This window comes from Symphalangus syndactylus, chromosome 3, assembly GCF_028878055.3.
Source record: "Symphalangus syndactylus isolate Jambi chromosome 3, NHGRI_mSymSyn1-v2.1_pri, whole genome shotgun sequence".
NCBI lineage: Eukaryota > Metazoa > Chordata > Mammalia > Primates > Hylobatidae > Symphalangus > Symphalangus syndactylus.
Genome location: NC_072425.2, coordinates 66,262,553 through 67,397,500, shown reverse-complemented (window position 1 = coordinate 67,397,500; position 1,134,948 = coordinate 66,262,553). Strand labels below are relative to the sequence as shown.

Here is a 1,134,948-nt window from a genome sequence, read left to right as displayed (position 1 = left end):
TGAGATAATTACACTAAGCCAGGGGCAATTATTTGCCTGCCAGCGTCCTGAGCGCCAGCCAATATTTGGATAGTGCAGTAGTTGTTTAAAAACAAAAAAAAATTACTCGCGGAAACTTGAAACCGACTGGTTGGTGCCAGGGTGGTTACACGATCTGTTTTTCTTGAGCGGGGGTCTGCAGGCAGCTGGAGCGCGCGCGTTCCGGCCCCCGCCGGTGCCACTGAGCGCCTGCAAAACTTGTCGGAATTAACCTCCGGGGAAGTAGGGGAAGAGGAGAGCGCGCCCCCCCACCGCGGCCCCAGCTCTGCAGCCCGGCCCCGTGCCGCGCTTGGAATCCCCCAGGATCCTCCGCGGCGGCCGCAGCCCGCCACTCTCCAAAACAGACACGCGACCCGAGCTCCCTGTCTGCGCTCTAGGCCGCAATTGCGGCCTGGGCCGCCGCGTCCGGCTGTGGCCTAGGTGGTGGGAAGCACTTTCTACCCTCGCCAAGCACAACCTGAATGCGGAAGCGTGAGGCTCTGGGTGCTTCGCTCAGCCTCCGCGGCTGTTTTGTCCCAGGTTGCGTGGAACCTGGCTCGCCGAGGCCGAAGACACTGGCCAAGCCCCTGGCGTCCCCTGGTGCTGAACCCGAGGTTGTGGCGGCGGGTCTGCGGGATGTAGCGAGCTCACCTAGTGAGCGCCTGGCTCATTTTTTGTGCTCAGGGTTCGTGTTATGCGCCCAAGATTTGTCCCGGGAGTCCCTGAAGGGCCGGCCCCTCCCCTCGATCTGTTCCCAGGAGCTGCAAGTGCCCAACGGGCACTGTCCCAGACCTGCTCCCCAAAAGGAGACTGCTGTTCCAGCAACCCGCGGAAGAGATGCTATCCGAGGTACCAACAAAAGATCCCTTTGCTCGAGCTGCGTGTGGGGTCGAAGTCCGAAGAGCCCTTACGCGCGCGGCACGCAGAGCTCCTCAGCAGCGGCCTGACAGCGGTGCAGGAGACCCCAGCTTCCTGGGCTGGGACAGGGCTGTTGTCTCACGGTCTTGTTCCAAGGAAAAGGAGCCACCTCGCTCCAGCAGGCTCTTGTCAAACTGTGAGCGTCCTTGGAATTCTGTGGCTTCCTGAGGCCAAGAGGCTGTCCGCTGCTCGGCTCTCTAAAGTGTCTCAGCGGACAAAAATCCCGCAGAAACTCCTATGGCAGGAGGAACGCTTCCGGCACACAGTGAAAGAGGAAACATCTTCCTTTGAAAAGGCTTAGGACCAAGAAGCTGCTCTTTTCCCCGGGCCTTCTTGCAAGCTTCAGTCGTTAACATCTATTCTCAGACGTCTCTTGGCCTAACAAACTGGCCACATAGAGCTAGCCAGAAATCTAGCTCCTGACTAAAGATGGAAATTACGGGCCTGACTCGCTCACGGCACTCCTGCGACCTGGCTAAGCCACCCCACGGACAGACGTGCTCCCACCGTGCAGCTCACCAAAAGCCAGAAGCTGAAAACACCCGATCTGGTGTCACCAAGGTTGCTAGTTAGGGGGCAGCCCCCCAAGCAGCTGGGCCGATGGCTTTCTTCGAGTTTAGGCGTGGGAAAACCGAGTGAGCCATAGTGTCCAAATGCTCCTTTCTCCTCAAATCGCCTAACGGGAAAGGACCCGTGAATTTCCAACTTCAGCTACCCTATTTTACAAATAATGAAACAGCCCCAGAGACGGAGAGTATACTTGTTTCTAAACTCTGCTTTTCCTCCCAGCCGAAGGGCAAAGGTAGCCAAAACGAGTATACAACTTCAGGTTCTCCCTGCAGTAAACTGGGGTTTCCTGCTGGGTGTTTGGATGAGTGCAGAGCAGGAACCTCCAAGCAGAAGGACCTCACGCGTGGGTTCATCCACCTCTCCCTCGCAGATCACACCAGGATCCTGTGGACTGATAATTTTTGCTTCCTATTTAATTATTTCCATTCCACCTCCTCTTCGCCCTGGCCCCACACCTCCGTGCTAAGAATAGCAAAGACTTCCTTCTAGCACACACAAGTGATGGGACCCTTGAACCCCCAACTCTTACTTCTGGCGCCAGCTCAGACATCGCCATCCCAGAGAAACCTCATCTTATCCAACTCACTCGCTCCAGGAAAGTGTGGTGGAGCCTCCATTCGCCAAGCCGTTTAGTGCCTATTAATTTCTTGGTTACTGTTCGTCTCACCATCTATACCGCGACGGTGGAGCTCAGATACTGTCTCCTGTCTCCCTGCACCTGGTGCCTCACATGCAGTTGGCGCGCAATAAAACTGAGATGAATTTGGCATTTGGTGAAAACACCCCATGCTTTCCTCCCCATGAGTTTTCCCCTCCAGCCCTCTGATCATTGGGGTTTCTTGCAGAGAAGAGGCCTTGAGGACATGATACTCTGAACTTGACCTGGAGTGGCTAGCCCAGGAAAAAGGGTTTGTAAGGAGAGAGAGGCTCAGAGGGAGTAGATGAAAACAGGGAAGGGTAAAAGGAAGGGGCGGAAGAGGGAGATGCCAGAGAGAAGAGAAGCAAGAAGGCAGTGTCCTGTCCCCCTCCACAGTGAGTGGTGGCCCGAGTGGGGCGCAGCTGCGGGAACTGCACCCGGAGCTGTGCCCCCTCCCGGCGAACAGCCTGCGCCACCCGCCGCACCGGGAGGTGGCTGGGGGCTGCCGAGCGAGTGGTGAACGCGATGGGTGGAGAGCGCCCGAAACGAGGTGGAAAAGGGGGCGGGGGCGAGGCACGGCGCCTTCTTGCCCCTTCTTCAGCTACAGACGCGGCGGCGGCGGCGGCTGAGTCCCTCAGCCTCGGTCATGTGATAGTCTCGAAGCGCTAGCTGCGGGGGTCTCGGCGTCTCGGGGACCATTACAAAACGCAGCCAGGAGAGCGCGTCGCTGCCACTGCCGCTGCCTCTCCTCCTCAAGACAAGCCCGGGAGAAAGGCGGCAGCTGCGGCGCGGACGGCTGAGCCTCCCCGGCCAGCACTCACCCAGCATTCGCAGACGCTCTCTCCAGCCCGCCGCTCGCTCCCAGAGTCCTGCGCTCCACACTCCTCAGCAGAACCTGCGGGCGCTGCCGCTTCAGAAACCACCAAACTTTTTTCTCCTCAGCGACCGCCTAGGGCTCCGCGTCTCTTCTAACCCCGGCGACGCTGAGAGCCTTGGAGAAAAGAGACGCGCGCTAGAAGCCAATCTTCTCTCTCCTTACTCTGATTTTCACTCCAGGAAAAGGAGAACTCCAGCGCGGTCTGGCTAAGTGCCTGGCCAGGGGGCTGCGTCCAGGGCACTGGAAGTCCTGCCGTCACTGGCCTCCAGGACAGCAGGCGCAAACTCAGATTTAAAGGGCCAGAGTCTCTACTGCCCAGACCTTCCTCCCAGCCAGCTTGGTCTGGGTTTCCCTCGGACCTGGAAAAAGCAAAGAGGCCGGGAGTAAACACGGCCCCTTGCCACTCTCCTCTGCAGCCAGCTCCAGCACTCAGTCTTTGGCCACCCGGAGGAAGACGCAGAGAAGGCGGCGGTAAACCTGGCGCACCCCGCCCGCTACTGTGCGCGCCAGTCGGCAACCGTCGCGGCCAGAAGTTGCCAGCTTCCGAGAGCTGAGTAGGCCCAAAAGGCCGAGGTCGGAGACACCAAGCAATTCGGAGAAGGCCGGAGGGAGAAGCAGAGAGGGCCTGGAGGGCCAGAGGGCAAAGTGGCGGGACTGGAGGGGCCGAGTGGGAATTAGTGGGGGCAGCCAGGCCCCAGGAACAGAGTGCGGAGAGATTCTGTGGTCCAGTGCGGGCGGGAGGGCGGTGGAGGAGCCGGGGGCGATGCCGCGGCCGGGGAAGAGCTCGTACAGCGACCAAAAACCGCCCTACTCTTACATCTCGCTGACCGCCATGGCAATCCAGCACTCGGCCGAGAAAATGCTGCCGCTGAGCGACATCTACAAGTTCATCATGGAGCGCTTCCCCTACTACCGCGAGCACACACAGCGCTGGCAGAACAGCCTACGCCACAACCTCTCCTTCAACGACTGCTTCATCAAGATTCCGCGGAGGCCCGACCAGCCTGGCAAGGGTAGCTTCTGGGCGCTGCACCCCGACTGCGGGGACATGTTCGAGAACGGCAGCTTCCTGCGGCGTCGCAAGCGCTTCAAGGTGCTGCGCGCCGACCATACTCACCTGCACGCCGGAAGCACCAAGGGCGCGCCGGGCGCCGGTCTGGTTGGGCACCTTCACCCCCATCACCACCACCACTCCCACCACCACCATCATCACCACGCTGCCGCACACCACCACCATCACCACCACCCACCCCAGCCGCCGCCTCCGCCGCCCCCGCCGCCGCCGCACATGGTACACTATTTCCACCAGCAACCGCCTACTGCTCCGCAGCCGCCTCCGCACCTCCCGTCACAGCCCCTGCAGCAACCGCCCCAGCAGTCGCAGCCTCAGCAGCCGTCTCACCCCGGCAAGATGCAGGAGGCGGCGGCCGTGGCGGCGGCGGCGGCGGCGGCCGCGGCAGCCGCAGTGGGCAGCGTGGGACGCCTGTCTCAGTTCCCACCCTACGGGCTGGGCTCGGCCGCCGCCGCTGCCGCCGCGGCCGCGGCGTCCACATCAGGCTTCAAGCACCCCTTTGCCATTGAGAACATTATTGGCCGGGACTACAAGGGCGTGCTGCAGGCTGGAGGGCTGCCCTTGGCGTCCGTCATGCACCACTTGGGCTACCCCGTGCCCAGCCAGCTTGGCAACGTCGTCAGCTCCGTGTGGCCGCACGTTGGCGTCATGGATTCGGTGGCCGCCGCCGCGGCCGCCGCAGCCGCAGCCGGAGTCCCTGTAGGCCCGGAGTATGGGGCCTTTGGGGTCCCGGTCAAGGCCCTGTGCCACTCGGCAAGCCAGAGCCTGCCTGCCGTGCCGGTGCCCATCAAGCCCACGCCTGCGCTGCCGCCCGTGTCCGCGCTGCAGCCGGGGCTCACTGTCCCTGCGGCTTCGCAGCAGCCTCCGGCGCCATCCACCGTGTGCTCCGCGGCCGCGGCCTCGCCCGTTGCCTCTCTGCTGGAGCCCACAGCCCCTACCGCGGCCGAGAGCAAGGGCAGCTCCTTGCACTCGGTGCTAGTGCACTCCTAGGGGACCCGGCGGGCGGGGGGAGACCAGCGCGGTGAGAGACGCCCGGCCCGGAACCGCGCAAACCACCCGACGGGGAGAGGGCGCCCTGGCCAGGCCGGGCAGAGCTGGCAAGTCTCAGCCTTTGCTGGAACGGAAGGTATTTAAATAGACGAACAACCCCGAAAAGTGGATTCTCCAGTGGTCTGAATAAATATAACCCTCCTGGTGTCTGTGTTTATACTATGTTGTACAATCAGACTAATGAAAGCCAATTTTCAGGTAAGAGTTTCTATTGTAATTAATATAAATCGGTAAGTTATGGGGGGGAGGGAACGAAGGAGGTTAGGAAAGCCTCATTCGCTGGTAAATTGGAAGTCGATTCCGACCCTTATTCCTGGGAGCAGAAGCTGGCAGAGCTAAACCTCCCGCGAAGAATCTAACAGAGAGTGACGCTGAAACGGATTTCAGCCACCACGTTTCTCTCTGCTGGTCGCATCCTCGGCGGTCGCCTCTCGTGAACATTCAAGACAAAACTGCCGCCAGCTAAGGAAATCTCGTTTTATTTGAGAAGGAAAAGAGGAAGCGTTTGATACCGTTATTTTCCTGGTTAGCTAAATGGGCAAGGAAACGGTGTCATGAATAAAGTCGCTTTGGAGGGGGAAGGGGAGGAGAGGAGGCAGCGGGAACCCCACGAAATACCTTTGGGAAACAGCTAAGGTTCTTGGCTCCGACCCGGGGGTCAAGAAGGATAGGAGGAACCGCTGGAGCAATTAGTTTGCACAAAAGAGAATGCAGCTTAAAGTGTAAAGCCCCAAATTCCAAAAGTTGGGAAACACAACCAAAGGGAGACAATACAGGCGACTTTCCACCTGCAATTCGTTTGTGTATCAGTCGGATGAGAGCCCAAGAATAATGTGAATTCCCACGATCCTTTCTATTTGGAATTTTAAGGAAACGAATCACTTGTATAGCGGGATTTTGTTCCCCTCACTTATGAATGCAGGGAAAACTCGGCACATCACTCGACAAAATTGCTCTTAAGGCTTGCAGAAACGTTCCATGGCTGTTCCCTTCCAGTCTCCTCGGACGGAAGCAAGGGGACCACCTCGTCACCTTTGCACGCTGCGGCTGTTTTGGTATTCCGTATGCTGTTTGGGCGCTTATGTCTTTCAGGCGAATTAATTCTTCAGTTTCAATTCGTGAATGGGAAAGAAACTTGCCTTGTCGCTGTTGCCTTTTCCCCCCTCTTGAGCCCCAGGGAATAGCACTTTACTCGCGACACGATTTTGGGAATGGAGGGAGGCAGAGTGGGGAGAAATCCGCTTTGCCCTTTGGCTCTAAGTCACCTCCGCCTCGTGTCCGCGCTGCGTTCGGGTTGTGACTTTGTTTATGTCTGCTGGTGTTGTACGCGGTGTTCTCTATTAAAGCTTCTCTCTGGATATCTATGCTGGCCCCGTGTGAAGGTGTTTCAATTCTCCAAGGATGAGGCCGTGGTTTGAGTGCCCACAGTTAGGTTAGGGCACTTTGCAAATCCTTCCCCTCCCTCTTATTTCTTAACTTCAGAACTTCAAAGGGGTGAGTACAAGGGCGAGCCACCAGTAAGCACCGATTTCCTCCATTGCTCCTTTCAGCCTTTGGCACAATCATCTCTTTTACTATCTATTATTAGTAGTAGTAGTATTTCAGAGACGAGATCCCGCTATGTTTACCAGGCTGGTCCCGAACTTCCGAGCTCAAACAATCCTCCCATCTGGGTCTCCCAAAGTGCTACGATTACAGGTGTGAGCCATCACGCCCGGCCACCACCTATTTTTAATATACCCGTTTCCTAATTGAACTTAAGTCCACCACCATGGTAGAGACTGAATTAGCAAAAACCCGCAACAGTGCGTTTTTCCTGTCACCACTATCCGTCACCTCTCTCCCATTTTGAGGTCCTCGACTACCGTCTAAGGCCAGGAACTCGGTGTCAGCGGGATGGGTGCCCGACGGCGCCCCCTTAAGTCTGGGGTGCTGGACGGAGGCAGCACGGTTGGCGCCGGGACACTGCCGCTGCCGCATGAACTAGGCAAGCGCGCCCAGCCACCGCCGCCTAGAAGACCTGTTGCGCGCTGGCACCGCGCCTCGCGGGAGGCCGCAGCCTGGGGCCTGGGCCCGCAGAGTTCTTGGTGGGTGAAAGTCGGCGGCCACGCTGCTCGAGCTGCGGGAAGGGAACCCGTGGGCAGCCGCGGCTGCAGAGCTGCTCTGGGAGTGGGCCAGGCGGCCCCGGCCGGGTGCGGCGCCTCCGCTGGGGCCTGGGAAGCCGCGGCCCGGCCTCCGCCCTCCAGTCTTTAGCACAGGTCTACTTTGAACCAGCTTCCGTATGCCCAGCCGGGCCAACGAAAGTCACCTCTGACCTTTCATCAGAATAAAATAAAAAGCCAAAAGACGATCCATACACAGAATGACAATGGCAGGGGCAGGAATGGGGAGGAAGTTAGGTTACATCTTAAAACTAGGTGTTTCCACGAATCCTTTATTTACAAATCCCATTGCGGCGTGCCTCAAAGTTTTGACTTCGCCTGGGAGACACTTCTCAGGCCAGAAGTTTTGTTTTGGGGCTCGAACAATTCGGGAGTATATCCCATTCTTCCAGCTTGAGACTGCCAGGTTTCCTGTGAGGTTTTCCTGTTATTCTGGGACTATTGAAAGAGAAAAGAAAGAAGGCGGAGGGGACCCTGACACGGGAGTTATAAATCTGGGGGAACTTTGGGGTCTAGCTTCTCTGTCCATCTCCAGGTGAGTCTGAAGACCCGGCCCCTAACCTAGTTTAGCAGCAGCAAGTTACCCGGCCAGAAGAAGGGCCTGGGATCCCAGGGCTTTCTTCAAAGCACCACCTCTTTCTTTCTCACCTCCCTGAAAGGCCCAGTGTGCTTTTTAGGGGTGCCCTCGGTCCTGCTTTCAGGAGAGAGGTGAGGCCCAAAGCGACCTGCGGCGCCAGGTGGGCTGGCTCAAGGGTCAACCTCTCCAGAAAGAGAGGAAGCTGTGGGCCATGAAGCCTCCCGGCACCCAGCCCCTGCCGTGGAACCCCCTCCTGCATCAGTGAGGTAAACACAATGGTTTGGTTCGGTTTTCACAGTAAGGAGAGAAAGAGCAGAGATGAGGAGGCACAGTTTTCATCCAGAAGAGAACCTTGGTTCACAAGGGAAGCTGTGCACGAAGTGGAGACTGGAGAACGGGGGGGGGGGGGGGGGGGGGGGGATTCGGGGGGGAGGGGGATTCGTGTAAATAAACAAGGGGGCGGGGCTTTTCTGCCAAGGCCCTGATCCCAAGGGAGACCCCTATTAAAGCCCTGGACACCGCCGTGAAGACCCTTCTTCACTAAGATGGCGCCTGTCGTTGAACCCTAACTGTATTGTGAGGGCTTCATCCCCAGTAGCACCTACTACCGGCTTTGCCAAGCCGGGAACCTAGCAAGGAAGAGTCTTGACAGGCTTTTGGGATACCAGGACTGGGACACCCCCCAGGCTCAGGCTCACTGCTGTCGACAGAATCGTGTCTATATACCCAAGTGCCAAAACACATCCACTCAAAGACATCAGAGCCAGGTTTGATGCTTATTTTAAACATGCTAATAGGGGTCCAACCATTGACAAAGTACTGGTTTGGCAATAATGGAAGTTTATAGACAACCACTAAAACTTGTATAAGAGGAATAATAAATTAATGGTCGTATTTTGGTAACCCTCTCAACATGAAATCATGCTCCTAGTTTCCACGATGATAAAAAAGGCTGTAGTTGTTTAGCCTGTATCCCGCTTAAGTGAACCCTGAGAAAGACGAAGAGAAGCAATGAGGAAGGAGGGTGGTGTTGATATTCTTAAAATAAAAGTAGAAAGAAAACAACTTGGAATGAACCACTTGATTATATTTTGGAGGGAAGTTGAGAACAGAGTTAAGGGCCAAGATTAGGATGAAGCTACCTTAGCTATCATCCCAAGGAGAACAGGCCCTCCCACAGGGGCGGGGACTGGCACAGTTGGCATCTGGCACTTAGGAAGCCTGTCAGAAAGGCTGGCTTGTGGTCAATTATCTCCTTAAGTAGACTGGCATTAGTCCAGCCAGGGAGGAGGACTAGTTGCATCCATAGGAATCAGAGCCAGTTAGCTGGAAGTGGCACTGCTGAATTCCAAGCATCTTTGCATTGAGCAGTTTAGAAGGCTGATCAACACACCTCCTCCTGGGATTCAAAGGTGACATTTGCCTGCTTGGCATTAGTACAGGAAGACTCCAGCTGAGTGTGGAAATAGAGTGCCTTAGGAGAAGCAACATTGATCATTAAAGCCACTGATTCTCCTTAAATTCTATTCATCTGACAAAATTGCCATTTTCATTCCATTTCATTCCAATGCCATTTCATTTTTCATTGTACCTAACTACGAAATGGGAAGAAAGGACAGCCTGGGGACATGTTCAGGCTTGGATGATGTGGCAAGGGCTTGAAGAGGTATTTGTATTAACCAGATTGTGTGTCTGTGATTCTCTGTGGGGGTGCAAGAGCAGGGTGGAGTTAGCGTTGAAAATGGAAAACTAAAGAAATAGTTGCAAAAGCCAGGGATAATCTAACCTCTTTTGGGGTTTAAAAGCAGAGTGGGGATCCAAGTGTAGCTGGGAAGACCTTGAATTCCAGAGGACAAAAACAATTTCTTCAAGTCCAGCGTTCCCCATTTTGCTCATTCGAAGTATTTACATTAACTTTATCTTTCAAAGTTGAAAAGCTACCTTATATCCTTTGGGGGAGATTAAAGAGATCTGCTTGGGATTTTAATTCAGTCTTAAACCATTGTTTAAATGGTATGAGTCTGGCAAAACTCCAGCTACACTCTGTCCCAAGCACTTTTCCCCTTTAACTATCCCCTATGTGTTTTAAGGAAAATTCAAGCCACATGTTTCTCTTTCCCACTTGCATCCAAATGTAGTTTTACTGAATTTTAGCACAGTCCATGAAATTCAAATTCACAGTTTTAAGCCATAATATATTCATATGATCTATACTCAGTCACATGATATGCACATATATTATTAAGCAGAAAATAAAGCATCTGAGAACTACAGTTATATGATTATAGTAACATTTCTTTAGACTGAAGAGCCATGCTGGATGCCACATTAAAAAGATATTATAAAATTATCAAAAACTTTTTAAAAGCTAACATAGTGATTCATGAAAACATTTCAAAAGAATATTGGAAGGAAGTTCTTTTTGTATTTCATTTAATCCAAACAGTTCTTTCCTGCCACAAGGAACAGTGTCTTTTGTATACCTGAGATATCCAAGCTTTGCTCATAAGTCATGGACCTCATAACTCCAGCATCATTTTTAAAAGGAGTTAAAATTTGCTATCCGATCTGAGACACTGCCAGTCCTGCCAATACCTTCCTGGACAACATGTTTCTACTGTTACTGCAGAAGGATACCTGGGAAGAAAGGAGCTAGGGAGCTGAGGTCCAGGACCAGCTAAACTAGATTTATTCCAGAAAGGTTTCACAAAGCTGAAACACCCAAATAAAAAAAGGAAGGAAAGAGGGAAGGAGGGAGAGGCAGAAGTGTGCATCCAATACTAACGAAGCAAAAATAAAATTAAATTACAATTTTCTTTCTTTCTTTCTTTTTTTTTTTTTTTTGAGACGTAGTCTTGCTCTGTCGCCCAGGCTGGAGTGCAGTGTCGTGATCTTGGCTCACTGCAAGCTCTGCCTCCTGGGTTCACGCCATTCTCCTGCCTCAGCCTCCCAAGTAGCTAGGACTACAGGTGTCCGCCACCATGCCCAGGTAATTTTTTTGTATTTTTAGTAGAGATGGGGTTTCACCGTGTTAGCCAGGATGGTCTCGATCTCCTGACCTTGTGGTCCTCCTTCCTCGGCCTCCCAAAGTGCTGGGATTACAGGCGTGAGCCACCGCGCCCGGCCTTAATTACAATTTTCTAACCTAATGCCATTGTTTTGGTTTTCTCTTAGGAAGCTATAGATCAATTATTTTAATGTATATGACTATATCTATGACACTAAAGAGAGTAAACTATGTAACTCTCAGCCTCATTTATTGCCTAAAAAGATGAGGCTTTAGTCTGCCTAAGAATTCATCAGGATGAGGATTTTGTGACATTAACTTTGTTGTAATTTATTTTATAGGAATTAACCTAAATCCCCATAGGGAAATGTTAAAATAAATTATGCTATTTGCATACTGTGGAATATCATGCAGTCATTATAAGTAATGTTTATGAAAATTTACTCCTAGTAGAAAATGATTATGAAAAAAAAAAAGGCCAGGCACAGTGGCTCACACCTGTAATCCCAGCACTTTGGGAGGCCGAAGGGGGCGGATCACCAGGTCAGGAGATCGAGACCATCCTGACCAACATGGTGAAACCCCATCTCTACTAAAATACAAAAAAAATTAGCCAGGCATGGTGGCACACACACGTAGTCTCAGCTACTTGGGAGGCTGAGGCAGGGGAATCACTTGAACCCAGGAGGCGGAGGTTGCAGTGAGCCAAGATCATGCCACTGCACTCTAGCCTGGTGACAGAGCAAGACTCTATTAAAAAAAAAAAAAAAAGATTATGAAATCCTATTGAGGAAAAACTATTTAATAGATGCAGTATGGTCTCAACCCCGTAACATACATTGAAAAGATACTAAAGAGCACTACACCAAATATTAACAGTAATGTCTTTAGGTTGGTGAAATGTCATTTTTTTGTGTGTTTTGCATATGTTCTAGATTGTTTTAGATTATCTGCACCAATTAGGTTTTATTTTAATAATTAGGAAAATAATTAGTCAAAAATCTATTCAGTCAATATAGCTGGTATTTTAACAAAATGTGGATCTTTTGTTAAGTTTTTAATTTTAATTTTTTTTTTTTTTTTTTTTGAGACAGAGTTTCACTCTGTTGCCCAGGCTGGAGTGCAGTGGCACGATCTCAGCTCACTGCAACCTCTGCCTCCTGGGTTCAAGCAATTCTCCTGCTTCAGCCTCCCAAGTAGCTGGGATTACAGGTGCCCACCACCACGCCTGGCTAATTTTTGTATTTTAGTAGAGACGGGGTTTCACCATGTTGGCCAGGCTGGTCTTGAACTCCTGACCTCAGATGATCCACCCACCTCGGCCTCCCAAAATGCTGGGATTACAGGCATGAGCCACTTCACCCAGCAGATCATTTTAAAATAGTAGTTTAAGTCTAGGGGGATGAGTGAAGAGCTGACTGATTGAAATATAAAACCAAACAGCAGCAAAGACACATGGAACCCTGCACAGTTTGCTATCTTCCCGCTGTGCCTCGGACCAGAGCCCCCACTGCAGCAGGCCCTTCAGGAAGAAAATTAGGCTACCACTTTACTTCAGGAATTTTCTGAGAATCACTGTGCCATGGAGCTGGAATGAAGAAATGTTAAGGGGTTAAAATCAAGCTCCAGGAGAGAAAGACCAATTTTGTCTGTCCTTTGTTTTTGTTCTATCCGGGTCCCCAGCCAATTGGATGGTGCCCACCCACACTGAGGATGGGTCTTCCCTACTTCATCTACTCAGATTCACATGCCAATCTCCTCTGGAGACACCCTCACAGACACACCCTAAAATAATGCTTTAGCAGTCTCTCGGTATTTATCACCTAATCCACTCAAGTAGACACCTAAAATTAACTACCACAGCACAGAACTTCTCAATGTGTGGTCTGGGTTCCAGCAACATCAGCCTCACCTGAGTGCTTGCTAGAAGGGCACACAGTCTCAGGCACCACTTGACATCTGCTGAGTCAGAGTCTTTGCTGGTGAGGCCCCAAAATGGCTTGGGGCTTGCTGAAGAGTAAAATTCACATTTTTTTTATTACTTCTTTTACTGGCTTCCTCTCTTTTCACCTTTTGTGTTTCATGAATTTTTAGTAGCCTTAAACCCTTTTTGAAATTAAGAAGATAATTGACACAAAATTCTACATTCTACCAGGTTAGGCATTTCCTTCCAAATGAAAAATAATATGCAGTTATCCAAAATAGCACTGTAATTTTTATTAATTCTAGCTGGCAACTCTTTTTGTGGAATGGCAAGATTTTCAAGGGGAAAAGTTTTAGATACTAGTTCTATTACTTTGATTAAACCTGTATTGTGTCTTCCCTATCTATGCCAAAATTGTTTGTTTTTAAAAAAAAAAAATTCAAAAAACCTACAGCTACTCACAATTATTGCATGTTTCAGAAGGGTGAACATCTCCCAACTTTTATGCCAGAAGCCTGATAACTTATTGAAAATAGTCACAGATAATTGAGATATAGATTTTCAAATAAGTTTCAATGGAGAACTAAAACTGTTGAAATTATAAGACAGAATTTCTAACCCAAAGGAAAAAGAGAATCAAAGTAAAACTAAATATACCCTGCTTTGGACAGGCGCAGTGGCTCACACCTGTAATCCCAGCACTTTGGGAGGCCAAGGTAGGCAGGTCACCTGAGGTCAGGAGTTCGAGACCAGCCTGGCCAACATGGTAAAACCCCATCTCTACTAAAAATACAAAAATTAGCCGGGTGTGGTGGTGGGTGCCTGTAATCTCAGCTACTTGGGAGCCTGAGGCAGGAGAATCACTTGAATCCGTGAGGCAGAGGTTGCAGTGAGCTGAAACTGCGCCATTTTACTCCAGCCTGGGCAACAAGAACAAAACTCCGTCTCAAAAAAAAATAAAATAAAATAAATATAAAAAATCCTGCTTTACTAGTTTGAAATACAAAATAGATCTTCTTTCTTTCTTTCTTTCTTTCCTTCCTTCCTTCCTTCTTTCTTTCTTTCTCCTTTTTTTTTTTTTTTTGTCGGAGTTTCACTCTTGTTGCCCAGGCTGGAGTGCAATGGCATGATCTCGGCTCACTGCAACCTCCGCCTCCCGGGTTCAAGCAATTCTCCTGCCTCAGCCTCCCGAGTAGCTGGGATTATAGGCCTGTGCCACCACACCCTTCCAATTTTGTATTTCTAGTAGAGATGGGGTTTCTCCATGTTGGTCAGGCTGGTCTCGAACCCCCAACCTCAGGTGATCTGCCCGCCTCAGCCTTCCTAAGTGCTGGGATTACCGGTGTGAGCCTTGGAGCCAGGCATGATCATATTTCTTTAATATACAAAAAAGTTGCTTTCTCATTCCAGTTACTCCTAGAAATTTCTTCCTTGTCAGAGAACTCCTTTTAAAGAAAAATTGAGGTCTATTAGATCTACTAACATTGCCTTTCAAATTTTAAGTGCATATGAATCACCTGGAGAGGTTTTAAAACAGTGTTGCCGGGCGCGGTGGCTCACGCTTGTAATCCCAGCACTTTGGGAGGCCGAGGCGGGTGGATCACGAGGTCAGGAGATCGAGACCACGGTGAAACCCCGTCTCTACTAAAAATACAAAAAATTAGCCGGGCGTGGTGGCGGGCGCCTGTAGTCCCAGCTACTTGGAGAGGCTGAGGCAGGAGAATGGCGTGAACCCGGGAGGCGGAGCTTGCAGTGAGCCGAGATTGCGCCACTGCACTCCAGCCTGGGCGACAGAGCGAGACTCTGTCTCAAAAAAAAAAAAAAAAAAAAAAAACAGTGTTTTGGGCCCCACCTTCAAAGACTCTGACTCAGCAGATGTGGAGTGGTGCCTGAGACTGTGCCCTTCTAGCAAGCACTCAGGTGAGGCTGATGTTCTTGGAACCCAGACCACGCTTTGAGAAGTTCTGTGCTGTGATGGCTAATTTCAGGGGTCCACTTGACTGGATTAGGAAATAAATACTGACAGGCCTGGTAAAGCATGAATTTGAGGTGTGTCTATAAAGGTGTCTCCAGAGGAGACTGGCGTGTGAGTCTGAGTGGACTAAGTGGGGAAGACCCACCCTCGATGTGGGCGGGCACCATCCAATTGGCTGGGAACCCAGACAGAACAAAAACATATCTATCTATGGTAGGTCAATGACAACTGCAGCCTCAGATTTTCACTTTTCCCTGCATTCTTGCCCCCTACAATGTCACTTTGTAGATCTTCAGATCTCCCCATCCTTGACCTGTGCCAGTCTTGTTACTTGCAGCTCAGCCAATAGAATGAGGAAGAGGTTACAGTGTGCTAGTTCTGAGACTATGTTTCAAGAATCTTGCATGCTTCTGTTTCCTCCCTTAGGTGCCTGCCACTGCCACAAGGACATAAGGATGAGTGACCACGTGGAGCAGAGTTTGGGTCATCCCGAACTCTTCTTTGCCAGGGGCAAAGAAGGTGTAGAGGTCTTGTTTCTGCTACTTACCTATGTCTTATAGCTCTAGCTCTCACAGAGTTGGTCCAACATACGGATCATCTCAGTGTCTAAAGCATACTGTCATTTACCCATAAATAAACCAGTGCAAGTAGCAAATGTCAGTGCCTTGAAGATTTGAGTTTACCTTTAAAGCCATAGTCATAAAATCAAGGCTTCTTCCTTCCTTGCCATAGTCATAAAGTCAAGCCTCCTTCCTTCCTTCCTTCCTTCCTTCCTTCCTTCCTTCCTTCCTTCCCTCCTTCCTTCCTTCCCTCTTCCCCTCCCTCCCTCACTTCCCTCCTTCCTTCCTTTCTTCTTTTGAGACAGAGTCTTGCTCTGTCTCCCAGGCTGGAGTACAGTGGCGCAATCTCGGCTCAGAGCAACCTCTGCCTCCCAGGTTCAAATTATTCTCCTGCCTCAGCCTCCCAAGTAGCTGGGATTACAGGTGTACGCCACCGTGCCTGGCTAATTTTTGTATTTTTAGTAGAGATGGGGTTTCACCATGTTGGCCAAGCTGGTCTTGAACTCCTGGCCTCAAGTGATCTGCCCACCTCCGCCTCCCAAAGTGCTGGGATTACAGGCGTGACCCACCATGCCCAGCCAAAGTCAAATATTTATCATTTCTATTTAAAAAATCCTTGTGTCATCCTTCTACCAAGAATTTCTGACTGGTTCTTTTTCATTATCCACCCTAATCTCACAGGTTTTGTGGCCCTGGTGCTCTCGTTTGACTGTTTGATCTTCCCTTTCCTTTTCTGCCGCTAACTTTGCCCATCACCCTATTTCCCTTCAACTTCTGCTAACTCCTGATTAAGGGCAGTTTAATTCTCTCTCTTTTCCTGTAATTCCTTAAGACCTTAACATTGGGACTTCACCTCTACAATGAAAGCACTCCATTTTCCTAAAAAAGATAGCTCTTTTTATAAGAGAAACTGAAGTTTTCGCCACTGAAATTACATTTGAAATTATAACTGTAAACACATATCTATTCCAATGCATTTATTTATTTATTTATTTTGAGGCGGAGTCTCACTTTGTCGCCCAGGCCGGAGAGCAGTGGTGCAATCTCAGCTCACTGCAACCTCCACCTCCTGGGTTTAAGTGTTTCTCATGCCTCAGCCTCCCAAGTAGCTGGGACTACAGGCAACACACCCGGCTAATTTTTGTATTTTTAGTAGAGATGGGGTTTCACCATGTTGGCCAGGCAGGTCTCGAACTCCCGACCTCAGGTAATCTGCCCACCTCAGCCTCCGAAAATGCTGAAGTTACAGGCTTGAGCCACCATGCCTGGCCCAAACCATTTATTCAAGACTGTAGTTCTGGAACCATGCCAGAAGCTGACAATAAAACATGTTCTCTATTGTGCCAATTATTAAGCTATTGCCTCTCACTTGCAAACCCCCTCTTTCCTACTCTGCTGTAAGATGCTGTGACTAGGACTCTGCAAACTACATTTCTGCTTTGCCAGGTTGCTGTGTATTAGATTCTGATAATATGGGGCTCAAATGGCAGTCAACGAGTGCAAAGAAGGAAGAAACTTGCTCCTTTCTATTTGTTTCCTCTGGAGCTTCCTTCTGCTTGCAATTCCTGGAAGCATCACACTGGCAATGTTTCTTCACCCTGGCAATAGCAGCTTCTTCCCATAGCAGCAGCTGAACTCAGGTGGAAGTCTGCCAATACTTGGAGAACTAGCTTTATCATGCCCCCATCTCAGAGAAAACAGCACCAGTCAGCAGGTGCCCCTGGGTTCTGAGGCTTAGCTCCACTGGGGCCTCCTCTAACTTTCTAAATGTTAATAACTCCAGCTTCTTCCTTTTGTACTCTCTGCCCTAGGGATGGATGGTTGCTGCTTTTTACAGTTGCTACATCTGTGATACATTAGACTTCTCTTTTTACCCTTTCAGTTTCTTCCACCTTTACACCTAGTTAATCCATTATATTAAATTCTGTCCGTAAAAATAACTGGAGAGGTTTGTGTCTCCTGGCCAGAATTTGATACATTTATCGTCAAGGACCTGCTAGTCTGAAGCAGAAGACTGTCTCTTCCAAGAAAGGTGTATGTCAAAGGAAATAGAGGAGAACATGGATGAGAAGGTTAAAGTTCAAATTTATCCTGGGAAACAATAGGTGTAGACATAGATATGTTCATACATACCAACCAAGGAAAATATTTTAGAATTTCTTCACTTTTGCGAATATTAAAGTGTACTCTTTAAAAATAACTGTTAAAGCATGGCATGACCTTGTGTCTTTTCTGCATGACTTGCAACTTGGCTTTGAAAAATTGAATCTTGGGCCGGGCACGGTGGCTCATGCCTGGCCAATATGGTGAAGCCCTGTCTCTACTAAAAATATAAAAATTAGCTGGGCGTGGTGGCGGGCACCTATAGTCCCAGCTACTCGGGAGGCTGAAGCAGAAGAATCGCTTGAATTCGGGAAGCAGAGGTTGCCGTGGGCAGAGATCACACCACTGCACTCCAGCCTGGGTGACAGAGCGAACCTCCATCTCAAAAAAAAAAAAAAAAAAAAAAAAAAGAGAGAGAGAGAGAGAGAGAAAGAAATAAAGAAAGAAAAATGGAATCTTTGTACAGATAGATTCTGCAATCTCAATGTGACACACCCAATCCAGGACCAATTTGCGAGAGTGAGGCTACTCCAGACCACACTATTTAGCTTCTGTCCTTCAATAATAAAGGAACAAAAGACTCAATTCTCCCTGAGAAGGTAGGAGACTAGATAGCAAGGTGGTGAAAACTTCAACATTCAGAACAAAGCAAAACAAATCAAATAGGTTAAAGGTAAATAGAATGTTTCTGACTTTGACAAAACATAAGTACAGTCAGCCCTCCATATCTGTGGATTCTGCATTCATGGATTCAACCAACTGCAGATCAAAAATATTCAAAAAAATTATGTCTTCACTGAATATGTACAGACTTTTCTTGTCACTATTCCCTAAACACTGCAGTATAACAACTATTTACATAGCATTTACAGTGTATTAGGTATTATAAGTAACCTAGAGATAAATTAAAGCATACATAAGGATGTACGTAGGTTATATGCAAACACTGTGCCATTTTGTATCAGAGACTTGAGCATCCTCTGATTTTTTTGTACAAATTTAAGGGGTACAACAAGTACAATTTTGTTACATGAATATATTCTGTAGTGGTAAAATCTGAGCTTTTAGTATAACCATTGTCCAAATAACAACTTTGGATTTTGATATCCAAGGGAGTTCCTAGAACCAATCCCCCATAAATACCGAGGGATGATTATATATTGAAGATTTTATATACGATTTCATCATTATATATTGATGATTATATTTTGAAGATTATATATTGAAGACTACTTACAATAGTCAATAATTTATTGAGCTTTTATGAGTTAAATGCTTTACATCTCAAATCCCGTGTAAACTCATAACAACTCTTTAGTTTAGGTGCTTTCATTATCCTTAATTTACAGATGAGAGAACTGAGGCATAAACAGTTTAAGGAGCTTTTCCAAGACCATGCAACCAGTAAGTGGGTGAGAATAAGAACCCAGGTTTTTCTGGTATAAAGCTAGAGCTCTTCACCTGGAGAGATACTGATTCACCTTAAGCTCTTTAAGAGTGTTACATAAAATAATAGCAAGTTGGAATAAACATACTTCAAGGAAGTTTACATAATTTCCTATTAGATCAGCAAAGCCAGGTTTAGAATAGTAGTTTTCAAATAGTATTCAAGTACTTTCCAAACCAAACACCAAATGAAGGAACTCAAGAGAAATTTGAGAATTATGAGGTCCATGCAAGATTTAATTTAAATGACAGCAAGCTGATCCACTACATATTATTTTACTAGTTTGATATTAATATTTACAGAAACTTTTTCAATGTTTCTTGAGATGTCTTTTTCATCTTTGTCTTTTCATTAATTAGCATAATACCTGACCCATGATGCATTTTTAATAAAGATTTGTTGAAGAGAAAGAAGAATTTGATCAATTCATGTCTCCGTCAGGATTTAATGAATATTCAAATGCCTAAACTCTCTGCCTAGATGGTTAATTTTTAAAACTTAGGTAACTAAATCTTAGTTAGCCTGAATGGCCTTAAGAGAGATTCACAGAGAGTCAACTACTTTTCCAAGGTCATTTAGCGAGTGTGTGGTGGAACCAGGATTGGAACTCTGGGCTGTCAAACTCAAATCCAGCTCTTATCCAGTGTTCAACTGCTTTGAATAGTCTCTTCTCTGTTTCTTAGTTTTCACATCTGTAAAACTGAAAAAATAATATCTACTTAATTAGATTTGATTTACTCAATAAAGTCAAGTATGTTGACAATTAAAATTGAAATTCATATTTTCAACAACCAGTTGAGAAACGTTTCTTAGTAATTGGAGACAGATTGCAAAAACTGTCTTTTTTTTTTTTTTTTTTTTTTTTTTTTGAGACAGAGTCTCGATCTATCACCCAGGCTGGAGTGCAGTGGCGCGAACTCGGCTCACTGCAAACTCCGCCTCCCAGGTTCACGCCATTCTCCTGCCTCAGCCTCCCTAGTAGCTGGGACTACAGGCGCCTGCCACCGTGCCCTGCTAAGTTTTTTTGTGTTTTTAGTAGAGACAGGCTTTTACCTTGTTAGCCAGGATGGTCTCGGTCTCCTGACCTCTTGATCCGCCTGCCTCGGCCTCCCAAAGTGCTGGGATTACAGGCGTGAGCCACCTCGCCCAGTGAAAAAACTGTCCTAACAATATGATTTAGTAAAGGACGCCAGATGAAACAAGGAAATTGTTTTGGACAATATTTTAAAAACTAGATCCAGATAGTGTTTCTTACAACTTTTCAGAGCTGTATGATGACTTTAAAATCATATTTATAGAAACAATTTCCTGGCTTTAAAATTAATTTTGGCATTATATGGTATTTACTTTAAAGTAAATTTTCTTTGTTTCAAAAACATTAAAAGCATATTAAAAGAAACACCGGGCCGGGCGCGGTGGCTCACGTCTGTAATCCCAGCATTTTGGGAGGCCAAGGCGGGCGGATCACCTAAGGTTGGGAGTTCGAGACCACCCTGACCAACATGGAGAAACCCTGTCTCTACTAAAAATACAAAATTAGCTAGGCATGGTGGCGCACGCCTGTAATCCCTGGTACTTAGGAGGGTGAGGCAGGAGAATCGCTTGAATCCCAGAGGCAGGTTGCGGTGAGCCGAGATTGCGCCACTGCACTCCAGCCTGGGCAACAAGTGCGAAACTCAGTCTCAAAAAAATAAAAAAGAAAGAAAAAAGAAACATTGTAAAATGATTTGAACATTATTTAAAATGAAATTTTAGAATATACCCTAGTAAGAAGGCAAAACTCAAAATTGACTGTAATCGAAAGTCCACATGAAAATGGATTCGGCCCGGCGCGGTGGCTCAGGCCTGTAATCCCAGCACTTTGGGAGGCTGAGGTGGGTGGATCACCTGAGGTCAGGAGTTCGAGACCAGCCTGGCCAATATGGCGAAACCCCATCTCTACTAAAAATACAAAAAATTAGCCGGGGGTGGTGGCACATGCCTGTAATCCCAGCTACTTGGGAGGCTGAGGCAGGAGAACTGCTTGAACCTGGCAGGCAGAGCTTGCAGTGAGCCCAGATCATGCCAGTTTCCAAAAGTGAAACTTCGTCTCAAGAAAAAAAAAAAGAAAATGTGTATTCAACCAAGATGATGAGTACTTACTTGCCATATAAATCACAACTGCTTTCAACACCCCAGGTACACCTCTCTCTTTCTCTTTCTGTCTCTCTCTCCCCACAACGCACACCCCAAGGAAGTTGATTCTTTCTGTATCCAACTAATGAATTTAGCCTTCCTTCAAAGCCCAACTTAAAAGCAAGCTCCTACCTGATATATTGTAGGATGTAGAAGAACAAATGTTTTCTTTCTTTCTTTCTTCCAAAAAGTAATCTCAATTTTCCTTCATTGTCCTCTACCCTTTGTTCTTAATCTCCCCTTTCCTAATTTTTTTTTTTTTTTTTTTTTTTTCTGACGAAGTCTCACTCTGTCCCCAGGCTGGAGTGCAGTGGCGTGATCTTGGCTCACTGCAACCTCTGCCTCCCGGGTTCAAGCGATTCTCCTGCCTCAGCCTTCCGAGTAGCTGAGGCTGCAGGCATGCGCCACCATGCCCAGCTAATTTTTGTATTTTTAGTAGAGATGGGGGTTCACTGTGTTGGCCAGGATGGTCTTGATCTTTTGAACTCGTGATCCACCTGCCTCAGCCTCCCAAAGTTCTGGGATTACGGGCGTGAGCCATCGCGCCCGCCTCCTCATTCTTAAAGCATGTGGTGAAAACTGTGGTACAGCATGCTTTGATTTGGACTGGATGTGTACTGGCTCTCCTGACAAAATGGAACTGGAGAATAGTATGACCTTCACTTTTATGGAAATCTTCATATTCCTTACTGCATGGTGTTTTCCACTGTGTGTGTGTGTGTAACAGATTTACCCTTTGTAGGTCTCCTCAAAGCTGATTCCTCCAGAGTTAGGTAAAGTCTTTCTTGTCCGACTCTTCTTGTACCCATTCCATGTCCTGCAATAGGAGATTATATGGGACTCAGGGCCTCCCTCCCAAATTCTTGCAGCCATTGTCATCATTCATTTTAAGACATAACGGGGGCTTTACTTGTAGGTGGGCAACTTGCTCCACAACAGATTAAAATTGACCAGAAGGATCATTTTAAAGTTCAAATTCTAGACATCTCACCATGAAAAATGCTGGCCTTTGTGAACATCATCTAAAGGGCAATATGGTGAAATGAGATGAGCTTGAGGTTTGAATTCCATCTCTGAAATTTATACCTTAATCACTTTTATGATAATAATTAAGTATTTCTAGTCTGACATGAATCCTCAAAACAACTGTTTGCAGTAGCTCCTATTCCCCATTCCCACTCCCATTTCATGGGTAAAGAAACTGAGGCTTAGAGAGTCCATTTTCCTCCCACAATCACACAGCTAGTTAATGATTGTGTCAGGACTGGAACTCAAGGCAATGAAACTCAAGCCCCAGCTCTTAACCTCAATTTTATATAGCTTCATAGGTTCCATAACTTATTTCTCAGTTTTCTTACCTTAAAAATTGAACAAATAATTGTACCTCATTGGGTGACTGAAGTAGCAACACAATAAATATTAGCTTCCTTTCACTGGAACTGTGGAATTGCTAAATAAATTTGAATCAAGACCTTTGGTAGAAACAAGTGAACATTATAGATAATGCCCTGAATTTCATCCTCTGTTTTTCCAAGTAATCATAGGCTTCCCAATGACCCAGGTGCTTCTTGGTTGCAGATTTGAGTCTCCTACAGAGAGCAGGCTTCAGAAATGCCTTCGTTGGTCCTTAGCAATTTAAACACCTTTGCTGTGAGGGATTGAGGACTTTTAAAAGAGCACTTCTCACATTTTGTTGACAATAGCTTTTCCCTTTACAAATAGAAACAATTGTGTAAATTTACATATGTATCAATCTGAGCAGGGTTAGCTGTGTATTAACTTGGGGCAAGGAAAACTTCAGTCTAGAAAGGGAAATTGTCTTTAGTTTAACAAAGGAGAGGAAATTTACTCCTACTCCCCACCAAGAAGAAGAATGGACAAAGAAAGTACAAATGACCTATAGCCACATTGCTAAACCCCTTTCTCCTTTCCACAACAAAGGATCAACATCCAGTGACAATATTATGATGTTGATTTTGTTTTAAACTGGTGTATCATCAATTTTCGTTTCTTTTTTTCTCTTTTCACATCAGGTGAGATAAAGTCAATGAATGTGTACTTTTGATGAATCACAATGGCCTTTTTGATCTTTTGCTGTTCTCCTTATTATTCGACTAAGACAACATAGAGCCATTTCCAAGGGTTTACACAAGCCTTTTTTTTTTTTTTTTTTTTGGTTTCCCGTGCTGTAAGTTGAAAGACCTGAGTACTAGCGTCTGCAATTCCCTTTCTTCCTGATACTGAGAAAACAACAGAACTTCTCTTGAGCTTTAGTTTCCTTATTTACATTCATCAATTCCACATTTATCAAGCACTCCTTATGTAAGCAAACACTGTGTTGTTGGGAGTTGTGCAAAGGAGTATAATAATGCTGCCCTATTTACCCCCACAAAATCACTGCAAGATGAAGTGTCCAAACACTCGGTCCAGCACCAAAAGTTGATAATTATCTTGTTCTAAGAAGGTCAGGTGAATGAAAGCTCTTTGTAGACTAAGTGTGCTACAGATGCTAGTGGTGGGGATGGTGGTAATGAGGAAAGTGATGCCGGTGACGATGAGGAGGGGGGATGCTGTGAATAGTAACTATCCAGTGTTAGGAAAGTATTGATGCTACTGCTCTAGATTCATTGTAGATTTCAAAGTGGCAAACAAAACTTTTACGGGCATGGAAATGGAGTAGGAAATGGTAGACCTCTTTTTTGCCTTGATCTAACAGAAGGTTGCTGCATGGAGCCTATAAGCCTATAGCACGTACATTAACATTATGTTCAAGTTCTCAAGATCAGATTCCTGGGATATCTCTTCCACATGCAACATTAACATTCTTCTTGACACATTTTATAAAGTGCCAGTCAGAGTGAGACAGAAACTCAGATATCTAAGAGCCTACTGAATTATTTGTAATCCTTGAAGCTGCCAAATGAAATTTATAGGTTGTAATATTTTCAGAGCATCTCACTAAAAATAACAATCCCAAGGCCAGGCGTGGTGGCTCACGCCTGTAACCTCAGCACTTTGGGAGGCTGAGGCAGGTGGATCATGAGGTTGAGAGATCGAGACCATCCTGGCCAACACGGTGAAATCTTGTCTCTACTAAAAATATAAAAATTAGCCAGGCGTGGTGGTGTGCGCCTGTAGTCCCAGCTACTCTGGAGGCTGAGACAAGAGAATCCCTTGAACCCGGGAGGCGGAGCTTGCAGTGAGCCGAGATCGCACCACTACACTCCGGCCTGGGGGCAGAGCAAGACTCCATCTCAAAAAATAAAATAAAATAAAATAAAAAGAATCCCAGAACTGATTACCTGCCCCTCCACACAGTAAGCATTATTTTTAGTACACTGAGCACTCTTTGGCACAACAGATAAAAATGAGTCACTTGACACTCATTACTAGTTTGTTCCTTGAGTCAAATAAGACTAAAATCTAGGATTTAGAAAATATTATTATTCTCAAAAAAAAAAGAAAGAAAATGTTATTATTCTCTCTTTTTTACACATGATGTTAATACAGCTTCTAAAACAATCCCAAAGTCGTTAAACTATCATCCTAAAATAAACATACTTGAGATTTCTGAATTTCTAAATTGTATATATACCTCATATTCATACTAAAGTCAAGACTTAAGACTCTATAGCCCAATATCTATTTCACTTTTTAAATGATTGGTCATTGTGGATACAGTCTGGTAAGAATCTAAAATAGGCACAGTGGACACCAGGTCTCCAAGATGGTGTCAGTCACACCAGCGAAGGACAAGAAACGTCTGGAGGTCAAACTAGGGAAGCTGCCAAGCTGGATCTTGATGCAGGATCTAGTCATTGCCGCAGGGATTCAAAGAGGTTACTACTGGTGCTACAACAAATACATCAACATGAAGAAGGGGAGCATCTCGGGGCTGATCATGGTGCTGGCAGGCTACATGCTCTTCCACTACTGCCTTTCCTACAAGGAGCTCAAGCACGAGCAGCTACGCAGGTACCACTGAAGAAGGGGACACGCTCTGCACTCCTCACCATGACCTTCTTGGCCCAAGCCCCTCCGTGAGGAACACAATCTTGATCGTTGCTGAATCCTTTCATATCCTAATGGGAATTAACCTCCAAATAAAAGGTGACTGGATATATATATATATATATATATATATATATATAATATATATGTATGTATATATGTATATATACATATATACATACATATATATATATATATACACATACATACATATATATATATATGAGTTAAGGCCAGGCACGGTGACTCACGCCTGTAATCCCAGCACTTTGGGAAGCCAAGATGGGTGGATCACTTGAGGACAGGAGTTTGAGACCAGTCTGGCCAACATGACGAAATCCCGTCTCTACTAAAAAATAGCCAGGTGTGGTGGTGTGCGCCTGTAGTCCCCGCTACTCCAGAGGCTGAGAGGCAGGAGAATCGTTTGAACCCAGGAGGCGGAGGCTGCAGTGAGCCAAGGTGGTGCAACTGCATTCCAGCCTGGGCGACAGAGCAAAACTCTGTCTCAAAATAAATAAATACATAAAGTAAAATAAAATAAAAGTTAAAAATTATTTGGATAGATGCAAATTCAAGTGCTTTGTGTTAGATGTGTGCATTTTCTGTTGCTGCTGTAATAAATTACCATAAACCTAGTGGCTTAAAATAACGCGATTTATTCTTACAGTTTTGGAGGTCAGAAGTCCAAAAATCAGTTGTCCAGGTTAAAGTCAAAATGTTGGCACGACTGGCTTCTTCTGGAGGCTCTGAAGGGATAATTCACTTCCTTGCCTTTTCTAGTTTCTAGTGGTCCTCTGTATTCCTTGGTTTGTGACCTCCTCCTTCATCTTCAAGGTATGCTTCCATCATCACATCACCTTCTCTTTTTTTTTAGACAGAGTCTCACTCTGTCGCCCAGGCTGGAGTGCAGTGGCGCGATCTCAGCTCACTGCAACCTCCGCCTCCCGGGTTCAAGCAATTCTCCTGCCTCAGCCTCCCAACTAGCTGGGACTACAGGCGTACACTACCGCACCCAGCTAATTTTTGTATTTTTTTTTTTTTAGTAGAAACAGGGTTTTGCCATATCGGCCAGGCTTGTCTCAAACTCCTCACCTTGTGATTCACCTGCCTTGGCCTCCCAAAGTGCTAGGATTACAGGCGTGAGCCACTGCGCCTGGCCCACCTTCTCATCTTCTGTAGTCAAATCTTTGATGGGGTTAAGGGCACACCACCCCAAAATATAGCATCTTGGCATTTGAGAAAATAACAGAACCACGAAGGTCACTTCACCTTTCACCACTCTTCCTCCATGATGCAAATCATAAAACCTAGGAAGAATTTTCTGATCTTCCCCTGAAGCATGTCATAAGATTCTTACTAAAGAGATGCCCTCCCTATACCTGGAGGAAAGGAGCTAAGACAGAGATGCCAAGAAGAAATTGAACAACAGGCCTCACTAATTTCCCCTCAGTTTATTACCATTAGATCAGATCAGACCCCTTTTATCCAGTGATACTTCTGCATGACTGTCTACTCTTTATTAAACCTAAGCACAGAAATACATGGGTTTCTCACTTCCTTTGGGCCTTCATCATTTCCTTTTTGCTTATTTTTTATTTTTTTTTTTTTAGACGGAGTTTCGCTCTTGTTGCCCAGGCTGGAGTGCAATGGCACGATCTCGGCTCACCACAACCTCCGTCTCCTGGGTCCATGTGACTCTCCTGCCTCTGAGTAGCTGAGATTACAGGCATGCGCCACCATGCCTGGCTAATTTTGAATTTTTAGTAGTGATGGGGTTTCTCCATGTTGGCCAGGCTGGTCTTGAACTCCTGGCCTCAGGTGATCCGCCTGCCTTGGCCTCCTAAAGAGCTGGGATTACAGGTGTGAGCCACTGTGCCTGGCCAGGGTCTTCATTTCCTTTTGAGGGCTCCCATCTCACACAAACCTTATTAAGTAAATGTATATGCTTTTCTCCTGTCAATCTATCTTTTGATGGGGCCTCCAGCCATGATCCTAGTGATGGGTAAGGAAGAGACTTCCTTTCCCCCACGTTTGCCTCTGCCTTCCTCTTGTAAAGACACTTACGATAACGCTTAGGGCCTGCAGGATAACCTCCCCATTATAAGATAGTTACTTTAATCACATTTACAAAGCCCTTTTTGTTATACAAATTAACGTTTTCAAGTTCTGAGAATTAGGAAGTGGGTATCTTGGGTGGGAGGGGACATTATTATGTCTACCACACCAGGTGAGTCACTCATTAATATGGGGCTTTTGTAGACCTTACCTAGATTTTCTACTCCATGATAAAGGTAAAATAACATTTGATTTCACATCTAATCAAGATGTTCATCACAGTAAATTCTATGGAGAACTCCAACTAGAGCACCTGACATTCAAGATTATGGGGCAGGAAATAATTGAATAAAAGAAATGTAATAACTAAAGGGGTCCCACAATAAATCTCACAGATTAATTGAAGGCAAGGTGATTTTGTATCCAGAGAAATCTGTTGCTTGCCTTCTATCTCCATCTCTTTAATTAAAGACACAGGCAAAGCTAACAAGAGTCAGCCTGTGTTGAAAAACTGAAGTAGGCTGGGTGCAGCGGTTCACGCCCGTAATCCCAGCACTTTGGGAGGCTGAAGCGGGTGGATCACCTGTGGTCAGGAGTTTCAGATCAGCCTGGCCAACATGGTGAAACCCTGTATCTACTAAAAATACAAAAAAAGTTAGCTGGGCATGGGGCCGGCAGGTGCTGTAATCCCAGCTACTTGGGAGGTTGAGGCAGGAGAATTGCTTGAACCCAGGAGGCAGAGGTTGCAGTGAACCGAGATCACACCACTGCACTCCAGCCTGGGCAACAGAGCAAGACTCCATCTTAAAAAAAAAAATTTTTTTTTTTTTGTAAAATTTCCCTAGTAACTGATGATGTTTAGCATGTTTTCATGTGCTTACTGGTCATATTTATGTCTTTTTAATTAAGGTGTTTGGTCAAATCTTTTGCAGTTAAAAATAATGAGTTTTTACTGAAAAAATAAATTTTAGAGATAGGGTCTGTCACCCAGGCTGGAGCACAGTGGTGCGATCATAGCTCACTGCAGCCTCAAACTCCTGAGCCCAAGCAATCTTCCCTATTCAGCCTCCTGAGTAACTGGGGCTACAGGTCCATCACACCACTCCCAGCTAAGTTTTTAATTTTTTCCGAGATGGAGCTTGGGGGTAGTAAGCATGGGGAGAGGGAGATGTTGTGGAGGTCTTGCTATGTTGCTCAGGCTGGTCTTGAACTCTTGGCCTCAAGCAATCTATCCACCTCTGCCTCTGGAGTAGCTGGGATTACAGGCTTGAGCCACTGCACCCGGCTAGAGATACTTAATCTGGTTAAGAAAATGCAAATTGTACCACCAGAGAAAACTTCATTTTTCCCTTTGAAGTGAGGATTACAAGATAAGGATCCTTTATATATTGTTATGCTATGCTATGCTATGCCATGCCATGCCATGCCATGCCATGCCATGCCATGCTATTTTATTTTGACAGAGTTTCGCTCTTGTTGCCCAGGCTGGAGTGCAATGCGCGATCTCAGCTCACCACAACCTCGGCCTCCCGGATTCATGGGATTCTCCTACCTCGGCCTCCTGAGTAGCTGGGATTACAGGCACCTGCCACTACACCCAGCTAATTTTGTATTTTTAGTAGAGACAGGGTTTCTCCATGTTCGTCAGGCTGGTCTCAAACTCCTGACCTCAGGTGATCAGCCCGCCTCAGCCTCCCAAAGTGTTGGGATTACAGGCATGAGCCACCGTGCCCGGTGGATCCTTCCAGTATTTAGGATCTCATTCCTTAAGAAACAAGGTTGGGGTTGGGAAAGAGGGGATGTAGGGATGGGGAGGAATCTGACTTCAACAATTGATGTGGGTTTGAGAACCTTGGATCCACCCCCTAAGTATTGACATGCAAAGAAACAGCATGAAAAGGAAAAAACATTTAAGGGTTGCTGGACCTGAGTGAAAAGGCAGAGGTTTATATGGTTTGTAATACATGAGGAGCTTCACATTTCCTCTTTCAAAGAAGAGGAAAACAGTAGCATTTTGTGTGTGTGTGTGTGTGTGTGTGTTTATTTGGAAGAGTTGATTCTCAGTCATTGATACTAAATGTAAATTCCAGAAGTTCAAATGACAATATCTGGTGACTCCTTTACAAACCATAGGACAGGAGTAGGCACCTGTCAGAAATAAGGCAAGCTTTAACTTTTTAAAAATTGTGCAGGATGTCACTGTATTTTCAAAGGATTTATGACGTGCTCGAGTAATATAGATCTGCTCATATAAAAGTTAACATTTCCGTTTTCCATTGTTTTCATATGGAGAAAGTGTTTTGAATTCCAAAAAGTGTTTTTCCCCCAAACAATTTGAAATATCTCTGCCAACAATGGGATGGTATACTTCATTTGCCTCCATAGTTGTGTTTCTGAAATACAAATTATGTTTTTTATAACTCAAATTGAATATTAACATTCCCAGACTCCCCATTATGTAAAGAAATTGGTACGTGTATGCTAAAAGCAGAGCATACATAGATTATACATTGTTTCAATAATAGAGAATAACAGAGAAACTGAGGCACAAGAGAATAAGTGACCCCAAAACACCAACAGACAATGGTAGCGCTGGGAACAGGATTTTTGACTTCCAGCCAGAACCATGAAAAATATACCAACTTCCCTTCCTAAAGCAGAGCACATTTTTATGATTGACTATAGATTTAAAACCTTTAAAAAATGGTCTTTTTATCCTCTAAGGCATTGTTTCAAACATGAAGTACCTGGAAAATTATTTCAACTGTGCACTTTGTTGTGTCCTATGTTGACCTAGGCTTGATTATCAACAGGTTTTGTTTTGTTTTATTATTTGATTAAGTCTCCGTCCTAGATGGAGTATTTAGATTTGCTACTTTTTAACTCGTGGATTAGCTCTGCACTAGGGGAATCTTTGGACAGCATCAAACCCACCTACAGAATTCTGTGATTTAATTTCACTTATGAATTTAAAGGGCTTACAGCTGCCTTCACAGTTAAATGAGGATATACTGAGATGTTGCCCTCCCTGGCAGAGACAATTCCCCAAACAGCAGGACTTCTGCACTCTCAGGCATAGATAGTTTGACCAAGGAGAATGAAACTAGCACACACAAACACAAACATATCATTTGAGACTTTCAGAAAATGGGGATCCTGAGGGAAATCTTAGAGCATAAATTACTTTGCAGGCTTGTTTTTTTGTTTTTTGTTTTGTTTTGTTTGCTAGATCTTGGTTGAAAGAGATTTGTGTTCTTTCCCGATGCACAGCTGTGGAGTCTCTGGGGGAATTTCTTGCTCTTTTTCATTTTTGCATATCAACCAAAAACTGAGATCTAAGCACCAAATGTAATATCACAAACCCCACAGATGATGTGGGTGGGTTTTCCAAAGGAGACTAGACAAGGAGCTGATTAAAATCCAAGCTGGGGATTCTGAGGGCTATGCTGCACCATGGGTAGCAGGATGAGAGGCAAGACAGCTGAACAGGTGGGATGAAGGCCTTTGTTTTGTGGTTGTTTTTGTTGTCATTGCTGTTTGCTCAGTTCTCACTGTGGCTCTAACCATTAGTATAAACTTGGCCAAATTAATGGGTCTTTTGTTATCTCAGTTACGCTGGTGAAATAAGTATTTGTTACATGAAAAAAATTAATAAACAAACCATAGATTAATTTTTGCTTTACTTGTAATTAGGTATGTGACCTTAGACAAGTGATTTGATCTCTACTCCTTTATTTCTCTATCTCGTAAGTTAGTCTCAAATTTATGCTGGTTCCTTTTTTTGTTTGTTTGTTTTTTGAGACAAGGTCTTGCCCTGTCACCAGGCTGAAGTGCAGTGGCGTGATTATACCTCACTGAAGCCAGCCTCAACCTCCTGGGCTCAAGTGATTCTCCCACCTCAGGCTCCTGGATAGCTAGGACTGCAGGTGCATGCCACCACACATGGCTAGTTTTTTATAGTTCTTGTGAAGACAGTGTTTCGTCATGTTGTGCAGGCTGGTCTTGAACTCCTGGTGTCAAGTGATCCTCCTGCCTCCACCTCGCAAAGTGCTGGGATTCCAGGTGTGAGCCACCGTGCCCAGCCTCCATACTTTTCCTTTCCCTGAAGGAAAAGGATGAGTGAACTAAATATTCTCATCTTGCTTTTCTCCTTCCCTCTTGTCTCCTGGTAAGGCTCCTACGGGCCAAACCCAATAGGACACCATAAGGCAAGAGAATTGGTTTGTGAAATCCACACAGGTGCGCCTCCTGGGCAAGGAAGCAGGGTGGAAAAGGATGGAGAATGTACAGTGAGGAGAAAAGAACCCGGCCGACCTACTCTAGTGTTCACCAGAAAGAGCTGCAGTAGGGGCAGGGAAAGTGAGACTTACCCAGACATAAATGTTGATGTCACCGGGCATGGTGGCTTACACCTGTAATCTCAGCACTTTGGGAGGCAGGGGCAGGTGGGTCACTTGAGGTCAGGAGCTCGAGATGAGCCTGACCAACATGGTAAAACCCCGTCTCTGCCAAATACAAAAAATTAGCCAGGAGTGGTGGCTCATGCCTGTAATCCCAGCTACTTGGGAGGCTGAGGCAGGATAATCACTTGAAACCAGGAGGTGGAGTTTGCAGTGAGCCGAGATTGCGCCATTGCACTCCAGCCTGGGCAACAAGAGTGAAACTCTGTCTCAAACAAAACAAAAGAAAACAAAACAAACATAAATAAAGTAAATTTTGAAGTCCAACAGGTAGCCCCAAAATACCTGTCCAAACCCCAAGAGCCCTTAATACTTACCATATGTTTTGGTATCCTTTTTATCAACTCTTATCTATAAAATATCTATTTTTAAAGTAACTTTAAGAAAATGTCTTCCTTCATGCTCTAGGCTAGGATCTAGAAGTTAACATGTTACCATTTTTGTCTAAAAACATTGTTTAAAATTCTCAGTGAAATGACCAATGGAACTTTCATCTCAAACCCATCATTTCAAAATAGGCTATGCTGCTACATTTACCAAGGCAGGATGCAGTCAATTACTAGTTTTCTCATTAAAGTACTGAGAACTTACAAAAAGAAAAAAACAATACTCTACAACCTTGTAGCACCCATTAACAAAGCACTTAGCAGCCTCATATCATTTTTTTTTTTCCTTTTCTTTGAGATAGAGTTTCGCTCTTGTTGTCCAGGCTGGAGTGCAACAGCGCGATCTCATCTCACCACAACCTCCACCTCCCAGGTTCACGCAATTCTCCTGCCTCAACCTCCAGAGTAGGTAGGATTACACGCATGTGCCACCACACCTGGCTAATTCTGTGTTTTTAGTGGAGACGGAGTTTCTCCATGTTGGTCAGGCTGGTCTCAAACTCCTGACCTCAGGTGATCCACCTGCCTTGGCCTCCCAAAGGGCTGGGATTACAGGCGTCAGCCACCGCACAGGCCTCATATCCTTTCTATTAAAAGCACTTTACCATTCTTTTATTAGAGATTCCATTCATTATCTATTCAAAGTAGAGCAAAGTTTATTTTGTTTTGTTTCCTTTTCTCCCTTAAGTTACTAAGGGAGAAAGTTAATTTTGTCCTTAAGTTACTAAGTTTTAAGGGCAAACCCATTAGGTGACTGCCTAGGGTCATGCAACAGAACAAACGTGAGAGATAGAAGAAATCTGGGAATATAATTAATGTTAAACAACAATAATACCTCAAATGGCAGCTTCTGACACCAAGCTCAGGACTATGGCTAATGGAATATAGTTTCTACTGATTCCGAAAACAAACCGAATATGGATTTTGAATGGCTAGAGAGCTCTCTAGTTACGGAGCTTGTATTAGTGAAAATAGGCTAAGCTATGCTGCTCTAACAAGCAGATTCTGATCTCAGAGTGGGTAACACACACAGAGCCATTTTTTTCTCCTCAACAAAATCTGCTGGAGTGTGGCCTCTTTCCAGGGCAGCTCCTAGCCAAGTGGTGAGTCAGGTTTCTAAGCATTTCGTTTTTTAATTATGTCATCTGGAACATGTGACTTCCAAGTTGCCACAGCAGAGGAAGGGAGAGCTGGAAGGCTACACTTAAATGCTTGAGCCCAGAAGTGACACACATCACTTCCGTTTAACAACCATTGGTCAGAACTAGTTACATGGCCCTACTTATAGGTGGGAGCTGGAAAGTGTGTCAGACCACATGATTTGTTGGTGAGAGATAAATATCTCTGCTACAGTCCTATCTATAATTACTTATGTAGGCAGAATAGGGGTTGCAGGAGTGGATGAAGGAGATTCCTTAGGTACATAAGAAAAGGTTACTTTTTAGGTAGGGCGCAATGGTTCACATCTATAATCCCAGCACTTTGGGAGGCCGAGGCAGGCTGATCACGAGTTCAGGAGATCGAGACCATCCCGGCTAACATGGTGAAACCCCAGCTCTTCTAAAAATACAAAAAATTAGCCAGGTGTGGTGGCGGGTGCCTGTAGTCCCAGCTACTGTGGAGGCTTGAACCCGGGAGGCGGAGGTTGCAGTGAGCCGAGATCGTGCCACTGCACTCCAGTCTGGGCGACGGATTGAGACTCTATCTCAAAAAAAAAAAGAAAAGAAAAGATTACTTTTTAGTAAAAGAGTCTTGCTCTCTCTACCTTCCCAGGGATCTGAACTTTCTTACAAAAGAAGGTTAAAATGGATGCGCTCATTAATGTAACATTATTATTGAATATCGTTCAGGGATTTAGCTAAAGGAAATATGAGGTAATGGCAAGAGCACAGGATTCAGAATCAGATACTATAGCCTCAACTCTATCATGTAACCATGAGGATATTGCTGATCTTCTTTGAGCATGTTTTCTTTTTCCTTTTTTAGGGACAGGATCACACTCTGTCACCCAGGCTGGAGTACAGGTGGCACAATCATAGCTCATTGCATCCTCGAATGCCTGGGCTCAAGCAAACATCAGTTTTCTTATCTGTGAAATGAGGATAAAAATGTCTCCACTTAAGGGTTGTTGCAAGGAAGGTGTTGCCTTAGTCATAAGGGCTAGGGAAGATGTTCCTAACGAAAAACAATTCGTCAGAGACATGAAGGTAGAGGAAGAATTCACACATGAAGGGGGCTGGGGGAAATGATTTAAGAAAAGAAACAGGCCTGGCACAGTGGCTCACTCCTATAATCCCAGCACTTTGGGAGGCTGAGGTGGGTAGATCACCTGAGGTCAGGAGTTCTAGACCAGCCTGGCCAGCATGGTGAAACCTCGTCTCTACTAAAAATACAAAAAATTAGCTGGGTGTGGTGGCAGGTGCCTGTAATCCCAGCTACTTGGGAGGCTGAGACAGGATAATTGCTCGAACCCAGGAGGTGGAGGTTGCAGTGAGCCAAGATTGCACCACTGCGCTACAGCCTGGGCCACAGAGCGAGACTCTGTCAAAAAAAAAAAAAAAAAGAAAAAGAAAGAAACAGTCTCTGTGCTGAGAAGGACAACTTCAAGTAGAAAGACTGAAGGAAAGTTACAGTAGTGGTGTATAAGAGGGAGATTAAACATCAACCTTGCAAGCTGTGTTCAAAATTTTGGTCTTCATCCTAACAATGAAAGGAAGATTTTAATGGAGATCTCTTAGGTTCTAAATAAAGGGAATGATAAGATTTGACTTGTGTTTTAAAAAGATTTCCCAGTTTGCAGTGAAGAGAATCCATTAGTAGGGAAGAGTAGTGTCAAAGATATCAATCAAGAGACCATTGGAGTAGATCAACTGATGAGTCTGGATGAAGTAGGTGTAGAGAAAGATAAGATGAAGAAAGGTATTTAAAAGGTAAAATTAATAGGACTTGATGGGAAGTGGGATATAGGGTGTTAGGAAAAGGGAGGTGTCAAGAATTGCTGCTAGGTTTTTGGCTTGCCTAAGTGGATGAACAGTACATTATTCCCCAAAATTAACCCTGTAAGAAGATCAGGCTTGGGATATGGGAGGAAGATCAAGAATTTACTTTTGGACACATGCACATGTATGTTTATTGCTGCACTGTTCACAATAGCAAAGACTTGGAGCCAACCCAAAAGCCCATCAATGATAGACTGGATAAAGAAAATGTGGCACATATACACCATGGAATACTATGCAGCCATAAAAAGGGATGAGTTCACGTCCTTTGCAGGGACATGGATGAAGCTGGAAACCATCGTTCTGAGCAAACTATCACAAGGACAGAAAACCAAACACTGCATGTTCTCACTCATAAGTAGGAGTTGAACAATGAGACCACATGGACACAAGGAGGGGAACATCACACACTGGCTTGTCAGGGGGTAGGGGGTAGGGGAGGGATAGCATTAGGAGAAATACCTAATGTAGATGACGGGTTGATGGGGACAGCAAACTACCGTGGCATGTGTATACCTATGTAACAAACCTGCACATTCTGCACATGTATCCCAGAACTTAAAGTATAATAAAAAAATTTTTTAGTGATATATTTTTGCATTCCTTTACTTGCCATTTTTTTTTGTATATTTTTAGGTGTATCCCCTATAAGCAGAATGTTATTGGATTTTGTTGTCTTTTTTAAACCAAGTCTGACAATTAAAAAAAAAAGTTCACTTTTGGCTATGTTGAAATTTCGTTCCTTTGAGTAATTCAAGTGGAGATGACAGGAAGAAATATCTCTAATGTGTAAAATGCCTGATATTCCTGGTGCACAGTGACCAGGATGGTTGCCATTATTATTGCCATTATCAGTGACCATAATTATTGCCATTATTTTTATTTCTATTATGACTTTCAGGGACTTTCACAACTGGTGTCCAGTTTACCTGCTCAGACTAAAATAGTATTATTTGCTTTCAGCCATAATTCACCGTTCTATTTTCATCTATTCTATTTCAATTTACCAATTATTTATGGTCCAGGTTAGATGTCACTTTCTCCATGCATAAAGCCTTCACTTATTCTCAAAAAATCTTCAGCCTCGGAAATTATGTAAAATTTTGTGATTCTCAAATACTAGTTCTTGTCATTATCCCAAATTGAGCTCTCCTGACTGGAACCTCTTGTCCTTCTAGTTATCACACTCTCTTATCCCCTCCTAGACAAATTTTTGGTCTCCAGTTTCTACGTTCCCTCTGTTTTCCCTATCAGCATCCCTTCCATCTTCCCTTTCTTCCTTACCCATTATTTCAACAACATTCTTGTCAATACTTTCAACCTCTTTGTTTTTCAGTCCTTCTATTACAATTGTCTAGCAAGGTCAGGCACATTGGCTTATGCCTGTAATCCCAGCACTTTGGGAGGTTGAGGTGGGCAGATCAATTGAGCTCAGGAGTTCAAGACCAGATTGGACAGCATGGAAAAACCCCCGTCTCTACTAAAAATACAAAAATTAGCTGGGCATGGTAGTGCATGCCTGTAATTCCAGCAACTCGGGAGCCTGAGGCAGAAGAATGGCTTGGACCAGGGAGGCGGAGGCTGTGGTGAGCCAATGTACTAATTCCTTCTTTTTCCCAACCAGAATCCTTCTTCTGCAATCCAACTAAAATGATCTTATTACCCTGCAAATATGACCAGTCATTCCCTTGGTCTTATTCGTTTTTGTAGTTTTCAGAGGGCTTAGTATATTATCTTGTTTATAGCAAGTATTCAAGAATATTGATTATTGGTAAATTACAAAGTTTATTTTCTAGTGGTACCTAAATTGTTAAAAATAATTGACTTTTAATTGTATGTGACACTGCATAGTCAGTGGATGAGGTAGCAGCTTAAGGCTTCCACAGCTTCTGAAATCACCCCAGCGTAGGCATCATCCCCCAACTCCATTATCCAATGACCAACAGATCAGCAAACTCTCTGATGCTGAGTCTTATTCACAAGGATGAAGTTCCTGTGTGTGTCACTTACCACCCTAAATGAAAGGAAGAGAAAGAAATAGAGAGAGAGATGAAAGGAGAGAACAACGGGGGAACGGGGAAGGAGGAGAGAAAACAGTATTGAACTTTGTTTAGTGAGAAGTAGCAGAAGGTCATTAGGAATTTATCCACAGTTACTTGGCAAGGTAGGCTGTATTTATGACCACTAAAAATTAAGCTGTAATAATGAGTCTAGGTGCTATATTTCTGCTAGGAAGGTGATCATTACAAGTTTAGATTCTGATTCAGCTAATGTTTGTTGAACTCCTACTGTGTGCTAAGAATTGTGCATGGGAAACCCTTCTGAAATAATTCAGTGTTGAAATTCTACTTGCCCTCTAGGGAGGGTTTCTTGACTACCCGAGGCTTGGCAAAATCTTCAAGAACAAGACTGTGTTATAAATCTCTCCATTATCTCTTTAATAGTCTTTTAATTGATCTCTTTGCCTCGTCTTGCAAATCTTCTCCAGTTCTAATCAGCTCAACTTGCAGAGCTGGGCTAAAATAAAAACTGTGTCAGAAATAGTGTCAGAAATTCCATCAAGTTTAGAGCTGCCTCCTTTCCCAAATGTATGTTTTTCAAAGCTTTGCTAATTTTTCTCCCAGTGTACAGCATCATAAATTTGATAAACATGAATCATCAGTGAGACTGTATCAGAGAGTGCCATCAATAATGTAGTTGTTTTTCACAAAGCACTGCATTACACTTGACATTTGGAAATGAAATCCACATTTTTGTGTGACATACAGAACAAATTGCACTAGACGACTGGAGGCACCTGGGCAACTGATGTTTTCATTTGAGTCCCTGCAGTTCCTCGTTATTTTGTATTCACTTTCCTTGTTCTTTGTTTTCATTCAAATTTTGCATCTCAAAAAACAAAGTAATCTAGATGTCAAAAAGGCAATGAGGATCATTTGGAATCCAAAGTGTCCTGGTTCACTGTAAAACCTTTTTTTTTTTTTTTTTTTTTTTGAGATGGGGTTTCGTTCTTGTTGCCCAGGCTGGAGTGCAATGGCACGATCTCAGCTCACCACAACCTCCGCCTCCCGGATTGAAGTGATTCTCTTGCCTCAGCCTCCCGAGTAGCTGGGACTACAGGCATGCACCACCACGCCCTGCTAATTTTGTATTTTTAGTAGAGACGAGGTTTCTCCACGTTGGTCAGGCTGGTCTCGAACTCCCGACCTCAGGTGATCCACCTGCTTCGGCCTCCCAAAGTGCTCACAGGCGTGAGCCACCACACCTGGCCTCACTGTGAAGCTTTTAGGTGGTACAAGCGCTTGTTGTCTTTCCCATGGATTGTAGTACTCACAGCAGAGAACAAAGCAACAAGTATTAAGGCAATGTAAATAATGAACTTCACCCACTCACTGAATAAAATGCACTATACTTTCAAAAAATTGATCTCACTTTAAACCCCACTGAAGTTTGAATACTCAATACCTGTTGATCTAAACAGAAGAAACACCTGAAGCCTTGAGGCATAGTAGCTTTCTGAAGAACAAAAAAACACATTAATATTTCATATGGAAAGAATTTTTCAAGTTCTCTAAACAAGTGAGATAGCTCACATTTACCTCCAGCATGGGTCTTTTGAGTTCCATTGGACAGAAGGGTATCAGGTAAATTGTAAACATCACACACCTGCTTCCCTGGTTAGCAAAAGCAGCATACTATAAAAAACAATGAGATCTCCAAATCTGGAAGATAAAATAAAATATAATAACAGCTGTTAACATTTCTTAAGCATTTATGACACAATAACATTGTACTAAATATTTCACTGGGATAATGAAATGTTTTTATCACATCAACCCTTTGAGACGGGTGCTCTTACCCTATTTTACAGATGAAGAAAAGGAGGTCTAGAGAGGTTATCAATGTTGCACAACTAGGAAGAGGTGAAATAAGGATTTAAAGACAATATACCTTTTTTTTTTTTTTTTGAGGGAGAGTTTCCCTCTCGTTGTCCTGGCTGAAGTGCAGTGGCACGATCTCGGCTCACTGCAACCTCCACCTCCTGAGTTCAAGCAATTCTCCTGCCTCAGCCTCCCTAGTAGCTGAGATTACAGGCATGCGCCACTACGCCCGGCTAATTTCGTATTTTTAGTAGAGACGGGGTTTCTCCATGTTGGTCAGGCTGGTCTCAAACTCCCGACCTCACGTGATCCACCTGCCTCGGCCTCCCAAAGTGCTGAGATTACAAGCGTGAGCCACCGTGCCAGGCCCTAAATACAATGTACTTTGTTTGTTTGTTTGTTTTTTGAGACAGAGTTTCGTTCTGTCACCCAGGCTGGAGTGCAGTGGTGCGATCTCGGCTCACTGCAACCTCTGCCTCCTGGGTTTTAGTGATTATCCTGTCTCAGCCTCTCGAGTAACTGGGATAACAGGCTTCCACCACCACTAAGTTTTTGTATTTTTAGTAGAGACGGGGTTTCACCACGTTAACCAGGCTGATCTCGAACTCTTGCACCAGTAAATACCAGAAATTTTGTGCTTTCCAACATATAAAAGTTTAGTTGGGGCCGGGCACGGTGGCTCATGCCTGTAATCCCAGCACTTTGGGAGGCCAAGGTGGGTGGATCACTTGAGGCCAGGAGTTCAAGACCAGCATGGCCAACATGGTGAAACCCCAATTCTGCCAAAAATATAAAAATTAGCCAGTTGTGATGGCCAGCACGTGTAATCCCAGCCACTCGGGAAGCTGAGGCATGAGAATTGCTTGAACCTGGGAGGTGGAGGTTGTAGCGAGCTGAGATTGTACCACTGCACTCCAGCCTGGGCAATAGAGCAAGACTCTGTGTCAGAAAAAAAAAAGAAGAAAGAAAAGAAGGAAGGAAGGAAGGAAGGAGAGAAAGGAAGAGAGAAAGAAGAAAGAAAAAAAGAAAGAAAGAAAAAGAAAAAGAAGGAAAGAAAGAGAAAAAGAAGGAAAGAAATAGAAAAAGAAGGAAAGAAAGAAAGGTAGGTTTTATTTTTAAGCACTTTTAGGTTCATAGCCAAATTGAGCAGAAAGTATAGAGAATTCCCATATACCCAAATTCCCCCAACCACATACGCACCACCTACACTATGCATTCTATGACTTTAAAAATGCACGATGACACGTATCCAGCACTGTAGCATCATACAGAGTAGTTTCAGTGCCTAAAAATCTTCTGTGCTCCACCTATTCATCCTTTCCTTCTCCCTAACCCCTGACAAACATTGATTTTTTTGCTGTCTCCATAGTTTTGCCTTTGCCAAAATGTCATATAGTTGGAATATGTAGCCTCTTCAGAATGGCTTATTTTACCTACTAATATGCATTTAAATGTCCTCCATACATTTTTATATCTTTATAGCTCATTTCTTTTGAGTACTAAATATTTCATTGGACATACCACAGTTTCTTTATCCATTCACCTGCTGAAGAAAATCTTGGTTGCTTGCAAGTTTGGGCAATTATGAATAAAGCTACTATAAACATGCATGTGCAGGTTTTTATGTGGGCAATAAGTTTTCAACTTATTTGGGCAAATACCAGAGAGTGTGACTGCTGGATCATAAACTAAAAGTATGTTTAGTTTTGTAAGAAACTGCCAAACTGTCTTTCAAAATGGCTATATCATTTTGTATTTTTATCAGCAATGAATAAGAGTTCCTGTTGTTTCATATTTTCCCCAGAATTTGGTATTGTCAGATTTTTGGATTTTGGCCATTCTAATATGTATATGGTGATATTTCTTTGCTGTTTTTATTTGCAATTCCCTAACGATATGATGTTAAGCATCTTTTTCTATGCTTATTTGACATTGCCATCTGTATATCTTCTTTGATGAGTTATCTGTTAAGATTTTTGGCCCCTTTTAAAATTGGGTTGTTCATTTTCTTATCGTTGAATTTTAAAAGTCCTTTGTATATTTTGGAAAACTATCCTTTATCAGTTATGTATTTTGTAAATATTTTCTCCCATTCTGTGTCATATCTTACATTTTTTGACAGAGTCTTTTGCAGAGCAAAAGTTTTTAATTTTAATGAAGTTCAGCCTATAAGTTACTTCTGTTATGGATGGTGCCTTTGATATTGTATCGAAAAACTCACTTAGATTTTCTCTTATGTTATATTCTAAAACTTTTATGGTTTTTCATTTTGCATTTATGTGTATGATTCATTTTGAGTTCATTTTTGAGAAAGGTATAAAGTCTGTCTGGATTAACTTTTTTAAAATTAAAAAAGGCCCAAGATATTGTTCCAATATCATTTTGTTGAGAAGACTGTCTTTTCTCCATTGCTTTGCCTTTGCTCCTTTGTGAAAGATCATTTGACTATATTTGTGTGAGTCTATATCTGGTCTCTCTATTCTTTTCCATTGCTCTATTTGTCTGTTCTTTTACTAGTGCCACACTGTTTGATGACTGAAGCTTTATAGTAAACTTTATTTTTTTGAGACGGAATCTCACTCTGTCACCCAGGCTGGAGTGCAGTAGCGCTATCTCGGCTCACTGCAACCTCCACCTCCCTGGTTCAAGCGATTCTCCTGCCTCAGCCTCTTGAATAGCTGGAGTAGCTGAGATTACAGGCACGCGTCACCATGCCCAGCTAATTTTTGTATTTTTAGAAGAGATGGGGTTTCATCATGTTGGTCAGGCTGATCTCGAAATCCTGACCTCGTGATCCACCTGCCTCGGCCTCCCAAAATGCTGGGATTACAATCATGAGCCACCGTACCCGGCCTCTCTTTATAGTAAATTTTTTTTTTTTCTTGAGACCGAGTCTCACTTTGTCGCCAGGCTGGAGTGCAGTGGCGTGATCTCAGTTCACTGCAACCTCCACCTCCTGGGTTCAAGCAATTCTCCTGCCTCAGCCTCCTGAGTAGCTGGGACTACAGGCATGTGCCACCACGCCCAGCTAATTTTTGTATTTTTAGTAAAGACAGGGTTTCACCATGTTGGCCAGGATGGTCTCGATCTCTTGATCTCGTGATCTGCATGCCTCAGCCTCCCAAAGTGCTGGGATTACAGGCATGCGCCACCGCGCCCAGCCTATAGTAAACTTTGAAGTTGGAAAGTATTTGTCCTCTGGCTTTTTTAGTCTTCTGACTTTGTTCTTCTCATTCAATATTTTGTTGCCTATTCTGGATCTTCTGCATCTTCGTATAACCTTTAGAATCAATTAGTTTATTAACATTCACAAAATAACTTGATGGAATTTTGATTAAAATTGTGTTGAATCTATTGATCACATGGGGAAGAATTGACATTTTAACAATATTGAGTCTTCCTCTCCATGAATGTGAAATATGCCTTCGTTAATTTAGTTCTTTGTTTTTTTTTACTATCAGAGTTTTGTATATAGAACTTGTACATAGTTTGTTAAAGTTATATCTATGTCAACTCTTGAACAATGAGGGGATTGGGGTGCTGACCCCGCAATGCAGTTGGAGATCCAAGTGTAACTTTTGACTCCCCAAAAACTTAACCACTAATAGCCTACAGTTGACCAGAAGTTGTACTGATAACATAAGCAGTAAATTAACATATATTTTGTATATATATCAAACTATGTACATGTGATATATAGTTGACACTTGAGCAACATGGCTTTGAAGAGTGTGAGTCCACTTATACAAAGATTTTTTTCTTTTCTTTTCTTTTTTTTGTTTTTTGAGATGGACTCTCACTCTTGTTGCCCAGGCTGGAGTGCAATGGCATGATCTCAGCTCACTGCAACCTCCACTTCCCAGGCTCAAGTGATTCTCCTGCCTCAGCCTCCTGAGTAGCTGGGATTACAGGTGCCCACCACCATGCCTGGTTAATTTTTTTTTTTTTTTTTGTATTTTTAGTAGAGATGAGGTTTCACCACATTGGCCAGGCTGGTCTCGAACTCCTGACCTCAGGTGATCTTCCTGCCTTGGCCTCCCAAAGTGCTGGGATTACAGGATTACAGGCATAAGCCACTGCGCCCAGCCTACAAAGATTTTTTTTTCATAAATGTATTGGAAAATTTTTTTGAGATTTGAAACAATTTGAAAAAATTCATGGATGAACCATGTAGCCTAGAAATAATGAAAAAAATAGGAAATAGGTTTGTCATGGATGCATAAAATATATGTAGATACCAGTCTATGTTATCATTTACTACCATAAAATAAACAAAAGCCTATAATAAAAAGGTAAAATTTATCAAAGTTTATGCACACAAGCACTTACAGACCACACATGGCACCATTCACAATCAACAGAATGTAAACAAATATAAAGATGAGGTATTAAATCATAACCTCATAAAACACACTGTAGTACATACTGTACTGTAATAATTTTGTAACCACCTCCTCAAGCTATTGTGATGAGGTCAAGTATTTCGAGTATCTGTTTAAAACACCGTGTGATGCTAACTAATCATCTCTACGTGAGCAGTTCATGTCTCTAGTACATTTTGCATCACAGTAAAAGTGATTTCTTGCAGATCTCACATATTTGTTCATCATGTTTAGTGCAATACTGTAAACCTTGAATAACACTATGGGAGTCATACATAGTGTCACTAGTGATGTTGGAAGTACACCCAAGAAGGAAAGAAAAGTCATGACACTGCAAGAAAATGTTCATTGCTTGATATGTACTGCAGATTGAGGTCTGCAGCTGTGGTTACCCGCCATTTCAGACAGATGATTCGTCTTGTAAATAGACCACATAGGCTGGGCGCCGTGGCTCATCCCGGTAATCTCAGCACTTCAGGAGGCTGAGGCAGGTGGATCACTTGAGGCCAAGAATTCGAGACCAGCCTGGCCAATGTGGCAAACCCCTGTCTCTACTAAAAATACAAAAATTAGCCAGGAGTAATGGGCTACACTTGTAGTCCCAGCTACTCAGCAGACTGAGGCAGGACAATCACTTGAACCTGGGTGGTGGAGGTTGCAGTGAGCCAAGATCGTGCCACTGCCTTCCAGCCTGGGTGACAGAGCAAGACTCTGTCTCAGAACAAACAAACAAACAAAAAACGTCATAAACTTACAGTAGCTGTACAGGACTGTAAACGTATTTTCTCTTCATTAAGATTTTTCTGGGCCAGGCATGGTGGCTCATGCCTGTAATGCCAGCAGTTTGGGAGGCCAAGGCAGGCAGATCACATGAGCCCAGGAGTTTTGCCACCAGCCTGGGCAACATAGTAAGACTCCATCTCTACAGAAAATACAAAAGTTAGCCAGGCAAGGTGGTGTGCGCCTGTAGTCCCAGCTATTCAGGAGGTCGATGTGGGAGGGTCCCTTGAGCCCAAGAGGTTGAGGCTGCAGTGAATCGACATCATGCCACTGCACTCCAGCCTAAGTGAGAGTGAGTAGGGACAACTATGTAGAAATACGTTTTTTTCTTAACAACATTTTCTTTTCTCTAGCTTACTTTATTGTAAGCATAGTATATAACATATATAACATACAAAATATGTGTTGGGGCTCAGAAAACAATACCCCAAAATGAAGGTCTCAGCAGCAGCCTCAGAAGCAAAAGTTTTTCTCTGACCATCACCTGCTCCCCTGTCTCTCAGGTCCATTCTCTCCTGAGGCTAGCCATAGAAACTAGAATCCCTCTTCCCCGGGCAGGTCATAGGAACCAGAACTCCTTTTCCTGAAAGCCAGCCATAAAACCTAAAAATATTCTATGTAAAAACTAGCCATAAAGAAATCACCTGAGGGACCTTGTTTGACTGGCGGTCATGAAACCCCCATTCCGGAGAGGGCCCTGCCCCATACTCAGAAGGTGGGAACGCATGCTCAGAGAGGGCAAGAAGAATCCAGGCAGACAGGACTTGCTGTCTATTAACATTAGATCAGACCCTTTTTGTCCACTCATATTTCTACATAGCTGTCCATACTTTGTTGAACCTAAACATAAAAATAGACAATTTCCCCTGTATCTTTGGGTCTTCATTCCGAAGGCGCCTATGTACACACGTTAAATAAATGTGTATGCTGGCCGGGCACGGTGGCTCACACCTGTAATCCCAGCACTTTGGGAAGCTGAGGCGGGCGGATCATGAGGTCAGGAGATCGAGACCAGCCTGGCTAACATGGTGGAACCCGTCTCTACTAAAAATACAAAAAATTAGCCAGGCAAGGTGGCACACGCCTGTAGTCCCAGCTACTTGAGAGGCTGAGGCAGGAAAATCGCTTGAACTCAGGAGGCGGAGGTTGCAGTGAACTGAGTTCGCGCCACTGCACTCCAGCCTGGGTGACAGAGTGAGACTCTGTCTCAAAAAAAAAAAAAAGTGGGCCGGGCGTGGTGGCTCACGCTTGTAATCCCAGCACTTTGGGAGGCCGAGGTGGGCGGATCACGAGGTCAGGAGATCGAGACCACAGTGAAATCCCGTCTCTACTAAAAATACAAAAAAAAATTAGCCGGGAGTGGTGGCGGGAGCCTGTAGTCCCAGCTACTCAGAGAGGCTGAGGCAGGAGAATGGCGTGAACCCAGGAGGCAGAGCCTGCAGTGAGCTGAGACTGCGCCACTGCACTCCAGCCTGGGCAACAGAGCGAGACTCCGTCTCAAAAAAAAAAAAAAAAAAAAAAGTGTATGTCTTTTCTCCTATCAATCAATCTGCCTCATGTCAGTGATTTTTAGCACACCTTTAGGTGTTAATTGCCTGTTTATATTATCAGTATGGCTTCCAATCAACAGTAGGCTATTTGTAGGTAAGTTTTTGGGGAGCCAAAAGTTATACTTGGATTTTCTAGTGTGTGGAGGGTCAATGTCCCTGAATTATTCAAGGGTCAGCTGTACTGTACTCCTCCCATAAAATAAGCTAGAGAAAAGAAAATGTTATTAAAACAATCGTAAGGAAGAGAAAATACATTTACTATTTATCAAGTGGAAGTGGATCATCATGAACATCATCATCATGTTCTTTATGTCAAGTAGGCTGAAGAGACAGATGAAGAGGAGGGTTTGGTGTTTCTATCTCGGGGGTATCAGAAGCAGAAGAAAATTCTCGAACAAGTAGACCTGACAAGTTCAAACCTATGCTGTTTAAGGGTCAACTTTATTTCCTTTTGGGGGATGTTGATGTAAATGGTATTGTGTTTTGAATTTCAAATTCTACTTGTTCATTGCTGGTATATAGGAAAGTAATTGACTTTTGTATATTATACTTGTATCCTGCACCCTTGCTGTAACATGTATTAGCTCTAGGAGTATTTTTGCTAATTCTTTTGGATGATCTGCCTAGACAATCATGTCATCCAAGAACAAAGATAGTTTCATTTCTTCCTTCTAATTTATATATATATTTTATTTCCTCTTCTTGCCTTTTGCATTAGCTGTATTTTTTGTAGATGTTTATTATCAGATTTTTAAAAAGTCTTCTATTCCTAGTTTGCTGAGAGTTCTTATTACAAATGTGAGTTGAATTTTGTCAAATGCTTTTTCAGCATCTATTGATATAATCATGTGATTTTTCTTTTTTAGCCTGTTGATGTGATGGATTATATTAATTGATTTTCTAATGTTGAATCAGCCTTGCATACCTGAAATAAAACTCATTTCATTGTGAAGTATAATTTTTTTTACTCGTTGTTGAATTTGATTTGCTCAATTTTTTTAGGATTTTTTTCATCTATGTTCATGAGAGATATTGGTCTGTAGCTTTCTTTTCTTGTAATTTTTTTTGTTTGGTATTAGGGTAATGATTGCCTCGTAGAATAAGTTTGCAAGTATTCCTTCTGATTCTATCTTCTGAAGGAGCTTGTAGAGAATTGGCACAATTTCTTCCTTAAATATTTGAGAGAATTTACTGATGATCGATTTGGGACTGTTGATTTCTGTCTTGGAAGGTTATTAATATGATAGACATAGGTCTGATACAGTTTGGCTGTGTCCCCACCCAAATCTCATCTTGAATTGTAGCTCCCATAATTCCCACGAGTTGCTGAAGGGACCTGGTGAGAGATAATTGAATCATGGGGACAGTTTCTCCCATACTGTTCTCATGGTAGTGAATAAGTCTCATGAGATCTGATGGTTTTATAAGGGCTAATCCCTTTTGCTGGTTCTCATCCTGTCCTGTCTGCCACCATGTAAGACGTGCCTTTCACCTTCTGCCATGATTGTGAGGCCTCCCAAGCCACGTGGAACTGTGAGCCCATTCAACCTCTTTTTCTTTATAAATTACCCAGTCTTGGATATGTCTTTATCAGCAGCATGAAAACAGATTAATACAAGGTCTTTAATAGATATTTCTTTAATAGATGTGGGTTTATTCAGATTGTTTATTCCTTCTTGTGTGAGTTTTGGCAGATTATGTCTTTCAAAAAAATTGGTCATTTTACCCCGCTCATCAAATTTGTGGGCATAGAGTTGTTCATAGTATTTTTTAAATCATCCTTTAAATATCTATAGGATCTGTAGTAATGTTCCTTCTTTCATTTCTGATACTAGTAATTTGTGTCTCGTCTCTATCTCTCTATTTTGTTTTTTGTTATCCTGGCTAGAGGCTTGTCGATTTTATTGATTTCCTAATAGAAACTGGTTTTTAATTTTATTGATTTTTCTCTATCAATTTCCTGGTTTAAATCTTATTGATTTCTACCCTAATTTGTATTATTTATTTTCTTCTGCCTACTTTGAATTTAATTTGTTCTTTTTCTGGTTTCCTAAGGTGGAATCTTAGATTATTTATTTTACATCTTTCTTCTTTTATTTAAAAAAATTTTTTAATAAATAGAGGTGGGGTCTCACTGTGTTGCTCAGGCTAGTCTCAAACTCATCCCACCTTGGACTCCCACCTTGGCCTCTCAAAGTGCCAGGATTACAGGTATGAACCACCATGGCTGGCCTTCTTTTTAAATATATATATTCAACTGGGCATAGTGGCTCATGCCTATAATCCCAGCACTTTGGGAGGCTGAGGCAGGTGGATCACCTGAGATAAGGAGTTTGAGACCAGCCTGGCCAACACAGTGAAACCCCATCTCTACTAAAAGTACAAAAATTAACCAGACATGGTAATGTGCACCTGTAATCCCAGCTACTTGGGAGGCTGAGGCAGAAGAATTGCTTGAACTGGGGAGGCAGAGGTTGCAGTGAGCCAAAATCATGCCACTGCACTCCAGCCTGAGTGACAGAGGAAGGCTCCATCTCAAAAAATAAAATAAAATAAATATATACACTCAATGCTGTAAGTTTTCCTTTAAGCAGCATTTCACTGCATCCCACAAATTTTGTTGTTTTATTTTTATTTTCACTTAGTTAAATTTTTTAAAATTTCTCTTGAGAGTTTTTTTTCTTTTTTTTTGGAGATGGAGTTTCACTGTTGTTGCCCAGGCTGGAGTGCAATGGTGCAATCTTTGCTCACTGCAACCTCCGCCTCGCAGGTTCAAGCGATTCTCCTGCCTCAGCCTCCCGAGTAGCTGGGATTACAGGCGTGTGCCACCACACCCGGCTAATTTTTTGTATTTTTAGTAGAAACGGGGTTTCACCATGTCAGCCAGGCTGGTCTTGAACTCCTGACCTCATGTGATCCACCCGCCTCAGCCTCCCAAAGTGCAGAGACTACAGGAGTGAGCCACCGTGCCCGGCCGAGAGTTCTTCTGTGATCTTGGTTGTTTAGCAGTGTGCTGTTAATCTCCAAGTTGGGGGAATCTCCAGCTATCTTTCTGTTATTAATTTCTAGTTTAATTTCACTGTAGTCTAAAAGCAGAGATGTATCATTTCTATCTATTTAAACTTGTTAAGATGTATTTTATGGCCCAGAATGTGGTCCATTTTGGTAAATGTTTTATATGAGCTTGAAAAGAATATGTATTCTGCTGGTATTGGATGAAATATTCTATGGGTGTCAATTATATCCATTTGATGATAGTGTTGTTGAGTTCAACTATATCCTGAATGATTTCTACATGCTGGGCCTACTCCTGATAGAACCAGCATAGTGTTGAAGTCTCCAACTATAATAGTGGATTCATTTATTTTTCCTTGCATTTCTATCCGTTTTTGCCTCATGTATTTTGAAACTCTGTTTTTACACGCACACACATTAAGGGTTGTTGTGTCTCTTAGAGAATTGACCCTGTATCATTATGTAACACTCCTCTTTATCCATAATAACTTCTCTTGTTGTGAAGCCTACTGTCTAAATTAATACAGCAACTTCAGCTTTCTTTTGATTAGTGTTAGCATGGTAAAAAGGCTTTAAAAATTCTCTTCTAATCTAATAAAAATTACTTTAGCATTTGATATATTTAGTTTTGTTCTTATTTTCACTGTGTATTTATCTCATAAAATGTTATCATAATATAAAAATAAAAAATATAATATTTTTCCTCTGAACATTACACAATAAGCATTTTGCTGGCTGCTGCTACATAATCTTCATAGCCATTGTAATCAGCAGATTAATAGTATTTTTTTTTTTTTTGAGACAGTGTCTCACTGTGTTGCCCAGGCTGGAGTGCAGTGGCTCAATCTCAGCTCACTGCAACCTCCACCTCCCAGGTTCAAGCAATTTTGCTGCCTCCCAAATAGCTAGGATTACAGGTACATGCCATCACGCCCGGCTAATTTTTGCATTTTTAGTATAGATGTGGTTTCACCATGTTGGCCAGGCTGGTCTCAAACTCCTGACCTCAGGGGATCTGCCCACCTTGGCCTTCCACAGTGCTAGGATTACAGGCATGAGCCACCAGAATAACACCCACCGAGAATCATAGTATTCAAAGGCAAGGAAATAGTTTCTCTCCTAATGCTTCCGAAAAGGAACACAATCCTGCAAACACCTTTATTGTAGCCCAGTGAAACCCATGTCAAACTTCTAACATACAGAACTGTAACAAAATAGATTTGGGTTGTTTTAAGCCAAAAAGTTTGTGGTAATTTGTTATTACAGAATAGAAACTTAACACAACTGCTGGAGTTCAGAAAATGGCACCTCAAAGTATGGTGTTTTGGCATGCTGGTTACTTTGCATTGAAAGAAACAGAAGACTTTAAAAGGTGTCTCGGAACCAAGTACTTCCTAAACTTTTCTTGTTTCTTCTCCTTCCCCAACCCCTAGCGCACCCCCTTTCCCGCCCTGCCAAGTGTCAGAGAGGGATCTCTCTGGAATTTCTTTATCTGACTAAGGAAACTTCTCTCCAAAAGAAACGCAATGGTCTTAAACCATCTTCCCAGGAATCTCATCAAGTAACCAGGAAAGATTAACACCTGAAGAAGAAAAAAGACTAAAAGTTATCACCATGTCTAGACAGATTTTTCTTTTTCTTTTGAGACAGGGTCTCACTCTCTCACCCAGGCAGAAGTGCAGTGGCATGATCACAGCTCACTGCAGCCTCGACCTCTCAGGCTCAAGCGATTCTCCCACCTCCGCTACTGAGTAGCTAGAACTGCAGGTGCGCACCACCATGCCCACCTAATTTTTGTATTTTGGGTAGAGATGGGGTTTCACCATGTTGCCCAGGTTGGCCTCTAACTCCTGGGCTCAAGTGATCTGCCCACCTCGGCCTCCCAAAGTGCTAGGATTACATGCATGAGCCACTGCGCCCGTCCCAGATACGGTTTTCATCTATTCTTCTAAGGTCAGCTCTGAGAGATTTCCTGGGAGACTTTATCTGCATAATTAGACAACCTTTATTCAGAGTGAACTTCCACCCCTCACCTTCCTGCCACCTCCCCTAGAGCTCAGAGGAACTTTGTCCCCAGCCATTGTTCTTTGGGTTCATTCAATTTCCCTGAAGAACATTTTACATGGCAGCAGGCAAGAGAGCATGTGCAGGGGAACTGCCCTTTTTTTTTTTTTTTTTTTTTGAGACGGAGTCTCGCTCTGTCACCCAGGCTGGAGTACAGTGGCGCGATCTCGGCTCACTGCAAGCTCCGCCTCCTGGGTTCACGCCATTCTCCTGCCTCAGCCTGAGTAGCTGGGACTACAGGCGCCCGCCACGACGCCCGGCTAATTTTTTGTATTTTTAGTAGAGACGGGGTTTCACCGTGGTCTCGATCTCCTGACCTCGTGATCCGCCCGCCTCGGCCTCCCAAAGTGCTGGGATTACAAGCGTGAGCCACCGCGCCCGGCCCCTTTTTTAAAACCATCAGATCTCGTGAGACATATTCACTAACACAAGAACAGCATGGGAAAAAAACGCCCCCGTGATTCAGTTACCTCCCACCAGGTCCCTCCCACGACACATGGGGATTATGGGAGCTACAATTTAAGATGAGATTTGGCTGAGGACACAGTCAAACCATATCAGCAGGGCATAACTCAAGATGGAAAAATAGAATAAATGACTAATCCTAGGATAGTTTAATAGGATACCTTAATTTCTGTCCTACTTTTCAAAAAGTTTCTGGAGCCAATGTCTGAAGTGTCCTTTCAATGGAACCTGCTGGATAGGCAGGAGTGGTGATAAATATTGGGAAGGTGACCATGGAACAGTAGGAGCAGGACATCTCTAAAGGTACAGTAAACTCCTTCTTCAAAGTAAACATCCACATATTGGTTGATCAGACACTTGATCATTAGCTCCAATAAGTTTTAGCTACTGGTAATTAATTGTGATTCAATGGAATGTTATATATATGTATATATAATCTTTTAACAGATGTTTGTGATATGTTGGTAGACAAAGAAGGTAAAGATTCAGAAAAAATTTGGAAGGATATATACCAAAATGTTTACAAGGACAATGTCTCTCTCTTTTTTTTTTTTTTTTTTGAGACAGAGTTTTGCTCTGTTGCCCAGGGTGGAGTGCGGTGGCACGATCTCGGCACACTGCAACCTCTGCTCCTCACTCCCCGGGTTCAAGCGATTCTCCTGCCTCAGCCTCCCCAGTAGCTGGGGTTATAGGTGCCCACCACCATGCCTGGCTAATTTTTGTATTTTTAGGAGAGACGGGGTTTTGCCATGTTACCCAGGCTGGTTTTGAACTCCTGACCTCAGGTGATCCACCCGCCTCAGCCTCCCCAAGTGCTGAGATTACAGGCGTGAGCCACCACACTGGGCCCACAGTGACAATCTCTTGACAATCTCTGGATGGTAGGATTTCAGAGGAGGTGTTTTTTGTTTGCTTACACTCATATGAAGATGTCAGGGTTCTATTATTAGCTGTGAAGACACATTGCAAACATAACATATTCAGAGATCTATTATTAACTGTGAGGACGTGTTAGGAACATAACAGATTCCTTGGGTCCACTCAGAGCTGATCACCCTCATGGCAGACAGTAGTGCAAACCTTGTCCGGGTTGAAAAATACCAGCCACATTTCTCATCAGAACATCCTGAGCACCATTCAAACATTTATCAGTGAACATTGACTGTCACATCTACTTCTCTATGGCCCTCTAGAGGTAAAATAGGCTAACAACTATATAGCTGTACTGAACAACTACACAAAGATAAGAAGAATTCAGCACCCTGCTCTTGGAGGAATAGGTATCGTTCAGGAACCAATCTTGAGCTTTGCCAGTACAAGATAATGTTTAAGAAAGGCTTAAGGCCGGGCGCGATGGCTCATGCCTGTAATCCCAGCACTTCGGGAGGCTGAGGCAGGTGGATCACTTGGGGTCACGAGTTCAAGAGTAGCCTGGCCAACATGGCAAAACTCCATCTTTACTAAAAATACAAAAATTAGCTGGGCATGGTGGCACGCACCTGTAGTCCCAGCTACTCAGGAGGCTGGGACAGGAGAATCTTTCAAACGCGGGAGGTGGAGGTTGTAGTGAGCTGAGATTGTGCCACTGCACTCCAGCCTGGGCGACAGAGTGAGACTCTGTTTCAAAAAACACAACAACAACAACAACAAAAACCAGGAAAACTTTATAATGAAAAGCTAATGTCATGACTCAAGATGGTCAGAATGCCTGGAAGAACATGACTGAGAAATTTATGGAGAAAACCATATTTTGCTTCATCCATAATTATCCATCAAAGATTATCACCGTGTTGCAGTCCTGCCTGATATATGAAGTTCCAAGCTAGTCCTTTGACTCTTGAACTGATGGTTCCCCATGTGAGAACCCCATAAAAGAAGAGAAAGTTGGCATAAGATGGATTGCAACCATGTGTAACTTTCTAGAGGAGATATGTAAAGGCCTTAAATGTCTTACAGGGGATCAATGTGTGGTTTTTGGGAGGGGAATGAAAGGGAATGGTTACTTACATGTGTATGGGACACTCTTTCAAGTCTGATTTTGCCAGCATTCTGGACTAGATGTTGAATCCAGACCTCACCATGGACTATAGAAATATTATGGTGTTGAAAACCACAACAAAGTTGGCATTATATGATATGCTTTTTTGTATATAAAATTGACTTTCCATCATCAGTTCAAATACATTTATTTCCCAAAATGGGAGACATTGAGTAAGGACTTTCTATTGACACCAACCACTGAAATGATTCAGCAAAGTTTCCTCCTTGCCGCTTTTAAATCAATAGAGACTCGATCGTTGCAAAGGCATGGGCTTGTAGCTATAATTTGCAGGACCCAGCCACAGTTTGGGAGTAAAGAACACAGTTATGTGATGAAACTATAATCATCCAAAACTATTGGGAAACAGGGTTCCAGGCTTCAGTTGGCAAAATTTTAGGCTGGGCATGGTGGCTTACACCTGTAATACTAGCACTTTGGGAGGTCAAGGCAGGTGGATCACTTGAGGTCAGGAGTTCAAGACCAGCCTGGCCAATATGGTGAAACCCCATCTCTACTAAAAATACAAAAATTTGCCCGGTGTAGTGGCGCATGCCTGTAGTTCTAGCTACTGAGGCAGGATTGCTTGAACCCGGGAAGCCGAGGTTGCAGTGAGCTGAGATCGCGCCATTGCTCTCCAGCCTGGGCTTTGCACCAAGATTCCGTTTAAAAAAAAAAATTGTTTTAAATAGTACTGCATTTGTGATAGGTACAGTAGCAATATAAAAAGGAAGATCTGATATTCACATATCTCATTGCATTGCTTATTTGTGGGGGAGTCTCGTATTTCAAGATAACTGTAGATAGATGATAGATAGATAGATAGATAGATAGATAGATAGATAGATAGATAGATATTAATAGATAAACTAGAAGCTTTCAGAAGCTAAATTGGTGTCTTTGAGTGCTTGGTGCATAATCAGTGAAATCATAATGCCATATCACCTGCCAGGAATACTAAAGTATTTGAAATAAGCTCTCAGGCAAGAAATAATAAATGCCATTAAAAATAGTTTTTATTTCCAACAACCATTCAGATAATTTAGCAACCGTTGTACATTTTGGCACCTGCTGGGAAAAAGTATGAAAACAGTTCGCACTGAGAGGGTGAACAGCTCATTCTGTAGACACTAAGCTAGTGAAACAGAGCATCACTGTTCCACGTTGTCAAAGGACATTGTAATTCTTTAGCTCTCCCTACAGTGTTGCAACTCCAGCTTCCCTCAGGATGCTGGAGATGGACAAGTGGTGCCAGGTCTGTGCTGAAAGAATCCTCAGGAAGTTTATGGAAATAAATTCACAGTAAACTTAATCTAAGTTTCTGAGTGGTTAAAATGTACCTCCTGCCTATTGATGTTTTGAAGCCCCATAGGGGTCTATTTTTTCATTTATTCGTAAGTGGTCACTTCCCTTCAGTGAGTAAGAATTACAATTAGAATAATAATTAACACTTCTGGACTTACTTTTCACTAGGAACTGTGCTAATAATGTTGCATGCATTGTTTATCATCCTCCATTCTCATACAATATGAGGTTGGTACTACCACTATCTTCATTTATATGCACAGAAGATGATTTGGTCAGTTCCTATCTTGCACAGTAAATGAGAGACTCTAGTGTTGAACCTGGGCAGTCTAACGCCAGATCCTATCCTCTTAACTACTATTTCACACAACCATTCTATGCAATAACTAAAAAGTATTAATCATCCTTCAAAATATTACAGACCATAATTATGCCAGTGTTCTTTTCATCACTATCAACTATGTAACCATGTTTTATTCTTTAAGAGCTTTTCTGGGTTTTATAAAATGTCTCATTCTTAGGCCAAGCACGGTGGCTCACGCCTGTAATCCCAGCACTTTGGGAGGCTGAGGCAGGCCGATCACCTGAGGTCGGGAGCTCAAGACCAGCCTGACCAACATGGAGAAACCACGTCTCTACTGAAAATACAAAATTAGTCGGGGGTATCAGTACATGCTTCTAATCCCAGCTACTCGGGAGGCTGAGGCAGGAGAATCACTTGAGCCCGGGAAGTGGAGGTTGCGGTGAGCCGAGATCGTGACATTGCACTCCAGCCTGGGCAACAAGAGCGAAACTCCATCTCAAAAAAAAAAAAAAGTTTCATTCTTGCCCAAAGCATAAACCCTGGGGAGGGGCTGGTGGGTGCAGAAAGAAGGAGACCTTCTCACCACAGGAGAGCTGATTAATTTACAATTAGTAAAGGCTAAAAAGTCCCTTTCTGAAACATTTGTTTGGAGCCCTAAAATTAAAATGCAGTCACTGAATTCTATCTCTTTTTGGGAAAAGAAGATCTAGACAAGCATTAACTTTCTAGGTCTCAAATCTCCTCTCCATGGCTAAACTGAGAATTCCATGGTGTGGAATTTCAGTGTGGAACCTCTGCCAGCGCACATGGATATGCCTTTTGGACTGATTCTCAAAGCTTGGTCTTTTACTTTTTCAAGTGTATGTTATTAAAAAAAACTTCAAACATATAGAGAATATGAAAATTTTAAAGGAATAGTACAATGAACAGCCTTAGACACATCACTCAGATTCAACACCCATGTACCTACTACAGAGATGTTAACATATTTTGTCATATTTGAATATATCTGTACAATAAGAAGAATAAGAACATTCTCTTACATGATCACGTACTGTTAACACATCTGAGAAAATAAACAGTATTACAGTATTTTTCTTTATTTTCTTTTTCTTTTTTTTTGGAGACAGAGTCTAGCTCTGTTGCCAGGCTGGCGTGCAGTGGCACGATCTCGGCTCACACCGCAACCTCTGCCTCCCAGGTTCAGGTGATTCTCCTGCCTCAGCCTCCTGAGTAGCTGGGATTACAGGCACGTGTCGCCATGCCCAGCTAATTTTTTTTTTTTTTGTATTTTTAATAGAGACGGGGTTTTACCATGTTGGTCAGGCTGGTCTCGATCTCCTGACCTCGTGATCCACTCGCCTCAACCTCCCAAAGTGCTGGGATTACAGGCGTGAGCCCCAGGCCTGGCAATAAACAGTATTTTTCTAATACCCTACAACACTCAGTCTAAATTTGAATTTTTCTACTTGTTCCAAAATTGTCTTTTATGGCTGATTTTTTTGCATCAGTGTTAAAACAATATATATGCATTGCCTTTGGTTGTTGTATTGCTTTAGTCTCTTTTATTCTAACAGTTCCCTCTCTCTCCCTTTTTTTTAATTTTAAAATTAATTTTTTTAAAAATTTTTAGAGATGGAGTCTCACTCTGTCACCCAGGCTGGAGTGCACTGGCGTGATCTCTGCTCACCGCAGCCTCTGCCTCCCGGGTTCAAGCAACTCCCTAGCTTCACCCTCCCAAGTAGCTGAGATTACAGGAGTGCACTACCACACCCAGCTAATTTTTATATCTTTAGTAGAGACGGGCTTTTGCCATGCTGCTCAGGCTGGTCTCGAACTCCTGACCTCAGGTGATCTGCCCACCTCAGCTTCCCAAAGTGCTGGGATTATAGGCGTCAGCCACTGCCCCCGACCTCCCCACCCCCCCAACCATTTTTTTTTAAAATAACATTGACATTTTGAAGGTATCAAGAAGTTCTTCTACATAGAATGTTCCACATTCTGTGTGTATTAGGTTGTTTACTCTTGGCATCATTTGACTTCATTCTTGAGCTCTTATATTTCCTGTGAACTAGAAGTTTAAGGGCCTAGATATATTTTGGTTTAACATTTTTTTGCCAAGAATACTTCATAGGTGATGACTTCATGCTTGAAGGACACAATGTCAGGTATGTCATTCTGCTCTGAGTGTGGGCGTTGGTTATGGTGATGGACAATGAGTTCTCTCCCTTATAAATACATTTCTTTTTCTTTGAAATTATCAAGAAATCTTAGCCGGGCACAGTGGCTCATGCCTGTAATCCCAATACTTTGGGAGGCCAAAGCAGGTGGATCACCTGAGGTCAGGAGTTCAAAACTAGCCTGGTGAACATGGTGAAACCCCATAACTATTAAAAATACAAAAAAATTGCCGGGTGTGGTTGTGGGCACCTGAAATCCCAGCTACTCAGAAGGCTGAGGCAGGAGAATTGCTTGAACCCAGGAGGCAGAGGTTGCAGTGAGCCAAGATCACACCATTGCACTCCAGCCTGGGCGACAGAGTGAGACTCTGTCTCAAAAAAAAAAAAAATATTGGGGGGTTATAATTTGGCATCATTAATATGTATTGTTCCACAACATGTTTTCACTTAATGACTTTATAATCCATTGATGATCCTTCCATTCACCATTCTTTCTTGTATTGATTGCCTTTTGTTCCTCTGCAAAGGGCTTTTGTGGTTATAATACCAGTTTGATAGGTTCCTATGTTTTCAACTCAAGGGCTTGATTTTTGTTGTAGGGTTTGCTTTTTTCTTTTTAATTAACTTAATTTTTTACAGATAATACACACAAAGTTCAGAGTTAAAAGTATGTGAAAAAGTATACACCTAAAAAAATTGAAATCAAGGACTTGAACAGATATATATTTTTACACCCATGTTCTAACTTCATTATTCACAATAGCCAAAAGGTCTATTGATGCAACCCAAGTGTCTTTTGGATGAATGGAGAAACAAAATGTGTTATATACATACAATGGAATATCTATTCAGCTTCAAAAAGGAAGGAAATTCTGATACACGCTACAGCATGGATTAACTTGAGGACATTATGCTAAGTGAAATAAGCCAGACACAAAAAGACAAATACTGTATGCTTTCACCTATATAAGGTACCTAAAGGAGTCAAATTAAAGGGAGAGAAAGAAGAATGGTGGTTGCCAGGGGCTGGGGAGAGGGAAGAATGAGAAGCTGTTTTTAACAGGTTTGTTTTGTAAGATGAAAAAAGTTTTAGAGATTGAATACACAACAATGTGAATGTACTTCACATTCCTGTACTGTACACTTAAAAATGACTAAAATGGTAAATTTTATGTTATGTGTATTTTATCACAATTAAACATAAACGTACGTCCAGGTGTGGATAATGCCTATAATCCCAGCACTTTGGGAGGCCGAGGTGGGCAGACCGCCTGAGCTCAGGAATTAGAGACCAGCCTGGCCAACATGGTGAAACCCTGTGTCTACTAAAAATACAAAAATCAGCTGGGTGTGGTGGCATGCACCTGTAATCCCAGCTACTCGGGAGGCTGAGGCAGGAGAATCACTTGGACCTGGGAGGCAGAGGTTGTAGTGAGCCAAGATTGCGCCACTTTACTCCAGCCTCAGCAATATAGCAAAACTCCATCTCAAAAAAAAAAAAAAGATATGCTTAAAGAAATCTCACTTCCATCCCTTTCCCCTCAAGCTCCATAGGTTACTATTTTTATTATTTTCTGACATCTTTCTGGAGTTTCATTTTACAAGTTAAACAAGTATATATATGCATTCTTATACCTTTCTTACACATAATATACACTAAAAGGTATAGATCCAAATTTATCTTTTCCCAAAAAGATTATAATAAGTGGATTCATAGCTTTATATGTTTATTTCTTATATAATTTTTTGTTTAGATCTCATACAATTTTTGGTTTCCTCTTATTGATGGAAATGGTGGAAGTTACACAAACCTTCTGCAGTGGAACTCCTGTGACTGTTGTTTACATTGTCACACAAATGGAGAAGATTGCTTCTGGTGAACCATGACATACATACACACACACACTCATACACACAAACTTTAGTTCTCGGTCTGATGAAGAAACTTGGTTTTAGATTTTGATAATAAATATCATCAGTTTCTAATTGACATTATTCTGTTTTTTAAAGTTTCTAAACCTGTTCTGCTTTTTATACCTCCTAATACCATTGATAATATAACCTCAAGAAAATGGCAGGGTTTGCTCATTCAAAACTAATGCAGAGAACTCCTAAATACATGAAGCAAAAATGGAACTGAAAGGAGAAGTAGATAAATCCACAATTGTAGTTGGAGATTTTTCAACACCCATCCCTCACTTGTTGATAAAGTAGACAGAAAAATTATACAGAATCAGTTGAGATGGCACTAGAGAGGCAACCCTTATTAATGGTGACTGCTGTTTCTCTATCTAAATTCCAGTTGCTTTAACTACCAGTTCTACTCCTTTCCTGATATCTGGCATAGTGTGTGCTTCAAGTGGCATTTCAGCTCCTGATAGGTTGAGAACTTGAGAAAATGATGTAATCGTCTCACAGGTTCTTCCTGCCGACTGCACAGACAAAAAACAATTTACTGAGATTGTGAAATAGATAGGCAACATCCTGATGGCAATAGATTGGCATCAGATAGGCAACACTCAAGGCAGGGTAGTTCATATGATATACCAGCCGCGGAGGATTTTTGAGGAAAAGGAATAAAAATTATATAGGTCTGGTTGCACCTTGACTGACCAGTCCAAAACTGTAAAGACTTTTGAAGATGAAAGTTGGAAAACTGTGAATATAAGCAGCAAAAGGGCAAGTTTCTTGACTATTTCTGCAGTAGAGTTCAGTTGACACTAGCCTAGCCATGTGGTAGACAGAGTTAGTACTCAAATCATTCTTCCCAAAGGCCTAGAGGTTTGGGTTTCTCAAGGATAGTTTGGTGTGCAGGGGAATAGGGAATAAGTGCAGCTGATTGGTTGGGGACACAATCATAGGGGTGTGGAAAATGGTCCTTGTGCACTGTTTCCCTCTGGGTTGGGGGCCACAGGACTGGTTGAATCATGAGTCTAGGTGGGGTCAATCTGAAAAACACCTCAAAAGACCAGTCTTAGGTTCTACAATAGTGATGTTATCTACTGGAGCAATTGGGGAAGTCGCAAATCTTGTGACCTCTGGCCACATGATTCCTGAGCAGTAAGGGATTGTAGAATCTTCACTTACATTTTAGCAGAATTCAGCCTCCTCCCATGGTCCTAATCTTGTGGCTTTTCATTAGTTTTACAAAGGCAGGTTCAGCCCCTGAAAAAGGAGGGGAGCAGTTTTAGGGAGGGGCTGTTATTATCCCTGTTTCAAAGTTAAATTATAAACTAAATTCCTCCCATGGTTAGCTTGGCCTACACCTAGGAATGAGTGAAGACAGCCAGCCTGTGAGGCTAGAAGCAAGATGGACTCAGCCATGCTAAACTTTTCTCCCTGTCTTAATCTTCGCAAAGGCAGTTTCAATGAGCCTGTGAAAGCTGCATTTCGGTAATCCAGGGTATGGAGAACATGTTAAACAGTTAGTCTTGCTGAGACATAGAATTTCTAAAAACTACCCTGATTGAAGAATGTTTCAAGTGACCCCTCCCCTACCATCTCTACCACAATAAATTCAAGGACACTCAGGCACAGTGACCTTTCAGGGCCTCTTGAGGAATTACAGTTGTTCTCTCTCTGTTTGTCCTGAAAATCACAGCACAGTGGCCTCCAGAACCCCATCAGGAAATGAAAACCTTTGCCTTTAATTTTGCAGGAATTTCTACAGCAGCAGCCAGACAGGAAGAATGTGCCCTCATGAGGAAGCTCTAACTCTGGGAATTGGGAAGACCATATTTGCTCTCTAAATCACTCTGGTTCAAGTTCTTAAGTCTCAGAGTGGTTGCAATTAATTAGGAAATATAAAGAAGTCATGACCCATCTTCTTTTTGTCTTCCCACTGATTAGCAACGATCAAGCGCCAGGCCTGGAAGAAATATTGTCAGAGTGTGTATGTTGGTTTGTTTTGGTTTGGTTTGGTTTTGGTTTTTTGTTTTGAGTCGGAGTTTCGCTCTGTTGCCCAGGCTGGAGTGCAGTGGTGCGATCTCCGCTCACCACAACCTCTGCCTCTGGCGTTGAAGCGATTCTCCCGCCTCAGCCTCCCGAGTAGCTGGGATTACAGGCATGCGCCACCACGCCCGGCTAATTTTGTATTTTTAGTAGAGACAGGGTTTCACCATGTTTGTCAGCGTGGTCTCGAACTCCCTACCTCAGGTGATCCACCCACCTCGCCTCCCAAAGTGCTGGGATTACAGGCATGAGCCACTGCTCCCGGCCACGTGTATGTTGGTTTATGAGTCCCCCGGGAAAGAATGCCTGACTCATGGTTGTCATTTGGCAATGGGGCATGCAGGCAAACACCACAGCTCCATGGGACCCCACAAGAATTTATTACAAAGGCCATCAGATAGGCAACACTGAAAGCATGGTAATTCATACGGTATACCAGCCACGGAGGATTTTTTTTTCTTTTTTTTTGAGACGGAGGCTCGCTCTGTCGTCCAGGCTGGAGTACAGTGGCACAATCTCGGCTCACTGCAAGCTCCGCCTCCCGGGTTCGCGCCATTCTCCTGCCTCAGTCTCCGGAGTAGCTGGGAATACAGGCGCCCACCACCACGCCTGGCTAATTTTTTTTTGTATTTTTTAGGAGAAACGGGGTTTCACCGTGTTAGCCAGGATGATCTCGATCTCCTGGCCTCGTGATCCGCCCGCCTCGGCCTCCCAAAGTGTTGGGATTACAGGCGTGAGCCACTGCGCCCAGCCCCAGCCAAGGAGGATTTTTGAGGAAAAGGAATAAAAATTACGTAGGTCTGGTTGCACTTTGACCAGTCTAAAACTGTAAAGATTTTGAAGATGAAAGTTGGAAAATTGTGAAGATAAGCAGCAAAAGTCAAGTTTCTTGACAATTTCTTAGACACAAGAGTATTTTACTGGTTTCTAGCATGTGATTTATACTCTGAAAACTCATTGCAGACCATTTTTATAACTTGTTTGCATGAGTTTTCAGGCACTGAATGTCCTTTCTTAAATGTCTTTGAAAGTAGAAATCAGAAGGCTGACACATTTTTTTTCAATAGGATAAATAATTGAGCTTTATCATATTTAACCAAATAACCTGTAAGGTAAATACATAAACATAAAATAGAGGGAATGTGTGGAGAGATAAAACTGGTGTTGGTAGGCTGGACGCAGTGGCTCACGCCTGTAATCCCAGCACTTTGGGAGGCCGAGGTGGGTGGATCACCTGAGGTCAGGAGTTCGAGACCGCCCTGGCTAAAATGGTGAAACCCCGTCTCTACTAAAAATACACAAATTAGCCGGGCATGGTGGCAGAGGCCTGTAGTCCCTGCTACTTGGGAGGCTGAGGCAGGAGAATCACTTGAACCTGGGAGGTAGAGGTCGGAGTGAGCCAAGATCGTACCACTGCACTCCAGCCTGGGTGATAGAGTAAGACTCGGTCTCAGAAAAAAACAAAACAAAACAATACAACAACAACAAAACTCATATCTCAGGAAAAGAGACTAAAGGTCTATACCCAGGACACCACATCCAGACAGACTTTTCACCTGTTCTTCTGAGAGCTGCTACCCGAGAGAATTTATCTGCACATTAAGACAACTTTGTTGGCAGTGCGGTTCCTCTCCTCACCCTCCTATAGCTTGTTGTCATCACCCTCCAGGAGCCCCCAGCTCCTATTTCTTTCTGTAGCTCAAAATGCTATTTAAGCTTCAACCCATCTGGCCTTCTTTGAGTCTTGAACTTTGTGGGACCCCTGTGTGTATGCACATAATAAATTTGTATGCCTTTTGTCCTGTTAATTGTCTACTGTTGAGTTTCTTTCTTCCTTTTTTTTTTTTGGAAACAGAGTCTTGCTCTGTTGCCCAGGCTGGAGTACAGTGGCATGATCTCAGCTCACTGCAACCTCTGCCTCCCGGGTTCAAGCGATTCTCCTGCCTCAGCCTCCTGAGTAGCTGGGATTACAGGTGTCCACCACACGCCTGGCTAATTTTTTTGTATTTTTAGTAGAGATGGGGTTTCATCATGTTGGTCAGGCTGGTCTCAAACTCCTGACCTCAGGTAATCTGCCTGCCTCGGCCTCCCAAAGTGCTGGGATTACAGGTGTGAGCCACTGTGCCGGGCTGTCGAGTTTATTTCTGAAACTCAAGTATTGAACCTCCAGAGAGAAAAGAGAAGATTCTGTCACATCTACACTTCTTAGAATCTGACTTTTCTAGAAAAAGATAAGATCCACACATAGCCAAGACCCACCCTTTGAGTAAACTAGGAGGTTTAATTTTTTGGTAAACTTAGATAAATACGAGGAGATTAAAGACCTCTTCAACTGTTAGGCAGAGCCATTGTTCACAATGGAGCGTATCCCTTGGTGTGATGGATTGCATTGATGTGTGGCCTTCTCCCTTTGAATTTGTGCTGAAAATATAGATGAGCAAAAGTACAGAGAGCAGTAACACAGAGTCCGTGAGATCTCCAAGCAGAAAAGGCTGAGAATTCAGACAGGAGCTAAGGGCTTTTCCTGGTTGTTGAACCTAAAAAACTAAGTTTGTCAGACAAAATTGTAATACTTGGTACCAACTCCCCATAATAAAAGATTTTATTTTATTTTATTTTTTTGATTCAAGTCCACAGGAGTCTTCAAAGGAGACAAGGAGAAGGTGACGAAGGACTCCAACACAGCAATTTTTATCTGCAGGCTCTGTTTATACTTCATGCTTCCTAGGTTTGGTGTTACAGAAAGAGTTTTCTAACAGTCAGTCTGTTATAATCTAGGTCAGAGCACTTCATTTTGGCCCTTGGGAGATTAACCAGCCACTTGAATGCTGATTTACTGCTTAAATGACTAAAGACTTTAAAAATCATGTGCCTGTAGCTTACGGAGTTTTGAAAATAAATCTTCCTGGCTGTGCAGCCAGGCAATGCAGCTGCACATACTTTTTGAGGACCGAGGTTTGTATTCATTTCAAACAACTTCTATGAATTACAAAGTAAGGCGATACCTTCAAATTATGTATACTTTCCTCCCGCAAACTTTTGCCTCCCCCTCAAAAAACTATTCATTATAAAATTTTCAAGCCTATCGCTTTAATGTAAATACATATGCTTCATATCCCATCGGTGCAGAGTGGACACAAATACTATAGTTTGTTACAGGACAAAAAATCTGATTGACAAATAGCATTAAAGGAAATACTGGTTAATGGCATTGAAGTTAGAGATCACTCTTCTTCAACATTAAAAAAATCTGTTCTAGTCTTTGCAGATAGTAAAGGAAATCTAGTTAAAATCTCATTAAAGAACCATGCCAACATCACACAAGCTTAAAAGAAAGACTTAACGTATTAATTCGCAGAACAAAGCCAGCTCAAGCCTACAAACAATCTATTAGCACATTTGGCAATACGGGGCTCTAACACTTAGTTATTCCTACAGCCTCAGGAAGCCAGGGCCTTCTTGTGGCCTTCCCCCATCCTCATCCTACCCCCAACCCCTTTGCACCTGGACCCCGGTTTTTGTGTGTGTGTGTTATGAAGAGAGTTATTTTGCCATGAAGAGAGAAGGACTTTCATGACTTCAAACATGGACATTAGATCAAGTTTTTATCTTCTCCCATAATCCTGCCTTTGATGTCACCAGACTGAAACCTTTCAGAATAGAAAGGGGGAGCTGTGAAAAGAGGCCTTGTTAATTTATCTGTTTAAGTGCTGCTGCCCTAATTCGCTCGGGTAGCATTTTCATTGTCTTCTGCTTTGCATCCTAAAGGCAGGCTTACACCAGGCAATTATGAATGGCTCCTCTGAACAAATAATTGAAATTCACAAGTTGTGGGGTATGGTTAAACAATGTCTAGGTTGGAGGTGTGAGGTCATACATACTCCCTCAGGCATTATTAAAGTTACAGGCACCCTCCTTACCGGATGACTATTTGTCTTACATTAGCTTTAATGGCAACTAATCAGGTAAGCTGCATGTGCTAAAGACCGAGCCGTCGCTCTTTACAAAGCCATCAGAGGTCAGAGCTCTGTTGAAACAGCAAATTCTCCAAGAAACATGAGGTCCCAACATGGCTATCCAGTTTTGAAAATAGGAGTGGATACAAAGTAGATTTAATTTCTGGAGAAAAAAACATTCTTTTGAGGTTAAGAAAAGACAGCGACATAGAAATTCTGAGTTCCAGATTTCGAAGAGTTCATCTTTTCTACACAACCGGGGTAGTGTCATCTACGCAGGAGGCTCGGGGTGAATGTTTGAAGGCCAGTATATTTGCACATATGCATTCATACTCACACACCCTTAGCTGACTAATTACAAATTAATTACTCCAAGCCAAGTTCTGCCCTCTGCTGTGTATATCCAAATTGGTTAATATAGTGGTGTGTTCTCTAAGGAAAAGATTTATGCTTGCTTATAGAACATAACAGGCTCTTGTATTAACACGAATATTTGTTCTAAAGTAGAATCAATGTAAGGCGGCACAAGCAGCAGTCTTGAATGGGTCCTGCTCTATGAGCTTTTAAAGGCATCTCATAATAATGTAAGGGGACTCTCACCTTTAAGGCTGTCCTACGACTCAGGGCTCGAAATTAACGGTCCCTTCCACATCCTAGTGAAAAGCCAATGTATCTCACCAGGTCTATTATAATAAAAACACCTGATGGGGAATCTTGCCCTTCTCCCTTATTTGCTAGCATCTGTGGACTACATGTTTGGGGAGAAAAGAAAAAACAGGCAGAATGGAAAGTGTGTAATGATAGTATCTACAGATGACTCAGATGCCCTGGAGGACTCCAAACTTCTCCAACTATACCTGTGTGAAAGACTCCCAAACTTGTTTTCTAAGTACAAGGAGATGTGTTCTCCCAATAAGATTTCCTGGAGTTAAATTGTAGGGCAATGAAAGAAGGAACTATCTCCTCTCTCTAGAACCTTAATTAATATTGTGATCTCAGAAATTCTGTTTTCTCATCTTTCTACCAGAAAGTGCTTGAATTGACAAGGAAATGTCAGAATTAAAAACTGGAGACTGGATTAGTATGAATTGATGCCCATAAATACAGATACATGCCTACAGGTAAACAAAGATAAAGAGAAACAGAGCAGATGTTTCTTATGACATTATTTGTAATTATAAGTGGGAAATAATGTAAATGCCCCTTATTAGGGACTGGTTAAATAAATACAGGACTTCTGTGAAATGGACGTGGCCATTGAAAAGAATGAGTTAGATTCAGAGATGATTTAAGGACTTCAATGCCCCGAACAGTGAAAACATAATGGTACTCCCCTAATATGCAACGCCAATTTAAAATAAATTTAAACCACAAAACTCAAAATCAAATCAAAATTTGATTTTGAAATTAAAATAACTTCTCTCTAGATTTTCTTAGAGTCCGAACATATCTTGCAGCATACTTAAAGGATGGGGTTTCCATTCTTAATGCCATCTGGATTTGGTTCTAAGAGGCAAAAACTTATGATCCTCAATTTTTCTGGTTCAACAGAAATAACTAGTATTGAAAAACCAAAAAGCAGAGCAGAACAGAATAGCGGTTGAAAGCTGGGGTATGTCAGAGAGCCTAGGTTTGAATTTTGCCCTCAAAACTTACTAAGTTTACGGCCTTGGACAAATTACTTAGTCTCTCTGTTTCTTCTGTCATCCTCTGTATAATGGAAATAAGAAAGTTACCATTTCAAAGCATTAAACAATACTACATAAAATGATTAGTCCTGTGCTTGCACCAGTAAGCATTCAATAATTACTATTATTAAAGACTTTTGATGCTAGGAGTGATGCTTTCACAGAATCTGATTCAATCCTCAGAGCAATTAGACAAGACATTCAGGGACTTGAGTTATAGTCTGTGTTTTTGTACTAAGTAGCCATGGAACCATGGTAACACCTCTATTTTATATTTTGGTTTTCTATAGATTCTGAATGTGTTCATTAAACAAGTTGACTTAGCATCCAAGGCCCTTCATGATTGACATCCTGTTCACCTGTAGAAATTCAAGACGTGGCTGGGTGTGGTGGCTCATGCCTGTAATCCCAGCACTTTGGGAAGCCAAGGGGGGCCGATCTTCTGAGGTCAGGAGTTTGAGACCAGCCTAGCCAACATGGTGAAAGCCCTCCATCTCTACTAAAAATACAAAATTAGCCAGGCATGGTGACGTGCCCCTGTAATCCCAGCTACTCGGGAGGCTGAGGCAGGAGAATTGCTTGAACCCAGGAGGTAGAGATTGCAGCGAGCCAAGATTGCACCACTGCACTCCAGCCTGGGCGAGCCAAGATCGCGCCACTGCACTCCAGCCTGGGCAACAGACTGTCTTAAAAAAGAAAGAAAAAGAAAGAAAGAAATGTTAGATGAATGTGCTCAGTACATAGGACTACCCTGAGAGGAGGACGGCCAGTGACCTGACATGAAACTGTATAGTTGGCATTCTCTGGCAAATTTACCAAGACAATATTTCGTTGGGGGACTTCAACTCCACTTCTACTTAACCAAGCTCTGAAGCCTGATGTATAAAACCAAAGCATGGGAAATATCAGTGTGATGTAGACAAGGAAACTCCCTGAGTGACTAGCCTGGGTTCCATGTGGGTGATCTATACAGGAAGCCCAGTTAGAGCCCAAAGATTGTTTAGTGAACGTGGACCCAGAGTTGGGGGAGTCAGATATTGTGCATTTTTAAGGAACTCTTCCAGATATTCCTCCTTGCCATAATGACTGAGCTGAGATTCCTTCTAGGATGGAGCTTAGACACATTCTTTCCTTAGTTATGTTAATACTGTGCTATCAGTAAAGCCTGGGTAAGCATCAGTCTCTCTAGGGGGACTTTGTCTTACTCTGAATACTCATCGTATAAACCATTTCATAGTTTAATTCTCAGAGAATAATCTATTTTTTGGCATTCAAATCTGTAGAGCTGCGTTTCTCAAATAATCTGTAGTGAAGGACCATGCTTTTCTGTTGTGTTTTTTTACTTGTAAATTGATCGTTTTTATTTATTTATTTATTTATTTATTTATTTATTTATTTATTTGAGACGGAGTCTCGCTCTATCTCCCAGGCTGGAGTGCAGTGGCCGATCTCGGCTCACTGCAAGCTCCGCCTCCCGGGTTCATGCCATTCTCTTGCCTCAGCCTCCTGATTAGCTGGGACTACAGGCACCCGCCACCATGCCCGGCTAATTTTTTGTATTTTTAGTAGAGACGGGGTTTCACCGTGTTAGCCAGGATGGTCTCAATCTCCTGACCCTGTGATCCGCCCGCCTCGGCCTCCCAAAGTGCTGGGATTACACGCGTGAGACACTGCGCCCGGCCGATCATTTTTAATTGTATATATTTATGGGGTACAAAGTGATGTTATGATTTATGAATACAATGTGAAATAAATCAACCAAGCTAATTAACATATCTATCACCTCAAATATGTAACTTTTTTGTGGTGAGAATAGTTGAGATTTACTCTCAGCATTTTTGAAATTTACAACACTCTATTATTAGCTATATTCACCAAGCCATGCAATGGAAAAAAGAGAAACCCATACTCCTCTTGTCTAACTGAGATTTTGTGTGCCCCTTGATTATCATCTCCCCATTCCCACCTATTTCCCCAGCCTCTGGTGGCCACCATTCTGCTCTACTTGCATGAGCTCAATTAATTTAGATTTCACAAATAAGTAAGAACATTTGGTACTGTATTTGCCTTTCTGTGCCTGGCTTATTTCACTTAGCATAATGTTCTCCAATTCCATTCATGTTGTCACAAATGACAGAATTTATTTCCTTTTTAAGGCTGGGCACAATTCCATTGTAGATACATACTACCTTTTCTTTATCCATTCATCTGTTGATGGGCATATAGGATGATTTCATAACTTGGCTATTGTGAATAGTGTTGTAATGAACTTTGACAAACTGATTTCAAATCTTTTGTTCAAACATCCAGAAGTAGGATTGCTGGATCAGATGGTAATTCTATTTTTAGGTTTTTGTTTTGTTTTGTTTTGTTTTGTTTGAGACAGAGTCTCGCTCTGTCGCCCAGGCTGGAGTGCAGTGGTGTGATCTCGGCTCACTGCAACCTCTCCCTTCCAGGTTCAAGCAATTCTCCTGCCTCAGCCTCTCGAGTAGCTGGGACTACAGGCATGTACCACCACACTCAGCTAATTTTTTTGTATTTTTAGTAGAGAGGGGGTTTCACCATATTTGCCAGGCTGGTCTTGAACTCCTGACCTCAGGTGATCTGCCCGCCTTGGCATCCCAAAGTGCTGGGATTACAGGTGTGAGCCACCACACTCATTTATTTTTAGTTTCTTTGACAAATCTCCAAACAATTTTCTGTAATGGCTATACTGACTTACATTCCCGCCAACAGTGTACAGGCGTTACTTTTTCTCCAACTCCTTGCCAACACTTGTTATCTTTGGTCTTTTTGTTAATAGCCATTCTGACAGGCATGAGGTGATATCTCATTGTGGTTTTAATTTGCATTTCCTTAATGGTTAGTAATGTTGAGCATTTTTTTTTCATACATCTGATGGCCATTTGTATGTCTCCTTTTGAGAAATATGTCTATTAAAGTTCTTTGCCCATTTTTCATTGGATTTTTTGTTTTCTTGCTATTGAATTGTATGAGCTCCTTACATATTTTGGATATTAACCCCTTATTGGGTACATGGCTTGCAAATATTTTCTCCCAATCTGTAGGTTGTCTCTGCGCACTGTTAATTGTTTCCTTTGCTGTGCTGCCACTTCTCTTTTGTTTGCTTGTGTTCCTTTTTTCCTTTCTTTCATTTCAATAGGAAACAAAACAGAGCGAGTCACCTTGTCCACATCTCACTGGTATTTCCCATGGTTTGGTTTTATACATCAGGCTTTAGAGCTCTGTTAAGTGGAAGGAGTGTTGAAGTCCCCCAATGAAATATTGACTAAGTTTCTGAGTCTGGGTCTTGGTAAATTTGCCAAAGAAGGCTAGCTATACAGTCTCATGTCAGATGACTGGCCGTCCTCCCCTGAGGGTAGTCCTCTATACTGAGCACATTCATGACATTTCTACAGGTGAATAGGATCTCAATCATGAAGAGTCTTGGATCCTAAGTCTTGGGAAAAGATGGTGTTTGGTCACACAAAGAAGTTCTTTAGTGTCGATTTCTGAAATTTTGGTGCACTCATCACCCAAACAGTGTACACTGTACCCAATGTGTAGTCTTTTATCCCTCACCCCTCTTTCACCCTTTTCCCTCAGTCCCTAAAGTCCAATGTATCATTCTTTTTTTTTTTTTTTTTTTTTTGAGGAGTCTCACTGTGTCACCAGGTTGGAGTGCAGTGGTGCAATCTCGGCTCACTACAACCTCCAACTCCCTGGTTCAAGCGATTCTCCTGCCTCAGCCTCCTGAATAGCTGGGATTACAGGCACGCACCACCATGCCCAGGTAATTTTTATATTTTTAGTAGAGACAGGGTTTCACCATGTTGGCCAGGATGGTCTCCATCTCCTGACCTCATGATCCACCTGCCTCAGCCTCCCAAAGTGCTGTGATTACGGCGTGAGCCACCGCACCCAGCCCATTTTATCATTCTTATGCCTCTGTGTTCTCATAGCTTAGCTCCCACTTATGAGTGAGAACATATGATGTTTGGTTTTCCATTCCTGAGTTACTTCACTTAGAATAATAGTCTCCAATGCTGCCATGTCTTAGTTTGATGTAATTCATTCATCTATTTTTGCTTTTATTGCCTGAGCTTTGGGATCCAATCCAAAAAAATCATAGCCCAGACCACTGTCATAGAGTTTTCCCGTATGTTTTCTTCTAGTCGTTTTACATTTTCTGGCCTTGTGTTTAAGTCTTTAATCCATTTTGGTTTTTTGTACATGGTGTGAGGTAAGGGTCCAATTTCATTCTTCTACCTGGGGATATCCAGTTTTTCACCACCATGTATTGAAGAGACTATCCTGTTCTTATTGTATATTCTTGACATGCTTGTTGAAAATCCACTGTGGACTGATATTTTTGTTAAATACAATAAAAATGTCAAAAATATATTAATCTGCATGAAAGTTTCTTTTTTTTGTTATAATTTTTTTTTTTAATTATACTTTAGGTTATAGGGTACATGTGCACAATGTGCAGGTTTGTTACATATGTATCCATGTGCCATGTTGATTTCCTGCACCCATTAACTCGTCATTTAGCATTAGGTATATCTCCTAATGCTGTCCCTCCCCCCTCCCCCCACCCCACAACAGTCCCCGGAGTGTGATGTTCCCCTTCCTGTGTCCATGAGTTCTCATTGTTCAATTCCCACCTATGAGTGAGAACATGCGGTGTTTGGTTTTTTGTCCTTGTGATAGTTTACTGAGAATGATGTTTTCCAATTTCATCCATGTCCCTACAAAGGACACGAACTCATCATTTTTTATGGCTGCATAGTATTCCATGGTGTATATGTGCCACATTTTCTTAATCCAGTCTATTGTTCTTTTTTTTTTTTTGAGACAGAGTCTCACTCTGTCGCCCAGGCTGGAGAGCAGTGGTACAATCTCGGCTTGCTGCAAGCTCTGCCTCCTGGGTTCAAGCAATTCTCCTGCCTCAGCCTCCCAAGTGCTGGAACTACAGGCACATGCCACCAAGCCTGGCTAATTTTTTGTATTTTTAGTAGAGATGGTGTTTCACTGTGTTAGCTAGGATGGTCTCAATCTCCTGACCTCGTGATTTGCCCACCTTGGCCTCCCAAAGTGCTGGGATTACAGGCATGAGCCACTGCCCCTGGCGAAAGTTTCTTAATTTAATTTCTATACATATCTTTCTCAGATTTCTACCAGACAGTTGGAGGACCACCAAAAGTCTTTGAGGAGCTTGCCCCAAAATCCATACTTGGTTGAATTTAAAAATTCTTCTTGAAAAAATTAACGCTCAGGTTTCTCCTTATTTTCTAAACATATATTGGGCCATTCCTCCTTCTCCTTCAAACGTGAGGCTCCTTCTCCTTAATCTTCACTTCTGGAAATGCTGGCAGGCTTTTGAGAGCCAACTCGATTGATAACTCAGCTGATAGTAATTTCTCTTCCTGAGGCTAAAGTAGCACTTTGTGTCTTCCATACTGTACAACACATGGTCTTAGTTTAGGCTTCCTGAAAAGCAGACTCTGAGTCAGGGATGCAAAGGCAAAGAGTCTACGTGAGAGATGATCTCAGGAAATACTGGTAGAAGAGTGGGGAAGGAGTGGTGAAAAAAAAGGAAGAGAAAGCAGCCAATAAAGTGTTCCTTGTTTACTAAGTTACCACTGTGGACATTGGGAGATTGATCAGGTTGAGTAACTTAAGAAACCAGTATAAATCCTCAGTGTTATGCTACCAGAGAAGCAAGGGATCTAGAGGATTTATTAGAGGTGAGGGCAATGTAATTCCCCAATATGTTGGCTTGCCAAAGTGTTCAGTGTACTCTCTGGCAAAGAAATGCAAGTGTGGCAGTTGGAGATATCTGTGAGGAGATATACGCAGGACGTGCACAGCAAATGCAACACCTATGTCTTAAATTACGGTTATTGGAGTGTAGACTGTTTGAGGTTAGGGGCTATAAACTGTCCTAATTTTACATAAGGCATTTGATAAATATGTGTTTCTAGAATGAATAAAAATTTGAGAAGTGTTCATACATGTAATTTTCTTACTAGAAAGTAAGTAGGACACCAGCCTTCACATTTCAGAATGTTAGTAAACAGATTAATTCTTACTATTTTCTTTCATTGAAGTAAGGGTTTATCTTTCTTGCAATAAAACACAAGTAGGTCACTAAACTCTGTATTCCTGGATTGATAAGCTCTCTGAAGCACTGAGTCCTTTCAGGTGCAGGTGGAATGCCACTGTTCTAGCTCGAGCAGTGCTTCTCAAACTTTAATGTGCACACAAATCAAGGAAGCATCTTATACAAATACAGATTCTGGTTCAGTAGATCTGGGGTAAGGCCCATGATTCTTCTTTTCTATCTGGCTTACTGATCCTCAGACCACACTTTGAATTACAAAAGCATTGGTCATAAAATTACCAGTGTGATTCCTTGGGTTACTGGTCCATTGAATGTCTTTGCTTTACAACATTCCAAAAGGCTTCAACTCCACTTCCACTGCTGTACTACAACCAGCTTATTATACTGGCTCCCAAGAGCCAGTTAAATTTTCAGGAATTTGACAAGTCAGTTGTTAGCTTGAAATCAGCCATGGTGGGAGTACTTACACTACATGAGTCAGCAAATTCTGTAAGTCAGAGTTTGTTTTCCAGAGAGCTGGTTGACCAGTATACTCATCCTTGTTGCCTCCAACCCTGAATACTACTCTGCCCCATCAGGCACGCACCCAGAAGATTATGAAGATCCTTCGATCCTTTGGGGTATTGGTAGGAGTGGGGGGTGCTACAGACGGTAAGAAGACAAGAATCTCTGAGTAGGAATCGAGGAAGAAATGCAGACATAAGTAATTGTTGTTATTATTATTAATTATTATAAGTTATTTCATTCTTGAGAATTTATTCTTTTTTTTTAAATTTTTTTTATTTTTTGAGATGGAGTCTCACTCTGTCACCCAGGCTGGAATACAATGGCAGGATCTCGGCTTACTGAAACCTCCACCTCCTGGATTCAAGCAAGCCTTCTGCCTCAGCCTGCCGAGTAGCTGGAACTACAAGTGTGCACCACCACGCCTGGCTGATTTTTGTATTTTTAGCAGAGACAGGGTTTCACTATCTTGGTCAGGCTGGTCTCAAACTCCTGACCTCAGGAGATCCACCCACCTAGGCCTCCCAAAGTGCTAGCATTACAGACGTGAGCCACTGCACCCGGCCTGAGAATTTATTCTATGAAAATATTTTAACAGAGCAAAACTGTCTATTACAATATTATCTGTGAAAGTAGAAAAATGAAGGCTGGGTGCAGTGGCTTATGCCTATAATCCCAGCACTTTGGGAGGCTGATGCAGGCGGATTACGAGGTCAAGAGATTGAGACCATCCTGGCTAACATGGTGAAACCCCGTCTCTACTAAAAATATAAAAATTAGCTGGGTGTGGTGGTGTGTGCCTGTAGTCCCAGCTACTGGGGAGGCTGAGGCAGGAGAATCGCTTGAACCCAGGAGGCAGCGGTTGCAGTGAGCCAAAATCCTGCCATCACACTCCAGCCTGGGTGACAGAGTGAGACTCTGTCTCAAAAAAAAAAAAAAAGTAGAAAAAATGAAAAATTATGTATCCATTAAGCAAGATTATTACTAACCCTATAGAAATACATAAAATATGTATAGATAATGATGTAGGGACAAAAGTAGAATACAAATATGATAGTTGTTATTATGTGGATTTGTTGTTTCAACTGTGTAGAAACATGGATGCATATAACAAAAACAGGAATGAAATAAATACAAACAAAATCTGGCATTGTAGTGCTAGTTTTAGAGGAAAATTTTTAAAAATATTCTGAATATTATAGCCTATGAAAAATAAAACGTAACAAAACATTTTAACTTGTCTAATTATATTTATTTTCAAATATTTTTAAAAAGTACATCAAAAGTAAGAACAGGAGTCGGACACAGTGGCTCAGACTTGTAATCCCAGTACTTTGGAAGGCCAAGGCAGGAGGATTGCTTAAGCTCAGGAGTTTGAAACCAGATTGGGCAACATAGCAAGACTCCATCTCCATAACAAAATTTAAAAATTAGCCTGCTTGGTGGCTCACACCTGTAGTCCTAGTTATTTGGAAAGCTAAGTTGGGAGGATCACTGGAGCCCAGGAGATCAACGCTGTAGTGAGCCATAATTGCACCATTGCACTCCAGCCTAGGCAACAGAGCAAGACCCTATCTCAAAAAAAAAAAAAAAAAAAAAAAGAGTAAGGATAACCAAGCAAAGTCAGGAGAAATATGAGTAATAGTTAATATTTGTTATGTGTTACATGTGAAAAGCACTATTCTGTGTTCTTTATAAGAATTAGCCCGGTTAATTCCCACAACCTATGGTTGAGGAGCTTTTCTTATTGCCATTTTGCAGATGAGAAAACTGAAGCACATAGAGGTTTGTAATTTTCCTAAGGGTATATGGCTGGTAAACCACATAGTTAGGTTTCCAACCTAACTCTTGAGCTCTGTAAATTCTTGAATCTTCATAAAATAGTTTTTGCAAAGTTCTTTCTGTCTTTATTTATTTATTTATTTATTTATTTATTTATTGAGACGGAGTCTCACTCTGTAGCCAGGCTGGAGTGCAGTGGCGTGATCTCGGCTCACTGCAACCTCCACCTCCCAGGTTCAAGCAATTCTGCCTCAGCGTCCGGAGTAGCTGGGACTACAGGCACGTGCCACCACACCCAGCTAATTTTTGTATTTTTAGTAAAGATGGGGTTTCACCATGTTGGCCAGGATGGTCTCAATCTCTTGACCTCGTGATCTGCCCACCTAGGCCTCCCAAAGTGCTGGGGTTATAGGTGTGAGCCACTGCGCCTGCCCATTTATTTTTCTGAGACAGGGTCTCACTCTGTAGCCCAGACTGGAATGCAGTGGCGTGATCACGGCTCACTGCAGCCTCAACCTCCTGGGCTCAAGTGATCCTCCCACCTCAGCCTCCCAAGTAGCTGGGACCACAAGTGTGTGCCACTATGCCTGGATAATTTTTTATTTGTATTTTTTAGAGATGGCGTATCGTTATGTTGCCCAGGCTGATCTCCAACATTTAGGTTCAAGTAATCCTCCCACTTCAGCCTCCCAAAGTGCTGGGATTATAGGTATGAGCCACCATATCTGGTCAAAGTTCTTTCAGAAACAACAATCCTATCTGCAGCAAGAAATATTCAGCCATAATTGTTTGTTTTAAAAAAATAACTTTGACCTGTGAGAGAAAAGTGTAAAACTAAAGGCAATTTCTAATAGACTCAACAGTCACTCTGCAGAAATAATCATTTCCTTGCTGACTGAGGTAAGAAGAGGCTTCCCCATTCTTCTAGGCAAAGATGAGCCACAATCAGGTTCTAGGTAATCTTCTAGACCTCTCCACTTCATGTTTCTTCCAGGAGCCAGAAGATAGGTCGCATGTTTTAAACGTAGGATGTCGGTAAACATCCAGCCTGTCTTTCCTCACGCTCTTCATCTGCTAATTGGGATGACTAGTATATTAACCCTATTGCCTTCAGTTGCCTAGGAGATCAATATATGATGGCTATTCATTCAACAAATGTCCTAAAATCCCAAAGTATAGGAATTCTTAAAAAATGTATGTTATCAATATAGGTATGTATAGGCCAGGCATGGTGGTTCACGCCTATAATCCCAGCACTTTGGGAGGCCGAGGTGGGTGGATCACTTGAGGTCAGGAGTTCGAGACCAGCCTGGCCAACATGGCGAAACCCTCTACAAAAAATAGAAAAATTAGTCGGGCGTGATGACATGTGCCTGTAATCCCAGCTACTTGGAAGACTGAGGCATGAAAATTGCTTGAAGTCGGGACGGGGAGGTTGCAGTGAGCCGAGATTGCGCCACTGCACCCCAGCCTGGGCAACAGAGTGAGACTCTGTCTCAAAAAAATAAAAATAAAAATAAATAAATAAAATATAATTATGTATAAATATAAAGTATAATCCTTTCATACACAGCTTAACAAGAAATTTTATTTAGTGAAATACCATTAATTGTACTGTGACTAGCATAGAATATCAATTGTCCTGTTGAATATAGTGGACATAATTCCTAGCCTTTTTTCTTTAAAAGTGTAACATGCTGGCCAGGCGCGGTGGCTCAAACCTGTAATCCCAGCACTTTGGAAGGCCAAGGCGGGTGGACCACAACATCAGGAGTTCAAGACCAGCCTGGCCAATATGGTGAAACCCCTGTCCCTACTATAAAATACAAAAATTAGCCGAGCCTGGTGGTGTGTGCTTGTAATCCCAGCTACTCGGGAGGCTGAGGCAGGAGAATCGCTTGAACCTGGGAGGTGGAGTTTCTAGTGAGCCGAGATCACACCACTGCACTGCAGCCTGGGCAACAGACAGAGACTATTCCGTCTCAAAAAAAAAGAACATGCTGACAGTACCTCTGGATGAGTAAATAAATTACTTTGTGCTGACATATTATGAAATAAATTAGAAAATACTATGATTGCATTACTTTCATCTTAACATCCAAGTGGTTCTTTGCCCTCAGAGTCAATATTTGATTTCACAAATAACCACAAAATTGGAACAAAAAGTAATATTATTACAATAAAGTTGTATGCAAGCATCACAAACTAAAGAGATTTTGCAACTGCTGGTTGCATTTTTCTGTCAGCTGCTCTACAAATTCAGGCTAAAAACACTTAAACTGCATTCAATTTGGTTTTTGCAAACAAGCCTTTTAGGTTTAAAAGCTGTTCAACAGAATTGACCATCTTTGTAACTCTCCAGTTTCAAAATGCAAATAAATGGTACTCTAGGTACTCCCTACGTATTGTTACAAAACTTACATCCTTTTCACCCCTTTTATATCCCTTTTACGGCTATTAATTTTTAATTCTGGAGACACAGTCACTGTGTTTCTGGTTCTCTGGTGGGAGATAAATGTGATTTAGATCCTGTTTTATGTATGCTTGGGGTTGATGGTTCTGATTGTGTCTATTTCCCAAGAGAAAAATTGCTGGTCCCCACAAGTCCTTCCTTGCTGGTCATAAAACAAATATTAAATAATGGCAATAAGCTATGAACCTTCTACAGTGCTCCAATGTTTAATTAAACAATTGCTGGTGAAAATAGCTGGTTGTATAGAGAACTCACATGATTTACCTTATGTGCAAACCATACACATTTCTCGGGCCCTCGAGACCTCCTAGTGCATGTACAGAATATCAACTATTATTTCTTGAGCCATATTTTTGTAACTTACAGCCCTCTGGTATGTTGATGGGAGATCAGGGGCTACTCAAGTTGTGTTCTCCCAAAACTGGATTTCTGAATCCCAAACAGAACTGTTTTTTGACACTTAAACAAACTCTGTAAGTCTGCTACATTTAATATTTTATTCCCCCCCGCCCCCCCCACCCCCCCGCCCCCAGCTATTTAATGTGAGGTTTGTAGAGAAGTAAAAAGCTTCTAAAACTTCAGTTCCTCCTTTCATTACTTTTACCAAAGAATCTACAGAAAAGAGCTGGAAGAGTTTTAAAATGTAAGCCTTGATGACATTCTGGAGCTCATCTAAGTATACTCTGTCTTTTCTTTTTTGAGACGGAGTCTCACTCTGTTGCCAGACTGGAGTGCAGTGCCACAATCTCGGCTCACTGCAACCTCCGCCTCCCACGTTCAATCGATTCTCCTGCCTCAGCCTCCTGAGTAGCTGGGACTATAGGTGCACACCACCACGCCCAGCTAATTTTTGTATTTTTGGTAGAGATGGGGTTTCAGCATGTTGGCCAGGATGGTCTTGATCTCTTGACTTCATTATCTGTTCGCCTCAGCCTCCCAAAGAATTAGGATTACAGGTGTGAGCCACTGCGCTCGGCCATAAGTGCACTCTATCTTAATCACTTATAATTTTGTTTACAGGAATATAATCCACTCAGTGCTGTTGTCAGTCTTCCACAGATTCTGCAAAGGTTATTAGCTAAAGTGCATAGGATCTGTCCTAAAAGGCTCTAAGGAAAGATTTTAAAGTAGGTATTAGGATCAAATTACGTGTGTGCATGTGCATAACCGCAGAGTTGGCTCCTCCCACCCACACACACACATATTAAGTCAAAATAGAGATACTTTCTATTTTTTGTGTATCTTTTTAAAACGGGTTTTGGGAACCCCTGCATGTGTCCCCCACTTATCTCAAATCCTCACAATTTATTTCTTCTCCCAAAATTATAAAAAAAAATGTTTCTTTCTAGGGGCAAAAATGTTCCTAAACATTAATACATATTTAAGAAATAAGCCAGAGCTGAGTGGTTTCACTTCACTGGGTATCGCTTTACTGATTGCTACAATGCTGCGGACTCATTTGGCTCATTCAAATATGCACTTAATTTCTGTCTATATAAATTATATGCCAATATGATTTATATCTGATTATATATAATTTATATAGATATAGTTTATCTATATATAATATCTATCTATCTACATCTCTCTATATGTAATTTATATATAATTTATAGCTACACAACATAAACCAGATTGGGGTGATGAACATTCTCCAGAAGCAGAGGCATTTCAGGTAGATTCAAATAAATGATTTGCGAAGAATCATCAAAAATTGATCTTCTGTTCAGAGCTGCACTTCATTAAATAAATGTGGGATTCAGTCATAAAAAGAAAAAAATATGCCTTAACTAGCTATGTTTCACCTTTTAAAAGAGAAAGAGAGAAAAGGAAGGAGTGAAAGAAGGAAAGAAGAGATTTTTTAAAAACTGTAAAATGTTGTGATAGGGTAGAAGAGAGTGGGATTAGGGAGTTGTGGGGTTGGGGGAGGATTGGCCCTGGCCATCTTATTTCCATTTACTGACTGCGTCACCTTGGGAGAATCAGTTCATTTTTCTGAACATCAGTTTACTCCACAGAAAACAGGAATGATAATGCTCATCTTATAGGGAACAGAAAGATATTTACACGTAAGAGCTTTGGAAACCATGAATTCACATAGGTTAATTCAATGTGTTAATTCAACTTCTGTTTCTTTTTTTTTTTTTTTTTGAGACGGAGTCCCGCTCCGTCGCCCAGGCTGGAGTGCAGTGGCGCGATCTCGGCTCACTGCAAGCTCTGCCTCCTGGGTTCACGCCATTGTCCTGCCTCAGCCTCTCCGAGTAGCTGGGACTACAGGCGCCTGCCACCACGCCCGGCTAATTTTTGTATTTTTAGTAGAGACGGGGTTTCACCGTGGTCTCTATCTCCTGACCTCGTGATCTGCCCGCCTCGGCCTCCCAAAGTGCTGGGATCACAAGCGTGAGCCACCGCGCCCGGCCTCAACTTCTGTTTCTATGTCATCCCCTGCGTGAGACCGGAAAAGCTTTATTTTCTCACTTTAGTTGGATTCTATTTGTGACATGATGGTTTAAAATCATGTCTTAAAGAGATGATGGCTTTGGGTATTAGTCAAGTCTACAGACTAGTGCTTTTCAAACTTCAGTGTCCACACAAATCACCAGGAGTCTTGTTAAAATGCAGGTCTGAGGTGGAGCTTGAGATTCTGCATGCCTAACCAGCACCCAGGTAAGACCAAGGCTTGAGAACCCTGCCTAGTTTTTGATAATATTAAGGGCTGCTTCACCACTTCCACATGCTGAGCACACATTATTTATTGGATCACAGCACAGAGTTGTAAGTGCTGCTGCTGATGTCATTCGAGTTTTTTTCATGGTGATAAATACGTCCTCTGGGAATGATTGTGGCCAACAGAGAGGACTGTAAACTGAATGACAGGATGAGGCAAGTAGGGGAGAGAGTGATCTGTGGAAGAATCTGCTGCTTCTCCTCCTCTCTTGCCTGTCACTCATGATGAATGGCTCTATGCAGAAAGTTTGGACTCAACTGCAGTGGTGACTTGCAATTAAACTCCCCACGCATTCTTTACCATGTCCTTCATTAGCATACTGTCCATAATATATAACATAATTATGGTCCATAATACATTTCATACCAAGGTGGAGACAAACCTTCATTTTGGTAGATTGTTACACACATAAGCATCTAGATCTGTTATTAGGGAATTTAATTTTATACCTTAAAGCAGAAGATTTGGCTTCAAAACATCAAGATGAAGCAATAATAAGAAATACAAATGACAAATTACAATGAATAGTACAGAGGCAAGCCATCTTCACTAAAAGCCACATAGGCACCTTAGTCTCCACTTTTTAAAATCAAGCCATTCATCCAAGAAATATTTATTGAATCCCTACAGCATGCCAGGTATCATTCTGGGATCTAGGATAAAGGATTGAAAGAAATAACCTCTGCTCTGACAGAGCTTACAGTTTATGTAAATAAGCAAATATAGAACATACCAGGTAGGGATAAGTAAAGAAAAAAAAAAAGATAAAGCAAAGTAAGGAAGAAAGGAAAAGCAGATGTGGGCGTTTTATTTTACATGAGGGGAAGATGATAGTGATAAGGGGGCAGAGAAGACTTAAAGAAAGTGAGATCAAGTTACATGGATGAGCCCGCCTTGGCCTCTCAAAGTGCTGGGATTACAAGCATGAGCCGCTGCACCCAGCCTACCCTTTTTTTAATCTTTAATTTTTGTTTTGTCAAGATGGAGTCTTGCTATGTTGCCCAAGCTTGTCTTGAATTCCTGAGCTCAAGCAATCCTCCCATTGCAGCCTCCCAAAGTGCTAGGATTAAATGCCAAGTACAATTACACTTTTAAATATATGTTTTCTTTTTTAAAAAAAGTTTACCTAATTTGCATACAAATATTCCGATAATCTAATACATACATCTTTTAAAAAACTGTAATACTACGTATTTAGTTTAGAACATCTGTTAATGAGTGATATGATTTGATTCTATGTCCCCACCCAAATCTCATGTCGAATTGTAATCCCCACACGTTGGAGGAGAGTCCTGGTAAGAGGTGACTGCATCATGGGGGCAGACTTCCCCCTTGCTGTTCTCATGATAGTGAGTGAGTTCTCATGAGACCTGGTTGTTTTAAAAGTGTGTAATGCCTCCCCTTTCGCTCTCTCTTTTCCTCCTGCTCTAACCATGTAAGATGTGCTGGCTTCCCCTTCACCTTCTGTCATGATTGTAAGCTTCCTGAGGCCTCCTGGCCATGCCTCCTGTATAGCCTGCAGAACTGTGAGTCTGCATAATAACCAGCTAACCTTATGATGACAGAATCAAATCCACACATATCAATACTAACCGTAAATGTAAATGGAGCCAGGCACAGTGGCTCATGCCGGTAATCCCAACATTTTAGGAACCCGAAGTGGGTGGATCACCTGAGGTCAGGAGTTTGAGAGCAGCCTGGCCAACATGGCAAAACCCCATTTCTACTAAAAATACAAAACTTAGCTGGGCATTGTGGTGGGTGCCTGTAATCCCAGCTACTCAGGAGGCTGAGGCAGGAGAATCACTTGAACCTGAAAGGCAGAGGTTGCAGTGAGCCAAGACGGTGCCACTACACTCCATCATGGGCTATGCAGCGAGACTCTGTCTCAAAAATAAATAAATAGATGTAAATGGGCTACATACCTCAATTAAAAGACATGGAGAGGCAAGATGGATAAAGAACCAAGACCCATTGGTACACTGTCTTCAAGAGACCCATCTCACATGCAGCAACACACATAGGCTCAAAATAAAGGGATGGAGAAAAATCTACCAAGCAAATGGAAAACAGAAAAAAGCAGTGGTTGCAATCCTAGTTTCTGACAAAACAAACTTTAAACCACCAAAGATAAAAAAAAGACAGAGAAAGGCATTATATAATGGTAAAGGGTTCAATTCAACAAGAAGATCTAACTATCTTAAATGTATACATACCCAACACTGGAGCATTCAGATTCATCCAGCAAGTTCTTAGAGACCTACAAAGAGACTTAGATTCCCACACAATAATAGTGGGAGACTTTAACACCCCACTGACAACATTAGCAGGTCACTGAGGTAGAAAATTAACAAAGATATTTAGGACCTGAACTCAGCTCTAGATCAAATGGACTTGATAGACAACTACAGAACTCTTCACCCCAAAACAACAGAATACACATTCTTTCCATGGCCACATGGCATATACTCTAAAATCAATCACATAATTGTAAGTAAAACACCCCTCAGCAATTGCAAAAGAACTGAAACTATAACAGTCTGTAGGGTCACAGTGCAATCAAATTATAAATTAAGACTAAGAAATGCACTGAAAACCATACAATTACATGGAGATTGCATAACTACTCTTGAATGACTTTTGTGTAGATAGTAAAATTAAGACAGAAATCAAGAAGTTCTTTGAAACTAATGAGAACAAAGATACAATATACCAGAATCTCTGGGACAAGTTAAGGCAGTGTGAAGAGTGAATTTCATAGTACTAAATGCCCACATCAAAAAGTTAGAAAGATCTCAAGTTAACAACCTAACATGACAACTGAAAGAACTAGAAAACGAAGGGAAAACCAATCCCAAAGCTAGCAGCACAAGAAATAACCAAAAGCAATACCGAACTGAAGGAGATCAAGACATGAAAAATCATTCAAAAGATCAATAAATCCAGGAGCTGGTTTTCTGAAAAAATTAGTAAAATAGACTGCTAGCTAGACTAACAAAGAAGAAAAAAGAGAAGATTCAAATAAACACAATCAGAAACAACAAGGGAAATATTACCACTGACCCCACAGAAACACAAACAACCATCAGACAATACTATGAACAACTCTACTCTATGCACATAAACTAGAAAATCTAGAAGAAATAGATAAATTCTTGGACATATACAATCTCCCTAAAGTGAACCAGGAAGGAATTGAATCCCTGAACAGAACAATAATGAGCTCTGAAATTGAGGCAGTAATAAATAGCCTATCAACCAAAAAAAGGCCAGGACCAGATGGATTTACAGTTGAATTCTACCAGATGTATGAAGAGCTGGTACCATTTCTACTGAAACTATTCCAGAAAGTTAAGGAGGAGAGAGTCCTCCCTAACCCATTCTATGAGGCCAGCATCATCCTGATACCAAAACTTGGCAGAGATACAACAATAAAAGAAAACTTTAGGCCAATATCCTTGATGAACATTAGTGCAAAAATCCCCAACAAATACTGGCAAACTGAATCCAGCAGCACATCAAAAAGCTTATCCACCACGATCAAGTAGGCTTAATCCCTAGGATGCAAGCTGGTTCAACATATGCAAATGAATAAATGTGACTCATCACATAAACAGAACTAAAGACAAAACCCACATGATTATCTCAATAGATGCAGAAAAGGCTTTTGATAAAATTTAACTCCATTCATGTTAAAAACTCTCAATAAACTAGGTATTGAAGGAACACACCTCAAAATAATAAGAGCCATATATGAGAAACCCACACCCAACATCATACTGAATGGGCAAAAGCTGGAAGCATTCCTCTTGAAAACCAGCACAAGATAAGGATGCCTTCTTTCACCACTCCTATTCAACATAGTATTGGAAGTCCTGGCCAGGGCAATCAGGCAAAAGAAAGAAATAAAGGGCATCCAAATAGGAATTTCTATCCCTATTTGCAGATGACATGATCCTGTATCTAGAAAACCCCGTAGTCTCTGCCCAAAAGCTTAAGCTGATAAGGAACTTCAGCACAGTCTCTGAATACAAAATCAATGCACAAAAATTGTTAGCAATCCTATATCCCAAAAACAGTCAAGCTAAGAGCCAAATCAGAAACAAACTCCCATTCTCAGTTGGCACAAAAAGAATAAAATGCCTAGGAATACAACTAACTAGGGATGTGAAAGATCTCAACAAGGAGAACTACAGATCACTGCTCAAAAAAACCAGAGATGACACAAACAAATGGAAAAACATTCCATGCTCATGGATAGGAAAAATCAATATTGTTAAAATGGTCATACTGCCCAAAGCAATTTAGAGGTTCAGTGCTATGCTTATCAAGCTACCATTGACATTCTTCACAGAATTAGAAAAAACTATTTTGAAATTCATATGGAGCCAAAAAAGAGCTTGAATAGCCAAGGCAATCCTAAGCAAAAAGAACAAAGCTGAAGGCATCACACTACCCCATTTCAACTATACTACAGGGCTACAGTAACCAAAACAGCATGGTACTGGTACAAAAATAGACATATAGACCAATGGAACAGAATAGAGAACCCAGAAATAAGACCACACACCTACAACCATCTGATCTTTGACAAACCTGACAAAAACGAGCAACAGGGAAAGGATTCTCTATTGAACATATGGTGCTGGGATATCTGGTGGCCATATGCAGAAGATTGAAACTGGACCTCTTCCTTATACCGTATACAAACATGAACTCAAGATGGGTTAAAGACTTAAATGTAAAACCCAAAACTATGAAAATCCTGGAAGACAATCTAGGCAATAGCATTCAGGACAAAGGCATGGGCAAAGATTTCATGATGAAGATGCCAAAAGCAACTGCAACATAAACAAACATTGACAAATGGGATCTAATTAAACTAAAAAGCTTCTGCACTGCAAAAGAAACTATCAACAGAGTAAACAGACAACCTACCGAATGGGAGAAAATATTTGTGAACTATGCATCTGACAAAGGTCTAATATTCAGCATCTATAAAAATGTAAACAAATTTACGAGAAAAAAATTAAAAAGTGGGAAAAGTACATGAACAGACATTTTCCAAAAGAAGATATACATGTGGCCAACAAGCATATGAAAATAAAAATCTCAATATCACTGGTCATTAGAGAAATGCAAATCAAAACCACAATGAGATAGCATCTCACACCAGTCATAATGGCTATTATTTTTTATTTATTTATTTATTTATTTTTGAGACAGAGTCTCGCTCTGTCCCTCAAGCTGGAGTGCAGTGGCATGATCTTGGCTCACTGCAAGCTCCACATCCCGGGTTCATGTAATTTTCCTGCCTCAGCCTCCTGAGTAGCTAGGACTACACATGCCCGCCACAACGCCCGACTATTTTTTTTTTTTTTTGTATTTTTAGTAGAGACAGGGTTTCACCGTGTTAGCCAGGATGGTCTCGATCTCCTGACCATGTGATCTGTCCACCTCAGCCTCCAAAAGTGCTGGGATTACAGGCGTGAGCCACCACGCCTGGCCCAGAATGACTATTATTAAAAAGCTGAAAAATAACAGATGCTGGTGAGATTGTGGAGAAAAAGAATGAGAAAAAGAAATCCCACATTTGGTGGGAGTGTAAATTAGTTCAACTATTGTGGAAGACAGTGTAGCAATTCCTCAAAGACCTAAAGACAGAAATACCATTCAACCCAGCAATTCCATTACTGGTTAGATACCCAAAGGAATATAAATCATGCTATTATAAAGACACATGCATGCATATGTTCATTGCAGCACTATCGACAATAGCAAAGACATGAAATAAACCTAAATGCCCATCAGTTATAGACTGGATAAAGAAAATGTGGTACATATACACCATGGAATACTATGCAGCCATAAAAAAGAATGGGATAATGTTGTTTGCAGGGACATGAATGGAGCTGGAGGCCATTATCCTTAACAAACTAACACAGGAACAGAAAACCAAATATCACATGCTCTGACTTATAAGTGGGAGCTAAATAAAGCAAACACATGGACACATAGAGGGGAACAACACACACTGGGGCTTATCAGACGAGGGAAGGTGAGAGGAGGAAGTGGAACAGAAAAAATAACTGATGGGTATTAGGGTTAATACCTGGGTATTAAGATGAAATAATCTGTACAACAAACCCTCCTGACCCTATGTTTACCTATGTAACAAACCTGTATATGCAAGCCTGAACTTAATATAAAACTTAAAGAAAAAAGACAATCAACAGATGCCAACAGAGATGGAATTATACATGCTTGAAACAAATTAAATAATAGGCAGCTTCAGCAGAGAAATAGAAGATTAATAGAAGAACCAAATGGAAATTTTAGAAATAAAAAATACCATAGCTGAATTTAAAAGCTCAGTGAATAGGATCAATACCAGAATGGTGGGAACAGAGGGAAAAAGTCAGTGAATGGAAAAATAGAATAATAGAAATTGCTCTGAAGAACTGAGAGAAAAAATAGACTGAAAAAAAAAATGAACAGAGGTTCAGAAACAAAACTAAAAACCTAACATCCTTTCATCAGAGTTCTGGAAGAAGTGAAGGAAGAGGGGAGGGCTGGAAAAATACCTGAAAAGATAATGACTGAAAACTTCACAAATTTGACAAGAGATATAAACTTATAGATTCAACAACTTAAGTGAAGGTTAAACAGGATAAACCCAAAGAAATTCAAGTCAACGCACTTCGTAATTAAACTTCCGGAAACTAAAAGCTAACAAACAAAAATCTTGAAAGCAGCTGGAGAAAAACAACAGCATATCTACGGAGGAAAAGTGACTAGAATTACAGCATATTTCTCATCAGAAACCATGGAGGCCAGAAGAAAGTGGTACAGGTTGAATATCCCTTACCTAAATGCTTGGGGTCAAATGTGTCTCAGATTTTAGATTTTTTCTGATTTTGGAATATTTTCATATATAATGAGATATCTTGGAGATGGGACCCAAATAAAAGCACAAAATTTATTTTTTTGTTTCCTGTGTACCTTATACACATAGCCTGAAGGTAATTTTGTACAATATTCTAGAAGATTTTGTGCATGAAAGTTTTTTTGTTTGTTTATTTTTGTTTTGAGATGAAGTCTCACTGGGTCTCCCAAGCTGCAGGGCAGTGGCGCAATCTCGGCTCACTGCAACCTCTGCCTCCCAGGTTCAAGTGATTCTCCTGCCTTGGCCTCCCAAGTAGCTGGGATTATAGGTGTGTGCCACCAACCCCAGCTAATTTTTGTATTTTTAGTAGAGATGGGGTTTCACCATGTTGGCCAGGCTGGTCTTGAACTCCTAACCTCAAATGATCCACCTGCCTTGGCCTCTCAAAGTACTGGGATTATAGGCATGAGCCAGTGTACCCAGCCTGTCCATGAAAGTTTTGATGGCATTTTGACTGTGACCCATCACATGAAATCAGGTGTGAAATTTTCCACTTGTGAGGTCATGTCAAAAAATGTCTGATTTTAATGTATTTCAGATTTTGGATTTTCAGATTAGGGATGCTCAAACTGTATATTTTTTAGGTATGAAATAAAAGAAATGTCAATCCAGAAACCTATACCAATGAAAATATCCTTCATGAATAATGGAGAAATCAAGACATTGACAATACTTACAGTAAATGCAAATGGTGACTTACATCAATTAAAAGACAAAGAATCCAGCAACATAAAAAGAATAATGCAACATGACCAAGTGAGATTTCTTTTGCAGATGCAAGGCTGGTTGAATATTCAAAAAGCAACTAATGTGATCACATACTATGTATATAATATATACATATAAAACATACATATAATTTTATGTATGTGTATATAAACTATATATAATACACATATTATAATCACATTACATGTATTATATATAACATATATATATTGTTGTTTGTCCACAGTTCCTGGCTCATAAATCCCATAGTCCTTGTTATTTCCTGAGTCACTAAAGCAATAACCATATATTTTGTTAAAGTATTTAGCTTTTTGTCCTTGGTTCCTGAAGCAGTTTTGGAATAGCTTCAGAGCAATAAAGGTGAAAGATAGTCTTTAGTTATAATGTGGGGGTGTTTTAGACTCAGAAGCAGGCCTCAGGAAACAGAAACTCTCTCTCATCATCTCCAGCCCTTCTTTCACTTGCTTCTTTTCTCCCCAAGGCAGGCCATATAGACTAAAAATTTAATCTTCCCTTGCCTTTTTGTCTTGGAGCTGGTCATACAGAAATTCTCTGATATACTCTTGTCCGATAATAGGTCATACGATCTTCATTCCATAGGGGTTCTGGAAAGAAGAAATGCTGCAAAAGAGAAGCCAAGAAGAATCTGAACAAACAGGTCTTGCTGGGTTTCCTCATTCAATCTAATAGTATTAAATCATGCCTTTTTTTTTTTTTTTTTTTTTTTTTGAGACGGAGTCTCGCTCTGTCGCCCAGGCTGGAGTGCAGTGGCGCAATCTCGGCTCACTGCAAGCTCCGCCTCCCGGGTTCACGCCATTCTCCTGCCTCAGCCTCTCCGAGTAGCTGGGACTACAGGCGCCCGCCACCACGCCCGGCTAATTTTTTGTATTTTTAGTAGAGACGGGGTTTCACTGTGGTCTCGATCTCCTGACCTCGTGATCTGCCCACCTCGGCCTCCCAAAGTGCTGGGATTACAAGCGTGAGCCACCGCGCCCAGCCTAAATCATGCCCTTTTTGTCCAATCACATTTCTACACAGTTTCCCATCCTTCAATCACGCTTATCCAATGAAGTCTCCATAAAAGGCCCAAGAGGACAGGGTACAGAGAGCTTCCAGACAGCTGAACACATGGAGGTTCTTGGAGGGTGGTACATCAGGGGAGGGAATAGAAGTTTTGTGCTCCTTTCTCCATAACTCGCCCTATGCATCTCTTCATCTGTATCCTTTGTAATGTCCTCTATAATAAACCAGGAAATGTAAGTAATTGTTTCTCTAAGTTATATGAGCTGCTAAAGCAAATTAATCAAATCCAAAGAGAGGGGTCATGGGAACCCCAACCTATAGGTGGTTGATCAGAAGCACAGGCACAACAACCTGGGGCTTGCGACTGGCATCAGAATTAGGGGGCACTCTTGTGGGATGAGATGGAGCCCTCACCCCATGGGATCTCACACTCTTTCCAGGTAGATAGTGTCAAAACTGAAATGAGCTGGAAGGCAGCCAGCTGGTGTCCATGGCAGGATTGATTGCTTGCTTGATGGTGGGGAGAAATCCCCATGTCTGGTGTCAAAAGCCTGTTGTGAGAGTATAGCGGGAGTTTGTTTCTTCTACAAGGTAACCCATGTTATGCAACAACAACAAAAAATCACATACTTCTATCAATCAATGCAGAAAAAGAATTTGATAAAATTCAACACCGATTCTTGATTTCATAAAAACTCTCAGAGGAAAAATTGGAATAGAAGAGAAATTCCTCAACTTGATAAAGGCTGTCTGTACGAAACCTGCAGCTAATATTTGACTTAGTGGTGAAAGATTGAATACACTTCCCCCCAAATCAGAATAAGGCAATGATGTCTGCCCTCACCACTCTTACTCAACATAGAACTGGAAATTCTAGCCAGTGTAATAAGACAATAAAAAGAAATAAATGACATTCATATTGGAAAGGAAGAGGTAAAACTGTCCCTAGGTACGGATGACATGATTGCCTATATAGAAAATCCCAAGGGATCTACATAAGATAATATTCGAAAATCCTATTACTAATAGGTGAGTTCAGCAAGATCCCAGGATATACTATTGATGTGGTTTGGATGTTTATCCCTGAAAACCTCATGTTAATATTTGATCCCAGTGTTGGAGATGAGACTTAATGGGAGGTGTTTGGGTCATGAGGGTGGACCTTTCATTAATAAATGAATGCCCACCCTATTGGGGGAAGGGAGTGAGTGATTTCTCACTCTAGTAGTTCCTGTGAAGCAGGTTGTTTAAAAAAGACAGGCACCTCCCCTCTCCCTTTCTTGCTTCCCCTCTTGCTATGTGATCTCTGTACATGCTGGCCCTCTTCACCTTCTGCCACGAATGAAAGCAGCCTGTGGCTGTCACTAGATGTAGATGCCCAATCTTGAACTTTTCCAGATATGAGAATCATGAACCAAATTTCCTTTGTAAATTACCCAGCCTCAGGTACTCCTATATAGCAACACTAAGTGGACTAAGACACAAATATATATGCAAAAATCAGTTGCATTTCTATGTAATAGCAATGAGCAGCTGGAAACAGAAATTTAAAAAGCAATATAATTTATAATTGCTCAAAAATTCTGAAATACTTAGATATAAATCTAACACAATAATTATAGGATTTATCAACTGAAAACTACACAACACTGATGAAAGAAATCAAAGATCTAAATAAATAGAGAGATATACCGTGCTTATGGATTGGAAGAATAAGCATAGAAAGATGTCAGTTATCCCAAAATTGATAAATCAGCTTGTTGGGGGCTCAGAAAATGATCCCCCTAAGTAAGGTGTTAGGCATGCTGAGTACTTTGAACTAAAGGACATAGGAAGCCTCCTAAAGCAGCTTCAGAATCAAGTGGTCTGTATCTTGGTTGCTTCAATGTCAATATCTTAATTAATTGTGGTATTGTACTATATATACATTTGCAAGATGTTATCATTGGGTAAAATTGGGTGAAGAGTATATTCTGTTTCAGCTTCAACTACTGTATGGCAGTATAGTCCTGACACTAACTTCCTGAAGTTAGTGCAAATTCCACAAGTTAAGGGCTCAGTTTTCCATAGGCTTCCCTCACTCCAGACTCCAGCCATTCTTTGGGGGTCCTCCACCCACATTTCTGACTCAGTGGCTACAAATTCAGGAGTTCCCACAACCACCTCAGGTTTAATTCACTAGAATGACTCACAGAACTCAAGAAAGTATTATATTTATGATTACAGCTTTACTAAACTACAGATCAGGACTAGCCAAATGAAGAGACACATAGGATGAGGTCTGGAAGGTCCTCAACACAGAGTTTCGATGCTGTCTCACATGGAATCAGGGTGCACTTTCCTGGTATACTTATGTGTTCACCAACCAGAAAGTTCCACCATGTTTTCTCCACCTCCCAAAGGTCAGGATGTTGAGCTGATATCACATGGCTCAAAGCCCCAACCCTCTAATCACATGGTTATTCTTTCAGGGCTGACCTGCCCTTAGGCTGAGGCTATCTAGGGGTTTAAAATGAGTTACCTAATTAGCAGAAAATATCAGGTATGATCTAAGGTACTGATGAATAACAAGGACACTACTATTAGTCAAGTAATTCCAAGGATTTTATCTCTCACCCATGAACCAGGACAAAGGCCAGTCAAATTATTATACAACAGGACACATGGATCTCTCTGTAATATCTCTTACAACTGCATGTGAATTTGCAATTGTCCCAATATTGAGAGCTTTTTTTAAAAAGCTATCTAGAATATCAGAAACAAAGTGAATACCAAACACAGAAAGAAACAAAGAAAGTCAATACCAAAATTTGCTTTGAAACATGATAAGAAATGTGGTTCTCAATCAAGAGTTTTAAACTGCAGTCCATGAACTCTTACGGACTATAGACAGGATTCTGCAGTTCCATGGATTTATTTCCCAAATAATTTCTAGAAAAATTTTTCAGAACAATTTATTGCATATTTTCCCCTTCCCCTGTGATGATTCTTTTTCATATGTTAATTTCTTATCTATTTTTGGGGTTCAGAAAATAATATCCCCAAAATATGATGCTTTGGCATGTTGAGCATTTTGAATGAAAAGAAATTGGAAGACCTTAGAAGCTACCTCAGGACCAAGGACTTTCTTTTTTATTTTATGTCTTTTTTGAGATGGAGTTTCACTCTTGTTGCCCAGGCTGGAGTGCAATGGCACAATCTTGGCTCACTGCAACCTCCGCCTCCCGGATTCAAGTGATTCTCCTGCCTCAGCCTCCCAAGTAGCTGGGATTACAGGCATGTGCCACCATGCCCAGCCAATTTTGTATTTTTAGTAGAGATGGGATTTCTCCATGTTGGTCAGGTTGGTCTTGAACTCCCCACCTCAGGTGATCTGCCCACCTCAACCTCCCAAAGTGCTGGGATTACAGGCATGAGCCATCATGCCCAGCCAGAACCAAGGACTTTCTAACCTTCTTTTGTTTCTCCCTCCCAAGTGCAGGGCTTTCTCTGGAATTTCCTTATGTGACAGGAAACATCTTTCCAAAAGGAATGTAGTTGTCTTAAATTCCATCCCTAGAAATCTTGTTAAATAACCAGAAAAGATTAACCATAGCAGAAGTCTATCCATGCCCGGATAGACTTTTTATCTATTCTTCTGAGGGCAGCTCTGAGAGATTACCTAACAGACTTTATTTGCATAATAAGACAACCTTTGTTTACAATGTAGTTCTGTCCCTTACCTTCCTATAACTTGCTGGGATCATTTAGTTTCCCAAGAGAATCATTTACAAACTGTTGTCTGCTCTTTAGGCCCATTTCTTTCCCTTGAAAATTATTTACTACCGCTCCTGATTGCCCACATCCTCCATTTTCCTCTTTCCCCTGAGGAGGGTGTTATTTAGGCTTCAGCTATCTAGCCCTTCTTGGATTCTCATATTTTGTATGGCTCCTATGCTTACACATAATAATACATTTGTATGTCTTTTCTCTAATTAATCTGTCAATTGTCAGTTCATTTCAACAGACTCAGACCTTCAGACAGGGAGGGATAAATTCTCTTCACGCCTACGATATATCAGGATATATTTATCAACTAGTTTTTCTTTACCAATGATCTGTCTTTTCTTGGATATCAGTTCATAAAGATTAAATAATTTTAATTTTATGATATATTTTATATTTTATTCCCTCCTTTCATTCTTGCTTTTAAAAATCCTTAGCTCAGCTGGGTGCAGTGGCTCACACTAGCATTTTGGGAGGACAAGGCGGTGGATTGCTTGAGCTCAGGAATTCGATACCAGCCTGGGCATCACAGTGAGACCTCATCTCTATATAAAAAAAAATTAGCTGGGTGTGGTGGTGCATGCGTGTGTTCCCAGCTACTTGGGAGGCTGAGCAGGGAGGACCATTTGAGCCCAGGAGGTCAAGGCTGCCACAGCGCTACAGCCTGGGCAACAGAGGAAGACCCTGTCTCAAAAAAACATTTTGTTTTTACCAGTTTTGGTTTTAGTTACTATAAAATATTTAGCAACTAGCCATAAAAAAATAATGAACAAGATATTTGTGAATTAAGGTGGAGTGATTTCCCAGATATATTAAGTAAAAGAAAAAAAAGCAATGAGTAAAAAAAAAATTATATTACTATATTTTGTGTAAAAATAAAAGGGCAATATATTTTCTTGGCTTTATAAAAAGAAATAAAGAAAAGATAAGACAAAAACTAATGAAAATGTTTATAGGTGCTAATTGGAAATAAATGGAATGAATAGGGATAGGAGAGAGTTTTTCAATATTACCTTTTAATATAATTTTGACATTTGATCCATGTAAGTGGTTTACATATTATTTTAAAATCAAATGAAATTTTTAAAATGGGAAAAAAATTACTAACACTGAAAACAAATAGAACTTGACTGTACATAAAGTTGATAACATAGCCAAACAGAAGAAAGAATTAGTTCAAGTAACTTTTATACATGGAAATCTGGTTGAAAATCCTTAGAATATTTTAAGGGCAGAAAAAAAAAAAAACAAGCTTGACTCGGTTGTTAGTTGTCATAGTGGAATAATTCTGGAACTTTCTGTGTGTATGTAAGATAGAGCAAATGAGTAAATGAATTGGTTCTTTGGTGAACCAAGTCTCTTGCTGTGGCGAAGGGGAGATACACTTGTGGAATAGAGGAATGTGAGGGACCCTGTGATGTTAGATTTGAATTGCAGTATCAGTATAAATTGAGTCCCAGGAGCAATTAGCATACCTAGAGCCCAGGATGTGGCTTCTACATACCTTTCTCACAAAAAGGAACCAGGGTTCTTTGTGGAAATGGTTAGTTCCAGGTGTGAGGTGGGAAAATTACAGAGGGAACCTGGAATATCTTAAGCCTGAAAGGAAGGAAGTGCACTAAAACTCAAGGGAATATAGGAACCAATTGGCCAAATATGGGACAATTTGAGCATCAAAGCCAATAATTTAAAAATGAGTCTTTTAGTTTATTATAATAAGCAAAAAGAAGAGATAGACAGTGAAGAAATTCTTTAGAGAAAATGCCAGCTAACAAATGTAGAAAGAAATACAGAATTAGCAAACCACCGCCATACCACCACTACATAATGATTGAGTCAGGCAAGGATCATCTACGAATTCTAAAAGCAATTTGGTGAAAGGTAATCTTGAAACGGGATATCCACACAGTCTGAAAGACTACAGGGTCCTCACTAATTTTAGAGAAAAATGTATATCTTCACAACAGAGAAATCTTGTGCACACTACCTTAACCGAATGATCAAACTTGACATTATCAATAATGAGACAACCTGATGTTATGTGCCTCTCTTAGGAAGCAATGGAAAGTACCTATGTTGTCAGCCACGTGATATTCTTTTACCAAAAATGCTTAACCCTATACAAATTAGGTAGAAGGAATAAGATCTAGTGTTCAGTAGCACAATAGGGTGATTATAGTTACAATAATTTATCGTATACTTCAAAATAACTAGAAGAGAAGATTTGGAATGTTCCCAACACAAAGAAATGATAAATGTTTGAGGTGATGGATATCTCAATTACCTGTATTTGATCATTACACATTGTATTGAGAGGTGACAGCATGCTGGCAGTCCTCACAGCCCTTGCTCTCGGCGCCTCCTCTGCCTGGGCTCCCACTTTGGCGGCACTTGAAGAGCCCTTCAGCCCACCTCTGCACTGTGGGAGCCCCTTTCTGGACTGGCCAAGGCGGGAGCCGGCTCCCTCAGCTTGCAGGGAGGTGTGGAGGGAGAGGCGCGAGCGGGAACCCGGGCTGCGCACTGCGCTTGCGGGCCGGCTGGAGTTCCGGGTGGGCGTGGGCTTGGCGGGCCCCCGCCCCACTCGGAGCAGCCGGCGGGCCCTGCCGGCCCTGCGCAATGAGGGGCTTAGCACCCAGGCCGGCGGCTGCGGAGGGTGTACTGGGTCCCCCAGCAGTGCCGACCCACCGGCACTGCGCTCGATTTCTCACCGGACCTTGGCTGCCTTCCCGCGGGGCAGGGCTCGGGACCTGCAGCCCGCCGTGCCTGAGCCTCCCAACCCCTCCATGGGCTCCTGTGCGGCCGGAGCCTCCCCGACGAGCGCCACCCCCTGCTCCACGGCGCCCAGTCCCATCGACCGCCCAGGGGCTGAGGAGTGCAAGCACACGGCGCGGGACTGGCGGGCAGCTCCACCTGCAGCCCCGGTGCGGGATCCACTGAGTGAAGCCAGCTGGGCTCCTCAGTCTGGTGGAGATGTGGAGAACCTTTACGTCTAGCTCAGGGATTGTAAACACACCAATCAGCACCCTGTGTCTAGCTCAGGGTATATGAATGCACCAATGGGCACTCTGTGTCTGGCTGCTCTGGTGGGGCCTTGGAGAACCTTTAACTCTAGCTCAAGGATTGTAAATACGCCAATCGGCACTCTATCTAGCTCAAGGTTTGTGAACACACCACACTCTGTATCTAGCTCACGGTTTGTGAGTGCACCAATCGACACTGTATCTAGCTGCTCTTGGTGGGGCCTTGGAGAACCTTTGTGTCCACATTCTGTATCTAACTGATCTGATGGGGACGTGGAGAACCTTTATGTCTAGCTCAGGGATTGTAAACGCACCAATCAGTACCGTGTCAAAACAGACCACTAGGCTCTACCCATCAGCAGGAGGTGGGTGGGGCCACATAAGAGAATAAAAGCAGGCTGCCTAAGCCAGCAGCGGCAACCCGCTCGGGTCCCCTTCCACACTATGGTAGCTTTGTTCTTTCGCTCTTTGCAATAAATCTTGCTACTGCTCACTCTTTGGGTCCATGCTGCTTTTATGAGCTGTAACACTCAGCGCGAAGGTATGCAGCTTCACTCCTGGGCCAGCGAGACCACGAACCCCCCAGAAGAAAGAAACTCCGAACACATCCGAACATCAGAAGGAACAAACTCCGGACACGCCACCTTTAGAACTGTAACACTTATCGCGAGGGTCCGTGGCTTCATTCTTGAAGTCAGTGAGATCAAGAACCCACCAATTCCAGACACAGTATGATTGTATCAAAATATCATATGCACCCCATAAATAGATACTATTATGTGTCCATACAAATTAAAAGTTAAAAATACATTAAAAATACTTAACCCTAATATAATTTTGTGAGGATATAATTTAACAAATCCAAATGATGTAACATTCTATAAGACAACTGCTCTGAACTCCTCAAAAATATCAGTAACATGAAAGTCAAAAGAAGCAGGGGCTTATTGTACTAGATTTCAACAAGCTTGAAGAAACATGACAACTAAATAATCCTCTGCATAATCCTTGATTGGACTCTGGATTTTAAAACAAAAACTATACAAATGCGTGATTGGAGTAATTGCTGGAATTTGAATGTGAATTACATTTTGGATAATATTATTGTGTCTGCTGAGCACAGGGGCTCACACCTGTAATCTCAGCACTTTGAGAAGATGAGGCGGATTACTCGAACCCAGGAGTTTGAGACCAGCCTGGGCAACACAGTGAGACCTCACCTCTACAAATAATAAAAAAAAATTATCTGGGAACAGCGGCATGCACCTGTGGTCCCAGCTACTCCGGAGGCTGGGGTGGGAGATGGGAGGATCGCTTGAACCCGGGCAGTTGAGGTTGTAGTGAGCCATAATTGCAGCACTGCATTCCAGCCTCGGTGACACAGCAAGACCCTGTCTCATTAAAAAAAAAAGAAAAAAAAAGAATATTATTGTGTCAATCTTAAGTATCTTGGGAGTGATAATGGCATTGCAACTGTGAAGAATACATACTGAAGAATTTAAAGGTAAAGCGTCATGATATCTGCAAGTTACTTTCAAATGATTCAGCACAACAGAGAGAGAGGGCAGAGGCACAAATGTGGCACAATGTTAACAGCTGATGAATATGGGTGAAGGGTATGGAGGCATTGTGGTTGTATGTTGCTGCATACAAAACTACCCCAAAGCTTAGTGGCTTAAAAAAAAAAAAAAAACTCTTTCATTATATTTTGCCATTTTATGGATCAGGAATTTGGGAGGACTTTCACTGGATGATGGTTCTGCTCTAGGTGGCATTACCTAGAGTCACTTGGTGACTGGCTATTCACACAGCTGATGGACAACTGGTTCAGAGAATCCAAAACGTGCCTGGTGCTTTGGTGGAGATGGCTGGATTTAGCTTGCCCTCTCTGTGTAGTCTTGGGGCCTCTCATCAGTCTCTTCACCAGGGTAGTGGAACTTACATGGAGGCTCAGGGCTTCAGGAAACCCCCTAAAAGTGCCAGTCTTCTTGAGAGCTAGGTCCAGAACTGTCACAGAGTTCTGAGTTAGATTTTAGAGGAATCTAAAATCTTCTGCCATTTTAGATTGCTCAAGAAGTCACAGTAGTTCAGATCCAAGAAAATAAAGGACCCCACATCTCAATAAGAGTGTAAAATAACTTATGACCACCTCTACTCCACCACAATAGGTTTCTATAGTTTTGAAAGTTTTCAGAATGAGGGGTGGGAAAGCTTTAACTAGTGCGTTTGGCATTTTTTTGCAAGTATGTCCATACCCTAAACTCCTAATTGTTTTTTATTTTGATAGTTCCAAGTTACTCTCCAAAAAGTGTATACCAGTTTGCCTAGCAAAAGTACATGGGAGTCACTGTGTTCTTCATCATTCGAAGTAGTTTTAAAGTATACCTATACTGTGACATTTCCCTCATCAAAAAGTGGAGTCTAATTCTTCTTCCATTCAGTGTGGGCCACACTTAGTGAGTAGCTTCTAATGAATAGGATATGGTGGGAGCGATGATGTGTGATTTCCAAGGTGAGATCTTAAAAGGAGATCCAGCTTCCCCTGAATCCTTGTCTGCTGGGACATGCACTTTGGGAGCCCTGAACTGACAGCTAAGAACCCTGGTTACTAGAGAGGCCAGCTTTTTTGAAAGCCAACATGGACACAACTATATTGAATTTAAAAAAAAACCAAACATAATAATCTAATATGTAATGCGAGTACTCAAATGTGTTATTACTTTAACATAAAATATGAAAAATGGTATTTATTTGAAATTATATGTTCTGTACTACTTACTTTTATGTTAAATAAATGCTATTATTTAAACAAAACAACAATAAGCCTAGATAGCAGTGGCAGTTAGAAGTGATTAATAGCAGGATTAAATAAGCAATATGTGTGAAAAAATATAGCAATATTTTATGATGTTTCTGTCTTCTGATACAGCAATTTATTTGAACTCTTTAAATGCTTTATTGGACTTTTCAATATTTCAGGTTATATTTTTATAAATTCTTTTTTTTTTTTTTTTGAGATGGAATCTTGCTCTGTCTCCCAGCCTGGAGTGCAGTGGCATGGTCTCTGCTCACTGCAACCTCCAACTCCTAGGTTCAAGCGAGTTTCCTGCCTCAGCTTCCCCGGTAGCTGGGATTACAGGCTTGAGTCACCACGCCCAGCTAATTTTTGTATTTTTAGTAGAAATGGGGTTTCCCCATGTAGGCTGGTCTTGAACTCCTGACCTCAGGTGATCCGCCTGCCTCGGCCTCCCAAAGTGCTGGGATTATAGGAGTGAACCACAGCGCCTGTTCCTTTTTTTTCTTTTATGTAGTAGTAAAACTGAATACAGGCAAAAGTAAGATTCAGTTCGACTTGCAGTTCTGCTTTTATCAAACCCATATTACACTGATTCCTGGTGTCAGTCCAATGTGATGTCAATTAAGCTAGCTATCCTCTCAACAAAAATGCCTATGTTCATTTGCACATGAAATACTCAGGATATTACTTACTAGCAACAGCAGAATTTAGACCTGTGGTGCTCTAAAAATGCCCGTCTATTCTGGATCCACAGGCTTGTTCTGGCACACCAGCTCATCATTAAGCAGGTGCTTTGCATCTATAACTTCATCATTATAGGCTATCCATGTCTAAAATGTCCGTGATTTTCAAACACTCACATTAAGTGTCATGATTAATTAAGTCTCTCTCAGGGAAAATTTTTGAACTTGTAAAATTGAAAGTAGATTTTACATCAACCTAAAAAGCTTTTACATGGCAAAGGAACAATCAACAAAATGAAAAGGCAACCTGCCAAATGGGAGAAAATATTTGAAAACCATGTATCTGACAAGGGGTTAATGTCAAAAATATATCAAGAAGCCAGGCGCGGTGGCTAATGCCTGTAATCCCAGCACTTTGGGAGGCCAAGGCGGGCAGATCACCTGAGGTCAGGACTTCAGACCAGCCTGACCAACATGGTGAAACCCCGTCTCTACTGAAAATACAAAAATTAACCAGGCGTGGTGGCAGGCGCCTGTAATCCCAGCTACTTGGGAGGCTGAGGCAGGAGAATAGCTTGAACCCAGGAGGTGGAGGATGCAGTGAGGCAAAATCATGCCAGTGCATTCCAGCCTGGGCAATAAGAGCAAAACTCCATCTAAATAAAATAAAATAAATAAAATAAAATAAAAATCAGGATAGCACACAATTCAATAGCAAAAAAAAAAAACCCAAATAACACAATTAAAAAATGGTCGAAGGACTTGAATAGACATTTTTCCACAGAAGATATACAAACAGCCAACAGGTATATGAAAACGTACTCGACATCACTAATCATCAGGGAAATGCAAATCAAAACCATAATAGGTTATCACCTCACACCTGTTAGGATGGCTAGTATCAAAAAGACAAGTGGTAAGTGTTGGAGAGGGTCTGGAGAGAAAAAGAGTCCTTATATGCTATTGGCAGGAATGTAAATTGGTACAGCCATTACAGAAAACGGTATGGCAGTTTCTCAAAAAATCAAAAATAGAACTACCTTATTATCCAGCAGCCCCACTTCTGGGTATATATCCAAAGGTAAGGAAGTCAGTACTTCAAGGAGACGTCTGCATCCCCATGTTCCTTGCAACATTACTCATAGCAGCCAACATACGGAGACAACATAAGCATTCATCAGTGGATGAATGGATGGAGAAAACGTGGCATAGACACACAATGGAATATTATTTAGTCAAAAAAAGAAGAAAGCCTTGCCACTTGTGACAACAGGGATAAACCTAGAGGACATTATGCTAAGTGAAATAAGCCAGAAACAGAAAGATAAATATTGTGTGATCTCACTTATATGTTGAATCTAAAAAAGTCAAACACAGAAACAGAGGGTACAACAGTGGTTGCCAGGCAGTAGGTGGTGGGGGAAATGGGAAGATGTTGATCGAAGGGTACAAACTTTCAGTTATAAAATGAACAGGTTCTGGGAATCTAATGTACAGCATTGGTGGTGAGGGTGTGTTAATTAATTTGATTGTAGTAATAATTACAAAAATGTATACATATATCAAGTTATCATATTATAAACCTTAAATATAGATATAATATTTTTCAATTAAATATTTTAAAATAAAAAAAGAAAGTAGATGCCAAGCAACTTGCAGTTTTAGTAAAGAAATTTAAAATATTCTGTTTTTTTCTGGTGGCAATTTTTTGAGTTCTAAAACGGTCTCGTCCCAAAAAATGAGGTTTTTTTCTTACTATATGAGTTTTTGTCACAACCTACACATAATATCAAACAATCAGGTGATCAAATGATCAGTTCATTCTTTTCTAGGTTCCCTATGACCTCTTCAAAGATAATTCAACCAGTTTTGGAGAAACAGCACATAAGTTTTTGTTATACTGTAATCCTATACTCAACGTTCATCTTCAACATATTTTCAAACTAGAGAAGGACATTTTTTTTGTTCCACGCTTTGAAAATCTGATTTTTCGGCAGGCCAACAGTTTAGCATCTTTTAAATAGTTGGCAACAATGGTAACCATCTTGTATGTTCCAGTCTCAGGAGGCTGGCGCCTCCCATTCTACAAAGTCAAAATCTTACTAAGGGCTTCCATGGGTTTTGAGAAAAATGGCAAAGAACCAAAAGTTTTCACAATGAAGGCCTCAGTATCAGAAGTAAGCAAATCACACTCCCTTTTAGCAGAGTCATGTCAAGATATGCAGGTCATTTAATAGGTAAGAGCTTTTTGTTTCCTCTGCTAAGAAGTTAATAGGCTGAATAGAATTTGCCAAAATATACATCTGCACTGTCTATTGTATATGTAGATGAATGAGCAAATTCCAGTTTGTATTTGGATAAGCTATAAGCCATCTTTTATTTAATGTTTTCTGCATTTTTATTAAAATCTTTATATAATTTTTTTAAAAGATTATTTGAAACTCCATTTCCAAACAAAAGTACTTAAGAGTTAGGGGGAACATATTTTTGTTGTCATGAGTCAACATACTCATCTAGAATTTACAGTAATATTAGAAAGTAGGTAAGGATTTAGATATTTTTTAACATTTGCTGGGGCAATGGTCTTAATATTATTTACTGGCCAATACATATTTTACCAATGCTGATGGAGTTGTACTGTGTCGGCTTAGCAAAGCTGGAGCTGTGAATTGTGTTTCCTATTACCTTTTCCTCAAAAAAAGAGTGTCTCTTTTAAGTTTTTAAATTATTAAGCATTCAAAGATCTACGCTACACAGCATTAAATCCGGTTTTATCCTGAAAGAAGAATGAAAATTAATGAAATTCTAATTTTTATTCTAATAGGAAAAAAGAAAAAATCAACTAAGAAAGAAAGTTTTGCTGTATAATGAGCAATATTTTAAAAAATTAATGCTTATGTTAACCTGAGTCATTCTTGTAACTCAAGTTGGAATTAATTTATTCCAATGTAGGCTTTTTACTTGTTATATATTCACATTTATTAATATTGTACATAATCTATTCCCAGTTATCCATGTTAATTTATTTAGGACTTTGCCATGTCTTCTTGCCTTTGGAACATTAGCCATTTCAGTACTTATTAGCTGTTACTACAAAGGATTTATAGAAGTATCAAGAAGATTTTAAAAACGGAGATCATGCATGGGACTGCAGGTGGATAAAAAGGAAGTAAGTTGTAAGACAGTCTGCCATGTACCACAAGCTCGATATTTACTACGTCCGTTCACTTCCTTGAATTTAGAGGAAAGATTTGGTGTTTAGAGGAGTTGAAAATGATGATTACTGAAAAATTCTAGTTTATCTCTGGCTTTTGATTTTCTGTTTCCTCTTTGTTATGCATGATTTGCATGACTTGCAGAACTAACCTAAGTTAGTTCTGGCTTCTTCACAAATGACAACCGAAAGCCTGAGATTAAACATTATATTTATTTCCAAAGCTACTAGTTTATTGTCAATAGGAGAGATATCTGTGCATGTGTTGGTTCAAGTGATGTAATTGTCACTCTCATCAAAGGAATTGCCTCTTATTAGATTTAGTTTCATTCTCGAATAAGACATCATCATAAATATGATATAGGATTCATTTCAAAAGATCAGACCTATTAAATCAGTACTGGAGACTGCTAGAAGATATAATTTTTAAGTACATTAAACACTCTTAAACACATGACCCGTCTTCCCCCAGATACTTCCGAGAAAATGTAATTAAAATGTAGCCTGTTTTGTGGTGTTTTTTTAAGGAAAAACTCATCAAATCTTTACAACATTAGAATATTGCATACCACAAGTGTTTGACTTTATTCCACTGGATTTGAAAATAAGTGCATAGTACTTATCTCTGCGTATAATGGAGAACCTGAAATGTGTGAAGACATGCTTCAAATGATGAAGAAAATGTAAATGCATCTAGTTTAAGGGGAAATAGACTACCTGCTAATTGCTTCAAGAATTGAGTGATTTGGAAGACCTCAGGAGAGGCTTCATTTCTCTGATTTGCATACACTTCGCTCTTGCTACCTGGCTTACCACAAACGCCTCGACGATGTTGCCTGTGGAGTGTTCCTCATCAACACCAGAGATTGAGAAAGATCCAGTGACTCTGGGGACCAGAGAGCTTCTTCCCTTAAAGAAGCTGCCCTTCACTGATATCCAGCCCTTCAGAGAGCAGACTTCATGTATGATAAATGATCTGGTTTTCTTGTTACTATTACTATTATTAGTATTGCCCAAAATTAATTGGCTTAATTTTCTTGGTGAGCTTATTAGTTAATATAGTTCTTTCAGCTCTCATAGACAGTCTCTCTTAGACAGTCTAATAAAAAGGGCAGAAAAAAGGAAGTAATCTTATTTTTATTTCCTTTCAGAGCTTTTAACGCTTGGTAATATAAACAATCAGGGACTCTTAAAACCACAAAATCAAATGCTTACAACCTGCTTTTTATGCAGGTGAAGAATAAAAATTCCCTTGGGGGAGATGAATGAGGTAGAGGAGAAAGTGTGAGAGAGAAACAGGACAGAGGGGCATGGAAATGGTCAGAATATAAAGTATATCCATAGCGAATGGGGACAAAGGAGAATTGCAGAGGAGAAGGCAATAAAATAAAGATGGAGCAAAGATTAGCAGAGGCGGGAATAAAGTGAGAACAGAAAGATAAAGCAGAAGAAAAGAGAGAAAAAGTAAGTCTAAGAGGTAAATGGATTCTTCCTTAGAAAAGGTAGAACTACAAAGGAAGGGATACATAACATAAGATACTGTGATATGGAGTGTGCATTATACCACTTAAAAAAACAAGAAAAACCTCCACATTTACCACAATTTATGTACAGACTGCACTGAAAATCTGACCCTGCACTCTTGCATAATATTTTGAACTTTATAAACCTGTGTCTTTCATATTGAGAGTATTAGCAGTGCTTGAGAAAATCAAACTAGCTCTTTCCATAGTAGACAAAAAATATTTTTAAAGAATGTCTCAAAGTAGCAGCTTCTAGTTATATATGAGGGTAATCAAAATGTTAGGATTTTCATTTATCTTGAATACACAACCATGATTTGAAACAGTATAAAGGGTTGCAAGGCATGTCAAGGATAAAATGCACTTTAAAAATTAAAAGATTCATAAGGTTAACTTTCATTTCAGAGAAATCTGTTAAATATGAATGTAAAAATGAATAAAATATAAGGCCATAGGCAAATCATCCTGTTTTCATGAACCTTGATCATGTAATAGAAGTTACATTTGTTACTGAAATGTGAATGAAGATGGAATTCAAGATAAGGTATTAATCATAATTAGAATGACTATGACAGGTCTGTGGTGACAAATACTTAACAAGTAGTAAGAATGCTTATTCATAACAAACCTCTTAATTCATTAAATTCTTCATTAAAAGGGCAACCTCTTAATAAGTTCAACATAAAGTTGGTATAACATGCTATTTGCATTTTCTCTCTTTTTATTTCCATTTTAGGAGTGTATTGTTAACAAATTGAGATAAATCATTTAAAACATATAATTACTTGGATATAGTCGCATAGTAATTCCCTAAGCAATTGCATGGTTATAAGTTGTCAGTGTGCATATTAATTTATCATAGCCACCAGCCTCATCTTCATTGATTTGCTACTAGCTGTTAGAAAAACAGATTAAGAAGCACATGCTGCCCTTCTCTGAAAGTTTCATTGAGGCACAAGTAGGGCAAACACTGCTTTCCAATTAGAATCCTGCTGTTTGCCAGGACTTGACAATGACTAATTACAGTCCTAAATGACTTATTATGTTTGAATGCATGATTATTTACAAATACATTTTAATAGCTGCATAAAGAATCATTCCTGGTTTAAATATGAACGGCTACTTTTGTGCAAAGAGCAAAGACCTGTTGAACACCTTGAGGTCAAAGAAAAAAGATATTTTAATGTTAACATTAGAATTTGCTTAGGCAACCATTGTCTTTCAAAGAAAAAAAAGTGATTAAGTAGTCTACAGTAATGAAGTTGTAAGAGGATAAACGTTAGGTTTAAATCTCATCGCTACTGCCTATGAAATTTGTCACTGGCCAGGCACAGTGGCTCACACCTGTAATCCCAGCATCTTAAGAGTCTGAGGAGGGAGGATCGCTTTAGCCCAGGAGTTTGAGGCTGCAAAGAGCTATGATGGTGCCACTGTACTCCAGTCTAGGTGACAGAGTGAGACCCCATCTTTAAAAAAAAGAAAACAAAAGAAAAGAAACAAAAACAAAGCAAAAAAACTTTATCACCATAGGATTTTTAGAGGGGTTCACTGTTCTTAAAATATAGAATTACCTTCTCAGGGGTGCTAGGAGAATTAAATAGTTAAAACGTGTACAGCACTTTGACCAATGCCTGGGACAGGGTAAGCGCTCAATAAATTTTAGTTTTCATTGTTATTCTGTAGCTGAGTGACACTAACAATCATGAACTATATGGCAGGTCCTAATTCCAGTAAAGCTGGAGTACAATTTTTGGATGTATAACTGATTTTTGAATTTTTGAATCATTTTAGGCAATTCATTTGATCATCCATCATTCATGAATCAGCTTCTATGAGTCAGGCACTGTGCTAGGCATGGGAAATAAGATGAATACCATACACAACCATTGAATTGAGTTTCTTTGCACTGTAACTCAAATAGATGATGAAGACAGCAAAGTGGAGTTACAAGTTGTTTTATCAAAAAGCTGCTTTTAAACTTTAAAAATTTAAAAATATTTGAAAAATGTATGAGTAGAGAAACTATTATGTTAAACACCATGTTTGTACACCAACTTTAGCGAATCTTAGCTATTTCTATATTTTTCATACACTCATGTGGCCGATAGAGCTCGGGTGTCCCCCAGTGATTTCCAACATTTTTTTCCATGCCTTTGTGTAATCTCCTCCCCTTGAGTGCAGGCAAGATCTCTGACTTCTAACAAGTGGGTTATGCCAAAGGTGATAGACTATCACCTGTGTGATTATTTGGTGTTATATACTTGACTCTGTCGCAGCAGACTAAAGTGAGTGAGTTTCCTTGCTAGCTTGATGAAATTAAGCAGGCATTTTGAGGAAGTTCCCATGGCAAGAAACTTCAGTCAGCTCCTAGGGTTTGAGAGCAAACTTCAAGTAAAAAGCAAAAAAAATCCTGGGGCCCTCAGTCAGATAGCCACAAGGAAATAAATTCCGGCAACACCTGAATGAGCTTGGAAGCACATTCTTCCCCAGCTGAGCTTCTAGATGAGAACACAGCCCATCTGACACCTTGACTGCAGGCTTACAAGGCCCTTCATCGAAAACCCACTATGCCATCCCCAGACTCCTGACAAATGGAAACTGTCTCTCAATAAATATGTGTTGTTTGAAGCCGCTAAGTTTGCAGTTATTTATTACACAACAATAGAACACTAATACAACTTGTAATAATATTACAAATGACTCAAAGGCAAGAGGTTCATCCCTCTTGCCTTTAAAAAGGGATAGATTTCTATAATGCAGAGAAATCTATCAATATCATAAGAAAAAGGCCCAAAACCTTTCCTAGGAATTATTCAAGTGTTTAATGTGTCCTGCTGGCATATAGGCTGTCATGCTATCCAATCTACAGTTAGAGTCCGTTTCATTATATTCCAGGATACTTTTTAAAACTTACATCAAATAGCTATTTTCTAGGCTATAAGCTTTGTGTTCTGGAATTATTTTGTTCAATTGTTTCAATCATTTTGTCATCTAGGATTAAGAATTATGATTATAAAAAATAAACAAAAAAGAATTATAATTATTTTAACTTTTTTTTTCTTTATGATCCACTTCATTATGAGCTTTCTCACTTTCTCTGGAACTTCCTAAACTGAATGTCTTCTTCTCTTTGCCCTTCCAGACTCACTCCCTGCCCTTCTCTGCTCTACTAACTAGGCCCCAGGAATAGACTTGTATGGATCACAGCAATGGGTGGCCTTTTCCAGTGATAACCCAGTTATACATTTCTTTAGCTTTTTCTTCTAATATTTCGGCCTTTAGATATTATCCATTGGCATCCTATAATGAAAGATAAAATTTTGACTCTCTTTTATTCCACTGTCATATTCACACGCACATATTTTTATCCCCTATCAAACAAATTATCTATAAGCCTGGTTTTTTGTTTGTTTGTTTGTTTGTTTTGGTGGGGGATTGTTTGTTTGTTTGTTTTTTGAGACAGCATCTCACTCTGTCACCCAGGCTGGAGTGCAGCAGTGCAGTCTCGGCTCACTGCAACCTCCATCTCCTGGGTTCAAGCGATTCTCTTGGCACAGCCTCCCAAGTAGCTGGTATTACAGGTGTGTGCCATCATGCCCAGCTAATTTTTATATTTTCAGTAGAGACAGGGTTTCACCACGTTGGGCATGTGGAATTAAAAAAAAAAATAGACCAGGTATCTTGGAAGTGCGTGAGATATTTCAAAGTTTTCCAAAACTGTTTCACTCATGGCTTTGGAAGCTTCTCTTCCTTTATGGAGTAATTTCTTCAACCCCAAATTGAAGTTCTCACTGAATTTGACTGTGAGTTTGTGTAAGATAATGTCTGATTAATTACATTCAAACAATAAGTCTTGCATCAAAAGCTTATAAGCTGTCTTATAAGAATGCTCATTTTAAAACAAAGGCAATTTATAATTCCACAATACTATGTATCCTGCCATTTTGCATTTGTTACAAAATGGCCCAGTTTTATCAGGGAATAGATTGTGCCTCTAAAGCGCTGCATGATTAAATCTAGTCACTTAAGGTTTAAACTTTACTGGCTATTTCTAGTAAACAAGAAAGCTTTGTATCTAGAATGCTTTCCTGTAGCCTAGGGAACAACATTTGTACTTCAACCAATAAATCAACCACAAGGTTGCTTTCTTGGTTCTTTTCTCTTTACATGGTTAGTTAATTCTCGGTATCTTCTTTTGAAGAGGAAATTTTGGGTTTTGCAACTTTGCCATGTGGCTTCAAGAAGCTGAGGTAGAGATGATAAGCAAGTTAGGCTTTGGTTGAAGGAGAAGAACTCAGAGTTTATAAGTGTCTCAGGTATTTCCAATAAATTGGAGGTCACCACAAAAGATGTTAGGATAATAAATCTACCCTCTAAGTATATACTCCCTTTACCCAGCAGGGAGCCTCCTGGGATCATTTGTCTGCTGTTCATTATCTTGTCTGCATTATTCAACAGCTCTGTTCTTGCTCAATGGGCTTCAGAGAGCTTTTAACAGCTGCAGCATCCTCCAATTTTTACTTAAGTTCTCTTTCTCTTTGTTACACACACACACACACACACACACACGACAGAAAAGAAAAAAGGAAGAAAAAGAAGACTTGTCTTTAACACCCAAGAGCTACCTGAGTAATTGAGCCCATATTATAACTGAGCTTGTGTATTTATTCTGCATTAACTGTAGTATTTGGAGGCCCAAAAGAGAAAGCTTACATTTAAATACTAAGAATATGAGGATTTACAAAATTTCCAAACCATGTAAAAGATAATGAAAAGGGAAAACACATTTAATTTTCTTGGACATACTAAGTTTAAGCTCTTTTTAAGGAAAAATTTCCTTTTGTATCTGGCAAACCAAGGAAGTTTTTTAAAAATCACCAGAAAATCTACTACATGATTGAAAAAGAAAATAAGCTTTGAAGAAAGGGAGGAGCCAGTTTATTAGCTCCACCCAGGCCAAAACCTTTGCATTTCATTTGTTGAAATTAGGACATAGCTGTTCCCTCAGGTATGTTGTTTTTCAGAAAGGTTGACAATGTTTACGACTATGATGAGACTTAATAGTACTCCCCTTAATCTAACTAACCTAATGCTATTGAGGTAAAAGTAAAGTATGGTATTGTATTTATCAACCAGATGATGAATAGTGTAAAATAGTTTTTCCAATAACCAGAAGCAGGAACCTATTTGAAAATAAAAGTACCTGATGACAAGAACTGCTAACAGTGGCTGGAAGGAATGGGCAAAGAAGCATTAAACCCACAAAGAAGCTCATGGAAGCACTTCAGGGACTTATCAAATGCCGACGGTTTCATCTAAATTCCGTGACATTCAGAGGACTAATGAAATTTTTCTAATCTAGACTGTGGAGACCCACTATGATCAGTTCTGATCTCAACATCTTAAGGTAAAGAATATTTTAAAAGCTGAGGTAAATGGAAAACAGCATTTAACGCTAGATCTAGCTCATGTTGTTCATAAGGAATGGCTTGGTTATCCAGTGATAATGTGATTTGTAACTATATACTACATGAGCCATTCATTTTTCCTAGGAAGGCTATGCTTTGGACTAAAATGTGTAGAGGGTGGGAATTGGGAAGAAGGAATATTTGTGGACAAAATTAAGTCATTTAAATTTGCTCCAGTGGCCCCAAGATCCTCTGATCTTTAGTAAGAAAATAAGGTCTACAGAGGTTACAGTCCATGGCCAGAATGGAATGTCTTGATCTATGTATAATAACAAGGGACTGCAATTTCCTTGCATTAGATCATCATATTAAAAACCAAGGGAGCTTTTCAGCACCACCATTTGATCAGATTAAGATCCTTAGTCTTGTACAAAACACAGCTTGTTAGCCACCCAAAGTCTGAAAGCATCTCTAAAGTGTCATAGAAATGCTAAGTAGTCTCAGGCACCTGGACAATGCTTGACATCCAAGTAAAAACCAAAGACCTCCTCAATTATCAGGATATTGGTTACTGGGGAAAAAAATCTAGATAATTAACTGAATCTGTGATTGGAAATATGTAAATAAGTGCCTGAAACTTTTATCTAAATCCTTAATATAGTTTTAGCTGGACCTCCTAAAGCACATTAAATGCTGTGAAGACAAATATGGCCTTTGTCACTTGCTTTCCAAGATATAGGACAAATGTCTAAGAAAATTGTAACAGCTATATACTGCCTTTCACAATTATATTGTGAATTATTACCCATATCAAATCTGAAGCTGCTTCCTTAAACTATTAAAATTCTGTTTGCAAGTGTAGCATTTGCCCTTGAATATCAGATCCAGTTTTGCACATGCTTTATACATTAATAGACAGTCTATCTTACAATGCAGTAAATTTGATTTTCATCATTACCACTTATTTTGCATGCAATCAGCACAAAACAAAATGTTTAAGATGGTGCATGTTTAAAGCAGCTTCAGTCTCACAAAGTAGGTACTCAAATTGACTTTGGGAACATGACTTCAATTTTTTATTTTTATTTTTATTTTTTATTTTTTGAGATGGGGTCCCACTGTGTTGTCTAGGCTAGCCTTGAACTCCTGGGCTCAAATAGTCCTGAGTAGCTGGGACCACAGGTGTGCCACTAAACCCAGCCTGTTTTGTATTTTTAATTTTACCACTACTAGTATAAAGTCTCAGGGAGGAAAAGATAATTATTTGATATATTTTACTATATTTTGGGAGCTGATTTCCACATTGTCTGCTAATCAAAACAATTTGTATAACAATAAGAAAAAATTAGAGCGTTATGGGGGACTGGGGTCTGGAGAATGGCGGCCCCCTTTCCACAGCTCCACTAGGCAGTGCCTTCTGTGTGCTCCAACCTCACATTTCCCTTTGACATGGCCCAGGTAAAGTTTCTCTGTGAGGGCTCTGTCCCTACAGCAGGCTTCTGCCTGGGCACCCAGGCTTTCTCATACATCCTCTGAAATCTATTCAGAGGCTCCCAAGCCTTCTTCATTCTTAGACTCTGTGTGCCTGCAGGCTTAATACCACATGGAAGCTGCCAAGGCTTATGGCTTGCACATTTTGGAGCTGGAGCAGAAGCCTGAGCTGTACCTGGGCCACTTTGAGAGCTACAGCAGGAGCTGGAGCTAGAGCAGCTGGGATGTGGGGAGCAGTGTCCCAAGGCTGCACAAGGCAGCAGGGCCCTGAGCTTGGCCCACAAAACCGTTCTTCCCTCCTTGGCATCTGGGCCCATCTTGGGAGGCCTGCTGTGAAGGTCTCTGAAATGCTTTCAAGGCCTTTTTCCCATTGTCTTGGCTATTAGTACTTGGCTCCTTTTTAGTTATACAAATCTTTCTAGCAAGTGGTTGCACCACAGCCTGCTTGAATTATTCTGAAAATGGGCTTTTCTTTTTTACCATATGGCCAGGCTGCAAACTTTCCAAACATTTATGCTTCGCTTCCCTTTTCTTCTTCTTCTTCTTTATTTATTTTTTCGATACAGACTTTTGCTCTCCTTGCCCAGGCTAGAGTGCAATGGCACAATCTTAGCTCACTGCAACCTCCGCCTCCTGGGTTCAAGCAATTCTCCTGCCTCATCCTCCCAAGTAGCTGGGACTACAGGCATGCACTACTATGCCTGGCTAATTTTTTGTATTTTTAGTAGAGATGGGGTTTCACCATTTTGGTCAGGCTAGTCTCAAACTCCTGACCTTAGGTGATCTGCCTGCCTCTGCCTCCCAAAGTCCTGGGATTACAGGCGTGAGCCACTGCATCTGGCCTCCTCTGCTTCCCTTTTTTTTTTTTTTTTTTTTTGAGACAGATTTTTGCTCTTGTTGCCCAGGCTGGAGTGCAATGGCGTGATCTTGGCTCACTGCAACCTCTGCCTCCCAGGTTCAAGCAATTCTCCTGCCTCAGCCTCTTGAGTAGCTGGGATTACAGGCATGCACCACCATGCCTGGCTACTTTTGTATTTTTAGTAGAAACAGGGTTTCTCCATGTTGGTAAGGCTGGTCTCAAACTCCCGACCTCAGGTGATTGGCCTGCCTCAGCCCCCCAAAGTGCTGGGATTACAGGCTGAGCCACTGCACCTGGCCTGCTTTCCTTTAAGTATAAGTTCTATCTTTAAGTCATTTCTTTGCTCCTGCAACTGAGTATATGCTGTTAGAAGCAGCTAGGTCGCTTCTTGAACACTTTGCTGCTTAGAAATTTCTTTGGCCAGATACCCTAGGCCATCACTCTCAAATTGAAATTTCCACAGATCCCTAGAGCAAGGGCACAATGCAGCCAATTTCTTTGCTAAGGTATAATACATGCGACCTTTGTTTGAGTTCCCAGAAGTTTCTCATTTTCTTTTTTTTGAGATGGAGTCTCACTCTGTCTCGCCCTGGCTGGAGTGCAGTGGCACAATCTCAGCTCACTGCAGTGAATCTCCTGTCTCAGCCTCCCGAGTAGCTGGGATTACAGGCACAAGCCATGACACTCGGTTAATTTTGTATTTTTAGTATAGATGCGGTTTCCCTATGTTGGCTAGGCTGGTCGCAAACTCCTGACCTCAGGTGATCCATTCACCTTGGCCTCCCAAAGTGCTGGGATTACAGGTATGAGCCACCACACCCAGCAAGTTTCTCATTTTCATCTGAGATCTCCTCAGCCTGGACTTCACTATCTATATTACTATCAGCATTTTGGTCACAATCAGTTAACCAGTCTCTAGGAAGTTCCAAACTTTCCCTCATCTTCCTGTCTTCTTCTGAGCCCTCAAACACTTCCAACCTCTACCCATTACCCAGTTCCAAAGCTGCTTCCAAATTTTCAGGTGTCTTTATGGCAATACCCCACTCTCAGTATCAACTTTCTGTGTTAGGCTGTTCCTGCATTGCTATAAAGAAATACTTGAGACCAGGTAGTTTATTTTTAAAAAGAGGTTTAAGTGGCTCACGGTTCTGCAAGCTTTACAGGAAGCATGAGGCTGACATCTGTTCAGCTTCTCGGGAGACCTCAAGAAGCTTATAAAAATGGCAGAAGGCAAAGGGGAGCAGGCATGTCACATGGCAGAAGAAGGAGCAAGAGAGAGACAGTAGAGGAAGAGATACCACACACTTTTAAACAACCAAATCTTTCAAGAATTCACTCACTATCATGAGAACAGCACCAGGGAAATGGTGCTACACCATTCATGAAGGTTCTGCCCCCGTGATCCAATCACCTTCCACCAGGCTCCACCTCCAACATTGGGGACTACATCTCAACATGAGATTTGGGTGGGGACAAATATCCAAATTGTATCAGATTTTTCAAGTTTTAAATAGTTAAATGAATCAAAAGAAAAGTAATACTCATGACACATAAAATATTTAAAAATTCAAATTTCAGTATCCATATGTAAAGTTTTGCTGGGACACAGCCACACTCATTCAATTATACATAGTCTATGGCTGCTTTTGCACAATGCCAGAGTAGAGTAAGTAGAGTACTTTTAACAGACACCATCTGGGCTGCAAAGCCTTAAATAATTTACTATCTCGCTCTTTACAGAAAAAGTTACTGATCCCTGGGCTAGACTCTATGCTAAGGACAATGTACATATTATTAAATTTAAGCAGCTATAGTTGCAAAACATTTTAGTAATTTAATTTATTCCTCACCATTGTTTAGTCCTTTGCATATTTTCATGTCATTTAAAAAAGTTTCTTCCTCCCAAAGAAACATATCACCAATGCGAACAACTTAAAATTTGTCATTACTAGAATAATAGTGCAAAGATAAGTGCTGTCTTCCTCTTATTTCTTGTCTTTTAAAATATATCCCTTCCTTTCTTTCTACCTCTTTATAAATTTTATAAAATTTTCCTCTATAATACTTGGAAAATTCCACAACTCTTAGAAATGAATCAAAAATGCTAGCTTCTTCTCAGGCAGTGTCAAGAGTCCTGTAATATATATAATTTCCCAAACAAGACTGGCAAACTTGGCCACTGAAGCAGCTGTAAAAATGGAAATGCAATCACAGAAGGAGTTATCAGCCTGATGAATTGAGGCTTCTTGACACTACTTGACATTCATTCTCAATTACCAAGTTCAGGCTTCTTGCCTTCATTGAGCAGCACTACAGAGCACCTCACATAAATGAGTGGATTCTGGGCAGCCATGATGGTGTAAGTAGCATGCTTCACTTCTTCAAAGGACTTGGGTCAGCTGACGAAGCACTAAGCATTAAATTATTTCTGACAGCAGCCACAGGCTATTAGAATGTAACCCCCCTCTCTCTTTCAGATGTTTATCTTTGAAGAATCTACTCACATTTTTATTGCAGTCATAAAGTCTGTTGTAATAATAAAAATAAAAAAGACATCTAACCTGTACCTACACACTGGAGCAGAGCTCTGGATATATTAATTGGTTTCTCTTACTCTCTCTTCTATCTAAGTAATAAAGTAAGACTTACGGAAAGTTCAAAATGAAGAAAAGTTGTTATGGAGTCAGTAGGATAAGAGTCCAGGATGTAGAAGATACTCTGTCTTCCCAAGAACATAGGTGGAAACGAATAAGGAAAGGCGAGTTTTGTCCAGACAGGTATGTTTTTGTTGCAGTGTTTACAGAAACATCATGAATTATAAGATACGAAAATATCCATGGCTTCCTTGAAATTTCACATTTCATAAAATTGTACAATGTCAGAACCCAAAAAAATTTATGTTTTATACATTCACGTCTTTGTTGTGTGTCTAACGTGTTTCAGACATTGTGCTAAACAGATACATGTATGATTACCAGTTACGTTCAATGCTATTAAGGAAAGAGCAAAGTACTTTGACAGAGTCTAGCAGGAACAATGTATGTTAGGCTTGGGAATAGGTAAAGGTCAGGCAAGGTTTCTCTGAGGGAAGGACATTTAAGCTGAGTTGTGAAAGGAAGAAAATATGCCAGGCAGGAAAAATGTTCTATGACCAATGGCCAGTGGTGTGTGGTCCTTTCAAGTGAGTGAATAGGCCACTGAGGTTTGGAGATATATTCCATAAGTATTGATCCCATCAACATGAATAACAAGATTATTCCACCTGCCTGGCAGATTTACAGATTGAAATTGAGACTTTTGTTTGGTGGAAAGAAATGTGTTACGAGCTCAATTATTTAATTCGTAACACGCATTGTTTACTAAATCATATGGTTAGTAGGAAAATTAAAGTTCTGGAAAATGTCTGTGATATGGTTCGGCTCTGTGTCCCCACCCAAATCCCATCTTGAATTGTAATCCCCACATGTTAAAGAGGGACCTGGTGGGAAGTGATTGGATCATGGGGCAGTTTCCATATGCTGTTCTCGTGATAGTGAGTGGGTTCTCATGAGATCTGATGGTTTAAAAGTGTAGCCCTTCCTCCCTCGCTCTCTCTCTCCCGCCACCTTGTGAAGAAGGTGTCTGCTTCCCTTTCACCTTCAACCATAATTGTAAGTTTCCTGAGGCTTCCCCAGCCACGTGGAACTGTGAGTCAATTAACCTTCTTTCCTTTATAAATTATCCAGTCTCAGGTATTTCTTTTTAGCAGTGTGAAAACAGACTGATATAATCTGACATGGAATCAACTAAATGTGCTCAACATCTGAATTTTCTCAGCTTTTTGGTATTATCATGCTCATTAGAAGAGATTATAAAGTATGGGAATGGAAACCTGCTTCCTATCTGTGGCTGCATTACCATGACTAAGATGACTTGGTCCTAGAAACCATTTGCTTAGTAAAAGCCTCAAGAAGACCCAAGAGTTCCAGGCCAATGTTACAACCTTTTATCCTATAAAACCACACATGACAAGAGACTCATTCCTTCTTCTACGTAAATCTCTGACAAATATATCACTAAGGGAATAACAATGATCCAATGGGGAAAATACGGACAAATAAACAGGCAAATCAGAAGAAATACCAACATACCCCTTGACTGAGCAGTCTCCATTGTAAAAATGTATCTTACAGCTACCTCTCCACCTATGTAAGAAAGTATAATTATGAAGATATTTATTGTAGCACTATTTATAAAATAAATAAAAAGTGGAAATAGCCAAATTGTTCAACAATTGGATTATTGACAAATAAAAGTCGGAATATCCAGATAACAAAATACTACACAGCCATTAAAAGAATGAGGTAGATCCATGAAAAGCCATTTGTTGATGTGAAAAGCCATTGTCTTAGTCTATTTTCTGTTGCTTATAGACGAATACCTGAAAATGCGTAATTTATTTTAAAAAATAATTTATGTCTTATAGTTATAGAAGCTGAGAAGCCCAAAGGTGAGGGGCTACATCTGGTGAGAGCCCTTGTGCTTGTTGGGACCCTCTGAAGAGTCCCATAATGGCATAGGGTATCTCATGGTGAGGGGTTGGGCATGCTAGTGTGATATCTTAGTCTCTTTCCTGCTTCTGCTTCTTATAGTCACCAGTTCCCCTCCCATGATAACCCATTAATCCATGAATGGACTAGTCCATTCATAAGCACCAGACTCTCATGATCAAATAACCTCCAAGACATCTCTCTCTCATGTTTTTTTGTTTGTTTGTTTTACAGGATCTCACTCTCTCACCCAGGCTGGAGTGCAGCAGCATGATCACGGCTCACTGCAGCCTTGACCTGGGCTCAGGTGATCCTCCCACATCAGCCTGCCTAGTAGATGAGGACTACAGTTGCATGCCACCATTCCCGGCTAATTTTTGTACTTTTTGTAAAGACAGTGTTTCATCATGTTTCCCAGGCTAGTCTCGAACTCCTGAGCTCAAGTGATCCTCCTGCCTCAGTCTCCCATAGTGCTGGGATTGTAGGCGTGAGCCACCATTCCAGCCCCCAACCCCAACCTGTCAATATTGCCACATTGAGGATTAAGTTTCAACTTGAGCTTTGGAGGGAACAAGCATTCAAACCACAGCAACCATCAAGATATAGTGAATGAAAAAAGCAAAGGACAGTGTGCCTAGTAAGATTCATTAGTCATTTTCCAAAGGAAACATATAGCACATGTATTATTGGCTGAACTGTGTCGCTCAAAGCTGTTTGTTGAATTCCTAACCCCCAGTAACTCAGAATAGATTGTATTTGGAAACAGGATCTTTAAAGAGGTGACTAAGTTACAATGAGGCCATTAGGGTAAGATCTATCTAATCTAACTGGTGTCCTTATAAGAAGAGACTAGGACACATGGAGAGACATCAGGGACAATACATTCGGGAGGAAAGGCCATGTGAAAGCACAGCGAGGAAGCAGCCATCTGCAAGCCAAGGAGAGACGATGCAGGAGAAGCCAAACCTGCCAAACCTTGATCTTGGACTTGTACCTTCCAGAACTGTGAAAAAATATATATATTGTTTTGTTTAAACCTCCCAGACTATGGTATGTTGTTATGGCAGCAACAGCAACCTAATACAATATGTATATATGCATATATGTATGTAGAATATTTTTGGATGTATACTCAAGAAACAGCTGATGATACTTATCTCGAGACAGTGTGACTAGGGGTCTGAGGTGAAACCTCAGTCACACACTCTATTTCGTACTTATTTATTTATTTATTTAAAAGACAAGGGCTGGCTGTGTCACGCAGGCAGCGCAGTGCTGTGATATCGGTTTACTGCAACCTCTGCCTCACGGGCTCAAGCCATACTCCATGTCAGCCTCCTGAGTATCTGGGACTACCGTATCTGGCTAATTTTTTTGTACTTTTCATAGAGACAGGGTTTTGCCATGTTGCCCAGGCTGGTCTTGAACTCCCGGGCTCAAGTGATCCACCCACTCTCAACTTCCTAAAGTACTGGGATTACAGGCGTGAACCACCACACCCCATGTTTAACTTTTACCATATACATCTATGGTGAGTTTGAGGATGTCTGGGTTGATCAAGGAAAACTCGGGACCATGAGACTGTAGCAGCTTTATTGTGCCCTGCTGGAACAGGGTTGCATGACAGAGGAAGTCCCCCATGGAGTAGATCTTCCAGAGACAATGGCATGAGGCCACCAACCAGAAGGAGAAGAGGGTAAGGGAACTCTCAAGGGAGAGAGGAATTATAGAGGGGTTTTGAATGTCTAAGCAATGTCACTCAGCAGCAAGGTGGGAAATTGGGTCAGAGAGCTCTGAAGGGCAACAGCAGTTCAGGGTCATTTATAACTATGGGATTTATCTTCTGTATGGCTAGGTGGTGGGGTGCAGTTGTGTGGGGGTATGCAAAGCAAGTAGACTGAATGGTTAAAAATATGCTTATTTGGCCTATATCTAAAGCAAATAGATGTGTAAAATTTTGAGTTTGGCATCAGTGGCCTTTGAGCTAACAGTCCTACTCTGCTGTGAAGAAATAAACAACATAAGGGCCAATATAAGGAGCCATTTTTAACCCATTTATATAACAGCATCATTATCATTACCAAGATCATTATTGTCATTGCTGTCATCATCAACTATTTAATAGGAAAACAGATCTGTCCAGGTAGAAGTTTCACTCTCCGAAAAATAAGGTATCAGGCATTTTCACTTCTACTCTCCTCCACAGGGAGACCACAGACCACCCCCACCCCTTCCTCTGAATCCTCTACACCATGGCCTTTACCTAAGGCTGACAAGCTTGTGTGTACTGAATATCAGGATTTTTTTTTATCTCTCCTGGGAACTCATTTTACATTTTCTCAAAATGTGTTAATATACATTCATTGGTAATATCCCAGAGTCAATATGTCCTGAGAAGAAAATAATATCTGAGATATATTGGTTGATCCACAAACAGAATGTCTATTTTTCTTTTTTCTTTTTTTTTTTTTGAGACAGAATCTCTCTCTGTCACCTGGTCTGGAGTGCCGTGGCACGATCTCAGCTCACTGCAACCTCTGCTTCCCCGGTTCAAGTGATTCTCCAGCCTCAGCCTCCAGAGTAGCTGGGATTACAGGCATACGCCACCACATCTGGCTAAGTTTTGTATTTTTGGTAGAGATGGGGTTTCACCATGTTGGCCAGGCTGATCTCGAACTCTTAACCTAAGGTGATCCACCCACCTCGGCCTCCCAGAGTGCTGGGATTACAGACATGAGCCACTATGCTTGGTCCAGAATGTCTGTTTTTCTAAGTAGCAGAATTATCTACACTAAAGCTTTGTGAGGGATAGGAGAGAGTGGAATCTTGCATGGTATAATTTTATTAAATGACCTCTAAGATTACTCATAGTTTTTTTTCTTTTTTCTTTTTCTTTTTTTTTTTTTTGAGATGGAGTCTTGCTCTGCCACCCAGGCTGGAGTGCAGTGACGTGATCTCGGCTCACTACAACCTCCACCTCCCAAGTTCAAGCGATTCTTCTGCCTCAGCCTCCAGAGTAGCTAGAATTACAGGCATGTGCCACCGTGCCTGGCTAATTTTTGTATTTTTAGTAGAGACAGGGTTTTACTGTATTGGCCAGGCTGGTCTCGAACTCCCTGACCTCGTGATCTGCCTGTCTCAGCCTCCCAAAGTGCTGGGATTACAGGTGTGAGCCACTGTGCCTGGCCAGATTACTCAAAATATTTTATCTCGTAATCTAGTGCCAGATGTAATGCAGGTGGGCACTGTAAGAGTCCAAAATGAGAAAGCTCAATAAGAGCTGATTAAGAATGGAATTTTCTTTTCTCTTTTTTTTTTGAGATGGAGTCTCACTCAGGCCGGAGAGCAGTGCATGATCTTGACTTACTGTAACCTCTGCCTCCCAGGTTCATGAGATTCTTGTGCCTCAGCCTCTTGAGTAGATGGGGTTTCAGGTGTATGCCACTACACCCAGCTAATTTTTGTATTTTTAGTAGAGACAGGGTTTCACCATATTGGCCAGACTGGTATTAACTCCTGGCCTCAAGCGATCTGCCCACCATGACCTCACAAAGTGCTGCGATTACAGGCGTGAGCCACCACGCCCAGTCTAGGACAGAATTTTCACAGAATCATTAGGACTTGAGCTGAGCCTTGAGCAATGGACAGCACTTGTATAAGAAGCAAAAAAATTGTAGGCAAGATGTTAGTCCATTTTCTGTTGTTATAACAGAATACTTGAGAAGGGGTAATTTATAAAGAAAAGAGGTTTATTTAGCTCACAGTTCTGCAGGCTGGGAAATTCAAGATTGGGCAACCTTACCTGAAAGCTTCTGGTAAGGGTCTTGTGCTGCATCAAAACATGGTAGAGAGGCCAGGCACTATGGCTCATGGCTGTAATACTAGCACTTTGGGAGGCTGAGGTGGGCTGATCACCTGAGGTCAGGAGTTCAAGATGAGCCTGGCCAACACAGTAAAACCCTGTCTCTACTAAAAATACAAAAATTAGTTGGGCATGGTGGTGTGCACCTCTAGTCCCAGCTACTCAAGAAGCTGAGGTTGAAGTAAGCCGAGATTGTGCCACTGCACTCCAGCCTGGGTGACACAGTGAGATGACGTCTCAAAAAAAAAAAAAAAAAAAAACTACACACACACACACACACACACACACACGGTGGAGAAATGAAATGGGAACTGGGCATGTACACAAAAGGAAAATAGGAGCGGCAACCTTGCTTTATAACAACCTGCTCCTGCAGGAACTATCCATTTCCACAAGAACTACCCAGTCTTTTGAGGAAGACATTAACCCATCTTAATCATCTTAATGACCTAATCACTTCTTTTTTTTTTGAAACAGAGTCTTGCTTTGTCACCTAGGCTGGAGTGCAGTGGCACGATCTCAGCTCACTGCAACTTCCACCTCCTGGGTTCAATCTCCTGCCTCAGCCTCCTGAGTAACTGCGATTACAGGCGTGTACCACCATGCTCTGCTAATTTTTGTATATTTAGTAGAGATGGGGTTTCACCATGTTGGCTAGGCTTGTCTCCAACTCCTGACCTCGTGATCTGCCCACCTGGGCCTCCCAAAGTGCTGGAATTACAGGCGTAAGCCACCACATCTGGCCCCAATCACTTCTTAAAGGCACCACTTGCCAACACACTTACGCTGAGGACAACTCTCAACATGAGTTTTGTGCTGTGGTTTCTCAAACCATAACACATGAGAAACAGAACTGTAGTGCCAAGGTCCCACTCATGGCAGGAGGAACCAGGGAAGAACATCGGCCTCAAATGCCTCTGCCAAAGATACAAGATCCAAATACCAACTGGTGGCCAGGAAAAAGCTCTTCCTCATAGAGGCCACAACAAAATAACACACGGGTGATGATCACTTCAAGGGAAATTAAAGTTAGAGCTAGAGGAGCAGAACAAACCCATCAATGAAACAAACCTAATGGTCAGACAGCAAAGGCATTAGCAGTAAGAGGTTGAGAACTGAAATGGAAGTCAGTTTAAGATAAAAAGTTCAAATAGAAACCATGAAAATCTGAGGGTGTAGTAACACTATTTTATGTGGTGCCCCAGGACAGGCTCCCAAGGTTTAGGGGATATATGGGGGAAAACATAACATTTCCCAATTAGATGAGGGTCAGCAATGTTCAATTGTTTGGTTTTTTTTGTTTTTTTTTTTTAGCAATGTTCAATTGTTTTACAGACAAGAAGCTGATGTCCAGAGAGACTGGCTTGCCCAATATCATGTAACTCATAGCTGATAAGTATGCAAAGTAAAAATAGAGATAAAATGATTGGGTTTTTGTTCTTTGGGATTTGTTTGTTTAACATTAAGAAAATTAGTTTAACTACAACTAAGGGTATGTATAGGAAAATAGAAGTAGAATGGTTCCTGATACTGGAATCTTGAAAGATGGTAGAGAGCATAGATACGGTGTTTTAAGAAAATATGAATTACTTCAAGCCCAGAAGATTAAAATGTGCATAAGAACAAACAGGAAGATGCTGACATCATGCTGCATTGTAGATGTATGCTTATGCGTGTTTTCAATTTATATATAATAGGGATGGGTGCGATGGCTTACGCCTGTAATCCCAGCACTTTGGTAGGCCGAGGTGGGTGGATCACAAGGTCAAGAGTTTGAGGCCATTCTGGCCAACATGCTGAAACCCCGTCTCTACTAAAAATACAAAACTTAGCTGGGCATGGTGACGCATGCCTGTAGTCCCAACTACTCGGGAGGCTGAAGCCAGAGAATTGCTTGAACCTGGGAGGCGTAGGTTGCAGTGAGCCAAGATCGCACCATTGCACTCCAGCCTGGCGACAGAGCGAAAAGACTCCATCTCAAAAAAAAAAAAAAAAAAAGTGTATATAATTGGTTGGGCACAGTGGCTCATGCCTATAATCCCAGCACGTTGGGCGGCCAAGGCAGGTGGATCACTTGAGCTCAGGAGTTTGAGACCAGTTTGAGCAACATGGTGAAACCCCATCTTTACAAAAAATACAAATATTATCTGGGCATGGTAGCACACACCTGTAGTTCCAGCTACTCAGGAGGCAGAGGTGGGAGGATCACTTGAGCCTGAGAGGCAGAGGTTGTAGCGAACTGAGGTCATGCCACTGCACTCCAGCCTGGGTGACAGAGCGAGACCCTGTCTAAAAAAAAAAACCATATATATATCCACATATACGTATATGTATATCCACATATACGTATATGTATATATATACACACACACGTATGTATGTATGTATATACACACACACACAATTATTTGTGATATAGGCAGTGCTGATAATAGTCTCTGACAGAGATGAACCCCTGAGGAGAGAAGATAGAGAGGGTAGAGAATCACCTCATGTTGTTCATGTAGGGATTTCAGTCATTTCCTTGAAAAGAAATCACTTAATATTATGTTATTTGATTATGGTGTGTCTGTGTTGGTGTATGTGTGTGTAAAACTAGTACTTTTTAAATAAAACATAAAAATATGAGCTGTACGTCCACTGGTATTAAGATGGGTGGCCTGTCAATGTAATGTAGTTTAAATGCTAAAAAATAAAATAAATGTTTATGAGAAGAGTCCCTTGAGGATACAAAACATGTATTTGCCCTAAGTAATAAATGAGACTTGTAATTGAGATAAATAATTCTTCAGTTGTAGATTTTTTAGGAGATTATTGTTTTTTGGTGATAAAATGGCTAGGGTGAGATTTGATGTAACCTTTTGGGACAAATAAAACATGTCTTGGTCCTCAGTTTCTACAGGGTATTCAAAATTGTCCTTACTACTACAACTACTATTTCTGCCCCCATTATCAATCACTAGAAATATATATCTATATAGGCCGGGCGTGTTGGCTCACACCTGTAATCCTAGCACTTTGGGAGGCCAAGACAGGTGGATCACCGGAGGTCAGGAGTTAGAGACCAGCCTGGCCAACATAGGGAAACCTGTCTCTACTAAAAATACAAAAATTAGCCAGGCATGGTGGCACACGCCTATAATCCCAGCTACTCGGGAAGCTGAGGCAGGAGAATTGCTTGAATCCAGGAGGCAGAGATTGCAGTGAGCTGACACCACACCACTGCACTACAGCCTGGGCAAAAGAGCAAGACTCTGTCTCAAATAAAAGAAGAAAAAGGAAAAAATACATATATGTAGCACTTTATCACTCCAGCCCCAGATGACTATCAAGTCATATTTTTTAAATGTTGACACTGATAGGTGGCATATATAGTGAGGTAAGAATTGTATGAGTTTCTGAGCATTTGTTTGCGTAAGCATTCTAAAATTAAGCTCAAAATTTTTGTAACATATAAAGCTGAATAGAGTGCAAAAAGCCTTTATGAAGACTGCTTGAACTTCCGACCACTTACTTAGTGAACAACATAACCTTCAAAGCATCTGCAAATCAATCAAACATTTTAAAGTTTTAGCAGTTTTATTATAAAACTGCTTTATCTGTGGATCAAAAAAAATCTGTAGTTGATGCCAATGAAATGTCACAAATAAGGTCAAATAAACTAGGAACCCACCCGAAACTCCATTATGTAAGGCAAGAGAACATTGAAGGAAGAAAATGAATTGGAACTGGGAAAAATAATAGCAAAACTCTATAGGATTAATAAATTATCAGCATTGTTTGTATTATAAATGTTCAGCAAATCACAATCAAGCCTGGAGGAGTTTGTTGCAGAAAATGTGTCTTAACTCTGAACCCTATGTTCAGATGTGGCATGTACTTCTCTTTTCACTGGACACAGACATGGCTTTTATAATCAGAAGAAGATAACTTCCTACACTGTTGGCATTTCCAAGCATCATTTGTAATTCACAGGGACAGATTTTAGATTGAATCAGTATGTATTATCTCAAATCTGCATTACCTAGTCAAAGCTCTGTCATGGGACTCATTACGGAATATAACTGAGGACAAGATTTTTAATTGTGTCTACAAGTAAATAAATAAAATGTTAATATTTCATTAATGACTAATAAGTTCTCGTGGGTTCTTTTGTACTCACTATAAAATGTATAGTGTTTTCCAAAATGTATTATCTTATTCTTTGAATAGTTTATTTTACAGATATAGAATCTGAGGCTTAAAGGAAAATTGGCAAAATTGGAACTAGTACCTATGCCTTCTCTTCGTAAACCAAGTAGTGTGTTATTCATCAAACTATGCCAATATCCAGAAAATCAGGGCTCCATCATGCCTGTTTCTAGAAGCATTTCTAGAAGCACCCTTCCACTTCTATCCGGAATGGATCTTCAGTGCCTACATTCATGATGGCTGTGTCTGGTGCTTGCTAAAGTGTCTGTTCTGATTGATTTTTTTTTTTTTTTTTGAGACGGAGTCTCGCACTGTCGTCCACGCTGTAGTGCAGTGGCGCTATCTTGGCTCACTGCAACCTCTGCCTCAGGGGTTCAAGCAATTCTCCTGCCTCAGCCTCCCGACTAGCTGGGATTACAGGCACCCACCACCACACTCGGCTAATTTTTTGAATTTTTAGTAGAGACAGGGTTTCACCATGTTGGCCAGACTGGTCTCAAACTCCTGACCTCAGGTGATCCACCTGCTTTGGCCTCCCAGAGTGCTGGGATTACAGGCGTGAGCCACTGTGCCCACCCCTGACTGATTCTTAATAATTTGAATACCACCCTTGATCAATACAAACCTATTCAGTACCAAATTTTCAAGACTGCAAAAGGTAGTCATGGGGATTAAATCCATTCTGAAGATTGATTGCATAATATGGACATTAGTCAAGTGACTTACTGACATGTGCTTAATGAAAGATATAACTTGAATAACTGAATAAACATTGTACATTAGCCATTGTTTGGACTTAGTATACAGTAATTTTTTATCAAAAAGACAACATAATAGCAGGATGTCGACAACTTAACCCCCAGAATAAAAAATAGCTATCTTAATCTGATGGTATAGGTAGGCCTGCAATTATATTTTAATAGTATGCTTTATTCAATTTAGATAGCTATAAATATCTTTCCTTGTCTCTACACAGTCTAATCAGATTTCAGTGGCTGCATACTATGCTAATGGATATAGATTTGATTTTAACTATGACATTACCACTTTAAGATTAAATGTAATGGTAATAATGCTTTTGGTAAACCTCACATACTTGACTTTATACGATACAAGCCATTAAAATATTACTTTTTTTCAATGAGTTATTATTTTGATGATTTAGGCTCTTGAAAGTCTTGTAATTCTAAGGTGTGAACTAACTTAATTTATCTTGGAAAATGTGAAAATGTACCTTGAAGGTAAAAATTACTTTCACAATAAATACCAAATGATTTGCTTGACATAAAATTTAAATCAATATGTTACATGCTTGTTTAGGGAATATGTCTATACATTATTTCTGTGGACAATAAGGAAAAGACACCAAGTTTGGAAAACTAGAATATAATGAGTTTGGAATAAAAAAATAAAGCCCTATTCATGGCCATTGTGTTATTATATATGATATAACTTTCACAAGTCAAAAAATACCATTTGGATATTCATGCTATCACGGTTGTTTGATACTTTGACTGCTGCTGCTGTTTCAGCTCAAACAAGAGTGTGATTTCATCCTGAGGTCAAATCCCGTGCAAGCACGATTTCTTGAAGCAAAATTTCATCTCACGAAAGCATAATGCATTCTGCCAAACCTGTTCATGCCAATGCAGGTCATTTAGTATATAATTGGCTGCAACTGGCACTCACACAAGCTGTGACATTTTCTATCAGCAACAGGGTAGTATTTGGAATGCCAAAGAAACAATTACATGCTGCAGAAGATAGCCTGAAGTGGAAAAAGAGGAAATGCAATATTAAAGAAACCAGCTCTTTTCCATTTCAAAGAGGTAGTGAGGAAGCTACAGTGCCTGTCATTCTACTTTCTTCTATAAAATGTGAGAAGTGAAGAAAAGAGAAAATATTGACTTGGGAAATAAAGGATGAAATCATTTGGGGTCTTCTGTTTAGGGAAGGCAAATAAAATAAAGAGAGTATTAATTAAAAGTACCCAGAGACCACTTAATATTAAGGAAAAATGGCACTGACTTATAAAATGTCATTCCGTTGGTAAATAAAGGAGAGAGAAAAAAACTGAAAGATGAATGGAGGAAAGAGGAATGAAAGAAATAAAGTAAGAGAGGAAGTAATCCTTATAAAAAGAAAAGAGACCAGGAGAATTTGGGAAAATAGAAACCTAAATAAAAAACTGTGGCATCAATAGATTACTTTAAATGCTTGTTTTCTCTAGTGATTAAATGTAAAATAGTATAACAAGGATACAAAATTTTGGACTCTCCCATTAGCAAAGATTAAAAAGAAATTTAATATCCAGTCTGGGCAAGTATGTGGAAAAACAGTCTCGTACACTGCAGTGGAAATATAAATAAATAAATTGTGTGTGGAACTATTGGGTAAAACTTTATTAAAATATTCATACCCATTGACTCAACAATTCTCCTTGGCTGCACATGGCAGCTCATGCCTGTAATCCCTGTACTTTGGGAGGCTGAGGGAGGAGGCTTGTTTGAGGCCAGGAGTTTGCGACCAGCCTGGGCAACATAGGGAGATCTGTCTCGACAAAAAAATAAAACAAATAGATGGTTGCAGTGGCACACGCCTGTGGTCCTAGCTACTTGGGAGGCTGAGGTGGGAGGATTGCAACAGAGTGAGACCCTGTCTAAAAAACAAAGAAACAAACAAAACAAAATAAAAAAAAATTATCCTTATAGGAGAGACACATATAAGTATGAAAATATATGTATACAAGGATATTCTCTGCAGAATGGTTTATGATCAAGAAAAATTGAAAAACAACCAAAATATGCATGGGATATTTAAGTTCATCCATACAGTGAAATGCTATACATAAGCTAGAAATAATTAATAAAATCATATATTAATAGAATGTCCAATATATATTAAGTGAAGGTGCCTATGGTAGTAGTAGTAATACTAATAATGTGCATAATAAAAAGTTAATATTGTATGATTCCAACTATATGACTTTCTGGAAATGGCAAAACTATGAAGACAGTAAAAAAATAAATCAGTGGTTGCCAGAGGTTAGGGGAAAGGGAGAGGTGAATAGACGGAGAACAGAGGATTTTTAGGGCAGTGAAATTATCCACTATGGATACTTGGATACAAGTACATTCTACATTGTATCTTGATATATCTATAAGATATAAGTAAGATACAATGTATCTTGATATATCTATAAGATATAAGTAAGATGCAATGTATCTTGTATCTGCCTTGTATCTTGTATCTCAGTGTACAGAGCTGGATCTGCAATGGTGGATACTTGTCATTATACACTTGTTAAAACCCATAGAACCTATGACATCAAGAATGAACCCTAATGTATATATGGATTTGGGGTGAGAAGGATGTATCAATGTAGAATCATGGACTGTAACAATGTACCACTCTGGTGCGGGATGTTGATAGTGGGGAAGGTTGTAGGGGAAGGAACATGGGAACTCTCTGTACTTTCCACTCAATTTTGCTGTGAGCCTAAAACTGATCTAAAAAAATAAGGTTTACTGAAAATTTTTAAAAATTAATATTTATCCAGTAGTATGATCACGGCTCACTGCAGCCTCAACTTATCTGGCTCAAGCAATCCTCCCACCTCAGCCTCCAGAGTAGCTGGGACTACAGGTGTGTACCATCATGCCCAGCTAATTTTTTTTTTTTTTTGGAGACAGGATCTCTCTGTGTTGCCCAGGCTGCTCTCAAAATCCTGTACTCAAGAGATCCACTCACCTCAGCCTCCCAAAGTGCTGGGATTACAGGTAGAAGCCACCACCTCCTGCCCAGAACTTATTTTTCATGTCGTGCTAATCCCTTTATAACCTTATCTCATTTAATTCTCACAAGAATTTTATTACATAGGTAGTATTTTTATCTGCAGATGAGGAAATCTGAGACTTAGGGAGGTTAAATAAACTGCCCAAAGATGCTCATAAGAGACAGAGCTGTGTCTCAAAAGCAGATGCTCCTGGCTCCCACATCCCGGCTTTCCATATGGGGCATGGGACTTACTGGGCTCCCAAGGCCAGGTCTTGTGTAGATACTCAAAGTCCAGATTCTGAAAGTATAAACAATCCAATTTTAGAAGAATTATCTTACTAAATGCACAGGAAAAAATACAGAGTGTTGACCAAACTGTTAACATCCTTTATTAAAGAAGAAACTGTTGGATTGTATTACATTCTGTTCATTTCTGCAAGGTTTGTAATTTTTTATAACAGCACTTACTTCTCTATAAAAAGAATAAAAACCAGTAAGTTTAATAAAATGCATAATTTTTTTTTCTTTTTTTGAGACAGAGTCTCGCTCTGTCCCCAGGCTGGAGTGCAGTGGTGCCATCTCGGCACACTGCAACCTCTGCCTCCCAGGTTCAGGCAATTCTCCTGCCTCAACCTTCTGAGTAACTGGGACTAAAGGTGCACACCACCATGCCCAACTAATTTTTGTATTTTTAGTAGAGATGAGATTTCACCATGTTGGCCTGGATGGTCTTGATCTTTTGACCTTGTGATCCGCCTGCCTTGGCCTCCCAATAAAGTGCTTAATTTCTGAAAGTTGATGGCAAAGTAGCATTCTAATGTGACTGATATAGGCCCAGCGAAGTGGCTCATGCCTGTAATCCCAGTACTTTGGGAGGCCGAGGTAGGTGGATCACCTGAAGTCAAGAGTTTGAGATCAGCCTGGCCACCATGGTGGAACCCCATCTCTACAAAAATACAAAAAATTAGCCAGGTGTGGTGGCAGGCACCTGTAATCCCAACTACTTGGGAGGCTGAGGCAAGAGAATTGCTTGAACCTGGGAGGCGGAGGTTGCAGTGAGCCAAGATCATGCCACTGCACTCCAGCCTGGGCAACAGAGCGAGACTCTGTCTCAAATAAAAATAAATAAATAAATAAATAAATAAATAAATAAAAACAAAGTGACTGATATGTCTTTAATCAATGTTCTAAGAACTTCTGAATGCAAAGATGCCCAAATGCCAGTCCATGAACGTGTGGAATATTTTATTGCACATACCTATTCCTTGGCCCCAAATGCCCCATCCTACTCCCTTCAGTACATTTAGAATGGAGCTCAAGAATTTACATTTTTAAAAATCTCCCCAGGTGATTCTGATACTCAATCAGGTTTGGGAATCACTGTCTAAGGGAATGTGATTTATGTGGATCAAAAGAAGAAAGAGAGAGATTGCACCATATGGTATGTTAACTCTTTAATTTCATTTTAAAGGTAGTGTCAGAGAAAGAGTTTCTATATCATCAGTATATGTAATATTACTGAAAACATGCCTACAACTTTGTTCATGTGAAATATGGCAATAATTTATATTTACCTTGGAATGGAGGGAGGAAGGGTGTTTGTCAGGTTGTATAACTGAGTAATTGAAACATTTTGGCATTGGTGCAGAGATAGATATCTAGACTGACAGAGCATAGTAAAGAGCACAGAAACAGATCCAAGCATAGGTGAAACTTTGGTTTATCCTAGGGTTGGCCATAGATCAATGGGCAGGATGGCATTGTGCAATGGGCTACCTATATGAGGGGGAATTAAGATGAACAGTTAGCAGAGTGCCTGATACTTATTGGGCATTCAGATTTTTGGTTTAAGACAGCAACTGCTTAAAAAAACAGTCCCTTGAGTTCTGCTTTTCTAACTTTCTACCGTCAGCTGCCTTCATTAACTGGGCCTTCTCTTCCTCTTCCTCCTCCTTCACCTTTCGTTAAATGTTTGTGTTTGCCTTGATTCTTTCTTTCTTTTCTTTTTCTTTTTTTTTTTTTTTTTCTTTTTGAGACGGAGTCTCACTCTGTCACCAGGCTAGAGTGCAGTGGTGCGATCTCGGCTCACTGCAAGCTCTGCCTCCTGGGTTCAAGCAATTCTCCTGCTTCAGCCTCCCAAGTAGCTGGGACTACAGACACTTGTCACCATGCCCAGCTAATTTTGTATTTTTAGTAGACACGGGTTTCCACCATGTTGGCCAGGATGGTCTCAATCTCCTGACCTCGTGATCCGCCCACCTCGACCTCCCAAAGTGCTGGGATTACAGTCGTGAGCCACTGCGTCCGGCCTGCCTTGATTCTTTTCTTGGTTGTCTTCCATTTTCTTCACACTCTACCTGCTCTCCTGGGTGATCTTATCCATTCTCATGACCGACCACCAAAGACAAAAAGAAACCCTAAGTCTGTTCTTTCTAGTGGAGGATTTTGTCCCAAATTCTGAATTCAAATTTCCAAAGCTGAAGGTATCTGAAAGGCATCTTACGTTTATTATCTCCTGTCAATGCTTTTTCTGCTGTAACTACAATGCAAGTTAATGAAATCACTATCCAACCAGTTTTCCAAGGTAGAAACATGTAAGACCAACTGAACTTGGTCTTCTCCATGTCAACTGACCACCAAGTCCTATAATTTATACCTCAAACATATCTCTTAACAACTCTCCATCCCTATTACCCCTGCCTTAGCTCACGTTCTCACCATTCTTCCCTCTACAATTGCAGGTCTCCAATCTGGTCTCCCTCCTTTCCATCTCTCCTTGGTCCAGTTTATTCACAATCTTCCAATGTAGACTGATGTGCCTTAAAATCAAATTAGTAAAAAAAGAAAAAAATCAAATCATGTCTGCCACTCCCCTTCTTAAAGGGCTGGTGGATTATGAAGCCTACACAATAAAGTCTAGATTTCTTATTTGGCAAATGATGATAATAATAGCAATAGCGTACAAATGCCTATTTCACATATAAGCAAACTGAGGACCCAAGAGGTTAAGTATCTTTCCAAAGGTGAAGCTGGGATTTGAACCTAGACTAAATCCAAATGAAGACCATACTCAATTCAAATATCACTTCCCTGACCTAATGTAGGTGTTTACAGATTTTTCCCTCCCGATAAGCTGTGAACTCCCCAAGGACAGGAATGGCGTCTTATTCATCTTTGTGTCTCAAGTGTCTAGAGTGTGTGACACAGAAAGGGTGCTTAGTATATGCTTGTTTTCAAAAAGTGGATGAAGGAACAGAGAAAGGAAAGAAGTCAACGAAATGAGTGAGGTTGTTTTAAGAACATGATGCTTTTAAAAAATACTTGAAGAATTGTTGTGTAGAAAGGCTTTATTTTCCTTAGAGTAGGGAAGCTTCACCTGAACTCCATAAATGAGTTTAGGGAATGCATTCTTCTAGGATGAGAGTACATACTTTCACAAATCTCACAAAGCTGTCCGTGATTCAAAATAAAAATATGTAGAAACCTTGGCTGGTTGTGGTGACTCATGCCTGGAATCCCAGCACTTTGGGAAGTCAAGGTGAGAGGACTGCTTAGGCCCAGGAGTTTGAGACCAGCCTGGGTGACACAGGGAGACACTGTTCTTCCAAAAACAAACAAACAAACAACAAAAAACCCACACACACAAAAACACAAATAACAAAAAACTTAAAAATTAGCTGGGCATGGTGGTGTACACCTGTACCCCCAGCTACTCTAGAGGCTGAGGTGAGAAGATCACTTGAGCCCATGAGATTGAGGCAGCAGTGAGCCATGATTACATCATTTCTCTCCAGCCTGGGCAACAGAGCAAGACCCTGTCTCAAAAAAATACAATAATAAAATAAAATAAAATCTTTACAACAAAATATTGAAAGCTCTGAATTGGTGGATGCAATCAAGCAGAGGCCAGAAAAACATATTCAGAGATACAAAGGAAGGAATTTCCATAGAATTTAGAAGGGCTGAAGACTAGACTAAAATAATATCCACATTCCTTCAATCTCTGTCAGTCTGTAATTCTAAGATGCAATCCATAACAAATTTGTCTTTTCTTCTTCTTCTTCTTCTTCTTTTTTTTTTTTTTTTTTTAGATGGAGTTTTGCTATGTCACCAGGCTAGAGTGCAGTGGCGCGATCTTGGCTCACTCCAACCTCTGCCTCCCCGGTTCAAACAATTCTGCTGTCTCAGCCTCCCGAGTAGCTGGGATTACAGGTGCCCACCACCACCCCCAGCTAATTTTTGTATTTTTAGGAGAGACGGGGTTTCCCCATGTTGGCCAGGGTGGTCTCAATCTCTTGACCTCGTGATCCACCCACCTCAGCCTCCCAAAGTGCTGGGATTAGTGGCGTGAGCCACTGCGCCCGGCCTTTTTTTTTTTTTTTAAATCTTTACAAAGAGTTAGATCCTTTCAGAAGTATCAGGGCATTGCATCTTTCTCAGTCTGTTTCCTTTACCGTTCCAGGTACTAACCACTAACAATCATCTGCAGGTTTCTTTGCATTTCTTAGCACACAACTCACATGTAAATTCTGTTGACATCTACAGGCACTGGTAATTCCTGCTTCTCACATCAGCTCTCCTTCTTACCTGTTGCGTAGCCTGACTGTTCATTTATCACTTTTCTTGCTTCCTAGGTTATCTAGATTTTAGTTAACACTGAATAAAACTTTGAAGCATGAAGTACAGAAATAATTGTTCTGTAGACTTAATTGCCTCTAATAAATTGACCCTTTATTGAGTCCATTTTCCTTTTCCCCTCAAAGACATTTGGTTATTCCATAATTGCTGTTGACATAACAAAAACTTTCAAAAATATTTATATTGCTACTCTCCAAAAAATAGTAATAAAACAAGAGTTCACTTTCATGATATGTAGAAGTTTTTCCTAGTAACTTTTCCCCATATATATTTCATTATTTGCGTCTCCAAGTGATTAAAAGGATGCAGTACATTTTAAAGGATAGATTTGGACAAATGTGGAAGTTATTCAGAAAATAATAATATAACTGTTTATCATTTTTTGCATGTCCTGAAGTTATTGTACCTTTACTTAGAAATATAACAAATATTTGTAGTTTTTTATTAAGAACAGCCATTGAAGTCAAGATTAAATAAGTAATTTTTGTTTGGTAATATATACTAAATTTTATGTTTCGTTACTAAGGAACAATTTAAGACTTTTGCCCCATTTCACATATTCAGACTTTCATGATCACCCTTTCAAAACGATAAGTCAGGTCTAAAATGGATTAACCTTCCTATTTCTCAGTGTGAGAAGTAATGAGTGAGGCAAACGTAAATTAGTTTTATTGTTTTTATTGGCACAAGTCAAAGAAAATGCATCAAAAAGAACATCAACTCTGAAGGAGTTAAGTTGGTTTCCTAGTTCAGCCAATACTTGCTGCCATCTGCTGGCCTAAACAGAAAGCTGCAAGGAACGGACAGCTGTGTAGAGGGAGTTGGATCAGGTTTGTGCCAGAGCATTAAGATAGGGCAGGGAGGAGTTAATTATCCAGAATTGTCCTTTTAGAAATACTGTCCACCCCAGCTTCAGAGCCAGCACCTTCTGACTGGCAAAGAAAAGAAGAGGGTAGATGGTTGATGGCTATCTGTCCCCAGAGTAATAAGTATTTGCCGTGGTCTAAGAGTCTGGTGACGGGCACCTTTATTTCAAGCTCCCCTTTCCTTACCCTGGATAGCAAAGCAATAGAGTGCATTTCTTATTGTGTGGCATAACATTTCCTAAAATGTCTCAAGGAAAGCTGTCTCTCCTTGGTCAGTGTTTGAAGGTTAGGTATGAATTGCAACATTCAGACACAGAATTTTGAAATATGTGGGTGTTGATTTTAAAATAAGGAAAGGCCTGGAGCAGTGGCTCACACCTGTAATCCCAGCACTTTCGGAGGGCAAGGCAGGTGGATCACTTGAGACCAGGAGTTCAAGACCAGCCTGGCCAACATGGAGAAACCCTGTCTCTACTAAAAATACAAAAATTAGCTGGGCATGGTGATGCATGCCTGTTATCCCAGCTACTTGGGAGGCTGAGGCAGGAGAATTGCTTGAACCCAGGAGGTGGAGGTTGCAATGAGCCGAGATTGCGCCACTGTGCTCCAGCCTGGGCGACAGAGAGAGATTCTGTCTCAAAATAAAAATAAAAATAAAGGAAATAAAATAATACAAGAGTTGGCACAAAAATCTGAATTATGCCTCAGATTATGCTTCTTATAGTTTGACCAAAGACTTGAAGGGTTCATGCTGATTATGGAAGAGGAGCATTCTCAGCAGATGGAACAGACAGTACAACAGCCCTGTAGTGGAAGGACAGGCGCATGTTCAAAGGACAGCGGTAGGATAGTGTGGCTGAAGCAGAGTGAGCCAATGTAGAGTAAGTCATTTTCCAAGTCATCTTGGAAAATGGGAACATCAGAACACAGCGGGCTCCACTCCCACATTGCTGGGGCAGAATATGGCTGAGCCTATTAGGTGAGACAAGAGCTTCCCTGCTCAGCACAGTTCCCATCACTTCCTGTTATCTCCCCACACAAAGCCAGAGGGTCAGTTGTCATTAACCATCTTTGCCATATATATATGTGTGTGTGTGTGTGCACATGCACACATGTATATGTATATATATGCATATATGCATACATGTATATGTATATATATGCATATATGCATATATGTATATATGTATATATGTAGAGAAAAGTCTACACATACACACACACACACACACACACACACACATATATGTAGAGACTTTTCTTTTAACCTACGTGAGACAGAACCTGCTAGTTGCCTGCTCTTGCACTCCCCTCTTTTCTTGTTAGTGACTGACTTATCTTTTATCAGGGGATGGCATGGACCCAGTTAAAACTTACATTTTCCTTTATCTCTTGTAGATAGTAATGACCAACGACATATATGTGGAAGTTTATGGGCAGGACATCAGGGAAGATTCTTTTAAAATGGCTGACTCAGCTGCAAGCATTCTTTTTTTTCCCCCTCCCTTCCGTTACTTCCTAAATAAAGAGCAGACATGATAGCAGGGGCTTTAGTAGCTATTTTGGATCCTACACTGACCTAAGGATGGAGGTCAAGGGCTCAACATGGTGAAGAAGATAGAACAAACCCAAATCTCTGATAACCACGGAGCTAATATACCAGCTCTGGACTATCTCCAATAGAACTCCTTCTTCTTTTCCTCCTCCTCCTCCTCCTCCTCCTTCTCCTCCTCCTTCTTTCTTCTTCTTTGAGAGAGAAAAAAATCAATCCTTATCTTATTTAAGCCATATATTTGGGTTTTCTGTTAAAAACAGCTAAATTCAATCTTGCCCAATAAATCACAACTTTAACAAGACTGGGGCCGGGCACGGTGGCTCACGCTTGTAATCCCAGCACTTTGGGAGGCCGAGGCAGGCGGATCACGAGGTCAGGAGATCGAGACCACGGTGAAACCCCGTCTCTACTAAAAATATAAAAAATTAGCCGGGCATGGTGGCGGGCGCCTGTAGCCCCAGCTGCTCGGAGAGGCTGAGGCAGGAGAATGGCGTGAACCCGGGAGGCGGAGCTTGCAGTGAGCCGAGATCGCGTCACTGCACTCCAGCCTGGGCGACAGAGCGAGACTCCATCTCAAAAAAAAAACAAGACTGGGACAAAGAGAGGCAGACTGGGAAGCCTGTGTCTTCTTATAAAAATGTGTGTAACTTTGTATAAGCATGAAGTCTATTTCTCTTTTTTTTTTTTTTTTTTTGATGAAGTCTCACTTATCGCCCAGGCTGGAGTGCAATGGTTTGATATCAGCTCACTGCAACATCTGCTTCCTGGGTTCAAGCAATTCTCCTGCCTCAGCCTCCTGAGTAGCTGGGATTACAGGCACGTGCCACCACACCTGGCTAATTTTTGTGTTTTCAGTAGAGACGAGGTTTCACCATGTTGGCCAGGATGGTCTCGATCTATTGACCTCGTGATCTGCCACCCTCAGCCTCCCAAAGTGCTGAGATTACAGGCGTGAGCCACTGCGCCCAGCCTTAAAACATAGTTTCTGGATCCCTGTCTCCAGGGAGACAGATTAGTCTCCCTGTCTCCAGCCTCGTCCCCACACAACCTGTTATCGTTCCTTTCTTCTGGGTGATTTTTCTAAAATTTAAGTCTAATTACTTAGGGACCCCAGGCCTGATAAGACACCATACCTAGAATTTTCTTCCTCACTCTCTTTGTCTGGGTAACAGCTAGTGTATTGTCTGGGCTTGGTTTATGTCACCTCCTCCAGGAAGTCCTTCCTGACACCACAAGTGTGAGTTGGTTCATCTTCCCTTTTACTCGCTTTGCTCTCTCTATCCTTCCACATGTCATGCAACATTAGGGATGATCATTGCTTGATTAGATGACATTTCTCAGTAAATTGTAGGCTTCACGAGAGCTATGCTGTTCACCATTTATTCTCAGAGCCCGGCACATCGTAGGTGCTCTTTAAGTATTTTTTGAATGAACGGATGACAGATGGGTGGATGAATTCAAGAGCCTAATTAGCTCTTCATATGGAAGCAGCTGGGCTTACGTGGAGATAATCAGGTTACGAAAGAATCTAGATAACCAAAGAAACAGAGGAGGAGGAAGATCAAGGATAGGGTACCTCTAATTAGGAAACCTTTTCACTTCTGAAGATTCTTTTAGGAAAACTGGTAAGTAGAAAGAGAGACTGAAGATTGAGGAGGCGAGAAGCAGTGGCTCACACCAGTAATCCCAACACTTTGGGAGGCCAAGGCAAGTGGATCACCTGAGGTCAGGAGTTCGAGACTAGCCTGGCCAACATGGCAAAATCCTATCTCTACGAAAAATACAAAAATTAGCTGGGCGTGATGGCGGACACCTGTAATCCCAGCTACTCAGGAGGCTGAGGCAGGAAAATCATTTGAACCCTGGAGGTGGAGGTTGCAGTGAGCCAAGATAGCACCACTGCACGCCAGCCTGGATGACAGAGCGAGGATCCGTCTCAAAAAAAAAAAAGAAAAGAAAAAAGAAAAAGAAGATGGAGGAAACAGAGTATTCCTATTCCAATTATTAAATACCATTCTTCACTTCACTGACTGTTCTAAACACTCAAACATTAAATAAGAACCAACTAACAGTAGAAATAAGATAGGAAAATCCAACAATGCAAGCAACACACCAGATTCAGCAGCGTGGATGAGTTCAGATGAAGAACAAAGAACAGGAGACACACAATGTAGTTCTATTTGCATTAGCCTAATGTTCTTCTTTGCAGGTTAAAGTTTCATTCATCCATTTATACCATAATTAAGTGTCTACAATGTACCAAGGACTTGCCTTGAGGAAAAGTGAAAAGGTTTTTTTAAATTACAGTTTCAAATACAAGGGAGGCAATATGTTACATTTCCCTAAGATTCATCGTAGAGCCCATTAATTCAGTTTTTGAATGAATCTACTGAATTTTTGTAGGTTGAAAATCACAAAATTTCTGGTATTTACTAGTGCAAATAAAAAATAAGCCATTAAGCTCAAGCAGGTGGATCAGTTGAGGCCAGGAGTTCAAGACCAGCCTGGCTAACATGGTGAAACCCCATGTCTTCTAAAAATACAAAAAGTAGCTGGGCATGGTGCACATGCCTGTAATTCCAGCTACTTGGGAGGCTGAGACATGAGAATTGCTTGAACCTGGGAGGCAGAGGTTGCAGTGAGCTGAGATCGCACCACTGCACTCCAGCCTGGGCCACAGTGTGAGACTCCATTTCAAAAATAAATAAATAAATATATATATAAAGGCCATTACCTGGGCACAGTGGGTGTCTCATGCCTGTAATCCTAGCTTTTGGGAGGCCAAGGCAGGTGGATCACTTGAGGTCAGGAGTTTGAGACCAGCCTGGCCAACATGGTGAAACCCCATCTCTACTAAAACTACAAAAACTAGCTGGGCATGGTGGCGCATGCCTGTAAACCCAGCTACTTGGGAGGCTGAGGCACGATAAGCCCTTGAACCTGGGAGATGGAGGTTGCGGTGATCCAAGATCACTACACTGCACTCCAGCCTGGGCAATAGAGTGAGACTCTGTCATAAAAAAAAAAAAAAGAGAGAGAGAAAAGAAAGAAAGAAAGGCCATTAAAACCCAAACAGTCTAAATTACCCTTTTACATACAAAGAAACCCAAGATAGTTGGTAATTTTACAAAATGGCTCAGAAATGTAATTTCTCCACTCTAGTTACTTATATATTTCAGATGCTATTTCCACAGGATGATGTTAAGTTCCTGATTAGAGTATTCACCTACACTGCAAGAACTTTCTAGTTCACCACAACTCTGTGATACTAATTCTTTTAAAATTAGGTACGTCCATTTTCTGATTAGCAGGGTTTACTACACAATTAACAGAAGGGGCATGAAAATCAGCTTAATAAAATTCTCCTTCATGACTGATTTTTGCACCTTTGGGGCAGGTGCTGTCTTAGGTCCGTTGCCTTGGAAAACAGTTTGGGATGGAGATTTGCATACAGGAAATTTACCGGGAGTGCTCTTGGGAATAACCCCTGTAGGGGAATGAGGGAAGCAGGGCTGGGCAGAGGGAGAATTCAAGTGGCAGAGAAGTTGCAACAGAGGCCTCAGCTGAGCCTATGAAAATTTCTGACTTTTAAAAAGTCAGGAAACAACAGGTGCTGGAGAGGATGTGGAGAAATAGGAACGCTTTTACACTGTAGTGGGAGTGTAAACTAGTTCAACCATTGTGGAAGTCAGTGTGGCGATTCCTCAAGGATCTAGAACTAAAAATACCATTTGACCCAGTGATCCCATTACTGGGTATATATCCAAAGGATTATAAATCATGCTGCTATAAAGACACATGCACACGTATGTTTATTGTGGCACTATTCACAATAGCAAAGAGTTGGAACCAACCCAAATGTCCATCAATGATAGACTGGATTAAGAAAATGTAGCACATATACACCATGGAATACTATGCAGTCATAAAAAAGGATGCGTTCGTGTCCTTTGTAGGGACACAGATGAAGCTGGAAACCATCATTCTGAGCAAACTATCGCAAGGAAAAAAACCAAACACTGGACTGGACGCAGTGGCTCATACTTGTAATCCCAGCACTTTCGGAGGCCGAGGCAGGCAGATCACGAGGTCAGAAGATCGAGACCACGGTGAAACCCCATCTCTACTAAAAATATAAAAAATTAGCCGGGCGTGGTGGCGGGCGCCTGTAATCCCAGCTACTAGGAAAGGCTGAGGCAGGAGAATGGTGTGAACCCTGGAGGCGGAGCTTGCAGTGAGCCGAGATCGCGCCACTGCACTCCAGCACTCCAGCCTGGGTGACACAGCGAGACTCCGTCTCAAAAAAAAAAAAAACACTGCATGTTCTCACCCATAGGTGGGAATTGAACAATGAGAACACTTGGACACAGGGCAGGGAACATCACACACCGGGGCCTGTCGGGGGGTAGGGGACTGGGGAAGGGATAACATTAGGAGAGATACCTAATGTAAATGATGAGTTGATGGGTGCAGCAAACCAACATTGCACATGTATACATATGTAACAAACATGCACGTCGTGCACATGTACCCTAGAACTTTAGTATAATAAAAAGAAAAAAAAAAGAAAATTTCTGGAGTTGGGACAGCCTTTCAAAAGTTGTCCTATATCTAGACAAAGGAGCTGAGTCCTTCTAGCCCTTCATTAACCAGTCATTAGATGTGGGCTGCTCCTGGGGAGGGGGAATTCGGCTTGGGGGAGTCAACGCTCTTCTGCCCAGAGGAACGGAGAGGAACTCAGTTGAAAACCACCAGCAGCTTTCAGAAGCTGGGGAAGGCGAGGGGAGGGCGGTGAGTTTGGTCCTGAAAGGAAGCTGGATAGGGCCCTACAGCCTCCTCCTCTTCCTCCTGCTTATACCCTAGCTATATACATATAAAGGTATAATTAATGTATTTAAACTTTTACATATTGCTCTTATTATAGCTACTTTCATATCTCAATGAGTCAGAACTAAAAATATTCCTGGCTCTTTGTTGTGTGTTCTTGGATCAAAGACAGAACAGATTTACACCATTACCAGGATTAGTGTCTGTGAACAATCAAACTAAGTAATAAGTTCAGTGTGTTCTGTCCCTTTAGGTGAAAGGAGTAATGACTACAGGAGTGAGTAAACAAAGATCATTCCAAGTATTATATTTGGATGGGCAGGTGTTACAGGCAGACAGAGCCAGTATTATTCAGTAACTAGGGAAAAGGAAGCAGGTCTTTTCTTTCAAGGCAGGTGCCTCCCTATTGCCTCCTGTGGTTCCCATAAGACCTTCCTGATCCTTAACATGTCTCTCACCTCCTATCAGCGATGACTGGCACAGAGCTGCCGTGGCATTCATTGCAGTGGCTCTCAGCTGCTCTGCCATCCTGCTGCCCTCATGATTCTGGTATCCAGATAAAAATTGCGATGGACTTTCATTGGTTTTGAGGCCAGAGTTAACAGAAGTAGCTTGTATTTTTTAACCAAGGTAAGCTTGTCCACCATATGGGTGTTAACTACAGATCCATGTTAGTTCATTGACTTAAAACCATGGCATTTGAAAACATCCATATTTTCCGCTGGTCCCACCCAATGCTCTTTCTGTGCCTGAGTAGACTTGTTTAATGTCTCCTGTAATGCTGAAAATAAACCTTTAAAGTAGCTCATTTGGGAAAATAGAAATGTAGAGGTTGATAGGAAATTATGATTGCACTCATGATTACCCAGTTTCTTAAATAATATTGAAAAGGGAAATTTCAAAATTATCCATGTATTAAACCATATCTATCCAAACTAAACACATACTACTTAATTCTTTAAAAGGATTGGGCTCTGGTGGCCGGGCACGGTGGCTCAAGCCTGTAATCCCAGCACTTTGGGAGGCCGAGGCGGGCGGACCACGAGGTCAGGAGATCGAGACCATCCTGGCTAACACAGTGAAACCCCATCTCTACTAAAAATACAAAAAATTAGCCGGACGTGTTGGCGGGCGCCTGTAGTCCCAGCTACTTGGGAGGCTGAGGCAGGAGAATGGCATGAACCCGGGAGGCGGAGCTTGCAGTGAGCCGAGATCGCGCCATTGCACTCCCGCCTGGGAGACAGAGCAAGACTCCGTCTCAAAAAAAAAAAAAAAAAAAAAAAAAAAAAAAAAAAAAAAAAGGATTGGGCTCTGGTAAGACAAAAATAAACCTAGCTAAATCATTTCTTTATATCAACTGGGTATAAACACTTTCTCAGATTTGCATGGTGTTGACTGAAATTCTTGTGGAAAAAAATGTCCAGATTGGTGGAGATGTATTAAAATCATCATAATTCTGACAGCAGGTTTTATCCTTATTGGTTCCTTTATGTATTAATAAACATATAGAAATGGATGAAAGAGACGTGTGCAAGGATTATTGATTTTATAATAAGTCAATTGCGTATCTCACCTGAATAAGCAAAGTCAGGATAGTGCACCTCACAGAGTTGAATGAAAATGCTCCCTGAGAGCAGGACTTTGATTTGTGTCCTCAGAAACCTAGAACAGTTTCTGGCACATAGTAGTAAATAGAAATAATTATTTATGGCCGGACGCAATGGCTCACACCTGTAATCCCAGCACTTTGGGAAGCCGAGGTGGGCAGATCACCTGAGGTCAGGAATTCAAGACCAGCCTGACCAACATGGTGAAACCCTCTCTCTACTAAAATACAAAAATTAGCCAGGCATGATGGCAGGTGCCTGTAATCCCAGCTACTCGGGAGGCCGAGATGGGAGAATCACTTGAACCCGGGAGATGGTGGTTGCGGTGAGCCGAGATCACGCCACTGCACTCCAACCTGGGTGGCTGAGCGAGACTCCACCTCAAAAAAAAAAAGAAAAGAAATAATTATTTATTCAACTAATAAACGGATGGATAGTGAAATCAGCTATGCTTTGAAATGTCTCATAGGAGATCATAGGAGAGGCTGTGGAAGCCTGAAGCAAGGAAGGCTAATGAGATAGCTGAGGAACATACCAAGTACAAGGAACTGAAATGAGCATCACGAAGACTTTTTTTTAAGACTAAAAGCCCTACCTCCACAGGAATGTTCCTTAAATATTTCTGAAAGAAAGATATATTCAAACAAGGGCAAAAGAAGTCCTTTAATCAAGAGATGCTTGAGTCACCTCAGTTAATTTAATCCTGTAGATAGAGCTTGCTTTATTATTACTTTTTTAAGGTCCTGTCTTTTACATCCAATGTGATTTCTTAAGGTTGAGGGCAGGTTTCTCCCATGTCTAGGCAGGATATCTCACTGCTGCAATCTCATGATTGGAATCCCAGCAATGTCCTTTAGTGTTTCCTTTGGCAGGGATCAAGTTCCTTCTTGCCGTTCTACCCACTCATGATACAACTTCCAGCAATATCAGCTATTTATGATTCCTGTCATCTTGAAAAATACCCAATTCTGGCCAAGTATCTTGTGAGAAAATGCTATAGAAATGATCCTTATTTATTTGTGTTTCCATAATCTGAATCAACTTTGATCCACTTTCATGAAGGCTTCCTGTTTCTCCCAAGCAGTTGTGGGTTCTTCTTCCAGGTTTCTGTTGTATATTGAACATGCATCCTTCATGACAATTAGTATATTATAGAATAATTGGTGTACTAGTCAGGGTTCTCTAGAAGAACAGAATTAATAGGATAGACTTGTATATGAAAGGGAGTTTATTAAGGAGTATTGACTCACAAAATCACAAGGTGAAATCCCACGATAGGCTGTATGTAAACTGAGGAGCCAGGAAGCCAGTACGAGTCTCAGAACCTCAAAAGTAGGAAAGCTGGTTAGGCGCAGTGGCTCACGCCTGTAATCCCAGCATTTTGGGAGGCTCAGGCGGGCTGATCACCTGAGGTCAGGAGTTCGAGACCAGCCTGGCCAACATGGTGAAACCCCGTCTCTACAGAAATTAGCTGGGGGTGGTGGTATGCACCTGTAATCCCAGCTACTCAGGAGGCTGAGGCAGGAGAATCGCTTGAACTCAGGAGGCGGAGGTTGTAGTGAGCTGAGATGGCTCCTCTGCACCCCAGACTGGGCATCAAGAGAGAGACTCCATTTCAAAAAAAAAAAAGTAGGGAAGCTGAAAGTGCAGTCTTCAGTTTGTGGCCAAAGGCCTGAAAGCCTTTGGCAAACCCACTGGTAAGTCCAAGAGTCAAAAAGTTGAAGAACTTGGAGTCTGATGTTCAAGGACAGGAAGCATCAGCACAGGAGAAAGATGGAGGCTGGAAGACACGGCAAGTCACCACCCTCCAGCTTCTACCTGATTTTTCTAGCTGTGCTGGCATCTGATTGGATGATGCCCACCCACATTGTGGGTGGGTCTTTCTGGGGGTGGGTCTTCCTCTCCCAGTCCACTGACTCAAATGTTAATCTATTCTGGCAACACCCATATACACCCAGAAACAACACTTTGCATCCTTCAATCCAATCAAGTCAACACTGAATATTAACCATCACAACTGGTCATGTGCTTTCCTTCCCATAGATGCAATGTTCCTTGAAGAAAGACTGTGTCTCCATATCTATTATAACCTCACACAATTGGTGCTTAGTAAATATTGATTAAGGTAGAGATCGGTCTGACTTACTAGCTACAAGGAGGATTTATGAACCTCAATATGCCTGTGAGTATTTTGAGAGAAGTCTGGATATGTCCAACCCATCCTTAACCCATTCCCCATTTAGAAAACAAATGTGCAGCTCACTGCCAGTGCAGTATTCTCAGGGCAAATGGGAAATGGGTTAAGGGGATATACGTTAACCAAGACTAAAAGAAGTCAATAAAACTTTTTTTCTTAATTGCAACACTTGAGCTATTCTGTTCCAAGTCATCTTTCCTCATTTTGCCATAACAATCCACAGTTCATTACTTTAGGTTGAACCATGTGAAACTGATGATAATCAACTATTTTAGAGTAGGACACTCAGCAATATCATATGGCTCAACCTAAAAATGTCGAGGAAGATGGGAGATGTGAACTTGCCAATGCGTCTAACACCTCCAGGGGTATCATCTAATCTTCTCGTAAGCTTTTGACACCTTCTCATTAGAACTATAAAGTTTCCACATAACTCAGTTTTCCTTGGCATCTTTGCAACAAAAATATCCCTAGGGTTTCCTCCTACATGCAAAATAGCAGTAAATTACCATGATTACAAAGGTAAAGGTAAAATATCCTAAAACAAAGAGAAATGCAGATTATCATTTGGTGGATGTGTTTTGCTAGGGAACTAGATGATGCCAGAGGGCTGCCTTCTGTTTCTATTCTAAAGAACAAAGGTGAGAAAAAATAAGAATTAATGTTGTGATGTTAAGGACATTGTAAAAAAATGCAAAACATGTCTGCATATGTGTGTATATATATTTCAATTTTCTATTTTATTAGTTGTGGCGATTATAATTTGGTTTACAACAAGCTTTACTAACAAAGAAAAGGAAGGAAGGAAAAAGGAAGAAAACTAGGGAAAGGAAGAAAAAGCGGGGGAATGAGAAGGAGAAAAAGAAGAAAAAGAAACAAGATCTCCTTATTTAAAAATAGTTAATCCTCCACTTCTGTTTAATGGAGCAAAGCAGCTGCTGTGACCCCTTGAAAGAAAACTGTCAACAATTCCACTGATCTCCTTGAAGTGACCAAGTCATGGTGGCAAAGTCAGGCATGGCTCACTCATGAATCTCAGACATTTCTGTCACCAGAGTCTACATCCTGCAGACAGTGGCAGGCAAGGCAAGGGGCAGGAGATAGGCTCAGTGCCAGAGACATAAGCATTGTTGAGGAGCAAGCTTGACCATCCAGGATCATGTTGGGTTACAGAGGTACAGAAGTATTGGGATATAGAGATTTAACAAGAGCAGGTTCAAAAGAGACGACTGTCAGCCAGGCATGGTGGTTCACACCTGTAATTCCAGCACTTTTGGAGGCCAAGGCAGACAGATCACTTGAGGCCAGGAGTTTGAGACCAGCCTGGCCAACATCGTGAAACCCCATCTCTACTAAAAATAGAAAAATTGGCTGGATGTGGTGGCGCACGCTTGTAATTCCAGCTACTTGGGAGGCTGCCGCAGGAGTATTACTTGAGCTGGTGGGGCAGAGTTTGCAGTGAGCCGAGATCATGCCACTGCACTCCAGCCTGGGCAACAGGGAGAGACTCTGTCTCAAAAAAAAAAAAAAAAAAAAAAGAGAGAGAGAGAGACTACTGTCATTGTCATTATCCTTTGAGTTATATTCATACTCCAGGAAGGAGAAAAATGAAGATTCATGGATTAAATGTAGAAATCTACTAGGAAAATCAGAAACCTCCTGTTTGACTGCTTTTATTTCATTTTATGGTTTTCTGAAATATTTTTAACATTTTGAAAACTAAATCTTGACCATAAATATTTTATTTTATATACAAATAATCTACAATAAAGATATGATTATCAGGTTTGAAATTGTAGTACACTACTTTAAAAGGAGAAGATTTAGGAAGATGGAAGCATAGCACACTCTCCTGGCTCATGTGTGTATCAAAACAATATGAATAAGCTCCACTCACTTGTTTCTTCATGTACAACTTGCAAGATTTCTCCACTTTTTTCTCTCTCCTTCCATCTCCCTCTCTCCCTCCCTCTTAGTTTTAAAGAGTGTTTTTTTCTGAATACAAAAGGAATACATTCCCAGTGAAATAAATTCAGTGATCATCAAAACATAAAAGAGACTCAGAACTTATCCTTGATTTCACCACCTAAAGACAATACTATTACATCCTAGTGTAAGTTCTTCCAGACTATTTTCTATGCAAATGCCCACCAAGTTGAACAAATATCTGGAACTCTCAGCACATAGCAAGGGCTCAAACAAAGTTGGCTGTTGGCCGGATATATATTGGCTTACGCCTGTAATCCCAGCACTTTGGGAGGCCAAGGCAGACAGATTACTTGAGGTCAGGCGTTTGAGATCAGCCTGGCCGACATGGTGAAACCCTGTCTCTACTAAAAATACAAAAGATAGCTGTGCATGGTGGCACATGCCTGTAGCCCAGCTACTTAGGAGGCTGAGGCACGAGAATCACTTGAATCCAGGAGGCAGAGGTTGCAGTGAGCCGAGATCACACCGCTGCACTCCAACCTGGGCAACAGAGCTAAATTCCATCTCAAAAAAAAAAAAAAAAAAAAAACTGGCTGTTAACACTCTTTTATTTTTAACCAACCTTTTGAACTTAAGATATTCTAAATACATTTTCTTTCAAAATGTATATGATCATTTGAATGAATGCAATTTACATAATAATTCCTCTATTAATGGATAATGAGCTTTATTTTCTACTTTTCTTTATTATACACTATGCAATAAACATCCTCATTCCTACAGATTTGCATATATGTCCATTTTTCCTAAAAATAAGGCAGACTTGTGTATGAACTATTCCAGCAGTTTGATCTCTGGCTTATTGTTAAAACTTTCTGTGCATTAGTTTCCTCAATTGTAAGAGTTGGTAATAATATCTGCTTGCAAAGTTGTTGTAAGGATTAAATGCTTATGTCTATAAAGTGGCACTACAGAGCCTGGCTCAGAGGTAGAATTCAATAAATGATTATTTTTCTTTAAAATAATTTACTAAAAATAGATTACTTGGCTCAAGGTTAAGCACAATCCAAAAGCTATTTACAAATACTGTCAAATGGACATCCAGAAAAATTATACCAATTTCTTCTGCTATCAGTAGGGTTGGAGGTTGCCCATTTACCATTTCCTTCAGAACTCTGGGTACTATCAATTTTTTAAATCTTTGTCAATTTTATAGGTGAGAAGCACTTTCTTGTTTTTTATTTGGATATATTTTATTAGCTGGAAATGACATATTCTTATACATCTATTAGGTATTTATTTCTCTCATGAATTGTCTATTCAAATCAATTGCACATCTTTCTGCTGAGTTCTTTTAAAAATTTGAAAGAGTAAACTTTAAGAGTATCCTGTATTTTAATAACATCATAACTTTGAAGATCTTGTTTTCAGGCCAGGAGCTGTGGCTCACGCCTGTAATCCCAGCACTTTGGGAAGCTGAGGTAGGCAGATCATTTGAGGCCAGGAGTTTGAGACCAGCCTGACCACATGGCGAAACGCCGTCTCTACTAAAAATACAAAGATTAGCCAGGCATGGTGGCATGTGCCTGTAATCCCAGCTATGAGAGAGACTAAATATCCAGTTTTAAGAATTGTCGTCCCCTAATTCAAGTTAAGTAAATTGTATTCCCTTGCATTACATAATTATTAGATTTTAAGCCAGGGCTTGTCAATCTCAATCTATTAACATTTGGGGCTGGTTAATTATTTGTTGTAGGAGGATTTCCTGTGCATTGTGGAATGTTTAACAGCATGTCTGGCCTCTGTCGAATGTCTGAAGACATTGGCAAATGTCCCATGAAGAGCAAAATCACTCCTAGTTGAGAAACACTTCTTTAAGCTAATCATCGTTGGGTGGTGCCTTAGTTCATTTTGTGCTGCAAGAACAGAATACCACAGACTGGGTAATTTATAATGAACACAAATTTATTGGCTGACAGTTTTGAAGGCTGGAAAGTCCAATATCAAGGTACTAGCATCTGGTGATGGTCTGCTTCTTGTGTCAACTTATGGTGGAAGGTGAGAGGGCATATGAGAGAGAGAGCCCAACTGAAAGACTTTTTATTAAAGCATTAAACCTACTCATGAATGTGGAGCCTTCATGGCCTAATAAGCTCTTAAAGGCAGCCCCACCTCCTAATGCTGTTACAATGACAATTAAATCTCTTTTCTTTTCTTTTCTTTCTTTCTTTTTTTTTTTTTTTTTTTTGAGGCAGATTCTCAGTCAATTGCCCAGGATGGAGTGCAGTGGCGTGACCTCGACTCACTGCAAGCTTCACCTCCCAGACTCAAGTGATTCTTGTGCCTCATCCTCCCAAGTATCTGGGATTACAGGTATGCGCCACCACACCTGGCTAATTTTTGTATTTTTAGTAGTAAATACAGGGTCTTGCCAGGTTGGCCAGGCTGGCCTCGAACTCCTGGCCTCAAGCCATCCATCTGCCTCGGCCTACTAAAGTGCTGGGATTACATCTGTGAGCTACTGTGCCTAGTCAGTACTTTTTACTACATTTTAAAAAAACAACTTGTGTGACAATTTGGTAATACCTCTGCTATGGTTTGAATATCCTGTTTGAAACTCATGTTGAAATTTAATTGCCATTTATGACAGATTGAGAGATGAGACCTTTGAGTGGTGACTGGGTCATGAGGGCAGAGCTCTCATGAATGGATTAATGCTATTATTGAGAGAGTGGGTAGGTTATCTTGAGAGATGGCTCCAGACAAAAGGATTAAGTGCGGATCCTATTTTAGTTTATTTTATTTTTTATTTTACTTATCTTTATTTTATCTTTCTGTCTGGTGGACTCACTTACTACATGATGCTTTCTGCCATGGGTTGACCTTCATCAGACATTGGTGCCTTACTCGTGGACTTCTCAGCCTCTAGAACTGTGAGCCAAATAATCTTCTGTTCTTTATAAATTACCCAATCTGTGGTATTCTGTTATAGCTGCAGAAAATTGACTAAGACAACATTTTTTTCTTTTAATTTCAATCTAAAAAATATTGTAGCCATGCTCTTTGACACAGAACTTTGATGTCTAACTTACTCATCATCTTGAATTCAGAACTACCTCAAACTGACCTCTTGGTCACAAGGCATACCTGAGCCCACCTCTATATGGAGGTGAACTGGCTTTCATATACTTCATTGTTGAGCTACTCAGTGATCATAAAAAGGAAGTCAGTTGTAATGCCATCTCATTAGAGTTGACCATTACAGCAATTTGCTGTGCACTTTAAATAGTTACACTTGAAACACTTGGCAAAATATGTAACCTTGAACTCACTACCCCTTAATACTTATCAAAAGCTTGATTGAGATAAAAAAATACTTTTGGAGAATTGCCTATTGGATAAGTAGCCTACCCATTTCTCTCCATGTTAAAGAATCTATCCCTATAAAAAGACAGATGGTCAGAAAAGTTATTACTTAAGCTCTAATATATGGCTTACCTGCCTCACCCGATTAGTTTATTCAACATATATCTACTTCAGGCACGGTGCTTGGTGCTAGGGATGTAGCAATAAAGAAAATGCAAATTCCCGGCACTCAGGGAGTTTGTATTCTATGAGAGGGTGTATTAATTAGTTATTGCTATATAAAAAACCACCTCCAAATGTAGTGTCCTTAAAAAAAAAAAAACCTCATTATTAGAATTCTTAAAACATAAGGGCACTTTGAGAGGGCAAGGCGGGCGGATCACGAGGTCAGGAGATCAAGACCACAGTGAAACCCCGTCTCTACTAAAATATAAAAAATTAGCCGGGCGTGGTGGCGGGCGCCTGTAGTCCCAGCTACTCAGGAGGCTGAGGCAGGAGAATGGCGTGAACCCGGGAGGCGGAGCTTGCAGTGAGCCGAGATCGCGCCACTGCACTCCAGCCTGGGCGACAGGGCGAGACTCTGTCTCAAAAAAAAAAGAAAAAGAAAAACATAAGGGGCTGGTTAGGCCAATCAAAGAGACTGGGGCAATCTTGGTGACTTGGCACTGCTCCATGTATCGTTCATTGCCTAGCAGCCTAGGCCAGGCATGTTTCCATTGCAATGGCCCAGAGAGAGACAGTAAGCCTAACTGTGCAGGTGCTTTCCAAGCTCTGCTTGAATCACAGCAGCTAACGTGTTATTGGCCTAAGCAAGTCACATGAATAAACGCAGAGTCAAAGAGTGAGGCGGAATGCCTCCCTCACAATAGCGGGAATGCTGCAAAGTTAAATGACCAGATATAGAGAGAGGTAAAATAATGGAATCAGTGGTGAAATTATTACAGAGGGAGACAGAAAACAAGCAAATAAGCAGTGATAAGTACTGTAAGAAATAAGCAGAGTAGAAAAAGAATAATAAGGAGTAGAGGAAGGATACAGGGATAGTGTTATTTTTGAGAATATGGTTAAGGAAAGCTGCTTCTATTAGGAGGTATTTGCAGAGCGATCTCAATGTGAAGAGGGATCATTTGGGGGAATTTGAGGAAAACAAGCTAAAAGGAACAAAATAGAAAAATAATGAAGAGAATAAACAAGAGTGAAAAGACAACCTAGCTGGAAGTTATGAACTTGTATTCCCATCAACCCATTTGGTTGCCTGACCACTGCTATCCATTTGTTAAATGCATTTGCAGGATTGCAGAGAGACATCCACTTAATTTTGCTGCTCACATTGTCTACAGGCCCGCTAGTCTGATGATGAGATACCAGTAGTTAAGGCTGAGGCAGTCCTCATGTTGTTCTTTTCATTCCAAATGCATTGATAAATTTTATGCAATCAGAGAAAAAGTCAAACAGTTTGTATTGACCACGGCCACTAAAGGACAAATTCAAATTCTATACTTCCTCAGAGACCAGCTCAAATGTCTGACATAGCCAGTGAGTAGAATTAAACCTTCTTTGTTTAGGAATTGGTCCATTAACAGTATAATGTTGAGAAAAAAACAAAGCCAAACTTGTATTCAATACCACAAAGCTGCAATCAACTGAGTCTTTCTTAAACGGATATGAAAAGGAAGAAAATCTTTAGCATGCCATAATCAACATTCAGATAGAAGAGCAACCAATTCAGTAGTAAAAATATGTGGTTAAAAATGTCATAAGCTAACATTACTAAGTTTGATTTTCAGATCTGAAGTTTAGTTGAAAGGATGTTTAGGATTCATTTTATAAAATATACAATTGATTTATCATCACTGTCATTTAAAATGAAAGTTTTCTTTTAAAACCGATGATTACAGTAGTTCAATTTGAATACCAATTTGGAAGGATTTTATATCAAAAATCCCACTAGATGGCGCTCTTTTAACTTTCAGGAAGGGAAAGTTGAAGACATTCGAATCTGACTGATGCTGGAATCAGCTAATTTAACATTAATGAAACCGAACTGGTGCATCTGACTCAGAATTTCCTTGGATATAAAAAGTAGAGTGTATAATATACGAACAGTATAAATGTGATAATTGACGGAGACTACTCTTCTTTTTTTTTAAGACGGAGTCTCTCTCTGTTGCCCAGGCTGGAGTGCAGTGACGGAATCTCCGCTCACTGCAAGCTCCACCTCCCAGGTTGACGCCATTCTCCTGCCTCAGCCTCCCGAGTAGCTGGGATTACAGGCGCCTGCCACCACGCATGGCTAATTTTTGCGTTTTTAGTAGAGATAGGGATTTCACCATGTTGGCCAGGTTGGTCTCGAACTCCTGACCTCCAGCTGATCCGCCTGCCTCAGCCTCCCAAAGTGCTGGGATACAGGCGTAAGCCACCACGCCTGGCCTAGTCTTCTTAGTGGTGGAAAAACACCACGATTTCTTTCAAAGAAGAGATTCTGGGAACATTATGTCCGTGCTCTTTGGGAAGTAAGGTTTTATAAAATATGAACATTGGAAAACTTTAGACATTATCAGGTTTAACTTAGTAAGTAATTGTTGAATTGAACTAAATAATTTAACTAGAAATATACTACTGTTAGGGCTGGGTGCGGTGGCTCACGCCTGTAATCCCAGCACTTTGGGGGGCCGAGGCAGGTGGATCATGAGGTCAGGAGATTGAGACCATCCTGGCTAACATGGTGAAACCCCGTCTCTACTAAAAAATACAAAAAATTAGCTGGACGTGGTGGTGGGCATCTGTAGTCCCAGCCACTCGGGAGGCTGAGGCAGGAGAATGGTGTGAACCCAGGAGGCGGAGCTTGCTGAGATCATGCCATTGCACTCACTCCAGCCTGGGCGACAGAGCTAGACTCCGTCCCAAAAAAAAAAAAAAAGAAAAGAAAAAGAAACATACTACTGTTATACATGAGGCTTAAATGTACCAATAGCCTTTTCTGTAACTACAAATCTGTCGTCTATCTGTGATACTGTATGTAAATTCTCTCTATATAAAGTACTCAAGCTAGCTCTCCATGATGTAGAAAATATTACTTATTAATAAGTGCTTGATCATATTACAACTTCTATGGTATGTCTTACCAGGATTTATAGAAGTGCATAAACTTAGAAAACAGTTTTATATATAGTTCATGAAACAGCTCTTTATAGACTAGCATATTTCCAAGCAAATAGTTATTAAATAAAGAATGCTGGCCAGGCACAGTGGCTCATGCCTGTAATCCCAGCACTTTGGGAGGCCAAGGCAGGTGGATCATGATGAGAGGTGACAGCCTGCTGGCAGCCCTCACAGCCCTTGCTCGCTCTTGGCGCCGCCTCGGCCTCCGCGTCTGCTCTGGCCATGCTTGGGGAGCCCTTCAGCCCGCCACTGAGCTGTGGGGGCCCCTCTCTGGGCTGGTTGAGGCCGGAGCCGGCTCCCTCAGCTTGCCGGGAGGTGTGGAGGGAGAGGCACGGGCGGGAACCAGGGCTGCGTGCTGTGCTTGCGGGCCAGCTAGAGTTCCGGGTAGGCGTGGGCTTGGCGGCCCCGCACTCGGAGCAGCCGGCCGGGCCAGCCCCGGGCAGTGAGGGGCTTAGCACCCAGGCCAGCAGCTGCGGAGGGTGCACCAGGTCCCCCAGCAGTGCTGGTCCACCGTTGCTGCGCTCAATTTCTCGCCGGGCCTTAGCTGCCTCCCCGCTGAGCAGGGCTGGGGACCTCCAGCCGGCCATGCCTGAGTTTCCCCCCTCCCCGCGTCGTGGGCTCCTGTGCGGCCTGAGCCTCCCCAACGAGCGCCACCCCCTGCTCCGCAGCACTTGGTCCCATCAACCGCCCAACGGCTGAGGAGTGCAGGCGCATGGCGCAGGACTGGCGGGCAGCTCCACCTGCAGTCCCTGTGTGAGATCCACTGGGTGAAGCCAGCTGGCCTCCTGAGTTTAGTGGGGACTTGGAGAACCTTTGTGTCTAGCTAAGGGATTGTGAGTGCACCAATCAGCACCCTGTGTCTAGCTCAGGGTTCGTGGATTCACCAATGGGCACTCTGTATCTAGCTAATCTGGTGGGGACTTGGAGAATCTTCATGTTTAGCTAAGGGATTGTCAATGCACCAATCCGCACTCTGTATCTAGCTCAAGGTTTGTAAATGCACCAATCAGCACTCTGTGCCTAGCTCAGGGTTTGTAAATACACCAATCGACACTCTGTATCTAGCTAATCTAGTGGGGCCATGGAGAACTTCTGTGTCTAGCTCAGGGATTATAAACGCACCAATCAGCACCCTGTCAAAACGGACCAATCAGCTCTCTGTAAAACAGACCAATCGGCTCTCTGTAAAATGGACCAATCAGCAGGATGTGGGTGGGGCCAGACAAGAGAATAAAAGCAGGCTGCCTGAGCCAGCAGTGGCAACCCACTCAGGTCCTCTTCTGCACGGTGGAGTCTTTGTTCTTTTGCTCTTCGTGATAAATCTTGTTGCTGTTCATTGTTTGGTTCCACACTGCCTTTATGAGCTGTAACACTCACCACGAAGGTCTGCAGCTTCATTCCTGAAGCCAGCGAGACCATGAACTCACTGGGAGGAATGAACAATTCCAGACGCACTGTCTTAGGAGCTGTGACACTCTCCCCCAAGGTCTGCAGCTTCACTCATGAGCTAGCAAGAAAACGAACCCACCAGAAGGAACAAACTCAAACACATCCAAACACCAGAAAGAATAAACTCCAGACACGCCGCCCTTAAGAACTGTAACACTCACTGCGAGGGTCCGCAGCTTCATTCTTGAAGTCAGTGAGACCAAGAACCCACCAATTCCGGACACAATGACATCAGGAGTTCAAGACCATCCTGACCAACGTGGTGAAACCCCGTCTCTACTAAAAATACAAAAAGTAGCCAGGTGTGGTGGTGCACACCTGTAATAGCTACTCCAGAGGCTGAGGCAGGAGAATTGCTTGAACCCAGGAGGTGGAGGTTGCAGTGAGCCGAGATCACACCACTGCACTCCAGCCTGGGCAACAGAGCAAGACTCTGTCTCCAAAAAAGAAAAAAAAAAAATGCTGGCTGGACACAGTGGCTCACACCTGTAATCCTAGCAATTTGGGAGGTTGAGGTGGGCAGATCAACTGAGGTCAGGAGTTCAAGACCAGCATGGCTAACATGGTGAAACCCCATTTCTATTAAAAATATAAAAATTAGGGCTGGGCGCGGTGGCTCACGCCTGTAATCCCAGCACTTTGGGAAGCTGAGGCAGGCGGATCACGAGGTCAGGAGATGGAGACCATCCTGGCTAAAACGGTGAAACCCCGTCTCTACTAAAAATACAAAAAATTAGCCGGGCGTGGTGGCGGGCGGCTGTAGTCCCAGCTACTCGGGAGGCTGAGGTGGGAGAATGGCATGAACCCAGCAGGCGGAGCTTGCAGTGAGCTGAGATTGCGCCACTGCACTCCAGCCTGGGCCACGGAGTGAGACTCCGTCTCAAAAAAAAAAAAAAAGAAAAAGAAAAACCAATGTCTTGTTTTCATGTTTCAGTTGCTACAAATGACACAATCTTTGAATTATTATATCTACCTCATTTACCACAGTTAATCAATTTCGAAGTCTTAAATTCCACGTTTATGACCTCCATCACATCAATGTATTTCTATTCATTTGAATTGCATTGGCCTAGTCGAGATCTATAATTACATCCTGCCGAAATCTCCATAATGGACTTTTCACTGCTCTTTAACTCTGGGACTTTCCCACCCCACTCCATCCTGGTCAGTGCTTCCTACCTGTATGTTTTATTTTACTTGCATTAACAGATAAGTAGGGGAGGGTAGGCGAGGCAGAGTGACAGTGGCTGGCCTTAGAACTGCACATTGACGTGTGGTCCAGGCTCTGGGGAAGGGCTTAACAGAAATAGTAACACACACATGGTCACACAGCTTCTAGTTCAGTCAATGGTTCACAAAGGAGGGAAAGAAATCAGAGGCAGGAAATCAAGATCATGGTCAATATTCGGAAGTCCAGAGAGGAAGAGAGTTCATGTCTGGGAGGTCTTTCACATCCTGTCTAAATCAATATTGGCTCACAAATGGAGAGGTTGGGCTGAACAAACAAGGAGGGGCAGTAGTATCAGTGGATTCAGTTCAGAGTGAGCTATCTAAGCCCACTGCCCCTGTGCCACAGGACAACTAAGAACAGACTCTCAGCACGTCACAGGCACAGCCCGACTTCTCTATCCTTCACCTGCACCTACTTCACACTTCACTGCTTGACCTGTTCTTGATTATCCGAAACTTTGACCCTTGGACTCATTACCTATTTATAGACTGGTAGTTGCTGCCGGTCCTGACACTTAAGCAGTTCTCTGGCCCTGAGCCTGGCTTCCCTCCTCAGTCATAATTTGAATTTACTCCCTTTGATGACATGGCTTCCCTCTCTCAGCCAAACGTCTCCCTTGCTACAGACTCAGCTGCAGGCCCCAACTCCCCTTTCTATAGATATGGGTATGTAAAGAATTGTTAGCTAGATAAGTAATTAAGTAGTGAAAAGCTAAAGAGAGAATTCTAAGGTACTGAGGAGGCAGTTACTGCAAAAACCAGATACAACCCCAAGGGTTGAGTGAGCAAAGGCACAGACTTGGAAATTTAGAAGAGGGGCCCTCAAACTGAAACTCAGACTTCTGAGGCCAGGGGATGCTTGACTGGCCCTTGTGCCTCTGAGTTCTGAGAAGCAAACTTCTAAGGATGGGGAACAATGAGGTTGGTTCTGACTGTTTTAAGATAGTGAGGTAATGCTGATTCTGCAAGTGTTGGAAAAAATGCAAGCTAGATTAAGGTGCTGCTAAAGTGATATGGCAGAGCATAACTGCTGGCTACTTGAGACTGAGAGGTCAGGGAAGACCTCACCTCTATGATTAGGTGATATCTGGGCACAAACCTGAATAATAAGGAATCAGCTTTTAATATCAGCCATGTTAAAATCTGAGATCAAAAGCGCTGATGGTCATCAGTATTCAGTACCCTCTTTTTCTGGGAAGAGCTCAGCTGTTTTCAGTATTTAGAGTCAGAGGAAGTTGCTTGAGAGTCCCTTTATTGTACATCCCTCATCCTAGTATTTTACTGGGATCACAGCATAATTGATATTTTAATGCATGCTGGTAAGTCACCACATTCAGATACTTTTCTTTCTTGCATATTTTTACCAAGCACCCCCTGCAGGGATATTAAATTATTATGTAGGAGCTGTTAACTCTCAGGCTTATCTCATTCTCTGGGACATCTCCTAGTTGACTTTGACTCAGCAAACCCTTGAAAAACTATTTTAAAAATAATTAGAGTTTAATAGAGAGTTGCAAAAAAATCTATAGGAGGGTCCCATATACCCTTCACCCCAGTTTTCCCCAATGGTAACATCTTATATAACTATAATGCAATACCACAATAAGAAAATAAAGATATTGGTACTATCCATGGAGCTTATTCAGATTTCTCCACTTTTATATGCACTTACGTGTGTGTGTGTGTGTAGTTTAATGCAATTTTATATAACCACTGCCACAATCGAGATACAGAAGTGTATCATAAACATAAGGCTCCTTCCTGCTATCCATATGTAGCCGCACCTATCTATCCTACTTATACCTAACCTTTGGCAACAACTAATTTGTTCTCCATCTCTATAAATTTGCTACTTCAAGAATGTTTCACAAAATATAATCATACAGGTTTTCACTCAGCATAATTCCCCTGAGATCCCTCCAAGTTGTTGCATGTATCCATAGTTCACCTTTTCTATTGCTGAGTATTCCACAGTGTGGATGTACCAGTTTGTTTAACCATTCACCAGTTGAAAAAAATGTGGGCTCTTTCCAAGTTTTGGCTATTCATGTACAGGTTTTTGTGTGATCTATAAGGTTTCATTTCTCTGGGATAAATGTCCAGGAGTGCAATTGCTGGGTCATATAGTAAGTGCATGTTTAGTTCTTGTGGCAACTGCCAAATTGTTCTCCAGAGCGCTTAACTATTTCACAACCCCACCTCCAGTGAATAAATGATCCAGTTTCTCAGTACCCTAACCAGCCTTGGTATTGTCACTATTTTTTTCAACCCTTCTGATAGGTATAATAAGATAAGATATTCTGATACCTCATTGTGGTTTTACTTTTCATTTCCCCAATGGCTAATGATGTTGCACATGTTTTCATGTGCTTATTTCCATCTGTATATACTCTTCAGGAAATATCTGCTCATGTCTTTTGGCAGGCTTTTGAGAGTTCACATCCATGTCTATCAATTATCCAATAAGGTTCAGAACCCGCTCACAGCAATTCATCAATGTGCATACATAGTTTTCCCAGAGAGTTATAACATAACCTACAACATAATAGCATTTCTGATACATCCTTCTTCACCAGTTTAGAAGGGCAAAATAATACATGCTCACTATAAAAAATTAAACTTGAAAGAACAGAAAAAATACACATTGCCAAAAGTCTCACCATATAGAGATAACCACTGTTAATATTTGGTGAGCATACTTCTAGAATCTTTCTGTATGTAAATGCTCTGTACACTTAAAAACTCACCAATTTATATAATTAGTGGGATACTATTCTGCACCTTGTTTCTCATGAGCATATATTATCGACATACTTCCACACTAGTATAGACTTTCATTATCATCTTAATGCCTGTATAGTAACCCACTACATAAGTGTGTATGTTTACTTAACCAGCTTCCCTATTAATGGATATTTAGGTCATTTCCATTTTGTTTTGCTATTATAAACAATGCTTTAAATAGTGTTCTTGGCTGGGCGTGGTGGCTCATGCCTGTAATCCCAGCACCTTGGGAGGCCGAGGCGGGTGGATCACTTGAGGTCAGGTGCTGGAGACCAGCCTGGCCAACATGGCGAAACCCTGTCTCTACTAAAAATACAAAAATTAACCGGGTGTGATGGCAACCGACTGTAATTCCAGCTACTTGGAGGCTGAGGCAGGAGAATCGCTTAAACTCTTCTGGGAGCGAAGGGTGCAGTGAGGCAAGATTGCACCATTGCACTCCAGCCTGGGTGACAAGAGCGAGACTCTTTCTCAAAAGAAAAAAAGTTCTTGTGGGAATAACTTTTTGGATTTTTATAATTATTTTCTTAGAGTAAATCTGTAGAAGTGGGATTGCTGAGTTTGTCATATATACATGCACGTATATATGTATGTACACTGATATATATACACATATGTACTATGTCAGTTTGTAAATTTTTAGGAACTGCCTTTTAGAAATATTGTGTCAATTTACATTTTCCCCTGCCCTGCTTAAGTAAGATTCTTTTTTTTTTTCTTTCTGAGATGGAGTTTCGCTCTTGTTGCCCAGGCTGGAGTGCAATGGTGTGATCTTGGCTTACTGCAACCTCTGCCTCCTGAGTTCAAGCGATTCTCCTGCCTCAGCCTCCTGACTAGCTGGGATTACAGGAGTGTGCCACCATGCCTGGCTAATTTTTTTTTTTTTGTATTTTTAGTAGAGATGGGGGTTTCGCCATGTTGACCAGGTTGGTCTCAAACTCCTGACCTCAGGTGATCCACCTGCCTCGGTCTCCCAAAGTGCTGGGATTACAGGTGTGAGCCACTGTGCCTGGCCTTAAGTAAGATTCTTATACGGTTTTTACCTTTTTGCTTGTATTCCCCTTCCAGTGAATTTTTCTCTTTTTATTAAGGATTGTAACACACAGTCTAAAGAAAATTTTTTTTTTTCTCTATGTCACCCAGGCTGGAGTGCAGTGGTACCATCATAGTTTACTGCAGCCCCGAACTCCTGGGCTCAAGGGATCCTCTCTTTCACCCTTCGAGTAGCTGGGACTACAGGCATGTGCCACCATGTCAGGCTCCAAATAACTTTTGTTTAAAATTTTTAAAGCATAAACAGATGGAGCACAGGGCTCTGTGAAGTTAGATCAATAAAAGGCCCATACCTATAAAATGGCCATCTTCTACACCTGTTCCTCCTTCTGCTTCAACAGCTTTGTGGTCTGCTTCAACAGCTTTGTTATCTGGCCATCTAGCCTGCTACCACAATGCCCATGGGGAATGATAAGGACAAGCAGCACACCAATGACATTTACTTGTGGACAAAAGAGTTAAGATTGGGAGAAAAAAAATTCCAAGATTACTACCAGTACGCCAAAACTTTAAAGACGAAGAGCTGTGGCATGGAAACTATACATAAAACTGCAAGTCCTACTTGCAAAGTTAGAGATTTATTATAAAGTTAGATGATATTGCAATTTGGGGTCATTCAGATACTCTCCCCCTCTTTTTTTTCCATTTGATCAAAGAATGAAGTATAGCATTTTAATTGTGATCTAGAGAAAGAATAACATACACTGACATACTTCCTAATTTGAAACTCGAGTTTTATGGTAGTCATTGGGCTTATTTTTCAAGGTACAACAGAAATTTGGTTTAATGGTTGAATGAGCATACCTTTTACATGATGATGTTAATATATTTTTGCTTACAAACATCCTTAGATGGATTAAGCAATACAAAGACTGAATGCAAAATGTTGTCTTTTAGTATTTACAAAGCATGTTCATGTACATCTAACACTAGATAAGAATTCGGTTACAGTATGCATCCACTTATTTCTAACACTTCCTCAGCAGAATTTTTTTCATTGCTTTATGCTTACACCTCCAACTTTTCAGCAACATCCCTTCCCCTTCCTCACTTCCACAAAATTTTCCTAGATTGTAGAAAACTAATATGAAAGCGTTTGCAAGATACTCAAGATGCATTTTTGGAGTTATGTAAATTCTTGTAACTTTGAATTTGCAGTGCTAGATATAACAGCGGAATTTTGCAGCTACTGTGTATCCGGCTTCTTATTAGTAGTGCAATGGCAAAATGCCTCATTATGTAGAGATCTTGCCCTTCCTTGGCATTTTAGCCTGTATTAGTTTCTCCGTGCAGGTACTCTGAAGCAGACTGTTAGCTGAATGCGGGAGAAGCAGGTGGGGTGGTGGCCAACAGAAGGGCCAGGTTCCAGTTCTTCCACAGAACATTGGTTGTATGACCTTGCACATATCCCTAACATTTCAGCTTCATTATATTAAGACTAGGAGGTTGGAGACCTCATAAAGGTCCTTCAAATATAAAATTATATGAAAATCATTCATAAACTCATGTAAAAATTTACAGTTTTTGTCAGGCATTCTACTTGCAAAGGCACACCCCAAACATTTAATTTTGAAAAATCTGGTGACTATGCACAAAAAGTAGTAAAATGACACAGGAATTAGTAGAAATCCATCATTATTCATTTAACGTGCAAAGAGAAAACGCTCAATGTACACTTTTTCGGTCCTGAAGATGATTAATTATAGTTCTCTAAACCTCACATTTAGCATCTCTGTGACCTCAGGCCTTTGGGATTACTTCTAAATAAGACCAAACAGGTCGAAAGAGCTGTAATTGTAATTTATTTTAGGTCAGTGGTTCGGCGGAGGCTTAGGGGTCACGGGTCCAGCACTCCCAGTATTTCTTGGAGGGTGTTCAGCAGTTTCCAGACCGGCTGACTCTTAACTCTTATCTGCAGGCAAGCGTGTCACTCTTTGGAATGAAAGACAGCTCCGCGTAAATGACTTGACCAAAAATGGGTGCTCATCTCAGATGCAGGGCAGGGACTATGTAATTCCATCCTCAACTCGCAGCAGGAAGTTAAGTCCTCCTAAGGGCCAGGCGCTCGGAGGACCAAGCGGGGAGGTTACAGGCACCGAGACACCCAGGCTGGCTGGACCCTCCCAGCCTGTAATGGTGAAGGGAGATGCTTCCTGGGACAGCCCCCTTGAAGCTTCCGGCGACGGGGCTGGGATCCGCCCACCCTTACTCAGGGGCGAGCCCTCTCGTACGCGTGGAGGCGGCCACCACCTTCTAGGGGGAGGGACGTTCCCGTCGGGCGTAACCGCCCCGCCCCCGCCCCGCCCCGGGGGGCCGTTGGGGACTCTGATCTGCAAGAGGGGGCGGGGTCGGAAAAAATCCGGTAGCTCCAGACCGGTGTCCCGTTGCCAGGCGATGGGGAGGAGGCGGGGCCGACAGGAAAGAGGAGCCGCGCTCGGCACGAAAAGGGCACCCTCTAGAGCCGCTGCCGCGCGGCCGCGCAGCCGCCTTACCTCCCTCTCCGGGCTGCGCGCCGAGGTCTGCGCCGCGCTCCGCCTCCAGCCGTGCGCAGACTTGCGCACGCGTCGTGAGAGCAGCCGCCTCCGTCCCTCGCTGGGCTCGCTGGGGCTGCGCGTCGGGCCAGTGGGGGCGCCGCAGCCGGAGCCGTCCCGGAGCCGGTGAACCGAACGGCCTCGAGGGAGGGGCGTGGGGAAGGCGGCGGGAGGAGGAGCGCACGGGCCGGCTGCCGTGCCCACCACGGCTGAGGAACATGGTTTTCGAGTCGGTGGTCGTGGACGTGTTGAACCGTTTCTTGGGGGACTATGTGGTGGACTTGGACACGTCCCAGCTCTCTCTGGGCATCTGGAAAGGTAAGGAGGCCGCCGCCGCTCCCCGGCCTCTCGTGCTTCCCGGCCGTCTCGCTGCCCGAGCGGCGTCCTGCGTTCTCGGGGCTTCGAGCACCTTGCTCGCCGGGTGCAGCCACCTGCCGCTGCCCGCCTCTGGGTCAAGTTACGTAAAGCCGGGCGGCAGTTCCCGGGCCTCCGCCCTCGAGTTGTTTATATTTTGGGGGAAAGGAGAGGGTCAGGAGTGCGGGATGAAAAGGTCTGTATTTTCCGAGCGGAGCGGACTGGCCGTGGGCTCCGTGGGTCTGGCGTTCAAGTCCCGGCGAGGGGCCCTTCTCTACCCCTGGCCCCGCGCGGTGCGGCTTTAGCCGCGCGGGGCGAGGAGGCGAGACGACGCCGTCCTGGGCTGGGTCCCATCCCTGTCCTTTGCCCCCCCGGGGTTATGACGAAGGCCCCAGAAATCCCCCGCGTGTTGCATGCTGCCTCGCACGTGAAAGCAGGCTGCTGTGACCTGGGACGCCCGCTTCCTTGCTTCGCCAGCCTCAGTTCTCGGCTAGACCCGTGGTGCTTTCTTCTCTCCCCCTTCCGGCCCTAGGACCCGGACGCTGGCTCTCTCGCCTGGGTTCGGCCGGTAACAAGGAAACTCACGTGCAGAGTAACTCAAAACAGTTGCTTGTGTGGTTGCAGTTAACAGCCTGACCCAGGAATGTGTCACATTTTCGAGGCTTTAGGATATGTGGGTCAGAGTGAATTGCCGAATTTTAAAGAAAAACCAAGGCGTGCGGTGCAACGTCTCAGACCTGCAAAAGACCGGGCTGAACAGGGCCCTACGCTGCCTAGGTGGTGAAGGACCGAGCTTTCCTTGTGTCCGTTTAGTTTGGTATTCTGCCTTACTGACGGCCTCATTTTTAGTGTTTCCATCTGTTTTTGCATTATGCGCTTGTTTATTTTAAACACCCGCTAGAAATTAGACTCCTTTATGAAATAAATTTCCCAGGCCAAAGTAAGGGTTAATTTTGTGTGTGAATAGTGTGTGTGTTTAAATATATATTTAAAGTAATTTATTCTTGCCTGTGTACACACTTCCAGTCTTCTTCTAAAATACTTATTTTGACTCTTGTCGTTTATGAGATAATGTAAACAGGTAATTTAGCTTGATTTTAAAAAATGTTACTACGGTGGGGACCTAGTATCATGATGGAGAGTGAGTGGACTACAAAAACTAGGGACATAGTGATAGCTGCTCAGCTTGTTTGATTAGTATGAGAAACTTGCAGGCTGTTTATGCTGCTTCTTAGTTGCAAAGTGAAAATAAAATTTGTCTCCCATGTACCTCAGAAGGAAGCCTTAAGAATACTTGAGGTGAACTTTGATCTGTAGTGGAATCTTGCTTCCACATTCAGGGTGGAGGTTTGTCTAGAGTGTGATTAATCAACTTATTTATTTATTTAAAATTTCCATGCAATAAAATTCACTCTTGTGATACAGTTCTGTCTTGACAAAGGCATGTGTCCACCACCACAATAATGACACATAAAAGGTTCGTCAAGCCTCCCGAATTCTCTCAGCTGCCTCCTTTGTAGTTGACCTCACGCCGCCACCACGCCCGGCTAATTTTTGTATTTTTAAAAAGTAGAGAGGGGGTTTTGCAATGTTGGCCAGGCTGGTCTCAAACTCCTGACCTCAAGTAATCCGCCTGCCTCTGCCTCCCAAAGTGCTGGGATTACAGGCGTGAGCCACTGCGTCCGCCTGACTGTAAGTATTTATCTGTTTGTTGGTTGAAGAATATTTCAGTTTTTGGAGGTTATAAGTAAAGCTGTCATAAACATTCATATACAAGTGTTTGTGTGAACATAATTGTTATTTCTCTTGGATAAATACCTAAGAGTCGTTTTAAATTGGGTTGTACTTTTTCTTTTTTGAGATTTATTTCGTATACCATAAATTTCACCCTTTTAAAATGTACAATTCAGTGTTTTTTAGTATAGTCACAAAATTGTACAACCATCACCACTCTCTTATTCCAGAATATTTCAGCACCCCAAAATTACATCTTATGCCCATTAGGAGTAACTCCCAGTTTCCTCCCACTTCTCACTACTCCACCTCTGGCAACCACTAATCTACTTTCTGTCTTTATGGATTTGGTAATTCTGGACATTTCATTTAAATGGAATTATATAATATGTGGCCTTTTGTTTCTGGCTTCTTTAACCTAATGTATTTTCAAGGTTCCTCCATGTTGAAGGATGTATGTATGACTATTTCATTTGCTCTTATGGTTGAATAATATTCCATTGTATTCATAGACCACAATTTATTTATCTATACTCACTAGTTGCTGGATGTTTAGATTATTCTTAAACATCCACCTTTTGGATATTATGAATAATGCCACTGAACATTCATGTACAAGCTTTTTTGTGGATGTATGTTTTAAATTCTCTTGGATATATACCTAGAAGTGGAATTGCTGGGTCATATGCTGACTTTGTGTAACCTTTTGAGGAACAGCCAAACTCTTTTTCCAAAGTGTTTGTTTTCTTATTGTTGAGTTTTGAGAGTTCTTTAGATATTAAGGATACAAGTTCTTCATCAGATATGTAATTTGAAAATATTTTCACAGTCTTTTCCCATTTTGTCTTTTGCAGAACATACATTTTTGATTTTAGGAAAAGCCCAGTTTATAAAACATTTCTTTTATAAATCATGGCTTTTGGTATTCATATCTAAGAAATCTTTTCCCAACCCAAAGTCAAAGATGTTCTCCTATGTTTTCTTAAGGAAGTTTTGTAGTTTTAGGTTTTGGATTTCTTTTTGTGTAAGGTATGTGATATGTGTTGAAGGTTGAGGTTCATTTGTTTGTATGTGGATGCAAACATCCAATTGTTCAGCACCACTTGCCAAAAAAGAAGATCCTTTCTCTATTGAATTATCTTTGCATTTCGTAAAACAAAACAAAACAAAACAAAAAAATCAATAGACATAATATTGTGTGGCTTTAGTCTGTCTCAACAATCTGCGTGTCCATCATTTCACCAATACTACACTGTCTCGATAACTGTGTCTTTGTAGTTAGTCTGGAAATCAGGTAGTGTGATCCCTCTAACTTTAGTCTTTATCAAATAATTTAAAAAATAACAAGTCATTGTCTAGGTGTGGTGCTCATTCCTGTAGTCCCAGCACTTTGGAAGGCTGAGGTGGGAAGATGGCTTGAGCATAGGAGTTTGAGATTACAGTGAGCTCTGTTCATGCCACTGCATTCCAACCTAGGTGACAGACAGCGAGACTCTGTCTCAAAATAAAATAAAATAACATGTCAGTGTTTTATTTATAGAAATTGGTTATGTTTTTATAAATGAAACTTTAAATAATAGCTGGAGTTTTTTTAATCTTTGAGAATTTCAAAAGTAGTACTTTGATAAATTTGTAGGATTTTTAAAAAACATTGTTTGAAAATTTCTGTAATAGAAACTAGATGGCCAGGCATAGTGGCTCATGCCTGTAATCGCAGCACTTTGGGAGACCGGGGAGTGTGGATCACTTCAGACCAGCCTGGACAGCGTGGTGAAACCTCATCTCTACTAAAAAAATAAGATACAAAAATTAGCTGGGTACCGTGGCGCTTGCCTGTAATCCCAGCTAATCAAGAGACTGAGGCAGGAGAATCACTTAAAGCTGGGAGGCATAGGTTGCAGTGAGCTGAGATCACACCACTGCCCTCTAGCCTGGCCAACAGAGCGAGACCCTGCCTCAAAAAAAAAAAAAAAAAAAAAAAAAAAAAAAAAAAAAAAAAGACAGAAACTAGATGCTGCGTAGGAAAATTTTAAGATAATATTTTATGGTCTAACTGAAGGACCTATTGGTAGTTGTAAATGTGTGCTTTTGCTAGGCTTCTGAAATAATCCAGCAAATTTCAATATTAGCATATTACTATAATAGTATCAATTAGTATTCAGTCATTACTAATAATGGATGGTGCTCTGAAAATTTGTTGCTGAGACGGATTCTTTGGAAATCAGAATGCATTTTCCCGTGGAAGCATTCTTATATATGAATGAGGAGTTTTCCAAAAACCTGTTTAATTATAATGCAGCAGAAGAGTGCTACTGTACTGGGTTCAATACAGTAAGTAGATTCACTGCTAGAAGACTCTGTCTTACAGGGGATGAAAAAGGAATTGAGCTTCATTCCAGGACTGACTCTTGGCAAATTTTGATGTTGGTAAAGTATACTTTTTATACACTTATATTTATAATTCTCCCTTCCCATATATCATCTAGTTAGAGAGGTGGTAATATTTTATAGACTCATCTGAAATTTATCTTCCCAACTTTCTCCAGCAATTTTCTTTTTCTTTTTCTTTTCTTTTTAATTGAGACGGAGTCTCGTTCTGTCACCCAGGTGGGAGTGCAGTGACGCGATCTCGGCTCACTGCAACCTCTGTCTCACGGCCTCAAGTGATTCTCCTGCCTCAGCCTCCCAAGTAGCTGGGATTAAAGGTGCCCACCACCATGCCTGGCTAATTTTTGTATTTTTAGTAGGGACGGCGTTTCACCACGTCAACCAGGCTGGTCTCGAGTGCCTGACCTCAAGTGATCTGCCCGCCTTGGCCTCCCAAAGTGCTGGGATTACAGGTGTGAGCCACTGCATCCGGCCATTTCACATATTTTCTGTAAGAGCTAGGCTGCATCAGAATCAGCCATAGGTGCTTGTTATGAATACAAATTTTTGAACCTGCCTCCAGAGATTATCAATTATTTATCTGGAATAGGACATGAACATCTTTTTTTAAACAAATGACACTGGGGACTGTGATGCACAGTTGGGTACATTTTAAAAGAACATTAAGGGGGAAAGTATTAGAATTTTAAATAGACAAAAGCAGTGGTAAAGGTGGCTTGTGTGATAGAATTATCATTTGTGACACAGGAAGTACCTGTACTTCATAGCCCCTTCTTAAGTTAGCCTCCTTTGTCTCTATTTTGTTTTCTCCGAAATCATGATACTTGGACAAATTTGTAATTTTTTTGATAATGCCTGACATCTTTATGTAACATTAGAAGTTCAGATTTCTTGTCTATTAACTAACATACATATTCTGTTTTTGAAATGGTAATCTCCCAGTTTTCCCTTTATAATAGAACCATGTGTTTAATGGCCACTTAACTGGATACCCCCATGATACCAGAAGCAGTACAGGAAGATGAAGATTCAGTTAGGATACAGTTTTTGATTTTTTTTTTTTTTTTTGGAGATGGAGTCTCGCTCTGTCACCCAGGCTGGAGTGCAGTGGCACGATCTCGGCTCACTGCAAGCTCCGCCTCCCGGGTTCACGCCATTCTCCTGCCTCAGCCTCTCTGAGTAGCTGGGACTACAGGCACCCACCACCACTCCCGGCCAATTTTTTATATTTTTAGTAGAGACAGGGTTTCACCGTGGTCTCGATCTCCTGACCTCGTGATCCACCCGCCTCAGCCTCCCAAAGTGCTGAGATTACAAGCGTGAGCCACTGCGCCCGGCCTCAGTTTTTGATTTTTAAGGAGTCATTCTTCTGTGCCCAGAATACACTAGGGAGCCAAACAAATGATTCTTACAGTCTGCTGTTAATGACCAATTCTAATTCCTTATATATTATTTTTATATTTTTGTTCTAAAATACTTTAATAGAACTTTAAAGACTATGAAACATTTTATTATAAAAAGTGTTATGAGATTTTATAGTACCTCTCCATATACCCATTATCTAGATTCTGTCATTAATATTATGTATTAACAGCTTTATTGAGGTATAATTGACATGCAGTAAAATACACGTTAAAGTCTACAGTTTGGTAAGTTTTAGCATATATGTGCATGCAGGTAACAATCATCACATGATAATGAGCCTATCTATCATACCTAAAAGTTTCCTTGTGCTTTTTTGTAAACCGTATCTTCTAACCCTCCTTGTCTCTTATACCCTTCTTGTCCTCAGGTTTTTGCTGATTTGCTTTCTGTTACTGCATATTAGCTTGAGTTTTCTAGACTTGTATAAATGGGATTGTACAGTTTGTATTCATTCAGTCTGGCTTATTTCAGCATAATTATTTTGAGATTCATCCATGTGGTGGTACAATCAATAATTTATTCCTTTTTATTGCTGACCATAGCAAGTGGTGGTGAGGTTGTGGAAAAACTGGAACTCTCTATTATATGTCTCCTGGGGATGTAAAATGTTAAACAACGTTGGAAAACAATTTGGCAATTTCTTAAAAAGTTAAACATACATCAACCATATTATCAAGCCATTGCACTTCTACATGTTTACCCAAGAGAAATGAAAGCATATGTTCATGAAAAGATTTGCACACAAATGTTCATAGCAGCTTTATTTTTAATAGCCCCAAATGGGAAACAATCCAAGTATCCACCAACAGGTGAATGGATAAACAAACTAGCATATCCTTATAATGAAATACCATTAATACTTAACCACACGTTTTGTCACATACCTGTCCATCTGTCCATCTCTCTATCCATGCAGCAATTCATATTATTAGATGTATTTCAGAGTAAGCTGTAGAGATGAGTTCATTTCCTCCTGAATACTTCAGCATGTGTATCATTAATTAGAGTGCAATATTTGCTAATTTTTTTCCTTTTGAGGTAAAATCTATATAGAAGAAAATATACAAATCTTAAATGTACATTGACTGAGTTTTGACAAATACATACACATGTGTCACTCAAACCCAGTCAGGATATAGAACTTGACCATCACCCCAGAAAGTCTTTTTCCTGACCTTTCCTAATCTATTCCTACCCTCATCTTCAGAGGCAACAAATACTGTGAATTTTTTTTTTTTCTATCATACATACACATCTATTCTGCTTTGCTGAGAGTGTTTTCTTTTCCTTCAAGAATGTTGGGGCCAGGCATGGTGGCTCATGCCTGTAATTTCAGCACTTTGGGAAGCTGAGGTGGCCAGATCAGTTGAGGTCAAGAGTTCGAGACCAGCCTGGCCAACATGGTGAGACCCTGTCTCTACTAAAAATACAAAAATTAGCTGAGTATGGTGGCGGGCACCTGTAGTCCCAGCTACTTGGCAGGCTGGGACACGAGAATCGCTTGAACATGGGAGGCAGAGGTTGCAGTGAGCCGAGATCGTGCTGCTGCACTCCAGCCTGGGTGACAGAGCAAGACTCTATCTCAAAAAAACAAAAACAAAAGAATGCTGGATTTTGTCAAATGTTTTTTTCTGCATTTATTACCATTATCATAGGATTTTTTTCTTCTTTAATCTGTTGGTGTGATAGATTCCGTTAATTGATCTTTGAATGTTGAACTAGCCTTGCATACCTAGAATAAATCCCATTTGGTCATGATGTTTACGTTTAGCCCTCAGTATCTCCAGGGGATTGGTTCCAAGACCTATGCAGATACCAAAATCCACAACAGAGAGGGCATGGAAGCTCTCCATCACCTTACCTTGCCCTTTCCATCTCTTTATCTGTATCCTTTGTAATATCCTTTATGATAAACTGTTAAATATAAGTATTTCCCTGAGTTTTGTGAGTTATCCCAGCAAATTATCAAACCAAATTAAAAAGTTGTGTGAACTCTGATTTATAGCTGGTCAGTCAGAAGCACAGATCACAGCCTGGGACTTGTGACTAACATCTGAAGTGAGGCGCAGTCTTATGGAACTGAGCCCTTACTGTGTGGGATATGACACTATTTTTCTTTCTTTCTTTTCTTTTCTTTTCTTTTTTTTTTTTTTTTTTTTTGAGATAGAGTCTTGCTCTGTCACCAGGCTGGAGTGCAGTGGCACAATTTTGGCTTACTGCAACCTCTGCCTCCCAGGTTCAAGTGATTCTCCTGCCTCAGCCTCCCGAGTAGCTGGGACTACAGGCGCCTGCCACCACACCAGGCTAATTTTTGTATTTTTGGTAGAGACGGAGTTTCACCATGTTGACCAGGATGGTCTTGATCTCTTGACCTTGTGATCCACCTGCCTCGGCCTTCCAAAGTGCTGGGATTACAGGCACGAGCTGCCGCGCCCGGCCCAATATGACACTATCTCTAGGTAGATAGTGTCATTATTTAATTGAATTATAGTTGGTGTCTGTTGGAGAATTGTTTAGGGATTGGGGGGAAAAACTTCACACATCTGGTTATCCAAGGGTTCTGTGTTGAATATGAGAGTAGAGAGGAAAACCTTTATTTTCCTTTGACAGTATCTGTCATATTTATAGCTGTTTTCTGTTCGTTGTACTTGTTTCCTTTTTAAACAGTCTTCCCCTCCTCTTTTGCCTTCTCTGGTTTTAATTGATCATTTGATATGATTTAATTTTTTTCTCCTGTCTTAGCATACCAATTATACTTCTTAAACAATTTATTTAAGTGGTTGTCTTACAGTTTGTGCCGTTCACTTAAAACTAGTCCAAGTCCACGTCCAAATAACATTATAGGTCAGGTACAGTGGCTCAAGCCTGTAATTCCAGCATTTTGGGGGACTGAGGCTGGCGGATCACTTAAGGTTAAGAGTTCGAGACCTGCCTGGTCAACATGGTGAAACCCTGTCTCTACTAGAAACACAAAAAATTTGCTGGGCATGGTAATGTGCGCCTGTAGTCTCAGCTACTCAGGAGGCTGAGGTATGAGAATCACTTGAACTGGGAGGCAGTGAGCCGAGATTGTGCCACTTCACTCCAGCCTGGGCAACAGTGTGAAACTCCGTCTCAAAACAAAAACAAAAACAAAAAAATCCCACTGTACTACTTCATGGAAAATGGAGGTAGTATACATAATACTCTATCTTACAATAGAGTATACAGATTCCTCCCTTCTGCCCATTATAACGTTGTTGCCATTAATTTCACTTATCCATAAGTTGTAATAATCCAGTGCATTGCTGCTATTAGTATTTTAGACAATTTTTCTATTAATTTAAGAATAAGGAGGAAAAGACTTAATTTACCTTCATCTCTTAATTCTGTAATGCTCCTGTAAATCTGAGTTTTTGGTTTAAATCATTTTCCTTCTTTCTGAAGAACTCCTTTATTTATTTATTTTGTTATTTTTGAGATGGAGTCGTGCTCTGTTGCCCAGCCAGGAGTGCAGTGGCGCGATCTCCGCTTACGGCAACCTATGCCTCCCGGGTTCAAGCAATTCTCCTGCCTCAGCCTTCTAAGTAGCTGGGACTACAGATGCACGCCACCATGCCCAGCTAATTTTTGTATTTTTAGTAGAGACGGGGTTTCACTATGTTGGCCAGGATGGTCTTGATCTCTTGACCTAGTAATCTGCCTGCCTCAGCCTCCCAAAGTGCTGGGATTACAGGTGTGAGCCACCACGCCCGGCCTGTCTTAACCACTTTAAGTGTACACTTCATGTCATTAAGTACACTTAGATTGTGCAACCATCACCACAATTCATCTCCTGACTTCACCACCATTCATCTCCTGAATTCTTCATCTTGCAAAACTGAACCACTTACCCGTTAAGCAATGACTACCCATTCCACCATCTTCCCAGACCCCAGTAACCATAATTCTACTTTTGATCTCTGTGAATTCGAATACTTGAAGTATAAGTGGAATTATACAGTATTTGCCATTTGTTACTGGTTTCTTTTACTCAGCATAATGTCCTCAAGGTGCATCCATGTTGTAGGAAATGTCAGAATTTCAATAATTTTTCAAGCTAAATAGTATCCCGTTGTATGTATATACTACATTTTGTTTCTCCATTCATCTGTTGATTAATAGTTGGGCAGCTTCCATCTTTTGGCTGTTGTGAATAATGGTGTTATGAACGTGGATATTTTTCTTTGAAGTTAAGTCTGTGCCGCCAGATTTTTGGGTTACATACCCAGAAGCAGAATTGCTGGATCATATAGTAATTCCATTATCAATTTTTTTGAGGAACCATCGTACTACTTTCCATAGTGGCTGCACCATTTTACATTCCTACCAACAGTGTACAAGGGTCACGATTTCTCCACATCCTCACCAACATTTATTTTCTCTTTTTTTGATAGTAGTTATCCTAATGGATAAGACGTGGTATCTTGTAGTTTTCATTTACATTTCTCTAATTAGTAATGTTGAACATTTTTTCATGGGCTTATTGACCATTTATATATCTTAATTGGAGAAATATCTATTTAAGTCGTTTGTCCATCTTTTAATCAGGTTGTTCATTTTTTGAGTTGTAAGAGTTTATACACACCCACACACACACACACACACAGGATATTAGCTGCTTATCAGATATATGATTTGCAAATATTTCCCATTTTGTGTGTTACCTTTTCTTCTTTTTTTTTTCCCTGGTAACTTTTATTTTAGGTTCATGGGGTACATGTGTGGGTTTGTTGTGTGGATGAATTGTATGTCACTAGGGTTTGATGTATAAATTATTTTGTCACCCAGGTAGAGAGTGTAGTACCCGATAGATAGTTTTTTGATCCTCACCCTCCCCACATCCTCCACCCTCAAGTAGGCCTTGGTGTTTGTTGTTTCCTTCTTTGTGTCCATGTGTACCGGATAGAGTTTGAATACATGTCCCCACCAAGTCTCATATTTAATTGTAATCCCCATTGTTGGAGGTGGGGACTGGTGGGAGGCAGTTGGGTCATAGCGGTGGATCTTTCATGGCTTGGTGCTGTCCTTGCAATAGTTCTTGCAAGATCTGGTTAAGTGTGTGGCACCTCCCTATGCACTCCCCCTCTTGCTCCTGCTGTGGCCATGTGATGTTCTGGCTCCGCTTTTGCCTTCTGCCATGATTGAAAGCTTCCTGCGTCCTCCCCAGCAGCTGGGCAGATAGATGCTGGTGCCATGCTTCCTGTATAGCTTGCAGAACCATGAGCCAATTAAACCTCTTTTCTTTGTAAATCACCCAGGCTCAGGTATTTCTTTTTAGCAACACAACAATGGACTAACACAGTACTCAAGTTTTAACTCCGTCTTGTAAGTGAGAATATGCGGTATTTGGTTTTCTTTTCTTGTGATAACTCACTTAGGGTAATGGTCTCCAGTGGCATCCATGTTGCTGCAAAGGGCATAATTTTGTTCCTTTTCATGGCTGTGTGGTAGTCCATGGTGAATATATACTGCATTTTCTTTATCCAGTCCGTTGTTGACAGACATCTATGTTGATTCCATGTCTTTGCTATTGTGAAGTAGTGCTGTGATGCACATAGGCATGTATGTGTCCTTATGGTAGGACAGTTTATGGTCCTTTGGGTATATACCCAGTAATGGGTTTGCTGGTTCTAATGGTAGTTCTTAATTCTTTGGTAGTTCTTAGTTCTTAAATCTCCAGACTGCATTCCAAAGTGGCTGAGCTAATTTACATTCCCACCAGCAGTGTGTAAGTACATTCCCACCAGCAGTGTGTAATAGCCATTCTGACTGGTGTAGGATGGTATCTCACTGCTTTTTATTGCATTCCTGTAATGATTAGTGATGTTGAGTTTTTTTTTTTTCCATGTTTCTTGGCCACGTGTATGTCTTTTGAGAGGTGTCTGTTCATGTCCATTGCCCATTTTTTAAATGGGGTTGTTTTTTTGCTTGTTTGTTTAAGTTCCTTATCGATTCTGGATAATTAGACCTTTGTTTGATGTATAGCTTGCAAATATTTTCTCCCATTTTGTAGATTGTCTGTTTACTCTGTGGACAGTTTCATTTGCTGTGCAAGAGCTCTTTAGTTTAATTAGGTCCCACTTGCCAATATATATATATATGTTTTTGGTTTTTTTTTTTGCAGTTCTGGAATTTTCATCACGAAATCTTTGCCAGGGCTTATGTTCAGCATGGTATTCCCTAAGTTTTCTTCTAGGGTTTTTATAGTTTTAGGTTTTACATTTAAGTCTTTAATCTATCTTGAGTTGATTTTTGTATATGGTGAAAGGTAGGATCCAGTTTCAGTCTTCTGCATATGGCTGGCCGTTATCTCCACACCATTTATTGAATAGGGAGTCCTTTTCCCATTGCTTGTCAGTTTTGTTAAAATCAGATGGTTGTAGGTGTCTGGCTTTATTTCTGGGTTCTCTGACCTGTTCCATTGGTCTACGTGTCTGTTTTTGTATCAGTGCCATGTTGTTTTGGTTATTGTGGCCTTGTAGTATAGGTTGAAGTCAGGTAGTGTGATGCCTCAGGCTTCATTCCCTTTGCTTAGGGTTGCTTTGGCTATTCAGGCTCCTTTTTTGGGCCCATATGACTTTTAAAATAGTTTTTTCTAATTCTTTGAGAAATAACATTGGCAGTTTGATAGGAATAGCATTGAATCTGTAAATTGTTTTGGGCAGTATGGACATTGTAACAATTTTGATTCTTCCTGTCTATGAGCATGGAATGTTTTTCCATTTGTTTATGTTGTCTCTGATTTCTTTGAGCAATGTTTTGTAATTCTCATTGTAGAGATCTTTTACCTCTCTGATTAGCTCTATTCCTAGGCATTTTCTTTTTGTGGCTATTGTGAATGGGATTGAATTCTTGATTTGGCTCTCAGCTTGGATGTTAGTGGTATATAGAAATACTACTGATTTTTGTACATTGATTTTGTATCCTGAAAGTTGGTTGAAGTTATTAGTTCTAGGAACCTTCAGGCAGAGACTATGGAGTTTCCTACATATAGAATCATACTGTCTGCAAACAGGGATGATTTGACTTCCTCTCTTCCTATTTGGATGCCTTTTATTTCTTTCTCTTTCCTGATTGCTCTGGCTAGGACTTCCAGAACTATGTTGAATAGGAGTAAGTGGGTATCCTTGTGTTGTCCTGGTTCTCAAGGGGAATACTTCCAGCTTTTGCCCATTCAGTGTGATGTTAGCTGTGGGTTTTTCATAGATGGCTCTTATTATCTCCAGGTATATTCGTTTGATGCTTAGTCTTTTGAGGGTTTTTAACATGAAGGGATGTTGAATTTTATCAAAAGTCCTGAATCTATCAAGATGATCATGTGGTTTTTGTTTTTAGTTCTGTTTAGTAATGAATCACACTTACTGATTTGTGTATATTGAACCAACTTTGCATACCAGGAATAAAGTCTACTTGATCATGGTAGATGTGCTGCTGGATTTGGTTTACTATTTTGTTGAAGATTTTTGCATTTGTGTTAATCAGGGATACAGGCCTGAAGTTTCCTGTTTTATGTCTCTGCCAGGTTTTGTTATCAGAATGATGCTGGCTTCATAAAATAAAATGAGTTAGGGAGGAGTCCCTCCTTCTCGATTTTTTGGAATAGTTTCAATAGGATTGGTACCAGCTCTTCTTTATATGTCCGGTAGAATTTGGTTATGAATCCATCTGGTCCAGGGCTTTTTCCTGGTTGGTAGACTTCTTATACAATTTCAGAACTCATTATTGGTCTGTTGAGGTATTCAGTTTCTTCCAGGTTCAATCTTGGGAGGTTGTATGTTTCCAGGAATTCATCCATTTCTTGTAGATTTTCTAGTTTGTGTGCGTAGAGATGTTCATAATAGCCTCTAAGGATTTTTTGTATTTCTCTGGGTCAGTGGTAATGTCCCCTTTGCCATTTCTAATTGTGTTTATTTGGATCTCCTCTCTCTCTTTTTTTTTCTTTGTTAGTCTGGCTGGCAATCTATCTTATTTATTCTTTCAAGGAACAATCTTTTGTATGTTTTTTTTTGTTCAGTTCAACTCTAATTTTGGTTATTTCTTTTCTGTGGCTAGCTTTGGGGTTGATTTGCTCATTTTTCTAGTTCCTCTAGGCATGATATTAGTTAACTTTGTATCTTTCTAACATTTTGATGTGGGCATTTAGCACTATAAACTTTCCTCTTAAGACTACATTAGCTATGTCCCAGAGATTCTGGTATATTGTATCTTTGTTTTCATTAGTTTCAAGTAATTCCTTTCTTTTCTTTTCTTTTTTCTTTTTTTTTTTTTTTTTTGAGACAGGTTCTTGCCCTGTCGCCAAGGCTGGAGTGGAGTGGCATGAACACGGCTCACTGCAGCCTCAACCTTCCGGCCTCAAGCAGGCCTCCCACCTCTCAGCCTCCTGAGTAGCTGGGAATACAGGTGTGCACTCCTACACCTGGCTAATTTTTTTTTGTATTTTTTGTAGTGACAATGTTTCCCCATGTTGGCCAGACTAGTCTTGAACTCCTGGGCTCAAGTGATCCCCCCCACCTAAGCCTTGCAAAGTGCTGGGATTACAGGCATGAGCCACTGTGTCTGGCCCAAAGAATTTCTTGATTTCAGTGAAATTAAGATTTCGTTGTTTACCCAAAAGTCATTCAGGAGCGGTTTAATTTCCATAGAATTGTATGGTTTTGAGAGATCTTCTTGGTATTGATACTTGTTTTTATTGCACTGTCATCTTGAGAACATGGTTGGTATGATTGTGGGATTTTTAATTTGTTGAGAATTGCTTTATGGTTGAGCATGTGGTTGGTTTTAGATATGTGCCATGTGCATATGAGAATAATGTATATTCTGTTTTTGTTGGGTGAGGTGTTCTGTAGAACTCTGTTAGGTCCATTTAGTGAAGTGTTGATTTTAGGTCTGTCTAATACTGTCAGTGGGTTATTGAAGTCTCCCACTATTATTGTGTGGTTTTGCAAGTCTCCGTAGGTCTCTGAGAGCTTGTTTTACGAATCTAGGTGCTCTAGTGTTGGGTATATACGTATTTAGGATAGCTAAATCTTCTTGTTGAATTCAACCTTTTATCGTTTTGTAATGCCCTTCTTTGTCCTTTTTGATTGTTGTTTGTTTCAAGTCTGTTTTGTCTGAAATGAGTTACCCATGCCTGCTCTTTTTTGTTTTACATTAGCTTGATAGACCTTTCTCCATTCCTTTACTTTGAGCCTGTGGGTGGCACTGCATATGAAATGGGTCTCATAAAGACAACATACAGTTGGTTCTTGGTTCTTTATATGAATTGCCATTCTGTGCCTTTGAAGTGGGATGTTTAGCCTGTTTACATTCAGGATGAATATTGGTATGTGCAGATTTCATCTTGTTACCATGTTGTTAGCTGGTTGTTATGTAGACTTGATTGTATAGTTGCTTTATAGAGTTAGTGGTCTCTGTACTTAAGTGTGTTTCTGTGGTGGCTGGTAATGGTCTTTCATTTCCATGGTTAGCACTCCCTTAAGGACCTCTTAAAAGGCAAGTCTGGTAGTAATGAGTTCCCTTAGCATTTACTTGTCTGAAAAGGATTTTATTTCTCCTTCACTTATGAAGCTTAGTTTGGTTAGATATGAAATTCTTGGTTGGAATTTCTTTTCTTTAAAGATGCTGAATTAGGCCCCCAATCTCTTCTGGCTTGTAGGATTTCTGCTGAAAGGTCTGATGTTAGCCTGATGGGGTTCCCTTTGTAGTAGACCTGCCCCTTCTCTCTAGCTCCCTTTAATGTTTTTTTCTTTCACATTGACCTTGGAGAATCTGATGATTATGTGTCTTGGGGATGGTCATCTTGTATAGTATCTTGCAGGGGTTCTATGAATTTCCTGAATTTGCATGTCAACCTCTCTAGCTAGGATGGGGAAATTTTTGTGGACAGAATCCTCAAATATGTTTCCAAGTTACTTGTTTTCTCTCCCTCTCTTTCAGGGACAACAATGAGTTGTGGATTTGATCTCTTCACATAATCTCATGTTTTTGGGAGATTTTTTCCATTAAAAAGTTATTTTTCCTCTATTTTTATCTGAGTTGATTTGAAGAACCAGTCTTTAAGTTCTTGAAATTCCCTCCTCAGCTTAATCTGTTCTGCTGTTAATACTTCCAGTGATATTGTGAAGTTCTTGTAGTGAGTTTTTTTTAGCTCTGTCTGATCAGTTTGGTTGTTTCTTAAAATGACTATTTCGTTTTTTAGCTCTTGACTCATTTTACTGGATTCCTTAAATTCCCTGGATTAGGTTTCAACTTTCTCTCGAATTTCAGTATCTTCTGAATTTTATGCCCATCATTTCAGTCTGATTAAGAACCATCACTAGGCTGGGTACAGTGGCTCACACCTGTAATCCTAGCACTTTGGGAGGCTGAGGCAGGCGGATCACTTGAGGTCAGGTGTTCAAGACCAGCCTGGCCAACATGGTGAAACCCTGTCTGTAATTAAAATACAGAAATTAGCTGGGTGTGGTGGTGAGCACCTGTAATCCCAGTTACCCAGGAAGCTGAGGCAGGAGAATCACTTGAACCCAGAAGGTGGAGATTGCAGTGAGCCGAGATCGTGCCACTGCACTCCAGCCTGGGCGACAGAGCAAAACTCTGTCTTTAAAAAAATAAATAAATAAAATAAGAACCGTTGCTGGGGAGCTACTGCAGTCATTTTAAGGTAAGAAGACACTCCGGCTTATAGAGTTGCTAGAATTCTTGCCCTAATTCTTTCTCATCTTTGTGGGCTGATGTTCCTTTAATCTCTCTGGTTGCTATCCTTTGGATGAGGCTTTTTGCTTTTATGTTCTTGGATGCCCCAAGGGTTTGACTGTGATGTAAGTTGAATTTAGTCTACTGGCATAGTTTCTTGATGATTTCTGGGTACCAAGGCTCAGCTCAGCACTCCTGGCATGCATGCTATAACCCTGGGGTGTTAGGACTAGGCACATGACTTTGTTCTGTGTCTCCTCGAGATTAAGCACCCGTTGCACTGGTGGGGCCAAGGTGTTCCCGGTCTGCTGGGCAACAACACTCTGATGGTGGGGCCAGCAAAAGTGCTTGGTTGGGGCGGTGGCAGCAGGGTGGTGAGGCCTGCATATACACTGGAAAAGCCGTGGGGGGAGGCTGTGGGTGACTGTGTCCTGGCAAAACAGTGTGGGGAAGCTGTGGGTGGGTGGATGCTGGTGGAGGCCCATGTGCAGGTGCTCTCTGGTGGTTACCTGGGGCTTGCCAGCAAAGGAGCTATAGTGGTGGCTGCCAGGAAGTGCTGTGGTTGGGCATCAGCGTACATTGCAATTGGATGTGGCCAGGCAGGGACTGTGGAACAGGCAACCAGGGATGGGGGTTGAGGGGGGCGCTCAAATCAGACAAGCCCTGTGCCATGGGCAAGATAGTCGTGTTCTGTCTAGGTCCAATAGTCAACAAAGACCAAAGCTACCTAGAGGTGTGTGGTGAGCTTTGGGAGATGGACATCCCTGGCCATGCTCCACTGCAGCCATTCCCACACCAGGCCTTCTGGGCTCCTTGCAGACTGGAGTCCTGTTTCTGCCAACTTCCCAAGCAGCTGTCTTTGCAACCTCAAATGTCTGTGGGGGTCATGGAGCCTCCTTCAGCTAGGATTCTAGAGGTCAATGGCAAGAATAGGCTACTCCATGCCTATTTAACTCATCCTTTCCGCAGGAGCATTTGGGGTCAGAATGAGTCATGGTGCTCGGGGAACTCCCTGTAAGATTCCCAGCTTTCTCCTCCTTCAGCCCAGGATGTGCATCCTCCGTCTGTCCACTCTCAGTGCCTTCCTTCCAAAGATCTGCTCAGAGTGTGCTGGTCTTCTTGATGGCTTGGTCTCTTGTTGGTGGAAGCTATTCCTGACTCTGTGTCTACTTGGCCACCCTGACTCCTCTGTGTTGTCTGTTCACTGTATATAGTGTCATGTGAAAAATAAAAGTTTTAACATTTGACGAAGTCCAATTCATCTATTTTTTTTTCTTTTGTTACCTATGCTTTTGGTGTTACATCCAAGAAATCATTGCAAAATGCAGTGTCATAGAACTTTCCCCCTATGCGTTATTCTAAGTTTTACAGTTTTAGGTTTTACATTTAGCTCTTGGATCCATTTTGAGTTAATTTTTGAATATGGTATAAGGTTCTAGTTTCATTCTTTTGCTTGTGGATATTGTGGATTTTAACTTTTATTGAAAAGTTGTTAAAAATACTGTCCTTTCCAAATTGAATATCCTTGGCATCCTTGAAGACAATTGACTGTGTATGTGAGGTCTTGTTTTTGAGCTTTCTGTTCTGTACCACAGCTCTATGTGTCTGTACCACACTGTTTTGATTAATGTGGCTTTTAGTAAGTTTTAAAATCAGGAAATGTGAGACTTGTAACCTTCTTCCCTTTTTTCAAGATTGTTTTGGCTATTTAGGATTCCTTGAGATTCGATGTGGATGTAAGTGTTGGGTTTTTCTAGGATTCTGATATGGATTGCAAAGAATTTATAGATTGTTTAGGGTAGTATTGACATTTTAACAGTATTAAGTGTCCCAATCCATGAACATGGGATGTCTTAACATTTCTTTCTTTCTTTAATATCTTTCAGCAACATTTTATAGTCTTTACTGTATGTGTCATTAGTTTCTTTGGTTTACGCCTTGACACTTTTATTATTTGTGTTGCTGTTGTAAATATAATTGTTTTCTTATTTTTTGTATTGTTCTTTGTTATAGATACTGATTTTTTTGGTGTTGATTTTTATATCAAGCAACATTCCTTAATTTTAACAGTTTGGTGGAATATTTAGGTTTTTCTGCATATAAATTCATGCCATCTGCGAACAGAGATAATTTTACTTTTTCCTTTCCACTTTGGATGCCAAATTGCTATGGAGTGAGTGACAAATGCGGACATCTTTATCTTGTTCCTGATCTTAGAGGAAAAGATTTCAGTCTTTCAGTATTCAGAATGTTAGCTGTGGGCTGTTTATACATGACCTTTATTGTGTTGAAGTAGTTTCCTTTTATTTGTTTTTTTTTTTTTTTGAGTGTTTTTTTAATCATGAAAATGTTCTGAATTTTTTCAAATCCTTTTCTGCATTAAGTTGAGATGATTGTGTTTTTTTCCTTCATTTTGTTAAAGTGGTGTATTATGTTGTTTTTTTGTATGTTGATTCATTCTTGTATTCTGGAAATAAATACTATTGGGTTATATTTTATATTCCTTTTAAGATGCTATTGAATTCTGTTTGCTAGTATTTTGTTGAGGATTTTTGCATGAATGTTCATCAAGGGCATTGGTCTGTAGTTTTCTTGTAGTGTTTTTGTCTGGCTTTGGTATCAGAGTAATGCCTGCCTGATAGGATGAGTTTGGAAGTGTTCCCTTCTCTTCAGTTTTTTGGAAGAGTTTGAGGTGGATTGGTGTTAATTCTTGTTTTAAATGTTTGGTAGAATTCACTAGTAAAACCATTTGGTCCTAGGCTTTTTTTGTTTTTATTTTTAGGATTTTTTGATTACTGATTCAGTTTCCTTAATGGTTATAGGTATGTTCAGATAATCTGTTTTATCAAGATTCAGTCTTAGTGTATTGTGTATTTCTAGGAATTCATTCATTTCTATAGGTTATCCAATTTTTTGTTCATAGTACTTTCATAATCCTTTTTATTTCTGTAAAATTGATAGTAATACCTCTTCCATTTCTGGTTTTAGTTATTTGACTTTTTTTCTTAGCTTAGTTAAAGCATTATCAGTTTTATTGATTTTTTTATTTTTATTTTTTTTTTTTGAGGTGGAGTCTCACTCTTTCACACAGGCTGGAGTGCAGTGGCACAATCTCGGCTCACTGGAAACTCCGCCTTCCGGGTTCACGCCATTCTGCTGCCTCAGCCTCCTGAGTAGCTGGTACTACAGGCGCCCGCCACAACACCCGGCTAATTTTTTTGTATTTTTAGTAGAGACCAGGTTTCACCATGTTAGCCAGGATGGTCTCCATCTCCTGACCTCATGATCCGCCCGCCTCGGCCTCCCAAAGTGCTGGGATTACAGGCGTGAGCCACCGTGCCCAACCTATTGATCTTTTTAGAAAACTAACTGTTGGTGCCCCAGTGCAGTGGCTCACGTCTGTAATCCCAGTGTTTTGGGAGGCTGAGGCAGGTGGATCACCTGAGGTTAGCAGTTCGAGACCAGTTTGGCCAAAATGACAAAACCCCGTCTCTACTAAAAATACAAAAATTAGCTGGGCATGGTGGTGGGCCCCTGTAATCCCAGCTACTCAGGAGGCTGAGGCAGGAGAATCACTTGATCCCAGGAGGCGGAGGTTGCAGTGAGCTGAGATCATGCCACTGCACTCCAGCCTGGGCGACACAGCGAGACTCCATCTCAAAAAAAGAAAAAAAAAAGAAAACGAATGCTTGTTTTGTTTTATTTTTATTTTTTTCCATTCTCTTTCACTTATCTTTGCTCTGATCTTTATTATTTTCTCCCTTCTGCTAGGTTTGGATTTTGTTTTTTTTTCCCCCTATTTCCTTTAGGAATAAATTTAGGTTGTTGATTTGGGATGTTTCTTCTTTTGAAACATAAGCATTTACAGCTTTATGTTCCTTCTGGTGCTGCTTTTGCTGTATCATACTAATTATGATGGTACAGTCTGTTTTTATTTTCATCTCAAGATATTTTCTAATTTTTCTTGGGATTACCTTTTTGACCCATTTCTTATTTAAGAGTGCTTAATTTTCATACATTTGTTCATTGTTCTGTTTTCCATCTGTTATTTCCTTATTTATTTTATTTATTGTTACTAGAAAAGATGCCTTGCATGACATCAATCTTTTATAATTTTACAATTTTGTTTTTAATTGACATGTATTGTGAATATTTATTAGGTACAGGGTGATGTTTCAATACATGTATACATTGTATAAAATTCAAATTGGTATTTAGAATATCCATCACGTTATACATTTATCATTCCTTGTGGTGAGGACATTCAAAATCTTCCAGCTATGTTAAAGCATGCGATACAGTATTGTTAACCATAGTCACTCTACTGTGCAGTAGAACACCAGAACTTATTTTTCCCATCTTACTGTAACTTTGTTCTCATTGACCAGTGTTTACCTATTTCCCGTCTCGCCAATATTCCCCAGCCTCTGGCAACCACTATTCTATACACTACTTCTATGAGATGTCAACTTTTTTAGATTTCACACGTGAGTGAGATCATGCAGTATTTGTCTTTCTGTGCCTGGCTTATTTCCCTTAGCATTATGCCTTCCAGGTGCGTCTGTGTTGCTGCAAAGGACAAGATTTTATTCTTTTTTTTTTTAATGGGGAATAGTATTTCATTGTGTATATATATATATATATATATACCACATTTTCTTTAGCAGTGCGATCTGTTTGTAGATACTTGATTGATTTCATATCTTGGCTTTTGTGAAAAGTGCTGCAATAAACAAAGTGCAGGTTTCTCTTCAACAAACTGATTTCATTTCTTTGGGATATTTATACATTAGTGGGATTGATGGATCATATGGTAATTTTTAAATTTTTTGTAGAACTTCCATAATGTGTTTTATAATGGCTGTACTAATTTATGCTCCCAAAAACAGTGTGTAAGAGTTTCCCTTTCTCCACAGTCACACCAGCATTTGTTATTTTTTGTCTTTTTGATGATAGCCGTTCTAATAGGTTGAGGTAGTATCTTCTTGTGGTTTTGATTTTTATTTATCTGATGATTGGTGATGTTGAGCCTTTTCTCATATATATACCTGTTGACCATTTGTATGTTTTCTTTTCTCTTTACAAAAATTTTGACACTTGTTTTATGACGTCACATATATCCTGGAGAATATCCCATGTGCACCTGAGAAAAATGTGTATTCTGCTGTTGTTGGGTGGTGTGTTCTGTATGTCTTTTGGTCCAGTTGGTCAATAGTGTTAAGTCCTGTATTTCCTTATTAATTTTCTGTGTGGTTGTTCTGTCCATTACTGAAAGTGGAGTATTGAAGCCTTCTACTATTAATGTAGTGCTATCTGTTTCTCTCCTCAATTCTGTCAGTGTTTGCTTCATATGTTTTGCTGGTCTCATGTTTGGTGCATACATGTTTATAATTGTTACATCTTCTTAGTGAAGTGTCGGTTTTATCATTATATAATGCCCTTCTTTGTTTTTTGTAACAGATTTTGACTTAAGTTTATATGTCTAATATTAGTATAGGTTGAATATACCTTATCTGAAATGCTTGGAATCAGAAGTGATATGGATTTTGGATTTTTTTTTTCTTCAGATTTTAGAATACGTACATATACATAATGAGATATCTTGGAGATGAGACCCAAGTCTAACACAGAATTCATTTATGTTTCAAATATACCTTGTACACATAGCCCAAAGATAATTTTATACAATATTTTAAATAATTTTCTGCATGAAACAAAGCTTGTGTACCTCCAACCATCAGAAAAGAAAGGTGTCACTATCTCAGCCACCCATGTGGACAATCTGTGGTTGTTTGGCATCATCATTATTCTTGACTCTGAATTTATATGCTGATAAGCAATCATTTTCTCACATTTATTCACACATAAGTTCTTAATGGTAAGACATATAAGGTACCATCAATTCAGTGAAAATATAATGTGTTCAGGGTGAGTAAGCAGCACAGTAGCATCACTGGGAATATATGTATCCACTGTTAAACAGTGGCAGCAACAAACAGTGGCAGGCAGGCTTTCAGTCTCCACCTACAATGCTGTGTTTTGATTAAAAGGTAACTGTAGAGTGTACTTTATTTTTTTTTTTAAGTGAGAAGAAACATTAGAAGCAGTTGAGGGGCCCGGAATTGGATCCTCAAGGGATGAGGAGGCATTTTGCTAGATGGCTTTTAAAAATGTTTCCTCCAGAACCATCTGCCTCACTAACTGTTTTTTGTCTGAGAAGTCTCTGATTTTATAAACTGTCATAATTTATTGTTCTGTTATGAATGCATGCTGCTCCAGTCCTTTAATAAGCCCATCACACATTTTCGCCATGTGGTCTATAGGTACCTTTTTGCATTGGTAACATCATCATCTTCATCTTGATCATCCACTTGTGGTATTATGTCTGCACTCAGAAAGTTTCCGATTTTGGAGTTTTGGATTAGTGATGCCCAGGTATCTTTGCTCTTTTGGTTATTTTTGCATGGGCTTACTTTTTTTAAATCTTTTTGCTTTTGACCTGTGAGTGTCCTTAGAGCCAAAGTGAGTTTCTTGTAGACCACGTACTTTTATTTTCTCTCTCTCTCTCTTTCTATTTATTTATTTTGAGATGGAGTCTCACTCTGTTGCCCAGGCTGGAGTGCAGTGGCGTGATGTCGGCTCACTGCAACCTCCGCCTCCTGGGTTCAAGCAATTCTCCTGCCTCAGTCTCCCAAGTAGCTGGGATTACAGGCATGCACCACCACGAATGGCTAATTTTGTACTTTTAGTAGAGATGGGATTTCACCATTTTGGTCAGGCTGGTCTCGAACTGCTGACTTCAGGTGATCCACCTGCCTCAGCCTCCCAAAGTGCCGGGATTACAGGCGTGAACCACCGCTCCCGGCTAGGATCCTGTTTATTTTAATCCATTCTGCCAATCTGTCTTTTTATAGGGGAGTTAAGCCATTTATATTTGAAGTAGTTACAGATAGGGGAGGACTTAATATTGCCATTTTGCTAATTACTTTCTATGTGTCTTACAGCATTTCTTCTTTCTGTTTTACCCCTTACTGCCTTTCCTTTGGTTTAGTTAATTTTTTGTAGCAACTTTGATTCATTTTGTGTTTAATTAACTAATAACATAATTAATATTCACATCAACATAGCAATGAGGTCTCGCTGTGTTGCCCAAGCTGGACTTCTAGGCTTATATGATCCTCCCACCTCAGCCTCCTCAAGTAGCTGGGACTACAGGTGCCTGCCACCATACCTGGATGACTTTTGTGTATGTTCTAAAGATATTTTCTTTGTGGTTACGATGGGGTTACATGTAACATCCTAATGTTATAGCAGTGTATTTTAGACTTTCGTTAATCCCATTACCTGTATGTTACAGCTTTTGCAATTGTCCTATATTTCTTGGACATTCTGTTCTATTATTTTTCTCATTTTCTTTTTTTATTGGCTTTGAATTGGGAAGTTTTTATTTACATATCTTGGGGCTCACTGATTTTGCATTAAATTTTTTTTTCCCAATGGTTTATTGCAAGTATATTTAAATGTAGTTTACTTTTTGCATGTTGATCTTGTATCATGCTACTTTGTTAGACTCATATTATTTGTATAATTCTGATTGAAATGTTTGTATATATTAACATTGAGCTACAATTGCAGAGGTCAAAAGTTACAATAAGTGAAGATTTGGTCAAGCATACTCTGTTAGACTATGTAGAAGAATGAAGGTGAGATAATAAGATTATAGTTAGATTATATTATCTGTTATGCACATTATTTATATATTTTTCCTGATTATGACAGGAATGAAGCATACTTATTAACTTTTTAAAATGAAAAATATTTGATTGTTTGAATCTTTTTTTTAATCTTTTTTAGGAGCTGTGGCCCTCAAGAATCTTCAAATTAAAGAAAATGCCCTGGTAGGTTTTGACTATGAAAAACTTGTAAATTTATTACATTTAATTATGTATACTTCTTCCTGATTCAGTTTGTCACCTTAAATTATTTAAATTTGAGAAAGTTTTTTGTAAATAATTTTTGCAAAATGTAAATTTTGCAAAATGGAGTTTTAATCTCCCTGCAAGCACAAATGGACAGTGTGATTTTTTTTTTCTATTTAAAAATACATATTGTTTTAGGCTGGGCATGGTGGCTCACGCCTGTAATCCCAGCACTTTGGGAAGCCAAGGCAGGTGGATTATTTGAGATCAGTAGTTCGAGACTAGCCTGGCCAACATGGTGAAACCCCATCTCTACTAAAAATGCAAAAAGCTTCGCCAGGCATGGTGGCGGATGCCAGTAATCCCAGCTGCTAGGGAGGATGAGGCAGGAGAATCGCTTGAACCCGGGAGGTGGAGGCTGTAGTAAGTGGAGATCGCGCTACTGCACTCCAGCCTGGGCAACAGAGTGAGACTCTGTCTCAAAACAAAACAAAAACAAACATACAAAAAATACAGATGTTTTTATTTCAAATTTTTAACTTGTTTTCTGATTTTTTTTTTTTTAAAACAGGCTCATGCTCTGTCACCCCAGGCTGCAGTGCAGTGGCGTGATCATAGCTTACTGTAGGCTTCAGCTCCTAGGTTCAAGCTGTCTTCCCCTTTCAGCCTCCTGAGTAGCTGAAAAGTTTTTAATCTGATAAAGACTAGTTCATTTTTTTAATTGTGCTTTTATTGTCATATCCAAGAAGTCATTACCGAATCTAATGTCACGAAGATTTTCCCTTATGTTTTCTTCTAAGAGTTTTATAGTTTTCGCTCTCAGGTTTAGATCTTTGATCCATTTTGAGGTAATTTTTGTATATGGTATAGGATAAGGGTTCAGTTTCATGTTTTTGCGAGTGGATATCTAGTTTTCCTAGCACCATTTATTTAAAAGGCTATCCTTTGAATTGGGAGAATGTTTTGAAAGTATTTTTTACAAAACGTGTATTTTGCAAAATAGAGTTTTAATCTCCCTAAAAGCATAAAATGACATTGTAATTGCCACTTCTTTTTCTTAAAATAATATAAAATTGGTAATGATTTGATATGAGTAGACTTTGTGATCATTTTTACTGTAGACCTTTATCCCCAATTATTATAAAAAGAGCAGCTTCCCTGGATTTTATGGATTTGATAATAATATTGCAATTATATGTTTATATATTTAAATAAATGTTGATGGTAAGGAAATGTGTAAGTTTATTAAAAAATCCCTTGAAATAATTTTTGGAAGTAAAGAGTATTCATTTATGTTGTTAAACTCTATATCTACTAATGTTTTGTGTATATATAAATTTTTTCTGTAGAGTCAACTGGATGTACCATTTAAAGTTAAAGTTGGTCACATAGGTAAGCCATATTTATTATTGGGATATCCTCCTTCCTGGACATGCAGCCAGAATAATTTGCCTAATATCTCTATTATGTGATATTTTTCATGTTTCTGAACATCAATTAAAAATAATCATATGTTTTTGTCTCAGTATAGCTTCATTGTGCAACTTAAAAATACTGTTCGATTCATATATCCCTTGCCTAGTATTTGATATCCTAATACATTACATATCTCTTTAGGTGGTAAATTGAGTTAATTCAAAGGATTACCTCTAAGAGAGAGCTTAACTGTTTCAGTTTCCTAGGTTTCTGACTAGTTACCACTGCTATATTTTGATTAATATTGGATATATTGCGTAAAGAATAGGTTCTGCATCACCCAGGCCCTGTGACTAGGGGCTGATATGAAAACTAATTTCTGCTCTGCAAGTTTTTGTATGTTTTCAGAAAATACTGTGCTTTTTCTTGTTTGCTATTATTTTTACCAGTGTTTACTGTTTATATCTTAAATATATTGGTTGAGCAGTAAATGATTGGAATTAGAGGTTTTAACATCTTTAATAAAAACTTATCTGTCATGTTTCTTGTGTAACAGTTTTACTGGTTTAAATGTAGTGCAAGATAATAGTGTCTTTGGTTGGGACTTGGAGATATTTTTGTTATATAGATAGTTTTGTGGTAGGATGCATACATTGTTATTGAAGCTATACTGTTGTCCCTTGGGGAGCAAAGTATTCCGAAAGGTTACCTAAATTACATCATAAAGGTCTTCATAATTATGTGTACTTATGGTTGGTATTAGACCGCATACCATAGAAAGTTTTCATCATCATATGTTAGTGATGGTAGAATTCTATCCTCCCCACTCCTACCTTTTAAAGACTATTTAGTGTGAGTAAGAGGGGGAGAATGTCACCCATTTTTATCTACCTAACATTTTAATTTTTTCATATTTCTGATTATTTATATGTACATTTTACATACAAGTTTATATGTATTGAAATACTTGTAATTATGCTATTTTTACAATTTTATATTTTTTCATTAGTGTGTAAAAAGGATTTCTCATAATCTGAGTTGATTTGATCTCATTTATTCTGTACCATAATAATCCAGTGAATGCATATTTGGATATTGTAGAATAATTTTATTTTTCTATTGGTACAAAAATATTACAGTACATATTTTTATATAACTTTCAAACTTTTACCAAAGGTCATTGAATTTTACAGTGATGATTGTCGTATTTCAGTGTATGTAAATTTAACCTCAATTCAAGAACAGTCAAAAAATGTATCAGGAAAGTAGAGAGACCTATTTTCTTTAGAATCTGCCTGCCTTCTCTTTTCTTGCCTAATCTTGTTTAAAAATGATAATAAGGTAATTTTCAATGATAATATAAGATAGTAGAAAGTACACTGAACTAAACCCAAGATAATTTTGAGAGTCATTTAAGGTGTTGTGTACCTCTATCATAGCACCTGTCTTTTAAAAATATCACTGTTTTTTCCCCCCTTCTAGTAGACATCAAGTTTCTTGAGAAGAAGTGGGTTTAATTTTTAATGTGTCCTCACCACTTAGCACATTACCTGGCATATATAGTAGGGGCACAATTTGTTCTATGAAAGTAGTACATGTTTCCAGATGAATGATACAGTAGTACAATCAGTTTTATAGGAATGTATTGTCCCCTTGCTATTATTGGGTATTGATCTTTCAAAATTTCCCTCATTTAGAAGGCAGAATTATAGGTATATCAAATATAGATACACATGTACATATTATAAAAGAGATTGTCTTCTGTGGAAGGTTTTTGGAATTACATCTGTGTGTTTTTCGAAATTTGCCAAATTTTCTACAAGGAGTCTACATTTTATAAGGGAAGGAAGAAAAGGTTTGTTTATTTGGTTGGTTTTTGAGACAGCATCTTGCTCTGTTGCTCAGGCTGGAGTGCAGTGATGTGATCTTGGCTCACTGCAACCTATGCCTTCCTGGCTCAAGTAACCCTCCCACCTCAGCCCCCGAGTAGCTGGGACTACAGGTGTACGCCACCATGCCTGGCTAATTTTTGTATTTTTTGTAGAGACAGGGTTTTGCCATGTTGCTCAGGCTCGTGTTGAACTCCTGGACTCAAGTGATCCTCCTACCACAGCCACCCAAAATGCTGGGGTTACAGATGTGAGCCACTGCGCCTGGTCAAGTTTGGATTTTTTTTAAAAAACATTTGTAGTGAAAATGGCACACTGTTAATATGTGTTTATTATTTTTACAGTTTTGTCGTTGCTCTTTGTCCTTTTGTTCATTTACTTTTTTTGAAGTATTACTGTATGTATTTTAAGCAGTCTGTTGGTACATTTATAAATAAATTAACCGTGTCAAATTTGTTACAGTTTTTTCACAATCTGCTTATTTCATTTTGGTTATATTTTTGGTCTGTACAGAAATTTGAAATGATCACCATGTTCTCTGGTTTAAAAACTTAGAAAGTTATTCCTCTTTTAGAAATCAGATAGTTTACAGGCCAGGCAGGGTAGCTGATACCTGTAATCCCAGAACTTTGGGAGGCAGAGGCAAGAGGATTGCTTGAGGTCCGGAGTTTGAGACCAGCCTGGGCAAAATAGTGAGACTGTGACTCTACAAAAAATATAAAAAAGAAATCAGATAGTTCATTTTTCTCTGAAGTGATATTGTATGATGAAATCTTTTTCTCAGTTTGAAGTTTTCTACACACGGAGTTTATAAAATATCATGAGATGGATCTAAGTGGATTTTAAAAAATTTCCCAATCACTAAGCAGTTTTAGCAACATAGTATATTTAATAATCTATTCCTTACACAATTATGGCAGCTGTATAAATCTAGACACTCATACCATTTAAACAATTTTAAAATATTTTAAAACTCTCTATTACGAAAATATTCTCAAGATACAAAACTAGAGTGAGTAGTGTAAGAAACCCCATACATAGTGTTTTTGTGGTTTAAGAACCCTTATGCTTAAAAAAAAAATTCTTCGCTGTTTGATTTTCTTAGGGTGTTTTCATTAGTTTGCATAATTTTCAAATATTACCCAGAATGTTTTATTATTACCTTATGTGTAGTTTTTCATATATATAGTTTATATGTATGATTATTACCATATATGTATATATGAATTACTATACATATATATGTATGTAACACACATACACATAATGAAAAATATACGTATCCACACTTATTTAAAGTATATAATCTATCTTTTACTGGGGGGAGGTAAAGGTCTCACTCTATCACCCAGGCTGGAGTGCAGTGGCATGATCGTGGCTCACTGTAGTCCTGATCTCCTGGGCTCAAGATCCTCCCACCTCAGCCTCCCAGGTAGCTGGGACTGCAGGCACATACCGTCATGCCTGGCTAATTTTTTTAGTTTTTATTCATAGAGACAGGGTTTTGCCATGTTGCCTAGTCTGGTCTTGAACTCCTGGGTTCAAGCTATCCACCTGCCTTAGCCTCCCAAAGTGCTAGGATTCCAGGTGTTAGCCACTGCGCCTGGCCTAATCTACCATCTTAAAGCATTAAAAAATATATATATGGAGGTTTAGAGTAAGAACTGGGGAAATTCAGTTATGATATTAAGGATTGTTGATTAAGGGAAGAACATTGGTTTGTTTATGGTACAGAGAACTGTAAATGGAAACTTGTATATTTTGAATATAATCTAGGTTTTCCAACAATACTGATATAAATACAATAATTTCAAATCATTACAACAAACACTTGTTTGTAGTTGTAAAATAGCTTTCAATAAAGTGATTAAGCACTTAAGGACAAAGGCCAGTTTATTATCTCTTCTAATGCCTGACAGAAAATAGACTAACCATAAATGCAGGTTGAAGGAGTAATATTTTTTGTCCTTTTTTTTTTTTTTTTTTCAAAAAAATGTAGGTAATCTTAAACTTATAATTCCATGGAAAAACCTTTATACTCAACCTGTTGAAGCCGTATTGGAAGAAATTTATTTACTCATAGTGCCTTCTTCTAGTAAGTTAAATTTAAAAAAAATATAATTTAAGTTATTCTTTTTTATGGATGGAAAAATCTTTATATTCAAAATACTTTTGGAAGTTTTTTGAGATCTTAATATTTAAATTTGATATTAATTCAAATTAAATTGGTTTTTACTCTACATTTTTGGAGACTTTGAATTAATGATTATTTATTTATTTTTTATGTTTTTATTTTTTTAAGATGGAGTCTCACACTGTCACCTGGGCTGGAGTGCAGTGGCACCATCTCAGCTCACTGCAACCTCTGCCTCCTGGGTTCAAGCGATTCTCCTGCCTCAGCCTCCTGAGTAGCTGGGATTATAGGCGCCTGCCACAATGCCCAGCTAATTTTTTGTATCTTTAGTAGAGACTGGGTTTCACCATGTTGGCCAGGCTGGTTTCGAACTCCTGACCTCATGATTCGCCCATCTTGGCCTTCCAAAGTGCTGGGATTACAGGCATGAGCCACCACACCCGGCCAATTAATGATTATTTGTAAGGATTTTTTTGGAATGACTGTATTTAAATTTAAGGTAGTTATGATTCTTCCTTTTTAATCTTCCTGTAGGAATAAAATATGATCCTTTAAAAGAAGAGAAACAACTCATGGAAGCAAAGCAACAGGAACTGAAAAGAATAGAAGAAGCAAAACAAAAAGTAGTTGATCAAGGTAAAGAAAACAGTAAATAACAATGCTAATAAGAGAAGTAGAAAAGACCTAAATATTTATCATAATTGAATATTATTTTTCTCTGGACATACTGAGATTATTTAACAAATATGATAGAATCTCATTGCATGGGGAATTTTAATGTGGTTTGTATGCTTTGTTATGTGTACAGAAATTTTACCTTATGGAAATTTATCTGAAGGCAAATAATATGTCTAGCTTATTATTATTATTAGGTTTACATATTTTAAATATATATATATATATATACACATACACACATACATACTAGGTAAGGTCAGTTTTTAATGATAGCAATTAATTTTATCAAGCATATTTTCTTAATTTTCTAGCCTTTGCTTTTGTATTCTGTTTATATCAATTCTTCACCCTTTTGGAGATACTTAGTTTCTTGACATATTTCTATTTGCCTCTATCTGTTTATTTACCCTCTGGCTTTACATATTTTCCAATTAAACTTAGACCATATGTTCCATTCCTGCAACCTCTTTTTCATTATTGGAAGCGGTGTCCTGCAGAAATCTAATTCCTTTTCACCTGTTCTCTGATCCTTACTGCCAGCTACTTTTTATACTCTCGCCTAGTGGGTTTTTTGCCTTGGCGTGTAAATATGCTGTTCTTTATCTTGAAACATGAAGTCATTTTCTTAACCTAGTGATCTGTTTATCTTCTTCTCCTCTGTCATTCATTTAATAGTTAAACATCTTAAAATTAAAAAAAAGTTTACTGACTTCACTGTCTCTGAAATACATTGATTTTCTTTTAATGAAAAATAATGAGCTTCAATAATAAATGTTTTACTTGTTGGCAAACATTAACAGAGATTTAACATGTAATTCTTGGCAATATCTCTTGTAATTCTGTTTTTTCTCTGTAACAGTTACTTTATATTATATGTAATCATTTATCCTTACCTCTAGTCCTCTTTCCTAAGTCTCTTAGGCCTTTTCTTTTTAAAAATTATTTTTATTTTATCAAGATAATATATATACATAGCTTTAAAAGTTAAGCAGTATTATAGTGTCCAGATTAAAAAAAAACCAACTGTTTCTGGCCGAGGCCCGCACCTATAATTGCTAAATATGGTGCTCACACCTCTGTTTCTTGATTTATTTATTATATATATATATAAAACATATATAACATAACATGCATATTATCTATAACATATTTTATAACATTATATATAATTAATGACATTACATATTTTAAACTCATCTTGTGTTTCATTGGCATATATATGACATATATAATATATAACGTGTTATATATATATTAGACACACATCCTTTTATGATGTACTATGAAGATTGACCCTATTTTTTCCTCTTCTCTATATAGTTATATCACATTTTTGGTTAAATCAGAATTCACTATTTATAGTATGGCTATATATAAATGTTTTATTTATATATAAATAGATAAAAGTGGCTTTGAGTATGACTGTTTATTTTGTAGGCTTTTACTTAACCTCCCTGTTTTGGTATTGGGCTCTCCTTGTTCTCCCATGTACAAAATTTGGATCCTATTAGAGCCATTTTCTCTAGAATAAACCCGTGTGTTCTCACTAGGGTGGGAAAGGGATATTGCTTGGATATTGGGCTGGGAGTGGAGGGGACCTAGCTTAACTGCTCCTTATACAGATTTAAATCAGTTCTTGTGTGATCTTCCTCTCTCTCCACTATGTTCCATGTTTGCTATTTTTTGTTTGGTGGGGTTTCCAGTTCCTGTGTCTTTCCAGGGTTCTATGACTTGTTTTTTTGTTGTTGTTGTTGTTGTTTGTTTTAAACTCATCTTGTGTTTTGTTTCGTTACCTTGCAAGATATAGGCATTGGTATGCTTTTCATGTAAAATGGATGGTTGGTTTTATTCAGGATTGGTGCTTTATTGACAGTAATATGAGAAAAAAGAGCAAAGGAATTTAAGGTGTTGGTAAAATAACGTATCATGGAATCTGAGCTGCATAAGGAAGTCAGGAGGAAGTAGTGGCTAGAGAAAGAAAGACTTAACATTTAATTGAATGACTAAATGAATTTATAAAAGAAAAGATTTTATTAGGTAGTGGTGAGAGTCAAAGATTAAAATATGATCCTCTGTCTTTAAAGAGCTTGTATTCTATTGTCTACTTAATTCTATAATCTATTTATATGTATATATATTCATTTAACTGTGGTGTATTTGAGGTACATATGATTAGTATCTTCAACTTTCCTTTAGGGCCTCCTGGGCCAGCTGAATTAGAGAGTAGTAGGCAACTAGAGGAAAAGATAGATTTATATATATTATTTGTATATAGGACTAGAATATGAAAAGAGGAACAGAATTAGAAATACAAAAGAATATAGCTTTCATTGGCATTTTTAAGGGGAGAAAAAGGATAATAACTATGATTATCAAAGGCATATTTCAAAAAAATTAGGAACCTGAATTCTTTATTCTTCTTTATTCTTTCTTTTTCTTTTTTTTTTTGAGACAAAGTCTCACTTTGTCTCCCAGGATGGAATGCAGTGGTGTGATCTAGGCTCACTGCAGCCTCCACCTCCCTGGTTCAAATGATTCTCCTGCCTCAGCCTCCCAAGTAGCTGGGACTACAGGCATGGACCACCATGCCTGGCTAATTTCTATATTTTTAATAGAGACGGGGTTTCGCCATATTGGCCAGGTTTGTCTAAAACTCCTGACCTCAGGTGATCCCCACCCGCTTCGGCCTCCCAGAGTGCTGGGATTACAGGTGTGAGCCACCTTGCCCCTCCAATTCTTGATTCTTTCTATTTCTTTGGAAAGTAATGGAACTTGAGATAGTTAATACTGTTTTCTGAACATGAAATAGATGATGAACTTCTTTCATCCTTGTTCAAAAGAAGAGAGGAAGAAGATCTTATTTCCTATTTTGTATTTACTGGGGGAGGAGGATGTCCAACTGTTTTACACATCTATACACAGGCAACTTAATGGTGGTATCACTAATTTTGAGAGAGATTTCTGCTTTGCTGCTGTTAGTAGATTTTCTTATTTAAGTCTATTATAATTCTTACCCAATAATCTTCATTTTTTAAATATATTTTTGTGCTCAGGCATAGGATAACAGAAATTATAAAATTTAATGCCAGTAAATTCTACATGGTCTGCTTTAGTCTCATGGCACAATAAACTAGCTTTAGAAAAATGTTTACTTGCTTTTGAAAGACTTTTGGAAACCAAGCTATTAGTGTTCTATTTACATATATATGTATATTTCAGCAAGGCAACATAAGTATGTTACTTCAGTATGTGGATATTTAGAGAGTATATTTTTCATTCAATTTTAAAAAAGGAATATTTGCAATTGTAGAACAACATCTGCCGGAAAAACAGGACACTTTTGCAGAAAAATTAGTTACACAGATCATAAAAAATCTTCAAGTGAAAATTTCCAGTATCCATATTCGTTATGAAGATGATGTAAGTATTTTAATATGTGATATTTGTTTTTATATTTATATGTAAGTTATTTTACTATTTATTGACACCTACTTTTTATTGGCCAACCTATTAAATCCCAAAAGGATACAGAGCTAAAGATGATGTGATCCTTCTTTTCTATAATCATAGCTGTAATTTGCAGTCCTTAGTGTTGAGTGCTTGATTTTACACTTTCCCAAGATGTTCGGACATTAGATCATGAAGGAAATGCCTTGGAAATTATGAATTTAGCAGTTATGTATTTTTAAAATACTTTAAAGTATGCTGTATTTACCTCCTGGATGGAGTACTGGTCTAGCAATTAGTGGAGCTAGCCTTAAATAATTCCTTGATCCTGAATAGGTCATTCGTTTTCTCTTAACCAGATAATTATTTGCCTTATAATCCTACTTTGTTAGTCTTTTTTAATAATTTTTTTTGTAAACTGGAAAACATGCAGTATAATATTCCTGTGTAACACAAATACATTAATAATTAGTATTCTAATTTGTTTTAGGAAAAATATAGGAATGAAAGTTTTTCTGGAAAGTAATAAAATGTTTCTGAATGTTTGAAATAAGTTACTTCCCAAAAAGTTATCCCTCCCTCCCTTCTTCCCTCTCTCTCTCTCTTTCCCTCCTCCCCGCCTCCCCTCCCCTCCCCTCCCCTCCCCTCCCCTCCCCTCCCCTCCCCTCCCCTCCCCTCCCCAAGACAAGGCCTCACTGTCGCCAGGCTGGATGGAGTGCAGTTGCCCAATCATGACTCACTGCAACCTTGTCCTTCCTTGCTCAAGTGATCCTCCCACCTCACCCCCACCCACCCACCCTGCAGTAGCTGGGACTACAGTTGCATCCCACCAGGACTGGCTAATTTTCTTACATTTTTTTTTGTAGAGGCAGGATCTCACTGTGTTACCCAGGCTGGTCTCCAGGGCTCAAGCAGTCCTCCTGCCTTGGCCTTCCAGAGTGCTGGGATTACAGATGGGAGCCACTGCACATTGACAGTTTTTTCTATAAAGTGAATTTTATCCAACTACTGAAAATCTGAGTAAATTTTACTTTTCTCTTTAGATCACAAATCGGGACAAACCACTGTCATTTGGTATTTCCCTTCAAAATCTGAGCATGCAGGTATTTTGTTTATAAAAGAATCTTAACCATATTTAATGTGCAATATAGTCTATTAAACTACTACTAGTTGTATATGCCAGCATCAGAAATAGGTGTCTATGTAGAACGGGTGCACAGAGGGTCTCGACTGGATTGGAATCGAGGGTATATAGATTCACATTTCAAAAAATGGTTGAAAATCAAATTCAGAAATATGAGGTCCTATTATTATTGGTAATTATGATGTTAGATGCTTTTGCTTACTTTAAAAAATCCATTTCCAAGTTTGTATTGAGTAAGTACCAAATACAAGTAATAAATGTTCGTATCTGAAACTTCGATAAGCCTTGAAAAACATCAATAATTAGTTTTTCTCAATATCATTATTAATATTGTAGCATAGTGTTTTCCTGTTTAATTTTTGAAATTGAGGAATTTTAAAAATATAAGACCATGTAGAGAATTTTGAAACATATGCTTGCCTCCAGAATGGATGGCTGTTAAATTAAGAGCCTATTAAAATAGCCTATTTGCTTAAAGTCTTAAGTATTTTTATAGGAATAAGCTGTTTTGGATAAAGTTTGAATCCCTTTTGTTTTGTACTTCCACCTACCCATCCTTCCCCAGAGATAAATATCCTAAGTTTTAAAACTTTTATATAATGTATCTATGAAAAATGTAGGATTTTAAATTTATGCACGTTTTATATGACTCTTTTATGAGTTCCTTTTTGCACTTTCCAGTGTTTTTGACATTTATCTGTGTTGCCACATGTAACAAAATTCATTCAGTTTAACTGCTGTATATTTCATTGCATGATTTTATTTGTTATATCTATTGGGTTTTGTGTATGATTTCTTTTTAATTTTATTATTATTTTTAAATTGGGCAGCCTCCCAAGCCAGAGCAGGCTCAGAGATACTCCACAGTTTCTTTTTAAAATGTGGCCCCACTGCAACGAAAAAAGAAAAAATGCCCTCCAAAAAGTTATTCAAATACTGTCATTAAGTTGAAAAATAAGAATGGCGAATTAGCCATTGGATTGGGCATTGTGAAGATCATTGGTAACCATGATAACAGTAGTTACTAATCATCACCTTTGGAAACTTGTCTGCCAGCCTAGACCTATTCAGTTAGAAACTCTAGGATTTGGATGCAGCAATCCGTGTTTTACAAAGCCCTCTAGGTGAGGGTTCCTGGGCCACAGAACAGGAGGTAAGGGCTAGGAGTGAGCATTACCGCCTGAGCTCTGTCAGATCAGAGGTGGCATTCGATTCTCGTAGGATCCTAGCAAACCTTATTGTGAACTGCGCATGCCAGGGATCTAGGTTGTGCCCCTGCTGGAAAAGTTGTCTCTTATGAAACTGGTCCTTCGTGCCAAAAAGGTTGGGGACCACTGCTCTAGGTGATCCTAATGCATGCTAAACTTTGAGAGCTACTATTCTAATTATCCATTCAGTTCTCCACATAGAAACGAAAACCATCTTTCTAAAACAAAGATCTGATCACTTTATTCCTCTCAATGGCTTTTCATTGCTCTTAGTTTTGTCCTTAAACAACTTACAAACCCTTTTTAAACCGACCCGAGGCAATATACCTGGTTTTACCTTTTTTCTTTGTCTGTTTTGCATTATATTCTCTTGCATACTGAGCTACTTCAGTTGCCTGAATGTGTCATATATTTGCGTACCTTTGGGCTCTGCCTGTTGTGAATCATATTCCCTGTTGACCTTAGAATCAATAATTTTTAGTTACATGTTATATATTAGGTTATATGTAACATCTCTTTATCTGTCACACCCCTGAATTGGGTGCTCCTGCCATGTCCTCTCAATGAACTGTGTATTTAACTTCTACTGTGGCACTTACCTGTTGGAAGTTGCCTGTTTCTTTGTTTGCTTTTCTGACCCGCAAGGAGCTCCTTCCTTGAAAGCAGACACTTTAATGTGATCAGTTAGTATTTTTTGATGGAGTGATATGCCTTTAAAGGCATTTTCATGGGACATTGGTCTAGGGTATCGTAGATAATGATTTATCACTCTGCCATTTCAAATGGAATGACCTTTTTACTGCCATTGTTTTTTTTCCTTCTCAGACAACTGATCAATACTGGGTTCCATGTTTACATGATGAAACTGAGAAACTAGTTCGTAAGGTAAATAAATACTGTGTTTGTCAACTCATGGACTTAAGGAGAATTTTGGAAAGCCAAATGCTAATATATAGATAAGGATGTATGTGAATTGTGCTTATTTGTTTAACTCTGTGGTATGGCTCACTTAATTATTTGAGACTTCTGAAGATAGTGTATGTTAAAAATTCTTCAAAGAAAATGAGACATCTAATAAATTTTATTTTCAGTTAATCCGACTGGATAACCTGTTTGCCTATTGGAATGTGAAGTCTCAGATGTTTTATCTTAGTGATTATGATAACTCCTTGGTAAGTAAATTTTTTTGATATGTATTTGTTGGTATCATATTTTGCATGAGGTTTAATTCATTGTCATTTACCTAACATACTGTAGTCAGTATTTTTTTCTAGGCACAATCTGTTAGCAGAATTTATAGATATAGGTGAAGGTGTATGTAACTATACACAAACATGAATACATACCCCCATATCTTTTTTTTTTCTTTTTGAGACAGGGTCTTGCTCTGTTGCCCAGGCTGAAATGCAGTGGCACGATTATAGCTCACTGCAGCTTCTAACTCTTGGGCTCGAGCGATCATCCTTCCTGCCTCAGCCTCTTGAGTAGCGAGGACTATAGGTAGATGTCACCATGCCCAGCGAATTTTTAAATTTTTTTGTAGAGATAAGGTCTCACTTTTTGTGGCCCAAATTTGTCTCAAACTCCTGGCCTCAAGCAATCCTCCCAACTCAGCCTTCCAAAGTGTTGGGATTACAGGTGTGAGCCACTGCGCCCAATGATACCTGCAAATCTAAATAGCTCCTAGAACATTCTTTTATAAGATTAGTTTGGTGAGATATTGTTTAACTACTTTAATATTTTGCCATAGCTAAGTTCTCCTAAGTTTGAATTGGTTTTTTAAAATTGCTTTTAAACATTTTTCTTTTGCAGATAATAGGATTTTTTAGGATAAAGACATATTGGCATGAATAGGGGGGCGAGGTGGCTCACGCCTGTAATCCCAGCACTTTGGGAGGCCGAGGCGGGTGGATCACTTGAGGTCAGGAGTTCAAGACCAGCATAGCCAACATGTTAAAACCTGTCTCTACTAAAAATACAAAAATTAGCGAGGCACGGTGGTGCACGCCTGTAATCCCAGCTACTCGGGAGGCTGAGGCAGGAGAGTCACATGAGCCCATGAGACAGGGGTTGTAGTGAGCTGAGATTGCACCACTGCACTCCAGCCTGGGTGACGGGGAGACTCCGTCTCAAAAAAAGACATACTGGCATGAATGTAAATAAAATCAATTTGTCTTTTAATAGGATGACTTGAGGAATGGCATTGTCAATGAAAATATTGTTCCAGAAGGTTATGATTTTGGTAAGTACATTTTATAAGATAAAGTAGTTAAAGTAATTGGTATAAATTTTAAATTAGCATTGTTGCTATCACTGTGCTAGTTCATGTTAAATTTCCTTCTATATAGTTAAATGTATTTATAATGCATATACAAAAGCAAATAATATTATATTTTTTAGTAACATATTTTATTGTTATGAAGCTTTTGACTATATTTCAGACCTATAGGGGAAAATGTTCAACGAAAGATGCTAATAAATTATGATAAACTTCTAAGGATCATTCAGTAACAATTAGGGTAATATTCATGAAGACATTTCAAAATGGCAAGTAAAATTTAATAAGGCTAGCTAGTACAGCCTTTTTTAAAATAGTAAGATCACGCTACATTTAAAATTTTTTAAATTTATACTTTTCTATGTTTTCCAGATTTTCCAAAATGAGCATGCATTGCTTTTACAATCAGAAATGAATTACTAAAACAGAAAGAAAAAAATCAGTGCTGTTTCTCAGCTTCCCAAGTAGCTGGGACTCTGGGCACACACGACCATGCCTGGCTAATTTCTTTTGTATTTTAGTAGAGACAGGGTTTCACCATGTTGCCCAGGCTGGTCTCGAACTCCTGAGTTCAGGCAATCTGTCCGCCTCGGCCTCCCAAAATGCTAGGATTACAGGCATGAGCCACCTGGGAACCTGGGAGGTAGAGGTTGCAGTGAGCCGAGATCACGCTACTGCACTCCAGCCTGAGTGACAAAGTGAGACTGTCTCTACAAAAACAAAAACAAAAAAGCGCAGTTTCTTCTATGATGAGGGCACTTAATAAAAGTTGGTGATGGATAACTTAATTATTGAATTTGCATGCCTGATGTCATTAGCCATAGAATATCCTCCCTGAAAGTATTTCCTTTCTTTGCTCTGTGATACTTTTCTGTCTATATTATATGCCTTCATGACTACTCAAGTGACTCTTCTTTTTGTGCCCACTCTTAAAATAATTATTTTTATTGGTTTGAATTTGGTTTCATTTTCTTGATTCTCTTCTCATAGGAAATATTCAGAACAGATGAGTTATCTGTCATATGTGTTTATGATTTTCAAATCCATTATCGTAAATTCGACTTATTTCTCCTTTGCCCTGAAGTCATTTCTTGCTGTATCAGAGTTCAGTGAGGAGACAGAAAGTACTGAGTAATTTGAAGAGGACAAATTTAATATAAAGAATTACCAACTATAAGAGGAGACTGGAGTAACAAGGGACTGTCTCATAAAAATGCTAAAGATACAGACAGAAGAAACATCCCCTACCCTAGGGCTAAGACAGGGTGCCCAAAAGAGAGGGTCCCCTCCCTCAGGACTGAGTTGTAGACCTTGTTGGAGGACATAGCGTGGCTTATTGAATGGCAGGAAATTATCTGTGGTGCTGTGCCAGCAAAACCTGTTGGTACTTCACTCTCTGGAGCTTTCTGGAAATCTGCTTCTAGGGAGCCTCATGGAGGGGTGTCTCTCTGAATGCACTCCAGTACAAAACTGCCTTAGCAAGGTGCTGGGGGAAGTTGCCGGCATCTGGCTGCTTCTAGCTGCCATGTACTGCAAAAGGCCAGTGCTGAAGAACTCCATGCTGGAGGAACCAGACACTGCAGAAACTACTGGTTCTGTAGGAGCTGGGTGTGGGAGAAGCCATGTTCTTGCAGGAGCCTATTGAATGAACATACTGGAACCAGGCAGCATGACTCTTTCCTCCTGCAGTGTCTCTCCAGTGTCCTCTACTGATAAAGCTTAACATTATGCCAGCTGGAAAAAGAAAAAAAAATTTTTTTCTCTACATTCTCTGCCTTCAAAAGAAACATATTTAAAGATCCCCAAATCATTTTTCAGAGCAGGCTATGAAGGAGAAGTTTGGAGTTCAGAAGTAAAAAATTGATAACTGGCATACTTGTTGGAGAGCGAAGGGGGAATGAAGGGTTTCTTTTTGTTTGTGTTTATATTTAATCAGGGAGATGACAGCTTGTTTATAGGCTGAGATGGGAATGATCCAGTAGAACATGACAAATTGATGATGCAGGAGAAACGGAGGGGACAGTTTCTGGATTGATGTAGGTGAAAGAGAATGGTGTCTAGTACGCAAGTGAAGAGCTTTGCTGCAGATAGGAGCATAGTTAGTTTATTTATATGATAGAGTTTAGTTGTGAAAGAAGTCCTTATACTGAGTAGATGAGTGGATAGGGTGATAAGAGTTGATGGAAATTATCTTCTGAGCTCTTCAGTTAAAAAATATGTATCTGAGGTATGTTAGGGTTCTCTAGAGGGACAGAACTAATAGGACAGATGTATGTATAAAGATGAGTTTATTAAGGAGTATTGACTCACAAGATCACAAGGTGAGATCCCTTAATAGGCCATCTGCAAGCTGAGGAGCAAGGAAGCCAGTCTGAGTCCCAAAGCTGAAGAATTTGGAGTTTGAGAAGAAGAATTTGAATGTTTGAGGGCAGGAAGCATCCAGCACAGGAGAAAGATGTAGGCTCGGAGGCTAAGCCACTCTAGTCTTTCCATGTTCTTCTGCCTGCTTTTATTCTGGCCGCGCTGGCAGCTGATTAGATTGTGCCCACCCAGATTGAGGGTGGGTCTGCCCTTCCCAGTCCACTGACTCAAATGTTAATCTCCTTTGGCAACACCATCAGAGACACCCAGGAACAGAAGTTGCATCTTTCAATACAATTGAGTTGACAGTCAATATTAACCATTATATGAGGTGTTGGAGGTTTTTGGAGGGAAAAGAGGGTATGAAATAGGAATGCTAGGGGGGTGAGAGAGTGAGTTGACTAGGGCAGTATTCTCAAAGTATGGTTCAAACTAGCAACATCATTTAGAAATGCAGATTTCTAGAGCCTTTCCCAGACCTCCTGGATCAGAACCTCTGGAGGCGAAGCTCAGCATTTGATGTTTTTGTACTTACTTTTTTATTTGTATAAAATTGTGGAGTACAATCTTTACATGGATATATTGCATAGTAGTGAAGTCTAGGCTTTCAGCGTATCCATCACCTGAATAATGTACATTGTACCCATTAAGTAATTTCTTACCATCCACCCCTCTCCCATTTCTCTACCTTTCTGAGTCTCCAGTGACTGTCATTCCATGCTCTGTGTCCATATATACACATTATTTAGCTCCCACTTAACAAGTGAGAACATGCAGTATTTGTTGTTCTGTTTCTGCATTGTTTCACTTAAGATAATGGCCTCCAGTTCCATCCATGTTGCTGCAAAAAAATGTGATTTTCTTCTTTTTTTGGCTGAAAAGTATTCCATGATGTTTGTGTACCACATTTTCTTTGTCCGGTTACCTGTTGATGGACGCTTTGGTTGATACCATATCTTCGCTGTTGTGAATAGTGCTGTGGTAAACATACATGCGCTTTTTTTTTTTTTTAATATAACGATTTCTTTTCTTTCTGGTAGATACCCAGTAGTGGAATTGCTGGATTGAATAGTAGTTCTGTTTTTAGTTCTTTGTGAAATATCCATACTGTTTTCCACAGAGGTTGTACTGATTTACGTTCCCACCAACAGTAATCCCTTTTCTCCACATCCTCACCAACATCTGTCATTTTTTGTCTTTTTAATAAAAAAGACATTGTGGTTTTAATTTTCATTTCTCAGATGATGAGTGATGTTGAGCAGTTTTTCATCTGCATGTTGGCCATTTGCATATCTTCTTTTGAAAAATATTTATGTTCTTTGACCACTTTTTTTGTTTGTTTTTGAGACAGGGTCTTGCTCTGTTGCCCGGGCTGGAGTGCAGTGGCGCAATCTTGGCTCACTGCAAGCTCCGCCTCCCGGGTTCATGACAGTCTCCTGCCTCAGCCTCCTGAGTAGCTGGGACTACAGGCACCCGCCACCACGCCCGGCTAATTTTTTGTACTTTTAATAGAGACGGGGTTTCACTGTGTTAGCCAGGATAGTCTCAATCTTCTGACCTCATGATCCACCCGCCTTGGCCTCCCAAAGTGTTGGGATTACAGCCATGACCCACTGTGCCCAGCCCTTTGCCCACTTTTTAATGGAGTTGAGTTTTTTGTTGTTGCTGTTTGAGTTTCTTGTAAACTCTGAATATTAGTCCCCTGTATGATTGATGGATAGTTTGCAGATATTTTCTCCCATTCTACAGTTTGATGTTTTAATAATCTCTCCAGGTGATTCTAATGAATACTAAAGTTTGAGAACCACTCAGATAGAATAGGGTTCAATAAGGTTCTCATACTTTGAGAACATTGCCTTTTGTTTTTTTTTTTGGAAAGGGACATGTAGTAAGTTAAATATTTTACATTTTGCAGGCCATATACAGTTCTTGACACATTCCTCTTTGTTTCTTTTAAACAACTCTAAAAGTGTATGAATCATTTTTGGCTCACTGGTTGTACAAAAATAGGCTGTAGCATGGATTTTGATGATTCCTCGACTGAAGGACTGTTGTGTGATTGCTCAGCAGCATTAAGGATGCACTTGAGATTTATGACATTAAAGTGAGACCCAGCAGTATGTTTTTACGCCCGACTGTGTTCAGCTCCTTAGGAGCACTGTGGAGTTAAGTGGGTTACTCCACACTGACGAAGTGGGAAGTTAAGGAGTCTAGGCAAAGGAATGATTAAAATAACTGATGATGGAACTTCAGTAAGGTGGGGATGGACTGAGGATGTGAAGCAGAGGTGAAGGGCAGAGAAAGTTTGGAGGATCATTGAATTGTAGGTCCAGGGTAGCTTCTATCACCAGCCACTAAATTTATTTATTTATTCCTTTTTTTTTTTTTCAATGTAAGAAGGAATACAGAAGAAAGAACGAGATCTTTAAGCATTTATTTATATTCAAATAAACATATTCTTGAATGTTTAATGTTTAAGAAATTAAATGTTAGTCCATATCGATGATTAAAATAAAAGGAATATATCATCTTTATATACAGATTAGCTTATAATTTAATGATGGATCTTTGTCTAGATTCTGCTATTACTGGTCTTCCTCTGAATGGTTCTTATTCTTTTTGGCACCAAACACAAAGAGTTGAGAGGAATTTATCTTAGATTATGGGTTGAGCCAAGCAGGTAATCCTGAACAAACTTTCACTCTTCATCTCTCTCCTTTTACCAATTAAAAGGAACAACACAGATGGATCTAGAGAAATTGATCAGAAATTCAGAAATTTTAATTATATAATGGTGGAAACCAGTGTTAATCCTCTTAGCATTTCTAATGTTCATTCATTCTATAAAACTGTGTACTTGTATTAAAACTATTTTTTTGAAATTTTTTTCTTAAAATGTTTCTGCTTTTAAGTATCATATTGGTGTTTTGAGGGGGAGTTCAATTTCCCTTTATTGTATTTAAGGAAGACAGTGAATTATAAGTAGGAAACAGATAAAGAATCTTCTCCACTAATTAAGGAATAGTTCATCTGACTGAACCATGGCAGTGTGAACATCTGGGAACTGTAGAAAGGGTATAAAATAAATGGAAATCAATGTTTTCAACTTCATCACTTCATTGCCTTGAGACTTTGGAAATATAACTCAGTTTTATTTTTTTCCATTTGTATTATTTTTCAGTATTTCGTCCCATATCTGCTAATGCCAAACTTGTGATGAATCGCCGATCTGATTTTGACTTTTCTGCCCCCAAAATAAACTTGGATGTTGAGTTACATAACATAGCAATTGAATTTAATAAACCACAGGTGATTTTCTTTAATATAATTTTCAATTGTGAATTATTGTTTGATAAAAGCAAAACTAAGATTTTAAATGTTTCACTAAAATTCATGATGCTATATGGTAACATTTCCCTAAAAAGTCAGTAGTGTAACTTCTATCTTCAGCAATTGAACAAAAAAATGTGATACATTTAAGAGCTTTAATTTTCCATTCTTTAGTATTTCAGTATTATGGAGCTTCTTGAATCAGTTGATATGATGACACAAAATCTGCCTTACAGGAAGTTCAAACCTGACGTGCCTCTTCACCACCATGCCAGAGAATGGTAAATGCCTTGAATTTTTTTTTTTTTTAAGATTTTAAAAATACAACATAAAAATAAACTTCTCAACTTCAAGAATAATCTTTAAGATATACCATTTTTAAGGTCTGATACAAACCATAATTGATTTATAGCTAGAAATATATGTAGCTGCTTTAGCTTATTGAGTTAATGAAACTGATTTAAGGGATTCTTCCTAACACAGTTTACAACTTGAGATGCTCGAATGCCATAGTTTTCATTTACTATATATAGACGGGTCAGTATATTTAGAATTATTACAAAAACAAATCCTGGTTTGTTTTCTTGCATTGTCTCTCCCCAGCCCCCACCTCAACTTCCCTATCCGATATGCTGAACCAGTATTATTAAACCTGTATTTTAAAACCTAAAAATGTTACGGAGTCTATGCAGGATAATCCCATTTTAAAACTCAAAAGTCTTGTTATTCCAGGTTTTAAGCTATTCCCTAGTTTCTAGATGTTACAATTACTCTTTCAGTTGACTATTTCAGTTATTATTCAGATGACTAAATGTTATTTGCCAATTAATGCCTTAACAGTTCTTGCGTAGAACTATATTTAACAAAATGGAATGATTTTGCTTATTTTCACTTAAGAAAGATGAAAGATTAACATTGGATGGATTATTAATGCAAATGGAGTTGGGTAAAAAGGAAGTACTCAGATAATATATCATTTTCCTAATCTTTGTATTATAGTTATGTATGTTGTTAGAGTAGCAGCAATGTCAGTAATGCTTCTTACTGTTGATTTGAGGGTGTTAAATGTTTTTCTTTTTTTTAACTAGGTGGGCTTATGCTATACATGGTGTTCTTGAAGTAGATGTTTGCCCCAGGTTACAGATGTGGTCATGGAAGCATATTAGAAAACATAGGCAAAAAGTGAAGCAATGTAAAGAACTGTATAAAAAAAAGTTAACAAGTAAGAAGCCACCTGGTGAACTTCTCGTGTCTTTGGAGGTTAGCATTTAAAAAGAAATTGTTGAATGTTTTATACTACATAGCTCCTTACTGGTCTTCAGTGACTAATACTCCCTACCTTTTATTCCAATTTTTATTGACCTTTTCATCTCTTTTACTTAGACTTTTTTGTACTTCTGTTCTTGACTTCAGCTGGATAATACAAGTTTTGTTGAAATTCTCCTGTGAGCTTTTGAAATTCGAGATTATTCTCAATCTGAAGGAATTTGGGTTCATTGAAATAGTAACTTGAAACCTCTGTTGATTATGTCATTTTTAACCTCGAAAGTCTAAATAGTGTTTGCTACATTGATTCCAACTTCTCTGTGTTGGTTTCAAAGCCTTTTCTGTGTCACCACTACATTTTCCCTATGTTACAATCTGACCGTGCGCTAATTTAATGTTTCCTATCCTCTGTATATTTAATGCTCATTCTTATAGCCACGCCTATGCTCATAAATGCTACCTGCCTTTATCTCCGTACCCACTCAATTCTACTCATCCGTGAAGTTCCACTCAAGTCTTAGTGCCTGCATGAAAGTCTCTGAATTTTCTGCTTATACAGAGCCCTTTTTCTCTTAATTTTTGTGGTATCTCTAGTCTCTACCAGTAATTTTACATTTAATTATCTATCTTGAGATATTATTTTTGTATTAATCTTTTAGCATGACATATTTCAAGAGGGACTCTTATACAAATCGATGAACTATAGCTTAGAGATATTAAGGGGAATTAGTCTCTTGAAGTTAATGTAAACATTCTGAATCCAGAATGAATTTCTAATTCATAGATTAGATTGACTTTTACTTTTATTTTCAATGTGGGAGACTTTATGAAGACCTAGGGCTATTAGGAATGCCTGGGCTTAGAGTCTTTGGGGGATGAGTTCAGGTTTTCTTAGTCTTGAATCGTAACCTGAGTCCTCCAAGTCTGGATAGAAGAACTCTGAATAAGTTAGTATGAAATAATAATAGGTTGTAGTTACTTCTCTTGGGGGAAAAATAGTTTGAGCATGAAATTCTCAAAAGTAATTATGGGTAAGTCAAGATAGCTGTGATGAAAGATTTAGCTAATCTCAGCTTATTTCAATAGCTATGACAACTATGAAAGGTGTTAAGTATTAAAAACAAGTTTTAAGTGTATCTGGGTCTACTTGAAATACAGGCATACTTCACTTTATTTTACTTTGCAGACATTGTGTTTTTTACAAATTGAAGTTTTGTGGCAACCCTGTCTGGCAAATCTGTCGGCACCATTTTTCCAATAGCATTTATTCATGTCTATGTGTCACATTTTGGTAATTCCCACAATATTTCAAACTGTTTCGTTATTATTATATCTGTTATGATGATCTATGATCAGTGATCTTTGCTGTTACTGTTGTAACTGTTTTGGGGTGCCACAAACTGCATCCATATAAGACAGCTGTTAAATTAAGTTTAGACTAAAGCTGCCTCCTTACATATTTTAAGTTTGGCCTAAAGGTTTCTCTGTATGCCATGAACTATAGCTTAAATGGAAGTGTAAACAGACTCTAGTCAACTCTTGTGCCAATCACCAAGTTTTGGTCAATCACATGTGGCCAGTTGTTCAAACCGTGTTCAAATAAGGTGAACACTAAGCTATAAGCAAACCAGCTGTTTCTGTACCTCACTTCCATTTTCTCTATGTCACTTTCCTTTTTCTGTCCATAAATCTTCCACCGTGTGGCTACACCAGAGTCTCTGAGCTTCTTCTGGCTCTGGAGGCTGCCGGGTTTGGAAATTGTTCATTGCTTAATTAAATCTTTTAAATGTACTTCGGCTGAAGTTTTTATTCTAACACAGCAGACTTAATAAATGTTACGCGTGTTCTGACTGTTCTGCTGACTGGCTGTTTTCCTGACTCCCTCTCCTTGGGCCTCCTTATTCCATGAGATAAAATATTGAAATTAGGCCGATTAATAACCCTGCAAAGGCCTCTAAGTGTTCAAATATAAGGAAGAATCATACGTCTCTCACTTTAAATTGAAAGTTGGAAATGATTAAGCTTAGTGAGGAAGGCATGTTGAAAGCAGAGATAGGCCAAAAGCTAGGCTGCCTGTGCCCAGTGGTTAGCTGAGTCCTGAAGGAAATTGAAAGTGCTGTTCCAGGGAACACATGAATGATAAGAAAGTAAAACAGCCCGATTGCTGATGTGGAGAATGTTTTAGTGGTCTAGATAGATGAAATCAGCTACAGCATTCCCCTAAGCCTTATCCAGTGCAAGGCCCTAAACATATTCTCTTCAATACTGTAAAGACTGAGAGAGGTGAGGAAGCTGCAGAAGAAAAGTTTGAAGATAGCAGAGATTGGTTCTTGAAATTTAAGGGAAGAAGCTGTCTTTATAACATAAAAGCATAAGGCGAAGAAGAAAGTGCTGATGGAGAAGCTGCAGCAAGTGATCCTGAAGATCTAGCTAAGATCACTGATGAAGGTGGCTATACTAAACAGATTTTCAGTGTAGATGAAACAGCCTTTTACTGGGAGAGGATGCCATCTGAACTCTCCTAGCTAGAGTGAAAAAGTTAATGTCTGGCCTCAAAGCTTCAAAGGACAGGCTGACTCTCTTGCTGTGTGCTGTTGTAGCTAGTGATTTCAGGTTGAAGCCAGTGATTCTTTGCCATTCTGAAAATCTTAGGGCCCTTAAGAATATGCTAACTCTACTCTGCCTATGCTCTATACACAGAACAGCAAAGCCTGGATGACAACATATCTGTTTACAACATTTTAAACCCAAGCTCAGACCTACTGCTCAGTAAAAAAGATACTTTTCAAAATATTATTGCTAATAGACAATGCACCTAGTCACCAAAAGCTCTGATAGAGATATACAAGGAGATGAATGTTGTTTCCATGCCTGCTAACACCATATCTGTTCTGCCACCCATGGCTTGAAGAGTAATTTTAACTTCCGAGTCTTATTATTTAAGAAGTACATTTTGTAAGATGATAGCTGCCTTATGAAATAGGTAGTTATTCCTCTGATGGATCTGGGCAAAGTAAATTGAAAACCCTCTGGAAAGGATTTGCCATTCTATATGCCATTAAGAATATTTGTGAATCATGGGTGGACGTCAAAATATGAACATTGACAGGTGTTTGGAAGTTGATTCCAACCCTCATGGAAGGCCTTGAGAGGTTCAAGATTTCAGTGGAGAAAGTCACTGCAGAAGTGGTGGAAGTACCAAGAGAACTAGAAATGGAGCCTGAACATGTGACTGAATTGCTACAATCTCGTGATAAAACTTTAACCAATGAGGAGCTGCTTCTTATAGAAGAGCAAAGAAAGTGGTTTCGTGAGATGAAATATACTCCTGGTGAAGATGAGAACATTGTTGAAATGACAATTAGAAATTTACATGAAATTAGTTGATAAAGCAGCAGTGCTGTTTGAGAGGATTGACTTCAATTTTGAAGGAAATTCTGTAAGTAAAATGCTATCAAACAGCATTGTAAGCTACAGATAAATCATTTGTGAAAAGAAGGGTCAACTGTTGTGGCAAACTTCAGTTAAGAAATTGCAATAGCCACCCCAGCCTTCAGCAATCACCACCCTGATGAGTCAGCAGCTATCAACATCGAGGCAAGATCCTCCACCAGCAAAATACTACAACTTACTGATGGCTCAGATGATTGTTAGCATTTTTTATCAATGAAGTATTTTAAAATTAAGGTATTTATGTTGTTTTTTTAAGACAATGCCATTGCACCCTTAATAGACTATAATGTAGTATGAACATAACTTTTATATGCACTGGAAAACCAAAACATTTGTCTGACTCTTGCCTTACTGTGGTGATCTGGAACTGAATCTGCAGTATCTGTGAGGTATGCCTGTGTCTTAATGATAACATAGAGGCTGTATACATAATATGAAGGATTTATGATTATATATCTATGTGTCGATTTTTTTTGAGACAGGGTCTCACTTTGTCACCCAGGTTGGAGTGCAGTGGCACCGTGACCCCTCAGACTTAAGCTGTCCTCTCATCTCAGCCTCCTAAGTAGCTGAGACTACAGGCGTGTGCCACCATGCCTAGCTAATTTGTATATGTTTTGTAGAGGTTTTGCCATGTTGCCCAGGCTGGTCTGGAACTCCTGAGTTCAAGTGATTCGCCTGCCTCAGCCTCCCAGAGTGTTGGGATTACAGGCATGAGCCACTGTGCTTGGCCTTGTAATTATATTTTTAGTTGAAAATGTAACCAATATGTTTACCCTTATCTGTAGTTTAAACCCAAATAAAATCGTTTTAAACAATGCATGTACATATTTTAATATGTTTATAACTTGAAGAGTTTGGAACTCTTTTATGCATAATATGTATGATTTCATTTTTCAAAAAATTACTCTCTAATTTACTAATTTCCATGCTGATACACGTTCAAGCATTGCTTCCCAGAATTTAACATGTATTATAATGGCATATATATTTATATGTATTATATTGCTGAATGTTCTGTTGTTTGCTTCCTATTATATCTTTTCTTTAGTGCAGCCATTTGATAATGTGCTTAAGTTATTTATGTAAAGTTATTTTTGTAAAGTTAACACATTTTTGTTTATATTTTTCAGGAGTTGGAAAAAACCTTGGATGTCTTTAATATAACTATAGCTAGACAGCAGGCAGAAGTTGAGGTAATTCTTGGCTTTTCAATTAGTAAAAATAATTCTGAATTCCATATAGATACGACAGATGTGATATTATTAATCTCATACTGTAACATATTGTTTCCAAAAAATGGTTCAATTTGCTTTTTAGTATAAGAAAATTATTTAATTTTTTTGGCACATCCATTTAAATCAGACAGATTTCTATGGGAAACAACCTTTCTAAATATTTGGGCTTTTCAAATATTCAGTTATGAAGGTAAAAGCCAGTTTATTTTTTTTCTGTCGTCATTTCTTATAAGATGGTGGAAAAACTATGTGGTACTCCTAAATTGTTGTGTTTGACTAACGTTACAGTTACTGTGTTCTGTTATTAATGTGTATATTGTTGACATTCATTTTGCTCAAGAGGATAAGTTTTCAGAATGTCTTGCTTATATTTGTTTCAGTTGCTAAATAAAGGATAATGTGTCATTTATTTGAAAATTTATTCATTTTAGGTAAAGAAAGCTGGATACAAAATTTACAAAGAAGGAGTAAAAGATCCAGAGGATAATAAAGGGTGGTTTAGCTGGCTATGGTCTTGGTCAGAACAAAATACTAATGAACAGCAACCAGATGTTAAACCTGGAAGTATGTCCATTTCATTTTACAGCATAGTTAATCACTGAGCATCAAAATAAAGTTTTGCCATTTTTTGCCTAAAGTAAATAGACATTGAAGTATATTTGTGTAATTATATATAAAGTTATTACAAATAAAACTATTAAAACATTGAAAGTGTGTATTAGTTTAAAAATAAAAAATAATTTAAAAAATCATACTAGTGCTTACAAAAGAGCTTTATGCCCAGAGATTTAGTGAATGCATATAGCACAGTAATAAATAAATAAAAATTCCGAAGTGTTCTCCTTTGTAAATTTTTATTAAAGTTGTTTCTTGGAAAGATTTTTGATTTTTAACCAACAGCTTAAGAGTATAGCTTTGGAGTTTTAGAGACTTAGGTATATGTTTTAGATCTATCACTTATTAGCAGTGTGTCTCTGGCAAGTTATTTAAGTGCACTAAACCTCAGTTTTATCATCTATAACATGGGAGGAAATTACAATATTAATACTACCTACTTTTTATACTAAATGTGTTGATTAGCACAGTGCTATTGTCTAATATAGTTAGCCGTTTTTGAGCTCTTGCTTAATACAAATGTTATAAATTAATGTTGCTAAACTTATATATTTAGCAATTTATATTTTGGATAATTATTTGTAAAATTGCCAGCCCCATTCAAACATTCAGTGTTTATGATTTCTTAAGAGCATTCAAGAAAGTAAATTTCACATTCTGTTTATTAAAGGCAGATACATTGTGTTAATTTTATTGTTTTTATTTAAGAACATAAAGCACTTCTTTCTGATTTGTAGTTCTTGAAGAAATGTTGACACCTGAAGAAAAAGCTTTACTCTATGAAGCAATTGGCTATAGTGAAACAGCAGTTGATCCAACTTTACCAAAAACAGTAAGATGTTTTCTTGCCTTATACCTTAGAATTTATTTATTTATTTAGAGACAGGGTCTCACTCTGTTGCCCAGGCTGGACTGCTGGGTGTGGTGTGGTCTCTGCTGCCAGCCTTAACCTGGCCTCAAGCAATCCTCCCACCTCAGCCTCTTGAATAGCTGGAGCCACAGGCATGGGCCATCATGCTGGCTAATTTTTGTGTATATATATATATATATATATGTATTTTTTTTTTTTTGATAGAGATGGGGTTTCGCCATGTTGCTCAGGCTGGTTTTGAACTTCTGAGCTCAAGCAATCTGCCTGCCTCGACTTCCCAAAGTGCTGGGATTATAGGCGTGAACCACTGCTCCTGACCTTATGCTTTGGAATTTAATGTTACATATGTCTATTTTTTAATCCTTTCAAAAATATATGTTACTGACTTGCTCTGTGATCTTTTTTCTGGGTCTGTAAAATTGCATTTATTTTAATTTCTAAGGTAGGGATAAATATTGTCTCTTTTTTTGTTGTTAATGTGATGATTCTTGAAGAAATAAAATGTCCTTAAAATATTTGGTGGTTTTTGAAATGAATGTACTATAAGAATAAGATTATTTGTTATGCTTATATATATATGTTTTCATTTTATTCTTCTGAATATACCTTAGTTTGAAGCCTTGAAGTTTTTTGTCCACTTGAAAAGTATGTCAATTGTTCTAAGAGAAAATCATCAAAAACCTGAGCTGATAGATATTGTAATAGAAGAATTTAGCACCTTAATTGTGCAAAGACCAGGAGCACAAGCAATAAAGTAAGTATTAATTTATCTTCTTTTATCAAATATGAAAAAAACTTCACTGTGTTCTTAGACATTAGGTCACAATCCTAGTCTTTTGTAAAGAGCACTATAGTTTAATATATCCTTTTGTGGTTTCAGGAAACTTAGGTTTTTTTTTTAATTGCTAAAATAATACATGTTCAGTAGAAAAACCACATTTCAGTGAAACATAGGGCATTAAAGAATAATACAAAAATGATCAACAACTACACTACACAAAAAGAAACAGCATTAACAATATGGTTTTTATCTGAGAGTGTTTAGTTTTATTTTTTTAAAAATAGCTTTGAGATGTAATTCACATACCCTACAATTCATTTAAAGTGTATGATTCATTGATTTTTCACAACTGTATTATATAGTAATTTCACACTGGTATATTTACGAAGTTGTACAACCACCACCACTGTATTAGTCCATTTTCATGCTGTTAATGAAGACTTACCCAAGACTGGTAAGAAAAAGAGGTTTAATTGGACCAACAGCTCCACATGGCTGGGGAGGCCTCAGAAACGTCGAGGGAGGCGAAAGGCACCTCTTCCATGGTGGTGACAAGAGAAAATGAGGAAGATGCAAAAGCGGAAACCCCTGCTAAAACCATCAGCTCTCATGAGACTTACTCACTACCATGAGAACAGTATGGGGAAGCCACCCCCATGATTCAAATTATCTCCCACCAGGTCCCTCCCACAACACATGGGAATTATGGGAGTACAATTCAAGATGAGATTTGGTTTGGGATACAGAGCCAAACCATATCAACTACTACCTAATTCTAGAGCTTTTCTTTTTTTATTTTATTTATTTTTTTTGAGACAGGATTTCACTCTGTTGCCCAGGCTGGAGTATGGTGGCAGGATCTTGGCTCACTGCAGTCTCTGCTTCCTGGGCTCAGGCTAACCTCCAGCTTCAGCCTCCTGAGTAGCCATGACTACAGGCGCGAGCCACCAACACCTTGCTAATTTTTGGAATTTTTGTAGAGATGGGGTTTCACCGTGTTGCCCAGGCTGGTCTTGAGCTTGTTGGCTCAAAGCAGTTCGCCAGCCTCAGCCTCCCGAAGTGCTGAAATTACAGGTGCGAGGCTGGCTCATTCGAGAATATGTTAACAACTCCCAAAGAAACCCTGTAACCATTAGCAGTCACTCCCAAGTGCCCCCTTACCCAGCCCCTGGCAACAACTAATATACTTTCTATTTGAAAGGATTTGTCCATTTTGGACAGTTCATATGAATGTAGTCATACAATATCTGGTCTTTTCTGTTTGGCATTTTTCACTTAGCATGATGTTTTCAAGGTTCATCCTGTTGTAGCGTGAATTAGTACATTCCTTTTTATTGCCTAGTAATCTCTATTATGGACACATCACATTTTGTTTATCCATTTAACTGTTGAGGATATTTAGGTTGTTCCTTCTTTTTGGCTATTCTGAGTATTGCAGCTATGAATATTAATGAGTAATATTTTGTTTGGAGGTGGGTTTTAATTTTCTTGAGTATACACTTGGGGTGGAATTGCTGTCTCATATGCTAATACTATTTAACCTTTTGAGGAACTACCAGACTGTTTCCCAAAGCAGCCTCACCATTTTACATTTCCATGAACAGTGTATGATGTTTCCAGTTTCCTCATATCTTCATCAGCACTTGTTATTATCTGTTCTTTTGATTACAGCCATTCTAGTGAATATGAAATGGTATCTCACTGTGGTTTTGATTTGCATTTTCCTCATGGCCAAGGATTTTGAGCTATTTTTTTTTTTTGTGCTTATTGGCCATTTCACGTGCATATCTTCTTTGGAGAAATGTCTATTAGATTTCTTTTCCTATTTTATATTGGGTTGTCTTTTTATTATCGAGTTGCAAGAGTTCTTTATATATTCCTGATACAAATCTCTTATTAGATAAACAATTTTCAGTTATTTTCTCCCACTGTGTTTTCTATTTTTCTTTTTTTTTTTTTTTTAATTATACTTTAGGTTTTAGGGTACATGTGCACAACGTGCAGGTTTGTTACATATGTATCCATGTGCCATGTTGATTTCCTGCACCCATTAACTTGTCATTTAGCATTAGGTATAACTCCTAATGCTGTCTCTCCCCGCTCCCCCAACCCCACAACAGTCCCCGGAGTGTGATGTTCCCCTTCCTGTGTCCATGAGTTCTCATTGTTCAATTCCCACCTATGAGTGAGAACATGCGGTGTTTGGTTTTTTGTCCTTGCGATAGTTTACTGAGAATGATGTTTTCCAGTTTCATCCATGTCCCTACAAAGGACACGAACTCATCATTTTTTATGGCTGCATAGTATTCCATGGTGTATATGTGCCACATTTTCTTAATCCAGTCTATCGTTGTTGGACATTTGGGTTGGTTCCAACTCTTTGCTATTGTGAATAGTGCCGCAATAAACATACGTGTGCATGTGTCTTTATAGCAGCATGATTTATAGTCCTTTGGGTATATACCCAGTAATGGGATGGCTGGGTCAAATGGTATTTCTAGTTCGAGATCCCTGAGGAATCGCCACACTGACTTCCACAATGGTTGAACTAGTTTACAGTCCCACCAACAGTGTAAAAGTGTTCCTATTTCTCCACATCCTCTCCAGCACCTGTTGTTTCCTGATTTTTTAATGATGGCCATTCTAACTGGTGTAAGATGGTATCTCATTGTGGCTTTGATTTGCATTTCTCTGATGGCCAGTGATGATGAGCATTTCTTCATGTGTTTTTTGGCTGCATAAATGTCTTCTTTTGAGAAGTGTCTGTTCATGTCCTTTGCCCACTATTTGATGGGGTTGTTTGTTTTTTTCTTGTAAATTTGTTTGAGTTCATTGTAGATTCTGGATATTAGCCCTTTGTCAGATAAGTAGGTTGCAAAAATTTTCTCCCATTCTGTAGGTTGCCTGTTCACTCTGATGATAGTTTCTTTTGCTGTGCAGAAGCTCTTTAGTTTAATGAGATCCCATTTGTCAATTTTGGCTTTTGTTGCCATTGCTTTTGGTGTTTTAGACATGAAGTCCTTGCCCACGTCTATGTCCTGAATGGTATTGCCTAGGTTTTCTTGTAGGATTTTAATGGTTTTAGGTCTAACATTTAAGTCTTTAATCCATCTTGAATTAATTTTTGTATAAGGTGTAAGGAAGGGATCCAGTTTCAGCTTTCTACATATGGCTAGCCAGTTTTCCCAGCACCATTTATTAAATAGGGAATCCTTTCCCCATTTCTTGTTTTTGTCAGGTTTGTCAAAGATCAGATAGTTGTAGCTATGCGGCATCATTTCTGAGAGCTCTGTTCTGTTCCATTGATCTATGTCTCTGTTGTGGTACCAGTACCATGCTGTTTTGGTTACTGTAGCCTTGTAGTGTAGTTTGAAGTCAGGTAGCGTGATGCCTCCAGCTTTGTTCTTTTGGCTTAGGATTGACTTGGCGATGCAGGCTCTTTTTTGGTTCCATATGAACTTTAAAGTAGTTTTTTCCAATTGGTAGCTTGATGGGGATGGCATTGAATCTATAAATTACCTTGGGCAGTATGGCCATTTTCACGATATTGATTCTTCCAACCCATGAGCATGGAATGTTCTTCCATTTGTTTGTATCCTCTTTTATTTCATTGAGCAGTGGTTTGTAGTTCTCCTTGAAGAGGTCCTTCACATCCCTTGTAAGTTGGATTCCTAGGTATTTTATTCTCTTTGAAGCAATTGTGAATGGGAGTTCACTCATGATTTGGCTCTCTGTTTGTCTGTGATTGGTGTGCAAGAATGCTTGTGATTTTTTACATTGATTTTGTATCCTGAGACTTTGCTGAAGTTGCTAATCAGCTTAAGGAGATTTTGGGCTGAGACAGTGGGGTTTTCTAGATATACAATCATGTCATCTGCAAACAGGGACAATTTGACTTCCTCTTTTCCTAATTGAATACCCTTTATTTCCTTCTCCTGCCTGATTGCTCTGGCCAGAACTTCCAGCACTATGTTGAATAGGAGCGGTGAGAGAGGGCATCCCTGTCTTGTGCCAGTTTTCAGAGGGAATGCTTCCAGTTTTTGCCCATTCAGTATGATATTGGCTGTGGGTTTGTCGTAGATAGCTCTTGTTATTTTGAGATACATCCCATCAATACCTAATTTATTGAGAGTTTTTAGCATGAAGGGTTGTTGAATTTCGTCAAAGGCCTTTTCTGCGTCAATTGAGATAATCATGTGGTTTTTGTCTTTGGTTCTGTTTATGTGCTGGATTACATCTGTACATCACCATCATCAAAGACCAAAAGTAGATAAAACCACAAAGATGGGGAAAAAACACAGCAGAAAAACTGGAAACTCTAAAAAGCAGAGCACCTCTCCTCCTCCAAAGGAACGCAGTTCCTCACCAGCAACGGAACAAAGCTGGATGGAGGATGACTTTGACGAGTTGAGAGAAGAAGGCTTCAGACGATCAAACTACTCTGAGCTATGGGAGGAAATTCAAAACAACAGCAAAGAAGTTAAAAACTTTGAAAAAAAAATTAGAAGAATGGATAACTAGAATAACCAATGGAGAGAAGGGCTTAAAGGAGATGATGGAGCTGAAAGGCAAGTTTCGAGAACTACGTGAAGATTGCAGAAGCCTCAGTAGCAGATGCGATCAACTGGAAGAAAGGGTATCACTGATGGAAGATGAAATGAATGAAATGAAGCGAGAAGGGAAGTTTAGAGAAAAAAGAATAAAAAGAAATGAACAAAGCCTCCAAGAAATTTGGGACTATGTGAAAAGACCAAACCTACGTCTGATTGGTGTACCTGAAAATGACAGGGAGAATGGAACCAAGTTGGAAAACACTCTGCAAGATATTATCCGGGAGAACTTCCCCAATCTAGCAAGGCAGGCCAACATTCAGATTCAGGAAACACAGAGAACGCCACAAAGATACTCCTCGAGAAGAGCAACTCCAAGACACATAATTGTCAGATTCACCAAAGTTGAAATGAAGGAAAAAATGTTAAGGGCAGCCAGAGAGAAAGGTTGGGTTACCCACAAAGGGAAGCCCATCAGACTAACAGCTGATCTCTCGGCAGAAACTCTACAAGCCAGAAGAGAGTGGGGGCCGATATTCAACATTCTTAAAGAAAAGAATTTTCAACCCAGAATTTCATATCCAGCCAAACTAAGCTTCATAAGTGAAGGAGAAATAAAATACTTTACAGACAAGCAAACGCTGAGTGATTTTGTCACCACCAGGCCTGCCCTAAAAGAGCTCCTGAAGGAAGCACTAAACATGGAAAGGAACAACCGGTACCAGCCACTGCAAAAACATGCCAAATTGTAAAGACCATCGCGGCTAGGAAGAAACTGCATCAACTAATGAGCAAAATAGCCAACCAACATCATAATGACAGGATCAGATTCACACATAACAATATTAACGTTAAATGTAAATGGGCTAAATGCTCCAATTAAAAGACACAGACTGGCAAACTGGATAAGGAGTCAGGACCCATCAGTGTGCAGTATTCAGGAAACCCATCTCACGTGCAGAGACACACATAGACTCAAAATAAAGGGATGGAGGAAGATCTATCAAGCAAATGGAAAACAAAAAAAGGCAGGAGTTGCAATCCTCGTCTCTGATAAAATAGACTTTAAACCAACAAAGATCAAAAGAGACAAAGGCCATTACATAATGGTAAAGGGATCAATTCAACAAGAAGAGCTAACTATCCTAAATATATATGCACCCAACACAGGAGCACCCAGATTCATAAAGCAAGTCCTGAGTGACCTACAAAGGGACTTAAACTCCCACACAATAATAATGGGAGATTTTAACACCCCACTGTCAACATTAGACAGATCAACGAGACAGAAAGTTAACAAGGATATCCAGGAATTGAACTCAGCTCTACACAAAGTGGACCTAATAGACATCTACAGAACTCTCCACCCCAAATCAACAGAATATACATTTTTTTCAGCACCACATCACACCTATTCCAAAATTGACCACATTGTTGGAAGTAAAGCTCTCCTCAGCAAATGTAAAAGAACAGAAATTATAACAAACTGTCTCTCAGACCACAGTGCAATCAAACTAGAACTCAGGATTAAGAAACTCACTCAAAACCGCTCAACTACATGGAAACTGAACAACCTGCTCCTGAATGACTATTGGGTACATAATGAAATGAAGGCAGAGATAAAGATGTTCTTTGAAACCAACGAGAAGAAAGACACAACATACCAGAATCTCTGGGACACGTTCAAAGCAGTGTGTAGAGGGAAATTTATAGCACTAAATGCCCACAAGAGAAAGCAGGAAAGATCCAAAATTGACACCCTAACATCACAATTAAAAGAACTAGAAAAGCAGGAGCAAACACATTCAAAAGCTAGCAGAAGGCTAGAAATAACTAAAATCAGAGCAGAACTGAAGGAAATAGAGACACAAAAAACCCTTCAAAAAATTAATGAATCCAGGAGCTGGTTTTTTGAAAAGATCAACAAAATTGATAGACCGCTAGCAAGACTAATAAGAAAAGAGAGAAGAATCAAATAGATGCAATAAAAAATGAAAAAGGGGATATCACCACCGATCCCACAGAAATACAATCTACTATCAGAGAATACTACAAACACCTCTATGCAAATAAACTAGAAAATCTAGAAGAAATGGAAAAATTCCTCGACAAATACACCCTCCCAAGACTAAATCAGGAAGAAGTTGAATCTCTGAATAGACCAATAACAGGTTCTGAAATTGTGGCAATAATCAATAGCTTACCAACCAAAAAGAGTCCAGGACCTGATGGATTCACAGCCGAATTCTACCAGAGGTACAAGGAGGAACTGGTACCATTCCTTCTGAAACTATTCCAATCAATAGAAAAAGAGGGAATCCTCCCTAACACATTTTATGAAGCCAGCATCGTCCTGATACCAAAGCCTGGCAGAGACATAACCGAAAAAGAGAGTTTCAGACCAATATCCTTGATGAACATTGATGCAAAAATCCTCAATAAAATACTGGCAAACCGAATCCAGCAGCACATCAAAAAGCTTGTCCACCATAATCAAGTGGGCTTCATCCCTGGGATGCAAGGCTGGTTCAACATACGCAAATCAATACATGTGTTTTCTATTTTTCTTAATGGTGAAGTCATATTTATATATTTTTTTGTTACACATGCTTTCATTATAACTCAGAACTCTTTGCCTACTCCAATGGTACAAATATATACTCCTATATATTCTTGTAAGAATTTTATACTGTTTCCTCTTATATGTAGGGTTATAATCCATTTCAAGTTAATATTAGTGTGTGGTGTGAGGTGGGGGGTTCAGCTTCATTCTTTTTCATGAGATTATTCAGTTGTCGTAGCACCATTTGTTGAAAAAACTATTCTTTCCCCATTGAATGATCTTGGCAGCCTTGTCAAAATTTATGAGTTGATCATAAATCTAAGGATTTATTTCTAGACTCTTAATTCTAATCCCATTGTTCTATATGTCTAGCCTTATGCCAGTACCCTACTGTCTTAATTATGGTGGCTTTATAGTAGAACTTGTAATCAGGAAGTATGACTCTTCCAGTTTTGTTTTTTTGTTTTAGCTGTCCTGATTTCCTTAAACTTCTGTATAAATTTTAAGATTATGTTGTCCATTTATGCCAAAAAATAAGCTCAGATTTGATAAAGATTGTGTTGAATTTTGTGGATCAATTTTGGGTGTACTGAACAAATTATTCAGCTACTCATCTAAACAATATTAAGTCTTCCAATCCATGCACATTGGATGTCTTTTCATTTATTTAGATATTTTTAAAATTTGAACAATGTTTTACAGTTTTCAGATACAGTACACCTCTTATGTTAAATTTATTTGCAAGTATTTTATTGTTTTTGATGATATAGGTGGAATTGTTTTCTTAATTTCATTTTGGATTATTATATGTGTATAGAAATACAATTGAGTTTTGTATACTGCACTTGTACCCTGCAACCTTGATGAACTTGTTTAATTAGTTCAACGAGTTTTTTTAGTTGATTCATTAGGATTTTTTATATACGTGATCATATAATCTGCAAATATAGTTTTACTTCTTCCATTCCAATGTGGATGCCTTTTCTTTTGTTTTCTTGCCGAATTGCCCTGGCTAGAACCTCCAGTAGTATTTTAAATAGAAATCATGAGAGCGGGCTTCTCTTCTTGTTTCTGTTCTTCGAAGGAAGTGTTCATCCTTTCACCATTATGATGTTAGATGTGAGTTAGGTGTGGTCTGCATCATTTTACAATCCCACCAGCAATGTACATGGATTCATATTTTTTCCATATCATTCCCAGCACTTGTTATTTTCTGTTTTTTTTTATTTTAAATTATAGCCATCCTTATGGGTGTTTAGTATCATATTGTGGTTTTGATTTGAATTTCCTTAATGACTAATGATGTTCAGCATCTTTTCATGTGGATATTGGCCCTTTGTATAAGTTCATTGGGTCTATTTTTTAATTGAGTTATTTTTCATTTGTTGTTGAGGTGTAAGAATTCTTTTGTATTCTGGATACTAAACCGCCACCAGCACATGATTTGCAAATATTTCCTTCTATTCTTTATTTTGTCATTTCACTTCATTGACACCGTCCTTTGGTGTACAAAAGTTTTTAGTTTTGAAGCTCACTTCATCTGGTCTTATATTTTGTTTTTCGTGCTTTTGATGTCTTATCTCAGAAGGTTCACCTAAGCCAAGGTTGTGAAAGTCTACTCCAGTATTTTCTTCTAAGAGTTTTATACGTCTGTCTCTTACATATACGTTTATGACCTGTGTTGAGTTAATTTTTGTAAATGGCATAAGGAATCAGTACAACTCATTTCATTTGCATGTGGATATCCCAGTGTCCCCTCACACTTGTTGAAGACACTATTCTTTCCTCAATGAACACTCCTGGTATCATTGTTGAAAATCAGCCGTAGATGTATGTATGACTTTATTTTTGGACTCTCATTTCTATCTCATTTTTATTCTAGACTTTCACTATGATTATCATTATACCAATATCGTACTGTTTTGATCACTGCAGATTTTTAGTAAGTTTTGAAATTGGGAAGTGTCTTCCCTATTTTGTTCTGCTCTTTCAAGAATGTTTTAGCTGTTCAAGGGTTGCTTGCAAGACCTTATGAATTTGAGGATTCACTTTTCCATTTCTGGAAAGTGTCTCTTTGAAATTTGATAGGGATTGCATTCAGTATGTAGAGTGCTTTTGGTAGTATTGCCATAATAACAATATTAAGCCTTCTGTGAACATGGGCTATCTTTCCATTTAAATACGTGCTAAATAGATGCTTTTTCTGTTTTTATGAAGAGTTTCAGAAGGATTGTTATTAATCCTTCTTTAAATATTTTGTAGAATTCACTAGTGAAGCTGTTTGGTCCCTGTATTAGTCTGTTCTTATGCTCCTAATAAAGAGATACCTGAGACTGGGTAATTTATAAAGGAGAGAGGTTTAATTGACTCATAGTTTGGTATGGCTGGGGTGGCCTCACAATCATGGCGGAAGGCAAATGAGGAGCAAAGTCATATCTTACATGGAGGCAGGCAAGCGAGAGCTTGTGCAGGGGAGCTCCCTTTATAAAACCATGAGACCTTGTGAGACTTATTCACTATCATGAGAACAGCACCAGAAAAACCTACCCTCTTGATCCAGTTACCTCCCATCAGGTCTCTCCCACGACATGGGGGAATTATGGGAGCTATAATTCATGATGAGATTTGGGTGGGGACACAGCCAAACCATATCAGCTGAATTCTTCTTTGTTGAGAGTTTTTGGTTACTGATTTACTCCTTACTAGTTACAGGTTTTACTATAAGTAAGTTTAAAAGGTTATACTAAGTTTTACTATACTAAAGTTTATAGTAAAGTTTTACTGATAGTTTATAGGTTTATAAGTAGGATCTATAAGTTACAGTAAATTTTACTATAGGTTTTTAAGGTTATAGAAAGGTTTTACTTCCTATTAGTTATCTGATTTTCTATTTCTTCTTGAGGCAGTTTTTGTAATTTGTATGTTTCTAGGAATTTGTTCATTTATCTATTTTGTTGGTACTATTTTTTGCAGTATTCTTTCATAGTACTTTTTATTCCTCTGTAGTGTGTCATAATGCCTCCACTTTGATTTCTAGTTATAGATATTTGCATCTTTAGTGTTTTTTTTTTCTTATTTTAGGTAAAGGTTTGTTAAATATGTTAACCTTTTCAAAGTGGCAACTTTGATTTTTTTCATTCTCTCTGGTGTTTTTGTTTTTTGTATTTCATTTGTCTCCACTCTGATATGTATTATTTTATTCATACTGTGAGCTTTGGGTTTAATTTGCTCTTCTCTTTTTAGTTTTTTAAAGTGTAAAGTGAAGTTATTGGTTTGATAATCTTTCTTTTTTAATGTAGGTATTTGCAGACAAAAATTTCCCTATGAGAACTGCTTTGGATACATCTTGTATGTTTTGTAATATTGTGTTTGAGTTGCATTCATTTCAACGTATTTTCTGATTTCTCCTGTGATTTTTTTTTTTAACATGTTGCTTGTTTAAGAGTGTTTAATTTCCACATAATTGTGAATTTTTCAGTTTTTCTTTTATTGAGTTCTAATTTGATTCCATTGTGGTTGGAGAAGATGCTTGGTGTATTTTCTTATTAAACTTGTTGAGATTTGCTTTGTGACCTAACATGTGGTCTAATCTGGAGAATGTTCCATGTGCTTGCACTTGAGAAGAATGTATTTTGCTGTTGTTGGGTAGAGTAGTCCATATTTGTCTGTTACATGTAGTTGGTTTATAATGTTGTTTAGGTTCTCTGTTACTTTATTGTTCCTCTGCCTAAATGTTCCTCATTTAATGGAAGTGGGAGATTGAAATTTCTAAGTGTTATTGTGAGCTATTTCTCCCTTTAATTCTGTCAAGGTGTGATTCATATATTTTGAAGACTTCGTTTGGCGTATAAATGTTTATAATTGTTGTATCTTTGATGAATTGAGCCTTTTAATAAAAATATAGTGACTTTTTTTCTTGTCACAGTTTTCTGTTGAAAGATATTTAAGTTAATTAATTAATTATTAATTTAGATACAGGGTCTTGCTTTGCCATCCAGGCTTGAGTGCAGTGGTGTAGTCATAGCCTCACTGCAGCCTTGAACTCCTGGTCTCAAGTGATCTTCCCACCACAGCCTCCCGAGTAGCTGGGATTAAAGGTGTGAGCAACCATACCTGGCTAAAGATTATTTTATATGTTAGTATAACCACCCAGCTCTCTTTTGGTTACGAGTTACATGGAATATCTTTTTTCATCCTTTCACTTTCAACCCATATGTGTCTTTGGATTTAAAATGAGTCTCTTTTAGGCAGTATGCCTATGGTCCCTGACTTAGGCTAGGTATATTAAATACATTTTTGACTTAGAATATTTTCGATGGATTTACTGGGAAATAATTAGTCATAAGTTGAGGAGCATCTGTATTGTTGTATCATGTTTTTTTCATCCATTCTGCCAGTCTGTATCTTTCCTTTGATGCGTTTAATTTCATTTACATTTAACATGTTTACTGGTAGGCAAGAAGTTCTGCCATTTTGCTATTTGTTTATTGTATGTCTTATACCTTCTGTCCCCTCAGTTCCTCAATACTGTCTTCTTAGTGTTTGTTAATTTTTTTGAGTTTATATTTTTATTTCTTCCTCATTTCTTTTTCCAAACATATTTTAGTCATTTTGTTGAGGGCTACCATAGGGATTACAATTAACAGTCCGAATTTAAGACAGTCAAATTTGAATTGACACTAACTTAACTTTAATAGTGTATAAAAACTACTCTTATGCAGCTCCATTCTTCATCTTTATGTTATCATTTTCACAAATTACTGCTTTACATACATGTGTTCATTAGTCTAGGTTTATATTTGTTTTTATGTGTTTGTCTTTAAATTATAGAGGAATTAAAAAGAGGAGTTAAAAACCAAAAATGCCATATTACTGGCTTTTTTATTTGCTTATGTAGTTACAATTACAAGAGTTTTTTATTTGTATGGCTTCAAATTACTACCTAATATCCTGTCATTGCAGTCTTTAGGACTTCCTTTAGCCTTTCTTGTAGGGCAGATCTACTAATGACAGACAGACTCAGTTTTTGTTCATCTGGAAATGTGTTCATTTTTCCTTCATTTTAGAGGGATAGTTTTGTCATATGTAGATTTCTTGGTTGACTTTTTTTTTCATTTAGCGCTTTAAGTACGTGATCTTGCTGCCTTTCGGACTGCATGGTTTCTGAGGAGAAATTAGCTGTTAATTCTATTACATATCTTGTGTATGTGATGAGTTGCTTCTCTCTTGCTGCTTTCAAGATTTTCCTTGTTTTAGCTTTTGACAGTTGGATTATAATATGTTGCTGTGAGTCTCTGAGTTTATCCTAATTGGAGGTCTTTGAGCTTCTTGGATGTATAAATTTGTGTTCTTTATCAAATTTGAGAAGTTTTTGGCCATTATTTCTCCCAGTATTTTTAATGTCTTTTTCTTTTTCTCATGTCCTTTGTAGAGTCCCGTAGTGCATATGTTGTTCCACTTGATGGTCTCCCACTTTGGCACTGTTCATTGTTCTTCATTATTCTTTATGCTCCTCAGACTCAATAATTTCAGTTGTCCTGTATTCAAGTTTGATGGTTCTTTCTTTGGGCTGCTTAGATCCTCTGTTAAACCTCTCTGCAGATGGTTCCCAAATCATGATTGTTCAGCTTACAATTTTTTGATTTTAGAATGGTGCAAAAGTGATCCATATTTAGTAGAAATCTTACTTTGAGTATCCATACAACCTTTGTTTTTCACTTTTCAGTACAGTACTGAATAAATTACATAAGCTATTTAACATTTTATTGTAAAATAGGCCTTGTGTTAGATGATTTTTCCCAACTGTAGACTAATATAACTATTCTGAGTACATTTAAGGTAGGGTAGGCTAGGCTATGATGCTTGGTAGGCTAGATATGTCAAATGCATTTTAAACTTATGACATATTCAACTTAACGATGATTTTATTGGGACATAACCCCATTATAAGTCAAGGAACATCTGTAGTGAATTTTTCCTATTGGCTTTTCACCTTCAAAATTTCTGTTTGGTTCTTTTTAATAATTTCTGTCGATTTATATTCTGTGCTCAAATGTTATTTTCCTGGTTTTCTTTAGTGTTTGAGTGTAAGCTTATTTAGTGTTTGAGTGTAAGCTTATTTAACACGTTGGCTTAGTGAACATAATGTCTAGTCTCCCCTTTTCTGTGTATGCTTTGTACATTTTTGTTTAAAACTTGATGTTTTGAGTGGTATAATGTGGTAACTGTGGAAATTAGATTTCCCCCCTCTCCATGGTTAGTTGTTGTTGATTGTTGAAGGATGTAGTTTTCCATTTGTTTACCTACTGTAGTGGGTAGAATTGTATCATCCAAAACATTATATCAATTTCTAATTCCCAGTACCTGCAAATATAGCTTTATTTGGAAATAGCCTTTGCAGATGTAATCAAGTTAAAATGAGTTCATGCTGTATTAGTGTTTGCTCTAATTGAATGATGTGTGCTCTTCAAAGGAAAGAGAAATTTGGACACAGACCCAGGAAATAAGACAGACTAGAGAAGACAATTTGAAGACAGACGTAAAGAGGAGAATGCCATGTGACGATATCTTCTTAGTTGCACCCATATTAATGTAGATTTTCTGTAATGTGGTGTGGGGATTAGAGGTGGGAGATGATCATAGCTCAGATGCCACAGGCTCTCCCTGTTCTTATCAAGTTTTAGTAGATTTTTTTGTTTGTTTTGAGATGGAATGCCGCTCTGTTACCAGGCTGGAGTGCAGTGGCGCAATCTCAGCTCACTCTGCCTCCTGAGTTCAAGAGATTCTCCTGCCTCAGGCTCCCGAGTAGCTGGGATTACAGGCATGCACCACCACACCCAGCTAATTTTAGTATTTTTAGTAAAGACGGAGTTTCACCATGTTGGCCAGGATGGTCTCGATCTTTTGACCTCGTGATCCGCCTGCCTCGGCCTCCCAAAGTGCTGGGATTACAGGCGTGAGCCACCGCACCCAGCCTAGATTTTCTTGAATAAAAGTTTTTCTGTTTGCTGTATGCCCTTAGATCGATTTCCAGAGATTTTATAATTTTCACCAGTTCTTTCCCTGTTTGGTTTGCTGAGGAGAAGATTTGCTGAGCTCCTCACATAGTCATTCTCGAAGTCCTGCCTCATCCTTGGTTTTTAAATGTTTATTTTATTCTTTTATTTTTTTGAGACAGAGTCTCACTCTGTTGCCCAAGCTGGAGGGCAGTGGCATGATCTCGGCTCACTGCAACCTCCACCTCCCTGGTTCAAGCGATTTTCTTGCCTCAGCCTCCCGAGTAGCTGGGACTACAGGCTCATGCCCCCATGCCTGGCTAACTTTTGTATTTTTAGTAGAGATGGGGTTTCACCACATTGGCCAGTTTGGTCTCAAACTCTTGACCTCAAGTTATCCGCCTGTCTTGACCTCCCAAAATGCTGGGATTACGGGTGTGAGCCACATGTCTGGCCTTTAAATGTTTATTTTTATTTTTAGAAGAAAACATATTTATAGAGTTGTGTTAAATGTGCAAAACTTTTCAGTTTTACATTAAGCATTGTAGATTTACTGTCATTTTAATTTTAGCTTATCATAACTTTTTTACATATAAATCAACACAAATAGGATTTTTTGTGAATTAATCTGTGTCAATTTAGAGGAATCATTGTATATCTTCTTTGATGGGAATGGACTGGAGTCAGAAATGCAAAGTGAAGTTGTCTTCATTGATTTTTTTAAATCATTTTCAATTTTCAAAATCCTTTACAATTTTACTGATTGCTGACTTTTTTTCTTTTTTTTTTAATGCAGATTTGAAACTAAAATAGATTCATTTCATATTACTGGCTTACCAGATAATTCAGAAAAACCCCGCCTCCTGTCTTCATTGGATGATGCAATGTCACTTTTCCAAATTACATTTGAGATAAATCCATTAGATGAAACTGTTTCTCAGAGGTGTATCATAGAAGCTGAACCTTTAGAAATCATATATGATGCAGTAAGCATTTTTTTAAATTACTAAGTTTTAATATAATTTAGTTTGCTTTGAGTTTGTGTTAATGATGTTTATTTTAACAGAGGACAGTGAATAGTATAGTGGAATTCTTCAGACCTCCAAAAGAGGTACATCTAGCACAGCTCACTTCAGCAACTTTGACAAAACTGGAAGAATTTCGCAATAAGACAGCAACAGGTAAATGCCAATATTAATGTTGGTGAATTAAATACTGTATCCTATATTAAACTTTTATTTATGGTAGAATGTTTTTAGTAAAGTTTATTTTAAATTTATCATATTTCTAGACTGGTTTTAGTTTAACAGAAACTAATTTAGTACTTTTATGTTTAAAGGCAGCTAAAACCATAATCATTTTTTACACTCAGAAAGTTCATACCTAGTAACCACAATTAAGTTAGTTGCAAAATTTTGCTTAGGGTACTTGGACCTCTATTTATGACAAAAACTGGCCTCTCCTTTTCCTTTCTTAGAATGAGTTCCAGATTTTGATATATCAGCCTCAGGGAAAAAAGTTCTATCCTTTTTTATTCTCTATAAGAGTTTGAATAAGGTCAGATATTATTTCTTCCTTAAATATTTGTCAGAGCTTAATGGTAAAACCACTTGGTTTTGGAGATTTCTTTTTGGGAAAGTTTAAGATTACGGATTGAACTTTTTAATTAAATAGTTGACCATAGAGATTATCTGTATGATTTTAATGCTTTGTAATTGGTTGGGACTTGTTTTCTAGCTCAATGTATGATATTAAAAAAAACGTTGCTCATATGCTGAAAAGCCTGTCTTTTCATATCTGTACCTATTCATTAGGTATGGATTGTTAATCCTGTACTTCAAATTTTTTGTATCCTTACTGGATTTTTTTTTCTCCTTTTGTCACCTTATTCTAACAGTTATTAAGAGAAATACATGAAAAATGCCTCATTATCAACGTAGATTTTTCTATTTCTAATAGATCTGTCAGGTTGTTTAAAAAAATAAATTTGGCTGGGCGCGGTGGCTCACACGTGTAATCCCAGCACTTTGGGAAGCCGAGGCGGGTGGATCACCTGAGGTCAGAGTTTGAGACCAGCCTGGCCAACATGGCAAAACCATAATAGAGATGGGGTTTTAATAGAGACCAGGTTTCGCCAGCCTGGGCAACAGAGCGACACTCTGCCACACACACAAAAAGTAATAATAAAAAAAATTTTTAAAAAAATGAATTTTAAGGCTGTCATTAAGTATATGCAGGAGTAAATTATTTTTCCTCCTATAAACCACATCTTTAATGCTTTAATTTTTTTCCCTTTGTACTTTTTTATTTTATTTTATTTTTGATCTGATATCAGTATGAAGTACAAAGTTTCTTTTCATTAGAATTTACCTGGTATATGTTTTTTCTTATATTTTTACTTTTTCCCTGTGTTTTCAGATGTGTCATGTCAACAACATGTAATAGGATTTTTTCCAATCTAGATTTACGGTGCTTATTTTTTATTTATATCTACTGTTTGCATTTAATTAATTTATTTAGGCTTATGTCTAACATCCTATTTTGTGCTTTTGAATTGGTTTTCCTTGTTTTATTTTTCTTGCCTTTCTTTGGATAAATTCTAGGTTACCTTTCTTCCCCCTTCCCTACAATCTACTATCGGGAAGTTAAATATTCTCTATCTCTCTTTATTTTATAAATTACAGTATACATTTTTATATTCTCCTAGTCATTTTATATTTTTTATATATTTTTATATTCTATTTATATGTTTTTATATATGTATTATGTATTTATATATTTTTATATATAATATTTATAAATATAATATGTATTTAATTTATATATATTATATTTATATATTATTTTATATATTTATTATATATTATTTATATATTTATATATTATATATTTATATATTTATTCTCCTATTTATATATTTTTGTGTATTTTTATATTCTCCTAGTCATTATATGGACTTTAGTACTCTTGAACTTTATATACCATCCCCATATACTAATTTTTTTACTTAAAAAATACTTTATTTTACTGTATGTATATAGTTCATGGTAGTTTACAATTACTTGTGCATTTACTACCTTCTTTGCTCTTCATTTCTCTTATACCTTACACTTTTTATCTGATTTTATTTTCTTTCTTTTGGAAGTTCTTTCTTTTTTTTTTTTTTTTCAACCTCTGCCTCCTGGGTTCAAGCGATTCTCCTGCCTCAGCCTCCTGAGTAGCTGGGATTATAGGCACCCACCACAACGTCTGGCTAATTTTTAAAAAATTTTTAATAGAGACGGGGTTTCACCATGTTGGCCAGGCTGGTCTCAAACTCCTGACCTCAGGTGATCTATCCGCCTCGACCTCCCAAAGTGTTGGGATTACAGGTGTGAGCCACCGTGCCTGGCCTGGAAGTTCATTTGTAAACTTCCCTTGTAAATATTTTCTCTTGTAAGAATCTGCTGGTGGCAAATCTGTGTTTTGTTTTTGTTATTTTTTGTTATTTTTATTTTTTGACAGAGTCTTGCTGTGTTGGCCAGGCTGGGGTGCGGTGGCATAATCTCGGCTCACTGCAACCTGTGCCTCCCAGGTTCAAGCAATTTTTTTGCCTCAGCCTTCTGAGTAGCTGGGATTACAGGGGTTTGCTACCACACCCAGCTAATTTTTGTATTTTTACTAGAGATAGGGTTTCACCATGTTGGCCAGGCTGGTCTTGAACTTCTGTCCTCAGGTGATCCCTCTCCCTCAGCCTCCCAAAGTGCTGGGATTACAGGCATGAGCCACCATGCCCCATTGCATATTAGTTTGGCATGATACTACTGTATGTAGAATTAAAGGTTGATGTTCATTTTCTCCTTAATACATTGAAGAGGCCATTCTGTCTTTAGGTTTTCATTACTGATGTTGAGAATTCAGGTGTCAGTGTGTCTGCTGTTTTTTTTTACATTATCTATCCTTTTCTTTTACATTTAAGAACTTTTTATCTTTTGTATTCTGTTGTTGCAATTTGGTGTATCCAGCTATAGATTTGCTTTATATATCCTTTTCGGGATTCATTGGATTTCATGAATCTGAGTACTGGGATTTTTAATGAATTCTAGAAAATCTATCTGGAAAATTCTTAGCCACTAACTCTTTACATATATTCTCTTCTGGAATTCTGGCTAAATGAATTTTAGCCTTTTTTACTCCATCTTCCATTCTCCTTCTGTATCCTGCTTTCTTTCCATCTGTTTCTTCTCTGTGTTACATGCTGGGTAATTTCTTCTAATTTATCTTCTAATTTACTGAGTCCTTTTTTATTTATTTATTTATTTTTTTAATTAATTTTTTTTGCACACAAAACAATAAACATTTTCTAAAAATACATACAAAAAGATGCGTATCAAACATATTAGGAAGGTTGCACATGGGAAGTCGGGGAATAGAAATGGGGGGTGGGAATTAAAATAAATGAGAGAGGGACTTTATATGGATCAGTGATAATAACTCAATCCTCTATTTGACAAAGAAGAAGGAGAAGGAAGAGGAAGAAAAAGAAAGTGGGATAAAGGATCAGAAAGGGAGGAAAATAGAAAAAATTAGAGTATGACTCCAGGGTAGACCTGTTTTGTTGTCACTGAGTTGGTTGGTTGGTTTGTCTGTTGTATTTTTCATGTTTCGCCATGTTGGCCAGACTGGTCTCGAACTCCTAGCCTGAAGTGATCAACCCGCCTCGGCCCCCCAGAGTGCCGGGACCACAGGCGTGAGCCACCATGTCCAGCCCCCACATTGCTTCTGGCCTCCGTGGTAGACCTCCCAGACGGGGCGGTCAGGCAGAGGCGCTCCCCACATCCCAGACGGGGCAGCCGGGCAGAGGCGCTCCTCACTTCCCAGACGGGGCGGCCAGGCAGAGACGCTCCTCACTTCTTCCCAGATGGGGCGGCCGGGCAGAGGTGCTCCTCACTTCCCAGACAGGGCGGCCGGGCAGAGGTGCTCCTCACTTCTTCCCAGACAGGGCGGCCGGGCAGAAGTGCTCCTCATTTCTTCCCAGACGGGGCGGCCGGGCAGAGGCGCTCCTCACTTCCCAGACAGGGCGACCGGGTGGACGCGTTGCACATTTCTTCCCAGACAGGGCGGCCGGGCAGAGATGCTCCTCACTTCTTCTCAGACGGGGCAGCCGGGCAGAGGCGCTCCTAACTTCTTCCCAGACGGGGCGGCCGGGCAGAGGCGCTCCTCACTTCCCAGACAAAGGGTGGCCGGGCAGAGGCGCTCCTCACTTCCCAGATGATGGGTGGCCGGGCAGAGGCGCTCCTCACTTCCCAGACGATGGGTGGCAGGGCAGAGGCGCTCCTCACTTCCCAGGCGATGGGTGGCTGGGCAGAGGCGCTCCTCACTTCCCAGGCGATGGGTGGCCGGGCAGAGGCGCTCCTCACTTCCCGGACGGGGTGGCCGGTCAGAGGGGCTCCTCACTTCCTGGAGGGGGCGGCCGGGCAGAGGCGCTCCTCACTTCCTGGATGGGGTGGCCGGGCAGAGGCGCTCCTCACTTCCCAGACGATGGGTGGCCGGGCAGAGGCGCTCCTCACTTCCCAGACGGGGTGGCCGGGCAGAGGCGCTCCTCACTTCCCAGACGGGGCGGCCGGGCAGAGGCGCTCCTCACTTCCCAGACGGGGCGGCTGGGCAGAGGCGCTCCTCTCTTCCCAGACGAGGCGGCCGGGCAGAGGCGCTCCTCACTTCTTCCCGGACGGGGCGGCTGGGCAGAGGTGCTCCTCTCTTCCCAGATGAGGCGGCCGGGCAGAGGCGCTCCTCACTTCTTCCCAGACGGGGCGGCCGGGCAGAGGCGCTCCTCACTTCTTCCGAGACGGGGCGGCCGGGCAGAGGCGCTCCTCACTTCCCAGACGATGGGTGGCCGGGCAGAGGCGCTCCTCACTTCCCAGACTATGGGTGGCCGGGCAGAGGCGCTCCTCACTTCCCAGACGATGGGTGGCCGGGCAGAGGCGCTCCTCACTTCCCAGATGATGGGTGGCCGGGGCAGAGGCGCTCCTCACTTCCCAGACGATGGGTGGCCGGGCAGAGGCGCTCCTCACTTCCCAGACGGGGCGGCCGGGCAGAGGCGCTCCTCACTTCCCAGACGATGGGCGGCAGGGCAGAGGCGCTCCTCGCTTCTTCCCGGACGGGGTGGCCGGGCAGAGGCGCTCCTCACTTCCCAGACGGGGCGGCCGGGCAGAGGCGCTCCTCACTTCTTCCCAGACGGGGCGGCCGGGCAGAGGCGCTCCTCGCTTCTTCCCGGACGGGGCGGCCGGGCAGAGGCGCTCCTCGCTTCTTCCCGGACGGGGCGGCCGGGCAGAGGCGCTCCTCACTTCCCAGACGGGGCGGCCGGGCAGAGGCGCTCCTTGCTTCTTCCCGGACGGGGTGGCCGGGCAGAGGCGCTCCTCGCTTCTTCCCGGACGGGGCGGCCGGGCAGAGGCGCTCCTCACTTCTTCCCGGACGGGGTGGCCGGGCAGAGGCGCTCCTCACTTCCCAGACGGGGTGGCCGGGCAGAGGCGCTCCTCACTTCTTCCCAGACGGGGCGGCCAGGCAGAGGCGCTCCTCACTTCCCAGACGATGGGCGGCCGGGCAGAGGCGCTCCTCACTTCCCAGACTATGGGTGGCCGGGCAGAGGCGCTCCTCACTTCCCAGACGATGGGCGGCCGGGCAGAGGCGCTCCTCACTTCCCAGACGATGGGCGGCCGGGCAGAGGCGCTCCTCACTTCCCAGACTATGGGTGGCCGGGCAGAGGCGCTCCTCACTTCCCAGACTATGGGTGGCGGGGCAGAGGTGCTCCTCACCTCCCAGACGGGGCAGCGGCCGGGCAGGGGCTGCAATCCCAGCACACTGGTAGGCCAAGGCAGGCAGCTGGGAGGCGGAGGTTGCCGCGATCCAAGACCACGCCACTGCACTACAGCCCGGGTGAGCGAGACTCCGTCTGCAGTCCCAGCACCTCGGGAGGCGTGCAGAGCACTCGGGGTCAGGAGCTGGAGACCAGCGTGGCCAAGATGGCGAAACCGCGCCTGCAGGGAAAGGAGAAAAAGCAGGCGGCGAGCGCCAGCAGTCACAGGCAGTCTTCGGTGCGGGGCAGCAGCGAGCAGAGTAGATTGCAGCCTGGGCCACAGAGGGAAAAGAAAGAAAAGAAAGAAAGAAAGGAGGGAGGGAGGGAGGGAAGGAAGGAAGGCCTGAGTCCTTCTTTAGCCATGTCCAATGTGGTATCAAATCTCTTCATTAAGTTTAATTTCAGTGATTATATTTTTCCCTCTAGGAATTCTGTTTTGTTAAATTTAAAATCTGTGTTGTCATTCTTTTTTGGTTCTGTATTTCCCATGGATATCTTTATACTTGTCTTCTTTTTTTTTTTTTTTTCAGAGATCATAAGTACAGTATTTTATATTCTGTCTCACCAGTTAATTCTCTCTTTTCAGATATTCCGTTATGTGAAGACTTTTGTGGTTCTGTTTTTCCTATCTTCTGTCTTTTGTTTTTGTTGGTACTTACGGTAACATGTGTCTTTTTATGCTTGGTAATTTTTAGTTGTAATCTGCTCATTTTCCTTAGAATATTATTTGGGAGAATTCTCTGAAGCCTGAGATAAGGGGGCCTTCATTCGGGGAAGATTTATATTTCTTCTGCCAGGTACCTTGGGTATGTTGGTGGCATAACTAAGTTCATTGCTTAAGATATTCTGGACTGCCAAAGAATTACTGGGCTACATACTTCCTTGAGGAATGTATCATACTTATCATTCACAAAGGTATTACCTTTTTCTCCTAATTTTTCTCATGGCCTTTGTTTGCATCCCCCTGTGAGAGTGTTTTAGGGAGAGGAAGGTTTAACTTCACGATTATTCTTTCTTTGAGTGAGTGTCCTTTAAGATTTCAGATTTGTGAGGAGAACTCTTGCTAGACTCTCCATCTTTGTCTTCTGTTTCCTTTGTTCTGAGAGGCTGAAATTCTCTTTGGAGTAAGATCCAATTTCATTGTCAAAGTTTTAAAATTCTGGTTTTGTTAAGTCTGGAGTACACTTCTAATTGAACTCAGAATTTGTCCCATTTTGGTGGCTATAAAATCTGGCATGAAATTATGATTTTTCTCTTGCCATTTTTATGATATTCACTTTACCCTTGTTGGTAGATATGAGATATACTATCTGTCATTTTCCTTTGTTCTCTTTCTTAAGATAAAATAATTTAGATAAGTCAAGAAATCACTACACATTTTGATAAGACCTTCAGGAAATGTCTAACTAGTTGTCTTTTGTTAGGCTGTATTGTAATATGCATCTTGATTCATTATTAATTTTTCTTTTTTCACAGAAAAGTGTGTGTTATATTCTTCAAAATATATATGTCTGTCTTCTCTGGCTTTTGCTCATTTTTCTCTACTGTTTTTGTATCTGAATAGTTTTAAATTAGATTGTACGTGAATAACTTACCTCTAGAAACTATAGGGTTTGCATTATTCCTGTATTCTTTGCTAAAATCTGGGAATTCCATTCCTAGTTTACATTCTGTATATTGGTATATTATATACTGAGTAGAAACCAAAGCATAAGATCAGGCTACTTCTAGTCAGTTGTTCTTGATTCATAGAAATTCATAGTTAAATACAAATTAATCATATTGGAAACCCACTATAGACATTCAGATTTGGAGATTTTTTATCTCTAAGATTTGTTTACCTCAACTTTTATTACTTAAAAAAATTACCAAACAGTAAATATCCACAATATAAAGTTCACTTTTTTTTTTTTTGTTATACTTTAAGTTTTAGGGTGTATGTGCACAACGTGCAGGTTTGTTACATATGTATCCACGTGCCATATTGCTGTGTTGCACCCATGAACTCATCATTTAGCATTAGGTATATCTCCTGATGCTGTCCCTCCCCGCTCCCCCCACCACACAACAGTCCCCGGAGTGTGATGTTCCCCTTCCTGTGTCCATGTGTTCTCATTGTTCAATTCCCACCTATGAGTGAGAACATGCGGTGTTTGGTTTTTTGTCCTTGCGATAGTTTACTGAAAATGATGGTTTCCAGTTTCATCCATGTCCCTACAAAGGACATGAACTCATCATTTTTTTATGGCTGCATAGTATTCCATGGTGTATATGTGCCACATCTTCTTAATCCAGTCTATCGTTGTTGGACATTTGGGTTGGTTCCAAGTCTTTGCTATTGTGAATAGTGCCGCAATACACATACGTGTGCATGTGTCTTTCAGCAGCATGATTTATAGTCCTTTGGGTATATACCCAGTAATGGGATGGCTGGGTCAAATGGTATTTCTAGTTCTAGATCCCTGAGGAATCGCTACACTGACTTCCACAATGGTTGAACTAGTTTACAGTCCCACCAACAGTGTAAAAGTGTTCCTATTTCTCCACATCCTCTCCAGCACCTGTTGTTTCCTGACTTTTTAATGATGGCCATTGTAACTGGTGTGAGATGGTATCTCATTGTGGTTTTGATTTGCGTTTCTCTGATGGCCAGTGATGATGAGCATTTTTTCATGTGTTTTTTGGCTGCATAAATGTCTTCTTTTGAGAAGTGTCTGTTCATGTCCTTTGCCCACTTTTTGATGGGGTTGTTTGCTTTTTTCTTGTAAATTTGTTTGAGTTCATTGTAGATTCTGGATATTAGCCCTTTGCCAGATGAGTAGATTGCAAAAATTTTCTCCCATTCTGTAGGTTGCCTGTTCACTCTGATGGTAGTTTCTTTTGCTGTGCAGAAGCTCTTTAGTTTAATCAGATCCCGTTTGTCAATTTTGGCTTTTGTTGCCATTGCTTTTGGTGTTTTAGACATGAAGTCCTTGCCCATGCCTATGTCCTGAATGGTATTGCCTAGGTTTTCTTCTAGGGTTTTTATGGTTTTAGGTCTAACATGTAAGTCTTTAATCCATCTTGAATTAATTTTTGTATAAGGTGTAAGGAAGGGATCCAGTTTCATCTTTCTACATATGGCTAGCTAGTTTTCCCAGCACCATTTATTAAATAGGGAATCCTTATCCCATTGCTTGTTTTTGTCAGGTTTGTCAAAGATCAGATAGTTGTAGATATGTGGCATTATTTCTGAGGGCTCTGTTCTGTTCCATTGATCTATGTCTCTGTTGTGGTACCAGTACCATGCTGTTTTGGTTACTGTAGCCTTGTAGTATAGTTTGAAGTCAGGTAGCGTGATGCCTCCAGCTTTGTTCTTTTGGCTTAGGATTGACTTGGCGATGTGGGCTCTTTTTTGCTTCCATATGAACTTTAAAGTAGTTTTTTCCAATTCTGTAAAGAAAGTCATTGGTAGCTTGATGGGGATGGCACTGAATCTATAAATTACCTTGGGCAGTATGGCCATTTTCACGATATTGATTCTTCCAACCCATGAGCATGGAATGTTCTTCCATTTGTTTGTATCCTCTTTTATTTCATTGAGCAGTGGTTTGTAGTTCTCCTTGAAGAGGTCCTTCACATCCCTTGTAAGTTGGACTCCTAGGTATTTTATTCTCTTTGAAGCAATTGTGAATGGGAGTTCACTCATGATTTGGCTCTCTGTTTGTCTGTGATTGGTGTACAAGAATGCTTGTGATTTTTGTACATTGATTTTGTATCCTGAGACTTTGCTGAAGTTGCTTATCAGCTTAAGGAGATTTTGGGCTGAGACAGTGGGGTTTTCTAGATATACAATCATGTCATCTGCAAACAGGGACAATTTGACTTCCTCTTTTCCTAATCGTATACCCTTTATTTCCTTCTCCTGCCTGATTGCTCTGGCCAGAACTTCCAGCACTATGTTGAATAGGAGTGGTGAGAGAGGGCATCCCTGTCTTGTGCCGGTTTTCAAAGGGAATGCTTCCAGTTTTTGCCCATTCAGTATGATATTGGCTGTGGGTTTGTCATAGATAGCTCTTATTATTTTGAGATACATCCCATTAGTACCTAATTTATTGAGAGTTTTTATCATGAAAGCTTGTTGAATTTTGTCAAAGACCTTTTCTGCATCTATTGAGATAATCATGTGGTTTTTGTCATTCGTTCTGTTTATGTGCTGGATTACGTTTATTGAGTTGCGTATGTTGAACCAGCCTTGCATCCCAGGGGTGAAGCCCACTTGATCATGGTGGATAGGCTTTTTGATGTGCTGCTGGATTCGGTTTGCCAGTATTTTATTGAGGATTTTTGCATCAGTGTTCTTCAAGGATATTGGTCTGAAATTCTCTTTTTTGGTTGTGTCTCTGCCAGGCTTTGGTATCAGCATGATGCTGGCCTCATAAAATGAGTTAGGGAGGATTCTCTCTTTTTCTATTGATTGGACTAGTTTCAGAAGGAATGGTACCAGTTCCTCCTTGTACTTCTGGTAGAATTCGCCTGTGAATCCATCAGGTCCTGGACTCTTTTTGGTTGGTACGCTATTGATTATTGCCACAATTTCAGAGCCTGTTATTGGTCTATTCAGAGATTCAACTTCTTCCTGGTTTAGTCTTGGGAGGGTGTATTTGTTGAAAAATTTTTCCATTTCTTCTACATTTTCTAGTTTATTTGCATAGAGGTGTTTGTAGTATTCTCTGATGGTAGATTGTATTTTTGTGGGATCGATGGTGATATCCCCTTTATCATTTTTTATTGCGTCTATTTGATTCTTCTCTCTTCTTTATTAGTCTTGCTAGCGGTCTATCAATTTTGTTGATCTTTTCAAAAAACCAGCTCCTGCATCCATTAATTTTTTGAAGGGTTTTTTGTGTCTCTATTTCCTTCAGTTCTGCTCTGATTTTAGTTATTTCTTGCCTTCTGCTAGCTTTTGAATGTGTTTGCTCTTGCTTTTCTAGTTCTTTTAATTGTGATGTTGGGGTGTCAATTTTGGATCTTTCCTGCTTTCTCTTGTGGGCATTTAGTGCTATAAATTTCCCTCTACACACTGCTTTGAACGTGTCCCAGAGATTCTGGTATGTTGTGTCTTTCTTCTCATTGGTTTCAAAGAACATCTTTATCTCTGCCTTCATTTCATTATGTACCCAGTAGTCAATTTAGGAGCAGGTTGTTCAGTTTCCATGTAGTTGAGCAGTTTTGAGTGAGTTTCTTAATCCTGAGTTCTAGTTTGATTGCACTGTGGTCTGAGAGACAGTTTGTTATAATTTCTGTTCTTTTACATTTGCTGAGGAGAGGTTTACTTCCAACTATGTGGTCAATTTTGGAATAGGTGTGATGTGGTGCTGAAAAAAAGGTATATTCTGTTGATTTGGGGTGTAGAGTCCTGTAGATGTCTATTATGTCCGCTTGGTGCAGAGCTGAGTTCAATTCCTGGGTATCCTTGTTAACTTTCTGTCTTGTTGATCTGTCTAATGTTGACAGTGGAGTGTTAAAATCTCCCATTATTATTGTGTGGGAGACTAAGTATCTTTGTTGGTCCCTCAGGACTTGCTTTATGAATCTGGGTGCTCCTGTATTGGTTGCATATATATTTAGGATAGTTAGCTCTTCTTGTTGAATTGATCCCTTTACCATTATGTAATGGCCTTCTTTGTCTCTTTTGATCTTTGTTGGTTTAAAGTCTATTTTATCAGAGACTAAGATTGCAACCCCTGCCTTTTTTTGTTTTCCATTTGCTTGGTAGATCTTCCTCCATCCCTTTATTTTGAGTCTATGTGTGTCTCTGCACGTGAGATGGGTTTCCTGAATACAGCACACTGATGGGTCTTGACTCCTTATCCAGTTTGCCAGTCTGTGTCTTTTAATTGGAGCATTTAGCCCATTTACATTTAAAGTTAATATTGTTATGTGTGAATTTGATCCTGTCATTGTGATGTTAGCTGGTTATTTTGCTCGTTAGTTGATGTAGTTTCTTCCTAGCCTTGATGGTCTTTACAATTTGGCATGTTTTTGCAGTGGCTGGTACTAGTTGTTCCTTTCCATGTTTAGTGCTTCCTTCAGGAGCTCTTTTAGGGCAGGCCTGGTGGTGACAAAATCTCTCAGCATTTGCTTGTCTGTAAAGGATCTTATTTCTCCTTCACTTATGAAGCTTAATTTGGCTGGATATGAAATTCTGGGTTGAAAATTCTTTTTTTTAAGAATGTTGAATATCGGCCCCCACTCTCTTCTGGCTTGTAGAGTTTCTGCCAAGAGATGAGCTGTTAGTCTGATGGGCTTCCCTTTGTGTGTAACCCGAGGTTTCTCTCTGGCCGCCTTTAACATTTTGCTTTCATTTCAAATTTGGTGAATCTGACAATTATGTGTCTTGGGGTTGCTCTTCTCGAGGATTATCTTTGTGGCGTTCTCTGTGTTTCCTGAATCTGAATGTTGGCCTGCCTTGCTAGATTGGGGAAGTTCTCCTGGATAATATCCTGCAGAGTGTTTTCCAGGTTGGTTCCATTCTCCCTGTCACTTTCAGGTACACCAATCAGACGTAGGTTTGGTCTTTCATATTTCTTGGAGGCTTTGTTCATTTCTTTTTATTCTTTTTTCTCTAAACTTCCCTTCTCGCTTCATTTCATTCATTTCATCTTCCATCACTGATACCCTTTCTTCCAGTTGATCGCATCTGCTACTGAGGCTTCTGCAATCTTCACGTAGTTCTTGAAACTTGGCTTTCAGCTCCATCAGCTCCTTTAAGCACTTCTCTGCATTGGTCGTTTTAGTTATACATTCGTCTAATTTTTTTTCAAAGTTTTTAACTTCTTTGCCATTGGTTTGATTTTCCTCCTGTAGCTCGGAGTAGTTTGATTGTCTGAAGCCTTCTTCTCTCAAGTCGTCGAAGTCATTCTCCGTCCGGCTTTGTTCCGTTGCTGGTGAGGAACTGCATTCCTTTGGAGGAGGAGAGGCGCTCTGCTTTTTAGAGTTTCCAGTTTTTCTGCTCTGTTTTCTCCCCACCTTTGTAGTTTTTTCTACTTTTGGTCTTTGATGATGGTGATGTACAGATGGGTTTTTCGTGTGGATATCCTTTCTGTTTGTTACTTTTCCTTCTAACAGACAGGACCCTCAGCTGCAGGTCTGTTGGAGTTTGCTAGAGGTCCACTCCAGACCTTGTTTGCCTGGGTGTCAGCAGCAGTGGCTGCAGAACAGCGGATTTTCGTGAACCGCAAATTCAGCTGTCTGAAAGTTCCTCTGGAAGTTTTGTCTCAGAGGAGTACCCGGCCGAGTGAGGTGTCAGTCTGTCCCTACTGGGGGGTGCCTCCCAGTTAGGCTGCTCGGGGGTCAGGTACCCACTTTAGGAGGCAGTCTGCCCGTTCTCAGATCTCCAGCTGCGTGCTGGGAGAACCACTACTCTCTTCAAAGCTGTCAGACAGGGACATTTAAGTCTGCAGAGGTTACTGCTGACTTTTTGTTTGTCTGTGCCCTGCCCCCAGTGGTGGAGTCTACAGAGGCAGGTAGACCTCCTTGAGCTGTGGTGGGCTCCACCCAGTTCGAGCTTCCTGTCTGCTTTGTTTATGTAAGCAAGCCTGGGCAATGGCAGGCGCCCCTCCCCCAGCCTCGCTGCTGCCTTGCAGTTTGATCTCAGACTGCTGTGCTAGCAATCAGCGAGACTCCGTGGGCGTAGGACCCTCTGAGCCAGGTGCGGGACACAATCTCCTGGTGTGCCATTTTCCAAGCCCATTGGAAAAGCACATTATTAGGGTGGGAGTGACCTGATTTTCCAGGTGCCGTCTGTTACCCTTTTCTTTGACTAAGAAGGGGAACTCCCTGACCCCTTGTGCTTCCCGAGTGAGACCATGCCTTGCCCTGCTCCGGCTCGGCTCGTGCACGGTGCGCTAAACCGACTGTCCTGCCGCCACTGTTGGCACTCCCTAATGAGATGAACCCAGTATCTCAGATGGAAATGCAGAAATCACCCGTCTTCTGTGTCGCTCACTCTGGGTGCTGTAGACCGGAGCTATTCCTATTCGGCCATCTTGGGTCCACTGAGTTCACATGTTACAGAAATATATTTTAGAAAGTGGAAGTCTTCAGTATTTTACCTTCTGTACCTAATAACCTTTAAAATTTGAAGTCTATTCTTCCAACTTTGTTTTCTTTTTTACACCAGTAGTATAAAAGTGCTAATTCTATGAAAACAAAATGGAAAGCTTCTATGATAGGTTTTTGCACTTAATTTTTAAAATTTAAGGTATTTTGGTTTTTTTCTAGAAAGTTAAAATTTACCTATTTGTGAAGAGACTCATATATATTATAATGATTCTGGTTACTTAGCTTCTTTCTTTCCCTCATATTCCTCCTTTCTTCCTTTTATTTTGTTACATTCTCCTCTATTAACATCCTGGTTTCTTTCTTGTATTATAGGTTGAGTATCCCTTAGCAGAAATGTTTGGGATCAGAAATGTTTCAGATTTCAGATTTCTTCGGATATTGGAATATTTGTATTTTATTTACTTGTTCAACATCCTTAATTGGGAAACAGGAAATTCAGAGTGTTCTAAGCAGCATTTTCTGTGAATATGATCTTTGAGCATCATGTTATTGTGGTGCTGAAAAAGTTTTAGATCCTGGAGCATTTTGATTTTGGATTTTCAGATTAGGGATGCTCAGCTTGTTATTTTCCTCTTCCTTTCTAGGAACTCAAGGTCTTTCAGGTTTTTTTGTTGTCAACTATGGCATGAGCTTACAGAGCCTGCTCAACTAGTTATCCTTTGTCTCTGGCAGGAAAACAGATGTGGTCATTTGCTAAAACTCTTCTTTCAGAGTACAAGGTTCTCTGATAGGATCATAGTGAATCATTTTCTTTCAGTTATTTCATTTATTTACTCATTTAAATATATATCAAGAGCTTAATCTATATGTCAGACACTATGCTAGGTTTTAGGGAACATAGCAGTGATCAGAATGGATGTAGTTCTTGCCTATCAATGGATATTATACTCTTATGGATATGACAAATATAAAACTAAGAGCAATCTATTGGAAAATTTTGATTAATGCTGTATGGGTCCAATCAGGAGAGAAAAACCACACAGTAATTTTGATAGGTATATTTAATGTAATGAATTATTAACTATAATGAGGGACTGTTTTGTTACTCCAAAGAGTAACTTTAAAGAATGTAACGAGGCCAAGCGCCATGGCTCATAGTTGTAATCCCAGAGCTTTTGGTGGCCGAGCGAGGAGGAACACTTGAGGTCAGGAGTTGGAGACCAGCCTGGACAACATAGTGAGACCTTGTCTCTACAAAAAATTACAAAATTAGTCAGGTTTGGTGGCGTGTACCTATCGTCCCAGCTACTTGGCATGCTGAGACTGGAGGATTGCTTGAGCCCAGGAAGTCAGGGCTGCAGTGAGCTATGATAGCAACTCCTGCATTCCAGCCTAAGTGACAGAGTGAGATGCTGTCTCCAAAAATGCGTATATTTAAGAAGAGTAGTTATAAGGAATATAGAATTGAGACAGGGTTACCTAGGAAGAGGTCTGTGTCTTCCTTGAGAATTGAAATCCACACTTTGTTGGAGAAGGAACCTCTGTGAGTCACTGAATGGCAGAAAAGCCATTCTCATGTCTTTCTGGTAATCTGCTCTCTAAAACTTTCTGGAAATCCATCCTCTGAGGTGAAAAGGAAAAATATTCATGTGGCAATGTCTCACTACCCTCGTTCTGCTGTGAAACCACCTGAGGAGGGTTCTAGGGGCAGAATACTGGCTTTTGAGTGCTGTCGGCCCTTGTGCACGTTATGCATTGTGTTGGAGAAAGGCACAGTGTTGCAGGATATCGCTAAATGAGTGTACTGGAACCAGGAAGCCAACTCTTTTCTCCTGCAGTGTCTCTCCTGTGTTATCTATTTCAGTGCTAGTTGGCAAAGGAAAATCATTTAAGCAACTCAGATCTACTTTCACAGAGCAGACAAGTGGGTGAATTTGGAGCTGAGTGAGGAAACAATTCTATAATCAGCCCAAATGCTGTGAAAGAAATGAGAATGATAGATGCCCCAATTTAATCTTGGTGGTAGTGTTAGAGAAGATCTCTGAAAATTCAACATTAAGACCAGATATATATGTAGGATCCACACTGCTAAAGGATATAAGAAAGAGCCTTCAAGGTGATGGTCCACTGTGAAGAGCTTAACTTAAGCAAACAATTGGGTGAATTTGGAAGTTGTAGAAGACTGAATTGGTTCTAATGTAATGAGTGAGGGGAGAGTGGAGGGATGTTAAAGATGCATACTCTTGATTATGCAAACATGAAAGTCATATTAAGCAGTTAGGATTTTGTTGTAAGTGCAATGGAAAATAGGGGAGAGACCCAATCAACCTAAGCTCAAAATAAAATACTCCCCACTCCCTTCCATTAAAAACAACTTAGAGAAATCATTGTGTCCTGGCATCAAGAAAGGCTTTGTTGAAACTAAGGCTTATGGTAGGACTTCCAAGGAGTACCAGAACTTAGATTTGTAGAAGCCAGAATACATGAGGAGTCCTTAGACTAGAGATGGAAATGAAGGTAGAGAAATGCTTAACAGATAGTCTCTGGAGAATCTTGAATGTCGGATTGACCCTTCTGGATGCTTCTTGTTACTTTAGTAAAATCATGCCATCCATGTTTGAATCCAAATCATTTGGGGAAAAAGAATGAATCACTGTTTGAGTCAATTCTGCTCTTATGTTTCAGGCTAATTGGATGGTCTTCAGAATTTTTGATGATCTGTCAGTCTGTTTTCAAACCTCTATCTCACCTCACCTTCCATCCTCATTTTAAGAGATTTCACTTTAATTTGCTTCTTATAGGCTATGGGAAATGCCAAGATTTTTTCTTCCTCTCTTTACTAGAATCTTGCTTGGGCTACCTGTGCAAGGCCATTGGAATCCCTTAAAGATGACACAGTTTTGATAACAGTTTCTCATTTTTCAAGGAAGAGCTGTCACAGACGTAATTTATTAGTGTTATTTTTATAAAGACTTCTGGAGGCAGTGTAATTTGTGAAGAAAAGAGGTTTATTTGTTTCATGTTTCTACAGGCTGTACAAGAAGCATGATTCCAGCATCTGCTTTTGGTGAGGGTTTCAGAATGCTTCCACTCATTGCAGAAAGGGTTGGGGAGCCCACATGTGCAGAGATTACACGGCAAGAGAAAGGAAAGAGGTGCCAGGCTCTTTTAAACAACAAGCTCTAACTAAAAGAGAGAAAACTCACTCATTACCATGAGGACAACATCAAGCCATTTGTGAGGACTCTGCCCCCATGACCCAGACAGCTGTTATTAGGGTCCCACCTCCAACATTAAAAGTCAGGTGTCAGCATGAGTTTTGGAGGGTAAAATACCAAACTGTAGCACAGGCTTAGGTTATTTATTTTTTATTTTAATTTAAATAGATATTTAAAACAGAAGGTATTTTAATTACTTTTAATTTATCTTTCTGTTGGCTTGTATATCAAGCTGATTATGTGTTGGCACTTGACACTTGCTCAATGTCTGCTTTTAAGCTTTATAATTGTATATGTATTTTATTTGTAATTTTAAGTACATTAAAATTGTTGACATATTCTTTAATTTGAACATGTATTCTTTAATAATAAATTCTTAACTTTAAAGGTTATATTCAAATATACTGACCTGCCTACATTTTGTGTGTGTGTGTGTGAAAAAATGTGCCTTTTTGTTTGAGTGTCAGATCTTTTTAAACTTTTTAAGTCAAATATCTTTCATTTACTCAAACTGATTTGATGGCTGCTTATATAATTTTTTCTTTAAGAAAGGGTTCTCATCTCATAGAAAATAATTTGTTTAGATTTAAAGCTGATGCTGGACTTAGGGACATAAAATAGATGAATTTGGTATACTAATCACATGCAAGTGAATGAATTAAATTTATTAGACTAAAAAACTCCAAGTGAATGAAGGACCTAGGGAATGGGAAACTCTGGTTTGTTGCCTTTTCTGGTTTACATATGATTTTATTGAAGATGATTTGATAATCCAGGATTTTTTATATTCTCAGAATAATATTAAGATCAAGTGTTATTGTTCAGTATGGTAAATGTAGCTTATGAAGTTTATGAATTGAGAAGTATCTATGTAGATTGTAAGAGTTGTTGTGAATAAATATTTTATGTCACTGAAACTTTTTTTTTGGTCTGTATCTTCCCAGTTTTACCCAAATTGAGTTTATAGGTTAAAAATTTTTTTTTTGAAGAATCACTCCAATTTTGTACTCAGCTGTATTTAAATAGGAGTACATGCATTGGCAGATATTGTAAATTTTATATTGGAAGTATTTTGCTGAGGTCATTTTAAAATTAATACTAATTTTACATTAAGATTGTTTTATCAGTTCATATATTTAGTGATTCTGTATTTCTCGAGTAATTTGTGAAAAGTATTCATAGAAAAGATTTATATTTTTTCCAGGTCTGCTGTATATTATTGAAACACAGAAAGTTCTTGATCTCAAAATTAATTTGAAGGCTTCATATATTATTGTCCCACAAGATGGAATTTTTAGTTCTACATCAAATCTGCTTCTTTTGGACCTTGGTCATCTAAAGGTATATACTAATAATATTTGATTGATGATAATAGCATTTAGGGTGTTTCTTTGTTTTAAATGTGTTTTGTTTTTTAAACAGTTTGATTTATTGCTTTTTTTCCTAGATTTGTGGTAGATAAGTAAGATTTGAGAAATCTTCCTTTCTGTTAAATAAAGCGAAGTCTCAATTAGGTAGTTTTCCTACACTTATGAAAGCAAAATGACCAATTAAGCTCTGCAGGTCAGGTTCAAATCTAAGATTGATTGACTGATTGATTGATTGATTGACTGATTTGAGACAGAGTCTCACTCTGTCACCCAGGCTGGAATATAGTACTGTGACCTTGGCTCACTGCAACCTCTGCCTCCTAGGTTCAAGTGATTCTCAGGCCTCAGCCTCCTGAGTATCTGGGACTACATGTGCCCGCCACCACGCCCGCCTAATTTTTGTATTTTTAGTAGAGACAGAATTTCACTATGTTGCAGATCCACTTGCATTGGCCTCCCTAAGTGCTGGGATTTCTGGCGTGAGCCACCGTGCCTGGCCGGAATCTAAGATTTATATTTATAGTATTTGAGAGTTGTGCTTGAGAAGCTTATTTCTTTCTCAATTTAGACCTATTACTTGATTACTTAAAGTATATAGAATGATAGAGAATTGTGGAAACAATCAAATACGTCTTCATCTTTCTGAAATTTTTTGTGTATAAAACTATATATATTGACATTTTAATATTTGTATTAAATAATTCTAAATTGAGAAATGGTCGTCTTCTGTTTACCTAAGTCATTTCCCTTTTTTTCTTTCTTTTTTTTTTTTTGAGACAGAGTCTGGCTCTGTGGCCTGGGCTGGAGTGCAGTGGCAGGATCTCAGCTCACTGCAAGCTCTGCCTCCTGGGTTCATGCCATTCTCCTGCCCCAGACTCCCGAGTAGCTGGGACTCCAGGCCCCTGCCACCACGCCCGGCTAATTTTTTTGTAATTTTTAGTAGAGACTGGGTTTCACCATGTTAGCCAGGATGGTCTCGATCTCCTTACCGTGTGATCTGCCCACCTCAGCCTCCCAAAGTGCTGGGATTACAGGCGTGAGCCACCGTGCCTGGCCCTTTTTTTCTAATTATATACTTTTTTCTTTCCAAATTTTCAGTAGAGAATACATTTTTTTTGCTGTATTCTAGATCTGTACTCTTCACTATAGTACCCACTAGCCAGCCAGTGGTTATTTAAATTAATTAGAATTAAATAAAATTAATTCAGTTTCTTAGTCATATTAACCACATTTAAGAGTTTAATAGTCAGAAGTGGCTAGTGGCTACTGTATTTTTTGTTTTTGTTTTTGAGACATAGTCTCACTCTATTGTCCAGGCTGTAGTGTGGTGGCGTGATTTCAGCTCACTGCAACCTCTGCCTCCCAAGTTCAAGTGATTCTTCTGCCTCAGCCTCCCAAGTAGCTGGGATTTCAGGCATGTGCCATCACGCCCAGCCAGTTTTTGTATTTTTAGTAGAGATGGGGTTTCACCATGTTGGTCAGGCTGGTCTTGAGCTCCTGACCTCAAGTTATCTACTGGCATTGACCTCCCAAAGTGTTGGGATTACAGGCGTGAGCCACCACGCCTGTCCTGTATTTGACAGCATTGATACAGAACATTTCCATTATTGTAGAAGTTCTATTGGACAGCATTGCTGTAAATCATTAAATGTAGAGGAATATCTATCACAGTTTAAAGAACCAAGAGAGGTGGATAATATTAGAATGCTTTTTCTGGCCACCTAACAAAAATACGTGCCTGTCCTTGATACTGACATCTTCCCTTATCCTATTTTTAAAAATTCTGCATTTGTTAATTGTGTAAACACCCACTGGGTATATATTTATAATAAGATTTATACAGCTTATTATTCATATTTGAATTTTATTCAGTTGTTTCAAGGGCAGTGTGGTATAATAGAGCATAAGGTTAGGAGTAAGGGTATCTAATTTTGTGACTTTAGGCAATTTGCTTAACCTGTTACCTAAAATTTATTACTTTTCAAACAGAGATAATCTTTTTTTGAGTGTTTACTTCACATGAGCTAGAGGGAAAAAAAGTTAAAAAATGTATGTGTACACACATGTATTTTTATGAGTAAGATCTTTATGTACTATTGTGGAGTCATCTCCAGGATGTTTAAGTGAAAAAAGTAATGCACACAGTATGCCAAGAAAGGAGAGCTACAAATATAACTTGCCTGGAGTTGCATAAATGGCAGAGTTGGAACTAAAATTCAGCTATCCTATTTAATTCTGGACTCTTTTACTTCTTATTGTAAAGCTGTATCAGTATTTGTCATCATGCCATAGAAACATTTTAGAAGCTAAATTTGTCTCTTGATCTTGCTCTTAATGAGAAGGCCTCTTATCACATTTAAAAAATTTGTAGACATATTATTCTTCAGGACCATCTTGGTTTCTTTCTTTTAATGCAAGTAAATGGGAAATATATCCTAATATGTAAAAATTTACTTTATCACTCTCCTTATTATTATATATCTCATGGATGAGGACCTTTCTAATAGCCTTATTATATATGCTTACTTGTGAATTTATCCTCTCCTATTAACATTTTATAAGTCTAAAAATGAAAAACTTTATACTTACATTTTGAAGTATTTTGCATAGTCTAAACTATTAAAATTAACTTGAAGGTGACGAGTAAAAGTCGTTCTGAATTACCAGATGTGAAACCAGGTGAGGCTAATCTTAAAGAGATAATGGATATAGCTTATGACTCGTTTGATATTCAACTTACAAGCATACAGCTGCTTTACAGTAGAGTTGGTGAGTATAAAATGCATTATTTGTTGATTGATTTTGTTGAAGTGATTAATTAGGTTTTTAGACACTTTGAAGACCTTCCTCTTAAATGTGTTAGAACTTCTATATTTTTGAATTAGAAATGATAGTAAATATTGTCTAGCTGTTCTTACCAGGAGCAGTCTTGCCCCCCCGCCAAGAGACATTTGTCAATATCTGGAGACATCTTTGGTTGTCACAGGTAGAGCATGAGTAGCACTCCTAGCATCTAATGGGTGAAGGTGACGGATACTACTAAGCATCCTACAATGTTCAGGCCGGTCCCTCATAACAAATATCAGTAGTGCTGAGGTCAAGAAATCCTGATCTGTACCAATGTTTTCCAGCCTTTGACCAAAGTTGGCCGATATTGAAAATGATGTTGGTATTACTACACAGTCGGATAACCAGAAGACATTGCTCAGGGCCAGAAGTAAGCAGCCTAGGGGCTTTGACAGTCATGGACAGCCATACAAAGACGAGGGTCACTCTCCTAGACATGCTTGTATCTCATTCACTGTGATATACCAGTCAGGAGTCTCTGATTTAGAGCTAGTTTTTAAGATGAAGTCAAAGCCAGAAATTCACTTGACAAGAGCCATTTAAGTAGTTAGGGAGAGACCCCAGATTCATTCAGCTTTCTTTTCATTCTGTCGTACTGCTTTTGAATCCCTAGAGTGTTAGTGAACATGCATATAATTCAGTAAAATTTGATGTGTTGAAAAGATCCATATGTAGAGATCTATGTGTTTGTATGCAGTCAGATTTTAGTTACTTGAGCTAACCAATAAAAGGAGAAACAATGAGAATCCAAAGTAGCTGTTATCAAAATTGTTAATTTGTATAGGACTGAAACATTTTATTTCTTTAATTATATTTGCTTCAGGATAGTGAACGTAGTTTGTATTTTTATCGTATTCTAATTGTGGTGGAGGAAACCCAAAGGTATAGTGGGTGGCAACAGTACATTATTTTTAGAAGTCCACAAATTCTTTTTCAGGGAATAAATTACTGGGTTTGGTTTTCCTTGATTGGGATTTTATCTGACTCATAGAATTATTAGGTTCAAATGAGATAGTATATGTGAAAATGCATTATATGACTGAGATCCCATTAATCTTGTTATGAATTTTTAAAGTTATTTCTTTCTGATTATACCTATTTTAGAAAATCTGAACAATTCAGAAACCAAAAAGATAAACCTTTATGTTACTGCTTAGGCAAGAACACTATTGATATTTTGTTGCACATCCTTTTAGTATGTTTTTCAGTGTATGTGCCTGTGAATATATGGGATGTGCTTATTTGGTGTTTATATTGGAGGTATTTGTGAATGTATTTTTTTTACATGATTTATATAGTTTTATATCCAGATATTTTTTCTTTTACCAGTAATATTTTGGTCACTTGAACTCATGGTTTTTATTGTCTATATTATGCTATAGGGCTGTGGTCTCAGTTATTTAACCATTCCCTTATGGAACATTTAGGCTCGTAACTCTGCAGTGATTGTTGCCAATCAACAACATCCAAGTAGACTTGGATGTGAATTTCAGTTTTATCACTAGCAGGTTGATCATAGGCAAGTTATAAATTCTTTCGAGTCTCAGTTTTCTAAAGTGGGATTATTATACAGAATTTTGAGAATTAACATTTAAACATTACCTAGAAGAGTAGAAATTATAAATCTTGAATAAATGGTAGCTTTTATTAGTTACTGTTAAAGAACCTCACTTTTTACTACCTTTTGCATTATTGCCTTACTGTCATGTTACTTTTTTGGGTAAGGTATGTGGTTGGTGTAGTGATTGTCAGTGGATGCGCAGTAGATTTGATAACCTACTGATTGTATGTACCTGAGAATGTGACATTAAGATTACCTAGCTGTGGTGAAATTTTCTCATGTAATGGAATGTGTGACTATGAAGTATTAATAGTTATTTTAGGTTTTGTGTGTTATATTATAGTTACGTTAAATATGAACCATTTTCTGTACTTAGGTGATAATTGGAGAGAAGCACGAAAACTCAGTGTATCTACCCAGCATATTTTGGTACCCATGCACTTCAATTTGGAACTGTCTAAGGCCATGGTTTTCATGGATGTAAGGATGCCCAAGTATGTACTGTTTGTTTCATGTGACTATGGATCTTCTGGGTAGCTAGGGAAATACCATACTTAATTGACCTTTCCTTGTGCGTGTGGTAAAATGTATATAAAATTTACCATTTTGATAATTTTTAAGAGTATAATTCGTTATTAAGTTCACACATGTTGTTATGCAACCATCACCACCATTCATTTCCAGAACTATTTCTCTTCCAAACTGAAACTCTATACCCAATTAAACAATAACACCCCATTTCACCCTGCACCCGGCCCCTGACAACAACCATTATATCTTCTGTCTTTATGAATTTGACTATTTTAGGTACCTCATGTAAGTGGAATCATAGAAAATTAGATTTTGTGTGCCTGGGTTTCTTCACTTAGCATAATGTCTTCAAGATTCATCCATGTTGGAGCATATGTCAGAATTTCATGTATTTTTAAGGCTGATTAATATTCCTTATATGTATATACTATGTTTTTATTTATTCATCCTTCAATGGACATTTGTGTTGTTAATGCTGTTTGGCTATTGTAATAATACTGCTGTGTACAAATATCTGCTGAAGTCCCTGATTTCAGTATTTTTGGGTGTATACTCAGAAGTAGAATTGCTGGATCATATTGTAGTTCAGTGTTTAAGTTTTAGAGGAGTGCTGTGCTGTTTTTTATAGCAGTTAACACCATTTTACTTTCCTGCCAGCACAAGGGTTTCAATTTCTTCACTGCCTCTACAACACTTGGTATTTTCTGTTTTTTTATTTTAATAGTTATCCTAATAGGTGTGAAGGGATGTGATTTTTCTAATGCTTAGTGATGTTGAACATCTGTTCTTGTGTTTGTTGACCATTCATGTATTTATTTGGAGAAATACATATTCAAGATCTTTGCCCATCTTTTAATCTGGTTATTTATTTTTTTCTTTTTTTCGAGATGGAGTCTCCCTCTGTCGCCCAGGCTGGAGTGCAGTGGCATGATCTTGGCTCACTGCTACCTCCACCTCCTGGGTTCAAATGATTCTCCTGCCTCAGCCTCCTGAGTAGCTGGGACTACAAGCGTGTGCCACCACGCCCAGCTAATTTTTTGTGTTTTTGGTAGGGACGGGATTTCACCGTGTTAGCCAGGGTGGGCTTGATCTCCTGACCTTGTGATCCACCCACCTCAGCCTCCCAAATTGCTGGGATTACAGGCATGAGCTGCCTCGCCTGGCTGAGTTGTGAGAGTTTTAAAATATATTTTGGATATTAACTCTTTATCAGATATATGATTTGCAAATATTTTTTCTCACTCTGGGTTTCCTTATCACTCTGTTGATTGTGGCCTTTGATGTCTAAAAGTTTAAAATTTTTATTGTCCAGTTTATCTTAGTTGCCTATGCTTTTGGTGTCATATCCAAGAAATTATTACAAAATCCAATGTCATAAAGTTTTTCTTCTTTGTTTACCTTAAAGAGTTTTATAGTTTTAGCTTCTTTTATTTAGATCTTTGGTCCATTTGAGTTAATTTTTGTATGTGACATATAGGATAAGGACCCGCCTTTATTCTTTTGCATGCAAATATCTCATTTTCTCAATACAATTTGTTGAAAAGACTGTCCTTTTCTCATTGAATGGCCTTGGTACCCTAGTTGAAAATCATTTATCCATATATGCAAGAGCTTATTTTTGGGCTTTCTGTTTTAGTCCATTGGTCTCTATGTCTTTATTTTCCTGTACCACACTATTTAGATTACTGTAGCTTTGTAGGAAGTTTTGAAATCAGGAGATGTGAGTTATTTAACTTTGTTCTTTTTCCAGATTGTCTTGGCTATTCGGGATCCTTTGGTATTCCATATGAATCTTAGGATGGAGTTTTCTTTTCTTGTAAAAAAATGTTACAGAGATTCTGATAAAGAGTGTATCAAATCTGTAGATCCCTTTGAATGGTATTGACATCTTAATAATATTGACTGTTACAGTCCATGAACATGGAATATCTTTCTATTTATTTGTGTCTTCTTTGATTTCACCAGCATTTTCTAGGTCTCAGTACTAAAGTCTCTTGCCTGATTTCTTAAGTTTATTCTTTCTGATGCTATTGTAAATGAATTTAAAAATTTTTGGTGGATTGTTTATTGTTAGTGTATGGGAACTTAACTGATTTTTATATCCTGCAACTTTGTGAATTTGTTTACAATTCTAAATTTCAGGATTCTAAAGTTCTAACAGATTTAAGATTTTCTACATATAAGATCCTATCATCTGTGTACAGTTAGTTTTTTTCCCTTTCTGATATGGGTGCCTTTTATTTCTCTTTCTTGCCTAATTGGTCTGTCTAGAATTTTTTAGCACTCTCTTGAATAGAAGTAGTTTAGGTTGGCATCCTCACCTTTAACCTGAGCCCAGAGGAAAAGCTTTCAGTATTTCACCATCGAGTATGATGTCAGCTGTGGGATTTTTATGGATGACCTTTATTATGTTGAGGTAGTTTCCTTCTGTTCCTAGTTTGCTAACTTTTTATTATGAAAATGTGATGAATTTTTTCAAATCCTTTCTGTGCTTTGAGATGATCATGTGATCATGTGAAAAATGATCAAGATGATTTTTTTTTCCTTCATTCTCTTAATGGGGTATATTACCTTAATTGCTCTCTATATATTAAATCGTATTTCTTGAGTCCAGCAAAAAATCCTTTTATTCCAGGAATAAATCCTCTTATTCTAGGAATAAATTCCAAGAATAAATAATTTATAAACCATTTAATGGGCTATTGATTTAGGTTTGCTTGTGCTTTTGAGTTTTGCATCAATATTTTTCAGATATGTTGGACCACAGATTTCTTCTAGTATCTTTGTCTGGCTTTGATATCAGGGTAATGCTATCTTTATAGAATGGATTAGAAAGTATTCCTGCCTCTTCAGTTTTTGATTGTTTGGTAGAATTCACTATTGAAGCGATCAGATCATGGGAGGTTTTCTTTATTGGGAGGTTTTTGATTACTGATTCAGTCTCCATAGTAGTTTATCCAGATTTTGTTTCTTCGTAATTCAGTGTTGGTAGATTTGTGTTTCTTGGAATTTGTTTCATTTAGATTATTCATTTGTTGGTGTAAAATTGTTTATAATTGTTTCTCTCTTACAACCCTTTTTATTTTGTAAAATAAGTAGTAGTGTTACCACTTTCATTTCTGATTTAAATTGAGTCTTTTCTCTTTTTTTCTCAGTCTAACTAAAGGTTTTCAATCTCGATCATTTTGAAGAACCACCTCACATTTTTGTTGATTTTTTTCTCTATTTTTCTATATTTATCTCTGCTTCCATCTTTATTATTTTTTTATTTCTGCTAGCTTTAGGTTTACTTTGCTGTTCTTTTTCTAGTTCTTTAAGGTGTAAAGTTAGGCTATTGATTTTAGGTCTTTCTTCTTTATTAATGTAGGTGTTTACAGCTATAAGGTCCCTTTTTGGCAGACTTTTGCTGCATCCTATGAATTTTGGTATGTTGTATTTTCATTTTCATTTGTCTTATTTTCTTTTTTTTTTTTTTTAGAAGGAGAAACTCTCACTTTATTTTTTTAAACAATTTTATCATAGTGATGACATACAATAAATTGCACATATTAAAGTGTATGATTCGATGAGTTTTCAGATACAGGAATGCCCATGTAACCATCACCATAATCAAGATAATAGGTGTACAATCATTGCCAAAATTTTCCCCCTGCCTCTATAGTTTTCTCCTCCTGCCCCTTCCCACCCTGTCCCCTTTTTCTAGGCAATCATTGATGTGTTTTCTCTCCTGACAGATTAGCTTTCATTTCCTGTAATTGTATTTAAATTCAACCACACATTATGTGTCCTTTCACTCAATTATTTATTTATTTATTTTTTCTAATTTCCCTTGTAATTTCTTTGATCTCATTGCTTGTTTAACCATCTGTTTTTAAATTTCTATACACTTGTGACTTCTATACTTTTTTCTTCTACTCTTGCATTCTAGACTCATTTCATCATTATTGGAAAAGATACTTCTTATGATTTCACTTTTTTAACATTTTTTGACACTTTTTTTTTTTTACCTGACTTACAATCTGTCCTGGAGAATGTTTCATATGCACTTGAGAAAAATGTCTATTTTGCTGAATGGAGTGTTCTATATATGTCATTTTGGTCCAGTTGGTCAATTTTATTGGTCCAGTCCCCTGTTTCCTTATTAATCTACTGCCTAGTGATTCTATTCAGTATTGACAGTGAGATATTGAAGTCTCCTATTATTATCAAGGAACTGTCTGTTTCTTCCTCTTAATTCTGTCAGTGCTTGCTTTATATATTTTTGAACTCTGATGTTTGGCACATATATGTTTATAATTGTTATGTCTTCTTGGTGAAGTTATACTTTCATTATCATTATATAATGTCCTTCCTTATTGCTTGTAACAGTTTTTGACTTGCAGTCTATTTTGGCTGTTTCTGTTGCAGGCATCCCTGCTCTCTTTTGGTGATTATTTGCATAGAATGTCTTTCTTCATTTTTTTTTTTCACTTTTAACCTGTGTGTTTTCTATGAGTTAATGTGATCTCTTGTAGACAGTATGTAGTTGCATCCTGTTTTTTAATCCATTTTGTCACTTGAAGTTTTTAATTGAGAAAAAATTTATTTACATTTAAAGTAAATACAGATGGGGAGGACTTACTTTTGTCATATTGTTATTTGCTTTCTGTATGTCTTACAGCTTTTTTAATCCCTCATTTCCTCCTTTAATGCTGCCCTTTGTGTTCAGTGGATTTTTGTGTGTGACATGCTTTGATTCCTCTCTCATTTCCAGTATTGTATATTCTACAAATATTTTCTTTGTGGTTACGATGGAGATTATGTATAATATCCTTAAGTTGTAACAGTCTATTTATTTATTATTTCTTTTTTTAGACAGGGTCTTACTCTGTCACCTAGGCTAGAGAACAGTGTTGTGGTTGTAACTCACTGCAGCATTGAACTCCTGTGCTCAAGTGATCCTCCTGTCTTGTCCTCCTGAGTAGCTGGGACTACAGGCACACGCCACTACACTCAGCTAATTTTTAAATTTTTTTGTAGAGATGGGTCTTGCTATTTTGCCCAGGCTATAACAGCCTATTTAAGATTGAGGCAGGTTGCATAGTCTTATGCCTGTAATCCCAGCACTTTGAGAGGCCAAGGTGGTAGGATTGCTTGAGGCCAGGAGTTTGAGACCAGCCTGGGCAACGTAGTAAGACCCTGTCTCTACAATAAGTAAACAAATAATTAAATAAAATTAGCTGGGCATAATGGTGCATGCCTATAGTCCTAGCTACTTGGGAAGTTAAGGTGGGAGGATAGCTTGAGCCCAGGAGGTTGAGGCTACGGTGGGTTGTGATTATGTCACTGCACTCCAGCCTGGGTGACAAAAAGTTTTAAAAAGTGAAAAATAAAATTGATGCCAAGTTAGCTTCAATTGCATGCAAAAACTCTACTTCTTTCCTGCTTTGCCCCCTCCAGTTTATCTTATTGATGTCCCAGATTATATTTTTATATATTCTCTACCCATTAACAAAGAATTGTAATTATTTCTTATGCATTTGTCTTTTAACTTATGTAGAACATAAATAGTAGAGTTATAAACCAAAATTCTAATAACATTTGCTTTATACTTGTCCATGTATTTACATTTACTGGGATTATTATATTTCATTGTTAGCTGAAGCTATGTGCCTGAGATCCTAAGTAGAGAAGTCTGTTGAACTAGACTGGGCCATTTAGATGATTTATTTCTAAATAGTTTTAGACTGTAGGTAGTCATTTAACTTCTTCCTTGTAACAGCACCTTTTTTCTCCCTTACAAATATTCAAACCTCAGGCACAGGTCTATTTTAAAATTTAACCAAAGGCTTTTCTCATCTAACATCTACCAAACACTTCCAGGAGAGTTGCTACTAGCAAGGAACATGAGAAGGCTTCATGCCTAGTTAAAGTGTACTAGGAAGAATAGAGGGAATTAGAGAGACTCTGGCCTTTTCCTATATGGTACATGGGGTGGACATTGTTTTTAATACTTATTATACTTAACATGTAAAAGGGAGAGACCCACACCCTTTTTTGTTGACCTTTACCTCATGGTGGCTCTATCTACTAACAAACATTGTCCAGGGCCCTAAATCTTACTCTCCTAGATTTTCTTTTCTTAGAAAATCAAAGCATGCACTGAGAGTCTTGAGGCAGAGGAATGGCTAGAATTTGGTTTAAGAGACAGAAGGAAAGAAAACCATGCTACGCATTCCCTTGTTTTTTTCAAATCCAGCTTTAGATATGGTTCGATTTAAAGAGAAAAGGCTTAATTCTTTTCATTTCTCCCTAATTATGTCTGCTGCTTGTTTACTCTTTACTACTGTTTCTTGTAAAGTTTTCCATTCTGTGATAAAGATTAAAGATCTATGCAATTTCTTGTTTTAAATATATGACTATGAATTGATTTTTTTTTAGCATAGCTTAAATACTTTTCTTCTTGGTAAGTATGCTATAATCTTGGAAGTTACAGGGTACCAGAAAAAGTAGGTGATATTTCTCTGAGGGAAGAACAGGGCAGCTTTTATCTTGGTTTGGACTTGCTCTGTCAGTATATGCTTAGGAAGAATTTATGTCTTGTGATGCAGGGAATATGTATAGCATAGCAGGAATTAAAATAGCTGATTATAATAATATATCTATAATAATGTAATAAATATATATATTGATAATGGCTATAGATTTGGACCAGCTTATAGGTTAGTATAGTTAAAATACTCACAGGGCAGAAATGACAATGACTTAACTTAGAAAGATGAAATCTTAGAAGTTATTTGGTTTCTATTTTATAATATTGTAAGCAATATAAAGTGGATATGATATGTCAAATCCTGGAACTCCACAAGTGTCAGGAACATTCCCTTGAAAGTTGAGCTGCGTTAAGTTGAAGGCAAATAAAAGGATGCTTGCTATTTGGTAGATACTATTTTGGTACCCAGCATCTTTAGATTGTGCAACTTGCAGATTTTTCAAGAAAGTGAAAAAAAGTTTAAGTGCATTAAGAGAATCGATTCATAATGTTTAACGAAGTTAAACTACTAGTACGCTTGTGATTAATTACAAATATTTAGGGTATTGGAAATAAAAGAAAGCTTGTAATTTTCTGCAGGACTCCAGTACATTTTTAGAAAGATAGGTAAGTAATCAGTGTGCGTACATGGAAAAAGTAATTTTTAGGGAAAATGCGGGGATAAAAATGGGGAGTGAAAACTTTCTCTCTCTGATAGTGAAAACTTTCTCTCTCTCTCTCTCTCTCTCAGAGGAGACTGTCAAGGCAATTAAAAGAATAATAAAGCACTCTGATGTGGTTTTGCTCCATGGTCTTTGTTATATAGTCTCATGAGCAGGCTATTTGTACTGCCAAACCTTAGTTTTCTCATAGGAACCATGTACATCTAGGAACTTAAAATAAATAGAGAGCAAAAATAGGTTGTCTGCCTCATAGATTGTGAGGACTGTTTACAATAATGCATGTAAGTGCTTTCCTCAATGCCTGTCACATGAGAAACACTTGATTAGTAGTAATTGTCAATTGTGTATAGCAAACAGTAGAAGGACATTACATGAAATAAGAACATAAACCTCTGAAAAATAATGAGTTTAGCCCATCTAATGAAACTGGTTAATAGGGTAAGATGGAAATTGGAATAGAGATTTTTAGTGTTTAAAATCACATTTGATTCAGATAATTTGAGAACAGTCTTTTTAATTAGTGCACTTAAATCAGAATAATTCCTTTATAATTATTTATTTTTATCTTTTCAAAACAGATTCAAGATTTTTGGAAAGTTACCTCTTATTTCTTTACGAATCTCAGATAAAAAACTACAAGGGATTATGGAATTGATTGAAAGCATTCCAAAACCTGAACCAGTAACTGAAGTATCTGCCCCTGTCAAATCATTCCAGGTAATGTTACTTTCAAAATTAATATAAGCATGAATTAAGAAAGTCCACAAATAGTATTTCAAACAATCACAGGAATTTTATATAAGACAATTTGCAATTTGTTTTGAATAGACATTAAGAAAATTACTTTTTTTTTTTCTTTTTTTTTTGAGACAGAGTCTCGCAGGCTGGAGTGCAGTGGCGTGATCTCTGCTCACTGCAAGCTCCGCCTCCCAGGTTCACGCCATTCTCCTGCCTCAGCCTCCCGAGCAGCTGGGACTACAGGCGCCCGCCACCATGCCCGACTAATTTTTTGTATTTTTAGTAGAGATGGGGTTTCACCGTGTTAGCCAGGATGGTCTTGATCTCCTGGCCTCGTGATCTGCCCACCTCGGCCTCCCAAAGTGCTGGGATTACAGATGTGAGCCAGCACGCCCAGCCAGAAAATTACATTTTGAGAGAGAAATTGAAATGGTAAATAGTTAAGAAAGATATAAAATAATAAATCGACTTTCCTAATTTCTGCAGCCTCCAATCCCTCTCCTGAGCAATAACACTGTTAACTACTGCTTCTCTAGTTTTTAAAAAAATATTTATGGCATATACCAGTACACACATGCACAAGAACATGCTTGTGTGTGTGTATGTAGTATGTGTGTGTGTATGTAGTATGTGTGTGTGTACATACATGTATATATTCATTTTTTTTTTTAAACAGAGCCTATCTCTGTCACCCGAGCTGGAGTGCAGTGGCGCAATCTCGGCTCACTGCAACCTCTGCCTCCTGGGTTCAAGGAGTTCTCTGCCTCAGCCTCCTGAGTGGCTGGGATTACAGGCGCCCACCACCACGCCCAGCTAATTTTTTTTTGCATTTTTAGCAGAGACAGGGTTTCACCATCTTGGCCAGGCTGGTCTTGAACTCCTGATCTCGTGATCCACCTGCCTCGGCCTCCCAAAGTGCTGGGTTTACAGGTGTGAGCCACCGTGCCCGGCCTGTATTCTTTTATTTTTAAAATTAAATGAAATCATTATACTCACTATTCTGAATCTGTATTATTTTCACCATTATTGTCATATATGCCTCAGATAAATTTTTATGTTAGCACATACAGATCTGCCTCATTTGTTTATGGTGATATAGTATTTCATTTTCTGCATATACCATCTTTTGCTTAATATATCTCCTTTTGATGGATATTCACATTATGAGTGTTTACAGTTATGAAAAATACTGCTTTTAACTTCCTTATATATATACATATATATATACGTGTATATATATATATATATATATATTTGCTTATACTTTTATTCATAGGATAAATTCCTAGAAATGGAATTGTTGAGTAAAAGAGTATGTGAATTTTGAATTTTGATTATTTTGCCAAAGAAAAAATTTTTTTTTTTTTGGGGACGAAGTCTCCCTCTTTTGCTCAGGCCGGAGTATAGTGGCACAACGTTGGCTCACTGCAACCTCCGTCTCCCAGGTTCAAGCGGTTGTCCCATTTCAGCCTCCCAAGTAGCTGGGACTACAAGTGCGTGCCACTACACTTAGCTGATTTTTGTATTTTTAGCCGAGATGGAGTTTCACCATGTTGGCCAGGCTGGTTTTAAAATCCTGACCTCAAGTGATCTGCCTGCGTTGGGCTCCCAAAGTACTGGGATTACAGGTGTGAGCCACTGTGCCCAGCCCAAATTTGCTTAACTTATAGTTTCCTAACAGTGGATGAATATCTTTCTCTGCTTTCATTACTGAGTATTAGCAAATGTTAAAATTTTATTCAAAGTGAAAAATGTCATCTTCTGGTTTTGATATGCTTTTCTAAATAAGTAGAACATACTTTCCTAAGTTTACTATTTTAATTTCTGTTTTTAGAAACTGCTGTTCATGTCTTTTTTCTATTGGGTTATGGTTGTCTAATTAAGGAAATAACCTGCTTGTCATTTAAAATTACTGTTTTTTTCCCCATTTTGTTGTTTGATTTTTATCTCACATGTAAATTTATTTTTGCCAGACAGAAGCATTTTATTTTTTACATAGTCAATTTTTTTTTCCTTCATGATTTCTGGACTTTGTATTATGTGACTTTTCCCTTTCCAAGAGAATTTCAGAAAGAAAAAAAATATATTCACATTTCCCTCCATTTTGGGGGGGTACAGAGGGTTCTTTACTCATGTTTAAATGCTTTTCTTTTGAAGTAGTTTCAAACTTGAAACATTCCAAAAATAGTATAAAGAACTTTTTTATTATACTTTAAGTTCTGGGATACATGTGCAGAACATGCAGGTTTGTTACATAGGTGTACATGTGCCATGGTGGTTTGCTGCACCCATCAGCCCGTCATCTATATTAGGTATTTCTCCTAATGCTATCCCTCCCCTAGCCCCCCACCCCTTGACAGGCCCCAGGGTGTGATGTTCCCCTCCCTGTGTTCATATGTTCTCATTGTTCAGCTCCCACTTATGAGTGAGAACATGCAGTGTTTGGTTTTCTGTTCCTGTGTTAGTTTGCTGAGAATGATGGTTTCCAGCTTCGTCCATGTCCCTGCAAAGGGCATGAACTCATCCCTTTTTATGGCTGCATAGTATTCCATGGTATATATGTGCAACATTTTCTTTATCCAGTCTATCATTGATGGGCATTTGGGTTGGTTCCAAGTCTTTGCTATTGTGAACAGTGCTGCATTGAACATACGTGTGCATGTGTCTTTATAGTAGAATGATTTATAATCCTTTGGGTATGTACCCAGTAATGGGATGGCTGGGTCAAATGGTATTTCTGGTTCTGGATCCTTGAGGAATTGCCACACTGTCTTCCACAATGCTGGAACTAATTTACACTCCCACCAACAGCGTAAAAGCGTTCGTGTTTCGCCGCATCCTCTCTATCATCTGTTGTTTCCCAACTTTTTTTTTTTTTTTTTTTTGAGACGGAGTCTCGCTCTGTCGCCCAGCCTGGAGTGCAGTGGTGCGATCTTGGCTCACTGCAAGCTCCACCTCATGGGTTCATGCCATTCTTCTGCCTCAGCCTCCCGAGTAGCTGGGACTACAGGCACCCACCACCATGCCTGGCTAATTTTTTTGTATTTTTAGTAGAGATGGGGTTTCACCATTTTAGCCAGGATGGTCTCGATCTCCTGACCTCGTGATCTGCTTGCCTCGGCCTCCCAAAGTGCTGGGATTACAGGTGTGAGCCACTGCACCTGGCCCCTTTTCCCAACTTTTTAATGACCGACATTTTAACTGGCATGAGATGGTATCTCATTGTTGTTTTGATTTGCATTTCTCTAATGACCAGTGATGATGAGCTTTTTTTCATATGTTTGTTGGCCGCATAAATGTCTTCTTTTGAGAAGTGTCTGTTCATATCCTTTGCCTACTTTTTGATGGGGTTGTTGGTTTCTTACTTGTAAATTTTTTTTCAGTTCTTTGTAGATTCTGGATATTAGCCCTTTGTCAGATAGATAGATAGATAGATAGAAAAAATTTTCTCCTATTCTGTAGGTTGCCTGCTCACTCTGATGATAGTTTCTTTTGCTGTGCAGAAGCTCATTAGTTTAATTAGATCCCATTTATCAATTTTGGCTTTTGTTGCCATTGCTTTTGGTGTTTTAGTCATGAAGTCTTTGCCCATTCCTGTGTCCTGAATGGTATTGCCTAGGTTTCCTTCTAGAGTTTTTATGGTTTTAGGTTTCACATTTAAGTCTTTAATCCATCTTGAATTAATTTTTGTATAAGGTCTAAGGAAGTGGTCCAGTTTCAGTTTTCTGCATATGGCTATCCGGTTTTCCCAACACCATTTATTAAATAGGGAATCCTTCCCCCATTGCTTATTTTTGTCAGGTTTGTCAAAGATCAGATGGTTCTAGATGTGTGGTGTTATTTCTGAGGCCCCGTTCTGTTCCATTAGTCTATATCTCTGTTTTGGTACCAGTACCATGCTGTTTTGGTTACTGTAGGCTTGTAGTATAGTTTGAAGTCAGGTAGCGTGATGCCTCCAGCTTTGTTCTTTTTGCTTAGGATTGTCTTGGCTATATGGGCTCTTTTTTGGTTCCATATGAAATTTAAAGTAGTTTATTTGAATTCTGTGAAGAAAGTCAATGATAACTTGATGGGGATAGCATTGAATCTATAAATTACCTTGGGCATTATGGCCATTTTCACAATATTGATTCTTCCTATCAATGAGCATGGAATGTCTTTCCATTTGTTTGTGTCCTCTCATTTCATTGAGCAGTGGTTTGTAGTTCTCCTTGAAGAGGTCCTTCGCATCCCTTATAAGTTGGATTCCTAGATATTTTATTCTCTTTGTAGCGATTGTGAATGTGAGTTCACTGATTATTTGGCTCTCTGTCTGTTATTGGTGTATAGGAATGCTTGTGATTTTTGCATGTTGATTTTGTATCCTGAGACTTTGCTGAAGTTGCTTATGAGCTTAAGGAGATTTTGGGCTGAGGCATTGGGGTTTTCTAAATATACAGTCATGTCATCTGCAAACAGACACGATTTTATTTCCTTTCTTCCTATTTGAATACCCTTTATTTCTTTCTCTTGCCTGATTTCCCTGGCTAGAACTTCCAATACTATGTTTAATAGGAGTGTTGAGAGAGGGCATTCTTGTGCCAGTTTTCAAAGGGAATGCTTCCAGGTTTTGCCCATTCAGTATGATATTGTTTGTTGCTTTGTCATAAATAGCTGTTAGTATTTTGAGACACATTCCATCAATACCTAGTTTATTGAGAGTTTTTAGCATGAAGGGTGTTGAATTTTATCAAAGGCCTTTTCTGTATCTATTGAGGTAATCATGTGCTTTTTGTCATTGGTTCAGTTTATGTGATGGATTACATTTATTGATTTGCATATGTTGAACCAGCCTTGCATCTCAGAGATGAAGCCAACTTGATCGTGGTGGATAAGCTTTTTGATGTGCTGCTGGATTTGGTTTGCCAGTATTTTATTGAGGATTTTCACATTGATGTTCATCAGGGATATTAGCCTGAAATTTTCTTTTTCGTATGTGTCTCTGCCAGGTTTTGGTAGCAGGGTGAGGCTGCCTTCATAAAATGAGTTAGGGAGAAGTCCCTCTTTTTCTATTGTTTGGGATAGTTTCAGAAGGACTGGTACCAGCTCCTCTTTGTGCCTCTGGTAGAATTCGGCTGTGAATCTGTCTGGTCGTGGGCTTTTTTTGGTTGATAGGCTATTAATTACTGCCTCAATTTTGGAACTTGTTATTGGTCTATTCAGGGATTCAACTTCTTCCTGATTTAGTCTTGAGAGGGTGTATGTGTCCAGGAATTTATCCATTTCTTCTAGATTTTTCTAGTTTATTTGTGTAGAGGTGTTTATAGTATTCTCTGATAGTAGTTTGTAGTTCTGTGGAATCAGTGGTGATATCCCCTTTAGCATTTTTTATTGTGTCTGTTTGATTCTTCTCTCTTTTCTTTATTAGTCTGGCTAGCAGTCTATGTATTTTGTTAATCTTTTCAAAAAACCAGCACCTGGATTCACTGATATTTTTGAAGGGTTTTTCATGTCTCTATCTCCTTCATTTATGCTCTGATCTTAGTTATTTCTTGTCTTCTGCTACCTTTTGAATCTGTTTCCTCTTGCTCTTGCTTCTCTAGTTCTTTAATTGTGATGTTAGTGTGTTGATTTTAGATCTTTCCCGCTTTCTCCTGTGGGCATTTAGTGCTATAAATTTTCCTCTAAACACTGCTTTAGCTGTGTCCCAGAGATTCTAGTTGTGTCTTTGTTCTCATTGGTTTCAAAGAACTTACTTCTGCCTTAATTTCATTATTTACCCAGTAGTCATTCAGGAGCAGGTTGTTCAGTTTCCATGTAGTTGTGTGATTTTGAGTGAGTTTCTTAATCCTGAGTTCTAATTTGATTGCACTGTGGTCTGAGAGACTGTTTGTGATGATTGCCATTATTTTGCATTTGCTGAGGCTTGTTTTACCTTCAATTATGTGGTCAATTTTAGAATAAATGCGATGTGGTTCTGAGAAGAATGTATATTCTGTTGATTTGGGGGTAGAGAGTTCTGTAGATGTCTATTACGTCTGCTTGGTCCAGAGCTGAGTTCAAGTTCTGAATATCCTTGTTAGTTTTCTGTCTTGTTGATTTGTCTAATATTGACAGTGGGGTGTTAAAGTCTCCTACTATTACTGTGTGGGAGTCCGAGTCTCTTTGTAGGTCTCTAAGAACTTGCTTTATTCTTTAAGAATGTTGAATATTGGCCCCCACTCTCTTCTGGCTTGTAGGGTTTCTGCAGAGAGATCTGCTGTTAGTCTGATGGTCTTCCCTTTGTGGGTAACCTGACCTTTCTCTGTGGCTGTCCTTAACATTTTTTCTTTCATTTCAACCTTGGTGAATCTGACAATTATGTGTCTTGGGGTTGCTCTTATTGAGGAGTGTCTTAGTGGTGGTCTCTGTATTTCCTGAATTTGAATGTTGGCCTATCTTGCTAGGTTGGAAAAGTTCTCCTGGATAATATCCTGAAGACTGTTTTCCAGCTTGGTTCTATTCTCCCCGTCACTTTCAGGTACACCAGTCAAATGTAGGTTTGGTCTTTGCACATAGTCCCATATTTCTTGGAAGCTTTGTTCGTTGTCATTCTTTTTTCTCTAATCTTGTCTTCATGCTTTATTTCACTAAGTTGATCTTCAAGCTCTGATATCCTTTCTTCCACTTGATCGATTTGGCTGTTGATACTTGTATATGCTTCACAAAGTTCTCATGCTATGTTTTTCCACTCCATCAGGTCATTTACATTCTTCTCTAAACTGGTTATTCTAGTTAGCATTTCCTCTAACCTTTTTTCAACATTCTTAGGTTTATTGCATTGGGTTAGAACATGCTCCTTTAGCTCAGAGGAGTTTGTTATTACCCACCTTCTGAAGCCTGTTTCTGTCAATTCTATAAACTCATTCTCTATCCAGTTTTGTTCCTTTGATAGCAAGGAGTTGTGATCCTTTGGAGGAGAAGAGGCATTCTGGTTTTTGGAATTTTAGCCTTTCTGCGCTGGTTTTCCCCTAATCTTTGTGGATTTATCTACCTTGAGTCTTTGATGTTGGTGACCTTCGGATGGGGTTTCTGTGTGGACGTCCTTTTTGTTGATGTTCATGCTGTTCCTTTCTGTATGTTAGTTTTCCTTTTAACAGTCAGGCCCCTTTGCTGCAGGTCTGCTGGAGTTTGTTGGAGGTCCACTACAGACCCTGTTTCCCTGGGTATCACTAGCGGAGGCTGCAGAACAGCAAAGATTGCTGCCTGTTCCTTACTCTGGAAGCTTTGTCCCAGAGGGGCACACGCCAGATGCCAGCCAGAGCTCTTCTGTGTGAGGTGTCTGTCGACCCCTGCTGGGAGGTGTCTCCCAGTCAGGAGGCATGGGGGTCAGGGCCCCACTTGAGAAGGCAGTCTGTCTCTTAGCAGAGTTTGAGTGCTTTGCTGGGAGATCCACTGCTCTCTTCAGAGCCGGCATGTAAGTTTGCTGAAGCTGCACCCACAGCTGCCCCTTCCCCCAGGTGCTCTGTCCTAGGGAGATGGGAGTTTTATCTATAAGCCCCTGACTGGGGCTGCTACCTTTCTTTCAGAGATGGCCTGTCCAAAGTGGAGGAGTCTAGAGAGGCAGTCTGGCTACAGTGGCTTTGCTGAGCTGCAGTGGGCTCCGCCCAATTTGAACTTCCAGGCGGCTTTGTTTACACTGTGAGGGAAAAGCAGCCTATTCAAGCCTCAGCAATGGTGATTCCCGCCCCCTGCCCCCCACCCCACCAAGCTTGAGCATCCCAGGTTGACTTCAGACTGTTGTGCTGGCAGTAAGAATTTCAAGCCAATGGATCTTAGCTTGCTGGGCTCCATGGGAGTGGGATCCGCTGAGCAAGACTGGTTTCAGCCCCCTTCCCAAGGGAGTGAAAGGTTCTGTCTCGCTGGCATTCCAGGTGCCACTGGGGTATGAAAAAAAGCTCCTTCAGCTAGCTTGATGTTTGCCCAAATGGTTGCCCAGTTTTGTGCTTGAAACCCTGGGCCCTGTTGGTGTAGGCACCCGAGGGAATCTCCTGGTCTGCTGGTTGCAAAGACCATGGGAAAAGTGTAGTATCTGGGCTGGAGTGCACCGTTCCTCATGGCACAGTCCCTCAGGGCTTCCCTTGGCTATGGGTGGGAGTTCCCTGATCTCTTGTGCTTCCGGGGTGAGGCAAAGCCCCACTCTGCTTCAGCTCGCCCTCCATTGGTTGCACCTACTGTCTAACCAGTCCCAATGAGATGAGCCGGGTACCTCAGTTGGAAATGCGGAAATCACTGGCCTTCTGCATTGATATTGCCTGGAGCTGCACGTTGGAGCTGTTCATATTCAGCCATCTTGCCAGCCACCCGTGTAAAGAAGTTTTATCCCCGGTCCGTTAGAGAGTACGTTACTAGCTGGGTGTGGTGGCTCACGTCTGTAATCCCGGCACTTAGGGAGCCCGAGGCAGGCAGATTACTTGAGGTTAGGAGTTCAAGACCAGCCTGGCCAACATGGTAGAACCCCGTCTCTACTAAAAATATCAAAATTAGCCAGGCGTGGTGGTGGGCATCTGTAATCCCAACTGCTCAGGAGGCTGAGGCAGGAGAATCGCTTGAACTCTGGAGGCGGAGGTTGCAGTGAGCCAAGATTGCGCCACTGCACTCCAGCCTGGACGACAGAGTGAGACTCTGTCTCAAAAAAAAAAAAAAAAAGAAAGTGAGTTAATGTCCCATTACTCCTGAACACTTTAGTGCTCACTTTAGTGTTTTGTAGTATTCTTTTCCTAGTCTGTTGGTGAGTTTTTTTGTTTCTTTAATTGTCTTTTGGAGGGCAAAAGTTTAATTTTGATACAATTGACTTTAGCAATATTTTCTCTAGATATTGAGCTTTTTGTATCACATCTCTGCAATTTTTGCCTAATTTAAGGTCAAGAAGATTTTTCCCTATGTTTTTATTCTAGAAATTTTTTAGAGTTAGGTTTTATACTTAGGTCTCTCATCCATTTAATTTTTCTATATGGTGCATGTGATGAGGTCCTCTTTCTAGTTTTACATCTGCACTTACAGTTATTTCTGTTTTGTTTGTTAAAGACTATTCTTTTACTATTGAGTTGACTATATATGTGTAAGTCTATTTCAGACTATTCTTTTCCAGTGATTCGTGTCTATCATTTCCATCTGTTTCTGTTCTTTTGTTGATATCATACTGTCTTAATTATACTGTAGCTTCATGTCTTGAAATCCAGAAAGGTTAGTCCTCCAACTTTTTGTATTTCCAAAATGTTTTTGACTGATTCCTTTGCCTTTTAGAATCAACTTATCAATTTCCACAAAAATCTGGCTGAGATTTGGATAGAAATTGTATCATGAATTTGGGAGAATTAACATTTTAGCAGCATTGAGTCTTTCAGTTCATTAACATGGTATATCTCTCCATTTGCTTAGGTCTTTTTAAGTTTTTAAAAATTGGTTATTTGTAGCTTAAGCATCTGTTTGCTAATATATGTTGTTAAATTTGTACATAGTGTATGGGCTGAATTGTGTCCCTCAAAATTTATATATTGAACCCTAACTCTGCTGTTTCACATTGTGACTGTATTTACAGATAGGTTCTTTACAGCAGTGATTAAGTTAAAATCAGACCACTAGGGTGGGCGCTAGTCCAGTTTGACTGGTGTCTTTATAAGAAAAGGAAATTTGATCTCACAAAGAGACACCAGAGATGCATGCACACTGAGAAAAGCCCATGTGAGGACACAGAAAGGAGGTCATCTGCAAGTTAACGATAGAGGTGGCCTCCAGAACTGTGAGAACGTAGATTTCTGTTGTTAAAGTCACCCAGTCTATGGTATTTTGTTATGGCAGCTCTAGCAATCTCGTATAGGTTTTGGTACCAAGCAGTGAGTTGTTGCTTAACAAGCACTTAGAAATGTGGAATTGGCTTTAGAACTGGGTAATGGGCAGAGACTGGAAGAATTTTGAGGCACATGTTAGAAAAAATCCTAGATTCTATCGTTTAATAAATTGTTGATATAAAATATGGATGTTCAAGCTGTTTCTGTTGAGACCTCAAGTGGAAATGAGGAACATGTTATTTGACGTTGAAGGGAATGTGGTCCTTGTTATAAAGTGACAAAGATCTTGGTTAAATTATGTTCTAGTGATGAAGTTGGATATTTAGCTGTGGAGATCTCTAAGTAAAATGTTGAAGGCATAGTCTTATTTCTCCTTGCAGCTGGTCAAATCACTTGAGGCCAGGAGTTCAAGACCAGCCTGGCCAACATGATGAAATCCCGTCTCTACTAAAAATATAAAAATTAGCTGGGTGTGGTGGTGCACACCTGTAGTCCCAGCTACTCAGAAGGCTGTGGCACAAGAATCACTTGAACCTGGGAGGCAGAGGTTGCAGTGAGCCAAGATTGTGCCACTACACTCCAGCCTGGGTGACAGAAGGAGAATCTGTCTCAATAATAATAATAATAATTGTACAATATATGGTTAATATGTATTTGATTTATTACAAAGATGCCAGCCTAGCTAAGTGGGGGAAGGATCGCCTTTTCAACATACGGTGCTGAAACAACCGGATTTCCATGTGGAAAGTAAATTGATTTCAACCCTTATATGCGGAATGTAACTTGAAATGAAGCATAGACCTAAATATAAAGTCCACAAGTGTAATTTCTGGAACAAAAAATGTAGGATAAAATGTTTGAATCCTTGCAGTAGGTAAAGATAGCTTAGGATATAAAAAGCGCAAATATAACAGGAGGAAAAAATAAATAAATTGGACTTTATAAAAATTAAATTTTTCTGCTATTTGAAAGACATTGTAAAAAAAGGTGAAAAGGCAAACCATCTAACCATCCGCTTGGGAAAAATAGTTGCAAAAATATTTTTACAAGTCCAGACTTGTATCTAGAATATATGAGAAGACTAACAGCTCAATAATAAATGACTAAACAGATAACATGAAAAGGTGTTCGACTTTTTTACTCACCAGAAAAATGCAAATCAAAGCCACATAGAAATACTACTACACAATGGTTAGAATGACTAAAAATAAGAAGAATGGCAATACCATGTCAAGGTATTGCCATGACAAGGATTTAAAACTCTCATACGTTACTTGTGAAACTTGAAAATAGCATAACGCTTTGTAATTTAGTTTGGTAGTTTTTAAAAATAAGGTTAAGTATATACTTACCATATGACTTGGGAATTCTACTCCTAGGTTTTTACCCAAGAGAAATGAAGTCATATGTCCACCAAAAGACTTGAACTAGAATACTTACAGTAGGGTTATTCATAATAGTAAAAAGTTGCATAAAACCCAATTGTCTATCCAGAAGTGAATGGATAAGGAAAAATAGTATATTCATACAGTAGAATACTACTCAGGAAAAAAAAAATACTAATAACATGTAGCAGTGATGGGCAGTGATTGAGTGTGGGGGGAGCTTCCCTCAAAACTCCAGGGTATTTTAGGGAATAGAACGCAGGATTACTTGGCAATTCATGTAAGAACTTAAAACTTGTATTCTAAAACCTAACAACTACATTATAAAAGAGGAAAATAATAGCCCAGTTTCACTAATAAATGTAAGATACAAAAATTTCAAAACATTAAAAGTTGAAATTAAGATAACATAGTTGTTACTTTTGGGAGGATGCCTAATGATTGCAAGGAGCTTAAGGGAGGCTTATGAGTTGCTTGTAATGTTTCGTACTGGACCTGGGTGGTTGGTAGGTTGAGCGTGTTTACTTTCTGAAAATGTATTGAACTTTACAGTTTATGTACGTTGTGTAGTAGATTATAATGTACTTTAAAAAAATGCTGCTGCTGATTTCCAAAATGAGCAGAATTTCACAGAAGGGCAAACACAAATAACCAAGGAAGCTATTTGTGTTTGATATGATATGTAACCATTATGCATTTGTGAAATTGTAATTAAAACTAGGATGACATGGCCAATGAGACTGATATAATTTGAAATCTTTGAACACCCTAAGCATTGTGAGGATATGGAGATATAGAAACTGTGCTGCTGGTGTTAGTGTAATATCTTATCACCACTTATGAAAATGGTTTGATAGTGCTCAATAAGGTGAACATATATAAGTTTACTCTTTGGAAAAGTTTCATCCAAAAGCACCTGTGGGCGTATCAAGGATGTTTGTAGTAGTGCCACAAGCAAAAGCAAAAATCTATAAGCAACACAAATACTCACCAACAGTATAGTGGACAAATAAGTAGTGGTTTATTCATCAGTGCAATACAATGTCACAGTAAAATTCAGTAAACTATCAGTGTGGTTAAAATTTAAACATTGTTTTGTAAAAGAAGGAAGTCACAGGAAAATGTATGTCATATATGCTACAGTTTGGAAAGAGGCAGGGGTAAACGATGCATTATTTAGATAATCATTCATAGGTGCTGTAGTACAAACAACTAAATAAAAATAAAAGCAAGATCATGATAAGAGGTAGGGAACGTGACAAGGAGGAGTGAGATCCGGGAGGAACACATAAGAAGATGCTTCTAGGTCAAGATACGGTAATGTTTTATTGCTTGGCTGGGTTGGAAAATTCAGATGTGTCTTCTATTGTTATTTTTTTAAACTGCAAAATTTGTTTTTATATATGCTCTATTTCTCCAAACTGTAAAAAAGTAAATTTCCTGAAATACCTTTCAGAGATTAAAAATAAAAGTAAGTTCCCCAATTCTAGAGGCTTTAAGTATTGTGACTTGTGTGTTCCTCACAGATGTCCTGATTTAATACTCTGTTGAGTTAAAATATAAGATGTCTTTCTACTCAAAGCCTGTCATCAAGGACATTATTACAGCAGTTCTACAATTTTTATTTAGCCTCAAAATTATAAAACTACTTCTTTAAAATCTGTGTTTTATAATGTATTTTTCTAATTTAGACCTGATAATCTTCTCAGTTAATTCAAATTGGATAGCTTTTTGTCAAAACTGTTGTAGAACTTTGAATAAACATCTTTTGAATAAGCGGTGAATAAACATTTTTGTGCTAATCAACAGTGAATTACTTTTCTTTCAGATTCAAACATCTACTTCTTTGGGAACATCACAGATTTCACAGAAAATAATTCCTCTCTTGGAACTTCCATCTGTTTCTGAAGATGGTAAAATGAAACTGCTTAAGGATATTTTTCTTATTTTATTAAAATAATTTCTGTTTTGAGGCATATTTTTCTCAAAGGACCACACAGAGGAAGGAAAATATCTTTTCCTTTTAAAGTCTAGGTTCTTGGTTGAGGCTCTATGAATGAAAGACAGATTAACGTGAGAAAACAGGCAGATTTACTAGCATTCATGGGTACATGCAAGAAGCTCAGGAATGAGTAACTCAAGGTGGTGATTAAAATTTGGGTTTATATACCAGTTTGGGCTTAAACAAAGGAAAAGAAGTTTTGGGCTTCAGGGATAGGGGTTGCTGGGGAGGCAAGGTATATGGGAAGGCGACCAGAAAAAGTGTGGTACACAAAGGTAAAGTTTGTATCGCAGATTTGTCAGTGTTTTCTCCGTTGATAGGAATGTCTTGTAAGAGTCATCTTCCCCAGTACAGAAAGGAAGATACCTTTACAAGGTAGATTTCTCTTATAAATGTTAGTTTCCCTTACAAAAGGGAAACTTAGGATCTGTCTTCAGAGCTTTTCCTGTGTCTGCTGTTTCTTAAAATAATTGACTCAGTATAATCCTTATGCCAAAAAGACATGTTTTCGAGTGGCATATTTTGGTCTTCTATAGTCATATAAGAAATTTTAGGCAATAGCAGATATTTGTATATTTTCAGGAAATTTTAACTAAAATTTATTTTAAATAGCACAATTCCTTAAAGTTGCTTTTGCAATGGAATTTTTTTGGTATAAAGTTGAACTGAAAACGACAAGGACCAGCCGGGCTCAGTGGCTCATGCCTGTAATCCCAGCACTTTGGGAGGCCGAGGCGGGCGGATCACGAGGTCAAGAGATCGAGACCATTCTGGCCAACATGGTGAAACCCCGTCTCTACTAAAAGTACAAAAATTAGCTGGGAGTGGTGCTGCACACCTGTAGTCCCAGCGACTTGGGAAGCTGAGGCAGGAGAATCGCTTGAACTCAGGAGGCGGAGGTTGCAGTGAGCAGAGATCACGCCACTGCGCTCCAGCCTGGTGACAGAGCGAAAGTCCGAATCAAAAAAAATGACAGGGACCACTAATAAGTTAATTATCTTTATTTGGCTGTGAGTTAAAAAACTCCACAAAACTTCATAGATGTCTTAATTTCTAGTGTGTTTTTTAGCTATTTGGAAAATTTTGCTATAGTATATGTAAAACATTTTTTAAAATATAATTATTATTAAAGGAAAATCATCAATAATTATCTACATTTACATATAAAAACTTATAACTATTCTGATACCAAATATCTGCTTTTAGTGACCATATTAGAAAAGGTGTATGTCTATATTTTTAAGACTTTAAAAATTGATAAATGTTAAATAACAGAAACTGCCATGTCGATTCTTGGTTTCTTAGAGAACAATTTTTCTTCATTTATAGTCACCAGAGAGAAGTTGTTTGTGAGATCATCTACTTTAACTTCAGTCTTAGTTTATTAGGGATATACTTCTGATTGTTTCATTTAAACCTAAGTTATCTAATGCTTTTTCAGTCCTTTTTAATATCAGTATATGTGTGTGTATATCAGTGTATATGTACATATACCTATATTTGTGTATATATACGTATACAAAGTAGTGCTTGATCTCAGTTTACTTCATTCAAACTCTGCTGCTAATATTGCAGAGTTTATACCCAAGTCCTGTTACACTATCCAGGTAGAGTGAGCATATTAACACATTACTTTAAGTATTCATGGTGTGTATAATCATCGGCATTGGCATTTCCTGTAAAATTTAAGCGATTTTAAAATAGACTATTTCAAAAGATGGGCTTCTTAAACTAAAGATTACATCTTATAATGTTCCATGCTTCTTTATCACCAAGAATGTTGTTTAAAAGTACAGTAGTATCCCTTTGTTTAAAATTGACAGTAAAAAAGTACCGTAATGTCTATATTATTTTCTATTTATTTCGGTTTTCTTGTTTATATTTGATATTTTAAAGAGAGCCTTAGTGTTTTAGTGTTCATATTTATTTCAGAAAAATATTGAAATACTGTTAAATTGATCATTTTAATTATTGACTTAAATAATGTTCTGTGAAATTTAGATTCAGAGGAGGAATTTTTTGATGCACCATGTAGTCCCTTGGAAGAACCTCTTCAGTTTCCAACTGGAGTTAAAAGTATTCGAACCAGAAAGTTACAAAAGCAGGATTGTTCAGTAAATATGACTACATTTAAAATACGATTTGAAGTACCAAAGGTAGGTACTATGGTAAAATTAACATGGCTTAATTTGTTTGCTGTTTCTGCTGTTTACAGCTTACGATATAGTCTCATTGTTAATAAGCACTATCTTTTTCATCCCACTATCTTTTTCACCCTAATTAAAGTAAATCCAGACTTGCCGTGTGATTCCTCGTCACTCCCCCCCCTTTTTTTTAATAGGATTAACTTCCTTAATCAAGAGTGAGGGGTTTAAATGTATTCAATACATGTTTTTGTGAAAATGATTATTTATGTTGTGTGTGTATTGTTTGTCTGTGTGGGTATAAAATCTCTCCTAAATTTTAAATAATAATATATCAATTGTGTGTATACCTCATATATTCACATGTAACCACTATGCACATAAACATGTTTTTGTTTTATGTAGTGGTAGTTTCTTTTTTCTTTCTTCTCCAGGTTTTGATCGAGTTTTATCACCTTGTTGGAGATTGTGAGCTATCTGTGGTAGAAATTCATGTTTTAGGATTGGGCACAGAAATTGAGATTAGAACATACGATTTGAAAGCAAATGCCTTTTTGAAAGAGTTCTGCTTAAAATGCCCAGAATACTTGGGTAAGAATCTCTATTTTTTAAAATAAATAAATTAATTTCATTGTTTGACTACCTCCTAGAGAGTTTTTAATTCTTTAGGCTCTGAATCAGTACATTTGCCAAAATATTCTCAGAGAACCATTCCTTTTTGAGTTAATCTTTAGCTTTTATAGTTGGTAATGTGGGGGGTCACACCGGAGAGAAAATGAAGATAATTTTATTCATTATGGAAAATCAGATGGTAATGGTTGAATTTTAAATCTACTTAACTGAGTATTGGAACACTGAATTAGTTTTCTATTGTTGCTGTAACAATTTACCACAAACTTAGTGCTTAAAAACAACACAAATTTATTATCTTAAAGTTCTGTATGGCAGAAGTCTGACACAAGTCTCACTGGGCAAAACTCAAGGTGTCAGTAGGACTTCCTTTTAGGAGGCTCTAGAGGAGGGTCCACTTCATTGTTCAGTCAGGTGTTGGCAAAATTCATTTACACATGGTTTAAGTCTATGTTTCCTTGTTGCCTGTTAGCGGATGGCTGCCCTTAGGCCTCTGTTGCTTTTTGCACATAGCTGCTAACCACAAGGCATCAGATCCTCCTCATGTTGCCATATCTCTAACCTCCTCTTCTGCCTTTTGCTTACACTCTTAAAACTCCAGTGATTAGATTGGACACACCTCGATAATCCAGGATAATATACCTTTAACCTTACCCTTAATCACGTCTTCTAAGTCCCTTTTGCCGTATGAGTTAACATATTCTCAGATTCTGGGGGATTAGAGTGTAGGTATCTTTGTTGGGAGCAGAGAGCAGTATTCTGCTTACTGCAAACCTTTTGTGTTCGTAATGGATATATGATCCCTAAGAAACTACTCTGTTTCCTGTGTTAGGTAATTAGGTGGGTTGTGTTTATATTTCTTCATTTACATTTTTTGGATTTTTCCTTGAAAGATAATTGTGAATAGTAGAGGCAATTATTTGGACACCAGTTTCATTTCATTAAACTGCTTTGTAGCATAATAATATTATGTATGAGCAGAGGTGGAATTAAAATTTTTTAAATAGACTTTATTTTTTACAGCAGTTTTAGATTCATGGGACAGTTGAGCAGAAGGTACAGAGATTTCCCATATACTCCTTGTACCCACACCTGCATAGCCTTTTTCATTATCAACGCCCTCCACCAGAGTGGTACATTTGTTACAATTGATAAACCTACACTGACATATTGTAATTACCAAGAGTCCACAATTTACATTAAGGTTCACTGTTGCTGTTATACCTTCTGTTTGGACATGTATAATGACATGCATCTACCATTACCTTCACATGTGGAGTAGTTTCACTGCCCTAAAAATCCTCTGTGCTCCACCTATTTGTCCCTCCCTCCCACTTAACCCCTGGCAACTGCTGATCCTTTTAGTGTCTCCATAGTTTTACCAGCATGTCACATAATTGGAATCATACATATCCTTTTCAGATTGGCTTCTTTCACTTAGTAATATATACTGAAGTTACCTCCATGTCTTTTCATAAGTGGGCAGCCCATTTCTTTTTTAGCAATGAATGATATTCTCTTGTCTGGATGCACTACAGTTTATCCATTCATGTACTGAAGGATATCTTGGTTGCTTCCACGGTTTGGCAATTGTTAATAAAGCTGCTGTGAACATTTGAATGCAAGTTTTTGTGTAGACATAAATTTTCAGTTTCACTGGGTAAATACCAAGGAACATGATTGCTAAATCATCAAGAAACAGTTTACTCTAGTAATTGGAAAGAAAAGTAAACCAACGTGACAGTGTTCCCTAGTAACCCAGGAACTTTATAGCAGTTACTAAGTTTTGTTTTTTTGTTTGTTTGTTTTAATTTATTTTTTTTGAGACGGAGTCTCGCTCGGTTGCCCAGGCTGGAGTGCAGTGGCATGATCTCGGCTCACTGCAAGCTCCACCTCCTGGGTTCACGCCATTCTCCTGCCTCAGCCTCCCGAGTAGCTGGAACTACAGGCGCCCGCCACCACGCCCAGCTAATTTTTTTTTTTTTTTTTTGTATTTTTAGTAGAGACAGGGTTTCACCATGGTCTCGATCTCCTGACCGCATGATCCGCCTGCCTTGGCCTCCCAAAGTGCTGGGATTGTAGGCGTGAGCCTCCACGCCCGGCTGCAGTTACTAAGTTTTATGTTTATTCTTATGTTTGTTTTGCCAAGAACAAAGGATTAAAAAACCCTTGCAAACAGAAAAAAGATTATACAATTATTATTGCGCTTATTTCTGTAATATTTTTGTTTCTGTTTTCTCAGAGGGAGTGAATAGCAGTTTCTTGCACAAAGTAAATGATCAGTAAATGGTTGTTCAATGAATGAATAAATGTATAAACAAAGTGGGAACTTTTTTAAGGCTTCAAGTGTGGCTAGCACTTGCAGTAGAAAACAGGTTTATGTGCTAAGCATTAGGTTTGGAGGACTCTGTGCAATTTATGGCATTTTTTTCTCAGGAATCGTATGATTAGTTTGTAGTCCTTTCTTCCAGTCTTTAGATACTAATTTTCTAGCAACCATAAGTCATTTGGTTATGAGAGTTTTAAAAGCTTTCTATAAATTCTCTTCTACACTGGTTTTCTTAGTATAGCACATTTTGAGCAGAAGCAGTAATATTAAAATGGGAGAGTTCCTTTATTCCCCTCAGAGGACATGCCACAGGGGTATGCATTTCCCTAGGCGGGGCATGCAGACGGGCAGGTGCAGAGGCTGTGGGGAGTGCTTTTGGGCTCTGGCCCCAGGGCAGCATCTAGGCGTAGGTGTCTACAACTCCTGAAGCCCAAGGGGCATGTGTTACAGTATGCTCTTTCAACTTTGCCGTCTGCAGATGGCTTTTGTTAATCAGCTCAATAGACCACCTTCCTTATCGCAAGGGCAGGGGGCCAGTGTGACGGCCTGAGTTCTTGCCCAGTGTACCAGAAGAATCGGATCACATGTGGGCTGGAAGGATGAGTGCAAGGTTTTATTGAGTAGTGGAGGTGGCTCTCAGCAAGATGGTTGGAGAGCCGGAAGTGGGGGATGGAGTGGGAAGGTGGTCTTCCCCTGAGGTTGGGCCGCGCAGCAGATGGACTCTTCACTGACAGCCCCTAGTTGAACTCCCCCAGCGTCTGGACGTCCACGTCCTTCCTCTTCTCTCTTTTTCTGCCATGCTGCCCCGCCACTCTCTGCCACTCTGTTCTTCTGCTCTTCTCAAGGCTCAGCTGCTTGTATCTGTGCCCACTAAGGCCTTGGGCTTATATGGGTACAGGATGGTGGGTATGGTGGGCCAAAAGGCAACTTTTCAGGTGCAAAAACAGAAATGCTTGTTCTCACTTAGGGCCTCCAGTTTTTAGGCTTGAGGGTGGGGCCTTTGCTGGAGAAATGCCCTCTTCTACCCAGTATTTCCCTGTCTCCTGTCCATATCAGTATAACTAATAAAGACTGATTACATGGTAATAGGGTTTATTTTAATCTAAACTAATATACAGAAAACTTAATGTTTCGTCTCATTCCCGGTCTGTCTTCTGAACAGCTGGGTTTTCAAGGACTCTGATGATTTCCTTTTTAGTTACTTCAGTGATCCAGGGCCAGAATTCTCTTCCTGCCCTTTCATTGTTCCTAAAAACCATTCTGATTTCTCTTTAATTGATTCCTGTTTTTTCTTACCTTACCTCCTATCTAGGTTTAGAAGGGTATGAGACTTGTGTTGTGGCACATGGGGAGGTAAGGGAATTGTGAGGAGAAATTACATTTTTAGAGTTTAAAGAGCAAAGAAGTAACTTGACTGGGGTAAGGTAGAATCCAAGGTCCAGAACTCATATAGGAAAGCCTTCTTTTGCAATTACATAATTAATAAGATTGCTTGCATTTATTTTCAGTTACCTTTCCTATGAAAAGATAATTTTTAAAAAATTATTTTTAGATGAAAACAAGAAACCAGTTTATTTGGTTACAACCCTGGATAACACAATGGAAGACCTGTTAACGCTAGAATATGTAAAGGTAAGCAGTTTCATTTATATCTGCTTAATATGGTAAGTATGCTGCTGAAATGTTATAATCAAGTTTTGTAAGTTTGGTATTATTCAGTTTGTTTAATCTTCCCTCTAACATAATCTCTCTGTAACTCCTAATACTAAGGTTTTTTTTGATTTTGTCATCTTGTATTAAATAGTTGTGATTTATAAATACTTCATATAGCAAAATAAGAAGATTGTGTTCTAAGTAGAAAGGACCTGGAGTTTGATTTTTTTTTTTCTCCCAACAGAGGTACTGAGAAAGAAACATACTTTTTAGTCTTGATAGAGTGTATTGTTTTATGTGATACGAGATGATGCTTTCACTTTATTTTCCACTGTTTTGTGAAGTTACCTGATATTCCTAGGGTCAATAACTCCATTCCTTTTTTATTGATTTATGATATTCATTTTATCATTTGTTAAGCTTTTCTGTGTACTATGGTCTATTTCTAATTTTTCTGTGTTTCTGCTGACTTCCGTGTTTCTGCGTCAGACTATTTTAATAATTACTTTATAATAAGAATAATGCAGAAAGCATTTAATCACTTTAAAACCATTTTTGCTATCCATTATTGACTAGATATCTTAGGATTTTTGTTGTAGTATATGCATTATATAGCTTTTATATAACAAAAATGTTCTAGACCTAAAGAAAATGGGTAAAGAAAATGTGGTATATATACAAAATGGAATACTATTCAGCTTTAAAAAGCCGGGGGAGCTCTTTAGTTTAATTAGATCCCATTTGTCAATTTTGGCTTTTGTTGCCATTGCTTTTGGTGTTTTAGACATGAAGTCCTTGCCCATGCCTATGTCCTGAATGGTATTGCCTAGGTTTTCTTGTAGGATTTTAATGGTTTTAGGTCTAACATTTAAGTCTTTAATCCATCTTGAATTAATTTTTGTATAAGGTGTAAGGAAGGGATCCAGTTTCAGCTTTCTACATATGGCTAGCCAGTTTTCCCAGCACCATTTATTAAATAGGGAATCCTTTCCCCATTTCTTGTTTTTGTCAGGTTTGTCAAAGATCAGATAGTTGTAGATATGCGGCATCATTTCTGAGGGCTCTGTTCTGTTCCATTGATCTATGTCTCTGTTGTGGTACCAGTACCATGCTGTTTTGGTTACTGTAGCCTTGTAGTGTAGTTTGAAGTCAGGTAGCGTGATGCCTCCAGCTTTGTTCTTTTGGCTTAGGATTGACTTGGCGATGCAGGCTCTTTTTTGGTTCCATATGAACTTTAAAGTAGTTTTGTCCAATTCTGTGAAGAAAGTCATTGGTAGCTTGATGGGGATGGCATTGAATCTATAAATTACCTTGGGCAGTATGGCCATTTTCACGATATTGATTCTTCCAACCCATGAGCATGGAATGTTCTTCCATTTGTTTGTATCCTCTTTTATTTCATTGAGCAGTGGTTTGTAGTTCTCCTTGAAGAGGTCCTTCACATCCCTTGTAAGTTGGATTCCTAGGTATTTTATTCTCTTTGAAGCAATTGTGAATGGGAGTTCACTCATGATTTGGCTCTCTGTTTGTCTGTGATTGGTGTACAAGAATGCTTGTGATTTTTGTACATTGATTTTGTATCCTGAGACTTTGCTGAAGTTGCTAATCAGCTTAAGGAGATTTTGGGCTGAGACAATGGGGTTTTCTAGATATACAATCATGTCATCCACAAAGAGGGACAATTTGACTTCCTCTTTTCCTAATTGAATACCCTTTATTTCCTTCTCCTGCCTGATTGCTCTGGCCAGAACTTCCAGCACTATGTTGAATAGGAGTGGTGAGAGAGGGCATCCCTGTCTTGTGCCAGTTTTCAGAGGGAATGCTTCCAGTTTTTGCCCGTTCAGTATGATATTGGCTGTGGGTTTGTCGTAGATAGCTCTTATTATTTTGAGATACGTCCCATCAATACCTAATTTATTGAGAGTTTTTAGCATGAAGGGTTGTTGAATTTTGTCAAAGGCCTTTTCTGCATCTATTGAGATAATCATGTGGTTTTTGTGTTTGGTTCTGTTTATATGCTGGATTACATTTATTGATTTGCATATGTTGAACCAGCCTTGCATCCCAGGGATGAAGCCCACTTGATTATGGTGGATAAGCTTTTTGATGTGCTTCTGGATTCGGTTTGCCAGTATTTTATACCATCAGAGTGAACAGGCAACCTACAGAATGGGAGAAAATTTTTGCAACCTACTCATCTGACAAAGGGCTAATATCCAGAATCTACAATGAACTCAAACAAATTTACAAGAAAAAAACAAACAGCCCCATCAAAAAGTGGGCAAAGGACATGAACAGACACTTCTCAAAAGAAGACATTTATGCAGCCAAAAAACACATGAAGAAATGCTCATCATCACTGGCCATCAGAGAAATGCAAATCAAAACCACAGTGAGATACCATCTCACACCAGTTAGAATGGCCATCATTAAAAAATCAGGAAACAACAGGTGCTGGAGAGGATGTGGAGAAATAGGAACACTTTTACACTGTTGGTGGGACTGTAAACTAGTTCAATCATTGTGGAAGTCAGTGTGGCGATTCCTCAGGGATCTAGAACTAGAAATACCATTTGACCCAGCCATCCCATTACTGGGTATATACCCAAAGGACTATAAATCATGCTGCTATAAAGACACATGCACACATATGTTTATTGTGGCACTATTTACAATAGCAAAGAGATGGAACCAACCCAAATGTCCAACAACGATAGACTGGATTAAGAAAATGTGCACATATACACCATGGAATACTATGCAGCCATAAAAAATGATGAGTTCATGTCCTTTGTAGGGACATGGATGAAACTGGAAAACATCATTCTCAGTAAACTATCGCAAGGACAAAAAACCAAACACCGCATGTTCTCACTCATAGGTGGGAATTGAACAATGAGAACTCATGGACACAGGAAGGGGAACATCACCCTCCGGGGACTGTTGTGGGGTTGGGGGAGAGGGGAGGGACAGCATTAGGAGATATACCTAATGCTAAATGACGAGTTAATGGGTGCAGGAAATCAACATGGCACATGGATACATATGTAACAAACCTGCACATTGTGCACATGTACCCTAAAACCTAAAGTATAATAAAAAAAAAAAGAAAATGAAAAGGGGGGGGAATCCTGTCATTTTTGTCAACATAGATGAATGTGGAGGACATTATGCTAAGCGAAATAAGCCAAGCACAGAAAGACAAATACCTCATGATCTTCTTTATGTGTGGAATCTAATAAAACTGAACTCACAGAAGTGGAGAGCACAGTGATGGTTACCAGAGGGTAGCAGGGATGGGAGGGAGGGAAGGAGAGGGAATAGAGAGTTGTCAATCAAATGGTATGAAGTTCCAGATAGACAGGAGGAATAATTTTTGAGATCTGTTATACAGCAGGGGGACTGTAATCAATAATAATGTGTTGTTTATTTCAAAACAACCAAGAAAGTGAATTTCAAATATCTCACCACAAAGAAAGATAGGAAAGCGAGGTGACAGATATGTTATTTAGCTTAATTTAATCATTTAACATTGTGTACATATGTCAAAACATCACATTGTACTCCATAAGTGTATATAATTATGATTTGTCAATCAAATATTAAATTTTTTAAAAAGAAGAAAACAGAGTATTTGGATACTTGCTGGACAATTCTGTCACAAATTTTGTTTTTAAATACAGGAAGAATTAGGAAGAACCGTACAGAGTTGTTGATGACTGAATGATTATTCTCCACACTTGATAATATCCAACATTTCCTCTCTTGATAATAAGAATGATAGTACGTAACATTTATTGAATACTTGCTATGTGCCAGAGAGTCCCATACTTACATTTTCTTTTGTTCTGGTGAAGTGGTTGCTTATTTAGGTAATTATATGTGTGTGTATATGTGTGTGTGTATATATATATATATATATATATATGTGTATATGTATATGTATATATGTATATGAACAGCTGGAAAATTATATAAATGTGTATTAGGACTATAATGTAATTGTGTATTTATGTCTTCCTAACGTGTTCTAACAGATTTGTTTTCTCTTTGGATAGGCTGAAAAGAATGTACCCAACTTGAAAAGTACCTATAACAATGTTTTGCAATTGATTAAGGTATGAGTAGATAATTTATTTTTTAATTATATACTGTGTTTCTATTTCTTATGGAAATTATTTTCTAACTGGAATTGTAAGATCCTTAAAGATAAGAAAATATTATAAATTATATCCTTTATGCCACAAAGCATGGTGCCTTGTAGAGAGCTGGCAAGCAAATATTTATTGACCTATCACTAAAATCAGCTTTGTTCTTTAGGTAAATTTTTCCTCTTTGGATATTCATTTACACACTGAAGCACTTCTGAATACAATTAATTATCTTCATAATATCCTTCCACAATCAGAGGAAAAATCAGCCCCAGTGTCCACTACAGAGACTGAAGACAAAGGAGATGTCATTAAAAAATTAGGTATGTTTTTTAAAAATTTGGCATCAACTTTTTTTTTTTAACCACGTAAGTCAATCTAGACTTTGACTTTATTATTAACTTCAAATATTGGCTTCAGAATTCTGTTGCCTAGGTTAATATCCAGAAGGATTCATTATATGCCAGGATAATTTTAGAAATTAAAGGAAACTACTGCTGAAGAAAATGTTGCTTTTGTTTATTGTATATAATAATTGTTTTTAGTTTAAGATTATACAGTAGGAGTATTAGATTAAATATATTTTTTTCTTCCACCTCCCTCCCAGTAGGAGGATTAGATTTAAATTAAAATTTATTCATTTCATGACATTATTTTAGGTTAGACAAATATGACTAACAAAATTTGAGTAATGTCAGCTGAGTGCGGTGGCTTATGCTGTGATCCCAGTGACCCAGGGAGGCAAGCGCTGTGGGGATTGAGGCTCGAGGATCACTTGAGGCCAGGAGTTCGAAACTAGCCTGGGCAACATAGCAAGACCCTGTCTCCAACAAAATTTTAAAAATTAGTTGGGCATGGTGGTGTTTGTCTGTAGACCCAGTTTACTTGGGAGGCTGATGCGGTAGAATCACTGGAGCCCAGGAATTCAAGGTTGCAGCGATCATGGAGCTACAATTGCACCACTGCACTCCATCCTGGGTAACAGAGCGAGACTCTGTTTCGAAAAAAAAACAAAAAAAGGGTATCAGAGCATATTTTAAAATCAGAGTATAGTACTTTCGAAGCAGTGAAAAGTTGCAATTTTGATAATGACAAGTATCACCTAGTAATTATTGGTTCTCAAAAAATTTTGAAATTTATAGCTACAGTGTTTTAGTTTCAGATGTTTAGTTTCTTCTAGAAACGTCTGTTTGCTTTTGTTTTCATTAGATTTTATTGTTTTTTAGAATTTTCAATTCAGTAGGGAATATCATACCTTGCTTTCAACTGAATTGCAGATCAGGTTTTCTCTCATATCACTATTTGTGGTGATATTTCAGTTACTTTATAAGTATAGTGAGGTAACTACTAAATGTTTTTCCTCATGTTTTACAATATGAATTTTTTTTTGCAGCTTTAAAACTATCCACGAATGAAGATATCATTACTTTGCAGATCTTAGCAGAATTATCGTGTTTACAGATCTTTATTCAAGATCAGAAACGTAACATTTCTGAAATTAAGATTGAAGGTAATAAAATTTCACAAGAAGCAAATTAAAAGACATTAAATGAAAGAAAAGGCAGTCATTCTTTTGTTCCCTTAGGGCTTGATTCTGAGATGATTATGAGGCCTTCAGAAACTGAAATAAATGCAAATCTAAGGAATATAATTGTTTTAGATTCTGATACAACTGCTATATACAAAAAGGTAAGAATTTTTTAAATTAAATAATAGTACATCATTAAATAGGATTGTCCTTTAAGAGTGGTCATAGGTATCATTTGGACATTTATCAGAATTTAGTAATGTGGCTTATTATGTGCATGGGTTTTGGAGTCAGGCATAATTGGGTTCTTAGCTCTACTCCTTAGTAGCTGTGTGACCATTAGCAGGTTACCTAATCTTGGACTCTGTTTCTTTATTTGTAAAATGAGGATTACAGTATCTCATAAATGAGATAAGTATGAATAATGCTCCAGGAACAAAGCTTTGAGAGAGAACCTAGTAAATACCTTTTTCACTTTTTTTGTTGTTGTTGTTCTCTTCATGTACTCTGAATCTCATAATGCATTTTAGATACATTTGAGGGTCTGAAGTCTGAGGAAGTGAGATTTTTTATAAAGCTTATTCTCATCAACGATCACTAGTATAGTTGTTGTAATAATGATAAGAGAGTCCTTTGAACTGGATGATTAGTTGTTGAAGGTTAGGTAATTTGTTACTGGTTATAAAACAGTGAGGTTCCTGTTGCAGAGTTGAACAGGGAACATCCTACCTGAAGTAGGCAGGATTATGTATTTAAGGAGGTTAAAGGAATATCAGATAGTAGGATCAGGAAAAGCTGAAGTACTTGTTGAGTCAGGAAGTCAGCATTTGGAATATGTTAAGAAGAAAGGAAATAGATAAATAGATTTTGCCAGTAATACTATAGTGATGACCTGATTTTTATGTTTAGAAAATTCTTATTTCTAATATCTTCTTGTTATGGCTTATTTAGTGGGATAGAAAAACAGTTCCAACATCAAAAAGAAATGACTCATAGCAATAAGGAACAAGAAATTTTCCAGAAGCCATGGTTTGATTTACTTCTATTGCTTTTATTTTAAAAATCATAATATCAGAGTATTTAAGAAATAGATTATCCATTTTATTTTCCCTATCTAGAAAGTAAAGCTCACAGAAATAAAGTATCTACGAAAAATTATACAGAGCTGAGAGCATGATCCAACCCATTGATTTTTTTCTCTGTAATTTTATTTTTAATTTTATTTTTTGAGACAGTCTTGCTCTATCACCCAGGCTGGAGCGCAGTGGCACAGTCTTGGCTCACTGAAACCTCTACCTCCCGGGTTCCAGTGATTCTCGTGCCTCAGCCTCCTGAGTAGCTGGGATTACAGGTGCGCACCACCACACCCAACTAATTTTTATATTTTTAGTAGAGACAGGGTTTCACTGTGTTTGTCCAGGCTCGTCTCAAACTCCTGGCCTCAAGTGATCTGCCTGTCCCGGCCTCCCAAAATGCTGGTATTACAGGCATGAGCCACTGTGCCCAGCCTGTAATTTTATTTTTAATATATCTACAAGATTAAAAATTCCGTTTACAGAAAGTTACAAAATAAAAAAAATCTTTCTCTCTTGTCTTCTTTCCCAATTTTCGTTTCCCTTTCCCTATTTCTTGACTTTGATTCTGTCTTACATGGTTTTTAAGCAAACTGCCTTGTTTAGTAACTTTCCATGTGTCAAAGAACCAGAGAGGCATAAGGTTTTTGCCCTTATGAAATCAGACCTGATTATGAATCAGTTTCATAAGCCTTGTACAGTGATATATACTGTTGTGCCAGTTTTAAGTATACTGAGACATTGAGGCCCTCAACTTTAAAGGTTGGAGCCCCCAGACCACTTGTTTGACTCTGTCTTGGAGCATCATCCTCCATTTACTGTAGCACCATTAGACAAAGACTGTTTTTATTTATGTATGCCATAAGGTAAAAAGGATTCTAGCTGACCTGATAGTCTCATGAAAAACATATCATAGTAAATTAGTTTCTGATATCTTCTTCATAAAAAATATTTTGAAAGTAAAGGCTTAAAAAAATCCAGTTTTTAATGCTTAATTCTTGATGATGGGTACACAAGTCCTTCTAATTATTCTCAACTTTTCTGGCCTTGTTATTAGGCCAATACTTGCCTCATCAAATGAGTTGGGAAATGCTTTCTTCCTGTTTTCTGGAAAATTTGTATAGAATTTGCATTATTATTTCCTTAAATGTTTGATGGAATTATCAGTGCGAATATTTTTGTGTATAGTTGAGGCTAGGATTTACTTTATTTTATTTTCCATATGGCATTCAGTATCCAAAGGATATCCACACACTGCATTTGATATACCACTTAAGTCTGTTATGAATTTCCTTTAGTTTCTTCTCTGCCCTTGTGTTAGCCATTTGTTGCTATCTTATTTATTCTGTACAGTTTTGCATAGCCTGTATCTTGCTGATTATGTTTTCATGCTATTTAACATGTTACTGTATCCTATGTTTCCTTAAATCGATATTTAAATCTCAGGGCACAGTGAGTTTCAGGGTTTGGGAGTAGGGGTTGGCAAGATACTTCATAGTTGGTGGTGTGTGTTTTCAAAGGAGGCACATAGTGTGCAGCTGTCTTTTTTTTCTTTTCTGTTTTGCACTGTCTTGGGATATCTTTCTTTTTTTGATGTTAGAAGCTATATGTTGTTATTTCCTGTAATTTGGTCTTGAGGTCTGTGTCTGGAGAGTGGCCATAAGCCAAAATAGCCACTTCGTAGCTTGCAGGCATGTTGGTCAGATGGGACATCGGGGAGGCAACACAACAAAACACCCTTGAGGGGTGCCCACCAGGGAGGCTGACAGGAAGTCTGGAGGCAGTAGGGACGTTTCTTCGTTTATTAAATGGAAGAGTTCACCAGTCTTTATGCTGGTGTCACCAATCATTTTGGCTTTTCAAAAGTTTATTCTCCAGTAAATTTCTTAGACAGGGCTCATAGGAACAATCATCCTTATTTATATTTGCAGGGTAGTTTGACTGGATTTTAAATTCTTGCCTTGAATTTTCTTTTCTAGATGATCTTAAAACATATTACTCCATGTCTTATGGCCTAGTATTGGTGTTGACAGTTCTGATGACAGTTTGACTTTCTTTCGCTTCCAAGAACTTTGCCATTTTCCCCAGACAATCAGAGCTAATTTGAAGCTTTATGTAGGGACTTTGGGCAGGTAGACATCACAGTTGATGGTCAGGAACTGGTCTAGCAACTTTATGGCTTCTCAAATTGAGAGTATTTCTTGTTTTTAGGCTAGTCAGTTTCCTTTGAGAAAAATACTATTAAGTATAAGCCTGGCAGCCTAGATTCCAGGAGCCAGTTGGCTGAAAGAAGTGGAGGCCTCATCATTTAGTTTATAGATTTTTGCTTCAAATAACCATTTTTTAATATGGTGTTTTATTAACCGTCTTTCTGTACCTGAAGTCTCCTAGACCACAGCCTTTCTGCTCTAAACTCTGTCGAGCAAATCTGTTCTGTTGAACTTGGAGAGGAACAGTCATATAGCCCTACTCATGTGACATGCAGAGGATATTTGGTTTATTCTAAACTAATTTACCAGTATTTATATAATTATATAGACACATTTATATATGTAAATTATATGTGTATAAATGCTGGTAAATTAAGAAAAAACTAATTATATATATTATATAATCATAATATATTTTATATATATATATATATATAATTTTCTCTCTCTCTCTCCAATCACACAATCACAGCTCACTGCAGCCTCGACCTTCCCTGGCCCAGGTGATCCTCCCACCTCAGCCTCCTGAGTAGCTAGGACTGCAGGTGTGCACCACCAGGCCCAGCTGATTTTTGTAGAGATGGGGTTTCATCATTTTGCTCAGGCTGCTTTCAAACTCCTGAGCTCAGGCGATCCACCTGCCTCAGTCTCCCAAAGTGCTGTGATTACAGACATGAGCCACAGCACCTGGCCTATTTGAGATATTATAGTCAGCAAAAGATAAAAAGCCCTTCTCCACGTGGAATACATAGTAGTTAATCAGTAATATAAAACAATATTAGAGAGTGATATGTGCTTTGAAAACCAAGAAAGCAGGGTAATGTGACAGGTAATGATTCACGTGGTGTATTAGGATTATCAAGAAATGCTTTTTTACAATAGAAACATTTGACAGAAATCTGAGCTGTGGATTTGAGCCCTGTTGAAAGAGCCTTCCAGGTGGAGGAAAGAGCAGGTATAAAAGCCTTGTAGCAGGAAGGTGCTTGCTATATCTTTGGAGGTTTTAGGGGCCTCAGTAACCTTTGGGTGGAATTATTTATTAGTTTCTGTTTTGGTTTAGTTTTTACTTTTTAAAGTCAGATTTATTGAGACAATTTACCTATAGTAAAACCTCTTTTAGTTGTAATTCTGTGAGTTTTGACGAACATATACTGCTGTGTAACTTACCTTCAGCGTATACAATGGGTCTGTCACCCCTAAATATTCACTACTGCCCTTTGAGGTTAGCCCTTCTCCCCATCCCAGCACCTTGGAATCACTGCACTGTTTTTTGTTCCTGTAGTTTTGCAGTTTCCAAAGGATCATATAAATGGAATCATGCAGTTATGTAGTCTTTCGCATTTTTTTTTTCTTAGCATGTGAGGTTATAATTTTTGTCTTTTCTCTTTATGTCTTGATCAGCCTGGTTAGAGATGTATCGATTTTATTGATACTTTGAAAGAACTGGCATTTGTTTCAATTGAATATTCTCTGTTTTTAATTTTATTTATTTATGCTCTTTTAAGATTCCTTCCTTCTGCCTGCTTTGGATTTAATATGCTCTTCTTAAGGTGGAAGTTTAAATTATTGATTTGAGAATGTCTTTCTTTTCTATTGTAAGCATTTGCTGCTCTAAATTTTCCTTTAAGCACTACTTTAGCTGCTTCCTGTAAGTTTTGATATGTCATATTTTTATTTTCATTCAAAGTATTTTCTAATTTCTCTTCTGACTTTCTTTTACCCATTGTTTATTTAGAAATATGTTATTTAACTTCTAAATATTTTGAGATTTTCAGATCCCTTTCTGTTACTGATTTCTAGTTTAAATTCATTATGGTCGGGGAGAAACCGTTTCAGTTCCTTTAAATTTGTTGATGTTTGTTTTATGGCCCAAAACATATATGATTAATCTTGGTGAATGTTTCAAGTGTACTTGAAATTAATATGTGTTTTTAGCAATTGCTGGGTTGAATGTTCCATTTGGGCAAGTATGTTGGTGGATAGAATTATTCAGGCTACTGATTTTCTGTTTACTGATTGTGTTGAAGCCTCTGATTATAACCATTGATTTGCCTGTTTCTCCTTTCAGTTCTTTAAGTTTTTTTGCTTTATATGTTTTGGAGATCTCTTGTTAGGTACATATAAATGTATATGAATTTTATGCCACTTTTGTGATTATGTAATGTGTCTCTTTATCTGTGGTAACTGTGCTTGTTCCGAAGTCTACTGTGGTAGTAATATAGCCATTCCAGGTTTCTTTGGTTAGGTTTGCATGGTCTATCTTTTTCTGTCCTTTAGCTTTTAATGGATGTTTTCTTGTTTAAAGTGGGTTTCCGTTTTTTGAGGCAAAGTCTCACTGTGTTGCCCAGGGTGGTCTTGAACTCCTGTGTTTAAGCTCGCCTCAGCCCTGTAAGTAGCTGGGATTATATGTGCATGCCACCACATCTGGCTTAAAATGGGTTTCTTGCAGTCAATGTATATTTAGATTTTTCTTTTTTATCTAATCTGACAATCTCTTGGCTTTTAATTTGTGTTTAGACTATTTTATAAAACTAATTATTGATATGATTGGATTGTAATCTGATATCTCCAATTGTTTTCTGTTCTCTACTTTTGTTTCTCCTATTGTATTCCTCCTTTTGGCCTGATTTTTGATTAATTATCATTTATTTTATGGTTTCTCTAGGATTTACAATGTATATATCTTTAATCGTAGTCTATCTTCCAATAATATTTTATTGTTGTACATATAGTATAAGAATCTTACAATACCATGCTTCCAATTCCCATTTCCTATCTTTCTTGGTATCATCATAATTTGCTTTACTTTGGTGCATGTTGAAAACTCACAATGTGTACCTGCTGAATTTGGTTTAGTCAGTTTTCTTTGGAGCAATTAGTTTTCTAAAGATGTTTTATATTTTTCTTCATTGCAGCTCTTTCTGTAACTACTTCATGTAGTTTCTGTCTATTGTTTGTATTTCTCTGTGAAATACTTTCTCATTTCTTTTTTTTTTTTTTTTTTGAGACAGAGTCTTGCTCCGTCACCCAGGCTGGAGTGCAGTGGTGCAATCTCAGCTCACTGCAACCTCTGCCTCTGGGGTTCAAGTGATTCTTCTGCCTCAACCTTCCAAATAGCTGGGATTACAGATGCGCGCCACCACACCTGGCTAATTTTTGTATTTTTAGTAGAGATGGGGTTTCACCATGTTGGCCAGGCTGGTCTTGAACTCTTTGACCTCAGGTGATCCACCCACCTCAGCCCCCCAGAGTGCTGGGATTACAGGCGTGAGCCACCGCATCTGGCACTTCCTCATTTTTTATAATGCAGGTCTGCCGGTAATGACTTCTCTCAGTTTTTTGGGTATAGATGAGAAGGGAGCTGGGAAAAACCTTTATTTTACCCCAATTTTTCTGAGTGACATTTTTGCTGGGTTGATTGTGTTTTCACCCTTTCCAACTGTTAAAAGATGTGATTTCATTGTTCTTTGTTACACATACTTTTGATGAGAAATCTATGACATTTCTTATTTTTGTTCCTCTGTACATAATTTGTCATCTTTTTTGACTGCTTTCAGGATTTATATATGGTGTGACTAGATGAGTTTAATTGTGTTTTGATATTTGTCCTGTTTGGGCTTTTCTGAGCTACTTGGATGGATCTGTCTTTCATTATTTTTCATTTTTTCTTCAAATAGTTTCTTTGCCTCTGTCTCCCTTTTTCTCCCCCACCCCCCGGCTCCCCTGTTTTCTCCTCCTCCACTTTTTCCCTGTTCCTCTTCTTGAATTCCTAAAATTCTTACTAGATTTCTGTTTATAGTCCCACAGCCTTTGGATGTTCTGTTCAAGTTTTTTCCCCATTGTTTTCTTAGTGCATTTTAATTCAAATAATTTATCTTGACCTATTTTCAAATCTACTGATTTTGTCCTTGGCTCTGATGAATGTACTGACAAACCCACTGAAGGTATTTTCATTTATATTACCATGTTTTTTAATCTTTAATATATCCCTTTGACTCTTCTTTTTTCCATTTTCTCTGCTATAATAATATTCACCATCTATTCATGCATATTTTCCACTAGAAGCCTTTACCGTATTAATCATAGTAATTAAAATTAAAAATTTTAGTTTCAACATTGATGTTATAGATGAGTCTGATTCTGTTGATTCCTTTATTATTTGCCTGAATTTTTTCCCTTGTTTTTATTGGACATCTCATAATTATTGATTGAATGTCAGACATCATATCATGCATAGCAGGAGTCCCCAACCCCCGGGCTGTGGAACGGTACTGGTCCCTGGCCTGTTAGGAACTGGGCCGGACAGCAGGAGTTGAGTGGTGGGCGAGGGAGCATTATTGCCTGAGCTCCGCCTCCTGTCAGATCAGTGGGGGCATTAGATTCTCATAGGAGGGTGAACCCTATCGTGAACTGTGCATACGCGGGATCTAGGTTGCATGCTCCTCGTGAGAATCTAACGCCTGATGCTCTGAAGTGCAACAATTTCATCCCCAAGCCATCTCCCCACCCTCCAACCCCCCAGCCCCACTTTTGTGGAAAAATTGTCTTCCACAAAACAGCTCCCTGTTACCAAAAAGGCTGGGGACCACAGATGTATAGCATAATAGAGACTAAGGTAAATATCATAGTATTTATGTCTGGAAACGGGGATGCCTCTTTTCTGCTAAGCTATTAGCTTGGGGTGGGGGGTTGAGCTTAGCTTGGTTTGAATTTTAAATTAATACAATTTCCTTCACTACATTACTGCTTCAGTTTCCTTTAGTTGTACTTTGTGCTTAGGGTGGGTGGAGGCTGTGTTGCTCAGATTTTGCTCCATGCTGAGCCTTTGACCTTTCTTCTACTCTTGTACCTCAGAAAATTCTCTTTCCACATTCTTTGCTCTTTCCTAGATGTTAGAGGCTCCTGCTGCTTGTTTCTTAGTGCTTGTGAGCTTGATGGTACGTATTTGGGGAGAAGGCAAGGTGGTTTGTATAGGCTTGTTAGTGTCCTTGTCCATTTTCAGTCCTAGCCAGGGCTGTCTCTGTGAGTCTCAGAAATGGAGTATTCTTGGCCATCCTGCCCCTCCTCCTCATGGCATCTGATTGATATCTCTCGTATTTCCTATGTGGGATTGACTATCCTTCCCTTCCCCAGCAGAGGGAGACCTCTTATTATCTGGCCCCAGGAGAGTTCTTGTTCTTCCCCTAGAGTTTTATTTTATTCTTGTCCCTAGGATACTGTATCTTCACCTGTGCCCTGAGGGAAACAAGGTTTACTGCCCTTCCCCTAGTTTCTTATGGCTATTGTTTTGAGTAGATGATAATCTTGGTGATGCTTTGGGCCTTTTCTGCAATGGAGGCTCCTCACCTTTTCCAGGGTTGTACCAAGGAAAACTTTCTCTTGTTTCCCACTTGCACCCCGCTCCCATCTTTCTCAAGAGCTCCTCACGTGTGTGGCTCCCAGGGATTCTGCATCTCACATGAGTCCACACTTATCCTTTATCATTTTAGCTGAATTATTCTTACCTATATTGTATAGTATCTAACATCTCTTTCTCCTCTCTACCACAAGTGAGCTGGTGCTTATTTTCTGTCTCTCCCTGAAGCTACCTGTTTGTCCTTAGATTTTTAGGGATCTTTATTGTCCTGTGACCTCAGATTGCTAATGGTTTTAAGAAAGTTATGATATCATAGTTTATTGTTTTTTTTTTTTCCTTTTTTTAAGGTTTGGAGGGGCCCTCACTCCAGCTTTGTGCACCCTAGGCAGAAGCAGGACTGTAGACTTCTTTTCATCCCCGTCTTGTACCTCAGCCTTCAGAGGTCACTTATACCTCTTTGTTCTGTAGTTGTAACTGATTTGCTTGTTGATGGCTCTTCAGCTCCCTGTTCTTGCTTGCTTCTAGCATTTAGGAGAATTGAGAAAGTTATGAGCTTAGTGCTCTGTCCCTCTTCCAAAATTTTTTTTAACATTTTACATCTCCTGTTGTCTCTACCATTTTTAACTGTTATTGCAGAGCTTGAGATTTTTAACCACTGTAGGTAATTTCTGGTTGGCAATTAAGATGGCCTTTTACAACCTGATAAGGAACAGAAGTATAGCAATAGGAGGAGACTCCTTTGAAGAATCTAGAAAAATCTATTCACATACCTCAAATCAAGAATAGATTTCAGTAAGGTGTAGATGTACAGTGTTTTTCAAATTTTTGTCAGTGAATCAAGAAATACATGGTTACTCTCATTACAAAAGTATACTTGCAAAATGAAAATGCATATTCAGATATTTCCTCTTCTCCATTAAAAAAGAAAGAAAGAAAGAAAGCTGGAGCCAGACCTACTACCTTGATTTTATGATTCACAAAGGGAATTGCCACCACCAATTTGTAGAAGTTTGTAGTGTAGGTTCCAATAAACCAGTTATGATAGAATTGTTGCCTCATTTGTACTTGGCTTGTGAATACTTGCGAGATTTTCTAACTATGTTTTGTTATTTTTTACTGTTTTATTTTTGTACTGAAAACACATCATTTCAAAAATGGATTGTGATAATTAAATTTTCTCTTATTAAGGCTGTTTATATCACTGGAAAAGAAGTTTTCAGCTTCAAAATGGTTTCTTACATGGATGCAACTGCTGGTTCTGCATACACAGATATGAATGTGGTTGACATTCAGGTTAATTTAATAGTTGGTTGCATTGAAGTAGTTTTTGTCACGAAATTTCTATATTCTATATTGGTAAGTATTTTATTAAATTATTATTATTTTATACTAGTTGGAAATTGTATATGTCAAATATGGATGAAGACTAGTAAGAATTCCTTGCTTAAAATTTTTTCTGATTTTTTAAATCTTCTGGGTACCATTTATTATACATAATAAATGTGTAGTTCCTTATTTGTATAACATCGTTTTGACATAGGAATATTCCAATTAATTGAAATATATATTTCATATATTAACATTAAGTATATGTGCATTATATATCATAAATATGTTATGTATTAATTAGAACCTTCATTTTATATGTCATTGGCTTAAGTCTTCTTTTTACCTGACTTGCAACTATAATTTTAAAATACTGAATGTATAATTGAAGTTTGTTTTGGTCTCAAGTCATCATTAAGAAAAGGTTATTTTAATTTTCTAGAGACAAGGTCTTGCTCTGTCACCCAGGCTGGAATGCAGTGGCATGATTGTAGCTCGTTGTAAACTTGAACTCCTGGATTCAAGTGATCCTCCCGCCCCAACCTCCTGAGTAGCTGAGACTACAGGCGCATATCACCATGCACATACCACCAAACTAATTTTTTTTTTCTTCAAGTTTTTATAGAGATGGAGTCTTGCTCTGTTGCCCAGGCTGGTCTTGAACTCCTGGCCTCAAGTGATCCTCCTGCTTTGGCCTCCCAAAGCGCTGAGATCACAGGCATTATGTCCGGCCCAAGAAAATCATATTTTCGATTGCATTGTCATTCTGTGAATATCAGGGACTTTAAGGAGTTATATTTAATCCCTATATGACTCCACCCTAAGGCATTTCGGTTCTTATTTCTGCTTTTCTTGTTTTCGTTTTGTTTCGGTTTTTGTTTTTCCCTTGCTGTCAGCTGATGTTTTTTCCTGTGGGTGTCATACTTATCTCCGTGACATCACTATTCATTCTTTTAAAATGCTGTCTCTGTGTTTTAGTGTATGAACTAGATAATCAAATCTAAGGCTGTGGTGGAATAAATAGGCCAAGTGTGGCAATTCTTATAAGCAATAAAAGTATTTGCATGTTCATTTGAATGTATTTGGGAATGTGGAGCCCTCTTTTATTATTTCAGAATTCTAGGTTAATTCCATATAATGTTGCTGTTTTATGATCTTTTAAGCCATAAAATCATTTTGTACACAAAAATGTAAAGATAAACAAGTATTCCTTGTTGAATTTCTTCTCTTTTAAAAAAAATTAGAGTTGGGGTCTTGCTCTGCAGCCCAGGCAGGAGTGCAGTGGTGTGCTACTAGCTCACTGCAGCCTCGAACTCGTGGGCACAAGCAAATCCCATCTCAGCCTCCCAAGTAGATTAAATTAGCAGGGACAACAGGCCCTGCTAATTTTTTTATTTTTAATTTTTTTTTTAAAGACACGATCTCGCTATATTGCCCAAACTGGTCTAGAACTACTGGGCCCGTTTTATCCTACTACCTCAGCCTCTTAAGTAGCTAATTTATTTTTATAACCAAAAAAATCATGTCACTTGAGCCCTCTTGTACTTATACTTAGAAATTACTAAAATGTTAATTTTTTCTTTGAACATGAAAATTAGATATAAGAGTGTAAATCTAGGTAATTATATTTTATGTCACTGAAGTTTTTTTTTTGGAATTTGGAAATTGGAAAATTATTTTGAAACTTCTTAAACATATTTTATTTATTTATTTACCTTACAAATATAAATAAGCTCTCTGTCCACTGAGGTTGTATAGAGAAATAGGGTTGTTCCCATTAGGGAAAGTGAGATAAGCGAAGTAGATATCTGTAAGACATTCCAGCGATCCCATTTAGCTTTGTTCTGAGGACTAGATTTTTATTTTATCTGTGTCTTTGTGTTTCCCAGTTTTTGTGGCAGAAAATTAAGATTTAACATAGACAGTAAGACTTTGAATAAATAATGCTTGGTTGTATCAAGTAAAAGTTTTTTTTTTTTAATGGAGGTAAAACCATAAATATCAATATATATTTAATAAGTCTTATTTATTAATAACCTTAAGAATATAATTCTGTTATCTTACAGGCTTTTATAGATAATTTTCAGGCAGCTAAACAAGCCTTGGCTGAGGCAACTGTTCAGGCAGCTGGAATGGCTGCTACTGGTGTAAAAGAACTCGCAGGAAGGAGTTCCAGAATGGCACTGGATATTAACATCAAAGCCCCAGTTGTGGTCATCCCGCAGTCTCCAGTTTCTGAAAATGTTTTTGTTGCTGATTTTGGACTAATTACAATGACAAATACCTTTCATATGATAACAGAGAGCCAGAGCTCTCCCCCACCTGTTATTGATTTGATAACAATAAAGCTGAGTGAAATGCGACTATACAGGTAAGCTTTTCACAAGTATATTTGTGTGGAATGCAATATTTTTCTAACTTTTTACGTTAAAGACTTTGATGTCTTGAGTAGTCTGTTTACAGTGAGATTTTATTTTATTAATTATACATAACTTAGTGATTCTCTCTTCCTTAAATATATTTTGGCAAAATCAATTATAGTCTTCGCATTTTAAAAAACCTAGAAAGTGTTTGAAAATTTCTCCTTAGGTAATTAGGAAAACTATAAAATTTATTATCTAAGGAAGTATATTTGTGCTTTTTTGTGGTTCATTATAAATTACATGGCTATGGAAAAAATGAGGAATTTCTAATGTAATATGTTTATTCACTTTGCAAATACGTTATCACCTTATCTTCTCTGTCAGTTGTTGCTGTGGCTCTGATGCTGTGATTTAAACAAACATACAGTAGCATACAACCTTATTCGTTAACCTGTATTCGTTAAGCATAGGGTTAGGAAGTAGGGGGATAACCAAATGTTCAAATAGTTCGCGAGCTTTTATACTGTGTCCTCTGTGTTTCTGTGCTGTTTCTAATCGCCCATCTGAATTTATGCCCTATTTTCCAACTTGGATCCTTCTCTATTTATACTTACCAACTGCCCTCTTCCTTCTTTCTGTCGTTTTTCTTTGGTATAATTCTCTTGCTTGTCTCTTCACCTTGTTTTTATCTCATGTTTTATTTAACTAACTCCCATTCTCTACTTCTCTTTAGCTTCCTATGAGTCTGTCTTTCCCTCCTGTGCTTTCTTCGATCAACTGAATATTTTTAAAGCAGATTTACTGAGACATAATTGACACAGAATAAGTTGCATATCTTTAATGTTATACCATTTTATAAGTTTTGATATGCATACGTTTCTGACAGTTTATGTACAGTTGTATTACTTCTTCCTTAAGTATTAGGTAGAATTTACCAGCAAAGCCATCTGGTCTTAGAGTTTGCTTGTGGGAGATTTTTAAATCACAGTTTTCATTTCTTTAATAAATTTGGGGCTATTCAAGTTATTTTTTCTTGAGTGATCCTCCCTAATTTTTTAAAAGAATTTATCCATTTCATCTAAGTTGTAAAATTTAATGGCATAAAGATTTTCATAATGCTCCTTATTTATTAATATCTGTAATGATGTGTCCTCCCTCATTCCTGATATTTATAATTTCTGCCTTTGTACTGATCAATCTGGTTAGAGATTTATCCGTTTTATTGATCTTAAGAAGCAGTTTTTGGTTTTATTGTTTTTTCTTTTTTTTTGTTTTCTCATTCATTGATTTCTGATTCAATATTTGTTTATTTATTTATTTGTTGTTGTTGTTTTTTTTTTTTTTTTTTTTTTTTTTTTTTGAGATGGAGTCTCACTCTGTCGCCCAGGCTGGAGTGCAGTGGCGCGATCTAGGCTCACTGCAAGCTCCGTCTCCCGGGTTAACGCCATTCTCCTGCCTCAGCCCCTCTGAGTAGCTGGGACTACAGGCACCTGCCACCACGCCCGGCTATTTTTTTTTGTATTTTTTTAGTAGAGACGGGGTTTCGCCGTGGTCTCGATCTCCTGACCTCGTGATCCGCCCGCCTCGGCCTCCCAAAGTGCTGGGATTACAAGCGTGAGCCACCGCGCCCGGCCGATATTTATTATTTCTTTCTGCTTACTTTAGGTTTAATTTTGCTCTTTTTATAAGTTTTTTAGGTGATAGCTAAGATTATTGATTTGAAACATTTCTTCTTTTCTAATATATGACGTTCTATAAATTGGAGTACTTTATAATGTTGTGCTATAAATTTTAAGTTACTCTGTAAGTCTGTGTAGCTCTCTTCTCTCTGGTATTTTATCATATAAACTAGCTACCTTGGTTTCTCTTGGACTCTCAGCTCTTATCTTCTCTACTCTGGGGCTTTCCTGGCCTTCCCCTGGGTCCCCCCTCCCTGTACCATGGCCTGTTAATTATGGTAAAACAATAGTAAACTGGGACAATCGTAGGGCTCACCTCATTTTTTTCCCAACTCTTTGGAATCACTATCCATTTTTGATGTCTTGTGTCTTGAAAACTATTTTTAAGTAAATTTTGTCTGTCTTTTTTTTGGAGGGCAGGGTTGTTTCAAGCAGGAGTGTTAACCCATTCATGTTACTCCATCCTAGATGGAAGGAGAAATTTCTGTCACTTGAGCATTTATTAAGCACCAAATCTATCCCAGGCATTGTGCTAAGAATAAGAAATATAATAGTTAGCAATCTTTATAAGGGATTAATAAATAATCCCTACCTCATTGGGTTGTTGCGGTAGGTACTGTTTAATAAATATAGTGGGCTGGTGCATAAAATGGGATCACATTTTGAAAAGGTTCTAGAAATTAGGTCAAAAGGAGACAAAACTAGAGGTTGGAAGGATAGTTTGGTAACTATTGCAGTAATTCACATAAGAATTATAGGTGACTTAGTCTAAGGTAGGGGAGTGAAGTAGTGGAGAGCTAAACAGAATTTATAGTAACTGATGGTTGAATGGGTGTGGGAGTTAAAGGAGAAGAGAAATTAAAATTCACTTTAGGTTACAGGCTTGGAAATCAGCATTTGATGATGATGCACTTCACTGAGATAAGACAGAACAATGCAGAAAAACCCAGTAGAATAGAGATAGTAATTATTTCTCTAATGAGCAAAGTAGCCTGAAAGTGGTTGCATGACTTCTACATGGAGAGATCTGGAAAGAAATCCAGAAGACAGTGGAATATATGTGCCTAGGTGATGCACATAGGTGATGTTGTTTAGACTTCTAGGTTTAGGAGTTCTTAGTAATAATTTGTGCTAGTCACTGAAGCCGTTGGAATGAGCACAGTCACAAAGAAAGCTTGTAGACTGGGACATATGAGGAAGAATGCTGAGGAATACCAGTATTTAAATAATTGACAGAAAGAGGAACCCTCAAAAGAGACTAAGGAGCAGACAGAGAGATGAGAAACCAGGAAAATGTATTTGAGGCAGCAGTGAGGGTCCTGCTGATATTGTTAACCATGAATTAATAGTATATCATTTTTTTTTCATGCAGTACTTGGTATTTTGTATTTGGAATCCAACAGTCAGTTGGATTGAGACAAAACAATTTTTTGCTAAGCAGGTGTGACCGAAGGTAGCGGAACAGGATTTTAATGATTGAGAATCATGTTGATGGATAATGGGGAGGTGATATGGTTTGGCCATGTCCCCACCCAAATCTCATCTTGAATTGCAGCTCCCATAATTCCCACATGTTGTGGGAGGGACCTGGTGGGAGATAATTGAATCATGAGGGTGGCTCCCCCATGCTGTTCTCATGATAGTTAATAAGTCTCATGAGATCTGATGGTTTTAAAAGGGGAAACCCCTTTCGCTTGGCTCTCATCCTCTTTTTGCCTGCCACTGTGTAAGATGTGCCTCTGTGTCTCCTTTACTTTCCGCCATGCTTGTGAGGAAGGGGTCCAGTTTCAGTTTTCTGCAAATGGCTAGCCAGTTTTCCCAACACTATTTATTAAATAGGGAATCCTTTCCCCGTTGCTTGTTTTTTTCAGGTTTGTCAAAAAATCAGATGGTTGTAGATGCGTGGTGTTATTTCTGAGGCCTCTGTTGTTTTCCGTTGGTCTATATATCCATTTTGGTAACAGTACCATGCTGTTTTGGTTACTGTAGCTTTGTAGTATAGTTTGAAGTCAGGTGGTGTGATGCCTCCAGCTTTGCTCTTTTTGCTTAGGATTGTCTTGGCTATATGGGCCCTTTTTTGGTTCCATATGAAATTTGAAGTAGTTTTTTCTAATTCTGTGAAGAAAGTCAATGGTAACTTGATGTGAATAGCATTGAATCTATAAATTACTTTGGGCAGTATGGCCATTTACTACAATGAGATACCATCTCACACCAGTTAGAATGGCAATCATTAAAAAGCCAGGAAACAACAGATGCTGGAGAGGATGTGGAGGAATAGGAACACTTTTGTGCTGTTGGTGTGAGTGTAAATTAGTGCAACGATTGTGGAAAACAGTCTTTTTTCACAGTTTTTTTTCAAGGATCTAGAACCAGAAATACCATTTGACCCAGCCATCCCATTATTGGGTATATACCCAAGGGATTATGAATCATTCTACTGTAAAGACATGTGCACACATATGTTTATTGCAACACTATTCACAATAGCAAACCCTTGGAACCAACCCAAATGCTCATCAACGACAGACTGGATAAAGAAAATGTGGCACATATACACCATGGAATGCTATGCAGCCATAAAAAAGAATGAGTTCATGTCCTTTGTTGGGACATGGATGAAGCTGGAAACCATCATTCTCAGCAAACTAACATGGGAACAGAAAACCAAATACCACCACATGTTCTCACTCATAAGTGGGAGTTGAACAGTGAGAACATATGGACACAGGAGGGGGAACATCACACACCGGGGCCTGTTGGGGTGGGAGGCAAGGGGAAGGATAGCATTAGGACAAATAATTAATGTATGTGGAGCTTAAAATCTAGATGATGGGTTGATGGGTGCAGCAAACCACCATGGCACATGTATACCAATGTAACAAACCTGCACATTCTGCACATGTATCCCAGAACTAGTATAAAAAGAATTATATTGTGTTTTGTGTTGTAAATAGCTTTTTTCTTAAAAATATGCTGTAAATTTTCCATGTCATTATTTTGAGTGCATAAATTTTTCCAAATATTCCTGTTTTTAGAAAATCTAAATCTGCCTTTTGTTAGAAATTTGATTCTAATATATATATACATTTTTGCTGTTATAAATCACACTATATTGATGATTGATATCTTTATTACATCAGTACTTACGTAATTGTCTACTCATTTCTTTGGGATAATTCATTTCCTGAGGATGAGTTCCTAGAAATAGAATTACTCAGTTATAGAGTGTAGCCAGTTTTTCCGGAAATAATTTTAAAATAATTGATAATTGAAAATGCAGTTGCTGGGCATGTTGGCTCACGCCTGTAAACCCAGCACTTTGGGAGGTTGAGGATGGCAGATTGCTTGAGCTCAGGAGTTTGAGACTAGCCTGGGCAACACGGTGAAACCCCATCTCCACAAAAAATACAAAAATTAGCTGAGTATGGTGGCATATGCCTGTCATCCCAAATACTTATGGGACTGAGGCAGGAGAATCACTTGAGCCTGGAAGATTGAGACTGCAGTGACCTGTGTTAATGCCACTGCATTCCGGCCTGGATGACAAAATGAGACTGTGTTAAAAAAACAAACCAAACCCCAGAAAATGCAGCTTAGTTACAACTTTTTAGAAAGCTGATAAAGAAAAATAGGAATTCATGTTTGTGACTCTGTTCTTTATACATTAATCCAACTTGACTGCAATTTAGCAAATATTTATTCATTATATGGCACATGCCAATCATCTAAGTACTGACAAAAAGCAAAGAATAAGATGAACATAGTTCCTGCCCTCATGAAGCTTTCATTCTAATTGAAAATATAGAGGACATAATAAACTATTAAAATGCAATATATTAAATGCAGTGATGGAAAAAGTATAAGGTACGTGTGGGAGCACGTAGGAAAGGTGTATTTAATCCATATATTGGGTAGTACTGATGAGAAGTTTTTTCAGAAAGTAATCTTTCGACGTAACAGTTTTCTTTCTCATAGTTTGTCTAAAGGACAGAAATTTACTCAAAGATATATAGATGAAGATATAGATATAGATATATAAAATCCAAGTATTTATTGTGGTGAAGAATTGGAAAATATGAAATTTTAATAATAGAAGGTTAATTAAAATACTAGTATAGCCATTTATTCTAATATGGCTATTAAAATTATATATGCATCCTAGCCTACAGAGGATAACTGAAAAAAAGAAAATCTATGTGTGCAGCATTCCCTACGGGGCTTTTAGATTCCTTAACCTATTACCATTAAGCAGAGATTGCAAGCATGCAGACATACGTAAGTTTGGTATCACTCTATCATTCATTCATTAAATGGCTTGGTACCAGGCATTTTGGGAGATCCCTGATGAACTCTCATATTTCTCTCATATTGATTAAATGATTGCCAAAATTCTACAGTCATGGTGTTATACCTTAATTTAAGGATTTGCTGCTAATTAAAATATAAGTACATTATTGAGGAGTAATACTTTGAGATTGTCACTTTGAGGTACAATGGGAGGCTTCTATGGTCACATTGTTACTTGAAGGGGTTCAATTGACCTACTACATTTTTGTTCATTCCTGAGCATCAGTCTTACCTTTATAAGTGCTTGGAAAGGCAAATATAGTTCAATTTAAATTGTATGTATTCAGCTATTTTAACTCATAGAAATAAAAATTTCATATGGTGCTACTTATTTTTTATAAAATAAGGGAATATGTGATATTCTGTTACTTATCTAAATCAGTGAGTTAAAATGTTTTTATAATGGTGTCTTATATAATGTTTGTTTACAAATTACATAGAGATAATTTTTTTTTTTTTTTTGAGACAGAGTTTTACTCTTGTTGCCCAGGCTGGAGAGCAATGGCATGATCTCAGTTCAATGCAACCTCTGCCTTCTGGGTTCAAGTGATTCTCCTGCCTCAGCCTCCCAAGTAGCTGGGATTACAGGGGCGCACCACCACGCCTGGTTACTTTTTGTATTTTTAGTAGAGATGGGATTTCACCATGTTGGCCAGGCTGGTCTCGAACTCCTGACCTCAGGTGATCCACCCGCTTTGGCCTCCCAAAGTGCCGAGATTACAAGCATGAGCCACCACTCCTGGCCTACATAGAGATAATTCTTATTTTAATGGTTTACTATACAACGTAACAACTTATATACTTTTGCACTTTTTACCATATTACAAAATTGTATTTAAAAATACATATTTCTCTTTTTTCCTTTTTTTTTTGGAGACAGGGTCTCGCTCTGTTGACCACGCTGGAGTGCAGGCAGTGGTGCGATCTCAGCTCACTGCAACCTCCACCTCCCAGGTTCAAGCAGTTCTCCTACCTCAGCTTCCTAAGAAGCTGGGACTACAGGCGCATGCCACCACGGCCAGCTAATTTTTGTATTTTTAGTAGAGATGGGGTTTCACCATGTTGGCCAGGCTGGTCTCAAACTCCTGACCTTAAGTGATCTGCCCGCCTCAGCCTCTCAAAGTGCTGGGATTACAGGTATAAGCTACTGTGCCTAGCTCTATTTCTGTATAATGTGGAACACTCAGCTCAGTGTAAGTCACCCAGGTTTTTAGTGGGATAGAACATCACTCAACTCATTTTGACAGATAAAAAAAGAAGCCTGATAGATTTTTTTCCCTTTATACCCAACAAATTATTGATTTCTGCTATTTGCATATAAAAGGATAAATTTAAGTTAATCTTTTTTTAACTACCTGAATGTATATGAAACAATTTAAAAGAACGTTATCTCTACTTATAGATCTCAATTTATTAATGATGCATACCAGGAAGTACTGGATCTACTACTGCCATTAAATCTTGAGGTGGTGGTTGAACGAAATTTATGCTGGGAGTGGTACCAGGAAGTTCCTTGTTTTAATGTAAATGCTCAACTGAAACCTATGGAGGTAACTTTTTTTTGGATACTTACCAATTTTTGTTTTGCTTGTTGAAAAATATTGCTTGGGGACATAAGGCATCATTAGAGTGGAATTTGTATATACATAATCACCTTGGTCAGAATTGAAATAGTGATTATATTAAACTAGAATTCATTTAAAAATGGCCTCAATTTATTCTTTTAACAAATATTACTGGAGATAAAGTGGCAAGGAAGCAATGACATTGTCTCTGACTTCATGGAACTTTCCAGTCTAATGCAGGGGTTGGTGGTGATGGTGATCTGGAAGGTATAGTAGTAGTTAGTAAAAAAGTAATTAGACACATAATTAAAATAGTTATAAATTGTGGTAAATTTAATGAAGGACGCAAATAATAGGCATGGTGCTGTAGTCAATTAGATATATTAATATAGAATTTATTGGAAAGACCTAGGTTAGAAATACTAATTTTGGAGTCACCAGCATATAGATGGCCTTTAAAGCCATGGAAATATATGAAATAATCTATACAAAGGAAGAGAAAGTATTAGAAGAATTCAAAAGTTGAAAATGAAAATGGCAAATGTGTCACCACCTTAGTTTTACTTTCTTATTGGTTGACATTGCTTCAAAGATCTCTCATGGAACTGCCCACAAGTTCATATTTTTTTCCCTTGACTGGATGAAAGTCAAAAGTGTGTCATAGGCTTTGCCGAAGTGATAGCAACATACACTCTGGGAGGTTTCTTTAAGAAACCTACTTACCAAATCCTTCTCCCCACCTCCCAGTTTCCCTTTCTATTTCTTTCTGTAAAAATTTTATTTATTAAGAGAAAACCATCATTTTAGAGATTTCAGACTTTTTTTTTTTTTTTTTTTGAGATGGAGTCTCGCTCTGTCTCCCAGGCTGGAGTGCAGTGGTGCAATCTCAGCTCACTGCAAGCTCCACCTCTGGGGTTCATGCCATTCTCCTACCTCAGCCTCCCGAGTATCTGGGACTACAGGCACCCGCCACCACGCCCAGCTAATTTTTTGTATTTGTAGTGGAGACGGGCTTTCACCATGTTAGCCAGGATGGTCTCGATCTCCTGACCTCGTGATCCACCTCCCTCAGCCTCCCAAAGTGCTGGGATTACAGGTGTGAGCCGTCACGCCTGGCCGAGATTTCAGACTTTTAAGTCAAATGTATATTCAGAGCATAAAACATGATGGCATTATGAAAAATCTTAGTGTGTAAGATCATAATGGCTGCTTTAACTTATAGGGTAGGAGATGGAAGTTATCTTAAGATAAATATTTGAAGTCTATTTGTATTGGAAAGATAACAGAAACTTATAAAACATATAGAAACTTATAAAACATAAATAGTATGTTCCACCCAGCATGCTGGGGCAGTTGCCATCCCACTGGGCCCAGTTATTAGGCATATTTGCGTGGGGCAGCAAAGATACTGCTTTCTCGTGCTCTTCCCCAGGTAGAATCCATACAGAATGTCCTGGTGATGCTGCCGACAATCTGCAAGTGCCCAGCTGCCTTTTGAGGCCAACCCTCTAGGATAAAGTTGGGGCTTCCCTTACTCTGATTCACCTGAGTAGTTGTTTAGCTGCTGTTACAGCTCACCCCAGAGCCCAGATATTTGTTCCCTCCTGGGCCTCGTCTTCTGTGTCAGGGAGTGGCTAGAATTGGTTGTGAAATCATTTTGTCTAATGCATCCAGACCAAGTGGAGCAGCTTGTGATTTCTGACTTGTCAGATTTTCAGTGGTTGCATACACAGCCTGTCCTGACATGTAGATACTGCAGATCAGCAGCCCCGGGATCCTTACAGTTCTTTGAACTTCCTCCACTGAGCTCCTGGCAAAAGTGAAGGAAAAGTGCCGATTAATAATCAGTATTTGAGGTGCATGCGATAGACGGATACTAACTGGAAGACATGGTTTAGAAGTTGTAATATTTAATTTCACCTTATTATATGAACTCTTTTTGCAGTGTCTGTTACATAGTTACAAAATAAGTGTCATGAATAAAAGAATGAAGGAATGAAAGCTTAAAAAAACCCCAAAACATTAGTAGTATGTATAAGGTACACATGGACTTAATTTTAAAACACTAAATTAATGTATCGTCTTTGAAATGCAGTCAAAGAAAGCTTGGTACAAGTAAAACTTGTTAAACATTGTGGGATTCAAATTATCTCCTTGGGGTCGTAACAGCTAAAAATCCTTTTTGTTGTTTTGACAAACTTAGAAGTGAGCCAAACTCAAATATCTTTTTTACATTATTTCTGTTGTGTTAGAGTTCTCCAGAGAGAGAGAGAGAGAGAGTGTGTGTGTGTGTGTCTGTGTGTGTGTGTGTAAAGAGAGGGAAAAGGGAGAGACTTATTTTAAGGAATTGGTGTACATGATTGCGGATGCCACCAAGTTCAAAATCTACAGGGTAGGCCAGCAGGAAGGATACCCAGGGAAGAGGTAGTGCTGGAGCTCGAATCTGAAGGCAGTCTGCTGGCAGAATTCTTGCTTGGAGGAGGTCAGTCTTTTTTTATTGAAGGCCTCCAACTTCAATACAAAACGATTGGATGAGGTCCACCTACATTATGGAGTGTAATCTGATTTACCTAGAGTCTAGAGATTTAAATATTAATTTCATCTAAAAAATATTTTCACAGAAACATTTAATGTTTGACCACGTATGTAGGTACTGTGACTGAGCCAAAGTGACATACAAAATTAACCATCACAGCTATTAAGGCAGATCTTATGCTGTTGATTTGGGACTAAATTTGTAACAGCTAGGATTTGAAATTGGCTTTTTATTTTTTTTTGAGGCGGAGTCTCTGTTGCCCAGGCTGGAGCGCAGTGGTGCGATCTCGGCTCTCTGCAATCTCTGCCTCCCAGGTTCAAACGATTCTGCTTCAGCCACCTGAGTAGCTAGGATTACAGGTGTGCACTATGCCCGGCTAATTTTTGTATTTTCGGTAGAGTCGGGGTTTCACCGTGTTGGCTGGGCTGTTCTCTTAACTCCTGGCCTCAACTGATCTGCCCACCTCGGCCTCCCAGAGTGCTGGGCTTACAGGCGTGACCCATTGCACCTGGCCTGAAATTATTAGCTCTTTGAGTTAGTTCCTAGTTTATGTGTGGACCTAAGCATATTAACCATTTAGCTCAGTGTCTTACAAATATAAATATAAATATCAGGATTGCATTAGCTGGGCATGTTGGTGCATGGTTGTAATCCCAGTTTCTTGGGAGGCTGAGGTCAGAGATTGAGCCCAGGAGTTTGAGGCTGCAGTGAGCTAGGATTGCACCACTGCATGCCAGCCTGGGTGACAGAATGAGACCCATTCACTAACTACCTAACTAACTAAATACATTTCAGGATTATATTCCATATACCTAGGACTTCTTCGAGGTTCACATAAAATAGTTCATATAAAACACATTGTGAACTCTAAAATTTTTGATTAACCAAATGTATCATTTTTTATTATTCTACATTTGTAAAATGAGGTGCTTACTAACCAAAAAAATCCAAAGTAGATAGATAACTACTTAAAGTTCATTTTAAAGGTTTAAAATTACTATATTATTTGGTACATTAATAACAAATAGTTCTTTATTCATAACTTCATTGGTATTAGCACCTAATTTAGTTCTATATTTCACAAGCTACTAAAGAGCACATGGTCATTTAGAAAACTGAATATTCAGTTTGTAAAAATGTCTATTTGGTGTGGTGGAGGATTGAAACAGTCTTTCATTTTTCTCCTCTGAGAATTTTAAATGCAGTTAAATTCTGCAATGAAGTAGCAGTGCTAAAAAGAGCAAATCTTTTTTTTTTTTTAACAGTTCATTCTTAGTCAAGAAGATATAACAACTATTTTTAAAACATTGCATGGCAATATATGGTATGAAAAAGATGGTAGTGCATCACCTGCTGTAACAAAAGACCAATACAGTGCTGCTAGTGGAGTTACTACTAATGCTTCACACCATTCAGGAGGTATGTTTTTAACTTCAAATTTCTTTCTGCTTTCCTCTCTTTGTCTCTTTTTTCTTCTGTCTTCTTCCCTCCCCTTCCTTCTATCTTTTCCCTCCTTCCTCTCCTCTTTCTCCCTCCTTCTTTCTTTCCTTCTTTTTCTTTAGCTTGGGCAAAATAAGATTTGTAAATCTCTTTCTAATCAGTAATTCCATTCAGACATCTCTAAATTGTCTGTGTTATTAGTCATTGTGTTGATTTTTTTTCTTTGAATGAAAGTTCCTAGTCCTGTTGTTAACAAAATTCCTGAATATATATTCATGTTTTCCTGACTTCCTTGTAGTCCTCATTTTCCATTTTTCTCCCCTTCTCCCATCTTCTCCCTATCCCTAGTATGGCATACATCCCAAACGAATCTTTTATATTGATATTAGGAATATCAAAGTATTAGAGGTGCAAAGAGAGGATGATTGTTAGTAGATGGTGGAGTTTAACAAATATTTGGGAGATGGATGGAACGGAGTAGAAGGAAGCAGAACTTAGAAAGAGGCTTCATCTAATGTTGGATCCAGTGTGCTCTGTGGAATGTGGCTGGTTTCTGAGTTCAGCACCAGCGCATACAGAGGGTCAGTTAGTGCTGGGATGATGTTGCTGCGTAAGCATAAAGTTCTTACTCTGGCCTTATAGGGGATCCTCAGACCTACCTACCTCAAAATGAAACCTACTAGTTCACAAGACTCACCTTTGCAAAGCCCTGAGGTGTTACACAGCATTTTTACTCAGGGAGAATCCTAACAGAAAACCAGCTTTACATTTGCAGCATTGTAGGAAACACCACCCTTACTAGCTGGAATAATCAAACCAGTCCTTTATTGTTAAATATGAATGGTCAGATATGAAGAAAATTATAAAAGCCCCAAGCATGAATGAAACTAAGATAAATTATTAGTGTTTTCTGAAGGAAACAGATAATTGAAGTGACAGAAAAGGAAGCAGACAAACAAAAAACAAACTCTGACATTCTAAGAGGATTTTGAGTAGATAATACAAGAAATGGATCCCACCAGCACCACCACCTCACCCAGGATAGGAGAGTTGCTGGAAATCCAAATATTATTGCTGAAAATTTGAAACAAAAACACTGAACATGTAATTAGAAGTATTTTTTTTTTTAATTGTAATGAGTGTTTCTTCCTTTTTTTTTTTTTTTTTTTTTTTTTTATTATACTTTAGGGTTTTAGGGTACATGTGCACAATGTGCAGGTTTGTTACATATGTATCCATGTGCCATGTTGATTTCCTGCACCCATTAACTCGTCATTTAGCATTAGGTGTATCTCCTAATGCTGTCCCTCCCCCCTCCCCCCACCCCACAACAGTCCCAGGAGCGTGATGTTCCCCTTCCTGTGTCTATGAGTTCTCATTGTTCAATTCCCACCTATGAGTGAGAACATGCGGTGTTTGGTTTTTTGTCCTTGCGATAGTTTACTGAGAATGATGTTTTCCAGTTTCATCCATGTCCCTACAAAGGACACGAACTCATCATTTTTTATGGCTGCATAGTATTCCATGGTGTATATGTGCCACATTTTCTTAATCCAGTCTATCGTTGTTGGACATTTGGGTTGGTTCCAAGTCTTTGCTATTGTGAATAGTGCCGCAATAAACATACGTGTGCATGTGTCTTTATAGCAGCATGATTTATAGTCCTTTGGGTATATACCCAGTAATGGGATGGCTGGGTCAAATGGTATTTCTAGTTCTAGATCCCTGAGGAATCGCCACACTGACTTCCACAATGGTTGAACTAGTTTACAGTCCCACCAACAGTGTAAAAGTGTTCCTATTTCTCCACATCCTCTCCAGCACCTGTTGTTTCCTGATTTTTTAATGATGGCCATTCTAACTGGTGTAAGATGGTATCTCATTGTGGCTTTGATTTGCATTTCTCTGATGGCCAGTGATGATGAGCATTTCTTCATGTGTTTTTTGGCTGCATAAATGTCTTCTTTTGAGAAGTGTCTGTTCATGTCCTCTGCCCACTTTTTAATGGAGTTGTTTGTTTTTTTCTTGTAAATTTGTTTGAGTTCATTGTAGATTCTGGATATTAGCCCTTTGTCAGATGAGTAGGTTGCAAAAATTTTCTCCCATTCTGTAGGTTGTCTGTTCACTCTGATGATAGTTTCTTTTGCTGTGCAGAAGCTCTTTAGTTTAATGAGATCCCATTTGTCGATTTTGGCTTTTGTTGCCATTGCTTTTGGTGTTTTAGACATGAAGTCCTTGCCCACGCCTATGTCCTGAATGGTATTGCCTAGGTTTTCTTGTAGGATTTTAATGGTTTTAGGTCTAACATATAAGTCTTTAATCCATCTTGAATTAATTTTTGTATAAGGTGTAAGGAAGGGATCCAGTTTCAGCTTTCTACATATGGCTAGCCAGATTTCCCAGCACCATTTATTAAATAGGGAATCCTTTCCCCATTTCTTGTTTTTGTCAGGTTTGTCAAAGATCAGATAGTTGTAGATATGCGGCATCATTTCTGAGGGCTCTGTTCTGTTCCATTGATCTATGTCTCTGTTGTGGTACCAATACCATGCTGTTTTGGCTACTGTAGCCTTGTAGTATAGTTTAAAGTCAGGTAGCGTGATGCCTCCAGCTTTGTTCTTTTGGCTTAGGATTGACTTGGCAATGCGGGCTCTTTTTTGGTTCCATATGAACTTTAAAGTAGTTTTTTCCAATTCTGTGAAGAAAGTCATTGGTAGCTTGATGGGGATGGCATTGAATCTATAAATTACCTTGGGCAGTATGGCCATTTTCACGATATTGATTCTTCCAACCCATGAGCATGGAATGTTCTTCCATTTGTTTGTATCCTCTTTTATTTCATTGAGCAGTGGTTTGTAGTTCTCCTTGAAGAGGTCCTTCACATCCCTTGTAAGTTGGATTCCTAGGTATTTTATTCTCTTTGAAGCAATTGTGAATGGGAGTTCACTCATGATTTGGCTCTCTGTTTGTCTGTGATTGGTGTACAAGAATGCTTGTGATTTTTGTACATTAATTTTGTATCCTGAGACTTTGCTGAAGTTGCTAATCAGCTTAAGGAGATTTTGAGCTGAGACAATGGGGTTTTCTAGATATACAATCATATCATCTGCAAACAGGGACAATTTGGCTTCCTCTTTTCCTAATTGAATACCCTTTATTTCCTTCTCCTGCCTGATTGCTCTGGCCAGAACTTCCAGCACTATGTTGAATAGGAGCGGTGAGAGAGGGCATCCCTGCCTTGTGCCAGTTTTCAGAGGGAATGCTTCCAGTTTTTGCCCATTCAGTATGATATTGGCTGTGGGTTTGTCATAGATAGCTCTTATTATTTTGAGATACGTCCCATCAATACCTAATTTATTGAGAGTTTTTAGCATGAAGGGTTGTTGAATTTTGTCAAAGGCCTTTTCTGCATCTATTGAGATAATCATGTGGTTTTTGTCTTTGGTTCTGTTTATATGCTGGATTACATTTATTGATTTTCGTATGTTGAACCAGCCTTGCATCCCAGGGATGAAGCCCACTTGATCATGGCGGATAAGCTTTTTGATGTGCTGCTGGATTCGAAATTGACACCCTAACATCACAATTAAAAGAACTAGAAAAGCAAGAGCAAACACATTCAAAAGCTAGCAGAAGGCTAGAAATAACTAAAATCAGAGCAGAACTGAAAGAAATAGAGACACAACAAACCCTTCAAAAAATTAATGAATCCAGGAGCTGGTTTTTTGAAAAGATCAACAAAATTGATGGACCGCTAGCAAGACTAATAAAGAAGAAAAGAGAGAAGAAACAAATAGATGCAATAAAAAACGAAAAAGGGGATATCACCACCGATCCCACAGAAATACAATCTACCATCAGAGAATACTACAAACACCTCTATGCAAATAAACTAGAAAATCTAGAAGAAATGGATAAATTCCTCGACAAATACACCCTCTCAAGACTAAACCAGGAAGAAGTTGAATCTCTGAATAGACCAATAACAGGTTCTGAAATTGTGGCAATAATCAATAGCTTACCAACCAAAAAGAGTCCAGGACCTGATGGATTCACAGCTGAATTCTACCAGAGGTACAAGGAGGAACTGGTACCATTCCTTGTGAAACTATTCCAATCGATAGAAAAAGAGGGAATCCTCCCTAACACATTTTACGAAGCCAGCATTGTCCTGATACCAAAACCTGGCAGAGACATAACCAAAAAAGAGAATTTCAGACCAATATCCTTGATGAACATTGATGCAAAAATCCTCAATAAAATAATTAGAAGTATTGAGTTGGAATATTTGGTTGAGGCAATCTCCCATGACAGAGAAGAAAAAAGCACAGGGATGGAAAATGTGATAAAACTTAAGAGTGATGTTTTAGTTCAGAAGGTCCAATTCCAGAATGAGTGTTACAGAAGAAATAATTGAGGAAATGGAAGGCAATTCTTTAAAGAAGTATAGTACTCTCCTTTTACCTGCAGGGAATATGTTCCAAGACCCCAGTCGACACCTGAAACTTTGGGTGTTACCAAACCTATGTTTGGATAGTACCCAAACTATATTTTTTCCTATACATACATAGGTATCATAAAGTTGAATTTATAAATTAGGCACAGTAAGAGTTGAACAACTAATAAAATAGAACAATTATAACAATATACTGTCATAAAAGTTACGTGAATGTGGCCTGTCTCTCAAAGTATCATAATATTTTCAGACCCCAGTTGACCTGACCACAGGTAATTGAAAGTGCAGGTAAGGGTGAGCTGCTGTAAACTGTCCAGACCTAAGTAAATATTGAAGGAAGCTCTTAGCTATAATGAATCTATTGAGTTTCCAGCAGATTGGGTAAACTAAGATTCCACATGCAAACACATTTTCATGAGATGTCAGAATGGTAAAGCTAAGATTTTCTGAAGTTTCAGAAAAAAAACAGGCTGCCTGTCAGGGACTTAGAAAAAAATGATTGCATGATTGATTTTTGTTGCTTTTTATTTATCATCAGTAAAACATGATGGAATAGAATTCCTGGATGGTAGAAGACAATGGAAGAATCTATTCAGAATTCTAAGGAAAGTGGTTTTTGAAGCTCAGATTCTATACACAGCCAAGCCATCACCCAAAATGTGAAGAAAATAATTCTCAGATTTCCTGTGACTCAGTTTTCTTAGACTTCTTCATACCCATTCATAAAAGAAATTAGTTTGAAAATGTATTTCAGAAAGTCAGGAAATCTAGGAAACAGGAAAATATGGGGTTAAAAAAACCTAGGCCTACCCAGGAGTACATTGAAAAGGAATCTCCAAATTATCTATGTGAATAGGCTAGAAATTAATTGGCTTTCATTAAAAAGTAAATGAGAATGCTTTAAGGAAAGAAAAAAGCCACGTGGAAGAATGTCCTATAGAAGAAAAATAGCATGAATTCCACATAGTATGTAGGATACAGAGTTAGCTATCTTATATAACTGATATAGACAGGAAAGTGTTTTCTGTTGTTAAGAAATTTCTATACCATGTTGCAGAAGTGAAGTGGACTAAATTTTGCATAATTTTGAGCCATCGTTAGAATGTGAGAAGAGAACCTCTTATTTTTGAGAGATGCACTCATTGTGACAGTGTAGCAGCAGAGGCAGTATTACTGTAAGTCTCATCATTGAAAAATACTACATGGTCAAATGGTATTTCTAGTTCTAGATATAGCAGCATGATTTATAGTCCAAGGACTATAAATCATGCTGCTATAAAGACACATGCACACGTATGTTTATTGCGGCACTATTCACAATAGCAAAGACTTGGAACCAACCCAAATGTCCAATGATAGACTGGATTAAGAAAATGTGGCATATATACGCCATGGAATACTATGCAGCCATAAAAAATGATGAGTTCATGTCCTTGTAAGGACATGGATGAAACTGGAAACCATCATTCTCAGTAAACTATCGCAAGGACAAAAAACCAAACACCGCATGTTCTCACTCATAGGTGGGAATTGAGCAGTGAGAACTTATGGACACAGGAAGGGGAACATCACACTCCGGGGACTGTTGTGGGGTGGGGGGAAGGGGGAAGGACAGCATTAGGAGATATACCTAATGCTAAATGACCAGTTAATGGGTGCAGCAAACCAACATGGCACATGGATACATATGTAACAAACCTGCACATTGTGCACATGTACCCTAAAACCTAAAGTATAATAATAAAATGAAAAAAAAAAATACAACAATGGAAGAAAAAAAAAAAGAAAAATACTACATGGTCATAGTTAAACAACACACGGAATACTTCTTATGTAAATAAAAAAGTAAATATTATGAACTGTGATAACTTAGAAGTAAAGACATTACTAACCAAAGCTGTAAAGAGGAAGATGGATCAGAGGAAACAAATAGTAAGGGCTTAAAGAGTGAGATACAATGTCTGCAATTGATGTAACAAGAAATAGATGTTTGAATATGTTATTTTAATCGTTTTCTTCTGGAAATTTTTACACATATACCAAAGTAGAAGGAATGAGGTAATGAACCCACATGTACTCATCACCCACTTTCATAATTTTTTTTTTTTTTTTTGAGACAGAGTCTCTCTCTGTCGCCCAGGCTGGAGTGTTGTGGCGCAATCTCAGCTACTGCAAGCTCTGCCTCCCAGGTTCATGCCATTCTCCTGCCTCAGCCTCCCGAGTAGCTGGGACTACAGGCGCCCCCCACCACGCACAGCTACTTTTTTGTATTTTTAGTAGAGACGGGGTTTCACTGTGTTACCCAGGATGGTCTCGATCTCCTGACCTCGTGATCCGCCCACCTCAGTCTCCCAAAGTGCTGGGATTACAGGCGCCCGCCACCACGCCCAGCTACTTTTTTGTATTTTTAGTAGAGACAGGGTTTCACTGTGTTACCCCGGATGGTCTCGATCTCCTGACCTCATGATCCCCCCACCTTGGTCTCCCAAAGTGCTGGGATTACAGGCATGAGCCACCATGCCTGGCCCACTTTCACTAATTAATATCATGTGGCTACTTTGTTACTGCCCGCACTCTGCTCTTCCCGCTTCTTCCTCAAGCCCATAAGATTATTTTAAAGCAAATCCCAGATACTATACCATTAATTGCTATTTTTCCATAAGCAATAAGGACATTACTTTTTAAATATAGTAACATCATCACCCTAAAAATTAGCAATGCTTCCTTAAGACCATGAAAATATCCAGTTAGGGTTCATCTTTCTCCTGAATGTCTCATTACAAGGTTTGTTTTTTTTTTTTTAAATAATGATAAAAGTGTCAGTTCACAAAGAAGATGCAACAATCCTAAATGTGTATATACCTAATAACAGAACTTTGAAATATATGCAGCAAAATTGACAGAACTAAAGAAGAAAATACACATATACAGAGTCATAGTTGGGGATTTGAACACACCACTCTTGGTAAATGATAAGATATGGACAAAAAAATCAGAAAGAATATAGAAGATTTGAATACAATCAACAAACTTGACATAATTAATATAATATAATGTTACCATCAGTTGCAGAATACATTTTTGTTTTTAAGCAGTTCCTGGAATGTTTACAAAGATGCATCATTTTGTGGACCATTAAATTTTCTGACCACATTGGATTAAATTAGAAGGTAGTAACAATAGGATGTGAAAAAGCTTGAACAATTTCTAAATAACCCATAGATCAAAAAGAAATGAAAAGGAAAATTAAGAAGTTGTTTGAACTGAATGATCATGAAAATAAAATATATCAGAATTTGTGGAATGCAACGTGATTGAAATTAGAATGGTAGAGAGGTTGGGGATTGGCTAGCAAGTGTTAAGAGGGAACTTTCTGGAGGGATGTAAGTGTTCAGTATCTTAATTGAAGTAGTGATTACATGGGAATATACACTTACCAAATTTCATCAAATAGTTCATATAAGATACATGTATTTCATTGTATGTAAATTTTTATCACAATTGAAAATACATTACCTGGCATAATGGTACTTTTCTTTGAAGTTAGATATAATGAGAATTAGAAAGTGCTGCTTTTTCATTTTAAGCTCATTTAATATGTGCGTATAATGCCTTGATTCAAAATTTAAATGTAGAAAACAAATTTTGAATTCTTCTGATTAGTAGAAAAATTTTTTAAATGTCTCTTGGTTTTAGTTTTTTAAAGTAAAATTTGAATACTGAATTATGTGCCAGGTACTGTAGTATGCATTTTACATGTGCTATTTTACTTAATCTCCAAACATATTCAGTGATTAGTTCTGTTTTTCCTTGGAACAGAAGTAGAAACAGAAGCATCAAGAGGAAACAGAAACACCAAGTGTTCAATTAATATTCCCAAATTATTATGGAAAGAGTCCTAAGCCAGAAGTTACTGAGTTTTACATCTGAATTTTCTAATATTTTATTTTCTTGAATGTCATTTTACTATGCCTGTTTAATAATTCTATTAAATCTATTTCAAGGGTATTTTAATGAGCTACTTTTCATGATATTTTCTTTTATTAAATAACTTTAATTTTTTCAAGGAGCAACTGTGGTGACAGCTGCTGTGGTAGAAGTACATTCACATGCCTCACTAGTTAAGACAACACTAAACATGAGCTTCAAAACTGATTATCTCACCATGGTGCTGTATAGTCCAGGTCCTAAACAAGTAAGTCCAGGAAGAAAAGAAAATGTATTTTCACATGTGAAATTTGCATAGATAGATGTTTTTAAAATAACAAATGTTAATATTTAACATGTATTTTGTAGTATCTGTCCCTCTGAGAAAAATGGTTGATCTGTTTAATAATAATTATAACTATTTCTCTTTTAAATGAATTATCTATCATATAGCTAATGTGAAAAATAAATTGTAAAATTAAAGTGATGTGTATATGTTTTTGGCCTTTCATTAGAGCCCTTTGGAGACAGAATTTTGATGTTTGTTATAAGCAGAGGCAATAATTTGTAGTAGTTCACATCATAAAATACACTTTAGACTTGTGTTTCTTTGTAATTTTGTATTGGTTTCTCCTTTCATAGGCTTCCTTTACAGATGTTCGTGATCCTTCTCTGAAACTTGCTGAATTTAAATTGGAGAATATTATAAGTACTTTAAAAATGTATACGGATGACTCAACATTTTCTTCCTTCTCATTAAAAAACTGTATTTTAGATGATAAAAGACCTCATGTCAAGAAAGCAACTCCTCGGTATGTATTGTAATGATGTTCTAAGGTTTTACTTGAGAAATCGTTGATATATTTTACAGAATTCATCTCCAGAGTTGCACATTCATTTTCTGAGTGCATCCTAGGTTCTTTAAAGCTTCAATTCAGTCAACTCGTAGTACTCGGTTAACATTTAAAATGTCCTGGTTCTGTTATGTACTATTCTCACTGGATAATTGATAGATTGGTTGAGTAAATAGAAATAATCAGTGCAATTAAATTGGTTTTTACATTCTTTAAATTACATTCTCTAATATAAATCTAATATAAATTATTGTTAATGCATGCTAATTGTAATGGGAAGTACATAAAAAATTGAAAAGAAAAAATATCCTGAGATTTAAACTCTTATAATTTATTGAACACACACTTCCTCATTTATGATACATTTGTGTTCCAGAAGTTTGTAAGTTCATTATTTGGAACACTTTATGGATCTTCCCAAGAGACATGACTTCAGAATGCTTTTTTTTGGTCAGTGAAAGAGATGAAGTCTTTGAGTTTTACTCATATGTTTGATTACTTCTAAGTTACTCACACATAGGAATTGTTGTTATTGTGTTTTCCAGAATGATAGGACTGACAGTTGGTTTTGACAAAAAAGACATGATGGATATAAAGTACAGGAAAGTCAGAGATGGTTGTGTGACTGATGCAGTCTTTCAAGAAATGTATATTTGTGCAAGCGTAGAATTTCTGCAGACTGTTGCAAATGTCTTTCTTGAGGCCTACACCACAGGCACTGCTGTAGAAACCAGTGTGCAAACATGGACTGCTAAGGAAGAAGGTTAGTTATTGGCTAAAATATTTAATATTTGTTTTATTGAAGTGCTACAAGAGGACTTAACCTTGATTAGCCTTTTAGATCATCAAAGTAAATGCTTTAAGAAATTAAAATTTTATTTTTCAGAGTAGAAGGAAAACCTTAATGTGTTTTCTCGGAGGATGTATAGTTTGCATTTTTTAAAGGTGTCAGTATATATTTCATTTAAAAATTATGAAACCTATGTTAGAACAAGTAATTGTACTTCTCTTCAGGCAGTAATTTGAAGGAATTTGTCTAGTGGAAAAAAACAAGCAGAGCAAATAATGAACCAACCATACCTTTTCACAATTAAGATAATATTTCAATTTAAAGCACTCATTTATTTTTGTTGTATTTATTCCTAGCTTTTAACATATGGTTTCTCTATTATCCTTTTATAGTATGTCATTTACTGTGGTATAGTAGAAAGAGTATCAAGTTGAGAGTTAGAAACTAGGTTAGTTTCTAGGCTTTCCAGTTAAATAGTGGAGATTTCCCCTCATTTAAAAATGTTCTTATGCCTGTAGCTTCTTCAAGTCTTCACTAAGGGTTGTAGTTGATTCTTTTGGGATCTAAGATTCTTTTGTTTTACTTTTTACTATTACTCCATTTTAATATTTTCTTATAAAAAATTATTCATAATATATAGCAGATATTTTAATTTATTTTTATTTGTTTTAGTACCTACACAGGAATCAGTGAAGTGGGAAATTAATGTTATTATTAAAAATCCTGAAATTGTGTTTGTGGCTGACATGACAAAAAATGATGCTCCTGCCTTAGTCATTACAACACAATGTGAAATTTGCTATAAAGGTAACCTTGAAAATAGTACAATGACTGCTGCTATTAAAGATCTCCAAGTGAGAGCCTGCCCGTTTCTTCCAGTCAAGAGAAAAGGCAAAATCACTACTGTGAGTTAACTATTTGATCATCTGCTTAATTGTAAACTATTTTGGATGTAGTGTATACCATTTTAGGAAACAAAAACTACCTACATGCTTTCCAACCGTGCTCTGTAAAATGTCTTTCTCTCTGCTTAGAGAGCTTAATTTAGAATATTATTTACCAGCTTTGAAACTCTTTCATTCTTCCAGATGCTGCTCATTATTGTTAGTATTTGTGGGAATACTATCACTAAAAAGTTGGGTTCATCTTGACACTTTTCAATTAAGATCTTACTTTGACTTTCTAACCATGTCAATTCCAGATTGCTCTTTAGACTTTTAAGACTTTCTGCCAGTTGTTTGCTGTGTTGTTTCAGTTTTATTGTTTTAACTTTTTTCTCCCATTTGGATGTTTTTGCTCAAATAATGAGTTTTTCCTTGTCTCCATGTAACTTCATTTGAACCTTCAGCCATTTGCTTTGACATACTTCACGTTGATATTTTACTCTCTAGTAACCTCTTGGCCTTCCTCCTCTTCATAACTCTACTTAAAATTCATTCCTTCACAGACATCTTTTCAAGTTAACTGGCTGACTTTCAGCAAATACTTACAAAAATATTTGAGCTTCTGAAGGAGTAATAGAAGCATAAGTTTTTGTTTGTTTCTTTGTATTTTTTTCCTGATGCTTGGTATGCATCTATAGAAGCATAAATATTCTAAACATTGTCACCATAGAAATATAAGATGTAATTTTGATACAATGAATACATATATATTAGGATATAAGATAAACTGTTGCCCAAATTTGCAAGACAGTTGGCCCTCCACTAAGCAGAGAGAGAATAGAAAATGGAGGGTATACCAATTCTGTCTTAGTTTTTGACTTAGAAGTTTTAAATATATATTTCTTCTATTCACATCTTTTTTGGCTTGAACATAGCTGTATGACCACACTTTACTGCAGTAAAGGTTGGAGAATGTGGTATTTTTTTCTGAGCTACCTTGTGCTCAGATAAAACTTCTATTACTGTGGAAGAATAGAGCAGATATTAGATTCTAGATGTCCTTTATATGGGATAATTAAGGAGTGTATTATTAAGTCACTTTTTAAATAGTTATTTTTATTAACTTGTTTATTTGACATACCTATTACTAGGAAAGTCTTTAAATAGAAATATTTTTATATTTAAACATTAATTTATTGGTATTGATTTTTCTCTCATAGGTTTTGCAGCCCTGTGACTTGTTTTATCAAACTACTAAGATAGGTACAGATCCACAAGTGATCGATATGTCAGTAAAATCCCTGACACTAAAGGTAAATTAAAATATAATCATTTGAATATTTAGTAAACTTAAAAAAAGTAGTAAAGCCTAGAAACTTATTATAGCAAGTCTTTTAATTGTTATGCAAACAAAATAGGTGTATTTGTGTTTTTGAAAATATGTTTTTATGAGATATTTACAAAGTAATATTATTTAATACACATTTTATAATGAATGTTATTCTATATTTTATTATTTACATTTGTGTGGTTAACATCTAATATCCCTAATAAATATTATTGAAATTACTTTATACTTCATCAGTTTAATAATATCTGCAAGATTCATGTAAATATTTTAACAAGTCACAATTATGGTAATTCAAAAAATTTTATAAACAATAAATTGTATCTTCTATTTTGTGGTAGTAATGTTAATTCAATATTTAATTTCTCATAATCCTTCATCATATGTATTTAATATTTCTTGATGTAGTATGTTTGAAAGTGTTTTGTATAGACTTATTATTAATTTTTTTTCCATTTAGGTTTCACCAGTTATTATAAATACTATGATTACTATAACTTCAGCACTGTATACAACGAAGGAAACCATCCCAGAAGAAACGGCTTCTTCTACTGCACATTTATGGGAAAAGAAGGATACAAAGACTTTAAAAATGTGGTTTCTTGAAGAATCAAATGAAACTGAAAAAATAGCTCCCACGACTGAATTGGTACCCAAAGACGAGATGATAAAAATGAACATTGATTCTATTTTTATAGTTCTTGAGGCTGGAGTTGGTCATAGAACAGTACCTATGCTTCTGGCAAAGTCACGTTTTTCAGGGGAAGGCAAAAACTGTAGTTCCCTAATAAATCTGCACTGTCAGCTTGAGCTAGAAGTAAGCATATTTTTCCAGTTTTATAACAGATAATGATACATATGGAATATTATGACAGATAATGATACATATGGAATATTATGGAATCTTATGTAGCTATTTAAGCTTATTGTAAATATGATATTGGGTCAAAAACTTTTAGAAAAAAGTTTTCAAATTTTGCCCTTGAAAATTGCTTTTATGTATACATTCCTCTTACTTTTAAAGTACGTGTCCACATTAAGTTTATATTTCAACTGATTTTATCAACTTAAAGATAATATATTATTCAACAGTTGTTGATTAGATTCAGAATTCTTTTTTTTAAGAGTTAAATTGAGGCCAGGCCCAGTGGCTCACCTGTAATCCCAGCACGTTGGGAGGCCAAAGCAGAAGGATCGCTTGAGCCCAGGAGTTCAAGATCAGCCTGGGCAACATGGTGAAACCTTGTCTCTACTAAAAATACAAAAAATTAGCCAGTGGTGGTGGCTCACACCTGTAGTCTTAGCTATTCAAGAGACTGAGGTGGAGGATCACTTGAGAATAGCTGGGAAGTCGAGGCTATGGTGAGCTGAGATCTCACCACTGCACTCCAGCCTGGGGTTCAAAGTGAGACCTGGGTACAAAGTGAGACCCAGCCTCAAAAAAAAAAAAAAGAAAAAAAAAGAGTTAAAGTTGAATACTTTTTTTTTTAAGGATATAGACAGAATTTCTGAATATGTGTATAATAATCTCTTCTAATAGAAATATAAAGATTTAGAAATATATGCCTTATACTTTTATGTAATGTAGAATCAAGGAAAGATGCTTAAAAAGGGATTTTATCTGGACTAAATTGTGAAGAGCGAATATGTACTGTGAAGTTAGCCAGGTGAGGAAAATGCTGAGGGAGTGCTTATAGGAAGCTACTGAATGGCATGTAGACTGGTTTTTATATAGAAGAAATAACAGGGCTAAAAAACATGGTGGGAAACAGGATGGAAGATCATTTTTCATTTAAAAAATTCTCTCTGTAGGTGCATTATTATAATGAAATGTTTGGTGTATGGGAGCCTTTGCTTGAACCCTTAGAAATTGATCAGACTGAGGATTTTAGACCATGGAATCTTGGTATCAAGGTATATCTATATACGTGTATGTGTGTATATATATATATGTATTTTAAAAGACTGTATTTTTTTAAGAACAGATTTAGGTTCACAGCAAAATTGAGAAGAAGGAACAGAGATTTCTCGTATACCACCTACTTCTGCACGTGTATAGCCTCCCCCTTTATTAACATTCCCCCATCAATGTATATTTGAAGTCTGAAAAAATTTTCCAAAATTGAGAATGTTTATACCACACTTGACACTTTATTTTAATCACAACGAAGTTCAGGTTGTCTCATCATGAGCCTTGCCCACATGCTTCCTTGTTTGCCCTCTGAATATAATTTTCAAATCTAAGGCCAGTGTTGCCTATGCTTCTAATACAATTATGTAACAAGTATTATGTTACTTGTTACATAATTTAGAACAATTTAGAACATAATTTAGAACTAAATTTAGAATAATTTAGACATTGTTCTAAATATTTTAATCCTTACAACAACTCTTGGAGGAAGATAGAGTTTTTATTTAACATGTGAAGGGACTGAGACCAGGGAGGTTAAGAGACTTCTTGAAGTAATAATAGCTACAAAGTGGAAAAGATGGGATGCAAATCCAGCTGCAGAGGGGTTAAATCCACTCTAAACCACTATGCTGTAATACCTCTGTCATCTTCCTGTAGATTGTTGTCTATCCTGAGTTTCCTTCATCCTTTGGGTGTGTGCGTGTGTGCAGGAATGTATGTTATTTGCTTGAAATATATTGTGGATTTATGTAATCATGAGAATCGGGGCCTTTAGGTGGATGAAATTTTGCTTCTGAAGCAAGAGACTGCAGAATTACTCACGTGTTTCCTACCTAATGATGACTTGGTCAACCTGCAGACAGATTTTCAGTGGCTTAAAGCCAGTTAAAGTAACAACAGAGGTGGCTAGCTTAGCATGTTGAGCTCTTTTCATATTAGATCACTTAATTTTATTTTCCAGATATTTTAGATGAAGGATTTGAAAAGGAATTCCTTGGTGGTTTTTAGGTTAGAATACACATGGTCAGTGGATCTGTGACTCCTAAAAAATGGTAAAGGGTATTGATTCTTATGAGCTCTAGGTTTATAACACTGTTCTGCTGCTATTGTCCGCCTTTGTAAGTCTCTAGGTTTCTGTTCTTTATTATTAGCATGACCAATACATTAATTTACTTTTTTCTGAGTTTTTATGTTGCTTTGAAGTGTGTGCTTTTATATTCAGATCCCAGGTACACATAGTAATTTTAGGTTTTTATTTTTCCTTCTAAATTGTATCTGCCATTTTACTATCACTGATGATGACATGATTTATTTTCTCTAATACTTCTGTCCTGTATGACTTTAGTTGGCTGATGTCCAAGTAATTTCAGTAAGGCAATAGAACTTACTGAAATTAGAAAAGATAAAATGTACTGGTCTCTCTAATGTTATTGGGATTTGTTTAGTTATGTTGTGTTCTTAGAAATAATTTTTTCTTATATTTCTATGATTTACCATTTTAGATGAAAAAGAAAGCAAAAAAGGCCATTGTTGAGTCAGATCCTGAAGAAGAAAACTACAAAGTGCCAGAATATAAAACTGTCATCAGTTTCCATTCAAAAGACCAATTAAACATTACATTATCCAAATGTGGTCTTGTAATGTTAAACAATTTAGTCAAGGTAAGAAAAGAAATTTGAAACTTCAGATATTGAGATACTTGTCTGATTGATCTGTCTGTTGAATAAGAAGTTTAATAACTTAGTTGTCATTTGTCCTTTACTGTTCTCCTTGTCATTTAATTTTACACATTTCATTTTATTTAGGATAACTCTTTCTTATTAGGCATTTACAGAAGCTGCCACTGGATCTTCAGCTGACTTCGTAAAGGATCTAGCACCATTTATGATTTTAAATTCCCTTGGACTTACTATCTCTGTTTCGCCAAGTGATTCTTTTAGTGTACTCAACATTCCTATGGCAAAATCATATGTATTGAAAAATGAAGAAAGTTTAAGTATGGATTATATCCGAACCAAGGACAATGATCATTTCAATGCAATGACCAGCCTAAGCAGCAAACTCTTCTTCATTCTTCTTAGTAAGTAGTTGATATATTACCTTCCTGGGGCTATTTTGTTTTAAATTACAATTTACATGTTATTTTACTCTTTTGTAGAATCTTAGCAAGGTTTTTTTTTTTTTTAATCTCCTTTCTAATAGGTCAAGAACTGTTTTTTGTCTTTGCAGTGTCTTGGTTACTATTGTTACTAAAACTTTGTATTCCAAACTCTTTATCCTCTGCATTATTTAGAGCATGGCAATTTACTGCTTTGTTGTTGGGAGGAAAAATATTAGATCTCGCCCTCATTCAGCTTTTATAGACCATAGATGTTTAGATGTTTGTGGGGGTTCTTTTATTCACATTTGGTATCAGTTGATAGTATTCCATCAGTTTTGCAACTGAATGAATTCAAAGTTTGAATTCATGCAAATGGCAGTTTTTAATGGCTTTAGGATTTGTAAATTTTTTTTTTATGTTCTGCCTGTTGAGATGAAGGTTTTTTCCTTTGTCTTTTCTGCTTCCCAGAAGTTTTTCATTTTTATTGGAGGTGAAGTATATACATTCTTAAAGTGTCATAATATGTAGTCATTGTGAAGTTGAATAGTCCCAAAGCCTCACCTACACCACTTTTTGATACTCTGGCATTTAAGTAATTATTGAGGAGGGCATCATTTTAAAGGTTAATTAGACATAGGAGGCTAGGCTACTAAAATAGCTTTTGTTTCTAGTTAGAAGATAACATGTAACAGGTGTTTCAGGTGTTGTCATAGCGTTGTAATTAATGTTCTCAAAAATTTTACCTCTTTTAACATTTTTATGGATGGGATGGTAAATGAAATTTATGCAAGTAAGTAATTTTATCCCCAATACAACATGTATTTTAGGTAAATATATATATATAATTTTATTTAATCAAGTCCAAGATATAAAGGAAAAGTGACACAAGTTGTTGGAAAAATTAAAAACAAAAATTGTAGTCACCTTGATGTTTACCAATGTCTACCAAAAGGTATTATGCTCTGGTTATTCTGACAGCAAGCCAGAGATCAGTATTCTTGTATTTTATAGCACTTGCTCTCATTACTCATTTTTGAAAGGTTTGGTATTGTTGTCTTGGGTTAAACTCCTGAATGGGAGTTTTTTAATGAATTCTGTGGAAATATATGGTGGCTTCTTAAAATATCCCTTTTATGGACTATATCCAAAGACTCTAGTGACTATTATTTATAAGTTTAAGAATCATCTGAAATTTCTAATATGTAATATATGTAAAATTAATATGTAATGAATTATAATAAAAACTTTTAAACATACTTATTTAATTTAGCACCTGTTAACCATTCTACTGCTGATAAGATTCCTTTAACAAAAGTGGGACGACGTCTGTACACTGTAAGACACAGAGAGTCTGGCGTTGAAAGATCTATTGTTTGTCAAATTGATACAGTGGAAGGAAGTAAGAAGGTCACAATTCGCTCCCCAGTGCAGGTATGAAATGATCAATTTTGGGGGATGTCCTGTTATGCATCTGTGTGCTAATAAAATTTAAAAAAAAACAAAGAAATTATTACTGAAAGAATATAAACCGTAACAGTAATACAGCTGATATCAAAAAGAAGACTCAGTACCAGCAGTTGCGCTACTGGGTTATGACTGGTGGTAGGAATTTGTTCAATATACTTATAATTTTTAATAGGAATATTTTGTAAAATCTTCTTACAGTATTTTTTATAAATAAAATAGTCATCAGTGTTTTGCTTTAGGTCTTTGTAATATATTTATATCCTTTCTATTTGATTAGATAATTTTTAGAGGAATAAAAAAATTTTACAGCTTTATTGAGGTATGTACAATAAACTACATATATTTAAAGTTGATGACTTTTGACACAAAAATGCACCTTTAAAACCTTCATCACAGTCACGGTAATGAACAAATTTATTTCTTAGAAAAAATTTCTATTTCCCCACTTTCCCATTCCCAGGCATCCACTGATCTGTCCTCATTGTGCATTAGTTATATGGCCTAGGATTTTACATAAGTGGAATACAGTACAGGTGGAGTTTGACTTTCATTCAGAAAAATTTTGTATGTATGTGTCAACTTATGTGTATCCATGTTATTACATGCAGTTACATGTTGTTGCTCAGTAGTAATCTATTATATGTATATGCCACATAGCCATTTTGAGTGAACCTTGGTATACAGTGTGAAGTTAAGAATTGAGGTTTTGTTTTTTTTTTCACCATATGGATTTCTTTTCCAGAGGATTTTAGGTCCTTCTCATTTTTATATAAATTTGAGAATCAGGTTATCACTTTTATCAAAAATCTGGATAAAATTGTCTTGTCCTTTAATTTTTAAATTCTGATTACTCATTGATAGTATTTAGAAATACAGGTTATATTAACCTCTATTTGCAGACTTAACTAGACTCACATATTCTAGTAGATTTGTGTAGATTGAGATAGTTATGATAGCTGCAAATGAAGACATTTTTACTTTTTCCTTTCCAATCTGGATGTGTTTTATTTTATCTTGTTTATATTGCCTATCATACTGGCTAGAATACAATTCAAGTAGAAGTGGTGAGAGCATATGTTTTTGCCTTGTCCATTCTTTCACCATTAAACATGATTTGTGTTGTTTTGTAGATGCCTTTTCTTAGGTTGAAAACGTTCCCTTCTATTCCTAGTGTGCTGAGAGTTTTTATCAGAGTTGATTTTGGATTTTGTCAGATGCCTTTTCTGTACAAGAGGAGGATATATTTTTTAATTTGTTAGTATGATGAATTACATTCACTGATTCTTTTTAAATGTTAGATCCACCTTGCATTCCTAGGATTAATCTCACATAATCATGACGTCTTACTAACCTTTTAGTGTATTGTTGGATTTTGCATTTATATTGATGAAGGATATTGGTCTAGAGTTTCAATGTCTGTCTTTCTTTCTTTTCTTGAGTCTTGCTCTGTGTCCAGGCTGGAGGGCAGTGGTGCCATCATGGCTCACTGGAGCCACATTCTCCTGGGTTTAAGCAATCCTCCTATCTCAACCTCCTGAGCAGCTAGGACTGTAGGTGCACACCACCACACCTATTCTCCCATCTTGCTCCGCCTCTCATTGTTTAACTTTTTAACTCATTAAAGCAGCAGTCCCCAACCTTTTTGATACCAGGAACCTGTTTCATGGAAGACAATTTTTCCACGGGTGGGGGGCTGGGGCATATGGTCTCAGGATTCCTTTCTTAGGAATAGAAAGCTCCACCCATGTGTGTTCCCATCCCCTGCAGGGACACCAAGTTAACAACTATCTACACAGAAAAAACACCTTCATAAGAACCAAAAATAAGGCAAGCACTCACAGTACCTGGATTTAACCTCAGATCATCAGGCATTAGTTAAATTCTCATAAGGAGCATGCAACCTAGATCCCTTACATGCACAGTTCACGCTCCTGTGAGAATCTAATGCTCTGGCTGATCGGACAGGAGGCAGAGCTCAGGTAGTAATGCTCTCAAGCCTGCTGCTTGCTTCCTGCTGTGCAACCCACTTCTTAACAGGCCACGGACTGGTATAGCCCATGGCTCAAGGGCTGGGGACCCATGCATTAAAGTATATTTAACGTGGGGTTTCTGTAGGCACCATGTAGTTGGACCTTGTTTTTTTTTTGTTGTTGTTGTTGTTTTTTACCTAATCTGAAAATCTGTGCCTTTTAACAGGGATAATTAAACCACTTATATTTAAAGTTGTTGTTGATATGGTTGGGCTTAAACTTGCTATTTTTTTTTCTATTTGTCTCATTTGTTCTTTGCTTCCGTCTTCCTTTTGTTTTCTCTTTTTTTTATTAATTGATCATTTTTGTTATGAATTCATTTTATTTCCTTTTTGGCTTATTGGCTGTATCTCTTTATACTTCCTTGTCTTTTTGTTGTTGTTGTTGATACTTTAGGGCTTTATTACATACATATTGTATTAGTCTACCTTCAGATAGTATTTTGCCCCTTCACATACAGAATCAAAACTTTAGACCAGTATACTTCCACTTCTCATCTCCCACATTTGTATAATTATGTTCATACATTTTTGTGTCTATGTATGCTAGCCACCCCATAATACAAGTTACTATTTTTCTTAAATTATTTGTGTTTTAAGTAGGTTTAAAATACAAACTGTATTTGATATTTATTATCACTTTTTCTTCTTTCGGTAATCTCACAGTGTGGATCTGCTGGTGATGAATTCCTTCAGTTTTTATTTCACATATATGTATTACAGATATTTTCACTGGGCATAGAAATCTAGATTGGCAGAGTTTTTCCCCCATACTTTAAAAATGTTCTGCTGTCTCCTGTATTGCATTGTTTCTGATCAGAAGTCTGCTTTTTTTCCTATATTTGCTTTTCTACAAAATGTGTCAATCTTCAGCAGCTTTTGAGATTTTTTTTTTCTTTATCATCGGTTTTGAGCAATTTGGTTATGATGAATCTTAGTGTAGTTTTTTTTATGTTCCTTGTATTTGGGGTTTACTGACCTTAAAATCATGGATTTATAGTTTTGATCAACTTCAGAAAACTTTTTGCCATTGTTTCTAAAATTTTTTCTGTCTTTGCCCTCTCTTCTCCCCTTTAGGTACCAGTTAGATACACATTAGGGTGTTTGAACTTGCCCCACAGCTCAGTAATGCTCTGTTCATTTTTACTTTTAGCTTTTTCCCCGTTTCTTTTTTTATAGTCTCTCTTGCTATGTCTTCAATTTCCCTTTTCTTTTTCAGTGGCCAATCTGCTGTTCACCCCATCTGACATATTTTTCTCAATAATAGTATGGATTTTTTTGTTTTTTTTATTTTCTGTTGTCTCTTTTTAACATCCTTAGTCTTCTAACTTTTTAGTGATATTGGATATAATTTTAATAAATGTTTTAATGTCCTTGTCTACCAATTCTATTACATGTCATTTCTGGTTTGTTTTATTGATGTTTCTTTTCATTACGGTAATTTTTTCATTCCTTTAACGTACCTGATAATTTTTTATTGGTTACCTAAAACTACTGTACATATCAGAACCAGACTTCATTCTTCCTGTTTCTTTTAGATGGATCTTTACTGAGCCTTAGATAATCTACGCATGCCCTGATCATTACTCAGCTGAAGTTTTGACAGGGAGGGGACACTCAGTTTTCCAAAATTCTGTCCGTACAGCTCTTGCCTCTCCATGCAGGTCTCTCCCATCCAGTACAATATGCTGTGAATTTCAGTCATGTTGGCTTCCCCAGATTTTCAAATCTTGTCTCTTCAACTTGGCTGCCTGCTCCTCACACAGCAGACTAGAAACCCACTCTCCAGACAGCAAGCTGGGTAGTCATAGGGCTTATGTAGTTTTTTTGTTTTTGATTTTCCCTTGTGCTGCCTATTGCCCCGTATTGGAAACTGTGGTTTGATGTTGTTTTTCTTCCTGCTTTTTAGTTGATTAGGGTGGGAAGCTATATCTGGTCCCTGTTATTCTAGCATGGCTGAAAACAGATATCCCTTCTCTTTCACTTTTTATTGAGTTAACTATTTTAAAAGGTGACTAACAGCTGCACTCATTACTGCTGATTATTTTGCCATTTAAATAGTTGAACATGAATTTTGAATTTCTTACAGGTACTATGTGTAGAAATATTTCTATTGCTTCAAATGTATAGAGCAAATAGTTTTTCTAGAATTAAAAATATAGAACAGTTAAGATTATTCACTTATGAAATTCTTAGTTCTCATGTTTTATATGCTGCTATGAAGTTTTTAAAGTAGATTTTGGTAAGATATAGAAATATAAGAAATATATAGATATAAATATAAGAAAGATTATAAGATATAGAAAGATTGTAAGAAAATTGTTTTACTAAACAATTTTAGTGACTTGCTCCATTGAAGTCTTGAATTCCTCAGAGTCATCCATGAGGGTTGGAACCAGCTATTAATTTTGATATTTTGACTTCTCATGTATCACAACTGTTATTAATGGTGTCTAGATGATGAATCCTTTCCAGAAGGTTTTCAATTTACTTTGCCCAGATCCATCAGAGGAATCACTGTCTATGGGAGCTGTTGCCTTAAAAAATGTATTTCTGGTATTTTAGACATGAAGTCCTTGCCCATGCCTATGTCCTGAATGGTATTGCCTAGGTTTTCTTCTAGGGTTTTTATGGTTTTAGGTCTAACATGTAAGTCTTTAATCCATCTTGAATTAATTTTTGTATAAGGTGTAAGGAAGGGATCCAGTTTCAACTTTCTACATATGGCTAGCCAGTTTTCCCAGCACCATTTATTAAATAGGGAATCCTTATCCCATTGCTTGTTTTTGTCAGGTTTGTCAAAGATCAGATAGTTGTAGATATGCGGCATTATTTCTGAGGGCTCTGTTCTGTTCCATTGATCTGTGTCTCTGTTTTGGTACCAGTACCATGCTGTTTTGGTTACTGTAGCCTTGTAGTATAGTTTAAAGTCAGGTAGCGTGATGCTTCCAGCTTTGTTCTTTTGGCTTAGGATTGACTTGGCGATGCGGGCTCTTTTTTGGTTCCATATGAACCTGAAAGTAGTTTTTTCCAATTCTGTGAAGAAAGTCATGTCTAAAACACCAAAAGCAATGGCAACAAAAGCCAAAATTGTCAAATGGGATCTAATTTAACTAAAGAGCTTCTGCACAGCAAAAGAAACTACCATCAGAGTGAACAGGCAACCTACAGAATGGGAGAAAATTTTTGCAACCTACTCATCTGACAAAGGGCTAATATCCAGAATCTACAATGAACTCAAACAAATTTACAAGAAAAAAACAACCCCATCAAAAAGTGGGCAAAAGACATGAACAGACACTTCTGAAAAGAAGACATTTATGCAGCCAAAAAACACATGAAAAAATGATCATCATCACTGGCCATCAGAGAAACGCAAATCAAAACCACAATGAAATACCATCTCACACCAGTTAGAATGGCGATCATTAAAAAGTCAGGACACAACAGGTGCTGGAGAGGATGTGGAGAAATAGGAACACTTTTACACTGTTGGTGGGACTGTAAACTAGTTCAACCATTGTGGAAGTCAGTGTGGCGATTCCTCAGGGATCTAGAACTAGAAATACCATTTGACCCAGCCATCCCATTACTGGGTATATACCCAGAAGACTATAAATCATTCTGCTATAAAGACACATGCACACGTATGTTTATTGCGACACTATTCACAATAGCAAAGAGTTGGAACCAACCCAAATGTCCAACAATGATAGACTGGATTAAGAAAATATGGCACATATACACCACGGAATAGTATGCAGCCATAAAACATGATGAGTTCATGTCCTTTGTAGGGACATGGATGAAACTGGAAACCATCATTCTCAGTAAACTATCGCAAGGACAAAAAACCAAACACTGCATGTTCTCACTCATAGGTGGGAATTGAACAATGAGAACACATGGACACAGGAAGGGGAACATCACACTCCGGGGACTGTTGTTGGGTGGGGGGAAGGGGGAGGGACAGCGTTAGGAGATATACCTAATGCTAAATGATGAGTTAATGGGTGCAGCACAGCAACATGGCACATGGATACGTATGTAACAAACCTACACATTGTGCACATGTACCCTAAAACTTAAAGTGTAATAATAATAATAAATAATAAAAACATTAAAAAATGTATTAAATGAGACTAATATTATTTAAGTCAAATATACAATGTTACATATAATATTAAGAAGTTGAAATTACTCCTTGATCCATTTGCTACAGAATAGATGTTTTGTTAGCAGGCATGAAAGCAACGTTAATCTCCTGTACATCTCCATCAGAACTCAAGTGACAAGGTGCATGGCCAATGAGCAATAGCATTTTGAAAGGATTTTTTTTCCTGAGAATAGGTCTCGGTAGTGGGCTTTAAAAATTCAGTAAACCATGCTGTAAGCAGATGTGCTTTCAAAGTCAGGCTTTGTTTTTCCATTTATAGAGCACAGAGTAGAGTTAGCATATTCTTAAAGGCCCTAGGATTTTCATAATGGTAAATGAACATTGGCGTAACTTCAGGTCACTAGCTTCATTATCCCTTTAAGAAGAGATTCAGACTGTCCTTCGAAGCTTTGAAGCTAAGCATTTACTTCTCTTCTCTAGCTATGAGAGTCCTAAATGTCATCTTCTTGCAACAGAAGGCTGTTTTGTCTAGTTTGGAAATCTGTTGTTAATGTAGCCATCTTCATCAGTGATCTTAGCTAGACCTTCTGGATAACTTGCTGCAGCCACTTGCCGCTTCACCTTGCACTTGTGTGTTATGCAGGTGGTTTCTTCCCTTAAACCTCGTGAACAAACGTCTGCTTCCAACTTTTTTTCTGCAACTTGTCCACGTCTCTCAGCCTTCATACAACTGAAGAGAGTTAGGGTCTATCTTAGGAGAATGTTGTAGCTGGTTTGATCTTCTATCCTGTATTAGGCCGTTTTCATACTGCTGTAAAGAACTGCCCAGGACTTAGTAATTTATAAAGGAAAGAGGTTTAATTAACTCATAGTGCAGCATGGCTGGAGAGACCTCAGGAAACTTACAATCATGGCAGAAGGCAAATGGGAAGCAAGGCACCTTCTTCACAAGGCAGCAGGAAGGAGAAGTGAATGCAGGAAGAACTACCACACACTTACAAGACCGTCAGATCTCGTGAGAACTCATTCACCGTCACGAGAACAGCATGCGGGAAACTGTCCCCATGATCCAATTATCTCCACCTGGTTTCTCCCTTGACACATGGGGATTATGGGGATTACAATTCAAGATGAGATTTAGGTGGGAGACCTAGCCAAACCATAGCATATCCAGACCACTAGAATATTCTTCCTGTCAGCAATAAGGCTGTTTCACTTTCTTATCATTTGTGTGTTCACTGGGTTAGGACTTTTAAAAACTTTTCCTTTTAAAAACTTTTCCTTTGCATTCACAACTTGGCTGTTTGATGCAAGAGGCCTACCTTTTAGCCCATCTCTGGTTTTGAAATGCACTTCTTAACATTAATCATTTCTAGCTTTTGCTTTTGATTTAAAAGTGACAGACATGTGCCTTTTCTTTTCATTTGCAAGAGGCCATTGAAGGGTTATTAATTTTCCTAATTTCAATATTGTTGTGTTTCGGAGAATAGGGAGGTCTGAAGAAGAGGGAGAAAGTGGGGAGAATGTCCAATTTGTAAAGCAGTGAGAACACACATTTATTGATTATAACACATATAATTAAAATGAAAAGATTGAAATATTGTGAGAGTTACCAAAATATGACAGTGAGGCACTAAGTGAGCACATGCTGTTAGAAAAATGGCACCAATAGACTTGCTTGATGCAGGGTTGCCACAATCCTTTAATTTGTAAAAAATGAAATATCTGCAGTGCACAATAAAGCAAAACATTATAAAACAAGGTATGTGTATATATGAATTTACTACTTTTGATAGTCAGGAGAAATGGTATTATTCAAAATAAAATTTGCCCACAGTTACACAGCTAGTAATCAGCACTGCCAGTATTTATCTCAGGTTTTTTTCACTTTAACATCTATGTTCATTCTGCTATCATATTGCTGTTGTGTAGTTGTAAACTTTAGGAATTGTTCCAGCAGGATAGCTTACCTGCAACACGCTTCTGTTTCTTTCTTATCTTTGTAATTTTTGAGAGACAGGGTCTTGCTCTATCGCCCAGGAGTGCAGTGGCATGATCAGTGCTTACTGCAACCTTGACCTCCCAGGCTCAATAATCCTCTCACCTCAGCCTCTGCAGTAACTCGGACTATATGTCTGCACCACTATACCTGGCTAATTTTTCAATATTTTTTAGAGACAGGGTCTCGCCATATTGCCTAGGCTGGTCTTGAACTCCTGAGGTCAAGTGATCCTCCTGCATCAGCCTCCCAAAATGCTGGAATTATAATAGGTGTGAGCCACTGCACCCACCCACTTTTATACAGACGGATGCTCCCTTTTCCTCTGCTCCCTTAGACTTTTCAAGCTTATGGCTCGTTGCGTTTTCCAGACCTTATATCTTTCCTTGAAATTTCAACTACTAGTTATTCTCAGCTTCCAACCAAATTTTTCCACACTAAATTTGAAAGGGAAAACAAAGGAAGCAATATCAGACTTTGGTAACTAACTTCACATTCCAAACAGGCACCATTTAGAAGCATGTGTTTCTTAATAGGCTCCATTTACATCAGTGATAAGTTGAATGTGAAGTTTATTTGGAATTATATTTATAATCAGAAAATATGTTGGAAAACTTACAGTTAATGTCTGTTGTGGAATGCTCTGGATGTTGGTTATTGGTTTGATAGTGGACTTTGAAGTTTGTTATAATACAGATGTCTCCATCCACACCATGGAATTTAAAAAATATTGACAATTAAAAATGTTTCCCTCAAATTAAAAAAAAAAATACATGAAGTTGAAGTCAGCTGTTTTGTTTCCCTCTTAGTCCACATTCCCTCCTTCCTTCTTCCTTGAGGTAATATCAATTTGGTGATACGTTGTATATATTTCTAGTACCATATTTTAAAGACTATTATTCCTGTCCAGAAAATATATACTTGTGTTTTTAGTGTCTTACAGAAATGTTACACTGTTCACCTTGTTTTGCTATGTTCTGTTTTCATTCAAATATTTGAAGTGTAACCATATACTGATACATAGGTCATTATTTTAATGATGTTACATGATTATATCGATTTGAAGAAAATTTTCTTATTTTTCTATTATTGAGATTGTTTTCATTTTCATTTTTTTTTTTTTTATTTTATTTTTTTTTTTTGAGACAGAGTCTCGCTCTGTCGCCCAGGCTGGAGTGCAGTGGCGCAATCTCGGCTCACTGCAAGCTCCGCCTCCCGGGTTCACGCTATTCTCCTGCCTCAGCCTCTCCGAGTAGCTGGGACTACAGGCGCCCGCCGCTACGCCCGGCTAATTTTTTGTATTTTTAGTAGAGACGGGGTTTCACCGTGGTCTCGATCTCCTGACCTCGTGATCCGCCCGCCTCGGCCTCCCAAAGTGCTGGGATTACAAGCGTGAGCCACTGCGCCCGGCCTTCATTTTTTAATAATGAAATCAGTGGTGTGAACATCAGTGGCTTGAATGTAGTGAACGTGAATGAATACACATGTGTAAACGTTTTTCTAGGTATGGAACTAGGAGCAGAATTCCTAAGAAGAAAGTACATTTTCATTTTTACTAAGTTTTTGCCGAATTATTCTTCAAAGTTATTGTATCAATTTACATTCTACCAGTAGTGTATGTGAGTTCCTGTTCACATCATTTTCAACTGTTACCATACTTCTGATTTTTTTTGCAGTTTGTTGGTATTAAAAGATATTCCATGAATATAATTTGTATTTTTTTGATTACTAGGAATGTCAAGTATCTTTTCATCTGTTTATTGGTCAGTTTTTCCATTCTGTGAATCATCTGTTTACATTCTATTCCTGTTTTCCTCTTGATTGCAACTTTCTTAATGATTTTTAGGATTTTTGAGTGTGTAGTGATTATAAACCCTTTGTCAAGTATATTACAGATATTTCCCAGCCTGTAGGTTGTCACTTTTATCATATAAATATGTAAAATTTTGATTTTTTTCTGTGAATTTTTTTCTACTATTTTTGTCTAAACACAAACTTATCTTTAAACAAATTAGTCCCTATCCTAAAATCAAGAAGATATTATCTTATTCCCCTGTAGGCTGCTTAAAGTCTGTTTTTGAGATTCCTATTATATAAAACTGTAGAGATTTTTCTTGTACGTTTTAGGATAAATAATATGTTTGTTTCTTTTTTAATTTATATAAGCAAGATGAATATTGCCTGATAGTTCCTTTATTAAGATAGTTACGTGGACATATTTTTTTTTACACATCTTTAGATTCTTAGATTAATTATACTAAATATTATTTGTTTTTCTTTCCCAGATAAGAAATCATTTTTCAGTCCCACTGTCTGTTTACGAAGGGGATACCTTATTGGGAACTGCCTCACCTGAAAATGAATTCAACATACCATTAGGATCTTACCGGTATTTTTTCTTTATCGTTTACTCTAAGATCTCTTGTAGAATTTTTATAGTTTCTGATTTCACATGGATAACTTGGATCAAATCCATCCTGCTAATAGCTCATCTAACTTACTTAAGTTTTAGTGCACTTAGATCTTAAAAAAGAGGTATTATTTAATTTATTGTAATAACTTACACCAAGCACACTATATATGCTTTTCTCTTAAATATAATTATATTTTGATTGCAGTATAACCGTCATAAGCATAGTCATATGATTATGAGTTTTAAAAATGTCTAATAGATTGTGCCTGGTGGTTTCTGAATTTATATATACTATTAGGAAGTAATTTGTACTTCTCAAAGGTTTTATAATACAATTTTTTTGAAATTCCTTTAGTAAATAGAATATTTTATCCTTTTCTTTTCATATTTGTTCATTGTTCAGGGATGGAGTTGTAATATAAATAGAAGTATATACTACATTAATTTTAAATTTTTAAAGTAATTAAATTTGATACAAGATATGTTTTAAGAAAATATTAAAATTATAACAAAATATTATGAGCTAGTCTTATGGATTTTATATCATAACAAGTAAGTATTAGTCAAGATACGTAATCTGGAATTGAAAATAATCTCTTATATGGAAATTGAACCTTATTGGAGAATAAAACTGTCCTCAGAATTAAGCATTGTAGTTTGTTTAAATACCATTTTAGAATACACACTAGAAATAGGTACTTACCTCAATACTACAGAAGGATAGAGGCAAAACTGCAAACAGTGCTCTTACGTGTTCTCTTGTCCAGAAGTTCAGAATGGGATCCTCAATGCTCCGAAGACAATCAAGCAGTTTTAGGCACATATTTTCACATAGATCGACCTGCTAAACCTAATGAGTGTTTTATTGCTTAGTTCAGACTTGCTGAGGGAAAGAATCGTATTGTTGAGAGAACAACAAAATAGTCATTTACAATATCTGACCTTGCTCTAGAGAGGATTTGGGGTGGGTTACGAGACTAGATTAAATATGGCATGTAAGATATATTTAAAAATTTCTGTGAAGAACTTTCATTTTCTTCTTGGATAATAAAAGTTAATGATATTCTACTTTTTAATACATTTCTGCTATATATTTTGTGTCTCTGTCCATAGTAGAGAAAACAGTACCTTTATACTTTTTTCCAAGGCTGAATATTGATTTGTTACATGATAGTTAATCCATCCTAATGAGAATTAGTAGTGATTAATTCATCTTAATGAGAATTGTTACTAAGTACTTCATTTTAAGTAGAATTATTAGTGACTAACCAGCTTGGATTTCTCATTAGGCATTCTTTTTTTTTTTTTTTTTTTTTGAGATGGAGTTTCACTCTCATTGCCCAGGCTGGAGTGCAATGGTGGGATCTCAGCTCCCAGGTTCAAGCGAGTCTCCTGCCTCAGCCTCCTAAGTAGCTGGGATTACAGGCATATGCCACGATGCGCAGCTAATTGTGTATTTTTAGCAGAGACAGGGTTTCTCCATTTTGATCAGGCTGGTCTTGAACTCATAATCTAGGTATTCTTTTAATCTAGTACTTCAGTGTAGGTGCACTTATATTTAAGATGTGAGATCTTAAATTAACAAATGGCTATCTTTCTCTATTCTGTTTCTATTCTTAGATTAATGATACAGATAAATATAGATGCAGATAAATATAGGAAAACAATTTATATTTTATTAAAATATTTAAATAGAATTTAAATATACTGATTCTTTTATTCATTTAACAAATATTTATCAAGGTTTTCTGTGGATGAGACACTCAGTACCAAGATGAATTGCATGTGGCTATTGCCATCAAAAGATGGATATATTACATAAATGTATAAAGTAGGAAACAGTGGGTTATAGAGAGTTATAGAAAGTGTTAGAGTTGCCAAAAACTATGGAAAACATAAAAGGGATTAATGACTGACTCCTGGGCAAAAGATACATGAAGTACAGTAACATACGTAATATAGTAATATGGAGATTAGATGGAAAAGGCTATCTAAGAGGAAGGCGTGCATAAACAAAGATAAGGAAGCATGAAAGCATAGTGTTATGAGGAATAGTTGGGAATTCATTGGAATGTAGAGTGCATGTTGGAAGATAAAATTTGAAAGATAATATAAGTTCACAGTTAGATGGTTGCTCCCTCATTTTCTTGCTCCATTTTTATAAATTTTATCTCCATCTATTAGTTTGATCTGTTTTTTTCTTGTCTCAGATGATTTGATGTTGTTTCAAGACCATTCACACTACTATATCTTCTCATTTAAAACCTCCTGTCATTGATTTTCTTTCTTGTTTTCTTCATTCATTCCTTGAACTTTCCTTTGACCTTTTATATTTCTCTTACTCAGATTTTCTCTTCAGAACACCCTTTTTGGGAAAATTGTCACTTGGCAAACACCTTGCAGTCTGTCTAGAAAGAGCCAACCACTCTGCCCTCAGTCTACTCTAAACATATGTTTTTTGGTACCTATCACAATGCAGTAGTTATCTTTTAACATTTTAACATTTCCCACCTGATTATGATCTTACCCATTTGTTTGTTTTCAATTTTGCCTTCTTGTTGGTACATAATAGATCCAATAAATGTTTTGATAAACTGGGTAAGTGTATTACGATTAGTTTAATTTGGAAAAAATTAAGGTTTTATCTTTAAGTTTTAGAAGTAAGAGTGGAAAATAGAATGAAAATTATAGAAGGAATGTAGAAGTAGAATAGGCTATATCTGTTAACTTTTTTGACAGATAATTTATATGCTTCAGTCAGGGAAGAAGGAAGTCTAATATTGTTTCACACTCCAGGGTGCCAGTAGCTGGAAGTCACTGGAAAAGGACATGCAGAAAAGTGGGTAGAGTGGGTTCAGTGTTCAGTCTAGCAAATTTAAGGTGCCATCAGAAATTATTACAGAAATACATCATAGATATTTGACATTTTAGGAGTAGAGTTTAGGAAAATAATCAGGGTTGAAGATAGTTTTGACTGTTGTTCATCTATAAAGGACAGTGTCATAACTATAGCTAATTAGTTTTACAAATATAAAGATATTTATGAAATGTTTATTCTTGGTTACAGTGTGGGTTCAAAAATTATTAAGTATAAAATATTGCTGAAATGTAAACAATGTAATATTCAAATATAAAGATTAACCATGTGACAACCAATAATTTTGTCACCATTTTCTTAAAACCACTGTTCTGCAATGGCAACAAAAGCCAAAATTGACAAATGGGATCTAATTAAACTAAAGAGCTTCTGCACAGCAAAAGAAACTATCATCAGAGGGAACAGGTAACCTACAGAATGGGGAGAAATTTTTGCAATCTATCCGTCTGACAAAGGACTAATATCCAGAATCTACAAAGAACTTGAAACAAATTTACAAGAAAAAAACAACCCATGAAAAAGTGGGTGAAGGATATGAATAGACACTTCTCAAAAGAAGACATTTATGCAGCCAACAAATGTATGAAAAAAAGCTCATCATTACTGGTCATTAGAGAAATGCAAATCAAAACAACAAGATACCATCTCACGCCAGTTAGAATGGCAATCATTAAAAAGGACACAACAAATGCTGGAGAGGATGTGGAGAAATAGGAATGCTTTTACACTTTTGGTGGGAGTGTAAATTAGTTCAAGCATTGTGGAAGACAATGTAGTGATTCCTCAAGGATCTAGAACCAGAAATACCATTTGACCCAGCAATCCCATTACTGGGTATATACCCAAAGAACTATAATAAATCATTGTACTATAAAGACAGATACACACATATGTTTATTGCAGCACTGTTCACAATAGCAAAGACTTGGAACCAACCCAAATGCCCATCAGTGATAGACTGGATAAAGGAAATGTGGCATGTATACAGCATGAAATACTATGCAGCCATAAAAAAGAATGAGTTCATGTCCTTTGCAGGGACATGAGTGAAGCTGGAAACCATCATTCTCAGCAAACTGACACAGGAACAAAAAACCAAACACCGCATGTTCTCACTCATAAGTGGGAGTTGAACAAGGAGAACACATGGACACAGGGAGGGAAACATCACTCACTGGGGCCTGTTGCGGGGTGGGGTGCTAGGGGAGGGAGAGCATTAGGAGAAATACCTAATGTAGATGATCGATTGATGGCTGCCACAAACCACTATGGCATGTGTATACCTCTGTAACAAACCCGCACGTTCTGCACATGTATCCCAGAACCTAAAGTATAATTAGAGGATGTGGAGAAATAGGAACACTTTTACACTGTTGGTGGGACTGTAAACTAGTTCAACCATTGTGGAAGTCAGTGTGGCGATTCCTCAGGGATCTAGAACTAGAAATACCATTTGACCCAGCCATCCCATTACTGGGTATATACCCAAAGGACTATAAATCATGCTGCTATAAAGACACATGCACACGTATGTTTATTGCGGCACTATTCACAATAGCAAAGACTTGGAACCAACCCAAATGTCCAACAACGATAGACTGGATTAAGAAAATGTGGCACATATACACCATGGAATACTATGCAGCCATAAAAAATGATGAGTTCGTGTCCTTTGTAGGGACATGGATGAAACTGGAAAACATCATTCTCAGTAAACTATCGCAAGGACAAAAAACCAAACACCGCATGTTCTCACTCATAGGTGGGAATTGAACAATGAGAACTCATAGACACAGGAAGGGGAACATCACGCTCCTGGGACTGTTGTGGGGTGGGGGGAGGGGGGAGGGACAGCATTAGGAGATACACCTAATGCTAAATGACGAGTTAATGGGTGCAGGAAATCAACATGGCACATGGATACATATGTAACAAACCTGCACATTGTGCACATGTACCCTAAAACCCTAAAGTATAATAAAAAAAAAAAAAATTAAAACAAAAACAAAAACGCTAAAGCAGAAAACAAAATAATAAAGTAAAATACCATACTGATGTTAAAAAAAAAAAAAAGCACTGTTCCGCATCTATGGACTACATTTTAATAACATTAAATGTCGATTGAAAACTTTCATTTGATTAATGTTGGAAAGCTTGTGATTTTTTTTCAATAGTAATTTTTTTTAGTTTATGAATTCAGTCATGGCATTTATTTCCTTTTAGGCCCACACATCCAGAAAAGCCAAATTCTTTCAGTTATACGTACAAGTCACATATGCTTCTATGTGGTTTGCTTTGCATATATAACTGATATGATTTATGTATTTTTATATGAAACCATTTATCTTATAAGTGTACTTTTAAGATAGTAAGTTTGTAAGAAAAATATTCTCCTCTTAAAAGTCAGACAACTTGATGAGCTTCCAGAAAGTTAAGATATCTATTTATCTATCTTTTTTTTTTTTTTTTTTTTTTTGAGACAGAGTCTCGCTCTGTCACCCAGGCTGGTGTGCAGTGGTGCAATCTCGGCTCACTATAAGCTCTGCGTCCTGGGTTCTCTCCATTCTCCTGCCTCAGCCTCCTGAGTTGCTGGGACTACAGGCACCCACCACCACGCCCGGCTAATTTTTTTGTATTTTTAGTAGAGACGGGGTTTCACCATGTTAACCAGGATGGTCTCCATCTCCTGACCTCGTGATCCACCTGTCTTGGCCTCCCAAAGTGCTGGGATTACAGGCATGAGCCACCGCGCCCGGCCTTATCTATCTTACTTATATCTTAAAAAGTATATGAAAATATAAAAATGTATTACAATATTATGAAAGGAGGTAAGTTTGTTATTCTAAAGCTGTAATTATATAGCTTAATATGTTTTCGTTTAAAGCATTTTAAACTGTATCATTTAATCTCATGCAGATCATTCATTTTTCTGAAGCCAGAAGATGAGGACTATCAAATGTGTGAAGGAATTGACTTTGAAGAGATTATAAAAAATGATGGTGCTCTTCTAAAGAAGAAATGTAGATCTAAAAACCCTTCTAAGAAATCATTTCTCATTAATATTGTTCCAGAAAAAGATAATTTAACATCTCTATCAGTGTATTCAGAAGACGGTTGGGATTTACCATACATAATGCATTTGTGGCCACCTATTCTGCTCCGAAATCTTCTTCCTTACAAAATTGCTTATTATATAGAGGTATCGGCAACTTGTTTTAGTGCCTTCCTGTTTTTGATTTTGTAGTTTCAGTTTTTTAAGATTAAGAGCAATAAAAACTATTTTAAAGATCTAATAAAAATTAGAATACTAGTAAAGAATAGGTAATGCAGATATTCTTTTGCAACAAGTATGAGAATTATTATTGAAATAACATTAAGAACTAGACTTCAGTGACAAAAAAGCATGCTACATTATGTTGTATTCTTTTAGTGCTGATTTTCTTCAAAGATTGTATACTTTGTGAAGTTGCTTTTTTTCTTACATACTCTTTGTTTTAACAGATTGTGTGGTTTCTTCCTGTTGTTACAACACAGGAATCCATACATCTTAAGATTTTATGTAAATATTTCATTTGCGATGCTTATCAAATGGAAGAAAGTAGTTCTTCATTGTCATCTATTATAGGTTTATTTTACTTTTAGAATTACCATTTGCTTTTTAAAAAAATTTTTTTGAGACTAGGTTTCTCTCTGTTGCTCAGACTGGAGTGCAATGATGTGATCATAGCTCAGTGTAGCCTCAAACTTCTAGGCTCAAGTGATACTTCCACCTCAGCCCCCCAAGTAGCTGGGACTACATGTGCATGTCATGCCTGGATAATTTTTTTTAATTTTTAATTTTGTAGGGACAGGGACTCACTATGGCTTGTCTCGAACTCTTGGGCTCAAGTGATCCTCCCGCTTCGGCCTCCCAAAGTGCTGGAATTACAGGCATGAGCCAGTACACCAAGCTGTTTACACTTTTCTGATACATGTCTCTTTTGGAGGAAAAAGTTAACTTATTTATGGTTTTAAATGTGTATTTCCATATTGAGTAACAAATTATCATAGTGGTTAAGAATTTGTACTTTGCTGTCAGGTAGATTTGAAATTGCATCCTAGCTGTCATTTGCTAGCTATATGTTCTTAAGCAGGCTTTATTGCTTTTCTAAATCTTTTGTTGTAGTCTGTAAAATGAGAATAATAATAAAATTTGCTTGGTTAAGGCATGGGGAAAATCAAATTAGATTGTGTATGTAAAGGGTTTGGTACAGTGCCTGACAGACACAGGGTTGCCATTTATTTATCACTCTAGCACTACCACCACCATTGTTATTTTGTGGAATATTATTTAACTTGTAAAGAATCAAGAACTCCTTACTTTTGCTTTAATTAATTTAAAATCAGGAGATGAAGAGATTCCTATATTATTATAATAGGAAAAGAATAGGATAGAGATGCTGGAAAAACTGGTGAGATATTCAGATGTACTGTCAATTTATATTTCTATTCTCATAGAACTTTTAATTGGATGCTGTTAGTGATCACATTCTGTCTGCCAGTTTCCAAAGGGTATGATCAGTTTTTAGAAAGACAATTGAGCCATGGTATGGGGAAAGGACTAGAGGGGACAAGAGCGGTTAGGAGACTCTTAAACTGAGAGGTCATATAGTGACATGAACCAAGATAATAGAAGGGAGGGTCGAGGGAAATGAGCAGTTTGGAGAGATACATACGAAGTAATAATACAAACAGTGATTGGAAATGGGTGATGAGGGATTGTGGAGGTAGTAGGGATTACTTATTTTGGATTACCATCAGTTTTTGCCCACATTTTATATTGTTTTGTTTTCAAAATAAAAATCACTAGTGGTTAAGATTGTCTTTTTGTTGTTGTTTTACCAATTATAGTGTTTTATGTTTATAATTTCCAGGGGAGTTTCCCATTATGTTATTTAATCTCCACAGTTTGTCCTTTGAAGTAAGTCATTTAGATCATTTTACAAATACAGTAGCTCAAATCTCAGATTAAATACCATGTAGAGGTTTACACAGTTGACAAAGTTAGAACTTGAATGTAAGTCTTCTGACTTGTTTAGAACTTGAATGTAAGTCTTCTGACTTGTTCTGATAGGTATTTCAAAAGCATTTTTTGCAGCATTTGGAGTACATAAATAGAATTTTGAGGCATATTATTCTGCAACATTTTAAATTTTGTTTTGTTTTTTTTTTATTACAGGGAATTGAAAATCCAGTTTTTACTCTAAGTGAAGGACATTCAGCCCAGATTTGTACTGTACAGTTGGATAAAGCCAGGCTACATTTAAAATTACTTGACTATCTCAATCATGATTGGAAAAGTGAATATCACATAAAGCCTAATCAGCAAGACATTAGTTTTGTCAATTTTACTTGTGTTACAGAAATGGAAAAGACTGATTTAGATATTGCTGTCCATATGACTTATAATACTGGTCAGACAGTTGTGGCATTTCATAGTCCTTATTGGATGGTCAATAAAACTGGCCGCATGTTACAGTACAAAGCAGATGGAATTCATCGAAAGCATCCACCTAATTATAAAAAGCCAGTTCTCTTTTCTTTTCAACCAAATCACTTTTTTAATAACAATAAGGTATGCGATGTTTATTCTGTTTTTCCCTTGTCTTTAGCTACTTGTCACTTTTTAGTTTTTAAAGTTCTGAGTAGTAAATATTATGAAACTTGGATAGAAATAACTTGTTAAATATTTGAGGCCAAAAAGATTAGAATTTAATATTATAAAGGTTTAGTGCATTAACAATATAATATTTTGTTTATGCTAAAAAGTAATTTATCAGTTTAAGCAGGAATTTTTAAAGGTACCTAAACTGTGATGTATTTGGAATATTTTTTCCTAGGTTCAACTTATGGTAACTGATAGTGAGTTGTCCGATCAGTTTTCAATTGATACTGTTGGTAGTCATGGAGCTGTTAAATGTAAAGGCCTGAAAATGGACTATCAAGTGAGTTCATTCTATGCTTATCAAGAAACTTTTATTTTAAATGTTTCTATTAACTACTTAATTAAATTTTATAAGGATGTTATGATACATAACAGTTTTTGAGCTGTGAATTTTTTTTTCTTAGGTTGGCGTCACTATAGACCTGAGCAGTTTTAACATTACTAGAATTGTGACATTTACCCCTTTTTATATGATTAAAAACAAAAGCAAATACCATATATCAGTGGCTGAAGAAGGAAATGATAAATGGCTCTCTCTTGATTTGGAGCAGGTGGGTAGATGAATTTCAAAAATATACCTCTTTGGATTCTATTTTCTCCTTGAAGTTAGATACCTAAAGTCACCATGTAATGTTTTAACTCCCCTTACTCCAATTTTGTTTTAGTTTCATGAATCTTCATTGAATATTTGTGCCCGGCTCTAGAGGGATGGGAAGGTTCAATTTTTAATAATTAGATAACTAGGAATGCCCAGCTTGTTAAGGGAGGTAGATGTTTAACAATTACTAACCACTTTGGTTAAATACAGCATCCAAAGACTAGATAAGATATAAATGCATCAAAGAGAAGGAAATTACTTATTCTGTCTAGGAAGCTATTAGGAATGCCTTCAGAGAGTAGGGTAAGCCAGACTCTTCTTCAAGTTATTTGAGGAGAGTAGTAACTTGGAAGTGAAATTTTGATTTTGTGCCATCATTAAACCTTTGAGTAAGAGTTTTCTGAATGACTGACAGAGGTTGATGGAATATTTTATTTTTGAAGAACTTTTATTCTAAAAGTTAGGATTAGAGAAGTTTTTGCTGTTTCTATTCATTATTCCTTTTTGCATACAAAACCATCCTTGTTGGGATTATTCTTGAAGTATATTCTTTAGAATTTCCTTTAGGGCTGGTTTTGAAGGTAAATACCATCAGTGTCTCTAGAAAAATCTCTCTGGCGGGAGGGACAATGATCGGGATATAAACCCAGGCGTTCCAGGGGGGCAATGGCAACCCCCTTTGGGTCCCCTCCCGTTTTATGGGAGCTCTGTTTTCACTCTATTAAATCTTGCAATTGCAAAAAAAAAAAAAAAAAGAAAGAAAAATCTCTCTGGCTGCCTTCACAGTCTTTCTTCTCTTTGTCTTTGATGTTCTGCAGTCACGCTGCTATATGTCTATAAGTGGTTTACTTTTTATTTACCCTTCTTGAGGTGCTTTACTCCTAGATCTGCGGATTAATGTATTTCATGCTTTTTGTAAAATTTGCTACTATTGTCTCTTTAAATATTGCCTCTCCTCCATTCTTCCATTTTTTTCCATCTAAGCCTTGAAATCAGACATGTTGAACATTCATACTCTATCCTCCATGTCTCTTAATAGCTCTTTTATATTTTCCAACTCTCTTTGCTTCATTCTGGGTAAGTTCTACATGGACATCTTTCCATTTTTTTTTTTTACTTTTGCTGTGTCTGAACTACTATTTAAGTCTTCAGCTGAGTATTTGAATAATTATAGTTCTTATTCCCAGAAATTTCACCTTTTTTCAAGTATATTCATTCTTTCAACAAATATTGTTTATTTTTTATGTGACTTGCAATATAATAGTTAAAGCCACAATAGTTAAAGCCCATCTTTATGTAGTTTACATTTTAGTGGGTATAAGGGGAAACATTAATAATACCATAATCAATTAGTGTATAGTATGTTTCAGAGTGACAAGTCTAATGTGGGAAAGTCTGATGTAGGATAAGGGACATTCAGAGTTTGAGAGCCAGGGGTGGTCTCTAATTTTATGTAAGGTGGTTAGGATAGGACTCATTGGAGTGACATTTGAACAATGACTTCGAGGAAATGAGAAAGTTAGCAATTGTCAAGAGCTCAGCTGAGGAGGAGACAGCTGAGCTGCCAGGTGTCGGAATAGCTGATTAAGACAAGCCACAATGAAAGTAACAGTCAAAGCTTTAATCACTTACTGTGATAGTACAGATTGAGCATCCTTAATCTGAAAATATAAAATCAAAAATGCTCCAAAATTTGAAATATTCCAAAATCCAGAACTTTTCAAGTGCCACCATGATGCCACAAGTGAAGAATTCTACACCTGACACTTTATGTTTTTCACTTTCTTGTCATTTTTTTTTTTTACTGTTAAGTAGTTATGTGTGAATAAGTGTAAGAAAATGATTGTTTATTGGTAACACAAATTGAGAGTCAGGAATGATGGTGATGCCACACAACCACAGATTGTCAGCATGGGTGGTTGAGATAGTGACACATTCTCTTTCTGATGGTTCAATATGTACAAATTTTGTTTCATGCACAAAATTATTTAAATATTGTATAAAATTACTTTTGGGCTACGTGTATAAGGTGTGTGTGAAACATAAGTGAATTTTATGTTTAGACTTAGATACCATCCCCAAGATATCTCATTATATATATGCAAATATTCCAAAATCCAAAAGAAGTCCAGAATCTGAAACACTTCTGGTACCAAGCATCTCGAATAGGGGATACTCAACCTGTGTAAGTAGGAGGCTAAATCAGAGAAAGCACAATTACCACCTATGCTGGAATGGCACTGGACAAGGGTTAGGTGGATCAGCACAGACATGGGCATTGTCTCACTGTCTAGGAAACCTTGAATAAAGTGTCCGGCACTTTTATGGACCTGGGGGATGGAGTAGGACAAAGCGGAGGAGCTAGGAATGGGAATGTGCTGAGCACTGAGAGTAGACAAAAAGTGTCTTCACTTTTTGTGAAGTGACTATACGCTTGTTTTAAACTGATCATCTGTGTCCCAGGACTCAGCTCAGGCGCTCCCTTTCCCCCTGATAAAGAGGTCCTGCAGGGGCTCCCAAGGAAGGCCTCTGCCAAAAAGCTCCCATAAAAAGCCTCCAAATGAAGTGCCTGGGCTGGGAATGCAGACATGGATAAAAGCTTTGGGACATGGTTGCTTGAATCCTTAAGACTGCAGTGCCCTGGCTGTGCGCAAAGTCAGGTTATATTCCTAAGGATGTCTCATATCTAGTTCCATTAATTCCATTTTATGGTTGAATAAAACTGTCTTTAACAAGCTAAGACACTTAGGTCTAACAACCAGGTTCTGCTACATTGTCCTCAAGTTATGTGATTATGATCAGGTACCACACATGAGCAGTCTCATTGAAATATATGAAGGGATCAGTCTGGTCAGGGCCTAAGATGGAGTTGACTTAATAGCTTACAGACAAGGCTGGTTCTTCATTCTTGTTCTTTTAGCTCTGTTTCCAGATTCTTTTGTCCAGTCTTCTTTCTAGTACCTTGACTATCTCCTATTCTTTTAGTTTGGTTTCCAGATCACTCATGTTGAAGTTACTTCATAAAATTCTGAGCTTCTTTCCTACTCTGAACTTTGAATACTGCTTTTACTTTTTTACCCTTATTTGACAACCAGATGCTAGATTTAATACCCGTTCTGACATGTCATTTTTGCGTACTTTGATTTCTGCCTAATTTCCAAATAATGTTCATACCTGATTTTGATTTTTAGTAACTGAATGTACACTTGTTTTAAACTGATCATCTGTGTCCCAGTTCTCAGCTCAGGTTTCTTGCTGATTTTTCAACCCTTCTCTGTAAGATCATGACCACATTAAAGTCTCTTTTCTTGCCAGCAGTTCACTTACCGTAGCTCTTCAATTTGCTATCCATTGCTTCTTGAATGCATAGTGCTGACAAGTGACAATCCATCTTCAAGTTGAAAGTTTACAACTGTTTAAACAACCCAATAACTACAGCAGTGTTAAAACAGGTTTTTTTATAGTTTAAGTCTACCCTGATGGGAATTATTAATATGATTTATGTATTTATGGTGAAATCTGTTTATTTTTATAAACATATATAATGTATATTTTAGTGTATCCCCTTTTGGCCTGAGGATGCTTCTAGTAAACTTCTTATTCAAGTCGAAAGGAGTGAAGATCCTCCCAAAAGGATATATTTTAACAAGCAAGAAAATTGTATTCTATTGCGTCTAGATAACGAGGTAAGTTTTTTTTTTCTTTTTTGCATATGTCATTAGGAAAGCTAAAATATACTGACTAGTATTTTATTTTTTGTATCAAATAATTACTTCTGTTGATTTTTCCCCTTTCCCCGAAAATGAACAAACATTTCTTTTTGTAAAAGGAAACAGAGATCTAAGATAATTTAATTGTTAAATAAAAAATTAGTTCAGGCTGGGTGCGGTGGCTCACGCCTGTAACACCAGCACTTTGGGAAGCCGAGGCAGGTGAATCACAAGGTCAGGAGATCGAGACCATCCTGGCTAACACAGTGAAACCCCGTCTTTACTAAAAAATGGAAAAAATTAGCTGGGCATCGTGGTGGGTGCCTATGGTCCCAGCTACTCGGGAGGCTGAGGCAGGAGAATGGCGTGAACCCGGGAGGTGGAGCTTGCAGTGAGCCAAGATCACGCCACTGCACCCCAGCCTAGGTGACAGAGCGAGACTCTGTCTCAAGAAAAAAAAAAAAAAGTTAGTTGGAATGCCTGGAATACTAGAATATACCACATCTGGAATGTCACCTATCTGTAATACAGTGATTGAGATTATAGATTTCCAGAAATGCAGTACAACATTCTGAATTGTTTTCTCAGTCATCCCAAAAATTAAATTATCAGTTATGAATAGTCTGTTATTAAATGTTATTAGTTAATATTCTTGGGAAGATTATTACATTAAAATGTTTTCTTTTTCTTTCTTCTAGCTTGGAGGTATTATAGCAGAAGTGAATTTGGCCGAGCATTCTACAGTTATTACATTTTTAGATTATCATGATGGAGCAGCTACATTCCTCTTAATAAATCACACAGAGAATGAACTTGTTCAATACAATCAAAGGTAAGATTATCACAAATACAGTAACTCTTGATGGTGTAAGTCTAGATGATGAGGCACGGTTTTTTTTAATAATTTCTTAAGAATATAAACACATAATAGCATTGTAGCTATGTAAAACAGTGTTCCATTAAAAAATGTACTTGAAGCATATAGGGGTAAAACTGACTTGATGTCTACAATTTATTTTGAAATGCTTCAAAGGAAGAAAAATGGAAGAGCTGAAGCAAGTGTGGCAAAAGCTTGTTCATTGTTGACTCTGATGAGCAGTCTGTCAGAGTTTGTTAGGAGTCTCTGAATTTTGTCTATTTTTGAATTTTTTCCTATGTTTAATATAGTGTAAATATGTAACATTTCAGGTTTTTTTTTTTTTTCAAACAATAGGTGCCCTCTTGTTGAGGTGTCTGGGGGAAAGGACTGCTTCCTTAAAGGCTATAATTGAATCTTCATGGTTTAGGACTACTCTTCAACATTATTCGTTTTAATTTGCTTTGATATCATATCTTCTTAGTGCTACTACAGTTTATGCAACTTTCTGATCCTCTACTCAGTAGTTCCAGGCTGTCTTGAATTTATTTTGTTTCCTTTCTTTCTTTGTTTTCACCTGTTACTTTTCAACAGGCACGTATTTATCATTGTACTTCCACTTTCCTTCTACTGCTAACTGTACAACTTCTAATCGTTGATTAAAATCAAACAGACATTGAGTAAGGACCACAGGGCTGGATTAGCAAGTACCTAAAACTCGCTTGGGGTAGCATTCTCTCATCTATTTAAGACGTTAAGAAAGAGGAATGCCTGTTTTTTTAATTATCCATATTATAAAAATAATAAGTTGTTTCTAAACGTGTGTGCAAGTGTCTTTTTCATATAATGACTTCTCTTTCTTTGAGAAGATACCCAGTACTGGGATTGCTGGATCCAATGGTAGTTCTGCTTTTAGTTCTTTAAGGAATCGCCAAACTGTTTTTCATAGTGTTTGTGCTAGTTTACATTCCCACCAGCAGTGTGAAAGTGTTCCCTTTTCACCACATCCATGTTAACATCTATATATTTTTTATTTAAATTGTGATCATTCTTGCAGGAGTAAGGTGGTATCTCATTGTGGTTTTAATTTGCATTTCTCTCATAATTAGTGATGTTGAGCTTTTTTTTATGTTGGCCACTTGTGTATCTTCTTTTGAGAATTGTCTGTTCGTGTCTTTAGCCCACGTTTGATGGGATTATTGTGTTTTTTTTTTTTTTTTTTTTTTTTTTTTTTTTTTTTCTTGCTGATTTGTTTGAGATCCTTATAGACTCTGGATATTAGTCCTTTGTCGGATGCATAGTTTGCAAATATTTTCTCCCATTCTGTGGGTTGTCTCTTTACTCTGCTGATTATTTCTTTTGCTGTGCAGTAGCTTTTTAGTTTAATTAGGTCCCATCTATTTTTATTTTGTTGCATTTGCTTTTGGGTTCTTGGTCGTGAACTCTTTGCCAAAGCCAATGTCTAGAAGAGTTTTTCCAGTATTATCTTCTAGAATTTTTATGGTTTCAGGTCCTACATTTAAGTCTTTGATCCATCTTGAGTTGATTTTTGTATAAGGTGAGAGATGAGAATCCAATTTTATTCTTCTACGTGTGGCTTGCCCACGATCCCAGTACCATTTGAATAGGAGATAGTCAAGGTACCAGAAAGAAGACTGGACAAAAGAATCTGGAAACAAAAGAGCTAAAAGAACAAGAATGAAGAACCAGCCTTATCTGTAAACTATTAAGTCAACTCTATCTTAGGCCCTGACTAGACTGGTCTCTTCACATCTAGTCCCTTCACTAGAATAAGGTGTCCTTTCCCTACTTCATGTTTTTGTTTGTTTTGTTGAAGATAATTGGCTGTAAGTATTTGGCTTTATTTCTGGTTTCTCTATTCTGTTCCATTGGTCTACATGCCTATTTTTATACCAGTACCATGTTGTTTTGGTGACTATAGGCATTGTAGTATACTTTGAAGTAGGATAATGTGATGCCCCAGGTTTGTTCTTTTTGCTTAGTATTGCTTTGGCTATGAGGGCTCCTTTTATGGTTCCATATGAATTTCAGGATTTTTTTTCTAGTTCTGTGAAGAATGATGATGATATTTTTATGGGAATTGCATTGAATCTGTAGATTGCTTATGGCAGTATGGTCATTTTCATAATATTGAATCCACCCATCCATGAGCATGAGATGTGTTTCCATTTGTTTGTTAAATTTTAACTTTTAAATAAATATTCCGTTCTTATGTAATCTCCCGTCATTATCCTAGTTCAGTAACCCTCCATTTCTTATCTATTTGAGTAGATTTTTATGTGTTGTTTTGTTTTGTTTTGTTTTGTTTTTTTGTTTTGTTTTATTTGAGTAGATTTTTGTTTTTTGTTTTGTTTTGAGACAGTGTCTCAATCTGTTGCCCAGGCTGGAGTGCAGTGGTGCGATCCAGGCTCACTGCAGCCTCCACCTTCCAGGCTCAAGTGATTCTTGTGCCTCAGCCTCCCAAGTAGCTGGGTTTACAGGCATGTGCCACCATGCCCAACTATATTTGAGTAGATTTTTTATCTATCTCTATATATCTAGTCTTATCTTTAGTAAATCTCCCATTTTCCACTAGAATGAGTTTTCTAAAATAAGAAATATAATCATATCTCTCTTGTTTAAAGTTTTTCTTTTTTTACCCATTTCTTTAAAAATATACTTCTAGGCTGCCTTTCTAAACATTTATCTTTCTATGGCCTCAGTCTTACCCTATACAAAGTGAAGTTTTTGTTTCCTGAATGCTCTGGGTCTTTCCATGGGTTTTTACCTGAATAGGTGTTTCTTTCAGCTAGAAAAATGCCATTCTGTAATTATTAAAAAAATCAAGAAACAACAGATGATGGCAAGGTGTGGAGAAATAGGAACGCTTTTACACTATTGCTGAAGTGTTAATTCAACCATTGTGAAAGACAGTGTGGTGATTCCTCAAAGACCTAGAACCCGAAATATCGTTTGACCCAGCAGTCCCCTTACTGGGTATGTACTCAAAGGAATAGAAATCATTCTCTTATAAAGATAGATGCACACACATATTCACTGCAGCACTATTCACAATAGCAAAGACATGGAATCAACCCAAATGCTCATCAACGGTAGACTGGATGAAGAAAATGTGGTACATATACACCATGGATACTGTGCAGCCGTAAAAAGGAACGAGATCATTCCTTTGCAAGGGCATGGATGGAGCTAGAAGCCATTATCCTCAGCAACAAGAACAGAAAACCAAACACTGCATGTCCCCGCTTATAAGTGGGAGCTGAACAATGAGAACACATGGACACAGGGAGGGGAACAACACACACTGAGGCCTGTTGGGGGCATGGTGGGAGGGAAAACATCAGGATAAATAGCTAATGCATGTGGGGCTTAATACCTAGGTGTAGGTTGGTAGGTGCAGCAAACCACCATGGCATACATTTACCTATGTAACAAGCCTGCACGTTCTGCACATGTATTCTAGAACTTAAAAAAAAAAAAAAATGCCATTCTATGTGATCCCTTCCCTTGCCACCTTAATCTATGTACGTCAGTTTTTTATAGCACCTTTACATATGTAGATTGCAGCATTCGTCACATTGTGTTACTTTCCTGTGAGTTTGAGACATGTACACACAGATAGTGAATAGTCTGAGGACTATGGTTAGTTTCCCTTTTCTTGGAATTTTCATTGCCTGTCCCAGGTAGTCCAGTACATTTTTGCATAAGGAATACTCTGCAATGAATTAAACAGATTAAAATTTGTATGAGTTAAAAGCATTTTTAAATATTTTTAAACCAAATTTATTTGCTAATCAACACATTTACATTTGATTTTTTTTTTCATGGAAAAATGAAGACTATGATTTTGTTTTCTCCTCCACATTTCCTTCTCTTGGCTTTTAAAACAATATGGATGTTATTTCCTGCATATAAAAGTAATAGTTGTTAAATTACTGTTTTAAAAAATACTACAGAAAAATGTGAAAGAGGACCATAATCCCTGTAATCCAAATACTGTCAACATTTTGGTTCATTGCTTTTCCTTTCCTTTCCTCCCTCCTTTGTTCTCTCCCTCCCTCCCTTTCTTCCTTCCTTATGTATCTCTCACATTTGACAGCTATTGTGAGCATATAAATTTGCTTCAAAGCACAATTTTTTTTTCTTTCTAACTTTTATTATAGGTTCAGGGGATACATGTGCAGGTTTGTTACATGGGTAAATTGCATGTCACGGGGTTTTGGTATACAGATTGTTTCATTACCCAGGTAATAAGCATGATACCCAATAGGTAGTTTTTCGATTCTCACCCTCCTTTTACTCTCCATCCTCAAGTAGGTTCCTGATGTCAGTTGTTCCTTCTTTGTGTCCCTGCAAAGCATGATTTTTACTGAATGCATGATGGTCTATCATTTAGATGCTCTACAGTTAAATAAATACTTAATTGTTCAGAATTTTTATTTCAACTTTTATAATTTTAGAATCAGTTGATCTTCTTTTTTTGTTGTTGTTTATTTGTTTTTTGAGATGGAATTTTGTCGTTTTGCCCAGGCTGGAGTGCAGAGGCGCCGATCTCAGCTCACTGAAACCTCTGCCTCCCAGGTTCAAGCGATTCTACTGCCTCAGCCTCCTGAGTAGCTGGGATTACAGGTGTGCGCCACTATGCCCGGCTAATTTTCGTATTTATAGTAGAGACAGGGTTTCGCCATGTTGGCCAGGCTGGTCTCAAACTGCTGACCTCAGGTGATCCACCTGCCTCGACCTCCCAAAGTGCTGGGATTACAGGCATGAACCACTGCCCTCAGCCCAGTTTATCTTCTAATAACGATCCTCAGCCCATTTGTAATCCTTGTAATAACTAATTTATAATTCCTTACCATATTTTTTGTAGTATATTGTCTTCTAATGATTTTTTGGAAAATACTTATTCTGTTTCGGTTATGGATAATTCCTTTTTTGTTATTGAAGGTTTTGATACATTTAAAATCAATTTTAAGATTGAAACAGTATCTGCTAGCTTACTCATAAAAAATTGTAATGCTTTTTTACCTTTTTTTCAGCCTGTTTCCAAATTCTTACTTTCTTGTGAATATAATTTGGGATTTTTTCAGCCAGATTAATATAAAATTGTTAGCTTTTCAAAATATGTATTATTTCATTCAACACCCTTTTGGTATTTGCATTGATTTTAATGTTTTAACAAAAAAATGACTTTCTTAAACTGGTTTAGTTGTTCACTACGGGTTCTTCAATATTTCTATATCCTAGTTGTTAAAATGTTATTATGAGTTCGTCTCTAGGTTGGAAAAAGTCTTGAGTTATTTTTTTAGTAAAGATCTGTGGATAGTGTTATGCTATTGCTTGTTCGAAATGTCTTATTCTTACAAATTTATGACAATTTGACATAAAATTTTAAGTGATAACGTTTTTCTCAAAATTGTGTAAGTATTGTGCCATTGTTTTTTGACATTAAACATCATTGAACTGTGAGAGTAACATTTTTATTTTCTTGCGAGTGACTATGACTTTCCTAGATATGTGTTAGGGGTTTTTTTTCCCCCTAGTTTCTTACAAAGATATGTCTAGAATGATACTGTTTTCATTAATGTCTGATACCCAGTGAAGTCTTTTAAATCTGCAGAGTTAATTCCTTCTTCTGCTCAGAAGAGCTATATTTTATTACTTGTTTGGTTTATAACTTTTGTAAGGTTTTTTTCTTTCGGAGCATCTTTTTGTGAGTCAATTGAATTTCTTAGATGTGTATTTCATGTTCTGTGATTTTAAAGAATAATTTAGTTACTTTGTTTTTGCTCTAGTAAGACCAATACTTAGGAAAGAGTTACCAATTAAATTATCTTAGAATTGGTGTAAATAGGGTAAAATAGTTGGAATAATTTTCCATAATTAATTTGTATTTAAAAATTGACAAAACAGTTTTAAAGACTTGAAGACCTTTATTTCCTAAGTAGAACATATATTTTCTTAATGGGAAGATAATGAGAAATATTCATTAGTGAACCCTTTTTTAATTGTATAGGGTAAGAATTTCAGCCTTGTTTTAATCAGAACTATCACAGATCTCAGTTAGTGAGCTAAGAATTAATGAAGTATTATTTTAGTTTTTTTTAATCTGTTCGTGTACTTGCATTTAATTTAATGCATATTTTTGCTACTGTGTCAGTTCTCTCAGTGAAATAGAAGATTCCCTCCCTCCTGGAAAAGCAGTGTTTTATACATGGGCTGATCCAGTGGGCTCTAGAAGGCTGAAGTGGAGATGTAGAAAAAGCCACGGTGAAGTAACACAGAAGGATGTAAGTATTGGGTTATTATGGTGTTCCTAGCAGCCTTTTTTAAAAAAGGTATTTGGGCCGGGCACGGTGGCTCAGGCCTGTAATCCCAGCACTTTTGGGAGGCTGAGGTGGGCCATGAGTTCGAGATCAGCCTGGCCAATAAGGTGAAACCCTGTCTCTCCTAAAAATACAAAAATTCACTTTGGGAGGCCAAGGCAGGCAGATCACCAGGTCAGGAGTTTGTGACCAGCCTGGCCAATATGGTGAAACCCCGTCTCTACTAAAAATACAAAAATTAGTCTGGCATGGTGGCGGGTGCCTGTAGTCCTAGCTACTAAGGGGGCTGAGGCAGAAGAATTGCTTGAACCCGGGAGGCAGAGATTGCAGTGAGCCAAGATCACGCCACTGCACTCCAGCCTGGTGACAGAGCAAGACTCCGTCTCAAAAAAAAAAAAAAAAAACAACAGTATTTGATTTTCAGCCTTCCTAGTTTTAAGGACTGTTTGTGGCCACACTTCTAAAAAACTGCCAAACATCTTCAAAATAGTATTCAAGTATTGACTTAACCAAAAATGTTTAGAACCAAAAGTAGTCTTATTTTGTTTACATCATCTGCTTCTACTGTGTTATTAAGAATAAAGTTGTGTTTAAAGAAGTGCTTTCAGCATTCACCTGAAAAACAAATATGTTCTCTGCATTGACAATCATACTAGGTAGATTTAGCTTCTGTAAGGAACATTTAAGGATCCACTGAGTGAACTAAAACAAACTTATTTCTGGGTGGCAAGCTATGATGATAAAGTTATACGCATATATTTTCTGGTAACATTTTAAATACTTGCAGAAAATTTTTAAAAGTTTTTAATCCTTCAAGATTCATCTTAATTTGACTCCTGATGTTTTTTTTTTTCTTACCACTAGTGATTTTTTCTTCCTGCTTATCAGTAGGTGGTATTTTCTCATTGTCTTTCAGTGCTGCTGTTGAGGAGTCTGCTGTGGGTATTGTTTACATTGTATTTAAGAGGATTGCCTATAAGTGGCCTAACTTTTAAGTTTTAAAAATTCATGACTATTAGATTTATTCAGGAAAAAGTATTGTACTTTGATATAAAAATAGTCTTATTCATTTGATCTATTGATTAGTACTTTGCATATTTATATCATGGTGATAGTTTGAAGCTTATAAAGATAAATCAGACATTCATTGTAAAATACTAGAAAGACTTCAGTGAAATAAGTTTTCTTGATTCTCAATGTGGTTTTAGTGATATACATATATACACTTAGAAAGTATTGGCTGGGCGCGGTGGCTCACGCCTGTAATCCCAGCACTTTGGGAGGCCGAGGCGGGCGGATCACGAGGTCAGGAGATGGAGACCAATGTGAAACCCTGTCTCTACTAAAAATACAAAAAAATTAGCCGGGCGTGGTGGCGGGCGCCTGTAGTCCCAGCTACTCGGAGAGGCTGAGGCAGGAGAATGGCGTGAACCCGGAAGGTGGAGCTAGCAGTGAGCCGAGATTGCGCCACTGTACTCCAGCCTGGGCGACAGAGCAAGACTCCGTCTCAAAAAAAAAAAAAGAAAGTATTATAAGTAACGTAAGTATCCCCAGGTAATTATTTTATGGTAACAACTCACAGTTTTTAATTTCTGTACATTGTAACGTGAAGGTATACTATATAGTAAAATTTTCTGAAAATCAGAATATTAACTAGAAATTAATGGCTGAATATTAATTATGAGAATTTGCTATGTTTATCTTGTCATTGACCCTCAAAACCCTGATATCAGCACATTTATGTGAGATTCCTGCAGAAATAGCATCATGATGAATATACATGCTTTGTAGAACATACAGTTGAGATACAAGATATTTTTTATCCCGTTTGATTCAGCTATGAAAGGAAATGTGAATTTCAGACTGAAACAACTTTTAATACATATCACATTGCTGTAGTCTTAGAATAAAGCAGAAAAAAATACTTTGTGTTACAGATTAGCCTACATGGGAAGATTCAATTTTGTTAAAATGTTTAAATTAAAAAAAAAACAATTGGCCTGTCTTTATGAGTAATAATTTTATAACAGATAACATCAAATGATTTCAATAATGTAAATTTGCAAGTATTCTACAAATATTAATTCATTTAGTTGCCGCTAACCCCATGAAGTAGGTGCCATTAATAGTCTCATTTTATAAATGTGAAATCTAAATTTCATGTTCTTTGGGACCAAATTCTAATTTTTTGTTTTTGTTTTTTGGTGGTTTTATTCTAGGATATGATGATGCCTATAGATTTGGGGAAAAAGACAATTTATTTAGTTTCATTCTTTGAAGGTTTACAACGCATTATTTTATTCACTGAAGATCCAAAGGTATTTAAAGTAACATATGAAAGTGAGAAAGCAGAGTTAGCAGAGCAAGAAATTGCACTGGCATTACAAGATGTTGGAATTTCTCTTGTCAACAATTACACGAAGCAAGAAGTAGCCTATATAGGCATTACAAGGTTAGATGCATTAAATTTTGGATACATTTAAATGATCAGTTTCTAATTATTAAGAAATTGTTATTGTAAAATCTAAAATGATTTAGTTTCAATTTTGTACTTTGACTATTCACTGATATTGTGGTAATGCTAGTTTTAAATGTGCTTGAGGGAATTTTTTTGCCTTTTGAAATAAAGATATGACAGAAATCAAATTTATAAACTCCTTATTATGTTAATCCTTCCACTTATCTAAAAAGTTATATTTATTCAACTTACCAAAACTATGTTTTGCATATCATACAAAATGCTTAATTCATTTTCCATTACTGTCTAGCACAGTTCAGGGTACATATGCTGTAGCTGTTGGAGGATTAACATAAAGACAATCACTTTCTAACTTGACCTTGGCACTTTAAGATCTTATAAGATCTAATAAGGTGATCACTGTATTTATCATTTCTCATATAAGACATCACCATTAAATCTTTTATCTCTCCCTTATGTCCTTATTATTCCTATTCATAAACAGTTGTTTTAATTTACGTATATTAGTGCTTAATGTGAGAATATTTCTTCTGTATAACCAGGATAATGTAATTTTAATCCTTTCCTTGAATTAAATTCTTGAATATATATAAAGGTATATGATACAGATGTAAATTTAGTTTTCTATGTACATTAATCTATACATGCCCCTGACCTCTTATTGAATTGAATCAATGCCATTTTAAAAGGAATATTAAAATCTATATTCTTAAGAATTTTTATTCTCAAAAAATGTTTTTGCTATTTAAATAGATCAAATACACCATAGATTTTTAAGACCTTTAGACCTATTATGTGTTATCTTCTAAGCTAAGTGATGTTAATGCAAAGATGAATAATACATGGTCTCTACCTTTCTATTTATTAAATGAATATAAGTTCTATAAGGAATAAACAAATAGAATACTTAAATAAAATTAAACAACTTAAATATTTAAGTTGTTTAAGGCCTTTCAGCATTTTAATTTCGGTACAACTGGATTTCTTCCGTTCACACTCTATATCCTAGATAACTATTTTATACTTTGTCTCCCCTCAAACCCCATTCTCTCAGCTTACTACCTTGCATTCCACTTCACTGAAAAAATTGAACCAATCAAACTTCCAGAGACCCATCTCAGCCCCCAATATCACAGCTTGCTATCTGCTGGCATTTGCATACTACTTGCTGTACTGACATACTCTCAACAGTTTACAATAGATATATGTGCTCCTGTTTAAACAGATTTTTCTCTACTTTTGCACTGTACTTCATTTCCTCTTACCTACTTGAGGACATTGTTCCAGCAGTCCTCCTCTTCGTCTCTCGTAAGTCAACAGCTTTTGGGTCTCTACTGAATTGTTTCAGTGTTATTTCTCTCAACACAAAAAATTCTCTTGAGCCTACTTTCCTTGCTACCTGTTGCTCATTTCTTTCTTTGCATTTGTAACCAAACTCCTCAAATGTACTGTCTGTTTCAAAGGAACTTAACATATCCTGTGTTCTCCAACTATTTTTCATCCATTTTCTCTTTAACCACTCCAAACAGGGTTTTGCTTTCAACACACCATGAAACTGGTTTTGTCAGCATTACCAGTGACCTCCATAATGCCATATCCAGTGTAGAATTATCGGTCTTTACTTAATAACATTTAACACAGATCCCTCCTTGATGTAGTTTCTTTCACTTGACTTCGAGAATACCTCACCATCTTGGTTTTTCTTCCTATCCAGTCTCATTCATTGGTTCCTTGTCTTCTCTCAACTGCTTACATTGGCTAAATGCCTTGAGGCTCTTAGACCTGGTCCTTTTCTCTTGTGGATTTCAGTTTTATGATTTCAAATACTGTCCAGAATTTCTCTCTTATGTATGTCTTCTGTCACACCTGTCATCTGACCTTGAGACTTCATATATCCAACTGTGCATGCAAAATCTTTATTCAGTTATCTAAGAGACTTCTTAAACTTCATATGTGTACAATAAACCTTTTATTTCCTCCTGCTACCAAAACTCCTGCTTTCCAATCAGAGTTAATAAAAAATAGCTCCTTCTAGTTATGCAGCCCAAAAATATTAAAATTGTCTTTGATTCCTCTCTTTATCTTACACCCCAGACCTAATTCATCAAGAAGATCTGTGCTGGTTCTACCTTCAAAGTGCACGTAGATCTGACCACTTTTCTGGTATCTCACTGTTAATAGCCTCATCAGGGCCATCATCATTTTTCACCTGGCTTACTGTAGTAAACTAACAAGTTTTCCTGCTTCTAATCTTGACTCCACTCTTTTTTCTTTCCATCCAGTTCAACACAGAGTGTATTCTTAATGAAATGTAAGTCAGATTATGTTGCTAGTTGTCTTATAACCGATCAGTGGTATCTCATCTCACTCAGAATAAACTCAGAGTCTTTACAGTGGTCTACAATGCTTTACATTATTTGGCCCCCCACTATAAGTCTTACTTTATTTTCTATTCCTAATGTGTTCCTGACATGCCAGCCTCCTTGCTCTTCTTCATATACTGCAAGTGTGCCTCCTGCTTTAGCTGGCCTCTCTACCTGAAATGTTTTCCTCCTCTTGTCTGCTGGATAATTCTCTCAGCTCTTTTAAGGTTGCCAAAATCTCACTTTCTCAATGAGTCCCCCATTGACCACTCTGTTTTAATGTTGCAGACCCTACCACTTTACATACTGCAGTTCTCCGGATCCCCCTTGCCCTGTCTACGTTTTCTTCTTTCAAAAGCATTTTCACCTCCTACATATTAAATTTTACTAATTTATTTTGTTTACTATTTATTTTCACTCCCCCACTAAAATGAAGCTCCAGAATGGCAGAGATGTTCACTGATACGGCCCTAACACCTAGAATAGTGCCTGAGTAGTAGCTTAATAGGTAGTAGTTGAATGAATTCATGTTTTTAAATTTGTAATATGCTCACTTGTAATTGAGGCTATTCTGAAATTTTACTGAAGGTGTTGTAATTCATGTAATAAACCCGTTAAAATAAATATGTTAATAACTTAGTATTAAATACTATGATTTTTGCTTTCTTAAATAAGTTCTGATGTGGTTTGGGAAACAAAGCCCAAGAAGAAGGCAAGATGGAAGCCAATGAGTGTAAAGCACACTGAGAAGTTAGAGAGAGAATTTAAGGAATATACTGAATCTTCTCCTTCAGAAGATAAGGTTATTGAGTTGGACACTAACGTTCAGGTAATATTTTTAAGTACTGATGTGAAGTTTTAATTTTTTGTCTGTTGTAGTTCGGTGAATCACTAGTGAAATTTAAGGAAAGTTTGGCTTCCTTAAAAAACAAAATAATCCTGTCATACATACCTTGTATAAAATGTTTTAAAGAGGTGTTTATCTATATTAAGAAATCAGGCTCGGCGCAGTGGCTCACACCTGTAATTCCAGCACTTTGGGAGGCTGAGGCAGGCGGATTACTTGAGGTCAGGAGTTCGAGACCAGCCTGGCCAACATGGCAAACCCTGTCTCTACTAAAAATACAAAAATTAGCCAGGCATGGTGGCAGGCGCCTGTAGTCCCCGTTACTCAGGAGGCTGAGGCATGAGAATCCCTTGAACCCAGGAGGTGGAGGTTGCAGTGAACCGAGATGGCCCCACTGCACTCCAGCCTGGCTGAAAGCAAGACTCTGTCTCAAAAAAAAGAAAAGAAAAGAAAACTTTAAGACACTAGATGCTAATGGTCTGTTCTTTGGGTTAGCAGGAAACTTAAAAATGTTTTATTTTTTCAATGTACTTTTTTAAAATATTTTATTTTTCCTTTATTCATTTTTATTGTGGTAAATTTTAGTAAGTTTATGTAAAAAGTGATGCAGCGAAGCTTTGTAAGAATTATATGAATATGTGAATTTTATGGACATGGGATATTAAGATCTATATCTAAACTAATACAAATATGTAGCTTACTGTTTTAAAAAGTTTTTGGTATGAATTTCTAATTCTAGTCATTTATAGATAAATTAATTTTTTCATTTGGGGGGACATATTTTTCAGGTTCGCCTAACACCTACTGGTCATAACATGAAAATTCTGCAGCCGCTTGTAATAGCTCTACGAAGAAATTATCTTCCAGCATTAAAAGTGGAATATAACACATCTGCACATCAATCATCATTTAGAATTCAGATTTACAGAATACAGGTAAGTCTTTCTGGGAATATAGGCAAAATTGTATTCTAAAGGAACGCAATAAGAAACCAGATCTATTCCCACGGTCTGCTTTATCTAGTATTCAGTTTCAATGTTGTGCTAGACTCTTTTTTTTTTTTTTTTTGAGACAGAGTCTCCCTCTGTCGCCCAGGCTGGAGTGCAGTGGCAGAATCTCAGCTCACTGAAAACCCTGGTTCAAGCGATTCTGCTGCCTCAGCCTCCTGAGTAGCTGGGATTACAGGTGCCCACCACCATGGCCACCTAATTTTTGTATTTTTAGTAGAGACGGGGTTTCACCATGTGGGCCAGGCTGGTCTCAAATTCCTGACCCCAGATGATCCACCCGCCTTGGCCTCCCAAAGTGCTGGGATTACAGGCGTGAGCCACTGCACTTGGCCACCACTAGACTTTTTGATTCTTTTTGTTTCTCAAATCCTGTTATTCTGGTCAGGTTGTATAATTGACATATTAATATACTGATGTGTTTTTATTTTCTTAGATCCAAAATCAGATACATGGTGCTGTATTTCCCTTTGTGTTTTATCCTGTTAAACCTCCAAAGTCGGTCACCATGGATTCAGGTTTGTTTTTATTTTTAGATTTCCATAAAAGCAGTTGTGTTGGCTATTTGATTTACTTTACTATAAAAATATGAAGTGAAACCATTCTTGGGTTTAATTTGTATAGGATCATTGGAAAATTAAACTGCTTGAAAAAGGACCAGCAAGTACTGTACACAACTAACTTTGATAAGATTTTGAGTGAATCTTGAAGAAAAAATTAATTAGAAACATATATTGAAATTTTTAGAAATATTAATTTAAAAAGCAGATAATCTGTAAACCTGTGATTTAAAAACCTTTAAAGCCTTTGAATGAACAATAAGGAAGTTCAAATCTAGAGTGTTTTTTAACAGCAGATGTCCTATGTTCTCCAAATAAGAATAACTGACAAGTCCTTTCTACCCTTTTCTTTCCCTTTGCCTTTCTTCTTTTCTGCATGTGCCTCTTCCCACTACTTTCTCTTCCCTCCTCACTACCCTACTTAACTTTCTTCTCCCCTTGCTTTCCCACCTCCACCCCACACCACTACCTCTAAACTATCCTGGGGGAAGTACTCTTTATAACTCGCTCAGAAGCTTTTTGGCCAGTATAATGCATAAGCCCTTCCATCTAGAGGTCAGGAGCAAGTCCCCAGAATCTGTTTTCACAAAGTTTCCCTGATGATTCTAATGCATACTTCTAAACCGCTATTTGTAGAATTAGTTACCTTCAGAGTGACTATAGATAGTTTTAAAAACAATGCTAGAGTCTGAAATTAAGATTGTAGTAGATTTTGCCAATATCAGTAATTTTAACTGATATTTATTATTTAGTAAATGATTTAATTTTCCATTGTGGTGTATATTGGAAGAAAATGCCTATCTTTTGCTTAAAGCATCATGGGAGTAATTATATTTATAACCTTTACAGCACCAAAGCCCTTTACAGATGTCAGTATCGTCATGAGATCTGCAGGACATTCCCAGATATCACGTATTAAGTAAGTGTCTTAATATATTTCTTGTATATTTATTTAATGTTTGATTTAAATATATGAATTGTTTGTACTCTTTAAATGTTAGACAAGTCAAAGATTTAAGCGTAAGATATTAATTATAAAGGTCAAATAAAAAAATATAATGTTGTGGCTCACGCCTGTAATCCCAGCACTTTGGGAGACCTAGACAGGCTGATAACTTGAGGTAGGGAGTTCGAGACCAGCCTGGCCAACACGGTGAAACCCCAACCCTACTAAAAATACAAAAATTAGCCGGGCGTGGTGGCATGTGCCCGGAGTCCCAACTACTCAGGAAGCTGAGGCACAAGAATCGCTTGAACCCAGGAGGCGGAGCTTGTAGTTAGCTGAGATCGCACCACTGCACTCCAGCCTGGGTGACAGAGCAAGACTGTCTCAAAAAAAAAAAAAAAAAAAAAAAAGAAGGCTCTGGATGAAATACATCTAGGTATTTACAATCTTTGTTTCTGGATTTTTGATATTTTATTATTCTCTTCTATTTGTTTTTTGTTTGGGGTTGTCTATAATCATATATTGTTTTGAAAAAGGAAAACAATAATATTTTCGTCTTCACTCACTACCCATTCCAAGAAACAGAAGATGGACTGAAACATCTATGTAATAATTTCCTATCTAATTTCCCCTACCTTATCACCAAGATAACCTATCTTTATTTCCTTGCTGTTTAAAATATAGTTTTATTGTGCACGTGTACCTAAACATTGTGCCTTTTAGTTTTAATTTTTTTCTAATTTTTAGAAAATTGTTTGAGGCCGGAAATAGATGTTGGGACTTGCTTTTGTTCATTCAACATTTTTATTAAAATTTATTCATTTTGTTGTATGTAGCCATAGTTTATTCATTATCACTAATATATAATATTCTGTTTTATGACTCTGTATGAGTTTACTTATCCAGTTCCTCTTTATGGCCGTTTTCATATTTTGACTTTGTTGCTGTTATTAACAATGTTCCGTGATTTTTTAAAATTTAGTCAACTAAATAGTCCTAAGTTTCAAAGTTCTAATATTGATCTCATACTTTTTTCTCATCTAATTTTTGTAATACAGTTGTTAATTGATGATTTTTAAAAAATGTTTTCTACTTTGTAATATAGATATTTCAAAGTATTGATTCAAGAAATGGATCTCAGGTTAGATCTTGGGTTTATCTATGCCTTAACAGACCTTATGACAGAAGCTGAGGTGACTGAAAATACAGAGGTAAGACTTAAAATAATATGTGATGGAAAGGATTAGGGAAAAGATATTATTATAAATTTTTAAAGGGATTAAAATGACTTTGTCCCATTTTAAAAATACAATTAAATAAATTTTATTACTCTCTTGTGGTACATACCTTTTTAGAAACCTTATTTTCTGATGATAGAAAATTAGCAAACAGGAGGAAAGGCTTGGGGTGAATAGCAGGGAGAAAAGGATAATTTGTCATGTTCACATCACTTTTTTCCTCTTTTATTTTCCTGGATTACTTTGGCTTTGCTTTCACTTTAATAATTTAGAAATTTAGGGTATGTCCAGGATATTTAATGAGAGAAAGGATAGGAAAATTAAAAGGTGGTGTCATCTTGGTGACTGGAAGACCATAAAATCATAGTTATAAAGTGGGTCAGATATAGTCTGTTTTTTACTTGCCCTCATAGATTCATGGATGGAGAAAGAGCAAATTGTTAACAGTCTATTGAGGTATAGATCACATACCATACATTTCACCCATTTAAAAGATAGAGTTCAATGACTTTTAATGTATTCACAAAGTTGTACAATCATCATCACTCTCTAATTTCAGAACATTTTCATCATCCCCAAAAGGAACTGCCAGTGCAGCTACTGATATACTTTGTGTCTTTAGGTTTGCCTATTCTGAATATTTCATACAAATGGAATCATACACTGTGTAGTGTTTTGTGAAGGGCTTCTTTGACTTAGCATAATACTTTCAAGGTTCATCTATGTTGTAGTATGTATCAGTACTTCATTCCTTTTTATGGTTAAGTGATATTCCATTATATGGATGGGCCACATTTTGTTTATCCATATATCTGTTAATGGACGTTTGGGTTGTTTGTTTACACATGTTGGCTCTTACAAATAATGTAATGAATACTTGTACAAGTTTTTATTGGACAAAAACTTTATTTAAAGTCTTAAACTATTTAAACTTAATCACCATGTGATTAAGCAATTCCAATCCTAGGTATATAACCAAAAGAAATAAAATTTATTAGGAGTGGAATTGCTCACATAGTAACCTTATGTTTAATCATTTGGGACTCTTAGACAGTTGTGTAAAGTGCCTCCACCATTTTACATTCTTACCAGAGCATATAAGGGCTCTGATTTTTCCATATTATCCCCAACACTTGTTATTATCTGTCTTTGATTCTAGCAATCACAATGGGTGAATGTGAAATAGTTTTTCATTGTGGTTTTGACATGCAATTACCTGATGACTAATGATGTTGAGCATCTTTGATATGTTGATTATCCTTTAATATGTTATTTAATTTGCATATCTTCTGTGAAGAAATGTCCGTTCAGATCCTTTGCTTATTATTTAATGGGTTGTCTTTTTTCTTATAAAACTTATTTGCATATTCTCAATACAGGTCTCTTACCAGATATATAATTTTCAAATATTTTCTCTCATTCTGTGTGTTGCTTTTTCACTTTCTTGATGTTGTCTATTGAAGATCAAAAGTTAAAGTTAATGAAGTTCAAATTATTTTTTCTTTTGTTGCTCATGCTTTTGGTGTCATTTCTAAGAATCCTTAGCCAAATCCAAGGTCATGAATATTTAGTCTTACGTTTTAAGAGTTTTAAAGATCTAGCTCTTATGATTAGGTCTTTGATCAATTTTTAGTTCATTTTTGTATATGATATATAAGGATCCAAATTATTCTTTGGCGTGTTGCTATCCAGTTGTCCTATTACCATTTCTTTAAAAGACTATTTGTTCTTTGAATGGTCTTGACACCCTAGTTGAAAATCAGTTAACAACACACATGTGATTTTACTCCATCGATCTATGCATCTGCCCTTGTGCATTGCACACTGTCTTAGTTATCGTTTTGTATTAAGTTTTGAAATTGGGACGTATGAATCTTCCTACTTTGTCCTTCTTTTTCAAGATGGGTTTGGCTGTTCTGAGTCCTTTGAAATTTCATATGAATTTTAGAATCAACTTGTCAGATTCTTCAAAGAAGTCAGCTGGACATCTGATAGAGACTGCATTGAATCTGTAAATCAGTTTGGGAAGTATTGCCATCCTAACAGTATTAGGTCTTTCAGTCCTTGAACATGACATGTTTATCCATTTATGTAGATTTTTAATTTTTTTAACAATGTTTTGTTGTTTTTCAGAGTATAAGTTTTATACATTTTTCGTTAAATTTATTCCTATGTATTACATTCTTCTTATAATATTATGAATAAAATTGATTTTTTAATTCCATTTTTGGATTGTTCATTGCTACTGTATAAAAATACAGTTGATTTTTTTATACTGATCTTGTATTTTGCACCCCTACTGAATTATTAGCTCTAATTGCTGTTCCGTGTATTCTTTTGGGGTTTCTATACATAAGATCATGTCATCTGAGAGGAGAGGTAGTTTTACTTCATTCCATCTGATCTGAATGCCTTTGTTTCTTCTTCTTCCCTAGTTGTTGTGTCTAGAAATTGGTGACACATTAAATAGAAGTGCCAAGAGCAGATACTCTTCTTTTGCCTCTGATCTTAGAGGGTAAATTATCAGTCTTTCAGTATGATATTGACCCTGGGTTTTTCCTAGACATCCTTTTTCAGGTTGAGGAAGTTGTTAGTTGGTTGAGTGTTTTTAATCATGATTATATATTTTGTCGTTCTTTTTCTGCATCTATGGAAATGATTGTACACTTTTTGGGTTTTGTTCTATTGGTATGTTTTATTAAATTAATTTTTTTTTTTTTTTTTTTTTTGAGACCTAGGCTCGCTCTGTCTCCCAGGCTGGAGTGCAATGCTGCAAAAGCAATCTCAGCTCACTACAACCTCCACCTCGTGGGTTCATGCATTTCTTGTTTTTCAGCCTCCCAAGTAGCTGGGATTACAGGCATGTGCCAAAATGCCCGGCTAATTTTTGTAATTTTAGCAGAGACAGGGTTTCACCATGTTTCTGTGTTTTTTGTTCTGACCCCAGAAAAACTCCTATTTGTCACTTTCTCTGATTTTCTCCTGCAAACTAGTAGGTCTACACGTTAGCCAGTATCTTCTATAAATCAATGACTTTCCTTTTAGTTGTCTTTCACCACATCTGCTGTTTCTGAGAGCCCTTAGGCTCGAAATGCACTATATAAGTGAAATTAGTTCCTTTGGGAAGAGATTAATAGTTACCTGTTTTAAAACCTACTTTCCCCATTAGCAAAAATCCCTAAACCAGGCCTCTGTAGCTGGCGGTGGGGACAGTTGTGACACCCTTCTATTTGAGTAACACCCCAGTTTAGGAGCTGAGCACTGTGTGTGGTGGGGTAAGAGGAGCAGTGGCCTGAGTGATCTCAGCTTGCCTTTGCTGGCATGGAACCACCACGTTACAGGCCTGGGCAAGAGTGATCAGAACTCTAGTATTCTCAGTGGTACTGTACCCAAGGCGGAGCTTTTTTTACCATGCACAGAGGCTGGACAGAGAAAGGAAGCCCTGCCAAGTACAGTGGCTCATGCCTGTAATCCCAGCACTTTGGGAGACCAAGGCGGGTAGATCACTTGAGGTCAGGAGTTTGAGACCACCCTGGCAACATAGTGAAACCCCATCTCTACTAAAAATACAAAAATTAGCCAGGCGTGTTGGCAGGTGCCTGTAATCCCAGCTACTCAGGAGGCTGAGGCAGGAGAATCGCTTGAAGCCAGGAGGCACAGGTTGCAGTGAGCTGAGATCACGCCACTGCACTCCAGCCTGAGTGACCAGAGCAAGACTCGTCTCAAAAAAAAAAAAAAAACCCACAAAGGAAGCCCCCATCTCACAGTTGCACTCAACCATAACTTAACCTCAGCAGCAGGTAGCTGGGAACGGGATGAGAAATGCTGATGTCCTGTTCTTCCCAGGAAGAAAGTCCTCCAATTGAGGACTGGGCCAAAAAGGAGCTCTGTGTTCTTGGGTATACTAGTCTAGAGTAGAATTCTGGCTCATTAGTCTGGGAGAGGGGACAGAGGGAATGGCCTTTGTTAAAATACCGTGGATTCACTTTTCTTACCAAATTCTTTAGGTTTTCTTAAATAGATGTTTGTTCATTTGCTTATGACCTTAAAACCATTCCTAGAGGCCTTAAATTTGTTGTTGTTGTTTAAATTTTATCAGTTTAGCTGGGGTGCTGGTTTGAAGAGCTTCCCACTGTCATCTCAGAAATTGATTTCCAAATATACTTTTTGTAAGGCTATCATTTTTTATGTTTTTATGAATATGTTAAAATGTGAATCTTGGGGCTCATTTTTCAACACATAGAAGTTACTTCCGTCTGAGCATTTAAAGGAGAAGTATTGATGAATATCAAGAATGAAACCACTAATTAATTAATACAAAATTGTTTTCAACACCTTCTTTATTTTATTATATTACTGGTCTGTGTAGGTTGCATTAAAGCAATTACAAGTAGACTGCAAAATACAAGTTGACGGTATGATTATGTTTAAAGAAACAAATATACCCAAGAGAGTGTTGATGGTATGGATTAATGTCATTTTGGGATAAGATTTATAGTCACATGGAGAAAAGCTTAGTGTCTTTTAGTGGTTTGGATAGAAATATAGAAGATAATGCTTGTTAGTTTGTCAGTGGCAGACAGAACTGTCCTAATGATAGAGATGTTACTTTCCCTTCTGAGGCAATCATAAGCAATGTTAAGTGAGTCTGGATCTTATAGAAGAGTTTTGCCAGTGTGTCTGCTATTTGCTTAAATATCTCATGCAGGTAGGTCCCTTTAGTTTTAATATTTTGTGTTTCTTTTATAGGTTGAGCTTTTTCATAAAGATATAGAAGCTTTCAAAGAAGAATATAAAACAGCCTCATTAGTAGATCAATCACAAGTTAGCCTCTATGAATATTTTCATATATCTCCTATCAAGGTAGGAGAAAGTCATTTTTATTGTCCTTGATAATCTAGGTAATAGCAAATTGATGTAGCACTTATATTGTGTTCTTCAGTAATATATAAAATCTGTAAATATACAGTTAAACTAAGTAACAAAGGAATTACCCTTTTACATTTTTATTTATTTTTAAATAATTTTTTATCATGTGGAGCCACCTATAGCATGTATTTATGTTTATAATTAGACCTAACATTATTTACCTTGATTTTCTGTTAAGCTGTTAGGTGACAGTTTTCAAAATTTTGCATGTGATGATTTGTGTATTAGATTTATAGTAATTTATAAAGTAGCCTTAAGAACTGAAGATTGAATGGTATCAAATCTAAGTTAGTTTTTAATGCAAAATTCCTATAAGCTAATTATACAATAATTGAAGAAAATTATTAAACAGCCATATATGTAGAGTATATATGCAATGCAATACAAAAGTGTTTTTTAACTGGCTATTAACTTCTGAAATAATTGAAACATACACTTTTGGAGATACAAATACCTTTCAACTTATGAGAGAGTTACATCTCAGTAAAGCCATCATGAGTTGAAAATCTTATAAGTCAGAAATGCATTTAATACACCTAACCTACTGAACATTAAAGCTTAGCCTAGCCTGTCTTAAACATGCTCAAAACAACTGGGCAAAATCATCTAACACAAAGCCTATTTTCTAATAAAGTTATTATAAAGAATTTTGAATCAAAATTCAAAGTACAGTTTCCACTGAAGGTGTATTGCTTTTATAGCATTGTAAAGTTGAAAAATCATAAGTCAAACATAAGTCATATAAGTTGGGGACCTTATGTATTTGAGTCATTTTCAACAGCTTCAACTTTTAGATTTTTAATGTTAACAAATATATAAAAATTAATATTTTCTTAGGTTTGCCAAAAGAATGGGATAGGATTAAGTATCATGCAGTCTTAAATTGTTGAAGATTTAGAGCTATGTTAGATTTTAAATTTCTTCATATTTCTACTTAGTAATTTTAACATAATCCAGATAACTTTGAAATCTTATATATGGTGTAGTGAATTTAAAATTAAACTGATTTTTAAGAGTTAAAATTGTCAATATGAAGAAAATACTTTTAAAAATGTATCTCTTTATCTTTTTAGTTACATTTAAGTGTTTCACTGAGTTCCGGCAGAGAAGAAGCTAAAGATTCAAAACAAAATGGAGGACTGATTCCAGTTCATTCTTTAAATCTTTTGCTGAAGAGTATTGGTGCCACACTGACAGATGTACAAGATGTAGTTTTTAAGTATGTTTAATATTCAAATCTGTAAATTGATGAAAATATTTCTATTTTATATGTACCTAAAAATTTCATAATGAAAAAGTGTGTGAAGTACGTTGCAGATTATAGGCAAAATGAGGTTTTTGCATTTAAGTGAAGTGCAATCTGAATAACACCAAACGTATGATTTACTAACCCCTAATTGCTAAATTACAGAATTATTAAACAATTCCCTTAAGAAAAAGAGTCATAGGCCATGCAAGTTTTACATTTTAAAAGATCTTCCTGGCTTAGGGAAGGATAGGATGTGTATGCCCAAAGATATGGTGCCTGAAATGTATGGCTTTGAAGCTAATAGGAATAAGACTCTTCAAAGCATATGCAACTAGAACAGAATGAATGCGATAATAGGGGAAATGAAAGGATCAACTTTAACTGTTGTAATCAGGAATTTATATTTTAATATGAGTCATAATGAAGCTCATAGTGTATCTGACCAAAGAGATTCAGAGTGTCTGAGTTGAGACTTTAGAAGAGAATAACCCTTTCAAGTAGCATCTGTAATTGATTATTAAGAACAGTCGTAAGAATTAATAAGTCCAACACGAGATAACACTGAACCTAAAGTTAGGTAAGTGTCAAATAAAAGTACACAAGTATGATGTTAGCAGAAGTAGTATTCCACTTAGCAACAAGAAGCAGAGCTTTTCAGTTACTGTATCAGGTATATGCTATGGATGGGTTATAAGTAAGCTAATCTTAATATATATTCTGTGAATGGGGTTATAAGTAAGCAGGCAAAACCTGCTGCAGCTGAACCTGGCCATTCGTGAGCAACCTCTTTATCAGTGTGTCAGACATTTTCTATGTGGGCCATGATAGGACAGAATTGGGAAATAAAGTTCTAATGGTACACGAATGGGATTCACAGGATCTCAGAATTCTCTAAATTACATGAAAATTTATGTGTACTGGTGACTTGTCTGAAGATAAGATCCATGTCTTTTATCAGATTCTTAGAAGGTTCTTTGATTAGAATATGCAGAGATGTATGTAAAAAGTAAATTTCCTGATTGGCATGGGAAAATGTAGTAGAAGGAAAGGTTTGGAGGAAAGCTTCTAAAGAAAATAAAGCCACTCATTAATATTAAAAATACTTTCTTCATACACATGTACAGACAATATATTTTTACGCTTTTTTCAGGCTTGCATTTTTTGAACTCAACTATCAGTTCCATACAACATCCGACCTACAGTCTGAAGTCATAAGGCACTATTCAAAACAGGTTTGTCTAAGATCATCTTACAGAGGGACAGAGTGATACAGACTAGTAAAACCTTTTGTGTCTATACATATATAATGTAGAATTATTGAGGAACTAAATAGCCATTTTCAAATTATTAAAGCATGAGTATTTTCCTCAGAATTGCAAAAAGAAATTAAGCTCAATCACTATTTGAATTTTTTGTCCTTATATTTTTCAGCCACTGAGAGAAATTTTTTGTGGATCAGCAGGGACTGGAAATAAACAAATCTTTAAATAAAATATTAACTGATTTATCACAATTAAAAAATGGGAGGCCGGGTGCGGTGGCTCACGCTTGTAATCCCAGCACTTTGGGAGGCCGAGGCGGGCAGATCACAAGGTCAGGAGATCGAGACCACGGTGAAACCCCGTCTCTACTAAAAAAACACAAAAAAATTAGCCGGGCGTGGTGGCGGGCGCCTGTAGTCCCAGCTACTCGGAGAGGCTGAGGCAGGAGAATGGCGTGAACCCGGGAGGCGGAGCTTGCAGTGAGCCAAGATTGCGCCACTGCACTCCAGCCTGGGTGACAGAGTTAGACTCCGTCTCAAAAAAAAAAAAAAAAAAAAAAAAAATGGGTTCAAGGAAACTATTAGTAACTAACCGATGAACACGGGATATTTTTAGTGTAACTAGTTGTTAAGTCAGCCAGATATATTTTTTTAACAGATGTTTTTCTACTTCTAGAGAGACTCCTGTGTTTTAGGATATAACTTAACAGAGCATCTGATATAGCTATGGTATGACAGATCACTGAGCATGACTCAGGAGATTTGGATTTCTCACACTTTTGCCATATACCCACTATGTGACCCTGAGTATCATCTGACTTATATGTTTCTCCAGTCTATAAAATGGTGGTGGTAATGACAATGGTCACAGATAATTGTAAAAGTGAAAGTATTTTAAATATTCTAGAACTTTACATGAGCATAATGTCATGTTATTTTTAATACTATAATACCAAATTACTTTTTAAAAGCTAAGAATAGTGATCAATAGGCCTGGCATGGTGGCTCACGCCTGTAATCCCAACACTTTGGGAGGCTGAGGCTGGTGGATCACTTGAGGCCAGGAGTTCGAGACCACCCTGGCCAACATGGCGAAACCCCATCTCGACTAAAATCACAAAAATTAGCCAGGCATGGTAGTGCACACCTGTAGTCCCAGCTTGGGAGGGGGAGGCACAAGAATTGCTTGAACCCATGAGGCCGAGGTTGCAGTGAGCCGAGATGGCACCACTGCATTCCAGCCTGGGCAACAGAGCAATACTGTCTCAAAAAGAAAAAGAAAAAAAAGAGTGGTGATTAATAAAATGAAATGGTTTAGGAGTTGAAATTGGCATTAAAGGTGTTGGCCTGAGAAAACTGGGTGTGTATTTTAAATAATGTATAAGAAAAAAATAGATCTAATTATCTAAATTGATTAATGTTCATATTTTATTTTTAGGCCATTAAGCAGATGTATGTACTCATTCTTGGACTTGATGTTTTGGGAAATCCATTTGGCTTAATTAGAGAATTTTCTGAAGGTGTAGAAGCATTTTTTTATGAACCTTACCAGGTAAAATAGTTATTTTTGTGGTTGTGCAATATGTCACTAATACTTTTGAATAGATAATACATTTCTATTGTTAAGTTGAGTTAATAAGTGCAAACAGATTTTAGAACACACACAAAAGGACATTATTTTGCAGCAAACAATGGTAAGAGGTTTTGGGGGATATTTTTACCTTTTTCCTCAAAATTTAAACTTAATATTTTGTTAAGCTATGCTGAATTGTAAGTGTTCTCTTGGAATATAAAAGTTGGATAAAGTAGAAAGAAGATCACCACGTCTTGCTTTGCACAGTAGTGTGGAACTATAAAAATAATCATGCAAACTGACACCTGGCCAAGCGATCTTAAAAATCAATGGGAAAAACTATGATTGTTCTATGTCCTTTAAAACTTTTTCCCAAAAAGACTCCTACTTTCACTTAAAAATGTATAGGGAAATAAAAAATAAAGTAAAATTAATATTAATTTTGCACATTGCAATTAAAAACATTAAAAGCATTAAGAATTTTAAAGTGTTTTATTTATTTGAAATTTTTATTAAAAACTTAGCACTAGTTTGAACTGTGCTTGCATTTTCCTCATAAACTTACAATATGGACCAAGCATCTTTCTGTACTTTGGTGAGTTGTCATACTCCTTTCTAAGGGTCAGCTTCTAACATTATATCCTTCACACTTTCAGTGTCCAGAAATATCCCTAGGAATTCTTTCAGTGTGAAACTTTTTGCTGATATTACTTCCTCTGGGACAACATTATCCATTTTTGTTACTACCTCTTTCCTCGTATATATCCGTAAGCTCATCTTTAAAAGTGAATATAACTCCCTCACTCATTTATTTACCATTTGGCCCTTTAGGGAGCCATCCAGGGTCCTGAAGAGTTTGTGGAGGGAATGGCACTAGGACTTAAGGCACTAGTTGGTGGAGCTGTTGGTAAGAAACAGAATATCTACCAAATATTTTTGTGCTAGAAAGTAATGGCATCATTAATTTTACTAAAGATAAAATAATTTCTGTCAGGTGGATTGGCTGGTGCTGCCTCCAAAATCACCGGTGCTATGGCTAAAGGGGTAGCAGCTATGACCATGGATGAAGACTACCAACAGAAGAGAAGAGAAGCCATGAATAAGCAACCAGCTGGTTTTAGAGAAGGCATCACTCGTGGAGGAAAAGGCTTAGTTTCTGTAAGAAATTTCACAGGGTTGTGAAGATTTTGGGAAATATCTTTTAAACAAACCTACATTTGTGAATTAGGAAATAGACATGATTCTCACTCCTTAAATTATTATTTGGATATTTTAAGAGCAGTGGGTGGTAGCATATAAAACATGTCAGTAGCCTCTAAAAACATTCTGTTTAAATAAAATACTTAGGAGATCTGTTAATTCTTATGATACATAAAAAGCAGAACTCTATTTTTTGCATAATCCAAACTTGGTTCTTCTAGGCATCATAAAAAAGTATTGCAAATTTTCAGTTATGTTTTCCTTCTAGGGATTTGTTAGTGGCATAACAGGAATTGTTACAAAACCAATCAAAGGCAAGTATAGTAGTTCCTTTGCAAGTCTTTCTAAGTTGATTCTGTTTTCATTCTTGGATGCAATTGTCAAAAACTCTTTTTTCTTTCCAGGAGCTCAAAAAGAAGGAGCAGCTGGTTTCTTCAAAGGTGTTGGGAAAGGTTTAGTAGGAGCGGTAGCAAGGCCAACTGGAGGCATCATAGACATGGCTAGCAGTACATTTCAGGGAATAAAAAGGTAAATCCTCTTTGGTGTAAGATATGAGTTAAAATGCTTAAGCCATGAGAAATGGAATTTATCTGCTCTTTGGCTTCAGGCATTTAGTTATTGTCTTCGTTTTGTGCTGCTATAACATACCACATAATACCACAGACTGGGTAATTTATAATAAACAAATTTATTGGCTCATGGTTCTGGAAGTTAAGAAGTCCAGGATTGAGAGGCCACATCTGGCTAGGGCCTTTTTGCTGTGTCATCCCATGGCAGAAGGACAAAAAGAGGTCAAGAGAAAAAAAAAGGGAACCAAAGTCACCCTTTTATAAGGAACCCACTCCCACAGCAACAGTATTAATGCATTCATGGGGGCAGATCCTCATGGCCTAATTACCTCAAATTAGGCCCCACCTCCTGGCTGGGGATAAAGTTTCCAACACATGCTCTTGGGGGGACACATTCAAACCATAGCAGTTACCAGCACTACAATATGGCAGGTTGCATATGGTCTTCCTAATTCGTTTTGATATTTTTTAAGTTGCTGCCATTGCATTGTTTCAACTTTATGGAGTTCCCTTTTATTTTTCATTCATTCCTAGCAGGCTTGCAGGAGCAGTTTGGCAAGTTAAGCAAGCTTTTCAGTTATCTTAGTTTAAATACATTAATGCTGTATATCAGCTATAAAATTAGCAAATATAATCTGTATCCTTTTTATGAAATGAAGAATGGCATTTTGTATTTCTTGGTTCAAACTCAGTTTGTCTTCAGCCTTCCTTTATTATCTTATTTTGTTATAAGTTGTTATAGTAGTCCCTCTTGATCTGCAGGGATCTGCATTGGATGCCTGAAACCTTGGACAGTACTGAGCCCTATATATACTGTGTTTTCTCCTATACATACATATCCATGATGAAGTTTAATTTTAAATTAGGCTCAGTAAGAGATTAACAATAATAATAAAATAATACAATTATAACAATATACTGTAAGAAAAGTAAAATAAACGTTACTTGAACACAAACACTGTAACTGCAATAGTCAGTCTGATAACTGAGACGGCTACTATGTCACTAATAGACTGGTGTTGTATAAAGCATGGATATGCTGGACAGAGGGATGATTCATATCCCAGGGAAGGACAAAGCAGGGTGGCAAGAAATTTTATCATGCTACTCAGAATGGCATGCAATTTAAAATGTAGGGATTGTTTATTTCTGGAATTTTCCATTTAATATTTTTGGACCACAGTTGACCATGGATAACTGACACTGCAGAAAGCAGAACTGTGGATAAGTGGGTACTAGTGTATATGCATTCCCTTTCTCTTCCTTTATGCAGGTAATTTTAATACACATTCTTTTTTCCTCCAAATTAAATTTAGTGTAAGGCTGAAATTTAGTAGTTTCTTTATTGTTACCTCTGTCCTAGAAATTTGTAACACATATAACAGATGATAAAATTAATGTTAATGAGACCTATCTTAGAAAGTTAGGTGGGTAGCTATCTTCCTAATCTTTTTCCTTTGTGTTTTCTCTTGCTTTCTGCTCTATAGGGATATGTATTGTCATCATAAGAGCTATTCCTCTTAAGCCAATATTTCATACTGGTTACCATAATTGGGTGTTTCTGGTTTCGGCATTTAGAATTAAGATGGGGGATAAAGGAATCATTCTCCTCTATCTGTAACTTTAAGTTTCATAAATATAATGTGTTGAGTCGTAGTCATCAGAGAAGCTCAGAAGTCAGTGGAACATAAGGAATTTGAAACATATAAAGGCTTCTGCCAAAAGCTGCTAGAATTACCTTCCATTTATCTAAAACCTTGTAATTCTGTACCCAGCTATATTACCTTTAGGGATTGAGGGCACAATGAAACATTTTTAGAAAAAATAATAAAGACTAAGAACTATTGAAGGATGTACTTGTGAAAAAAGACTGAAAATAAAAGGAGGAATGGGTTACAAGATTCAAAGGTAAAAATATAAATTGGATAACTCTAATTGAGCTACATGAAAGCAACATTGGAAACATTATTAAAAAATAATAAAATGCAGTTTGGGGGGAGAATGATTGGCATTAAATATTGTCATATTTGTAAAGAGGATGTGTTTACTAATATTAGATGAAACAGACATTAAGGCAATAAAAGCATTATTTGGGATAAATAAGGTAATTAGGTAATGATAAAAAGAACTAAGTAGGAAGATAGTAACAATTTCAAACTTCTACTCAGTTCATAAAATAGCCTTAATTTTTAAAAGCACAACTTGACAAAACTGTAAGAACTTTTCAAATGTACAACAATGGTGGAAGAACTTAATATTTTTCTCAATAATTGATAGGAAGACAAAATAAAAGTAAGTAGATTATCTGAATATAGTTAACAAGCTACCTAATAAAAACATAAATAATGATTCAGCACATTTTAGGGAGCATTGTCTATGATCTAGACACTTCTCTAATCACTTGAGGAACCAGCAATGAACACAATTGGCAATGGTCCTGTGTTCATACAGCTTACATTCTAGTGGGAGAGTAATAGACAAAAATAAGTAACTGATAAATATATGATATGCTAAATGGTGAAAAATGCCATGAAGAAAAATAAAGCAGATTAAAGGAGGTAAGGAGATGCAAAATGGTAGGGAGGAGGATTGCTATTTTACATATTCAGTGATCAGGGATGCTTAACTCATAAGATTATATTTGAGGAGAGACCTGAAAGAAGTAAAGGATGAGCCATGTGAGAAGAATGTCCCAGGCAGAGGGAACAGCAGTTAAAAAGCCCTGATGCAGGAATGTGCTTGGCCTATTTGAGAAACAGCAAGACTAGTTTGCCTGGAGTAGAGTGAGGAACGGGGAAAGTTGAAAAAGATGTTACCAGGGAACATGCAGGGGATCACATCACATAGAACTCGGCAAGCCCCTGTAAGGGCTTAGGCTTTTGCTTAAGATGAGAGGCCATTGGAAGGTTTCAAGCCAGAGAAATGATGTGAGCTGGCTGCTGCGTTGAGGTGTAACCACAGAGGATTAGGGCAGAAACAACACTTAAAAGGCTTTTACAGTAATCCAGGTGAGTGACAATGGTGATTCGGCTGTTACAGTACTAGAGATTATGTTCTGCATGTATTTTAAAGATAGTGGCAATAGCATTAGTTGATAAATTGGATGCAGGATATGAAAGAAAGAATCGTGAAGAATAATTCTAAAGTTTTTATATGTAGGACTGGAAGGGTGAGGTTGTCATTCTTTTTAGGGAAAGAGGGTATTAGACATTTCCTTTTGAATATATTAAGCTTAAAATATCTCTTAGACATCCAAATGGAGACATAACGTCATTGTTGAGTAGAGGAGTTTGAAGTATAGAGAAAGGTCCAAGCTAGAGGTAAAAATTCAAGATTTGTGAGCCTATAATAAGGTATTTGAAACCATGAGATTGGATGAGATCACCAAGGGAATGAGACTGAAAAGAGAAAAATAAGGTCCAAGGACTTGGCTTTCAGGCACACCAACTCTTAGAAGTTGCGGAAATGAGGAAGACCCAGAAAAGGATTCTAAAAAGAAATGGTCATTAAGTTACCTAAAAAATTTTGGGGTCAGTTTGTCAATTTCTACAAAAAAGGTAGCTAGGATTTTGATGCAGATGGCATTGAATCTGTAGTTCAATTTGGGGAGTGTAGCCATCTTAACAGTATTATCTTTTAACCCATGAAAATGCAACGTCTTTCCATTTATTTAGGTCTTTTTGAATTGCTTTCAATAATGTTTTATAGTTTGTAATGTGCGAGTCTTATACTTCTTTTTAAAAACTTATTGCTAAGTATTTTATTTTTGATGCTGTTTTAAATGGAATTGTTTTCTTAATTTTATTGTTGGATTGTTTATTGCTGGTGTATTGAATACAACTGTTTTTCTTTATATTTGAGTTTCTGCAATCTTACTGAACTTGTTTATTAGAGCTAATGGTTTTGTGGATTCTTTTGGGTTTTGTATATGTAAGAGTATATCATCTGAGAACTGAGGTAACTTTACTTCTTCCTTTCTGATCTGGATGCTTTTTTTCTTGCCTAGTTGTCCTGGCTAGAACCTCTAGTACAGTGTGAAGTAGAAGTGCTGAGAGAATAGACATGCCTATATTGCTTCTAATCTTAGGGGGAAAGCTTTCAGATGTTCACCATTAAGTGTGATGCTAGCTATAGGTTTTTGTGTCTTTATCATGAAAAGATGTTAGATTTTATGAAATGCTTTTTCTGTATAATTAAATTAAGTTGATAATTGTTTTTTCCTTGTTTTACTGATGTAGTATATTACATTAATTGAGTTGGATCTTAAACCAATATTGCATACTTGGGATAAATCCCATTTGGACATAATGTGTAATCATTTTTATATTTTACTGGATTTGGTTTGATAGTATTTTGTTGAGGATTTTTGCGTGTATATTTATAAGGGATATTGGTCTGTGGTTTTCTTGTGATGTCTTTGCCTGGTATGGGTATCAGGGTGATATTGTCCTCACAGAATGATTTAGGAAGTGTTCCCTCCTCTTCAAATTTTTGGAAGACTTTGTGGAGCATTGATGTTAATTAAAAAAAAAAAAATTTGGAGAATTCATCAGTGAAACCGTCTGACTCTTACTTTTATTTCTGGTGAATTTTAAAATGACAAATTCACTCTCTTTACTTGGTAAAGGTCTGGTTAGGCTGTTTCTTGAGTCATTGTCAGTAGTTTTTATAGGAATTTGTTCAGTTCATCTAGATGTTCTAATTTGTTGATATACATTTATTGATCATAGTAAATATTTACTAGTATTCTCATATAATTATTTTTCCCTTAGATAGTATTTATTCCTAGTATTCCCTTATAATTATTTTTTGTTTCCATAAGATTGGTAGCAGTATTCTCTCTTTAATTCCTGTTATTCATAATTTGGGTCTTCTTTTTTTTTCTTTGTCAGTTTAGTGATGGCTTGTCATTTTTGTCATCCTTTTCAAAGAACCAGTTTTTAGTTTCATTGATTCTATTTTTTCTATTCTCTATTTGTTTTATCTCTGCTCTAATTTTTATTATTTTCCTCCTTTGCTAGATTTGGGTTTAGTTTGCTTTTTCTTCTTTCTCAACTTGCGAAGTTATATTATTGATTTCAGACCTTCTTTTTTAATGTAGACATTCACATCTATAAATTTCCCTCTGAGCACTGTCTTTGCTGCATCTTATAAGTTTTGGTGGGTTGTATTTTTGCTTTTATTTGTTTCAAAGTAGTGAATTTCTCTTGTGATTTTTTTCTTTGACATTTTGATATTTATACCTCTATGTTTTAATTTCCACACACTTTTAAATTTCATAAATTTCTCTTATTTACGCATTTCTAGTTTTCTTCCATGTGGTCAGATATCATATTGTATATTTTCAGTACTTTTTTCTTTTTTTTTTTTTTTTTTTTTTTTTGAGATGGAGTCTCACTCTGTCACCCAGGCTGGAGTGCAGTGGCGTGATTTTGGTTCACTGCAACCTCTGCCTCCCAGGTTCAGGGAATTCTCCTGCCTCAGCCTCCTGAGTAGCTGGGATTACAGGCACTCACCACCATACCCAGCTAATTTTTTTTTTTTTTTTGAGACAGAGTTTCACTCTTGTTGCCCAGGCTGGAGTGCAGTGGCACGATCCCAGCTCACTGCAACCTCCGCCTCCTAGGTTCAAGCAATTCTCCTGCCTCAGCCTCCCTAGTAACTGGGATTACAGGCATGTGCCACCACACCGGGCTAATTTTGTATTTTTAGTAGAGACAGGGTTTCTCCATGTTGGTCAGGCTGGTCTCGAACTGCCAACCTCAGGTGATCCGCCTGCCTTGGCCTCCCAAAGTGCTGGGATTACAGACGTGAGCCACCACGCCCAGCCATTTTTGTATTTTTAGTAGAGGTGGGGTTTCACCATGTTGGCCAGGCTTGTCTTGAACTCCTGACCTCAAGTGATCTGACCACCTGGGCCTCCCAAAGTGCTGGGATTACAGGCATGAGCCACCACACCTGGCCTATTTTCAGTACTTTTATATTTACATTCAATGTTAGCCAAAAGGCCAAGAAGCAAACACTAATTTTATATTATTGAGACATGTTTTATGACCTAATAGATAGCTAATCTTGAATAATGTTCCATTGCACTTGAGAAGAACATGTATTCTGTTGTTGTTGGTTTGAACATTCTATAGACATCTGTTAGGTCTAGTGGATTATAGTGTTATTCAAGTTCTCTTTTCTCCTTGCTGATCTTTTATCTAGTTGGTATCCATTTTTGAAAGTAGGTTGCTGAAATCTTCAACTATTGTGGTGGTATTGCCTTTTTGTCTTTTAAATTCTTAGTTTTTGTTTTGTGTATTTGGGGCCTCTTTCGTTAACTGCTTATATGTTTATAATTTTTTGTCTTTTTGATGGATTGACTCTGTTTTCATTATAAAATGCCCTTCTTTTTGTCTAATAAGATTTTTTTGAAAGGCTGTTTTTTTCTGACATTAGCATAGCCACTTCAGCTTTCTTTTAGTTACTGTTCACTTTGCATATATTTTTTCCTTTTTAATTGCAACCAGTTTGTGTCTTTGACTCTAAATCAGGTCTCCTGTGGATAGTATATTGTTAGATCATTTTTTTTTTATCTATTCTGTTTTTATTTTTTTACTTATGTATTTATTTATTTTTTGAGATGGAGTCTCTCTCTGTCACCCAGGCTGGAGTGCAGTGGCGCGATCTCGGCTCACTGCAACCTCTACCTCCTGGGTTCAAGTGATTCTTCTGTCTCAGCCTCCCAAGTACTGGGACTACATGCACATGCTGCCACGCCCGGCTAATTTTTGTATTTTTAGTAGAGACGGGGTTTCACCATGTTAGCCAGGCTGGTCTTGAACTCCTGACCTCATGATCCGCCCACCTCGGCCTCCCAAAGTGCTGGGATTACAGATATGAGCCACCACGCCCAGCCCTATTCTGTTTTCAGTTGGAGAATTTATTCATATGTATATGCCCATGCATGTGTATACATTATGTTAGCGGTCCCCAGCCTTTTAGGCATCAAGGTCTGGTTTCATGGAAGACAATTTTTCCACAGACCAGACAGGAGGGATAGTTTCAGGATGGAACTGTTCCACCTCAGATCATCAGGCTTTAGTTAGATTCTCATAAGGAGTGTGCTACCTAGATCCCTCACATGCACAGTTAACAGTAGGGTTCGCCTTCTTATGAGAATCTAATGCCGCTGCTGATATGACAGGAGATGGAGCTCAGGCAGTGAAGCTTGCTCGCCACTACTCACCTCCTGCTGTGCGGCTCAATTTCTAACAGGCCATGGACCAGTACTGGTTCAAGTCCCAGAGGTCAGGGACCTCTTAATAAATATTTGTTGAATATGTGATACTTGTTGAGTGAACAAATTGAGTGGTCACTTATGACCAAATAAGCAAAAATGTTAAATATAATACTACCGTACCCAATTTAGCAGTATGTGGTATGTGTTTTTTGGTTTTTTGTTTGTTTTTAGACAGGGTCTCACTCTGGCATCCTGATTGGAGTGCAGTGGCATGGGGCTCAAACTAACCTCCCACCTCAGCCTCCTGAGTGTCTGGGACTTCTGGTACATACCACCATGTCTGACTAGTTTTTTTATTTTTTTGTAGAGCAGTGTATGTTGCCCAGGATTGGGGTATGTGTTTACAGTAACACACATCAAGCCCAGTAAGAATGTGAGGACTGTGAGAGTATTTGAACATTAGAAAAGTATATAATGTGATTTATAACATTAATAGATTAAGGAAAATATACCATGTGATCAAAACAATGCCAGAAAAGAAATTCTTATTTAAAATTCATTGCCTATTTAAGATTTTCAAAAACAATAACAACAAAGAACTGTTGGTAAACTAAAAGTAGCAGTGAACTTTCTTGACTTGATAAGGGGTGCTTTAAAAAAAAAAAGTTGTTGGTAACTATACTTCACAGAAAACTCTCAGAAGCTTTCCCTAGGGTCAGGAATGAGACAAGGATGCTTGCAATCCCTTTTTGTTTCTAGCATTATACTAAAGAAACTAGACAACATAATAGGAAAAGAAAAAGCAACAATTGCTAATATTGTGATTATTATCACAAAGAAAGTTCTAGAGACTTAAACTTCTCTATAGTTCTGTATTTTTCTAGAGAGCTTACACTGTTTATGTTACAAAAACAATTTAAAATTAGAGAATGTTGTAATATTTTTAATCTGAAATAAGATAGTTTTTAGTAATTGCGTTTTATAGTTTATTTACAAGTTTTTGAATAATTTTTAAAATAAAGTTATATATTTTTTCCTCTAGAGCTACAGAGACTTCTGAAGTGGAGAGTCTGCGACCTCCTCGGTTCTTCAATGAAGATGGAGTTATCAGACCATACAGGTTGAGGGATGGGACTGGAAATCAAATGTTACAGGTAAATTAAGAGCTATCTTATAAATTAAGATTAATTTAGTCAAGTTAGATTTTTTTTAAGTAGCCATTTAATATATATTAAATTATTTGGGCTTTTATCTGTTTTGCTTAATTCCACTTATAAGTTTTTTATATTTACTTAGATTTTAAAGTACATTTATTTACTATAAGATTTTTTTTTCTTTTTTACAGGCATCAAAAAGTTTGATATGAAAAGTTAATGCATGACTTTGCAAGTGAAAGCCAACAGTAGATTTTAGTCTTAAAATTTACAAACTACGTACAGCTGTTTCAGTATTTTGAATACAAAGAAAACCTTTTGTATTGGTAACTTTTAATAGGAATTTTAATGAATCTGGTTTTTTTATAGGGTGTTCTTAGTTCTGCACTGGATTTGCTAGATTTGTTGAAAGCCTTTGTACCTTATATATCCTCGTCATTGGTGGTACTTACTTAACCAATTAAACCATTTCTGTTGTGGGGTTATTAAACCACTGGTAGCTTTTATACCAGATATATAATCCTTATATCCAATTACACATGAAGAAGGAAAAACAAAACTCAGGAACACTGCTATTGTGAATTACTCTTGGATTCTTGTGCTTTGCCTTTGAAAATGCTTAAATGGCCATGACCCTCTTCCTGCTTTATTCTAGTGTAGTCTTTATAAAACTTGTGGGATTTGATAAGCAGTTCACATGCAAACCAGTATCTTTTAATAATAAAAAGTAGCATCTGGAACAATAGACAGTTTGAAGTTAGAATCTGTTTAGACAACTTTCTTACTTGGTAAATTCAACTTTTTAAAACCTGTATTATGCTGTAGATAACTAGTAATCATATATAGGCTATACCAGTGTCATGTTGTTTCTGTGGTTTAGAGGTGGAATACTAAATTAAATAATTTGTTTGAAAACAAACAAGGAATCATTATGTTATGTAGGCTTGCAGATACTCATGGTAGCAATAAACTGTTGGAATATGAAGCTTTATGGCTTTAATATTTTAAATACTGTGATATTTAATGTGATCAGAGTAAAGATTTAAACTTCAGTATTTTACCTATTGCAGGGCTTATAGTATTGCATAAAGTATACCTCTAACTCTTTCTCTGAGGCTTCTAATATATTAAAATGTAACCATAGAGTTAATATGCAATATTTAGTAAAGTGATTTTATACTGTATTCAAAATGTTTTTAAAGTATCAAAATAATTGTGTATTGGGATAGAACTGGTAATCTATTAAGAGGTTGTGCTCTAATGGACATTGTGCAGTCTCTACAATGACAGTGCTTTGGAAGGTAGTAAATTTGCAGAAGTCACCTATGGCTGATACAGTCAAAACATGTATTTCTACCCAATACCTGCCTTCCCTTGTTGGAACGCAATTAACAAGTTACTAGCATTTTACTAGACTAAAAATCAAATATAGTACGAAGTAAGGATGAGTGTTGAGGAGAGTTTAGGAATATATCCTCGTTATAAGTGAGCACATTATAATACCCACAAGGAAGCCATGAGATACCAATAATTTCTCATGGTTGATAATTTTATTTCAGTGACAAGTACGTACCTTCTCATTGTTTTCTGAAGCTTTAAACTTTGAGATGTAAAAACATGACTTTTGACTGTGTACTTTTAAAGATACATATTTTTTTTAATAGGTCAGTCTCATCATTAATCACTAAAAGAGCTATTTAAATGACTAAAAACCACAGCACTTGTCAGCCATTACTTGTTTTTCAGCAAGCATTTACACAGTATTAGCTGAAATATTTGTAGGGATTCACCAAGTACCTTGGGATGTTTGCAGTTAGCATTTTTTTTCTTACAGGTATCAAAAGTGCATTGTTGTTTTGGTGGTGGTGGGTTTTGTTTTTGTTTTTTTTTTTTAAATCAAAGCTCTAGTGCATTATTAGCAAACACTTCAAAAATATGTAAATACCAATACTATGGAAAATAATTAGATGACACATAAACTGGATTTAAAATCCATCTCATCTGCCTAGATTTTATGTAAGTGATATAATGAAGGTGCCTTAAAATATTTGATACTTTCAAATGTTTCTCATGTTATTTTATTATTTTCTAAAAAAGATGTATCCACTAAATTATATACACTCATATAATAAATATAAAATACATTCTTTTATTGTGTGCCTTTCTATCTAGAAGGTAGCACATTATTACAGTGTTTCCTGCTGGTCAAAGTTGCCTATTAGAGAAATAGAATGGTAATTTTAATATATTCACAAAATACCTTATTGATATCATCAAACCAATTTATACATTGAGTTTGTACCAACTAGTGGAATTGTCTTAGGTTTATTAAGTTATGGAATATTATATCCATAATTACAGTCTGAGTCATAGCTGAAAAAATCTGCTTTAAAATTATTCTCACTCTTTGAACATTTCATAATCTTACATGTTTTCAAGCAATTTGCCATACTTTACTAACCTTTGTGCTTCTTTTTTCCTTTGCCATGCTTACAGAAAATTCAGTTCTACAGGGAGTGGATTATGACTCACAGTAGCAGTAGTGATGATGATGATGATGATGATGATGATGATGAGTCAGATCTAAACCATTAAAATTCATGTGTTCTTTATTTTACTTGGAATGTTTCATTAACATGTTTTGTATGACTTATACCATAATGCCCATATGTCCATTTATAGGGAGGTAAAACACGTTTTCTTTTGAAATGTTTTCCTACACATCTTCATAAAGCAAAATAATTGTATTATTTAAGCACAGACAAAAATGTATCTTACATCCAAAGTAGGGCATCCAACATATTATAGATATGCTTTTATATATTTTATAGCTTTGTATTACATAGTTTGTCTTTAAGAGTTCAAGTTAGACTTAAATATAATTTTGATGTTCACTGGTTTTATTTTAAATTGCCTTCTTATTTGTTAGCAAAATGCCTTTTTTTAATGGTCTCTGTAAATTTTCTGGGCTTTAATGTAATGCCACTGTGTAAAAAAAAAGGAAGAAAATAGTAATAGCCATTTAATGTTTTTTATTTATCATTTTAAAGATATTTTTGTCAAATTTCTTTTAATAATAATAAACATATGTAATCTAAAGCAGTGTGAATTTGTTGTTCTATCCCCAAATCATATAGATTGAACTGCTATTATAAAAAACAGTCATGGCCTCTCATGGAAGGTTAGATAGTAAAATAATTTATAGTAAAATAATTTATAGTCTGAGAATGAAAAAAACTGTCCTTTTATGTCTTTGCTTTCCTTTTTATTGTTTTGTTTCACATATTTTTTGTGAAACAATGAACAAAGTTGGTTTTAATAGTCATTATATTCACTTATTAATTTGTATATGCATCTACTATATTATGAATTCAGAATATTTGGAAACTTCTATCGTAAACATAACTATATATTTTTTTTCTGTGTAATATTAGGAAAAATGTTACATATATCTCTGAAAGATCCATTAGTAAATCTATTTTATGTTTTGTGTAATAAAGGTTTTTTAAAAAATTTCAACATAGATGAAACTGTCCTATTTCTCTAATATATCAGATGTACTTTAAAAAATTCTCTAAAAAGTAAATGATCATTGGTAGTTAGAATGTTTAATCCCTATGACTGCTGTGCGTTTGGATCAACAAAGGAACATTTATCTTGACTTCTGCTAATCACCTGTTGCTTATACTGAGCTTCTGCTGTAGGAGGTAGCTGGCATGTGATTCAGCACATGATTTCTGAGTCTCCTCTAATTCTTAGGTTTATCAAGTTTTATTTCTATAAATCATTCTCTATGCTTTTTGAAAGTGACTACTTTAAATTTGAAAATATTGAGATTACTGCAAAAACATGAAAAAAAAATCAGCTTTTTTGAAATTTCTTCCTGTGCAGAATTCATTCAAATTAAATAGAAATCAAGGTTATGTATGTAAAATTTGTTTGAAAACGAACTTACTAATATGTAAACATCAAAAAGTTTTTTTAGAAAAAACTTATGTAAACAAAAATTCAATTATTGTTTTAATCACAGTAGTATTTTTATCTTTTTAGAATAAGTAAATAAAAAGTGACCATTAAAATAGTCACTACTTTATTGGAAACTGACTTTGTATTTGTTGTGCACCCACTCCTCTCTCACCCTTGGCCAAAATCAAACAAAACTTACTGCTCCTTCTAAAATCTAGAAAGAATACTGCCTATTTTTGTATTTTGTATATGCCTAAGGAAGGAAGAGTATGGAAGTTTCTTCATTGGCTTCTTACATTCCAACTTTGCTAGTCACCAGGCCTTTGTAAAAGAGACTGTAGAAACTACTTGTTTGCAAGATGTTTCCCAAATTGACTGTGCTTGGCCTGTGACACTTAATTTCATGGAATGGGATTCATAAAGATGATCTTAACCTTTCATTCCTTAAGAATTTATTGGAAAAAAAAGTTGTGGTTATCTTAGCAGTGATTTACCATTTTCATGAAAAGAAAATTGGAGGTAGGATTACATTTATTTAAAATTTCTTCAACAGTAAAAATATTTTAAATAATCTAGTAACTAGTAAACATTGCTCATGTGGTCTTAGAGTTTCATCATTCTTCAGTTTTTAGCCCTTAGAGATGAGATGTGCTCTTTATTTATTTATTTTTATTTTTATTTTTATTTATTTTTGGAGACGGAGTCTCATTCTGTCGCCCAGGCTGGAGTGCAGTGCCGCGATCTCGGCTCACTGCAAACTCCACCTCCCGGGTTCACGCCATTCTCCTGCCTCAGCCTCCTGAGTAGCTGGGACTGCAGGCGCCCGCCACCATGTCTGGCTAATTTTTTGTGTTTTTAGTAGAGACAGGGTTTCACCGTGTTAGCCAGGATGGTCTCGGTCTCCTGACCTCATGATCCGCCTGCCTCAGCCTCCCAAAGTGCTGGGATTACAGGCGTGAGCCACCACGCCTGGCCGAGATCTGCTCTTTAACAGTGTAATTGCCCTTGTTTTTCTGCCACAGCGAAATTACCTTTTCAAACCTCTTTGAGAACAGGTATTGTGTTCCAGTTTTGAAAAAAAAACTTGAATTTTTCTCTAGTAAAAGCAAAAAAAAAGAATTGCACTTTTGCTTTACACCATTGTTTTCTTGATGGAGATAGAGGATCTAGACAAAAATATATTCTTATTTCTTATCAAATATATAGAAAATGAATTTATATTTGGATTTTAATAAGATGAACTCTTGTTTATCACTGGCTCTATAATTAACTAGAACTTTTAAAATGGTAGTATCTAACAGGAAAGTCTAATGAGAAAGCTATATTTGAAAATTGATTATGTAATGCCACACCTTTCCATATGCTTTAACTTCATTTATGTTCCAGCTTTCTGCACGATCATTGCTTATGTATAGAAAATGGAAAGGAAGGTTCTCTTCCCTAAGGGAGTGATTACCTAGAGATTCCTTATTTTCCTTTGTGTCTACCTGACACTTGAATAACATATTGAAAACTAGCAGGAAGAAAACTTTGTAAAAATCTGTAATTGTGGACACTCATAACCATAGATAAATAATCTAAGCCTGTAAATGAAATTAATTAGTACTCACTTGGGATATAAATAAAACAAATGTAAATTCAGAATAATATTGCCAATTTTCAGTATTATAGAAAAGGAAGTCAAATAAATTTTAATTTGTTTCCTTAATCAGTATTTTATAAATTTTAGTTCTTGAAACTGTTCAAAACACCTATCACCGATGCAGTGTTGAATGTTGATTTTAAGTTCATGTTATTTAAATGTACAGCTGGAGCCACTGCATACTTATGACCAAGACATCAATACCAAGACATCAATATTCAATATGAAAAATACTCTGTTGTTTCTGTGTCTCAAGATTATAAATGACTGCTATAGTAGCTACTAGTTTGTCTGATTTAAGTCTTATAATGCAATTTTGTATCCAGCTTTTTTATGGTGATGGGAGAAGGACCAGAAACAACCATCCCAACTGTTAAGAGTATTTTCTACTGCATCTTCCAACTTCCGCTTTTTGTTTCTTAGATTTCCTTGCAAAATTGTAAAGGGTCTTATGGATCAAAATCAGGTGATGTTAAGTGTACACACATTATTTAGCTCAAATAATAATGACGATGGATATGTGAAAATGTCAATTTTATTTATTCTAGCACCTTTGGAATAAATGGAGATCAATTAAGAATGCTTACACTGTTAATTTAATCATTAATATTAGTGAATGAATTTGTGAGTTCATAAAGTACAGTGAGTACAGCCAGCATTATACAAAACGTAGAAAGTCCTGCATCAAAGGAAAGTGAAACAAATAATTTCAAATAGATCTGTGTTAAGATAACTAATTAGAATAATTTATGATTTTCATAGGGATTAATTGTCCGGTTTGTTTTAACGTGGCAGAATATCATTCTCAATAAGTATGATAAATTTATTTAGCAATTATTCCATATCAATCAATATATAGCAACAGTCTACCTCCAAATATCAATTTTAAAACACACGTTTAACAATGTTATAAAACTGGCTTTTGATGAATCTTCTTCATTGCTTACACATGTTTTAAGCAATGAAATTTTAAAGATTTCTGCTGAATTGCATTATGCCATTCTTCTGGATCTTAGAGATCCTCAAATACGTGAGCACTGAAAATATTATAGGCATTATTTTTGGTTTTTAAAAGCAACCAGGATAGTAGAGATTTAGCTAAGTATACTCAATTTGTCGTGATTGGGCATGTTATATTTTTCTACTATAAATTATCATTTATCAGTAACCTGTTAACTACATTATGTCTACAAAGGTTTTCTGAGTATATTCAATAAAACTTGGCATTTCTATGAATTAAAAATTTTACAGACCTGCATTTCTAGGGAAAAAGCTAAAAACCTGTGAATCCATTTGCTGACATTGATTCTCAGTTGACAACTTTAGTATTTTATAAAGATATGAAATTTTTCAACATTAGTTATTTTCTACATTAAATAGATTATTTTCTACATTGAAATATGCTCATTAGAGAAAAGCAGGAAACTAGAAAAGGAAAAAATTATCCTGTCTCCCCACCAATTATGGTATATTTCCTTTTTAAATTTTTTATTCACCTGGTTATGACCCACAAGTATAAATTGCTATTTTATGTTTTACTACGTATTTTTATAAGCAGCATTATTAACTTCTAAAGATTAAAAAAGCATACCACTCATAGAAATATCCCCAATTGGGAAAACTAGTCTTTATTTATGGAGCACATAAAGAGCAAGCAGAACTCTTTTTTTTTTTTTTTTTGAGACAGAGTTTCACTCTGTTGCCCATGCTGGAGTGCAGTGGCTTGAATAAGCTCACTGTATCTTCAAACTCTGGACCCAAGCAGTCCTCCTGCTTCACCCTCCCAAGTAGCTGGGACTGCAGGCATGCACCACTATGCCAGGGTAATTTTTTAAATTTTTTTGTAGAGACAGGGTCTTGCTATGTGGCCCGGGCTGGTCTTGAACTGAGCTCAAGCAATCCTACCACTTCAGCCTCTCAAAGTGTTGGGATTTCAGACATGATCCATTGCTCTCGGCTTTTTGTTTGCATACCTGATGTAGAAGCTTTTTTCTTTTTCGTTAAACATTTCTACCTTTTGACTCTATACTTTTTTAAAAACGTTTCTTCCCTTTAAGTAAATCTTTTAAAATGTGTGTGCATGGGTATGTGTGTGTATGATTCCTGTGTCCTTCATTGTGTCTGAATGTTGACAGCTGAGTTGTCCTGTGAGTGTAGTATAGTGTGTTCTTAAACATTTCAGGTATTTTTGAATTTATCTATGTTGTCTTTGAATCTTTTACAGAGATTCTATAACTGCCGTCATGTAAGTTGTTACAGAAGGGAGGCTGTTTTTGTGTCTTGTGTATTTCTTTTCTTTCAGAAATTACAGATGTTTATAATTAGCTTCAAACACTGCCTTAATAGCAATTGGAAGATAACTGCTGTCAGCCGACGTGGTCTTTCCCTTTACTTCAGGAGGAGAATGACTACTAATCTGGAAGAAAGGGCTTACTATAGCAGTCAGATCACCAGAGTAGTGCCGAACACTTCCTGGCTTCATCTGAAAATTTGAGTAAGTGGACAAGAACTAGGAGACAAAGGCTATTGGACTTCACTCTTCATTTTATAGCTCTTCCTCTCCAGAAGGATACTTCTGAATGGGATGAGAACATTGAAGAGAGCCAAATTGTGTTATCCAGGCAAATTAGAATTCTTAGCATCTCAAATAAAGCAGATTCCATGGAAAAGATTTCCATGGATTTTTGGATACAATTATCATACCTTACTAGTTTAGCAGGAATCTGTTGGAGAGACTGTCACATTTTCAAAGGCCCAAATATTGAACATTTAATAGTGTGTACCACTATATTTTGGACCAGTGGAGTCCAAAATAGAGTAACGAACCCACTTAGAACCTTCCAGTGTTACATAAAAATAATTTTTGAATAAGATTTTGAAATTAATTATGTCTTCCTCTGGTGGTGATGATTCCACTTCGTGGAGGTTCAGGTTTTTTCTTTCATCTCAAGTGTAAAATTTATTCATTTCCCACAGCCCGCCACCCGCCCCCCCCCCCCCCGCCACCCCGTCCCTCTCTTTTTGTTGTTGTTGTTGTTGTTGTTGTTTGTTGTTGAGACAAGGTCTCACTCTCTCGCCCAAGCTGGAGTGCAGTGGTACAATCATAGCTCACTGCAGCCTTGAACTCCTAGGCTCAAGTGATCCTCCCACCTCAGCCTCCCAAGTAGCTGGGATTATAGACATGAGCCACTGCATCTGGCCTAATTCTTTTTTAATTCAGGAACTTAAACGAGACTGATTTGATTTCTAGATCTTTCAGTTTGTCATCATTGCATCCCTTAAATTTGTAAATATATTAAGAAAGGATAAATGCTACTGTAACAGAAAATTCAATACATTATAACATTAAAAGAAATCCTCAAATATTAAGCCCAGGTACGTTCAATTGGAGTCTTACATCTTTTTAATCAAAGATCTGTCAATACAGCTAAAAGTGCAGTGAGTATTAACTAGAAGGTCTTCAGCCTTAATTAAGCTAAAGTTGCTAAATTCTGATACAGGAATCAACTCATGATTTCTCTACTGATGTGATAGAGCTCTACCTAGTAACTTTCCCTAGTTACCTTGGACACAAAGATTCTCAGCATAAGGTGAGTTTAGGAAAGCTCATTCAGAAATATTTGTGTGTGTGTACGTGCATGCTGTAACAATAACATTGTTAGAAAACTAGTATATGTTATGAAAAGGCAATTTTTTATTAGCCAAATGTCCTGTGAAAGGATACATTCACTTGCCGAATGAAAGTTATCATGCAAAATCAGATTAGAGGCCTCTTTTCGAAAACTCATCCGAAAACAAAATTTAATGCCATCTATTAAAGGAAGCACCGTGTTTTTTGGTATTTTGTTTTTGTCAGTTAAGAATCTTTGGTTTTAAATTCAAATGAAATTGATATCCTAGTCACTTCTAATGATGACTCTAATGAATTGTAATGGTAATTTTTCAGTGAAAATATCACTGTAAAGAACCCTATGGAAGCACTATAAAGAAATATACATTTAGACATTTCTGTGGTACTTCAAGTCTAAAGTAGTTTGAGTTAGAGATCTTATGAAGATGCAGTGTTGGAATACAAATATTGGAGATTGAACATTTCATGTAAAGTTAATCTTTCTAGAATAAATTGCCAAAATAATAAAATATATGGATATATATATATATATATATAATTGAATTTTTGCTGGCTTTATTTGGTAGCATAGTTTATATGAATACGAAGAAAAGAATTAATGCCATGTATTCATATGTTCATTTGTTCTACAAATGAATTCAGTTCTGTTCATTATATATTCAGACACTCTTGTAGATAGTAGAGTTACAGCCCTGAAGAGAGTATGGAAGGTTCCTGTCATCTCTCATGAGTTTATAATTGTAGTGAGCTTTATTGTTCTGGTGATGGGGCATAAAACATATGCCATGTTAGAGGCCAACCCAGTAATGTCAGATCTTCACAATCTCATTCCTGTTTGTTGTTTAGCTGCTATATGCAAGGCTCTAAAGAACATTAGGAATCAGAGACACCTAAGATATGACCCATCTTCCACAGAGACAGTGATCCCTAGGTATTATATGAACTTGAAGCATTGCAAGAGACATGATACAGTTTGTGAGATATCTAAATCCATATACCAATGAACTGTTAAAATGAGATCCCACTGAGTCTGCTGGAATATATATAGTTCTTCTGTGCTAACTCGTTTTGTTAATAAAAATTATTTTGAGATATAGCAATACCCTGTGGCTAAGGGCCTGGATTCTGGAGCCAAGTAAACCTGAGTTCAATTGTAGCCTTTTTCTTTTACTAGAGTTATTATTTTTTATTATGCTTATCTGACCTCAGTTTCCAGGTTGTAAAAGAGAGATAATTGTAGTGCCTATCTTGGTGTTGTTGCTAGGGTTAGAACAAATGAGGCAATGTATGTACAGCCATACCTCAGAGATATTGCACGTTCAGTTCCAGACCACCAGAATAAAGCGAATATGGCAACAAAGCAAGTCACATGAATATATTTGTTCTCCAGTGCATATAAAAATTGTATTTATAATGTAGGCTATTATGTACAATAACGTCATTAAAAAACTATATATATATATATATATATATATATATATATATATATATATATATATATACCTTAATTTAAAAATACATAATTGCTAAAAAAAATCCTGATCATCTGAAGCCTTCAGTGAGTCCATCTTTTTTGCATGCCTGGTGTTGATGGTTGCTGACTGATTAGGATAGGGATTGCTGAAGGTTGGGATAGCTGTGGTAGTATCTTAAGATGAAGTTTCCCACGTTGATTGACTCTTCCTTTCACGAAAGATTTATCTGTAGCATGTGATGCTGTTTGATAGCATTTTACCCTCAATAGAACTTCTTTCAAAATTGGAGTCAGTCCTCTCAAACCCTGCCACTGCTTTATCAGTTGTTGTTATGGAATAATCTAAATCCTTTATTGTCATTTAAACAATCATAGAATCTTCCCCGAGAATAGATTCCATCTTGAGAAACCATTTTCTTTGCTCATCCATAAGAAGCAATTTCTCCTTTGTTCAAGTTTTCTCATAAGATTGTAACAATTCAGTTACCTCTTCATGCTCCACTTCTAATCCCCTTGCTATTTGCACCATATCTGCAATTACTTCCTCCACTGAAGTCTTGAACCCTCAAAGTCATCCATGATGGTTGGAATCCACTTTTTCCAAACTCCTGTTACTATTGATATTTTGACCTCGTCTTGTGAAACACAGATGTTTTTAATGGCATCTAGAATAGTGAATCCTTTCCATAAGTTTTCAATTTACTTTTGACCAGATCCATCAGAAGAATCACTCCCCGTGGCAGCCCTACAAAATGTATTTCTTAAATAATAAGACTTGAAAGTTGAAATTACTGTTTGATCCATGGGTACTGTAGAATGGATGATTGTGTTAGGCATGAAAATGACATTAATCTCGTACATCTTCATCAGAGCTCTTGAGTGACTAGGTGCGTGGTCAATGAGCAGTCATACTTTTCTGAGCGATAGGTCTCAACAGTGGGCTTAAAATATTTAGTAAACTGTGCTGTAAACAAATGTGCTATCATACGGGCTTTGTTCCATTTATACTGCACAGGCAGAGTAGCTTTAGTGTAATTCTTAAGGACTCTACGATTTTTTTTTTTTTTTTTTTTTTTTTGAGATGGAGTCTCGCTCTGTCACCTAGGTGGCATTCAATGGCACAATCTCGGCTCACTGCAACCTCTGCCTCCTGGGTTCAAGCAGTTCTCCTGTCTCGGCCTCCTGGGTAGCTGGGATTATAGGCGCCTGCCACCACATGGCTAATTTTCATATTTTTAGTAGAGATGGGGTTTCACCATGTTGGCCAGGCTGGGGACGATCTCTAGACCTCAGGTGATCCACCCACCTCAGCCTCCCAAAGTGCTAGGATTACAGGCATGAGCCACCACACCTGGCACTTTTTTTTTTTTTTTTTTTTTTTGAGATAAGAGTCTCGCTCTGTTGCCCAGGCTGGAGTGCAGTGATATGGCCTTGGCTCATTGCAGCCTCAAACTCCCAGGCTTAGTTGATTCTCCCACCTCAGCCTCTTGAGTAGCTGAGACCACAGGCATGTGCCACCACATCTGGCTAATTTTTTTTTTTTTTTCTGTAGAGATGGGGTTTCACCATGTTGCCCAAGCTAGTCCTGAACTCTTGTGCTCAAGCGATCCATCCACCATGGCCTCCCAAAGTGCTGGAATTATATGCGTGAGCCGCCTCACCTGGCCAGGGCTCTAGGATTTTTGGAACGGAGTGTTGGCCTCAACTTAAAGTCACCAGCTGCACCAGGCATGGTGGCACCCACCTGTTGTCCCAGCTATTTGGGAGGCTGAGGCAGGGGGATCCCTTGAGCCCAGAACTTCAAGTCCAGGTTGGGTAAAAGCAAGACCATGTCTCTAAAGAAAATAAAGTCACCAGCTGCACTAGCCCCTAACAAGAGAATCCGACTGTCCTTTGAAGCTTTAAAGCCAGGCATTTACTTCTCTCTAGCTACGAAAGTCCTGGATAGCATCTTTCAATAGAAGTCTATCTCATCTACATTGAAAATCTGTAGTTTAGTGTAGCCACTGTCATCAGTGATCTTAGCTAGATCTTATGGGTAACTTGCTGTAGCTTCACCTTGTGCTTTTATGTTATGGAGGTGAATTCTTTCCTTAAACCTCATGAACCAATCTCTGCTAGCTTCAACTTTTCTTCTGCAGCTTCCTCACCTCTCTCAGCCTTCATATAATTGAAGATAGTTAGGGCCTTGCCCTGGATTAGGCTTTGGCTTGAAGAAATGTTGTGGCTGGTTTATCTTCTATCCAGACCACTGAAACGTTCTTGATATCAGCAATCAGGCTTTTTTATAATTTTTGCTTTCTTATAATTCTTGTGTTCACTGGAGTAACACTTTCATAATACTTTCCTTCAAGAACTTTTCCTTTGCATTCAAAATTGGCTGTTTGGTACAAGAGGTACTACCTTTCTGCCTAACTCAGCTTTTGACATGTCTTTCTCACTAAGCTTGGTCGTTTCTAGCTTTTGATTTAAAGTGATAGACATATAACTCTTCATTTCACTTGAACACTTAGAGGTCATTGTAGGGCTGTTAATTGGCCTAATTTCAATATTGTTGTTTCTCAGGTAATAGGGAGGCTGAAGGAGAGGGAGAGGATTTGGGAAACGTCCAATCGGTGGGGCAGTCAGAACACACACATCTATAGATTAAGTTCACTCTCTATGGCTGTAGTTTATGGCACCTCAAAAAGGACTGTAAAATAGCAGTATCAAAGATCAGTGATCACAGATCACCATAACAGATATAATAATGATAAAAAAAGTTTGAAATATTGTAAGAATTACCAAAATGTGACATAGAGACACAAAATGAGCATATGCTGTTGGACAAATGGTGCCTGTAGACTTGCTTGATGCAGAGTTGCCATAAACCTTCAATTTGTAAAAAACACAATATCTGGGAAATACAATAAAGTGGAGTATAATAAAATTAGATATGCCTGTAATTATTAGCATGGTGCCTAATAATAACTTATTATATTTTTATTATTCCAGATGAATACCATTTTATGCAAGTTCTTAGTCATCATTATATAAATTCCTCATTTTTCTCCTCTTTGGCAAGATAATCTATTCTATTTACAAGTAGATTTTAAGAATTTAAAAGAATAGATTTTAAGAATTTAAAAAAGAATCTTTTTTTTCCTTTCAAGGTTAATAGAGTAGTTAAAATACCATGACAGTTTTCCACACATACTAATTGGCAAGCAGTTGAAACAGTAAAACCTCAGTGATTTGAACTGCTCTGAGTTATACAGTATTTTAAAAGAAATGTTACTGCTGCTTTCAGGGATATATAGTATGATGGACCCATAAATGTTGATCCATTAGAGGTTCTGCTGAACTTTAGTGAGACTTTTGTCACTGTGCACCTACATTACCCTTGATGCCCTCACTCTGGTCCTTCTCCTAGAATATATTACATACGTTAATTGATGGTCTGCTGTTGTCAGTACATGTAACTATTTCATGAGCATAGTTCTTTTCCTTTTCCAGGCTTTTGGTTGTACCAGTTGATGACAACAATTCATATCTCTTAAGATATAGTAGTTTCTTTTTTTTTTTTTTGAGACGGTATAGTAGTTTCTTACACTTGATTTTATGTCAAAGGTTATGCTCAGCTTTCCTGCCCTGTCTAAGCTGTCAATATAGCCTATACCTATGGTTTTGCTGACAGTCAAGATAGCATATTAGCATGGGAGAGGATGAAGGTATGAGGGATAAAATAAGTGCTGGTTGCTCTTCAGATTTGACGATATAATCAATAAGATTTTATTTTTTTAAAACCAACTTACCTCAGACAAGGTAAGCTACATGTCACTTCTTTATTCTTGTTTACATTTATTCTCATTCAATAATATGAAATCATTGTTTTGAGGTAATAAATTTCTACTATATTTGATTATGAAGCTTGCTTGAATACCTTCTTTTTCCTAGCCATGGCACTCAAGTCTGAGGTTTGAAGTGAATTAGTAAAACTTTCTTTATCCCTAAACATTCATCATATAACTCTAAGGAAGTTATACTTATTGACTAAGTTTTCTCTAAAGATAAGATTGTTTTGAACAATTGGTCTGTTTACTTCTTAAATAGTTTTAAAATGGCAGTATTTACCATTTTACAATTAATTTCCTGAATTTTGTTGGTTTTAGAAATAAGCTTAAATTTTAAGTAGAATCTATTCATAAATGCTTCCTCTTTCCCACTCATCTCCTGAACCCTCAAATTAACCAGTCTATAAAACCATTTGTTATCTATATATTTTCTTGCTTGATAGTGTTCATTTTTATCTTTTATTTAGATGAATTTTGTGGTTTTTGTTTTTTATTTTTTGCTTTTGAGACAGAGTCTCGCTCTGTTGCCCAGGCTGGAATGCAGTGGTGTGATCTCAGCTCACTGCAACCTCTGCCTCCCAGGTTCAAGTGATTCTCCTTGCCTCAGCCTCCCAAGTAGCTGGGATTACAGGCTCCTGCCACCACAACCAGCTAATTTTTTGTATTTTTAGTGGAGACGGGGTCTCACCATATTGGCCAGGCTGGTCTCAAACTCCTGGCCTCAGGGGATCTGCCCTTCTTAGCCTCCCAAAGTGCTAGGATTACAGGTGTGAGCCACTGTGCCTGGTTGAATTTCATGTTTTTAATTCCCCATTTTTGCTATTTTCTTTAAACTCTCATTCATACCTCTTTGCAACACTTGTCTTCCAAATGAGTCAGATATTGATTAGATTTTGGTTTTTTGTTTTGCCGAACAACATGTTCTTGTCCTTTAACCAATTTTCTTAAATATATTTCCCATTAATGATTAACACATTCTTTGGTTGGGACTTAAAGCCTTTTATTTTAGTGATTTATTCCTATTTTTAATCTTTTCATATTTTGCATTATTTTTCAGAAGTATTTTTGTTAAGGGATTCTGTTTCTTCATAACATTTGGATGATTTGAGAGTGTTAGAAATGTCTCTGTTACCATGGCTCTGTTCTTCAAGTTCCACTTTCTTTGTGTTTCCAAATGTATCATTAATTTGGTCTGAATTTATTTATGTCTAATAAAGTATGGTTTATGTACTCATCTTTTCTAAATGCGAAAGGACCTGTTTACCAGTAACCATATATTTTAATTATTACTTATAGATTCTGACAATTGTATATAATGAATGCAGTTTCCATTGTGTTTCTGTTTATTTCTCTTAGTAATTCTTTATGATAGGTAGTTTATATATATACTTTTAATGAATAAGAAAAAAATGTTTTTCCTTTAACATTTAAGCATATAAATGAGGCTAACATGTCTAAAGTACTGGCATTGTTAATTCCTTCATATTTCAGCCAAATCTTGGTCTTTATGTAAAGGCCCTACATGATGATTCCCAAATCCTGATTTTGCTAATTCTCCATTTATTTTAAAGGCTATCACAAATTATTTTAGTAGAACCATTTATACCTAGCATCTGTTTGGGATGGAGGAAGATAGGATTTTTGACACTAAATTATTTGAATAATGTTGACCTGGAAAAAATTAGCAGCCTACCTCGGCAACTATCAGTATCCAGGGATATCAAAGACATTTTTTGAGGTACCATGAGGAAAGTATGACTGATGCCATAAGGAAGAAACATCATGATATGTTTGGTATAGTGAAATGCACTGGAATTAGAAGTGAAGAATCCAGTTTTCTGAGCCTAGTTTTGCAACTAACCCCAAGCAAGTCATTTAGATGTACTCTTACCTAATTACACAAGATGGTGAAAATTTAGATTTAGAAGATTCATTAGACACTTACTGATCCTCAGTTTCTTTGTGTGTAAAAGGAAGAGATTGGTTTGGATGAACAACAGGAGTTTTTTAGGTCTAAAATTCTGGGGGTTTTTCCCCAAAAAAAAGATGTTTTGAGTAGTCTAAAGCTTCTTATATAATGCATTTATAAAGTCAGGCAGGAATTTGTGACTACAAAGTGACATTTGTAGACTTTTTACAGCGTGATGTTCTCTCCCATTAACTTCTGTGGATTCAGTTTGAAAGTTTTGGATTCTGTTTATAATGTTCTTCTTCCGTATTCTCATGTTTATAATGGAGACTGACCAAGATTTTGCTGTGCGATGAGTTATCTTTGACGTTTTGACGTTTATTCAAATACAGTCACTCTAATAACAAAGGATACAGTTGATTATGTTTCAAAGCAGACTACTATGACCATAAAGCTCATTCATCTTTCAAGTGTTACATTTAAGGTTTTGGATGGAAAGCATTATATGAATTACTTTCTTTGGATTTTTTTAGCTCTTATTTATACCAGATGCTGTTGTGACTGTTGAAACTGGTTTAATTGCTTATATGCACAGATTAGATTTCATTTAAGTTGGGTGTGGAAAGTAGAAAGTGATGAGAGGTAGGCTTAATTACAGTGCCCAAACTTAGCATAATATGGAAATAAAAGTTAGGTACTTGGAATAAACCATAGCTTTTAAAGTATTGGAAGGTTACGATCTATTAATGGTGTATGTAGGCTCTTGAATTCTATTAGCAGTGGCATTCTTGAGGAGATCAACATTTGTATTCTTCATTTTAAAACTTCGCCATATGGAACAAAAATGAATCTTTGAAAGCCAGTTTCTTTTCAAATATCAAAAAACTGAAACAGAATAAAAGAATGTAAAATTAAAAATAAAAGCTTAACTTCTGCCTCCACCATTATGCTTCAAAAGCCCAGTGACAGTACTGTTAATAGATTGATGTATACCTTCCAGAAGTTTCTTACATACGTACAAATATATGTACATGTATGCATTTCTACTTTTCATTCTATGCATTCTCTTTTGTAATATAATTTTATTTACTATATCTTATACATCTATGTCAGTATGCACAGGTCTTCATTTTTCTTTTTTATGACTTCATAATGCTCCATTGTATGGCTGTACATGAATTTATTTAACCAGTACCCTTTTAATGAATATTTAGATTTTGTGCTTTTAATACAATATTGCTGTGAAGATTCTTATATGTATATTTTGTCATACTTTTGCCTAAGATAAATTCTAGCAGTGTAATTGCTGACTCAGACGGTATGTTTAATTGATTTACATTTTCCTAATTTTGAGTTATAGTGAATATTTTCTCATGTTTATCAGTCAGATTTTTTTTTTTTTGCTGAGCTACCTGTTCATATTCTTCACACATTTTTCTACTGCTTTACTCATTTTTTTCTGTCAGTTTCTTCAAATTGCTAGAATTGTCTATATTTTGAAATTGACTCTATATCTCTGTACTGACAAATATTTTCCCAAATTGTCCTTTGATTTTTCTGTTATTTTACTTTATTACTGTTTATTTGCTTATCATTTTGCCATTCAGTAGTGGTAAAGTTCTATGTACTTAACCATTTTTCATGTTGTGTTTTATGGACTTTGTTATATTTTGGCCTTTCCCACTTCAAGATTATTAAAATGGGCCAGGCGTGGTGGCTCATGCCTGTAATCCCAGCACTTTGGGAGGCCGAGGCGGATGGATCATGAGGTCAGGAGATAGAGACCATCCTGGCTAACACAGTGAAACCCCGTCTCTACTAAAAATACAAAAAAATTAGCCAGGCGTGGTGGCGGGCGCCTGTAGTCCCAGCTACTCGGGAGGCTGAGGCAGGAGAATGGCGTGAACCCGGGAGGCAGAGTTTGCAGGGAGCCGAGATCGCATCACTTCACTCCGGCCTGGATGACAGAGCGAGACTGTCTGAAAAAAAAAAAAAAAAAAAAAAAAAGATTATTAAAATGTTACTTTTTCTATTACTTTTATAGTTATTTTCTATACTTAAATCATTGATCCATGTAGAATTGATTGGGTATAGAGAGAGAAGGATACAGCTTTAGCCAGTGAGTTACTTGAAACACCATTTATTTGATAATACATGTGTTTACCCACTAATTTGAAGTGCTGTCTTGATGTAATAAATTTCCGTTAATTGGATAGGATTTTATAATGTCCTATATGCATAGTGGTCAGTTTCTGTAATCTGTATTCTTTCCTTTGATATGTCTGCATATACTTTACCAGCACCAAACTATTTCACTACTGCAGCTTTATAAATTGCATTAATGTCTGCTAGAGTAGTTCTTCTCATTCTTCTTTCATAATTTACTGGATATTACCACATATTTTTCCTAGCTATATTTCAGTATAATTTTGACAAATCGCTTCTTACCTTCTACCCCATGCTCCAAAAACCACCATCTTGGGATCACATGAAGTGTGTGTGTGTGTGCGTGCGTGTGTGTGTGTGTGTGTAAAAATTGGGAGGGAGTCAACATCTTTATTATGACAGATTTTTATATCTAAGAATAAGATGTGGATTTCCATTTTCAAAATTTCTTTTACTCCCCTGAATAGAGTGGTATGGCTTTTATCACCTATATTCTGCACATTATTTATTAAACTTACATGTAAATATTTATCTATCTTTTTATTACCCTTGTGAACGGGATTTCTTTCCCTTCCATTTCCAAATTGATTACTGGGTTTTGTGTGCTTGGATTTTCCAGATGTACTGTCATCCACAAATAATTTCTACTCATAATGCTTCTTCCTCTTAATAATTTATATTTGTTAAAACATAGTTCTTTTCATCTAAGTTTTCAAAATTATTTGCATAATTTATAAGTTATCTAATACAGTAGTCCTATCATATCCACAGTTGCTTTCTGCAGTTTCAGTTACCCATGGCCAACCATGGTTTGAAAATATTAAATGGAAAATTTCAGAAATAAACCTTCACATACCTTTTATTACAGTATAATTGTTCTGTTTTATTATTGGTTATTGTTAATCTCTTACTGTGCCTAATTGATAAGCTTTATCATAGGTGTGTATATATAGGAAAAACCATAGAATATATGTACGGCTCAGTGCTGTCTGTGGTTTCAGGCACCCACTGGAGGTCTAGGAACATATCCCCCTGCAGATAAAGGGGAACTACTTAATTCATATTAATTTTTTCTGAATCTGTATTTATGTCCCTTTTTCATTTGTAATACAAAGTATTTGTGTTTATTTGCCCTATGTACTACAGTATTCTTTTCCTCAATATTTTATAATCATTGAAGTTAGAAACTTCTTCCATGCAATTAGTCTGTATGACTCACCCTGCTGTTTTAGTTTTTTAACTTCTTTCTCAGATAAGAATGAAAACTATCAACTTTCTATACGAAGATCATCATGAAGTCACTTCTTAGCTTTCTTCTAAGCTAAATAATTTTAGTTTTTTGGTACAGCTTCATGGAACACAATTTTCTAAAACCTTTATATCCTCTCTTGGATTTCTTTATGATTTTTCACATTTTGGCTAAATTCATAACATGCCTCTTCTTGAGGGATCTTAGTCATAATTACATTGCTTGCCTTGCCTGTAAAAATAGTAGGCTAGCCTGCTATATACTTTAAATAGCTGAAGTACCTCCATCCTCAGAGCAAATATTACTGAAAATGGAATTTAAAATGGTAACTCTATTTTCTTCATATGGTTATATTTACATTTCTTGGAGCAAACAATTGTTAATAAACAGTGTCATGGATAGACAGTGTTTCAACAGTCTTGAAAATAAAGATTGTTTTAAAGGCTAAGTAAGCCTTGGGGTCATTGTCCAGAAACTCTCTGCTCTTTATTTTTTAATAAGTTGTGAGATTGACAAAGAAAAGCATATTTGTTATATATGAAATTTCTGGCTCAAGGCAGAAGCTAATAAGTAATTTATGTGATGCATATATTTAGATATGTGTTAGTATTTACATGTGTTTTTGTACAAATATTATTAAATACTAATATGTTTTCCAATATAAAGTCATTGTAATAGTTAAATACCTCATTAGATTGAATTTAAACTTTGTAAGATAACATCAGCTTCTAAAAGTCTAGCATTAAAGGTTGGCATTGCTGCAACTGAGTAATCTTAAATAAAGTAGTGCAAGTAGATGCTTTCAAAAAGGAAACAGCAATGATTTTACAAATAATTAAATCTGTTTTCTGTATGTTAATGGTTTGCCCCATTGAGAAATGGTTTTTAAGAGGACTATAAGGCATTGTTTGCATTACAGTAGGAATACTATCAATTTTCTCATTGTCTCTCACTTTTTTCTTTTAGGTCATGGAAAATGGAAGATTTGCAAAATACAAATATTTTACCCATGTCATGATCAATAAGACAGATATGCTAATGATAACCAGACGGTAACTTGCTTTCTTTCTCTTATGTAATTTTATAAGGGGTTAACTGACAGTGACTCATGAGGTGAAGATTTGTTATTCACCTTTTGTTCCATATAGTCACACTGATTCTTGGGTCTTCTTGCTCCACAAGCCTAAATCCCTAAACATTACATAAATTTCCTGCATAGCTTTGTGCATGCGTACAGATAAACACAGTCATGCACAGACATAAATATTTTAGTATTTGTTTCAACTAATTCAAATGGATGCAGAAATTCCATAAAGCTGTCCTCTTAAAAGTAAGCTTTCTCCTCTCTGAAGAAGTGTACAATTTTAGGTTATCCCAGAAGTCAGCAGTCCTCTGGTAGTATCTGTTAGAATATATATAGATTCACATAAGTGGATATACTAGTAGAAGCAGATAAAATTTTAGGTGGATACTGCAGCGACTTCTTCAAATAGACAGTGGAGGGGTACATGTAAAAATACACGGGCATAGCCTCAGAGGGGCAAGTGTGTAGGAGTCATTGTTAAACTAGGGAAAAAATGAGCAAGTGCTCATTTTTGAATTTTCCAGATGTACTGTCATCCACAAATAATTTCTACTCATAATGCTTCTTCCTCTTAATAATTTATATTTGTTAAAACATAGTTCTTTTCATCTAAGTTTTCAAAATTATTTGCATAATTTATAAATTATCTAATACAGTAGTCCTGTCATATCCACAGTTGCTTTTTAGTAAGATGGCAGTCTGTGGGTGGTGGAGAGTGAAAATACGTTTAGCGGGGAGAAGTTAGAGCTAAATAGAAATGAATTGTCAATCTATGGTTTTGTTCACTACTGAAAGGTAAAATTATATGAGCATTGTGTTGGTTCAAGGTGACTACTAAGCGGTCACTTTTAATGTTGTAATCTCAATTTCTGAATCTAAAATGTATAGCCCTATTTTAATTTTCTTACTTAAAAAGTAACACCAAGTGGAAAACTTCCACAATATTAGAAGTTATACCTGTAAAAAGTAAGTCTTCATTCCACCCCAGATACTAGTCCCTCTTTTCTCTTCCAAGAGGCAACCCATTTTTTACTTGTTCCCTTTGTATCGTTCTTGAAATATTCTATGCCTCTACAGGTAGACATACACACATATTTCAATGCAGATGAAAGTCTCTTATATATACCATTATGTACTTAGTTTTAATTTTTCACTTGAGATCTATATTTTGAAGATTATTACGTCAATATCTGTCTTAATTTGTAAATTCCTGCCTAATACTTATTTAGGAGTATGTACTAATTTACATGTAACTTGTTTCTAGACTTTTTTAATTACAGGCATTGCTTCAGCAATCATTTTTGCTCAGAAAAATTTTCCATCATGTTTTTAGTAACTCACTTTCCCATTGACTAAAGGAAAGGTAACTAATCAGCATTAAGCAAAATCAGTTGCAAAGTTTGGTTCCAAATCTTGCAACATTTTAAAAGTTATTTTTTTTCTCAACACAATGGACCTCCTTTAGATGAGGACACGGTGCCTTGACAGAATAAGGGAAGTGAATTAGTTGTAGTTGAATAAAACATGATGGTTATACTTGAAATTCCCTTTCCAAGTTTCGGGTTTGAGGATAAAGGATCTTTGAATCAGGACTGGGAATAGCTGCTACATTGGCCAGCCTGTCCGTGATTTTTCACATGGTTGGAGATGTCCTGGGGCACCACTAGGTTTGCTCCATCAGCTCCTGTAATCCAGGACTGGTAAAAGAGGGGAGCAGGGACAGAAGATGGAAGTGAGAGATATAAATCCTGGCTAGCTCTCTCCTTTTCCATCCTAGCCAGGAGGCAGACCTTTTTTTTTTTTTTTTTAACTCAATCTAATACAAACCTCTGGTTGCACCTACAATTGATGTTTCAGTCAGAAAGAAAAGAAAAATTAAGAAGAAACACATTTGAAGGAAGGATTAAATAAACTTCTTATAGACAGAAGGTATTTTTATTTCTTGGTTTCTTTCTTCAAAATGGGAAAACAAGAATTTATTTAAAAATTAGAATGATGCTTTTTGAAGTCTTCCTCTAAAATTGGCAGTAATGGGACTTGATTTTACCTGTGAACATCCCGAGGCCCTCAGCATGTGATTCTGTTCAACATGGTTAGAAAAGCTTCTTTCTGATGTAGTTGGGAAATACGTTACATGGAGCCTTAAAAATGAAAGTATTTTTTCTAACAATATGAAAGTTCCTCCAAATATTGGCTGATAATTGGTTCTGTAAATGTATCCTGTTTCTTATGAAGTGCCTTACATATTTGATTTTATAAGTGCTTCAGTTTTTCTAATATAGATATGTTGTGTTATAAATTTCCCATTGAGCATTATGTTAGCTGCATCCCACAAATTTTATGTTGTATTTTCATTCTCATTCTGTTCAAAATATTTTCTAATTTCCTTTGAGATTCTTTGACCCCTGAATTATTTGGAAGTGTTACTTTTAAGCATTTGGAAATACTATTGTTATCTTTTTGTTTGGCTTTCTAGTTTAGTTCTGTTATGATCGGAGAACACACTTTATGGTTCCAGTTCTTTTAAATTCATTAAGAATATAGAATATAGTGTATGTTGATGAATATTGCATTTGCACTTGCGATTCATTCGTATCCTATTGTTATCGAATATAAGTGCCTCAATTTTAAAGCGAATTCTTTTTTTGTTTTTGCAGTGGTGTATTATTTGTAACAAAGGGAACATTTGGACAACTCACGTGTGAGTGGCAGTATAGTTTTGATGAATTTACCAAAGAGCCATTCATTGTTCATGGGAGAAGATTGCGCATTGAAGCAAAGGTATGTTGAATAGATTTATTTTATTTATTTTTTGAAAACTTGGAACTGAAAATAATGCTTTGAAATAATCCTTTTTATTTATATAATGCTCTACCTCTTTTATAGATGTCACTTTGTCTTGGTATGGTTTTCCTTTATACCTGCTATCATATTACCCAGGCTTAAAGAAAAAAAAAAAAACTGTGCCAAGAAAAACTGTGCTTTCTGTGCTATTGCACTGACAATAACATTCCTGGGCCCTCGCCGTATATTCAGTAACAGAGCCCCACCTTCCCACATATGAAATAATGGATAGTGGCTATTAGCCTGTGCTCCAGTCCATACTGCTTTCCTGGCTTTTTAAATATATTTTTCCCTATCTAACATTAATACTTTCTCTTATCTCTTTGATTTCTTCCCCTTCCCCCTTTTCATGAGACCTTATGTCTACAATTCTGCAATCATTCTTTTTTTTTTTTTTTTTTTTTGAGACAGAGTCTCGCCCTGTCGCCCAGGCTGGAGTGCAGTGGCACTCTTGGATCACTGCAACCTCTGCCTCCCAGGTTCAAGCGATTCTCCTGCCTCAGCCTCCTGAGTAGCTGGGATTATAGGCATGTGCCACCATGCCAGACTAATTTTTGTATTTTTAGTACAGATGGTGTTTCACCAGGTTGGCCAGTCTGGTCTTGAATTCCTGGGCTCAAGCGATCTGCCTGCCTCAGCCTCCCAAAGTACTGTGATTACAGACATGAGCCACTGTGCCCAGCCTCATCTTTTTTTTTTTTTTTATTAGAAGAATGTAATTCTTCTAGTGTCTGTATTTGCATGGATAGTTGAACTACTTATAGAACATGTTTGACTAGTAAAACGTTTACTTTGCCCTCTGTGACCTTACCCATACGTACAGAGGAAAACATCATCCTTGTCCTCAATAGTTTCACTTATGTTTGCCCCTGAAATGCGTAATATCTGCTCTGAGACTGTCCCACTCCCCACTGCCAATACTAAACATAATACCAACGGAGCATAAACAGTGGAGGAAAATCATCTAGGACATAACCTGATCTCTTTGATTCTATATTCTTACTGTATGACTGGTTTAAAATGGCAGAAGTACATACATGCACACACAGAGGCACACACATACATACAACATATGTATGTGTTTATGTATGTATGCATACACACACGTGCATATATTTTTAACCTGGATTCACTCATGATTCTATGGCCAGATAACAACTGTTTGTTTAAGAAATTATTTGGAGAGGAAAAACAGTGGCACTACTCCCCGACTTACCTCCTTCCCATCCTTTATGTCAACTCTTCATGGCGTTAGCAATTGAAATACCACCTTAAGCTTTTTAACTTAGGTTTACTGATAATGGTTGTGTTATTAATAGAATGTAGTGTTATTAATAGAATGTTGTGTTATTAATAGAATGTAGTCTTTTTTTTCTATTGGTTTTGATTCTTCTTGCTTCCTCATTCTTGTCTTTTTTAAGGTGCATGATTTGTATAAGATGGACACTTTAGGCATACAGTAATAAAGCTTTGTGACATGTCTTTATGGATTTTTACAACCAGATTTTCTTTTTAATGAATTTACGTATTCTGTTTGTAGGAACGAGTGAAATCTGTATTTCATGCCAGAGAGTTTGGAAAAATAATTAACTTCAAGACCCCAGAGGATGCCAGGGTAAATATAATAAATCTTCTTTTATTTAAATAGATAGATAGGAGCTGCTCACTTCAAAATCATGTAAGTGGACTATTTTTTAAGGCAGATAAGTTTTGTTTGGGAGTTTTTGTTTGTTTGTTTTGCTTTTGTGTTTTGGCAGGTTTTAAAAGTATATGTACCTAGATAATATTTTCCCCAGACTTTTTTTTACCAGATTCAATTCAGCATACCTACTTGCTTTTCAAACCAGATTGCTCCCTCTTATTTTAAATGCTAACTATAATTTTTTTAATAAAAAAGTCAACAAACAAAAATTATTTTGCTTTAGTGTTAATCCATCAGCTCCAGCAGGAAAGTGTAGCCCCACACTGTTAATTTTTCTACTGCATAGCTACCGTGATTTTTTAAAAAGTTGCCATAGCATGACACAGACCAAAGGGAGCCAAGCCCGACAGAAAATCCGAGTTTGAATACTGATTCTGTCCTTCTTGACTATAGAATCTTGGGGAAGGTCAACTAACCTCAGTTTCCTCAAGATGAGAATGGTGTGACTTGAAAAGCATGGTGTGTACTTTAGGAATTATGGCAATCACAAAGATGTGCACTGTCAAGAAAATGAAGACTATGAATTGACTGTCTGACCTCATTGATCACAACTGAAGTGCTATTCAGAACATTGAGTTGTACTCATTATATCATGAAACTTACAGTAAGAGGGTGGAGCCAAGATGGCCGAATAGGAACAGCTCCAGTCTACAGCTCCTAGCGTGAGCAAAGCAGAAGACGGGTGATTTCTGCATTTCCAACTGAGGTACTGGGTTCATCTCACTGGGGAGTGTCGGAAAGTGGGTGCAGGACAGTGGGTGCAGTGCACCGAGCGTGAGCCAAAACAAGGGGTCACGGGAATTCCCGGGAAGCACAAGGGGTCAGGGAATTCCCTTTCCTAGTCAAAGAAAGGGGTGACAGATGGCACCTGGAAAATCGGGTCACTCCCACCCTAATACTGCGCTTTTCCAATGGTATTAGCAAACGGCACACCAGGAGATTATATCCCATGCCTGGCTCGGAGGGTCCTATGCCCACGGAGCCTCGCTCATTGCTAGCACAGCAGTCTGAGATCAAACTGCAAGGTGGCAGCGAGGCTGGGGGAGGGGCGCCCGCCATTGCCGAGGCTTGAGTAGGTAAACAAAGCCGCCCAGAAGCTCGAACTGGGTGGAGCCCACCGCAGCTCAAGGAGGCCTGCCTGCCTCTGTAGACTCCACCTCTGGGGGCAGGGCACAGCCAAACAAAAGGCAGCAAAATCCTCTGCAAACTTAAATGTCCCTGTCTGACAGCCTTGAAGAGAGTAGTGGTTCTCCCAGCACGCAGCTGGACATCTGAGAATGGACAGACTACCTCCTCAAGTGGGTCCTTGACCCCCGAGTAGCCTAACTGGGAGACACCCCCCAAGTAGGGGCAGACTGACACCTCACACGGCCGGGTACTCCTCTGAGACAAAACTTCCGGAGGAACAATCAGGCAGCAACATCTGCCGTTCACCAAGATCTGCTGTTGTGCAGCCTCTGCTGCTGATACCCAGGCACACAGGGTCTGGAGTGGACCTGCAGCAAACTCCAACAGACCTGCAGCTGAGGGGCCTGACTGTTAGAATGAAAACTAACAAACAGAAAGGGCATCCACACCAAAACCCCATCTGTACGTCACCATCATCAAAGACCAAAGGTAGATAAAACCACAAAGATGGGGAAAAAACAGAGCAGAAAAACTGGAAACTCTAAAAATCAGAGTGCCTCTCCTCCTCCAAAGGAATGCAGCTCCTCACCAGCAACAGAACAAAGCTGGACAGAGAATGACTTTGACGAGTTGAGAGAAGAAGGCTTCAGACGATCAAACTACTCTGAGCTAAAGGAGAAAGTTCGAACCCATGACAAAGAAGTTAAAAACCTTGAAAATAAATTAGACAAATGGCTAACTAGAATAACCAATGCAGAGAAGTCCTTAAAGGACCTGATGGAGCTGAAAACCAAGGCACAAGAACTATGTGACGAATGCACAAGCCTCAGTAGCCGACGCGATCAACTAGAAGAAAGGGTATCAGTGATGGAAGATGAAACGAATGAAATGAAGCCAGAAGAGAAGTTTAGAGAGAAAAGAATAAAAAGAAACGAACAAAGCCTCCAAGAAATATGGGACTGTGAAAAGATCAAATCTACATCTGATTGGCATACCTGAAAGTGACGGGGAGAATGGAACCAAGTTGGAAAACACTCTGCAGGATATTATCCAGGAGAACTTCCCCAATGTAGCAAGGCAGGCCAACATTCAAATTCAGGAAATACAGAGAATGCCACAAAGATACTCCTCGAGAAGAGCAACTCCAAGACGCATAATTGTCAGATTCACCAAAGTTGAAATGGAAAAAATGTTAAGGGCAGCCAGAGAGAAAGGTCAGGTTACCCACAAAGGAAAGCCCATCAGACTAACAGGTGATCTCTTGGCAGAAACTCTACAAGCCAGAAGAGAGTGGGGGCCGATATTCAACATTCTTAAAGAAAAGAATTTTCAACCCAGAATTTCATATCCAGCCAAACTAAGCTTCATAAGTGAAGGAGAAATAAAATACTTTACAGACAAGCAAATGCTGAGAGATTTTGTCACCACCAGGCCTGCCCTAAAAGAGCTCCTGAAGGAAGCCCTAAACATGGAAAGGAACAACTAGTACCAGCCACTGCAAAAACATGCCAAATTGTAAAGACCATCAAGGCTAGGAAGAAACTGCATCAACTAACGAGCAAAATAACCAGCTAACATCATAATGACAGGATTAAATTCACACATAACAATATTAACCTTAAATGTAAATGGGCTCAATGCTCCAATTAAAAGACACAGACTGGCAAATTGGATAGAGTCAAGACCCATCAGTGTGCTGTATTCAGGAAACCCACCTCATGTGCAGAGACACACATAGGCTCAAAATAAAGGAATGAAGATCTACCAAGCAAATGGAAAACAAAAAGTCAGGAGTTGCAATCCTAGTCTCTGATAAAACAGACTTTAAAGCAACAAACAGCAAAAGAGACAAAGAAGGCCATTACATAACAGTAAAGGGATCAGTTCAACAAGAAGAGCTAACTATCCTAAATATATATGCACCCAATACAGGAGCACCCAGATTCATAAAGCAAGTCCTTAGACACCTACAAAGAGACTTAGATTCCCACACAGTAATAATGGAAGACTTTAACACCCCACTGTCAACATTAGACAGATCAACGAGACAGAAAGTTAACAAGGATATCCAGGAATTGAACTCAGCTCTGCACCAAGTGGACCTAATAGACATCTACAGAACTCTCCACCCCAAATCAACAGAATATACATTATTCTCAGCACCATATCGCACTTATTCCAAAATTGACCACTTAGTTGGAAGTAAAGCACTCCTCAGCAAATGTAAAAGAACAGAAATTATAACAAACTGTCAGACCATAGTGCAATCAAACTAGAACTCAGGATTAAGAAACTCACTCAAAACCACTCAACTACATGGAAACTGAACAACCTGCTCCTGACTCCTGAATGACTACTGGGTACATAACTAAATGAAGGCAGAAATAAAGATGTTCTTTGAAACCAACGAGAACAAAGATACAACATACCAGAATCTCTGGGACACATTCAAAGCAGTGTGTAGGGGGAAATTTATAGCACTAAATGCCCACAAGAGAAAGCAGGAAAGATCTAAAATTGACACCCTAACATCACAATTAAAAGAACTAGGCCGGGCGCGGTGGCTCACGCCTGTAATCCCAGCACTTTGGGAGGCCGAGGCAGGTGGATAACGAGGTCAGGAGATCAAGACCATCCTGGCTAACATGGTGAAACCCCGTCTCTACTAAAAATACAAAAAATTAGCCGGGTGAGGTGGCGGGCGCCTGTAGTCCCAGCTATGCGGGAGGCTGAGGCAGGAGAATGGCGTGAACCCGGGAGGCGGAGCTTGCAGTGAGCCGAGATGGCACCACTGCACTCCAGCCTGGGCGACAGCAAGACTCCATCGCAAAAAAAAAAAAAAAAAAGAACTAGAGAAGCAAGAGCAAACACATTCAAAAGCTAGCAGAAGGCAAGAAATAACTAAGATCAGAGCAGAACTGAAGGAAATAGAGACACAAAAAACCCTTCAAAAAATCAATAAATCCAGGAGCTGGTTTTTTGAAAAGATCAACAAAATTGATGGACCACTAGCAAGACTAATAAGAAAAGAGAGAAGAATCAAATAGATGCAATAAAAAATGATAAAGGGGATATCACCACCGATCCCATAGAAATACAAACTACCATCAGAGAATACTATAAACACCTCGACACAAATAAACTAGAAAATCTAGAAGAAATGGAAAAATTCCTCAACACATACACCCTCCCAAGACTAAACCAGGAAGAAGTTGAATCTCTGAATAGACCAATAACAGGCTCTGCAATCGAGGCAATAATTAATAGCTTACCAACCAAAAAAAGTCCAGGACCAGATGGATTCACAGCCGAATTCTAACAGAGGTACAAGGAGGAGCTGGTACCATTCCTTCTGAAACTATTCCAATCAATAGAAAAAAAGGGAATCCTCCCTAACTCATTTTATGAGGCCAGCATCATCCTGATACCAAAGCCTGGCAAAGACACAACAAAAAAAGAGAATTTTAGACCAATATCCCAGATGAACATTGATGCAAAAATCCTCAATAAAATACTGGCAAACCAAATCCAGCAGCACATCAAAAAGCTTATCCACCATGATCAAGTGGGCTTCATCCCTGGGATGCAAGGCTGGTTCAACATACACAAATCAATAAACGTAATCCAGCATATAAACAGAACCAACAACAAAAACCATATGATTATCTCAATAGATGCAGAAAAGACCTTTGACAAAATTCAACAACCCTTCATGCTAAAAACTCTCAATAAATTAGGTATTGATGAGATATATCTCAAAATAATAAGAGCTATCTCTGACAAACCCACAGCCAATATCATACTGAATGGGCAAAAACTGGAAGCATTCTCTTTGAAAACCAGCACAAGACAGGGATGCCCTCTCTCACCACTCCTACTCAACATAGTGTTGGAAGTTCTGGCCAGGACAGTCAGGCAGGAGAAGGAAATAAAGGGTATTCAATTAGGAAAAGAGGAAATCAAATTGTCCCTGTTTGCAGATGACATGATTGTATATCTAGAAAACACCATTGTCTCAGCCCAAAATCTCCTTAAGCTGATAGGCAACTTCAGCAAAGTCTGAGGATACAAAATCAGTGTGCAAAAATCACAAGCATTCCTATACACCAATAACAGACAAACAGAGAGCCAAATCATGAGTGAACTCCCATTCACAATTGCTTCAAAGAGAATAAAATACCTAGGAATCCAACTGACAAGGGATGTGAAGGACCTCTTCAAGGAGAACTACAAACCACTGCTCAATGAAATAAAAGAGGATACAAACAAATGGAAGAACATTCCATGCTCATGGGTAGGAAGAATCAATATCGTGAAAAATGGCCATACTGCCCAAGGTAATTTATAGATTCAATGCCATCCCTATCAAGCTACCAATGACTTTCCTCACAGAATTGGAAAAAACTACTTCAAAGTTCATATGGAACCAAAAAAGAGCCTGCATTGCCAAGTCAATCCTAAGCCAAAAGAACAAAGCTGGAGGCATCATGCTACCTGACTTCAAACTATACTACAAGGCTACAGTAACCAAAACAGCATGGTACTGGTAGCAAAACAGAGACCTAGACCAATGGAACAGAACAGAGCCCTCAGAAATAATGCCACATATCTACAACCATCTGATCTTTGACAAACCTGACAAAAACAAGAAATGGGGAAAGGATTCCCTATTTAATAAATGGTGCTGGGAAAACTGGCTAGCCATATGTAGAAAGCTGAAACTGGATCCCTTCCTTACACCTTATACAAAAATTAATTCAAGATGGATTAAAGACTTAAATGTTAGACCTAAAACCATAAAAACCCTAGAAGAAAACCTAGGCAATACCATTCAGGACATAGGCGTGGGCAAGGACTTCATGTCTAAAACACAAAAGCAATGGCAACAAAAGCCAAAATTGACAAATGGGATCTGATTAAACTAAAGAGCTTCTGCACAGCAAAAGAAACTACCATCAGAGTGAATAGGCAACCTACAGAATGAGAGAAAATTTTTGCAATCTACTCATCTGACAAAGGGCTAATATCCAGAATCTACAATGAACTCAAACAAATTTACAAGAAAAAAACAAACAGCCCCATCAAAAAGTGGGCAAAGGATATGAACAGACACTTCTCAAAAGAAGACATTTATGCAGCCAAAAGACACATGAAGAAATGCTCATCACCACTGGCCATCAGAGAAATTCCAGTCAAAACCACAATGAGATACCATCTCACACCAGTTACAATGGCCATCATTAAAAAGTCAGGAAACAACAGGTGCTGGAGAGGATGTGGAGAAATAGGAACACTTTTACACTGTTGGTGGGACTGTAAACTAGTTCAACCATTGTGGAAGTCAGTGTGGCGATTCCTCAGGGATCTAGAACTAGAAATACCATTTGACCCAGCCATCCCATTACTGGGTATATGCGCAAAGGATTATAAATCATGCTGCTATAAAGACACATGCACACGTATGTTTATTGTGGCACTATTCACAATAGCAAAGACTTGGAACCAACCCAAATGTCCATCAATGATTGATAGACTGGATTAAGAAAATGTGGCACATATACACCATGGAATACTATACAGCCATAAAAAATAATGAGTTCATGTCCTTTGTAGGGACATGGATGAAGCTGGAAACCATCATTCTCAGCAAACTATCACAAGAACAAAAAACCAAACACCACATGTTGTCACTCATAGGTGGGAATTGAACAATGAGAACACATGGACAGAGGAAGGGGAACGTCACACACCGGGGCCTGTTGTGGGGTGGAGGGAGGGGGGAGGGATAGCATTAGGAGATATACCACCTAATGTTAAATGACGAGTTGATGGGTGCGGCACACCAACATGGCACATATATACATATGTAACTAGCCTGCACGTTTTGCACATGTACCCTAAAACTTAAAGTACAATAAATAATATTAATAATAAAATAAACTTACAGTAAGAGGACATTTCTCCTATACTTGATCCCTGGGCCTCCTGGCCAGACTCAGAACAGATACCTGGCCTCCTGCACTCATACAGTACTCTGCGTTGATCCTGGCTGTGGTGACTGTTGACTAGTTCACCTGTCACATCTGGACCCAAACTAGGGGCCTCTCCCACTGTCTCATACACATACCTTGGACCAGTTAACATGTGCTATGCAATTTTCTATCTAGACATTCTGATATAAGGTGACACTGACACACTAACAGTGGAAAACACAAAAGGAGGAAGTTACAAAGAAAGAGGAATAAAGTTACCAGAGCCTTCATATGCTTGTCACCTGCAACAGGGAGACAGATAAGCATGACTTTTAGGCCACCTTCTTTCATGTCACTGAAGGACAGTACCACCTATTTCAATTTACCTGCAATAAAGTTTTCTTTTAATTCCTTCACCATGTGACTGACTTTATCCCAGAAGGTTTGTTTTTAATCCTCCCGCTTGGCCAGGAACATCCAGAGAAGGCTACTGGATTCAGTTATCTTTGTCTCCCTATCTTAGGGCTATTCTTACTAGGCTCTTCTAAGTTAAAGAGGTACAAACATCTCTGTGAAATCTTTATATATTAGAATAAGCCCTATATCACCTCCATGGCTTTTATCTGTCATCCATGCCCAATAATAATAGACATTACTGGTAGAAAGGTTGTGTATTATATTTACATTTTATGTTTGTAATTTCAAATTATTTTAGAATAGAAAATATATTGTGAGAGCACCTAAAATGTTCAAGAATGTCGCTTCTACTACCCTCTCTGGAATTGTATGTAATTATTTCTACTCCATTAGTAGAATCCTGTATCTGGATTTATGGAAGTTCGTGATACAAAATCAGCACAGACTGGAAGGAATTTTTTTCTCTCAGGCTGGCTCATTTCACTTATTCTGAAGATGAACATCCAAAGACCTTAGAAAAACTGCATTCCTACTATTAAACCAAGTACTATTGTCCCTGAGCCATCTGGGCCATTGAAGTGAATGATCTCTTTTGCAGGATGAATTTTATGTATTGGCTGTCAGTATATACCTAACTAAACTATAAAGCTAACTTCTAGGTCTCCATTTATTACATTTTGTTTCATTGCAAGTTCACTGAAGTAAGCAAATGTTCGTTTATTTTCCCACCGCAGTGGATCCTCACAAAGCTAGAAGAAGCAAGAGAACCTTCTCCGAGCCCCTGACAGAGAACACTGCCTGAAGACACACAGCAATAAGTGATTACAGCTCCTAGACTACCTTCCAAAACCTGTTTGGGAAGCATATTACAGAAATGATTTCAAGTACCCTGTATTCTGGATGCTAAAAAACAAAAACAAAACAAAAAAAGAAAAACAACAAAAAACAAAACCAGAATCAGGGAAAACAGCTATGTGATTGATTAAAATATTTCAATTCTTCAGCAATTAGCCAGTTTTCTAAATTGAATCATGCATCTATTTATAATTCTAATTATTTTGTAAAAGAAGAAAAAATTATGAATCTTAAATATTTGCTCCAAGTTTTTCTCTGTAATGGTGGAGGGGCTGCCCATAATTCATCTCCACATGGAGCCAAGTTTAATGTTTCTAGTTCACATTTTGAACTTCTGTCATGCTTATTTCAAACTCCCTGAGTGATGGGTAAATAATCAAACTTTGGTGGTGGTTTCTTCAGAATCATGAAGTTCTTTTTACAGATAAATATTTTGATATCATTTTCCTTATTTTTAATATAAAGGATAGGTTTGAATTATACTTAAAATGCATAGCATTATTAAAAACAATCTTTTTAAATATAATTTATAACATAGATTGAAGCCTCCCCTTAAGAAACCTTAAAGAAATAAGTATCCTACTCAAAAAAGTCTGTTTCAGAACTTTAGGGCGTTTGAAATATTTCCTCAAGCCAATTTCATGAGATCTACTTGGTTTACCCAAGTCACGTTTTTAACAGACTGCTAATATCAAAGGAGAATTCTTAAAGCCTTAACAATGCCTACTTTCCATTCACTGTTAACATGGAATAAACATAATTCCCAACATCTTAGATAGTGAATTATGATTCCAACAGACAGTCCCTCTCATATAAAGTGTATGTACCCTAAAATCTAACCCAATAACCTGTCCTGTTGCCAGTAGATTGAGAATTTCTGGTTTGCCTTCTCTACAGTTATTCAAATGAGAGTCACGCTTTTAAATTTACAGCTCATCACAGAAATCATCAGCTATACATTAGTAAAAATAAGGACATGAGGTTTTCTTTCTTGGTTTTTGTCCAAGATCTTTGCACCTTAATATTAATGGACTGTTTCAGGTAAAAGAGAATGTATAATTGTGAACTATTAAGAGAATGATGCAGGATCCTATTTAGTTACTGAATAATACAGAGTATTCAATGCATGTTGTATGTGCCACCAAGTTATTATAAACTGTTTTTGGAATTGAAGACTCTGTATAGTCAATGGTTGTGAAATTCTTCTCAGGCTCCTTAAACCCTTGCTTTGTTGTAAAAGCTAAAATAAACAGCATGCTATATTGTAATTGTATTTCTTGCTGACCAAATCTACTAAATGCTATTGATTTCTCTCTGATTACTAAAACACATTGCTTATTCTCAGTAGTTTCCCCCAAAATGCTTTTTTCTTTGCTGAACTTAAATTGAATCAAACCACAAGTTTCAAACCACATGAAAGTGTGTTTCCATGTTGACCTTTGTTTAAAAAAAAAAAAAAAAGTGCATATTTTCTCTGTCCCTAAGCTCCTCCAGTTTTGCTTTTGTCAGAATTAAACCTAAGGGTAGAGGTAGTCAGAAAGCTTGCATCAGACTGTCCTCATCCAAAACGAAATACTTCATTACCCATTCCAATGTTATGATTTCACCATTCTCAGAAAAATTACAGCCCCCTGCCTCCCTGGGTGTAGTGTCGTGAAGCAGAAAAGCCTTACATAAATAGTTAGTAAACATAGAAATTCTTCTGGTGCCCTCTGGCAGCCAGCAGGAGTGGGTCTTGTAACCAGTCCACATAGAAAGGATAGTGCCTGTCTTTCCTTTTCCCTTGCCGTAAAAACCGTGAAATATCTCCTTTCCCTGCCACTCGTTTAGCCATCACCTCCTCCCATCACTTCCTTGTCTCTAGACTAGAGGGACCCACAGTTTCAAGAGCTACATCGTATCATTTTAGAAGATTGTTTTCATCTAAACAAAAACACTAAGAAATCAGTAGATGACTAGATGAAGAGTCAGTGTTTTTAGCATCACATTTTACAATTTACAGTTTTTGTTTGATTCTATAGCCCATTTTTCTTGAAGGTTACAATATAGCATCTTCTTGTATTTGAAAACCATCTGCCTTAAATTACATTTAACTACAAGAAATGGCTCTCTACTGGAGAAGTTTAAGCTTGTCTTAGTTGTTTGGTAGTGGCTATGGAATGAGGTGTTGAGTCTTGTGCCCCTTCCATGTATTATTTGCTAACTAACTATATTACTAGGCCCTTAATTCCAGCACAGCATGTCTTCTGGTCTGTAATAATTGTGTGAGGACCAAGGCAGAGTGTCTGTTCCCTGCCAACTCTCCACCAGAAAATCATAATCATTAGAAAGAACGACTTTGATTTCTGGTACAAAAAGCAGCTTATGATTTCTTCACATTTGCAAAATACGCTCTGAGCCAAGAGGCACATACACGTCTCCAGTGTCTTCCCTTTTAGAGTATACATATTTGCTGCTTTTCCTTTAGTGTTCACAAAAATCCCAAAGTCAGTTTAGTGTGGCTGAGTTGTTATCTGGACCCTAAATATTCATTACCACCTGTAGACAGTTCTTACCTACCCCTCTCCTCCACAATCCTAGTCCATTTGGAGGCAACTATCCTGTGGCCTCCAAGTAAATATTTCTTAGACTTATGTGATCTTTTCTATCATAATTATCTTTCTCATTTCTTCCAATAGTAATAGCGGTAATATTGTTCCACTGAATATCTATGCACCTAGCTCATCTCATAGAAACATCCCACACAGTAGCATCGTATTACTCTCTGGTAAAAAGAAAGATTAAATTAAAAGGACTCTACACAGTGCTGAATTTCCTGCACCTAAATTATTCAGTTATCACTTGCCAGTATTAGTTGATCCTTCAGGCTATGCCAAAAGCCCCCTCACGGAGGCCCCTGTATTAAAAAGATTGGGACAAAATACTTGATTAGTTTGCCTGTAGAAGCTCAAAGTGTGTATCAAATACACTGACAATGGATGCTTTCATGGCTCAGCCAACACAGTTCAGAGAAATCTTTTCGGCTTCCAGGGCGTTGCTTGTTACCTTTTGTCAGGATCAACCCAAATCCTCAGGGATGCTGTTTTTCCACACTGTAAGTCCTAACTCATTAGTGGGTCATGAAATCAACTTAACAGCTCAAGACCAGTATATTTAAAATGTGAAATAAAAAATAGAGGAACAGTAGAGCATGTAAAATGGTTAAGTATTGGTTCCTGAAATACTGTTTCAGCTAAATATTCTGTTTACTGTGTATACTGGGTCACAATATAAAGTGTTTCCTATTATGAAATGCAGTTTAAAAAAAGACAGCTTGAAAGACTGCTGCAGGAGGCACGGGCCATCCAGTGATTGTTGGAAGAGTCTGGATTGTGTGGAGCCTGACCTTAGATAAGGAGCAGCAGATCCACAACTCAGGAAGTCTAGAGATGCTTAGCACTACTTCTTTTGAGTGAGAAGATGGAATCACTCTTGGTTTCTTCTCTGCTGTGTATCGGGCAACCTCATATGATTCAGTGGAACCAGAAAAAGCATAGAAAAATTAGATCCACAAACAGCACCCAAAAAAGGCCATAGTCTTTTGTTTACCTAGATGTATTTTAACCTCTTTACCACTATGCATTTTACTATAATAGAACTGGGGACAGACATTGTCCTTTTGAGTCCACTGAATCTGCACCATCTACCTTTTGGCTGATTCACCATACAGGTGGCAAAGGCCTTTAAAAATGGGGAGCTAATACGTAGGACACATTCTGGTAGGGCCAAAATATTCAGTCTCTGGGGGGTGCTATGCAAATATCAATGCCTTTTTAATAAAAACAGTGGATTTCCTCATTTCTTTAAGATCCAAGTAGAAAATGTAAATAACTTACATTCTGTATGTAGGACTCAATACAGACTTAGTCAATCTGATTTTCTTTGGTGCTATTCAGTATAGCGCAACTCTAAAAGGAAACCCATTCACCCTCCTTAGTCCTTTGAAGTATACTTTTGAAATTATACCTTATCGTTAATGGCAACCTAATCAAGCTAGGATTCGTTAGTTAAAATTTCGATTCTTGTAATCTGTACTGTCAATTTTTGGCCACTCTGGCTGTTACAGCTAACTTTTCTCCCACTGGCACAATTGGTCTAAAGTAGTATTTGTTTCAGGACTATCCGAAAAGCAAGGCCAGCACATTGAGAAGATGGAGAATGCTACTCTATTACAAACCTCACTCATGTTTCTTTTATTGAAACCTTTTTCTACTTTGTATTTCCTCTTTTGTAAATTTTTCCATGTCATTTAAAAAATTTTTTACTTTAGAATTATAGATTAGTTCTTTTTTTAAAGCATTATGGCATTTTCAAAAAATAATAATAATTTTGGTTACCCAAAAAGCTATACAAGAAATATAACTTCAGTTTTTTAGGTTGATATGGGTATATTTTTAAAGTTTTTATTACTTTATACAAATACAAATTAATTTATATTATAGTTTAACACCTGCTATGATGATAGATATCACACTGCTATCATAGAAAATCCCTGTCTGTCATTGAACTATTCATTTAGTGTTACTCTGATACCTTAATAATGTGTTCCTTCTAACGAAGTCCTTGTAACAAGAAACCCTGTGAGATTGGTATAATGAGATATCAAATCATCAGAAGTATAATTAAAATAGAACATGTTAGAAAATCCCAACATTTCCTGTTATGCCATCATACCTCCGGTGTTCAGTTTGTTACTCAAAAGTTCCCAATTCTTAGGCTGAAAAACATTCAAGTAAAAATGTAGCATAGATTACACTGAAATATTTTCAATATCAATGATTTAATATCCACACTCACAAACTATTAGGAATGGTATCTGGGACTTGTTACAAGGTCAGATACACTGTTACAGACTTTTAAAAATAATTATCTCTGTATGTGACTGTATTACATTAAAAAATGGATTTTTCAGGAAAAGTGCACTTTAAAAATACTTTCTCTTGCTAGTTTTTTAAATTGATCAAATAGCCTATGCTGCTTTGGAATGCTTATTCTTTGATGAAAATATGGTCATTGATTATGATAATTTTAAAAATATCTACTTCTGCATCGCTGCAGGATTTCCTACACTTTTCTGTTCCTCATCCCTCTTTTATGTGTGCTTGGCTCAGTTGCCTGTTACATAGCCTCTGCCTTGGTTTTGTGTATTCTAAGATAATTTATAAACACAGATATTTACAGTGAAGTTCTTCCTTTTGAAACTAATCTTATTCTTTTATTCCTCTAAAAATTGGTTGGCCGTGCTCACTAATGATTTTTCTTAACAATAATCATTTCTTGATATTGGTAGATTTGGATTGCATGGTAAGATGACTGCCCATTTTCACCATGTATACCTTTGTCAAATAAAGATTTCTGATCTTTGGTCTGCTTCTGTTTTTAGTTTTTTGATAGAACTAGAAACAACATTAATAGCCTTCCCTTGCCTATATAAATTCCACCCTCTTTGGGGCTGAAACAAATGTGAATAACAGATTGCCCAAGGTCCTGATTTTTCAGTCAAAGCAGGCGACACTCCAGCCCAGCATGATCATTGCTGACTAAAAGCTTGGGGTGGTATAGTACCTAGTGAATTCTCTTTTTTTTTTTTTTTTTTTTTTTGAGACAGTCTTGCTCTGTCACCAGGCTGGAGTGCAGTGGCACGATCTCGGCTCACCGCAACCTTCACCTCCCAGGTTCAAGCGATTTTCCTGCCTCAGCCTCCCGAGTCGCGGGGACTACAGGTGTAGTGCCGCCATGCCCAGCTAATTTATATATAATATATATATATATATATATATATATTTTTTTTTTTAGTAGAGATGGGGTTTCACCATGTTGGCCAGGATGGTCTCAACCTAGTGAATTCTTAACCACCGACATTCTGTCTCTTAACCTTAGAAAACTCCTCATGACTCATTTCCCCAGTAAGTAATGAAAATATTGAATGAAGGGCCAGGAGAGAATTTTCTACCAGCAGAATCAGTATTGACAGAGGTAATTAATTCACCTCTGATACTGACAGTCTAGCCTTTCCATGCCTTAAGAAAATATTGTTACCACCCTTTGAATGACTTATTTAACAGCCCTCCTACAACTAGGATATGGAAAGCCATCATTTTCTTTTATGCTTTAAGTAGTCAGCCAACTATAAATTAACAAAAACTCAATGCTAGAAAGTGCTTAAAATAAGAAATGGAATTCTTCATTGTTTAATTTCCCTGATTACTGGATTCTGTTGAACCCTTTTTATGTTAATTGGCTAGTGAAACCCAGTCCATAGCCTTTAGCCCATCGTTGGTGGGGAGGGGAATTGTCTTGTATTTTCTTTGTGCTTCTAGATATCCTAAAGAGCTCCATTCCCCTCTCTCTGTTCTCATGCAAAACTGTCTCAGCTATTTCTGGACCTTTACTGTTCTAGATAAATTTTAACATCAATTTGTGAACTTCCACAAAAGCTGTTGCTATTGCATTTATCTCGAGTGAGGATTCATATTTTTAAAGCTAGATGTTGCTATTGTAGAATCGCTGCATATCAGAATAATTTCAGTCTTTTTCAGCAATTGGAATTGTTCCCACTGAATGGGGACACATGGGTCCATAACATATGTAGCCAACCGAGGTGCATTTTATAGACTGATTTGAGATAGACATTTCATACCTTACCTCCCCAAATGGTGTATGTGTGTGTGCACATGCGTGTGTGCACACATGCACAAAACCATCTTGGCCTTTAGTGTGGAGCACTCTTACTTCCCAGAGGATTCTCCTTCTGCTTGACCCAGCCAGCTACTGAGGGAACTGCAGCATGACACGATGGTGCGCACAGACTTGCCTTGAAAGGAGGAATATTAGGAAAGTTTCCGAGTTACTATTAAGGCCACAGCATTTTTCTGTTTAGGAGCAGAACCATCAGTCAACCATGAGCTCTAAGAAACACAACATAACCCAGTGCTAATAGCAGAATGGTATATTCTTAGCCTCCTCAGAAAGGCACAGTATACATAATTCGAACAGCAAATCTGTGGTGGCCATCAGAACTTTGGCAGGATTACATAACATTTGTCAAACAATGTGGACTTTTAGCCATTTCATACATTTTTAAGATCTGGTCATATACATTGGGGGTAAAAATGTACACACACACACACACACACATTTTTCACCAATACAACATATATGCTATCTAGAGCCCATTTACTCTATGTCAGCTTTGGCTTCATGGTGATCAAACTGTGGCAAAGCTAAATTAGATATGCTTGTATATCCATTAATTTGGCTTAGAAAGTTAACACACAAAAGAACCAAGTGTTTAAAAAAAAACATCTTTGGTGGCATGTTAAAGGAGTCACCCTTCAGCATGAGGTGAGAAACACAATTAAAAATGTCTCTAAATTACAAGATTTAATAAAAAGCTTCAAACCCATTAACATTCTTACTTTTAAAAAAGTCACCCAAATTAATTCTAGAGGTTTCAAGGCATGATCTATAAACTAACAAGCTCCTTGCTTACATAATTTGAATCGCTATTTTTAAACATATTTAAAACTAAATCAAAGTGGCTTTTAAAAATTCTAGAAAACACCAAATTCAAAAATTACACAAAATCTTATAGCCAAAAGTCAAGAAAATAATTATAAAAACAATTTGGGATGTAAGGACTTTTAAAGTATGTTGGTAAACTCAAATTTATCTTCCAAGTTCCATCACCCATCTCTGTCCCCATGATCTACATGACATCCTTAGTTCCTGGCATGGGTCTGGCTCTGGTGATGTCAGAAGCACTTGCAAATAAAACAAGGAGTTTGCAAATCACATCTTCTCTCATGGGGGAGGAGTGGGCAGCAGCTTTTAAACAAGGTTGAATTCCCTTAGGTTTAGCTGTAGAATTGTGTCTTTGACAGCAGCAAACACAAAGCGAATATTGTCTGTATCTGTAGCACATGTGAAGTGAGAGTAGATGACTTTCTCTTTGTCAGGATTCTGATCTTGGTAAAGCTTCAGGATAAAGTCTCTGGCAGCTTTGACATCCTGCTTCGGTCCTAGTCACAAGTGCAATTAGAGGAATAAAGACACAGACTTAACACCATGTCCTCCCAAGAACCTTTTTTTTTGAGACAGAGTCTCGCTCTGTAGCCCAGGCTGGAGTGCAGTGGCGCAATCTTGTCTCACTGCAACCTCCACTTCTGGGGTTCAAGCAATTCTCCTGCCTCAGCCTCCCAAGTAGCTGGGATTACAGATGCGCGCCACCACACACAGCTAATTTTTGTATTTTTAGTAGAAACGGGGTTTTACCATGTTGGCCAGACTGGTCTCGAACTCCTGACCTCAGGTGATCCACCTGCCTTGGCCTCCCAAAGTGCTGGGATTACAGGCGTGAGCCACCATGCCTGGCCCCAAGAACCATTTTTTAATGTACTCTTGTTCTTATTTGAGAGCCTACTTTGATCCATCTTTATTTCTAGGGAACAGTTTACCTGGAGCATTATTTTTATGGTATCTCATCATGAACCCATAAAATAGTCATATTTTAAAATGTCCTCTGGTATCTAAAAATTATACTTTACAGTGATTTGTTTAAACATAGTGACCCAATTTGTCTGATTTGGACCACTGTTGAAGAGAAGTAATCCTTGCTAACATATGGACAGACAGCTCTGGTCTAGGAGAGATAAAAGGAAGAATGTGGGAACTAACATCGGGCTGATTTTAAAGCTCGAGGGTGCTATACTACATAGCCAGTATGGTTAGTAAAAGGGGAAAGAAGAATGCTAAAACATGAATCCACTAAATATCAGTGTCAAACTTAAGGTTTGAGACCTCCTGTATCAGAAACAATTAGCAACAGGGCATGAGACTCTCCTACCTTGGACAGGTTATGTATGAGTCTACCATGTGTCTGGGAAAAGGGATGTCACACTCTAACATACACATAAGAAGCACCAGGTGCTCTGACTGGCGTGAGGAATGCACAGATAAATCAAGCAGAGTCTCTGCCCTCATGGAGCCGACTGGGAAGAGAGCGGAGTGAGCAGAGGATACGACATAGCATGATGTGGCCAAGAGAGCAAGCACGGGTCAGGCTGCCGAGGGAGCAGAAAGGAGGAGGCACCCTTCCTGCGGACCAGATGGGCAGGGGAGGCCAGAAAGGCTCCCAGAGAAGGGGAGGCCTTTGCTGGGTTTTGAAGAACAACATGGAGGCAGCGAAAGGAGTTGGTAAGGGTATTCCAAGCACTGAGGGAAGCACGTGTGGAGGTGCTGTGGTGAAAACACAGAATGGTGCAACTAGAGCTTCTGTTTGAAGGTGGGAATGGGGGGAGAGGCTGTTCCAGGCATACCAGGGAGGCCCCTTTGAGCCGTGATAACTCTGGACTGATGCCTGGGAGGTGGACAAGATCAGCACAGAAAACACGGTCCACAAGATAGACACTTACCTGTGTATTCTGGGAAATAGCTAATTAGATGAGAGTACATGATTTTCTCTTCCAAAAGATCCTTCTTGTTCAAGAATAAAATCACAGATGAATTCAGAAACCAGGGGTAGGTGATGATGGTTTTAAATAAGGCTTTGCTCTCTTCCATGCGGTTCTAAGTGAAAAGCAAGGGACTTGGGATGAAGTAGAAAGGAAATATTTTGGAAACAACATGGCGCATTGCCAGTCCATCCATCTCTTCCCTTGCCCCGCCACAGTCTCTGGGCCACTGTCTGCTGAAGCTGATGAGCATGTGGGGCCCCAGGCTACAGGCCTCCTGCTTCTGTTTGCCCCTCCCCAAGGCTCTTATTAACCATCCCCTTCTGGGTCCCCTCTCCTGTAGCATCCCAGCTCTTCTCCAGCCCAAAACTCACATGGAAGGAAATAAGAAAGGCTTTGGTGCAACTTGGAAAAGGAAGGTTCCCACCCACGTTTGACAGAAGCTTCCTGTGTCATGTGATCGTTGAGATTACCAAGTAGGGAAGTGCCAGCTTCAGACCTGCTACGGCCACCTCAGTTGGTTATGAGCTTCCAGACTGGGCCTCAGCAGTCAAGTGACAAGGCTCTTCCAGCAAGGCCACTGCCCCTAGGAATGCTAGACATTGGCAGAGACGGGAGGCAGTGCTACTGGGAACCCACCCTGTGCCACACTTTACAAGCAGGGCAGTGGCCCGTTTGATGGGTGAGCATACTGTTGTTCAGAACGTTTTTTGTTTTTTTTTTTTTTTTCTGAGATGGAGTCTCGCTCTGTCGCCCAGGCTGGAGTACAGTGGCGTGATCTCGGCTCACTACACCCTCGAGCTCCTTCAAGTGATTCTCCTGCCTCAGCCTCCCGAGTGGCTGGGACCACAGGTGCATACCACCACACCTGGCTAATTTTTTGTATTTTTAATAGAGACGGGGTTTCTCCGCGGTAGCCAGGATGGTCTCAATCTCCTGACCTCGTGATCCACCCGCCTCGGCCTCCCAAAGTGCTGGGATTACAGGCATGAGCCACCGCGCCTGGCCTTGTTTAGAACATTTAAATAACTTTCCCAAGCCCGTGTAATAGTGGGTCCTGGGGAAGGTTATGTAGAAAGACAGTGATAATTTCTAAATGTTGGACATTGGCAAGAAGATATTAAATGCTCCTAATTTACTGAGAACAGACAGGGCACAAACAAATCTTATCTGTGACAATAATTGTTCTAGATAGCATTCTGTTCTTTCTCAAGTATTTCTAAGAGGAAAGAAACAAGAACTTCCCTGTAGGGGGGGAAGGGATCAGAGTGAAAAACATCCAAGCTCGGCACACACACTCAAGAGGGACATGCCATAAATCACTCTTTCCCCACAACTTCCAGACACCCAGGCTTGTTCTGCCACTCAGTACACATTGGGGGAATTACAGTCTGGAATGTATTAAAGCTTTAAAATTATTAGGATCTTAATGATAATGATCTCCAAGGAAATAAAATATATGAAAATTTCCGACAGTATACAGAGTGGATATAATACATATCTACAACCAGGAGGGGAAAGTCTGGAGTGGCAACCACTTAATTTTTCTCCAAATATTTTGTGATTTTTAGGAGAAGAGAAAATGTTTAATTTCTAAGCACTTTGGGCTGAGATACTGGTCCCTTGTGCACCTTACTAATCTTTTGAGTTTCCTGAGGAACGTCACAAATAATTCCTGAAACAAATTTGGAGCTATTTTTTTTATATTGATAACTGAATGTCTTGTCTTAAAAAAAAAAAAAATCTCCAACTGAGATAGCTGGGCGACAGCCAAGATTTCCATTCTTTGCACAATGACACAATTAAATGGGTTAATCCTCCACTAATTAGGTAGTATACACTATGCTCCTCAGAGAAAAGTCTGCTCTCAAGAAATACAAGATACAATTTGTTCAGTTATTGTCTAATCCTGGACTGAGTCCTTTATTGATTTACTTTCACGCCTTGGAAACAAAAGACATTTTTTAAAAGGTCAAGAGGTCTGAACGCAAGTTCAGGCGAAAAGATGACGAGGAGGACATGAGTGTTCCACCGATACTGTCCCCAACCTGACAGAGAAGTGGCTGTGAGGGTCCTCTTCACTCTCAGGGCAGCTCCCACTGATGGAATTGGAAGCAGCCAGTGCTATGACCACTCTGAGGGGACAATGCATGCCTGACCAGGCTGGATCCATCCCAGCTGCCCTGAGGGAGTCCCTCCCAAGAGACGTGAAGGCAGATGCAATCCCAGACAGCCCCAGAACAGCTCCAAACATCTAGCACCACTGCCCACCCCAGTTCCACTAGGAATCCAATTTGGGAGCACCACGGGCCTATGGAGGTTAGGAAGCCTGTGCTCAGGTAAAGTGTTTTAGAGATAGTGCTGCTCGGCGTTGGTTGTGCAGTAGAATCCCTGGTGGGCTCTCAAAAGGAGCCTCAACCTAAACCCAGTAAATATGAATTTTTAGTGTTCGGTCCAAGAGATGGCGTTTTGTCTTCTTTTTTTTTTTTTTTTTTTTTTTTTTTTTTGAGACAGAGTCTCGCTCTGTCGTCCAGGCTGGAGTGCAGTGGCGCGATCTCGGCTCACTGCAAGCTCCGCCTCCCGGGTAGCTGGGACTATAGGCGCCCACCACCACGCCCGGCTGATTTTTTGTATTTTTTAGTAGAGACGGGGTTTCACCGTGTTAGCCAGGATGGTCTCAATCTCCTGACCTCGTGATCCGCCTGCCTCGGCCTCCCAAAGTGGTGGGATTACAGGCATCAGCCACCGTGCCCGGCCAAGAGATGGCATTTTTAAAAAGCTCACCAAGAGATCCCACTGTGCCACCAAGGATGAGAACCTAGGCTTTTGAAAAGGTTCCAACCTTAGCAGCACAGTGGATTCACCTGGGGTGCTTTTTAAAAATCCCCCCACTCAGGCCCCATTCACCACCAATTCATTCAGAATCTCTGGGGTTGGACTCAGGCACCAGGTTTTCATTAAGTCCCTCAGCAAACTCTAGTGTGCATTCAAGTTTAGAACCCGGGTTCCAGGCCCGTGATTCTCAGCCACACTCAGTCGCACTTTGAGTAGCAACGCTGTTTGACCTAATGACGAGGGTCTATTTCCTGACCTGGTTGCCTTCTTAGAAACCACAGAACAGGCTCTGGCTTCCACAGCTACCCAAACTTCCTGCCCAGCGTACCTCGTTGTCACACTCAGCCAGGACCTGGTCATATTCACTCAGAGCAACCAAGAAAATAATGGAGGTGACACTCTCAAAGCAGTGAATCCATTTCCGTCTTTCGGATCGTTGACCACCAACATCCACCATCCTGTTGTGTAGAAACACAGATCATTCAAAGGTTGGAATACATGACATTTCGGGGAAAAAGGACATGAAAACCAGTGCTCTTGGAGTCCTCAATAATTTCTAAGACAGAAAAGAGGTCCTAAGTTTTAACATGTTTGATGCTGCTGCTCTAAGCAATGAGGGACCACTGGATGTTTCCTAGCAAAGAAGGGAGAGAATGTAAGTGACATTTCTGAAGACATGCAGAGGTGACTCAGGGAGCCTGCCGGTTAAGAAGCTAATCAGTGTCCAGGCAGAAAACGCAAACATTCACTTGGGTTCTGTGACAACCACTGTACAGTCCCTGGATACCAGACACAAGAGGGACGGAGCGGCCAGCTGTCTTCCGGGTCCCCCAGGCTGGCTTCAGGACCCAAGCCTATTCTGTTTTTATGGCTCCTCTAATTTACCTATAAATCCTTTCTGCATTCCCTGGATGCCACCTCTTGTTCCCTATGAAAACCTAGAAGTGTCGTCTGTCCACTACGGAAATCCAAAGCCTCTATCTGTGTCTTTGGGAAAAATTCCAGCAACTCCTAGCCCAGAGATCACAAGCTCAAATGCTCCAGGAATCAGGCAGTTTATGGGAATGAGCCAAATGGGCTCCCCAAAGTACAAAAACATACACGGCATAACAGCCAGGGGCCCTGTCTACAGGGAAGCCTGCCGCGTACCTGCAGCCAAGCTCTGCAGAACAAAACGCAGGCTCACCGTGACCACAGCCTCTGCCTTTTCAGGAGAAACAAGGTATCCAATGTGCTAGCTCAGACGTTTTTTAGTAGCACCAGTGAGCCAAAGAAAATACATAATGGACCAGATACAGCTGCCAAGTCACCCCCACCCACCCCTTCCTCACCACCCCACCACACACACACACCAGTCCCTGAAGACACTGGGTCGATGTGGTTAGGTAGCCCACAGGCCAACCACCCAGAACTGTTGTCCAGAAAAGTGCAGGAAGGAGAATGAAAATTCAATCCTGTCCTTAACCATATCCTGGAGGTGCAGCCACTCCCACAATGACGTGTTCGTGACTGGCTATCACAGCAGGGAACCGATCTGGAAACAGGATATTGCAATTGTCAAAAGGTTGAGCTTGAAGAAGCCACTCTATAAAGGCCTCAATTTCAAAGATCAGAATTTTTCAGCCAGAAATATCCCACTGGGAAAGGTGCTATGAGTTGTAAAGTAATAGATTTCACTGGTGGATGATGTTAAACCCATTCACCAGACTCTAGAAAGTAATGCAAAACCCATTCATCGCAGTCCAAGAAGGATAAACTTAGAAGAAATAAAAGTATTTTTTAAAACAAAACAAAATCCTTGGGAGTCTGAGAGGTTTTGGACATTGCAAAAAGCAGTTAATTGTGAAAAGGTTTAGAGAAATTCATGGGCACACAGGCACAGGGGGCTACTATTAAAATCAGGGATATGCTAATATAGATGGGGGCCATCTTTGAGGGGCTGGACCTGAGGGCTTCACAAACACAGCAATTCTGGATAGAGAAGCACTGAGCTATAAGTGGGGATCAGACAGGACCCAGATGTGGGAGGACTGGTGTGTTGTCTCAACTAGAAAATCGTGTATGATAATTGTTAGGAGGAACAAGAGAAATAGTGGATATAAAAGTGCTTTGAAATGTGCAGTGCTACATATATGCCCTCCATAATTATTCATTTTTTACCATAATTAAATGCAGTGAAGATTCACTGATGTCATCCTAAAAGTATTTCCTATAGTTGTAAGTGGAAATGCATACATTTTTATACAGCTGTTAGTTTGTATATATTATTCTTCATAGTTTTCATACACATTTTTGTATCCTTAATTTTCTAAAGATAAATCTTGGAGAAGGAAATAGAGGAGAAAGGAAATACTATTCCTCTTTAAGGAAAAGACATCGATAATCACTATATTCAATTTGTGGGATACAGAAGTATACATTTCTGTGTGTGTGTGTGTGTGTGTGTGTGTGTATGAGTGTGTGTTACACATAATAATCATTCCAGTTTCCAGTAAGGAAACCCTTCTTTTCCAAGGGTAATAGGAAGGTGACTTCTTTCCATTCCAGGGTTGAGACCTACCTACCACAATTCTAAATACCCTTGGCAGAGTGGGTCACTCTGTCCTAAGAGATATAATCCCTGCTTAGGAATAACACGTTTAAGAATCCACCTGGGGACTTCCAAGCCTGGGCAGATTCTTCATGGTACATCAGGGGGACAGACTTACCGAAAGATTATGTTTTCCAAGTCAAATGGATACTCAATGATGCCGGTGGTGGGCACTCGGACACGAAGCACATCTTGTTGGGTAGGCACGAATGATGGTGTGGCGATGCGGTCGATGTCAGTCAGGTAACTGTATATTAGAGAACGAGGAACTGACTCTCTTTTCAGAGCAGGGAGAAATGTCCATCCTACTCAAAGGAAGTCACCCCCCACTCACAGTGAGCCCCACGCAGACACACAAATTCCATCAATAACTTTCCTGAGAGCCAGCGCCAGGCCAGGCTTCTCCATCCTTCCTACGACTGTTCTGAAGACAATATGGGTCAGAAGGACTTTCATGCGCCTTCTGGGACATCTGCAGAGCACTCCGTCTCTTCCTCCTGGGTTCTAAGCTCTATCACTTCTATTTGACCGGTGAGGGAGACAGTGGGGCTGGAAGGACCAGGATGTTGGAAATGGCTCTCTCCAACGCCCCATCTGTCATCCTCCCTCCAGAGGCCCTTCTCCCTCCCACTCACCCTTGTACAAGAACATTATATAATGGAGATACTGTTCTCTAAAGCTTTGCTCAATGAATTAAATAGTTTCTAAGAAAATATACAGGCGTAAAACAGGCCGAGGAGAAATTCAAAACAATAGCAACAAGAAAAAGTTTTCCTGTTGAAGACACTGGGAAACTATACATCTCCTAAAATAACCCAAAGCTTGCCTTAACTTATTTTTGGCCATATATTGAAGCCCTGAGCTTAAAACATATTTTTTTTTCTGTAGTAAAAGAATCCTTTAAAAAAAAACTTTAAGGCCTTTCTAAAAGACATTTTTAGGTGAAATAACTGTAACTCAGGCCCTCGCTAACAAAAGAGTTGGAAATGCAGAGCCCCCTGCATGCTGAGGTCAGCCCTGCCCTGTCCCAGCACCGCGTCAGGGGCAGAGCAGGTCCGCATGCAGGCTAACCAAGAGGTCATAGGCAAACCCTGTTCAACATATGCCTTCAGCTCCAGAAGCAAAGCTCTGGGGCAGCCTTCCACAACCCACCTCCCTGCCCAGATACAGTCCCAGGGCTTATCACTGTTTTTGCTGTACTTTGATATGTAATTATTTGATTTATACCTGACTTGCTCCACCAGACTGTACATTCCCTGAGAGCAGAGAGCACTGGTTGTATATAATACCTGCAGCCCTTACCACAGTGCCTGGCGCATCACAAGCACTCATTACATTGTCCAATCAGCAGACATCTCTAGCTGAGGGGTTGAAAACTGCTGGCCCAGATGGAGAAAATGTGCAAGTGCCTTGAGTCCTGCTGGTTTGGAAGGTTGGGTGACTGGGTTTAGGAGAGGCTGTTTTCTCTGTGACAGCTCTGACTACCACCCTAGCCACGCCCCTCGTCCATGTCAGTGGCCTTGCCCCCGTGGTTTTCAGGGTTACACTGAATTCTGTAGCAGGTCTGGTGGGTCTTTTCGAAATGCATCTACATCAAGAGCCCTAGCCAGTCCCCAGGCCTTCACAGAGGCAGGTATCTCAGGCCACCTCAGGTATGGCTCAGGAACGTCGTGCCTGTTCCTGGCTCCTTGAGCTGTCAAAGGCAAGCCCTCCTCCGTGGCACTCTTTCTTTCTTCCATCTCTCTATGCTGATCTAACACCTCAGTGGGGTTTCTTTATTTTCCTGCCTTGATGCTTTTTTGCATCTAAACATTCCTGTACTTAGATTGGTTGTGCCAACCTGGATTAATGATGTTAAACTCTCAGCCCAGGATAAACACCAAAGGAAGGCCATTGAAACCACAGGAGGTGACACTTCTGGCTTCCTTTCCTTCCCAATGCCTTGTCCAGCTCAATGCCTGCTCAGGGGGTGACAGTGGCACCATAGGTCTGGGGAAGGGATTTCTGAGCCCTAAGAGGATGGAAGATGATATGTGACAGGTGAGAAAGAGCTGAGCTGCAGAAGCAGGAGTTATTGCCACTTTAAGAAGGACCCATATCAAACTATTTGCCCAGTGACCAGACTGAGGAGGCATTGCCCTGGGATATTATTATTTATTTATTTAAATTTTCTTTTTTCTTTTTTTTTTTTTTTTTTTTGAGACAGAGTCTCACTCAGTCAGGCTATACTGCAGTGGTGCAATCATGGCTCACTGCAATCTCAACCTCCTAGGCTCAAGACATCCTCCCGTCTCAGCCTCCCGAGTAGCTGCCCAGCTAATTTTTGTAATTTTTGCAGAGATAAGGTCTCGCTCTGCTGCCCAGGCTAGTCTGGAATTCCTGGTTTCGAGCGATCCTTCCACCTCTGCCTCCGAAGTCCCTGGGATTACAGATGTGAACAGTAAATGCCTAAGAAAGTGAAAATCTGTCATCTCTATGGGACAGTTTGCATGCTGGGACATCTAAATAGAAGTCTTTTTACCTTCAAGGGTTAATGAATTAAAAGTTGAGCTGTATGGATCCAAAATACAGTGTGTAGGCCTTCGCAGGCAGCCAATAAACAAAGGATTGAGCTTCCTGTGCTGCGAGCGCAGCCTCCTACCTGCGCCACTAGAGGGCAGCACCAGATCAGCAGCTGATGGGTCCACGGCCTCACTGCTCTAAACTTGACTTTAGATTTTAGGGCAATTGGACCTGCTGTCTTCTGATGGGAAAACGAGAAAGGCAGAGGAATACAGAGAGGAGGAAAGTAGAAGCCAAAAGCAAGGGTATTTCTTGTTTAAATCAGATAATTTCAGCACTCCAAAGGAGATCAGTCCCACTTAAGGGACCTCAGATTTGATTGAGTCTCTCATTGAAAACGACAGGCTTAGAACACAGCGAGAGCAGGTGGGTGTCTGCAGGAAGAGAGGTCTGCGATCCACGGAGTGACCGAGGGCTTTAGAAGGTGGTGAGAGATGGCACCAAGAGTTCAGGAGGGAGGTAGCACTGCCGCTGTGCACCGCATTTCAGCAGCGTTCAGCGAGAACCTTCTTCGAAGTGTGGCCGAGCTTGCCTGAAAGCACCGCGGGCAGTCAGGCTGGGCTCTGTACTCACTATTTGGCAGAGTCCGACAGCTGGTACTCCCTCCTCCTGTCGTAACACTCCTGGATGCCTGGGTCTTGCCAGAGCTGCTTGATGGCCTCCACCTGCTCCCTGGAGAGCATGGAGACCTTGTCCACTTCCACTTCTCTGATTATCTGGGCATTTTCCTACTCAAAGGAAAGAGAACCTTGCATCAGGCAAAGGAAAGGAAGCCAACCCATTGGCAATGTCGGTACAAGTCTTGCCCTGATCTGTGGATTCGGAGAGCTCTCGCTAGTTATGGGGCGTGGTAGGCACCCTCCCAGGGGCCGTTCACAGCCAAGACACCCACTGCAGCCATGCTGAGTGGAGATGAGGTGGCTGCTTAGCTCCGTGGAGAGAGCCACCAACAGCCCAAGACCTGCAGCTTCTGTGCCCAGCCACGTCCTGGGCCAGTTTCACCAGCATTCAACAACACCCAGTCGTGAATAAAGAGTCACTGGAGCTTTCATCCTACCAGCAAACTTTACTTCTTCATTAACATACGACTCATTTGAGTATCTGCATAGCCAATGAGGCCATTTAAAAATGGCACACCAAGGTTTGGGTGGTGGAAGCCGGTCCACCTGGTACAGGCAATAAGGAGGCGCACTGTCTTTAGAGAACTGAAACACAATAACAACTAATCATCAGTCTGGGATTTTGTTCTTTCATTTAAAAAAAAAAAAAAAAAAAAACTGGCCAGGTGTGGTGGCTCATGCCTGTAATCCCAGCACTTTGGGAGGCAGAGGCGGGCAGATCACAAGGTCAAAAGTTCAAGACCAGCCTGGCCAACATGGTGAAACCCCATCTCTACTAAAAACACAAAAATTAGCTGGGCGTGGTGGCACGTGCCTGTAATCCCAGCTACTCGGGAGGCTGAGGCAGGAGAATTGCTTGAACCCAGGAGGCGGAGGTTGCAGTGAGCCGAGATGCTGCCAAGGCACTCCAGCCTGGCGACATAGTGAGACTCTGTCTCAAAAAAATATATATATATTAATAATAATTGACTTTACTTTTTAGAGCAGTTTTACTTGCCAGCAAAATTGTAGGGAAAGTACAGCACATTCCCACACAGTCTGCTTTTTATTTTCTTGCATCACTGATGAACTCTTTCCCACTGGGAGCCTCCCTCCCAATGCACTACTCTCCCCACACCACTGATTATTATATTATCATATTTATTATTACTGATTATTAAATAATTATCGCTCTATTACTATAGTAATTAAGGCCATTATTACTGTAATTATTACTATTACAGCAGTTACCATTTATTGGCTATGTACTATGTGCCAAGGCCTCTACATACATTATCTCATTTAATCAATGGGAGGCTAGCATGAGCCAGAAATCTTTCCAAACCTCAGAAAATGGAAAAGATAAGGTTGGCCTGCAGCCACAACATTTCCACGCGTTGGCCCCAGAGACTCAGCATCCTTTCCTTGGCTGCAAGTTGTAGCAGACAAGTGAATCCTGGCAAGAGAAGCAGGACCCCAGGCTCTTCTTCCCCCTCCCATCTTTCTGCATCCCACGGCAGTTACATCACCATGCACGGCTGGCTACACCGGCAGCTGTGAGTCAGCAAAGCATCTGCTTGGTAGCTGGGATCTCAAGTGTAGATGGTACCTCCTGAAAAGTCACTTTTATCGTGCGTTGTTGATCCTTATAATTAACCAACAGCAAGCCAGAGAAAAGGAGGATCTTACACATCCACTTGGCTCATCCTAACTAAGGACTGTGATTGAATTGATGTGACTTTTCCCCACATCTATCAGGAAAGTGAATGTAAACTCTTCCTGGAGACTGTAGGACCTGCAGGCAGGTTAGGGTCTCAAACAAGGTCCAGGCAGGATGGATTACTGGAAAATGCGCTGGACTGGGAATCAGGACCAGAGTTCTAAACAGTGTAGTTGGGACTTTTAAGGACCCCAACAAGTTACCTGCCTCAGTGTCCTCATTTGTAAAACGAGCCATGATTTCCAGGGGTACCTGAATTATAAAGTGCTACTTAAATGTAAGTAGAATTAGCCTTTACTATTGTAGCAGATGTCTAATAAGTATTTCTTGTTTGCAAAAACAGGACATATCAGTAGCCTCTAAACCCTGACTTCTAATCCCACCACTGGCATGCTGCACATCACGGGCCCTATTCTTGGCTGGCGAGAATGACGGATGGAGAACCTGGACAGTGTTTGTCCAGTGTGGTGCAGAACAGCTCTCTCCCACGTCCTCCCCTCCTCTTGCCACCCTCTTGCTTCCCAAATAGGTCAGCTGTGCTGAGCTCTACTCTCTCAATGTAAAATGCCTGTTTTCCTCTCTGTCTTCATGGCAGGCCAGGAAATGTCATGAGGGCAGAACCAATGTCTTATTTGTTCTTATATCCCAGAACCTAGTGCAGTGCCTTCTATTGCAAATAATAGGTGTCTTCTACTGATATGTGCATTCAGTAAACATCTGTGGTGCATGTAAAATCCATCTACCTAACAAGACAGAAAATTATGAGAAACTAAGAGTGAAAGCATGCTAGGGTGGGAAGACGGAAGCCTGTGCAGGTCACAGTGGGAGCACACACAGAGCAGGTCAGGGCCGCCTCTCAGAGGAGGAGATGATGCTCAGGTGACATTTGGCCACTCTGTAATTCTAACTTGGGCCCTAGTGGCCCTCAGCATCATTGCTTCTTGTGGGCATGCCTCTTTTGCTGCTCTGCTAAGTTTCACTATCAAAATCAGGTTAACTGCTGAGCTTTAGTGCTGCAACGATCATCAGGGCTGTGACAGATGCATTTCTCTCTCTCCTCACAAACACAATGTAGGATTGAACTTTAGGGTGAATGAAATGTGAGCGGAAATCACTTGTCTCTTTTGAAAATAAACATTACGGCCAAGTGCTGTGGCTCACGCCTGTAATCCCAGCACTTTGGGAGGCCGAGGGAGGCAGATCACCTGAGGCCAGGAGTTCAAGACCAGCATGTCCAACATGGTGAAACCCTGTCTCTACTAAAAATATAAAAATTAGCTGGGTTTGGTGGTACATGCCTGTCATCCCAGCTACTCGGGAGGCTGAGGCAGGAGTATTGCTTGAACCCAGGAGGCAGAGGTAGCAGTGAGACGGAGCTACTGCACACCAGCATGGGCAACACAATGAGACCCTGTATAAGAAAGAGAAAGAAAGAGAAAGAGAGAGAGAGATAGAGGAAGGGAAGGGAAGGGAAGCAAAGCAAAGGAAAGGAAGGGAAAAGGAAAGAAAGAAAAAAAGAAAGGAAGGAAGGAAGGAAAGGAAGAAAGAAACTTTAAAGAGTCAGTGAGTAATGCACCACACTCATTTTCATCTGCTGTGGTGATTTTGGAAGCATGAGACAAGATGGTGCCTCCATCACCCAGAGCTCCTAAGTAACTACAGTGAACATAGATATGCCCTCACTTGCCATGCTGGATATGTGGCATGAGTGAGAAATCAACTCAAAAGTTATCTTCAACAAAGTTAAGTAAGCTGAACTTCAGGGGCAGTTTGTTAGTGCGGCATGACCTACTGCACAGATCCTGACTGATACACATTGCAATGGATAAACCCCGCCTTTGGCTCTTTTAGTAGAGAGAAAAAGTGGAACCTACTGAGATATCAAAGAGGAAAGCAAGCTTCTACATGAAAAATGGGGAGTAGATATAGATATGACCTCCCAGGTCGCCGGGAGACCTCACCAGGAGAGGAAGACATATTGTCTGTTTAGCCAGGTGAGGGGAATTTGGAGAATCTGGCTTGAAAGAAGCAGAGAGCTCAGCCTCTTTGGAAACCCAACAGTAGAACTTGAATTCGGAGCAGACTGCACCCGAGAGGCCCAGAAGTACTTCAAGTTCGGAGGTCACTACCTGGTTAGTTTTCCTACCTGTTAAGACTTTTTTTTTTTTTTTTTTTTTAAAGACAGAGTCTCACTCTGTCTTCCAGGCTGGAGCACAATGGCGCGGTCTCAGCTCAATGCAACCTCCGCCCCACCGGGTTCAAGCAATTCTCCTGCCTCAGCCTCCCGAGTAGCTGGGATTACAGGCACCCACCACCACCCCTGGCTAATTTTTGTGTTTTTAGTACAGACAAGGTTTCAACATGTTGGACAGGCTGATCTTGAACTCCTGACTTCAAGTGATCCACCCACCTCAGCCTTCCAAAGTGCTGGGATTACAGGCATAAGCCACCACGCCTAGCCGATTTTTATTTTTTTTTTAAACTTTTATTGTGAAATAATATAAGACTTGCAAAGATGTGGGGAAAATGGTACAAAGACTTCTTCTATGCCTTTCAAAACTGGTCAAATGTGAACAATTAACACTTTGATTTATCATTCGTCCTTTCTCCCTCCATGTGTGTGCAAACACACACACACTTCAAACCCATGTGGGCCAACACACACATTTACTTTTTTCTTGAAATGTTTGAGAGTAAGTTGCAGGCACAATGCCACCTTATCTCTAGAGACTTAGTGTGATTTCCTAAAAACAAGGACATCATCTTGCATAATCACAGTATAATGACCAGCATCAGGAAATAGGCATGGACACAACATTATTATTCATTATTAAAAAGTACTCATCTTCAGGCCTCATCCAAAGTTTGCCAGTTGTTCCAGGAATGTCCTTTATCTGGTCTGGAGCACAATGTAGGATCATGTGTTGCATTTAGTGGCTATGTTCCTTTAGTCTCCATTTGTTTGGAAAAGTTCTTGGTCAGAGAAGTCATTTTTGTCCCTCTGAATGAGAATGGCCCAGCAAGGGTCTGTTCTTTAGTCACAAGTCATTATGAGGATGGCTGGTGGAGAGAGTGGCAGCTGAGGCCCCAGAGAATGTTCCAGGGACAAGTATTAGGAAGGGCAGAGAGGAAGGAGGGAGTACCCTGTTACCTTTATTTAAATACAATTTTTAATTGGAGTATGGAATATGAAATGAATGACTTTCTGTAGACCCTTAACAATGTCTGTGTATTACAAGAGTGGAGTTGGCTGGGTGCGGTGGCTCACGCCTGTAATCCCACCACTTTGGGAGGCCAAGGTGGGAGGATCGCTTGAGCCTAGGAATTCAAGTCCAGCTGGGCAACATGGTGAGACCCCATCTCTACAAAAAATATAAAAATTATCTGGGCATGGTAGTTGTGCCTGTAGTTCCAGCTGCTCAGGAGGCTGAGGTGGGAGGATTGCTTAAGCCTGGGAGGTCAAGGCTGCAGCGAGCCAAGATCGTGCCACCGCACTTCAGCCTGAGTGAAAGAGTGAGATACTGTTTCAAAAAAAATAATAATGATAATCACCCAAAAGAGTGGAGTTTTGCGCATAGTTCCCTCTGGTTTGGCAAGCAGCTCATCCACAGGTGTCTGGGTACTTTGATGGACCTGTTCAAACGACCTCTAAGCACAAGGGACCCTCATGCACTGTGGAGAAAGCATTTAAGGCTTGCTTCATCTCAGGGAAAGAGAAGACAAAGAGTCGGAAGAGGACAAGGGTTAGGGGAGATGTGACTTGGGTGGGGCGCATGCTGAGTCTGAGGTGGCCAGCATCTAAGTGGAGATGTCTGAAAGGCAGATGGATAAAATGGGTCTGTCTGTGGTTCACAGAGAGTCCTAGGCTAGAGAAACATCATGAGTTGAAATTACCTAACACATTCATTTAATTGAAAAAAAAATCACTCTCAAAGGAGTAAATATTATAGGAGCAAACTCAGTGATACAGAAACATGACCAGGCTCTCAAAATTGAGCTCATATCTGGCTTTCTCTTTTTCCTTTCTCAAACAAAATCACCATATTCACTGCTCTGACAGGGAAACCTGGAAAACAGATGTCCTCTGTGTGTGTTTCATTCGGAAATTCCCAGGCTAACAGTAAAAGGAGCTGCTGATGAAGTGGCGCCCTGCCAGTTTCATGCAGGGATCCGCGGCTGCTGGTGACAGTCCCTGTCGAGCGTGGTGAGGCCCTCTGGCTGGGACCCAGAGCCCAGCAGGCAGCCCCGTCTCCACCAGATCCTCCCCACGGGGGTGCTTCCTGCCCTATGAATGCCCCAGGACAGCAGGGCTCCGAGCTCTCTGTTCAAGACTGACTTTCCCAATCAAGCTAGAGTCCTTGTTCCTTTGTCAGATCATTAAGCATTTTGGTTAAATTTTATATTTTTAATTTCTATTTACTTATATTTTAATTGACAAAATTGTATATATTTATGGCTTACAATTTGGTGTTTTGATATATGTATACATTGTAGAGTGGCTAAATCAAGCTGTTTAACATTTGTATTACCTCATATGCTTATTGTTTTGTGGTGAGAACACTTAAAATCTACTCCCTTAGCAATTTGTTTCTTTTTTCTTTTTTTGAGATGCAGTCTTGCTCTGTCCCCAGGCTGGAGTGCAGTGGCACAATCTCGGTTCACTGCAACCTCCACTTCCTGGGTTCAAGCAATTCTCCTGCCTCGTCCTCCGGAGTAGCTGGGATTACAGGTACCCGCCACCATACTCAGCTAATTTTTGTATTTTTAGTAGAGATGGGGTTTCACTATGTTGGCCAGGCTGGTCCTGAACTCCTGACCTCAAGTGATCCGCCCACCTTGGCTTCCCAAACGCTGGGACTACAGGCGTGAGCCACCGCACCCAGCCTGCAATTTTCAAATATACTATATATTATTATTAACTTAGTCATCATGATATACAATAGATCTCTTGAGCAAATTGCTCCTGTCTTAATATTTTGTTAATATTAATATTTGCTAACATATTGATAATGGTTTGGCTCTGTGTCCCCACGCAAATGTCATCCTGAATTCTAATTCCCATAATCCCCACGTGTCGAGGGAGGGACCTGGTGGGAGGTGATTGGATGATGGGAGCAGTTTCTCCCATGCTGTTCTCGTGATAGTGAGTGAGTTCTCATGAGATGTGATGGTTTCCTAAGTGCTTGACAGTTCCCTCTTCACACGCTCACACTCTCTCCTGCTGCCTGTGAAGAAGGTGCTTGCTTCCCCTTCTGCCATGGTTGTAAGTTTCCTGAGGCCTCCTCAGCCATGTGGACCTGTGAGTCAATTAAACCTCTGTCCTTTATAAATTACCCAGTCTCCAGTATGTCTTTATAGCAATGTGAGAACGGACTAATACATGTATTATAGATAATAAAAACTTACTATTTCAAGTGTCTACTGTGATGTGCAATATCAGCTTTGTAAAAATAAGTGAGATTAAGATAACATATATTATTAAATATAAGAACTCTTTGTAGCATAGTATTTCCAACTTTTGTAAAATCACCCCTCTTTAACGACTACAGAATTATACTGTGTTTTACATGTCCAGAATTACACTATGTGTTCTATTAAAAATTATGAAGTAAAATTTCAATATTCCATAACCATTAGCTTTTGAAGCAAAACATTACATCATAAAGAAAATGCTAGTTAACTATGCCAGAGAAAGGAGTTTTTCCTATAGAAAATAAACAAGGAACTTCTGCTTCTGGTAAAGGAGGATGACTAGGAAATTTGAATCAACTCTCCCACTAAGGGCAGCCAGAAATGGCAGACAAAATATTTTGCAAATATGCTTGAAAGTAGTAGAAAGCTAACGCAGGCCTAGTGCAGTGGCTCATGCCTATAATCCCAGAAGTCTGAGAAGCTGAGGCAGAGGGATCACTTGAGGCCAGGAGTTCGAGACCAGACTGGCCAACATTGCAAAACCCCGTCTCTACTAAAAATTCAAAAAATTAGCTGGGCATATGATGCATGCCTATAATCCAGCTACTCGGGAGGCTGAGGCAGGAGAATCGCTTGAACCTGGGAGGTGCAGGTCGCAGTGAGCTGAGATCACACAATTGCACTCCAGCCTGGGCAACAGAGTGAGACTATGTCTCAAAAAAAGAAAGAAAGCTAATGCAAAGATGCAATAGTTAATAACTGCTAAGCCACCATACGGGGGAAGACAGTGCCCAAGCAGATGAGCCCTACAATGGGGATGTTTTACTCCTGGGGCTTCTGTCAACGCTGGAAGGGACAGTTGATGGTTAAGCAGTTCTTTTTCCAACATCACAGGGTAGAGTGACAAAGATTGCGGTCTAAGGCTCTGCAAGAGCAAAAGGCCCTCATACACCCTTTGGCTCTGCATTAGGATTCCACAGGGCAGCCCTGAGGGGTTTGCAACTCAGCCTGGAATAATGACAATCTCAGATATCTAGTACCTCCAGACATCTGGCAGAAGAAAAGGAAACTCCCTTTTGGAGTTTGGGAGATAACATCTTCCTCATCCTCAAATTATGTTTTCAAATACGTGTCCAGGGCACCAACCCAAATAATCAAGCATAAGGAGATGGGACAACTGCAAAGACAGATGACAAAAAAAAAGATGGAAAAGATCTACCATGCAAATACTAACCCAGACGAAACTGGAGTCTCTCTACTAAGATAAAAGCAGACTTCAAGGTGAAAAGCATAGCTAGAGCTAGAAGAGAGGGATATTTCGAATGACATAAAGATTTGGAAAAATATAACAGCTCTAAAGTTTTATGTAGCTATTAACATAGGATCAAAATCTATGGAGAAAAATTTCACAGATGGAAGTGGAGAAATGGACAAATCTTCATCATATAGGGATTTGAACGTACCTCTCTCACTGAGAGTATAAACAAAAAACTCAGGAAAAATATAGACAACTCAAACATTATGATCAGCAAATTTGAATTTACAGATACCTTTTGATGCATTCAAAATAACTGTAGAATATATACTTTAAAAGCACACCTAGAATATTTATAAAAATACTTTTAAAAGCATATCTAGAATATTTAATTACTAAGACTTCATGTAAAAAAAAATGGATTTCCAGCTTCTTTTGATCAATTTTCATCTTCTCTAGAAACTCTAAGCTCAGCAGGGACTCACCTCCCCACCTCCTGCACTGCAAGCTCACCGCACCCACTCTGCAGACATTTCAATATTAAACACTGGGCTAAAGCCACCTAGACTTCAATCTCCCACGCACTCAGAATGGAAGGAAGCTTTTTAAACCCAATTCAAGATTCAACAGAAATCTTTATTTCTACTACAATCTTTGTCCTTCTCTTTCCCTTCCTCTTTTCTCCAACAACAAAAATAAATAACAGAATTTACTGGCCACAAAGTGTTGGCATGAGGGGCCAAGTTAGTTACTTTATCTTTTCTTATCAGTCAAAACTTCAGTCGGGGCTGGGCACTGTAATTAATCCCAGCAATTTGGGAAGCCAAAGTGAGAGGATCACTTAAAGCCAGAAGTTCGAGACCAGCGTAGGCAAAAAAACAAGACCCACATCTCTAAAAATAAAATAATAAAAATAAATTAGCTGGGCATTGTGATGCATGCCTGTAGTCCCAGCTGCTCTGGAGGCTGTGGCGGGAGGATCATTTGAACGCAGGTGTTAGAGGCTAGAGTAAGCTATGATTGTGCTACTGCCCTCCAGCCTGAGCAACAGAGCAAGACCTTGTCTCTGAAAAAAAACAAACTTCAGTGTGTTTCACTAAAAAGTCTCTTTCCAAAGGCTCCTGTGATAAAATACTTAAACACCTGTAGCTGCATGAGTGTGAATAATGCAGTTGAGAGATGGTATGTGTGGCCTTGCACCTTGCCGGCTTAGCTGAACCTACTGATGTTTCCCACAATGCCCCACCACGTTTGGTTCTGGGTTAGGGCTGGCCACAGAAGAAATGGAAAGAGACTTGCAAGGCAGAAGGATGCAGCCACTTTCCAGGTCTGAAGGTCAGAGGCCTGCTTCTGCTTAAAATCAGCCCAGCTGATCTTCTGGTCAACCTCACAGGTGCCCTCAGCACATTTAACTCCTGCCTGGATCTTCTCCTTCAGCTTCTCCACATCCTGGGGCAGGCACATGTACAGATCTGTGGCCAAGGGTGCTAGCTTCTTCCACAAGTTACCTGCACCGTCAGGATGGTGACACCTGTGCAGGTTCTAGTTCATCCCCCCAGAATCCACTTGGTTTTCGTGGGTTCTGCTTTGTCCTTGCAGGTTCCAGCCTGCCCTTGCTCTTCCCTGCTTTGCATCCCTGTTTTCTCCTTGACTGCCAGCCCTGCTGACCTGTAGCGGCCTCAGGCCCCCCGAAACATGCAGCAGCAATAGCCTTCCAGTGTCTTCTTCACAGCTCCAGCAGCCAACACGGTTCAGTCCCCATGATGAGCCCATCGTTCCCCAGCACTCTGTGCACCTCTGACTCCCTGACACACAAGAGCTTCCATTACGGTCCACTCAATTCTATGTACAGACAAAATCCCTGATCACCTTAGGTCCAGGGGGAGGTAGCTTAGGGTTCAGTTGGGGTGCCCTAAATGTCCCACACTCAGCTGGGCACCAGCAGGCAGACTCATTCACCACTCAGTGCACAGCGTTCCGCCCCTGCTCCATGCCAGATCCAGGGCTGGCTGCTGGGAATAGAAATAGGCCCTAACCTTGAGGATTTCAGAATTACAGCTATCCTTTTGAGTAGGAATGACAACAGGGCCCCACGCGAATGCTGAGCTCAAAGGAAAGGAGACATTTCAATCAGGGAGGAGTGAAGGGATAAGCCAACTAGTACTTCCCACTAAAGGTGGCCTGATGGGGGGGAAGGAGAAGGGGCTACATCTTCCCTTCTTGCTGCCACGAACATGGCTTCCTGCCTATGCTTGCCAAAGATTGCTCTGTGTATGGAGCAGGGGTACAAGAAAGGGACCAAACCAGCCTTTACTACATCACATTTCACATGTCTTTCCCTAAGATGCTCTGGAAAGCGCCTAAATCCTCAGTAGAACACAGTCAAGTGAAATTTTCCAAACAGCATCTGGTAGCCCAATTCCCTCAACACTCTCCAAACAAGGAATGCGTGTATTTGGCCAGTGGAGCTGCTTCTCAGAAAAGAGTTTTGGGGCCCAGCAAGGTGGCTCATGCCTGTAATCCCAACATGTTAGGAGGTCAAGGGGGAAGGATCACTTGAAGCCAGAAGTCGAAGACCACCCTGGGGCAGCAAAGTAAGACCTGTCTCTAAGAAGAAAAAAAAAAAGAAAAAGAAAAAAAATTTTGCCAGGCATAGTGGTACGCGCCTGTAGTCCCAGCTACTCGGCGGCTGAGGCAGAAGGATCACTGGAGCCTAGGAGTTGGAGGCTGGAGTGAGCTATGATCACACCACCGCACTCCAGCCTGGGCAACAGCGAGACCCCATCTTTAAAAAATATATATTTGTTTGGGCCAGTTAATTGTATGTGCCCAGGGGCCATTAAACGTGGTCGTGTTATATGGGAAGATAGAGTTTTCTGCCCCTGTCACCATCTTGTTCACTGTCTTCTTCCTTCCCTTCCTCCTCTAGTTGAGAGAGTTCTTTCAGTTCTTTAGCACAGAAAAATTGTTTTATCACTGACAGTCCAACTTAGCAAGAGGAATATCTCTTTTGTCTGTGACTATCTTCAGAATCTGCGGAGCCTGCTGCTGCAAGGACGGCAGGGTTTACTCCCAATTTTCCAGTGACCAGGGACCTGCTGGGGAAAAGACTGGGGCTCTGCAGGGAAGGGCAGAGGGCAGAAAAGGTGAGCGACCAGAGCGGCAGGGCTCACGGGAGCTCTCAGACCAAAAGATCCCGCCACAGAGAAAGTAATAAATGCTTTGCCCCACCTGTCGGCTTCCTGCAGCGGCACAATCAGCTGTGAGAAATCTCATTCTCTTTCTGGTGTTGGATTATTTTCACGGCCCTTCCAGACAAGGAAGCATTACCAAAGGCTTGCAGTAATTCAACAAAATACCAGCAAGGCTTCAATTTAAGAACAGGTTGGTTTCAGAAACTTACTTGTACAGTTGGTTATTGGGAGCTCAAAGTATTTTCCCACAAAGCCAGGATGGCCGCGGGTCCAGCATATCCTATTTTGCTTTCTTCGTGGGCTCGCAGGTCGTGCTGTGTCTCTCAGCCTTCCTGGCAGTCAGGTGGACCCGTGTAACTGAGTTCTGAGTGAGGGAATTCAGGCTGAAGCAATGCATGCCATGACCGGGCCTGACTCCAAAACCTCCCATGCAATCCCCCTCCATCTTTCTTTTCCCATTTCTCAGGTGAGGGAGAGTGAAGGAGAAGGGGTGGGGGGAGATGCTCAAGGTGATAGGGATCTGGATTTTGAATGACTGGGGAGCAGAGCCCAAGTGCCACACCCCCACCAACTTATACTGAATTGACACGGATGTGACTACAAAATCAACTTCATTTTGCTAAGCCACTGAGGTTGTGGTACTGGTTGATTATTTTAACTTTAGTAAATTTTACTTTATACAGCCAAAGAGAGAGAGAGAAATGAGGTTAGCATGGGAGGTTCTAGGCTAGCTTAAAGAAATCCATTTTAACCAGTGCAGAGATGAACTATCACACCGAGTATAAATCCTGGCTACAAGTTTTGGTGCAGTTCATGTATAATTTTTTTTTTTTTTTTTGAGAGGGAGTCTCACTCTGTTGCCCAGGCTGGAGTGCAATGGCACAATCTCAGCTCACTGCAACCTCTGCCTCCCGGGTTCAAGCAATTCTCCTGCCTCAGCCTCCCGAGTAGCTGGGATTACAGGCACACACGCCTAGTAGAGATGGGGTTTCACCATGTTGGCCAGGCTGGTCTCCAACTCCTAACCTCAAGGGATCTGCTGACCTCGTCCTCTCAAAGTGCTGGGATTACAGGCGTGAGCCACCATGCCCAGCCTCAATGTATAATTTCTGTAAAAGCTACTTATCTGTTATCTGCTCCTTTCTGCCACCCTACCTCACAGTGACTCTCTCTTCAAGGTCCCGTTTGTCAGACCCAAACTACAGTACTACTTCTTATGCATAAACTTTCTAAGACTGCGAGTACCAAAACCTCCTCGTTCCTCTCTTCCCCACTCAAAAAGTGCAGGCATGCCAGACAGGAGGCTGTTAGCCCTGGAGAGAACTGCATTTATTTTTCAGTTTCTTTCCTTTATCCAGATCTGAGCCCAGACATGGTATTATTAGAGAGGACAGGCTAATGATCCCTGAATTTCAGTGCCTTAACAGCACAGGTGTATTTTACAACCCTTTACAGTCCATTACGAGGTCATAGTAGGGGTGGGGAGGACTCTCCTCCCCAGAGTTATTCAGGGATCCAGGCTCACTCCAGCAAGTGAGTACACCAACTTGAAGGGCCCTGGAGTCCTTCACTAGATTATTTGTACCCAGTCTGCAGGGGAGGGAAGAGAGCATGGAGCAGTGTTCAGGAAGTCTTATGGGCCAGGTCTGGACATGGTGGACTTTGCCTCTGGACACAGCTCATTGGCCAGAATTAGTCACAAGGCTCCCACTAAGTGCAAGGGAGGCTGGCAAATGTGGTCTTCCCATGTGTTCAGGTGGAAGGTGGAATGGGATTTGGTGAACGGAGAGCATACTCTCTACTATTCAGAGAGTCTTGAAATCTCTTTCTCTTTTACTACATCGGTTTCTAACATTTGTATGATGCCAGTGTATGCTTTCATGTAGATCAGGGTAAACTGCAGCTGATGGGCCACATCCAGCAGACTGCCTGTTTTTTGCTAATAAAGTTCTATGGGAAGACAGCTATGCCTTGTGATATTATCTGCCTGCTTTCAAACCTGCAACAGCAGCATCAAGCTGTTGAGACAAAACCAGTATGGTCCACCAAGGCTAAATCACTTACTATCTAGCCATTTACAGAAAATGTTTGCTGACCCCTGCTACAAACAGTCCCCAACTCAAGATGGTTTGACTGAACAAATTTCTGACTTACGGTGGTGTGAAAGCAGTAACCATTCAGTAGGATACTCTGAGTATCCAACCATTCTGGTTTTCATTTTCAGGTCAGTGTTCGATAAATTACATGAGATATTCCATTCTTTATTATAAAACAGGTTTTGTGTTAGATGATTTTGCCCAACTGTAGGCCAATGTGTTCTGAATTCGAATTTAATTCGAATTAAATGCATCCAAGTAGCACACTGCTGTAGCCGTAATTCCTAATTCATTCATTCATCAGGCATGCGTGTATGCAGAACCCATAAACTCTTTGCCAGGCATTATTCGAGGTAGACATATGCAACTATGAAAAAATATTGTCTTTATGCTCAAACTTCTAGTCTTTATAAGAATGATGGTAAGAAGTGTGCAGAGTGTGGAAAAGGAACTTTTTAAAAATGTATTTAATTAGTGTAAAAAGCAAGAGAATCCCACCTAAGCAAATTTCCCCACTCTTCAGAAGTCTTAAACGGCAATTCCCAGAAATAATTTAGATTGTGGACCTGCCCCAACTGGAAGCATGTATAGCCATCCACCGCATAATGACATTTCAGCCAACAGCAGGCTGCATATACGATAATGGTATGATAGGATGTAAGATTATAATGCAGCATTTTTACTGCATCTTTTCTATGTTAAGATACAGTTAGATACAAAAATACCATTGTGTTACAACTGCCTACAGTGTTCAGTACAGCAACACGTGGCACAGGTTTGTACCTTAGGAGCAATAGGTAACCCAGGTACCTAGACATGGTAGCCCAGGTGTGTAGTAGGCTAGACCATATAGGTTTGTGTAAGTGCACTCCACGATGTTCACACAATGATGAAATCACCTAACTTTACATTTCTCAGAGGGTATCCCTTTGTTAAGTGATGCATGACTGTATGTAGTAACATTAAATAAAATGCCACCCAGTGGATAATCTTAGAATTGTTCTGATTCCCATTAACAGAATTAACAGAATTTTCCCCATTTCTTATTTCTTCTTTATAACTTCCTTAAGCAAGCCATGTTATCAAGTGCTAGTTCCCCCAAGGTTCAATATCGTATTGTTTGTTTTTACAAAGTCCATGCCATGTCAATCAACCAGTGGCCAGACGTTTCTAGAGAGCCTGAAATCCAAGACAACCGTGGAAGGACAGTCCCTACATTCTCCCTGGGGTGCTGCTGACTTTTAAGAGAAACCAGTGGCCTCCCCAATCTTTGAAAAAGGCCTCGTCAAGGCAAATCCAAACAAATTCTCCCCCAATTCCCTGTCAAACAGGTTTCACACTCAAACCCCAATGCAAAGGGAAGGGAATGTTAGATTCATTAGTTTAACACCAGCTAGGCAGGTACAGCTGAGGCTGAGCTGAAGAATAAACATTAGGAAATAAAGTTCTTTGACGGCAACACGCCAAAGCATAATCTCCCTCTTGAGAACCCCTCCTTAGGCCCAGGCCTCCTTCTAGACATTCCCTGTGTGTGCCTCACAGTCACTCAGACCCCTACCACCTCCCTGCTCAGACAAGAACCTTAGAAACAAAGAGAACATGAGGAATTGGCAGTAGTTCATGGTACCGGACAGACTGGAAGCTGGAGCTGGGCCGAAGGACATTTGGAATTCTGGGATTCCATGGGCTTATGCATCCTCAGGGCATTTGTCCCAGGGCTGCAGGATTCTGGAGCTTTGGCATTCTGGTTGCCGGCTGGTGGGACTAAATAAATTGCCCTTTTCTGCCTCCACTCTGAATTCTTCATTGTCATGGTCTTGACTCTTGATTTACAAAATGGGATACACCAAAGCAAGATGAGGGGGCTGGCTCTGCCAGTGACTACACACTTCTGTTCCCTGGGGCTTGTGGTCAGCCCCAGCAAAACATCAAGTGCTTAGCCTTACCCATGCACAGGAGGCTCTTAATAAAGGGCAGAGACCGTAATCCTCATCTTCATCCATCTCCCTCCAACCTTCCTAAGTGCCTGGGGGCTTACCTGCCACCTCAAAAAAATGAAGAAATCTTGCCGATTCTCATCATTCATGATTCCATATTTGCGAATTCACCTACTTGCTAAAACCTACTTGTCACCTCCAAATCAAACTGATGGCACTTTCACAGTCATTCTCCAACATGTACAGAGCAGCAAAAAATCTAAGTCACCTGATGCACATGTTTCCATCTGAGATCGAACAAGCTCTGGTGCTGTAAAAGTTATTCTTCCTATAGTCTATCTAGTGGCCTATGTTTGGGAATTTTCATCCTTTTTTAGGTGGCGATTTTGCTAAGATAGCACTTGATATGGTTTGGCTGTGTCCTCACCCTAATCACATCTTGAACTGTAGCTCCCTTAATCCCCATGTGTCATGAGAGGGAACTGATGGGAAGTAATTGAATCATGGGGCGGGGGGGGGGTTCTGTGCTGTTCTCTTGACAGTGAATAAGGCTCACAAGATCTGACAGTTTTATAAAGGGCAGTTCCCCTGCACACACTGTTTTGCCTGCTGCCATGTAAGACATGCCTTTGCTCCTCCTTCGCCTTCCACCATGATTGTGAGGCCTCCCCAGCCACATGGAACAGTCAGTCCATTAAACCTCTCCCCTCTATAAATTACCCAGTCTTGGGTTTATCCTTACAGCAGTATGAGAGCAGACTAATACAGCATCTGAATATAGTGTGACCATAAGAATGTGACGGCCCTATGGGGAACGTACGTGTGTCAGATTAGCTTCCTTCAAGAGGACTCAAGATATAATCTCAGCTCATCCCCTAGTAGGGAGCTTTTGATGAATTTATCTGACCCTAAGGCCTCAGTTTCCTCATTGGTAAAATGAGGAGGGGAGGTGGGGGTGGTCTTTTCAACACTAGCAGTCTCTAGCTAAAGAACATATTTTTTAATTATAAAGGTTCATAAATATTTATTGTTGTGGACATTTTTTTCAAAGTATAAAGGCAAACACAGCCACTGTAGTCACTCTTTTTAGAGCGCTCTAAAGCAATCATCATAACTATACTTAGCTGAGGATGTAAAGGAATGCCACTATTGATAAAGAGGTCTGTTCCTGGGATCCAGGGTGAGGCTGAAAATCTTGAGGATGACCAATGTGTAGGTCCCTCTCTCTTCTGTGAATCACACAGAAATATAACCAGGAAGACAGCCTCAAATCAAAATAACCAGGAAGACAGCCTCAAAGGCAGTTACCCCCAAAAGATAATATTGCCCCAAACTTTTTTCTCCCTCATCACACACATGTTCATTAGTAACCCTGGGGCTCTGGACCGCAGGTTTTTCGTTTTGGGTGGACAAGCCAACGTGCAGCAAAGCTGCTCAGCCACTCTCCCAAGCAAGAACCCGAGATTCTTTGTTGTAATCAGGTGCATACGGAAACCTGTTGGGGTCAGTGCAAAGTGTCTCTCTCCTTAAGCATCTCAAAGTTACACAGACATTTAACCAAGTCTCCTATTTCCTGTCAAAAAAATCCCAACCGAGCAACCAGATGAGCACAGGTAGGTGGTGAGTGACAGATATTTGTGCAAAAATTAGATGTGGTCTCGTGAAGTCCCCACAGCCCAGGAACATTTCACTCAATCTAGTGAGCTCCATGCTCACTATGAGCTGGTTTCGCACCGTACTCTGGGGGAAGCGGATATAACTCCACAGAGGCTGACTTGAGAGACACGATCCAGTAAGAGGCTGGACGGCTTGACCCAGAACCCCATAGAAATACACTGGTCCTGTCAGCAGGTCTGAGATGGATGTGTAGCCAAGTGACAAGCTCCAGTACAGCCTTAGGATTCACCAAAGTCACCCCTACTCATGTGACGTGTGAGGCAGACAGATTTGCCTTGAAGTAGCAACAAAGAATATCTGCACTCCAGATCTTGGTGGAGAATTTAGTCTCTCAGCCACCTAACTCTTACCAAATTTTGAAAGAAATGGTATCTATGGATGATTTTCCTGAAGTACACTCAGTCCAGTGATGCCTTTATAAGCATTTTCCAGAGTGGTATATTAAACAAAACACTACTCTACAGAACGTGGTATGTATCCTTAAAAAAAAGTTCCTTGATTAAATTAGTTTACGACAAAGTCTGAAAAAGTTACCCAAGTTTTTTAACTGCAGAACTGCACACAATGTGTGTGTATGTGTGTATGTGGTGTGTGTGCGTGTGTATGTGGTGTGTGTGCATGTGTATGTGTGTGTGTGGTGTGTGTGAGGTGTGTGTGTGGTGTGTATGCATATGTGTGTGGAAGTGTGTCCGTGGTGTGTGTGGAGGTGTATGTGTGTGTGGTGTGCGTATGTGTATGTGTGTGGTGTGTGGTATGTGTGTGTGTGTGTGTGTGTGTGGTGTGTGTGAGGTGTGTGTGTGGAGGTGTGTGTGTGGTGTGCTTATGTGTATATGTGTGGTGTGTATGTGTGTGGTGCATGTGTGGTTGTGTCTGTGTGTGTGGCGTGTGTGTATGTGTATGGTGTGTATGTGTGGTGTATGTGTGTGTGGTGTGTGCATATGTGCATGTGTGTGATGTATGTGTGTGGTGTGTATGTCTGGGTGTGTGGTGTGTGTATATGTGTGTGGTGTGTATGTGTGTGTGGTATGTGTGTACATGTGGTGTGGGTGTGTGTGTGTGGTGTGTGTGTTGTGTGGTGTATGTGTGTGGTGTGTGTGTAGTATGTATGTGTGGTGTAGGTGTATGTGTGTGGTGTGTATGTGATGTGTGTGTTGTGTGGTGTGTGTGTGTATGTGTGTGGTGTGTATGTAGTATCTGTGTATGTGTGGTATGTGTGTAGTGTGTTTATGTACGTGTGGGGTGTGTGTATGTATATGTGTGCAGTGTGTGTGTGTTGTGTGTGTGTGTGGTACATGTACCCCTCAGGGCAGGGATCTGCTGTGGTCTGAAAGTTTGTGTCTCTCCAAAATTCATACGTTGAACTCTCATCCCCAACGTGGAGGTATTAAGAAGTGGGGCTTCTGAGTGGTGACTAGGTCATGAAGGTGGAGTCCTCATGAATGAATTTGTGCCCTTTTAAAAGAGGTCTGAGCTGGGCACATTGGTTCATGACTGTAAGCCCAAGGACACAGGAGGCTGAGGCAGGAGGACTGCTTGATGCCAGGAGTTCAAGACCAGCCTGGACAACATAGTGACACTCCTCCATCCCTAAAAACAAATAAACAAGTAACCAGCCTGGTGGTGTGTGCACCTGCAGTCCCAGCTACTTGAGAGGCTGAGGCAGCAGGATGTCGTCAGCCCAAGAGTTCGAGGTTACAATGAGCCATGATCGCACCACTGCACTCTAGCCTGGGCGACAGAGCAAGACCCTGTTCCTGAAAAAATAAAAAATAAAAATAAAAAGAGGCCTGAGGGAGCTTGTGTGTCCCTTCCACCATGCGAAGACACCAAGAAGATGCCATCTCTGAGGAGCACACTCTCACCAGACAGTGCATCTGCTAGTGCCTTTATCTTAGACTTCTGCAGACTTCCCAATCTGCAGAACTGTGAGCAGTAAACGCTACCCTTTATAAATTACCCAGCCTAAGGTATTCTGTTATAGCAGCCTGAATAGACTAAGACAGATATTAGTCTCTTTTCTTCATTAATGTACTCCCATGTGCCTAGAATGGTGGTTCGCACATCAATATTCTTTGAATGAATAAATGAATCTTACCTGAAAATCTTTACATTCAATAAATACTGATAAAATACATTGAAGTCAAGGAGCAATACGCATTAACAAAATGCAACAGTTCATGAAAATGTGTAACTATGTGCATCAAACTCTTAACCAGTCACTTAGAAAGATAATCCACATGTGTATGGTTGAAAAACAACAGCAAGAACAGCCCTGAAGCTACAACAGGATTCCTTCAACAAATGCAGCATTTAGTGAGAATTTATGGAACTGAGCAAACCTGAGCAATCATAAGCCTGCAGCCACCACAACAAATACAGCAACATGGAGTGGGGAGGCCCAAACATAGCACAGAGCTTTTGATATGCTAGTTTTATTATGAGTTTCCAAACAGCGGCTTTAGGATACACTACCTGCCAAATACAGACAGTTCAGTGGCAACTGGGGATCCATTTTCTCACAGGACAAAACTGCTCAGACTCCAGCCGATTCCATAGCTTGTAAAAGTCAGAAGTCTTGCTGCAGTTTCTGCTAATGCTCAGAAGTGAAAGCTTCATGATTCAGTATCTCTTCTAATTTGCACAGGCACAAAGCTCAGGCTCCTCGCCCGCTCCGTGCAGCATCCGATCTCGAAATCTTGGATTTCACAAGGAAGAACCACGTTGCCCAGCCTTCCACTGCCTGCATAGTTCCACCCCACAACCCCTGCTCCCCTTTCTCTACTTCTACTGAAGCTTTGGATTTGGTGGTTCCAAAGTCTTCACCGTTTGTTATAAAAGTGACTTCCCCTTTCCTCTAACACTAAGACATAAAGGAGGAAGTCTCAGACTCTACCCCTAAACTTGTGAGTCTGATCTACTTTTGTGAACCCCCTTTGTTTTTGGGTGGCCCATCATCCATTCTCTCTCCTTCGGGTCACAACTGAGCTTGGGAGAATAACCTTTCGCTCAATGTGTGCATCTTGGCACACCTGTTAATTCAGGTCTCCTGCTCTCCTGTGGCTAAGTGCCAGGCCACTCAGACTGCTGAGCTGTTGAACCTTGAGGGGAGTTATCTGATAATGGTGGGCACGGGGAAAAGGAACAGATGAAATTCTTTTATTTTGGTGGCTACAGGCCATCAGGATTTTTTTTTTTTTTTTGGAAGTGAGACCCCAGGAGTTTTCAGGTTCCTGTCCATTCTGAGACTGTTTCTTCAGCCTGCTCCTTGATTCCGTGACCTCACTATAGCCTTTCCATAAACTCTCTTCTGCAAATGTGAGTCAGTTTATTTCTGTTGCTTACAACCCAGAAACCTGACTGTCTGCCCCACCAGTAGAGCAAAGGCCTTTCTAATGGGAACAGTCAAGGTCAACGAAAAAAGTTGTTTTGCTTTTAACGTGACACATATATTAGCATCTCCCATGAATGTTAAGTTTAGTTTGGGAAATGCCCTAGAAGTTCTGGATTTTATTTCTGAATCTAGTCAAAGGCTGTGGATTCCAGCCATATGGTTTGCATTAGTTTTCTATTGCTGTGTAACAAATTGCCACAAACTCGGCAGCTTGAAACAATACCTTTTGATGATCTCAAAGTTTCTGTAGGTCGGAAGTCCAGGCAATGGTATAACTGGGTTCTCTGTGCAAGGTCTCACAAGGCTGAAATCAAGATGTTTGCTGGCTGTGCTCTCATCCAGAGCTCGGGATCTTGCTCCAAGCTCATTCAGGCTGATGGCAGGATCCAGATCCTCAGGACTGTAGGACTGAGGTCCCTGTTGTCTCATCAGCTGTCACCTGAAGGTCTCTCTCAGCTCCTATAGGCTGCCCTCAGTTCCTGGCCATGTAGCTGTCTCACAGCATGGCAGTATCCTTCTTCAAGGCTAGCAGAGACTCTCCTTGAACTCTAGATCTTCTTTAATGGGCTGATTAGGTCAGAACACCCAGGATCACCTCCTTTTGATTACTTAAAGCCACTGATTAGGGACTTCATTACATCGGGACTTCACTTTGTATATCCTATAATCTAATTGTGGGAGTGACAGGCAACACTGTCCTGCCCACACCCAAAGGGGAAGAGATTATGCAGGACGTGTACACCAGGGGGCGTGAATCTCAGAATTCTGCCCAGCACATGGTCTTGTTCCCAGTTCTCTGGGGAGCAAAACTACCTCTTACTTTTCCCTCGGCTTATATTTTTAAAGTGTCTACGATACCTCATATAGGGTTATTGTTAGGGTTACTGTCTCTGTTCACATGATGCCCCACATAAGGAATATATATTCTTGGAGTTAAGAACCAAGACCCGTTATGCTTCGCTGAGAGACTGGTAGGTTTTGCCTTGTGATCCATAGGAATCACATGAGTGAACCTGATTCTCTTTTCACTTTAGCTAGTGGGAAGCTCAGAAACAAATATGTGGCTAAGTCTAAGTAACTGAGTAGAAGTTTATGAGTACTTGTATCTTACAATACCTGTGTTTCATTCCCCCACAAGCCCCTGCCCAGCCTCACTCTTTCATTTTAATTCAAAAACTTTTCTGGCACTGACTACTATTTTAAGGTAGATAGTCTTATAAGTAGCCTCTAATGTGTTGTATAAGGAAATAGGGTATACATAAAAATGAAATAAAATAATAATAATAGCTAATCCAAACGGAGCCATTATTGTGACCACCTAGTATAAGCATGATCACATATGATCTTTACAATCACTCCAGGAAATAAGATACTTTAATATCCTTATTTAATAGATAAGGAAACAGATGAGGCCTAGAGAAGATAAGAAGTACCAGAACAACCATTCAATTCCAAGCGTGCCTGACCAACAGAGCCTAGGCTGTTAACCATCACACCCTATTGATTTCAATACATTTACATTTTAAAGGGAGCAAACAGTGGGGACAGTTGGCTGCCTATGAAACTCTCCAGACTAGAAAGAGACCATTACACATGTTGTCAAGCCCAGAGGAATTGTTTTCTGCACACCTTCCCTGGCAAGTGCTCCTCTACAACGTAAAACAAAGTTCTCTGAAGTGCAGAACTTGGTAATAGTTAAACCCCGCTTGAAAGTAGAAAAGGGAGTTCCAGAAATAGAAGAAGGGCTTGGAAACAAGTAAGTAAGCATTTTCCTTGGTAAGTTATAAACAGGTGTAAGAGAATATCTGACACCAAGACCCAAAAGCACGATGTGACTGTTTCCATATGGGAGGACTTGTTAATATTCACCGTGGAACTGAGGAGTAAAGTATGTTCTTTCTAAAACAGAGTATGAAAAACTAGAGTTGATAAGACACATTCTGAAGGTACATCGCTGATGCCAGCCCACATTCTTTAACCCTACTCCAAAGGATATTATTTATACAATAAATATAATATAGTTATTGGAAAATGTTTATTATAGTAAAAATAAATACAATATTTACAAAATAAATCAGCTAATAATTATTGTCAGAGGCTTACATCCATATCAATATCAATGTGATGTTTATGAAAAAAAATAAACACGCTGACTAGTTTACGTACTTACCTAGGACCATAAATAGCCTTGACTAGGGACAGCCAGGACTTAGGTTTCATGCCTGTGATTCACTAGGATTCACTGTGACTCACGACGCCACATAGTGGCAGCTTCCACAATTGCAAGTCCATTAACAGAAGCAAGACCCAGGGTGCTTACTTTATAAAGTTTCAGCCAGAGCGACATAGCCAGGTTTTATCTCGAAGTCTGTTTCAGAGCTAATATGAAGGTAAGAACCCAGGCATTCTGACCCTTTGAGAGAGTGAGAGCAAGAATGAAAGTGAGAGAGAAAGAGAGAGAGAAGGAGAGAGAAAGAGAGAGAGAGAGAAAGAGAGAGAGAAGGAGAAAAAGAAAGAGACTGAGTTAGAGTTTAGTGGAAGGCGCATCTTTGCTGCAACTTTTCAAGTTAGTAGACTATTATGACCAACACAAAATGCCCCTTGGGGGACTATGTTCTAGAAATTCGAATTTTATTAGTAGTTCTTTGAAGTACATAAAAATTGACAAGAGAACTTCAGTTGCTTCCTGTAATTATAAAGTGAATGAGTGGTAAAGGGACTAAGCCCAATTGTGCATGCCCGTAAGCTTTCCATAGTACTCCATCAATGTCTTACAGACAGCTCTGTGTGATGGACCGACAATGCCCTACCGGAGTGTGAGAAAGCAGCCAAGAGGGCAGCTGATTTCCCTTGCACACAAGGATACATGTGAGGTTGTCTTACTCTTTGCACTGAATTTAACTTCATGTTTCCAGCGACCACATTTCCCACTGGCATGCCTTTTACTTCATAAGCACCTTCATCCGGGCTATAGACACCCTCACGCCCAGCCTGCCACTCTTTATAAATTTTCAAAATCCTGCTCCAATGATAATTCAAGTCTAGTTTTGCAGTAGTTCTCCCTCAACACCAAAGCTTACATATTTTTAAATAAAAAAGTCCCCCTTGGCTTGCAGAGAATCATCCAACAATTCCTTGCTCTGCTTTTTTTTCTTTTTCTTTTTTCTTGGTGTTTCACTTTTTCCACTCTTTTCAGTTGCTTGAAAAACTCTTAAGCACACCAAAACAAATATTTGGGTCACAGCTTGCTTTAATGATGTGCTTTTGAAATGGTGGTTTTAATCCTGGATGCAGTTTTGATTGTTGTTTTCCTTTTGTAGTGATAGCCCACAGGCATTTCTGCCTGGGATCGGGATCATAATGAGGGGAACAGGGCACTCCAGATTTCCCAAGGGCCTGCTTATTAACACCCCAGCCTTGCGCTCCTCAGAGCGTATGTCCTGGCTTTCCTCTAGATGGCACTGTGGAGCAGAGGCGACTGTCAGGGACCCGCATCTTCCTCTATCAGTCATTACCCACTTCTCTGCAGATAAAACCAGGCCCAAGTGCACAGCTTTGAAGGGGAAAAGAAAGTCTCCTGGGAACTCTTTGCAGCCTGGGGAGAATGTGGAAGCAGTGGATGTTCTGTCTGGGTAGCAGTGTGACGGGCTAGGAATGGGCTGGCCACGCGCGCCTGAACCTGCGGTGGGTTTCTGATGGATTAGTGACTGGTGAGAAGACCCCATCACAGTGGGGCACAGTTAGCGAAAGTTCCGGATTTAGTTCGCCCAGATATCAAAGTCTCATCAGAATATGGTTGCCAAATAAAAATACAGGACATCAGTTAAATTTGGATTTCGGATAAACAGCAAATGCTTTTTTAGTATGAGGATGCCCCACGTATTTGAAGAGAACTTGCACTGAAGTCTCTTCTCAATTTACTGTACTGTTTTCCTAGAGTAAAGATACTAAGGAAATCTGTGCACTTTTGTATCAGAGATTGTTTATCAACATCGAGGGCTTTTCTCTGGCTTTCAAAGCAAATTTGGCATTAGCAGGGCTACATCCCGAGGGGACACAGCAGAAATCAGTGCCCATTTATTCCTCAACAGTATCTCTACTGTGCTTTCCAGAGTTTCACAAAGTCCACCTCTCTGCAGAACCTAAGCTCCTTTTATCACAAGCTGGAGGAGGGTTTGTCCTCTTCTCCCCCTTACCCAAGACTCTAGCCCCACCTCCTCATGGCACTGTGTCACCGACAATAGGTCATCGCCCTCCGTCCCTCACTCATGATTAAAAAAGTAAGGGACATACGCAACAATGTGAATGTACTTCATGCCACTGAATTGTACACTTAAAAATGGCTAAAGTGGCTGGGCGTGGTGGCACGCGCCTGTAATCCCAGCTACTCAGGAGGCGGAGGCACAAGAGTCACTTGAACCTGGGAGGTGGAGGTTGCAGTGAGCTGAGATCACGTCACTGCCCTCCAGCCTGGGCGACAGAGTGAGACCCAGTCTCAGGAAAAAAAAAAAAAAAAGAACGAAAAAAAGAAAAAAGGCTAAAATGGCAAATTTTATGTTAGGTATATTTTACCACAATTAAACATAAGGAGCAGGGGGATTGTCTTACTGTAAGATTGCCTGCAGCTCAGCCCAAGCCCAGCCTGCCCTCATCTCAAAGTCTTCTCCAGTGCCCTCCTGCCTGGGGAATCCAGGCAAAATGACGCCTGGCCTTGCCTCCTGTCTGCTTCCATGTGCTCTTTCCTGGGCAGTGTGCAGACCCAGGATGTCTCCCTTTGCAACTTCCTCCCCCACATATGGCCCCAGGCACCGCCTCTTGCCTCAGGAGACCCCACTGCTCTCAGGCCCTCATCTCCAAGGTCCCACCCGCAAGCTCTTTCCTGATCTCTGCACTGTCAGTCCCACTTGCAGGGGAGGCTGGGCCCATAATTTCTGCTATTTATGAGCTATTAGCAATGCCTGATCCCTCAACAATTTCATTTTTTATTTTCCAAATGTCAAATGAGCTTCTCAGCAGCCAAGCATAATAATGTGTCCTTATTTGACCCCAAACTCCCCTGACTTCCAGGTACAAGGCTTTCTCACAGCCCATGGGGCCTAGAAAGTGCCTTATATCCTCCTGGCATCTCTCGCCCAGCCTCTGCCAGGCATTCTGTGCCCTGCCCATCCTGCTACCCCACTGTGGCTGGGCAGAGGAGACCGGTTTGTGTCCTGGTGCGGGCACCAATGGGTCTCGTGGATCCCCTATAGCTCCCTGCACTTCTCATGGACAAGTTCATTTCCCTCTCTGCTTTGGTCTTCCTGTTCTTTTTCTCCCATCCTCCAAACCTCCCATCAGAAAAATTCCTCCAAACTAGTGAGCTGAATCGTGTCTCCATCAAATTATCTCCTCCTGGAACCTCAGAATTTAACCTTACTTGGAAAGAGGGTCTTCGCTGATGTCATTGAAGTATGGATTGAGATGAGGTCACATTGGATTAGGATGGACCCTAAATCCAATGAGAGTGTCTATAACAGACAGAAGAGGACAGAGGGAGACACAGGGCGGAGGCCGATGTGAGGATGGAAGCAGAGATTGCAGTGTTGTGTCCGCAAGCCGAGGAATGCCAAGGGTTGTCGGCCACCAGCAGAAGCTGGGAGAGAGGCATGGAAAAGATTCTCCCTTGGAGGTTCCGGAGGGAACCAGCCCTGCCGACACCTTGATTTCTGACTGCTGGCCTCCTGACCTCTGAGAGAATAAAATTCTGTTGTTCTAAGCCACTCAGTTTGTTAAGACAGCCCCAGGAAATTAATTCATAAACCAATTGGCAAAACTCTGGACAGATGGGGACCAATGACTGAGCCTTGGCTGGGAGGGCGTCTGCAAGCAACTGTGATGGACTAGAGTCCCTGCAGGTCCTCACAGGAGCTCCTAGGAGAGAAAGGGGTGTGGGGACAAGGATGCAGGAAGCAAAGGGAAAGAAATGAAGGGGCCAAAAAAGCATCTTTAGCCAGACCTGCCCCCTGACTACACCTCGGCTATGGGGGATGGAAAGGGTGTGCCCAAGAATGAAAAGAACGAAGTACATTATCACCAGCACAGGCTGTGGGGCGTGGATGGAAAAGCAGGGGCCAGGTCCAGTGTCATTGACTTTGTTTTTTTTTGTAAATTGGATTTATTTATAGGACACCTCTCCCTTACAGGTCTCACCGAAAAACCAAACCAAATCAACCCAGTGGGATCACAGACGTCAAGGGCTCAGAAAATAAAGTATAAAGTTAATTTGTTCACCCTAAAGCTGTTCTCTAACTCAATTTATCTAAGGGAGACAGTTCCATTAGCTGTGGTAAGTGGCAGATATCCAGCCTTCACTCATGCCGATCGGTCACTGAATGATGGGCCTTCATGAGTCCCAGGTGGGTCCCCAGCAGGCTCTCACCAGGCCCCCGCGGAGGGCTGCAGGGGATGGCATCCGCTGTGAGTGCTGCAAAACTTGGCTGTCCAAAGTGAGCTCCTCAGACCAGCCACAGTGCATCAGCACGGGAGCAAGAGAGTTTGCTAACAATGCAGAATCTCAGCTCTCACCCCAGGTACTGACTCTGAAGCTGTGTCTTAGCAAGATCTCAGGTAGTTCATTTGCATTATTAACATTGAGAAGCTCTGGAATAAAACATGGGCTTGGCCTCAACAGTGATTCTTAAAACATCCCTCTAGAACAAAATTATTATATTCTAAAAAGTAAAAAACGGGGCTCAGAAAGCTTGGGCAACTTGCCTGATGTCACACAGCTTGTAAGCAATTGGGTGGGATTCCATCTTTGATTCCAAATTCATTTTCTTAGCCTCGCTCGCCATCTTTATCAGAAGCGGTAAATGACAACACGGGGATCCTATATCATGATCTTATATCATAAGGATCAATTAGGAAGTAAATCATGATGGATACAGTCCTTGTAGCTTTATACTCACTTTTATTTTAAGGTACTGGCAATATATACCCCCCAAACATGCTTCTCTTAAATCAGCATGCGTTTACTGTTAGAATTTCTTGAACAAATAATAGTATCCCAGCAAACCATCTTTCCCTAAAAAAGGCTCAGTGCTTTCTGATATTCTCCTGAGCAAGAGTAAAAGCCAAAGAACATATATATTGTGTGCTTTTTAATTCTTGGCACACAATATATAATAAGCACACGCCTTATTGTGTGCTTTAAGAATGTATGGATTCCTCTCTTTTATATAATTGCTTTCTACGTGCTTTTTTGTTGTTGTTGAGAAACTGCTATTGGGGGTCAAGGCAAGAGGTGGGTGTATTAAATCACATGGTTGCTACTGAGGGCTTTTAGGCTGAGACCACTTGTCCAGCCTGCATAGACAAGATTTTCTGAGTATGAACATGAGCTTAGCAGCATGATTAAGACTTCTCTTGACTACCGAGAAGTAAATTTTATCTGGAAACCGACATTTTCATCAGATGTTCACCGGTCTTTGCCCTGCAGCTCTTTGTCCCTGGGCATGTGTTCAGCCAGACTCGGCAGCTGTGACTCTCAGACAAACAGTTCTTTTCCTCTGGGAGCTCTCCGGGGCTCAGGGCAGGTTGCTGGAATACCAGTGAGGGGGGAATCCTGCTGTGGTCACAGGCCCAGTGGCTCTTGCCTGGGAGGCTGACGGTACGCTCCCCCTTTCCTGGTCCTTTCTCCATTCTCCCAACTTTGGTTAGAAATGACTTAGCTCACGCTGGGTGCAGTGGCTCATGCCTGTAATCCCAGCACTTTGGGAGGCTGAGGTGGGTGGATCACGAGGTCAGGAGTTCAAGACCAGCCTGGCCAAACTAGTGAAACCCCATCTCTACTAAAAATACAAAAATTAGATGCTGGGTGTGGTGGTGGGTGCCTGTAATCCCAGCTACTCGGGAGGCTGAGGCAGGAGAATCGCTTCAATCCGGGAGGTGGAGGTTGCAGTGAGCTGAGACGGAGCCACTGCACTCCAGCCTGGGCAACAGAGCAAGACTCCATCTCGGGGCAGGGGGTAGGGGGGTGGGAAAAGGAATGACTCAGCTCATCCTTTCTGCCCCTCAATCCCTGACTCTGTCATCCCCTCTCACCACCATCCCTGCCTCACCTTTCGGGTTCAGGGAGAACTGGCAGCTTTAAACTTCTCCCCAGGGTCCCCAGATGCCCAGTCACCAAGTTCCTCCACCAGATCTGCTGCACTTAGTCCTTCTCTGCGGTGCTCCGTGCCTTTCCAGCAGAGGAGTAACCCACTGGAATTCTCTCTTCTAAGGTGTCTCCAACCCAAGGGTAATAAACAACTCAAGGGTAATAAACAACTTGGGTTGGCAGCACAGATTAGGAGAGGGGGTGTCAGATCACTAAGCTCTGATCTTGATCCTCTGCTGCGAATGCGAAGTGCACCATTTCCAAATAGAGTCCTACTGGATCCCCACTGGATTTCAGAGCAAAAGTGACAGTGGAACGTGGGAATCTAAAAACTCCCACACCAGTAAGTAGACCTCCTTTGCTCTCTGGATGAGGAAAGATACTAGGAGTCCCCATCACAATCAGATGCGGCAAGAGTGCATCTCAAACAGCTGACACACTTCAGGCAATGCCAATAATAATTCTCTACTCAAGACAGCCAAGAACCAGAGCTGCTCATAAAAAGCCTGGAATCAGTGGATGTCACTTAAAAAAAGAAAAAGACAAATGTTGTATTATATGTGGACCAGTCAGTTCTCAGACAGATGCTAACCTTTGCTTTTAAAAATCTCCCAGCCCGGGGTAGGACCAAGGCCAAGGGGATTAAATCTAAGAAAATGGACCTTTATCCTTAACCTTTAGTTATTAACTCCAGCCAAACATTTCTGTCATTTAGAAAGTGTGATTAACTTTCAGATAAGTGTTTTTGTTCCTTCAGCAAAGAACACATGTAGTTTCTCAACCAGTATCAGCAGCAATGAGAAATGCTTCAAAAATAATTATTTGGCTTCCATTTCAGGAGTGGGTGGTGGCAGAATCATGCCAGGTTCAATAGGTCAATACCCCAGGAACCCCCACCAAGGACAGGAAATATTGGGATAGGAGAGCAGCTTGGAAGTTGGACAGAACCAGGCTGATGGCTGAAATTTAGAAGGAATCCTGGGGCTCTCTGGCTTTATGTGGGTGAAAGTGAATGTATGGATTCCTCTCTTTTATATAATTGCTTTTTACATCAGCAAAGAAAAGAAAGAGAAATATATAGTTATAGTGCCTTTTATCATTACTTACATAATTACCTTTGCTGGAACTGGTTTGTTGTTGTTGTTTTTGTTTTTTTGAGACAGGGTCTCGCTTTGTTGCCCAGGTTGGAGTAGAGTGGTGTAATCTCAGGTCACTGCAACCTCAGCCTCCTGGGCTCAAGTAATTGCCCTACCTCGGCCTCCAGAACAGCTGGGACTATAGGTCCTTGCCACCAAGTTTGGCTAATTTTTGTGTGTTTTGTAGAGATGGGGTCTTGCCATGTTGTCCAAGCTGGTCTTGAACTCCTGGCCTCAGGCAATCCACCCACCTCAGGCTCCCAAAGTCCTGGGATTACAGGCATGAGCCACCGTGCCCGGCCGTGTGTGTGTGTGTGTGTTTAAATGTGGATTTGAGTTACCTTTTAGCATCACTAACTTTTAACCTGAAGACCATCTTTAAGTATTTCTTTTTAAGATGGGCTTCTAGCCATAAAGTCCATTTTTTTCTTTCTTAATCTAGGGATATTCTTATTTCTATTTCATTTTTAAAAACAATTTTTTGAGATACAATTCCCATACCACACAATTCATCCATTCAAAACACACAAGTCAATGGTTTTTAGAATATCCAAGGAGTCATGCCACCATCATTATGATCAATGTTAGAACATTTTGATCACCCCTCCAGAAAACCCCCATACCTATTAGGATTCTATGGGTTGAATTACATCCCTGCAAAAAGATATGTTGAAATCTGAATCCCCAGTACTGGTGAATGTGACCTTATTTGGAAACAGGATCTTTTCAGATGTAATCAAGTTAAGATGAGGTCACTTGGGTAGGCCTTATTCTAATATAAGCAGTGTTTTTTTAAGAAGAGGGAAACTTGGACACGGACACACAGAGAGGAGAATGCCATGAGAAGCCAGACACAGACGCAGAGGGAAGATGGAGGCAGAGATTGGAGTTACGTGGCCACAAGCCAGGAAACTCCTGGGATGCCAGAAGTTGAAAGAGGGAGGGAAGAAGCCTCTCCTAGAGGCTTTAGAGGGAGGATGGCTCTGCCAACACCTTGATTTTGGACTTCTAGCTTCTAGAACTATGAAAGAATACATTTCTATTGCTTTAAGCCACCTAATTTGTGGTACTTTGTGATAGCAGCCAGATACTCCCCCTTTTCCTAGCCCTGGGCAGCCAATAAGACAATCTCTGTCTCTACGAATTTGCCTATTCTGGATGTTTTCTATGTCGGAAACCACACAATATGTAATCCATTGGGATTGGCTTCTTTCCCTTAGCTTAATGTTTTCCAGGTTCCTCCCTGCCGCAGGGCATGTACTTCATCTCTTTTTATTGCCAAATAATATTCCATTGTAGGAAAATACCACATTTATTTATCTCCTCCTTCGTTGAGGCCATTTGGACTTTTTTACACTTTTGGCTATGAGCATTCAAATACAAGTTTTTGTGCGGGTGTGTATTTTCATTTCTTTTGGGTATACGCCTAGGAGTAGAATTGCTGGGTAATTCTATGTTGAAGTTTTTGAAAGGACTGACAAACTGTATTCTAAAGCAGTTGCCCCATTTTTTATTCCCACCAACAATGTATGAGGGTTGCCTTCATTTTCAAAACATAGCTTTTCTACCTTTGCTTGATATAGGATTTTTTTTTTTTTTTTGAGGTCTCAGCCTTCTAAGCTCAAGCAATCCTCCCATCTCAGCCTCCCAAGTAGCTGGGAACACAGGTGCATGCCACCACACCAGGCCAATTGTTAAAATGTTTTATACAGATGGGGTCTTGCCATGTTGCCCAGGCTGGTCTTGACCTCCTGGGCTCAAGCAATCTTCCCACCTTGGCCTCCCAAAATGCTGAGATTACAGGCATGTGCCACCAGGCTGGGTAATATAAGATTGTTGATTGACTTTTTTCATTGCCTCTGGCTTCTATTTTTCCAATGGGAATTCTGCTATTAATTTGATTAGGGTTCCCTTGTGCATAATGAGTAGTTTATCTCTTGCTTCTTTCAAGATTTCTCTTTCACTTTGACTTTCAGCAGTTCAACTATAATGTGTCTGGGTGAATGCATATGGCTTTCTTTGCATTGATCCCACTTAGATTTCATGGAGGTCCTTGGATGCTTCGATTAGTGTTTTTCATCAAATCTGGCAGGTTTTCAGCCACTATGACAGAATATTTTTTTCTATTCCTTTCTCTGGTCTTGTCCTGCATTCCATATGCAAATATTGGGGTGCTAAATGGTGCCCCATGTTGATCTGAGACCCTGCTTCCTTTTCTTTCTTCTTTCTGTTCTTTAGAATGCATAATCTCTCGTTATCTCTTTAAGTTCACACTGATTTTTTCTTCTGTTAGCTCAAATCTACTACTGAGCCTCTCTAGCAAGTTTTTAATTTCAGTGATTGTACATTTCCACTTCAAAATTTCCATTTGGTTCACTTTTATAATTTCTATTTCTATGTGTTCGCTCATTGTTGTCAGTCTGTTGCTTAATTCTTTAAACATGGTTTTCTTTAGTTCTTTGAATATATTCATAATAGCTGCTTTAAAGTTTTTGTTTGCAAAGTTCAACCTCTGGGGCCTTCCAAGCCTGTTTTTTGTTTGTTTGTTTCCCTTTCCTGTGCATAGGTCACACTTTGTTATTTGTTTGCATGACTTAGAGCTTTTTGTTGAGAACTGGACACTTTAGATAATACATGGTAGCAACTCTGTGTACTTATCCTTCCCTCCCCTCTTCTCTCTCTCCTCTGAGTTTGTTGTTTGGTCATTTGTTTGTTCGTTTAGGGACTCTGTGTGACTAACTCTGTGATGTCTATTTTCCCAACCATATGGAGCCTCTGAAGTCTCTGCTTGGGTGTTTCTCCCCTTCACTTCCTAGAGGCTGGCCCCTGAGTCAGCATAAACCACTTTTTGATCAAAGGTTGAGCTTAAGCCCTGTCAGCCAGTTAGGTTTCTTTGCCTTTTACCACTGTGTGTCTGTGTGTGTGTGTGTGTGTGTGTGTCCTGGAGACTGCTTTCACATTTCAGGGAGTTTACAGTTTTGCTCCATGTTCAGCCAGGGACTAGTAGCTCAGAACGTCTCTTTCTGGGCACTCCTGAGGGGGTGCAGAGTGGGGCAGGTGCCCAGCTGTTCAGATCACCAGGATGAGTGTAATTTTTTAAAGTCTGGATTCCTAGGAGTCACCTCTAGGTCAGAGTAGCTTGCTGAGCCGGGGTTTGCTCTGAGGTCGTGCTTATGCCCTTTGAGTCTTCTTGCAAAGTCATCCAATAAATCTATATGTTACTTACTGATGGATCTATTTGGCTTGGAGAATGCTTTCCAGTCTAACCCATGACCCTCTCTGATTGTTCCTGAGTGAATACAGCCTGTGTACACCATGCTTCTGAAGCCCTTGGGGTGAACATCAGCTCAGGAAGGGTATTCTGGGCTGTCTCTTTCCAATCTGCCATGTTGCATGTGGCTACTAGATTCATGGAGCTACCAGCCCCCACCCCTTAATTGCTCACCACCAACATGTCTACTGTGAATGAACTTAGGCAAGAACTGCTTCATGCTGCTTTCCAATAAAGTTACTCCTCTGGCAGAAATGCGGAGCTCTCCTTTTTTTTTTTTTTTAAGACTAGTCAAGTGCAATGGAGCTCTCCATTCCCATTCTTATGACAACCTGCATCTCCCTTTAGATAGAACACCCAATCACTACACCAGAGCTGGGAGCAGGGACAATGGCCCATTTCTGCAGTGAAACTTCTGCTCTACAAGTGGGCACTGTGTGTTAGGGTGGGGGAGGGAAAAAGTTGAGAGTACTTGGTTTTCTTTTCTTGCCCCCTCTTGGCATAAAATTTTCATCCATTAAGCACACTCAGGGGCCCCAGATTTGTCTTGACCTATCATGTCTGAATCAAACTCCTTGACCCACAAGTAAGCTCTAAGTGGGGAAAAGATCTTCTCAGCCACACTTGCCTAAAATAGCACTTCCACAACTCAGGGCTAGAGGGTATGAGATACCCTGGCAGCCTGCCCCTCTCAGAGGGGTCCTAGACTAGGAGCTGGGGAGTGGAGAGAAGCAGCCCCCATCTTCTTGGCCACATCTTCCTGGATAGACCTTCTATCACATGGACATGGGGGCAGGGGCATGAGAATGAGTCATGGCTCAGATGCTACCAACTCTTAATGCTCTTACTGGCATATAGTAGATTTTCTTGAATAAATGTTTTTCCATTTGCTGTATGCTTTTAGGACAATTTCTAGAGGCTTTAAATAGTTGTTTATAATTTTTACCAGTTAAATGGCTGTTTCACTGGAGAGAGGGTCTACCAAAACCCTCACACTGCATATTCTGAAAGTCTGAAATCTTTCCTTTTAATCAGACATACACAGGTCGATCTAATTCTCTTTTCGGTCACAGTCTAAAACATCCTTCAAGATCTGAAGTGGCCATCCTGTCCTTGTGTTGTGTTTGCTATATAGAGTAGACATTTCTAATATTTATTAATATTTCAAGAGTTTCTCTCTTTCCAGGAATATGGGACTATTATCTTCCCCTGTGCTTCTTGAAGTTGGTGTGACTATGTGATCTGATTTGGTCGACATAATGTGAGAAGTTTGTCACTTCCAAGCAGAATCATTTAATTGCTGCTGCATGCTTCTCTATCTTCTCTTCTCTGTTGCAACAAATCCTGGAGCCTTGCGATGATCATAAAATGGGAATATCTTTGTTATCCCAGGTCCTGCGCAGTAACTGTGTGAAGCACAGCCCTCACCCCTGTGGCTGGACATGTTGCATGAGCAATAAATAAATCTTAGTTGTTCTAGGTCACTGAGACTTGAGTATTGCTTGCTTCTCCCGCATATCCTAGCCTATCTCAACCAGTAAGAGTGCTGTTCTTAAAACTCTCAACACATGCAGCACATTTTTGTGAATTTCAGTGGCCCTTAGCTAAAGTCAGTTTCATCTTTTGATGTGTGTATAAGATCTACGTTCTTTAGCAAGTCCACAAGGTGCTGCATGATTTGTGCCCTGCCAACCTGTTAGTCTCAGGTCCCTGTAGGATGCTTTACCTCCTCATTTCCTCTTTTGTTATATGGAGGTGCATGAGGCTCCCACCCCCATAAGTACTACCATTTCCCTCTCTTCATTCTTATGAGACCTATCATTCATCTATCCAGACTTAGCATGTGCCCTATTCTTAGGGACAAGGAAAGCTGGGAGAGGAGGGTGGGGTGAAGAGAGAATAAATGAAATATTGCATTCATATATAAATTGTTTTGCAAGAGGGAGGGCCCAGAAATAGCCCTAGGATAAACTATGCTAAAAAAAAAAAAAAGAAGAACTTTCCAGACAAATTAATGTAAGAATCAATTGTAGTTTTACACACTACTGTTATTGTGTCACCCTAAAATTAATTAAGACAAATTGCTTACAAGCACATATCAAAGTTTTATCCTCTCTACAAGAAAAGACAACCAAAAAAAAAAAGGTCTGGTTAAAGATTACGATTAATCAGTCCGTTGGGTGGACACCCTAACTTCCCAGAAGTTCTTAATCATTTAGGAGTACCAAAAAATCACCCAAGCATTTAATCAGGAATGTGAATTACTTCTCAGAAAGAGACCGTGCATTACATCATGCAGAAAGCTCTGCTGCAGACCAGGTTTGGACAATTTTTCTTTCTCAGAAGGCTATAAAGAGACAGTCTTGGCATGGCTGCTTCTGGTTCACTCATCAGTTTTCAGCATTCCTGGGTTTTGTTTTCATTCATTCAAACATGTATTGAATACCTATCAGATGACTAGACGCTGATGTTATAAAGATAAAAAGAAAGCCTCTGCTCCTTTGGGAATGATGGACACGTGCATATATAATTTTGTAAAAAAGCAAAACTGCACCTTGGTATGTTTGGGAGGCCATATGAGTGATGTTGAGGAAGCAGGTCTGCTTGGACTCATAGTGACATCAGGGAAAAGGAGGAGTACAGAATATGCTTAAAGATGAAATACTTCTGTTTTGGACAGCAAGGAGTTATCAGGGCATCCAGTAACCTCCCCATCCTCTGGAGGCAGAGAATGCTCACGGGTACAGAATAGTCATGGCATGTTCAGGATGTTCACTGAACTTCCGGGTGGGGAGGACTGGAGTGGAGAGACAGTGGCCTGTGGGGCTAAGGAATCTGGATGGAGTCCTGAGGACATGGGCTGACACCAGGTCATACCAGGTAAAGAAGCACCCATCAGGTGACTCTAGAGAGTACCTCCAATTAGAAAACAACAGGAAGAGAAGAATAGGAGGCTGGGAGATAAATAAAGGTAACTATAATAGCACAGCTGAGAAATGATCAGGGTCTGATCCAGTCCAGCAGCAATGTGAACCATGGTGGCTGTACAATACTCTCATGGATTCAGTCAACATCTGTTTCCTTGCAAAGAGCTTATAGGAGATTGGGGTATTAACACATCCACAAACACGACTGATTTATAAGACAGAAAGTGGTGAATGCCTATGAAAGCTATAGCTAAAGTGCTACAGAGGATTAGAAAGTACATTAGAATACTATAATTGGAGAGATCAGGAAAGGTTTCAAAGAGAAGGTCACTGTATTAGTCTGTTCTCACATAGCTAAGAAGAACTATATGAGACTGGGTAATTTGTAATGAAAAGAGGTTGAATTGACTCATAATTCCACAGGCTGTACAGGAAGCATGGCTGGGAGGCCTCAGGAGACTTACAATCATGGCAGAAAGAGAAGGGGAAGCAAGCATATTTTACCATGGCAGCAGGAGAGAAAGAGAGAGCCAGGGGAGAAGTGCCACACACTTTTAAACCATCAGATCTCATGAGAATTCACTCACTATCACAAGAACAGCAAGGGGGAAATCTGCCCCCACGACCCAGTCACCTCCCACCAGGTCCCTCCCCAACATTGGGAATTACAATGCAATATGAGATTTGGGTGGGGACACAGAGCCAAACCATATCAGTCACCTTTGAGATGAGTTGAGAGAGCAATAGGATGAATGCTGAGATGGGTTGGGCTGTTCAAAACTGGAGGGATAGATAAGCAAAGATCTGGGAGTAAGAATGTGAAGGGACAATAATGGAAGGTATTAGGTTCAGCCCTAGCAGGAAATTACATGGAAAAGAAACACTGGGGCCAATTAAGGAGAACTTTGCATGCTATGGAATTTGGGCTCAATTTTAAAAGTAATGTGGAGCTATTGAGGTTGTATGGGCAGGGGAGTGATGAGATCAGGACAGTGCTTGAAGGTTGGTCTTGCAACAAATTAACATTGAAGAAACTGATGAATAGGGGCCTCCCTAAAATCTGGGCACTCTGTGTGGGTGGACAGCCCAAGAATGCAAGGGCTGGGAAGTGTGAGCAAATTTGAGAGGAGCAAAACAAGTGGACTCAACATGACCCATTAAAGACTGGATAAAGGAAGCATGGGAGAGGAAGGTACCAACATTAAATAAACTTGAAAGACTGATAAGAAAGATAACAGCATCATTATGAGAAGGTGAAAATCACAGAGGAAGAGCAATTTGAGCAGGGACAGTGGGTGAGGAGCTTGCTACATATTGTGTTTGGGGTGCCTGGGATATATTTTAGGGGGGATATTCAGAAGGGTAGTTGAGAACACAGGAGAAAAGTTAGTGCTAGGCCTGAGACTGGAAAGCAATCACCAAAGTCACTCACTACAGTCATGCAGAAGTCAGGATGAACTATCCACACAGTCTATGCATAATACCGCACCTGGTGTTTAAGGACTTGTAAATGTCATAAAAAGCTGTTTGTTTGTCCTCAAATATAATGGGAGCAGAAGGTACACACCCAGAACATTATTATGAGCAGGTATAAACAAATATACAAAAGATAAAATATGTATCAACTGCATCAGTAAGTAAGAAGCAGCCTATTGGGGTTGTTTGGAGTCTGTTTCCCCATGGAATCACCACATTAATAATAATATTACTACAGGCTAATTCTCTTGGAGTTATATTTGTCTTTTTCTGGAATTTGACAAAGTGCTGAATCTGGCAGTGCTTGTCCAAGTAAAACCAACTCCATACAGCTTTACACCAGCTCTGTCACTCAGCCCCCAAAATGAGTTATAGATAAAATACCCTTGGAAATCTGTGCACTAGGACTTCTGATAAAGTGTCATACTTTGGAAAACGGATGACAGCATATCAGCACTTTCTTTGCTAAGATGTTTTAACATGTCATCAGGGGAAGGTGTATTAAGCGGAACCATGATACTGTTACTTTCAAAAAACCCCTCTCTGTTCCCTGAATCTTTCATGGCATGGACTCAATGACATGATGGAAAACTGCATTTCTGAGCCCTCATCTTCCAAAAAGAAATGTCCTGGAAGTTCCAGCTAGGACAATTAGGCAATAAAAAGAAATAAAAGGCATCCAGAGAAAAAGGGAAGAATTACAATGATCTCTATTTGCAGAATATGTGGTCCAGCATATAGAAAATCCTAAGAAATACATTTTTGAAATATTAGAATAAATAAGCTCAGCAAAGACACAGGATACAAGATCAATGTAAGAATCAATTGTAGTTTTATACACTACTGTTATTGTGTCACCCTAAAATTAAAATGTTGAAGCCCTAAGCTCTAATGTGATGCTTTTGGAGGTAAGCCTTTCAGAGGCAGTTAGGTTTAGTTGAAGTCGTGAGAGTGGTGCCGTCACGATGGGATTAGTTCCCTTATAAGAGGAAGAGACATGACACGATTGATCGATCTCTCTCTCTCTCTCTCTCTTCTCCAAGCCCACACACAAAGAAGAGGTCGTGTGAACCATCTGCAAGCCAGGAAGAGGGGCCTAAGAACAGAATCTTCTGGTAACTTGATCTTGGACTTCCCAGCCTCCAGAACTGTGAAAAATAAATGTCTGTTGTGTAAGCCACCCAGTTGATGGCATTTTGCTATAGCAGCCTGAACTGACTAAAACAACTAGTAATCAACATTCCAAAAATGAAATTAAGAAAACAATTCCATTTAGAACAGCATCAAAGAGGAAAAAAATACTTAGGAATAAACTTAACAAAAGAAGTACAAGACTTGTACAATGAAAACTACAAAAAATTGTTGGAAGAAATTAAAAAAGATTGTGAATGAGCACAATTGCTCATGCCTGTAATCCCAATACTTTGGGAGGCTAAGGCAGGCAGATGGCTTGAGCTCAGAACTTCAAGACCAGCCTGGGCAACATGGAAAAAACTCATCTCTACAAAAAATACAAAAATTAGCTAGGTGTGGTGGTGTGCCCCTGTAGTTCCAGCTTCTTGGAGGCTAAAGTGGGAGGATGGCTTAATCCCAGGAGGTGAAGGTTGCAGTGAATCAAGATCATGCCACTGCACTCAAGCCTGAGTGACAGAGCCTGACCCCGTCTCAAAACAAAAACAAAAACAAAGGAAATTAAAGAAGATCTAAATGAATGGAAAAACATCCCACATTCATGAATCTGGAGACTTAATATTGTTAAGATGGTAATACTCCCCAACCTGATCTACATATTCAATACAATCTCTGAAAATTTCACCTGGAATGTTTTTTTTTTCTTTTTGCAGAAATTGACAAGCTAATCTTAAAATCCATATAGGAATGTAAGAAAACCAGAATAGCCACAACAACCTTGAAAAAGAAGGACAAAGTTGGGAGATTCACACTCCCTGATTTTAAAACTTACTACAAAGCTACTGTAATCAAAACAGTGTGGTACTAGCATAAGGATAGACATTTAGGATAATGCAATTGAGAGTCCAGAAATAAGCCATCAAATTTATAGTCAACTAATTTTATTACAAAGGTGCCAAGATAATTCAATGGGAAAAGATTGTTCCATTGAATTATACTGGGGCAACTGGATATTCACATGCAAAAGAATGAAACTGGATCCCTACCTCATACAATATACAAAAATTAACTCAAAATAGATCATTTATCTAAACTGAAGGGCTAAAACTATAAAACTCTTAGAAGAAACATAGGCATAAATCTTTTTGACCTTTGGTTAGGCAGTGGATTATGAGATATGACACCAAAAGGGAAGCAACAAAAGAAAAAACAGATAAGTTGGACTACATCAAAATTAAAAACTTTTGTACTTTAAGGAACACTTGTCAAAAAAGTAAAAAGACAACCCATAGAATGGGAGACAATGTTTGTAAATCATGTATTTAATAAGTGACTTCTATTCAGAATGAAGAACCCTTACAACTCAGTAAGAAAAGAGTAAGAATGCAATTTTAAAATGAAAAAAAATTTGATTAGGCATTTCTGCAAAGTAGATACACAAATGGCTGACAAGCACTTGAAATGATGCTCAGCCTCATTATCCATCCAGGGAACACAAATCAAAACCACAAAGAGGTACCAGCAACACACACTGGGATTACTGTCACCAAAAAGTAGACAATAACAAGCATTGGTGAGGATGTGGAGAAACCGTAACCCTCATACATGGGTGAGACTATAAAATCATGTGGCCACTTTGAAAAACAGTTTGACATTTCCTCACCTAGTTAAGCATAATTACTAAATGGCCCAGCGGTTCCACTCCTAGGCATATACCCAAGAGAACTGAAGACAAATGTCTACACAAAAACCTATTCATGAATTTTCACTGCAGCATTATTCATAATAGCCAAAAAGTGGAAACAACAAAATACCCATACTGATGTATGGATAAACAAAACATGATTGTTGGATCACACTGAAATATGATTTGGCAATTAAATGAAGTACTGATACAGGTTACAAAGTAGATAAGGCTTAAGAACATTATGCCAAGTGAAAAAATCCAGTCACAAATGGCCACATATTACATTATTCCATTTATATGAAATGTCCAGAATGGTCAAATTCATAGAGACATAAACTGGATTAGTTGTCACCTAGGACTGGGAGGTCATGGAAATAGGAGCATGATGGCTTAATGGGTCCAACGTTTCTTTTATGGGGGACATAAAATTTTGTGATCCACACCCAAGTTGGCTGGCAGCTGTTTGTGTTGAAACAAGCCCAGAGGCAATGAAGAGACAACTCATCTATATTGCTTCTGTCACTCAGTGAAGGAAATTCACATAATAATGGAATGCCACAATAAGAACAGGTCTGACATGGAAGACAAAGTATTGATATAAACCCTCTTCTCCAGTGTGGCTATACAAGGGAATTTGCTCAACTGGTATTCACCTACACCCACAGTCAGGCTGTGGGTGTATAATGAAAAGCAGAAATAGTTGCTATGGTTAAGAAAATATGGTCACTAGGATCAGAACTTGAAAAGGCTTAGTTGGATGATAGTGCTTGTGACATTAAAGCAAAATGACAATACCTGTCCTTGAGTAGTTATTGCACATTACCTAAAATGTATCCTGGGGATGAATGTGGGACTAAGGCCCTAGGAGAATGGCTCTGGTCCTTCGGTAAAACAGTAGAGAGAGCTGGGGGAATCTAGCTGTGAAGGCAGTAAGTAGTCTGGCTCCAGAGGAGGGTCTGAGAACTGAGCATGGACCCTTCCTTCTCTCCTTGCTCCCCTCTCCTCTAAATCTCACCACTCCTCTTCGTTCTTTCTAGAGCATCCTCCCAGGGAAAGGATCAGGTTGAGATAAGCAATCATCTAGGGCACAAAATTTAAGGGGACCGGACATGCATTCTCGGGTCTCTGCACAAACCCCGTGCACCTAGGAGTGCATATGCTGCTCTTGTTCACCAGACACATCTGGAAAGGAGACCTACGTGGGCTCTAGAAGCTGCTCGGTGCTGTGGGTTGGGGTGTTGGGGTTCTGGGGTACCCAGAGATAGAGGGATGCAGGCATGGTGGGCATATCCCCTTAGCCCCTTAAAATCGTCACTTCAGTAGGTAGGACACAGCAGGAGCAGGCCTAAGTGTGCCCTTGAGCTTAGACTTCTGATGATTAAATTGGCTTGGCAGAAATACATGTGACTAAGAAATGCAAAAAGAGACGCTCTGCATTATAAGTAATTTGGGAAATTGGAATTCAAACAACAATAACTTAGCTTAGATGGGTTTAAACGGGGGAGGGATGTGGTCAGAATGCTTTAGAAATGAAAGAATCTGGTCCTTAAAGTAGCACCCAACTTCCTGGGGAAATGATTCAGATTTTAGATTTTCTAAAACACTGAAATGACAACATCACACCAACAAGATTGCCTCTCTTGGTACGTTAAAATAGCACAGAATATCAGAGTACTGAAAACCCAGCATCGCCATCTCTAGGTAATGAGGGGGAGGCGCCCTGAGAGCAGGAAATGACATCTTCATCTCTGGGGAGGCCACAGAGCACAGCAGAGCAGCTGGCTCATTGTTGTCTTTTGAATGAACAAAATCAGAATACCAGTTCACACACAGAATTGTAAAGCTCCCACACAGGAGTGTAGAGGGTCCACATCTAGAAACATTTGCTATATAACTGAAGATTATATTTGTGTCAAAGAGGCAGTGTGAAAAGAATAAGGGCCATACTGCCTCTTACACCTGGTGACTTCAACACATATGCTCTCTCCTGAAGTCTTAATAAAATGATAGGATAGTAGTTTGTTTGTTTAAAGGCAAGTCCTATAAACTGAAAAGGATAAAATGAATTGGAAATATTGTGGCGGAGTAACAAGAAAATTTGAGAAAATGGAAAAGAGATGCAGATGAGTGAGTGCATAGCACTTAACAGGAGAGAAAGCTGAAACCTTGTATCTCTTGGGGAGAAACCCAGTGGGTTTGTACCTGGGAACATTTCAAGGCTCCTGGGTTAAAGGCCCACCATTTAGAAAGGTGGTGGTGTTCCTCAAGGCAGTGGGGTTGGCTCAGGGAAAGACTGCGTGAGTAATAGATGGGTTTCCACCCTCCACAATCACTCCACCTTGTCAGGATTCTGTAATTTGCTCCCTCAGCCAGAAGACGCGCAGGCACCAAGTATAGTTTAAGGAGGAAGGTGCATTTTGAAACCACATATGGGCCGGGCATGGTAGCTCTCACGAGTAATCCCAGTACTTTCGGAGGCTGAGGCAGGTGGACTGCTTGAGGCCAGGAGCTCGAGACCAGCCTGGGCAACACGGCGAAACCCCGTCTCTACTAAAAATACAAAAATTAGCCGGGTGTGGTGGCGTGCACCAGTACTCAGGAGGCTGCGGTGGGAGGATTGCTTGAGCCCAGAAGGCAGAGGTTGCAGTGAACTGAGATCATGCAACTGCATTCCAGCCTAGGTGACAGAGCAAGATCATATCTCAGAAAAAGAAAAGGAAAAAAAAAAAAAGAAAACAGATATGTTAAGTAAGAGTCCATGTGTTGAATCCTGAGCCCTCCAGCCTCATTCCCCTGCTCAGAATATGGCAGCCAGAGTTGAAATCAGAACATTCCTCAAAAACAGACCTGCTCAGGAGAAAAAGCCTAACAATTACAGGCATTTGAAGCCTCGTAATAGGCCACCATCTAATCACCCACCCATAGCACAGAACTTCCTATCCTCTTTTATAGTGCCTTGCTTCTAAGAAAGAAGGAACAGTCAAGGTTAGCAGGCAGTTAAAGACAATCTCCAAAATAAAACAGAAAAGAAGATACAAAGAAAATGAAGCTATTTGCGGGAAGCAGTGACATTGTAGAAAACAGAAGAACAATGTTATAAAACGTAATTATAATTATTATCTCCATGAATCAGAGAAAAATCTTGGAAACAAGAACAGAGTCCTATAAAAAAGGAACAATTGGAGAACAAAGAGAACATTTTAAAAGCTCAATAGACAGGTGGGGAAAATTGAAGAAATTCCTTCACATAGAATGAAAAGAGAAAAATGTAGAAATTAGAAATAAAATAATAAGAAAATTAAAGAACTATCCAGGCAGTATAATATCGATCTGATGGGAGTTTAGAAAGCAAGAACAGAGAAAACAGAATGAGAGACCTTTTTAAAGGAGTCTTATATGAAAATTCCCAGAACTAAATCACATAAATCTTTGGACTGAAAGAGCTCTGGAGGACCCAGCATAATGAATGGGAAATACCCACCTCAATAACAGTAGGGATAAAATGAAGATATGAAAGTCTTTGAGAAAAAGGTAATATATAAGGAATGAAGAATTAGAATGACATTAGATTTTTCAAAAAACAAACACAAACTAAAAGACAGTAATGTTTTCAAAATCAGAGAATGACTTTCAAACTAGAATTCAATACCCAGACAAATATTGATCAAGTGTAAGGGCAGAATAAGACACTTAAGACATTCAAGAATACAAAAGAGTTTCTCTCCCATGCCCCTTTTCTTTGGTGGACATGAAAGGATGTGCTCCAGGTAAACACAGAATCAGAAAGAAGAAGAAATAACAACTGGAACACAGTAAAGAGGTAAAGGGAAGTGTCATAATCAGAACTTGCAATCAATTAAAAGAACAATCAATCTAGCTCAGAGCAGGAGGATGAAGAGCTTAAAGTGAAACATATCCAAGAGAAAAAATGGAATTTATAGTTTGTCTTAAGAGGAATTTTATAACTCTGCCTGAAAGGTTAGGAATAAACTAATAATGGGCACATAGAATAACCTTGGAAAAAATTAAAACGTGTTCAAAAAGAGAATTGTGATCATGGTTAGAAATGGCTCAACTGTGAACAATATTTATATAATCATAACAGTGATAAATGATTTCATCACAAATTGTTATATAACAATGTAAGGAATACAAGTGTGGGTGGGTGGGTATGGGTGCTGTAGGCAGGGATATAAAATTGTTTCCATTAGAAAGTAGGAGTACTACAATTTTTGGTAGTATGCATCAGGGATGAGCCAGGGGACTGCTCTTTTTCATTTTATATCTTGTAGTACAGTTGTCCCCTTTATCCATGGAGGGTATGTTCCAAGACCTCCAGTGGACACCCAGAACCATGGAATGTCCATATTAGCAAGCCCTATATATATTGGCATACCTCAGAGATATTATGAATTTGGTTCCAGGCCACTGTAATGAAGTAAAAATTATAATAAAATGAGTCACACAAATTTTGGTTTCCTAGTACATACAAAAGTTGGGTTTACTGCACTCCATCCTGGGCCACAGAGCGAGACTCCGTCTCAAAAAAACAAAAAGAAAAAAAAAGTTAGGTTTATACTCTATTGTAGTCTATTAAGTGTGCAATAGCATTATATCTAAAAAAACAATGTACGTACCTTACTTGAAAAATATTTTATTTTTTAAAAATGCTAATGATCATCTGAGCACACAGCAAGTTATAATCTTTTTGCTCCTAGAGGACCTTTCCTTATGTTGATGGCTGCTCAGGATGGTGGTTGCTAAAGGTTAGGGTGACTGTGGCAATTTCTTAAGACAGCAATGAAGTTTGCCGCATTGATTGACTCTTCCTTTCATAAAAGACTTGTGTCATGTGATGCTGTTTGATAGCATTTTACCCACAGTAGAATGAGTTAATGCTCTCAAATCCTGCCACTATTTTATCAACTAAACTTACATAATACTCTAAATCTTTTGTTGTCATTTCAAAAATGTTCACAGCATCTCCACAGGAGTAGTTTCCATCTCAAGAAACCACTTTCTTTGCTCATCCATAAGAAGGAACTCCTCATTTTTTCAAGTTTTATAATGAGATTGCAGCAATTCAGTTACATCTTCAGGCTCCACTTCTAATTCCAGTTCTCTTATACTCCTACCACATCTGTAATTACTTCCTCCACTGAAGTCCTGAACCTTCAAAGTCATCCATGAGAGTTGGAATCAACTTAGGCCAAACACCTGTTAATAATTTGACTTCCTCTCATGAATTACAAATATTCTTCATGGTATCTAGAATGGTGAATCCTTCCCAGAAGGCTTTCAATTTACTTTGCTCAGATCAATCAGAGAAGTCACTATCTATGACAGCTATAGCCTTTAAAAATGCATTTTGTAAATAATAAGACTTGGAAGTCTAAATTACTCCTTGATCCATGGGCTTCAGAACAATGTTGTGTTAGCAACCATTAAAAAAAAACACATTAATCTCCTTGTACATCTCCATCAGAGCTCTTATGTGACCAGGTGCATTGTCAATGAGCAGTAATATTTTGAAAGGAATCTTTTTTGCTAAGTAGTAGGTCTCCACGGTGGGCTTAAAATATTCAGTAAATCATTCTGTCTACAGATGGGCTGTCATCCAGGCTTTGTTGTTCCATTTATAGAGCACAAGTAGAGTAGATTTTGCACAATTCTTAAGGGCCCTAGGGTTTTGGAATGGTAAATTAGCATTAGTTCCAACTTAATGTCTCCAGCTGCATTAACCCCTAACAAGAGCGTCAGCCTGTCCTTTGAAGCACTGAACCCAGGCATTGACTTCTCTCTTGCTACGGAAGTCCTAGATGTTGTCTTCTTCCAATAGAAGGCTGTTTCATCTATATTGAAAATCTGTGGTTTGATGTAGCCACTTTCATCAATCATCTTAGCTAGATATTCTGGATAATTTGCTGCAGCTTCTCCAGCAGCACCTCCTGTTTCACCTTGCACTGTTATGTTACAGAGATGGCTTCTTTCCATAAACCTCATGAACCAACCTCTTCTCACTTCCAACTTTTATTGTGCAGCTTCCTTACCTCTCAGCTCTCATAGAATCGAAGAGAGTTAAGGCCTTGTTCTGGATTCAATTTTGGCCAAGGCAATGTTATAGCTATTTGATCTTCTATCCAGACCACTAAAACTTTCTCCATATTAGCAATAAGTCTATTTCACTTTCTTATCATTTGTTTATTCACTAGGGTAGCACTTCCAATTTCTTTGAAGAACTTTTGCATTTACAACTTGGCTATTTGGTGCAAGAGGCCTAGCTTTTGGCTGTCTCAGCTTAATCATTTCTAGCTTTTGATTTAAATTGAGAGATGTGTGACTCCTCTTTTCACTTGAACACTTTGAGACCATTGTAGGATTATTAATTGGCCTAATTTCAATACTACTGTGTTTCAGGTAATAGGGAGGCTTTAAGGAGAGGGAGAGAGATGAGGAGTGGCCAGTGGATGGAGCAGTCAGGACATGCATACACAATGTTTATTGATTGTCATCTTATATGGGAATGTTTGTGGTGCCCCCAAATAATTACATTAGGAAGATAAAAGATCCCTGACCGCAGATCATCATAATGGATGTAATAATAGTGAAAAGGTTAGACATATTGGGAGAATTATCAAAACTTCCCACAGAGACATGAAGTGAGCAAATGCTGTTGGAAAAATGAACCCAATAGACTTGCTCAATGTAGTGTTACCACAAACCTTCAATTTGTTTTTTTTTTTTTTTAAAAAAAAGGCAATATATATAAATTGCAATAAAGTGAAGCACCATAGAATGAGGTATGCTTGTATTATGTTTTTTCATCTGATAACTGAAACAGCTACTAAGCGACTAGTAGGCAGAGAGCATATATAGCATGAATACATTGGATGAAGGGATGATTCATGGCCCAGGTAGGATGGAGCTGGACAGTATGAGATTACATCCTGCTACTCAGAATGGTGTGCAATTTAAAGTTGTTTCTTTCTGGAATTTTCCATTTATTTTTGGACTGCAGTTGACTATGGGTAACTGAAACCAAGAAAGTGAGACCATGGAGAAGGGGAATTGCTGTACAGAATTTTTAAAAATATTATGTACCAGTGTTACTTTGATTAAAAATAAAAAAGTAAGCAGTTGGGGGAGCTTTAACTAGTCAATTGACATTTTGCCATCTCCTCTTCCTTATCTATAAAATAGGAATGCTATCTTACGGTATTTTTGTAGTTGCCAAATAAGCCAGGATCTAAAAGCACTTTATAAATGATAAAGCTAAATCCAAGAGATATAAAAATGTAAACAGGAGAACCATGTTGCTGTTTTAGTTATACTAAAAACACAGATAGGCACTACTGAGTCCTAACCCAACACAAGTCATATGTAACACACACATACACACACCACATTCACAGCTGAAAACTAGGATGTTTTGGTTCATTAAAAATTGTGGGTAAATAGCAGTACGAATATTAACCATTTATGAATTACAGATTTTGAAGGAATTAGAAGTACCTACCACTGAAGCCATCTTGAGCATGATCTAGTCTCTTTTTAGAGTTTCAGTAGACACATCCTGGTCTCACCATCTCGCTCAGATCTCACCGTCTCACAGAGTTGTTATTAGGAACATCAATGTGCTAAACATACCATGTTGGGCACTGGGGCCAGTTTACACACAGCTGAAAAACCCAGTTGACATCACATTTGATACCAGGACCATTATCTAAAAAGGTCATTGATAATGTGGAAGATTCAGAGAGAAAAAAAAAAAACACTTAAAGCAATGTACAGTCTAAAATAGCAGTGTAGAAGCAAGCTGCCTTCACTCCATCTGACAGAAAACAAAAAATACAGAACCAGCAATATCTTAGAAATCACATATGAGGAGGATATATTTCCTAGGGGCACCGAGAAATTTAAAAAACTGTGAGGTGGTGGTAAGATAACTGAACTTCCATATCCTTGATTCCGCTATCTCCAATCTAACTGGCACCAAGGGCATGGAAAATTTCTGCCTGACTCAGGGTTTCTACACTGGAAAAAGTAAAATCAAGGTGGATAACTAGCCTCCCCATCTTCTTGGGTTTCCTGGCAGGAGACCTGTCCTTTCCTCAATCCATGGAAAGCACCATGAGTGCCTGAAAAGATAAATATCATTGAGGACAGCCAGAAACAAAGCAGGGAAGCAGGACTTCCATCCACCACCATGGAAACTCTGCTCTGCAACTCAGCCAAAGCTGATGCCAAATCAGTGTTCAGCAGCATCACTCTGTAGGAGGTACATTCCACAGGTCCTCTGGGCACAAACACCTAGCGAGCCTTCCCACACTACTAAGAATCCCATTTGGGACCTCACCTGTTCAGATGGGCAGCACTGTGGTTTTTACTAGAACTGAGAAAAGCTTGGGCTCAAGGCACCTTCTAGTGCCAAAAAGGAGGCAGTGCTCTAGCGTGAGGAAAAAGAAAATAAATAGTAAGTTACAAAGACTCTTTAAGCAAACATATCTTAAAAAAAAAAAAACAAAAAAAAAAAAACAAACAAAAAAAAAAACAGAACAAGCCAGACAGAGAAGACTGATAACTAATCCTTCAAGGCAAAGAAACAGACATACATCCACATGAAACAACAGCAAACAGGAAACCATGGCCTCCTGAAATTGACAAAGCAAGGAGTCTGCAACTGACCCTAATGAGATGGCAATATACAAACCGACTGACCAAGAATTCAAAATGGCAGTTTTAAAGACACTCAGTGATCTCTAAGGTAATAGAGAAGCAATTCAGAAGTTTATCAGATTAATTTAACACAGAGATTAAAATAATAATTTGAAGAATCAAACAAATCATGGAACTGAGCAATACATTTGCAGAACTGAAAGACTCATTAAAGGCCCTCAACAACAGAATGAATCAAGCAGAGGAGAGATTGAACGAGCCCAAAGACAGGCAGTGTGAAAATACACAGTCAGAGGGAAAAAAAGAAAATAATGAAAAAGAATAAAGGTCACCTACAAGATACAGAATTACCACAAAAGACAGAATCTAAGAATTATTGGTGTTCAAGAGGAAGTTGTGCAAGAGGAAGGGGTACAAAGCTTATTTAAAAAAATAACAGAGGCCAGGCACGGTGGCTCACGCTTGTAATCCCAGCACTTTGGGAGGCCGAGGCGGGCAGATCACGAGGTCAGGAGATCGAGACCACAGTGAAACCCCGTCTCTACTAAAAATACAAAAAAATTAGCCGGGCGTGGTGGCAGGCGCCTGTAGTCCCAGCTACTTGGAGAGGCTGAGGCAGGAGAATGGCGTGAACCCGGGAGGCGGAGCTTGCAGTGAGCCGAGATTGCGCCACTGCACTCCAGCCTGGGCGGCAGAGCGAGACTATGTCTCAAAAAAAAAAAAAAAAAAAAAAAAAAAAATTAACAGAAAACTCCAAAACTTGAGAAAGACATAAATATCAGAACAGGAAGATCAGTGAACACCAAACAGATTCAACCCAAATAAGACTACCCCAAGGCATAAAATAATCAAACTTTCAAAAGTAAAGGACAAGGAGAGAATCCTAAAAGCAGCAAGAGAAAAGAAGCAAATAAAATATAAAGGAGCCACATTTTTTCTGGCAACAGACTTCTCAGTAGAAACCATACAGTCCAGGAGGAAGTGGAATGACATTTTCAAATTGTTGGAAAAATAAAACTCTGCTATCCAAGAATACTATATCTATCAAAGCTATCTTTTAAATATGAAAGAAAGATAAAGTCTTTCAAACAAAAGCTGAGAGAATTCACCAGACTCATCTTATAAGAAATGCTAAAAGAAGTTCTTCAGTCAGAAATTTAAAAATGCTAACATGCAAAAAGGAAACATTTGAAGGTATAAAATCCACTGATAAAATTAAGTACATGGACAAATGCAGAATAATACTGTAGTTGTGGTGTAAATTGACTAAGTTCTCCAATTAAAAGGCATAGAATGGCTTAATGGATAAAGAAACAAAACCCAACTATATACTGCCTACAAAAACCTGCTTTACTTATAAAGACACACATAGATGGAAAGTAAAGGAGTGGGAAAAGAAATTCTACGCAAATGAAAACTGAAAAAGAGCAGGAATAGCTATACTTGTATCAGATAAAATAGACTACAAATTAAAGACTGTAAAAAGAGACAAATAATTCATTATATAATGATAAAGGGGTCAATTTGGCAAGAGGATATAACAATTATATAAATATCTATCCACCCAACATTGGAACTCCCAAGCATTTAAAGCAAACATTAATCAATCTAAAGGGAGAGACAGATTGTAATACAATACTAGTAGGGGACTTCAACATCCCACTCTCAGTAATGGACAGATCATCCAGACAGAAAATCAACAAAGAAACATTGGAGTTAAACTACACATCAGACCAAATAGGCCTAACTGACATTTACAGAACATTTCACCCAACTGCTGTAGAACACACATTCTTTTCATCAGCACATGGAACATTTTCCAGAATACACCATGTCTTAGGCCATAAAACAACTCTCAACAAAAGAGTAAAAATCATATAAAGCATCTTTTCTGACCATGATGGAATAAAACTAGGAATTGATAACAGGAAGAACCTCACAAAATCCATGAATATTTGGATATTAAACAACATGCTCCTGAATGACCAATGGGTCAATGAAGAAATTAAGAAGGAAATTTAAAAATTTCTTAAACAAAAATGGAAATACCACATACCAAATTCTATGTGATACAGCAAAAGCAGTACTAGGAAGCACATTTATAGCAATAAATGACTATATTAAAAAACTAGAAAGACTTCGCATAAACAACCTAGTGATGCACCTCAAAGCAGCAGAAAAACCAAACCCAAAATTAGTAGAATGAAAGAAATAATGAAGATCAGAATATAAATAAATAAATTTTATTTATCAAAATAAATTAATTTGGCCAGGCATGGTGGCTCACGGTTGTAATCCCAGCATTTTGGGAGGCCGAGGCAGGTGGATCACGAGGTCAGGAGATCGAGACCATGGTGAAACCCTGTCTCTACTAAAAATACAAAAAATTAGCCAGGCGTGGTGGCGGGCGCCTGTAGTCCCAGCTACTCGGAGAGGCTGAGGCAGGAGAATGGCGTGAACCCGGGAGGCGGAGCTTGCAGTGAGCCGAGATTGCGCCACTGCACTCCAGCCTGGGTGACAGAGTGAGACTCCGTCTCCAAAAAAAAAAAAAAAAAAAAATTAATTAATTTACAAAATAAATAAATGTATTTATAAAAAGTACAGGTCAACATAATGAAAACTTGATTTGTGTGAAAGATAAAATTGGCAAACCTTTAGCAAGATTAAGAAAAAAAAGAGAGAGAGAAGATGCAAATAAATAAAATCTGAAACAAAAAAGGAGACATAACAACTGACATCCCAGAAATGCAAAGAATCATTAGAGACTATTACAAACAGCTACACTCTAACAAACTGGAAAACCTAGAAAAAAAGGATACATTCCTGGACACATCCAACCTACCAAGAATGAAATATGAAGAAATAGAAAACCCTAACGCAATGTATAGCATCTTGAAATGCATCTCCCAGAACCCTCTACCAATCCTTCTTTACGGGAAAAATCTATTATCAAAAATACTTGGGCCCAGGCACAGTGGCTCACACCTGTAATCCCAGCACTTTGGGAGGCCGAGGCAGGTGGATCACTTGAGGTCAGGAGTTGGAAACCAGCCTGGCCAACATAATGAAACCCATCTCAGCTAAAAGTACAAAAATTAGCCGGGCATGGTGGCATGCACCTGTAATCCCAGGTACTCGGGAGGCTGAGGCAGGAGAATTGCTTGAACCTAGGAGGTGGAGGTTGCAGTGAGCCGAGATCATGCCACTGCACTCCAGCCTGGGTGACAAAGCAAGACTCTGTCTCAGAAAAAATTTATACATATATATTTGGGAGATGCTCAGAGGAACATGGCAGCAGTGGAGCCAGCAGTCCTGGCACTCACTAACAGTGGTGGTGTGGGTATGGGGACACCATGGGGCACAGGACATTTGAAGGACTGGTATGCTACTCACCATCAGGTGAAGGACTGTAAGCCCACACAAAGTCTTATTATCTCTACTAGAATGAAAATGTTAAGTCAAAAACGGCTCCTTTTTTGTGCCTCCTTAGTGAAACTTCTCCAGCTAGGCCATTTGGATACGGGCATTTAATTACAAATGTCAAAGGCTTTAGGTGCTGCTTACCTTCCTTTTTTGTTAATGTGCTTTTATTTAAAAAAATTACAATGAAGGTGCCTATTCTGTCTATACTGTGTACTCTGATCATAAAGTACCAACAGTGATTTGCTTTTTATATTACTGTAAAATGTTATAATGTTAATAGTGCTTTTACTTTACAGTTTGATTGAAATAAATTATATATGAATTTATGAACAGGACTGTGGATCATGGTACCCACTCCCCTCACAATGCTGTCCACTTATTGAGTGAGTTATACTGATTTATCCATATCAAATTATGTTGAATAATTATGTATCTTTCTTGATTATACTGATTTCTTACTCTGGTCACTATTACTAATTCTCTGACAATGTTCTCCTTTTTTAACTGAATCTTTTTCTGAGAAAAGCTCATTGGGTTATTATTTATTTTAATTTTGTAAACAGATGGGATGGAAGGATTTGCAATGCCATATCATTGGTGGAAGGCTTTTTAACATCTTTGAAGTACGCCTTTAGCTGAATATCTTTACAACCATCTTGAATACATCTTCTAGAGAGCACAAGATTTAACAAAAAGATAAAGTCTGGATAAAATATCACTGTTTTTGTTTTTGACAGAGTCTCACTCTGTCACCCAGGCTGAAGTGCAGTGGTACAATCTTGGCTCAGAGCAACCTCGACCTCCCAGGTTCAAGTGATTCTCGTGCCTCAGCCTCCAGAGTAGCTTGGATTACAGGGGCACACCACCACGCCCGGCTAATTTTTTTTTATCTTTAGTAGAGGTGGGGTTTCACCATGTTGCCCAGGCTGGTCTCGAACTCCTAAGCTCAGGCAATCTGCCCACCTCAGCCTCCCAAAGTGCTATTACAGGTGTTAGCCACCATGCCCGGCCAAAATATAGTTTCAGATGTCCATATTCTGTTCCATATTTTCTCCACTTACGCTCCAAATATTGTTAATGCAAAAGGCATCAGTAATGATTTCATAGTATTTTGCAGTCATTATTAATCTTCAATAAATTTATTTTCACTTAATGGTTATTAGAGGGTATTGAAACTTTTTCAAATATTATTGAAATGTGGAACATTGCTGCCTTTTAAAGTAAGTAAAGAAAATGCTCCTCAAATCCCACAGCTGGGTGGAGCCAAGATGGCCGAATAGGAACAGCTCCAGTCTACAGCTCCCAGTGTGAGCGAAACAGAAGACGGGTGATTTCTGCATCTCCAACTGAGGTACCAGGTTCATCTCACGGGGGAGTGCTGGACAGTGGGTGCAAGAGAATGGGTGAAGCACACCAAGCATGAGCTGAAGCAGGGCGAGGCATAGCCTCCCCGGGGAAGCACAAGGGGGTCAGGGAATTCCCTTTCCTAGTCAAAGAAAGGAGTGACAGACTGCATCTGGAAAATTGGGTCACTCCCACCCTCATACTGTGCTTTTCCAATGGGCTTAACAAAGAGCACACCTGGAGATTATATCCTGCGCCTGGCTAGGAGGGTCCTACGCCCACAGAGCCTCACTCATTGCTAGCACAGCAGTCTAAGATCAAACTGCAAGGTGGCAGCGAGGCTGGGGGAGGGGTGCCCGCCATTGCTCAGGCTTGAGTAGGTAAACAAAGCAGCTGAGAAGCTCAAACTGGGTGGAGCCCACCACAGCTCAAGGAGGCCTGCCTGCCTCTGTAGGCTCCACCTCTGGGGGCAGGGCACAAACAAAAGACAGCAGCAACCTCTGCAGACTTAAATGTCCCTGTCTGACAGCTTTGAAGAGAGTAGTGGTTCTCCCAGCACACAGCTGGACATCTAAGAATGGGCAGACTGCCTCCACAAGTGGGTCCCTGACCCCCGAGTAGCCTAACTGGGAGGCACGCCCCCCCAAGGGTGGACTGACAGCTCACACGGCTGGGTACTCCTCTGAGACAAAACTTCCAGAGGAATGATCAGGCAGCAGTATTTGGGGTTCACCAACATCTGCTGTTATGCAGCCACCACTGCTGATACCCAGGCAAACAGGGTATGGAGTGGACCTCCAGTAACTCCAACAGACTTGCAGCTGAGGGTCCTGACTGTTAGAAGGAAAACTAACAAACAGAAAGGACATCCACACCAAAAACCCATCTGTATGTCACCATCATCAAAGACCAAAGGTAGATAAAACCACAAAAATGGGGAAAAAACAGAGCAGAAAAACTGGAAACTCTAAAAATCAGAGCGCCTCTCCTCCTCCAAAGAAATGCAGCTCCTCACCAGCAACGGAACAAAGCTAGACGGAGAATGACTTTGACGAGTTGAGAGAGGAAGGCTTCAGAAGATCAAACTACTCCAAGCTAAAGAAAGAAGTTCGAATCCATGGCAAAGAAGTTAAAAACCTTGAAAAAAAATTAGACAAATGGCTAACTAGAATAACCAATGCAGAGAAGTCCTTAAAGGACCTGATGGAGCTGAAAACCATGGCACGAGAACTATGTGACAAATGCACAAGCCTCAGTAACCGATTCAATCAACTGGAAGAAAGGGGATCAGCAATGGAAGACGAAATGAATGAAATGAAGCAAGAAGAGAAGTTTAGAGAAAAAAGAATAAAAAGAAACGAACAAAGCCTCCAAGAAATATGGGACTATGTGAAAAGACCAAACCTACGTCTGATTGGTGTACCTGAAAGTGACGGGGAGAATGGAACCAAGTTGTAAAACACTCTGCAAGATATTATCCAGGAGAACTTCCCCAATCTAGCAAGGCAGGCCAACATTCAGATTCAGGAAATACAGAGAACGCCACAAAGATACTCCTCGAGAAGAGCAACTCCAAGACACATAATTGTCAGATTCACCAAAATTGAAGGAAAAAATGTTAAGGGCAGCCAGAGAGAAAGGTCAGGTTACCCACAAAGGGAAGCCCATCAGACTAACAGCTAATCTATTGGCAGAAACTCTACAAGCCAGAAGAGAGGGGGGACCAATATTTAACATTCTTAAAGAAAAGAATTTTCAACCCAGAATTTCATATCCAGCCAAACCAAGCTTCATAAGTGAAGGAGAAATAAAATACTTTCAGACAACCAAATGCTGAGAGATTTTGTCACCACCAGGCCTGCCCTAAAAGAGCTCCTGAAGGAAGCACTGAACATGGAAAGGAACAACAGGTACCAGCCACTGCAAAAACATGCCAAATTGTAAAGACCATCCAAGCTAGGAAGAAACTGCATCAACTAACGAGCAAAATAACCAGCCAGCATCATAATTACAGGATTAAATTAACACATAACAATACTAACCTTAAATGTAAATGGGCTAAATGCTCCAATTAAAAGACACAGACTGGCAAACTGGATAAAGAGTCAAGACCCATCAGTGTGCTGTATTCAGGAAACGCATCTCATGTGCAGAGTCACACATAGGCTCAAAATAAAGGGATGGAGGAAGATCTACCAAGCAAATGGAAAACATAAAAAAGGCAGGGGTTGCAATTCTAGTCTCTGATAAAACAGACTTTAAACCAACAAAGATCAAAAGAGACAAAGAAGGCCATTACATAATGGTAAAGGGATCAATTCAACAAGAAGAACTAACTATCCTAAATATATATGCACCCAATACAGGAGCACCCAGATTCATAAAGCAAGTCCTTAGTGACCTAGAAAGAGACTTAGACTCCCACACAATAATAATGGGAGACTTTAACACCCCACTGTCAACATTAGACAGATCAACGAGACAGAAAGTTAACAAGGATATCCAGGAATTGAATTCGGCTGTGCACCAAGCAGACTTAATAGACATCTACAGAACTCTCCACCCCATATCAACAGAATATACATTCTTTTCAGCACCACAACACACCTATGCCAAAACTGACCACATAGTTGGAAGTAAAGCACTTCTCAGCAAATGCGAAAGAACAGAAATTATAACAAACTGTCTCTCAGACCACAGTGCAATCAAACTAGAACTCAGGATTAAGAAACTCACTCAAAACCGCTCAACCACATGGAAACTGAACAACCTGCTCCTGAATAACTACTGGGTACATAACGAAATGACAGCAGAAATAAAGATGTTATTTGAGCCTTTGACAAAATTCAACAACCCTTCATGCTAAAAACTCTCAATAAATTAGGTATTAATGGGACGTATCTCAAAATAATAAGAGCTACCTATGACAAACCCATAGCCAATATCACACTGAATGGGCAAAAACTGGAAGCATTCCCATTGAAAACGGGCACAAGACAAGAATGCCCTCTCTCACCACTCCTATTCAACACAGAGTTGGAAGTTCCGGCCAGGGCAATTAGGCAGGAGAAGGAAATAAAGGGTATTCAATTAGGAAAAGAGGCAGTCAAATTGTCCCTGTTTGCAGATGACATGATTGTATATCTAGAAAACACCATTGTCTCAGCCCAAAATCTCCTTAAGCTGATAAGCAACTTCAGCAAAGTCTCAGGATACAAAATCAATGCACAAAGATCACACGCATTCTTATACACCAATAACAGACAAACAGAGAGCCAAATCATGAGTGAACTATCATTCACAATTGCTTCAAAGAGAATAAAATACCTAGGAATCTGATTTACAAGGGATGTGAAGGACCTCTTCAAGGAGAACTACAAACCACTGCTCAATGAAATAAAAGAGGATACAAACAAATGGAAGAACATTCCATGCTCATGGGTAGGAAGAACCAATATCGTGAAAATGGCCATACTGCCCAAGGTAATTTATAGATTCAATGCCATCCGCATCAAGCTACCAATGACTTTCTTCACAGAATTGGAAAAAACTACTTTAAAGTTCATATGGATCCAAAAAAGAGCCTGCATTGCCAAGTCAATTCTAAGCCAAAAGAACAAAGCTGGAGGCATCACACAACCTGACTTCAAACTATACTACAAGGCTACAGTAACCAAAAGAGCATGGTACTGGTACCAAAACAGAGATATAGACATAGACCAATGGAACAGAACAGAGCCCTCAGAAATAATGCCACATATCTACAACCATCTGATCTTTGACAAACCTGACAAAAACAATCAATGGGGAAACGATTCCCTATTTAATAAATGGTGCTGGGAAAACTGGCTAGCCATATGTAGAAAGCTGAAACTGGATCCCTTCCTTACACCTTATACAAAAATTAACTCAAGATGGATTAAAGACTTACATGTTAGACCTAAAACCATAAAAACCCTAGAAGAAAACCTAGGCAATACCATTCAGGACATAGGCATGGGCAAGGACTTCATGTCTAAAACACCAAAAGCAATGGCAACAAAAGCCAAAATCGACAAATGGGATCTCATTAAACTAAAGAGCTTCTGCACAGCAAAAGAAACTACCATCAGAGTGAACAGGCAACCTACACAATGGGAGAAAATTTTTGCAACCTACTCATCTGACAAAGGGCTAATATCCAGAATCTACAATGAACTCAAACAAATTTACAAGAAAAAAACAAACAACCCCATCAAAAAGTGGGCAGAGGACATGAACAGACACTTCTCAAAAGAAGACATTTATGCAGCCAAAAAACACATGAAGAAATGCTCATCATCACTGGCCATCAGGGAAATGCAAATCAAAACCACAGTGAGATACCATCTCACACCAGTTAGAATGGCCATCATTAAAAAATCAGGAAACAACAGGTGCTGGAGAGGATGCGGAGAAATAGGAACACTTTTACACTGTTGGTGGGACTGTAAACTAGTTCAACCATTGTGGAAGTCAGTGTGGCGATTCCTCAGGGATCTCGAACTAGAAATACCATTTGACCCAGCCATCCCATTACTGGGTATATACCCAAAGGACTATAAATCATGCTGCTATAAAGACACATGCACACGTATGTTTATTGCGGCACTACTCACAATAGCAAAGACTTGGAACCAACCCAAATGTCCAACAACGATAGACTGGATTAAGAAAATGTGGCACATATACACCATGGAATACTATGCAGCCATAAAAAATGATGAGTTCATGTCCTTTGTAGGGACATGGATGAAACTGGAAAACATCATTCTCAGTAAACTATCGCAAGGACAAAAAACCAAACACCGCATGTTCTCACTCATAGTTGGGAATTGAACAACGAGAACTCATGGACACAGGAAGGGGAACATCACACTCCGGGGACTGTTGTGGGGTTGGGGGAGGAGGGAGGGACAGCATTAGGAGATATACCTAATGCTAAATGACGAGTTAATGGGTGCAGCAAAACAACATGGCACATGGATACGTATGTAACAAACCTGCACGTTGTGCACATGTACCCTAAAACCTAAAGTATAATAATAAAAAAGGAAGCAAATGAGAAGGAAAACGTGTACACTAACGGCTTCCATTGTTTTTTAATGCTCCATTTCTTTAAAAACAAGTTGTTCTGAGCTAACCTAGCCAAACACTAAAGAAAGGCTACTTCCTCTATTAAACAAGTAAAATCATTTTCCTTAATTGGTTGGCTTTCTTCCCAGACAGGATAATGTTTCATGAGAGGAATGGTGAGTGTGTATGATCCCAGGGAGGCCCTAGACTTGCTTGCATGGAATGGATCCCAAGGCAAGCAGGAGTGATGTCCGTGACATGTTCCTCAGTGGATGATGCATCGGGGGAGGTAGTCTGTCTACATTGTCCTTGGAAACTTTTACTGTATCCTCTGAAGATGAGTAAATAGGGAAGGAATTTACTGTTTTTCCTTCCTTTGGCAAATAATGACATTTCAGATAATGATAGTGGAAAAGTACTGTTTCTGAAACAATTGTCTTTTAGGAAATTTTTATGTAGTCTGCCCATGTGGGGGAAGTATTAACACTACCCAGGTTACTTCCACCTTGATTGATTCATCTAAAGCCTTAAGCACAAGAGCTAAGTTTTCAGAGGACATAAAATAGGAATTCTTTAACTCCTTGTTACTAAGTCCCTTCAAGAAGAGCTTTGCCCTAGAATGCTCTGTTTATTCAGATTCAAGATCCACAAAGTTTTAAGGACAGCATAAACTCCTCAGACGGCAGAAGCACCTTCTGTAGCCCGGATATAGGAGTGGTTCTGAGGGAAGGGAGAGGCTCTCCCATCTGACTCCAAGGTGCAGGGCTGTGGGTTGCCAGGTGCACAGAGTTAAACAAGACAACGAAACAGGAGAGCTGTGATCTGAATCTGCCAAGAAAGAAGCACTAATCTGTATGGCAGGAATTCCTAGGCACATTCTTTCAGCCAAGAGGGAGAATCGGAGATGTCTGCATGGAGGAAGTGACATTTGAACTCGACCTTAGATTAACAATGTACCTCCTCAGGAAAGGTCAAGGTTATTGAAAATCAGTAAAGTGCTTACTGGGGGTTGGGATTAATCAAATTTTATGCTTCACTCATGGTATGCTTTGTGTTTTTAATGGAATATTTCGAACAAACACAATGGTATACAGAAGAATATAACAAATGTTTTGTACCCATTATCCTGCTTTGTCAAATCACAGCGTTAAACAGAATTTGCTTTAGATCTATAGATCACACAGAAGTTTCCTCCACCACCCTCCATTTCGTATTCCTCTTTCCTTCCATAGGTAATGTAATCACTGTCTTGAGAAGGGCACTTGTTTTTCTGATTTGGAATCTGTATCTACTTCTCACTCCCTTCCACGGCAGAGGTGCTCGGAGACTATTTGTCCTTTCCATACTTTAGAAGAATTCTCCACCCAGGACTCCACTGGAGTGCAGGTGGTATGAGAAACAAAGTCTACTGGCCTTGTCCCCAACTCCAGCTAAAACCCAAGAGGTGAAGAAAACAAACAGGTAGATGTGATCTGCCTTCTGGCTCTTCCATTTGTGTAGAAGCTGATCTGGGCATAAAATGGACACTCCAGACACTGCATCTCTGGGGAGATGGTGACCACACTAGACTAACAGTCAGATATCCTGTTTCCAGCTAGAATTCCTCTAGATCCTAGCAATGTGGCCACTCAGGACACTGAGCCTCACGGACACCCTTGATTTACCTATAAAATGAAGACACCACGTCCCTGAGCTTCAGACCGAGCAGGGCTGAGTCTGTGTGCCTTCCCTATGCCTCCTTGGCACCTTGAGCTGACCACTGTTGGCGTATTTTACAACTATGTAATGACTACTGACTGGTATCTTCTCCACTTACCTGTGAACTTCCTGAGCATAGAGACCATGTTCCTGACATGTAATAGGTGCTCAATAAATATTGAATGAATTAAGCTGATCAAACATAAATATATTTATGAGCTAACATATTTATATACATATGTACTTTATGACCTATAAAACATACAAACAACTACCAGGTGTAATTCTCATTTGGAAACACAAATTAGCATAAATGACATTAGTAGCCAGTACCACCCCATCTTAGCGTTAATGCTTATATTGCTGCATCTGGAAATACTCCTATGATAGTGACCGAGTTCTCAGCCTCTAAAATTGAGCTATCTAGGGTCAAATCCAGGCACTGCCATTTGCTCCTCACTGCAAATTAATTGACCTCTTTGTTTCTTAGTTTCTCATCTGTAAATTAACTCAAATGAAAACAAGCTGTGCTGGGTGCAGTGGCTCACGCCTGTAATCCCAGCACTTTGGGAAGCCGATGTGGGTGGATCACCTGAGGTCGGGAGTTCAAGACTAGCCTGACCAACATGGAGAAACTCCATCTCTACTAACAGTACAAAATTAGTCAGGCGTGGTGGTGCAGGCCTGTAATCCCAGCTACTTGGGAGGCTAAGGTGGGAGAATCACTTGAATCCAGGAGGCAGAGGTTGTGGTGAGCTGAGATCATGCCATTGCACTCCAGTCGGGGCAACAAGAGCAACACTCCATCTCAAAAAACAAAAAAGAAAAGAAAAAGAAAACAAGCTGCACCAGGGCAAGGATTTGGGTCTGTTTTATTCACTAATTTAACAACATGCTTTGAATAGGGCCAAGCCCATAGGAGCTACTCAATATACTATATAGTGAATGGATGGATGACTCCTAAGAGCCATCTCCTAGGGTTATAGTAGGGATTGTGTGATTTAATGTGCATTCTAGTGCTCAACATGATGCCTGGCACACAGAGGGCACAGGACGCACTTAGACAAGATTTTCATTAGTAGTTCATGGCTCTTGAGAGAATGCCATCCAAACAGTCAATCTTGATTTTGATCTTCTAGCCCCCAGATCTGCTCCCACTGAGGATGCCATGAGTTTGGCTTTGCCCACTGTGTGATGACCAATTTCAGAGCCACTGATGGGCTTCTCCAGCCCTCCTGGCTTTGCAGGGTGCAGGTGTTTGGGTAATGCGATGAAAAACCTACACCCCAGGCAGTAGGTGTCTGCCCCTGTACTCCTTCACCTTTCCATTCTATAAAGGTTCCTGGGCATAAAAGTATCCAGCTAAATCCACACACTGGTTAAGAAATGCTAACAGCTGTGAGGAATTACATGAGTGGAATTTCCTGACACTTGGCCTGATATGTGGGGCGGGGAGCAAACGTCAAGCATGTTCCGGATTTGGGAGAACAATGGGCAAAATGCTACTATGTGGAGAATTCCACAAACATTAGAAACGTAAGATGGTATTCAGGAAAGGCTAAGTAATTTAGCCATGTGGTTCCTCAAACCCTTTAGCCTTGCCACTTTTAAGCACACCCTTCAAACCACTGCTCATTTAAGTAACATTTGTAATTCTTCTTGATCTGAAAAGCTCATTTCATTTTTCATGATTAGGAAAGTTCACTGTAGAATTCTGGAAAATACCAGCAGAATCATTAAGAAATATGGAAACTTTACTGCCACCAGATTCATCACTGTTAGTAAATCTCCTTTAGTGCTTCATAGTTCACAAATTGCTTCAAAAAAAAACTTGTGATCATATTGCAAAGAATTGAATATGGTAGCTTTTCCATCTACACTGTGTACATCTTAGCATATTATAGAAAGACTTCAAAATTTTGACTTTTTTATCTACTGTAAAGTTAGGTATACATACAAAAAGGCCACGTAGCATATACAAACATTTAAAAGTAAGAATGGCCGGGCACAGTGGCTCACACCTGTAATCCCAGCATTTTTGGAGGCCAAGATGGGTGGATCAGCTGAGACCAGGAGTTCAAGATCAGCCTGGCCAACATGGGAAACCCTGTCCCTATTAACAATACAAAAATTAGCCGGGCATGGTGGCGCACTCCCTGTAGTCCCAGCTACTCAGGAGGCTGAGGCAGGAGAATCGCTAGAACCTGGAAGGCGGAGGTTGCAGTGGGCCGAGATCATGCCACTGCACTCCAGCCTGGGTGACAGGGCAAGACTCTGTCTCAAAAAAATAAATAATAAAAAAATAAATAAGGATAAAAACAGTAAAATGAATACCCTGGAAAATGATTCTTTCTGAGGACTATATAGCATGTAAAAACATGGGAGTGTCATAATTTAACCTTCCCCCTGTTAAATATTTAGGATTTGGGATCTTGGTGCAAATCTCTGATCATTTCTTTTCTTTTCTTTTTTTTTTGAAACGGAGTTTCACTCTTGTTGCTCAGGCTGGAGCGCGATGGCACGATCTCAGCTCACTGCAACCTCCACCTCCCAGGTTCAAGCGATTCTCATGCCTCAGCCTCCCAAGTAGCTGGGATTACAGGCATGCACCACCACTCCTGGCTACTTTTTTTCAGTAGAGACAGGGTTTCACCATAGTGATTAGGCTGGTCTTGAACTTCTGACCTCAGGTGATCCACCTGCCTCAGCCTCCCAGAGTGCTGGGATTACAGGTGTGAGCCACCATGCCCAGCCAATAGGGTGAAATTTTGGGAGTGAACTTACCTAGGCAAAGGATATATAACTATTTTTAAATTGTAACTCTTTGATATAATTGTAGATTCACATGAGGTTGTTAAAAAATAGTACAGAGAGATCCTGTATAACATTTACCCAATTTCCTCCAATGGTAACATATTACCAAGCTATATTACAACATCAAAACCAGGATATTGACATGAGTACAGTCAAGATACAGAACATTTCTGCCATCACAGAATCCTTCCTGTTGCTCTACAGCCATAACCACTTCCCTCACATCCCCATCCCCAACCCCACTGAGTCCTTAACTCCTGGCAACAACTTATCTATTCTCCATTTCTGTAATTTTGCTGTTCCAAATATATACAAATGAAATCATATAGTATGTAACCTTGTGGGATTGGCTTTATTCACTTGGCATAGGTCTCTGAAGATTCATCCAGGTTGTTGCATGTGTAAATAGTTTATTTCCATTTATTGCTGAGTGGTAACAAAGGCATGGGGGTACCACTGAGGATGCCATGAATTTGGCTTTGCCCACTGTGTGATGATCAATTTTGGAGCTACCAATGGGCTTCTCCAGCCCTCCTGGCTTTGCAGGATGCAGGTGTTTGGGTAATACGATGAAAAAACCTACACCCCAGGCAGTGGGTGTGGGAGTCACAAGTCAGGGAGGGGAGCCACCTTGCTATACTACAGGGGCTCCTCAATCCTGCTGGGTGACGCTTGGGAGATCTGGTTCCCCCTGGCCTCCACTGAGACCTCCCTGCTGGGAGAGGTAGGAGAGCCTCATTGCTGCTCCCCATGTGATCTTTCCCTATGCCACGGTTGAGGTGGCCTTGTTAATGTGAGAAAGATATTCAAGGTGTTCCCAGTTTTTGGCTACTACAAATAAAGTGGCTAAAAACATTTGTGTAAAGGTTTTTGTGTGAATATAGTTTTCACTTCTCTGGGACAAATGGCCAGGAGTAGCTGGGTTGTATGGTAGTTGCACTCTTTTTTTTTTTTGTTGAGACGGAGTCTCGCTCTGTCACCAGGCTGGAGTGCAGTGGTGTGATCTTGGCTCACGGCAACCTCCGCCTCCTGGGTTGAAGTAATTCTCCTGCGTCAGCCTCCCAAATAACTGGGACTACAGGCATGCGCCACCACACCCAGCTAATTTTTGTATTTTTAGTAGAGATGGGGTTTCACCATGTTGGCCAAGCTGGTTTCCAACTCCTGATCTCAAGTGATCCACCTGCCTCAGCCTCCCAAAGTGCTGGGATTACAGGTGTGAGCCACCGCACCCGGCTGCACTCTTAATATAAGAAACTGCCAACTGTCTCCCAGAGTGGCTGTACCATTTTACATTCCTGCCAACAACATGAATGGTTTAGTTCCTCCACATTACCCCCAGCATTTGGTGTTGTCATTGTTTTTTATTTTAACCATTCTGATAGGGATAGAGTAATACCTCATTGTGATTTTAATTTTCATTTCCCTAATGGCTAATGAATGATATTGAGGATCATTTCATGGATTTGCCATCTGTATATCTTCTTCATCAAAATGTCTCTTCATGTCTTTTGGCCATTTTCTAATTCGATCATTTGGGGATCATTTTTTTATAACTGATTTTTTTGAAATTTTAAAAATATTCTAGATCTAGCTCTTTGTTGGATATATGGCTTGGAAATATTTTCTCTGAGTTTGTGGCTTGTCTTTTCATCCTTTTAATATAATCTTAAAGTTGATTTTTTTATTTGTTGTTCAGATTGGATAATTTCTTTTCTTTCTTTTTTCTTCTTTTTTGAGACGGAGTCTTGCTCTGTCGCCCGGGTTAGAGTGCAGTGGCATGATCTCGGCTCACTGCAAGCTCTGCCTCCCAGGTTCACCCCATTCTCCTGCCTCAGCCTCCCGAGTAATTGGGATTACAAGCACACACCACCACACCCAGCTAATTTCTGTATTTTTAGTAGAGACGGGGTTTCACCATGTTGGCCAGGATGGTCGATCTCTTGACTTCATGATCCGCCCCCGCCCGCCTCAGCCTCCCAAAGTGCTGGGATTACAGGCGTGAGCCACCATGCCCAGTCCAGATTGGATAATTTCTATTCTGTCTTCCAGCTCACTGATTCTTTCTCTGTCTCTCTCTGTTCTGTTGCTCAGCCAATCCATTGAGTATATTGTTTTGGTTATTATATTTTTTAATTCTAAAATTTCCAGTTTGTTCCTCTTTACATGTCTTGTTTCTTTGTTGAGACTTTCTATTTTTTCCTGTTTCTAACTTGTTTATAATTGCTCATTGAAACATTTTTATCATGGCAGCTTTAAAATCTTTGTCAGACAATACTAACGCCCCTGTCACCTTGTGATTGACATATCTCGATTGTCCTTTTCATTCAGTTTGAGATCTTCCTGATACTTAGTATAGTTAGTCACTTTCCATTAACTCGGACATTTTGAATATTATGAGACTGAATCTTATTGTTTTAGCGGTCTTACTCTGATACTGCTCTGGTGGGGGAAGTCGGGGAGGGGAGCCGCCTTGCTATACTACAGGGGCTCCTCGATCCTGCTGGGTGACGGTTGGGAGATCTGGTTCCCCCTGGCCTCCACTGAGACCTCCCTGCTGGGAGAGGTAGGAGAGCCTCATTGCTGCTCCCCATGTGATCTTTCCCTATGCCACGGTTGAGGTGGCCTTGTTAATGTTGGCCAGTGGTGAAAGTCCTGCCTCTCCACTAGGCCTCCTGTGACAACAACCCAGCAGGAGAAGGAGAGGTCTCTTGGTACCTAATCGTGGGAATGTGAGTCTCAGCTTTCTCTGACACTGCCCAAGAAGGGGGGTTGGGTGAGAGTGGAGGGCTAGACTTCCCTCTGAGTCTTTGCTGGCATGGGCATGGGTGGGGCCACAGTGTTTTTCTGTGGTGTTTGGCTACAGCAGGGTGGCTATTGCTTAAACTTTGTCTGTCTTCTAGCTTGTCCTTTCTTGGTGCTTTGGTCACAGGGAGCAGGCCTTTGTTGGAGCTTTTTTGTCTGCGCCCCTTGCTGTTTCCAGTTACTGGCATCTTTAGCTCAGAGTCTGGAATATACGAGGCAATAAGGAAACCCAGGCAACTCACCACCGTGTCCTTCCTTGGGTCCTGAGGTCCCTGCTCATCTTCCTTATTCTTTCCACCCTTCAGAGTCTTCTTATGTGTGTTTTAAATATAATGTCAAGGATTTTTAGTTGTACTTAGCAAAAGGAATCTGGAAAAGTATGCCTACTCTATGTTTCCAGAAATGGGGGTTCCCGTATCTTTTTAATTCTCAAATAGGAGATGACCTGTTCTGAACACCAGTCCTCATGGGTGATCAACGGTGCCCACTGCAGGGCGGTGGTAATGCATATCAGTCTTTATGGGCTGATCCTCAAGGCATTTGAGGAAGAGATAAAGATGTAAAAGGTAAAGATCCTAGATGGGAGGCACCCGATAAATGCTTTCATAATGAACCAATGATGTACAAATGCCAGTGATTTCAAAAACTTCAACTGAGCTTCCCATAGAAGTATGGAGGAACTTGCTAAATGAAAAATGACTTCAGAAACTATGTGGTGTTCATTTCTCCCCCTCCCCAAACTTCCTACTCCTTTGCATGAATATGAGCCCTGTGCTTGCACTGATTTCTAAAAATGCTCAAATGCTCTATGGAAATACAACTAATACCTAAGTACACAAAGAAATTTACATCAAATTTCAGGATTTTTTTTTTTTTTTTTTTGAGACAGAGTCTTGCTCTTGCTCTGTGGCCTAGGCTGGAGTGCAGTGGTGTGATCTCAGCTCACTGCAGCCTCCACCCCTCGAGTTCAAGCCTCACCCTCCCGAATAGCTGGGATTACAGGTGCCCGCCACCACACCCAGCTAATTTTTTTGTATTTTCACTAGAGACGGGGTTTCACCATAATATATTTGTAGTAGAAACGGGGTTTCACCATGTTGGCCAGACTGGTTTTCAACCCCTGACCTCAAGTGATCCACCTGCCTCAGCCTCCAAAGTGCTAGGATTGCAGGTGTGAGCCACGGTGCCTGACCCCAAATTTCAGGATTCTAATGAAGAAGGCAACAGATGGAATGTGTTTAAAAACAGGGAAGCAAAGTGGCCTCCAGTGAGACCCTATCACCTCTCTACTTATACTGTCCCCAAATTACCTATTCCAACAGGCTTTATCACCTACTTTTTTTAAGTTTCCATCTGAGAAGTGAGAATTTAAATAACTGCCATCATAGCCAACTTAAGCTATGAGTAATGGAAACAAATCTTTTTCACCAACTTCCATCAGAAATTCTTTTCAAGGGCCCTTATAAACACAATCTTTTTTTCTAAGCCTTAAATATTTGATCTCTTGCTTGAGACTATACAAACCAGATCTTCATTTCACAAGACCTGCTCTCACAGGGAATCTGTTGTCTACAGGGATTTAGCCTGCAGGGCAAGCTCATAACACCACCCAGGACACTCTTTTGAAGGCCAAAATCCAGAAATGTTTGAAGAAGGAAAAGCTCCTCAGAAGACTCATTATCATAACCCAGTTTTCAGCCTGCTCCTCACCAAAAGAAATGGCCTGAAAAAATATGATCTCCCTTTCTTTAAAAAAAAAAAAAGAGAGAGAGAGAGAGAAACAAGTCTACATTCATTCCAACTGGCTGCATCCTACGTTGGGGAAGCCATGGACTCTGTTGAGCTATGGTTCTAGAAGTCTGGCCGACTTTTTTTTTTTTGAAGACAGAGTCTTGCTCTGTTGCCCAGGCTGGAGTGCAGTGGTGTGATCTCAGTTCACTGCAACCTCTGCCTCCTGGGTTCAAGCGATTCTCCTGCCTCAGCCTCCCGAGTAGCTGGGACTACAGGTGTGTACCACCACGCCTGGATAATTTTTGTATTTTTAGTAGAGACAGGGTTTCATCATGTTGGGCAGGATGGTCTCAATCTCCTGACCTCGTGATCCACCCGCCTCGGCCTCCCAAAGCGCTGGGATTACAGGCGTGTGAGCCACCACGCCTGGCCTCTAGTTGACTTTAAATTGTAATTCACTGCATCTTCCAAAGTTAAAAGTCCCTAATCATTTGTACTCCCCCTTGCCTGGGAGAATGTAGAATTAGAGATATGAATTTCAACTGGAGAACTGATGAATAAATAACCCATGTCTGCTCTTACAGAGAGTAAGTCTGGCCAAGGATACAGTTTAGTGGACAGACTAAATTTGATAGCCTAAGTAGAAACAGCCTGGTGAATAAATAATATATATTTATAATACAGCACTTTTGAAAGCATAGGCTGAATAAGAAACTATTTTTTATGTCTGCATTTGTTATCTTTCAATCTCTTTAAATAAACTTGGCAAAGGCTCTTTGAATAACGGCATGAATAATCAAGTTATGAATTACCCCAAAGTCAAGCCAGCATTAGTTGCCTTTCTCCCTTCCCAGTTACACTTTGCACAGTGCTCCAGACTGGTATTCATGGTGCCGTATTGTAAATTACCAGTCTATGTGGCTGACTCTCTCCTCCATTTCCCTGCAGACTGGAAGTCCTTCATGGCAGGATGAGTCGTAATTCATTTTTGTTCTTGAGGACACAGCAGTGTCTGAACAAAACTCAGGAAATGAATAAATGCATGGATGAATGAATGAACGAACTAAGGAGGAATAAATTAGCAGATTTTGAGTCGCATGCTGTTTGTTAGTCAGAAATTGCAGAAATTTTCAGATATGTCAAAGAAGGACATAAACCACATAAAACCAAGATGTGGTTTTCCAGCAGAGAAGAAGGACTACAGCTGTAGCAAGGCACCATCATTTCTGCCTTATTTTTATATAAAGCTTTGAAGTATGTGACTCTATATAAATGCATGGGACAGCACCCTTCTTTTAATCAGGTAACAGAGGCATGATAAATATATTTTCCTTTTCTTGGCTGGCAGGGGGCCTTGGGTGAAAATAGGTTGGACTAGCACTATCTGATAGAAATATGAGAGCCACTTATGAAATTTAAAACTTTTTAGTAGCCATTAAAAATGTAAAAAGAGGCTGGGTATGGTGGCTCATGCCTGTAAGCTCAGCACTTGGGAAGGCCGAGGTGGGAGGATTACTTGAGGCCAGGAGTTCAAGATTAGTCTGGACCACACAGCAAGACCTCATCCTCTACAAAAAAAAAATAATTAAATAAACAAATAAAATTAGCCAGGCATGGTGGTGCATGCCTGTATTCCCAGCTACTCAGGAGGCTGAGGTGGGAGGATTGCTTGAGCTCAGGAGGTGGAGGCTGCAGTGGGTTATGACTGCACCACTGCACTCCAGCTTGAGCAACAGAGTGAGACTCTCTCTTAAAAAAAAAAAAAAAAAAAGAAATGAGAAACTAATTTTAATAAAATATTTTAAGTCAATATATTCAAAACATCATCATTTCAACATGCAATCAATGTAAAAAATTATTCATGAGAGGCCGGGCGCAGTGGCTCACGCCTGTAATCCCAGCACTTTGGGAGACCGAGGCGGGCAGATCATGAGGCCAAGAGATCGAGACCAGCCTGGTCAATGTGGTGAAACCCCGTCTCTACTAAAAATACAAAAATTAGCTGGGCGTGGTGGCACATGTCTGTAGTCCCAGCTACTTGGGGGGCTGAAGCAGGAGAATTGCTTGAACCCAGGAGCCAGAGGTTGCAGTGAGCCGGATCAGGCCACTACACTCCACCCTGGCAACAGAGCGAGACTCTGTCTTGAAAAAAAAAAAATTATTCATGAGGTATTTTATGTTATTTATACTAAGTCTTTGAAATCCAGTGTATATTTCACACTCGCAGCACATCTTGATTCAAACCATCCACATTTCAAAGACTGAGCAGCCACATGGGGCTAGTCACTACCATATTGGGCAGCAAAGAGTTAGAAAACAAATTAGTGCTCGTTTGCAGCAACTACTTTTCATTTGGGTTTCTGGTACCATTAATTCCCTCCACCTATCCCAGGACTCTCGATCATTTATCCTCACATTATCAGAGTAGTTTGAGATATCTTGTCTCTTATAAGTCGCTGGAAATCTTATTTGGAAGTGTGTAGGATAAAAATTCAAAACAGAAAAAGAACAGAGCAGATTTTATCCACATTTCCCAGTTGAAAGTAAGTTCAGAGCCACAAGATATCTATAGTCACACAGCTAGTAAGTCTTCAGGCCACAACTATAGCCTAGGTTTTAGGACGCTCATTTCAACATGCCTTTGCCTCCATCTCACCATCTCTTTTAAAAGTCAGAACACTTCAGAGCCGGAAAAAACTCAGCTTGTTTGGGAGTTAAATAATGAAGAGAAAGAATCTCTTGCTTCTGTAATGCTTACCCAATTCCTACATAAAAGTCCAAATGGCTCGTTGGGGTGAGGAAGAGGTCAAGTCTCAAAAGGAAGTTATTTCCCCAACTTGAAAGATACTTGGTTCCCTTCCAAAGGCAGGAAAACCTTTTAAAAATAAATCAATCAATCTTCATTTTTAAGAACAAACATGTAGAGCATGGATGCTGGATCCAATGCGATGGCTGAGAAAATGTCACCGTCAAAGCCAAGAACAGCAACTGAACCCCCGAGCGTCACAAATCTTATTGGAATTCATTTAAAAAAGCTGTCTTTCCCTCTATTTTCATTGAGTCTAACCTTGTGTGCTATTTCTTAAGTAAACACACAAAGCATTACTCCAATGATCGGAAAAACAGATGTTTGTTTTTAATGGCTCCTCTTTTCCTAATTTCTACCTCTTGTCCAGCTCACTCTTTTTTTCAAGATGTAGTCTTGCTCCGTCACCCAACTGACAGAGTCCACTGGAGTCCAGTGGTGCAATCTTGGCTCACTGCAATCTCCGCCTCTTAAGCGATTCTCTTACCTCAGCCTCCCGAGTAGCTGGGATTACAGGCACTCACCAGTGTGCCCACCACCACGCCCAGCTAAATTTTTATATTTTCAGTAGAGAAAGTGTTATCATATTGGCCAGGCTGGTCTCAAACTCCTGACCTCAGGTGATCTACCCGCCTCGGCTTCCCAAAGTGCTGGGATTACAGGCGTGAGCCACCGCGCCTGGCCTCAGCTCACTCTTATGAGTGGGTTTAGTCATGTGAAAGTTTTCAATGTTGAAGAAATTCTCCACTACTCTGTCCACTTCCCCGCTCTCTCTCATTCTCTATCGTCCCCTCTGTATTTCTTGTTTTAATTCTCTACTGCAGTCACTACTTCCACCATTGCCTCAATCCCACCCTTTCTACCCACTAAAAAAGAAAATACATCTAGAAAATGCATTTAGACCCGCTAAGCATCAGAAAAAGTAAATTTTGTTCCTTTCATTTTAAAAAATGATTTGTGGCATTGGTATAATACATCACACAAGTTGTTTTATTTAGTGAAGGGCAGAACAAATAAGTAAATATGTGGAGATGCTTGAGAACCAGAGCTGTCACGATGGAAGAAGAGAAATATGGACTGTGATGAGGTGGGGTGGAGAAAGGTGGTGATGGATTAAAATTGGAGACGACTGATTAAAATATCTGCATGCATTTGTATGCATGCATGTTTGTGTATATGTCTTGCTGGAAATCTTATTTCTGAACAGCCACATGGGGCTAGTCACTACCACAGTACGTGTGTATATGTGTGCGTGAGTGTATGTTTGTTTCCCCAGCTCTGTTCACTGAAAGGGTGAGAAGCATATAACCACCAAATACATGGCAACAAGCTCCCCAAGCAACCAGATCTTGTTTCTGACTACAGTTCCCCTGTAGAAGAACCAGGCCTCCTTGGAGAAATGGCTGTGTCCAAGACTGGGTCAGGGGAAATAAAAGTCGACCTTAAACATCTTGTGCCAGAAAACAAGAATATACTGGGAGGGTAACGAGGGATGCAGAAGTAGCTTGAAGGGGCTCCTATTGGCCAATTTCCAGCATCAAGGAGTATAATTTCTGGTAACATATTAAAATGAAAAGGAAGAAATGAGAACTTAGTGAGGGTATTTTTTGTGGTAAAAAATACCGAACATGAAGTTTAACTCTTAAGTGTACAGTTTAGGGCATTAAATACATTCACGTTGTCATGCAACCATCACCACCATCCCTCTCCAGAACTTTTTCATCATTGCAAACTGAAACTCTGTACTCATTTGGTAAGAATTCCCCATTGGCCCCTCCCCACGCTCAGTCCCTGCCATCCACCATTCTACTTTCTGTCTCTATGAATTTAACTACACTAGGTACCTCGTATAAGGGGAATCATATAATATTTGTCTTTTTCTGACTGGCTTACATCACTGAGCATATTTTCAAGGTTCATCAATGCTGTGGCATGTGTCAGAATTTCATTTCTTTTTGAGGCCGAATCATATTTCATTGCATGTATATACCACATTTTGTTTACCCATTCATCCACTGACGGGCATGTGGGTTGTTTACACCATTTGGCTATTGTGAATAATGCTGCTATGAACATGGGTATGCAAAAAGCTCTTTGAGACCCTGTTTCCAAATTATTTTGGGTTTACACCCAGAAGTGATAATGCTATGTTTAATTTTTTGAGACCCAGTGAGTTTTTTAAAAAGAGGGAGAAGGAATACGTTCTCTCCAGAAAATTACTAGATAAATGTAAAAAATCTGATCATTTTTAAAACTACTGTATTGTACCCATTTATGTAATAGATCTTACTGGCAAGGATCACCAGTGGATGCTAATGGGTGGAGAATAGGATGTACAGAGAGTGGTGAATGTCACCCTTCATATTACTTATTAATCACAAGACAAAGATTCTTGTACAGGTTGGTGAGAAAGTAACCGCGGTTTTTGCCCTTGAAGTAATGACAAAAACAGCAGTTACTTTTGCACGAACCTAATGCAATGGCAAGATCTAGTAGAAACCACATTATCCAAGTGATCAAAACTTAGCATCAACAACAGTGGGACAAACTGGCATAAAGTGCCTCTTAAGGTGTCTGGTGGGAAGGACACATCACTACGTAGTAGTCTTTGTTTTTTAATAACAGTTTTCTTGTGATAGAATTCACTTTCCATATTTACAATTTAAAGTCTACAATTCAATTATTTTTAGTATATTCACAGGGCTGTGAAACCATCAAAATAATTTTTAGAGCATTTTCAGTCATCCTCAGAAGAAACCATATATCCATTAGCAGTCAACCATCATTTCCTTCCAACTCCCCCAGCTCTAGACACTCACCAATCTTCTTTTTGTCTCTATTGATTTGCCTATTCTGAAAATTTCAGATCAATGGGACTATACAATATCTGGTCTTATGTGAGTGCAGTGGTGCAATCTCGGCTCACTGCAACCTCCGCCTCCTGGGTTCAAGCGATTCTCCCGCCTCAGCTCCCAAGTAGCTGGGATTATAGGCACCCGCCACCACGCCAGGCTAATTTTTGTATTTTTTAGTAGAGATGAGTTGCAGTGAAGACTCTATTTCAATATTAAGGAAGAAGCATTAAACAGATGAGCCTGAACATGATGGGAATACCCCACAGTCCTTCCTGCCAAAGCACGCTGCCCTCAGATGGGTTCTGCGACAATTAGGTTTGGTTCCCAGTCAATGGCCTCTGGCCGTCTCACTAAGGAGCAAGCCTCCACCCCTGACCCAAGATGCCCCAGGGAGAAGTGATGGAATGTTTCCTTTGGCCCTTTTCATATCAGGCCCCTAGGATAAAATTAGGAGGCAGCTCCCAGAACAGATGTGTAGGGAGTTAGGCTGGAAAGTTTCCATGCAGAGAAAGGGGAGAGGAGGGAAGAGGCCGGTTACCTGGAGACGTTTATGAGTCTAAGATGATTTGATAAGTGATGAAGCAGCCCAGCCCTTGGTGGTGGAGGAGAGATGCTCTCAGAACTAGCTAAGTGAGGGAGGCACCAGTTTCTCTCCATATTAGAGTTTCCCAGTTAGAGTTGGATCTCAAGCCCCTGGATTATAGGGCACCATGCATTTTCTCATTGCAAAAAAAAAAAAAAAAAAAGTTTTTTTTTTAATACAGAGGGGAGTAGAATTTAAGAGAACCTTCCCAAAGTGACCATCATCTTATGAAATCCCAGAATGTCCTCATTTTATTATTCTCCAATTCTAAGACAGCTCCTCCATTCCCCCTATAGTTCAGAAACTAAAGATCATCTGGTCAAGTTCCTCTGGGTTACACAGCTAATTAGCCATAAAGGTACAATTTCAATTCCCACTTTGCTCCCTGGGACACACCTTGCTCTTAGACTCCAAGAGTGTCAGTCAAAGGGTTCCTAAAGCTGCACAGAAAACAGAGGACAGCTCTGCTCCCTATGGATCCCATTCTTCAGCTTCCTGCAATTTAAAGGCTCTGGGAATGAGGCCTATTCCTCAGTTGGAGAATGGGAAGCGTAACACATGTGTGTGTCCTGCAAAGATGGGAGAGACAATGTACGTATCCCCCTTTTTCCTTTTTTTTCCCATCTGAATGAAACCAAACTCATGAGCAAATCTGGGAGTCTGAACAGCTTGCAGGCGAAAGGAGTTGAAATCTGTAACATAATCCAGGCAGAATCCCAAGTGGGCACAGACCACACGCCCTCACAGCCCTCACTCATCAGAGGCCTGTCTTCTGGCCCCACTCTTTCCTCCTCCACATCTATCCCCATCTCCACGTCTGCCTCTGTCAACAAAATGGCCTATTCCTGCAGCCTCAGTGAGCTGCTGATGTGACTAATGTAATTCACATGGAGGCCTGGAGAAGCAATCAAAATGAACTTGGAACTTGTGTTTTAAGGGTCCAGTCAATCAGAAAGCCTCTAATTTGGCACAAAATGTTACAGACACTCCCCAAAGGCACAAGGTAGACCCTCGATAACTGTTTGATGAATGAATAACCTCATGCCTGTGCCGCCGTGGGCTCCGTATTGGCTGTCTCCTGGCCCTACCTTGGAGCCTCCCTCAAGCTTTCTCTCCAAGAAGGAAATGGCTCGAGGTAACAGAGCCCCCACTGCCTGCTTGGCCCCCACTGTCCCCCTCACTTTGCCCAGTGTTTCTTTCCAACCATACAAATCCAGACCCAGAAGCACAGGCATGTCCACAAAAATATTTCCAGAACACAAACATAGGATTTATTTAACAAAAATCTGTAATAACATAAATTATACACTCCACACCCCCAGGATAACTTCATGTGGATTTGAAGTCAGCGTTAAAGGGACTACAGGAGTTTTAGTCACTCTTCTCAGAGTTACTACTCATATCTTAATTTTAAACTGCTAATATTTATTTTTAATTAAAATGTAGCATTTGGGTTTTTTATGTTTAATTTTTTAATAAAGAGAAGTAAAAAGAAGAAAACTAAGATGACTTATCTCTGCAGAGATAATCTTATTCTGCAGAAATAATCTCTATCCACATTTGAAAAAGTAAATTGAATATAACAGAAAAATTAACAGGGAAATTATCTTTTCCCACTCCATTCAAAGGTAATCATTTTTACACTTTCTTATTTCTTGAAAAAATAACATATCTGTAACTATTTATGTATTCTGTATCAAAAGTATCTCATACACAAAGGGATATTCATAAACACATAAACTTCTTTCTATACCTCACTTCTCTCATGCCTGTTATATATTGATAATCTTTTTATATCAATAAACATAGCTTTACCTCATCCTTTTTAAAAATTTAAGCATTTGAACAAACCCCCGCTAAAAGGCATCTCATTTAGACCACTCTCAGAATATACTATCCAGGTTTTATTTGATTTTTACTGGCACTGGTTCGAAGGTCACTGTCATGCTTTGTTTCAATTAGCAAAATAAATTTCAAATAATCTCTGGCTTGTTTACTTCTCTTCAAGGAAAATAAAAAAATATTTTCTATGCAACTATTTCAAATCCATTCAACAGAAGGTTCTTCAATCCTCAAACTTCATCCAGTGAAAGCACTAATCCTGATATTTCTCTGGTTTCTGTGATGGCGTGACCCCTTGTGTAAATATTGATAGAGATTACACTGACAGCTGTGTAAGCCAGCTGGATCCCAGCCAGGGAGAAAGGAATTTATGAAAGGCCAGGAATAGAGAATTCGAGACAGAGAATCCCCCAATCACCTCATTTAGTACTTTCATAATCAGATCATTAAATGATACACTAACACTACACAAGGCCTTGAATCACCCATCAAGAAGCATAAAGAACAACAGTTAGCAGCTCTGCCTGGGATGTCAGGCCTCCTGGGCTCAGTTTCCCACTCTGACATGTGCTACTTGTGTGATCTTGGGAAAGTTATTTACCTCCACAAACCTTAGTGCCCGTATCTCTAAAGTCAGGGCAAGTGATAGTACCTACATTGAAGAACTATTTAAGATAAAATGATATATTTCCAATAAAGACTGGCATAGAGTGCCTGGCATGGATTCACACTCATTTTAGTGCCCAGAAGTATACACAGTCCCTGCCCTTAGGGAGCTCACGAAGTACTGGAAGAGACAACTGTGATGGGTCTACGACACAGGGGACACACTCAATAATTCCGTGAGAAGGCACACCAATTGCATGACACTCCTGGCCTCTGCCCCTTCCTCTCTTTCGCACCACTCTTCCATGTCATTAGAGGACTGCCCTGCTGGGTGAGGCCTGAGTCTTCCCGAACACATGGCGACCTTATAGCTAAGTCTACCACATTCTGGGTTTAGGACAAGTCCTCACTCCAGTTATGAGCCACGCTCTCTATACTTCAGCATTAACCACAACACATTTTGGTCACCTTATGCTTTGCTGTTTGGTCTTATCCTCAATTTCTTTAAAACTTGGTTGATGAAAAGGGTATTATCTATTGAATATCTCTCCTAGTTCATAAGCAAGCCATTGTTCCCTTCAGCACTTTTTTTTTTTTTTTTTGGCCCTCAGGGATTCTAAAACAGCTGTCTGGTGACTCTGCTTGAGAAGTCATTGTCACAGACTTAACTCTTCCTGGAAGGGTACATTTGCAGCTCAACAAACACATCCCAAGAGCTAAGCATGGCCAATCCCAAGCTTCCCAAACTAGATTTAGGGCCCCATGCAAGGCTTTTTGGTTATCTTGCAACTGAGAAGCAATATTTCCAATGGCCAAATATTTCTTTGGAAAAAGACAAACATGGCCACATGGACCCTGTTGCCTTTTGCTCGATATCACAATCCCAAAGTCAAGGAGGCAAAATTCTATTCCATGGGAGAACAGCTGAGCACATCCTCTGAGGTTGTAGATACTACCACCTAGATGAATCTCTCAGATACCTTTGAGTTCATAATATTGTCTTCACACAGGGTTTTAATGTCATTGACTTCACGTTTATCGAGCCCGAAGGGATGCAGAGGTGAACCCGACATGATTCCCCATCAAAGAACTCTTGGTCTGTAGTGGGAGAGACGCATAAATTAAGAATTATAATGTAATATGAAGGATGCTGGGCATTACAGGTACACTGGAAAGAGTATCTAACCCAAGGGAGGGTGGGTGGGAAAAGAAGGTGTCAAAGAAAGTCTTCTATAATATCAGATTTCTTTCTTTTTTTTTTTTTTGTTTTGTTTTTGAGACAGAGTCTCGCTCTGTCACCCAGGCTAGAGTGCAGTGGTGGGATCTCGGCTCACTGTAAGCTCTGCCTCCCAGGTTCATGACATTCTCCTGCCTCAGCCTCCCAAGTAGCTGGGACTACAGGCATCCACCACCACGCCCAGCTAATTTTTTGTATTTTTAGTGGAGACGGGGTTTCACCATGTTAGCCAGGATACTCTTGATATCCTGTCCTTGTGATCCACCCGCCTCGGCCTCCCAAAGTGCTGGGATTACAGGCGTGAGCCACCGCGCCCAGCCCAGCTTTCTTATTTAAGACAAATAAATGAAGTTAGCTATTTATGAGTACAAAGGAAATCAGTTACAGGACGTTCCGGCAGATGGAGGATGTGAGATGACAGTGAGGCCTGGGAGAAGCAGGAAACCACAATCCAATAGGGAGAGGAAATGAGGCTGGACACTGCAAGAGACAGGTGCAAGAAAGGCCAGAATGTGGCCTTAAGGTCACCTGCATGGGCTCATAAAAAAATCATATTCCTTTGCCCCAGGAATGGGTTCTTGAGTGGATAGGCTTTTGGCAAACTGGCCTGCATCTATGTCAGGCACTGCAGCTACAAGGTGGGGAAAAGTAGACATAGACCTTGGCCTTCATGGATCTTCCATTCTAGTGGAGGACAAGAAAGACTTGGGCAGGCAAAGAGAAAAGGGAAGCAGAGAGAGGAGCATGTGGAAAAGTCCTGGGCTTGAAGGAGCATTGTGAATACAGGGACCAAAAGAAAGGAGGTCACTGTGGTTGGAGCTAAATGAGCATGAGGCAGAGCCTGGCAGACACTGCTGCCAAAAACCACAAGCCTTGCAAAAATAGTAAAAGAGAGCCTGTTGATCTGCTATTGGGTTCCCCACCCTGAAAATGCCAAAACTATGTTATAATAACTTGAGATTTCTAATGGTGTTCATCTGGAATTCAGAAGGTATTTGTTTGTTTATGCATTGCCTTTGTCTGAGAGCTGGAGGAAACAGACATGAATACAGCATTGCTCTTGAGGAATTTAAGAGTGAGCTGGTGCCAGTTTCCGTGGCTCATGTCAGTAATCCCAACACTTTGGAAGGCCAAGGTAGGAGGATCACTTGTGTCTAGGAGTTCAAGACCAGCCTAGGCAACATAGTGAGACCCTATCTTTACAAAAAAATAAAAAATTAGCCAGGCATTGTGGTGCGCACCTGTAGTCCCAGTTAGGAGGCTGAAGTGGGAGGATTGCTTAAGCCTGGGAGGTCAAGGCTGCAGTGAGCCATGCCCAGGCAACACAGCAAGACCCTGTCTCAAAAAAAAAAAAAAAACAGAGCTGGAAGAGACAGCCATGTAACAGAGTTTCACACTATGGGGAGAAATGGGCACTAACAGGGGCAGGTGGTACATGACCTGCAAGCAGAGAGAGTCACTGAAGACTTAGAGGTCTCCAGGAAACCTTTACTCAAGGATCTCCTCCTCAAGGCAATGGACCATTAAATCCTTGAAGCTCTGTAATACCAGACTAGTTGCCCATTTTATCTCCTCTTGGGCCCAATCTTTAGAAAGCACTCTTAGCTTCTGCTATTCATTTCATTCGTATAACAAATATTTATGAAACGTTTGCTATTGCTATGGGTTAGGTCTCCTTGTCTAAGTTTCCTAGGTGAAAGTTATTATTTGGCATTATCAGCCATTCATGCCAACCTCTAGTGGCAGAGATACCACTCACTTGGAGGCAGAGAAGCAAAACTGTCATACATGGGTGTTCATAATCGAAGTAACACAGGTCAGCCGGGCAAGGTGAATCATGCCTGTAATCCCAGCACTTTGGGAGGCCAAGGCAGCTGATCACTTGAGGCCAGGAGCTCGAGACCGGCCTGGCCAACATGTGAAACCATACCTCTACTAAAAATACAAAAATTAGCCAGGTGTGGTGGTGTGCGCCTGTAGTCCTGGCTACTCGGGAAGCTGAGGTGGGAGAATCACTTGAATCTAGGAGGTGGAGTTTGCAGTGAGCTGAGATGGCACCACTGCACTCCAGCCTGGGCAACAGAGTGAGACCCCATTTGGGGTGGGGGGTGGTAGGGGGCAGGGGAATGTAACACAGGTCTTGACCTGGCATGGGGGTTAGGAAGGACATCAAGTTACACCTTTGTGGACAGTGACAAGAGTAATCTCTGGCCAAATATATAAAATCAAAACATCTCTCACAACAGTAATGACAAACTGTCTCTTGAAGATGGGAAAGTGAGGATCATGGTTAAAAAGAACAGGCTCTTGATTTCCCTTAACACAGAGCCCACTGCTGGGTGGACTCAGATGTGTGAACAGCCAGAGCCAGCCAAATGTCTGGTGCAGTCTGGACCTTTCTCTGCTAGTGAGAGAGTGGAGGAATCACAGAAATGGCACGTTGGTTAGGGAAAATCTTCTTCCAACCCTTTAACCCTCTCATCACCAAATTTAACAGAAATCAAGCAACCTGAAAAATATATGGGAATTCTTCATCTTCCTGCCCTTCGACCTGAGCTCTCTGTGAGGACTTTCCTGTCCACAGGTGCTTGTTCTTATGGTGTGGAGATGTGTAGGAGTGCAGGAGATGCGGATGCCCATGTCTGCAGGAAGGGGCCACTCATTCATTCATTCAAAAATAGGGAGCAAGGGGCCATCCATTAATTCATTGTTTCAAAAATAGGTATAAAGAGCCAAAAAAGAGGTATCATCAGCAGGAAGAGGGTGAGGATGCACCTGTAAGCCACACATATTGGAGAACATGGGTTCTTCACTGTAAGTCTGTGTATGTGTATTTCTGGTGCTTATCCTGGTATTTTTTTTTTTTTTTTTTTTTTTGAGACAGAGTATCACTCTGTCACCCAGGCCAGAGTGCAGTTGTGTAATCATGGCTTACTGCAGCCTCGACCTCCCCAGGCTCAGGTGATTCTCCCATCTCAGCCTCTTTAGTAGCTGGGACTACAGATGCACACCACATTCGGATAATTTTTATATTTTTTGTAGAAACAGGATATTGCCATGCTGCCCAGGCTGGTCTTGAACTCGTGGGCTCAAGCAATCCACCTGCCTCAGCCTCCCGAAGCATTAGGATTACAAGTGTGAGCCACCATGCCTGGCCATATCCTCGTCCTTTTTTAATATGTCTGAAAATAACTCTTGTATTATATGAAGTAAAACAGCTTATATTGACATATTATGTATAACATTGTACTTAGTTCAGTGTCTTATTAACTAGGAAGCCCAATAAAACAAGCTTTGGTGAAAAAGGTAGCCTATTCAAGACACAGCAGAAAGTGATTTTTCACTTCTGAAGGTAAGTTACTCACATGTTTAAATTTTGTAATATCACCAGGAGCCAACATAGCCCTCAATGGAAGACGGAAATAAAAACACTGAGAGTTTTGGGGAGTCACCCAAAACTGCTGAGGATAAAAATGACAGGGCAGGAATTTCACTTCAGGCCAGCTGATGTCCCTTTCTAGTATACCAAGAGCTTACTTGACCTTCGGAAGGAAGACTTTCTTATTTGGAGTAATTATTAACATTGTGGAGGGCTCCACACATCAGTGAATCCAAATAATGACCATCATGATGATAAAACCCCAAAGCAAAGGCAAGTCTCTACACAGCTTACCTGGGAAGACATTCTAGATCAACACAAAGCAGAGATACAGTGGTTGGGATTGGGAGTTCAGAGCCTTGGGGAGAACTAGGGGCTGCCACTGGTCAGTCATAATGGTTTCCCACGTGCCATCTTTCAACCACTTCTACTGCCTTCAGGATGAAAGGAAGGCAGCTAACTTAGAGGCACTCAAAATACATGCAGAGTTATTCCTGTTATCATCAACCTTTTTACAATCAACCACAACTTAACTATGCAAATGATTAGAACGCTAGTGGTGTTTTAAGAAAATTTAGAAAAATCAGTCATCTTCTTATCTTTAATGAATTGTATACCCACACACAGAGGCAAATAACTTCCTAACCAGGTCATATAAATGGCCAAGTTACACAAACCAGCCCATATCTTTACTTCTAATTACAGATGCCATTTTTTTAAAAAGAGAAAGTGCCATTATTTTAAAATTTGATTTAGGGAAAATACACAGTTAAATGTGAAAGATATTTTACATCAGTTTTAGATCATCTTAAATTAAACCTGACAGGGCTTTGGTGTCAGAAATCAAGGTCAAGTACACAAGATACAATGTCACAAAGCTCCCTGAAAACATTTTAGCTGCCAGAAAGAAGCATCAGTTATAAAAGCAAACTGTCTTAGCTTCTAATGAATATGCTTTTCACTCTAAAGGCAGGTTTACTGATAAAAACAGAGGCCAGGCGAGGTGGCTCACACCTGTAATCTCAACACTTTGGGAGGCCGAGGCGGGTGGATCACCTGAGGTCAGAAGTTCGAGAGCAGCCTGGCCAACATGGTGAAACCCCCATCTCTACTAAAAATACAAAAATTAGCTGGGTGTGGTGGTGGGTGCCTGTATTCCCAGCTATTCAGGAGGCTGAGGCAGTAGAATCACTCGAACCTGGGAGGCGGAGGTTGCAGTGAGCTGAGATTGCGCCACTACACTCCAGCCTGGGTGACACAGAGAGACTCAGTCTAAAAAGAAGAAAAAAAAATTAAAAGCAAAGCCAAAAACCTTTTAACAATTTGTTTGTATCGGATTAGTTAATGTATTCCATTTAAAACACATGTCCCCTTCCCTACCACCATTTTTTTTTTAAAAAAAAGCTTTTAAACAAAGTTAAATAATTCATGTTCTCACTTATAAGTGGGAGCTAAATAAAGTGTACACATGGACACAGAGTATGAAATAATAGACACTGGAGACTAGGAAGGGAGGGAGGTGGCGAGGGAGGAGAAATTACTTAATGGGTACAATGTACACTACTTAGTGATGGTTACACTAAAAGCCCAGACCAGGCATGGTAACTCACACCTGTAGTCCCAGCACTTTGGGAGGCCGAGGCGGGTGGATCACCTGATGTCAGGAGTTCAAGACCAGCCTGGCCAACGTGGTGAAACCCTGTCTCTACTAAAAATACAAAAATTAGGCGGGCTTGGTGGTATACGCCTGTAATCCCAGCTACTCAGGAGACTGAGGCAGGAGAATCACTTGAACCCGGAGGCGGACGTTCTAGTGAGCTGAGATGGCACCGCTACGCTCCAGCCTGGGCGACAGAGTGAGATTCCATCTCAAAAAGGTAAAAATAAAAAAATAAAAGCCCAGACTACACCACTATGCAACATAGCCATGCAATAAAACTGCATTTTTACCCCTTAAATTTATTTTTTTTTTGAACTTTTAATACAGAGGGGATGCTTTCTAGAATATTTTGCCTAGGATACTGTTGCAGAGCTTATTAATCAGTTAATAAGCAAATCAGCCCCTAAATTCACTAATACCAGATGAACACCTGAATCCCTTGGCAGGACTCCAAAACAACCCCAAAAGGGGAATTTACCTCTTGGTACATGTTTGAGGTATTCATTGATCAGTGAAGTAACTGGATGTTCAGAAAAAGCAATTCTGAAAGAAGAACAGCACAGACACACCTCTGTTGCCTTTTAACTGCCAGAGAACTGGGGCACAGCTCTGCTGTGGGAAACCAAATTCTGAAGGTCTAACGAGCATGTTCCTAGCATCACTGATAATGATTCTAACATTCACAAAAGATGTGAATTATGAGAGTGTTTCACATGTTCCCCTTTATATTTTAGGATAGCAATATAAAGTTGAATACTTATTTATTTATTTATTTATTTGAGATGGAGTCTTGCTCTGTTGCCCAGGCTGGAGTGCAATGGCGACATCTTGGCTTACTGCAACCTCCGCCTCCCGGGTTCAAGAGATTCTCCTGCCTCAGACTCCTGTGCTTGCAATTTAAAAGACTCAGAAAAATATTTCACATGGGTTGGATGGATGCATAAGTGTTCACATAGAATGACGGCCTCACTAGTTTCTGGATTGTTTGCAACTTTGCAGGATCTCCCTTTTTCATTAGGTTGTAAAAGCATTTCTTTGGATTTGGTAGGTTCATACTCAAGTTTTGAGGTAGGGGAAGAATTTATTAACATTTCAATGGTCAAATCAATGTTATTACTCATCACTGGCTCCCAAACTTCCTCATGTCCCTGTTCAGGCTTAAAGGGTGGTGGGTGGTTTAATTGTGATGGCAATCAAGAAGAAAGTTCAGTTTCTTTCCCATCTTATTCTTTCCCATTTTCCAAACTCTTATATTTCAAGCTCTGTTTACAGCAGTTTTCACACTAAAGTAAACATTGATTAATCAGAAAACTGTTGGGATAAATGGAAAAGCTGCTGCCTAATTTTGGTGGATAATTTGTTGTTTTTGTTGTTGTGACAACAGGTAGAGCTCAACAGAGTACCTGGGAAGGAGAAAAATGGACCATGCGATTTTGAACACCCACCTGGATGTGGGAAGCAGGGCCTGAGTTTAACATTCGCCAGAGAACCAGCAACCCTGGGCTACGGCCAAAGTTGGAACATTGGCCTCTGTGTTCCCAAAGGTTCATGCAGAATCTGAATTTTTCAAATTGGTTGAGGAAGTGGGATAGAAAAATGTATTTAAACAGATGTTTTAAAAAGTAGGACGTAAGAGGCTCTTAAAATACTCCCAGCTCCGAGAAACTCTCCAATAAAAAAGTGACAGAAATTAACCATTTTCACTGAACTCTGCCTGATTTCCTCACACACATCTTTAAGAAATTCTCCTGGAAATTCAGCCTTCCACTTTCTGAGATTGGAAAGTGAAGCTGGAGGAGTTATTTAAGCATAAATGTGACATTTTATCGAAGGGCTTTCTGGTGTTAGAAATATACTCTACTATGATCCCACCCCCAAAATACCACACTTGATTGCTTAAATGTGAAGTTAGATGTTCGATGCTTATGTTTTATACTTAATGAATTATCTCAGTAAATCAAAATATGTATTAATGATTAGTAAACATACAAACGATTTAATTTCCTAATATAATGTCTTTATTTACTCATAAGCAAAATCATATGGTATATATATTTTTTTGAGATGGAGTCTCGCTCTGTCACCCAGGCTGGGGTGCAATGATGCAATCTCGGCTCACTGCAACCTCTATCTCCCAGATTCAAGTGATTCTCCTGCCTCAGCCTCCAGAGTAGCTGGGACTACAGGCATGCGCTACCACGCCTGGCTAAGTTTTATATATATTTTTAGTAGAGACAGGGCTTCACCATGTTGGCCAGGCTGGTCTCAAATTCCTGACCTCAGGAGATCTTCCTGCCTCGGCCCCCCAAAGTGCTGGGATTACAGGCGTGGCCCATATGGTATTTTTATTATAAACAAAACCTACACCTTCAACCTGTTATTAACACAATCTGCATCTCTGATTGTCTTATCCATCAAAAGGAAATTATGTTTTCTACGTAGCAACAGTAGGAGAAGGAAGGCAAGAAGGCGCCATTGATATGACCTTGAGAGAATGCGCTGCAGCTTCTTCCTCTGCCCCCATCTGCATCTCAGAGCTGGAGCTCTGGGTATGAGGCTGTGCTCTGTCCCTGAAAGACTCAAAGGAAACAAACAGCATTTGTTGTGTTTGTCACCTGGAGATACTGTCAAGGCTAATCTAACCGAGGCAGCCCAGTCTGTCCGAACACAGCACACGTTGTCGATACTGCCTGCACCATTTACCTTTGGATGGAGATTAATTAGGTCATTCCATGGAAAAGATTACCAGAAATCTCCCTCCCTGCTATGGAGAGGTTGACAGGAAAGCAGAATTTTGGCACTGGCGTAACAGCCCCACAGGAGATTCCAACGTGCAGCCAAGACTGAGAATCATTGTTTGGGATGTTCTAGTGCCTGATAAACCCAACAGCAGGAAGAGAAGGAACTCCAAGGGACTGAGTGATAACGGCATCCACTTACCCAAATGTGGGACCTGCAAAAACTTCAAACAAAATTAGCAGAGGCCTTGTGAGTCAATTCAAATAAAAACATTCAACCTTTTAAGAGTGGTGGTTGACTGGACGGCTCAAGTCCATAGTCTCAACTGGATTTTGAATGCAGCAAAAGCTTCTAATGGAAGAGTAAAATGCTTTCTGAAGACAAATCCAGTCCTCATACTTCTAGAAACATTGCCTTCTAAATTAGACACTTGGAGTGGAATGGCAGGCAAAATAATCCCCTTACTGTTTAATTATTGTATTTGTCCATTCTTGCATTGCTAAACAGAAATACCTGACACTGGGCAATTTATAAAGAAAATAGGTTTAATTGGCTCATGGTTCTGGAGGCTGTACAGGAAGCAGGGTGCTGGCATCTGCTCGGCTTCTGGGGAGGCCTCAGGAAACTTACAATCATGGCGGAAGGGAAGGGGGAGCAGGCACATCACATGGCTGGAGCAGGAACAAGGCAGGGGAGGGCGGGGGTGTCACACACTTTCAAACAACCAGATTTCATGAGAACTTACTGACTGTCATGAGGACAGCACCAAGGGGGTGGTGCTAAACCATACATGAGAAATCACCCTCCTGATCAATCACCTCCCAACAGGCCCCACCTCCAACATTGGAGATTACAATTCAACACAAGATTTGGGCAGAGACACAGATCCAAACCATATCAACTACTAACTCTTCTTTAAAAAATTTGTTTTGGTTCCTGTCATGATTGCCCTTACAATTAAATTTAAGTCCCGTGCAAATATGACATGACCCCAGTGTAGTTTAGTGCTCCTATAAGCAGAGCAGAAGGGCAGCAAAGCAGCTAGGGTCAGCTGTGAAGAGCCTGTAGGCCTTCTTTTCTTCTCGAGATTACTGAATATGGAACTAACGCGTTTTTGAGATGTCAGATAGGGCTGACCTTTGCCCTTGGGAAATTCTGTATCTACATCATGCAAGCAGATTCTGCAGAACCTTTTAGGGATTCATATTTTTTTCCTTCACTGTAGGACAGGCCTAGAATGAGAATTTCCCAAATTCAAGAGACTGCAAACAGCAAAAATTATGATGCTTTTCTGGCTTCTGTGAAATCATCACAAGTAAACATGAGTTATGAGCTAACTCAGACTTAGGAACCCTGCCACTGAGCAAACGCCTTTGTAATATTTATTCAAGAAGTCATAAATTCGAATTGCTCCCATAAAACACTCTTGAGAGACATTCATAAAAATTAAGGTTTATCAACAGAGTGAGCAAATACATATGAATCATTTCTTTTTTAATAAAATAAGCAGACAAGGTATAAGAAAAAATCTTCAAGGCTATATCTTAATTGAAAAAACATGTTAGTTAAAAAACAAATGCGGAACTAAATTTCTGATAAATTTCCGATAAATTTCCTTTAATAAGTGGCCTGTCAAGTAATAGGCAAAGACTTTCAACAGCCTAGCTGAGCAATAATCTCACTAATATTTAAAATAAAACCCTCTAAAACCACTTTAAATTATCTTCTACATACATAGGAAAATGTTCCCAGCTCTGAAAGAAACAGAAACAAACAGAAAAAATAGCAGATAATAGAGAAATAAATACTCAGCAATAAGTAATGAGAAGACTGCACCACTGTGAAAATAAAAGCTAAAGTTTTATTCATCCCTGCCATAACTAATCAATTGTTTCAAGTTATACGATACTTTGTAAAGAAGATAACATATAGCATGCCTCCTAAACTATCACTGAATATGACTGAACCACTAATCATTTTATCATTTTATGACCTAAGCATGGTACTTAGTTACAGTTTCATGTTTGGAATCAAGACTAGCCCTGAGAAAAAATTATTAGAAATAATAGCCACCGGAAAATGATAAAGAAGAAATTGATGAAAATGACCTAAACAAGTAATAAAAAGAAAATGAGCTTATTTCTGATTTTTGAACCTGCCCCAATAATAACCTTGTGTTTCTCGAGGGTCATTTAATTTGTAAATCACTTACTTTTGCTCATATTGGCTTATGAAATAGACAGAGAATGTCTCATTTAACAGATAAGAAAATGGAAAAACAGAGATGGTACGGCTTCCCCAGGACCAGGGTCAGCAAAGTACAGCCCATTGATTAAATCCACTCATGGACTGTGGATTTTTTGCATGGCCCATGAGTCAAAAGTCGTTCTTCCTATTCTCAACTGTATTCTTAACTTACTATTCTTATTATACATTCTGTACATAGAGTTTATAACTGAGCCACACTTATTCGTTTACTTATTAGATATTGCCTACGTCTGCTTTCTGCACTACAACAGCAGAACTGGGTAGTTCTAACAGAGACCATATAGCCCACAAATATTGACTCCCTGGCCCTTTACAGAAAAGTTTGCAGACCCCAGCCCTAGACCCACAGTGGAACCATGAGCAAAGCCCAGATTTTTTAGAGCCAATCCAGTGTTCTTTCCATTCCACCTTCTGCCTCTCCTTAAGCCATTTTAGCATTCAGTTCATCCCAGGTGTCTGTTTGAGAAAGTTTATGCAACAGGAATTGAGATACTTGAGCCAGACATGGCAAATGAGGAGCAGATGGGAGGTACAATTGACTTGTATCCTACCTAGTTTCACAGTCATGGATGGAGAAGAATCCTGCCCCGGGGTGGTTTGTACCCAGAATCTCACCCATACCTAATTTAGACAATGAGATTTGGGACTTAAAAAAAAAAAAAAAAGTTTCACTCTGTCCCCAGGCTGGAGTACAGAGGCACCATCTCAGCTCACTGCAACCTCCGCCTCGCAGGCTCAATGGATCTTCCCACCTCAGCCTCCCGAGTAGCTGGGATTAGATGCATGCACCATCACACTTGGCTAGTTTTTTATTTTTTTTTTTAGAGATGGGGTTTCACCATGTTGCCCTGGCTGATCTCAAAACCCTAGGCTCAAGAGATGGCCGCCTGCCTCGGCCTCCCAAAGTGCTGGGACTACAGGCACAACCCACTGTGCCCAGCCTGATTTGGGACTTTTTTAGTTGATATTTGGATTAGAACTGGGTCTTAGAGTTGATGCTAGAATGGGTTGACTTTCAGGGATGTCGGGATGGAGTGGATGTATGTTGCACATGAGGTGGACATGAATCTTGGGGAGCCAGAGGGGTTGAATTGTGTTCACTCGAAGCTCATGCTGACCCAAAACTTCAGAGTGTAACCTTATTTGGAAAGTGGGTCTCTGTAGATGCAAGCAAGATAAGATAAGGTCATACTGGATTAGGGTGGACCCTAATCCAGCGACTGGTGTCCTTATAAGAAAAGGGAAATCTGGACATAGCCCCAGAGAGGACAGTGCCGTGGACACACAGACGTGAGGGAGAATGCCAGGCGAAGGCAGAAGCAGAGGCAAGCCTCTAAAAACAAATGGACGGCAAGGATTTCCAGCCCCCACCAGAATCTGGGGAAGAAGCCGGCAACAGATTCTCTCAGAGCCTCCAGTTAGAACCAATCAACCTTGGTTTTGGCCCTTTAGCATGCAGAACTGTAAAAACAATTCATTTCTGTCTTAAGCCATCCAATCTTAAGTACTTTGTTATAACAGCCCTAGGAAACTAACACAGATTAGGGGCAAACGGAGATGGCCTAGACAAAATAATTAAGGTCAAGAGAAAAGGAGACAGTGGTAGATGTCAAACCACATAAAACCATTTTGTTTAAGACATAAACTGAGTACTCTAGAAGCTCATGAGGAAAAACAAAACAAAAGCAAAAACTAGAAGCTTTGATAACTAAGCTGATTAGGTTTTACAAACGCTGCTGCCGACATAAGCAGGAGTGGCTTACACAGGAGCCTTTTCTCCCCAGTGGGTCTGTTTACAAACCCATCCTTGAATTCCAAGCTTCGCCCAGTCACCTCACTATGACTGGCAAACAAAATGCATTTTACAACAGGGGAAAAACATGAACTGAAATCACCCCCAAGAACATTCCTGCCTCTTCACTGAAGTCATCTTAAACCTCCACAGAAAGCCCAATTTTTAGAGTACATTAGAAAGGGTAAGTAAAAAAAGAACTGTACCTTTTCAAAAAGATACAGCAATGTATAAAGGAATCATCTCAGTCACTTCTAGAATCTCCTAGTGGCTCAGTGTGCGCCTCTCACCTTACTTCACACCAGATATACCATAGGCCAAGCTTGTCCAACCCATGGCTCGTGGGCCACAATGCAGCCCAGGACAGTTTTAAATGCAGCCCAACGCTAATTCATAAACTTTCTTTTTTTTTTTTTTTTTTTTTTTTTTTTTATTATACTTTAGGGTTTTAGGGTACATGTGCACAATGTGCAGGTTTGTTACATATGTATCCATGTGCCATTTTGTTTTGCTGCACCCATTAACTTGTCATTTAGCATTAGGTGTATCTCCTAATGCTGTCCCTCCCCCCTCCCCCCACCCCACAACAGTCCCCGGAGCGTGATGTTCCCCTTCCTGTGTCCATGAGTTCTCATTGTTCAATTCCCACCTATGAGTGAGAACATGCGGTGTTTGGTTTTTTGTCCCTGCGATAGTTTACTGAGAATGATGTTTTCCAGTTTCATCCATGTCTCTACAAAGGACACGAACTCATCATTTCTTATGGCTGCATAGTATTCCATGGTGTATATGTGCCACATTTTCTTAATCCAGTCTATCGTTGTTGGACATTTGGCTTGGTTCCAACTCCTTGCTATTGTGAATAGTGCCGCAATAAACATACGTGTGCATGTGTCTTTATAGCAGCATGATTTATAGTCCTTTGGGTATATACCCAGTAATGGGATGGCTGGGTCAAATGGTATTTCTAGTTCGAGATCCCTGAGGAATCGCCACACTGACTTCCACAATGGTTGAACTAGTTTACAGTCCCACCAACAGTGTAAAAGTGTTCCTATTTCTCCACATCCTCTCCAGCACCTGTTGTTTCCTGATTTTTTAATGATGGCCATTCTAACTGGTGTGAGATGGTATCTCACTGTGGTTTTGATTTGCATTTCTCTGATGGCCAGTGATGAGGAGCATTTCTTCATGTGTTTTTTGGCTGCATAAATGTCTTCTTTTGAGAAGTGTCTGTTCATGTCCTCTGCCCACTTTTTGATGGGGTTGTTTGTTTTTTTCTTGTAAATTTGTTTGAGTTCATTGTAGATTCTGGATATTAGCCCTTTGTCAGATGAGTAGGTTGCAAAAATTTTCTCCCATTGTGTAGGTTGCCTGTTCACTCTGATGATAGTTTCTTTTGCTGTGCAGAAGCTCTTTAGTTTAATGAGATCCCATTTGTCGATTTTGGCTTTTGTTGCCATTGCTTTTGGTGTTTTAGACATGAAGTCCTTGCCCACGCCTATGTCCTGAATGGTATTGCCTAGGTTTTCTTGTAGGATTTTAATGGTTTTAGGTCTAACATATAAGTCTTTAATCCATCTTGAATTAATTTTTGTATAAGGTGTAAGGAAGGGATCCAGTTGCAGCTTTCTACATATGGCTAGCCAGTTTTCCCAGCACCATTTATTAAATAGGGAATCCTTTCCCCATTTCTTGTTTTTGTCAGGTTTGTCAAAGATCAGATAGTTGTAGCTATGCGGCATCATTTCTGAGGGCTCTGTTCTGTTCCATTGATCTATGTCTCTGTTGTGGTACCAGTACCATGCTGTTTTGGTTACTGTAGCCTTGTAGTATAGATTGAAGTCAGGTAGCGTGATGCCTCCAGCTTTGTTCTTTTGGCTTAGGATTGACTTGGCAATGCGGGCTCTTTTTTGGTTCCATATGAACTTTAAAGTAGTTTTTTCCAATTCTGTGAAGAAAGTCATTGGTAGCTTGATGGGGATGGCATTGAATCTATAAATTACCTTGGGCAGTATGGCCATTTTCACGATATTGATTCTTCCAACCCATGAGCATGGAATGTTCTTCCATTTGTTTGTATCCTCTTTTATTTCATTGAGCAGTGGTTTGTAGTTCTCCTTGAAGAGGTCCTTCACATCCCTTGTAAGTTGGATTCCTAGGTATTTTATTCTCTTTGAAGCAATTGTGAATGGGAGTTCACTCATGATTTGGCTCTCTGTTTGTCTGTTATTGGTGTACAAGAATGCTTGTGATTTTTGTACATTAATTTTGTATCCTGAGACTTTGCTGAAGTTGCTAATCAGCTTAAGGAGATTTTGGGCTGAGACAATGGGGTTTTCTAGATATACAATCATGTCATCTGCAAACAGGGACAATTTGACTTCCTCTTTTCCTAATTGAATACCCTTTATTTCCTTCTCCTGCCTGATTGCTCTGGCCAGAACTTCCAGCACTATGTTGAATAGGAGCGGTGAGAGAGGGCATCCCTGTCTTGTGCCAGTTTTCAGAGGGAATGCTTCCAGTTTTTGCCCATTCAGTATGATATTGGCTGTGGGTTTGTTGTAGATAGCTCTTATTATTTTGAGATACGTCCCATCAATACCTAATTTATTGAGAGTTTTTAGCATGAAGGGTTGTTGAATTTTGTCAAAGGCCTTTTCTGCATCTATTGAGATAATCATGTGGTTTTTGTCTTTGGTTCTGTTTATATGCTGGATTACATTTATTGATTTGCGTATGTTGAACCAGCCTTGCATCCCAGGGATGAAGCCCACTTGATCATGGTGGATAAGCTTTTTGATGTGCTGCTGGATTCGGTTTGCCAGTATTTTATTGAGGATTTTTGCATCAATGTTCATCAAGGATATTGGTCTGAAATTCTCTTTTTTGGTTATGTCTCTGCCAGGTTTTGGTATCAGGACGATGCTGGCTTCGTAAAATGTGTTAGGGAGGATTCCCTCTTTTTCTATCGATTGGAATAGTTTCAGAAGGAATGGTACCAGTTCTTCCTTGTACCTCTGGTAGAATTCAGCTGTGAATCCATCAGGTCCTGGACTCTTTTTGGTTGGTAAGCTATTGATTATTGCCACAATTTCAGAACCTGTTATTGGTCTATTCAGAGATTCAACTTCTTCCTGGTTTAGTCTTGGGAGGGTGTATTTGTCGAGGAATTTGTCCATTTCTTCTAGATTTTCTAGTTTGTTTGCATAGAGGTGTTTGTAGTATTCTCTGATGTTAGATTGTATTTCTGTGGGATCGGTGGTGATATCCCCTTTTTCGTTTTTTATTGCATCTATTTCATTCTTCTCTCTTTTCTTCTTTATTAGTCTTGTTAGCGGTCCATCAATTTTGTTGATCTTTTCAAAAAACCAGCTCCTGGATTCATTAATTTTTTGAAGGGTATTTTGTGTCTCTATTTCCTTCAGTTCTGCTCTGATTTTAGTTATTTCTAGCCTTCTGCTAGCTTTTGAATGTGTTTGCTCTTGCTTTTCTAGTTCTTTTAATTGTGATGTTAGGGTGTCAATTTTGGATCTTTCCTGCTTTCTCTTGTGGGCATTTAGTGCTATAAATTTCCCTCTACACACTGCTTTGAACGTGTCCCAGAGATTCTGGTATGTTGTGTCTTTGTTCTCGTTGGTTTCAAAGAACATCTTTATTTCTGCCTTCATTTCATTATGTACCCAATAGTCATTCAGGAGCAGGTTGTTCAGTTTCCATGTAGTTGAGCGGTTTTGAGTGAGTTTCTTAATCCTGAGTTCTAGTTTGATTGCACTGTGGTCGGAGAGACAGTTTGTTATAATCTCTGTTCTTTTACATTTGCTGAGAAGAGCTTTACTTCCAACTATGTGGTCAATTTTGGAATAGGTGTGGTGTGGTGCTGAAAAAAATGTATATTCTGTTGATTTGGGGTGGAGAGTTCTGTAGATGTCTATTAGGTCCACTTTATGTAGAGCTGAGTTCAATTCCTGGATATCCTTGTTAACTTTCTGTCTCGTTGATCTGTCTAATGCTGACAGTGGGGTGTTAAAATCTCCCATTATTATTGTGTGGGAGTTTAAGTCCCTTTGTAGGTCACTGAGGACTTGCTTTATGAATCTGGGTGCTCCTGTGTTGGGTGCATATATATTTAGGATAGTTAGCTCTTCTTGTTGAATTGATCCCTTTACCATTATGTAATGGCCTTCTTTGTCTCTTTTGATCTTTGTTGGTTTAAAGTCTATTTTATCAGAGACTAGGATTGCAACCCCTGCCTTTTTTTGTTTTCCAGTTGCTTGATAGATCTTCCTCCATCCCTTTATTTTGAGTCTATGTGTGTCTCTGCACGTGAGATGGGTTTCCTGAATACAGCACACTGATGGGTCCTGACTCCTTATCCAGTTTGCCAGTCTGTGTCTTTTGATTGGAGCATTTAGCCCATTTACATTTAACGTGAATATTGTTATGTGTGAATCTGATCCTGTCATCACGATGTTAGTTGGTTATTTTGCTCGTTAGTTGCTATAGTTTCTTCCTAGCCTCGATGGTCTTTACAATTTGGCATGTTTTTGCAGGGGCTGGTACCGGTTGTTCCTTTCCATGTTTAGTGCTTCCTTCAGGAGCTCTTTTAGGGCAGGCCTGGTGGTGACAAAATCACTCAGCGTTTGCTTGTCTGTAAAGTATTTTATTTCTCCTTCACTTATGAAGCTTAGTTTGGCGGGATAGGAAATTCTGGGTTGAAAATTCTTTTCTTTAAGAATGTTGAATATCGGCCCCCACTCTCTTCTGGCTTGTAGAGTTTCTGCTGAGAGATCAGCTGTTAGTCTGATGGGCTTCCCTTTGTGGGTAACCCGACCTTTCTCTCTGGCTGCCCTTAACAATTTTTCCTTCATTTCAACTTTGGTGAATCTGACAATTATGTGTCTTGGAGTTGCCCTTCTCGAGGAGTATCTTTGTGGCGTTCTCTGTATTTCCTGAATCTGAATGCTGGCCTGCCTTGCTAGATTGGGGAAGTTCTCCTGGATAATATCTTGCAGAGTGTTTTCCAACTTGGTTCCATTCTCCCCATCATTTTCAGGTACACCAATCAGACGTAGGTTTGGTCTTTTCACATAGTCCCAAATTTCTTGGAGGCTTTGTTCATTTCTTTTTATTCTTTTTTCTCTAAACTTCCCTTCTCTCTTCATTTCATTCATTTCATCTTCTATCAGCGATACCCTTTCTTCCAGTTGATCGCATCTGCTACTGAGGCTTCTGCATTCTTCGCGTAGTTCTCGAAACTTGGCTTTCAGCTCCATCATCTCCTTTAAGCCCTTCTCTCCATTGGTTATTCTAGTTATCCATTCTTCTAATTTTTATTCAAAGTTTTTAACTTCTTTGCTATTGTTTTGAATTTCCTCTCGTAGTTCAGAGTAGTTTGATCGTCTGAAGCCTTCTTCTCTCAACTCATCAAAGTCATCCTCCATCCAGCTTTGTTCCGTTGCTGGTGAGGAACTGCGTTCCTTTGGAGGAGGAGAGGTGCTCTGTTTTTTAGAGTTTCCAGTTTTTTTGGTCTGTTTTTTCCCCATCTTTGTGGTTTTGTCTACTTTTTGTCTTCGATGATGGTGATGTACAGATGGGTTTTTGGTGTGGATGTCCTTTCTGTTTGTTAATTTTCCTTCTACCAGACAAGACCCTCAGCTGCAGGTCTGTTGGAGTTTACTAGAGGTCCACTCCAGACCCTGTTTGGCTGGGTGTCAGCACCGGTGGCTGCAGAACAGCGGATTTTCGTGAGACCACAAATTCAGCTGTCTGATAGTTCCTCTGAAAGTTTTGTCTCAGAGGAGTACCCGGTTGAATGAGGTGTCAGTCTGTCCCACTGGGGGGGTGCCTCCCAGTTAGGCTGCTCAGGGGTGAGGGACCCACTTTAGGAGGCAGTCTGTCCGTTCTCAGATCTCCAGCTGCGTGCTGGGAGAACCACTACTCTCTTCAAAGCTGTCAGTCAGACAGGGACATTTAAGGCTGTGGAGGTTCTCGCTGAGTTTTTGGTTGTCTGTGCCCTGCCCCCAGAGGTGGAGCCTACAGAGGCAGGCAGGCCTCCTTGAGCTGTGGTGGGCTCCACCCAGTTCGAGCTTCCTGGCTGCTTTGTTTACCTAAGCAAGCCTGGGCAATGGCGGGCGCCCCTCCCCCAGCCTCGTTGCCGCCTTGCAGCTTGATCTCAGACTGCTGTGCTAGCAATCAGCAAGACTCTGTGGGCATAGGACCCTCCGAGCCAGGTGCGGGACACAAACTCCTAGTGTGCCGTTTTCCAGGCCCGTTGGAAAAGCGCAGTATTAGGACGGGACTGACCCGATATTCCAGGTGCCGTCTGTTTCCCTTTTCTTTGACTAGGAAAGGGAACTCCCTGACCCCTTGCGCTTCCCGAGTGAGGCAATGCCTCGCCCTGCTTCGGCTCGCGCACAGTGCGCTTCACCGACTGTCCTGAACCCACTGTTAGGCACTCCCTAGTGAGATGAAACCGGTACCTCAAGCAGAAATGCAGAAATCACCCGTCTTCTGTGTCGCTGGGGCTGGGAGCTGGAGACCGGAGCTGTTCCTATTCGGCCATCTTGGCTCCACCCCGTTAAAAGTGATTCGTAAACTTTCTTAAAACAGAATGAGATTTTTTGCAATTTTTTTTAAGCTCATCAGCTATTGTTAGCGTTAGTGTGTTTTATGTGTGGCTCAAAACAATTCTTCCAATGTGGCCCAGGGAAGCTAAAAGATTGGATACCCTTGCTGTAGGCTAATTCATCCCACACAATTTTTTTGTTTTGTTTTGTTTTTTGAGATGGAGTTTCGCTCTTGTTGCCCAGGCTGGAGTGCAATGGCGCCATCTTGGCTCACTGCAACCTCCACCTCCCAGGTTCAAGTGATTCTCCTGCCTCAGCCTCCCTAGTAGGTGGGATTACAGGTGCCTGCCACCACACCCAGCTAATGTTTTGTAATTTTAGTAGAGATGGGGTTTCACTATGTTGGCCAGGCTGGTCTCGAACTCCTGACCTCAGGTGATCCACGTGCATTGGCCTCCCAAAGTGCTGGGATTACAGGCGTGAACCACCGTGCCCGGCCCACCCCACACAATTTGTAGCATGACTCTGTTGCAGGGTGAAATTGTAGGCAAGATGTGTTCCTTCATTTCTTCAGGACTGCAAGGAAATGATGGTAAAGACATAGATTGTAGAGATGAGGTAAAGGCAAGTCTAAAATTTGGTGCCTACTGTGTTTTCCTATGAAATCCCATAAAAATTTAAATCGATTGCTTTAAAACTTTTTTTAATCATATATATATGAGTATAGGTGCCACAAGTTCATAATAAAGTTGTCCTTAGGGGTGCATACTAAAGCCCATGCAATTCTGGCATTTTACTAGCTAAATTCCTTCTTCACAGATCCAAGAGAGACCCAACTGACACAGAATTTTTCTCTTTATCATCATGTCGTGTTGTAATCTGCTATCAATTATTTCAAATAAACTCTTATTTCTAATCTAGTTGCTTAATGAACTCAGACACAGTATTATTCTCCTCTGGATTTGCATTCCAATATACCATATAAGATTTTATTTTCCTCCGCCTCTCTCCTTCCTGCCTCATTATTTTCCTCTGGTTTTCAGCAGATTTGTATTTTAAGTAACTGGTGGTGAGGGGAAAGCAAATGGCAGCTTGACACCAGCACTTTATGGGAGCACATTGCTGGCTGGGCCATTAGCATTGTGCTCATGAGCTGTCACTTAGTTCCCAAGAAGGATGAACTCCCAGAACAAACAAACAAAACCCAATGATTTCTCTGAGTACTCTGCAGCAATTAGTGAAAACATTTCCTGAGACTGGGAATTCTTGAAACACTGGCCACTGTAAACCCAATGTCCCCGTCGCTCCAATGAAGAAATTAACTGGGTCTCTTAGCGGAAAGAGAAAATGTATGACTTCCTTTTCTCAGCGCCGGAAATAAGCAACCTAAATAACAGCCCAAACTTTGGAATCCCTGCACAATGGGTAGCCTCACACTACCACCATGAGAGAAGTCCTGCAGAAAGAAGACCGGGGGCTAACTAAATTCCTCAAACTCCTCTCAATGATCCCCACACCCCAGGGAACAAGAGCTTCTTCTGGCATCTGACCAAAGCACTGAGGGAATCTTTGTGCTAACCAGAGTGGGCAGGCACACATTCATAAATAGGGCAAGCACTCCCTAAGCATGTTACCTTGTTCAGCTCACACACATACTGTATCCTTAGCGTGTCCATCGCTCTGATCATGGCTTGCATGGCGGTGAATATGTTTTGGTAAACCAGCTTCGTGAACCCCTTTCTGTCTTCATCGCTGTAACCAGACCCATGGATAATTCTCATCTGTTTGATAAAGGTGCTTTTCCCACTTTCACCAGTTCCTATAAGACAAAACAAGTGGAAAACGCTGTCAGCAGACTTCCAAAGGAACACACAGAGAAACAGAGGAACTCCCGGCAGTATTAATCCACATCCCAATTAATAGGTTGATGGGTTGGATTTGGAAGGGACTGCCAAATGGTTATGCAGTTTTAGGCTACAGAGCAGTGCCAGCCCAAGCCTCAGGCAAGTGCCATCCTCAGTCCAGGGAAATGCTTCCCCACATCCTTGCCCTAAGTCCTTGAAAAACAGGTAACCATGTCTGAAAGACCTGAGCATTTGAAAGCTTTGTCACTGCGAAGATGGCAGTGGCAGTGATAGGGCTGTATCAGGGTGCAGGGAGGGTTTGAGCCATAGGAACACTTGGAGGAGAGAAAAAGGCTCATGAATCAGTCAACTCCTTCCATTCAGATACACAAATATTCTTCATCCCTGCACAAGAAAGCACCATTTCCCAGCGGTGCCAAATGTCTATGTGCTTGCTTCTTTTTATGTCTCAACATGCAGTTCAGGAGGTCCTTGAAACTCACAACACTTGCATGTGGCAGCCAAGGAACCTGTTACGGTATGAAGCCATCCCTATTGTTCTTAAATGTGCATTAGAGGTCCAGATAGAACATATGTGAAAAATGACATCAAAACTGTACATTGATATTAGATTGAGAGTTTGCTTGAAAAGGTAGTAAAAGTTGCAGTATAAGTGATAGCAATTTAGACAATAGAATTAAAATATTTGCTAATATTATCTTTGATAAAGATAATTTATCATATGACACCCCTTTACCATGTTTGGAACATGATGTGTCCTATTCATGGCTTCTCACAACCACTTGATGAAGTATATGCTATTGCTGATACAGTTCAGACCTGTGTCCCTACCCAAATCTCATGTTGAATTGTAATCCCCAGTGTTGGAAGTGGGGCCTGGTGGGAGGTGATTGGATCATGGGGTGGTTTCTCATGAATGGTTTAGCACCCTCACCTTGGTGCTGTTCTCATGAGAGTTCTTGCAAGATCTGGTTGTTTAAAAGTGTATGGCACCCTTCCCCCTCACTCTCTCTTGCTCCTGCTCTGGCCACATGAAGTGCCTGCTCTCCCTTTACCTTCCATCATGATTGAAAGTTTCCTGAGGCCTCCCCAGAAGCTGAGCAGATGTCAGCATCATGCTTCCTGTACAGCTTGTGGAACCGTGAGCCAATTCAACCTCTTTTCTTTATAAATTACCCAGTCTCAGGGATTTCTTCATAGCAATGTGAAAACAGACGAATACAATTATCATCTTCATTTTACAAGAAACCCAAGATTCTAATTGGTTAAATAATCTCTGCAAGCTCACAGTTGGCAAGAGAAAGAACTGGGATTTACTCAGAATTGAACTACAATGACAAACTCGATTATTAGAGAAGAATGTCTTAGTCTGATCTAAAGGGGACAAACCCAAAGTTCACAGTCACACACTGAACCTCAAACCACAGCCAACCCACTGTCTTGCAGGCTCAGGCTGCTGGGGCACATGGGAGAGCCCCCAGATGGGGGAGTGTCCTCACACGCAGTCTCACGGGCCTTGTTTCAGCCTCCAGAGACAGGATAGGTAGACATTGTCCTCCCACCTCAGAGACCAGAAAACTGGCAATTAGTCAGGGGACAAGCCAAGGTTGGGTGCAGATGCAGAAGTGGGGCTGGAAGTCAGGTATGAAGGCCTTGGCTTTCAACGTTCACCACAGACATCACGTATCCTAGAAAGGATTTCCTTCCCCTGCCTGCTTTAGGTCCTCAAAGTGCCTTGGATACTCAGAAGCAGCACATCGCCTAAATGCTTGCTTGCAAACATATCCCTCACCATACCTTTCATCCAGTAAAGGCAGGGCCCGAGATTCACACATTTGGGTACCATGAACAATGTGCCTGCTTTATAGAAAGCACTCAAAGAAATGATCAATGAAAGAATGAATGGAACAAACATGAGAAGTCAGCAGGTTTCCTCCATAGGTCTTATATCATGGACAACCTCAGAAAAACGAGACATGAACTGAACAAGGATAAACTGTGATGAGACCACGTGCCCCTGGGAGCCACCATTTCGTAATGACTCTTGGCTGCACAAACCCTATATGAGAAGTGAGGACCTTTAGAAAGACCTTATACTGTCCAAGCTTGGTTCAAAGTCCCAAGCCAGATTAGCTCTCTACACCTGCAGCATCTTGGAGTCCCTGCATGTGACTATGATACTGCCACATCTTCTCCTATTCCACCCGGCAGAGCTGAGCTCCAATCCGGTGCTAGATTACCCCAAGCAAACATTAATATGGCTACATTTACATGTTGTGAAGCTGATGTGAATGCAGATATATGTAATCACCTCAAGACAGGCTGTGGTTTTGGTCCCGAAGCCAGAAAAATCACTCAAGACACACCCCAACATCTACACTAAGAGAATATTTTTGCTAATAAGAGCCATTCACTTACAATGTTATTAATAGTTAAAGCTAACCCCACCATCAGCCCCAAACACACAAACATGTTTTAAAAGCCACGCATTTTTGCTTTCAGACATGGAGTATTTCAAAAAGTAAATGTTAAAAGTGATGTTAAGGGTTCATACAAGAGAAGATATAGATGTATTCAATAAATACCCATATTTTAAAATATTCTTTGGTTTTAAATTGTGGTCGTTCAAAGAATTAAGAAACCAAATGTGGGGCAAAAAAAGGGCAGGATAAAGGCAAAGAAGAGAGACTGAAAGACACATAGCACCGAGGGCTGAGGTTGAGAGAGCAGACACTCATCGTGAGGGGGTCCTCCACTCTCATTTAAGCCTCAGCATCACCCAGCTAGTGTATTTTTTTTTTCCAGAAGGGAAATGGAAAATCAGAAAGATTAAGTTGGTTGTCCAAGGTCACTCAGTTTGGAAGTGTTGTGGCCTGGGTCCAAATGCAGGTTTATGTTGGTGTATGCACCTCCCAGGATAGCACCCCTAGTTATGGGGTGTTACCCCTAGTTATGAGCTGGTTTTACACTGCTTATTTCCCCCAAGTACGTGGTCTCATCCATCGCTCCTGTCAGCTTACGTGCAGTCTTCACCTGGTACAGAGATTTCAATCCTTGGAACTTTGCCTTTTAGCCTGCAAAGATCTGCTGTAAATAAGATGGTCCCAGCAGCAGGTGAATGCAGGGGAAGGTAGATGATGGCATCATTCTGTCTATAATGACAGTGGTGACCAGGACCACAGGGATCAGTTAAACTCAAGCTATGGATCTCAGTTGAGTTTCCTAACTTGTTCTAAACAAGTATATGACTGTTCATTTATTCACAAAAAGCAAAAGAAAAATCCAAAGGGTATGATTTTTAGAGTGAAAATTATTGGTGATTGGAGGACTGGGTGACTTAGATTCTACATCCTACCTAACTACCTATTAGAACATGTGGTTTGTTTCAGTAGCATGGGTCCGCTCTGCCTCGTTGTTTATCTCTTTGTGAGGAATTTCTCACCTGCGCCCCCACAAAATGCATGTGCTGGTGGAGGGTCCTCTGAAGCCAGAACAGCTACACACAGTGAAGAGAACAGGAACCCTCACCCTGACAGTAGCTTTTTGGTTTACAAGGAGTGGGAGGTCTTTCAACTGAAAAGTGAATTTTGGTGTCTGGTTCCAAAGGGATTCACTTAGATGTAATGGGGCTGGGGTGGAGGGGTCACAGCCCAGAGGGCTTGCAATCCTGGACCCAATCCATAAAATCACAGAGTAAAAGAAAGAATAAAATTACAATTCCGTCTCTAGACTCTGTTTCAAATATAATTAGGGGAAATGGCTCTTCTCCATTCAGTTTTTCTCTGTTTCCATATTTGAAAATAAAATCCAACAATGGTAATAAGTACTTTTAAACTTTCAGCATCATCAAGATCCTGCCATATATATATATTTTGGAGACAGAGTCTTGCTCTGTTGCTCACACTGGAGTGCAGTGACGTGATCTCAGCTCACTGCAGGCAACCTCCGCCTCTGGGTTCAAGCAATTCCCCTGCCTCAGCCTCCCCAGTAGTTGGGATTACAGGCGTGTGCCACCACACCTGGCTAATTTTTGTATTTTTAGTAGAGACAGGGTTTCGCCATGTTGCCCAGGCTGCGTCTCAAACTCCTGAGCTCAGGCCATCCTCCTGCCTCGGCCTCCCAAAGTGCAAGGATTACAGGCGTGAGCCACCATGCCTGGCCTGGTGCCTGATATATTTGAGATAGTTGCTCACCATCATCCAACTGCAACTGTCTTCTGGGGAAGGCAAACCCTGGCCAGTAATAGATTCACTAGAAGACTTTCTCTGCGTTGATCCTCTCTGACCTCTCAGCAGGCGATAAAACTGCTCCTGGTCTAAGGCTCCCATAATCTCTCAAGTCTCTGCTATACAGCTTTGCCTTGGATCCTCTGCCTCCCATCTCCCCCTAAACTTAAGATATTTCCTTTTCCAGGGCACTCAATTACTGGTTAAATTGAACATAGAGACCTTGCTAGTTGGCACATACAGATAATTTCTTTTCTATTTTAAGTTAAAGCTCACCTCCACCAGCTTCCTGCTTACTGTGGGTGAGAGCTGTGAGCCTTTGATCTTGCAGGTTGGGAGTTTTCCTACAAGACAGTTGCTCCTGGCCTTCCACTCAACTAGCGTTTCCCAAACCTCAATTATCTGTGTATCAACCTTGTGATTTTTCTCATATCCATATGTCACCTATGTGATTATTTAATATTTAGCTTTATTATTTCAATAAACTTGTAAAGAAAGGAAATCTGTCACAAGTAAAAGACCAGTATTATTTGCCATGATCAAACTAAATATAACAAAATAAATGACTTCAGCAATATTTCAAATAAAAACATCCTGTCTATCACCAGTGAACTGGGAACCACATTTTGGAAAATAATACATATGAATTATCATTTCTTAGGTGAAATTTACCCGTTTACTTTTCATCCTTAAACGAGATTCCCCCACTTTTCACTCTAGAGTCTCCTGAAATTCTACCCATGAACCTCATCCCAATACAAAATAACCAAGGATTGAAACTCACATACGTACAAAAGGCCTTTAGGAGCCAGGAGGAAACAGAGGCCAAAGCAACATAAATTTTTCCCAAGTGATAGTCCAAGGACATCAAAACAGAAAGCCAACTGTTCTAATGTTTACATAAAATTCAGAAAGACTGCCTCCCAGAGAGCCAAAGCAGGCTGATAAAGCTTCCTAGATAGGAAGCACCATCTCCCAGTTGTCTGTGATGTGTTCTGAAACCATCATGAGAAGCCACTGCTTTTAGCTCAGTTTTGCATGAGACAACGTAAATAGAAGAAAAGAAGTCAGAACAAGAATAAGGACACAGTTCTGGATGCTGCTCATGCTGTCTAAATCATCTATGTGCCCAACAGGCGGAAGACAGATATGCACATAATGGATGTGACCAGCAGGTTGGCTAAGGACAGGGATCTTTTTTTTTCTTGTTTCCTGGTATCTTTGGAGCCTAAAAGAGCACAGAGTAAGAGCCTAATAAAATATTCATGAATGGGTGTTTATTGGCTGTAGACAGTCAGGATGGCTTCTGTTTTGAAAAGCAACAACGAGGTGAAACCCCGTCTCTACTAAAAATACAAAAAATTAGCCGGGTGTGGTGGCGGGCCCCTGTAGTCCCAGCTACTCGGGAGGCTGAGGCAGGAGAATGGCGTGAACTCGGGAGGCGGAGCTTGCAGTGAGCCAATATTGCGCCACTGCACTCCAGCCTGGGTGACGTGCGAGACTCCGTCTAGGAAAAAAAAAATCTATATATATATATAGATTTATGAGAGAATCAGCTAATGCTGGGAGAAATTCCAAATGACTCCCTACCAAGTGCAGGACAGCATCCAATGAGGGAGAGGGATGCTCATTAAAAATACAGATTCTTGGGCCTCTTGTCAGGTCTAATAATTCTGACAGATTTGAAAATATACATTTTTCACCAGTATTCCAGGGGTTTGGATGCACCTGGTCCACAGGCTGGCTGGGAAACACTTCTCTGGGGCCCTTCAAAGGGGAACCTGTGCTAACAGAATATGCCTGGGACTGGAATGCTCAAGCTATTGCATTACATTCAGTTTAGTTGATGTTTTGTTTTGTTTTGTTTTTTCCAAGCAAGTTCCAATTTTATTTCTGCATGAATAAAATATCCCCTCTGGAGCTCTGTTTTTCAATTTCCGGGGGAAAACATTTTTAAAGTGCCGATAAGATTCGCTTCTTCAAGTTACTCCTGCCAGTTTTCTGTCCAGCCCCTACATCACCATCACAGCCAGGTCACTCTCCCAGCTTCTGTTCTTGCAAATAGAGGAGGTGCTATTTTTCACCATAAAAGGAGAAGTAGCAATAATTCCAGGCAACAGAGAACTGTAAACAATTGGAGAGAGGGTTCATGGCTGCTGTCTCAACAAAAGAGGTTAATACAAGGCTTTCAAAATAAAAAAGGAGAGCTGAAAGAAACTAAGTGATGAGGCTCAATACACAGTTTAAGATTAAAAAACAACAACAGCAGAACAATGGAGCAGAATTCAAAATATGTTGTATTATTTTTGTTAGGATTTTGTGTGTGTGTGTGTGTGTGTGTGTGTGAGAGAGAGACAGACTCGCTCTGTCGTGCAGGCTGGAGTGCAGTCACGCGATCTTGGTTCACTGCAACCTCCGCCTCCCAGGTTCAAGCAATTCTTCTGCCTCAGCCTCCCAAGCAGCTGGGATTACAGGCACGCACCACCACACCTGGCTAATTTTTGTATTTTTAGTATAGACGAGGTTTCACCATGTTGGCCAGGCTGGTCTCGAACTCCTGGTCTCAAGGTATCTGCCCACCTTGACCTCCCAAAGTGCTGGATTACAGGGGTAAGACACCGTGCCCTGTCTTATTAGTCTTTTGATTCTTTAATCTGCAAAACCATCTTTATTGCCTAACCAAGAAGAGCAGCAATTCCAAATACTTCCTGCTACTTTCTATCATCTTTGGGTCTCATTTTGATAAAGAAAGAATTTTTAAGTCCTAACTTGATTTGTGAGTACCTCTTATATCAGACAAAGTCAATGGGTCATGTTAACAAGTTTTAATCACAGAGAATTTTTGAATAATTATTTTTCTAATTTAAGATATCAAAAATAATATATTTCTCCTATTTGCCATATGTGCATTTTTTTTTACATCTGCATGCATCTTTTTTACGGATACAAAGTATTTTACATATTTATGGGGTACCTATGAATATCTGTTACATGCATAAAATCAAGCCAGGGTATTTGGGGTATCCATCACCTTGAGTATTTATCATGTCTATGTGTCAATAACATTTCAAATCCTCTCTTCTAGCTACTTTGAGTACACAATACACTGTTGCTAATTATGGTCACTCTACTTTGCTATCAAATATTGAGCTTATTTCTTCTATCTAACTGTATGCTTGTACCCACTAGTCAACCTCCCTTCATCCTCCCCTCCCACCCACACCCTCTTCCTGGCCTTTGGTATTTATTATTCTATTCTCGGCTCCACAAGACCAAGTGTTTTATCTCCCACCTACCAGTGAGAACATGCAGTATCTGTCTTGCTGTGCCTGGCTTATCCCACTTAATATAATGACCTCCATTTCCATCCATGTTGCTGCAAATGACATGATTTCATTCTTTTTCTATGGCTGAATGGTATCCCACTATGTATATATACCACACTTTCTTTATCCATCTGTCCATCAGTGGACACTTAGGTTGATTCCTTATCTTTGCTATTGTGAATAGGGCTGTGATAAACATGCAAGCGCAGGTATTCCTGTGATATACAGATTTCTTTTTTCTTTGGATAAATACCTAGTAGTAGGATTGCTGAATTGTATGGTCATCTATTTTGAGTTGTTGGAGAATTCTCCATACTGTTTTCCATAGTGGTTGTATTAGCTTACATTCCCACCAACAGTGTATGAGTTCCCTTTTCTCTGCATCCTTGCCACCATGTCATTTTTTGTCTTTTTAGTAGTAGCCATTCTAATTAGGGAATGATGGTATCTCATTATGGTTTTCATTTGCATTTCCTGACAATCAGTGATGTTGAGCATTTTTTCACATACCTGTTGGCCATTTGTATGTCTTCTTTTAAAAACATTCATATTCATATTCTTACCCAACTTTTTAATGGCATTATTTGATTTTTTTAAAATTGTTGAGTTATTTGAGTTCCTTATGAATTCTGGATATTAATCCCTTGTTGATTAATAGTTTGAAAATATTTTCTCCCATTCAACAAGTTGTTTTATTCACTCTGTTGACTGTTTCCTTTGCTGTACAGAAGCTTTTTTTTTTTTAGAGACAGGGTCTCATTCTGTTGCCCAGGCCAGAGTGCAGAGGTACAATCTTAGCTTACTGCAGCCACAAATTCCTGGGCTCAAGTGATCCTCCTGTCTCAGTCTCCCAAGTAGCTGGGACTACAGGTGTGTGCCACCACACCCAGCTAATTTTTTAAATTTTTTTTATAGAGACAGCATTTCACTGTGTTGTTCAGGGTGGTCTTGAAATCCTGGCCTCAAGTGATCCTCCCGCCTTGGCCTCCAAACATGTTGGGATTACAGGTGTGAGGCATCGCTTCTGACCTGTTCTTTTTGCTCAGGATTGCTTTGCTTTGGCTATTCAGGCTCCTTTTTTTTTTTTTTTTGAGACAGAGTCTCGCTCTGTCGCCCGGGCTGGAGTGCAGTGGCGCAATCTCGGCTCACTGCAAGCTCCGCCTCCCGGGTTCACGCCATTCTCCTGCCTCAGCCTCCGAGTAGCTGGGACTACAGGCGCCCGCCACCGCGCCCGGCTAATTTTTTGTATTTTTTAGTAGAGACGGGGTTTCACCGTGGTCTCGATCTCCTGACCTCGTGATCCGCCCGCCTCGGCCTCCCAAAGTGCTGGGATTACAAGCGTGAGCCACCGCGCCCAGCCTCAGGCTCCTTTTTGCTTCCACATGAAACTCAGGATTTTTTTTTCTCATGCCGTGAAATATGACGTTGGTATTCTGATAAGGATTGCATTAAACCTGTGGATTACTTTTGGAAATATGATCATTTTAATTATGTTAATTCTTCCGATCCATGGGCATGGATGTCTAATTCCATTTGTTTCCTTTTCAATTTATTTCAGTCGCATTTTGTAGTTTTCTTTGCAGAGATCTTTCACCTCATTGATTAAATTTATTCCTAGGTATTTTATTTCTTTATAGCTATTGTAAATAGCATTGCTTTCTTGATTTTTCAGCTGGTTCACAACTGGTGTATAGAAATGGTACTAATTTCTGTACGTTGATTTTGTGTCCTGTAACTTTATGGTATTTATCAAATCTAGGAGTTTATTTTGGTGGTCTTTAGGTTTTTCTAGATATGAGATCATATCTTGTTTATAGATTATAACATTTCAAATGTCTAATAAAATGTGTCTCCTTCAGGCACACTCAGGAAAAAATAAGTTTATATCACCAGCAAAGAGGTACAATTTGACTTCCTCTTTTCCAATTTGGATGCCTTTGATTTCTTTCTTTTGAATAGGAGTGGTGAAAGTGGGCATCCTTGTCTTGTTCCATACCTTAGAAGAAAGAGCTTCACCTTGTCCCAGTTCAGTATGATGTTAGCTGTGAGGTTTTCATAGATGACCTTTATTATTTCAAGATATGTTCCTTCTATTTCTAGTTTGTTGAGTTTTTATCATGAAGGTATGTTGAATTTTGTCAAATGCTCTTTCGCCATTTATTGAGGTAATAACATAGTTTTTGTCCTTCATTCTATTGATGTGATATATCAGATTTATTGATTTGCATATGTTGGACCATTCTTGTATCCCTGGTATAAATTCTAGTTGGTCATGGTGCATTATGTTCATGACGTGCTGTTGGATTTGGTTTGCTAGTATTTAGTCAAAGATTTTTTGCATCTATGTTCATCAGGGATATTTGCCTGTTATTTTCTTTTTCTGTTGTGTCTTGCCTGGTTTTGGTATCAGGGTAATTCTGACCTTGTAGAATGAGTTAGGGAGAGTTACCTCCTCTTCAATCTTTTGGAATAGTTTCAGGAAGATTGGTATTAGTTCTTCATTATACATTTGGTAGAATTTGGCTGTGAATCCATTTGGTCCTGCTTTTTCTTTGTTGGGAGACATTTTTATTACTGATTCAATCCCAGTAGTTGTAATTGACTGGTTTAGGTTTTCTATTTCTTCCTGATTTAAGCTTGGTTGGTTGGTTGTATATTTACAGGAATTTATCCATTTCCTCTAGGTTTTCAGCTTATCAGTGTATAGTTGTTCCTAATAATCTCTGATGATCTTTTGCACTTCTGTAATATTTGTTGTAATGTCTTTTTCATTTCTGATTATGTTTATTTGGGTTTTCTCTTTTCTTGGTTAGTCTAGCTAGTGATTTATCAATTTTGTTTATCTTTCAAATAACCAACTTTTCATTTCATTGATCTTTTGTACCTTTTTTTAGTCTCTATTTAGTTTTTCTCTGATCTTTATTATTTCTTTCCTTTTTCTAATGTTAGGTTTGGTTTGTTCTTGTATTTTAGTTCTTTGGAGTGCATCATTAGGCTATTTGTTGTTGATGTAGACATTTATTGCTATAAACTTCCCTCTGAACACTCTCTTCTCTGTATCCCACAGGTTTTGGTAGATTGTGTTTCCATTTTCATTTGTTTCAAAAATGTTTTAAATTTCCATCTTAATTTCTTCACTGACCAAATAATGATTCAATAGTATGTTGTTTAATTTCCATGTATTTTTATAGTTTCCAAAGTTCCTCTTGGTATTGATTCCTAGTTTTATTCCATTGTGGTCTGAGAAAATAACAGTATAATTTTGATTTTTCAAAAAGTGTTGAGACTTGTTTTGTGGCCTAAAACATGGTCTATTATAAAGAATGTTCCATGTGCTGATAAGAAGAATGTATATTCTATAGTTGCTGGATATTCTTCTAAATGTCTGTTTGGTCAATTTGGTCTAAAGTCCAGATTAAATCCAATGTTTCTTTGTTGATTTTCTGTCTTCATGGTCTGTCTAATGACGAGAGTGGAGTGGTGAAGTCCCCTACTATTATTGTACTGGAGTCTATCTCTCTCTTTAGATATAGTAATATTTGCTTGTGAATCTGAGTGCTCCAGTTTTGGGAACATATATATTTAAAGTTGTTATTTCCTCTTGCTGGATTGATCCTTTTATTATTACACACTGACATTTTTTGTCTTTTGAAGTCTGTTTTATCTGACATTAGTATAGTTATTCCTGCTTGCTTTTGGTTTCTGTTTGCATGTAATATCTTTTTCTATCCCTTTATTGTGAGTTTATGTGCATCTTTGCAAGTAAAGTGGGTTTCTTGTAGGCAGCATATAGTTAGATCATGTTCCTTTATTCATTCATCCAATTTACATCTTTTAAGTGGATAATTTAATCCGTTTATATTCAAGGTTACTATTGATATGTGAAGTTTTGTTTTTGTCATATAGTTAGTTGTTTTCTGGTTCCTTTGTTCATTTCTTTTTCTCTTGTTTGTCATTGTGGTTTGGTAATTTTATGTAGTAGTATCACTTGAGTCCTTTCTCTTCCTCATTTGTGTGTTTGGTTAACCAATGGATTTTATATTCTCATGTGTTTTCATGGTGGTAAATGTTGTCCTTTCACTTCACTTCCAGGTTTAGGACTTCTTTGTGCCTTTCTTGTAGGGCCAGTCTAGTGGTCATAAATTCTCTCAGCATTTGCTTGTCTGAGAAATACTTTATTTTTTCTTTATTTATGAAGAGTAATTTTGCTGGATATAGTATCCTTGGGTGCAATCTTTTTTCATTCAGTACTTTTCACATGCCATCCCATTCTCTTCTGGCCTGTAAGGTTTCTAATGAGAAGTCTTCTGTTAGTCAGATAGGGGTTCCTTTATAGGTGACTATAAACTTTTCTTGTGCTGTTATTAGAATCCTCTCATTGTCATTAACTTTAGACAGTTTGACTATAATATGCTGTGGAGAAGACCTTTTTGCATTGTATCTGTTTGAGCATCTTTGAGCCCCCTGTATCTGGATGTCTAAGTCTTTTCTAAACGTGGAAAGTTTTCATTATTTCATTAAATATGTTTTCTAACACTTTCATTCTCTCTCTACCCTTGAGGACACTGATAAATTTAAATTTTGGTTGCTTTATGTATGTTGTCCCAAATGTCACAAAGGCTTTGCCCTGTGAAGTGGCATCAGCTCCAGGGAATGCAGTCCTTTGCCAGTTGAGCTCTCAGAATGGTGCCATATTGTAGCTGCTCAGGTCTCAAGAGCCTGTGGGACTAAGCATGAGCTCCCTTTGGAGCAATGCCACTGCACAATCTCTAGGTAGCTCTCTATGCAAGTCTCAAGGCCTACAAAGGTTAAGGGCCTCTCACTGGCAGAAATCCCTTGCAGGAATGTGGAGCCCTGAGGGGGTCACTTATTTACTTTTTCTCCATGTTTTGGAGCTTCTTCTAGCTCCCAGCCAATCCTGGCCAAGCAGGCTACCTTGCTTCCCTCTCCTTCTTTGCTTTTGGTGCTTCCCATCACTTTTCTGTTGAATGCCAGTGTTCTCTTTTCCACAATGTATTTAAAGTGTGAATATCTACTTGCTATTTTGGCTTCTCTCCATGGAAGAGGTGTGTACTAGCTGCATCTACTTGGTCATCTTGCCACCTTCCCATAAGTGCATTTAAAAGTTCAAATGCAATTCTGGGGAAGGAGCCAAGATGGCCAAATAGGAACAGCTCTGGTCTACAGCTCCTAGCGTGAGCAACGCAGAAGATGGGTGATTTCTGCATTTCCAACTGAGGTACCAGGTTCGTCTCACTAGGGAGTGCCAGACAGTAGGTGCAGGACAGTGGGTGCAGCACACCATGTGCAAGCTGAAGCAGAGTGAGGCATTGCCTCACCCAGGAAGCACAAGGGGTCAGGGAATTCCCTTTCCTAGTCAAAGAAAGCGGTGACAGATGGCACCCGGAAAATCAGGTCACTCCCACCCTAATACTGCGCTTTTCCGACGGGCTTAAAAAATGGCACACCACATGGGTTTAAGATTTGACCTAGAAATCCATGGAAAAGAAGGGAGCCCAGAAATAAACCCACACACACGGGCAACTGATTTTGACAAAGGTACCAGATAATTAAGTGGGGAAAGGATAGTCTTTTTAATGGATAGTATTGGAAAAACTGGATCTCTTTTTGTAAAAAAATAAAGAAAGAAGAACCTAGACCCTTACTTCACATACCACATGTATAAATTAACTCAAATCGAATGAGAAACCTAAAATGAAGACCTACAAATATAAAACTTACAGAGAAAATAAGGACGGGCTCAGTGGCTCGCACCTGTACTCCCAGCACTTTGGGGGACTAAGGCAAGAGGATGGCTTCAGCCTAGCAGTTCAAGACCAGTATGGCCAACATAGTGAGACCCCATCTCTACGAAAACTTTACAAATTATCTACATGTGGTGGCACATGCCTGTAGTCCTGCCTACTAGGAGGCTGAGATGGCAAAATCACTTGAGCCTAGGAGGTCGAGGCTGCAGTGAGCCATGACTGCACCACTGCACTCCTGCCTGAGAGACAGAGCAAGACCCTGTCTCAAAAAAAAAACACGATTAAGAAAATGAAAAAGACAAGCCACCAATTAGGAAAAAGTAAATACAATAGGTATCTAAGATGTGATCCAGAATATATTTTTTAAATCTTTTATAACCCAATAAAAAGAAGACATTCTAAGATAGCACTTGAGTTAATATCCTCAAGGATCTCTCAATATAAAAATGGGTGTTTTTTACTAACAGAGCAACTGAAGCAAACAGACCAGGTCCTCCGCTATCTCAAAATACTTTGAATAAAGTTATCCATAAAGCACTGATATGTCCTACCTCCCCATCAGGAGGAAGGTTGGCAGGTAACAGAAACATGGGATCCTGTTAACCACAGCTAATAGGCACAGAAGCCAGCCTGTTCTAGTCACAGCTTCAAAAGGGATCCATCTTTTTGGTGGATTGTCATTTTACGGATGACTTCTTCAAACTGAACAGAATCAAAATGCTCATCAAAACGGGGATATCATGCTGAACCAATTACTACTTAAACATGCAATTGGCAATGGGAAATAGGTTGCAATCTCTGAAGAGATAAGGCTCTACCAGAAAAGATTAAATAGTCATCAGAGAAGATCCTGCCTATCAGAGCTTTAATAGCTAAACTGATTATTTGGATTTAGAACTTGAATTCCTTCTCATGCAACTTTGGGAACTTGCCTTCAAAGGCACATCCTGGCACTGGTGTCTTTAGACCAATGGACTAAAGACTCTTCCTAGGCCTGGTTAAAGAGGAAGACATTCTCCAAAGCAGTTATACAAATTTACTGGCATCTCTCACTCTGAAATAAATGTACAAATCAAACAGACTCTCTGCAAGGAGCTGGCAATAATGCATAAATTAGCTTTTAGGAAATATTCTGAAGTAACCACTTTCTCAATCACTCCTTCTAGAGATGAATATAAAATCTTTCCTGAAATGAATGTTAACATTGACTTTCACTTATAGAATGGAACACATTTCAAGTTCTATAAACGTTAAATGAAACCTACAGCAGGCCATGGATTTGGACTGAGCTCCTGCATTATACTCAACAGACCAAACCGAAACGAAGTCACTCATGCTAAAGTTCCAGGCCACCAAACCAAAACTAAGTTGTTTATCTGAGCTTCTGATAAATCAGGAGAGGTAACAGCCAAACCTCCAAACAGGCCAGTTTTAGCCTGCATGATGAGAAAGTCCCCTCTATTTTACCCTTACAAGGAAAGTAACCTGAAGTAACCTAATGTTAACCAACTGCATTTTGTATTATGCTCTTTCCTTGTTCCTGCTCAAGATACCTTATAAAAACTGACTGTTCTTCCATGCCCAGTGTAGATTTTTAGATAAGATGCTGCTCAATTCATAAATTGTGAATAAAAGCCAATTACATCAAAAAAAAAAAAAAAAAAATGGCACACCAGGAGATTATATCCCACACCTGGCTCGGAGGGTCCTATGCCCACAGAGTCTCGCTCATTGCTAGCACAGCAGTCTGAGATCAAACTGCAAGGCAGCAACAAGGCTGGGAGAGGGGCGATTGCCATTGCCAAGTTAGCTGTTTGATTAGGTAAACAAAGCGGCTGGGAAACTCGAACTGGATGGAGCCCACCACAGCTCAAGGAAGCCTGCCTGCCTCTGTAGGCTCCACCTCTGGGGCCAGGGCACAGACAAACAAAAAGACAGCAGTAATCTCTGCAGACTTCAATGTCCCTGTCTGACAGCTTTGAAGAGAGTAGTGGTTCTCCCAGCACACAGCTAGAGATCTGAGAACGGGCAGACTGCCTCCTCAAGTGTGTCCCTGACCCCCGAGTAGCTTAACTGGGAGGCACCCCCCAGTAGGGGTAGACTGACACCTCACATGGCCGGATACTCCTCTGAGACAAAACTTCCAGAGGAACGATCAGGCAGCAGCATCTGCGGTTCACCAATATCCGCTGTTATGCAGCCACCGCTGCTGATACCCAGGCAAACAGGGTCTGGAGTGGACCTCTAGCAAACTCCAACAGACCTGCAGCTGAGGGGCCTGTCTGTTAGAAGGAAAACTAACAAACAGAAAGGACATCCACACCAAAAACCCATCTGTATGTCACCATCAACAAACACCAAAGGTAGATAAAACCACAAAGATGGGGAAAAAACAGAGCAGAAAAACTGGAAACTCTAAAAATCAGAGCGCCTCTCCTCCTCCATAGGAACGCAGCTCCTCACCAGCAACAGAACAAAGCTGGACAGAGAATGACAAGTTGAGAGAAGAAGGCTTCAGATGATCAAACTACTCTGAGCTACAGGAGGAAATTCAAACCAATGGCAAAGAAGTTAAAAAATTTGAAAAAAAAATTAGACAAATGGATAACTAGAAAAACTAATGCAGAGAAGTCCTTAAAGGATCTGATGGAGCTGAAAACCAAGGCACGAGAGCTACGGGACAAATGCAGAAGCCTCAGAAGCCAATGCGATCAACTGGAAGAAAGGGTATCAGTGATGGAAGACGAAATGAATGAAATGAAGCGAGAAGAGAAGTTTACAGAGAAAAGAATAAAAAGAAATGAACAAAGCCTCCAAGAAATATGGGACTATGTGAAAAGACCAAATCTACGTCTGATTGGTGTACCTGAAAGTGACAGAGAGAATGGAACCAAGTTGGAAAACACTCTGCAGGATATTATCCAGGAGAACTTCCCCAATCTAGCAAGGCAGGCCAACATTCACATTCAGAAATACAGAGAACGGCACAAAGATACTCCTCAAGAAGAGCAACCCCAAGACACATAATTGTCAGATTCACCAAAGTTGAAATGAAGGAAAAAATGTTAAGGGCAGCCAGAGAGAAAGGTCGGGTTACCCACAAAGGGAAGCCCATCAGACTAACAGCTGATCTCTCAGCAGAAACTCTACAAGCCAGAAGAGAGTGGGGACCAATATTCAACATTCTTAAAGAAAAGAATTTTCAACCTAGAATCTCATATCCCGCCAAACTAAGCTTCACAAGTGAAGGAGAAATAAAATACTTTACAGACAAGCAAATGCTGAGAGATTTTGTCACCACCAGGCCTGCCCTAAAAGAGCTCTTGAAGGGAGCACTAAACATGGAAAGGAACAACCAGTACCAGCCATTGCAAAAACATGCCGAATTGTAAAGACCATCAAGGCTAGGAAGAAACTGCATCAACTAACGAGCAAAATAACCAGCTAACATCATCATTACAGGATCAAATTGACACATAACAATAATAACTTTAAATGTAAATGGGATCAATGCTCCAATTAAAAGACACAGACTGGCAAATTGGATAAAGAGTCAAGAACCATCAGTGTGCTGTATTCAGGAAACCCATCTCACGTGCAGAGACACACATTGGCTCAAAATAAAGGGATGGAGGAAGATCTACCAAGCAAATGGAAAACAAAAAAAGGCAGGGGTTGCAATCCTAGTCTCTGATAAAACAGACTTTAAACCAACAAAGATCAAAAGAGACAAAGAAGGCCATTACATAATGGTAAAGGGATCAATTCAACAAGAAGAACTAACTATCCTAAATATATATGCACCCAATGCAGGAGCACCCAGATTTATAAAGCAAGTCCATAGTGACCTACAAAGAGACTCAGACTCCCACACAATAATAATGGGAGACTTTAACACCCCACTGTCAACATTAGACAGATCAACGAGACAGAAAGTTAACAAGGATACCCAGGAACTGAACTCAGCTCTGCATCAAGCAGACCTAATAGACATCTACAGAACTCTCCACCCCAATCAACAGAATATACATTCTTTTCAGCACCACACCACACCTATTCCAAAATTGACCACATGGTTGGAAGTAAAGCACTCCTCAGCAAATGTAAAAGAACAGCAATTATAACAAACTGTCTCTCCGACCACAGTGCAATCAAACTAGAACTCAGGATTAAGAAACTCACTCAAAACTGCTCAACTACATGGAAACTGAACAACCTGCTCCTGAATGACTACTGGGTTAATAATGAAATGAAGGCAGAAATAAAGATGTTCTTTGAAACCAATGAGACCAAAGACACAACATACCAGAATCTCTGGGACACGTTCAAAGCAGTGTGTAGAGGGAAATTTATAGCACTAAATGCCCACAAGAGAAAGCAGGAAAGATCCAAAATTGACACCCTAACATCACAATTAAAAGAACTAGAAAAGCAAGAGCAAACACATTCAAAAGCTAGCAGAAGGCAAGAAATAACTAAGACCAGAGCAGAACTGAAGGAAATAGAGACACAAAAGACCCTTCAAAAAATTAACAAATCCAGGAGCTGGTTTTTTGAAAAGATCAATAAAATTGATAGACCACTAGCAAGACTAATAAAGAACAAAAGAGAGAAGAATCAAATAGACGCAATAAAAAATGACAAAGGGGATATCACCACCGATCCCACAGAAATACAAACTACCATCAGAGAATACTACAAACACCTCTATGCAAATCAACTAGAAAATCTAGAAGAAATGGATAAATTCCTCGACACATACATCCTCCCAAGACTAAACCAGGAAGAAGTTGAATCTCTGAACAGACCAATAACAGGCTCTGAAATTGAGGCAATAATTAGTAGCTTACCAACCAAAAAAAGTCCAGGACCAGATGGATTCACAGCCGAATTCTAACAGAGGTACAAAGAGGAGTTGGTACCATTCCTTCTGAAACTATTCCAATCAATAGAAAAAGAGGGAATCTTCCCTAACTCATTTTATGAGGCCAGCATCATCCTGATACCAAAGCCTGGCAGAGACATAACCAAAAAAGAGAATTTTAGACCAATATCCCTGATGAACATTGATGCAAAAATCCTCAATAAAATACTGGTAAACCGAATCCAGCAACACATCAAAAAGCTTATCCACCATGATCAAGTGGGCTTCATCCCTGGGATGCAAGGCTGGTTGAACATATGCAAATCAATAAATGTAATCCAACATATAAACAGAACCAAAGACATAAACCACATGATTATCTCAATAGATGCAGAAAAGGCCTTTGACAAAATTCAACAACCTTCATGCTAAAACCTCTCAATAAATTAGGTATTCATGGGACTTATCTCAAAATAATAAGAGCTACCTATGACAAACCCACAGCCAATATCATACTGAATGGGCAAAAACTGGAAGCATTCCCTTTGAAAACTGGCACAAGACAAGAATGCCCTCTCTCACCACTCCTATTCAACATAGTATTGGAAGTTCTGGCCAGGGCAATCAGGCAGGAGAAGAAAATAAAGGGCATTCAGTTAGGAAAAGAGGAAGTCAAATTGTCCCTGTTTGCAGATGACATGACTGTATATCTAGAAAACCCCATCATCTCAGCCCAAAATCTACTTAAGCTGATAAGCAACTTCAGCAAAGTCTCAGGATACAAAATCAATGTACAAAAATCACAAGCATTCTTATATACCAATAACAGACAAACAGAGAGCCAAATCATGAGTGAACTCCCATTCACAATTGCTTCAAAGAGTATAAAACACCTAGGAATTCAACTTACATGGGATGTGAAGGACCTCTTCAAGGAGAACTACAAACCACTGCTCAATGAAATAAAAGAGGATACAAACAAATGGAAGAACATTCCATGCTCATGGGTAGGAAGAACCAATATCGTGAAAATGGCCATACTGCCCAAGGTAATTTATAGATTCAATGCCAACCCCATCAAGCTACCAATGACTTTCTTCACAGAATTGGAAAATATTACTTTAAAGTTCATATGGAACCAAAAAAGAGCCTGCATCGCCAAGTCAATCCTAAGCCAAAAGAACAAAGCTGGAGGCATCACGCTACCTGACTTCAAACCATACTACAAGGCTACAGTAACCAAAACAGCATGGTACTGGTACCAAAACAGAGATATAAACCAATGGAACAGAACAGAGCCCTCAGAAATAATGCCACATATCTACAACTATCTGATCTTTGACAAATCTGACAAAAACAAGAAATGGAGAAAGGATTCCCTATTTAATAAATGGTGCTGGGAAAACTGGCTAGCCATATGTAGAAAGCTGAAACTGGATCCCTTCCTTACACCTTATACAAAAATTAATTCAAGATGGATTAAAGACTTACATGTTAGACCTAAAACCATAAAAACCCTAGAAGAAAACCTAGGCAATACCATTCAGGACATAGGCATGGCAAGGACTTCATGTCTAAAACACCAAAAGCAATGGCAACACAAGCCAAAATTGATGAATGGGATCTAAAGAGCTTCTGCACAGCAAAAGAAACTACCATCAGAGTGAACAGGCAACCTACAGAATGGGAGAAAATTTTTGCAACCTACTCATCTGACAAAGGGCTAATATCCAGAATCTACAATGAACTCAAACAAATTTACAGGAAAAAAACAATCCCATCAAAAAGTGGGCGAAGGACATGAACAGACACTTCTCAAAAGAAGACATTTATGCAGCCAAAAGACACATGAAAAAATGCTCATCATCACTGGCCATCAGAGAAATGCAAATCAAAACCACAGTGAGATACCATCTCACACCAGTTAGAATGGCCATCATTAAAAAGTCAGGAAACAACAGGTGCTGGAGAGGATGTGGAGAAATAGGAACACTTTTACACTGTTGGTGGGACTGTAAACTAGTTCAACCATTGTGGAAGTCAGTGTGGCGATTCCTCAGGGATCTAGAACTAGAAATACCATTTGACCCGGGAATCCCATTACTGGGTATATACCCAAAGGACTATAAATCATGCTGCTATAAAGACACATGCACACGTATGTTTATTGCAGCACTATTCATAATAGCAAAGACTTGGAACCAACCTAAATGTCCAACAATGATAGATTGGATTAAGAAAATGTGGCACATATACACCATGGAATACTATGCAGCCATAAAAAAGGATGAGTTCATGTCCTTTGTAGGGAAATGAATGACACTGGAAACCATCATTCTCAGCAAACTATCGCAAGGACAAAAAACCAAACACCGTGTGTTCTCACTCATAGGTGGGAATTGAACAATGAGAACACGTGGACACAGGAAGGGGAACAACACACGCTGGGAAATGTTGTGGGTGGGGGAGTGGGGAGGGATAGCATTAGGAGATATACCTAATGCTAAATGATGAGTTAATGGGTGCAGCACACCAACATGGCACATGTATACATATGTAATAAACCTGCACGTTGTGCACATGTACCCTGAAACTTAAAGTACAATAATAATAATAAAATTTAAAAAAAAGTTCAAATGCATTGAGGCTACAAGGCTAATTTTTACTCTAATTTCAGCTATTCATACAATCAAATTTGTATAACTTATTATAAATATGGTATTCCTAAAAAAATCAATACAAATGTTTCCCTTAGTGTTGAATGCCTTACTTCAGGAAATGATTGGCATTGATTTATATTAATCTTCTGTATGTAGTCACATAATCTAGACATCTTTGAGATGTGTCAAAACATTATAACTGTTGCTTCCATAAAGAGTTACACAATTGTGCTCATTCTATGTCAATAGCTCATATGTATAAGATTCCAGAAATGTAACAAATATAGAGAATCTTAAGAATCAAATGCTTATTAGGTACAAAACTCTGTTTTGGAAAACCCTCTTGACATCAATTACTTTTCCCTAAAAATAAATAAACCACACAAAGTATAAAGGAAAAAAATCTCTTCAAATAAACTCTGTGGCTTGTAGATAAAACATTAGTGATTCTCTTAGAAGTACAACTCATTTCATTTGTAAGAAAGGTCAGTAGGTTGGGCATGGTGTCTCACGCCTGTAATCCCAGCACTTTGGGAGGCCAAGGCAGGCAGATCACTTGAGGTCAGGAGTTCAAGACCAGCCTGGCCAACATGGAGAAATCCTGTATCTACTAAAAATACAAAAATTAGCCAAGCGTGGTAGCATGTGCCTGTAGACCCAGCTACTAAGGAGGCTAAAGCATGAGAATCACTTGAACTGGGAGGCAGAGGTTGTAGTGAGCCAAGATCATGTCACTGCATCTCAAAAAAAAAAAAAAAAAAAGAAAAAGAAGAAGGTTCATGAGCTCACTGTCGTCTCTAAGAGACTGACTCGTAATTGTCATTAATGGTTTTAGAATCTCTAAAACTCACTGCCGCTTCTGAAAATTAACATTTTCCTCATTCTTGCAGAAACATTCACCAAGAAATCATAACACCAGGGCCGTGGTAAGACTTTGGCCTCTCAGCCTTTAAAAAGAGTATGAGAAGTAATCTAACACTATAGCGGTTAACACAAGAATGAGCCTGAAGTCAGAATTTCTCCTTGCACAATTATGATTGTCCAAAAGTTTGGTTTTGCTTATGTTGAAAAAGAAAGAGTAAAGACAAAATTACTTAAAGGAAAAGGAAGAAGCTCTAAAAAGAGACAACAGACTTAAAATCCTTAAGCCTCAATAAGGCAGGCACAAAGATGAAGGAACCATCTTGAAGCACTACAACATTTTGCTGAAACACCAGTAACTAGAGTACCTAACCCACCTTCCTATCCTTTCCTCCTCCACTTCTAAAGATAAATTTAAAACAAATGCTAGTTAAATAAGAGGAGCTACCAGTGCAATTAAATACAGAATCAAGTTAAAAATGAAAACACGGGAATTCCAATACTGTATGTCTTTAAAAATATAATGCACTACCATTCACCTTGGAAAGCTAAGAAATCATTCTCTTGAAGTCCTTCTCAGAATTCTGTCAGAATATGAAATAAGTTTTATTCAGATGGAAATATATACACAAATAGGTATACAGTATTTTTTAGCCTACCATTGTGAAAGAAAATATGCAAATTTGCCCTTGAAAGGTCCAGTTTATGAATGCGTCATCAAAATAACAGCAGGATATTGGAAACATAACAGCAACCACTTAAAACAGGCCTTACCATTTTCACCTTCCTTTATCTATCCCTGTAGACCTGCTGATTCCCTGGTCAGAGTGTCCAACTCATCCTCACACTGTTCCGCATTACTTTTCCCATAAATTCTCCTAAGTTTCCAAGAAGAAAGTCTCATTCTCTTCTCCCTGTTACTACTATATCTTTACATACCATTATTGTTGCATTTGCCATGATCTTTATATGTCTTCTCATTAGTCTATGAGTTCCCTGCAATCAGCAACTATCTTCTCCGTTTTGAACCCCAGCACCTGACAACACCGGCTGTGAGAGTAAATGCTCAAGAAATGTCTGAATAATTTAAGAATTATCTAATACACACTTCAGGAGGCCGAGGCAGGTGGATCACCTGAGGTCAGGAGTTCGAGACCAGCCTGGCCAACATAGTGAAACCCCGTCCCTACTAAATATACAAAAAATAGCTGGGCGTGGTGGCGGGTGCCTGTAATCCCAGCTATACGGGAAGCTGAGGCAGGAGAATCGCTTGAACCAGGGAGGCGGAGGTTGCAGTGAGCCGAGATCATGCCACTGCACTCCAGCCTGGGTGACAGAGCGAGCTCCATCTCAAAAAAAAAAAAAAAAGAATTATCTAATCTGCACTCCTTATCTAATCACCATATAGCCTTGGGCTTTTTCTTAGCATTTAATTCAGAGTGGCCTCTCCCAATATAAATGAAATATACCCTCCCCTTGTAAATCTCCTCTCAGTGTCCAAATCAACAAATAAGTTTGTGCCTACTCAACTTTTTGAGTTCTCATCAAGAGGTTTTCATTATGACATCTCTCTCTCAGAGAAATTTCTTTTCTGGCATACAGCTGTGAATCAGGATGTGCTTAGAGTCATTCCAATCATTCTTTAGTAAGCATCCATTGATCGCCTAGCTGGGCACTATCTAGGCTTGAGTTTACACTCCTGTTGGAAAGGTCAATTCCCCAGATTTCTTGCCTCTAGGCCAAAAGCCCTTTGAGCCCCAAACTCTCCATGAATAAGACCAAAACATTTGGGTAAGAATTTTTCAATGTATCTCTTACTGGTAGCCAAAAAAAGTTCCTTAAATACCTACATTTAATTTCCAAGGGGCAACCTAATGATTCATGACTAGTAATCACCTCCAGTCCCACTCATCAAGATGTCTCTCTATTTGTGGGGAGATGTATTCAAAAACAGGTTGGATTCCTCTCTCCAGGATGGGTTAAAATAGCCAGGATGACCATATCTTCTGGTTGCCCAGGGCAGCCTCGGTTTATAACCACTGTCCTGAGGTAATTATTGATAGCATCCTTTGCATTCTCCAAAGTATCCTGGTCCAGACAATAATGTATATGGTAATCCTACATACAACTCTGTCTTATTGGGGGTGGGGGAGGCTTTATAAGAAAATCCGTAAGCAACCAGCTTTTCCTTTTCATACAACCTCTATCTTAAAAAATAACTCAGATTTTCAGTAAGAAAATTGTGGGAGTTAGATGTATTTCTTATATTGGGAGGATGTACTTTTTGCCCTTGCTAAAAAACCAGCGAACAACATAACCCAACTGTCTGCTTCATTTCAGACAGTGGGGAAACATAAGTGAAAAAGGTCATTTCAACTAAAATGCAATCTGTAGATGAGATAGCTATTATGTATGTTAATTATATCTCCAGTGACCTACTTATGGGAAAAATATCTTTCCACCAAAATCCTATTTGATGTATCTTCAAAGGCTGTAATTAAACATATAAAAAGGAATTCTGTTGTTATAAGAAAAAAAGAGGTAAAATGAGCTCTATTTTTGTTCTATCAATTAGTGGGTTGCCTTTGCTGTCATAATAACGAAAGTTATTCCTCCAAGGTGTAAGGAAGCAAAAGAGAACAATCTGCAGCTTCCTTTCATTTTACCCCAGTGATACAGATGTGTCCTGTGGTTTTTTCATTGGAATTATGGAAAAGGCAGGATGGCACAATACTTACAACAAGGCAGTCCCTTTTGGATTTATTATTTTTTTTCTTGGAACTAAAGAGCCTATCCTTGCTGGAATCCCAGATTTCTAGCATACTAGTTAACTGGATGACCTTAAACAAATTACTTAAACCCTTTGACCCTCAGTTTCCTCATAAAGTAAATGAGTATAATTAATAAATAAATAAGTATAATAAATCAAGTAAATGAATATAATATAAATGAGTAAAACACATCATCATTTGTTGTGAGAATGAAAATCACGTTAATTGTAGAAAGCAGTATTCAAACATTAATTATTATGATAAGTGATAAGGGTGATACCTGTGGAAATGGAGAGGAAGAAGCAAATGCAATGGTTTGGAAAACTCAATGCATTTGGAAGACAAGGTCGGAGATGGAAATCATAATCTTTGAGACACTGGTGAACTTAGTGGCATTTCTATTAACAAGGAGAAAGTTGGAAAAGTTGCCTGCATCAGTTTCTTAGGCTGCTGTAACAAAGTACCTCATACTGGCTGGCTTAAAACCAGGGAAACACACACTCTCACGGAGCCGCTGAGAGGGACTCTGCTCCATGCTCCCCTCCCAGCTCCTGGTGGTTGTGGGCAATGCTTGATGTTCTTTGCTTGTGGCAGTGTAACTCCAACCTGTGCCTTTGCCTTCACGTGGTCCTCTTTCCTCTCGTGTGTCTGTGTCCAATTTTCAGTCTTCTTAAAGACACCAGCCACAATTAATTCGGGGCCCACTCAAATCCACTATGACCACAGCTTGACTTGATTACATCTACAGAGACCCTATTTCCAAATAAGATCACATTCACAGGTTCCAAATTCATCACGAATTGGAGTGGGGGCACACGATTCAACCCAGCACAGGGCCTGTTTGGGAGCAGTGATCACAGGGTCAACACTCTGAAATCGGACATAATAAAGTTCCTCTAGGAGGACTTTTACAGAAATGAAAAGAATAATAGGGATTCATGCACATTTTCCAAATATAGCAAATTTTCTTAGCCTCTAACATGAAAGGGAAAGGGTCTCTTCATTGTTCTCATTTGTCTTACCTGCCATCCAGCGTTAAGCAGTATGTTAAAGAGTTTCTTCTTTACAACTTTTCCTCTCACATTATTTTCTACATGCAGCAACTTCTTTAACTCAAGTTGTTTGATTAGGAGTAAATGTGCATAAACAATCATATTATTAAGCTTCTGCACCAATGTAGCAGCATCACTTTAACTTCTTCCTCAACCACCCAGAAGCGTAGAACAAGAGATCCCTTCCCATTTAATATGGTAAGTACGTAGTTCAACTCTTTACTATCTAATGAGAAAGTCTTTCTTTTTTTTTTTTCTTCTGAGACAGAGTCTTGCTCTGTTGCCAGGCTGGAGCACAATGACACGATCTGGGCCCACTGCAACCTCCATCTCCTGGGTTCAAGCGATTGCCTCAGCCCCCCGAGTAGCTGGGATTACCGGCACGTGCCACCACACCCAGCTAATTTTTGTATTTTTAGTAGAGAAGGGGTTTCACCATGTTGGCCAAGATGGTCTTGATCTCCCGACTTTATGATCCACCCACCTCAGCCTCCCAAAGTGCTGGGATTACAGGCGTGAGCCACCGTGTCTGGCCAAGAAAGTCTTTCAATAGGACATGTAGTCTCTAGTTCAACACAAGCCCTCCCACGTGCTATCCCTCATCCCTGTGGTCTGACACCAGATCCATTCGCACATTTATGGTACCTGTTGGAGCTCTGAAAGCTTAAGTTTGCCACCCATGAACTCCATGAATTCTAACACCTTGTGGCCCTGAAACCAGCCCTCCTTTTCAAGCTAGAACTATCACTTGACTCCATTTCACCCAAAATTCCCTCACTTGTCACTGAAGGGCCAGCCATTTTCCCTCATTATTCAGTTGTTTTGAAATGTTTCTCAGTCCAGCTTTGGTCTCCCCCACAACTAGATTAAAAATAGCTTCGTATTTTGTATCCTCCCACAACACCTAGCCTGACAATCTGCACAGAACAGACATTCAAATGCTTGCTGGCAGAAAATGAAAGGCCCAGTGAGACAATATCCTACAATGGCTCTCCTATTCTGGGGCTCTTGGTGCCACCCTCAGAGTTGGGGAAAAGAGGCCCAACTTTGGAGGACCTCATTTCGGCCCTCTTTCATCTTCTCCCCACCCAAGGGAGCAATGAGGACACAGGCCCAAGGGACCATGCCTATTTGTAGCCCATGTCCTCTCCCCAGCTTCACATCCTCGTTCCAAGCACTTGGGACTCTGGAATTTTCTCCACCCAAATGACCCCAAACCCACTTCTAGGGCTTGCATGGGCCCTCCCCAGTCCATCGTCTTGGGGGTGAACATGCCACTGGTGTACATGTCACTAAATCTGAAGGTACCCAGGGGACAGATATTTGCAAGGGGGTGTTGACAAAGCCTGGATGTGCTAGCTAGGGTGCATGTAAAGTCTTTTGCACTGTGGGTGGGAGGGGGTAGAGAGAAAGGAACACCAGCCAGGGGTTTCCATTGGTAATCCTGTCTGTGCCCTGCAAATGTACGGTGTCTCCCTGGCTCAACATGCACTCAGGGGTTGAAGCAGTAAACTATCAATGGCAATATTGTCTCATTTCCAACTTTTATCCAGGATATGCTCTTTCGGCCTCAGAATATTTTGGTATAGATCTACTCGGTAAAGAAAGATCTCACTTCGAGTTGTTTGCTAAAAGAATAGTAGACTAAATACAGAGAAAGCCTTCATCTTCACCCAGGGTTTTTAAGAAGTGAAAGAAACTTTGCAAGCATGTAGAATTGGTACATATTATTAGCTAAAGGTGCTAAGATTCCTCTGAGTTAGCCAGAGTTTCTGGAGCAGATATAATACCCAGGACAATTGGGAGTAATGTCATGTGGTCACATACATATCAATATCCACGCTGAAATGCCATCGCAGTGCACATCTAGGTTCAAAACACATGCATTATCATAAAATACACACAAGTTAGGAGCTACAGCATGAAATCAATTCGACAATACTAATTAAAAGTACATTTAAACTATCTTCAAAGCAGCCATTAAATCTCACTTTATCTATTCTATAATCCAACCATTGTTTATACATGGAAGTTCAAAGAGAATCAAATGGGAGATGGAAATGAGATGGGTTTGACAAGGCTTTGTTAAGGTCAGGTTGTCCACAGGGGCAACAAAATTAGTCACACTAAAAAAATTAGTGTGCAAATTAAAATGGTCACCTTCATATTCACTCTCACACACTGGAAATTTAGCTATGCTAGGTCTCAAGATCAGACGTCAGATTTTTCCTTACTGGTTATGCTATTGTGGGCCCAGTTCCTGTTTTAAATTCAGTATGGAAATGAAAATTCAGCTCTGATTTTCCTGATGAGGAATATCTTCAGGCAGTCTGCTTGGTCTTCCCCTACCCCTGCCCTCAAAACATACATTGCTGAATTGTTTTCCATCATAGGTTTAAAGGGAAAATTTTCAACCTTTTTGGCAGATTAGCTGAAAATTTTCATTATATTTTATACAGAATGTATGTGCCTGCAAATCAACAAGTAATGCAAATCAAGCATCTTTGGCTAGCATGCTTTGACACAGTTTGATATATTATACATTCTTTAGCTGTTCTTTTCCTCCTCTCCCTCCTCATCCTTTTTCAAATTTTGAATCTGCAATTTCTACTCATCTACTAATGCTGACAACTCAAATTCTGTCCTGCAGATAAGCAGGGTCTTTAGACTTCCTTTATGTGGTCAACCACTGGCATAAAAACTCATCCTCATCCATGCCAGCCTGCCCCTTGGCCACCATAAAGTATACCTTGCGGCAGGCACAAAACTAGTCAAGGGACTAGAAAAAGCAGGACCTCATCATATACATGTGCAGACACTCACCCACCCACCCTTCAAGTGACCCCAAATCACTAGGTCATCAAGTTCTGAAGCTGCGTCCAGACTGAAGCTGAAGCCCTCTTTCATGGACCCTTCCCTGCTCCTAAGGTCTGGTCAGTTCCAGCCCCTAGGAAGAAATATAGTGAAAAATAGGAAGGATTATTCTCCTACTGGATCTGAGCAGCATCTTTGGGCAACAAGAAACAATAAGAAAAAGAGGACCATGCTCTTTGCTTTTTTAAAAAAAATACTCCTTTTCATTCTTCATGGCTAATTTGGTAGAAATCATCTTCAGTGATTTTAGAAGGCCAGTATTTGCAAATACAGCCTTAATATAAAGAAATTCGGCTGGGCGTGGTAGCTCGTGCCTGTAATCCCAGCACTTCAGGAGGCCGAGGCAGGCAGATCACCTGAGGTCAGGAGTTCAAGACCAGCCTGGCCAACGTGGTGAAATCCCATCTCTACTAAAAATACAAAAATTAGCCGGGTGTGGTGGTGGGCACCTGTAATCCCAGCTATTTGGGAGGCTGAGGCAGGAGAATCACTTGAACCCAGGAGGCAGAGGTTGCAGTGAGCCAAGATCAAGCCATTGCAAAAGGAGCGAAACTCCATCTCAAAAAAAAAAAAAAAGAAATAAATAAATAAATTCAACACAATCAATTATTCCCAAAAGTTCTAAAACAAAATTGAATCTATAATATCCAGATTCTGGGGGATTATTTGTTTGGTTTTTCATTTGGTAGGGGAGTTGGTGGTGAAACATGAAGGACAGTGGAGGCTTTGAGAGGCTGAGAGATGAACAAATCTGAGAAAATGATTTGGAAATGAAAATAATGAAAAATAAAATGCTCTGAGCATTTTTTGGGTTTTTATAGCTTTGGTTTCTGGAAAGAATGGATTTGCTGATGAGCTTTCCTAACAGAATTGAAAACTGAAACTTTTCTTGGTCCTACATTCTGTGATATGTCCCAAGTTACACCAACTGGTGAATTTGATTCTCATTTTTGTTATGATATATTATTTATAACAATTGCATTCTGCTCTTTTAAGAATTTCAAGATCACCTTACCAAGAATGATTACTCTGACTTAATAAAGGATACAAATGTTACAAAAGACCAATTCACTCAGCAAGGGAGCGGGGGCAACCTCTTCCAGAAGGACCTACCGTTGTAGCCTTCACATCAGAGAAACAAGAATAAATTTTAATATCATTTTTATTTTATCTTAGTTTCTTTTTAATGCCCAAGCATTTTTGGGTTCTTGTAGCCAAATACAATTAGTGCTATTAAGCATCACAATTGAAATGCCCGTAACTATCAGATGCTAACTTATTTTCCACCCCCGTTAAGCAGCAGAAACCAATGGAACACTGTACTGCAGGCTGCCAGGAGAAAAGTGAACATAACTCAATGAGGGTTTTCTGAAAACTGCATCTGCTGCATCATCATGACAATATGAATGAGGGCCACTCCATTTACCTAATGATGACGTGACCTGCCGGAAAAACACATCCCAGGAAAAAAGGCACATCAAAGTCCCAAACTAGCCTTATGGAAGCTAACTATTCTCATATGTCTCTCAGAGGAGCTTTGTAAATATTGATCATTCAATGGAAGGGTGAAATCTCAATAATTAGCCTTGTTCTTTTCCACTCCCCCAGCCCAGCTCTTGGATATACCCAGGCTCCTTCCTTAGTACCTCTCCCTAAGACGATGCAAGAGGCAGGGAGAGAGTAAGCGAAGGAATGTTTATAGAGAAACCACATGTGCCAGGCACTACACCTACCATCTTCATAAATGGCATCTCAAAGTAGTGCTGGGACTAGATCTTAACCACATGGAAGCAAGATCAGACCTATATGGCACATCAACATCAATCCCAGCTGAGTCAATGATTTATATGCAAAAAATCTTCAATGATCAGTTTTTTTTAAAACAGCATCAATAGAAAAAAAAAAAAACAGGGAAAGTACATAAAGGCAACTCACCAGAAGAGAATACAAGTAGGCATATGAAAACTATTTGGCCTCATTATCATGGAGTGCAAATGAAAATCACGCCATATCATATTTTGTTTGCAAGAGGGGCAGATTGACAAAAAAAATCCAGTGTTAATGGGCATATGAGAAAACAGACACCCATTCCCATTTATTCGTGTGCACAGCAAGATGAAAGATAATATGACAGCTTGCATCACCGTCATTCAAAGTGGGATGTTATGCCACCCAAAAATTCCAATTCTAGGATATATAATCTAAAGAAATCATTGGACAAGCAGCCAAATACCTATGTAATGGCAAAGTAATCACAGTGTGATACACAGTAACAAAAATGAGAAAAAAAATAAATGCTTAGTGATAGGAGACCAATTAGTTATGTTGACTCTCCACAATGGAAATATATGGCTGAGAAAATCAATGCACATGAATATTTACTGACATGAAATGCTGTCTACAGTACATGAGAAAGTAATGAATAAAACCTACCTGGCCAGGAGGGAGTATAATAAAGGTTAAGAGGGGCTGCCTGTGCTCAAATTCCAAGTCTGCCACTTACCTGCTGCCTCACCGTGAACAGGCTCTCGACTGGCCTCATCTGGGAAATGGGAATGGTAATACTGCAAGCACTCAGCCAGTGCTCAGCCCACAGCAAGCTTTAAAAGTGTCTCTGTTACTTTCAGGTGAAGATGATTGGGATTATTTTTATGCTGGCACACACATACACACATATTTGTAAGTTGGAATTATAGTCACCAAAACTTAATGGTGGTAATCACTGGGTGGTAGGCGAACAGTGTTTTATTATTTATGCACAAGAAAGTAAACACAATTCTATCCCCTCTTGGTTATGAGCATGTCATGTCTATTGGTTGTCAAAGTTCAAACCTAAGAATTTTTGTTAAAATTTTTTTTAAAGTTTTAGTATCAGTTTGACTGTTAGCAAGAGCGGCCAGGGATGCTGTCTGTTCTGTTTCCTCTCTATTTTTAATGTGAGGGATTCATATTCTGTTGGCTCTTTTGATACTAAAATCATCCACTTTATATAAATTTAAAAATACTATTAATACTTCATCCAAACAATTTTAGATCCCCAAGCTAACTGTGTCAAAACATTCTCCGACAGAGGTCTATGTTTATAAAAATGAAGAACTGAGCTGCACTGTAAGTCCTTTCTAAATCTTCAGAAAAACATCTCCTGTCTGCTCCAAATTGCTCACAGACATGGAGTTTATTACCCTGTGCTGGAAGCCAAATGGGGATCTCATTTCTACTTTGACAATTAAAAGATAAAATCCTGTACCAGAATTGCATGTTTTTGTGGCTGACTTTTCTTTTTTTAAATGCAAATGTAAAAGTGATACTTTTCCTCCATCTGACTAGCAAAAATTAAAGTCAGATAACAAAATGTTGGTGGATGTGTGGGGAAACAGAAAGTTTCATGCATTGCTGTTGGGAACAATAAGTTAGTGCAGATGCTTTGAAGAGAATTTGGCAGTAATTTTTTAAACATGAAAATATGCACATTTTAGATTGGTTATTAGATGATACTATGTGGTTTTATTAGGCATGATCATTTTATTGTGGTTACATAAGAGAATGATTATTATCAGGGAATCAGTGATGGAATACTTAGGGAGTAAAGTCTAAAACTTTAAAAGTTTCAGTAAAAAATAAACACATGGCTGGATACAGTGACTCACGCCTGTAATCCCAGCACTTTGGGAGGTTGAGGTGGGTGGATCATTTGAGCTCAGGACTTCAAAACCAGCCTGACCAACATGACGAAACTCGGTCTCTATCAAAAGTACAAAAAATTAGCTGGGCATGGTGGCATGGGCCGTTGCCAGCTACTCATGAGGCTAAGGTGGGAGTAATGCTTGAGCCTGGGAGGCCTAAGTTGCAATGAACTGAGACTGCACCACTGCACTCTAACCTGGGTGACAGAGTGAGACCCAATCTCAAAAAAAGAAAAAAAAATCCCCACATATATGACTGAGTGTGTGTCTATCTAGAGAAAAAGCATATATGGCAAGAATACATTCTTGGATAATTTAGGTAAAAGGCAAGCAGATGATTGTTGTGTTCTTTCAACTTTCCTGCAGGTTTAAAAAATTTCAAAACTAAAGAGTTGGAGAAAAAAGTGGCATGGCCTCACGTCCACAAGGTAACATGCACAACAATGTCCACTGCACCATTAGTAACCGTGAATAACTGGGTATTGCCCAAATGCCTGAACAAAATGTGTATTTGTTGTAGGAAATATTTTACAGCAATGAAAAGGAGTATACTGAATCTATAGCACAACGGCATAGATGGATCTTAGAAAGCAGTGCTGAGTGAAAAAATAAATACCTGAATATAGGTTGCCTAATAAGTCTCATAAAACCATTTACTTAAACATTCATTTTAAAGCACACATAAGGCCGGGCATAGTGGCTCATGCCTGTAATCTCAGCAGTTTGGGAGGCCAAGGCGGGCAGATCACCGGAGGTCAGGGGTTCAAGACCAGCTTGGCCAATGCGGTGAAACCCCATCTCTACAAAAATACAAAAATTAGCTGGGCACGATGGTGGGTGCCTGTAGTCCCAGCTACTTGGGAGGCTGAGACGGGAGAATTGCTTGAACTCAGGAGGCGGAGGTTGCAGCGAGCCAAGATCCCTCCATTGCACTACAGTCTGGGCGACACAGCGAGACTCCATTTCAAAAAATAAAAATAAAAATAAAAATAAAAATAAATAAAGCACACATAAAATGCATTGTTTCGCAGTTGCATATCTATGAAAGATATGGAGTGTGGAATCAAACACATCATGGCAGATATATGGAGGTAGATGCTAATGGGGTGGGGGCAGGGATCATGAGGGAAAAAGGGGGCCACGACAGATAATACTGATGAAAGCAATCCATTCCTGAGCACTGCACCTGGAAAAAGCTTTATTTTTGAGTTTTAACTTACTGGATCAAATGTTTTAGAAAGGAATAAAATGCATTCATTATAAAGCTGAATCATTCCAGGCCACCACCAGGGCATCACAATACATCTCCATGTGTGAGTTAGCAAGTCCCAGAACCCAGCCTTCCTCTTCCTCACAGCCCAGGCCACTCACAACTGTGTGCTCAGAGCTCGCCCCCTCCTCTCTCACTCCTAACCAACCCCAGGTTTACCAAATCAGAAGCTTGCTTGGAAATTGCCTTGTGCCACTGACTAATGTGCCCTACCCACCCCCGCCACCCCAAGACACACACACATCCCACGGCCCCTTTTCTTCTTAATCATGGTAACCCAGCATAGGGTTAGAGTTAAGGTACAGTTAAGAATGTATCTTTGGCAGGTACAACTTCAGCCGTTTGGGAAGGATGCACTTTCTTTTTGGGGACAACTTCTTTGAGAGTCTCCAGCACTTTAAAGATACTAATAATTTTACATTTAGAAGTTACAAGAATCAGTACAAACAGGAAATACATTTATACGATAAAAGACGTTTTTCCATCCCACACAGCATGGGTTACCATTGTTAAGAAGAAATCACTCTCATCCGGGCAATGACCCTCTTGCAGCCCTTCATTTTGAAGTGAGCTATAGCCAAAATAAGAACACACCCGGGGGTCTTGGGGTGCCCCTCCACAGCAGCCTTGCCCTGGGCTGACACCAAGGAGGCATGCACTGCATGCATATACGGAATAAATGAATGAATGAATAAGTGAATGAGAAAGAAGCGAGAATGGGAGAAAGAGAAAGGGACAAGAGACGAAAATGGAAAGAAAAAGATTAGGATAGAGAAGCAGCTGACTCCGCGAGGCTATGGTAAATTGCCAGAGCCAGACACATCTCCCAAATTTATTATTCCCATGAGTAATTATGGTCCAGTGGGAAAGTAACCAGAACGCAGTGAAATCAGTGAAGACCACCTTGCTTTTTCCAGTATTTTTATGTTCTAGGGCAAGTACAGACATTTTGCTGTGCACTCTCATTCTAATTACTTGAACAATATTTCATTAAGAACAACATATTGGTTAGCTGGGGATATGAATGGCCCACGCTTGGGAAACTTACTGGCAGAGGATGGAACTATCTTTTCAATAACTAACACAAATATGATAGAAAAAAACAAGAGAGGGTCTGGATAAATGGTACAAGGAAGAAAGCTAAGTGTAAAGCTGTTCTGCTCCGGTGGAACAAGGAGTGCAGTGGTTAATAGATGATTACTTCATGGGAGCAAATGACACCATAGAAGATTAAGTAACCTTTAGTATTCATGACTAGACAATCCCTAATCAAGAGTGAAGAGGAAAAAGACACTTTCTCAAAAAACGGGATCATCTGCATAATGTTTTTATATTAGCTTTCTATGATCATATTTTTGAAGAGGGAATCTGAGCAGCCCTTAGGGATTATCTTACCCAACCCTTTCATTTTGCCAACAAATTCAGAATGGCTAAATGACTTTCCTCAGGCCTCATAGCCATTTAGAACCACAACCCCGGAAGGACCCCAGCCCCATTTTTACAAATGGGACCCTGTCCTCTGAAATCTATCTCAGTCTCCCAGCTTTCTGGTGATTCAGTTGGAAAACATAAACATATTTAAAAAAATAACTCTTAAGACAATAGAGGATCTTTAAATATAGATCAGATAATATATAATGGAAATGTTATTAATATTCTTAGGTGTGACAAGGTATTTTGCTCATGTAGAAGGGTTCTTAACAAAGAAGCATTTGGAGGTGCCTTGCCATGAAGCCTGCACTTTCGCATTGTCCAGCAAAACAGAACAGATAGATTAGATAGCTAGCTAGCTAGATATAGATAAGCAAATATGGCAAAATATTGACAGTTACTAAGTTTAGATGGCAGAGAAGGGGAGTTCATTATACTATTGCTTCAAACCTTTATTTTGAAGATTTTTCATAATAAGAGAATACAGATACATTTTTTAAAATCACTCTTTTAAAGCATTTCAAAGTTTAAGTAGTAGTCTTACATCTGTGTACCCAGTTGCTCAGACACCCCATATGACACAGCAAAGCCAGACTTCCAAAGGAGGGAGATTTATGGGGCTCCCAGATCATACATCTAACCACAATGACAGCAAAATCACTTCTAGAAAATGTATCTAGGGAATGGTAGAAACCAGATGAGGTTCTCCATTAGGTATGATGAAGACACCTTGGACCCAGGTGTCACTGTTGCCATTCTTCCCATAAAAGGCTAGGGTGGGGTAGAGACTGGGGCCTGCCTTCTGTATAAAGTCGGAAGAAGCCTCTGAAAAAGTATGACAGACAGTAATGATTTTCCAAGAAAGACTGCTACTACTTTTGTTTACTTCTGTATTCTAAAGAAGCAATTTCAAAACACCTGATTCAGAGTTGTATCTCCCCTAGCAAGCACCATTACTGAAAAAAGGTAAAAAAACAAAAAAAACCTCGCCCTGAGAACCTAAGCAGGATGGGGCTAAATATTTGGGTCTTCTCCATTGTTGGCTGGCTTTGTTTTTCCTCTTCCCTTTGAGGCTGATTTAAAGCCTGTTGCTCTCACCACTTTAACATAAACCAGAGGACCTATCTTTTCTCTGGATTCTTACCTGTGACACCACAAATTTCTTATTACTATTAAGAAATGCCTCTTGCTTCTTGATTCCCATCAATTAACTGTTCAAAGTCCAACTGCTCAGAATGGAGTCCAACTTCCCAGAGGCATCTCCTTGGAGCTTGGTCCCAAGCTCCACCTTTGACAACCAGCACAGCCCCTGGGAGGGCTCTGGCTGGAAAGTAGCTCACTGTGCTTGCCAAACATGGGGAAGCTCAGACAATAAAGGTGCAAGTGAGATAAAGGACTGGGGGAGCTGAAGACAAAGGACGGGGCATCCCTTCTGGGCCAGAGGACATAGGGAAGAAGGGCCAGGGTGTCTACATCCTGAAACTTTGATGGAGGAGATGAAGAGGGCATGCTCCAGGAGAAGGGCACAGCTTACCACAGGGCATGCAGAAAAGAAAGTGCATGTCACAGAGTGATGGCAAGTGTGTGTGTGCAAATATGTGCAAGCTGGCATTAAGGGAAGATGTTCTTTAGATCTGAGCTTGGTAAAGTGAAAGACATGGTTAGTCCAACAAAAACAATTTCCTTGGCCATTTCTCATTCACAAAGAAAGCACCATTTAAGAAACAACCTGATACATGTGTATTCCCCTTTCCCAATTTACCTAATGAACAGTGCCACATAAACAAATGGTCCTTCCATCCCCTTTCTTTGGGGGCACAGTCATGGTTTAATAGGTTTACATTTTCAAGCTCAGCTTTTAAACTGTTGAGCTAAACCTACAGATAGAAAATACTTCAACTAGGTGATGGTGAGTATACCCTTGTTATGCGACATACACTGTTGGCTTTAGACCAGAAGTTGATTCTCAAAACATTAGGTATGTAATCCTCACCCGTGGCTACCCATGAGAATTACCTAGAGAGCTTTGAAAAAACTATGTGATGCCAGGGCTTGCCCCTAGAAATTTCCATGGTTATTCAATTATTCAGGTTTGAGAATTACTGGGAAAGTGCTATAAATTTTTCACACTTTCGTTTTTTAAAAACTCTATGAATATAAGTAACAATAAGCCACACTATATTTAAGAAAAGTATATAAGTTAAAGCAGAAATAAGCTACTTAGACAAAATTAATTACTTAATAGTTTAATTTTTTTTCCTCCCCAGTCTTTTTTTTTTTTTTTTTTTTTTTGAGGTGGGGTCTTAGTCTGTCACCAAGGCTGGAGTGCAGTGGCACAATCTCAGCTCACTGCAGCCTCTGCCTCCCAGGCTCAAGTGATCCTCCCACCTCAGCCTCCCAAGTAGCTGGGACCACAGGTGCACAATACTACACCTGACTATGGTGTTTTTTGTTTGTTTGTTTGTTTGTTTTGGTTTTTTTGTAGAGATGGGGTTTTTCCATGTTGCCCAGGCTGATCTTGAACTCCTGAGCTCAGGCAGTTCGCCTGCCTCAGCCTCCCAAAATGCTGGGATTACAGGTGTGACACACTGTGCCTAGCCTCCTCCCCTGCCTTAAAGGGAGGATGTTTTAACTTTCCTCACCAATTTTATTCAAGGTAATATCACCTTATCCTGGTTCCAACAGCTACTTCAACAATGGATTCAGCTAGCTTCCTTTCTATCTTGAATAGCCAAAGCACAGAACTTTGCGGAAAGACAATGCCTAATGCCTCACCTTATGCTTTAAATGAGGAGTTACTAATTTTCTATTTCCTCCAAGTTAAGGGAATGGTGGAAAAAATAGAGTCCTTTATGTCTTTACCCAAACAAAAGTCTCCTTAACTTTTTTGAAAAGAATAGACCCATTCCTCCTGACTTCCTAAGCTTCACTTTTCTAGCTGACATCTAGCTAATGGAAATGTAGACCACATAAGACCGTCCTCTTCAGACAAGTCTCTTGGCCATAATCATAATTCTTAAATGTTTGAACAGTCCCAGTGTTCTCACTACAAACACTAACTTAGGTCAGAATTTTTTAAAAGGCTTTTATATAGGAATTGAATCAGGCTTCACAATTAAGGTGTCACCAGGTACCTATTAAAATGCATTAAATTGTCCCCTCTAGACCTCTACAGACCCCTACAAGGCTGAGCCAGGAAATAAGGATGGGGTGTGGCTAAGTTTATCTATCATGCCTGGTTTTATCCATCCCATTCTGTGAGTCAAAATACCTTCCCAAACCAGTCAAACTAATTTGTTCCCTCAAATGAACAAATCCGTCTTTAGAGGCCAAATAAAGGATAAGAAATATTTTTAAAAAGAAGAAGAGTGAGAATCAGAAAAGCCACTATAAAAGGCCATGCAAGTAATGTCAGGGTTTCATAGTTTCATTGTTTTTATCCATTAACAGATGACTAGATAAGCACGATGTAGTATATACATACAATAGAATTTTATCCAGCCTTAAAAAGGAAGGAAATGCTCACAGATGCTACAGTATGGATGAATCTTGAAAATATTTGCTAAATGAAATAAGCCAGACGCAAAAGGGCAAATATTATATGAGGGGAATGGAGAGTTCTTATTTAATGGATTTAATGAGTTGCTCCTCGGAATGACAAAAAAATTTCTGGAAATGGACAGTAGTGATGGTTGGACAACACTGTAAATGCACTTGATGCCACTGAATTATACACTTAAAAATGGCTAAGAGGGTAAATTTTGTTAGTTAGTGCAAAACCTAGGAAGCTAGAAATTGATGACGCTTTCCTTCAGCTGACTAATTACTACATCAACACACAAAAACTCCATTTCCTCTTTTCCTGGCCGTCTAGTTTCTACCAGTCAAATAAGGTATTAAAAATGGTCTTAAAAAATCTCTCCTCTTTTGCTTCACTTCACTTTCTCCCTTTTTGGGGATAAAGCCCAAACAATCTACCACTGACTTTCTTTGAAGTGTCAAAGCCTGAAAGGAAAATGATAGGTTCACAATACGGATTAAGAAAACTCAGGAATCACTTTCACACATCTTAACAACGGGATACTCAGATGGGTAGCATGAATGCCTTTGTACTAGAGACCTGAAGATATGCCAGACCTTCTCTCATGGAAATTATATGAGTCGGCAAGGCATATAATGATCTGTGATTTAACTAAAGTTAGGAAGTAGTGTATGATCATGTTTAAGCAGAACAGCTCAGTGCTATGGAAAGTCTGGAGAGAAAGAAAGTAGCGTCTGCATTGTCTTAACAGGGATGGAACAGCTAATGTAGATGAGGAATGAGGATTGAGAGCAAGGAGGGTATTTGGAGAACTCTTACAGGGACAGAACCCAAAAAAATGATCACGTATGGGGCAGGGAAGGGACATAAAGGAGAGTCACCAAGCTAGAGTAGGGGATTTATTCTAGGAAGTAGAAACTAACATGAAAAAGGGAGGCTGATGCAGTAATCTATGTGGTAAAGAAGAAGTGGTTTCAATGATTGAAAAAGGGTCTATTCATACGTGGTAAAAGTCCCATGGGCTGGAAGGCACCTATTAGTTACTGAATTTTGCTGGAAAATTTACAACAAAAAAATTAATACTTGTTTCATACTTGATTTAGACTATATTTTCAATCTTCTTGATATGATAACCTAAAAGTTTGAACATGTAAGATCAAATAACTTTAAAATTTTTTATTTTTCAAAATGAAATTCCAATTAAGTCATCCTCTACCCTGATCCCTAGTATTTACTATGAAATGCTGGGTCCCATTCCAAGCCAACTCACTGTAAGTGGCCTTTTCCTGAATAGATCATCTTCAGATCATGGGGCCTCCTATAGGTCTCAATTAGTTTATTCCAGCCCCAGCCGGCGTTAGATCCCAATATCATATTTCTCAATTTCTGGGAGCAAACATAAGTACCCGTTATTAAATTTCCAGCAACTTTAGAGTCTGTATAAAACCAGTCTGGCATTTGTGTTGTTCACACAAATGTAATTCAGTGGCAGGGGATTAAAGGCTCAAAACCCCTCACCATGCACTGCTGCACAACAAATGTAAACCCAGGAGCTAATACCAAATGAGAAAGAGATTCATCGAGCCAGGGAACACCATCGGCTCAACAATGAAACCTAAGGCAGATCCATTTTTCTCTTCAGAGCTCATGCTGTATATTATCATTAGGAGGGAGGTACTGAATCTTTTGCCTTAGGATCTGAATCTGTTTCCATGGTGACAAGAGAGTGGGTCTTTAAACTCCAGGACAAATGAATGAAGCATTCACTGAATCAGGCAATTTCTGGTTATTTTCAAAGCTTAAGAAAGGACAGATAATGGCTGTAAGTCTTGCCAAACACTGATTTGTTTCATTTTTAAGTACAGAGGTCAATGATGGAGAAACGTAAGAGAACTGCATTCCGAACCAATATTAACCCTAGGTCAAGTATAAAATACGCCTGATTCTTCATGGGGCTTATCGTGTAAAATAAAATTATGTTGGCTTCACCTCAGATGGCACTAACACTGCAATTGCCATGAATTCAAGCAGAACATAGAAATAGGAGAAACTGGGCTGTTGTTTTTTTAAACAAGATTTTTTTTTCCTTTCAGTTCAATTGAAGTGTTGCTTTCTAAATACCAAGGACAGTTAATCTCATGCTTTCAAATGGTAACAATGAACCCAAGAATCTAAGTGAATAACTTTTTAAGTCTAGAATCCTTTTGTGTACTCCCTGTTAGACAACTTTCTATGGAGTACAATTTGGGGTCTTGGGGCATTACATGTTTTTTTGTTAGAGTTTATCCAGAAGACCAGCACTACTTTTACAAGCTCTCTTGACTAAACTTGTCATAAAGTTGGATGGCAATGGATTAGGAAGTCTTGTCTGGTACACCATCATTTTTGCAAAAAGATGTCAACTCCATCCCTCAGCTCGTTTGATCTATTTTAACTTTAAAATATGGATCTTCCCTTAGTCAGCAACAGAAAACTCTCACCAGATAATATGCCTCAAAGGACTTTCCATTGGATCCTTATCAAATTCTCTTTGGGAGTCCACTGGTAATTGTTTGAAGGACACAGTCTATTCCTTTCTCCACATGTGTGGCTCTCAATCCTGGCCACATTTTGGAATCATCTGAAGAGCTTAAGATGGAAGTCTCCAGAGATTTTGATTCAATTGATCTGGAGAAAAGTTCAGGCAGCACAATTAAAAAAACAAAACAAAACAAAAAAACTTATTTTTAAGAGACAAGGGATCTCTCTGTCACCCAGGCTGGAGTGCAGTGTCAGGCTGCATACTTTAAAAAAGCTTCCCTGGTGGTTCTGAGGCACTGCCCAGGATGAGAATCATTGATACCCAAAGACTACCAGGATGGCTAGACCTAATAAGCTCACTTTTTAAAAGCATTTATTATACAAGTTATACATGAATACATTTCTTCTTATTTAAAAAGTTAAAATATTATGGCTGGGCATGGTGTGAGTCCCAGTCCTTCCTTTGGGAGGCGAAGGCGGGCAGATCACTTGATGTCAGGATTTCAAGATCAGCCTGGCCAACGTGACAAAACCCTGTCTCTACTAAAAATACAAATATTAGCTGGGCATGGTGGTGTGTGCCTGTAATCCCAGCTACTTGGGAGGCTGAGGCATGAGAATCGCTTGAACCCAAGAGGCAAGCGATTGCAGTGAGCTGAGACTGTACCACTGCACTCCAGCCTGGGTGACAAAGCAAGAATCTGTCTACAAAAAAAAAAGTTAAGATACTATAATTAAATCCTTCTTTGGCCACCTGCCCTGCTTCCAGTCCAGGGGCATTCTTCCAGGACTCACTCTGTTCATTTACACACATACGTATTCACAGATATACTGGTGAATATACACACATATGAAAATATAAATACATTTCATTTTACCAAATAATTTTAACATGCTTCCTACTATGCATATTGTTCTGCTGCTGTTTTCACTTAACAGTATGCCTTTGAGCACTTTCCATGTCATAGTTCTGTTTTATTACTTTCAACTACTATATGGCATTTGTATACCATGTAGTACTTGAAAGTATTTCTTCTAAATCAAAGTATTTCTTTTAAAATGCCATTCCTGTAAATCTCTGCTGTCCAGTAGAGTAGCCACCAGCTAAACGTGGTTATTGAGTATTTGAATCAGACTGGTATGAACTGAGATGTGCCAGAGTGTAAAATACAGACCAGACTTTGAAAACTTAATACTAGGGGGAAAAGAATGTAAAATGCAAAATACAAAAAAACAAATATTCCATTATGGCCAGCAAAAGTATGTGATAAGGTTCACCATATCTTGTTCTAAAATAATATTTACTGACTTGCCTATGTTTGGCCTAAAATATTCTAAACAATTTGTTTTACGGAGGTAGGGAGGAAGAGGAGGAGGAAGGAAGACTAGAAAGAAAGAGGTGGGCTGGGCCGTAAGCTCCCTGAGACAGAGTGGTCTTTCTTGTTTATCACTTTACCTGCAGCTCCCAGAGCAGGTCCTGGCTCACCTAGCATAGCTCAAATACTGCTTAAAGAATGTTAACTGGCCAGGGGCAGTGGTTCATACCTGTAATCCCAGCACTTTGTGAGGCCAAGGTGGGGGGATCACTTGAGGTCAGGAGTTCAAGACCAGCCTGGCCAACATGGTGAAACTAAAAATTTGGGGGCTCAGATATTTCCAGTGGGAATGTAGAAACTCTCTCTACTAAAAATACAAAATTAGCCAGGGGTAGAGGCACATGCCTGTAATCCCAGCTACTCGGGAGGCTGAGGCACGAGAATCATTTGAACCCAGGAGGCGGAAGTTGTAGTGAGCAGGGATCATGCCACCGCACTCCAGCCTGGGTGACAGAGAGACTCCATCTCAAAAAAAAAAAAAAAAAAAAAAAAAAGAATATTAACTATTAAAAAAGTTACCCAGGTAAAAAGTATACAAGTTAAATTCAAATTTTGATTCAGAAATGCAAATTCGGGTCTGGCAAATCTGTGGCATGGAATCTGCTGGTGGGGAGGGCAGAGCCCCTCACAACAGTTAACCTGAGGAGGAAAGGCTGACTGGGCTTTCCTGGGTGCACAAGGTGGGGCAGGGATGGTGAAGTCTCTCAGAATTTACAGTGGGGGCACTCCCTGGGTTAGTCCTGCTCATGGACCACAGAGCTGAGGAGCAGGCTGCAGAGGAGATGGGGCTGCCTTCAGCAAACCCCCTTCAGCTGGTCTTGTGGAGGGAGCAAGGATACAATTGAGACAGCAAAGTTGCACTTCAGAAACCCCTAATGGGATGCAGTTTGGAAAGAGACTGTCACACCACTTCTGAGATCAGCAGGTGTCTCTGCTACTCGATATTTTCAGGTGGATCTCCAAATCAGACAAGTTTTTCAATGTCCAGGCAGAAAGAGCTTTCTATTTAGCCCAGCTTTGATGAGAAACCCAAGTCCCATATGTGCCTTCTCTTATTCTGTTAAAGGGCTCCACCATCCCAGATGCATTTTAAACTGAATCTCCAGCCCCATGAATCTCTCTTTTTTTTTTAATGGGGTTGGGAAAGAAAGGTTCCCTCCCCACAGAAGGTGTGTTGAACTTACTCTTGCTATTAATATATGTTTCAAGCATGCTCTTCCCTGACCCTGGTTGTGACGCGGTAACTAGCAAGGGGGCCGGGGGATGCAGTCCTATTAGCACAGCAGCATAGGCAGAGAGATCATTGGCATTTGGCCAAACTTGGGAACTCAAGAAGGAAAACACATACTGCTGGATGTGCTGCAGCTACTCCTCTCCAGTGCTGGAGGGGCCAGAACTGTCCTGCCCAACAGGTTTCCTGAGCACCTACTATGTGTTGGGAACTGTGAAATGGCTGTGAACAAGATGGACATAGCTCCTGCTCCCCAGGAGCTTACAGAACGGTCAGAGGGAGACAACTCCACAGGAGACCACTTGGTATAGTGAGTTCTGCCAACAGGGGCTGCTCCAGGGAGGAATTAAGGTGGAAGGAACAAAGGGCCTAGGCTATCTGGGGGCTTTGGTTTCTCCCCTGGGTTCAATATTTCAAGGGCTGTGCCTGGCCCTGTAAAGTGAAAGAGAGAGCCATCTCTTCTTGGAGCAGGGTAGTGGGGATATATAATTTTCTTTTTTTTTTAAGATGGAGTTTCGCTCTTTCACCCAGGCAGGAGTGCTGTGGCACAATCTTGGCTCACTGCAACCTCTGCCTTCCAGTTTCAAGCAATTCTCCTGCCTCAGCCTCCCGAATAGCTGGGATTACAGGCGTGTGCCACCACGTCTGGCTAATTTTTGTATTTTCAGTAGAGATGGGGTTTCACTGTGTTGGTCAGTCTGATCTCAAACTCCTGACCTCGTGATCCACTTGCCTCGGCCTCCCAAAGTGCTGGGATTACAGGCATGAGCCACCGCACAAAAATCACAGAGATGAAAATGTCCATACATTTTAGGACCAAGAATTGTATTTCGATTAATTTTTATTATTATTGTTTGCTTGGAGGAAGTTATCTTTAAACTAAACAAATAAATATGTATTTACTTAATTCTAACACCATTTCCCCCAATTTTAACAGCTTTATTGAAATATAATCAACATACTATAAAGTTTGCCCATTTAATGCGTACAATTCAATGGTTTTTAGTATACTGAGTTGTGCAAGCATCACCACAATCTCATTTTAGAACATCTTATCATGTTTTAAAGAAAGAAACCCCAAAAGAAACTTTGTACCCATTAGCAGTGACTCCTCGCCCCCACCACTGCAGCCCAGGCAACACTAATCTACTTTGTCTCTTTAGATTGCCTGTTCTGGGCATTTCACATGTGGAATCATGCAATATATATGTTTTTTTGTGTGTATAACTGGCTTCCTTTATTCACATAATATTTTTTAGGTTTATTTATCTGGTAGCGTGCATCAGTACTTCATTTTTTATTGCCAGATAATATTCTATTATGGCTATTCCACATTTTATTCTTTCATCAGATGACAGACATTTGGGTTGTTTCCACTCTTTGGCTACTATGGATAATGCTGCTATGCACATTCATGTACAAGTTTTGTGTGGATATATGTTTCAATTCCTTAGGTGTATACCTAGGAGTAACCTTGCCGGGTCGTATGGTAGCTCCAGGTTTAAACTTTTGTGGAATTACCAAAGTGTTTTCTAAAGTCGATGTATCATTTTACGTTCCCACTGGAAATATCTGAGCTCCCGAATTTTAATGTTTCTGAAATAAGAGTACAACTTATAATCTATGTGCATATTTAATAGAGTAAATTGCCCTTTTACATTCAATATAATAATAAGTTATTTACTGAGACCCAACTAAGTGCTAGGCATACCTAACTTAATGCTCATTTACTCTATGATAGAGGTATTCCCTTATTTTATAGATGAGAAAACTGAGGTTCAAAAAATGGGCTACAGTTGTATAGCTACCACAACTGCGTGGTGCTAGCAGTAGCATTTAAACCTGAGTCAGTTATCTGTCAAAATCCAATTTTCCTCCACACTCTTATGCTATCGTTCAAAGATGAGCAAAGGATATGTACCTTCTATGAGTTCATAATCTCTGAGACAGATAAATATATAAATATTTGAACACAAGTAAGGCTGAGATAAGTTCTCAGTAAGAGGAATTTTCTAAGTACTGTGGAGGGGTTGGAGTTAAATTTTGACAGAGGAAATCTTGAAGGTATCTTGGGATAAGTGGGATTTAAGAGGGTCTTATTTGTAGGGTATGGAAGAATATCTTAAATCAATGCTCTAAGACTATGTCATCCAATATGGTGCCTACTAGCCACATGTGGCTGTCGAGCACTTGAAATGTGGCTAGTTTGGTTTGGGAAGTACTGTAAATACACATCAGATTTCAAAAACTTATCATTAAAAAGGGAAGTGCTTTGGGAAGCCGAGGCGGGCAGATCACGTGAGGTCAGGAGTTCAAGACCAGCCTGACCAACAGGGAGAAACCCTGTCTCTACTAAAAATACAAAATTAGCCAGGCTTGGTGGCACATGCCTGTAATCCCAGCTACTCGAGAGGCTGAGGAAGGAGAATCGCTTGACTCCAGCCTGGGCAATAAGAGCAAAATTCTGTCTCAAAAAAAAAAAAAAAAAAAAAGGTAAGTGCTATGAATACACTGGCATTTAAGGACTTCTTACTTTTAAGAGTGTAAAATATCTCATTAATAATTTTTATATTAAGTATATGTTGAAATGATAATATTTTTTGATATATTGGGTTAAATAAACATATGTTACTAAAATTAATTTCACCTTTTTTTTTCATCAACTGGCTGCTCATAAGAGAATCTGTGTTTTCACTTCAGTGTATTTACATTGTGTAAATGTTGGTTTCTAGCGATTTCAATTGAGGAGCAATTGAAAGAGAGCGGTGGCTGAGACCAAGGATTTGGGGAGAACTCTGAACGGGGTGAATAGAAAGGCCCACGAAAAACTCCCAGGTTAAGAAGAAAAGTCAAGTAATCTTGCAAATTACAAGTTTGTCTTCATTGACAGCAGATGATTTTTTGGCCTGTGAGTTATAAGGAACTAAAAGAAGGGCAATCACAATGACAACAAAAGTGTTTTCCAAGAAAAGAAGATCTAGGGAAAGAAACAGAGACCTAACATGTAGGGAGGAACAATTATAAAATGCATCAATGGAATTATGTAGACTGAGAAATAATATGCAAAAACTTATCCAGACAAATCTTCCATTCTTCCTCTTTCTTGGGTCAGTCCTACCTTTAGACATTTCTTTTTCCACCTTTCTTTCATAAAATGAAAGGAAATATCATATATCCATCATAGTTTTATAGAACACATAAAAAGACACAAATGCCAAATGGGCCCCAAAAGGTATTTTAGAAGAGAAGCTTTGTTTCAATGTGTAATAAACTGATCTGTGACCTGTGATCCAGTTTTTAAAAATATTTATGTCAGAATCACAATCTGCAATTAGAAACTAAAATTAACTAGCAACAAATAAAACAAATTAGTTTGAATTAGCCAAGGTAATCATGTCTATCAAAGAAATTAAATATATTAAGCAATAATTAGCCTAAACATCATCCCATGCCTTGAAAATCTTGCAAAAACTTGGTGTCTGTGTGCCTCCTGGGGACTCTGTACATTTTTAAATGAGGTCAGGCCAGATCCAATTAGGATGCTCTGAATGCTTTGGGGTTATAGTTTAATTAGTTATAGCAATAATTTACTAAATGTTCCACTGTGGCTTCATGGACATATTACAGGTAGATAGCACAGGTCTATAGAACTAGCTGATTAAGATTTGCAGAAATAAACTATGAATAATTAGCCAACAATATACTGTCGATGCTAAATACTTAGTGACATTATCTCAGCTAAAATGAGATTATAGGTCACTTTAATACTCTGCTTGAAAGTTACTTTTATCAATCCTTGAATGCTTTCAGAGAATAATCTGTTAATTTTTCTGCATCAAAGATGTTGGGTTGCAGGAGAGGGGAGCATTAACAGTAAAGATCTAGGTTTCAGGCAGGGTGCAGTGGCTCACGCTTGTAATCCTAACACTCTGGGAGGCTGAGGCAGCCGGATCACCTGAGGTCAGGAGTTTGAGACCAGCCTGGCCAACATAGTGAAACCCTGTCTCTACTAAAAATACAAAAATTAGCCAGACATGGTGGCAGGCACCTGTAATCCCAGCTACTTAGGAAGCTGAGGCAGGAGAATCGCTTGAACCCGGGAGGCGGAGGTTGCAGTGAGCCAAGACTGCAACACTGCACTCCAGCCCAGGCGACAGAGTGACATTCCGTCTCAAAAAAAAAAAAAAAAAAAAAATCTAGGTTTCAGCTTCCACTAAGGACACAACTGATATGCGCTCAAGGGATAAGCTGGCTAATTTTCTCCAGGGCATCTACAGGCTCCATGATGGTGTGATAGTGGAAGGAGGGAAGGCAAGGAATGAGCAATACACTGAGGGGAAATCTTGCACCAAAATCTCTAACCATGGACTAGGATGCTAGACATGGGTCAAGAATCATCACAAAGTTCAGAGACAGTGGCCAAACACAATTAGACTTTTGTACTGCTTAAACACTACCCTTTGTTTTTATAACTTCTGTCTGCTTCTCTGGTTATTAGACCAGAGGTTGGGGGAAACTTTGGTGTTGGCATGTGACTAACTCCACCTTAGAGAAGAAGAGGGTCAGGAGAGAAGGTAGTATATAAGGAACTTAGAAAAAGAGTAACCATTGTACTATTCATATGTGTCTACAAGTATCTATGTATCTCTATACATCCCATAACCTCACTTTGTAAACCTCAAATATCCACAACAAAATTTATATTTAAAAAAAAGATATGGGTATCATGCCATGCACCTGTAATTCCAGTACTGTGGGAAGTTGAGGAAAAAGGATTGCTTGAGGCCAGGAGTTCAAGACCAGCCTGGGCAACATAGCAAGAGCCTGTCTCTAAAATTAAAATTAAGCAAAAAAGAGAGAGGACCTACCGGAAACACAGTGAGGCAAGCTACCACCGAATATAAGCAAGAGCATGACACTGAAACCAGTCTCAGCAACAGGACAATCAAGCTGCACCTCGACGGTATTTAAAGTGTAAAGAAAAAGGCAAAGTAAAGTCTAGGGAGATCATTACTTTCAAGTGGTTTACTTCCAAATTAAAGAAGTTGTTTGTGTGGTAATTTCAAATGCAATCAAGATTTGTGTTTCCTTCCTTCTCAGACTGCCATGGGTCTGAAGGGGTGATTAAACACAGACAGTAGTTTATAGCTAATGATGACCAACGGAAGAAAAAAATATTTCTGCAACTTAAAATTCATATATTATACTGTTTCTTCTTGCATTTTAAATGTGTAGGAATATGAGGATTAATGTAAATACATTTCGTTTTTCACTTAAAATGGGTAGAAACAAGGATTCTCATCAATTGACACTGTCAGGAATATTTGTTCATCTTTGAGAGTCTCATTAGGTATAATTAACAGTAGCCATCATATCAGGCAAGCTCTGGAATCTCAGTAGCTTAATATAATATTGTTCTTGCTTATTTGCACTCAGTCTCATGCAAGCAGGCAACCTTCCTCCATGCTGCAGCTATGCTATCTGTGACATGTGGCCTCCAACATTGCTACAACAAAAGAAGAGAAACAGGAGAGTCTTATGTGCCTTGTCCCAGATGAGACTCTCTCCTCGGAGTCCCATGGCTCTAAAATAAGTGCAAAGGAGGTGAGAAAACTTGGCGAGCACTAACTGTTAGCTGCCTCACACCCACCTTTCTATAGAAGAGTAAATCAGCCAGATATCCACCCTGTAGGGGGGAAGTAAATAAGGTTGCCAAGGAAACTTTTCTAGAGGATAGTTTGAAATTGCTAGGCATAGCTGGAGACACAAGATAATGATTTCACGCTTCATACCCTTACTCAGTGTCCAGAGTTGGGGCTTTGACCCAGACGAGGAGCGGAAGGTAGCTGGTATGGCCCCATTTGACTTCGTATCTGGCTAGAATACAAGTTTCTCAATTTCAACTCCAATGTCATGAAAACTAGACATTATTAGCCAGGCATGGTGGCACATGCCTGTAATCTCAGCTACTCAGAGGCTGAGGCAGGAGAATAGCTTGAACCTGGAAGGCAGACGTTGCAGTGAGCTGAGATGGCGCCATTGCACTCCAGCCTGGGCAACAAGAGTGAAACTCCATCTCAAAAAAAAAAAAAGAAAAAAGAAAAAAAAAAGAAAACTAGACATTACAGATTACTTACTTCTAGAATGAAACGTTCTTATTGAGATATCAAATTTACCTAAACTTTCCACATGAAAAAGATTTACTTCCAGGTCTTACTTGACAGTAAATGTTTATTAACCGTTGTAAATTAAAAATTACTTGAAGATTTTTTTTTAAACTATTGATGTCGGTCTCCTATTTCAGGCCAATTGAGTTATAATGTCTGAAAACAGGCCCAGACAATGATTTTGTTTTTAAACAAGCTGGGTAATTCTTAAAGGCAGTTAAGGTTGAGAAGTTCTATTTTAGACGTAAATCCATCTCATCTCCTAGAAATTACCATTTTCTATTGGTTTTAAGTCTGAAAAGCTTTAAAAAGTATTAGTGCCTAAGACCCACCTCAGATATTCTGATTTAATTGATTGAGTTGTCGGGGGCTGAACTTGGGGATATTTAAAGTTCTTCATGTGATTTTAACAAGAAGCCAAGTATAAGAACTGCCATTTTGTGTCAACACAGCCATCCCTAAACCCCCTCACCAGACCAGAGGTGGCATGACCAAAAAGGGGTTTCAGGAGAAGGGGGTAGAATCCGCTCCGTTGGTGCTATCCATGGTGCTGAAATGTTGTTGCAATGAATTTATTAGTAACCATGGTGAGCATTTATTATTGTTTATAATATTAACATATAAAATCTTCTATGGTTGCATGTTTTTAAACTGAGAGACATAAATCTACTGCTAATCATATAACTATATTCCTATGGATTTTCAGTTCAATATCATGGCTTGTTAAGGGAGAGAGATTGAGGGATATGGTGAGGGAGGGTCAGGGAGAAGCGAAAGATGTTGAAAGAGAGGGTAATTTGCTGTTTGTCCAGTGATCAGATAGGGCAAAAATAAAGATAGTTATGACTTGAGCTCTTGATAAATCCACATATTTTTATTGTTAGCTGATGATAGTATACTGAATACTGAATATTTTTAATTTTTAAAAACATCTAAATTTTTACATCCCATCTAAAAAATCGAAAGCATAGTGTTTATAGTTTTGTTTTTCTAAGAAGACAGAGTGACTTTTTTGAGGAAAAGCCTATTTCAAGAGTAACATCTTCATCTTATGCTATATAACAATACTACCACTGAAGAGTTTCAGTTGATGCATTTGTGTAGCTTCATAAAAAATGGGTTAACATGGTGTCAGGGAACTCTAATGATTAGATATGGCCAAGTGGTTAATGTTTCCCACCTTTCCCTCCACCTTCCTTACATCATTATCACAATTAAGTTGCCCAGTCAGTAATTTATTATTTTAGGTCTGAAAACCTATACTCATTTCCTCAAATTTTACAGAGATGGTCTATGTTCCATGATTCATCCAGCAATGACTTGCTAACAAAGGGTTAAAAGGTTAAAAAAAAGAATGCTATACACTTTTCCCAATTTATGAGTGTTCTCAGAAACAGAGCAAATATTTTCCAGGGTAAATGACATATGACATGATGAAAATATGAGCCTCATATGCTAACCTGAAAATGTCAAATATTTGAACCCCACCTTATCAGCAAATAGCTCAGAAATTTACGCCTCTTCCTTGCTAACCCCCAGCATTTTCCATAAGGTAGTAGTACGTGCATGCACAGAAATCTAATAAAACACACGGAAACACCCTTTGAAACAGTTACACTCCGATTTTCTGCAAGCAATTAAAAATTAAGGGCTTTAGGCTAGACACCAGAGATGCTTGCTAATATGCAGATCCACAGGCTGTTTGAAGAGTTAGTGGGGAAAAAAGACTCTCATCCTAAATTAAAATTACTCAATAACTCATTTTACTTACAACCAAGCTAAATGAGCTTGGACACCTGAATTTACTGCCTTGGGGGAAAAGGAGAGTAAGTTACTGCCCCATATTTTCTTAAATACTGTATATTCCAATGAAAGAATTCAGGATAAATCCTATGTTCTCCGAAATGAAAGTTCAGAGCTTTACCAATTTGGTTAGTATAACAATAAAATAGAGTTCAGCTCTCAGAACTTGCTTTATCCTCCATCTATATCGATATTTAACAAGTGGGTCTCATAAACTCAAGTCTTAGTGGATTCAGGTCAAGATGCTTTAAAAAACAAACTGATTTGATCATCCTACAAGGGTGGTGCAGTCCTCCCTCTAGGACTGTCATCAGCGAGACATGACTTCTATTCACCAAAGAGACTTTCAAGGGCCAGGTTACCATCAACACATGGAGAATCATTTTAGCATAGCCTCCTTAAACTTCTGATATTCCCCATCTGCAGATTAAACACTCTGAGAACCTTCCTGTTTACTGACCACTTTCAATGAGGGCTCTGTAGAATCGAGAAGGAGGATGACAGAAGGAGTTGCAGGAGGTACTTTGGAATTGCTCTTCCCATCAAATGGCCTCAAAATTTGTTCTCCCAGTAGTCATGTTTTTTTTAAGGAAGTGAACAAAGAAATCATAAATACTCCTATCTCACCATTTAAGAGTTAGTATTACTGCAGTATGAAGATACTCATCATCAGAACCCACAGATGATAGGTCAAGGGTTGTGGAGTGAAACCATGAATGGTCATGGCAACAAGATTAAGTCTTGGCCAGGCACGGTGGCTCATGCCTGTAATCCTAGCACCTTGGGAGGCTGAGGCAGGCAGATCACGAGGTCAAGAGATCAAAACCATCCTAGCCAACATGGTGAAACCCTGTCTCTACTAAAAAAATACAAAAATTAGCTGAGTGTGGTGGTGCACGCCTGTAGTCCCAGCTACTCAGAAGGCTGAGGCAGTAGAATCGCTTGAACCCGGGAGGTGGAGATTTTAGTGAGCCAAGATCGTGCCATTACACTCCAGCCTGGCAATAGAGTGAGACTCCGTCTCAAACAAAACAAAAACAAACAAACTAAAAGATTAAGTCTTGCTTGCCTTTTATCTGAGGATCATTGGGCCTGCCCTGCATCAGTGGCCCTGTGATTTCAGTCTCTCACACAACTCTAGAAAACTCTATTACATCTAGGGCCAATGACAGTTTTATATGGCTTGAAAAACTTGTTTAGACCTTGCTTGATATTGTGCTTCCAATATGAGTCAACTATTGGAATAGATACAATATTGAAAAATATCAATCTGGAACTAGAAAAGGACATGTTTAGTCACAGGTTGCTACAACCTTGAGATATAGATGAGCACCATATGTCTTAAAACTCATAAAATTTAAAAAATTGAATGAAGATAAAATATTTTCATGCAAATCTTTTCATAGCCTTGGTTTAGAGACTGTCCTTGAAACATTTATCCCACTTAAAACCTTAACCTCATACTTCCCATATTGTAGTTTGGTTGAAACCTCATTTCCGCACAAATTTTGTCCCTATGAAGAGGTAGGCTTCAAATACAAAGAGGATTCATTACTGGAAAAGGGAATGAACCAGCTGGGTAAGAGGGGCAGAGACTATAAGTGCACCTAGAATACTGAGATCGTCTTCGTTAACGATAAGGCCTTCCACTTGATGGGCATCCAAAACAATGCTGTGGCCCTTATCTCGGACTATAAGGTGACGCTGGCTATGATGTCTGGGCAACTGCTGGGTCACTGCCTCTGCTCTATTCTCTAGGCCATTTAGCCATGGGAGGCTGGCAGTGAGCTGCCCGATATGGGATAAGGATGTCTCTACCCAGGATCTCTGAGATCTAGGGCATCAGTCCCACCCTATGTCACACCTATAAAGTTGGAATACTGGAGCATGTGACTGGCCCTCAGGCACTAGGAACAAACAAGGAGTCTTCACTCTAAGGCTGGGCACAACTGAATGCGAAGGAGCAGAGCAGGTGGAGTTGACAACTGTCTTCAGATGAGAAGACATTGCCAACAAACACCTCAACTATTCTCCCATACCCACAGGCTACTGGGAATAAATGCTCTCTGCAGGGAGGGTGTGTGTAGGGAAGGGGTTGCCTCAAGTCCTACCCTTCCCCAACAATAGACAAAGATTTGGAACCAGAGACCAGCTGCTTTTCGGAGCTAATACTGGTTCTGGTTTCATATCAGTCAATGACCTTGAGGCACATTCTTTTAATTTCCCCAAAATCTAGTTGCTCCAGTTTTGTAAAGTGATGCTAACTTTGCAAATTCAAAGGAAATCTTGATGTCTGCAAGTCTCTGGTCTTGGGCTTTTCACAGACCCATTGTTCTTCCTTCAGCCATTTAAGGTTACTTTCTATAGGCATGCCAAATAGACTCTACATTTCCCCCCATATAGACATTTCAACGACAGTCTCACCAAGATGCAAAAATGGGCTCCGTTTTATGTTTCCTTTAGGTCTGACTCACTTAAGTCAATGGCAAGTCCTAACTTGTTCAATTGTGAAGTGCTTGGACAGAAATTACTATTATAAGAGTGATGTTTTTACACTTTCCAGTGATGCCCGTTCCTTGCCACCAATCCCCTTGCTAGGTGATTCATTTCTATCCTTCTCCACATTCCTCTTGGGAGCACACTTGAATCTAGTCATTTATTCATTCAAAATCTATTAAGAACCTATCATGAACCAGGGCTTTGGGAATTTTTGCCTTCTTCTGGCAATTTTTAGGTGGGTTGGAAATATTCCCGGCCCACTTGTAGCTTCCTTCCATTCTCATTTAATATATAGCACATAACTAGGGTGACCGTATGTCCTGGTTTGCCTGGAACAGTTCTAGTTTGTGCCCATTATGCAAGCATAACTCTCAATAGTGCCTACTTGGGTCACAAACCACACTGGGTTGTCGCTGCCACTGCTGCCATAGTGCCAGCCCCTTGGGTCTCTGCAAGGCCAGGTGATGCTCCAGAATGGGAGATAAGCTGATTTGGGAGCAGACTGAATCCAGCTTCATTCAACATTACTACCAGTTATTTGATAAAAATAGAACCCAAATAGGTACAATTTACGTTGACGCGTCATGCCTTACGTGGGAAGGACAGCAATTCCAGGGGAAAGCTGCCATTGTGGAGAAGTTGTCTAGCCTTCTGTTCCAGAAAATCCAGTACAGCATCACAGGCACAGGACCATTAGCCCACACCAGATAGCTGCATCATCAGCATGGTTGTGGGTGAACTTAAGGTAGATGAAGACCCCATCATCAGGTTCCACCACATGTTCCTATTAAAGAATATCAGTGAAGCTTGGGTTTGCACCAATGACATGTTCAGGCTTGCCCTGCTCAACTTTGGCTGACCTCCTGTCAGCCAGGCACTCACACTGTTTCCTCCTCACTCCTCTTCTCAATACTATTCCTACTCCTCCAGATGCTCCAAATATCATACACAAATGAGCAGGGCCATGATGGGAGTGTGTGCAGTGTGCTGCTGCCACCAAGGTGTTGTGCATGATGTTTGGATACTAGAATAGTTGCATCCAATGAGAGAAGTTTGTATTGTACCAGTGCATGCCTCGGTAATACATGGATGTGCATGCAAGTAATACAAAAGGTCATCTTTTAAAAGAATCTACTGACGAGTTGCTCTAGTAACCCAAAGAAGTGAAGGAGAAAGCAGCTGCCTCACTGCCCAGACATTGATTTCTTCAGAAGTTTCCATGCTTAAAGATACAATAAAGGCACATACACACACACACACACACACACACACAAAATAGTGCCCACCTTTACTCAGACTATCTCAGTTTGAATTATAAATGACTTGGTCACCCTAAAGACAACTAGATCTATCTGCAGTTCTCATAGACTTTATGCAGGGTGTGTTTATGGGCAAGGGGATGTGGGGGTGGAAGGAGTCCCATTTACAGGGACCACATGAAACCTTAGTTACGTGCTAGGCTGAGACAGGCTGCAGGAGGAAACCATGAAGCTTGCTGCCATCTTTTAAGAATTATGTTTGGAATCAGTTCTTTTCAGAGGGAGCTAACAGAGAGGTTGACAGCATAGAGTCCATAGCCAGACCTCCTGGCACTACCATTTCCTAGCTATGGGCAAATCTTCTCACCTCGCTGTGCCCTAGTTTCCTCATATGTAAAATGAAGATAATCATAGTACCTACTTCATACGGTTGTAAAGATAACATGAGTCAATGTACCTGGCACATCCAAACTGCTATGACATGTTTTCTGCCACAAATGATTGCCCTGGATTCAGATCCAAGTCCGAGACAACTACACAGTGGCTGGACAGAAGGGAGGTCAACTTTCAAGGGAATTTTGGTGCAAAAGACTCTGGTTCGGACATTGGTAAAATTACCCCAATCAGATCCTTTTAGGAAGTAAATGCCTGATAAACAAGGCAGGTCACTGAAGTTGTATCTCAAGTTTGGCCCACTCACAGAATCCTTAGGACCCAGGGTAGCTGAATGCCCAGAAGAAACAATCATCCATTCCACATTCCTGTGGATGCTTCTTATCATCTCTCATCATCCAACTTCATCTGTTGGTGGCTCTCCTCTGCCACCTTAAATAAATACAGGGAGGACGGGCCAAGCTTGATTCACAGAGGAAGAGGTGCATGAAAAATCTGGAACCTCAGAACCTTGACATCAACAGGAACGTTCCTATTCTGAACTCTTAAATTGTAACACCCTTCTCTTCAATCACAACGTCAGATCAATCCAGCTCCCTGAAGCTCATAAACACCTTGGGCCTCCATTGTTTCACAAATTATTTTTTCTCCATTTTCATTTTCTTTCCTCCACAACCTGGATCATGCTTCCTATCACTGTAATGCCCTTTCAGCAACACTTTACTTTCATCTCCCAGTGTTTGTCCACCCAAGGCACGAAAGCTTCCAATTCTGGATTGATCCCACTTGACACAAGAAAACCCCAAAGGAACTGCAGAATATTTTAGGTTTGTGCTGCTACTCAGTTATAGTTCACAACTTCAGTGGGCCCTCGGTGGTGTGCTTTCCTTTCTGTGGTCTAACTCACTAGCCTTCCACCTTGATCCTTTTCCTCTACAATTTTACCAACCTCTCTCCCCCTCCCCTACTGCTTTCCACCAGGCACGTAAACCTTGTTTGAGAAACACTGACCGGCCAGGATAGAGTCCAATCTCCTTAACTGCTGTCCACCTGCCTCCCCTGAGATCTTGTCCATTACCTTGAACTTATAGTTTGCCATCACTCAATGACAATTTGCATGCCCATTTTGCGTAAGTGGTTATATCTATCTGAATTGTTTCCACTTCAGTCCACCAGATAAATATTTCTGAACTTTTCAAACACAACCCCCTTCACTCCCTCATCCCAGCTGCCACAAGGTTTAATCATTTGTTCCAGTCATATGGCTTGACACCTCTTGTCATCAGTCTGATATACAGACTGATAGCAGGCAATCACAGATACATTGTGCAACACCTCCTGTTGTTGTCCATGTATCTGTGGTTGCCTAACATGGGTCTGTATATCTGTATTTGCCACAAGACATTGAGCTCTGTAAAGTCAAGGGCCTGGTCTTGCTCATCTTTCTCTGCTCAGGGAACTGGGAAGTCTCCAGGAGACACTCAAAAACCATTGACTGATTAATGGAAACCTCACTCTGACTGGCAAGGCTTGATTTTCACACCTGTACCCAGCTATGTTAAATCAAGATACCCAGTGATGAATGCAGTGCTAGCATCTGAAATTGTCGGTCAAACTGCAAATATAACAGAAGGCAGTGCTCAGAGACTTCCCAGCAGCACTCACTGCTGCAAAGCTCAGAGGTCTTGGGATAGGCACAAGAACTTCACCCTATCTCTAATTGGGCTAATTCTCCCGAACAAACGATGAGATAACGCAGTCTTTGTTTTGTGAATCTGATCAGGAAATGCAAACCAGACGTTAAAGACTGAGTTCGGGTATAAGGGGCTGGGAGCAGAGAAGAAAACAATCAAGGAAGACAAGAAAGCATTAAATTTATACCCGAGGTCATGAGAGCTTCAGCTAAAAAGGCAGATAAACAGCAGGCAGCTGGGAAATGTCGAAAAGCTCCGGCAACAGAAAACCCCAATTCAAGGAATCTGGACTCCTCTGACTCCAGATTCCAAAACAAAGGATTTCTCAGCAAGTTCATGAAGTTCCAGTAAAACTGTTTGGAATTTTACTGGTTTTATGTTCTCCTTGATTAAGAAGTTGGGACTTTTTAAAACTCTTTTCAGATGATTTCTGTTTGACTCTTTGCTGACCTACTTCTGAGTGTATGTGTGAGAGACGCGAAACAGCCTAACTCCTGTGTCTACAAGCTTGAGATGAGATCCCCCCATCATCTCCTCTCCAAGCTTTCAGCCCTCTAACCGACTCCCCCACTCCAAAAAATCCTTGATCAGCCCCCTAAACTAATGTTTCTAAAACTTTTCTGTGCATACCACCTGGAGATCTTGTTAAAAATGCAGAGTCTGACTCAGTAAGTCCGGGGTGTGGTCTGCAAGTCAGCATTTCCAACACACCCCCAAGCCAAAGCCATTGCCTCAGGTCGGAGGACCACTGCTGGAGTAGCAAGGTTCTACCCCTCCATTAGTGGACCCAAAAGACGTCATCCAAGGGACAAACACGATGCTCCATTGATCTGCAGAATAAAGTATCTGAATTTTAAGTTACATTTATCTAAAAACATAAAATCTCAACAAACACAGCTAACCTCACTTGGTCTGTCAGATGACCTCCCAACAGAGAATGTGTGAAAAGGAATACTGAGACAAGGGCAAAAATAAAATTCTGCAACTCAGAGCAGTAGACAGCAGTGGACTCACTTGTTCATTCCCATTCAGCTTACTGCTTAAACAGTGCCAAGAAACTGCAAAAGGTAACATTAAGAATCTACCTCTACCATTCAAAGCTGGTCTAGCAGTTCAAAATGATAACAAAGATTATTTGGAATGTAGGCTTATAGTCATCTTTAATGCTGACCTTGATAGTATATTGCATCTGAAAATAGTATATGCTTATGATTTTAAAGTAATAATCCCCAATTTGAAGAGTACATATGCAAACATTATTTTACTGATGGGGTGTGCAAAGTTTGGAGACCACTGTTCTATACTACCAGCTTGCCTTTCCTTTCACCAGAGAATAAACATCCCTAGCCTCCACCCTCTCAACCCATCCTGTCTCCAGTCGTGTGACTTACCCCCCCGACCCCCCACCACCTCAACCAATATTTCAGCTGAAGCAGTAGCAGGAAGAGCCAGCAAGCCCAAACTCAGATGACGCCAAGGGGCAGGGAGGTGTTACAGGAAAGTGGTCCAGATCCAGACCCCAGGAAAGGGTTCTTGGATCTCATGCAAGAAAGAATTCAGGGTGAGTCCGTAAAGTGAAAGCAAGTTTATTAAGAAAGTAAAGGAATGAAAGAATGGCTACTCCATAGACAGAGCAGCCTCAAGGGCTGCTGGTTGCCCATTTTTATGGTTATTTCTTGATTATATACTAAATAAGGGATGAGCTATCCATGCCTCCCCTTTTCAGACCATATAGGGTAACTTCCTGACGTTGCCATGGCATTTGTAAACTGTCATGGAGCTGGTGGGAGTGTAGCTATGAGGACAATCAGAGATCACTCATGGCTATCTTGGTTTCGGTGGGATTTAGCCGGCTTCTTTACCGCAACTTGTTTTATCAGCAAGGTCTTTATGACCTGTATCTTGTGCCGACCTCCTATCTCATCCTGTGACTTAGAATGCCGAACCGTCTGGGAAAGCAGCCCAGTAGGTTTCAGCCTCATTTCACCCAGCTCCTATTCAAGATGGAGTTGTTCTGGTTCACATGCCTCTGACAGAGGGATCACAGAATCTTAAAGAGGGAAGAGTGCGTATAAGACCAGAATTTGCCACCCCAAAATATGACCGTAGGAGACCAGAATATTCCATCCCAAAATATGCCTTTTAGGCATAAGAATTATTTTGAGCTGATTATTTTGAGAAACTACAGACACAGAAGTTCCAAACACAGAGTTGAAGTTTCCTTTTGTAAGGGAAATTTATATCTACAAAGAAAATCTCCGTTTGTAAGGGTGTCTCCCTCTCTGTACCAGGAAGAGAAGGATGACTCACTATAGTCTCTTATCAATGAAGAAGGCACAACTTAAAGCTGCATAACAAACCTTACCCTTCTTTACCATGCTTTTCCTGGGTAGCTCCCCATAACTGGACTTCCCCCAACACCCCTGTGACCATTTCTCTGACCATTACTCCAATGGCATGATTCCAGTCTCCTGGCCTCTCATCTCTGAATGTGACCTGCTTTGCCTATATGCCTCTGTAGGTATGGAGCACAAAGTGGAATTCCTCACCTAAAGGGTGGTATGACCAGCACAGAACAGCACCGGAGTATCACCTCCCTTTTCTCAGATAGTGTACCTCTACTAATATAGCCTGTGATGTCTATCCAATAAATCCCCTAAATGTTTTTATTGGTGCTTGTCCCCTGCTACATCTTCCTCATTTATAATTCCAGATTTCCCTCTTGGGCTGCGGGAGGCTTTTAGACCTTTATGTTGTTAGATTTCATTTATTATTATTTAGTATTACCTTCTTATGCCTGTAATGTATTATTGTTTTTGCTTTCCCAAAATGTTTGCTCTTCTATCTGTAACAGTATTTCTATTTATTTTCCAGGCAGTCTTAGTGGTGCTAACAATCAAGTGGCTTGCCTTGTTCTGACCTGAGTGTTCTGAGTGCCAAACACTCCCCAGGCTACAACAGCCATGCTCCCCTCTGAAATCAGGACATAAGAATTGAAAGAAACTGGAACAGATACATCACTTACTCATGGTATCCAGAACCCCAGAGCATCTTTCCCACAAATTGGTTATAACAAATTACCACAAACTCAGTGGTTTAAAAGAACACCAATTAGGGGTCTAGCATCCAAAATATATAAAGAGCTCTTTTTTCATATACATCCATAATATATAAAGATCTCTCACAACAACAAAAAGATAACCAGCCCGATTTTTTAAAAAGGTCAAAAAAATGGAGATTTCCTCAAAAAAGATATATAGTCCACAAGCACATGGAAAATATGCTTGACATCATTAGTCATTAGAGCAAATACAATTCAGAGTGAGGTGCTTCTTCAATCCCACTAATGAAGTGGCATAGTTGTCTGGGGTAAATACCTGAGGTTTGTTGTCCCACACCAAGGGAATCAAGGACACGGACACTCAAGAAGTAAGTTTAAGAGCAGAGGCTTAATAGGCGAAAGAAAGAGAACAGCTCTCTCTCCTGCAGACAGAGGGGTGGCCAAGTGGGCCTTCTAGTCCGTGGCAAAGTGCACAGAGTTTTACAGATGAGCTTGAGGAGGCGGTGTCTGATTTACATAAGGCCCAAAAATTGGTTGGACCAGGTGTGTCATTTACATAGTGCGTGAAGAAGCTGGCCACCCCACCCTAACCTTTTATTTTGCAGACGGGTTCTCTACCTGGCCAGCGCCATGTTGCATGTTCCTTTACGGTACCCGTAGTTGACAGAAAAAGGAAGATGGAACCTCCATGTTGAACATGCCTGGTCCCCCAGGTAGCACTTTCCTATTGGCACAGCTTCAGGCATTCACCTGTGCAAGCTTCCAACTTGCTTACCTGTATGTCTGCAGCTCGATTTTACAGGCGTTTTTTTTTTTTTTTTTTTTTTTATAGAAAAGAAGTGATTTGGGGGCTGCATTTTATTAAAGGAAAACCTTACCAAGGACTCTCTTACCTTCACTATCTGACTAAATAATTTCTTTCTAGCTCCTGTATCATTTCGATGGCTATACTTAGAAAAGAAAAGAACAAGTGTTGATGAGGATGTGGAGAATTGGAAACCTTATGCATTCCAGTTATTTGGTGGGAATGTAAAATGGTTCAGTTGTTATGGAAAATAATTTGGCAGTTTCTCAAAAAGTTAAACATAGAATTACCACACGACCCAGCAATTCCACTTCTAAGCATATATACCCCCAATACTGAAAGCGGGTACTCAGATTAGTATCTATATTCACATGTTCATAGCAGCACTATTCACAATAGCCAAAATGTAGAAACAGCCCAAATATCTATCAATCGATGAATAGCTAAAGTTATTGTGGTATTTATACACAATGGAATATTATTCAGCCATGAAAGGAATGAGGTACTGGCACATGCTACAACGTGGGTGAACTTTAAAATATTTGCTAAGCAAAAGAAGGCAGAAGACGCAAAAGTCACATAAGATTGGACTTCTATGAAATATCCGTAGTGACAGAACACAGATTGGTGGTTATCTGGGGGAGGTGGGACAAAGGGATGGGGAGCGAATGCCTAGTATTTATGGAGTTTCTTTCTGGGCTGATGAAAATGTTTTGGACCTAGATAGAGTGTTTGCATAATACTGTGAATGTACTAAATGCCGCTGAATTGTTTGCTTTAAAATGGTTGCTTTTATTTAGTGAATTTCACTGCAATTGAAACACACGCACACAAGCACACACATACACACACGAGTTTATTCTCTTATAGTTCTGGATTTCAAAAATCCTAAAACCTAGGGGTTGGAGGGCTCTGTTCCTTCTGGAGGCTCTAGGGGAGGCTTCATTCCGTGCCTTTTTCTGGCTTCTAGAGGCCAGCTGCCTTCCTTGGCTTTGGCCCCTTCCTCCATCTTCAAAGCCAGCAGTGACTTCAAATTCCTGTCTCAGTGATGTCTGCTTCAGTCATCACATCGTCTTCTCTGACTCTGGCCCTCCTGCATCCCTTTTATAAGGACCCTTGTATTACATTGGTTCTACCTGAATAGTCAAGAACACTCTCCCGATTTCAAGATCCTAATCCCATCTGCAAAGTCCCTTTTGCCATGTTAAGTAATATATTCAGTTTTCAGGGATTCGGAGGTAGACATTTTTGGGGGGCTATCAACTCCATCCACCACACCCTGACATCCCTTCAGTGAACTCTTTTTCTTCCTTCAGTTAGCCAGTGTCTGTTGCTTGCAACCACAGAACATTAATTGATAAAATACTTCCTGTTTTTCAGCACTGTATTTTGAATGAAGAATGTGAAAGTAACAAGCAGGACTTGGTGATTTCTTGATCCTAGTGGAGAATGACTAAGGAAATCTACAGGAATTTCACATTTAGCACAATGCTTTCCCCAGGAGCAAGGAAGCCTGGAGAGCAGATGCTTAGGAAGTGTCTGACAGCTGAATGAGTCACAGGGTGAGAAGAGAAGGAAAGTTTAAAGCCTTTAATCAGAGGATATAGAAGCAGGGATAAGACTGAACAGAGAGGAGCGAGGAAGCAGGAAAATGTATTTCATATAAAAATCTAAGTTAGAAGGCAGGTTAGCATACATAGCATAAAAATTGCTAATCACCTTTCTTTGTCAGGTGACACCCTCCTACTGTCAAGCCTGAATCTGAGTCAGAAGTCACCTCAGCCCCAGGAAGTCCTTCTGATGTGCCCAGACAGAATTAACAGCTTTCTCTGTTCCACAAATATATACTGGGTGTTACTGTGTTGCTCTGAACAAATGCAGTCGCAGAAAATTCTTCAAAAGAAGGAACCTGCTTTTGCCACTGTCTAAAAGTGCTTGGGACACACTGGGGGTTCACATGCTAGCCACGTTTTTAAAAGCCATGGGCCAGCACAGCTAAAATGAACTGTTTGTTTGCTTTAGACATTAACATTCAAAGCCATCTTTATTTATATTCCATTTCATACAGACCCTTCAATATATTTTTAAAAATCAAACTTGGAATCACAGCACTTTTGTATGCCCCAGGAATCTATTATAGCTCAGTAACTTTTAGGACCAGTTTACCAAAACCTGGCACTGGTTTTCACAGGCGCATTTCTTGCAAGCCAAACTGGCCTGACAAGCAAATAAATGCTCACTTGCAGGGTCATTCTAGCTTTCTGATGGGCCAGGCCACTTCATTTCCCGGAGCCTCTTAAGGAGGAAGCTATTTGACTTTCTGCCTCAAACAAACTGTGAGTATTACCAATTCCTTTTGACTTTGACCTAGAAATTTTATTCATGCAAAATGGAGTGAGTTTGGTTTTTTTGTTTGTTTTTTTTTTGTTTTTTTTTTGTAAGTCAGGGCTCCTGGAAGAGCAGAGAACACTCTTTGTTTAATGTATCACCTTAGGGTTCAGACATCACTTATATTTCATTCTCAAAAGCCATCACATGAGTCAGCCCTGTCTTTACAGGTACTGTGTTTGTCGAAAGGGGAGAAGGTTGTTTGCTCATCCAGGGTGGAGAAACCTCTGAGAGTAGCTGGATATTGCCTTTTTCCTCCACCCTCGGGCTATGGCCTATAGTCAGTACACAGTGGGTAAACCGCAGGTTGCCTAAAGCAACCATGATGCCAGAGTTGCCTGGAAAAGCACATTGTCATTTGGATGGCGACACTCGATTTTAATTATGACCATCCAGAGTCACTGCCTTCCATACCAAGACCTTGACTTCCTAAAACAACACACTATGAACTACATCTTTTATAATCAGGGAAACATCAAATGTGAGTAAAATCAATGCCTCTTCTCCCCTAAAAGGATAAGGAAACCAGTACAAAGTCAAGTTTGTTTTGTTTTGAGATAGAGTCTTGCTCTGTCACCCAGGCTGGAGTGCAGTGGCGCAATAACGGCTCACTGCAACCTTGGCCTCCCAGGTTCAAGTGATTCTCCTGCCTCAGCCTCCCGAGTAGCTGGAACTACAGATGCCTGCCACCACGTCCGGCTAATTTTTGTATTTTTAGTAAAGACGGGGTTTCACCACATTGGCCAGGCTGGTCTCGAAGTCCTGACTTCAGTGATTCACCCCCCTCGGCCTCCCAAAGTGCTGGGATTACAGGCGTGAGCCACTGCACCCGGCCCCAAGTCAGTTTTAAGCTCAGCAAAACTCCCCATCATTTTCCTAACCTTTGTGATCAAGTCCTAAGAAATTTCTTCCTATAAAATAACGTTTCTAGGCTAGGGCTTTGCACTGAAGGGGACTGATGTGTTCACATTCTCGAGGGAGTACAGGTAAGATTCACAACAAAACCAGCACAATCAACCTACAGACATACGTGGTGAGCATAATTTCACATTTTCTATGTGCCACAGAATTATTCTTCCTCTTTGCTTATCTGCTGGAAAATGGCATGGCATGCCATGGCTACCAGGTGTCCCACATATTCCAGGACAGCCCTGATTTCTTGTATTCTTTCCTGCTGTCCCCCACATCTGCTCACTCTTGTCCAAGCCGTGTGAACCAGTGTCTGCTTCAGAATGAAGGGCAGATGTAGTGTAGCACAGGGCAAGAGAAGTGACCTTTTTGAAGACCCGTTCACTCATGGGACAAACAAAGGTAATACTTAGGTCACTCATTTAAAAAAAATAAGATTATGACAAAGTTATTAGGAAGATATTATCACTTATTAATATAAGCATCCCACACATGAGCAAATTTTCAGAGAATTAAGAAATTCTAGAATTGAAGTGGATCTTAAACCCTTAGAAAAGCACAGGCCAAGCATCCAAATAGGTAAGGATGACATGTCACACACATTACACATATTTTTATTTTAAAATCGCTATTACCACAGGCCAGAGCATAAATAATACACCAGACCTCTTTTGGGGGGCAAAAGATTCCACGTTCTTCTCTAGGAATAAAGAACCACGGGTCACAACCTTGAAAGACTCGGTAAACTTAAAGTCATCTCATTTTGAGTGACAGACAGTGAATGTCCAGGTGAATTTCCTCTTGCCCTCCAGGAAGGCAGACATTGCACTGAAATCCTGCATTTTCAGGATGATCACACACTGTTTCCGAGTAGAATCATCCTGATCGTACCCTTCCTACAGCAGGTGTTTTCCCTGCTACATAGGCCTCCCGAAGTGCTGGGATTACAGGCATGAGCCACCACACCCAGCCTACATCAAATTGCTTCTTAATATCAAGCTGTCTTGGTTGAGTTGAAGGCTCCATCCTTGTCCACAGATCTTTGAGTATCTGGTGCGAAGTTACAGGAAGATAGAGTACTAGGATTTTTTTAAAAAAGAATAGATTTCTCTCTCATTCTCTCTCCCTCTTTTAAATCTGGGCACCAGATGGGGCCAACTATCCAGGCCTTAGAATCAAATGTCCCTGGACTCAAATTCTGGTCCCTCCCTCTCTAGCTGTATGATCCTAGGGGACTCCCATTAGACCCAATTTCCTCAGGTGTCAAATGAAGATAATTAACAATACCTACCTCTACCTTGGTTTGTTAGGGTGAGAAGCATAGTCTATGGAAAACATTCAGTACAGTAGTATGTCATATGGTAGCATAGTGCCTGGCTCTCTTTGATCAAACATGTCTCTTACATTAGTCCAGATTATTGTTCTATCTGGTAAATCCACTCCCTGCTCAAAAACCTTTATTAGCTCTCCATTCTAACAGGATAATTTTAAATATCCCGTCTGGCACTCAAGGTCCTCTGACTTGCTTTCTAGATAGATTTCCCATAATACTTCTCATGCACCCAACAGCCTAGCTCTCTGTGAACCACTTGAGTTTCTTGTTCATGTCCAGCACTTTCTTCTCTCAGCCTGGGGTGCTTGAATCCTTTCCTAACATCCAAGTAGGAGGTTGTGAACTAATAACTGTGTAATTGTGTGGTGTGTGTGTGTGTGTGCATACACGTGCATGTGTTAACCCTGATGGCATAAGTGAAGGACAGTGAATGACCATGTTAACTTGCTCTAAGAGATAAGGCTTGCTTTTATTAGCTGTCAGAAATTGGGAGATTTCACTGAAAAGTAGATTTCTAGATTCTCATAGTATAAAAGATCTGTGTAAGATCTGGCCCCTTTGGGTCTATGTTCCCAGGGAGTAACATTAAATTTGCCTGGGTAGTGGCCACCCCTTTAGGGGAGACAAGCTTTCTCCAGTTTACCCCAGTCACCACCACTCCCTATAGCACCGCACCAGCCTGAATGACTCATGAAGTTATTCCCTGCTTCCTCTCTAAACATTCGAGTTTGTAATCCCCGATCTAAATCTTACAGATCCTCAACCCTTCATAAATTCTTTCTTGATTTTTCTGTGTTAAAAGTACTTTATCTCCCTCTTTTTTAGTTCCATATGTCACTGGTCTCCTTGTTGTAGGATCCTTTATCTTCTTGCTTTATTGCCCTTCCTGAAGGACAAACCACTTGACACAGAACCCATAACTGGACTGTGCCTCGTTTAGCACCAAATACAAGCAGGTATTTGATTATTATTAACACTTTTAACTCAACAAAAAACAGGTATGTAATCATGGGAAAGTCACAGCTCACAAAGTATGCAGGCTTTTCTTCCTGGGCTGGGCTGTTTCAATGATCAATTATTCCTAGGAAAAGGCATTAAGGGAGCTGGGGTAGAGGGCGGGGGAAGGTCTACTGTGGGGGAGGAGGAGTTGCAATTACAATAGCCCAGTGCTCAATTTCAAACTTTGTCCTAGATTCATTTGCAGGAAAAACAATTCTTTGATACTCTAATAAGAGATGTGTTATAACTCTATACTTCGTTAGCACTTAATTTTGTTCTGTGTGTTGTCAGAGACGTTATTCCCTTACAATCACACAAAAACCGTGAGTAGCAAGGCAGTGTTATTACCTCCAATTACAGAGGTAAAAGCTGAAGCTGTAGTCTGCATGATCAAAATACCCTCCCTAACATTCCTTTTTTTTTTTTTTTTGAAACGGAGTTTCACTGTATTGTCCAGGCTGGAGTGCAGTGGTGTGATCTTGGCTCACTGCAACCTCCACCTCCCAGGTTCAAGCCTCCCAAGTAACTGGGATTACAGGCGCACACTACCAAGCCAGGCTAATTTTATATTTTTAGTAGAGATGGGGTTTCATCATGTTGGCCAGGCTGGTCTCGAACTCCTGACCTCAGGCGATCCACCCACCTCAGCCTCCCAAAGTGCTGGAATTACAGGCGTGAGCCACCGCGCCTGACTTTTGAAGGCTGAAGGAGACGCAAGGCCTCCTGGGGGGAGGGCAGCCAGCTGCTGTGAGCTTGGAGCCTGACAGCAACCTGTCAATTTGCACCATCTAAGCTCTGATCAGGGCTGTCACAACACATCCTGTAAAGAATCACCATCGCTCTCTTTCCAACACATTCTCCTTTTCAGCTATGCTGTCCAAGGACACATTGGCAATGCAGAGCAAGGCTGAAAGAAAAACAAACAGAAGTCAAATGTGCACGTGGTTTTAAAAGCTTGCTTGAAAGTGTTTTTACTCTTCCCTCCTAGTGAGCACACGACAGTCTGATCATACTGGAGCTGCCTTATATTGTACAATGAATGGTTCACCATTTAAAGAGTACTTTGTAGAACTGCTTCCTTTTTGCCTAATGCGTCAGAATCTAAGAAGCCAGTTCACAAGCAAGGCCTCATCTGCTGGATTCTCTGTAGCATAGGGGAGGTGATGTGGTTGGGCAGCGAGGGGTGAAACTCCATCGTGGCACAGAGTGAATAAATTGACAACAGTTACAGGGATAAGGAAATAAGTCAGCAGCAACACAGTGGAGCAACAGAGTCAAAAAGTCTTGAGTATAGAGCTGGGAATTCAGAGGCTGGGGCAGGCCCATTCTTTGAATCTAGGCTGTTGTTTTTCCAGACAGCATTTCTAGTCCAAGATGGAGGCCAGGTCTGCCTCTGCCTTTTCTGCCAGGGCAGACACTTCAAAAGCCCACCGGCACTCTCCAGCCACTCCACGTCGGCTCCGAGTGTGGAAGGAAAAGGCAAGTTTCCATGAACTATCTACTGCTCTGGTCTCCAGCTGGCCCTAAATAGAACAAGCACCAAAAACAAATCAAAATGAGTTTTACACCCAAAGTATCAAGTATTTACAGGTAGTCTGCTGAGTTCTGAAGAACTTGAGCTGAGGTGACACTCGAAGCTATCAAGCTTGTCAGTCAGAAAAATGTCCTTTTTCTTAGTCTCTCTCCATTGTGAAAGGGGCCCCACACTCAATTTGAAAGCGTGATGGTTTGGCTGTTGTCTCTAAAAGGTGAAAGGACTTGAAGGACTTATCAAGCATAATGAGAAGCCCTCTCCTGAGGTTATAACTAGAAACTCTTTCTTAGAGTGGAAGACATTAGACTTGGCCTTGGCCCTACCAGATTTGCTCAAGTTTCTGGGCAATGATAGTGCCTTCTCCATGTGCATGGGAGAGCAGCCCACATTGAATAAGTCCATGCTCACTGCAAACACCTGTTTTTGTTTCAAGCAAGGAGAGACTCATGTTGTCTAGGAACACTGTGGGCCCTTGGGAACAGGAAATAAGTGAGCAGTATTTTGTGTAAAAGTGTGGGGAATTAGAAACCTTTCCTGTTGCCTCGCTCTGCCTGAAATGCCATTTCCCAGCAGTCTCACCTCTCTTCAATGCCCAGCTCATTTCACCTTTTACAAGAAACCATCTCTGACCACTTCCAAACAGTCTCACTTTCCGCCCCTTGCTTGGCACTGGTTACAGAATGCTATAGGGTGGAGCTGTTTGCCATGTTTCAAGCTCATCTTAGACTATTTGCTGCTGTTGCCACATCTTTTATATTTGCATTCTCCACATCACTTGGCACAGTCCAGGAGTACAGAGCTGATGCTTGGTGAATATTTGTTAAATTAATGTTTGGATTTATTCCTTGGCTTAGCTCATCAAGGAATTGAGGAGACTAAGTGGATAAATTATAAATGGGAATGTGCCTGCTCAACACCAAAGAGGCCATCATAGCTTCATGAGCACAGATGATTCTTCATGACAAATGCCTTCAATATTTCTTTCCAGCTCTTTGTGAATATTGAGAACCACCATTTATTGAGGGCTGCTGTGCTAAGTGCAACATACACACACCTCATCCTGTAGAAGAGGAAACCAGCAGTTATTTAACTTCTCTGAGCCCTTCCCACAGAGTTAGGAAGGGGCACCGGTGGGTTTTGGCCTCAAAGCCCGTTTTTATCCAGCTCATCATACTACTCCCTTCCGAACCGTTGTTCTCGAAGCAAGATGCTGATTGTGTGATTATAAAACATTGCGCTTCTCATTTCCTTTCCCTTCCTGCTGCTCTCAACTAACCCACGCTATCACTTGATAGGCATGTGAATAGGATAAAGTAAATCTGGGCAGCACTGCAGGCAGGAAATGAATTTTACCATAGCAGAATTCAAATTGCAACCATTGTATTCTCTGAAGAGAGAGAGAGAGAAAAGAAGCACTCAAGGCAGTTAGGGATGTTTTCAAAAAACAAGCACCTCTTCATGGACTGGGCTAATTTTTTTAAAAGCAAAAGCAAGATATGAGTCCTTTGGAAGATTGCCCAAGCACAGGGCTACATTTGTCTCCCAGGATAAGGAGAATAGAGATGGCACACTGGGGCTCCCTCAGGCCTGCAGGGAGGGAGCTGGTATCTCCCCTGCAGGTCTAGAGTTCACGAATGCATTTCTAAGAGCACTGCATATAAAAAACATCCAGCATCACACATGCTTCTGAACATAAAGGCCACTTCATATTTTTCTGCAATATGACAGCCTTCTCACTGAATGCCAGTTACACCTAAGCTCATCATTTATATAGGGCAATAAACAAATGTCATTGACTGCATCGAGCAGAAACATAAATATTGAGATTAATAAAAAGATGTAATTTTCTGAGTGACTGAAATTAAGCCATGTTCATTGAGCTGATTATAACAAATTTCAAAGGATGACAGCGTTTTACAGTGATTTTTTTGTTTCTGAAAAGAAACTTGTTGCACATAACATTGTATTGCACAACTGATTTTTGTTGATTGTTTTACCTAGGATTAGAAACAGGTCTGACTGAGAAATCATAAAAACTCCCTTTTAACAAAGGTTCTTGCTGTCCCCTACGCCTCCTCTCCTACACCTTCTCCCTCCTGCATCGCATAATGAGTGCCTCTGATGCTATGGTGTGATATGGCATAGACTATATGCCTGTTGGGGGCATATGTCAGGTGGCAACATGCGGGGAAAGGAATAGGAAGAAGAGATTACACCGATCCCAAAATGATCCAAAAAGGAGAAAAAGAAGTGTGAAAAGAAAATAAATCTTGGGCCCCCAAATCTCTCAGCTATAGGGAAAAGTCAAGCTGGGAAACTGCTTAGGGCCAAGCTGCCTCCCATTCTATTCAGTCACCCCTCTGCTCACTGAGATAAATACGTATCTGATTGCCTCATTTGGAGAGGCTAATCAGAAACTAAAAAGAATGCAACCATTTGTGTTTTGTCTACCTATGACCTGGAAGCCCTCCCCACTTCAAATTGTCCCACCTTTGCTTCGAGTTGTCACACCTTTCCAGACGGAACCAATGTTCATCTTACATTTGTTGATTGATGTCTCATGTCTCCCTAGAATGTATAAAACCAAACTGTGCTCTGACACCTTGGGCACATGTCAACAGGACCTCCTGAGACTGTGTCGTGGGTACACATCCTCAACCTTGGCAAAATAAACTTTCTAAATTAACTGAGACCTGTCTTAGATTTTCTGGGTTCACAGAAACTTTGGCATTTTACTATCTTATTTCAAGTCTTGAATGTCAAGCCTGGTGGAGTTTGTTGAACAACGTTACAGCTATTGGCAGCACTCCCAACAAACAACATTCCTCAGGACCTAACTTGACCCATCAGAACTGCTCTAACAAACCAAACATCTTGCCCTTTCAGTTCCTTCTAGAGATGTTGCATTTGTACCATGTAAAACCCTTTTGGTCTCATAGCCTGAGAGTCTCTGGAGAAATGATGAACAAATTTAGCAAAAAGGGCTGTAATTAATCAGCCTTGCGTGGACACAGTATAATGTTAAAGACAAAACTGAGTTTGAAAACAAAACCAGACACCATGCTCAAACATTTGAGGAACTGGATGAACAGCTTCTGCCCCAATTCAAATGATTCTTTTTCTGACCCATTTTCTTCAATAAGTTTTTAAAATATTGGTCTTGCCTATGGTTCTATCTTCAGTGCTCGTCTTAGGTATTAGGTTGGTGCAAAAGTAATTGTGTTTTTTGCCATACTTTAAAAAAAAAAATGGCAAAACCCGCAATTACTTTTGCACTAAACAAATAGAATCTTTTCCAAGAAGACAGAAAAATAAGATATTTGATAAAACTCTCCCATAAAATTTCTCCAATAAAATTTTCTATTAAAAAACTTTTAGGCTGGGCATGGTGGCTAACACCTATAATCCATCCCAGCACTTTGGGGGGGCTGAGGCGAGATCACTTGAGGTCAGGAGTTTGAGACCAGCCTGGCCAACATGGTGAAACCCCATCTCCACAAAAAAATACAAAAATTAGCTGGGCATGGTGATGCATGCTGAGACAGGAGAATCGCTTGAACCTGGGAGGTGGAGGTTGCAGTGAGCAGAGATTATTCCACTGCATTCCAGCCTGGGCAACAGAGCAAGTCTCGGTCTCAAAAACAACAACAGAAAAAGCAAAAAACTTTTTTGTCAACATATGGAACCTCTTTCCTTTCATCTATACTAAAACCTGGCTGGTATGTTCCTTAGTCCATTTAGACTTTTTGTGCTAATTTGGCAGTAAGTTATGGGGTTGGGCAAAGAACTCTATTACTTTTAGGGGCTCTATCACCCAAAAAGTTTGGAGCTCACACTGGTATACTTCTGAGTGAGCACCCTTCGTATTCCCATACCTAGGGAAGAATGGGGTACACTAGACAAATATTTGTCAATTGAATGAACAAATAGAAATCCAAGTTATCATTCCAGGTCCAGCTCCAAATCCACTCCCATGAAGACTTCTCTAATCACCAAAGTCTGCGGTGATTTCTGACCCCTCATGTAGTTTATCACGTTATACATTTCTCTCTCCAGTTATAAATTACCTCCTCAGAGCTGGTTTGGGGTACTCCTTTGTATCTCTTACAGCACCTGGTATTCTGCCTCAAAGACAGTGCCCTCTGCTCATGAACACATCAGAAAAAACGTAAGACGCAACTTTCCCTCAAATCCAGAAAACTAGAGGATTTACTGGCATATATCTGGAGATTCCCATTGCTCCGGAAACTCAAGTAAAAAGCAGGGAACTAGGGCCAAGCCATTCTTCATAGAGTTCTTAGTAATTCCTGATCTAACCGTGACTGGAAGGCAAAACAGCAGCTGGGTTCTGGGAAAAGAGCCAAGAGGGCGCTGTCCTTCCAGCTGTCTACACTCCAATCAGCTGCTTTAAAGAGTCGTCTTTAGGAGCCCCTTAATTAAGGGAAAAGCACCATGGTAAGTACTGAGTTTGATTGACCGGTTCATTCAATACCATGATCCAGTCATTATTTGTTGAGCACCTATTATGTCTAAATAATAAATCATGAGCTGGAGATATAAACAAGAACACCACTGCCTCTGATCTCAAAGGGTTACAGGACATCAGGGGAGACTGACATGTAAATATTTATTAAGCAATGTAAGAAATATGAAAATATATAAACGCTCTACTACAAGCATTCAGAGAGGGAAATAACTTACTCACTTGGAAGGGTCAGGAAATTTTTCAGAGTAATTGATATTAGAGTTCAGTTTTGCAAAATGAATGGGATTTTTACCAGATGTAAAGTAAGGAAACAGTACTCTAGACGATGACGACAACATTGGCAATATAATAGCATGGCTGGAACAAGCACCGCTATTAACATCTTTGTTGTTTGAATTTATTCATCAAGTTATTAGGTCATTCAGTAAAATGAAGACCCTGGAAGAAAAAGCCACAGAACGGAGAATTTTTGAATAGGGGGAAGGAGAATGGCAAGGCCCCTCTGCTGGGATTCTGAGCATCCCTGTAAGGGACAATGGGCCGTTCATGCTACACAGAGGGTAGTAAATGAGGACTGAACCTGGCCCAGTGGATTTATTCTGAGCAGTAACCTTTTTCCAGTTCCCACAAAGGGAGTATGAAAGCTCACCGTGACTTTGTCAGTAAACGATTTGATAATCATACAGAAAACAGGGCTAAATAGAGGCAAATGCCAGTTTTGTAATTTAGGATAAGCATGTGCCAGCCCCGGGGAGCCTGCCATGATCTGCTTCCGGGAATGGCTTGGTCAAGTACAGATGCGGTGGGAGGGTGTGCTGGGCAGTGTGCTGACATGCCGTCAGGCGTCCTTCAATCTATGGCATTTCTCCTAGTGAGACGTCCCTTCCGTTCTCCACCACACCAAGTTACATTGAGGTTTAAGATTATAGGTGTCCCTCTCCCAGGATGAGGTGGCTAGTGACAGGAATAATGACAATTAAATTTTAAAATCTAGCAAAACAAAAAATTGTAACTATAGAGTATGCACTGACATCATAAAGTATCTCAATTTTAAAAGCAAGGTAACAATATTTCCTTTTTCAATTAAAAGTCAGCGATCTGCATGTATAATTAGCTTGATTTAGCCATTCCACAATGCATACATACTTTAAAACATCATTTGTACACCATATATGTGATTTTTGTTTGTCAGCTAAAATAAATAAATAATAACACAGAAGCCAGCTATGAACAGCCATGAATGTCCTTGTTTGGGGGCCTTTTCACAACTCTGGTTAAAAACGCATTAGAGGCCCAGATTTGATTCTGATATCTGAACTCTGTATCTACCTAGTGCAGTTGAAGGAGAGAGGAAAGCCGAAGTACACCCCTATTCGTCTGTGCAGTTCGCACCAGTAATTTTTTTTCCCAAACCAGCTATTTTTAAAGACGGTCACGTCCCTATTTTGACAGTAGAGCTCAAGAAAGAGCTTTCATCAGTAAAGACAATTTTTTAAACCATTTTTTCTTGTGAAACTGTGAGAGCAATTGATTTCTCCTTTAACTGCTACCTGGCGTACACAGGTATGAATGAGTATTCTCCTTGGCACAGGTAGGAAACTTGTAGTCTCCAATCTTGCCTGCACAGGCCCAAAAGATACAAACTCTCTAATGTGTGTCACATGGCACCCCAGGGTTGGTAAAACCATACTCAGTCAGTTTCCTTTAAGAAACTCTGGGTAGACCAGAGAGCAAGATGAGGAATGAGCATGTGAAAAACAGATTAGGGCCGGGCGCAGTGGCTCATGCCTGTAATCCCAGCACTTTGGGAGGCCAATGTGGGTGGATCATCTGAGGTCAGGAGCTCGAGACCAGCCTGGCCAACATGGCGAAACCCTGTCTCTACTAAAAATACAAAAATTAGCAGGGCATGGTGGCGTGTGCTTGTAATCCCAGCTACTGGGGAGGCTGAGGCAGGAGAATCGCTTGAACCCGGGAGGCGGAGGTTGCAGTGAGCCAAGATTGCGCCATTGCACTCCAGCCCAGGCAACAACAGTGAACTCCATCTCAAAAACAAAACAAAACAAAAAAACAGATTAGGAGTGAAGAAAATGATAGACACAGGAGACAGATAAGGAAAGGGTCATCCAAGAATCTCCAACGCGCCTGCGCACTGGGAAAAAGATGGTGGAGCTACAGGAAGTTCGTGCCTTGTGCAGGGGGAGGAGCGTGGGCTCTTCAGCTCTTGTGTGGTGGCCTGGTATTCAATCTGTGAGGTGGGAGCCCTTGGCAGGAACCCCTCTTGCTTTGCTGAGAGGTTTTTTTTGTTGTTATTTTGTTTTCTTTTTTCCTTTTGCCCAATAAATTCCATTCCCCTCACCCTTCAACGTGTCTACCTGCCTAACTTTTCCTGGTCGTGACACAAAAACCCAGATTTGGCCGAAGTAAGGAGCAAAAAGATCTAGTGTTCTTTGGCTAGGAAAGAGAAGTGAAAGAAAGAATCTTTTACTCAAGATTAATCAGACACTAACATCAGCGTTCACAGATATAAACCTCATTTACGCTAATGGAACACACGTTATTTGAATAAAGCTCTCTGACCTTATATGTTTTAGGAATGAAGAGTTCCAGTATTTTCATATTGGGAAAACAATGCATGTTTGTGTAACAATAGAAATTCTATTCTTTCTACTCTGCATAGAAAGAGACATCATTTGCAGGAGTAGGTAGCTCTCCTGAAACAGGAAGTGGAATGAAAATCAAGTGAGTTTAGGAAGAGCAGCAAAATAATTTCCTAATTAGTCATTAAGCCCTAGTAGCTCACCAAAGTGGCCTATTGGAGAAAGAATATATAAGCTACCTTGTTGTCTGGGACAACAGGTCCCGGGCAGTGGGCAGTCCCATCTGATGGAAGCCCACTGGTGCTGGGCTCCTAGTTGGAAGGGTTTCATTCATTGGATAATACTGTTTGTCTCTTAAGCCCTCCAGTCTTGGTAACAATGTTTTACTTCAATGCTTTCCAGGGCTCCCAATGGGTCTGCTTTTTCCCAGTGACTCATCTATCAGGGGATGCAAACTGATAGCCAATTAAACCTAATCTCCAGACAGACTGTGCTCAGTCCTGCATCATGTTTAAGAATTATTTGATTCTGAGCATTTTTCAACAGGCCCCAATTCTCTCTGGCTTGCCTTAGTCACCACTGGTCCTCATTGTCCTCACACATACGTCTTCCCTGCCTGGTCCTGTTTATATTTGAAACTGGCCTTTTGCACCATGAATGATATTGCCAGAATGAATAAATGAGTACTGTTTGATGGCTGACTGCCGTAAAGCTTGAATTATGCTCATAGCCTTTATATTTCACTGAGGTTCAAGTTTCCATCTTTTAGAAAGACATTGGAATCACTCCATGAATTCAGAGGTGAATTCTCTGAAACTCCTCCACACTATAGACTAAATTCTTTTCCCAAGATGAACAAAACAAATAGTAATAACTCGTTCACCATTTTCTGACCCCATAGCAAATACAACTACTAATGGGTTTCAATGAATGGTGTAAAAGAGAATCCTACAATTATTTAACCAACCAATTCTGTGCCTTATATGGATGTTATTCTGTCAACTAGAATATTACCCACTAGCCCTCCTGACCCACCCCTGGGAAAGACCTGGTTTGTAACATCAGATCTCTGGGTCATTCTCTCCAGCCTGTAGCATCTCCTCTCTCCTCTCCAGCATAGACCATGGCTTTTCCACACTTCACTTACAAGGCAACCTTGTTCCTCACGGGATTCGCCTTTCCTTTTTTCTCCTTTATTACCTTTGTGTTTATGGTTTTTTTTTCCTTCACACTCAAACTACACCCACAACTTTCCCAATTTAAGAAACTTTATCAGGGCCGGCCTCATGGGCATGTGATCTGTGCAACTGCACAGGGCTTCATGCTTTGAAGAGCCCTGTGCTTTGTTTAATGCTCTGCTGTTACTGTCTTGAAATTCTCTGTAACTTTTGCCCAAGGACCCTACATTTTCATTTTGCACTGGCCCCACAAAGTATGTAGCCTGTACTGTACACATTTAATCTGCCACCCAACTCATAAATGCCCTAGATTACATTTCCTTGCTGCCAACTCTTTATTGCCTTCTTTAAAGTAGGGCAAACATCTGGTTGTACCAGGCTTCCAACAAATCAGTGGCTCCCAAAGTTTGGCCCACAAAGCTCTTCACAGCGTTGGCTGGCTCAAAATGATGACTGCTGCATGGGTGTACTCATATTCTTCTTTCAAGAACAATTATGTTTATATTAAAACCAGAGATCTCCTACTGTTCCAAAACCAGTGCCCTTTCTCTTAGCCACTGTGATAGCTTTTGTGTGTGAAATGTTTGGCCTGATGGCTGTAAATGCCTAAGAGCCACTGATGCAAACTCCCCAACCACACTTACTTGTTTTATCTGGCATCAAGGGTCAGGAGGAGCTCAAGTTCCAGGGTAAGCCTGGAAATTTGAATAAAGCTTTTGAATAAAGCTCTCTGACCTTACATGTTTTAGGAATGAAGAGTTCCAGTATTTTCATATTGGGAAAACAATGCATATTTGTGTAACAATAGAAATTCTATTCTTTCTACTCTACATAGAAAGAGACATCATTTGCAGGAGTAGGTAGCTCTCCTGAAAGAGGAAATGGAATGAAAATCAAGTGAGTTTAGGAAGAGCATTCTTAAACTGAGAAGAGTTAAGAATCAGAGATTCTTAAACTGAGAAGAGGAACCCAAGGGCAGACAGCAATGTGTCAGGGGAGTCAAAACCTCTGAGAGGCCGGGCACGGTGGCTCATGCCTGTAATGCCAGCACTTTGGGAGGCCGAGGTGGGCAGATCACGAGATCAGGAGATTGAGACCCTCCTGGCTAACATGGTGAAACCCCGTCTCCACTAAAAATACAAAAAATAATTAGCCAGGCATGGTGGCGGGAGGCTGAGGCGAGAGAATGGTGTGAACCTGGGAGGCGGAGCTTGCAGTGAGCCAAGATTGCACCACTGCACTCCAGCCTGGGAGACAGAGTAAGACTCCGTCTCAAAAAAAAAAAAAAAAAAACCTCTGAGAAGTCGAGAGAGTCACTATCACTCATTGCAATTAATCTGGAACATTACTTTTAATATGGTAATAAATATTTTAGAGCATAATGTAAAATTCCCACAAATTTTTGTAAATATAAGACTTCAGAGCTATTTCAGCTGAGATGCCATTGCTTGAGCTCCTGCCCAAGTGTTCCTCTTTCATCCTTCTCTGCTGCTAAAAATACTTCAGTCAACAAATTTGCAATGCTCTGTTCTGCTACACCCAAAAACCACAGCCAAATAAGACAAGGTCTCATAGACTGACAGTCCTGTGCTTTGTATTTAGAGAAAATCAACTATCTGGTAAAGATGGAGGTTTCCAGAACCTATAAAAATGTCAAGCATCAAAGGCTGAAGTTTAGTCTCTCTCACTTTGGTAAAGCCCTAAGTGGAAGTCTGAAGTCAGCAGAGTAGAGTGGGATTCAGTGTTGGTCACGTTCCTTACACATGCTGTCACTAATCCTCCAAGTGAACCTGGCCACGTGGGCAATAGACAGGCTGGTCACTCAAGTCCACATTTCCATGGATACTATCTGAAAACACAGTAAGATAAATTCCTCTGGCTGGCTTCTCATTGCTAAGCACCTGGTAATCCTGACCATCCACCTTTCAGTCCTTACCAAGGAAGCAGAATGACATGGAAGCAAAATCACATAATCCAGAGCCCAGAGGCCTGAAATCAAGTCATGGCTCCACCACTGGCTCAATGTATCTGGGTTTCTGCACATGTAAAACAGAAACAATACCTGACCACCCACGGGGTTGTTGTAAGGACCAAACTAGACAAAAGCACTCCGTAAACCCCGAGATGCTACCAATGATTCTATCATTCTTTCTGCCTTGCTCACTGATTCAGCATCCCCCGACATTCCAGTCCTCTGGTGGCTGAGGCAAAAATACATCTTTGAGTTTCCACTTTTTCTTACCACTCTCGTGCCATCTCACAGAAATTCATTCAACATTTCATGAGCAAATGCTTCACCTTTCAAACACTGATAAAATTTCCCTCCGAATAGCAAACTCTTTGCCTTCATGTTCTACACACGTGGTTTAAATGTCACTGTAACTTGGTATTTAACCCTCTAAAAAGTAACTAAATACCTCAACATGAACTTTTTCGTTAAAAGATTTAAATCTATAAATCCAGCTGAGCTATGGTGAATAAGGGAAGCAGTGCTCCTTTATTGTCCACACATTTGTCAAAGTTTCTGTGGGAAACAGCTCATCTTGGACCCCAGGTCTTAACCAGAGATGACCAATCTTTGGGTGGAAAGATGCAAACATGGGCTCTTTACTTCAATCCGTGAGTGCTTTTAATAAGATTTCTATACAGAGATGACATCCTAGCCACTCTGGTGATGGGGTTCAGGATGTGCTATCCTACAATATGGCACGTTGGCATTTGAGAAAATTACAGAGGCAGGAAGGTCACTCTCACCTTCCTCCCACTTCTCTCCCCCAAACAGGTCATACAACCTAGGAAAGATTTCCTGACCCTCCTCTAAACCAGGTCATAAGATCTTCATGTGAAAGGATAAAGAAAATGTGGTACATTAACACGGTGAAAGACTGGTCAGTCTTTAAAAAGAAGGAAATCCTGTCATCTGTGACAACATGGATGAGCCAGGAGGACCTTATGTTAAGTGAAATAAGCCAGGCACAGAAAGAGAAATATGGCCGACAAAGACCTTTCAATTAGAAAGGAGACCAGTATTATAGGCCAGAAACTGCACTGAGCTGAAAGCCAAAGAACCTTAGTTCTAGTACTGAATCTTTTCTAGTTAGCAAGTGTCTCCCCTTAGTCTCAGTTACCTCAGCTTGAAATTATGAAGTTGAATTCTGATTTCTAAATTCCTTTCGAGTTCTAAGATCCTACTATAAGCAGCATTATTTTTCCACTCCAAAACAAAACTAGATAAGAGACTATCCATTGGCAGAGGGTAATTCCTGGTAAGTTTCATATATTCTGTTGAGATATCTCCCTTTCCTGTTAATGGAGGGAAAAAACTCAAACAATGGAGTGGTTCAGGAAATGTTTACCAGAGCAAGATGGACTAGATTCTTCAGTGGGCGGCTGTGAAATGAAACAGAAACATTTTAAGTGCTTTATTACTCTAGCAGAAGGAAGAAAACTATTCTGTCCTTTTAAAGCCTTGACCCAGGAGAAATTATCAGAAATTAAAAGTTATTGTTTTCCAAAAGGGAAAGAAAAAAGCCATCTCCTACTAAAAAATAAATTCTAAGAAGTTTATGTTTCCGGTTACTGGGATAATAAGCCTCATTCTTACTCCTTCTTTCTCATCTTTTAAGTGTAAGTATTTCCAAATCTCCTTAAAGTCAAGCAACATTTCTCCCTACAAACTCATTAAGTTGGTTATCTTTGAAATTAGTTAATGAGTATTTTCCTATGATTATACAAAACCAGAATCTCACCCTCTTGGTTTCTTCTTCATTAATATGCATAGCCCTCTCTTTTCAGGAGGTGAATGGCCATTATCACTAAAACAAGTAAAAGGAATATTAAAACTGAAATCTGTTTTTAGATGCTATGTCTCATGCATACTGGTATGCTCAGTGCAACTTATCAAAGGCTCAGAAGGGAATTCTTTCAGAATGCTGCCACCAAATGGGTTGTAAAGAGTTTCATTATTTGGGGTTCCTGGGGAAGCAGTTTTATGGATTGATGTGAAAGGAAAAAAAGGTATAAGGCTCAACATCTTCAACCTCCTTAAGCTTTCTGTTATGAGCAGAATGTTTATGTCCCTCCCGAAGGTCATGTGTTGAAGCCCTAACCCATAATGCAATGGTATAAGATGGTGAGGCCTTTGGGAGGTAATTAGGTTTAGATGAGGTCATGAGGATGCAGCCCCCACGTTGGGATTTCTCTTCTTATAAGAACAGGAAGAGACACCAGAATTTCTCTCTGCCATGTGGGGACAGTGAAATGCAGGCAATGCAAGCCAGGGAGAGGGCCCTCACCAGAACCCGAATATGGTGGCACTCTGATCTCAGACTTCCCAGCCTCTGAAACTATGAGAAATAAATGCTTGTTATTTAAGCCACCCAGTCTATGGTATTCTGTTACAGCAGCCCAAGCCAATTAAGACATTTTTTTCTTCTTATCTGTAAAATAATGGATTTGCACAAAATGATTTGAGATTTTCTGGGAGCTTCAACAGTCTGTTATAATAAATAGAACAGTTACCACAGAATTAGAGTAAGAGAATTTCAAGTTAATCACTGGCTCACACAGACAAGAGATGCCAAGTGACATGCTGAGAAGGCATATGTAAGAAATCAGAATAAGTGATTGCTGATGAATCCTAAAAGAAGAAGCCACCATAAGTCAGTACGCAGGAAGAAAGGCTTGATGGAACCACTGTTTGAGTCAGATGATTCAAGTGTGTATGGGAGTTGGAGTGGCTGTAGTAAGGTTCTCAAGGAGGGCATGCTAGGTCTAACATTATATGTGTCCTATGCAGATAACCTTCATCGGAATCTCACACACTTGAACATTGGTGCAATAAAGAAAGGCTGTAATACCAAAAAGGTTTCCAAGGGAACCAACTCTAAGAACTTTGCAAACTTTTTTAAGTGCTGAATGTCTTTTCATACCTGCTTGCTGCTCTGTATTTGTTTCTCAGGGCTGGGTGCCTTAACAACAGAAATTTATTTCTGACAGTTCTGAAGGCTAGTAAGTCCAAGATCAATATTTTGGCCAAGTTAGTTCCTGGTTAGGGCCTGATTCCTGGCTTGCAGGCACTGGCCTTCTTACTGTGTCCTCACATTGTGGAGAGAGAAAAAAACTCTAGTGGCTTTTCTCATAAGCGTGCTAATCTCATGGGATCAGGACCCCACCCTCCTGACCTCACTTAACCCTAATTACTTCCTAAAGGCCCCATCTCCTAACATCACATCGAGGGTTGAGGCTTCAAAACATCTGAATTTGGGGTAGGGGGAACATTCAGGCCATAATATTCTTCCCCTGGGCTCCCAAACTTCATGTCCATCTTGAATGCAAAGGTGGTGGGGCTCTCACAAAAAGCCTTGGGGGCAAGACCGCCCCAGAGCCAAGGGCGTGATGCTGCTACCTTAATGAGGACAGAAGGCAGAGTACTGAACCAAAGAAGATTATTCTCAAGCCTTAGCATCTAATCGAATTTTCCTTGCTAAATTTTGGACTCGCTTGTCATCTTTTTTCTGATTTCTCCCTTTTAGAATATCTATATAACCTATGCCTGCATCATCAATGGATTTTGAATGTGCATAATTTGTCTGGTTTCACAGGTTCACAGATGGAGAGGAATTTTGCTTCAGGATGAATCGTACCTTGAGTATCACCCATACCTAATTTAGATGATATTTAGATGAGACTTTGGAGTTAAATCGGGAATGAGTTCTTCTCTGTGAGAGCCCAGTCTCCCGGCTCTCTGGAAAGGCCCACCCCGTGTGATTCTCTAAGGGAGAATGAAGTCATGGGCAGAGGCATCCTGGCCTGCAAAAGCTAGAATGGCCACCCAACCCTTTGACACAGAGGAGGAACCAGCCCTGCCCCCTGGACCTGTGGTAAGAGTGGCAGCTCTGATGGTCTCCAAACTGCCTTTGGGATTATTCTTCCCTTTTCTTGAAAGATAAAGCATGTTCACATCCAAATGGCCTCATCATCCTATCCTGACGCAATGTACGAAACCCAACATCCTTTTTTTTTTTTGGCTTTTTAATAATTTTTTCCAATTTTGTTACTTTAATTTCCCCATAGCACCTTGGCGATGGCCCAACATCCTTCTTTCAGTCACTCCTGTTTATTTCTGCCCCCTTTAGTCCCAGCTGGCAACATTTCTATTGGTATAATCCCATCCCCATTCCTGGCTTCTTTTGAAATAGCTGATTAAATCCTTCATTCACATCCATACTATCTCCTTATCAAACAGTGTTCAGCCACACCCTTAGTGTTCTCTTCAGAATAATCTTTCTCATTCTTTGCAACATGGATAGCCTAAGAATTTGCCAAATCTTCAAGTTCTGGTTCCTTTTTGCATAGGAATTCCTTCTTAAATTCATTTCTCTCTTCTCCATTTTACTAGAAGCAGTCAGGAAGAACCAAGGTACTCCCTTCCATACTTTGCTTAGACATTTCCTCAGCTAAATATCAACTTCACTGCTTGCACTGGAACACAAACACAATGCAATCTAGTGCTTTGTCACTTTATAATAAAGTAGCAGTTTCCTCCAGTTTCTAACAACCTATTTCTCATTTCCTTCTGAGAACTCACCAGAACCGCTTTTAATGTCCATATTTCTACCAACATTCCATTCATGATTACTTAAGTATTCTCTACAAAGATGGTGGTTTTCTCTCCAGCTCTCCCCTTTTCTTTCTAAGCCGTCATCAAAATTGCCTTTAACATCCATATTTCTAGCACACACCTCAAAACTCTTCCATCCTCTACCCATTATCCAGTTCCAAAGCCACTTCCACATTTTTAGATATTTGCTTATGGCAGCACCCCACCCTTGGTACCAAAGTAAAATACTCCTAACAAAATACCAGTCTAGGTGGCTTAGACAATAGAAATTTATTTCCCACAGTTTGGAGACTGAGAAGTCCAAGATCAAGGTGCTGGTTGATTTGATTCCTGGTGAGAAAACACATCCTGATTTTTCAGACAGCCATCATGCCTTATTGCTGTATCCTCTGTTGGGGTTCAGAAAAAAATCCTCAAAATATGGCACTTCGGCATACTGGGCGCTTTGAACGAATAAAATTTAAAAGCCTCAGAATCAAAGTCTCTCTCTGATCTCCTGACCCAGCCCGCCAGCACCTCTTTCCTTTTTGAAATGCAGGGAGGTTTATGTATCTGACCAAGGGAAGATTTTCCAAAAGGATTGCAATTGTCTTGATCCACCTCTTTAAGAATCTCATCAAACAACCAGGGAAGATTAATCACTGCAGAAGATATTAAAAGTCAACACCACACCCAGACTGGCTATACCTATTCTCCTGGAGGCTGCTCCAAAACAACTTTTATTACCTGAGTGGCTCTATCTGAATAATAACACAAACTTTGTTTACAGTTTATTTCCACCCCTCACCCTCCCAGAGGAACTTTGTCCTAAGCTGTTGTCTGTTCTTTGGGTTCATTTATTTCCCCTAAAAATCATGTATTCTTCCTCTAAAATTACCTACATCCCCCACCTCCCTCTCCCCTGTAGAGTATTTAAACTTTAGCCTTCTGGTCCTTCTTTGAGTTTCCTATTTTGTGTGGCTCCTGTGTGCTTGCACATTAACAAATATGTTTGCCTTTTCTCTTGTTAATCTGTCTATTGTCAGTTTGTTTTACAGAATCAAATTATTAAATCTTCATGGGGTGGAAAGTTCCTTCTGCCCCTACACCTTAAATGTTGAAGAGACAGAGAGCAAAATCTCTGTTGTCTCTTTTTATACGGGCACTAATTCCACTGGACCACAGCCCCATCTCCATGACTTCATCTAACCTATTTACCTCCTAAAGGCCCCACTTCCAAATATCATCACATGGAGAATTAGAGTTTTAACATAAATTTTAAGAGAGACACAAATTTTTATTCCATAATATGCGTCTCTACACTCACAAACTTAAAGCTAAATAAACCATTTATATATTAATGCCAATATCTATGAGTTTGATCAAATGATAGCAACCAAATAAGCTATTTCTGATACATATTTCTGTTATAATATTACCAACTAGAGCAGAGAAAAACAAGAATCACCTATTGCAAATATTTGTAAGATGTAAGAAGACTAGATCTTGCTTATAATGGGACAGAGAGGATTAACATATGAATGTCAGCAACTTTTCCTCTCTCATTTGTGTGAAAGGGGACTCTGGTTTCACTCCTTAAGTTTTTCTCCTCCCTTGCACTTCAAAGATGATTTTGCCCTTGCCAAATTGGGGTGTTAATAATGCAGAATGTGTAGGAAAGGAGGAGGGGTAGAAAGATAGGAAGTAAGTAGGTAAGGACATACTCTGAGACTGGATTTAGTCTGAGCTTCATTCTAGTTACATTTGTTTTACATTACCTTATTCTCAAGTGGTTATAAGGCAGCTAGAAGACTGGTAGCCAAGACAGTGGCTATCAAGAACTAAGAAGGCTTGGAGATTTTACCTTAATTGCAAGCTCCCATGTTAGCATGCTATAGATGCTGGTAGAAGGCATGAGACAGAGGGCTTTATTATTCATTATATAGAAAGTAACATGAGTATCTGCATACTTGCATCAGTTCTCCTGCTCCAGCATCCCAAGGGAGCTACATGGGCAGGCACAGATGGATGCCTGAATGCTCAACGGTTGTGTTACAGGAGAGGAACTCTGAGCATAGGAAACTAAATCTTTTAGAGTGGGCAGTAAGCATGTCTGTCCTTTACTCTGGAGAAAGACATTGTCTCTGTCTTCCAAGACTGTTTGCTATCCCAACATCTTTGAAAGGAGAGTCCCTAAGAAGAACATTTAGAGACTCACTTGCGAGACACAAGAAACTTGAGATGCCCACGAGGAATTACCTCCCAACAATAGCCATGAAGGTGGAAAGCAGAGAGTTCAGACAGTAGCTTTAAATCTCTTCCCTTTGTATTATCCCCCTTCCAGCCTTTTCTTACACATATGATCACCAGAGAAAAAGAAAGAAGCAAAGCCAAGGCAATGAAAATAACTCATTTTTCTGCTGTTGGTGGGTTTGAGTAACTTCCCATTCTCGCACCCACCATACCCTGATGCGGAAGTTAAAAATAGAAGAGGCTATTCTGAGTGAGCCAAATAACATTTAGCTTTTGGGTTTCTACACTGACTTACCATTGTGGACACAAATACACTCTGAGTGCTCTCATGATCTAGAAGTTCCTAAACTTCAGTTGCCCCCAAAATGTAAAGTACTAAGACCCAAAAGCAATGCACAATTTAAGAAGCATTAACATCAAAGAAACTAGAGAGGAAATAATAATATTGTCACTAATAATAACAATATTGATAAAATAGTTATTATTGAATGGTCATAATATACTAGAAACTATGCTAAAGATCTACATATATTATTTGGTTTTCCAAATAAGGAAATAAATGTAGTCCCAAAGAGATTAAGTTACTCATCAAGGGTCAAACAGTGAGTAGCAGTTGGAAAGTAGACACCAAAAACTAAGCTCTAACCCAATCTACCATTTTGCCTCTGACAAGAAAGAAAAAGTAAGATCACATCCACTCAAAGAACTAAAAGTCCTCACCAAACATTAAAGCTACAAGGTAGCCAAGGTGCTGCAGTCATGGGAAAAGTTCTCTAAGATCCTTTTCCAGACATCATTCCTACCAAGCCTGCAGGGAAAGTAGCTCCAAACTTAATCTGTATCTTGTCAGGCCAAACACTTCTCTCAGGGCTGTCATGCTCTGTGAGTCTACAATCAGGCAAAATGTTTAAATAAGTAAATAAAAACAAAAAGCAAATACTAAAACCTAAAATGTAAACAAAGACACAAGAGCAAAAGAAAGACAAAGACTCACTCCTACTCAATATCACTCATCATCAAAAGAATGCAAATCAAAACCACAGTGAGATATCACCTCATACCTGTTACAATGGCTATTATTAAAAAAAAAAGATAACAAGTATTGGTGAGTATGTGGAGAAAAGGGAAATCTGGTACACCATTTGTGGGAATGTAAATTTGTATAGTCTTTGTGGAAAACAGTACAGAGGTTTCTCAAAAAATTAAAAAATATTGGACTTGGCAGTGAAAACATTTAAAAATAGAACCAGTATAAGATCCAGAAATCCAACTTCTGGGTATTTATCCAAAGGAAATGAAAGCAGGATCTGAATGAGATCCCTGCACTCCATGTATAATGCTCCCATTGCAGCATTATTCATAATAGCCAAGTTATGGATAAATGTCCACTGATGGATGAATGGATAAAGAAAATGTGACATAAACATACATGGAATATTATTCAGCCTTTAAAAAGAAGGAAATCCTGCCATTTTGCACAACTGGATGGACTTGGAGAACGTTAAGCTAAGTGAAATAAGCCAGACAGAGAAAGACACTCATTCCATTGGACCAGGGCCCCATCTCCATGACATCATCTAACCTATTTACCTCATAAAAGCCCCACCTCCAAATACTATCACATTGAGAATTAGAGTTTTAACATATAAATTTTGAGAGACACAAAACTTTTATTCCATAATATGCTTCTCTACACTCACAAACTTAACGCTAAATTTGTGATCACACTTAGATGTGGAATCTAAAAGAGTTCAAACTCTTAGAAGCAGAGAGTAGAATGGCAGTTGCCAGGGGGTAGGGCAATGGGGAAATAAGGAAATGACAGTTAAAGGATACAAAGTTTTAGTTATGCAAGATAAATAAATTCTGGAGACTATACGGCATGGTGCCTATAACTAACAATAATACATTGTATCCTTAAAATTTGCTAAGAGGGTAGATCTTAAGTGTGTTATCTCTAATAATAACAAAAGGGGCAGGAGGAAATTTGGGGAGCTGAAGAATGTTTTTGGCCTTGATGGTGATAATGGTTACACAGGTATCTACTTTTCTCCAAACTTGTCAAGTTGTATTTGTTAAACAGGTACAGCTTTCTATGTGTCAGTCATACATGTCAATCAATAAAGTGGTTTTTAAAAAGACTCATTTATTCATGAGCTAATCTTGTGGACCATGAACTAATGCAGGAAAATCCCACCATAATGTGCAATGTGCTAATGATTTACCACTAAGTGGCTCCCACTACTTTCTGTCCTCTTCCTTGCCAAAGTTTTAATCCTGCTGGAAATGAGAGGAATGTGTTCATTAAGGATTAGCAGCTGTTTCTCCCAAATGTAAGGGAAGAAACAGCAGCTAGTAGTGTAGTTAGTCAGAGTGGCAGAGAGGTTGCCACTATACTTCCTGTTTGGAAATAGAATGTATTAGTCAGAATATGCTAGGCTCTGTTGCAGTAACAAATAATTCCCAAGATCTCAGTGAATTAACACAATTAAAACTTATTTTTCACTCCTGCACATGGAATTCAATGTACATCTTCATGGTTGGCCAGCTTTCCTCCATGCAGTGATTCAGAGCACAAGGCATTTTTCCCTTGTAGCTCTGCCTTCTCTAGCCAAAGGCCTCAAAGATGATTCTAGACAAAGACAAAGAGGATTGTGAATAGGAGATTTATTATAGGCCAGTCCCAGAAATGGTACATATCACTTCCACCCACATCCCAGTGACCAAAACTAGACACATACTCCTTCCATCTCATTGTCTCTGTCACACAGGGTCAGCCTAACCACCCTGGATCCTCAAGTTTTTGGGGTATCTGACAGTACCCCCATTTTAGTGTTTTCTCAATAAATCCTGGGGCCCCATGCAGCATAATTTTGCCGCTGTATTAATTCAAATAAGCACAGTGAGGCAATGAACATGTACTTAATTCTCCAATCCTTTCTCAGTCTATGAAATTCCAACAGGGAGATGGATTCTTCATTTTCACAATGCATCCTCAAAATATTCTCTTTATCCCTGTCCTTCCTAATATCTTCCACACAGAGAGAAAATGCTCCCCAAAACTCTCCTAGTCTCAACACTCCCTCCAGAAAAGCTCCCTGCCATACAGCCTCATGGCTGTTCTGCCTTCCCTCTTCCCCACTTCAGCTGGGTATTAGATTAATAGATCAACTTGGCTTCCCTCAGTTCATTAGCATTCTCTCTGCATCATCCACTGCACCTAGATTCTCCCCATGAAGAGCCTACGGGCTGACCCAGTGAGAAATAATCTTTTCCTCAAAGAAACCGTCAGGGGTGGTAGATTGCAAATACTCCCACAGTCATAATTTCCTGTAAATGCCAAATGTATTTAAGGCAGTAGAAGCCAGCTTGCCTCCTAAAGGGTTATGAACTTGGAAAGACCAGGGGGGTTTAAAACTCTAATTTCACTGAAAATCCACTTATGTTTGTCAGTCTTGCTTTTCTCTTTACCCACAGTTCTCGACACAGAGAGAAAGTTCTCCATTGCTTGTGGAATCAAGGCACATGGTTTAGTTGTTGAAACAAACGTAACAGCAGCACTGTCATGGAGCTTTAGGCAGGAAGAAATGTAACTAACCAGCCACTTGATTCCTTCAATCTCCAAATTAGCCATCAATTTCTCAGAGAAGAGACTCTCCCAGTGCCTCCCAGAAATTATCCCAAATTGGGGTTTCAGGAGACAATGCATTTTTTTTTTAGCCACTAAAGGTAAACCAATAGTAAGGGACATTTATTTACAATATGGAATATCTGAAAGCACCTTCTTTCTTCTGATCAGGTCAGTGCCACCTATTTGGCAAGGTCCTGAGGAGTTCCCATCACCTCCAGGAAAACTTGTTCAACCCCAGTCTGCAGGAAACAGCACTTTCTGCTCTCCCCTTACCCAACATTCAGCATGTACTTCCTTCTGCTGCAGATCACCAAGGAGATGGGAGCCTCCATCAGAGCAGAATGACCAAGCAGGGTCCAAACTCACACTCCTCCCCACCCAAGACCACAAGCTTTTTGTCTTTTCATCAACATGTTTATCATCATACACATTTCTGTACTTAGACCATCCCAACCCACTGCTGGTGGTTGAAAATGAAATACATACACACACACACACACACACACACACACACACACACACGTTTAAATAATCAGTGAAGAATTTTACCATACCCAACACTTCACTTTGCATGCAAACCTTCCAAGTCCAACAGAATCATCAGTTCTTTAGGTTTTTGGTTTTTTGTTTTTTTGGAGTTTTTTTTTCGGAGAAATCCCAAAGTAGATAACATAGAGTCAAAGAGAAAGAGCAAAATTTTTGTTGTTGTTGTTGTTGTTGCATTACGGTCACTGAAATACTTCATATCTTGGTCTTCGCCCACAGTTGATGCTATACATGTAGGGTTTGTCTGAAATCTCAGAGTTCAACAGGATAGGATGAGGTATGCCCAATCTATCGCATTTATGTTGGGATACAAGTAAAGCGATACAAGTAAAGCATGAGAGGCCTCGTCAACCTGGACACTGGCCACTGTAGCACACATTGTGCAGTATTTACAGAATGGTAAAGCAGAATGGAAACCTAAAATTCATTCAAGAGATCAAAGACATCAACATTCTTGACTATTTGGAAGTGGCTGGTTCATGAAGATTACTCTTTCCAACTTCACATTGCTTAGGCGTGACCCTACCCATGGGTAGAACCATTGGTGATACTCAAAAGATTTGGCAATGCAAATGGCATGGCATGGGCACTGACTAATCAGAACGGATGCTGTTCCACTCTAATGGCTGGAACGAAGCCAAGGAAGCTAACTGCTGTGCAAGGCACTACTTACTACGTGCTGAGTAGAGGGAGGTCAGGAGTACGCCCAGAACCAAGGCTCTGATGGCTAAGTTGGCAGCAGGAAGATGGGGGCACTCGGGGCAGTGGCTATTTACCAAGAGACATAGGAATATTTCAGTATTACACACCAGGTACAGGCATGCTAAAGCTCAGTAGCTGATTACAAGCCTTGGAAACAGCTCTTTCCTAAGCACAGAAACAAGACCTCTTAGCAGTAAAGTTTTTATTTACTCTAAGTCATAATTCCTCCTTCTGTGACTAACATTACTATCCAAAGAAAAGCATCATATAGGCCTCATCCTTATCCTGAGTCCGTGCCTAGATGAAACAATAACTCCACCTCCAGCTCTCTGTGTTAGGGCAAAGTCCCTTCTCCAAATATGTTAGATAAAGATGTTAAATCCCTCTAGCCACAATTTGGGTTTTTTTTGTTTGTTTGTTTTGAGGCAGAGTCTCGTTCTGTCACCCAGGCTGGGGTGCAGTGGCGCGATCTCAGCTTACTGCAAGCTCTGCCTCCCGGTTTCATGCCATTCTCCTGAGCCTCACTCATGCCATTCATGCCTCAGCCTCCTGAGTAGCTGGGACTATAGGCACCCACCACCATGCCTGGTTAATTTTTTTGTATTTTTAATAGAGACAGGGTTTCACCGTGTTAGCCAGGATAGTCTCGATCTCCTGACCTCATGATTCGCCTGCCTCGGCCTCCCAAAGTGCTGGTATTACAGGCGTGAGCCACTGTGCCCGGCCTCTAGCCACAATGTGGTTATAATTGTGAATGGGATATTTGCAATTATAAAGACGTAGCAACCTGAAAATGTCTAAAAACAGAACTGTTTGTTCCCTATCTACCTCCACCCCTCACCCCACCAAATCCATTCTCCCCCCTCTCTCATCCATCTCAGTAAGTGACACTACCAAGTACCCAGTTGCTTGAGCCAAAAACCCGGGAGTCATCCTGATGACATCCTTGCATACTCCTGGGCCATCTACCAATACATCCAATCAACTCTACCTTCAGAACGTATATCAAATCTAACCAATTTGATCAACCCCCTTCATTTTTATTCTAGTCCAAGTCACCATGACAGGTCACCTGGACATTCCATAACATCTCGACTGGTCTTCCTGCCTCCACCATTACCACATGTTATCTGTCAAGCAATCAGAGCTTTCTTTTTAAAAAGACCATCAAATCACTTCTCCATGCCAATCATGACTCTTCTTGGCCTCCCCTAACACTTAAATTAAAATCCAAACTCCTACTTCCCACTCACGCTGCCTGTCACTCTTTCTCTTGCTCAACTCCAAACATAATGCGCTCTTGTTCTTCCTCAAACCCACCAAGCCCATTTCCACCTCAGGCTGTCTCCCCAGCCTAGAATGCCCAGTCACTTTCTGGTACATTGTTCCCTGGGTCTTCATATAGTTTATACCATCTCTTAATCCAGTCTCCCCTCCATTGGCACCCTTCAGAGAATTACTCCTAGCAAAATTAGGCCCTCCAGTTCCCAGGTCTCCAGCCTCCACTCTCTAATCTCTTACTCTGCTTTATTCATAGTACTTACCTAACCCAAAGGCATCCTTCATGTCTATTTACTGTTAAATCACAGTAGAGGCACCATAAGAGCAGGGCCTTTGAATTGTTCTCTTCCAAGTCCCTGAGGCCTAGAATAGGACCTAGCCCACAGAAAGCTCTCAGATATTTGAAGGACTAATTGATTTAAACAACAACAACAACCACCCACTAAAGCATGGCTGCTTTCTGAAAATCTTCTCACACACACTCTTGACACTGCTTTGCCTTTGTCATTCTTAAAGGATCATTTCATTGTTGAATTACTATCTTAAAATGCTTTCTCCATGCTACTGAAGCAGGCAAGAAACAAGTGATCTCATAAACTACTTAAGGAGTACAGGTGCTTCTCATAATAGATTTCTAGAATTTCAGATCTAAGGTTTTAGTGATGATCCATTGCTATGGTCTCATTTTACAGTAGCTCTCCAGGGTTCAGCGCTGTGCTGTCTAATAGAGTACCCAGTAGTTATGTGGAGCCATTGTGTACTTAAAATGTGGACAGTGAATGAATATAAGATATCTCCCTGAAAATTTTCATTGTTGATTATATGCTGGATTACATTTGAATATATTTAAATAATATACTTGATCAGACATATATTAACAATAATTTTACATATTTCATTTTACTTTATTCAAAGATGGCTACTGGGAAGTTTAAAATTACATGTGTGGCTCACATTTGCGTCTCACATTCTATTTCCATTGGACAGCCCTGGCTTGGAGAGATTACATGACTTGTTCAAAGTTCCACTGAACTGTAAGGGAAGACACAAAAGCACATACCAGACCCTTGCTTCCACTCAGACGTCAACCCAGCCAGGCATTCCTATAACGAGTTTTTTTTTTTTTTCTGTTTGTTTTGAGACAGAGTTTCGCTCTTTTTGCCCAGGCTGGAGTGCAATGGAGCAATCTCAGTTCACTGCAACCTCTGCCTCCTGGGTTCAAGTGATTCTCCCGCCTCAGCCTCCTGGGTAGCTGGGATTACAGGCGTGTGTCATCACATCCAGCTAATTTTGTATTTTTAGTATAGACAAGATTTCTTGTCTATACTTGGCCACCATGTTGGCCAGGCTGGTCTCAAACTCCTGATCTCAAGTGATCCACCCTGCTCAGCCTCCCAAAGTGCTGGGATTACAGGTGTGAGCCACCATGCCTGGCCTAATGAGTTCTTTACCAAGGGTAGCAGTGGGGAACAGTAAGAGCAAGAAATCCCTGGAACCCAGCTCCGCATTTAGTACTGTGTGACATGGGGCAGCTCATTTCATCTTTCTTTAGCTCAGTTTCCTCATCAGTAAAATGGAGAAAGTATAGTGCATACCACAACAACTTGCAAGGATGAAATGAACTGATAGATATAAAACCCTATGGTGTCTGGCATATAGTCAACACTACATAATGTTATTGCTATTATTACTATTAAATGTTCCTATATTTTAAAGTACATTGAAGCTAGATTTTTAGCTAGTGACAAATGTGTCAGTCCATGAGTCATTTTTATGCTACCAGATAATTCTGCAATTAGAAGTATCAGTCAGACTACCAATTCATTTCTGTCCCTGACAAACCTGTTTTGATGTACTGGGATTACTGCTCATGTAAAGCCTCTTGCTACATAAAAATTCAAACACAGAGAACAAAGAAATATAAAGAAATCTATTTCTACCCTTTGTCAGCAAGTCAAACAGCAACTAGATATTATTTCCTCAGTTACACACACGTGCACACACACACACACACACAGAGTCTATCTGCCTTGAATGATCAAGGTAACTAAGCTTTCCACTACTGTTGAAGAGTTACCACGGAAACTCAGGGCTGAAAGGATTTAGAGATTGCCAAATCCAGCCTTTTCATTTTACTGATGAGGAGCCTTTCTGACTTTGTGACTTGTTGAAGGTCACCATGCACATTAGAAGCCATACTGGGATTTATACCAAAGATTTCTGGCAACTCATCCACAAGGCTTTAGACAACATCCAGCTTTTTCAGGTGATTGAAAGTTTAAAAGTATTAAAGGGAAAGGCAATTCATCAAACAGATGATGCAGCAAGTATAAGAAGGAATGCTCAGACTTCCGGATAAAATGCAAATTAGAAACAATATTTCTAATTAGAGCTCTAGCAAATATCATAATATAATTAACATATGCTTTAAATTTTCCTAATCATTCTAATAATTAAAAACAAATCCAGGCCGGGCGCGGTGGCTCACACTTGTAATCCCAGCACTTTGGGAGGCCGAGGCAGGCAGATCACAAGGTCAGGAGATCGAGACCACGGTGAAACCCCGTCTCTGCTAAAAATACAAAAAATTAGCCGGGCGTGGTGGCAGGCGCCTGTAGTCCCAGCTACTTGGAGAGGCTGAGGCAGGAGAATGGCGTGAACCCGGGAGGCGGAGCTTGCAGTGAGCCGATATTGCGCCACTGCACTCCAGCCTGGGCGACAGAGCGAGACTCCGTCTCAAAAAAAAAAAAACAAAAACAAAAAACAAAAAACAAATCCATTACCGGGCGCAGTGGCTCACGCCTGTAATCCCAGCACTTTGGGAGGCCGAGGCGGGTGGATCACGAGGTCAGGAGTTCGAGACCAGCCTGGCCAGCATGGTGAAACCCTGTATCTACTAAAAATACAAAAATTAACCAGGGATGCTGGTGCGCACCTGTAGTCCCAGCTACTCTGGAGGCTGAGGCAGGAGAATTTGCTTGAACCTGGGAGGTGGAGGTTGCAGTGAGCCGAGATCGCACCACTGCACTCCAGCCTGGGCAACAGATGGAGACTGTCTCAAAAAAAAAAAAAAAAAAAAATCCCTTTCTGTTTGGCCAACATGATTCTCCTTAAATAAAAATTTTTTAAATGACTTTATTATTTATTTCTTTATTTTGAAACAGGGTCTGACTCCCATCACCCAGGCTGGAGTGCAGTGGCACGATCTCAGCTCACTGCAATCTCCACCTCCCGGGCTCAAGTGACCCTCCCACCTCAGCTTCCCATGTAGCTGGGACCACGGGAGCATGCCACCATGTTCAGCCAATTTTTACACTTTTTGTAGAGATGGAGTTTTGCCATGTTGACCAGGCTGTTCTCAAACTCCTGGATTCAAGCAATCTGCCTGCCTCAACCTCCCAACATGCTGTGATTACAGGTGTGAGTCACTGCGCCTAGCAAAGATGACTTTAAACAGAAATTTCAGATGCTCAAAATGGACACTTTAAACAAATGAAGATAATTTTTTCGATAATAAATTTTTGGTCATTTTCTGGTTTGCACCAAGATATAATTACATTGTAGACAGAATTGGTCTGATTAGCCTAATGGCAAATTCAAATCGCGGTTTAAGTGCTAATTTCAAATTACCTGGTGGTGTGTATGGGTAAGTGTTCATGCAAGTGCACACACACACACACACACACAGAATAAATTGGCTTCACCAGACCATGCCTAATTGATAGACACTACGTTTAGTGTCCAATCTTATCCTGGTTGGCTTACGTAAAACAAACTAAAACCTCTTTCTTATTTCCTCCACCTGCCCCACCCGCTAATATAGACACAAATTAAATTATTAGGCAGGAGAGAGACTTCATCATTACCCTAAACGAATGGCAATTTGAAGACGGTTAGGGGAAGCTCAAGTAGTTTTCTGACACATGAGCTACCTGTAGACCATCTACCATTCCGTATCAACAAATAGAAAGCAGAGAGATATTAAAAGGGATGATTTCGTCAACTTTTAGGCATTTTAGAACAAAGCAGCAGCATTTAAACACAAATACTTGCTTTGAAGGCTGCCAGCTGGTGGAGTTTTTGATAGGCTATTGTTTATGACTAGTGCTTTATATTTCATTTGCTCTATTTCATATTGTTCGTTAATTCATTTTATTTTTATTAAGACAGGGTCTCACTCTGTCGCCCAGGCTGGAGTACAATGGCATGATCATAGCTCACTGCAACCTTGAATCCCTTGCCTCAAGCAATTCTCCCACCTCAGCATCCCAACGTTCTGGGATTACAGGCATGAGCCACTGTGCCAGGCCTAATTCATTCGTAAATAGCTTAAATGTTTAAATGAAAGAGAAGAAACATGTGTAAACAATATTAGACTGATGAGTTTGAATACAGATATGCAAATCAGAATATGGACAAGCGTTAAGAAATGACCTCATGTGCACACAGTCTTTGAAATTAACAACAAAAAGAGATGACCTCATATCTCTTACCTCTTGAAACTGAGATCTAATTTTCTTCTTCAAATTTAAGGGACAGCAAAAGAACAAGAAATATTGGTCATGAGGCAGCTAAAAGAACTCAGAAAGTGTAGAACCCCTTCAACAACTTAGACAATGAAGAAACTAGTTGCTTTTGTAGATGAGTGTGGGTTCAGAATTGAATCACTAAATTAGATGATTAAAAAAATTTTTTTCGGCTGGACGGGGTGGCTCACACCTGTAATCCCAGCACTTTGGGAGGCTGAGGCAGGCGGATCATGGAGTCAGGATATCGAGATCATCCTGGCTAAAACCGTGAAACCTCATCTCTACTAAAAATACAAAAACACTCACGCCTGTAATCCCAGCACTTTGGGAGGCCGAGGCAGGAGGATCACGAGGTCGGGAGATTGAGACCTAACATGGTGAAACTACATCTCTATTAAAAGTACAAAAAAAAAAAAAATTAAATTAGCCAGGCGTGGTGTGGTGGCAGGGGCCTGTAGTCCCAACTACTTGGGAGGCTGAGGCAGGAGAATGGCATGAACCCGGGAGGCAGAAGCTTGTAGTGAGCCGAGATAGCGCCACTGCACTCCATCCTGGGTGACAGAGTGAGACTCTGTCTCAAAAAAAAAAAAAAATTTTTTTTTTTTCAGTTTCAGGTGGGGCACAGGTGGCTCATGACTGTAATCTCAGCACTTTGGGAGGCCAAGATGAGCGGATGACCAGCTCAGTTTAAGACCAGCCTGGCCAACATGGTGAAACCCCGACTCTACTAAAAATAGAAAAATTAGCCAGGTGTGGTGGTGGCATGCCTGTAGTTCCAGCTACTCAGGAGGCTGAGTGCAGAAGAATCGCTTGAACCGGGGAGGCAGAGGTTGCAGTGAACCAAGATGGCACCACTGCACTCCAGCATGGGAAAAGAGTGAGACGTTGTCTCAAAAAAAAAAAAAAGAAAAAAAATTTGAAATAGTAAAAACTGGAATAAAAAAATAAGTGACGCTTTGGGCTATAAGAAAATGTGTGAACTGGAAGAATCATCCCTAACTCTTAGGCTGAGATTGTAAATCTCTTCCTAATTGGGCTGAATTTTGCAAGCCCCATAAAGGAGAAGGAATAAGAATAAGTAAATCAAACACATATTAATAATACTCTCGCGGTGGCTGGCAAGATGGCCGAATAGGAACATCTACAGTCTGCAGCTCCCAGTGAGATCAATGCAGAAGGCAGGTGATTTCTGCATTTCAAACTGAGGGACCTGGCTCATCTCACTGGGATTGGTTAGAGTGGGTGCAGCCCACGAAGGGTAAGCCAGAGCAGGGTGGGGTGCTGCCTCACCCGAGAAGCGCAAGGAGTTGGGGAACTCCCTCCCCTAGCCAAGGGAAGCCGTGAGGGACTGTGCCATGAGGAATGGTGCATTCTGGCCCCAATACTACACTTTTCCCACGGTCTTCGGAACCCGCAGACCAGGAGATTCCCTCGGGTGCCTACACCACCAGGGCCACAGGTTTGAAGCACAAAACTGGGCAGCTGTTTGGGCAGACACTGAGCTAAATGCACGAGTTTTTTTTTTTTCATACCCCAGTGGTGCCTGGAACACCAGCGAGACAGAACCATTCACTCCCCTGGAAAAGGGGCTGAATCCAGGGAGCCAAGTGGTCTAACTCAGAGGATCCCACCCCCACAGGCCCAGCAAGCTACAATCCACTGGCTTGAAACTCTCGCCACCAGCACAGCAGTCTGAGGTTGACCTGGGACACTCAAGCCTGGTGGGAGAGAGGGGCGTCCGCCATTACTGAGGTTTGAGTAGACGGTTTCCCTCTCACAGTGTAAACAAAGCAGCAGGCAAGTTCGAACTGGGCAGATCCCCCCACAGCACTGCAAAGCAGCTGTGGCCCATACTGCCTCTCTAGATTCCTCCTCTCTGGACAGGGCATCTCTGAAAGAAAGGTAGCAGCCCCAGTCAGGGGCTTATAGGTAAAACTCCCATCTCCCTGGGACAGAGCATCTGGGGGATGGGACAGCTGTGGGTGCAGCTTCAGCAAAGTTAAATGTTCCTGCCTGCCAGCTCTGAAGAGGGCAGCGGATCTCCCAGCACAATGCTCAAGCTCTGCTAAGGGACAGACTGCCTCCTCAAGTGCGTCCCTGACCCCCATGCCTCTTGACTGGGAGACACCTCCCAGCAGGGGTCGACAGACCCCTCATACAGGAGAGTTCCAGCTGGCATCTAGCAGGTGCCCCTCTGAGAATAAGCTTCCAAAGGAAGGAACAAGCTGCAATCTTTGATGTTCTGCAGCCTCCGCTGGTGATACCCAGGCAAACAGGGTCTGTAGTGGACCTCCAGCAAACTCCAGCAGACCTGCAGCAGAGGGGCCTGACTGTTAGAAAACTAACAAACAGAAAGGAATAGCATGTCCACTCAGAGACCCCATCCAAAGGTCACCAACATCAAAGACCAAAGGTAGATAAATTCATGAAGATGAGGAAAAACCAGCACGAAAAGGCTGAAAATTCCAAAAACCAGAATGACTCTTCTCCTCCTAAGAATCACAACTCCTCGCCAGCAAGGGAAAAAAAATTAGATGGAGAATGAATTTGACAAATTGACGGAAGTAGGCTTCAGAAGGTGGGTAATAACAAACTCCTCCAAGCTAAAAGAGCATGTTCTAACCCAATGAAAGGAACCTAAGAACCTTGAAAAAAAGGTTAGACGAATTGCTAACTAGAATAAACAGTTTAGGGAAGAACATAAATGACCTGATGGAGCCGAAAAACACAGCACAAGAACTTCGTGAAGCATACACATCTATCAATAGTGGAATCGATCAAGCAGAAGAAAAGATCAGAGATTGAAGATCAACTTAATGAAATAAAGTATGAAGACAAGATTAGAGAAAAAATAATGAAAAAGAATGAACAAAGCCTCCAAGAAATATGAGACTATGTGAAAAGACCAAACCTACATTTGATTGGTGTACCTAAAAGTGACGGGGAGAATGGAACCAAATTGGAAAACACTCTTCGGGATATTATCCAGGAGAGCTTCCCCACCTAGCAAGACAGGCCAACATTCAAATTCAGAAAATACAGAGAACACCACAAAGATACTCCTCAAGAAGATCAACCCCAAGACACATAATTGTCAGGTTGAAATGAAGAAAAAAATGTTAAGGGCAGCCAGAGAGAAAGGTCGGGTTACCCACAAAGAGAAGCCCATCAGACTAACAGTGGATCTCTCTGCAGAAAGACTACAAGCCGGAAGAGTGTGGGGACCAATATTCAACATTTTTAAAGAAAGGAATTTTCAACCCAGAATTTCATATCCATCCAAACTAAGCTTCATAAACGAAGGAGAAATAAAATCCTTTACAGACAAGCAAATGCTGAGAGATTTTGTCACCACCAGGCCTGCCTTAGATGAGCTCCTTAAGGAAGCACTAAATGTGGAAAGGAAAAACCAGTACCAACCACCGCAAAAAACATACCAAATTGTAAAGACCATCAACACTATGAAGAAACGGAATCAACTAATGTGCAAAATAACCAGCTAGCATCATAATAACAGGATAAAATTCACACATAACAATATTAACCTTAAATGTAAACAGGCTAAATGCCCGAATTAAAAGACACAGACTGACCAATTGGATAAAGAGTCAAGACCCATTGGTGTGCTGTATTCAGAAGACCCATTGGTGTGCTGTATTCAGGAGACCCATCTTACGTGCAAAGACACACATAGGCTCAAAATAAAGGGATGGAGGAATATTTACCAAGCAAATGGAAAGCAAAAAAAGAAAAAAAAAAAAAGCAGGGGTTGCAATCCTAGTCTCTGATAAAACAGACTTTAAACCAACAAAGATCAAAAGAGACAAATAAGGGCATTACATAATGGTAAAGGGATCAATGCAAAAAGAAGAGCTAACTATCCTAAATATATATGCACCCAATATAGGAGCACCCAGATTCATAAAGCAAGTTCTTAGAGACCTACAAAGAGACTTAGACTCCCACACAATAATAGTGGGAGACTTTAACACCCCACTGTCAATATTAGATCAACAAGACAGAAAATTAACAAGGATATTCAGGACTTGAACTCAGCTCTGGACAAAGCGGACCTAACAGACATCTACAGAACTCTCCACCCCAAATCAACAGAATATACATTCTTCTCGACACCACATTGCACTTAGTTTAAAATTGACCACATAAAACACTCTTCAGCAAATGCAAAAGAACTGAAATAATAACAAACACTCTCTCAGACCACAGTGCAATCAAATTAGAATTCAGGATTAAGAAACTCACTCAAAATCACACAACTACATGAAACTGAACAACCTGCTCCTGAATGACTACTATGTAAATAATGAAATTAAAGCAGAAATAAATAAGTTATTTGAAAGCAATGAGAACAAACACACAATGTACCAGAATCTCTGGGATACAGCTAAAGCAGTGTTTAGAAGTAAATTTATAGCACTAAATGCCCACAGGAGAAAGCGGGAAAGATCTAAAATCAACACCCTAACATCACAATGAAAAGAACTAGAGAAGCAACAGCAAACAAACTCAAAAGCTAGCAGAAGACAAGAAACAACTAAGATCAGAGCAGAACTGAAGAAGATAGAGAGACATGAACAACACTTCAAAAAATCAATGAACCCAGGAGGTGGTTTTTTGAAAAGATTAACAAAATAGACCGCTAACAAGACAAATAAAGAAGAGAGAAGAATCAAATAGACACAAAAAAAGATAGTGTATCACTACTGATCCCACAGAAATACAAACTACCATCAGAAAATACTATAAACACCTTTATACAAATAAACTAGAAAATCTAGAAGAAATTCATAAATTCCTGGACACATACACCCTCCCAAGACTAAACCAGGAAGAAGTTGAATCCCTGAATAGACTAATAACAGGTTCTGAAATTAAGGCAGTAATTAATAGCCTACCAACCAAAAAAAGGCCAGGACCAGATGGATTCACAGCCAAATTCTACCAGAGGTATAAAAAGGAGCTGGTACCATTCCTTCTGAAACTATTCCAAACAACAGAAAAACAGGGACTCCTCCCTAACTCATTTTATGAGGCCAGCATTATCCTGATACCAAAACCTGGCAGAGACACAACAAAAAAAGAAAATTTCAGGCCAATATACCTGATGAACATCAATGCAAAAATCCTCAATAAAATACTGGCAAACTGAATCCAGCAGCACATCAAAAAGCTTATCCACCACAATCAAGTCAGCTTCATCACTGGGATGCCAGGCTGGTTCAACATATGCAAATTAATAAATGTAATCCATCACATAAACAGAACCAATGACCAAAAAACACATGATTATCTCAATAGATGCAGAAAAGGCCTTCAATAAAACTCAACACCCACTCATGCTAAAAACTCTCAATAAACTAGGTATTGATGGAACTTATCTCAAAATAATAAGAGCTATTTATGACAAACCAACAGCCAATATCATACTGAATGGGCAAAAGCTGGAAGCATTCCTTTTGAAAACCGGCACATGACAAGTATGCCCTCTCTCACCACTCCTATTCAACATAATATTGGAAGTTCTGGCCACAGCAATCAGGCAAGAGAAAGAAAAAAAGGGTATTCAAATAGGAAGACACGAAGTCAAATTGTCCCTGTTTGCAGATGACATGATTGTAAATTTAGAAAACCCCATTGCCTCAGCCCAAAATCTCCTTAAGCTGATAAGCAACTTCAGCAAAGCCTCAAGATACAAAATCAATGTGCAAAAATTACAAGCATTTCTATATACCAATAATAGACAAACAGAAAACCAAATCATGAGTGAACTCCCATCACAATTGCTACAAAGAGAATAAAATACCTAGGAATACAACTTACAAGGGATGTGAAGGACCTCTTCAAGGAGAACTACCAACCACTGCTCAAGGAAATAAGAGAGGACACAAACAAATGGAAAGACATTCCATGCTCATGGATAGAAGAACCAATAATGTGAAAATGGCCATACTGCTCAAAGTAATTTATAGATTCAATGCTATCCCCATCAAGCTACCATTGACTTTCTTCACAGAATTAGAAAAAACTACTTTAAATTTCATATGGAAGCAAAAAAGAGCCTGTATAGCCAATACAATCCAAAGCAAAAAGAACAAAGCTGGAGGCATCACACTACCTGACTTCAAACTATACTACAAGGCTACAGTAACCAAAACAGCATGGTACTGGTACCAAAACAGATACATAGATCAATGGAACAGAACAGAGGCCTCAGGAATAACACTACAAATCTAGAACCATCTGATCTTTGACAAACCTGACAAAAACAAGAAATGGGGAAAGAATTCCCTATTTAATAAATAATGTTGGGGCAACTGGCTAGCCATATGCAGAAAACTGAAACTGGACCCCTTCCTTACACCTTATACAAAAATTAACTCAAGATGGATTAAAGATTTAAACATAAGACCTAAAACCATAAAAACCCTAGAAGAAAATCTAGGCGATACCATGTAAGACACAGACATAGGCAAAGACTTCATGACTAAAGCACCAAAAGCAATGGCAAAAAAAGCCAAAATTGACAAATGGGATCAAATTAAAGAGCTTCTGCACAGCAAAAGAAACTATCATTAGAGTGAACAGGCAACCTACAGAAAGGGAGAAAATTTTTGCAATCTATCTATCTGACAAAGGGTTCATATCCACAATCTATAAGGAATTTAAACAAATTTACAAGAAAAAAACAACTCCATCAAAAAGTGGCCACAGGAAATGAACAGACACTTCTCAAGATATTTATGCGGCCAACAAACGTGAAAAAAAGCTCATCACCACTGGTCATTACAGAAATGCAAATCAAAACCACAATGAGATACCATCTCACACCAGTTAGAATGGCGATCATTAAAAAGTCAGGAAACAACAGATGCTGGAGAGGATATGAAGAAATAGGAATGCTTTTACACTGTTGGTGAGAGTGTAAATTAGTGCAACCATTGTGGAAGACAGTGTGGCGATTCCTCATGGGTCTAGAACCAGAAATACCATTTGACCCAGCAATCCCATTACTGGGTATATACCCAAACGATTAGAAATCATTCTACTTAAAGACACATGCACATGTATGTTTATTGCAGCAACTATTCACAATAGCAAAGACTTGGAACCAACCCAAATGCCCATCAATGATAGACTGGATAAAGAAAATGTGGCACATACACACCATGGAATACTATGTAGTCATAAAAAGGATGAGTTCATGTCCTTTGCAGGGACATGGATGAAGCTGGAAACCATCATTCTCAGAAAACTAACACAAGAACAGAAAACCAAACATCACATGTTCTCACTCATAAGTGGGAATTGAATAATGAGAACACATGGACACAGTGAGGGGAACATCACATACTGGGGTCTGTCAGGGGTAGAGGGCTAAGGAAGGGATAGCATTAGAAGAAATACCTAATGTAGATGACAGGTTGATGGGTGCAGCAAACCACCATGGCACGTGTATACCTATGTAACAAACCTGCGCGTTCTGCACATGTATCCCAGAACTTAAAGTATTAAAAAATACTCTCAAGTTGAACTTTAATATAAGTATAGTAAAGATGAGTCAGCACTGAATTTTTAAAATCTTGTCTTTATGGTATTTAAATCTGATATTAAATAATCTATCAGAGTTGTGATTAGTTTATGATTTAACATTATAAATGTGATTATTTGATTTGATTACATTTAGGAACAATATTAGAATGTTTAGAATTAAGAGAATATGGTTGTAGTTTTTTTTTTTTTTTTTTTGACAGAGTGAAACTCTGTCACCCAAGTTGGAGTACAGTGGCTTGATTAGCAAAATGTTGAGGCTCATTGCAGCTTCAACTTCCTGGGCTCAAGATATCCTCCCACCTCAGCCTCCCAAGTAGCTGGGACTACAAATGTGTGCCACCATGCCCAGCTAATTTTTGTACTTTTTGTAGAGATGGGGTTTCTCCATGCTTCCCAAACTGGTCTCAAACTGCTGGTCTCCAGCAATCCTCCCACCCTGGCCTCCTAAAGTGCTAGGACTATAGACATGAGCCACCATGCCTGGCCAAGAGAGTAAGATTTATTTAATCGATCTACCAGAATCACTTAACTGCTTAGATTTTGCTTGCCAGCTTTTTCAGAGTTTTGAAATATTTGAGGATACTTGGGTATTTAAAATGTGTAAATAGAATTTAAAAATATTTAAAGAAAATATAATAATTTAATTAACTGAATTAATAAGTGAAGCGAACAGTAAATTGAAAACTAATCAAAGGATTAAGAAACATCCCTTTAATTTTTATATGCAAAAAACCAGATATAAAAATTAAAATGAGCATTAAACCCTTAGAAAAACTAGTTTTACAATTTATATTCCACTCTAATAAAGTCAGTATCAACTAAAACATGCAGCTACAGATGTCTCTGCACACAGAAAGACCCTATCAAATATTTGAAAACTTGGCTGCAGAGAAAACAGTTGTATCCCATTACAGTACTGATGAAGATGGGAGGATGAGAGACATCAACAGAGCATTGCTCACCAGCTGGCCCACAGCATCATCCTATACCCTTCCCCCAACATTAAAGTCTAATTTTTTCTGCCTTAGGATTGCAAAAAATTTGGAAAGAATTCCCAGATATATTGTTGAGTATCAAGAGGCTAAGAGCAAAACAGTGTATATTATTTTATTAGTTAAGATATCAGGTTAGCTGCCATTTAAAAAGGGTCTAATCATTTATAGTCCAAGGCTAATATGACACCTTCATGGTCTCAGAGACATAAACCCTTCCTATCATGTTGCTTTTTCACCCTTAACACCTTACTTCCATCTCATGGTAAAATATGGCTGCTGCAGCTCCTACCATCAGGTTACATCTTCCTCTAGAAGGGAAGAAAGCCTCCTTTCCTTTTCAGGTCATCACTCAGAAATTGCTACATCACTACAGTTTACATCTCATCATCACATGGCCACAATTAGCAGCAGCGAAGCTAAGAAGTATAGTATTTAGCTGGGTATCCACGTGCCCAGATAAAACATCTTGTATTACAGAGAATCTGTATTCAGGAGACTGCTAGCAGTCTCTGCCACTAATATGCCACTTGTTATGTTAAAAAAAAAAAAAAAGGGTAAAAAACCATCAAGAGTATCTATTCACATTTGTGCATAAAGAAAATCTGAAAGTTTAGGAAGCACATAAGATGCATACAATAAATCAGTGGCTCTAGAACATTGGCCCACAGTACAATGTCAGTATCTAGTGAAGTTTTCATTAGCAAAAAGTAAAATAAAAAAAGATAATGAGCATGAGTTCATCACACATTTAAGTTTATTCGATTTAAAATGTTATCTTCCATTAAGCCTGTCTACTATTTGAAGTTCAAGTATTCTTTCTTTATGCAATAATGTTGATACTAAATGGTAATAATGGCAGTGGTGGGCCATCTGGAGCAGCCAATGCCATCATGCCGGCTGCAGCAGGGAAGCGTGGCTGGGGCTGTATGTTCCATGGAGCTGGTAAGAGGCAGGCACAAGCAGGATCCTCGCCCCTTCTGAGTTGGGGTGGAAGCTGCCTGGGTGCTCAGCAGCCGCCCAAACTGCAGCTGCAGACCCAGGCATCCCTGTGCTCTCAGGGCTCAGGAGCAGGCAGGAACCCTACCCTGCTGGCCACCGCTGCAGCTGCCAAAACCACAGCTGCAGACCCAGGCACCCCTATACCCTTGGGGGCCCAGGAAGGCCCCCCTTGCCCTTGCAGGCTTGGAAGTGCCTGCTTCTGCTGCCTGGCTTCTCCCTGCTGATGGCACCCGCTCCAATCTCAGAGCAAAGTTGGGGCCATGGGAAGCCGAGGGGGGCACTGAGGGAAGCTTAGTGCTGGGCCACAGACACCCCTTGGCACATGAGCATCCTGGGTGTCATGGGTGCCATGAACAGCAGCTGGAGGCAGACAGGCTCCTGGACAGGAGGTAGATCCCTAGTGAGGGCCTGAAGGCTGTTGGCTGGGCTGCCAGTCCCATGGACCAGAGTGGGAACTTGTGGTGCCTTTTCCAGGCCTACCCATGGCCACCCATGGACCAATCGGTTCACCACTTCCTCCCCTCTGTGGCTCTGTAGGGGCTAAAAGAGCTGTAACACAAACAGGGCTAAAATACGCCCCTTGTTTGCCACATTGTGGACAAAGAGAAGAGCTGTGGCCCTTTGAGGACCCCAGACCTAGGAGCCCCCTAAGCCAGTGCTGTGACTCCCTTTGGGGCCCTAAGGTTCCTGGAATCTCCAAGCTTCTGGATGCCACCATGTTCCCCAGTGCCAGCAGTGGAAGCTGCTTGTGGCGTGCCCGGTCTGGCCGCAGCCTCACAGAGAGCCAGTGCCTTTGCTGGCACCTGGAGCTGCCCACCCTGCTGCAGCAAAAGGGCATGTCTTACTCTGCGCAGTGGCCGGACCCCACACTCACTCACACACCCCTCACCATTTCATGCCTGACTCTCCCTTGGCAGGTGTGGGACCCGGGCTGGTAACGTGAGCCAAGCACAGCTTGCCAGGCCAAGTGAGCAAAACAAGCTCAACGGGCCTTAGCAAAACTCAGGCAAAGGCGCCACCAGCCACAGAGGTTTCCAGACAGAAAAACAACACCCCAAAGATCCTGTAAAAGTAATGTATTTCTCCACTTAGCAAATGTTATGAAACACCCAGGCACTATACAAGATGCTGAGGATTCTCATGTTACAATAGTCTCTACACTTATAAAATTTAGAGGCTAGCAGAGAAGGAGGATGGTAAGTACAATTTCAAACTAGGAAAAGCATTATTTTTAAAAAGAAATGTAGAAGGTGCTATGGGAGAAATATTCTGAGGAACTTAATTTGGACTGGGGTGTCAGCAAAGCCTTCCAGGAGGAAGAGATATTTAAGATGCATTCTCAAAATGAGTATCAGTTCGCTAGAAGACCAGTAGAAAAGAGTGTTGTAGGCAGACAGATTGGCATGTGCAGAGGCCTAAGAAGGATGAGTCTGGCCCATTGAAGATTCTAAAATATGGTCCTGTGGCCAGAACTAAGTAATCATGGGGAATAATGGCAGAGGGTCACTAGGGGACAGATAGAGGGTCTTAGGTCTCACAGGCCATGCACAGATTTAAATTTGCACCGAAGACATAGAAAAGTTCTGAGCAGAAAAACAATAATCCAATTTACATTTTTAAAAGGTCACTCTGGCTGGCAGAGTGAAGAGTGAATTTGGGGCTAGGGAATGGTAGATAAATTTAGCAACTCAGATAGAGACGGGGGTGGCAGAGAGGATGGCAAGAAGTGGGCACAGCAGAGATTTGCCCCCATGGGGTAGATTTTGGTGAGCTGTCTGGCTCTAGGAGATAAAAGCAGAACTGTGATTAAGAACCAAGGCTCTGGCATCAGACCACCTGGATTCGAACCCTGGCCCCACTCTGGCCAGTGAATCTTGCCCTAGGATAGGCCTCAATTTTCTCATCTATAGAATGGAGAGGATACTCCTACCTGTACCTCAAACATGGTGAAGAATAAACAAAATCACTCATTTAAGTACCTAGAATAATGACTGAATGTATAAATGTCACTGCTTTAATATTGCCTTTTCCATTATTAGCATTAGGTATAACAGAAAAAGAATAAAAAAAGACTCTGGATTCTCATGAACGAAGTGTTTCAGAGTAAAGCAACAGAAAAGAACAATTTACAAATTTCTTAACTGTAGTTTTGGTTACATATCAAAATCTTACCATGTATAGTTACTAGGAAAAGTCTTTATGAAAATACAAGAAAATGGGCTGGTTCATGCGTATAATCTTCTATGCTATGGGAGGCTGAGGCAGGAGGATTGCTTGAGACCAGGAGTTCAAGACCAGCCTGGGCAACACAGGGAGACCTTGTCTCTACAATAAATAAATAAATAAGCTGGGTATACTGATGCATCTGTATTCCCAGCTACTCAGGAGGCTGAAGTGAGAGGATCCCTTGAACCCAGAAGTTTGAGACAGAAGTTGATCACACCACTGCACTCCAGCCTAGGCAACAGAGTGAGACCCTGTATCAAAAAAAAAAAAAAAAAAAAAGGAAGGAAGGGAAAGGAAAGGAAAGGAAAGGAAAAGAAAGGAAGGAGGGAAGAAGGAAGGAAGGGAGGGAGGGAGGGAAGAAGGGAGGGACAGAGGGAGGGAGCGAGGGAAGGAGGGAGGGACGGCGGGAGGGAGGGAAGGAGGCAAGAAGGCAGGCAGGCAGAATACGAGAAGTATTATTTTCCAAATCTCATTTTATTCCTGGAATCCAGGCTCAATTTTCCTATCCTTATACCGCTTATCAAAAAAAAAATCAATTCTGGAATTCTCCAATTTTCCTTTCTTCAAGGCCCAGCCGAGGCCTGTGTTCCTTTCATGAACCTTCTTAGACAATCACAAACAAAAGAGACTTTCAGCTACTGTAAGGAATTCTTTATACTACTCAGCTGGTATTTCATGTAAACCACTATAAAGAGAGAGACATATTTTCATTCAACCAGTATTTGAGCTAAGTTCTGCACTTAGCATTGTGGGTTCAATAGTGAGCAGAGATCTCATGGAGTTCAAGGTCTCACGTGAAACTCTTCAACACACTCATCAAATTGCCAGGATGTAGTCCATCCACAGTTATTCAGACATTGGAGCATATAATATCATACATTGGAGTTCCCACACATTTGGTCACTATTATTATTTCATTTATTTCAATAGGTTTTTTTGGGGAACAGGTGGTGTTTAGTTACACAGATAAGTTCTAAAGTGGTGATTTCTGACGTTCCGGTGCACCCATCACCCAAACAGTGTACACTGGACCCAATGTGTAGTCTTCTAGCCTTCACCCTCCTCCCACCATTTTCCCTGAGTCGCAAAAGTCAAAAAATATGGAATACTTCATGAATTTGCATGTCATCCTTGCATAGGGGCCATGCTAATCTTCTATGTATCACTCCAATTTTAGTGTATGTGCTGCTGAAGTGAGCGCATGGTCACTATTATGTTTTTTAGCCTTCTGTATAAATGACAGCACACTATTCCAAGAAGTAACTATTTTCAAGATCGCATATAAGACCACTTGAAATAGAACCCAGTGGGCTGATGGCAATACACAAGAGGTTTCTTTTCTAGTCTAATTTTAGTGCTTAAATTGATTTCATAAAATCAAATACTATGTCAATAACTAGCTTTGACATAGTATTTGAATAGTTTTGCTTTGTTTTAAATTTGTGCTATCTGGTAAGGAAAAAAGAGAGAAAAGTAAATTACCTATATCCTTGAGTCCAAGGCTTATGTCCATATAAATTAACATTTTTGAGGTTGAAATGCCTTTGCATTGATGTGTATATTTACTATGGTGGCATTTGCTTTTCTGAAAGGCTGTTTTCAAATCAATGGCGTATCTCATAATCAATGTTGCCTTAGAAACTAGGAAATTCAATGTGAAGACTCAGACTAACTCTGGGCCCTTCTGCCAATTAGCTACTAATCACCTGGCCTCGTGACATCTGCTGAGTCCCTTCACTCCTCTGGACCTTTGCCACCCCATCCATAGGATGAAGGTTTGTACTTGTGTTTCTCAAACTCTGTGGGAAGGAACCAATTTTTAAAATTTTCCATCAGTTGAAGACTGATACATTTATGAAATACCATAAAAATACTCTTTGATGCCACAGCAATGTTAAATTGCTATAAAGGTTTCCAAACACAGGTGCATTTTGAGTGGTGTTGACTAAGATTACTAATGGCTTACCACTAAATGGATTAGAAGATAATTCTACAAAAGATTAATCACCTTAATTTGATTTTTATTAGTAATATAATTAACATATTTTTCAATTACACAGTAGCTGAGCAACAGAAACAAATATTCTGGGATGGGTTACTCAGAAAGGAAGGTCTTATTTATGGCAGACTCAAGAGAGAAATGGCATGGATAATCCATCTAATAATAACTGACAACTGATCATCAATACAGAAGATGGCTTTCAGGCAAAACAATAAAAAATACATTTTACTTTTTTCTCTCATTCATTAAAAAAGCACAAAATATTAGAATTTGTCAGTCAATTTTTAAAAAGCAAACTTGACAACAAGTAGTATCACTCTTTGGATGGAAATATCAGCCGCCTTAATCCATTCTGTGTTATAAAGGAATACCTGAGGCTGGGTAATTTATAAAGAAAAGAGGTTAATTTGGTTCATGAATCTCATGGCTAGAAAGTTCAAAACTAGGCATCTGCATCTGATGAGGGCCTTGGGCTGCTTCCACTCTTGGGGGAAGGTGAAGGAGAGCTGCTGTGCATAGAGATAATGTGGTAAGAGAGGAAGCAAGAGAGAGGTGGGGAAGTGCCAGGCTCTTTTGAACAACCAGCTCTCTCAAGAATACAGTGAGAACTCACTCCCAAGGGAGGGCACTAATCTGTTTTTGAGGGATCTGTCCCGACGACCTAAACACCTCGCAGCAGGTCCCACCTCCAACACTGGGGATCAAATTTTCAACATGAGATTTGAAGGAGACAAACATTCAAACCACAGCACAAGCCAATGTTCCATGGAGAGTGAATTTGCAACGAGAAGATTGATATATGATGGCTCTTACTAGAATATGGTCTCCTCAGCACTAGTAAGTCCATTAATAGAAACGTAAGTACTTAATGGTTATTAGCCATAAGATCATTGCAGTTTTTAGGAGCACAACTTTTTGAAGGGTACATGCAAGTACAAGGATCTGTGCAAACATGAACATTTGCTACTTTTTGAAACGATTCTTGCCAAGGTAAAACATACATATGTGCTTGCTCTTCCTCTTTGTCCACCAGCCTGGCACCCTAGGACAAATGCAAAAAGACTCCTACAAATTACCCAGCTCAGCCCTTAAAGTCCCTTCCTCAAATTGATGAGGGAGAGATTTCTTCACCTGCCAGCAACAAAGTATTCCCTAGACAGATTAGTCTCGGGTGCATCCTGGAAGTCTGCTGAAAGCCCAGTGTGACAATCAGAGGCTGAGCAGCTCCTGAGCTGCAGGCCAACGCCATAAAACAGAGGTTCTCAAACTTGAGTGTGTATTAGGATCACCTGGAGAGCTTATTAAACTGCACATTGCTGGCTCCACTCCAGAAGTTCTGCTTCAGAGAGCTAAGATGGGGACTTAAGAGTTTGCATTTCTAACAAGGTCCCAGGAGCTGCTGATGCCGATGCTGCAGATCCTGGGAATACACTTTAAGAACCACCTGTAGAAAACATCTGATGACAGAATTTGAAAGACCTCAGAGGTCATCTGGTCCAAGCTTTTCACTTTACAGGTAAGGACCCTGGGGTTCAGAGGAAATGTCTTGCTCCTGGTCATATACCCAATAACTCAGAGCCTCCTGTCACCAAAAAAAGAAACTCGGTTCCCAGAGCCTAAATATACTGCTCATCTCATGATGCCAAGTTCTGGCCACACATCAGGTTGCCATTCTGAGAAGGAGCGCCAGCAGGGACTTCATGCTGTTGACCATCCTCTGCACATGCCCTTCTGGGACGTACATGGTAGCTCTATCAGGACCTCACAATGGTAGGTGAATGGCCTAAGCCCAGATAGCAGATTGGCAGCACAATGGGAACTACTTCTCAAATCTGGGGAAAGGGGTGGTAGAAGAGCTATGGACTCAAAACACGTTTACTGGTGATGTTTACAGCTCCTGGAGTACTAACTTCTTGAAGAAAAAAATAGTTCCCATTAAGAGGTACTGAGTCATGAACTAATCAGATTTCTGCTGGCTTGAACTTTCAGCTTCCTAAGGCTTACCACTTTTCGCTGTTCTTTGCTATTAATTTCCTTTTTTGTTCCACAATTCCAAGAATATCACTGTCTCCTTTACCTTGACTCTCGTTATAATGGACTCTTTAAACCTAAGAAGCACACACTGAAAAGGGAAAAAAACAGAGATCTGGCCTTAAAACCTGCAGTGGCCATTAACTGAGTAGACGTTGACCTCATCTCACCCATCAACTTCAGAGAAAATTTAAATTTTGCACAATTCAAACCACATATGGAATTAATTTCTATATCCTATCAGCAACCTCATAATTTTCTTGAATTAAAAAGTATATTTTAACTTGTTATCTATTGTTAAAATTGTTGAGCTGGGTGCAGTGGCTCATGCCTGTAATTCCAATGACTCTGGAGGCTGAGGTAGGAGGGTCGCTTGAGGCCAGGAGTTCAAAACCAGCCTGGGCAATAGCAAGACCCCATCTCCAAAGAAATATTTAAAACCTAGCCGGGTGTGGTGGCATGCCTGTAGTCCCAGCTACTTGGCAGGCTGAGGTGGGAGGATTGCTTGAGCCCAGGAGGCCAAGGCTTTAGTAAACCATGAAAATAAAAATTGTTGTTGTTAATACAGAGAGTACCAGGAGGAGGCATATCACATAGGTAATACTTTTCTTTTGTGTTCATATTCTAGAAAACTTTAGCTTGTATTGCTACTCTCTGGTTTTATATGCAAAAGTATATTCTGAAAAAATACTGGAAGATCAATATATTAAATATCAAATGTAGTCTTATAATGAATTAACGACTCTCTCTGAATAATCATGAGCACTTGCTTGTTCTATCTGTAACAGGGGTATATCAACATGTATTCAAGGAAGAATATTTCGTATTTGATAGTCAACTAGCCTATCTCATTTCAGATTGGTCAAGTATCATTCTGGCTTTCATTGCTCACACTGTACCATCCAGTCATTATTAAAACATTGCACCAGGCACAAAACTGGTTCAGGTGCCAGGATACAGGAACAAGACAGCAGAGCCCCACTCTCACAGAGCTTGCAATCTATTGGGGGGCAGACGAGCCAACAAGTAAGCAAATAAGAATATCAGGTCAATTCCAAGATAACAGCTATGAAGAAATAAAGCCAAGTTATAGAACCAGGCAACTAAGAGTAAATGGTGCAAGGACGATTTCAGGTAGTGTGATCTGGAAAGGCCTTGTCAAAAGATGAACTTTTGAGCTGAGACATGAAGATAAGGAAGAAACAGCCATGTATGTGGAACAATTGTGGGGAACAGAAAAGAATGTTCCAGGCAGAAAAAAGAGCAAGCTTAAAGACCCAGAGGTAACAAATGTTGCGTTTGAAAAACAAAGAAAGTGAGTTTGGCTTCAGCCCAGCAAACCAGTGGGAGAATGACCCTGTGTACATTCTGAGAGGTAGGAAGGCATCTGGCATTTATTCCAAGTGTAAGTAAAAGACACTGAATTTAAGTAAGGTAATAATATAATCTAAGTTTTTAAACGGACCAAAGAAGGGCAAATGTGGGCGGTGGGAAATCAAGAGGACACTGCAATAACGCAGGTGAATTGCAGCTTTGGATAGGGGAAGAAGTGGTGAGATTTGGCAAATGTTTAACACCAGAGACCATGCTGGCAGATGGGCTGTGGGAGTTTCCTGGGATAATAGGATACATGTGTGAAATTTTCATAGCCCTGTAGAATAAAGGCATGATTTTAAAAAACAAATTCAAGAAATTAACTGGAGCAATATTAAATATACCTTAATATTTAAAGACATCTGCCTCCTTTTCGTGATTCCATTGTCTGAAAGCTTACATTTAGTTTTTGAGTTTGCCTTTACCAATCCATTTAGGAAAAGCTATTTTATGGAAAATATCACATTTTTGTTGTAGATCTTTGTAATTTGGCGCTGCCTGGTATCTGAGCACTTATCTTCTGGGGGAAGAGTTTCAAGAAAGGTAGGAGGCAGCAGCCCACCCCCTTTCCCTATGGTAGAAAGCTAAGGCTGGCAGAATTTTATTTAACAAGCACCTAAAATAAATAGCACTGACTATGTGCCAGGCACTATTCTAAATGCTCTAAAAATGACGACTCATTTAATGCCCATTATAGTATCTGCCTCATTGGGTTGTTATTCCCCTTTAACAGATGAAAAAACTAATGTACATTCCAGGATGCACACAGCTATCAGTGGAAAAGCCTATATTTTAAACCCAGCAAGGCTGGCTCCAAAGAACATGCTAACCGCTATGTCACACTGCCTCCCTGCAACAACCTGGTAGTTGAGCACAATCAGACAGATGGAGGTTTTGAAAAGTGACACCAGGGTGCAGAAGATGGTCACAGGTGATTTGCAGCTCTGCTGTGAATGTAAGTGTCTAGCAGCAGCAGCGGCAGCAGCGACTGGCAGGGTGGTGGAGTCCACTGACTGTGTCCTTGACAGCCTTGTCTGGTACTAGCATTTGCTATGTCTAGAGTCCCTTAAATCCTGCCCTTTTGCTGAGCCTCCTCTCCAATTTCCATTAATTCTATTTCCTGCTTCCGCTCTAATAAATTATTACTCTGCTTACACGGTCTACAATCAAGAATCTTGGGCAGCATGGCTAATTTACCCATCAGCAGAGAGCCAATCTTCATAATGAACGTGAGGGCTCTTACAGAGGCTTTTGTGGTCCCTTCCAACTTTACAGCCCTTGGATTTCCGTCAGTATATTTTCTTCCTCTAACAGTATTTGTAGCTGTGGCTACCTGGCTCACAGGGATCCCAGTCCCCAGCCATCTGTGCTCAGGTGACAGTCATGTCTGTGATACACATCCCCTGGCCAGAACTGATTGATCCAGGAGTGCACCCTGATGCCACAACCTGGCTATAAAGGTCTGCGGAGACGGCTCTCAAGCTTGGAAGGGGATGGGGTCAAGTCCTGTTGATGGCTGTGCCTTGAGAAGAGTCCCCTAACCCAACTGCCCTGGCACTTGCTCTTTCTCATTTATTATTCAAATCTTCTTTGAATTTCATGAGATGCCCTGGTGACAATCCTTCCAATAAATTATTGTCTCCTCTTTGAATTTCAACCATCTTTAGTATCATTGTAGCTTTGCTGCAATAATTCACTGAAAATCCCTCTGACTTCCCAATATCATGACCTCCCTTCATATAGCCCTACAGATGGGAGTTGTTACAGTGGTATTTTCCCCATGTGGTTTAAGTATCACGGGAAATGAGAAAGCAAAAGATGACATAGACTAGAAGGCATCTTTTAAAAAGAAAAAAAAAAAGACCATTTGAGGATTAAGACTTTATTTACATTGCTTTTTGCCAAACTCCACTGTCAGATTTTTCCACTTTATATCTGCCCACAGCTTAAGACTTATTAAAGCCTCAAAAATTTCATCCTCTAATGACATGATTTAGCAACTTGATTCTTTAGGTACTTGTATACTGTACTAGTAATTGATCTGAATTAGGGACTTGATATCTTTGTTTCAAGTGTCTTAAATTTTTTTTTTTAAAAGATCCAGTTCTCCACTAAAAGGAACCAGAGCCCCTCTGAGAAACGGCTGATTTCTTCCCCAGCTGGGGAAGAACTGGTACAAGATGAGCCTGGGGCATGTTGTTATGCCAGAAAACAATGAAATGCTCAAAAAAAAAAAAAAAAAAAAAAAAAAAGAGGCATGTCACAGTGACACAGGAGCCAGCTTGAAGGGGATCTCATTGCACAAGTCGGGTACTATTTGAGCATCAAAATGATTAAGAACAGTAATGAAGTAAAAATCATTGAGGGAAAAAAACCTAGGTATTCATGAATTTGCATGGGAAGGAAGGAAGGGAGGGGAGGGGAGTGAAGGAAGGAAGGAAGGAAGACGGGAGGGGAGGAGAGGAAGGAGGAAAGAGGGAGGGAGGGAAGGAGGAAAGAGGGAGGGAGGGAAGGAGGAAAGAGGGAGGGAGAGAAGGGAGGGAGGGAGGGGAGGGAAGGAGGGAGGGAGGGAGGGAGGGAGGGAAGGAAGGAAGGAAGGAAGGAAGGAAGGAAGGAAGGAAGGAAGGGAGGAAGGAAGGGAGGAAGGAAGGGAGGAAGGAAGGGCAGGCAAAGGTAAGGCTGTTGCAGTAGAATGTCAAGTGCCAACTGGTAAATGTGGAGAGTGCTGGAGTTGGAAAAATCATTCTGCAGACACTGTGTTATAGATTGGATCAACTGGAAACCATCAATGACTCCTAAATCTTGATAAGAAGCAGGGTATTTACTGGCCTTATAAAGTGTCTCTCCACAAAATTATGATACAGTGGATAAAACAGACAATATCTTAACCAGGCCATCAGAGTTATCACCACCACAGAGGAGCAGATGGACATGGTGTGCCTCCAGATGCCACCCCTGAGAAGGACACAACAGTACGTATCCAGTGTTCCAGCCAGAAAAACACAGTTGGAATCTTTAATCGTAAGAAAATCACCAGTTAAATCCCAAATGAGAAACCGTCGTTAAAAAAGGGAGAGGGGACTGTATTTTTCAAAAATTCAATGTCGTAGAAGCAATGACTTTGTGGAAAAGTTCCAGATTAAAGAAACGAAAAGGATAGGAGAACCAAAGGCAATCCCTGAGCCTCCCCTGGACCCTATACTGGAGGCGGGGGACACCACTAAGGATATTACTGGGTGAACTGACAAAACTGGGATATGGATAATAGATTGGACACAAATATTGCATCAAAGTGAAATGTATAGACATTTCATAAGTGTACTGCGCTTATGTAAGAGATTATCCCTATTTTTAGAAAAACACACTGAAGTGTTTAGGGAAAAAAAGGCTACAATACATATAACTTACCCTCAAACATTGCCAAGGGAAAAGGGCATACCTTTTTTCTTGCAAATTCTTTATAAATTTTAATCAGTTCCAAATAAACAGTAAAAAAGAAAAAAAAGATTTGGAGCAGGAGATTGACTGCAAAGGCACAGGGAACTTTCTGGGATGATGGAAGTGTTTCTAGATTGTGATTATACGTTTGTCAAAACTCGAAGTGTATACTTAAGCCTGGTGACTTACTGTATTCAATAAAGATGATTTGCAAAGGTACAAAGGGTAAAAGTCCAGTATTTCAAAAGGTTCTGTATTCATTTAAGGGTAGACAGAAGAGGTACATGCATTTGCCTCTTGAAAGGCCTCAGGAACTGCTGTGTTATAGATGGAAGCAAACTATCTGGTGAGATTGGTTTGCTCCAGCCAGGATGAACAGAAGCCACAGACAAAACCACACAATCCTCCTTTCTGAAGCATATTATGGCAAAAAAGTAAGCATTTTTATTTTAATGTCTATTTTAGAGTGAACACAATACTCACATAACTGGTTAAAATAAAACACAGGCAAGTTACGGTGGCTCATGCCTGTAATCCCAGCACTTTGGGAAGCTGAGGCAGGCGGATCACTTGAGGTGAGGAGTTCGAGACCAGCCTGGCCAACATGGTGAAACCCCGTCTCTACTAAAAATCTATAAAAATTAGCTGGGCGTGGTAGTGGATGCCTGTAATCCCAGCTACTTGTGAGGCTGAGGCAGGAGAATCACTTGAACCTGGGAGGCAGAGGTTCCAGTGAGCCATGATCATGCCATTACACTCCAGCCTGGGCAACAGAGCATGATTCTGTCTCAAAAAACAAACGAAAATAAAATAAAACACAAAACAATGAAATCTGGTCCCCAAGGGATCCTTCATATGATCCCAGATCCTAAGAACACCATTTACTGTCCTCAGAAATTTCCCTAGATGGTGAGGAGAGTTTGTGCATGTCTCACCCAAGCCCCCATGCGCAGACAATTGTTTGCATCTTACCCTCCCCATAGTGCAAGGCCCACTCAGATGATGCCTCCTCCAGAGGCTCCCCCTTTACGCTCTGCCTGTTCTACCTCTTAATCTCTGTTAAGCTTTTATGACCATCTTCCTCATAACAGCTATTTGTGAACTGTCCTTCTCCAACTCAGCCCTTCGGAAGGAATCCCTGCACTGTGGATGGCACCTTGGAAAAGGCTGTTGCATTGAACTAAGCTCAAAGGAACGTGGGCATATTTACCATTTCATTCCTTTTCTTCTTCAGAGTGAAAAGGTGTTGTCTTTTTTTTTTTTTTTTTTTTTTGAGAGACAGTTTCGCTCCTGTCACCCAGGCTGGAGTGCAATGGTGCTATCTCAGCTCAGCGCAACCTCCAACTCCCGGGTTCAAGTGATTATCTTGCTTCAACCTCCTGAGTAGCTGGGATTACAAGCATGTGCCCCCACACCCGGCTAATTTTGTATTTTTAGTAGAGATGGCGTTTCTCCATGTTTGTCAGGCTGGTCTTGAACTCCTGACCTCAGGTGATCCGCCCGCCTCAGCCTCCCAAAGTGCTGCGATTACAGGGGTGAGCCACCGCACCCAGTTGGTGTCACTTTCTACCTTGAAACTCACACTATTTGCACCATTTTCTGGAATGGACTTCCTGCCCAAGAACATGATAGCTAATTCTAAAATGGGATTTTGTTATAACCAATCCAATAAAACTTTTTGGGACCAGATTTTCAACTTTTTGGTGTAAGTAGGAAGAGGAATTTTAAGATCAGTTTATGGCTCAGAAAACACTAAGGGAAACTCAAAGCAAAACATTTCTCTTAAAGCACTACCAGGACAATTTATACAAACTTCTATGCAACCCACAGTTGGTCAACTAAAATGGAAAATGACACCTCTCTAGGGCCTGAAAATACTCAAAAACGGAGTGATGGTAACTGACACTGAGCGCTCACTGCCATCCAAAGCCCAGAGAATTTAGCCCACAGCTAAGACACTGTAGGGCTAGGGTTCAAACCCAGGCAGACTGGGCTAAGAATCTACATTTTTCATCTCTACACCAGTGTTTCTGACTGAATTTAGTCCTCCTGCCAAAGCTTATATATGTTGAAATCCCAAACACTAGTACCTCAGAATGTAACTGTATTTGAAGATAATGTCTTTAAAGAGGTGATTAAGATAAAATGAGTGGGGCCCTAATAAAATAGGAACTGGTGTCCTTATAAGAAGAGGAAGTGTCACGGCACAGTGGCTCACGCCTGTAATCCCAACACTTTGGGAGGTTGAGGCAGAGGGATCGTTTGAGCCCAGGAGTTTGAGACCAGCCTAGGCAACAAAAACTAAGAAAAATAAAAATAAGCCCAGCATGGTGGCTGACACCTATAGCCCCAACTACTAGGGAGGCTGAGGTGGGAAGATGCTTGAGCCCAGGAGGTCAAGGCTGTAGGAAGCCGTGACTGTATTACTGAACTCCAACCTAAAGAGTGTCAAAAAAAAAAAAAAAAAAAAGAGAGACACAGGGATGTGCACTCCCAGAAGAAAGGCCATGTGAGGCCACAGGGAGAAGGCAGCTGTCTGCAAGCCAAGGAGAAAGGCCTCCGGAAAAACCAAACCTGCCAAGCCAACACCTTGCTCTTGGACTTCCAGCTCCATAACTGTGAGAAAATTAATTTCCTTTGTTGAAGCCTCCCAGTCTGTGGTATTTTGTTATGGCAGCCCTAGCAAACTAATTCAGCCAGTATCTGTTAAATACTAATTCCTCTTCCTTCCAGAGAGCTCCAAGGTGAGGCCTGCATCCAGAATTAAAACACTCAACCCAATTAACAAGCCACACTTCACCAATCTGCATTTAACAGGAAAATCAATAAAAGATCTCATCTTCCCTTATTTAACAGCTATTGTCCTGACACTTTCTCCCTATGCTGATCAGTACTCACCAATGTTCTTATCAGAACTCTTTTTTGTCCTACTTTTATGCAAGGAACTGATAGGAAATTTCTTCCTACTAAATTCAACCATCTCCTTTATTTTCTCCACGTCTTTCTGATGAGAAGGCGTCACACCAACATCTTGCAGTTATTAGCCTTAACCAAACAACAGCTTTTATCTCTCCCTGGTAGACAGTGACCTGTGCTTTTATTAAGCAGAAACAGGATACTGCACTTCGGAAACATCCTCACATCATTTTGTTGCAAAAGCATGCTTCATTGTGAAAGAGATGGTGGCTTTGGGGGTCATCCCATACTCCACAAAAGGATTCCAAACTCCCATTTGCAAAGTGGGGTTTTTAACTGAGGCACCTGAGCAGTGGATGCTCTAATCTACCCACTAGAGAGATGGGTGAATTTTTCACTCGAATTGCATGACTTCAGACAAAACGGTGCATACCTTCCCCTAATTCCTGTCTCTTCTGAGTCGTTGGCTCTTCCTTGAGAAGAAATAGGAGCTATGCCCCAGGACTTTACAGATTGAAATAAATCAGAGGTTTTGAAGTCCATCCTTGGAGTTCTGAACAGCTCTGTGTGGTTTAGAAACTATTTTTCACAGGAAAGTTTTCACAAAGGGGATGTGCTAGTCACAACTCGACAAGATGAAAATGGGAGTTTCCAGAGGTCAGACAGTGCCTCAAGGTGGTAGGAGGAGGGTTGGAGCAAGGGCCTGGGGAGATGAAGAAGACCCTCGGGTCACCCTGATTAATGTGACTTTCAGGGCAAACAATTTACCTACAAACATTTCTCCCCCAGTTTGTGCGTAAATGCAAGCATTTTACATCAAACAGGCTTATTACCAATACAGTATGGCTCAGCTGACTGCACATTTTCATACAAAGAGCCAGCATTTGTCAAGCTCCTGGTATATTCTGGACACTGTACTTCATACGTTAACACAAATCAAAGCATTGCAAACTGAAATGGGGTTCGGCCTGCCCTTATAAAGAAAAAAGTACATATGCAACTAAACCTCTCTGGTTTGTGGGGTTCAGGGCAAAAGTACAAAGCCCCCCCACCCATAGTTATTTTCTAGTGTTAATCAAGCTAGCAAATTGTCACGTATTCCTCCTCCCTTGACAAAAGTAGCTTTATAACAGCCTAGAAGGCCAGGGACAATTTAGAATTTTCAGACCTTTCAAAGTTATGGGTCAGACACAGAAATAGCAGACCTGGCCAATGAACAGAGCTCCTTCCCTTCCCCACCCAAGCTCCCTCTCTCCTAGGGGGCCCTCTTCTTGGGCACCCCTGGGGACTCCCTCCACTCCTACCCAGCCCACATTTCCAGGCACTTTTACACCCCAGTAAACAGCTGCCCCTTTGTGAGCTCTCCAGGGATTAGGTCTGCCTTCCTTTCTAGGGCTCAGGCCTTAGAAGCTGGTATGGGTCCCTTTGAGCTGGGTATTCATTCCATCCAGGTCTTGCGAGGGAGGGGGCAGCATGGTCTCTGGGTAGCCAGCCCCTTTGGACCTACAGACTTCCAGCTCTGTGGGGAGGGGCACCCCCCAACCCCCAAAAGGCCAGACTGGGCCCTTTAAACCCAGGGGATAAGGGTAAGGGGGTTCTTCCGCCCAGGTCTGAAGCCTGTACTGGCTGAGAGCTCTCTCTACATTACACTAACTAGATCAACTTTTTCTTTCCTTGAAGCTTTCTGGGAGGGTGATTCCTATACAAGGAATAAAGATGAATAAGTAAACAGACAGATGGTATAAGAGAAGACTCCTGTTCAAAAGGGATGAAAGAAAAAAAAGTTGAAATCTTTGTGGCCATCCAGAAAAAAAATTGACAGCTGGTATCATGGTCTGAAAGGCAGAAAAGGTAAAATATTCCTCAAACAGCCAATGTGTTGACGGCGTTCTAGAAAGTCTGAAGTGGGATCCTTGCCTCATGGCATAACTTGGGCAAACCTTAAACTGTTTTCTGTGTTTGAAAGTGGATGTCCTACCTAGACCTTTGCAGAGAGACCAAAAGAGCTGGATGAAGACCTGCCAGAGGCACCAGGGCAGCCAAGCTGAATTCTAGGACATGGACACACGGAGTCAGGCTGGGCAAGGGAGGTTTGGGTCTGCTGCAAACACAAAGGCCCGAGGGACCCCCATGGGGGGCAGGCATAGGAGCTCACGCTCAGAGGAGCAGCAACGGCATAGGCTTCACCCCCACAGCAGACCTTAGCATCGGCTTTGCCTTTTCTCAATCAGGGCAAGTTGGTCAGTTCTCCAGGCCTCCATGTTTTAATTCTCTAGAATAGCGATATCACCTGCCCGCATCACCAGGTGGTGATGCCCATAAGAACTTAGCACGATCTGGCACGTGGTAAATTCTCAAGATGCTTCATCTAGAACTGAAAGCGTGCGGGTCAGAGCTAGCGTTGAACCCAAGATGTGGGTCACCACAGATCCCAAGCTGGATGTGCTGCGGGCGGAGGAGTGGACGGGGTTTTCAGGAGAGGCGCACACCGGTACACATAGGGTACAGCGGTCAAGAGGTCAAGTGTTACAGGTCCCTGTCCTGTTTTGGGGCAGGGAAAGGGGGTGCTTTTGCAAGTCGCCCAACCAGAGATGGAAAAAACAGGCACCTAAGGCCCCAAGTTGCTGGCATCCGTGAGCTCCTAGGGGGAGAAAGACGAAGCCGCCCTGCACCCCGCTGGGCTCCAGGGCCGCGCGGGTGCCAGTAGAGCGGCCGGGAGGGCTCGGGAGAGGAACGCCCGGCTCGCTGGAGTCGGAGACGCAGCCACTCACCCAGCAGCAGCAGCTTGAGCTCGCGACGCGCGTCCTTCTTGTCCCGACGAAGCTGCCGCTCGATCTCCGCGCTGATGCGCTGCGACTCCTTCTCCTCAGCGGACAGGCAGCAGCAGCTGGCCATGGTGCGCTCAGCTCAGCACCCGACGGGGCGACGCGGCCCCTGGCACTCGAATCCTCGGCCCGGCCGCTCACCCGGCCAGCATGCGACGGGCACAGGGGTATGGAGAGAAAAGACGGGGGCCGATTTGAGCTTTGGAGTATAAGAGGCCTGGACCTCCGAGGCTCAATCACCCCCGAAAGTCGGCTCTGAGGAGGGGGCGAATGCCGAGCACTGGGAACGCTCGAGTGCACCCCGGATCCGGGCTCAGCCCGCCGCACTCTCACTCTGGGGAGGAGGAGGGCGAGGCGAGAAGTTGGGAGCGTTGCTGGCCCCGGGAAGATACGCTCGCCCCTTGGCACAGGAGCCGGACAGCAGTCAGGGGGCGCAGACGACAGTTGGAACGTCGGTGCTCGGGGGAGAGTAGGATCTCCTGGGCCTAGGGGTGTCCCCAGGCGGGAGGTAGGCGCGGAGTGGGTTGGAGGCAAAGGACCTGGCCGGCCTTTGCCTGGAAAGTTCTGAAAACCTCAGCAGTGACCGCAGACTAAGACGAAGTGGAAAGGTTCCCGCTAGCGCTTGTGGCTCTAAGTGGCAGGAGGAGGCGGAGCATCTTGAACCTGCAGCCCTGGCGTCTGCTGGACTTGGCCTTCTGGGCACCCCAAGCCGAAGGCTCCTGGAAGTGAAAGGGGACGAGTAGGGGGCGCGGAGCTGGGGGTGGGAGCTGGCGTCTCTGGGAGCAGCCCCCACACTTGCCTCCTGGCTGGGGCGTCCCGGCCAAGGTTTGCTGTAACCTGCACGCTCTGGCCGCCAGGCCCCGGGTTCCAACAGGTGAGTGAGTTTCGCCAACTCACTCGCTCGGAGAAGGCGGCAGCAGGCTGGAAGAGGAGCGGCGCCAAGCGTCTGTTGCGAGACACAAAGCCCCGAAGTCTCTACCCGGACCTGAAGTGGAAGCTTGCCCACCAGCTTCACCACCACGCACACCCGGGTTTCCTAGACTGGCTCCTTCCGCTTCCCGGACGCCCTGGCCCAGCTCAGGCTTGGCCAAAGCCCTTGGTCAGCTCGGCAATTTGCCTGTAGAGTGTGGCTGGGCCTGAGCCTGCTGGCTCTGAGCTCGGAGAAGGAGCCGCCGCTGGGTTCAGTTACAAGAGAACTTCAAGAGCCCAGGGTAAATATCCTCTCGGCCTCCGGACGAGGGGGCTGGGGAGAAAGGGAACGGCTGATTGCTTTGCATTTTATGATGGGAAAGACACCTGCTTTGTAGAGAGGGCTAATACGTCCTGGTAGCACCTGGCAAGTTTGCTGCCCAGCCCTGAAGCCTAACAGCCGCCTTGCGATTGTGTCCGCACTGACACCTTAGCCTGTATCTTGGACCGTCGGGGTCAAGTTTGAGCAGCATTAATAAAAACTTTAAAAGCACCTCTTAGTACTTAAGTGACACGATAAAATGCATATTACAACATCTGACTTTTGTCTGTGTAGATTCTGATGCAGAAAAGGGAAGGTGGAGAGAGGGGATCCTATTGGCCACAGCAATGAACGTTCTTTCCTTCCCACGTCAGTATAGGCCATATGCTAATGGAGCGCCAGGCGATTAGCTAATACTTCCTCTACTAAGAGCAGGCATAAGTCCCTTTCATTTGAGTAGCATATATTTTATAAATTCAAACTGAGGAGCACATTGAGTGGAATGGTATGTGTCATTATATAAAGAAGTTGGTATCGCGATGCTATCTGGCTGCATGTTCTTATTATTTTGCAGTTTAAGAAATGAAGAGGAATCAGACATGAAAAATGTGCATACATTCTTTAATGTGTGACTATTTTAGTTTTCTTGCAGGCATAAAGTGACAGTAACAGTGACCCCTACAGGAAAACTCCTGGACATTTCAGATTTGATCTTTGGCCATTTAATAGCCTGTTTCTTCTCTCTTAGCTCTTACGGATTCATTTACAATTTGAGAATAAGATCTCTTGGCTTCTCAAAGTCATGGTTGCATCATAATTGTTGTTATTTAAAAATTATAAAAATTTTTTAAATAATTAAAACTAGGGCAAATTTGAATTCTTACATTAATGGGAATTACTGATACTGACCTGTTAGGTTTAAAGTTGCCAAGATTTCAAAAACAGTTATGAAACATATTGATTATGGCAAATTTGTACAACTTTCCTGGGCTAGTCAGCTTGGCAGTATATATCTGAAGCCTTAGACATGTCCATCCCTTTTGGCCAAACCAGTAATTTTTCCCTTAAGAAGTAACTAGAAAGAAGCCTCATGACTGATGCAAAGGTTTTATTGCCAATAAAACAACAAAAACTCACAACCTAAATGCCCAACAACAGGGAAGAGGTCACTTAAATTATGGTTTATCCATACAATGAGATATTTTGGAGCCATTAAATATGTGGATATGTGAGTAATAAACATGTGAATAAATTTGGAGAAAATCCTCAAAATATATTGAATGAAAAAGGCAAGATCCAAAAATATAAAGAGTATGATACGATTTTACTATAAGAATACACATACACATTTTTAAGAGACTAAAGGGACACACATCAAACAGGTAGCTTGCTGTGAGTCATGGCTGTTTGGTTGATTTTCATTGTTTATTAGAAAATTTGGGCCGGGTGCAGTGGCTCACGTCTGTAAACCCTGCACTTTGGGAGGCCGAGGCGGGCAGATCACCTGAGGTGGGGAGTTCGAGACCAGCCAGCCTGATCAACATGGAGAAACCCCATCTCTACTAAAAATACAAAATTAGTTGGGCGTGGTGGCGCATGCCTGTCATCCCAGCTACTCAGGAGGCTGAGGCAGGAGAATTGCTTGAACCTGGAAGGCGGAGGTTGTGGTGAGCCGAGATCACGCCATTGCACTCCAGCCTGGGCAACAAGAGCCAAACGCCGTCTCAAAAAAAAAAAAAAAAAAAAAAAAAAAAATTTGGGGCAGCTTGCATGAAGTTATTTAGGCTCCACTTTCCTTAACTATAAGATGAGAGGGATAAGCCAGAATAAGCTCAAAAGGATCACCCAACTCTAACATGCAATTATTTCTTTGATGACATTCACACTTATCCAAAATAAATTTATTTAAAAATAATCGAAAACCTAAAGTTGTTATTGAGCATCAGCCACTGGTAAGAAATAGAAAACTGGGATATCACAAGTCAATCACTTTTATACTTCTATGTTTTATTCATCTCTATTTTCCTTATCTGTAGAATCTGGAAGGTAAAATGATAATAATTTTAAGATATTAATTCATTGGAAACATCTTTCCAGGAAGGGGTAGTTTTGAAAAGCATTCTTAATAAAAGAGAATATTTATTTTCCTAAGTTATTTCAAAAAAGCTGCAATTTTATTTTATTCATCTTGAAGACGAGAGCGCAGACTGTACCTGAGTTTCGGATATCCGCCAAGTGTTGGGCTGCAAGGGTGAGCTAATTGTCTGATATTCCTCTGAATGTCCACTGGGTCCATACCAGCCCCTGTACCAGGCAGTGAGCATTCAGATAATAAGACAATTCCAGACTTTCGGTAGAGCTATAGTCTAGTAGAAAGAAGTAAAACTGAGACCCTGAAATCTGAACCTACCCCTTCCTGCTTCCTTCCAGAGAAGAGTGAGAGCACAGAGTCACCTGGGGGGCTCCCCAGGCCTACAGATGTGCACAGCAGCCTCATCTCCCATCACTCTCCTGGAACTCTAGAAAAATGGAATTTTCTGTTCTCCCTACCTCCTGCCTCCATGCATGCTGTTCCATCTTCCAGGAATACCATCTCTCACCCTAGGCAAAATTAGGTAATTTCTTTTTCAATTACATCTCTTCTGAGGAAGCATCTCCACCCCTTGTCAGTTACATCCATCTTTCCCTACTGCTGGAACACTATCAACATCTCACTCTACCTATCTGTTTCTTCTGATCTATGAGTTACTCACAGGTAAAGAGTTTTTCTTGCTTATCCTGGTATTCCTAAATTAGCAAGTTTCAGTTGACTGACCTTAAATACTGAAACCAAGAAGAATTAGTCTGAGATGCAAGAAAAGAAGGTTCTTGTGGTGGAAGACAGTGAAAACCAATAAGCAAGTCCAAAACAAATGAATGTGTAACTTAGGAAGAACTTGTATATATGAGCTGCCCCCACCTGCCCCTGGCCCTCTTAGAGAAAATGACTGCCCTGTTTCTAATTCAGAACGCCAAGGAAATGTGCAAGTAGAGGGCTGGAAAGATGCTGTTCACTTTCACAAATGTATTGTCTCCGAACTTAACCAGTAACATAGAGTAAAAATATGACCTTGAGGAAGTTTACAAAGCACTAATACTAATTTATCTTTGCTGCTCTATGTCAGCATTTTTCAAACTGCAGTTGTGACTCATTCCTAGGGTGTGGCCAATATTTTTTTCTTAAGAAAAAGAATAAAATATAAAGAGCCAATATCAAGGTTGCTTTATGTATTATTATTTAATAAAATTTTTTTAAACCTTTTTTTTAAGAGCCAGAGTGTCTGTCACTCAAGCTGGAGTGCAATGTCGTGATTATAGCTCACTGCTGCCTTGAACTCCTAGGCTCAAGCAATTCTCCCACCTCAGCCTCCCAAATAGCTAGGTCTACAAGCTCATGCCACCATGTCCAGCTATTTTTTGTTTGTTTCTTTTATTATTTTTTTTTTTTTGAGACGGAGTCTCGCTCTGTCGCCCAGGCTGGAGTGCAGTGGTGCCATCTCGGCTCACTGCAAGCTCCACCTCCCGGGTTCACGCCATTCTCCTGCCTCAGCCTCCCAAGTAGCTGGGACTACAGGCGCCTGCCACTACGCCCGGCTAATTTTTTGTATTTTTAGTAGAGACGGGGTTTCACCGTGTTAGCCAGGATGGTCTCAATCTCCTGACCTTGTGATCCGCCCGCCTCGGCCTCTGAAAGTGCTGGGATTACAGGCGTGAGCCACCGCGCCTGGCCCAGCTATTTTTTTATTCTTATATTTTGTAAACACAGGGTCTCACTATATTACCCGGGCTGGTCTTGAACTCCTGGCCTCATAGAGTCCCCCTGCCTCAGCCTCCTGAAGTACTGGGATTATAGGCATAAGCCACCACATCTTTAGTTTTATTTTATTTTTAAGCCAAATACCCAGAGTTCAGTGAGAAAAACTTTAGTTTTAATCGTGCGTGTAAGTATCAACTCTTAAGCAGCTCAGTCATCATTGGGAGTTTGCTTGTCCATCTCCTGAATGTGTTGGTGTAAATGATTCCAAATTTTCTAATTCATTTTTCTGAATCCAACATGTTCTTTTTTTTTTTTTTCAATTTGAGTTCAATGTGTTCTCTAAAATGTTTTCAGTCCTTCTTCCCCTTCACTTCTACTCCCCACCCCACCCATTAGCTCTAGTTTGGTAGGTGAGAGTTGATGGAGCAATGATGGATAACGATTGATTGATTGATTGTTTTTTTAAAAATTTTAGATTCAGTGGGTACATGTGCACGTTAGTTACATGGGTATATTTTGTGATGCTGAGGTTTGGCCTTTAATTGAACCTGTCACCCCAGTAGTGAACATAGTAACCAACAGGTAGTTTTTCATCCCTTTCCCCTGCCCCCACTCCCCACTATTGGAGTCCCCAGTATCTATTGTTCCCAACTGATGGATATTTAGATGGATGTGTAATACTGATGCTAGTGGCTGCTTGTACTCAACATCTATTTTTTTCTAAGGCAATCAACATGTTAACATGTTGCTCTACAATATTCTCTGTCTGAAGACCAGAAATTGTTTATTATATAACTGTTACTGAAAACGCTGGGATGATAGACAATGAAATCTGCCTTTAAACACACATGACTGTGAGTAGGCAGGAATTGGTATTGTTTGTTTTTCAATGTGACTTTTCATGGAAGTTGGGGAATCTCAAGAAGAAATCAAACTCTTTAAAATGTGAAGTTTGGAGGTGATTATTTGGCCTGTTTTCTTTTCCTTTTTGCTTAAATTTCCCCCTCCATTTACATCACTCTCTTCTTGAATGATCCCATGTTAATAACCTAGGATGTATTCTTCACTTCTTTTACTCTGATAATCCTATATAAGAGTAAATAATTTTATAGACTTGTAAATATACACAGAGTAAGTTTGTCATCATTAGTTTTAAAACGAAGCTACATTACACAAACTCTGTATTTTGTTTTTCTCATCCAAGAATACTTTGTGAAATCTAAGTAAACTGTTTTACCTCTGATTTATTCTTTATAATGACTATATAATACTAGATGATGTGAAAGGACCATATATTATTCAACTTTTCCCTTTGAAAGGTACTCATTTTTGTTTCCAGTTTGGGGCCACTAAAAACAAAGCTATAAAAGCATCTTTGTATATAAATCCTCATATGCTAGCGTTTTTATTTCTGTAAGATAGATTCCCAGGAAAGAGACTGCTGGGTTGAAGGATAAATACATTTTTCATTTTAACAGATGTGGCCAGATTCCCTTCCAAAAGACTGAAGCAATCCCATTTCTGCCACAAATATGAGCACCCATCTCCCTATATCCCCACCAGCAATAAATATTTTTGCTCATTAATTTTGGCAGCGTGAAGAAAATAAAATAACAGTAAAGTGTTGCTTTCTTTGCATTTCCCTGACTACCTATGAATTTGTTCATCTCTTCATGTGCTTGTCAGCATTTGTATATGCTACCCCACAAATTGTCTATTCACATCCTTTGCTCATTTTAAAAATTGGGTCATTTGTCTTTTTCTTGACAATCTGAAAGAGATCTTCAACATTACAAATCAACTGTTTGTCATCTGAATTATAGACTTTCCAATATATTGTTTGTCCTTTATCATTTTTAATGAAATCTTTGCCAGATAAAAGATTTTATTTTTACATAGCCAAATACCTCTATTTTCTTGCATTACTTCCAGAGTTTCAGTTTTTAAAAGAAGATCTCCCTATTTCTAGGTTGTGCAAGCATTATCATAGATTTTCTTGAAGCACTGTTTTTTGTTTTTTTTTTGAGACGAGTTTCATTCTTATTGCCCAGGCTGGAGTGCAATGGCGTGATCTCGGCTCACCATAACCTCCACCTCCCAGGTTCAAGCAATTCTCCTGCCTCGGCCTTCTGAGTAGCTGGGATTACGGGCATGCACCACCACGCCCGTCTAATTTTTTGTATTTTTAGTAGAGATGGAGTTTCTCCATATTGGTCAGGCTGGTCTCAAACTCCCAACCTCAGGTGATCCACCCACCTTGGCCTCCCAAAGTGCTGGGATTACAGGCATGAGCCACTGGGCCCGGCCGCAAGACCCTTTATTATTTTGTTTTTCACATTTAATTAATCTGTTCATTTTTATAGAATGTATAAGACAAATTTTATTTTCTTCCAGATGGGTAACTAGTTGTGCCAACATCATTTATTGAACATTCCATCCTTTTTCCCAATGAATTAAATTTCAATTTTTGCCATATATTACATTTTCATACTGACTGAGATACATTTCCTTGAGCCTATATGGTTCCACTGAGGTATTATCTGGTCTTCTATCAATACTATCTTTTTTTTTCTTTTGAGCCAGAATCTCACTCTGTTGCCGAGGCTGGAGTGCACTGGCACTGTGTGGGCTCACTGCAACCTCTGTCTCCTGGGTTCAAGCAATTCTCCTGCCTCAGCCTCCCAAGTAGCTGGGATTACAGGCATCCACCACCACGCCCACCTAGTTTTTTTTTTAATATATATTTTTAGTAGAGACGGGGTTTCACCATGTTGGCCAGGGTGGTCTTGAACTCCTGACCTCAGGTGATCCGCCTGCCTTGGCCTCCCAAAGTGCTGGGATTAGAGGCGTGAGCCACTGCGCCCGGCCTCAATACTATCTTAAAGCAGGGGTTTTGTGGAATGTTTTGATGTCTGATAGGACAAATCACCTCTCAATGTTACAGACTCTTAGGTGTGTTCAGACGTTTATTCTTCCATGATAAACACTATCACTTAATAATGACTACTTCCCTCAATTTCAAATCTTAACTTTAACTCTAACTTCAATTATCTTTTTGACATGTTGCCTGAGATGTCTAATGGACACCTCAATGAACAAGTGCAAAGCAAAACTCTGCATTTGTTTTCTAAAACTTATCTTTCTGCTTGCTTTTCCATCTCAGCACCACCAACATCTAATCAATTGCCTCTCTGCCCCGCTTCCCCACCTCATCTAGCAATTATGGATTTTTGCTTTAAACAGCATCCTGAATTTATTTTGGAACCACTGCATGCAGCTTTTGCACTGAGCAACTCTGGGGATGTAATGCACATTTTAGTTTTGAGGGTTCCTCGGTTGTCTCTTGCTATGTCATATGTGTCTTCTCAGGTATGTTCATTCCTATTTTTGCTGCCACCACTTCTGAAAAAGCCACCAGCATGTCTGACCTGGACCAAAACAATATTTTTGTTTTGACCCTCTAAAATCTACCCATCAAAGGACAGGACAGCCAGAACGAGCTTTGAAAATCCCCAAACATAGCCCATAATTACCTAGATTAAAATTCACCTATAGGCCAAGCATCTGTAATCCCAGCACTTTAGGAGGCTGAGGCAGGAGGATCCCTTGAGCCCAGGAGTTCAAGGCCAGCCTGGGTGACATATGAGAACTTGTCTCTTCCAAATTTTTTTTTTAATTAGCCAGGTGTGCTGATGTGCACGTGTAGTTCCAGCTACTCTGGAGGCTGAGGTGGGAGGATCACTTGAGCCCGGGAGATCAAGGCTGCAGTGAGCTGTGATCACATCACTTCACTCCAGCCTGGGTGACAGAGCAAGACCCTGTCTCCAAAAATAAAAATTAAAATTAAAAAAAAAATCCTATGGATTTCATCAGAGAATTAAAAACAAAACCCTCCTTATTCTAGACTGTGAGGCCATACATGATAGGGCTGTTGCCTACCTGTCTAACGTCATATCCCAATACTCTCCCTCTCATTCAAAGGCACTCCAATCACACTTGAACCTTTTTTCTTTGAATACCCCTCAGGACCTTTACACTACCTGCTCGGCTGCCTGAATCACACTTCCTCTAGATGGTGAAATGTTTGGTTTTTACTTGTAATGTAGGTCTCAACATAAATGTGACTTACTGGTGACTTCCCAGGTGTGGGCTCCCCTGACCACTTGGCCTAACGTAGTCATTCCTCATCAACTCGATATTATTATCTAGAAAATACTCCTGTGTTTTCATTGTAGCATTTGTCACTATCTGATTCCTCTTGTTTTCTTCCTTCTTTCTTTATCATCCTCCACCAGAAAAATAAGGTAATTTTCACTAGAGGAAGGACTGTGATTCTCTTATTCACAACTGTATCCCTAGGGCCTAGATCGGGGAGGCCACATGATCCTCAAATTGTACCACCAAACTGTTCAGGACCAATTCTCAACAGTAAGTTAAGTCTCAGAAGAGTTACTAATATGGGATTTGTGATTTTCTATTTATCTATTTTACACTATATTATATAATAGCCAGGAAAAAAAAAATCCCTGACAACCCTGATTTGTGGGGATAAGATTCTGCCTGGGTTTCCCAGGATATGTTGATTGTAAGTAACAGAGACTGAGTATAAACTGACTTAAGTTAAAAATGGAATTTATTGGTTCTTGGGACAGAGAAGTTCAGGGATGGTCTTGGTTTTAAGCTCTGCAGAATCCATGCACTCAAGAGATTTCAGAAGGCACCCCTTGGCCGGGCATAGTGGCTCACGCCTGTAATCTCAGCACTTTGGGAGGCCAAGGCAGGCGGATCACGAGGTCAGGAGTTTGAGACAAGCATGGCCAATATGGTGAAACCCCTTCTCTACTAACGATACAAAAATTTAGCCAGGTATGGTGGCACATGCCTGTAATCCCAGCTACTCAGGAGGCTGAGGCAGGAGAATCACTTGAACCCAGGAGGTGGAGGTTGCAGTGAGCCGAGATCGCACCATTGGACTCCAGCCTGGGCAACAGGGCGAGACTCTGTTTCAAAAAAAAAAAAAAAGGAAGGCACCCCTCTAGTGCTCGATAGACATTTTTGAATTAATAAATGGGTAATACCTGTCTCATTGGGTTGTTGTGAAGATTACAAGATAGAGTGTATTTATCTAAGCCTCCATCTCCTTGCCCGGAGCTAGTCAACACTCAGTAGGAGTAGGTAGTATTATTTTTGTATTACTCTTATCATCACATCAAAAACTTCATTTTCAACACAACGAATACATTCATGGTTCCACTGTACCCGTGGGAGAAGAAGGAAGAGTCCACACTGTGCAGTCATTTGGAATAATTCCGACCATCCAGGAGCAACAGCAGCCAGAAATCATGTTCTGAGGCTTCCCAGCAGGGGAAGAAAAGTGCATCAACACCTAGCATGGGCTGTCTGGGCCCACTGAATCCTGTTGGAAATAAACGTTGGTTTGTTGGTTTTAAGTGTCTGAATCAAATATGCAGTTTTTAAAAGGTCATTATGAATGAAGCACACATCAGAGGATACTCCAAGCTCTCCTCTCCTAAACACTATAGACATTCAAAATTTTCTTTTATGATTTTAAAATCTATAAACTTAGTAAATGCCAGTTGGAAACGTAGAGCTGAAAAGTACACACACACAGTTGCCTTCTATCTTCGTAAGTGTCTGAGTCCCCCTTGATGGCCCATTAGACACATAGAAGCCTACTTGCCCCCACCTTTTTATGTCATTGTGGTGGATTAAAGATGGCCAGAAATTCTTGGATACTCCTTCCTTTGTGAGGTGAGGCATATGTTTCCTCCTCTTGAAACTGGGCAGGCTATGTGGCTGTTTTGGCTGATGGACTATAGTGGAAATGATGCTGTGTCTGTTCCCAAGTCCAGGCTTTAGAAGACTAGCAACTTCCATTTCCTGTCTCATGGATTAATAGGGAAGCTGTAAAAGACTAGCAACTTCCATTTTCTGTTTCACTGACTAATAGGGAAGCCATCTCTCTCCGTGTTTTGGGTGGGCTTTCCTCTGAACTCACATCTCAGGTGGGTCTCTCCCAGCCTGATGGCAAGATGGCTGCCAGAAGCTCCACGCTTATTCATATCTGCTGGCAACCTCTGTAGAAAGAGAACTTCCCCTTCCCAACATTCAAGCAAAAATTCTAAGACTGACCGTAATTAACAAAGCTCCCTCCTTGAACTAATTCGTTATGGCCGAGGGAACAGAATACTCTGACCAGGCTGGGATGATATCTCCACCCCTGAAGGGTGAAATTAATTTTAGCAATCTATTTTAAATCTATTTTACTTAACCCAATATATCCAAAATATTATTATTTCTTCAAAATTAACATTCCTGGTCATGTTCAGTGGCACACGTCTGTAATCCCATCACTTTGGGAGGCCAAGGTGGGCAGATTGCTTGAGCCCAGGAGTTCAAGACCAGCCTAGGCAACGTGGTGAAACCCTGTCTCTAAAAAAAAAAAAAATTAAAAAAAAAAAAAATTAGCCAGGCATGGTGCAGTGTACCTGTAGTCACAGCTACTCAGGAAGCTGAAGCAAAAAGATGTTTAAACCTGGGAGGTCAAAGCTGCAGTGAGCCAGGATCGTGCCACTGCATTCCAACCTGGGGACAAAGCAAGACCCTGTCTCCAAACCACAACAACAAAATTAACACTTCTAATGAATCTTCTATTTATATTAAACATCCAACTCTGGCCGGGTTTAGTGGCTCATGCCTGTAATCCCACCACTTTGGGAGGCCGAGGTGGGCAGATCACCTGAGGTCGGGAGTTCAAGACCAGCCTGACCAACATGGAGAAACCCCGTCTCTACTAAAAATACAAAATTAGCCGGGTGTGGTGGCACATGCCTGTAATCCCAGCTACTCGGGAAGCTGAAGCAAAAGAATTGCTTGAACCTGGGAGGCAGAGGTTGCGGTGAGCTGAGATTGTGCCATTGCACTTCAGCCTGGGCAACAAGAGTGAAACTCCATCTCAAAAAAATAAATAAATAAAAAAATAAAAATCCAGCTCCAGCGTGTATTTTATGCCGTCAGCCATCTCCTTGTGGCAAGTCACATTTCAGGTGCTTGACAGTCACATGTAACCAGGGGTCATCCTATTGGCCTGAGCAAGTCAAGAGATTTATTGTGGTATGAAAGGAATGGAATGGCATAGAATAGAACTGACAAGAACAGAACACAGTTGCAACTTGGAACAAGTAGGGGAAGGAAAACTAACTTCATAAGGCTCTGGGGCCCAGCCGGGGACCACCTAAAATGTTGACATAGCTCCCGTGAGAGAGGGAGAGGGGTAGGCAGTGGAGCAGCAAAGGCTTTGAGGCAGGCCTGTAGGGACTTAGGGCACAGCAGGCTGAAACACAGTACTTAGAAAGGAATTGAGGCCTCTTAGTAGATGCCATAGCAAAAAGATGCAATGAACCGAGAGCAGTTAAAAGAAGGACCATACGTAGAAACCAGCATGGACAGATGACAACCCTGGGGCACATCTTACCCATCCCTCCACCTTCTTCCTTCCCTTGGAGTTTAGGGAAAAGGAAAGTCATAGGAGACCATGAATTGACTGAGAAAGATCTGATTTGACAGAGTTTACCCTTCACTGACTTGTTTGGGGAAGGAGTCTTGGGAAAGAAATTCCATTTGGATGTAAAACATAAAGTAACATATATTGCACATCAGAGGTTATCAGCCTGAAAATATTATGCCCAAAACAAAGTCTTAAAAACCCTTTGTGCTGGGCAAATAGAGCCATACTCTCCCCTGCAGGCAGGGAAGTTTGGCAGTGGTTCTCAAACGCCCCTCAGGGGATATTTGGCAACACCTGGAGACATTTTTGGTTGTTACAACTAGAGAAGACAGTGCTGCTGGCATTTAAGGAGCAGAGGCCAGGGTTGTTGCTTAACATCCTACGACACATAGGACAGCTCCCCACTGCACATACACACAACCAAGGGTTATCCAGCCCTAAATGTCGGTAGTGCTGATGTTGAGGAACCTTGGACTAAGCCAACTTGAGATTCTTAAGAAGAATGTGGACAGAGGAAAGCAAGTTTTTTCTTCCTGTTGTTGAGACCAAGGGAACTTCCCCCACTGCTTCTGAAGTTTCACTGAAAAATCAACTCACAAAAGGCAGATTAATTGGAGAAAAGTCACGTAAATTCATTTGATCGTAGTTTTATGTGACATGGGCACCTTTAGAATGAAGACCTCATTTCCCTAATGGGGTCCAGAAGCTTATATCCTAGTTCGAGGTTATAGAAAGAATGGGGGCTTGGATCCTGACAAAATGGATTATGAGAAGGGAGAGAAGAGGAATTCCATTGAGGGGCAATAAATGATTATCAGGGAGAACTTAATGGGCTTGAAGAACATATAATGGTCTGGGACAAAGTCTGTTTGTGGTTTGTGACAGAAGTCTGTTCAGGTTTGTTGACAGACTTTAGTTTTCCTTCCTGTGAGATGGGTTCAGTTAATGAAAACTCTGGGAAGGGATCAAGGGTAATTGTTTTCTTCTTTGTTCAACCTGGACTTGAAGCAGATAAGGAACTTCAGAGAATCCTATGCTTTGGGAAAACGGTGGGGGACGGGGTGGTGGTCAGAGAGAACTTGAGGCTCCTTTTTCAGTTGAGCGTGTACAAAGCACCATATTTTGGGGTATCAGTTTCTGAGTCCCAACACTGGGTTGAAGTCAACCTATCACAAAAGGGAAGGCATGGCCTTAAGGTTGCTTATAATGTTGTTTCTATGATGCTGAAGGAGTTGAGTTCTGCCTCAAAGCAGCAGGGCAAACAACAGGCTGGGGACAAACATGCTGAGCAAGGCCCGAAGGCTGCCCCCTTTTTGCTCCCTTCCTCCCATCGTCTCTCTCTCTCGACACTCTCCTCCAAGGTAGTCTCTCCCCCACCCCCAGGCTGTCGTGGGGGCTGAGGCAGATAAACTGAGGTGAAAAGTAGCGGCAGAATTTTCTCATCCCTCTGCCCTCTTCACCCAACCAGAGGCAGAGGTCTCCACTACAAGACACCTACTGCCCTAGTTTTGTTTCCCACTGCAACAGGAAACCAGGAGGCAGCTGTCGAGAATGAGGAGCCAGGCTGAGCGGTTTAAGACAACTCTCCTTGCTCTGAGCCTTTGCTTGAACTGTGTTATCCTCTAAAACAAGAACTCAGAAATGATGTCTAAGAATCACCCAAAAAGCTGGTCAAAGCATGGATTTCTGAGCTGGACTCCAAAGATTCTGAGTCAGCAGGTCTGCAGCCCGTGGTGACCAACAAATCTCAGTTTACCTGGGATTTTTTCAGTTTTAGCATCAGAAGCCCAGCCCCCCCGGCAAGCACAGATGGTTGGTTACCCTAGGTAGAGACCAAAGTTTTGCATTTCTAGAAATTCCCAGGTGATGCTGATGCCCTCATCAGCAGATAACACTCTGCCTGTGTGCCTCCCGGTTCAAGTGATTCTCTTGCCTCAGCCTCCCGAGTAGCTGGGATTACGGGCATGCACCACCATGCCCGGCTAATTTTGTATTTTTAATAGAGACGGGGTTTCTCCATGTTGGTCAGGTGGTCTCGAACTCCCGACCTCAGGTGATCTACCCGCCTCGGCCCCCCAAAGTGCTGGGGTTACAGGTCTAAGCCACTGCGCCCAGCCTGTGTCCTCCTTTCTTTAGGATGTCTAGTTTAAAATATAAAATGACCTGGGGCTGCTCATGCTCATCTTTGCAAATACAGGAAACAGTTCTACCTGAGTGTGGCACCAACAAAGATACAAGCCAAGAGAAGCAGAATGAGGAAGACAGTCATCTCCTGATTTGGTCCCCTGATTTGAACCCCATATTCCCAGTTAACGGAGCCAAGAAATTTCCTTGTTTGTTTAAGCCAGTGTAGATTGAGTTTCTGTCACGTGCAATCAAAAGAATCATGGTTAGGCTAGGCATGGTGGCTCATGCTTGTAATCCCAGCATTTTGGGAGGCCAAGGCGGGTGGATCACCTGAGGTCAGGAGTTCGAGACCAGCCTGGCCAACATAGTGAAACCCTGTCTCTATTAAAAATACAAAATTAGCCAGGCATGGTGGTGGGTGCCTGTAATCCCAGGTACTCAGGAGGCTGAGGCAGGAGAATCGCTTGAACACCGGAGGTGGAGGCTGCAGTGAGCCGAGATTGTGCCATTGCACTCCAGCCAAGCAACAGAGGGAGGCTCCATCTCAAAAAAAAAAAAAAATCACGGCTAATGAACCTGACCCATGAGAAATGAAGAAGTAAGTGTTAGTGATAGGAAAAATATAATACCCTGTGGTCTAGTTATGATTATTTTACAGTGCCCTGATATTTCAATACTTACTTTATCAACTTCTGCAAGAAAGGATAATGGTAAATGGCCATCGGATTCTTCCTAGTTTGTCAGAAGAATAAGCTGAACATGGACCAGGCAGTAGTTACACTTAATATAAATGAGCAAATGGGTCTTTTCAGCAACGTGGGGATCGTGTTTTGGTCTGACATTCTGCCAAATCGTCTTTCCTTCCCAGATGATCTTGATTGTGTCTTCAGTTACTATTTAAGGATCTGTGGTCAAATAGGTTTTTTTTTTAAAAAAAAAAAATGCTTGTATTCATAAACTATTTAGATGCAGCAAACTTACAATTTTGTGAGGACATAGAAGAATCTTTATGTTAAAGTTCTCCTGAACCAGTTCTTTTTATGAGCTGTCTCTCTTTGATATGGCATCAGTTGATTATTGAGAGCCAACTTGTCAGAAAAACCTGTACCTGTATCAAGATTATTTAGTTGAATCTGAAAAAAATAGAGGAAATAAGGATCCTGCTAATAAGGTCAAACATTCTAGTGCTTGCTTGGTAAAATTTGGAGAGCAAAGAGATCTTGGTGAATGATTACATAATCAAACTAAAAGATGGCTTTTCAGTGTCAGTAATTTGTTTCTGTTCGGATGATTATTTAAAAGAGTGACATAGTTTCCCTCTGGCCACTGTCTTTATTTTCTTTGGCTCTTTGTTCATTTTGTGTGTAATGCACTGCAATGGGACCCTGAAGTCGCTAAGTGCCTTATGAGGAACTGGCTCCAATGACCTGCTTGCCAGTGCAAACAAGTCTGACAAGTTTAATGACCCCACTGAACATAAAAGCAGCTGAGCCGGCCAGGCGGGCACAAGCTCTTCTCCAGTGGCATGCAACCACGTCCAGGATTATTTCTGATTTCAAATACTGAGTTTGGTTTTAAGGCTGTCTTCCAAACTACCCTGGCAACTGCTGTCAATCAATCATACCTTCTTTCCATCTTTCACAAATGTTTATTAGAATCTGCAGCTGGGGTCAGAGAGATGAGTAGGACTTGGACTCTTTTCTAATGGAACTTCCAGTCCTGTCAGGGAGACGGGTCTATCAATACACTTAAAAGGACACAGACTAATAGTGCTGTGATGTGCCCCACAGGCTCAGGGATCATGGAGAAGGGGAGCTCTCTGCAATAGAGGGTATTTTCTCTATTAGAGACATTTTATTAATGAGTATGCTCGTGTGTAACACTCTTCCTCGGTAACGGTCATTTCTCAAAATACTTCTAAAAAAATAAAGAAAAAATCAGTTTCTCAGCTTTATGTGCTGTAACTCTACGACTAAGGTTTTCCCTGCTTTTTATTTGGAGGTTTTTCAAACATACAGATAATTTGCAATAATGGTATAATGAACAGTTGTAAACTCTTTATCTAGATTCACCAGTTGTTAACTTCCCCCTGTATCTGCTTTATCTTTTTACTCTCTGAAAATATGAATTCACTAAATGATTTGAAAGTAAGTTGCAAACATCATGGCCCTTCTCCTCTAAATAATTCAACCAACACTGTCTAAAATAAGTGCATTCTCTTATAAACACACAATATTATTACTACACTGAGAAATGTAAAATTCCATAATATAATGTACAATCCATATTCAAATGCACCAAGTTGTCTCAAAAATATCTTTCATGGCTGTTTATTATTTTAATCTAGGATATGAACAAGGTTTGTGCACTGGATTTGGTTGTTCTCAGTCTCTAATCTAGAACACTCCTCCTGCCTTTTGTTGTTTGTCATGCCATTTTTTTTTTGTTTTTTTTTTTTTGACACATTCAGGCCACTTATACAATATCCCACAGTTTCTATTTACTTGATGGTTTTTCAGTATTTGATTCCAGTTTTTAAATATTTACAAGAATATTAAGGGTCATTTGGGCTTTTTATTTTACCATGTGATTAAAATTTAAAATCATACATTAAGATGTATCAAAGGCCAGGTGCAGTGGCTCATGCCTGTAATCCCAGCACTTTGGAAGGCTGAGGAGGATCACCTGAGGTCAGGAGTTCCAGACCAGCTTGGCCAACATGGTGAAACCCCGTCTCTACTAAAAATACAAAAATTAGCCGAGCATGGTGGCACACGCTTGTAATCCTAGCTGCTCAGGAGGCTGAGGCAGGAGAATCGCTTGAACCTGGGAGGTGGAGGTTGCAGTGAGCCGAGAGCATGCCACTGCACTCCAGCCTGGGCAACAGAACAGGACTCCGTCTCAAAAAAAAAAAAAAAAAAGTATCAAAAACAAATCAGCTGATTTCTTTTCTGATTGATTAGAAGATCCAGTGATTGAAGTATTTACTATTCAAAGTGTGGTCAGCAGACCTTAGAAATACAAAACTGCAGATTTATTGAATCAAAATCTGCATTTTAACGAGATTCTCAGGTGATTCAGGTGCAGGTGAGAGTTTGTCAAGTACCAATTTAAGATAGTAACTAGAGGATGGGTGTCTGGCACTGAGTTTTCCAAATCAAATGGTTACTTGCAGCAAACACTCTTAGGATACAATATCCATTTTCTCTTTTTCCCAATTTAGAAGTCCCCAATTTGTATGTAACTACAAAACTACATTTTCAATCTTTTTTGAATTAGGAGTTGCCAGAGTTGCCACGTGACAGAGTCTAGCTAATAAGATGGAAATAAGGGTCACGGGGTGGGGGAGGTTTTGAAAAGAGCACAGACGCACCTGGCACATACTCTTCACAGTGTGGTCAGCAGACCTTAGAAATACAAAACTGCAGATTTATTGAATCAAAATCTGCATTTTAACAAGATTCTCAGGTGATTCAGGTGCATGTGAGAGTTTTGCCCTTCCCCTTCCTTCTTCTTGGTACAAAGACATGTGGAGATAGAAGAGCCTTTTGTGACCCTGAAGCATCAAACCACACGCTGAGGATAGCTGTACAGAAGGAGTCCAAAGAAGCTCCCAACTGCCTACGTCCAGACCTCACTTACACAGGTAAAATGAAGCCTTCAGTTTAAGTTATTGTTGAATTGAGTATCTGTTCCTTGTAGTCAGACTCAATCCCCAACTGATACACTATCCAAAGGATTTCTTGGCTAGGTGTGGTGGCTCACGCCTATAAACCTAGCACTTTGGGAGGCCGAGGTGGGAGGAAGGATTGCTTGAGGCCAGGAGTTTGAGACCAGCCTGGGCAACATAGTGAGATCCCCATTTCTACAAAAATAAAACTTTTTTAAAAATTAGCTGGGTGTGGTGGCACACACCCATAGTCCTAGTTACTCGGGAGACTGAGGTGGGGGATCACTAGAGCCCAGGAGGTTGAGGCTGCAGTAAGCTATGATTGTGCCACTGCACTCCAGCCTTGGTCACAGAGCAAGAGTCTGTCTTTAAAAAAAAAAGGGGAGGGAATTTTTTGACAGAGATTTTGGTGAACCACTCATACAGAGTCCAAAGTATAAAGGGAGAAAAATTGAGATTCTTTCTCAATTTTGCATTGTTTTATAATTTTTTCCACTAAGGGAGGCTGAAATGTAAAAAGTATTCCTTCTCCATTTGTAAACAGGGACAAGTGGGTCTCTTCCGGAGGTCTGTCATGAGGATGACAGATTCTTGCCGCAAGAGCATTTTAATTTAAATTTTTGGATCCACAGATCGTGAACACTCCTTGCTGCCTATGTAAGCCAACCTTTATTAGCAAAAAGAGGTGAATGAAGACTCACTCTAAGTTGCAAATGCTTTTCCTTCTCCTCTGACAGCAGTTGCTGTTGTCGCTAGTGGCTCATCATCTCTATTCATTTCTTTAGAATTGACCAAAGAAAAGGAGATGTGTTTGTGTGCATACATGTGCACATCATGGCATGCATCTTTCCAAATTTATTATGCCTCTTACTCTGAAAAGAATTGAGATAGTTCTTATGTCTCAGTTTTTGTCACTATTCAAGACTGACCTTTTGTACAGAAGAATTTTCAGTCCTCAATATTTGGCTTCTTGTCAGCTAGGTGTAATTAATCGCTGCTTAGATGTAGTAAGTTCAATAAGGGCTTTAATGAGTTCTCATTTAATTTTGAAACCCCTGCCTCTCCCCATAATACTTTGGTAAGTGCCTTGTATTCAATAGAAGGTTCATAAATATTTGCTGAATGAATCTGTTAAACATTTATTAATCAGTCTATTTGCAAGGACTGCACCTGGCCGCAGAGATTGGCAAACTTTTCCTGTAAAGGGCCAGATGATAAATATTTTAGACTGCATGTGTCAAGAGGCAAAACTGAGTATATTATGTAGGCGCTTATAAAACCATTTAAAATGGTAAAAACTAGGCTTACTTCACAACTACATATAAAAATTAAATCTAAATGAGTTAATGACTTAAGTAGGAGGACTTAAACTATAAAATTCTAGAAGAAAGCATAAGGGTAAACCTTCATGGCCTGGATTAGGCAGAGATCCCTTAGCTGTGATAGCAAAAGAACATAGATAAATGGGACTTCATCAAAACTGAAAGCTTTTGTGCATCAAAGGACACTATTAAGAAAGTGAAAGGCAACCTACAGAATGGGAGAAAATATTTGTAAATAATAGGTCTGATGAGTTTAATATCCAGAATATATTTAAAAAACTCCTGCAACCCAACAACAAAAAGGCAAACAACCCAATTAAGATTTAAAAATGGACAAAGGACTTGAATAAGCATTTCTCCAAAGAAAATATATAAATTGCCAATAAGCACACAAAAAATAGTGCTCAACATTATTAGTCATTAGGTAAACGTAAGTAAAAACCTCAATGCAATATCACTTTACATCTACTAATATGGCTATATTAAAAAATAAATAAAAATATTAAAGGAGAATGGCAAGGATTGGCAAAGATGTGGAGAAATTGAAGCCCTCATACATTGCTGGTGAGGATGTAAAACAGAGCAACTGCTACGGAAAACAATTGAGCAGTTCCTCAAAAAGTTGAACATAGAATTGCCACATGACCCAGCAATTCCATTCCTAGGTGTTTACCCCAAATAATTGAAAGCAGGAGCTCAAAAGGTTACGTGTATACCAGTGTTCATTGCTGCATTATTCACAATAGCCAAAAGAAGGGAACAACCCAAGTGACCATCAAAAAAATGCAGGGATAAACAAAATGTGGTCTATCCATACAATGGAATATTACTCTGCCATAAAAAGGAGTGAAGTTCTGATGTATGTTATATAATGGTTAGCTGTCAACTTGACTGGATTAAGGGATACTCAGATAGTGGGTAAAGCATTATTTTGGGATGTGTCTGTAAGAATGTTTCTAAGAGACTGGCATTTGAATCGGGAGGCTGAGTAAGGAAGATCCGCCCTCAGTGTGGGCAGTCACCAATTAATCAGCTGATGGCCCAGATAGAACAAAAAGGCAGAGGAGGGGTGAATTTGTTCTCTGTCTCTCTTCTGAAGCTGGGACACCCTTCTTTTCCTGCTCTTGGACATCAGTTCTCTGGCCTTTGGACCCTGAGACTTGTATCAGCAGCTTCCCTGGTTCTGAGGCTTTCAGACTTGGACTGAGCCATGCTACTGGTTCTCCAGCTTAACAGAAGGCCTATCATGGACTTTATCGATTGATCGATCTATCTATCTATCATCTATATCTATCTATCTGTCTATCTACCTACATACCTACCTACTATTGGTCTGTCTGTCTGTCTGAAGAACCCTGACTGATACATGCTACAACACGGATGAACCTTGAAAATATTATTCTAAATGAAATAAACCAGACACTACACAGAAGGACAAATATTGCATGATTTCACATACATGAAATATCTAGAATAGGCAAAATCATAGAGGAAGAAAGTACATTAGAGGTTACCATGGGTTGGGTTGGGGAGAGAGAGAAATGCAGAGTTATTGTTTAATGAGTACAGAGTTTGTTTAACATGAAAAAGTTTTAGAAATAGAAAGATAGTTGCACAACATTATGAATATAATTAATGCCATTGAATTGTACAATGAAAAGTGGTTACAATGGCGAATCTTATGTTTTGTGTATGTGTGTGTGTGTGTATGTTACTACAGTAAGAAACACTTTTGGCCATGGACTGTGGCTCATGCCTGTAATCCCAGCAGTTTGGGAGGCCGAGGCAGGCGGATCACTTGAGGCTAGGAGTTTGAGACCAGCTTGGCCAAAATGGCAACACCCCATCTCTACTAAAAATACAAAAATTAGCCAGGCTAATTTTAATTTAAAAATCCCAGCTACTTGGGAGGCTGTGATAGGAGAATTGCTTGAACCCAGGAGGTGGAGGTTGTAGTGAGCCAAGACTGCACCACTGCACTCCAACCTGGGTGACAGAGCGAGACTCCATCTCAAAACAAAAACAAAACCACTTTTTAAAAGGAAAGAAAAGCAGAATGATTTATTCAAAAAGCTTTTAAATTAGATTTTCTCAATGATACGTTGTAGATGTCTTTCTGTATTAAATATATATTAACATAATCCTTTGTTAATGGATGATTTAAAAAAAATTTTAGATTAGCAGGTACATGGGCATGTTTGTTATATGGCTGTGTTGCATAATGGTGGGGATTGGGCTTCTAGTGTACCCAACACCCAAATATAACCTAATCATTCTTACATCTGTATATTATTTTACTCTATTAACTGCACCATAATTTTTTTAAAAAATCCATTGTTGATTGTTTCTAAAATAAACATGGAAGTTAAAACCTGTACATCTATTTTTATATATTTGACTGATTATTTCCTCTAGGTATAGTCCTGTTTGCTGAACTGATCAGTGAGGTAGCATGTACATTTAAAATTTTGAAAAATGTTGCCAGGTCACCCTCCTGAAAGGTTGAACCAATTTACACTTCTTGAGCCACGTGTGATCTCTCCCGCCCCCGCCACTGGCCCTGGGCACTATCAGACTTTTAAATCTTTACCAACCTATTTGGTGGAAAGTGGTATCTAGTTGTTTTAATTTGTGTGAGTTGATTATATGTAAGCTGTACCTGTTTCCCTACATTTATAGGTCATATATACTGCTTCTTTAGTGAACTGAGATGTAAGCAGCATGGTAGATTTGAGACACCACAGGATCCACGTTCAGCCCTATTTGGACTACGAGATCCCACATTCCTGACCAGAGGTGACTGCATTAGGAGTAAGCATTTGATACAGACTGAGGTAAGCAGTTTCCCTTTTCCAAGAATTTGGAGTTGTGACCAAGGCAAAGGTGTCAGTCCTTGGAACGACCTAGAACTGCAATATGTCAGTTTAGGAGCTGAGAGGAAAATGCATTTCATCACTGGACATAAGAAATGCAAACATCTGACCTGGGGAGGGAATGTTAAAGGAAAAATGGTAAGGCATACCATTCAGGGCCATCACTATAGGTGTAGGGAACGCTGCAGGGGTTTCTGCAGTTGGACAGAGAGATTGGGCTCAACTGAGAATTCGACAAGGAAAAGTGGGGATTTACAGCCAAAGAAAAGGGTAGAGGGTCAGTGGATGGAAACTTCTTAAGAGGAAACATCAGGGGTAAGGAGGCATTCTTGCTGAACTGACTTAACAGGATTCTTGCTGAAGACAGGTCAGGGTGCTCACACATCACCTAGTGGGTGGTGGGGGATAAGGAGCCTGTTCAGATATAGAGGGTGGGGGATTCTGGTTAAAATGACTTAGCAGGATTCTTGCTAAAATTGGACAATGCAGAGATAAACACAGAAGCCTAAAATCAGGGCTTAGTTGAGAAGAGAGTTCAGGGAAGTCTAAGTAGAGTTTGGTCAAGGAGAGAAACTTAGTCGGGAGAGAGGGAAGGAGAGAAAGAGACAGAGAGTGAAGCTAAACATCCCAAAAGAGTTGGTACCGATGGTTTTTTCAGTGCTGAGGTACATTTTGGCTCCTGGACAAATGATGACCTAGCTCCTGCATTCATATAATAAATTTCCTTTTTTGAGTGGACTGGTTGATGCTTTGTATTTAATGCTCCAGATCCAGGCTCCACTCCTCCCCTATGCTTTGTGGGAGTTGGCCTTTGCGGAGTGCTTTCCTGCGTTCCTTTGCCCTTATGCTTCTGGTTAGGATTGGCCACTGGAGAGCTCTGTCAAGATTTCAATGAGCTAGAGAAGAATGAAGGAGGCCTGAGTAACTCTGGCTCCCTCCTTGTGGCTTCTCTGGGGTTGGTTCTGGTCCCGAACCAAAGACTGGAGCACCTGTTGGTGGCCTGCTCCTAGAGCTAGGTTCTGGAAGCTGCCCTCTTTCCTCGGCCCTTCAGGCCTCAGGTTGATAACTGGCCCCTGTATTGCTAGCCTGGGGTACTGTACCATCTCTTCTTAGTTTACCATTATCTCATTTAGGTCCACCCCTAAGGTTGGTAGGCCCAAAGCAAGAGTATAAATGGAGGCTCCTAGGCCCTTGGCTTACCTACCTGCTCATTCCACCCCAGCTCCATCCTGCACCATGGGGGCTCACAGTCTGCACATTCTTTACAGACAGCATCCCTTGTCCATCCTCTGCCCTGGAGTCGGGGTGCAGGGGAGTCACACACTTGTGGTGCCCTCCACCCTCAGGAACCAGGGAATGAACCCTGGAGGTGGACAGGAAAGTTGAAGGCATGGGTGTTTGAAGCATGGTCTTTATCCCCTTGACCCTATGACTTCTCACCCTCAGTGAGGAAGATAGCTAGAGTGGGACCCAGGTAATAGGCATGGTTTAAGGGTGGTTCTGATTTTCCCACACTTAAAAAAAAAAACCAACTCTCGTTGGTTAATCCATGTGAGTGCAATCTGTTTCCCATTGGAAACTTGAGTGAGACAATTGTGCTCTGACGCACTCAACCCAAGAGTCCTGACTGACATATGAGGATTTTCCAGAACACTTCAGGTTTGTGATCTCCTTTGATTCCCTCAACATCTAAGGCTGGTGGCAGAAGGCTGGACCAGATCTCCTGCATCCCTACTAGGCACACAGCCTCAAAGAGGGAGAGTGAGAAATGACATTTAATAGATACGGGTTTCTTTGGGGAGTGATCAAATGTTCTAAGATTAGATAATGGCAATGGTTGTACAACTCTGTAAATTCTAAGTGCTATAAATGCTAAAAACAACTGAATTGTGCACTTTCAGCAAGTAAATTTTATGCTATGTAAATGATATCTCAACAAAACTGTTCTAAAAAACACAATGCATAGGACTGTTCTAAAAAACACAACTCATAGGAACCATTACTGTTCTCTATTTTATAACTCTACCTTCTCATGTTACTAGAAAACACAGATAACTCTTATTTAATATCAACAGTGTGCCAGTTGTGACACTAACATCTTTACATGCATTATATTACAGTCAGCCCTCTGTATCTAAGGGTTCCACATTGATGGATTCAATCAATTGCAGATGGAAATTATTTGAAAAATAAATAACAATACAACAATAAAAGTAATATAAATAAAAGAAAAAACAGAATAACAAATATTTAGAGAGCACTTACATTGTATTAGGGGTTATAAATAATCTAGAGATGATTTGAAAGTGTACGAGAGAATGCCCATAGGTGATATGAAAATACTACACCATTTTATATCAGGGACTCGGGCATCTATAGATCTTGGTATCCATGGGGTGGGGGTGGGGGAGCAGTCCTAAAACCACTCTTAAGGACACTGAAGGAGAACTGTATTTAATTCTCCCAACAATACTGTTATGTAAGTGTTATTAATTATCTCATTCTACAGATGAAGAAGCTGAGGCTCCAAGACATTATAGCACTTGCTCAACATTACACAGCTACCTAGGAGGTTATATTGCTGGGGATCAAATTCAGACCTGTCTGATCCCAAAAGCTTGGGCTTAAAAACATGGCTAATTCTTTGACAATGTGGTAGTTATTGTGTGTACGGTAAAGACTGCTTACTGAAAACAGAAATGTCTTGTTTTCTGAAATACCCTGAAATACATGTCTTGATGAAGCAGCTATTCGTTGTGTCTGCTACAACTACTTTATCAAAGGCTTTCCTTGTGGGTAACTAGAGACTAAGGGGATGGAATGATATAACCCCCTTCCCCACCCCAATGCCTACCGGTTTGTAAAACTCAGTTCACTTGTCTGGTGTTCTCATCTGGAAGCCAGACGGCAGACTTGTGGATCACCTGAGCTCATGGCTCTGGGTATCCAGTCTGGACAAAATTGTGTTCTAAGGCTTTTTTAATTGAACACTTTGTCCAGCCTCTGCCTACATTGAAGACCCTCAGAGTTTTCTCCAGTACTTCAAAGACTAGCTGAATTGGAAATCACTAGAAAGGTTCCCCTGCAGTGTACATTTAAATGTGCTGGTTCTTTTTTTTTTTTCTTTCATAATGGAGACTTGGATTTACAGAATGTAAGAGATACTATCTGGCAGAAAGTAACTCTCCCCATATTTGGCAATATAATAATCTCTCTCAGTAGATTTCCAATTACACGTCATAGATGGATCTCAGCTGGTCCTTTTTTCCTGTTACATAAACTTGACAATGATTATTTGGACCATGTTTCAACCGTTCTTTCTTGAACTTCAACCACCAAACACATTTAAGGAGTGAAATCCCCTGCCAAAATGCACCAGAAACTCTTTAACCCTATATAGTTATTTGCCAGGGTTGAGAAACCCACTTGACCCTTTCAGCATCAGCATTTTCATTCCTCTGTGTGTTGATTTTTCAGACATTTCAGTTTTTTGAAGGCAAGCTCGTTTCCTGTGCATGCCTTCAGTCTTTCCTTGCCTCACTGCTGCCAGCAATAGCAATGTAGCATCCTCTGAGAGAGAGGGTGAGCTGAGCCAGGAGAAAAAATGGACTTGAACACAGAAATTCAGAAGCTGTTTTTTTTAAAAGTATCTACCTTAGTGACCCAGAAAAGGGCAGAGAGACCCAGCCAGTGTCCACCTATAGGGAAGCCTCTCAGATGCAAGCCACTCACTAGTTGCTGAATAAAGAAAGCTCATGGCCGGGCGTGGTGGCTCATGCCTATAATCTCAGCACTTTGGGAGGCTAAGGCGGGTGGATCACTTGAGGTCAGGAATTTGAGACCAGCCTGACCAACATGGTGAAGCCCTGTCTCTACTAAAATTACAAAATTAGCCGGGCGTGGTGGTACACCCCTGTAGTTCCAGCTACTCGGGAGGCTGAGGCTGGAGAATCGCTTGAACCTGGGAGGTGGAGGTTGCAGTGAGCCGAGATCACGCCATTGCACTCCAGCCTGGGCAACAAGAAGGAAACTCTGTCTCAAAAATAAATAAATAAAAAAGTTTGTTGCAGCACTGGTTGCTCAGCCAAAGATTTGAGGAGTGGCATCGGGGTGGGCGGGGGGTGGGGGAGGATGGGAACTAGGAAGTTTGAAATATTTGATATCATTGAATAACAGCCCTCTCTGCCACTTGATGACAGTCAGAAACTATTTGGTATAGTGGATCTTTCCAGAGAGACCATTAATACTTATACTTCATTACTTACTCTCTAGTGTGTTTCCATGTGAGCATGACTTCTTGAAAACACTATAGATATTTAACATGTACCATGTTGTTTATCCCCTGGGATTACATGTTTTAATGAGCTAAACAAAAACTGCTTTTGATGTAGGTAAATAGGCATAAGAATATAGACCCATTGCACTTTCGGGAGTGAAATTATTTGCAAATCGACAGTGGAGGGATTCTGAGAACAGAGTGTTTCAAACAAACTTCCCACATGATTGTGTTTCCATATCTTCTCCTGGCACTGAACAAACATTTTAAATTGCCACTTGTTCACTGAGGTTGACAATAAATCCAACCAGGAATATGTTTAATATCCATATAGAATTTTCATACGAATAGCTTTTCATTCTCTGCTATTCCCATAAAGCCAAGCAAATTGGCATTTTAATATTGTTGTTTTCTTTTCTATCATAGAAACCAAAACAAGTACCAAATAAAAGATACCAGGTGATAAATATAGGAAACTAGTGGAATTACAGAACGATACAGTTCTTATTATTTTAGAGGTGAAGAAACTGCAACCAAGAAAAGTGAAGTGATTTGCCTAAGGTCGAAAAAATCAAGACTGGCCACAGAGGGGGGCATCATAATTCATTCGATTGTGTGATTGATCACCAAATTCCCATATGGAGTGAACTTGGCCTTTTTTAAATGCCACCTAAAGTGGATCAACACTCAAGCCAGTCAATACAGGCATCCATGCAGGGGCCTTGGATAATGAAGGAAGTTGTGTTCAATGTTCACAGCAAGAAGTAGAGACCAAGAAAGAAGGCTTGGCAGCACCCTCAGAGTGGCAGAGAAGGAGTAAGGAGCAGGTCAGTAGATGTCAGCAAGGTCTCTGGGATCCCACATATTGGCTGTCACTTAGTCTCAAAAAATGAGATGGTAGAAAATATAAAGAGGTCAAAGAAGCATTTAAGTTAGTGGTCTCAACCTTGGCAGCACTTTTAAAATCACTTTGGGAAGATTTAAAACACCTGAATGACCAGGCCACAGCCCAGGCTGATTTCATCAGTGTGTTTTCAAGATGGTCCCAATGTGTATGCAAAGTTGAGAACCATGGCTCTAGATCAACCTAGTATGGGCCCATTTAAAGAATGATGACATAGCCTATCCCCAGATTCTTAAGGCTGACCGGGCTTTTCTCTCTAAAGTTTCTTAGTGCTGCTGTCAAAAACAAGGCCTTGTCCCTTCTCGCACTGCTGATTCTCTTTGTTAGTATTTATACTCAGTAGTGCCGTATTGGCCGTGGACTGAGGTTGGGACATCTAAGTAATGGCCACCTCTATTTTTGTCTCAATTAACTATTGTTACATAAGAAATTTCCCCAAAACTTAGTGGTTTAAAAAAATGACTATTATTTCTCATGATTCTGTGGTTCGGTTGGTGATTCTTCTGCTGACTTTGCCTGGGTTCACTCACATGGTTGCATTCAGCTGGGCTTAAACACACAAGACAGCCTCAGTCACACATCTACAGTTGGTGTTGGCTATTGGCTGGGTGGCCTCAGTGCCTATCCACATGGCATGGCATCTTTAGCAGCTACACCAGCTTCCTTGAATGGCAGTTCAGGTGAACATTCCAAGAGAAGAAAAGTGGAGCCATAAATTCTCTTAAGGCCAAACCTTAGAAATCATGTAACTTCACTTCTGCTGCATTTTGTTGATCAAAGCAAGGGTGGCCGATAGAATGCATCTCACAGACCTCCCACTACAGGACATGTAGTTGATTGAGGGCCCCAGCTACTGTGCTTTGAAGTTCATTCTTAAGTTTATGCAGAGGCCACAGACTGGATACTGAGGTAGATCTTTTCCTGGGAGGCATGGGACTCCTTTTTGGGCCAATTTTGGCTCAAGGCTTCCCCAACGGTTTTGCTAAATTTTTCTTAGACACTTCTGCCCAACTTTCTTTTCCTTTCTCTCACCATCACTCAGGATCAAACTTGCATCACGACCTGATGGCTCTCCCATTTTTTTCTTTTTCTCTGTTTTTTGTTTGTTTGTTTGTTTGTTGTTTGTTTTGAGACACAGCCTCACTCTGTTACATAGGCTGGAGTGCAGCGGCGCGAGCTCGGCTCACTGCAACCTCCACCTCCCGGGTTCAAGTGATTCTCCTACCTCAGCCTCCCCAGTAGCTGTGATTACAGGTGCATGCCAGGTAATTTTTGTATTTTTAGTAGAGACAGGATTTTGACATGTTGGCCAGGCTGGTCTTGAACTCCTGGCCTCAAGTGATCCACCTGCCTCAGCCTCCCAAAGTGCTGAGTGATCCACCTGCTGCAGCCTCCCAAAGTACTGGGATTCCAGGGGTGAGCCACGGTGTTCAGCCTGGCTCTCCCAAATTTGCCTCTTAGTTTCTTTCACACAGGCTCTAATAAAATCCTTGCACATTTAGTCTTGCCTTGGCAACTGTTCCTCAGACAACCTGGATTAACCCAGCAACTTACAAGACAGCCCAGATAAAAGGGGAGGGAAAAAAAACTCTACTTTTGGATGGGAGGAGCAGCAAAGTCACATTCTAGGGGGCTGGAGAGGAATATTTCCCCTTCATCTTTGAAAACAGTCTACCATCACTTCCCCCAGGGAATGCCTCCTCCCTCACTCTCAGTCTTTGGGTTTCAAGTGGAGTTAATTCTACTTCCAGCTCTGTAGTGGGCATATGATTCAGCCTTTGCCAGTCAAGTATCACATTACATTGGCCTATACTACTGGTTTATGGATGAGAATGTGACCGGATCAAAACCAGTGAGAAGCAGTGAGACTTTTACTGGGGGACTCCAGTGAGAGAGGAAGATTAACCTTTTCCACGGGTCTTAAAACTGGTAACCTGTGAGGCTGTAGCTCCTTGAATCCATGTAGATTCTGTGTTTTGATTTATCTTAATTCCATCCCCATCTGTATTTGTTTTCTATTGCTGTACGACGAATTACCACATATTAGTGCTAAGATAACAGATTTATTAGCTCACAGTTTCTGGGGATCAGGACATTGCTTAATTGGGTCTTTTGCTCAGAGTCTTTTTGTTTGTTTGTTTGAGGCAGAGTTTCGCTCTGGTCGCCCAGGCTGGAGTGCAATGGCACCACCTCGGCTCACTGCAACCTCCACCTCCTGGGCTCATGCAATTCTCCTGCCGCAGCCTCCCAAGTAACTGGGATTACAGGCGCACACCACCAGACCTGGCTAATTTTTTTAGTAGAGACGGGGTTTCATCACATTGGCCAGGCTGGTCTCCAACTCCTGACCTCAGGTGATCTGCCTGCCTCAGCCTCCCAAAGTGTTGCTCAGAGGCTTATAAAGCTGAAAATCAAGGACGTCAGCAGGTCTGGTTCTCCTCTGGAGGCTTGATTAGGAAAAAAAATCTGCTTCCAAGCTCATTCCGATTATTGGAAAAAGTTTATTTCCTTGAAGCTATATGACGTGGGACCTGGCTTTTCACTTACTTTTGGGTAGAGCCCACTCTCAGTTTCTAGAAGCTGCTCATAATTCTTTGCCATGTGGCCCACAATATGCCACTTTACTTCTTCAAAGCCAGCAGAACACTAACATAATCATGGGAGTGATATCCCATCACTCTTGCTATATTCTGTTGGTTAGAAGCAAGCCATGAGTTTTATCAGCATTTAAGGTGAGGGGGTTCTCCAAAGGTATGCCCAGTTGGGGGTCACCTTAAGGTGCATCTACCACTCCTCCCAAGGTTCAGGGTGCACAAAGGAATGGTAGAGCAGGCAGCAGCTCACGGGTGCAGGGATTCTCTGGCTCTGCTCCTCTCTTCTCTCAGCAGATCATGCCAGTGCCTGTCTACTGATGGCTACCTGAAATCTTCCTCTGTGGCAAGCCCTTTACAATGAGTAGACATTTACATAAAATGGTCACAATATTGAATTTGTCACATAAAATTTGGCTTTCTCTTAAGACGTGCCTTTTGGATCAGCCCCAGAAATCCACCCACCAGATGATGGCTCTCTCTGCTTGTCCCCAACTCTTAAGATATCTTACCCTGACTTGCATGCAGTAAGACTGAGCAAGTATTTCCTAGACTAGATTTTTTCTAGTGATAGTGACAGAAATGATCACTCAGCAATGGCTGTTGGGTAAGGCAGGAGATTGGGAAACATGGGAAAATGTCACTTCCTCTGCCCTACTCTGAGTATATAATAAAATCTTAGCCAATATAGTCTTCATTGTGTGCCGTGGCACCATTCCAAGTACTTTAATATATCAAGTCATTTAGTGCTCAGAACAACCTTACGAGGTAGTGCTATTATTATGCCCATTTTACAGATGAAGTTACTGAGGGAGAGAGACATTAAATAGCTTGCTAAGGCTGGGCATGGTGGCTTATGCCTGTAATCCCAGCAATTTGGGAGGCCGAAGCAGGTGGATCACCTGAGGTCAGGAGTTTGAGACCAGCCTGGCCAACGGGGTGAAACCCCATCTCTACTAAAAATGGAAAAATCAGCTGGGTGTGGTGGTGGGGTGCCTGTAATCCCAGCTACTTGGGAGGCTGAAGCAGGAGAATCGTTTGCACCCAGGAGGCAGTGGTTGCAGTGAGCCGAGATCACGCTGTTGCACTCCAGCCCGAGAGACAAGAGCAAAATTCAGTCTCTAAATAAATAACTTGCCAAGATCGCACTGCCTCGAATCAAACCAAGGCAGTTGGACTCTAAAGTCCTTCTGTGGTCTTATCCACTATGTCATGTTATCTCCTAGAATTCTATGAAAGGAGTTCTTTTTCAGCAGTCTCTAAAGTAATGCATTGACACTCCACACAGTAGCTTAGACTATAATGAAAAGACGTTAGAAGCAGCACTTTATCCTGAGGGTCAGTCTGTTAAATACGTGACTGATACATCAGGAGTCCATCCCTGACACTCAGAAAGACCGTAATCAAAGGTGGCAGCTCTTTTATGCACTTTGTCTGCTGAAGATAGAACCTGATGTACCACTGGCTCAAAATGGTCAGGTTTGTGCAAGAGCCACCTTTGCCCTGGGCTCTAAGACAACTTCATGCCTCTGCAGCTGGACAGCTATGAAATCAGAGCAAGTGCTCTGTTCATCTCACCTCTGTGCCAGCGAGCAGCACTTCCCTGCCTGGGAAAAGACATTTGAACAAATTCACAACTGTGGTTGCTGAAACATAGTCACTCAGGGGAGGCCGCTGCAACAAAAGGAGATCCTTGCCCTCTTCTATCAGATGGGGGCCACTGAAGAGAGCAAACATAATGGTATCTTTCCCTAGGTATCAAAAATCAAAATGATGGCTTTGAGGGTAAAGATGCCCCTTTATGAATTCTCTTACCCTGTGAAGGAATTAAAAAACCTTTTTGCCCAGTAATGAAGACCCACTGGATTTAGACTGGGGTGAAAAAATAAATGTTTGTTCTTGGAAGATGTACTTAGTTTATAGGCTGAGTAATAATGCAACCCCCAGGCCATGCTCCCACGGTAGAAATTCTGAGAAGAAAATTTAAGTTGAGGATGCACGTTCTTCCTCAGAGACAGCTGAGATCCATTTTTTTTTCCTCCTTCCCACTCAAGCCCCCATGGCAAGGAGAAATATTTCTGGGGATTTTCCAGGTTCTATAACAGCTTGCTCTTTTGGCATCCTGATTTGCAGAGATGATGAAACTTCCCCATAGCTCAAATGCATCCCTTTAAGCTGCACTGCCCAACATAGTAACTCCTAGCCACACTTCACATTTAACTAGTCCAAATAGAGATGTGCAGCAAGTAAGTACACAGCAGATGTCGACGATTTTGTACGGAAAACAAAAAGTTGTTCTGGACTGCATGTTAGTATCCTGTCAAAATTCATATGTTGACTACTGTCCCATAATACCCATAATACCTCAAAAAGGAAGTGAGGCCTTTGGGAGGTGATTGGGTTTAGGTGCTGGAGCCGCCATGCTGGGATTAGTGTCCTTATAAGGAGAGAAAAAGACTAGAATGTGGTCTCTTTGCCATGTGAAGGCACAGCAAGAAGCTGGCCTTCTGCAAACCAGGCAGAGAGCCCTCACCAGACACAGAACCTGCTGGCACCTTGATCTTGGACTTCCTAGCCTCCAGAAGTGTAAGAAATAAATGTTTGCTGTTTAAGCCACCCAGTTTATGGTATTTTTGTTATACCACCCTGTGCTAAGACAGAATGTAAAATATCTCACTAATAATTTTTATACTGGTTTCATGTTGAGATAATTTTTTGGATATATTGGGTTAGATAAACAGTATAATTATAATTTCACCTTTTTATTTTGACTTTGCTAGCTAGAAAATATAAAGGTTCAATCTGTGACTATGTCTATTGGACAGCACTGCTTTGAATTATAAAGAGGCTCTCAAAAAAATCAGTATTTTTAATAAAATTTTTATTTTGAAATAATCAGATTCACCTACAGTTCTAAGAAATAAAGAAGCCAGGCATGGTGGCTCATGCCTGTAATCCCAGCACTTTGGGAGGCCGAGGTGGCTGGGTCACTTGAGGTCAGGGGTTCGAGACCAGCCTGACCAACATGGTGAAACCTTGTCTTTACTAAAAATAGAAAACTTAGCTAGATGTGGTGGTGCGTGTCTGTAATCCCAACTACTCAAGAAGCTGAGATGGGAGAATAGCTTGAACCCAGGAGGCAGAGGTTGCAGTGAGCCAAGATCATGCCACTGCACTCCAGCCTGGGCAACAGAGTGAGACTCCATTTCCAAAAAAAAAAAAAAAAAAAAAAAAAAGAATACAAATAAATCCCCTGTACCTTTTATGCAGTTTTCCCCAGTGGTAACTTCTTGCACATTTCTAGCACAATATCACAACCTGGATACTGACATTAACACAGTCGAGACACAGAACACATCCATCACCTTAAGGTTCCCTCATGTTGCATTTCTAAGATTACACTTGCTTCCTGCCACTCCTACTCTCTTGGTAACCCCTGGCAATCACAAAGCTGTTCTCAGAGCAGCATAAGTGGAATCATACCATATGTAACCTTTTGGGATTGGCTTTTTTCACTCAGCATAATTTTCAGGGGTTTCATCCAGTTTGTTGCATGTATCAGCAGTTCATTCTTATTGCTGATTAATATCCCATGGTATGGTTATACCACAGTTTGTTTAACCATTCACTCATGAGAAGAGACATCTGAGTTGTTTCCAGTTTGGGGCTTTTACAAATAAAGCTGCTATAAACATCTTATAAAGCATTCTAATAATATAAACCTACTATCAACACATTTTCGTGTGAACCTGCATTTTCATTTCTCTAGGATAAATGCCCAGGAGTGCAATTTCTGGGTAGTATGGTAGTTACATGTTTAGTTTTCTAAGGAATTGCCAAACTATCTTCCAGATTGGCTGCTGTACCATTTTACATTGCCACCAGCAATGTAGGAGTGTTCCAGTTCCTCCACATTTCCCCTAGCCTTCAGAGTTGGCAATTTTTTTATTGTAGCCATTCTAATAGCTGTAGAGTGCTGTCTCGTTGTGATTTTAATTTGCATTTCCCTAATAGCTATTGATGTTGAACATCTTTTTACATGTTTATTTCGGGTCCTATAAATCTTCTTTGGTGAAATATCTCTTCATGTCTGTATTAGTCCATTTTCATGCTGCTATGAACAAATTGCTGAGACTGCGTAATTTGTTAAGAAAAAGAGGTTTAGGCTGGGAATGGTGGCTCATGCCTGTAATCCAGCAATTTGGGAGGCCGAGGTGGGTGGATCACATGAGGTCAGGAGTTCCAGACCAGCCTGGCCAATATGGTGAAACCTCATCTCTACTAACAATACAAAAAAATTAGCTGGGTGTGGGGACGGGCACCTGTAATCCCAGCTACTCAGGAGGCTGAGGCAGGAGAATTGCTTGAACCTGGGAGGCAAAGGTTGCAGTGAGCTGAGATTGCACCATCGCACTCCAGCCTGGGCAAAAAGAGCAAAACTCTGTCTCAAAAAAAAAAAAAAAAAACCACAAAAAGAAATAGAAAAAGAAAAAGAGGTTTAATGGACTCCCAGTTCCACATGGCTTGAGAGGCCTCACAATCGTGGCAGAAGGCAAGGAGGAGCAAAGGCACATCTTACATGGTGGCAGACCAAAGAGTGTGTGCAGGGGAACTGCCCTTTATAAAACCATCAGATCTCATGAAACTTATTAACTATCGTGGCAACAGCACAGGAAAACCTGCCTGCATGATTCAATTACCTCCTATCAGGTTCCTCCCATGACATGTGGGTATTACGGGAGCTACAATTTAAGATGAGATTTGGGTGGCAATACGAACAAACCATATCAATGTCTTTTGGCCATTTGCTAATAGGATTGTTTGCATTTTTACTGTTGAGTTTTGAGATTTTAAAAATATATTCTAGATGCTAATACTTTGTGAGATATGTTGCTTGTAGATATTTTCTCCCAGTCTTTTCATCCCCTTAACATAATCTTTCTGAAAGTGAAGACTTGATGCAGTTGAATTTATCAATTTTTTCTTTAATGGGTCATGCTTTTGGGTATCAAGCTTAAAAAGTCTTTGCAGAGATCTTGCAGATTTTATCCTGTGTTATTTTTGAAACATTTCATAGTTTTACGTGTAAGTCTGTGGTTCATTTTGAGTTAGTTTTAGTATAAGGTATGAGACTTATAGGTGGAGGATTATTTTTTTGCCTGTGGATAGCCAATTGCTTCGGCACAATTTGTTGAAAAGGCTATCTTTCCTTCATTGAATTTCTTTTGCATCTTTGTAAAAAATTAGTGATGTGCATTTGTGTGGGTCTATTTCTGGATTTTCTACTCTGTTCCATTGATCTATGTGTCTGTTCCTTCACGAATAACATGTAATCTTGATTACTGCAGCTGTATAAGTCTTGAAATCTGGTAGACTGATTCCTTATTTTTATTTTTTCTTTTTCAAAATTATTTAAGCTATTTCATTTTCTTTGCCTTTTCTTTGCTATTTTATCAATCCATGTAGAATAATCTTTATATCTACCCAAAAAATTTCACTAGAATTTTGATAGGAATTATGTTAAATCTGCGTATCACTTTCAGAAGAATTGACATCTTTACTATGTTAGGTCTTCCAACTTATGAATGTTGTATGTCTCTCCATTTATTTAGATTTTCTTTTATTTCTTTGACCAGAATTTTGTAGTTTTCCTGCATATAAGTCCGGCACATTTTTTGTTAGATTTACACGTAAATAGTTTTCTCTCTGTCTCTCAATTATAAGTGGTATTATATTTTAAAAGTTGGTGTCTATTGCTAGTATATAGGAATATTGTTGACTTTCTTTTTTTTATTATACTTTAAGTTTTAGGGTACATGTGCACAACGTGCAGGTTAGTTACATATGTATACATGTGCCATGTTGGTGTGCTGCAGCCAGTAACTCATCATTTAACATTAGGTATATCTCCAAATGCTGTCCCTCCCCCCTCCCCCCACCCCACAACAGGCCCTGGTGTGTGATGTTCCCCTTCCTGTGTCCATGTGTTCTCACTGTTCAATTCCCACCTATGAGTGAGAACATGCAGTCTTTGGTTTTTGTCCTTGAGATAGTTTGCTCAGAATAACGGTTTCTAGCTTTGTCCATGTCCCTAAAAGGACATGAACTCATCATTTTTTATGACTGCATAGTATTCCATGGTGTATATGTGCCACATTTTCTTAATCCAGTCTATCATTGTTGGACATTTGGCTTGGTTCCAAGTCTTTGCTATTGTGCATAGTGCCCCAGTAAACATATGTGTGCATATGTCTTTATAGCAGCATGATTTATAATCCTTTGGGTATGTACCCAGTAATGGGATTCCTGGGTCAAATGGTATTTCTAGTTCTAGATCCCTGAGGAATTGCCACACTGGCTTCCACAATGGTTGAAGTAGTTTGCGGTCCCACCAACAGTGTAAAAGTATTCCAATTTCTCCACATCCTCTCTAGCACCTGTTGTTTCCTGACTTTTTAATGAATGCCATTCTAACTGGTGTGAGATGGTATCTCATTGTGGTTTTGATTTGCATTTCTCTGATGGCCAGTGATGATGAGCATTTTCTCGCATGTCTTTTGGCTGCATAAATGTCTTCTTTTGAGAAGTGTCTGTTCATATCCTTCGCCCACTTTTTGATGGGGTTGTTTGTTTTTTTCTTGTAAATTTGTTTGAGTTCATTGTAGATTCTGAATATTAGCCCTTTGTCAGATGAGTAGGTTGCAAAAATTTTCTCCCATTCTGTAGGTTGCCTTTTCACTCTGATGGTAGTTTCTTTTGCTGTGCAGAAGCTCTTTAGTTTAATTAGATCCCATTTGTCAATTTTGGCTTTTGTTGCCGTTGCCTTTGGTGTTTTAGACATGAAGTCCTTGCCCATGCCTATGTCCTGAATGGTATTGCCTAGGTTTTCTTCTAGGGTTTTTATGGTTTTAGGTCTAACATGTAAGTCTTTAATCCATCTTGAATTAATTTTTGTATAAGGTGTAAGGAAGGGATCCAGTTTCAGCTTTCTACATATGGCTAGCCAGTTTTCCCAGCACCATTTATTAAATAGGGAATCCTTTCTCCATTTCTTGTTTTTGTCAGGTTTGTCAAAGATCAGATGGTTGTAGATATGTGGCATTATTTCTGAGGGCTCTGTTCTGTTCCATTGATCTATGTCTCTGTTGTGGTACCAGTACCATGCTGTTTTGGTTACTGTAGCCTTGTAGTATAGTTTGAAGTCAGGTCGCGTGATGCCTCCAGCTTTGTTCTTTTGGCTTAGGATTGACTTGGCGATGCAGGCTCTTTTTTGGATCCATATGAACTTTAAAGTAGTTTTTTCCAATTCTGTGAAGAAAGTCATTGGTAGCTTGATGGGGATGGCATTGAATCTATAAATTACCTTGGGCAGTATGGCCATTTTCACGATATTGATTCTTCCTACCCATGAGCATGGAATGTTCTCCCATTTGTTTGTATCCTCTTTTATTTCATTGAGCAGTAGTTTGTAGTTCTCCTTGAAGAGGTCCTTCACATCCCTTGTAAGTTGGATTCCTAGGTATTTTATTCTCTTTGAAGCAATTGTGAATGGGAGTTCACTCATGATTTGGCTCTCTGTTTGTCTGTTATTGGTGTATAAGAATGCTTGTGATTTTTGTACATTGATTTTGTATCCTGAGACTTTGCTGAAGTTGCCTATCAGCTTAAGGAGATTTTGGGCAGAGACAATGGGGTTTTCTAGATATACAATCATGTCATCTGCAAACAGGGACAATTTGACTTCCTCTTTTCCTAATTGAATGCCCTTTATTTCCTTCTTCTGCCTGATTGCCCTGGCCAGAACTTTCAACATTATGTTGAATAGGAGTGGTAGGAGAGGGCATCCCTGTCTTGTGCCCATTTTCAAAGGGAATGCTTCCAGTTTTTGCCCATTCAGTATGATATATTGGCTATGGGTTTGTCATAGATAGCTCTTATTATTTTGAGATATATCTCATCAATACCTAATTTATTGAGAGTTTTTAGCATGAATCATTGTTGAATTTTGTCAAAGGCCTTTCTGCATCTATTGAGATAATTGTGGTTTTTTTGTCATTGGTTCTATTTATATACTGGATTACGTTTATTGACTTGTGTATGTTGAACCAGCCTTGAATCCCAGGGATGAAGCCCACTTGATCATGGTGGATAAGCTTTTTGATGTGCTGCTGGATTCAGTTTGCCAGTATTTTATTGAGGATTTTTGCATCGATGTTCATCAGGGATATTGGTCTAAAATCCTCTTTTTTAGTTGTGTCTCTGTCAGGCTTTGGTATCAGGATGATGCTGGCCTCATAAAATGAGTTAGGGAGGATTCCCTCTTTTTCTATTGATTGGAATAATTTCAGAAGGAATGGTACCAGCTCCTCCTTGTACCTCTGTTAGAATTTGGCTGTGAATCCATCTGGTCCTGGACTTTTTTTCATTGGTAAGCTATTAATTATTGCCTCAATTTCAGAGCCTGTTATTGGTCTATTCAGAGATTCAACTTCTTCCTGGTTTAGTCTTGGGAGGGTGTATGTGTTGAGGAATTTATCCATTTCTTCTAGATTTTCTAGTTTATTTGCATAGAGTGTTAATAGTATTCTCTGATGGTAGTTTGTATTTCTGTGGGATCGGTGGTGATATCCCCTTTATCATTTTTGATTGCATCTATTTGATTCTTCTCTCTTTTCTTCTTTATTAGTCTTGCTAGTGGTCTATCAATTTTGTTGATCTTTTCAAAAAACCAGCTCCTGGATTCATTGATTTTTTTGAATGGTTTTTTGTATCTCTGTCTCCTTCAGTTCTGCTCTGATTTTAGTTATTTCTAGCCTTCTGCTAGCTTTTGAATGTGTTTGCTCTTGCTTCTCTAGTTCTTTTAATTGTGATGTTAGGGTATCAATTTTAGATCTTTCCTGCTTTCTCTTGTGGGCATTTAGTGCTATAAATTTCCCTCTATATACTGAGCTGAATGTGTCCCAGAGATTCTGGTATGTTGTGTCTTTGTTCTCATTGGTTTCAAAGAACATTTTTATTTCTGCCTTCATTTCATTATGTACCCAGTAGTTATTCAGGAGCAGGTTGTTCAGTTTCCATGTAGTTGAGTGGTTTTGAGTGAGTTTCTGTATCCTGAGTTCTAGTTGATTGCACTGTGGTCTGAGAGACAGTTTGTTATAATTTCTGTTCTTTTACATTTGCTGAGGAGTGCTTTACTTCCAACTATGTGGTCAGTTTTGGAATAGGTGTGGTGTGATGCTGAAAAGAATGTATACTCTGTTGATTTGGGGTGGAGAGTTCTGTAGATGTCTGTTAGGTTCACTTGGTGCAGAGCTGAATTCAATTCCTGGATATCCTTGTTAACTTTCTGTCTCATTAATCTGTCTAATGTTGACAGTGGGGTGTTAAAGTTTCCCATTATTATTGTGTGGGAGTCTAAGTCTCTTTCTAGGTCTCTAAGGACTTGCTTTATGAATCTTGGTGCTCCTGTATTGGGTGCATATATATTTAGGATAGTTAGCTCTTCTTGTTGAATTGATTCCTTTACCATTATGTAATGGCCTTCTTTGTCTCTTTTGATCTTTGTTGGTTTAAAGTCTGTTTTATCAGAGACTAGGATTGCAACCCCTGCCTTTTTGTTTTCCATTTGCTTGGTAGATCTTCCTCCATCCCTTTATTTTGATCCTATGTGTGTCTGCAAGTGAGATGGCTTTCCTGAATACAGCACACTGATGGTTCTTGACTCTTTATCCAATTTGCCAGTCTGTGTCTTTTAATTGGAGCATTTAGCTTGTTTACGTTTAAGGTTAATATTGTTATGTGTGAATTTGATCCTGTCATTATGATGTTAGCTGGTTATTTTGCTCGTTAGTTGATGCAGTTTCTTCCTAGCCTTGATGGTCTTTACAATTTGGCATGTTTTTGCAGTGGCTCATACCAGTTGTTCCTTTCCATGTTTAGGGCTTCCTTCAGGGGCTCTTTTAGGGCAGGCCTAGTGGTGACAAAATCTCTCAGCATTTCCTTGTCTGTAAAGGATTTTATTTCTCCTTCACTTATGAAGCTTAGTTTGACTCAATATGAAATTCTGGGTTGAAAAATCTTTTCTTTAAGAATGTTGAATGTTGGCCTCTACTCTCTTCTGGCTTGTAGAGTTTCTGCCAATAGATCAGCTGTTAGTCTGATGGGCTTCCCTTTGTGGGTAACCCAACCTTTCTCTCTTCCTGCCCTTAACATTTTTTCCTTCACTTCAACTTTGGTGAATCTGACAATTATGTGTCTTGGAGTTGCTCTTCTCGAGGATTATCTTTGTGGCGTTCTCTGTATTTCCTGAATTTGAATATTGGCCTGCCTTGCTAGATTGGGGAAGTTCTCCTGGATAATATCCTGCAGAGTGTTTTCCAACTTGATTCCATTCTCCCCATCACTTTCGGGTACACCAATCAGATGTAGATTTGGTCTTTTCACATAGTCCCATATTTCTTGGAGGCTTTGTTCGTTTCTTTTTATTCTTTTTTCTCTAAACTTCTCTTCTCGCTTCATTTCATTCATTTGATCTTCCATCACTGATACCCTTTCTTCCAGTTGGTCTACTGAGACTTGTGCATTCGTCACGTAGTTCTCATGCCTTGGTTTTCACCTCCATCAGGTCAGGACTTCTCTGTATTGGTTATTCTAGTTAGCCATTTGTCTAATTTTTTACAAGGTTTTTAACTTCTTTGCCATGGGTTTGAACTTCCTCCTTCAGCTCGGAGTAGTTTGATCGTCTAAAGCCTTCTTCTCTCAACTTGTCAAAGTCATTCCTCATCCAGCTTTGTTCTGTTGCTGGTGAGGAACTGCATTCCTTTGGAGGAGGAGAGGTACTCTGATTTGTAGAGTTTCCAGTTTTTCTGTTCTGTTTTTTCCCCATCTTTGTGGTTTTATCTACCTTTTGTGTTTGATGATGGTGACGTACAGATGGGTTTTTGGTGTGGATGTCCTTTCTGTTTGTTAGTTTTCCTTCTAACAGTCAGGACCCTCAGCTGCAGGTCTGTTAGAGTTTGCTGGAGTTCCACTCCAGACCCTGTTTGCCTGGGTATCAGCAGCGCAGGCTGCAGAACAGCGGATATTGGTGAACAGTAAATGTTGCTGTCTGATTGTTCCTCTGGAAGTTTTGTCTCAGAGGAGTACCCGGCCGTGTGAGGTGTCAGTCTGCCCCTACTGGGGGGTGCCTCCCAGTTAGGCTACTCGGGGGTCAGGGACCCACTTGAGGAGGCTGTCTGTCCGTTCTCAGATCTCCAGCGTGCTGGGAGAACCACTACTCTCTTCAAAGCTGTCAGACAGGGACATTTAAGTCTGTAGAAGATTCTGCTGCCTTTTGTTTGTCAATGCCCTGCCCCCAGAGGTGGAGTCTACAGAGGCAGGCAGGCCTCCTTGAGCTGCGTTGGGCTCCACCCAGTTCGAGCTTCATGGCTGCTTTGTTTACCTACTCAAGCCTCGGCAATGGTAGGCGCCCCTTCCCCAGCCTCGCTGTCACCTTGCAGTTTGATCTCAGACTGCTGTGCTAGCAGTGAGTGAGGCTCCGTTGGCGTAGGACCCTCTGAGCCAGACATGGGATATAATCTCCTGGTGTGCCGTTTGCTAATACCGTTGGAAAAGCGCAGTATTAGGGTGGGAGTGACCGAATTTTTCAGGTGCTGTCTGTCACCCATTTCTTTGACTAGGAAAGGGAATTCCCTGACCCCTTGTGCTTCCCAAGTGAGGCAATGCCCTGCCCTGCTTTGGCTCACGCTCGGTGCGCTGCACCCACTGTCCTGCATCCACTTTCCGACACTCCCCAGTGAGATGAACCCAGTACCTCAGTTGGAAATGCAGAAATCATCATCTTCTAGGTTGCTCACGCTAGGAGCTGTAGACTGAGCTATTCCTATTCAGCCATCTTGGCTCCACCCCCCTGTTGACTTTCAAATACTGAGAATTCAATGAACTAATTAGTTCTGTGAGGTTTTTGGTAGATACTTTGCGATACATAGAAATGATACCATCTGCAAATATGGACAGTTTTCTTTTTTAATTTGTTGTCCGTATACCTCTTTTTTACTTTATTGTCTGTTTCCTTTTTGCAATGCATTGGTTAAAATTTCCAGTGCTATGTTTTGTTTGAGACAGTGTCTAGCTCTGTCACCCAGGCTGGAAGTAGAGTGGTGAGATCTCAGTTCACTGCAACCTCCACCTCCCAAGCTCAAACCACCTCCCACCTCAGCCTCCCAAGTAGCTGGGACTACAGGCGCATGCCACCATGCCTGGCTAATTTTTATATTTTGTATAGAGATCGGGTTTTGCCATGTTGCCCAGGCTTATCTTGAACTCCTGAGCTCAAGCAGTCTGCCCACTTTGGCCTCCCAAAGTGCTAATATGATAGGCATGAGCCACCACACCCAGCTTCCAGGATATGTTGAAGAAGAGTGGTGAAAATGGACATCTTTGCATTTTTTTCCAATCTTAGAGGGCAGGTAAAATATTAGCTGTAGGTTTTTACTGATAGTTTTTTCTTTTTTTTTTTAGATGGAGTCTTGCTCTGTTGCCAGGCTGGAGTGCAATGGCACGATCTCGACTCACTGCAACCTACACCTCCCAGGTTCAAGTGATTCTTCTGCCTCAGCCTCCCAAGTAGCTAGGCGTGCGCCACTACGCCCACCTAATTTTTGTATTTTTAGTAGAGACGGGGTTTCAGCATGTTGGCCAGGATGGTCTCAATCTCTTGACCTCGTGATCCACCCATCTTGGCCTCCCAAAGTGCTGGGATTACAGGTGTGAGCTAACGTGCCAGGCCTATAGTTACTTTTTATCAAGTTGAGAAAGTTATCCTCTCTTCTTATTTTTCTGAGAGCTGTTATCATGAGTGAATCCTCAATTTTGTCAAGTGCTTTTACTGGATTGTTATGAGCTTGTAATTTTTCTTTTTCAACCTATAAATAGGGTATATTAGACTGACTGACTTCTAAATAATGAATCTAGTTTGTGTCCCTGGAATAAACTGGGATCATCACTGGGTCATAATGAATGATATTTTAAAATATTGCTGATTTCCATTTACCAGTATTTCATTAAGAATTTTTGCATTTATATTCATGAAGGATATTGTTCTGTAGTTTTCTTTTTTGTGCTGTCTTTGATTTTAGTATCAAGGTAATAAAACCTTCATATATTGAATTGGGATATGCTCTTCTGTTTTCTGCAAGAGGTTGTATAGAATTGGGTTAATTCTTCCTTAAATATATGGAGAATTGTCCAGTGAAACAATCTGGGGTGAGATATTTTTTAGAGAGTTTTTAAAGTATGAATTTGTTTCCTTACTAGTTATAGAGCTATTTAAATTCTCTGTTTTGTATTGAATGAGTGGTGGTAATTTGTGGTTCTTGAGAAAGTGATCCATTTTATCTAAGAGGTCAAATTTATATGTGTAGCATTATTCAAAGTATTGCCTTATTTTATGTGTGTGTATGTTTAAATAATTTTTTTATTTTTAATTTTTGTGGGTATGTAGTAAGTATATTTTATTAGTCTATTTTTACACTGCTGATAAAGACATACCTGAGACTGGGCAATTTAGAAAAGAGAGGTTTAATGGACTTACAGTTCCACATGGCTGGGGGGAGGCCTGACAATCATAGTGGAAGGCAAGGAGGAGCAAGTCATGTCTTACATGGATGGCAGCAGGCAAAGAGAGAGCTTGTGCAGGGGAAACTCTCGTTTTAAAAACCATCAGATCTCATGGGACTTATTCACTATCATGAGAAAAGCATGGGAAAGACCCACCTCCATGATTCATTTATCTCCCACTGGGTCCCTCCCACAACATGTGGGAATTTTATGGGAGCTACAAAATGAAACTTGGGTGAGGACACAGAGCCAAACCATATCATTCCACCCTTGGCCCCTCACAAATCTCATGTCTTCACATTTCAAAACCAATCATGCCTTTCTCACAGTCCCCCAAAGTCTAAACTCATTCCAGCATTAACTCAAAAGTCTCATCACAGTCAAAAGTCTCATCTGAGACAAGGCAAGTCCCTTCTGCCTATGAGCCTGTAAAATCAAAAGCAAGTTAGTTACTTCCTACATACAATGAGGGTACAGGCATTGGATAAATACAGGCATTCCAAATGGGAGAAATTGGCCAAAACAAAGGGGTTACAAGGCCCCATGCAAGTCCAAAATCCAGCAGGGTAATCAAATCTTAAAGCTCCTAAATGATCTCCTTTGACTCCATGTCTCACATCCAGGTCATGCTGATGCAAGAGGTGGGTTCCCATGGTCTTGGGTAGTTCCGCCCCTGTGGCTTTGCAGGATACAGCCTCTCTCCTGGCTGCCTTCATGGACTGGTGTTGAGTGTCCGTGGCTTTTCTGGGCACATGGGGCAAGCTGTCAGTGGATCTACCATTCTGGGGTCTGGAGGGCGGTGGTCCTCTTCTCACAGCTCCACTAGGTGGTGCCCCAGTAGGGACTCTGTATGAGGGCTCAAATTCCACATTTCCCTCCTGCACTGCCCTAGCAGAGGTTCTCCTTGAGGGCCCTGTCCCTGCAGCAAACCTCTGTCTGGGCATCCAGGCATTTTCATACATCCTCTGAAATCTAGGTGTAGGTTCCCAAACCCCAGTTCTTGACTTCTGTGCACTCACAGGCTTAACACATGTGGAAGCTACCAAGGCTTGGGGCTTGCACCTTCTGAAGCCACGGCCCATGGTCTACATTGGCCCCTTTCAGCCATGGCTGGAGCAGCTGGGATGTAGGGCACCAAGTCCCTACACTGCACACAGCACGAGGACCCTGGACCTGGCCCATGAAATCATTTTTTCCTTCTAGGCCTCTGGGCCTGTGATGAGAGTGGCTACCGTGAAGACCTCTGACATGGCCCTGGAGACATTTTCCCCATTGTCTTGGGGATTAACATTCTACTTCTTATTACTATGTACATTTCTGCTGACAGCTTGAATTTCTTCTCAGAAAATGGGATTTTCTTTTCTATTGCATTGTCAGACTGCAAATTTTCTGAACATTTATGCTCTGCTTCCCTTATAAAATTGAATGCCTTTAAAAAGACCCAAGTCACCTCTTTTTTTTAAAATTTTTTGTTTTTGAGACAGAGTCTCGCTCTGTTGCCCAGGCTGGAGTGCAGTGGCATGATCTCAGCTCACTGCAAGCTCTGCCTCCCGGGTTCACACCATTCTCCTGCCTCAGCCTCCTGAGAAGCTGGGATTACAGGCACCCACCACTGCACACTGAGCACCTTTCATATATCTGGCTAATTTTTTTTTGTTTGTTTGTTTTTTTAGTAGAGATGGAGTTTCACCACGTTAGCCAGGATGGTCTCTAATTCCCGACCTCATGATCCTCCCACCTCGGCCTTCCAAAGTGCTGGGATTACAGGCATGAGCCTCCATGCCCAGCCCCAAGTCACCTCTTGAATGCTTTGCTGCTTAGAAATTTCTTCCGCCAGATACCCTAAATCATCTCTCTCAAGTTCAAAGTTCCGCAAATCTTTAGGGCAGGGACAAAATGCTACCAGTCCCTTGCTAAAACATAATAAGAGTCATCTTTGCGCCAGTTCCCAACAAGTTTCTCAATTCCATCTGAGACCACCTCAGCCTGGACCTTATTGTCCATATTGCTATCAGTATTTTGGGCAAAGCCATTCAACAAGTCTACAGGAATTTCCAAAGTGTCCCACAGTTTCTTTTCTTCTTCCAAGCCTCCAAACTGTTCCAACTCCTGCCTGTTACCCAGTTCCAAAGTTGCTTTCACATCTTTGGGTATGCACAGCAGTGCCCCACTCTACTGGTACCAATTTACTGTATTAGTCCATTTTCACACTGCTGATAAAGGCATCCCCGAGATCTGGCAATTTACAAAAGAAAGAGCGGTTTAATGGACTTAACGGTTCCACATGGCTGAAGAGGCCTCACAATCATGGTGGAAGGCAAGGAGGAGCAAGTCACCTCTTACATGGATGGCAAGAGGCAAAGAGAGAGCTCATGCAGGGAATCTCTTGTTTTTAAAACCATCAGATCTCATGAGACTTATTCACTATCATGAGAACAGATGGGAAACACCAACCCCTGTGATTCAATTATCTTCCACCAGGTCCCTCCTACAACCCATGGGAATTATGGGAGCTACAAGATGAGATTTGGGTGGGGACACAGAGCCAAATCAAATATGATGTATATATGAGTTACATGAAATATTTTGATACAAGCATGCAATGCATAATAATCACATCAGGATTAATGGGGTATCCATCACCTCAAGCATTTATCCTTGTGTTATAAACAATCCAATTATGCTTCTTTAGTTATTTTGAAATAAACAATTAGATTATTTTTGACTATAGTCACCCTGTTGTGCTAGAAAATACTAGAACTTATTCAGTCTTTCTGTTATTTTTTACCCATTAACCATCCCCACTTCCCTCCCACCCACCCCCACTACCCTTCCTAGACTATGGTAACCATCATTCTACTCTCTGTCTCCATGAGTTCAATTGTTTTAATTTTTAGCTTTCACAAGTAAGTGAGAATCAGTGAAGTTTGTTTTTCTGTGCCTGGCCTATTTCGCTTAACATGATAACTTCCAGTTCCAACTGTGAAGTTGCAAATGACAGAATCTTATTCTTTTTTATGGCAGAATAGTACACCATTATGTATATGTACCGCATTTTCTTTATCCATTCATCTTTTGATGGGCACTTAGGTTGCTTCCAAATCTTGGCTATTGTGAATAGTGCTGCAATAAACATGGGAGTGCAGATCTCTTCCATATACTGATTTTCTTTCCTTTGGGTATATACCTAGGAGTGGAATTGCTGGATCATATGATACCTCTATTTTTAGTTTTTTGAGGAACCTCCAAACTGTTCTCCATGGTGGTTGTACTAATTTACATTCCTACCAACAGTGTATGAAGGTTCTCTTTTCTCCACATCCTTGTCAGCATTTATTATTGCCTATCTTTTGGATAAAAGACATTTGAACTGGAGTGAGATGCTATCTCATTGTAGTTTTGACCTGATGACCAATGATGCTGAGCACCTTTCATATATCTGTTTGCCATTTGTATGTCTTATTTTGAGAAATGTCTGCTCAAATTTTTTGCCCATTAAAAAAATGAGATTACTAGATTGTTTCTATAGACTTGTTTGAGCTTCTTATATATTCTGGTTATTAATACCCTGGTAGATGGGTAGTTTGCAAATATTTTCTCCCATTCTGTGGGTTGTCTCTTCACTTTGTTGATTGTTTCCTTTGCTGTGCAGAAGCTTTTTAACTTGATGTGATCCCATTTTTCCATTTTTGCTTTGGTGGCCTGTGCTTATGGGGTACTACTCAAGAAATCTTTGTCCACTCCAATGTCCTGAGTTTCCCTGGTGTTTTTGTTTAGTAACTTCATAGTTTGAGGACTTAGATTTAAGTCTTTAATCCGTTTAGATTAGCTTTTTGTATATGATGAGAGATAGAGGTCTACTTTCATTCTTCTGCATATGAATGCCCAGTTTTCTCAGCACCATTTGTTGAAGAAACTGCCGTTTCTTCAATAGAAGGTGCTACGTTCTTAGCACATTTGTCAAAAAATGAGTGTATTGTACATGTATGGGTTTATTTCTGGGTTATATCTTCTGTTCCACTGGTCTATGTGTCTATTTTTATGCCAGTATCATGCTGTTTTGGTTACTACAGCTCAGTAGTATAATTTAAAGTCAGGTAATATGATTCCTACAGTTTTGTTCTTTTTGCTTAGGAGGGCTTTGGTTATTCTGGGTCTTTGTGGTTCCACATAAATTTTACTGTTGTTTTTTTCTATTTCTGTGAAGAATGTCATTGGTACTTGAGATTACATTGAATCTGTAGATTGGTTGAGTGGTATTGACATTTTAACAAAATTGATTCTTCCAACTCATGAATATGAAATATCTTTTCATTTTTTGTTTCTTCTTCAATTTCTTGCATCAATGTTTTATAGTTTTTGTTGGAGAGATCTTTTGCTCCTTTGGTTAAGTTAATTCGTAGGTATTTTACTTTATTTGTAGCTAGTGTAAGTGGGATTACTTTCTTGATTTCTTTTTCAGATTGTTTGCTGTTGGCATATAAAAATGCTACTGATTTTTGTATGTTGATCCTGCAGTTTTACTGAATTTTTTGATCAGTTCTAATAGTTTTTTGTGGAGTCTTTATATTTTTCCAACATAGTATCTTTGAACAAGGATAATTTTACTTCTTCCTTTCCAATTCGAATGTCCTTTATTTTTTTCTCTTGTCTGATTGCTCCAGCTAGAACTTCCAGCACTATGTTGAATAACATTGGTGAAAATGGGCATCTTTATCTTAATACAAATGTTAGAGGTAAGGCTTTCAGTGTTCATCTCTCATTATGATGCTAGCTGTGGATATGTCCTATATGGCATTTATTATGTTGAGGTATATTTCTTCTATATTCATTTTCTGACAGTTTTTTTATTATGAAAGGATGTTGAATTTTATCAAATGCTTTTTCAGTATCATTTGAGATGATCGTAAGGTTTTTGTCCTTCATTTTGTTGATATGATATATCACATTGCTTTGCATATGTTGAATTGTCTTTGCATCCCAGGAATTAGTCCCACTTAGTCATGATGAATATCTTTTTCATGTGTTGTGAATTCAGTTTGCTGATGTTTCATTGAGAATTTTTTTCATCAATATTCATCAGAGATATTGGCCTGTAGTTTTCTCTTTTAGATGTGTCTTTTTCTGGTTTTGGTATCAGAGTAGTACTGGCCTCATCAAATGAGTTTGGAAGTATTCCCTTCCCCTATATTTTTCAGAATAGTTTGAGTAGAATTTGTGTTAGTTCTTATTTAAAGGTTTGGTAAATTCAGCTGTGAAGCCATAGGGTCTGGGGCTTTTCTTTACTGAAATTTCCAGTACTATGTTGGATAACAGCAGTGATGGTGTGCATCTTTGTCATGTTCTAGATCTTAGAGGAAAGGCTTTTCAGTCTTTAGCTGTAGTAACATTTGCTTTCTATATCTGGGTGCACCAGTGTTGGGTACATATACATTTACAATTATATCCTCTTGCTGAATTGACCCCTTTATCATTATATGACCTTATTTGTCTCTTCTTATAGTTTTTTTCTTGAAATCTATTTTGTCTGTTGTAACTACTGCTTTTTTTTGTTTCCATTGGCATTGAATAGCTTTTCCATCCCTTTATTTACAGTCTATCTGTGTCATTACAAGTGCAGTGTGTTTCTTTTAGGCAATAAATCACTGAGTCTTTTTTTAAAAAAAAATCCATTCAGCAAATCTCTCTTTGATTGGAGAGTTTAGTCCATTTACATTCAATATTATTATTGAAAAGTAAGGGCTTACTTCTGCCATTTTGTTATTTATTTTCTGGTTGTTTTGTGGTCTTTGCTTCCTTCATTTCTTCCTTCCTGTCTTCCTTTTAGTGAAGGGGATTTTCTCTGGTGGTATTACTTAGTTTCTTGCTTTTTATTTTTTGTGTATCTATTGTATGTTTTTTGATTTGAGGTTACTATTAGGGTTGCAAATACTATTTTATAACCCATTATTTTTAAGCTGATAAAAACTTAACACTGCTTGCATAAACAAACAAGCAAAAAGAAAATTGGTAAAAACTAAACTTTAACTTCATCCCCCCCACTTTAGAAACTTTTTGTTGTTTTTAGTTATATCTTATTGCATCATCTATGTCTTGAAAAGTTTTCATAGTCATTATTTTTGATTGGTTCATCTTTTAGTTTTTCTACTTAAGATAACAGTAGTTTATACACCACAGTTACAGTATTATGATATTCTGTTTTTCTGTGTACTTACTGTCACCAGTGAGTTTTATACCTTCAGATGATTTCCTATTGCTCTTAATGTCCTTTCCTTTTTGATTGAAGTACCTCCATTTGCATTTCTTGTAGGACTGGTGTTGATGAAATCCGTCAGCTTTTGTTTGTCTAGGAAAGTCTTTATTTCTCCTTCATGTTTGATGGATATTTTTGCCAGATATACTATTCTAGGGTAAAAGTTTTCTTCTTTCAGAATTTTAGATATGTCATGCCGTTCTCTCCTGGCCTGTGAGGTTTTCTCTAAAAAGTCTGCTGCCAGGCATATTGGAGCTCCATTGTATGTTATGTGTTTCTTTTCTCTTGATGCTTTTAGGATTCTTTCTTTATCTTTGACCTTTGGGAGTTTGATTATTAAATGTCTTGAGGTAGTCTTCTTTGGGTTAAATCTGCTTAGTGTAAAACTTTTTGTGCTTGAATATTGATATCTTTCTCTAGGTTTTGGAAGTTCTCCATGATTGATAAACTTTGTACTCCTATCTTTTTTTTCTACGTCGCTTTAAGGCCAATAACTCTTAGATTTGCCCCCTTTTATGCTATTTTCTAAATCTTGTAGGCATGCTCTATTCTTTTTTATTCTTTATTCTTTTGTCTCCTCTCTATATGTATTTTCAAATAGCCTGTCTTGAAGCTCACTTATTCTTTCTTCTGCTTGATCAATTCTGCTATTAAGATATTCTGATGCATTTTTCAATATCTCTACTGCATTTTTCAAATCCAGAATTTCTGCTTGATTCTTTTTAATAATGTCAATTTCTTTGTTAAATTTATCTGATGGAATTCTGCATTTCTTCTCTGTGTGATCTTGAATTTCTTTCTTTGAGTTTCCTCTAAACAGCTATTTTGAATTTTGTGTCTGAAAGATCACATATCTCTGTTTCTCCAGGATTGGTCCCTGGTGCCTTGTTTAGTTCATTTGGTGATGTCATGTTTTCCTGGATGATTGTGATGCTTGAGGATGTTTGTTGGTGTCTAGACATTGACAAGTTAGCCATTTATTGTAATCTTCACAGTCTGGGCTTGTTTGTATCCATCCTTCTTGGGAAGGCTTGTCAGGTATTTGAAAGGACTTGGGTTTTGATGTAAGCTATATGTGTATTAAGGGGAACCTCAAGCCTAGTAACACTGTGGTTCTTGCAGACTTGTAGAGACACTGTCTTTGTGGTCTTGGACAAGATCTGGAAGAATTCTCTGGATTACCAGGCAGAGACTCTTGTTCTCTTCCCTTAGTTTCTCCCAAACAAATGGAGTCTCTCTGTGCTGTGCTGCTTGGAATTGGGGATGGGGTGAGAAAAGCACCCCATGGCCACCATCACTGGGACTGTGCTGGGTCAGACTTGAAGCCAGCACAGCACTGGGTCTTGCCCAAGGCCCACTAAAGCACTACCTGGCTACTGCCTGGGTTTGCTCAAGGCCCTAGGGCTCTACAGTCAGCAGGTGGTGAAGTCAGCCAGGCTTGTGTTCTTTCCTTCAGGGCAGCAAGTTCCCACAGGTCAACAGGCAGGTCTGGAGATGTTATCCAGGATCCAGGAACTGGAGTCAACAACCTTAGAAATCTACCTGCTATTCCATTCTACTGTGGCTGAGATGGCACTCAAACCATGAGATGCAGTCTTTCCCACTCTTTCCTCCCTTTTGTACAGGTAGAGGAGCCTCACCCTGTAGCCACTACCACCATAGGCCCAGAGGGAGTACTGCCAAGCTACCAACAATGTTCAGTTAAGCTCCCAAAGGCTCTTCAATTAGCTTGTGGTGAATGCTGCCAGGCCTGGGACTTACTTTCAGGGCAGTGGGCTTCCCTCTGGCCCTGGGCAGGTCCAGAAATCATGTTCAAGAGCCAAGGCCTGAAACTGGAAACCTCCAAGAGCCCACTTGCTGCTCTACTTCCCTGTGGCTGACGTGGTAGCTAGAGTGCAAGACAAAGTCTCCTTTTCTTTCTCTCTGCTTTTCTCAAGCAGAAAGGGTCTCTCATCATAGCCACTACAACTGGGAATGTTCTGAATCTCACCTGAAGCCAGCATGTCTGAAAGTCCCACCCAAGGCCCATGGTGTACTATCTGGGAATCACATCTCATGGTTTGAGTGCCATCTCAGCCACAGCAGAATAGAACACCAGGCAGATTTCTCCAGGCCTAAGGGCTCTTTAGTCAGAAAGTGATGGATCTTTCTAGGACTGGGTCCTTCCATTCGAAGGCAGCAGGTTCCCTCTGGCCCTAGATGTGTCTAGAAACGTCATCTGGGAGCTAGGGCCTGGAATGGGGTCTTCATTACTCTGCCTGGTGCCCTATCCGACTGTGGCTGAGCTGGTATCTATGATGCAAGACGAAGACCTCTTTGTACCTCTTCTCTTCTCAAGAAGAAGGAAGGGGTCCATTTTAGAACCAGAAGCTGTGCTGCCTGGGGTTGTGGGAGGAGTGGCACAAGCACTACCTTAGCTGCCCCATCTTGTGTCTCAGTAAATTGTATGGCCCTCCAAGTTCACTGTCTCCAAGCCCAGCTCAGCACCAGCACTTGCCTAGGAGTTGCAGTACTCCTTAAAAGGCCTAAACTGCCTTTTAAGTTTATTTAGGGCCCCAGAGCATTTTAGCCCATGGTAGTGAGTCTTGCTGAAACTCAAGTTCCAACTGTTGGAGTGGGCGATTCTCCTCTGGCTAGGGCTGGTGTAAATGCTCCCTCTGTGGGTGGGCATCAGCTGAGTTTAGCCTGATTTTTCTTTCCACTATGACAGGGCAGCACTGAGTTCAATGCCAAGTCTCACAATTACCATGCTCTCCCTCTCCCAAGTGCACAGATTCTCCATGCCACATGGCTGCTGCCAGGGGGTAAGGGAGGCGTGACATTGGCAATTCGAGACTGTCTTTCCTTCCCCATTCAGTGCCTTTTTCAGTGATATGAAGTTAAAATCAGGTGATGTGAGTGCTCACCTGATTTTGTTGTTGTTGTTGTTCTTATGAAGGCTTTTTAAAAATGTAGATAGTTGTTAAATTTGGTGTTCTTGTGTAGAGGGATGATCAATGGAGCCTTGTATTTAGCCATCTTGCTCCACCCCTCCTCTGCCTTATTATATTTTGATGTCTGTAGTGATATTCCCAATCTCACCCCAATATTGGTAATCTCTGTCTTCTCGTTCTCTCTCTCTCTTGTTTTGCTAGAGGTTTTTTTTTAAATTCTTATTTATTTATGTTTAATATTACTGTCTAGCTTATCCTGGTTGCAGGTTTGTTGATTTTATTAGTCTTTTCAGGGAACCAGTTCTTTATTTCATTGATTTTTCTCTCTTGTTTTTCCATCTTCAATTTAATTTTTTTCTGCTTTTAATCATCATTATTTCCAACCTTCTATTTGCTTTGGGTTTCTTTGGCTCTTTTTTTCTCCTCAGTACTTAAGGTGGAAGGTTAAATCATTGACTTGAGACTTTTCCTGTTTCCTAATGTATGTGTTTAATGTTACGAATTTTACTTTCAGAATTCATGCATTTCGATAGGCTGTATTTCTATTTTCACTCAATGCAATGTATTTTGAAATTTTCTTTGTGGCTTCCTCTTTGCCCCATGGATTATTTAGAATTATGCTCATTAATTTCCTGGAGGTTTTCCTGTTACTTTCTGTTACTGATTTCTAGTTTGATTCCATTGCAGTTCAAGAATGCACTCTATGTGATTTTGGTTCTTTTAAATTTGTTGAGATTTGTTTTATTGCCCAGAATATGGTCTATCTTGGTATATGTTCTGTAGACACTTGGAAAAGAATGTGTTCTACTGTCATCGGGTGAAATATTCTATAAATGTTAAACTGTTAATATCCTATTGTTGATAGGTATTGTTGATTTCTTATACATCCTAGCTGATTTTTTTTCTAGTTTTGTTTTGTTTTGTTTTGTTTTGTTTTGTTTTGTTTTGAGATGGAGTTTTGACGCTGCTCTGTTACCCAGGCTAGAGTGCAGTGGCGCAATTGGCTCACCGCAACCTCCGCCTTCTGGGTTAAAGTGATTTTCCTGTCTCAAAGCGATTCTCCTGCCTCAGCCTTCCGAGAGGCTGGGATTACAGGCACACACCACCATGCCCAGCTAATTTTTGTATTTTCAGTGGAGACGGTTTCACCATGTTGGCCAGGCTGGTCTTGAACTCCTGACCTCAAGTGACAGGCATGAGCCACCATGCCCGGCCGATTTTCTGTCTAGTTTTTGTACCAATTGTTGAGAGAAGGTTTTTGATATCTCCAGTTATACTTGTGGATTTGCCCATTTCTCCTTTCAGTTCTGTTTTTGCCTCACATATTTTGCAGCTTTGTTTGGTACATAGACATTTAGGACTGCTATGTCTTCTTAGTGAACTGTTCCTTTATCATTATATTGTGTCCCTATATGTCTATAGTAATTTTCTTTGCTGTGAAGTCTACTTAGTCTAATGTTAATACAGTTACTCCTGCTTTCCTTTGATTAATGTTTGCATAGTGTATCTTTTTCCATCTTTTAACTTTTAACTTGTTTACATCATTATGTTTGAAATGTGTTTCTTGTAGAGAGTATATGGTTGGGTCATGCTTTTTAATCCACTCTGCCAGTATCTGTTTTTTTCCTTGGTATATTTAGACTATTTACATTTAATATAATTATTGATAGGGTTTAAGTGTGCCATTTATTGTTTGTTTGTTTTCTTTTTATTCTCTTTGGTTTTTATTTCTCTGCATTCTTTTTTTTTTTTTTGATGGAGTCTCGCTTTGTCACCCAGGCTGGAATGCGGTGGCGTGATCTCAGCTCACTGCAATCTCTGCCTCCCGGGTTCAAGTGATTCTCCTGCCTCAGCCTCCCCAGGAGCTGGAATTTCAGGTGCCCACCACCATGCCTGGCTAATTTTTACATTTTTAGTAGAGATGGGGTTTCACCGTGTTGGCCAGACTGGTGTCAAACTTGTGACCTCAAGTGATCTGCCTGCCTCAGCCTCCCGAAGTGCTGGGATTACAGGCATGAGCCACTGGACCTGGACTTTCCTTTGCATTCTTATGGATTACTTGAGCATGTTTTAGAATTATGTTTTTATTTGTCTATAGTGTTTTTTAGTATATCTCTTTGAATAGCTTTTTCAGTGGTTGCTGTAGGTGGCACTGTTTGTGTGTGTGCGTGTGGATGTGTGTGTGTCTATGTGTGGATGTGTGTGTGTGTCTATGTGTGTGGATGTGTGTGTTTGTGTGTGTGTGTGTGTATGTGTGGGTGTGTGTGTATAATTTATCCCATTGATGTCATCAGTTTACAGTTTGAATGAAGTATAGAAACCATACCTTCCATTATATCCCTTTACTCTTCCCCACTTAAAATACAGTTATCTTAAATATTTTCTCCAGGTCCATTTAGAACCAAGATGAAACAATGTTATAATTTTTGCTTCACCATCAAAGAAACATTAAAAACCTGAAGTGATGAAGAAAAGTCTATTTTATTTATTTCTATTTTTTGCTTACCATGTTCTTTCTTTCTTCCTGATGTCCCGAGATTCCTTATTTTAAACCTTCTCTTTGACATTCTTTCTGTTTAGACAACGTCCTTTATACATTATTTTCGGGCAGGTCTGTTGCTGATGGACTCTGTTAGAGTTTCCTCATCTGAGAATGTCTGAATTTTGCCTTCATTCCTAAAGGATATTTTCACTGGATACAGGATTCTGAATTGACATTTACTTTGGCAATTGAAAAATACTGTGCTAATTCTCTCTGGCTTCCATGGTTTCTGATGAGAAATCCAGGGTCAATATAAGTGTTTTTCCCCTATAGGTAAGGTATCATTTTTCTTTGGCTGTTTTCAAGATTTTCTCTGTCTTTAGTTTTTAGAAGTTTAATTATGATGTGTCTTGGCATATGTTTCTTTGGGTTTGTCATTTTTGAGGTTCACTGAACTTCTTCAATCTGTATGTTTATGTGTTTCCAAACATGGGAAGTTTTCACCCATTATTTCTTTGAATACTTTTTCAGTCCCACTCTCTTTCTCCTCTCCTTCTAGGACTTTAATGACATAAATGTTAGGTCTTTTGTTACATTCCCATAGGCCCTTGAGGCTCTGTTCTTTTTTTTCCAGTCTGTCTTCTTTTGTTGTTCAGATTGGTTATTACCATTGCTCTTTCTTCCAGTTCCTTTATTCGTTCCTCCACCCCTTTTATTCTGCTGTTGAGTTCATCCATTACATTGTTTAGTTCATTCTCCTAGTTTTAAGTTGTAAAATTTTTATTTGTTCCATATATTTTACATTTATTTACTAAGCATTTAATTTTATTCTTGAGACTTGATCTTTTCATTCGTTTCAAGCAGGTTCATAATTGCTCACTGAGCATTTTCATTTTTGTTCCTTTAACATTTTTGTCAGCTGCATGGACACTGTGAGGGTAACAACACACACCAGGGCCTGTCAGAGGAGTAGCGGGAGGGACAGCATCAGGATAAATAGCAAATGCATGCAGGTCTTAATACCTAGGTGATGGGTTGATAGGTGCAGCAAACCACCATGGCACACATTTACCTATGTAACAAACCTGCACATCCTACACATGTGTCCTGGAACTCAAAATAAAATTTAAAATACATGAAAGCACCCCCCAAAAAATAGATAAAATTGTCAGATAATCATAATACCTCTAGCATCTTGGTGTTAGCATCTATTGATTTTTTTAAAAATTATTTTGATATCTTCCTAGTTCTTAGCATGACCAGTGTTTTTTTTTTTTTTTTAGTTCTTTTCTTGGTTTGACGATTTGTTATTATTATTATTATACTTTAACTTCTGGGATACACATGGAGAATGTGCAGATTTTTTACATAGGTATATATGTGCCATGGTGGTTTGCTGCACCCATCAGCCTGTCATCTACATTAGGCATTTCTTCTAATGTTCTCCCTCCTCTAGCCCCCTAGCCCCCAACAGGCCCCGATGTATGATGTTCCCCTCCCTGTGTCCATGTGTTCTTATTGTGCAACTCCCACTTATGAGTGAGACCATGCAGTGTTTGGTTTTCTGTTTCTGTGTTAGTTTGCTGAGAATGATGGTTTCCAGCTTCATCCATGTCCCTGCAAAGGACATGAACTATGATGAGTGATTTTTAAGTGTCATCTGGACATGTTCATATTTTGCTAGGCAACTTTGGAATCTTATCTAAATCAGTTGTTAGCTGGATCTCACACAACTCTGGCAGGGTAAGGAGGTGCCATCTTGTTCCTTCCAGGTGCAGGTAGAAGTCCAGGTTCTCCGCTGCTCCTTTCTTGACACCCAAGGACGCAGACTTCTCCTTATTGCTGGGCAAAAGTAGGAGTTCTGACTCCCCATATGATCATAACTGACACTCTGTTGGGGGTATCCTCATTACTGCTGGACAATAATGAAAGTCCCGACTCTCCAGGGTTCCTCCTCTGATACTGCCCTTGCAGGGAGAGGGAGAGGCATTTTGTTACTCTGGGTGGAGATGGCTGTCTAAACCTGCCATGTGATTTCCACTGAACTTGTGAGGGTTGGAAAGGACTTATTGCCAGCCAGCAAGGATAAGAGTCCTAGCTCCCTACTTGGCCTCTCTGTTGCCACCTTACCAGGGATATTGGGGTCCTCATCACAGCCTCATGAGGGTGGAAATCTGGGAATCCCACTTGACATCTGCTGGCATGAGTGGGAGCTGGGCCAGTTTGTCTAGGGTGTTTGGCTGAAGTAGAGAAGTTACTGTCTAAAGTTTGCTAGCTTCCCGTTTCTTGGTCCTTTAGCTAGAGGGCATCAACTTTTGTTAGGGCTTTTAAAATCTGGGTTGGTGTTTCTGGGTTGCCAGCTTCTTTAGCTCCAAGCCTGGGTTATATGGAACAAAAAGAAATTCAGGGAATTCAGCACTGCATCATTTCTCAGGGCCTGACATCTAGGCAGTCTGCTTTTTCTCCATCTCTCAGATTCTTCTGTTTATTCTGTATATAAGGCACAGTGTTTTTAATTGTCCTAGTTGAGAATAGGGAAAAAGTTGGATATTCTATCTTCCCAGAAACTAATATCTAGTTAAGTAGATTTTTATTAAACTTCAAGGATGTTTTATTTTATTATAATTGAGTTTATTTTTTGATAAGAAAAATAATACATTGAAGAAATTTTCTAACATTTCTATCATCTTAAAAAAGTTGTCTTGAGGATCATTTAAGTTTTTCTTAATAACCCCGATTCTCCTCATGGAAGCTGATTATCGTCTTTTGTGCCAATACATTAATTACATAAGCGATCACAGGACTATGAGAGATACTCCTGCTGTAATAAATGCCTCAGTCAGCTGTGGCCTTTTAGTTCTTTTATAATTTTTCTTCTCCATTTCTTTAGCTACAATAATAACTGGAAATATTTATTGAGCAATTACCATGGGCCACACACTGTACTAAACACGTCTTTTCTTATATCTCATTTGATCTTAAGATGTTGGTACCATGATCATCCCCATTTTACAGTTAAGTAGAGGTTTAGAGAGGCTGCACATACTTACCCTGGTTGGTGATTAATTAGAAGCAGAGCCAGGAATCCAATCTTGCATTGCGTGACTGCAGTCAAAGCTCTTCACCATGCAATTAGGCATGTTAGATTGTATGCAGAGTAAGAGTCAATAGGATTGAGAACCCTAAAAACTCAAGCTTTAGTTCATTTCCTTTGTGGTTTTTCTTATGGCTTCAGCGATTTTTCTTTCAAATTTGAGACTGTGTTCTGTGTTAACTGAGTTTGCCAGAAATGTGATTTCTTCCTGTTATCATGGTGTAAAGTCATATGTAGGATTTTTACCAGCTTGGCTGGCAGAGAAAAGTGATTTATGCCATAAGGTCTGTTCCCCAAACCCACAAGAACCCTTGGTTCATCCCAGAGGGTCCATTCTGCTATCTGTGGACTGAAGGGATCACAAAGTTCCCTCAAGTTTTCTAAATGCCTCAGAATTGGTTATAAGAAACAATTTTAACCATAAACACATTTAATCTTCTTAAATTTTGCATTCACAAGAGGAGAGGATCATGCCTTTGAAGATATAATCTATGTGAAACAAATATGGGAAAATATTTGTTTTGGGCAGGAAACAAACATGTCTACATCTAGTTTCCAGGTTCCCCAGTGGTCTTTCTGCTTTCCACCCCCCAAATCCCCAGTTCTATGTAGGGGTTCTCTGTCTATGCTGGCTGGCTTTCTTTAGAAAAGAGAGGAGTTAGGATGAAGAATGACCCCTTGCCATCACCATAAGTATGTCCCAGACTCCTTTTACCTTTTCCCCAACCTCCATATGCCCCTAGGTAGAACTCGGTTTGGGAAGTTTATATTTGAGTCGCATTTGTTGAACACATGTTCAGTGCAAAATTTGCAATCATAAAAGTCCAACTTTCTGCTCAGTAGGAAGTGGAGAAATTTGGAAAAATTTAGTTCACTGGGCTAAGATTTCCCTGCCAAAGAGTTAGACTGCTGGCTGTGTGAGCTAGGGGAATGACTGAGGAACAAAATCTTTAATATTTGTATTCAGGCTGACTGATTCCGAGAGACAACACAGGGTAGAAGCAATATGTCCACGAAAGGAAGGTATTAATTTTGCTATCCACTTGAGTATTATTCTACTGGCAAATTGATATCAGGAAGGATAGGGTTACAAAAGCAGCTTGCAGGCTTAGCTGAAAGCAAGGCCTGTGTCATGGTGGGGCAGGAAGCCAATAAGCAGAAGTCAGTGTACACTTGGTCCATTTGGTGTTTCATCATCACTCGACTGCACTAACACAAAAAATGCGCTTCGCATAGTTTTCTGTCCACATCATTTATTTTCTCAAAACACATCTATTTCTTGGAGAACTCATGATTTCAAGTGTCCGCTTTTGAAAGTCTTGAGCTATTTACGAAACACAAATAATGCTGCAGAAGATTCAGACTAAGGAACAATTCTTGCTATTCTGTAGGTAACATCTTTTTTTCCCTCTGGATTCTTTCAAGATTTTTTCTTTACCTTTGATTTCTCACAATTTGAATATCATATGTGTATGTGTAGTTGTGGGGTTTTTTTTGGCATTCATCCTGCTTGGTGTTCTCTGAGCTTGTTAAATCTGTGGTTTGGTGTCTAACATTAATTTGCAGAAAATGGGGAAGTATCAGTCATTACTTCAAAAGCTTCTTCTATTTCTTTCTCTCTTTATTCTCCTTGTGGTATCCCCATTATGCCTATTATAACTTTTGTAGTTGCCCCACAGTTCTAGGATTTTCTGTTCTTTTTTTCTTTGTCTTTTTTTTCTTTTCAGTTTCAGAAGTTTCTATTGAGATATTCTTAAACTCTGCATCTTTTTCCTCATCTATGTCCAGCCTACTACTCAAAGGCACTCTTTATTTCTATTAAAGTGTTTTTTATCTCTATCATTTACTTTTCATTCTTTCTCGGAATTTCAGTCTCTCTGCCTACATTTCCCATCTGTTCTCACACACTCTCTACTGTATCCACTAGAGCCCTAAGCATATTAGTCATAGTTGTTTTAAATTTCTACTCTGAAAATTCCAACATCTCTGACATATTTGAGTCTCATCTTGCTTGCTCTGTCACTTCATACTGTGTGTTTTTTGCCTTCTAGTATGCCTTGTAATTTTTTTCTTGATATCTGTTCATGATGCAGTGGATGAAAGGAACTGCTGCATAGAGGCTTTAAGTAGCATGGGGGAAAAGGAGGCTTTTTATGTTCCTATGATTGTCAGTCTTATAGAGTCTGTACCTCTGGACTCTGAACTTTATATGTGCTTCTCAACATTCTTCCCCTCCTTCAGCACGACAGGATGGCCAGTGTGTGCTGCAGTTAGGTATTTCCCTTCCTCCAGGTTGGTTAGACTCTGGTAAAATCCCAGTAGTTTAGGCTCTGATAAAAAGTTTCTCTTGGCTGGGCATGATGGCTCACACCTATAATCCCAACACTTTGGGAGGCTGAGGTGGGTGGATCACGAGGTCAGGAGATCGAGACCATCCTGGCTAACATAGTGAAACCTTGCCTCTACTAAACATACAAAAAAAAAAAAATTAGCTGGGCATAGTGGTGGGTGCCTGTAGTCCCAGCTACTCAGGAGGCTGAGGCAGGAGAATGGCGTGAACCCAGGAGGCGGAGCTTGCAGTGAGCTGAGATTGTACCATGGCACTCCAGCCTGGGTGACAGAGCAAGACTTCGTCTCAAAAAAAAGTTTCTCTTAAGGACAGTCCTTGTTAAGACAAACAGGATGGTCTGGCGTATTTCAAAATGCTTCATGTCCCCCTCCTTCTACCAGAAGCATGAGGGGATTTTCTCCTGATATTCACTGTGAGAGCCTGCTTGAGCTCCTGGAATTAAAACTCACCAAAGTATGAGTGTCTCCCATGACTGGGTAGTCTGGAGTTTCAACTCTCAGAGTTGTACACATTGAATCTTCCAAAATGTGTCAGTTACTGTTTAGGTTTTTGTATCCTGGCACTGGTTTTGGTAGAGGCTTTTTCTCCTAGATTTCTGCTTTTGTAAGTAGTGATTTTCTGTATTTGCCTGTCTCTTCAGTTTGAGGACAATGGTTTACCCTGTGACTTCACTTCTCTGAGGGATCTAAGAAGAGTTATTGGTTTTTCAGTTTGTTCCACTTTTTAGTTCTCCTTAGGGTGGAGTTGTGACTGCCAAGCTCCTTATATGCCAGACTAGAAAGCAGAAGTCACTACTATCTGAGTTTAAGGATTTTTATCACCCCAAAATGAAACCCTTTGTTTTGTTTTTTAGCATTTTTTTTTCTCTCTGCTTTTCAGTTTTGGAAGTTTCTCCTGACATATCTTCAGGCTCAAAGATTCTTTCCTCAGCCATGTCCAGTCTACTAATGAGGCCATCAAAGGCATACTTAATTTCTATTACAGTGTTTTTGATTTCTATTATTCCTTTTCTTTTTTCTTAGAATTTCTGCCTCTATGCTTTCATTGCCCATTTGTTCTTGCAGGTTGTCTACTTTTTCCATTAGAGCCCTTAGCATATTAATAATAAATGTTTTAAATTCCTGCTGTAAGAATTCCAGCATCCCTGCCATAGATGAGTCTGGATCTAATGCTTGCTCTGTCTCTTCAAACTGTGTTTTTTTGTTTGTTTGTTTTGTTTTCCCTTTTAGTATGCCTTGTAATTTTTAAAGCTGGATATGATGTACTGGATGAAGGGAAATCCAGTAAATAGGCCTCCAGCAATTAGTGGTAAGGTCTGAGGGTGGAAAAATATTCTACAGTCCTGTGATTAAGCCTCAGTCTTGCAATGAGTCTGTGCCCCTGGGCCGTGAATTTCACAAGTGGCTCTCAGTTTTTTCCTGCCTTACATGGGATAAGACGGCTGGAGGAGACTGGTATTTGGTACTTCCCTTCTCCATGGGGAAAGCTAGAGAGAGCTAGAGTTGGGTATTTCCTTTCCCATAGGTTGATTAGGCTCTGATAAAATCCCAATAGGTTAGGATCTAGGAAAATAGTTTCTCTCGAGGGTAGCATTTTGTTTTGAATACAATTTGGGTTTGAATACAATTTTATTTAGCTGTGGACCATCTCAAAATATACAAACACGCAATCCCCACTCAACTCATTCCTTCACCATCTAGTCAAGGAACTTAGTTAATAAATTAGACAGTTAAATACAATTTCAGTACATTCCAACATATTTTAGAACAATATATTCAGACATTAGTACTAACAAAATAGTGTTCTAATAGTTTTTTTTTTTTGCATTGGCAGAGAGCTTCTCATTCTAAAGAGCAGTTTCTAAAGTCTTGTTTCATCAAGCTTTGCAACATAGTCTCCTTATTTTTCCTAAGGACATCTTTTACCAACCATAAAAAATTAGAGAAAGTTTTTCTTCTTCCGTCTTCTCCCTCCTCCTGCTCCCTCTCCCCTCCCCCTCTCTCCTCCCCCTCTTCCTTGCCCTCCCCATCCCCCCTCCTCCTCCCTGTCCCCCTTCGTCCCCTCCCCCTCCTCCTTCCCCTTCCCCTCCTCCCGCTCCCCCTCCGCCTCCCCCTCCACCTCCCCCTCCTTCCCTGAAGGCAGATACTTGGGCCGGGCGCGGTGGCTCACGCTTGTAATCCCAGCACTTTGGGAGGCCGAGGCGGGCGGATCACGAGGTCAGGAGATGGAGACCACGGTGAAACCCCGTCTCTACTAAAAATACAAAAAAATTAGCCGGGCGTGGTGGCGGGCGCCTGTAGTCCCAGCTACTCGGAGAGGCTGAGGCAGGAGAATGGCGTGAACCCGGGAGGTGGAGCTTGCAGTGAGCCAAGATTGCACCTCTGCACTCCAGCCTGGGAGACAGAGCGAGACTCCGTCTCAAAAAAAAAAAAAAAAAAAAAAAAAGGCAGATACTCTTTCTCAGAACATGGCCCAGATAATGCTCCTTTACTTTTGTGATAGTTTTAAATATATGTTCTCTCTTCTCTGATTTTCTCCCAATGACTAAATGTCACCATATGTGCCAATTCTCTGATGGAAGATTCTTTCCTCTTTCCTTTCTGTATCTATGTCAGCACCATCCTCTGGCCTGAGGAGCAAGAACAAAAGTCCATGGGTGTCTCCCAGGATGCAGCCGATCTGAGCATCTGGAATCAATTACTCAGAGCTGGTGTGGACGCTCATCCTGGGAGTCAATGGTCAGTGCTGAGCAGGTGGAGGAAGGGAGTACAGGGTCCCTCTCAACAGATGAAAGTAAAGTAAAAATGTCTAAGTCACTTTTCTTCAACAATTAAAAGTTACTATTAGTTGGGTGAGGTGGTACGTGCCTGTAGTCCCAGCTACTGGGGAGACCAAGTTCCTGGGGAGATTGCTTGAGGCCAGGAGTTCAAGACCAGCCTAGGCAAAATGGTAAGACCCCCATCTCCACCTCTAAAATAATGATTATTAACTATTAACTTATCTCTTTAAAATGCTGTAGAAGTAACTTTTTTTGTTGTTGTTTGAGAGATCTCACTGTTGCCCAGGCTGGAGTGGAGTGCAGTGGAGTGATCTTGGCTTAATGCAACCTCTGCCTCCCGGGTTCAGGCGATTGTCCTACTTTAGCCTCCCTAGTAGCTGGGATTACAGGCGTGAGCCACCACGCCTGGCTAATTTTGTATTTCTAGTAGAGACAAGGTTTCACCATGTTGGCCAGGCTCATCTTGACCTCCTGACCTCAAGCGATCCACCTGCCTTGGCCTCCCAAAGTGCTGGGATTACAGACATGAGTCACCGTGCCTGGTCTCTACATGAAACTTAAAAACATAAATTTTTTCATAAATATGTTATTGTATAAATTTGTATTGAATAGGTTGTATCATATTGTATAGATTGTATTAGTACAGACGTGTGTGTGTGTGTGTGTGTGTGTGTGTGTATCTATATATCTCTCTTCACAAAATCTCCCACTGTGGGCCTTTGTGGCAAATTCATGTTATGCTAGGGTTGCAGGTACTAATCTTGAACCTCAACCATCAGCTGCAGCTGGTAGTCCATTCAAGGCAAAGTGTTTACTAGTCTCAGTTATGGCCTGTTGATTATTCCATTGTCTTTGACAATGAAAGCCATCCATTGATCCTCACTGTCTTAGTTGAGATTTCCCCCAGATTAGGTCCTGTGTAAGGAGTTTGGGTGCAAGGAGTTTGAGAAGTGATGTCATAAAGCACCACAAGAGAGTGCACAAGCAAGACCACCAGGAGAGAAAAGCCAATAAAGGGTACATTCGCAAGCAAGTTTCACTGATAGCAGCTGGGGCTGAGTCCTGCTCTGGGGGGCCCTAGAGAGACCTGTAGGATGAACCTCAGGTTTATCTACTGAGGGCCAACAGCAGAAGTGTATATCCACGGACTCCTGTCCCCCACTGGTTGTGTCACTCCTGAGGCATCAACTGCTGGTTTTTGGCTGGTGGCTAGGGAACGCTAGCAGGGTGCAGGGGGCTCCTGCCCTGAACTGCCTGCAGCAACCCCCTGGGTGGACCCATGGGTATGGAACGTGCAGCGAGGCACCTCCAGCAGGTTGAAGAATAATGACAGAAGAACACAGTCCCCAAACTCTGTCTGTTTGAGTTTGTAGTTCTGTACAAGCTGTGTGGTATGTGCCTGGTGTTCTGGCAATTCATCATCTGTAGTAGGAAGTGAACAATCTACACAGGGAAGACTTAACTCAGGAATGGAAACGATAACATCTGCAGGAATGTGCATCTAAAGTGTGGCTTTCGTAATGAGACAGACATTTCATCCAGCTTTTGTACCTGCTCTGAGACTCTTCCTCCCCGTCTGCTGGAAATACATCCCCCTCATTGTTCAGAGACAGTGAAACCCCAGTCTAAGTTCAACTCTCCTAAAACAATTTTTTAAAAATGTGCAATAATTAGGTATTCTTTCTAGATTAAGGCAGAGTTTTGAAAACAGCGGTGAGAGAAAAGTTTTTTAAAAAAGAAAACGTGAGCTGTGGATTTTATGATACTTTTAGTCTCAATCATGTCAATATGAAGAATTACCTTCCATGAGATAAAATGCTTATAATAACCATAGGGATAAGCAAGCCTCACTGTATAGATGTGCGGATATTTGTACACGTGTATCTGTGTATATGGCGTCAAGATAAAACCATTTTGAGATTTTACATGTGTACCCACGTATGTGTAGAGATTGTTTTTAAAAATATTAGGATTGATTTTACCCAATTGATGTAAACATTTGTGTGGGGTTTTCCTCTTTATTCAGCAATGATTGAGTTGGTTGGAGATGCTGAGACATTAAACACATACACACACACACACACACACACACACACACACACACACACACACGTATTAAATTTGCTGCCCAAACTGATTCCTTTTGAGTTTAAATATTTTGTATTTCCAGCAGAGCCGCCGCTTGTCAGAGCCCATCATGGGCAGGGGGCCAGTTTGCTCTTTGGTCATTGGGTCCAAGTCACATGGGAGGGAATGCATATGTTTCTGGTGCAGTAAGCCCTGCTGACACTCTCCAGGTTTACAGAAAGGCATCACCTAAAGCACCTAAGGATGGCATGCAGGGCACTTTGAGAGCCAGGTGTCAGCATCTCTTCTCAACTCCAAGTTCAGTGACAAAAGCAAGCCGGCCCCTTTTGCTAAGACTGCTCAGATTCCTAGAATATAACCATTGATGCTATAACCCCTGACATGGCACCTGTAGCTCAGGCATGACTGGCTGGTGCCCTGACTAGACAGTAGGTTGGCAGGCAGTGCCAGGATTCCTAACAGATATGCCCTCCTAGGTGAGGTCTGCCTCAGGGCAGACACAGTCTTAGCAGCAGCTATGTTAGCGTCCTGGCAGCTGGACACAGTGTGGAATCTTCATTTGCAGACCTTGTCTCTTCCTGGTCCTTTTAAGATGCTTTTAAGACCCAACATATAAGCATACGGAGCAAACTGGAAACAGATGGAGAGTCCCCAGGGCCTTTTAAGCAGTCTATCTCTATGGGACAGGCCTAGTCTCTTGAGCTGCAAAAACATCTCCTCTAGGGCTACGAAAGGGCTGAAACCTGGGAGCCCTGCGTTCCAGCTCTCTGTTAGTATGGTTCAGTGTGATTACTCTTAATTAAAGAGGGTAAGTTGCCTTATTTTATCCACAGGCTTATGAGACAGAAAAATATTCTGGCCTTTGCATTCTTGAGGAAAACAGGAAGAGAGAAAAATCAACAGAGATCAAATTTCGATAGTCTTGAGGCATAAGAATTCAAAGGGAAAATAATCTTTTCAGTACTCTCTTATGCATCTTAGATTTTAAAGAGACCTAAATTCTATAACCAGGGTCTTGTTTTGCAGGAACCTATGGGACTCCTTTAAAACAGACTGGGTATAGCTCCTTGTAATAGCTGGATCCATGTTTTAGTTAGCCATGGCAATGAAACAAACAAAAAAAAATGCGTAATTTAAAACAAATCAGCCAGAAAGCCACTTCTAACTACTGCCTTTCACTCTCTACCCCGATCAAATTTCAATAAGGGCTTTAAATATGGAGAAACTCATGAGTATGATAATCATTTGAAATTAGACAAAAAAGCAAGAAACTGGCTAGTTTACCATCTGAAATTGCTCTGCACACATTATGCAGTGTACCTGCTTGTTCCTTAGCATCAAGTTCCACCTTTTTGCTGTGGTTTAATTGTCTCTCAAGAGGCAGGACTCAGGGTATCACAACCTGAGAGAAAAATGTGAGAAGGCAGGAAAGATGGGGAGTAAAGCAGAGAAGCTTTCAAGCCAACTATTGTTATCCTTTCCAGAAAGACAGGACAGAAAACAATCTGATGGCGTCGTCTTGCTCTATAAGCCAAAAAGTCAAGTTAAAATATTTGGTCCAATGAATGTTCAGCGAGTTTGTGTTTTTTCCTCTGGGTAGCGGTCTTTGGAATGATGATACAAATAGATCATGGTCCTAACGGGGTCAAACTCAGGTTAGAAGGCCAAAGAGAGGGGAGAGCTCCTGTATAGCTTAACACTCCAGTGTCTCTGCAGAACTAGGGTGTGGGAACCATCACTCCAGGCCTGTGCTAGATGACAGTCAGTGCCACACCATTCCTTGAACAGTTAAGACAGAGAGAGAGGACACCATCTACTGGAAATGGTCTCTAAATCACGCAAGGAGAGCTGAAGGCCTTTAAGCAAAAATCACTCTCATCTCTTAGTATTTAGAGGGGACATACTCTGAAAAAAATCCATGAGCAAGGGCTGGCTGCCAGTTGAAATGACTTAATCACAAGTAACAGGAACAGGTTTTGCTTTTGCTGTGGTTTGAAGTCCCCACAAAGTACCTATTTTCCAGAAAGCCACTTGCCACCATTACCTCCACTTAACTCCCAGAAGCAGCTGATTTTTACCTGACCTCAAAAGCCTAGACGTGTGTTTCTAAAAGTCACAGAGGACACCTGTGACAGGCCATTTTTCCCATGTGGAGTCTACCTATTCACTGCCAGTGTTCAAATGGGCAAAACTCTTAAGCCAGGCATCAGCCTGAGTCCAGTGTGCTACCCAGCAAACCAGGGCAGACGTGTGGATTCTTTTTACTGATTGGGAGACTGCCTCAGGTTGAAGATTGCTGGCTCCTTTCAAGTCTTTATTGGACAGTTATTTACTTTTTTTAACAGTTAATTATAACCTAAGTTAAGGCAAGTTTTTTAAAAGAGCAACTTTGATAAATGCCACCAATATGTGTATTTCCACTACAGGAGACTGTTATTTCTGATTATACACAGAAGGGAAAAGTTTTTTGGTGTTTTTTTGTTTTTTTTTTTTTTTGAAACCATTAAACTTGTTTATTTTGGAAAATGCAATGTGCACAACAAGGTGTGTTAAGGAAGGAAAAATGTATTTCAATACTCCTGCTAACACAAAACATTCTGAGAGGGGCTCGGGCAACTTTAACGGAAGCAAAACTCAACAATGAAGAATACTATAGTACAAAATTATGGCCAAAAATACTGTATTTTTAACCAGCAAGATCATTGGGGCATTATTATACAACATTAGGTGTTTTTTGCAAAACTAGTTCCCATCCCCAAACAATAGACAATACATGCATTTGAATGACATTTTAGGAACAGTAAATATTCTTTTAAATACTGCAAGTAAAAATGTTTTCTGACAAAACTCCCTAAATACATAGGTCTAGTAAGGGTTTCCAACAGGATGATGGGTGAGGAATCCAGCAAGGAGTTGCATTTAGAGAGTTCTTTGAGGAAAAGAAATCCACCAGAAACGTGTTTCAAAGTAGCCCGGACAAAGTTACATAGTTTTATTCCAGCTCTTTCCTGAACTTAAAAATGTTCTACCGACGAATACCTTCCTGTTTTTTCTGTCTACCAAAAGCTTATATAAAAGTCAGAATTTCTTTATCCAAGATCTGATTTTACCCAATAGATGTTTTCATAACACGTAAATGTCATTTGCTATTGGGTTGGAATCATACGGGGAAATGGAGGACACAGGGTAGATAAGGAAGGCAAGGAGGAAATTAATATTTGAGCACCTACTATGTGCTAGGTGTGTATTCATACTTTGAACATATGATTCTAGAGGCAAGAGTGTTGTTGAAAGGGCAGTGATCATTGGGAAGACAGCAGGAAATGGCTATTCTGTGAGAAAAACAAATGACAAGTTTAGGGTCTGTACTAAGTTATCTACTAAACAGCAGGTGTCTGGCTCCAAAAATCTCTAGCTAATCATATACAACTAAGCCATTTCTTTTCCTAATTTGATGGAACTAAAATGAAATCCCAAAGACACAGTTACCAGGACAGATCTATTAACGCTACATATGCTGGAAATATGTAGAGAGAGAGAAACATACAATATTACTACTTTTATTTTTGTGTGTTTCTAACCAAAGATGTATCTTTGGAAGGAAATATTAATGTATACCAAGCACACCTTATTTGTATCAATTGAGATGCTGATTACCAATTAAGTGGTTTAAAACCCTTATTTAATTTGAAGAAGAGCAGCAATATACATTACAATATTTGGGTACACTTTTATTTTTATATGGGTTAACATTCTGCTATATTTCATTTCATTCGTTTTGAGAAACTGAAAACAAAGGGAAATCAAGGGTAATCGGTAGGTGATTTCAGGGAAATTTCCAACCAATATGTGAGTCTTGCAGTATTTCATTATACAGCCCTTTCTTCCCATTATTTATTTATTTTTTTGCAAATAAGTCATTTTGACCCAAATCCAGCATAAATAGCTTTTCACCAATTCCTAACTTAAGACAACTAAAATTTACAATCATGTGGCAGTATAAATTTTAAAATTACAGTTCGTACACTTTGACAATCAAGATAGTCTGAAGTACAAAAAAGTAAATTGCCCTTTAGCTGAATTACCTTTTTAAAATAGGCCTGCTAGTTAATCTACCAAAAAAAAAAAAAATACAAGTTTTACATGTTCTTCAAATTCCTTTTGTAGTTGTCATCTGCTAGTAAACAACATATGCAGGTTCCTAAAATTTTTTTTTCCAGTCTGTTCATGACATTCAACAGAGCTCTTTATGTGGAAATGTTAAAAACAAAAACTTCTAAGAGATTTATTTACCTTTGAATGGGTGTGTTATTTCCCTTTGTTTCAGATATGAGGCACAAACTTCTGAATTTAAGCTCTGTAAGGCATAGTAGAAACTTCCAATTTACAAATAAGGAATTCTCTGGGGGCTAAAACTGCCATGTCACGCAAAAAGGGAAAAATCATCTGTAAACTGGTACACTGCAATGTGTTAAGTGAGTCATGAAATGGCTGCTTGCCTTGGTATGCTGAAGAAAGGTTTCTGTGTTTTATGTTTTTGTTTTTGAATAAGACATGCCCAAGTCACCATAAAACTCACCACAGGCCTCCATTACCTAAGCATCAACAATAGGAGGCCAGTGGCACACGCTTATAACGCTTGCAATCACAATATAATATAAAGCATGAGTAAACTTTGTTTTTATACAAAACTGAAAAGAATCCCGTCCCACCCCTAGCCCCTTCAATAAAACCCCAAAGAAACAAAAAAGAAAATCCTTTAGCTTCGATTGACTGGTGTGGCTAAAATTAGGTTTCTATGCATCACTGCTGCTAGGGTGATCAATTTTTTCCTTTCTCAAGAGAAGGGATCTTGTCATGCACCCTACAGGAACAGTGAAGCCACAAACCTCAATTCTGCATAGCAAATTCCATCCCAATTTCATAAAGACAAATATAACAATCTTTCCCTGTTTTGCTCAGCTTCTTCAAGCTTTGAGATCAGGTTTAATTGACTACATCTACTATAGCTCTATTAAATAGAATATCTTGATTCCCTAAAACTGTAACACTTATGATCTTGTGATGAGGTTTCCTCTATACACACTGTAGGCCTTCAAATGTTGCTGTTTATTTTTTTTTATTTTTTTATTTATTTTTTTGCTGCACCAAATTTAAGAACGCCCTTTCAGGCAAGCAGTGGTCTCTAGCTGTTAAAACATTTCCTTAGTGGATCACAATAGCTTCTAAAACTGCCTTTCTAGTAAAGGCCATCAGAGGTAATACTAAACTGTGCATTTGCCAAATAAGAATATGAATTGTATAAAAGCTCATATTCCAATCCTAGATCAAATGGCAAAAGTTCTACAAAGTTGGTTTCCATGTTTGTATAAAAGCTCCGACTGATTTTATGTATTTTGCTATGAAATTACCTTTGGGTCTTATAATCCGTATACCTCTACTCAGGAATGTGCAAATGATTTTATACAGCACGACGCTAGTACCGCTCTGTATGACAGTAAGGTTTTTTTTTTTCTTCTTTTCTAAATGGAAAGAAAATATCCCTAGTCAGAAATAAACTGACAAATTTACATTCTCCTCTCTTAAAAAAAGTAAATAAAATAACATTATTCAAAATGTGAATTAGCTATAGACATACAATACAATTACATAGATACATATCAATACAGCACATTCAATCTGCCAAAAAATTAATGATTACAAAGCCAGTATGGATGCTGCAATATCAAGAGAGATGTATGTACAATGATTAGAGCATTTGTAATTGCACTATACCTACAGGCAGTCTGTTTGTTAAATTACAGGTGCTTTCTGAGCAAGGGAAAAAAAAAAGTAACTTGTGTTGTTTGAGGCTGGGAGAATCAAGAATGAGAACATCTCATTACTGTTTGGTGGCTTTGGTACTCATTTAACAGGCCATGATTTTTCTCCCTCCCCCTTTGTTGTTCCAAAAGAGTGATTTATATGGAAGTTTAGACTAGTGCCAAATACCACTATAGTTAAAATGAGACCAGTATCATGGCCTAATTCTAACGTCCCAGCAGCTTTAAACAATCATGATTTATTTTCTTAACTCAAATTTCAACTCAAGCTGCTTGACAGAAGCTTGTCAATACATGTGCTGTATTTTTTTTGCATTTGTTGAAAAATTGCACATATAGAATTCCAAACATTTCTCCTGGTAGGTTCAGTTACACAAATACATGTTCTATAGAACACTGAGAGGTTACTTTTGAGTTAAGTCCACAAATCTTCCGTAAGTTCAACCTAATCAGTTACCAGTTCAAGAAGATCTTGAAGGTGGTAAACTAGCAGGAACTTCAGATTTTGGAAATTAAAGGTGTCAGAATAATACTATCAACCAATGTTCCTGGCAGACTTAATTGAACTTAAAGAACCACTGAGAGTAAAACTGGTTTCAAATAAAGAGACATAAACAGATTTCCTGTTAAACCACACAGGATGCTTTTTACATTGCCGGTTTGGACACTGAACATGGGACGTGAACACTAACAATGTCATCTTAAGGACAAAGAAAAGAATGGACCGTGAGAATCAAATTTACAGTTACAACTGTTTGGCAAATGGCATTTCTGGTTCATTCTCAGCCAGTCATTTTAGGCTTCACAGTCTTACTCTCTTACATTTTAAGATACCAGCTTTTGTTTTTTAAGTTCGTATTCATTTTATTTGACAAAAAGCCAGCTTTGGCAACAAATACCCATAATAAAAGTCATTTTAAAATTGTGGCCCAAACACTAAGGAAAAAAAAGAAAGGAAAAGCTTGAACAACAACAACAACAAAAATTAAGAACGACCTATAAAAAGGTTCTGGGTAGCAGCCATTAGGGTAATGTAGTGTCTGTTGGCATCTTTTTTGGCATCTGCAATTGAAAGAGAGGGTAAGAAAAAGCAAAGAAGGGAGGAAAGACAATGGCACGTGGCATTTCAAAAGAAAGGACTCCTGTGTGTCTTTGATCCTGCCTTCTGCATATTTCTCTGAGCAATCAAGCTATGGCTGAAGGTAAACAAACATCTAAAAGAAATGACACTTAACTGTTAGATGGGCATCCATTGTCCCAGTCCGAAGTGAGACAAGACAGTATATTCTATTAAAAAAGAAACTATGTGTGTATCCAGAGCAACACATTTAAAACCATAGTATTAATACATATAATCCTTCAGCAAAAACTACAAACTTAAATTAGGCTGATGATGGCTTAAATCGAACGATGTGTCCTGACTGTATCATTTGAGAGAAAAACTTGACCAAGAATGGAACTAGGATAAAGGCCATTGTAACCTGGGAAAAAAAATCAGGAGGGAGGTATGAATTAAGGGGGAAAAAAAAGGGAAATCAGCTTTGTTTTGCTCCATAGAAAAGAGAAAGAGAGAGAGAAAGAAACAAGTCTTATCTTTGTGAGTGCATGACTGAGAATTTAAAATACATTGAGTCACAAGGTTTTGCCTAAAAAAAAGATAGAGAGGAAATGTGCTGGGACTGTACTTCAGCATCCTCTGTTTTTCCTCTGAATAGTTTAAATAAAATCATAATATTTACTACAAACTCTGTGGACACGCTTACACAGAGTCCAGGACGGCAATAAATTAGTATTATGCAAATTGCTTTCCACAGAAATACAGTCCCTCTTGTGTATCTTCAACAGCCCACCAGGGAAGGGCAGGGCGGGTGTCTAGGAGGCACAATTAGACCAGATTGTACTCCTTCAGGTTCAACTGGAGGATGGTGTCCTTGACGGCAGCAAAGACAAAGCGGATATTCTCGGTGTCTGTGGCGCATGTGAAGTGGGAGTAGATAATTTTGTCACTGTCTGGGTTCAGGTCCACGAACATCTTCAGAATGAATTCTCGGGCTGCCTGGGCATCTCTCTGGGGTCCTTTCGGCCAAGAGACAAGAGGGACACTTTGTTACCTAATCTGCTAATGTATTCAATCATCATTGGTTCAATAAATACTTACTGTGTCATTGCTCATGAAGCCTACATCTGCACTGCAGATTTGATCTATTATAATCATTTTCCCTAACACTACTATGTCTGACCATCCATCCACCCACCCACGCACCCACCCATTCACAAAATGTGGATAGGTGAAAGCAGACAGATGAAGGCCAAGGCTAAGTTTATTTCTTAGCTTGGCCTTCACTCTGATTCCCTGAGTGATTGGGAGGCACTGTAGGCTCTTCATCAGGGGAGTGATAGCTTCCTTCTGTTCAACTGAGTTAATTATGCTTGTTTCAGCTATATAATAAGTGTGCACAAAGATACAGCTGCCTTGGGCTCTCCTGTCAATCTGTCCTCCAAACGACCCAACATTATGGATCATTTTACATCTTCCAGACTGACATCTCTCTTAGAATAGAACACCTGTTTGTAAGGTCAGGTCTATCTACAATGGGCCTCTGTAGTCTCACTTCCATAGATTTCTGGTTATTTCTGAGCACACTACATTTGTGTAGCATTCAGTTCATGTGTGATGATAAAACAATTGGTTTATATTTTCTTTTCCTTTTTTTTTTTTTTGGAGATGGAGTCTCACTCTGTTGCCCAGGCAGGAGTGCAGTGATAAGATCTCAGCTCACTGCAACCTCTGCCTCCCAGGTTCAAGCGATTCTCTTGCCTCAGCCTCCTGAGCAGCTGGGATTACAGGTGCCTGCCATCATGCTTGGCTAATTTTTGTATTTTTAGTAGAGACAAGGTTTTGCCATGTTGGCCAGGCTGTTCTCAAACTCCTAATCTCAGGTGATCCACCCGCCTTGGCCTCCCAAAGTGCTGGGATTACAGGTGTGAGCCACTGCGCCCGGCCTATATTTTCTTACAGTGATTTAAGAAGGAGTCTCTTATGTACCAAGAATTGTCCTAGATGCTTTGAAAAAGGATTGTGACATATCTAGCAAGATAAACTAAAAACATAATTTTGCAATGGATTCTTAGATATGACACCACAGCACAGGTCATATTTTTCACAAAAGAAAAAATAAATTGGACTTCATCAAAATTAAAAACTTCATGTATCCAAAGACTTTTTTTTTTTTTTTTTTTTTGAGACAGGGTCTTGCTCTGCTACCCAGGCTACAGTGTAGTGGAATGATCATGGCTCACTGCAGCCTCAGCCTTCTGGGTTCAAGTGATCCTCTTGCCTCAGCCTCCTGAATAGCTGGAACTATAGGTGCCACCAAGCCTGGCTAATTTTTAAATTTTTTGTAAAGATGGGGATCTCACTATGTTGTCTTGAACTTCTGGCCTCAAGCAATCCTCCCACCTCAGACTCTCAAAGTGCTGGGATTATAAGCATGTGCCACCACACCTGGCCAAGGCCATTATCAAGAAAGTGAAAAGCCAATCTATAGAATGGGAGAAAATATTTACAAATCATGTCATCTGATAAGGGTTTAGTATCCAGAATATATAAAGAGCTCCTACAATTCAATAACAAAAAACCCAATTAAAAAATAGGCAAAAGACTTGAACAGACATTTCTCTAAAGAAGATATACAAATGGTCAATAAGCACAGGAAAAGATGCTCAATAACGGTAATCATTTAGAAAAATGCATATCAAAACCACAATGAGAGACCTCGCCACATCTACTAGAATGGCTATAAAAAAGTGTGAAATAACAAGGGTTGGGGAGAACGTGGAGAGATTTGTACTCTTGTGCACTGTTGGTGGGAATGTACAAAGGTGCAGCTTCTGTGAAAACAGTTTGGTGGTTCCTCAAAAAGCTAAACATAGAATGACCATACGACCGACTCTGCTAGTCTACTCCAATGTATATATCTAAAGGAACTGAGAGCAGGGGCTCTGATAGACACTTGATTTTAGCCAAAAGGGCGAGAAGCAATGTACATCAATTTTAACAGCAGCATTGTTAACAACAGCCAAAAGGCGAAAGCAATCCAAGTGTCCATCAACAGATAAATGGAGAAACAAAACAAAACCAAACAGAATATTAGAATATCAGAAACAAAAAGAATATTATTCAGCCATAAAAAAGAGTAAAGCTCTGATAGATGCTGTAATATGCATGAACTGTGAGAACATTATAATAAACCCAAGATAAAATAACAAATATTGTATGCTTGCACACGTATGAGGTACTTAGAATCGGTGAATTCATAAAGACAGAAAGTAGATTAGAGGTTTCCAAGGGTTAGGGGGAGGAAGGAAATGGGGTGTCATTGCTTAACTGGGGTGGTGCAAATATTTTGAAAATACTGGTGATGGCTGCACAGTATTGTGAGTGTAATTAATGCCTTTTGTGAATTGTGCACTTAAAAATGTTAAAATGGCAAATTTTATAATTAAAAAATGTAATATATCAAAACCCACTGAATTGTACACTTTAAATAAGTGAATTACATGATAATCTCAATAAAGCTGTTTTAAAAGTGTATTTAATAGGTACTGATAGATATATTAATTTAAAACTTACTGTAAATAACATCAAAACACCATCACCTTTCAAGTATTGGATACCTATCATATATTTGTCTTTGTGTCGCTTTATATATGCATTTACTCCTATTTTTTCAAGTTAGTTCTATACCAAGCAGTACGAAACTTTTTTTTTTTCCTTGAGACAGAGTCTCACTGTGTTGCCCAGGCTGGAGTGCAGTGGCATGATCTTGGCTCACTGCAACCTCCACCTCCCGGGTTCAAGCGAATCTCCTGCCTCAGCCTTGTGGGTAGCTGGGACTACAGACGTGCACCACCACACCCAGATAATTTTTGTATTTTTAGAAGAGACAGGGTTTTGCCATGTTGACCAGGCTGGTCTTGAACTCCTGGACTCGACTCAAGGGATCCACCCACCTTGGCCTCCCAAAGTGCTGAGATAACAGGCGTGAGCCACTGTACCCAGCGGGTTTTTTTCTATCATCAATATTCTTTTTTTTTTTTTTTTTTTGAGACGGAGTCTCGCTCTGTCACCCAGGCTGGAGTGCAGTGGCGCGATCTTGGCTCACTGCAAGCTCCGCCTCCCGGGTTCACGCCATTCTCCTGCCTCAGCCTCTCCGAGTAGCTGGGACTACAGGCGCTCGCCACCACGCCCGGCTAATTTTTTTGTATTTTTAGTAGAGACGGGGTTTCGCCATGGTCTCGATCTCCTGACCTCGTGATCTGCCTGCCTCGGCCTCCCAAAGTGCTGGGATTACAAGCGTGAGCCACCGCGCCCAGCCCATCAATATTCTTGTTACCTACTAGCAGGGATAAAGAGATCTTGGAGAACTCTATTGAGGGCTTGACCACCATTTCTAACAAAATGCACCCTGAGCTTCAGACAGCTGACTTGACTTATTCTCAAACCAAACTTTTTATAAATTGGAGATTACTCCAATAAACTTACTTATATCTGATAATGCCAGAAGATGGGAGGAAAGAATTATAAAAACAAACAGACTATCCTCATTTGTACAATTTAAAAAAGTAATGTTGAATTTTTGATGTAGGTGCCCAGAATTCAATTTTTTTTAATGACTAAGATGGCTGGCATCATATTTAATAGATAAAAAGTACAATTAAAAACAGTATGTAAAATATATATACAAGCAAATACATATATAATTAATGTTCCATCTTTTTCAATGTACTATTAATTTATTAACTCCAGAGAAGTAATAAAAACTATTCAAAACCAGAAAGTAACAGATTACCAGAGCTGGAGAAGTCTCTCATTTCATAAAAAGAACATTATATTCTGGCTTATGAATGAACTTCTGTATGATTTTGTACACTCTATTTGGGAAGGAAGGGACTATATCTTTTTTTTTTTTAATTTACCCTATAGAATATAAGACCTAGATCCAAGTTCACTGAAGTGCACTTGAAAGGTGTTATGTTTTTAAGCATAAATTGTTATCTGAATAAACATACACTACAAAGAAATCATTACAGCCATCACAGCAGGAGCAGAATTCCACAGTCTCTATGAACAATCTTGCAATTCAAGTCCATTGTGGAAATGGTAATTTCCTTTCTTGAAGAGAAATACAGAAATGGCATTCATTATGATTAAGACCTTGTAAGTACAGAAATGTGGAAGTGTGATATTTATAATACTATAAACGTGCTTATTACAAAAACATCACTGCACAGTGGGCCTCAATTTTTTCAGTCTTTGCTCATCTTACAAGGGCTTGGAGTTTCATGTAATGACTGCTGCACTGGCTTTGTAATAACAAAATCAATGTCTTTTTTCTTTTTCTGTGGCCAAGTTTCCTCTGTGCATCATATGTATACTGGGGTAAGGTAACAGTAAAAAAAACAAGAAAAAACAAAAAAAAAAAACTTCAGATTTCAGAATATTCACAATGGGCACATGTTGGAAGGAAAATGCTTGTAGTGGTGGGGAATCTGGGGAAATTATTGGAGAAAGGAGGTATGTGAAGAGATTAGGAAGATGGTGCAGAGATAAAAAAAACAGCACTGCAAACACTGATCACAGAATAAGTCTTTTATTGCAGAAAAATCAGCAACTGTGAAGTGTGGCTAGGTCTGCTGCATCTGAGAAGTTTGAATGAACCTCTCAGAAGGGTTCAGCCCCGTGGGCACCATGCTCTATCTGGTTCTGCATCCTCCCTTATGCAAGCACATCATGAAAACATGCCAGCCCATAAGACGGGGTGTTGTGTATAGCATGGCAATTTCTCACACGCTGATTCTTACCAAGTTCCAAGAAAGATTAAGAATCTTGTGTGTGTATGTGTGTGTGTGTGTGTGTGTGTGTGTATGTGTGTGGCAGGCAAGTGTGTTTAGATCTAAGCCAGATGCTTCATGCCTACTGTATTCAGGTAGACGTGTTTGAATCTTGTTGAGGTGGGAAAGCAAGTTAACTACCCACACAGTCACTTCCTTCCACAGTTTTCTGAGCAACACTGAGAAATGCAGTCTCAGGCATTGATGATTTGTTTCCGGGCTAGTGCAAATTAAAAGGAGTGAAAGAGAAAACACTGTTTAGACTGAGAAAGTGTTTTTCAAAGAACAGCAAAGCACAAAGGAAAATGTACTTGAAGAGAGGATATGAACACACTGCTAACAAAAGTTACCATTTCTAACATCTGGTAACATCCCCACATGTTTATATTTTCAATTCACCAACCTTCAGGACCTTACATGTATTTGAGAAGGGAACTTCAATTCATTTAACATGTAACATTTCCCTTTCACGAGCCAGGACTGTACCACATTCCATGTGGGATGAAAAGATGACTAAACCTCCATCCCTGATGTGTTTGTATCATCATAGAAAGCTATGAAGCTAAATTTAATCTTGGTTCTTATAGTAATTACTTTTCTGAGGGAGCTTTTAGAAGTACAAAAACACTGTGGAATGATATCCATCCTGGATATCATATGTTGACAATGTAATTTTAAAAGCAGTCTCTTCTCTTGTTGTTACATCACCTCTATGGTAGATACTTTTGGGTTTCTGCTATGTGATCTACATATGACTCCATTCAATTCTTTTTTGCCCAGGGATAAACTGAGTAGCTAAATAAATTTGTCTTGAGGCAACACAGACAGTGAGTGGCAAAGGAGAACATTTCAGAGCTTGTGCTCTTAACTATCTAGACCACGGCTTGGCAAACTTTCTCTGTAAAAGGCCACAGAGTAATTTAGGCTTTGCAAACTATTCTATCTCTGTCACAATTACCCAATTCTGTTATGGTGTGAAAGCAGCCATAGACAGTGTATAATGAATGGGTGTGAATGGGTGTGGCTATGTCTCAATAAAACTTTATTCATAAAACCAGGTGGTGGGCCATAAGGGAGAGATGTGATTATCTTGCCAAATAAACTTTTTTTTTTTTTTTTTGAGACAGGGTCTCCCATCACCCAGGCAGGAGTACAGTGGCAGGATCATGGCTCATTGCAGCCTTGACCTCTTGCCTCCCACCTCCTGCCTCATTTTTTGTAGAGAGAGGTCTCGTTACATTGCCCAGGCTGGGCTTGAACTCCTATGCTCAAGCGATCCTCTCACCTCAGTCTCCCAAAGTGCTGGGATTACAGGTGTGAATCACCACGCCTGGCCACATCGACTTATAGGGCAGTAGTCGTGACTCTCACTTGTTTTACAGAGTGGCTACATGTGGATGCATTTTGTTACCAATCACCAAGTGTTCAAGTGTTTCTCAGAATGGGTTGGGTGTCCAGTTGTCCAGGATTTCACAGTCTAGTTGGGGAGGGTAAGATCCTTTTCTAAGAACAAAGCAAATAATGCAAAGCCACAGGAGTAGTGAAGTGGATGCTATAGATTCTAAGTGCTGCACAAAGAGCTTAAAACTGGGTTACTATTACTAACGGTGGTGGGACTTCATTGGGCTATGAAGTTTCAAAAAAGGAAGTATTTCCTGAGTATTCAGTAAGTGTCCTACATGTCAGGCATCATGCTAAATGTACACATATATTATGTACTACAGTGCACAAAACAATCCTATGAGTTTGGTCCTAAGGCCCAGAAAAATCAAGTGACTTGATGGTAGTTCTACAAATAGGAAGTGTCAGAATTGGGATCTCAACCTTGGTAGACTGATTTCAGTGGTGGGCTCTTGACTTCAAAATTGTGTTCTCTCCCCAGAGAGAGGAGAGGCAGAGGTGGACTGTCACCAAATGAAAGGGAGAGACAGAGGGGACTATAAGGGTTAATACACAATTCGTCAAAACTACTGGATTGTTCCTTTTTCTGATCTGCTATTTCAAAGCAGATGAGTTTCTTTTTTTTTTTGAGACAAGAGTCTTGCTCTGTTGTCAGGCTGGAGTGCAGTGGCGCGATCTCGGCTCACTGCAACCTCTGCTTCCTGGGTTCAAGCAATTCTCCTGCCTCAGCCTCCCGAGCAGCTGGGACTACAGGTGCCCACCACCACACCCAGCTAATTTTTGTATTTTTAGTAGAAACGGGGTTTCACCATGTTGACCAGGATGGTCTCGATCGCTTGACCTTGTGATCCGCCCACCTCGGCCTCCCAAAGTGCTGGGATTACAGGCGCTCGCCACTGCGCCCGGCCATGAGTTTCTTTTTCTATGACTTTTAGCATTGTTAAGGAATGAAATGTTTTGTGTCACTAAAAGACAGGGCAAACAACAATTCCTACTGTTATCAGTTTCAACACGCAGGCTGCACAGGGCAAGGGCAGCAATGGTGCGCTGTGGTGTGTTAACTCCTACACTGGGGTTTGGGGACAAAACATATTCACAGCTACTGAGCTGTTGTATGAGTGCTGACTTACCATCATATTCTGGGAAGTAGTCGACTAGATGGGAATACATGATTTTCTCCTCCAGAAGATCTTTCTTGTTTAAGAACAGAATAACCGAGGAGTTCTGGAACCAGGGATATGTGATAATTGTTCTAAAGAGCGCCTTGCTTTCCTCCATTCGGTTCTGAAAAAAAAAAAAAAAATCAGAAAAAACAAGGAGTGAATTACATGATTACTTAATTTGTGAATTGTGTTTATTTTATAAGTCCAACCCATCTTTTGTATACAACCAGTTTTTGTAGCCCTGTGTTGGATTTGTCAGGATTTATATGCAAATGATTCATGACACACATTGGCTGTTTTCATTATGCAAACTCTCAGGCTGACAAGCAGAAGGGAGTAATGATAAAAATCAGCTAAAATAGCTCTTACAGTTGAAAGAGAAAATAATTAGCCTAGAGAATCATGTTGTGAATCTGGAACACTGTCATAAATTCCCACCAAAAATCATTCATTAATGACTAAACACTTGAGATCTGAACTAAGGACTAGATATGGCTTCATTTTGTATTTCTTAAGCTATATTTATTTAGGGCCCCACAATTAACTCTAAGCAATCAAAACAGTTACTTCTTTGTCAAAAGCATATCTATATTTCTAGATGTTTTCTAGAGTTATTACTCTACACACACACACACACACATACACACACACCCTTTATAAACACATGGAAAATGGTGTAAGATCATACATTTCCTGTTCATGAGCGCATGCTTTCTCCCTATGTTTCACACTATACTATTAATATAGAATTGTGGAGATACACATAGTAATTATGTGGAGATAAAAATGTAATATTTCTCACTTTCAGCATCTGTGAGTAAGTGTTCTCACCTGAAGCTACACTTTCAAGCCTACCTTGGTAACAGAAACCCTAAATGGATTCTCAAGAAAATTAGTCAGCTTGCTACTATAAATGAAGATGCTATTTGAGGCTGTTCCTGAGTTAAATCATTCCTCTGAGAAAAAAAAAAACAACATATCAGCCAAAAGCTAGAGGGCCTCAGAGCTTCTTTAGTCTCTCCTTACCATTCTTTCTCCCATAGACTCACCTCTCTAAATCATTTCTACACTTGGGTTATAGAAGAAGGCAGCAGATTTGGGAATTCTCCTTCCCATGACGAGATAAAAGCCAGGATGTATGGGCAAGCTTCATCCTGCACACACTTTCCAACCTCCCTTCTTAGTTCTCCATGTTATGACTGGGTTTGTGGCAATGGAAAGGGCTGCCTGCGATTGTGCCCACCTCTGCTGCTACGGGGTGGTTTGGTGGCTTACACCAGAACATCCTAGTTTCCTACCATGTGAGCTGGCTTGGGGCTGGGCTCTGATCCAGGCCCAAATCACTTGGAGCTTCCCTTCCCTCATTTATGGTAATCAGTTTAGCCAAGCATCTCAACTAGGCCAATTAACTTGAGGACTTTTGCTGGGAACTCTGGAACAGAGAACCTTGCTTTCATGCAGAGTGTGGAAGAGGAATCATGGAGCTTTTAGCAGCCATCTTGAAAAGTGAGTGAAAAACAAATTGGGTCCTGCTCACCTGGTTTTTAACCTCTTGCTCCAACCAGGGCTAAGCTTGGTCATGCCTTTAGATTTGTCAGGAACATCAGTCAAAAGAACCTTCTGTTTTTTCAACTAGTTGGGACTGTATTTTTCTGGTTTTTATTATACAAAATACTTCCAGTTGGTAAACCTGGATATATCCTCCCTCCAAACTTATACAAGGAAGTGAATGAGAATGATGGAATAGACTGGCTATGAACACCTTCTGCTCAGCTTTTGCTGTCCTGCAGTAGGATGCTCCTGGAATTTCACAGTGAAGAGTTACAAAGGCCATGTATTGCTCCTCTGCATAACCCTTGACTGGTATTCTGGAAACCTCCAGGGAACTCAGCTTTTTACCAAGTATAATAATCTGGATCTTGAATATGTCTTCTTCTTTTCTTCTGTAAAGTGTGCCAATTCAAATCAAGTCATAAGGTACACTTTTCCAAAGCAGATCTTTGCCAAATCAGCCAAAGTCCATTGTCCCCAATCTCTTCAACCTGTTAATTTTGTGCCAACAATTGCATAGATAATTAAAATTAATAAAATATGCGGGCTGATATAATGAAAGATAACTTCATGGCTCAAAAGACAGTGTTTATCTCACTGCATACATTTCTCTTTTATATAAATGACAGCACAGACTTTAAACATATCTCTACTGTCTATAGGCCTTTTACTAGTTCTCATAGCCAGTGATAAGATTTTAAGCCCTGGAAATAACACTGAGAAATGATATCTTGTAGCTTGAGATTTTATAGGCTGAGTGTTTCAGGACTGAAGACAAAGGCTTTAATAAGAACTGAAATAATTTAAAAAAATTTTTTAAAGAAAGCTAATTAGATAGTGACATCCCTGATGGGAGAGTGGTGTTTTTTTTTTAAACCCCTGTACTTATAACTAGAGAAATTCTAGAAAGTCATGCTGTGGTCTTCAGAGGAGCCCCGTCTAAAGGTATGTTCACCTGGGCATCAACCCAGCAAGTCTCCATTAGAAAGCCTTATTATATATTTAGCATTCTTGAGAAGGGGCGTGATGGGCTCCAAGGTAAGGGGTCCTGGTAAAGCCTTTTCTGGCTGGAGACTTTCAAGAGGAAGTGACTAGACTATGTGCAGAGACAGGGAGGGTGAGCCTGACTTTGCATTGATACAGAAGAAGGTGTACCATGTCTCTCTGATTAACAATTTCCAGACTGGACTGGAGCGCGACTGGGCCCAGCATTGTGTTCCAGAGACAACTTGCCCAGGGTGCTGCCCATCTGCACCCAGCACTGCTGCACTGGGGCTGCTCTGGAGGCAGGTCCTGCTGAAGCTCACCCATGCATGCAGTCTGGGGCTGCTCAAGGACATACCTCCATTCACCAGGTGCCATGTGGACTGAAGCCTGCGCTTCTAGCTCAGGGGAAAGCTAAAATGGGCAGATGACTGGCAGATGAGATCAACTTTCAACCAGGCCTGCCAAATTGAATCTCTGAGGGGACACTCCAGGAATCCGCTTCTTACAAGCCCTCCAGGTGATCTGAATGCACACTCAACTTTGTGAAGCACTGTTAGTGTCGCTATGAATCACATGGGGTCTTCTTAAAACAAGGCTTCTGCTTCAGCATGGGGTGGAGCCCGAGGGTCTGCATTTCTAACAAGACTACACTGAGCTGGAAGGTACAGAAAGCTTGCCAAGCCCAGGACAACAAGGGAGGTGACGCTCTATCCCATTTTCATGATAAGAAGTGCAAGTCAAAACATACAGCTGAGCGTCTGATTCTGTGCAGACTTCTTTTTTTTCCCCCGAATTAGGATTCTTTATGCTATGCTGTATGTTTTCCACTCCATAGTAAAAATTTCTTATGCCTTTATTTTTCCTTTATGGAAGAACAGTTAGTTACAAACCGACTTGCTCTGTTATCAAGCCCTGGACTAAATCCTAAATGTACTAAATGAGATTTTCACAATGACTCATAAGGTAGTGGAATGTGCAGAGTGTGAGGCATAATCCACTTTGCTCAGTAAAAATTGAAATCTATGAGGGAACAGCACGTCCCAGGAGACTTTGTGGCACCTGCTTTGCAGTAATCTGCCAGGGCATGATGTTTCAAGAGGGATCAATGTACGAGCCACGTGTATGACCCATAATATAAAACAAGCAGGTTTTGTTTACTCTGAAGACAGGTTTAAAGGCAGTCTGGGGGGTGGTGTTAATCATGCCCTCTTTTTCTTGGGGTTTTGACCAGTTGGGAAATGTATAAAGAGGATACTAGTAAAGGTCCCCCTCCCCGCCCACCCCCACCGAGATGGTGTCTCACTCTGTTGCCCAGGCTGGAGTGCAGCTGTGTGATCTCAGCTCACTGCAACCTCCGCTTCCTGAGTTCAAGCGATTCTCCTGCCTCAGCCTCCCTAGTGGCTGGGACTACAGGTGTCCACCACCACACCTGGCTAATTTTTGTATTTTTAGTAGAGACAAGGTTTCACCATGTTGGCCAGGCTGGTAATGAACTCCTGACCTCAAGTGATCCACCTGCCTTGGCCTCCCAAAGTGCTGGGATTACAGGCGTGAGCCACTGCACCCGGCAGGATACTAGTAAAGGTTTTACTATCCCAAACACAGGGCTCCTTGTTAACAGGTTGAGCCTAGACTCTGTGAGGCTCTAGGAGGCTTCCAACTGCCAGTTGTCCACACCCACCACTTCTCTTGAGCTGGAAACAACTGTCCCTCCCAATGAAGGGTGGCTTTGGTGCAGTTGAGAGAGCTGGATCAGGGAGAGCAGGGCCAGGGTGGGCTGCCAGAAGTAGGTCCTGCCTGGGCTCCACTTCCACAGAGAAGGGAGGACCAAAGAAGCCACAAAGGCTGAGGACAGGCTGTAAGCGAGTGACCATGGTGTGTGTCCTGGTTGGTCTCTGCTTCAGGTACATGAGGCCATGGAAATGTCAGACTCGCCTAGACCACACTGATAGGTAAGTCATTCCTTCCATGGGCTGGAAACAGCCAAAGGGTAGAGCAGTAAACTGGGAAACATTCACTCCAATCCTTGGCCCTGAGGGAGAAGGATAGGGTACCTGCTCCCTGCTGTGTAATTGCAAGCAGGATGGTGTGACCCCTGAGTGTTCTACCCTGACCAGTCATCTGTGAAAGCCCTCTTTGAGCCATCAGCAAAGGGTCTTATACCTCTAATATTTATTTAACATCTCAAATCAATTCTCAAGGTCTCAGATATCCTGAACACATTGCTTTTTAATGCATTTCCCTGTTAACACGTAATTGACTAAGGCTGCCTACAGGGTGAAGCTACAAGTTCTGGCCTGGCATTCACAGCTTGGCACTGTCTTTAATCTGAGCCCCTATACAAATGGTCTTTTTTCCTGATAATCAGATTCCATGTCACCACTGCCACATGACTGCATGTTCCTGACTTGTGGCCCACAATGCTGTCCCCACTTCTTATCCTTCAATATCCAGGTCAACCCAACTTCCCCAAGCAGTTCTTTCCCGAGCCCCATTGGACTTGCTCCTTCCTCCCATCCCCAGCACAGGATGTCCTATCCCTAGTTTGCCAACGGTTCAGTGGACACATATGAGAGCTTCTGAGATGCTGGGCATAAGCATGCTGCAGACACAGCCCTTGTCCTGGAAGACTGAAGAAGACAAGCATGCAGTGCATCATCATAGGCCCACATGGTGGGGCCAAAGCAGTGATAAGTAGGGGAGACTGGAGTGACACAGGAAGGAAAGGTTTGACTGTGCAGTGGATCAGGGAAGGTTTAAAAGGAAAGGTAGTTTCAAACTGAATCTTTATAGATGAATCAGAGCTTGCAAGGAGGAAAAGAGAGCAAACATCCCTCTGATTAAGGAAAAGGTTGGATCCAGTGGACATGGCCCAAGACCCCAGCTGGAAGCTAGCTTTCTTCAGGCTACTGTCTGGCACAAATCTCCGCATAACAATTACCAAAGGGCCTAAAGGGATAATATTTCGTGTCTACACTTTGCATCCCTGCTGTCATCGAAGTCAACATTTACTCAGCAGGCTGGCTTTCCTTATCCCTCTCCACCAAATTGGTGCTTCCCTATGTCAAAAGTCAGCATTAAACTAGAGATCTGAGTATCCATTTCAATAACTTTTGCAACTTCTCATTATCTTGCCAATAAGAACATATTCTCATAAAATGCACTTCTTTTCTTAGCAAAGACAAATTTAGACTAAGATCCTCAATTCTTTTACCTGATACAAGTTATCCACCTGTCTCTCCCGGGTGGTATTTTTTTTCTCCCATCAATACATTGATAAACCACATTGAATTACATTTCCCATAAAGTCTAAAATGCATCCTTAAATGCAAAACAAAGACAGTTAAGAAATAAGCATGCAGAATGTCATGAGGGCATTCATAACAATCATCACTGAGGGCCTGACAGTCATCTAGGAGCTGTTCTCAGCTGACCTGAGGTAGGATGGACCCCAGAGAAACTGTGATAAAGCTTTGCAGGGTGCAGATGCTCTTGAGTCTCAGGGAGACACACAGGGTGTTGAGTGACACTGAGTGATCTACAGACTCACTAATTGAAGCCAGCAGCCAGTGAGGTGACTGTGATTCTGTGATGATGATTTCTGTGTTCCCAATTCTGGGATTCTGTGTCCCCTAAGCTTTCTGCTAAAAAAGGCTAGAGCCATCATGCCCTTTACTTAAATGAGTGAAGTCCAGATATACAGACACAGAATGAATACACGAGCATGTCTATAAAGTCGACTGCTCAGTAAAAGGGGAAAACACACAGTTTATGTTGCTTTATGATATTTTTAACACAGATCTTCAGAGTTACAGGTTAAGACAACATCTGCTGGGTACATCTACAATCTAAATTTTTATACCAAGTAGCTTACAGGGCCTCATTCCATACACTGTACATGACGAAACATGCTGATACCTGGTACCATTTTTATTGGCACCACTTCTGCTTATGAAATTGATAAAGACTGTCAGAATATAGGAATTTTATGCTCCAGAATTCATACAAGACTGTTTTAAATAACACTCTTCACTCTCTTTTTTAAATAAGACATTCCAAACCTATGCTCTTCACTTTTAATTGCTATAACAGCTTCACTATTTCTTCCAAGACGTAACTCACTAAAGAACACCTTATAGATTACTTTACTAAAGGCCATTATTTTAAAAAGCAAGACCAGTTGATTTACTTTCTATGTAATGACCCATAATGTGAAATTTGGATCAATATTATCATTTGTAGCTTACCAAATGTTGAAGAATTTGAAAAATCTGGACATCCTCTCTCAGGTATTTATCTCATTTGTCTGTGTCTACTGGGTAAATAAATGCAACAACCCAGAAGACAAATAACTCCAAAGCTGTATGAAAAAAAATTTGCAAGCCTAGTCTTCTGCATATTTCTTTCCTCCCTTGATTGTTTAGGGAAAAGCTTGCTGTGTCTGACTTTGTATCTCCAGCAGGATCACATTGTTATGTGTCCTATCTGATGTCACCGCTGTGAGAATTCAAAACACATTCTGTGCCAAACTCCTGTTGTTGGGAAGGGAGGTGGGAAGAGGAAAAAAGTACAGGAATTCACATGAATCTGGGAATGTGCTCCAGACGATCTGGCAAGGAGAGTGCGCTGACATGGCAATGTGGCCCAGTGGTGACAGGCCAGGGCTGTGAGCTAGGGACCTCAGTGGAAACATGGCTCTGTTTCAAATACTCTCTGTGTCCTTGGGCAAGTGGCTAAATATCTCTGAGCCTTGGTCTCCTCATATATCTCCCATGGTTTGTGAGGATAGATGAGACAATGCATCCAAGCCCCTAGCGGTGGCCTGAGCACACAGTAGCCTCTATCACTGATGGCAAAATTGCTACATAAGAACCTCCTGGTTAGGCAATCTGCTTCTCTCAAATCTCTGACCAAACTAAACCCAGTGAAATATTTCCATTCCCTGGAACTGCACATAGTTAATTTATCCACGTTATCAAATCCAGGCACATCTGATTTACGGAAAACTGGAAAGTCATCCAGGTTTCTGCCAATTTTCCTTACACAGAGAATGTTTGTTCCTAAGATTCTCCGCCCGTTAAAGGGGAGGATCTTCAAAATCTCTAAAGATGCTCAATACGCTCAACCCCAGAGCAAACCAAGAAAACAACAGATACAATATACAAATGGAGTAGGTGGAGTGAGAAATAATTAAAGACAGGTTCCTAGCCATTGCACTTTTGCTATCCAAATCACACAGCTGGGATAGAAATAAGAATGTCAAACTCAGCTGAATAGGTACTATTTCCTTGATAATTTTCTTAGTCTAGGCAAATCTTTGCAAGCAATTATTTGACATCAAATTTGGCGAAGGTTTTAATGTTACAGTTTTTGCATATGCATCAATGTATTCTACTTGCATAGGATGTTTAGAGAAGAAAAGAAATAGAACATATTTGCCTATTACCTCCAGGTCTAAGGTTACTAAGCAATAAGATGCAGTCACATGTCAGGCCCTTGTAAAGTGAACTGCTGCAAACCAGAGTGTGTTGTAGGAGAAAAGTGGAGGAGGAAAAAAGGAAGACAGAATGAGAGACTGGGGATCAAAGAGAGACAAAGGAGAGTGGAGAACCAGAACGTGAGTGACAGGAAACAGGACAAATGTGTAACCCTTTCCGATGTGGAAGCCTACAGTCCTAGAACTTACAGAGGTAGGACTAACAGAGATGAAAGGATTAATATTTCCTAGTATTTCAGTTAAGTGACCAACCACCTCCTTTCAAAGTCTACTGCACAGTACACTGATCTATTTAGCAATTATCCTATGTGCCATACTTTACGCTTTTTACTTTATGCTTAGATGTCAGGGATCCGAAGTCTATCCTTAACTTATATGCAGTCTATCCTTAACTCTTTCCTTTCCTTTTCTCATTAGGGTTACTTACTGAGCTGAGAGTCAGGTATTTAATGGTTTGTGTATTCATGACACCGACTTTTCAATTCACTGATTTTCCCTCCTCCTTCCAGTACTCTTTCCACACCCATTATTCTGCGCTATCATCTCGTGGCAGTGCCACTAATAGCTCAAGAGAGACCACTTCTCCTTGCTCTCTGATGTAATGTCTGATGGCCAAAGCAACTGCCACCACTGCCTTTTAAAAACTGCTCTATTGCACTGCAAACTCAAATCCTATGTGTTGTCACTGTCATTGTAAGTGACGTTTCCCTCTACTAAGTATCTAGGAGATGGGTAATTGCCATTAGCTGGTGTAACAGGCATTCCTTCCAGCCTGAATCTCATGATGATCAATGCTTCCTACTTTACAAACTTGTCTAAGTTGATGGCTATAATTTGTTTCCCACAAGCTATTGGAAAAGACATTCCTTTTTTTTTTGCATAATTAGGATACAGATTTACCTTCACACTTTAGTCAGAACAATAACTTATTCAGCATCCCAACATATTCCAACTCCTTGGGTTATGTCTCCATTCACACAAAACACTATTTCAGCAATAATCAACAGAGCAGCCTTGAGATATTGCACCAAGCCAGTCATCAAAAGAGCCAAGGAGACAACTAGACAGACCTATAGTAAGTGGCTACTCTAATTTTGAACTTCAATGGACCCATTAGCACTGTGTCAAGAGCACAAAGGTACAACTTGGCTGAACAGGCATCTGTTCCCATTGCATCCTAGGTCATTTGCTTGTAGAAATAGCTCATTTGCTCAGGTCCGCTTAGTATCTCTTTGCCAGATTTAGCCAGAAGCAGACACAAATGAACTTAAAACAGACAACACAGATTATTCCTGTAGACATTAGTGACTCTTCTTTTTTTTTTGAGTATCACTAGTGAGGCACAGTGAGCATTTAATGTTGGCTCCAGGGCACAAGTGAAGGCCAAAAGAATGCATTTGTAACCTATCTGTTTGGAATTGTGAAGAACAGTAAACAGAGGACGTGGTGGTGTGGCCATTTTAAATTTAATGTAAACATACTATAGTCAGTTTTTATTCAATTTGTAACATGTAGAATGTATTTGCATGTATACATGGTTGTGTGCAAACACCTGCAAGAGTGCTTTCCGATTCAATAGTGTTCCATTCCCTAAGAATGTGAGTTTCTGAAGTTCTGAATGTTAATAGCATGCTACAAACCACACACACACTCAACTGTGGAGAGTAAATTTTAATTGGCTTTTCCCAAGCTATACTTGTATTCATTTCTACATTAAAAAATTTGAAATAACTCAATTTTTTTCTATTATAAAATTAATATGTGGTCATGATAGAACACTTTAAAAATAACAGTAGGAAAAGAAAAAAATTCCCATGGTTGAATTGCCCACATAAAACTATTGTATTTTTGTTAATTTTTGTTTTCTTCCAGTCTTTGGGCTATGCATAATTTTGGATGTTATTTTATATCAGTATATCCAAAATAACTTTGAGATAATGAAAAGACATTTTTGTACCATTGTTGTCTCGCTCAGAAGCCACTAGCTACATGTGGCTACTGAGCACTTAAAATGTGGCTAATGCAACTGAAAAAATGATTTTTAAATTTATTTAACTTCAACTAACTAAAACGAAAATTTAAAGTTACATGGGGTCTGCAGCTACTATATTAGTGCAGTTTTAAAGGACTGTGACCCCTAGATGTAAAATCTTATGTTCTGTATTTTGCTCTCAACATTATAGTCTAAGCATTTTTTTGTCAAATTCTTAACTTATAATGGGCTTAACTGTACTTCTACCGTGAAATAGTTTTTTGGGGTACTATTATAAATAACACTATAATTTATAACTTTATACACAGAAATTTTCATGGTTGAAATTTTCTATGTAACAGCCTATCAAAGCATATAGCAAATTTTAAGGCTCTTGGTTACAGGCTACCAAATAACTTTCTGCGGGGAGTGAACAAACTTACTCATCTCGTAGTGATGTGTAAACTTACTCGTTTAATTGTTTCCTCTTAAGCAGGAGATCTCCTCTTTTAGAATCTTTTTCATATCAAATTACATGCGGCATGAAATGACACATCAAGGTGAAAAAATGATAGCTTGCTGTCTTGGTTGGAATTTCTTTGAATAGTAGTGAGGCTGAAGATTTTCCAACAGATTACTTACTAACATGTAGTATTTTCTCTTTTCGAGAATTGTCTGCTCCTGTCTTTTTGTCCATGAAAATCAGTCTGCTCAGGTTTTTTTGCTCTTAATGTTTTGTTATAAATTTGTATGCAGTCTTTATATACTGAAGTTATTAACCATGATGTTAGTGTTTCTTACTAACTTGCCATTTTGAATTTTGAGTGTTTAAAAGAAGTTATTAGGAGAATGTTTGAAATAAGATTAAAACAGCTTTGATATTTCTAAGATTGACCTTTCCTAACTTAGAAAACAGTTCTACTTTTACAAAAATCAAATGTCAATTTCCCAATGGGTCTTTTCGTTAAAGTCAGCTCAGTTTATGGCACCACCTAACTTGCTGAATATAAGCCATTGCCCATCCTGAAATAGCATTTTGCAAACTGTAGGAGAGCTGTTCGCAGGAGCAAAGTGTGTTTGGATGTCAGCTTCCTTTACTGCACTTGTCCACTTTCTGATCTTACAGTTGATGAACAGTGACTCGGCCAAATTACAGGAGATTTTGGATAAAGAGAAACGGAACTACACTGTGAGGATGCAGAGGTAAGAGACTAAACAGAAAGCAGGCTTAGATGACACAATATTTAAACCAGTAAAATTACTGTAAAAGTCCTCATTTGAAGACACAGGTAAACTTTTCATAATACTTTAAGCAGCTTAAAAAAATTCTGTAAACATTCTTTGTTAATGAGAGACTAATAATAATCTGCATGTGGATTTACTCCATCCCTGCTTTTCCTCTTGATTCTTCCAGGAGAATGACAAGTGAAGGAGGGCGGGGACAATAAACCTCTCAGCTTTGGTTTCTGTATCTAATAAAAGGTATGATTATGAGATTTTTTGGGCAAACTCTTGGCTAAAATCCTGTTACATATTGTATATATTATCCGTAGACTTCAATGATTTATTTTATCCATGTTCTATTACCAGTGCTTTTGACAGTGCACACTAGAGCAAGGCCGTGGCACCTTTAAAAGCAATGTTTACTGTCTGCTTGAAAAATCAGTGTCACTATCTTGACTTACTTGTAGGTACAACAAATTCACTCAAATACATGTGGGTTTACTTAAAAGGCCCCCCTTCCCTGCAAACTCATGAAAGAGTGTATCACACTTAAAACCTCTGGAGTGAAGTAACTCTTCAGGTATCCAGAGAATGGAAATAGGTGGGAAAATTTTTGAACTTACGAGTGTCTTGAAAAGTAGAGTATTTAAATAAGGATTAAGGGAGAAGGGATCAGAACCAATTCTATTGCTGAAATAGACCAGATGAGGGAAATGAGCACTGAAGATCTCAAGGCTGCCACAGAGGCAGAGTGAGGCAGTAAGAGTTCAACTATTGAGGGACAATTTGTGTTATGAGCTGGCTGACATTCAGTTTATGGCTAATATCCACTTGGATTGGCTGATCTTTTTTTTTTTTTTAAACTGACTGATAGCTATGCCATACTTGTTAAATAGTAATTTCTGAAGTTTTATAAGTTTATAAGCTGTAAGGTTTTATTCAACTACAAAAACATCTGAAATTCCCCAAACTGTTTTTGCCACCCTCCACCAATATCTTCCTTAAGGTTTGATTAAGTGATTAAGGAACTGCTGCTCCTGGTCTAACTCTCAGCTTCCCAGTGGAAGTCAGAAACTCAAAGTAGAAGGAATTCTGGCAGTGACCATGTGCTCATAACAGCTGGGATAAAATAAAAGGTACACAGATTTATATATTTCCTCTGACTTTAGGAATGTAATAGCAATTCGAATCAGAGTGCAAGGAAGAAATCATACATAGTCTAAATTACCCTTAAAAAGTACATTTTGAATGCACCCCATGGTGATCATGAGACCATCTTGCCATTCCATATTTCGGATACAAACTGCCATTCTCTTAGTGGTAGGAAAGTTATAGTTACTGTAGTGAAGGATGAAGTTTGGTTTTGTCTTGTGTTTGCAGTTAGGGGCCTTGTTGAACAAGAATTAGTGTCACTGAACTAGGCTTGCACTTTGCACTGAGAAGTGCTCACGCTACATGAGGCATCCAGGAACCGGGACCAACTGTGGGAACAATGGATCCAATTTCTCCATCACATTATTTGACTGCATGCCTTCATTTGATGAAGGTAGCCCAGAGCCTTTTGGATAATTTACTCCCTCTTAATTCTCCCCCAACCCCTTTTTCCTGGGCATCTATAACTATATTCTTACAAATCCGCAATGTGACTCTGCTGTGTAATTACATAGCATGTGTCTCTAAAAGTAACACCAGCCGTAAAAGATTTAGACAGTCTGAAAGAGATTATTTGGTTTGCTTAATCCAATGCATTCTGATGAAGGTGAAAGGGAATTTCCAAAATCATTGTGACTACAAAGGAAGCTTTCCAATGATTTAAACTTTTAAAAGGACAAAATGGGGTGGGTGGAGGATTATGAAGAAAATTACATAATCAAGGATAATTAGGTAATATAATGACTTGTAAGAATTACCATCTTGCTGTATGCTACTATTAGTAGGTACTCAAAACTTGTTAAGTAACTAAAGGTAAAAACTAAAAATGACTCAACACTTCTGAAAAATGCCCAGGGCAACTTGGATTTGAATAAAATCTCCAGGAACTTCCAGGAAAAAAATATTTACTTCATTCTGTTCCCCGAGACTCCAAGAAAATGAAACAACAATAACAACAACAAAACCTAATGAAGAAGAACCTAATTCAAGCCACAGATGTGGAAGGATGTCTGCCAAATATGTGGTATCTGCAGTGAACCCACAAAGGATGCTGAAAACTATTAATCACCTTTCCATATTTCAATCAGGCTGCGATTTGTGTGAGTAAATGATAGGCTCTGGAAACACTCAAGTGATAATGTTTACTAACACAGAGGAGTGGAGGACTGAACTGGTTCAGTTCTGTGAGAGGCAGGGAAAAGCCCAGTAGGCACCTAGTTCTGTAACTGGGCTGAACAAGAGGCAGGACAGATGGGAGAAACAGCTAGGTTCTGCCATCTTTACACTCTCCAACACCCAGACTCCTAACCCAGGAAACTGCCTGGAGAGGAGGCAGGGAGGAAAGCTGTTTAGTGCTTCAGTGCTGTAAAACACCTAGGAATACCAAACCTTTGAAGAAAATCTCCAGCAGAAAATACTGAGACCTAAGCAAACACACCGCAGTGAGTAGGGAAGGGGAAGAAGTAAACAGAGATCATTGTAAAGAGACCAATGCAAAAAACTTAAAATACTTTAAAGTGGAAAAAAAGTCCTCAGATCTTTCTGAAAGAAAAATAGGATACTGATACTGACTTAAGAAAGAAAACATTTGGAGAATAAAAAGATCTCTTAGGGTTTCAAAAAAAAATCTATGATTCAGCAGGTCATGGACCAAAAAAAAAAAAAAAAAGAAAATCTATGAAAGCCAAAAAACAAAGATAATTTGAAAGACAATTCTAGAAAATTTCTCAGGAAGTAGAAAAAGCAATAGAAAACTGGAGAGAAAAGTTCAGAAAAATAAAAAAACAATTAGTCAAAGTAGTTTCCTCTTCAGCTAAAAGACATTATAGTAACAGAACACAGAGAAAATGGAGAGGAGGAAACTTTCAAATGAATACTAAATGAACATTTCTTGTAATCAAATCTCTAGGTTAAAGGGCCCCAGAAGGGCTGGGGGTAGAAGAAGAAGAAAGAATACTTATACTAAAACAGATCCTTCCTTAAATTTCAGAATTATCTTAGATAAATAAAAGATTCTAAAAACTTTTCATAGAAAATAGGTCACATATAAAGAATCAGGAAGCTGAAGAGCCATGGATTTTTGAAAGGGATCATTGGCAGACTATGAAATATTGTTTTCAGAATGATTTATATCTGAGTCCATACCCAGCCAAAATATCAATTAAGTTAGAGGGCAGAATAGGAATATTTTTAGACGTGAATGGAATTTAAAAATTATTCCAAGGGTTCCTTGGATCTTTACTCAGAAAGCTACAGAAGGATATGTCCTAGTAAAATAAGGAAATAAGCCAAGGAAGAAAACAACGTAGGATCCAGAAACAGGGAACTCAACACAGGAAAGATGTAAATGAACTCCTGGGGCAACAGTGAAGCAAGGTCCCAGGATGACAACTGTATAAAATGCAAGGGAACAACCAGTCCTGATTAGAAAAGACAAAGCTCTCTGATTTAAAATGAACAAAATGGAACTGATATATTATCTTATATGTTGACCGTGTTTTGAAAGATTTCATAGATCTGTCAGTGAATTAGAAAAAATCAGCTAGAGATACACACACAAAGAAACAAAGAAAATTAAAATGTAAGGCAATTAACTCGTGGGAAAAAAAGTTGACCAAAAAAAAAAAAAAACGAAATTACAGCTTACTACTTAGCTCATCAATGAACAACATTTACATTGTTAAATAGTGTAAACAGTGAATTATCAAAAAATTGGGTTATATAACTGTTGAAAGGATGGGAGAAAAATGATGTGGGAATGTTAAGACAGCATGATTTTTATCTACCATAATAGAAGATAATACAATTGACAAATCAAGAAAAAAAGAGTAAAAGCACACCATTTTGAGACATGAAGACAATACCAGAAACTAAGAGGAGTTAAGGGCAGTCCCCTTGGCTATCAGGAGGTGGTGGTGATGGTGACTGAGAAAGTGCTGTTTAAAAAATTTTATGTCTTTTTTAGTTATTTGGCCTTGTAAACCATTATTTGATAAAAATACAAACTGATTGATTTTTAAACTTAAAAAAAGATATACTGGTTCAGGTGTAAAATAAAGTTCTGGGAAGATACATATGAAACTGCTGGTGGTAGTTACCCAAATTTAAAAATGGGGGAGGTTAGAGTGGAAACACGGGAGAGTTTTCACTCTATTCTGTAGCCTTCTATGTATGTGGAATTTTAAATAATGAACATATATTACCTTAGTTATTAAAATAATAAAATAAATATATTCTAAGAAAATAATACATTTACTTTATATTTTAAATGTAACAGAAACATCAAAAGGCAAGACAACAAAGCAGACAAGCTCATTGCTGGGAGTGAATCATGGTGCAGAGTTGATAAATGTCACATAGAAAACCAGAACCTTTTAACTCCTACTTTTGATCCTGAATACCCTGTTATGGAGAAGACTTTTCATACTGAAAAAGGTAGAGGAGATCAGTAAAAAGTAAGACTGGGAAGACTACTCTAATGAGATCAAGTCTCTTTAACTGGAGACTTGACATTCTAAGACATTATCTAGCTTTAGTTATTACCATTTTCATAAACATCAGTTTATAAGATTAGCAAAGCCAGCAAGAATGGTCCAAAGACCCTTAATTTAAATGAAAAACAGGCACAGAATGGGATGACGCATGGAATGAAGTTTGACATACGCTGTGTTGAGAAAACTGGGTATTCTGAGGGTAGCCTGAAGACTCCATGCACCCACCCATAGCACCCACTAGATAACAGGAAGAGAGGCGAGAAAGAATTAGAGACAGACTTTCCTACCTTTAGAATGTGTCTTCAGGTTGTAATTCCTGTGTGGGACCTAATTTCTTGAACATCTGCTCTGCGCTAGGTGCTTCAGGTGTTACCTCAATTAGTTCATGCAACCTTGTGAGATAAAGACTTAAGTTTGAATTTCCCTGGCTACAAAGTCCATGGTTTTTCTATTAAGCCATGTTGGATGGTGTCAATTGGTGACATCATCCATGTGAACATTCCTCATGTTTAGATATAGCAGGACAATGTGCCATAGAGAGGGGTGGTCAGGAGAACTGAGTCCTTAGCCTGGTCCCAAGGCCACCTCTTGGGAAGTCCTTTCACCATTCCGGGCTCCAGTTTCCAAATCCAGAGGCTCCTCTATCTACATTTTCAGATGAAATAAAATCCAGTGAAAGACATAATAACAGAATAAATATTTTCAGCTATTATCTTAAATGGATTACTTCAATATTCATCTTTTCTTTAAATCTACATCTCATTTCACTTTAGGTAGTTATCTTTTTGAAAAGCTGTCATTTCAAAGTACTGAAAACCTAAAATCTAGGCAATGAAAGTAGAATAAATGACTGAGGTTCTCCTAAAATTACCCTGGAAAGATGAGAGGATTCACTAGTGTTCTGGGAAACGGAAATAGCTGTTCCCAACACTCACTCCTCCCCTGATGCTCCCAATTAACTTTTAAGGACAAGCATGAAGCTTTGTAGAGCTTGATGCCTTCTGCAAGCACTACAGTAAATGTGGGGCATAAATTGCCTCCCATTAAGACAACTGTGGAGGATGACAGAAGTAGGTCAGTTTCAAACAACAGCTTAGCTTAGTAGCCTAAGTGGTAAAATCTGTAATTCTAGGGTTGGGGCATCTTTGAAAGCACTGGCTAATAGGAAGTTATTTAACCCTTCTTTGCTGAATTTTCCAGCTCTCTCTACTTCTTCAGAGAAAAATGTCAACTGTTACTGTCAAATAGAATATGAAAATATAGCACAGCAAAAACATGACAAATGTTTAATAAATTACAAAGTAAATATAAATGACAAGTGTTTAATAATTGGATTTTGGCCCACAAGTGAGGTATGATACAGGTACTGGAGCCAGTCCAGATGTTGTATCAGACTGGTCCTGTTATAAGCCAGATTCCACCAGTATAAAAAAGTTGAACACAGGGATGGAATGACTCCTCGGGGTAGGAAAGGGAAAGGGGGAGTTCTGAAGGAAGGCCATATTTCTGGCTGGGACACTGGCTTCTGACAGATTTCCAGTTGTTGACTACATCCAACACTTCTGGCTTCAAGCTTTGGCTCTAGACCTATCTCCCTGCCCCATGTTCTCAACCTCAGCATTTGGGAAGGCTGTGGGGTCTTCCCTCTTCACTGTCGCCAGGTTCTCAATCCTTTCCATAGTTGTGGCATTTTCTCTCTCTCCCCGGCTGCCACAGCCCCATTCTTGCTTTGGGTCTAAGTCAAAACATCCCACTCAAACCAATACCTTGTGAGGAATGAGGCTCCATTGTACAGAAGCAACGAGCTGATGCCAGTTAAGACCTTATAAAGTGAGGGGTCTTGGGCATTTCACCCCCGTGTACACCTTACTATAAATAAACACCCTTAACCAGGTGGTTGAACGTTATTCAGGAAAACAGGCAGAAGGTTTTAAATATGTTAGCAGATCCTTCTATCCTTTCTTTTCTCTTTGTTTAGGTTTCCCAGGAATGTCTTGTACAGGAACAAGTTTTTGCTGAGAACTGAGGACTTCAGAAACATTTATTTCCATAAATAATATACTAAATGCATATAATTTTTCTCTAGTTGCTAATACTGGTACTTGGATGGGTCTTCCAGGACAATAGGTGCAGGGTTAATTCCACGTACTATACACAAATTGGCATTTCTCTAAAATAATGTTTTCAAACTAATGATAACAATCCACAGTAAGAAATACAGTTTACACAGCAATCCAGTATATTCACACACAGAAACACAGATATATAAAACTAAAATTTCATGAAACCATACTTTTCCTTACAACATGCAATGTACTCTATTCTCCTCAATTCCATCCCATCCTCCCTATAAAAAAATGCTAACAAGACCTATTAAATTGATTTTACGACCCAGTAAATGGGTTTTGATGTGATGAAAAAAATATTGTGTATATTTTTTCATACATTATAATTGTTTATATGCTGTATTTCTTCACTAATTTAGACTGTTTTATTCTCAATTATACTACAATAGCAAATATTTTGCAAGATTGGGCTAAAAAGTCTCTGTGGCCAAATGAATATATAGTTTTGAAATCTGGCTGCAGATGTGCTGATTGGCAAAGAACATTTGATTAGTCACATAAGGTACATCTTTAAAAAATATTTCCACTGAAAATCAGCTATAAACATATTTTCTTTTATAAATACCAAATTAATATTAAAGAAGAAATCTTACAATTCCTTTCTACCAATACCAAAAGATTTCTAATGCATGGACTAAAAACTTTGTTATAGGATTATCAGAAACAGATGTTTTTGATATTCAATCTTTCTTAAATGTAAAATATGAAAACCAAGCAAACAAAGCATTCTGCCTCTTCCATGCAGTTTTAATCATAATACAGTTTTACTTAATTAGCAAATACAGATGGGGCCTTAATAAGAACATTTTAAATGTAAAAGGTTTTTGTGGTAATATAATCCCACTAGTAATGATCATGTTATCATCATTATGTAATTTAGAAAATTTATGAGTCAGTGAAAGTCATTTTCAAGATGGTATACAGAAGTTGATCTCATAACCCTCATTCCAGCCAAATGGCTCAGCTCAACCTTCCTGAATATGCTTAGATATTTTTTGTTTTATTACCTTTATTTCTAACTCTTTCTTGAAGTCTTTCCAGTCATCAAGCTGGAAAAAAAATTCCTCCCTCCCCTGAAATCACGTATGGCTTGTTAAGAACGCTTGCTATATTAACCTCCCTGGGCTTTTCTTTGTAATTGGTCATGTAAATATTATACCAAACTTGACTGACTTTGAGCTTCTTGGAGTTCAAGTCTGCGTCATACTTATTTCTATACACTCTCCCAACACCCAAACAACACCTTGCTGTGGCAGGTGATCAATAAATTTTTGTTGGTTAAAATTAACATTTTGAACAACAGTGAAAATAGGCATTTATCTAACCTGTGAAGATGGTGCTACTGTACAGTGCTTTAAATACATACCAACTCATGAGTCTAATAAGTGGAGACCCAGCATTGCTTTGCCTTTTCAAGTTTTTCCCTTTTGGTGTATTCCTTCACAAATCTTTCCCCCCTTTACAAACTAAATAGCATCCATCATGTTAAGTCAGTGAATCCTATTTAGCAATTAAAGGTGATTACAAGAGCTATCAGACATCTGCTTTCAGTATTATTCTAGGCATGAGAAATTGGTAATGGCCTGCCTTTTCCCTCAAAGCACTGCCTAATGCCTTGATTTTTGGAAGATTTTGCTGAACTTGCTTTGTGGTCTTGCCTTGCAAGGATCTGCAAGAATTTCATATTTTCTCTGGAAGTATTGTTAAAAGAATAAAAATATCCTAGAATGGGCTGGGTGGTTTCCCTAATTGAATACATGGGCCTGAAAATACTCCTGTATTGAAACTAGCTCTATATACATCTGGCATGTAACCAGTAAAATGAAAAGCAGATGCTGTAATTTTCACGTAATAAATTCATACGCAATCTCTTAAGATAGTTGAGTGTACTTCAGAAAGCCCAGTAGAGAAAAGACATGAATAAGTGCAGTTAGCCTAGAAGCAGACAGAAATTTTATAATGGGGTGGGTAGGTGGGCTGGGGATGGACAGAGACGTGGAAAGAGCTATAACCTCACTTAAAGCAATGCTGCCCCCATGTGGATACCAAAAATTAGAATCTGTATCTGAGTCAACAGCTCTTTCTTCTCCTTAGTAGTAAGACCTTCCACTTCCTGTAATTTCAATTTGATGGCTGTTGCTAGGACAACTAGGAAATGAGGCAAGGAACAGACAGACCTCCAAACAAACAAACAAAAAAACCCCCCAAAAACAAACAAAACAGGTCACTGAAGTGAAGTTACTATATTAATTCTAACTTCTAATAGGAACACAGAAACTGTGGCCCTGCCAAGGGAAATGTAAAAATGAATCTAAGATGAGGTGCCATTGTCCTGAAAAATGATGGTTGCAGGTACACAGTGCTCATGTTCAGGCTGTGTGATAGACTCATCTATCAAAGAGTGCTTGTAAATGCTTCCCTTGGAATTGGACGACAAAACAACTTTATCTCAGTATGCATGCAGTGGGAAGGAAAAATTCATTTTTTAAAACCTGTAGTCACTTTAAGTTAATCACTCTGACAAGTATTTCTGTTTGCAGTTGAATTGTCAAACAGATAATAAAACAAACATGGTGTAGAGAGGTCTCTAGGCAAAACTGCAGTTAATGTACCTCAGTAAAAATAGCAGGAGTATTCCAAAGTATTACAGAAATGTGAAAACTTGAAAAGCTGAAAAAGGTTAAGATGAGTTCTAATGTTTCATTTAGATCCTTATTAGGAAGTGACTACTCTATCTGAGTCTATACTGACTAAAAAGTGTCTCGTTCATGTGCTGCAATAACTTGCACCGGGAGGTAGAGTGGGTACTGAATGTGTGCTTCACACTTCCCCTCAAGGACTCAGAAATGAAGCTAGAAGGGAATGTGGAGTTCATTCACATCCAATCTCCTCTTTTTACAGCTGATCTAACTGCAACCTGCAGAGGTTAAGTAACTTGCTCCCAAACCCACAAAGTATTTCTGGTGAAGCCAAGACTAGGACTCGGTTTTCCTAACTTTCATTCCAAGGCTCTTTTGTCTCCTTGTGTTCTTAGATGGAAATGCCTGTGTCTGTTATTACACCTCTTAACACTGAAGTATTTGTGCAAAGTCACTGGGTTTCTACAGACATTATTCTGCCTGTGAATTTTATCTTATTTCTCCCCAAGTGACTTTAAATTTGGAGCAATTTCAAAATTAGCATTCTTTTGGATAAAGATTTAGTTGGCTTCAATCCCAGCACTTTGGGAGGCCAAGGCAGGCGGATCACGAGGTCAGGAGATTGAGACCATCCTGGCTAACACGGTGAAACCCCGTCTCTACCAAAAATACAAAAAAAGTAGCCAGGTGTGGTGGCAGGCGCCTGTAGTTCCAGCTACTCGGGAGGCTGAGGCAGGAGAATGGCGTGAACCCGGGAGGCGGAGCTTGCAGTGAGCCGAGATCGCGCCACTGCACTCCAGCCTGGATGACAGAGCAAGACTCTGTCTCAAAAAAAAAAAAAAAAAAAAAGGAAAAAAAAGATTTAGTTGGCTTGATAATTTTTTTGGCTTCACTGATAATTTTTTTTCATAAATGGAATATAAGTCCAATTTTGAAGACAAATGGCTCAGACACATACCTGAGGCACATGTTCTTCAGTATGATCATCAGGAGGTGGTATACTCATTCACAAACACACATACATATGTGCGTGTGCGTGCACACACACACACCCTGAAGAAGGTTCAGGGTAAGATATGAAATAGCTGCAGAAGGTACATCTTAGCATTTACGTCTATCAGCATCTAACATGTTTTCTGAGGTTTAAGATGATAAACAGTCCTTTTGTGAAGTAGTCAGTCATGCTTGCTTTCCTTCTAGATAGCTCTATGGATACCACTGCCTTTGCAATGATGAAGAGTAAGACTAAGAGCTTCGTTTTAGTTAGTGAACGAATAACCTTTCACAGAGTCAAGGATGTCTGAAATTAGGCCCATAAACATGTTCCTAAGAATCCTTAGGCATGTGTTGATATGATTGAAGGTGACAGAGGAAGTATAGCATGATAATTTAAAAAACACGATGTAGAAAACATTCCTCCGTTTTCCCTAGAGAGGTCTCGAAATACTAATTTGGTATCTACCTGTGGATCATGAGTATTATTCTCCAGCATGCTACCCAAGCCCATTATTGTACAATATGAATAATAGAAAAGGCACTGGATAGTCTCCCTTGAAAAACCCATATACTTGAATTAATTAAAAAGCTCATAAGACAGTGGGATATTTAACAACATTAAATTACTCTGTGTACTTGCTTGCCTGTCAGGATGGCATCTTTAAAATCACTTTCTCTTGTTTGTGTGTTGGGATAAAGTTGAGGGAAAAAACTTCTCTTGAAAGCAAAGTCTGTCTTTTCCCTGTAAGCTTTGATGACGGGACTGTTGAAAGTGATGCTGGAGAAGTGTAAAGAAACCAAATTAAAAGGAGCACTCAAGGCCCCTCTGAGTTAGCCTCAGCGTGGATGGCACCCTGGAGTCTTTGCTGCTACTGTTAGGCATCACATAGGCAGGCCTTCCTCAGGACTGGTTCTCTCCCAAGACAGGTTTGGTGCCTTTTGTTTCTGTCCCCACGGCACCTGTACTTACTGCTATGAAAATGCTTTCCTGCCACACTGCATTCTGACTGCCACTTTAGTGTCTCCCTGAGTGGGCCGGGGGCTTCTTAAGAATAGGGGCAATGCCCTGTTCACTAGCATCCCAAGCATCTAACATAGTTCCTGGGACAGTCCATCTGTACTTCTTGACAAAACAAGTAGGTGTTTTATATGTTATTATCTCATTTAACACTCATAACAAGTTCCCACATCATAACAGCTATGTTTCTTTTAATGATTCCAGTAAACAGAGCAAAAAGGCACTTATGAGCTGCAGATTCCCTTGTTCTGTCATAATCACACTCTTCCTTAGGTGTATTAACAGAACATCAATGGCTAAGTGATGTATTTTGTTATATTAAGTGTTCTGCACAGGAGTTGAGGATCAAGAGGAGTCATTAATAGCAAAGACGGTTCCAAGACCTGCCAAGTACATCAACTTAAGAGACCCAGACGGACAATAACAAATGCTGGCGAGGATGTGGAGAACCCTCATGCCCTATTGGTAGGAATGTAAATTAGCACAGCCACTATGCAGATATAACCAGTATGGAGGTTCCTCAAAAAACTAAAAATAGAGCTACCATATGATCCAGCAGTGCAACTCCTAGGTATATACCCAAAAGAAGGAAAATCAGTATATCAAAAAGGTATCTTCACTTCCATGTTTATTGCAGCACTATTCACAATAGCCAAGAGTGGAAGCAACTTAAGTCTCTCTTAACAGTCAAATGGATAAAGAAAATGTGATACATATACACAATGGAGTACTACTGTGCCTTAAAAAATGAGATCTTGTCATTTGCAACAACATGGATGGAACTGGAGGACGTTAAATTAACTAAAATAAGCCAGGCATAGAAAGACAAACTTTGCATATTCTCATTCATTTGTAAGAGCTAAAAATTGAAAATAGAGAGCAGAATGATGGCTATTAGAGGCTGGAAAGGGTAGTGGGGCTGGGGGAAGTGGTTAATGGGTACAAAAGTATAGTTAGATAAAACGAGTAAGATCTAGTATTTGATAGCACATCAGGGTGATTACAGTTAACAGTTTATTGTACATCTTAAGATAACTAAAGGTATAATTGGAATCTTTGAAAAACATTTAATGCTTGAGGTGGATATCCCACTTACCCTGATGTGATTATTACACACTGCATGCCTCTACCAAAATGTGTCATGTACCCTATAAATATATATACCATGTACTCATAATTTTTTTTTAAAAAAGAAACTTCAAGGACATGTTATGAGTATTTCCTCCTTATTTTTGGTAAGAACATGTTTGTGCATGTATACATCTGTACTAAGAAATTATCTTCATTTTATTTCCTTTATCATGTGACGTAAGATTTATTGACTTCATATCAGCATTTAAGTATTGTTAACTTTATGTAACAGCATTTGGGTTGAGGATTGGTGCATTTCCGGTTGTATGAAGGAGAGTTGTATTATGTTAGGCATAATTGTGACCTTATTATTGTCTTTATTTGAAGATTACGTATTATTTCAGGAGATGTGTATGGGTTCAAGTTGACAAGGGGTGGATTTGTGACGGTTAATACTGTCAACTTGATTGGATTGAAGGATGCAAAGTACTGTTGTTGGGTGTGTCTGTGATGGTGTTGCCAAAGGAGATTAACATTTGAGTCAGAGGCCGGGCGCGGTGGCTCACGCTTGTAATCTCAGCACTTTGGGGGGCCGAGGCGGGCGGATCACGAGGTCAGGAGATCGAGACCACGGCGAAACTCCGTCTCTACTAAAAAAATACAAAAAAATTAGCCGGGCGTGGTGGCGGATGCCTGTAGTCCCAGCTACTCGGAGAGGCTGAGGCAGGAGAATGGCGTGAACCCGGGAGGTGGAGCTTGCAGTGAGCCAAGATTGCGCCACTGCACTCCAGCCTGGGTGACAGAGCAAGACTCCGTCTCAAAAAAAAAAAAACAAAAAAAACCAAAAAAACAAAAAAACAAAAAACAAAAAACAAAAACAAAAAAAACACTTGAGTCAGTGGAATGGGAAAGGCAGACCCATCCTCAGTCTGGGTGACTGAGGCACAATCTAATCAGCTGCCAGTGCAGCCAGAATAAAAGCAGGCAGAAGAACATGGAAAGACTCGACTGGCTTAGCCTCCAAGCCTACATCTTTCTCCTGTGCTGGATGCTTCCTGCCCTCGAACATCAGACTCCAAATTCTTCAGTTTTGGGACTCGGACTGGCTTCCTTGCTCCTCAGCTTGCAGGCGGCCTATTGTGGGACCTTACCTTGTGACTGTTAGTTAATACTCCTTAATCAACTCCCCGTTATGTATACATCTATCCTATTCTGTCCCTCTAGAGAACCCTAATACAACATATTACAAGCTGGGTGGGAACCATGTGGTAGGGTTGTGGATTTCTGAAAAGCCATAACTGCAGACAGCAACCTGACTGAAAGTCTGGTCTGCCCCTATGGCACAGACTATTCACTGTCCATCATGTTTCTCCTTTGTCCTCTAGAAGAATTATAGCCAGAGAAATGACTTCCCAGCCAGACTCCACGTGGAAGCATTCTTTGAAGTTATAGGTGGGCAGGTTAGTAAGTTCTTACAAATGGAATATGAGCAAGGTGATAACCATGGCCTAGGGAATGGTGGCACAATGACTTGAGAGAACCTGGGTTCCTGACTGGCCACGAGGGGCAAAGTTGCTCTGCTGAACTGGATTGCTTCCTTAACAGAGAAATGCATATCTGCATTCTTGAAACCACTGTATTTTCAGGACTCTTTGTTATAGCAGCTGAGTTGTCCCCTGACTAATACATTCTTTAAGCAAACATTTTACTTAGAAGGATATGGTAGCCTCATTTCTCCATGTTTCTGAACTTCAGGTTTCCTTATCTGTAAAATGAGAAGGGTAACTAAAATCCTTTCTGGCTCTAAAATGCTACGATTCATTGTTATTCTTGTTCCCATGAGACCTATCCAATCCCACCCTAATAAGCACTCTGTTTCTTCAGGTTTGCTTTCATTGTGCCTTCTCAAAGCCTGCTCCATAGCTTCCATTTACACTGATAACAGCTTGTTATCTTTACTTGGAGCTTCTGGCATTTACTAGGGATCAAATCCTTAAATTAAAGGATTGAGTTCATGTTTAAAGTTCAGCTGCCTACCTGAGTTGATGAGATTCTGGAAAGGCAAAGATGTCTCATGAAATTATTCCTGTGAAATAGAACTTTCGAGTTAAGCCCTGCTTGTATTAAAACATAACTGCTGAAAATTTGTTATAACTGTCTTCCAAATAGATAAGAATCTATCCCCATAAGCACTACAAACAAGGCCCCAACTTTTTTTTTCTAAACCGGCAAGGCAACCATCCTTAAAAACCTACGATGACTATACTCATTTATCTCACTTTCAGCTAGCCTCATATCTACCCTTCACCAGATCTGCACATAATCATTAACTTTTTACTAGCTTAAAAATCTCCACCTATATTTCCACCATTATGCTCAAATTGACTAAGTCATTCTCTCTCTCCCTCCTTCTTCCCCCTAGCTTATTAATGCTTCCTGTTAGAAAGAAAACTACGAATATGTCTTTCACATCTGTATCTCTTAGAGCCCAGTGTCTGCTTTTACTGGCTCAGGTCTCCAATTCGTGCCAACATAAAAAATACCCACTATAACACGTTTTTACTATTATTAATGTTACCAAACCATCACCTATCACGATAGTGCTCCCAATATGTCTTGCCTATCAACTCTGTAAGAACCACATCTACCATAACTTTCTGGCTTCCAACAGCTATGTAAATCCATTAATGACATAAATGTTCTCCAATTTCACTGACTGCACACAAACCTCCCATTGGTATATCAATTGGTCTTTCAATTTTCAGCAGTCCAATATCTAGTTCTAGTAACACGGAAAGTCCTTCTTTAGTTTCTCCCAACTGAGAGAATTTAACTCCTCCCTAACATATGAATATCATGCACATTTTAACTGCTTTGAAATTTTAAAGCCTGCTAAATTCAGATATGCTCCTAAGAGCAAAAAGAAAATTCTAACAGGTACATCAATCATCCCAACTATTAATATAATGCTTCTTGATTAAACACTAAAGTCTAAAAATAATATATGAATTTAAGCTAAGTCGAAGTCAGAAAAAAGTTTATCTGGAAACCTCAAGTACAAAGGATTGCTTTCTCCAGTGGTGGGACCATCTTTAATTCTCTGTGTGCTGTGCCATCCAAAGACATTTGTCTTACATTTGCTTTCAAGTTTTATTTTTACCCATTTTCAAATTAGTCTTTCCTCAAATTAACCTTCTAATACAGGCTGCGTGTGTTTTTGACATGATTTTCCTCAAGGTTACTCAACAAAGGCATCAACATATAAGGGTTGAAACAACTAAATTGAAAGCCTTGTACAACATCACAAATATTCTAAAACATCATCAAATAATACATTGACACAGTATTAATAAGAAAAACTAGATGTATATTTAAATGGCACAAATGATATAGATGACATACTTGTGTTTTAGTGGTTACTAATTTCTAAACTAAATTGCTAATTTTAAAAATGAAAAATGCATGTATATAGTAGAAAATTTCAACATCAAAATATATACAAAGTAGGAATACCTTCTACTTCAGATCCATGTTTCCTCCTATTTTCTCCTGTATCATTTCAGAAAAATTTAATTTACAAATAAACATATAATATGTACTTATGTATATATAATTTTAGATAAATGGTAGCACATGTATTGCCTATACTTTGCTTTTTTCAATTAATATGCTTTTAAAACTGTTCTATATCAGCACATGTAAAGGTAGCTTATATATTTTTAAAGAGGCTGAGTAATTTTCTGAATCAGTCATTTTGATGTTCATTTTGTTTTTTCTAGTCTTTTCCATCTCTGCACATAAGTTTTTGTACAAATGTACACAAATAAGTACAAATGCAAAGGCAAATAACATATATATTTAAAAATTTGAAAGATAATCCAAACTTATTCTCAAGAGTCTGCTGTATGTTTAAAAAAAACAAATCATCCTGTTTATAAAAATTAAAAGCAGCCTATTAAACTAAACATACAGATAAGAATAAACAAATGAACTCAATATGAGTATTCTTAGGATATTAAACAATTTGAATATGTACGAGTCTCTAAAGACACAGATTTTAGCAGAATTTCTGTAGATTCATGTGAAAAGAAATATTTCTGATTTCACAGATCACCATAAGCAATGTAAAAATGGCATTCCAAACCATCCTGGCAAATTGTGACTATCAATATTGTTAACCTGAACTGAATGCCATTATACTACTACCCAATGCAAAAATAATGTTATAGTTCTCTAATATCCTTAAACATTTTAGCAAACTATTATTTTTTGGTCTTTCACTTAAGAATTAGAAAACAGTTGGATGTTAAATGAACACGACAAATCCAAAATTTTTTTTACGTTTTTGCTAAATTCAATCATATCAAAATGACTTTTCATAAGGCATTTTTTTCTGGAAACAAAAATGGGATAATCCTTTGCCAAGGAGAGTTCTGAGATAATATGTTTTTCTACTTATATGCAAAACATTTAAAAACCAATGTTCAGTTTCCTTCATCAACAACTACAGCACGTGACTGTAATTACTGCTCCCTCTACTGTGGACCATGTGGCAGGTCTATGGAACAGTGTAGAGTTTGGACTGACTTACGCTCTCCTCCTTCAATACATAACTTAGGAAACCATGACCTACACCCCAGATAACTTGCGAAAAGGCCAGACAAGAACAGAAATATTCTGTTGATATCTGGAAGAATAAAAACAAAGGAAAAGGTAAGTGCCAGAGGCCCATGAGCTGGCTGGAAAATTTTTAAAGGATATGATCTGTAAAACAAATCTCAAGACTGCAATGTGTGTAGTATTAAGGTAACCCATGAAAAGGGAGCAGGATTTTAACATCGCTTTGCCTTCCACAACTATTATATGTTGTGATGATAATATTTTTTGTGTAAAGCTAGGTGTGGTGGCTCATGCCTGTAATCCCAGCACTTTGGGAGATCAAGACTGGAGGATCACTTGCGGCCAGGAATTCAAGACCAGCTGGGCAACATAGCAAGACCCCCATCTCCACAAAAATAATTAATAGTATATGTGTAAAGCCTTTTCAATTGTCCTCACCCCACCCCTGTTTTCTGTGAGACAAAGATCTTGCCATTTGAGATTTTGCTAACTGCTGTACTTTTCAGGAAGATAACTATGAATTTGGTGAGGGATTATTATATTGCGATGGATCAAGTGTGAAGAGATATTATTTACATTCATTACAAGGGTAAATAAAAACTGTTACCGTGAATACGACTGAGCTGTACAAACACAAAGTCAAAAATGTCCTGTCTGGTGGGATGATTCTGTAAACAAATATGGAGTAAGAAGCAAAGCACACTGGTAATGCAGAGGCAGTTTACTCAGGGAGAAGACAGGTGAGAAACAGTGTGTGAAAGTCTGTAAATGATTAGCATGGCAAGCTGCTCTAGGAAGCCTATATAAATATCCCACAAAAGAGCTTTTCTTGTTCTTTCGGCAATACATGGCTACAAAATATTTGTGTTTTGTTGTTTTGTTTTCTTCGAAGGCTTGGATTTTAGGGAATGTTTAGTACTAACAATAGTGAAAGTAAGAGTTGCAAAATGTTTTAAAGCAGTGAGCTGGTACATAGATTTTATCCTTTGCCATGAGAAAAGGTTAATAGGAACTTCCATTCATTTTATGATCAAAAACGAAATACAAACCTGTACTCCTAAACAAGAAAGTGAGATTGAGTCAGGTGAATTTCAGGCTTCTAGTCTCAGAGTTGAAGGACTGAATTTCTACATGATACTATGAAACTTAGGGATCATCTCTGAATGCAATCTCTTAAAAGATAAACGCACCAAGTCACAGATATTTATTAAATTATTTCCCTAAGGTCAATGGGTAGATTAGTGAAATTTTGTTTTCCTAATCTGTAATCCAAAGATCTTTCACAAGGGCAATATAATACCTTGCCTACATCTGCAGTTTCCTGTATCATGGATAAAGCTATACTAAGCTGGACTCTAGCATACTCTATGATTCTCTGAAAAGATTTTTTTTTTTTTTCGACGTGGAGTCTCTCGCTGTCACCCAGGCTGGAGTGCAGTGGCGCGATCTCAGCTCACTGCAAGCTCTGCCTCCCGGGTTCACGCCATTCTCCTGCCTCAGCCTCCCAAGTAGCTGGGACTACAGGCGCCCGCCACCACGCCTGGCTAATTTTTTGTATTTTTAGTAGAGACGGGGTTTCACCGTGTTAGCCAGGATGGTCTTGATCTCCTGACCTCGTGATTCGCCTGCCTCGGCCTCCTGAAGTGCTGGGATTACAGGTGTGCACCACCGTGCCCAGCCGAAAAGACTTGTTAATAGTTAAGCAGTGGCAACATGCAAATCAAGAACCACATGAGGAATAAAACCCCTGCATCAAATCCTGGCTTCAACAGGAAGCAGTGTGTGATCTTGGGGAAGTCATTTGCCTTCACTGGATCACAGTTTTCTCATTTTATAAGGAGAAGGTTGAAACCAACAGACTCTTCCGTGTTAACATTCTATAAATGTGATTAGTTTGTTCAAATTAACATACATCTCGTATTTTTGTGAAGTAAAAGCCTGTTGGGATAACCTGGGAATTTGCCTTCAGTTTTATGCAAGTACTTCATGCCATAGTGAGAGTACCACCTAGTGGACATTTGGCTAACTTGAGCAGTTAAGAGCAGTAAAAAATTCAGTTTACAGAAGTGCTGGAAAGAACTTATTTTTAAAAAAAAATCAGAACTGAAAGGAAATCTAAAGGACATTCTCCATGAATTGAGGAAGGGCCAAAAAATAACTATTATCAACATATGAGAATCTATCTTCTTGTTAAGACTGAATGCCATTACTTGGTAAACGAAAAATAATAATTTAAAAACGGATATCACCTATGGAATGAAATAAAATATCTAAAAATTACATATCTGATAAGGGTTTAATATCCAGAATATATAAAGACTCCTACAACTCAATAACAACAGCAACAACAAAAAACTACCTGAATCAAAAATGGGCAAAGGACATGAATAGACATTTCTTCAAGGAAGTTATATAAATGGCCAATGAGAACATGAAAAGCCGTTCGACAAAACTAATCATTAGAGAAAATCAAACCACGATGAGATGCCACATTCATTAGAATGACTATTTTTAAAAGAAAAACAGGAAATAAGTGTTGGCAAGGATGTAGAGAAACTGGAACTCTTGTACATTGCTAGTGGGAACATAAAAAGATACAGCTGCTACGAAAAACAGTATGGTAATTCATCAAAAAGTGAAAAATACAATCACCATATGCTCCAGCAATTCCACTTCTGGGTGTATACCCAACAGAACAGAAAGTAGGAATTTGAGTAGCACAATTCACGACAGCCAAAAGGTGGAAGGAACCCAAGTGTCCACTGGTGGACGACTGGATAAACAAAATGTGGTTTACACATACAATTGAATATTATTCAACTATGAATAAATCTTGATGACATTATGCTAAGTAAAATAAGCCAGTCAAAAAAAGAACAAATACTGTATGATTCCAGTTATATGAGGTACACAGAGTAGTCAAATTCACAGAGATAGAATGGTGGTTGTGGGGGATGGACAGAATTACTGTGTGATGGGTATGGAGTTTCAGTTTGAGAAGATGAAATTTCTGAGGATCCATGTAGTGATACCTGCACAATAATGTGAATGTTTTTAGTATCACTGAACTGTACCTAACACAAAAATTAAATAGTAAATTTTATATATGTGTATTTTACAATAAAAAATTTGTATCAGTGTGAAGTATAAAATGAAGTCTGTTTTTAGAGAAAGCTCTTCGTTTCATCAACATTCTGTTTCAATGCTTCCTTGTTATTTTTCAGTGATTTATAGTTCACATGTAATAATTAGCTTATAAACTACATATCAGAAAGTGAATTGTGCTTGACAACTTCTGAAATACTTTCAGATGAGGAATGTGTACTTTTAAGAATCCAAGAGAAAGAAAATAAACTCCTTTGTCCCTTGTGGTTTTTGACTAATAAATAAGGCACAATTGATGAGACTTCTGGGTGTCTCTGATTTTCTTTGAGTTTGATCCAGAAGAGAAAAGAGCTTATTTTAAGTGAAGATGTTTGCTGTGTTCCAGGCTGGGCTCAACGCCGGGGCAGAAGGAGTGTGGTGGGGGTGTAGGGTGGGAGGCTGGGGATGTCAGACAATAGTGTTCAGATGCCTGGGGTGCTGTTATGCACCGTTTTTTGCTACCATAGTCTGCAGTCCAAGTGTGGGTGTTGAACTAGTGACAACTGGAGCTGCCTTTGCCAGAAGGTAAGGACACTCTATAAGGAAAGACTGGTTCTGAGTGAATGCCCTTTGCTCTTGTTTTGAACAAGGTGGCTGTGTGGGACCTCTCTGGGGGGTTACAAAAGGTGTGGCTGTCCTTGGCAGAAATTAATTAACTTTAGGTTTTAATAAGCCCTCTCCAGTGCTTTTTTTCCCTTCTGAAATCCTCTCTGACCTCCTGTACTTAATCTCTATAAAACCTACCTTTGGAAAGAGATTTTGGACAAACTAAATTACCCTAAAACATAAATGTCAGGGAAAGTTTAGTGTGTACTGGCACTTTAAAAGGGTCTGTCATAAACAAAATAAATGAACCTCTAACTTCATAATTCTTGATGTCAATGAGTTGACAAGGGGAAGGGTTGGGAGAAAGGTATGGCGGCCCTCTAGGTTCCCCCAAAGCAGGGTTTTTCAACCTCGACACTACTGACATTTGGGCTGGATGATTATGTGTTGTGAGGGGCTGTCCTGTGTGCTGCAAGAGGTTCAGCAGCATCCCTGACCTTTCCTACTAGATGCCAGTAGCACCCCCTAATTGTAGAACCCAAATGTCTCCAGACATTGAGGGGCAGGATGGGGGGATAAATTAGCCTCCCCCTAACTCTGCTGAGAACCAGTGCTCTAAACATACCATGTGGGTGGGCAGTCAGCTGCTCTGGTAGTATGCATCACTAGCTACTCTTGTCAAGGAGCTTATAATCTCACTAAGGCACTCAGATCTACACTGAAATTATCAGCAAGTAATACAAGCCAGGGTATAAGATTGAGCACTTGAAAGTGCAAACAATGAGTGTAACTTTTTAGATTTCTACAAGAAGCTCCTAGTGCAATTCAATAAAATGGAATGAGACCATTGATACCTAAAGAAAAGCCTCTTGTAAAAAAACTCTTAAAAGGTGATAAAACTACTTAAAGAATAATTTAGATCTCAATTTGGTCTGTCTTCGTAGGATTTTATATGCACATCCTCCCCCACCTTTATGTCCCCTCAGCCCATCCTGACACTTAACACAGGTAAATCTTGAAGTCATGGTGCCCACCTACAACCTGCCCCTTCTGCAAGAGTACCCTAATATACCCTCCAAATACAAGGAGTTTATTGAGTTTTAATGTTCTGAGGTTTGTTTATGGTCTGAGCCCCAAATAAGTAGCAAATTATCAAAGGAAATTATATTTAGACTTTTAGATTAGAAATCATTATATTATTAAACTAACCATGCATTTACTATGTGTCAGGGACTGTGCTAAATATTTCACATATATTGTTATTGAATCTTTACAATAACCCAAAGACAGGTGATAAAACTAGGGCGGTGAGAGCCTCAAGGTCAAACAGCTAGACACTGGCAGGTCTGGGATTTGAATCCATGCAGTCTGGCTATAGAGTCTGAGCTCTTAACCACCACACAAAACTGCCTTTTAGAAGAATTCTATGCACTTTTTGCTAAAACTGCTAATGGGAAGTCGACTCTGAATAACCCCAAATACTCTAATCTCTTTGGGCCTGAATTCTCTCAACTGTAAAAGATGACTGAACTAGATGATTTATTAAGACTCTTTCTGTGCCTAGATCATGATAAATGCTCAATAAATATTTAGCCCTGGAATTTTCTGCCATGTGATATTCAACTCAGAGACAGGAATGTCTCCACCTAAGCTTGATGTTCAAGTGAGATATTGTGGAAGAAACACTGAGCTTGGGACTTGAAAGCATGGGTTCAAAGGCTTTCCCCTTCTTGCCACAAGATGCATTACCATCTTCAGTTTCACTCTAAGACAACGGACTGGTTAACTTTAACGGCAAGCAGAAAAGCAGTTGAAGCATCCCTTTATTTTGAGAGGTATTTTCTGAAGAAATCTGTCTTGGGACTTTTGTTTAAGAACTAGTTCTTCTACAGGTTCTACTTCAACACTGCTAACCCACTCAGGAGTCCTAAAGCAACCTGGTGGATTTTGAAGCTTGGAGGGACCTCTCGGTTAGCAGTAGTCTTAGACTGGGCTACTGAAGATGTTCCAGGGCACTCTGAAACTCTTGGTGTTGGCATCATAAAGATTTCTCCTGTAACATTATTTATGACTCCAAAATGTTCTGAGCGGAGTTTCTGACTCAGTAGTAAATTCTGAATAAACTCACTCTGATAACAAAGTAGAATGAGATGGCTAGCACTGACTTCCTTAATTCTGCCAGTGATATGCAGACACTAATAAAAAGGAGGAACTGTGTTGCCTGGGAAGACAGAGGGCAAGGTAAACCTTTGCTCCTTGAACCCCACTGAAGTAGCACCTCATGTTAGACAGCTAAGCAACTGTTAGAAAAACAAATCGGCCTGGTGCAGTGACTCCTGCCTGTAATTCCAGCACTTTGGGAGGTTGAGGCGGGTGGATTACGTGAGGTCAGGAGTTTGAGACCAGCCTGGCCAACATGGTGAATATCCATCTCTACCAAAACGTAAAAATATTAGCCAGAGGTGGTGGCGTGCGCCTGTAATCCCAACTACTTGGGAGGCTGAGGTGGGAGGATCACTTGAACCTGGGAAATGGAGGTTGCAGTGAGCTGAGAGATTGCGCCACTGCACTCCAGCCTGGGTGACAGCGCAAAAGAACGAATCTGCCAAACATTATTGAAAGGGTGGGCACAACTGCTAGAGGAAAGAAATGGGAACTGCAAACTCCATTCAACATTCACATAATTCTGTATCACAGGCAGGAAGAAGGTGAGGTAAGAATGCACGTGTTTCTTATCTACTGAGACTATGCTACTCGGTTGAAAAGAAAACGAATGCAGATTGTAGTAATTCCAACAAGAATGACCCTTTAGTAGAAAAAACAAGAACTCTTTTTTTTTGGGGGGGGGAGCACAGAGTCTTGCTCTGTCGCCCAGGCTGGAGTACAGTGGCGCGATCTCCGCTCACTGCAAGCTCCGCCTCCCGGGTTCACGCCATTCTCCTGCCTCAGCCTCCCAAGTAGCTGAGACTACATGCGTCCGCCACAATGCCCGGCTAATTCTTTTTGTATTTTTAGTAGAGACGGTGTTTCACTGTGTTAGCCAGGATGGTCTTGATCTCCCGACCTCGTGATCTGCCCACCTCCACCTCCCAAAGTGCTGGGATTACAGACGTGAGCCACCGCCCTGGCCAAGAACTCTTAATGGGGACTGTGTATTTGGGTAATGAAATAACAACAAGTAGTAGCTTTTCCTCATAATGATGCACACTGGTGAATGGTGCTGAATAATTAGTGAAATGATTGGTATAACTTGAGAAATTTCAGGTTTGGGAATTTAGCATATGGTCTAGGATATTAAGAATTCTAAATGAATTTCAGGGTTTCAAATGTTATATGTACGTATATATAATTCAACAAAGTTAGGTTTACAATTATAGGGTTTTTTCTCTGTGGATAAGAGGAGAAAGAACATAACATGTAATGATGAACATTTATTCACTGTCTGATAATGAATAGAACTTTTACCCAATTACATGCTGATTAGTTTATAATGTGCCTAGTGCTTGCAGGATTTATGGAAAGACAGGTAAAGGCTTCACTTCTCATCCCAAGACCCAAAAAAACACAATCTCAGCTGAAACCAGAAAACTCGAGACCAGTGGCCTGCCAGAATAAAAAACAACAACAAAACACAGGGAGCTTATTATTAGTGTCAACAACAGGCCTTTGTCAGAAAAGATCCTCCCACTAGTGTTTTCTCGTTACTGTCTTTCCCTTCAGAAGCAGCTCTACTTCTATGTGAACTAGCATCTGAAATTCCAACCTGTGAATCATTTAGTCAGATGGCTCGGACTGCCCTAAATTAGCTCAAACATTTTATAAGCTGTTCCTCTTGGCTTAACCAGTCCCAGAGCAAGAACTCGGGCAAGACCTTGCTATTCAGTGGGAGAAAAATTGAACATCATGGACCTCTGGTCACTTTAGTGAGTGCTGAATTAAAACAAAACAAAAAGATACATATGTTTTCTATCTGTGCCACAGGAATTCTTAACAAGCACCAGGAGATTTGGAAATTTAATCACAAAGCAAAGATAACACTGCATAAGATTTTTATTTTTCAGATCATGAAAAATAAAACATTTTTCATTTTCTGAAAAATATTTTCAGATCATGAAAAATAAAACATTTCACCCAGTTCTTACATAGTTTTTAGTAAGTCGGTTTTTGGAGGATAAGTGGGTCTATCCATTATCCCAGTTCAACGGGCAACTCTAAGATGAGAAGAGGAGGAATCACTGGCATCACTAACACCTACTTTAGAAACTCAGTTTAATGAACACATACCTGAATGCAAGCTCTTTTAAATTCTATGCTCTTTCCTTTTAGTAAGTTGACAGTCTATTTAAGGGATGTGGGGGCCATAAGGGGATGGGAGAAGTGGGGCATATATTAAACTATAAGTTTGGGCTGCCATGGATTCAATGATGAGTTCTGAATGCCCTCATTGGGCACATCAGCCTGGTACCACTGGGGAAGTGAGGCAGGAAATCAACTGCTAATTAGAGTATGTATTAACATGCTGCAAATTAATCAGGAAGAGCACGTTTAGTGTCATTTTCTAAAAGAGAAAATTAAGAGGCATCAGGTGAAACTAAATTTAACAGAAAATGAGAGATAGATTCCTCCTGTTAAGTATCACGTGCTCTGTGAGCACAGGCAAAGACAAGGATGTCTGCAGCTCTCTGGGTATGGGAAAAAAAAAGATTCAGGACTACCAATCTCTCATTTTAGTGTTTTTAGTGGACAGGACTGGCTACAGAATCTGCAGGTCTCAGTGCAAAATAAAAATGTGGGGTCCTTGTTTAAGATGGCCACAGACAGCAGAGTATTAAACCAAGTGCAGGGCCCTGTGGAATTGCATGAGGTTGCATGCCTGTGAAGCTGGCCCTGTTGGTGGAAGAAATGTTGCATACTGAAACATACAAATTGAGCTGAATTTATGGCTATGGTTGTTTCTGAAAATTACTTTACCTTAAATTGTGTCACAGAAAGGGGGAAAACACAGCAACTACCCACCTGGACTCTCCAATCAAAAACAAACAAAAAAAAACCCACCCTGGAAGGTTGAGGAGCCACCTAATTCCCATTTGCTGCTGTGTGCCACTCTGCATTCACTCTTCTGCCCAATGCCTGGACTGGAGTGAAGAGTAAGATCCTAGTAGCAAGCAGATTACCTTCCCATTGACAATAGTAGTTTACAACTGAAGAGCATTGTACGGTGTAGACCTGTAAACTTTAAAAATTATGACCCATATTAACAACTATGTTTTAAATTGTACCTAGTCCCCCCACCCACACACATGTAAATATAATGGAAATGAAAGTTTCATGAAACAATAATTCACCTGACTGTGATATCCTTTAACATTTTCTATTCAATTTCATTTAAATGTATTTATTTCACTTTTTTAAAGATGCTGCTCATGACCCCATCATATGGAATTCGCTGCCCAATAATGGTTCCAATTCACTGCTGTGCGGAAACTCCCAGGTTGGAAAAGATTGGTACCTGGCCATTGTTTTTCTCCACCAAGTGTGCTCTGCTCCCTGCCCCCAGTCTTCCTGGAATACATTCTGCCTCTGACCACTGGGGTCAATATTAATTTACACTGAGACAAACCTAGTACTACATCCCCTTTCTCTGGGATTTTTCATTTTGGAGTGGAATAGAAACTCCCTTTTCTCTTGGGTTGCAAGGCTGAGCACGTACAATTCAGGACTGTTTGAGGAGAAACAAAACAAAAATCAGAAGAGAGAGAGATTCCCAACCAAACTCCTGGTTCAAGGTACCAATAAAGCATCTTCACCCTGGTTCTTCCTGGTTACGTCAGCTAGTTTGTGAGAATTTTTGTCTCTTTTCAACAACAAAGCCATGACTAACACAAACACTGTAATAAAACATGTAAACAGATAACAAATATATGTTATAGATCAGGGGTGTCCAATCTCTTGACTTCCCTGGGCCACAATGGAAGAGAAGGAACTGTCTTGGGCCACATGTAAAATATGCTAATGCTAAAGATAGCTGATGAGCTAAACAAAAACAAAAAAACCACAGAAACACGCAAAGAAAACTCATGTTTTAAGAAAGTTTACAAATTTGTGTTGGGCTGCATTCAAAGCCGTCCTGGGCCACATGAGGCCCACAGGCTACGGGTTGGACAAGCTTGTTATAAATATTAGTAGCTATATCTTAAAAATATTGTTTTCAGTCCCTTTTTTTGGGCATGTTAAACCTTTTCTTTCTGTTATTGTAAAAGAAATTTTCTTAAACCAAAGCGTCCTTATTTTTCAGCACTTATACAGATAATACTTTTCCCCATATTTTAATCTTATTTAACAAATAATGATTAAGCTTATGACTCTGGCTGAGGCATAAATGTCAAATCAAAGAGTTCTCTTAAGACAGAATTATCCATAGATGATAATGTTTCGAAATGAAAGTTATAATAGTAACTTAGCACCAACAGTAATAACAGTACCTTAAAATTGATAATATGAACCATAGTTTACTGAATATCTGTGTGTTCCAGGAAGTTTGTATGTTATCTATTTTAATAATCCTCACAACACTTTAAGAGTAATAATATCCTCATTCTTCACATTATAAGGGACGCACAGTGATATTAACTTGTGCAAAATTAACCAGTCTGAAATGAGTGAAGCTGTGATTTAATCCAAGATAGTCTGATTCTATTTCCCTGTTGTCTCTTCAGGGACTGCCTTGGATTCGTACATCACAGTTGACTAATGTTCCACAAAAGACACTACACTTTTTTCTTGTTCTCATTTTAAAGTTACGATTCACATTATATTCATTGGCAATTCAAAAATATGCTGCTTTTCTTCATAGGCTCCCCTGTGAAAACATGTTAGAGATGTTACTGTAGCAGATTTCACTGAGGCAGAATAAGACCTGAAGAACGGCAGATATATCATCCTGCCCCTGGATCTTAATCTAGGCTCTCTGAAGAACATTTCATGAAATCCAGACCCTTTATTAATTATTGAGCTTGGTGTCCCAACCAAAATGATATGTTTTCTATAGAATAACAAAGCCACGGCTAATGATTTTAAGTTTTATAAAACATAGGTTCCCTGCTAAAAGGCAAATTCTTCTCTTCTTTTTTTTTAAAAGAATCAGATGGTACTCAAGAAAGACCTCAGCTGGTTAAATTTGGCCACCAAAGTGGTCCACATTCCTCTGGCTTTGAGACCACAGCATTTTCATTTGATCATCTACAATGTAGAGCATATAGTTATTTAAAGCTTTATACTCTCTGCATTTGTTCCATCTAAGATGAAGGAACAAGTGTGGAGATAAATCTTGGTGTCATAAAACTATCTCCTTTATTTCAATGAACTCTTTAATTTGTATTACTTCTAAAAGATGTATCAGTTTTGAAGATATTTTCAATAAACTGACAGAAAATGGATGTTTTCTAACACTGCTACGTTTGCTAAGCTTCTTTGACCAGATATTTGTACTTAATTTCTCCATTTGCTTGTAACTGCATCTTATCTTTCTGAAACCAATCAGAAAAAGAGAAAGCTGCCTAAAATGCCTTTAAAAAAAATAAAAGAAAAGAAAAAAGAGAGAGGTTCTTGCTCTGTCACTCAGGCTGGAGTGTAGTGGCACAATCATAGCTCACTGCAGCCTCAGACTCCTGGGCTCAAGTGACACCTCTGGCTTTGGCCTACCGAGTAGCTAAGACTACAGGTGTGTGCCACCATGCCCAGCAAACTTCTTTATATTTTTTGTAGAGACAGGGTCTCACTATGTTGTCCAGGTTGGACTCCAACTCCTAGCCTGAAGTCATGTTTCTGCCTTGGCCTCCCAAAAGTGCTGGCATGACAGGTTTGAGCCACCATGCCCAGCTCAGCTTATTTTATTAGATTTTAATCTTTAAGATTTCTTAATTTATCTTTTAAGATAATCATTATATCTTTAATCCATGTAAAATGGATTATTTGTTTATGTAAAAATTAAAAAATGCACTTAAGTAAAATAAATAAAACATAAAAACAAAATGACCTTTACCCCAACTATTCAGAAATAATCCCTGCTAACAGTCTGAATTAATCTTCCAGGCATTTATGTATGCACCTATAATAAATATCTGTATTATATGTCTTTAAAAATCAGATGCATGCTGTACATGCTGTTTTGAAATTATTTATTTACATCAATATATCATGAGCAACTTTCTGTACAATATTAATTATACATCTATATTACCATTTTTAGCATATGCATAGTACTTTATTTTTTAGGTGTACTCTGAATTTTTTAATCAATTTCCTACAATTGGATAATTTAATTATTTTCATTATTAACAACTTTGAGCAATGTTGTCTTTGGGACATGTAACCTACTAACTACAATTAGCAATAACATTTCTACCAGTGGCATTACTGGATCAAAGGGTATAAACACCTCAAAAGATTTTATATATTGTCATACTATTGGCAGATTGTACCAATTTATCCTCCTATTAGCAGTATCTAAGAATAAGAATGTTCACTTCTCCTCATCCCTCTTTTTATCTTTGCCATTCTATCAAGTAAAAAGGCACTTTCACTCATCAATTGTGTTTCTGTAATTATGGCATACTGAGATTTACTTTTAAAATTCAGTTTAGATACTTGGGGGGCTGAGGCACAAGAATCACTTGAACCCAGCAGGTGGAACCTGCAGTGAGCCGAGAATGTGCCACTGCATTCCAACCTGGGTGACAGAGCAAGACTGTAACAAAAAGATAAAAAATAAAATAAAAGAAAAAGAAAAAATTCAATTTAGAGACAAATTTATGGAATGGTGGAATAAGGACCTCTAAAAATCTACCTTTCCACAAAAGTGGCAAAAATTGTCAATATCAACTCTTTCAGATATCTGGAAATTAACCACAGGCTTGCAACAACATAACATTTATTCAAGAAAAACAGCTGAATCTAGGTGACAATAGCTTGTTTAGTGCAACTTGTGTTCCTCCCATCTCCCTTTTCCCGCTCTGCAATAGCCTAGAAAACCAACAGCTTCTCAGCCACAGTGGCTGTGAAAAACAAAAGTAACATATTAAATGTAAATGAACTAAATACGTCAGTCAATAGACAGAAATTGGCAAAATGAATTAGAAAATGACCAAACTACATGCTGGCTACAAGAGACACAATTTAGATTAAAAGATACATTGAAAGAAAAAGGACAGAAGATGACATACCATGCAAACAGTAACCAAAAGAGAGCTAGACTAATATCAGACAAAACAGACTTCTTCAGGGTAAAAATTATTACTAGAGACAAATAAGTACATATAATAAAGGTTAAGTCAATCAAGTAGGCATAACAATTGTATGCTTATGTGCAATAACAATGTGTGCACTGAACAATAGAGCCCCAAAATACATGAAGCAAAAATTGACAAAACTGAAAGAAGAAACACACAATTCAACAACAGTTTGAGACTTCAAGATTCACTTTCAATAATGTATAGAACAAAAAGGCAGAATATCCACAAACAAAAACACGATGAAAAATACTGTAATCCAACTACAACTAACATATATCAATAGAACATGTTACTGAACAACAGCAGAATATACATCTTCTTGCATGTTCAGGTGGCAGTACTCCCCAAACTGATCTACATAGTCAACATCATCCCTATCATCAAATCCCAGGTGCCTTTTTTTTTTTTTTTTTTTTTTTGCAGAAACTGAAAAGCTCATTTTAAAATTTATGTGGAAATGTAAAGGACCCAAATAGTCAAAACAATCTTAAAGAAAAATATAGGTGAAGGACCCACACTTTCTAGTTTCAAAGCTTACTACAAAAGACAGTGTGGTATTGACTTAAAAATAGACATGTGCATCAGTGTAATAGAACTGAGAGTCCAGAAATAAAACTTTATGTTCATGATCACCTGGTTTTCAATATGGGAGCCAAGACAATCCAATGTGGAAAGAACAGTCTTATAGTAAATGGTTCTGGGACAACTGGAAAACCACATGCAAAATAAAGTTGGGCCTTTTCTTACACCATATAAAGATGGTCCTAACTTACAATGGTTCAATTTAAGATTTTCAACATTATGATAGTGCAAATGCAATATATATTCATTAGAAACTGTAATCCCATTGTAAATCAAAGAGCATCTGTATAAAAACCAACTCAAAATGAACAATATACTAAAATGTAAGAGCTAAAACTACCAAAACTATTGGGAGAAAACATAGGTGTAAATCTTTGTCACCCTGGATTAGGCAAGTTTCTTAGATATAACACCTACAAGCACAAGAACCAAATAAAAAATAGATAACCTGAACTTCACCAAAATTAAAAGCCTTTGTGCTTCAAAGGACACTATAAAGAAAGTGAAATTCCTATAGAATATATTTGCAAATCATATTTCTGATAAAAGTCTAGTCTCCTTATAAAGAACTCTGACAACTCAACAGTAAAAACACAAGTCTATTAAACATAGGCAGAGGATCTAAATAGACATTTCTCCAAAGAAGATATACAAATGCCCAATAAACACCTGAAAACCCCATTAGTCTTTAGGGAAATAAAAATCACAATGAGATACCATCTTATAACCACTAGGATGGCTAAAAGAAAAAAGAAAAACAATAACAAGTGTTGTCTCCTTATGCTAGCATAAGGAGAAACTGGAACGCTAACACATTGCTGGTAGGATTGTAAAATGGTATAGCCACATTAAGAACAGTTTGGTAGGTCCTGAAAATGTTAATCATAGAATTACCAAATGATCCAGGAATTCTACTCCTAGGAATATACCCAAGAGAAGAGAAAATCATTTGAATTCATAGAAAAAACTGTACATGAATGTTCACAGCAACATTATTTGTAACAGCCAAAAAGTATAATCAACTCAAATATCCATCAATAAGTGAAGGTAAATAAAAACTTCTATTTTTCTTACTTATTTGGTCTAACAGATAACAGCTCTAATAGCAAGTGTTCAATTATGTATGTTTTTATATATACATAGTTTTATACATGTTTACACACACACACACACACACACACACACACACACACACACACACGTATTCCTCTATATAAGGGAAATGAATGACAGCAATGATACAAGGGATGGAAAGAAGGAATTAAAAGTATTTTGTTATTACAAGGTACTTGTGCTACCCATGAAGCAATATAGTATTCTTTGAGTGTGGACTTAAGTTAGTTGTAAATGTACATTGCAAACTCAAGGGCAACAACTAAAATAAGTAAAAGAAGTATAATGAATATGCTAAGAAAGGAGAGAAAATGAAATATAAAATGGTCAGTTAAAACCACAAGAGGTAGAAAGAGAGTGGAAGACAAAAACAGGAATAAAGAACAAGGGCAAACTAGAAAACAATAATGATCATGGTAGATATTATTGCAATGTATCACTAAACACTCTAAATGTCAATGGTCTACATACACCAATTAAAAGACAGAGATGGCCAGAATGGATTAAAAAAACCACAACCACATACATTGTCTATAATAAACCCACTTTAACATAAAGATATAAATAGAATAAAAAACAAATGAATGAATATATATGATGCTAACACTAATGAAAAGACAAGTAGCTATACCCAAGTAATTATATTAATTTCAGACAGAGCAGGCTTCAAAGTAAGGAAAGTTATTAGGCCTTATATAATGATACTGGGGTCAATTCTCCAAAAAACTATAACAATCCTTAATGTGTATGTCCCTAACAAAAGAGCATCACAATACACAAGGCAAAAACTGACAGAAGGAAAACAGATAAATCCGCTATTACAGTTAGAAACTTCAACATCCATCTATCAGAAATGAACAGATCCAGCAGGCAGAAAATCAAGAACATAGCTGAATTCAACAATGCCATCAATCAATTAGATATAATGGCCAGCTGTTGATTACTTTATCCAACAACAGCAGAATGCACATTCTTCTCAAGCTCACATGTAACAGTCACCAAGATAGACCACATTATGGGCCATAAAAGCCACCTTAACAAATTTAAAAGAATGGAAATTATACAATGTCTGTTTTCATACCACAGTGAAATGAAACTAGAAACAAATAACCAAAAGATAACTGGGAAATCCCCAAATACATGGAAATTAAACAATACACTTCTACATAACACATGAGTAGTCAAAGAAGTTAGAAGTGTTTTGAACTAAATGAAAAATTAAAATACAACTTATCAAAATTTGTGGAATACAACAAAATCCATGCTTAGAGAGAAATTTATAGTATTAAATGAAAATATTAGAAAAGAAGAAAGATCTAAAATCGATATCTAAATTTCCACCTCAGGAAACTAGAAATAGAAGAGCAAAGTAAATCCAAAGTATGCAGAAGAAAATAAGTAATAAAATTTAGAGCAGAAATCTATGAAACTGAAAACAGGAAATCAACAGAGGAAAATCAATGAAACCAAAGCTGATTCTTTGAAAAGATCAATAAAACAAATACGTGTCTAGCCAGGTTAACTAAGAAACAAAAAAAAAAAAAAAAAAAGAGAAGGCACAAATTACTAGTATCAGAAATCAAAGAGTGATCACTATAGATCACATGGACATTAAAAGGACAATCAAGGAACACTAGAAAAACTCTATGCCCAAAATTTGACAACCTAGATAAAATAGACCAATTCTTTGAACAATTTGCCAAAACTCCTATAAAATAAAACAGACAATCTGAATAGGCCTATATTCAGTAACTGAAATGGAACAACAATTAACCTTCCTGAACAGTAAATGGCAGGCCCAGATGGAATCACTGGTGATCTTTTCCTATAAAACAATTTTTTAAAATCGGCACATAATAATCATACATATTTATGGGTACATAGTAATATAGCAATATGTATAATGCATAGTGATCAGATGAGAGTAATCAGTATATCCATCATCTCAAATGTATATCATTTCTTTGTGTTGGGAACATTCAATATCCTCCTTCTAGGTATTTCAAAATATATAACATTTTATTGTGAACTACAATAAAATAGTGCTATAGGACATTAGAACTTATTCCACCTATTTACCTGTAATTTTGTATCATTTAACGAATCTCTCCCTATCTCTCCCTCCCCATACCCTTCTCGGCCTTTAGTACCCTCTGTTCCACTTTTTACTTCTATGAGATCTACATTTTTTTTTCACATATAGGCATATGCAGTGTTTAACTTTCTGTTTCTGGCTTATTCCACTTAATGTAATACCCTCCAATTCTATCCATGTTGCTGCAAATGATAGGATTTCATTTTTTTTTTTTTTTTATGGCTGGACAGTACTCCACTGTGTATATACACACTACATTTTCTTTATCTATTCATCTGTTGATAGGCACCTAGGTTGATACATTGGCTACTGTGAATATTGCTGCAGTCAACATAGGGGTGCAGATCTCTCTGATATAATGACTTCTCTTTGCTTTGGATAAAGGCCCCATAGTGAGATTACTGGACTATATGGTGGTTCTATTTGTAGTTTTTTGAGGAACGTTTGTACTGTTCTCCACAGCAGCTATATTAGTTTACATTCTCACCAATGGTGTACGAGAGTTCCTTTTTTTCTGCATCCTCACCAGCATTTGCTATTTTTTGTCTTTTTGATAATGGCCTTCCTAACTGGGGTGAGATGATACTTTATTGTGGTTTTAATTTGCATTTGCCTGATGATTAGTAATGTTGAGTATTTTTTCATGTATTTGTTGACTGTGTGTCTTCCTTTGAGAAATGTCTCTTCAGATCATTTGCTCACGTATGAATTGGATTTTTTTTTTTTTTTTTGCTGTTGAGATGTTTGAATTCCTTGTATATTCTAGATACATATTAACCCCCTGTTGGATGAATACAGGTATTTTCTCCTATCCAGTAGGTTCTTTCTACTCTATTGTTTCCATTGCTGTACAGAAACTACTTAGTTTGATATAATCTCATTTATTTTTGCTTTTGTTGCCTGTGCTTTTGAAATCTTATTCAAAAAATCTTTTCCCAGACCTATGTCCTGATGTTTCCCCTATGTTTTCCTCTAGTAGTTTTGTGTCTTATATTTAGGTCTTTGATCCATTTTGCGTTGATTTTCGTAAAGGGTGGGACGTGGGGGGTCTAGTTTCATTCTTTTGCATGTGGATATCTAGCTTTCACAACACCATTTATAGAAAAGACTGTGCTTTCCCCAATGTATGTTCTTGGAACTTTGTCAAAAATCAGTTGGCTATAGACATGGGGGTTACTGTCACTTCTCTCAAAGATTTAAGAAAGAAATCTTAGCAATTGTCTACAATTCCTTTAAGAAGATAGAAGCAGAGGGAGGGAATACCTCCTAACTCATTCTATGAGGCCAGCATTAACTTAATACCAAAACCAGACAAAGTCATTCCGAGAAAGCTACAGACTAGTATCTCTGATAAACACAGATATAAAATTCCCAACAAATATTAGCAAATCACATCTAACAACGTATAAAAATAATTATACACCATAGCCATGTGGGATTTATCCTAGGTATGCAATGGGATACCTAGGTACAATATTTGGAAATCAATTAATGAAATCCACAGGTCAATAGGCTAAGAAAAAATCATAGGGTCATATCAACAGATGCAGAAGAAATGTTGGACAAAATCCAACACCCATTCATGATAAAAACTTGCATGAAATTAGGAATAGAAGGGAACTTCCTCAACTTCAATAAAGAACACCTATTAAAAAATCTACAGCTAATATCATATTTAATGGTGAGAAACTAGAGGCTTTCTCCCTAAGATCAGGAACAAGGTGAGGATGTCTCCTCTCAACACCCCTTTTCAGCACTGAACTGGAAGTCCTAGCAAATGTAATAAAATAAGAAAAGGAAATAAAAGGTACACAGATTGAGAAGGAAGAAAACTGTCTCTGTTCTCATCTGAAAAAACTAACTTAAAAACTCCTGGAAATATTAAGTGATTATAGCCAGATTATTATTCAAAACATACAAAGAACTTTTAAAATGTAACAATTAAAAAATGAACAACTCAATTAAAAATGCTCCAAAATTTTCTAATGTGCCAAAGACTGGTACATCTGTTCACCTCACTAAAGTAGATACATAGAAGGCAAATAAATATAAAAAGATGTTCTGTATCATATGTCATTAGGGAAATGCAAATAAAAACCACAATGAAGTACTACTACACACCTATTAGAATGGCCAAAATCCCAAACACTGACCACATCAGATGCTGGTGGGCATGTAGAGCAATAGAACTCTCATTCATCATTAGTGGGAATGAAAACTGGTACAGCCATTTTGGAAGACACTTTGGCAGTTTCCCTTAAAAAAACCAAACATACTATTACCATATAATCCAGCAATCATGCTCCTTGGTATTTAACCAAAGGAGCTGAAAATATGTCCACACAAAAACATGCACATAAATGTTTATAGCTTCATTCATAAAACTGCCAAAACTTGGAAGCAACCAAGATGTCCTTCAGCAGGTGAATGGATAAACTGTATTACATCTAGACAATGAATTATTATTCAGTACTAAAAAGTAATGATGAAACCATGAAAAAACATGGAGGAACTTCAAATACGTATCGGGAGAAGCCAGATGGAAGAAGCCAATCTGAAAAGGCTACAAACTGTATGATTCTAACTACTGGCATTCTAGAAAAGGGAAAACTATGAAGACAGTAGAAAGATTAGTGGTTGCCAAATGGCAGGGGGAAGGGAGGAATAAATAGGCAGAGCACAGAGAATTTTAAGGCAGTGAAACCATTTTGTACAACACTATAATAGTGAATATATAACATTTTACATTTGTCAAAACCCATCAATCATACAACCTAAAGGGTAAATCCTAATGTAAACTGGGTGATAATGATGTATTATGTATGTCGTTTCATTGATTGTAACAAATTTGTCACTCTGGTTCCAGATGCCGATAGTGGGGAAGGCTATTCCTGCATGTAAGGTAGAAGACATAGGGGAAAATCTCTGTACTTTCTGTTCAATTTTGCTGTGAACCTAAAATTCCTCTAAAACATAGTGTGTGTGTGTATAAAAAATTAAATAGTGGTAATGACTGTACAGTTCCGTGAACACAGTAAAGTCACTGAATTGTACATTTTAAAATGGTACATTTTTTGGTATATGAATATATCTCAATAAGCTGTTATTTTTTTAAAACTCAATTTAATATTTTCTACTTCCTTTATAGCTGGCTCTTCTGTCTCTACAGACTCTGCTTCTTTCATATCGTCTTTCCTTCTCATGTTGGTCCCAACCTCTTCAAGTCACCGCCTGCCTGTGCGGGCTCCCACTGCTGCTCTGACCTTGCGCTGCCACCGCCTACCTTCCCACTGCTCAGTTCTTACTACTTAGGAAAACACGGATCTTGTTCTGTCTTCTAACCTAGGGCTGAGAGGTAGGATACTAGCACTTCTAGTTTGCTTCCTGTATAACTGCATTATTTTGGCACAGAGCACTTCTGACTTTAAAAAGGATTTATTTTTGAGCCAGATATGGTGGCTCATGGCTGTAGTTCCAGCTCCCAGTTACTTGGAGACTGAAGAGAGAGGATTGCTGGAGCCTAGGAGTTTAAGGACAATGTGGGCAACATAGCAAGACCCTGTCTCAAAAAAAATTCTTGATGACAAAAGGAATAAATTATCAGAAATATATAAAAATTTCGGCCAGGTGCGGTGGCTCAAGCCTGTAATCCCAGCACTTTGGGAGGCCGAGGCGGGCGGATCACGAGGTCAGGAGATCGAGACCACGGTGAAACCCCGTCTCTACTAAAAATACAAAAAATTAGCCGGGCGCAGTGGCGAGCGCCTGTAGTCCCAGCTACTCAGGAGGCTGAGGCAGGAGAATGGCGTGAACCTGGGAGGCGGAGCTTGCAGTGAGCCGAGATCGCGCCACTGCACTCCAGCCTGGGCGACAGAGCGAGACTCTGTCTCAAAAAAAAAAAAAAAAAAAAAAAAAGAAATATATAAAAATTTCAAACTAATAACACACATAATAATGAAGCCTCAAAAATGGAGTAGAAGTATGGAATTAAAAGAAGAAATACATAAGTTTACAATCACAGTGGGAGATTTTAAAAAAGTCATTGAGGGGAAAACAAATGCACATTTTGTTTTTCCTCTGAAATTTTTGTGTTTTTTTCCTACAAAAAAGTGAGTGGATAGTTCTTCCTTTTTTCCCCTGCCAGAGATCCATTTTGGTATACTTTTATGAGTCAACCAAGCTATACAAAATACTTTTATGACACAAGATTGGTAAGGTAATTTGATAATATATCGCACAGTGTATACAATTTATATTTTACATATATTTTTATTTTATTCTATTTAAGATAAATGTGTATCTTAAAATAAAAGTTTAATATATTTCAATTTTCCCCAGAGTTCCCAAATTACATAAATGGGTAATTCCTACCCAAGTGATCTCAGTATTGACAAAAAATTTTATGTCCATGGTTAGGTACAATCGTTTATGATGTTAAAATGTTGGTATTATTTTTTCAGTGTATTCAGAATTGACAAACTTTATAAAACGTGAAACTATGCAGATAATATAATTGAAAACCAAAAAATCTGTATGCTAAAATATCCACTTATAAAATATAAATGTTATACACTACAACTGGGGGGAAAGAGTCCTTAAGGAGGACATGATAAAAGACAAACTTTAAAAGACTGATAAATTCAATGTAGTGAAAAGGCAAGTCATGAAGGAGCAGAAGTTATTTGAAAACAGTGAACTTAATGGACGTGCATCACTGATTCATAAAGAATTCCTCTATATTAATAATAAAAAGGGCAGATCAAAAGAAAACTGACATAGAATTAAATAAGCACTTCAAAAATATTTCCCATGGCAAAGTACTCAATCTGATTTTAATTAGGGAAAGACAAATTCACACCACAATGATATGCTATTATACACCCAACCGAATGTCTGAAATTTAAAAGCTCATCTATGCTGTCTAAGGTATGGATCAAATAGAACACATACACACTGTTGGTGGGAGTGCCAACTCTTCCAATGTTTAAACTGTTTGGCAGTGTCATTGGGCTGAATAGTGACTCTGAGAAAGGTATGTCTATGCCCTAACCCCAGAACTTGTGAATGCAATCTTATTTGTCAAGAGGGTCTTTGCTGTAAGGATATTGAGATGAAATCATCTTAGATTATGTGAGTGGGCCTTAAATCCCACCCACACTTGTAGGACAAGTCCTTAGAAGACACAGAAGAGGAGAAGGTGGATACAGAGGAGAAGGCCATGTGAAGACAGAGTCAGAGATAGGAGTTGTGCAGCCACAAGCAATGCCGACAGTCACCAGAAGCTGGAAGAGAAAAAGAAGAGATTCTCCCCTAGAGCCTTCGGAGGAATTTTAGCCCTGCCAACACCTTGATTTCAGACTTCTAACCTCCAGAACTGGGGAGAATAAGTTTCTCTTGTAACCCACTGAGTTTGTAGTGCTTTGTTTCAAGAGTCCTAGGAAGCTAATACAGGCAGTATCTACTACAGTTGAACATATGTATTCCCTGTGAACCATCACAGGGAGCTGCTGATAATATCTATTTCTTGTGGTGGATGGTGACTACATGGATGTGTTCACTTTGTGACAATTCATCAAGCTGAATACTTATAATCTGTATACTTTTCTATACATGTATATGCCAATAAAAACATTATTAAAAACAATAAAAATAACTGTCAGTATCCGACAGTTCCTGTCAGTTAACTGATCATGCAGACAATAAATTAAAATTTAAATAATTCAATTAGTTTGTTTTGAAAGACGTAATACAGAATTTTGCACCCCAAAATGTGAAATCACAATTGGAAGCACTTGTGAAGTACTTATTTGATGGGCTGATTAAAATTCAAACACAAGCATAAAGGACAGACAATAACCAAGAAAACTCCAAAGAACAAGATGGACAGATTTCATCTACTAGATATTAAGATTATTGTGACTGGTGATTTGAGAACTTTTATATTGGTATAGCAGAAGCAGATCAACCAAATAGCCTAGAGAAAGACCCGTGCATATAATAAAACTTGATACATGTCACATGTATCATTAATATCAATGGGAAGGAGCACAATTAAAAGAGTTAACAAGCCAGGCGCGGTGGCTCACGCCTGTAATCCCAGCACTTTGGGAGGCTGAGACGGGTGGATCGTGAGGTCAAGAGATTGAGACCATCCTGGCTAACACGGTGAAACCCCATCTCTACTAAAAATACAAAAAAATTAGCTGGGCGTGGTGGTGGGCGCTGTAGTCCCAGCTACTCGGCAAGCTGAGGCAGAAGAATGGCGTGAACCTGGGAGGCGGAGCTTGCAGCGCGCCGAGATGGTGACAGAGTGAGACTCCAGCTCAAAAAAAAAAAAAAAAAAAAAGAAGAGTTAACAAATTAAAAAATACATCTGCTTAAAGGCCCCAGAGAACTAAAAGGTAGTGAAGAATTACCACGCCAAGGTTTGGGAAAGAACAGGTCTAGAGAAGTGGGCCCAGTATTTGGGGTCAATTTTCCCATGGAGGTATTTGCTGATTCTGGAAGCAGCAGCTGAGAGGCTGAAGGGATGGGACTCTAGTGAAGAATCTTTGCATTGCACTATAGCTATTCGCCAGGAAGATATGCCTGAGTAAACAGGCACAGCTCAGCTACCTAGTCACCAGAAGGCTAAAATGGAACAGATGGATAATGCCAAGGGTTGACAAAGATGTGAAATGAGAGGAACTTTCAGAATTGCTGACAGGGTAAATTTGTTGATTTATTGTGGAAAACACTTTGGTTTTATCTATTAAATCTGAAGGTATGCTTACTCTATGTGCTTGTAATACTACTACTAGGTACATATCCACCAGAAATGTACACCTATGTGCAACAAGAGACACATAACTGAGTATTCACATCAGCATTATTTGTAATAGCCCCAAATTGGAAACACATCCAGGAAGTCCCTAAGTAGTAAAATGGGTAAATAAATTGTGGAATTTTCATGCAATAGAATACTACATGACAGTATAAATGAATGAATTACATAGAATGCATATACCTTACAGACATAATATTGAGCAAAAGAATCCAGACACAAAAGAAAATACACTCTTTGCTATCCTTTATATAAAAGTTTAAAATAACATGCTGTCTATGCAAGGTTAAAAAAATACACTACTTGATTCTCTTTGTATAAAAGTTAAACACAAGTTAAAACTAAATTATGGTATTTAGGGAAGCATATTTAAGTGTTAAACCTGAAAAGAAGGGGGAGGGGAAAAAACTAACAAGAAAAGGAAAATAATTACCTGAGTGAATAGTGGCTACCTGGTAGGAGAGGGCACTTGCAGGCATCAAGGGTCTTGGCAAAGTTCTACTTCTTGACAGGGGTGTTAAACTGATGTTTGCTTTTGTGATAAACCACTTTTGTATATTTTTTGTGTAGTCTTCTTTATGTGTATGTATTTCACAATTAAAAGGGTAAAAAAAGTGGAGAAATGATGGATGAACTTACCATTCAATAAATGGTATTGGCACAACTAATAGAAGAATAGCAAGGAAATACTAAATCCTTACTTCCTACCATGCACAAAATCAATTATATGTATGCAGGAAGCCTATGAAAAGCAAAACCTTATAACTTTTACTAGAAAATAAGAGATTATATCTTCATATTCTTCGGGAAGAAAAAGAACTATTGAAGAAAATACAAAAATATAACAATAAAAGAAATGAGTGAGTTGATCACATTAAATTAAAACCCTTCTGCTGGCCAGGCACGGTGGCTCACGCCTGTTATCCCAGCACTTTGGAGGCTGAGGCAGGTGGATGACCTGAGGTCAGGTGTTGAAGACCAGCCTGGCCAACATGGTGAAACCCCGTCTGTACTAAAAATACAAAAATTAGCCGGGCATGGTGGCGCGTGCCTGTAATCCCAGCTCCTTGGGAGGCTGAGACAGGAGAGTTGCTCGAGCCCAGCAGGCGGAGGCTGCAGTGAGACAAGATCATGCCAATTGCACTCCAGCCTCGGCAACAAGTGTGAAACTCTGTCTCAAAAAACAAAACAAGACAAGACAAAACAAAACAAACCCAAAACCCTTCTGCAAAATAAACAAAATGAAAAACACAAACTATGTAGTGACAGATAATTTCCATATGTGTAACAGTATTTCCAGAAGACATTTTCAACTGTGTATATATCAAAAACAAAAAGACAACTCCATTAGGGGTTGGGGTGAGAGGGAGACCAAGCAAGACCAGGAAAAGGTAATGTGCATTACAAACAACCCAACTGGCTAAGGAGCATGTGAAACACAGCAGGGCATATTCATGTAATAGAGTGATATGGTAGTTTAGATAAATGAAACAGTCGTGTAGCAACATGAAAAAAATCTCAACAACAATGCTAAGTGAAAAAAGACCAAATTGCAAAATGAAACCATTTCAATAAAATGTATAATCATGCATAATATTTAGAATCCAGTATTGCTCAGTGACACATACACATGTAGTAAAAGAGTGGAAAACTATGCCTAGGAATGATAAATGCCAACATGAGGCCAGTGGCTTCTGGGGAAGGAGAGAAATGAATCAGGGAGGGCTACACATAGTCTTTAATTTTATCTGTATCATTTTACTTGTGTGAAAAATGAAGATTGGAAGCAGGTAGGTCAAAATTTTAAGTTCTCTATAATTATATACTCTTTTCTCTCACTCAGTTTACAGAAATAGAAGTAAACAAAACCCATTTTCCGAGCTATTCTAAGTTTTATTCTTGTATCAAACTGTGTATTTAGACCACACGGTATAAGCCCATCACATGCTTTCATGTTATGGCACTATCACTGAGGGAAGCTAAAGAAACAGCCCTTATGAATTCTAACATTTGGTTCCCTCGAGGGATATTATCGTGAATCTGATTTACTTCCTTCCTTGGAATCTCCTTCTCAAGCTGCAGGAGAAGTCACTTGGGGCTCAGTACCTAAAGAAGCTAATTTGAGTAACTATTTGTTTTTTATGTTAAGGACACAGTGACTCTTGTAATAGGCCGTGATTATCTCCTTTCATTGGTTGCTAAGAAATGCTTGATTAAATCTGTGGCCTACCATTAGGGAAGGTACACAATTGTGTGATTCATATTTTAATTCTTAATCTCACCATCCAATCCTTACTGTCCTTTCATCTAGATTTTTCATGTGATTTATTTTATCCCACTGGGCATGGAATATATGGCTACACACAAAATAACATATAACCATAAAAATAAATTTTGACAAATTTAATTACATTAAAACTTAAAACTTCAGTTCATCAAAAGATACCATGAGGAGAATAAATGGCAAGCTACAAAGTGGAAGAAGATATTTGTAATACATATACAAAAGGCTCACATGCAAAGAAAATAAGAAACTCCTATAAATTAGTAAGAAAAAGATAACCCAAAGGAAAAATGGACAAAGTTGGTAAATGGTAGACCTAAAATTCTCAAATTGAAGCCTTATTTTATTTTACCTTAAAAAAGTATCATTTAAATTATTACTTCTAATGCTATTACCTAGTGACAATGACAAGCACTGTTTACACCTTAGCCTTGGTAGAAAATCTTCCAAATTCTTTTCTTTTTGGCAGAGGGGTGAATAATCATCCAAATAATAATTTTATATTCATAATTAGTTGTAATTACAAATATTGCATTATATTAAATATACTATTCCACAATCGGCCTTTTTCACATAATTCATCTTTTAAAAAAAGCTATTGCATGGATTATACTGTATAAATTCAATGTAAATTCTTTAAAACCTTTCCAATTTATATGCATACAAAAAGTGTTCATGTGTGTCTGTTTCCCTATACTCTGGATTAGCACTAAGTCCAGTTCTCTGGTTCAAACTCATAATTGGGTAATCAGAAAACTTCCTTCTAGCATAAGGGAAGCAAGGAGAACAAAGAGATGAAGAAGGAGTGCCATAGTGAGGAAAGAAAAAAAAGCCAAAGAATGAAAGGTGAGAGGAGTTTAAAAAAGGGACAAGTGACTGAAAATGAACAAAGTAATGAGGAAAGAGGTTAAATATAAAAACACTAGGTGTCTTTCAGGAATAGCCTTATGAATCAGGTCATGAATCCGAGCCAAGTGTACCAAAGGCCTAATTTGATTAAGATTCGATAAAGGCGGGCTTGATTCAATTCAATTAACGATCAGAGACCAGATATCTTAACCTAAGCTTTAACTTTTAACTACTTATAAATGTTCTTTAGGTCTTTCCTTTGGGGTTTGAGGTTTTTTCTCCTCAATTTTTAGTCAGGTTTTCCCCGCAAAGCCGAATGTTATCTGAAGAAAATTCCCAAAAGCTCACTCAACAATTTTTAGAGCACAACAAAGTATATGTTTCACACTTTTAAAGAAAATGTTCAAATTTTGATTGCAGCTGAATAACTTCAAAATGGCTTCATTTTAAAACCTACCAGAAGAGACGGATCCAAAGGAAATGCATATTTTAGACTAACTGTTTTAAGATAGTTCAAAATCAAATGAGCAATACAGGAACTCTAAATTACTGGTAAAGGATCTCTGGCTGGTCTACTACTACCCATTGGTGTAAGAAGAGCTTAGAGGTAGAGGAGAGTTATTTCAACTCCTTCATGAAAGGGCAGGATTTTAATTCTATTTCCACCCTCTTTGCTGCCTTATAGCTCCTCTTGCTTTTTCTTTAAGTTTGTCTCTAACATCTAGAAGACACTGTGAGGGAGGGGAAAGAAAGCTGGTCTGGAAGGGCAGGGGACCTGGCCTTGAGTGACCTTGGCCACAGGCCTTCATCTCTCCATTCCTGTAACCTCACTGTTATGATGCACACCAGCAAACCTGATCTGTCCCCTCCACGGGGAGGTCAGCTGGTAGATTCCGATGAGTAACAGCTTCAGCAAGTTTTGGGTATAAAGTGCTAAGGTATTATAAACGTCTACGCTTTCCTTTTATCAATTGAGCAACTTCAAAAATCAGGTTTGAAGGATAAATAAATGTTTATGGGAGCCAAGGTCAGGGAATCCACCTTGATCAAGGAGGGCCTAGGGTAGGGAGAACTATCTTGATGTTTTAATAAAACGATAACGTAATTCCTCATGACCATTTCAAGATGATTAACAAATTCAAAACTCACATTCAGAAAGGACATGGAGGAGAAAAAGGTCTTGGTCTTTGAGATTCTATAAAGAGCTTACCCTGGAAGACAGTCATTGAGACAATGTCTGAGAAAACATCTTTGTAGTAGTGCTCAGATATTCATGAAACAAAAAATCAGAAAAATAAAGACTAAAAGGCAGTGTTTGGATACACACTGATAAACTAAAATATGTTATAAGCATGTCTTATTGTGTGCTTTGGGCTTTCAGGAGCACTGAAATAATGTACCCATGAAAGGATTACAGCAGAATAGTGGACTCCATGCTGGTGTGTTATCACAGGGAAAATAAGACAGCAAAGGGAATACACAAATCAATAAGACAGCAAAGGGAATACACAGATCAACACAGCTCTACCACCCTGGGTATTCTAGCTACTATTTGATAATGTATTTCCTTCTTTGAAGGAAAAAAGAAATTCATTCCCCAAACTGAGAATATAGGCAGACAAAAGCAGACCTACATAAAATTATGAAGATTAATATATAAGGTTTTAGAAGTATTAAAAAGTAAAAGCAATAATGTAAAATGCTTCCCTTAGCTGCTCTTGTCTGTGGTCTGCAATGCATTTTCCACAGTTTCCTGGGATAGAAAGAAAAGCTGTCAGAATCCATTCCGAGGTTTTTCTCACAAATATATACCAAGGGAGGGAGGCACAACAAAGTCTGCTTTGGATTAAAGTTATGAACATCAGACTTCTAAACCAAGAACAAAATGTTTCTGGAGCTTATTTCAGTTTTGTCTCACCAAAACCAAAAAATCTGGGGAAACTAGAATTCTGTAGTTCTGAATTTTCTTTTTTCTTTTTTTTGAGACAGAGTCTCACTGTAGCCCAGGCTGGAGTGCAGTGGCGCAATCTCGCCTCACTGCAAACTCCGCCCCCCGGGTTTATGCCATTCTCCTGCCTCAGCCTCCCAAGTAGCTGGGACTACAGGCGCCCGCCACCTCGCCCGGCTAATTTTTTGTATTTTTAGTAGAGACAGGGTTTCACCATGTTAGCCAGGATGGTCTCGATCTCCTGACCTCGTGATCCGCCCACCTCGGCCTCCCAAAGTGCTGGGATTACAGGCCTGAGCCACTGCGCCCGGCCTGAATTTTCTTAATGATTAAGGAAGCTGAGAGACAATGACATTATCATACATTAATACAACTGGGGGAAAAAAAAGGATAATGCGACTACATCCCAACATTAAAAAATATTTTTGACAGTACTTCCTAATTACAGACGATGATAGCTGTGGCTAATATGGATGAAGGAATTCATGAACAGCACTTTTCTCATGATCCCATACTATCATCAGGCTTGACTAGAGGTCTCAGAAAGGAATACCATACAAGTTGACTTTCATCTTATAGAATTACCTAGACTTTCAAAAGATTCACAAGTGATTAGGGAGTCCTAATGAAAAAATTATAGCTTTATTATTTTAATTTGTAATTATTTAAAAGTAGCATAAGACATCACCATAGGAATCAAAGGAACTGGGACAATATTTTTAGACGTTCTTAGTACCTGTACATTGAATGTCAAGTTACTGTGGGAACTTTAATTATGACACATGATAATAAAAACGATACCATTTTATTCTAATTAACATAATATACTTTTATATAAAAATCTAGTCACTATTAGCTATGTCTGAGGAAAAATGGAATAAATGATCTGTAATGTTCAGATAACTGAAGAACCAGATTCAATTCGGTTGAACTGAATTAGCTGATGAGTTGCCAAAGGATTCTACTTTCTTTTCTATTGATAATTTTGAAGTGGTAAACTGATAAGTATTAAATCATGACATATATTTCTTCATATATATAATGCATTTATCTTGTGGAAAATGTGTATTGATAAACATTTATCCTCCTCTAGCTATAATGTAAACATCAGAAATGAATTCACATTTGCTTCTTATATCTCTTGTGTAATTGATAAATGCAAATTTTATTTTACTGGATGGCAAATTAAACAAGAGAAATGACAACCTACATAACAAAGGCTTACCTTTCCCCATATGGCTTATTCTGACCAAAAGCATATCTCATTTATAAGGTCTTTTAGGGCACAGTTGATTCTTTTCCCCCTTTTCGTGTCTTTTTAGACACTCTGGTACCCAGCATATAGTAGGGAAGCCCTCAAAATATTTTTTTGTCTTGATACAACATTCAAAAAAATCAGAAGTGTTAGAATAGATCTGCTCCCAAAATATGCAGTATATGTTTAAAATACTACATCCAAGGATTATGTAACAACAAACAAGCACAGACATAAAGATATACAGATGAAGATATCATAGCTAAAATTCTGACAGTAACTGCCTTGTGTCTTGGTAACTTACTGTCATATATTGTAGCATGCTTTTAGGCACTTTGCTTTATAGTTATTCGGGGCAAATGATTGATAAGCCTCATTCTTAAACAGAAGTTATTTGGTTAACTTTAAAGCCGATATACTTTCAACTCAGGAATGATTCCGAAATGCATGAACAGGTAATTCTCGGTTCTATACAGACATTGGTTCACGGAAACTTCATCAATCCTATACATAAAAGAAATACTATAGAAGCTTGGATATGTATTTTAATGGAGATATTAATACTGGCAGAAAAATATTTAAAAGAACAAGTCAGGAATTCTTGTGTACCTAAAAAATGTACTGTATTAAAAGCATAATATGCTAGATCCCATTTTAGTCAGCAAATGGGGATCTCTCACTTCCTTCTTTTTTTCTACCATATTATTAGGATATTTAATATTTATTATTAACCTACCACACTGCAATCTCTGCCTCTAACAGGATATCAATGGTGTCTTCTCCATTCCCCCAACACACACATACACATGCACACAACTACAGCTCAGAAGCACAGATTTCTACATCCCTTAATTATCTTCCACAATCAATTGATTCATTGTCAGGTCTTTACCATCCTCAAAATCCACATTTACACCTATTAAGTTTCCCTGTAACAGGGAGGAGATAACAATACTGAATTCGTTCTCCAGACAGGCATATTAAGGATACTTCTTCAACTGCTCACTGTTTAATAGAGACAAAATTATGCAACAGCCTAGAGAATTCTATAAGAGCAGAAAGGCCGCATCACCAAGATATTCCATGGCTCATAATGAACTGATTTAGAGCCCAGCTGCGAAGTCATTCACATTTGCCAAGAGAGATTTTGAGTACTCTTTGGGACACACCCATCACACAAACAATGATTTAAACAAAATGAAAACAAAACAAAACAAAACAGGATGACTCACTCCAACACTCCCAGTTGTATCCTGTAGGAGGAAGACTATAAAATGATCTGATGATTAGCCTAGGATTTCCATGTTATTTTCATTTTTAGAACCTCTGCATAGTGTTAAAAAGCATCAAATAGGCTCTAATTAGATTTGAACACAAGACCTGCTCATACATCTGACAGAAGAGCTTACCACTTTGAGTATACCATGTGGTAACAGGATTATTTTTGGTTATTTTAAAAGTCCTAAAACCAAATTTCAAGAAAGCAAAGAAGTAAGTTCACCCCATTCCCCACACCCTACTTCCTATCATTTACTTGTATCAGACAATAAAATGATAATCCATTGCCTGTCTAAAGAACACTTACCTCATTGTCTGACTCCACGAGAACTTGATCATATTCACTAAGCGCTACTAGAAACATGATAGAGGTGACATTTTCAAAGCAGTGTATCCATTTTCTTCTCTCTGACCTTTGGCCCCCTACATCGACCATTCTGCAAGGTTAACAATACTCATATTAATAACATATAAAGTAAAACTAAAAAGTCAACATAAGTATAGCACTACTTACAAACTTGGGGAAAATATTCTCTTGAATGACAATGATCATCCAAGTCAATTCAATTAATACTTATTGAATAATTAGTAATTTCTTATTACCTAATATTCAAAGTCAAGACATTCTGGGTAACACATCGTGATGGTTTTAAGAAAGTTACCTTATTTGTGCCAAGCAAAATGGTATTTTATTTAATGAAGCACTGAAGAGTCCAAAACTGAATGACTTTTTTGTTAAGCCCTACTGGCAAATACTGAACTTCAGTTTCTTTTCCTATAAAATCAGCAAAAAGATCCTCATGTATTTCTTATGGATGCTACACATGACTACAAGTACACTTAAAATATGTGAGATGCTATACAATTCAATATGGGTGGTATGATGCTTCCACTAAATGCAGATACAACCCCACTCATCCTTTATCAGCAGGGTAGGCATGTTGGGCATTTTTTTCTTCCCAATATTGATAAGAATTTGGCACAGGTCCAGCCATGTCAGGTCATTTACTTGAAGTGTTAGTGAAAGAAGATACTACAAGGTACAAGACGGAGGCCATCATGTGAACCATTTCATTCATTTGTTTTTAACACATCAATTCTGTGCTGAATTACTGTTCAGAAACCAACACTGACATCAATTAATTTGAGTGACAATGTATGTCTGAAAATATCTAGCAATGCTTGGCACTGAGTCAAAGTTTCTCCAAATTGTTGAATCCATATCTTGAATGAAATGTACACAATGTTCACAGGAAAAAAATAGTCTCAGAGAATGAGCAGTTTAGGTACAAAAATTTGACAGTAGGGCTCTTTAAACATTTGTTTAAAATTGCAGTTGCTCCTGGTGTTTTCCTGCCTCCTGGCATTAAACCTAAACTAAGAACTCAAGGATTTTCTAAGTGACTGCTCATAAGCCTAGTAAGGCACAGGAGAGAGATCTAAGGGACAAAACAACAGATTCAGGGAGATCCATGTACTATGGACATCAAAGCCAGAATTTTTAGATCTTCAGAAGTATTAAAATGCTGGCTCTTCCCTAATGCCAAGGCGTGAATAATACGCTACTAATTTACATGAAATCCTCATTCCATGAAACTCTGTCACACTGGGCCCTAAAAGATGCTTCTGATGGTGGTAGAAAATTATACCTCTAAGTCATTACTTTTACTGCAGTGGCAAAAAATGTACTTCAAAAGCTAGTGTACAAAACGTGGAAAAACAACATGTAATTGTAATCTGGTTTCAGAATCCACTAATTGCGAAGCAATAAGGAGATGAAAATCCCCATGAAATGCTATGTTTTCTAAAAATATTTTGTAACATGGAGGAAGGAAATCTGGGTGTCTCAAATTAAAGATTTCTAAATACTATAAACTTAAAACGTAAGTAATATAGAGTCCTGGAGCTACAAGGAACCCTGGGGATCATCTAATGCAATACAACCATTTTATAGATTAAAAAGCTGAGGCTCAGAAATAGTTTCAAAATGCCACCTATTTTGTGGCAATATCTATTAGAGCAATGTATGGCAGCCAGATTTGACCTCAGGTACAGAGGCTGATTAGAAGAAAACACAGTGTCACGGCAAGGAATGAAGGTGGGCCTGCTAATCAGAATCACTTGGCAGAGTGACAAAGGAGATAATAACTTCTACTTCATAACCAATATTGCACACATCCATCTTCAATGGGGTGGGCACTTCTAGAAAATGAACTCTCCACACTCCGAGACACATTCTCATTTCTCAAAGTACCATGTAGTTTGTATTCTAACTAAAAGTACAACTGAGTGATTGCATAATAAGAGGTTGAATGAAAGTACATCAGTATTGTTTATTTTTTCTCATCCTAAAAACAAAACAACAGAATGCTTCTGTTGAAGTATTATCCAGACAGAACAGCAGCAGTGAGAAATGAGGTAATAAATTTTCATTCTATTTTGCTAGGTAAATATAGACTAGGTTAATTAACCCATTTTCAAAATCATGTATTTCAAAATTTTTCAAGCAACATATCTTATGAATACAAAATATCACATATTTTTCTTGCTACTGAAAAATTGTGCATTGGTACCAGAGGACCTGGGGAAAACACCAGCATGAAAACTTCTGACACTATATAATTTCTGTGACTGACAGCATCATACGATCATTCATAGCTTACATAATTCTAAAAACATATCCATTGTCCTTACAGTTAAAATGATTGCCCAAAAGATTACAGTTAAGACCGATGGTTTACTAACCGATTTTACTCAACCACAAGCAAAACTAAGATTTTATTGATTTCTTAGTGATTTAAATTGAAATGCCAAATGTTCCAGTACAAGTACACCTTTGTCTTTTTTTTTGAGATGGAGTCTCGCTTCGTAACCTAGGCTGGAGTGCAGTGGTGCAATCTCGTTTCATTGCAACCTTCGCCTCCTGGGTTCAAGTGATTCTCTCACCTCAGCCTCCCAAGCAGCTGGGATTACAGGCGCCTGCCAGCATGTCCAGCTAATTTCTGTATTTTTAGTAGAGAAGGAGTTTCACCATGCTGGCCTGGCTGTTCTCAAACTCCTGACTTCAGGTAATCCACCCACCTTGTCCTCCCAAAGTGCTGGGATTACAGGTGTAAGCCACTGCGCCCGGCCTCCAGTACATCTTTTTGTTGTTTCCTCCTTCAGAGATATGTCATTTTATTTGTATAACTAATGATAATAATTGGTATAAAGGCTATCTTGTTTTAAAGCCTACACATGATTCCAGTATTTATAGAGTTTACCAAATGTACTCAAGGCATAAAAGCTGGGAAATAGGTTTTAGGGACTCAGTTACTACCTGAAAATGACACTTTGTAAGTCAAAGGGGTATTCGATGATCCCTGTGGTGGGGACTCGAACTCTAAGCACATCTTGTTGCGTAGGCAGGTAGGCAGGGTCAGCTACGCGGTCCAAGTCATTAAGATAGCTAGAGGAGGGAAGACATAATGAGAATGTCAGTGACACCATCACACCAAAGCTGTCTACGGAAAGGGAAGGACAAAAATGAGTCCTAACAGAGAAGAAGAAAAAGAAAAATATCAGAAAGTGGTAGAGGAGTCTGTGGAAAAGAAAGATAAAGTCAACCTTCCATTACTGGAAGGTTATCCATCTATGGATTACATATACACCATAGTTCTCATTATCAATTAGAACTCATACTCCCCAGAGGCAGGGGGTGGGAGAAAAAGAAATTCAAATTAGTTTCCTATTCTCTACTTGTTTGGTAGGTTTGGTTGTCAAAGCAGGAGTTTAAAACAAATAGTGTTTAGGATAACAAAGAGTTGCACATAAGGTCAGAATGCCTTTTTTTTTTTTCAGAACATCAGAGTCTTCCTGGAATGAATTTCATTATTCCCCTAAGAGAAGACAGCAGGCTACAGTGTCCTAAATTCTGCCCAGAGCCTAAGTCATTCATGATTAATGTGAAGCCATGACATTTCTAGTTACTGCAGTAATAATGTGTCTAAGGTCAGATATTCCCAATGTTTGGAGTCACCACACCTAAACTTTACATTTATCTGGTTATATGATACTTGATACTTTTCCCTTCCCTTAAAAAAATGTTTCTTTTGAAATAACTTTAGACTCACAAGGAGTTGCAAAAATATTACAGAACATTTCCCTGTACCCTTTACCCAGCTTCCCCAAACAATAACATCTTACATAACCACAGTACATTATCAAAACCAGGAAAATGACACTGATACAATACTATTAACAAAACTACAGACCTTATGGAATTTTATCCATTGTTATATACTTTTATGCTACATATTGTATGTATGTATACAGTCATCCCTCAGTATCTGTGAGCGACTGGATCCAGGACCTCCTGCACATACCAAAATCCCTGGATGCTCAAGTCCTCCATATAAAATGGAACAGTATTTGCATATAATGTATGCATAGTCCTCTCTTATAATTTAAATCATGCCTAGATTACTTACAATGTCAATGCTATGTGAAAAGTTGTTATACTGTAGTGTGTAGGGAATAATGACAAGAAAAGTCTGTACATGTTCAGTAAAGATACAATTTTTCTCTGAATATTTTTGATCCATAGGTTGTTGAGTTCACAAATGCAGAACCCATAGACACAGAGGGCTGATTGTATTATGGGGGGTTATCTAGTTCTATGAGATTTTATATGTAGAGATTTGTGTAATACCCCCACAATCAGGACATAGAATTGTTCTATCACTACCTGTGTTATCCCTGGCAGTCATACATATATTCTTCATCAGTGTAATTTTGCCATGTCAAGAATCTTTTATTCCATTCACCCTTGGCAGTCACACATATGTTCTTCATCAGTGTAATTCTGCCATGTCAAGAATCTTTTATTCCATTCATGTTTCATTTTCTCAAAGTGTAAAAAATAATCTGAAATGTTGAGAATGACATAATTTGATAGAATTGAGTGGTATCTTCATGATTTCAAAGAGTAACAGTGTTCTCCTTTGTCCTGGAAAGGATGGGGCACAGACATGGTTTCAAAACACACAACTACCAAGTATACGCACAAAGTAACTAACTTACGAACGAGACTAAAGAAAAGGTGGGACCCTTAATAGAAATGGAAGGGGTTAGATCTTCAACTCTTTATACCCACAAACAAGAGGTGAGTTCTGAGATACATAACAAGGAATGCCTTGTGAATAGCATGTTATAATTGAGCAATAACAAATACTCAGTGGACGTGACCTACCCAGGGTAGGGACTCAGACATACGCATCTTTATTTCTGCCTTAGTTCCTAAAAGAATGCCAGGCAAATAGTACTTAATAAATATGTGTTGGATGGACTGATGGATTTCCTATGCTGAGATTTAGTTTTATCATTATTGAAATAGCATTCTTACTAGTGGTATTTCTGTATGAATGATATCCTTAAATTTGAAATTGAATGTAAAAAAAATGTTAAATCTACAAGATTCATGGAATCATAAAGGAGGAGGATTAAATCTGACTTTAACAAAGAAATAAAATTACTGCCTCTTTGGAGGTGTGTTATCAATTCTTTAAGACAAAAAAAGTATCAGCCCAGAAATTCCTATTGCAAATCAATTAATTGGTATTCCAGGGGCCTTATCCCTGATACACTGATGATTCTCTAGCTGGCAATCAGCTCTCTACTGAGTAACAGGAACCAGCCTGATATCTCCAATTATTATAAAACTGGCTGGAAGAAAAATAGAGGGAGGCTGGGAGAATGCTGGTGTGAAAGACAGAAAGGAAATGTAAAAATGGACTAGACCCAGAATTTTAGTAAATATCTTGCCATGATCATGGAGTCCTCTGATAAGAGTTAACGAGCCCATGTTCTGGGAAGTGATCTGTATTTCACTCTACTGATAAACCAGCTCATCACATCATAAATAAAAAATCAGATAGCTACTCTGTATGGATGGAGTTTCGTAATTTATCAGCTTCTTGATTTGAAAAACCTGAATGTCCATTTTGAAATCTACAAGTTCACCATTTAACTACTGTATACAAAAACTTATTTCAGAGGAATCAAATAACTTTAAATTTCCACTGGCAAGGCTGCTCAGAAATAAATTGCCTGATAAACCATCTCTACTCGCTTAATGCCATACACAGAGGTCAGAACAGAGGGCTGTTAATTCTTGTAATGGAAGGTGCTGTGGTGTTCCTGAGGTAAAGGGAAAGTGTGGTTTTCTGTTTTCTGAAAATGAACCTAACAGATTACTCATTGCCACTCCATACTAAAGCACAGATGAGTGTTAGCACAGGAGAATTTAAAGAACCAGCACATGAAGTGGGAAATTACCTGTCACATTGCTTGGATAAGATGGAATCAGGCACACACCTGCCACTAGAAAACTTTCCACTTACAAGGGGTTAGAGGCTACCCTAAAAAAATTGTCAGTGGTGTCACTCCTAAGTTCAGGGTACTGAACTGAATATCCAAGACACTCATACTTGCCAAGAATACTTTTTCCTCTTCATCTTTTCAATGGCAGTATACAGATCACAGAGAATGACAACAACAGCATAGCAACAACTAACACTGAGCACCTGCTGCCTGCCAGGCTCTGTTCTGTCTGTTCATTGCCCAGGTATCAACACAGTTCACAGCAAAGAAACGGCCATTAAAGATGCTTCATAAATTTCTGGTTAACTTAAAAGGAAGCTACAGTTTTTGCTTGCCATTCTTTTTGCTTTGCCTCAGTTGAATGATAAGAGAGAAAGGCTCACTTTGCTTGGGGTGAAAGAGTTAAATTAATCTAGCTTAACAAAAGACAAGACTAAGAGGAACTGTATCTAGCTCTGCTAGTTGCAACATACATCATCTAGAACCAAAAACCAAACCAAACAAAAACTCAAAACAAGGCAAAGAAAAACAACAAAACCTCCAACTAAACAAAAGACATACAAACTATTTTCTCCTAGAGTAAAATCTGGGAAGCTAACCAGGATTGAAGATATGTTACAGACAATTTGTGAAGCAGGTAAAATTTATAGACCACGAACCGCATTTTTGGCTGGGTGCAGTGGCTCACACCTGTAATCCTAACACTTTGGGAGGCCCAGATCACTTGAGGCCAGGAGTTTGAGACTCGCCTGGCCAACATGGCAAAACCCCATCTCTACTAAAAATACAAAAATTAGCCGGGTTTGGTGATGCATACCTGAAATGCCAGCTACATGGGAAGCTTAGGCATGAGAATCGCTTGAACCTGGGAGGCAGAGGTTGCAGTGAGCCACCACTGCACCACTGCACTCCAGCCTGGGCAACAGAGTAAGACTCTGTCTGAAAAAAACAAAAACAAAACAAAAAACAAAAAGCCCCTGCATTTTTCATTGCCAAGAAGGGATCAAAGAGCTGCTGCCCGCATAACCCCCAATCCCATGCAATCCCCCTCACTCTGGGCTCACAGGACTCAGAGCAGGGATTCAGCACACTCTGTATTTCACATTTGCTAGGGAAAAAGGGAACTTTGTTCCCCTAGAAATGGAGTGCTAGCATGGTAAGAGTAGAACATCATCATTTGATGGTCCTCGTCACATACTGAGAAAAGGTAATAAAATAATCTCTTAACTGAATTGTACTTTCCATTGAAGCATTTACTATTCTGAAAAAAAAAATTGGTGGAATATGAGGGATGGGTTCATGTTAAATTATTCCATTCATTCAACCTTTTAAAAAGAAAACCACACCGAGGTCTGAATAAATTTATACTGTAAATTCAGAGTTAATTATAGCCATAATTTCTTTTGTAGGAATGATTCTGAGTGGCTATCGAGGTCATTCTCAAGGGTGTTGCCATGGTGCCAGGCACAGGTACATTTCCAAGGCAATGTATGTGTAACAAGTATATGGCAGTGACTCTCTCCTGATGTCAGGGAGAGGAAGCTCCCATGTTTTACATAAGGCTTGTTAAGTATCTAGGAAACAAGCTATTCATGTTAGAAAATGGGAGATTTAGCTGCTTAAACCCACCTTACTCCAATCCCTCCATGGGGATTTAATGACTTTTCACTGTGCTGAGACATTATGAATTATTAATTTATAATTTTATTTAAAAAAAGAAACCCCGAACTCAATATTCTTCCACTTGTTTGCCCAGTTAGCTATGGCCCTCATACTCGGTGGTCAGGGCCCACAAGTGCCTTTGTCTACGGCTCTATCAACAACACTTAGCCAAGAACCTGGAGCACAGCAGGTGCTCAGCATGGACCCAAATTAAAACTATTTTATGGGAAGTGCTGTAGTGGTTAGAAAGGCAAAAACACAGGAGAGGGGAGGTTGTTAGCTATCCATCCTTACGAAATTACTTCTCTCGGCTATTACTGGCCTGCATCATGTAATAACCAAGTTCTGAATAAAAATGTCTCTGACAAAGACAACACAGAAAGAAAAAGCATTATTTGTTTAACTTCATTTAGTAGATTTGCTTCTTGCTATTCTTTAGGTCCTGGCTAGAGAATGACAAAATGTTTATGTCCATTTTATACCTGTTTCAAGCTTTCAGGCCTTAGCATTCTAACACAGTGCAAACTGAGGAGGTGGGACTTTATTAACAAGACATTTCTGATACAATCTTCTTGATGGAAAAAATAGCTTTTTGATGGTTTTCAGTGAAAAGTGAGGGAACAAAGACACTTGTGTATTAATGTTTCAATGATTCCTTTCTGACCATAAGCAAAATGCAGAGTCATCTGGAATTAAACAACATATTTTGGCCATGACATTATGATAGATGCTACAGATAGGAAGATTCATTGGATATGATCCTTACCCGCAAGGAGTTTATCAATTTGTGGGGAAATAAGGGTTACATAAAAACAAGAATGGTGAGATTTATACAGATGAAATGAACCTTTGTATATTTTGGATACAGTCACTTTCTGGGAACCTGTTCGAACAATCTCTAGTCCTTGGTGATAATCCTCAAAACATTCTTCTGTGTAGTATGGCTGCACTGCATGAAAGACTTAACAGAAATCATGCCCATTAGTTTACACCTTGTAACAGATAAATTCTTTACACGCTGAACATCAGGATAATCTCTAGCAGAAGAAAAATAAATTCAGAAACAGGACATAATCCAATACTTTAAATGATTAAAATATATGACAGAAGCTTCAACTTCTCTAAAATAATATGCCCAAATCAACATTACATATAACACTTTCTCTCTTGAATATGTTTTAAAAAGAGATTCCAATTGTTCTTAATTTTGACATTTTATCAATAACAGTTTTGAGGTGTTCAAATTAATTTATGCTCCCATTTGATATGAATGAAAACTGATTTTTAAAAGTCTCTTTTTAAGATTAAAAAGAACCACCCCCCCCCACCTATGACTGGAAGAGTAACTGAAATCTAGATCAAGAATAGCACAGAAATTAAAAATTCAAGTGCTTTTTCTCTTAAATGAAGGAAACAAAAAATTAAAATTTAGAGATATGAGCTGGCAGATAAAACATACCACATTACAGCTAGGGTTAATAAATTTTATAAGCCAGGTGTGGCAGCATGTGCCTACAGTCCCAGCTACTTGGAAGGCTGTGAGGCAGAAAGATTGCTTGAACCCAGGAGTTTCAGGGTGTAACCACTGCACTCCAGCTTTGGCAACATAGTAAGACCCTGACTCTAAATACATATATTAAAGTTAGAGGCATACAACCCTCAGTAATTACACCAAAATGCAAAAAGAACCTGTGGATAGTTAAGTAGGAACAGAAATCTCTGAAATTTCATGCAAATCCAACCAGATAGGATAAATGAAATAGCATCTCGGGGCTTTCAATGTAGCATGACACGGGGTGTGTGTTGGAGGTTGGGGAGCTCTCTGACCCCTATGTAAGGGCCTCCTATGGAGAGGCTGCATTTATAACAAATTTGCAGTTCATGTCAAATACTAAGATGAAGTTATGGCACAGAAAATGATTCTGGGTAGGTCTTCACATTTTTAATTATTGAAAAGAAGGTTAGAAAAATGAGGTCGACTTCATTTAAAAAAATTAAGACCTCATTGTGAGAGGAACAGTCTTTGGGGAGTTGAAAGGTAGATCATGCCATGAGATGGTATCTGACACTTGTCAAAAGCACTGGAAGCTAAAGAGAAATCAGAAACACACAGTTATCGTGCAGTTGCTATATGACCACAAAGGTCGAAAGGAAAAAAGTGAAAAAAAATTGTAAAGTGACCTGCAAAAACAAATGAAGCAGTAACAGTTCTGCAAAACTGGTATCCCGAGGGGAGAGTCAAGGAGAGGTTTTGGTAGCATAACCTACTCTAGTCCTTTCCTCATCTGGCAAATCCTGTGGCTGACAGGAGCCCGGCTGGTAATCTGGTTAGGATGGTTAGCGGCACAAGATTGCTCACTCCACAAACACTTCCATCTCCTAAAAAGCTCATTTTGCAGAGAGCAAATCAACCTTCCTTTTTCCTTTTTGATACCTGACATACATGTTAGAGTTCAAGGATGTGCAGCATTTATTAACAGGCATTTTGTTTATAAGTTTACTTTTTTTTTTTTTTTGTGACGGAGTCTTGCTCTGTCGTCCAGGCTGGAGTGCAATGGCATGATCTTGGCTCACTGCAACCTCTGCCTCCTGGGTTCAAGCGATTCTCCTGCCTCAGCCTCCCGAGTAGCTGGGACTACATGAGCGCACCACCATGCCCGGCTAATTTTTGTATTTTTATTAGAGACGGGGTTTCACCTTGTTGGTCAGGCTGGTCTTGAACTCCTGACCTCGTCATCTGCCCACCTCAGCCTCCCAAAGTGCTGGGATTACAGGCATGAGCCACCGCACCCGGCCAAGAAGTTTGCTTTTAATACAAAGTGGCAGGTTCAAAACAAATCCTCAGTGATAGCAGGTGGGTTATAATCCTACCATTTATGAAAGCTGTTCAAGGGAGACCACTCTGGAGGATAAAAGAGAAGGCTTCGAGATTATGCATTTCAATTTCCCTCTACCAAAGAACTAACCCAATCTAGAAAAGTAAGATTTTTAAAACTAAATTAAATATCTCCTAAAAAGATTCTATCACTGCATTTGATAAATAGTTTCATTATCTTATGAATCTGAAAGTCTGACGTAAAGAGAACACTAGTGCCAAATAGGGAAAGGGCCAGGCAACTAAGTGTCTGCCAGACAGATGCCAGGGCCAGGGCTGGGCTCACAGCAATAGATTCTCAGGTGTAGTGCTCAAAAAAATAAATCAACTTTGTAATTGAAAATGAAAACAAAACAACAATAGCAATGACAGAGAAAGAGAGAAAAGAAAGAAGGAAGTCTTTTTCAATTTGCCTATTTGGCTTTGTTAATTTATTCATCTTTTATATGTGATAACTTTCCAAGCTATTGGTTAATTTTGACACAATTCTAAAACATATCAAGAAATAGCTGAAGATTACTTTTTAATTCTGGTCTGCCTGCCTTGAAATTGGATGGCGATGCTTAATTCAGTTAATTTACACATATTTATTGGGAATCTGTTATACATTAAATTCTAATGCAGTGTGTTAGATGGAGGGAGATTGGCACAGAGAACTGGCACAATATACGTTAAAATACCTTCTTTGCCTTTAGAGATTTCAGGCTACCTGTGAAGCAAAGAGAGCACCGATGAATCAATTAAGAAACAATTAAGTGCCAAATTGTGAGCTGCTAATGATGAATGCAATAGGAAGGGAGAGATGATTATGAACTGTACTCACTGGAGAATAGTGTGCAGTAGAGGTGGGGATGGGTTACTCCGTGCAGACAGAATGGGATTTAAACACGCAGAAAAGGAGAGACAGATAAGAAATTAGGAAAAGTACAGAACTTCCTTTTTCCTCTATCACTCATTCATTCAACAACTTTTATGGAAAGTCTACAATAAGCTAGGCACTATGCTTAGGCTGAGCGTTAACTACAAAGAAAAAAGGACACAAATCGTGTCCTCAAGGAGATTATAGTCTGGCAATGAAGAAAAATGTGTTATAAATAACCATACTACAATGCAGATGTAATGTGGGTCAAAAGAGAGCTTCCAGTGATTGCAGCCAAGAGCAATGAGCAATAAATAGGTCATACTGATTTAAGTGGGTCTCCCATGGTCATGTCAGTTATGTCACCTTAATTTGGATATTGGTTCTATGAGATTAGAACTTTCGTTTTGACAAGGATGATCAGGTCTGGAGAGCTGGTCATGCTAACATGAGTTAACATAAACTAATTATAAATCAAAATTCAATTCACTATTTTAAACTGAAAAAAGACTTTAACCCGATAATGAACTCAAGAATACCAGAGTCAGCAAGGCTTCTTGGGAGGTGGGGAGTCAAAAAAGGTGCTGAATGACCTTACGGGTTACATAAAGACAGCAAGATTCTTTGGCTCCCCTGTGACTGGAAGTGGGATGGGGTTGTCTTCTAATCATGTGCATGTTCTATTAGACCCCTTACAAAAGACTGTCACTCCTATCTCTGCTTCAATTGACTGCTAAATCCTATGAAACCCTCTCATCAGCTGCAACATACCACCATACCATACTAGACACTACAAGTCAAGCGCACATGACACATAATACTTGCACTCAGAAGCCAAATCAACTCAATGAACATTTCTGGTCATTCATGCCATTTTTATGCTAGACATTCTTTGTGTGGCATTTAGTGGTACGTCCAGGAAATATGATCTAGAACTTTCTGTTGCTCACGTCCTACCACACGTTTCATTGTGCAAAGCAGTATTTCTAGAGGACTGCTGAAGAAATGCAGGCCATTGCTTCACTCAGTACGCTAAAAGATATCTCTGGGTTAATTCAGAGCATCAGAGTCTTAAACTAGGTTTTATCTAAATGGCATAAGCAGAATGCTACTGTGTTTTAATAGTCATTCTTCACCTCTAAGAGGGGTTTGAATTTGTGTGTATGTAAGAATGAAAATCACATAGTAAATATAAATATTTTAGGACTTTTGGACTATATGATCTCTGTTACAACTATCTGACTCTCCCGTTGGGTCCAAAGCAGCTATACACAATACATAAACAAATGAGCATGGCTATGTTCCAACCAAACTTTATTTATAAAAATAGGCAGCAGGCCAAATTTGGCCTGCAGGTTTGCTAATCCCTGTTCTATGGTAATAGGCTTTAGCTAGGCACATCATCATCCTGAGTAAAGGCTGTGGAAAGGCCTACAAAGAAGAGGCCAAACTACTCAAAGTCCAAATAAACGTCCTGATAAAATGTGAGCAAACAGCAAACTGACTTGCCCACATCCACTCTGCCCTTTAGGCAGAGTGAACAAATGATAAACTGGGGCTAATCCCAGCCCTTTTTCCTGTTCCTTCTCTGTAATGAAGGTTAGAGTAGAGTTAAGCATATCTAAGCCTTATCTTTTTATCTTCAAGAGCATTCTGAAAGGGGAATAATAAAGACCACATCTTAGAATCATCAGCGTTCACTGAGGAAGACAAATGCAGGGCTTTTTGTTTGTTGTTTTACCAAAGATTGGAAAATGTGGCCCACTAGATAACAAAACACAAAGAGAATTAAATATGTCACTCAAGTGAAAAGAATGACACTTTGTATTATTATTGACATTCTGAAAAAGAGCAAACATACGCAAGATCAATGTCCTCTTCTGAGCTGGCTAAAGATAGCATTTTTAGTAATTTAATCATGTAGAGAATAATTTCTCTGTTCATTACATTTCCAAGTAAATTTTAAGGTGCCAGGTTTTCATTTGATTGCATAGGATAATGACTTATCAGATAAAGGGAGTCAACTGCAACAGAATCAAAGGACTTCAGAATTTAGGAGGAGAATTTAAGGATTACATATCACATGTAATCTATGTCTGAGGAAAGTGACACTTAGTCAATGCCCCCGAGGTAGTGAGTAGCAGAGGGAATTCCAGCTGGACCTTGACCTAGTATTTTCACCATACAATGGTCTTCAAAAGCCTGGAGTAGGCTTAAACTATCAGAGGAAAGTGAGGATGGATACAATGGCCAAACCAATATACCCTGGAGTACAAGTGTTTGACTCATCAGTCAGCAACTTCTTAGCAAGGTACTTCCTCTTCAAGAAGGGCTGGCCCTAAGTTAGGTGGATGTGTTACCCTATCTCTGGAATGCCTTTTGTTAAATTCAACATGGCACATAATATGCTGGTACAAGTTCATAATCAGACTCAAAAAATGTAAGCATGTGTTTAGAAGGTCAAACTCCAATGTTGACTTATGCCAAAAAGCCAATCTACTCATGTTCTTTATGGGCTCCGGATCATGTGGAAATTTCAAGAAGGTGTCTGATCTACCCAACTCCCTGGAGGGGAATTCGGTGAAGTAAGATTAGAAATTATTTGGTCTCTTAAGGCAAACACAGCTACAGCAGACTAGCCAAAGCCTGCATATGAGGCCTTTTCTCACTGTATGCCAATGTGATTGAGACTTGTGCCTTCTGGCTAATGTCAGGGAGCTTTTGGTACTGTAGGCAGTGAACTCATTTGACCTGATGTCTCAGTATATTAAAGCAGGTGGTGAAATGTAGGGGAAAAAAAGTGAACCTACAACCATCTGTTTTTTGTGCTCTTTAATCATTTTCAGAGCCTTCAGGCTTTTTATCAATAACAAAAAATTTAATAAAGTAATCTACAAAACTCCCTAGGATCTTAGAATGCTTTTTATTCTTTCATTAAATAGAATTGGAAGAATTCACCAAATTAAGGCCAATTGCAAATGTATCCACAACTGCTTATCCATTATCTGGAATTTCCCATCTCCGTGGTTCTATCATTGCTGCCTGTCCCTTGAGTCATCTGATTACTTACTATGACAGGCAAGTTGGCTAATCAAAGTAGAAGGGAAGCTCAAATCATTTCATTGTGTCCTTCTTACTGGTTCCAGTAAAAAGTGATTGGCTGGATTTTGGGGGAGAGGGGTTGAGAGATAAAGACTGTAGGTTAAAACAAAGAAATAACATTTCTGAATTATCTGTAACTTAGAACATCTTCCATGTTAGTATGGATAATTGCTGCTTAGCTAAACATGGCTAAGTTTTCATAATGATAACCAAAAACCTATTGGGTTTGTTTTCCAGTCAATTTTATATAATTTTCCTTCTTGACTTTATAAATATGAAACTACCTGTAGACAATGTTGATAAAGATTAATTTGTTCTTCATGGTAAGTGATTTATAAAACACCTAATCATAGGTATTTATCTACTGATTCATCTATCTACCTATCTATCCATCTGTCTTATCTAAAAACTGTCAATCATCTATCTATCTATCTATCTGTCTGTCTGTCTGTCTATCTATCTATCTATCTGTCATCCATCCATCCATCCTGTGTGAGGGTGTATTTCAGTGGTTAAAAGCTTGGGCTCTGGAATAAGCAAATTTGAATTCAACTCCTACTCCATTCACTTACTAAGTATGCGGCCTTGAATAAATTATTCAGTCTGAATCCTAGTTTCCTCTTCTGTTAGATGGGGATGCTAATAACTATCTACCATTGTAGGTGACTTTGAGGATTAAATGAAATAACACATGTAAATGACTAAGCACAGAATCTAACACATATTAAATATTCAGTAAATAGCAGCTATTATTGTCTTTGATAAGGCTTTTCAGATCCCAGACCTTCAACAACAGCAGGAAAAAAGACTTGAATGCCTTCAGCTCTGAAGCTTCATAATATTTAACAGCCAAAGAGAGACTGGTGCCTATACCATGGTCACTAAAATAGTAGAAATTACCCATCTATTACTTCATGAAACAATCACTTGTGAAAGTCAAACATGCACACTGCTGTCAGGAACTTAGGATAGAGGGGAGAGGCACTTTAGTAAATGTGATGACGGAAATAAAAGAGATGTACACAGTGTTAAGATAGGAGACATAGTGACTTACTGTTACTAGTGTTGGGCAAGGCTTTCAGAAAGGGTGACTCTTGAGTCGGGTCTTAAAGGATGAATAGGAGTTCATCAGAGAGAAAAGAAGACAGGCATGCTTGGCCTCTGCTCCTAGTATTTTTTTAAGTCGCTTGCACTGAATCTCACAACCACTAGAGTTGTGGAGAGAACTGCTACTACACTACAACCTTTAAGGAGGTGTGTGTGGCAGGGAGATTCTCCTAATACCAGAAACGTAGATGTTAAGTATTCCCTAAATCTACTCTGAAGACCTACCACTAGAGACAGGCAGCACCAAAAGAAGTTGGTCCTAAGCTCAGAAATATTTCTGTAAGATGGTGATAATGAATAAGAAATTAGGTCCAGAATAACAGTGAAGTATGTTTCAATTATAAAGATAGGAACAACAACATAGAAACCCTATATGAAGAAAAGGAGGCAAGATAATATACTGAAGATGCACTAGGGGAATATACACAAAAAAGTCAGAAAGGAAAAGGGCTAACAATTATCTCAAACACAGAGAAAGGAATTATTCTGAGTTATTTGTGAACATGATTTTTAGTACTGGGAAATCAGTGATGTTTAACATATGGGGACCTACATCTTTGCCAGTGCTGTCATATTTGCCAGTTTCTGGAGCATCTGCTGTGATTACACTGGAGAAACATGTGGAACACAGCAGCAAATGAGTGACTCTATGATGCCCAGGTCCTATTTCTGTTGAGAGGTTTACCTGGCTAAGGAAAATGTAAAGTGCTCACTACTAAGACGGTGAAGAATAAAGTAAGTAACACTCAGGCCTCCTGGCACAGTGGGATTAAGGCAAGCCAGGCAGGCTGCCTGGGCACTGATGTATAGGTGGTGCCAAAACATCCTTGGAGGAGACCTGAAATGTGGGTCCAGTTAACTCTGGTTTATACACACAACCCCTTACATAACTGGCAGGAATAAATTGATTCTACTCCCTTTGAAGTAAAGACAGTATTCTACAAAAAATGAAGGAACACGCCTCCCTCCCTCAGTTTCACTTAGCTAAGGTGACCAAAGGTGACAGGTCCCTACCTGTCCTGGAGAGTCTCAGTTTCTGCCTGCTGTTTCACTATAATTATTAATACAGCCTCCTCTTTCTCAATGTGTCCCGGTTCAGATGATTAATCAAATAGCTGAAGAGATAAAATCTTCTATGCAGAAGAATGCCAATGTAGACCAACTGATAGACCAACTGATAAAAGAGGAAAATAATTATTTTACAAATCCCAATGGAATTATTAAATCTGGCAAGAATTATCAGTTGGAAATAAAACTATCAGAGGAAGAGCTGATGAAGAACTAGAGATTGCTCAGTGACAAACTAACACAACAAGAGACAAGTAAAATACAACTTTATAATGGAGGATGCCACTACCCTAACGCTGTGGTAAATCTTACCTTCATCCACCATGAGTAAACGAGTGTACGACATCACTTATAATACATTCTAGTCACAACGTTTAACTTGAATCTAATAAAGACTTTAAATGTAACTTCTAGTTTATAGTAAATCAATGAGATACAGGAGCAAGCTAAATCATACTATGAGAAGCAATCAGGCAAATCTAGGCCAATCTCTTGAATATGCCAGTGAAATGCAAAATGGGTCTCTACTAGATTAAAAGAAGCTTAAGGGACATAACAACCAGATGCAATGTGAAGTCCTGAAATCAACCATCTCTAGAGGACATTTTGGAAGAATTTGGGAAATCTGAATATGAACTGGGTATAGAGTGATAAAAAGAACTTAATTAATTTTAGGTATAATAATGTATTATTATTTAGGTAGGAAAATGTCCTACTTTTTTAAAAAAGAGATACATACGGATATGTCTAAGAATGTAAGTACATGTTGTTAGAATTCACTTTATTACTTCGGCATAAACTGTGGTTAAAAAAGATTTAGGTGACATACATCTACATATATATATATAATTTATTTTTATTTTTATTTATTTATTTATTTTTTTTTTAATTTTTTTTTTGAGACGGAGTCTTGCTCTGTCGCCCAGGCTGGAGTGCAGGGGCGTGATTGATCTCGATCTTGGCTCACCGCCACCTCCACCTCCTGGGTTCAACCAATTCTCCTGTTTCAGCCTCCCGAGTAGCTGGGACTATAGGCGCACCCCACCACGCCTGGCTACTTTTTTTGTATTTTTAGTAGAGACAGGGTTTCACCTGTCTATTGGTCAGGCTGGTCTCGAACTCCTGACCTCAGGTGCTCCACCCACCTCGGCCTCCCAAAGCGCTGGGATTACAGGCGTAAGCCACTGTGCCTGGCCCACATATATATAATTTAGAAAATCAATTTATTCTCATTCCCACTAGGGGAATGTAGAACTATTTAAAGAATAATCATTTGAAGGAGTTTAGATCAGCCTGTGCTAGAGGGCCCCACATTTTGGTCTTGCTTTATCATAAGGAGTGTGCCCATTTCTATGGTACACTAAGCCTGCACTGACAGAAATCTAAGATAGCAGCTTTTCCCAGGATCACAGCACTGACAGGTCTAGAGAAACTGTCTAGGAGAGCTCTTGCCCTAAGCAAGTTAGATATGGCAGCATCCAATCCTCATACTAACTAATGGGTCCATGTCTAGAAATCCACAAATCTAAACTGAGGGTATGTCATCAGAGATATGATAAAGTCTTGTCTCAAGAACATATCCATAGTCCAATACAGGTGTCCTAGGTGCAAAGAGGACTCTCAGAGGGTCTATCCCAGGAGGAGGAGGCAAACCCTAAGGCGGAGACGTAACCCTAGTAAGCACATAATTACTAGATAATGAGGGCCTCTGACTGCCCAGTAGCAGGACTCTCCGTAGGGAGAAAAGTTTCAGATGACAGGTAAAGAGTAGACCAGGTAGGGAGGGGAGGAGATAAGACTGAAACTAAAAGTTAGAAGATAGAGGTTAGAAGAAAAATGATGCAAGGTGAAGAATTTATCAGTAAATGTAACTTTATAATGGAGGATGAGTTAGTTTTAAGGCTACGGTAAGACATCACAGTAGCAAAGTGAGAAGCAGAGAGGAGCTAAGAGAGAGCCAGAGAGATTCAAAGCTGAGGGTGGTGGGTAAATAAGCAGACAGGAGAGACACAATGAATGGGAACAGGGAATGATGGATGAGAGAGCAGCAACATCGGGAGATAGATGGAATCTGAAATGGCAAAAGAAACAAAAGGACACAGGGGGCAGGAGTAAAAAAGATAGCTGGTCAAAGGTTGAGGGGGCAGAATTTAGAACAGGCAAGAGCTGAATGCATCTTTTTCATCTCTGTACTCACAGAAACTTATATAGTGGGAGCCCAGGAGGAAGGAACAAAGGGATGAAGGACAGAGGGAGGGAGAATGGCAGAATGGAAGGCAGGCAGGCACGACAGCAGAAGAGAAAGACCAGAAATGAGAACTATATGAAAGTGTGGAAGAAGAATGATGAAAAGAAGAATGAAAAAAGCACAGATTTCAGAGGCACGCAAGGGGGTTAATGCTAGTTAAAATATTAAATACTACAAATATGGTGCTCATGAGCATTGTGTCACATTTCAGAATGGCATAATTCAAATTTACCATAAGAATACAAGAAATAGTTTCATCAGGCAACATTTCTGTGGCTGATGTGAATCATATCTTATACAAATGCCTAGAATTAGAGTAAAAGCATGACAATTTTACTGAAAAAAGAGAGTCATATAGCTCTTAGGTCTTCCATGCACTTCTGAGTGATGTCAAGCAGCCTATCAGGGCCTCTTATTTTCCCCAAGGGCCCGCTCTCATCCAGTGGATCACTTTGTCATATGAACTGGCATAAGGTTACTGATTATTTTCTACCCATTCTTCTGTCTGCCCAGAACCAAAACAAGAGGCAGATGCTGTATTAATATAACTAATGTAGACAGAAACCTGGCTAAATACTACCAAAAGAAAACTCACTATTCAGGTGCCTGGTTATCTACATTGCTGACTACATTGATCACATTAATCCAATGATTGCCAAATCTTTACTTCCTTTCTGTTAGGTGAGATTTAATTCTAGAGAAGTAACAGATTTCTAGGATGCAAATCTTTCCCAGGACAGGAGTCTGACTGACAGCTCACAAAATAATTCTGGAATGTATGCAAAATTAGACTCACATGCAATTTTCATGCAAAGGAAAACCTATTCATCAACATAATAGTGGCTCTCAGAAAGCAGTCAAGTTCTGGGTCTGAAAACTGGAAACCAGGAAGTCTGATGTTTTAAGAAGGCATAATCAAATATACTTTTTGTTTGCAGTTTCTAATGTGTGTAGGTGTTTTCTAGCACATGAATAAGATTGGATTTTGTATCAAAAATTATTATTACAAGATTTCAAATCACAATGGCATATGTGAGAATTGCTAGTTTGCAATTTGGGGGAGGAGATAGGTTGGTGAAATCAGATTCCTCGAGTCTTCAGTTTGTTTTTCAAACAGAAAACAGTAAAAGAAATATTCTCCTTGACTCATGATACCAGTCCTTTATAATCTAATTTAGATTTATGAGGTTGGCGTAAGTTCAATATCTATATTTCCTAGCTTTTAAAGTTTTAATCGTATATGACATATACAGGACAGAATAAAGAAGTTATGATAATCACAAAACCTCCACATGGAAGTAAAGAGAAAAATCCATAGGGCCACCTGTAAAGATACTCACTATTTGGTAGAGTCAGATAATTGATATTCTCGTCGTCTATCATAGCATTCCTGGATTCCAGGATCATTCCATAAACTCTTTATTGCATCTACATATGGATTCTCAAAAGCAGACACTTTCTCCACATCAACTTCTCGAACTAATTGTGCATGAACCTGTTTAAATAAAAAAAAGGCAGTTTTAATACCCTATTACTTTCCAAATTTTCTTTGCTTTGCATATTACATTACATACAATTCAGGTAACACCTTCCTTCATTTACTGGTCTTTAAACTGGTTTACAATGAAGTCATGTTTCATATTTTTTGTTTTTCTTAGAGAGAACTCAGTCCCAAATCTTTCCTTCTAGAGTAAACCTTGACGCTACTTAGAATTGGAAACTAGAGGAAAGTGGCATATTCAGCTCTCCCATCAGAACAATGAGAATGTTATGCTTACACATACCACTATTTTCACATATTATCATAATCCTAAAATAATATTATTAAAAGAAAAGGAGGCAGGAGTAATTATCCCCTCTATGTTTATAGTTTATTATAATCAAACATATAACATAGCCAGCTTATGGATGTTGTATGTCTAAGCAGAAACTCAATCAGAATCCTCAACTAATCAGGATTAGCTTCTCTAGTTCACTTTTAGGACAGGGTGTAAAACCATTAGAAGAACAACTAATACTAATAATTTAATCTGGACAACAATGACAATTACCCCTCCACTCTTATGCACCCAAACGTTCAAAATATTTGTTTTTTATCTGCCTTATCTATATTACCAGACTGAGTACCCCCTATTCAATTTTTTAACAATGTAAAATAACTTGGTTATATTCATTTAGCAGGAAAGAGATAGAGAGATTAAAATGTTTTAAAAATAAGATTGCAATGAAAATATTTTATGGTCAACCCTCAAATTAACCAGAATACATGACTGCCTAATAATCCAAATCAAACTAAGGTTTATGGAATGCAATATATATATACAAAGTATATATACATAAATATGCAACTAAACACAAACAACTAATTGTGTTGGACACTGGAGGCAGATGGCTGATAATTACTGAAACAATCCTGATTTTGTATAGAAATACAAACTTCTAAACAAGGTTAGTGAATGGCTATCATGATGACATCATAGCCAAACTATTCATTTCACAGAGTATTAAGCAGATAGAATTTTAATAAATGTAATCCATGTTAGGCCCTGTCTGGTTCCCAATCTTTACCTTCCTTCCTTTCTCTTGTGTGGGAAGGGCCCCATGCCAATAGTCTAATCTTGACTTAAGGTTTTAGGAAGCTCAACACACTAAGACTGAAGAAATCACCCTTCTTATTTGTTCTGTTCTGACTGTGACAATCGGATCTAGTAACTGAGAAGCCCTAGCTCTTGCTGGTATTCTGATTTTGGAAAATGAATCCCTGTAGCTGCTTTCTGTACTGAGTCCCTGTGTAGGCAATCTTCCGTGTTATCCCACCCATGATCTTACCAGCCTGGAGTCCTGTTCCTGAATCCCATGCCAGGTGGGGCCCACCTCAATCATCGTTCCCCTCTGAGACTCGCCCTTTGAAAACAGAGCATCACTGGCTCCTCAATGAATCCCCACTGCTGTGCTCTGCCTCTTAGGCAGTGTAATATTTGTTGTCTTTCTCTCTAATCATGGTTTAAGTTCCAAGTTCCAAGTTCCAAGATAGGCTCAACACCGCATAATCAGGGCCTAGCAAGGTGCCTGGCAAGCGGTAGATGTTCAATAAATACTTGTTGGTTGGTTGGAAGGAATGAAGGAAAGAAGGAAGGAAGGGAAGGAGGGAGGGAGGGACGGAGGGAGGGAGGGAGGGAGGAACTGAACTACACTAAAAATTAGGAATTCTAACTTCTAATTCTGACTTTACCCATAACACTGGTCATAACCTTTAGGAGAAACTACTTTTCCTCTGTATAACTTAGTTTTCTGTGTTCATAAGAAAAGGCAATTAAGCCAAATCACCAAAGAGCTCATCTGGCCATAAGCTGTATGATTGTAAATATATAATGAATACATCTACAATGCACAGAGCACCAAAATGTTAAGACACTGTCCCTCTGGGAGCACCCAGTACCATTGAGCAAAACAAGAACTTACTATATCACGCAATAACTGAGAATACAGGACAGAATGCAGTTACATATGCACATGAGCGATGCTGCATGGGGATGGCGTTAAGTGTAACTGTGTACAGACCGAGGGGGTCAAACGAGGTGTCAGAGAGAAGGTAGGATTTAGCTGGCAGGTGAAGATGAAGATGAATGACCCCTCCAAGGAAAAGCAGCATGGACAAAATAAACATGGCACTTTTTTAAAACTGTGACCGCTGTTCACAGTTAAAAGAGGCTACTTTCTTTTGACTGCAAAAACAAAAAACAAAAAACAAAAAAACAAAACTGTCTTGTGAGAAAAGTTTCAGGTTGACTCTGAATTCAAATTAACCTCTACAGTGTAAGTTATATTTGTCTCTGCTATAAACCCATTACTCAGAAGTCAATCTCCATCAAAACTAAGAGAGAATATTGCCCTCAAAAACAGAGCAATCACTATGTTGCCTTCATGGAGGTTGGAATTTCTAAGTCACTTCTACTGCCTCCTAAGCTTTGTTGTTTCATTTCATCCTTGCTGTTTTGGAAAATGACATTCAAATATAATCAACCATAATTTGCATTTATGTAAGAGCTTTCATCTCAGATTCTCTAAGTTATTTAAAAGCATGACAGCATTTTACAAAATATATACAGATATTTAAAACTGTGCATATAAACGTTCCCAATGGAAATGCAATACTCTCATTTTTTTGTAAAAAAAAAAAAAGTTCTGTATGTGGAAACAATATTTTTTAGTATGTTAAGAGTAGGAAGATAAATTAGACACTTTTTTCTATTTGTCCAAATGTCGAATGTGAAACAGCAGTAAAAATTATAAGTAGTTAGGCTAAATTAAACAATTATTAATGAAAAAGACAATGATGAAAAGGAAAAAACTCACCTCAAATATTACAAATAACAAGTCAATTACAATAGACTATCCTGTTTATTTTGAACATTGTGCACAGGAAAGCAAGGGAGGGCCAGCCATGCTGGCTCATGCCTGTAATCCTAGCACTTTGGGAGGCTGAGGCAGAAGGATCACTTGAGGCCAGGAGTTCAAGACCAGCCTGGGCAACATGGCAAGACCCATCTCTATAAAAAATAGAAAAATTAGCCAAGCGTGGTGGTATGTGCCTGTAGTCCCAGCTACTTGGGAGGCTAAGGCAGCAGGATCACTTGAGCCCAGGAGTTAAAGGTTACAGTGAGCTATGATCGCGCCACGGTATTCCAGCCTAGGTAACAGAGAGAAATACCATCTCTACAAAAAACAAAACAAAACAAAAAAAACCCCCAAAATACCTAGTATGATTTAATGAATTACATCAACAAAATGTAAAATATAATTCTATTTCATTTTAAGTTACAGTTAAAATATACTGGGTGGAAATAATGATGAATGCTAGCTTTCAGAATTCTCAGCAAGCTGGTGGCAAGGCTTAGAGGGAACATTGTGAGAACTAAGTAGCTACTCTCAGGAACTCTGGCAGAATTCTAGGGAAAGACCAAATGGAAACCGCAAGATGTGCCAATGTGGTAATGTCTTGTTTTCAGAATTCAGTAGTCATAAAATTCAGGTAAATCTTAGATGTGTTGATGTTTCCATGTTTGCTTCTGCAAAGGGAAGGAGGAACTGAGGTCCTACCAAAGTGGGTCTTACCCGGCCCACAGCAGGCCAAGCCTTTAGGTGAAATGAAAAAGACCTCATAGTCACTTTAGAAGGATTTTCAAAGTCTCATTAACAGCTGAAGGCGGCTTTAGACTGGAATGTCACACCTACCCAGAAGTAGAAAGCCAAATGGTAACTTCCACATTTGTGGAAGCTCTTAGACACAAATTTCCAGCTTATTAGGCCTGCTCTGTCTGAAGGGATGCCCAACACACACAGAGGACCTCAAAATCAGAAAAAGTGCAGGCCAATATCAGAGTTCATCTCAATTCTGAACTGCAGCACACATCTTCCTACTTTTTTTCTAAGTGCTTATTTCCTTTTGGCACTTGACTCTAAAGAAAAAAATTACAAACTCCTAAATGGATTGTGGAAAAAAAAAACAACCCTCAGCCTTTTTGGTTTTGTTTTCTTCTGCTCAAAGGAAGTACAGAGTGAAATGATGGATGCTGAGACAAGACTGCTGGTGTTGTAATTCCACTTCCACCCAGTACTAGCTGACTGTGATCTTGTACAAGCTATTTAACATCCTCAACCTCTGCTTCCTAATTACTTCCCTCTCAAAATCCATTAAATGGAGGTAATAATAGCACTTATTTTAAAGGGATAGATTACAGAACGCATATAAAATACTTGAAGGAAGAGCCAGACACCTAAGGCTACTAGTTATTTAAAATGCAAAAAAAAAAAAAAAAAAAAAAAAAGAGAGGAAAAATAGTACAAAAAATATAAACCATGGTACAAATACCTACTAGATTCTTGTGACACTGGGAAAGTCACTTAAGCCTAAATTTGCTCAAATGTGAAATTACAGTCTGGAGGCCCTGACTGGATAATAGATCTCTGAGTTCTCAAATTTGCAAATACTGCTTAGCATAAAATCTCCTGCAGAAAACTTGGACATGAACTGTATTTATCAGACTGTTTCATGTTTTCTGACTTCATTAGAACCTGAACAGCTGACCTTCTTTCAGGCGCATTATACGCAGAGTGACAGTTGTTGTTGTATCTTTTTCTGAGCATTACCGCATAAATGACAAAGAACAGCAAAGTCATACTGAACTGCTGCTGGCTGGGTTCTCATTGTGAGTGATTCACTCCCATAAAACAGCCTCTCCACACTTATGATTCAACACGTGGCTCAGCAAAATTAGAAATTACTACATGACACAGCCTTTTGAAGCCCCTCATGAAAACGAAAGATCTTCTGTGTGGAGTCTTTAAGTGGTAAGGACCTACTGATTCTTCTTTGCTAAGCTTCCATGTCCTTCTTAAACTTGGCGTTAGATGGAGACTACTGAATCTCAAATTAGTAATTCTGGGAACCACAGTAGCAAAGAGGAAGAACTTGAACAACAGCCTGAGACCAAATCAGGTATCAATAATAACTCTGTCATGTACCAGCCCTGTGTCTTTAGACAAGTCACTCAACCTTCCTGAACCTCAGTTTCCTCATCTATAAGATGGAACAATTTGTTGTAGGGCTGTTAGGAAAAGTAAAAGAGATGTTTCTAAAATGCCTAGTACAAATATTATAATTACTATGAAATCTTGTGGTATCTCAAAAGTACCATTAATAATTATTTCAACAAATATTTATCGCTCATGTGTTAGGCAATACACAAGACACCAATAGAGAATGTATGTTAAATACAATGTTCTAGATTATAATGTTAGAGAAGAAACTTTATTAAACTGCCACATATCCTTTCATTAAGACTTCACAAATTGATTTATTAACTCATTATTAAGTTTGTTCTTCTATCATTAGATTTTTATTTTTAATCTCCATTATGGTCACCAAGGTAATCAATGACTATAAGTTATACTGTCTTTCCCAAAAAATATTTGCTGGAACTACAATTCTCCTTTTGGTTTTGCTGGCCTATAGGCTTTATTTGCTCATTCTAACATAGAATGGGGATTCCTTCTTGGGTAGAGGAAATACTCCTCCTTTATTGTTTAAAATATATTTTTTTTCCTTTTCAGAGAACTCAATCTTTCTTGGCCCTACCACTACGATTTTTCATGTAAATATTCTTCTATTTGGTTCTTTGCTTAACATTTTCCTTTTTCATGTTTGTCTGTAATGTCATAATTATCAGTATCAATGACATTGTAGGTCAGATGCTTGATGCAGCACGACAAAACCTACATCAAACACTTTCAGAGTATGCTGATTGATATAATTACATGATTCCATTACAAAGAATATTGCCTTCAGGTCTATAAAATCTTGGGGTACAATTTAAAATTTTGCACTCTCTGAAGTTCAACTATTATCTTCATAATTACGATGTTGTACTATCCTAGTATGGGTGTGTGTGTGTGTGTGTGTGTGTGTGTGTATGTATGCATTATTAATACCACCAAAAAAACTAGTTTTATCTTCAGAGAGTTTATACAAAGTCACAGTTGATTTAAAAAAATTGAAAAGAGAGATTAAAGGTCTGCATATTCATTAAAATTCAAAACAATTAGGGTATGGTCTGTATGACTACTTTCAAAGAATATCTGAGGAACATTAATTATGTTAATGGAAAATTAAGTTAATTGGAATGTTAATAGATATTTATTTGACAAATGGATTCTGAAGTCAAAGTAAGAGAATGGGGAGAATAATGGTTATAAACAGTCAAACAGAGGTCTGTGCTGCAGAACACAGAAGTTATAAAAAGGCAATGGCCCTTACCTAGAAAGGTGCTATAAATCCATGAGCCTAGCATTGGGGATATTATTGAATTTTCCAAACTTGTTTGACCATGGAAGCTTTTTTTGCCTCCAGATCTGTTGACGAGACTGCTGGTGCATTAAATCATGTTTTGAAAACACTGACTAGAGACTGAGACCCCGAACAACCAACTGTAGGTTGATTTTACACAAACAAAACAACTCATTGACTGATTTCTCCCCACTCTGGCATAACAGGTAAATGCCTGCTTTATAGATTCATATCATCTTCATTTCTGAGATCACATAATGTTATGTAGTTCATTTCCTGATATTATATCTCAGAAAAAGCCTAATTATTTTAGTCCTTTGTAATGTCTGTGCTCCTACAATCTTATTAACCAGAGGAGTATGTTGCTGCTGGTTTGGGATTTTATTTTATTTGACAACAGGAAAAACAGATAAAGAAGATTTCCCTGTTCAGTTGGTAAAATTCGGACAGGTGAAAAAATAAAAAGAACAAGCTCTTTGATTAAAAAAGAAAAGAAAAAGGCCCAAATGCTCCCAAGAATTTCAGAGTCTTACATAGGGAATATCATCTTTCTGGAACATCCCATATGAAATCTGACCACTGAAGCTTCAGACATTCAAGAAATTGTGTTAGGAAAAACTGAAAGTGAAAGGCTCACTTTCCCAGAATCTTGGGGAAGGAATGGAGCTTTTAGAATACCTTGCTTAAATGCCCCTTTAACAGAGCAAGAAACTGTTCCATTAATAAAAATAAAGAAACAAAAACAATACCTCTTTATCCTATGAAAAAGAGTAATGAAGCATTTAGAAGTTTCAGTCTGTCACCCAGGCTGGCAGGCTGGAGTGCAGTGGCACATCTAGGCTCACTGCAAGCTCCGCCTCCTGGGTTCATGCCATTCTCCTGCCTCAGCCTCCTGAGTAGCTGGGACTATAGGCGCCTGCCACAACACCCGGCTAATTTTTTGTATTTTTAGTAGAGATGGGGTTTCACCATGTTAGCCAGGATGGTCTCGATCTCCTGACCTCATGATCTGCCCGCCTTGGCCTCCCAAAGTGCTGGGATTACAGGCGTGAGCCACCACGCCTGGCCTAGAATTTAAGTAAGAAGAAGGCAAGGAAAGTAACTCACATCCTACAAGGCATGGTTTTTTTTGTAGTAAGTTATATAATTTGTCACTTTAAATAAAGACCCAAATTTTGAAAATATTATAGATAAGAAGTGTAAAAAGTTACCTGGACCAGTGCTGAGAAACTGTTAACTTTCCACTGAGAGTTTAATAATATAGTTATAGTCTACTAACACTTTTGAGTATAAAAACGGCTACCAAAACAGTTAATGTTTGTATTAACCTGTTCTCACACTGCTATAAAGAACTACCTGAGACTGGATAATTTACGAAGAAAAGAGGTTAACTGACTCACGGTTCTGCAGGCTGTATAGGAAGCATGAATGGGAGGCCTCAGGAAACTTACAATCATGGTGGAAGGTGAAGGGGAAGCAAGCACGTCTTACCGTGGTAGAGCAGGAGAGACAGAGAAGTGGGAGGTGCCACACACTTTTAAACGATCAGATCTCATGAGAACTCACTAACTATCATGAGAACAGCAAAGGGGAAATCTGTCCCCACGATTCAATCACCTCCCATGAGGCCCTTCCCCCAACAAGTGGGGATTACAATTTAAGATGAGGTTTGGGTAGGGACACAGAGCCAAACCATATCAATGTTGTATGTCTTTGAAGTATTTATTGACCAGCAGATCTATTTTATTACATTGATATTATTCAAGGAAGTGTGTGCATTAAAAATTTTTCAAATATAAAATTCTTCCTAAAATATAAACTTCTGATAAATCAATGTAGATTTTAAAGTAAAAAATGAGCAGAAATACTTTTCTTGGTACCTTCATGTACTTTAGTCATGTTCTTAGCCATATCTCTTTCTAACATCATGTCCCTATCATCCTTCAGAGAATTATATTTTTTCAATATTGACATATATTTAACTATTTAATAGAATTGTAATATTCTTAAAAATTGCCTTAACTATTTTAGGTCAACAAATTTGAAACTGTTAATATTTTCAATCATGCTCTTCTTGGTAGACCTTAATAGTTTTAATTCAGAAACGGTCTCTCTTGTTGGCTAAGATACTTGGTAAGCTTAGAACAAGGTCTGCTGAATGGTAAGTAATCTCACTCTATTATGTTTTTCAAATGGAAAGACATAAATATCTCAGTTCAAATATTTTCATAGAACTACCTTTTGGTATTAGTTCAGAATACTATTATTTCACAAATACATTTAGGAGATGAAACTCATAAATAGATTATTGCAGCTTGTTTGGATACAACTGTGATTTATGTGTAAGCCATAACTATTCTAAGAATATTTCTGGTCCATTAGTTTATTAATTTAATACATACAGTATTTTACCATGACACTATGCTCCATGAAAAACTATACTCATATCATTACCACAAAATACATTACTTTGAACACTGACTTTTAAAATTTTTTTAAAGAAGCAAAAGCATTTACTGTAGCAATCAAAACCATGTTGGATATTTCACTTTATCAGCATGAACTTCTAAAAGCTTCATCTTGATTCCATGAATTAATGAAGAAAAAAACAAACCATCAATTACCTGCAAAGTTTTTCTTCTGCTAAGAGAATTAACAGATTAATTGCTACTGCTTCATTTTTTTTTTTGTACCTGCATAAGAAAACCTGGAATAAAAATGAGCTAAATTAACTCGGAAAGAAACTCATTTGATCTAAATGAAAAGTCATGCTTCACAGAGTGATATAAAAATGCATTCTCTGCCGCTGCACATGCTAAAATGTCATCTTTGGGCACAGTCTTCTGAAAATAATAGTGAACTCTTGAAGCAGAAGATTTCTGTCTTTTGTATTTTATGTGGTTGATTATATTCATGGCTACAATGGTGAATGTTAAGTATTGATAAATAATTTTATATGAATTACACATTATTGACTTTCTTTAGAAACAAAAATACAGTACTTAATTTTTTGTTAAACACGCATTTTCAAGTTTCTAAAAAAAACTTATGGCCAAAGAGATCTGCTACAAAATAAAAGCATTATCAAACAATAAAACAGATTTATATCAAACAATAAATGATAAAGCAAAATCTTTCATACCTCCACAGTAAGACTGCTTCAGCCATCATTTTCCACACACATTTCACATACACCTAGCAACTGCCCACTGACCCTACTCACAGAAGTGTGGTGTCTTCGTGGACCTGGCAGCCCACACACCAGACCAATAGCATGACTGGCTGATTCAGGCAGACAGTAAAGGCAGCAGCACCACACGCTTCTCCACCATCTTTCAGACTGGAAGAGTTTGGCTGTCCCTAGTCACTTTTGTCCCAGCTTACTCCATATTAGCAGGAATGCCCACATGCTGTCTTTGAAAGAGAGATGCAGTTAACAATGCATCTGGGAAGGGATATCAGACTCAACCAAGTGTAAAGTGAGAAATCTGTTTAACTGCAAAGGCAGAATCTAGAAATACAAAGTGAATGTCTGTTAAATACATCCTGGATTATTTTAACGCAGCTATTAATAAGAATGCTTCATTAAAAAATAAAAAAAACTGGAATAAATGCTGAACAGGCGGGAGGCTGGGACAACAGGTGCAAACACAAGTATCTCAGGCAAACTAGGACTTATGATCAACCTATGCATGGGGAAGACTTGGGTTAGATATAAGAGGCCTAAATGTGAGACAACGGTCTGCACATCTACCTGACACAGCAAAATTCTGTAAAGGGGTCAATATCTAAAATTGAGAGCTTTAGCATTAAAAACAACAAAAACAAAAAACACACTCAAAAAACAGATGTCCTAATTCTCTTGACAAATTAGAAGTCCCAGCAACACTGCACCCATATTCCAAGAGGACAACATGCTGTAGCTAAGAAGGCTGCCAATAGCTTCCCACTATTGTCGAGAATGAGAGAGTACATACATTTTCATGAAGGTGAAAAATATTCTATGTTCTATAATGCAAAAACAAATAATGCTATGGCAAAGAACAGAACCTGGCCAGCTTCTCATTACCTGCCTGACCCTGAAATAATTTGAGTTTGCACCCTACCCCCAGGCCCAACTCCCCATAACGCTGGTGTCGTTGTTGTGTGCTTTGTGTGATAAGGAAGCTTGTGAACTCTCCACAGAACTGAGAATTATGTTGAATCTGACTCCTACCAGTGGGCATTTTCTCAGCTTCCTGGCTGGAATCCATTAAAAAATGTGCACCTGGGATCTTCTAATGTTCTTTCCCCATTATCCCTTTAATTTATGCCCTAGATGCTTGTGTTACGAGTTCCAACACACACAAGTCTAAACAAGGGAACAAAGGCACGCCTTAAGTGCCAAATGGTACCACATGGTTTGGGTTGTCAGGGGTGGTCATATGCACAGTGGATAAGGGCCTACGGCTTTGCAGTCAAACACATTGAATCAAACCATGTTCCCATCTACTTGCTTTGGGATCTCTCCAAGCCTCAATTTCCTTATCCCTCCAATGAGGTAATGATAACTATGTCACAGCACCATTATAAAGTTTAAATGTAATAATATATACAAAACAGTATAGTAATAGGCACACATTAATGGGTCAGTAAACAGAAACAATCCTTGGTTTGTACTTCAGATATGACTCAGGAGGAATGATAGTGAAATGTCCTCACACAACCCTTTTTTTGTATTCAGTAAAACAACTCTTTTGGGTGTAAGATCTTTGGGGATCTGTTACAAAAACAATCATTTCTACGGTTCTTACCAACATGCTGTAGCACTATCAGTTTTATATCTTAAGAAAATGCCATTTTAAATTCTCAAGATATGGGTTACATATAATAATTATAGTGACTATTTTATAGTCATAACTGTTTTGCAACTGGAAGCATGTTGACTTAAAGTGGCATAGAAAAGTTTTCTCTCTCCAGAAAAGGCCGAATTTCATTATATGGCATTCATCTCAATGTTGAGTTTTTAAAACAGGCAAACACCACAACCTGAATAAAACCTTGTCCAAGATATGAAAATACATGTGCATGAAGACTTTACCAGATAGTATATCCACGCATGCTCTTCCGCTCGAATTCTGATGAGCTTCCCATGAAAAGCTAAAGCGACTGGTGATGCAGCAGTGGTCATGAAATCAAACCAAATCCATGTTTAAATAACTCAAAAAAAAAAACTGAGCAACTTGCATTGCTTTTTCAAGAAGATGCATATTGCCTCTTTTATGTGTTCTTAGCTATATATCTATTTTTGAAATGCTTTCATGTAATTTCTAAATTTAGCCCCTACTTCCTTTTTACTGTGTCATCTGAGCTACAGCGTCTGATAACATTCTGATCTTCACTCGGAGGAACCTATACAGAAACTGCCTTTCAGAGGAAAGATAACCTCTCACTAACCTCTTCTGTGTTTGCAAACAAGCAGTGTACTGGATAGTATATAATGACCGCTTCATTCTTCTCTCTCATTTCTAGGGGCACCACTTACATACATTTTAAATATTTAAAAATTCCCTTTACTTGTTGGTAGAAATATCAATCTTTCTAAAGCATCAACATTTTTTATTAAACCAATCTCTTGTTAAAAAATATATGAGTTAGAGGAAGAAATTCATCTCTTTTAACCTAAGGCAGGAGAAAGAAAACAAACCCCGTCTCTACTAAAAATACAAAAAATTAGCCGGGCATGGTGGCAGGCACCTGTAGTCCCAGCTACTTGGGAGGCTGAGGCAGGAGAATAGCGTGAACCCGGGAGGCAGAGCTTGCAGTGAGCTGAGATCATGCCACTGCACTCCAGCCTGGGCGACAGAGTGAGACTCTGCCTCAAAAAAAAAAAAGAAGGGGCAGTGAAAACAGAGCTGGTATGGTGGTATGAGGTGATAAACCACTGCAGATACAGACAGAAATTTCTGAATCCTTTACCTGGGTTAATTATCATTTCATGAAAATGTTCTTCTGTTTTATTTTCTATTCATCAATAGCAGATTTAAGATAGATGAATTATATAGCAATTAAATTTCTTTTGTAAAAATGGACAATTTCAAGCAATATATTCAAAATTTTAATCAGAAACAATCTGAGTGTGTTGCCAGTAAACACTGCACAGGAGGTGTTAACCTACAGATCTGGTAAAAATGGATGTGCGTGTAGTAGGGCCTCAGATTTTCCAGAATCTTACCCATCCTCCCGTAATTAAGCCTTTCCTAATTACTTTTTTCTTTTGGGCCATTCACAGTCTTCACAGCACAATTGTTGGGCACCACGCTGTATCGTGCCTGTCACTGCTATTTAACTGATCATGTTTTGTACATAAAGAATTTCCAACAATGCAGTAAATTACTTTAGGTCAGAGACTGTCTAATATTTCTTGCAGTCTAGCACAATTTTCATGTTAGATCAATAAATATTTCTATAATGGGGCTGAGCTGTCTTGCCTTCTTATATATTTGTCCAGAAATGTGACCTAACAAGACTGAGGAAAAGATGATACAATGACCAGTACAGGACAGAGAAAATAGTTGGAAAGCCTGGGGGAGCCTCTGTTATGGTCTAGGACCAGTCTCTTAACCTTTATATGTTAAGGGCTGACTTCTATAACCGGAATATTGGATTAGATAACGGCTGAGACGCCTTGCCCTTGTGATTACACATTCAAACATGGCTAAAGTGAAATTAAAATATTTAACCAGTGGTATGGCATGGGCCCCGGCCAAACAGAACAGAGCAAGGCCCTGGACTTTCCTCGTCATGCCTCACATCAGCCTTTCATGTGCTGGATCACAAAAAGGCCAGGATGTCCTGGGGTGGGACAAGAGCTGCTGGGGCCATTCATGGAACTCAGGGAAGCAGCTATAATATTATACTTTTTCAGACATTTTAACACAGGTATGGTGTTATCAATAGTAGGGGCTGAATACTAACCCAACATATAAGTAACACCTTAGAGTCCTAAGTGTTACTTTATTTGAAAGTTTTTATTCTTACATGAAAGGTATGAATGCTTACAGATCTGAAAATAAAAACAAATTCCCAGCAATGCTATCAATAATCTTTTTTATTGTTCTTCTTCACATCCTTATAATTCAACATTTTTTGAGGCAGCCAAGTAATAATTCCTGGTTTCTCCATAGTAGTGTTAAGCTCATCTTGCAATGAGGAGCCCAAAACCATACTATGTTCCCTGCTTTCTTCAATAAATAAATAAAGTGGAAAAGCCAAGGACACATCTGACTACTATCCTGCTTTTACAGATGAGAAAAGTGTTATTTAGTGTTCACAATAAAATTCCCTGTGACATGAAGCAGCAATGACTGCAGCTTGAGGCTCCTCTCGACACAGCTGCAGCTTCGTGGCCCACCCACAGCCTTGAGAGCCCAAGAGAATGAATCAGAGAACAGAGGGGAGGGCTGACATAGCTCTTGGATTCAAAGTGGTCCACCCACAAGCAGTTTCTGCATCGCCTTAGAGCTTATAAGAAATGCAGACCTCTAGGCCTCTCCACAGATCCACTGTATAGGGATCTCCAGGTTAACAATATCCCCAGGTGATCTGTGTGCACATTAAAGTTTGGAAAGTGCTGATGAGTGCTTCTCAAACTGGGTTGAACATTAGCATCACCTGGGAAGCTTAAAAAAACAGACTCTGATGTCTAGGTCCCACCATTGAACATTATGATTTAATTGGTCTGAGACATGACCAATTTTTTTTTTCTTTTTTTGAGACAGGGTCTTACTCTTTTGCCCAGGCTTAAGTGAGTACAGGGCACGATCATAGCTCACTACAGCCTTCATCTCCAGGGTTCAGGTGATCTTGCCATCTTAGCCTTTCAAGTAGCTGGGACTACAAGCATGCGCCACCATGGCTGACTAATTTCCGAATTTTTGTTGTTGAGACAAGATCTCCCTAGATTCCCAGGCTGGTCTTGAATTCCCAAGCTCAAGTCATCCTTCTGTCTTGGTCTCTCAAAGTGCTGGAATTACAGGTGTGAGCCAGTGTGGTTGGCCTGGCCAAGGTTTTTTAATGACCCCCAAGTGGTCTACACTGGTAGAGACCTTGGTATCTGAAGTATGGGGCACACATCATCCATGGGGCACAGAGAGAAAATATCAAAACCTATGTGTATAATCTGAGGACGACAAAGATAGTAAGTTTTGTCATATTTAATGCACGGAGTAACAATGGCGCCAGGACTTGTCTGATGTCCCTGTGTGGTGTCCAGGAGTTCTAAGGAGTCATTACTAAGTATCTTTGTTAAAACATAATGGTTTCTTATGTTTTGAAAGAACTGAATAACTTAAAGATAACTTAAAAACACGTTTTTCTTTTACAAAATGGTAGTTTTCCAAATATGCTGACCTTTTTTGTTGTTGTCATGACAAGGGGCTGAAGTGGCAGCCTATCTGGCAGATACTTTTGTATGAACATATTTCATCTATCCCTTCAAGGCCAAAGAGCATTTCAACAATGAGTGTGAAAGCAATTGCTAGAAAATTTGTGCTGCAAAAAAAGCATTTTGAAAATGGATATTTGGGTATGTTTCCATTGTGGTATGATTTTGCTGTCAAAACCACTGTTAAGGTGTTATAACACACACACACACACACACACACACAATCTATGTGTGAACTTGTAAAACTTGAGAAAAAGTCCTTTAAAGAAAGAGTTTCAGTGGAGTTTTCAACCCATTTGTTAAACATGAATAATGCAACATCTTTCAGTTCGTTTGAAAGAACTGCTGACATCAGTGAAGATGGACACTTACTAGCAAAATTTCAATTAAAACCCTTTGCATAATTGGTGAATAAGATTGAAAAAGAATCATGATGTAGTAAGCACAGCTAGTAACGTTCCTTCCATTTATAACTACATATCTTGTGTGGTTTTCTTTTATTTATGAAACATTAAAAGTAAGTAGTGACTTAAACTGAACTTACTACCAGACCACTGGATTAATGTGTCACAAATGATTAATCATTTTTTTAAAAAAGAATTAAGATGTTTTATATCACAAAGGATTAAAAATTTTCATTATATAGAATTTTAAGAAAAGCCAAAATAACTTATAATGATGGAGTGCATGATTTTAAAAATGAGGACCATATGCAGTTTAAAAGACAGTCTACACTGGGTATTCAGTAGTATCCCACAACAAAATCAGGAGGATCAATTTCCACCCATGCAATTTAAAATCATCACTCATATCATTGATAATGTGTTCTAGTATCTATGATGGCCACCCACCAGAAGTGGAAAAATTATTAATTGGTATGACTATTTATAAAAAGCCTCTGTTAAATATAGTACAGTGGAAAACTACTAGACAGCACTCTGAGGACCAGATGACATACGCTTTCAATGTGACAGAATTATCTGTTTCATACTCTGTGTATTAATATTTGGTTTTGTTGCTAGAATCACTAAACATCTTGACCTTAATATTACTGTGCCTGTAAAAATGCCCATGTGATATAATGGACACTGGTATATAGAGAATACATCTTATCTGATCACAGAAATACTGTTCATGATTTTGTGAAATTTTACCCTTAAATGAAAATCTTTAAGGAAAATGGATGAGCTGCAGGTAATAAGTATTCATGAACACTTTTATGTATCTATATACCTGCCCTTCAGTTTTCTAAGACTATCAGAGTCTCATGTGACCTAAACTAGTTGTATGTAATTGTCCTCGCCAGCTCCTTCTCATAATGCATTAACCAGCAGAAGAATCCTCCAATGGCTCAGTGTCATGTGCTCCTCTCACCTGAGGTGCCTCTGCTCTGAGTAACTCTCAGGATATAGCACATGTAGGTCAAAGACATCCTTTGGAGAGATTAGAGCACTTTTTTTTTTTTTTTTGGCTTTTCCAACACTTTTTTTAATGTTCTCCATACTGTACCCATCACATACAACTCTTCTACACATTGTACTGGAAATGACTTACTCCCTGCTTGCTAATTGATAATGGAGAGGAGCTGGAAAATGCAAAAAGTAAATCCAGGCTAAGTTTCATCTACAAGGACACTTTATTTTTCTTTAAATCCAGATGTCCAGTAACAAAGTTCTTGCTTCAATTATTCACAAAGTGGTCTGGTTTGAATGTTATGATACAAAGTAGATATCTGGCTCTGCAAAGCTACATGTACTATGCTGAGCTGCTACACTACAGGGTGGGAACAAACTGATGTGGTGCACTTGGAAGAGGATGGAGGCAGGAAATGCTTGGAGTCAAAGTGTATGGCAGCATAATATTTTATCTGGGTGAGAAACCACAGCATCCATAAAGTTAACATTAAATTGTGTATTTAGAAAAGCACCAAAGAAATCCCTAAAAACATGACCTTGGTAGTACTCAAATCTACAACAAGTAAGTATCATCTGTCCCCCTTCTCATCAAGGTTAACTGAATGCATATTTCCCAGTGTATATACCAGGGATCTATGCGAATCCTTCTGGGAGCAATTCACATGTCCATCTGAACACTTAAATCTACGATGCCTCAGAGAAGGAAGCTGCGTTAGTGTGGTTACGTTGTATGGTTGTCAGATTATTCACTGCACAAGGCCCTAATCCAAGAGGAGAGGGAGGAGCTACACCTCCAGCTGTAGGCCACTGGCCAGACACACACAAGCTGCGTCCACTCACAGGTTGGCCTTTTCAATTTCACAGGAAGACACTGCTCAGACTAAGTGCAGGCCTGAAGGAAAGGCACTTTATTTTTTATTTTTATTTTATTTTTTATTGAGATGGATTCTCACTCTATCTCCCAGGCTGGACAGCAAAGGCACAATCTCGGCTCACTGCAACCTCTGCCTCCCAGGTTCAAGCGATTCTCCTGCCTCAGGCTCCCAAGTAGTTGGAACTACAGGCATGCCCCACCACACCCGGCTAATTTTTGTATTTTTTGTAGAGACGGGGTTTCACCATGTTGGCCAGGCTGGTCTCGAATTCCTGACCTCAAGTGATCCACCTGCCTCAGCCTCCCAAAGTGCTGGGATTACAGGCATGAGCCACCACACCTGGCCTATTTTATTTTTTAAAATATCATCTACTAGCTAGACTTTCCCCAAGGAGTAGTGGCACCTCTCTCCCTTGGGCAGTCCAATTCCCTAAAGGGACTCCCTTAGCTAGTTCTGAATGCCTGTGCTTCAGGTACCAGTGTGGCTCCAAAGTACAAAGTAAGCAACTGGTAAGTTGGCACTCAGTCACTTTAGGTTAATGACAAGTCCCCAGGGTAAGTGGGAAAAACTTGTTGCTTTCTAGGGTTGTCCAGTTCGTATCTTTGCCTTTGGCTATGTGTAGACACTAAACCATCCTTTTTTTAAAATTTTTTTTAATTTTTCTAATTTTTTTAAATTTTTTTATTATTATTATACTTTAGGTTTTAGGGTACATGTGCAAAATATGCAGGTTTGTTACATATGTATCCATGTGCCATGTTGATTTCCTGCACCCATTAACTCGTCATTTAATATTAGGTATATCTCCTAATGCTGTCCCTCCCCCCTCCCCCAACCCCACAACAGTCCCCGGGGTGGATGTTCCCCTTCCTGTGTCCATGAGTTCTCATTGTTCAATTCCCACCTATGAGTGAGAACATGTGGTGTTTGGTTTTTTGTCCTTGTGATAGTTTACTGAGAATGATGTTTTCCAGTTTCACCCATGTCCCTACAAAGGACATGAACTCATCATTTTTTATGGCTGTATAGTATTCCATGGTGTATATGTGCCACATTTTCTTAATCCAGTCTATCGTTGTTGGACATTTGGGTTGGTTCCAACTCTTTGCTATTGTGAATAGTGCCACAATAAACATATGTGTGCATGTGTCTTTATAGCAGCATGATTTATAGTCCTTTGGGTATATACCCAGTAATGGGATGGCTGGGTCAAATGGTATTTCTAGTTCTAGATCCCTGAGGAATCGCCACACTGACTTCCACAATGGTTGAACCAGTTTACAGTCCCACCAACAGTGTAAAAGTGTTCCTATTTCTCCACATCCTCTCCAGCACCTGTTGTTTCCTGATTTTTTAATGATGGCCATTCTAACTGGTGTGAGATGGTATCTCACTGTGGTTTTGATTTGCATTTCTCTGATGGCCAGTGATGATGAGCATTTCTTCATGTGTTTTTTGGCTGCATAAATGTCTTCTTTAGAGAAGTGTCTGTTCATGTCCTTTGCCCACTTTTTGATGGGGTTGTTTCTTTCTTGTAAATTTGTTTGAGTTCATTGTAGATTCTGGATATCAGCCCTTTGCCAGATGAGTAGGTTGCAAAAATTTTCTCCCATTCTGTAGGTTGCCTGTTCACTCTGATGGTAGTTTCTTTTGCTGTGCAGAAGCTCTTTAGTTTAATTAGATCCCATTTGTCAATTTTGGCTTTTGTTGCCATTGCTTTTGGTGTTTTAGACATGAAGTCCTTGCCCACGCCTATGTCCTGAATGGTATTGCCTAGGTTTTCTTGTAGGATTTTAATGGTTTTAGGTCTAACATTTAAGTCTTTAATCCATCTTGAATTAATTTTTGTATAAGGTGTAAGGAAGGGATCCAGTTTCAGCTTTCTACATATGGCTAGCCAGTTTTCCCAGCACCATTTATTAAATAGGGAATCCTTTCCCCATTTCTTGTTTTTGTCAGGTTTGTCAAAGATCAGATAGTTGTAGATATGCGGCATCATTTCTGAGGGCTCTGTTCTGTTCCATTGATCTATGTCTCTGTTGTGGTACCAGTACCGTGCTGTTTTGGTTACTGTAGCCTTGTAGTATAGTTTGAAGTCAGGTAGCATGATGCCTCTGGCTTTGTTCTTTTGGCTTGGGATTGACTTGGCGATGCGGGCTTTTTTTTGGTTCCATATGAACTTTAAAGTAGTTTTTTCCAATTCTGTGAAGAAAGTCATTGGTAGCTTGATGGGGTTGGCACTGAATCTATAAATTACCTTGGGCAGTATGGCCATATTCACGATATTGATTTTTCCAACCCATAGGCATGGAATGTTCTTCCATTTGTTTGTATCCTCTTTTATTTCATTGAGCAGTGGTTTGTAGTTCTCCTTGAAGAGGTCCTTCACATCCCTTGTAAGTTGGATTCCTAGGTATTTTATTCTCTTTGAAGCAATTGTGAATGGGAGTTCACTCATGATTTGGCTCTCTGTTTGTCTGTGATTGGTGTACAAGAATGCTTGTGATTTTTGTACATTGATTTTGTATCCTGAGACTCTGCTGAAGTTGCTTATCAGCTTAAGGAGATTTTGGGCTGAAACAATGGGGTTTCTAGATGTACAATCATGTCATCTGCAAACAGGGACAATTTGACTTCCTCTTTTCCTAATCGTATACCCTTTATTTCCTTCTCCTGCCTGATTGCTCTGGCCAGAACTTCCAGCACTATGTTGAATAGGAGTGGTGAGAGAGGGCATCCCTGTCTTGTGCCCGTTTTCAGAGGGAATGCTTCCAGTTTTTGCCCATTCAGTATGATATTGGCTGTGGGTTTGTCATAGATAGCTCTTATTATTTTGAGATACGTCCCATCAATACCTAATTTATTGAGAGTTTTTAGCATGAAGAGTTGTTGAATTTTGTCAAAGGCCTTTTCTGCATCTATTGAGATAATCATGTGGTTTTTGTCTTTGGTTCTGTTTATATGCTGGATTACATTTATTGATTTGCGTATGTTGAACCAGCCTTGCATCCCAGGGATGAAGCCCACTTGATTGTGGTGGATAAGCTTTTTGATGTGCTGCTGGATTCGGTTTGCCAGTATTTTATTGAGGATTTTTGCATCAATGTTCATCAAGGATATTGGTCTGAAATTCTCTTTTTTGGTTATGTCTCTGCCAGGCTTTGGTATCAGGACGATGCTGGCTTCATAAAATGTGTTAGGGAGGATTCCCTCTTTTTCTATTGATTGGAATAGTTTCAGAAGGAATGGTACTAGTTCCTCCTTGTACCTCTGGTAGAATTCGGCTGTGAATCCATCAGGTCCTGGACTCCTTTTGGTTGGTAAGCTATTGACTATTGCCACAATTTCAGAACCTGTTATTGTTCTATTCAGAGATTCAACTTCTTCCTGGTTTAGTCTTGGGAGGGTGTATTTGTCGAGGAATTTATCCATTTCTTCTAGATTTTCTAGTTTATTTGCATAAAGGTGTTTGTAGTATTCTCTGATGGTAGATTGTATTTCTATGGGATCGGTGGTGATATCCCTTTTCATTTTTTATTGCATCTATTTGATTCTTCTCTCTTTTCTTCTTTATTAGTCTTGCTAGCGGTCTATCAATTTTGTTGATCTTTTCAAAAAACCAGCTCCTGGATTCATTAATTTTTTGAAGGGTTTTTTGTGTCTCTATTTCCTTCAGTTCTGCTCTGATTTTAGTTATTTCTAGCCTTCTGCTAGCTTTTGAATGTGTTTGCTCTTGCTTTTCTAGTTCTTTTAATTGTGATGTTAGGGTGTCAATTTTGGATCTTTCCTGCTTTCTCTTGTGGGCATTTAGTGCTATAAATTTCCCTCTACACACTGCTTTGAATGTGTCCCAGAGATTCTGGTATGTTGTGTCTTTGTTCTCGTTGGTTTCAAAGAACATCTTTATTTCTGCCTTCATTTCATTATGTACCCAATAGTCATTCAGGAGCAGGTTGTTCAGTTTCCATGTAGTTGAGCGGTTTTGAGTGAGTTTCTTAATCCTGAGTTCTAGTTTGACTGCACTGTGGTCTGAGAGACAGTTTGTTATAATTTCTGTTGTTTTACATTTGCTGAGGAGTGCTTTACTTCCAACTATGTGGTCAATTTTGGAAAAGGTGTGGTGTGGTGCTGAAAAAAATGTATATTCTGTTGACTTGGGGTGGAGAGTTCTGTAGATGTCTATTAGGTCCACTTTGTGCAGAGCTGAGTTCAATTCCTGGATATCCTTGTTAACTTTCTGTCTCGTTGATCTGCCTAATGTTGACAGTGGGGTGTTAAAGTCTCCCATTATTATTGTGTGGGAGTCTAAGTCCCTTTGTAGGTCACTCAGGACTTGCTTTATGAATCTGGGTGCTCCTGTGTTGGGTGCATATATATTTAGGACAGTTAGCTCTTCTTGTTGAATTGATCCCTTTACCATTATGTAATGGCCTTGTCTCTTTTGATCTTTGTTGGTTTAAAGTCTATTTTATCAGAGACTAGGATTGCAACCCCTGCCTTTTTTTGTTTTCCATTTGCTTGACAGATCTTCCTCCATCCCTTTATTTTGAGTCTATGTGTGTCTCTGCTCGTGAGATGGGTTTCCTGAATACAGCACACTGATGGGTCCTGACTCCTTATCCAGTTTGCCAGTCTGTGTCTTTTAATTGGAGCATTTAGCCCATTTACATTTAACGTTAATATTGTTATGTGTGACTCTGATCCTGTCATTATGATGTTAGCTGGTTATTTTGCTCGTTAGTTGATGCAGTTTCTTCCTAGCCTTGATGGTCTTTACAATTTGGCATGTTTTTGCAGTGGCTGGTACCGGTTGTTCCTTTCCATGTTTAGTGCTTCCTTCAGGAGCTCTTTTAGGGCAGGCCTGGTGGTGACAAAATCACTCAGCGTTTGCTTGTCTGTAAAGTATTTTATTTCTCCTTCACTTATGAAGCTTAGTTTGGCGGGATAGGAAATTCTGGGTTGAAAATTCTTTTCTTTAAGAATGTTGAATATCGGCCCCCACTCTCTTCTGGCTTGTAGAGTTTCTGCCGAGAGATCAGCTGTTAGTCTGATGGGCTTCCCTTTGTGGGTAACCCGACCTTTCTCTCTGGCTGCCCTTAACATTTTTTCCTTCATTTCAACTTTGGTGAATCTGACAATTATGTGTCTTGGGGTTGCTCTTCTTGAGGAGTATCTTTGTGGCGTTCTCTGTATTTCCTGAATCTGAATGTTGGCCTGCCTTGCTAGATTGGGGAAGTTCTCCTGGATAATATCTTGCAGAGTGTTTTCCAACTTGGTTCCATTCTCCCCGTCATTTTCAGGTACACCAATCTGATGTAGGTTTGGTCTTTTCACATAGTCCCAAATTTCTTGGAGGCTTTGTTCATTTCTTTTTATTCTTTTTTCTCTAAACTTCCCTTCTCGCTTCATTTCATTCATTTCATCTTCTATCAGTGATACCCTTTCTTCCAGTTGATCGCATCTGCTACTGAGGCTTCTGCAATCTTCACATAGTTCTCGAAACTTGGCTTTCAGCTCCATCAGCTCCTTTAAGCCCTTCTCTCCATTGGTTATTCTAGTTTTCCATTCTTCTAATTTTTTTTCAAAGCTTTTAACTTCTTTGCTATTGTTTTGAATTTCCTCCCGTAGCTCAGAGTAGTTTGATCGTCTGAAGCCTTCTTCTCTCAACTCGTCAAAGTCATCCTCCATCCAGCTTTGTTCCGTTGCTGGTGAGGAACTATGTTCCTTTGGAGGAGGAGAGGTGCTCTGCTTTTCAGAGTTTCCAGTTTTTCTGCTCTTTTATCCCCATCTTGGTGGTTTTATCTACTTTTGGTCTTTGATGATGGTGATGTACAGATGGGTTTTTGGTGTGGATGTCCTTTCTGTTTGTTAGTTTTCCTTCTACCAGACAGGACCCTCAGCTGCAGGTCTGTTGGAGTTTACTAGAGGTCCACTCCAGACCCTGTTTGGCTGGGTGTCAGCAGCGGTGGCTGCAGAACAGCGGATATTGGTGAACAGTAAATGTTGCTGCCTGATCGTTCCTCTGGAAGTTTTGTCTCAGAGGGGTACCCGGCCGAGTGAGGTGTCAGTCTGTCCCTACTGGGGGGGGTGCCTCCCAGTTAGGCTGCTCAGGGGCGAGGGACCCACTTTAGGAGGCAGTCTGTCCGTTCTCAGGTCTCCAGCTGCGTGCTGGGAGAACCACTACTCTCTTCAAAGCTGTCAGTCAGACAGGGACATTTAAGTCTGTGGAGGTTCCTGCTGACTTTTTGTTTGTCCGTGCCCTGTCCCCAGAGGTGGAGCCTACAGAGGCAGGCAGGCCTCCTTGAGCTGTGGTGGGCTCCATCCAGTTTGAGCTTCCTGGCTGCTTTGTTTACCTAAGCAAGCCTGGGCAATGGCGGGCGCCCCTCCCCCAGCCTCGCTGCCACCTTGCAGCTTGATCTCAGACTGCTGTGCTAGCAATCAGCGAGACTCCGTGGGCATAGGACCCTCCGAGCCAGGTGCGGGACACAATCTCCCAGTGTGCCGTTTTCCAGGCCCGTTGGAAAAGCGCAGTATTAGGACGGGACTGACCCGATATTCCAGGTGCCGTCTGTTACCCCTTTCTTTGACTAGGAAAGGGAACTCCCTGACCCCTTGTGCTTCCCGAGTGAGGCAATGCCTCGCCCTGCTTCGGGTCTCGCACAGTGCGCTTCACCGACTGTCCTGCACCCACTGTTTGGTGGGTGAGATGAAACCGGTACCTCAAACAGAAATGCAGAAATCACCGGTCTTCTGTGTCGCTCAGGCTGGGAGCTGCAGACCGGAGCTGTTCCTATTCGGCCATCTTGGCTTCACCCCCTACACTAAACCATTCTTGAAAAGACAAATGTATCCTAGGCTTAAAGTTTAGTTTCCATTTGTTCAGATGCTTGTGCTGAAGATAAAGTGAGAATTGACAAGTTTTCCTGTAAAATATGTTGCATATGATCTAAGAGTGGCCTTGGAGAGCAAGGAAACAAGCATGCTCCACTTCCTCTCTAGGAAATTAGTCTAGTCATATACACACCTTTTTTTCTATTCTTATACTTTATGTTCTGGGATACATGTGCAGAACTTGTAGTTTTGTTACACAGGTATATACATGCCATGACATACATCTATTTTTAAACGTGTATTCTATTGTTAAGCAGGCAATTTGCTCAATAAGGCAAACTGCAAATGTTTTATGTAAATCCTACAGTTGCCACCCTTTCGTTTGTAGAAATACACACTCTACGCAAGAAGAAGCTGATCCAATAGTTAAAGTATGAAAGACTTGGCTATTCCGGAAAAAATATTTTCTTCCAACATGTAGGCAAAGACAGTTTCCAAAATTCCTACAGTCTGATCAAATTAAAACCACATGGAAAACGGTTTTTTTTAAACATAGAGAAAAAATGTTTTAAATATGTAATCATACAGTTAGAAATTGGGTATTGTGTACCAATAAACAGTACGAGTTTCAGAAATTCCATATCTAAATTTCTCACAGTATTAAAATAGGAAATAATAATAATTACACAATAATGATTTATTGTCACACTACAAGTACGTATTTGTGAATGCTGAAATACAGCAGTTTGAGATTTTAGTCTTGACCCAGCAGGTGGGCTTTGATGGAGGGAGCTCAGTTATAATATTTTGCACTTCCTCATCTTTGTTCTCTTGTAGTTTACAACCATTTTCAAGAAACCCTGGCTACTGAGAGATTAATTATGACAAACAATATGAACTGTTAAATGAAGTAGCATACTGCTTTTTTACTCATTTGTTTAAGGTTTGTGAGTCTTGAGCAGATATGATTTTATATCTTTAGGCCAACGTGAATTGAGATTCTATGGCTTCAATGGTTTTTGTTAAAGAATTCTTAAAATTGGGGACTGTTCTTTCAAATATACTATTCTTTCTTTTTTTTAACAGAATACTTCAGAGTTCTACGTAATTAGCCAAATTTAATGCATCATATTCTATAAACCTGGTTGATTTCAGAAGGAACTGCAAGCCTTACTTGAGGACAAAGCCTTGCCCGCAGTTGTTTAAAATGTCCTGAAACAATCAGATTCCCAGCCTGGATGCTGGTGGGAGCAAGAGCTGCCTGTAGGTACCAGAAAGGTAGTGACTGCTCATATTTCCATAAGATTATCAAGAACTTTCTTCCTGTGTACATGGCACTAAGAACAGTTCTCCAAAGAGACAAAACCCTATGTCCCACTCCCAATCTGTCTTTTAAAAAAATTTATGGAAAGGAAAATAGTGAAGATCTACTTTCAGGTCTCTGAATTCAATGCGTTTCAAGAGAACTACATAGCCAAGGGCTGTCATCACGCTGGTTGAGTTTTCAACTTTTGATCAGCACAACATATTACAGTACTTCCCCCCTTACCTGAGGGAGACGCATTTCAAGGCCCCGAGTGGATGCCTGAAACCACAAACAGTACTGAATCCTAGTATACATTTTTTCCTATACATACAAAACTGTGCAGCATGGGCACACCAGGCAAAGGGCTGATTCACACCCTGGGCAGGGTGAGGTGGGATAGGGCAAGATTTTATCACAATACACAGAACAGCATGCAATTTAAAACTTACAAACCGTTTATATCTGGATTTTTCCATTTAATATGTTTGGACCATGTTTGACCATGAGTAACTGAAATAATGGAGAGAGAAACCACAGATAAGGCCCTACTAGATAAGGCCCTACTAGATAAGGGATCTACTGTTCGGGGTGATGGTATTTCTTTTTCAAGTTGTTAAGTAACGGCTAAACTTCAGCCAAGACAAAAAATAATGACCTTATATTTATGCAGCTGCTACTAACTCTTCAGACTAGAAGGGAAAGGCTAGTGAGGAAATGAAATCTAATACTTTAAATCTAATGATTTAAAAATACTTGGATAAGAATGTAACTTTCATAGGGCTATCTTGAACCAAGTAGAGAAAAATTTTATGTAGCATAAAATCATATATGTAAAATCATATATAGTAAAGACAGAAAAAAAATAGCTATCTTTGATTGAGCATGGACTGTGTGCCAGGCAGGCACCATTCTAAGCAGTTAACACAGAGTATGCATTTAATCTATACAACCACCATATAAGGTAGGTAATACTATTGGACCCATTTATAGCTCAGAAAACTGAAGTGGGGCATAGGAGGATTGATAAATAACTTGCCTAGGAATTGCAGAGCCAAGATTTAACCCAGTAAGGCTGGTCCAGAATGCCTACCTCATAATGATACACCAATAATGGAGACACAGCAGAAGTTATTTGTGTGTGTATTTTGTACTAAAAAGCTGAAGATAGCAATTCTAGGTTATTGGTATAGTGGGAATGTTTCCAAAAGTGACTGCAAAATAGGCTTTCTAGTAAGATGATTTTAAGATATTGAGAAAAGCAAAGAAGAAAGAAAAAAAATCTGAAATTTGAACATTCACTATTCACTGAATATGCACTAAACTTATGGCCAAAATAACCAATCTAGACAAGTATACTTGAGAAACTATGACTGAAGACATGGACTGGATGGAAGTCATCGGGTGTAGTAAACTAGGCCTGCAAGCCTTCTCCTAATATTTTTTCCTCAAAATACCCTTATTTCCTCCTACCTATGATTAAAAGCCCCCCTGGATCTGTCCAAGCTCTCTCCTCCAATTCCAAGAAAATCCAATATCCTTTCAGGTGTTCCCTAACTGTGCTATTTGGTCAAATTCCCAGCAGGAGTAAGAAAGTTGTAGGATTTCTTTCCTTAGCAGTGAACTTTCAAGTCTGAAAATGCAGATATGCTTGCAAAAGATTCTTTAGAGAAGAAAAAACACCACTGTTTAGGTAATCTTATTCGGTTTGAAATAATCTACTTCTTCTTTTAAATTATACACCAAACCTGTAGGCATAAAAGCAAACCAGGTTCTAGGGAAGAAAAATCTTATTGCCCCTTGTCTTCTAATTACCAATGCTGGAAGACACTCGAGTACAAGTAAGGAGGGAACTCAGCAAAGATTCTCAACAGGCAAGAAGGCATCAACCATTCTTAAAACAACAAAAACAAAACTACAAGATGTTTAAAAATGGAGAAAAGAATAGTAGTAAATCCTGTACTGCTGAATCTAGTAGTATCCAAACTATCATATATTTATTCACAGATATTACTATTAAACTATATCCATTTAAATTAGTATTAAATCCTATATACAACTAAAATTGTGAAAATTATGTTTAAATAGTTGACAGTGTAAAAATATTAATATAACCATCATATATTGAAGGGCAGGTGGAGGAGAGACAGGACATAAAAGTTTTCTATTTTTCTATCTTTCATGGCAGTGAGTAAATAAATGAGTCTTCAGCTGAAATGTAGTTTAAAGAAATAAGTTCAAAATTATGATGTTCTCTATAATCTTGTAGGAGGAACTTTTAGGAATTAATTTCCTGTGAGAATAAAAGGACATATGAAATTCAGTGGCTTTTCTTCAGGGTCTCCTGAATTTCTTTCTACTACTTCTTAGTTCAAGTAAAATTAAGTAACATATATATATTTACATGCAAAGACATAAGTTAATCAGTCTTTCTCTCTATTCATCTAGAATGATACTAGCCTAATGCTGATGACAGCTGTTTCTCAGAAGTGGAATTCTGAGTGACTTTTAAAAGTTGTTTCTGGAAGGCGTGGTGGCTCACACCTGTAATCTCAGCACTTTGGGAGGCCGAGGTGGGCGGATCACCTGAGGTCAGGAGTTCAAGACCAGGCTGGCCAACATGGTGAGACCCTGTCTCTACTAGCAATAAAAAAAGTTAGCCGGGTGAGGTGGTGCTGACCTGTAATCCCAGCTACTCGGGAGGCAAAGCAGGAGAATCGCCTGAATCCGGGAAGTGGAGGTTGCAGTGAGCTGAGATTATGCCACTGTACTCTAGCCTGGGTGACAGAGTGAGGCTCTGTCTCAAAAAAAAAAAAAAAAGATTTAAAAAAAAAATGCTGTTTCGTCATATGATTGATTTTTTTAAAAAAAACAACAGTGTACCATTTTCCAAAAAGGGAATAAAATTATTCTAAAAAAAAAATCAAAATGACTTCTAAATATATTGGCATGAAAAGATGCTAAAATGAATACTGGAACTAAAAAGTAGATTGTAAAATAGTAAAACACTGCTTTTATTTTTAAATCTATGTGCATAAATTCCTAAAAGAAATATAGCAAAATATTAAGAGTGATTATACCCAGTGAGATACTGAGTGATTTAATTTTTTTTTTTTTTTTTTTTTTTTTTTTTTTGAGACAGAGCCTTGCTCTGTTGCCTGGGCTGGAGTACAGTGGTGCCATCTCGGCTCACTGCAACCACTGCAACCTCTGCCTCCCAAGTTCAAGTGATCCTCCTGCCTCAGCCTCCTGAGTAGCTGGAACTACAGATATGCGCCACCACACCCAGCTAATTTTTAGTAGAGACAGGGTTTCACCATGTTGGTCAGGCTGGTCTTGAACTCCTGACCTCAGGTGATCCACCAACCTCAGCCTTCCAAAGTGCTGGGATTACAGGCGTTAATTTTTTTTTTTTTTTTTTTTTTTTTTTTTGCGAAGGAGTTTCGCTCTTGTTGCCCAAGCTGGAGTGCAATGGCAGGGTCTCGAGTCACTGCAACCTCCACCTCCTGGGTTCAAGTATTTCTCCTGCCTCAGCCTTCTGAGTAGCTGGGATTATAGGCACGCACCACCACGCCCAGCTAATTTTGCATTTTTAGTAGAGATGGAGTTTCTCCACGTTGGTCAGCCTGGTCGCGAACTCCCGACCTCAGGTGATCCGCCCACCTTGCCTCCAAAGGGCTGGGATTACAGGCATGAGCCACCGCGCCCGGCCAAGATCTTTAAATTAAAACGTTGTTGCTCACATATTTTCAGTTTTGTGTTATGAAATCTGTGTGCCCAAACAATCCAAAATATATAATTCGTTTTCTGGGTGGGAAGCAACTATATTTCTGCCTCATGATGGGAAATAGAACCCAAGTAGAAATGGGGTAGAATCGGGGTTTCACCATGTTAGCCAGGCTGGTCTCGAACTCCTGACCTCAGGTGAGCCACCCACCTTGGCCTTGCAAAGCACTGGGATTACAGGGGTGAGCCACCATGCCCGGCCACAAGAACTTTTAAATTGATACTTGCTGCAGCATTTTCTGATTTGTCTACAAAGAGCTACATTACTTGTACAATTTAATATATATATAAATGTATACATTAAAAAGAGAACCCTAACAATTTTCACTTGGATGCTGCTGAGATTTTTAGTGGCAATTCTGAAGAGAAGATAATTTCTAGATAGTCTTTGTGACTCCGATGAGGAAAAAATAAAATCTACTGTAAAAAAAAACTCCCAAAACTTTAGTTTCTGAGAGCTGACTCTTCATTAAGGGAAGAGGAGTCATATGGTACCCTCTTCACCATCTTCTTCTTTGGGGTCCATACTGGCTGGGTTGGGAACTGCCTCTTTCCCTTCCCTGATGCCTCCCGTAGAACCTTCACTTCTAGTTCTCAGACCATCTCTCTTTTTCCCCCAGGCCTCGTGGTGAACAGCAATATGTTGTTAGCTGCTACAGCAGCTGGTGAATAATCAAAGTTCTTACTGAATCATGTGTTAATCAAACCAGAAGTCAGACTTGACTGATCAAGAGCTTCAATTTTTACAGTAAAATGGGATGGCTTTTCAAAAACTGCTTTATTTCAGACAACCCTTCATTAGCTTGTTTGAGACTGAGATAATTAAAGTAGGGTTGATACGATAATTTCCACTATCCATAAATCATTACATCTCTCAACTTTATCCAGAGACTGGTACCAGGAATCCAAAGCCCTGGGCTAAGTACACTGGGGAGAGAAGGGTAAGAAATTTCAAACTTCCAAATTACAGCCTTCAGATTCCTCATTTGATTTTAAATACAAGTTTCCTGGAAAAGGTAACGTTCTGCATTCCAGTATGTGCTTCCCTGTGGTACTGAAATCCTCATGGCACTGCCAGTGATAGAGCAGCAGCATGGGCTGCCTGCCCTGAAGCATCACATGAGCCATAACTTGAACGAGGCTCCAAGAACTGGAGATAACCAGAAGGGCAAGAAGGTATGGGTTGATCGCTAGAGTGGCTATACTTTAACTTGGAGGAAACACTGGATTAAATTTAGGTGGGTGGAAGTTTTCTATTTAAGAATAAGTACCTTACTCCATAGTGGGTTAAGTGCTGAAAAATACATAAGAACTATGTATCTAATTAGAACATTAATCCAAAAATGCCTTCTCTAATACTTTAGCATTCCTGTGCCAAGTTATGATGACAGAGAGCTTTGTTTCTTAACACTTCTGAGATTTCTGAGAGCCAAGTTCAACTTTTGACTGTTTTATTTTCTTCACAGGCAAAAGGAGAGTATAACCTTTCCAAATGACTCAGTGATTCATCTTTAATTCATTTTTCCTGTCTGGGAACCCGGACGTTTTCCTCTGCAAATGCTCCAAAGTACATGTTTCATTTTTTAAGAAAATGTTACAATTCTTCCTCTGCCATTTTGGATGCATAGTGTATTCAGTAAATGGTTGATTGAATAATGGCTTTTCTAAAGATACAGTCTGGTGACATGAAATAATTTGTATACTTCTAAACAGAACATTACCTCCTTCAAAAAACAATGAATGAATTAGCATGTAGATAGGTGCAAGTTTATTATCTCTGTTCTCATTCTCAAATGGGTATTTGGTGCAGATGTATGCATTTGATTGCCTTTTTTTTTTTTTTTTTTAAGACGGAGTCGCAGTACAGTGGCGTGATCTCGGCTCACTGCAACCTCTGTCTCCCAGGTTCAAGCAATTCTCCTGCCTCAGCCTCCCAAGTAGCTGGGATTACAGGCATGCGCCACCACGCCCGGCTATATTTTGTATTTTTAGTAGAGATGGGGTTTCACCATGTTGGCCAGGCTGGTCTGGAACTCCTGACCTCAGGTGATCCGCTTGCCTCGGCCTCCCAAAGTGCTGGGATTACAGGAGTGAGCAACTGCACCTGGCTGCATTTGATTGTTTTGTTTTAACATATATAACATGTTTGGTCTTACATCTGAACCAAATACTTTAAAACAAAGAAGAAAAAAAGAATAAATGAATTATCAGTCTTCCATTGTTGATTTTATAGTCTAGATCATGACAATGTGTTTGTCTCTAGGGAAGGGGTGAGAAGATGATGATTTGGGCATAGACCTTGAGTTGGTGGGGCAGTTCCTTTATCTGAGCCCAGGGTCACAATTCATACTCTTCCCTTCAGGGAGAGCACTGGAGAGAGATGAAAGGGACACAGGTAGGGAAAGCAGACCGATAGGCCACCCCTGAGCACTATACAAGGAGTATTAACTGGACTCTGGGGAGGACACATGGTAGAAGAAACAGCACTCCCTCTACCAGTCACTGCTGAGCTCATGCTGTTACACGTGAAGCCCAGATGTCATGCCTCATGTATTCAGGTTAAAAAACAAAACAAAACAGCCCAGTCAAATTGTATTGAAGCACAGACACACACGCAAAGAATTTTCAGTAATATTTTCTGCCCCTATGGGAGTTTATGCTTACCTATAAAAGAAAAAAAGAAAACTCTGAATGTATAACACATACATTAGAGAAGCTTTCTTAACTGCTTTGTGGTGAGAGGCTTGCATTAAAAATAGACATTGGAAGCATTTAAATAAAAAATTATCCAGCATCTCACACTGGAGTCAAATTTTACATTGACATTTCCTGCAAGGGCAAATGGGAGGAAAAAAGCCCAAAGCTCTCAGTATATATTTAAACCAGAACAGCCATAGAGAAATGATTGGCAATGGAACAATCAGTATTTGGCAATTTTCTCACAATAAATTGGACAAAATCACTGCAATTTGGTATAAATGTTCCTTTCAGGAATTACATTTTATTCTAAGGTTCTTCTTCCCCCTTTGCCTCCAACTTAGCTGCATCCTAGAATTTGTACATAAAATGAAGCTACAAGAATCATTATTTTAGATTTATCAAGGGTTGTGCCCAACTATTATACGTAAACATATAAATGAGTAAGTGAAACAAATAATATGTAAACTATGCAATGCACAGTTTGGCACTGGTCAAAGTCCTCTGACACAGGACTACCTTCACTATATGGAAGACTCTGACTAGGCACCATCCTTAATACTCAAGTTTTATTCTTAAAAACAAGGAGAAACTGAATCATAAGTTCTTAGTAGGGAGGCTCAGTGGTTTCTTGGTAAGGTAAAGTGCTTCTATTCTGTGTCTTCAAGTTGGGAGTGCCCACTACTGCCCAAAAGCATGGCTTCAGTTTTGGTTATCACAAAACTTTGTATGATCTATGCCAAAATATTAAAAATGAGAATAGCCTTTTCACTCCTCTGCAGGTGTATAGCTTAGAAATTAGTTAATTAACTATGTGAGCTAGAAGTTTAGTTTTCAATAAATCAAATCCCTCTAGGGGGAGTTCTCTGCCTTAAGAAACTATATTAAGGTGAACTCCTTGACTGTCTTCCCCTCACAGAGAGCTGTCATTAGAGCTACAACTCCCATCCCCTATTCTGGCTTTCCTCTAACCCTAGCTATTATTAGGAAAGGATGGGAGTAACTACTGCCTTGCACTGGGATGGAAACTACCACGTGGGCTTCAAGGCTCTAATTGTAGTTAGAAAAGCTGAACTGAAACCATCAACCAGGCTCCCTCTTTATGATCTGATCAATCCTGACAGTACCATGTGAACAGAAGGGCACAGAATTGACAAACAACATTCCTTGGCTGAGAAAATAAATTGGTTTTCATCAAAACCAGTTCAGACATGCTATTAGGTGGAATGTAGGGGGAACCTCAATATTTAGGAATGAAAAACAACCTTGTTTTAGAGAAAAGATACTTGTTGAATTCTGATTTCTATTTGCTATGTTTTGGAGGTGCTTTGTTGAAGACTGCCTAGAGAGACAGAATCGTGGAGAAACACAGGTCATCTTGCTTACAGCATGCTTTCCAAGGCTGAGGATGCTGAGACACTGAGAGATTCCCTGGTTTCCCATGCTGGGATTCTCTCAGTCTTTGATGAATAGCACCTCTGCAGCATCAGCGACCTCCAGGCATATGGCCCAACCCAAGCTGAGATGGCTTTGGAACCTTGGGATACTTTGATGAACATATATGTATCTTTTACAAGGCTCCAATGGGTATGTGTACCTTCTGCCAGGCTCCTAGAATTCTAGATACAATCTCAATGCAAAGATACCCATTAATAGAGGCACCACATGATCCATAGTCCCTCAATCCTAGTCTTTCCATCCCTACTGAAGGGGCTCAAATGACAGACCATAAAGTTTTTGAGCTCAAATCTTTTATTTTGGATATCTGCAGAAAGAAATATGCAGAAATAAAAGCACACACAGACTAAGGTATGTGTAATCTGATTATATTTTACTTAATGCATTATTGCCTTCTTAATAATACAATTAGAAAGACTTAATTGGATCTTACAAAAGTTAGATATCATTATCTAAGATCAATCTAACCCATCCTTAAACATTAATGTGGCACTGAAACAAAGCACGTGATCATCTCCCTGCTCCTCCTGCTGGCCTGCTTCCTCCACCTTGAGCCATGCGGATATCTGGGGGAAGACAGGCAGATGAGCAGAGCATTAGGCGGGAAGGAGGCCAAACTGTCCTAGAAACAGCAAGGAGGCTGTGGAGACAGGGACAGAGGAAGTGAGCAGAAGAGTGCTAAGGTGAGAGACACAGGCCTTACAGAGCTGGCCTGGTTTTACTGGTCAAGGCCCAGTAAAACAATTTCTTTATTCCTTTCACAGAGCCCACCAAAGTGATTCCAGATAACAGTGATGATCTGTTGTTTATGGAGGGCATGCCAGCTGTCAGTCTTCCTAGATAAGAATCACTAGCTTCTGCTTTGTGCAGAAGCATGGGTGGGATGGATGCTGACCCCTTGGATAGAGTAGTTTGGCACATTTGCCCTAGGAAGTCAGAGGAAACTGGTGTCAGGTGAACCATTTATTCTGAAATTGGTTTTCGAGGTGGAAGTAAAAGGAAGTCTACAGGGAACCTAAAGGTTTCTTTGGAAATATAATGAACACACAAACATGGGGATGTAATTTCTTTGTAATACAATTTAAACAGCTATTCCTGGGCATGTTTTCTGCATGGGGTCAGTCATGGCTTACTCATTAGACTAAGCCACCTAAAACCCTTAGCTTCCATTTGCAGTTCCATCTCAAGGCCCTTAATTGAGGGCCTGGATGGGTCTGTGGCTCAGAGGGTTGTGTCTGGGTTCATTATCATATCAGGTCCTTATAACTCAGAAACTTCTTATGCTGACCACACCCCACCATTCTGGCAGAATCCAGTAACTGCCAAATTACTCTAATGCAATCTGCCACGGAGACAGTAAAAGACACTTCTCCCAGGACTGGCCTCAATTTCTTTTTGGGGTAACTTACAAAATTCCAGGTTTGGAGTTCCTGGGATTTGAAACAGGTATTTAATCTCAAGTTATCATGACAGTCTACTTCCCAGAAGGTTGTGGTGCACTAAATGGTCCCTTTAAGCCTTCATCTAGCAGAAAACGATGGAAACTACCAAGGGCTTCACCTCTAAAATAATGATCCCACTCCTGGGCAAGAGGACAAGACCACGTCGAATTCAAAGAGGCCATGAAGGGGCCCACTGTTCTCTTCCTCAACAACCCCATCCACTCTGGGCCATTCCTCCATTAAAATCATGTCTAGAAATGAAAAATCCATTATATTGGCTTAAAGGGTTTTTCTTTATATTATTTCTCTATATAACCAGAGACAAATGCATAGGAATAAAATAAACCATCAGAATAAATTCTGATCAGAAGATTCCAGGCTTCAACCAGTTGCTAAGTATAAGATGGATCCCTAAGATTCTGAAAATCACAAATTGTAGGAAGAAATTAAAAATGGAAGATGTGAATCAGAATTTCAATATACTATCTGCTGTGTGTCCTTGAGAAAATTATTTAACATCTCTGAATCTGCCTTTTTAAATTATTTATTTATTTATTTATTTTTTGAGATGGAGTTTCGCTCTTGTCACTGAGGCTGGAGTGCAATGGCACGATCTCGGCTTACTGCAACCTCTACCTCCTGGGTTCAAGTGATTCTCCCACCCCAGCCTCCCAAGTAGTTGGGATTACAGGTGCCTGCGACCATGCCCAGCTAATTTTTTGTATTTTTAGTAGAGACAGGGTTTCACCATGTTGGCCAGGCTGGTCTTGAACTCCTAACCTCGGGTGATCTGCCTGCCTCGGCCTCCCAAGTACTGGGAATCTGTCTATTTTTAATGTATAAAACAAAATTAGAAAATTTTTAAAAAACTATCTTATTACAAAACTATGGGGATGAAGTTAAATACTATATATGAAAGTTTCTAAACTGCAAAGTACTACTCTAACATGAAATTAGTTTTTTTTTAAAGCATTTCAAAACTGTAACTCGTCGGAAATATAACTCAAAGAACTGGAGATTTTAAAAACAATCCATTTTTGCAAGAGTCCTTGGCACTACTTCTTGTCAGAAAATCTAAAATGGTATTACATTTCTCTCTTCACTGGTAATGTCTATTGTTTGTTTCTTACAGTGAGCCACTGGCAAGTGTCAGAAGCAATTGTTGAACCTAAGTTGGAGCTGGAACTTCCTTTTTTAAACAAAACTCTTGGTGGTAAATTGCTTCAGTGTATTATTTCATTATAAACTTGAGATGGAATAATGGAAATTCCTTACAATCTATCTGGCATCAAGAAAACATGTAGGTTACATTGGTAAATATCTGCAGAACACATTAGAAAATCTAACCAGTTCCTTTGTGGATATTATTTTAAAAGTAATTTCCTCTGAGCACGGTTATATTCTCATATGAACCCCCAAAGTTACTTTAAAGAACACAATTCCATATGTACATAAAGAACACAATTCCAAGTTCACTATAAGGCTTGTATCTATCCTTCCTCAGCGTCTCACAACCATCTCTTTATAATCAGAAAGACGACCACCTCATCCAGAAACACTGAAAGAAGCAGACACTTACTGTAAAACTTTACACAGTATAAACAATCTGCAACAGATGGAGAGTGACTGACATGGGCAATCATCACCCGGCTTGAAGAAAGGGTGGTATCTTGGAGGGTCTAGCACAGGGACCCTGAGGGCAGAAAGGCCAAGGCTAGTATAGATAAGAGGGTCCTAAAAAATGTCACTGTCAACTAAAGAAAGAGTTGTTGCTTAAAGTGGGAGTCATGTCACAGCAGATCAAAGAGAAATGTGACCAAGTGAAACTAGAGAGAGTCAGAGGTAGGCCAGGAGGCGATGCTCTAGCTGAGCACTGCATTCATGTGTATTATCCTTGAGGAAACAAGGCATACTTGTGTTCAAAGACCTGAAGATGGTCACAGATCAGCCGTCTGTGGGCAAAACACAGTTCACAAACGTGCTGTTCGGCCACAGTCTGTTGATTTGCATAATATAATTTAAAAAATATTGAAATAGCTTCCAACATTAAAAATGTGGAAATTTCCCTTAAAAATCCTGATTTCTGCCTTCTCTTGAAAAATCAAGAGATGTGTGGCAAGTCAGGGCCCTCAATTCCACAAGGTAAGTGCTGGCTGCAGCCAAGCTGCGGCTGCCCCTTGGGAGGGGCAAGCGCTTTCCGCCTGCTTCAATGCCATCAATTCCTCACCCTGCCTGCTCCATTCACCTGCACACTTGTAGGGATTAGAGTTATTGTTGCCCAGCTAGAAAAACAAGCTGGTTAGGAGAGGCTGATTATGATAGGAAAAAAGAATGAAGGGGGTGGTCCTTATGGGTGTGCAATGGGTCCAAAGAAACGTGGGCAATCCTGGTAGGCCAAGAAGACCTCTTCAAAAGAACAAGACAGAGAAGGAACCAATTAGATGGGTAAGGTAGGTCGGGAGGGGTCAGGGAGATGGCGGAACTGTTTATCATCTTATTTTCTCCTTTACGTGAGGAGAAAATGCAGCAGAGAGTGAAGCATGCCCCTTTTAACCTAAATATAGTGAATAAGGCCCTCTCCTTGGTTAATCCTCCCTCAGAGAACAGTATCCTTAGAGTCTAATATAAGTAACATTTTTGCAATGTTTTAGAGTTAGCAAAGCACTTCTACATACATTTTCTTTCATTTAACCCTCAACTACAATTCTATGAGCCAGACCAGACAAATATGATTATCTCATGTTACAGATGAGGAAGCTGAGGGCTCACGAATTTCACTGGGAGGGAACTCAGACAGGCCTAGACTTTTGCCCCTGGGACCCAAGAACTCGCCACCCCTCAGTAATGACCTACCCTGTCCTGAAAGGAACACTGGAATACTTCAACCTTCCTGAACTGTGGTCGCTGAGATAGCATCAATGCCAGATTAGTGATTTAGAAGGTGTTTCCCTTACTAGGATAATCTTTCCCTGAGCAAATCCATCTAAAAAAACTCCGACAGCCAGAAGTTTGCTCAGCCTTGCAAGGCAGTGGTCTATTACGTCTAGAAACATCCCTTGCTCAGCCTTGCAAGGCAGTGGTCAGTTATGTCGAGAAACATCCCTTATTTGTTCATGAAAGTCCTGCAAATATTTTGGCAAATAAATTCAGAAAGCCGGAAACGCTAATTATTAGGCAGAGACAAACCCACAGTAATAACATAAACAACAAAGTGCCTTTTCAGCGCTGCTATTCAGTGTGCCTTCCTGTTGCCAGTGCCACGAAAAACACGATGGGAATGGCCTGGAGGAGATGGAAGAGGAAATGACTCCTTGAAAGACCACGTCCTGTGGGCAGAGTGCTGCCTCACAATTTGCTACAGCAGATATCAAAAAGGAAGGGTGGGTAGTATAATTTACAGGGACAGAAAAGTGGTTAAAAAAATAGAGCTCCTTAAGAATACTGTTAAGGTGGGGCACTTACAATTAGTTTTTTAATAGACGAACTTTATTTTTTACCTTGGGAATGAAAAGTGGGGAGATAAAATAAGGATTTGGTCAACTGGCTACAAATATCTACGAACTAGTCCACTGTCAAGGCAAACGTCTATGCAGGGCCTCCCTGTGTGGTTGTGCATTTTTGGCCTTGTGCAAAGGGACATGTGGTAGAGATCAACCTGGGGCCTGGAACCAGTCAGCATTCTGTTCACCAAGCTGTGTGCCTTGGTTAGTCAGTAAGAAGCACCTTTGAGTAATTTGCCTGCCCACTGGGGCCTAGAGATGCCTTTTCCATTTGCACAAAGGCGCTCTATGATAGCAGACCTGCACTTCAGTGAGTATCTGTCCATTTCAGTTTCTGTCCCTTCAAGGCCATGTCGTTTTAGATGTTAGGTGATGTAGTCACGTTGGATGCTCTGGATTTCAGCCAGCTAGGTAGGACCTTAGACAAATCACATAAGTGGTTTTCTGCTTCACTTTCTCTACCACGATCAATGAGAACAGTCCCACCTACCCCTGTCTCCTTGGGGCCATTGTGAAGCCACTGCCAAGAGTCTAAAAATCACAGTTCTTTCTCTGATGTGTTCAGTACCATCTTCTACAGAGTTTTCACATCTATTAACACCACATTCTTCCCCCTCAGTAAAGCTGAAAGTAAAGAACAAAGATTTTAAGTTCAGTGACAAGCTAAGTGGCAAAGGGGACTCATAAGCTCACTTGAATAGGGCAATTTCCACTTCCCAGGCAAAGCACACACTTTCATGTGTCGGAATTCAAACCACTCTCACAGATCTTCAAGCTATTTCACTAGAGTCTTAGCGTGCAACTCTCTTAACAAGCAACCCCATTGCTGGCATCTCTGAGGCAGCAATTCAAACCCCAAATTGGCTTGTTTCCTCCGACAGGCTGCTGGGATACAGATTCCTGGCCAACAGCAGAAAAGCTGGCAGCTCACTGCCTCTTCCAGAGTTGGCTTGGCCAGGGCAATGCCGGAACAACTGGTCTCACTGCCTTCTGAGATGACAATTAATTAGTGTGGTGGGAATAAGGAGTGGTCTATCCAGAGAGCTGAGCCTTTACCCTTCTGAGGGCTGTGGCACTGGCCTCTCATCAGAGCCAACATCCACATCGTAAGTCTCACTGTGCATGGCTCCTGGCTTCCTTAAGGCAGTCTGGAGGGAGACAGGGATGGAAGACCTTCCAAGAAGTTCTTTGTTGGGGAAAAAGAAAAAGGAAAGAACACAAGCAACACTAAAAATACAATTCAGAATCAGAGATAAATACCCGAGAGCAAAATGCAATGCTAAGTTAGACAAGACACTGTTCTAGACATAATAAAGGAAAAAAGGACAAATGTTTCATTGAGAAGTGTCTCAGAGCGTAGCATGAAGAAAAATGTGTGGTGACAGAAATCTAGCCCCACTGAGGAAAATTCGAGCTCAGTGACAACATCCTCAGCATGCTTTATTAGGCACTAGCACCAAGTGCATTGCTCAACATGCTGTGAATGAGAACACATGAGTCACAGGACAGCACCCCCTGCTTCAGCCGACAGCAAAGGACGTCGATTATTTAACTGTGGAAGAGGATAACTGATGACTCCCAACGGTTTTCCAGAAAGGAACATAACATCTCACTGCAGGGATGGGGGAATTAAAACGACTCTCAAGCATCCTAAAACTATCTAAAAAATAGAAAAAATAAGTATTTTTTTTTTTTTTTTTTTTTTTTTTTTTTTTTACCAGAGATTTTATAGACCTGATAGTGCACTACTTCTCAGCCACAGACAATATCGAGACAAAGCCTTGATATTGGAGTGGGGTCAGGAGTTCAATGTGGAGCCATGTAGGGTCTACAACTAGAATGATGATTGAAACCTGAACCCATGGGTCCCTTACCGGCCAGTGCTTTCTGAATCTTCTCCCAGCTAAACTGAAGGAAAATGGTCATCTGGTCATCTGTACTGGCTTTTCAACCTGCTTCCTACCCTGCTGCCCCCAGCCTGTTGTAATCTATTTTCCACCTCCACCACAGTTCCACAAAGCAAGAGCTGGCAGGAGATGATCAAATCCAATGGGCCCCTTTCAGCTCTTCTCTTACTTGCCTTCTCTGATGCCCAGACTGGAGAGCAGTGGCACGATCATGGCTCACTGCAACCTGGACCTCCTAGGCTCAAGCAATCCTCTCACCTCAGCCTCCTGAGTGGCTGGGGACAACAGGTGTGCCACCATGCCTGGCTAATTTTTAAATTTTCTGTAGAGATGGAGTCTCATCATGTTGCCCAGGTTGGTCTCAAACTCCTGGCCTCCCAAAGTGCTGGGATTACAGGCATGAGCCACCTTGCCCAGCCCTTGGCAGTATTTGATAATGCTGTACTGACCACTCTGTCTAAAACTACGTTCTTCTGTGCTTTTCTGATACTACTTTCTCCTCATTCTATGATACCAGTGGCACCTTACCCATTCAGCCAGGCTTTCACCTAAGCTCTAGGCCAGTACTTCCAAATGTCGGCTACACACTTCACCTGATGGCCGCAGGCCCCTTCAATCCCAGCATGTCCCAACATGTCCCAACATGCCCCACATGCCCCTATCTGCTTCCACTACCCCTCAGAAGCTGGTTTTCTTCTCATTTATCTGTCAGAGTCAATAATGCCCTCACTCACCAAGTCACCTCTGCCAGAAATCCTGGACAACCCTGGCTCCTCCTGGTCTCCTGCATCCACCACTTCCAGTTTACTCACTCAGTGTTCTTCAGTCTCCTCCATCTCTCTCTCATTTTGTCCCTCGTCTCCAACTCCACCTCTACTGCCCTGGGTCTGGGCCTCATTCTCTCCTGCTCGGGCCACAGCAACAGTGTCTATGCTCATCTTCTGCATCCACAAAGATCTTTTTCCAGTCCGTTCTCCACAGTGTGATGATTTCTCGTGAACATAAACCTAATCATATCATTCACCTGCTTAAAGCCCTCCCACAGATCCACATGATTTATAGGACAAAGCATTTCTGATTTGAACCCTCTAGAACTTCCTAGCCTCCTCACCTCCCACTCTGTGCCTTTAATCTTAGCAGCCACTCAGACCTCCTTTCAGTTCCCCAGACCTGGCAAACCCATCCAGATGTCCACACTTTCTCTCTTTGAGGTTCTCTTTGCCTTACGTGTCCTTTGTCCACCTGTAAAAACTGCTGGTGTCCTTCATGACCAACTCAAATGCCTCCTTTTCTCTGCAGGCTCTCGTGACCCTCGCCTGCCTCTTCCCAGGCATCATCACTGCTGCCTGCTCACCGCCATGGCACATCTCCACCCCCACATCTGTCTCACACAGGGTCTGAGGGCTCCTGGGGAAGAAGGACCACCATTGCTCTTTTCTCCTCTCCCCAGCTCTTACTGAAGTGCTTGGTACCTCATAAAGGATCAATAAATGTTTACTGGAAAAAAATGTCACCCATCCCCAGATCTTCACAGGTGTGTCTAATTTCATATTCTCTCTTTCCATACAAACCTGTGTTTACGAATTGACACTTAACATACTTGTTTTACTCAGCAAAGTCATTTCTTCCACCAAAGATGGAAACAGTAAATCCAACATAGTTGTATGGCTTGCACAAAATTGGAGAGAAAAAGACTGAGACACCCAAGGTTTCAGATGAAAACCTCATTTTTTCCCCTCAGTGATCAATAAAAAGTTTTTGTGATAAACCTCCTCCAAAACAGGATGCCTATTGTGTAGGACATGCCTCCTTCCCCCAGTATGGAATTTAAAATGTTCAGTGATAAGGTTTCTGATATGTGTCATTATCTGGATATTCTGAGTATTTCTGCATGAAGAGCCAAAATCTGTGGCTCCTTAGAAAGTAGAGCTGGATGTATGCTCTGATGTCATTGTTGTCTTCACAGAGGGCACTGAAAAGAACCCAATCACTGGGACGGGTAAGTGACATCAAGTGAGTCTTAACCATTCTAAATGTTTTGCTTTTATTTCTATCTCCAAGCCTTTATTATGTATCTGCTCTAGTAACTGTGTCCTGCCTCCCAGCTCCTGATCCCTCCTGTCAGTTTCCCACTAGTTAACCCGTCTTCCAGTAGGGTCCTATCCTGGGGGTTATTACAAATGCTGGTAGCAGCATGTCATGGAAAGTTTGCTCTGTTTACTTTAATTGTTGTTGCTTTACTTCTGCCTGCTGCAAAGACCCCTTTTCTTTACACTCCATCGTTTCTGACCCATGCAATGCACAACCTAATACCAACTGAGCTGGCACCACTCCTTTGATGTATTGTTTCAGAGGAAGGTTATTTTTGCTGGCTTGAAAGGTTTTCTTTTCTAGCTTTAGGTAAAAATCAGCAAAGATTCCAGTTCTTATCAATTGAGTGCTTAAGTAAACAGAGCAGGTGCCAAAGTCAATAGGATATGGAAAACAAGATTCTGCTGAAGATTATTTGTAATGGGGATCAACTGCTGACATAGAATCAGGAGTTCACACTTGATGAAAACGAACATGAAAGAGGAAAAAGCCCAAATTTCCAAACACGGGGGCAGGGTTGGTTTGCCTGCAGCCAAGTCAGTTAGGCAAGGTTCATGGTTTTCATGAAACTAGATGGGGTTTCCTTCTTGCATCAGAAGAAAGCTCTCACAAATACAGAGAATAAAACTCTCCATTCTGCCTCATCCTCATTTTAATAAATTCCCAGTGCCTGCAGTGACAGTGACGTCCTGACCGCCTGACTCACTTAGGACAGTCCCTTCTGTGCCTGGACTCAGAGCTCCAAGGCATAAGTGCTTTGGCAGAGCAATGAAGAAAGGTGCTGGAGTATAACTGCTCAGTGGCAGAATAACCATGGCAATGCATAATCAACCTGTTCTGCCTGCCAAGGCCCTGAAGCCACATGTCTGCTAAACAGGGTGTGCTTGCTCCTGGCTTTCATGCCCCAAAGGCACACTCAAGACCCTCCAGTAGCCACAGGATTTAAAAGATTGGCTCCTCCAGTCCTTCACAGCAAGGTGAATTTACATCCTCTTTCCAGGTATGCCTCCCCGAAAGCATCCCTGCTAACTTTGGGACTATGTGATCGCTCAGTGCTCTTTCTCCTCCTACTGTTCTATGTCCTTTGACATATAGCACCTTTTGCAGGTTGCTGAGATCACTCAGTATCTCATGAGGAAACCTCACATTTTCATATTTACAGTTATATCCCTGGCCTACTATTTATAATTATACTGTCTGTAATTATGAAGGACATTAGTCCTTCATCCCTACTTTGATAGCAAGGCACAGTGATTTCATCTTCATTTTTCCAGTGGAGAAACAAACAAAATAAGGCTGAAGAATATACACCCAGGTTGTCAGTGGTAAGGCACACTACAGAATAATGGTTCTCTCAGCATATACCTTCAAGAATGTCCAGATGGAGAAAAGACCATCCATTTTTTCTTTGTCTCTTTCTATAAAAATGGATGGTATTTTAGAAAAGGAAAAGAGACAGATAAAAGTGGATAAGAATTGTTACCAACCAAACTATGATAACGGGAAGAAATTTTAGAAAAGAGTACATGATATTAATACTTTTCTGTTTCATGCATGGTCTTCCACCCAGAAGAACAAAGAGAATTTGTTGGCAGCTGTCAAGAGTCAGCTCTGAGCTGGAGTTAATGCTACTATGTGGCTCTTTGGGCATATTTTTAACTTCTTAGTTTCTCATCTGAAAATAAGGATATAAGACTAGTTATCTCAAAGGGATGCTACAGGGCTACATGAAATGATGTATATAAATAGTAGTAACAGGGCCTAGCACAAGGCAAATGGTTAATATACCTTGTGACATATTATTATTTATACCACTGGATGAAATTTCAGGATTCTGACCTCAGTAAGTAGGAACATAAAATTTTATTTCCAAAACCATTCACTATGAAAGAAAACCATGGAAGCCATTCTCTTGACCAAGAACTCGACAGCCTTCCGGACAATACAAATGTTATCAGTAGAGGCTCAGTGATTGTAGATTTTGTGTCAAACTCTGGGAAATCTTAACTGGCAGTTTGAAAAATAAACCTATAATATGCACAACCATAGGTCACAGATACAGTCATGCTGTACGTAATAGAGAACAGCGGCTACTCCTGTGTGTCCTATTATTCCATCGGATTTCAATTTAGGATCTTTGTGAAATTACTACCAAAAAAAAAAAAAAAAACCCACAGGCACTATTTCATCAGAAAAAAAAAGCAATTACCTTATATCCACCCTGTCCCATTTCTAAGAATCTTTCCACTATTACATAAACCACCTAAATGAATTTTGGAGTGCCTCTAGGCCAGAGGACAGAGGTTCCTGAAATCTGTTGATATGATGACAAGTCATTGCTATAGGAAAAAATGAGTTAGGGGCTCAAACTATTTTTGAACGTAAGTTGGAAGAACCTCTGATTTTTATCCTACAACCCAAATATAGATCCATTATTTCATATGGGTCACATGCCTCTCTTACATCCTGTATATTTTTATAACTCTAACATGAAGATCCATAAGTACATAATATAGAGGACTATGAAGTTTGCTTCCGGAAAAGTACTCTTTTTGGTTTTTTTAAAAAGCATTTTTAGCCCAGAGATGAATGTGTTTAAAAGATTATTAAAGATACAATGGCTAAAGAACAATGTCTCATGAGAAATAAGAATTGATCAACTTTGAGGTTTGACCTAATGCAACTGATACCCCTACTTACTGCTTAGGAATTATAGTTCACATCAATTTCAAAATCAAAATTCTGAAAATATGTGCTATTGTCAGGAAATGTTAAAAAGAAAGGAAAACGGGAAAGATTTGTCATGGGGCAAGACTAAACACAGGTTAAGTGGCAGTGATGCTCATGCTTGGGAAGTTATCTGCTCATTAATTGCTTCAGGTTTGGCCTGTTCATGCTTACTCTTTCTCTTTAAATGGCCCCTGAAGCCAGAAACAAATCAGCAAGATGTACAAATGCCTTATTTTCTCTGCCCTGGTCTGCCCTATTCATTCATAAACAAATGTGTGAATGCCTTTTAAGAAGATAAGGCCAAGGCAAGCTTATTTCCTCTCTCCATATACTATAACCAGCCCAACCACAAAGTTCAAACTCTGTTGGAGCAGTGTACCTAATGCAATCTACAGGGACCAAAGGGCAGACAGTATAATTTATAGGTTGGCATGCTATGCAGGACAATGGTATTGATCCTGCTTTTCTATTAAGAGAGTATAATTACAATAAGATTTGCTCACCTAGAAGTTCAGGGTTTTGTGTGGAATGGAAAAGTTTAAGTGAAAAAAGCTTACATTTTCAAAGAACAGATAACCAGTCTTTCTGGGAAATGGGCACTTCAAAAGTAGGAGAAGAGAATATTTAATAAAGCTCTGCAGATATTTTACTGGTTACTACTGTCTCTTACCCTAGAAATGACGTCAGTGGCAACATATGACAGTATCAATAGTGTGCCCCAGTGTGCCCTTGTTTCAAGCCTGAAAGAAATTGCACTACCTTGTATCACAAGAATGGTCAGATGGCATCATAGTGAATAAATTTATCTGAAAACATAAATGAAAATTTAGAAGGCAAACAAGAGGAGACATGAAAATTGGTGTAATGGAGCAGAATCAAGAAAAATTAGGATAAAGAAAGGAAAAGTAATTACAGAGGATTTAAATAAATTAAAAGAAATGCAGAGATCCTAGTTAAAGGCCAACAAGCAGTTATTTTTTTTTAAAGTCCTTTGTAAAAAATAAAAATCAATAAAAGCAAACAAAAGAACCTGTGGCTTCCTGGCTAGAGATATAAGCTGTGTTTTAAATCGCAGTTCCCCAAAAAATGACTTTGCAGGTTTATACTTTGATTTTGCATGGTATATCTATACAATTAGCCCAATTATATCATCTTTTTTTCGCCTTCTTTGAGCTCTTTGAAATAAGGTCTGTTTTATATGAAATCACAGCCCATGTCTATGATGGAATAAAAACCCTGTAATTAAACATGCAGAAATAAGTATGATTACCCACAGCAAGAAAACAAATGCCATCACTCATGTTAATCTATTAAAGTATTTCAAGGCAAAGATGCTGAGATTTAATTTCCTAGTGAAAGTCAGTTTCACTACCTACCAATAAAAATGCAATGAAATAAACTCTCAAAAAAAAAAAAAAACCCTCTGCCATTTGCTATAAAAGTCATGAATGGCTATAATATAACTAAAAAAGTGACTCGAACAGAAGCATCTATTGTTATTTTATAATTGCATTAAAATATTTTAATTTAGTTCTTGTATTTTATACACACTTTGGTTAATGTATATGTATCTATAGACACACATAACACAATAAACCTTCTAGTCAAAAGAATAAGGAACATAACACAGACTATAGCTAAATTGCTGACATTGGGCTCAGCTCATAGATCTTGCTTACCAACTATTTGCTGAATGAATAATAATCTACACATCATTTGTACGTGTTTTATATTTTGGCATGGGTAGTGCTGGCTTTTCAATGAAAGGCATTCTTGGGCCTACACAAATACTTTCACTATCTGACTGATGGGGGTGCAGGCTGTGATTTATGGGTGTGGTTTACCCTGTAAGTGATTCTCTAACTCTGGAGGAACTGAAGAAGTATCTAGGTTCTCAGTCTTGTGATTTCAGACTTAGCTGACTGCTATGAAAGCCAAGTGCAATACTCCAGAGCAGGGGAGATGAACATTTTATATGCAAATGATTGATGTATTGTATATAGAAAGAATTGGAAAATTTCAAAATATATATATATTTCTATAGGAAGGAAGGCATGGGGTGGATGTGTTTTTAACTATTACACATGGATTAATTTAACTTTTTAATAAACTGGGGAAACTAGGATTTTCTTCTAGAGTAAGTGAATAATATCAGTATTTCATACACAATAATTTACAATTGGCAGCAGGTAACATCTAAGTGATTCTTTTCTGATGGAGACCCTCTTAAGGAGACTAAGCCTTGCCCCAAACTTTAGAATTTCAACATGACTACAGCAGAAAAGACTGAGACAGACTACCTACCAGATTTAAGGAGACTTCTTTATAAGTAATTACTTTAAAATTATTTTTATAATATATACTGTGCATACTTTCTAAATGCATCTGTTTAGCAGGAAATTAATGATTCCTCCAGGAAAAATTAGTTAGGCTGTATTAAGCCTTTATTACTTTTCACTGTTTAACCTTGCAAAGCAGTATCCTGAAATAAGTAAGAGAAATATTTAACATGACCTGGTACCAGCAGTTCTCTTAAATATTTGTTTGTTTAGCTGAAAGAGAATTTGTAAAGAGGGTGGAAATAGTCTGTGAAACCAAGAGGTGTCCACTCTCTTCCAAATTCCCTGTCACCATGCCCTCCTCTTCCTCAAGGAAAACAGTGAGCTGACTTTCTTAGCATTCTAATCGCCATCACCTCTAAAACTACAGAAAAGCTGGGAGGTTCAGCAAGACATGCTAGGCAAGGCAGCGGAGTGAAATTCAAACCTGTCAAGGCTCAAGTGGGTGAAAAACCCAAACATGGAATTGACCAGATTCTCTTCATCACTGTTGGTATTAGCATCTTGCAACCGCGGGCCCATTTCTTTACCAAACATGGATTACTCTGTTGTGAAATTCAATCACTTTCAACAGGCATCTAGAACTCGACCTACATCTCTTAGCTTTGTTAAGATTAGTGGTGTACAGCTCCCTGAAATATCATTTTTAACATTACACTTCTTATCTAGATCTTTGTTTACTTGCAGGGATCCAGATCATATGTAGCACACACTGTATTCCAATCTAAAAGGATGGGGAGGGAGCAGGAAGGGAAAGAGAGGAAGAGACTCAGGAAGGAAGGAAGGGAGGGAGGGAGGGAGGGAAGGAAGGGTAGAAAAGAGAGGATACGGAAGGAAAGGAGAGGAAGGTGGGGAAGAAAAGGAAGGAGGGAAAGGGGGGAAGGAGAGGAAGGAGAGAAAGGAAGACAGGAAAGGGAGGAAGGAGTCTACCTAAATTTCTGCTCTTAATGTTAATAATGCCTGTTAATAACAAGAGGAAAGATTTTACACTCTTTTTTTTTTCAAGGCCATTTTCTTTTCTCCTGTTTACCTTAATGAAAAAACAATTTATAGGTAAAACATTTTGAGAAGGCAATAAAGGTTTTTTTTCCAGTTCTGAATTGAGGTTACATGTTTCACATAGCATCAGGCTTCTTTTTATTTCCTTACAAACTCCCCAAAAGCTTTTTTAAACAGAACTGTCAGCTCTGTTTGTTCCAGTCCCTGATTTACAAAGAGCCCATGGATGAGAGCAAGTATCAAGTAGCAAAGTTACTGCAGCATTTCCATTACAAACCCTGCTTTTCAATCTCCCCTTCCTGCTTTCCACAGCAGCTCTCTCTGCTCACCCCAACCCTAGCATGAGGAGTATCTAGGATTTCAGGGAAGGAGATGGTTTTTAGCACTGGTGCGATCATGAGATTGAGTCTCCAGACCCAGCAGCAGTGTAGGTTCTGTGCTTTATCCTCCAGCACTGGGATTCCAACGCAGAGACAGGACTTTGACCACATAACCTGGGAGACCTTTTCAATACAATACGTAGCCTGACCTAGTTGAAGACCATTGCTCTAAATCCATACGAATGAGTGAATCAAAGAAGGGAGGGTTTTCTGTTGCCCCCATCAGCCTCCCTCAACCATTTACAGTGACCACTACTACTACCTTCATTTCACTGCCAGTTGTCTTCACTTCTCCATACTCCCTTAATCACCCTCTCTCAATCAATCTTCTGCTCTCAATGGACATGGAAACAACACTTTCAGAGGTCTCCAAAAGCCTACATGTGGCTTCTTCTCAGTCTTCACCCTCCTCTGTAGTGTCTGACACCATCAGTCACCCCCTTCTTCTTGGAAATGCTGCCTAGTTCTCCACCAGCCTCTCCAGCCATGCTTCCTTTCTCTGCTTGGCTCTTTCTTTCCTTTTACTGATCCCACGTGCAATCATCTGCCAGAATTCCATGCCCAGCCCACTACTTCTCTCTTCATACTAGCCCATTGACCATCTTGGCCATTTTCTGAGCTGCAGCTATCACCTGTACACAACTAACAGCCAAGTCTCTTCCTTCCCTAACTCAGGCCCTCTTCAAAGCACTTGAGTTTTGTAATGGCCTGAAGGCATCTCACCTCAATTCACTCCTTCCCTTGGCGCCTCTATACTTTCCTGTTTCCATTCGTGTCTTTCCATCTCCATACTTAGGCCCTGTCACACTAGCTATAAATGTCAGCTTTATAGACTGTTTTTACTTCTTTGCCTAACATATCAAACACAGGAGCAGAGTCCTGCCTGTTCCTACCTAAAATGGTCTTCTCATGTTGACACCCCCAATTTCACATCGCCTGTGGGAGTACCAATACCTGCTCTAAGTGCTAACACCTGGAAATTTTCTCTGGTCTCCTTTGAATGCAAGGCCTCTATTCTTTCCAGTACTATTCTATAACGTAATTGTGACACCTCATACGCTGCTGATGAATAACAAAATGAAACCCAGAAACAAACAGCTAATGAAAGTATATTCTTACAGTACATTTAGAAGAATTATCCTATTCACTCCCTTAATGGATCTGTTTTGCTTTAACTACAGAAGGAGATAGATGTGAAATAATGATAAATTTAATAATTTCATTAAATCAATCCTACATTTAGATCCACATATCTGTTTGGATACACTATGTATAGTAAAAAGCATATGAAGCTTAATAAGCCATTAGTATGAAACCTGAAAATATGATTTAAAAAGAATTATCTCCATTAGCGTAAATTGGAATTTTTGCTTTAAAGTAAAGAAACAACGGTTGCCTTTCAACTTAAACACAGCAACTCTAAGCCTTGGTAACCATAAGACCCGGAGTTGTAAGAAGATCTGAAGCTCAAGAAAATTAGCTCCATTCAGGATGTTCATTTGTTTATAGATTTGGACAGACTGCATAATAGCAGCTTTTCAGTGGAAGCCAAGATTTTAACATGGTATTTTAAAGTACCTTTAGACTAGCATCAGCCATACAGAATGCAGTAAAATATGAGGCTGGCTATGTAGGATGAAGAGTAATTGCTTGACCCTACCTTACAGTTATTCTTGGTCTCAAAAAAGTGAAGGTCTTATCAGTCCTGGCAAGCTACTAGTAAACTAGCAAAATTATAACTTTTTGTGCTGGATTTAGTAAAAAAATGTTTAACTTCTTCTTAGGCAAAGAAAAACATCCCTACATAAATGCACAGACATCTATAATTTATAACAGAAAGGAATGATTCAGTGTGTTTCATGCAAAATTTTTCAAAGGAGTCTAACGTCTCCATTTAATAGAAGCCATAAAATACTCCTAAACTGAGATTTCATATTAAAGCTGCCCTAGAGCAGACTATTTCTTAGCAGCATGGCCCCTGGCCACTTAGGCATCTGCAGGCGGCTGAGTGAGGGTTAGCTGGAGCTCATGGCTGGGTTAGAGAGTGAAGGTAGCTCACTAGTGTTTGGTTTCTCTGTGCTCTCTTAGTCCTGTTCAGACAGCCCACCTTTCTGACTAGTTTCCCTGCTAGACAATGCCCTGAGGAGGTTGGTATGACTCTAAAGATGACCCCATCTCACTGCCAGTGGTTCTCAAAAAAAGGCTGACTGCACCACCCCACCCCAGGGGGTATTCTGTTGCTATAAAGACTGTGGAATGCTACAGAGATTGAGTAGGTGAGGCGGTGGGGGGGATTGTTTGGGGATGAAACTGTTACACCTCAAATCATCAAGCATTAGTTATATTCTCATAAGAAGTGTGCAACCTAGATCCCTCCCGCGCATGAACAGTTCACAATAGGGTTTGCACTTTTATGAGAATCTAATGCCGCCACTGATCTGACAGGAGGCGAAGCTCAGGCAGTAATACTCAGGCAGTGAGTGCTAGTTCGCACGCAGCTCACTGGTCCATGGCCCAGGGTGTTGGGAACCCCTTCCATAACACACTGAACAGTCCCCACAGGACTGGAAGGCAGAGCATTTATTTCCCTGGCTCTTCCATGGAGGTTGCCTCAGGCTAGATGTACTCCCAGCTGAAGTTCATGACTCCACTTAAGGCAACAAACTCTCCTTATCTCTCACTCTCTGTGGTAAGCAGAATAATGGCCCCTCAAAGATATCCACCATCCTACTCCCCAGAATTTGTGAACATATTACTGTCTAAAGTCAATTTTCACTGTTATAAAAGAATACCCAAGGCTGGATGTATTAGTCCATTTTCATGCTGCTGATGGCAATTGATAAGAGAAAGAAGTTTAATGGACTGACAGTTCCATGTGGCTGGGGAGACCTCACAATCATGACGGAAGGCAAGGGGGAGCAAGTCATGTCTTACATGGATGGCAGCAGGCAAAGAGAGAGAGCTTGAGCAGGGAAACTCCAGAGTTTAAAACCATCATTTCTCATGAGTCTTATTCACTATCACAAGAATAGCCCAGGAAAGACCTGCCCCCATGATTCAACTGCTTCTGGCCAGGTCCTTCCCACAACACATGGGAATTCACGGTGAGATTTGGGTGGGGAAACAGCCAAACCATTATCATTCTGCCCCTTGCCACTCCCAAATCTCATGTCCTCATATTTCAAAACCAATCATGCCTTCCCAACAGTCCCCCAAAGTCTTTACTCATTTCAGCATTAACTCAGACAGTCCAAAGTCTCATCTGAGACAAGGCAAGTCCCTTCCACTTATGAGCCTGTAAAATCAAAAGCAAGTTAGTTACTTCCTAGATACAATGCGGGTACAGGCATTGGGTAAATACAGCCATTCCAAATGGGAGAAATTGGCCAAAACAAAGGGCTACAGGCCCCACACAAGTCCAAAATCCAGTAGGGTAGTCAAATCTTAAAGGTCCAAAATGATCTCCTTTGACTCCATGTCTCACATCCCGGTCACACTGATGTATGATGCATGAGGTCAGGTGCGGTGGCTCACGCCTATAATCCCCGCACTTTGGGAGGCTGAGGCAGGGAGTCATGAGGTCAGGAGTTCGAGACCAGCCTGGCCAACATGGTGAAACCCCGTCTCTACTAAAAATACAAAAATTAGCCACGCATGGTGGCATGGCACACACCTGTAATCCCAGCTACTCAGGAGGCTGAGGCAGGAGAACTGCTTGAACCTGGGAGACGGAGGTTGCAGTGAGCTGAGATCGTGCCACTGCACTCCAGCCTGGGGGACAGAGCAAGACTCTGGGGTAAAAAAAAAAAAAAAGAGGTGGACTCCCATGGTCTTGGGCAGCTCTGCCCCTGTGGCTTTGCTGGGTATACCCCCTTCCTGGCTGCTTTCACAGGCAAGTATTGAGTGTCTGCAGCTTTTCCAGGTGCATGGTGCAAGCTCTCAGTGAATCTACCATTCTGATCTGGAGGATCTCGTCACTCCACTAGGATCTCTTCTCACAGCTCCACTAGGCAATGCCCCAGGAAGGACTCTGTGTGGGGGCTCCAACCTCACATTTCCCTTCCTCCCTGCCCTAGGACAGGTTCTCCATGAGGGCCCCACCCCTGCAGCAAACTTCTGCCTCGGCATCCAGGCATTTCTGTACATCCTCTGAAATCTAGGTGGAGGTTCCCAAACCTCAATTCTTGACTTCTGGGCACATGCAGGCTAATACTATGTGGAATCTGCCAAGGTTTGGGGCTGTCACCCTCTGAAGCCACATCCCAAGTGGTACCTTGGCCCCTTTCAGCTACTAGAGGAGCAGTTGGGCTACAGGGCACCAAGTTCCTAGGGTGCAAACAGCAGAGGGACCCTGGGCCAGGAACCATTTTTCCCTCCTAAACCTCCAGGTTTGTTATAGGAGGGGGTGCTGAAAAGGTCTCTGACATGCCTGGAAACATTTTCCCCATTGTCTTGGGGATTAACATTTGGTTCCTCGTTACTTATGCAAATTTCTGCAGCTGGCTTGAATTTCCCCTCATAAAATGGAATTTTCTTTTCTATCACATTGTCAGACTACAAATTTTCTGAACTTTTATGCTCTGCTTCCCTTATAAAACTGAATGCCTTTAACAGGACCCAAGTCACCTCTTGAAGGCTTTGCTGCTTAGAAATTTCTTCTGCCAGACACGGTGGCTCACGCCTGTAATCCCAGCACTTTGGGAGGCTGAGGCAGGAGGATCACCTGAGGTCAGGAGTTTGAGACCAGTCTGACCAATGTGGAGAAACCCTATCTACTAAAAACAAAATTAGCCAGGTGTGGTGGCACATGCCTGTAATCCCAGCTACTTTGAAGGCTGAGGCAGGAGAACTGCTTGAACCCGGGAGGCAGAGGTTGCAGTGAGCTGAGATTGCACCATTGTGCTCCAGCCTGGGCAACAAGAATGAAACTCGAAGGAAGAAAGGAAGGAAGGAAGGAAGGGAGGGAGGGAGGGAGGGAGGGAGGAAGGAAGGGAGAGAAAGAAAGAAATTTCTTCTACCAGATACTCTAAATCATCTCTCTCAAGTTCAAAGTTCCACAAATCTCTAGGGCAGGGGCAAAACGCTGCCAGGCTCTTTGTTAAAACATAACAAGAGTCACCTTTGCTCCAATTCCCAACAAGTTCCTCATCTCCATCTGAGACCACCTCAGCCTGGATTTCATTGTCCACATAATTATCTGCATTTTGGTCAAAGTCATTCAACAAGTCTCCAAGGAGTTCCAAACTTTCCTACATTTTCCCATCTAATTCTGGGCCCTCCGAACTGTTCCTACCTCTGCCTATTACCCAGTTCCAAAGTCACTTTCATATTTTTGGGTATCTTGTCAGCAGTGCCCCACTGTATTGGTACCAATTTACTGTAATAGTCCATTTCATGCTGCTGATAAAGACATATTCGAGACTTGGCCATTTAGAAAAGAAAGAGGTTTAATGGACTTACAGTTCCACGTGGCTGGGGAGCCCTCACAATCATGATGGAAGGCAAGGAGGAGCAAGTTATGTCTTACATGGCTGGCAGCAGGCAGAGACAGAGAGCTTGTGCAGGGAAACTCCTGTGTTTAAAACCATCAGATCTCATGAGACTTATTCATGATCACGAGAATAGCAGGGGAAAGACCTGCCACCATGATTCAATTACCTACCACTGGGTCCCTCCCACAACACGTAGGAATTCAAGATGAGATTTGGGTGGGGACACAGCCAAACCACATCACTGGATAATTTATAAAGAAAAGAGATTTATTTGGCTCATAGTTCTGCAGACTGTACCAGAAGCACGGCACCAGCATCTACATCTGGGGAGGACCTCAGGCTGCTTCTACTCATGGCAGAAGGCAAAGGGAAGCAGGCACCACATGGCAAGAGAGGAAGGAAGAAAGAGGGGAGGAAGGTGCCAGGCTTTTTTTTTTTTTTTTTTTTTTTAACTATTAGTTCTCTCAGGGACTAACAGAGAGAGAATGCACTCACTACCGGAGGAAGAAACCAAGCCATTCATAAGGGATCCGCTCCCATGACCCAAACACCTCCCATTAGGCTGGTCCACCTCCAACACTTGGGGTCAAATTTCAACATGAGACTTGGCAAGGCCAAACAAACCATATCCAAACCATAAGAGTTGCTTTACATAGCAAAGGGAAGGTTGCAGATGACATTATTGTGGCTGATCAGCTGACTTTAAGATAAGGAGGTTAGCCTGGATTATCCAAGTGGGCCCAATGTAATCAGAAGTGTCCTTAAAGTTGAAGGAGGCAGAGGAGGTCAGAGTGATGCAAAGTGAGATGGACCTGACCCCTGCTGCTGCCTGGGAGGATGGAGTAACAGGACACAAGCCAAGGAATGCATGTGCGACCATCCTGGAAAAGACAAGGAAACGGACACTCCCCTAGAGCCTCCAAGAAAAGAATGTAGCCCCAGTGACACTTGGGTTTTGGTCAGTAAGACCAGTTCATACTTCTGACCTCCAGACGTCTCCAAAGGTTTAAGTTACTAAACTTGAGGTAATACGTTACAGCAGCAATAAGAAATGAACACACTCTTTTCTGGTTCTGTTCACTGTTCTCCTTTCAGGCCTGGGGAGGAAACAAATTGTCTTCTACCACATCATGAAATCTCCTTGGTGGTTCCCGTACCCATGCCTTTGGAGACAGCTTCTTTAAACCCTACTCTAGGGTATTTTGAGTGTGCCCTTGTTGGAATTTGGAATCACGTATCCTTCCTACCTTATCATTTGGCTTTTTCCCCATCAAAAAGAAAATTAACACCTTTTCACCTACTAAAAGAAAATTAACCCCTTTTCACCCTAAGCTGCAAATGGAGCCAAATTTATTAAAACCTAGAATGACTCCACATTTGTCAGTAATCTATGAATTTCTTTTAACAAACAGCTCACTCTGCTCTTCCATACTTCCTTTCCTAACTGAAAGGCCACTGAGGCCAATTATCAAATCAAGAGTCAGTATAAAGTCAGTTAGAAATGATGGCATTTGGTGCATGCTTTTTTCAGAATATCATTTCAAGAAACTACATGTGACTTACAGTATTATGGGTATAAAGGGTCATTTTTCTCATCCTTACCTATGTGATTTTATGAAATTACTAAACCCATGCAGTAAGAAAGCTATCTGTATCATATAATCTGTATCCTGAAACTTTAGGAAATTTCTGACTAGGTTAGATATCAGCCTTTGTCAGAAAAATGTTATCTCAAAGCAACCCAATTAAACATTGTAAATACCAAGGAGCAAAGACCATGGAGCTGTTATGTGTAAAGAGCAGCATCACCAACCACGTGACAAGTTTAACTGCTGGAAAGAGGTGACTGAGTGGTCAGTAAGCAGTAGCAAGGAGTGGCTAAGAACAGGCCTGACCACAAGGTGCTCAGAGTTCCAGGCCCAGCTCTGCCAGTCACAGCCTCTCTGTCCCGTGGCAAGTCAATCCTTTCTCTGGATCTCAGCTTTCTTCCATTCGTAAAAAAGGAAATTAGGTCACCTTAAAAATCACTCCATCTCTCGTGTTGTATGAGTCTATGAAGTACTGAGTTGGCGAGTGCTGCAAAATGGTAATACAGAGTTGGGTGAGGCTGATTATAATTAGTTGTAGCAATGCTCACTAAAGCTTTCACTGAGTCAATGGTTACTAAAGATTTACTCTGTGCTGGCTACAGTTTCCAGTCCTAGGAATATAATGATTAAGATACCTAATGATTAAGATAACAGTATCCCTATCCTTGAAGAGCTTACTGTTTAGAAGAGGAACAGATATTAAACTGAGAAAGTTGCTATAACAGATGTTTACATGAAGTTCAGTGAGGACACAGACAATTGTGTTTCATTCTAATATTCCTAGAAAGAAAGAAGCAACCATACTTGATGAATTCTGCTTCATAATATTTATCACTAGCTGGTAGAATAAAGTTGGGCAGTGATTTAAAAAAAAAATAAAAATTTAGGCCGGGTGTGGTGGCTCACACCTGTGATCCCAGCACTTTGGTAGGCCAAGGCAGGCAGATCATTTGAGGTCAGGAGCTCGAGACCAGCCCGGCCAACATGGTGAAGCCCCATCTCTATTAAAATACAAAAATTAGCCGGGTGTGGTGGCGGGTGCCTGTAATCCCAGCTACTTGGGAGGCTGAGGCAAGAGAATGGCTTGAACCCAGGAGGCGGACGTTGCAGTGAGCTGAGTACTGTCTCAAAAAATAAATAAACAATAAAAAATTAAAAATTAAAACTAAACCAAATCATCACAGCTAAGAGGGTTACTTGTGATATCTTGTCAGCCTTTACCAAAAGCTATAGCTGAGCAAATAACCAAATTATCAGATGCATGTACTAATCATACTGATGGACAAAATAACCCAATCAGGAGTACTTCTCTAGAAATTTCACACAGTAACTTTAGATGCATACAGCAATGAGTTATAAAAAGAATATAAAAATAACAAGTGAGTAGTTCTTGAAATGTAAATTAAACAACACTATCTTGAGTTGAAAATAAATAAAAGCTTGGAAATTAGCTGCTATAAAATTTGGCCAATATTTTGTCTAAATTAAAATACAAACTTTTTAAATGAAGGTATATAAAGTTATTATTTTTATTAAAAGATAGTCGTCATCTGGAGTTTATTATTTTCTATAGTTAATTAATGTACTGTCTTTAAAGAAATATATTTATGCTTTGCATCTTAAACTGAGAATTAAAAAGATGTTTCCCTACTGAATTTTAAAGTAGGTAGTTACTGAGCATGAAAAATGTACCAGTTGAAAACAGAGCTCCTTTAGTAAGACAGAGTGTATTCTGAACATCCTTTCTACATTTATCACTGTTCAGAGATTGATTATATCATCTTCCCTACGCTTCACTTTAAGAAGCAGCAACTCCATCTCTTTGCCTGAGCATCCCAGCTACAATGCCCCTGGCCCCCACTTCCCCCCACCTTGGGAACTCTCCTGGACTCTCAAAGAGCGTTCACTGTGCTACTCACTGGAGCCAATCAACAGAGGACTTTTTTTTATTGTTTGAAAAATTCATTTGTATTCCCTCAACTAAATGAAAAATTCTATAGAAGCCTGAACCAGATCCCCAAATTACTGTTTTCCTTTACTAAACTATAATACTTCCAACTTATATTACTGTGCTCCTTGTAAACCACTTAAAATCCTCTTGGATCAAGGCAAGTATAAAAAAAAAATTAAAGATTTCCAAAAAGGACCAGGGCTGTGCCCTAAATATATGGTAGAGTCTTAATAAAACATTATTAAGTGATTGATTTAAAATTTTGCAGTCAAATCATAATTTATTAAGATTATATACTCATCTGAAACAAACTCCAAAGTGTGTGAATGGAGTAAAGTCAAGCAGAAGGAGAGCATGCTTGGGCTTAAACCCAGGCACCAATCCTTCTGTATGCAGCCCTCCGGAACAGCAACAGTAACTGTGTATGGAAGCATCACATGCAAGTACATATGTGCAAGAGAACAATCCAGACTCTCAACTGCAGTCCTTTCTAAGAAGTGAGGTTGCACGCCATTAAGAGCTGGCCCATTCAATATGGATTATTCCCAACCACGGTATTATGGAAGAGGACTAGAGACAGGTGTAAAAGGACATGCAGGAATAAAGCTTTTCAAAGGCCACATCATCATTAATCCCCTTTAGAAGAACTCAAATATGTTATGAGCATAAACAACTTATCAAACTTGACAAATAATTTAGCTTTGCAATGTAAAATTTACCAGCCCACCAGCATAAATATCGGCCCTCCCTGACCTCAGTAGAGCCAATTTTGCTTAAGGGTAGTCAATTATATGCATCTGTGATCATCCCTTGTCATAGATGCAATAAGGAGAAGCATCAGCATATACTGGAATATACTTTAGACTTTATAAGTACATGTGTATATCACAGCATATAGCATATGAATATAGTATTCCTCTGTGGATGCTAAACAACAGACACATACTTAGTAATAGAAATAATAGCAAATGGTTACACTTTTCAAAATAACCTACTCCATCCAATACAAACATTCTTGGTGTTCAATATTAATGGTCACATTTTGTACGTGTGCAATAATCCTTTTCAAGCAAAAGGCCAACCCTTGTTGAAATAGACCAAACATTATGAATCATGAATCAGAGGATATTTAATGATTTGTGGCATAGTTTGATTAATGGACTTACCTTTAATAAGGAAGCAGTTTATTAAATTTCTTCTGGAATGATGACATTTCCCAAAATCAGCTTTAGATATAAAATTTAACTCTTTGAGAAATATGAATGCTTGGCCGGGAGCAGCGGTTTACGCCTGTAATCCCAGCACTTTGGGAGGCAGAGGCTGGCTGGTCACAAGGTCAAGAGATCGAGACCATCCTGGCCAACATAGTGAAATCCCGTCTCTACTAAAAATACAAAAATTAGCTGGGTGTGGTGGCACGTGCCTGTAATCTAGCTACTCGGGAGGCTGACACAGGAGGATCACTTGAACCCAGGAGGCAGAGGTTGCGGTGAGCCGAGATCGGGCCACTGCACTCCAGCCTGGTGACACAGCGAGACTCCATCTCAAAACAAACAAACAAAAAACCAAAAAAGAAAAAAACAAAAATCAGCCAGGCGTAGTGGCGCATGCCTGTAATCCCAGCTACGTGGGAGGCTGAGGCAAGAGAATTGCTTGAACCTGGCAGGCATAAGTTGCAGTGAGCCGAGATCACGCCACTGCACTTTAGCCTGAGCAACAAAGCAAGACTCTGTCTTGCAGGGGAAGGGGTGGGGGGAAGAAATATAAATGCTAAATACCAGGGGACAAGTTATATTTAGGGACTCTGTCAATATATTTCATATCATGAACAACACTATTTCAACTGTCTCTCTACTGTCTTTGTCAATATTTATATAAAATTTTGATCTCTACACTAATCATGTAAGTAATTATTCATTCTATCATCATTTCAATAGGAAAAAACAAAAAATTGACATTCTAGAGGGGAAATTTAGCTGTCTAATTAGCAGGACAAAACTGATTAAATGAAATAAAAAGATTATGTTTTCTCTGCTTCTTCAATTTTGAGCCATTTTCATTTCAGTGGAAAAAACTAGCCCCAACCTCAGTGCATAAGGAGAAAATATCAGAAGAATATTGATGAAATTAACAAGTCATGGTTTCCTACGCTTACTGGGCGTATAGGAAAACAATCTTTTGTGTTAAAAAGGTTAAATAAATGTAATCAGCTTATGCAGAATTTTGAATTATTCCTTCTTGGGATAATTTAGTTACCAGAATTGGTAAACAGCCATATTTGCTATATATAAATGTAAAGAGGATAGGAATGAGACCTTCCTAAATACTACTCTAATAACATCATCATTCTCTAGAAAAATTCGTAGCTAGTCTCAAATGCTTCTAGGATAAAATCCAAACTTCAAAATGCAGCCTATAAAATACTCCTTAATTTGGCCACTTCCTACCCACATAATTTTACGATCTGCTGCCCTGATTTGCTCTCCTCTAAGTGGTCCTCATTGCCCTGCCTGTAGTCAAACCCATCTCCTTCTGGGAATGCCTTCCCCACTCTCCAGTCCTCAAAGTCTGACACAAGTTCCCCTTTCCTACTAGCCTTTTCTGGCCATGCAGCTACATTGAACTCTGACAATATTTAGAATTTTTAATTTGATAGGTAAATGGATGAGTATGTGAAAAATTTATATCTACATGTGTATAGACATAGATTCTCTTCTAGATAATGCCTTCATAATAGGGACTTTCTCTTTGAGGTCTTTGAATCACCTGCAATCAGAAACATAGCTAGAATAATAGGAAAAATAACTGCTTCCATTTATCACCTGGTTCTTTTAAATAAGGTAATAAACGAGTACGCTGATCTAACAGTTTTCAAGACTGAGACAAAAAGTGATATACATTGAGAGGGCTACAGGAGCTTTATCAACTAATAGAGAATCTTTGAGTAATTTCTTTTGGGGATAATTTAGTTATGAGATATTGATATTTGTTACATATAAATGAGGTTACAGGAAGCAGTTTGAAACCTCAAGAAAGCTTGATGCCTTTTTTTGGTGCTAGTTTTTTTTGTTTGTTTGTTTGTTTTTTTTTGAGACAGAGTCTCGCTTTGTCACCCAGGCTGGAGTGCAGTGGCGCCATCTCAGCTCACTGCAAGCTCCGCCTCCCTGGTTCACGCCATTCTCCTGCCTCAGCCTGTAGCTGGGACTACAGGCACCTGCCAAGACACCCTGGCTAATTTTTTGTATTTTTAGTAGAGACGGGGTTTCACCGTGTTAGCCAGGATGGTCTCAATCTCCTGGCCTCGTGATCTGCCCGCCTTGGCCTCCCAAAGTGCTGAGATTACAGGCTTGAGCCACCGTGCCCCGCTTTTGGTGCTAGTTTTTTACCTACCAATGGCTAGGTCTCACTCCAGTCACATTCCTCTTGAGATAAATACTTGTTTTTGTCAAAAATGACAAACAACTCAAATGTCCATCAAGAGGTGAATGGATAAATTATGGTACATTCCAAATAAAATACTACCAACCAATAAAAAAGGCAAATAAACTGATACAAGCACATTAAAAAAAAAAACACCTCAAAAACACTATGTTGAAAATAAGAAGCCAAACACAAATGATAGATACTATGAGATTCCATTCCTATGGAATTTGAGAACAGGCAAAATGAATCTGTCATCACAGAAAGCAATTAGTTGTCTAGGGATGGGAGACTAACCGTAATGAACATGGGAACTTTTTAGGGTTATAGAAATGTTCTACATGCTAATGGTAGTGGTGGGTGCACGGTTCATACATTTGTCATAACACCTCACAGTGTACACTGGAAAAGGCAACATTTTATTCAATGCAAATTATATTTCAAATAAAGTTAATTTAACATTTTTAAAGGTTAGTTATGACTGCCTCTAACATAATCCATATTACAATTACACATGGTAGCTAAAGAAACTAAAATCTAGTTGACAATTTTCTTAAGATGTAGTCTATAGGACTATTTTCTTAAGGTATAGTCCTCTGGATTCTCCGGAAGATAAACAGTCCTTTACCCAGCACTGAACTCTTTCCAAATCACAATTACTGCTCATTACTTAGGATCCAGGGATAAGAGTAGCCAGCCCAGGAGTCTACTCAGGTGAGACAGATTAAATATAGAGCTGAGAAAGGTGATTTTCAAAACACCCAGACTGGTTTAAATTACTCCTTGCTTCTCTAAATCACAGACATGGTTTGTGTTTTGTTTTTTAGGGGTACAAAGGTGGGATGATCTGTTACGAAATCTCAGAGATCCTCAACAGTGGTGGGCTTTTCTGATCCCTTTTAATATCCTTTTTAATATCCCTTTTAATAATATCCCTTTTAATCCCTTCAAAGGTCAGGTATTTAAACGCTGCCTCTTGGTGGCTTCCTCCCCATATCCTCATCATGCTTTGTTCTACCAGCAGCTCCCAGATGCAGCAATAAGGATGTGTCAGTTGCTCAAAGCGTACTATAAAAACATCACTCTTTTCTGATCTATAATAGAATTGCAGAATTTTACTACCTAAGTGGACAAGTGGCATAACAGAAAAATCCTCCTACACAACAACTTAATATTCTTTTGATTGTGCAGTATTTGGATTTTCATGGGGTGAGGGAGAGGTATGGTTTCATAAATGACCATATGCAAGGGCGTAAGGGCAGAGACTGAAACTTTGGACAAAACACTGCTATGCCCTAAATTATTATCTCATGTATACGGAATTCAAACCCTTATTCCAGGGCTAATAAGATATGTTTTAGCAGTTCTTCCAAATCAAATAATAGGTAGCATGTGCATCTAAAATTTCCTGAATGGCAAATGCTATCATTTGTTTGCTGAATTCTTATACCTTCTTACCATATTTTATTATATGCTATTCAATATTTCTTGAACATCCACTCAGCACTGAGCTAAGTAATTGCAACTACACAATATGCAGTGCAAATGCATTGTTGTTTGGTTGTAAAGCAGCACTTAAAAATTACATATGGTCAAATTACCATTATGTGAAAATTCCTAACATCACTGTCAAATTACCATTAAACTACTAGGATCTGAGTTCTTGGAAGCTTAGAAGCCAAAAAATAATCATTTCTTTTGTTTCTGTTAGCATCTCAACTGTAGCTTTCCCTTCCCTGGGGCAATGGAAGCCAAGGTTTAGCTTCGGAGGGAACACAATGTGTAACCTGAATTTACCATGTGCTAAATTATAATTAATATACATATAAATTTGTAATATACAGCTCTACTGTATAAAAAACTGTTCCTGCCTCCAAGAAACCCACAATACAAACATATATTTCATAACAGGGTGTAGAATACAAAGCACATTTTAACACATCTCAGCACATAGTTCTTGACCATGAATGTGTGTGACTGGCATGGAAGAGATTATCTTCCATTTCACAGATGTAAACGCTGAAGCCCAGAGAAACAAAGACAAAGTCCAAGTTCACACACCAAAACTCTCAGGGTTTCTGACTCCTGTTTCTGTATTTTTAATAGCATACCAGCCTCTTTAGGGATACAATACACAGACACATGAAAGGGGCTTAAGTACACATAGAAACCAACACAATACACCTGAAGGTTTTACAAACTGATAGTGCACTCTCCCTGGGTAAGAAAATTTGAAACGAAAAACAGAAACTCCAAGGTGGAGTCTGGCAGAAGGAAGATCTGGCTTGGTGGAAAATAAGAGGATATTCTAGGTCATGAGAATGTTCCCACAAAGACACTAGAGGGAAGGATTAGCAAGCAAATTTGTTTTGCTGGAAAGAGAATGTATTGGAAAGTATAATACAGTAAGATTTTGTATTCATCCCCTGGGGTCTAATCTTCAAGATGTTACAACATTCAAACACCCCACTTAACTGAAGCTAGCTGAAGAATAGAAACAGAACTGTAATAATGGTGGCAAACAGATGTTTACTAGCACAATGAAGTGTCTTCATCTGTTTGCACATGCAAGGTAGAACAGCCAATACCTACTACGTGGTTGGGCACAAAAAGGAAACAAACCTCATTACATTATTCTATTTATTATCATTTTTTAGGCTTAACTTTACCCCCAAGGGGAATAAATGCTTATGTATTCTCTAATAGGGCTAATAGCAAAAATGCCTATTTGTTTTATATTTACTTGCAGTGTTCTCAGGAGTTGAAAATTTGACCCCGCATGAAAGCATATATAGGAATCCAATCAATAAGCTGATCTCCTTACTGTAAATAATGTATTTAGGCATTTTTGGCAGGTGTCCTTGTTTCAGTGACAGCTCCTGAGAAATCATAAGGAAGGGGTAGGAAGAAGTAAAAAGGGGGAGGAAGGGGTGGGAAAGACTGGCAGTGGGTAGCCAGGGAAGAAGAAATGATACCTGGAGAAAGACAGCAAAAGTTGGCCACAACACTGCTTCTGGGCCAGGCAACGAGGGGAAGCAAGATATCCAAAAGCAGCTCTGTGCATACGCAATGAGTGAATTAAGCACACAAATGAAACACCTATCGCATTTGCATTCAGATTTCATGATCATGGTAGTTCTCATTAACATATCTAAAGCCTTCGTCGGGCGCAGTGGCTCACGCCTATAATCCCAGCACTTTGGGAGGCCGAGGCGGGGGAATCACCTGAGGTCGGGAGTTCAAGACCAGCCTGGCCAACACGGAGAAATCCCGTCTCTACTAGAAATACAAAATTAGCCGGGCGTGGTGGTGCATGCCTGTAATCCCAGCTACTCGGGAGGCTGAGGTAGGAGGATCGCTTGAACCCGGGAGGTAGAGGTTGCAGTGAGGTGAGATCGCACCATTGCACTCCACCTGGGCAACAAGAGCGAAATTCCGTCTCAAAAAAAAAAAAAAAAAAATATATATATATATATCTAAAGCCTTCTTGTCATTCCTTTTTCATAAGTACAGAACACAGGTGCCTGCCTGCCTTCCTTCCTTCCTGCCTGCCTGCCTTCCTTCCTTCCTCCCTTCCTCTCTCTCTCTCTCTCTTTCTTTCTTTCCCTCTGGGGCCCAGGCTGCAATCTAGTCGGCTCCCTGCTGCCCCGCCCCGCGGGCTGCCTGGGTTTGCCAGCGCGGCCACCACCGCTGCCCGCTTTTTCTCCTTTGGCTGCAGGCGCGGTTCCGCCATGTTGGCCACGCTGGTCTCCAGCTCCTGACCCCGAGTGCTCTGCCCGCCTCGGCCTCCCAGGGTGCTGGGACTGCAGACGGAGTCTCGCTCACTCGGCGCTCGGTGTTGCCCGGGCTGGAGTGCGGTGGCGTGGTCTTGGCTCACGGCAGCCGCCGCCTCCCAGCCCCCTGCCTTGGCCTACCAGGGTGCTGGGATTGCAGCCCCTGCCCGGCCGCCGCCCCTTCTGGGAGGTGGGGAGCGTCTCTGCTCGGCCGCATCTCTGCTCGGCCGCCTCTCTGCCCGGCCGCCCCGTCTGGGAAATGAGCGCCTCTGCCCGGCCACCCATCGTCTGGGAAGTGAGGAGCGCCTCTGCCCGGCCACCCATCGTCTGGGAAGTGAGGAGCGCCTCTGCCCGGCCGCCCCGTCTGGGAAGAAGAAGTGAGGAGCGCCTCTGCCCGGCCACCCCGTCTGGGAGGTCTACCACGGAGGCCAGAAGCAATGTGGGGGCTGGACGTGGTGGCTCACGCCTGTGGTCCCGGCACTCTGGGGGGCCGAGGTGGGTTGATCACTTCAGGCTAGGAGTTCGAGACCAGTCTGGCCAACATGGCGAAACATATGAAAAATACAACAGACAAACCAACCAACCAACCCAGTGACAACAAAACAGGTCTACCCTGGAGTCATACTCTAATTTTTTCTATTTTCCTCCCTTTCTGATCCTTTATCCCACTTTCTTTTTCTTCCTCTTCCTTCTCCTTCTTCTTTGTCAAATAGAGGATTGAGTTACTATCACTGATCCGTATAAAGTCCCTCTCTCATTTATTTTCTTTAATTCCCACTCCCCATTTCTGTTCCCCGTCTTCCCATGTGCAACCTTCCTAATATGTTTGATACGCATCTTTTTGTTTGCATGTATTTTTAGAAAATGTTTATTGTTTTGTGTGCAAAAAAAATTAAAAAAAAAAAGTACAGAACACAGGTAGTCTGTGACGGGTACTTCACACAGCTTATCAGGCTTGGGCTTCCCTTGGGTAAGTCCATAAAAAAGGTAAAACGAGTCTTTCCTCCTGGTCCAACTTGTCTTCTATGAAACCTCCTACCTATTTCTGGCCTAGACATGAACTCTTGGGGCACTGGCCCACGTTCCAAGACATTCTTCTTCCACCTCCTTATATCTCCCACCTCCTCATATCTCCCACCCCATCTCAATCTGTTCTATTTTAACCCACTAGCCTAGGAATTTGCAGATAAAATTAGACACCAGGAGCTTCAAAAGAAAGGAACTGGTCATTTCAAGGAGTCTAGAGAGAGAATTTGGGGCAACAATCCTTCCCCATGTCCCTCAAAATCCCTTGAATTCTGGAAGCTGCCATGTCTACTTACATTCAGGACAACTAGGCTAAGCAACTCAACTAAATTTTTTTTCTTTTTCTGAGACACAGTCTCACTCTGTCATCTAGGTTGGAGTGTCACAGCCTGATCATGGCTCACCACAACCTCCACCACCCGGGCTTAAGTGATCCTCCCACCTCAGCCTCCGAAGTAGCTGGGAATACAGGTGTGTGCCACCAAGCTTAACTAATTTTTTGAAATTTTAGTAGAGGTTTCGCCATGTTGGACAGGCTAGTCTTGAAGTCCTGCACTCAAGCAATGCTCCTGTCTTGGCCACCTAAAGTGCTTGGATTACACATGTGAGCCACCTCACATGGCCTTACCTAAAGTTTAAAATAACCCTCTCAGATGAAGGAAAGGTCATGACCAAGCAGAAGGGGTTGGGGTTGGTGATGAGACACTGAAGAATCCTCCCACCTCTAACTGGCTCAGTGTAATTTATTTCACCCATTGAGATTCTGAAAACCAAATTGTCTGGTTAGGCTTGAGTAAACAGCATGCTAAATGCAAAGGAGAATATAAGAGATGACTTCATCATTGCTCTGATAACTAACTTCCGTCATACTCCTCAAATCTAAAGATGGTCGGCTGGTTACCCTGCATCCTAGAACTACTAGAATGAAATTAAACAACACAATTTTTTAAGAAATTAAATCCTTTACACAAACTAAATGAACCTCTTTAGTCAAAGGCAAGAAGTTACACGAGTCCACATCTTTGCCATTGGAAAAAGTGTAAACGTAAATATAATTTAACTTTTTATCTGGCTCAGCAACAGTCAGCTGTCCTAATTATCCCCAAAGATTTTCAGCAGGAACCACCAGCCAGGCCAACAAACTATTAGGTTGAAAGCCTGGGTGTTCACCACAGGCAGGTCCATCTACTTATCTGCTGATGACTTTATGGATTTGCTTCACGCAAATATGATCTCCACAGAGCTCTCAGGAATGGAAAAAACACCTTGGGAATGTCCACTTTCATAGATCAGAGCCAGGTTTAATGCCACTAAAGAGCTTCAGAATTTGAGCTCATGAGTTGGTCGCCCTTTTCCTGGAAATTAGGAGAATCACAGAAGCCACAATGCTAAAGGCATCCCTTTATACTTCAATCATGCACCCAACGGGAATTGCTCAAAGTTACTGACATAACAAGAAGGCCTTGAGGGACAAGTCAAATGAAATAAGAATCTTAACCCAACCACCCATTGCCCACACCATGATCAGACTAACTAGTTTAACTTACCATTGCTATTTTTCAGTGGGAAACTAGAGGGGAGAGTTTTGCTGAAAAGAGGGAGAAAATAAAGGGGAAAAACCTACCTATGGAGAGGTGCATGACATGCAGCAGCATTTCCCAAAATCCAGTTGCCCAAATACCACCTGCACAATTTTCTGCTACATCTGCATACCATGAGGATTATTATTTATATTTTAAAAAGACACTTGATATTGTGGCTTTAAATAAAAAACAAATATCATTTGCTATATAAATCTATTGGTAAACATAAAATATAACTACTGATTTTTTTAAAAAAAATAGCCCCTGAAGCAGAAAAAGAACTGGCACCAGGATTCCACAAAGCTGGCCCCAAGCCAGCTCAGGCAGAGAATGCAAATTCCTCTAGATTCCCAGGAGGAGCTGTCTCCTTTCCTCCTCTACTGAGCAGGACAGGATGCAGAGCTCCTGTTCCTTTGACCAGCTGATGGGAGAACGAGGCCTTGTCAGCCAGGCCTGGGTTAACTTTCTAGCACCAACTGCATCCCTGTCTGGGGGAGTTTAGGCAAGTTGCTTAATCACTCTATTCCACAGAATGACAACAAATTTCCTTTTTACCGTAGTTATAAAGAGCAAATGAAATACAGTAATGTACATAGAGCACTTGGCACTTTACCTGCTGGATAAAAGGGACTTATTATAATTGTTGTTGCTGCTGTTTTAACCCTAAAATGAGGATAAGCAAACATATCTCCTTTACAGGATTGCCCTAAATCCATTGTTTTCAGCCACTGTTTATTAAGGGATTTGCTTCCTAGGTGCCAGGCATTATGCTAAGCACTGGACATTAATTCTCATTTGATCCTTATCTCTTTGAGCCTCCCAATAACCCTATATGGTAAGTATTATTAGGATCCCTACTTACAAAAGAAGAAAGCGGGACTTGCCCCAGGTCACTCAGTAATAAATCAGTGAGCTGGCTTCAACTCCAGTCTCTGAGAAAGCATTTAAAAACTGTGGACAGCTGTAGGAGTGTGAGCTATCTAAAACAGCGATAGTCTCAACTTGACTTTCATTACCTCTTAGCCACAAAATAGAACCTTAAAAGGTCAAAATTCTCCACACAGAGTAACCGAGGAAAAATCAATTAAAACAGATGGCCATATCTATTATTATCATCAATTAAATATAACAAATCCATTCAACTAGATTGATTTTCAACATAGTAGCCAAAAAACTCATACTTGGAATCATTTGAGACTAGCCATTTTCAATAGGGATGTTCCCAAGAACGATTAGAAAGTCCTACGAATGAATGGGCCGCTGCAATTACTCTGTCACATTTTTCTACACCTAATAATGCCTCCAATGCTTGTCTTGTAAACCAATTCTCCCCAAAGAATATTCAAATATTCTCTACTCATATAATTTGTTTATAATCCCTATTCCATGTCATAGAAACTGTCATTATAAGGTTATTATTGGTTTTTCATGAACTTTGTTTTAGCATTATAAATATTAAGTACAATAGTCTCAGAAACAGAAATAACTCCTTCACCACCCCATGTAATGATGAGAATAGGTAGAAACTCATCAGTTCTTTTCAAGAACACTTGAAAATCGAAGCTGAATTGCTGACAGACAAAGTTCACGTATTTTCAAACATGGGTTCTGCACATTTATTGAGACTCCAGTATTATTTTTCAAATTAGGGAAAAAACATAGGTGGGTAATAAATGTATATATCTTCCACCAAATTATGCTTTTTATTTGAGGAGGAGTGTGAAAACAATTACTATAACCTACTTTAATTACTGACTTTCACGTAGAAGTATATGATCCCATTCTGTACTTAAAATAACAAATTCATAAGAATTTGATTGAATAGTATAATCTCTTCTTGGCTAACAGGAATGACCCATTTTTATGAGACAAGGGCAGGAGAAAATGGGTTTAAATTGCATGGCAAACAATGCAGACCCATCTGCATTGCTCATTTCTCTGTTATTCTAATTATTTATGGCCCTGCAGTTCAAGTTCTAGTACCTCCAACAAGTTTGCCCCAACTACTCCCATTCCCGAATGCCCAATGCATTTTCAGTCCACTCCACTGACTAAAACTTAATGTCTAGCCCTCTTCCCTAACACCATTTGCTTCCCCTTTGAACTGTACACCACACTTTTAATTACCATGTCCCTCTTTCCCACTAGCCTGGGTGTTCCATGAAGATAGAACAGGATAGGTCTCATTCTGCTGGCAACTGGCAGAGTTTTTAGTTGCATTACGTTCAACAAATAATTGTTGAATGAATTACTGTTTTTGTTTAGTCCCTAACTTGACTGCCAGTTCCCAGGAATATGAGACGACTCTCTGGTAGGAGTTGTGCAAAAAAGTGGAAGAGGTATTTGGTGTTTTTTTTTTTTTTGGAAATCCAAACACAAAAAACCTACAATCCAACTCAAAATTTTAAAACTCAGTCTAGGGAAAATGGCCCAGGGTAATGGCAGAAAGGGGAGGAGAGAGAAAGGAATGAATTCAAAATAGCCAAGGTTTACATGCCACCTCTGTGCCTTACAGATCTGTGACTTGGGCAATTTCATCTTCTTGGGCTGGATTCTTTATCTCTAAGATGATCATATCACCTAATAACACCTAATAAATAGGATTTTTGAAATTGAACTGCATTGTATATAAAATGCCAACGCACTTCCTGGGCCATAAAATGCACCTAATATGTTGGTGCACTTTTCAACCTCTAATTATTTGATTATTTCAACCTATAATTATTTGATTTAAAGAAAACCGGGTAATAAGATTCCTGGGAAAAAAAAAAAAAAAAGAGAAGAGGGTAAAAATTAAGATGTGTTTTGGTGCTTTTAAACTAAACATTTGAGATAGACATTTTAAAGGTAAGATATTTGGGATAAGATTTTCAGTTAAGATGAAGAAAATGGCTAGGTAGGGTGGCTCACAACTGTAATCCCAGCACTTTGGGAGGCCAAAGTGGGTGGGTCACTTGAGGTCAAGAGTTCGAGACCAGCCTGGCCTACATGATGAAACCCCATCTCTACCAAAAATACAAAAATCAGTCGAGCATGGTGGTACATGCCTGTAATCCCAGCTACTCAAGAGGCTGAGGCAAGAGAATCGCTTGAACTCAGGAGGAGGAAGTTGCAGTGAGCCAAGACTGTACCACTGCACTCCAGCCTGTGTCTCAAAAAAACAAAACAAACAAATTTAAAAAACCAAAAAATAAAAAAAAAAGATGAGGAAAATGAGCATGGAAAGTAAAAACGAACTAAGAGCATCTGAAAAATAGAAAAAACAGCAGTTTTAATTGTAATTTTAAAAAGGACTATTTTTTAAAAAATTGTCTGTCATCCACAAATTGTTCTTACTGGATACTGGATTTTTCTTTTTTAATTTTTTTCTTTTTTTGAGACGGAGTCTTCACTCTGTGGCCCAGGCTGGAGTGCAGTGGTGCTATCTAAGTTCACTGCAACCTCCACCTCCTGGGTTCAAATGATTCTCCTGCCTCAGCCTCCAGTGTATCTGGGATTAGAGGCACCCGCCACCACATCCGGCTTTGTATTTTTAGTAGATTCGGGGTTTCACCATGTTGGCCTCGAACTCCTGACCTCAAGTGATCCGCCCACCTTGGCTTCCCAAAGTGCTGGGATTACAGGCATGAGCCACCACGCTCAGCCGATGCTGGATTTTTCTTACTGGACGTATGAGTAATATCTGTCCAGACTTACTACAAAGGCATATCTTCTAGTTTTGTTGATTATTTTCTTGGCAATCACTTGATATCTAATGGATATTTGTGAATAAGGCCTAAAATATTTTTAAAATTATACCTAATGCCTTTGCAAAGTACTGCAAAGTAGCCCCTTGAGAGGCAGATATGATACAGTGAGATTCAACCGAAAGACTTAGACTGTGGCTAGAAAGAAAACAGACCATATCTGAAAAATCTCACCTAACCAGTTCACTAAGGTTAAAAGTAAATTCTGCCCTTTGGGTTCTGAAATGTGGCCAGGCTTGAAAATCCCAATTAGCTGTATTTTACAGCCCCTGTCTGGTTTTCATTATGTGTGCATTACATTTCCTTCAAGAAAATTACAAAGTTCAGTAATCTGTTTAGTGTCCAAGCATGCCACACAGCACATTAGTGAGTAGAAAATCAATTATCACATCAAGGAAAGGTGACAGGAAATTATCTCATAATTGATGGTATTTAGAAATGTATTAATCAATCAGCTCTTCTAATGAACAAGGAAGCTTGATGGCAATACCGTGGCCCCAGGAGGGACCTCCTGTGAGAAGCAGCTGAACTGTTCACTAAACTGCCTGGGCCTTAGTTTCCCCACCATAAAAAAGGAAAGAGCTCAGAAACATGTCCTGTCTGATCCTTTAGTATTTAGGAATTTGTAATAATGTTTATAGTTCCACTCTCCGGTGGAATTATTTATACCTTTTCTCACACAGGTAAGACAGTCAATAAGTCAAGATATCTTGGTGGACCGTATTTTCTTTTCTTTTTAGAAACAGAGTCTCACTCTGTCACCTAAACTGGAAGGCTGGAGTGCAGTGTTGTGATCCTAGCTCACTTTAGCCTTGAACTCCTGGGATCAAGCGACCCTCCCACCTCAGCCTCCTGAATGGCTGGGACTACAGATATGTGCCCCACACCTGGATGATTTTTTTTTTTTTTTTTTTCTGAGACAGGGTCTCATTATGTGGCCCAGGGTGGTATATTTTCATTTGAGAAAGCCTATTTCATTAATTGCACATGGCACCCCACATCCCAAATTCTATTTAGCTAAGTGTGAAAAACAATTTGCATTCATCATGAAGTATGTTTTGTTCCTTCTGGAACCAACTCATTTTCTGTTAGTTTGCCCCTGCTGATACAGATTATGCCTGGAGTGTGTTTTGCATTTTTCACTGCATGGAAAGGACATGCTTCCCAGGGTCTTTCCCTGCATGACAGGTTTGAGGCTGAAGACAGTGCTTTAGAGGACCACGAGCAAAGTAGGAACTGGGACTGAATATATTCTGGGCTTATGCTTATGGGTGTGCAAAAATAGCTTGAAGACCTTGAAGTTCTGGACCATAGCACATCCCTGCCAGGCTCACCATATGAGTTAGCATGCTCCCTCTCTACCTACTGGAGGTCTTGGCCCAAATGCTAGTATCTCAGTGAGGCTGACATCTTACTTCATTCTGTATATGTCCCAAGCCCCTGACACTGCTATCTATTTTGTTCCCATAATATAGAACTTTTTCTACACAAATTATGTTTATCATTTATTTTATGCCGTCCCCCCCACCCCACTAGGCAATATACTCACACCTACACAGACACACATTACAATGTCAGCTGCACAAAGGCAGGGAACCACTGTCTGGTTTGTTCACTGATGTATCCCAAGCACCCCGAACACTGCCTGGCACACGGCCAGGGCCAAAAGCTCATTGGTGAATAAATGAAAAGTGTCCCATTGGTTGAATATTATTATTATTAAGAGACAGGGTCTTGCTCTGTTGCCCATACTAGAGTACAGCGACGCTATCATAGCTCACTGCAGCCTTGAACTCCTGGGCTTGAGTGATCCACTCACCTCAGCCTCCCGAGTAGCTGGGACTACAGGCACATGCCACCATGCTCAGTTAATTTTTCTGTTCTTTGTAGACAGGGGCTTGCTATAGTATATTGCCCAGGCTGGCCTCGAACTCCTGACTTCAATCTGTCCCTCAACCTTGGCCTCCCGAAGCACTGGGATTACAGGCATGAGCCACCATGCCTGGCTGGCTGATTATTTTTTAACAGAACAGCTGTGTTTTCAGTCAACCTGTGTTCTGCCCAATTCTTGTCCTTCATTGAGTTTTTATGGGTATTAACCAAAGGTGTACAGAGGATCAAAGTCTGAAAACTGCTGCTGACTGAATCAGTTGCCAAGAATTCTTTTAAATGGCATTATGGGCTGGGCATGGTGGCTTATGCCTATAATCCCAGTACTTTGGGAGGCCATGGCAGGCGGATCACTTGAGGTCAGGAGTTCGAGACCAACCTGGCCAACATGGTGAAACCCCGTCTCTACTAAAAGTACAAAAATCAGCTGGGCATGGTGGTGGGCGCCTGTAGTCCCAGTTACTTGGAAAGCTGCGGCAGGAGAATTGCTTGAACCCGGAAGGCGGAGGTTGCAGTAAGCCGAGATCGAGCCACTGCACTACAGCCCGGGAGACAGAGCAAGACTCCCTCCCCCTCAAACAAACAAATACAAACAATCAAATAAAAAAACGGCAGTATGAGTTTATGGCCATAGCTTTATACATAATTTTATGAAAACCAGAAGACCCTGCTGATATATGAGTTGATTTGAGGTTCTTTTCTCTTTCCCCAAACACAGGAAAAGTCGTAAATAAAATGGGAGATGAGAATTACTGTTCCAGATCTTATATTTAAATAACCCAAATTGAACCCAGAATCTTAAAAAAATAAGCCATCTGGACGGCAGTTTGGCAAAACCTTTGACCCAGCAAATTACACTTCTAGGAATTTAACTAAAGGTTGCAAACAAGCAAGATAAAAGGTTTTCAAGAATTTCACTGCATCATTGCTTATACTGGTGAACAATCAGAGATAATCTAAATGTCCAACAACCTGGGTTGATTATGCAAGCTGTTTAAAGATATACAATCGGAAAGTTCACAGCCACTAACACAGGGCTAGAGAAGATGGCCAAATGACATGGAATGGTATTCACCACGAGGTTCATGAAAATGATGTGTTGAGATCCAATTTTTGGTGAGATAGAAAAAAAGCATAGGAAAAAAAACTAGAAAGATACTATTTTAGAAGTATTCACAAGCCTATCAGGAAATGACACTTGATGGGATTTTTTTTCTTTTTCACTTGTCTGTATTTTCTAAATTATTTTTGTAATAAACTATTTTTAAAGTGCCCTTGTGCAGATGAGATACACAGGAATATGTTACTGATTCTGAGGGAAACTATCTGAGCATTTAACTTATTCTCATGATTTCCATACCAATAAGTTTATTGTTGTTACCATACACATATATCAAAGCCATGTCTAACAGAGTTAGCACCCTTCTGAGAAAAAAAGCAAATTCTTAAAATCAAAATGCAAACACTTCAGTTCACAGCTTACTAACCCAAGAAACCATCTTACAAGAGAACAGATGTGATTAGTGAAATAAATTGTTTAAGTTATGGGGAAAAACATAGTCGCTGGAAGTTTAAGTAGGGACATGTTCCAGCAGTTAACTGAAATAAAACTGATGTCCCATCTCTCCATTTCTCTCTATAAATAACACTCTTTACCCTGACTCTCTCCACAGTGTGTCCCCAGCTAGCCTAGCCTCTGCCAGCGGCCAGGGAAGTGACACTGTGCCCTATATGGGAGTCTCCAAATGGTTACAGCAGCATCAAAAACATCCAGACACCTCATGTACCTTCATTCTCATTGCCTGATTTAGAGAAAAGAAACCATGAATCAGAATAGAGTGCTTTTCTAGGTAGGCTGAGGAACAGTGGTTACTTCTTATAGAGAAAAAAGGGGGTAGTTTTTTTTTTCTCCAAATCTTAGGTTCTCTGTTGTTGTTGTTTTAATTTTAGACTCAGGGAGTACATGTGCATGTTTTCACATGGGTATATGGCATACTGGCGGGGACTGGGCTTCTAGTGTATCCATCCCTCAGCTAGTGAACATTGAACCTATAGGTAATTTTTCAACCCTTGCCCCCTGCCCACTCTGCTCACTTTTGGCATTCCCAGTGTCTATTATAAGGCTTGGGTTTTAATATACCTCCTTCTGCACTGAGTCTGTGGACTAGGGTACAATCGGTTTTTGGTCTCTAGGAAAATGTGCTCTGTCCCATGTGGTCACACCCTATCTTTGCTTCCTCCACTTACTCCAAATCCAAACTGTCTAGTCCCTGCTCCCTGTCCATTGCCCACCAAAGTAGTTTTGATAATTCATGAAGTAGAAACTGCCAAGTTTATTTAACACTGTCATAGGCTCTCAAATTCTTCTCAAGATTTTGGTTATTTCAGAAAAACAGGTTTAACTGAAGAGAAGAGGATGTCTTTGACCAATAAGTATGCTCTCAAAACAGAAATGGAGGGAGATTCTCTAACTGCAGATAAAATCTCAGGATGGGTGGCTGCTCCGGGTGAGAAGCAAATAATGCAACAACTGACAAAAAGAGACAGCCAGCACAAGAAGATGCTCAGAGCTACTAGCATTTCTGTAGCTTTAGAAATACTCTCAGGGTTGGAACTGGGAGGGGAAAAAAGATTCTCTCTGTGAAGCTGTGTAGGTGACTCCTCCAGCACTTGCTTCTAGCAAGCCCCTGTGGGGGTGTGAAGGCTTGTTCTAATCCAATCTGCCTGCTGAGCCAGCTGCCTTGAGGACCACAGTGTGCCAGTTGTCTCTAATCAGTCTGCTGGCCATTTTGCCTGACTTCTCTGCTCTGCTATATTTCAGAGGAAGAAAAAATGCAAATGATTATTAGGAAACCAAAAGAAGGCTTATTTCAAGCGGGAAAAAATTTTAAAACATGAGAAAAACAATGAACGAAGCAAGTTGCAACAAAAGTGCAACTTCCCCTAATGGTGAGTAAGGAGCTAGGAATCTGAGTTAGGAATCCAAGCTGCAAAGCCAGAGATGCCTGGAGAATAAGTTCTCCACCCCATCCCCTCAAACTGAAGCTAAAACTCCACCTATACCTGTTGTCATCATTGGTGGCTGCTCTTAATAAGGCCATTCTTTCCTAAGGAGGACAGGCTGTGGCTGTTCACTCGTGAAGTATAGTTTGCATCTCAGTACACCCATCCACCCCATCATAGTGTAAGTTTCAATCAGCATTCCCTTAACTATAAATGTCTCATTTTACCGGGGAGAGGTCAATGCCCCAAGGGCACTGTGAGTTAAGAAACGACCTGGTCAAGAATCAGCAATCCCTTGTAGGTGTCAGAGTTCAGAGAGGGAGATTTTGAAAAGAAAGTACTATTCTCCTTTGTAGCTTTGTGATCTTGCGGAAATACACCCATTTCTCAAAGCTTTATCTGTAAAATGGAGAAAATAATGGAACCCACCTGCTGGGTTTCTAAAGACTAAATAAGACTACACAGATTCCTGGCCTATACCAAGCCGTCCAAAATGAGGGACTATTACTGTTACAATAATAATAGAGTTTCGGATGGGTTTTAGAGATATTTGTCCCACACCTTCATTTTATAGCTAAGAAAACCAGAGGTAAGGGCAATGAAGAAATGTGCCCAAAGTCATGATCTTTTTTGGAAACTCCCAGTGCCTCATCATGCAGGAGTACCCTGACAGAGGCATAAACTCTACTCAAGCTCAGGAAGTCAGCAAGCTCAAGGAGCCGGGGAAGGCTGAGACCAGCCAGGCACACAGCCAGGTGAAAATGAGAATGCAAGCAAAACTCCAAAACAAACTGGAAATGAAGCGAGCTTTGCTGAAAAGTGAGGGTCCAGTAGGTTTTAATGAACTATTTTCTTTCTACTTGTTAAGGGGAGAAAAAAGCAAACACATACCAACAGGGTCATCCCTGTCCAGCACAACTCTCTGAGAGTTAACTGTGCTTTTAGCAACTCAGTTCAGAAAGGGAGAAAAGTATAAATTAGATTTCTGTTTAACTTTCCCAGTAGCTACAGCATTCTACATTTACAGCCCACAAAAACAATCCTTTGCTTTTACGATTTTGAAATACCAGGCCCCAAATCTGAGGTTACTGTCTCAGTACAGATGGAAAGAAAAGCCTCTTTCCAAATTCACTAAAAATCACTCATAATTTTGGACAACTTACATTTCCCTAAAACTTTTTTTTTTTTTTAATGAGATTGAAAGAGAAAACCAGGAAGAGAAAGAACAAGAACCAAAAAAAAAAAAAAAGTGTTATTATCAACGTGAAAATTTGTCTTTCGTTGAAACTACATTCAAATTCAATAAATGCTGATATAAAAATAAAAGCCTTCCCCTTAAGGTTTAAAATTGTAATATAATTCAGTGACCTATTAAAATGCTCTAATACAGTCTCCCTGGCATTTAAAAAGAAAGGCAGGACCTTTTTTTTTTTTTTTTTTTTTTTTTTTCAGACAGAGTCTTGCTCTGTCACCCAGGCTGGAGTGCAGTGGCACAATCTTGGCTCACAGCAACCTCCACCTCCTGGGCTCAAGTGATTCTCCTGCCTCAGCCTCCTGAGTAGCTGGGATTACAGGCACACCTGGCTAATTTTTGTATTTTTAGTAGAGATGGGGTTTCACCATGCTGGCCAGGCTGGTCTTGAACTGTTAACCTCTGGTGATCCACCAGCCTTGGCCTCCCAATGTGCTGGTGCTGGGGTTACAGGTGTGAGCCACCACGCCTGGTCACAGCCATTTTTTAATTTGTAAAATTAAACAAATGTGGAGAAATCTGTCAGAAAATATATTTACACATTTTATTAAATTGATTTCTTAAATTTAGAGCTATGCTCTTCAAAAAAAAAAAAAAAGCAAAGCATCTTAGTGGTTAATCTCTGGTGTTCCAACCATTTTTCCCCAGAAAGTGGGAGCATTACGAATTGCTACAGTTCAAAAAGAATGCCTCATAGACTCCTGGAATGAGCCTTGAATTTTTTAAAAAAGAGGATTCTATTGGCTTAAAACAAAGGGGGCTGGTTAGCAGGAAATATTTTGGTTAGTAAGACAAATTTCTATCACTTGACAATACAGTATTTACAAGACAAATGAAAGAGTAAATGATGTAAAATAAACTCTATTGTGAACCAAGTATCATCCTTGGCTGTACAATCACAACGATAAAAGCAATCAAACAAACAAAAAAACGCTGTAAAGAAAAGCTTCTGGCCCATGAACCTTCTATCTATCTGGCTATGGATAGAACTTAGCACGTTAGCAATCCAAAAAAATAAAATATGCAGCCAGGCACGGTGGCTCATGCCAGTAATCCCAGCACTTTGGGAAGCTGAGGCAGGGAGATCACAAGGTCAGGGGTTCAAGACCAGCCTGGCCAACATAGTGAAACCCCATCTCTACTAAAAAAAAAATACAAAAAAAAAAATTAGCTGGGCGTGGTGGCGGGCGCCTGTAGTCCCAGCTACTTTGTAGGCTAAGGCAGGAGAATCGCGTGAACCTGGGAGGTAGAAGTTGTAGTGAGCCAAGTTCGTGCCACTGCACTCCAGCCTGGATGACACAGAGAGACTCTGTCTCTAAAATAAAATAAAGTAAAATAAAATATGCAGTTGATTAGAGAAGCTGAGCAGGGTCTCCCATGTTTGGGAAATAGCTCCGAGCTTGCTTTGACTGATGATTTAATGAATAATTCCTGAATAATGGCAGATACATTCAATGTTACTAAAAACTGAAGACTCATTTTCTATACTTCAGGGTGAAGATAGTAAAGCAAATTTACCTATTCTTTTAGTCTATAATTTCAAACCCAAAATGGATTTAATATTCCTTTTACCTTCATTTATCAAAGAAAATAAGGAAACAGTTTTTAGGGCCAAGCCCCAGCCTATTAGGCTTGCTTTACTATTTGCTTGCTTTACTCCATACATTTCTATCTCAAAAGACAGTAAGAGGTTCTGCAGTTCTATATGTAGTTTTGTGTCCATGGACATAGGTAAGGAACACCAGATAAACTGTGGGCATTTTGCTGGAGTGCACTATTAATGAACTTCCAGCAGTGCCTGCTTGTGATTCAGAGAATATTAATCTTCTAATCCCCCCAGTTAAAGCAGAATGTTCATATTACTGTTCTATCATATATTCTTAGAAATAAATATTAAAAGAGTATAAATCATATATTAGATGTTATATTAATATATAACATAACATGCTACATATAACATATGTTTTTAATATACATATACACATACACTATTATTCTCCAAGGCTTCTGTTGCACTCTTACTTTTATCATTTTGTCCACATCCTTTCAATAAATATTTACTAAAGACATTATGAGCCAAGTACTGGCACATGAATAATTCTTTTAGCAATTATTCTAGATCAGTAGTTCTCAAAGTGTAATCGGGATGCTCCTGGAGATTGCTGAGACCCTTGAAGGGGGTACGGGAGGCCTAATTACTTTCACACAAACACTAAGACATTTTGTGCCTTTACTGCTCACATTCTCTCATGACTGCGCAATGCGGTTTCAAGACATGCAATGATGACATCCTTCTGATGGCTAATGGAATGGGTGTTTGCACACACTTGTTTTGATGGAGTCCCAATTTTAATTTCCAATAATGTAAATATCAATAGACATTAAAATAAAATAAATACAAATAAAAGCTCATTACTGGAATCCACGATAACTTTTTAAGTGTGTAAAGAGGTGCTAAGATTAAAACATTTGAGAATCCTCATTCTAGATCACTGGCAATAATTCCTCCTGCTACTACACAGATTTGAGAATACTAATTCTTGAATGACTTCTGGAATTCTTGACCTCCAAAATTAGTGTTCCCAGAGAAAACATCTAAATAGGAAAGTATAGCAGTAATAGCTCACTAAACAACTTTCCTGAGCAGAGTGGGGTAAATGCAGCAAGGAGAAAAGTGGCTTGCTATAAGAGTGAAAATATTTAAAATGTCTATTCATTGTCATAATCCCCTAATGCCTCAGGACAAGATGAACCTTTACCATTTAAATCTTATTTTGGGTTATCCTAAGGTTGGAGTTCTGCTTGCCTTAAAAAAAGTACTCTGAATCTTGAAAAATCCAGACTGAGTCTGTTTATTCTTCACGTGGAACGCTGGCTGAGAAGAGTGTCAGCTTTTGGAAAAAAAGTGAGGTTTATGAGAAAGATGAGGAAAATAATCATTCCTGTAAATCAGAGCAGCAGAATGGGAGCCTCTGGATTATTCACTAACAATTAGTCCAGCAAAGTCCCTTGAGTGTCTGACACATCAAAGCACTAAAGCCATTTGCTCCCTCAGAGTAGGGGAGAGGACATGGAAGAGATTCCATTTTCAGCATGACATTTAGAATCAAATTAGAAAATCAAAAAATTTTTCATTCTTCCCATAAGCTTGAAATCCTCTTTGTCATTCTACATCTTGAATGCCCAGTTTCCTTTGAAGCACCATATATCATCTTTTAAATACACCTCAAAACAACTTTTGATTCCTTCACTTTACTTAGTCATGCCATACCTACTGAATTAAACATGTTAAAAAATTCCTTAATCCTGAGGCTGGGCATGTTGGCTCACACCTGTAATCCCAGCACTTTGGGAGGCCAAGGCAGGAAGATTGCTTGAGCTCAGGAATTAGACCAGCCTAGGCAACACGGCAAAATCCCATCTTTAAAAAAAAAAAAAAAAAAATTAGCCGGGTGTGGTGGTGCATGCCTGTAGTCCCAGCTACTCATCAGGAGGTTGAGGTGGGAGGACTGTGTGAGCCTGGGAGGCGTAGGGAGCAGTGAGCCAAGATCCTGCCACTACATTCCAGCCTGGGCGACAAAGCCAGAACCTGTCTCAAAAAAAAAAAAAAAATCCTTAATCCTATTTAATGTCTCATTATGATGTTTATTCATTTCTGATCTGTTTCTAGCATCTTGCTTTTGTCTGTAAATTGCAGGGTTTTCAGAATATTCTCAAAGAAGGATCAACTATCCAATGTTTATTGGACACATGTTGATCCTTCCAGATCCTTAGTGATGCTGCAAGTTCATTTCTAATTTGCTGTCTGTGTTAAGTCCTTGATACCAGGCAGAAATGTTTCGTGTTTTTTCTCTTCCCTTTATTATCACAGTCTCTAGTGAGTCCTGCCCACTGCATTCAATTAGTTTGCTTCTCTTTGTCAAAATACGTCACCATTTATTTCTAATCAAACGCACAACTATCTTTATACCTGTTCTTTTGTGTTTTTTTCCCAAACTCTTAAATTATCATGGCCTAGAAATTTTAATAAACTGATATTTCATCCCAAATGAAGCTTTTGTCTCCATCTTTCCAGTTATCCGAAATGTTTGTCAAAGTCAAATTGTATTAATTTTACATGCAGACATTCTATAACATGCATACTAAAAACAAGTAAAACTACAAATTAGTTGCTCCTTTTAGCTGCTTGCTTATAAAACACATAATAGCTAATCCTTCAAATAGACATGGGTTTGTAAGTTTTCTACTTTATTCTTTTTTTATTAAAAACATTATTTTAAATGTTTAAATTCTGAAATAATTTATCTCAGTTATAATGTATCTTAATTCTGTTCCCAATGTAATTGCCGATCTGCAAATATCTTTGTATTGGTTATTTGGGTAGGCATACCATACTCCTAGAATCCTCCATAGTACTTCTTTCAGACCTCTAAAGAACTTGAGAGTTTGACTGAAAGACTTTATAATAATTTATCGAAGCCATCTGGCATTACTTAAGCTGTGCCTAAGAAAGCTTTAGTAGCAGTCATTTTCTAAATGTTATTTCATCCTGAAAATACAGGGGGCATAGGAATAGGAGAATTAGAAACGTGTCATATAACAGCATTGCAAGGCCGGGCACAGTGGCTCATGCCTGTAATCCTAGCACTTTGGGAGGCTGAGATGGGAGGATCACCTGAGGTTGGGAGTTCGAGATCAGCCTGACCAACATGGAGAAACCCCGTCTCCACTAAAAATACAAAATTAGCCGGGCGTGGTGGCGCATGCCTGTAATCCCAGCTACTCGGGAGGCTGAGGCAGGAGAATCGCTTGAACCCAGCAGGCGGAGGTTGCGGAGAGCCGAGATCATACCATTGCACTCAAGGCTGGGCAACAAGAATGAAACTCTGTCTAAAAAAACAACAGCATAGCTCTAGTAACAAAAATTCCATCAAAAATGCATTGAGGAGACATGATCAGGATACTTAGTTTTCAATCATTTGCCCAGAGACTGGTCAGATGGTAGTATCTTATTCAAAAGTCATGGTATAGGTGGGGCACGGTCGCTCATGCCTATAATGCCAGTAGGAGGATCACTTGAGGCCAGGAGTTCTAAACCAACATGGGCAAGCTAGTGAGACTGTCTCCCTGGAGGAGTAGGAGAAGGAAGAAATGCAAAAGATATGGTATAGCAAGAGAGTGTTTTAAATTTCCATAATCTGTTTCTTACTTTATATATCCTTGTTTCAGAGCTTAACTTTCTAATTCATTAACATAATATTCAAAGATAAAATGCACTGAAGTCAGCACTTAAGCAAAAATGAGAACCTTTAGTTTTCCTTATTTTGATTTTTTTTACTGTATCCATTTTGCCATTTATATATCCTCATACATATTCTCATCTAAATTATTCTTTTTCTTGCCTATTCTCAGTAGCCAGCCCTATCACACGTTCTCCTCTCCATCATCTCTTGCTCTCTTTTGCAGCAGCAGTTCTTATCTTTTCTCTGCACGTTTCAATAGTTTCTGTATATTTTTGTTGAATTATTTCCTTTACCTAAAATAGGTTGTTTTTTGGGGAGGGGAGGAAGTAAGAGATCGGGAAATGGTTATTTTAATTTTACATCTTAAAAATAAAGCAATTTACTGACCTTGCCACCACATAATTTGGAAGAAAATTTTACGTTTAAGTTCCTTTTGTAAGGCTGAGGACATGTTGCTATTGCTCTGTCTTTATATGAATATATTATACGATTGTCATCTAGTACTTCATCAACGCCCCAGCCTCAGGGCCCTGCCTTTGCCACTTCTTTGAGGCCCACTCACTGCCCCCAAGTATAGGTTGTCTTTCCATTTTGCTTGCCCTATTGGATATGTGAGGTCAGAGCTTTGAAAGCTGTACTGGTTCTCATTAGCAAGGCCTCCATACCAATAACACAGACCAAACAACTGTGTGCAGTGCTTGCTGTTCACTCTCCCAGTGTGATTTCATTAGCATGTATTCCTTTAGTGTCTTAGCTTTTTCTTTTTCCCCTTCAAGCACATTTTAGACTCTGAGCAACTGATTCTTGTGGACAAACCCCTTTGAACTACAGCTTTGAAGCCAGGGCATCGCCCCAGGCATGAAACAAGATGAGAAATAAGCCTTTAAATACTAATTTCACCAAACCCTGCCTTTTTTCAAAAGCCAAGATTCTGTAACCAAAGAGCCCCCCCACCGGGTTGTTTTTTTGTTTTTTTGTTTGTTTGTTTGCTAATAGGTCTTGAGCAGCAAATTATATTATTATTTTAAAACACACTAGGTTCTAGTTTCAGTTGTCCTTCTATGGCATCTAGGGATTCTTAAATCTAGCCTAGTATATGGATTTTGAGTCCACTGAGCTCTTCTGAAACATTATCTGTCACACTTGGGCCTCTCTCCCCTGCTTTGTCTTCACGGGGCTTTCCAGCCCTAGTGTGGAACCCATCCTCCTCACTCCTCTGCAGCTCTTCCCCCTTTACAAGTACCTTCTATCACTCCCTATGCCATGGAAATGCATTAAGTAGGCTCCCAGCTCTGCCCACAACCACTGCAACTGATCATCAAACACAAAATAAACACAAAGAAGGACACTGTCTCGGATTTCTCATACATTCAATACTGGTTTCTATCACACCCACATTGGTTTCTTCTAGGTCAATGCCCACTTACATGGACAGTGTTCGGAATATATATATGATGTTCTGGCCGGGCGCGGTGGCTCACGCTTGTAATCCCAGCACTTTGGGAGGCCGAGGCGGGCGGATCACGAGGTCAGGAGATCGAGACCACAGTGAAACCCCGTCTCTACTAAAAAATACAAAAAATTAGCCAGGCGTGGTGGCGGGCGCCTGTAGTCCCAGCTACTCGGAGAGGCTGAGGCAGGAGAATGGCGTGAACCCGGGAGGCGGAGCTTGCAGTGAGCCGAGACTGCGCCACTGCACTCCAGCCTGGGCGACAGAGCAAGACTCCATCTCAAAAAAGAAAAAAAAAAAAAAAAAAGAATATATATATGATGTTCTATCTTACAAGAGTGAATTTCATAAAAAGTCCATTCGGAGATGTGAAATCCTCGGTGCTGCGAGTGATCTTTAACAACAGTCATAAGCAATGTTTTGTTAAAAATAGAAGCTGAAGAGCATTATTGAATATTAACATGACCTGGGCTTTATTCTGTGGCATAAATGATGTGGAAATCAAACATATGCTACTCATTCTCACTTGAAAAAAGCTTCATTTATAGGGCATAGATAAGAATCTATGAGGAGATTAAAAACACTGAATGATCCTTTTTGGAAACTAGTAAATAATACGTATTTTGAAAAGAAAGAAAATCCCTTGTCACGTTTTGTAAACAAGAAGCTCCTCAAAGTTTTTCCTTCACCTCTTCAATAGGAATAAAATTAAGAAACAATGGGTGGAATATATGCATATTTGAATGTAGTAGGTAAGATAACTCTATCAAAATGTCAAAGGGTTTTATTGTTCCATCCATTACTTAATTATCTAAGGGTAAACTGCCCACTTTATGGATAATCTACTAGGCTTGGAAAGCTCTGGCAGGGTCATGATGTCAGAGGGTTTCAAACCAGAGCGACTCCATCTTGAAGTTGCTGGGTAAAATGAGGCCGAGACTACTGGACTGCATTCCTAGATTAGGCATTTCAAGTCACAGGATGAGACAGTAGGTCAGCACAAGATACAGGTCATAAAGACCTTGCTGAAAAAGCAGGTTGTGGTAAAGAAGCCAGCCAAAACCCACCAAAACTAAGATGTCCATGAAGGTGAGCTCTGGTCATCCTCATTGCTCAATTATCATACATTAGCATGCTAAAAGACACTCCCACCAGCATCATGACAGTTTACAGATGCTGTGGCAATGTTCGGAAGTTAACTTATATAGTCTGAAAAGGGGAGGATCCCTCAGTTCTGGGAACTGCCCACCCCTTTCCCGGAAAACTCATAAATAATCTACTCCTTGTTCAGCACAGAATCAAGAAATAACTATAAGCATACTCAGTTGAGCAGCCCATGCTACTGCTCTGCCTATGGAGTAGCCATTCTTTACGCCTTTACTTTCTTAATAAATTTGCTTTCACTTTACTCTATGGACTCTGAATTCTTTCTTGCTTGAGCTCCAAGAACCCTCTCTTGGGGTCTGGAGGGGGATCCCTTCCCGGTAACAATGAGGAAAAGCTGGGTTGTAAGGAAAACAGATGAACTAGTAGGCCATACAAGTACGTATGGTACAAGCTTTAAGTAAATTTATGGATTCTTGTCTATTTGGCACCTGAAGAAGAATTCAAGGAAATCAGGTCCTTGCAACTAAGCCATTAGAGGGTACAGCCTCAGCATCCACCAGAGGTGAAGTCTGCTCTCCCTGCAGCGGCCCCAGTCTTGTCTGACACCTTCTTCCTCCCTACTCTCACCTGCAGACACCACGCTAAACTCTCGAAATACATTTTCTCTAAGATGTTTTCAGAATGGCTCCAGCATATCAGGCACTGCTTGAGGACTTCAGGGCTCTTCTAGTGTTCCCCATTTTAGAGGTGAGGAAAATGTGGCCTAGAGAAATTATCTCACATGGCAAATAAGTAACAAACCTAGCATTCCAATCGAGACGTCTGGTTTGTAAACTCTTCTTTCCAGAATGCCATGTCTTTCATGCTATTTCTCTGTTATCTGTACTACATAGATAGGGTATTACAGTATTCTTAAAATATAATTAAATTTTAAAAGGTTTCATTTAAGTCATAAAAGAAGCAGTATTGCTAATAATACACTGTTTTAATAGAATATATATATATATAAAATATATATATAATAGAAAAAATATATATATTTTTTGGAGACAAAGTCTCACTATGTCGCCAGGCTGGAATGCAGTGGTGTGATCTAGGCTCACTGCAACCTCTGCCTCCCAGGTTCAAGCAATTCTCCTGCCTCAGCCTTCCGAGTAGCTGGGCCTACAGGTGCATGTCACCATGTCCAGCTAATTTTTGTATTTTTAGTAGAGACAGGGTTTCACCATGTTGACCAGGATGGTCTCGATCCCATGACCTCGTGATCCATCCGCCTCAGCCTCCCAAAGTGCTGGGATTACAAGCGTGAGACACTGCCCCAGCCTTTAATGGAATACTTTTTAATGGATTTGCTTGTGATAAGATGGTGAGAATAAATATTATTGTTTTCAATGCTAATTATACCTCAATAAAATATTTTTTCTTAAATAAAATAACAATCAACTAAAAAAAGAATGGCAGTGGCCAGGCACTCACGCCTGTAATCCCAGCACTTTGGGAGGCCAAGGCAGGCGGATCATGAGGTCAGGAGATTGAGACCATCCTGGCTAAAATGGTGAAACCCCTGTCTCTACTAAAAATACAAAAAAAAAAAAAAAAATTAGCTGGGCGTGGTGGCGGGCGCCTGTAGTCCCTGCTGCTCATGAGGCTGACGCAGGAGAATAGTGTGAACCAGGGAGGTGGAGCTTGCAGTGAGCCAAGATCACGCCACTGCACTCCAGCCTGGGTGACAGAGTCAGATTCCATCTCCAAAAAAAAAAAAAAAAAAAAAAAAAAAGAATGGCAGCAAACCGACTCTGTGCAAGGCACTCTGGTCATTGCTTCACATGTATTAGTTCATTTAATACCCACTCTGTGACTTAGCTATTTATTTTCATCATTCCCCTTTAACAGAGGAGAATATGAAGCACACGGAATGGAACCCATCTGCCCAAGATCACAGCTAGTAAGTGGTGGTGCTGAGATCCAGTCTTGGTGAGGGGTCTAACTGCAGTGTTAGGCACTGTACTATCCTGCTGCTAGTTACATAGATGGTTAGATGAAGCCTCAGAGCTGAGGAGGGAGGTGGAGACACTCTAGAGATAACCTCCTCTTGGTCTGCAGGGTTTGAGGCCCTCAGAAGAGTCCAACATGGCCTTGAAGTTGAATTACAGCTCTTGATATCCTCTCTTCCTCCTTGTGAGAGATGACAAGAAACGGACTGGAAAACGGCAAACAGAAAATTCCTGATACAGTTTGGCTCGGTGTCCCCACCCAAATCGCATCTTGTAGCTCCCATAATTCCCATGTGTTGCAGGAGGAACCTGGTGGGAGATGACTGAATTATAAGGATGGATCTTTCCGGTGCTGTTCGCATAATAGTGAATGGGTCTCATGAGATCTGACCATTTTAAAAAACGGGAGTTGCCCTGCACAAGCTCTCTTTGCCTCCTGTCATCCACGTAAGACGTGACTTGTTCCTCCTTGCCTTCCGCCACGATTGTGAGGCCTCCCCAGCCACGTGGAACTGAGTCCAATAAAAGCTCTTTCTTTTGTAAATTGCCCAGTCTCGGGTATGTCTTTACCAGCAGCATGAAAATGGACTAATGCAATTCCTAAATTAGAAAATACCTAAAATTTTGCATTTAGTTACAAAGTGGTAGAAGACATGCTGGATAGAAGCCTGATCACAGATTTTATTTACAAATCTGGGGGCAGGGGGGCAGTTTATTAGCACTTAACTAGTTAATACATGATCCCCATTTTTAAAAGTAGAAATTTACAACAAAGAAGCTAAATTGGAACACTTGTAAATTACTTAACAAACTTCAGTAGCTATTTCCTTCTAGAACTCAGTCACTTTAAAACACCCACCAGGAATAATTTCAAACATACATAAAAGTTTGGAGAATTATAAAATGAACTCCCATAAACCTTTCAAACATCACCAAGATTTTACCATACTATACTATTTGCTTCACTTATTCTATGTTTTAAAACTGTTTTGCTGAAATATTTCAGAGGAAGTCCTATCTGTCCTAAAGCTATCACTCATCCCTACCTGCTTTAATATGCAGCAATAAAATAAAAAGACATTTCATTTTTTTATACAACCACAATGCCACTGTCATGCCTAACAAAAGTAAGAATAATTTCTTGGTATCAAGCCTGGTCCATATTCAAATTTCACCAATTACCTAAAAATTATCTTTCTTTTTTCTCAATTCTTTGTTCAAATCAAGATACAAACAAAGGACATGCACTAACAACATTTTGTCTCCTCTAGATTTTAATACAGAACAGCTCCTCCTCAACTTCCCCTTTTTATCATGCCATTAGCTCAGTGAAGGCACTCGCTCAATTTTACAAACCATTTTTATTCATTTCATGCCCCTAATTATTTACTATGCACTTCAGAACATAGTGGATCCGGCTGACACCGTCTAGCTTCAAATACTTATTTCTGTTCCTTTACTATTTGTCATAAAAGAGGAAAATGACAACGTATGACACATTGCATAGGCAGCTGTGTTTTGTCCTCCAGAAGTTATCTACACTACTAAGGACAAAGCATGTCTGTTATTACAATGATACTTTTTTTTTTTTTTGAGACAGAATCTCGCTCTTTTGCCCAGGCTGGAGTGCAGTGGCGCTATCTTGGCTCACTGCAAGCTCCGCCTCGCGGGTTCACGCCATTTTCCTGCCTCAGCCTCCCGAGTAGCTGGGACTACAGGCGCCCACCACCGTGCCCAGCTAATTTTTTGTATTTTTTTTAGTAGAGACGGGGTTTCACCGTGTTAGCCAGGATGGTCTCCATCTCCTGACCTTGTGATCTGCCCGCTTTGGCCTCCCAAAGTGCTGGGATTACAGGCGTGAGCCACCACGCCCGGCCCAACAATGATATTTAATTATAACGGGAAACACACTTAAGTCCTATTTGAGAGACTGGTAGGAACTCTGCCAACCCACCCCCCCTTTGCCCCATTACAAAGGAGGCACCCGTGCCAAACCGGGGTAATTCTCTGCAGAACAGAGCTGCCCACTGTTAATTATGGAGTTTGGGGAATTAGTAGGCTAACAGACGACTATGATGCAGGGGAAAATCAGTTTGCTGGATCACAGAATGTGCTCAGCTCATTTTCTTTGTCAGGGATTTTAAAATTATTTATGATGAAGCTCTATTGAATGTTTTGTAACAATAATGAAGTCTTAGTAACATGAATCCTCACTGCAGCAGAGCACAGCTATTAAATCTTTGCTGAGAGCACAATGAGGGAGCCAGGGCTTTTTGTAACCAGTAAGGACTGTCTACAGAAAAAAAAAGTTGAGAGTTGGCCAACTTCGAATGGCAAATTCAATTTAATCTCACAGTGAAGCCACCAGGGGCAGCACAATGCTGGAATGGCCTCTGCTTTCATAGGATGCAGCTTCCCCCTGGCCTGCCCTCATCCGGCTTGCCCTTCAGCACTGGGCTCCTGCCACGGGCTGATAAGCCTCCATGGTAGGACCCGGGCAAAACTTCAGGTGGGGGTGTCCCCTGAGATTCTCATTAAGACTGTCTCCTTCTTATGCTCTTGGTTTATAGTCTACAAACTGAAACACCAAAAAAACGTATGTTTGAGTGAAGGGTGGCCACTCAGGATCTGAGCAGCTGCTAAGTGCCAAGATGGCCAGGGGCCACAATGTGAGGCTGGAAGGCACTGGGGCTTCCCCTGCCCCACTCCCTGCTCCCCCACATCAGTCATTCAAACCCATTATTTTAGTTCAGAAATTACTATTATCAACAACAACAAAAGTTAGTGAACTTTTGTTCACTAACTTTTAAAAGATTTTCCCTGAAAAAAAAAAAAAAAAAAAAAAAGCAATGCAAGAAATCCTTCATTTAAAATAAAGAAAATGAATTGTAAGAAGGGCCAAGAAAGCGGGATGACAAAATTTATTCAGAATTATCACATACCCTTAGTCTATGGAAGAGTAATATCTGTAGAAACGATAGAACCACTCTTAATTACGAAGAGGCCAACTGTTCTGTCACTGGATAATCCAGGCTCTTCTCCCTCTTTCTTTACAATCTGAAGTCATTATCCCACATGCTGTGCATTACTGTTACTTAATGCTAATGAAAGGCACAATATATTACCAGCTTGCCATCATCCCTCTCCAATAGCTTTTGGGCTCTTGGGTGACAGTGACTGGGCTTAAATCAACCCAAAGCTTTGACAGAGTAGATGCTCAATAAATATCATCTTTAGTTAAAATAATAAAAATAATAAAAAGTCCTAGGGAGCCATTCTGTCCCTCCTATCTAGGCTATCGCCTGTTCAGAGTATGCTATAGTTTCTCCTACTGTAACACTTAGTGCTCTGTATTATAAATTGCCCATGGACTTGCTTGTACCCCAGCTAGCAGGTTAGCAATTCAAGAGCAACCTATCTGTTAGTTATAGATGTACTGCTTAGCACAATGCATGGCATATGGGTGCTCCTTAAATATCTGGATTTAATGGATGATGAATGAATGAATAAATGAATGGATGGATGGATGGACAGATGGAAGAACAAGTGAAAAGAGTAGAGAATACAATTTATAGCAGGAAAAAGTGAGTTTTTTCAAACAAATGGGAAACAAAATAAAAATTGATCCTTGATTCTAGAACTCAGAAATAAACTGCTATTAAGAGTTTATTATATCCATCTAGTATTTTTTACAACATATACATTTTTAGGTTGTTTCTTTCTTGCATATATTGTCATTAAAACAGGATTACATTATACCTGATAGTTTGCAACTTGCTTTATAAAAGACATATCATGCATTACTTTCTAGATTAGGACATACAGTTCTAACTTCATTGTTTATTTCAGCTGAAAAGAATTCCAAAGAGTAGCTGTACTACAATTTACTTTCTTATTGATAGATATTTGGCTTGTTTCCAAATTTTCACTATTATAAACAATGTTGTACCAAATCTCACTCACCCGTTTTTTTGTTTTGTTTTGTTTTGTTTTGAGACAAGGTCTTGTTCTGTCGCCCAGGCTGGAGTGTTGTAGTGCAATCTGGGCTCACTGCAGCCTCCACCTCCCAGATTCAAGCTATTCTCCTGCCTCAGCCACCCAAGTAGCTAGGATTACAGGCATGAACCACCACACCCGGCCAATTTTTTTATTTTTAGTAGAGATGGGGTTTCACCATCTTGGCAAGGTTGGTCTCAAACTCCTGGCCACAAGCAATCCACCTGCCTCAGCCTCCCAAAGTGCTGGGACTACAGGCATGAGCTACTATGCCCGGTCTCATTCACTAATGTGTGCATGTGTGTGTTTGTGTGTGTGTCTGTGTGTGTACTCTGCTTTTTACCAGGCACTGTTCTAGGGATATAAGAGTGAGTGGATACTATCCCACACTTAATGAGAGAGACAGGCATTATTCAAAGAATCACATTAACAAAAATATAATCAAAAAATGGACTACATGACTAGGAAAAAAAGGAATATAATCATATGAAAGCATCTCATAAAATAATCTGGAAGAATGAAGAGGTGGGTGGCACGTGCAAAGGCAGTGCAGGAGGAAAGACAGCAGAGGTCAGAGGCAAAATACCATCTGGCTGGACCTCAGAGAACCTGGGCAGAGAATGGCGTCTCTGCACTTTTATGAGTGTTTCAATCACATATTTAACAAACATGTATTAAGCACATATCAAATGCACGGAACTGTGCTAGGTGCTGCTGATTCAGCAAGAACAAAGACATGATCCCTGCTGCCTCAAAGCTTGCATTCTAGCACAGCAAATTCTGCAGGGTGGAATTGCTACCTGAAAGACAATATACCCTTTAAATTTTGTTACCTGCTGCCAACCTGTCCACTCTGGGATGTACCCAGCCCTTCCAGAGTCCACCTGTTCATCAAGTTAACAGAGTACTCAAAGCTATTTCTTGACTCAATCAGGTCTCCTTGGCCCGACACAGTTATTTACTAAGTCAATCAGTAATCCTGGGGTCTTTGAGATATCTAAGACTGCTGAGCTGTTCTCATACTTGTGGTATATGTCTCATACCTGTGGTATATGTCTAAGTTTCAATAAGTAGGAAATTTAGAATGTGGAAGCCAGAGGTATTCCACATTCTAACAGAACCACATGTACAAATAACACAGTCAAAAAAGATCCTTCTGGCTCTCCATCAGGAGACACTAAGATATTTTATTGCAATAGAAGCTTATTGCTAAAATGAGATTTAGAGCTCATCTGGAGATTTTAATTATTCATGTATACATGTTCTCCATTATCATGGAAAACTGTGGGATAACTATACGGAATCTCACTAGCCAGTAGGGCAGGCTGATAATATCTACCTGTGGTTAGATACTGGGTGCAGAGCCAACTCTTTTATTCATCTCAGGTTCACTCCCTTTCACTAATTCCCAATTATCTACACTCCGTGCAGTGGAGATGGGGCCTTGCTATGTTGCCCAGGCTGGACTCCAATTTCTAGGATCAAACTATGCTCCTGCCTCAGCTTCTCAAAGTATTGGGATTACAGGTGTGTGCTACCACACCTGGCTTCTCCATGCAGTTTTTTCCTTCATGTTTTCCCACAATCCTTACTCCCATTCTCCACTTACCCCTCTTTCTTGGCAGAAGACCGTACCAGTTCAGACAAAATTGACTAGCGCTGTCTGTTAAAAGCTGCCTTCTTCTCAAAACTTTAAACTTCACCAATTCTCTGCTTGCTCCCAACAGTTTCAAAGCAATGAGTGTCCTGCTTCTCCAGATCTTTGTATTTTATATTGTTTGTATACTGTCAGACAGTTTCCCTCTTTACCAGCAAATTTCCACTGACCAACAAACACACTCGGTTCTCTCCTGAAGTTAAAGAACCAAACAAGCAAATCAAAATAAAAGCACTTGTTTGAATCCTCAAGCTGCCATTTCTCTTCCATTTCCATCCTTTCACTCCGGCTCCTCAGTCCTGGTCAGCATCTTGCTTCCAGACAGTACCACACTCTCATACCACCTGTGTAGTACCAGATAGTAGTACCACACTGTCACACTCTCATGCCATCTGTATTCCAAAAACACAAACTCTTATCACCTCCTTTTCCTGCCCAATGGCTCTTGGGCAGCCTCCACAGTGGTTACAATCAATCTCCACGATGTGGAATTGGAGGCTCTTTACAAGACAATTCCCCTATACCTTTACAGCCTTATCTCTCACCACAAACCTGGCCCATCTGGTGTATTTAGTCCCCAAATTACTAAACTTTCCTGGGACTGTTCCTGTACTTTCTTACTCTCTGACTTCACTCTGCTCCCACTCCCATTCATCTGTCCAAACCCTCCCATCTTCAAGAGCAGTACAGATATCATCACGTGGCAGAGCCGACCTGCCTCTTCCTCCTTAGGCCGAGCTGGAGCTACTCTTCCTCTTAGGCTCCCTCAATGTCTTCTAAGTGTCTGTGTCCCTCACAAAATGGCACATACCTTGGTTGCTATTTAAAAACTCCATAAACTGGGTGACTTACAAACAACAAACATTTATTTCTCACAGTCCTGGAGGCTGGGAAGTTCATGATCAAAGCACAGGCACACTCAGTGTCTGCTGAGAGCCAGTTTCTTAATTAATTGACGGCAGCTTCTTGCTGTATCCTCACTGAGCAGAAGGCAACAAGCTTCCTTGGGCCTATTTTATAGGAGGACTAATCGCATTCATGAGGGCTCCACCTTCACGACTGAATCACCTCTCAAAGGCCCCGCCTCCCAATACCATCACCTTAGGGGTTAGGATCTCAACATACAAATTTTGATGGGACACACATTCAGACCATAACAAGTTACCTAATTCTTCTGAATTTATATTTATCATAAATAGGGTTACTAATACCTCCACCTCTTAGCATTACATTAAAACTCACTGGCTGATGCAAAATGAAACTTTCAGAATGTTCTTACACCTTAAACAAGTTATAAATTTGTAAAAATATATTTGTAAGGAGTATTTTGCTTTTCACTTGTTATCATCACAATTAATTTCCAAATATTTCATCTGATGAAGAATATCATTTTCTCTTACTTGTGGTATATGTCTAAGTTTCAACAAGAATGCTTTTCAGTATAATTACTTTGGCAATTAGCACTAGCATCCTCCTTAATCTAAAATCCCACCTTTGTTGCTGACTTACATAACAAAAGCCTTGCTTACAAAGTTGATCGGAATGTCTTAACAGATTATGACATTACAAGATGAGATACTTGGTTTGACATGGAATATCAGCTAAAATATTTAGTTTTAAAATACTAAAAAGGAAAACAAGAATGCTAAAAATAATAAAGGAAGAAAGATCAACATGGTTTTCATAAAATCAGGATTCCACAAACTGTTATTGATAATGAGTTCTGATCTTAGTCTTCAGAACAGGGTTTACAAAACCTAACCCAAGTTAGAAAAATGAACGCCAATTTGTTTTTGGAGAAAACAGGATAAATTTGAATGGAGACTGCAAAATTTCACCCAAGTTTGACCTTAATGGACCTAGAGAGTGTGCAACTGCTTCCCAATCAGCCAGTGCAGCTTTCTTAACCATAAGCTATGGTAACTGAATTAGCCTATTTCACAGCTTTCTTTTACTTCACTTATTCCTTCAACATGCAAGTTGGAGTTTCTGCTTTAACAATTTTGCAATTTGGGCCAGGCCTTAGTATCACAGGGAACTTATAACCTTAGGAGTAAGTAAAATTTGCAGCTGTCATCAATCTCCAAGCAGGCGTCAATGGTCTGTTAGATGAAGAGGTGAGCAAAGCCTGGAAGGAGTGCCTGGTATCTCAGCTAATCAGGGCAGGGGCGGGAAGATCTCATGAGCAACACAGGTCGTTAGAAGAGGTCGGCCCAGGATGGCAGGATCAGTACTTGTGGAGGAGAAGCAGACTAGATACACAAGATTAAAGTTTGAGGAGCCCCAGGTCCCACTCCATAAGTGGACTTGGTCACAGACTCAGGCTGCAAGGGTGGACCTGAATGCCCAGCTGCCTGATGGAAGCTATTCCCTAAAGAAGGCAGCCTGGGTGTTGGATGCTACAGATGCCTCATCCTCACTCTGCAACCTGAATTGTATTTCACCTCACAAAGCCTCAGTTTCCTTACTTATGGAAGGGAGAGGATAGAAGCAGGGACTGTAAGGAGGAAAATGGAAAATGTTTAAGTGTTTAAAGGAAGATCCTAGAACATCTCAGTGGGAACAGACAGCCCAGTAAGGGTGAAGCTCTCACTAAATGATAATTCTCTTCCTTTCCCCAGGGGCTAAAGGTGACTCCTTCCAGGCAGGCTCTATCTAGTTGATAGGCAGGCAAGAGATACTCCTGTGGGAAGCTGAGAGTAAAAAGGGTGAGAAGCAAAATAATTTCTGACACTAGCATTTCTAGTCCAAACCTTTCATTAAAGCACAAGTGTGTGTATGTATGTGTGTATATATATATATATACACACACCTTATTTTTAATGGAGAGAAAAAAATGCTCAAAAGTGAACTTCCAGTTTTCTAACTGCCACTCCAGGGCTGTGTGTGACTTCTGGGAGGTCACCTAAAACCCGTGCCCCTGTTTCCTCATACCTGACAGCCAGGCTACACATACCTTCCATATTTTAGGGAAACCCTAAAACAAAACACACAAAAAAATCTTGTGAAATCACTCTCAAAACAGGCAAAATGTAAATGCCCTTACAAGGACGTGATGGGATGATGCCTTTTGGAATTTCCGTATCAACCTGGATAATTTGGCTTTCTGGCAAGCTGAATCAGACTTGCTGATCTTAGATAAAGCCCAGCCCTTTTGCCTGGTAGGCTGAACACTTGTTAGACCAAGTGTATGGAAGATTACTGATCTATCCTGCTTCTACTTGGATGATAAGCTTGCTCTCTTGTACCACATTTTGGCATACTTACACTTTTAGTTTAGCAAAAAGCTGACTGTGGAAACTGTAAATAATCAATTTCTAGAACAAAAGAGATATGGGCAGATATGAACAGAAGTTCACACCTGCTTTTTTTTTTTTTTTTTGAGACAGTCTCGCTCTGTTGCCCAGGCTGGAGTGCAGTGGTACGATCTCCGCTCACTGCAAGCTCCGCCTCCCGGGTTCATGCCATTCTCCTGCCTCAGCCTCCCGAGTAGCTGGGACTAAAGGTGCCCACCACTATGCCCGGCTAATTTTTTATATTTTTAGTAGAGACAAGGTTTCACCATGTTGGCCAGGATGGTCTCGATCTCCTGACCTCATGATCCACCCGCCTCGGCCTCCCAAAGTGCTGGGATTACAGGCGTGAGCCACTGCGCCCGGCCCTGTTTATGTTTTAAGAATAAAGTTCACAAAATAATTAGTGCTTAGGTAAAATAATTAGCAAGTCTTTTGGGTTGATCCAAATTAAGGCTGGTGTAGCCTAACATTCTTTTCAGTTTCTTTGACTCCAGAATGCTGAACCACATCAACATGTTTGAAAAGGATGCAGCTATTATTTTTTGTATAAACTGGTCAGAACAATGCTTAAAACAGCTAGATTCTATATGGGATCATTTTAAAGGAGACGCACGAAGAAAAACACACACAGAGGAAAAAAATACAAAATATAATAAATTATACAAAAGTGACAAATGGCAATAAGAAAATTTCTGGTTTGTCTGTAATAGTCTATTGTTCAACTAAAGAAAACTAATTTCTCCCTCCCAAAATGACTTTTTGTGATAAGAAAGTTTTCTCTGTGTTCAAAAGTTAAGAATGGCCCTAATTTCAAGTACTCATCCTCTATTACCAAGAAATAAAATTAAGTTAGATGTTAAGAAAGGTGAATCCAAAAGTTGCTCATTCATTGAATGTGGAACTTTGAACATCTCTGAGTTATCAGATATACTTAAAAGATTCATAATATTACCATTAATAGAAATTTTTACAATTATTAGTACTGCTATTATAGTAACAATTCCTGTTTTTACAACTATAAAACCACTCCTATGAGTATTACTATTGTTCTAATAATCTGATTAAAATCAGAGCTGGGCTACCTTTCGCAAAAGACAGTCTAAGGCTTACTGGATTAGTGTCTCTGGTGGCTGGACTCAGGTGTCTGCATGCTAATTAAGCCCCCCAAGTGATTCCAAAGCTTACCACTGCGTCAGGCTTAGGGGAAATCTTTTCAGACTCTACAAAATGAAAGAATAAAATTTCAAAATTTCTCTTTTAAAGCATGCAGCGGGGCTGTAATATTTTACACTGTCAGAAAACTGCATGAGGTAACTGCACAGAAACATGGGGCATAAACTTGCTTATTCTCACTTAAAAGTTGATCATACACTTGGAGATAATTCAACCTGAAGCCTTTAGCTGTCAATGCCATTAAATACTGCTTTCATATTCCGAAAAATTCTGTCCAAATGACTCTTGAAAGAGTCCTTCAGGATTGCCAGCACTTACGGAAACATTTGCTCTTCATCAAAACTTAACTTTCTGGCCGGGCGCGGTGGCTCAAGCCTGTAATCCCAGCACTTTGGGAGGCCGAGGCGGGCGGATCACGAGGTCAGGAGATCGAGACCATCCTGGCTAACACAGTGAAACCCCATCTCTACTAAAAATACAAAAAATTAGCCGGACGTGTTGGCAGGCGCCTGTAGTCCCAGCTACTCGGGAGGCTGAGGCAGGAGAATGGCATGAACCCGGGAGGCGGAGCTTGCAGTGAGCCGAGATCGCGCCATTGCACTCCCGCCTGGGAGACAGAGCAAGACTCCGTCTCAAAAAAAAAAACAAAAAAAAAAAAACTTAACTTTCTAAGCTGGAAGCCATCATCCTCAGCAAAAACACAGGAACAGAAAACCAAACACCGCATGTTCTCACTCATAAGTAGGAGTTGAACATGAGAACACATGGACACAGGAAGGGGAACATCACATACCGGGAGCTGTCAGGGGGTGGGAGACAAGGGGAAGAAGAGCATTAGGACAAATACCTAATGCATGCGGGGCTTAAAACCTAGATGACAGGTTGATTGGTGCAGCAAACCATCATGGCACACGTATACCTATGTAACAAACCTGCACATTCTGCACATGTATCCCGGAACTTAAAGTTAAAAAAATAGTAATTTCTAAATAAAATAACCAATGCAATTGATATTACATGACATGTAATTAGTATCTCCAGAACAACCTAAGATAACAGCCCCAGTTTAATGATTTGAAAATATCTTAATCTCTGGAATGAATCTAGAGGAAATTTTACAGCCAAACGTTTATGAAATGAAGTACATCATCAGTATTCAAAAATGTAGATTAAAGTATCACTTTCACCAATTATATTGGAAAGACCTAAAACACTAATAAAACTGAGTTGGTAAAGATGAGGGTAAAAACAGGCAAGTTCAGATGCCACACATAATTTGGTACGATCTTTCTGGATGGCAATTTAATAATCTTTATCAAAAGCCTCAAAAATGTGTGTATGTTCTGACCCAGCAATTCCATTGCTAGCAGTTTATCCTGCAAGGATGTTCATTATGGCACAAGTGAGAAAACAAGTCAGAAAAAAGTACTTGTGATATATACTTGATAAAAAAGAATCACTATTTTGTATGTAAGTCCATACTCCCTTATTAACTGAAATCTCCAAATTTCCAAGAACTAAAAAGACTTTTTTTGTAATTAATTTATGGGAAATGTAACCTGCTGCAAAGCTATTTACAATCTTCATTTGTTCCACTAATTGCAAATATTAACATACTTTGCTGCTGAAATGTTAATTGTATTTGATTACACGGTACAACTCCAAACCTCAATGGGGGTTTTCTCACATTATCTTTCTACAATCTAAGAAAACTGTCCCAAGAACTTTTAGATGAGGGACAGTGAACCTACATTTGTAAGTGTAAAGTTAAATCTCAGTATGTGAATATACCATAAAATCCAGTGGCTTTCTCACACAGTGAGATTACAAGTGATTTTTACCTTCTTCTTTTGCTTTTCTACGTTATCTGAATTTTTACAATGAACATATTTATCTTTATATTTATAAAAATGTTCTTCTATTTGAGAAAAAGAAAAAAAGGATCTAGTATTTATGGAAACAAGCTTCTTTATTTCAAGTATTACAGCTATGTTCACATACCAGAGGTGTTTCATAATTCATGGGAAAGTTATTTTTCTGCTGCATAAGCTTTCCAATCACTTTCTTGATTTGTGACCAAGTTTTTCACAGAGTTGTGCATTTCATCATCCCAAGACTGCAGCAGTTAATTAAGATGCCTTCCCTGGCTCCTAACAAAGATATCGCCATGGGAAATGGTCAGAAAATGGACAAACACCCAGCACTGCCAGATGCATCACTACATGTACCAACCCAGAATAGCAGGAAGGGAGGCAAAGAAAGGGAAATAAGGAAAGAAAGAATATATGAGCTTTCCTATAGAAACTCTGCCTTGACTGCACATTAAAGAACTAAATAATTTTAAGTATCGCGCCTCTCCAATGAGACTGCAAGTCCCCATATGCAAAGTACATGTTTTACACTTCCTCTGGCTCGAAGAGAAATGAAAAAATACTTGATGGGATTTTAAAAATTATTTAAGTAGATGTGAAGTGTGTGGATTAACAAAAAACATAAAGAACAAGTAAAAAGAGTGTATAGTCAAGAAGCAGAAATCAAATAGGTGGTTATCAGAGTTAAAAGTTTAAAAGATCCATAATAATAGTGGTATCATGTAATCAGCTCTCTAAATACTGACTCATTCATTCCATAGTATTTACTGAGCCTAACTGTGGGTCAGGCCCTTTGCTAGATCCTGGGGACACAGCAGTAACTTTAGCTGGCTGAAGTGGTGGAAAGACAGCTGGACCGGCCACAGGTAACTGCATTTACTCTTTTGCACAAGAAAATTAAATACATGTGTCCTAGGTGCCAAAGGTGTTTATGGAGTCAAGTATACAAGCTGCCTTTAGGGAATTAAGCCTAATTCTGGGTTGGGCTTAATCCAGCCCCATAAACTTAAAAATTGAGTTACTTGGGGCATGTATTTTAAATATTTTTCATCTGTAGAATTAGAACACTACTACCTACCTCACATTTTGGAGCATATTAAATGAAAAAGGCCCAGAAGTGGTTGGCTAAAGTTATTTCTCTCCCTTTTTCTTCTGTCCCTTTGCCTCTTTCGTTACTCGACTATCTGCCTCCTTCCTTACCTTACAAACACCCTGAAGCCAAGGGAACAAGATACTTTGACTGTTAGAGAAAAGTGAAGACTCCTTTATCTCAGCAGTGACAGAAATCCATGAACCCCTTCAGAAGGGCCCCCACTTTCATCAACATTCTGATGCCTTAAATCCTACCAGAGGCCAGCCACTGCTCCCAAGAAACCACTGCTGCACCCGATCATGGGAATCCAAGTCTCATTCTTGAATCATAGCCTTTTGTATGTCTTTAAATAATAAGCAATTTCTTCTCAAATATTGTGCACTTTCCCCAAACAGATATACATTTCTCCCGACCTAGCACTTTCTGGGAAGAATTCAACAACCATTTAGTAGACACTATGTTGATGTTACTGTCCCAAAAGTTTTGCATCTATATATTGTCATTAATGCTCACACTAACCATACAAAATGAATACTATTATCTCCTCACATTTCCAACAAGGCATAGCATAGAGAGTTTAAATAATTTGCTGAATGTCTCATGGCCAAAATCCTATTGAAGTATAATTTCTGGGATCTTCTCTCCAAAAGGTAGCCTACTGGTGATATCACACTTCCTCTGGTGGCAGAGAGTCAGTTATTTCCAAGAGGCCTCTACTTTGGGCCGCTTCAGCATCAGCTTGTGAGGAAAGCAGAATCTCAGGCCCACCCTGGATCCACTGAAATACAAGTACGCATTTTAATGAAAGCCTCACATGATTTGTACACATATTCAAGTTCAAGAAGCACTACTCTAGAACACAAAATCAATGTTCTCAACCTCACATTCAGTTAGGAAGACCCAAAGTTGTCATCACTGGAATATATGGCACTTCTGTGCATACGAGAATAATGTACCCAACTCTCTACTTTCTGTGTATAGAGTCTGACAAAAAGAGAGTGCTGAAGAGAGAAAAAGGCACCCCTTCCTCTGGGTCACCATTCTCCTCCATGGCTGGCAAAAACTGCACAACACTGATACACGCCACCCACAAAGCATATGGTATTGATTATTTTATGCCAAGGATCAAGGTCAACTGAAAGGTGAATCTAAAAGTATTTTAATCCCCAACTTTAGTGAGGTACTTTGACTGCAGTGTTCCATTAATACAATCAAACAGCTACACAATCTCATCCTGTTGCCATCCACCAGCTGCCTGGTAGATAGTAAAATGGCTAGAAGACGGTCAAGAGACGAAAGACTAGGCTAGTGCCTTAGAGAACGCATACACAATCACCTAATTAGCTGAACTCTTACCACAGAAGCACTGTCTTTAAGGACTTTTCACCACCTCACAGGGAGGCCAATGTTGACAACACTCAGTACAGTCTTCTTTTTAGTTCAAAACCGTTATACTTTTTACCACAAAGGAAGTGTGCACATTGACAGAAGCAGATAACCTACCAGCCAATCTAATACTACTGCTCATCTCAGCGGGGATATCACATTTCTTGATATATGCCAGTCCTTTCAGTTACATTTCAGTTTTAACAAACACAAGATAGTAAAAAAAAAAAAAAAAAAAAAACTGCATATGCATCTTACAAAGTGGTAGCAACAACTTAAATGTATCTTCTTAACAAATTCACTTTAAGAAACATAAAATCAGGAAAATAAAGGTGGTAAAAGTATACATTTATACGGGAATAGCCAAAATGAGTAACTGCAGCTATTAATGAGGAGCTTATTTTTTCTCTCCTGAAAGGAAAAGCATCATAATACAACACGAAATGACACAAAAAGTCATTTGTTAAAGTACATTTCTTGCTGATATTCATGTTTGGATATACACGCTTGTACTAATGAAAATCATGAGTAGGTTAACAACATACTATTTAAAAACATAACTGCATAGCAGGTGTAAGTAATTTAGGGTAAAACAATATAATAAAGAATAAGACTACAATTTCTGAGAAGCAACAAGATTTTTAGGTTTTGATACATGTTATTAAAATGAAGGAAACTATTGCTTTGCTAAATATTAAGTAAGCACTACCCTAATTTTCTACAATAGCAAAAACTAAGTGCATCACTGAGATGACTTCTCTAGTGGCGTAAAAATGAGAAGGAAATGCCCCAGCATTTCTCATATCCTCCCTCGACCTCCATTCAGGCATTCACTTTCCTTGGCTCCAACAAATATATTCTGCCTAACTGAAAATAGATGCATTGTTTTAAAATTAAGAAGGGAAAACAATACATTACTTGGTTTAAAAGAACAAGGGAAGTATTCATCTGATGTTTTGCCAGGAGTTAACCAAGAACAGCCAAATGACCAGCTTCACAACTTCCTACTAAAATGCGTTAAACTATGCCACATGTGTTTCATATGGTGGCTGTCAATTCCTGGTCATTCTGAGCAGGTTTGTCTAAGCAGCTGAAAGCAGTTTAGAGACAGGCTGCTAAAGCAGAGTTCGCTCATGTGTTTGGACCAATCAGTAATGTTCCTTAGAGTGCTTTTTTTTTTTTAATCAGCCATATCAGTTTCTGTTGACTACAACATAGGAGGTACTTAGCAAACATTTGTTGAATGACTAAAGAACATCATCTCCATTTAACAATGGACAACACTTTCAACTTTTCCAGACTATGTAATTCTCAAAACACATTGTGAACTAGGCATTAGAATCACCACTATTTTACAAATAAGAAAACTGGAATTCAGAGACATTAATTTGCTTAATACCGCACAACAGTTTTGTTGTAGAGTATGTTTCAAACCAAGTTGTGTATGACTCCAGTAGTTCTGTTCTTGTGTGTATACCACACAGTACACAAAACCCATCACAGTCAACAAATGTTCACTCGTTAATTCATTCAACAGAGTAGAACCATATGTCAAATACAGAACTAGGTTTAAGTAATTAAGGCCCAATCTCTGCCCTCAAGTGTTAATTTTCTTCCTTTCATCCACTTTTAAACATGTGGATTAGCTAAAGATGAACTGAGCTGTGGAAGTGGAAGCTGTGCATGAGCTGAACACAAGCTGAGCTAGGTTACTCTGAGATGAGATGAAAAATAATGCAGATAGGCCACCAAGCATAAGCTGGGAGAACATTATGCAAAGACAGTCACTGCATGTGTACAATTTAGAGATAATGCTGGACTTCCATCAGTTTTATTCCCACATACATATACAATGTAGTGTCCAAAGGTCATTGCTGGCATACATGAGTGTGTGTATACATGTGTGTATGTGGATACATATGTTTACAGTTGCACCTGTGCTTAATGCCCCTACTTTACCACAGTGAGCTGCTTCCCATTATCTGCATTAGGCACAAATGAATAACAATTTTACATACCAGGATTAAAATACTATAGTTAATAAAAGGGCAAAATCAGCTTTCATTACCTTCTGATGTAACTTTAGCTCTCATATTGAGCCACATGAATTGGTCTACTTCCAATAGCTTGAGATCACAAAACACAAAAAAAGAAAACCCAGGTAAGCCTTTTCCATCTAAATGCTACAGATGGTGAAGATAGGAAACTCAAAGGGATTCTCATGCAAAATCTGGTGCTGTAGAGCCATGTTGGCCCAAAAAGTGATTCGTGGAAGGGGAATTTGGTAGAACTCCATTGCATTCAGTGTCCAGCTCCAATTCTTGTTAGAGGAAATGCTTAAAGTGAGAAAGAACATCACTGAATAATAATGAAGCCACCATCACCCTTCATAAATAAGGACATTGATATAAAAAAGAAAACCATATTATCAAACTAGGAAAAATAAAAGTCCTTTTACTAAGCTATGCAGCTAACACAGTCTGGATAAGGAAATAAACTGAGGCCTCAAGAAAAAGGAAGATGTCTGCATTAGAGAGAACAATTAACACATTTGGATTAACCCTAGGAAATCTACCTGCCAGTTAAAAAAATGCTCTTCCTTAAAAGTACACAGGAATAAATTCAGCTCTTGTGCAATCCCAAAGAAGAAAAACAACACTGAGTGACTTCTACTGCTGCCCAATATGAAAACATTGCAAAGCTCAGTCATTAATAGAGCACAGTAGTGGCACAAAGATATACAAAACAGATCAGTGGAACAGAATGGAGAGTCCCAAAACAAACACATATACATTCACTTGATTTGTGACAAAGGTGACACTGTATTGCTCTGGGTAAAGGATGGTCATTTCAGTAAATGAATTGGGTTAATTAGATATCCAGATAAAAAACATAAAAACTTGACCTTTACCTCATACCATACTCTATAATCCTTACCTGAAATGGATTTTAGATCTGAATGTAAAATGTAAAACAATAAAGAACTTCGAAGAAAATCCAGCAAATTATCTACACGACCTTAAGCAGGCAAAGATTACTTTAAAAGGACACAAAAAAAGCAATTATTAGAAGTGGAAAAAATCATAAACTGGGCTATCTTACCATTGAAAACTTTCACTGAAAGAACCATTAAGAAAACAAAAAGCCACAAAATAGACATTTGTAATCCATTTACTCAACAAAGATTATGTCCTTAATATAAAGGGAACGCCTACAAAACAATGAGAAATCAGACAAGCCAATGGAAAAAGGGTAAAAAATTAATGTATTTTATAAGAGACAACCAAATAGCCAGTAAACATATGAAAAAGTGCTCAGGATGCTTAGTTATCAAAGAAATGCAAATTCAAACAACAATGTGATACCACTATCCAGCCATCAGAATAGCTAAATTAAAAAGACTACTGGGTGAGGTAGTACACCTCTGTAATCCCAGCCGTGGTGAGAGGACTGCTTGAGCCCAGGAGTTCTCGACCAGCCTGGGCAACATAGCTGAGACCCAGTCTCAAAAACAAACCAACACTAGTAATACCAGCCACGAGAATAACTAAAACAAAAAGAATAATACCAAATGCTGTTGTCAAGGATGTGGAGCAACTAGAACTCTTACAGCTTGTGGGAATGTAAACTGGTACGATCACTCTGGAAAACTCTTTGGCAGTATCTACATACTAAAACTGATTATATGCATACTTTCTGACTCAGGAATTCCAAATGCTAGATACATACTCCAAAGAAATGCATACTTATGTTCACTAAAGACAGGTACAGGAATGTTTATATTTGCAGTATTTTTATCAGCCAGAAATGCCCAAATTTATAATAGGATATAATTATATATATATAACAAATTACAGCATATTTATAAAACGACATGTCATACAACTGTACTGTCCAGTACAGTAGCTGCTGGTCACATGTAAATTTAAATGTAAATTAATAAAATTAAAGGAAAGTAAAAATTCAGTTCCTTAGTTACACTGGGCACATTTCACAACTCAATAGTCACATGTAGCTAGTGGCTACTGTATTGGACAGAAGAGATACAAAGCATTTTAATCACCACAGAAAGTTCTGTGAGGCATTGCTATTACATAGCAATGAGAATAAAGGAATTACAAGTTAACAACGTGGGTGAATTCCACAAACACAATGTTCAGTAAAATAAACCAGAGACAAAGGAATATATATTTTGTATGCCTCCATTCATACCAAGTTCAAACACTAACAAAACTAATCTATGTTACTAGAAGTCAGGATAGTGGTCTTCCTTCGGAACTTGGGAGTATTGACTGGAAGGGAGCATGAAGAATCTTCTGAGATTATGGTTATATTGATCCAGATCAAAAAATCTAGATATACACGTATTGACAACGGAAAAACACACAAGACTCAATACTGATGATGTGTGCACTCTTCTGTATTTTTTTGAAATTTTTATTATCAAAAAAGAAAAAAAAATCAGTCTCAGTCCACTGCTGAAGTCTTCCTTTGTTTCAGAATCCTCCTCTGATGAAAATGAACTTAGATGTACGTCCTAGATAGGCAATATGGCATGCCTTGGGATTACGAATTAACTTTAGCCAAGAAAACAAAGAATTTTAAAAATCTCATATTCATCTGCTGTTTTTGCATGGCCGTCATGGGTATAAAATGAATAAAGAACTGCAAAGAGAAAGGGAGGAGAAGAAAATGTGGCTAGGAAGTATCTGCAAGATATTAAAAGAGAAAAGAAATTATAGAAAGGGATTTTGAAAGTTGATATAGTTACCAGAGACTCCATGGTGATTCAACTCCTAAGAGTCCTGGAGAGAAGGGAGAAAGCAGTAAACCAATCTTAGAAAAAGAGGTGGCTGACTCATCAAATTGGCCATGAAAAGTCCATAGATTCCTTTAGACTATTAAAAAGCCAAGAGGCACAGTGGCTCATGCCTGTAATCCCAGCACTTTGGGAGGCCGAGGCAGGCGGACCACCTGAGGTTAGGAGTTTGAGATTTAGCCTGACCAACATGGAGAAACCCCGTCCCTACTAAATATACAAAAAATGAGACAGGTATGGTGGCACATGCCTGTAATCCCAGCTACTTGAGAGGCTGAGGCAGGAGAACCGCTTGACCCCAGGAGGCGGAGGTTGTGGTGAGCCGAGATTGCACCATTGCACTCCAGCCTGGGCAACAAGAGCAAAACTCTGTCTCAAAAAAAAAAGATGAGAACACTCTCAAAGATTCATACAAGCAGGAGTAGAAAGTTTCCCTATGAAAAAGCATAGGCTGTTTTGGTACCGTGGCCAAGAATCCAATTAAAATCACTGTCACCCACAAAAACCTTCATCTGATATTTTACTTTTGAACACTAAAAAAAAAAAAAAAAAAAATCAACATAGATGTAATCATTACAATCACGTATGGGATTTAGATACAAAGAAAAAATCTCTATTGGGCTGGAGACCATTGTCAAAGCAAATCTGTTGTTGATTGTCTTTTTAAAAATATTTCATAGGTGCTGTAGAATGGACAAAGTTCAAGAAAGGCAAAAGCTTCAAAATATAAGAAAATAATTTTAATAACAGCTTCATCTCTTTTTTAGAGTTTTAGAATTAGAAAATCAACATGAAGAAAAACAATGTTGAGAAGAATTTTAGAGGTTGTCTAGTACATTCCTAGCTTTATTTTAACAAAAGTGCTTTAAAGAAATTCACATGCTAAAAATACATTCTATTTTGAACACAGCCAGATAAGGAAATTTCTGTACCTCTTTCAGTGTCCCATTTTAATGACTGTCACTCTGAAGTGACTCTGAGGTTTTCCTTAAATACCTCCTAAATCTGGTCACATTGTTTTTTTGTTTTATTCTTTAAAAAGATGGAAAGTTAGTAGTATTCATTCTCTACATAATGACAATTCCTCTTATAACTTCAAAACTTTCAAAAACCATTTATGAGACATTTTCACATTCATTATCTATTTAACCCTTGAAATAATCTTATTACTATTTGTCACAGATGGAGAAATTCAACGCTTAGAGAGTTAAAATAATTGAAGCTGGGGTGGGGTGGGGAATGGGATAATCCCAAGCTTATTATATTCAATCCTTAGGGTCAAATTCAGCTAGCTACTTCATATATAACTAAGTCACTAACCCCTTTACTTCTTTCCACTCCAGAGTAAGAAATTTTATTTTAGCAAAGACTTAGCAAACGCTAAGTAAAATCAGAGGGCTTGCTTCTACGGAGAATCCATGTGTCATTTTATTTTTCACGCTGTGTATTTTTGCAGTAAAGATTTGTAATTTGTAACACCATCATTCCCCTTCTTCCACCAACTGTACTCAGATTTCCCTCAGGGGCTGTCAATCATATTGTTGAGCCTTCCCCTGTCTAAAGACTCAGCACAGAATCCAGGCTGCTCCAAATCGGCACTTTTTCCCAGAAATCTGAATCTTGGGTGGGTGACAGAAGATTGGAAATGGTCAGAGTTCATCCATTTCACAGATGAGTTCCCTGAGCCTGCCCTAGTTTCTAAGAGCCCATCCTTCAGCTTCTACTCCCTTCTCCCAGTGAGTCCATTTTCAGATAAATTCATTTTCTGCTTAAGTTAGCCAGTGTTGGTTTCTGTTGCTTGCAAGCAGAGAACCTTGACTGATACAGCTCTTCCGAGGGGTAGATAAGAATATGTATTTATTAATTCTGCCTCTATTATGTATTTATTATATAGGTGGGAAATATTAAAATGAAATCAGCCTTTTGGCATTCTGTAAACTAAGAAAATTCACTCATGTTGAACAAAGTAGTAATGTTTTATTCCTTGATCAAGGGCAACAATAAGTTGGCAAGTTTTCCAGAATCCTGGCTACATTTTTCTTCAGGAAAATGAAAAATGGCTTCTGGGACCTTGGACTATTCAGGAAGTACAGAAAACTCAGAAAGTGTCAAATGTGTTGAACGAGGTACTTTCCTGTGACAAGTTCTTTCTCAGAATTGCTCAGAGAGGACAAAAGGCACTGTAGCAATACATCCTGTCATATCCCCTCCACGCTAGGCGAAAGGGAAACACAGGTGTCAGGCTTCAAAACGCCTGGCTAGTTAGTCAGAGAGAGCTGCAGCCAAGGTGCTAAATAAGCCCTGGTTATCAGGACTTTCAAGTCTAAAAGGAAAAACTGCTTTACAAAAAAAAAAAAAAAGGTGCAACTGTCCACTCAACATTCGCCCAAGGTGAGGCTGAGTTCTCTTAGACAACTGTCTTAAAATTCACTACATGAAGAAGCACTGTATCAGATTATTTTCTCTTCCCAGGACTGGCAAAGGGAGCAATGGCCTATCAGTACTCTGAAATTGCCACAATACCACCCTTATTTCACAGTTCATAGAGATTATAAGCCAACTATCAAAGGATACTATGATCCGCTATCTGGAGTAACTCACTCAATAAACAAAAGCTTCTACAACATGTCTGGCATGTTACGGAGGAGATAAAGAATTATAAGGAAGAAGCTTGCTTACTGTAAGATAATTTTCAATCTGATTGAGAAAATATGGTAAACAAATATGAAATAACTAATAACAGGCAACGCAGGAAGAACCCCAACTGCCAGGTTCAGACAGTAAAAAATCAGGGATTCCAAACCCTGAGATCCACTCCCTCAGCTGTAACTCAAGACAGTTCCTTAGCCACATAAACACAGGCACTTTATATCCTTTCCTTTTAAATTAAGAGCTGATTTCAAAACCAAAGCAAAGATTCATCAGAAAAGCACATCGGTATAAAGAAGGTGGAAGGCGGGTGGGAGTGAAGAAGGTAAGAAAAAATAACTACTGGGTACTGGACTTAGTACCTGAGTGACAAAATAATCTGTACACCAAACCCCCGTGACACAAGTTTACCTATAAACAAACCTGCACATGTGCCCCTGAACCTAAAGTAAAAGTTTTAAAGTAATAAACTTAAAAAAAAAAGCCATAAAATAACGGATAAAAATTCTTTCTTTTGGAAACTAAGAAATGACAGTTATCTCACAGTCAAATGCCTTGCACCTAGTGGAGCCTTAAATACGGCTTTTGATTTGACCAAGTGACAAATACTTAATCCCTTTTTATCACTAGTTATCAATATTTGTGTTCAGGGAAAATGCAAAATAATATTTAGGAATAAACAAACCCTAGTTCACAGACTATTCAGAAGTCCTAAGACGTATGTCTTCTCTCACCTGGGCTGAGTCCAAGCAGCTCACCTATAAACACTGCTTGTTTGGCAAAAAGTACAAGAACAGGACAACAGATACACACTCGGGGAAGAATTCATCTTTCTTTTGGTAAAATGTGCAATTACAAGCTCCTTACTAATTCTGCAATCTGTTGACAAAGGGCATGCAATGCCACACCATTTGGTCTAGAGACTGTGGACTGGACTCCCCCTGACCACAGCACCCTCCAGCCAGCTAACCAGGCAGGACTCAGTTCAAGCAATAACAAGTAAGCAGGAGCAATAGAAACCTCAGTTACCCCGGGGTGGCATTCCAAAAGCCAGAACCAATTTCACAGCAAACAAAACTGAACACTTTCCCAGTTCAGAAGAGATCATATAATGTACAGGCCATGTTTTGCTTTATAAAATACAGGAGCTCAAAGGCAAGTACAAAGTTATGCTGGACAATATTGGAAAGTATCTTTATTTATGCTACTATAGATTATGGCCAGTGTGATGGTGTGTGCAGTCAAGCTTTACTAAAAAACCAAATGGTTATGTTTTTAAGCCAAATTTCCAAAATAGTTATTTATTTTATATCTTTAGTGTCATAATAATATAAATCAGAATGTGATACCTCCATGTAACTCTTAAATATACACCAAATTCTTTAGACTATTTATAAATTATAAAGTATATACCTTTGTAACCAGAAATTTCTATAGAAAATTCTAACCAAAACATAAAAGATTATTATTAAGATAATAAACATAAGAAAATAAAATCCTAATTTAGCCTGGATGCGAAATCTTTCATGAGACATTCTAAACCATTTGCTAGTCCTCCTCTATAAGAATTCCACTCAAGCTAAATTGGGAGATTTCTACATCACATGCAAATTCCTTCTTCTGATCATTTATTATAGCCATTCCTTCTTCCCAATGTGCCCCTCCCTCAGATCTGCCCTTCTCCCTTTCTGGATTGTCAATTTCTGCCCAGCCCTGATTAAACTTTTCTGTATCCCTGACAGTATATAGCATTTATTCCCTTATACATAGAAATTTCAAGAGTTATTTGTTGATTTGAATAATCATTTCGACAAGTTTAGGGCAGACGAGGAGACTCTCAATTGTTAAGCTCACAAATAATTTTTTTTTTTTGAGATGGAGTCTTGCTCTGTTGCCCAGGCTGCAGCGTAGTGGCATGATCTCGGCTCACTGCAACCTCCACCTCCAGGGTTCAAGCGATTCTCCTGCCTCAGCCTCCCAAGTAGCTGGGATTACAGGCAGGTGCCACCACGCCTGGCTAATTTTTGTGTTTTTAGTAGAGACGGGGTTTCACCATGTTAGCCAGGCTGGTCTCAAACTCCTGACCTCAGGTGATCTACCCGTCTTAGCCTCCATAAGTGCTAGGATTACAGGCATGAGTCACCATACCTGGCCACAAATAATTTACCTATTCAAAAAGATGTATTTTTTGAGCACTTACTATGTACAAGATATAATGCCAGGGACAATGAAGAATGAATGCAAAGATGGAACTGATGAATACTGACTTTCAAGGAGCTCAGAATCTAGTGAGGAAAATAAAATCAACATCCAAGTCACCATAATCAATACAAGCTAGGCAATTACAAACACTTCGCTATGGATATGCTAAAGAAGAGTAGGATTACTTAGCACTATGAGGGGCTGGGAAGCGATCAGAGAACTCTTGGAAGAAGAGGCAGCTGAGCTGAAAAGGAAGGAGTAGACATGATGTCCTTAACAAGCACAAACAAAGGCAACAAGTGGGCAGAGTTCAGAAAGTTAATGGATGAAGCAAGGGGAGAATGATGCTTTAGAACATGTATATGACATAGAGAAAAAGAAACAAACATGAAAGTCATTTGTAATATGAATGAAAGGGGATTAAACATGGGAAACTGGGAGGTCATCACACACTAAAGTCATGATATGTAGGAGGATTTATGAGGATAATTATGGTATCTGAGGAAAACTCATATATTGTAACTTTTTATGATGTCAATTTATAACTGAATAGTATTCAACACAGTAATGTCTACTCAATTAGAATTGACATGAGGCTGGGCGAGGTGGCTCACGCCTGTAATCCCAACACTTTGAGAGGCCGAAGCAGGCGGATCATGAAGTCAAGAGATCAAGACCATCCTGGTCAACATGGTGAAACCCCGTCTCTACTAAAAATACAAAAATGAGCTGGGCATAGTGGTGCGCACCTGTAGTCCCAGCTGCTTGGGAGGCTGAAGCAGGAGAATCGCTTGAACCTGAGAGGCGCAGATTGCAGTGAGCCAAGATCACGCCACTGCACTCCAGCCTGACGACAGAGCAAGACTCCGTCTCAAAAAAAAAAAAAAAAAGAATTGACATGAAAAGTTCAAATAACTTGTTAAATATTCTTCAATGTGTTATGCGAATAAGGCATAAATTCCACCCCATCTTTAACGTCTACATGACTGTATAATAAATGAACTTCATATGAAAATCTACCAACAGGGCAAGGTCCTGAAGGATTCTTCTGGAAAGTCTAAGAAATAAGATTTTGGGGGATAAAATTCAGGGAGATTATATTTTAGTGTCTAAACTGGCAGTGTGGTGTGTATATATAAAAAACAAATAGCACACACGTGGTAAGTCAGGCAGAATTAATCAGATCATCATATTATTAACTGACTGTAAACTGGAAAACTCGCTGGTATTAAAAAAATAAACAAACAAACTCAACACAATTACAACTACAAAGAAACAAGCATGCTAATGATTTCAGAAACCACTGAGACTTCTTGGGTCAGGGAGAACCCTGATCCTCTCAAATTCAGACTACTTAGATATATCCATGCAGCTTACTCTGGCTCAATTACCATGTTCCTGGGCTCACAAACTTGCCCAGTTCTTTTTCACTCTTGAAAATAAAAGCAGGAAGAATTATTTGTGGAGGGTCTCTGTTATTTGTGGAAAGATTCCTGTTGCCACTGGAAAACCAGGTATGGAAGTATCAATTAGGTAAGAAACCAGTGTTAATTTCAAGGAACCATCTAAGAAAAACAAATGCCTGATTTTAAGATGATTTGGTATTTTATTATAGAAGCCTTTGGGTGGTAACAGAGGCAAAGGTATACAGAATTGCCTTATTTTAGCTGTGGGTTCATTTTGTGAGTTAAATCTATGAGTCCCACTGGACATCCCAACTTCTTGCTATTGCTTACTGATCTTGGAAAATGGAAATATCCTTCAGGGTAAATTTATCAAAAGTACTGAGAGAATGAAAATTTCTTATTGAAGGCTCTAAAATAATTATAGGTATAAATGCAGTGTTTTATCAACAAAAGGCAAGGCTTACTTATAGGATCAGCATATCTAAAATCCCTGAGGAGCAAAGACTGCATCCATGGGGGATGTATTGATTAATGGGAAGGCAGCAAAGCCTTTTGAAGACAACAAAGACATTTCTAACAAATTCCAAATAGATATCCCTTCCCTCAGGCTGGTAACCTCAGCACAGACAGTCACACTCTGGGTGCAGGTCCAGTTCCTGCCTACAAGCTTTATGTAGGACAACTGCAGCATAAATTCAAACATGGGACAACGCTCAGGTATAGCAATCTTGTTTGGTATTACATCTCTTTAATATTTAGAGGATGAGCAATTATAGCATTTATTTTCATGCGGGGGAAAAGGGGGATGGTATTCTACTTCAACCAAGAAATAATGTTAGAGGATATTGGAAGTGTGCTTATTTTGTAAAAGGCTAAAATTTTAGGGGTTTTTCCCCTAATCCTTTTTCAAGTGGTTTTAGAAGTTTCTGTTACTTTAACACAGTTGCAGGGAAATGTGTTGGAAAGGTTATTGGAAGTGACAGATGGACCTATTTTGAAATCAAATGAAGCCTGTGGTGCTACTGAAAGAAAATCACAAAATTCAAAATTAAACCAGACAGAATAGTTTTAGGTTGTTTTCATTCTTTTTTCAATGTATTAAAAAGCAAGGCCACCACCTCTTTGAAATCCCCTACTTTGGCCAATTTATGATACTTACAAACTGTCTCCTTAACATAATGTGCTTCTCCAAGTTTTAAACCTGAAAATATTTACTGCTGAACATCCAAATATGCCTTTCATTGATATCACTAAAAATACAAATCTGTTTTTTTATAGGTATAACTTTAGAGGTTTAAGAAAAAGACATTTATCAATAACTTATTATCTATTAAAAGTCTCATTTATGATGGGATAGAAAATGTATATTTCCAAACCCCCCTATGCACTCCAGGCATGTCAAGAGGCTACTCGTGTTGTCACATTATTGTGAACACCTGGAACACTCAGCCGACTGCTCCAAAGAAGAGTCGCACCTACCTTATTGTGCTCATACTTGTATGGGATCTTGAGTGTGTCCATGGCTCTGATCATGGCCTGCATGGCTGTGAAGATGTTCTGATACACCAGCTTGGTGAAGCCCCTTTTATCTTCATCAGAGTATCCTGACCCATGGATGATTCTCATCTGCTTGATAAACGTACTCTTGCCACTCTCTCCTGTCCCTGAAAGATGAATAATAGCAGCTCATCAGACCCCAGTGCCATCTCAGTCTCTCAGATAACTAAACCAAATACCATGCCTTGGATTTAACATCCCCAGATGGCCTGCTGAGAGGAGCAACTCTAGAATTGGAAACGCTACCTATGCTGAACATTTAGCAAAATTAGAGGGAGAGAGTCTATTTCAAAGGCAGATGACCTCAAACAACAACAACGAAAAACCCAAACCCGTCACCTCTTTGGAAACCACCCAGCACTGAATTTTGATAGTGATTTGTAACCATGTATCTTGCAAGAAACAATGGCAACAGCATCTTTTGAACATGATAAAACTTGATAAAGCTCTGTTCCCTGGAGAATATCTGAAACGCTTCCAGGACACTGGGTTGATTAGCCAGGATTTGGATCTGGAAATGACAGTGCACTTACACAAACGGTATTTAGACAGAGATAAGAAAAAAAGGTCTGAAAATTTCTAGACACGTTCCCTATTTTATTTTTTTTAGACACAGGGTCTTGCTCTGTAATGCAGGCTGGAACGCAGTGGTGTGATCATAGCTCACTACAGCCTTGAACTCCTGAAATAAAGAAATCCCATCTCAGTCTCTTGATCCTCCCACCTCAGCCTCCCCAGTAGCTGGAACTACAGGCATGCACTACCATGCCCAGCTGATTTTTTTTTTTTTTTTTTTTTTTTTTTTAATTTCTGTAGAGACAGGTTCTCACTAGGTTGACTGGGCTGGCTGTGAACTCCTAGCCTCAAGGGGTGCACCAGCCTTGCCTTCCACCACCCAGCCCATTTTCTCCAATTTTAAAATGTGGCATAAGAACACAGTATCCTGATAAGACAAGAAGAATCATTTTTCTAGATACCACATATCCCCTGAATTTATTTCTGGTGGGAGGTTGGTCGACTGAGTTATTCCAAGGAATCACCTAATTCAGGAAAGCAACGGTGGTTCTACTTCCCTCTCTCCATTCTTGACTAGTAACATTATATAGAAATTTATTGTGACTAGCTTTTTTTCCCTTCTATGCTATCTCCTTTTTCACATCTTCAATATTACTTTTCTGTTACCGTAAGCCTGAAGGTAATCCCTAACAGAGCTATATATGTCCCTGGGAAGAAGAAAAGACAGAAAAATGGGATCACTTCACAAAATGACAGCATATTTCTCCTACAATGAATTCAAATCTAAAAACTTCATTTTTCTAAATGTAAGTGGTTATTTTCATGTGTCCTTTCTCAGGGCCTGTTTCTCACTCCCTCTCAAATTTCCTTGAGATCTCCAAAACAATAACTGTCTTTATCTTACCCCAAAAATGTGAAGAAAATAAAAGTGCCAATTTGGATATTAAAGACGGAATAACAGAATGAAACACAGAATGTCCGTATCATCAGGGTCCTTAATGCCATTTCCTCACTACAAAGCTGAGAAAAACAAAGAAAGAAAGGGAAGGAAAGGAAGAGAGAGAGAGAAAGGAAGGAAAGAAGGAAGAGAGGGAGGGAAGGAAGGAGGGAGAAAAAAATAAAACCTAGTAATACGCCATCTGTCCTAAATTCATTTTGTTTTTCTGATGGTTGGATTTCATTACTATCTTTATAAACAATCACAAAATTTCAATTAAGTATTACAGTTTTCATAGAAGCCTCTTAAATGACTGCAGATGTCTTGGTAAATACATAGCCCTCACACAGTTACAATGAAAGGTTATTTCTAGCCGCAGAGTCCTGCAGTGGCTGATTCCTTTATAATAATTTTCCTATTACTTTTAGTAAAGTGATCTGGAACTCCTAGAAATATAAATTAACAGCTGTAATGTGAATGCTATCACCCCAATTTAACAAGATTAATCCAAAAAGTTTAAAATGAGTGTTTTATAATCCCAACCATGAATACTGGACAAAAGCATGAAGTGGCTGAAAACTACCATCTCTCTAGTAGAAATAAAGCTACAACATTTTTTCTCATTATCAACCAACGATTTATAGAAACTAGTATTTTTACTCTCCCAAGCAATTAAAAGTATATAAGACAAAAAAATCCCGATTGCTTCTTTATTATCACGATCCCAGAGCCAAAGGCTTGCTCTGAGGGCCTAAGTGTAAACAATCATTAATTCACAATAAAAACAGAAGAAATCTTAATTTGTGAGGTTAATATCAGGCAACAGGACCTTTTTTCTCCTGGTCACCTGAGAAATTTTTATATACTTATAACTACCCTACCCCCCCACCAAAAAAGAGAAAGTATCATATGAAGTATAAGCACACTGGCATGTGTTTAATTGAAATCACGTTGGGCAAGAGCAGTCAACATTTGGCACTTCTTTGGATCTAGTCACCAAGCCCCCGGGCACTGTCCACACACTGGATATTACACTAATGTAGACTCCAAGTAGGGGCCAAACATGTGACTAATGAATGAATTAGGAGAAATTAAGAGGAAAGAAAAAACAATAAAAGTATCAACTCTAAGATATTTTCCTGTTGGCCAGAAACACACCCAGGGATCCTTTCTCAACCATCTCATCTTGCTGGGTACCCCCAGGAGGCTGACCAATAGGGATTTCAACAGCTTTGTTATACTCTGTCTTCTGCTTGGGCTTAGCCAATAGGAAACCAGAGAGCAGGAGAAACAGGAAGGGGCATTTATTCTCCTAGCTTCCTCTCTGCAGTGGCAGCACAGGTATGCTATGTTGCCTTCAAAAGGTCCCAGCTCCTGCTGGGTGGCCCTCTCCATACTGCTGCTCTCTCTGGGTTCCAACAACTGCTCCCCTGCCTTGTCCAGCTATTGCTTGGCCCCAGGTTACTGCACCAGCTCTTACAAGTTACTTACACCTGGTCCACTCCTCAATCCCCACACTGGAGTGTGCCGTCCGTTTCCTTCTGGAACTCTGACTAGTACAAATACCAATCAAATGAAGGACAAGGAATACAAGGGAATGGAGGGCATCCTCTCTTTCTCCTCTGTCCTGTTCTCTATAAATCTTTTATTTATAAAGTGTTTTCTATTCAGTAACTCATTCTCATGACACACTTCTGGAAGCCAATCATGGTAAAGAAACAGGGCTGGGCATGATTTTCACAATTATCCTAAATCCAGGATAATTCACTTCTATTGCCCACAATTTAAAAATATCTCAACTGGGCTTTGACTACACCCAATTTTTCTCCCTTTAAGCTAATTTTGAATTTCTGAATGTTATTTCAGTTAAAGGGACCCATTTTGAATCTTGGTGCCATCTTCCAATTGACCAGCCCTAAGTTCCAGGTAAATTTCACTCAAGAACTTAATGTTCACACTTTGATTTTATTATACAAATGTTATGAATTCAAAGTGAAGGCAAAGTTTCACGTAAGAAAAATCTGTATGATGCAAATATTGTAGGCAGAATAATAAAAGTAGGAAATTATGGTATTATTTGGCACTAGAACAGAATTCAGCCAAAAAAGCAGAGTCATACATTGGTATCCATGAGGGATTGGTTCCAGGATTCCCCTCTTTGGACTCCAAAACCCAAGGATGCTCAAGTCCCTGATATAAAATGGTATAATATTTGCATATAACCTATACATATTCCCCATATACTTTAAAATATCTCTAAATTATAATACCTAATACAATGTAAATGCTATGTAAATAGTTGTCATACTGTATTGTCATTTGTATTATTTTTACTGTTGTATTGTTTTTATGGTTTTTAAAAAATATTTTCTATCTAACGTTGGTTGAATCCATGGATATGGAACCCACGAATAGGGAAGGCCAAATGCATATGGACTAAAACATCAACAAAGAAAAAAACTCAGCTTCTTTGTTCCATGCAGTTCTATGACAGAGACAAATGAATTATTTCTAACAAATGTGTAAGCCAAATTTCATGTGTCATTCTCCTATTTTTACAGAATTATACAATACTCTCTGAGTTTGAAATGGACATTTTAACAATCTAGTCCTGATTAGTATGAAAAATTTTGGTATAATAAAAAAACAGCTGTTCCCAAATTACATAAAATTATGTTGTTTCCTGAGGCCACATGAAAATGAAAACCATAAGAGACTTCACAATTCTCTATCTCTGAATGAAAAAAAGCAGACTTTTCTACTAGTAGATTATTTCAGGAATGCAGTGATGACTAACGTCTTTTCACAGCACAGGGCAATGAAAAGCACAAATAACTCTGACCAATCTAAAGAAATATGACTCTGTTTCCAAGACCACTGGTACTATAAAATCTAGTGACAAGCCCTTACATAAAATATCTAGGGGAGGGATAAGGATCTCATTTTTGCTAATTTAAATATATCTCCAATCAAGTCATTTAATAACTTTAACAAGCAAATGAACACACATCAGGGTGTGAGTCCCAGAAAAAACCCTGCTCTTTCAATGGTCTATATAAATATGACTTGAAAATATCCCCATAAAAGTTATTTGTACCTTCAGGCAAGTACACTGCCTTTTCTTATCCCAGCTCATCTAAATACCCAGAAATGAGATTACCCAGAAATGAGACTATTTAAGAACCATGCTATGAAAAAGGCCACTTCATCCAGTGTGCATAATTGGCTATAAGGAATACTAATTTTTCTTCCCTATTCGCTAGATCAGGATAAAGCACAGAGAGCAATCCCCAGTTCATTTCACATCTCCTTCCATCAGAACAAACATCAAACACAAACTCAATATACTATGATATAGTGCATCACTTTGTAAGCTGTTAGAATACATCACATTAGACACACACTCTCACGCAATCTGATGCTTCCATTTTATGCCTTTTTCCCCCCAAGATCTTTTCAACACAACAGGATTCCCACATACAAGTTCTGCCAAAAATCTGTATTTACTCTATGTGTCTGATTCACATAAGCCATATATATGTTTACACTGATTATTTTGCCTATTTGCATGATGTAGTCTGCAAATAGTTGACAAAAATGACCATTTTAAATCCAATCATATGTTACCTTCTTAATGGTAATAAATTAGCATTTATTGTTGAAAGCAATCATGGACTCATTGGTTCCTTCTCTCACTTGAACTGGCTTCTTGGGCTATTATGTTATCAAAAGAGCTGCCAAGGCCAAATCACATATACAGAAGCATTGCTCAATGCTTAAAAAATGTCAGTTATTACTGCCACTGCTCTGAAGGATGCTGGTGCCCATTTCCATACAAGGGCCCTGGAAAACAATCACTGAATACTACCAGGAACTTCAAGGTTCTACACGGTTTATCATCTTTATTCTGAAGAAAAAAAAGGGGGTGGGGGCAGAAATACACCTTACCAGGGCCTCTCACAGACTGAGGGAAGCCCATACCACTTCTCCTTTTTTTTTTCAAGGGTCTCTGTTATGCCAAAACAGTTACCAAAACTGTGGCATTTAAAGTTATACAATGAATATATTTATTTCACACTGCCAGGGCCTTTCATGACTGTATCTGGAGATACTGTCAAACTATCAGAAGTCTAATCTGAAGACCTTAATGAATGGTAAGGCTCAGGACGAATGCCCCCTCTCTTAATTGGTCAGCACCCAGATAAACAACAGCCAAGAACAAAACCCAAGACTCACGGAGCTGAATTATAGAGTAACTGTACTTCAGGTCCACCGGTTTAAGCTAAGAGTTTGAAACATGAAATCTCAGCACCACCTCATCTGAACTTGGGCTACTTTCACATACACTTGGATAAAGTAGAACTAGAAATTTTATGGAGACATTTTCTACCAATAAGCACATCATCAATCCACACCTGCAAAGATAAAAGTATGCAGTAACACTGAATCAACACTCAATCATTCCAGGCTATATCTACTTTAAAATATGTGTATTCTGTTTTCTGCACATTTTCCTCTACTTAGATTAAAAACCTGCATTTGAAACACAGCAGCTCTAAGACCAAAGTTGCCATAACTTCCCATCTTTTAATGACTGTCTGTTGAGGGCAAGAGTTGAGTACAGTTAACCATTTGTCCCTAACTGTCCCCAGCATGGTCGTGCAGAAGATCCTAGACAATTTTTAAAATCTAACACAGAACTGAATTTAGTATAACCAACTACAAGTGGAAACTGGACATGTAATTTAGTGGTAACCAGGACTATTAATAATAACTAATCCAGTTAAGTTGTTTTAAAGGAAAAGATATGCAAAACACATTGAAAATTCATTCACTGAAAGTATTAGAAGGTCATGTCAGTCCTGGACTTCTCAGTGTGGTAAAATCCTCCCAGAAGAGTCATCTGATCATCCAAGGTTACTCAAAGGTACAAGAGCATTTTCTTGGAGTGCCCGTAGTAAACATTTGTGTATTAAAAACTAACATCAGTTGGTTGCAGAACTTCCTGAATATACTAAAAAACATAAATTTGTACACTTTAAAATGGTAAATTTTAGGTCCGGCACGGTGGCTCACACCTGTAATCCCAGCACTTTGGGAGGCCGAGGTGGGCAGATCACTTGAGGTTAGGAGTTCGAGACCAGCCTGACTAACATGGTGAAACCCTGTCTCTACTAAAAATACAAAAATTAGCTAGACGTGGTGAGGCACCTATAATCTCAGCTACTCGGGAGGCTGAGGCAGGAGAATCACTTGAACCAGGGAGGCGGACATCACAGTGAGCTGAGATCACACCACTGCACTTCATCCTGGGCAAGAGTGAGACTCTGTCTCTAAATAAATACATAAAAATAAAATGGTAAATTATGGTATATAAATATCTCAATTTAAACATTTTTTTAAACTAGCATCAGTATAATTTGGAGAACAGGAAGTTTACATGAATTTTCATGCTAAAACTTGTTAGCAAGTTACTTTGAGCCAATCTGCTCAACTTACTCCTATTCTTTCCCCCTAAGAGTATATGTTCACTCTCTCTACCTCTGGATGTATTTTGGAGAAAAGGTTTGAGAAGCCCTGAACCCACTGATTTTATTAAGGAGGGAACCGACTCATTCAAAGATTCTGCTGGTTGACAGCTAATGAGGGAGAAGATAAGACTGGAACCTACCAAGGTCTCTTATCTGTCCAGAGCTCCTGATCTTGTGTCCTCATATACTAAACATTTTCCTATTAATAAAACTTACAAATATTTGTTACAGAAAATTTTAAAACTTGAACATTTTGATATATTTCTTTCCAGTCTTTTTTTTCTAGGTAAATGTACTTTTTCCTGTTCTTGTTCTAAAATAAAACTGCAACAGGCTGGGTGTGGTGGCTCATGCCTGTAATCCCAGCACTGTGGGACGCCAAGGTGGGTGGAACATTTGAGGTCACGAGTTCAAGACCAGCCTGGGCCACATGGTGAAACCCTGTCTCTACTGAAAATACAAAAAAAAAATTAGCCTGGTGTGGTGATGTGCGCCTGTAGTCCCTTTGAGAGGCTGAGGTGGGAGAATCACTTGAACCCAAGAGGCGAAAGCTGCAGTGAACAGAGATCACATCACTGCACTCCGGCCTGGGTGACAAAGCAAGGCCCTGTTACACACAAAAAAAATTTTTTTAAAACCAACAATACTTTATTGTTATTTTTCACTTAACATACTATGACAATTATTCTCTGATACTAATTATTCTTCAGAAATGGTTAATAATGATTATCTGAAAAAAACCATAAAGATGTGTGATAATTTAAAAATTACCCTGTCATAACACATTTTGAGCTATTCTAATTTTTTGCTTTTGTAAATAATGCTCTGATAAACATCCCTGAACAAAAATCTCTGCCTGAATCTCTACTTCCTTAGGAGAGTATCGTAGAAATGTGATTAGACCAAGGACGTAATCTTTGTGCAGGATCTGGCAGTCCTGTAACTGTACCAGCTGACACATCCACAGACCCATTCCCCACCTCACTTTTGAAAATACTATATATTTTTAACTCCTACAAATTTGAGAGACAGAACTAAATTTAATTTACATCTTTACTTTTGAGAAGAAACATGCTTCATATTTTTCTTGTCCATTTCTATTTCTTCTATGAACTTGCCCTTTCATTTTAATTATTTAAGGACTTGCTGTTTTTCCTACTCGTTTTTTAAAACAATGTAGTTTTTAAACACAAAATTAACAATTTTTTACAAATATTTACAAATATTTCCCCAATTTGTCATTTTATTTTCATTTGTTGACAAAACTGATGCATAAATTTGCACTATGAAAGAAACAATTATGGTCATTCATCTAAGCTTTCCTTTAGTGATTTATGTCTTTAAAAAGGCTCAAACATATATATTTTATTCTAGCTTTCAAGGTTTTACCTTTTACAATTAACTAACAAAATAAACACACATATTTTGATGTGTGGTGTGCAGTGATTTTTTTTTACTAAAAAACTTTTTCTCAAAGTCATTACATACTTTAAGGTCACATGGTCTCAGGAGTGTTTGGCCTCAACAGGAAATTTTTTTCATATCCTCTAATGTGCTCCTAAACGGTGATCAAAAAAAACATATGAAGCATATTAAGTGTCCTAGAGCAGCAGTCCCAACCCCCAGGACCACAGCCCAGCACCAGTCACTGGCCTGTTAGGAACTGGGCCGCACAGCAAGTGAGTGGGAGGCATCACCGCCTGAGCTATGCCTCGTGTGCATTAGATTCTCATAGAAGCATGAACCCTACTGGGAACTGTGCATACAAAGGATCTAGGTTACACGTTCCTTATGAGAATTTAATGCCTGATGATTTGAGGTGGAACAGTCTTATCCTGAAACCAACCCCCCGACCCGACCCCCATCCCTGGAAAAATTGCCCAAAAAACTGGTCCCTGTTGCCAAAATGGGAGCAAAACGGGAGGAGGGAACAGAATGAATGTCTCTGAGGTGCTTGTAGGACAGCCCTGTCCTACAAGCATCTCAGTGACATTCATTCTGTTCCCTCTTCTTCTCTTCCTTACACAACCAGCAGGTCCGCATTTCCATCCTTAAGCATTAGATTTTTGCTCACTGCCAATTTATTTAAAGAACTCTCGCTGGGTGCGGTGGCTCACGCCTATAATCCCAGCACTTTGGGAGGCCGAGGCCGGCAGATCACGAGGTCAGGAGATCGAGACCACCTGGCTAACATGGTGAAACCCCGTCTCTACTAAAAATACAAAAAATTAGCTGGGCGTGGTGGCAGGCACCTGTGGTCCCAGCTACACAGGAGGCTGAGGCAGGAGAATGGCGTGAGCCCGGGAGACGGAGTGTACAGTGAGCCGAGATCACGCCACTGCACTCCAGCCTGGGTGACAGAGCGAGCGAGACTCCGTCTCAAAAAAAAAAAAAAGAACTCTGAAGAACAGTAGTGAAAATATTCTGGAATGTTAAAGACTCTAATCTCTCTTCCACTTTATACATCTATTCCTACCTACATATTATGCATATGCTACCTATTCCAGTTCCTCCTCTTAATAGCCCTGTGGCCTTGGGTAAATTACCTGTCCTCTCTAAGCCTGTTTCCTCATCTGCAAATACCACCACCTAGTTTACAGCTCTGCTCTGAGTTTTCAATTAGTTAATCCAAGTAAAGCAGTACCTGGTAGGAAATAGATAATAAATGTTAGCTATAATTTACAATGCAAAATCAAGTGCAAAAATGAGAGAATAGTCTGATAAAAGGCTAAGGGCAGGGTTGGGTGGGGGGACAACAAAACCTCAGTAGTCAAGAGAAATAATATTTTAATGCAATATTTTTAAAAGTCAAAATTAATACCCCAAATTCACAAAGAATAAAATAAAGACAGGATCATTAACAGAACTATGTTGCACCATATTGGCACCTGAGAAGTTGCCTTTGGTTTTGATCCAGTGGCAAGTGCTTTTATTCACCTTATCTAGTCTCAGCCCTGACTCAAATTCTCCATTCCAAAAATAACTGAGATAACCATCACCAGCATTTCAGTATTTAAATTCATAGTGTTTGGAGATTTTTAGCTTGAACTGTTTATTCTTAATTTTATTGGCTATAGATTGCATATTAGACATTCTTCCAGTATCAAGGATGCAGGACAGACACAGTCATTACTGTCACAAAGGTAACATGCAAGTGTGAGCAAATGATTTATTGATAGATGAATAAGAAAATATCTAGCCGGGCGCGGTGGCTCACGCTTGTAATCCCAACACTTTGGGAGGCCGAGGCGGGCGGATCACGAGGTCGGGAGATCGAGACCACGGTGAAACCCCGTCTCTACTAAAAATACAAAAAATTAGCCGGGCGTGGTGGCGGGCGCCTGTAGTCCCAGCTACTCGGAGAGGCTGAGGCAGGAGAATGGCGTGAACCCGGGAGGCGGAGCTTGCAGTGAGCCGAGATTGCGCCACTGCACTCCAGCCTGGGCGACAGAGCGAGACTCCGTCTCAAAAAAAAAAAAAAAAAAAGAAAATATCTAATGGAGATGAGTGCTATGAATTAAAGAATTAAACGACAATGAAATAGAGTGAACTGACTGCTGCTTTGAGAGACCCTCTTAAGAAGGTACACTAAAACTAATATTCAAGAACCAGCAACAAGAAAATTAGAAGGAAATGGCATTCCGAGCAGCTGACCAGCTGACTTGGAGGCTGACGTGGGAACATATTTAGCTGGCAAGTTGCAGGTACAAGAGCGTCAGTATGGTTGTGGCATAGCAGCTGGATGGCAGAGGTAGGAGGCAAGGCGGGAGCACGGGCTACAGAAGCAATGGCCAAGTCACCTGGAGCATTATGTTTTAGGAAACAAGTTGGATTTTATTCTAAGTGCACTGGACAGCTTTGGAAAGTTTGAACCGGGGAAGTAATAGGCCTTAATTTATGCTAAGTAAAGAATGGATGACTGTTAAGAAGAAATTAGTAGGGTATTCCAACAATCCAAACAAAAAAAAATCCTAAAAAAGTCTGTGTTGGGCTGACAAGGGGAGGGATAGTTTGGAGTGGATGAAGTGAAAAAGGGAGGAGATGACATAGGGAGAACTCGTTGATTTCTGGCTTGATGGATGGAGGCACTAGATTCTTAGAGGAGCCTGAAGAGGAAAGAGTTTGCAAAGAGAGGACGTTAAGTTTGAAATGTGTATTCATCCCAGTGAAAAGCACTCTTGTACACCTAGAAGGTTCACTGCATCAACGTGGAGGCTACCCACGTAGGATGAAACAGAGGATGCGATTCGTGTCCTACATTCTCTGGGCCTCAAAGGCAGGGACACAGACATGACTGACCATCTTCTGCTAATGTGTGAGTCAGAGCAGGCTGCAAAACCTGGGTTGCAATTTCACTTCCTATGAGATAAATCTCCTTAGCTAAAGAAAAGGTAAGAAACTTGTTGGTCTCTAAGTTCCACATACGGACACACAAACACATACACACACACACGTTTATAAAGTGGCATCATCTGCCCGGGAGCAGTGGCTCATGCCTATAATCCCAGCACTTTGGGAGGCCAAGGTGGGTGAATTGCTTAAGACCAGCCCATGGTAAAACCCCATCTCTACTAAAAATACAAAAATTAGCCAGATGGGGTGGTGCACACCTGTGGTCCCAGATACGCGGGAGGCTGAGGTGGAAGGATCACTTGAGCCCAGGAGGCAGAGGTTGCAGTGACCTGAGATTGTACCACTGCACTCCTGGGTGACAGAGTAAGACCCTGTCTCAAAAAAAAAAAAAAAAAAAAAAAAGTGGCACCACTGCTACATGCACACTTCTTTTAGAGAAAACTGGGACTTCCCTGAACATTATTTGGGAAGCAGGAAGATATAAAAATATTAAGTCATAATAATAACAGATTTTAAGCAGCGAGAACCCTTCAAACTTAATACACCACCCACAGAATTTAACAATTTTTTTTCCAGATAATAAAAAACGTGACACACGCAATCCAGATTGTTAGGTCACACATAAAGATAAATTGCACACTTTAAAAATGCAGTGGCTGGTAAATTACGGGATGCACTTTTTGAAAAGCACTCTGAAATCCTTATTAACCCTGCAAATACTTCCTCAGAACAGCTCATGTGGCCCTCCTCAAAAGAGAACAACGAATTACATTTATAACAGAGGAAACGGCCTAAGATCGATTTGAAATGCCATTTTCCACCTTATTGCATATTCATCAAGAGATCAGCTACAGGCAGAGGTGCGGCACAGAAAGAACATCAGCTGAAGTCAGGGGCCCTCCCAGCCCACCCACAGGAGACAACGATCTGCACGTAGCCACTTGGCCAATGAGAGCTGAGGATGAGCGAATTGGCCTGGATAACCCCAAGGGTTCTCTCCAGCGCTGGATTTTATGATCCTTTTCCCTCTCTGTATATTGTTAAACAGCATTAAAAACTATTAAATTTCTCATGAGAACGTAACCTAGTATTTAGTATATATTCAAATAATAATTCAAATAAGTTGACTAAAAACTACAGTAGTCTTCTTTCAAGGTTAATATGTCAGGATTTTTTTGCTTTTACTCATGTGGCTCCTCACTTTGAGCCTCTAAAAATAATTATCTTTCAAGGTAGGGGAATTAAGGTGCTAGAGGGAGCCAGCCAAGTACTGCCCCAGTTAAGAGAAGCAATGATCTGGGAAGTCTCAAAAAATACGCAGATTTTCAGACTGCAGAACATGGCATGCTTTCTGGGCTAATATTATCCCAGTAATTTCAAATAATGACATTGAGGATACTAAGAAGGACTTATATATGTTCCAAGTGTGCCTAATACGCACACAACCACAAAAGGATCTGGAAGACAGAAACTATCATGGAAAACAACAGTTACTGAATCTGCACATGCAGAGCAGTTACTGACCTTTAAGGACTTTTAGAAGTCCACTGTTCATGTGGCATCTAATAGTCAGTTAAAAGGGAAATTAGGGCCAGGTGCGGTGGCTCACACCTGTAATCCCAGCACTTTGGGAGGCTGAGGCGGGTGGATCATGAGGTCAAGAGTTCAAGACCAGCCTGACCAACATGGTGGAACCCCGTCAATACTAAAAATACAAAAATTAGCTGGGCATGGTGGCATGGGCCTGTAGTCCCAGCTACTCCGGAGGCTAAGGCAGGAGAATCACTTAAACCCGGGAGGCAGAGGTTGCAGTGAGCCAAGATTGCACCACTGCAATCCAACCTGGATGACAGAGTGAGACGCTGTCTCAAAAAAAAAATTATACCCAAAGAAATATTTCCCTTTTCTTAAAGGAATAAAAGGAGCATGATTAAAACACACACGTACAAGCAAGCCAAATCTGTGCATTGTTCACATTTTAAAGTTTAAAATTCCCTCTTGGGGGGAAATGTTGATGTTGATCAAAAACCATAGTACCTGCTGTGGGGGTCTCATTACTGGCAAGGACTCTTGAAAGTAATCATTTCCAAATGGCTATCTGGGAGAATCCAACTACGTCATAAAGAGATGCATTAGGAAATCATTTGGGTTCTCACTTCTCCTAAAACAAAAAAATTTTTAAGATTCAGCTTTTGTAAAAAGCCAAAACATTTGCCATTGGAGACAGGCAGTTGCCCCTTGGGAGTGAATGCTCAGAGAACTTCGAAGATAGGTACATGAAATGTCCCTGTTCTTTTAGGTTATAATTACTCCAAAGCAGTCCAAAGATGCTTCTTGTGTGTTCACATGGGCTGTACAAAAGACAGGTGCAACATCTGGCACCACCAATTTTGATGTCAAGACAATTTCACCAGCCAGTTAAAAAAGGTACCCTATGGTCTGTTTCATTAATTTAAATTTTGTCCTCTAATTTATTTCACCTGATGGCCCTATGTTCCTCCAGTATTCAATCCAGTGACAGGAACAGACATGCAACAAAACGGTAACAGAGCAGGAGTCTCTCTTCCCATCTTTCCCCTTCAGTTTCTTCAGAAATAGCAATAGTCAACCTGAGCCTAAAATAAATGAATGCGGGTTTCCTTACTGTTAAGTAAATTGCACGTGGAAATATGCCTTCTTCCTGCAAAGGGAAGGATCTCTTTGCTCGGAAGTATTACACCTTGAAATGTATAACAAGCAGGCAGGAAATAAGAAAGGACACTCTTACAACCAGGATTACTCCTTGAGAAAGTAAAATTAAAGAAAGTACATTGGTGCATTTTATTAATGTTTAGTAAAGTCTGCACATATGATGACTTCCTACCATTTGCCTGAAAAACAAGGAAGTGAAACCAATTAGCCTCTTAATTTAAATTGAGCCTCTCCTCTTGTTCTACAACCCATGAAGGGATCCAAGAAGCAAAAACTAGAGTTAAAGGGGAAGAGACATCCTAATCCAAGATATAATGTATGGCTCTTGGATTAGTTCTTGGTTTAGGCCTCATGACCCAACAAATGCTGTCTGAATTATAGCAGTATACACTCCGACGTTATTTTTAATACACTGACCCAATAATACATAAAAATAACATTGGAGGAAGCATAATAAACATGGTTTTAGTTTTTAAAAAAATGATCAGAAACCAATTGTCTTATATGCAACCTTCCCCCTGAAATGTTTCATCATAGAAAAGATAAAAAAGTCATTAAGGCATCTAGTGAAAACAGTGCCTCACATAGACTGTACTTGTTTACTTGAACCGTTAAGGAAGTTAACAGAAATTAAATCAACTAAATGCAAAACACTTTTAACAAATCAAAAAAAGAAAATATTGAATCACTAAGTTGGGTGATATTTCCAGGAGTTTGTGAAATCACACCCATACCCCCGTACTCACACCCACACATGAGTTGGGACAGGGCTTCAAAAACCAAAAGCTGTAGCCTAACGCTGACCCTAGAATGATTCCTTTCTTGTCCTGTTGTGTACTTAAGGCTTTCCCAAGTATACTCACCATCGACTTTTTTTTTAGAGCCTGTCAATACACTACATACTAAATGAATGACTGCTACAATATTCTAGATCTTCCACAAACTAGAGTTGAGAATATAGAGGTGGGAAAATTTCCAATGATGAAGTATTCTTCTTTCTTTTCCATATATTCTTCTTAATAAATATTACTGCTGAGGCAAGTAAGTCATTATTTATTGCTTGTTTTGTAATATAACAGGTGCCAGAGGAATTTTATAAAGTATAGGTAATCAATTTTTTTCTAAATAACAGCTTTATTGATATCACATATATACCCTACAACTCAGCCATTTAAAATGTAGAGTTCTGGCCGGACGTGGTGCCTCACACCTATAATCCCAGCACTTTGGGAGGCCAAAGGGGCAGATCACTTGAGGTAGAGTTCGAGACCAGCCTGGCCAATACAGTGAAATCCTGCCTCTACTAAAAACACAAAAATTATCTGGGCGTGGTGGTGCATGTCTGTAATTCCAGCTACTTAGGAGGCTGAGGCAGGAGAATCGCTTGAACCCAGGATGAGGAGGTTGCAGTGAGCCAAGATTGCGCCACTGCATTCCAGCCTGGGAGACAGAGAGAGACTACATCTCAAAATAAATAAATAAATAAATAAATAAAATTAAAATAAAATAAAATAAAATAAAATAAAATAAAATGTAGGGTTCAATGATTTTTAGTACATATACAGATATGTGCAAGCATCACCACAATCCATTTTAGAACATTTCCATTTGGGTAATGAGACTTTTAAGGAGTTGTCAAATACCTAACTACTCAAAATATCACACTACTTAGATAGAAAAGCTTCGCCGGGTGCAGTGGCTCACACCTGTAATCCCAGCACTCTGGGAGGCCAAGGCAGGCGGATCACCAGAGGTCGGGAGTTTGAAATCGGTCTGACCAACATGGCGAAACCCCGTCTCTACTAAAAATACAAGATCAGCCAGGCGTGGTGGCACCTGCCTGTAGTCCCAGCTACTCGGGAGGCTGAGGCAGGAGAATCCTTTGAACCTGGGAGGCGGAGGTTGCGGTGAGCTGAGATCGCGCCATTGCACTCCAGTCTGGGCAACAAGAGTGAAACTCTGTCTCAAAATAAATAAATAAGTAAAATGTAAAAAAAGATAGAAAAGCTTGCCGCTAAATGCATTCCTTCTTGTTTCAGCTTTTAAGTACAGTTGTCCCTCGGTATCAAGGGGATTGGTTCCAGGACAACCCTCACCCCTACCATGGATACCAAAATCTGCAGATGCTTAGGGGCCCTGTATATAAAATGGTATAGCATCTGCATACAAACTACACACATCCTCTTGTATACTTTAAATGATCTCTACATTACTTATAATACCTAATACAATGTAAATGCTATGTAAATAGTTGTTATACTGTACTGTTATTTAGGTTATTTTTATTGTTACTTGTTTTTAAGTATTTTGCATCTGAGGTTGGTTGAATCCACGCAGCCCATGGATTCACAAGGTCAACTATATATATTTATATGTGGGCTCTGATGTAACCGCTTTGTTCTTTTTCTATGTAACACATGACAGAGTTTGGATCTGATCCAACAGCCTATGAGATGCTACTGAAAAGTTCTGAGCAGGTAAGAACTTCATCATAGGACTCATGAAGAAGACACTGGCATGGCACAAACAGTTCAATTTTACAGGGAAGAAACACAACAAAGAAATGGGACCAAAGAAAGCTACCGCAAGGCCCACACAGGAGGTAAGTGCCTGAAATTGTGTGGTGAAAAGGGGCAAGAAGGAAGGACTTAATATTGAAAAGATAGAACAGGCAGGTTGTGGCTGTAGTCTGTGCTGCAGTGAGAGAAAGAGGAGACCAAGAAAGAAGCACGGCTTGAACCTGGGAATCCAAGAAATTGGGAGCCCCTTTAGCACCACTGGAAGGTCCAGAAGGAAAACTGGTGAAGGGTGAAGCTGATAGGCCACTTTTAGCTGTGTTACATTGTCAAATGCATTTCCAAGGCTAGAAGCGCAATTCTGGAAAGCTTCTTCCTGGGGCTTTGGAAGGGAAACGCTGCTAAGTATGCACAACTGAATATTCAAAGCAGGAGACAAAATCATCTGGATACTGGTTGATGCAAGGTTTCAGATGTGGTGGGAAGACCAGTGGAACTAGGCAGATGGGACTGAGAGGGCCCGCTGTCCCTCTGCAATGTAGCAAATGGCTGCATAAAGGAGGAGAGGGCAGACTTGAGGGTTCTCTGGGTGTGAGGGTCTGCCCAGGCTGACCTGGGAGAGACACAGGTACAAATCACGTTTATCCCACCTTCCAGTGTCACTTCTTTCCCACTGTTCTCCTTTATCAGGTGTGTCCTCATGACCTTCCTAAGGATACGGAATGAGGGGCAAGGGAGGTTCTAGAAATGTTGAATAAATACACACATTTATAGTCTTTTATGGCAATGGCCATGAAACTCCACCTCAGAGCCTCCACCGGGCCAAAAGTAAATTTCCAAATTCTATTAATGCATGCAATGGCTACACATGAGTTACGTGCCTTCAGTTTGATAAGAAAACTCTGATCCTGCAGCATGAAGAACTAAATGTTTACTCAAACCTCACTAGGAATATTTTAGTCACCTTATTGAAAACTCATTTATTTTTACTAAAATTGAAGAGTACAGTTGATGTCCCAACCTACTGCTTACTATAAACTCATAAATTTCACCACCTCGAGATAGTATAAAGCATGAATAATTCTAAAATATTAAATAAGTTCCCCCCTTTTCTCTCCCAATTCATCTCCAGAAATGAATAACACAGAAAGCAAAGAAAAAAACAGAAAAAATCCAAACCACAAGTCAATAGCCATAACAGATAATCAACTGGGTGAAAAAACTCATTCTGGAACTTTGACTTCAACCTAATTTTAGAATAAGTAATTATTCTGTCCAACAAGAATTAGCAAGAATCAAACAGATAATACCATACAGAGAATATTTTATAATAATAATATGTTGGGTGTTTTGAAACATGGCCATTGAACTCTTTTGCATATTAAGAATATAAGACTGTGTGGCAAGCCTGATTTCTGCACCCTCCCCTTTTTAACCAAATCCAAGAAAGTGGTTCTGATTGGATTACCTCACAGTTATGTACTCGCTGATGTCCTGACACTTAATGATTCGGGCGATCATATAATTTATCATCCTAAAACGATAATTTCTAAGAGTAAAAGGGGTACTATTAAAAATTATACTAGACAATATGTGTAAACCACAATAGTCCTAGGCAAACTGGGACATATATATGATCCTATTAAAAGTATTCTGGAATAGAAGAAGGTTGTAAAAGAGCACTTAAAAAGCTGAAGAGAAGTTATAAAGGTGAAGAATATAGGGCATGGAAAAAATCTGAGTATTAGCAGTAGTACATAGTCCTAATATCCCTTACGGTGCATATTACAGATTATAAAAAATGTATGAACTCCCATAACAAACAATCCTTTAAAAATAGGACCTAGGTTGGGCACAGTGGTTCACACCTGTGGTCTCAGCCCTTTTAGGAGGCCAAAGCGAGTGGATTGCCTAAGCTCAGGAGTTTGAGACCAGCTTGGGCAACACAGCAAAGCCCCAGCTCTACAAAGAAATACAAAAATTAGCTGGGCATGGTGGGCACCTGTGGTCCTAGCTACTTGGAAGGCTGAGGGGAGAGGATCACTTGAGCCTGGGAGGTCAAGGCTGCAGTGAGCAGAGATCACACCACTGCACTCCAGTCTGAGTGACAGAGACCCTGTCTCTTAAAAAAGAAAAATTAAATTAAATTTTTAAAAGGATCTAACACATTGGGAGAAAGTATCTGCAAAATACTACAAAGAGTTAATACTGATGTATTTTAAAATTTGCAAGTCATTTTTTTAAATCTCCCAATAAAGAAAAGGGCAATTGGAAAAAAAAAGTAACAACTAAAAACTGATTTGGCCTCACAAGTATTAAAAGAATTAACAAATTCAAATGGCAATGACATAATATTTTTCAAATATTAAATTGGCAAAGACGTTTTTAAATGCTTATATTTAGGATTTGGAAATCTAAGGCAAAATTGGAATTCTATACACCAATGTGAGAAATACAAATAGCCACAAAGCTTTCTGCAAAAACTCAACAATAGCTACCATATCTTTTTCTTTACTTTTCTTTTCTTTTCTTTTTTGAGACAGAGTCTCGCTCTGTCACCCAGGCCGGAGTGCAGTGGCGCAATCTTGGCTCAGTACAAGCTCCGCCTCCTGGGTTCACGCCATTCTCCTGCCTCAGCCTCCCGAGTACCTGGGACTACAGGCGCCCACCACCACGCCCGGCTAATTTTTTGTATTTTTAGTAGAAACGGGGTTTCACTGTGTTAGCCAGGGTGGTCTCGATCTCCTGACCTCATGATCTGCCCGCCTCGGCCTCCCAAAGTGCTGAGATTACAGGCGTGAGCCACCATGTCTGGCCAGTAGCTACCATATCTTAAAATATTGTATACATTTCTGCTCCAGTGATTCCACTTTTAGCAACTTTCCCCAAGGAAATGCTCATGTATGTTGCAAATATTAGCTATTGGATGTGTATTCATAGTTGATTAAAAACATCAAAAAATCAAAACCTAAACATTCAACAATAAGAAATGGGTAAAATAAATGACGGTTCATCCATATGATGGGAGACTATGCAACTAGGAGAAACGATGTTTTATTACATTTAACTAAATAAAACTGTTGATAATATATTGCCAAATGGAAAGAGCGGACTGCAAATTCATATGTAAACCTTATACCAGTTCTCGAAAATGTGCACTTACATACACACATACATATACACATACATACACACACACACAATATTATATAGAAAGTGGTGGGGTAGAAAAATCTATAATAAAGTGTTGAAAGTGATTATCTCTGGGTGGTAGGATGAGTAACTTCTCTTTTTCCTATTGCTAACTTATATTTTCCCAATTTAACAAATTAAAATGGTGTATTTTGTAAAAATAAAACAGTTGTTAAGAAACTGGAAGAAAAAAAGGTCTATCCACTTACAAGGACTTTACATCAAAGATGTAACAGAACTGATAATAGAGTTAAAAGATCATGTTCTTTAAGTCAGAAGATGTCGAAGGTGAGGTAGTTTGGGGCTGTACTTGGAATTCCTCTAAGACCAGCCTTGTGAAGATAAAACTGAGATAAAATATACAAGAAAATGTCAGAGAGTGGTCAAGTATTATATGAAGGAATTTGAATATTATACAATGGAATGATTTTACTAGTGAGCCATTAGCAGAACATGTTTTGGGTTGAGTTGTTTTTCTTAATTCTGCAGTGATCCATCACTCTGCTTTGTGAGTACTGTGATATACTTGCAAAATGGTTGGCTGGACAGAGCAGAAACAGAACTGGCACGCTGGATGAAAACCACAGCCTTTACATTAGTAACCCTTGTCCTAATCAATGGAAACAAAAAATAATAAGGCATTCCCAATAGATTTCCTGGCAAACTCATCAAAAAGTAGAAAATCAATCAATCCCCACTACATATATTCCTCATAGTCCTTGACCTTAGGACCCTAAACACAGTAGAGGATCAAAGAAAAATGGGTAATACATAACTATCTCAACTGCACCCCTTCAAATATCCATGCGTAGAAAACTTTTAAAAATAAAGACACTTGAAATCTACCAAAATGTGATCAATAGCTGTGTCTGGCTTGTAAAAATACAGGTTATATTATCTTTTTGTCTGTATTTTACAAATTTCTAACAAGCATTTATTAAACTAAATTTTAAGCAATCTTTGCAATCCTTGCAAATTTGCTGCACTTGGATCCAATAATTAACCAACTGGTTATGTGACTGTAAATGAGTGAATTTACCTTTCTGGTTTTCATTTATCATTAAATGGGCTGGGAATGATGACTTCTTAATGGATAGAAACAAAATCCATGAAAAAAAAAATACTATTTTTAGAAGTTCCACTAGTCCCAGTTAGCACATAAGACTAATAACCTCACAAGGCAGATATTGGGCATTGCAGAACCCATTTCTGACCTCAAAAGCTCTCAGGTCAACATAGATTTGAAGATTATTCTAACCCAGGGAACCAAGGAAAGGGCTCCCCTTAGGGGTTTTGGTTCTTGAGCCAAATTTGAGCCTCAAGTTCATTTTAAAGCCAAGCTACAAACCACAAAAGAAACTTAGAGATATTAACTACAGTATATACACTGACACATGTTCAACGTGTCTTGAGAAAAGGAAAAATATGTTATATCAGATTTGCAAATATAACATGACACGGGCAAGAACACTGGGAATGTTAGTCCCTTTTCTGCGATTAAAATGCTTGACTTTCAGTAGTCACAGGAATAATATGGGTCACAATTCTCCCATATTTACAAGAGAGTCAGACTGGATAAACTCAAAAGTGTCTTCTCTTTCTATAATGATATAAATCTCTAGTATGCACATTCATGTGAGACCACTCTTAATTAAAGCTTGATTTCCTCTACTACGCAAATTGGAAAAAAAAAAAACTAAAGTACCTTTATCCTGGAAGTAACTAACTTTTTTCTTTTTTTGAGACGAAGTCTTGCTCTGTTGCCCAGGCTGGAGTGCAGTGGCGTGATCTTGGCTCACTGCAACCTCTGCCTCCTGGGTTCAAGCAATTCTCCTGCCTCAGCCTCCCAAGAGTAGCTGGGATTTACAGGTACACACCACCACGCCTGGCTAATTTTTGTATTTTTAGTAGAGATGTGGTTTTGCCATGATGGCCAGGCTGGTCTCCAACTCCCCACCTCAGGTGATCCACCCACCTCAGCCTCCCAGAGTGCTGGGATTACAGGCATGAGCCACAGTGCCTAGCCAGTGACTAACTTCTTATTTTAAAATTGTCCCATGTGGTGTTAGACAACTGCCAGAATACTGCTTTAGAAGAACATTCAACAGTGAGAAAATATGTTCCTCATATATTAGAGGAGAAAACAGGCAGGCAGTATGAACGAATAATACCTGTTCAAAATCTACTGATTCATTCAGAATACATATATAATATTAACAATAGGATATCTGGCTAATGGCAATACTAGTACTTTTTTTCTTAATCTTTTCTGTATTTTAAAAATTTGGTACATTTGAAAATAAATTACTTTTATAATCAAAAACTATAATAAAAGCATTTTAGAATTACTCCAATGGGGCTCACAAATCTTCCACCATACCAGATCACCTGGCTCCTTCAAACAACCAATAGAAGCTGTTTTATGAAGCTGTGTATACAAGATGCAGGTTTTCACTTAAACCATTTATTTAAACACTCAATCATCCATGCACCATCAAGCCGCCTCACCCCATATATCCTCTTTATTTTATTTTATTATTATTATTTTTTTAATTTTTTTTGAGACAGAGTCTCGCTCTGTCGCCCAGGCTGGAGTGCAGTGGTGCGATCTCGGCTCACTGCAAGCTCCGCCTCCCGGGTTCACGCCATTCTCCTGCCTCAGCCTCTCCGAGTAGCTGGGACTACAGGCGCCAGCCACCACGCCTGGCTAATTTTTTTTTTTTTTTTTGTATTTTTAGTAGAGACGGGGTTTCACTGTGGTCTCGATCTCCTGACCTCGTGATCCGCCCGCCTCAGCCTCCCAAAGTGTTGGGATTACAAGCGTGAGCCACCGCGCCTGGCCTCATATATCCTCTTTAGACCAGAAACCAAACCATTCCTATTCCCTCCTCCACCAAACTTACCATTCAGCAACCACTGAGGCCCCTCTGGTCAGGCCCAGTAGAAAATATGTTTGGGAGCAGGTGGAAGTTCATGGGACCCCTCACCTAACTCTGTGAACCACCATTTCTTCCACAGAGGCATTGCTCCAACCTCTGTCACTCATTGTAATGCAAGAGAAATCTGGTCTGCCACTTTGACACTAACTTAGCTTGCCCAGTGTGAAATTAACTGTGTGAAGTACAGTAAAATATTCAATGAACATAAGATGACACACTGCCTCTTTAAAGCAGCTGTGATTCCATAATTACCTGTTTGTGATTGGAGTGACAAGAAGATCTGAATAATTCAGGTATTCGGAGTCTAAACACTTTACGAAACAGCTAGTTCTGGAAGGATATAAATCCAAAGACAGCAAAAGAAACAAGGGAGAGCCACTCTGCTCATGTGGGCTGTCCCATCCAAGAACACCAGGGGTCTCAGCCCACCCTAGAGAATTCAGCAAGGCAGCTGGGGAAGCACAAAGGCCTGTCAGCTTTCCAGTTCCTTCTGAGTATGTCTTCACAGTGCAACTTCCTTATTTGTTTGAAGTATTGTAAATTCCGAGAATATCAGGCACACCCATACTCAAATGTAAGTAGAAAAACACATCACAAAGCCAAATACAAATTGGTTCTTGGGCTATTAATTGGGGATCATCCATCAGATAAGGCTGATTTTCTTAAGTGTTTAATGTGGCACCTTCACAAAAGAGATCTATTTGCCAGCTTTGAAAATTTAGCACTCGAAACAGATATGAAGTAGCTATAAAGTTGCTTTACTCAAAAAGTAAGAAAATAAGTAGTTTTAAAAAAAAAGAGAGAGAGAGAGATTTGCACACTGCTTTGTTACTACTAAACTACATGTACTGCCTCAGGTTGTGTCTGTCTGGGTTATGATTACACGCAAAACCTAGGTCAAAACGGCCCTCCATATTTTATGCATGTGGCTTTTCAATGAAGTGTTTATTAGGAAAACAGAAAAAGCCTTCTTATTTTGGAAAATGCCTTAAAATGCTTAATTACCTAGGTTAGAGGTGAGCTACATACGGATGAAAAATATATCCTCTTAGGGAAAAAAAGCCGGTTGCCCTAATTATACATGGATGATCTAATTAAACTGTCATTCACAATTCATTAAAGCTATTAATAAATCATAAATGGGCAAAAGGGATAATATAGTTAAATTTATAGGAGCGTTAAGACCTATTAAACGCAGCCAAGTACTAGTGGTGAAGTTCCCTAAGAACATGAACTTTACACCTCATCGAAGGGACCCTTAGAGGCCGCATCTAAAGGCTCTAGACTGCCTCCTCGTTTATAAATGAGGAAACTGAGGTCTACTGAAGTTATGCGAATCACCCAAGTTTACATCCTCTAACTTCCCCACTACTTATAAGGTTGCCACACTTCCTGAATTGCAGGCATTTCTTCAGTCCTAAACAGAAAATGCTAGCATGCCTTGCTACTTTAAGTGGAGGACGAGAGCTTGATAATCATTCCTGGAATAGTTCACAGAACAAAATATTAGCTGGGAAGTAAACTGATGCAGAGAAGAGAGGACCAAATGGTGAAGTGGTAATATCACTACCTACAGAACAACCACCATGCTGCTAGTGGATACCACAAGAAGAGAGAAGCAACAGGAACTAAAGAAAAACAGAAACATTTTGTGAAGTCTGATGTGTCCAGAAAAAGGGTTCCTAGGAATTTCATGGTGAGTAAAATATCCTTATTAGTAATCTACCTGTTGACAAAAGAAATTTTTGCATAAACTAAGAGAATCACACCGCCAACCAAAACAGCAGAGGAACCACTATGTCAATAAAGGATTGAGAATAAGCAGAACATTTTCCAGCTCTATAAATAATGTGTTTTCTTCCTCTTAAGATTCCACATTTCCAAAAACCCCAAGAACACCTAGGCAAAGGAAACTCCATCAAAAGCACATTACATCTTAGCAGTAGTCAGTCAGTGCCTGCACCCCACAAACCAACGTGCAAAAAACCTGGGCGTATGACCCAGCAGTCATGTGCTCCACCACCAACGGATGGAAAAACCAGTCTCTTCAAATAGGCAATGCAGAATAAGACAAAAATAAAATAAAATAAAATAAAATAAAATAGGCCAGGCGCGGTGGCTCACGCTTGTAATCCCAGCACTTTGGGAGGCCGAGGCGGGCAGATCACGGGGTCAGGAGATCAACACCATGGTGAAACCCCGTCTCTACTAAAAAATACAAAAAATTAGCCAGGCGTGGTGGCTGGCGCCTGTAGTCCCAGCTACTCGGAGAGGCTGAGGCAGGAGAATGGCATGAACCCGGGAGGCGGAGCTTGCAGTGAGCCGAGATCGCGCCACTGCACTCCAGCCTGGGCGACAGAGCGAGACTCCGTCTCAAAAAATAAAATAAAATAAAATAAAATAAAATAAAATAAAATAAAATAAAATAAAATAAAACCTTCTCTGTATTGTTGTTAACGGCAGTCTTTATTTTACACAGTAACAGTATATTTATGATGCCTTAAAGCAGTTGCTATACTGATCAACAGCAACACATGGGTTAAAGCCCAGGGTCTCAGATTCAGGTACTATCACTAGCTAGGTAGCTTTGAGCAAGCTAAGGAACCTGTCACTTTCTTCATCTGCAAAATGAGGATAATGATGCCTAGCTCACAGGGTTTGTTTGCAAAAAATACAGGTGGAGCCCTTAGTAGTGACTGCCACAAAATAAATTCTGTAACTTAATATTATGGCAAATAAAGCCATTCACAATAAAGCCTCATTTGCCCTCTCCGGGCTACGCCCAACTTCTCCCGAGTAACAAGCTATGTTCTTTCAGACCTTCAGGCTTTTTACTTCCCTTTCCCCAAATATCCTTCTCTACTGGGCAAAACATCCCTCATTCTTGTCCTTTAAGTTGGCCAACTCCCCAGAGGCCGGCTGCCTGCTCCTTCTATGTCTATTATGTGATTACATTTGGATTATAATTACTTATGTAACGAGAAAGACATTTATTTACTGGAATGAGGGGGAAGGGCGAGGACCAGCCTATCCAGGCTATTTCCACGAGGAGGCAAGCAGTGAGCCCTGGGCTGGACTGTACTTCCCAGGGGCACAGGCTGTGGGGAGGGCCCCAACTTAAAAGGAAGAGAGGACAAGTTTTCAAAACACCACAAACATGACTCTGCCCTATGCCAGTGCCATCCCATGTTGTCTCTAAATTTACTAAACTTCACAAAAGCCATGTGTGACTGGTTGTGTATGCATGTGTGGGTACAAGAAACAGAAGTGTGTGACACGAGGCTATCTGGGAAGGAATCTGAAATGTCTAAAGCACTCAGCTGGTGTTCAATCTGTTTCACCAAAATGTCAGAAGGGCAGCTATTACCCAAACATGCCCCTTTATTTCCCCCACGACAATGAAATTCCCATGGCTGGAGAGACAGTAAGTAGGCGGAATGGTTTAGAGCAGTGCTTCTGAAGCTTGACTGTGCATTCGAATGTCCTGGGAACATTATTAAAACACACATTCTGATTCCGCAGTTCTGGGGTGGAGCATGAGATTCTGCATGTCTAACCAGGGGCCAGGTGATGCCAACACTTCGGCGCCATGGAAGCAGCCGGGTCTCAGAGCACAGGTGTCAGAGCCATAAGACCTCTGTTCACGGCCCAGCTACTTAACAGCTGTGGGACCTAGAGCAACTTAAAATCTCTGAGCCTCTTTTTCCAACAGCTATAAAAAGAAGAAAATAGGAGCACCTACTTCATAGGGCAGTTCTTGAAGATTAAATGAATGAACATCTGTGAAGGTAGCTAGAAGAATACGTGGCACAAGAAAGTGTTAGATAGGTGTTAACTATTGTTATTAGTATGTATTTCTGAATATCTCCTATACCTATCATACAAAGGAACAATTCAAAACAGCATAAATTGTTTTTGAATAAAATAACATTATTTGTGAATTAACATGTTTATAAGATAGTATAAACAATTAACAAAATAGTACCTATATTAAATCCTCAGAGGGCCTAAATGTAGTAAAAGATAGATAATATTTAAAACTATAGTCATTTTAAACCAATGAAGAATTGCATCCAAATCTTGCTCTTCGCAGAAACCTCACTGGACTGCAGGCTCACTATCCCAACACAGGACACAAACTGCTAGCACTCATCAGCCAGAGATGGCCTTTTACCCTTTTCCAGCAAAGAAAGGGAGACTGAGGCCTGACACGGGACTACTCAGAAGGCAGGCGACCTAGAGGTAGGGATGGAGGAGGACATGGATGAAGGAGGACACAGAGTGGGGACAGATGACTGTGGGGTCCAGCCAGGAGGGCAGCCTAGGCCTGTGCATGCAAGAATTAACACAGGGTCCTAAGAAGTGGGCAGAGCACAGCAGAAAGAATGACCGCTACTGTTGACTGAACATCCATTATTCATCAGGCCCAAATCATGCCATTCATCCTATAAATAACCCTGTAAGGTAAATTTTATTTTCCTGATTCTGCAGCCTGGGAAGCCTCCCTAGCATTGTTTAGGAGATTTATTATCCTTTTTAAATGAATATTCCTACAGCCACTGAACCTGGACCCTCAGGACATGAACAGACAAACACCTGACCAAGAACCAACAGCTCCGTGTGAAGCATCTGCCCCTAGATACTTTCCGTTTGGGAGTCACATTGGAACTTGGTGTCGGTTCCTCTGCCCACAATGTCTTGATACAGACAGCCCACTTCTCCCACAAGACTATAACTCCTTTCAGGTGCCCTGGGGTCTCCCCAAGAGGCTCTCACACATGCCTCGAGGCCTGTGTTCAATCAATTCCCTTGCATTTACCAAAGCAGCCACGTTCTTATGATAACAGACAGAAAATTCATATTATTAAAATAGAAAATGAGGACACTGACACTGAGAGGGTAAATACCTGGCCTGAACCCAAAGAAATACTAAGTGGCAAAACTGGTATGTGAACCCAGGACACCACCAGGCCGTACAGCAAAGCCACACGCCATGAGGCTAGAAGCAAAGATAGCTCAGCCCTGGTGCAGAGGCAAGTTCAAGGATGGAACTTCAGTCCTTAGGGGCAGAAATGAATGTGGTGGCAACACAAGGCTCAGAGGCCACTGGGGAGTGAGACAGATTGTCACAGCAGTATTCCACAATGGGAACCAAAGCAGAATTCAAATTCTGAATCTCTTGGGAGAGACAGGGGCTTCGGAATACTCCTGGGGCTGAGAGAGGGCTCCCAGCAAATATGAACTTGGTTAGCATGGACCCCAACACGAGTGAACAGTGGTGCCGGCCACACAAGTCTCAAAGCCTTTCTTGGTTGGAGTAATGAGGGAACAGCAAAAGCTGGGGCGGAGCCACAACCAGTATCTCAGCCCCAGCCCCGACAGCTCTGGAAAATTGGCATAGGTGAGCTAGAGGAAGGTAAAGACCTATTGCTCTGTCTGCAGGAAAAGACATGGGGCTAACACCAGGTCTACCAGAGCTGGGAGCTTCATTTTATTTTTAAAGGGAAACATTAGAGGTTCACATGCACATTCTCCTCGTGGGCAGGAAACTTTTCCATATTTCCCGTATCTTTATTCATATTCTAACTCAGTGAAAGCTCCACCTTGGTTCAGAATCCTATTCTCCAATTCCCCCTCAATTTCCTGCAATCTGGTTTTTGTCTTGAATCCTTGGAAGAAGCTATCCTCAAAAAAGATTCCCGATTCATGCAGCCAAGTCTTGCCCCAGCTGGTGTAAAACAATCCTCACGTAATACCCCCTCCTCCAGCTCCATTCCCTCTTCCTGTACTTTATTTCTTACAGATGAACCTTCCTATTTACCCTGACTCTTCTCTTATCAAAAAACCTTATCATATCTGGGTTAAACTACATACTATAATGTTTTTACCAGGTTCCCTTCCTGAAACTCGGCTTCTCTGGAGGCAATTAGAAATGATTCCATTAAGCTCATATTCATGTGCTGGTCAGCTCTAAACTCATCGCCAAATTCTCAGTTCCTTAAAGGGAATTTCCCATTTGGGGGAAGTAACTCCTTTTCTAGCTGCAGTAGGTTATTAAGCTTGCTTACTTCTTGGTGCTGATTCTTCCCTGATTTGCTTCTGTGCCTCCACACTACATGGCTGTCACTACCTGATGCAGGAAAACAGGTTGTAACACATTTTTGTCCCATCCTCGAACTCCACACACACCAGCAGCCATTTGCTCCCACAAGCCTTCCCCATTCAGCATACAGCTACCTTCCCATGCTCGTTTCTGCACCCTATTGCCCATCTACTAAAGTTCCAATATCTGCTTTCTCATGTATGAAAAACAAAAACGTCTGTACTGATAAACATGAAAATGTTTACAGGTAGTTATCTCTAGGGAGGAAATGGGGAAGGAAGCTTCACTTCTCATTTCATGTATTTCTGTGCCATTTGAAATTTTAATGAGCACGCACAGCATTTGTTTTTCACTAAACACTTTTTATGAAAGAAACCAGTTAATTAGTATAAAAAACACAGGTACAAGGATAATCACTACAATGTTCTCATGGCTGGGGGAATAAAACAGGGTAGAAAATAATAGGTAAAAACCAGAAACACCTAAATCAATCAATAAATAGGGCCTTGATGTAATAAATAAGAGACATCTATAAAACATAATACTGGGGAGTTGCTAAAAATACTATATTGTCATTGAAAACATCTATAATATATTTAAAAAGGTTATAAAATAACTTTTTAATTTAAAAAAAGCTACGTTCTTTAGATAAGATTAAAAACACCATAAGGCCAAGATGTATATCCTGTATCTTCACCCCAGTATACTTTGTTTAGGGCACATTTATAAAATATGAATACTGAACACAGTCAAGTGTTCTTTCTTTCTTTTTTTTTTAGACAGAATCTCACTCTGTCACCCAGGCTGGAGTGCAGTGGCGTGATCTCGGCTCACTGCAACCTCCGCCTCTTGGGTTCAAGCGATTCTCCTGCCTCAGCCTCCCTAGTAGCTGGAATTACAGGCTCACGCCACCATGCCTGGCTAATTTTTGTATTTTTAGTAGAAACGGGATTTCTCCATGTTGGCCAGGCTGGTCGTGAACTCCTGGCCTCAACTGATCTGCCCGCCTTGGCCTCCCAAAGTGCTGGGATTACAGGTGTGAGCCACTTCATCCAGCCCATTCACTTATTTTAATAAATCAGTCATTGCTAAAGATATGTTTGGACTCATCTTTCACAAATACCTTCACAGGTATTTGTGAAAATCAGTCAAGCTTTATAGTTTATTTACTTATTTGGTTTGTTTTTACAAGACAAATTAGTCAACTTTATAATTTACTTAGCTGTGTACCTAAAAATGTAATCATCTATATGGTCAACCTCTTTTTGTAAAGTCTGATTTGTTCTCAGTCCATAGTTGGAATAGGTCCCTCAACCGGAACACCACAGAAGGGGTTACTTTAAGGAAGAGAGGCTGCATAGATGAGCTCCAAGGCCTTTCTACCACCCAACCTTATGATTCTCTCTGTTCCATTTGGGGGAAGGTGGTGACGGGGGTCATCTCAATGAGTTATCAGATCCAAGAGATGTGAATGATCTCAAAGTTCACATTTCAAATTTTCCTAAATAAGCTTGTTCAACATTCACTCTGTCCCTAGGATCAGTGCATGTGACGCAAAGCAGGTCCACAGACCTAGGACAAGGAACACAGCATCCATTCCCATGAATCTCAGGCCTTCAATTACAGGGACATGTCTGCTTCCTACCCTCATTCCGTCTAGCTTTAGCCAAAAGGCATTCTGATGACCAGTAGGATAATCATGAGTAGGTAAAAAGACAAAAGTCATATTCAATTCCCTGTTCTTAAAAAACATTTCCTGGGAAGCCTGAAATTGAGGTTTAGGTAGTATCTGTATTTTCTATTTCTCTAACCCACTTAACAAAGTGAGAAAATATGCCCAAAGGTGGGTTGATTCGAAGCAGGAAATATACTCAGTTTTTATATTTAAAATAACGTTGTTGTTGTTCTAAAGTTACACTGGAGTGGAATATGACCCAACAGTTCTACAAAACAGAGAAGAAATGGAAGAAACCTTTTTAATTGTACTTTCAAAATTTTTCCCTGCATATGTCAAATACAAAATTAATATTAAAACAGTACAAAGAATACTTGTTTTATAAGATGCTGTCACTTCTATCTTCCAACTTTTAGTCATTCTATAACAAAAATATTGATGACGCAAATAATAAAAAAGTAAATAAGTATGTTAGCAGTATCCAACTGTGCTGTTATTCCAAACTTTATTCTTAAGCTTATTACATTTTGTTTTCAAATGATTGCCTTAGAACAGTTAAGAAATGAAGAAAAATTAAGAATTGTAGAAAAAAGTTAAGTTTCAGCTTTCATAAAGTTACTTTATTTATTAAATTTCAATGCAAAATAGCCATTAGGTGTTTATCTAGCATCTTCCAAATTCAGTTTACCATGCCAAATCAGAAAGTGTCAGTTGACTACTAAACCCAACATCTGTTTCACTCCTTGTATTGCTTATTCATTGGTAAATGTCTAAGAAGCCCATTAATAAATAGTAAACAAAACAAAGTATCAGGTTTCATGCTAGTGACTCATATCAAAAGACAAGAATGAAACTGGGAAAACATGAAAAACACTTCCAAAAAAGAAAGCAGGGAAATATTAAGTATGTTTTTGGGAATCCTATAAACATCAGCAATTGTTAATTCACTACACAGAGGTTTTAATAAACATAGAAAACTTGTTTTCAAGCTACATTATGGATAAAATAATACACTCCAATAAAGTATCATGTTGTGTTCAGTTCCAAGTACAGCATCTCTGTGAAGCCTACCAGCTGGAAATCGTTGCTAACAATTTGGACATGGAGAAACAGAGGTCCCGAGAGGTTAGGTAAGGCCAAGTGCTCCTAAGCTAATGGTCTGGCAGTTACACCCAGCCTATATGAAAGGTGCCCTCAGCACAGCCCATCCCAGGAAATGTAGGACCAGGTCTATTTACACAAGTTCTTGAGATGATCTGAAAGTGCATTTAAGTGCAAGAACCCCTAATTAGTTCATGTCTCTCAACAAAATCATCTCTGGGTGTTTATGTTATTTTCATGTTTATGATATAAAGAAAATGATTTGTATGCTTTGAAAATCATTCAGTGTCTTTAAGTCAATATCCAAAAGTTGGTGTAAACTGGATTACAAAATTGCATGGAGAAAGAGGTGTGTTTTCCCCTCGGACCTTTCCCAGAACAAAATCTAATGAAGGCAAGCCCTGCAGTATACGCATGTGAAGGGGATGAGCCGGAATTAGAAACGGCTTCAAGGGCCCGGCGAAGGTCTCCCAAAAGGCACTACCAGGCAGTGAATCCCTGCACACCCAAACCTAGTGGCACGCCTTCTCTTTTAACACAAAAAACAAAATATGAACAGATACTTCATCTGTGACTGCTATGTTAAGTAATGCTCTTACGGTATTTAATCTGCCAGTGTTTGAACAGATCATAAATGTTGTGGCTATCAAAACTAAGGAAGTAAATCCAATACAGCTGCTGGCAATGAGAACCAAGTAACAATTACAAAGAACTCTGCACAGGTGACTGACCCAGCCTTCTGCCTGCTGCCAGCACAGACAATTTGGCCCCTAAAATTTATCATCCCCAACACTGTTATCTTCCTTCATTGACCAAATATTTAATTATCTATTCCTATCAAATTAAAAAATCAAGTCACAAATATTTTGTATCCCACTTTACCAAGTGGCATAAAAACATTATATTTTCTTCCAGAAAAAGGTTTAAGATGTCTTTGAAACTCCACCATGAAAACTGTTTCATTTCCTTATCATCTCTGTTTATCATGTGATCCTGAAAGTCCAATTTCACCCTCTGCTCACATTTGATACTGGGAAGTAAGTAATGCCATCACGTACACAGCATTCAGCTGAGTTTCACTGCAAGAGGCACTGTAACTAGATGACTATGCTCTCTGGAATATTTTGGACTATTTTTTCCTTCCTAATTTGTTCAGCTCAACCATGTGCCAAATGGTGTTAGAGAATTCCTGTTAAGGGGAAGTCATCTTCCTTTCACATAGTAAGTGTCAAAGCAAAGGAAAGTGTGCTAATACATTGTCAACCTAGGCACAGCGCCACCATAGTAGGGCTTAAGGAAGAGAAGAACTGAGAGCACTACAATTTTTAGATTTGTGTTTCAGAAGCATCTTGATGCTTGATAAAACAGGAGAACGATACAAAGAGTCACGCTGTTGGGCACACCCACTGTGTCACCTCCTCCATGCCTCAGAATTTCCTGGCCAGTTTAACATCAAATCCTAATTAATTCAGATCAGCACTCAACAAAGCATGCTATATTTCAAAGAATGTTAGAGTTTAATGACACAAAATTGAGATTCCAGAGCTGCAAAAGGTCTTCAAGATCCTCTACCTGAATTCCTCATTTATTAAAGACATAAGCTAAGGCACAGAGCTATTAAGAGATCAGACTACATCCACGGAGCTGGCTAATGGCCTGGCAAAAGGGTCTCTTGAATCTTGCAACGGTGCTATTAAGCTGACAAAATGTCACCAGTCATTCCTGTGTTAACCACCAACACAATAACAAAAACCTTCTGAGGAAGGCAATAGTGGTCACTAGAGAAAATTCCATATTAGCACTCTGGGTAACATGTTCAATTTTCATTAAATTTGTTCTTGAGCATTGCATGATTTCTGTTAAACCAGGCCTCTCCTGCATAACCACCCAATAGTAACTGGCCAGATCATGAGCCTGAAGTAGTTTAAGATGCAAGTTATGACACACTTTACATTGGCAAAGCTAAGAATGTTCAAACTCCACAGCAGTTGCTCCAAGATAAGTGGGAGTGGGGAGGCTTTCAAGAATCTTTTTTTTTTTGAGATGTAGTCCCACTCTGTTGCCCAGGCTAGAGTGCAGTGGCACAATCTTGGCTCACTGCAACCTCTGCCGCCCAGGTTCAAGCAATTCTCCTGCCTTAGTCTCCCGAGTAGCTGGGATTACAGGCGCCTGCCACCACGCCCAGCTAATTTTTGTATTTTTAAGAGAGATGGGATTTCACCATCTTGGCCAGGCTGGTTTTGAACTCCTGACCTTGTGATCCACCTGCCTTGGCCTCCCAAAGTACTGGGATTACAGGCATGAGCCACTGTGCCCAGCCAAGAATCTTTACTCCTTACTGAAATCATGAAAGAAAATAGGAAAGTTATATAACTGCATTTAAGCACTTTTTATACATAATGCTATACCTTTGTGTCTACTCCTATGCAAAACAAATTTCAGTGATAGTAACATTAAGAGTTCTATTAATGCAAAATTTGGTAAACAAAGAATTTTGCTCAGTAATTCTCAAAAAGCCCAAATCAATTCATTAAAATTTGACTAGTATAAATATGAAAAGATCAAAATAGGTATTTGCCTACTTGAAATCACTTAGATTAATTTTATGAATTAATCTACTCTTTTGACAGCTATTATAAACCTCTAGCTTTACAGGAACATTAACGCTAAACCTTTAGATTTACAGGACTTCAAGTGCTCTCTAGTAGTAACTCTGACTAAATATTCAGCAGACTTTTTTGCATTAGGTTTGTCCAAAATCATTATCACATAAAGCTGTCTGACACACCGATGACAGGAATCACTTATTTCCATTCAAGACCAAGAGGTGATGTTTCTCTTCTGATGGCAATTCCCGCCACGGCAATTTCTTGGCTATCTTAGTGGGTCTATGAATAGGGCACATACACAATAAATAAAATCCTACATGTGAAACATTTTTGATTTATTAAGTTTTTTAAAAGAAATAGTCTTTTTTGTTATTAAATAGTAATAGCAATAATATGTGTACTGAGCACTTTCTATTTACCAGGACTTATTCTAAAGTGTTTTATATATGTTAATTAGTGTAACTCTCCCTAGAACCTTATAAAGTTAGGTAATATTACTATTTTACATAGAAATCTAGTATCATTTCATCTTACACTAATTAGACCCCAAAACTGAAGCCGAAATGTACAGGCCCTACAGAGAGGGAATTTGAAGGGAACTACTAGAAAAACAATTCTTATTTACTTGTACAAATTTAAGATTCCTACCTATCTTGTTATGACCCTGTCGTGATCCTGTTATTCACTACAAATGCCCAGCTTCCTTTTACATGTCCCTGGAATGCAGGAAGAGCTAGACACAGAAGAGCTAGAAAATGGCTTCCAAATCCAGAAGACTAGTATTACCCTTTTAGTATAGGATCCCTCACTTTCACAGCCATATGTCCTATGGGAAGGAACACGAATTCCTGGGCACTGCAACCTGCTTGGATTAGCACTGCCTCAGTCATGGAGTCTCTTCTCAGCATTCCAAATTCTAATACATAGCCTCTCTTCAATGGTGAGTACAGAGCCCCAGGAAGGGGGAGGAGGGAAAATACCTGCTCCCAACTCAGCTAAAGGAAGAGAACTTCAGTAAACTAACTGTAGGGGCATGGAGATGGAGGGGACCATTTCCTCTGCATATGCAATATGTACTCAACATTGAATGAGAGCCCTTCCTGTGCACTGCGGGGCTCCAGGGACACACTGTCTACTTCCTTAAAGACAGCAGGTGAGAGAGTTCTATAACACCTGAATAATACAAAAAGCCAAATTCAAGGAAGCATCATTTATTTGGGGTTTGAAATAGTAATGTGTCTAGGTGACCCTGATGGACAAGCAAAGGGACCATGTAAGAATATTCTGAAGCAGTACTTAGGATAACTAATAAAGTAGCCTCATTTAAGAGTACAGCTGGGAACAGAATGATAGAAATAAATGCTGGCAATGTAAAAACTTAATAATAGGCTGGGTGTGGTGGCTTACGCCTGTAATCCCAGCACTTGGGGAGGCCAAGGCAGGCGGTCACGAGGTCAGAAGTTCGAGACAAGTCTGGCCAACATAGTGAAACCCCTTCTCTACTAAAAATTTAAAAATTAGCTAGGTGTGGTGCTGTGTGCCTGTAATCCCAGCCACTCAGGAGAACTGCATGAACTGCATGCCCAGCTTCCTTTTACATGTCCCTGGAATGCAGACAGGAGAACTGCATGAACCCAGATGGTGGAAGTTGCAGTGAGCCGAGATTGCGCCATTGCACTCCAGCCCAGGTGACAGTGCAAGACTCAGTCTCGAAAAAAAAAAAAAAAAAGAAAAAAAAAAAGAAACAAAAACAAACAAAAAAAACCCTTAATAATAATATCCACATCAGTTACAGCCCTTGCTTGCCCCTGTCCCTGGAGGCATTCATTACATAACTTTGCACTACACATAGGAATGCACAGAATCATCTTTGCATGGAAAGCAACTGATGAGAAATGAATGCTCTGATAGCAGGAGAAAAGCAAGGGGAATTTGCTTGTATTTTACAACTAGGTCAGATGCACAGAGGCAATGGGATTTCATGAGTAATTTGAGTGAAAGAAAGGTCAGATATATCTGCAAGCTGAAGAAGTAAGGAGGAGGCTACAGGCAAAAGGGAGCCCATCTTATTTAGCATCATAGGATGAAGGCCACTAGCATCATAGGAGGAAGGCGGAACAGGCCATTCTGCACCTGCTGGAGGGAGGGAACTGTGGAAGTGCAGAGGCCAAGTCTAGTCAGAAAGGCAGAGGGCAGGATACGTTTAGGCATGTGCTTGTCGCTACTAATCATTTCTGCTGGCCACGTGGCCTATGTGCTATGTCTATCTTCTGGCAACTTATATAGTGTGGCAACTTAAAAAAAAAGCCACATTTTAAATGGCAGGCATTTTTCTTACAAGATCAAATACTGTATTATTCATCTATGGTCACCTTTACAAATGTTTCTTAAAAGACAAATTTTGCCTTTATAAAGGCAATGTGGACAAATTACTTAACATTTCTGAGCATTAGTTTCCTCATCTACAGGAATAGTAGGGTAGCTATTAACTGATAAATCTGTTGGGAGGGTTAAAACAAATACTGTGTTCAGTCTGGTGTCTGGAATGGTGTAAATCATCAGTAAATGCTGGCTTTGCTTTCTATTTTTCATTATTTCTCAAAATCCCTTCAAGGACTGGAACTTAAAACTCTACATATAGATGTACTTTTTCCATGATCAGTTATGGGCTGTGTCTCCATTGTATCCTACTGCCAATACGAACAGAATAAAGACTAGTTTTAACAACTGACCAGAAAAGAAAAAAAAAAAGGAACTAGAAAAGTACATCTATAGCTGCCAGCCATGAAATGCGCTGCTAAAATAACAATAAATGACTTTCATATTCTGCAATGTTGTGAATTACTCTGTCCTATTCACTAATGGGAAAATTTAGGACTTCCTTTGAAAGTTAGAAAATTGACAGAATGTAAGAACTGTTATACATAAAACTGACAAATATTTTTCAAGAAACCAGTTTAGGTTAAATTATTTGCTAAGGTTAGGGATATATTATTTTAACTGGGCCATCATTTCTTTGCCAAGATGTCTGACACTGAGGTCCTCTATGGTCAGCCACAATTTAATGCCATTAACAACCAGGCCGGTGAAGCAAATCCATGAAGCCATGGGTGCAGTGCAGGGTAAGAAGGAGCAGTACAGACTGTGGCCAATCAAATGCAGTGGGGGTCGGGGGTGGGGGGGGGGGACCACCAGCTATGCAAAACAAAATACATTTGCAGACTGATTTCAACTCCAAAACTAGCAGTTTGCAACCCTTGGCAAACTCCTCAGTTCTTTCATGATTTTCCCCTTTTCCCAACCAGAGGTACCCCAAACTGTTATTAGTATAATACTTAGTACTAAGACAATTCGTTGAAAAGGAGATAAAGAAAGAAATGAGCATTTTATTGTGCATATAAGCCTCAATATCACTGTTCTTCAAAGGTGTGGTCCATTTGAAAGGTGTGGTGTATAAACATCTCCATCAGAATCATGCAGGGAGAGGGCCCCAGAGTTCAATATTTAGTAAGCTTCCAGGTGATTCTTCACGCATTAAAGAGAACCCATTTCTCCCTAAAATAACTAATTTACCTTGTAAAGTTTTTCTGTTCTACTCACATTGTCCTGGCATTCCAAAGTCTCTTGCTTCATTTACATATCCCAACTTTCAGTCTATGATAAAATATTTTCTTTTCTTCTGGTGTATTCTAATCCAAAGAATCATTAGTTTGCAATCATCTGTTTTATCTTATTTTCCATATATAACTTTTATTTTTATATGTTTTAGTTCATCCTTCACACTTAGAGATAATGTGAAATTTATAAGTAGTAAATGTGTGATATTCTAAATCTCCATAAAATACAAATAAATGTTTAAATAAAAACAGACTGCCATTGCAAGTCAGGATTTTATACAAATAGTTCTGTAGATAAATTTTCTAAACTATCATTTGCAAATTTCAATCTGCACGAAAGTCTGTTTTTGAGGAAATAACACAAGTCAGTTTTGAATATTTTTATCAAAACATTATAGCACAGTGTATTTCGTTCACTCACTGTTTTATTCCTTCAATTATTTTTATCTCTATAATTGCTAAAAATCATTGAGTTTTTCTCTTCCTACCTTGCACAATATTTAATATTTTACCGTTATTCAAAGTAAAGTATTAAAAAAATCAGAAGAGTCTCCTTTCCAAAGGATTGCTACAAATCTGTATGCTAATCAGTTTTTCTACAGCAAAATTTTGGAAACTAAGGATGTCAAGATAAAGGCCCCCCAAAAAGGTGGCACCACAATTCTAGGAATCCTCCATGTTTCACCCATGCGTCAGCCCCTTGGATTGTAAAACCTAAATTGTGGAAGCTAAGTTGGACCTGCTGTATCACCTCTATCCTCTGAAAGAAGGATGACAGTGGATGATAAATGGATTCCTTGACTCTTCACTCAACGCCATTTATTTTTTTTTATTCATATAATTCTCTTTAACCAAAAGAATGGGTACAGCTTTAGTTTTATTATTAGGGGTAAGGAAACTTTAATTCTACTTGCTTTAATTCTATGCTTACTGGACTCATCCTGCTCATCTTTCTTTTACTGTGTTTTATTTTTGTATTGTATTTTTTCTACTCTCTTTATTTCCTTCTCTTCCAGCCACCTAAGAAAGTAAGAAATTGACAAAAGGACTGATATTGGTTGGTCATGACACCAGAATGGGTCAGGAGGCAGAGGGAGTGAGGGGAAGGCATGGGTCAGGGCCTTTATTGTAGTTTTTTCAGAAAGAAACAGGCAAAGCGAGGTAGGCAGAATTAGAATTGGCTAATTTGAATATTTTCAGTGGACTGTGGTATGTAGGGATTGCCTTTACTTGTCCTGTTACCCCTGGCCCTGGAGTGATATTACAGAAGAGAGATCCTGGCTCAATCTCTGAGAGCTAAAGGAGGTGGTTGGTGGGTGTGTGCTCTGGACTGATTGGTTTGCATAGGAAAGGCATGCTGCAGGGAGTCACTTGTTAACTCTAGGAATTAGCTAGCCCAGAGAGGCCAGAGTCTTCAGGATTAGCAAAGCCCCAAATGCTGGATCATCAATAATACAGAAAATAAGAAAATACAGTCAATACAAAATATCATTTATAAAAGATGGGAAAAACTAGCTAAATTAAAACCACAAAGAATCTAAAGTATCACTTTAGACTAAAAAAAAAATGATCTATTCACTGCCACTAGAATAAACAGAAAAATAAGAAACTTAAGAGTTTACATCCCTTTCCTGTATTTTTCATGGCTATCTTTAAATGAAATACTAACGAGCACGGGAAGCCTGGAAATCACTTTGTACAAGCAACCATTTCATAAACGATATACGAGATCATTCCCTGTACAACATATCTTTAATACATTTCATTATTTGAAACACATAGTTTGGATTCCAACAAACAGAACAGTTCAAATTCTAACCATTTACTCTTTCCTTTAAAAGTACTGTCTGATAACACTTTTATATTTAAAATTAAAATAACAAAAGTAGATGCTTTTAGAACCTAATGGATATTACCAGACTTTGAATTTATACTCATTCACTTATAAAATGGGGGGAAAAGCCCAGGAAATCAAATAAAGTATACAATTGTTTTAACAAACTGGACAACAAGGAGCACAGGGATACAAATAAGGTAAATCCTAGGACTGCCTCCACATAACCACACAGCTTCAATTTCCACATAACATGGCAAGGAGGATCCCAAAAAGAACCCAGTGCTCTCACAGGGTTGAAAAAACAGAGATCAGAATCGAGAAAGGCTTAGAATCCTAGCATGTGCATGACAGAATGCTGGAAAGGAGAGAGCTGAACAGAGAGAAAGCTCTTGAGATGTGCAGAAGGGTGCCCGTGAACCTGAAGCTCAATAATAATCATCTACACGTGAGCGGGATGAATCTCCAGGGGGCTTGAGAAAGAAACATGGGAACACATAGCCTGAACAATTCCCAAGGTTCACAGAGGTTCACTGCACCACAAAGAAGGAATCAGTGAGTTTTCATAAGGGTATCAACATAATAGTGAAGTTTAAGTAACTATAGAAGAGAGGCCGCTCTAAACTTAACTAACAAAGCCTAAAAACGACTAAAAATTACTGAAGTGATCCCAAGTAAATTAGCTGCATGACAGAACAAAGTCCACCACTTTTCAAAGGAATCCAAAATACCCAGCAATCAACAATGTAAGATTCACAATGTCCGGCATCTTATCCAAAACTATAAGGCAAACAAAGAAACAGGAAAAGATGACCCATAACTCCAAGAAAACTCAATAAATTTAGACCCAGAAGACAAGGATGTTTTTAAAAAGCAGTACTAATTAGGTTCCACCACCTTAAGAATGTAGAGGAAAACATAAACATGATGAAAAGAGAAAGGAATATATTTTTAAAGTCCCAAATGAACTTCTGGCAATTAAAAATACAGTATCTAAAATGAAAGATACAACAGATGGAAATAAGAGCAGATGAGACTGAAAAGAAAACATATGTGAACCTGATGACACACAAATAGAAATTATCAAAAATGAAGCACAAAGGGAAAAAAAGAAAAAAACCAGCAGTCTCAGTGTGGAACAAAATCAGGCTATCTAATATACTTGGAATTTGAGTACTAGAAGGAGAAGAGAAAAAGGTAGGAATGTAAAAGGAAAAATATTTGAAGAAACAGTATCTGAAAATCTTCCAAATCAAATGAAAACTGTAACACTACCGATCTAAGACCCTCAACAAACATCAAGCAGAAGAAACATAAAGAAAACTACACGAGGCAGTTCATAATCATCCTGCTGAAAACCAGTAACAGACAGAAAATCCTAAAAGCAGCCAGAGAGAAAAAGACACTTTACATGTAAAGACACAACTATTTACTGCTTACAAAAAACACTTTCAATATGAAGATAAAAATGGTTTAAAACTAAAAGAATGGGAAAAGATAAACCATGCTAACACTAATCAGAAGAAAACTATAGTGGATATATACAAGAGGTCTTCAAAAAGTGCATGGAAGGCCAGGCACGGAGACTCACACCTGTAATCCCAGAACTTTGGGAGGCTGAGGCAGGCGGATCACTTGAGGTCAGGAGTGTGAGGCCAGCCTGGTCAACATGGTGAAACCCCGTGTCTAATAAAAAATACAAAAAGTTAGACAGGTATGGTGGTGGGCACCTGTAATCCCAGCTACTCAGGAGGCTGAGGCAGGAGAATTGCTTGAACCTGGGAGGCAGAGGTTGCAGTGAGCCAAGATCACGCCATTGCACTCCAGCCTGGGCAACAACAGCGAAACTCCGTCTCAAAAAAAAAAAAAAAGTGCATGGAAAATGTGTATTATGAAAAAACTATGCATGGATTTCAAAAATGTTTGTACCAAAATAAACTCATACAGACTTGTTATAACATATCTGAACAGGATCTAGTTTGAGGCACTAAGAAGATACTGGTTTGAAAAACGCCACTATCAGAGCAACATGAATTCTGCTAAAATTGAAGCAAGAACAAACGCCAAATTTATAGTGAAACTCACGTGGAAGAATGATGAAATCACTGATGCTTTATGAAAAGTTTATGAGGACAATGCCCCAAAGAAATCAGCAGTTGATAAGTGGATAGCTCATTTTAAGAAGGGATGAAATGATGCTGAAGATAAGGCCCACAACAGCAGACCATCCACATCAATTTGTGAGGAAAAAATTAATCTTGCCCTAATTGAAAAGCACTGACAATTAACAGTAGAAACAGTCAACACCACAGAAATCTCCATTGGTTCAACTTACATAATTCTGACTGAAAAATTAAAGTTTAGCAAACTTTTCACTCAGCAGGTGCCCAGGTCAGCTACAGTCAAGAACGGAGCTTTCCGTGGAAATTTTAAACAAGTAGGATCAAGAGCCTGAAGCATTTCTTTGAAGAACTATAACAAGAAATGAAACATGGCCTTACCAGTACGATCCTGAAAAAAAAGCACAATCAAAGCAATGGCTACGAAGAGATGGAAGTCAAAGCAAATGCAGCGGAAGGGTCAAGAGCAAAGGTCATGACAAAAGGTTTTCGGGACACTGAAGGCATTTTGCTCACTGACTTTCTGAAGGGCCAAAGAATACCAACACCTGCTTATTATGAGAGTGGTTTGAGAAAGTTAGTTAAAACTTTAACAGAAAAATGCCTGGGAAAGCTTCACCACAACAATGTTCCTACTCGTTCCCTCTCATCAAAAAAAGGACAATTCTGTGAGAATTTTTACAGAAAATTATGAGGCATCCACCTTATGGTCCTGATTTGGCTTCTTCTGACTTATTTTTGTTTTCTAATCTTAAAAAAATTATTTAGGCCGGGCATGGTGGCTCATGCCTGTAATCCTAGCACTTTGGGAGGCCGAGGCGGGTGGATCACGAGGTCAGGAGTTCAAGACCAGCCTGACCAACATGGTGAAACCCCGTCTCTGCTAAAAAAAAATACAAAAATTAGCTGGGCGTGGTGGTGTGCGCCTGTAATCTCAGCTACTTGGGAGGCTGAGGCGGGAGCATTGCTTGAACCCAGGAGGCGGAGGTTGTGGTGAGCTGAGATTGTGCCATTGCACTCCAGTCTGGGCAATAAGAGCAAAACTCCGTCTCAAAAAAAAAAAAAAAAAAAATTTAAAAGGCACCCATTTTTCCACAGTTAATAATGTAAAAAAGACTGCCTTGACATGGTGAAATCATCAGGACCCTCAGTTCTTTAGGAATGGACTACATGGCTAGCATCATTGCTTACAAAAGTGTCTCGAACTTGATGGGGCTTATGTTGGGAAATGAAGTTAATACTTTTTATCTTTTAATCAATTTCTCCACAAAATTTCTGAAGTCATCTCATATTAATAACAGACACAGATTTTAATGGAAATAATATTATCAGAAATAAAAACAATCATTTCATAATGATAAACCGGTTAACTTATCAAAAGGACATAACAATCCTAAATGTTTATGTATCCAATAACAAAGCTTCAAAATATGAGAAGCAAACAATGATAGAACTGCAGAGAGAAACAGACAAGTCTACAATTATACTCAGAGATTTTAATACCCCTTTCTCAATACTTAATAGATCAAGTAGAGAGAAAAGCAATAGACCAAGTAGAGAGAAATACATCAAAGATATAGAGGACTTTAACAACCCTGTTAACCACTTAACCAAACTGACATAGGCTGCTTTCCCAACAACAATGAAAAACATTATTTTCATGTGCACATTAAGGATTTATCAAGATAAACTATATTCTGGGCTATAAAACCGGTCTCAATAAATTTTAGAAGAGTCATATAAAATATGGTCTCAGACTACAATGGAATTAGAAATCAGTAACAGAAAGGTATCTAGAAAAATCTCCAAATATCTGCAAACTAAAAATAAACAGAAACAACAAGAAAAACCACTTCTAAGTAACACATAAGAAAAAAATCAAATATATATTAGAAAGTATTAGAAACTAAGTAATACTGAAAACAACATATTAAGTGTGAAATACCACTGACATTGTACTTAGAGGTAAATAGGTAGTACCAGACACCTGTATTTAAAAATACAGAACTCATTTTTATAACTAATAATCTTAAGATAAAATACCCATTACAAATATTCAACTTCTCTAATATACTGGGCTTTTACTCAATTACAATTCACTGTACAACCCTTCACTCAAGCCTATCCACAAGCCAAAACCTGGTATCACTTCTATCAGACCTAATGTGACTAGAAAAGTCTGTACCAAAAACAATTTCACAAACCCAGATCACAGCCTCCATTACTATAACTACTCAAAAAGGCCTAATTAAATTTTATTTCCTCTTTTTTTATTCCACCCTTTTTTACTTTACTCTTATCTAACCTGTTACCCCGAGTAATTTCAATCACAACATAAACACCAACAAACAATGTTCGATCAGCAACTACCACCAATCAACACCCATAATTATATAAAGCACCCACACCCACAGAATCCTCATGAATCAACCCTGTCCCCTCACCCTCAAAAATCATTCGACTTCCCATACAATTAAAATTAACTATGACCACCAGCCCATCATACTCAGCTATCCATCAAATTAACACCAAAATTGGACTTCATCAAAATTAAAAACTGCTTGTCAAAAGACACTGAAAGAAGAACAAAAAGACAAACCACAGACAAGGAGAAAACACTTGCAAAGCATACATATAGACTTGTATCCAGAAAATATTAATACACAAAAAAATAAGAAATCAAGTAATCCAAAGGAAAAAAGTCAGTAAAAGGCTTCACACTTTATCAAAAAGTTATACAGATGGCAAAGCACATGAGAAACTACTCAACAACATTAGTCATTAGGCAAATTAAAACCACAATTAGATACTTCACATCCATTTAAAATGGCAACTTTTTTTAAAAGACTGACTATACCAAGTGCTAGCAAGGATATGGAACTCTCATACACCGTACAATACTAAAAATCACTTTGGAAAATAGTTTGGCAGTTTCTTAAAGAGTAAAACATACCCCTACCATGTGTTCCAGCCATTCCAGTCCTTGGATTTACTGAGGGAAAAAAGGCATGTATCTATCAATGACCTATGCATGAATGTTTATAGCAGCTTTACTTGTCGTAGCCAAACACTGGAAACAATCCAAGTCTCCATCAGTAGATGAATGGATAAAGAAAATGTAGTACATCCATACAACAAAGTATGTCTCAGCAAAAAGGAGCGAACTATTGACACAACAACATAAATGAATCTAAAAATGACCGAGTGGAAAAAGGCAAGCAAAAGTGGACATACTGTATGTTCCCTTAAATACAAATTAGTTTGCAGTGACAGGAATCAGATCAGTGTTTGGAGGGGGAGACAGGTGGGAGGGAAGATAAAAAAGAGGCACAGGCAACCTGAAGGTTTGATGAATATATTCATTATCTTCATGGTGGTGATGATTTCACAGACATATGTAAATGACAAAACATCAAATTCTACATATTAAATATGTGCAGCTTACTGAGTATCAATTACATCGCAAAAAAACTGTTATTACAAAATGTTATTACAACAAACTATAAGGGACAATCTAAATTCTATTTTACTAGGATCGTATTGCCTACAAGCAAAATTTTTGCTATATACATTTTTCTTTATAATAGGATTTTACTAAGTTGAAAACCATACTTAAAACTTTTTTAAGGTAATTATGCTTCCCCAAAGGAACAAAATTCATTTTTCTTAGCCCTGGCTTACTACAGCAATGCCTCACTACAGCAGAGACACAGAATCTTATTACTAGCCAAAACCTCACCCAGGGGAAAGTAAATAGGGCATTAATAAACACTAAAACAAAGTTTATTCATCATAAAGTCAGGAAATTCAATGCTAATATACTCATGAGGGGAACGAGGTAATGAATTTGTGGAAAATAATAATATTCAGTCTGTGACTACCAAATTGCTTCTTGAAATGAAATACTAATCCTTGGCACAGGAGATGGACTGTGGACCTCTCCATTCTTCAACAAACCATGCTCTTGCTCAGTGGCTCGAAGAGCTTTCTCAGCAAGCCAAAGGCCTTTTCCTCTGTGCTGCCCACCAGGTCCACTGCCTCTGCCATCGTCAACATCAATTCCTGCCCCAGGTCTTTCGTTGGCCTAGGTTCAGGCAGTCCATCAGCTGCCCCTTTGACCCCCTCTTCACAGTCTTTCTCAGAAACTCATTTCATCACTCTCCCCATGGGTTTTTGTTTTTCAGTTTTTAGAAATCCTTCTGCTTTTCAAAACTTGGACTTTTCATCTTCATGGGAAATCTAATATGTAGGTGAACTATCTCTTTAACCCTGAATGCATCCCAGGAAAAGGATATCATGCCACTATTGCAGAATGTGAAGCTGCCCTGTCCCAGTTACATTTATACCCCTGGTGGGCTGACAACAGCTGTCACATGGAGGAAAAGATTCAGTTCCCTAGGTCAGATCCAACTGTGGCCACTCCATGCTTTTAACATTATAAAATCCCCTGCACAACTATTAGGCTTCCACCACCTGCTGTGCCTAGAATCAGCCCCTCTCCATCAATATTTAGGTTCTGCTCTTGTTGGTAGATTTCGGGTCCAGCTTTCTCTGTGCTCAAAGTGCCCTCTTCTTGTGCTCAGTTTCCCTTCCTTAGCCACTCGAAGACCAAAAAAAGGAATTCAAGTACTGACACATACTACAACATGGATAACCCTTAAAAATACCATGGTAACTCAAGGAAGCCAGCCACAAAATGCCACATATCGTATGATTCCATTTATTTGAAAAGTCCAAAATAGGCAAATCTATAGGCATATTAGGTAGATTAGTGGTTATCAGGGGTGGGGGAAGGAAGAATGGGGAGTGACTGTTAAAATGTTCAGGTCTGCTGGGCGCAGTGGCTCTCACCTGTAATCCCAGCACTTTGGGAGGCTGAGGCAGGTGGATCACCTGAGGTCAGCAGTTTGAAACCAGCCTGGCCAACATGGTGAAACTCCATCTCTACTAAAAATACAAAATTAGCCGGGCATGGTGGCGCATGCCTATAATCCCAGCTACTCGGGAGGCTGAGGCAGGAGAATCGCTTGAACTTGGGAGGCGGAGGTTGCAGTGAACCGAGATCGTACCATTGCACTACAGCCTGGGCAGCAAGAATGAAACTCCATCTAAAAACAATAATAATAATAAACAACAAAAAAAAAATGTTTAGGTTTCCCTTTGGGATGATAGGAATATTCTGCAATTAGATGGTGGTAACGGTTGCACAACTCTGTGAGTATACTATCCACTGAATTGTATACATTACAATCACTTTATAATTCAGTGATAAGTATACTTAAAAAAACCACTGAGTATACTTAAAATGGTGATTTATATTATGTAAATTATATCTCAAATTTTTATGTTAAAGATAAAGAACTGAAACGGTAGAAAGGCAGAAACAAAAACACCAAGGATGTTGTCTGCTTAGAATAAAATATTTTAGGACCACTTCAGATGAAATTAAATCCCTACAGGCTAAATGAACCAATAAATTCAAAAGGTGACTTATATTCCTCTTTTTTCATTAGAGGAATCAAAAACTAAAGATTTCCTTTAAGTGTTTTCCAATTCTTATACAAATGATAATAGATGTATCAGGATGCCTAAGTGTTTATTTACCAGTTTCCTTCCTCTTGAACTACAAAGTTTATCTGGAACAACCTAATGCAATAGCAAAGCAAAAAAGTAATTTAAATTAGGCTACTAGACAAGGCAGTGACATTCTATGTATTGAATGTATTTCCCAGACACTATCTCAAATGCTTTCCATTTCCCAATCTACAACACTGCTCTGTTCTAATAGATCTGGCCATCAGATGTAAATGGCCTTCAATTACATTTCATTCCAAATTAATTTTCATAAGTGTACCAAACCAAAGGCAAGACAGTGCCGTTTGCCAAAACAGAGACACAATTATGCCGGGGCTCTTAAAAAGGAACTCAGAGAGAATACCAGAGCCAGCATTCACTGGCTAAGTAATCCCTAAGTATGGGGATTTTATGGGAAATCACCTCCTGTGGCAAGTTGATTCTGCTCCCAGAGAGTCTGGGGGAAATGATGCCACCAGCAAATGCACCCAGGTGAGAGCACCTTAATAGACAGTGCTCTTCTCCCTAGTGATGTGTGATGGCAGAGTCAAGAGCTTACTCCAGATAAAAATATTTTCAACCAATCATGGTAGGACTTCACTTTCTCCCTGAAGAAATTAAAGTATATTTACTCTTTGAGGTTTGCCGTTGGTCTGCATGCACCCCCGAGTCTGTTTTTTCTAACCCAGGGAGATACAGTAACTCCTTCTAATGCAGCCAAGCCGCCCATTCAGTCTTATTCAATACCCCAATTCTCCCTCTGGCCTTGCCACCTGGCAGGTGGTAAATACAACTGTGGTTTTCTTAATGATTTCACACTCCTGTGATTCCCTGTAATTTTCTAACACACCCGAATTACCATCCAGCGCCCTAAAGCATCAATTTAAGAATTTTTGCTGGACTGAAAGTTAATGCAATCATCGAAGTTTCCAATTTAAACTCAGGAATTAGCTTGTTTACTGCCCGAGATCTTGCCTCCCTATACAATTAGCCTGATGCGACCGCCAATTTAACATTTCCTGACACGGAAGAATACAATTAAAGCCAACTTAGAAACAAAAAGTCATAAAATGTAGATGATGGAAGAGAGGTTACACTAATCTATATATAATATAGATTATACTAATGTATGTTATATATAAGTACATACTATGAATTTTACTAATACACCAACGGTTTTAAATACCGCATAGCAAAATTTTCAGTAGTTTGAAGAGCACTGGAAGACAACCCAGCTTACTTTCTAGCCACATCAACAGTTCAACACTATGGATTTTCCAGGAAATTGGGGGCAGCTTTTTCTTTAAATATGTGAAGGCATCAAATTCATATATTCATCAGGCATGTAACGCATGCCTACTAAATGTAAGGCAAAAGGAGTAAAGTGTTTTCTTAGTTTCAGGCATGCATTCCGTAGACACAGAGACCAGTACCCATTTCTCTAACTCACCACCAAATTCTTCATAAGCAACTTCATGAGCCAAAGATCTGTATCTTGTTATGAAAGTGATGGCTCATGCCTGTAATCCCAGCACTTTGGGAGGCCGAGGCGGGCAGATCACCTGAGGTCAGGAGTTTGAGACCAGCCTGGCCAACATGGTGAAACCCTGCCTCTACCAAAAATAACAAAAATTAGCCAGGTGTAGTGGCGCACGCCTGTAATCCCAGCTATTCGAGAGGCTGAGACAGGAGAATCGCTTGAACCCAGGAGATGGAGGTTGCAGTGAGCCCAGATTTATGCCACTGCACTCCAGCCTAGGCAACAGAGTGAGACTCCATCTCCACAAAAAAAAAAAAAAAAGCTGACTGAGTCACAAACTCCTCCTCTCTACTCTGCCCCGTGCTCATGCTCAGTTCCACATCGCAAACCTGCATCACATCTGCCCTGGACACAAGTTTTCTTCCCCAACTTGATTCAGTGTTATCAAAAGTTACCCAGTGGCCCAAATGCACACACACATCAGGAAGAGAAGCGCGTAGGGCTTTTCAAAGGCAGTAGGGTGGGCTATAATCAAAACCTGGGGTTGAAGGCAGGGGAAGTCCTCTTCCCATTCTGCCTATTCATCCTTAAAACATTACCTTTAAAAACACAGACTAAGATTTGAAGGCAGAAATAAAGATGTTCTTTGAAACCAATGAGAACAAAGACACAGTGTACCAGAATCTCTGGGACACATTTAATGCAGTGTGTAGAGGGAAATTTATAGCACTAAATGCCCACAAGAGAAAGCAGGAAAGATCTAAAATCGACACCGTAACATCACAATTAAAAGAACTAGAGAATCAAGCACAAACAAATTCAAAAGCTAGCAGAAGACAAGAAATAATTAAGATCAGAGCAAAATTGAAGGAGATAGAGACATAAAAAACCCTTCAAAAAAAATCAATGAATCCAGGAGCTGGTTTTTTGAAAAGATCAACAAAACAGACCACTAGCAAGACTAATAAGAAAAGAGAGAAGAATCAAATCGACGCAATAAAAAATGATAAAGGGAATATTACCACCGATCCCACAGAAATACGAACTACCATCAGAGAATATCATAAACCCCTCTACACAAATGAACTAGTAAGTCTAAAAAAAATGGGTAAATTCCTGGATACACACACCCTCCCAAGACTAAACCAGGAAGAAGTTGAATCCCTGAATAGACCAATAACAGGTCCTGAAATTGACGCAATAATTAATAGCATACCAACCAAAAAAAAGTCCAGGACCAGACGGATTCACAGCTGAATTCTACCAGAGGTACAAAGAGGAGCTGGTACCATTCCTTCTGAAACTATTTCAATCAACAGAAAAAGAGGGAATCCTCCCGAACTCATTTTATGAGGCCAGCATCATCCTGATACCAAAGCCTAGCAGAGACACAACAAAAAAAGAGAATTTTAGGCCAATATCCCTGATGAACATCAATGCAAAAATCCTTAATAAAATATTGGCAAACTGAATCCAGCAGCATATCAAAAAGCTCATCTACCACAATTAAGTTGGCTTCATCCCTGGGATGCAAGGCTGGTTCAACATAAGCAAATCAATAAATGTAATCCATCACATGAACAGAACCAACGACAAAAACCACACGATTATCTCAATAGATGCAGAAAAGGCCTTCGACAAAATTCAACAGCGTTTCATGCTAAAAACTCTCAATAAACTAGGTATTGAAGGAACGTATCTCAAAATAATAAGAGCTATTTATGACAGACCCACCGTCAATATCATACTGAATGGGCAAAAACTGGAAGCATTACCTTTGAAAATCGGCACAAGACAAGAATGCCCTCTCTCTCACCACTCCTATTCAATATAGTATTGGAAGTTCTGGCCAGGGCATGGGATGTTTTTCCATTTGTTTGCGTCCTCTCTTATTCCTGAGCAGTGGTTTGTAGTTCTCCTTGAAGAGGTCCTTCACATCCCTTGTAAGTTGTATTCCTAGGTATTTATTCTCTTAGTAGCAATTGTGAATGGGAGTTCACTCATGATTTGACTCTCCGTTTGTGTGTTATTGGTGTATAGCGATGCTTGTGATTTTTGCACATTGATTTTGTATCCTGAGACTTTGCTGAAATTGCTTATCAGCTTAAGGAGATTTTGGGCTGAGATGATGGGGTTTTCTAAATGTACAATCATGTCATCTGCAACAGGGTGACTATCATTGAATATTACAAGGAAAGTTCTAGCCAAAATAATAACAATTAAAATAAAAAAATACTAGAAACAAAATCATTAGTATTTGGGGATGATATAATTGCTTTTCTTTAAAAAACCCAAGAGAAAAAACTATTACAGAATTAAGAAAGTTAAGAAATATTCTACAAATATTAATTGTGCATGCACCACAGCAAATCCTGAGGCAGGTACTAGGGACACAACAGTGAGTAAAAAGAGGGACCCAGGATGCACTGTAGAGTCTAACAGAGAATAAAATTAAAATGTAAGTTTCTCATACTGTTTTTTTTCCTTTGTTCACAAAACAAATGCAAGTAACATCAGTTCCATTTTGAGGCAATTCAGTAAATGGGCTTCATAAGCCCACTAATAAATGTGAAAAACCCAACAGCTTTTCCATAATAAGTAAATACTAGTTACAAGATACTATTTAAGAATAGTCTATTCACAACAATCAAAAACAAAATACAAAATATCTAGGAATAAATTTAACAGGAAATGTAGGACCCATATAAATAAAAGGACAAGATTTCATTTACTGGCCAGGCACGGTGGCTCACGCCTGTAATCACAGCACTTGGGAAGGCCAAGGCAGGTGGATCACCTGAGGTCAGGAGTTCGAGACCAGCCTGGCCAACATGGTGAAACCCCATCTCTACCAAAAATACAAAAATCAGCCGGGCATGGTGGCGGGCGCCTGTAATCTCAGCTACTCGAGAGGTTGAGGCAGGAGAATTGCTGGAACCCGGGTGGTGGAGTTTGCAGTGAGCCAAGATCATACCATTGCACTGCAGCCCGGGTGACAACAGCGAGACTCCATCTCAAAAAAAAAAAAAAAAAAAAAAAAGAAAGGGAAAAAAAAAAAAAAAAAGCAAGACATACCACATTACTGGACTTTAAGTATAAATTTTCCCAAAATAAATCTACATGTTTAGTGTGATCACATTCAAAACCAATGGGGTTTTTTTAGAGGTTAACAAATGATTCTAAACTTTATGTGAAGAATAAATGTGTGAGAATGGCCAAGAATTATCCTTTAAGGAAAACATGAAATGAACTACTCCTAAACAGAACTCACGACATCAGCCCCATATCTTCAGACACAAGTAGGCTGAGCTCTACTGCAAGGCTCCCCAATCCTTGTCCCTACATGTGCAGCAGTAAGGGCAGGGGCATATTTTTACACGCAGCCGGTGTATGCCCTCATCTTTGTGAACCACTCACTTCAGAGCAACTCTCCAAAAAAAGCAGGTTTAACGTGTATGGAAAATACTGTCAGCACAAGGAGCAGAAATTCATTAGGAAGAGTTCACAACCACACTGAGATTCAAGTCAATTCTTTGAGGGCAACATAGAAATAGGGAGCAATGGCCGGGTGCAGTGGCTCACACCTGTAATCCCAGCACTTTGGGAGGCCGAAGCAGGCAGATCACTTGCAGTCAGGAGTTCAAGACCTGCCTGGCCAACATGATGAAACCCTGTCTCTACTAAAAATACAAAAATTAGCCAGGCATGGTGGTGTATGCCTATGATCCCAGCCACTTGGGAGCCTGAGGCAGGAGAATCACTTGAATGTGGGAGGCAGAGGCTGCAGGGAGCTGAGATTGTGCCACTGCACTCCAGCCTGGGCAACAGAGTGAGACTCAAAGTAAGGGGCAATGAGTCATTTTCTGGGTCTTCTTGCTCAATCTTAAAGATTTCCAGGAAATTATTTTTAAAAAATTGAACAGTTAACTAAAGTCCTCGGCCGGGCGTGGTGGCTCACGCTTATAATCCCAGCACTTTGGGAGGCCGAGGCGGGTGGATCACGAGGTCAGGAGATAGAGACCACGGTGAAACCCTGTCTCTACTAAAAACACAAAAAATTAGCCGGGCATGGTGGTGGGCGCCTGTAGTCTCAGCTACTCGGAGAGGCTGAGGCAGGAGAATGGCGTGAACCCGGGAGGCGGAGCTTGCAGTGGGCCGAGATTGCGCCACTGCACTCCAGCCTGGGCGACAGAGCGAGACTCCGTCTCAAAAAAAAATAAAAATAAAAAAACTAAAGTCCTTATTGGGTTATTATATAATAAGGTAAAACTTAATTTTCTTATATGGTGAATACTATATATTTAGATTCTTACAAAAACCTATAAGTCAAAGCAATAATATTTAGCTGTTACATTTGCATCTCCTTTAATTTTTAATAGAATCTTTAAAATATAACTCATTCATCCAATCATTATATTCCCGAATTTCTTATGAAAAATTCAGCACACACCAAGAATGAAAGGTTAAGCCTGTTTTGTAGACACAAAGAAACTTTAAGACACTGAAGAACTTGCCATATATCAACAGAGCAAGTGAGCTGGAGCTGAGGCTGGGGCTGAGCTTTCAATTTCTGGGTCTGAAACAGGGACCCTCCAGATGCCCCCATCCATTCCACAGCCATGAGCTAATGAGGTCCAGAGCATCATAAAGTTATTCCCATGTACACAGTCAGCTGCATTCTGTTCTGAAACTACAGGCTGCATGTCCAATCCTGACCAGATAGCTATCTTTAAAATTTTAATATACATTGCTCCAAGAGGGACTAATGATAGTAACTACCACATGCCTTGCTTACTATGTGTGAGATACTGTTGTAAGGACTTTAAAGACACTCATGTAATCTTTGTAGCACTCCTTATGTACTAGGCACTAGTACAATCATACCCAATTTACAGATGATAAAACTGAGGCACAGAAAGGCCACCTAACATCTTGGAGGTCAGAGGGGAGGATAATGGCCTGCACTTTCAACACCCAGGATGCAAGACTGCCTAGTGCTGTACCTGCTCACACAGATCTCCATCTCTCTGTATGCTCCAAGGTCAGCTGAGAAGACTCTCTGTAATGAAAAAATATGCAAAGGATGGCTCAACCTAACTACTCCACGTTCTAAGGTTTATTTAATACAAACTGCAAAGCATGACTGATTGCTGCTGTTCACCTTGCTCCTATAATGATTCATACAAAATACTCAGGTAAATCCTCATTTTACTTTGTTGCATAGCTTGAAATATTCTTGTACAGTGTTTGGAATGATTCAAACTATAAAATTCTATCTGCCAAATAATAAAGTGGATCACTGTGAAGTCTTAGTTTGGTATCAGCCCACTGTGACAACCCCTCAATGGATCGACTCAGCCTTGCTCAGATGGCCCTTGGTGCTCCCTGTCTTGTATTGTGTCTTTACCTAGTTAGCCAAAATACAAGTTCCCTACAGGGCCCATCCCCTAGAGCCTTGCAAAATCCTCTGTACATAAGTAACTCAACACTTTTTTGGTGACCCAGGATTAAGTGGAATAAAAAACTGTATTGTGGCAAACGAAAACATTTAAGTGCCGTAAATAAATCTTGGACAGTCACATTTAAATCATTCTGACAACTAAGCTGTCGCTGCTAGCAATTCTCTAACTCACCACAGCCAACTTTTACAGAATGCTTACTGGATACCAAGGACTGCAATAAGTGCCTTATTCAAACTGTACCAGCTAAGCCTCACAATGGTCCTTTGAGAGTGGTTGCTTTGTATTAATATAATTATCTTCACTATACAGATAAGGAAACAGGTTTAGAAAAATAGGGCAACTTACCCAAGGTCCCACTGCTAGTATCTCATTTCCCAAACTATACTTTTACCGTTATCAGCCTTTTTTTTTTTTTTTTTTTTTTTGAGACGAGGTCTCACTCTATCAGTAGGCTGGAGGGCAGTGGCGCGATCTCGGTTCACTGCAACCTCTGCCTCCCAGGGTCAAGCAATTCTCCTGCCTCAGCTTCTCGAGTAGCTAGGATTACAAGTGCACACCACCACGCCCAGCTAATTTCTGCATTTTTAGTAGAGACGGGGTTTCACCATGTTGGCCAGGATGGTCAATCTCCTGACCTCGTGATCCGCCTGCCTCAGCCTCCCAAAGTGCTGGGATTACAGGCGTGAGCCACCGCGCCCAGCCCGGTTATCAGCCTTTTAATGGAGAGCAACAGGAAGAACAATCCTATAAATGTCTCACTGCAATGAGAGTCATAGGATTCAGCGTGTTCTTTCGAAGACCCTTGTGAGAGGTGTCCTTCTGATCTTGGCATCGGGAAGAGCTATGTCACTGTTAAACAGTTTGTTTTAAAGATACTACAAGTGGTATAAATGATAAGGCTTCTGTGTTATACCAGTTGCTAGCAAGCTCCATGCCCAGTTTGAGGTCCACTGACATAATGTGTATCATTTCATTCTGATTCCATTTACTATCCTGCAGTTGTTTTAACTTTTTGTCTTCCACCTGCTTCTAATTTGTATTAGTTTATATTTAACAAAAGCATCTTTAAATGCTTTCAGAAAAAGGTAGAACACAAAGTAAAGTGCCCAGTAAATGTTCAGCTCATTTTCAACAATCAAGGCTGAAGAACAATTGGGGTCAGGTGTTAAAAGTCCTAACCAGTGGCAAAAATTGGCAGCCAGAAACTATCCACCCAACAGGCTTGGTTTTTGTTTTTTTTGTTTTTTGAGACAGAGTCTCGCTCTGTTGCCCAGGCTGGAGTGCAGTGGCACGATCTCAGCTCACTGCAACCTCCGCCTCCCAGGTTCAGGTGATTCTCCTGCCTCAGCCTCCCAAGTAGCTGGAATTACGGGCACGCGCTGCCATGCTGGCTAATTTTTGTATTTTTAGTAGAGATGGGGTTTCACCATATTGGCCAGGCTGGTCTCAAACTCCTGACCTCATGATCCACCCACCTCGGCCTCCCAAAGTGCTGGGATTACAGGTGTGAGCCACCACGCCCGGCCCAAGCTTGTTTTTTAATTCTAGACAATAGTTTTTAAGCTTTTCAATTAGTTGGCAACATTTAAAATCCAAGAGATTTCACATAAAAAGCAGATACTTTATCTGGAAAAACTGGAAGCTCTGGCAACCCTAAAAACCTGCTCTCCATACATGGCAACATTCAAAGCTGAACAACAGCTTCAATGAGCCATAAGGTGTTAGTTGGCCAGAGGTCCCACCCAGTGTCACTCGTTTAAAACCACCTGCCTGAATCCCAAAGGCATATGACTTTGCAAGCACTAGACTACATTAGCAGTAAATCAATTCCTGATAGAGAAATCTGCCGCTACAATTATTAGGCAGGATTTCACACCTGCTGGGAGAATCTCAGAGTACTCCTTTTTATCTCCTTTACCTTGAAAAATGGGATTATTTAGAAATTAGGCCTGAGAGAGGAAAAATGAGACACACTGGATAAAGGCATCTATTTACAAAACCTCCTAAGGCAGTGCGCTTCCTTCAGCTATTGGCACTAACTCTCTAGTTAGCTCCTTCCCTGGCCCTTCTCCACACTCCATTCCCTACCCTAATCCCATCTCAGTAATGCTGTCTCCACAACAACACAGATTAAGGCCAAAAGCAAAAATGGCAAAATAAAGTCCTCATTCTCCAAGGGCTCCTACCTCAAGACTTTCTTCCTTGACCGCCCACCTGGAGGCGCCGTGAACACAACTATCCACACTTTCCAAGGTCAAAACAAAACTGAGCTCCCTCTTGAAAAAAAAAAACAACAACAACAAAAAAAACAGCAGCTGCCATTGTTCAACCCACAGGCATTCAGAGTGTTCATATAGCAAAGTTGAAATTTCCCCTTTCAGGAAGTTCCTGGGAGGAAGTCAGTGCCCTGAATATCAGCCACTCCTCAGACCAGTGAAAACAAAGGCAACGCAGACATGCACTCTCCAGAATGGCCATGGCATCCCAGAACAGGAAGCGAGGTCCTGCAGCCCTGGAACATTAGCCAGGGTGCTGGGCTTCCCCAGCAGCCCCTGATAGGAGGAACCTGTTCACTTTGCACGTTTGAAGAAGGCTAGTGGGGTTCTTTCCTTTATGTTTCTTGTATCTAAAGACTTCTGCCATATTTTGATCAGGATCCAACCATGAAACCAGTTGAATACTTGAAGGGGATCATGGGTGTAGTTATTTGTCACCTTGCCCCAACTTAACCCCCTTGTCCTGATTCTTTGGAAACCAGAACCCTCCACCAGTGGCAACAGCAGTCCCTGGTACCCTAGCAATAACAGTAATGTCACAGTATGCGTGGAAAATTATTCCTGACACTGTACATCTACAATTTGCTGAAATTCTTCCTTTTTCCTAAATTATATGAAAAGTAATACATTTGCAGTTAAGTTTTCCTAAACAGAAGCATGGTAAAAAGTGGAAAGTAAGTGTCTCCGGGCCCATATTCCCCATTTCCACTCCCTTCCATTATTGCTTTTACAGTCCTTCTATGGTGATCAGCTTAACTAAATGATAGGCTTCTATCCCTGATTTGTCAACTTCAGACAGTATCTACTGACTTACCGCCTCCCCCGTTATCTAACTCATTCACACTTACTTCACCTCTATTTTGTCTCTAGTTTTCTTGATTATACATTTTTAGTTCTTCAACTGGTTAGCTCTGTTTCTGTTTCAGCAGTATTACACAGTATTTCTCTACATCCCACCATGAAAAAGAAGAAAATGAGTACCGAGGTCCTTCTCCCTCCTGCCTCTTTTCCTGCCTTCTAGCCTGAGGCTTGTCTGCTCTTCCACTCCCTTCTCATTGCTAGATTTTAAAACCTTGGTGATTGTTTTCTCTCTGTAGTTATAATTTCATCTTTCCTGTCTTGTGTGGGGATTAACCAATAAACTATTTAGCTACATCCACAACAGTATGATTGTGTAAATATTACCTCCCACAAAACCAACAGCAATGCTCAACTCCTAGAAAAGGAAATAGAACCCTGTATCAGTGAACCTCAGAGTCAAATGGGTTCTCTTTTCTTACACTCTACTAAATGTTCAAAACTATATCACACTTTAGTTTGCTTTTTTACTTTTAAAAAAAAATGGGCCAGGTACAGTGGCTGACGCCTATAATCCCAGCACTTTGGGAGGCGAGGTGAGTGGATCAATTGAGGTCAGGAGTTCAAGACCAGCCTGGAAACATGGTAAAACCATGTCTCTACTAAAAACACAAAAACCAGCCGGGCGTGGTGGCACAGGCCTGTAATCCCAGGTACTCAGGAGACTGAGTCACGAGAATCGCTTGAACCTGGGAGGCAGAGGTTGCAGTGAGCCTAGATTGTGCCACTGCACTCCAACCTGGGTGACAGAGTGAGACTCTGTCTCAAAAAAAAAAAAAAAAAAAAAAAAAAGAATCTGACTGGGTGGTGGCTCATGCCTGTAATCCCAGTGCTTTGGGAGGCCGAGGTGGGCAGATCACCTGAGGTCAGGAGTTCGAGACCAGTCTGGCCATGATGGTGAAACCCCGCCTCTACTAAAAATCCAAAAATTAACCAGGCATGGTGGCAGGTGCCTGTAATCCCAGCTACTTGGGAGGCTGAGGCTGGAGAATCGCTTGAACACAGGAGGTAGAGGTTGCAGTGAGCCAAGATCACCCCATTGCACTCCAGCCTGGGCAACAAGAGTGAGACTCTGTCTCAAAAAAAAAAAAAAAAAAAAATTAAAAAACATTAAAATTAAAATTAAGACATGAAACAACTATTTGGTATCTACCTGTCATGGCAAATATTTGTGTCCATGTTTTTCTTTTTTTCAATCAAAACTGCACTCATATGACCTCAATACTATCTGGAGTTCATCCCCTTCCAGTAGGGAAGTGCCCATTACTAGGAAAGCACAAGGGAACAGTTATTGAGCTAAACAATTAAGCTAATAAAAAGAACCTCTGAGGTCCCAAAGCCCCAAGGTGCATGCCCCAGCGGGGGGAGATTGAACTCTCTGGAAGATTAAAAAATAGCCCCTTCTTTGATTACAATTCTGAACTGCATCTTACGATACTAAGATATTTTCACAAGCAACATGAAACACATGCCTTACAATTAAGACGCTAGGTGAAAAGATGGCTTACTTAGCATGTTCAGGTTTTCTTTGTTCCCGCTATGGGTAAGTTTGCTACATGATTTGGCATCTTGGCTACCTGATTTTGGTTAGTTTATTTGCTGAAAAACAACGTAAGACAAACAATAAAAAACACAGTATCAAATTATGTACTTGGCCATGTTATGAGACAGAAAATAGGTCATAACATCTAGAAGAGAGAAAGCTGCTTGTTCCTAGAGATAAATTAATTTATGAAAATTGACAAAGTTACAAGAGAAGCAATGCTGCACAACAGAAAGAGCAATGGCTGTGGGGTAATAGAATGCTGAATTCAAATCCTGGATAAACTACTTTCTCTGTGGTGTGACCTCAAGCCTTGAAAGAGTTACTGAAGTTTTCTGAACCTTTGTTTCTTATCCTGTACAACAGGCACAATACCACCTCCTCTGCAGGGGTACTATGAAGGCAGACCGTGATGTGTATATAGCAAAAAGCATAGCCCCTGGTGCTCATAAACCAGTGCCGAGTAACACCAGATCTTGCATTTCAGTATCAAGTGTCTCTCGAATTAGCCATAGTAAGTGAGGACTGAGCATCAAGCTGTAGTACTTATTCAGGTCCTAAGAAAATATGAGGAGGGGGATGAGTATTATTATTATTCTTGTCATAAAACTAAAGAAAATATACAAAATGAAGATCTACAATGCTAGACAGAAATTTGGTCAAAGATCATGTTACTACAAAATTATTTTACAATTAAACTCTCTGGGATATTAAAAAATAGCCCCTTCTTTTATTACAATTCTGAACTGCACTTTATCATATCAAGTTATTTTGAAAAGCAACATGCAACATGCCTTATGCCTTACCAGAGACAATTAAGAAGCAATTCCAAAAGATACCACTTTACTAGTTTAAAAAAAATCCACGATTCACAATTTATCCAAATTCAACAGTTCAGGAAAAAAGAAAGGCTTTGTATATGAATCACTTGATAGGCTAAATTACAAAATCATGAATTCTGGAATTCTGGAAGAATACTCTCACACTTTGATACATATATAAGAATCATGCATAGAAACATGATGTCACTAAAACAACTTCAAAACTGTTGCAGTATTTCAAGCTCCACCTCTCACAGTTCTATGAATTTTATTCTCTGGAATCTAAACAGTCTCTTCCTTCATTGCTTTCATCTGCTTAATCCATGCTATATCAGTGATTTAAACCTACAATGATTTCTATCCGAAAGGATATTGCCAAACTTCCACACACTTACAAAAATAGCTTCTATTAGAAAGTGAGTGGTGAGGTGTTAGATTTAGACCCCCATTTAAATACATAGATTTTTCCACATTTATTTAATCACATTGGTATACAATATTATGTAAGCCTTTACTTTCATTATTTCATTGGCCTTTCCCTATCTCTCCATAAAGTCAATATTAAGCCTGCTTTGTATTTCTACTCACGGCCAATATTCTGCCATACATAGTATTTCCTTTAATCAATCAAGACAAAAAAAAATTGTATTTAAAATGCTTTTAATCATCAAAAAAAAGAGAGGAAAAAATATAATCAGTCCTTTTGTTTATGAAGGATACTTTCAACTGTTTAGGAAATTCATTTCTAAATATACCTTCTGAGCACTTACTTCCTTTGCAAGAGGCTATGCCCTACAGGCCATGTGAAGACAGTGAAGGCAAAGTCCAGTCATGCAGAAGGTGTGGACGGCACAACAGGGCAAGTCAGAGCAAGGGAGGTGCATGCAGAGGCAAAAAATAACACTCACTGTGAATCAGGAAGTTCATAGCTGGCTGTCCACTCCCAGGCTGTATATTCTATTTTGCATGCAACCAAAAGTCCAGTGGGCTGAGGTGGCTTTAAAATACTCATCCCTTTTGACAACCTTATCTTAAATCTCCTTTCTCTCAAATTTCATGATTATTTCTCATGTCCCTAGCCTTAGGGAAAAGCTATTAGACATGTCTCAAGAACTCATTAACCAGGTGTTCTTCGCAGCTCCAGAACTCATTTTTCCATATAGAATAAAAACTAGAAAGCTGCTGCATTTTCACTCTGCTGCTCAATTTTACCTTGATTGGAATTCCGTATCACTTCCATATGGCTAGTTAACTGCCTAACCATCCATAAGAGTGATTACAAACTGTGGGAATTATGAATTTAACAATTAACTGACTTGATAGATTTGAGGAGGGTGCTCTGTTCTGTGTTTAGGTTCCTGAGGTAGAAAAGTCTCTTGGTATCTGATTCAGGTTCCTACCTGGAAGCTGGGTCACATCAAGTCATTCCAGGCCAATGACTAGCGAACCTACTGTTAACTCTTAGCACAGAAAGATGATACAATCTATGACTACCATTACTGGTAGGCATTTCATACCCACTCATCATGTTTGTCTATGTGCTTATAGAAAGTCTTTTCATTTTTGGCAAAGCAGTATCACTATTCTCAGAGTTTTATAGAAAAGAAATGATTCTGGTCTTTGTAGGGAGGTGTGGGCTCAAATTCCACTCCAGACACGCAGTTCAAAACAAATTAGAGAAACACTTGATCACTGATGTTGACAAAATTTTAAAAAAATTATTTTTTAATTGAATCCTCTTACTTAAGAATGGCAAGTTAAAGACCAATCAATTATGGGAATAGTGTTATAGGCTTCTGAAACCTCATAGGAATTTACCACACGGAGAATCTCTTCTACACCTTTTCACGGGGTTGTCAGTTTATAAGAGAGAGACATACGGCATGGGGGACGGGGAGACCACAGTCCTATCTTAGAAGTATGATACAAACAAACATTAGCCTATTCTGAGAAGTAATGTGAACTCACTGAAAAGCTTTTTCAGAAGTATTTACAGCACCTGAACATTTCAGGGGAATAAAAATGCCATCAAATATTCATTGCACAGTAGTGAAAGATGCATTCTCATTAATGAATCCTCTGCCTGTATCCAACTTTTGATTCTATGTTTCTTTTTAAAAAAAAAAAAGTCAAAACCACAGGAAGGGGAACATCACACACCGGGGCCTGTTGTGGAGTGGGGGAGCGGGGAGGGATAGCATTAGGAGATATACCTAATGTAAATAACGAGTTAATGGGTGCAGCACACCAGCATGGCACATGTATACATATGTAACAAAAATGCACGTTGTGCACATGTACCCTAGAACTTAAAGTATAATAATAAAAAATAAAAATAAAATAAAATAAAAATAAAAAAATAAAAAAGTCAAAACCAGTATTAACAAGATAAAAAATTTTTTAGAAGAAGCATAACAGAGAAAATACCTACATGGGTCTCTAACTGGCCCTTATATAATGTACCAATGCTTGAATTCATCAATTATTTACACTACCCAGAATTCTGCTGTACTGGGGTAGAAAGGGCTGAAGTAACTGTGGAAACATTGCCTACATAGAAACTGGCACTTTATTTCTCACTTGCCAGCTAGTTCTATGCAACAGTATGAACTCGTGCATGGTGATAACATTTACATAGTATGTATCTGTGGAGTGCTGAACATCAAAATCATACTTTCATAGAAAGCAACTGCGGCTGACCTATTAGTAGCTAGCTCTTGCTGCTAAAAATCTTCTCAAGGACTTGTGTGGATGTAGGTGTTTATTCCCTCCCAAATTCCTCCATGGGTAGCCTCAGTACCTCACCAACCTTTTGGTTCTCACCCTGCTGGGAGATGACTCCTCTGGGCCCCTCCCCTCTGGAACTGAGAGGACTGGTATGGCCTTGAGCTTCTTAAAAGAGCCATTTGCCTTATTCCTCATAGTTGGTGTATGTGCCTTTTGCTTCTTTCTTTCAAGGTTGGTGTATTCCTTATTCCTCATAGTTGTTGTATGTGTCTTTTGCCTCCTCCTTTCAAGGTTCCCCTTACTGTGGCTCAGGGTTTGGCTGAGCAGCTCATTTTCTGGCATTTTATGAAAACACAGCAAAGTATCTGTGCACTTAAAATCAGCATCACTAGCAGATCTAGTCTTGGCTTTGGCATCACCAGCAGGAGAATTCAGTGACTGAAATGACCACTGACTCTATTCCACTCTTTTAGTGGGGAGGACTCTTTCCTAGGAAGTCACAGTCAGAACTTGCTGTATCCTAAAGGAAGTCCACTCCAAGAGACAGGAAGATTTACCGAGATCCCACTGCGTGGGCATTTTGCTCAGAACTGAGGGATACAAAAATAAAAGATCTAACACTTTGTGCTTTTATTCAAAGACTCCAAAGACTCTCTCTCTCTCCTCAAAAGTCATCCTGGATTTTTGCTGCATATGTAAGTAGAATTTTGGAGAGAAAAAAAGAAAATCACCTAGATGAAGTTGGTCATCTAGGCAGGTAGAGCACAAGCAGAAAGTTTTTGAATTTTAGTTGAAGTACGTAGTTTTTTGGGATTTTTTTGCTTTTTTTGAGACAGGGCCTCACTGTCACCCAGGCTGGAGTGCAGAGACATGATCTCGGCTCACTGCAGGCTCGACCTCCTGGGCTCAAGTGATCCTCCCACCTCAGCCTCCTGAGTAGCTGGAACTACTGGCATGCACCACCACGTGGCTAATTTTTTGTATTCTTTGTAGAGATGGGGTCTTGCCATGTTGCCCAGGTTGGTCTCGAACTCCTGGACTCAAGCAATTCAACCTCCCAAAGTGCTGGGATTACAGGTGTGAGCCACCACATCCAGTCTGAAGTACCTGTTTAACTGTGTTTATTCTTAACTGCCTTAGAGTTGATGAAATAGTTAACAAAGTCCTTGGAAAAGATAAGATTCCCAAAAGTATGAATTCACATAATTTTTGGTTTCTGTAGAACTCTTACAAACAAACAGCTCCTTATTGTCTTGAAGTATCTTTTTTAAACATTATCTTTTAAAAAATTCCCTTCATATAACATTATATAACCAGAAACCTGCAGTTTTAAGAGTAAGTATCCCCAGGGATTCAGTGCAGGTGCTCTAATGCAGGGGTTCATTCCACATTTTGAAAAACTCTGCTTTACAATGCACAGAGCAGAGCCAGAGAGAGAAACTCCCTGATTCACTTATTGTAACTGACAAAGGGACCAGGCCCCTGAGAGAAGAATGGAGCAATCTTTCAACATCTATTCAGGTATTTAAGAGCTGAGAGGAGAAAGCAGAGAATTACAAAATCAAAATGGACTATGATTTGAGGATCCTGATACTATGGCAAGGAAATGACAATTCTATGGCATGGACATACACTAGTTCCTCCTACATGGTTTTCAAAAGAGTTTGTGGGCCAGGCGCGGTGGCTCACACCTGTAATCTCAGCATTTTGGGAGGTCAAGGCAGGCAGATCACAAGGTGAGGAGATCGAGACCATTCTGGCTAACACGGTGAAACGCTGTCTCTACTAAAAATACAAAAAATGAGCCAGGCGTGGTGGCAGGTGCCTGTAGTCCCAGCTACAGGCTGGGAGGCTGAGGCAGAAAAATGGCATGAACCCAGGAGGCGGAGCTTGCAGTGAGCCGAGATCTCGCCACTGCACTCCAACCTGGGCGACAGAGAGAGACTCCATCTCAGAAAAACAAACAAACAAAAGAGTTTGTAGAGTTTTGTTTTGTTTTGGTTTACCTCTTACAGAGATCCACATCGCATCATATAATGGAAGAGACTGAAGATATCAATTGTGAGCAGTCATTGTTGCAGAAATTCCTATTCCCCAAGTAGAGGATAGCTGTATGTCATTTAAAAATTACATACCCTAACAAAGTACAAGGTGTTAAGCTTCACAGCTTAAAACATAGTAACCGATGTGTTTTTAGATTAGTACAATTTTTTATTTTTATTTTTTTATTTTTTTTGAGACAGAGTCTCACTCTGGCTCAGGCTGGAGTGCAGTGGCGTGATCTCAGCTCACTGCAACCTCTCTGCCTCCCGGCTTCAAGCAATTCTCCTGCCTCAGCCTCCTGAGTAGCTGGGATTACAGGCATGCACCACCATGCCCAGCTAATTTTTTGGATTTTTAGTAGAGACGGGGTTTCACCGTGTTGGTCAGGCTGGTCTCCAACTCCTGACCTCAGGTGATCCACCCGCTTCAGCCTCCCAAAGTGCTGGGATTACAGGCATGAGCCACCACACCTGGCCTAAGTATGATTTTTTAAAACTAGCTGTCATTCAAATTTAAATGAACTTTGATATTGATACAAAGACTTTTTTTTTCCTTTTTCTGGACAGTTTGACTGTAAATGGCCTTAATATTTGAAGCAGTCAGAAAGGTATCCTAACTAAAAAGTACAGTCCACTTCTACTGTTGGCTGCTTCTTCCCAGAATTTCCTAGCATTGCCATAGTTTAAAGTCCCACATAAATATTTGCTTATTCTCCAGCCATGCAGATTATAGCCACCACCACCTTTCCCTTGCCACATAGCTGCTGCAAGATATCCGGCTCATACCTGCTGTTTACATACAGATTTCCCATCCAACAGAATCCTGTTGCTCTAAGCAACACTATTAGCCTAACAGAAACAGCCATTCTCTTTCTAAGTAACCTTTGAATCTTACCAAGCTTCACACTATTGTGCACCCTGGTCCAGAGATTCAGATTTGACATTTGAGGCTAACTGTGACTGTTGCTAATGAAACCAAAGTAATCTCTATAAAAGCAGCAACCCTCAAACCTAATCAAAGCTCAAACCTTAAGTGTCAGTTTCTAAGAGAGGTCTACCCTGGCCCCTCCTACCATCATTCTTTCTCGCAGTGCCTGTTGAATTTCTGTTTGTTTCTTTGTTTTGAGACAGGGTCTCGTTCTGTCACCCAGGCTAGAGTGCAATGGCGCGATAACAGCTCACTGTAGCCTCGACATACTGGGCTCAAATGATCCTTCCTCCTCAGCCTCCCAAGTAGCTTGGACTACAGGTGTGCATCAACACGTCCAGCTAATTTTTTTTATTTTTGTAGAGATGAGGGTCTCACTATGTTGCCCAAGCTGGTTTCGAACTCCCGGGCTCAAACAATCTTCTCACCTTGGCCTCCCAAAGTGCTGGGATTACAAGAGTGAGCCATGGCACCTGGCCCTTTTTTTTTTTTAACCTTTTATTCAGAGTTTTGATAACGGTTTTTAAATTATTTATATATGTGTGTATTAGTAACTGTTCTCTACTTGTTTGGAAGCTCCATGAGGATAAAGATTTTATTCTTTTATTTATCATTATATTGATAACGCTTAGCACAGCAACTGCATATCATATGTATGAAAGAAATGGTTCCTAAGTGATGGAAACAATTCAAGATATTAAAGGTGCAAACTGGTTACTACCATCACTAGATGCACCTTCAGTCTGGTCTGGCATTTGACGGCCACTTGTTCTTCCTTTTCTTCTCTTTGCCTGTCGTCATGCAGTTGGGAAAGCAAAAACAATACTAATTCCATATGAAGTTCTGCTTTATGGCATGTAGGCTTATCATCTGCAAGCAGCACCATGCAGACTATAAAAGTGTCAATATTATCTTGAGTATCTCTTTGGGTCTGCAGAGTCATTGGCACATGAAAGCCTCTGGGTGCTTGTTTTCAAGGACTTCTGAAATGGTAGGAGTCAGACCGAAAAAAAAATCCTTGCAGTTGAGAATTATATATAATTCCCATGTTTTGAGGCATATCAGAGTAACATATGCTAAATAAAACCAGACACTCTGATTCACTCTTTTGATGACAGAAAAGGACTGGACACCTCTAATCTAATAGAGGCATCTAAACGGTTTTGCAATTAAGTAACACTATGTCCTTGTAAATATCTCTCGGCAGTCCACCTGCTTGATCACAGCCAGAGTTCTAATCTATGCATGAGTCATTCACTCATTCATCTGGTCAGCAATATTTACTAAGCAACATCGTACCAGGTCCCGTTCTAGGTAATTAGGATCTAGCAATACACAATATAGACAAAATCTCCCAGGGAGCTTCCAGTATTTGGAAAATAAATGTACAGTATATAAAATATGGAAAACAGCTGGGCACAGTGGCATCCACCTGCAGTCCCAGCTATTTGGGTGGCTGAGGCAGGAGGATCACTTAAGCCCAGGCACTCAAGTCCAGCGTGGGCAGCACAGTGAGACCCCATCTCTAAAAAAGAAGGAAAATACTAAAAATACCTAGGAAGAAAAGAAGAAGAAAGCAGTTAGAGTATCCCATGAGTGGGGGGTGGTGCTGTGGTCAGGAAGTCTTCACTGAGACAACTTAAGTCAAGGCTGACAAGAGAGGCAGGAATGAGCTATGCTGATTCCTGGTGGGGAAAGCAATCCAGACAGTCGCACCTCAAGTCAAAGTTCCTGAGACAGAAAAGAGGTTAGCAGGTTCAAGGAACAGCAAGGAGGACAGAGCAGAGAGTGGAGTCAATAAAGAGAGGAGTAGAAGGAGATGATGTCAGAGAATGGAAGTAAACAGTAAGAGAAAGTACAAGGCCAGCAGGCCCTCTAAAATTTTAGCTTCAACTCAGAGAGAGATAGAAGGTTCTCCACAGAGGAATAACATAGTTGCTTTATGCTATAGCAGGATAACTGACTGCTGCAGAAAGAATACCAGGAAAGGCCGGGCGCGGTGGCTCACGCTTGTAATCCCAGCACTTTGGGAGGCCGAGGCGGGCGGATCACGAGGTCAGGAGATCGAGACCACGGTGAAACCCTGTCTCTACTAAAAATACAAAAAAAAAAAATTAGCCGGGCATGGTGGCGGGCGCCTGTAGTCCCAGCTACTTGGAGAGGCTGAGGCAGGAGAATGGCGTGAACCCGGGAGGCAGAGCTTGCAGTGAGCCGAGATCGCGCCACTGCACTCCAGCCTGGGTGACAGAGCAAGACTCCGTCTCAAAAAAAAAAAAAAAAAAAAAAAAAAAAAAGAATACCAGGAAAACAGCTGGACACCAGAACTTCCTTTAGTACTTGCTACACTGGAAGTAGTACAGGTTGGGTCCTACACTGCAACCTAAAAGGATGTGGGATCATGTTGATTAATCTGCCAAAGGATTTGATCTGGTATCTTCCATCAATGGAGCACACAATTGTTGCTTTCTCATCTTTCTTCTTTTGAAGAAGTATATTGAAAACAGGATTCAGGGGGCAGACAGATCTGGTTCCAAATCTCATCTTGCACCACTTATGGGATAGGAAGCATGGTACATATTAGGTCTTCCCCTTAAAATAAATAAATACATGATTAACATACTACCTGTGAAGCATAGGGCCTGGCAGTGTGTGCAAGTGACAAATAAAGAATGGCTATTACCACTGTTGTTATTATAGAAGACTCAAGGCTTTGTCAAACACATGTTATAAAAGGTCAATGAAGACAGTAGCATCTTCCTAATTTACTAATCTCAATTGCCAAACCATCCACAGGAAGTACCCTCTTCAAATACTGGGGACTTTTTTGAAAGCTAATGCAAGTCTAAATACTCATATTTCATCAGACTATTACTTCATAAGATTTAGTAAGGATGGCAGTAACTCCTAAGATGATCAGAGATGACTGTCAGCTATGGACTTAGAACTCCATTATTCCTGAAGATAAAACACTGTTCAATTCAAGCCCTATGCCAGAGATTACACAAGAATTCCTGGATAACTACTTTGTTTATTTTTTAAAATAAATTCTCTGCTGGCAAAACTTTTTTTTAGTACAATTATCTTTAGTTCTTATTAGCAACATTCTCTATACAGAAATGTTTTTTAAAAATCCTGAAAACCAAATGTTTTATTTGATAGACACGTTTTATAATCTTTTCAAAAACCCATTCTCATCCGTCATTTTCTGTTTATAAAAGGAAATACCTCTGGCTGCCTACCCAACATCCCCTCTCCATTAAACATTTGCCAGCAAAGGCCCAAATCAGTTAGGGCACCCATCCCCTCACGTGCATCAAGGGGTGGCGGCCCTGCCCTCAGTTCAGACTTGAATGTTGAATCCTGAATTGGACCATTGCTGCAAGTCCAAATTCCCTAGTGACTGCGCTGAGCCTGTGAAGCAGTTCTGACTGTGAGACTCAGGGAAGAACTGATACTGGAGGTAGCCATGTGATATTGGGAGCCTGTTAGAAGAGCTTTGGGGAAGTTTTCCTTGCTCCTAAGAAGAAAACACTGCAAGAGAGAGACCTTTTTGTCTCTAGTCTGGCTGCATATAGCTATGGAGCTGGAAGCCCTGTGGCGGGCTTGCTAAGGGCCTAAGGAAACAAAATCCCAAAGAGGCTGCAGCCAGGGCCCTGAGCTGACATCTGGAGCCTTCCCTACCACTGGACTGCTCCATACATAAAGGAATGCATTTCCTTCTTGCTGAAACCAATTAGAATCGGGTGTTTCTGCTACCAGCAGCCTGCTGAAACACTGTTTCATACATGATTATTAATTTTATTTTAATCTAGTATTACAGCTGAAAATTTATTTTGATAAATGACATCACATTTGCACAAATGAATAAACAGATGACCTTTCTCCTTTTATTTACTCCTTTTCATCATAAGTGTAATATATACTCCCTTCTGAAAAATCACTTTTAAATTTCATAAATGAACTGACTAAAGTCTGAGATTTCCAAAAACTAGTGTCTTCATTTTTATTAAACTTACATCTACTCTGGTTTGGCAGTTATTTACAAAAGCTAAAGAAAACTCCATGACTACATAAGCCCATCGTATTCTGCTAAGAAGAATGTTGGAAAGATTTATTGCAACCTCTGAGCTGTGCTTTCATTCTGTAGGTATTCAGCGCTTCATGGAATTGGAGGATTCTTGTTGAAAATTGATCTTTTATTTTATTGTATTTATTTCTTTAGTTTTTTAGAGACATGCTCTCACTCTGTCACCCAGGCTGGAGTGCAGTGGCACAATAATAGCAACCTTGAACTCCTGGGTTCAATCTTCCTGCCTTAGCCTCCTAAGTAGCTGGGCCACCAAATGAGCATGCCATTATGGCCCATTAATTTTTAAAATATTTTTGTAGAGACAGGTCTCACTATGTTGCCTGGAATAGTCCTGAACTCCTTAGCTCAAGTGATCCTCACAACTCAGCCTCTCCAAGTGCTGGGATTACAGGCATGAGCCACAACATCCAACGTCTTTTAAGCCTTTTCCAGAGTTCTTGTCAAAGGCTCCCGGTTTTTCACACTTTACCCTCCATTAGTATCTCAAGAACCCTGTGGGGTGGATATGTGTGCATATTTGAATATATGTATGTGTATACATGTATATATACAAGCACACATGTATGTGAATCTAATGTTATCAGACAGCTTAAATATAAAAGGGTGTTGGAATCGAAAATTTGGCCTAACCATTTCATTAGACTGCTTTCCTACAAAATGGTTTCATGAAAGTAGAATGTAGCTATGGTAAGCCAATAAACAGCAATTTCTCCCTCTCAGCAAACAAGGAGATGTTTATTTGCCTGCCCTCTTGTACACACATGACCTAAGAATGCATTCCTTGTGTAACTCTGTGTTGATCTTATTTATACATACAAAAGAAAATCTCTACTGGAGTCACTTATCTCAATGCCAGATAAAATTCCCTCGAAATGTATTTAACAGAGTCACATTAATTTCAGATTTCAAGGCAACTTATATACTCCAACTAGAGTAATTGCTTTCAAGTATGCATGACAGAAGGTGCACAAAGTCAAACAATAAACCTTAGTGACAAAACTGTTTCTATACCAGTTTGAGCATATTTGCCATTTACAATTGACATATCATTTGTTCACTCAAGAGAATCCTTCAAAGCAAAGCCTGTGGGTTTAAAAGGAATTTAGATGTTCAGATGGCTCATGTCGTAACTTCAAACTAAACTGATCCAACACTATCAGTTGACCTTTCTGCTTTATTAGTGTCCTTTCAGTGATGTTCTTCACCTCAGCACACAGAATGTATTTAAGAGATAGAAACCACAGTGGAATGGACAAATACCAGAAAAGGCCTAACGCTGGTCAATTTCAACAATAAATACCACAGTCCTTAATTAGAACCAGTATGCTAACCCACACCAGGAAACAGGAAGACTACGAGATTGTCTTTTCTAATATTCTACCTCTACATCTCCATGGCCCTGCTCATTCCCTTTTCAACTCCTTTCAGTATTCCCCTCCCTCCTTCTTAAAAATCTTTTTTAATTTCAATAGTATTGGGGATACAGATGGTTTTTGGTGATGTAGGTAAGTTCTTTAGAGGTGATTTCTGAGATTTTGGTGTACCCATCACCCAAGCAGTGTACACCGTACCCAATATGCGGTCTTTTATCCCTCACCCCCTCCCATGCTTCCCTCCAAGTCCCCTAAGTCCATTATATAATTCTTATGCCTTTGTATCCTCACAGCTTAGTTCCCACTTAAAAATGAGAACATATGATATTTAGTTTTCCATTCCTGAGTTACTTCACTTAGAATAATGGCCTCCATCTCCATCCAAGTTGCTGCAAAGGCCATTACTTTGTTCCATTTTATGGCTGAGCAGTATTCCATGGTGTATATATGCCACATTTTCTTTATCCACTTGTTAACTAATGGGCATTAAGGCTGGTTCCATATTTTTGCAATTGCAAATTGTGCAGCTATAAACATGCATGTGCATGCATCTTTTTCATACAGTGACTTTTCCTCTGGATAGACACCCAGTAGTGTGATTACTGGTTCGAATGGTAGTTCTACTTTTAGTTCTCTAAGAAACCTCCATACTGTTTTCCGTAGTGGTTGTACTAGTTTACCTTCCCACCGGCAGTGTTTAAGAGTGTTCCCTCTTGTTTCACCTCTCTCTTCGCATTTTTCTGTCATTTCCCTGTAAGTGGAACCATGCAAGAAACATTTAAAATTGGCTGGTCAATTACCTTAATTTCTGTAACAGAAAAGTTTTCGATTCAACTTTTGGCATTTACATCACTTGCAAGTTAACCATAGACTGGAAAGATTAAGGTCACCAAATGTTCTAATGCCTTATATGCAGGATTTTTATTCTGAAAAGGATGAACACAAAATGTGAAATTTATTTTTTTAATTTTTTAAACCTTCTTGGACTTTTGAGAAACAGAAGGACAGGGATCTCTCTAAAGACCCAAAAGCATAAAAAAAAAAAATTCCTCAAAATAAAGACAGAAAATTCTTGATCCAAGTAACCTCTATAAAAGGTATGAAATAACTTAGTTTTTCTACATAATTTCTGAAAAGCTAGCAGATTTGAAACAAAAGAGGAACGATGTCCAGGTGTGGTGGCTCACGCCTGTAATCCTAGCACTTTGGGAGGCTGAAGGTGGGTGGATCACCTGAGGTCAAGAGTTTGAGACCAGCCTGGCCAATATGGCAAAACCCCTTATCTACTAAAAATACAAAAATTAGCCAAGCGCGGTGGTACACGCCTGTAATCCCAGCTACTCGGGAGGCTGAGGAAGAAGAATTGCTTAAACCTGGGAGGTGGAGGTTGCAGTGAGCCGAGATCAAGCCACTATTCTCCAGCCTGCACAACAGGAGCGAGACTCCATCTCAAAAAAAAAAAAAAAAGGAAAGATGCAGATATTAGGAGGAATTAATTTTTATTATTTTTCTATTCTAATATCAGAACATTCCCTATCCTCTACAAAACACATTCCAATATTGCTAGCTAAAATATCTATCTTAATGGTAACCTTATATATAAAACACAGTGCCTTTGTTTTGGATTAGAAACTAAATTCCGTGCAAGTCAACTTAACTCAGCTCTAAATAGGCTCTAAAGGCCTAAACCACAAAATTCATGGTATGCCTTCTCTCTAATGGAGAAATATGCTTTGGTATTCAATTTTTTAATTAGCTGTCAGAAAATATTAACAGTTGATATATAATATATATAGACTATATCAGATATTTCAGCATTTGTCTTCAGTATAAGTAAAGCAAAGCAAACAAACGGAATATAAACACGCTGTTGATTTATGTGTACTAATCTAAGGAGAAAAAAGAATATAAAAGTGCAGATAGGCCAGGTGCAGTGACGCACGCCTGTAATCCCAACACTTTGGGAGGCCAAGGCAGGCAGATCACGAGGTCAGAAGTTCGAGACCAACCTGGCCAACAATGGTGAAACCCTGTCTCTACCAAAAATACAAAAAAAATTAGCCAGGCGTGGTGACACGTGCCTGTAATCCCAGCTACTCTGGAGGCTGAGGCAGGAGAATTGCTTAAACCCGGGAGGCAGAGGTTTCAGTGGGCCAAGATCCGGCCACTGCACTCCAGCCTGGGCAACAGAGCAAGACTCCATCTTGGGGGAAGAAAAAAAAAAGGTACAGCTAAATTATAATTTATTATAAAGGTACTCACAATATTGCTTGAAATCTTCCAAAAGGAAAAATAAAAAATGATATTTCAAGACTACATTAAATATATGAACATATAACTGTAAAGTATCATTTTGAAATGATTTAAACAGAGCTAAAATAGGTAATAAAATCATGTTTTAACTAGTCAGGTATAAAAAAATCTACAGTAAAATCCTTAAGAAATGAAAAACCATTTCATAATTTTCCCTTACTGAAGCTGCTCTGTAAACCCAAATATATTGAGGGGCTTTGGGTTTTTTGTTTGTCTGTTTTTGAGACAGGGTCTTACTCTGTTGCCCAGGCTGGGCCGTAATGGCACGATCATAGCTCACTGCAGCTTTGATCTCCTGGGCTCAAGTGATCCTCCCACCTCAGCCTCCAGAGTAGCTGGGACTACAGGCGCACATCACCATGCCCAGCTAATTTTTTTTGCCAAGCTAATTCTTTTAAAATGTTTTGTGGAGATGGGGTGTCACTATGTTGTCCAGGCTGGTCTCTAACTCCTGGGCTCAAGTGATCCTCCCACCTTGGCCTCCCGAAGTGCTGGGATAATAAGCGTGAGCCACCTCATCTAGCCATGTGTGTTTTAAACAAACAAGATATATCTATAGTTATTTTTTGATACCAGGAATATGTGAATGTTCCTTAATTAGCCCTATCGTTCTATTTGCTTTATGAATCTGTTACTATTCCTTCAGAGCTTTGTGGAACACTTTATCCATCCTTCCTACTGGGTTACTAGTATCTCAGATTCATCCATTTCATGGTATGTTACTGGCTTCTGGCAGCCATATTAATTTAATTTTCATCAACTCCTACTGCTGTATTCACTTATGATCCACCTCAATCACTAACAATGCTCCACACTCAAAGGTCTTCTTTCTCCCTGTGCTTAACATGAACCAATTTTCCCTTCCTATCTAGCCTGAGTTACTTCTATGTTTTGCTGCCTCTGAGCTTACTTTTACTTCAATCGCCCAGTTAAAAATAATTAGTTACCTCCTATAAAGCCTAAATCTCTACTTGAAAATTCAAAACATTACTATATTATAATTCTTTATTAGCAGCTTTTTTGTTCTAGGCCTAAATATGGGCCACGTATGACTAATGCTAGGATTAGCTTAAGTTTCTCCACTTTCTAGGTAGATATTCTAACATCTTAACAGTAAAAAGTGTCACTTGGGTTGGTAAGCACCTAACTATCGAGAATATCCATTTTAGACTTTACAAAGTGAGAAATAATCTAGTGAATTAAGTCACTGATATATGGGGTATGTGCGCTATAGCAGCTCATATTACCCTATTACAATGTTCTAAAATCGAAGTTAGCATTTACATAATCCTTACCATGTGCCAAACAAATTCTAAGTACTCTACGTACTCTACATATATGAATGTATGAGATAGCACTATTATTAATAATACCCCCATTTACAGATGAAGAAATTGGGGCAAAGAGAAGCCTTGCAGCCTCAAAGATGCTACAGCTATTAAATGGCAAACTCACATTCAAACTCTGGTTCTATGACTGTAGGGTTCACACTCTTAACCACTGTCTTACACTACTTCTCTTAATTTTTACAATCCAAAGAGTATTAATGACCAAGAATTACGACTGGTACAACTGGGGGTAGAGATGAGGGAAGAGGATGAGGAAAGGCATAAAAAAAAATCTTCAGCAATTCAGGGTAGAATATTAAGTGAGAGGGTGAGGACACAAGCTTATTAACATATATATTTTTTTTCTTCCAGACAGGGTGTCCTGTGGCCCAGGATTGAGTGTAGTGATGGGATCATACCTCACTGCAGCCTCAAATTCCTGGACTCAAGTGACCCTTCCACCTTAGCCTCCCATGTAGCTGGGAGCTAAGTACTTGGCTAATTTTTTTTTAAACTTTTAGTAGAAATGGGGTCTCACTATGTTGCCTAGGCTGGTCTCAAATTCCTGGCTCACGCAATCTTCCCATCTCAGCCTCCCAAGGTGCTGGGATTACAAGCATGACCATGCCTGACACAACCTAACATTCTTATATAAAGGTCTAAACTTGTCAGGCTATAGAGAATTTTCATTTTTGGAATTCATTAGGCACTTCAGTTTCATAAAATGAAAATTTGTTTTCATTTAGAAGATAAAATTGGATAAATTAAATTCCCTGGATGTAAAAAACTAAGGAATACAAGAAGCCAAGTCTTTGCCATATATTCTATTTGCACATAGAAAGACGACTGCGTATAGAAAGAACTTACTTATAAAGGAGGGGTGTCCTCTTATTCACATCTAGCAATTCCTCTATCACCACAGAATCAGGAACCCATACAAAACGGCACCATTCAGAGGAGCGGAGTACACAGGGCTTGGGAGGCTGCAGAACTGACAATGGTCAGGACAGGAAAGCTCCTCAACATGCACCTAAAAATGCTTTGCTGTTCCCAGGACCACTTTCTACCTACTTATCTTGAATTAACTGAGGCTAGAAGTGGCTTAGAGCTTTATTTTATTTAATTTCATCTTTTGATAAATTTACAACTTGATGGGAGTGTAGTATAAGCAAAAATGCACTGGTTTTCACTACAAACTTGATGACAAGCATAAATATTGTCACTGAAGTCATTTATACCCAGCTATCAAAAATATGCAATTGGCCAGGCGCGGTGTCTCACGCCTGTAATCCCAACACTTTGGGAGGCCGAGGCGGGCGGATCACGAGGTCAGGAATTCGGGACCAGCCTGATCAACATGGTGAAACCCTATGTCTACTAAAAATACAGAAATTAGCCAGGCATGGTGGCACATGCCTGTAATCCCAGCTACTCAGGAGGCTGAGGCAGAAGAATCATTTGAACCTGGGAGGTGGAGCTTGCAGTGAGCTGAGATCGCACCACTGCATTCCAGCCCAGACAACAGTGAGACTCCGCCTCAAAAAAAAAAAAAAAAAAAAATGCAATAGTCAGATAAATTAAGATTTTAAGATGTCTTTTTCTTTGCTTACACATATAAAATTTAATTTTGTAACCCTTATATTTCACAGGATCCAGGCTGAAGTCTACACTGTTCTGATCTCATTAAACTAGCAAATAAGCACTATCTGCCACAATTGTTACTGGTTCTTCCCTCCTATGGACATTAGTCAGACATACATAGCATTAAAGATCAACAACAGCTAGCTTTTACTGAGTATTTACTACTCCTAGGCCCTGTGCAAAACATTCACTATGTATTATCTCATTTATTCTTTGTAACAATCACGGTGATTTATCTCCCATTTTACAGATAAGGCAGCTGAGCTTGGAAAGACTTTTATCTTTTATCACAGAGAAAACAATGTTGAAGTCAAGATTCAAACCCAGGCTAGGTGATGCACATGCCCATAGCTTTAGCCATCATACTTCATTCATCCTAAAATGTCATTTGTGAGCTGTCCCAGCAAGCATTTTAACAGTAACATGGAGGTAACTTGTGTGAGTATCCTCAAGGCCTCCATATTGTACAGTCACCCTTTTCTATAAAATGTCAATTAGAAGGCCTTCGGCCCCCTCCTACATTCAATCAGCATGCCTGCCCTCCCACCCACTCTCATATCTCCAGAGATTTTTCAGGGCTTAACTGCTGCTCTGCGACCTCCAGCTCCAACTTTCTCTGCCATTGAATTCTCTGTCTCCAATTGCTTCTTGCTTTCTACCTGATGCTGCTGTGCTTTTTCCCCATCAGGGCTTGGCATCTACACCTCAGCAGGTAAGGTCCAGGTGCAAGTAAAGTCAGGTACAGGTGCCAGTAAGTCAGGTGAGATGCTCAGAATAGGATCCCCTTCCTGTGGTCAAGAGCCACGTCAGCCTGATTCTCTGTACAAGGGCCCCAAGCAGGAGGCTGCTCCGCCACATCAATAAATGTAGGACCTGAAGAAGCAGTCTGCAGCTCAAGGCTGGAATTGGCCTAGATCCTCCCCGGAGACCCAGATTGGCAGCGTAATCATTCCAAGCCATTAATCACAGGCACCCGGCGGGCAAGGGCAGTCCCTAGGCACCACTGTGTCTCGTCCCAAAGGGCATCTCAAGAGACTTTGCAGAGTTTCATGTAAATGATCATTACACCACTAATAAATATGGTTAGTGACTTCATCAGAAAGAGGATGAGCCACATCAGGTGCCTTGGGCCAAGGAGCTGGCGGAAAGAAAGAACTGCTGTATTTCCTTAACTGAAGCACTGACAACAGCCAGCAGAATCAATCCATCAACTGCTCTCTCCCCTCTTCCTTTCTTCCCCACTTCTCATATACACACACACACACATGCACGCACGCACACGTACACACACGCTGGCAAGGGCCCAGGACCAGAGCACCAAGCCCTCAAATGCCCATGTGCAGGAAGGGCAGGGTCAAGCTGCTTGGCTTCCTGTTGAAGTCCGCCTCAGGCGTTCCCACTAACTGATCAGGATACACTCACAGTTCACCCACAAGAGCAGACAACAAATGAGGAGAGATAGGGCAACGGCACCTCTCATGCTGTCTTTTTTGTCTGCAGCATTTTTAAAAATATAATTTACATGATACCTACTTTTTCAAACAGATTTGAAGTGAGAATATGGTTTCTATGAAATACCCAAAAATGAACTGCATAAACCATTGCCTAATGCTGAACAGCACTCCTCGATTCTTCCTAAATCTATACTCCAGTTCTTATGCAAGAAAAAGGTAACAACATCTCTGTTCTCCACGTTCCATTTTACTTCACATCTGGATTGTCACTGCAAACAGTTGAATCTGATTTTATTCCTTTTTTTTTTTTTTTTTTTTTTGAGACGGAGTCTCGCTCTTTCACCCAGGCTGGAGTGCAGTGGCGCGATCTTGGCTCACTGCAGGCTCCGCCCCCTGGGGTTCCGCCATTCTCCTGCCTCAGCCTCCCGCGTAGCTGGGACTACAGGCGCCTGCCACCTCGCCCGGCTAATTTTTTGTATTTTTAGTAGAGACGGGGTTTCACCGTGTTAGCCAGGATGGTCTCGATCTCCTGACCTCGTGATCCGCCCGCCTCGGCCTCCCAAAGTGCTGGGATTACAGGCGTGAGCCACCGTGCCCTGCCAAATCTGATTTTATAAAAGGTACACATATACCACTTCCATTATCAGTTAAGTCTTCAAATTACCTGATGAATGTAGTTACTTAGAAATTATTTCCCATTGCTTCAATATCTATGAACAAAAAGTACACACTACATAAGATAAAATAAACCAAAATATTAATAAGGCTCATAGAACTACTGATGAATAAAACTATTAGTATTTTTTTATACTATGTGAAACCAAAGACAAAGGTATTTACCAACTGTATTTAATAACCACTGCAGTAAGACTTAAAAGGGCCGGGCACGGTGGCTCACGCCTATAATCCCAGCACTTTAGGAGGCCAAGGCAGGTAGATCACCTGAGGTCAGGAGTTCAAGACCAGCCTGGCCAACATGGTGAAATCCCATCTCTAATAAAACTACAAAAAAATTAGCCAGGTGTGGTGGCAGGCACCTGTAATCCCAGCTACTTCGGGAGGCTGAGGCAGGAGAATCACTTGAACCCAGGAAGCAGAGGTTGCAGAGAGCCGAGATCATGCCACTGCACTCCAGCCTGGGCAACCAGAGCAAAACTCTGACTCAAAAAAAAAAAAAAAAAGACTTGAAGAAAAAGTTGAATGTGTTGTAATAGAGGGTCAATCTGGCACAACTGTAGATTACCTATAAATGTTTAGAACTATCCTCTTCTAAAATGCAAACAGAATCAGCATGCAAAATAATTTTGGCTTATACGATTCAATTCTAGTCATCTAACAAAAGAATTTACTCCATCCGGGAAGTTATGGCCAGCCTGGAGGGCTAAGAAGAATCTGAAATAGAAAGCAAATTTTTAATATTTAAATAATTCCCCTATCTTCTGCTAAACAATTTCTTTAGGCTTGATGGGCAAATGTTTCTACATTCTTCTAAACCCAAACTCAGTACTTCAACAGCTGATAGAGAAATCCATTCACCCAAAGGAGTCAGCTGTCACAGAAAATGTTATCTAATAGTGGAAAGATTACATAATGCCGATCTGCACAAGAACTAAGGAATTAGGGCTCCTAAGATAAAATCAGTATAAAGATCTCATTCTCTTCCCAGGTGCCTGGACAAGGGAAAGATTCAAGCAAGCCTCTGCGAAGCTACTTATTTCAACAAACATTTACTGACCACCTATGCTGGGCCTAGGACTGTGCTAGCAGCTGACGATACATGGATGAACAGGATTAACAAAGAAATGATTTGTTCTTACTCAATCTCTAAGCCAACATTAAAATCAAATTTCATACATTACCCTGCCAAAAATCACCAAATACGGAAAACTGGAGGCCAATAAAAATGAGGAAAGAACAACTTCCTATAACAGTGTTAGTTCCCTAGTAGGAAAAAATGTTATTAAAGCTCTAATTTGGGGTAACATTTAGGGAGTATGTAGGCTTCCTTGAGCCAAAACAGGTTAATTTCTCTTCAGTTTTAGATCATAACTCAAGAAAATATGAAGTTATATGCTTAGACAGTACTAAAACCACACATTAAAAGAGAAATTTACTTGTACGAGACACTTGTTTTAGAAAACCATCTAATAAACGTTAAAATATTAGAGAACATAAACTATAAATGTTCAAAATTGAATATATCATCTTAAATTACAAATGATAGAATTAAGAAGAGGGTAATTAGCATCAAAAATTCAATTTTTTTTCCTGAATTGAAAACTATAGGGAAATCAAATGTAGAGTGGTGAAAAATAGGCACCAAATGTTATGCCAGCAGAACCTGAAGAAACACATCAGTCCTCTGGTAAGTAGGCTGGTGACCTAACAGTTCAGACACAGAAACAAAAGGAGCTTTCAGGTGTCTACACACATATCATTAAGAAAGATTATGTGGCAGATGCTACATCACATTTATGTCTCAGGAAAGACCATGTGGCCCAGAGATGAAGGATGGTTTTTATGTCAATTCAAGTGAAAGTGGTTGCCCCTAAAATAACCACATCTGTAATAAAGAAAGCTTGTCTGATGATACATGCAGAAGATGAGAAAAGTAAGTGGAAAATGAATACATAATTATAATGTGTCACCTTGCTGACATGGATTACACCAACAAGCATAATAATTCTGCTAAGATTACATACCGATAATTAGCTTTCCAGTGTGGGACTGATAATACATAGTTCCATTAACGTTAACTCAAGATTACTAGAAAATAACTGTAAACGCTTGCTCAGATTCAGCCATAAACAGAATACTAGCAAGTTCTTACTATTCATCTTTTAATTTGGTATAACTTACTAAAATAACCTTATCTCTTAAAAGGCACATCCAAAAACCCTCACAGAAAAAAATGTTTAAAAGTATGTAATTCCCAGTGAGATTCAAAATATTTAATAACCAAACACAACAAATGCACCAACCAATCACAATAAACACAAGATTAAAAATCAAAAACATAACTTTGCAGTAACCTTGTGACTAGCTGGGTATCAGAGCAGCACGCAAATCTGACAGAAAACAGCAAATAAAGAAATTAAACAAAGACATTTCTGTCTTGACAACAACTTCTATAAAACAAGGAACTAAGGGCCTTGGGTTTTGGTAAGAAATAGAAAGGCCAGGTACGGTGGCTCATGCCTGTAAATCCTAGCACTCTGGGAGGTCAAGGCAGGCAGATCACTTGAGGTCAGGAGTTAGAGACCAGTCTGGCCAACATGGTGAAACCCCATCTCTACTAAAAATACAAAAAGAAAAAAAAAAATTGCCAGGCGTGGTAGTGCATGCCTGTAGTCCCAGCTACTCAGGAGGCTGAGATGGGAGGATTGCTTGAACCTGGGAGGCAGAGGCTGCAGTAAGCTGAGATCGCGCCACTGCACACTCCAGCCTGGGTGACACAGCGAGACTCCATCTCAAAAAAAAAAATGAAATAGAAAGTAGTGCCTCTAAGTTTGGCTACAGCGCCAAGATATATCCCCAAATGGTGGATCATTAGAATGCATTTAATAAGTACAGATTCTACCAATGATCACAGGATACTCTCAGTCAGCAGAATTATAAAAATAAATGTTACTTTGAATTTTCATACTTCTTTGTACTTTTTTTTTTTTTAAAGAAGTCATGGATTGAGTTGAAACACCGATTTCCTCTGGCCTCAGATTCTAGTACTTGGAATCTCAGATCAGAGGAGAAGGAACATTTACTGAGACCCTCTCATGAGTTCAGCCTCAATGTCTTATTTTTTACAACCCATAAAAGAAGGTATTATTTTCCTTAGTTTACAAATAAAGAAGCTGTGTTTCAAGGCCTTAAATTAAACCAACATTCCAAGATTGATAAGTAATAGGACTAAGATTTCAACTAGGAGTATTCTACTACACAAGTTCTAAGAGGATTCTACTTACAAGCTCATATAGCCTCTCCAGGTCACTCTAGATGAGGACTGTATGCTTATTTCATCACAGTTTTCTATTTCAAATGAAGTCACACTTGTGAAAGGGCATCATAAAGTAAAAGGGTTGTAAATTTATCCAGAAGATAAAGGTTTATCAATACAAGGCCATTAATGAAAAAACTTGATACCATTTTTCTGTGATTTGCACTTTTTTCTTTGCATTCCTTTGACATTAGCAGTCAACCATTCCACACAATATTATTCAGTTAAGTGATGTGAATTAATCAGAGGAAGATACATTTCTTCCCCAAGTGAACTAATTGAAAAATAACCCCTTATCATTTACTCCCCTTAAGCCACCTCACAGAAAGAATCTATGCACAGAGATTATACCAGTTGTCAAAGATTGAAAGGAGTCAAAGTCAATAGGATTGTGAAATTAATATTTAAAATATTTACAGACACAAAGAGAAGAACACACCCCCACACAGAGACACACAACCACAAGAAAGATACGCTGAAAAAGAATCAAGAATTCTCATCTGGTTGCTAGTTTTACTAGCAGACAGTGGCCTCTCCCATTAACTTCAGGGCCCCTCCAGACACCAAACCAGCCCTTGGGTGCAGAGCCAAACAATGTCTACAAGGTCCTTGATCTCCGTGTGGCCTTTTCTAAGTCAGCTGACTTTTCAAAGGATGACCTAGAAAACTGTACATTCTCTGTGATATTCCCTAACCACACTGACCCACAATCTTACCCACAGGTAAATTTCTACATCTGACAGGGACTGCATCTTTTCAACTAGGAAACTGAACGCACAACTTATACAATATGATAGCATGAAGGAATACGTGAAATTAGGACTGAATGGAAAAAAATCAAAGACATCCAACTGTCATTGAATATCCCTTAATACGTACAATTGGTTTTCTATCATCATATCAACTACCTTTTCTCCCCACCTAAATGACTAATTCTTTGAGGGCCGGTAGAAAATGTCACATTTCCTTTCAGTCTACCATAGCATCTAGTACAGAATGAGATACACAGGAGGTCTCAAATAAATACATAGTAGTTATTTCGTATTAAAAATCAAAAGAAAGCTCCATATAAGAAGTTTTCAAAACACTAGATTTTATGAGTCAAAGAAAAAATGAAATTTGGAAAAGGGTATTCAAAATAAAAAGAGCTTTGATAATGTAGAGGAAATTTAGCAACCAAGTTAAAAGATTTGTTTTAGCCTTATAATTCAAAACCAAATTTGTGTCTATATTACGGGAAATCCATCCAAATATAAAGGAGCACGTCCAAAAAGAAAAAAGAAAGAACAGAAATCCCTCAAGGAATGAAAAGTGCCTTCAAGAGGGAAAATTAGATGAGAGTGCACTAGCTATCTCCAAAATTTCTCACCAGAATTCTTTCTCTTGAGCCGTATTCTCTAGCTTCATCTTAAAAATAAACAGAACCCAGAAGTCCTTGAAGGTGTAATTTTTGCTGTCTTCCATAGTATTCTTCTCTCTTGTACCTGTTAGCACTGACCAGTGAGGACAAGGCCACTGATACCTTCAGAGATGACGAACCAGGAAGAAGGCTTTTGTGTTATAGAATCTTTATCTTAGACACTGAGACTAAAAATGACAAGCTGCAGCCGGACACAGTGGCTCACACCTGCAATCCCAGCATTTTGGGAGGCCGAGGCGGGAAGATCACTTGAGACCTGGAGTTCAAGACCAGCCTGGGCAACATGGCGAAACCCCTTCTTTACTAAAAATACAAAAAATCAACCGGGTGTGGTAATGAACGCCTGTAATCCCAGCTACTGAGGAGGCTGAGGCACGAGAATCACTTGAACCGGGGAGGCAGAGGTTGCGGTCAGCCTAGATAGCGTCACTGCACTCCAGTCTGGGCTTTAGAGCAAGACTGTCGTAAAAAAAAAAAAAAAAAAGCTGGAGTCTGAACTGCACCATAAACTGCACTTGTAACACTTTGCCAAAGTGGAAACTACCAACAATCAGCTCACTCATTGGGCAAACACAAAAGCATAATATGCGCTAAATGCTATTAAAACACAAGATAAATTACATATCCTGCCTTCAGGGATCTGATAGGTTGCTATGGAGGAACAAATGTGTATAAATCATCACAATTACAAGATGGGGCTGAATTTGCCCAAGCCACCCAAAGCTGACCTCCAACTACAGGTATCTGCACCTCTCTGCCTGAGGACTTTTCTCCAAGGTAGGGATGGCCACCTGAGAAGCCAAAGGAGGCAGGAATTGACAGCCCCCAACTAATGACCATCCAAAGTTGGTATATAAATACTCCAGTTGGCTATGACTGAGCCACTGAACTCCAGCCTGGGAGACAGAGTAAGACTCTGTCTCAAAAAAAAAAAAAAAATTAATTAAGTTAAATGCTCCAGCTACCTTACTCTTCAGGCGGGACAACTTTACAGCATCACCGTTCTCCAAAGTGGGGTCTCTGAACCCATGCCAACAGCATCATTATCACCAGGTGCTCATGAGAAATTCAGACTCTCAGGTCTCACCCCAGACCTGAGTCTGAACCTGCATTTTAACAAGGTACCCAGGAGATTCTCAGGAACATGAAAGTTTGAGAAGTCCTGTGTGACATCATCTCCCAGAGCTTCTCCCCAGGCTTGACCTCCAACTGCCCATTGCCATTAGTGGTTTAATAATGCACCTTTATTGGCTGCCTTCCCTTAGCTATCTCTCTTCTCCACTTGCACACCAATACCTCCTGCACATATCAAAAAAAACTCAGACATAAACAAACATAAAATGTCATAGGAGTCAACAGAAACTTTGACCACTAGAGGGATCAGAAAAGACAATGAGAAAGAGGCACCATTTAACATGGGTTTTGAAACATGGTAGGATTTGCACAGACAGCGATGGAGGAAAAAGCATCCTAGGGGTCGGAGAGAAGAGAGGAAAGCAACAAATATCTGAGGAGGGGAAAGAAAAGGGTTAGTGCCCTAGTTTAGCCGAAGTGTCAAATACCTGAAGGCAAGCAGTAAGGAATAAGGCTAGAAGAGGGGGTGGGATCAGACAAACTTGACTGACAGATAAAGATATCTGGCCTTTATTTCACAACGAATGCAAAGTAATTAATGGTTTGGACAGATGACAAAACCACGATTTTTCTCTTTTTCTGAGACAGGCTCTTACTCTATCACCCAAGCTGGAGTGCAGTGGGGTGATCATGACTCACTGCAGCCTTCACCTCACGGGCTCAAGCAATCCTCCCACATCCCATGTAGCTGGGACCATAGGTGTGCACCACCACACCCAGCTAATTTTTGTATTATTTGTAGAGGTGGTGTTCTTCATGTTGCCCAGGCTGGTCTTGAACTCCTGGGCTCAAGCAATCCGCCCACCTTGTCCTCCCAAAGTGCTGGGATTACAGGCATGAGCCACTGTACCCACCCAACTGTAATTAACATGGGTTAAGAAAAGTAACCTGAGAGCAATGTGAAAAATGTAGGAAGGGTGGGGAATTAGTGTCTAGAGTGCTCCCCATTGTCTGGGGAAGTGGGAGTTTGCCTTGCCTCATGTGAAGAAGGAGGCCCAATACTAACCAAAGGGTAAATAACTCAGCGTTCTATGTGTGCATAATAATGTCTTACTCACAGCAGTTACCAAAACATATCATGGAAGAAGCAAAATAATAATCATATCAGTGTGCATCTGGATAGTGATCTGGTGTTTTCAAGGAACTTTTACCAACACCATCCCATGTGATCCTCCCAACAAACTTGGTGCAGTAGTGCATGGGTCAAGGCTGCAGTGCCAATACTCTAGCCCAGAGCACTACACCTTAACCAAGTAGAGGTCTTCAGCAGTTGATGATGGGTATGTGTTAAGCGTCCCCAAGACTACTCCTCAGGCTCAATGATTCACCTGGAAGACTCATCCGTCTCAGCATATAGTTGTGTCATGGCTATAATGTATTACAAGAAAGCAGAATCGGCAAACGGAAAAGGATATGGGATGAAGTCTGGAAGAAACTAGAGACAAGCTTCCATGGGTCCTCTCCAAGTGGGGTCACATTTAATGCTGCCAACAACCAGTTGTGACAATAAACATGAAATGTCTTAAGTTATTGCATGCAGGCTTACTATGTTAACTCTTTCCTGTACGGGGTCACAAATGGATTCCTGGAACGTGAGTTCTAATAATGCTATTGATTTAAATGCCCTGGCTAATTCCCAGAGGTAAACTGTCATAAATAGGAATTTGAGGGAGTTAGTGCAGGTTGGGTATGTGAAATATACATACTATTTGTTCTAATCTGTCAGTTAATTTCAGAGAATAACACAATATAAAACAAATCCATTATGTGTGTGATAAGAAATATAATTACCTATTTCTATCTGGCTGCAATTAGGTCAATAAAAAAGAAATATACTGCCCCCTGCCCCATAAGATCTCAATTCAGTAGGACTGTCTTCAACTGAGACACAGGACCAACCAAAAACACTGTCTTGTAAACACACACCAAAAAATCTTAGAGAAAAATACTCTAGCAGGCAATAAGAAGTAAACCTACTGTTGCTTTCCCCACTGTTCTCAGCATATGCCTAATTGGTACTACCAAAAAAAATAAATCATCTGAAATCCCAGGACTAAAACCTTTCCAAGCATCATTCAAACTAGGATAGTGTTTGTTCCTTCATTTCCTTCATTTGATCATGCTTTCAGAAACAATGCTTATCTTAAGGTCTCCTGAAATATGCCTTTTGGATATTTACTGCAAAGTTAGGATGGAAATTGAGTTGTTTTCATATGTGTGCTGAGAACTGTCTAAACGTAACAAAGTTGGGTTTGAGACTTCTAACTCACAAATAGAAGATTTTGCAATGTAATGCACAATTTTCTTAACCTCAGAGATATGGCCTTGGCTTGATGGGGTAAAAGATCACATGAGGTTACTGGATGCATTTCTTGGCCTGTCAGGAGTTCATTTCAGTTCTTTTCTAGTGAGGTTTAGCATTGTGTGTGATGTTAGTCCTCATGAAAATGAGAGATGAGCCAAGTACTCTTTGCAACGTGGAATTGTTCAGCTTCACCAGAGTACTTGGCCAATGCAGATTCTTCCCGCTGTGCAATCCAGGGCTATTCTGATGACTGGTTCTACAGTCAGAAGCCAGACTGCACTTGTACCTAAAAAGCGGTAGTACAGAAACTAAGTCTTTATGGTTTCAAGATAGGTGACATTTGCCTCTAATGTATTCATTACACAAGGACTAAAAGGCAAGGAACAACCATTAGAGAAAAGGCATGCAAATAAAAGAATTGATACTAATATTTGTCCCTTATCTTTCATTTTCAGCTGGGAAAGAACAAGTAAAGAGCAATCTAAAAGCTTTATTTATTTATTTTTTTTTTTGCAAAGGACACTTAAAAACCTTAACTAAAATATTTAATTTTTAATAAGTGATGTAATTTCATAAACCGATTCTAATGCTGATAAATTATTCACTGCATTCCCTTGCTCAAGCAAGCCACCCACTAGAAAACAAGAAAAAAAAAATCAAACAGCCTCTGCACCATCTGATTTACCACGGGTTCTAAAAATTTATATGCAAGAACATACAAAGAAGGTTGAAAAAAGTACTCACATAGCTATAGCCATGAATTATTAATTTCAATTTCAACAGATATGAATTATGCTTCATTTGCTCAAAGTAAATGTCAGTACAACCACATTTTTTCTTAAAGGGAATCTTGATCATTGAAATTACACAAGCAGCATACTTACAACAAAGGCAGCTCTCTTAGACTAGCACTTTGACAAATCAGGGATACTTCTCCATCCAATCTCTATCTTGTGAGATCCCACACATCTGGGAACAGGGCTGTAATTTATCCACATGCAGTCAGCACATTTTAAAAACTCAGGTTGGCTTCCAAGACTGAACTCTCCAGAAAAGAATATAAATCTTGTTAACCACAACTAGATTTAAGACGGCATACCCCCACTGTAAACCTAGGTACAGAACAATTTTTAAACACTGGTGTGAAGGCCAAAAATTTTTTTGGAATAATTCTCATGAGCGAGAGAGAAGAAAACAAAAATGACTTCAGGCATTTCAATGAGCTATAATCATCGAGGCTAGAAAAGAAGATATTCTGGTAAATTACCAAATTAAAGAAGAAATAAATTTAGTGACAACACTGCTTACAAGCAACACTCACAGTAAGGTGAGACTCAAGGACACTCAGGTCTGTTGTTTGAGCCATTGGAAGACCCATGTACATCTACACAGGTGGGGGAAAGATGGCCCCTGTAAAGGGGACATGCTCAAACCTTCAGTCACCTTTTCTGTTAAAAGTTCCACAAAAAGGCAATATCCTGACCACTGTCCAGGAATCATCATACATCTGCTGTGAAGAAGGGCCTTTCACCTGTGCTGGCCACATGGGCTCAGGCCAGACTCAATTAAGAAACGGGGGCAAGGGAATGGGGTAAAAGGAGGGAGGGCAAGATCCCTTCTCAATTTCTTGCTGAATATCCAGAATTATTTACTACCAACTCCTCCCCTGCTACCACCCCCACCATCCAACTAGAAAAATTGAGTTTATTTTACATTAAATAATCATACATATACACTGAATAATACAACTTTCACTTAACTATGGAATTTATTTTATTTTATTTATTTATTTTTTGAGACGGAGTCTTGCTCTGTTGCCCAGGCTGGAGTGCAGTGGCATGATCTCAGCTCACTGCAACCTCTGCCTCCTGGGTTCAAGCAATTCTCCTGCCTCAGCCTCTCAAGTAGCTGGGACTACAGGCGCATGCCACAACAGGCAGCTAATTTTTTGTATTTTTAGTAGAGACAGGGTTTCACCATGTTAGCCAGGATGGTCTAGATTTCCTGACCTCGTGATCCGCCTGCCTCGGCCTCCCAAACAAAGTGTTGGGATTACAGGCGTGAGCCACTGTGCCCAGCCAACTATTGAATTTCTTAAAGGAGAAATTTAAACATTGACACTGGCTAATGTTATTGCTAAAAATGTGGGCATACTGTCAAATAAAGTATACAGATTTCTAAGTTGGCTTTCTCTCTTTAAGAACCACTTGCCTTAGGAGGAGGGTAAAGGGAGATTAAATCAATTTGGCTGTAAAGTAAATAGGTACCAAATGAAGTTTGCTTTTCCTAAATATTCTTTTTCTTCTACATGGAAATTAATATTCACAGAAAACAAGGAAAAAGAAAATACTCCTTCCCTCCTTAACAATAATGGCTATTATCAACTGGTTGGCAACCTAATCTTCAGGTTATTGGGAGAGATTAAAACAGTTCACCAACAATGTGCACTGCCAGGGGTGCCACCCCCTCACCTGCCGCCACCACCACCACCACCACCACAGCTGTGACATGTGAGAAGCCCACTCCAGAAGGCCAATCTGATTTCTTCCTATGACAGGAGAGTGTGCCACAGTCAAGGAAGAGCAGACGTCCCTCTCTCTTGATTTCTCTATTCCCTTTTATACCAACACAAGTGGTGAAGTTAAATGTGGGTAGCCTATTGTTGGCTTCATGCCCATTAAGTAAGTAAACAACAAAGTAATAAAGACTTGGAATCAACTGGAGATACAGAATGACAGACTATGGCAATCTGTCTTGAAATCTAAGAACTTCCCTATCTTAACTGACAGTATTAACAAAAATACTTGTTTTTCCCTGATGTAACTACAAATCTTATTGTAACAGCTCCCTCTACTTTCCTTTAGAGAATGAACAGGGTAGAATTACAAATGCTAGAAATTGGGAATAAAGTTTAAATGAATCTGATCTTGGAAGGATGTTCCCACAGAATTAGGATGAAATTCAACAGGAGTAAAAACTCTCAGAATTGAAAAAAATTCCATGCAAATACATGATAAAGGGAAAAGGAAAAACGCAGAAGACTATGTACACATCGCAGATGACCACAGATCAAAAACAGGACTAGAAGTGCAATGCTGTATCAAGAAAAATGAAACAAACATGAACTAGCACTGGTAGAGAAAGTTATTGAGTGACCTTTGCACTAAAATTGCTGTAATTGTTGGGATGATTTATTTAGACAAAAAGACAAAGATTTCTAGAGTCACACGAATGTCAGGGAGGAAAGACAGAATTATCTACTCTGACTTCATCAAGGCACACATCAAGTGTTGGGTTTCATTACAGGTAATTTTTAAAAGATGAGAACAATCAAGGTATTAAGGAAAAAGATTTCATTCCTGCTTTATGAGAAATGATGGCAAGAACTCATCATGGTTCATAAGGGGAAGAAAGCCATCCCCAAGGGTGTCATGAGGCCAACTTCAATTACTGGGAGAAACAGATGTGTTCCAGTGGGTTCCAGTCTCTCCATGTTCCCCAGGAATAGAATCTGAAGCTAGTTACAGGACAGATTTCAGCTCAATGTTTATTAGAAATCTCTAATAAACATAGATGACTGAAGATGGAATTAATTGGGGGATAATGTTCTCATCACTGAATATAGAGGGGGACAGACTTAACAACAAATTGGGGGTGTTACAGAGGCCACTCAAGTATGGGGTGCATGCTTGGACTTTAAAGCACATTCTTAACTGAGATTCTATAATTATAACTCTCTATGAAAGACTTCACATGTGTTAATTACAGTCATCAAGACTCATAAAGCACACTTCCTGGAAAGATGGCAGCCCTCTAAAAACAGCAACTTCCTTTCTATCCTTCAAGATGAAGAAGAAGAAAAAAAATGTAGAAAGAAAAACCTCATCTACATTAGTAATAGCAACGGACCTATCAACCAGAAGTAATACAAATGGACCAAACAGAAGCAGCTGAGGGTCTACACACAGCTCTTCTGCTTGTAAAAACAGTACAGTGTTGAGGGAAATAAGTGGCAAAGGTTCTCACCTCTCTCCTTATGTCCCCCAACTTCAAGGAACATGTAATGTCTAATTAGAACTCACATTCCTACCTATTCTAGCCATGAAGGGGCTAAAGAGGAACAACATACCCAACAGATCTGTTTTCCCCTCTGACTTGACATATTTACTGGAAAAGTTGAGGGCTAAAAGCAAGACTACTTTGCAAAGTGGTCTAGAAACGCAGAGAAAAAGACCCTATAGATGCACAGCAAGAAAATCCCAAAAACAGCAAGGCTCCATTCTGAACGACTTCTCATCAAAGTGGCTGGCTCACTCAAAAGAGAAGGAACAAACAGAATCAGTTGTGAGATGAAGCAAAGTTCATAGTAGCCACTGCCAGAGAGCCCTCCCTACCACTCTACTCAGACAACTGAACAGCTAAAAATAGAATATATACCATAATCTTCCAGTCCTCCAGCTCAAGTGCTAAGGGAAAGATACAAACAGACCCAAGACAAATAGGGAAGGAAGTCAATGAGATTCCACCCACCCTATTTTTGGACAAATACTAGGGCCAGACAAAATTTGGAACATTCCTAAGCACAAATGAAGACAAGGCAAAGGACATGCAAAAGAAAAATGAAGAGAATGCTTTGAAAGGTTTACTCTAGAAAACAGGAGAAAAAAATGGACTATAATTGCTTTGCACTGTATCAAGAAAATGTAACAAAATGTGCATTGTTGAAATAGGACATTCTAAAAAATAAGGTGAAATAAAGTGTCAGAGCTAAGAAAGGAAATAAGGAGAAAAAACAACAATACTGCAGAACTTAAAAATGAATCTGAAGCATCAAAGAGATAGCAAGTACTTCATTCATTTAACACCCACTTACTGGCACTTGACATTTATATTCCAGACAGTGCCAAATCAGCATTGCAGACAAGAGATTTGGGCAAACCACACAAATAATGGAGAGATACAGCAATTAGAGGGAAGCTGACAGCTTTGGCAGAGAAACAACAAAAATTCAATTATGAATGATTGGTGTACCTAAAGAAGAAAAACAATTCCTGTGGAATATTAAAAAAAATTCAATGATAAAATGGGGAAGATCCTTGAAATGAAAGAATATTACAGAGATGGGGTGGGTTCAGTTCTTCAAGATAAATAACAAAAATTATAAAACACTGAAGCATAACCTGGATACGCTGTTAAGCTTTCATGTTATAGAAACAAATAACCAAATTTTTAAAAAAGCAAATCACAAAGAAAAAATATTCAGGCTGGCCACAGACTTATCAAATCTATCTGCTGGGAAACAATGGAGAAAAATCTACTACGTGGCAAGTAAGGTAGGTAAAAAAGAGGTCTAATCCAAGAATTCTATACCCATGCAAGTTGTTATTAATATATGCATGCCACAGAAAGGCATTTTCTTTTTTTTTTTTTTTTTTTGAGACGGAGTCTCACCTTGTCACCCAGGCTGGAGTGCAATGGCACAATCTCTCAGCTCACTGCAACCTCCACCTACCGGGTTCAAGTGATTCTCCTGCCTTAGCCTCCCAAGTAGCTGGGATTACAGGTGCGTGCCATAGAGATGGAGTTTCACCATGTTGGCCAGGTTGGTCTCGAACTCCTGATCTCGTAATCCACCCGCCTTGGCCTCCCAAAGTGCTAGGATTACAGGTCTAAACCACCTCGCCTGCCCTCAGAAAGGCATTTTCAAATACCCAAGAATTCAGGAAATATATCACCCATGGACCCATCGTTTAAAAACCTATCTGAAGGTATAATCTAGCCAACTCATAGATGAATAAAAATAAACAAAAGCATATAATTAAATTGAGAGAAGAAATATTTGGTGATAAGCATTTAAAAACAGAACCAATGCTAAATACGCATCTTAATTGCAGACACAAATATATATATATACATATATGTACACAATTTCTCAAAGAAAACAGAATAAATAAGCGATAAATGACAATACACTTAAATGAGGTTCCTTAGGTTTAATTATAATGATTCCCTGTGATCATCCCTGATATTCAATATGAAATCAAAGGACTAAGGGTTTTAGAAAGTGTGAAAATAAATAAACTCTAGGTATGAAATTTGAGAAACTACTACAGAATCACTTTCAAAACATTAAAGATCACACTGGCTGCAAGATCAAATATTAAGTTGATGCTAGCAAAGATGGACAAAAGACAGTGAAGAAAGGGAGCGTAAGTGGAAAGAAGAGCAAACTACTTCAGGATTAAGAGGGCAGATATAGGTGAATAGTTAGGAAGCTGTAATCAGGAGGAAGAACAGAATAAAGGAAATGTAAGTTAGAGCAATGAACGTAGAAGTGATCTGAACACCATAAACACCTCTCTTCCATCTGACACAAATACCCATATTATATTCAAATTAAGGTAATTTCAATTTTATGCTTAGCCTTTTAATAACCATCAATAAATCCTAGACTTCAGAAAGATGCCCTCAGCCATTGACAATTTTATGTTTTTCTTACAAGACTTTTTTTTTTTATTATACTTTAAGTTTTAGGGTACATGTGCACAACGTGCAGGTTAGTTCCATATGTACACATGTACCATGTTGGTGTGCTGCACCCATTAACTCGTTATTTAACATTAGGTATATCTCCTAATGCTATCCCTCCTCCCTCCCCCTACCCCACAACAGGCCCCAGTGTGTGATGTTCCTCCTTCCTGTGTCCGTGTGTGCTCATTTCTTACAAGACTTTTATCATTTGATATATCCAATGTTGCGTCTGAGAAGACTATTAAGAAAATAAATTTATAAAATAAAATGTGTTGATGTTATTACTAACCACGAAGATTTAGAGAACCATTCTAAGTCTGGTATTGCTAATTTGTCTATAACAGATGGGAACAAAAAAGTTAATACACGCAAATAAAATACCACGAAAAGCAGAAAATAGAGTAATCAGAGGTTGGCAAATACCTGCCAGAATGCCAAATCCTGCCTCTGTTTGTTTTTGTAAATAAAATTGTATTTGAACATAGCCATACTCATTTATTAACAAACTGTTTGTGGCAGAGTTGAGTAGTTCTAATAGAAGCCATATAGCCCAAAAGCCAAAAATGTTTACTATCTAACCCTTAAAGTTTGCTGATGATCCCTGGTATAGGTGAAAAAAATTTCCCTCCCATGCAGGGGAGGGACATATAATACCATTTGATCTCTGAAGATGATAAACTGAGAAACATAAATTGAATATGACTACTGAAAGTTACATAGGCTACCAATAGTAAAATTAAAAGCAGAGTACCTACCTTTCAAATTATCAGTGTGGAAAGCACAACAAACCCAATACAAATCCCAAAGGAGTGAGAAAGAGAAAAGGAAATAATGGAGGAGGAATAGGGGTAGCTGCAAGAAATCAAGAGAGAATCAGAAAACAGAAATCAGATGCCAATATATCCTAATATTATTCATCATACATCAAGTGTAACAAGAATAAACTCAACTATTTTAGGAAAAGACTCACTCAGGCTGAGGTTTAAAAAAACAAAAACTTTAGGCCGGGCGTGGTGGCTCACTCCTGTAATCCCAACACTTTGGGAGGCCGAGGCGGGCAGATCAAGAGACCAGCCCGACCAACATGGTGAAACCCCCCTACTAAAAATACAAAAATTAGCTGGGCGTGGTGGCACACACCTATAATCCCAGCTACTTAGGAAGCGGAGGCAGGAGAATTGCTTGAACCCGGGAGACAGAGGTTGCAGCGAGCCGAGATCGCGCCACTGCACTCCAGCCTGGGCAACAAAGCCAAACTCCATCTCAAAACAAAACAAACTTGTGAGGGTAGCAAAAACAAAGAATAGTTGAAAATAAATGAGAGACATACATCAAGTAAATGCAAACAGAAGAACAATATTAATACTCAACGATGCTGAGTTCAAGATATAATAGAATTAACTTACATAAAAGATAATGCGGTAATGACAAAATTTTAATTCTCATCTACATTTTTTAGGTACCTCATAAAAGAGTACAGTCATACAGCACATAACAATGTTTCGGTCAACAACAGACCACGTAAATAACTGTGGTCCCACAAGATTATAATGGAGCTGAAAAATTTCTATCGCCTAGTGACATCGTAGCTATCACAATGCAACACATTACTCACATGTTTGTGGTAATACTTGTGTAACAAACCTACCGAGCTGCCAGTTGTACAAAAGTGTACAGTCATGTCCTAGACCCTCATATTCACTCACCACTCACTGACACCCAGAGCAATTTCCAGCCTGCAAGCTCCATTCATGGTAAGTGTGCTCTATGTGTACCATATTTTATCTTTTATTACTGAACCTTTTCCATGTTAAGATATGCTTGGATACACAAATACTTACCACTGTGCTACAAAAGCCCGCAGTGTTCAGTACAATAACATGCTTTACAGGTTTGCAGCCTAGGAGCAATAGGCTTTACCACATAGCCTATATGTGTGTTGTAGGCTATACAATCTAGATTTGTGTAAGTACACTCTACAAGGCTCACAATAACAACATTATCTGGCCACAAATTTCTCAGAAGGCAACCCCATTGTTAAGCAACACATAACTGTACTTACATAAAGCAAAATTTCTGGAATAGGAGAAATTGCCACAAACACCAGAGTCATGGAAGACTTCTGCAGAATTCTCAGCACTTGGCAGATTCACACACAATATAAGGAAGCAGATTAGCAGCAAATATGTCATAAAATTAAATAATACACACATATTTATGGTTTTAAGACATACACACATATGCATTTTATGTACCCATAAAACAAAAATTGACTACGTATATTAGACTACAATAAATTCCAAAAAGTAGAAACAGTAAAGACCACATTCTATCAAAATGACCTCAGAATAAATAACTAAGGCTGAAAAAAAAATCACAACCACTTGAAAAATTTAAACTATATTAAACAATCTTGGTCCAAAAACAAAAATAAAAATTGTAATTTTAGAGTATCTGTAAAAGGATAAGAATGCTACATAGGGACACGTAATAAAACACAAAGCCTTAAACACTACTAATTCAAATTGAGAAAGTATTTTTTAAAACAATCTAAGAATTTTAATTCAAGAAAAAGTAAAAAATAAACCTAGAAAAATTGCAAGAAAAAAGTAATAAAGATAAGAAAAATTAATTAACAAGAATGTCAAGACAACTCAATGAGAAAAGAATACATTTTTTTCAACAAATGGTGCTGGGACAACTGGATATTCACATGCAAAGGATTATGTTGAAATCCCACATCACACCATATACAAAAATCAACTCAACGTCTAAGACCTAAAACTACAAAACTCTTAGTAGAAAAGAGAGGTAAATTTTTGTGACCTTGGATTTTTCCAATGGTTTCTTCCATATGAGACCAAAAAGCAGAAGCAATTCTTATAAACTGGACTTCATTACCATTTAAAACTGTTGCGCTTCAGAACAATTCTGCATATAGCCAAACCTATCATATAATCTTATCAGTTGTTTTTTCCCCCCTTGGAGACATTTGTCCTAGGGCACTCCATCCTTCCATAAAGAAAACCATCAAAGTTTTAGAAATATATAAAATAGGCCAGGCACAGTTGCTCACACCTGTAATTCCAGCACTTTGCGAGGCCAAGGTGGGCAGATCACGAGGCCAGGAGATCAAGACCATCCTGGCTAACACAGTGAAGCCCTGTCTCTATTAAAAATACAAAAAATTAGCCGGGCGTGGTGGTGGGCGCCTGTAGTCCCAGCTACTCGGAGAGGCTGAGGCAGAATGGCGCGAACCCGGGAGGCGGAGCTTGCAGTGAGCCGAGATTGCGCCACTGCACTCCAGCCTGGGCGACACAGCGAGACTCTGTCTCAAAAAAAAAAAAAAAAAAAAAAAAAAAAATTAGCCAGGTGTCCCAGCTACTGTAGTCCCAGCTACTCGGGAGGGCTGAGGCAGGAGAACTGATTGAACCCGGGAGGCGGAGGTTGCAGTGAGCCAAGATCGCGCCACTGCACTCCGGCCTGAGCGACAGAGCAAGCGTCTGTCTCAAAAAAAAAAAAAAAAAAAAAAAAAAGAAAGAAACACAGAAATAAAGTGAAAGCTAAAAGTGATAGAAAATCTAATTCAAATGATAAGTTCAGGCATCTGTTAATTATTTTAGTAGGTATATTTTGTAATTTTGTTAGTATATTTTGTAAGCAGTTTAGAAAATAAAAACAGTAAAATGAATATTGATTCAATAAAATGCAAATAAACACAACAATGAGATGTCTTTTTTTTAACCCATTAAATTGACATAATCCAAGGACAGCTAAAACTGTTATGTGTTGTGTTACGTTACGTTATGTTATGTTATGGACCAAAAGGCTGATAATCAAACTCTAAAAAATGTGTATGAAAAGAATCATACAGCGTGCAAAAATACCCAACAATGTTCGCTGTAACACTGATTATAACATTTTCTTAATAGAATCAAAGTAAATATTCATTAAAAGGTATCAGGTATAAACGGTACTGTGCTGATATTTAACAATTAGTTCTTCCAGAGATGGGAGTAAGTCCTAATCTACATCTGCCAATTTCTCTGGTGTAAACCCCAGCAACATATCTGATTTCAAGCTACCAAAGTTCGGTCACTAAATGTAGAGTTGAGACAAAAAAATGTTCAAAACTGGCTTTCGTGAGCAGATACAAACTAGCTGCATCACAAACAAAATGCAGGGAAACACTAAAAAGCCATAAATATGATCCAAAAGATTTATATTAACATGGCAAGACGTCCTACATATTACTGAATGAAAAAAATCCAATTACACATAGAACGGCTTATGCTGTGTCATCTGTGACATTGAAACTTGTATGTACATTCATCTTCATTTTGAAAGAAAAAGAACCATACATGAGTGATGTATAACACACTACATTCAACCTAGTTTTGCCCATAACAATGGCAGTAAATCTAGCTTTCATGGAATATCTAAAGCAGATCATGATTTTTATTTTAAAACAGAATAGCAAAAGATCAAGTTTTGGCTTGATAGTAATTAAAAACTTCTGTATCAAATAATATAAAACAAAAGGAAAACAACAGACTGGGGTTAAGTTTTTGGCAATAAAAATGACAAAAGACTAATTTCATTTGTAGGTTTGGAGTTCAAAAATAGGCAAAGGAAATGAAGAAACAATTCACAAAAGAAGCAATTCAACTAGAAACAAACATGGGGAAATGATCATTCTCACTAATGATCAAATCAATGCAAAGTTTAGAACTATGTACCATTTTTGCCTACTAACTTACTGATATTCTAATAATACTGTTCATGATGCTGCAAACTGTATACAATCATTTCAGAATATGTTTTGGGTGTGTATAACCAAGGCTGTAAAACTTTTCATATCCTCAGACCTAGAAATAACATTTCCATGAATCTATTCTAACAAAATTATGTGTGTGCATGTTTTAAAAAGCTATATCCACCAAGAACTTCATCACAGCATTATTTTTGAAATGAAATCATTGGGAGAAACCTAAATATATAAAAAAAAAAGTAAGCAAGTAAACAATATACATCCTCTCAAAAGAATCTTATACAGTCTTTTTAAATGTTAATATGAAGTCTACATAGCCACATAAAAAATGCTTACAACCTAATGTTAAATTGTACAGTATGATCCCATCTATGTAAAAAACAAAAATAAAACAGACTATAAAGGAATGTGCAAAAAGAGAGCATGGTTCTTAGTTTAGACTGGTATATTTTTGACAAATGTATGAATACATTTTAAAATGTTTTATTAAATTTTGTGCAAAAAACTTGCATTATTTGTAAAATTTCAAAATCACTGAAAAACAGGCTATAAAAAATAATGTAATTAAATAACAGAATGTGGGTTGTCATTCTTTCAAAGACTAGCATGAAAACAACATAATGTATTTCTTAAGAATGTCAGAACATTCTTAAGTGGAAGAAAATAAACATTTCTTCTTGACTCAAACTTGGACTGTCTATTAAGCACAATAGCTTTTCTCCTTACCAAACTTTTTTTTTTTACTATTTTACAAACAACCAAACCACCAAAGGACAGCATCTCAAGTGCTCTTATTTCATTCCAAAAAGAGAATAAAAGACAACGTAAATTCAGGCCATAGCATACTGCTTAAGGATACATTATAGTATAAAACATAAAGAATATTTTTAATAGAAATCATTGTGTCAACCTACAATTAAGGACTAGGGATGCACAACACATTATTTAATTCTGAGATGGATACATTGTAATTTGAGTAGCAATTCACAGGTAGACTCTAGGGGTTTAGAAACATCCTCCCACCCGCTGCAGAAGAATCTGTTCTCATTATAATAAGCATGGAATAGAGTAGAAAGCCCTACAAAAAATACGTTTCTCAAAGGACAGAGCTAGTGATTTTCATGAAAATATACTTGCAAACAGGATTTCCCTAAAGAAATATTGATGAAGTCCTATAATTTCCTCCATTAAAATGCCACTCTTTACCAAAATGTACTGGATAAGGAAACACAAACTGTTTCTCTGAAAATGATAAAGCAACATACCGGTATTTTCTCCCATATAAGATGAGAAAATGCATGGGGCTCATTACTACAAGAAGTGGTATGTGCCCAAAATTTGTAATCGTTTCTAAAGTGATCTGGATAACATCTTAGATGGTAACCCACGGCAAAATAGGAGAAGGTAGAATGTTCAGAGGACACCCATTCATTAGCTCTGGAAGACAAGAACCTTCTACCTCCAGACTCCATGTCAGAGCCAAACTTGACTCCAATAGGAGATAGTGCTTGCCAATTCATTAATTCTTGGGCCATTAGGAAGTAATTGATAAATAAAAATATAAAGGTTCAAGTACCTTTTGTTTCTGCATTACCGAGTTTTTCTTTCAAATTATTAAAAATTATTCAAATTAACCAAAATATATGCAGCTTCATTTTGAATGTCAGTCATAATTAGAAAGAGACTTTAGGAACCTTTAGGCCAGGTGTGGTGGCTCACACCTATAATCCCAACACCTCAAGAGGCCGAGACGGGTGGATCACCTGAGGTCAGGAGTTTGAGACCAGACTGAACAACATGGTGAAACCCCGTTTCTACTAAAAATAGAAAAAATTAGCCAGGCATGGTGGCAGACACCTGTAATCCCAGCTACTTGGGAGGCTGAGGAAGGAGAATCACTTGAACCTGGGAGGTAGAGGGTGCAATGAGCCGAGATTGCACCACTGCACTCCAGCCTGGGTGACAGAGTGAGACTCCATCTCAAAAAAAAAAAAAAAAAAAGAAAAGAAAAAGAAAGAAAGAAAAGAAAGAGACTTTAGGAACCTTTAAAAATCCTAGGGAAAAAGTCTGCTCTTACGCTTGGATATAATGGCCCAGAATATGAAAAAAACACAAGACAATACATCCAATTGATAGGTGCCTTTTCTCAGCTAAAAGGTGTTATTTCTACATTACATGCCTCCACTTTGCATGAATCTACCTGGCAAGAATATCTCATGCTATTGCTTATTTATTTATTGCCGTGGGCAACTGAGAGCCATTTTATTATAGGAGATGCAAGCCAAGCAAAAGCAGATTTCCTGAGCAAGGATGTCTCAAGAGACATCTCATAACACATCACAGGATTAGCAGAGCTCTCAAAACAGTAATAGATGCATTTCTATCACCTGAAACAGCTGACAGAAAAAAAAAACATAGAGGAAACATGTTGCAAATTTTCTTTATACCCTGTCAATGGTTTTTCTCGGGACACAGCTTCATGAGTTCTATGCTCACCTATTTAACCACCTCTGGGAACAAAAGGACAGGAATGAGTACATGCAACACAAACTACTCCCATTCCACCAAGGCTTCTATACTTACTTGCTCATCTCCCAACCCACCATCTGGGTGAGGAAGGGCACAGTGGATGTGACAATGAGGATGAAAACACGTGGTAGGATGGTGGAGGTGGCCAGAAGAGGCAGCATTGGTCTGGCTCTTCCTGATTGAGAACATCAATCCAAGGCATGAGGCACCTCTCCTTTGCTCTTCGCTCCTTCTCTCCACAGCCCAGCAAAGACACAACGGCGCTACCCCTATTGGCAACAACACCCTCTGCCCCAAGCCCCACGGGCCTCCCTATTACTCTACTTTACCCTATGTCTGTTCTTTTCCCTGGCACTCATTCAACTGCAAATGTGAGGTCAAGGTAAGGAAGCCCAACGCTGATAAGATGATGAGGAGAAGGCCCCGGGCCAGGAGTAAAGTGGGCCTAGGAATGCCAACTGCCTGCCTGGCACCTCCAGGGGAATTAAGCTTTTCTTACAGTTTCTCCAGAACTAGCATGAGAGTCCAGCTGCTCTTTCTTTGGCCACAGAGTCTTTGTCCAGAATGCAAATGAGGAACACAGGAAGCTGCTTTTTTTTTTTTTTTTTTTTTGAGACAAGGTCTCACTCTGTTACCTAAGCTGGAGTGCAGTGGCACGATCACAGCTCACTGCAGCCTTGACCACCCGGGCTCCTAAGTAACTGGGACCACAGGCATGGGCACCCACGCCCAGCTAATTTTGGTAGAGACCAGGTCTCACCATGTTGCCCAGGCTGGTCTCGAACTCTTGGGCTCAAGCAATCTGCCTGCCTTGGCTTCCCAAAGTGCTGGGATTACACGTGTGAACCACCACACCTGGCAACGCTGATTTCTTAAGGTTTCTCTGATCATGGTCATACCAACTGAGGATGGCTCAGAGGCCATAGCATTAGATATATTTTAAAGCAAAAATTATAAAAATCTTTTACTTCTTTGTATGCATACTATAGATGTTTCTACCATTATCTGTTTTTCTGGTTTTAATGAAAGCCCCAAGAAAATAAAGGCACAGTGATGGAAAAAGAAATGAACACACAAGATCCATCCAATGTTTAATTCTAAATCTTTCCTGGAAAGCCCTAGAAAAGAGACCTGCTAGGTCCAAATGTAAAGCAGCCCCCTAGATGTGCCCTGATGGGCATTCCCAGTGCTCAGGCTCACTGGCCAGCCAGCTGTCACTGAAAATGGCAGAGATGGGCTTGGGCAACAAGATTATTTGCAGGCAAAGGAAAAGCAATGTTGTGTTTGGCTTCAGTCACACATACACTAAAGAGAAGCAATGCTTAAAGCCCAACGAAGAAAAAACAAACAAAAAGAAGTAGTAAGTCAAAGGCAGCTGCTTGAGGATATGGAAGAAAAGACCCAGTCCTGAGCCAAGCAGCGCTGGAACACTGCGTCTCTCGGGCTCCACCTCTGTGCCTCCCAGGATATCGCCCTTCCTGCAGGAAGCAAGAGAACCATGCTGATATGACAGGAGGTTTCTGATACCATTTCTTGTGAAGACATTTCAACTATCAACAGCATGCCAGGCGGCACCAGGGGAGCTCTGGACAGACTCGCTAAGGCTTCATTCACAGGCCCCCCCTCAAAGTGCTCCCCACTGCAGGGCACTCAGAATTATTACAGAGGTCAAAGAGAAGAGCCAGGCCAGTCCGAAGGAGCCCACCAGACCTGGCAATGCCTCCTGGTAGAGCCCATCACCGCTGGAGACGGCAGCAAGCTCAGATCCCTCATCCAGGGGTGAGTTTGGGCAGAAAGTGGCCGAGACACCAAAGCTGCAAAGGGGAAGGAGAAAAAGCTTCAAAGTTCAAATGGTCCTTAGAGATCATCTGGTGCAATCTCTTCATTCTACAGGTTTTTATAGAAAAAGCAAATGATCAAAATATCTTGAGGTTAGTTATGTGGGAAAAAAAGATTCAGTAAGCAGGGCAGGAATACTTCACCCCACTTTCAGCCACAGATTTTAGAAAAGATACATGTAACGAATCCAAAATGCACAGCCATAAAAGGTGCTTATTTAGCCAAAAATAAAAAATAAAAAACTTTGACAAAACTAGTCTGTCATTGTTTTTAAATTATTGCATGTCTTACCAATACTCAAAAATATATCACAAGAGTTACAGAGACAAGAGAGTTAAACCTGGCAATCTTTTAAAGGCAAACTAAACAAAAATTAAAGTCATCTTGTATTATTAGAACAAGTCACAGGAAATGGGCCATCTCTCTAGGACAAGAGGAAAATTGCATTTGCCATCTGCAGAAAGAACACATACTATAATGATGGAGCTCTGCAAAGCGCAGGTCCTAAATATCAATTCACATGGCAAGAAAATATCAAAACAAACCCACCACAAAAATGTACTCAGGCTGATTGGGTATAACAAAAGTAAAGGCCACTGCTACTGCCATCACCCTTAACTATCTGTATGGAAATACAATCAGAAAAAGATGTTAAGGCTCGCAAGTCACTGAGAAGAGGATTTTCAAATCATTAAGTGAGGAAGATGCCTACACATGCCTACAGCACTTTCTCCCCTTCCAGCATACGCACTGCATCCGATTCTGAAACCCACTGGCCCATGACAGATTATCCAGCACTGGCTCACTAACTCTCTGCTGGTAATCAAGAACCAATCTCAAGTCCCTGCCCTCTGGAAAAGGAAGGAGAATTTTACATTGTGTTCCGTAACAATTTATTTTTGCTTTACAGACCTGAGTAAGTATTGCAAAAGAAAGTTAATCATCGCCTAAACACACACTCACAAATTCCTTCCTTTGAATGTATTAAAGCACCCAACTTCCCCTCTCACCAGCTCACAGCCACATGATGTCTCACAGAAGCACCAACTTGGAAGTTCTCTAACTCGTAAGGAAATGTGCAAGTCAGAGAATCTGAGGAACCTCTTTAGCATTTGTTTAAGAAAGATGTGATGAGGAATTAAATGGGTGGGTGGTATTCACATGGAAGGGATGGGTCGGGGGGCTACAGAAATCACTGGTAGACTGAAAAGTGAGTGGGTAAATCACAGAAGCATTCCTCTTTAGAAGCAACTAGATGCCTGCAGTTACCAGTAAATATATGGTGGTAGAAGATCTCACCAATCACCCTGTTGCCCCTACAGTAAAAGAAAATGTAGAAAATAAACAATAAAAATGAAAAAAATTTTTCAACATAAAAAAGAAACAAAAAAAGTTCTTCTATTTTTTAGCAAGTGATGCTGATCAAAAAAAAATACTTGGAAAGCACAATTAATTCATGATTTTAGTTTACCAAAGGGAAAAAAAAAATGAGGCTATCTCCTGGAAATATATATAACTATGTGTCTAAACATCACTGTTCACTTCCGGTAACAGAGCCAAAAAGTCTGGCTAGATCTCTTTTTCTTTAATTTGTGGGTCAATTATGTATGTATATACACACACATTGTATATGTGTGTGTGTATACACACACACACACACACACACTATAATGGCATTAGTAACATTTTCGTTCCCAACCGCACCACAATCCATTACTTGAAAACAACTACTTTATTTCTAAAGCATACATATTCACAATCCATGATTAATCCTGTAATAAAGGTGCACGGATTGTCAAATTTCAAAGAACTTGTGTGTGTAACAGCTTTCTATTGGAACAGCTGGATCAATTGCTATTGGCTTTTAACTGGAAACAATATAAGAATGTTCAACTGAAACGTTGTCCCTAGAGAACAAATGAGAGGAAGGCAAGAAGGCAAAAACTGTTCCATCTTTAAAACGGAATTCCTTTTACTGTGCCCCGGTGGCCCACAAAACAGCAAAGAGGAGTGGAAAATGGAGAACATATGGATGATGCCTATTAGAAGAAAGCAGGGAATTTAAATTCACTTCCCCCAATTACCCTCCATTCTTTTTGGAATCCAGCTTTCCACACACATCCCTAGTTACTGATAACAGAATCATGGAGAATTGAGATAAAGATACAAGAGCAAGGATCTTTGCCTTCACAGAGCTTCCAATCCACTTAGAAACACAAGGTAAGTGGTCATAAGCAGTTTCTCATGCACAAAGGCAAAAAATGATACGTTCCAAAGGCAGACCTCAGATTCTCAAGATCATCTGCATTCCCCAGTCCTGTGATCCCCAGGAAGCTCCTACAATGGCCTTCAGATTATTTTGTCTCTTTTTGTGTATGAAGAGCCAATAGAAAACCCAAAGCCAGGAAGGATAAAAGTCAGAAGGGCATGTCAGTACGAGGACATCAGCTACAATACAAGAACTGTGCAAAGTGCTCAGTCTTTCCTGTTGGCAAATAAGACATAAGGAGCATCTCACACAGCACATTATTTGGCACATAGTAGGTGCTCATATTTGTTCATTTGACTAGCATTCTGCATGAAACTGTTCCTTCTTAAGTTGTGCCTGGTAAAAAAAAAAAAATTAGAGGAAATATTTTTTAATAACTGACAAGTATATGTTGAAAAAATGGATTTGAGATATCTTCATAATTTGATTTTTAAATAATACTAATTTTGTTCTTTAAAATTAACCATAAAGGCTTTTAACAAAATATTCTGCACTGATTATGGCTATGTATAAAGGTTAACAACAGAGCTGTATAGTGAATCCAATTTGGGATTCTCGGCACCACAATATGGACATTTGTTTTTGTTTGCAAAGCCCAAATTCATGACCACCTAGGATGTGTTAACTCATTTCATCGGTATGCCTAGGTCCTTTTTACTACACGTTAGATGAGAAATCAGACAGATTTTTACATATCGGTAATGTAACAAATCAAAGGTCATTGTTGAACAACTTCCTATAATTTTATTAGTAACCGCTATTCACACAAAATAGTGTTTGGGTCTGAGAGCAGCTTTTTCTTTAATGTTACTCCATTCGGCAGAACAAGAGTAAACATTCACGGTTTACTGTAGTCAGTTATTGCCACAGATTTAATTACCAACAATCGCACATTTTACCTTCTATTGCTATTTCACACTTCACTAGGATTAGGTCTGCAGAGATCTTAACATAACTTAAAAGGCATTACAAAAGTTTTCCTTTGAAAAATGTGACTGCCTCCCGCTCCAACCAGGAAATTTGACTTTTAAATTTGTTGCTTCACGTACTTGTAGTTTCCTCAACCCAATACAGAGGAAACAGATTCCCTCCACCTTCTCAGGGAGAAAGCAATCCTAACCTCCTTATAAAATGGCTTCTCTCTCTTCCAAGATGTACCCTTTGAGCTCCCTATTTTCCCTCTACAACATCCAATCAACATTTCTACTAATATTAACAGAACGAATAACTCCCCTTAAAGAAAAATTAATATGAATGCTGGAATCAAAACCTTCCTTAGAGAATCTTGTTAATTTCTTTTCAAGTGTAAGTTTGCCTGGATCATAAAGAAAAATCTGTTCCCTTTTTCTGCTAAGTTTAGCACAGCACGCAGCCTCACAACTGCAAAGGCTGTTTCAGGTCCTAAAAAAATTCATGGGTAATAAAAATCATAACTGTTTTTAATAGGCACTTCTGAAAACTGAACATAAGCCATTTCTCCTAAAGTAGAGCTGAGATGGTTTTCTTTTTTAATGAAAAAGATTCTACCAAATTTATTTGTATTAAACAAAATGGCTACTAGTCTTCTGGTTCTCCTTTCTAAACTTACTTTAAAATATGTGAATAGATAAACCTGCAATATTTTCACTGTTCAGCAGGGTTTTAATTTGTGTCAGATTTGCCATATGAAGAAATAGCATATAAGGGTAAGGATGGGACATTATATGGAGATCCAGACAATGAATCTACATAGTTCAATGCAAAAATCTTACTCTGAAGGCTCTGTTATACAGTCAGAGCCACAGTTCTGATTTTTATGAGGGATGTTCTCACTTTGCTTTTCTGATATAAACTATAAGTACTTTGTTTCAACAACAACAAAAAAGGGAACTGTATCCAAATAAATCCTGACATTCAGAAACATGTTCAACACTTGGAAGCTAAAAGTAGCAAAAAATAAAACCTGTTGGTCCTTAAAGCAGTCTCATAAACACCATATTTTGCTATTTCTAGGGAGCTGCTGTTATTGAGGCTACTTAGACCAAGGCTTTCATTCAATGGTTCTGAGTCACAATCCTAGATGGCACTGACCTCTAGGTTAATTCAGGCAATCAACATACCCACTCCGGTGAACTCTACTGAGGAGTAGTGGGAAGCGTGCTCTTTTCCAGATGTGTAGAAATTAACTCCCCATACAGCTTAAATTGGCTACAGCATTTCCAGCCTTCCAAGCCCCTTCTTGGTCTAAAACTGTACAACTTTCAGTACAAATGCATATCCTTCATATTAAAAATGTTCTAACTGCAAATCCTGAAATTCTGTATTTAGTTATGGTGGTTTTCCTCATGTTATTGTATAAGTCACTCACAAACACCCATTTAGTCATCACCTGTGCTCTGCACAGTATTAAAAATTCACTGAACCCTGTACCATGGAGAAAAATGTACGGTAAAAAGATGAGAGGGTTAAACTAGCCTCTACACAATAAAAAGTAATAAAAATATAGAATGGTTTTTCTTTTCTTTAAACTTTCATACTTCAAGCATGACTGTTATAATTCTCAAATGCATCCAGTACAGAACTGTAATACACTGGTTCAATATGTACCATTAACACTTCCTATTCTGGAATGCACTTATAATCAATTGGCTCAAAGAGTTACACACAATTTTTTTAAGATCCTGATTATATCTGCCACAGATAAGAACATTATATATTCCTATGTTTCTATAAATTTACTCATTATTGTCTGGTCTAATTTCCAGCAGGAGGGTAATAAATAAATTCATTTACTCAGCCAATATTTATTGAGAGCATTCTACGAGTTAGATACTGTGCTTGAAGCTGCTATTTACTAGTGAGCAAAACAGACACAACCCCTATTCTCATATGTCTGCAGTGTACAACAGGAAGAAAATCTATGCTCATATATAAAATTCAGTTCAGAAGACCCAAGACAATTTAAGGTCTTCCATTTAAGACTGGCCTATCGTGACCAGCCTAACATGGTGAAACCCCAGCTCTACTAAATGCAAAAGAAAAGCCAGGCGTGGTGGCGCATGCCTGTAATCCAAGCTACTTGGGAGGCTGAGACAGGAGAATCGCTTGCACCTGGAAGGCAGAGGTTACAGTGAGCTGAGGTCACGCCATTGCACTCCAGCCTGGGCAACGAGCAAAACTCAGGCCGGATGCGGTGGCTCATGCCTATAATCCCAGCACTTTGGGAGGCCAAGGCGGGCGGATCACGAGGTCAGGAGATCCACCACGGTAAAACATGTGTCTACTAAAAATAAAAAAAAAAATAAAAAAAATTGGCCGGGCATGGTGGCAGGCGCCTGTAGTCCCAGCTACTCAGGAGGCTGAGGCAGGAGAATGGCGTGAACCCAGGAGGCAGAGCTTGCAGTGAGCCGAGATCGCGCCACTGCACTCCAGCCTGGGTGACAGAGCGAGACTCTGTCTCAAAAAAAAAAACAAAAAACAAAAAAAAACAAGACAAGAGCAAAACTCCATCTCCAAAAAAAAAAAAAAAAAAAAAAAAAAAAAAAGACTGGCCTAAACTTTGCCTGTTTCAATAGCGATAATTCAATCAATTAAAGGGGTTTACTAAATCTTCCTATTTGATAATTAAGATCTAAAGAGTAAAAGACTTCAAAAACATGTAAAATAAGAACAGGTTAATAGGAAAAAAACATTTCTTCTAGGAACTGAAAAAAATTTCAGGATAACTATATGTAACATGAAGCAGGCATTCAAGGCCACTTGTATTACACAGACTTACAGACAAATTATATTAAATGAGGTTATCTATGTACCACCAATAGAAATATTTAGTGAATATTCATGAAAATTAATCAAAGAAAATATGTGCTTTACACCTACAAAATATATAAAAACATTAACCAAGTTAAAATGAAGTATGCTGTTGTATATCTACATAGAATACAAAGAGTAAGTTTTGAGTGTCAAAATAAACACTAATATAAATGAATTCAAAGAACGAGTAAAAGACAATAAGAAAATAATTCAAAATTTAATGTAATAGTCTTGTAGTGGTAGATTTCAGGGTTCACGTTTCTAAAGTTAAAATAAAATATATACTATATAAGCATATGGAATAAATTTGGAAGACTGGCACAGTTGCCGAATATAAATCAAAACAGCCCAAATTTTACCGCCATACTTTCATTTAGTCAGGTACCCACTACCTGCCTTTTTAAATGTCTCCATATTATTAATATACAAAAGTAAATAATTATATGAGCAAATGCAAGGGTACCCACTTTTATCCCTGTCAAACAAATCCTCTTCCATTAAAATGGTATCAAGCCTTGAACTAAAATTTACTTTGAAAACAATTTTATATTGATTCTCATTTCAAAAGTTATTCCTCCATAAACTAGTTAAAAATATTAGTAGATCTTTAAACTGTGAATGGATACATCTTATAATCTCCTCTAGATAGGTTTGTTTAAATGACAGAAGGAACCAGAACATTCAGTCTACTCATCGAAGCAGCAAATCAGGAATTCCTCAAATGAAATCCCTCCCTAATATCTTCCTTGTTGAAATCAACCGTCCTGGATTCAAAACCTCCTGAAATCACACTCATACACATACACGCATGCACAAATCCACATTTAGCGTATATCACTATATAAATAGTGTAAGTATTGTAGTATTCATGTTGCAAAAGCAACATACCAAGAACATGAAGCAGTAGCAATTATTGCATGATGTTCCGCTAATAAGAGGGGAAAAAAGTTCTCCACACTACCACCACTTTAGCAGTAAAATTGGTTTACACTTTTTCTCAGAAAATTATCTCCAAGTTCATTTTTAAAAGCACAGTGTTATTTAAATACACAGTATGGAATTAAGCATCCATGTAAGTGTATTTCCCTTAGACATTCAAACCTAGGCCCATTGAGAAAGCCCCTGGGCTTTAACTCTTAGCTGCTGGGAAACTCAGAGCTGTCACTTTTCAGGCAAATAGGGTTGGCTGGAGAGACCTCAACTGCCCAGTTCACAGTTAAACAGAAAGAAAGACTGTCAACAGGGCAATAGAAGAAAAAAAAACACAATTCTTAAAACAAGTCTCTCTAAAATACGTGCGTTTCCCCTTAATCATACACTTAAACACCCTATATATTTCTTTTGTTCTTTATTTTCTTTTCAATCTTGAGAACTCAGAAAACATTCAACTGCCTGTTTTCAGCCATTAGAAGTAGCTCAAAACGAGAATTAAAAAAAAAAAAAAATCTTTACTTTCCAACTGCAGTTTGCCTCCTCCCTGGCTTCATTCCCCTAAGCCCACTTCTTTCATCCAGTGCTTTGCCTTCTGTTCTTTATAAACATGTGCATATTTATCTAGTTGAGTTTCAAAATGAAGACATAACATAAAGAAAGCATGTCATGTGAATTAACTATTAGTAACTATGTGTGTGATCAGTATATTTTGTTCCCGCTTGTAAATGATCCGGTACATAAGCAGTTCATTCCCAAAGGCAATTGGTTCCTTGAGCCAGCAAATGGAATGCTCAAGATAAGAAAGAAAATGCATGCTTCTCACAAACACCAACTGACAGTACAATATTCTTTTCTTACAGAAATGTTGGAGAAACACATTTATTATACATGCAAATATCCAGAACACAAGTGCAGACATTTTTCAGGCCTGTTACTGCAAAGCTGTTTGCTCTTCCTACCACAATAGCTCAGGGTTCTGTCACTGTGGCTTGTATATGAACCCTGATCGCCTGATTCTGAACATCCTCTCAGAGATAATCATCAATAAATTTATATCTGAGAAATGGCATTTTCTTGCTAACTTGGTGTTAAAGCAGAATTTTTTTTTTCAAGACTAGAGGAAAATTTTTCCTGTATGCTTCCCGTTTTTCCTTCTAGCCCAAATTCCAGATATTAAAATGCTATCTGTTTTAAACAAAAGGTTTCTATTTGTTGCCAAGAGAGTGACTGAGAGACTGCACTGGTTTTCGGTAGTAACTATTGTGTATTCAGGCCTACATCTAGGTTGCCTCATTAAACAAAAGATACCGGTCGCTGTCAACAACCACACAGCACAACGCTCCCCTACCCTCATCTTTATCTAGAAGGAATGGTGCAGACGAGAATAACGCCTGTCACCATCCACTAGCCAAGAAACTCTTCTAGGCTCCCTCCTTTCGATGGTCTAGTGGCTAGAGAACAGCACTTGTGTGACACATTTGGGCTTGCCCTCCCGCCCCGCCCCCAATACACAGGCCCTTTCCTTGGAGGGCCAACCACTTGGCTTCCTCACCATCAGTGCTCCGGGAATCCAGTTACGAGTCTGCCCACCGTTCCCCCATTCCCTCTTGATCCCAGAGGGCACTGATAATGGATGCACACTGGCCACCCCACCGCAGGCCATTCCCCAACGTGCCCCGGCTCCGCTCGCCACCCACTGGGCCACACACACGGCTCCCCACGTCACCACCCCATGGGGTGCCGCGGCCACGACACTGGAAGTTCAATCCCTCTGCCCACCTTTCCACCACCGCGCCTCTGGCCGGAGTGATCTGCCATTTAGCAGATGCACAGCAGATAAGGCACAGCCCTCAGGGACACGAAAAGGAACAAGCCAAGGCACCCGGCAGGGGAGCCCCGACCCCTGTGCTGCGTGTGTGTGTGTAACGCGCCCGCGCGGGTGAAGGCAGTGGCCGGGGGCGCGCCTGGGAGGGTAGGGGCGAACCGCGGGCGCCCGGGGGCGGGGGGCGCCGAGGGCAGCTGCCCCGCAGAGCCAAGGATGGTGGGCTGGGGGCGCAGAGGCCCGGCAGGGCCCCGGACGGTACTCACCGAGCAGCAGCAGCTTGAGCTCCCGGCGGGCGTCCCGCTTGTCCCTGCGGAGCTGCCGCTCGATCTCGTCGTTGATCCGCCGGGCTTCCTTGGCCTCCTCGCTCAGGCAGCACGCCATGATGGACTCCAGAGTCATTCTTCCAAAGTGCCTCCGCTGCAGCCCCGCCGGCACCCCCTGCTCACAGCGCGCACACACACCCTCCCGCCCTCGCTCCCCCGAGGCAGCGGTGGCCGCCGAGCCCCCGCCGCCCGGGCGCGCGGCCGGGACGAGCTCCGGGAACCGCCGCGGGGGCGGCGGCCAGGGCCGGGGCCACCAGGTGGGCCGGGGGCGCGGTGGGAGCGGATGGTCTGGGCCGACGGGAGAAGCGAGGCGGACGCGGGAGGCGGGCGCTGGCTCGGGGGGCGCGTGAGAGAAGGCCGCCGCGCCCGGCCTCGCTCAGACGCCCGTGCCTCCTTCCCCGAGAACAGGCGGCCCGCCTCGCCCCCCGAGCCGCCGCCGCCGCCGCCTGCGAGGCTCCCCTACGCCGTGCGCCTGGCGGCGAGAGCTCATCCACCGGAGTGTCCCCGCAGCGAGCGGCCGCCGACGGCTCCCCGCGCCCGGCGCGCCCGCTCCTCGCCGCCGCCTGACACGGCTCCCGGGCGCCCTCGGCCCTGTCCGCGCCCACCGCCCGGCTCGCGCGCAGACCCCGTTCCCGGCCCGCCCGGCAACCGCGCGCTCCTCCGCCTCCGCCTCCGCCCCCGCCCCCGCCCCCGCCACACGCCCACCCCCTGCCCCGATTGCCAGGCACGGAGCGGCTGCTCAGTGCGCGCCCTCCCCCTCGCCACACACACACATTTTCTTCTTTCTCTGAACTGGAGCACAGATCCGGGAGGGAGAAGGCGGCGGCAAAAGGAGGAGGGGGAGGAGGCGGAGGGGACGGGCGCGGGAGGAGGGAGTCGGGAGGCGGTGCCGCCTGGCCCCTCCTGGAAGGCTTTCCTGGGCTCGCGGCCGCCGCGGCGCGCCTCCTAGTGCGGCTCTCGCCTCGCCCGCGCGGCTCCCGGGCTGGGCCGGCCCCCGCGGGCTCTGCGGACGCCTACTGCTCCCGCACCCTCCGCAGAGCCCGCGGGCGCAGCAGTCACGGCAGCCCCCGGCCGAAGTCGGGGCCGGACCCGGCCGACGACGCGCAGCCGGAGCCGGCGGCCGCCGTTGCGTGCCAGGGCCGCAGCCGAGCTGCGGCTGCCGTCCGGCCGGGCGTGGTGAGGCAGGAATATGGCGGCCTCTGCCTGCCTCAGCCCACCGGCCCGGGAGCGCGGCCGCGGCCCCTGCTGAAGTCGCGGGAGGCGGCCCCGCACGCGCTCCCTGCGGTGCCGGCGCTGGCGTCCGCCGTTCCCGGGTTGTGCCTGTCTGCTCCATGGGGACGCTCGTCAGCCGCTTCTGTGTTTCCCGTTCCTATTTCTAAAACGCCATTCGGTTAGAAACTCTCACGTCACCTCTGACCCCGGTGCAGTCTTAGAAAATAAGGTCCTCTATACTGTGTGGGGCTACTGGGGAAGGGAAGGAATTGGCACCGGTGCCCGGAGGTGTAGGGGGAGATTCACAGGCGAAGCTGTTCGCAAAGTAACGTGAGATAGAAATCTAAATCCTGAGCAGAGAAAGGAAGCTGCCCAAGTTTCCAAGAGCTTCCCGATAGGTTCCAACTTTTCATGCCTTTGTTTTTTTGGTGGTTGTTGGTTGTTTTTGTTTTATAAGTTCTCTTGTTTCTGACAAGGCACACGATGTTTAACCGCCGAGTAATCGAATTTACCCTTCTAAGCTGAGATTGATTTATAGATGACTTATGGGAAAATGTAAAATAATGTGGAATAAAAGGAAAGGAAAGAATGAAATAGAAGAGAAACTAAGGTGGCCCCAGCAAAATGGCATTCTAGTTTTTTTCATTTGCAATATGTGATTGAGGCAGTTAACTGTCGTATGCACATTTCATTGTGATCGTCTACTGATACATAGCACACGAAAATAATCTTGTTCAATCAGGCCCAGGAGGTGAAACTCATGTTGCTTCCTGCCTTAAAGGAACCTGAGGTCTTCAAAAAAAAATTGTCTTTTATGAAGAGAACCGCTTTTTCACGTTTCATGTGTTCTCTGAAGTGTCCCTGGTGCAACCTGCTGATCCAGAGTGTAAGGTACGGTCATGACTTTGCTTTTGCTACAGATCAAGAACTCATATAGGGTTCTTAGACAACAGGTGTGTAACTTCCTTCTTTCTTTCATTTGCCGTTACTCCACCCTTTCACACACATACACACACTCTAAACCACGATTTAAATCAAGCAAGTCAAGATATAAAATATATATTTTAGGTTCTCTCTTTAAAACCTAGAAAATAAATTTCACCTTGCCCTGGAGAGCAGAGAGGGCAAACCTCAACCCTTTTATGTGAATGCCTACAAAGAACAGCTAGACTTGCTATGAAATTAAAATTTAAAATCAAGTGACTAAAGAAATTAAAGATTGGAATTCAGTATGCAAAAATAGAAAGTGGCTTCAGGAGAAAAAAATTTAAGTTTGCATCCTCCGAATATATGTATGTATATGAGCTTTGGAGAGACACAAAACACTGGAAAACCAAATGACAGAAAGCTTAAAGTCTCTGGTTACCTACCCTGGGATCCTCTGAGACTTTTAAAAATGTCTTTTAAAATGAGCCATCAGGCTATCAGGTAATATATTTTGACTGAATTGTCCTATTATTTGATGAAGTCACTTGTTTCAGCGGGCTGTAGATAGAGTCAGAGTCTGTTTTGTCCCCCCCTGTATCCTCCCAACATCATGAACACTCCCTGGCAACTTAGATACTTGAATGGATACAATGAATCAATAGGAGAATGTTTCAAGTATTGGGGAGAAATCAGGAAGTAAGAAAAACCAACACTCTACAGTGATAAAGCCATATATGGGTGTCAAGAAGGAAACAGGAAAGGAAATTCCAAGTCTGAGCCCAGATCTATCCAAAAACCTTTTCATATTATCTGGAGAGCATTTGCCAAGCAAATATTCCTAGAGACTAAGTCAAACAAATGGAACCCATGTAGAAACAACTGATAGTTGACCATGTTCTCCAAGCACATACTCTAAAACATGCAACTAAACAGGGATTATGTTACAAAATCCCCGTTCATTCAGTCAACAAGCATTTATTTATTGCCTACTCTGTGTAACAGGTGAAGGTGCAGGATAAGAGAGATACTAAAATGAATAAAATACAGTCCTTACCCTCCATAGCCTTATAGTCTTATAATGAGGCTCTAAGCAGCTATAATAAAAGACTAAAATCAATTTGTATAAAATTTGGGGTGGAAGTAACAATATAAAGGTATAAAAAGGAAGGGGAGAACTGGAAAAGATATGGCAGGAAAAGGGGCATTGAGATGCATCTTAAAGAATGAAAAAGTTTTCAATAAATAGGTGCCTACATCACATTAAAGTAAATCAGCAATTCATAGTCACCCCACACAGACAGTAAGATGATAAACCATTCTGAGAATTCGAGGACAATTACTAATAAGCTGAAAAGCAAATTGCAATACCCAAGGAACATTGAACTGCAGAGAAAAATAGGAAGACTGTCACCTTTTCTATGGTATCTTGAGATGGATCTCCAACCCCACAATCATATCACCCTGTGCTTTGGGGACTGGAAAAGAAAAACAGTAAAAGGCATAGTTTAGTCTTAAGGAGTGGTTCTGCAGTCAAAGAATGAAAAGGCCATGCTCTTCTAAAAGGATCTCCTGGGGAAGGAAAGGCCCATAGAGGTCATCAGACACAGGCAATATACAGTACCTCTCTTATTCCCAGTCACTTAGCATGGCTGCTTCATATGCACCATACTACTGTCATTCTCTAGTGTTCTCTTTCTCTCTGCCCCTTCCCCCTCTGAATTTAGGAGCTTCTTGAGAGCAGGGACCGTGTTTTTCATAACCGTTTTCAAGGCACCAGAAAGAGAGTCTAGCCTGGAACAGCTACTCAGTAAATAATGAATAAACAAAAGAATGCTACCACCTACATCATCAACAAACACACACTTGCAGACTGCCTGTCCCAGGCAGTGTATTATGCCAGATGCCTGAGGCATACAAAGCCCTTAAAGGCTTTATAATCTATTTGGTGAGACAGGCCATGTGCTTCAAAGAATAAACAATACAAAATGAGAAGCACTCGTTGCTAACATACAGTATGGAAAATGGATTGCTAGCAAAGTTCAGGAGAAGCAGTTCCCTAAGCTGCCATTCAGATTAACCCAGAGTATGAGGAAGCACACACTGGTCACCCAGAAGACCTTTTAGAAATCAGACTGAAGAGCATTGCAGATCCTACAAGAGCTGGGAAAGAGCTGTCTGGCCAAGGAATAAAGTGTACTTGCTCATGGCGATGAAAAAGAAGCCAACCCAGGGAGACGCTGAGCGCTGCAAATGGCGCCACCTACAGGAATATTCTTATAACAGCAGAAAAACTGAGATTCTTAATTGGAACTGTCCAGTTGAAAGAAGAGCACAGCCAACATGTTGAAGATGAAAAACTAGGCATGAAGCACATCTTCTAAAAGAAGATGAAAAACTAGGCACGAAGCACATCTTCTAAAAGAGAAAATACCCAGATTACAAATCATAAAGCAGATATTCTAGAATCTAAATGAAGTATAGTACCTCAGTGACATCTTTCCTTTACCAAGCTCAGAAAATGTACCCGGGTAATACTCTGATTCCAATCAAATGTATCTATCTTGTGCTTATCCAGGGTTAGCAATATCAAGGGAAGCGCTGTACTTTACAGTTTGAAGGCCACCAAAGTCTCGGTAGACTGGAAGACTCTAAAAGGCTTGTCAGATGGGAGCTCATTTTAAGCTGAGTAGAATAGTGTTTCAGCCAGAGAAGCTAATGTTTGATGAATGAATAAGCAATGAACCCATTACGTTCATCTCCTTTTGATGATTTCTCATGTAGAGCTCAATAAGGCTAAGATTTTTGTCTGTTTTGTTCACTTCTGAATCCAGCACCTAGAACAATGCCAGGAGTATAATAGATGCTTAATAAACATTTGTTAAATGAATGAAAATTAGATCTTCCAGTAAAAGAAGCCACATGTTGACCACATGACAGTCTCTCTCTCTCTCTCTCTTTTTTTTTTCCTTAGCCAGATGGTGTGCACCAAAGCTTGGCTCCCTCTGTAAAATGTTCTTCCACCCTGTGCTTCAAAATCTTGTCTCCAATGAGTTCACCAAGGAAAATTAGCCATCACTAGAGTATTCAGAAAGTTGGGAAGCAGTATTTTTGTTCAAAACCCAGATGGAAGCCTATATTAATTCCACCTAAATCAACTTTATAGGAGAGTTGATATTCCTATCACCAATTCATTTCAGACCACATGCAGGTTATACATTGAAGATCTTGACAAGATATAGAGTCAGAGTTGTTAATTGCTCAGTGTGTGATAAGTTAATGAAACACAGCACTTGCTGATGGAAAACACATAAGTAATTAAAGTGCCTGTTCTGCCTCCTCAATGATTGAAATGGTCTTAATATGAATTTTTTCAATCTGTTATTATCCTTGTAAATTTTTCAACCTCCCATTCTGAATTTTATCAAGATGTTAAAAAAGGTAATCGCTTTTAACTTTAAGATAAATATGAAATATCCTCTCCTAACCACAAATTTAGATATTAAAGTGTTCTTTATTGCTTTATTTTTTCTCTTGTCCTTTTCTATCTCTTAGGCCTACCAAAATCTATTTGAGCCACAAAATTTCCAAATACTTCTTCCAAACTTGTTAATGTTTTCCAGCTTTCCGTTCTTATATAAATTCCTAAGCATTAGATTTGAGGTGAGTTCATTGGACAATATGGAACAGGGCCTGGAAGAAGATGAGATGAGTGAGGACTTTTTTTTTTTTTTTGGCTTAGGCTTTGTCTGTTATGGCACAGAACTGTTAGTGATCTTGTCTCTATTTAGAATGCTGGGCTGGGCATGGTGGCTCACGCCTGTAATCCCAGCAGGTTGGGAGGCTGAGGTGGGTGGATCACGTGAGCCTAAGAGTTCAAGACCAGCCTGGGCAATATAGTGAAACCCTGTCTCTACAGAAAATTTAAAAGTTAGCCAGGCGTAGTGGCACATGTCTGTAGTCCCAGCTACTCTGGAGCCTGAGGCAGTAGGATTGCTTGAGCCTAGGAGGCAGAGGTTGCAGAGAGCCGAGATCGTGCCTCCAGCCTGGGCAGGTAGAGACCCTGTCTCAAAAAAATAAATAAATAAAATGTTGATTATTTGTTCATCATGGGGTTTTTGCATTAATATAGATTTTTAAAGTATTGCATTAAAATATTGCCTATCCTGATTACTGAGATTTTTGATGCCACTTAAATTTTGCACCCAAGGCAAATGCCTCACCCAGTCCGAGCTCTGGTATAGAAGTCATGCATGAGTAGGCCTACAAACTGGAGAACTTCTCACTCTAGGGAAGGAATGAGCAGTAGGGGGTTATTTATTCTTTACAGCTTAAAAATATATATTATTGCTGCCTGTGGAACTAGAACAAAAGAACTGGGTTGAAAAGCCATTGGTTGTCCAAATGAAAGCAGTAGAAGTTTCCACAGTCTCTCTAACACTCAAAAGAAGATGATGAGAAAAATACAGAAAGCATTACATTTAGGCTCACTATTTGGCTTACATTAAGAAGCAAAGATCTTAGACTGAAGAGACGTCAGAGGCTATGTGATTTGGGAATCTTTTTTTAATCTGGCAATCATTTATTAAAAATAAAGCCTACTGAAAAGCCAGTCTATAAAAGGGGTAAAGGTGACATGGAATCCCCATGTCTTTCCTCTTTCCTCTTCTCTGAGGCCATTTTCAAAACCTTGCACTAATCCAGTTGCCACAGAGGATCACACCTACAGGGTCTATAAATTGATATAGGGCATGCAGCCAAGAAGTGGCAGAGGCTAGGTGTGGTGGCTCACACTGTAATCTCAGCACTTTGGGAGGCTGAGGTGGGAGGATCCCTTGAGCCCAGGAGTTTGAGATCAGCCTGGGAAACATAGACCTCATCTCTACAAAAAATTAAAAAATAAAAAAATTTAAATCCGCCAGGCATGGCGGCGTGTGCCTATAGTCCCAACTCCTCTGGAGGCTGAGGGGAGAGGATTGCTTGAACTTGAGAGGTCAAGGCTGCAGGGAGCTGAGATCACACCACTACACTCCAGACTGGGTGACAGAGTGAGAACTTGTCTCGAAAAAACTAAAAATAAAAAGAAGTGCCAGACATCGGACCAGGACATGGGTTATCTCACTCTGAATTTTCTTTTCCTGATGCCCCTCCCTTGGTCTCCAGCTTTCCTGACCTCGACATTTGTATTCATCTTTTTGAAAAGATCAATGTTCACTTAACCTTTTACCTATTCTCAGGAAGTCCATAACTTACTGATAATAAATTACAGTGCCCTTGTAGGAGCATTTGCAATTTCAATCAAATCAAGGCCCCAGATTAAAACAATGGTTCTGACCCCTGGCTGCACATTAGCATCAGGGGAGCCTTTAAACCATACTGGATGCCAGATTCTTACCCCAGATACTTGGATTTAATCGGTCTAGGGTAGAGCTTGGTATGTTTTTAGTATTTTTTTATGCCTCCAGGTATTCCAATATGCAAGCAAGATTGAGAACAACTGAGTTACAGCAATAAAACTAATTACATGTGCACGCCTCAGCCAGGAAGCCGATGATGTAGCCATAATTACACATTCAGACAGGGAAGTAAAGGCAGTCCCGTTTAGGACTAGGCCAGTACTAGGCTCAGTGCTCAGTGGAACCAAGCTAGCTCCCCTTCCCCACCTGCTGTCCCATTAGACCTTGAGACATTTTTTATGTGCTTTCCCCCTCTGCATTATTTTCTTCCATTTTTTTTTCAATTTTACACAAGAAGTAAGTCTCCCTCCCACCCCCAACCCACCTCTCACTTCCCCAGAGGCAGCCAGTGTGACTAGTTTCTTTGGCAGACTTCCAGAAATTCCTGTGCATAGATAGATATAAATATATCTTTTAGTTATGTAAATGGTTGCATACTATACAACATATTCTGTAATTTACTGTTCCTACTCACAATGTATCAGAGATGGGTCCATATCATATACATTCTTTTTGACACTGCGTAGTATTCTATTACAGATTCCCCACAATTTCTTAACCAGTCCATGGTTAATAATAATAATACCCCTTTTTCCTAGGCTGGAGTGCAGTGGCGCAATTGTGGCTCACTGTAGCCTCGAACCCCTGGGCTCAAGCCTCAAACTTCTGGGCCCAACCAGTCCATTATTGATAGATATTTGTTTCGAGTATTGTGGTACTTTTATAGTAAATATTTATGCATTTAGTCCTTTGTTCTTCCCATGATTTTTTTATTTATTAAATATGCTTCCAAGATTATTTTAGTGCCTGCTTGGTGTTCCATTGTTTGAATTTATAATAATCTGTTCAAACAATACTATATTGTTAGACATTTATGTTGTTTCCAATTCTTTTTCATTATGAATGATGCTGCAATGAACAATACTTGTATATCAATCTGTGTGTGTATCTTCATGTCCCTAGAATAAATTCCACAGAGTAGAATTATTGGGCCAAAGAACATGCACTTTTTTAAGGCTTTTGGTATATAGTTCCAATTGTTCTCCAGAAAGTTGGTAGCAATTTATACCTACCAGCAACATATAAAAAGTCTCATTCCCCCATCTTTGCTAAAACACAAGTACTGATTGTAAAATTATGGACGGGTTTGTGTCAAAATGCTTGTGATTTTTTTCTAACTAATTTTGGGAGGTTTTTCCATCATTATAAACTACTCTGAGGCTTTAATAATTTCAGAGACTTTTACAAATCTATGTGTCTATCTACAAATCATTGTAACCAGGATTTTATTATAACTAAATAGTAAACCATATGTCTAAAGCTCAGTTTTTAAAAGCTTGAAGTCTAAAGCACGAGCTGCTCTTTATTTTGGGGAGTTCTAATAAAACCCATAATTCAGTGAAAAGTCTGCTTGACAGTACAATCCAAAATATTACAGGCTTTCTTTTAACACAAATCCACCAGACCCTATAGCTTAGGAAAACCTTGAGCTTGTTCTGCAGGCATTTCCAAAACTTTATTCTGCAGATGCCTCATATACCCTTTTAACTCTTTGCATCTAGGAGTGTAGCTTGCCCAAAGCAAATAAAAATTCTACTGGCTAAACCTTCCCTTTCATTCATTCACAGGGAATTCAAGAAAAGTGCTCAGCTTCATGAAGATTAGATCTCAATGGTGACATCTTGCAGAGATCAAGAAAAGGATGTTACCAATTACTTGGGGGAAAATTTGCTCCCCAGGAAGATATAGAGTCCTCTTTAATATCTATCTTAGTATGTCACAGGTTACATGCTGTGCATTTGCTACTACTGTACTTGTAGGGGAAATCTTCAAATATAGTACATTTGAATTAATTTTAAAAACTAAGAGCTGGATTAAGTAAGAGTAAAGCAATTTCCTGGGAAGTCTTTCTGACCGTTCACTGTTCAAGTCTTTTAAAAGTCATCACACACCATTTCTTCTGGACGTTTTGTCTTGTCAAGTGATGAATATCTGAAGATCTGGAATCACTCAAATGCACCTAAATTATGGTTAGAATTTACCTGAAGTACATGTCTTGCAAGATATTTTAGTAGGGCCTGCCTGAAGAATTTCAAGGCATGTGGTGGAATGTCAATGAGATGGCAGATTGCTCAGATGCCTGTTGTTAGCTCTGAAATGCCATCTAAGCCATGTCATTGTGCCAAAGGTATTTATTTCAGTGTAGATCTTTCTGCAGGGATGGGTGCAAGGCTGCCAATTCCACTAACTGCAATTCCAGGACTACAGATTCTAAACTTCTTCAAGGCAGGAGTAGAAAAAGAAAGGTTATCTGAGGATTCCGGGATCATTCTCATCTCTTCTCCATGAGAAATACCTCAACGTCAGGTTGATCTGCAGGAGGTTGGTGCCCTGACTATATAGAAGGCTGAATATTGGTAAAATGGAAATAACTTGTGTCTCCCCAATGCAGCATATTCAAATGATTTAATGTTATTTATTCTCAGGCCACATTTGTCAACTTAGACTAAAATAAACATTTCTTTGCAAAGGAACCTCAAACTCCTTGACCTAACCATGGGATTACTAGGACCCCATAGACTTAGTATCAAGATAATGGGAGAGAGTTCAACAGGAGTCAGAAATCATGCTAGTTTTCCCACTGAGGCCTAACAAGATAGATCCTGCTGTAGATTCTGCCCACGGCAGTTCAGTATTACACAGTGTGTAAGAATTACAACTATATGAGCTTACAGCTCAAATAACCCCATTCATTCTTTTTATCCATGCATGTATAAAGTCATTTTATTCATATATGTACTCACCCATTTTATAACAGGTCAGAACATAGAAAGAGGAAGAAGTCTGTGATTGGAAGGATTCAAGTAGTATCAAGAAAGTTGAGCATGGCCGGGCACGGTGGCTCACGCCTGTAATCCCAGCACTTTGGGAGTCCGAGGCGGTCGGATCACGAGGTCAGGAGATTGAGACCATCCTGGTTAACACGGTGAAACCCCGTCTCTACTAAAAATACAAAAAATTAACCAGACATGGTGGCAGGCACCTGCTGTCCCAGCTACTTGGGAGGCTGAGGCAGGAGAATGGCGTGAACCTGGGAGGCAGAGCTTGCAGTGAGCTGAGATTGTGCCACGGCACTCCAGCCTGGGCGACAGAGTGAGACTCTGTCTCAAAAAAAAAAAAAAAGGTTGGCCACAAGACAAAAAGGTTGGAACCTGGCTATTTCCTGGGACAAGCCAAATTCCCTAGGAGATTAAGTTCAAGGCAGGTTAGCAGAATAGAACTCACAAGTAGGGGCCAAATCTGGTGTACTACCTCAGAGTTGAGATTCATCACAGTGAATCTGATGCTGATCCCCAGAAAATAGGGCTAGAGTCAGCCAGTCCTGAATTGGTCCTGGGAGCTGGAGACAGGCCATATCTTCACTGGGCACCAAATGGCCCCATGTGCTATTTGGAGTAATCTGGCAGAAGGACCTGTGCTTGACAATTCTTTTCTTCCCTTTGCAAGCATGGTCAGCTTAGTAATTACCAGTTCTGGATTGACTTAAAACAAGTTTCCAAAGACTTTAGATTTGTTCAATATTGAGCATTTATATATATTTTTTTGAGATGAAATCTCACTCCATTGCCCAGGCTGGTGTGCAGTGGTGCGATCTCGGCTCACGGCAGCCTCCACCCCCTGGATTCAAGGGATTCAGGATTCTCCTGCCTCAGCCTCCTGAGTAGCTGGGACTACAGGCATGCGCCACCATGCCTGGCTAATTTTTGTATTTTTAGTAGAGACAGGGCTTCACCATGTTGGCCAGGCTGGTCTCGAACTCCTGACCTCAAGTGATCCACCCACCTCTGTCTCCCAAAGTGCTGGGATTACAGTCATAAGCCACAGTGCCTGGTCCTCACCTTTTGTTTATTCTCCAAATAAAGACTTTTCTGGACTAAAAAAATACCAAACCCAAATGGATATATTGTTGCAAAGCTTTACTCATAGGTGAGATTTAAAAAAAAAAAAACCATGAAGTTTCAAAAGTATTGATATTGCTTTCAGGATATAAAATGCAACCCCAGAAAAACATTTCTGGAACTCTCTATATTTTATTCTGTATGGTAATTGTTAGTATGTAATAATTTTTAAAAATTTTCTTGTGAAAAATGGAGCAAGACAAAAAAAAAAAAAGGAAAGGAACCTGTCAGAAAATCTGATGATACTTGATTGTAAAGGAAAGGCAGACGGGGAATAAGTCTCAGCATAATAGTGGAGACCATATCCAAAGTAAATACCATATTTCTTATCATATTGCATAACAGGATTTTCTGATTAGAAATGGCACATGCTAATTACACAAAATTTGAGAAATATGGAAAGTATTAAGGAGGAAATAAAGTACACTGAAGCCCATCATGGTCAGTATTTTGCTATATATATATCCCTTGTCTATCTTGTTCTATGCTTACAAAGTAAACATGAATTTTTAAAAATATAATTAAATACATATTTTGAATTTCTGCTCTTTTTACTTAGTAATCTAACATTTTTTTCTTATCTATCCATATTTTATAACATGATGTTATTTCATCATATGAGCATTTACTAATCTATATTTACCTTTCTCCTTTTGGTGCACATTGACTTATTCTTCTCACTTTTTTTTTTTTTTTTTTTGAGACGGAGTTTCGCTCTTGTTGCCCAGGCTGGAGTGCAATGGCGTGATCTTGGCTCACTTCAACCTCTGCCTCCCAGGTTCAAGCAATTCTCCTGCCTCAGCCTCCTGAGTAGCTGGGATTACAGGCATGCACCACCACGCCTGGCTAATTTTGTATTTTTAGTAGAGACAGGGCTTCATCATGTTGGTCAGGCTGGTCTCGAACTCCCGACCTCAGGTGGTCCGCCCGCCTCGGCCTCCCAAAGTGCTGGGATGTGAGCCACTGTGCCCTTCCTCTTCTCACTATTATAAGTAGCACACACTATCATGAACATCCTTTGTCTTAAATCTTTTTTTTGAGACAGGGTCTTGCTTCCTCACACAGGCTGGAGTGCAGTGGCTCAATTACAGCTCAGTGCAGCCTTGGCCTCCCAGGCTCAGGCTATCCTCCCACCTCAGCCTCCAGAATAGCTGGGACTATAGGTATATGCCGTGCCCAGCTAGATTTTACTTTTAGTTTTTGTAGAGGTGGAGTTTCACTATGTTGTCCAGGGTGGCCTCAAACACCCAGGCTCAAGTCACCTTCTTGGCTCAACTTTCCAAAGTGTTGGTACTACAGGCGTGAGCAACTGTACCCAGCCCCTTGTCTTAAATCTTTGTGAGCATCCCCGAATTGATATTCCAGTCAGAACTGTAAAGAGTAGGACAGAGGATTCTCATCATAATATAGAATACTTTTATAGATTTATTTCAAAACTGGAAATTTACCAAAACAGAGGGCATAGTCCTGTTTCTTCATCTTAAACGAACTTGATTCTTACCATCTGCCACAGCCTACTGTGTTGGTCTTCATGTCTCATTCCTCCCACCTGGCCACTGCCACGCTTATGGTGTTTACTCTGGAAGAGATGCCACCTGGTAGCACGGGCAAACAGCAGAGGAAGCCAAGGCCCAGACCTACAACCACTGAAGGACACTAGGTGTGCATTGCAGGAGCCGTTCCAGCTGCAGGACTGAGCATAAAGGCACAGCTGTGACCAGATTCAGCATCCCCCGGGCACAGCAGGAGCTGTGACCATACAGGGCTATGGGAGGGAACAGGAGCTTAAATAAAGGTAGCATTGCTCTAGAAAAAGGAAGGAGCCGGCTGGGTGGAATCCAGAATGAGTACTCTGGAGGGAATAGGTAGACAGGAATTATACATAAGATCGTCCATAGGGTTAGCTGAGGCTAGAGTTCAGAAGCAGGGAGCCAGCCTGTACAAACAGGAAGTGGCTAGAGTTAGACACGGAAGCAAGGAAACAGGTTCAGGCCTGGGACCACTCTTACCGAATGAGAAAAAGTGCTGACTTGGAGCTCACGTAAATGAAGAAATGATCTGGAGCACAAATCTCAGTTAGGGGGAGGCATATCAGTTAGGTTGGGCTAGGCTATGCTGCAGTAATAAATAATCCTGAAATCTAAATGGCTTACAACAAAATTGTGCTTCTTCCTCTGCTGCCTGGCCACCGCATGTCTCAGAAGGGCTCCAAACCACATTGTCCTCACCCTGGAATCCCAGGTTAATGATCTACATCATCTACAGTTGAGGCAGAGGGCAAAGAGAGGACTGGATAGTGCAGCACCAACACTTAAATGCTCTAGTTGGAAGGGATGCATTCACTTTCACTCACATTTCCTTGGCCAAAGCGAGTCACATGGCCATGCTTAACTTCAATGGACCATGTGACTGGAAATGGGAGAAATGAGAAATGGGAATTTCCATGAGCATTAGCAGTGGCTACCAGGTAATGACAAATGCTAAATTCTAAAGAGGAGATGCTGTAAAGGGGAGAAAATTCAAGGCATTTAACTATAGCTTACCTGGAGTCCAAACTTCTATTTCTCTGGAAATTCTGTTGGGGCTTAATTTTCAGCAGACTGGGAGTCCTGTTCCAACTGAGAGCTTGAGAAGGAGGAGCACGGACATGACAGGGCTGATTCTGTGGCATGATGTCATTACAGAAGCTCCACAGTGGTGGCACCTTGAGCTCATGACTGAATCCAAGGAATTCTAAGCATGCCCTGGCTGTTAGGGTGGTCACCTTACCTCTTCTTCAAACTCATGCTGTTAGATACTTGTTGGCAAACTGACACTCCCCAAGCAGGGTTATTATAATTTAGCTCTCCTGGGGGATAAAAGCATTTGTGTGCATTCAAATACGTAATAATGTCAAACAGCTGAATGATATCAAAAGGCATGTTTATCTCAGATGAATTTGGGAAATTAAGTTTTAAATGAGGTAAGTAAAAAGCCATCCTGTCATCTCTTTGTGGTGATAATGACAAAACCACAGACTCCTCGTTTCTGGACGGGCTTCTTGGGCACTTTATAATGCCCAAGTACTTGTAGGGCATCTGCTGTGCCCCTGGGACCGTGCAGGGTGCAGCTCCTGACCTTCAGCAATTATGCAGTCGTACCAGCAAAATGACAAGAGAAAGTAAGTGCTCACTTACCAAGGCATTTATTTTAAACATAGTTCAAATTTGGAGGATCTTAGGAAGTTTCAGAAAAATGCTGGTTTCACATTCATGTTAACAAGAAAGAAGTTTGTGGCTTTTCTCTCCATAATAAGATTTTCTAAATGAAGAGATTTCTAACTTAGATGTAGTTCATCCAATCTAAAGAGAGGGGAGGGGAAGAATCAAGTAAATTCTGCAGAAATTCTTTATTTTACTATAGCACCATGCAAATGTCATGTCAGTGCCAGCAGAAAGTATGAGCTATAAACATTCTCCAACATGGGATGTATTTTGGCTAATTAGCAGTATACAGCCTACAAGTCAAGCTTCTTAACTGATTTGCAAAAGGTTAGGGTTATGAAAACAGGCTTCGTGGTCAACACTACACTTTTCTCTTGAATAGATTGTGGTGAACTGCTTGACCAGAGTAAGTATGTGGTTCAATTTCTGTCTGCATGGGATCATTTAAATAACTGTGAGCCAAGTAATAAGTGTTTGCATATTTTAACAAAGTGTGAGAAAATGAAGAGCCCTAGAAATGTACTTTGTTCTTTAAAATGTTTTATTCCCTTTCTTACTCAGCTCTAAGAAGTGTTATAAATTTTATCCTTTCAAAAGAAGATGTATATGATATAAATGAAATATTTGACATTTATTAAAAATTTGAAGAAATACAAATGTATTTCCAGAAAACTTTCGTGATGAATTTCTTGCAAATCTTAGGAAGTCTTTAAAAGGGAAAAAAATGCCCTCAGAGGCCTTTTTTACTTGTCAATGGTCAATTGAGTTCATTTGACCAGAAGTAGAAAGTCTTATACTTTATAATTTACTTTGGTGACATTGTATTTTCATGTAACAAATATTGTTCATACTAGAAAAACAATTCTGGCATCATTTATTCTCAAGCAGGGACTGAAAATGATGATACGGCCATCTCATAGTAATTGTTGCAAAATTGGAGACAATGAAATCTTGTTTTATGTGTCACACCCTTATGCCCAATTCATTGAAAATGTAGTTGCAGTTAGGAGCATCAACAAGTTCACAAGGCACTAACATTTCTCATGACTCTGTACTTTAATGGCTCAGTGGTTTGTTGAAAAAGATACAGCTTAAAACATTGGAGATTTAAAAATATGGGCTAATTATAGCCAAGAAATTAAAAATTGAGTACATTTAACAGACTGATGCAGTAAGGCTTTCCTTAAAAATATGTTATTATTTAAAGGGGATAGTTCTTATTTTGCATATTCTCAGCTGAGGTTTTTAATTTCTTCCATGTTTTTGGTGCTTTTAGAAGATGATTATTTTAATTTTGATCTCTCGGTTCCTGGATATAACCTCCCGTCCTCCTATTCTCATCCTGCAAACTGTATCAATTCATATTCTTTGGTGGAGATTTATTTTTCATTTTAAATTAATTGGCAAGCATTAGTGATAGTATGAAGAAATGGGCATGCTCTTGTCTTATAAATTGGCATTCCTTTTCTGGAGAGAAATTTGGCAACAGAAAAATAAAGTCTGAAAAATACACATATCCATTGACCTACCAATGACATTTCTAGAAATTTATCTGAAGGATATAATCAGGATGTGAACAAATATTTATTTATGGAGTGTTTATCACAATTAAAACAGATTACATAAAATATGGAAACAACCCAGGAGTTAAATATTAGAGAACAGGCTAAATACATTATACCATATCCATATGATGGAATATGAAGTAACCATGAATTATCATGCCAGATAAAAAATACCTAATGATAGTGGAAAAAGTAATGTCAGATAAAATTCTTTGTTAAATAACAAAGTAGGTATCAAATGATGTGAAAGAATTATCCTAATTATGTTATAAACATTTATATATACACATATACATAATAGGAGTACATACATGTGCTTAGATAGCTGTGCATCAAATATTAGTGGCTGTATTTCTCAGGAGGGGGGTTGTGGGTAATTTTTACTTTATATTCTTTGCTCGTCTGTATTTTTATTTTCAAAATAAAACCATTTTACTTTTGAAATTTGAAAAATACCCCAATAATTTTTTTTTTTTTTGAGATGGAGTCCCACTCTGTCACCCAGGCTGGTGTGCAGTAGTGCGATGTAGGCTCACTGCAACCTCTGCCTCCTGGGTTCGAACAATTCTCCTGCCTCAGCCTCCCAAGTAGCTGGGATTACAGGCGCATGCCACCACAGCCAGTTAATTTTTATATTTTTAGTAGAGACAGGATTTGGCCATGTTGGCCAGGCTGATCTCGAACTCCTGACCTCAGGTGATTCACCCATCTCGGCCTCCCAAAGTGTTGGGATTACAGGCGTGAGCCACTACACCCACCCCCCAAATAAATTTTTAAAAATATATTTGTCTGGGCATGGTGGCTCACGCCTGTAATCCCAGCACTTTGGGAGGCCAAGGCAGGCGGATCACGAGGTCAGGAGATTGAGACCATCCTGGCTAACATAGTGAAATCTGTGTCTACTAAAAATACAAAAAATTAGCTGGGCATGGTGGCACGCGCCTGTAGTCCCAGCTACTCAGGAGGCTGAGGCAGAGAATCGCTTGAACCCAGGAGGCAGAAGTTGCAGTGAGCCAAGATCGTGCCACTGCACTCCAGCCTGGGTGACAGAGCGAGACTCCGTCTCAAAAAAAAAAAAAAAAAAAAAAAAACCCAAAAACATTTATTAGATGCACAACAAGGTGAATGCACTTAATGCTATAGAACTGTACATTTAAGAATGGTTAAAATGGTAACCATTCATGTATATTTTATCACAATAAAAAGACATTTATTAGAAAATCTAAGTGGCCTTATTGGGTTTGGTGATTATTTTTTAGATACAACAGCAAAAGTGCGGTCCATAAAAGAAAAAATTGGACTTCACTAAAATTAAAAACTTCTGCTCTGAAGAAGACACTGTTGAGAGATGAAAAGACAAACCACAGGCCAGACGCAGTGGCTCACACCTGTAATCCCAGCTCTTTGGGAGGCCGGGGAGGGTGGATCACCTGAGGTTGGGAGTTTGAGACCAGCCTGGCCAACATGGTGAAACCCCATCTCTACTAAAAATACAAAAAATGAGACGGACTTGGTGGTGCATATCTGTAATCCCAGCTACTTGGGAGGCTGAGACATGAGAATCACTTGAACCCAGGAGGCAGAGGTTGCGTGAGCTGAGATCACGCCACTGCACCCCAGCCTGGGTGACAGGGTGAGACTTCGTCTCAAAAAGAAAGAAAGAGAGAGAGAGAGAGAGAGGAGAGGAGAGGAGAGGAGAGGAGAGGAGAGGAGAAGAGGGGAGGGGAGCGGAGGAGAGGAGAGGAGAGGAGGAGAAGAGAGGCGAGGAACCACAAATTGAGAGAAAACATTTACAAAACACATATCTGATAAACGACTGGTATCCAAAAATATATAAAGAACTCTTAAGAATAAGCAAAAAGAGAACTCTGGGCAAAAGATCTGAACACACACCTTACCAAAGAAGATATATAGATGCAAACAAGCATATGAAATGATGGTCCACATCCTATGTCATCAGAAAAACGCAAAATAAAATAATGAGATGCTACACACCTATTAGAATGGCCAAAATCCAGAATGCTGACAATGCCAAATGCTGGCGAGGATGTGGAGTAATAGAAACTCTAATTCATTGCTGGTGGGAATGCAAAATGGTCCAGTCACTTTGGAAGACAGCTTGGCAGTTTCTTACAAAACTAACTCAAACTAACAATAGTCTTACTATATGATCCAGCAATTGCTCTCCTTGGTATTTATCCAAATGAGTTGAGAAGTTACGTACACACAAAAACCGGCACATGACTGCTTATAGCAGCCTTATTCATAATTGCCAGAACTTGGAAGTGAGCAAGATGTCCTTCAGCAGGTGAATGGATAAACAAACTCTGCTACCTCCAGACAATAGAATATTATTCAGCACTAAGAAGAAATGAGCTATGAAGCCATGAAAAGACATGAAGGAAATTTAAATGCATATTGTTAAGGGAAAGAAGCCAACCTGTAAAGGCTACATACTATATGATTCCAAGTATATGGCATTCCAGAAAAGTCAGCATCATGGAGACAGTAAAAAGATCAGTGGCTGCTAGGGGTTCAGGGGAGGAAGGGAGGGATGAATAGGTGGAGCACAGGGTATTTTTAGGTTAATGTAATTTTCTGTATGATACTGTAAGGATGGAGAAACATGTCATTATACATTTGTCAAAACCCACAAAATGTGCGATGCAAAGAATGAGCCCTAATGTAAGCTATGGACTTTAGTTAATAATACTATATCAATATTAGCTCTTTTTTTTTTTTTTTTTTAGACAGCGTCTCACTCTGTCACTCACTCTGGAGTGCAGTGGCTGCAATCTTGCCTCACTGCAACCTCCATCTCCTGGGCTCAAGCGATTCTTCTGCCTCAGCCTCCTGGGTAGCTGGGACTACAGGTGCCCAGCATCACGCTTGGCTAATTACTGTATTTTTAGTAGAAGTGGGGTTTCACCATGTTGGCCGGGCTGGTCTCGAACTCCCGACCTCAAGTGATCCCCCGCCTCGGCCCCCTAAACTGCTGAGATTACAGGTGTGAACCACTGTGCTCAGCTATTGGCTCATTTTTAAAACACAGAAAAATAGATTAAAATATTATCCTGAAAAAATATATTTATTAACCAAAACAAAGGTCATTGTTCCCAGCCACAGTTCTGCTTTTGAAATATTCATTTCCACAGTTACCCCTTGGTTACTTCATGCTGCGTGAAGTGCCTGACAGCAACCTCTAGAAATTTTCAAGCAGATCATTTTCATATTATGTAACAGTAATTTGATCACTGATTCAGTAAGAGTCCCAAGTCTCATCATTTTTACATTTTTACATTTTGATTAAATAATTTCACCATCCTAATAAATAATCCATATGCAACTTGGGGATCTAACTTCTCAAGATTCTAATAAATGTTTCAGTAGAATCCAGGGGCAAAAACAGTCACATGCATAAACCTTAAGAGTTCTGTCATTTCTGATGATAACACAGCACTAGGAAAAAGAAAAAATAAGATGCCAATAGTATTGTATTTATTTAACATGAGTATATTTATTATTCTTTGTGAAGACACAGGCAGATGTGGTTTTCCCAACTTGAATGGGTTTGCTTGGAAGCATGCTGGGACTTCAGTATTGGCCATGAGACTAGGAATGACTCTGCTGTTCATACTATTTGCCCCTATTATTGGATAGAAGAGTCAAGAGTGATGTGGCTAATTCAGTATTGATTCAGACTTTCTCCCTCCAAGGGATCTGCTCAGGTAGTAGAACAATATTACAGAAGGGGCATCCTGGCAGCACTATTACTCAAAGATACATGGGCTCACGAAGCTTCTGAATTTCAGCAGAATATTATTCATCACCTGGAACTATGACAGTTGGAGCTAACTTTTGAAGAAAGGAATCTGGACAGAGCTGGGCACCAAGCAAATGGCATGGACTTAAGCCTAAGACCCAAGTCCCCTCAGAGGACCTAGAGTGGAATCTAGTAATAAAAGTAATGGAAAGTCAGACCTTTCTGTAGAGCAAACACAGTAGCTCATGGGCCCACTATTGATATGGATGGAGATTGTGGTGAATTCACTGTTGTGCTCCCAAATGACTTAGGGACTGCATGGGGCTTGGCTGAGTGAGCACTGACAATGCCAAGAAGCAGAGGACTGATAATAATATTGCCTTTGTTTTCACACATCTCCTTTTCTGGTGTTAAAATACTAATTTAGTCAATAGAGTAAAACAGGGACTTGTCTACTGTCGTAAGAGCAATTAATCCCATTAGATGTCAGTCCTTGGATTCAGCCTTGCCCAGAGCTATACATTTTGAACTGTCAGGTACTTTCTCATAGAAGTTGGCAAGTCTTCCAGCTTGCTGTTTGATGTTGCAATCAGGTAGTTGATGTTTTAGATCAGTAGATACTCAAATCTTTATCCTATAGGGAGTGCTGACATTGGCATGAAACAGCTTGTTAAATTTGGCACTCCGCCGCACATTTGGCCTGCTAAACAAGTATTATACAGAGAAGATGCAGCATATCTTAAGACTATAGAATTGTACAGCTGGAAGAGATGCTAAATGTATATACTTGCACTCTTATTTTCTATAAAGACAGTAAAATCCTAGAGGGCAGGAATAATGTCTTACTTATTTTAACCTAATCAATATGACTTGCTTCTTTGTACTTGGCAGGCAAAATAATTTAGACTCTTTACATTGTAACCCCTCTAAGAAGGAAACTCTTGTTTTGCAAGCATGTCTTTGCTCCCCAAGTCCTTCATGCTAAGGCCAAAGACTCTAGGGTTGTGGTGCTTACTATGCTAAAGGGTCAATTTAGCTTACTATTGCCTCAAAAGTAGAAAGAGAAAATCAGCCAGATCTCCATGGGTCTTTTCATTGCCCAGTGGTTTCACCGAGGGTACATGATGCCCACATCACCATTAATCATACTAGCCTTGCCTGATCCTCTACAGGTGCTGGGATGCAGAAGATGGGCTGGGACTCCCAATGTGAAAGCTAATTTAGGGACAGTTTATACACGTAGAAAGAATCATTCCCCCCAAGATGTTCAGGAAGTGTTCTAGTAGTAGCCAAATGTGTCCATAGAATTAGCTTCCACTAATCTCATCTATTTTTATTCTGATGGTCTTTTATATAAGGGGGCTTTTTGCCCCTTCTTGCACCTGGCCTTCATTAGGACCATCCAAGTTCATTCCAATAGTGCTTTAGTAATTCTGAATCTCCAAGTAAAGAAGCCTGGCTCGCAACCCCTGTTTTCCCAGAAAGCTCCTTGGTTTTAGGAAAATCTGCCCATCTCTCAGGCTCCTTGTGGTAGACAGCATTCTTTGCTCACAGTCCCTTGTTCCTGCCTTCCTTTGCTATGTGTGGAGTATATCTCCCCATCCTTAAGGATGGTGAGCTTGGCCATAACTTGTTTTGGCCAATGGAACAAAAGTAGTAGTGACAGTTTCAGCTCTGAGCTGAGGTTTTGTTTTTTATTTTGAGATAGAGTCTTTCTCTGTTGCCCAGGCTGGAGTGTAGTGCCACAGGTCACTGCAACCTCTGCCTGCCGGGTTCAAGTGATTCTCCTGACTCAGCCTCCCAAGTAGCTGGGACTACAGGCACACGCCACCATGACCGGCCAATTTTTGTATCTTTAGTTGAGATGGGATTTTGCCATGTTGGCCAGGCTAGTCTCTAACTCCTGACCTCAAGTGATCCTCCTGGCTTGGCCTCCCCCAAAGTGCTGGGATTACAGGTGTGAGCCACCACGCCCAGCCTGAGCTGACATCTTATGACTCCTCCAACAGCTATGCCATCCATTCATAGGGACATGTCCTAAGTAGCTGTTACTCCTTTAGGTTAGCTTTTAGAATGAAAGATCAATGGAGTAGACTTGAAACTTAACTGTGGCCTGGAACCAAGTCCAGCTAAACCCAGTCAAGATCAACAATCCTAGCAAAGGCAAATTGATCTCCAGACTGATGACAATAAATAAATGTCTGTTGTTATACGCCACTGAGATGTTTGGAGTTGTTTGTTACTCAACATTAGTGCAGCAATAGCTGACCAATGCACTCCATAACTAGTGAGTATGGCGGAAAGAGAGGAAGGTACCTGATGGAGCTTTGTGTGCAAGATGCTTATTAGAGTTCCCTTGGGACCCATACCTGTGGATAGGAGATAAGGAAGCAGGATTGGGTGTGGGAAAAAGGTGAAACTAAAATGCCAGCCTGACAACAGCCTCAGCTGACTTCCTGGGAGCTCTAGAGATAAAATGGGTCATAAGTAATGTTCCACATTCGGCCAAATGACCAGGCCTTTATACACTTGCCATTATCAGTCAGTGGATGAGAACTCCCTCAGAAAGGGTGGGACCTTGGGTGAGGTGGCTTTTTGTGGCTGATGCAGTCTCTGAAGGAGCTGACAGCAGAATACTGACAACAGCACTCTCAGAAGCTGAGCAGCAAGTCTTGCCTTGAGAAGGACTAGGTAGTGCCTCATCCTGGCTACCACAGCTCCCTCTCTCTATGAGCTGCCACCTGGGGCACTTGCTATGGCAGAACAGTTCTGGATATTTCCTTCCCCCAGAGCAGTGACTGTATGCACACCTACATATTAAAAAGTGCTCCTTCTGGTGAATTTTCTTACGCAAATGCAAAGCTGGTGAAATTTTTATTATTTCACAGTTTGGACCAAAATTCCTCATAGGAGGAAAATTGTCATGGAAAAAATCTGATGAAAATCTGTTGGGTTAATGGTGAGACACTGAGAGCTAGGGTCAAGGGTACTGAGGAGATGGCTGAATTGCAGGGCAAGAAAAAGAGAGAGAGAAGATGGCCAAATAGGAACAGCTCCAGTCTGCAGCTCCCAGTGAGACTGATGCAGAAGACAGGTGATTTCTGCATTTCCAACTGAGGTACCTGGTTCATCTCTGACTGGTTGGACAGTGGGTGCAGCTCATGGAGGGTGAGCCAAAGCAGGGTGGGGCATCACCTCACCCGGGAAGTGCAAGTGGTCAGGGGATTTCCCTTTCCTAGCCAAGGGAAGCCGTGACAGACTGTATCTGGAGCAATGGTACATTCCTGCCCAAATACTGCACTTTTCCCATAGTCTTCACAACCGGCAGACCAGGAGATTCCCTCCTGTGCCTGGCTCAGTGGGTCCCACACCCACAGAGCCTTGCTCACTGCTAATGCAGCAGTCTGAGATAGACCTGCAAGGCTGTAGCCTGGCGGGGGAAGGGGGTCTGCCATTGCTGAGGCTTGAGTAGGTAAACAAAGCGGCCAGGAAGCTCAAACTGGTCAAAGCCCACCACAGCTCAGCAAGGCCTACTGCCTCTATAGACTCCACCTCAGTGGGCAGGGCATAGCTGAACAAAAGGCAGTGGGAATTTCTGCAGACTTAAACATCCCTGTCTGACAACTCTGAAGAGAGCAGTGGTTCTCCCAGCATGGTGTTCGAGTTCTGAGAACAGACAGACTGCCTCCTCAAGTGGGTCCCTGACCCCCATGGAGGCTGACTGGGAGACACCTCCCAGTAGGGGCCAACAGACACCTCATAGAGGCGGGTGCCCCTCTGGCACAAAACTTCCAGAGGAAGGATCAGGCAGCCATATTTGCTGTTCTGCAATATTTGCTGTTCTGTAGCCTCCACTGGTGATACCCAGGGAAACAGGGTCTGGAGTGGACCTCCAGCAAAGTCCAACAGACCTGCAGCCAAGGGTCCTGACTGTTTAAAGGAAAACTAACAAACAGGAATAGCATCAACATCAACAAAAAGAACGTCCACACCAAAACCCCATCTGTAGTTCACCAACGTCAAAGACCAAAGGTAGATAAAACCACAAAGATGGGAAGAAATCAGAGCAGAAAAGCAGAAAATTCCAAAAACCAGAGCACCTTTTCTCCTCCAAAGGATTGCAGCTCCTTGCCAGTAATGGAACAAAACTGGACAGAGAATGAATTTGACAAGTTCACAGAAGTAGGCTTCAGAAGGTCAGTAATAACAAACTTCTCCAAGCTAAAGGAATATGTTCTAACCCATCGCAAGGTAGCTAAAAACCTTGAAAAAAGGATAGACGAACAGCTAACTAGAATAAACAGTGTAGAGAAGACCTTAAATGATCTGATGGAGCTGAAAACCACAGCATGAGAACTTTGTGATGCATGCACAAGCTTCAGTAGCCGATTTGGTCAAGTGGAGGAAGGACGTGAAGGACCTCTTCAAGGAGAACTACAAACCACTGCTCAAAGAAATAAAAGAGGACACAAACAAATGGAAGAACATTCCATGCTCATGGATAGAAAGAATCAATATCATGAAAATGGCCATACTGCCCAAGGCAATTTATAGATTCAATGCCATCCTCATCAAGCTACCAATGATTTTCTTCACAGAATTGGAAAAAAACTAATTTAAATTTCATATGGAACCAAAAAAGAGCCTGCATTGCCAAGACAATCCAAAACACAAAAACAAAGCTGGAGGCATCATGCTACCTGACTTCAAACTATACTGCAAGTCTACAGTAACCAAAACAGCATGGTACTGGTACCAAAACAGATATATAGACCAACAGAACAGAACGGAGGCCTCAGAAATAACACCACACATCTACCACCATCTGATCTTTGACAAACTTGACAAAAACAAGAAATGGGGAAAGGATTCCCTATTTAATAAATGGTGCTGGGAAAGCTGTCTAGCCATACGCAGAAAGCTGAAACTGGATCCCTTCCTTACACCTTATACAAAAATTAACTCAAGATGGATTAAAGGCTTAAATGTAAGATCTAAAACCGTAAAAACCCTAGAGGAAAACCTAGGCAATACCATTCAGGACAGAGGCATAGTCAAAGATTTCATGACTAAAGCACCAAAAGCAATGGCAACAAAAGCCAAAATTGACAAATGGGATCTAATTAAACTAAAGAGCTTCTGCATGGCAAAATAAACTATCATCAGAATGAACAGGCAGCCTACAGAATGGGAGAAAATTTTTGCAATCTACCCATCTGACAAAGGGCTAATATACAGAATCTACAATGAACTTAAACAAAGTTGCAAGAGAAAAACAACCCCATCAAAAATTGGGCAAAGTATATGAACAGACACTTCTCAAAAGAAGACATTTATGCAGCCAACAGACACATGAAAAAATGCTCATCATCACTGGCCATCAGAGAAATGCAAATCAAAACCGCAATGACATACCATCTCATGCCAGTTAGAACGATGATCATTAAAAAGTCAGGAAACAACAGATGCTGGAGAGGTTGTGGAGAAATAGGAAAGCTTTTATGCTGTTGGTGGGAGTGTAAATTAGTTCAACCATTGTGGAAGACAGTGTGGCGATTCCTCAAGGAGTTAAAACTAGAAATACCATTTGACCCAGCAATCCCATTATTGGGTATGTACCCAAAGGATTATAAATCATTCTACTATAAAGATACATGCACATGTATGTTTATTATGGCACTATTCACAATAGCAAAGACTTGGAACCAACCCAAATGTCCGTCAATGACAGATGGGATTAAGACAATGTGGCACACATACACCATGGAACACAATGCAGCCATAAAAGAGGCTAAGTTCATGTCCTTTGTAGGGACATGGATGAAGCTGGAAACCATCATTCTCAGCAAACTGTCACAAGGACAGAAAACCAAATACCACATGTTCTCACTCATAGGTGGGAGTTGAACTATGAGAACACATGGACACAGGGCAGGGAACATAATGCACTGGGGCCTGTCAAGGGGTGGGGGACTGAGGGAGGGATAGTATTAGGAGAAGTACCTAATGTAAATGATGAGTTGATGGGTGCAGCAAACCAACATGGTACATGTATACCTATGTAACAAACCTGCATGTTATACACATGTACTCTAGAACTTAAAGTATAATAAAAAAAGGAAAAGGGAGAGAAATTTGTTTTTAGGTCTTGAGGAAGAGAGAGCAGATAGGAGAGTCCAGAGAGAGGAGCCAAACAGGTGGCAGAAAATGGGCACTTCTTGAGATGAAGGGACAATGAGATGATCTTCATGGCTGACTTCAGATGTTCACAAAAAATTGTCTGCATGGTGACTTGAATTCCCATTGCTTGATGCAAACTGTACGCCACCTTTTGGAAAATAATATTTCAACGTAACAAATGAATAAAGTGTAGAGAACAGCATTAAATATACATGTATCTGCACAGCCCAGAATTAACAACTATCAACATTGAATTCTAAATTATTCTGAACTTTTAATCTTTTTAATATATACCTTTTTACAGAGCTAGTGAGAACCCCTCTGTTCTCTTTCCTGAATTCATTCTCTTCTCTCCCCAGGGGTAACCACTGAGCTGGACTTGATCTGTATTCTCCCTATCCAGAGTTTTATACTTTTATGACAAACATATGATTTCATAAACCATCTATAGTGGTGTTCTATGTGTTTTACCATTTACAGAAATACCATTGTGCTGTATGTATTGTTCTGAAAATGGTTTTTTCCTTTCAATTTTATGTTTTTAAGATATAGCCAGGTTCATATATATCTATATATTTCATTCATTTTACCTCCTCTATAGTATTCTACTGCACAGTTAAACGTCTGTTTATCTGGTACTTTAAAAATAAATAATTATGTTGTTTTAATTTTTTTTCTCTTGCAACCAATTCTGCAGTGGACGTCCTTGAAGGGCTTCTCTAGGGCAGATACCTTGAAGTGAAGTTGCTGGGTTCATGGGACATTATTTCTTCAATATTTTTGCTAACAAGATTCAAATGGCAATTTCCCAGCTGAAACCTTTTGAGTGCCACCTTACTGGGCCTTCCATTACATTTATCTGCAGAGCTTCTTACACAGTTAATGACTAAGAATAGTCACCTAATAAATGTCTGTTAAGTGAATGAATTACAGATGGAAAAACTAAGGCCTAGACAGGTAAAGTGACTATCATAGTCATATAAGTAGTGACAAAGATATCTCTAGAATGCACATTTACTGATTTCCTGGCTGCCCTATAAGGTCCAATTAGAAGTAAATATGGGCTGTTCACAGTGGCTCACGCCTGTAATCCCAGCATTTTGTGAGGCTGAGGCAGGTGGATCACTTGAACCCAGGAGTTCAAGACTGCCATGGGCAACATGGTGAAACTCCATCTCTACCAAAAATAAAAATACAAAATACAAAAATTAGCTGTGGTGGTGTGTGTCTATAGTACCAGCTACCCAGGAGGCTGAGGTGGGAGGATTGCTTGAATCCAGGACATTGATGCTGCACTGAGCCATGATCATACCACTGAACTTCAGCCTGGGTGACAGAGCAAGACCCTGTCTCAAAACAACAATGCAACAAACAAAACAAAACAAAAAAAGAAGTAAGTATGCTCAGTTTCAACTCTATTCCCATTAAAAACTGAGAGTGTCATCAGATAACCAGTTGCCCCCTGATTAAGCATTTGTTTCCACAACACATTTTGGGAGGTCAAGAATTATGAAAATTTCTAGCCAGGCACCTTCACTCGTGCCTGTAATCCTAGCACTTTGGGAGGCCGAGGTGGGCCTTCTGAGGTGAGGAGTTCAGGACCAGCCTCACTAACGTGGCAAAACTCCATCTCTACTAAAAATACAAAAATTAGCCATGCATGGTGGTGCGTGCCTGTAATCCCAGCTATGCAGGAGGCTGAGGCAGGAGAATCACTTGAACCCAGGAGGCGGAGGTTGCAGTGAGCCGAGATCATGCCACTGCACTCGAGCCTGGGTGACAGAGCAAGACTCCATCTCAAAAAAAAAAAAAAAAAAAAAGAACTGTGAAAATTTCAGATTAAGCAATAAGAATGAGAGAACAAATAAACTTCCTCAGGACAGACTTTTCTGAGGCCTATTTGGGCCAATGTCCGTCTCCCATCTGAGTGTATATTTATTTATTTTTAATTTTCAAATGCAAACCTGGGATTAAACAATAAGTAAATGAATAATAAATAGTAGTAGCTAGGTATCTCACATAGAGGAGGCTAGAATAAAGCATATGGTATTGAATTAGAGTTGAAGACATCAGCATGAACTCACATTTAGCTTAGTATAACATACAGATGGATAAATATAGAAGTAACTATAGATATGTGTGTATACACAAGTTAGGACACACATACGTATTTTCAAGCTCTGTTCACTTGAAGGTCTTAGAAATAACACCCCAATAGCAACAAGCACATCTACTACCCATGTCTTGGTTTCTAATACCATTTTCCAATAACCAGGGCTTCTTGTAGAAATTACTGATTCTAGGGCTGGGGCAGAGAATATACAAGATAAGCCTGGAGCATCTTGAAGTGCCAGAAAGTAAGGAAGTACCAAAAGCAACAGCAAAATGATGGGGGTATGTCAAAGGAACGTAGAAGCCAACTGAAAGAACTCCCAATAGCCAAGGTTGGAACAATTTGTCCAACAAAATAAATAAGGTAGTGTTGGATTATTACACAATCCAACCCAGACTATAAAATAAATACCCGGGAGTCCATACTCATCAAAATAAATGTTTGAATGAATGAATAAACAAATAAGGAGAATAATCAAATCTCTTGTACAGAAGAATTCCCAATAATTTATGTAGATACTGCCCCTTCAAGAAAGGATAGCTTAATTCTCCACCCCTTTAGTATAGGCTGCACAGAGTGACATCCTTCCAAAAAGTGAAGAGAAAAGAGGCAAAAAAGGGTAACTTTACAGTAGAGACACCTGACAGACACTACTTCAGCCATATGAACAACTTTCATATCATGAGTGATAAGCCATGTTGATAGTATGAACCCTTGATATGATGTGATAAGAATGGTACATTACCTCTGTGGTCTTCCTCTCCCAAACCCTAACCTCATTTTAGCCATGAGAAAAACATCAGACAAACCACAAAATAGGCATCCTACATCATCTGTGACCAGAATTTCTCAAGACTGTCAAAGTCATCCAAAATAAGGAAAGTTAGAAAAACTGTCAGTCTTGGAAACCCTAAGAAAATATGACAAGTAAATGTAATGTGGTATCCTTGGTGGGATCCTAAGACAAAGAACATGAAATGAAAACTAAGGAAATGTGAATAAAATATAGACTTCATTCAGTACATAGCATCCTAATGTAAGACGTTAAAAATAAAAGAAACTAGATACGGAGTACATGAAAATTATCTATTATTTTTCAATTTTTCTGTACATTTAAATGATTCTTTTTTATTTTTGAAGTTAAATTTTTTTATTATACTTTAAGTTCTGGGGTATACGTGCAGAGTGTGCAGTTTTGTTACATAGGTATACACGTGCCATGGTGGTTTGCTGCATCCATCAACCTGTCACCTACATTAGGTATTTCTCCTAATGCTATCCCTCCCTTAGCCCCCATGCCGCGACAGGCCCCGGTGTGTGATGTTCCCCTCCCTGTGTCCATGTGTTCTCATTGTTCAACTCCCACTTATGAGTGAGAACATGCAGTGTTTAATTTTCTGTTCTTGTGTTAGTTTGCTGAGAATGATGGTTTCCAGCTTCATCCATCTAAAACTATTCTAAAACAAAAAGTTCATTTTTTAAAAAGCTAGGAGTTAGGAAAGGAGGTGATTTGCTTGTGTTTTCCATTTGTTTACATATTATTTTGCCCTTTACTAGGTAAAAAAAAAGGTTATTTGTCATCTATTTCTAGTTTATAAGATTGGTCATTGCAGTAAAAGAGTTCCTGTGTACAGCAGATTGAGTATTTACAGGTCCCCTGGATACAATGCTACGTTTTCTCTTGTCGTGTTGTTTCTCTGGCTCTTTGGCACTCAGTTGCCTTTGACCAGTGAATTGGCTGCCTTCCTGGATATGGCAGATTGCTAACTCTCCCAGGCCAATTCACAGCCTGAAGATTTCCGTAGCTAAATGGAGGAGAAATGCTGAGGGTAGCCTTGCCAGCCCCTGTTTTGAATCCATTGATATGTCCAAAGTATTAAAGTGAGAGGCCCTCATTAGAGGAGTCTCTCATTAGCATTTAAAAATAGTCTCCCATAGACACTTTTGGGTGTGTTTCCTTCTCACAATGATTTCCACTTCTCTGTATATATCTGCTCTTTTCCACTCAGAGGCCTAAAGGTGGGCATGTATGTCATTTTCATAGCATGTGACCCAGTCTCCCTGGCCATCAGTGCTAGGTGGATTGTTGTTAGCTTCTGTACATACAGAGCCAGTCAGAGGCTTCCCTGATCATTTGCAATAGGGGCTGAAATTTCCATTTCAGGACTGAAATGGCCTCTTGAGTTGGGGAGATGAAAATTATTGGGAGCTGTGGCACAATTATCTTTAGCCATGTTGGTTTTCTGTTGCTTGTAACCAAAAGTATTCTCATCAATTTTTTTTAGAGCAAATCTGTTTCCAGTGAGCATAGAAGAGGGTGAGAAAGGAAGATAATATACTATTATATAATGATGCACCAAGTGTCATACTAGCCAATTTGTACTTATTATCCTGAGAATGTTTGTGTCTTCTAAAATAAAAACTGGCCCAATGATATCATCATGGAATCTATGTCCTCTATAATAACTTTGATATGGCTTCAAGACTTAAATATCAGTATGTCCATCAAATATATTGATAGAGTATAAGTTCCACTGTTCTCATTCTAAACCATTTCTGGAATTCTTTTTTTTTTTTTTTTTTTTTTTTTGAGACGGAGTCTTGCTCTTTCGCCCAGGCTGGAGTGCAGTGGCGCAATCTCGGCTCACTGCAAGCTCCGCCTCCCGGGTTCACGCCATTCTCCTGCCTCAGCCTCTCCGAGTAGCTGGGACTACAGGCGTCCGCCACCACGCCCGGCTAATTTTTTGTATTTTTTTAGTAGAGACGGGGTTTCACCGTGGTCTCGATCTCCTGACCTCGTGATCCGCCCGCCTCGGCCTCCCAAAGTGCTGGGATTACAAGCGTGAGCCACCGCGCCCGGCCGGAATTCTTATTGTCATTGACATATATCGCTTTGGTTCCCCAGATTGCTGATTTTCCTTGGGGAAACTATTCTCTCTTGATTTAGTCGTGCTTATAGATAAGCTAACCCTAGCCTTTTTCAGTTACATAAGACAATAAAAATTCCTTTTGTTGAAGCCAGTTTGAGCTAGGTAGGCTTGTGCCACTTGCAATTGAAAGAGTCATGTTTAATGTACATACTCAAAGCACATGTTGATGTTATCAATGGGCTCGCTTATTTCCTCTGTAAACTCTTTGACTCAGACAGACCAGCTCAACCCTTCCCCACCAAAACCAGTCCCCATCTCCCTTGTATGTGTGTGTATATATATATATATATATATATATATATATATGTCTTCCAGCAAGGCATTGCTTTAGAAACACTCATCACTTAAGAGACAATATGATATGGCTGGTCATTTTTTAGGCTTAGTTTACAAAAGGTGTTTTGAGTGTTTGGTTAAAAAATTCCTCCTTCTCAATTTCTATATCTCTCTTTCCTCAGAGCAGAAAATACTGTGAAAGACATGTTTGGGCATGAATCTTGGCATGTGATCAAAATGATAACCCACATTTTCAGAGCAAATATAGTTTATGGCATACTTTCCTATGTGTTATTTCATTTCGTTCTTAACAAGTAAAGGAGGAGTTGTCTTCACTGCCGTGATGAAAAATGAGATTCAAAGAAAAGACTAACTCATATATATATATATAATAATAGCTGAGAGTTACACAGGAGAGTGCTTCCAATGTGCCAAACACCTTTTGTATTTTAACTAAATGTCAGACATATTATATTATACTTGCATTTTATAGATGTAGAAACTAAGAAAAATTGGTCAAAGAACATGCCCAAGGTTATATCACCGGCATGGGCTATTTCATACTTGCTAATCAGCAAAACCAAAGCTTGAATTCTTCTGACCCAAGTCAAATGACTTTTGTAGAGTATCATCAAATATAGTAATGTGGCAAAGCATGACTAAATCCAGAGAGCATAGTCCCCCACTTGCTCCCTTCATGCTGCCCTAGCAGAGGTTCTCCATAAGGGCTCTGCCCCTGCAGCAGACTTCTGCTTGGACATCAAGGTATTTCCATACATGCTCTGAAATCTAGGCAGAGGCCCCTAAGCCTCAACTCTTGCCCTCTGCCCACAGGCTTAACACCACGTGGAAGCCACCAAGGCTTGGGGCTTGCATCCTCTGAAGCCATAGCTTGAGCTATACCTTGGACCTCATGTACAAAACCATTCATCCCTCCTAGGCCTCCAGGCCTGTAATAGGAGGAGCTGCCACAAAGGTCTCTGAAATGCCTTGGAGGCATTTTCCCCATTGTCGTGGCTATTAACATTCAGCTCCTCTTTACTTACGCAAATTTCTGCAGCTGGCTTGAATTCCTCCCTAGAAAATGGATTTTTCTTCTCTACCACATGGTCAGGCTGCAAATTTTCCAAACTTTTATGCTCTGCTTCCCTTTTAAATATAAGTTCCATTTTCAGATAATCTCTTTGAACACACATGAACTTACATGTTAGAAGGAGCCAGGCCACATCTTGAATGCTTTGCTACTTAGAAATTTCTTCTGCCAGATAGCCTAAATCATCTCAAGTTCAAAGTTCCAGAGATATCTAGAGCAGGGGCACAATGCAGCCAGTCTGTTTGCTAAAGCATAGTAAAGAGTGACCTTCACTCCAGTTCCTAATAAGTTCCTCATCTCCATCTGAGACCTCCTCAGCCTGGACTTCACTGTCCATATCACTATCAGCATTTTGGTCATGTGAAAGGAGAATAAATCTTGGGACCCCAAAATCACTAAGCTAAAGGCAAAAGTCAAGCTGGGAACTGCTTAGGGCAAACCTGCCTCCCATTCTATTTAAAGTCATCTCTCTGATCACTGAGATAAATGCATATCTGATTGCTTCCTTTGGAAAGGCTAATCAGAAACTCAAAACAATGCAACTGTTTGTCTCTTATCTACCTATGTCCTGGAACCCCCCTCCCAACTTCGAGTTGTCCTGCCTTTCTGGCCCAAACCAATGTACATCTTACATATATTGATTAATGTCTCATGTCTCCCTAAAATGTATACAACCAAGCTGCGCTCTGACAATGTTGGACACATGTCCTCAGGACTTCTTGAGGCTGTGTCACAGGAGCGTCCTTAAATTTGGCAAAATAAACCTTCTAAATTGACTAGGACCCATGTCAGATATTTTGGGTTAATAGTCACAATCATACAAAAAGTCTCTAGGAAGTTCCAAACTTTCTCTTATCTTCCTGTCTCCTTCTGAGCCCTCCAAACTGTTCCAACCTCTGCTCATTACCCAGTTCCAAGCTGCTTCCAGATTTTCAAGTATCTTTATACCAACGCCCCACTCTCCTGGTACCAATTTTCTGTATTAGTTCATTCTTACATTGCTATAAAGAACTACCTGAGACTTAGTAATCCATAAAGAAAAGAGGTCAAATCGACTCACAGTTCCGAGAGCTGTACAGGCTTCCACTTTTGGGGAGGCCCCACGAAACTTACAATCATGGCAGAAGGCAAAAAGGAAGCCGGCACATCTTCACATGGCCAGCAGTCGGGGCTGGGAGGGGATGTTCTACACACTTTCAAAGAACCAGATCTTGTGAGAACTCACTATCATGAGAACAGCAAGGGGGAAATTTGCTCCCATGATCCAACCCATCATGTTCCTTCCCCAACATTGGGGTTTACAATTTGACATGATATTTGGGTGGGAACACAGAGCCAAACCATATCAGGTTGCCTTTGTGGAAATAATATTTTACAAATAACATGACCTATGCATAGATAATTTTAAAATGGTATATTTCAAAGAGTAAAAATATATCCTTAAAAAGGCTACTTGAACTAGAAGGGAGGGTAAAAGGTATGTGTGTGTGTGTGTGTGTGCATGCATCTGTGTGCACATGCATGTGTGTGTGTGCATGTATGTGTGTCTGTGTATGCATGTGTGTGTATAAAACTGTGCAGCTTTAAATTTTACTGGGCAGTAAGTGGCCTTAAGGAGTAGATCTTGGCTTTTACTGATTTTTAAATTGCATTATAAATAATGCCTGATGGTTAAAGCATCTTGACTTATAGTATCAACATTTCCAAAGATTTATTTGTTGTCTTCAGTCAAGCTTTTTATTATTTTTTGCTATATTTCTCATTTTTCCAATTATAAAATGAAGATGATACTGATTTTTGCATGTTAATACAAGAAAATGAATGTGTCATAAAAATCAACGTGGAAATTTGTTTGAGTTCATTGTAGATTCTGGATACTAGTCCTTTGTCAGATGAGTAGGTTGTGAAAATTTTCTCCCATTTTGTGGGTTGCCTGTTCACTCTGATGGTAGTTTCTTTTGCTGTGCAGAAGCTCTTTAGTTTAATTAGATCCCATTCATCAATTTTGGCTTTTGTTGCCATTGCTTTTGGTGTTTCAGACATGAAGTCCTTGCCCATGCCTATGTCCTGAATGGTAATGCCTAGGTTTTCTTCTAGGGTTTTTATGGTTTTAGGTCTAACATGTAAGTCTTTAATCCATCTTGAGTTAATTTTTGTATAAAGTGTAAGGAAGGGATCCAGTTTCAGCTTTCTACATATGGCTAGCCAGTTTTCCCAGCACCATTTATTAAATAGGGAATCCTTTCCCCATTTCTTGTTTTTGTCAGGTTTGTCAAAGATCAGATAGTTGTAGATATGCGGCATTATTTCTGAGGGTTCTGTTCTGTTCCATTGATCTACATCTCTGTTTTGGTACCAGTACCATGCTGTTTTGGTTACTGTAGCCTTGTAGTATAGTTTGAAGTCAGGTAGCGTGATGCCTCTGGCTTTGTTCTTTTGGCTTAGGATTGACTTGGCGATGTGGGCTCTTTTTTGGTTCCATATGAACTTTAAAGTAGTTTTTTCCAATTCTGTGAAGAAAGTCATTGGTAGCTTGATGGGGATGGCATTGAATCTACAAATTACCTTGGGCACTATGGCCATTTTCACTATATTGATTCTTCCAACCCATGAGCATGGAATGTTCTTCCATTTGTTTGTATCTTCTTTTATTTCATTGAGCAGTGGTTTGTAGTTCTCCTTGAAGAGGTCCTTCACGTCCCTTGTAAGTTGGATTCCTAGGTATTTTATTCTCTTTGAAGCAATTGTGAATGGGAGTTCACTCATGATTTGGCTCTCTGTTTGTCTGTTATTGGTGTATAAGAATGCTTGTGATTTTTGTACATTGATTTTGTATCCTGAGACTTTGCTGAAGTTGCTTATCAGCTTAAGGAGATTTTGGGCTGAGACAATGGGGTTTTCTAGATATACAGTCATGTCATCTGCAAACAGGGACAATTCGACTTCCTCTTTTCCTAATTGAATACCCTTTATTTCCTTCTCCTGCCTGATTGCCCTGGCCAGAACTTCCAAAACTATGTTGAATAGGAGTGGTGAGAGAGGGCATCCCCGTCTTGTGCCAGTTTTCAAAGGGAATGCTTCCAGTTTTTGCCCATTCAGTATGACTGGGTATATACCCAAAGGACTATAAATCATGCTGCTATAAAGACACATGCACATGTATGTTTATTGCGGCACTATTCACAATAGCAAAGAGTTGGAACCAACCCAAATGTCCAACAACAATAGACTGGATTAAGAAAATGTGGCACATATACACCATGGAATACTATGCAGCCATAAAAAATGATGAGTTCATGTCCTTTGTAGGGACACAGATGAAACTGGAAATCATCATTCTCAGTAAACTATCGCAAGGACAAAAAACCAAACACTGCATATTCTCACTCATAGGTGGGAACTGAACAATGAGAACACATGGACACAGGAAGGGGAACATCACACTCTGGGAACTGTTGTGGAGTGGGGGGAGGGGAGAGGGATAGCATTAGGAGATACACCTAATGCTAAATGACTAATTGATGGGTGCAGCACACCAACATGGCACATGGATACATATGTAACAAACCTGCACATTGTGCACACGTACCCTAAAACTTAAAGTAAAATAAAAAAAAAAAAGATGTGGAAATCTTACATAGGAATTCCATCATCCCAGAAAGGAAAGACTTGATGGCCTCTTGCTAACTTGATAGCCAATTAGGTTACATGGTATTTTCCAACTCCTGCCCCAAATAGTAGAGGTCAAGGTGTAGGAAGACCCAATATCTAAGGATAAGCCCAGCATCAAGCCAGACAGAGAGAGAAAGGTCAGTTCAGTGAGTTGGGCAGAGAAGTGAAAGCAAGGTAGCAAAGAAAAGAATATGATATGGGACATCAGAACTGAGCAAGCGAATTTCGAATGGAAGCTGCATGGAAGGAGGAGAGGCTTCCCTGAGCTGTGGGGCCCATAGGGACCTTTCTTAGAAAGAGCGAAAGCTGGCACAGAGTGTCGATTATGACATTGTTCTCTAGAGGAATTTTGCTTTAGTACAAACAGATAAATCTTTGTTTCCCATTTCCGAAAACATTTTATTTTGAAATTTTTCAAACAGAACAGCAGGGAGAAGAAAATGATAAGCCCCATGTATCATCACCTCGCTTCAACAATTGTCACAATTCTGCCATTCTTCTTTCATTTATCTCGTGTATACTTATTCATCTATTATTCTTGCTGGGGTACTTTAAAGCTCACTGCAGACATCAGCATTTCATAGTCTTCATCATGCATCTTTAGCTGGTACTTTATGAAGTATCTCTAATTAATAAGTAAGTTGAAGAATTAACAATGATATTTAATGTTATGTTACACTAAGTTTACATTAATTCCTTGATAATCTCAAAGGCATTGGTTCAGATCCAAACAAGAATCACATGTTGATTTTGGTAGTTTTGTCTCTGAAATTTCTTTTATTCTATAGTTTATTCTTGCCCAGCTTTCCTTTTCCCATGTCCTGGGTTTGTTGGAGAAGCTGAGTCATTTGCCCTGTAGAGCAATGTCCCATATTCCGGATAATGTCATTTAACTTGTTCCTCTATCTCTCTTATTTTCCCTAAACTGGAAGGTAGATTTACATTCTGATTGAATTCAGATTAATTTTTATGGCAAGAATATATCTCAGGAAGTGCTCTAAATAAAATATTTATAATCCATGGGCTAAATCCAATCTATAGACATGGTTTTACTTGGTCCATCCAGTTTTTTATGTTTTATTTGACCCATAGAGTTGAAAAAAAAGAGAAAATATTAAGTAGTCTGTGAATCAATCTGGGTTTTGGTAGGAAACAGATGACATTCTCAAACAAGCTCTTTCTAAAGGTATGAACAGAGTTAAGAGAAGACAACAAAGTGTGGCAAAAACATGTTGGTGCTTGTAACTGCCAAGAGCAATCACAACCTCCATGTCTGGGAGGGCTTTGGACAGAAGCCTTTGGTAGAGGAGACAGTCATGACCAGCCCAGTCCAACCCAATGCCTTGCAGAGAGGGTCCTGCTTCAGTGTCCTCTACCCTTGCATGACCCATGACTGATGAATCCCACAGGAGGAGCCCAACAGGAAGCCAGGAGGCAAAGAAGTCCATTGATGCCATCCCTAAAAGCCAGCCTCCCAACACAGAGCTGGAGCAGAAACTGATCCAGAATTACAAATGCAAGTTTTGTTTCTTTGTTTTGTTTTGTTTTGAGACAGAGTCTCACTCTATTGCCCAGGCTGCAGTGCAATGGCACGATCTTGGCTCACTGCAACCTCTGCCTCACAGGTTCAAGCAGTTCTCCTGTCTCAGCCTCCCAAATAGCTGGGACTACAGGCACCCGCCGCAACACCCGGCTAATTTTTGTATTTTTAGTAGAGACAGGGTTTCACCATATTGGTCAGGCTGGTCTTGAACTCCTAACCTCAGGTGATCTACCTGCCTCAGCTCCCAAAGTGCTGGGATTACAGGTGTGAGCCACCACGCCCAGCCGCAAGCATTTTTATATAAAATTCTAGATGTCCACCTTCTCTCATTATATGAGATGACTGGGCAACCCTGAGTCCTAGTGTTGACAATTGGCTAGTCCTGAGCATTGCCAAATGGTACTCTAGATCTCAGATCTTTCCTAGGAAGAAAAGGAGAGGCGAGAGTGTAGAAGCCTGCAACTGGACTATCATTTTCTCAGAAGAAGCTGAAATTTTAACCTAGAAGTTGTGGTGTTTGCTTTGAATTGGTCAGATTACCTTTTCTTCTATTAGAAGTAATCAAAGCTCATATGAGCTGGGCTCAGTTTGATTGGAGAAAAATAAAGAATCACATTTTTGCACATGAGTATGTATTAAGATGAAGTATGATTATCATCATGATAACAAGAAAAAGAGCAAAGAAAATAAATCCTCATGTAGTTAGAGGTATGCTGAATACACATTTTGGCTAATTGCCAAATGGCCATGGGGTAAAATAGATATTCTGCTGAGGACAGCAATCATATTTCAGGATGAACCTCTGGCCTCTAAAAATAAATCCAAAAATATTAACTTAAAAGTCATTATTATGAAAATTTTGTTTTAAACAATCTTAGTAATCAAAATGTTTGACATTACAGTGTAGGAATGAAAGTTTCTCAGCACCGCCAGCCTGTCACTAGTCTGCCTTTTTGACTCTGAACATATATGACCACCATATACAGTTGCACAGGTTATACACTACACAATATTAGGTAGTGCCATTCACTATGTGGGGTCTGTAAATAGGCATTTTCTCTGTTGCTTTCTACTCTTCTTAACATTCTTTTTTGTTTTCTGAGATGGAGTTTCACTCTTGTTGCCCAGGCTGGAGTGCAATGGCACGATATTGGCTCACTGCAACCTCCACCTCCTGGGTTCAAGTGATTCTCCTGCCTCAGCCTCCCGAGTAGCTGGGATTATGGGTGCCCACCACCACATCCGGCTTTGTATTTTTAGTAGAAACGGGGTTTCACCATGTTGGCCAGGCTAGTCTCCAACTCCTGACCTCAGGTGATCCACCTGCCTCGGCCTCCCACAGTGCTGGGATTACAGGCGTGAACCACCATGCCTGGCCTTCTTCTTTATATTCTTTATTACCTCTGGAATTAAAGTTGGCTCATCATGGGTGTTATTATATATAATTTAAAAATATTCTTATCTGTGAAATGTTGAAGTGTAAAGTCAGTATTCTACTTTTAGTTTCCCCTATAAGATGAGAAGAATTCATAAGCAAGAATCTCCCTGTATATATTCATGGCCCAAATGAAAATGGATCGGATTACATCAAATTCTTAAGAATTTAAGAATGTAATAACTTAAGGTTAGTTTCTGTAAAGTTATGAATGAAAACATATCAAACAATTTGCAGATATTAGAATTATGGTCTAATCTAATCTTGAATAATATGCTCTTTAATACTTAAATTTTTATAAGATATATTGGCTCAAAAAGTATGATACTCTTCCTGAATGTTTCCAGCTATTTTCCTCTCAATATTCTTAAGTATCAATCTATATTCCTGTTCATCTAAGTATTTAAAAATTGTTTTGTGCTTTTGTACATAATTTTAGTGACTTTAACAGTTGTCTTTAATTCTCATGGCATGTTAACTTACTGCAATAAATATGCATTTATTTCAACTAATAAAATTCCATTATATAAAGCACATAGGTGTACTTTTCACTTTAAGTTACATGTTGAATGAAAGAAAATATTTAGCTAGTCATAAAAAAGCAGGTCTTATTGGCATAACTGAAGTTGTTATGCTGGTTATGTGTGATGGTGAAGTACCTGAATATATGATCATTGGTCATTGACAAGTTTAAAAATATGAGGAATGAGAGTGAAAAGAGCAATCAGCTTTTTAGCTTTCCAAAGGCAAAGATTGAAACCAGAGCCAAAGAGCAAATTTTGGCAGAATATCAAGGCGGAAGTCAACATAAGTTTATCTATACTCATTGTCTGAAAATATTACTCTTCTGCATAAACTTAAAGATAAGTGCAGTGTGACTATTATGCATCTATAAAAATTTTAAATAAAAAATATTAAGTGTATTATTCTGTAAAAACTCCTAGACATTAGGGCAGAAGAAGTAGCTAAGATGTATTGAGAACTTACTATCTGGTTAGTATGCCAAAAATTTTACTTTTCATCATCCAGTTTAATCCTTTGACAACCATGAAGTCTGTATTATTATTATGCCCAGCTCATCAATGAGGAAATTGGAAAATAAATTTTAAAAAGATTATACTCATTGTGGGAGATCCATTTCAGTTTAGTTTAATCTGTGTGAGATGAGTCAACCCACTGAGGTCAGGAATTTGCCATAGGCACCGGGTTTCCACAGAGAGAAGGGAGAGAAAAATGAACGTGTATCCACATCAGGGCTCATCATCTAACCTAACAGCTAGGAAGTATAGGGCAGAGTGAAGGCACAGGGAATGTAGGTCAAAATCAAGAAGTGGGATTGATGAGACCAGAGAGCAGGAGACAGAGTTAGGAAGCAAAGCTCCAGTTTCCTGAATAGATGTTTTTCACTTTCCTGCAGCCATTGCCTTGAGTTCTGCTCTTCTTATCTCTTTCCTGGACCATTGCTCAAGAGTAGAGATGAGAATCTTAAATTTAGGTGGAGACGCTAGAGAGTGTATAACGCCAAGGTCTCAAAGAGCCAAAATGACTCAAACATTTCCCACCTAGCACAGCATATATGGTTTTGAATATACAATCTAACTAAACATGAATGTTTGAGAACTACTGAGCTAATACGAAAGCAGGAAGAAAAAGAAAAGTCCATATGTCCAAGTGGTCATGCCAGGCTAGCTTTAAGATGACTGTCAATTCCCATGTGTTGATGGTGAATAGGTGGGGAGTTCCAAAGTGTTTATTTGGTTTCATTAATATTAAACCTCTGTACCTTTAATGCATGCTAAGTGATTTTTTTCTTTCTTGTTGTGGTTGTAAAGATTTAAGAAGTTACATCTTACAAGGGGATTCAGTTCTAAAGTCTGAGCATAAATTAAACTAAAGTTGCTGTTCTCTCAACTGTCTTAAATTTTCTATCTAGAATGCAAATCTGATTACATCAAATTTCTGTATAAAATCCTTCCATTGACTGAGCTGCTGATCTTTGATGTCATTGTCAGAAATTACAAGGGACAATAGAAGGATCAAAAAATGTCCAGTGGAGAGCATTCCACGGCACTTCTTCCCCGACATATAAACATGTGACCTGAGGGCCACTGCTGGGTCATAGTCTGGGATGTGGATCCCTTTACATTAGTTAAGCTACATGGATAGCTCACCTAATGGCTGCAGCCTCAATCACCATAGATGGTATAGTCCAAGGTGCCCTGACATCAGGAATAGTATATGAATTTGTATTGGTCATATTGGAACAAGGGTGTGCCAGTCCATGTGTTTGTACACTTACAAGGGAATTTGGTGGGGGGTGGGTCAGGAGTTGTTCACATTTGGGAACAGCTATTGATGGTGTCAGGCATTAGCCTTTTTAAAATCTGGCTCCTGTCAACTCTCTGACATCATCCTCTGCGCCTACCCACGCTCATCGTTTACTCTCACCACATGGAGCAGCCTATGCCCTGGACAGCTCCTCCATTCCTTCGCACACTCAGCACTTCCGTCTGCAATTCTCTTCCTCGGTCTTCCCTTTAGAACTTTTATTTGATGATCCCCTCAAACGACTTTTCTACAAATTGTTCTTTCCTGATCTACTACTCCTCTCTAAAGCCTGGTTTCTTCTTCTTTTGACACCTCACTGAAGTCAACAGTCATTTTTCTTAACTGTAATTTAACTATTTGCAAGAAGGAAGGAAGAGAGGAGGAGGGATGGTAAGGGGAAACTGGAACAAAAGGCAGAAGGAAGTGGGGAGGGAAAGAAGGAAGCTGGGCGGGAAGCAGGGAGGGAGGAAAGGTGGAGAAAAATAGTTTAGGTGGGGGATAAAGACTATTTTAAGTGTAATCTGTGAGGCCAGTTTCTCTACGGGTAGCATCAGAGGATCAAAAAGATTATTTCTCCAGCTATAGCTCTTCACTGTCCAGAAATCCATAAAGTTTCCTCTAGAACATCTGAAGTCATGCACCACTCATTTCTCAAGGTTTTCTTACAACCAGTTCCCATGTCTAGTCAGGTTTACATTTTCAACTTTTTTTTTAATTCTTAGAAGCTTGGCTCTATTCTCTGTGAACATTGACCCTGGCCTTATCAAGATGAGAGAGAGCTTTCAACTCCACCCTGCCCTGAGATACTCATAAAGCCTCCTACATGACTTTAACTGTGAAGGTAACCATGTTCTTTCCTCCTCTCTTCATCTTCCAGGAATGGGCAATAAGAGGATTTCTTTGGCAGAGCAAACATCCATTCACTTATTTATGAATTCACACATCCCCTCATCCATTCACTCACTCACTCAGCAACCATTCGTGGAGTTGTCCTAAATGGAAGTCATTTGCCAGGAGCTGCATCATCTACTTAGCTTAGAGATATGAATCATGCTTTGAATCTTCCTTTCAAAGACACTTTTCTCTTACCCTCTTCCTGTCACAAAAACCCACATAACTGTTTGTTATCTTATTTCCTTTTCTGGTCTTTGTCTTTTGTTTCAGAACAATTTTTGATTGAAAAGAAAAATTTAACCAGACAGCAATGGCCTGGGATTTGGATCCCTTTACATTAGTTAAGCCACATGGAGAGAGTAACCTAATGGCTGCAGCCTCAATCACCACAGATGACATAATCCAAGGCAACTGATGTGGCTGCAAAATAGAGGACTACTGGCTGCAATAGGCAGCCACATCAGTTGTGGGAGCATCTATTTAGTGCTGAGTATACTTTTCAAACTTTTAAGCAAACTTTTGCTAAGTATGCCTTCTCTAGGCCAGTGCTTCAGAAAAGTTTTGCCACACCCATTGGTGGGAGTGCTTTGTTCCTTTAGTTTTCTATTTTAGGTTTTTGTCTTCCAGAAAATGCGCTGTCATGGGATGTGATTTGAGGTAGTCTGTTTGAGGTGATTCCAGGATCCATCCGTAAGGGAGTGAGAAAGTGAGACAGTTAAGGGAAGGAAGCAAAAAAAAAAAAAAAAGGCAGACTATGTAACTGGTTGCACTGTGGCCATCTGATGTGAAATCTCACTGGGGGATTCCTTTTTTAAAAAACTGACTAGGGGTGGAGCCAAGATGGCCAAATAGGAACAGCTCCAGTCTACAGCTCCCAGCATGAGCGACACAGAAGACGGGTGATTTCTGCATTTCCAACTGAGCTTTGAAGAGAGTAGTGGTTCTCCCAGCACACAGCTGGAGATCTGAGAATGGACAGACTGCCTCCCCAAGTGGGTCCCTGACTCCCAAGTAGCCTAACTGGGAGGCACCCCCCAATAGGGGCAGACTGACACCTCACACGGCCGGGTACTCCTCTGAGACAAAACTTCCAGAGGAACGATCAGGCAGCAGCATTTGCTGTTCACCAATATCTGCCATTCTGCAGCCTCTGCTGCTGATACCCAGGCAAATGGGGTCTGGAGGGGACCTCCAGCAAACTCCAACAGACCTGCAGCTGAGGGGCCTGATTGTTAGAAGGAAAACTAACAAACAGAAATAACATCCACACCAAAATCCCATCTGTACATCACCATCATCAAACACCAAAGGTAGATAAAACCACAAAGATGGGGAAAAAACAGAGCAGAAAACTGGAAACTCTAAAAATCAGAGTGTCTCTCCTGCTCCAAAGGAATGCAGCTCCTCACCAGCAACAGAACAAAGCTGGACAGAGAATGACTTTGATGAGCTGAGAGAAGAAGGCTTCAGACGATCAAACTACTCCGAGCTAAAGGAGGAAGTTCGAACCCATGGCAAAGAAGTTAAAAACCTTGAAAAAATTTAGACTAATGGCTAACTAGAATAACCAATGCAGAGAAGTCCTTGAAGGACCTGATGGAGCTGAAAACCAAGGCACGAGAACTACATGATGAATGCACAAGCCTCAGTAGCCGATTCAATCAACTGGAAGAAAGGGTACCAGTGATGGAAGATCAAATGAATGAAATGAAGCGAGAAGTTTAGAGAAAAAAGAATAAACAGAAACGGACAAAGCCTCCAAGAAATATGGGACTATGTGAAAAGACCAAATCTACGTCTGATTGGTGTACCTGAAAGTGACAGAGGGAATGGAACCAAGTTGGAAAACACTGCAGGATATTATCCAGGAGAACTTCCCCAATCTAGCAAGGCAGGCCAACATTCAAATTCAGGAAATACAGAGAATGCCACAAAGATACTCCTCGAGAAGAGCAACTCCAAGACACATAAATGTCAGATTCACCAAAGTTGAAATGAAAGAAAAAATGTTAAGGGCAGCCAGAAAGGTCGGGTTACCCACAAAGCCCATCAGACTAACAGCTGATCTCTCGGCAGAAACTCTACAAGCCAGAAGAGAGTGGGGGGCTAATATTCAACATTCTTAAAGAAATGAATTTTCAACCCAGAATTTCATATCCAGCCAAACTAAGCTTCATAAGTGAAGGAGAAATAAAATACTTTACAGACAAGCAAATGCTGAGAGATTTTGTCACCACCAGGCTTGCCCTAAAAGAGCTCCTGAAGGAAGCACTAAACATGGAAAGGAACAACAGGTACCAGCCACTGCAAAAACATGCCAAATTGTAAAGACCATCGAGGCTAGGAAGAAACTGCATCAACTAACGAGCAAAATAACCAGTTAACATCATAATGACAGGATCAAATTCACACATAACAATATTAACCTTAAATGTAAATGGGCTAAATGCTCCAATTAAAAGACACAGGCTGGCAAATTGGATAAAGACGGAAGACCTATCAGTGTGCTGTATTCAGGAAACCCATCTCACATGCAGAGACACACATAGGCTCAAAATAAAGGTATGGAGAAAGATCTACCAAGCAAATGGAAAACAAAAAAAGGCAGGGGTTGCAATCCTAGTCTCTGATAAAACAGACTTTAAATCAACAAAGATCAAAAGAGACAAAGAAGGCCATTACATAATAGTAAAGGGATCAGTTCAACAAGAAGAGCTAACTATCCTAAATATATATGAACCCAATACAGGAGCACCCAGATTCATAAAGCAAGTCCTTAGAGACCTAGAAAGAGACTTAGACTCCCACACAATAATAATGGGAGATTTTAACACCCCACTGTCAACATTAGACAGATTAATGAGACAGAAAGTTAACAAGGATATCCAGGAATTGAACTCAGCTCTGCACCAAGTGGACCTAATAGACATCTACAGAACTCTCCACCCCAAATCAACAGAATATACATTCTTCTCAGCTTCACACTGCACTTATTCCAAAATTGACCACATAGTTGGAAGTAAAGCACTCCTCAGCAAATGTAAAACAACAGAAATTATAACAAACTGTCTCTCACACCACAGTGCAATCAAACTAGAACTCAGGATTAAGAAACTCACTCAAAACCACTCAACTACATGGAAACTGAACAACCTGCTCCTGAATGACTACTGGTTACATAACGAAATGAAGACAGAAATAATAAAGATGTTCTTTGAAACCAATGAGAACAAAGACACAACATACCCAGAATCTCTGGGACACATTCAAAGCAGTGTGTAGAGGGAAATTTATAGCACTAAATGCCCACAAGAGAAAGCAGGAAAGATCCAAAATTGACACCCTAACATCACAATTAAAAGAACTAGAGAAGCAAGATCAAATACATTCAAAAGCTAGCAGAAGGCAAGAAATAACTAAGATCAGAGCAGAACTGAAGGAGATAGAGACACAAAAAAACATTAAAAAAATCAATGAATCCAGGAGCTGGTTTTTTTGAGAAGATCAACAAAATTGATAGACCGCTAGCAAGACTAATAAAGAAGAAAAGAGAGAAGAATCAAATAGACGCAATAAGAAATGATAAAGGGGATATCACCATTGATCCCACAGAAATACAAACTACCGTCAGAGAATAATATAAACACCTCTACGCAAATAAACTAGAAAATCTAGAAGAAATGGATAAATTCCCCGACAGACAAATACACCCTCCCAAGACTAAACCAGGAAGAAGTTGAATCTCTGAATAGATCAATAACAGGCTCTGAAATTGAGGCAATAATTAATAGCTTACCAACCAAAAAAAGTCCAGGACCAGATGGATTCACAGCTGAATTCTACCAGAGGTACAAAGAGGAGCTGGTACCATTCCTTCTGAAACTATTCCAATCAATAGAAAAAGAGGGAATCCTCCCTAACTCATTTTATGAGGCCAGCATCATCCTGATACCATCTGCCTGATACCCTGGCAGAGACACAAGAAAAAAAAGAGAATTTTAGACCAATATCCCTGATGAACATCGATGCAAAAATCCTCAGTAAAATACTGGCAAACTGAATCCAGCAGCACATCAAAAAGCTTATCCACCATGATCAAGTGGGCTTCATTCCTGGGATGCAAGGCTGGTTCAACATATGCAAATCAATAAACATAATCCAGCATAGAAACAGAACCAATGACAAAAACCACATGATTATCTCAATAGATGCAGAAAAGGCCTTTGACAAAATTCAACAATCCTTCATGCTAAAAACTCTCAATAAATTAGGCATTGATGGGACGTATCTCAAAATAATAAGAGCTATTTATGACAAACCCACAGCCAATATCATACTGAATGGGCAAAAACTGGAAGCATTCCCTTTGAAAACTAGCACAAGACAGGGATACCCTCTCTCACCGCTCCTATTCAACATAGTGTTGGAAGTGCTGGCCAGGGCAATCACGCAAGAAAAAGAAATAAACGGTATTCAATTAGGAAAACAGGAAGTCAAATTGTCCCTGTTTGCAGATGACATGATTATATATTTAGAGAACCCCAATGTCTCAGCCCAAAATCTCCTTGAGCTGATAAGCAACTTCAGCAAACTCTCAGGCACAAAATCAGTGTGCAAAAATCACAAGCGTTCCTACACACCAATAACAGACAAACAGAGAGCCAAATCATGAATGAACTCCCATTCACAACTGCTTCAAAGAGAATAAAATACCTAGGAATACAACTTATAAGGGATGTGAAGGACCTCTTCAAGGAGCACTACAAACCACTGCTCAATGAAATAAAAGAGGACACAAACAAATGGAAGAACATTCCATGCTCATGGGTAGGAAGAATCAATATCATGAAAATGGCCATACTGCCCAAGGTAATTTATAGATTCAATGTCATCCCCATCAGACTACCATGACTTTCTTCACAGAATTGGAAAAAACTACTTTAAAGTTCATATGGAACCAAAAAAGAGCCTGCATTGCCAAGGGCATCACGTTACCTGACTTCAAACTATACTACAAGGCTACAGCAACCAAAACAGCATGGTACTGGTACCAAAACACAGATATAGACCAATGGAACAGAACAGAGCCCTCAGAAATAACACCACACACCTACAACCATCTGCTCTTTGACAAACCTGACAAAAACAAGAAATGGGGAAAGGTTTCCCTATTTAATAAATGGTGCTGGGAAAACTGGCTAGCCATATGTAGAAAGCTGAAACTGGATCCCTTCCTTACACCTTATACAAAAATTAATTCAAGATGGATTAAAGACTTAAATTTAAGACCTAAAACCATAAAAACCCTAGACGAAAACCTAGGCGATACCATACATGACATAGGCATGGGCAAGGACTTCATGACTAAAACACCAAAAGCAATGGCAACAAAAGCCAAAATTGACAAATGGGATCTAATTAAACTAAAGAGCTTCTGCACAGCAAAAGGAACTACCATCAGAGTGAACAGGCAACCTACAGAATGGGAGAAAATTTTTGCAATCTACCCACCTGACAAAGGGCTAATATCCAGAATCTACAATGAACTCCAACAAATTTACAAGAAAAAATCAAACAACCCCAACAAAAAGTGGACAAAGGATATGAACAGACATGTTTCAAAAGAAGACATCGCCAACAGACACATGAAAAAATGCTCATCCTCATAGGTCACCAGAGAAATGCAAATCAAAACCACAATGAGATACCATCTCATACCAGTTAGAATAGCCATCATTAAAAAGTCAGGAAACAACAGGTGCTGGAGAGGATGTGGAGAAATAGGAACGATTTTACACCATTGGTGGGACTGTAAACTAGTTCAACCATTGTGGAAGACAGTGTGGTGATTCCTCAAGGATCTAGAACTAGAAATACCATTTGACCCAGCCATCCCATTACTGGGTATATACACAAAGGATTATAAATCATGCTACTATAAAGACACATGCACACGTATGTTTATTGTGGCACTATTCACAATAGCAAAGACTTGGAACCAACCCAAATGTCCATCAATGATAGACTGGATTAAGAAAATGTGGCACATATACACCATAGAATACTATGCAGCCATAAAAAAGGATGAGTTCATGTCCTTTGGAGGGACATGGTTGAAGCTGGAAACCAACCTTCTCAGCAAACGATCGCAAGGACAGAAAACCAAACACCGCATGTTCTCACTCACAGGTGGGAATTGAACAATGAGAACACTTGGACACAGGGCAGGGAACATCACACACTGGGGCCTGTCATGGGGTTGGGGTGATGGGGGAGGGATAGCATTAGGAGAAATACCTAACGTAAATGACGAGTTAAGGTGCAGCACACAAACATGGCACATGTATACGTATGTAACTAACCTACACGTTGTGCACATGTACCCTAGAACTTAAAGTATAATATAAATAAATAAATAAATTACTCAGTCTCAGATATGTCTTTATAGCAGTGTGAAAATGGACTAATTCAGTGGTGGTGAGCGGGATGGGGTGGGTGTCTCACCAAGATTAGATACAAATAATTTATCTCATTATTAGCAATAAAGAATGCTGACAAGCCATGCCCCAAATTCCTCAGAGCCATAGTTACAAAAAAAAAACCAAAAACAACTCATGCCTGGGGCAGGCATTAGCATTGTGCAAGTGTATTTCCTATTTCAGTAAAACAAGTCAGGGCGATTTCAGGCTTGCTGGAATTCACCCTCGCAGCACAGTCTAGAACATGGTAAGCCCTCAGCAAACATAAGCTATTATGATTATCATTATTGATATGATTATCTCACTATTAGGTTGAGCTGTATGAAATTGCTGCTTTTGTAAATAAAAAATGGCTGACTATCAGCAATATAATATAGTTCAATCTAACACATTTAGTATTTTAACTGTTGTGAACAGTGCCCTGAACTCCTTGTTTTCTTTATTGTCCTGTCCCATTGGAAGGGGACTGCTCAGTATAATCCTGCTGGGTTTTAAATTGAAAGTATTTCTTTCTTGTGAAGTCCCCAGGGGTACACAGAATTCTCTCACAACAGTGATCTTGAGAAATAGAATGAATAACTACTTATTATGCAAATGATACGCACAAAATCAAGACCAACTAGAGTTCTTAGACATTATGCAGAAACCTGGCTTTACAGATGAGGAACTCAAGGTGCAAGTGGCTTAACTGAGTATCCTAAGGTGTTATCCCTGAAGGAATCATCTTGAATCCAGCTCTAGAGTTTAATCCAGGATTCCACACTGCTGTGCAGAGCAGAATCTCATGGTAATTAATTGATGTGGTACAGGGTTCATGCTAGTGACTGAACCCATAGGATAATTTTTTATGCACCAAGAGTGGAGGTCTACTGGTTTAATTAACTGTAGAGAGGTTTAGGGACAAGGTTCACATCCTCTCAGTAAGACGTCATTGGGAGGAAGAAAGGAATTCAGTTTGGACCCTCAATCCCATAATTGCTTTTAATTAAATCTGATGTCATAGTAGAGTGATGGCTTTGAGGTTAGACAATCTGGGATTCAAGTTTTCTTACTGAATCTCTGTGGTTTAGAAAGTCCATTGACTTCTCTGTTCTCATTTTCTTCATCTGGAAACCCAAGTAGTAACGTCTAACTTCTAGGGCTGTTTTCAGGATTAGCACAATTCCTAGCACATTGTAACTGCTCAAAAAATACTTGTTGTAAGTATTATTATTTAAAGGTTTTTGACTTATTAGCCATATATCAGAAAGACCTCGCGCAATGGGAAGAAAGCAAAGCTTATACAGTGATGAGAAACCCTCACCACTGGGATCTGTTCTTGCTCAGGATGGGATGGGAGCTCTGTGTGCAAATTTGATCTAGGTATATACATTATTGGGGTGAAAAAAATCTCAAACAAAGAAAATTAAAAGAAGCAAGCCAACAAAAACCCAAAGTGAATTAAATAAAAGGATGCCCCACTAATTTCAAAGCTATTCTGGGTTCTTTGTATGGCTAAGGATGGGGACAGAGAAGTGACTCTTGCTATTTTACAATGTTTTAGAATGTGCGAGTGTGGGCCTGAAAACCAATTTAGACTCAGGGGTGCTGCTAGGGGAGGGAGGTAGTTGGGGGTGCCACTGCTTTATATGAAACAATAAATAGACATTTGGGGGTTGTGCTAGGGCAGCTGCGAAGAAAGAGGAGAATGACTAGCGTGGTGGGGAGTCATGGCCGGGGAGAGATATCTCTGGTGGAGAACAGCCCATTGGTGTTGAGAGACAGTCGATCCTGTTCTATGAAGCAGACACATTCTGCTCTCTCACGTCTCAAATCTAGAGCTGTGCTTTGGGGAAACAAAATTAGCAGGACAGTTGCCATACAGTAGCAAGGAGTAATCTTAAGAGGGGGCTAGGCTTTGCTGTGGCCTGATTTGGGAGTGGATGTGAAACAAATCACCTTATCACTATAGATACTAGAGAAGGAATAGCAGCCACCCGGAGTAAACCTACCTTACCCGTTTTCAACTTCAGAGATGTTTGAAATGAATGCAACTCAAAGTTTTAAGTATTAGCCAGAAGTGGCTCAAGAGGTAGTTCTTTCCATGACAGTGCTTTCAGAAGTCTACTTCCAAATCAGAACCAAAAAAAGGATGGGGGTGGTATTTTTCAGTCTTATTAGCTCTGGTTTGCCTGCACAGGGCTCTAACCAGTGCTGAGAAGCATCCCAAGGGTACAGCCAGGGTCCTCCAGGCCTTCTGGAGGGCAGGAGTGGCCTGGGCCTAGAGCCTACTCCTCTTTCCATCACCATGAGGAAACTGCATGCTTCTGTAACCATATTGCTCTGACCAGACGTGATTACTTTAGAATTGGAAACATATAGGCTCTTTTCCATTTAATTTTTTACAGCTTTTCTGTCTCTATAAAAATAAAAATTTTCCTTGTAGAAAACTCACAAAAAGACAAAGAGAATAAAATAAAAATATTCCAACACCTTATTATAGTATTTAGAGATAATCACTTTTAGCATTTTGGTGTCTATGTCGCCTGTGTATAGATAGAAGTTATATCTACTTTTTGTAAAAAATTAGAATCACGTGGTATATCTTAATGCATAACTTTGTTTTTATACCTTATCATTGCTGATTTTCACTTAAAAAAATTTTTTAGGCCAGGCGTGATGGCTCACGCTTGTAATCCCAGCCCTTTCAGAGGCCGAGATGGGTGGATCACCTGAGGTCAGGAGTTCGAGACCAGCCTGGTCAACATGGTGAAACTCCATCTGTACTAAAAATACAAAAATTAGTGGGGCATGGTGGCGCATGCCTGTAATCCCAGCTATTTGGGAGGCTGAGGCAGAAGAATCTGTTGAATCTGAGAGGCGGAAGTTGTAGTGAGCCAAGATTGCACCACTGCATTCCACCCTGGGCAACAGAGTAAGACTCCATCTCAAGAAAAAAAAAAATTTAAAGGTTGACTTTTAAGACTTCAGTTTATACACTGTATAACATTTTATTAATGGTATTTGACATCTGCAAATAGAGCTATTAAGTAAAAAAAAAAAGCGAAGCATTTATTTACCTTTTAAAAATAGGTACACACACATAAACATACTAGTCAATATTTTCTCGACCTCAGAAATTCTCTCTAGCTTAAGAACTAGAAAGGACCACTTCTTAAAACAAGAATTTCTTGGCAGTTTTATCTCCAGATTGGCCTTTATAGGATGTGAACATGTTAGAATTTGATTCATAGGAACATTTACATTGACCTTTTGCTAAGTTTGCTTTGGAAATGCACAAGATATAATGGATCTTAGCATTAGTAAATGCTCTTAATAAAAAATAAATTCCATTTTTCCTGGGGATAAGAGGTCATATTCTTTATTTAAACAACGTTAGGTAGCTATAAGTAAATCACACAGAAATCACTGATTAAAAAAGAACTTAAATCCCCTTCCCACTCTTTGAATGTGCCAGTTCACATTGAGAGACTCCCTCCCTCTCAGATGAAAGGCTGATGTGAGACAGTCACAATCTATTCTCTGTTGAAAAATACTCACTTTTCCACAGTGACACATGTGTTGTAAAACACTTTCAAACATACCAGCTTACTGGATTCTTAGAAAAACCCCATGAGTTGGGCAGGCCCAGGGTTAATATAGCATTTTATAGAGGGGTTTGGCACGTCAACTTCTCAGATTGTACCCCCAGGGATGCTCACTTTTTGGCATTTATGTCCTTGTGTAATTCTGTCCCTTTGAGTGTGGGCTGGGCCTAGGGACTTATACCTAATGAAGAGAATATAGCAAAGGTGATTGGATGTCCCTTTGATGATTAGATTAGAAAAGACTGTGCTTTGTATCGTAGAAGCAGATTCTCTTCATTGCTTCCCAGCTTGTATTCTTGCAGGAAGAAAGCTACCATGCTGGGGAGGCCCGCATGACAAGGAACTGAATGCTACCAACAACCATGTGAGCATAGAAGTGGATCCTTCTCCAGTGAAACCTTGAGATGACTACAGCCCAGCCAAATACATGATTACAGCTTGTGGGAGACCCTGAAGTACAGAAGCCATCTAAATCCTGCCTAGATTCATGACCCAAAGAAACTACATGATAATAAATGTGTATTGTTTAATAAACATTTAACAAATGTGTAAATTTGTGGCAATTTGTTTTGCAGCAATAGATAACTAATACCAGAGGTAAACTGAGGCAGAGTATAATCTATCTGTGGAAATATTAAAACACGGTCAAAAATTCTTTGACACTCTTGCCTTCCAGGAGTGAGTTCTATGTCCCCTTTATTTGCATCTGGGCAGGCATTTTATTGCTTTCATCAATAGGTTATCCTGGAAGTGATGCTATGTGACTTCCAAGGCTGAGTTGTAGAAGGCCATTCAGCTTCTACCTTGATTGAAATACTCACTTTTGGGCTAGGCATACTGGCTTTTGCCTGTAATCCCAGCACTTTGGGAGGCCAAGGCAGGAGGATTGTTTGAGTGCAGGAGTTTGAGACCAGCCTGGGCAATGCGATGAGACCTCATCTCTACAAAAAATAATAATAACAAAAAATTACCTGGGTGTGGTGGTGTGCGCCTGTGGTCCCAGCTTCTCAGGAGGCTGAGATGAGAGGATCACTTGAGCCTGGGAGGTTGAAGTTGCAGTGAGCCATGATTGTGCCTGGGTGACAGAGCAAGACCTTGTCAAAAAAATAAAAAATGAAAGAGAGAGAGAGAAAGGAAAAAGAAAGAAGAAAGAGAGGGAGGGAGAGAGGGAGGGAGGAAGGAAGGAAGGACGGAAGGAAGGAAGGAAGGAAGGAAGGAAGGAAGGAAGGGAGGAAGGAAGGAAGGAAAGAAATAGTACTCACTTTTGAAGCCCTGAGCTGCCATATAGAAAGTCCAGTTATCTTGAGGCTGCCATGCCATAAGGAAGCCCAAGCCATTGAGGAACCAGTACACAGCCCCAGTTGAGCTTCAGCCCAGGTAGCCAACAAGTAAGTGAAGAGGCCTCTAGATAATTCCAGTCCCAGCTATTTAAGTTTTCCCAACCAAGACCTCAGATATTCTGGAGCAGAGAAAAGCCATGCCTACAGTGAACTATTTGAATTCCTAACCATGGGATTTCTGAGCATAATGAGATGGTTGTTGTTTTACTTTACTGATTTTGGGGGTAGTTTTTACACTGGAGCAGGCAGCTGGATCACTGCCTAATGTCGTGCAGCTTGTAAGTAGAGTTGGAGCTTAGACCAAGTTCTCTTCAGCATTCTTTCCAGCACAGCAGATGTTGCCTTTATGTTTCTTTCCACTTGTTATGAGAGAATCTCTACTACAGCAGTGATCAATGTTGGCAGCATATTGGAATCACCTGGAAAGCATTAAAAATACTAATGTCTGGGTCCTGTCCCCAGAGAAGCTGACTATTTGATCTGGGGTAGAGCCTAAACACCTGATTTCTATAAAACTTCCTAGGTAGTGCTAACATACAGCCATGTTTGAGAACCACTGCCCTATAACAACATGCTAAGCAATGCAAATGATCACACCTGGCAATATTAAATCAATTCTCATTAGTCCATCCTAATGGAATAAAGCAGAGGCACACAGATTCCAAAAGAGCAGCTTATTTTGAAATCATTGTTCTACTATATACAGATTATGTGGGAGTGTGTGTGTGCACAAATGTGCACGTGAGCACCACTGTGTGTCTTTTGGAGGCTGAGGTTAGTTTTCCAATATGTATATTCCAGGCACTCTGCTAAGCACCAGGGGTTACCATAGCGCTAAAGCCTATTATATTTACACTAAAGGAACTTTAGTGTATATTTAGTGTATATTTATTTAGTGTATATTTACACTAAAGGAACTTACCTTCCAGTAACAAGAGAAATAAGAGAGCCCTGGAATTTAAGATGTCCTAGACTTTGGAAGTATTATTATTCCACAGCTCTGGATTGAATGTTTGTGTTCCCCTAAATTCACATGTTAAAGCCTAATCCCCGATGGGATAGTATTAGGAGATGAGGCCTTTGGGAAGTGATTACATGAAGAGCGGAGCACTCATGAATGGGATTAGTGCCCTTACAAAAGAGACACCAGAGAGAGCCCTTGCCCCTTCCACCATGTGAGGACACAGCAAAAACGTGGCCATCTATGAACCAGATAGAGGGCCCTCACCAGACACTGAGTCTGCCACCACCTTGATGTTGGACTTCTCAGCCTCTAGAACTATAAGAAATAAATTTCAGCTGTTTATAAGCTACCAGTCTATAGCATTTTTTTTTTATAGCAGCCAGAATGAACTAAGACATCTACTTGATAGGAATCATCACATAGGGCAACTGTAGTAAGTAGAAAACCATGAGGTCATGTTGAAACAACAGTGCTGAGCATTGCTTAATCTCACTGATTACCTAAACGATTTGATTCCGGATGCCAGGCTCATAATTCTCAAAAGTCAAAATTGTGTGTCAGATAAAATGATAAATAGTTACAGCTCACAGACTTTCACGGTTCAGGGTTGCTTTTAAGTTTTTGTTTGTTTGAGATGGATTCTCACTCTATCACCCAGGCTAGAGTGCAATGGTGCCATCTCGGCTCACTGCAACCTCTGCCTCCCAGGTTCAAGCGATCCTCCTGCCTCAGCCTCCCGAGAAGCTGGGATTATAGGTGTGAGCAACCACGCCCGGCTAATTTTTGTATTTTTCGTAGAGATGGGGTTTCACCAGGTTGACCAGGCTGGTCTTGAACTCCTGACCCCAGGTGACTCACCCTGGCCTACCAAAGTATTTAGAACCACAAATATTAACATTCTTGAATACTGAGGGTCTACTAAATCCTGTGAACTATAATTCAATAAGTGTAATTCAGCAGTATGCTCTCAGGGAAGGGACACTTGGTTTTTTTTGTGATTTGTTTTAAACTAGAAGTTTTAAAAAACATGATTTAATGCTGGGTGCCGTGGCTCACACCTCTAATCTTAGTGCTTTGGGATGCCAAGGCAGGCGGATCACCTGAGGTCAGGAGTTCGAGACCAGCCTGGCCAACATGGAGAAACCCTGTCTCTACTACAAATACAAAAATTAGCCAGGCGTGGTGGCATGTGCCTGTAGTCCCACCTACATGGGAGGCTGATGCAGGAGAATCGCTTGAATCCAGGAGGCAGAGGTTGCAGTGAGCTGAGATCGCACCACTGCACTCCAGCTTGAGCAACAGAGCGAGACTCCATCTCAAAACAAAACAAAACAAAACAAAACCATGATTTAGAGGGTAAATGATCTAGGATGCTTTCTTTTATCTTAGTGTGCCTGTGATATATACAGAATTACTCTATGTGAAAGCTCCATATTAAAAAGCTATACAATTGTTCATATTTTCAGAGATGAAAAAAATCATTGAAATTTTGTAATCAAACGAGGTAAATTGTCAAGCAATGGGAGAAAATTACTTACTGTACTTAGTGGTTGAACAAATATGCTTTGAGGGGAGAAAGGTGGTATTATCACAGAAACTCAATCTCAATTTGATTAAGTCACAGAATGACCATTTAGAATATATATATATATATGTATGTGTGTAAGTACGCAAGTGTATGTGTGTGTGTGGCCATTTCTAAGCTCATATATTTATGTACCATGAAGAAATAGGAAGGGATCAAAACTGGAGAAAATTCTACTGCATTGACAGAGATATGGCCAAACTAGATCATGATGTCTAATTGTAAGTGGACTGCTGTTCATGGAAACATGGTCCTAAGATAAACAGCAGGATCTTCTTTCAGTGGATGCCACCTGTGTGCCAATGGAACACATTGGTTCTATCTTTATCTCCCGCTTCCAAGTCTGCAAGCCTCTGTGTTTCATTGACTAGCTGCCCATTAAATCAGAATTTGTCACTTACTACATGCTTTCACTAGGTGTTAGCCTTAAATTGTGGCCAAGAATCATTCTACTTTGCCAACTTTAAACTTTGACATCTTTAAGCATTTAAGAAAAATGCAATTATTTCTCATTTCCTACTTCAAAAGAACTGTTCAAGTTCACACTGGTGAAATGGGAAGCCACGAATCTCACCATACTGCTTGAGCAAGCCTTCACAGAAAATATATTTTTTGAGCTGGTCCTCGAGAAAGCCCACTGGAAACTATCAGAAGTTTCTAAAACACACAATGCAAAGCTTTAAGAAAGTTTATATCATAGTTAGGGAATTAAGTAAAACTGGTAAAAATTAAATCCCATTACAAGACAACTATATATGTCAAAAATGCTTATATATTTGGCAAGTGCTTGGTATAGGTAACTTACACTATGAATTTGGAAAAGAGAGATACCTCTATCATATGGAGTGGGGTTGAAGCACACAGACTTTAGCAGAACGTTGAACTTTGTGGAAACTTACAGGGGAAGAGGAACTGCAATAGAAGTAAAGAAAAAACAAGGTCTAAGAGCACAATACACCCCTGGCAGAGCGGAAGAATCATTCAAAAGAGTGTGGATGGCTTGATACCACCACCTTGGAGTAGATTCATAGAACTTAACAAGCTATACAATTTGCTAATCCGTAACCATCTACTCCAAAGTTGATGGCAGTATTCTGCTTTTTGGAGGCTGCCACTTTCATTTCTATTCATCAGTTCCTCTTCCGTGAATTTGCCTTACATCTGCATTTCCACAAGAAAGGGGGTTTGTGAGCATCAGGCAGGGAAAAAAGAGAGAGAGAACTGGCTGGTTATTGCTGCTAATGACTCATTGTCTTGCTGTTAAGCAGAAAAGAGATGCCCTGATCTGTTCATGCCTTTCAGCTTTCTATCTACGCTAAATTCGTTTCCTATTTTTCTAGGCAATTTCTTTGACAGCTGTGCAGCAGTCAAATTAAAAGGGATATTGTTGGGACAATTAAATGCTTTTTGGTTCCTATTGCTCCGTATTGCACCTCCTTCTGTGGCAGTACACAGTGCGGAAGGTGGAATTGCTCTGGAAGCTGGAATTAGTCTGCTCTCCATGACAAGTGAGAACTAGCTTCATAAAAATCATTTGTGAAGCAAGTGAAACTTAAATACACACATACATACATAAGCCACAAATAATTAAATACATGAAAAATTTGGAAGAGGTGTTGGGAAGCAGGATAAAGCAACAAATTTGATTTTATTTTAAGTTTGCAGGGATCTTAATCTCTAGGAGTTTTTTACCTCCCTTACAGGTCCTGACTTTCTGGTTTGGAAAAGAAATGTGTGGTCAATAGAATCCGCAGACATGTTCTTAGGGCTGGTACAGATAACCCGCTCTGCAGATCTTTACGTGATGACAGGGACCATTGCTTTGATGCATCATTGATTAATAAGAGAAAGCTGCAGAGCAACAAGTGCAGTATGACCATTTAAAAAAGATTAAAAACAAAACTATATGTATGTATGTATCTGTCTATCTATCTGTGTAGCATGCATAGAAAAATCTGGAAGAATGCCACCTCATTGCTAATAGTGGTTAAAATAGGGGAGAGAATTTGGTAAGTGTGGGATGGAGACAATGAGTAAGGATGATATATTTTATTTTACATATTTCTGTATTGTCTGAATTGTTTACAATTCATTACCTTTGAAATTTAAAGACGGCTCCTAAAGATAATAAGTAAATAAATCATCAGTTAGCATCTAAGATACAAAAGTGAATTGCTTTAAATGACAGCATAATGATTTTTTTTTTTTTTTTTTTGAGACAGAGTCTCCCTTAGTCGCACAGGCTGGAGTGCAGTGGTGCGATCTCAGCTCACTGCAACCTCTGCCTCCCAGGTTCAAGCGATTCTCCTGCCTCAGCCTCTTAAGTAGCTGGGATTACAGGTGCGCACCACCATAGCCCAGCTAATTTTTGTATTTTTAGTAGAGTCCGGGTTTCACCATATTGGTCAGGCTGGTCTTGAACTCCTGACCTCAGGTGATGCAGCCTGCCTTGGCTTCCCAAAGTGCTGGGAGTACAGGCGTGAGCCACTGCACCCAGTGATTTTTTTATAATGATAAATTAACTGCCTTGATCTCACTATGATGTGTTTATAAAAGCTTATGAGGAAAAAATTACAAATGCACATGGTTGTAACAATAATTTCAATGGCAAATGTCTTGTTAATTGGAAACGACTTGGAAAGAATAGGAGATAAACTACGAAGATGATGGTGTGCAGAATGAAAGACTTGGGATATAACTGTAGTATTATTGCAAATGTGCATCTGAGGTGATTAAAAACAAAAACAACTGGCTGGGCACAGTGGCTCATGCCTGTAATCACAGCAGTTTGGAAGGCCTAAGTGGGAGGACGGTTTAAGCCCAGGAATTCGAGACCAGCCTGGGCAACATAAGGAGACCTTGTTTCTACAAAAAAGAAAAAACAATTAGCTGGGCATACTATGTGCCTCACTCTGGGTGACAGACAGACCCTGTCTCAAAAGAAATTAAAACAACAACAACAACAACAAAAACTGCCTGCTTGACTGGATATTGGGTGCATTGCTTCAAAATGTAAATTCAATTTAGCAGACATTTGTGGTTGCCTATTTTTATGGACTAAATTATGTTCTAACCCCCATCTCTCACCTCCAAAATCCATATATTAAAGCCCTAAACCCTAACCCTCAGTGTGACTGTTTGGAAATAGGGCCTTTAAAGAGGTAATTAAGGTTAAATGAGAGCTCAAGTGTAGGGCTCTAATTCAAAAGGACTGCCTTTTTTTTCTTTTTTTTTTTTTTTTTGAGATGGAGTTTTGCTCTGTTGACCAGGCTGGAGTGCAGTGGCGCGATCTTGGCTCACCACAACCTCCGCCTCCTGGGTTCTAGCGATTCTCCTGCCTCAGCCTCCTGAGTAGCTGGGACTACAGGCACGCGCCACCACACCCAGCTAATTTTTGTATTTTTAGTAGAGATGGGGTTTCACTATGTTGGTCAGGCTGGTCTCAAACTCCTGACCTTGTGATCTGCCCACCTCGACCTCCCAAAGTGCTGGGATTACAGGCGTGAACCTCTGCACCCAGCCTTGGACTGGCATTTTTACAAGAACAGGAAGAGATATCAGAAGTCATCATGCACAGAGGAAAGGCCCTGTGAGGACACAGAGAGGAGGCGGCCATCTCCAAGCCAGGAAAAATGGTCTTCCCAGAAACAAGCTCTGCTGTCACCTTAATTTTCGACTTCCAGCCTCTAAGACTGTGAGAAAGTACATTTCTGTTGTGTAAGCTAGCCAGCGTGTGGCATTCTGTTTCAGCAGCCTGAGTGGAGTAATACATCTACCACACCACTTGCAAGTTATGGTGCAGGAGTTGGTGAAGGGTTATAGAAATAAACAAGGTAAGGCTGGATTCTGTCCCCTAGAGAAGAAGCAAAGGAGCATATGTGAGATGAAGAACATGACTCTGGAGCTAGATTGCACTGTGACCTAGAGCAATTACTTAAATTCTCTGAGCATCAGTTTCCCATCTCCAAATTGAGGATGACAATAATATGTAGGTATGTTATGAGGATTAAATGCTTACTGTTTATAGAGGACCTAGAACAGTGTCTGACACACAGTAAACACAATATAAGTATTTGATTAACAAATAGATGAAAGCTTTGTACATTGGAAAAAAGGACACAAAGTCAGAAATATGAAGAATAATGTTAAATAATTATGACTTGCTGATAATTTTCATGTAATATATCAGATAAGATTACATACTCCCTTCAAAAAGTGATAGCACATCTCCCTTAATGTAAATCCAAACTATAATGTTACAAAAGAAGATAAAATTAATAATAATGTATCAATATTGGTTTATTAATTGTGACAAATATACCACAGGAAAAGATGTTAGTAATCGGAGAAATTGGGTGTGGGGTGTATGAGAACTCTGTACTATCTCTGCAAAAATTAAGTACATTGAAAGATATTCTAAACTAAAATTCTATTTTTTAAAAAAGAATATATGGCTCATGACTGTAATCCCAGCACCTTGGGAGGCTGAGGCGGGTGGATCATGAGGTCAGGAAATCGAGACCATCCTGGCCAACATAGTGAAACCCCATCTGTAGTAAAAATACAAAAATTAGGGTGTGGTGGAGTGTGCCTGTAGTGCCCAGCTACTCGGGAGGCTGAGGCAGGAGGGTTGCTTGAACCTGGGAAGTGGAGGTTGCAGTGAGCCGAGATCGCGTCACTGCACTCCAGCCTGGCAACAGAGCGAGACTCCAACTCAAAAAAAAAAAAAGAATATGAATTAAGGAGTAATTATTTACTTCACAGAAATATTGATCATTAAATGACAGAATTTAAGAGCTGAGCCACAGTAATCTTGAATTCGCTTTGTCTATTTTACAGAGGAGGGTTGATTTAGGCTTGCTTCACACATAGCTAATTTTCAAGATCAAATTCACATAGGAAAACAAGGGGAGCAGAAAGACAAAGCACAAACCTAGAAGGTGAGGTGCATCATGTTTCACTCAATGTGGCCGTGGCTCAGGCACATCACAGTAACAGTTCTGGACCTCAGTTTTCCATTGGTTACTTTCAGCTCTAACATTCTTGATTCTAAAATTGATGTGCATCTACATCACAACATAAGGCAGCTCTGGGGAGCAGGCTCTAACTGATGCTTTCTCCAAGCCTCTAGAAACTGTGCATATGCAGTTTGTGTGCCAACTTCTGAGTGTGTGTGAGGGAATGCAGGAGTGAATCAATGGGCAAATAACTAGACAAATACATATTTTTTAAAGAAAGACTCAACATTCAGGACCAAGTTTTCATAGTGCATACCATTCAGCAAGTCGATTAATCAGATTTGGATAGGAGTAACTGGGCAAACCTTGACAATAAAATATTTACTGGAAGTCTGCAAGGGGAAGATGACATTCTAAATAGGTACATGCTATATGTTATTAACAGATCAAATTTGATTTAGAAAAAGAGAGGTCTGGAATTTTCCTATAAAAGCAAGAAAGACTATAAACTAATGCAAGAAATTTTGAAGCTGAAGGAAATAAAGCTTATAAAGAGTTCAAAATAATGGGCCCTGATGCTGGCTGATGTTGAAGAAATGCTGTCACCAATAACAGGCAGACCTGGATCTGACATTGACCTGTTGAGAAAGCCCTGAAGAATAATGGTAGCTATTCAGTCAACAAATTTGGGGAGAAATTCAATTGCCCCAGAGGCCCTTTTCAATTCCGCTACTAGTTTTCATGAACAAATTGTCATTCTTACTGTAAAGCTTACTTTACTGTGAAAGTCATGATATTTTTCTTCTGTAAAATACTATCCTAACACAGTCAATAATAATTTATGAATGGTAACACAGTGATTCATGGGCTATAATTTTTTTTACCAAGTAAATCATAGTCTCATCTTAGCAAATTATTAAATGGATAAAAGTCCTTCATGCCCTGCAAATCATTTGATTTAAAACTTAATTCATGTTCAATGAAATTTATTTTTTAACTATTTTAAACAGCATTGATTGAGACAAAAGTTCAAGATAATGGGTAGTTTCTACATTGCTTTGAGATTGATGCTATTTAAAAGATTTGTACTTGAAATATTGAAAACTAATGGCCACCCTAATTGTTCCTCTAAAGCTAAAGCTATTAAATAACCATCTTCAGAAGTATCCTTTGGAGCAGGTTTACACGTGAGCGTAGTATTTATGTTCTAGAAGCCAATGATGTTTTTTAGGTGGAACAAAAGGGATTTTCCTCTGCTTACATTTTATTTGGAAATATGTTTCATCAAGCAGACAGCCAGATGGAAATAGCAAAATTTTTTTATAGTCAATAAATAACTCAGCTGCTAGAATAACTCAGATTTGACAGCAATTTATGCAACAATTTGTTCTTCTGCTCTCTCAGGATGTAAACACTGTTGTCAACAACCAATCAGATGCACTAAAGCTACAAATAGTATGTTTAGTTTATATGTATATGCAATCAGCTAAACAAAATTTTGAACCTCAATTGGACGTATTTCTAATCACTTTGTTTTAGTTCAGGTCCATCACACTGCGTAACTTCAGGGGGCACCAATCACATTTTAGTCAATATATAACTAATTGTAGATGATGTGAATGGTGCCCTTGAGTTGTATAGTAGTTTCCCTCCTACAGCTCATAAACATTACAAAATTTTAAAAAATCAGTAAATCTCAAGTCACTGAAGTCTTTCTCTCACTTTTAGCTAAACCAAACTTTTAAAGGCCATTGTTTTTTGTTTGTTTATTTGTTTGTTTGAGATGGAGTTTCACTCTGTCGCCAGACTGGAGCGCAGTGGCGCAATCCTGGCTTGCTGCAACCTCTGCCTCCCAGGTTCAAGTGATTCTCCTGCCTCAGCTTCCCGAGTTGCTGGGACTACAGATGCGCGCCACCATGCCCAGCTAATTTTTGTATTTTTAGTAGAGACGGGGTTTCACCATGTTGGTCAGGATGGTCTAGATCTCCTGACCTCGTGATCTGCCTGCCTCGACCTCCCAAAGTGCTGGGATTACAGGCGTGAGCCACAGCGCCCAGCCTCAAAGTCCATAGGATTTTGAAGAGAGATTTTATCATAGATTTTTTGTTTTGTTGTGTTCATTTTCCTTCCCATCATTTCCTTCTTTGGGACAAGATTTCCATGAAATTTTGGTGAGGCTCTCAATCACCAATGGTTACAGTGGTGGGCATGATGTACAGGCCTGATCAATCATGGTGCTATATTGCTTGGATAATAATGATTGGTCCAAGGGAAAGCATATGATCCTAGCACAGCCAATCAGTGTTCTTCCCTGAGATTTGATCTGTGGATAGAGCTGTGATGATGAAAACGTGGGAAAGCTGGAAGCCATTTTCCCCACTCTAGAGAAATCCTGCTGTGTAAAATTAGATTGAGAAATTAAAGCCAACTAGAGAAGGGGAGAAAAATAGTCCTGAGAACATTACTGAGTCCCTGGATTCACCTCTAATGTCCCAGTATGTGTGCAAATAACCTTTCATTTTTTGCTTAATGTATGTCGAAATGAGTTTCTGTCACTTGCATTCAGTGGAACTCTTTTCACCGCAGAGCCCATGATCACAGGTTTTTCATTCCGTTCAGGAAACTACTCTGAGTCTAGTCAATCTAAAGCCATAACGTTCTAGATCCTCTTTCAGTCAATCTAAAGCCATATCATTCTAGATCATCTCTCAGAAACACAAACCAAATGCTTTGCTTATTTTAAACAGCAGATGTCTGGTGATATTAACTCACTTGATCCATGATATCAAGGCAACATTTCCAGGTTGTACTTGAGGTTACCAAGTAGACTTTTAAAAATATCTTCTTCATTATGTAACCTATCAGAGAACAATTATTGAGAATAAGGAAGGAATACTTCTTTCACCACCACCAAGTGTTGCCAAATCCTCACACTTCGCCCCATTAAGGCACCTCACATTTTACCATGGCATAAGTTATTGCTCACATTAAGTTCATGAAAATGAAGATGTGAGCATCAGTGCTAATCCTAGTTCAGGTAATAATTTACAGTATTGGGTGAACTTGGGCAAATTATATAACTTCCCCGAGCCTCAATTTCCTCACTGGAAATGGAGAAAATCAAAATGGAGACATCAAAATACATCTTATATGTTTAGATCTGCTGTTTCTTGTAGTCGTTTCTTATTCATTTTATGTATTTTGATACTTCACACAAATCCTGGCATATAATAGACATTAATAATTTTTAGGAAAATGGATGAATTAATGAACACATTTGCCTCCTGGGTGGTCATGAAGAATATATGAGACAATACAAATAAACATTACAGTGTTTAACTCATCCTAGCTGCTCTTATATATCAGCTCCCTTCTTCCCTCCCTTCATCTTCCTGGTGTTGGGACATGGGTCATTTTGTGTGCCCAATGGCTTGTCCACAATTTCTCACACTGAGCCGTCTTTGTTCAAACCTTCCAGAATTTTCCATAAGACATCATTGATTATTAATGCTCCAAAGTCAGCCTCACTGTGTGTGCCTTAGCATTGTGTTATGAAAATTTGCTGTGTTTTGCATATCCCTGTGTTTTTTCGTATTTGCTTGTCTTCTCTCCTAATTAGATCCCATTTCCTACACTATCTCATACAGTGTGCGGCACATTGAATATTCATTCAATGGGATAATAATGAATCTATGACTTTAAAAAAGTGTACCTGCTTGCAGCAAGTCAGAGTCTTCTGTTTTTGATGTAAACTAACTTAAGGCACAGGACCTTTTATTTTGAATTTTCTTTCTTCTGCCTATGCAGGGCTGATTCTGAATACCTTGAGGATTCTGAATTCACTTGAGGATAAGCCATTTCAACTAGAATAATAATTGCTATCAAGGCCGTAAAGCTTTGCGGGTTAAAATGGCCTTTCACATACATTATTTCACTTGGTCTTTACAACAGCATACTAAGCAGCATGATTTTTGAAGTCCAACAAATCAAATTGGACTCATGGCTGTATCACTTAATAGCTATGTGACTTTAAGTGTTATCTAACCTCTCGGACCATCAGTTCATTTGTAAACCTGAAAAAGTATTATAACCATGCTTCTTAGGAAAAGTGTGAGTGCCAAATGATATATCTGACCCATGCAGCATGGTCAGAATTTAATCAACGGGATGGAAGCCACCCAATGAATGGTCGTTATCATTATTATTTCTAAGCAAGAAAATCAAGGAATAGAGTACATAGGAAGCAATCAGAAGGCTTTGAATAAAGGAGTTCTGATTCTAAAGGCCATGTTCTACTTCTATGCCCTCTCAGTAGAGCAGCCTGCACAAGACTTCTTCACACTTTCTTTAATTTGATCCTTGTAACAACCCTAAGAGGTTTATGCTCTGTAGGGAAGTGAATTTTAATGGATGAGTTTTAATAGCTGTTCAAGCTAATTGAAAATGTTGGCCAGCATTGCAACCCCAACAAGGAGAGAAGTAGAGCAGAAATACAAAAGAATAATGCCTATGTAAACAGAGATGATCTGGCCTAGTGAATATGAGACTGATGGTGTGAACCCAGGACAGAAGTATTTCACAGCAACTCCTGGAAACTAGAATCTAAACTCACTATACCTAATACTCCAGAGTGCCTCCTCTCCACCCTGTCCCTTTTTTTGTTATTTTCCTTAATTGTCCCAAAGGACAAAAAGAGGCTCCAGAAACAAGCAAAGAAAGATTTTTCTTATTCCTCCAGCTCTCTTCATGCTCAGAAGGCCAGACTGCTATTTTTATTATTTTATTTAGAAATGGTACTAGAAAATACAATAGATAGCACTCATTGAGTATCTATTTGTACCAAACATTATGAAAGGTATTTTAGCTCTAATTCTTTCAACAATCTTGCACTGTAGGTATTATTATCCTCTTACAGGAGAGAAAGAAGAGAAGTTTTCTGGTTATTAAGTAGAAAGTGAGGGCCGTGGGCAGAAAGGAATCCCTGTTTCGCCTGTGGCAAGAGAGACACCCTAGCTCCCCAAGAGGGAACATTCTCTCTCCCTAGCTGTCTCTCTCTGCGAGTCTCCCTCTGTTTCTCTATTTCTCAGTGGAAGGATTTTTTTTTTTCACTGCTGTGGAGTGAGACAAGTAAATACCCAGAATTCTGCCTTAAATTGCAATAGTTGTTGATACAATTTGTCTCTGTGTCCCTACCCTGAATCTCATGCTGAATTAGAATTCTCAGTGTTGATGGAGGGGCTTGGTGGGAGGTGATTGAATCATGGGGTGGAGTTCCCCCTTTCTGTTCTCGAAGTAGAGTTATCATGAGATCTGGTGGTTTGAAAGTTGTGGGTGGGCGTGGTGGCTCATGCCTGTAATCCTAGCACTTTGGGAGGCCGCAGCAGGCAGATCACAAGGTCAAGAGTTTGAGACCAGCCTGGCCAACATAATAAAACTCCGTCTCTACTAAAAATACAAAAAATTAGCTGGGTGTGGTGGCGGGCACCCGTAATCCCAGCTACTTGGGAGGCTGAGGCAGGAGAATCACTTGAACCTGGGAGGTGGAGGTTGCAGTGAGCCGAGATCATGCCATTGAACTCCAGCTCAGGTGACAGTGGGTGACTCCATCTCAAAAAAAAAAAAGAAAAAAAAGAAAAGAAAAGAAAGTTGTGTAGCACCTCCCCCTTCACTTTCTCTCTCTCTTGCTCTTGCCATGTGAAGACCATGCCTACTTCCCCTTTGCCTTCTGCCCTGATTGTAAGTTTCCTGAGGCCTCCCCAGCCATGCTTCCTGTACAGCCTGTGGAACTGTGAGTCAGTTAAACCTCTTTTCTCCGTAAATTACCCGGTCTCAGGTATGTCTTTATAGCAGTGTGAGAATGAACTAATACATCCATCTTAACTGATACTTTGTGTTATCTAGATAGAAAGTCAAGATCTCCAGGCAGCTCAAGTAGCCCTTGGTTATACTTGAACTCTCCTGGGTAATGGTGAAATGTCTCACACCTCCTGTGAATTCTGGAGAGTGATTAGCAGGGCGATGTACTCACATTTCCTTCTGAGCAGATGTTCTGGCCTCCCCTTCATGCCCTGTGCTTGCTTCTGGGCAGCTCTATGTTTCCATGTTCTTTCATTCCCTCTCCATCAGGCCCTGAAGCACAACTGTCACAATACTCTGTGTGCTTCAGGTTTTATTAAGAGTAGGGATAATGGAGATGAATTATAAGAAACAACCAACAGTGGAGAGTGGACATCACTGGTCTTAAAATCCTTGCCCTTCTCTGACAGAGAGAATCTCTTTCAGGCTGCCCCTTTTCATATCTCTGTCAACTGCTATGTTGGCTTTGTGTTGGGAACTATCCTTTCTTTCTTTCTTTCTTTTCTTCCTTTCTTTCTCTCTTTCTCTCTTTCTTTCTTTCTTTCTTTCTTTCCTTTCCTCTCTCTCTTTCTTTCTTTCTTTCTTTCTTTCTTTCTTTCTTTCTTTCTTTCTTTCTTTCTTTCTTTCTTTCTTTCCTTTCCCCTCTCTCTCTCTTTCTTTCTTTTCTTCCTTTCTTTCTCTCTTTCTTTCTTTCTTTCTTTCTTTCTTTCTTTCTTTCTTTCTTCTTTCTTTCCTTTCTTTCTTTCTTTCTTTCTTTCTTTCTTTCTTTCTTTCTTTCTTTCTTTCTTTCTTTTTCTTTCCTTTCCTCTCTCTCTCTCTCTCTCCCTTTCTTTCTTTCTTTTTCTTTTTTTTTTTCAGGGTCTTGCTCTGTTGTCCGGGCTGGAGTGCAGTCACACTATCATGGTTCACTGCAACCTTGACCTCCTGGGCTCAAGCATTCCTCCCACCTCAGCCTCCCAAGTAGCTAGGACTACCAGGTGGGCACAACCACACCTGGCTAATTTTTGTATTTTTGCATAGAGACGGGTTTTTGCCATGTTACTCAGGCTGGGAACCAATCATTTCTGTTGTGAGCCTTTACCCCAATTATTTCTCTCAAAGTACCGGGGGCCCATCTGGATTTCACTAGTATGTTATCATGGAGAGGAATTGAGCCTCCTTTTTATGCAATATCTCCATCCCTGCTAGTCTGGGCCCTCTCTTTCACCACCAGCAGAAACATGGAAGCATCTTTCTAAAGGAAAGATAAAATTTCCCCTGAGATAGTTCTTGTTTCTCTTCCCAGAGAGTTTAAACTGCTATCAGTTTTCCTCTTCTTGTAACTGTATCTTATTGTTCCCACCACACTTACATTATCTCTTTTTTTTTTTTTTTACTGTGAGTCAACAGGCATAAACCACTTCAATTTATTTCCATTTCTAATAACATTGTTATTGGGGCGATGACAGGTCATGTAAATTAGCCTACATGTTAGAATAATATATAGTCTACAACATATAGTCTGATTTTCTTCATGCATTATCTCTTAAACACAAAGACCAGAGATCTCATTATACTATAGAAATGAACACTGTAATGAATAATCAAGGAAAAAAATATTGCAACGTGTTTTTCTAGAAGGCAGGGAAGATGCCCCTCCTGGCATATCTTCATGAGCTCTCTTTAATATTTGGGCAGCTTTAAAGCACTCATGTTGACGGCTGTGAGAGAAAAAACATGTTTGGGGAGTTAAAGTGAAACTACCTGCTGTATTGAAATCTCCATCAGTCAAATAGTCTCAGCCATCATTTCTGAATAGGCATTTGTTGAATAAATATTCACTGAGTGTATATTTTGTGAAGACTGAAAATGTCACAGGCACCATTAAGCACCATTACCGTAATGGTCAACAAAAGATGAAAAGCCTTTGTGATGGATAAAATTTTAGAGTTCTGTTCTAAGGTCTGCGGAAAATGAACAAGGGAAGCTATCAACTGTGGCTGAAGAATTCAGTGAGTCTAATTTGATATTGTGAAGTTTCTTCCTCTTTATGCCATTATTTTGCCCCAGATGTTAAACCATACTGTGGTTTGAGGGATGCCTTGGCTCTGTTGGAATTCTCATGTATTAGAGCTCTGGTTTGGTAGTTTTTGGAAAGAAGAAATGGTGCTCCCTGGATTTGAGCAGCTTGGTGGCCCCAGGATCCTGCTCCAGGAACATTTGCTTACATCATCAATTTCTCATAGAAAATTGGAGTTGATGATCAAATGTTATTATGCAAGAGGTCGTGATTCTATTCTATACTGGAATAGAAAGATTCTAGTATTGACCCTCAAGAGACCTGGATTTTGTAACTCTCAAGAAACTAACTGGATAGCAACAGTGTGCCTCAGTTTTCTCATAAGTAAAACAACAGATTGAGTGACTAGATGATTTTTTGTAGATGTATTTCGGATAGAAGATTGTGAATCATTACAGCATTTAGAAATATTACTTTTAACTACTTATGAAGTTGACATGAAGAATTAGCCAGTATCATTTAGCATTTGATTCATTCATTTAATAATGCATTTATTCCTAGCTTACTGTAGATAAGATCAGTAATTTTATGGTCAAATAGACTTTGTTTCAAGTCTTGGTTTCTCCACACACTAGATAAATGACCTTGGAAAGTTAAATTATTGACCTATTTGTGGCTCTGTTTTCTCATTTCTAAATGAAAACAATAATATTATCTTCATCATAAGGCTATTGAAATGTGTATTAGATTTCTCTAGAGAATCAAAAGGATGTATATATGTAGTGTGTGTGTATACACACATGAAAGAGAGAGAGGACACAGAGAGAGGCAGAGAGAGACAGAGAGAGATTTATATTAGGGAATTGACTGTCATGATCATGGGGCTGGGAAAGTCCAAGCTCTACAGGGTAGTCCAGCTGGCCGGAGACTCATGGAAGAACTGATGTTGCCATTCTACCTAGGGGTAGATCAGTCTTTTTCCTAAGGCCTTCAACTGTAGATGAGGCCAACACACGTTGTAGAGGCGAACCCACGTTTGTTACTCAAAGTCTACTGATTTAAATGTTAATGGCCTCTAAAGAACACCTTCCAGCAACATTCAGATGTGTTTGGCCAAATATTTGGGCACCATGGCTTAGCCAAATATACACATAAAATTAACCATCATGAAAGCAGTACTGATAATGCAGGTAGCAATTTTCCCACAGTGTCTAACACGGGAAATAAATAATAAAAATTAGCTATTATTATTGATGTGGTTGCTATTATTCTTTATTGAATACCTACTTTTTTTGGTTAGGTTAGATTCTGAAGGCATAACAACTCACAAGATACAATCTGTCCTTGTCTAAATGTAGATCTGATAAGCTACCTGATCATTACAATACACTGTCCTGAATACTGTAAGAAGGAAAAATACGGGTGCCATGAGAATACATAAAAAGGGCCTCAAATGAGAATAGGTTGAAGGGTAGAGATATCTCAGCTAAGATCAAAACGATAAATGGATGAAAGAAGATGATGACGCAACTGTATGTTGAAAAAACAAGTACAAGGAACTAAAATAAGAAAGAGCATGGCCTACTCAAAGAACTGTAAGTAGTTAATCATTTTTGGGGGTATAAAATGAAAGAGTGAGGTGAAGACGTAAAAGTTGAGAGATTGACAGGGTTATGCCCACAAAACACTCTTACCAAGGCAAGCAGTGTGGATATTATCTTGAAGCCAATGATGACCTAAAATATAATAGTGATGTTGAAAATGGAAAAAAGAGACAGATTTGGGAGATATCAATAGGTGAAATGAGTAAGATCTAATGATGGATTAAATCTTAGGCATGGGGAGATACTGAAACTGAGGAGTGAGCTGGGCTATGTTGAGATGCTGCTGTAACTTTCTTGGATACAATAAAGAATATTTTAAAGACCGTTGAAAGATCTTGAACCAGTCATTTACACTTTCTGTTCATTTTTCTCATCTGTAAAATGCAGATGCTGGACTCGATGCTCTTTGTAAGGTCTTGTCTTACTTTAAAATTCTACACTCCTGTGACTGCTCTTCAGCTTTGTATGTCAATATATTTTTTTGGAAATGTTTTTTGTACCACCAAGTTAACAAACTGTAAAGCAATAAATGATATCATCATACTGGTATTTAGCGATGATTTTGCAATTATTACAGGATATCACAATGAGAAAGATCAGGAAATTAGATAACACATGCTAGTATCTTTTATAATGTTTGAACTGTAAGAAAAATAGGGGTGGTTGACACTGCAGATGTAAAAAGATTAGTCAAATTTTAGACAAATTGTTCTAACTAGAATCAAAGTTGATAAGCAAATTTCTATGAACAGTGAAACAGAGTTTGTGAAAAAAAAAATACATGGGAAAGAAAAACAAGCAAGCGCATTGTTTTTTCTAATGTGTGCTTGCAAAAATTATTGAATGCTCTGGTTTCTAGCACTTGATTTATCTTTTACGATACTTGAAAACTCATGTTTGTTCAACAACTTAAAGTCTATTTGGTTAGTTAATAAAGGTCCTGCAACATGTGAAGGAGAAGATGAAATTAAATGATAGTTTGAATGGAAAACCAGTTCAGATGGTCATGGTGTTCCTCCTCAAACTGAGCTTGAATCATTATTTGGGAGACTTTGAACAAGAACTGAATAGACAAGAGATTTTTCAGAGATAACCTGGTACAAACGAGTTGAAACTGGGTTGATAGGCTGCTAGAGTTCTTTTGACCTGAAACACTACAGGAACTAAACACAAGCCTGTAATTCAACTCTCTGATCTTCTAGTAGTATCCTGGGAGCAAATATATTGCACTTTTTTTTTTTTTCTTTTGAGACAGGGTCTGCGCTCTGTTGCCCAGGCTGGAGTGCAGTGGTGCAGTCTCAAGCTCACTGCAACCTCCGGCTCCTGGTTCAAGTGATTCTCCCACCTCACTTGATTCTTGTGCTTCAGCCACCCACGTAGCTGGGATTACAGGCATGTGCCACCATACCAGGCTAATTTTTGTATCTTTAGTGGAGACAGGGTTTCACCATATTGGCCAGGCTGGTCTCAAACTCCTGGCCTTAAGTGATCCGCCCACCTCGGCCTCCCAAAATGCTGGGATTACAGGTGTGAGCCATTGCACCCAGCCTATATTGCACCTTAAATAACATATTTGGAGTTAGTTATCATTATTTAGTTGGGCCTACAGAAAATCATTAGAAGACATTTTATCGAAAATTCAGAATGCATGTTAATTTAGGTGAAACTAAAGGGGGTGGAGAAGTATAACTTGCTAGATGGCATCTTGAAAATAATCGGTAAATTTAGTTCCAAATGGCTTTCTCTCATTTCATTGCACCTAGTTGTGTAAATAATCATCACAGACCATATTAGTAGCTCTAATTTTCTTGGTTTTAGGAGGAGAACCTGTGTTCAAGCTTCACTTTGACAAAGTGTGTCATGTAATTGCCAATGTCTGTTGTAAGGGCTAAGAGATTCATCTAAGGGCTAGATGAATTTGATAAAATTTTTTGTTCCCACAATAATAACCACCAATAATATTATCTGCTGGGTGTGGTGGCTCATGCCTGTAATCCCAACACTTTGGGAGGCCGAGGTGAGATCACTTGAGGCCAGGAGTTCAAGATCAGCCTGGGCAACATAGTGAGACCCTGTTTCTACCAAAAACAAAAACAAAAAAAAACCCCCACAAAACCCAAATAATATTATATTTGTCATTTCATTAAATTAATAATTGAATGCTGATACACATTCTTTCCTGGTTTACATCTAAATTTGAGAATTACCTTTTCCTTAAAAGTGTTTTCAAAGAATCCTTTCTGCTATACGGCTATAACTATAACTTTTTTTGATGTGTTGAAATTACAGATCAAATTTTTTCCTAATAAATGCTACCACAATGCCAGTTTACTTAAGTATTTAATTAATTTTAGCTATCTTATGAGTCCAAGGCAATAAATGAATTCAGATAACACTAGGATTAGCGAACCAGGTTAGATTTACCCTGAATAAGAATTGCTTTACATGTTCTAGAGAAGGGTTTCATGAAAAAGAAAAAAAAAATTGCTTTACATGATTTTGCTGATGTCACACTCAATCTTTTATTTTGGTATTTTATTGTAATCCTTTAAGGACAAGGACAGTGCTTATTTTTCAAAATTTGCTACAAGTATTCATGGAATTTGAAGTCCCTATTGGTGTCTAAATCAAGAAGAGTCAGCCAAGCGAGGCATTTATCCAGGTGCATTCACGCCAGCGTCTGAGGTCAGGGAGAGGGGAACAAACTAGAATTGAAGCCACTTCCTGAGTTGACAAGGAAGGAAGAGGCTCAGAAGTGTGAACCCAAACTTAAGTCATCAAGAATGTAGAGGAATGTCACGGAAATCAAGGTAAGTGAGCAAGTCCAAAGAGCAGGAACAAGGAATAAGACAAACAGAAAAGGACAAATCCAAGGCAAAAAGCTGAACTGAATGGGAGCCAAGTGGGAGCAAAGGCAGACCCTGTTTCAAAGGTGGGGCATTTCTTTTCAAGCATAAAAAGGAGCTTAAGGACCATGTATCTTTATGAGTTCTAAGGTAAAACACTCCCAAAGAGGTCCAAGAGTGTGTTTGCCTCACTTCTATTTTATTTATAATCCCTTTTCTCCTCCCACTAGAACTCTGTTCCCTAGTAAAGTGACTTAAATTCATCCTTGGTGTCCATTTTATCCTTGACCTATATCCACCTATATTTTGTTCTTGACCTATATCCGCCCCTAGCAGGGATAGTGAGGTGGCGAGAGAAGATATAAAACTTTCAGTGCTCCCTAGGGGTTTGCACGTGGGGCTAATGTTCCCTTCTATTTTGATCTTTCCTGGACAAACCCGGCTGCACTGTAGACCAACCGGAGTTGACATGGTTGCTACTACCCCACAAAGGAATATCAGCTGAATGTCAGAAGAGAACAGCTTTTTCTAACCTGTACCATCAGTCTTCTTTTTTATCTGACACTAGCGACTTGGACAACTCAGGCTCTCAAGTCCATATGTGAATGATGCTTTAATGTATCTGAAATATGCTTTCGAATGTGACTCACTTCGTCACATTATGGACTTCAAGCCATCTTATGCACTAAACAAAGGAGGCCCCCCCAGTCTCTTTCCCATCTATTAAGCATAACAAAAAATTACTTGATTAGATTTTACAGCAAAACAATATATTGTATTCATATGATGTTATAGTATTAAGATAACTCAGTAACACACCCACACATACATGTCATTGACGATTCTGTTTCTCTTTATCATAGAAAAATTAAAGTTTTACAAAAGCCAGAAGAGTTCCATTTAAACACCAAATTTTCTTCTTGGAGTAGCTCTAGCCAGGGGGGCCTTCCGTTAGAAACAAGTAGCTCTTTCAGAATCTCCAGAGTTAAAGAATTTCAATTTTAAGTCTCTCATGCATATCACTTTTCTAAAAGTTCACAGTATCAACTGAACACATAAAATATCACAACAACCCATACCCATAAAATTTAAACAACACAAAATTAGCCACAGCCTAAGTATGAATTTCCTTAGACCAAAGTGCTTCAAAATATGTTCTCTAGAAATTAAGGAATTGCTTAACAAGGATGGTATGGTGGGTACAAGGAGAGTGGTATCCCCCCAAAACTAAAGTAGCCCCATATTTAAAAAGCATTTTTTTATATTGGGGCTCCTCAGAAGATTTCATTTGGAAAATAGGTTTCACTCCCTTTGGAAAACTTCGAAAACTGTTGCCTTATAAAATGGTGTTTTCCAAGCTGAAGTAGTGTTCCCAGGCTCCAATAAATAACTCATGATCAAGAATCACATTGCTCTTATAGCTGTTGACCTTGAAGGGGAGGGAGTCTGAGAAGGAACAGGCAGAGAAAAATGAAGAAAAAAAAAGAGGAAAACTTCTTGGTTTTTATTCACCAAGTGCTATCAGTCAAAGCCATTTGCCCAGTGACCATGACCTGTGAACTTAAAATGCAAGTGGCTACCAAGCAATTTCACTCCTAAATATTTATCTAAGGGAAGAGAAAAACTAAGTCCACAAGAAACCTTGTATGGGAATGTTCATAGTAAATTTATTCATAACACCAAACTGGAATCAGCCCAGTTATCCATCAGAAGGACAAACTAATACATCTATACAATGGAACAATTTAGCAATAAAGAATAAAATACCAATACATGCATCAATATGAATACATCTCAAAACTATTGCATTGAGTGAAAAAAGCTGGACCAGACACAAAAGAGTACATATTATATGATTCTACACATTGATTTCTGGAATAGGCAAATATGTTAGAAAAATATCTGAACAGTTGTGGCTTCAGAGAATGGGGTTACTGGGAAGGGGCACAAGGAAAATTTCTAGAGTGATGGAAATGTTCTATATTTTGAGTGAGGTATGGATTACATAAGTATGTATTTGTCAAAACTGATGAAACTTTGTACTTAAGGTTTGTGTATTTCACTGTATGAAGGTTTATCTCAATAGACAACTTTAGGGGCAATTACTCAACTGAAAAAATATATATGGAAAAAATAAAATCTCTTTATGAGCTCAGAGTAGAAAAGTATTTCTTAAACAAGACAAAGTTCTATATAGAAAATATTGAGAAATATCTATGAAAATTAAAAACTTATGTGAGAAAGAAACTTACAGAAAAGGCCAATTAAGAAATGAACAATAAACATTTAAAAGGATGCTTGATCTCACTAGTAATCCGATGAATGCCAGTTTCTAAAAAAACCTATTTCATACCTTTTGTATTGGCAGTGATTTCAGAGTCTTGTGATCTGGTGAAGCTGTGGGACTATAAATCATACTGTGCTGTGGGATTGTCAGTTGGTTCAGTCATTTCAGTAAAAACACACATCCTAGTACCTAGCCACTGAATTTCCATTATATATCCTAGACAAACTCTTACATGAGCACAAGGAATGTGTACAAGGATGGTTATTGTAGCAGCATTTGTACTCGTGAAAAATTGATTCTACCTTGATGTCCATCAATAAAGAGATGGAAGTAGTATACTCATATGATGCAATATTATATGGCGGTTAAAAGGAATAAACTAGATCTATGCGTATCAAGATGAATAGAGCTTAAAACATGTAAAAATAAATACTATGTCATATGTATTTAGTGACACATTTCTTTTTTTGAGATGGAGTCTCAGTCTGTCACCCAGGCTGGAGTGCAGTGGTGCAATCTCAGCTCACTGCAACCTCCACCCCCCCGGGTTCAAGCGATTCTGCCTCAGCCTCCCGAGTAGCTGGGACTACAGGCGCCTGCCATCGCGCCTGGCTAATTTTTGTATTTTTAGTAGAGACGGGGTTTCACCATCTTGGCCAGGCTGGTCCTGAACTCCTGACCTTGTGATCCACCCGCCTCGGCCTCCCAAAGTGCTGGGATTACAGGCATGAGCCACCATGCCCAGCCGACACATATCTATACTGAAATGTGTAAAAGCTGCATCAGAAGGATATGCACAAAAATCTTGAGATTGGTTATGCCTGGGGAGCAAACAAAGGAAAAACAAGTGGAGTAATAGTGGAAAAAGACCTTATATGAAATATATTACCAAGAAATAACTGGAAGAATTAGGTAAATAAATGAATTTTGATTCATTTCTCATACCATGTACAAAAATTAACTCAAAATGAATCAGAAACAGGTATTGATTCTGAATGTGAGCTTGGATTAGGCAAATAGTTTCAGATCTGATACCTAAAGCACAGCCATAAAAGAAAAACAATCGGTAAGTTGAACTTCATCAAAATGCAAAACTTTTGCTCTGTGAAAGACATTACAAAAGGACGGGCCAGGCATGGGTATCTCCCACCTGTAATTCCAGAACCTTGGGAGGCTAAGGCAGGTGCATCACTTGAGCTCAGGAGTTTGAGACCAGCTTGGCCAACATGGCAAAACCCTGTCTTGACTAAAAATACAAAAATTAGCTTAGTGTGGTGGCATGTGCCTGTAGTCCCTGTAGTCCCAGCTACTCGGGAGGCTGAGGCAGGAGAATCATTTGAACCTGGGAGGCAGAGGTTGTAGTGAGCCAAGATTGTGCCACTGTACTTCAGCCTGGGCGACAGAGTAAGACCCTGTCTCAAAAATAAAAAAAAAGAAAAAGAAAAGAAAAGAAAAGACAAGCCACAGAGAGAAAATATTTGTAAAGCACTCTTCTGACAACAAACTTGAAGCCAGACTATATGAAGAACTATCAAAACTCAACTAAAAAAAGACAAAGTTTTTTTTTTTTTTTTAAATAGCAAAGTTTTGAACAGATACTTCACCAGAGGAGATATATTGGTAGCCAATAAACACATGGAAGGTGCTCAACATCATTAGTCATTACGGAAATGCAAGTTAAAACCATGATGAGACAATGCTACACTTACTAGAATAACTTTAAAAAAGAACCTGACAATAATATCAAGTGCTGTTGAAGATGAGAGGCAACTGGAACTCTCAGATATTGCTGGTGCGAATGCACAATGGTACAACCACATTGGAAAACCCTCAGGCAAAGAAATGCAGGTGCTGCTGTTGAAATCAAACAGCTTATGAGGAAATGGTAAGGGCAAGAGAATATGGGTGGGGTACCCAAAGTATCTGTTAATAGTTCCACGTAATGAGTTCTTTAGTTCTGCATTTACTGAGAGCTCTGTCAGGTTCTTGTAAGTTGGCCAAGTCAACCATAAAAATTCTATTGCTTTGCATTTTTTACAGTGCAAGTCGGTTTCTCAATCCTGACTAACAAACACAAGAAAGGAGGAAAGACGGGGCATTTGCCTCCAGTGTGAGATACAACTAAGCCAAAAGCCTATACCCCAAAGCCCTGTGTATTTGGAGGTGAGCCTGCCCTGGTCTCCAGGAGGATATCCAGGGTTGCCCAGACCAGATTTTGCTTTCTCACCAAGGAATGTCGCCCACCACGAATAAAAGATGCCTGTGCAGATTGAGGGTCCGGAGTGTGAGTTTATCAAAGAAGGAGTAGGAAGAAGGAAAGAAGGGAGCAAAGAAAAGCCCCCACATTTCTGCCAGCGCCTCATGCAGCTTACTAGCTCCTTTCCCAGGGCCGCCAGGAGGACCCCTTCACATGGAAGTAGGCTGAAGAGCAGGTCTTCCAGCAGTTTAAAGTCTCTGGGGAAACTTGTGCCGCAAATCCATGCCTCCTCTATCAACTCAACTCTCAACTGGGTCTGTTGCCTTCTGCCAAATGTTATTTACGTTTCCAGGAGACATAAATATTGGTCACGATGCCTATGAATCTTGAAATTCTGAATCCTATTCTCCCACCTGCTATAGTAAATTCCAGACAGCGATATGCAAAAAAGAGCCCTAGGCAAGGGCCCTGTTTATTTCATCGCTTTCCTCGGACAATTCTATTAGGTAACAAAAAAATCAACTTTATTAGGTATAATAGGCATGCAAGAAAAACATTTATTTAAAATGCACATCAGGCTGGGCGTGGTGGCTTACGACTGTAATCCCAGCACTTTGGGAGGCCGAGGTGGGTGGATCACCTGAGGTCAGCCTGACCAACATGGAGAAACCCCATCTCTACTAAAAATACAAAATTAGCCAGGTGTGGTGGCGCATGCCTGTAATCCCAGCTACTGGAGAGGCTGAGGCAGGAGAATCACTTGAACCTAGGAGGTGGAGGTTGCAGTGAGCCGAAATCGGGCCATTGCACTCCAGCCTGGGCAACAGGAGAGAAACTCTGTCTAAAAAAATAATAAAATAAAATAAAATGCACATCAATGAGATTTAACAAATATGTATCCCTGTATATAAGTCCCACTACAATTAAGTGATAGAACACTTCCATCATTCCAGAAACTTTTTCTCATGCCCTTTGCAGCCACCCTCTGTCCTCGGAAACCATTGCTCTGCTTTCTGTTACTATAGCTTAGTTTCAACTTTTGTAGAATCTTTCATCTAAGTGGAATTATATAGTATTACGCTTTTGTGTCTGACTTCTTTTGCTCAGCCTAACTTTTGGAATTCATTAATTTTAGTGTGCATTAGTAGTTCTGCTCCTCTTTACTGCTGTGGTATTCCACATCATTCTTTAATATAAGGACAACTTTTCACCTCTGGATTAAGAGCTAGACCTGGGATAGCAAACTTAAATGCCTAGAGAAGCCAGGCCGATAATGTAAATGAGAAAAGGGGTCTGGTATAAGAAAATTTATTTTTGAAAACACTAGCTCCTCTTGTTATATCCTCATTTTCTAAAGAATGTTTCTTTTTCTTCAACTTTAAGGAAAATAGGAGTGTATGTATGATGATAAATAGCAACCGACACCTGACTTTGGGGAGAACAGTAAAGAATGAAGGGGATGGCTGCAGATTCCAGAGTCCACGCCCATTTAAAGGAAGCAGCTTTGCCATATAGGAACATGGGGCCAGGTTTCACATCTTCTTATTGTTCCAGAGAAGCAGGAAATCTGGGTTGGTATGTGAAATCTCCTGAGTTTTAAATGTTGAAAACAAATTCAAATTTTATTAAACACTGGATGGGCCAATTCTTTTCAGATCAAATAAAACAAATCTGGGGGCCAGATGTAGACTGGCAAGCATCACTGTGTCCTCCGATGTGGACAAACTAAAAGCTAGCCCAAGCTGCCCTCTCCACTGTGCTTTTTGTAGAAACATCTTGGTCCTGCTGGGACCTCACAGTCCAAGGAAGCACCAGAGATGGCTTACCTCACTGGCTACATGGAAGAGAGGAGAAAAAGAGGAGCAAAACTCATTCCAAGGTCCCAAGAAGAAAAGAGGAAGAGAGTATTTACTACAGGCTAGTTATTATTTTTACCACCCCCCTGCCCCATACTAGAGCATCATGAGAATACATATATTCGAATCACCTGGGGTGGGAAAACAGGTTCCCTTCTGATTTATTTGATCTGTTGGACCGGCTGTGGTCTTGCATTTTAACAAGCTCCTCGAGTAACTCTTATCCACACTGAAGTTTGACACTCGCTGCATTGGGTTTTCCAGTCTTTGCTACAAAATGGTTCAGTTGCCAATGAGAGTCCATTTTGTCCTACATCTAAATTTGAGTTCTCTTTTGTAGGAAAAGTAATGGGGAAGAAGGGAAGGCTTTGAGCGCCCCCTTGGGGCTAGCTTGGCAAGTGAACAGCTTTATAGTGGTAAGTGATTTTTCAGAGATGTTAGGAATAAAAATAATAAATAGTATAGTTTAGCCCATACTAGCATTAGGTATTGTGATTGGCAATTCACATATAGCATCTTATTTAAGCCTATCAGGCAGACACTATCATTCCTGCATTTTATTTTACTTTATTTTTATTTTTATTTTTGAGACAGGGTTTCACTCTTGTTGCCCAGGCTGGAGTGCAATGGCACAATCTCGGCCCACTGCAATCTCCACCTCCTGGGTTCAAGCGATTGTCCTGCCTCAGCCTCCCGAATAGCTTGGATTGCAGGTGTCCACCACCCTGCCCAGCTAATTTTGTATTTTTAGTAGAGACGGGGTTTCGCCATGTTGACCAGGCTGGTCTTGAACTCCTGACCTCAGGTGATCTGCCCTCCTCGGCCTCCCAAAGTGCTGGGACTACAGGCATGAGCCATTGAGCCCAGCCTTTATTTTATTTTTTTAATGAATAAAAAGCTTTCAATTGGAAATTCTTTAAACAGGGTACCCCAATATCCAAATAACATATGACCTGAATTTTATAGAGGAGGAAATTTACTTGCAAATCCAATGGCATGGCTGATCACCCTCTTCATTAATGTATTTTTTTTGCTTGGCTCCCGGGACACCACATTCTTTCTCATTTGCCTCATATCTCACTGATTCTTCCTTCTTGGTCTTGATTGTAGTCTCCTCTTCTCCCAGATCAGTTCGTTTGGATTGCCCCAAGAATCAGTCCTTGGTTTTCTTTTTTCCCTATGCTCACTTTCTTAATGAACTCCTTTGTCAATATGCCAATGAACCCCAATTTTTTATATTATAACTAACATCTCTCCTGAATCTGACTCATATATGCAGTTGCCTACTTGATATGTCCACTGAGATTTCTCAGAGACCCCTTAAACTTCACATGTCCAAAAATGGGGTTCTCATCTTCTCCCACAAATCTACTCTATTAGAGGGTTTTCCCATTTCAGATGATAGAAGCTCCCAATTGCTTGTACTAAAATCCTTGGTGTCATTGTTGACCCTCTCACTCGTACCACTTGCTGCCACTCCCACCCTGTGTTGAGTCATCACCTTCTCTTGCCTGGAGTATTGCTACAGCCTCCTTTTGGTCTTTTTGCTGTCAAACTTGTGTTCCAAGAGACTATTCCTAACATAGAAAGCAGAATGATCTTCTTAAAATGTAACTCAAGTCATATCATCTCTCTGCCTATAATCTTTCCAAGGCTTCCCATTTCACTCAAACTAAATGCCAAGTCTCTCAGGTGGCCAACAAGGCCTTCTACAAGCAGGGCCCCATCACTTCTCTGACCTCAACTCCTGTTATTCTCTCCCTTATTCACTCTACTCTAGCCATACTGGTTTCCATGCTCTTCCTAACATGTGCCTGGCTTGTTTCTGCACTGGCTGTTTCATCTGCCTGGAGCATTTTCCCCAAGAAATTCACTTAGCTTACTACTTCACCTCCTGCAAATCTTTTCTTGAATGTCACCCTCTCAATGAAGCTACTCTGTCTCCTCTATTTCAAATTGCAACCTGTTGCTCTCTCTGTACTTCCAAAGTTCTTATCATGCTTCACTTTTCCCATGGCATTTCATGGCTTTCCAATGTGTTATATAAATATCTATTACATTTTTAGTTACTTTTTCTCCCCCAACTAAAACATGAACTCCAAGGCAGCAAGAATTTTTGTATTTTTGTATGTTTCTGTAACATATTCCAAACACATAGATCAGTGTCTGGCATGTAAAAGAAATGCTTGTTGAATGAACAAGACATGGAAAGATTACACATCAAGCCATAAGTGTTTCAATAACTCATTTGAGAAGAAAACCTGAATAACAAACAGTTGTTTTCTCCTTATAGAGAAGCAAACTATAGCTCCATGAAGCCTGTGCTTGGGCAGCTTCTACATGCAGCAGTGCTGAATACCAGCACCAACAGTTCCCCAGAGAAATAGCATACAGCAATGTGCTGTCCTCATTCACTTCTTCTGAAGTCAAGTCCCCAGCAGTTGTATCACCTGCAGAGTTGCAATGCACAGATTTGGGCATTGTCTTATTTACCTAATTTACTTGGGGGAAATAATGCTGACTTAACATGTGGCATTTTTCCTTACAGTGAGAAGCAATACAAGGTCTGTGGTGTATGTTTTTATATACTATTTAAATTTAAAGATGAGTCCCCTGAAGTTGCAACTCACAAAATGAAGCAGTATAAAATTGTATGAGATGAATTTTCTGTAATGAGATTTTGCTGAGTAAGGCTGACTTGTCATCAGATATGCCTTGATAAGAGATGCAATAAATGGTCCTGCTTTGTGCATCTTGAGTTGCCAGCAATTGTATTTTTCAGAGAAGCAAGCCTGACAGTTCTTTGCAGTGAGAATGTTGGGGCCTCAGTGTGGAGAGCAAAGCTGATGTGCTTGTAGTTGTATCTCATCAGGATGAGCAGCATGGTGCTCTGGGCCATGTGTTCTTCATGTCCTCTATTTGGCTAGACCAATCCATGTGGATGGATAGCAGAACTTATCTCAACCCTGATAGTAGATTGCTCCCAAAGCTTCAGGCTTCCAGAAGAAATCCAGATCCTCTTCTTCCCACCTATTGTCACCAACCCCAAATCCCACCCAGGCTCCATCTCTAGTCTTCCCCAGCCATTACAGGCATGGCTGCTCCTAACCTGCTTAGAAAAAGTAAGAAATTAAAGACCAGATTGCACAGAGATAATGAATGAGCAATTTGAAGTATTAATTTGTTTTTACTGTTGAATAAACACAGAATTCCAAGAACCACTGTGAGAGAATAAAAGGAGAGGGGTAGGAAAAACAGTGCCTGCACTGCACCTCTGGAAACATTTATCAAATTTACCCATACAAATTCCCAGCAGTCTGACCACACATATAACCACTCAGATTTATAGCTCCATCTCTCAGAATTGGAGTATTTGCTTCAAAGAAAAATGTCAATTACACAGAACACTTGAAGGTGAAAGAAAAGATTCCAGTCTATTTCAGTGATTACATTGGGTCAATGCTGTATTTTTTGGTTGCCAAAATAAAATCAGCTCAAAAATATATAAGAAAAAGAAAATAAATCTCAATCTTAGTGACCATCTTTTCTGATTGGAATTGTTTCTTCATAAGGTCAAAATGTAGCATAGCTTATCATAGCCAGTAGTATCTCCTTCACAGTGGATTCTTGGTGGTGATTGTAATGACAAGGTGGCTTTGTAGCAAAGAAACCTGAACTTGTTGAAATACTTGCTTCCCTTGACATCCAGGGCATCACACTGTCCAGGATTTCCTCTAACCTATCTGGCCACTTCTCTCTCATTACTGGTTCCTTTCATCACCCAGACTTCTAACCATTGGATTGCCATAGAGTTCAGTCCTTGAACCTTTTCTCTACCCTCATTCTCTCCAGTGATGAGCTCAGTCTTTCTGATACCATCTGTATGCTGACGATCCCTGCATTTCTATCTCCAGACCAGGACTCTCCCCTGAATTCCACACTCCTCTAAAGAAAGGCTTACTTGACACCTCCATTTGGGTATCTTTAACAGGCATAACAAATTTAACATTTCCCAAACTAAACTCCTAAATTCTTCTTCTACACCCCAACCATCTTTCTTGCCTATCTCAGTAAATGGCAATTCTATTCATCTAGTTGCATAATCTAGAATTCTTGATTCCTTTCTTTCTCTTATAATGCCCCATGTTTGATCATTTGGCAAATCTCATTGGCTCTATATTTAAATTCTATCCTGAATCCAATCACTTCTCACCACCTCCTCTGCTACCACTTGGTCGATCAAAGCCATTATCATCTGGCTTATTGCAAATAGCCACTTAAGTTGTTTCCCTGCTTCTACAATTGCCCCTTACAAATGATTATCTACACCAGCGGGGTGGCACCAGACCAGCAGCATCAGCATCATCTGGGAACTTGCTAGAAATGCAAATTCTCCTGGACCACACCTGACCTAGTGCATCAGAAACTCTGGGGTCCAGCAATCTGTGTTGTAATAAGACCTCCAATATGATCCCGATACATGCTCAAGTCTGAGAACCACTGCTCTATACAGTGGCCAAATAATTCTTTAAAAAAGTCCTTCAGATCATGGTCATTTCTCCCCTCAAAATTTCCCAGTGATTTTACCAACTCATTTCAGTAAGATCCTCAGTCTTTCTCATGGCCCGCAGGGCCCACCGTGATCCCTTTCTCATTCCCATAAGCCCCTTTCTCTCTATTCTCCCTTCACTCACCATGCCCCAGCCATCCTGGCCCCTTCACTTTGCCTCTGGGCCTTTGCACCTGCTATTTCCTCTGTCTACAACACCTTCCCCTCTCCCTCCTCCCACAGGACCACAGGGCTCATTCCCTTTTCTCCTTTTGATTCCTACTCAAAATGTCAGCTTGTTAGAGGGGGCCTTCTCCAGCCACCATACTTAAAATAACAGTCCCTACTTCCCACCCCCTGTGCCTGTGCCCCTCTCCTCCCTTTACTCTGTATTGTTTTCCTGTGCATCACCCATCACCATCTGGCACAGGGTATACTTTGCTTGTTTGTTTGTTTATTGGTCATTGTGCCCTTCAAGAACATATGCTCCGTGAGGCTCCACAATGTGCCTGTTAGGTTTCCTGCTGTATTTTTTTTTTCCAGAGCCTGAACAATGCTGGCATCTGGTTGAGGCTCCGTAAATATTTGTTGAATAGATAAATATTCAATCAATGATGGCCAAGGCTCTCCTCTGGGGAGATGATACATTTATTCCAAGGATACTGCCATTGCTCAAAATATGTTTCTGGCAAGAGTAGAAGCAGGAAAATCAGTTAGGGGACTACTTTCAATAATCCAGGAAAAATATGATGGTGATGGCTTTGATATGACCAGGTGGTAGCAGAAGAGGTGGTGAGAAGTGATTGGGTTCTAGATACAATTTGAATATAAAATCAATGGGTCAAGATCAGGTTACAAGTCACATATGGAAACCAGGCTCAGTATTTAAGAGAGTCCACTTCTGTAAAAAAAAAAATCACATACATCATTTACTAGTCTTAGGATCATATGACATTGGCTACTAAAGAACTCAAATTTCTCCCTGAAAAGTGAAACTCAGAAGCATTGAAGACATTCATAGACTCTGAATGCAATTCCCTATATGATGAAAGAACAATTCTGGTTTTTATGGAGCACATTTTTATATTTGTGTGATTTAATTCTCACAGCAATTCTCTGCAGTTTGTGTTATTAACCTCATTTTTCAGATGAAGTAAATGAGGTCCGGAGAGGTGAACAAATTTCCTCAAGAGCCTCCAGCTGCAGAGGGGGAGGATTTAAATCCAGGCTGGCTCATGACTTTTCTTCATGATCAAGAGTTGTTGGGAACAAACGTACATGCTTCCGAGAACATTCATTTGGGGCATTTCAGTTATGTCTTATTTTTAGCGTTCTTTCTACTTCATGCTCCCATTTCATGAGCACAACTCCTCTGGATGGTCAGACCCCTGCAGCAAATATAAGGTGTAGCCAAGACGTCTGGGCCAGTTCTGTTTTCCTGCAGCTCAGGCTGAGACTGGAACCGACTATCCAATGGCTGAGGCCCTGGTCAGGTGGTGCAGTTGCTCCTCCAGACACTGTTTCAGTGTTGTAGGAGAGACCATTGCCATTGCCATGGGGATTTGATGCTTTCCAGGACTATGCAGCCAGCATTGTCTCCCAAACAAGAAACTATTGTTTGGGTAGAAATAGAGGGTGTTTCTCACTGGGGATTTAGGCTCAAATAAGGATCCACACTTCAACAATACCTCCTTTTGTACCGAGTAATTTATTTTTTTCAGGCTTATTTGACTTTTTTTCAAATCAAATCATAACTTGTAACAATTGTCTTTCCTATCGTGTTTCTTAAGAACCGTTGGTATGTGTTCCTGGGTGTTACGCACTCGTGGAATCAACATCTCATAGCACATTTATGTTAAGGCTCCGTGTTGTCCTGGGCAGACTCAGATTTCCATGGCAGGCTGGTGCAGGGGGCAGAAAGGCCACGGGGTCAGAAGAGATGATTGATGGGTGGGAATCAGCATTTACAGTGAGCTCCTTATGTGGCAGGCACTTTAGATACAATATTTCACTTGGTCCTCACAGTCACCCCAGCAGTTATAATCCAAGTTTTACAAATGAGGAATGTAATTAGGTAAAGGGAGCAAGATCACACAGCTGGTGAGAGCAGAATCTGGGATCGGTTCCCAGGTCTCATTCCAAACCTGTTCCCTTTCCATTTCCTGTTCCATAATCCCTTGCTGATCTTTCTAAACTTTAGTTTTGTCAAACAAGCCAGCTGGTTGAAAGTACACACAAGACGATGCACGTGAACACCTCTAACACAGTGTGTGTCACATAATAGATGTTCAATAAAAATAAAATTTTCTCCTCTTTCCTTTTTTGTACCATTCCATCTTCCCCTTTTGATTTTTCTTTCTCTTTTCCTTCTCTATCATATTCTTTCAACTCCTGCCTTCTTTTTTCTTCTTTTACCCCTTTCTCTTCAGAAAAATAAATTCTAGAGATCTCATTCCCAATGGCAATAGAGACTTAAAAACAATCCCCTAGAACTGTGCAAGGTCTGCATGAAGAAAACCATAAAATCTTATTGAAGATATAAAAGAAGACATGAAAAGACAGAAAGCTACATATGTTTCCAGATGAAAGAGTCAATATTCCTAAGATGTCACCTTTTCAAATTAATCCATAAATTCAATGCAATCCTAATAAAAATCTTAACGAGATTTATAGAATTTGAAAAGCTGATTTTAGAGTTCAAAAGAGAGAATACCTCAGAACAAGCAACAAAATTTACCAAAAAAAAGAAAAACAAGGAAAAACCTGACTTTTCAGTTATCAAAATATACAAAGCTTCTATTAATTACACAATATTTTATTGGCTCAGAATAAAGACATGGACGATTGGAACCAAAAAGGACAATTCAGGAACAAAGCTATGCATAAAGGAACATTTAGAATATAAAAAGATAGCATTTCAACTTAGCATGGAAAGGACAGACGGTTCAAAAACCATACTGAGACCAGGCACGGTGGTTCATGTCTGTAATCCCAGCACTCTGGGCCAAGGTGGGTGGATTGCCTGAGCCCAGGAGTGCCAGACCAGCCTGGGACAATATAGAGACAGGGAACCCTGTCTCTACAAAAAATACAAAACTAGCTGGCTGTGGTGGCTCGCACCTGTAGTCCCAGCTACTTGGGAGGCTGAGAAGGGAGGATCACTTAAGCCTGGGAGGTCAACGCTGAAGTGAGCCATGACCATGTGGCTGCACTCCAGCCTGGGGGACAGAGTGAGACTGTGTCTCAAACAAATAAACAACAACAGTAAAAAACTCACACACAATATTGAGAACGTTGTAGATTCTGAAAAAAAAAAAAAAAAAATAGATACCTATATCACATCATATGCAAAAATCCAAATGGATTAAATTCTAAACATCAAATAAAAAAAAACAGCAGAAAGGAACCACAGTAAGATATTGCACATCAGTTTTTATAATTTTGGGGGTTGATAAAGGCTGTCCTAAGAAAGACACAAATTTCAGGAGCCATTGATAAGAGACCAACAGATTACATGCCAAAAAAAAAAAAAATGAAAAGACCTGCATGACAAAAGACATCAACATAAAAGGTACCAGTGAAAGTCTTCGTAATATATAGAAAACCAAATATAATATACAAAATATACTAAAGGCACCTAAAATTATCACGAAAAGACATAAAATATAAAATTAGCATAAGAGACAAAGAGACAATTCACAAAAAATTAAGAAATAAAATATGAAAAGATGCTTAATTTCAAAAGTGACAATGAAAATTCAAAATAAACAGTGAGATACACTTTATTACCAACTAATCAGTTCGTTAAAAATTCAATAGATTGCTACCAGTATCATCAGGTGGGAATGGGCAGTTTCACACACAGCTT

At 39.7% G+C, this 1,134,948-nt stretch overlaps 5 protein-coding genes, 1 long non-coding RNA gene, 1 other non-coding gene and 1 pseudogene across 12 annotated transcripts; 5 read left to right on the top strand and 3 right to left on the bottom strand.

The window, feature by feature from the left end:
• The first annotated feature begins 3,783 nt into the window (after nt 1-3,783).
• FOXB2 (forkhead box B2) lies at nt 3,784-5,082 on the top strand. Its single transcript, XM_055269956.1, has one exon. It carries the CDS (start codon nt 3,784-3,786, stop codon nt 5,080-5,082), a length of 1,299 nt encoding a protein of 432 aa, XP_055125931.1.
• Nucleotides 5,083-24,799: 19,717 nt separating this feature from the next.
• On the top strand, nt 24,800-25,057 carry LOC129478334 (ATP synthase subunit f, mitochondrial-like). Its single transcript, XM_055269955.1, has one exon. It carries the CDS (start codon nt 24,800-24,802, stop codon nt 25,055-25,057), a length of 258 nt encoding a protein of 85 aa, XP_055125930.1.
• Nucleotides 25,058-161,087: 136,030 nt separating this feature from the next.
• On the top strand, nt 161,088-426,051 carry VPS13A (vacuolar protein sorting 13 homolog A). Of its 5 annotated transcripts, none has more exons than XM_055272201.2 (72): nt 161,088-161,485; nt 185,636-185,679; nt 187,050-187,092; nt 191,005-191,100; nt 191,674-191,775; nt 195,128-195,237; nt 196,308-196,367; nt 198,442-198,501; nt 198,708-198,788; nt 199,801-199,858; nt 205,437-205,564; nt 205,760-205,866; nt 206,674-206,845; nt 211,438-211,500; nt 211,974-212,106; nt 212,895-212,989; nt 213,640-213,782; nt 228,714-228,903; nt 228,984-229,098; nt 247,218-247,354; nt 250,020-250,152; nt 252,168-252,285; nt 260,095-260,233; nt 273,277-273,361; nt 275,452-275,606; nt 276,029-276,185; nt 280,106-280,185; nt 284,265-284,324; nt 284,527-284,680; nt 285,751-285,867; nt 285,943-286,046; nt 295,713-295,880; nt 297,917-298,221; nt 305,645-305,792; nt 309,609-309,762; nt 318,307-318,434; nt 318,809-318,978; nt 319,566-319,783; nt 320,483-320,715; nt 321,915-322,007; nt 322,503-322,859; nt 323,855-323,956; nt 325,457-325,615; nt 325,779-326,034; nt 327,326-327,486; nt 337,953-338,056; nt 343,875-344,157; nt 346,177-346,572; nt 346,838-346,942; nt 347,067-347,213; nt 350,818-350,946; nt 351,669-351,802; nt 358,008-358,137; nt 360,393-360,625; nt 363,691-363,844; nt 364,651-364,797; nt 365,306-365,387; nt 366,279-366,348; nt 367,481-367,586; nt 372,363-372,476; nt 373,616-373,761; nt 374,942-375,023; nt 376,491-376,604; nt 377,457-377,532; nt 377,620-377,783; nt 378,094-378,139; nt 378,230-378,353; nt 386,665-386,776; nt 407,613-407,698; nt 410,388-410,511; nt 412,115-412,189; nt 420,528-426,051. In XM_055272201.2, exons 1-72 carry the CDS (start codon nt 161,386-161,388, stop codon nt 420,576-420,578), a joined length of 9,525 nt encoding a protein of 3,174 aa, XP_055128176.1. In that variant the 5' UTR covers nt 161,088-161,385; the 3' UTR covers nt 420,579-426,051. The 5 variants fall into 5 exon arrangements, with proteins under 5 accessions (XP_055128176.1, XP_063493045.1, XP_055128177.1 ...); XM_063636975.1 differs by lacking the exon at nt 420,528-426,051 and adding an exon at nt 412,670-419,140; XM_055272202.2 differs by lacking the exon at nt 285,751-285,867.
• A 1,570-nt stretch (nt 426,052-427,621) lies between these two features.
• On the bottom strand, nt 427,622-660,434 carry GNA14 (G protein subunit alpha 14). The gene is made up of 7 exons (XM_055272200.2): nt 659,388-660,434; nt 536,728-536,912; nt 438,700-438,854; nt 435,683-435,811; nt 433,303-433,432; nt 430,101-430,254; nt 427,622-428,708 (listed from the first exon to the last, which is right to left on the bottom strand). The coding sequence occupies exons 1-7, from the start codon at nt 659,509-659,511 to the stop codon at nt 428,518-428,520; spliced, it is 1,068 nt and encodes a 355-aa protein (XP_055128175.1). The 5' UTR covers nt 659,512-660,434; the 3' UTR covers nt 427,622-428,517.
• On the top strand, nt 451,807-528,225 carry LOC129479297 (uncharacterized). The gene is made up of 5 exons (XR_008656637.1): nt 451,807-451,839; nt 460,936-461,163; nt 519,409-519,510; nt 519,961-520,038; nt 527,969-528,225. It is a non-coding gene; the product is annotated as an uncharacterized lncRNA (long non-coding RNA).
• On the top strand, nt 591,356-591,891 carry LOC129479296 (nuclear transport factor 2-like; annotated as a pseudogene).
• On the bottom strand, nt 645,950-646,056 carry LOC129480045 (U6 spliceosomal RNA). Its single transcript, XR_008656934.1, has one exon. It is a non-coding gene; the product is annotated as a U6 spliceosomal RNA (small nuclear RNA).
• A 67,470-nt stretch (nt 660,435-727,904) lies between the features above and the next one.
• On the bottom strand, nt 727,905-1,047,087 carry GNAQ (G protein subunit alpha q). 2 transcript variants are annotated; one of them, XM_055272199.2, is made up of 7 exons: nt 1,046,368-1,047,087; nt 935,041-935,225; nt 820,811-820,965; nt 803,509-803,637; nt 800,497-800,626; nt 740,603-740,756; nt 727,905-733,253 (listed from the first exon to the last, which is right to left on the bottom strand). In XM_055272199.2, exons 1-7 carry the CDS (start codon nt 1,046,501-1,046,503, stop codon nt 733,063-733,065), a joined length of 1,080 nt encoding a protein of 359 aa, XP_055128174.1. In that variant the 5' UTR covers nt 1,046,504-1,047,087; the 3' UTR covers nt 727,905-733,062. The 2 variants fall into 2 exon arrangements, with proteins under 2 accessions (XP_055128174.1, XP_063493043.1); XM_063636973.1 differs by lacking the exon at nt 727,905-733,253 and adding an exon at nt 735,754-738,291.
• Between the last annotated feature and the right edge of the window lie 87,861 nt (nt 1,047,088-1,134,948).

Coding starts and splice junctions, on each gene's coding strand:
- FOXB2 (XM_055269956.1), top strand. CDS start 3,784: ATGCCGCGGCCGGGGAAGAGCTCGTACAGCGACCAAAAACCGCCCTAC.
- LOC129478334 (XM_055269955.1), top strand. CDS start 24,800: ATGGTGTCAGTCACACCAGCGAAGGACAAGAAACGTCTGGAGGTCAAA.
- VPS13A (XM_055272201.2), top strand. CDS start 161,386: ATGGTTTTCGAGTCGGTGGTCGTGGACGTGTTGAACCGTTTCTTGGGG. Junction 196,368..198,441: donor TTCAAAATCTGAGCATGCAG/GTATTTTGTTTA, acceptor TTTCCTTCTCAG/ACAACTGATCAATACTGGGT. Junction 252,286..260,094: donor ATGGATGTAAGGATGCCCAA/GTATGTACTGTT, acceptor TTTTCAAAACAG/ATTCAAGATTTTTGGAAAGT.
- GNA14 (XM_055272200.2), bottom strand. CDS start 659,511: ATGGCCAGCTGCTGCTGCCTGTCCGCTGAGGAGAAGGAGTCGCAGCGC. Junction 438,855..536,727: donor ATGTGTGTGAGCTGAACAAG/GTAACATGCTTA, acceptor TCCTTTGAGTAG/GAAAATGCCCAGATAATCAG. Junction 435,812..438,699: donor CTGTCGGACTCTGCCAAATA/GTGAGTACAGAG, acceptor TCTAATATACAG/TTACCTGACTGACATCGACC.
- GNAQ (XM_055272199.2), bottom strand. CDS start 1,046,503: ATGACTCTGGAGTCCATCATGGCGTGCTGCCTGAGCGAGGAGGCCAAG. Junction 935,226..1,046,367: donor GCTCAAGCTGCTGCTGCTCG/GTGAGTACCGTC, acceptor TTCATCTTTCAG/GGACAGGAGAGAGTGGCAAG. Junction 800,627..803,508: donor TTACAAAGTGTCATTTTCAG/GTAGTAACTGAG, acceptor TTAACCTTGCAG/AATGGTCGATGTAGGGGGCC.